Source organism: Paralichthys olivaceus, chromosome 1 (genome assembly GCF_024713975.1).
Source record: "Paralichthys olivaceus isolate ysfri-2021 chromosome 1, ASM2471397v2, whole genome shotgun sequence".
Lineage (NCBI taxonomy): Eukaryota > Metazoa > Chordata > Actinopteri > Pleuronectiformes > Paralichthyidae > Paralichthys > Paralichthys olivaceus.
This window is the reverse complement of record NC_091093.1, coordinates 25,952,630-27,012,513: the sequence shown is the minus strand read 5'-3', so window position 1 is coordinate 27,012,513 and position 1,059,884 is coordinate 25,952,630. Positions and strand designations below refer to the sequence as shown.

Sequence of the window (1,059,884 nt, the reverse complement as noted above, 5' to 3'; positions counted from 1 at the left end):
CCATAAATGGTCAAATTTTAATTCCCATTATATTCAGTTCAAGTAAATAAAACCTTAAACCTGATTCTCCAACAAATCTCCAAATAATCAGGCTGATGTGGCACAAAAATAAAGTGAGCTTGCACTTCCAGCAGAAAAGCAGTAGATGGCCCCACCACTCAACTCAGGATCAAGAGGGATCCGTGTCCTCCTGCTGGAAACAAGTTCATTTGTTTTCCATGTGCAGGGTTTTCTTTTTTCTATGCAGATTTAATTATGTGCAAATTATTAATTATAACAAATTAACAATCTCTCCATTTCTGTGAAAAGTCTGAATTATCCCTAACCCTTAAACCTTCATATTCTACATGTCAACAAACTTCTGCCTCAAACGAAACGTGTGAAACGAGTGAGAATGAAGTGTGAGTGAGAAACAGGTAACATTACACATTAAAAGAGATTTTTCCTGACACAGGTTTAATGAGCATTAAATTAAAGACCATAAATAACACACGTGTTCACACCTGAGAAATGACAAATACAAACTGTAGCTTAAAGGCTCCATGAATTTATATTTCCTCATGTGTAAAGTCTTGATAAAGAAGTAAATGTAATCAGATAAACTAAATTTAAAATAAAGTTTTTCTGCCTGTTAATCATTGTCAGTGTTTCTATTACATGAATTTCTTGTTGGAATAAACTTCAGACTTTGACAATTACAAACTATTTTCTTGTTCTTCTCAGTCACTTTGAATATTATTATTTTTCATCACAATTTTTAATCTTACTGTATTTTTTATATTATATTTTAGCACATTTTTAATATCTTCTTATTTTTATATATTTTCAATCCATGTGTTCACTCATGTCGTGCATTTGTCGTGTATCTTTGCTTTTTATCTCAAAACAAATTAAGTCTACGCTTGTTCCATAAAATGTGCTCTATAAATAAACTTGACAAAATCATTTGTTAGAAATTATTTGATTTAATTTTCAGATTAAAAAAAGTTTGATTTCTTTTGATTTAATTTAGTAGAATAACAAACTAGAATACATGAAATACATTCAAACGCATTCACCTTGGATACATGAGCATAGTCTGAGACAAATCTGTGCTGGCGAAGCCCGAGCTGAAGTAATTGAGCTGTCGGGAGGAAGTCATAACAGTGAAAAGGACTAAAGGTCGAGATCACTCTGGTTTGAATGGGAGCTGAAGCAAACTGAAGAGGACTTACAGTGTTTTTATGAAAGGAAATGAGGATCGCACATTGTCACTGACGTGTTGAATTGTTGATTTAAAGCAGGTGATTAAGGAAGCTCGGCCGTCCAATGAAAACATGAGGATGTGTGTTTCTGATGCTGATAATTCTGCAGCAGACGGACTTTGGTCTCATTAAAGTCTAAACGTAACAATGCTGATGTTGTGTGGAAACCTCGTTACCTAAGTCGGAGGTGTTTGAGGTGTTTGTGCCGGCCTCTGAAAAACTTCTCCGAAAAGATAAGAACAAACACAAGAAGAAAAACGTATTTAGCTCCCAAACAACTGAATTTTCTGATCATCTCATGGTCTTAAAACAAAGGGAGATCCTGCTTTGAAGGTACAGTGTGTAGAATTTTGTGATATCTAGTGTTGAAGTTGCATGTTGCAGCTGAACACCCCTCACCTCACCCTCCCCTACCAAACATGAAAAAGAAACTGTGGTAGCCTTTAATTGTCATAAAAACTCAAAAGGTGTTTAGTTTGTCCAGTCTGGACTAATGTCAAAAACATGGCGGCCTCAGTATAGAGGGTCCCCTCGATGTCAATATAAAGTATTTAAATATAAAGTATTTAAATATAAAGAGTCTTTCTGGAGTAAAGAAAACTACAATTGACACAATTTAGATGAAATGAACTAGTGAAAACTTCCTGAGGATTATTCTACATTAAATTTCTGCCAATAGTTCCCTTTCACCTAAATCTTACACACTGGACCTTTAAATGTTTCAGCTCCAGAACTTTGGAACAAAAACCGTCACTGCATCATTTTAAAAAGCTTTCAAGAATCCACATTTACAGACTGACATTTGCAGAATATTTTATAATGTAATATTCAGTAAAATGTCCTTTTTATCCCCCTCATGTCTCAAAATCTTTTGAGTTTCATGGATGATTTTCTTATAATTTTTCTTTTCTTTATATCTCAGCATCTATATTGTGTGATATACAGTTCAGAAGCACCATAACTCTGGTTTTGATATTATTATTACTGCTGCTCATCATATTACTTTACAGTTGAGGTAAGATCATCACATACTATAAGAATATCATCATTGTAGATGAACAGAGGAGAAATAAGCTGAGACACAACAGCTGATGCAGCAGTTTGTCCGGAGCAAACAGAGAAACATCATCGTCACGTAGGAAGTAAAGTGGTTTTATCAGAGATTTGTCTCGGCTGCAGCTGGAAATGAGGCTTTTGAGAGACGACATGATTGGGTTCAACTTTAAAGTGAAAAATATTGAGTATTGCGGCTTAAAGAAGAGAAACGTCCCAACGGAAGGATCAGTGTTGCAGGAGAACTCTTCCTGAACACGACACCCGGCCGTCTCATCATAACCAGAATGAATAAGTGAGTAATATGCTGAGCAACCTTCTGCATTCCCAGCATGCTTTGCTCTGACCCTCCTGAGATACTTGCAGATATGAAAGTGAGACGACCTCAGCTCAGGAAGTTAATTATGGTAATAAAGTGTGTGGCTGCCGGTGGGACTGAGAGCTGCAGCTCTGACTGTTGGATTCTCTGCGGATTCCTTCTTTAAACAACAGAGGGGGAGGAGCTGTGTTCACATGAACCAGGTAATAAGAGAATAAGAAGATGGTGGAAGACTGAGCCATCAGAGAAATCTTAAAAACTTTGCTCCACTGAACCAAAACGATGCAGGTCAGACTCCGTGAGTCACTGAGGTTTATCTTTATCGGAGCACTTCATCTGCCACAACTTCTTTGTGATCCTGCAAATACACATACTGAATATTACAACTACTCCCTGGAGAATTAAACCACACCTAAAAAAAATGAGAACCATGTCCTCGAGTCTGTTCCTCTCATATCGCCTCCCCTCACTGTCACTCCCCTCGCTGTCACTCCCCCTTTCGGGAGTTCAACGGCAGGGTCACGGTCTGCATTTGAACCAGAGGACCGGTGGAATTCAGGGTTAAAGGTCGACCCCAAACGCAGCCGCCTCTAACAGCGAGGGTCACAAACTCAAACCCCGCTTGACCTCTTTAGTGCTCTGCGTGGTAGTACTATTAAAGGGCTGGCGGGAGCTGGGGGAGTGTAATGTTTGAAATGAGTCTGTTTTAAAAGACGCTTACAGACGCGCAGGAGTAAATCAGTGAGAATATTGACAGTTATGTCTTTGTGGAATGAAAGATTTAAGACACTGGAAAATCAAGACACTTAAGGCCGACGCCGTACGCGTCGGTCAGAGTTCAGGGTAGATGAGAGGTTTGTTTTGTCGTTTTGCTCTCGGAGTTCAGGGACGGAGTCAAGCAGCAGCATTTAACGATGGATACCCAGGGAGCAGACGGGTCAGGGAGCGACAGTCAACAGAGGCTCAGAATCGCTGCAGCATGTTAGCAGAGGTTAATACGGTGCAACAAATAAAAGAGCAGTGCATTATGTAATCCTGTTTAACGGGCGGCTGATCCTCAACCCCGGTGCAAATACACATGTCACAGCTAAAGTCAACCGTGGAAACATACGAGGAAAAAAAACAGCAGCGGAGAAAACAATCTCAACACAAGGTCCATTTAGAAGCTTTCCATCCCACGTCACAGGAGGTGATCAGTGGACACATACTGAGTCACTGAGGGCAGCTGAGGCTCGGGTCGTCCGCTAACCAGAAGGTCGTGGTTCGATCCTCAGCTCCTACTGTCCAAATGTGTCCTTGGGCAAGACACTGAACCTTGATGGCTGTACCGACAGCGTGTGACGGGTACAGAACGGTGCAGTGGGAATTATACTTGTGAAGCAGTTTGAGTGGTTGATAAGATGACAAACACTAATATAAAACTAAATTGCCGACTCTTGACCTTATTGTGAAAGAGACTCTAATCATGATGTTTACATGAGTGGTTATTAGAAATGTTCATTAACATGTTGCAGAGAATAGTCCAATCATGACACACGTCAACATTATGTCCGACGTCTTGTTTACACTTTTGTCAAGCAAGCGGAAAATTCTACATGTGATTCAGACGTGTACATGATAACATATGACCAAGGTCAGAATACTCCACATGTCTTAATCTAATTCATACTTATTCTTAGACGTTAATAAGAAGATGCTGTTTACATGACGATGTGTTGATGGTGTTGATTTTCCAAGAAGTTTTACTGGTTGCGTAAAGAAGATTCCATTCATATTTCTGTTTACGTTTCAGAACTGATTATGACTTAAAATGTTGAAGTTAATCCATTTCTCATCTTATCATTCTACTAATGAAGAAACTGTTTTGTTTGTCTCTCCAGCAGCAGGATTTCTCAAAGATAATCTAATCTCAAAATAAAAGCGATGGTGTGTTTTGGTGTTTTTGGTCAGCGCTGGTGGAGGTTGGAGCCGTGCTACGTCTTCCTCTCAGTTATATTTCTGATATATCTTCTGCTACGTCCAGAACTTTTTTCACTTTACTGATTTTTTGGGAAACCAGAAAAATCGACATTGCGAACATGCAATCTTGCAAACTGAAAAACTAAATATCTGACTCAACGCTTCTTCGCCTTTTTTTTTCATGAATATCTGTGATTACATTTTCCATCAAAGGACAATAATGACTTTAATCTGGATTCATTTTATCATTAAACAGAGAAAGCTGAGAACTATTGTTGTGTTCAGTCCATGTGAGCGTTTGATTAGATGTTCGTGTGAGTTTGAGTTTGCTTGTGATACTAAGGGCAGGTTTTCTGTAGCAGTGCCAGAGCTGAACAGGCGGGTGAGGAGTTGAGAGGGGAAGGGGCTGCTGGGGTGAGCCAGAGAGAGAGAGAGAGAGAGAGAGACGGCAACAAACAACAAAGGGCAGCGGGGGTGATAATCCCACCTAATGCCCCCTGTCTGCCCCATGTCTGCAGTGGCTCTCTGGTGAGTGGCAGATTGAGTGCACTCATGCAAAAGGTTACTTGGGTGATCGAGTGCTCCTCTCAGGGGCGGAGGGTGGTCCGGGCTGCCGATCTTCAGCCAGCCGCCACCGCTGTGGACCGAACGTTTGCTTCTGAGCAGCAGCCGCGGCATTTTTCTGCAGCTGATTCAGCAGAGCTCGGCCCGTCGTGTCATTGGGGGTCATGTATTATGTAACGGGCCCTGTGCTGTCTGGACAGTAAACACTCGCAGACTGGGACCCACTCAGACACGACACCGGGGTCAGTCGGGGGGGGGGGGGGGGCAGAAATATTGATTCGCTTTGTCTTTCACTTCCATTTACCTCCAGTTAGCCTTCTCTCAAAAAAAGAACATTTACTCATTAGTGTTTAAACATTACTTGTAGGGTTATTAAATCTTTTCTGAAAGACTTTTAATCTATTTGTTAAAATCTTCTTCACGTCCCGATGCCATGTAGATATAAAGAATACAGTTCAGTTCTCGGGTGCCCTCCAGGGCGTGCATGAAGATTTCAGCTCTCCAGTCCACAGCCTCTCTCTGTTTAGCTTCTGTAACACCCTAAACACAAGTAAATAATATATTAACAACACTTAACGTGGGTTTTATGTGTCAACAGCAGTTTACAGAAAAATAAAGGGGGTCAAGATGCTCAGACGTGGTTTTTTACGTTTGTGGATTTTGAGACGTAATAAACGCCGAACGTTTCACAACAAATCAAATAACTAATTCAAACTAAACTTATTAGAAACATGAACACTTGAACAAACATCAGTGGGATGAGAACAACCTAAAATGACAGAAACCATCACTGCAAAAAAAAATTCAACGTACTTGTCCACGTCCCGTCTGTTAACATGGAGGAGTCAGGGTTTAAATAAATCAGTTGAATCCTTCAGCTCAAACCTGAAGGACAGGAACTTACTGGGTAAAGCAAAGACATCAGCACATGAAGCCGCCGACATATGAGCTTCACAGGTAACACGTTCACCACATGAAACTGTTGTCATAGCGCCGGCTCGCTGTCACAACTGCTTTAATAAGATCACTTTTTTGTGGATATGTAAATTCTCTGTGGCGTGTGAGGTGAGCTTAACTCGAGGCGTTTAAACGCCCACTGCGAGATAAAGGAATTTCGTAGCTCAGGGATCTGAGCAAAGGTTTGGCAACCGTCTTCACTGGACGGCGTTCAAGTTGTGTTTAATCTGCTCGTGTGAACTCTGTCGCTGTGGCCATCTGCTCGCAGCCACAAACGCAGCGCGCCGATGCAGCTCAGTGATTTATTCAGATTTCTCACATGAAAACCAACGATTTCACAAGTGGACGTTTTCCGTCTTCGAGGGATTCGCTCGCCCACAAAAACATGGAGGCTCTGGTTTGGCAACTCAAAGAAAACTCGGCTTTAAACATAACAATTTTAAAAATAAGACTCTTCATCCTTCTTGTGTCTCTTACATTAGTGTTCCCAGCTGCAGGGAATGAGTTTGCCTCCATACGTATAATATGCACATATGGATATTTCAACATCTCCTTATTCTCATCCCTGTGTAGTCATCCTGAGCCACTGATCTTAACTCAAGTACATTTCTATATGAAAATATATATTTATCTTATCTCTCTTATCTCATCTTATCTAACCAATGTTCCAACTTCAGCTGGGACTCAATGACATTGACGGACGATTAAAACAACTGTGTGTTCACAACGACAACCGATTCTCCAGTTGTGGGTCCAATGTCCTGAGTGGAGGTTCCCTGAACTCGGAATAAAGAGGGGAGCAGCTCTTAGTCTGTAAAAGTCGAGCCACAGCTTCTGCACTAAGTCCAGCAGCAGCTCTTCCAGCAGGTCACTTTTTCAGCTTCAGGAAGAAAACTGGAAGCAGCATCACCACAGGCCAAACAAACAAATCAGGGCACCTGTTGTTTGTCACCCTGAACCTGCTTCCACATTCATGCTCGACCCTTTGTGCTGCAGAGTCAAGTCATGAGATAATTTGGTGGCAGGTGTCTATCCGTGTGCTCCGCGCGGCACCACGACATGTCAGCTCGCTCGTGTGCGGCCAGTTTCTCTTGAGGAGAGGAGTGAGCGACCTTGTGTGATGAGGTGAGTCTCTGCGGAGTCAGGGGAGCTGCACATTCTCAGTCTGCCCACGACTCTGTGACTTTGGGTCGTAACTCCAGAAAACAGAGCGGCGATAGCACCGCGGCCTCGTCCTTGATCGGTGCCTCATCTCCACCCAGCGCGGCACGCCAGCCGACACGCTGTGGCACTTTATGGCGGATCGAAGCTGCTCAGGCTTAATGTGTTTGTGGCTGTCGCAGCTCTGATAAAGGGTGCAATACATAACACAGGAGTAATAGAGGAGGACAATCCAATCAATAGCCAGAGAGGCCGTTTGACCCAAGCTTTAAAATGACAAATATCCAGTCTTGCATCACTGGAGAGAGTCTCTGCTTTCAGCTGCAGCAAAATCAACGGCCTGTAGGGACGGCGTGCAGGAATAACCCTGCTGGACACGAAATGAGGTTCAGGCTACATCCACACTGCTGTGATTACTCCAGACTAAAACGCAGCCCTGGAGTTCTCAAACCAAAACAGGGCCATTAGTGTTTCTGAACTTCTCAGTTTTAGCGGCTCTAAAACTCTGGAGCTGTGTGGACGTAGCCTTCCGAGTGTGTGTGTGTGTGTGTATGTGTGTGTGTGTGTGTGTGTAATCTCAGTTTCAAGTTCAATCTCAAAAGGGCCAAACTGGCAGTAAGAGTCTTGTAAGTAAAGACTCGGGCTTCACCTGTGAAAAGAGGCTTTTGTAGAAGCGGTCTCCTGTTTCCTGGCAGATAAAGCACATCTGCTTTACCAGGAGATAACAGCATGCATACACACACACACACACACACACACACACACACACACACACACACACTCTGACACTCACCTTTTCTTTACCTCCTCCTGCCGCCCCTCCGCTCCTCTCCTCTCCATTCATATCTATTTCTGTAATTCCCTCTCACTAAAGCGCCTCCTCCATCCCGGCTGCAAATTTTTTTCTTTGGTGTCTGCTCTGGTTTTCTTTTCTCTGCTCCCTTCGTTTCCTCTCAGACTCATCTTCGTCCTTTTCCCAGCCTGGCCGAGCACCAGCTGCTGCACATAATGTGTGTGTCCTCCTGTCCGGTGGACTTTTTTACCTTTTACCACTTTCCTCTGGGAATTAACCGCTAACATGGGTTATGTGTGTTTGCTTGAGGGCATCCAGATAAATGCAGTTAGCTGCTGTTCAACCATGGGTCAAGAAAACTTATATTGAATCTATAAACCTTTTTTCTCTTCTTGTTTCTTTTTCCTGTGAACGACAGAGAAAATAATTAACATTTAACTAAATTGACAAATTTTAAACACATTTAAATAAGAAAGAACATGAAAACAGATTCAACTTTTCCCTGACCTCCACAAATGAAAAACTGACAATTTATGCTTTGATAGATAGATAGATGGATGGATGGATGGATGGTTGGATAGATAGATAGATAGATAGATAGATAGATAGATAGATAGATAGATAGATAGATAGATAGATAGATAGATAGTTAGATAGATAGATAGATGGATGGATGGATAGATAGATAGATAGATAGATAGATAGATAGATAGATAGATAGATAGATAGATAGATAGATAGATAGATAGATAGATAGATGGATGGTTGGATAGATAGATAGATAGATAGATAGATAGATAGATAGATAGATAGATAGATAGATAGATAGATAGATAGATAGATAGATAGATAGATAGATAGATAGTTAGATAGATAGATAGATAGAAATATAGATAGATGGTTGGATAGATAGATAGACAGACAGACAGACAGATAGATAGATAGATAGACAGATAGATGGATGGATGGATGGATGGTTGGATGGATAGAAGGATGGATGGATGGATGGATGATTGGTTGGTTGGTTAGATAGATGGATAGATAGATAGATAGCTAGATAGATAGATAGATAGATAGATAGATAGATAGATAGATAGATAGATAGATAGATAGATGGATGGATGGTTGGATAGATAGATAGATAGATAGATAGATAGATAGATAGATAGATAGATAGATAGATAGATAGATAGATAGATAGATAGATAGATAGATAGATAGATAGATAGATGGATGGATGGATGGATGGATGGATGGATGGATGGATGGTTGGATAGATAGATAGATAGATAGATAGATGGATGGTTGGATAGATAGATAGATAGATAGATAGATAGATAGATAGATGGATGGATGGATGGATGGTTGGATAGATAGATAGATAGATGGATGGATGGTTGGATAGATAGATAGATAGATAGATAGATAGATAGATAGATAGATAGATAGATGGTTGGTTGGATAGATTGATAGATAGATAGATTGATAGATAGATAGAAAAAGATAGATAGGTTGATAGATAGATAGATAGATAGATTCCATGTGCTTCATATTTTCACAGTGAACTGAACAATTTTCAACTGATTTTTAAATATGTTCTTTTTCTTTTTCAACTCCCGACATGAGAGAAGGCTCAAGGTCATCGCAGGGCATCTATTCAAGCTTTTCAATATCGCCAGAATTATTTCATTATCCCAACATTTCACACTTATTTTTTGCAGAAATTGTTTTTTCTAATGTGAAAATGTTGAAATTCAGAAAGGTTCTCTCTTTGCCTTGAGGAGAAAATGACAGAAGGGGACTCGGAGGGACACAGAAGACATGTCAGATAAAGTAAAAGCAGCATCAGAGCATAACATTGATTCGACAAACAAGACAGAGACAGAGCCATTGATTAGAAAATCCACTATTAATGACTTTGCTGGGCACGGAGCGCCGTGTTATTGCTGCAGAGTCACAAGAGGAATCAAATCAGACAGAAGCAAACACAGTTTGTCTTGAGCGACTTTCAGTTTTTAATGAATTCATTCAGATACATACGAGAAATATCAGAGCGATCGTTCGTGGCGTCTCTTACACGTTTGTAAATGACACTGAAGCTTCACTGAGCAGAATTACAGGTGCAACACTTCTGCAGCGTCGCATGTAAATATGTTTTAGTGTAAATGCAGATACTGTCGGTTTGCAGGCGTGTGGTGGGGGATGGAGGGGAGCGTGTGAGGGGAGGAAGGAGGTGTGAAGGTGGTGTGGGGGTGGCGGGGCCGGTTGGAGAAGCTCATTCATCAAGTCATTACGGGAGGTGGCTCCTGTGGTATTTCTGCCTGTCCATCAGCGTAGGAGGAGGAGGGGGAGGAGGAGGAGGAGGAGGAGGAGGGAGAGATTCCCCAGAGGAGCACCGGGCCTCGGCCATCCTTCCTCCATGAGTCTATCTCTCTGTCCTCTCCTTCTCCTCCCTCCTGGACGTCCCTGCCCTCCGTCTCCTCTGACAGCTCACCTTCTGACTGCTATTACTCCCCCGTCTTCCTCCCCTCCATCACACTGTCTTCCACTTTATCTTCCCCCTCTATTACATCTTCCATCTCTTGCCAATTCTCCATCTCTCACGCACACCGTCCTCCCTCCACATTCTCAGTGCGTCCCTCACTCTCTTCCTTTCTACATTTCTCCAGGGAGGCGGCCCCTGACTCTCAGATGTCCCCTGCATGCCAAAAATTACTATTGACATTTCAATTTAGTGAGTTTTTTTCTCTCACTGCTCTGAGCTGATGCCTTATAGCAGGAGGACATTTACATGTCAATGGGCCAGACAAAAGAGAGGCAGAGTGTGGCCGCTCCCGTGTCCTGAAGACAGTGGCTGTAACACTGAATTTGTGGCTCCTGTGTTGACAAAGACGCTTTGTGTGCCGGAGCTCTGGTTTCTGTAAATAGAATGTTAATATACAAACAGCTGCACTCGCTGTTAGTGCTGGAGATATATTATATTTCTATATATTGTTTTTATGTTTGCAACACAAACATTCAAAGTGCAAGAGAAAAAAAACTAAAGTAAGAAAATGACCAATGATTATACAGACACCATGTGTGATAAATAATTTTTTACGACCACAGGCCTGTCACCATCTTTTCTTTCAGATTGTTTATTGCAGTATGTTTCAAACTGAATGAGCCTCAGACAAACTGCAGAAAATATGGTAAAGACATTTTTCTGTAGTTCCACATCAGGGATTTGCAACAAACTACCTTTACATATTTTTCTTTTTTAGGTATTTTACTTACTTTTTTTTTTATTGTTTTAATATCCTTTATTAATAATGTACTCAATTCTAATATGAAGCACCTTGAACTGCTTTTTAAGCTAAAAGTCCATACAAATAGTATTATTGTCATTATTATTAGAGCACAATCAAAGTGAGTAAAAGTGCTGCATGTGTGGTTTGTCATCTATACCAGTTATTACTAAAATCAGTCGATTCCTATATTTTCTCCCTACAACACAAATTGTGTGTATTTGTGTATTTTTTTCTAAATATGGGTAAACCCACTAAAAAAGGTGATTGACTTATATCTCACCACCAGTAGAGACGTTTGTGGAGTTTTTCGCCCGTGTGCAAAGTTTGATTTTTTCAAATTCATCTGAAAACAATTCCAGGAAACAGCAGAAAGCATCATGGACGACCATGAGTGAAATCATCATCATCCACATTGATGTGTTTTAGTCTTAAAACGCATCATTGTATTCATCTTACCTTTACCTCAGTCTCTCCAAACTCAACACCGACTCAAGACGAAGAAGAAAAAAGTACGAGTGAAAACCAACAGAACCTGTATCTGAAAAAACTAAAGCTGAATAAAATCCACCTTGGCTGGAGCACAGTATCTGTTATGTGGGTCAAGCCAGGGATTAAAGATATTGATTGTTGGCTGAAGATGAGTAGGGGGTGGTGAGCTGTTGTCGGAGGCCCACAAATTCTGGCCGCGTCCCCGCACATTTAACACGAGAGCGCTTGTTGTGCTCCTGGCTTCGTCATGTGTCACTTCAATTGTCTTTACCGTAGAAATGGACTCTTTTCATGCACGCAGGAGCGTGTGTTTGCATGTTTCTGAGTATATCTCCATCACAAGAGGTTTTTTCATACATGCATCTTCATTTCCACAGCCCTGTGCGATATCACCATCTGACTGGTCCCGAGGCGCTGGAGCTCCTGCCTCGCTGTGATTGTCTTAAAGGAGATGCATTGCATATGTAAATGTCCTGTTTTGGAGACAGCTGGCTGCTGCTCAAGTGAGGAAAAAAAAGCCCCTCAGCATTGATCTGCTCGTCTGCATTTAGTCTGGGTTAAGTGTTCCGCTTCCATTAGGACCGAATTCATGCAGGGGTTTGTATAATTATGCCAGAGTCAATCCCCATTACTCCTTAGCGCTATCGAGCAGCTGCTTACTTTAATAAAAACACATGTCAAACTCGGGGAGAGGAGCGCCCGTGTATATCTGTGTGTGTCTGTGTTTGCCAGCGTCCGTGCATATTCCTGTGTTTGCACATAATTTAAATCAATACACAGAGGAAGCGGACATTAAAGCCATTAACCAGTTGCAGGCGGCAGAGGCGGCAGCAAGCAAACCTCGTGCACCAAATGTTCTGTCAACTCGGCACTCCTTTCAATCGCTGCAACAAACAACTCTTTCAACATTTGTCTCTTTCTCCCCGAGGACACAATCCCTCTCCTCTGTCTGCATAGTGGAGACCATCAATCTGTGCCTTCTCCCTGTTGTCCTTCTTTCATCATTCCAGTTTTTTTTTGTTGTTTCCAACGAGAGCTTTCAAGCCTGACCTCCGTGGCCTTGGAAAGGACCGCTGCGGGTAACAAAGACTATCAACCAATCACAGAGCGGTCGGAGTGGCCTTGGGTATTTGAGCCTCATTCCTAATGACATATAAAGCCTGGAATGGATTTAAGGGTAGGTGGTTATTACTCCTCACTTGCACAAATATCCCTCATGGCTCTTGTTTTTGTTATTATATTCCCATCACATGTTAAGACCGACACACTCATATTTGCATCTGTGCCATCAGAGGTGCAGATTGATTTTTTTTTGTTTTACGGTGACATGCATAAAAGTCAACAGCAAAGCACAAGTGGATGATTGAAGGAAACATGTGACTCGCTGGAAAATGTCAGTTTATTCCTAATGGAGAGTTACGTGACAGAACTGATGCTGCAGCAGCAGATTTACTGCCAGTGGACAGAGTCAGACTGAGCCTCCATCCCGTTTCCAGTCTTTGTGCTGAGCTAAGTGGGTGTTGATCAAGAAAAGGTCACATGGAGGAATGTGCACAGTGACGGTTACACAGTTTGAAATCCAAATATCTGTTTTCATACGTAAGACAGAATAAATGAGCCTTGAGAGTATTTTGCTGATTCCGGATGAAGCGATTCATCGAATGTGTTTTGCTTTTAAAACATAATTTTAAAACTAAAACGATCACCCACACACGTGTTTCAGCACTAACACGTGTGAGAACACTTAACAGTCACATACACCGTCAACAGCTGGTTCATTGGAGAAAAAACTGAGAGAGCAACAAGAAGAAACAATGATGAAAAGTAAGATTTCTCTTTTTGGTCCACAGACAGAGTCCTCGTTTTCAATCATCCATCGTTTCTGTCCGTCCAGACTCAAAGCGGAAGTTTTGAACTTTAGGTTTAGAGGCTTGAAAACACAGAGTTGTGTGGACACGTGGTCAAACAGAGCAAACATGATGAACTATAAATCCAAATGTATTAGTGTGGATACAGATGCAACAAGAAACATCCGTCTGAGGTCAAGATGGAAACAATCACACTAATGTTTGGACGACATTTTGTATGAACTACGTCTTCCTCCAGTATCACCAGACTCTAAGTTTTCAGTATTTTCTACACAAACTGCCTCTTAGATCATCCGACAGCGTCTAAAACAACCAGCAAACGGACAATCTCACATTCAAACTACTACAAACCCACCTCCTGGGTTTCGAACCTCTCAGCTTCGCTCCTGCAACTTTTCACGTGCACGAAACCGAGTGCATCCCTCACGTTGTAAAGTGTGTTCTGGCCTCGCACTGACGCTCACACTGGTCTGCACCTTCGTGTGCGAAACGTTGTCAAATTAAAAAAGTGCGACGCCACGAATGTCTTCAAAGTTAAACTATATAAAAGTGTCTCGCATCTCTGTATGATATTCACACCGCCTACAAGTGTGGCCATTTGAAATAGCTGTAAACGCTTTGGACGAGGCTGCAGGACAACAAACTGGTGTGTTTTAATTCTACGTTGTCCTTTTGTCAGGTCCACTAATGGCTTCACTTCATCTGCCAAAAAATGTTGTGTGAGATCACTGAGCTGAAGCCGTGTTACTGGAATTATAAACTTGTGAGTTTCTTCTTTTTTTTGTCAAAGTTTGTCAAAGTTGCTCAAAACCAACATTCTTGTGTAAGAACTGATTTTTCAGCTACACACGTAGTAACGTCAGGTTGGCAGGTTTTCAAAGACATTAATGCAAAATGTAATAAAGTATAAAAGAAAAGACGAGCATGCGGAGTTCAGTGAAGCGTCCGTGTGATGGAGGGATCTTTGAGGACGTGTCTTTCGTCTCTGCCACCGGAGATTGAGCTGCAACCGACCGCAGTGAAAGTAGCCGCCTGACTCCTCTGTCTGTCCGAGGTTTTCATCTCCGCCCCCGATGTCTCACGTTCATTCGTCACAGGCTCGATGTCGCTGTCGGCCTCAGCTGATGATGACTCCCTGGACTGTCCTGAGAGGTTTAACTGAAACATGAAGATGAATTCAGCCCGATGTCTCATACTTGAAGGGTATTTGTCACCATGACGTTGATGCGAGGAATCGATACCTCCTGGTCTGGAACTGGTCAGGGGAGGAAACGTTGAAATTAGTTTACAAAAACAAAAACACCCTATTTTAAAACAGACAAATTATTGTGTGATCACATCAATATGAGGTTTGTTTATATGTTGATTAACATAATTAGGCAAAAACTACACCCGAGCTCCAGGAAATTTAGTGGAAGGATGTGGGTCAGGAGAGAAGTCATTAAAGTTTGTGAGTCTGGATGTATTCAACACTTGTTTATTTTCTCAGAGAATATTTCATGGATCTTGATGAAACAAAATCAGGCTTGTTTACGGGACTGATGCAGCTGTTAGAAGGCTTTGCATGTTAGAAACATCATCCACACACACACACACACACACACACACACACACACACACACACACACACACACACACCATCGCTGTGAATATTCCAGTTCCAGTGTTTTCTAACATCGGCTCTTTTGGACATTCTGCAGAGGTTTTACTTGGAGCTGACAGGAGAAACTCCAGAGAAACTCAGGAGCAACTGACTCAGACATTTGTGTTCCCACAAACAGCTGCTCCGAAGAATATCAGGAGATCCTCCGGCAGCTTATGAGGAGTTTGTTTTAATTAATTCAATTGTGGTTTCATCAGGCAACTGTTGAAACTGTGAAAGACAAGAGACAAAATAAAAAAAGAGACAATATCAGATATTTTGTGTTTAATTGGTGTAAAATGACAAAGGATTCGGAATTAAGAAACTTTCAGAGTTCAGACTGCTAACATTAAAACATCTGTGCGTCTGTGGCATGAATCTATTTTTAGATGCAGAAAACACATCACCTCTGGTTGTTTGGGGTCAGAGGAAACTCAGAGGAATAAAAAAAAACAAAAAACAATAAGTTAACTTCCTCTCTTCCATTTTTATATTCAACATCCTGATCTCCTTTGTTTCTCCAGGTTAGCTCGTGAAGGCTACTTAGTGAGTTGCATAGCAACAAGAACAAAGATGAACGCTGCCTCAACCCTTTGAGCTCCTGCTGCTCGTGAACCTCGGAGGTGAACGTTGTGAATGAGCCGTAAAAAGCAAACAACCTCCGATCAAATCACAGTCATAACACCGTCCCCCCCCCCCCCCCGATGACCCGGCGGCTCTATAAATATGTGTTGAATGTCGTCTGCATGTATTTACATGCACACCTCTCCTAAATCTCTCCTCCTCTATTTTTGACAGCGTCGGCCGAGCTATAAATACAAGAGATTTAGTTTGTGAGGGAACAAAAGCAGCTCGACCTTCTCACATAGGTTCAGGAGGGTTGTGCACATCACACTGACAGGAAGCAGATCCTTTTGCCTCAAATATTAATAATATAAAACCACCTTCAGGTGTTTCTGAGCGTTTCCTCATCTCTGCTGAGATTCACAGGAGGGGGGGGGGGAGCTGTTCATGCTATCTCCCTCGCGGAGACAAAAACAGTAATTACACGGAAGGCCGTTCAATTAAAGAAGGCCGTGCACCTACATGCATGTCACAAAAAAAACCTGAATCCTGGCTAATTAAATGATTCGACCCTGGACTGGAGGCCGCGGCGCTGAAACACAGAGGAGGGAGGAGAGGAAAACTGCGATCAGCACCTGAGAGGCTCCTCATAACCAAAAACACTTTTTCTACTTATTTAAAAATGGCCAACAGAGCTGACCAGACTGCTGCTGGATGAGAAAGATCATGATGGACTCGTTTGTCTGCAGCATCCAAAAAGAAAGATCCAGATATCTGGTTCAGAAATGAGTCGAGAGATTTTCTGATTCTGAACTTGTTTTCAGAAACATTTGTTTGTATCCACGTCTCAAAGCACACGGTGCTTGGTGATCTATTAGGATGGATCTCAATCTGCAAAATGAACATCAGCTGTATCGAAGAACACTTGAAACTACGTAGTGCACTGTCTGTCCATTTCTACAAACAACACCTTGACTTACACGTCCAGCTATTAAAGCGAAGATATTCATGAAACGTGTGCGTCCCTCAGGCCCTCGGGTTCGTGCGTGTGCGTCATGTGCAGCTGTAGATCAAAGAGCAGCTCGACGAACGACTCCTTGATTCGCCTAATGGAGACATCAAACACTTTCACATTCTGGAGAGCCGAGCGAGGCCCAGATAAACAACTGTGACACCGAGGTTATCGGATTCAATTAAGACGCCGAGAGACAGAAACAGATATTTGGTCACGTGAAGGCGACGCAGTCGAGGGCGAGGGGACACCTCGTGTCGAGTGGCTGCTGTTAACTCGCAGGGCAAACACAGTTGACACTGTGTGCCAACTATAACAGCTGTAGTGCGTCTGGTCGAGGCCTGTGTGTGTGTGTGTGTGTGTGTGTGTGTGTGTGTGTGTGTGTGTGTGCCAGGGGTTTGCGTCATCGGGATAGAGGAAGAAACACTGGCGCCGAGTGTTTTACAGGACAGAAGGAAAAATTCCACAGGATTAAAAAATCGGATTCTCTCACGCAGTTGAATCTCTTTGATTTCTGATTTCATTGCTGCTGTTTTTCTGTGAATAAAAGATTTGCGATGTGAAGAATTTTTGTAAATGTGTGTTGTGTTTACGTGTGTGTGATTAAGCCGCCGCCGTCCTTCTCCACATCTCATGAAAGCATATTTGCGGACAGCTTCAAGATCTTTGCTGAGCTTAAAAATGTCTCCGAAATCCTTTGTTGAATAGTTTTTTTCTTTCACACAGTCGTGGAATTCATAAATAGAGAGAAGTCCTGAAATGGTTTTACTTGACCTTGTCCTTTTAAATCAATAACACAAAATTTCCTTTTGAAAGGTTCATTTAGCTTTTTGACTCTTGTTTTTTTACTTTTAGTGGTTCCCAGAATATGTACAAAGGTTCTTGATTAAAAGTAGCCTGTGAGATTTTACTTTACTGGAATATTTTCTACACTTTGGTACTAGTTCCAAAAGTCTTGCATTTTATCTTTTAGGTTAACGGACATGTGTATTAGCTGCCAAATGTACTTGAAGTATCAGGTCCAGTCGTTCCCAACATACGAGGACTGGACCCACCAAAGGGTAAAAAGATATCTTTATAATAAAACTTTTTCGTCCCCCCTGTCCTCAGGTCCTCCCACTATTCAGAAATGAAGCCAAAATATACAGGATATGGGGGCAGCCATCTTGAACTGGTCTCATTTTGCCCCGTCGACACATGTGTTCGACCAATCAGGAGTCAGTTTCAGCTGTCAATCATAAGGTCCTCTTTCCTTATCATCAGATAACAAATTAAAAACTTAACTTAAAACCAAACTTATCAGAAATGTGAACGTTTGAAGAAACATCAGTGTGATAAAAACTAAGTAAAGTTAGAAAAAAAGTATCTAACCTTCTTTTAGTCCCTGAGAAATAAATGAAAATGTTAAAGAAAGTTTCCTAGAAATCTGTCTTGCTAGGTTTTGCGCAATTTTCCTCACAAACCAACGAACAAACAAACAAAAGTGTGGAAATATGAGCTAAAGGTAACAAACGTCAAACAATGGTCATCGCAGTAAAAGGCAGAATCCGTCACTTCAAGTAAATCTGATGTGGAGCTGAAGCCTCTTAAAAAATATTGATGCTAAAATACAGTTTTTTTTATACAAAGTAATTTTAGTGGAAAAAAACCCAACAAAATAAATATCGGGGAAGTTTCACAGTTTGTTTAGTGACTTTTCTGAGGAAGGAATCTTGAATTTGAATTTCTTCAAAATGTTTATCTTATATCTCTACAGTATTTTCCCAGAACACATTGCGAGCGGAGCCATGACCAGAAGTTGGTCATACAGAGCGTGCACCTCGGGCTCCATGGTTAATTCAGGGTGAGCTGCCAGGGCTTGGCTGTGGACCCAGTTCATGGAAAAATACTTTTTTTTTAAAGACCAGGTCTTTTGCCAAACCTCCAGAACCTCCCAGCGTGACCCCTGACCCTCCCCGTGCCGCGGAGGGTTTTCTGGCGGCAGCCTCCCAGCCGACAGACATAATGCTCCCCCATATGGCAGACACCGTCTCCTGCTGAGGGTCCCCTCCACTTCTATGAATACACACAGTGTAATAAAGGGCTCAATTGAATTAATCAGCTTGAAGACATTAATCAGACATTAATGAAGTATTGACCTCTGCTCTGCCGCTGTTTACTTCTCCAGTCGTATCGACCTGCTGCTCCGGGTTTTCTTTTTTTATGGTTGAGAATCTCCTGATTGTGACAAAACTGACACAAACTCTGAAGCTGCCGCGGATTTTTCTGCACGATGAGACAAACACAAAATACATTTCAATGCCAATACATCAAGTTTCACTGGATTCAGCGTGAGGGGTGAATGGTGGATTCAGTTAAAGGCTGTCTGTTTTCAGGTTCTCCACGTTTATGATTTAATGTTGGATAGTTTTGGTTTCAAAGTGTTTTTAAGTCTGAGTGAGCTGAAGAGGAGAGTCGTTCCTTCACGTACGTCACAGAAAGACGGATGAGCGTTAGGTTACTGAATATTCTCAAACCAAAACATCTTTACTGCTGTTTCACTGATTTTGTAAGTTACAGCCAAACATTTCATTTCTATTTATTTTTGAATGTTACTTATTTATACTTGTTGATTTCTTTGTATAACTTTAATTTAGTTTTGCTCTGCAACTACAATAAAGTAACTGTATTCTGTTCTATTGCTTAGAAAGCTTCAAGCAATTAAAAGCAAGTTCTTTTGTTTGTTAGTTCGTACAAATAAAAAGTAATTTAGAGACCAATATTCAAACACACACGCACACACACACACACACACACACAGCATCCTTTGATTACCGAATTGTGTTATTTAATATTTCTGTAAATTCTGGAGCAACTGGTTTGAAAACCTTTATGTTTACAATTAATCTGCTGATGTACAAAGTAATTAACGAGTCAGTGAGTCCTTGTGTTTAATAATTTGTTGATGTAGAGATTTAACCTTCGGAGGAGAAGCTCTGCTGATGAATCCTGTCGTCTTGCGTCGTGATCGTTCATCGAGCGACGCTCTTGATTAGTGAATAATGGGACAATGGGACCCAACGACTGTTATTACGGTAATTTTCCCAACAAGTAATTAAGGAGGTGCTTTCAAAACGGCAGAAAGAAAAAGAGCGAGAATCAGGAAGGAGGTAAATTGCATACCATCGGGCAAATGTAGCTTTTGTCTCGGCTGCGATGTAAAGGAAGAGTGGAGCGACTAATCATCTCCCGTCGTTCGGCTGATCCACTTGTGATAATCGTGCATTGTTGGCGAGGTTGGAGGGTCAGCTCTCTTCAATCAGGGATTCTGTCAAGACTCCGAAGGTAAAGAGACATGGCGTCGCCAATCCACCCAACAGGAGAAATAATTACAAAGAGAAATAATTAGAAAAGCTCCATCATCAGCTGTTGGACTTTCTATTGAATTTAATCAAGTTTTACATTTGGAACTGACTAAATTAAAACTGGGCTAATGACTTCCCACAGTTTATTCACATTTCTGACAGAAAACATGAGAATCCAGCGTCAATATTGATTTTTTTTAAAGCTCTTAGAAGCCCTTTTTAAATCTAAATATAAACCATAAACATATTCATTCTAGAGATGTTAACTAATGGGAGAGATGAGTGCATGGAAAGTATGACTGTGATTCAGAGAATTATTTCATAGTAATGCCGGTCATGCCAAATGAGCTCCAGATTATAATAATACCCCTGGCGAGCAATTAAATCCTTATAAACACTGCATGTAGAGAGCTGGCACCAGAGTAACACACACACACACACACACACACACACACACACACACACACACACACACACACACAGCGTCCTTTGATTACTGAATTGTGTTATTGAATATTTCTATAAATTCTGGAACAACTGGTTTGAAAACCTTTATGTTTACAATGAATCTGCTGATGTACAAAGTAATTAACGAGTCAGTGAGTCCTTGTGTTTAATAATTTGTTGACACGCACCCTGGAGACTTATTCTGACCTTAAACTCCCACTTTACTTAACTTAACCTCAAGAACCTTAAAACATGTCTCCACCTTAAAAACGAATGATTAACAGTGAGGAACTTCTTGTCTCCATGGAAACATCATCATCACGTCACTGTGTAAACCATTGTGAAATTTTGCAGAGGATGGAGATCTGTATTTTTATTTCTTTAACATTACGAGATCTGAGTTTTTTATTGTTTATTTCTCAGATAATAACTAAAAGATCTTGATGAAAAATCAAGTGATATTTACGAGTGAAGTTTGGTGCAGATCCTAAAAAAATCTTAATGAAGTGTCGTTTGAAAAGGAGGCAGTTTGGCGTTTGTGGAGTTATTTGTTCTACTTCTATACTTTGGATTAATGGAAATCATCTTTTCTGTGCCTCATGACCTCTCAAATTATTTGTTTTATGTTTATTATTGTTTTAAACGATGATTTCGCTGTCGATCGACTAATTGATGAAGCGTTCAGCTCGTAAGGTTTAACATTTATTTATATAAGGTTATTTTAAGGGACTCTGTTAGATTAAAGGTCTGAGGAACAACATGTGCCTTCACACACAGAGCAGCATTAACGTGTCGGTTCACACCCACACTGAGAGTCTGTTGGAACCGAGCGGAGCCAGAGCAGCCGTGTCTCCTCCTGCTCATCTGTGGCCTATGTTAATATGATTAGACTGGATTATGGTAATGTGCAGGGGGATCTGGTGCCTCGCTCGTTTCAGGGAATGGTTAATTGGTTGGGCTGCTTTGATGTCGTGGCGTTGAGAGAAGGGGGTTGGTGGGAAAAGACAAACTCCAGCCCATTTTATTTTTGGCCTGCGAGGGATGGGCGCTGGCAAGTGGTGAAAAGGAATGAAACCTGATGAAACCGATGAGAACGGACGCAGGTCTGTGAATATTCAGGGAACAAGTGTGGGAGAAACACGAGACATATCTTATTCTCTCCCGCTGAGCCAAGTCAACTGTTGATCTCACTGAGCTTCTGTTTGTGGCTCGATGAACGTAATGAATACCTGTCAGGTTTTTTTCAATGATCTTTTGAATGTAATTTGAAACACGAGTTGTAAACATGTGATTGTAATGTTGTGTTCTCTTGTCCGCAAACACTTCTACAATATTCTGTCACTTTTTTATTGTTAGTGTGCAGAGCTTTTTATAAACATGGTGCAGAGTGAAGTTAGAAATCTTTGTGTTCATCCTACCTGGTTTATCTGCACTGAAGATTTTACACTGAATTTGCTTTGTTACTATTCATGAGTGTGGTTTATATACAAGTTTGAATGATTTACTGAACATATGCTATTTTTTCAGTTTTGTTAAGCATCGACACGATCACAAAAAACAAACATTTCGCTTTTACTTTGAAGACAAATTGCAGAACAGGAAGTGATTCTATTAATGTTGTGGTCATGACCGAGATCAGAACCTGTGAATATCTGTCTCAGTCACAGATGGCGACATAAAATAAGCAAAAATCAAACCGACCTAGTTGCCGACCACTAATTGATCTGAGGACGTAGAAGAAGACACGTTCAACTCCATGTTTCCAGTTTGGAAACATTCAGCTTGTGTTGTGGCTCCTGCTCAAACCAGATCTCTGGAAAGTTTCAGACCCACATCATTTGCTCTTGGTTTCATTTTACACTTTCACATCTAATCCATCATTTTAGCTTTCAACCATTTTTAAAACGAGTAAAATGGAAACTTAGAGGTTACCTGAAGTCCAGTGAGTAATTCAATATTCTGTTATTGACGGTATGAAATTTGAAGGCTGGACACATTCTTCAGATTAAAAATCAAGACAAGAGTGTTATAAGTAAAAATCTTGCAATTTTATTTGCATATAAAGGCAGCTAAATATATCACAATGAACTGAAAGAGAGAACTAACATTTCCATGAAGAGGGATACAATCAGAAGAAAGAGCGAGAGAGGAACAGAGCACGAAAAGAGCATTTACAGCGGCAAAGTTGAGACAACTATTGGCAACATTTTTTTTTGTGCTAGCAAGATTGCGTTTACACACAGTGCAAAATTAGAAAAAAGAAAAAGCAATAAAACACAAATACTATCAGATTTACACTTTAAAGGACAACTTATTGTTTAGGCAGGCGTGTTGTCGGGAACAACCGGCACCTGTTGGATTGTGACTCTGGCAAATTTTCCTCTCTCATCCAAAATGAGCGTCTACCCTACAGGGAGAGTCGATACAAAAAACATTAAAGAAACGAGAAGAGCGTCCGATGGGAAACATGTCAATCATACGGGTGCATACGGAAAAAAATGCACCAGATTTTCTTTTTTCGTCAAACACAACTTTTAGTACAGATGTTTTACAACATGAATATATAATATATATATATTTTATACATACATTTTCCAAATTAGATCAGAAATCCATGATGGGACGTTACAAAGTTAATTTTTCAGGCTGTAGGTCGAAAGCTTCCTGTCCCTGCGTTCGTCAGGTGTTGTTCTGCGGGGATGATGGGGAATAAATAAAGACTTTTCTCTGAGCTTGCAGAGAGTGGGGCTCTAGCTGAGAACATTAAAGCTAGTTTAAGGCAGCGTCCCTGTCAGCCAATAAGAAAAGAGGAACTGACGGAAAAAAAACAATAAAGACAACCCAATCGCAAAATATCTGATGATACAACATAAAACAACGGCATCCATTGTCCGGCCAATGCAAACCAAACAAAAAGAAATTGTACAAATTCACAAAGCATCATTTATTTTACAGATCTGACCAATATTTATCAAGAGCAAGATTGTTTAACCACAAAATCCCTCGGAAAAGGAGAATACCGGCGTCATTCACACTTTACATTCCCTCCAAATTGACGTTGAAACGCATGCTGCAACTACTGAGACTTCAACAAGTATTTTTTGTTGTTTTTTTTTGTGTTTTTAAATAGAAACTTTAAACCAAATCAACTGTAATCAAACCAAAAGACACCCAAGAGAAGACATGCAAAAGTGACTCGATAAGATATGGAAAGCCAGAGAGGACAAAGGTGTTTTTTGTTTTCCTGCAATCACAAAAGTTTTTATTTGGGACAATGAAACTGTTTTTTTCTTTCTGTCCAACATTTATTGTTTCGTGATCTGAAGAAATAAACACAAGTTGAAAAAGTGTCAAAAACACGATCAAGAAATAAAAGTTTCGGCTCTAAAGCAACAAAATGTTTGAAGGATTATTTTCAGGATGAGGTTTCCATTTCTTCCTATGGCTGTCGGACGATTGGCAGGAAGCAGACATCGCGCGGACGTGAAAACGTTCAACGCGCGGATTATCTTGTTTTGTGGAAGTTTCACGCTCTTGTTTGTGAAAATAGTTTTTCCTGTTAAACACTGAAAAACATTCTCGCTCTTCCTGAGAAAGAAAAAAAGAAATCTGAGGGAAACCAGAATCGTTGGCACAAACTTTTAAAAAATAAAAAACACCGATATTCTCCTTTAACCCCGCCCCCACACACACACACACACACCTCCAAATCTTCTCCGTCCCAACAACAGTGTCGAGACGAACAAAAGTTTGCAAAGAAACACTTAGAAGTTTTTTGTTTGTTTTTTTTAAACTCGACATATTTATAGAAAAAAACTAGCTTAACCTGCCCGAGACCCTCCCCACCCATCCACCCCCCCGCCCTGTGTCCTCTGGTCTCAGGAGGAGGAGGGGTTGGGCAGGTCGAACACGATGGGGGGGTTGGTGGGCTGGAAACTGACAGTGCAGGTCGACGCGTTGATGAACGTCGTGAAACCGTCTGTCATGATCCCGTAGCCTGAGGACGGAGGACACAAGAGTCAGTAACATGAAGAACCGTCAACATCTTGGAGGAAGACTTTTATACTTATAACTCTTATAACTCTTAAAACGTATTATCCTTCCTTCTATTTCCTTGTCTCAGCATGAATCAATACAAACAGCTTGAGTTTAATTAAACTTCAATTTATGGATTTTATGGTTTGTATGAATTTTAGCTTTATTCTCTTTCACTTTGTTTTCAACCCTCTCTCTCAGTTTGTTCTGAAAATATTTCCACAGCTGCTTTCAGACGTTCACTGAACTCCAGAGATTTCTCGTAGGTTTTTCTCCAGAGGACGTGCACGTGTGAACGCAAATGTCCGAGTCAGAGCCACCGGACTTAAAAATGTAAGACAGGGCGTTAATTTATTTATTTTTTTTAAGGTTTTCACCAGTTTCTCACAGAATAATTCATGGAGAAAAAAAACATGTTTTGGGAACTGATATCTATGAGCGGAGGTTAAAATGACAAAGTACATGGAGTAAAGTCAGAAGATGATGAAGTTCACCCACAATATTATTGTTGTAAAATGAAGTTTCTCTTTTGGACTCAAGGTTTAGTTAGGAGGACAAACAGATAGCGACTTGTGGAAGGTACAAAGAAGAGGCGGAGGAGACACAACAATGGTTTAGATACACGTGTTCACTAGAGAAACTTTTAATCTGAAGGAATGTGGCCAGCTTTACTTTGTAGGCCCATGATGCACCTCTTGCAAGGACAGCTCAGATCTGGTGACGGTAAAACATCTGCTCAGTGTCTGTGATGCATCTGGTGCTGACACTAAATCCTCATCGATCATTTACCTCACGATTTCTATCTGTGCATATAATGTGAGGTTTAGCTGCAAAACACAACGTTGTGTTACCTTTGAAATCACTTCAATGTTTTTATGAATGAGGCTTTTGTTTCTGCGTGAAAAATCTCTGATGCTGTTTCGTCCACACTCAGTTAGGAGGTGAGGACCCATTCTCCTGCTTCTGCATTCATTAGAAACACATCTGTCCGATACAGTTCTCTACAGTAACGATGTATAAACAGAGAGGTTCAAAAGTCTGGGACCAGCCCGCCCCCCCGTACCTTCGTGGATGCCTCCGAAGGCGTGAAGTTTGGGTCGCACCCTCTTCTGGACCGTGTTGAGCAGCTCCACGCAGCCGACTCGCTGCAGCTCTTTAGGAACCCAGTCTCTGAAACCTGCACGGACACACACGGTTTTCAGTTAATACTCGGATCCCTCCACAGTCCTGACCTGACATGGATTCACTGAACTGTAACACATGAAGTCAACTTAAGTTTGAAGAACATGCTTTTACTTTTAGAACTATTCGATGTAGGTGCCTTGCTCGGATTCTGGTCATATTGTTAAGTTTGAGAAAAGAAAACAAACTTTGATTAAAAGCAAATCTAAATTTACAAACTCAAAAACAGATTCCTTATTTCAACTTCAGAACCAGCTCTTTCATTCGGAACCCTGTGAATCAGTGCAAATCTCAGTGAACAGTGAATGAAACCCGTTCTTGATATTTCTTCCACAGATTCTTTTTTTCCATTTAGTGTCTACATCTTCAACAGCTCCCACCTCCCCCCTCTCCCTGCTCTCCTTTCCCATGGTCTCTCTCCAATCGTTTGCAGCGTCTGTCACTCTGCTGCAAAATCGAGTTTCCATGCAATCAAACGGCCACAGCGGCTGCCGCAGCGGCAGCGGTGGAGGCACCGCTCCGTAGGCGAGAGGGAAGGAAATCACTCAATAAAGCCAGATGGAGAGCGGGAAGAAAAAAACAAAAAACAAAATGGGACAAAAAACACAACAGCTAGAAGGAAAACTGAAGCAGCAAAAAATGTGTTTTCTATTTCATAAAGTCAAACAAATATTGAATCACAGGGCACACACACACACACACACACAGACACACACACACAGAGACACACACACACACACCCTGCTGCGACAACCCCCAGCGATTCCATAGAGACTATGAATAATGAGGCACAACCTCGTTGGATATGGTAATGAGGGGGACTGTGATTGGTTAATTGGACTCACCGAGCGGAGGTCCGTGGGTCATCAGGATGTCGATGCCTTCAGGGACGAGGTTCCATTTATCCAACAGAGACTGACCCCGAGGCAGGTTGAACCCCCAGCCGTTAAACCACGGAGTCCTGCGGAGATGGAGGGAGGGAGATCACATTAACGACGCTCAGGAGACCAAGTCAACCGTGATTATGGCAAAAATATAAAATCGTTACCAGGAAGCAGTGGTTATTATCACATTTATACAGCTTTTCTTCAGCCAGACATTTTTTTTTAATTTCTAAAACCTGCAGTGGTGCCAAGGTTTTGATTTAATGCTCTTTAATAAATTCACTTCACATATATTATTTATTCATAGCTTCATCCATAATCTGTGTTTTGATCCAAATAACCACAAACAAAACCAAAGTGTCCACATGACTGACAGTGATGCATGTTCAGGATCTAACAGACTTTAATATAAAAATAATAAACCAGTAAATTAAACGCTGTAACACAAAGTGCTGCAGGCAGGTTCATACACCTTTTACACTTTCAAAAGACAGATTCTGATTTTTGGAACAGTTTGGAGAATCAGGGCAAAAGTCAAAGAACAAACGTGTCTGTTAACACAACTTTGATATCCACTATTTTCACCTTATTATTTACGGTATGAGCCAGACTGATATTAACCTCAGAAGCCAAAAACCGAGCGACTGAATGTGCAGCTTCTACTAAAAGAAGAATAATTTTAAACATCACGTGTCAACATCTCCTCTGCTTCCCAGTTACAGATTGACTGACAGCAGCCCGGCCACCTCCAGCAGCTGGATGGGAGTCTACAGCTCCGGGGTGACAGGCAGCATCTCAGCCCCCCCCCCACACACACAAAGAAAGACTCGATCCGGCTGAGTGGGAATGAGGGATGGATAGACGGGTGGATGGATGGGTGGATGCAAGGGGTTGAAAACAGATGAAGAAATAAAGCGAAGCGTGCAGAGGTTATATGTTGGAGCGGGGGTGGGGGGAACAGAGGAGAGAAAAAGAAATCGAGCACAGGCCAGTTGATAAATTGAGCCTTCATTTATCACAATAGTAGTAATGGCAGAAGAAGGCTGACAACAGAGGAAAGGAAGATAGATTATCATCACATGATACCTCAGTTTATAAACTGACTGGCTCCTGCACCCCCGGAAAAAAATCTTTTAATTTCACTTGGAGGTTTGCAGCAGAGAGTTGCTGATGAAAAGAGGATTCTTCCGCCGTTACTCCCAGGTTACTTTGGGGCGGGCCGCAAAGTTCAGAGCAGCTTCCAGGCACTTAGCGCTGGTGCTGCGTCTGGTATCTGACCGAGGGGAAATCATGGCTCCACAAACATCAATAAGCTTTGCTACAGTGAAGGATGGACGCGCCACGCGCTAATCAATACTCGCTGCTCCATGGGAGGTGCCGAGTGGGGCTAACCAGAGCCGGAGCAGACTGAAGATGTGTAAAACATGAGATCACAATCCCTCACGGATCATTTTAAAACACAACCAGGCTCATACGGCATCAAACAAGACATGAGAAACATTCATTACTTCAGCCTGGCCAGAGAAAGCGCTATGATGCCGTCCAAGCGCCGGATCAACCCATTCGGATCTGGTGGTTGAGCAGTATCGAGTGCTCTCGGACAAGAAGGCGGCGGCGGCGGCAGACCTGATGCCTGCGCTCTTTGATTTGCTCGCTCAGTCGTTGCCTCGTTCTCTCGCTCGGTGGAGAGCTGAGAAATGAGGTTAAAAATGAAATGTGAGGAGCGCACAGGGGAGTGAAGGCCACAGACTGAACTGATTAATTACAACTAATCACACAAATCGGAGCTAATGGAAGTCTAATGGATTACTGGGACGACTCGCCACTTCTCGGATGGTGAAAGCACAACCGCTGCTGCTGGAGCTGTGGAGGAACCTGGGCCTGGGTATTTATCTGGCTCTGGTTTTTGAGTAATAGCAACAAGGCCAAACTTTGAAAAATGGCTGAACGCATTTATTTTCCCTCCGTTCATAAAAACAAATGGAGGTTTCATGCAGCGAAAATAAATAAACAGCTGTAGCGTTGATTCCGCTCCATGTTTCACATGTTTTCTCCTGCATAAACACATTCGTCTGGGAGATGAAACATAACCCCTGACATGAGCCGAGGATCCAGAGCCAAGCAAAAGGTCCTGACTGAATGCAGAGCGGGGCGCTGCGGCTCGACGCCACAATGGCCCCATTGTCGGCTGTCTGCCTATGAAATATACCTTCCATGCAAGTGCATTTGTTAACCTCCGCCAAGATTAATGACATCCCGGTCACATAAAGGAGAGATTGTTTCCTGTGTGGCTGCAACACAGGTTTTATTATACTGTACTGATTGTGTGTGTGTGTGTGTGTGGGTGTGTAGGTCTGTGTGCGTGTAGGGCAGGTCCACCAGCTTCTGAGTAGGATGTGAGTGTTGAACAGAATGTTCGGTGCTAGTGTCTCAGTCTGTTCTCAGAGTGTATATATCTGGACCAGTGTGTGTGTGTGTGTGCGGCTATCATACTACATTCAGAGCCCAGTCTTGGCTTGACACTCGCCATCTGGAGCACGTCGCCGTGGCAACAAAGGGGAAGCTTCTGGAGGCAGGCACAGTGGGAAGTAAAACACAGACACAGAAATAGAAAAAGAAAAGGAGGTGACACCAGAGAAAAGAACGAGAGAGAGAAAGCAGAAAGGAGCGAGGGAGGATGTGGAACTATAAGACAGAGACTTCACCCCCCCCCCCCCCCAGATGTTCAGGTCTACGGTACAGCTGCTGACGCCAGGAAACAAATGTTTGCAAAAAAAAGAAAACTTACTGAGGAGGAAAACCCTCGACCAGAAAAATTGAATTTGACAGTTAACATTAGCTCTGGACGACAAAGTGAAACGCTGCGTCAAAAGGGATGAAAAGCTGGTAACCATGGTAACAGGGGCATTTAAGGATTGAAGGAACCCCCCCCCCCCCAGTAATTAAATGGTTGAAGCGGGTTAAAAATCAGCAGTGCAGGACGGCAGTGGAGGTGAAACAGACAGAGGCCACTCAGCCCTCGTGTGCAGGACGTCAATATTCAATTAGGCCGCTGGACATCATTAGTATGGCAGCGCTGCGTCTCTCTGGACGTGACACTGTTCTTAACCCCTCTGCTCCCCGGGCGGCGCTCTCTGGGTCCCAAGACAGGCTATGATATCCCCCGAATACCCCCCCCCACACACAATAAACGCTTCACTCCTCTCATTACACTTTTTAATCTGACTCCTCCCTCTCCTCCCTGTATATATATATATATATATATATATATATCCACTTCCATGAGTTCCATATTATTTCTAATGCTTCCTGGTCATCTCGCTCTTCTTGGCTAATGATGGTTTTAGCTCAATACTCCATCACAGTCGTGTAATTTTCCAGTTGTAAATGTAAAAACTTTACAATTTGAAGTCTGTCAGATTAAGGCCGATGTCTATAAACCTTTGACACCACAGGATACTGTTATATGTGTTTCTTTAGCATTCATCGACTGCTTGACTGTGTCATCCAGTCTCATACATAACACCAGATATATTCTGATGAATAATACAGTGTTGAGTCTCTGGGGTTACACGTTTCCAATAACATCCTTTCTTCTTTGACAAACCTGCTGTTTATTCAGTTGTTGGTCCTGTAAAGACTTTATTCTTTGTTTCTTTTATCCTGTTCCTGAACTACACACACTCACATTGTATCGTTACACCTGTAGAGACTGACTTCATATATTTCTTGAGCCTGAAAACTCAGTGAAGATTTTCCCCTCTCCCACAAAAACCTGAAAAGATCTGACTTTCCCTGAATGATAAAGACTTGTGCCAGCTCACAGTGTCAGAGGTAGAATGACCAGACGACCATGGCAGAGGGCAACATTCCAAAAGATACTGAAGAAAACGATTTTCAGTGTATCGCTCACACGGCTGGTTTGTAAGATGTCGTCGTCTGTGTTAATATTCCTTCTGAATGGCCACACTCCAAGAGGAGAGGGAGAAGTAGTATCGTTCTCCAGGAAGTCTTTCACAGTGTTGCCCTCGGTTCACATGAGAAGCACCAGTTGTTGTGTAACAAAAACCTCCATACAGCTGCCCCATCGTGGTGTGAAGTGGGTGTGAATGTTGGATTGTTGTATGGGAACGTTACAGAAAAGACCTGCTTAAACCTTTAATAAAGTGAGAACTGGGAAACCTTCACATCAGAGGAAATCCCTCGTTCCCATGCACACATTTGTTCTGCAAAAGAGCAAACGCACACACATGGATGCACAAACACACAACCCTCTGCAGGGTGAGACAGAGCAGCATGTATGTGAATGTGTCGTAGCGAGAGCAGAGATAAGATCGAAAACGTGTAAAGTGGGAACCACCACCTTAAAGCCGGACAAGGGCTGCACCCTGGGATATCAGACAAATAAACTGCACTGTAACCAGCCTGCAGATAAAAGCAGAGAGAGAGGGGAGGTGTGTGGGGGGTGAGTGAGTGTGTGCAGGTCCAGCGATCCATCGTGTCTGACCTCTGAGTCAGAGTGGCCCTGGGATCAGCGGGGGGAGGGGTCTAATTGATCAACCTGTCAGAACCAATGAGGAAGGCCATGTTAATGGGACTTTTATAAGCCCCGCGGGACGTACCACCTGACACTCAAAGCTGTATGAGTATGTGCCAAAGCAGAGTACATAACCTGTGTGTGTGTGTGTGTGTGTGTGTGTGTGTGTGTGTGTGTGTGTGTGTGTGTAATCCCAGAGCCCAGGTAGCCTTATTAAAAGGAGCCAAGTGGAGACTCTGGCTGGGTTTTGACAAATGGCCTCTCAACGCCAAGGCCACCTTTGCAAACTTTGGGGACGAGGTAGAAGGCGAAGTCACAAGGGTGAAGGGGCCGTGAATGTTTGTGTGTGTGTGTGTGTGTGTGTGTGTATGTGTGTGTCTGTGCTCTGCTCTGCCCCCGCACTAATAACCTGTGCCTAGTGACTGATGGAGTGTGGAATGGATTAATCTCGCTGCAGTCATGCTGCCAAATGCCGAGGCGCTAAGGGTTAGCCACCGGACTTAGCCCGCTTAGGAAAGGCTACAACCATGGGGACGGGTTGGTGCATGTACACACAAACACACACTCACACAGAGACATACACACTCCATCCCTAGGGTTTGTCCTCACACTAAGATGCAGCCAGCTGCAGTTTGACCTGCAGGCTGCTAATGTAAAACAACCGCTGCATCAGCCAGCAGATGCTTCACAGCAAACACAGCTGCTCTCGACGACCCAGCAGCTCCCAGCACTTCACTACATACAGGTCAGAGTGTGAGTGTGTGAGTGTGTGTGTGTGTGTGTGTGTGTGTGTGTGTGTGTGTGTGTGTGTGTGTGTGTGTGTGTGTGTGTGTGTGTGTGTGTGTGTGTGAGCAGACAGACAAACCATGAGAGGGGAAGAGAAAAGGGCAAGTACCCAATATGTAGCAGGAAACCAAATGAGAGAATAGAGGATGGAGTGCATATCCCCTGCCATCATTACATCTCAGAGAGCTCTTCTGCAAACACACACACACTCTCCCTCTCTCTCTCTAACACACACTCACACGAGATACACAAGATTAGCTTAGGCATCAAAGCAAACCACAACTACAATAAAACCTGTCAGTGTGTGTGTGTGTGTGTGTGTGTGTGTGCGTGTGTGTGTCAGAGTGGGCAGACGACTGTCAACACACTGCCAACGATTTGCGAGCAACCACAGCAAAGAAAAGATTGTGAGAGAAATAACAAGTTTAACTGGAACATTAGCACCAAATATTTGCACCTTTATCCTTCATGAGCACCTTTGCATTTTACTAGATATTCAGAGCCCAGATATCGGTGCTTTACTGGCTTGTAGTCTGCCACCATTTCTGTTTTAGCAGCACTAGTCCTGATACCGCACGGAGCAATATAACATGGGGAAATTGAAAATCTCGGCTGGTGGCTAAAAGCACCCAGCATGTGAAGTCTCAGTGTTATTTTTATGGTAAAACAGATGAACCAAATGACAAAATGTTTATTTTCTTTTGGGAAAATGTACTTTACTGGCAGCAGTTAATTATTCCCTTTACAAATGCATTAGCTGATTGTGTTCTCCGATTGATTGATTAACATTTCCACTTACAAATGTGAGAAGAAAGTGAAAATATCCTGCATAGTTTCCTGGAGCCCCAAGTGACCTCATGTCGCTTTAGACAAACCCAAAGATATTCAATTTGCTTTCATATAAAATGTAGAAATTCAAAAAATCCTCTCATTCAAAAAGAAAAATCTAATATTTATAAACTAAAAAATTAGTTGATGATTCAAAACAGTTGCTAATTACTTTTCTTTCAATCAACTAATCATTTCAGCTTTATTTAGTTGTTTTTAGATGTTTTTATTATAAATAACCCCTTTTCACTCAAATGTGCCGTTTAGTTTTCTGCTTGTTTTATAAGTATAACCTACCTTGCACACAATATCTTTGCCATTACTCTTCGTTGACTATTTTTGAGGGACTATATTATATGATATTTATTATATTAAAAATTAATAAAAGACTAATATCTTAACAGGGCATCAGCCTCCAGTATCACCTGGACGCCTGTGAACTAATAAATGTAGGTGTGTTAAGTGTAGAAGTTGTAGTGGCACCAATGTGGCAGGTGTGGTTGAGGAGGAGCAGCAGCGAGGTGTTACAGGAACACGGATACGTCCACATGTGAACACAGAATTGAAACACTTTGAAATATGGATCTGTCAGGAAGCAGGTCTGGAGAAACTGGAGCGCAGACTAATAAACAGAAGGGGGATCTGGGAGCTATTCACAGAGCCTGTATAGGGGCTGGGGGCAGGGGCCCTGACACACAGCCTCAACCTCCATGAACTTGATCCTGGAGAACAATGTACACAGGGGGAAGAAAGGAGCGTAGGGAGGCATGGGGGGGAGGCGATTCTCAGTGACAATAACTGACGCAAGGTTTCATTTTTCAGCTCCGCTCCAAGGACCGGGACTGCATCCCATTTTCTATGTATTCTAAATGGAACAAGGTGATCTGGAAATGGTAAGAAGGCACTTGGTTGCACAGGTGCAACTTCTAGACCTTTTCAAAAGCTGTTCCCTCCCACTGCTTCTCTTCTACAGCACAAAGACGACACTCTCACGTCCGCAAGTTAATTGAAAAGAATGGAAAAATGAAATGAAATGAAAAAGCTGCGAGTGTGTCAAACTCTGAATTTAGTACACACAATACTGAGAGCGGATGAGGTATGAAAGGAAATTATCAAAAAGGACCATTGTGATTTGGCCTCAGCCAGTCATTGTGCCAATTCAGACCCAAACGCTGAAGGTCTGCGGCTCTTCAGGCACAAACAGAACCAAGAGAAAGAAAGAATAGAAACAACAAACGGAGGCGGCTTCACTTTATGAATTAGCCCAGAGACAATCTTACAATCCTCGTTACTTTCATGAAAATTCAGATAATGTCTGAAATTATTCACTATTAAATACACAATCCACCAGTTTTACGCGTGTCGCAGTTGTAAATTGGATTGTATGCATTTATTTAGACTTTTCTCTTCCGAGGACACTTTGACAAGAAGAGTCAAAGGAGCCGACACAAGTTGACCAGTGACAGTTGAGTTGGAGGTTAGGGTGTGTTGTAGTGGCCACTGTAAATATGGAAGACGTTTCACCCAGCAGTGCCGGGTCCGTGGCAGGACGGAGCCTCCTCTCTCCAAAACAAATATTACAGAGACTTAAAGTTTGTTAAAAATCTATAACACTACATGGAGTTAAAAAGTTACGGGTTAAAAAGGGCTCCGCATACCAACTTGAAAACATCATCACCCCAGCAGTGAGGAATTTTGGAGGGAGCATCATCAAATGAAGATGCCTTGCTTCCCCGTGTCTCGACAGTTCATCATCATCGGAGCGAGAACGAGTTTATGGAGGTATCTTAAAGGATAACTGTCTGCCAGCTGGAGCATTGTAGATGTTCAGTGACGTAGCAGGACTATGGCTCTTAATGTTTAAGTAGATCTACAACAGAACAACTTCAAGCAAAGAAAAACTGCCTTTTGGAGTGGCCTAGTCCGAAAACTCCTCCTGAACGAGTTTTTGAATCCAGCACTTCACTTACTCTATCCATCAGCAGTGCCAACGTTCAATGGATGAATTCAATAAATACACAAAAGAATCTAATTGTTTGTTACGATCGTGTTTTAAGGCCAATAAATTCAGTAAATCTAACAATTCCACAGTGTTAAAATTCATTTTTCCATAACTGCTGAACAAAAAAGATTAAAGAAACGTGTGTTAATACAGTTTCAGATATGTGACCGCAGCTCACAACGGGTTGTTGATACCTCAACCTTTAAGCATTCTGTTATAAAGTGATGCATTTTCAACAAACCTGCCTCTGACACAATGCATGAATTCAATCTTTCCTGAATAATTTCAGGTTTTAATCTGACACAGGGAAGTTTTCAGATTTAACATCACTGTTTTAAACATAAATTCACTGAGGGTCAGGTATGGCATGTTGATACTTTATATTCCAGCGTACATGTAAAAAGAGGTGAGTAATGAGGCTGAACTTTGAGATGGTAATTTAAGTTTCAGGCATCAATAAAAAAACTATTATTTTAAAGGTTTTTATGTTATTAGCAAAATGGTCTTTCATTGTGGCTTTGGTTTCTTTCTTCAGCACAGTCAGATGAAGAGAAAACGAAAAAAATCATTATTAGAGCGCACTGCAAGCTGTTAAATGACAGTAATGCTTTGATTATATTGGTGATTGTCCTGCAGAGTGGAATTACTCCCCTCCTGAGGATTATTAGAGACAAAGCAGCAGGTTCTCACATAGCGCTCTCAAAAGGCCGGGAGCACACCCTGCCTTGTCCTGACATGACAGCCCGACCAGTCTTTACTGCAGAGGTCAGGGGTCAAGGGAGGGGAGGACGAGGAGGGGTTTTGAAAGGCAACAGGAAGAGCCATGGGGGTCAAGCCAGTGCAGAGCTGTGGCACTCTGTTCGTGGTTATTGTCTGGACCTTACAACGAGTGGATGTTAGCGAGGGCCCAAAGACGCTGTGGCAACAATAGGCACAGGAAAGCACACAAACTGGCATTGTTAGTCTCATGGATTTGTATATAAAGAGCCGGAACACGGACAAAACAAAACGCACAAGGCTGCACAGGGCAGTCTGTACAAAAGAAGCTCAGGAGTCTGAAACACACACACAAAAAAAAACAACAGAATGCAGAGTTAATATGAAAGGCTGTTCTTTTAGGGGGCAAAATGAGGATCTTCAACTTTTCTTATTAAACACAATATTTAAAGACATCATCATAATAAGCACTAGGGAATTGGGAATGGCAATTTCACTATTTTAATGTATCTGGAAATTGACAGAAAAAGATTACTCAATAATGGAAATTTATGAATTGTTAGTTGTAGCTTTACAGTCGCCTTTAAGCCATCTTCTGTAAAATACGTTCTTCTAAATATAACATAAGAGTTTTGTCTCTATTGTTGGTTGTTTGCTTGACACTGATCAGAGAATAGAGGTCACAGTTTGCCCATCGTTTTATTTACGACACTACATCCCCGTTGACACCTGGGTGTTTCTACCTCGACCATCGTGGGTCTAAATTCAGCGAGTGGCGATAAGCAGAGCCCCGTCCTTGCCACTGAAACTGCGCAGAGGTCAGCAGGAAGGAAGGGAAGTGCTGCAGGATGATGTGAATGCTATCACGCCAAGCAGAGACCAGTAGGTAGGCTGCCCTTCTGTTTATGGAGCTGTCGTTACCGCAGTGATTGATGGCTCGCTACAGACAATCCACATCGGCCTCGTGAGAGATGTGGCGTCGTGGGGGACGAAATGGGAGAGAAGAGTGTTTGTGTGTGAAGAGGATGGGGAAGAAAAAAGAACTTCAGCCATCGAGGACGTTAAGTCCATTTTTCAGAGAGCCCTGTGGTTCTAGTTGTACGATAGTAAAATAAAATGCATATAGGTTAAGAAAGACATTTTTATCATTAACTCTGTAATTAGATATGTTTGAAGTCAGGGTCATGTTTGAAGTTTCAAGTCAGGCCAACTTAAAAATATTCAGCTTTTACATTCAAAAGCAGTTCAGGGAAAAACCTGAAGGGTTCTCACCACACCACCAAATGTAGATAAACCACCAAACCAAACAATGGACATAACTTCCTTGGTGGAGGTAGTAACTCAATCAAACCAGAGTTAATAAACTACTGAGCACTAGTTCACTTGGCTCAAACTTGTAAAGGTAGCGTGGTAAATTATACATTGGATGGCCAAATATATACGGACAAACACTGCGTCTCTATGTGGTCTTGTTTCAAAACGATTCTTGGTGGTGTAACAGCCTCACTTTTCTGGTTTCAAACTCTCGCCCCTAAGCTAAAAGTGCATGACTGTCCAAAATATGATCATGCACTGAAGCAGTATGATTTCCCTTAATGTAGACCAAAGGACCCAAAGCATAAAAACAGTCCCAGATCTAAAGTAACCAAACCCGTGTGAACAGTTTTCCAGACTGCAGAACATTCTCCTCACTGTGATATTCTCTGCACCGAACCAGAGGTGTTGGCTGCTTTCAGAAGACGTGAACAAAAATAACACCTTGAACAGTCTGATTGAGTCTCTGCTTCATCTTGTTCCATTTCTCTCCATCTTAAATCATTAATGTTTTCCTGCTAAAACTCGCATGAAAACTCAGCAGAGCCTTCACCACTTTTCTCTTGATCAAAAAAGAAAAACCCTCTGAGCACTTACCATCTCTAATGTCGTGTCCAGACTCGATGTCACTGATGGTATAACTTATTCATCTGAGCTTTTTACATTTGGCGAATTCAGCAGCGCCAGCACTTAGGTTGGCGACCTTTAACACCGAGCTCCACGGAAAATAAAGGGCAGGACAGTAAGGTACGCTTAGAGCTGAGGTCTATGTTTAGGCAGGAGAAAAAGTAAGTCACTGGTAAAAGGTGCAGCTAATGTAGGGCTGGCACACCTCAGGCCACAGCAGCTGGGGACACAGGGCTTTCCTCTGCTTTTCAAATATTTATCCCCTCATAGCGTTCGACACAGCATGGGACAGAAAACAAGATGGAGTCCTGCTGGGCCCTGGATCTGCCAGTGTACACACACACACACACACACACACACGCATATAGACCAGCACAAACACAGCGAGGATAAAAAACAAACAGATGGGCAGATTCGGATGTCAGAGACGTACACATGTTCTCTTAGTAACCATGACCACAGAATTGATAATGATAGAAAGTCACTGCTGCCTCTAGGAGAAGCCTGGAGGTTCAGCGTCTCCTCTGTGCAGGAAGCCTGTGGTCCGGTTCAGGGGGAGAGCAGAGGACCGTACCCTGACAGACCCACTCTACTCCCCGCCTGCTTCCTGAGCCACCTTGCTCTCCCTTCCAGGGAATTGTGATTGCATTTTATAGCCTGGAGCAGACTCCTCATGTCATGCATCCCCTCCTCAATGTCGCAGACATCTGGCTAGCTCTGGGCTCTCCTGGTCTCCTCTGTGCACCCTGCTGTCCTGGATCGTTTGATTAAGCCTGCATCGCATGTAATCAGACTGAGGGCTTCACCCCCCCCCCCCCCCCATACCTGCAGACTGCACTACTGCAATAAATGTCACATGTGACAGCTGCAGTTTGAGTCTCGCGTCACTCCGTTGACATTTTTAGAAAAAGAGATTATATAAGATAACTGAAAACACCTAAAGTAACCCCGGGCCGAGAGAAACACAATCACTGTACCTGCTTTGTTTTTTTTAAGAGACATGGTGAGAGATTTAATTCCCTGAAAGGAAACTGTTATGCTGTGGTGGTAATCCTCGTCTATCTTCCTCTGCTGATGCCAAGTAAACCTAAAATGGAATTTGCATCATGTCCTGTGAGACAGATTTTAAACTGCAAACAAACTTACAAGCAAGATCATCACCTCTGAAAGTTCAACTGAATTAATGTTTAGTATTTTTTTTCACAAATTGCGATGCTTTTCAAAAAAATCCACATATCCACTTATAATCGATTCACATCACTTTATCCTTCACAGCAGATTTTCAAACATTGAAGCTCTGTTTTATATTTTTCAGTTTAAGTTATACATTCACATCTGACATTGTGAATAATTTCATATTTTTTGTGTTGAAGGAATGAATCAACTGTTCCTGAGCCGATTCTCTCTCCCGACTTTCTAATTTCTGTTATTTTTAAGTCTTTTGTTTGACTGGAAATTGTGTAAATAAATAAAAATCCAATTCCAGTTTAAAACAATCTTTTTAAATTACCTGCTGGTTGAATCTCTGTTCAGGTCAAAGCTCACATTGTGCACAAATTGATGACAGGTCACCAAACAGCGAGGAATGAACTCGCCAAACTGTTAAATTGTGAACCCATTCATTACTGCTCGCTCACCTGCCCCATCACTAAGCTTTTCATTATCAAGGTGACTAACCTGCACAGCCATTAGCTGTGATGCTATTCATAACCCGTTAGTTAGCACTGGTATGCTGTTAACAGGCGACATGCCATTAATTCTGAAGGTACAAAGAAAGACGTGACCCCGTTTCAGAAAGCTGCGATGAGCCGGTGCGCCGCCATCACCACGGCCGCCGTGTGTTTAACGGGCCTCATAGGGGAAAAGAGACTTACAGTGTGTTTACACAGTGGCATCTCTGAGCTGGTATTAATAATAGAGCCACTTAGCATTCAGAGGCACTGGTCTCAGCCACACTGTTTGTTTCACAGGTCATTAAATTTATGCCGCAGCCCTAATGTTCATTACAGCAGCAAGCTGGCCAGGGGTCTGTAACACTCGCTCACTGTCTTTAATCCCCAGCTGTATTCCTAACACTGGCTTTCTTTTCATCCCTCGCTCATTCTCCCTCTCTCACATCTCAGTCCATTTGTTTGACAACAATCCTTTCCCGGTTTAATTAAAAGGATTGCGCCAGTGTTTCCAGGTTTCTTGTCTTCTCCCCCCTCCCCCGTTCTGATTATTTTGTTCAACCAACTCACTCAGATGAAATGCAGAATTTCAAACGAGTGTTTGTGTTATACAAACACTGCACCATTTCAATGTGTGACTCTTCCACCTTAAAAACCTGCTGCTATGCCGGTTTGTCATTCATAGGTGATGCTGGCAGGAGGAAGCGGTTCCTTGTTGGGGTTTAATGGTTGGCAATTCCACCTCCTCTGGAAGTCACCGTGCAGCAGGCTAACAGAGGCTGGAGGTTCGAAATCACAGACAAAAGGCTTACACAATGTGAAAACTCATTACGTAGCTTTACGAGGATTTTAGAGAAATGACGAAACTGTAAAACAAAAGGGATTTGTCAAGGCTAACAAGGACACATGCAGAATTTAGTTAATTACACTGACTCCCTTCGTTTTTGGATATTGTCTTTAAAACCATTCATTTGCTCTGCTTCTCTTTAACAGGAAGAAAATACAAGCCTTAACCATCTGAGACCTAAAAATACGAACAGGGGGTCAGATCTAATGGACGGACCAGGTGGGGGCAAATTTAACATGCGTGCACACATTGAAAATCTACACTATGGTTTCTCGTTGCAGCCACAAAGAGGAACCTGATCCCACAGACTCCAAACCAACCACCAATCCTTCTATTATTCCTTAATGCGACTGATTATTCTCTTCAGGAGAGAAAAAAAATAAGAGTCCTGCAGGAGAAAACACAAACACTTTAAGGAGCGAGCAAACACTGTTTAATCTAATTAATCCTCTTGGAAATGTAGCACACTTTGAAGGCCGACTGTAGCCGCTGGAGGAAACTTACAGAAGTTGAACCGCAGAGGAAAGCAGACGGGATTCCTTAAAGGAAGAAGTTTAGTGGGTCAGCTGGAGACTGTTCCTGCCAACAGTCCTCTCTACAGCTTAGACACACAGGACCAAGACACCCAAACTGTCTTCATGTCAAAGAAAGGATGAAGCAGATAAAAATTGAAGCTCAAATTCAACTGCCATTTGAAGGATAAAAGAATCTGTCAATTCAGAAAGCACTCGTAGAATAAATGGCTTTTTCCAGGGTTTGCAGATTCAAATATATGAACACTAAAAACAAAAAGACAAATTTACTGCATTGCCTGATAATTCAATGTGAGCAACCTTGTTGCAACAACAAGAACCCGAACCTGACCCTCGGTTGCAGAGATAGACTGGACACGGTCTGAAATGCATTCAGTCGAACACTGCAATGAAAACATGGTCTGCTCTCCTGCTGCAGGAATCTGTTCCATCCATCATGATTGGGTTAAGAGTGAAGATTCAGCAAAGACTGAAGACAACAGCGGTAATGTTATAGCTCTCAGAGCATTAAGCTAGTTAACAGTTCCCCAGATGCATCAACGCAAAACATGATCAGCCGCTCGGACAGAAAAATAACCTGAAACCTCTCAAGCAGTGAGCAACTAACAACATTGATTAGAATTCGTGCAGATCTCACTGCTAGCACAAAAAATACATTCTCAATTTCCCAGTTTGAGGTCATCTTGCCCTCTCTGCTCGATCCAGATTGTTATTTAGATCTGGACCAAATTGAACACATTGATATCTGTCATCTTAATATGACAGATGATTCACTGGGAACTTGGTGAAAATATCAAAAACGCCTTATCTGGCAATGTTAAGGAAAGCGATAAAATATTCTCACATCCATGCCAGAATGTAACGTCTTCTATCTTGGGCCATGTCCAATCCTGCAACCAAGTTTTGTGCAGATTCGTCGAGTAGTTTTTGTGTAATCCTGCTGACCGACCGACCCAACAAACAAGCGACAGGGGTGAAAACATAACCTCTTTAAATACCTCATAGTTTATGAAAACATTTTTGTTCAACATGTTTATTTGACAATTGGCCAGGACAAGAAATCATTAAGCAGAATTCAAACCAGAATTAAAAGCAGGCAACCACACCCCTCTATGCTAACGATATGTTCTGACCCTGTGTGCCTGCCTTTGTCATTATATGCATCTGGCGTCCCCTCTGCCCCGGCCAGGATCAGAGACTCTGCAGAGCGTCGAGTCGTGCTGCTCTCTAATTAAAGCTGACGCTGCCACTGAAGCCCCGCCAGCCTCAGGGTCAAAGGTCACCATGCAACCACTGACAGGAGCAGGTAGCCAGCCACTGTAAAACGTGCTGCAAGGCAGGCTGCCCCCATCAGGCTGCCCCCACCCACTTACACCTCCTTAACCAGTTCTCCTCCTTCACTAGTCCCTGCCTCGTTTTTTCTTTCTTCCAATTCCATCCTCCTCTCTGCATCTTTTGTCTTCTCAAGGGAAAAAAATATGCATTTATCCATTCAATAACAGGGGAGAAAAGGATGAGAGCCACAGCAGTAAAGGAGGAAGGACAGAGGGGATGTAGAGGAGAGGGTTTCAAACAGCGGCAGCAGAACATCTATAGGACACTCGCACTTCATTCCCTTTCTGCCTGACGAAAAAGAGTGGGGATGTCACTCCGAACCGCAAGGCCATCATCGCAAGGCCAAACAAATCACTGGGGGGTGGTGGAAATGAAAATCATGGGTAGAGGTGAATCTGTCCAGAACAAAGAGACGCTCATGTCCTTTGCTCTGCCGCCAAGAAGAACCAGACCTTGGTTTGTTTTCTTGAATGAAAAAGTAATAAAGGTCTTTGAGGATGCTGGTGGTTGAGTTATAGAGAGCAACAGGGACACAAATCCACTTATCATGCTTACAAAACAGTGGAAAAAAGCTCTTAATGGCAGTAAAACTAAAGTCCCTTGATGTATTTTGGATGCATTAAGTGAAGCGGAGCTTGTGAATAGAAGTCACATGGACTGTGAGGTCTCTTGTTTTCTGGTCAGAGTTGTAGCAGCGTGTCAACTCCAGAGGTCAGAGGCTGCAGCCCGAAGAGAAGGCGAGTCAACAGTGTTGTCAGAGCAACTTCATCTACAGCGTTTCCAGGCTGTACTTTGTGCTGCTTGGCTTTCTGAGCACGAGCAACTGCTGGTTGTCAGATGTCACCGTCCGTCCACCTCCTCCTCCTCCTCCTCCTCCTCCAGCTCACACATGCTGGAGCTTTGAGGTTGTTTCCTGGAGGTAAACAGGTTTACATGCTCACTCCTGATATAAGCTGTGCTTCTGTTCTTCTTCATGTGGTTTATTGGACACGGACACACAAATACACACAGAGGAAGTGAATATGCAACTACAATGTGGTGTAGTTGTTATGTTAATTAGATACAGCATGAATGTAACACAATGTAAAGTATGATGTTATAGTGACGTTTGACACAATTTACAGTCGTAAGAAATTAATCTAATGATTAAGAAATGTTCTGTTTCGTTGAAACAATGTTTGTACTATATTAGTCAGATTCTTTCAGAAAACCTAATTTCACTTAAAGATCAGGAAAATAAGCTCTGAACCTGAAACCAAGACACGGAACCTGAATTAAAAAACAACATGTGAACGTGTCTGTTCACACTGCAACCCTAATCAGGTGAAGATGGAATGCATTTCCTCTTACGCTGCCATTACGCGTCTCCCTGCTGCAGAGGGATGCGTCTTTCAAACCAAGGGCTTCCAGATAAAAGATGGAAACCAGGTTATGTGACAAGAGGCAGGCGGCTTTAATACGTGCAAGTTCTGCATGTGAAGAAAAATGTGCTAATGAGAACATTAAATAAAAAACATCCCGTTATTTTTTGTTAAAAGATTCTTTTTGTGGCACATTTTACATCCATTAGTCTCCAGAGGAGGGTTGCAGAAGCGGAAGAGGACAGTGTTGTCTATCTGTCTTTAGTGACTCCAACAAAGGGACGAGGCCCCGTGACATCTCAGGCAGGGTCCACCAAGAAGACGCACACACAAGCACAGACATGCAAACAGACAGGAACAATTACCTTCCAGCTGGAGGCTCTGTTTGTACTGTAACCACAGTCTGTCCACACCGCCGGCGACAGACTCCAATCTGACCTCATGGCAGCTTTAACACAACTCGAGAGCAGAAACACACCGGCGGCTGAAGCACAGCTGTCTCTCTCCATTATCTCACATTATTACTTTTATTCACACAGCACTCTGTTTTTTTTCCGTCGAGGTGAGAAACCTCAGGAGTAAGGTTACGTGCCGCTGAAATAAACAGATTAAAGACTTAAAATGATTCATTATCATCTGATAATGCCGAGAGACGGCAAAGCGGGAGGTCAAATTACATACAAATGTCAGAATGAGGGATAAATGTGGGCTGTGATGTTTTTACTTCAGCTTGTGCAGAACAAACGATTCTCTGATGAAAAAAGGCAAACCTCAAGTAAACTGCTCCTCCTCAGTCCAAAAATAACAATCAATACGGCCCAAAATCCTGACGCCTGAATGTGTTTCCAGATCAATAACAAACTAAATGACTTCTCTGTCTTTTATTGGAGTGTCAAGAAAATGTCAACACAATTCTCAATGTCTCTTGATTTGCAATTGGAGAGAAAGTGACTGAAAGTGGAGCAGAACAAAGCAAAAATAAAACAAAACCGAAGATTTTTCTTAAGAGGATTTCTTTTTAAAATTCTTGCATAGAGGAAAATATTTTTGACATGAGATTAGACTAAAAAAAACAAACAAGTCAGAGTCTCATGCCATATTCAAGTAACGCGCTCCACCAGCATCACAATAACGCCCCCTTGACTAAACTTGATTTTAACTACTTCAACACAACAACAACAAGAAAACGTATTCAACTAGATCATTTCCCTCTTTTGCAGGGAACCTCGTGTTCAGGGTTTTTTTTTAGGCTGCGTCAGCCCTTTTCCTCGCTGGCAGTGTTTGATGGAGCGGCCGGCAGTCGTGTGGCAGACCTCTGCCTGCCCGGCCGGTGACTGATGCACACAAGGCCATGGAGGAGAGCTTTATTAAACGACGGCGAGGACCCATCAGTCTCCCTGTGACATATTGGGGGCTCATCTTGGGGTGGGGGTGGGGAGTGCGCCAGGAGGAGACAGGGAGATGTGAAACATTTAGTCTGTATGTGTTAACACATCTGTGTGTGTGTGTGTGTGTGTGTGTGTGTGTGTGTGAGTCATTTAGCAGTGAACGCTTTGAGTCACAAAGCTGCAGAGAGTGAGGGAGCGATGACAAATCCATCACTTAACCCTCTCATTCAACCTTCTGACACACACACACACACACACACACACACACAGTGAAAACACTCTACATACACAAAAGTGCGCTACAGCTGCAGAGCTGGACGGCCTGCAAGAACAAATCACTTACACGCCCCTCCTCCTCCTCCTCCTCCTCAGCCTTCATCACCAGCTGCGGGAGGCTCCATGCAGTCTGAACCTCCCTGCATCTGTAACCTGACGACTCCCTGCAGCTGCACCAGCACCCATGGGTGCACCGCATAGGGCCAACAACAACACACACACACACACACCCTCAGTCCAACACACACAGCAGGAGTGTCCACCACAGTCTGAACCCGTTAACAGATGCGCAGGGATTTCTATTTTATGCTCCATTAAGTAAAGGTGTCACATTCTCCCATCAATAAATCATTATCTCATTAATTCTGACATATTACTGTAATTACTGGTGACACTGCTGTCTGTCTGGAAACATTTCATCTAAAAGAAGCTTCGCAGAAGAAGAGAAAAAGAGAGCCACCTTTGTTTAGCTTGAAAAACATTTTTCTTTAAAATTTGTACATTTGATCACATTATGAAAACGTTTGTTTAGGCACAGAGGTGGTAAAAAGAATTGACTCAGCAATGATTAACAATTGTCATGCAAAAGTTGTTCGGTGAATGTTTAACTTAAAGAAAGGAAGCTATTCTCATTTCTGATGGCTGCCTGGTTTTGATCACGTGACACCGCAGAACGTTTCACTGGCGAAGGAAACGAGGGCAGGGCGAACACGAAGCCCTTGACTTTATGGTGACGGACATTTGTCAGGGTCCGTTGCCTCATCGGAGGGTAACGCTGCCATGTGCTCGCAGTCTGACGGAGACGGGAGAGTGTGTGTGGTGGGCAGACGGCCAACATAAACTGACGGAGGCTGGCGCCAGCGAAGAGGTGACTTAGGGGTGATTAAGCTAAAAGCAGCCGACACAAATGTCAGACCTCAGCGACATGGACAGATGAAAACAAGTAACATCGAGTTTAAAATTCCTGTATTCACTTTCACTCACGTGTTAAAGAGGTGTTTAAATAGACTGAAGCTTTGAATAGATGATCACAGGAGAACAGACGATGTCACCGAAGAAGTCGAACTCAACAACACTGTTTTTCTCTGGAGCACAAATCAGGCTCAAGACTTCACACAGTAAAATTAAATCAAAATGAGCTTTAATTAGTATGAAAGTGTCACATGTGCAAAGTGAATTAAGAAGTGTGGATGTAGAGCCGAGCATTAATTCATCTGTTTTCATTCGCTATTCATTTCCATTGGGATATATTCTCTCGGATTATAATTATTAATATCATTAATCTCTTTTTCACAGATTTCATAAAATAGATAAGGTAAATAGAACAAGAACACAAACAAAAAAATCCCCCCAATGTTATAAATCTCGTTTTTTCATTTAAATATAATAGAATGTTCTGCCCTGTAAGGCGATGATGTTGTTTTTAATTTTGTTGTAAATTAAGATATTTTAAGACACCTCGCATGTTTAAGCAGATCTGTCTTGTCTGTGATTTTCACTTTTAAATCAAAAGAAAAGTTAACTGAGGCTGAATGAAAATCCACAGCTTCACACAAACCTAAACAAAGCTGGGAAGACTCAAGGGCTTTAATAAGGTAAAGGTTCAAACTATGTCAACTTTTTAGATTTACTTCTTCTTTGAGTCTTTTGTTTCCGTCAGGTTTGTTCATTTTTTTAATATTTTTGCTGTTGAGGACATGACTTGTTATTGTCAGATGAGCGATCAGAGCCTTTGTAAAAGTGCAAAGATTTTAATTAAATCAAGGAAATGAATATAACAAAAATCTGTCTACCATTCAGAACTATTTTGTTGGGGTGTGTGTGTGTGTGTGTGTGTGTGTGTGTGTGTGTGTGTGTGTGTGTAGGGTCAGGGGTGGTCCACGTTTAATGGCACCAGGATGTTCATTCAACAAAAGGCCACTTCTTGTGAGAGAGAGAGAGATGGAAGGAGGTAACAGGTCCTTCCTGCCGCGCACTACATAGACAAAAGCATGAACCTCACACTGATATGTGATGCTTGAAAGATGTTATTCCAAACCAGGATCACTACTGTGCTGCTGTGTCAGCCTCCGCTCGTCTGTGAAGTCTTTCCAGCCGACAGCGGAGGAGCGAGGTCAAATGCTGATAAAGTCTGACTCGTTCTAGTTCATGTCAAAGGTTCTGGATGAGGTTGAGGTCAACGCTCATTCAAGCCAAACTGGGAAAACTGCTTCTTTATGGACTTTGGCGTCACGCACGAGGGCAGAAATGAACAGGAATGGAACATTACACAAACCATACAGTCTAATAATAAAATGTACGGTCTGAAATATAACCACAGATTTACTTGACTGGAATTTTGTTTAAACAAAAGTGTGTGGACACGGTCATATACCTTTGGCCATATTATGCTGACAGAGTAAGTCAATACCTCTCTTTACACACACACACACACACACACACACACGACCTTTACAGTATAAAAAAAAAAAAGATATGAATACATGAATAAAACTCAAATCTGCAAATGACAAATCTGCATTTGGCCCTCCGGGTTTCCCCTGAGGTGAGCTTCAGAGAGTCAAATGAGGGCAGGCGGATTTAATCTGCCGCCTCTGGAAGGCACACACATGCACTCAAAAGCACACAAGCAAGTCAACAGACAGATTTGCTGCGGAATATATCAACCGCATAAACCAACCAACACAGCGATTGTCATTTCTGAAGTAAACGGATGTAAGACGAAGATGCGACGCAAAGAAAACAAGTAAGAAAAGACAATGATGAGAATGAGAGAGGAAAAGAGAAAGCGTGTTTTCTTTTATGGGAAAGAAGAAATTAAAGGAAGAAAATCAGAATGAAGAGGGGAGGAAGTGAGAGAAGGGGAGGAGAGAATAAGAGTCTCCCCGGTGGTTGAGGCAGAGGAGGAGCGAAGAAGGAGGATCAGGGAGGAGGAAGCAGATAAAAAAGCAGCGGTTTGACTTTTGACCTGAGAGTGAAGTTGTGGTCAAGTCCAGAATCTAAAAAAACAGGTTAATCCCTCACAGAGAGAGAGAGAGAGAGACATAGAAGGTCTCTGTCTCTCGACCTCGGCTCGTATGTCTCTGTTGTGAATCCGTCAGCAGCTTATCACAGTTGGTAAAATCAGCAGGATTCCTCACATATCTGTAACCGGCACTGCCGTCACTCCTCCTGCAGTTAGGACCCAGCTGACCGTGTGAGTGAGTGTGTGTGTGTGTGTGTGCACAGTAATGATAATTTCTATTACGTATCTTAACAAATTCATAATTTAGTCAGTAAATTAATGACTGAAGCTCTAAACTGTGTCTTTAAAACTGAAAATTGATTTTCTTTACAATGACAGAACCAGACAACGACTGCTTCAACCGGGAAAAATTAGGAAGGAAAATACTTTTAATATGATTGACAAAATCTACGGCTTATCTTTCGCATGCACTATGAGCTGCGACAATCATCATCAATTATGTTTTCACAAGTAATTAAGGATTTATTTGCTCTAATAAGATTTTAGAAAACAGTGAAAAAAGCGGTTATAGCTTCTTAAATCTTGCAACATCGAATCATCACATTTGAGAAGCTGGAGCAGCAACAATCTGACTTGTTTTGCTCATGAAACTATTCTCAAAATAGATAGATCATTAAATAGAATCATTTCGTGTCGATGTTCAGAGCTGATCTTATCAAGAGCAGAGATTTGAAGTTTCCAAAATGTCAGAAGCTATTGTCATTGCTATGAGCCGTGTTTCACCATCCACTTTAACTTAATGTTCTCCGTCTGCTCCGAAAAAACAAGGATGGTTTTCAGACAGTTATGAGACGAGAGAAGAATAAATCTGAACTGTGTTGATTTTTCTGTTAGTCAACAAAGATTCATATGCTGCATTAAAGCAGCAGATGAGATCACGAAAGATGAAGATTAATAAATACATTCAATGGGTTTGAACTTCAGATAGAAGGACTCAAGAGTTTTAATTTCACTTTTTGTCTGGAGAAGAAAGTTAAGATGTGAATAAAATCCCAAAGTTCAGCTTCAAGAGACCTTCAGACTCTCAGAGAGGTTTGACTGTCAGGGTGGGTAGTGTGTTTGTGTGTGTGAGTCTGAGTGTGTGTGTGTGTGTGTGTGTGTGTGTGTGTGTGTGTGTGTGTGTGTGTGTGTGTGTGTGGGTGTGAGGAAGGGGGAGCTTCAGGTATTTGCTCTGTTAAGCATCTGTCATTAAACAGTGTGTGTTGTGTGTCTTTCATGCTACGTTGCTCTCACTCTGAACTGGGTCAGAGTTTTACTCAAAATATTTCAAACACAGCATCAGGAGAATTCACCCTGGAGACACGACTCAATTATTCTACTGACAAAATAATAATAAGATATTATTTTGATTATTGCTTTGCTCATTTAATTAATTTGAAATTGCAACCTCTCAAATGTGTGCATTTGTTGCAGTCTTTTGTTTAAATTAAATGTCTTTGGGTTTTGAAATGTCACCTTGGACATTTATAGACATTTATGAGTGCACAACATCTGGTTGATGATGTTTCCAGGTAAACTCGCTCTCTCTCTCTCTCTCGCTATTGCAGGAGATCGGAGAAGCTCCGACTCAATTGGTGGCAATAAGATTATTTTGTGAACCCCTTCACACTTCAGGATTATTTCAAAATTCAGGTCAAATCAGGTCTAAAATCAGCTCTTAGTTAATCTTCCAGTGCAGCAACCCTTCATTAAAATATTGAAAGTAGGATTTTAATATCTTTTCCACCACTGGTTGTGAGCATGTGATAAAATACAAAGAACTGGTCAGGCAGCTCAAACCCCACCACAGTTTATTGTTGTTTTAAAGCAGCAGCAGAGCAGACCACAGCAGCATTTATCAGGTGCTAGTTACACGCAACATTTCCTGAGTGATGCCGTCGCGCCCCGACTTGCGGCAGCAGACCTCTGAGAGCTCGGAGGAGCTCGGCCACCCAGGCAGCGAGCTGGTGAGCTGTTGATGAAGTGAGGGGTCACTGGGAGGCTAAGTGAGACCTCACACTGGACAAGCAGGCCAGACCTCGGGCCACGATGGCATATGGGTGTGAAGGAGGTGAGGAAGCCGAGGAGAGGTGGAGGGGCAGCCAAGCTGTCCACTCTGCCTCTCACGAGACCCCCAGCTGTCACAACAGACACTTACCAATCCTCACACTAAACACCCACCAGGGAGAGGGGGGCAGCATCCTTCCTCTTTCAAACAGGAGGATGGAAAGGAGGAAGGATGGAGGGAAAACAGAGGGTAATCTCTTCTCCCTGCTGCTCTGATGTCTGAGGAATTCTGGGATCTGCCCCCACCTCCTCCTACTCTCCGCTGTCCTCCGCCACTTCTGAAGCCTGGCTGCAAACCTGCTAATTATAGCCACTAAAGGATGAAGATGTGACCTAAATAGTTATTTTGAGTCTGCAGCAGACTTGTGAGAACCGCTGCGCAGCGAGCACACACAGAAGAGGGAGTCAAAGCAGGACAGGGGAAGTTCCAGCCTCGACCGTCACACAACAGAACGCACAGCTGCAGCCCAGGCGAGCCGAGGTCAGACCGCAAGACTGCTCGAGTTCTGTCAGACGCTTCAGACTTCAGAGTTTTTCTATTTGCTGAAGATTAATGAAGCAAAGAGAGGACAGCGCACAGATGGCTGCATCGGTCTGAGATAAATTCAGCTGGAAAGAACTGGACAAATGCAAATCTAATTAGAATAATGCTGATATTGCTGAAGTGATTTATCGGGGGGGGGGTTCATTCCAAAATTGATCAGTGATTTACTTGGTTTTCTAAAAATTATTTTAGCTTTACTAATACAAGAAGCTGTTTAGTTTCTCTGTTTTCGTATCTTAATATTATACAATCTTGGAGTTATTTTAAGAACAGCACATCGTGGCCCTAAGACAACAGAGAATTAAATTTCTATTAAAATTGATTGAATTGAAATTGACTTCTGTTCTACTCATTGTGAAAGTGACGACGTTCAACCATTGATGACGTTGCATGAAGCATCATGTTTTGCTGTTGGTGTAATATACACTACAGTTTGCATGTTTATGCAATACATTTTAGAGCATAGTTTTTCTTATCATGTTTTGCGCGCTTTTAATACAACTCTGTTTGTTTCGTGTTTCAAATGCTTGGGAGAACGATTCCCCTTCGGGAAAAGTAAAGTTGCAAAGTGTCATAGCCTCGTTTCTCTCAGGTAAATTAGTCATCTGCAAAACATCTAAACCACTTTTGCATCTTCAAAAAAAGAAGCAAAAAGTGTTGATAAATACCAAATAAGTCTGTGAAAGGATCTTAGCAGCTGATTTTAACGGCTAAACAATAAATCGATCGAGCTCTAGAACCAACTCCAGAAATCAATTTGGACATGACACTCATTCACAACCGCACACTATAAACAGTGACTTCAGGAGAGTATTTTCTCTGAGTGAAAACTTCTCACTCCCTCCTGCCTCCGTGTATCAAATACATGCTGCTCACACTGTTCCTCGCCCGAACACTCTCCCCTCCAGCGTACTCTCCACACCTGAGAGCCTCCTGACAGTGTCACGGTACCACGCGTATTACTTAACCTTGTGTCAAAACACAGGTGTAACGTAAACCCCGGGAGCAGGCGAAGGTCCTGAGCTCATAAAGAAATGTGCGAGCTGGGAATAGCACCCTGCATGTAAGAGAGGCCCCTGAGTGAGAGTGTGAAGCAGAGGACAGAGTCACTGCAGAGAGTGGAGCTGGAAAACAGCCAGACACTGACACACCTTCACCTCAGGGATCCCACACACAATAAGACAGAAATGTGATTCAGCGGAAGCGAGAGGTAGAATGTGATGAGAGACGTTTCGCATGTAGGAGGAGAACAGCTGGCGCTCTTACCATGGCGTCCCGTATATCCGGAATCCCTTAATGGTGACGTCCGAGTCCTGCAGGTACACACAGTTTGTGAGGAGCGACTGGACATTGTCAAAGTCCTCTGGTTTGAGTTTGGAGACTGAGGGGAATCGGTAGTAATCCTGCTTCACCAGCTCAGCCATAAAGTCCTTATCAAAGGTCAGCTCGTGGTTCCCGGCGATCACCACTTTGAATTCGTATGGAAGGCCACCTAGAGGAGACGAGACAAACCAGGGAGAGGGTGGTGAGCTGAAGTTCACAATCCAAATCCACATTATCTTATTCTAGGACAGGTGGGTTTGATGTGTGAGGAAATATCAAATAGATGGTGTGTGTGTGTGTGTGAGCGATTCAGCATTCGAGACAAAACTGAGAAAGTGGCATACACAAATGTTTGACTTGTTTTCTGACATTTTAAACAGATCTGTTCGTACATAACACGAGAAAATCAGTAAAAAATAGACATTAAAGTATTTTGTTACACTATAAATATTTCTCTACTTTCTGCAGATTTTGTCAGTGCAGCGTTTCTCTCTTTCAGGGCAGACGGGGTATTTTATAAGATCACAAAGGAGTCGTACTTTCCACCAGTGCATTTCTACAGAAACAGCATACCCGCCCTCAGAAGCCCCTGCATACCTAACCCTGAGCACAGATCAGGACTGGAAGGAGAACTCTGATAAGTAGAGGATACAAATGCCCTCCGTTCACACAGTCAGAGAGGTTACAACCACAGCTGACGGCTCTGCTTGACCTCATCAGACCATCGTCTATCTCTGCCGTGCGCCTGGAAAAAAGCATGAACCTGAACTAAATAGAGAGGAACATCTATTACGATTCACATCCCCTCATCCTTCAACTTCTGCTGTGCCCTTTTCTCTCTCCTCCTTCCCCTTCGCCATCAAGCGACTGACTTAGTGCTTTATTCCGGCCGATTGAGCACTCAACGAAAGGGTCTGGCCTTCATCACCCTTCTGCTCTCTCTATATATTTCTTCTTTTGCTCTCCTGGATTCTCATTTCCAGGCTTCCACTTGATTCTGTTCCTTCTTTTCTGACTCTAAGCCTCCTCTGTAGCTGCAGCACAGACCAGTCTTCAGTCTAATTTATAGCAGCGTCAAGACAAAAATATCTACAGGACGAACGGGAGCTGAGGGTGCTGCGGCATTCCTGCATGTTAGGGCTGCAACTAATGATTATTTTCATTATTATTTATTATGCTGATTATTTACTCCAGAAAACAGCAGAAAAACCCTGGAACACTTTCACAGAGCCTGAGGTGCTGTCGCCTGATGTTTTATTCATAATCTAATAACAAAAAGAAAAACAGAAAACCTTCACACGTGAGAGGCTTAGATTATAAATACACTCATGTTCAAATGTTATTTTCAAACAAACTGCTGCTCGTCAGAGCTGTGACACTGACATCAGTGATTAATAATGAATGTTTCTGATGCACTTCTTCACCTACATTTTTTTTGGAACAAGTCACGAGAAAATCTTTGTTTGTGGAAAGTACAAAAAGAAAATCATTTGTTGTTAAGGGTGGAAACACGTAAAGTTATGATCGTAGCTCGATGCTCAGTCTGGGGGTTTAGGAATGGAGGGAAAATGAAATGGTTCATCTGCTCTGACTTGTTAGTAACAATTATAAATGTGCACAGAAGCTTTTTGTGTTACACACTTTTGCAAGGACACAACACATTGTTGAGCCGCTGCTGTTGTTGTTGTGTCTGTAGACATTTTACATTTTGCAGCAACACCAATAATAACAATAATTAAAGTATTTCAGTGTTTGTTTCAGTACGTTTTGAATATTTAACACATTTTAATGATTCCAGCTGGCACTGATCGAGAGGTGGGTTCAAACCGGACATGTCACCCAAACACCCTCAAAGGATAATCTGTGCAGCTAAAGAATTCATAATGAATGAACACTGTGAAAATACTGACAAACCATGTTGATTGTCGTCAATTCCCAAACCATGATTTTTCAGATTTCCTGGACATTTATTTGTAGAAACTGCACAAAAACAGCGAACAGAGTCAAATCTTTCCCATTCACGACACCATTACTGAACTAATTTACAAATGAGACGCCTGCATCTATCTCCACCATCAAGGTATTCAGCTTTCCAACATTACCTGATTCCTCATTTTCTTGTTAAGTGCTTTTGTCTATTTGTTCCCGTGCTCCACATCGCTCTAGCCAGTAATAGCAGAGGGTTATGATGCATGCCGAGAGGGAAAATTGAAGTGTGCAAGTTCAAAATTGGAAATAAAAGTGAAATAAAACTAATAGAAACTGAATACATTCAGTCAAAATACACTGGCTCAATGCAGACATAAAAAAATCTCCACTGCGTCCAGTGTGTGTTTGAGTGTGTGTGTGTGTCAGAGAGAGAGAGAGAGATTGTGTGTTCTCTAATGCTGAAAATGAAAGAATCATGGTCGCCCGGTCTATAAGTTTCATTCCTGCTGCTCTAAATTAGCTCTTGTCGCATCTCAGGATCATAAATTCCAGGCTAACCTTATATGAGAGCGCCGCCTCGCAGTCCCACGGCACTCTAACTGGATCACGCATCCATTTACACACACAGACACACACACACACACACACACACACACGACTCAAAGCGAATCATCCTCTCCACCGGCAGGCTGAGAAAAGGTGGCGAAAACATAATTACCATCAAACAACTCCATCTCCATTACTCTACTGGGATTTTTTACTGCCTTTTATTGCTGCCATGATACGTCCTACCCAGGGCTGCTGGAGTGATACACCTAGATTTATTTTTTTATTCTTCGCCGACATACAAGGATTTGAAAGACAGAGGGAAAGAATCAAAAACAAAACTGTGAGGAACTACTTTGTGTTCAGAGGAATCATTTGTCAAACCCCAAGAATGCAGACCTACATGTATTATTTAAACCTCTGCACATTGCGAAACATTTAAAATTAAAACATGTTTTTCCACAGTGAAATGCAAAGTTTAGAAGAAAATCTAACCCTGCATGACAACCTGGAAATTAAAGAGGCGTATATCTTAGAAAATTAAAATGTCATCCCCCTTGTCTCGACTCCTCAAATTAATCCTCGAGGAATTGTGACGGAACTGAATCAATACCTTTTTCTAATTAGTGCAGAAGCAGCGAATATGCACTAGTTTTATCAAACAAGCCTTTGCACATCAATCCATATTTTGATGTTTGGTTGATGTTAAAAACACCCGGAGGTAAAAATATGCACCTTATCATAACTTTATAGCCCGACTGTCACACTCGGAAAAACAAAAGGAAAAACGTATTAAGTCAAAACACTGTAATTAATAAAAGTTACTTGAGTAAAAGTGTCACTTCCATAAGTAGCAGGGGGTCTTCAGCTTTAAACAAAGACCTTTTTGAAACTACATATAGTTAAATGTTTTATAAGAACTTCCAGGGTTTAACCACCACGAGTGCTCGTATCTGCCACTTATCATTAAACTTGCATTTCCCCATGTTCATACACAAACTGGCTAGAGAGGCTTTAGTTTTAACACAGAAACAGACAAAACAACGAGTGCATTTCAAAACTAAAATGTATTCTCATCCTTCCCACTGAATTTAAAGGTACAGTGTGTAGAATTTAGTGATATCTAGTATTGAAATTGCATGTCGAACCTGCTGACATTCAGTGATGGCACAGTCGACTAAATTAAATAAAAACGTATCCGTGTGAACGAACCAATGCAACTGTGTAGAAGGTCATTGCCCAACGTGTATAAATGTGGATTAGGTTGTAATATTAGCACAATATCTATTTTAAATGATGTGCTGCAATAACACACACAGATGAACACGTGCACGCACACCTTCATGCACATACACACACACACACACATTTCTGAGGCCTCTGGGAGCAGCTTAAAGTGAGAGATCAGAGTCGGCCACTGTAGCAACAGAAAGGCTGGGTCAGGGAAATCTCATCCCTCTGCATTGATCTCCAGCGATATTCTCCATCACCAAACAGCAGTCAATGGGCCAGACAACCTACTGCATCCTCCAGAGTCCGAGAGGAGGGGCTGACGGAGGAGGAGGAGGAGGAGGAGGAGAGGGAGGAGGGGCGGCAGCAGAGGAGCACGAACACATCCCTCAGTTTAAAAGAGCTTTAAATCTACCACAACCTCCTCCACCTCCTGACATGGGTTTAGATTTACACAGTTTCTCTCCTTTTCTTCTTCCAGCGATTTCATTTCACGCTGTAACTGTTGATGTTTCTGAAGGTTTGTCTTTGCCGAGGTTCTTTTGCTTAAACATGCTCAGTACGATTATTGAGCACACAACAGCTCCAGGTCTAAACTTTACTTTTAAGAAAAGCAAAGTGAAAATCACAGCATGTTTCTTAAGAAATCCATACTTCTAATAATTTCCAACTTGTTCTCATTTCCTTACCCTATAGTGATATCAATATCCAATTCTCTGTACTCTCTTGTACCCAACATTTAATTGACAATTTTAAAATACTGAAAATCCAGTGGGTGACTGCTATAGACGATGCAATTTTCCAAGAATTGTACGAGTCAGATCTTAAAAACAACAACCACGGACAATGACAGACATGTATCTTCACAACTTCCCAAATGACAAGCGTGCATTTAACAGAAAAAGATTTTAGTTGTTCCTGAACACTGCCATTACATTCTAGCATATTTAAGTTTTGATCCTGTCTGAGTAGCTCAGTCCTTGGGCTGCAACCCTCTTCAATATTAAAAAAATCAAATTGTTGAACTACTTCATCTTGAAATTGCAATTTTTCCTTGTGACTTTCATCCTGCTGCCGACTCTCGACCTCGTCTGACTCCGACTCCTGCCTCTCTTAGAATCTCTGCCTTCATTAGAAAGGACAAAAACCGGCCTTGGAGAGAATAATCAAACCTTTGCACGCGCTATCATTTTCTTTATAAAAGCCGAGTCTGTGTGTAAAGCTGCAGCAGCACGATACAAACCACGATATCTGTTTTTACACTTTGACTAACTAACTTTCACCTATAAACTTTGAGTAAAAACTAGATGCAGATACTGAAGACATTACATCTCCATTAGGATTTCATCAGTATTGATAGTAGAAGACAAGATCAGTTTATAGAAGTATAGTGTTTAAATCTGATCTACATCTCTCTATAGATGCCCATGTCTAGATTTATTATTTCTACATTTATTTAAGTCACTTCAGTTCCAGGAGACTCACAAAGGATGATAAATACACTAATTGTAAGAACATCAATTAAATATCAAGATTATAATAATAATGTTTGTATGCAGCCAATAAATGGAAAAAAGAAACTCAACAACTGGTTATAATTTTCTACCCACATCGTGTGTGCATTGAGATCCAGTTCCAGGTGCTTCACACACACAGACCTCAATGGGACATTAACAGGCAGGTGCTTCCAACTGCACCAAGTCATTTTCCACTTTGCTCTACATCGATTTCCCATTATAGGTGATATTGCGGTTTTCACCCTGGCTTAACAAAGAGCACGCACACACACACACACACACAAAAATGGCCGACTGCTTGTCTTCCCAGTGTGGCGTCAGGTATCAGGGGGGAGCACAGTAGAAAACAAAGGAGGTAATGGGAAGAGCCAGCCTGGAAAAGTGGCTGCAGCACTGTGGCTGCCAACAAACCAAACACTCACAATTCATAAAACCGAAGGTTGATTTTTAAAAAGATTTACAGTATTTTTAAAAGTATTTGAGGAAAAGGCTACGATCTTTAATCAGTTTGTAAACACTGCAGATTCTTTCCAATCAATTACTCTGCCTGTTTTTGAGTGAATTTGAGCTGCCACAGTTTAAGAGCTTCTCAGAAGAACACAAAAGATCTGTTTTTTGCTGTAGCTTCATTCAAACAGCTCAGTGCAGCGTTCAGTACTCCGCTGTTGAGCTTTCTCTGTCCCTCCCACTTTTCTTGCTCTTTCAGCATCTGTGGTACGTCAAAACATCCATAAGGTTTTTACCATACTCTGTAGGTGTGTGTGAGTTCAACACAACAAGAACAGATGCTGCCTTTACCATGCACAATGCAGTGATAAGTATTCTTAGACCTCAGGTTCACACACACACTGCAAACCTGTATTAATATCTCACTGTTATTAGTCGGCAAAATATCGATGTTTTCACTTTTAAGACCATAGAAGACCAAATCTCAATGCTAGCCTTACAAATCAAAGTTTTAGTTCTTCAGTGTTGTGCACGTGACTGTACAGAGTCCAAATATTCACTATTTGTCGATGATATGGCACAAAAACTTTCTAAAAATCAGATACATCAAGCTGGCATTCTTTAAAAACGCCTTCCAGAGCAGATAAACAAAGCAGTTGTGGTTGCAGCTGTAGTGAACATAAACATATGGAGGAAGAGATTCAACAGTTGCCGTGTGAACTGTAAAACAACCCTCAAAATGCTGATGTGAATGGAACACTGGCTGAAATTTAAACAAAACCTCAGGTTTAACGCTCGGCAGAAAAGCATGGGGCGACGGCTTTAAGCTAAATGCTGTGCTGAACATGACAAAACCCAGCGAGCAAACCTACGGACAGTTGAGAAGTGGATTATGCTGCAGGAGTGGCTTGAAAAGTTTCTATAGATGCCTGGATTATTTTTATTTTATCTTTTTGGCTGTGAAAAGTGGGTCAGTGTTGGAAATCCACTGGAGCTGCTGTGAATCCAGGCTGACTGCCACTGCTGTCGTCTTTAGAGAGGCAAAACTTTGACAGCCACCTTTCATCTTGACGGGGGGGGTGAGTGTTTGATACTCAGAACATAGATTTTGAGAGGAGTTCAACTTCAAGCTTGGCAAAAGCTGAACGTCCAAAACATAACGGATTCTTTCAAAAAAGGCAAGTTACAATTTGAACAGGATCGTTGCTGTTATTCTCGCTCGATTGCAATTATTTCTCACTATATATTAATAATTATCCTCCGAGCAGAAGAGGGTTGTAATGAGATGGTAAAATAACAGATTTTTTTTAGATAAGCGTTGCCACCAATCTCACATCTTTTAATTCCTTCTACATCACACAACATCACATTTCATGTGGAGCCTCCTCCTTCATCCAAGCATAAAGCAGCACAGTGAGTTCTCCTGTCATCCGTTTTTACAGTCCATATTTATTTGCCACTATCAGACAGAGAGATATATTGAATATGCAGAAATTTAATACAAAAACGTCTCTGACTTATTTTGCATCGGCCAGCATCTTAGATTGTTTCGTATGCTATCACAAAACTTCCAAGATTTACGTTTTTGCTCAGTCTTTCAGATATCGTGTTTCTTTCATTAGTTTAAAAGAGGGTGTTTATACAATTTGCTGATAAACAGAGAAATTCTAATGTGTAAAAACACAGCAGGTCAGTGTGGTGGGCGGGCACTTCTTGATTTAGACACTTCTTGCTGAGTGGAAACGTCAGATGGAGCATGTGTGTGTGTGTTTTTTCAATAAGTGAAACATGACTACATTAGAAATACTTCAGTTACTTTGAGCTCTCGTCTGGCAGCATCACATATGAAACCACTGGCTGCTGGGATAGAAAACACACACACACACAGCCGAGAGCTCCCACCCACAGCATGGGGCCAGAAGGAGAGGTCAAAGGTTAACTGGAGTAGGGTGTTAGGTCAGAAGGGTTAAACTGGACACTTAAGCGCAGCAGTTGTGAGGTCAACAGGGAAGAGGGGGGAGATTCATTGTGTGGTGCCGTTACTGGTTGTACACGCAACATGGCTCGTGCCTCAGTCCCCCCACCCCCCCCTGCCCACCACAGACACACGCATGTCAGAGGTGTATAAGTGTGAAAGCGGCATGCGTGCGTCCAGTGCATGTAGATGAATGCGTGCGTTAAGCAGCTTAGTACCTAGCCAGTCGTTGAACTTCTTAACCTCGGAGGGAAGGCCCAGCTCGGTAAAGTCGCCCATGTGCAGCAGCACATCGCCGTAGGGCATCTGGATGCCGTCTGTGCGCGAGTGTGTGTCAGACACACACACGAACCTGGTGTGTCCCGCCGGCTTGGGAGTATCATATGGAATGGGGTCCACCCTGAAAAGACAGAGACAGAAAGAGAGTTGGTCAAAGCAGCACTGGATAGGAACAACGTTTACCCTCTCAAAAGAAAAAACAGTAGAGAACAGCTTCACTTTCACAGATACAGAACCAACAAGTAAAGGTTTACATTGATTTTCACTTTTAGAGTTTGGTTCATGAACATTTTCCATCATCATCTTAGTGTCGCTAGAAATGTTTGTAGCACCGTAACTCTGAGCCTCATGATATCAATTTGAAAAGCGTTTCACTGTTTTAAAGTAATTTCTGACCCATGAAATTATACATCAGTGAATTATGCTTAATTCTGTATTGCCACCAACAAAAAGACCAAACACCACCCGTCTGTGAGGTGAGAAATGTTCCTGTGATGTCTGCCCTTGGTTTTATTTTATACCATTTTTTACATTATCCTCTATAAAAGAAGAAGTCAAACAAAATGCCCTTTCCCTCTTTGTTATGTTTTAAAAAAGTGTTCGCGATAAAGAAGCATATTTTTAGGTAATGTATGTTAATTTCATACCAGATTGCACAGAGGACACGGCTGAAAACTGGAACATTAGAAAAATCATTTGTTGTTCGGAATAAATCTCGAGGTCCAGAGAATAATACATGCAACAGGAGCGAAATGCATCCGAGAGAAAAGAGGAGACATTACAACGGTGATGAATGTCTACTCTGTGCTGGAAAAACAACCAGCACTCGGCTTGATTTGTGCACACATGGAGGGCAATGGCTGCTTTGTGGCATCAGATTGGCTAAAGAGATCGTGAATTAAGGCTCGCCTTGTACATTCTATCCATTATCTGAAGAAAAAAACACTTAGACCCAAGTCCGCCTGGAAAAAAGCCTTTTATTCAGCCTCTTTGTTCAATGTAAGCACGTACAAGAGAAGAAAACCTGTACTTTTCTGACTGAAAGGAAAGCGGGAAAAAAAATCATCTTGTCTGTAATTGAAGTCTACAATGTGCAATTCTCCAGCACTCTGCCACTAGACCATTATTTCATTAGAAGGGATGTCACTCTGTCGACAACATCAGACGAATAATCAACACTGCAATCTCCGACCTGACAAGCACACACACAAAGACACGCAGTTAACTTGCATGTGTGCACAAACATGGCGTGAAAACAGCCACAGATGAAATCAAAAGGTTTTGGAGGATGAGGTTATTAACAGAGATGGTAAAGAAAGGCACCTCGGCACAAAAGGAAATCTTACTGGGTGGTGGGAAACGTTGCATTTTAAGGGTGTCGTTTGGGAAGCTTTTTTTCCAGTTTCCCCATTTCTGTGCCACTTTCAGCAGAATATTAGATGTGGAGAATCTTCATAAGGAACGTGAGATCTGCTGTTGTTCTGTTTGTTTTATGTGTGAGGTCACGTTAATGCCACCGGCTCAGTGTGCTGAGTGTAACCGCTGTATCACAAGGTTTCTGAAGGTTCAACAGGTTCAATTTACGATTTTTGAAGACCTGTGTCAAGTACAACAAACATTACAGAATATCATAGTTGCAGATTTACTTATACTTCCAAATAATTGAATTTGAATTTACGACATTATCTACACAGACAGAGACCGCTGTTATTCATAGACTTTCCCACAGTCAAGCTGAGTGTAATGAGATATATTCGGACCGAGGTGTTTGTAGACAATCTGTCATCAGTTCAACATCGGTCTTGATTGTAGTTTTATTATCGGAAATTAATATCTGTATTGTTGAGAAAGAACAGAAATACACAGAGACGTCACAAACTGTGCCTGCGAAACTTTTAGCCAAGTAGCGTTAAATTAACATTAACATAATTAAGACCTACCTACACTTGTTTAAGACCTAGCACGTAACATTTATGACTTTTTAAAGCCTAAAATTCAGATGATTAAATTCTAGCCTTTAACACAGAAGCCCTTGTTTGAACTCCACCCAGCATCTGTGTTCACTGTGGTCAGAAGTCTGTAGTAGGGGTGGGCAATAAGGATAAAATCTTTAATTATGTTTCACAATTGGGTGAGAAATGAAAGGAGAAGCCACAATAAAGGGTTGAAGTAAAATGTTAATCCACCGTGAGCCTCAGTGCTTCTCTGAACTCCACTGGAAGGATGAACGTTCTTCTTCTGAGGATGGTTCCACATTTGGTCTCAGTTTTGATGCTGCGGGTGGAGAGCGCTTCCTAACACGTCATAAAAAAATCTTCTGCAGGTTTTCTACTGGGTAGCGATCTGGTGGCAATAAAGGTTTTGCCATATGATTCACATTATTTACTTAAAACCAGTGAGTAACCTCTTGTTTCCTTTAAAGAGGGATCTGGATGTTGCATTTATTTTCTCATTTCTACTTGTTTCTGTTGTAATTAAGAGAAAAATTATTGATGAACTGAGAAACCCTTTCTAGACAAAAATAAGAAGACATCAGTGTCTGTTTTTAATAAATCCAGTATTAGACCCTTAAAAAGTCACAGTTGCAAAATCTTGTAAGTTCAATTTTGCAGCATAAAACTCAAATTCACCGATTTACAACCCTGACAGCAAATGCCTCACGCCCTGGGTATTAGAGGGCTAGATGGTGAATTTCTGCCATGCAAAATTAAACTGACAAATTAGTGTTGTCTTGCTGTGCATGTCGCACAACTCGTCTGTTGCCACTGAAGTCTAACCACCATTTGTAAGTCACCATCTGTGATCGGTAGCCGCTGTCTGCAGCCTGTAAAGCAGCTGCACACATGCTGCATCTCAGTCCCTGAGGGGTCTGTTGTTTCTGCCTCTGCAAAAACTGGATGAATCTGAAACAGCGAGAAAATCTGACTGACACACTGGCTGCCTCGCTGGTTCAGAGAGACAAAAAAACTACGCGGCCCCTTCATCAATTTAGAAAACAATGTTGTCTGGGTGTCCTTCTACGACAGTAAATTGAACGTCTTTGGGTATTTGTCTGTTGGTTGCGTAAAATAACATCTTTGAAGATGTCATCCTCAAGTGCTTGGATGGGCAAGTTTCTGGCAAATGACAAATTGATTAATTGACAAAACTAAAAACGGCACTCAGTACATGCCTGATTTTATTTTGATTGAATCTGATTTTCATCAAGATTCATACATTTTTGTTTGAGAAATTGTTAAAAATGTCCAAAAAAATCGCATTTTAAAAATTAAAGAAAGAGAAAAAAATGGAACTAAACTTAAAGAGGACTAAACATGAGCTCGTACGCAGAGGTAATAATCAACAGATGATGAAGAGATAGAAAACAAGTTCTAGGTGCAGCCTAACTTGCAATGAGCCATAAAATACCAACTCAAGGATCTTCCTGGATCAGATGTTATTGTTTTACTGGCACCTGACGCAACACAACTCCTCCACCCTGCACTCAGTAGACGTACCAAACTTGATGCAGCTTAAGATAATCATTTTTAAAAGCTGCTACTCTTAGAAAATATCTCTTAGTCTGATGTTTTTACAGTTTTACCCTTTGGATTTTTTTTTTTTTTACAACCACAGATTCACAATTGAATGAGCGCTGGCCGTAGGATGAGCCTCCAATCAGTCGGAGCATAGACAGGGTTTGTAATCTCATACTGTAGTGAGTGTGTGCCCTGTCTTCCAATTTGTTGAGTGTAATCAGCAGCTTTCAGTTTTATGTCTGCGGCCTTCGGTATTCCATCCATTCCGAGAAAACCTCTCATCTGCTGCCTGTGGCGTGTGTTTCCTCGATAGTCGCCTACGGTCGGCCAGTAATCAGTATTTGGTGATCACTGGTTCTGTTCCTCCTCCAGAGCTCTTTCACAGCTTCAGCAGGGAGATCTCAGATGTACTTTGAGACTCCGCAGCAGAACAGTTGCCAGAGCAGACCTGGCGTCCATATTAAACCAAGATTGAAAGAGTAGCTAGAGAGGGAATAATATTTAGTATTGACTGTGTGCAGCAAATAAGTCTTGGTGCAGCACGTATGGACACACAAACATGCACACATTAACCCAAGCCAGCAGAGCAGCACATACATTGCAGTGCTGATTTGATTTGTTGCTCTGTGGTGCCTGGACATGCTGCAGCTTTAAAGGATTCCACATCTCTCGTCAGGGAAGAAGGAGAAGTGAAGAGCCACAGCAGTCAGTCACACACACACACACACACACAGATATATATGCATGCATAATAAACGAAGCCAAGAGAAAAACAAACAATCTCCATCTCCACCTTTGAGATTTAATCCACCCAGAGAATGTAAGTAAATACCAGCAGCCCCTATCAATTAGAGCAGGCCCGGGCCAAGAACCCTTCACAACGGTGCTGCATCGGTTTCTTCTCTCACACACACAAAGACAGAGGGCCCCTGTCTTTCCTGTTAACATATGACTGTATAACAATCTAGAGGTTCATTAGTAATGTATACAGGAGTTCAGGAGTTCAGCCGCGCAGCAGACGCCTCTGATCTATTGTAAACGGAGACGGTGAAAATGAAAAAGTCTTCCTGTGCTCCGGCAGCAGGTAAAAGAATATTCTCCAGCGACAGCCTGATCTGCGCTAGCATGAAGGTTCGTGTTAACATGTCTGAGCTTCGGCGTGACATCAGAAGGAAGACTGCAGAGGGAGAAGAGTGCAGCGGGGGGAGAGAGGAGAAATGCTAATGTGCTCGAAGAGGGCAGCAGCACACTCTCAAATCTGCCATGACATTGGAGTTGACACAAAAGCCGAGGTCTGTGGCCACAGAAATATCTGCTCGATGAAGAAACGTCTGTGATCATTCAGCGGAGAAACCTCAGAGCATCTACTTCAAACTCTCACAGCAACAGTGGGCTTCAAGACAAACCCTTTGGTTGTTAGTCACTTTTATCTGCAGCCATTTTAGGGAAACAAATTATATTTCTGCATTTGTGCAACTTCACATTCTTTCTTTTATTGTAGAAATAAAGACAAATAGTTTGGCATAGCTCACAACAGCCAGAAATTATAAAATTACACAGATGGCAGTGGACATTCTGCATCTGGGAATGAAAATGAAACCAATCCTCTTTCATTTGTTTGGAAAACTTCGATTGTCTCCGCAGCCTGAACACCTGAACTCGTCCTTCATTCAAGTCGCAAAATGTGTCAGATTCGTGTTACAGGATAAATTCAACAGGGAGTTTAATTCCAACTGAAAACTTAACGCTTCATTATGATGTTGTGTTGTGATTATAAACATGACAGCCTGCGCTTACACAATAAAAACCCTGCATCCTCCACAATCTATATAAATAGCACACTTACAATATCTATGTCAAAATAAGACTGACAAGCTTGAGTAAAAAAAAAAGCGTACAGATCTGAAAACTACAAAAGGTAAACGTGAACATCCCACAGCACTGTGTATTTAACCCACACACAGCTGCTGGTTACATGTGTCGAGGAGTAAAACTCAGTGTGGGAGAGAGGAGTGCTCTCTGATGTCTGTGGGAGGATATTCCGTTTGACGGAGCACACTTGGCTCCGTGGCCTTTTGGAAAAACACACAAGCAAATGGGGTCAAAGTTCAACCCGAGCTTGCTTCTTCAAACATGACACTTAACTCGCAACGGATAAGAAGGTTGCCGTCGCTGTCACTCTCAGACTCGTCGAGCTCTTCCAGGACGCCAAATAATCACTGTGATTGATTGCAAGTTTTTTTTTTTTTTCCTCGTACCAAACTGCACAGCTCCCCAAAAACTACAGAGCTCTTCAGCGTTTGTACAAAAACTCAGTCAAACAATCACTCCAAGAGTTAAATGTATAAATAGTGCTGGTGAGCAGGAATCACTGCGGAACAGTAATCTGTATGTTACTGAAATGTAAGATTTTATTAGAGAAAAGAATCAAAGCCGATAGAGAAAATAGTCAGGTGAGTCTGAAAGTCCCACAAAGCTTGTGACGTCACTGCTTTCCAAATGTAGAGTGTGTCTTTCCTCTTTCCAGGTCTTATTGCCACTCTTAAAGTTTAAAGTGATGTGTTTGGGTGTGCTGTGGTCGGCCCTGGGTTATTTTTCACCAGATGAAAACCTTTAAGAATGAGTAATATGTCATTTTGCATTCTTTCACAGTACAACTTAACTTCACACAACTATTTACTTGAAAGAATGTGACGAAACAGGTTGTTGTGAAATCTTTTTTTCTCACTGGATTTCTGATCTGAGACATATTATTCTGTAAAGTGCTGTAAACAATCCATACTACATATACAGTATATATAGGTTTCTCATTTTCTGCATGTACACTGCATGACCAAAAGCATGTGGATAATCGAGAAAAGAATGTGACAACATAACCATCATTCCAAAAGCATGAGCATCAATGTGCTGCTTTATCTGCCGGCACTTTTTCCACGAGATGAGGAATCTGGCAGTTTGTTCCCGTTCAGCCACGAGAGCGTTAGTGAGGTCGGCCACTGATTCTAGGTGATTGTTGAAGTTGTGTTTGGTATTCCAGTTCATCCCAAATGTGCTGGGTGTGATTAAGGTTTGGGCTCCGTGCAGGACGGTCAAATTCTTCCTGAACAAACAAGAAATAAATTCTTCATGAGGCAGGTTTTGTGCATCATGTTGAAAAAAGAAAGGGGGGTGAGCAAACCTTAACGATTAACCTCAATGATATTAATATGCTCTACTTAAGCATGTGAAAGGCATGTGAACAGAAGTGTCCAGACATTACTTGTGGTGTAATATAGCAAAGCTGGGTTGAAACCCCCCAAACCCCTCAGTCCTGACAGGGTTAATGAGGTCAACGACCTCTCAGCTGCCCACTTGTCTCGGACAGAAATACACGTCAATCACAGTTTGGTCTGTGTGTCCATACGTTTTATACCTGCTGCCAGAGGATTAGCCTCCAGCTCCTCCTCCTCTCTCCTTCTTGCTCCTTCTGTGTTAATGGAGATTTCCTGCTAATGATTTCTCATCAATGACGACGTCAGTGAGGGCACATCCACCTAAAACCTCAGGGGTCGAAGGGGGGAATGTGGAAAGAGCCGGCTAATCAACTTAAGCTGAGGTGTTCATACGTGGACTCGTACGCTCAATGCTGCTGGTTTAAATACAGTGTTACCACTAGACATGTGCTTTTATTAATGTAGTTTAACTGCTTTAAACCATTTTTATTAAAAAATCATCTGACACGACAGATTGATCTATTGATCATAAAACGTTTGTTGCAGCTCTTCACTTACTTAATGCCAAATATTATAATTCAGAAAATCTGTAAAAAAGTTAAAGCAAGTTTCCTTGTTTTCAATCTGTCTTGTTGGACTGATGAGCTGTTTCCAGACACAACGTGCCCTCAATGATCAGAACTCAAATCTCAGCCCCTGATAAGTAACAGTAAATGCACCACTGTGCGTCAACGCCTCCCTGTTGAAATTCACAACAAAGAGTGTCAGAACAAATGTGATGTTGGTGCGTCCACTACACCGAGTGACTAATTCCAAAGCTAATCACAGCTGAACTGAAGACAACATACAAAATACTGAGCTCACGGATTCTTTTCATCGCTCTTTAAGGAGAAACATCAAAACACAATGCTCCCGTTTCCTCTTTCTATAACCTTTGCATCAGTTCCCCTCCCCCTCCTATAGACTAACACTAACACACACACACACACACACACACACACACACACACACACACACACACACACACACACACACACACACACACACACCGCTCACTCATCCACGGTGCAATACAATTTCTCTGAGAAGAGCAGAGAGCGAGCGCCTCTCTTATCTTCTGCGTTTCAGCTGTCTGCGCTAATTCAATAAACTTCAGAGGAACAAAATGAACACAGGAATAACGGAGAGGGGGTTGGTGGTGGTGGTGGTGGTGGTGGTGGTGGTGGTTGTGGCGGCAGGGAAGGGGGTGCACATGGAGGGAGAGGCAAAGGTGGGAGACAAGAACGAGAAACCCAACAGGAACAAGTGGGGCAAACGCACAAACAGAATGTAGAATGATGGAAAATTACAAGAAGAAAAAACAAAAATTCAGGGGAAAAAAGCAGATTAAATGATTTTAAAGAAAATAAGACGCCCTTTTGTCTTAATCCAAACCCCCCAACCCCCCAACCCCTCTCCCCATTTGTTCGCGGAGGGTGCATCCTCGTCCTGTTACTTCTTTCATAACGGCTACGAGCACACAAAGCCTGCGCTGGAATATCAGCGACGGAGAAACCTTCCGGCGCTGCGCTGAGAAATAAATTGCTTCTGCTAATGCCCCTTTCATTATGGCTCGGCCCTTAATTGTGCTGCTGACAGTCTGCCTGGCTGCAGGGCTGATGGGAGGAAGAGTGGGGAGATGGGCACAAAGTGGCTCCAGAGGAAAAAATAACTACCTGGCAAAGTAATGTTCACCTGCACAGACGACACAGCTATAAACAAAAAAAACATGACATCTGCACTTAACAGCCCAGCGACAAGTGAAGGTTATCGATCTATTGATGGACATGTTTTGTACTTCAACACTTTTCTGTCAACCGATTTTTTCACAGAAGAATTAAACGATTTGTTTCAAGATGGGATTCATTTGCAGAAACCGTGAGGAAAATGAGCGTCTCAGTGTACAAGCCTCTAAGCAAAGAAATGATAAATGTCTATTGTAAACATAACGCATGAACTTGCTGCATGAAGAATTTGCAGAATCAGATCACTTCACCTCTATTTCATGTCAAAGGGGAAGCGGTGGTCGGACACGTCCCACACAGCAGTCTCCTCCCCTTCCACCTTCTGCCTGTTACGCTTTTAAAAGCCCCTTGGCTACGAGAAACAACAACCTCCAAGTTAGCAAACTACACGCTGGAAACGGCAGGTTTTGACAAAGATTGGGATTGTTCAATCACACAGTCGACTCATCATTGCATGTGGTGTTTTCTTTGCACGGAGTTAGTCACTTTTAAGTCAGTGATCACTTCCTCACATGCACATTTTTCAGCAAAACAAGCCTCCGTCCAACACCCTTTAGCAGACACAAACACGCCATAGCATATTCCCCCCACTACAGCAGAATGATAACAGGAACAGCGGGACCATTCTCCGTCTCTGACACAGCGCTGTGGAGATAGGCCCAGCTATACAAGACGAGAGGAAATTACATCATCAGGAGAGCGTGCCCTGCGATGCCAGGCTCTGGAGGCTGAGGGGCCAACATCTCAAAGACATCAAAAGGGCTTCAATCTCAAAAACAGCAGACCTGTCCAATGTCAACTGTCACTTAACCGCCCCCCACTCTCACTACCAACAGCACCACCGCCATCCCGACGGGCTCCACCGGCAGGTCAGGGGTGGAGAGGGAACTTAATCAAGGGTTCTCCTGTTACAAAAGCCCCTTCACTCCTGCCGACGAGCAGCAGCAGGCCAACAGAAAGAAAAGGCCACAACATGGGACTGGTTCTTTGTTCTGAAGAGAGAAAGTCTGACTGCTGCGCCTCCATTAACTGTCTGGCAGTAAATAAAAGAAGGGATAGGGGAAGTGCGAAGTAAACATGAGGCTGCACTGATTGGAGGCTCTTTTCTTATGCACCACTGATTACTAATCATAGATTTCCAGGCTACTGAGGTGTTTTCACCCCCCCCCAAAATGCTACGTTTACTTCGCGTTAGTTATTTTACCAAGAATGCAAGAACATTTTAGTGTTTCAATTTAGTTCGGACTTTCAGACCAGGAAGAAGAGTCGGCATTAAAGAGTAAGAAAAAGAAGAGGAAGCAGCTGCAGGAGTCTTCACCTCTGACAATATACTGCTGAAACCACGAGGACGTTCATTTGGTGCTTTTGAAGTTGTGTGGAGTACAGAGCCTGAAGCTGGTGATGCTATTAATACATTAATAATATCACAGTGGCAACAACATTAACTAAATGACCAGGATCATTCATGATATCAACTTAAACAGAAAGACTACAACCCACCCGACCAATCTGTGACGTACGTCACACAAACTTATTTTGTGCGCTACCTAAAATCTGGCTTGTTTCAGACTTTCAGCTGAAAAAAACGACACATCCCCAACATTCTCTTCTCTTGGTGTATATTCTGGCAATGGAGCACAGAAACCTTAATCCTGCTCAAAATGCTGACTGCATCACTTGTTTTTTCAACCTATTGTTTGAATCAATAAAGACAATCGAAGACGTGGGTCGAGATTGAAAGTCTCCGCAACCAGGCTACAACAAAGTGCAACTGACCAATCCTGATGTTTGACACGTAAAAGGTGCAGAAGCAGCAGCAGAGAAAACTCACAATGTATCTGTGGAAAATCAGGGCCACATGCAAAAACACACAAAAATCACACAAAGGCTCCTCAGCACGTTCTGGTTTGTGAAAGTGCATCGTCATCTAATCGTCTTGTCTTCGGGAGACACGACCACAAACAAGAACAGACCCTAGATGGAGTTTACTCTCAGATTTTTAGCTGCACCACAAACTAATAAAAGTGTTTTGTAACAATTACAGCAAAACACTAAAAGTCAAAAACAGGCTTTGTTAGCCCCCTGCTACTTGGAGAAAAACTGCAAAAATGAGAAAGTAAAAACAAATGTTCAGGCTCAAACGTTAAATTTGATAGTTATATTTTTTAAAAGCCAAGATAAATGCGTGTTATATATAGTTACAATGACAATATTTAGCAGAATAAGAAGTGGAGGAGGTGAAAACACAGCAGAGCTTCGTCGGCAAAAATGACTGGTTCTCGCAAAACGAAACTTTGAGCATTCCCTTGTTCGTGTTACTATCAGATCCTCAATGCTGCGAGGGGAGTGTGAAAAACTGACGCTTCTGATGTCTTCATCGACAAATCAGAAAGCACAGGGAGCTTTAACACATGTTTTCAACAGAAGAATTTTAACTTGTTTTCCACAACAAGATGAAAGAAACAGAACAAGATCGCGTCTCAGTTGAGCAGAAACGCTGCTATTACCAAAATGAGTTACCTCGGTCCCACACACAAACCATAACGATTCAGATTTTCTTGCAAAAAAAAAATATTTTACATGGTGAGCTGTGAAATTGGGTCTGGTCCTCTCACTGTGCAGAAACACGCCCGATAAAATCATAATTCCAAACAATTTCCTTGACTTCTTTTACAGCACTATTGCACTGTAACCACGAAACGGAAATAAGGCACATAAAAAGTCCTCAAGGAGTTCATTAATAAAAACCAGGACGCTGTTAAGATGAATGTGTGATTCTGGTGCCGTTTCCTCGCCAGCTTGTGTCAGAATATCCACGTGCATGGATGCAGGCGGCGGAGTCATTAAATGATTCATATTTATGAGCTGCTCAATTATTCAGAGGGCGGGAATAATTAACAAGGCATCTGGAGGAGAAGGAGTTTGTTAAATCTGGATTTTTTTCTTTGGAGGGGGGGGGGGGGGTTGTTAAAGAATATTCATTAACCAAGATTAAAATTAATATATTGAGCTCAGGTGTCATGGATGAATTATGTTTTTTAATAAATAACTATATATATATATATATATGAAGGAAAAAAGGAATAGATAATGTAACACTGTCTTCAGGAGGAATCTCCTCTTTGTTTACAAGTGTAAAGACGAACAGGTCGATCAAGCCCAAAGATATTAGAGGATGGAAAATACTCATCTCTGATTGGCTGTTGAGTATAAACACTGTTCCAGACAACAGTCTTTTTTTATAAATCATTATTTCTTTCTCTGTTTCCAGTTTCCAAGAGGTGAAATTCATTTTTAAAGAACGGGTTGATCTGATAAGATGAAATTTAAAACACCAAACATCCTGAGGTGGCTGGTTATGAATACTGCACTGCAAGTAAACAACCCACTTCACAACAAGTCTCCAAAATGCTCTGACACAGCTCTTAACTCGGCACAGTCACATTGTTGGGGATATTAAGAAAACCTGTGGGATCATGTGGTTCTCTCTTAGCCACCCTCACAGCCAGCTCACCAAAATATGTGGACTGTGGACGTAGGCTGTGGAGTTTGTGACGTCCATCACAGATCCCGGCAGCGGCGAGGAAATCGATTTCTTCAGTTAGCAGTAATGTTAAATTATGGTGTGTATTAAATAATCAAGATCAACCACAGCTTCCCTGCACAATCTCACATTAACTCCATGTACTCTTCCATTTAAGGAATGCTAATTGCTATTTAAGGGAGGCTAAAGTAATAGATTTTGACTTATCTAAAATCTGTGGTGAAACAATTACTCGATGATTAATAATTTTCAGGCCACTTTGATGATAAATTACTGAAAAAATGGACATCTGCCATTTCCAGTTTCTCAAATGTGAGGGCTTGTTACTTTGCTCTGTTTTCTACTATTATTACAAACTGGACATCTTTCAGTGTTGGCAGGACAAGACAGGACATCTTGTGCAAAAATGGAAAAACAATCAGCAGAGAAACTGATAATGAAAATAATCACAACTTGCAACCATACGAGGATTTTACACGGCCCCCGGAGATTAAATGTTCAGAACAATTAAGTTCAACTGTTTCGATCAAAATAGCGTTTGAGTGATTCATCGCTAACTTTGTTCCTGAGACCAATAACAGCATTTGAGGCATTTTAAAGCGTCTTCAGTCAAGATGTCTTCAAACTATTTAGACGCTCATAAAGTCCCTTTAGTTTCAGCTCTGTCAGTTTGTCCGTCTGCATCTGTGCGTTGGGCCTTCCCACAGTCTGGCCTCGATCCTGCTCAAATTGGATTCGAAGCCATTAGTGTCCCAACTCGAAGCATATGTTCCAAGTTGCTGAGCATTTCGTTTCACGTGATGACGACGAGCTGGCTGAAGAAAGAACGAAAGAGAGAAAGGAAGAAAAAAAAAAAAAGAAAACACAGACGGAGCAGAAAAATAAACCAGACATAAACAGGGCTGGACTGAGTCTGTCGCTCACTCACAGACAGACTGAGACGTCCCATGCTCTGAAGAAGGGCCACTTTGACTTCAGGGTCACGTTCCACAGCATTAGCCTGCAACTGCCACTGTGTGTGTGTGTGTGTTTGTCAGTCTGGAGTGTGTACACGCTCTACAAGAATGTTTTCATATGTGGTTCAGAGAGTGATACCTTCCACACGGCACAAAAGGTACTGCTGTACTCCATCACACAAATCTAAATAATCTGTGTAAGGGTGGGGGGGGGGGGCCATTAAGGCACGGATAGTATTTCAAAAGGCGGGCAACCGCCTCACTTGTTTTTTTTTTTTCCTCCTTCTTTTGCTTTGCTTTCAGAGAAGTAACAACTTTATTTATGACCAAATACTGTGGACGCAGTGAGAGAGGAACCTAGAACAAGTCGGATCATTATCTCTCAAATCTAAACAAGTCTTTACTTTCCCAGAACAGAGCTTGTATTCTATAAGCACTTCAACATAGTGGGGGGATGGTCTTCTGAGAGAGAGAGAGAGAGAGAGAGAGAGAGAGAGTGTGTGTGTGTGTGTGTGGGTTTGCGTGTGTGTGTGTGTGTGTGATCCCAGGGTTCCCAGTCTGAGTTTAAGAATGACAAAGTAAAACACTGCAGGCTCTGTGGAAGCCAGGAAACAGCCTAATGTATTTATCCAAACACATATCTGCTGAGAGGCCCCGCGGCTCCAACACATCCCCTTCCTACAGGGGCTTCACCTCCAAAAACTACCACAGTGAAAAATGGAAAAATCAGCAGGACTACACATTACGGGCAAAACCGTTTATACAGATGAGCTCGATGGACATTCGGATTATTTGCTCTAAGTTTCCGGACATTTCACTGCATTTCTGCACCTTGAAAACAGTCAATGTTTCATCTGTCATGGCTGCGTTTCTTAGAGCAGCAGATGCTAGAAGACTCCTCCCGCTCTGACTCCTTCTTACTAAATAAACAGCTGCTTTTTATAGCTTCAGAGGCAAAAATCATCTGCAATGTTTTTGTTTGTCGACACCTGGAATAAAACTACAGCGTCTCCAGCTGAGGATCCACTTATAGAGACTTTCATTTTCAGGGTTTTCCTCTTAAGCATCAGGTAGATCCATTCATTCCCACTTCGCTTGTTTACTCCACTTCCCAACAAAGAGCTTTTTCACGTAATGTTTCTTTTATGCAATGTTAATCTGCTGAACTTTGCTTATGGTCAACTGGTGCAACACTGCAGAACAAAGAGGACCAAAGACGGAAATTCATAACAAGGCTGAAAATAAGTCACCTCTGGCTATGTCGCTCAGAGCAGGATAAAATAGTAAGAAATAGAAAAATAATATTTCACCTTGTGGAGGACGATCTATTTGAAAGCTTTTTTGTACCATATATTATTTTCATTATCAAAAAGGGAAAAAAAAAACAAAAAAAAAAAACGAAGGAGCCTCTTCAAACATCAAACTAGAATCTATTCAGATGAAGCTGGCGCTGCGTCTACCCTGATTCATATTGAAGCATTTGGCCTGATTTATTGCCGCCTTTGTCAACCATTAAAACGGACTGACGTAACACAAAGTGCGAGGTGACCTTGTCTCTCTTTCCACATCCGTGGCGCCGACGCTCGCTGCGCTGGCAGCTCGGCTGCTCACAGCTGAGGAATCCCAAAACAACACGGTGGTACAATAATGTGAACGCTGCCAACACCAGGAGGGAGGTAAGTGTCCCATTTAGCTGTTTACACAAGTCCACGATTTGACTGTCACCTCCAAAATAATCCTGTCTACATGAATGTGATTATCCAGATAGAATCGAGGGAATCCGAGTGTCTGAGGTAAATAATGTGAAAAAGAACAAATCAACTTGTTTGGTTGATGTTGTCGATCTCCAGAGTGAAGCAGAGCGGGTGGTTGGTGTCTGCAGCTCTCCAGAGAGAGCTCAGCTTCATCTGGCCTTTCTCCAACTGTCCATGATGCCTCTGTATCTGCATCATCTCCAGTTCAGAGTGTCAACCCTGCTGGTTCAACCTTGGCGCAGATGCAAATTCCCTGCACCTGAATGCAACGCGGTGAGTTGAGCACATGTTCAACCAGACTGAGTGAGTGAGGACTTTACAGTCTCCTATCAAAATAACTTATTTAGGATTTTATCTTTACTGTAAACTTATCTTTGATTTCAGTCTGGACAGAAATTATGTTTTTTTTAATAATTCTGCGGCTTTCAGGAGAAGTTTTTCAGGATCTCAGAAGCAACAGACAGGAGTTTAAAACTTGTAGTGAAGAAAAAAATGACAATTTTACCGTCAATTATAAAACAGTTTGGATCTCTTTTTAAAATGGCCGTGCCTGAGTAGACACGTTGTGATATTGCCATTTTGGACAACAATGTGAATGAGCTTGACTGTGGTTTTCCTCTTAACGGTTGAATTATATGTCAGGCTACAGTGACTACTGTGGCACTTATTTAATTAGTTTTCACATTGCAAACTTAAAACTCAAGTTGCTCTGATGCATACAATCAGCTCAAACAAGCTTCATATTTCATTAATTCAGGCAAAATATTTTATCGATCCTGATTTGTTCCACCTGCAATTTCGAAAAATGCCATAGAGGAACTGAGAAGGCAGTGGGGTGATAAAAAAGAAATAAAGTGAAACTGAATAAAGATGCATCTAAAAGAGTCCAATCAAACCAAAGTTACACAACAAAGAATAAAAGTTCAATCAAGCTACGCAACATGACACTACACTACAATGGACACAGCAGGCAGGCAGCCCTTTGTTCCTCTTCCTCAATCGATTCTTGTTCCTGCCGCAGGTTAACTTTTTAAACATCGCTCTCAGTGAATATAAAAGCTCTCAAACTGCACATGTAACCACCACAACAACAATCAGTCACAGACCTTTCATCAAAAGCTCAAAACCGCCGCAATTGGGAGATGACACAAAGCGAGCTGCAGCTCTGTGTTAAAAATCTGTGCACAGATAAAAAACACACGTGCATGTCGAGGGCTGATGGGTCACAGCGCTCTGACCCACTAATGAGAGGCAGAGCATAACCACATCAGACAAGAGCAATGCTAAGCAACTGGTCTCATAAATAAATAACAAGAGCGCCCTAATGCGAAAAAAGTCTCCGTGCACCGCAACGACAACATGGCACAAACGATAACACGTAACACGACCACGAGAAACAGCAGCACGCAGGGAGGAGACGCTTTTACTCTTTGTTTTGTGTTTGTGCAAAAGAAGCATGTTTGTAAAATCTGAGCTTTGTGTTTCAAGCAACATGTTTCACCTGCCACAAACTTTTTAAACAGTAAAATTCAATTTCAGCAACGCAGTTTCCACCTTTTTTTTTTCGTCCTCTCTGGACACCGTACCCTCTCTGAGCGTGAGCCAATTAAACTCAAGTATAAACAAAGACGCTGCATCAAAGAGGCTCCTGATTGGCTTCCTGTGGCAGAGCATAATTTCTACAAAGCTGCTTGTTTTCAGTGTCTGGGTGATGTATTCTTCTGAACTTTGGATAAAACTTAATATAAAAAACACTAAAAGTTTAGTAAAAATGTTATAAAATGTGATTTTAACTCAATTCAATTCAATTCATGGAAAGTCAGGTAAATGTTGATTTTAGCTGACAAGTTCATCGTAGGTGATCCAGTGTGTGTGTGTGTTTGTGTGTGTGTGTGTACTTACATGTGGACATGTGGAGGTTGGAAGCGGCTCTGGTTGATGTTATAGTGTGTGAAGGCCTGTGTGGGGTTGGAGCTGTACTCGTCCACCGTGATGGTCACTTTGCCATGAGCCATCCTTCCGCCGTTTGGACATGAGACGCCGTTCGTTCACCGGGATTCAGCAGCGAGCCGTGCAGCAGTCATCCTTCAGAGCCGCTCAACAAGCCCAGGGAAAGTCTCCCAGCAGCAGCAGCCACCCGGCCGACCAACTCAACCACGACAAGCTGCAGTCTGCACCGAAAGGGGGGAGACACACAATCATCAGCTGCTTTAAAACAGGAGGCATGCACTGAGAGGGAGAACCCACCAACACACATTTAAACTGTTGTAAAAATGTATCTAAGAGGAAAAACGATCCTGAAGTTGCAGCAGTGCAAAGACACAGACAGAGCACATATCAAGTGGAGGAGGGGATCTTTTTCTAATAATCAATAATCACAACATACGTTCTGTAAATATGCATCTACACATTTCCTTAATTTGGCTTCAGAAAACACAAAGTTCCTCCTTATGCTGTGCCACCATTTCAAATTCGCAAGATATTCCTGCAACACCTTAAACACACCTCAAACAATTCTCTGTGAAACCCTAATTAATATGAAATGCAGTAAAGTAAGTTAAAACATAATTAGCACATTTACTCAACCTTTCCAAACAATATTCTGCTCATTTAAAAGAATTAAAAAGCTTGTTAAAAGGTTTGCAATCGTCTTTTCTTTCAGAAAAACTTCACGCTAAGATTGCTCAGGCGTCAGATTACAATCTCCAAGGCACATTTTTAATTGCTGCTCTGCTGCTCATAACCTGCTTTGGGTTTTTTTTTTATGCAAACTAATAAATGTAAAAAAAAAAAAAAAAAAAAAAATCACTGCAGGCATGTCCTCTGAGGCATCAGCCTGTTGAAATTAAAACATACCTAGAAAGAGAAGCTGCAGGTAGCGTCTCTGCTGGTGATCAAATTGTTGCAAAGCCTTTCAATAAAACATGAAATTCTCCACAACCCATGCATGAAACAGCTTCTGCCTCCCTGCTGACAATTTACCCCTAACATGCAAAAAAAATAAATAAAAAAACAAAAGATGTGCTGCTTTAATTCCAGTCCTGGTGCAGTCGCAATAATCCCCCAACTGAACTGCTCTCGTCACAGCAACAGTAAATAGAACATTATGCACTTTTAAATTTAAATTCAGGAGAAGCAGTAAAAAAAAAAAGAAAAAAAAAGAAAAAGCATCTGTGTAGGTTTTGCATTTTCAGCGCTCACTCACCGGACTTGGCTGTTTGCTCCCTGAGCTTCCTCCTGTCTGACCTCCCTGACTGATAGTAAAGTGGCCACTGTGGGCTTTGACAAGCTTTATATACCAGACCTCCTGATGCCGCCACAACCACACGAGGAGGAAGAAGAAGAAGGAGGAAAAAAATGCCTTTGAATTAACAAATCTGTCATCCCTCTCTTTTTGGAGGGAAATCTGCAGCTCCACAGTTCATTCTGACGAGCAAAATGGAAAAAGAAAACAGCTCTTGACCTCCGGCTGATTATCTTAAAAGCAAACAACCTCTCAATTTAAAGCTAAAGAAAATGTCCTATTTCCACACACACACAATAAAAAAAATTGATTCATGTTTTCTGGGTCAACCGGTTGCTGCTCTCTGGGACGTGTGCTATGAATTTAAGTGTGGAAGATTTATGCCAGCCTAGATAGAGGTAGGTTAACTCAGCAGCTGCACAACACAAGTCACACAGTCTTTCCCACTGAAAAAGTTAAAATGACATGTGTCCAGCTTCCCTGGGGCCTTCTACAAATCATTCAAAACAATCATTTAACCCCCCCCCCCCCCCTCCTCCTCCTCCTCCACCTCCTCCTCCTCCACCTGCAGTCATTTCTACTGAGGTGGAACATTTAAAAACCTGGAGCACAACTGCTGCTGCAAATCCTGGAAAATGTGCCGTTTATTTGCACATGCAGGCCGAAAAAAAAAGCTGAGGACGGATTTGTGTGCAGCATGCTTCACTCTGTGTGTGTGTGTGTGTGTGTGTGTGTGTGTGTACCTACCTTATGGCTACAGTAGCAGCAACTAGCTCTCTAGCTTAGCCTGCTGCTAAACCTGCCCTGGCAATAAGAGATATTTTTATTATTATTGTTTGTTTTTTTTATTGCTATGCACGGGTTAGCTGCTGTAACACAACCAGGCTGCACACACACACTCACACACACACTCACAGACACACACACTCACAGTCAGTGCTGTGGCTGCATATTCACACCGTGTAGCTAACTTCACGCGGAGGGGGCGAAGGCGAAATAAATTGACCCCGTCTGATAGCGTGCATGTCGGCTACACGATGTGAGAGCGAGGCGCCGCTCGCCTGCAGAAATGAACCCAACAAAAAGAAGAAGAAAAAAAAAAAATTAAAATAAAAAAAACAGGAGGGAAAGAGAAAGATCCGTGCGATGCTTTCACTCCTCTCCGTGAAATACAGCGAAGCACCGGGGAGGAGGTGGGTGTCACAGCGGCTAACCTCCTGCTCTTCCTCCCGGATGACAAGCCACCTTTCAACCGACGGCTTTGTGTCAGGAATTCCTCCTTCTCCTCCCCGGGTCCGCTCCCTCCCCGTCCCCGGAGCTCCCCCACAAGCAAAGCGGAAAGGTTGCTCTACCTTTGGCGGTGAGGTTGGTTTTTCTGAGCGGGGTTTTTTTTGTTTTAATCTGGCCGGAGGTGGAGTGTCGGGTCGGGGTCGCCCTCTACGCGGCGGTGGAGGTGGAGGGACGCGGGTCCATGCGGCGGCGGCAGCAGCAGCCGGAGGTTGCGGCAGTCTGGGCGGGCAGGGCAGAACCTTCGACCCGGCGGGACCTCTCTCCTGTGGATAGAAACCAGACAAGAGAGCGGAGGAGGGGGGGGGGGGAGACACAGAGAGTGAGAGAGAGAGGGGGAGAACCGGAGAGGAGGGAGAGAGACGCAGGCGGACAGCGGGGCAGAAGGAGAGCGAGTCTCGGTGCAGTGAGACGGAGCCGCCGCTGGGGTCAGAGAGCACCGGGAGCCGGGAGCGAGCACAACCCCCCGCCACCTCCCCGTGCGCGCGCCTTCACCGGCGGGCACACGCACGGCGAGGAGGCGCGGGAGGAGGGGAGGAGGGGAGGAGTCCGTGCAGCGTTTACGTACTGTGGGAAATAACAACATGCACCTCGCACACTTGTAAATGCTCCAGTATTCAACATACAGGAGATAATTCAAAAGCAGAAATGTATGAAAAATTAATATAAATTATAATTGTATTAATGTATTAATGGATTCCACTTTATTTTAATATTTTACTAATTCAACATTCGGGCTCAGCAAGTCATAATGAGGTAGACAAGACAATAAAGAAAAGGCAATAGAATAAAAATGTAAAAAATCAAATAAAAAATGCTGAGTATGTATTTTATACACAGAATCATAATCATTTACAATAATTTACTATTCATAAATATAAATATAGAAATACTATAAGCACCAGAGGAGGGATTGTGCAAATCATTGTAAGTAAACACAAGGAACCACAGGAAGTTCACGTGTGGGGAGCCGTCATGTCGTCCATCTTCATTTACGGTTGTACCAAATCAGTTCAAACATTTCTAACTTGCCTCATTTGCACTTTTTCTTTGTTCAAAAGTTAGTTGTTTGAATTTTCAGATCAGAAAACAAACACCATCCTCCTGGTCACCTCCTGGAGACACAGGGAATAGAAACCCCCACCTATATGCTCCTAAATTGATTGTTTTCTGTCTGTGTGTGTCGTCCACCTTTGTGTCCTCTGTTGGCCCTGAAGAAAAGGTGTGACTGTGATAGGTTGACTTCAGGCTGCGAGGCTTCATGTCACGGCATAAACAGAAGCTTATTGATCTCATCCCATGAAATCTTATGCAGAATTCAATAATGTGGTTGCTGCACCTTGAACTTAGCTCACACCGCCTTGTTTGTAAACCAGCGTGCACATGCAGCGAGACCAGTGGATCGTCTTGATGATGATAGACAGTAACAGTGAAGCGCTAATAGTAAATTGGGCAACTGTGACACCTGAAGGCCACACTCTTGACTTGAGCACAAGGTAACATGCATGCTCCTCTGTAGGAAATAGTTTGATGCAAATTGTTGGACTGGAATATTTCTCAGCGAGATCACAGATCTGTGGGAAAAAATGGTGCCAGAGTGTAGAAGGTGTTATCTGTGATTAGAGGAAAGCACGGCCCCTTTGGGTTCCGAGTAAACAATACTAATGAGTACCTGTGGGAGTCCTTCACACAACCTGAAATGGGGCAACACAGTTTCCAAACTGGCAGAATCCAGCAACTCGGATGACTGGATGTAAAAACAGCGTCCTGATCATAAGGTGAAGTCGCTGATTATCAATTCACTGAACTATAGATGCAGTCTTTTGATTGCAGCTCATAAGTGTCTGTCTCACTTTTCCTTTAACTCATGATGTGTGGGGCTGTCGATTATCAGTGTGCATTTTAAAATGATGAGGAGATCATTTTCAATCTTGAAGTAAACATGATCTTTCATTTTGAGTGAATCATTTCTGTCTTTATGCAGACGTGTTCTTTGCATGTCTCATAGTGGGGAAAGTACTTTGTTATGTCAGGCTGTGTGGGTTTGACCGTGGAGTAGAGCTGCGGTCTCAAGGCTCCGCCCCTCGACCACTCGCAAGCCAATCACATTTCATCCGATTTTCAAATCATCAAATAATAAATGAACACCAAATGAATCACTATCACAAACACTTTTATTCACATCAATGTGAGAAGAACTACTTCAAATGACAGAAAGCATCTTTGAGAAAAAAATATTTATATGTGTACTTTGACTTTTAAATTTGGTCCATTTATGCTAACATGGAGGAGGCAGGGTTTATGAGCTGTACTGCAACCATCCACCAGGAGGTGATCAAGATGTTTTGGCTTTATTTTTGAGAGCTGTCATGTCGTCCATTTTTATATACAGTTATTGTTACTATCTATCAGATGAAGTCACTAGAACAACAATTGATTCCTCTATGAGCGACAACATTTTGATAAACGCAGCTGCTGAGGTGGGACGTGTCTGAATATTTACACAAAGGGCTTGTCACCATTAGCCCACAAGCTAAACTGTGTTCCCATTATTGTTCATAATAATATACAGCTGTCATGTTAGCTGTGCCGCTACAGAAAATAATAGATTGTAAACAGGAAATTTTCATATTCTATGCTCTCATCTGCAGTTAACACTCAGATGAAAACTGACTGTTCATTAGTTTATACAAACAGATCTTGTTTCCCTCCACTCTGCTGTAATCTCTTAATCCTGTAAAACCTATTACTAAATATCACTGCGTATTCTGGATGTTTTGTGGCCTTGACTGACTCCAGTATAAAGTCTTTAATACAGGAGTGTTCAGAGGCATAAAGAATAAATAAATGTGAAAAATAATCACATTGATATCATCAATTTACACACTAAATAAAGTATGATAAAACTCATTTGTGAGACGTGCCCTGTACAATATTTACATAATATCACTAATTTAGAAAACACAGTTGTGTATCATGATAAATCATTTCCATGTTTTTCTTTGCTCCACTTTCTGCTGAATGAAGATGAATGATAATGTTGAATTGCCGCCCATCCCTGAGTTCAGCAGCGATTCAAATCAGTCAGGAAAAAAACCCCTGAAAGAATTAATTTGTCAGTGCCAAGGCTATACCTTTTAATACACTGATGGGATTTCTGATGAGAAAAGGCTGCGCAGGACGCTCCATAATGGACTCATCTGAGGGGCTCTGCCACATTTACATGTCTGCTGGTCGAGGCAGCCCCAGCTTTTTTTTCCCTTTCTAATTTTACTGACATGCTTCAATTTCCCAGGGCCATCGGCGCGCTCCCCAATGCCACAACAGCCCTACGAGTCATTTCCATTTGACTTTTCTCTTATCTGCGCAAAAAAAAGGCATTTCCATCTACGAGCCGGCGGCTGTTAATGTGAAAGCAGGGTTTAAATTTTATGTGGAGAGGCCACATTTAAACATTTGACCAGCGTTTGTTCTCCTGGCTGCATATAGAAAACTGATGATAGATAGGGGACCAAATGTCACAGAAGAAATGGCTTTTGCCATGAATGTTTTATTCAGCCCCGTGTCGCGGCGATCACATTTATACAATAGAAAATGTAAATGTTATGCAGAGTGTTAAAAAACACTATATATTTTATGACCTTCTATAAAAGAGCAAAATTACTTTCCATCCAAATAAGGCAGAAATGAAACACATATTTAATAGGAGTGTGAAATAGGAGTGTGAGCTGCTTCAGGAGGCAGAGGCTGATATTCACTTAACCCGCCGGCTGAGGCTCTAACCTGCTCAGATTTATGCCTGTCTGCGGCGATGCCTGTCTTCCCTGCCCGCCGTGCAGTGGATAAATAAAATGGAGGCCTGTCTATCTGAGAGGCCCATCCACAGACAGGCAGGAGTTGGGTTTTTTAAATGTTAATGTCATTCAGATTTATGAGAGGCAGATAGATGGTTGCTGAGGGTAAGGAGGGCTCGATGCTTTTTATGTCACTGAAATGCACACAGACAAAAAATGTTCGCCCCGAGCCACAGCAGCACTCTGAAGACAGAGCCGCCGCTCGCTCCGGGCGTATGTTAGGAAGTGAACAGAAAAATGAATACAATCCAGAGAAGATCCAAAGAGATCTCCTCCACCCCTCCCCTCTTTCACTTCTCTCCCTCAGCCTGGTTGTTGTCGGTGAGGAGGGAAAAAAAAAATCAAAGCAATATACAAGTTAATTTTATTAGCACATAAAGTGCTTTTGTCCAGTGGAGCTTGAAGAGAAGGAGAGAGCAGGAGTGCAGGAGAGAAGAAAGGCAGAGAGAGACCACACTGGCACCAAAGTGTATTAATTCTCCTTCCATTCTCCTGCTGTGTTGTGATAGACTGAGTAATATGCAGGCTCACTTTTTATGCCAAAGGCGAGACAGAGGCTCACGGGAGAGGACTGAGTCAGGCTCTCTCTGCCTCTCTCTCTTATTTCCCCCCCAGCTCTTTAAACTTTGCCAATGTTAAACTGTAAAAATAAAACAATCACTTCCTTTTCCCCTGAGATCCAGCTCTATTCAGCACAGCCTGCCCACCTCCACTTCCTCCCTCTCTCCCTGCACGTATGTGGAACGGTCGAAACAGTATAAATTAGGCGAACGCTGAGCCATGCTTGCCTCCAATGCCGAGTGCCTGTGCATTAAATCACGTTAATTGATTAGCTGAAGTTCAGAGGAGGACAACACTGGATTGCACTCAGTCCTCTGCTGCTCTGTTAAAGTGGCTCCAGCTCATTTCAGGTGACGACCTGGACGCCGACGACACAATTAATACACTGTCTGCGCTTTTTATTGCTCTGGTAACTTTCTCTGTCCTCTGCTTGTATTTCAGGAAATAACATGTGCACTGCAACAACTCCAAGTCTAATTGTGTGAGTTCAGAGAGTCAGAGACAACTTAGCTATATCTGAGTTTTGACAGGGCCGATGGAGAGTCCAGGCTTCTTAGTGTTGGACTCTCCCACTGGCCATTGCTCTTTCAAAATGAAAGTTAAATAACACTGTCAGGGAGTGCAACTTGTTTTCTTTGGTCGCTCTGATACTCACTCACATGTACTCATTGATTTCAGGGCATTGACACACATACGCATCCTGTTCACCTCCATTGTGCATGTGCGAGCAAGGGGAGCAACTAAAACATTCACCTCCTGTGCTAGAGCAAATCCAGAGAGATTCAACTGGCAGTAGATATATAAAATGAATATAAATGCATATAAAATCCAAGTTTTAAATAAAAAGAATTGATTTTCCTTGTACAATGTTACAGTTTGATTTTTGTTTGTTGCCACAACAAGTTTAGAAATTTCCTTTGGTGCAAAATGCTGATTATTTAAATTTCTCTCTACCTGCATAAGAAGCATGGCTATACTGTTATAGTAGTATAGAGAATATTCAATATATAGAGTGGGTGTAGTATTTCTAGGGTGGTACAATGTGTATTATGGAAATGGGATGCAGCTATGCCCTTAATTTCTACAGCATAAAAAATACATATTAGAAGAATTTGGGGAAATGATGTAGTGTGGAGGGTGCAGGACGAATTCAGCTGAAGTTCTATTAATATTTATACTACTGCTCTAAATTTCCTCACTGCATACATCAACTATGTTTCCGTCTGTTAAGGATTAAAATCAAGGATTTTTTTCGAGTTTTAATTCACATGAACTATTGGCAGGAGTTAGTCCATCTTAGACACAGCAATGAGAAGTGTTACACATTGCTGAGGGGACAAAAAGCTAGGAAAGCCTAGGGCTTAGGCACGGACCGACACTGTGTGTGTGTGTGTGTGTGTGTGTGTGTGTGTGTGTGTGTGTGTGTGTGTGTGTGTGTGTGTGTGTGTGTGTGTGTGTGTGTGCACATGAATGCTTGTTTCACCATCACACTTGTCTCTGATCATCCTGCAGACAGTGAGAGGGTCGGGAGAGAATAACGACGGGATGAAAACACATCAGGAGGTCAGTTCCCGGGCTGCGAGCGGTGAAGTTCCAAACCTGGAGACACGCAGAAAAGAGAGCGACAGAAAGAGGGCAGAGACATCACATGAAAAACAAAGAACCAAAATGGGCAGAGAGAGCGAGAAGGTGTAAATATCAAACTGGATAACAGGAGCGATCCACCCAGTTAAAGTCAGATAGTGGACATGAACTGTGCATTTAGGGATTTGTTGTATTTTTGCTTTTCAGTGCAAATTGTCTGACGTTTTTTGGTGAGTTTTCAAGAAGAATTTACAAAAAACCTCATTAGCCTTGAGACCACTGAAGAGCGTTGTGTCTGAACTCACTCCCATAGTTACACACTTCAGTGCTCTGTACTGTACGTAATTAACACTTAAAAAACTATTGGAAACTGCAGACGGACACAGTCAGAGACGAGCTGGTGAACATAAAGGACCAGGAATTTCCCTCAAGAGCTGGAGACGACCAAAGCCTGAGCTGAAGTCACATGAACATTAAGTTAAGGTGATGATATATCATTGCTTTCAATGGTTCACGTGAGCAAAAACAGCTGTTGCAGGTTTATAAACTTCATATAAAGACCATAGAAACACATAAAATAAAATAAAATAATATATGAAAGGCAATACAAAGTGATGTCTGATTATTCCCCAAACCTCTTTGTGTCATATGAGTTTCACTGAGAACGATGAATTCTTTCAAAAGATCATCAAATTCTCACTCACACACTCACACACATTCTGAATACATTTTAAAAGGAAGCATAAGACTGTCTGGATAACTTCTTCAATGATGAGGATATCTTTAATTAAAATGACACTGGACGAATCAGGAGGATGGCCCTCTCGTTAATTACGGTGTGAATCAATTTGTGGTGATGTAATGCTGATTGATGGTTAATTGTTGTTACTTGATTGTGGCCACAGAAAGATTGTGATTTTGGTTTAATATTGAAAAAGTGACTTGAATGAGAAAACACAAGGACGGACTCAGTTGAACATTGAAAGAAATCTGTGGATCTCTGGGTTCTGTTTGAAGTTTTGTTGTTTGTACACTATCAACCCTGAACCCTTACTTCCGTGCTGCAAGACCTTAAAAATCATTGAATGTGTTTGGCAGAAACATAGTTAGTGTATTTCCTAATTACCAGGGACACAGAGTTTCCCCTTCTCTAAATACTTTACATTGTCGTATGCCGTATACCTAATTCTAACTTCTTAAGAAAACCTTTGCAAAAACATAAATGTCATAATAAAATGAATTATAATGGACCTACAGTGGCAGTTAAGGCCTCATGGTGGTCTATGAGGAAATCTATCAGTTGCAATCCACCGGGGATATTTGCAAGGAACCCTTGTTTGTTAAGCTGCATCCAACTCTCCAAATGCATCAATGATTTTGGATAGGAAGGCAAAGTCATCACTTTCTCTGTTGACTGGAAACCACATGAGGGAAACATTAGCTTCCACATCTGACTCTGTGGTTCTTCGATACTGAGAAACAGCATTTCCTCTAAAAAACATTTCCAATTGCAGCTCATAATAATAAGTGACTTCTGCAGGGCTACTGCAAACCATGGGCATACACACATATTTACATTCTCCACTGGGATGTGTTTCCCTTTCTGCAGAGTCAGGCTCTTCACTTGCATATATGATTTGTATGTGCTGTAGAAAAGAATAGAACAAGGTCACATATTATTTTGGCCATCTGACAAACCTTTCTGCCAAAACATTCTGGGAAACAGAATACGTCCCCATCTGACTCTTATCTAAAGTAAACTGAACATCTGACGAGACGAGTGTCGTCTGTAAAAGCACTTTGTCAGCATCGAGATTTATTTATGTATCACTTCACATACCGTCCATTCAGTATCTGCAGAGCCAGAATGAATGAGCGTTGACTGCAGGAGCTGTTGCTGTTCTTTGATTCAAGCCTAGATTCAGAAGAGCGCAGTGCTCAACCTCCTGCAGCCTGCTATGGCTCTGTGTGGCGTGCATGAATGTGGCCACCATGTTGGGCTCTGATGAGCCACTACTTCTCTGAGTAAATGTCTCCGCAGTGTGTGTGTGTGTGTGAGAGAGAGAGCCTAGTACAGCAGTCTAGGATGCGTATCATTGCTCTGTTCCCTGCTGTGAAAGTTGATGGGGTTTCCCACCGAGGACGTGCGAAATGATCCTGGCAAGTGATTTGTGTACGTGTGTGTGAGTCTGTGTGTGTGTGTGTGTGTGTGTGTGTGAGTGTGAGAGCGAGAATGGGGCAGAGTGTAGTGTGCAGTCTCACATTATGTGTGTGTTACAATTATGCTCAAGCAGGTGAGATAGGGGGCGAGTCTGATTGAAAAACCCGGCAGTGCGGCCTCACGCTGCGGCTCTCCTTTTACCTCACAACTTCTTGGAAACCCATTTGATTGCTGCTGTGTGACTCCATTCAGTGTCTGTCAATTTTCTAAACTCTACTTCCTCCGGTCAGACATCTCTCACAGTCCTGTCGGGAGGCGGCACGTGCTGAAACTTAAATAAACACATGCAAATGGACCAAAACGAGCTCAAGCACGTATTCAACACATACAGATGGTCACGTGTGGAAGAGCGAATAAAATAAAATCTGGGGGAGGGGCTTATATGGAGACATGAACTGCTATTTCTTAATCTCTCATCTGTGACGGTGTAAAATGAGCGAACAATGGCTGTGTCCCCATTCCTGGATTATTACAACCCTCTTATTACAACCCACTCTCCATATATTCACAAATTAAATGTATATATTTGTTCACATAGATTCATTTTCTTAATTTCAAATGGAAACTTATTTTCAAAATTAAATTAAAAATGTTTAAATTATACGCCAGAGAAGTTGGAACGTGATAAACTTGGATTAACGGCACAAATTAAAATACGTTAATTTCTCCTTGAGCAGATCATAAATGTATATTTTCTTTTCATTGGACCCAAGAGTTCTAACAAGTAAAAGTTTTAAGAAGATGATTTACTGTAAAAAGTTGTGAAGGTAGTGAATCCTTGTTGGCGGAGCGGGGCAGGCAGGGGCACGGACCGCTGAGCCAGGAGTGAATTATGGCAGCTCTCCGGAGAGATATTGAATCTTCAGGTAATTCAGGATACAAACGGAGCTGAGCGCGGCAGGAAGCCAGGAAATCCTCGGGCGACAATCTGAGGCAGAGCAAACAGGAGTTAGTCTCGAGCATGAAGGCAGAAAACTGAAAAGCAACCCGTGGCCTCTGTGTTATGCGATGCAGAATCTGATCTGGTGAAGAGTGGAGCATGGATGGGGACTTTATTCCAGATGTTTCCAGGTGAGGTGTGCCTGCTGTTCTATGATCGTCAATGTACAGGACACTGCAACCGCACCACGGTCGGAAACCTCCTGAGGCTTCATGCCACTGACTCTCCCAATAGTGTTGTAATTTAAGAGGCTTGGTTAAAAACTAGAACGTCTATCAAGTCTCATGTGTTCTTGGAGTTTGGTTCATTTCCGTCTGAAGAAGGATCCCCCAGGTCCCTTTCTTTTCTTCTGGAATTGCTCCAATATTATCTCGTCTCCTACAGTTGCTGGATTGTAAATGACAGAATTAACTGCACAACAGCAAAGACAACAGGGTCAGTAACACTTTTAATTGATTATCCATGTTGTGTTCTGCACTGGTGGCCCAGGTGGATGCTGGTTGCTACGTTTCCGAACGTCTCCATGTCTGCCCATCCAGATGGAAATGTAGCGCCGGAGTTTTCAAATTAAAACGAGGCCCACAGTGTTACCAAACTTTATCTTAGCATCTCTCAAAACTCGGAGGGATGAAGAGTTGATGTACTTTCAAATGAAAACATAACAAAATGGATGTAGCTAAGAAAGTTCAGATTTTCAGGTGTAAAATGTTAAACTATCTTAATTAAAAGGTCCAGTGTGTAAGATTTAGGTGAAAGGGAACTATTGGGAGATATTTAATGCAGAATAGTCCTCATGATGTTTTCACTAGTTCATTTCATCTAAATTGTATAAGTTGTAGTTTCCTTTACCTCAGAAAAGGCCCTTTATATTTAAATACTTTATATTTAAATACTTTATATTTAAATACTTTATATTTAAATACTTTATATTTACATCGAGGGGACCCTCTCTATGGAGGCCGCCATGTTTTTTACATTAGTCCAAACTGGACAAACTAAACACCTTTTGAGTTTTTATGACAACTGGAGCTGCCGCAGGTTCTTTTTCATGTTTGGAAGGAGAGGGTGAGGTGAGGGGTGTTCAGCTGCAACATGCAATTTCAACACTAGATATCACAAAATTCTACACACTGAACCTTTAAAGAATCATTCATGAAAACGTTTTGTTCATGTTATGCACTCTACAAATACTGGAAGATTTATATATGACATAGACCTGATTGATCAAACAGTTTGGACCCCGCTGGGTTCTGGTCTTCACTTGGGTCTTGGTTATTGGAGGTGGTGAGTCCAGTCCAGTTCATACCCTGCACATAAACATGCACTCTCCTGTGCACACGCTTCCATTTTAAGATGTTTGCTTGAGGTGATTAGGATGAAATAACTGCTCCCTCAGTCTCTTGATGGTGTGGATGTTGTTTTCGTTTGACTAAATGCGGAGGAGAGGGAGATGTGGTGGAGGTGTGCAGAGTCCGCCCGCCGCTGTATGTTTTATCTTCTGTCACCGAGCTTTCAGTGCTGCGCTCCGCCTTTCAATGATTTACTGTCATACAGCAGCCTCGTCACTGCACTGAGGGAGTGTGTGTGTGTGTGTGTGTGTGTATCACAGCAGCAACAGAAATTGATGGTGTGAGATATATGGGAATCAAATGATGTACAACGTGTCTGTTCAGGAAAAACAAATTATGTCCCAAAAAGTTAATTCAATCGACATCTATAAAACATTCACTGTCTCGAACGACTCGGGATAAACTCTGATTTTAATTTCATGCTATTTAAGAGGAAATCCTCCCTCACAGAGAATTCTCATTTTCTAGAAAATAGTACGACTGTATAATTAATGAATTTTAGCCAATAGTTCAGGACACAGGGGACGGATTGTGGCACACACAAAACTCCTGGAGCTCCTCCATGTGCGGGGGGGGGGGGGGGGGGGGGGGGGGGGGGGGGATGGAGCAACTGCAAGGGCACGGTGACAGCAGCCATTGTGGTTTTTACTGGGATCCATTCAAATAAAACTCACTTGGATGGAATTGAGAGGAGACGTGTGTGGGGATAGTGATATCAGCCAGAGAGGGTTCAGGAAGGAACAGTTGGGTTTAATTTACCCAGAAGCCTGAATCATATAAAGATGGACCACATAGCGGTAAAGTCAAATTATATTCATTGCCCCCTGGTGGCTGGCAAAAGTCTAGGCTGTAAACTCCATGTTAGCAGCTGGGACCTAACACATTTTTTCCCGGTAGTTCTTATCACAATGTGTGCAATTATTATTTTCATCTCATGCTCCTAGTGCTTTAATTCCCTTTTTCATTGTCTTTGTACCTTGTGAAGCAATCAAGCAAACTAAAAGTGCTTTAGAACTAAACGAATCCTTAACTTATGTTTGGATATATAATGTGTGTTATTTTTTAACGAATAAAAACATATCATACAAGAGTTTTACCATTTTGGAGCAATGTAAGTTTGACACTTTAGGATAATGTATATTTAATGCAGTTGTACTTTAAAAGGAATCTGGCTCCATGCTGCATTTTAATGTCCGCATTGAAATGCACTGAAGTGGTTATGTGACTGTGTTCTCTCACACATGTTGCGTGTAAAGCATGTGATATAATGTACCTAAGTGAATTCAGATTCTCTCTCCACACATGCACACGCTGTCACCACCAACTCTGTCTCCCTGGTTTCCAGTGAATCCGATAGGCTGCCCAGTCTCCATGAAGGAGATTACACAAATTTATGCAAAGCCCATAAATGATTTATACTGCAGAGCACAACAAAGGCCTTTTTTACAACACGGCGGACAAGACGAAGAGAGAGAGAGGGAGCAAGAAACCCTGAGACCTGCAGTGGTCCTCATTCGTTCATCCTATTTGTGCCTCTGCCGACAGACGAGATGCAATAAAACATGATGGAATTGTGCTTTTGTTTGTTTGTTGATGACAAAACTAATAGCTGAACTAAAAGAAGCAAAGAAGTGCATGATGACGGCCTTTTCTTCCTGCACACAGAACAGCTATTGTGGCCGATTCCTCTGCCATGCAGGCGGCGGAGTTCAGCGATGGTGGAGTTCTATTCAGCACAGCACTCACTGTTGGCCTTGGGTCTATGTTTGGACAGAGCTTTTAAGCACTCTCATGTCCTGCGTGCACCGCGTATGTGTGCGTGTGTGTGTGAGTTTGCCGTGTGTGTCTGTGGGTTCTTTATCGAGGGGGTTAAAAGGCGGATATGTGTTCAAGCTCTTCCCACCTCCTATGGCAGTGTCTACCCCCCTCACCCCAAGGACCCAACGCGTGGCTGGGTTTATACACTATTCATAAAGACCACTGTGAGAGAGGAAAATGGTCCCATTATGTCCCAGCAATAATGGGATACATTTGTTTTTTGGCCCTGAGTGTAGTGGCAGTGTGTTTGTATGCATCTGTGTGTGTGTGAGTCACATACACGATGTAATTGATTGCGTGTTGATATTGATTGAAGACTGCATGGAATCAGTGTTTGCATTGTTAGTTACACCTGGAATATAATTTCAAGGAATATTCAGACTTTATGTTTTAAGATATACATGTTGTTTTAAATGTTTTTTAAAAAGTTGGATGAGTGAGTGATGAGGGACACATTTAATATAACACAAAACCTACAGGCTGCGTTAGCAAATAAAGAACACGTTACACAATCAGCAGCTTTTCACATATTCTGCAATGTCCGACCTAAACATTTCATCTAAAGTTGGGTTTGAACCCCGCCTGAGCCTGAGCCCCTTGTGTCTTTGGAGGGAAACCGCAAAGTTGGTTTGTTGTTAAAGAATCTCCTGCAGAAACAAGCACACACACGAAAGTAGTACAATCTGTTGGTTCCTGCACATTATAGAAGGAAGGTGGTCGGTTCAGGGATGTCGACCATGTTGCAGCAACATCCCCCATCCCTCCCTGTCTCCAAACTTCAACTTGGAGGAACATATGGCGTCTCTGACTGTGTTTGGCTTCGTGATTTCTTCAAACCTACCTACCGTGGTTCTGACTCCGCCCTCCTCTGAACCCCCGCTGTCTCTCAGACCACAGATTGGGGGAATCCTCTCCTCAGGTCACTGGTCCTGCCTGACATCAGTGCTGCGTGTTTACATCCTGAGCACTGCCATAGCTGACCGATGGACTGTGTCCGACCCCCCCCCCCCCTCCCCAGCACACACTTCCAGTTCCCATCCATACACTGTTACCAGGTGCTGAGCCCCCCTACTGCCCCCTCTGCTCCGTCACCCCTCCTCTCCCCTCCGCCCCTCTATCCCTGTCCTTCAGACACCATTGTTTGGACGAACAATAGAGTCATTGTTACCTCAAGGTGGCGTATTGTGAGGGGTGTTCACAGAGGTGACCCTGACAGTGTAACTCAGCACCCCCCTCACCTCCCAACACACACACACACACACACACACACACACACACACACACACACACACACACACACAATGCATAGTCCATGGTTCCCAAACTTTCGCGCTCTATCAGGGCTTCAGGTCACAGGGGGCATGCAGGGCAGGTGGAGCAGTGTATGTGTGTGTGTGTGTGTGTGTGTGTGTGTGTGTGTGTGTGTGTGTGTGTGTGTGTGTGTGTGTGTGTGTGTTCAATAGACTGTATATGAAGATGGACGCCATGTCTGCTCCACAAAACTGAAGCTACAGCGTCTCCATCACCCTTTGCTGGCTGGCTGCAGTAACGGTTTCCCCTCCTCCATGTTAGCAGATGGATCATGGATCAAACTAAAAAATCAAAGTAAATGTCAATTACATTTTTCTCAAATATGGTTTCTGCACATTAATACTCTCATTGAGCACCTCGAACGTCGATCACACTTACGCAAAAACCTTTCAATAAATACGTTAACTGCACGTTCGGCTTTACGGGATTTACTTGTGCTGTTTCAAAAACATGTGTCTCAGTCTGTCGTCGTGTGAAAACTGAAAGCACAGACTTATTTGAAAAGTTCTGCTCCTCACTTCTTTTTGTTTTTATGTGCTGAGTCTGCGAGCTCTCTCCAGTCCAGTCAACAGTTTTCATTAGTAACTACTTCCTACCACAGAACGAGTCCCTGTGCTCCTGCCGGTTTCCCCTTTAATACTCTCTGTGTGTCTGTTGAGACTCTGTCATGTAATCTTCAAAATAAAGAGCTGATAATCACAGAGCGGTGATGAAGGAAACATTGCAAAGCAGAGAAGCCCAAACGTTCTCCTCCTCTGTTGTTTCTTCCCAGAATCTCTTGGGGGGAACGTCAGCTGTTCACAGACTACATGGGATATACGGTATAATCTTTCCAACATGTTTGCCTGTCGCACGGGTCGTTTTTCATTCAGACGTGCAGAGAATTACTGCACAAGTCATTTTCAAGAGCCCGAATCCCCTAAACGTGCTCTCTCTCAGTTTGTTTTAAATGTGTTGGAGTGATCTCCACATTAAGAAGACACATCAGAGGAGTTTGCAGGTTAGATCGTCAAACATGTAAACTCTTGACACACATGAACGAGAGGACAACTGACCAGTGGCTTTGAGAAAGAAGTAATAGTTGTGTTTTCAGTAAATATAAACAGGTATAAGTGTAACAGTGCAACAGTGCAGTTCTGTTAAACGTACAAAACGTTACTTTGGTTATTGATGATGTCAAGATCATGGGAGCTCTTGTCTTTACTGCCAGACATGCACTGGAAGTGAAGACAGAGACGGACTGAGCCACAGGTAAAGAGGATATGATGCAATTCAAAGTGACCAAAATGAAACATCCAGTTAACTTGAAGAAAATTGGAAAAACAATGTAGGTTTGAATAGTTGGATAATATAAGTACACAAGTCAACAAAAGTTGTTGCAGATTAGATCTTAAAGCAACCATCCGTTTAAGATAAAAACAGCTTTGTAAAATGAACAATTTTAACTATTTATTACTTAAACACTCAGGTAAACCTCTCTCTCTCTCTCTCTCTCTCTCTCTCTCTATATATATATATATATATATATATATATATATGACTTCGCCTTTTTCCAGCTGCAGCCTTGTCTCTTTCAAAGCAGTGAGGAAAGTTAAAAAGATTAAAACACAACTATAGAAATCAGGTTTCCACTTGAACAGGAACATTTGCCCTCATGTAGGATCACAGCACTCACAGGTATTCAGGTAAGAAAAAAACCTTTAGCGTAGAAAATGTTTGGTTTCTTAAATGTTGTGAATTTCTTTTTAAATGACTTTATCTACAGTTTAACTTTGCTATTATCACCCTCCAGCCATAAAACCTCTTGACAGCCAGACAGAGAACTTGTATTTCATGCACAGTCTAATCCAACGTTTCCTCTCTGCTGGGGTCTGGCTCTGTAATGTCAGGGTGAAGATGGATGACCCATCTGCCCATCTCCTCTCATTGAATACCAGGCTATCGTCTTACATACATACACACAGCTCACTGTCAGTCTGTCCCCATCTTTCTGTCTGACCGAGTATGAAGGGGAAACAGACTCTCCTTTGTCGAGTTATATCTCGCTGTCTAGCGGGGGGGCACTGGCTTCCTGTGCCCAGGAAAACAACTGTTCAGGGCTCGGCAGTGATAGCGCGCTATGTGCTGGCATGGGGCTTGTAAAAATGTTTCTATATGTCATTCTGCTGTGTGTGTTTTTATTTTATTCTTCAGAAAAAAACATCAGGACTGATTAATCTGGTTTATAAGAAATCAAGAAAGGAAAATTATTGATTATAACCTGGAGAGCGTTCAGTAGTTTATTCCTCAGTCTCTTAAATTCAATCAAGCTGCACCAAACTTCACACACCAGTCAGCTGGATATGTCAGATTTATTTCTCAAATGAAAATCTGTGAATTATTCTCCGGGAATTTAGTGAAAATGTCAAATAAAAAGTAAAAACTCCCACAATGATAAACAAACAAATTCATTGTCCGTTAGAAATCTGCCTGTTTGCTCTGGAGCTACTTTAGATTAGTTTTAGACTTAAGACAGTCTATGGTGCAGAGTGAAGTTGGAAAACTTTGTGCTCATCCTATCTGGTTCATGTGCAGTTACCCTTTAAACAATTCTCATAAAATGAAACATAATTTACTTAATTTACAAACGTTACTTGTCGACTATTTCAGAGTCTGTTAAACAACCGACACAATCTTCAGACCCAAGTTCACAACTTTTCAAAATAAAAGCTCTGTTATTCTGCCCATTATAAGGCATTGCAGCAAGAAATCAATTGCTTCATTAGTCTTTCTCTAAAATAAAATTAAAAAAGAGATTAAGCAATTTAAATCGGTTCTGTCGTCCGAACACAGTTTCTGAACTCTCGGGGAACTTTGGGAAAAGTCACAAGTTTGTCTCGATGACATCAACCACTCAGAGACACACGGAAGACAAGAGCGATAACTGCTGATGTCAACAGGCGCGTGACCTCACCACCGAGGTCAGCCCGGTCACGCTGGGTGTAAGGGTTGACGTAGGAGGAGACGAGGGAGGAGACGATGGGAGGAGACGAGGTCAACAGCTAATTAGAGCTCTAAAACACTGAGCGGGTCAGAGGGTCAGATGACATCATCGGGACACATCAGTATATTGTAAAGCGGCAACTATTGAAGTGAGCTGTGACCTTCGACCCGTGGTAAAACAAGTGATTAGCCGGTGTAGATCATGAAACGTCTCGCGACATCACGAGGTGGACTCCAGCTTTGCTGCGGAACATGCCGTTGTTTTGTGGTGTTGCTGGTGATTTCCATATGTTTAAAGTTGAAAATTGTGGAAAAGATGAAAAACAAGAGTGAAGAACCTTCTGTGTTGATGAGCATTGGCCGGCTGCTTCTTCATGCTAACAGTATTTTAATATTTAGTGATTTCTAACAGAGATAAAAGAACACCCACCAGCCAATCATGAACTAGTGTCTCCAATCTCTATATTAAATTGTGTTTACAACATGATTTATACATTTGAGTCTATTTTGGAGTTTATTGTAAGTGTATGTTTTGGAAAACCAAAGACCTCTCAACCTAATTCATTTTATTTATAGAGAAACAGAAGCGTATATAATGTTTTAAAGTCAGTTTTTGTCTTGATTTTACCTAATCCGTTTTACATGTGTCTCTGTCAGGTTCCTGGAGTTTGTTTCCCAGACAGAGGCTGTTAACGACAAACTCTGCTTCCATATGAAACCCTGCACTTCTAGAAACTACCCCGAAGAAGTGCAGGTGTGATTGAAATGTCCAAATCAGTTGAGCCAGACTTGATCCTTCCTCGATCAAAATCCCATTGATGAGGCGACATTCAAACAGATAAAAAGACTGAGACTTGCCAACATTAGGCAGAATTCAATTCTAGACGCCCACCAGTCTTAAATTCATCTGAGAAACAGAGCTGGTGAAGCCACCTGTCCTGTGGAGAAACTGCAGACTCATATCTGAGGCTCATGTTTTCCCCCACGAGACTCAGGTTTTGGTTCGTGTGCCGGCACCTCTCAGCTGTGAGGGGAAAATGTCACAAGACTGTCACACTATCAAAGAAAATAAAAGGTCCACTGTAATCCGAGTTGCCGTGATGAAATGTCAATGTACTGCGGAGCTCTGGCCTGGATGCAGCTGCCGAGCTCCTGACAGCTCTGTCAGAGGAGCCGGAGATCACAGCGGCCGGCGGCAGACGAAGCAGTCATCGTTTTCACCTGGTGCTTTTTGGTGCTGGTGCTGCTGGAGGCGCACTGTGCACGGGTCAGATGTTCTTCAATCCAACAGAGCTTTTTCACAGCGGACATTTAAAAAAACACAGGTTTCACTAATGATGTGATCAGTGGCTCCGTTCTATTTCAGTGTCACAGTGTAAAGCCGCATAGAGCCTCCAAGCACCATACCAGGACCCTGAGGCTGCTGCAGCTAAATGGAATCCAGTCATAAGCTAGGTCTGAATTCAGGGGCCGTGTCCTTCAGAGCACCTGGTCTACGCAGGCTGCATCCTTCATAGGCTGCTAAGACCACGTCAGCTGTGACAAAATCGGCCTTCAAATGCAGCCTCCAAAGAAAACTTCACTGCTGCCACAGAGGACTGAAGTTAAACGATGCTGGGTCCATCTCTGATTCATTACCCTGTGTATATGCGTAAGCACGTTGGGTGTTGTTTTCACCCCTGTCTGTGTGTGTATGTACAAAACAACTTAAAAACACATGGGTGGATTTTCACCAAACTTTGTGGAAAAGTTACTCCGGTAAGAATGTCCGGATGACTAACTTTCAGAGCTGATCGGGCAAAGGTCAACAGAAATATAGTCCAAAAAACACAAGTTGCAAGATATCTTTCTAAATAATGGGGCTTGAGAAATCATCCAAATCTTTTATATACTATATGATAATTCCCCATCATATGGTAGGAATGTGGCATTGCTATGACTTACTCATGTCCCAGATCTGGCAAACAGCAGCGGACCACCAAAGTACCATCACTGCCACATGTGGGCCAGATGAGGGATGTCTGTGAAATCTTAGACAAAACAATTTTGCTATGTGGGGAGGAAAATATGCTACACTGCTATTTGCTGAAATGTAATGAAAACATCAGGGATCATAGCTTGAAGTGGTTAAATGTGTTTAAAATGTGGATTATTCATAAAATCCTCCCGGAGCACAGTTCAGGTATGTTATTCACACACCTGGATCGTCTTTGAAGATGACAGAAACTACAGTGGATCACATTGTCACACACACACACACACACACACACACACACACACACACACACACATACACACACACAACAAAGAGAGCTGCAGTGATTGCTGTAGCAGTAAATGGTATTTGAGCAGCGGGGCTGTTTGACACAGCAGCCATGTGGAGGCTGTGGCCTTTGTACAATAGCCCCCTCCACCTCCCACCACCGTGCACCCCCTTCCTTTGGGGAATCTGGATCCCATCTTTAGTTCTGAGCTCATTAAACCGATTATTCCCGTAATCTCTCTGACAGCAGACAGAATAAAGGAACACGCACTTATAATTGCCTGCTTACATTTTGGTCTGTTTAGATCTGTTGACGGCTTATACATGAAACATACACACTTCTCCTCTGGTGTTGTGTTTAAGTGCGTCTGTGAGAATCAACTATAGCTCGAATATGATGTGATTAATACAAAAGACACATTTTGTGTTATATCGAAAAGTAAAAAGAACATATGTTTAATGTATCGATTGGTTAAATGAAAACATGACACGTTTGCATGTGCTGTAAAACAGTAAACCATTTACAACAACTATTTCAAAAAAGGAAACCTTCCTCTGGTCCATCGAGGGTTTCTGTGATCGACTCCCTGATGGCCGACACTAATCACGTCTGGTTAGTAGGCAGGATCTGCTGCCACATTCTCTCTGTGCCCTGCTACTGCCTTGACCCCTGTGACCCCGCCGGCTGCCCTTTGACCCCTCGCACATGATAAGTGTCTGTGACCTCTGACCTGTTTGGATAATTAAAGAGGCATGACCTCGGGCAGATTGCATTGGAAATCTGCCGCTGATGATGAGTGAGTTAGTCTGAGGTAAGTAAGCACCGATGAAGGCATCGCCTATTTTTAGGAATGATGGTACCACTGCTTGTGTGTGTGTGTGTGTGTGTGTGTGTGTGTGTGTCGGCCATAGCTTCTTAGCCTAGTCTGTCCTTTGTATTTACAGTATATACGATTATGTTCATACAGTATGTGTTTCTCTTTGCTAGTTTGCAGCAGATTTCATTGATTTATTTATGGTGTGGATGTAGACGTGATGTGAGCGCCGCCTGTCGATCCTGCTCCATGTATGTTTAATGTCAGTTTAGAATAAATCACCTCTACAGCTGGATTGTTGGTATTTGATTGATTGTCATGAAATAGACACAAGATGAAACCATGTAACGTTGCCTGCTCCCTTCACCTTTTATCCAGCGCCATCATCAGGCCCAATGTTTTAATTTGTTTGATTAGATACTTGCATAATTAATCAACTGCAGCTGTGCTCCCGTGCTCATTTGCATGTGTTTGCATGCTCATACATGAAACTAATATCATACATGTGACCAGCATGTTAGCATGTAGCTCAGAGCACCACTGTGTCCAGCTGTTTTCGCAGATTCAGTCTTATTTCCATTTTTACTTCTTTGATTTGAAAAAGAATCATCACATGTATCTCACGTTTGTCTGATATGTGTATTTTGATCCACATGCATTTAAAATTAGACCCACGCTTATTTGGATTTTTGACGACGAATTCCAAAACGGACATTTGCAAATCAAAGAATCAATAAAAACATACATTTGATCTTACACATTTACAAATGAAACAGATAACATCTAGAATATGCAAAAATATATGTGGAAATGATTAAATGATTGACGTATAAGTGGTGTTTCCAAACATTAGTTATAAAGAAGGTATCAGAGTTTTGCGCTCTCTGACTTCTGTTTGTTTTAGAGAAGTTGTGAGACACTGCATGATGTGTCGTTCTGAACAAAGAAGGCTGCAGCAGAGAGGAGGCAAAATCTGCACAGACCAACAGCAGCGAGCTTCTCCAGCCGAGAGATTTGGCATTCCTCACTTCTCTGCTCTACTTGGTTACTGTTGCCAAGGCTGAAAAACTTTATCCAGCACTATACCGGTGGCAGAGCGATGCCATGAGCCAGCCCGAGGGTCAGACGCCAGAGGAGACAGGGAAAGTTAGAGTAGAGGAAGAAGAAAGGAGATTTTTGTTGAGACTGTCACAGACAATAAGTGATGAACCTGATTCCTGATCAGTTTCTTTCTGAGTCTGTTTAACGAAAATGAAATAAAAGGGATATTAGGGCTGGAGCAGACCTGAGATGAGGCTGGACTAACATCAACATAGTGAAAAGTGTCCACGATCGACCAGTTAAATCAAATTTATTCATAAAGCACATCTAAAAAATATGTGGCATTCACACAGCACCATTCATAAAGGGGCAACTTGCCCTAAGGACACTTCAGAATGCAAATTGGAGGAAACAGGAATCGAACCATCAAGCTTCTAGTTTAGTGGATGACTCACTCTACCTCCTGAGCCACAGCTACCCTCAAATAAATGAATACTCAATAGATTTAAATAGCAGCTAGAACAAAACAGTGTTTATTTCTAAGTATAAATAAAGGTGGACGATGCACCTCCTCTTCCTCCCACTGTGCAAAACTCAAGCTAAAAAATCCTGTCTCCTGTAGCTGCCATCTTACTGATGATGTCAGAGTCTCAGCTGTCAATCATGATGTTTCCCTACATTTTTTTAATAGCATCAAAAAACTCAGTAAGAAAAATTAAGATACATCAGTGTTATAATAACAACTTAAAATGAGTTTCTTATTTTGGTCCATGTCCCATATACTAACATGGAGGAGGTACCTATACTGCTATGAGCCACCAGGGGGCGGTCAAGATGATTTGGCTTAACTTTTGTGGAGCTGTCATGTCGTCCATCTTTATTTAAGGCGCTCTGAAAACAAAATATTTCAGTTTAATTAGATGAAGTTCTTTCATATGAAAATTGTACGTCAGACACGTTAGTAACAGTATTAGAAAATGTATTCAAGTCAAAAATTCCCTGCACTCATTCAAATAAATGAGGTTCTGTCTGATTTTCTGTTTTTAGAAACGATTGTGGATGAAAAACATCCTGTTGTCAGGTGGTTTTGAGGAGCTGATGTGCTTCGGCGAGCGAGGATCAAAGTGGGCGCCGGTGGCCTCGTGTCACCGGGTCCACCTCTGCAAGCTGTAATTCACCTGACATTTTCCCATATACTTAATTGCCATTCATTCTATAATAGAGCACACTGTAGTCATAATGGCAGGAAATGTCAAGTCAGCTTTTAAAGGGGAGGAACCTTGCAAATTGCTTTGCTTTTAGATGAAAATATACACCTGCATTCTCCGACGAGGACTCTGCGCTGTGCGATGGCGCTTGTTGACACATGTGATCCTCTTCCTGATTCACGGGACTAGAGGTCGAGCTACTGTAGCTTCACTCACGGCACTTTAACTCCAACCCCCGTTGGCTCAAAACACATAATTTACCCCACGCTTTTATTTAGAGGTGAGGGCTGCTGACACGCAGCGTGAGATCGACTGAGCTTCATTATTCTTCTCGATGCATTTTCATGTTATTCTGTGTTTTGTTACCACTGAAGTCCAAACTTTTTGACACAGATGATAAGGCAGATGATGCTGAAGACGGAAAAGGACAAAGAAATTATGATAATGAACACGTTAGCTCAGTTGCTGCGTATAAGATGTAATTAAAGATGGTTTTGAACAAAAGGTTCAAGCTGCTGAAGTTTAATGTGATTTGTAGAGAACATTCAGTGTCTGTAGCCTCAGTGTAAATTCATCTCTCAGATTGTCCAGTCGAGTATTTCTTCTTTTTCTCCATTAATCTTCACAAATATGAAGAATATAATTAAAAAAAGAAAGTAAAACCATACGTGTGAATGTAATTTCTTAAATTAAAGGCTGTGTTCGATATCACAAACTAATCACTGTATACTGAATTCATTTTGTAGAGCTGTCCAAATTTTGAGTGAATTCTTTTATACCCTATATAGTTGGCTCATCCTATTCGAGAGTTCATCGTTAAAAGAAGTGCACAACCGATTGCAACTAACCGAGCGATATAGACCATCATGCATCAGAAAAATGGCGGAGAGACGAGAGGGCGGCACGTCTCTGCCTTCTCTCTCTGGCAATTCTATTCCTTCTTTTTCTTATCCTGATCAGAATTATCAGGAGGTTTATATCTGCTGGCATTCTCACAGAGCGACTTAAAAACTGTTTTAGGGAACGTCCCTAGTTTTTTTTTTTTTATAACTGGCACAAGACAAATGAGTTGTGGTGGTAAAACAAGATCAGCAAACACAGGTTCGTTTCTACATTTAAAAATGCTTTTCCATCTAAAATTATTAATACTAAGTGTGAAATAAACACTTTTGTTGTGGGAGTTTCCTCCAGCCGATGTTGTCACTGAGGAAGATCCAGCGAGTCGTGTTTTTCTTCTGCAGGTGAGCTCAGAATACGGTCCTACGTATAAAGTGAGTAGGGGTTAGTGAGTGAGTGGGTGATTTAAAAAAACGCAGGCAGGAATAAGTGTTCAAAGTCATTTCAAGATAACCTTAACAGTCGAGAAGTGTTGGAGGAAGGGGAGAGGAGGACGAAGCAGGAAGGAGGAGACGAGAAGAGCGAGGAGGAGGAGGTGGAGGGAGATTAAATGACATTCAACTCCGAGGTCCACCTTGGCCACCTGATTGTTCCAAAATGAGAGCAATGCCCGACCAAAGAATGAGAAGAAAAAGAGAGGAGGAAAAATCAATACAGTGCAATTAAACACAAAGCATGGCTCTGTGGAGCTGAGGGGAATTTGTTATTTATTAAATTCACTCCTCCACCTCCTTCGCCTCCAAACCCCATAACTGGCCTCAGTCTTTAATGCATGAGCTGCCCTCTCTCTCTCTTCAGGTAATCTGACCTTTGTGGTTCGGACAGGACTGAAACGATTGTGAGAGAAGACCCGGGGAAGTCAGGAGTGTTCTCGCTTATCGATCCAAGCCTCCTCCGTCAGCGTCGCTAGAAAGACGAGCAGCTTTGGTTTTGGAGAGTCGGCGTGGAACATGCCTGGAATATTATTTCACAGAGCCTCGGTCATGCTGAATGAGCTCAAAGTGCAATTTTGATTTATATTCTCAGGTCAGAAACAGACGCAATGGTGTCATCGCTGACAATGGTGTGAAATCCTTTCCTACCAACAGTTTGCTGTGCTTCTTTCTGGCCAAATCATCTCGTGTGCGTGCGTTCAGACGATTAAAATGTTCAAAATCTGTTAAATCTGTCTGTTCACCCACATTTCTAATATCGGTTAAGAGTTAAAAATCTTTTGTTGTGCACACGGCCTCAATTCCTCACGACGCCACAGACGGTTTTTACATCATCAAAGAACCAAACTTATCAGAAACACTTGAACAAAAGTGACAGAAACCAAACAGCCGCCTGCTGCTGGTGGAACAATGACAGAACTGAGACTGAACCACGACAGTGAAGCCGCCGAACGAAAAACACCAATACAAGGATCAACGTACGTAACGCGACACGAGATCATTTGCTCCGTACAAACGAGAGGTGACAAAGAAACAGCAGCTACATGTGTTTGACTGTTTAAAAAAAATATACATATTCAGATGTGGAAACTTTATTTAAAACTTATCCAAGGTTTGAAATACGTTTGAATAAGAAGGGTCAAACGTCTTTTAATTTTAGTGATTAATTAAATGAGGAAAAAAAGGAACTACTTCAGAGATTCAGGCACAAGGACAAAAGCAGAGTGAGTCTTTAAGTGAGTCTTTTTTTTTTCTCTGATGATTGTGTGTGATTGACGACCTTGTGGGAGCATCTCTATACACACACACACACACACACACACACACACACACACACACACACACACACACACACACACACACACACACACACACACCTGACCTCCACAAAGCACCATCTCTAGAGCTCCCCTCCCTACCTCCCTCTTCCCAAAACCCAGAGGAAATTAGAGGCCTTGTGTAGCTGTTTTCAATGGACCTTGTTTCTTTTCTTTTCTTCCTCCTTCCCTCTTTCTCCATCTCTCTCTCTCTCTCTCTCTCACTCTCTCCCTCCATCCACCTCTGCCGGTGAATTTGATCCAGGCCCGGGATGGCGAGGCAGGGCGAGTAAATGAAATATTGATCCGCTGCTCCGTGGCCTTGCCTTCACCTTGTCCTGCGCGCTGAGTTACCGACTCTTCCGTTCTGCTTGTAATAGGAATTATTACAGGAGGCCGGGGCGAGTAATTACTTGGCATGGCGGAGAGGGCGCAGGGGAGGGGCCGCTGTATATTTCCTCTAAAGAAGTTATTTACCGCACTTGCTACCTTCAACCCGGCGCTGCCCCCTCTGACCGCCCCCCTCTGCTGCAGCCATGTCTTTCTTAACCTTAATTCAATTCTGTTAACCATCATTAATCATACAAGGCGTCGAGGGAAGTTTATCAAACAACAGCTGAACCCAGAGGCTGTGAGGCTAACTGAGAACACAGGGATAATGTCAGGGATCCCGGGTGTTTATGACTGTGCGTCACACATTTCCTTTAAAAGTACCATGTACCATGGCTGCACAGCTTATTATAAACACCTTTTTTTCAAATATGTAATGGGTGCACACTGGAAAATTACAAAATGAAGTGCACTTCACAATCTTGGCGTAAAATCTCTTGATTCTTGAGCGTGTTGCTGGTGATACAGTGAAACTGCAACGCACATGGAGGAGGTGCAAACTACAACGAGATATTTCAGGTTAAAAGGAAAAAGAAAATGTGGAGCCAGGAGAGGATGGAGGTAATTTAGAGAAAGAGTCAAGTTTTCTGCTCTAGTGTGTTGAATAGGTTTTACGTGAATATATAAGAGATCAAAGTCTGTGGTAAAGGGAGGTCCTCCTTCCACATTGTTGTCATGTCACAATTTGAATAACACACCTACAGCAGCTCATCTGGCATGCCCCCTATCAAAGACAGGTACTGTGAGAGTGTAGGTTGACATTTCCTTCACAAATCATAACTATGAACTATGAGATGAATTTTCTATAAAAGTCAAACATTTCAGAAAATCAAAAAAAATCTAAGGTAAATTTATTAGCTTTTGTGCATCACACAAACTACAACACAATGTGTCTCTGCGCTACATCAACGGGCAATTCAAAGTTTTAAACAACTGTTTTAAATTGAAATCAATCTAATTTGTTGGAACTCCTTGATATAATTACAAGTTTGCAGCTAAATCGATTTATCTCTATTCTTCTGATAACTGACAGATCGTTGGTGTTGACTGTATCACCTCCACCTGGCCTGGCAAGCTTGTCTTAGCGCTCATAGACATTTTTGTGTTTTTGTCTAGACGACGGAGATATTTTGTAAAACTGATGGTTGTCTGGATGAGGAAAATACCCTTTGAAAAACCTATCCACTGTAGTGCAGCATGTAAGGGTTAGAGGTCTGTCTTATAACTTACAAACTTCCCTCACAGCTGAAAACTTATTTCCCAAGTTGATGATGAAATCTTTTTTTTAGAGATGGAGGTAAACGTCTTCCCCCCACACTCCCTCACTTTCTTTAACCCGCTGCCTCATGTCTTCTCTATCTCATAATTCCAGGGTCATGAAAGACATTTGTCTTATAGATGAAGTGTGACGTTTTTTGCATATTTCACAACAAACCAAAGCTCCTGTGCAGAAAAGAGTCAGTGGGTGAGCACCTGCAGCAGTGACCTGCTGTTGTGTCAAACTTTGATGCATTCCTGCGTCACGCCCCGAAGAAGTGGCCGTTCGTTTGGGTGATAGATCCGCAGCGGTTGCGTCCTTGCCTTAGCGGTGGCCCGTCTGCTGCTGCCAAAAGCGGGTGATCTCCCACTGCATCAGACACCGGCTGAAGGTCACCACTGATGGGACGGAGGAAGTAGCAGTGATCCATCCTGGGAAGGAGAACAGGCCTAACGAGGCTTCAGGACTGAGGAGGAGGGTGTTAGAACAATAAGTAACTCAAAGATTCTTTAGTTGAGTTTTCTTTCGAGAAGAATTCAACCATAAACAGCCCTGAGAACTTTTTCAGGAATTCTTTGTTGGCATAAATGTTTTATTTAAATGAAATATATGTGGTAAAATATAATTATTCGTCCTTTAAGGAGTTCACACAAACTTTAATTGAGTGTTTGATGTAGTTTACGTTAATTTAACAACTGAATGTTGCAGCTTTCAAACCAACTACGGTGTCCGACTGAAGTTTCCACATCATTTAAGTTGATTTTCATATTTTCTGTCTTTAAATTATATAAATGTTCTAAAATTTACTTTTTAAATAAATATATTTCAAATCCAAGAGACTTAATTGATTTTTATGGGTAAAATAATTGGCTCTAAATTGATTCAGGTTGGAAAATGTGTTGTGTAGGTGAGTTAATGCTGGAATGTGTAAAGGTACACGTATGAAAATAATGAAAAAATTAAACATATGTTCTAAATATGATGGACACGAAAGAAAAGAATTGTACCTCTGCCACAGTGTAACCACATTAATCCTGCTATATTTGATCCACATCTAATTACACACACTCTCAGTTATCAGCTGTCAGAATATGCCTGTTGTTTTTCATCATGATCCTTGAATTCTTTTCTGGGAACTAAGTGAAATCTCAAAAAATGACAATGTTTGATATGGAGATGAAACCTTTCCACCAAGTCTGAAGAAAACCAGTCAAGTAGATTTTGGGTAAATAACAGAAAAACTGACATCAGTGAAAACCTAAAGTCCTTAATTGAGGGAGATAACGATTTCAATGGTAAATATTAAGATTCCTTAACAAGAACCGCCTGAATGCACCACAAGCCTGAACCTGTTTGCAGCACTGGGTCTGTTAATTAATTTGAAAATGATTTAGAATATCGCACGAACTTAATGTCCACAGTCTAGAGCTTTGATCATTCTGTCCGTGTGAAACAAAAGAACACCTCAAACTTCTTCGTAAGTCTTGAGGTGAAAGTCTGGAACAAAGCTTCCATCCAGCCCACCGATGCCTCAGGATCCCGACGGATGCTCTGCAGCCCGGCCCTCTCTAACAAGATCAGACCCAGCCCTCACAGATTCTATTATTCCGCCACTCTATTACATTACATCTCCATTTACGAAGCTTAAGCAGCTCCGAGCACGGCTGGGGCTTCGACCTTGTCAAAGAGGAGAAACTCCGACCGGGGAGCGAACGAGAGTGGGAGGAGAGAAAAGATGGAATTAAAAAGAAAAAAGAAAAAAAACTCAGAGAGACGGGCTGAACTGCAGGAAGTGTGTTTGAGAAGATTGAGAGAGGAGGAGGACGGGGGTTGAGGAGGGAGGAGAAAAAGGGAAAATAGAAAATCGATAAGCCGCGGGAGCAGGAGGATGAAGATTGAAAGATGATGTGGATGGGATTTGGGGGCAGGGGAGGAGGTGGCATTTCAAAGAGATTGTGGAGTAGCTTAGGGCGTCGATGCCAAAGGTCATCGCTGTAAACGTATCGATGGAGGCGACGTCAGATGTCGGGGCAGGACAGCGGCTCCCGGCTCGCCTCCTGAGACTCTCATTTGGGGTCACGGTTTCCCAACTTCACCAGAGACGTCTTCGGATATTGAGACGTGTCCATTTTCTCTCTCCTCTGATCTGAAAACATCTCAGGATCCAGTGTTTTTGACGATCAATCCGCTTCACTGTCCACGAGGAAGAGGACAATCACTTTGTCAATGATTAAACTCTTTCAAGGTGATAGTCTGCGACAAAGAAAACAAGTTGATGTGTCGGCTCTGGCTTGGAATACTCTGTCCTTGGCTATTGTGCTGAAGTCACTTGACAGAACAGGAAAAAAAAAAAGCAATTTGTCCATCAGGAAAAAAGAAACGATTCATTTGATTTACCTGCTCGCTCTTGTTCAGGGTTACAGAGATGTTGAAGAGGTCCCATCATGCAAGAGCAAAGGAAGGTCTTTGTTTTACTGCAGGTCAGAAAGTCACAGACAAAAACTGAATGCAGACAAACGCTCGTAATCTTCGCCGAAGCAGAATCCTCCTCTAACGCTTTCCCAAATGTCGAAGCTGCAACCTGTTTGATTGAAAGGAAAAAAAGAGGATAAAGCAACAGAAAAAAGTTTTTCTGGATCTGGTCCACAAAGGTTCTTCAGTAGGTCACGCTCCAACCCTCCAAAACGTTTCATGGAAATCTCTTCTGCAGTTTTTGAGAAATCCTGCTGAAAAACCGACAAATGCCTATAAAACCATCACCTATTTAATCTGTATCAGTAAAGCACAGTTTACTCTGCACGACCTCCTGGCACGTGATCAGGAATCATTGTGCATTGAAACTCAGGGGGGGAGGTATTTGTACTGTGTGAACTGGGCATAAGATGTGCTTCCGTGCTCCGTGCTGTCAATATGCTCAGGGTCCAGTGTCCTGCACAAGGATGAAAGACAAAGCATCGTCCACCTCAGTGTTGAGGCACGAATCACACCCGATCTGTTTTAAACCACAGAGACACCACATTCACGACCAAAATGATTCAGTCCCAGTGGTAAATAATCTGCTCCCCCTGCGTTCACTCTGAGGGGAAATAAGTCACGTGGACGTCCGTGGATAAAGAATCGCTGGGAGACTTATAAATTATTCTCTATTTGTCAGAATGAGCAATTGTAAATCGGAGGCATCCATCGGTGATGGTGATACATGTCCCCTCCTCCGGTCCTCCCAGTGATTATAACTCTCATTTGGATCTCGTGTTACATCACTGGAGAGCGTGCCAGTGCTCAGGGCGTGCATTACTTACAAACTAATGTACCCATACAGCACAGATACGCAATCACTGTGCCCTAATGTTGCCTGCTGCTCCATAATATGGCCATTATTTGCCAGCATACTGATGTTCTCTCATCATGTTTGGTAACTGAAGAATGACAAACAAACACTCGCACATGTCCACCTCTCTCTCTCTTCTCCTCTTCTCGTCCCTCGCTGCGTTTCTATTTCCAAGGAAGACCTAATGAATATTTCCCTTTGAGTGTGAGAGTGTAAAACAAAGACGGGTCTGGGTCTCCTCTTCCTTTGTGCTGGTTCCTCAGAGGGGAAAATGTGAGAAGCATGAAAAGGCTGCGAGCTAGAGGAGCACATACAGTATTTTGGCATCTGCACTATCCTCTCCTCTCACCAAATCCTCTCCGATTCTCTTAACACGTCCAACAACATGGCACACAGATGGCACAGAGCCGGGATGAAGAGGAGAGCGAGGGAGTGACGCTAACGTTTGAACGTCTCCGCCACACAAACTGAGCTTCTGATGAGTCTGCAGATAATTTAGGGATTCACATTCACAGAATATGAATGAGACAAAGACGCAGAAGCGGTTTGATGTTGAAAACGTGCAAAGATATTTATCTCACTGGGTAGAGACATTTACAATGACGGCTGCAGCTTGAGAAGACACACGCTAACTGCAAAACACGAGCAGATTAAGAAAACATCTTCGTCATTTTGACAGCATGCACTGCAAATACACACAACACAACCAAATTGCTAAGTCAAAGCTCTTTTGTTTGAAAAATAACTGCAAATTTGGTGTAATAAATCAGCTGTGGACATATGTGCCGTGTAAGAAAAGAAATCTTGACACATTCAAATGGTCACTTTGTGTAATTTCAGGAAATCGTCCTCACTGAGCCTTGTAGCTGCACAGTAACGTCAGAAAACTCATAAAGCGAGTTGGATCAGAGACTAAAAGATAAACTCACAGCTTGTAATAGCTTGTTCTCCACTGGGAGAACACAATGTGTTCGTGAACATGTGCAGGAGGAGTGAAGAACAAAGAAACATTTACACCTGTGTCACTCATTTTGAATGTTACTTCATCATTTAAATTATAGATCTATGTAAACTCAGCTGATGTAACTCTCTGAAGCTCCGGCTGCTCGGTTCCCGTGGCCACGCCTGGTGTATGGACTCTGATCAAAGGGGATCCAGCGGGGATAACACCCAGTGAATGAGCACTCTAGCCTGGGCACAGATGGCACATGCGAGGCTGGAGGCCCAGAGCAGGAGCTGGTGAGGGAACTCGGAGGGATGCGGGCACAGTGCTGTGGCTGTCTGGGGATAAGAGCCCCCGGGCCACTGACAGTCCATCCAAATGGAGGCAATCTTGCATCCCCTCAAGGGAATGGCTTGCAAATGTACCCATTCCCTCCTCGCAACGAGCCTGCCTCCATCTCCTCTATCTGATGTATGAATGGAGGCGAATGGGAGAGGGGGTAGAGAAGAGGACGGGGGGAGGAGGACGGATGATGCGGTGGAGGAGAGGCAGGCAATCTCTGCTTGCCCTTTGAAGCTTGTCTTATGGCTTTTCTCTGTCAGGTCTCTCTCCAGGGACTCTCTTGGAATCTGGCTCTGGAAGGCATCCACACTCTCGAAACCTCCCTGGAAAGTCTCTGCGTGTAGTCAGCAGCTCACAACAGACGCTGTGACATTCAGACGTGCATTGGTGCAGAGACAGTGACATGTGAACGAGGCATCGTAACATGGAGATGATGGTGGATGTGGCTTAAGTAAAAGTCCAACTGTTGTAGTTTTGTCAGTAGCAGGTGGAAGAGCTGAATGAACTTCAAACTCCAGTTAGGAGTAGTATTAGTAGTAGTACTCTTAAGCACCAGAGCCCTTCTCCAGAGAACCCGTCCACATCCAGACTCCAAGTCCACATCCAGACTCCAGGTCCAGAACCAGAGTCCAGGTCCAGAACCAGAGTCCAGGTCCAGAACTAGAGTCCAGGTCCAGAACTAGAGTCCAGGTTCACATCCAGAGTAAGAAGGAGTAGGTGTGTTTGACAATCTAAAGTAAATCTAGCTCATGTAGCCGCTGCTAACTGTCCATGGCGGCATTAATAACTATGTTCATCACATAAACAGGCTCCAGTGAAAACAAAATGGTGAAAGCCGTAAAGTCTTTGACGTCTCTATTATCTCAGAAATACTTGTTTATCTGTAAACGGCCTTTCAGGGTTTTACTGTGTTACCTGAGGGCCACCATAGGTGAGGTGAGGGGTATTCAGTTGGTTGCAATCTGCAACATCACCACTAGATGCCACTAAATCTTAGACACTGAAACTTTAAGGTCTGACTAGGTTTAGGCACAAAAACAACTTGGTTGGAAATTATTGTAATATAAGTAAATCAGCTGCTTGTTAGAGGTTTGGGAAAAAATCCCTGTAGGGTTGATTCTGATAAGATTCAGAGATGGAGACTCTTTGCTCTTTACTGCGCAAAATCATATTTTGTTTTACAGGTGGCAACATAACCTATGCTCCATTTTCAATTATCCAATCCACATATTTAGATGACAGACAAATATTTTCTTTGTCAATCATTATCAATATCGTCTTGATTAACAAAAAAACATTCCTTACTTAAATTATCTAAACTACTAACTGACTGAAGTTCATTAATTTCAGGATTCAGGATAAATCTGTTGAAGTAATGATTGAATCCATCCAAAGACGAATCAGAGAAGTTTTCCCTTTTCAATCTGCTCCTTTATTCATGATCACCAGGGATAATATGTGACCGTCCTCTCAGGAACAACAAATGTTTCGGCCCTGGTTAACCCCAACACTCACCCTGAAGGACCTGTGGTTTAAAAACTACATTTCCCTGCTTGTGTTTTTTGTCTAAGCTCTAGTCTTTTCTCCCAAGGTCTCCGGTCAAAAGCCTATCTTTAGCCTGCTGCGTGATTGTGGCCGAGCTCCGTGGGCCTTGTTTAGTCCCCCAGTGCAGAACTAATGTGCTTCAGATCAATAGTAGCTCAGGGGCAGGGCTGAGATGGAGTCGACACAACAGCAGCAGAAACGTGGCCACTGCACTCTCACCATGGCGTGCACCAGCAGAGGGGTGAGGTCTGCACTTCCCCTCGTTAATCTGAGTTGCTGAAGGTTTTTAAATAAAGAAAGTGCACGTTAGCTGTGGAGAGACAAGGAAAAGGTGAACTCTCTTTGACATATTTTCTCTCAGTCGTCCGCACCGATTGTCTTTCCTCCTTTCAATTTTTCCGAGGCAATTCATGTATGGTATTCTTCAGACTTGCTCGGCACTAAATAGCCTTATCTGCGTCTGCCCGGTGAATTGTGTACGGCGTGTCGGAGACGATTGTTTTCGGAGGACATCACAGGCTGATAGACAGATACCGCTGCGTGCCGACTCCTTGTCAATTCTCAGAGCGGCAGCATGCGCGTTCACTCAGTGTTATCAGGCGGGAGATTGATTTCTGTGTCCATCTTGTTCGCCCTTCTCTTTGTGTTGCAAAGCTCAATTTAGAGGAGCCTATGATGTATTGACGTGCACGCCGTGAATTACCCTGCTAAAAGATGCAAGTGCACAAAACGCCTCGCAAGGAACGGATAGGTTCTGTCCTTCCATTTGTGGCGGCAGCGGCGGCGGGTTGTTGCCGTTCAGGGCACGTCCTGATTGCGAGGCAGCGTGTGATGTCTCGCAGAGATGAGGCCGATGTTTGGCAGCCAAACGTCTGACTGCAGCAGCACTAACTAGATCAAGCCGCACTAAAATAGGATGTCAATGGTGAGTAATATGAAGAAACTATTCGCCTCGTGGCAAAGCTTCTTTTTTCTCGATTCTATTCGACTTGCAAACACATTCATCACAGAGCGGCACAATAAGTGAGCACCATCACTCTGCCCTCTCTCTCTCCCTAACCGTCTCTCTTTATCGTCACTCTCTCTCCATAAACCCAGGCCTTTACTTCATTACCTCGACAGGCCGTTTGTAGGCTTGACTGCTGCACATCTAATTAAGAAACTTGCTTAATTAAAAAAAGGGGCAATAAGCCTTTAATGGTGACGGAAAATAATGACTATGTCGGTGAGGGACCCAATAACGACCAAATGAAATACTCGTGCAGTGAGGGGATGAGCGTAAACATCGCCGGCCCTCCACTTGTTCCATCTGCAGCCCGACCTGCACAAACCTCGGCCGGCTGCCATTGTTGTTTGGTCAGGGGGACAAATGAGATAGTTAGTGGCGGTATTAGATGTGGCTGTAAAAGCGACCGCGGACGTATTAGCTCTGCTCCCTCGCCCCATCAAGAAGCGAGCAGAATATCAGCCGCTAAAGGCCTTGAGGAGCGGTGGCACGTCTCTGGCATACAGAGGAGCATCCAGCTAAATGCCAACGGGGCGCAGTCATTTATCTCCCTGTAATGTTTCACAACTGTTATTATGCTCTTTCATTCACTGTGATGTACAGAGCTCAGTGGTGTCGGACGGTTAAAACATTTAAAATCCTGTGAAAAATGAGTTAAACCTTTATTACGAAGGCCAGAGTCAGATTTCAGCTTCAAACTGTTTAAACTCTACATGATCACACACAGATTCACAGATGTAAATATCTAAATGTTACCACTGATGATATAAGGTTGCAAGATTTATTTGGGGTTTTTAACTTTTCTACTGACGTGCATAAAACTGAGACACAGACTTGAACCTGCATCAGAAGCTTTGAACACACAAGAGATAATCGTACAAATTAAAAGCTGAGTTTCTGAGAGATAAACCTTGATCAGTCTGACACACTCAGTCATTTCTTTTTCTGCACATGGAGGCTCATGTTGTCTTATAGCCGTCAATTTGTCAATTGACGTAATTACCCTATTAACATCAATTATTTTTCTGCATGAGCTTTAGGTAGGTGCATCTTATCTTTACGTATTGTTTCTTTACCATTCATGGACATATCTTTGAAAATGTGTTTGACAGACAATACTTTTGTTGACCGTGACCTTTGACCTATCAGCTCCAAAGTTAATCACGAGGAGATATTCTTTCAAGTAATATTTTTCTTATTGCTTGAAAGAAGGACATAATCCATCATTGTGTTATTTGTACACACACACACACACACGAAAATACTTTCCCTGCAACTGCTTCTTACTTTACTACAAAAGCTACATTATATCTCGAAGTACAGGATTTATTTACTTTAGTTTTTGGAACTTGATGTGACATCAAATTAGAGAAATGCACAAATGCAAAGTTCACCTCCAGGTGATCTTTAAGTGTTGTTTTGTGCCAGTTGCCTCTTGAAGGAGATCCATCATTACCGAGAAGAACGCCATAACGTTTCCTGTGTCCAGCGTGCGATTTAAACACCCGCAGCATGACTTGTGAATGCATGTAAATACCTTCATGAATGCTAATGGCACATTTATAATATAAAGCATCGCGCTAAAGAAGGTGAAGGAGCCGGAGCAGCGTGCGTTTGCTCCATAACAGATGGTTGCATCAGGCTGTAAATTTCCCCGCACAAGGCCAGCAACTCTGCCACAGCGTGACCCAGCCGGCAAGGAGAATGAAAGGGAGGGAAGATGGAGGAAGTCAAGGATGAGTGTTCTCCGCGCTCACTTTAGGCCGAGCTGTGATTCGCGGGCTCGGGTTCAGCGGCTTTGTTTGTTGCTGCGGTGAGGAGATAATCGATGCCTGTCTATCAGAGTGAGGGGGAGTATTTCTGAAGCCGCAGTGCGGAGGTGGAGGGGAAGCGTTTGAGTGTGAAACAGCAGCAAAGGTCACGAGCTTTCATGCATGAGAAAGAGGCCACAGTGGTTCTTTTTAACCCAGACCTTGAAGTTAGCCATGAAAGTGGGCACAGTTTCTCACGTCATGATTAAGGACATGAAAGAGGTAAAACCAAAAGAATCCACCTTGTTATTCGCTGTGAGAAGAACTCGCTCTCCAGTCACACAACGTGCTGCTTCTTATTTCATCCTGCAGCACAGCCACTTTATTGTGTTTCACTGTTTCGTTGATTCAATGAACTTAAATGAGATGAGACACTTTCATTCCCATAGGACAGGACAAAGCTCTCCGGTGGAGTGGATTCACTGACTGAGGCTTGAGCGGGAGAAGAAAAAAAACTGAAAACGCTCATGCATCAAGGTTGCTTTTCCTCGCTCATGTAAAATGACTTGTCACTCATTAAACAGATCAGATTTTGGAGCCATGGCAGCGTTTATTGATAATTTGAAATATCGTTTCACTTGAGTTCCCTACACACACACACATGCACACACACGTGCCTCGGTTAGAAGATTTGCTAGAAATTCAACGTGTTGGTTTTGTGTTTGAACCCAAGCAGTCATGTTGAATATTGAAAAACTCGACTATAGGTCAGACAAACATTTTCATCTTTGCACAGGTCAGAAACTGAATTCCTTCAGATTAAGATAAAAGCTGCAACAGCACAAGATGAAGGGGAATTAAATGCACATCTTGTCCTCTCTTGTTAAGAGGAAATATTCATCACCTCTGCAGAGAAAGGAAAACTGTTTTACCAAATACTGAAAGTATCAATATAATTGACATTTTCAAATCAGAGGAGGGTGTTTTGATGCATGAATGTGAGGTTGTGCTTTTAAAGCAGTGTTTTGGACATTTTTAAAAGATACAAGAAAATTAATTGAGAAAATAGAAAACTACAAGATAGATAATCAGCTACACGATTATATAGAAAAAACAAAACAGCATAACAAATGTTCAGAGACATAAAGGAACAAAGATTAACGATTCATTTTCTGTACGAAAAGGAGCAGGAAGAAGCAACATGCTCGTCTTATCCTAACCCCTCAATGCTAACATGCTAACGATGGACAACTTGACAGCTCTCCAAAGTGATGACAAATCCGCTTAATCGCCCCCTGGTGGCTGTCTGCAGTATAAGTCAAAAACCCCAAATGCCAACAGATGAGACGGTGACCAAACTGAACACATGATTCATTTAATATGAACTCATCTGCCTTCTTGGATCTTACGACTTAATTTATTTACAAAATGAATGAGAAATGCAGGTGATTTACTGTAACAAGCAGCAACACGTTTCTGTCACTCGTCACAGGCGTCTTTTTTGGCAAATCCAAAGTGTTGATGTCGCTTTTGTGTCTTTAATTTTCAGACTACCAACAGTGGTGCTGTGGTAGTTCTGCAAAACTGAGAATGAACCATCTCATGCTTTTCCTTCTTTGTTTATTTCCCTCCTCACTGCACCAGGTTTCTTTCCTCCTGCACCGCTCGGCCGGCGCTGTCGTTCTCAATGATAAACAGAGCTTTGCACGGCGCCGTCTCTCGTGTTTGAGCGTCTGATGAGCGCACGCACAATGTAGCGTTAATGGGTTTGTGAGTGCTGTTTTAATTTCCCATGTGGAGGCCGGGGGAGCTCGTCCTCCTGACCCTGGCGTGTGTCGGACAGCCCTTCCAGAGCTCAGCGGAGAAAAACGGCCTTATTAGCCCAGTTCATTAAAATCATTAATAGTCATGAAATGAGAGGCACCAGAGTCCAAAAGGCTTAATGCTCCATCCATATTAATTAGACGCCCACAAATCTGAAGTGAGGGAAACTGGGGCTGCTGCAGCTTCTGGCCTAAACACACACACACACACACAGAGAGAAGGATGCACACACATACCCACTGTGGCATAACCTCCTCACACCCGCCTCCCCTCCTCCAACTGTCACCATTCGCTACCCTCCTGTTACTACTCCAGATTAAATTCCATTTTAATTAAAACTGATCACATTAAGAAACTGATGTGGTTAATTAACTGGACTCCGGTGGAAGCGCCTTCCTCTACATCCGACGGCGGCATTGTAAAACACTTCCCTTTGAGGGGAGAGGTGCTGCATGTTATACCCTGCACCACTCGCACCCCCACCGCCTCCCATCGCCCTCGCTCCCCTCCCCCTCCTCACACAACCCTCGTCTCTCTTTAAATTCACTCCCAAAACCCATCTGTCTTAACAAGTCGTTTAGACTCATTTTCAGGCTTCAAGGCTCTTAATTCAAGAAAAATATCTTCCGGCCGGGCGACTCCACGTGCTACAATTTCTCTTGCATAAAGAATTTCCTGGAAATGTGAGCGTCTTTACACGTGCTATCGGCAAGATATGGCTCTTTAGTAGCATCTAGTGGCAGCTGCAGGAAACTACAACAAAAATAAAACGTAAACTGCATTTCATCGCGGAAAAACATTGTTGTGGGTTTTCATCAAAATCTTATCAAAACTGACAGACTTCAAATGACCAGATTTTTGGATCCCGCCACAAACATTGTTGCCGCAAAGATAAAACTGGGTGTTTAACGGTCTGATAAATACTTCTACAAAAGTACTATATATAAATACAATCTTATTTGTGCATCACTGTTAAAGTGTTAAACCATAAAGCACGTTAAGGGAGCCTGGTATTTAAGGAGTTGTCCCAGCAAATACCCAGAGCCCAAGCATTGTCTACAGGTCCCTGAAAGTTGGGTTTTACCAGAAGATACACAGAGTCTGTGTAGTTTAAAGGGTCAAAAATATGACGTTTTCACAGCAAAATTGAAGAGACAATATTGAATTAGCTTGGTCTGGAAATCTGGATTGTTAACATGCACATGTCCAGACTATGTGTAGCTCACCTCTGTATAACTGTCGTCTTCTGGATCTCCAAACAGCTCGACTCTGCTCTGTGGTCTCGTCTGTACGGTTCTAATCAATCTTTACCAGAAAAACGTTTTTTTTTCCATTTTGCTCATCACTGTGGCTGACAAAAAAATGTATAAATACACGCAAAACTGGAAAAATCCCACAAGTCGTATGTGGAGGAGGCTCAGTGAACCTCCAGGTGACCCAGCTGAGAGTAGTCTGCCAATTAACTCTCCCTGGATTCATAAGGGCCACAAGAGGGAGACACATGAGGAGACAAATGAGGAGACACACAAGGAGACACATGAGGAGACACACGAGACACACTTCACAGATATATATATGTATATATATATGTATATATATGTGTAGTTTATTTACTTTTAAATCAGTAAATATATCAATAATTCCAGTGTTGGGGATAACTCCTCCCTCCTTCGTCGTATTTGTCTCCTGGATGTTTGACACTTTCTCTCTCTCACCCACCACACACATTCTTCTTCTCCCTTTTGAGGACTTCTCCTTCTTACTCTCTCCGTTCCCTCTTCCCTCCACCTTCATCACTGCCTCCCTGTCTTCCTTACTCCCTCTCCTTCCCTCCACCTTCATCACTGCCTCCCTGTCTTCCTTACTCCCTCTCCTTCCCTCCCCCTTCATCACTGCCTCCCTGTCTTCCTTACTCCCTCTCCTTCCATCCTCCTCGTCACTGCCCCCCTGTCTTCCTCGTCGGCCTCCCCTCTGACTTGCACGGCGCTCTTGCTAGTACTTAGAAGTTATGGTTTGTGGCGGCTGAGCTGACAGCGCTACAGCGGAGGGCGAGATAAGGCTGTGACCTCTCTGGCCGGAGAGGATGAGATGAATACATTTTACGCCCTGTGTGATGGGAGGCTTGGGAGGGAGGGGGAGAGGAAGCAGGGGAGAGGGGTGTGCCCCCCCCACTCCACTAAATCTGCAGTATCTGTAACAAGGGCTTCAGACAGGAGGGATGGGGAGGACGAGAGGGGGAAGGGAGGCGAAGACAGATAGAGGGGTAGTAAGTAGTAACTTAGATGTTGGTTTGTTATATACGTGTGTAAATATATAACTATATATATATTTAGAGACAGAGCGGGTGAGACAGAGAGAGAGAGTACGGCTCCTCTTTCTCCCCAAGGCCTGATATCCTGATATTGGATGATGTTTCATAATCAAGGCCTCCTGCCACAAGGCCACGATTCATCACCCTGAATAGACTTTCAGTGTGTGTGTGTGTGTGTGTGTATGTGTGTGTATGTGTGTGTGAGTGTTTGTGTGTGTGAGTGTTTGTACAGTACAGTATACGTGTGTGTCTGCAGGTATTTTTTTCACCATGTCTAGGTTGGATCCATTTTTTCTGTTTTTCTTTGGAATCTTTAAGACGTTAATTAAAATTTGCTGCACACTTGCCCCCGATCTTAAAATCGTGAGATACCACAGACATAACAACACATTTTTAATCTTATAATCATCAGATACGCACCCTGGAGGATTTGGCCAGATCATCACAACACACCACTTTTGCGTTGTTATTTTTCTTCTCCAGTTATTTTGTGGCGATTGGCAAACGACTTTTAGGTGCATTACCGCCACCTTCTGAACTGGAGTGGGAAAAACTTTGTGATTGAACGTGACTTCAGATTGTGACAAGAAAATTTAACACGGAGGAGGATGGACATCATGTGTTCTGTTTTACATTTAATATCTAGGACTCGAGATCGAGGCTCCTCTGACTCAAACGTAGCATTACGATTATGTTGCACAAGTTGGTTTGACACTGTCAGCTGGAACATGGAAATAAGCGAACACCTGAAAACGCAGCTGCAAAGTTTAGATCTTAAACGTCCCAAAACAGACCAAACTTCTGCCTCTGTCATCTAAGTGTGTCTTTGTGTGAGTGTGTGCGTGTTTTGTGTGTCTCGTTTACTCATATGTGTGTATACCAAGGGCATCATTTATCCAGCGGCCCAGAGGCAAAAACAACTTGCTGCCAGTATTGATGGTTCCTCCTGCAGTACCTGTGTGGATTGGGTTCAGAGGTCACCAGTCACAGGCAATCAGGAGTAAATGGAGCCTGTGTAACACCAGACAAACGGCTAAGAGCTTTAGAACAAAACCAAGGCCGCTGTCCTGTGTGTGTGTCGTCTTATATATATATATGTGTGTGTGTGTGTGTGTGTGTGTGTGTACATCACAGCAACACCCAACTCCCTTATTTCACTCAACCTCAGCCACTGTAACAGGATTAATTCCCGTTTATTTCCCAGCGTCTTGACCTTGTTCATGATCCATTTATCCTACAAGACTGCTGACCTCACCAAAAAGTCACATCATTTTTCTATATTTAACGAAATGAAATGATGCTGTATGAGACGCTCAGCAGCCAAAACACATTTTCCAATCCGTTTTGTCCCCCTATTGTCAGCTCCCCCCGTCAGCCTCGTCCTCTGCTCATCTGCACACTAATCCAGCCGTCCTCCATTGTCTGGCTGACTCTCCCAGCCTGAACTCCGAGATCCTGCAGTAGCTCGTGGGAGGCGGGAGTCGAGCGGATGAATTTGGCGTCTCGGAGTGGGACGAGTGGAAGGAGGGACGGGCGGAAGACACGTATCACAGATGAATTAAAGTCACTGATCCGCCCTGCCTTAACTCACTCTTACATCATCATAAAACATCATCCAATTTACCAGCACTGTCGGAGAGGAACCATAACACATTTGCATAATGCAGCGTCTTCACTATGTTAATTCCCTCCTCAACCCGGGCTCTTTTTTGAGTTTAGACTTATTCTACCCCTCTCTCGCTCGGTGCATTTTTGTGTGCACGAGTGCATTACACCATGCCAGCATGTCGATGACTGTGGCAGATTACGGAGGTAAATGAGGCTCTCCAAAGCCCTCCAAGCTCTCCACACAGCCGCGTGGTCGTCAGCGATACCGCAGGGCATCGCAGGAGGAGCAATAGAAACACATTACTGCCGAAATCACATTGCTCTCCCCCGCTGAGGGGTGTAAGTTACCAGGGAAATGGATGAAGCACACAGGGGGGAAGAGGTGGTGGGGGTTCTGGGGAGGGGGGCCGATGGTAGCAGAGTTGAGATTCAGCCTCGCTACTATTTGCACTGACACGTGTGATTTCCTTTTTAATTTATTGCCTGTGTGAAATATGGAATATGGTTAAATTCTTCCTCGACTGGATTCAGATGTAAAGCTGCTGCACACACACAAACACACACACACACACACACACACACACACACACACAAACACACACAAATAGACTGTAAATAAAGATGGAAGACATGGACAGCCCCCCAAAAGTGAAGCCAAAGCTTCTCAATCTATCGCCTCCTGGTTGCTGGCACCAGTATGAGTCATAAACCCTGCCTCCTCCATGTTAGTGGATGAGTCATGGAACAAACTAAAAATTCCACGTCCACTTTAATTTTTCCGAAAGATGGTTTCTGTCATTTTAGGTAGTTCTTATTGTACTTTGTATGTTTAAGTGTTTCTGATAAGTTTCTTTAATTTGTAACGTCGTCTTTCAACTTTACTCACGGTCTGTGATGAAATAAAACGTCTTTCATCTGTCTGTTTAAAAAATCATAATAAAAGTATGGTAAAGTATAAAATGCTCAAATCCTTAATTTCAATGCATCAAATATCATCATTATATCAACAGTTTGTCATTGTTTGTTTTTACTCTGACTCATTCATTATCTTTGGACGGTCTGATGTCTGAGCTGGAACCCCTGAAGACATTTCTCTGGGTTGGAAAGACTTTATTTGTAGAGACTGACCCCTGGTGGTTTAGTGGAGCTGTTCACACTCGAGCTCCAACAACACAAATGATCTCAAAGTTGAGAATTATGTTTATAATTGTCAGTTGGCTTCGATCACTTGTTGTAATCCTCCATGGTCTCGACCATCACGAAACGTATTGATCCCGTATGTGCCTGTACGCAGCCTCAGATCCTCAGGTGGATCCTGGCTGTTCCATCGTCCAGGTTGAAAACTAAACCGTGACCGTGCTTTTACCTCGGCTCTGGAATGACCCCTGCAGATAAGGCAGTGACTTATTTTAAATCACTTCTCAAAACCCATTGTATAGACTTGCTTTCAAGTGATGTCGTGTTTATACAGTTTTTATTGTTTTCTTTTCACCTTTTAATTTACTAGTTTGTTTTTTGTTGTTGTTATATTTCTGCTTTTATCTGTTCAAGTTTTCTTGTGACATATTTATTCGTTAAATTTGAACACAGCCTCGTTCTGAGCACCTGAACTTGGTTGTCCGTCACATTGCATCCTGCTGATTATTATTTCTCTTATATTTACTTTTCTAGTTTAAACTTAAAAGGTACTATGTAAGTTAGACTACTGAGAAAGCTCGATACAGAAAATGTTAAAATGTGATTCTATTCAGAAACTTGCCATTTCTCTGTATCAAAACAGACACAATATGTAATTGTTTCTACTAGAATATCAGATCCTGAGACTTAATTTGGAATCATTTAGATTTTTCAAATCTTCGAACAGTGCTTTTCTTTTGAAATCTATTGATTGGACAATCTGTGAAAGATTCTAACAACATCATCTGACACCTCACACACCGTGAAGCAGTTATATCACTGGAAATGTGGAATTTCAATGTAGAACTGTTTTGAAGGAGTTTTACAGAATGATTTCATAGTTGGCATCATTTGTCATTTCTGTGAGAAATATGACCGACCACAAAGACGATATTGATTTGCTGTTTATTCAGTCGCCACATTAGATTTGTAACCAGGCCTCTTTACTGAGAAAAAGACTGATCCCATTTCCACATGAGTTTCCTCCTCCACAGAATTATACTTCACTCTGTCTGTTGGACTTTGTGAAGACGATGGATTTAAATGTCTTCGTCAGGTTAAATTTTGTCCTTTTCAATGAAAACACTCAACCATCAGATGTCAATCACAACTCGCTCCAGATTTCATTGGTAATTTGCTGCCACCTAGAGGATTCAGAGCCGCTCTGCATGGTTCAGACAGGATGTATAAGATAAAAACAAACATTACTTTTTTCTTTTTGAATTTTTCTTACTGATTTTATAATTTCAAATTTTTCTGAACCTGCACAATTTAGACCTGTGTTGAATTCAAAATGTCAACTTCACTTTCAGCTCATGTTTCAAATTGTATTTAAATTGTGTTAAATTTTGCAGGTACAGAAAAAGACATGGTTGGAGACTGTAAAAAAATACAAGAAGATTAGAGTGTTTGTTATTATCTTTCAGATCCTGTTTGAACCATGTCATATGTACATAAAAACAACAGTAATAGTAGGAAATAACTTTGAGATAGTATGAATAATAATATTATTGTAATAGGTCATTATTGGATCATAATTATAACATATAAAAAATATGTTACTATAATTTCCTGTAAACAATAATATCTATAACATATGTTGTTTCCCCTTTAATGTATTTTTCTTTTCTTTTTTTTTTGAAATGTCGATGATACTGTCCACATGGGGGGGAGGGGGATGTCAGGATGACACATCCAGAGGCAGGAGGAGGATAGTGTTTTCATCATGTAGAAGCAGGCAGAGAGTTAGATACACAGAGACAGACAGACAGTCCTACAGACAGAGACAGACAGAGACAGGCAGACAGAGACAGACAGACAGAGACAGACACACAACAGACAGACAGAGACAGACAGACTCAAACTTCATGTGAGCCTGAGATGCCTTCAGACAGAATCTGACGCGTCCTGCTGTTTCCTCCACAGACTCCAGAATAAAGAGGTGAGATTTATTTCCTCCAGGTTCGTGTCCCTAACGCAGATGTCACTGCTCTGATCCACCACTCCTCTTCCTCTCTCCTCTTCCTCTCTCTCCTCTTCCTCTCTCCTTCTGCCTCGGCATCAATTTTCAATGCGTCGCACCCTCGTCAAGGTCTTTTGTCGAACTTTGCTTGTGACACATAATCTCACGGACTCGTGATGACGCTGGTGTCGCAGACTGAAGAGAATCCAGCGGTTTGCAGCTGCTCGGAACCAGAATCAGGTTTTCAGCACCAAGGACAGAGCTGCTGCGCAGTTTGGATCCAGGCGGCAGCGACACGACGTAACTGCGTCTGTGAATCACCCTAACGTCACTTTATCACCATCTGCAAACAGTCACTGCAACAATCCAGGATGACATGTGACTTGTTTTTGGTTTCCAGCTGTTGTTGTGTTTTCAGAGACACCTTCACTGTTACTGTGCTCATCTGTATAATCGATGAAGTCACTCAGATCATAACAGATGGACGTTATAATTAGAGCATGAGCTGTTAAACTTGTGTCTCAAGTCCTGGCAGTTTATTTCTCTTACAGCTTCATGCACTTGATTTGTTTTACAATAAGAATATGGAAAATCTGGAGCAAAGTCTGTTCTGAGCAGAAAGCTTCTCCTCCTCTCGAGAGAGAAATCTTGCAGGATGAAAGAATGAAGTTCAGATGACGGAAGGGTTTTTATTCTGAATGCTGGATGCATCAGGGAGACCAGGCAGATGAGCCGTACAGGAAGTTTAAGGTTTTCTTGGCCACATACCTTAAGTCTCCATGTGGAGTTTCTGTTCAAATGTGTCCAAACCTTGGCTCGTCTCGCCAAACCATTGTTGTGTCTTCTCTATATGTCTCAGACACAGTGTCTTAGTCACAGCCCTCTCCCAGCGACATGTCTTAATATCTATTCTAGCTAGTTTTATGCAGCTTTGTCTTTACAAAGATGTTCTGCAGTCCAAGAGGATTCAGTCGCTTCAGAAAATTTCACCGCAGGAAAATATCTCACAGTCCTACACCGAAACAATCAGCACGACTAAATGAAGCTTGTGACAGTGAGAAGATGTTTCTGGAAATATCCTAGCATTAAATGTCAACGTGCTATTTTCAAAAAGCATTAATAGAGTGAGATTGTCTCTGATGTTCTGCAAACACGGCTAAAGTTGAATTATTTCAGGCTTTATTTTGCTTTGATGACTCATTCTCTTTTTCATGAATTATTAAATTTAGTATAATAAGTATGAATAGTTAGTAAAATAGTTTAATCAACTGTGTAATTGATAGACTGTGACTGTGTTTCACAGGAGCAGAAAATGGCAGCTGCAGACGTCCTCTGCCTCACGTTGTGGATCGCCACAGTCTTCACCGCTGGACTCGGCTGCCCTGAGTTCTGTGGCTGCTCCGACAAACACGGCCGCCATGTTGCTGAATGCTCCTACAAAGAAATCACAGAAGTCCCACGTGGTTTTCCGTCCAACGTAACAACCATGAGTCTCTCCGCTAATAAGATCAGTCTGATACCACTTGGGAGTTTTGACAATGTGACCCAGGTGACGTCGCTGTGGATGGCCAACAACCAGATCGTCTCCATCGAACAAGGGACCCTCGCACCTTTGGTTCATCTGCGTTACTTTGACATCAGCCACAATAAAATTGTAGATTTTCCCTGGGAGGATCTGCAGAACCTCACCGGCCTGCATCTGCTGAAGATGAACCACAATGAGATGACCCACCTGCCGATGAACGCCTTCTCCAACCTAAGGGACCTGAGGTCCATCCGACTCAACAACAACAGATTCACAACCATCGCAGAGGGGACATTTGACGGTTTGGTGTCTTTGTCCCATTTGCAGATTTATAACAATCCGTTTTCATGCACCTGTTCCCTTGACTGGCTCCGAGCCTGGATTTCAACGACCACCATCTCAGTCCCGGAGCAGAATTGGATTGTTTGTGAAAGTCCAGAGAAACTCAAAGGGGAAGTGATCGGAAAGTTCCCAGAGTCAAAGTGCACGAGCCCAAATGTCACAATACAAACAAATATTCATAACTCGACTGTGGAGGAGGGGAGAACATTGGTCCTGACTTGTGAATTCAAAGGAAACCCAAAGCCACTTGTCCTGTGGAATATTCGCAGCAGAAGCCAGAGGCAGGAGGTGGCTTTGTCGTTCACCGAGGACGACTCTGCAGAATCAAACGAGGACTTTGCACTGTCCCATCATCGCTTCAAAATCTTTAACAACGGGACTCTAATCATCCCACACCTCAAGAGAGAAGACGCCGGTAGCTACAGCTGCTCGGCCACAAACGAGGTTGGCAGAGCTGATGATTCGGTGTCAATAATGGTGGCGGCTTCACCACAACGAACACACATACCACAGAGGACCACCCAAACCCGCCCAACAACAGAGAAAATATCTGTTTCTGACTCTGTGCGTCTGCTGAAAGTAAGGACAGAAGACACCACGAGCGTCTTGCCAACTGTCTCGCCCACTGTAGAGATGAATTCTCAGTCTTACGAAGAGGAAACAAAAGATCCGTCACGTGCCAGTAAATGTGGCCTGACGGCAAATACCAGGTACATTTCTAGCCACGTCGTCAACGGCAGCCTGGATGACATCAAACACTACACATTTGATTTTGGCGTCATTGCGTTAGGGGTGTCAGAGACGGAGGCAACAGTGCGACTCAACCCACTTCTCATACCCAGAGAGAAGAGCAGCAACCGGGCTGTTCCCACATCTGGGAGCCTCCACACGGACAGGGTAGAAGATCATGACCTTTCAGATGTCTCAGAAAAAGTCCACACCAATGGCTTGTACCTGTGCATCTCTGCCGATCGCAAACACTCGGCCGTGCAGTGGTCGAGAATCAAAGAAGGCGTGAGCACATATCAGTTCAGCGGTTTACGCCCCGGCACCAACTACTCCCTGTGTCTGACCTACAGAGGAGACGACTGTGAGGTGCAGGTGCTGTTCACCACCAGGAGGAGGGTCCCCAACCTGCTCATCATCGTCTCCGTCAGCATCTGCCTCCTCACCGTGTCGACCGTGCCTCTGCTCGGCGCCACCTGCTTCCACCTGGTGTACAAATACCGCAGCAAGACGTACAAGCTGATCCTAAAGGCCAAAGACCAGTACCACATGGAGAGGAACCTCACCGCCAACTTCAACATCCGAGCGCCGCACACCGACTCCCAGAGGAAGATTAACGGCAGCCAGCTGGACGAGGAGGAGGGGGAGAGCTTGGACGGAGAGAGAGAAGCAGATACGGAGGAAAGTGTGGTGACCGAGTCACTCACTTTGTCCCAGTGCCGAGGAAATTTAGACGACTGTGAGGTCGGATCTGAGTTCAGTGATAAGTTACCTCTGGGAGCTGAAGCTGTGAATATTACGAGCAACTACAAATATCCAAATCAGTAAATGATGAATGTTTCTAATAATGATTTGTAGTTTGGTTTTTTTTCAAGCTAAAACAGGTTTCAGTCTGTGGTTAAGGTTCCTTTAAGCTTTTTAAAAGCAGCAAAGAAACACTGAAGATTAGAAAATATATTTCTGTGTTTTAAACCACATGCAGAGCTGAAACATTCAGAAGCATCAGAGGATGTGAGTGAACGCTGCAGTGGACCTGTGTTCATCTTGTTATGCACGTTTTTGTAGTTTGTATTTCTCACAACAACTAGAAAGCAAAAATACAACGAGCTTGTGTTCGGCTAAAAGCAAAGATTTGATGTTTCCAAGCCAGACTTTTGTCTAATCATGAGTAAAAACTGTTTAAGATTTTGAGAAATACATGTATGTGCTTTTTTGGCGATAGTAAAATGAAAAACTTTCATCTGTCTGGTAAATATAAAACTTTAGGCAGCAGCCTGCGTCACATATGAAATATATAAAGTATAATGTAGACTAGATATAAGCAGGAGTAACTGTTACTTAAATGTACTAATATTCTGCTTTAAGCTATTGATCTATGCTGTCGTATTACTGTAGAAGTGCAGTAGCCTAAAAATACAGACACAGGTTTTAATGTTTATAAAAACTGTGTTTCAAAGAGAAATAAGTATTTCGTGTCCTGCAGCCGTGAGCTCAGTGTTGAACTGTGAACGTTTCCTATGGAGAAAACTGTTTCCGTGTTGAATCAAACTGGGTGTTTGTCAAACAAAACATTAATTCAGTATTACCATCACGTCTTTGATAGTAAAAGCACCAGTGAGTGTGTATGTGAAGCTGCTGTTCTTGTATCCAGGTCATGTGTCCATCCTGTTTTTCTACTGTGTTAGACCAGAGATAAACTTGCTTTTAACTAATGGGCACGCTTCCTCTAGTGAAGAACTCCGGTAACATGTATACTCGTAGTACATAGCAAGTATAACGTTCATAACGTGCTTCGCAAATGTGCATAAAAACAAGTATAGCTCCGGCCTTAGAGAACCTGCATGCTGTTGTTGTTGTGAGTCGCAGTTTGTTGTTTCCTGTGAACAAATTCTTAAAGAAAAGTTCTGCCCTTGTGTCTTTTTTCAGTTTGATAAATGAAAAATTATGTTTTTACCGAAGTGTTTAAATATTTTCACTAGCTTTAACCCTCTGATCCTTCGTGCCTCAATAAAGTTTGGACAAAACAATAACATTAACGATCATTCATTTGTCTCCCAAAGTTCAGCACTAGCATTTAAGTGGTTGGTTAGTTAGTTAGTTAGTTAGTTAGTTAGTTAGCTAGCTAGCTAGCTAGCTAGCTACATTCAGTAAAACATCAATATCATTTTTTACATTATCCTGTCACCATCTGCAAATACACAGAGGAGCAAGAAAAAACCTTTGAGGCCAGTAAGTAAAGACTTTCTTTGCTCAATCACAAAAATAACAGTTTAACAGTTTTTATACATTATTTATAAATTAACGGTCAATAAACCATAAAATCTTCATTTAGAAAAATCTAAATAATAAATCCATCAACTTTCTGAATGAACATGTGTAATGCTAGGGGGACTAATAACACTAATAACACTTCACAAACTATTTAATACATTTTCAATCATTGTAGTTTATACATGCATACGTTTTGGAATTTGAAAATAAAATAACCACACAACAGCATCATGTACTAAATAAACTAAATAAAATATGCATTTTTGAAAGTACCTATTTAAGCAATAATTTTAACAACATACTTTGTGTGAGTCTTTTATTTTCTGCAGCAGTCAAACATCACAAATTTGAAAAACTGTATCACCTGTATATTAAAAACAGCTGAAGGCATCAGAACTGTGATCTGTGATAATGTTCAGCAGCATCAGTGTTTATGTCGATTGCAGCAGATACATCACATCATATTTGCAACTAAAGTGAGTGAAAGTATCGTCACGTTGTTGCTTGATTCATGATCGTACAAGTCTCCTAACGAGCATCAGGGAGAAGAGAAAGACGGTGAAGAGCAGCTGATGCTGACACAACTGGATCAACCAGGAGGTGAAAATAGACTAATGTCCGACCTCTTATCGACCCTCCGCTCCAGCTGTGACGCTGACATTGATCAGTCTGTTGAAGTGAAGCTGAAATTACCAAGAGGCCTTTAGACCGTTAGAAAAGTGTGACACAGTTTTCATCAGTAGACCTGGTTCATGTGACGGCTGGAGCTGATGGGATCACGTAGTAGTAATAGTTACGTGTATATTCTGGTGAAGTGTCCACGTGTTTTGAATTGTTGACACTTTGTTTGATTCGTTGTGCGTTTGAAGAAAAACGTATTTAAGCTCTGTACTTTGACTTTTTTATTTGGTCCGTGTCTCATCCACTTACATGGAAGAGGCTGGGTTTACGACCTATAGTGCAGCCAGCCACCAGGGGGCGATCGTGACACTTTGGCTTCACATTGCTGAAGCTGTCATGTCGTCCACCTTTATAAATAGAGCCTATGGTTCACACTCAAAAACAAAATAACAGGTTTGCAAACAAAAATCTGCTCGATCGCCGAGTGCTAAATATAAATGAAGGTTTTAGGCACTTTAATAATGTCTCAGCTGGATCTTTCCCAAACTTGCACGATATTAGAAATGAATTCTTATTATTATATATAAATAATATATTATATCTAAACTATAAAACCCCTAAAAGACCCAGAGATCGTGTCAAATCAAAAATCTCACAGCATAACACATACTACACTAATACCATAGATACTGTTCACAAAGACGGACTGAGATGTGAAAAGATAAAATAATGATAATAAAATCAGTGGTTTCAAAGTATCGTGTGCTGCTGAACTCTTGAGTTTCATTTGAACTCACCCTGACCTGTTCCTCCCGACCAGAACTTACACAAAGTTTACTGTTTTCTTCCGAGCACATTATTTTATTTGGAGTAAACAACCGACCGTACTGTGTCTCAATCCGTTTTATCTTGATTCGTCGGGGTCTTGGCGGCCTGGACGGGCTCGGCAGCCATCTTGCAGGCCTCCTTCTTGCTGCCTCTCTTGGGCGTGCCGTTGACGACGCCCTCCGAGGGCTGCAGCGTCTGGAAGTGCTTCCTGGAGCCCAGCAGCGACGGGTTGTTGACCAGCGTGTACATCAGCTGCCAGCGAGCACGAATCCTATGGCTGCTGGTCGCCTTGCTCAGTGTGGTCACCTGAATCCCTGAAAGCATGAAGGAGGAGGAGGAGGAGGAGGAGGAGGAGGAGGCTGTCAGGGTAGAAAGAGACACTGAAGGGTAGAGGGTCTAAGATCTACTGAGTGCGTGTGTGTGTGCAGTTCACGGTCTCCTCTACCTTCCTCTGCATCTCGTATTTTCTGTCCAGCTCGGCCTCCCTCCACCATCATGTCCAGCAGCAGCCCACAGAAAGCCTTCATCACCGGGTGAGACTGGCTGACTTCCACCCTCAGGAACTGGGTGTAGTATCGGTAGGCTGGACGAGGTCAAAGGTCAAATATCATTAACTCAAAACAGACCAAAATCCACACAACTTGATTTTTATGGGCTAAAGCTGGAATTTAATGATCCCACGAAACACGTGTTACATGTGATCATGAAGTGATTTAAAAGCAGCGTTGTGGTCGTACCTGGGTCGTAGGACTCTGACGTGCGGTGCAGCAGACTGATGTCGACACGACCAAGATGGAGGATGTTGAACAAAGCCGTTATCACCATCCTCCAGATGGCGACTATCAGCCCCAGCACGGTGTTGACCAGGAAGAGCAGGTAGGTCAGGAGGAACAGGCTGTCTCTGAAATCAGCACGGAAATAATTCAGAAACTTAGAAAATGAAAACAACACAACACAGTTAGTGAAACTCGAGCTTGTTTAAAGAAGTTGCACGAAGTGTTTTAATTGTTTTCATGGTGGAGCTCCATCGTGTCTGAGAAAATATGTATTTCAGCTCATTATTTTTATTTTCCTCTTGTGAATTCTCCATATTTACTGAACTGCGATGCTGAGTTGAATTAATATTTAATGTGGGAATTTGATGAGATCAAAAAATTTAAAGGAAAATTCTGGACTGGCACGATTGAGGGAATTATTTATTTACAGCATGTATTTATTTCTTGGTGTAAAAGTACTCAAAATACATACACTGAATTTAAATATACTGGAATCCAATTAAAAAAGAAAATGTATTGAAATTAATCAGCAGTTAAACCATTGTGATATCTTCTTTCTCTAATTAAACATATTCCTCGTACCTGTTTTTCAAGTCTCTTGTTCCAGCTTCTTTTTTAATGAAAGCAAACTTAGCAGTCACATGTTGAAGGAGTGTGACCAGCAGGAGTGTGAGCCAGGCCGGCCTGAGACGTCACACACAGCAGTGACGCAAAATGAAAAAGAGGAAAATAAAGAAGTTATTTCTGTTTTGATGATTTTGTCACGTAATAAAAAGGAAAAGCGTCGCTGACTCACCACGCCTTTCCTGCGATTTCAAAGACGATGAGGTTACGTCCATAAAAAACAGGGATGATGATCAGAAACACCAGGAACAGGAAGCAGATGAAAAACACGACAGTCTGGACGGCCATTCCTGTCAGAACCACACAGACGACGGGGTTTTTAATCCTAAACTCAAAACTCATCTCTTCTTTGAGTCTTTTCCACAAAGCAGTTCATTAAAACACTTTAATGAGACAATCTGGAGGATGATTGCTGCTTTTTTTCAGTCTTCGCTCCAAAAGGTAATCGAAGGACAAAGGCGGAGTTATGCTGCGTCACACAAATCCAAATTAAAGTTAATGTCAGAGACGATTTTCAGTCTCACCGAGGCAGATGATTGCAGCCTGGTATCCCGTCAGACCCATCCAACACACGACCCCAGCTTTGGATGGACAGAGGCTCTTCTGGCTGTTATAGATGCTGTAAATGTCTCCTTTATACAGTCCCCTCAGGTTTGACCTAAAAACATATTCAGATAAGAAGAAGGAAAAATATGTTTTAAAGTAAGAACAACATCATTTGGTCAAAAACATTCAGACAGACTGTGGCTAAAGAATCATTTGATTTTGATTTATAATACAGAAATATATTTATTATATGTAAATTTGTCCTTTCTAATTAATTGGAATGAATGTATATTGTTTTGTTTTAGTTTTTCCACTGAAATAAATGATTTCAACAAAAACTAAACTCAAACTCGTACGACATTAAAATACACACTGGTTTGAATCCAGGTTAATATATCTTTAATTTCATTGTATTGACTATTTTCTTATCATTTTACACAGCGAACTTTCAGTCTCTCTTTTTATGACTCCTTGGATCTGAAAATCAATGGCCCCAAAGAAAATATTCTTTCCATGTTTTTAGAATCAGGAAATTAAGCTATGTGAATAAACCCCTCAATGAAAACCTCCAGAATAAAGATAAAACTGAACAGTTTGGTGCATCTAAGGTGATTGTTGTGAATATTTCTGTCCTGAAATATACATACAAACAACCAGATTGAAATATTGTAGAAACTATACACTAACAGTACATAAGTCACATAAATGTCTATTTTGGATGTTTTATTTCCTTTTGTCTGAACTAAATGTTGGGGAAAAAATATTTCGCCCAAATGTTTCTTTTGACATACTAATCAATTAAGGTTTTATTAATAGTATTTAAATATTCACATGTGTAGAAATATTGACATTTTTATCAAAACAGACATTCGGTGATTTTACGTGACGTACCTGTGGAGAACCAAAGACCTCATGAGCATGGCCAGACTGACCAGACAAGACAGAGTCATGGCACACAGGTAGCACACTGACGACACGGTGCAACAGAAAACCAACAAGTTATTACAATTCTCCTCAAAGATAAACTTTAAGGATTCGTTCAAACGCCAGAATGTAACGATCACGTACCTTCCAGCAACCACGTGTAGAAAGTCACGATCTTGACGACCTCCATCCTGTCGTCTGATAGAACGATCCCAAACCCCAACAACAGGAAGGCGATGTTTTCATCAATGCCTGCACGGACGATGTGGAGAGTCGGGACGACCAGGACGACCAACAACAACGCCGCCTGAGAGGAGAGTTATCGAGCCAGTGTGACGGGTTTATGGGTTTAAACAGCTGTAAATACACGTGTGTCACATGATGAGCTGATGGAGGACTCACGTGATATATCGCCACGAGGGCCACGAACACAGATACCGCCAATTTTAACGGAAAACGAAACACTGAAGGACAAAATGTCATTTCTTTTACAGATGTTTCGCATTTACCTTTTAATTTACATTAGTGTAATCTTGATTTAAAAAATATACGCATTTGTGAGAGGTTACTCACCTTTTTCTGGTATATAAATATAACCCTTGGGAACCTCCAGTATTCTCTCGACAAGTGTTGGTTTGTCTGCAGATGAAGAGCTTCATGAACACAGAGAAGTTGAGTTTAAAACGTGGTAGTTGTTTTTATTATAGGTTTTTTGTTTCAGTGAAATAATATGACACCTTGTGTTTTACAGCCCAGTGACATATTTACATCCATTCACCTGACAGCAGAGGACCTTTTCTTCAGAAGCTCTTTCACATAGTTGGTGTAGTAGCTGCTGTCCAGGTCCTGTCAGCGAAAACAAAACAAGACGTCTTCTTGTAAATATATATTTATTATAAACTAAAGCATTCAGAGAACATCTGTGATCGATATTGATGTAGAAGATGAGATGGAGTGAAACCATCGTTGTCTTCAGATGAGCTACAGAGGTTAAAATAAAACACAATTACGTCAAACACATGATGACAAAGAGCTTTGGTTTTCCTGTTTGTTTAATCTCACCACAGAGTTCTTTTCAAAACCACTGACCAAACTTTGTGAGGATTAAACCTGCTGCAAAGCTGAAAGTAGAAAATATCACCTCCTCTGTCATAATCTGCTCACGTACGCTGAGTTAAACCCACTCTTCTGAGCAAGCTGCTTACAGTAATCACGGTTATGCTTCACATAGTTGAAATTCATGTTTCTTCCATTCACATGCACCAGAGTCGGACATTTCTACATGTTGGTATTTTCACATAAATCTATGTTTCAACAAAGGAAACGTGGTTTAACGTTCTTTACTCTCACCTCATCAGTCTTTGGTCCTTTGACAAAAAGCAACAGAAACTGGACGCACATGTACGCGAGGCAGGCCAGCTGAGGAAGACTGGCAAACAGAGCGTAGTACTTATAGATCTGAGGAGAGAGAAAGGGTCTGTTAAAGGACCAGTTCAGCCAAAATCACTCAAACTGTTTTATTTGCCAGAGTTTAAAAGGAATAAAGTTGTTGCCTCCGGAGTCTTGGGACAGTCGAACTTCTGCCACACCAGGACCCCGAAGTGACTGAAGGAGAGCAGCGCCCCGAACACGTAACCGGTTCTGCGCTGCAGAGTGCCGCAGACCAACAGAGGGTAATACAGGACGGGATAGTAGAAGATGGAGATGATCTTCATGTACTCTGACAAAATACAGGATATCAGAAAGGAGCGTTTCAGTCTATGGACAAAACAACTCTGAGTCATTACACAAAAGATTTTCTTGAAACTTGAAACATAAACTTTTGAAGTGGATTCAATTAAGGGAATTGATTTTTACTTTTTTTAATTGCCTTGCTAGAAGTATGATCACCCTAATAGATTTCTGTTTCATCATCTTTATACAACCTATTGTATTCAGCTCATTATCAAATCATATAATGTCATGCCCCAGTTTTCTCTAATTTTGTGATTGTAGAACTTTCTCTCTTCTTTATATTCCCTCTGTTTGGATCAAATTTAGTTCTAATTGCAATTTATTTTCATATAACAAATCTAAAAAATCTTGAACATGGTCATTTGCATGATTTTCACATTCTGAGCTTATTATTATTATCTACAAAAACAGGAAATGTTTTCAGAAGCATACGTGTAACCATCAAACAAGGTTTAAAACATAATCCTTTCATTCCACTGAGGATGAACTGAACACACAAAGTTCCACCTTTAATTTCCCCTGGAGTATCTTTGCAGAAAGGCAGCGGGTCCGGGGCGATCACCAGCACGGCCAGCTTACTGAACAGCAGCCCGAACACAGCCATGACCAGGCCTTTTTCCTGAGTCTGGTCCAGGAAGTTGTTTGGACTGTGAGATCAAACGTTTTATTAAATTCATTTTATTTTTTAAAAGATATTTAGGAGAAGAGAGGAGTCCCATCTGTCAAACTCACCTGAAGATGCTGGAGGATCCTCTGGTGAATCCTTGGCAGAATTTGTTTTTCCTGGAGAGAATCGCCAGAATCAACATGATCACCAGCTGCAGGGGAGAGAGGATGTTTGGTTTGGAACAGCACATCAAACCCAGAATGTTTAAAGACATTCAATCATATTATAACATGGACAGATGTGGACGTGAGTTTTTAAAACTGTTTTCATCGAAATAGGTTTCTTTTTAACTTTATGTCACAAAAGCTCATGGTTTTAAGTTTTGATAATTTACCACTATACATTAAAAAAATGTATAAACATAAACACGATTATTCAAATTAAGTTGATGATAAAACAAAGCACTGAAGTTCTATTATCTTCCACACTGCAGCTCCTGTAAAGAGTCTCATTCTGCAGGGAACATTCCTCTCCTTGTTATTTCTGATCAGCTGCAGTGACCCAGCTGTCACGGCTCATAATCTGCCCGACGAGGAAATTGGACCACGTCCATTCTGCGCACAATAAGAGGGGCCTCCGAGTTAAAGTGGCCCTCACTTGTAAAACAACAAAATGACAGTAAACATCATTAAATCTGTCGTCTGTTCGAGGTGAAGGCAGCTGATGAACCGATGAAGGGTTCATGGAAAAGTCAGGAAGGATTTAAGGAACGAGGCAAAAACTTCAGAAACAAATCACTCTGTCAAGTTAAGTTGGATTTAGACAGAAGATAATGATGAAGAGATATATAGATAAGTATAGATATTAATGTCTATACATCAGCTCTATCATAACATTTTGTCAGGTTATGCATTAAAAGGGAGTTTTATTTATTGCTAAATTAAAGGGGCAGGGTTTTGGATTTAGTGACATCTAGGGGTGAAGTTGCATATTGCACCTGACTGGGAGAATGAGCCAGTGTTTTGTTGTCTGGAAAAACATGGCGGTGCAACAGGTCGGACTCATGTGGTTATAAACAGCTCGTTCAACACAATCAAACCATCATTTCATTCAGGTTTGTGATGATAAATTCTTCTCAATCCTTCACACGTGACTTACACAACAAACTGGTACAGACTATTTTCTAAATATTCAAATCTCATAATGTCGATTATGAGATCAACGCTATGTTTAAGGATTGTTTAGGATTCAGTTTAAAAAAGGTTTAACAATTTCAGAGATTACGTGTTAAAGTAAAATGAAACTTTCTCAGAGTTAGTTTGTTAAGTTTAAGATTTAAAGAATTAAAACACTCCGTAGATGTACAGTGGTTTTCTTAAAGTGTGATGTTGACTGTCACCTGACCGTCTCCCATTAATATACAATATGGCCACATGTGACATTTTTGGGCTTTTGCACAAACAACTGTTGTTTTTAATCTTCTATAGGACGAACAGCATCTTTTATCCTTTCAAACACATTTTATATACATTTAATTTTATTTATAACTTTAACTGAAACATACTTACAGATATTGACAACATGCATATGTGGAAGAGCGTGTCATCTGCTGTGGGGTCACATGGTAAAATAACTCTGTGACAAAAACAGAAATTGGCATATGTAAAAATTCAACATTTCCTTCACAAATATTTCATACTGGTACGTGTTTTGAGATGGATGCTAAAAGTTGGAGCAGTTAAAAACATTCGTTTTTCATATGTTATAATTGTTCTTTATGGATGAAATCGACATTTCTCGGTGGAAAGGTTCAATAAATAATAAATTGTAATTTATAGGTAATAATTTGTTTTGCGAGACCAGAGTTTCTAAACACAATAACAAGTTGAATCACATCTGTTTGTCGTCATTCGACCATGAACTATTCTGTACTTACACAGTTAAACTATTAGAATAATAATAATAATTGAATTTGTTTCCAGTTGGGTTTATACTCACTCTTTGGGCGGTTTCGTTGGCTCTGCGTTGTTCGAGTACCAGTCTGAATAGTCATAGTAGGAATATTCAAAAGGCTCAAACTCCACTTTGCTGTGATTCATCGCAGCTGTTTAATGGAGTCAAACAGGTGAAGAACGACGAAAGACAGAAAGAACCAGAGGAGCCCTGGATCCTCTTCCAGGTCAGGTAACCTCAGTGATCCGCTGGTGCTGTAACGCGTCGGGACAGTTTGGACCAAACTTCATCACATTCCAGTTCAGCTGAGAAACAACCGATCACAGCAGATTAACTTCAGCTCAGAGAGAGAGAGAGGGAGAGGGAGAGAGAGAGAGAGAGAGGGAGAGGTTCAACACTACTGAGGAGAGGTGGAGGAGGAAACAACTTTCTACAGTATCATTTGTTCTGGAAACACTTTTCACTGATTGCGGTCATGTATGAGTCAAGTCAAGAAAGTCGTCCTGTTAACGATGAACACAAATGCAAAAGTGAACTTTCTGACAAATTCGATGTAGAAACACCGAGAAAAAGTTTGGATTGTTATCCATCAAGCATAAATATAAAAGTAAAACTTAGTAAAAAGGGTTTTACAAAGAACAAAGATTTTCAACTACAAAGCCAAACAGCACATTGAGCGTCTGATAAGTTTATTTTGTTTTAATGGTCTCACACTTTTGTGTCTTATTCAGAATATGTAGCAGACACAGTGAGGGATGTGAACCCAGATGTTTTAACTTGTCTTCTCTGCCATTTATTGCATTTGTCTTTTCTACAAATTCCATTTCCAGCATTGCATTTTTTTTTTATCGTTCATACATGTCTGTGTTTCCGTCTCAAATCTGACTTGATTTAACTAATTAATCTTAAAATAAATGTTTTCCTCGTCATTGTGATATTTTCACCTGTGTAGAATGAAAGAACAAATTGGTATTTTCCACGTGTATTTTGATTATTTTACATTTGATCAATTCTCAACAGTGGTTAAATTATTTTGTTCATTAACCGATTGAACAAAAGACTCAAGTTATTTGTATTTGTCGATCAAATCAGGTTCATTATGTGTCATAATCATCAGCATTTACTTCTACTGTATTTTATTCATGTGTGTTTCCTGAAGTGAGGCATCTTTCCTCACTGTAACAGAAATATGTGGTGTGTTCATGTTGCAGTAAAAGCTCTGTGTGATTTCTTGTTGAATAATGTCACTTTTCTACACTGCAGCGTGGCGTTAACCTGTTTGCCTCCCTCCGCCTGTTACTCAAGAGACTAATCTCATAAGAAGAGGAAAATCTCTGGTTAAAACAGGGGAAACCTTTGTGTGAGCACAGATTAGAGAAAAGAAAAGGACAAAATGAGAATGTTGAACATTTGACACGTGAGATAAAACAAACGGTATATTTCATGAAAGTAAAAACAAAACAGGAGAGTTTACTGGTCATGCAGACGAACACAGATCTAGAACTGTGCCAAACCGGAGCGTGGAGCTGGACTCCAGATGTTCTAGTGACAATGTTGGGCGAAGAATATTTGACCAGCGGATCTTTCAATGGTTAATCTGGATGCATGAGCTCGCTCATATGACGGACGGCCGTTTTTTTTCGGGTCTTGACCACGAGGGCGTTTCAAGGCCTCACACGGGATCCACGATGCTCAGCTGCTGCCATTTCACATGAGCTGAACGCTATTCCTGGCTCCGACATTAAAAGTGAAATTTTACAACAACGACAGCACTTCAACCACAGCTGCAGTAGAAGAAATGCTTGATGTCTGTGTAACAGGCAGCAGACGTTCTGCTCCTCTGATGGTTCGTCTCAGAAGATAAAACTGAGTGACGTCTCTTATCAAACTGACATTTGGGTTGAGTTGCACCAACACGAGACTTCAACCAGAGAATTCTACTTCAGATCTCAATTTAAAGTGAGAATCACTTTATTTTGTGTTTTCTCAGACAGCTGCTCAGAGAAGCAGCATCGCTCTTATCCCAGCCTGAAACTTCTGTCTCCCTCTACTAACATCTTATTTTTCTTCAAATAATGAGATATAATTAAGATCAAAAGGAAAACTTTTTGGGGGGTCAGAAGAAACAGGTCAGAATTAAATAACCAGCAAATAAGAAGATGATTTACTCGTCACGAAAAACAGAAAAGATATTTTTGAGCAGCAAAATTGTTTCATATGATCATTTTACACATTGTTGGTTAAACAAAAGCAGATTTCCTGCTCGGTAATTGTTATTAAATACTTCAGATGTGTAACTGTGACTTTAACGTAGGCCTGTTTATGAAAATGCTTCATGTCTGTGATAACAAGAACATTGTTTTCCTCCACTGTGACGATCCATCTCTTGACTGGACGACTACACAGACTATTTATTTATTTACTAAAAGACACGACGTGAGTTTTGCGACCTAGAAAAGAATTTAACAGGCCATTAACTCCACATCGTCCCAAACAGTAATTGGAACACGGCCCTTGTCCAAATTGAGCCTTTATCATCCCAACAATAAAACTGATCAACTGAAAACAAACCTGTAACTTGCATTGAAGAGTGGTTTTGTGTGTAGGGATTATATTTGTGTGTTTGCTTGTGTGTAAAACATGCAGAGGAGGGCGCTGTTTGTTTCTCTGCAGGACCCAGCTAACTTGTATTGTCGCTTACATACACTGAATTTAATTATTAGTATTTATTTAAATCCTGGAGGTTGTTTGAATTCATCGGTGAAAGGTAATATCGTCTCCTGTGAAATGTATAAAAACACAACCAAAAACCACTTAAAAGCAAATTTGACTTTATCAAGGCATGACAACATGAATAGAACATTAAGGACAGCAGGGATAGTTCGTCCATCTATCACAAGACAAATAAAGGTTCTGAACTGTGAAAAACACAGAAATAAAGAAACACTACGTCACCTCAGACACAAATCTAGATATGATACAGATAGACAGCAAGCATGATGACAAGTGAATCCCCTGATGTGGAAACAACAAATAATAAAGTGGCCTTTTGGAAAAAAAATAAAACAACAGCACACAGAATCTCTGATATGTTTACAGAACATCGCTGCTTCAAACCCGTAGATTTGACCGTACAGACGACTGCAAGTGTCTGTGGACGACGGTTTTTAGTTCTTGAACATGTCACACAGCAGTTTCTCCATGGGAGTGTTTCCGATGGTCCTGTGGAAGAACAGCAGCTCTATTCGCTCCGAATTCACGAAGCGCAGGGAGGGGAGGAGGAGGAGCAGCTTCCCAAACCTGAACACACACAAGAGACTCAAATGAAATACACTCACTCTACCAATTCATGATGATGGTACATACGTTCACATCATTTTACATGTGTTCTAGTCTGAATGATTCATTAGTCTCACATTTATTGGATTGTGTCTTCTGGCTGAAATTCAAACTTGTTTATCTATAAATATTATATTTAAGTGTCATACGTTTAATTGTTCAATATTGATTGATTACGTTAATTGATTATGAAAAATGAACAGGATTATTTTCACATCTCCATCAAACCAACTCATGTACAGAAAAGTCAAATCCTTGTGTTTAGTGTCTTAACACAAAAATTAAGAGATTTTAGATTTAAAGACAAAATAAATAATTTGATTTGATAAATAAGTTGATAATGCAGAAAATGTAAAGGATTTTATATATATATAATATATAATTTGCATGTATTGGGTTCCCTCTTGTGGCCGTGAGCAGGTTTGATTTAGCCTCATTATGAATCTATAACTATTCCTCTTTAAGTGCTTAATTAACTTAACTGTACTGTTTTATTTCACAGTATGTGAGAATATTTAAGATTATTCACCTCAAAAAGTCTATGAAATGTTTTGTTCTCTAATTGACTCTTGGACGACAGAGAAAACAGGCCGTGATGTGAGGAGGCAGGACGTTACCTGGCTGGTTGACTGGGGTAGTGTGAGCGGATGTGTTGTCCCAGCATCACCTGAGACTGATCCTGCAGATTCTCCACCTGCTCTGGATCCTTCAAACCTCGAGTCTCTGCAGACGAGAAAGAAAAACACCGACATGAGTCAAATACAAATACTGGTACTGTGATCTGAAACTCTGTCCACATGATTCCACTTGTTCATATTCATACTGACAACTGAATTATAAAAGTATAAATTAGGCTATGCTGCGAGAGGAAAATAATATTATAAAACAAATTATCATTTCGGGACATATTTCTCTTTTGTTAAAATAGGAATTTTAATAAAATATAAAAAAAGAAATCAGACATAATATTATTCAGAATTCAATTTAAGGATAATCACTGGTATTGAACTAGACTGGATGATGTGGATGTTTGCTCTGTTTGCAGTAAAAGTTCCTCACCTGGCTTGAAGAGCACGATGGCCTTGAGGCAGGCAAACTCCGTGGGGTCGACAGCGAGGGCCTTGAAGCGGCTGAAGACCTCCTGCAGGAGGCGCAGGTCCAGGCTGGTGTAGCTGGTTTTCCCCTGCATGCCGGGGCAAAGGTCGGGCAGGGAGAGCAGCGGGCAGCTGTCCAGTGGCAGCGACCACTGGATGGCGCAGAGCAGGAAGAGCTCGCTCCACGCCTCCTCCAGCAGGATCACCTGGAGGAGGAGGAGGAGGAGGAGATGAAGACTTTTCAGGAGCCGAGAGGCGAATCCTCGTTTTTAGAAAATTATTATTTTAACCTTTTCCCTCACCTTTAAAGTATTTTTATTTAAAATTTTCTTTATTTTTAGACAAGAAGAACAAGAAATAAATATTGAATGAGCTTTTACCTTTACAATTTATTTTTTAACTCTAGTAAAGATTTTGAAACTACTACTTTTGATTTAGTTTCTATAATTTTGAAACGCATGAAGAGGGATTCCATTAAAATTGGTCTGCAAAGTGAAAATGCAAACAAGAGAGTCACTGTCTCTTTACCTGGTCTCTGAAGGGCAGGTTGGAAAACACCGGCAGGTTTTTGGCCCATTTCACCGACATGAAGAGAAGCCTGGCCGAGGTCTCGTACACGTTTTCAGAGCTGGATGGATACAGAGCCATGTGATACTCGGAGGACGCTCTCTCCGGCTCGTTGCTGGTTACGTCGATGTTTTCGTCAACTGAAACGGAAAAGATGAGGTTAGAAACGAGGCTGCAGAGGAACTTCATTAGTTAATGGACTCATCCCATCTCCAGGTAGTTTTGTTGTGTTCAGGTTTGATCAATCAGCTCAAATCCTAATAGAGATATTTGTAAAGAAGGGATTAAATTCCCAAAATGATTTTTCTAAATAGTACATTACATTACAAAATGGTAAAATCAACAGATTCTGATCTTGGGTCAGTCACAGATTTGATAAAACCAAAGTTCATTCAGGGACATTCTTCTAGAGCCTCCTGTAGTTTTGTGTCTTTCTGTTCGATGGACTGTTTCTGTTGTAGCTTTTACATTTGTGCAATTACACAAAACAGCCAATTTCAAATGGCGTGGATTAAATATCCTCTAAATGCTGCGGCCCTGAACGTGTCAACATCAAATCTTGGCTTGATGAAGCAGCACATTGAATCTACAGCATTTGTTTTTGAGTTTAATCTGGTCTGAGGGTAATTTCCAGGCACAGTGTCAGATAACAAACCCCCCTCACCGTCCTCGGGCTCCAGCTTGGCGCAGGTTTCGGCCGTCATGAGGCTGGCCATGAAGCGGTGGTTGTTCTGGGGACTGATGCAGCGCTGGGGGGCCACAGAGGAGGTGATGGACATGGAGGAGGTGATGTGGGGCCACGTGATGACACTGGAGGAGGAGGAAGAGGAGGATGAGGAAGATGAGGTGGGCTCCCGGGTGGTGGCCAGGTGTTCCTTGTCAGGGTCCACGTCGATGGAGTCCAGGCGGACCTGAGCTGTGCTGCGGGGCTGACGCTCGTTCTGCACGGCTGAAAAGAGAAGATCAGCTGTTCAGATTCTGACCTCACACACTTTTATATCTCTGACACCGAGAGTCAATGTTTCCAGCTTTAACTCATCACGGAGAATATTTCCACACACTCACCGTCCTTGTTCATGCCGGCCTGCAGGCACTTCTTCAGCCGACAGGCCTGGCACTGGTTACGATGAGCTTTATCCACTGCACACATGCCTGTACCGGCCTGGCACCTGTTGACACACAGTACAAGATGTTAACGAGTGAGGACAATGTATAATTGTTTAATTTACACACATTTATAATAAAATACAAATTTAGATTAGAAAATATGAAATATACTCCTATTTATATGAAAATAAAAAGTGTCTACGGGGAAAATCCAGGTACAAGAAGGTAAAACTCAACATTTATCACATCCACACTTGGAACACATTCCTAAAGCTAGAAAAGAAACAGATTTCTTTTTTTTTTTTTTACCAAATCCAATCACAGGTTTGTTAATACACACATGCAGTGAATAATGAATGAATCAATTCATGATTTCTTTCACACATTTTGCATTTAGAGGTCCAGCTGTAAGGTGATATCTAAAAATACATGTAATTTTCTGTGGTCAAAAATGACAAATTGTGTCTTTAACATCACATTTTTAAACAGCAGAATCAATATATACATTTAATTTCCAATAATGAATGTATGTTAATATATCTCATTATATTTAATATAAGCATAAACTGTGTCTTTAACACTTAGTTTGTTATAATGAGATTGTTATAATATGTAAAGTTGTGGATTTTCTAACTTAAGTTAATGGCCGAGAGTATTTGTTGGATAAAAACCTGTATTTTTGCTCTTTTTTTTTTCCCAATCATTTCCCACAATGCACCTCCAAACATGGTCGTCCCAGCAGGACAGTTTTCTCTTGCCTGTAAATGAGCCTCCTCCTCACGCTGCGTTTGAAGAAGCCGCTGCAGCCGTTGCAGGCGTAGATGCCGTAGTGTTTCCCGCTGCTGGTGTCGCCGCACACTTTGCAGACCAGGGCCGGGCTCAGAGCTTTTCCAGGGGCCGGACTCTTGGCTGCGAGTCAAACACAGTGACACAGGGCCGGGCGGTTAGTGCCTGGTATTGTTTCATACGTGTGCCTGCCATCTGCACCGTCAGCTCAGTCTGCATGAGGCTCAGCAGCCTGACAAAAGCACACCAGCCCATATTGCAGCAGCAGCTTAGGTCCTAAAATCTCATTCGGTGGATGATTATGATAAAAAAATAAAAAAACATGGCTGGAGGCAGATTAACAACTAAAACAAGCGATGCACGGATCCTGAAATGAATCTGAATAAACCCATTAATTAAAATGAACTGCTCACAGTTACATAACAAATATTCATTTGGACATTTTTCTGCTTTAATTAAGCATATTTATATTTGAGGAATGTAGTTTGTGTGTTTATTTGATTTAATTTGATAAAAACAACAAAATGTTTTTTTTATTTGAGTTAAATATTAAAGCCTAAAACCATTTTGTGATCTGAGACATCTGATATCAAAACAGAAAAATTAAGACATTGGACGCAAAAAGCTTCATAAAACATTTTCTCTTGCATCTTTTTTCCAAGTTCAAACTCTTTTCCCATCTTTGAGGCGTCACCTGTTGCTGTGTGTGGACGTGTGGAGCTCTTACCTCCTCTGCTGTCATCGCTCCCGCCGCTGGCAGACGAGTCGGAGGGAGAGGAAGACGGCATCATGGGGATCTTCGACAGGTGATCCTCCATCATCTCTCACTGGAAAACGTCTCCTCCACTGATGACGACCGTAGATGGGAAACTTTGTGTCCTCTTGATGCAACGTCCAGCACAAAAAGTTCAAGTTCCTTTCAGAAGCACTACACAAAAAGTTGTGTATCTGCAGGTTGTCCAGAGGTCCCCAGTGGACAGATGGCAGGTTGAGGCTCTACTGTGTTGCAGGCTCTGCTGTGGGGATGCAGATGGGCTGGGGTCCTGCCATGAGCTCGGGCTGACACTTGCTGCACGTCAATAGGTTGCGTGTCTTCCCTCTGGCCGCCGGGGTCGGTCTCTGTCTGTGGGTGCTCCTCGGTGGCAGCTCCTCAAAAGGGAGTCCAGGGGGTGGAGGGGGAGGATTAGCCTCAAGCGCTGTGTAAGCAGCACGCTTATTTGTCATCCTCTTAATCTTTACTGTTCATCTACTGGATCAATCAGTCACATTGGTCCGGAACATTGGTGCAGCTCGGACCAGGGGTCTGCACACTAAACAAAGAGTCGTGGAAAAAGAAAAAGCTGCAGCAGTGATGACTCCTGAAGTTCTGTAACTTTAGACCAGTTCCCATCCTGCTCCGTGTCCCTGCGTCTCCTCTGTCCACGAGGGCGTCCGTCCGTCAACACTCCTCTTCGGTATCTGCATTTAAAGGAATGATTACACGAGGAGCATATTATTATATTTACCCTCCTCTTCAATTTGTATTTTCCCTCCTCTCGCTCCCTTTTGCCTCCTAATTCCAGCTCCATTTCCCCCGTCTGTATATTTGATCTGTATGATTGCCTCCCATTCATAATGACTCCCAGTGTTTGCAGAGGAGCTGCCTATTAACTCCTATTTTGCTCTTTTTTCTCCTCGACAAACTAGAAATCATCCGCTTCCCTCTTCTCACAGAGGGAATAATAGAGTTTTGAATGGCTGATGTTTTGGCTGCCATCAATTTAGAGCCTTCATGACATGTTTAACGTCTATTATTGAGAAGCTGGAGACGTCCTGCATGTGATATTTACTGTAGAGAAGGAGCAGTTTTAGATTCAGCAAACAGGAGCTGCACTAAAAACAGTCGGGGAAACATGCAGGTAATCACATTTAAATAAAATGGACCTTTTCACTAAAACCTCAGATGATTTGGGGCTAAATGAAAAGCACAGCACATCATTGCTGAGATTAAAACAAACAAGCCATTAAAAATAATCTTTCCTGTCATGATTGTGAAAAGAGTGAAACCAGAAAAGCTCCCGTTCTGAAATTTAAACGCAGGTGTCCACCAACGCTTCTGTTTCTAATGACGATCATCCTCTGATGGTCTGACGCCCTCGTGCAACTTTTCATCATTTGTTTCTTGGCACAGTTGAGTGGTTAAAGAGAATGAACTGTTGTTTGGGACAATCTGCGCGCCGGCATCTGCACTGACTCTGCGTGGTTTACAGTTTGCTCTGTGTTTGTCAGTCACTGCACTAATCACTGATCTAAGACATGTGAACACTTGCATCCATCTGACGTGTTCTGGCCTCATGAAAGAGACAAATTCAACAATGACAGAAGAATATGTCTCCATGTGCTCCACCAGCTCGTCACTATCCTGTAATCCCCTCTGGGTTCTGGGCAGGTACATGGTGGTGGTCGTTGCTGAAAGCATCTGTGGAGCAGAAACAAAGGGCCCACAGACAGAAAAGGTCAGTAGATCTGTACAGTTGGTGATTACAGGAACACAGCACACGGTCGAGGACACAGAGGTCACGTCCTTTGTTTGAATTGAAGCTATTTGGTTTTTTTTAATGACCTCATACAGTAACAGGCTCGTTTAAAGACTCATTAATTATGGGCTGGTTTTAACATAACACAAAACAAAGAGGAAATATAATGAGTTCATATACTGACTAGTCAATTTACCATGATATAGTTCTTTTGGTTGGGGAACAGTAGCGGGAATTTGAACATCAGTATTTCTTAAATCAAAGTGTGTCAAGTGTGATATTGCTATTATTTGATATCACACGATATGATACAATATAATACGATACAATGTGAAACAATATGATGTGATACAACATGATACAAGACCTCAAGAGGAAAACTGATTGTCACCAGACACATAAGACGGACAGGCAAGAGACAACCAAACCTGTCTCACTGTGGATAAAGACTTCTTTCCTGTGCCATCTTGGTTTTCTGAAACCAGAAGACAGATCATAATTTACAAAATTAACCTCAGCTGCATTGATGAAGACGTGAAACTAGAGACTGAGACAGAAACTCCAGAGGAAAATGTTATAAATGAAGTGAACAGTAGAGTCATTTCCTCAGAGACTTGTATAGAAGCAACCTGTGGAGTCGCCCTCTGTTCAGAAACTTCTCACCTTCTGGACTCGTCAGTTTTTAAACTTTATCGTGATGAGAAAATAGAAAACATTGCACCTTTAATTGACCATTTCATACCTTCAGGGTTAGTTTTAATAATCAAACAAACGAATGATCTTGTATTAATCTACATCTGTATAATCTGTCTAAAGAAATTAAAACATCTGTCCTGACTGTTCATCTGGCTCCAACTGTTTCATCTCTGATAAACAACAAAAAGAACCAAATTAAATTACCGTCAGCGAGTTTCAGATCCACAATAACAAGGCCCGACCATATTTGGAAAAAACAAAGTGTAAAGCAGTTAAGTAGATTAGAGTTTGAGCACATTTTGTCTGCAGCATCGGCCGCGGTCGACGGGAGGCTGAGGGGGGAAGAAACACAATTAGCTCAAAAGATTAAAAGAGCAGTGAAGACACACTTCTTCTGGGCATCTTCAGCCATATGGTGGCTACTCTCCTCATCCTTGGCCAACACACTGTTGACCTTTGTAAGATTTACCAGTTAATTAGTCTTCTCCAGTCAGAGTTTCTGCTCGACTTCACCCAATTACACGCTGATTACTGACACAGAGGGGTTTTGTCTCCAGCAAACAGAGGATGAAGGATAAAGGCCGACAGAAAACTATTCTCACACCCATTTTGTTTTTTTTACTTTAGACGAGGAATGGATATCTTGCCTTTGCTCAGTGTTATAGGCCTTCAGAATAAACTGCAACATAAAGAATAAAAAGAGTGGAGGTTTTGGATTTGCATGTGACATTAACTAGTTTGAGTCCAGTCATGGATCTGAAGTTGCAGCTCGCCTGTTTCCACCACAGGGAACATGGGAATTAGATCACAAATCAGGAAGCAGCAGAAAAAAACAGTATGGAAGTAAAGTTATCTCTTTGTTAACCAGTCCAGGGTGCACACTGCTGTCATCAGCGATGCTCTGGCACAGGAAGTAGAAATGGTCGTCCATTGGCATCCAGAGGGTAAATGGTTCCATCCCAGTCTCCCCTGTTCCATGAGCTGAAGTGTCATTGGGCTCAATACTGGATAAAGCAGCCCCTCAATAACCCTGGATAATGGATGGGTGGGTTTTTTCTCTTTATTAAGTTTGATATAAATATAATTGTGTTTTTAGCTTTTTTATTTCTTTCAGGGGTTATTCTGGTGTATAGGGGGAATTACTTTCTGTTGATTGGTGATTGAATGATTTCCTTGTGCCAGAATACATCAACAGATTTGACTTGCAGACCAGAGGAGTCGGCTTCACTGGGTTAAAACAAAGCCAGAGGCGTTTCCAAAGTTCTTTGGTTTTAGGTCCTCGAAAACCCCAAAATGGTGACCTGCCAAACTCGGTCTGGATGACGCTGGGGTCGACGTGGGCCTCTCTGGAAAGCGTGCGGTGCTTTCTGGTGTAATCTGGATATGAAATCCAGGCCACCTTTGGTTGACGTGCGGTATTGTTATGGCTTACTTGTGGCCCAGATTTGGCAAACAGGAGCGGAACCACCCAGGCATGGAAAGAACCCACAGGACCGGTTCTTTGTCAGTTTGTGACGTATGTGACATCATGGCTGTCGGGTTTATATGTAGAATTTAAAGAAATGGCAGTGCAGTCTATAACTGATGCAGATAAAAAAAAAAAAAAAAAGCTTTTAGACCAGTTTATGATTCAGACCAAAACCAAACAGGCCGGTATGTGTCTCACCTCCTCTTCATGTTTTATGCAGGTTTAATTTACTTTTGCTGCTGGTTCCTTTTAATATATCATGAGCGAAAAGGCCCTGATGAGTGACAGGATTATTGCTTTATTATTTATTGAAATCAAATATATTATCCACTCAAACAATATGTGAAAGCTCTGAGATGCTGATAATAAATGTTCCGACACTCCTTCTCTCTAAACTTGCATGTGATTTATTTTTATTAGAAACATTACGTTTTTATTAATTCAAATATTTACTAATCTCTTACACTGCACTCATATTTTTAATGTTTATTTCTAATTAATGTATTAACTATTTCTGTATGTCTCTAAATTAAATTTTGCTTAAATAAATCAAATTCATCTTTTTATTTATAATTAATTAATGAAGTTAATTGCTCTCTAAATGCTTCTATTTTATATTGATTTATTTTACTTTTACAATATCCAATGACTTTTATATTTTATGTGACGCACTTTGAATTGTTTTGGTGTTAAAACAAATAACTTTGCCGTTCCTTTACTCTTGAAATCCTAATTTAAAGAAAGATAATTGTAACGTCTGACTCTTATCCTCTCTCATATCATGTTCACTGTCAGACCTGTGAGACAGTAACACCTGCGTGAAGGTGTTGAGCCTCAGATCAGATCTGCTCTCTATGTTTAGAAGATGACTCTGCAGCTTTATCACACTTTACATAATAATAAGACGCTGAAGTACACGGTGACACCATCACGTTTTAGGTGAAGACTTGCTTACATGAGCAGACCATAGATTAGGCCAACACAGATAGATTATCTGGGGAGGAGCCCTAATATTAGGATTCAAAGAATGATTAGAGGAGTTATGTAACAACATTAATGAGCGTCTTTGTCTGACACTTGAAAACAAGTCCAACGAGACGCATCTATCAGCTGTTCTGCCACTGATCTTCAGTTTATCCCGTATTTTGATTTTTCAATTAGGAAGTTTAACGTTTAAACGTGTGAATTTCATCATGAATATAAGCATCATGTTTTAAAATAAAGTGATTTAAAAAAAAAAAACAAGTGGTCGGCCATGTTTGCTAACGACCTCCTGCTGTCACACACCTGATTACATCACCACCACCCAACAGCATCAACCTCACCTGCCTGAGCACATATGAAAGAGGATAAACACACACACACACACACACACACACACAAACACACAAACACACACACGGGATCATGGAGGAAACTCAAGGAGGAGTGTGGAGATGAGGGGGGGGCTGTTAAATCTGATCTGACCAGTGCTGACGACAGCAAAGCTGCTGCGTCCTCACATCAGCCCTGCATCAGTGTGTGTCTGTGTGTGTGTGTGTGTGTGTGTGTGTGTGTTACATAACAGTGTGTTAAAGCTGCCTTTGGGATCTGACTGTGGCGGCTGAGCCTCTTACCTGTGTGTCAGGTGGAAAACTTCAGCAGCAGATCTTCATCTTCCACGTCTCTCATCTCAGGGAATGTCAAGTTGAAGAAGCACATGAGTCCGTCAACATTTTTAAAGTTGAATTAAGAGTTTGTTGTGCTGCTTTTTTACATCTTATTGTGTTTCCTGCTCCAATAAATCAACCAAACAAAAGTTCCAGTCACTCTGTCAAAGTGTTTTAAAAACTATATGTATTTATTGAATGAATTATTTATGATTTTTTAGCTTTACCTTTTTCTTTAACACTACTATCAGACACATTTTCCCCTGCAACACAACAACAATCAAATATTAAATTTACTACACTCAGCTCCTGTCAGGTAGTTTCAGCCCAGGGTGAAAAAAGAAAACTAACAATTAGATTTAAAACAAATCAGCTGCTTTTGTATTGTGTTCAATTCACACCTTGAGCCTGAACCATAACATGCAGGATGTCGGACACAGTATTTTTGGTGCACAGAAAATCCTCTCACTTTATATGACATGTATATAAACTCATTAGCCTTGCTTCATGGCTCTATAAGAGTAGATAAACTGACAAATGACTATAACTGCTTGAAAATAACAAAATCAAATGTACTGTCGAAAAAAAAAACCCTTTCACTTGGTTTGCCCCAGTGATGTCACCCATGACGTCACTAAGGGTATAAATATCAGGAGGTGCCGGGCGGTCGGGAGTAAAACATTTTTCTAAGAAATATAAAAGAGATTAAAATGAGTAGAATAGAAGCGGTAACAAGATTAAAAGAAATAATAATAATTTTAAAATCAAGTTAAAGGTGAAAAAATACCAATAAAGTAGATCAACAATAATAGAATAAATATAAAATTAATTACAATGACGTCTTGTAAAAAAAAACTTAAGGCACTTGGGAATAAAAAAAGGTTGATTAAGTTTTTATTTTTAAATGTGTATAATCACTATAGCGGGCTGCTGATGGGTCCTCTGTCCAACTCTGGGCCCCTTGAATGACTCAGGGGCCCCTGCAGATGTACTGGAGCCCATCGTGTGTGTGTGTGTACTGTTGGCAGGAGTGTGTCTGGCCTCGTGCAGCTCCTCTCCCTCCGCCCTGACCTAGATCTCTGACAGTAAACAGCTGCTTCCTAAAGCGACGTCGTGCTGCCATCAGCAGAACAGCCCGGAGAGATAAATGTCAGATTGGACCTCGGCTGAGCCTCTTGATGCAGCTCAGGGCCCCGCGGTTTGTTTAGCAGATTCACACACACTTAGCAGCCAACTGCTGCCGCTGCTGCTGCTGCTGCTGGGGGTGTTGTCGCTTTGTGTTTTTTTGTTTTAATCAACACTGTTTGCATTCATGAAACACAATAGAGGAACAAAACAAAAACCTGAGGCCTCATGTCTGCTTCAGCGAGAACGTGTTGAACTGATCATCAACGAAATACAACGCAGCAAAACGCATCACTTCAAAAACTGAACGTGAAACATGGAGTTTTTAATTGTGACCTAACTGATATAAACTGTAGTTTTTAATTGAATTTCATCCTCAAACTGCAGTTTGTTGCCCCTTTGATTGGTTTGAACATTATGGATCAGTTTTTCTCTGGTGGGATGATCACCCGATGATGACGTGTGTCAGTTCCTGTCAGTTCTAAAACTGTTCAAAACAAATCTCTGCACAAGGTGAAGTCAGTTTTCTGATGTGAGAACACTGTGGTCAAGGTCGAGGGAGAGATGGGGATTCAATTTGGGTTTAAATGAATACGTCTTAGTTGAAGTTTGGGGTCGTGTATCGTCATGGTTTCAATCATAAGGGAACTTATATGCCCTCTGAGTTCAGGTGTAGCGTTGACTCGTCCGCTTCAACCTCCCAGAGGCCCTCAGACCCTCAAGGGCCCCAAAAGCCTCAGGACCATATCATTTGGCTCCTACATTAATCCATGTATCATTAATATCTACCTTCAAATACAATCTCACCTCTCTAGATTTCTTTTTTTGCATTAGTTGGGTAAAACAAACTAATTAGACACACGCCGTGCAGTGGCTGCAGTGTTTACAGTTCGATCTCCATTAACAGTGCAGTCCACTTAGCTCTAATGGGCCTCTAATACCCCCCGCTCACCTCCTCGCCCGCCCTCCTCACCCTCTGGCTCATCGCTGACTGCTGACACAGCCATTACTCACCAGTCTAAAGCAGCTCTTTGGCCGCGGCTCAGCGGGTTCGTTAAGGTTTCTGTGGAGGGGGGCTCGTTGGTTTGGGAAGAGGTGGGTGGAGTGCAAAGGGTCAGGCCAATGGGCAGCTGGGATTAACACCCACCCACCATCTGCCATCCAAATAATCAGTGTGAGGAAATCAATGGCTGAGTAAATATCACACGTGTGCTCATGTAACATTCCACTTGAAAGTAGCATGTCGTCTGCATAGTGAGTGAGTTTGTCCTTTTCTTTTGAGTTCAAGGCCCAAATATGATCAGTGACACATGTAGACGTGTTTAATTCAAGAGCTTTCAACAGCACCAGGTTCTGTTGCAGGATCTGTTAGAACCCCATTAGTCTAGAGTCACAATGAAGACGATAAATCCTCTTTACTAATGGTCAGAAAACCCTCAACACTCACTAACATCTGAATTTTGTCTGCAATAGAAATGGATAGAATCAGAACTCACTCTCGGGTCAAATGATTCATTCAGGAAATCTTTGATAAATGAAACATCAATCAAATATAAATCAGAGTTTTACTTAATGAAAGTTTTGATAATTCGACTTCTCAGACTGAGCTCTCCAGATGCTCCAGATCCCAAAGAGTCGGTCCACCTCTGAACGTTCACTCGATGGATTGTTAACAACTCAGACTGGTGCATGAAGTCCCGGTTGTGTCTCACATGATGAACTTAGCTGAACAATATGACCAATAATGGTCCCAATTATTCCTCGCAGGACACAGATGCTGCTCCATATGAGTCATGCTAACAACATGCAGAGCTTACAGTCAAACAGATGCCTCCCCTGGCGCACTTTTTCCCGCCTTTTAAATGCATCATATTGTTATCTAATCGGCTCAGTCCTAATTAAACTGATATCCACATCCTCTCTTTTCATATAAGCTTCAAACATTAAAATCTCCAACTGTCCTAATCCTGAGGAAAACAATTCGTGCAGCAGCATTCACAGTGCACGATAAACAGCACGTCTCCGGGTTTGTTATGAGATCATCTGCGGCAGCTCCTGTGTATTAGCTGAGGGGTACAGAAAAGTAAAAGAGATTCCGTCTGATGGAGCGAGAGCCTGCTGCCCTCCGAGGTCAGCGCAGTGGTCACTCATTGTTTTGTTGTCGAGTGCGATGCTGCGGGGAGGCGTCACTGGGGGATTAGTGAGCAGCGGCACATGTCAGGGAGTGAGAGTGTGGACCGGAGCATTCTGGTCAGAGCAGGTGTCTGAGGATACAGATACCGAGGAAGAGGAGGGACTGTCTGTTCAGATGTGATACCACAGATACAGAGCAGACAGGAAATGAAGTGTGAGGGGTTTATAAAATAATCTTAATGCCACCGATTGAGTCAGAGCCTCCTCCATCTCGAATCGTCAAATCGGTCAAATCGGTCATTAGTTGTCTCCCGTGTTTTTAAAATCGGTCAAGAGTTGAAAATCCTGAAGGAACGAACTGTGAATCTATGAGTGTGTGTGAAATTTGGTGCAACAACTTGGACAGTGGGCTCTTGGCTCCCTGGTGTTTGTAGTTCCGTTGTGGTCTGTGCTCTAGTGCCACCGTAAAATAACACAAAAAGGAAAAGTTCCCTTAAGTTTGCTGAGCACATTAATGTTCCCCAGAGGAGGAACCCTTCTGAGGGCAATGTAACCTTTAACGTTGTATATTAGGGCCTCAGGAATACCTACCCATCATACACTTTGTGTGTGATCGTGTCCTAATGTTGCAGCATGTTTCCGATCGACGGGAACAGTTCGACTCCTCCGCGTCGGTGCGAGTTAATCAACTAGACATTAACGCTGGATGATTATGACACCAGTAGAAATTACAAGCAGTTCTTTGCTACCTTCACTACGCTTTGACTCGACTCAAACATTTTTTTTCGTTCACTTTGGATTTGTGCGTCCAGCCTCCCCAGCGGTTTTGCCGCCAGTCGGGCCTGCGCATGTAATCAGGACGGGAACTCGAGCTGTCCCTCACCAGGTCGCTGTGGCCCCACTCATTATCTTATCTCCCATTGTCGCCCGCTGTAATTCCCCCCTCATGATTGATGATGTCGCTGTCTGATTACACCAAGACAAAACCCCCCGAAGATCACCTTTCATTCCTGCGGCCAACTCCGCCAACTCCACGAGGCCCACAGGACGGGGGTGGGGGGGTGGGGGGGGACTGTGCGGCCACATGAACCTCTTATTTCTGAGCAAGAATCAGCCGTGTGGCAATCTGTGGTTTAACATGAATCGTCATGTTTCTACAGAAGGATTAAAACAGTTTCTGTACTTGTTCCTTCGTGAGGATCATTTTAAGCATAGACCCTATAAGTGACGTTTTGGCTTCACTTTTTCAAAGGGCTGTTTGAGGGTTAAGACTTGGTTTTAGGGTTTGAATTAGCTTTAGGTTTGTTGAGTTAGGTTTAATTTAGATTTAGGCTTTTAGTTAAGGTTAAGGTAAGGGGCTAGGGAATGTCCTCGCTTAGACAAAAGTACAAAAAGTGTGTGTGTGGCACAGAGGAAACAAGGAAGCCATGTTATAAAACATTTAGACTGAAGTCTCCTCTGCTTCGTGTCCCTGGCTGCGTTGGACAAATCAGAAAGATAACCTGTGAGACAGTGAGCCTCATCTCTCCGTGCGGCAGGTGGAGACAGACGCCTCATTATCGATGCCACAGGAGACAAAACCAGGCCAGGACTCGATGCCCCCCCCCCTCGACGCCGGCGTTTAGTTTCCAATGCACCGACACAAGGCAACGTTGGACCATCGCCGGGCAGCGCTCATCTCTGACCTCAGCGAGCGCAGGTCGCTCACAGAGTCACATTAAACTTTCAGAGGACCCAAAGGTCCCCGTCAGGAGTGTTAACAACAGCATTGTCCCGGCTCCCCACCACTCAAAGGCCCAAGTGTAACAGGGCACCCCCTTCAGCGGCCGGGGCCGCCCCCCCGGGGCCACAGATACAGTGACAGCCTTCAGATCCTTCTGCAATTCTCTTCGAGTCAGACGGAGAAACTGAGATAGAGGAATTCAAGAGGAAGTGCCTGTTATTCTATTCTGTTTTCTGTGCGCTCAGAGTGAAGTGTCTGTGGAGCTGATCCAACCTGAATTAAATATGTGTTTTGGAGACAGTATCGGTCGGAGCAGCGAGTAATGAGTGAGGTGTGGGATCAGGCTCAGATGATGGGATTGCCAGTGAGACGGCTGATCACATTAAAGGTGCAGTCCGACTGAACAGGCCGACAGCGAGCTGAGAATGTTTTCCTCCTATACGCTCGCTCTGACTTTTCACATTTGGAAATTAAATTAGAATTTGGAAATTGAGGAGATAGAAATCCCTCCTCTCTCAAAAAAATGACCCTGCAGACATTTCTTACTCTTCAACTAATCGGTTAAAACATTAACTTTTGAGAGGATTTTGGAATCTAATAGTTACATTTACTGAATTTAAATCAAATTTCACATAAAGAGTCTGACAGTAAAATAATCTTAATTTGGTGATATATTATACAACAGCAAAAAGCTACGGCTGAACACTTTGCTTCAAAATCTCTGAGGTTCATGTAAAAAACACACTTTCTGTCTTCTTCCATTTTTGACTGAATGAGAAACTAACATGGAATTTTGAAAAATACCGAATAGACATCGATACTATAATAAATAAATCTTTAATTGTAAATATCTCGGTCCTGTTGGTGCGATCAGTTGCATGAACCCCAGCAGTGACATCTGTTGAAGGTGTCGTCTGCTCGATTATTGCTACTGAACACTGCCGACCCCCTGCTGCTCAGATAAGATCATATTTATCTGGGATTGTTGGATGTTAATATTTGAAAAAAACAGAGTATTTTGTAGAAACAATGAAAACACCTGCTGCAGATTGGGTGACATCACTCCCACAGCTTAGCAACTGAGGTAGAACAGAGAAGTGTATGAATGTGACAGATAGCAACAGTGATTACCTCTAAAGGATTTGTTCATCCTCACAGTACAATGGTTTTATGCATATTGGGATTTAATTCTTTTTCAAACATGTCGGGGTTGTTGAATGTGTGTGCGGACCGGTGGTTCGAGATTGGATTAGGATTCTTTTCTCGAGTATTACTGCAAATAAAACAATCAAAAAGTACTTTTAAACTCTAAAGTAGTGCATTTAAAATCTCATATAGTGAAAGTACAAACTGATAAACAAAATGTACTTTCTGTATCAAAGGAAAAAGTACTCGAACAATAGAGCTTGTTATAGATCAATGCACAAGGACTGTAAATAAAGATGGAGGATGTTTTTCCACTTCCTTCTGCTGTAAAGAAATGAAACTGAAATATCCAGGAATACGCCGTCTTGGGTTTTTAATGTCATTTGAAGCCAGAATCTGTGCAGTATCAGGGGATGGAGACATGGTACTGACATTCTGACGATACACATACTTGACCAACTCAGAAACAAAAAGTTTTGACTCTTCCGTTACTATACATAGTTTAATCCAGTGGTTTCCAACATGGGGTTCAGGATCCCTCCGGAGATCACGGGATAAATGTGACAGGCCACGACATGATTAATGGAAGTAAAAAAGAAAACACATTTCTATTCATGTCTTCTGGATTTTTCTCTCGTCTCTGATGTTTCTGAAATATCAAATATTCCACCTTTGAGCTATTTAATGAAACCATCTGTGAACTTTAAAGATGAATTCTGTCTTTGGTGAAGCTGCTGAAAACTCATTGAGAAAACCAATCTCATCTTCAGATCAGATGAATGTAAGGGCAGTAAAAAAAAAAAACTTAATTTCTCCTTGAAATGTGATGGAGCAGAATTATAAAGCAGCAGAAACGTGTGTACTGGAGTGTTTGAAGTATTTGAGTAACTTTCCACTAGTTTTGAATCTGAATAAAGTTACCGATCTAAATCAATACAGAAATACACATTGTTATTCGAAAGTAAATCCAAAGTGATGAATGATTCTAGTGTCGACAGAGAAATCAGTTAAACTTTGCCGTCTTCAAATGAATGAATGAATTATTTAAATGTTCATTGAAAAACAACAAGAGAAAATAAACATCTTTACAAATGTCACGATTATATAATTATATTTAATGATCCACAATAAAATCTCCATATTATATATGATTGTATTATAATTTTAATAGAAGGATTTTTTTGATTGTCTCTGTGTTCAAGATGAACTCTGGAAAATAAAACCATCAGGTAAAATAGGAGGTTTGCTGCCATCTAGTGGTTTGATCCTGAGCCTCAAACACACGTTTTAACGACAAGTCACATCATGTAACAACTGCAGCAGAGTGTTTGAGTATAAATATACCGTAACAACTGTTCCTAAAATCAAATACAGATTCCATCCCTTCTCTTTGGAGAGTTTGGAGAATAGCTTTTAAAAACAACTCATTTATTTTAGTCCGTTTGCACCGTTGTCTTCTGGATCCCACGATACATCAGAAAAACAAGAACTGCAGAATTCACAATAAACTGGATGAGGCCCATCGCTGATATGCCGTAGTTCACATACAGGAAGCCACCGGCGGTCGGGCCGACCGTGCGGAGCAGATTTTGAGTAGATGCACACAGCCCGAGCATTGTGCCTGTGAATAAGAGCACATCAGTACTTTGTAATGTGCATTTTGAAAATTAACTCTTATTTGTTGAGTCTCTATTTTGAGACAACACTTTTTTTTACCTTAAATTTCCAGCTTAATTAAAATGAGTTCGATGATTCAGTGAGTGTGAATATGGAGAACGTTTCCTCTCTCATTCCCTGAACGTCTGATCTATGTAACTTTGGTTGGAGTTGGTTGATCTCCTGTGAGAAGTGAGGAACTGACTGAGAGTCACAGCTTCAACCGTCAGAATCAGGTCGAGCAAGATGAAGAGTGAAGCTGAGGTCTAGATCAGTTAAAAAGAGTTTATCTCTAATATTCAGCAGGAATCTTTTAAAATATGAAGAATTCTAAACAGAGTTTGGTGGATTTGTTACAGACGCAGCTCAGGAACCCGGGGATCATGGGTACTGGGCTGCAGGGGGCGCTGTTGCTCAGTAAAAATGAGAAGGTGTTGCTTTAAATGAGCTATTTTCACACCCGTCAGTGATTTGAATGTTTAGTTGTAATCTGATGAGTGGAAGTGTGTCAGTACTGTCGGTTGTGTGTGGTGCGGGAGGACGTCACCTGTGTCGGACGACGGTACGCTCTTGGTGAGCATGGTGTTCGTGATGACGTTAAATATACTGAGAGACAACATCATGGGGATGACGTTGAGGCAGAATTGGAACACACTCTCAATGTAAACCTGCAGACAGACAGAAAGACCAACACAGTAGCAGGGGATGCAAGTCTGGGTTATTACAGGTGTTCAAATTAAAATTCAAACTATAAAAATGAACAGAGAACGTTTTCTTTCCTTTTCTGAAACACACGGTTGTTTTAAGATAAGAAAATGAGCCAGTGCCGAACTTGACGATGTCACGGTGTGTTTCTGTGTGTTTACCTGAGCCAGCCCGACCAAAGCAGAGAGTCCGATGGACACCAGCAGCAGCGACCTCTCAGAGTATCTCATCGTAAGAGGACCGAGCACTGCCCCCTGGATAACCTGAAACAAACATCGCAGTCTGTCGTCAGCGGCTGCACGAATCACACAAAGCACCAGAATTATTATCGAGTCGACCCGTCGCTGATTTCAGTTTGACACCAACCATTTGTAAGATGCCGAAGTAGGCCATCATGTAGCCATTCTGCTCCGGCAGCAGCTTGAAGAAGTCCAACGCAATGATCGAAAACATGACTTGAAAAATCCCTATGGACAGAAAGAAGCCATTCCTAATGTTTTAAGATACAGAGTTTTGATGACATTGAATTTGTTATTTCTATTAAACTGTGAATCAAAGAGTGCTGCATTTAAATATTCATTATAAAAGTGAATTCATGTATTTTAATGTTTGCAAAAAGGAAAGCCACAGACTGAACAGAGCATTGGTGTTATAATAATAATATAATAATAATGTCTGTAAACAAATTAAACATGTCATTCAAATCTAGGGTGAAATGTGTTAAAGTAAATACAGAGATTTTCTTTAAAAACTTTAAAATCAGTGACTCTCACCTGATGGTAAACCTGCGACTATCTTCACGACAAAAGTCAGAGTGACTCCTGGAAACTTCATCAGTCTTGTGATTTCTCCCAGATTAAATAATGACTTGTTTTTGTCGTCGCCTGCAAAGACAAACTGATGTAAAACACACAAACCAACACCTGCCAGGTTATTAAGTCTCCAACAGTCAAATGACCACGACGAGTGAAATATGTGAATAAACAGAGGTGCTCTCCCGGAGCCCTTCTAGTAATTCATGTGCATTTTGTTCACGTTCACAAAATCATTTGTCTCCTGGGGACGGCTTGATGTGTTTTGTCCTCTTGGACAATGTGACTTGCTGTAAAAGTGCTTTGAGGCTTCTTATAAACAAATCTAAGGCTTAGACTGACATCAAAACATTTATAAGTTATTTTCATTAATTATTAATCAGCCAATTACATTTTTAAGTGAACCAATTAACCAATCAATAAAGGCAGATATGAAAAAGCAAATAGTGTGAAGCGCACCCTGAGCCTAAATTAATAACAATATAACTGTCGTATTCTATTCAAATAAACCTGTTCTCAACCAGCATATTAAAATGGTCCACACTCAGCTGAGGAGATGCTGAGATGCTGCAGGAGGAAACGTGTCTCACTTTTTGTGCTGCTTCTTGAAGCTTGATCTTTGGTTGTTTCGGGGATAAACTTTAAAACCAGCAGTAAAGTGAAGAAACTTCCCACTGCACCAAAACATGCAGTGAACGTCTCCCTGGGAAAAACAAAGTGGAAGCAGAGTCAGGAGGAGGAATCGTGGTAAAATTCAACATCTGTCACCATCATCACCATGTTTAGTTGAAGCAGTACATTTTTTAAATCATTGAAATGATCTGATGAAGTGTTTGAAGGTGGACATTTAGAAAACAGCTCCACGAGGGGGCTGGCAGGAGAACTGACTCCTCCTTATGCTTCAGACGTCCGTTCACGTCTGAAGGTTGCTGCACGGTGTCACTCACCCATAGCGCGTGTTGAGCTGTCCGCCCAACGTGGAGCCGACGATCATACCGATGCCAAAACTCAGACCTAGTTTTGATAAACCATCCGCCTGTTTTTCAGGTTGGGAAAGATCCGTGATGACCATCTGAGACGCTGCAGACGAAGGAAGGAGGAAAATAATGCAACCAAGTGAAACTGCATCTACTTTGAACTACTTTGATGAATTCAAGTCAGATATAATGAAATGTTTCACAGTTGTCAAACACTGAGTACGAAGCAAAGGTAGTAGTGGTAGTAAAATGTACACACAGGGCAAACACACAACCACTCACTCTCACTGTGAGTCTCCATTAAAACTTACGACAATCTGCACGTCTTTGTACAGAGGGACGAAGACAGAGACAACATGAACACACCTCACAGAAAGACAAGACGAACCAGGATTCAAGCCGCAAACCTCCTTGCTCTGAGGCAACAGTGCTCTACCGCCGTGACAGTTGAGAAGCTTCATGCCCTGAGCCTACACAAATTTGGTTTGGGACCTTCATTGTCAGGTTACCGAAATGTTAATATTTTCACTCAGGGTGTCACACCTAACCAAACACTTGCCCCAGGGCCCCGTGAGAACTGAGTCTAGGTTTAAAATGTGAAGATGAGCGAGGACGACTGCAGGTGGGTGGAGCTCACCGGGCATGACGTGCATGAAGACTGTGGGGATCTTGTGGAGGAACAGCATCAATGGATTGCTGGCTATGGCGAGAAGCAGAAAGAAAACAACAGTTGCGGCAAAGGCCAGAGACAAAGCTGCTCGTGCCCCGTGGAGATCTGCAAACCTGCCGACAGGAACAAACACACAAAGTTTTCAGAAAACACTTGCACAACGCTGATGATGATGATCCGGGAAACTCATCAGGAACAGGCTCCATTTTGTTTGTGTCATCAACATTGCTTTGCACTTACCTTCCAAACACTGGACCCCCGAACAGCTGAATGACGCCCACCGTGGTTTGTAAATAACCGAACCATAAAGTGTCAAAGCCCAGTTTCTTTGCCAAATACTGCACGGACACACAATGAAAGTACAAACGTTAAAATACACACAGTCATATTCACATACATTTAGGCGACTCTGTCTGTGTGTGGAGTTTGTTGCCAGATTAACAAAAACTGTGAAATAATAATAGTAATAATAATAAAACTTTATTTGTAAGGCACCTTTCGAAACATAATTACAAGGTAGAAATTAAGCATTGAAGGCAAACACTAGCAAACCATACAGTGGTGTTCAGTACGGCACGTAGCTCTAAAAATGATTTATCTTGCAATGTTGAAGAAAGTAAAAGTAAATCTTGCTTCCAAACACACAAACTAAAGAACAGACTGAGGGAAGGAACATACGGATAAAGATGTAGAATAACTGTAGTGGAGTAAACATAAAATATCTCTGACAGGGAGTGTAGGAGTGTGAAGTACAAATACCTCAGATGTGCATTTATTTAAATGCACTATCTACTATCGTGACTTTAAGTGTATATAAGTACTGTGATGTACTAGTGGTGCAGTATTATTAGTACGTGGTGTTGAAGGCTCTGAATGCATCATCACTGAACTCATCTCAGTTTCTTTATGTTTCCTGCAGCTTTTCAAGCTTCACGTTCACGGCTGGCTCGGAAATGTCAACTCTGTGCGCTGACATAACACCTGAGTTTTCCATGGATGAGTGTTTTATTGTGTAATACTTACAGGAGTGAGAGAGAACTGCAGAAACATGAGAGTCGTGTCCACAGCAGTGATGAGATAAACCACGTTAATGATTCTCCTCCTCCTCCTCTTCTCTGCTTCTTTTTCTTCTGCTCCGGGCTGAGAAACTTCGCCTTTTCCGCTCATGTCGACGGTTTGCAGGAGACTCGCCTGCTCGGTAACGTTCACCGGGACACTGTGAGGTAACCGCGGGTGCAGGGGGAGTCACCTGCCCGCTGTGATCAGCCCTTTCACCCGCTGAACTTTCACTTCCAGCCCCCGAACGCACCGCCGCCTGGACTTTGATCGGAGGAGGCGGTGCAGCGGTGTGGACGCTCCTTCCGGCGATGGAGGAAGTGAAGTGTTCGGTAGAACCGCGGTTCACCGGTGGGTCTGCCCGTGAGTCCGATTCCTGCCGGTGACACCGTGAAAAATGACGGGAGCGACCCCGGACATCGAATCGTGAAAAATCCCACCGCACGTGAATGTGCAAGTTTTCTAACGTGAGACGTTCGAGTGCTCCAGCTGTGCGTCGTAATTTGAAGCTGTGCCAAGTTTTTGAGTTAAATTTGAGGCTACAACTTATTTTCATCACTGATCAATCTGCAGGAAATTAGAATGATGATCTGAGCAATATACTGAGCATGTACATACATATATCTTTCACTGCAGTGGTTTGCATAGAAATGTGCAGTGGCACGAGCAAGTACAGTATTTACAGCGTTTATAGCTTAAAATCACAAAAACTACTTTACTGGTTGGTTAGTTAGTTTGAATCTGTTATCAACAACAGAAACGTGTGTGTAAGATAATATACTATAATATACTACTACTATACTGTCATATTCTCACCAAGTTTGGAGAAACCCCATCCATGCCTTGTTTGTTTTCTACACAATAATCAAATAACTAATTAAAACCAATCTCAAAAGAAACATTAACACTTGTACAAACAGGAAGAACAACCTAAAAAGACAGAAACCATCTTTAAGAACTATTTATTTACCCTTTCAGTTTGGTTTCCCGTCCCACTAACTTGCAGGTGGTGGGGTTTTATATGAGCTATACTGAAGCCAACCACCAGGGGCTGATGGAGACCACCTTTAAGAAAAATGTGCTTTTAATTTGATGCATGGCTCCTGCATGGAGGAGCCACCAGGGGGCAATCGAAACAATTTGACTTGAACCTGTCGTGTCATCCATCTTTATTTTACAGTCTGTGGCTTATTCAGGCGATTGATTTTTTATAACTTGACATCAACAGGCTTCCATACTTTATTTTGAAGTCGCTCTTTGGGGGGAATCTTTATTTTGAAGTCCGTGAGCGACATCCAACCCGGAAATCCGCTCCATCACCTGTGCGTGTGGAGGCTGGTGGTTGTGTGTGTGAGTGTGTGTCCGTCGGATGAGCACCTTCTCCCGGGCACGTCGAGCAGATCTCCCCCCGGTGTCGTGTCATGTTTGTAACCGGACAGTGACGATGCAGATCCTGACTCCTCATGTTTACTGGGCCCAGCGGCACGGAGACATCTTCCTCCGGGTGGAACTGAGCGATGCTAAGGTAGGACACCTCCCCCCTCCCCCGTCAGACAGCTCACCTCGGCCGGGCTTCCTCCAGCCTCTGACACCGGACTCATCACCGGAAACAATAATGTGTCCTAAACCTGGTTTAATTGTATTTATTCCACTTTACGCTGTGTCACCTTTATTAATGCTTGTTGTACCCTCTGTGGTGTTAGCTTAGCTGTTAGCTTGACTGGTAGCTAAGTGGATGGTGTCACTACAGATTAAAATAAAACACAATTCATCTTTAATTGTTATAAGAGAAAACTATATTAATATCTGTTATATTGTTGAGAAATGACAGAGACCTGCAGATATCTGAATGTATTGTTTTTATTATTATTATTTTCTTATTTGCATCTTATCTTATTTCCTGTATTATTCTAACTGTCCTTTGTTTACCTGAGTCCTGAAGCCTTTATTTTGAAAAGTGCTTCATAACTTGTAGTATTATTATTATTATAAAACAACATCAGAAAATAGTTGGTTTAAATTAAAATGTCAAAAATACTAATTATTTATTGATGATTCAATAGAACATACTTCTATTCTCACGTACTGGTGGAGACAAAGACAAAACCAAATTAAGAAATATGATGAAGAAATATAGTTATTTGATCTTTTTCTTATTTGTGGATGGATTACTTTTTCCAGGTTGTGGAAAATCTTCCTCCAGCAAGGATTGAAATTCATTATATAAAACTCAAATCATCAATTCTATACTTATGAGAGTCTTTAACAAAGGATGCCATGTTTTCAGTAAATCATGTATGTGGTCATTAATGTTAGTAATTCATTTATAAACGGGTAATTAAGTTTGTAACATGAGATTCTTGGGGGTTTTGTCTCCACCTCTGTCTCTTGGTTCTTTAATTTAAACGTACCAGCTGAGTGTTTGCATCAGTAACACGAAGCACAGGTTCAGACGTCTCCATCCTCGTCCTGCATCTGTTGGACTCATGTCTCATAAAAGATGCATGACTGTTAATGGTGGATCTGGATCTTGTTGAGCCACTTATGAGATGGAGAGCAGCTGTCACGTTAAGTATGTTGGGTCCATTTATATCAGTGAGGAGCTGCTGAATAAAAGAATCTCCTCTCAGTGTAATTCAGCAGAGTCCATTAGCAGTTTATTAAAATATCAAAACATTGAAAACACATCAGTGAGCCATAGGGAGGTTCTATATCACTCATCCCACATTCTCTGCCCTGAATTAATACGCTGCTGAAAGTAGTCCCCAACAAATACACTATTCTGCTTCAGTTTATGCAACATCTGTCAAAACCTGCTCCAAAAAACTTGCTCCGGGACGTCAGAAAGTATTCAACCAAACACATCCTCTTTTTATGTACTTTGGTGACAATGAGAAAAGTATCTGTCACCAGAATAAAACCTAATCCATTGTGTGCATCCGCTTGGTTTCGATGAACATCTTTGTTTTTCATTTTTTCAGAATCTTGACATCAGCCTGCAAGAAAACAACACACTTCAGTTCAGAGGTTTGTGTTTAAGTTTACTTAGTTTTCAGAAAAACAACTGATTTTATTATAAAAAAAATGAATGTGTCATCCTCATGTTGTTCCACAGCACAGGGCCACGGAGCTAAAGGAGACAATGAATATGAGTTCAGTTTGGAGTTCCTGGAACCTGTCAGAGCTGAGGTAGTGATCTTTTTTTTTTTAAACATTTGCATGAGTTTGCATGTTCTGCTTGTGTCTGTGTTTGTGTGAGTTTTCTCCAAAGACATCCAGGTTGTGTCTGGATTAATTGGAGAGCTGACCGTAGGTGTGAGTGTTAGCGTGAATGGTTGTTTGTCTCCGTGTGCTGACCCACGCTCTCAAGCCAGCTGGGATTGACATAGACCCTCAAAGGACAAGTGGAATAGATGATGGATGTAATGTAATCTACATTTCCTGACTATTTTATTCCCTACAGTGTCTGATTTTAACTATTTCACATTTTTGTTGTTAAACAGTATTATGTCTCATTGTGTTATCTTCCGAAGATAAATTGTAGTGGTGTTGGGACGAGTAAATGTCAGAGCCAGCTGAGGTGAAGACGTGAATGTTTTCAGCCAACAGCCTCTAACTTTTCTTTAGGGTGAACGGAAATACATATCTAAGATTAAAATAATGGCATTTAACTAAAAATGCAGTAAAATCCAGCCTGATTCATGTCTAGTTTTATGTTTTAACAAATTCAAGCTTAGTTTCGTGATTTGATCTTATTCCTAAGTGGAATATGTCAGTAACCACAGTTACAGTGCGTCTCGCTGCTGATTGAGCAGAAGTACCAGCAAGAAAATGCTGCAGTCAAGTCAAGGTGAGCGCTGATTGAGAAACGCCTCGAGCAGAAGTGTGACTTGATTTGCTGGTACACAAATATTCAGTGACGTTACTCTCTGTGAATTTATTGAGGAGACAAAAAGCAGCAGGTTTTTATTCCAGGTACAAGCAGTCTGACAAATTTAGGGCTTGATGGAGTCATTAGTAGACACCAGAAAGTTAGGTGTCTTTTCAATGTCCACTGTTACAGACAGTCTGTGGCTGAAAAGAATCAACTGTATTCAAATCTGTGTGTGTCTGTCATGGCGGACTGCAGATCAACCACAGGTCCACCCAGCGTCAGGTGGACATCAAGATCAAGAAGCAGGAGGAGCGCTGGTGGGACCGGCTGACGCTGCAGGAGAAGAAGCCTCTGTTTCTGGCTCCCGACTTCGACCGCTGGCTCGACGAGTCTGACGCTGAGATGGAGCTTCAAGCGAAGGTAGAAAATAACAAAACTGCTCTGAAGAAAGAGAGAGAGAGAGAGAGTCAAATGTTGTTTCCCAGAAAATGTTTATGACCGTGTGATTTCTTGCAGGAGGAGGAGAAGATAAACAAGATAAGTGTGGAGTCGAGAGTTCGTAAAGATCGTGAGTCATTCAGTAATTCTAAAAAAAAAGCCCTCATAGATGAACTGACATCTTGTGTCCTCCAGGAGGAATTCTGTTTGTGTCATTTACATTATTTCATGCAAGTTTATTTTATTTTATTTAATTTCTTTCAGCGTACCTGGGTCTGAAGAGAGGCTACTTGTTCATGTACAACCTCGTGCAGTTCCTAGGATTCTCCTGGATCTTTGTCAACATGACTGTTCGTCTCTTCATCCTCGGTCAAGGTTTGTAAATTACGTCAGTTCGTGAAGAGGGCACGATACTCAACCTTATTACTCTTCTATATTGTCACTGATAAAAACTTTATTGTAATTGCTGATTGGTCGAATCACAGTTAACTCTGCTCTTATCACCATCCCTCTTTCTCATTCATTGTATTTTCTGAAACCAAACAAGAAACTGGAGAGTAAACGATCTACTTTCTATTTGTGATGTTTACAATAGTTCAGTGGTAATTTCCCTGCTCACATTCCTTTGGTGAACCAGTGGGTTTGTTTAAAACCTGTCAGACGGCTCTTGTTTGTTGTTTTTATAACTGAGAGAACAGATGACTCAAATCTCTTTTAGAACATTTGTGTATTTTGGTTTTTCTTACGAATGGTGTGAACTTCACATTGCTGCCGACCATCATGAACACACTGTACATGTGAGGGTTGATTTTTTTTTTTTTTTTCCACCTTCCTGACCGATGAACATTCTATTTCAAATCTCTGTGATATCGTCCCTGCTCTTTATTCAAACACAAATCTTGGTAAAGGTGAAAACAAAGACACTCAACGTGAAGCAGTTGAGTAAAAGCAGAATTGACAGTGTTGAGAGATGGATTTGAAGGAAAATTTAATTAAGGATTAAAACTATATAAATCGTGTATTTCTTAATAGCGTTTGAATTTAATAGATAAATCAATAATTACATCTAGCACCACTGTGCAGTAACAGGAGATAAACAGGAGGTCTGTTGTGTCTGTTGTGTCTGTTTTGTGAGCATCTATTCACTGATGAGCTGATTTGAATAGAAACAGGAGCACTGCAACATATTTGTTTTGCAAATGATGATGAGGATTATGAAAAGTGGTTCATGCATTGTCCTGTTTCATTATGTCTGTTTGTTTCCGTCTCTCGCTGCTCAACAGATTCGTTCTACGATACTTTCCACACCATGGCTGACATGATGTATTTCTGTCAGATGATGGCCGCGCTCGAGGTCATTAATCCCTTGTTGGGCTTGGTGAAGTCAGCGTTCTTTCCTGCTATGATACAGGTAAATACAGCGGGAACACACATTTACTGTAAATGGTGAAAAATCATGAATCTGTCTGCTACTACGATGACTCTAGTTTCACACTGAGGTTCATCTGACATCTTCTTTTATTCTGCTTTTCGTTGCTGCAGGTGGCGGGGAGGAACGTCATTCTGTTCGTTATCTTCGGCGCTCTGGAGGAGATGCAGAACAAGCCCGTGGTGTTCTTCGTCTTCTACCTGTGGAGCACCATAGAGATCTTCAGGTCAGCTCCGATCACCTTCCTCTCCTCTTTCCTCTGTGGCACGTGTTTTGCTTTTCCGGCCGTAACATCAGACCCTCCCTCTCTGACACCAGGTACCCGTTCTACATGCTTGCGTGCATCGGCACGGACTGGAAGTTGTTAACGTGGCTGAGATACAGCCTCTGGATCCCTCTGTACCCGCTGGGCGTCGTAGCTGAAGGTTGGTGGTTTTTACGTGTACCGATAAAATGGTGGCTGTCGTTGTTGGTTGTTGTTGACAGCGTGTCGTTCTTTACCGTCTGCCAGCGGTGGCTGTGATCCAGTCCCTGCCCATCTTTGATGAGACCCGTCTGTTCAGCGTCACACTCCCTGCAGTGCTGGGAGGATCTTTGAGCTTCTCCTACACTCTACAGCTCTACCTGGTCTTCATGTTTTTGGGTGAGACATCCACTGACATACCACAATGCACTCTGATTCATCCTCCATGGACTGTGAATAAAGATGGTGATGGTATTGTGGAGTCCCACCTGTTAATCACGTCTAAAGGCTCATTTACACCTAATGTTAGATTCGTTGTTGGCTCGTCTTCTGAAAGCTCACAGACAAAACTGGTAGCAGTACCACTGGAAATCGTTTGGGGGCAGTGTTGCTAGTAGGAAGTAGAGCTGTCACCCAATGACTCAAACATTTCATCTAACCTGTTGATTAAATAATGACCAAGGTTCCCTCTCCTCTCCAGGACTCTTCATCAACTTCCGACACCTCTACAAGCAGCGGAGGAGACGATACCGCTCGAGGAAAAGGAAAGTCCACTAACCCATCAGCACCTTAACTTTGCACACACTCTGAACTTCAGTCAACTTAAAGACGAAGCAGCCGTTTCCCTGTTTCTTGCCTTTTCTCATTTATTTGTCCAGGGAGAAAACACTTCAGATACTTTTGCATGAAAACACAGTTGATTAATCATTAACCATACTGTGTTTATTAAAATATATTTTAGGATTGTTAACGAGCCGTCCACCCCAACGTTTTCATTATTTAACCGTCTTTTCAAAACCTGAGTGGCTTGATTTTTGTTCCTTTTTTTTATGTTTGTGTTTTGTGTAATTTTCATCTCTGAGCATTCGCTGTATTTGTTTTTATTTATTTCTGTGAACTCATTTATGTCTGAGTCGTTTTTGTTGGAGGATGTGAAGCCGACACACACTGCGCTTGATTTGAAGTCACAATTATGGTTTCCTGACAAAATAAATAAACTTCAGAATTCTCATTTCGGAGTCGGGTTGTTTTTTCTTTTCAGAAATGGTTGAAGGAATGTTTTTCGGTTTGTTCTCGCCAGTTTGTGCTCATCAGATTATTGTAGAGATTTAGATACATTCATGAGGGATTCTTTTAAACGTCTGGTGTGAGGGATTGAGATCAGCAGAAATGAATGCACCTAATGAGCATCATCCAGGATTTGATTCAAGCTTATTCAAGCTGTTTCAATCATCTTCTTCTGGATATTTATTTAATTTCCATTCTGGGGTTAAGGTTTGATATCTGCTCTGGTTCAGGTCAGTAACTTTTTCCAGGATCTTTTTCTTAAACAATATTTGAATCGGTGTGATGAAGGTAGAAGGTTCTGTGGTTTCCTCCTGACATCTCCATCACTCTTCTATTAGATTTGTTTTATCTGTTAGGGCGGGACAACTAAACCTTTATGTCCTTTATTGGACATTTCCAACATCTCTGTCCAACTCGGGTGAACAGGGGCTCAGACTGGATGAAGGAAGTTTCTTTTGAGGTGATTTATTTTCGGTTGTTTCATTTGAATTGTTTTGTAAATGTAGTTATTCGGTTATTAAATGAGGGAAGTTACTGGAAATGATTGAACATTTCCGCTCATTGTTACACAGTGATTCATCTTCACCAAATCCTCTGTTCAGGCAAAAACACTGTCACTTTCAATTAAAACAACTTGCATGAAAACTTGTTCTTACTCATTTCACTCAGGTTCTAAACCAAAGTGCACCTCACGTGCATGTTTCAAATCTTAATAATAAGATTAAAAACTACAAATGAGGCTTCACGCCGACCACTCCCCAAATCCAGACCTGACTCCTCCTGTCAGTGTCGCTCCCCTGCGCCACGTCCCCCCCCCCCCCCCGGCTCCTCACTGTGAATGTTGGCGTATTGATACTGGGTTCCACTGTGTGGAAGGGAAGGTGAGATGTGTTAATCCTCTTAGCATTATGCTGAGCCTCGCTCCAGCCCCGACATGCGGTGTGCCCTTGTAGCTCCCCAAAACCCGGAGTCAGCAGCTCTGCGCCCGTTACGCACAGCTGGAGGGACGGAGAGGTGCCGCGCAGCAACAGGTGAGACCCTCAGCACCACACACACACACACACACACACACACATACATACAACATCTGGATGTTTTTATATTTTCCTCTGGAGGAATATGGATAGACGGAGAGCTTGAATCTTGTCCGATAATCCGCGCATCCCTCAGTTACTCGTCATTTGCGCGACGCTTCCACGCACAGACTCGCTGGTTTTAATGAACTGATGTTTTTAATGTTGAGCTTCAGGCAACTGAGGTTTCGTGTAATTTTCGTTTGGTGCACGCGCATTTCATCACGTTCTTCCCGTGCGCGCGCTCACGCTTGTAACACCAAATGTCAATTAAGAGGCAATTGTGGAATTAATTGCGTTAATTTGACGCATGACGCAGGTTTTATTCCCTTTTTAACGTGTTTGACGCGTCTTCGGTGGTTTTGGGAGAAGCTAAAGCCTGTGTAGCCATAGTAACAGGTGGCTGTCTGCATCCCCATCACACACACACACACATATACACACACACACACACACTCCTCTCTGCCTCTGGAACAATGCAGACCACAGAGGACTCCACATGTGTTCAGGATGATGACATTCTCAGTTGTGGGTTTGTTCTCTTGTCGTCCACAGGCTGAAGCTGCCAGCAGTGAAAGATGAAACACACTGTGTGTAGGTGTGTGTGTGTCTCCTCTCTGTCAGCGGTCGCCTCCCTCCACATGGATCCATTGAGGAACATCAGCAATGCATCTGACGTAGCTTCCTGTCTGGAGTCGAGACCACGAGGGCAATGAAGGTGCACTCGCCTCCGAGGAGGAGACTCAGGCGCGGCCGTGTCCTCTTCTTCGTCTCAGGTGTGCTGCTGTGTTTCGTCTACACTCTGACTCTGAAGGCCAGGCTGCCGGAGTTGAGAGGCTCCTCGCAGACGGACGCCGCTCTGGGAGCAGATGGAGGTTATGGGGATGTTGTGGAGGTCAACGTTCGGGAGGTGATGGATTCCAATGAGACGCAGGAGGAGGAGGTCCTACCCGAGGGCAGCAGACCTCCTCCGGTGATGATCGTCAACAGGACAGACATCGAACAGTGTATCTACGTAGATCCCCACGCCCCCAAACCTCCTCCTCCTACCCCGCCGCCGCCATCCAACACCACAGCTCCTCCGCCCCAGCCCCCTCACAGGAAGGGTGATTACCCAGAGGACATCTTCTCAGTGGAGCAGCGACGACAAGGCTGGGTGGTCCTGCACATTATGGGCATGATCTACATGTTTGTCGCCCTGGCCATCGTCTGTGATGAGTTCTTCGTTCCTGCGCTCGAGGTCATCACCATCAACCTGCAGATTTCTGACGACGTAGCCGGGGCCACCTTCATGGCTGCTGGAGGCTCTGCCCCCGAGCTCTTCACCTCCCTGATCGGCGTCTTCATCTCCCACAGCAACGTGGGCATCGGCACCATCGTGGGCTCGGCCGTCTTCAACATCCTCTTCGTGATCGGCATGTGCGCCATCTTCTCCCGGGAGATGCTGCACCTGACCTGGTGGCCCCTGTTCCGAGACGTGACCTTCTACATCCTGGACCTCATCATGCTCATCGTCTTCTTCCTGGACAGCGTCATCATGTGGTGGGAGAGCGTCCTGCTGGTGCTCGGCTACATCAGCTACGTCAGCTTCATGAAGGTCAACAGTCAGATCGAGCAGGCGGTCAAGTCCCAGCTCAACAAGCACATGAGCATCGTGAAGGTGTGGACGGCCGAGGAGCCGGAGAAGGTCAGAGTCACATTCAGACGCATCTGAGGGAAAATCTATCTCAGGAGAAAATGAATTTTTAACATTTTACACAAAACCCCAAAATGTATGAATACAAAATAAATGAATATATTCAGCTGAATTAAATTTTACGACTTATAAAACTACACTGCTCAGTTCAGAAAATAATTCTCTAATTGTGAAGATCTCAACCTCGTGACTGGAGTCGCACAGATTGATTTTACAATCAGCAGCTTCTCATGTGAACTTGTCAAATGTTTGAACTTTTGTCATTTGCAAAATGTTTCATAACACAAAACTTTTTAGCCAATGATATTTATGTCTGTCACACCCGATCCTTTCTCTTTACGCTTCGTTATCGTTAACAGCGTCCATGTTTTTTTCCATATACCAACTTCAAAGCTCATGAACACACCGACACACAAGGACCTTCACCACTCGGGAAAATAGGCCTCGCGGAGAATAACACACTCGTCACAATCAGGAGTTGATTTTTACACGATTTTAGATTTTTGCAAAAACCCCTGAGAACAAAGAGCCCACAGTAATCTGAAACAATGGCTGCAGAGAGAACAGATGTGTGTGCAGAACAGATGTTACCGGAGCATCTTCCATCCACACGCTGCTCTGTGTTTTCTGGTCTTTCATCTCGTCAGGGCTGAGACTGTTGTTCGGACACAGCGAGAGAGGAAACAGTGATTTGTGGGTCTGAGCAGGTGACGGACTGTATTTGTGCGAAACCCTTTGAAGCTCAACAGAAAGAGTCCAGGTGTCACAGAGTGTCGGAGACGTCACCGTGTTTCTGTGTCTCAGGCCTGAAATCTCACTGTGCAGACCTCAGTTCATTAAAACAATAAATAAATCCATTAAAAATGATGTTTATAAAAAGGTTAACGTTCTGCGGACGTGCAGCTTCACGCAGCGGTAAACGTCTGAGCCTGTAATTAACATGCACCGCTGTGTTTCAGTGTTTCAAGTGTCGGAGGCACATTCTCCAATTATCCTGAGGCACGTCTGCAGCCGCCCCGAGCCTCTTCAGTCCCCACACTGAGAACAACGAGACATGCAGCCGCACCAACAACTCCCAATTACTGGAATTTAAAAGATGCTTTTTAATTGATCTCTTGTCGTTTTTTTCCGCAATCAAGTGTTTGGATCTTCTTACAGCCAAACATTGAGCAGCTGGACCCTGATTCACCGAAATCTTCCAATAATAATCACAATAATAATACACAGGCACAAAATTACCCCGAAAAGACACAATAACCACACAGATGCATAAATGACGACAAAGAGATACTCAGCATGTTATGTCTGACTTTACAGGAGAGTGATGCTACACAACCTCCTCCTCCACCTCCTCCTCCTCCTCCTGCTGCTGTTGCTGCTCCGTCAGCTGCACCACCGGCTGAGGAAAAACCCAAACCAGCACCTGAACCTCCTCCAAGCAGCCCTCAACTCCACAAACAGCCGTCAGAGCCGCAAGACGACAAAGCAAGACTCAGGGTGTGTGGCATCATTTCACTGTCTGTGTTAGCTGGAGTAGATATGTCATCTTTATTTTATTTGAATGGGACGAATAGAGAAATACACTGACGGCGGATTTCAGACGAGATGTCACACTTGGTGCAAAGAACTACAAACATGGCTGAATATGCATAATTGCAAAAATCCACCATCAACACTTAAAAGATTGATGCGGTGACTTTTATCATGTAAACTGAAATCACTGAGTTTCTGTCTGTGGTCGCAGGTTCGTCCCGTCCTGCAGCGAGGCGGCAGCTCAGCCTCGCTGCACAACACCTCTCTGCGGAGCACCATCTTCCAGCTGATGATCCACACGCTGGACCCTCTGGGAGAAGGTAACAACCAGAACCAACACAAACATCTGGAACGATAATTCAAGATGTTAATCACGATTTCTGTAGAAAGTTTGAGCAATAATCAATAATAATAATGACACATCAGTCTGTTTCATCTTTAACTTTCTTTATTGGGTTTTATCTCATTTTGTGCAAATGAATCATGCTCAGTGAAACTAGTCATTACAGTTTGTTTTAATATTTCTGCTTAAATAACAAAGGAGACATTTCATTATTTAACTTTCGACTTATCGATTAACGCAGCTCTTGGACGCAGTGACTCAGCTCTGTGCCGCTGAGTCCGTCCCCTCCCTTCCTGTAAGTCAGGTGACAAGGGATGAACCGCGGCGACCTTCAGCTCGTCCTCAGAGTCTCCTGCTGTTCCTCTGCTCCCGCAGCGCTCGGCCACAGCTCATCCTTAATCAGCTTTTCAATGTAGGCTAATAAAAGCTGGATAAGAGCCAGTGTGCTGGAGGAACAAGCTCTTTATCTCCGTGGAGGAGCAGCGCGGTGGTCAAGGCCTCAGCTGCAGCTGGACTGAACAGTTTGAGAGCAGGACATGTTGATTTCATGTTTGCATGTTTTAAAGCTCTCACTGAAACGTGCCCTGCTTCTGCTTTGGTTTCCTGCGCTCCAGCTGCAGCTCTTCTCCTCGCGGTCGCGCTGCTTCTGCACGAGAAACATCAAAAATAAAGTCAGAGACGTACACCCCCGAAGCAGAGACGATGTTCGGTAGTTAGCAAGCGAGTCACAGAAAAGTCACGACTTTGTGTCGTTTTACCAGAAAGTGAGAAATGAATCCATTAATAATTATTATCTCTTAGGTGCAGCTTTTAAACCATTTGAGTTTTTAACCAGACGTCGTCAGACCAACGAGTATTTTTTGGAATGTGTCTGAAAACGCTGCTCATTTTTAATTTCCACTGGTCAGAGACTAAAATGCCTCTGGATGCAGTTGGTAACACGTTCGACCAATCACAGCAAACCCCCCCCGAGGGTTAGGAACAGAGGATGTGGCTCCTTGTACAGATTGTTGAGTTCTATGTGGGGACATTGAGATTTGTTAATATGGAGCCATACAAGGAAAATTTCATTTCAAATACAAAACAATGTAATAACGCAAGAAAAGAATAAAACTCAGATGATCCTGGAGTTAAAACTGTTGCTGCTGGCTTCCATCCTAGAGGCAGGGGCCCTCGGAGGGGCCGTTAAAACCCCGGGGCCGAGGAAAGCCAGACGAGGTAAGAGCGGCAACAGGAAGTCATCTTGATGTTGTTTCCTGTCGTGTGTGGTTGCAATTTCGTCGTTAGTTTTTGTTTAAATATAATATATATATATATATATATATACATGTAACCAGAGGAGACTGAAGCTTGTTTGCTCTCATGTCTGTCTCACTCAGAGACGTCCTTTAACGGGGATGTCAGGGGGGACAGCTCAGTGCAGAGGACAGGTGAGACGTGTTGGTGTTGGTTAGATGTGTTGGTTAGATGTGTTGGTGTTACATGTTGGTGCCATTGAGACGTGTTGGTGTTTGTTAGATGTGTTGCTGTTACGTGTTGGTGTCATTGAGACATGTTGGTGTCAGTGAGACGTGTCGGTGAGACGTGTTGGTGTTCGGTTAGATGTGTTGGTAGTGCCAGTGTGTTATCAAGTGGCCTCTGTGTGTGTTGATGAAGTGTATCAGAGGACACACATGTGATCTGTGTGAGTCGTCCTTCTCTTAACTGCAGCAAAGAACAAAGTAAAACCTCTGAACGCCGCGGTCGCAGGAAAATCTCAGCGACGCTGCTCTGAAGGTGAGTGTGTGTGAAAATCTACCAACGCATCTTGACTCTGAAAATGTCTCAGAGAAACAGCTGCAGGTTTGAAGACGGAAATAAAACAAAATTATATTTCACATTTCAAGCTCTGCAAGCTTTTTATTCAGTGTTGGAATACGACACTATATTTAAACCATTTATCTACTTGCAGCCCTGCGTATATTAAAATCCCTTCAGTGAGTGTGAGTGTGAACCAACAGGCCTGTCATGCAGCCTCTGTACTGACCTGCAAGATGTTTTTATGTGGAGATGTCCGGTCGTCTGCCTGATTGACGGAGATGTTTTGTGGGGTTGAAGGACGTGGTTCTCCACAATCAGAGGAGCCTCTGAGTGTGTGTGTACATGTGTGTGTGCATGTGTGTGTGCGACGAGTGAAGTGGCTGCAGAGAAACTGAAGAGGCCTTTCAATCAGCCTGATGTTTAACATGCAGATGGGACAGCGTGTGTGTGTGTGTGTGTGTGTGTGTGTGTGTGTGTGTGTGTGTGTGTGTGTGTGTGTGTGTGTGTGTTAGTCATGTTTAGCTCCAAACACTCCAATCACTCCCACTGATGCTTCGTACGAGCTCACACAGCAGACAATAATAATTTCATCATCTCATCATTAAAACTCTCAGAGTCTGAAATAAACATCAGTTCTGTTGGAAAAAGGAAATTTAGGCTAAAACCTTTTAAAAAAAGTTTGAAAGAGCAGATTTCCTTCCTCACAGTCGTTCTATGTCGGTCTCACTCTTTCTTCAGAGGATGATCACAAGTCTAAGTCTGAGCAGACAACAACCACCGCCGCCGCCGCCGCCGCTGCTGCTGCTGTTCCACCAGGGGGCGCTGCAGCCGAGCCGTCAACCTCACAGCCTCCAAAGGCAGAAGAGACGACTGAGAAGACGAGCGACCAACCGGACGAGTCACAGGTACAAACACAGCAGTTAACGTGTTGTGTGTCTGGTTGTGTTGTGTGTGTTGCCAGTTTGTCTTTTGACTATTTGTTTTCAGTTGCGGTGCTTTGAGCTCTGCAGGCCACCGGACTGTTAAAGATAAAATACACAAGCTTTATTTAATTCCACGCACAACATCCAGTAATAAAAGAAAAGCAACGCAGAAAGGACCAGATCAGATGTTTCTAAACTCTATGTGAGGAGACATATTGTTTATCAAGACGTCTTGTTCAAAGTCCACCATCATGATCCACCATCATATCAGATCTCTAAATGTGTGCTGGGATAAATCTTTACATGCTTCAATAGATTAATGGTTGAAAAGTGTTGTTCTCCGAGAGCTGGAGGTCACGACTCAGATGAGCTTCACGTTTTCCCATCGTTTACCTCCAATAAACAACCTGAGAAAAATGGCCGCCAAACTTCGTCAAACTCACTCGTGTGTGTTCCTCGACCGTCAGGCGGCGGCAGCCTCAGCGGGGGGCTCGGACGGCTCGGACAGCAGCGCTGAGGACGACAGCGGCGACGAGGACAGCGGCGACTCGGCTGAGAGTGTTGACGACGGGGACAGAAACGAGGAGGAAGAAGCGGAGGAGGAGAACGAGCCTCTGTCTCTAGAGTGGCCTGAAACCAGAAGTAAGCAGGCCACCTACCTGTTCCTGCTGCCCATCGTGTTCCCGCTGTGGCTCACGCTGCCCGACGTCCGCAACCTGGTGAGCACGACAAAACATTTAACGTTAATCCTTCACTGTATCAGGCAAAACAGCAGCTATACTGCAACCAGCCACCAGGGGGCGATCGAGAGCTTTGCGTCTGTATGAACTCTGTTCTAACGTGATCTTTCTGTTTGCAGGCGTCCAGGAGATATTTCGTTGTGACGTTCATCGGCTGTATCCTGTGGATCGGCGTCTTCTCCTACTTGATGGTGTGGTGGGCTCATCAGGTCGGTCGCCACGGTTACAAACATTTGAATTCACTCGTGTTTGATGTGACTTCACCTCGACAGCTCGTGACTTTTCGTCTCTATATAAATGTCGTGACGTAGAGATTGTCCCAACGTTGACTCGTCCTGCATCTACACGTGTCGTAACGTCCATCTTCTTCTGTCCTCGTGGACAGGTGGGTGAGACCGTGGGCATCTCAGAGGAAATAATGGGCCTGACCATCCTGGCGGCCGGGACGTCCATCCCCGACCTGATCACCAGCGTCATCGTGGCCCGTAAGGGTCTGGGGGACATGGCCGTGTCCAGCTCCGTGGGCAGCAACATCTTCGACATCACTATCGGGTGAGTGAAGAGAACAGGACCAATATTAGATCCAGATACTTTTAAGTGTAGTAATTAACTGTGTGTTTATTTCACTCGTGAAGTAAAAGAATTAATCAGAAATATTCCAGTAATTTAAAGCTAAATTAGCTTATTTTTACAGATTTAGCAGGAAAATTCAGGATCAATAAAAATGATTTAAAAAAAATGACTAGTTCTATCAGATAAATGTACACAGTGAAGATACTTTAAGAGAAGGAAGTACCAAATATATTGGGAGTAAAGTACAAGTATCTGAGTACTGGACTCTCCTGAACCGTCGTCCTCTCTGGTTTCAGTCTGCCCGTCCCGTGGCTCATGTTCACTCTGTCCCACAACGGCCAGCCTGTAGCCGTCAGCTCCAACGGCTTGTTCTGCGCCATCGTGCTGCTCTTCCTCATGCTCCTCTTCGTCATCATCTCCATCGCCGCCTGTCGCTGGAAGATGAGCCGAACGTTGGGCCTCACCATGTTCGCGCTTTACTTTGTGTTCCTGGTCCTCAGCGTCCTGCTGGAGGACAGAGTCCTCATCTGCCCGGTTTCAATCTGAGCCAGACGGGGAAACCTCAGCCAGACGGAATCAGTACTGTACGTAGGAGGAGTTAGATTTAACCAGACCTGATCTCAAAGGTCCGAGCACAGTAGGGACACAGTAGAGACACAGTAGAGACACATCACGACACAAGCAACGTTAAAAGGAAAATCCTCCTCCAGCAAAGATTCACATCCAGTGACCTCACATCATCTGCGACTGCTCGGTCATTCGCTGATTTGAGGCGGATTTGTCCTTAAACGTTGTGAGCATGATGCTTAAAAAACCTTCCCGAGGAGACTTTAATAGATTTATTATTAAATACATGACGTACACATTTCACCGTGCAGCGATTCGAACATCAGTGGATGCAACTTTCTGTTTTGTATGTTCATCATTTTCTGAACTGTATCCCAGAGACTCTGTTGTGTGTTCAACCATCAAACTTGTGTGTGTTCATGTTTGTTTTGTGTGAAACAATAAGATCCCGTGATCGTCTGTGTGTCGGGTAAACGTGTGTTGACATCTTGTTAAGTGTTGAATTGATGCAGATGTGAGTTACTGATGTGAAAACTGTCGATATTTAAAACTAAAATTCCACGCTGCAATAAATTATTTTTCTTACAGTGAACTGGAGACGTGTTGAGAAACAAAACAAAAAGCTGGATGGATGAGAAAGATTTTAAAATATTTTTATATCAATCATTTAACATTTGCGTTGCCCAGGACAAGAGACTTGAGATCCGTATCTGTTCATTGTGCCAAATATTCATTTGTCATTGGGTGTGAACGCACTGCACTCGAAATACGAGTTGTAAGAACAACTCACGAGCAAATCTAACGGTTTCTTGCACGAGGCTGTTTACATCAAGAAAAACCGCTCTATAGCGCCACCTGTGGCCAAAAACTCAGGTTGGTCACAGTTCTATCTTTGGCAAAACAAATAGAGTAGAAGGAAGAAGCCGTTGTTGAGCTCGTACATGATTTATTTACAGTCCAACAGTCCCGCAGATCTGGTCTCTGTTCAGAACTGTCCCCACGTCTCACAGGACGTCAGCACGTGTCAACTAGAAAATGTGATTTCTACAAAGGGCCAGTTAAAATGTACACGGCCCAGATTCTGCAAAATCATTCATTTGTACAACTTTTTTTTTTCTTTTCAAACACAAACAACAAAGATCCACAGACGGATGACGGCGTCTCCGAGCCGTCGATGAGTTTCCTCCTGGACTCCAGCGTTTAAGGCTGAAAGTTCACTTTCAAGGGTCAAAGTGCAGATTCCAGACTTATCCCGTTTTGGTTTCCTCTGCCACAGATAAAACACAAACACACACACGCGCACACACACACATACACACACAGGGTTTGACATTCATGAGACGTCCTTGAGGTTTGACTCTGGACGTCCTCCTGCAACCAGCGTGCCAGTGCGTCATTCATGTTTGATCGACACACACATGAAAACAACACTTGTCATGTCCCGTGACACTCACGAGTTTTATGTCCTGCTAAAAATCCAGTTGATCCAGAATGTGTTGAGTTCAAACATTTATATTCGTTTGACTTAAAAGAAAAAACATCAGTTAAAGTTTTCGATGTTTAGAAATAAAAAGGATCTGAGCTGAATGAATTATTTTTACTACCTAAGCCAAGGACGTTGTGTTTTCACAGGTTTTGTTTGTCTGTTGTCAGGATTACGCAGAAACTATGGAGCCAATTTCCATGAAAACATTTTTGGTTTAATGGGCAGAGAACAAAAAAACTGAAATATTCTGTGGTATATCCGTCTGAGTAATAGAATTTTATGGGTGGGTTGAATTCAAATCATCTTTGTACAGATCTTTGAAACAATATTCTTATTTTCTTCACCACGGTGAGCTGCTCATGCCTTGGTGATGGAACGTCCCCTTCTCGTGGTCACTTATGCTGAAGCGGGTTAAGTTTAAGATAAGAGATAAAAACCAGAGAGATGATCTGCAGGATCCTGACGAGGACAAAAGAGTTCAGGCTTCAGAAAAGTAAGAAGTTAAAACCGTTACAGACAATTTTTACAGTGAGATGAATAGTTTTTGTGTTCCAGGCTCATGTGGTTTTATAACATCACAATATATAAAGTTAACCGGCTTCGTAGGACAGGTTCTCAGGACGGCCGATGTTGAGATAAGTGAAGCCGGTTAACGATATCCTGGGTTTGAGCAAAGTTTCAAACTCACGACAACAGCTCCGTTAGGTTTCATTTGTCTCTTTGGATTTTGTTGTCCAAACATCGGCCGTTTTCTTGGTGAGGGGAGTAAACTGCATCTCATGATCAGACACCGGCTCCAGTCCGCACCTCTCACACATGAACAGTAATACTGACGTTTGATTGGTTAACGAAATGTGCTGAAACTTTAAAAAGTCGTTCATGTGCAGTGAAATCATTACATTTTTTTTTTTTGTAAACAAACCGATATGGAACTTTACATTAAAATGAAATCACATTTAAAGCAGCAGAACATTAAACAAGGCAGCTTCCAAAGTTGTTTCACACGTTTAAATCAGGGCTGCAGCCGAGGATTCATTATTGAGCTCATGACGAAAATATTATCAGTGGACAAATATGGAATCAGAATGTCCCAGAACTCTTTGTGATGTTTTAGATTTGGTTGTTGTCCAAAATCTGAATAATTGATTTAACTGCAGCTCCAATTTAAATGTTTGTTTTTACGCCCCGACTGATAAATCTCAGAAACCTGGTTAATTATTTACAACAGACACTAAATTCAAACGTCAGCATCTTCTCCACGTGTAATTGGAAACGAGCTGCGGACGTTCAGGTCGTCCGTCCTGGTTTAAACTGCGAGAAAACAACGTCCAGCGACTACAGGACACGATAAAACACTAGAATAAATAAAGCTGACTCTGTATAAATAGACTTCAAATTAAAATATTGCTAACCGTCTTCATATACTGTGACTGAACAATATAAATGCTGCATTTTAAAAAATCCTCTGCTGCTGTTTGTACCTTTTTCACAGGATTCCAAGAGAAACCAGATCAACAATGGATGTTCATGAACGCTGTGCATTGATTTCCCTTCGTCACTTAGTTGAGATATTGTCTGTAAAAGTTTTTTTTGTTGTGTTTCAGGCTACATAACGCTGACCACAGTCGACTGTACCGTTTTGATCACTTAGTGCACATTCACAGTCTTCCAACAGGTTTCCTGAGCTCGTCTTAATGCGTCGGTGATGAGAGTTCATCCAGGCGTGTGACGGACGGGGAGTGTTCACAGGTAAGGCTCGCCAAACGTCCGGCGGCACTCCATGACCCCAGTGCTGGGAGGACGGTCACAGTTGTGGGTCAGCTTCACCAGGCTCGGCACGAGGCGGTCGTACGCCAACTTGTACTCACGATCGAAGGCGTCTGAGGGGAGAAGAAAACAGCATCAATACAGTTTTTACAAGTTCTTCCTTCCTTTAAATCTGCTGTGATCAATATTTTATCAAACGAGATCCATGGAGCATTTCAGGGTCCTTTAGCTTCACTGTTTTGATCTGGCAGTGTTGGACTTACGATAGCTAGGTCACCAGAAACAAATCTGTATAAATAAGAATAACAATTTACTGATGTGATTCCAACGTCAACTTCTTACTGCAACATTTTTTTCCCAGCTTGTTTCTGCTGCCCTCAAGTGGTCAAAAAAATCCATCACGGCAAGTTTATTCTTCCAGTTCCACATCGTACGAGCACCTTAAATGTATATTTAAACTTTTATTTGTCCTTTTGACAAAGTTAAATGTGATTGGAACTTGCCGATATCGATGTTATCTTTGCCCAGAGCCACGAGGGAGAGGAAGAGGATGTCTCTGTACAAACTCCTGACGAAGAAGAAAAGAGCAGAAGTAAAGAAACAAGTCATCACAGCAGCTTTTAGACTTTGTTCTCAGATACTGACAGTATGACACTAACAGTGCGAAATTACTTCCCTATCAATACTTTCATTTACACAAACTCCAGTGGATGTATTGTTTAAAAACCAAGCCAATGTGAGAAACGTGGAAGTATGTGTGCAGTGGCAACTTTTCTTTTTGTACATAAATCAGCCTTGAGTAGTTATTTATTGTTCTGTAAGTGAATTGAATGTATTGAAACTTTCCCTCTCACACATTTCAGTAAACATTTGAGGGTTTGACCCTCTCCTGCTCTGCACGATGGCAGAGTTTACGTGTTCATTCACACACGAAACGATCTCCACACATGTTTAGAGAGGTGATGATTCTAAAACTCTAAATGTCTTCAGTGCTGACCTTTGCCTTTTGACCCCGAGCGTCTGACCCAGCAGCTGCAGCAGCTGAGCCATTGGCCGGCTGATGTCGTTCCTCTGGATGCTCTTCACCACGCTCTGCAGCAACTCCTCGCTGAACGGCTTCTCCTCCTCCGGGACCGGCCGGGACAGAGGGTAACCAACATCTACCAAAACACACACACACACACACACACACACACACACAGAGTTCAGACTCATCATATTAGCGCTCACAGACAAGACAGTACGACAGTTAAACAAATGAGGATGGTTTGATTTTTATCTGAGGATTTCACTTCACCGTAGAGCAAAAAACGGAAAATGAAAAAATGTGGATTTGTTCTGATACAAAAAACAAACACTGGTTGGTTTTTCTATAATTTAGATTTTTATGCTCAAATCAAAGTAGGAAATGAAAACAAGTTGACTTCAAATAATTAATTTGTCCGACCTGTGTGAGAAAGTGATTTCCAGGAAGTCGCTGTCATTAGCTATTTGTTTAGAACTGTTTTAACGTCCATGTTAACAAGTGGAAGGACAAAGTGGACATTCACCAGAGATGCAAACCAACATTCAAATACAGATCAGGAGTGTATTTGATCAACAACAACAACAACAGAAACAACCCCGAGTCGACATCATCAGAAAAAGAGAAACTTTCATTCCAAACACTGTGACAAGAAGAGGTCGAGTTCCCCAAACAACACTGCAACGAAGCATCAAGCAGAGAACACACACGGCACAGAGAGACAGCAGGCCTGAGACAGGACAAACACCAGGACTCATCTGTGTGTGTGCAGCAGAGGTGAACACTCACTCTCTAACAACAGAGTACAATTAAGCCCTGGAAGACAGAGAGCAGACAGAGCCTGTTAGCACGAGGATTAGCCGACTCCCAGGAGGAGCTGGCTCCCTCCACGCCTCCTTCTCATCAAACCATCGAGTGCTACAGACTGAGCAACAGTCAGTTCATTCACTGATCACAAATCCAGCTGCTGGCAGGTTATTGTCATGAATAAATCAAAATTGAAATCACCGGATGAATCTTTAAACTCTGTTCTGCGGACACAGAGCGAGCAAGAACACTGAGACTCACTGAAGGTGTTCCAGACGATGTAGAGGGGCTGGATGGGGTCCTGGTGCAGCTTCAGGTTGTCCCACAGGATCTGGATCAACACGTGTTTACTGTCCTCCGACATCCAGTGACGAGGAACCTGACAACAGAGACAGAGACGCACTGTGAGTCTGACAGTTGTGTTTGTTGTGTCCCTCAAAACCCATCACACAATCCAGAGAGCAGCAACACACAACACTATGAGGTTAAACATGTCATCACTGTGGACTACTTGTGTGTTTCTGTTTGTGCGTCTGACCTGAGAGTCTCTGTTGCAGTGCTCAGACGTGAGAATGAGTCCGGGCAGGTTGCTGGGCAGGTCGAGCCGTCTGAAGTACCACACCAGGTTCCAGTAGATGATGGGATGATGGTCCACCATGTCGGCCTCCGTGATCACCGGGTCGCCCTCGTTCTCCAGCAGACTCTCCAGCTCCTTCCACAGCACCAGCGGACTCAGGTAGGGAACGGTCACTGGCTCAGGGTTGTGGAGCCGCCACTCCATGTTCAGCGGATCCTGAAAGATTACAAAAATTGTGTGCGAGGCAGATTGTGGAGGAAAAGGAACCAGAGTAAAACTACTGAATGGTTCTAAATGAGTGAAATACTCTGACGTCAGTAGTTTGTGATTTGTGTTGACACGTACTGATGTTTCATTGAGACGGCTGGGCAGGCTGCCTGACGTCGGCACACAGCGGTTGGGTCGGGATGCTTCCTCCAGAGGATTAAAGGCGCTGACGCTACGGGCCATGGCCGCTCCAGGGGACGGCACCCCCTGCCGGCCCACTGAGGGGATGTTGATACCTTGAGGCCCGATTGCTCTGGTCCTGGGAGGACACAGCGAGGACAGGCCAGTGTGTGAGACCAACAGACAACTCAGCAACAACAACATTAAACAAATCACAAGAAGCTGCAGCTTGAGTAATGAGGAAAAGGTGTAAGTTTGTAAAACTGTGAATGAAAGAGGGTGATGATGTTGTTTATCAGACAAATACAGAGACACCCAGGTGAATACAACTTTTCAATTGTGAATAGAACTGTGTATGGACATAAGTGTACTTTTTATAAATCTCTGTTTTGTTTTATCTGATACTTAACAACTGTGTTTTCCTCTGATTGAACCTCAGGTGATTACATAAGCTCTGCATGAAGAGTAGATAAAGGAAGAACGTGTGAATCACAGTGAATCACACTGAATGACAGTGAGTACCTTCCGTCTCCAGAACACTCCTGGACAGCTATCATGGGGGAGGGAGGGGAGACAGCTGTTGCGGGACAGGGTGTGGACAAGGTGGACGTCCCTGTGTCGAAACCCGTTGAGGCGGAGTACGATGATGTCATTGCCTCGTCCACTGATGGACTGCCCTTCAGGAAAAGTCTGAGGAGAGAAGAAGAAGGCGTTACACTTTCACCCTGACGAGTCAAATCAGAATGTCTTTTTCAAAATGAGAGTTAATTCATAACCCTTAGTTATATAATATCAAAGTATTTTTATTTTTACAGCAGTGCAGTAATGTTATCGTCTACCTGCCGGGTCCTCTCATGTCTCTGATCTCCACATTGAGAAAAGGCAGGAAGGGGTTTCCACAGAAGGGGCAGGTGGTGTTCAGGTTGGAGTCGTCCGCCGTCCAGCCGGCCATGATCTCCTCGTCGTACACCAGACAGTCGCACGTCTTACAGCGGGAACAGCTGGAGATCAGCAGCTGGAAACAGAGACACACAAACAGACGCTCAGTTAACAGTGGTTACGGGGAAATTTTAGACTTTCTTAATTTATCACGTGATGAATATTTCTGATTGGTTACAGGCTGTGGATTAATTTGTGATCCTAACATCGCTTCATTTAACGTTGTGTTTTAATAACCAGTCCACGGCTAAGTCCCAGTCGCTAAATTCTACTTTTCTTCTTTTCATTTTGTAGTTTGATTTACCTCCATGGCGTAGTTGTTGAAGATGCTGGTGTTGCTGGTGTAGTGTGAGGAGCTGGCGTCCGACTTGTCCGGCAGAGGGAAGCCCGGGGGCGAGAGGACGCATCCTGCAGGAGGATGACGAGAGGAATGATCAGAATGTGTGACATTATTTACTCAAACAATTTGTTATATTTATTTGTTTTATAAGATGAATCCATTAACAGGACTGTATAAATGAATTCATACAGATATAATTTAATTTTTCTTACTGTTCGATGTTTTATTTTTCAAATATTTGGTAAATAAAATTTATTTCAGCTCAATCACGATTTTGATCACATTAGAAACTAACTTCTGTTGCATCAATCAAGTCTTTCTCACCGGGCAGCAGAGACGTGGGTCTCATATGGCAGGAACCTGCAGAGGGGCTGTCCAGTCTGCTGCGGAGGGGACTGCGTCGGGGGCTCCTGCGGGGTCCTGAGGGACCAATGGGGCCGTTCCTCTGTGGAGAAACCACAGAGTGCTCCGACGCCCCACAGTCTTCCTCATCCAGCAGGGAGGAGCCGTCTGGATCCCCAACACTCAGACGGTCACTGTGACCGTCCTGGACAAAAGGAGGAGAGCCGACAAGTTAATGTCGTATTATATATATATTCATGATGCTTACAGCAACAGCAGATCAAGTTCAGTAAGGACTACAAATAAAATTCTATATATTCTAAAAGAGATGTAGTAAAGTGTCATGTAACAAACCCTGGACAGGTTCAGATCTCACTGTATTGCTGTTGATCAAGGTAATAGACGTGAGTGTGGTGCAAGTGAAATATATATTATCTGACGGATTTTTGAATCAGGAACATCACTAGAGCAAAATAAATAAAAAAGCATCTGAAACACGTATTACCTGCTGGAGGTTATCTTTTGTCTGTTTGTTCGTTTGTCAGCAGGATTACAAAATATGTGGAAAAAATTTGCATAGGGATTTGTCCCAAAAAGGAACATTTAAAATGTTGGCCTGGTTTTTAACAAAGGGGTGGATCCAGGAATTGTATTTAATTGAATTTTAAGTGTAATTTTGCACATTTCCTCACAAATAAAGGAATATTTTATCTTATCTTGCACATGAATTCTATCAACATAGCCACAAGATGGCAGCAGCACTCAAACTGAAGTCTTCCACTACTTCTTATATGAGCTTAATGTTGTAAACCACTGAGGTGTATTTGCAACAGTGCAAAAGTACAATCTCAGAAGTGTTTATGCAGGTTTTATCTTATTTAGGTAAGTTTGCTTTGCATTGCTGAATATTTTTTAGATGAAAATGTGGCATTTTTGGATTATAATATACGTTATACAGCTTTAAAATGAGGTCACTATCTAGCTATATATATATATATATATAGACAGATGATCAGTTAAAAGTCAAAGTGGACAAACAAGTTTCATCAAGATATCAGCACAAATAATCCAGCTCAACAATCTATATTAGCGGTCAAGACTCTGCACCTTGGTCGGTGTGGTGTAGGTGGCCAGACGAGAGTACCAGCGGCTCGCCTTCTCTGCCACCCCCTTCCCAGCAGAGACCACACTGGTTTTGAATACATCCAGCGTTGGTGTGAGCAGAGTGTCAAGAGCGAAGGAGGAGGAGGACGGTGAAGGTGTCGCCAGGCTCATCCTGTCCGCCCTGTCTTTGTAGGGGCTGGGTCGAGGGCTGGGGCTGGGGGTGGTGCTCGAGCTGCGACGTGGGGGCGACGACCACAGACGTTGGCGTGAGATGGGCTGGGAGGGCGAGGGCGGGTGGTATGTGCGAGAGCGTGGTACTCCAGTTGTCCTGAGGGAGGAGCTGTGGGGCAGGCTGGCTCTGCGGGGGCCAGAGATTGAAGAGGGATGGAGGAGGAGGGGGCTGACCGGGTCCTGCAGGTCCAGACTGGGTGTGCGGCTGGTCATTGGGCTGCCCATGTGGTTCATGTAGAGCTCTATCTCCCTGGCCAGGTGCCTGCCGGAGCTTGGCGTGCTCGCCTCATCACCTTCTGGGTACCGATCCTCATCCTGCTGCTTGGACTGGGACTCTGCCGCCAGCAGCGACAGAGGGTCGTAGCCCATCTCAATACCTGTGCGTTTGACAGCTCCTCTGGACGTCCCGGGGCTCATGGCACCGTAGCTGGCGCTGCGTTCCACGAGTTTCTTATGTCTGTGGGTTTGATGAGTGTTGACGCCAGGCCCGGTCGCAGGCTTGTCTAAATCCAGATCCTCCAAATCAAAGATGGCCTCTGTGTTACTTCTGTCCTCATCACTGGAGTCCTGTCCCTCCATCTCCTCTTCCTCCCCCCTGTGATCCAGACGTCTGGCGGCGCCAGTCTTAGCAGCAGCGCCCTCTGATCCACCAAAAGCCAGCGAACGCGGCCTCTTACTCTGACTGAAGTTGGCACCGGAGAGGATTTTGGCATCGGCGCCCAGGTGACCTGCGATCTTGTCTGGGTCTGTTTCACCTTGGCTCATGCCCAGGCCGAGGACGGTGGTGCCGCTGCCACTGCTGCCCACTGTGTCTCCACTCAGACAGCTACCCCTGACCCCCTGCCACTCCAGAGCCGAGCCGCTGCTGGCACTGCCAACCACCTCTTCCAGAGCGCTCCTGTGTCTCCTGAGCAAACTGTTGGTCCGGACCTCGCCGATCTCATCCAGGGAGGACGTGAAGAGGAGACCTGCGACATGGCCTGAGAGAGGGGGAGGGAGGGTGTTAGGGACATTTCTTTTAAAATGCTGAGAGTTCTGACTAGAAGTTTGTGGCGCCTATCAGTTAAATGACGCGGAGAAGAAAAAGAAATAACATGTTCCTAAAAGTTGAACAGATGGTGCTCGTACCATTTTTGAAACGTATCCCTCTTGTTTGAAGTTATAGATCGAATTTTTGTCTCTCTCTGTGTAGCCTGGTCACACATATGTAAATGATTCCGCCACTATCTCTCTATCAGTCATTCTTGTTTCAAGTAAACACATTCATGTCTGAGACTTCAGCATCGTCCTGAATTAAAAAGACAGTTTGCTTCATAAGGGATTTTCAGCGACCTTTGATGGCAATGCGCCTAAAACAACCCATCCAATCTGAATTTAAGACAATTTAATACTTTTTAAGGGCTTTTATTTGTAAAACTGAATTCAAAATATCTCGTTAACCTGTACCAGCATCTCTCTCCCACATCGCAAAGCTATTAACTCTTCTTATATTTCCTTGTGTACCTGTGCTGACAGAGCTCTTGGGTTTACAGGACGAGTCGTCAAATGCACAGCTGCTGCGAACGATGCCCCGCGGTTTGAAAGAGGAGTGAACCTCCACGTCCAGCTGAGGGAGGCAGTCTTTACTTCCTTTGGCGCTCTCCGTCTCAGATACTACAAACAAAAAAAATTACAATTTCAAAATCGTCCTTTTTGACAACATGCACAGCTTTAAACATGATATCGTTCTTTCAAAAAATCCTTGGAGGGAAAACACGTGATTGAAATGCTTTGATGTGCATGAGAAACCAAGAGAGATGAATCGTCTCTGGAGGAGACGGGAAGATCAAGGCAGAGGAAGGGGAAATCCTGTGTGGCTACAAGTCTGCCAAGTTATCATTTTTCATTTAGAGGGTACAGTCAACATAAAGATCAGGTGATATCTGATCAGAGGAACTACTGACAGGAGCTGCAGTCGCTCTCCTTCTTTTCATCCTTGTCAGGGGCAGCGTCCTGGGCACTGGGGTCTCCTCTCCGAACCTCCTCTTTGGACAGCGAGTTATAACCCAAATCTGACTGATCTCCTGCAGAACAAGAAAAACAGAAGAAGGTGATTAAACAGAAGAAAGGGGAGAACACAGGCACTGACTTTAAACAAAAGTATAAACCACAATAAATGATAATAAAGGAAGAAGGATTCAAGTTCTAGCTTCTCAAAACGGCACCTCTGCCTACTACCACTACTGTATGTGCCAGATGTCCTTTATATTCAGTGTCTACAGAACAAAACTAGAAAAAAGCTTTTGCTATAAAAAAAAAAAAAAAAAGAAGTTGTGAATCTTTTGTTGCCGGAAGGAAACGTAAATGAGACATTAAGAGGAAAAGCCAGAGAGGCATTTCTTCCCTTTTATCTGCTCTGTTGTGGGAGAGAGGAGAGAAACAGCAACTAAAGCTGTGCTGAATAAAAGACACCACCTGAGGGCACGCAGCTCTACAGTTACTGTGCGGAAACAAACGGCACGTTCACAGCTGCTCAGGAATTTCACTGTGAAGACCTGACTTCAGGGAGTAAAAGAAGCCTGCTGTCACTCGGGGCTGAATCTTCCACCTGTCTCTTTAACTTTCCTGAACCTGCAGGCAACCAGCTGTCTGATGATTTGTTCTCCTCTTTTATCTTTCCCATGAGCCTCCTTGGCCATCAATGCTAAATAAAGCATAAGGGCGGCGTGGCAAAGCTGCAGCATAGTATGGAGCGACTCACATATGATGCCAAGGGACTAAAACCATTCTAGGACTGTGATAATCAATAAATGGCACATCAAGGTCCTTCCCTGCTGTGCTGTGAGCTGAGGTTCTCTCTCACTCTTTGTGCGCACCACGCAAAGTCTCCTGCAGAGGTGCCGACTCTGTGATTACAATTATTTCCGTAATCAGAAAGAATGTGTCCCTGGGTAATTAAACGCCATAATTGACAATGACAAATCTCTCAGTGGTGAATCGTGAGGGGAGAGCAAGAGAGAAACCAAAAGAGAGAAGAGCAGCACAGAAGCATCCGACTGTGATGTGCCGGGTGGAAAGATGGCGTGGTGGAAGAAAGACAGAGGAGGAGAGATCAGAGAGAGAGAGAAACAGAAAAAGGAAAAGAGTGGCAATGAGGAAACACTGCAAAGATGAGACAGAGAGAGAGAGAGAGACAGACAGAGAGGTTTACCTGGGTGGAGGGTGGCTTCTCTGAGCTCAGAGCCCCCACAGTGGGAGTGGGCCACCGGGGCCCTGGCGCCCACGCTGCCGCCCCCACGGCCAACTGCATGCAAGGGCAACACAGGTAGGGCCAGAGTGAAGGGCAGGGTTAGGGACAGAGCAGAGCAGAAACCACAGCCGCAAAACCAGGGAGAGACACGGATGAACAACGGGAAACGAAAGGAAGGTGGAAAAACAGGCAGCGGAGGGAAGGAGGTGTACGAGGGAAACGAGGAGGAGGAGGCCAAGTCGGTGAGTGGGACAAATGAGGAAGGAGGGTAAAAAAAAAAAAAAAAAAAAGATGTCATTGAGAGTAAAGAAAAAGATGTACAGTAGAACAAAATGGCTGCCTCTTAATGATGGAGACAAGCAGCAGCCATTTGAAGTGTACCTGTGCTAGATCTATCATCAGTGGGGTCTACTTTGACGGAGTCAGTGGCGTAGTGACCCTGCTCAGCCACGTTAGTGTCGACAGAGCTATCCAGGCTGCCGTGACTCACAGCGTCCAGGTCGCTGCCATCTGCCCAAAGACAACAGCGGGTTAAAGGAAGCAGGGCTCGTTTGCGGCTCCTCTGATCTTCAACTTTTTTGTTACACATTCAAATAAATACCTTTATAATCCTTCAGGTGATGTTAAGTAAGAGACGAGGACCGTCTCAAGCAGGAAACAGTATCTTGCTGGTGTCTTACTTTAATTACCTCCACTGGGAAGGTTATGTTTTCACCTGCTTTGTTTGTTTTTAGCAGGATTACACAAAAACCAGCAGACAGAATTCTACGAAACTTCGGTTTTTTGGTCTGGATCCAGATTTTCTTTTCACTTTCTTTTTTTTTTTTTTAACATTTTCCTTGATTCCTCAGAGAAAACAATTATGGATCTTGATGAAAATAAAAAAAATCAGGCATCATCAAGGGACTGATATTTATGTGTTTGTGCAATTTAGTGAAGATCCAAATAAAAATCCAGTGAATGTCGTGAATTTAAATTTGGTTTCAGAAGGGGATTGTTGGGCCTTGGCAGATGAGCTGTATTGAGTGCCCATTGTAGTTTGATATAAATTCAGCTGAACCAGGATAATGAAATAAGAATTAAGTGTTGAAAAGCTTCAAAATGCCACAATACAAATAATAATAATAACTTTATATAGAGAGCACTTTACAACACAAAACATGAAGGATTGCAAAACAAGAAAATAATTGTTAAAATATGGAAGGACGTGTAAATCAATGGTAAATATAAGAGAAGAAATCATGTGAAAAATGTGAAATTCTAAATATTTAATTCCACTTTATACCAAATGTAAATGGGAGTTCCAGTCACTGAACAGCTGATAGAAGATTATAGTTTTTCTTTCAAGTGTTGGCCAGTTATTACTACAGGATGAAATGTGATGTTGGTGGCAGGAGTGGAGTCAGAGGGTGAGGGAGAGTTAAATAATAAAGTATTACAAATTGTCATTAGTGGCGTTTTTTCATCCATCCACACACTCCATGTGTCTTTTAGATGTGTGGACAATATAACTGAATGTGTTCAAACTAAATCACAACTGACGAGGAGGCTTGAACACAATAATTAACTCTGGTTCAAGCGAGTGTCTTAAAAAAAAAGCCGGGTTTAGCAGGACGGGGATTGACGTGCAGGTGTTCACTGGCATGCAGGTGAGTTAAATCACACATGTTGAGATGCTTGTGTTTTACGGTTCTACCGTCTTAAAGCAACGCAATGAAACTTGTTTAGCAAGCAGCTTCATTAAAATGAGTTTGATGGTTGAGCTCTTTCCCACTCCGCACCCTGAGCGTCTGCTCTATGTAACTTTGATGAGTGGGAATCATGGGTAATAACAACTTCATCAAAACTCAAATCCAGGCACATAGAAGTGGTGATTTAAACTTCATGTTGACACGGAGTTTCCAAAGTTTACATAGTGTTGATTTAAATGAAAACAGATTAGTGTCAGACTCCAGAGTCTTACACACTTTTTTTTTTTATAGGAGTCAATTTGTGTATTTTCACACATTTTCTTGCCTCTTAATGAAGCAGTAACGACTTCTGAGTCAACATTTTATTATCATACACAGAGCTCTGTTTGCAAATGGGTGGGCTGTGAACAGCTGCTTTCCAAATGTGCTTGTGGTTCTTTTTATTCCCTCATATGGTTTACAAACTTTCTATCTATGCTCATGAAACAGTAGACTGCTGAAGGTTTTCAGAGGATGTTGATATTAGGTTTCTTGTGGATTTTTGGAAGGCGAATATTTTTATAGCGTCTGTGAGATTACTTTCTTTCTTCCTCTCAGACATGCAGGGTGTTTCTGTCTAATCACAGATACCTGACAGAGGGCTCTGGGTGACAGGACCATGCCGTCGTAGAGCCTGTTTGAACTGCGCCACGCCCAGAACGACATTTCTCAGCTTCATCCACAGGAAGTATCCTCCTCTGGTGCTGGAGGGCCACGTGCTCTCCAGCACCGCCTGGACACCAGGAGGAAAGACACACAGGGACAAAAAGGTAAGTAAAGGAATTAGAATCACTGCCCTGTAGTTGTATGCACTCATAAACCAGTGCAGTTTTAGTCTACATACATTTATTTTCCAGACTCATTTGAAACGACCAAGACTTTTAACCTTTAACCCCTGAAATCTCCTAAATGAATCTCTGAGTCCAAGTGACAACTGGTCAAAAGGTGAAGAAATTCCAAAAAGCAGCGTTGAGATCATGTCGAAGAGATCAAACACACGTTTTGTGAGGCCACCGTGACCTTTGAACTTTGACCACCCAAATCGAATCTGTTAATCCGTGAGTGGAAGTGAACATCTGTGCCGAATCTGGACGGATTCTCTTGAGGTGTTCCTGAGATATGCGTTCACAATGCAATCAATATGTGAGGTCACAGTGATCTTTGACGACCTAAATGAAATCAGTTTATCCTTGAGTCCAGCTTCAATCTGTTCAAAGGTTTGGAGAAATTCCTTCAAGGCGTTCTGTTGTGTTCACAAGAATGGGACGGAATGACCTGAAATCCTTCACTGGCTTCAACGGCAAGGAGGCATAAATATGTTGCTGCCAAATGACTTTGAAACCTTTCTAGTAGCCGTGTTAGATTCAGTTCATTTTTAATTCTAATTATTAAACATATGGGTGTTTTCTCTATTCCACACATTGAAATATTCATATATTCATCTAAAAACTACAATAAACCACTGAAGACAAAGCGTCTGAATATGTTGAAAACTGCAGCTGCGACTTAATCTTGAACATTTTGAACTGAATGAACTGAAACTGACCCAATCTCTTTTCCATAAAACCATCTTGAATGAATTTTTCATCAAGGCCGTTAACTGCTGTGTGAATCCACAGTCACTCTCGGCATCAGAGGCGGAACAGAAAAGCCACTGCAGCTGTCGGTGGCCAAGTCACGTTCGACTGTCACTGTCTGCTCCTAAAATACACTTCAGACGCCCCCTTAGAGAAATCACTGGCATGCCTCTGAACAGCACCGAGTTTATTACACTGGCTGCTGCTGTGTGGAGGCTGTAAGGATGTGGACCAGGTGAAACGAACATCCTGGAACCACTGGCAGTGAATCTGTTAATGTGACTAACACACAGTGGTCTGTGCCTCAGACTGACTGAGACTTAACAAGCCTTCGTTAGGCTCTACATTTAATACATGAGAGCTCTAAGATGGACATTTGTCAAATTAATCTTTTCGGACAAACAATGAAAGAGCTTTACAGAATAAAAGCAGTAAAATCAGTAACTGATATTTTAGTTATCACATCACTTTCCTCATCATTTTTGCTCTATACAAGGTCAGGAGGAATATTCTGTTCAGTTTAGCTTCAGGTTTATTTTATTGAGCTGCAGATCACTTTTAATTCAGCAGTTTCTTCTTCACTGAGGCTTTATTTTAAATACCTGAAAAACATTTTATGTAACCAAACATCCTGAACTGGGATTAAATCACAGAATGAACAGATAAGTATGTAAACAAACACAGAGAACGTCTCTTCCCTCCTCCTTCCCATTCCTCACTTTCAACGACCTGAAGAGGCACGAGAAGTAAAAAACTACTATGTGTTCACTGCAGCTTTTACTTTGACTACTGTCTGTGTTTATGGAGGCATCGGACACTTTATTCATCAAAGTCTTTCACCTGAAAGAGGAAATAAGAACCTCTGAGGCGTCAAAACACATCAGAGTAACCTTTCCAGGGGCCTTGTCGTCTGTAAGCCTGCTTCCACGTCACCTTATTTACTTTTATTATCCCCGTGTCGCCACATCAGGACAGTTTGAGCTGCTAACACTCTCAATTCATCCTGACACCCGAGTGTGTTCTTCACATGACGTCACACGACCTTGGGGAGGGAAACTGCAAATGTCACCAATGTTTCTTTTTACCTGAAAGCCGAGCGTGTGCAGAGCGATTACCGTGATGAAGTGTCTCTGCCTCACGAGTGTCAACAGGAGAGGAATGAATTTTAGTGATGAAGCAGCCGAGCACAGCGGTGTAATAATTTGGATGCAGTTATTTATGAGTGAGTATCGGGAATAAGCCTCCAGGCTGCAAACAGTCTGATGTATAATCCATCAAACAGCTTCCGAAGCTTTCTATAAATCAATGGTATCTCTTCGCGTTTTAAGAAAAAGCATTCAAACCCTAATTAATGCAATCAATACAAATTTGGAATATTAAAGCAACTCATGATAATAGTATTAACTTTATCAAACTTTTATCTATTTATTTGATCTCATGTGGATCCGACTCCTCCAGGGACGCCTACGTTTACATCCTTTCTGTTGTATTTCCATGTCCCTATAACGTGAGCTTAAGAACAATCTGATTTATACAACAGCCAGTTCTCAGACTTTATTGTATGTATACACCCAAATCACGAACACCACACCCAGGCTGACAGCATACTGTGATACTTCGGAGTCCCAGAGCTGATCTGTTTTATAAATGACTGTGTCAGCTATTGCACAGCGTAGTTATTGGCCAGTTGTATCTGTTACTCACACTGTAAACGCAAGATCTCTGTTTGGAAAAGAGACTCAGGGTTGATGCTGTTCATTCGCCAAATGACCAGATGTCTGTGGACTGTTCAGACCTGGTGCTCACATCGGTCCTGAGAGATCCAATCACAACTCGACGTCTCTTTGGTTAACTTGAGTTCACACATTAAAATACGTCCTGAATGTGTCTCCTGTGACCACTTGTGATGTCAAGACGCATTGAGGGTGAATTTGGATTTGGAACTGAACTTACTACTGACCACTTACGAGGGGAAAACTCAGGACAGATTTTAGTACCAGGTCTGAATTGGGGTCTCTGATGTTACACACATTTGTGCAGATTTACAACACACGTAATCACAAGAGGCGTGTACCTTGTTGTAGTAGCCGTATGTGATGGCGTTGGGGTGGATTCCAGCCTTCTTCATCTCAAAGAGGACCCTGACTGCGAGGACAGGCTGACCATACTGTCCACAGAGCTGCATCAGCACCCGGTAACACACCTGTATTGGTACATTTATTTTTACAATTTACTTAAAAAACAACCGGGGAAAATTTACCTTGAGGAAAAAAGGTAAATGAAAAACTCTAAAGTTAAAATTAAAAACGTTTCGGTACGTGTTGGTTGAACTTTAGTGCAAATGTTGGGAAAATTTGGTAAAAACATATATTTACCTCATCAGGGGGCTGCAACTTCTTGGCCTGCATCTTCCTGAGGACGTCGTAGGCGGTACGAAGGGCCCTCACCTTGGAGTGGCACACCTTTACGTACGCCGGCAGACAGATGAACCACAGACCGTAGCAGTGACGGAGCAGACACTTGGACCACAGCTGAGGAATGGATGAGTATTTCTTTGCTATCTTCTGGGACAATTTGATCTCCTGTGGGTGAGGGGAGAAGGAACATTTTTCTTTTCAGGCGTCAAGGACACGTAGGATTTCGCTTCGGAGATAAGTGTGAGTGTCAACTCAAAGCTGGCAGAGCAGCCGCCACCGTAAATCAAGAGTGAAATCTACCAGTTTCAACACTTTATTGAAACTACTACATTAGGAACAAAACTTATTTTTCCTTACCTATTTTTTTTAATATGTGGATATCAGTTTTGCTGTATGCTGAATTTAAGTTGATAGTGTAGATTCTTACCTGGAGGTTTTACTTTTTGTGAGTTTGATTTTGCTTGCTCTGTTTTAGTGATCAGCTCAGTGCTTAGACAAACACATCAGTAAATTAACATGTAGCAGCAGTGAGTTACTGTGGTGCTGACCTGCTTGGTGCGTCTAAACATGGGGGCAGGGCTGGTGGGGCAGCTGTGTCTGGCAGCGAGGCGGGAGGAGGGAGTCCGCAGACCCTCCACCGGGTCAAAAAGGTCAAGACTTAACACCGGGAAACCATCGTACCTGACAAAGAACATACACGCACACATTTTAGTGAAAGCAGTCACACAGTTTTACAACTAACTAAAACATCTATCGGTCTATATGAACTCATGAGGAATCCACCAGCGTCTGAAAATTAAAAGTCATATTTCAGTAACACTTGAAATAAAATAATTCCTTCCAAGGTCACAGTGATCATAAATATGGTTTGGATGTAATTATATTCAACGAGAGATGATAAAAATTCTGGAAAGCTGCGGGTCATTATGGATTATTAGGGCAGCTTAATTTAAGTGGTTCTGAAAAAGCATAAATTATACAGAGCAATACAGAGCGGAATACAAGTACCACAAATTCAGACCCACACAGACCAGCAGTCATGTTCGGTCTTTACTCCCAGTAAGGGAGCGGGACTCCTGCTGATCCTCATCATCGGCTGTTCCAAGTTTAAATTCACTGATTTTCATTATTTAGATTCTGTAATTTTCTCCATGCTGTTAAGTGTCAGTCCTGTGTACGGCTCAGGAACACAGGAACATGTTTGTGTAGTAGCAGCCTGTTCACAGATGAAGTCATTGAGTTATTAGCACATGATTCAATCTAACAAGACAACACCTTCTCTTCTGGTGCGAAATCTGGGTTACAGTGACTCACTGCACATTTAAAACGAGAGCGACGATCCAGCTAAAACAATAAAATGTATCTTGGCAAATGAATGTTTTATGTCTTCCACCATTTGAGTATTACAATGTTTAATGTACCTGTAGCAGAGCGGGTGTTCCTCCCCCTCAGGCAGGGGAGGCAGCTCTGGAGGTGTGATAAAGACCGTGTGCTCACTGCGCTGGGATTCATCAAACTCTATCAGCCTGGACTCCTCGGGCTTCTCACTGTCCACCTGCAGAGCACACACACACGCACACAATCAAACACACACACAAGCAGAGATGTGTGGGTGGTGGTGCACAGCAGATAGAAATGGGGAGTAATTCATAGGACGTTGAATCCTGAATTTATGCCCTGTAATAAATGTTTCAGTGTTTGGCCTGACACCTTTTAAATAAACACTTTTACTAAAACATAAATTTAAAGCAGCTTCATATCCGTCACTCTGAGTGCAGGACTCTGACAAAAAGTGTGTCTGGCAGAGCTGAGGGAGGACGACAGCAGGTGACCTAGATTTCCCAAGTGAACATGTTTCCCTTTCTCTTTATTCTTGTTTTTTTTTTCTACCTCTCTGCTACCTGTCTCTATCTCTCACACACAAACAAACAGAAACTAGCCTTAACAATTCACACAGTATGGCAATCACAAATCTTTTCATAATAATCGAAACTTCAATTTAAATAGAATTAAAATAATAACAGTTGTGGGTTGTAATGCACATGATAAATTACTGTCTGGTTAAAAAGGGAATTCCACAGTTGTCACTTCGGTCAAGGAGGTCATGTCTTTACCTGTCAGTCAGTCTGTTTACTTCCTTGTTTGTCAGCAGGATTTCACAAAAACTAAAGATAATTTCTACGAATCTTGGTGGTGGGATGGGACACGAGCAAAAAAAAAAGAACACATACATTATGGCGTGTGTGCAATTTGGTGCAGATTCAAACAAACATCTGGATCTAGTGAATTTAAATGGGACTGTTGAGCATAAGCGGAGGTATGCGCTCCTCTAAGTACCATTCAAGTATTACATTCAATTCCACCATTTTACTGTTAAGCTTTTTAAAGCTCTTAATTGATTCAATTATATTTCATTTGTATGATTAGTTTCTGTTCGGTGTTGTTCCTCCGCTGGATTTAATTAAATTTGTTGCTGCGATAAACTACTTTCCCTCGGGGATCAATACATGTTAACCTTATCTTTCTCTGTGTGACTGAGTGTAGTACAACGTCTATGTGAGCCGAGTGCTGCAGTGTACTTTCTCTCTGAGTAAATAATGTGATCCAGCCACAGGTCACAAAGACTCAGTCAGATTCAAACGCCCGTGAACCTGATGCATAGAAAGGACAAGAAAACCCCACTGCACGTCTGGGGCAACAGGAAAGACAAGCTGTGGACGCTGGCCTCAGAATTCACTTCCACTATGTCTCCATCATAGCCAAAACACATACACACACAAGTGATCAGAGGACAGCCAAGTCTATTTCAAATGTCACCTGTAAAAAATCCCTCAGACGTGACATGGAAGGGAATGGCTCTGTGGACTTTAAGACTGCAAACACACAAAATGTAACCTTCAGCACACACGTCTGATGAAGTAATACTGTGAGCGCAACAGGGTAAAACGCTGAAAAAGCTCCCGGTGGAGCAGAGATGAAACACTGACGGTCTCTTCATACTGTCACACTGGAGGATATGAGCCCAGAGGATGGTTTTAAAAATTCTTCATGCTCCGTTAGCGCATCAGAAATCCCTGAGGCATTAAAAGCCCTGACTCACTGTACTCATGAAAAAGTATATAGCACAGAAAACTGTGCATACAGAATTTTCTTTCACCATCTTAAAAACCGCTGCCGAAGCAAATTTGCTGTGAACAATTAAAATTCGAAGAATGGAAAACTATCATCTTCCAGGGTAGTCACAGTATTTAATTTAAATGTATTCCTTATGAATCAGACTCTGATGAGTGAGCGGGAAAATGAACATGACAGCTCAGGCTGAAGAAGCGGGGGGGTGGGGGGGGTTGTCTGAAGGCAAACTGCTTCCTTCAGAGTCAAGGGCTACATCCACATTACTATGTTTTTCATTTCAATAAGACATTTTCAAACTAAAACAATCTTTGAACATCAGTTTCCACAAGTGTCAGTCACACTTGTATTATCTATGTTGTGTTCTACACTAGTAGCTGAGGCTGATGCCTGTTCTTCCAGAAGAGGGTCGTGTGACGAAAACTTACTAGCATGGATGTAGTAGTTTCCTGTACAACTTATTTCAATTTCTAATGATTTTGTTGTTTGTTAGGAGCATGCACCAAGCACCAATCTCCCACCTGGAGACAAAATTAACCCAGAATCGAACAAGTAATAATAGACTTACCTTCCCTCCTTTGTCCGCACTGCGCTCTGAATTGTAGAGCTGCTCGCAAATGGAGGCAGAAGAGAAAAGAGACAAGAAAAACTCGGGAAATCAGAAAAGGAGAGAAGCAGGTGAACCAACACAGGAGAGAGTTGAAGCTACTAGTACTGTTGTAGGATGATAAAGAGAGAAAAACAGAATCACTCCAGAAGAGGAAGGATGAAGGAATTGTATCTTTGTTGTAGGTTTTTGTCAGAAGCTTGATTCCACTGCATCAGAAAGAAAATATAAACAGCACAATTTAGGAATAAAAGCTCACCTTGTCCACGCAGTCGTCGAAGAAGGCCAGGCTGGCGTCTTTGTCACTGACGAACGAACACTCCTCGATAAAGCGGATGAACATCTGGGTCTTCGTCATCAGTGAGTAGAACTTCTGGTGAGAGCGGTCACGGCTTTTCAAGAATCCTGAGGGCATCAATGTTAAACGTTAGCTTTCAAATAAATTACCAAAGGTTAGAAACTATTATTATTAATAAACATCTAAATTATTTCCTTTGCTGAAAAATGATTGACAGGAGTGAAAGGTGTGGTTGAACAATCCATTATCCAATAAAAGGCTCCATGTATAACGTATACAACTTCCATTTGTCTTGTGTTGGATGATGCAGCAGCAGCCAAACACAATGTTATTAGTATAATGGCCTTTTAGGGATGTAGGAGGGGAAACAAAGTGAATCGCTTCCTTGATTGATGCTGAAAGCAGTTTAACTGACTAATAAGCCACCGCTGCTGCTGCTGTGAGACTGAAAGCAGGATGGATGGACGCTGGCTCACGGCACAGAGGTGGAAGCCAAACACTTAGAAACACTTCCTGCAGCTGATGAAAATCTAAATCCCAAGCTCCTAGACTATATATAAAGACAGACGATGTGTCTGCACTTCCCACCTCTATACAGAAACAAAGCTAAAATATCCCAGATGCAAACGCTGCCATCATTTTGAGCCAGAGAGGGAGCCGCAGTATCAGGATACCGCCTCTACACTCGCTTGAACAATCAATGAGTCAGTCTCAACTCATTTTCGGAGCATTTAATAAATAATTAAATTGTCATTTGTTTGTCTAGGACCTAGCCAAGCTGGGATATTACAGTGCTAACCACTGCACCATGTGCCGCTAACATGGAGGAGGTGAGGGTTGTGATCTGTAATGTATCAGCCACCGGGAGTCGATCGAGACACTTCACTTGTGGCAGCTTTCATGTCGTCCATCTTTAGATACAGTCTATAATCCTGATGCTGATCTGCAACCTGGATCATTTATTCGGACTCCTCTCAGCTCTTTATCTTATTTAGAGACGGGACCCCAGACACTCCTGGACACTCCCTGCATTTAATGAAGTTAAGGTGACAGATGCTGGACTGAAATACAATTAAATAACAGAGGACACTGCTATTTTGGGAGGCATCAGAAAAAAGGTAACACATTCTATATTTTATGTTGTTGTTTTCATCCACCTGATGTATAGGCTTTTACATATTTCTTCAGCTGAGTCATTATGTAACGTCCTGCAGACAGTCCTGTTTGCTATATCATGTAACTCACTCTGGATACGACCTTGGCTGCAGCCATCCTCAAGCGGCGCAGCCATGATTTCACTTTAACTCATTCCAGCCATGACGTGAACACGCTCCAGATGCAGAGGCCGGACTCGAGGCTCTGGAGGCTTTGGTAGCTGCGTAACCTTCAGTCTGCAAAACAGCCTTGAACCTCCGACCCCGGAAAACGCTACGTAAACAGTGTCTGTGTGTTTACTCAGAGGTGGGGATGGACACTTATGAAAGCTCATGTATTAAACAGCACCATCTGTTTTTGAATCTGACCAGCTGGTGAGAAGAAGGTGCTACAGATGACACAGCATTCTTTATACATTCATAGACTCAGGCTTCACAGCCTCGACTAAAGACTGGACAACAACAAATAAGTGGATCAAACTAAACCTTTTTTAATATTAGTCCTCAAACCAACACAATGGATCCACTCACAGGCTCTAAAATACTGAGAATGTTATTGATTTTCTCCACACGAACAGCTTAACCTTTCAAATCAATCTCTCAGATCAGACCTCAGATTATTTAAATAGAAATAAGAAACCGCTCTGGGTCGCAAGAACCTTGACTGAGACTGTGACTGATCTGAGAAACTGACTAAAGATAAGGTGTCGCCTCCAAGTCATGTTTGTGGATACAAACCAAACATCGCATTTTTCAAAGAGCTTAAGCATGAAAAAAACCAGCGCAATGCAAATCAGTTCAAACAGGTTCTCTCCAAAAGATAAATCTGATTGAAGAGGTTTGGATTTAAATGGGAACTTTGCGGATTTTCAACCAGCCTTGTACCGAGATATCCCCGATCTTTTGTTGCAAAAGGTCCTCCAGATGATGATTATTCACATTTATCACTCACAAGAAGACAAGTCAATAATCTGATCGATATAGAAGATAACACAAATACATTGTGGAGGAACTACAGCATATGGGGGAGGAAGGGGCTTTCACTTCTGAGATCAAAGCGGTGCAGAGCTGCCTCGTACCAGGGACAATTTGCGGCTGAGGAGTTGCACACTAGCAGAAAGAAACACTAAAGAACGTAATACGTCTCCTTTAGGTGAAAGCTCATTATCTGTTCATCACAAGGCATCTGTCAAATCGTGCCAAAGCGATATGATCATGTTCTGTTTGAACGATGATACACAAACGTGTCTGTGAGCCTCTGAAGCCAGGTGGGTGAATTCTCCACCCACAACAGCAAACCAAAAAACTCAACCAGGCACAGATCAGCTCCATCTTTCTCAGGAGCTTGTGGTGGAGCAGCTGGCACTGCACATGTCAGATTACTGGTATTAAAACAGCAAAACTTGAACCATCTGCAATCAATAAACACTTTGGTGGGAGCCATCATGCAGATTGTTTTATTTCTGAGAGAAAAGAAATGTCGTCAATAGATGGTTTGTTTAAGCAGGCTGCTGAGAAAAAGGACAGAGGGGTTCATCCATTCACCCTGTTTCCTCTGAGTCTCCAGAATACTGCACAGGGAAAGTGTATTATATTATTATATTATAACACAGATACCTTGTAGGTCAAAGAGTGAACTAGCGTCTGTGGCTTTCTCAGACGGAGCCTGGGTGATGGGTCGTAAGAACGAACGGTAGCCCTTCAAAATGGCTGCCATGAAGCGCAGGAAGGCTTCCTGGATCTCCAGCTCCAGCGTGTGAAGACTCTTCCCACAGCTCAGCTCTGACGAGTCGCTCATGCTCAGCTCCAGCAGCCCATCAGGTCGGTGCTGACCTGAAAACAGAGCAAAAATTCATTCAGCATTGAGTCGTTACGTATAAGCATCAACATAAACGTTCAATCATCACTTCAAACTGAGGTTGAAAATGTGCCATCATTTGATTTTTGATTAAGTCATTATGATCAAAGTCTATGAATGTGATTACTGGATCCCTGATTCTGACAGTTGAAGTAGCGACTATGAGTCAGTTCCACACATCTCACAGAAGATTGTACCCACTCACCACAGTTACACAGAACAGACCCTCAGGGTGAGGAAAGGAGAAATTAATTATCAAGCTCATATTGAAGCTAGTTGTTTATGGTAAAACATGACAGAGTGTTGCTTTAAGTCTTGTTTGGTGAACGAGCATTAGGAGTATGTCATTAGACTCAATAAACTTGAGTTTCTGAAGGTCTACAAGGTTTAAATGTCTCTAATTAAATCTCTGACTGACATATCAATATTCAGCACTTGTGGCAGCAGCTGGGTAGATTTTCACCTTCACTGAATCAGTAAATTGATTTATTCAATTTCTACAGCTCGACGAGCAGCAGGTTTCATGAGTGAGCTCGGAGAGTGTGCTCTGTGAACAGCAGGAAAAGTTGACAATAATACAATGAGCCTGGAGCTGAAGGCAGATGGATAATTGGGATATAATGCTATGATAGGATTATTGCTGGTTTTCAGCTTCTGCTGATTGGATTGAATCAATGACAAATTGGAAAGACAACAGAATCCAAAACTAATGATGATGAATGAGGTAGAACCTCATCAAAGAACCCTCTGAGGACCTCACTTAGCCACACATTTACTTTTTTTTCTTTTATTGATTAGACAAGGTGATTATATAGTCAAAGAAGTCTTAAACCCTTAACACCAAAATTGGTGTGTAAATACATGTTTTTAAATTACAATTGAATCTTTTCTCATTAGTATACAAGTTTGCTTTAGATGTGAAACAATTATTTCTTCCAGCGACAAACCTGCAGACTTCTACAAAATGAAAAGATGGCATTCAAGTGCACTACTGAATAAAGTAGAGCACAACTTCTGGTAAGCATTATTTTGGCTGGTCGACAAAAGCAGCAGCTAGCCCTACCCAGCGGGGGTGACAGTGAGCCGCTATAGCTCCTGTGCAGACTGGTGAAAGGGATCCATTGCATCTCATCAGTGGGTTGAAGCTACTGAAGCCTGAGCCTCCTTGTGAGACGCTTTGATCAGTAAATGTGTGTTTTTAGTGCAGAAATCATTGTGTTCACGCATGTGTCAAATTTCACCACCAGTCAGAGCTGGAGCCGATAAATAAACGTGACTACTGCGGAGTCATTTGACCTGGGAGGGATTGCACCCTTTCACACTGGAGATAAAAGCCAGATGTTCATAGTTCGTGGTTTTTTTGGCTCGTGTGGAAGAATGAGGCTGGACTTTGACTCGATACTCAGACATAATTTCTTCAACTGAACACAAAATAGGAAAAACCACAAATTTGAAACGTTTCCTGAAATAAATTTTTTAACAGACACGCAGGACTGACCATGAAATGAATACAACAAAATCAAACAACTGGCACATTTTTATGAAAATGTATTCCAGCAGTTCATTTATCAGCTCAGTACTCACCATCGACCAGCTGCTGGTAGAGATTGCTCAGCACATTCATCAGGTTTTTACAGGCTTTCTTTGGCAGGATCTTCCATGTGAGTGCTCGCTTATCTTCATTGCTGAAAAAGCAGAGGCAGACACTGAGCTGCTGAGAGGCTGAGAGGCCTAAACCAACACGGACAGTGGTCGAGCCGGCGGATTTCAGACCACCCTAACGCTGTCTGGCTGCTAATGAGGCCAAAAATGATGTGAACCATTACTGGCCTCACCTGACATACCAGAAAATTGCATTCGCTTCGTATTAAAACAAGTCTGACATTGCAAAAATAAAAATTTCCAACAGGCTCCAGGAAATTGGCGCGATCTCTAAACTTAGAACTCATGAGCAGGCACGAATGTGGTCTGGAAAAAATATGCAAAAGGAAACAATGTTGATCTTAAGAGCTGGAAGTGCTGAACATGATATGTGTGGCTCACTGCCCTAAAGTTAACCCTTTAAACAGCACGTACGGTATTCATCATGAGTCGATGTGAAGACAGATAATGTTAATATCATAGATTTCACTCCTCGCATGAGTAGTTTCCCTAAATAACAAGAGCGATGGGAGGATTTGTGTGATGCTCACTGGAAGATGGTGTTTGTGTCCAGGTCCACGCAGCTCACATCTGGAGGGGGGTCATAAAGATCGAAGTAGCGAGAGTCCACTCCCACGATAAATGGACAGGGGGCACTCAACACGTCAGCCAATGCCAGAGGGCAAAGAGGAATATACGGACATGGCCAGTGGAACGGGAAGATCATCTGAGGAGTGGGAGGAAGAGGAGAAAGTGAGGCCTTCACTGACTTTTGATCTAAGCGTAATTTCCATGATTACAGATGTTATGTGCTGCTGATAACGGGTCAAAATTGAATCCCAAGCCTCAGTCTCCTGCACAACTGTACCTCATCATTCTATCACAATAAGCTCCTCGTTTAATGCAGTAACTTACAGAAACCAGAGCTTCAGTGACACTGGTCAGTACGGCCGGACGCAGTGAGTGCACCAGGATCTTGTGTTCGGTGACAGCAAACACCAGCAGGGTGATGGCGTTCTCTGGTCCGAGGTTTTGGAGCAGCGTGGAAAATCGTCCACCACTACAAAAAAATATTCATATTCTTGGGAATCAATAGACTTTGTGTCCCACAAATTAAAAAAATCAATGCATACGAAAAATGTTATTCAGCACATACACTGCAGCCATGTGTCATTTGAGGCAAATTAGTGGCTGACGCGTTTTTTCTCTCACCTGAGGGGTAAAGGAGAAGATACTGGCTGGCTCAACATCAGGCTGTCATGAGGGGAAAGCTGTAGAAAAGATGGAGAGTGATATAAAACCGACCAGGCAAAAAAGAGAAACGAAAAAATACACCTACACTGAATAATTCATATATTCAACCATAGCGGAGGATCTAAATTCTGCCTCGCCTGCACCCCTCAGACAACCAAAACACCAACACACATTACAATGCAGACAATGACACATTACCTGTGCACTTTTTACAAAGAAAATCACAAATACCTTGTGAGCAAAACATACCTGCACCAGGATGCGAGGCCTCTGCGAGGAGGGGAAGGGAACTTTGTGCATAAAATGTGAGATGTGCCTGGGAGGGAGAAGAACGGGGAGGATGTGAGGCCAAAAATAACTGCAGTGGGCGGCCAAGTCATCCATCAGCTCACCCCTCTCAGATGTGTACGAGTTATGAGCAGCAGTAAAACATAGGAGGCATGAATCTTCTGTCACACGTTACCTGACCAGGATAACGTCAAGTAAATGTCCTGGTTTCGACAACTTAACCCTGGTAGGGAGAACAGCTATGGGTGATGGAATTTTTATTCATGGACCTATTTTGTCACTGTCACTATATTTTTTTCACTTTTCTTTAGTTTCCCCAAATGTAGAGAAAACATACAAAGTTAATAATATTATGTAAAATAGTGAGTATTGCCATCTGTCCCTAAGATGATTTCAGATATCTAACACCATATAGTAAACTCCGATATGCAAGAATGTTATATTTGTGTCAACGTCAACTACTACAGACTTATGCTCAACGTTGGATACGAATCCGTAAACAGAAAGAGCACAGCATTTTGAGGAGAGACTTAACGAGTTGGTAATAAACTATATGTTTCACAACTTCCTGTCGTCAGAAACTCTTGACTCTGCACTGCAGTGAAGGTTACATCATTTGAGATGGATGCAATTGCACCTCTATTTACATATGTGAAGAGAACAGAATATGTTTTATGTTCAAGACTGACAATCAGAAAGAACCTAGAAGAGCATCAAAGGCTGAAAACGAGAGGCGACTCACTTCTCGATGGGCAGGGCATGAGGGCCAGAGATGGAGTAGCGATACAGGAATGTGAGGAACTTGCGGAAAGCGTCAAAGAAGGGCCAGTGAGAGAGTAGACAGATACACTTGTTGGTGTAAACCAGGCGGGGGTTGGATGTGTTGCCGCTAGCTGAGGCCGCAGGGTTCGGGGAGGTGGAGGAGGGTTTGTGTGGATCCAGGCTCAGGAGGCCAAGCTGGGAGAGCTGCTGATCGTTCAGACACTCCTGCGGGAAGGGCTCATAGAACTGAATGGCAGCACCGTACACCTGGAACAGGAGACACGTTGGTTACACAACTGCATTGCTTTGTTGTCGTGTTTATGATGTCACACTTAGACACTTCTCCATTTTGGATTTTCGTTTAAAGGTCGAACTGGCAAAACATTTCTCTTGACCTGTGGGTGAAATGTGCAGGTCGGGGGTCACGAAAACAGTTCTGTTTGCATGCACCTCTTACTGCATCTGTTTCGTCTCTGTGTTCAGGGCCAACAGTCCCCTTAAATCTAATCAAGCAGCACAAACTCACAGAAATCAGTCCACCAAGATTCATTAATTATTCTCTGTGGAATCTGTAAACACGTTAAAACCTTCCTATCTCAGAATGTTCAGTGAAAAGAAAAATATTTTATTTTTTGGCTCCCTGGAAATCTGTTCAGTAGCTTTTGTGTCATCCTGCTGACAACAAACCAACCAACAAACGGGTGAAAACGAAACCTCCTTGACTGAGGTAATCATTTTGCCAAATTAATCATTATGAACTAATCATTTTGACATTATAAAATGTCACAACAATTAGTTGCAAAGATGCCAGATAATTTAAAACCAGAAAATACTTTGCACAGAGTAGCTGCAACCTGCAAATGTTCAGTCAGTTTAATTGAAAAATAATTAAATAATCGATCATCATCAAGACAGCTGCAAATAACAACCAATTATCCGCAGTAATGTATAAACACAAACCTTCAAGAACACGTTTACTTCAGGACACATAACACCAACCTCCACCATCACATCCATCCCCAACCCTCCGTCTAACCTGATTCTAACTTTAACCCCAAGTCAGAAACAGATTTTGTTTAATAATAATTTCCAGAAGAAGAAGCTTCAAGTCCGACAGATGACCCGGCCACATTATAATGAAGAGGAGCAACCTTCTGGTTCATCCCTGCACTCTTTATTGAATGGAAACATTGATATGCATATAAATAAAGAGAGTGTGGAGCACTGGTGTTTAACCTTTACTGAACGTCAATACCACGAGTGCCAAACAAGCAGCAGTTAGCTGAGCCAGTATCAGCATTAGTTCAAATAAATCTGCTTCCTGGAAACATGAAACTTTCCTGATTCACGCTCAAATCAAAAAACAAACTTATCAGAAACATGAAAACACACAATGTCATATAAAACATAAATAATAGAAAACACGTATTTCACGATTACTTTGACGGAAATTTACAATTTAAAACATGCTGGTATTTTTTGGGGGGGAATAACCGAGCCAGTGTTTTTAAGTTTCTTAAAACTGTGATAAAAGTTTATCTGACCCACTGAACTGGGATATGATGTAAAAATGAGAAAACACATGTCAGAGTAGGGCTGCGCAATTAACTGAAAAAAAAATCTCACATGTCGGTTAATTCGGAAAATACAGCTTCACCAATGCAAACCCTCATTCAGTTAAATCACTTTCTATCTTTTTCTTCTTCAGCCAATAAGCGCCTCCTAAAAATAGAAAGCCTGGATGTGGAGATGCAAGGTTTTCTACAGACAATAGCGACATGCATGCCTGACCCACTTTCCCTTCTGGCATCCAGAGCTTTGTGGTTTTCTCGTTCCACACTGTGGTCGTGTCAGCTGTATAGATGGCAGTTAGAGCCTGTTGATGAGGTCTAACGGTCACTGCAGGGCCTCTTATAGCTGCTGCTGCTGCTGCTGCTGCTATAGATATGTTTGTTAGTCGTGTTGCTGTGAGACATGGACAGAAAGTAGAATAGAGATCCTCCTCCGTCTTACCTTCTCTCCAGAGGCTCCTGTGAGGACAAAGGTGGAGAAAACAGGGAGGGAGTATTTGGTGTTTGCCGGCCAACACTCGATCGTGGCTCCCATGGGAAGGCAGAAGAGAGGGACCGACTCTGGCAGCGGGAATGACTCATAGTCCTCCTCTGGATATCTGCTGAATAAACCTAACAGGAAATAAAAAATAAACAAACAGGCTCAATTAAGGGAGATGCTAAGTGCAGCTTCCCCCTGTGATTACCAATTAACAGCTAATCCAGATTCAGAACTGTCTTTCTAATGAGCTAAGAATGAAACAAAACAAGTTCAGTTTATTTTAGTCACAATGATTCCATGCGACTTCATCGACTCAGTGTTTCAATGGCTTTGTAATAAGAAACCAGTGCTTGGTAATGAGGCCTTTAGGTGATTAGTCACTGTCAGTGGACACAAACAACAAACAATGAAGTTGTGAATTTGTTTTGCTCTGTCTGGGTAACATGTAACTTTGGCTCGGAGATGACGCAACACAAGCATCACTGACAGACACAAGCAGCTACAGTTTGTGTTGTTTAAACACCAAGTAACAAACCTACAAACTGTCAGACCACAACAAAAAGTGTTTCAGCAAACCCTTTTCAAATGTACAAAAATTGTAAATGCACATTTTCAACCTCCAGGGGTGTCGTAACAGGGTAGGCTGACTACACAAGTCTACAGCCACAACGATTGTGCGTGGACCACCTTAAGTCTACGTTTGGTTATATACAGGAGACTGTAATGACACCACGGTTGGAAATCCCCTGACAAGGCCCCATGCCCGAAACCTTTTTGCCAAAGGTTTCGAAATGTTAGTGTTAGACCAGAATGTGTTTTACCAGAAGAAACCCCCAAGTTGTATGTCTGGTCTCCAAACTGTGTTTTACTGCAGATCAATCGGGAGGTTTTGTTGGCGAGTTGCAAAACGCTCAGCTTAAATGTTTGTGTATGATGTTCCAGCGACGGTGGTGGAGTTTTACACCTTAAACTTTACTTCTTCTTTACTATTATTATGTGAATGAGCAGTGGGAACTTTTTTTCTAACATCGATAAAAAAATAATCATTTTTCATGTTGTTTGTAGCTTTATTATAGACCCGCTGAGGAAATAAACAGAAACTGCTGTATCATGTAGTCAGCAACTAAAGTTTTTTGGGGAATATTTTCTTTGCTCCGGTGATGACACTCTTAAATAAATAGTATAATCCACACTGTGCAATTCAACAATTCTGTATAAACACAAACACACACACACCAATGACTGTGTGGTATTCACAAGTAAGCAGGCTTTACTCTCGTTGCATATCACATATTTAGTTATGCCAAGTAAACTGCCAAGTGAGTGTATACTGATGTGATTTCAGCACATCCCTGTTTGAGGTTTATATATAATTGGTTTCTTCTCATTTCCTACAAAAACCATGGATTCATCAACAAAAGGTAGCTTTGCTTGTTCAGTTCTGTATCAAACTCCTGCATCTGTCGAGAAACAAAGACAGATGTGGCCAAATACATCTGTTTCCAAAACTTGAAGCTTGATGCATGCTGGATGTTTCCTGGCCAGGAACTTTGAAAATAAACTAAATTTCTTTGAGCTGACTCATCCAAAGCATTAGAGAGAAACAGATAGAATCTCTCCATTCACAGTCTGCTGCTCATTTAAGACGTTTATGACAAAAGCCAATCTGAGTCGAAAGCAGCCGCTGAGCCAACAGTGCGATCAGACAGTCGGCTGTCAAAGTGTTTTTGGCACCAAAAAACAAAATGGATTTAATGTGAAATAATCCTTTATAGATATGGCAACCATTTAAACCCTTTAAAGAGGAAAAATAAAGGCGTGCAGAGGCTTATCTAATTATTGCAAATCTGAGGCATCAACAAGCCTGAACATGCAAGTACAGCTGCAGCAGTTTCCTGTTGCAGCCAGTTCACCCTGCAGCAGCCGACCCTCCTCTAGAGACATTGCTGCAACAGCACAGTTCTAACACATGAAGAACCTGGTAATGTGCTTAATGCAATCCACACTTATCACTTCAAATCGAATCGAGTTGTAATTTTGTAACGACAGAAATACATCCATTCAGTTTTCCAGTAACCAGTAACAGGAGGAAAACATATGGATCTCTGTGCATCAGTAGTTAAGGGATTATGAAGGCTTACCTGCTTTGTAGGCTATTGTGTTGGTTTTGGCCACAGACTTCTTGTAACACAGGTAGACAGATGAGCCCCACTAGCATAAAAAGAGCAGAAAGGGAAACGTTAGCATGTGGGATCACATTTCGGAAAAAAAAATGCATCATCTCAAATTTGGTACAATAGTTGATTTATTTAATATTTTAAACATCATCAAATTACCTCTTAGACTGATTGCAAATTGGACCTGACGTCATCAGATGAAATATAAGTACAAATATGTCTGTGTAGCAATGATAACAAGTTTTCTATAGGTCTGCGTCTCTCTCACCATGCTGCTGTTGAGATTCTTCTCCACCTTACAGAAGGTGTGTGGAGGTGACTCTCCCTTGCTTGGGATGATGATGCAGATGTCTGTGACCGCCAGGGCGGCATGTGGCTGACTCTCAGGCGCCCGGCGGTAAGTGACGTAGATGCGTTGAGAAGAATTGCCGCTGATATTGGCTGGGCGACCGGAGGGCGTGGTCTGGATGAGATGGCAGCCCTGCTTTAGTCGCTCCTTCCACTCAAACAACACACTGGGGAGAGGAGGCAGAAAGTCAGCCAAAGATCGTGTAGTTCTCAGTGTGATCACCATGTAGAATTAATGAACACAATATGCAGTCATGATCTCACTGGGCCAATTAGGTGGAGCTCCAGATTTCATCGTAACTTTAGACATTTATCCCAGTTTTTACAGAGAAGAGCAGATTCAGCCAAATGTCTGCTTTGTACCTGATGACCTCCAAAGCAACATTTCATGAAACTATACAATAAGAAAAAGTTTATTCCAAACCACTGTTTCTGTTGGTTAGCAGGATTACACAAAACTTCAATTTGAATATCGTTTCACTTCATCTGCAGCGTTTCCCACTAAATTCACGTTATTTAAGACCGTAACAGGGTTGCATGTGAACATGCACGAACATCGTTGATAAAGAGAACTGTATAGTATAATATAGAGTATTAGACGTTTGCTTATACACACAACAGGCAACCAACAGAAAACCTCCAGGACACTTTATAATCACATACTATTTTCTGTATGGGACAGTGCTCACACAGGACAGTGAAAACATATTAACCCAGTACAATTAGACACAGGGGGATACTCACACAAAGCACTTAGAGGACAAGTACTCAGCGGTATAATCGCAGCAGTAATTTTAAACATCCCCTCTTTGTGCTTCCATTATGCACTTTTCATCCATTACTATTTCAATCGGAACTCTTGCAACACATTTTGTGGCAGAATTTAAAGTGGTTAAATGTGGGATTTTGTTTTTGTCTGTTTTTCCATTTCAGCGTGGGGACGATGGTGCTTTGCTCGCACTAGGACCAAACACTGACAGCACATCTTTCTCTGCAGTAAAACTAGGCAGGGTTGTGTTGATCCAGACTCAGAACAGGGCAGTGGATTTCAGCCCTTTGTTGGTTGGTGACAGAGCAGAGGAGTCTGTAGAAATTGTTTTTTGTGTTGGGTAAACATTTGTAGACATCTCTCTAACCAACTGCACATGTAAGAGCAGGTCAAAGTTTGGAGCAGGATTTTCTAAAGGAGCTGGTCTTTATTTTGTGGCCATACTAGAGACTCCATTCAAAAAACGATAAATCCAACATTAAACTTCAGACGTTCTACTTCACACAGATAATGTTTGTATTTTATGTGTTCAGCTATTTTAGAAGCCATCAGCTTCTAAAATAAAAAAGTGACCAGGCTGTTTCAGCATTAGGGTTAATTGCCCTGTATTAATCTCAAATAAAGAGAAAATTTATAAATTTCTTCTCAGGACTTGGTGTCTGAATTCACCTTGAACTTTTAAAAACTTTTTAGCAGGTCTTTATCTTGGCACTGATCTTATTTTAATCATCATCTCCGCTGAGGAAGTTAAAGTTTCATTCCTGTTTGTCCTCCATACGCAGGAATACACAAAAACTACAAAACCGATTTTTATTTTTAACTCAGTGAAAGGAAGAACCCATTCAATTTTGAAGTGGATTCAATTAAGGGGGCTGAATACAGGATTTTGTTTTTCACTTCCTTCCGAGAACTGTAGACTGCTAATAAATACGAACATGTGAAATTTGGTGCAGATCCAGATGATGGTCAATGAGCGAATCAAAATAAGTATTTTTAGAAGCATGATCTTTATACAGTCACAGTCCGGAAACAGAAAGAGCTAAAAACTACAAATGTATAGCTGAGATGATGAAGATGGAGAAATTCTGTGTACATGTTATGGCTCTGATCTCAATATATGTATTTGCTCCACTTGTTTGGCTTGACTTCTTCATTTTTATCTTGTAAAGCACTTTGTATCTGTGAAAGGTGCTATATAAATTACGTTTATGGTTAATAAAGTTTTATTATTGATGGTTCTGCAATTTACTGATTGAAACACTGGAGGTGCCAGTGCTGAATTAAGCCAAATTGATATCGATATGACCACTGTTGATAGATAATAATACTATTCCGTCTGCAGTCTCAGCAACAATTCACAATCATGTGGGGCACTGAGAAAAAATGGACATGAATATAGGCTACACCTGTGCAAACACACACACACACACACACACACACACACACACACACACACCTCAGCTTCCCATCAGTCCTGCCAGAGTGTGAGAAGTGCAGCCCCTCAGGGCTATCAGCCTCCAAAAGCTGCTGATACCATCCTGAGCAGAGTGCCCGTGTCAGTGCCTGATAAGCACTGCACTCTGTCATGTCAGAGGCCAGTATTAGCCTCCTTAGCATTGTCACCACCTGCCTGAGGTGTGAGAGGACTGAACAAACAGTAGTGAATTCACACACTTCAGAAGATATTGCTGAGGACGACACCTGTAACGGCGATTCAGGCTTTTCCTCTTTTTGCAGCAAACTCACGCCAGTGACTCGCTGCGAGCAGACAGAAAGCTGCTGCTGTGGAAAACTGCTGCACTGGAGGAATTTTCAGACGGAGCGTAGCACTTCCTAAAGCGCTTGCTGCTCAGAACAGACATGATATCGACCTCTCAATAGATTTTGACAGTTTCAACATAAGTATAAATCAGAACACCAGCTGGCAATCATGTGTCTGTGTCAGTAAACTCGGACTAGAATCGTTTTTTATGAGAGTTAATATGATTAGTTAATTAACTGGTTGGTAAAAATAACCTGCAGCTTTTTTGATAATTAAATAACTGAATATTTTCTTTATTTCCTGCTTCTAATTTATGATGAATGACTCCTTTTCTTTCTCCCATGTGACAGTTAATTGAAAATCTTCAGGTTTTGGACTGTTGGTCAAATAAAACTTGGCATTTCAAGATGTCACCTTGAGTGTTACAAAACTGTCTGTGGAAAAGAAAGAAAAATAGGCCCACAGAATTGATCAGAAATTCTGATCAATGGAGATTCAAAGCTTATTTCAGAGTGGATTTAAACAGAGCCTCTGTCATGAACCATCTCCTGAATGCCTCAGTAAATCCTCAGCCAAAATAAAAATGACATCTACTGTAGGACTTACCCAAGGTCAGTGAGTGGCGGCTTGTCACGACCTCGCCTGTAGCATATAAAGATCTGTGGCGCCATGAGGCCGCCATTGTTAAGATCGGCTGAATGGCCGCTGGGTGTCGTCTCGATGCAAGTGAACCCTGGCGGCACCTCCTCGCCCATCGAGCGGATCACCAGGGCCACGTCGGTGACCGGTGCCTTGGGCTTGGCCGTCTTGTGGCAGACATCGTCAAAGTGGATCTCCTGGTCCAACGGCTTGGACGAGTCCGTCAGACCGGCCACCACAAAGTAGTCGGCTACACGAGGGCCTTTGTCCTCCATCATCTTCCATCCCCGCCAACTGCCTGCACGGTTACAGAAGGGAGGGAGGGAGGGAGACACAGAGAGGGAGAGAGAAAGCAAGGGGGGATTAATTTTCATTTTGGTAGCAGGTAGAGACTGTTCCTGCGTCCTTGCTACGGCAGTAAAATAAAAATACTGACATTCATAAATCTTTGTGAGGGGGGGGTCTGTGGAAGGGCAAATGAAAAGAGAAGGTAAAATGTGAGGAGGAGGAGAAGGAGGAGGAGGAGAGGAGCTTCGTTCAGGTAGGAAGCAGCCATTTACAGTTCAGGCTCACAGTCTCTCACCATATTGACTTTTGTTCACATAACCAGCTAAAGGTTCAGTGTCCTGGCTCAAGGACACTGACAAAACACGTAGCTGTGAAGAGGACAGAACATTGCTGGTGTTTAAGGTTTTTAACCTTTCTCTGCTTCTGAGTGTGAAACAGTTAAAGTCCGGCCGGCTGCACAGACCTGAGTGTGCACTTTAAAAAGAGCAGTGAGGTGTTTCTTCACACTTGACATTCAGCCTCAGTTACAGACCCAGTCCCACATAAAAATCTGCTGATTAGAAGCCTCATGATATCGTTGAGTCTATTAAGTGCAGTTATAAAAAGCCAAACAGTAGTTTTTCTAAATCTGTCTTGAGAAGAGCAACATCGCCCTGAGTTTCTGAGGCGGCACAGGCTGAAAAGTGGCGAAGCAAGTTCACTTGAATAGAAACACCATGAGATGCCATCTTTGAGGAGAAAAATACATTTTCCGATGCCCTCTGTACGCACTGCACCAACTTGAAAGCTGCTTTGTGCAAATAAAAAATGTTTTTCCGCCGGGATATCATCACAAAAGAACAGTCATTTAGAAATCCCCATTAAAACAGCCCAGACACAAGTTACAGCTGTGATCATTTCAGTCAGGGTGAATCTCCGAACAACATAAGTGCATTCTCTTTTTCAGAAACTCAACAAACACATTCAGCAAACTCTGAGAACCAGTGAATCTTAAGAGTTCAAAGCTATTTTGATTCAGAACAACAACCACTGATTGTTTGCTATGTCTTGTTCACAACGGCACGTCAGGAAATCAGGGGCATTGGGACCACTAAAGTCCAGAGACAAAACCACTAAATGGCTTTTGGGGCCAGAGACCCGACTGAAAAAATCAATGGCGTGAGGAGAAACTGTGGCACATCCACAAACAGCTGCCTCTGGAGGCTCGGCCAGAAGTGTGTTCAATTTGTGTGTTTTTTCGCCTTCTTGATTTGCTTTTTGGGGGAATTTGATTTCACTGTGAGGGAATATGATTGAAGTGTGAGATGATAAAAACACGTTTGTAAGTTGTTAAGTACCAAAATACTCCATTTGGATCTAGGGCCGTATGAGATAATGATAGATAATATGTGACGATAGAAAAACATCTGTCGTTTTAGATCATTCCCTATCGGTTATTTCTTTGTGCCGTAAATCACGCAATTTACAGACGCGTGAGACAGTTGAAGGGAACTTTGTGTTCTTTCACACAACAGACGCAGGAAGGCAACATACGGGGACCACATGGATGTGGTTTGGTCTCATGGAGAACAGAAATGGTACTTTCAAAAACGTTTACCACCAAACCAGATTTATGTCAAACAGTAGGGAGAGAGTCAACTAACGAGAGCCAGGAATGTACCTGAGTGTTAAAAAGAAACCTGACGTCAGGTTTCAGGGAGACATGGTTTAGGAGAAGAGTCCAGATTCGATCTTTTCCAGAATGCTGCGTCACGTGTGCATGTGTGTGCGAATGAGACATACATTGTACAATGTTCAGAGTGGTTGACAGACATTAAAAGAGCTTTATAAATCCAGTCAATCTACTGATTACAATCTATCCCAAACTCAGACAATGAAAATGCAAACAAATCTCAGAGATGGAAGCAGAAGAAAAGATGATTGAGAAACAGCATGAGCAATGAGTCACAGAATGTAATATTGTCTGGATGTGAGATCAGATTTTAGCCATATCACACAGCCCTATCAGGACCACTATGTCAGCATATTTTATACTACATAAAATAATATAGACTTTAACGCTTCAAGAACTATGCTTGATTTATTACTGATCCAAATAATGGTCTTTTTTTTTTAGCACAGAAAGATAAAAACTAAATCAGTTCCCAAGATCATCTACAGAGACCCATGAGGATACATAGTGTGAGTACACTCAAAGAACAAGTAAAAATAGTTCTCCTTATTACTGCAGCCGCTTTTTACCCAATTAGTTTTCAGCCTGCAGATGTTATTTTCTTGAGCCTTGTTGCTAAAGAGAAGCAACAAAATATCCCTCCAATCTATTCCTGAAGAAGCGGATCAACATTTCACACAAAAGTCCTACAAAATGCTTAATAAGTACAATCTATGAAAGAAATGTTGCTAAGAGGCTCAGCAGGATCTTTACTGTCACACATTCAAAATGATCCACGTCCACCAATACCTTTTGGGGCATTTAATCAAATACAAATTTGAATAAAGACGTTTAGGTCAACAGAAAATATCAGTACCAGGAAGTGATAATTATAACATATTACCAACACGAGCTAAATATCAATTATGGCTTTTTACACTCAAGTAAAGCAAAATAAAATACTTGATATTTGTTTTGTTTAACAGTGGAGTGTTTTTCTTTTTTTATTTGACTGCCTCTGGGTGTGGTGGAGCCTCGGTCATCCTCAGTGACCAGATTCATCACTCACTCTCCCGACAATCGAGCCTGTGCGACACAAGTGTGTCTCTGTGGGTTAAAATGAAACTCGGCTGCTGCCAGTGCTATTGCAGCAAAAAAAAAAAAAAAAAAAAAGACAAAGCACTGAGTTCACGGCCGCTGAAATCAGGGTACTGTGAGAAATGTGTTACCGCTCAGCAAGCATTCAGATGTTAGAAACAGAATACAATTCAAACACGTCTTGGGGTTTTCACATATAAATAGGATTTTGCAAGGATGGCAAGCAGATGTCATACATCTTACCCTGATAGTCATATCATCGTAACCAGAATTTGTAATCCAACAGTTTCAGCCCAGTTTCCTTCGGAGTAATTCAACCGGACAAGGCCTGATTCCACCCTATGCAGTAAGAGGGTGTGGGAGGAGAGTTCAATTAGCAGCGTGTGTAAATGCAGTGAAAAAAGCTGCCAACTCCAGTTTGTGTGATGCTATGTGAGCAAGATTCCAGCAACACAAATCAGTTAGTACCCAGTTTCCCATCAGAGACGAAGTTAAGAGGGGGTTAAAGTGGCAGAATATTTTACATTTGCTGGTGAAAATCTCCCGTCTGCAATTTGGGCATCTTTGGTCTTTGATGCATGAATGCATACTCACTGTCTATTTGACTCGTCTTTGCCGTAAATTTTACAAACTGAACATCATGCTGCAAGACTTGAAACTAAAGATTGAGACCATAAACTCCTCAAGAAAATGTTTACTGATGTTATAAATCAAGTGAGAAGTAGAATCTACTAGACTTCTATAGAAACTGACCTGTTTTTGCAACCTGGAGTCACCTTCTGATGGCGATTTGAGCGAACACATCACAGAGGCTTTAATTAGCCGCTGATTGGCAACAAGTAGGACTACAAACCTGTAACTACCGCCAATGTGTCGCTGAGATAATGTGGATTCAGTAAAGAAAAGACAGTTCGAAAGTATTTTCAATATATTCAGAACTATGTCCAAGTGAACATGAAGGATTTGGTGCAGAATGTTTGGCCTTGGCAGAGGAATATGCTCTGATCATACAGATGAGACTGTGGTCATCCAGGCTGCAGCAAATTAAACAGAATCCCATTAGTTTCTCCATTTTCAACCTCAACAAGGCCAGTTCTTTCCGTCAATGAGTGGTTTCATCCATCATCAGCTGTTTCAGGCGCAATGTTAGGTGGAGAAAATGGTTTGTTTACTAAATCTAACTAAATCTGGGTGTGTATTGGTACAATGAAATGATCTTTGCAGGGGGAATGACCCAAGCTTACACCCAAACAAAGAACAATTTGTGTTTCTTTCTGTGGTTGTCACGTCCAGCTCCCGACAGATGGTGAGAAAAAAACCCTGGTTCAATGTGTCCTGGCGCTGACACTCGTATTACAGATGCATCTCACCTCATCACTTCCTCACTGTGAGAAACTGATGAGGAGACAGTCACGGCGCACTGAGCTGATTTTCTGTGCCAAGTGATGTCTGGTCGGCCGTGATAAGGCTGGAGGAGTGAGAGCGGAACCAAGGCCTCGGGTCCGTACAGTCCTCATCTGGCATCAATACTTTCAGACCCTAGAATATTTCAAATCTACATTTCGCTCTGATTATCAGCTGGAGAGTAACTAAGAACGAAGAGTGACCCCAGGAGCTCTGGAGACCGCACATCTGCACAGCATCCTGAGTCCAAGACCAAAGTCTGCATTCAACTTCCTGTCAAACACTAAGAGCAGGCTCATAAACGTCCCTCGGACCCTCGCATTAGAACACATTGGTGTAACATCTGAAGGACAGGATGTAGAACACGTGTTCACTTCTCTTTTATATATATTTACTATAGGGAATTGAGCGCAGCAAAAAAAAGCATAAAATAAAAACTTGTCTACCATTATGCAAGAGGAACCTCAGCTCTTCAAATGCTTCACATCCTCTAATTTAAACTCTAAGGCACTAAGGAACAGGGAAAACTAAAGCACGAGTGAAATAGGAACTGAAATGTGGGGGAAGCCCATCACGTTGAAACAAACACACACATTCCAATTAGACCTTCATGTTTGCTCATAACGCTGTGTGCCATAAAAAGCCTGCACGTGTGTGTGTGTGTGTGTGTGTGTGTGTGTGTGTGTGTGTGTGTGTGTGTGTGTGTGTGTGTGTGTGTGTGTGTGTGTGTGTGTGTGTGTGTGTGTGTGTGTGTGTGTGTGTGTGTGTGTGTGCATGTGCAGCACAACATCCTGAGGTCTATTCTTTTGTCAGAGACCCAATAACTTGGTCAACATGTGAGGTTTTGTCACCGCACAAAAACCCACAAAGCAAATCTGTGTGTTAATATCACACGACTGCATGACATTAACTTTGTGCTTTTTCTCATCCAGCAGGAATCTGAACTATTATTATAATCTCTTCTATCTCCCCCATTTCTTTCCTCTCAACCCAACCGGTCGAGGAAGATGGTCGCCCACCCTCAACAGCGCCCTCTACAGCCTCAGATGGTGAATATTTCTGGGGTCTATCAGTGTGTAGAGTGCAGCTCTGACTGCATAGTCCCACTCACTGAACTGAAACACAACTGAATAGTGGATATTACCCATGATCCCCGGCTTCCTGAACCAGAAAAGCTGCAGCTGTAACAACTTCACCAAACTCTGTTGCGAATTCTTCATATTTTTCTTTTACTTCTTCGTCTTTTTAACCGATCTGCAGTTCAGCTTTACTGGACCTGATTCTGAAAATGAAAGCTGCAACTCTCAGTTCCACACTTCTCACAGGAGATTGTGCCAAATTACCAAAGTTACATGGAACAAATTTACAAAATGCATACAAGTGAGTGAACCATCAAAATAATTTGAAGCTGCTTTCTTAAGGTTAAAGTTGTAAAATGTATGGTTGCTTTAAAAGGAAGCGTTGCCAGGTCAGCGCTCATCACAAACTGATGGGTTTCTTCTCTATAATACTGAATGGTCTCAGCCCTATTATGTAAAGTGCTTTGAGAGTATGTATGTTGTGATTTTACACAAAACAAATGAAACGTAATTGAATCAACCACTATATGCAATGTGTAATGATATGAGAGGTGGATGTACGCAGGGTGTGGACCAGTATAGCTGCTATCTTGTTTTAGAAATCAGTGCAGCTCTACTGACTCTGGGAATTTGCATTAGAATGAACTGACAAAAACAGACTTGGGTTTTGTTTCAGGGGACACACAGTGAGTACAGTTAACGCCTCAGTACAAATGTACCAAGGTAAAAGACGCCGACCCGATTTACTCGTATGGATGGATGTAAGACTGTTCTGTAACCTGTGACACTAACTACACAATCAGCCAACGAATGACAACATGGCAATGTCCTGCATGGTCATGTTCTCATGCCTGCTAAAAATACAATGCAAACCAAACATTACACAAGGATCACTCTCTCTCACACACACACACACACACACAAACTATATATATACATGTACACACACTGCATAAGTGGGACAATGCTGGACTCCCACTGACATCAAACCGCCTCTGCTGTCTTCAATATGCTCTTACAGACTGCCCTATATTTCAAGAATAGAAAAAAAATCAATGTTGCCTCATTCACAGGTGACAGTGATAAATTACTTCCAGATTTCACAGTTGCTATTTTCACTTATGGATCAGTGAATCTTCTTGAACGGAGCGATCCCGTGAAAGACTACAGCGGCTTTCAGACTTTTCCTGAAATTTCCCACAAAAGTACAAGTAAGTTACTCTGCACATTTTCTGGAACTTTTCCTGCCAACCCCTAATAAAATGTCCCCAATATGTCTGTGTGAGCCCATGTGGGAATATAGCAGGAAAACGTCTTATTCACATAGAGCAAGTGGGCATGATTCAACGTTCCTTTCACATGACAGACAAGAAAGAAGAATTCAAATATATCAGGATGAAAAAGAAGATCAAGACAAAGATGTCAACTTGGAAAGACAAGAGCTTTTGGTGATAGGGGCCCACGGTGGTGTTGATGTGCCGCAATCAAAAACACTGAGCTTACCTCAGCAGAATTTCTACGTCATGAAATGTCCCTGCTTAATATGTGAAAGGCAAACAAATGTCCAGACCCAAATTCATGTCTGAAAATAGCTAAAAAGGCTATCTTCGACTATGCTGCATTGACATGACGATGGAATCTGGAAAGAGAAAAATGTACCTTGAACTCAGCATTAAAAGCATGCAGATGAGCATTTAAGCAGTAACACTGTGTTACACCCATCTATTACTTATTTAGTCCATGGATTTTCATGCACAGAGCATCACTCACTCTGTGACACTGTTCCTGACACACAAGAATTAAAGTCAGCATCACAGCTGAAGTGGTCTAATCCAAATATCTTAATTTACTGGCTGCCCCACTTCTCCCCTAGCAGACTGATCTGCAAGGAAAAACCCTTTATTTGGTTTTAAGGTAAACGCCCAGAGAGAAGTCACAACTGATTCCTCCCAGCAAAAAAAAAAGGAACTTTCAAAGTAGGATGTGCTTAATGCCGCAAGCCTCTTAAAAAGGTTAGTGGGGTCATTTACAGTGGTCCTGAAGCACTACAGAGTATATGTATGTGCTTTTAGATCATTTATGATGTGTAGTCATTCATTACACATACTTTAAGACATGGTTTTCCTCAAGACTCTGCCGACTATTTGTCTTTGTAAAGCTGAAATCAACGTTTGACTTCAGAGTGCCTGACTTGCTTTAAAAAGGAGCTTTATGCTGTGACTCAGCTGACTGCTCAGATTATCTGTGTTAGTCTGACTCTCCACGGTAATCACACAGGATATAGAGCCGTGTGGGAGCCAGAGAAACAAGAGAAAGAGAGTCAGTGGAAAAGCACCACAGGCCCAGAAACGTGGCCACATGAAGGGCCTGCTGCCAGAGCCATAGACAAAGCCTCCCAGCCCAAACTCACTGACACCACAGCAGGACTTCAGGGAGGGGTTCGATAAGATGTCCAGACCCAAGCAGGCCTTAAGTCGCTTCCACATGGGTTTCATTAAAGCCAACGTGACAGAGGAACGACTTCCAGCTGTCTTGAGTTCACGAGAACCGGGGCCAATGAAACTCACCAAAGGGACTCTGGTTTTAAGGCCCGGTCTCAGCTCTCGAGTCCAGCTGTATGGACATCCAGCACGGCGATAGCCACAGCAGGGCAGACACGTGGAGGAGGTGAAAAGGAATGTGCTCAAGAACATAAACACAAGCCAGTAGGAAGCCTCGCTGGCCAAGCATCTGCTTTCAGTTAGCCCAGAGGGGTGGGCGTTTGGCTCTCGTGCCTTCTCAGTGCATCAGGTCATGTAACATCTTGGAGGAAAGATGATATATGTGAGAAAGAAGTTTAAGTTTTCTTGTTATTTAACAGATAAATAAAAGGTAATTAACATCAACTTACTGCATGGCTCTGACATAGCTGCATCTAATAAACTCAAACAAACAAAGACAGAAGAAGAAAGCTGTACAACCCACAGAGGAATGTACCACCAGCTTTAGATCCCACCACTGCAGGAAATGTATCTGCTACCAGCCTCTATGGCATTAAACCATGTTCATGTTAATCACTTTTATATGGAGTGAATGTGTGTGTGTGTGTGTGTGTGTGTGTGTGTGTGTGTGTGTGTGTGTGCCAGGAGCAGATAGTTAGGATTCATTAACCTTTGTTAACATATACTGTGTTTATATTAGATATGGGACTATTTGCAGCTGTTGGCTTGTTTTGTGTGTGTGTGTGTGTCTGCATTCTGGAGCAGCATATCGTTTATTGTCACGCTCCGAAACATACATCCCCTCAGGGACTAATAAAGTCAATCTTATCTTACAACCACCCATCATTTTACTGGTATTTCTATTTTCTAACAAAGAAACAACAAACATGGTGGTCCCCGCAAACTATGCATTTCTCGCTCACAAATATTCACCATTGTTTCTGATAAGTGTATAATTGCCTTTCAGTAAAAGCAAGTCAGAGTTCAGTCAAATCTTGCTAAGATGCTGTGTGCAAAAGACAGACAGCTGAATACATGGACAAAAACGAGACAGTTGTTTGTAATAATGGGGGCAGCTGGTGAAATTTAGTTATGTATGAAAAATGTAGTTACGTGTCCCCAAACAACACCGCATTTATTAAGAGTGTTACCAGGCAATGAAAAACGAAATAATTGTCAACAGACTAGAGAAAATTTGATCAACTATAGCAGATGCAGGTTTAGTTTTCTGTGACACACAGACTCTGAGGCTTTACACTCACTCCATGCCTACACAAAGAGCAATGTGATTAATGCAACAAATCAGAGGAGGATCAGAGTGTAAAAAATGGGAATAGCAATGTCAGTGTTGGCAATTTATGCCCACTGGGGCTAACCTGTACAAAGTTTGGATATGCTAACGGTGCTTTGAGATCCTTCACCAATGTGAATACAAAGAACCTTTACAAACATTGTATAAAGGACTTAATCTAAATTTAGAAAGAGATTTTGAAATTCAGTAAAGTTTTATTACCATCTCCACTCCTTAGTATGAGATGATGTGTTTGTTATGGATAATTATGCACTAACTATGATGGATGGGGACGCAGCAGCGTGAGACACAGCAGTGACAGGCTTAACCTGCCAGACACTGATCCCATTAACATCACTTGATTACATTGTGAAAAAAGAAAAGAAAGAAAAACACCGAGCTGCAGTGTCAACACCAGGTTTCTTTGAGGTATCTGTGGGGTTTTACACGTCACAGAACAGATTCACCAAATCGCACACACTCATAGAAAGTTGGTCTAAAGATGGTCTACATGTTGTAAATATGGTGATTAAAAACACCGGTGTCACTTCGCATTTTCTGGTTTCATTGTGGACAAATAAATAAAGTTATGATGGGTGGGGAAAGTACAATATATGAGTCATTGCATAAAAATAGCACTTTTATTCCTTTATATTCATCTGGGAAACTATTCTTTTCCATTTATACATATATATACATATATATATATGTAAATATTCTGGCATCATGATTCCCAGGCTTTAAACCCCATGCACGATGTTACCATGCTGGCTCTGTGTGCAGTATTAGCACATGGAAGTGTTAATGTGCAGCCCTGTGGGAAGTAATAATGTGTCTCCAGGAAACACGATCTCACCAACCTGCCGACTCTCCAGCCTAATCTCTTAATTTCAGAGCTGGCAGAAAACTGTTCTTCAGGCTGGTGGTGACAGTGATTTGTATAAACATGCAGGTTGGTTTTCCAGTGTCACCTCTTTGTTAACTTTGGAGTCTGGCACCTCTCATTCAGTGATGTCTTTTGTCTCCTTAATGATAAGCACCAATTATTGTCTGAATGATTAGAAGAAAGAGAAGACATTGAGAGGATGATCCTTTACCCTTGTAAACCCAGTGGACCACACAGCAGCAGCTGATTAATGTTACAATCGGACAATTATAGCCTTTACCAGCGGAGCCTCGACTGTGAAAAACCTACACGTTAAATCCACTGAGCTTAAAGTGTCCAGATTGGAACAGAGCAGAAAATCCAACTTTAATGTAAATAAGTAAAGAAAAAAATGTGTAGTACTTGTTGTACTTTAAATGACAAGCATTAAATATTGTTTTATTGCTTGTTCAGTTCTGGGGATTTGTGTCCAACTGGGATTTCTCTCAGTGTCAGTATAGATTATACATGAACACTTTGTGAATGAATCAAAATGTATTAACCTTCCATCTGCCAGTAGAAATGTGACGAATCAGAACTTATACTGACCAGCTTTGTAAACAGCGACGCCTGTGTGGTTTTTCTGCAATGTCATTCATATGATGAACATTCCTACAAACTTTAGTCCCAGTAACGTTTGTCAAGGAACTAAATGTTTCTTGCAGATCATTGTTCATCTCCATGAGCAAGGAGATGAACAATGATCTGCCCTAACCCTAACCCTAACCCTAACCCTAACCCAGGCAAAAATAGCCTTCTGATTTATCAACAACCAACGGCAACCAAGCATCTTTGAGAGCTGAAACGCTCAACTTAAAGAACGCAAAACAGCTATTGCAGAAAAGGACGAAAAGTTCCTATTCTTTCGTAATGTGCAACCCCCCTGAGCAGGGACGTTTTGGGAGGTAAAAACATCTCCTGAAATCATTTAGACCCTGGTCCCTAAACGTACTGAGTTCCTGCAAAGTTCTTGTGGTGGAAACGCGGCTACAGAGACATTGAAAAAAACACTAAAGGACACTAAAAGAAATTTCAACTTTTTCTCTCCAGTTTTTGACTAAAACCAGCTGCCAGAAACATGACCATCATCATCACCATCATCCAGCCCCTGCATTAGACAGGTTACAGTTATATACTGCATGTTTTCAATCATTTGGTATGGCCTGCGAAGGATGTTGTAAAAATTTTAAATGGCCCTCGATAGGTTCCCCACCCCTGCCTTCGATGATGAGATCAGTGCCCAACGCCCAAATTCATCTTTCTGACATCAGATGCCACCCACCAACTGAGAACAAACCTTTTTCCCTGCAAGCAATACTTTGAGCTTACAGCTAATTAGTGTTTGTGGATGGTAATCCCTGGGAACATGTAATTCTATTCTCAGTTGGTCTGTGTGAAAATCAATAGTAGCTTCCCTTTTCTTTATTCAGTCTCTCCTTTCGGCTACGCTTTGCATAAAAATCAAGCTGTGCTGCGATTAAAAAAAAACCCACAACCCTGCTTTTAGCAAGAATTCTTCACTCTGTAAATATCAAAGTGTGAGGGAACAGTAGAACTAGAAGAATACAAATATTTCAAGATGAAAAAGAGAAATCATACATGTGGAAGACAACAGCAGAATTCCTAGGTCACGTCCTGCCTCCTTCATGTCATTTTAACAAGGAAAAGGTGAAAATCCATAGCAGAAATGACAATCTGACAATGTTTTCTTCTGAGCTTTACTAATGATCATTAGCGTCAGGGCCCTGAGAATCTTAATTATAATTTTCACTGGCTAATGCAGCAACATGCTGCACCGTGGAGCCCAGCTGTCTTTAAGAAGAGAAGCTGCAACACTAGCAGCCTGTGGACAACAAACAGCAGTACACAGTAAATAAAGGATTGATCATCTTCGGATGTCTCTAGCTATAGAAAGACTATTGTTCGGTTATCTAGCTGTTCTTGAAACTATGGTATTCAGGTATGATAGTTACCAATATTGAAAGAATGATACCCAGATCTACTCTTAACGCTTTAAAGAAAATCCAAAGTTCAATTTCAATTTCTAAAAAAAACATTTCCATAAGATAGAAGTCACCAAAGCCTGGTGGTTTTATTTTCTACATCCTTGAAGAAAAACTCGGAACAGATGCTGAAATGATGCTGGACATATTTCGAGTGCACGCTGGCAACATGTAAAACAGATATGTTGTGTCCGCACGTCTCTAGCAGCTGCGATTATGTATAAAACGTTTTAATCCTTCTGAACCAACGAGCCAAACATCCTGCATCAGACACAACAATCACGCAGACATCTCCAGTGAGTGGTTGTAAAACTCGCAGGAGCAGGATATTGACTGTCACTAATATTCAGCAGCTACATCTCATGCTCTGTTGCTCTCCTGTGCTGTCACCATCTGAATAACTTCCTCTGGTTTTAAGTATAAACCGCTAAATATAACACGTTGCTGCTGAATGCTGTGATGGAAAAATTCTCAGCCACTGTTAATTAACCCTTTTAATTTAAGTCATTAAGAAGTCAAGCGTCAGTCTTTCCACATGAGTGTATCAGCTCTGTATCGGTAATCACCTCCGTCCATACTAACACACCTGAAAATGCACTATCACATGACTATTCGCGTCTATTTGGAATGTGCGTGCCAGTGTAAACAGGAAGAAGATCGTCTCCTCGTTAGTCGTTTGCCTAGTTACAGAAGTACGAAGAAGAAACAACAATGTTGTAAGTGATGACGAGGTGAAAGTGATACTGAAAGTAATGTGTGGTTAGAATCTGCGACAACTACCGACGATAGTTTGGACACCATACGTGCAAGTCGGGGGTTTCTCCTGGTTAAAGATTGTGTTGTGTGTGACTCCGCTGTCGCCGGTCAGTCTTGAAGTAGGAACTCATAATGACTGCAATCTGTGCAACTGCGAGGCCCAATCACAAGGTGACAAAGGGGGTTTCCCTTGAGCTGAGCCGTCTTCTCCCTTCCCGCCAATGGAGTCCATCCAGCCGACGTGGCTCTACATGGTCAGGCACCTGAATACATCTCATCTTTTCAAATGGATCTCCAAAACTAACGGAGCAGTGTTAATAGCCAGTGTTAATATGGCAAAAGGGATGGGTAAATTATTTGAAATTAGGTGGAAGTGTTCCTGATAACATCCTGTAGCTAAAAGCAACAGCCCTGACACATTCTTCCCCTTAGACATTTACCATACTGTATTTTGTTATAAACAACAAAAAATTTTCTAAAATACATGAACAAGCCTTGAGTATGACAGCAGTGAGTAGCACATTCTGTAACCGACAGCTCTAAGAAGTCAGACTCCGTTTTTCCCCTCTTTGTGTTCACTGAATTATGCAAGATGTTGGGAATAACATGCATCCTGTGCCTCGGGTGTTGGAACCACTGCTGACACAGGATGAGACATTTGGAGCCAGTTATATGTGGACAGCAGGCACTGACCCTGAGGGCACAACCAGGGTTACTGGGAATACCTGCAGCCTTCAATCACCTATAGGCCGACACGATCTACCTGTCTCTCTTTACTCACTGCTGTAAATCCTCTTCTTGGACCTGCATGGGACTACACAGCCAAGTGGAGCAGGCTTTACAACCAGGCCGAGCCATTTGTTTTCAAATTTGTGAGACGACAGCATCTTCATTTCAAATATGACTCCCCCCCTGCCCCATCTGGAATTCCAGTCGGGCGCCCCTCTGCCCTCTGAACATGAACAGACAAGGCAACAAGACGGCACACAAACATCCCGTCCATCATTTGCTCCTCAAAATCTGGCCATGAGAAACAACATGGTATCTGAAAAAATGCGTGAAAAGCAACAGAAGAAGACAGCAGAGCAGGGAGAGGATTAATACAGAGTGTACAGTGCAGGTTACCTTTCTGGTATGTGGAGCCGAGGTTTTCAAACGACAGGCTTGAAAGTATTTTTGTCACATGTACGATTTGACCAGACTTGTCTCTCCTGTGCAACACCGCTAAACGATGCAAGGGAATTTTTTTTTGTAGGAGGGGGAAGTGAAACTCCAGAATGTCAGGCCCCAGTGGCAGCCGTCAGCACCTATCCTGTCTACTAACTAAACAACCGGCTGGAGTCCCGGTGTGTTCCCTGTCTGCAGTCTGGTTTCCACATTTTGCACACTGGTATTCTGCACTACATTCTTTAAATTCATGCAGTAACATCAGGAAGGCGTCTGATCAGTAACAAACCCAACTCCGAAGCCCAAATTCATTCTCCATTAAAAAATTGACCCCGAACATAATTCCAGAGTCATGAAGCATTATCGTCAGTGACAAGAGGATCGTTTATTTACAAATCCTCTCTTTACTTGACTAGTGTTACTCAGCGGATCGTGTTGGAGTTGGAGCTGATCCATGTTAAGGAGCAATTACTTTTTCTGAAAGAACTACAACAAAGAACAGAAAGACGTCGTCCGCGTTCGTTCCTTCAACTCAATTCAAAAATGGCGGCGAGTCTGCCGGAAATGTGACGCTACCCAGCAGAACAATAACAGCTCTTGCACCTCATCGTGTAGTTACATTTGGGTGCACGTCAGGGTACAGCGTAAGGCTCCGCTTAGCGTACATGCACTGCAAATTAAGAAAACACATGCAAATGGAAAAAACATGTTCGAATTAAGAAAACAATTTGAACATGCAAATACAGAAACGAGACGAGTAGCAGACTTCAATAACTTCACAAAGCATTGAAGTACAGGCAGGTTCATCACTTTTTCCAATTTGCAGCATGTTTCTGTAGTTGCAGGTGTCGTCAAATCGATGAAGATGTTTTCTGAGTTTGCACGTGTCTCTTCTATTTGCATGCATTTTCTTCATTTGCAGTGCGTTGCTCTCGCGGCCACCATAGAATTCGGCTTAATGGAGAAAAAACAAAAACCTTTCTGCACATCACTTAATTTCAACATGAACATCTAAGCTGACATCTTGAATTAAAGCAGGAAATCTTCCTGGCTGCAGCTTCTTTCTTTCTTTTTTTTTTTTTTTTTTTTGCATAAAAAAAAATCCTCAAATGATTAATCGATTATCCTGATAAATTAAAAATCGTTTAAACCTTAGACGTCTCTTCGTGCAGCTCCTGCGTCACTGCATGAAGGTTAAAGAGTCTGTTTATGAGAATAAACGATCAAACATTCTTGAATGTGCAGGCAGAGGTCAGTTAAGTGTTTGTGGATATTTTTAGCTGCCAGTGATCGCATGTTACCGGTGCACGCAGACACGAACCGAGGTTACGTGCTGGTGTTTCCAGGTGGAGAGTGAAACACTCAGGAATCGTCGGCGCTACCTGTGGCTTATCTCCACCGGGCTGAGGGTCACACATGTCGGGCGTCGGTTTGAGGGGCAGAGGCGTCATTTAGCGACAGTTACCGCGAATATAAAACCACATGTTAAACGGGTGACAGAGGGATTTCCAGTCCGGTTCTAGTGGGGGCGAGCAGCGGGCAGCTGTTCGACAAATCCCCCCCACCAGCCCGTCTCTGAAGCGGCTCATCATCTCGTACTTACCCCCCCGTTAGCGAAGCGTCAAATCGGTCCTCACAACTCCGGTCTACCGGTGCTGGTTCATCACAGTCCCGGTACCGAAAGGCTGAGGTGACCGGTGGGTTTTTAAAATGAGTTTGGTTTTTTGAGTGTGTGTTTGTTTCTCCTCCTGTGACCGTGAACCGTCCAACACCGAGAGAGAGGCGCCTTCTTCTGTCAGTCACCGAGCAGAGCCGGCTGTCCGCTCCGCCGCCATCTTGGTTGTGATGATGCGAGTAAAGCCCCGAGACACACACACACACACACACACACACACACACACACACACACACTGAGAGAGAGAGAGAGACACACACACACGCACTGAGAGAGAGAGCGACAGGCACAGAGAGAGAGACACACACACACACACACACACACACACACAGAGAAACACACTGAGAGAAAGAGAGAGAAATACACACACACTCAGAGACACACACACTTGATGCTCACTGTTTTTACACTATTATCTCATTATCATTATAATTAACTGATAATTTCTCCTCATTATTTTCACCTTTACTTTTAAACGAAACCTCTTTAATTCTTAATTAATGAGACAACTTCTAATTTTAGTTAATTAACAGGATTAATACACTCTGATTATTATCAGCGTTTCCCTGTGGTGGTATAAGTATAAGTACACAAGCATAAGTACTCATATTACGGACGGATGGATGGATGACGTTGCTGGATTATAGATAGATAGATAGATAGATAGATAGATAGATAGATAGAAGTAGTGTTAGTAGTGTATTAGACTAACATAGCCTGTAAATTATGGTACAGCAGATTAAAGTAGACAGACCATTAACATCATCTTAATGAGAATTCAATCAAACGACTACAAAGAGAATCAAAATGACCTCAACAAGACAAAAAGCACAACAAACAGATGTAAAACGACCAAAAAGAGACACGAAGAAATGGTAAACAACCGAAGAGAGGAGAAATGGTCAGATATCTGCTAACTGAGAGTGATGAGGTAGACCTGGATCTTTGTGCAGGCAGCTTGTACATTGTGTTCATTTCTTTTCACACCTCACAGACACACAGCGCAGGTTAACCGTGGCCTGTAATGTTGGCGTGTGTAATAAACAGGTCAGAGAGGTTTCCTCCCCTGGTGCATGCTGGGATTGAAACACTAATGGATGAATGATGTAAGCTGACACGTTCCCCTGACCCTCAAGTCCTGATCAGCACTGAACTCTTCTGGTGATTGTTTGTGACGTCTCACATGTCGGCTGTTTGCCTGCACCTCGTTGAATCTCGATGAATAAATCCAGTTTTGCTTCGAGTCGACGGGAGCTGATGTGATGAAAGTGGTTGAAACAGCTCGGCTGTGAGCAGGTGTGAGGTTAGTTGGGTGGGGGTGGAGAGCTGGTGAAGTGTTCCCACACAGTCATGAATCCTTTAAACATACCTCCCCCCCTTCTTGTTCGCTGAAGATGTACGAAAACTGGCAAATGGCTTTTATGAATATTTGAAAGATGCATTCAGTATATTTCCCGTTTTCCAGGAGTTATTGCAGCAGTTCAAGTGAAAAGCTGTTGTCTATATGAGAGTGAGGTTCAGGGGGAAGCTGTTTTTGGAGATGCCTCCCTCCAGACATGTAACATGTTAAAATGCAAAGTATATGATAATATGTTTATTTCGTTCGTAACCTTCGAGACTCCAGTTTGCCAAAAGTGAAAGCACATAATAATGTTTGTTACTCATATGGTAAAACATTTTTTGCCCAAATTAACATTTATGTGAGGTGTTTATAAGCTAATTTAAAATCGAATCCTTAAAGTCAGAGCAGTCTGACGAGCATCAACAACTTTTGTGGTGTTGAATTGGCTCGGGATTCATTTATTTTTCTCTTAAAATAGCTGATGTGTTATTATGAACTAACATTTATCATATAAAACCAAGGGATCTAATTCTTAAGACTTTTATCCCCAGTTTATGTAAATTAATAAATCAATCAATTACTTTTGTAATATGGAAAAATTTTAATATGAATATAATAAAGTTAGATATAATTTTTTTTGACATTTCCAGCATTTGATACACACTTTTCTGTGTCACTGTCATTTTATGAAAAAAAAAACATATCTTAAATCAAAAGATGACTGAGTATTAAAAGCTAAGTTTTACACACAGGCAGAGCTCAACACATATTTAAGTGTCTGTATAACGTCCAACATTCACCAGCGCCTCGGCCGTGTCTCTCTGCTGTCACCTGCTGTCGACTGATGCCAAACACAGCTCCTCCTCTGAACTGCATGCAGTTAGATATCTTCAGAACCGACTGACTGATCATGAAGCCGGTGCAGTGTATTTAAAACTAATTTTATAATCTTTAAAACTATTTGTATATTTAAATGTCTCAGACATTAAGGCAACTCCTATTATTGATTGAAAAAAGTGTAACATTATGGGCATCTCCTTCTTTTATTTCTAAATAGCAGTTTATAATAGTTTGTTAAAACAATATTGCAGAGTGATCGTCGTCTCTGCTCCTCCTCTAGCTTCTTCTTCTTCTTGCTGATGACGAGTGCAGATAACAGATGGGAGATAACCGCCTGCTGCTACTAAACATTATAGTTAATGGTGTTAGTGGTGATTAGCAGCTCGTGTGGCCTCTGCTCACAGACATGCTGATGGCTGCAGGCTGGGTCTCACTGGCACAGCAGGGTGTCCTGTCCGTGTCTGTTATCATGGGGAGATGGACAGCGAGCCAGCAGCTTTTCATTACACATGCAAACATGTTCGTATGCAACATTTTGTTTTCAATGCATTTAACAGTTGTTCACACAGGAAGTGATTGATACCTGGGGAAACGTGTAATTTGCTGATCTACTCTTTGTATGATCATTAGGATGTGCTCAAAATTAGTTTAGTAAGATTTCATGTGTTGATTTTTATATGTTGCTCTTTAAACTACCATGGGATAAGTTACTCATACAAATGCTTAATAGAACAGAAATAACCAGAAAGTGTGTTTTCTGCTGAAAATGCAGTTTATATACAATTCTGTTCAAAACAGCTGAAGCGAGACACTTCACAGAAAGGACAACTGAAGAACATCAGTGACAACAGGCAAAATAAAGATGGATGACATGACTACTCTCAAAAAGGGAAGCCAAAGCATCAGGCTGCATTACAGGCCATAGTCCCTGCCTCCTCTATGTTGGCAGATGGGACACGGACAAAAGGTTGTGTAAAGACGTTGAATAAATGTTTCTCGTAGATGGTTTCTGTCATAATAAGACAACTTTGGTTTTAATTAGATTTTTGATGATGTAAAAACAGGTTGAGAAGTCATGATTGACAGATGAGACTGACTCATGATTAGTGGCACAGAAAATGAAGCAGTCATTTAAAAAAAAGAGACTTTTATCAAACAGTTTAAAATAAAACTGGTCAAACTCCAGTTTTCATGCAGACCATGTTTCATGGCTCTTTATGTTAATGTGTCTGTCACCGGGCCCAGGCTTCCGCTGTAAGACAAGCTGTGTGCACGGATACAGAGTTACTGGAATTTCTCCTCTCTGCTATTGATTTTCATTGGAGTTTGCAAATGTTTACATGACGAGCGAGAGGCACATAAGCCTCTTCGAACGATCCCCTCCCCGGCTCTCTCCTCCGTGCATTAGAGGTCAGCAGACAGGCAGGATGTGAGACGGACTGGTTGTCAGGGATCCTCTGGTGCTCAGTCTGTCACTGTCTAATAAACCTGCAGGAGAAACTGCTTCTCTCTCCTGATGCTGGACACTGGTTTGAGCTCAGACAAGTTTGAAATCTCTTTGTTTTCAGACGTTAATGGAAAAGCTAGGATATGATGTCATGCTCCAATGGAGGAGCTCCCAAAAGCACACAATTAAATCCTCAGGTAATCAATACTCAGACTGTGGTTTACAACACAACAGCAAACCACACAGCTGCTCTTCTGTGTCTCGTCTGATGGTTGAAGTGTAATTATGAAAATCAGACCACTGCTCCTCCACAAAGTCCACTGTTGGTCCAAGTCTGTGTAAAACAGTATAAGTGACACTCAACGAATGAGACACAGAAACATGATAGTTGTGTTTTCGCTGAAGATATTGAGGTATTTAACAATTAAACACAAATCATTCACATAGGAATCATGAAGAGTAGTGTCCATCAGTCCCACAGATCATGACTCAGCTGAAATATTTTAGTTATAGATGTAACAGAGAGAAGTTTTCTGTTTCACTGCATCAGGAGCTTCAGTTTTCACATTAACATCCATGTTCATTCACCTTTACTTGTGCATTGCACATTTACACCACACGTTTAGTGGAATATTGTAAAACCTTGAAAAAAGTAACTAAACCGATCATTCATGTCCAAGACGCACAGTTTTCTGGCTTCACCGTTGTCTACTCAATGCATTGATACACACAACCAACATTTCATATCATGACTAAATTCTCCCCCTCTGTCACAGCAGGAAAATGCATTCACATACAGGGGATGCACTTGGGTAAAAATATCCATAAACCACTGTGAGTGTCTGTGTATGTGTGCGCGCGCGTGCGTGTGTGCTGAGTCTAGCAACCAGCCTGGCTTGAGTTTCGCCCTCTCTAATATGACGAAGAGGAGAAGCCTCTCTGAATGCACCTTGGTTGCGGGAAGCAGAGCGGCTGCAGGCAGAAATAAATCTCCCCTGAGGAAAGACGATACAGAAGCTCACATGTCCACAGCAGATGAATATCTCAGCCCGTCACACTCGTAATGGCGTTGAGTAATATAGGGCTTATATTCAAAAAGTTTTGCTGCAGAATTATGCTTATGTAAAGACTTATCCACAGTAAATATCCTAGTTCAGCATAAAAGGGAAAAGATTCTGCAGTTTTTATTGGAACCAGTTCTGCAAAAACTCAATGAAAGTGATTACAGATCAGAAAATGTCATTATATTTTGGAAATACTAATAATTACTAATTAATTCAAATCATGCAAAGCAAAGACTCATAATACTTAAACAACCAAAATGAGGGATATAAATGTTAGAATAAGAAATGAATACACAGAAATATAAATGCATGCACAGTAAATAAAACATGCATAAGTTTGACAGAGCAAAACCACAATATGCATACATTGTTCAGAATAATGCATAGACACTGTCAAGAATAAAAATACACACGCAAACAAAACATCTGCTTTGAGGTAAATTTCTGGAATGTTTCTCTAAATGAGACGGAACAAGAGCCGGTGTATCTACAGAGCGAGGTGCAGCGCTGACCAGCGGTCAGACGACTCTTCTGATACGGATCAATGGAAACAACTGAGACCAGTGGAGCCAGAGACTCCCTGCTGACTCAATTTACCATCTCTGTAATTCACATGATCGTGCACACACACACACACACACACACACACACACACAGGGGCTATGGTAGTAGATTGCATTAAGAAATTCAGTACCAACAGAATATCATTAATAATAAATCACAAAGTTTGGTATTTCAGTGTTTTGTTCCCTCACAGTGAAGAAGTTGACAATGTGACCCATTATGCTTAAAATGCCTTCTCTTTCAATCCAACTACCTTAATCCTTCCTTCCATCAGGAAAGGTGTGTTTCACATGGATTCTTGTATTTCCTTCTTTTCTCTTGGTTTGCAGAACCTGTTGCTGCAAACAGACATGTTCCTCCTCCGTCACACATTTTTACAAAGAACATGCAGCTGTTTGTGCAGGTACAATTGAAGAGAAATGACAACACGGTGTGTTTATGAATCAAACGCATATCATTAGAATTCAGGAAACGGTTTCTGTTGAGTGTTATGTTAGTGATTTTCTGTGTGAGTAAGAGCTCAGCTATCTGACCTATCTAGTACCAAGCAGCAAGGCACAGAATTTAGATGTTAAAAAGAAAAGAACATAAAGAGCAAAGATTATTGTCGACCAAATCCCGAACTCACCTCAGAATACATTAACTACAGATATACACTACACAGATTCTGACTTCTAACAACCAAAAACCCTGATTCAAAATTCGGCACATTACAAACTAGAATGTCACGAGGCTCAATAGTCCCAATGAATTCAATCTAGCAGCTCCAGATTTTCATCAAGATCCACGAATTATGTCATGTTTAATTTAAAGAAACTACTAATACATAATAAACTGAAAGGGAATGGAAATTATACGTACAATTACCAAGGGCTAACACTAATGCATCATAGAACAATGTTTTGATGAGCAATCCCCAAATCGTACCAATGCACCTGCAAAAGAAGACAAATATGGCCGATATTGAATAATCTGATTCCACCCCAGATGTGTGTGTATGTGAGCATCTGATGCTGAGTGCAAACCAACTGCCTGAGGTCATAACACGAGCATTTTGTACTTTGACTCCTCTTCAATGCATAAATGTCAGTGAAAATAGCCTCCATATAAAAATACAAGGAGAGGAAGAGTCTCCATTCATTCAGAGCAGCATCAATTATTCATAAATGCTCCTGTGGACAGTGCTGCTCCAGGGATCGATGCCTCTGTAATGTGGACTGATACGAGCCCCTGGTCGAGTCCTGGCTGCAGCAGGTTAATGGGCCGACTGGATTTCAACGACCGCTCGAGGCGTTTCCAGCACGAAACTCTGCACCACGCTCCAGTGAGGAATACTTCAATGAAATCTACAACAAATTATTACGACTTAACTTAGTGAGTGTTTGTTGCAGTGCAGAGGATTTGGATTAAACAGGCTTGTTGTGACTGATCGGTACATATTTCTGCAAGATTATACAAAAACTGCTGGACGGTTTACCCTGAAACTTGGTGGGAGGGTGTGGTATGGGTCAGGGAAGAACTCATTACATTTTGGTGCAGATCCAGATCAGGGAGCGGATTCACGATTCCTTTCTTGTGAGATGTGGTGTTGGGTTCGATGGGTGTTTTTCAAAATTTTTTCTTTCTCAGGGAATAATTCAAGGATGTCATCAAGATCTGATATTCATGAGTTTGTGCAGATCTAAATACAAATCAGGATCTAGTGAATTTAAATGTGGTTTCATTCGGCGGCTGTGTGCAAACTTGTGAGTGACATTATTGTTGCTTTGCTGGGTTCGTTTGATAAATTAAGTTTTAATGTCTTTCTCTCAGTGTTTCCTCTGACTGTGTGTGTCTCTCTCTGTGTTTCTGTTTTCCTCCAATCCATTATGCTACAGAATCAATTGTTGTTCAGTGAAGTGGTTCAATGTTTCGTAAAGAGCGTTGCGGTTAATATTGAGTTTCTACTCAATATTCTATTCTTCTCCTGCATAGTAACAGCAGGCCTCCTGTGTTGTAATCAGTTTACCTAATAATAGAAGATGACTATAGCAAGAAAAACTTTTTTGTTTTAAAGTTTTCCACTTTAAATGACTTGTCTTTCTCGCAGTGGTTCATCTTATCATGAAAAACACCTTATGTTTTTAAACTCACTGTTTTTATTATGGGACTTTTTGATTTCTCTTTAATATTGAGTTGTAAGTTAGTGCATTTATTTATCTTCCTTTTACTGGTTCTGTCAAATCCTTCGATCCAAAGTTCAGACAGTTTATAGTTTCCTACTTTGTTTCCGAGTTTGCAGTCAGATAAATTGATCTGGTCGTCTGCCAGAACATGTGGCGTTATCATCCTGCCGGGCTGTGTTGATAATGTGAAGGGCATTAAATATTCAGTTAAGAGGAAGTCGAGTGTCACTACATTATCTGAGATGTCAGGCATTTATTGATGACTATCCTTTATCTGTTAGCACTGAAAGGGCGCACGCACACACACACACACACACACACACACACAGTAAAACCACTGGGAGTAATATTATTTGTCTGATAGATGTTGTCTGTTTGTTTCATGAATTATAGATTTCCCCAAATTTCTTCCAAGATGAGCTAGTGCCCCGGTCCGAAACACACACACTGTGCGTATGACATCACCTTGACAGATGAGTCCACTTGCCGGCTTTTCAAACTCAAAGGTTATTCAATCGATAAGTGAAGCTTTTTAAAACGCTGGCTTGTTTCCTCACACTGAATTCTGAATCAGGCAGAGACAGCAACATTAAGGCAGGTAACACGTCAGGCTGCAGGTAAACCTGAGGAATACTCTGCGTGTAGTTTGGCATCCTTCACAGACGGACTTAAACAGATTTAAAGCTCGCCATGAAATGTGCTTTAATGCTTTAAGTTAAGCTATGGGACTCTAATGAAATTAAAATAAGCAGAAATACAATTACAAGCAGAAATAATTCACTTTGTGAATGAAGAAGCACTCTCCGGCTGCTCTTGTTATCTTTTATCTTTTGTTTTTTTCCAGGGGATGGAATTCGTCAATGAATGTGCAGAGGAGTGCCGGGGAGAGGAAGTCTCGCTGCCATTAACCTGAGACCACCCTCCCCTTACACCCCACCCACCTACCCATCTCCCAGCCCGACCCCTCTCCACCTCCCCTCATTCATTCAGACCTGGCCCTGCATGCGGAGAGGAAACTGCTGCCCCCTCTGGGATTTGGCATCATAATTATATAGGAAGCAGAGCAGTCTGCTGTCTGTTGGAGCTGGGGAGGCTGCAGGCTGGGCACACATGTCCGCTAATGTGCAGAGAACGACTGGTCGTAACATGGACGAGGTGCTGTCATTCTGACATTGTTGGGAAGGTAAGATTATCTCTCATTTTAATCTGCAGCAGCAGAGAGTGATTACCAGCCTGTGATATTAAACCTCCTGCTGTTCACTGTCTGTTCACTTTAGATTAGATTGTTATTTTGTATTGTCAGTTATTGTCTCTGCAAACTGCAGCCGAGGACAAATGTCTTTTTAACAGGCTAAAATCTAAGGGGTAAAGATATAGCTTGAAAAAGGAGTTTAACAAAACTATCACTCTTTAACATCTCTGAAGAAATTAATCACAAAAGTTTTGTCTTGTTCCACCTTTGTGGTTTTTATGGAAGCTGATTTGTTTTCTGCAGACTGCAATCATTTTAGTTTCTACTTTGTTAGTCTTGTACTAAATCATCAGATGTTAGTCTTGCACGTGCAGAAAGTTATATTTTGGTCAGTTTGTGATCAAAGTCAATCAATTAATGAACTCAAAATGTCATTAAAATCTTAATAAACAATTCGGTGTCCCGCAAGAAAGAGAAATCTTTTTAAATCTTATTAATTTGAAGACTCTGAGCATTCTCAAAAGGTTCTTTAAAGATAATCTCACTGAAATATATCTTTCTGGAACAATAAAGGGGATTATAGGATATTTACTTTGTGGTGAAAAAAGGAAAGAAGTCATTGTTCACTGGGATAATGTTTTCTATACTGTCTATCTATAGCAGCTTTTATAATAACGGACTACATATTCAGAAATGTGAAGGTGCTGCTGTTATCATGTTTTGACTCTGCCGTCTGTTTTCACAGAATACAAAGAGGAAGCAGCAATGTCGGAGAAGAAGCCACGAGCCTCAGACACACGTCCCAAATGTGGCCTCCGCAGCTGGAGCGCAGACAGTTATATCTGGAGGGGAAAGAAACGCTCCCGGAGCTCTCGGAGTGGCGGGATGAGTCCAGGAGGGCTCGAGGCGGAGGGGACAGAGGAGCTGGGTGTACGGTCAACATCCTGTCCAAGGCGGCGGAGAGAGAGAAAGTGTAGCTGCAGCACTCTTGGGGATGCTTTGACGTCTGCAGACATTGATGTGGTGTGTCGGAAGGCCTTGAGCCGGCGCTCTTTACGGCAAAAGTTCCAGGATGCTGTGGGCCAGTGTTTTCCTCTGCGCTCTCATCATCACCATCATCATCATCATCACCACCATCCACCAGGCTCCTCACGACCCTTCTCTGTGCTCTTCTGGTCCAAACGCAAGATCCATGTCTCGGAGCTCATGCAGGACAAGTGTCCCTTCTCACCAAAATCTGAACTGGCCCGATGCTGGCACCTTATAAAAAATCATGCCACTCACCCAAATTCTCTCAAGGAGATGGAGGCTCCCCTGAAACCCAACGTCTCATCATCCTCTACCTCACCCCCACAGACACCTCTCTCCTGGGACGACATCTGCTGCTCCCCAGGGCCTGGAAGCACCAGTCTGGAGGACTGGGACCCTTCTTGTCCTAATGGGGGAGCAGAGGGCAGCTGCGGCGACACTGACTACATCTTGGTCCCAGATCTTCTCCAGATCAACAACAGCCCCTCTTACTGGGGTGTGTTGAACCGCTTTGAGGCCGAGGAGCTCCTGGAGGGCCAACCAGAGGGAACATTCCTGCTCCGAGACTCTGCCCAGGATGAGTTCCTCTTCTCAGTCAGCTTCCGCCGCTACAGCCGCTCCCTGCATGCTCGCATTGAGCAGAACGGCAAGCGCTTCAGCTTTGACGTGCATGACCCGTGTATGTACCGGGATCCCAGCGTGACAGGACTGCTGAGACACTACAGTGACCCGGCCACCTGCCTCTTCTTTGAGCCGCTGCTTTCCCGACCGCTGCTAAGGACCTTTCCTTTCTCCCTCCAGCACCTGTGCAGGGCTGCGATATGTGGCAGCACCACATACCAGGGCATAAACACCCTCCCACTGCCACCACAGCTCAGGGACTACCTCAGGCAGTACCACATTAAATGTGAGGGGGCCTGCGCCGTGTGATGGAAAGAACACGCATCATCATACCATGGGAGGCAAAGATTGAACAAGGCAAAGGCAACTTCTTTTGGCCAATAAGCAAAAATATTGCCATTAAATGAGCTTTGCTGTTGCTAACCTTTTACGCCTAAATGGTGCAGAACTGGAGCCTTAAAGATGTTTCCACTGCATCAAGAGATAGAACAACCAAACCTGGAAAGGTTCATTGGCCTTCTGTCTGTCACATGGGTACTAAGGGATACTTTGAACCTCCTATTTAGGTTTTCCTCTCTTGGCCATATTGACATTAACTGGAGCCAAGGTCACACTATGAGACACCTGTAATAAATCTGCCTTAATGGAGTGGAAAAGCCAAGACATTAAACTTTAACCGTCACATTCTGTGGAATATTGACTCTTGGAGTTGGAGCACTTTCCATTTGACATCAACTCAATCAGAGTTGTCTAGTATGGCATATGGTAACTCTAGCGGCCACTAGAGGAACTGCACCTTTCACGGCACCTGGCTGAGGCCAAATAACATTCATGTGATGCTTTGCTATTGCACCGTCCTGCACACAACCAATACTACTGAGGGTTAGAGGAACAGAGACTCCAACTGCATCTACTAATATGCAATATATCATAAATTCATATGTCGTAGTCTATCATATCCACTCATCCATTCAATAGCATTACCCATTAATCCTTAAGATATCTGTCTCTCATGTGGAACTCATCCAACTGTGCTGCCTTCTTCTCTGCATCCACACGATGGCAGCATAAGTGCACTGATGAGAGGTTTGGTCACTTCTTTCTTTTTCACTCTACAGCTGCGTCTTTGTCCATCATGGCTGATAATTCCTCTGTAAACTGGCATTTTAACATCAGTTGTGCCTCTACAGTATTATCATTGGAAAAACTGTGGAATAGAGAACAGTTCACTATAAGCACTATATCCTAAAACCACCTGAATCACTGTGATGCCCTCTTGTCTCCATGCATATATTGTATTCACCCCACTGATGCAAAAAACAATAAATGTCATTTACACCGCCTCTGCATGTTTCACAGGATTTTCTCATCTCTTGGTTTAATGGTGCAGCAGAACTTGTGCTCATCCGTGCAGCCTGCTCGTGCTGCAGCCGTGGGCCATGCCACGGTCAGACAGGCTAATAGTGTGGAAAATTCAGCTTTTGAAGTATCAAGCTGCAAACAATTCATCCCGCTCTCTCTGCAAAGGACACCTCTAAATGCCAGCGCTTCTGCATGAGCAAATGGAGCGATAAGGACATGAAAAAGCCTCATCACTGGAGAGGAATTCAGATTTTTTAAATTGATTCATGTGTCATTTAGCGTCTCTCCAACCTGGAGTGTGACAAATTTAAATATATATAATTTTCCCCAAGGCGGCTACAAGAGAGTGCATAAAATATTCATCATGCCGGGTTTTCAGAAGCAAAATGTCTATTTGTCAAACAGATGTCAAGATTTTACTTTAACATACCCGAGTAGATTTTCCTCTTCATCAAAGTTTACAATTTCAATCTCTTCTATCAGATCTGGAGAATTGGATCCGGTTCGGTCTGCAGATTGAGGATGTTAGATTAGTTTAATGACACAAACATTCAGTTAAATTTAAACTTTAAATGAACTAATTAAGTCTTTATATTAAACCACCAGACCCCCAGATCATCTTCACAACTAAAAGCTCAATGGGAAGATTCTTCTTATTTTCATTTAAGAAATTTTCCCCAATCTCAGTGAAAAGCTGAAAATAATTAGTTAGTAACAGCTGAACAACTTCAGGGTCTTGGTGTTGGCACATGTTGGGTTACTGTTACACTGCCATGATTTATTGTAACAGGTAGAAAAATGGTGGAATTGTTGATGGTATTCGTAACAACTACGCTTCTCCTGCTATGACAGATCAACTCACTGCAGAGGGTTGAGAAAAGACAATAGAAGCAGAAACCCAGGGGAAAATAATTTGCCTTGAACCTCAAATTCTTATTTATTAAACAGACACATTGAATTTTGAGAATAAGCTTGAACTAAATCAGAGGAAGTTTTTCAAGGTATTTCAAGAATAAAGCTGAAATGTTGAGCTGCCAGTGTTTTATCTTTCCAAGCTCGTCAATGCTCAGCATCAAAGACCCAACACTGTTGGTCACACTGTGTTTACACACAAGACATATATGAAAAGTTCAACTTTAATCTTAAAATGTCAAGTTTATTATTGAAATTTCTACTTTATTCTTGAACTTGACTTGACATGACTTTTGTTTATAAAGCAGAAATGCACTTTTTCCTCGTTATAAGGCCTGTGTGATATGCAAAATGCCAACTGTGCATTGTGGAAAAGTAGGACACATTGTTTTTTTGTGGTTTTTTTAGCTTTAGGGGAATAAAGTGGAGACATTTTGACCAGTGCCGCTTCATTTTGATCATTAATTTCACGTTATCTCCTGCGAGCGTCCCACCTTTCTGGAAGCGCAATAACTGGTGGAGGTGGATAATCAAAACCTGGACGACTCTGCAGCTGCTGAACATAGATCTCTATCTCACCACCATTCGTCAAGGTCTTCGTGTGCCTGCATGTGGACGCTCAGTCAGTGGACGGCATCAAGAGCCACATCTATTGATTTTCTGAACCACATACATGAAATATTAATGTTATCTTGTATGATCCGGTTGGTGAGCATCATTTTTCAGCTCAAAGCCGATATCTGTCGCATCAGATTCCTGTTACATCTGATATCCACACTGAAGAAGTGCAATGTTTGTTTTCATCCAGGACTCTTTGATACATCAGTGATTAGCATATAAATACACATATCAGGCTTTAGGCCTGTTGCATCATCCACACTGTGATTGTCCCTGATTCTTGTAAGTCATCATGGTTCAGTGATATTCAGACGTTTAGTTGTCTGCCGGCAGAGCACTTCCTGTTGCACTAATCAAATCCTCCCCTGAGATGATGCTGCTCAAAAGGGAGGATGGAGAGTCGGAGCTGAGCTGAAGCAGAGGTTTTGTAATGTGATTCAGATAAAATGTAATTCAAAGCTTAATTAGCTGATTTCAGTACAAATAGAACCAAAAAAACTCTGACTCTAGAGTTTTATTTTAATAATCAATTTTTAAAAATGTGTAAAAAAAAAAAAGGGTTAATCACAGAACAACAATGTTGAACAGTGGCAGAGAGAGCTCAACGCACTGCAAATTAAGAAAGCACGTGAGAATATTAGAAACACGTGCAAGTTAAGAAAACAACTTCGTCAACACATGCAAAGAAACAAGCTGCGAATAGTGAAAAACAAGAGTTGATGAAGTTGTTTTATTGAGTTGCACGTGTTTTCTCTAGTTTCGACATTAGTGAACTAAAGACAGCGATTATTTCTGATGGTTTCCACTCACCTGAGGGACGAAGCCTTCAGGTGTCAACACTTGAACAAAACATATTTATTCACCGAATCACATTCAGTCATTCAGGCATTTAAAGCTGAGCACAAACGTAGATAAACATAAAATCCTGAGATCTGACTCTGCTCTTCCCGCGCGGCTCAAACGTGGGAGGACTTCCGGCGTCTGCGTCATGACGTCGGTGGCGGGAGTTGTGACGCGGCGTTTCCTTGTTTTCAACGCAGCGCGGGAGATCGTGAAGGAGGAGAAGACAGCTGGGACAAGGACAAGAGGAGGAAACAAGGTTTGTTAGATCACACACCGGGTTTGTGGTGTTGCATCAGATCCGCGCTGTGTTGTGTTGTTGTGTCGTTGACTCGTGGTTGACGTGTGTGTGTGTGTGTGTGTCTCAGTTTGTGGGGGAATAATCAAAATGCCGTGTGAGAGGAAGCCGATGCGCTACGGTCACTCCGAGGGACACACCGAGGTCTGCTTCGATGACGACGGGAGGTGAGTGTGATAAGAACCGGGGAGAAGTGATGGAGGAAGAGATCAGATCCTTCACAGCAAATAATCACCGAGTGAAAGTGTGTGAAGCTGAAGTAGCTGTTTAAACGATCAGATCATTGTAAGACAAGAAAATCCTTTATTAGAAACCTGCAAGAGAAGGAAACGGGCATCAGTAAGTAATGAGTAATACTTAAGTGTACAGAAATACTGAGAGATTAATTAAACATCATAAAGTTCAGTTTGTGTTGATTCAGTTATATATTTATTATTGTGTTGCTGCTTTATACAGATGTGCTTCGGTTCTTTGGTTTTGTTTCTGCTGGTTTTTAACCATGGTTGAACTTTCCTCAGGTTCATCGTCACCTGTGGAAACGATGGAGATGTCAGGATATGGGAAAGTCTGGACGACGACGACCCGAGGTTCATCACCGTCGGAGAAAAGGCGTATTCTCTGGCACTGAAGGTCGGTGTCTGCCGCCTTCCTGCAGATTCAGCCTGTTGTGATTTCCACTGAGACATTTTGAGATAAATCAAAACAAAAATGGCGGCTGTCAGTGGTGTATTGAGACACGTTCCTCCGTCCACAGAACGGTAAGCTGGTGACGGCGAGCTCCAACAACACGGTGCAGATCCACACGTTTCCCGATGGCGACCCAGATGGAATCCTGACCCGGTTCACCACCAACGCCACACACGTCACCTTTAACAGCAGCGGCTCGAGAGTCGCCGCCGGATCCAGGTACTTACAGATAATCACCAAAGCACCAGGAGTAGTGGAAACCTGGCTCTGTCCAACACCTCTACAGCTCAGATGCTGTATCTCATTCTTTCTGGTTTAATTTTGATAATCATTGAAAACTAGCTGGTTTCAACGAAAATCAAAATTGAAAAATCCTTAACAATAGCGAGACTCTTTTTTGGGCCGTAATCCTGAGTGAGAGGGAAAGTTTTATTTTCACAATGAAGGACATCTTCACTTGTGTGTCCGGGTGAATGAGCAGATGCATCGATTCCTCCTGAGATATTTTCCACCGGTGATTTGATCTCGGTGCTGAAAGACGAGCACATGTCAGTTTCACTTTGTCAAACCGCGCACGTTCATCCGCTCCGGCTTCTCCGGCGGCGTCCGGTGGAGCTGTCGTGCGTAACGTGTCTGTTGTGTTCACCGTTGTGCGTAGCACGACTAACCCACACTGTGATCTGATTAGGTCTGGTGTTGTTGTTCCAGCGCAGAATGAGCTGCACGCAGCGGTGTAGCAAGATGATATTTCAAGGCACAGCAGCACTTTGGATTGAGTTCATGATTAGTCTTGATTGGAGATAAATGTTTGTCTGCTGCCAGAATCAATTTTCCCTCAACAGGTTTATCACAGCAATGAAAGCACAGAGCGTGACGCCGTATTGATGCTGCTATTTTCACACTTGTAATTTCTGCTGTGGTATTGATTGTAAAAATTCGAGCATCTGAGGATGTTACAGAGGATTTGACATTTGCATTCTGGAAGAGATCAGGGTTATTTTGCTTCTCTTGTTCATCGATTGGACAATTTGCAGCTGTGTTGGTTCAAGCTGACGCCCTTTCCGATTCTGCCACGTGTTGAAAGGGATGAAACCTGCACTACCACATTTATTCTTTTCTCTGTCTCCCTCAGCGACTTCATGGTTAAGGTGGTGGAGGTGTCGGACAGCAGCCAACAGAAAACGCTGCGGGGACATGAAGCGCCTGTCCTCAGTGTCACCTTTGACCCCAAAGATGATTTTCTGGTGGGTAGCTCTTCTCCCTGGAGGAGGAAATTCAACTCTGGTTGATTTGTCTTGATGTCGGTTTCATAATGAAGCCTTTAATCAGATTTACTAATTTACTTAATCTCAAATACACAAATCTATCTTTGTGAGATGATGCATTGAGTTCTGCTGCTTTGTGCTGAGTTTAAAACTGCGAAGTGAACCCAGTTACTTCATTACTGTACTTCATTTTATTTATTTTCAGGTACTTTTACTCCTTTACATTTGCAAATATCTGTTCCAATTGTACTAAGTAATTGGTCGCCTGATCCAATCAGAGCAGGCAGGTGACAGTAAACCCTGAAGTTAACGTGGTTCTTTTATTTAAGTTCATTTTCATCATCGTAAAAAATGTTTGCGTACTTCCTTCATCACTGTATGTATAAACGGTCACTGTTTTTCTGGCGTATGTTTTGGATGATATTTGATGTCAAAACTAAAGTGACGTAAAAACTGCTCATATGAAACTTTATCTGTTAAACGTTATCCCTCTAAAAACAGGCGTCTTCCAGCTGTGATGGTTCTGTCGTCGTCTGGAACATCGAGGAGCAGGTACATCAATGTTTTGCCTCCTCACTCTCAACGATTTGTTTTTCTGTATTAACGTGCACCTCATCCAACAAGACTCTGATCGTCTTTGTGTCCCTTCAGACTCAGGTGATCAGTTGGCCTCTGCTGCAGAAGACCAACGACGTCAGTAATGCAAAGTCTCTGTGTCGGCTGGCGTGGCAGCCCAGGATGGCTAAGGTCAGTGGCTCTGTGTTCAGTGGATTGACAAAACGTGGTGTCTTCTATTGCACATGCACCTCCGATTAAAAAACAAACAAACCATAAAACCAGTGAAAAACATGATCTAAGAAGCAGAACAGAAGATTAAATGTAAAATAACAAAACACTGTTTGTGTGTGAACCCAGTTTCTAGCGGTTCCTGTTGACACTAAGGTTCACCTGTACGAGCGAGGGTCCTGGGATCATGTGACCACTCTGTCTGACGATCTACTCACTCAGGTGAGATCCGGTCACACACACACACACACACACACACACACACACACACACACACTGTTCATGGTTACGTCCTCGGTAAACAACACCTCTGTGCTGACCGGATGAAACTAAAGCAGAAACTACTGATGTTATGAGATTTTCCTGTTGTTATAATGTTTTTGTGCGAGTGATGGAGTGAAAAGTTTAAAAAGGTGATCGTGGTACCAATGTGACGACCTCTTGAAAGTCTGTGTTTGAAATGATCAGTAGAACTGAAGGTTCAGTTTAACGCTGCCCGGTGAGGATTCTGTCCGCTCTTTCTCTTCATTGAAATTGTCTTTTCTCTGCAGCCCATCAACGTGTTGGCCTGGTCTCCGTGTGGACGGTTCGTGGCGGCCGGCAGCGTGGGAGGCTCACTGACGCTGTGGGACGTGAACAGCAAACTGTGTGTGGAAAGGTGAGTAACAAAGTTGTTATTGTTTTCTTCACACCACCTTTCAAAACACTTGGTTAGTTTCAGGAAAAGTGAAGATTCAGGTTAGTACAGTTAAAGTTTTCTCTTCTGTGCTGCAGGCAGAAGCATGAAAAGGGTTTCACAGTGTGCGGGTTGGCCTGGCATCCGTCCGGCAGTCAGATCGCCTACACGGACACAGAGGGCTGCCTGGGTCTGCTGGACGGACTCAGCGTCTCCACGTCCGACACCAATGCACCAAAGGTAACAAGGGATGATATTTATAGGTGTTCTCAGTATCTTTGTCCTGCTGTTGTCTTCATGCTTTCTGTCGCTGGACTTTCAGCAGGCTCCAGCGAAAAAAACAGCAAAAGACTACGACGACCTGTTCGATGACGACGATGACGATAGAGTCATGGACGAAGGACTCAGCGACACCAACTCTCCGGTTAAGAAACGCGTCGTGGTGGACGGCGACGAAGATGACGACGATTTCCTCATTCCCTCGACTGGGCGCGTTCGGAACAGAGGGGCGATTCTGGACGACGAGAACTCGCTGGGTCAGTGAATGAGGTTTAATCTCAGATAGAGTGAGGGGAGGGATCGGAGGAGTTTTTTGTATTTTAAAATCTCCATCTCTGCGTGCACATCTTTGTTCAGACACAGGATCCCTGAAGCTCGGTCTGGACAAATTCGGGGACGATGACGATGACACGGGGAGCGCTGTAGTGCCTCCATCGGTCCCCCTGGTGCCCCTGCGTCCCGTCTATGAGGGTCCGATGCCCTCTGCTCCTCAGAAGGCCTTTCAGTCAGGCTCCACCCCTGCACACCTCACACACCGCTTCATGGTAGGAGACACAGACGGATTTAATCCACGAGCAGCGTGTCAGAGTTAAATCCACTGGCAGCTTCTCCTGTAAAATGCAGATAACATGTTATTTTTGATCATTTTGACCCTCTTATATTATTTTAATAATACGTGCAGTTCTTCTCATAACGTCCAAATTGTTTCTCAGATGTGGAACTCAGTGGGAATAGTCCGAGGTTACAATGACGAGCAGGATAATGCCATCGACGTGGAGTTTCACGACACGGCCGTGCACCACGCCATGCACCTCACCAACTCTCTGGGTCACACCATGGCGGATATTTCCCAGGAGGCCGTGCTGCTGGCCTGCTCCAGCACAGACGAGCTCGCCAGGTAAACCCCCTCTAAACTCTTTTTGGGTGAATAGTTAAATCAAATCTCTGAACCTGCTCCTCTCTCTTCGCAGTAAGCTGCAGTGCCTCCACTTCTCATCGTGGGACACCAACAAGGAGTGGATGGTGGACCTGCCGAAGGGCGAGGACGCCAGGGCGCTGTGTCTGGGTCAGGGCTGGGTGGCGGTCGCCACCAGCACGCTGATGCTCAGACTCTTCTCCATCGGAGGTGTTCAGAGAGAAATCTTCAGTCTTCCAGGACCTGTGGTGTGCATGGCCGCACACGGAGAGCAGCTGCTTATCGTCTACCACCGGGGTTAGACACACATTTATGTACCAGTATAAACAAACTTCTTCCCCAATACACTGTCCATTAGAAATGTATTCTGTATTTAATCCTGTACTGAACAGTCCCTCCCAACATGACGAAGCTTGTGTTTGATTTCATGCCTTCAGCTACAGGTTTTGACGGGGAACAAGCTCTCGGTGTCCAGCTGCTGCAGTTCAGTCGAAGAAAGAGACAAGTCATCAACGGCGAGCCGCTGCCTCTGTCTCTCAGATCCCACCTCTCCTGGCTCAGCTTCACTGCTGAGGGTCAGTCTGTCCAGAAAAAACTTCATATTCACACATATAAAATCAAGTGGTGTTTCTCTCCTGGATTCTTACGGCCGGCTCGTGTTGTGGTTTTTCAGGCACGCCTTGCTACGTGGATTCGGAGGGGGTGGTGCGGATGCTGAACCGCTCCCTGGGAAACACATGGACGCCAGTGTGTAACACCAGAGAGACGTGCAAGAGCAAGTCGGATCACTACTGGGTGGTCGGAGTGCACGAGAACCCTCAACAGCTCAGGTGAACTCTGCCGTGTCACGTTTCTGTTTCACGTCTCAGAGGAAGATTACGGTCAATAAGATATTTACTTTGCTCCTCAGTCATTTATTGAGTCACAGCTCAATAAACTCTCTAAAAGTTTGACTTTAAATATAAAAACTAACGATATCTTATCAGACATTATAATCATCTGAGTTTTAGATAGTTGATGCAACATGGTGCTTTCACTTGATCTGGATTCCTGATTCATTTTATTCGGTGGCCATCTAAACGGTCTGTCCTCGTCCTCTCAGGTGTATTCCGTGTAAGGGCGCCAGGTACCCCCCCACCCTGCCCAGACCTGCTGTGGCCATCCTGCCCTTCAAGATGCCTCTGTGTCAGACCTCCACAGAGAAAGGACAAATGGAGGTAAACACACCGAACATACCTGAGGCAGCTTCATCCAGTAAATGTCACAGATGCTAAAACGGCAAAACGAGACCATATGTCTCTAAACTTAACCATTTGAACCAGTGTTTCAAATAGACGGAGAGTCGATAAAATGCTGAAATGTGGATGCACACAGTCCCTTATCAGCCTGTCGCCTTCTGTCATCTTCCAGGAGCAGTTCTTGCGTTCAGTCCTCTTCCACAACCACTACAGCTTCCTGTCGTCCAGCGGCTACGAGATAGACGAGGACGGACAGAGTCAGTCCCAGAAGGAGCAACAGGAGCTGCTCTTGAAGATGTTTGCAGTGAGTATCTGACCCGTGGAAAGATCCGCACTTGATGAAATGATCCCTGATTTGTTGTCTCCTGATTGATGCGTTCTCGACCTCTTCCTCCAGTTGTCCTGTAAGCTGGAGAGAGAGTTTCGCTGTGTGGAGCTGGCGGAGCAGATGACTCACAACGTGGTGACTCTGGCCATTCGATACGCGTCCCGATCCCGGCGCATGGCCCTCGCCCAGCGGCTCAGTGAGATCGCCCTGGAGAAAGCGAACCAGATCCAGGAAGAAGAGCCAGGAGAGCAGGAAGAGGAGCCAGAGTACAAAAGCATCAGACGGCACTCTGGGTAATTAAAAAAAATACACCTGTCACTTAAACTGCTGTAAAATCCTTTGACCTTGATCGGCAGGACGCAGGAACATGTGTTTCAAAGAATCTTGTCTTTTTCAATCTTTGATTAAAAGTCAAATGTACAAGCTTCTGTATTCATCTCTTTACGGGAGGAATAAATGTCGACTCCCAGGGTGCAGTTTGGTCAGATACGATCCCAAAGGGGAAGACTGTGTGAGTCACAATCGTCTTCTTTGGACAGGTATGACCAGAGCGAGGTCAAAGGAGGACGTCACAGCAACAGACATAATCAGGAGGAGGAAGAGGAGCAAGAACAAGAGGTCGGGGAGGAAGAGGACGGACAGGAGATGGAGACGGAGGAGATGACAGAAAGCAGAAAACGTTAGTTCCACTTATTTCTTCGTCTCCGAGGAAACGGTAGTTCCTCTTTACTCTGTAAAAATCAAATCTGCCACCAGTGAATGTTTCTCATATGATTCACGTCTCTTATCATTTAGGTTTGAATCCATTTGCCAAAGAAGCGGGTTCGCCGGTGATGCCGTCTCTGACACCAAGTGAGTCAACACCTCTCAGCATCATAACTGTCATTGTGATTTAGAGATATTAGCGGTTTAGTATTTTAAAATGTAGTTTGTCCACAACTGTAAAAAGTTATTTTCAAAACACATAATACGTATTAATTAACAGAAGTGATGTAAAGTATCATGTTTATTATTCTCATGTACAGTATCAAGGCTGCAGTGTTTTCAGAGATCATGTCAGAGTTAGTTAAAATATTTAAAATCTGAAAGTTCACCTGATTTCACTCATTTGTTTTTCAGTCGGTAAAGTAGGACGTGCAAATCCCTTCAAGGTAAGAACTCAAGATATTTTAACGGCAGCCTTATGTGATTTTTTTTCACTGATGATTTATCTGCTGGTGTTTTTCCAAAAATGCCTTTAAATTGTATAAAATGTCTCCTACAAAGGACATGAGGACAAGTCTTCAGTCATGAGGACAATAAAACAGGAATTAAATCACATTCATTATTGTGCGTTAGAGTTTTGAATGTTTCTCCATGAACCTCACAGAAGCCTTGGAATGTAAATACAGACTATTGATTGAAAATAATTTAGTTTAAATGGTTTCAGGTCTTTGGATCAGGGAAACCTTCGACCTCGTCAAGTCAGAATCGAGTGACCAACATCCTGGACAACATGACGTCCAGCAGGAAGTCGGCTCTACCCGGTGGGTCTGCAGGGAAACCCAGCAAAAGTCCCGTCCTCAAACCTCTGGCCCCGAGACCCAAGTCAAAGGTAACTTTAACTCCAAACACAACACGGCAACATATCAAATATTCAAAATGTCCTCTTGAGGTTGACCATTGGTGATTTCCCTCTTTCCTCTCCAGACTCAGTCCACCCTGCTCCAGATGACTGCCGCAAAAACAGCCACTAAGAAGACTCAGGAGAACACGGAGCCGGCGGCGGATCAACCGAAACAAGCGGAGGTCCCGCCTACAGCCTCGCCAGCAGACAACACTGAAAACAAGAGGTCAAATATGGAACGATTTAAGCCTCTGAAGCGAAAAGACAGATTCCTCTTGCTCATAAGCACTTTTCTTTTTTTTAACTGCTGTGTTTTTGACTCTTTGTCTCTTCAGACCCAAGACCGGGTTCCAGCTCTGGATGGAGGAGAACAGGAAGAGCATCGTATTTGACCAGCCTGACATGGAGGAGACTGATGTCATCAAAGAGGCCATGGGACGCTTCAGGACGCTGTCAGCAGAAGATCGACTGGTAGGAAATTAAGATAATAGCCTCAGGAAGTACGTAATGGTGTTAAAGTTACAGATGGGCAGCTGCAACTTGGGATAATGGATTTTTGGCCACTTGGCGGCTGCGGAAATCAGCTGTGAACACAACATTGACATCACATTTCTACAACCAATCCTTCTGCTGCTGATTCCACTTCCTTTTTTTTTTTATCTTGACAAAGAGCTGGTGCAGGTGACATTTCAGTTCACAGAAGTAGCTGCAGAGTGAACGCTCCTCGTTTTTCACGCCGCTCTCTGGGGTAAAATCCTTCCACTGTTCCGTCTGTTAGGTGAAGATCTGTGACGGGTACAGTCGGATGCAAACCTGGACTCAGGTTGAGAGATACAGTCGGAGAGAAAATAGTTAAATCGTTTTTACTGAAGAGCTAATTGATCAGTGAAACTCGTCAGTTAAAAATGTCAGTGATTTTCAGCTGCGGATCCATTAACCCCGTCCTCCATCATTCATTTGTGGACAATAAAATATTCCGAGCACCTGCAGACTTTAACTGTGTCCTGGTTAACGATGTCAGCTGTGGTCGTGTTTCCGTAACGACAGGCCTCATCCTTTCATGCACCTGAGTGCTAACAGACGTCAATCTGTGGGTTTCTTTGGTGGATCGGTCCTGACCCTGCATACATCAAGACTCTCAGCAGAGAGCTGGACGACACTCGACAGAGCAGAGGAAGAGGATGTGAGCCGATGGGGGAGGATGGGGGAGGGACGCCTGTTGCCTGGGAACCCTGTCGAGTGTGTTTTGGCAGCGAGGGCACAAAGCATTGATCTTATGATAATCTTGTGTGGGTCAGTCTGCAGGAGAAGAATTATAACTGAGCAGTTTTCAAGGGTAGTTCCAGTGTGATTAGTTTTGTTTCTTTAGATTATTTAAGATTTAGTTTGATCCAGTTTTGTCTGGACGTTCTCACTAAACTGAACAGAATCTCCAGGAAGTTGTTTCCATCTTTGTGCAGCATCGTAGTGAAAAGCAGCTTCAGCCTGTTTTGGTTCAGACTCATTTATTAGATGAAGACGTCTCAAAGATCTAAAGTTATATTATATACACTCATGCACTCACCTTATCTGCTACTAACCTGACCTTAAGATAAGATAAGATAATCCTTTATTAGTCCAACAATGGGGAAATAAATATCAGTGAAGTAATAATAAGTAGCAATAATTCTAATAATGTAAGGAGATACAAAATATATATGGAGTAAAAACTAATGTATGCAGTGTAAACAGAATTATAAATTATAGTCTGTAGCAGAAAGACGTGTGTACGCTCCCTTTAATGTCGTTAAAGCAGATTGTGTGTGTGTGTGTGTGTGTGTGTGTGTGTGTGTGTGTGTTGCTCCTAATTACATTATTCTCTCCAAATACAATGAAATGACAACTGAACAGTGAGACGTCACAGCTTGAACCACCTCTCAGCTCTGTGAATGTTTGTGTGTGGGGTTAATGGCGGTGCTTCATTGTGTGCTGGAGGTGAAGTGTGTTGTGTGTTGTGTGTTGTGTGTGTGGGGCCTGTGCTCACTCACCAGGCCTGATGATTCATCCTGGCTCCATTACGTCCAGGAAAACGCTTCCTTTTGTCTCTGCCGGCAGAGAGAGGGAGGGAAAAATAAATAAAAGCAGGCAGAGAAAAAGAGCCAGCGGGCCGAAGAGATGCAGCCTGTCTTCAGTGATTATATGTGACAGGATGCAATTTTCAGAGCGCACGCCTGAGCATCCGCGTGTGTCTGGATGGAGACACGAGAACAATACAAAATCACTTTGTCCTGTTCGCCAATTAACACGTGCACTTCATGTCCTTTATTTCTGTTTGTTTGGTTCAGTCGTGGACAGAGAGAGCGAAAGGCCAAACTGGAGACGCAGCAGATCTGAAGAAGAGGAAAAGAGCAGGAGGTGGAGAAGATGTGGAAAATGAAACCGGACGAGAAGAAGCAGAGGAAAACGATGCCAAGAAGAAAAAGTCTTTGGATTCTGCCTCCAAACTTTCAGCATTCGCGTTCAACAAAAATTAAACGTTTGACTAATTTGTTAAGGTTTGGTTCATGGTGCTTTTGACATATATGTGAAAACTGTCCATCCTGACATCGTTGAAACATCCACACGTTAAATCTGCTGCTGGATACATTCTCTGAGTTTTGTGGCACTTAATCACAACGTTGTGAAGGATCGGTGACTTTCATCAGCTCCAGTGTTTGTCAGTGTTGCTGATTTAATATTATGTTTCAAAAAAAAACTTCACTGTTTAAATTTTTGAATAAATGTACATTTTTAGGCTTAAAGTTCAAATTTGTGGGATTTATTGAAACATTGCATTTTTGTTTTGTCCCTTTTTAGGTTGTCCATAGATGAGTCCCATTCTTGTGAGCACAATATCTCAAGTACACCTCCAAGGAACCTTTACTCAGATGAACTCATTAGATTCCAGTGAAAAATCACAGTGATTCTGGTTCATGTCGTGTTCTCTTACGCTGAGTGTTTTCATCAGTGATTCTGCAGGAACCAGAAATGTGTGAGAGCGTCTCTGCAGGGCTGCACAGATCGGTTTTTCCGGGCACGTCGCACGTAAACCTGGAATTAACTATTGGAGTAGTCACTGGAAAGAAAAGGTTTGACTCGTAGCTTGCTGCTGGTGGTTGCAGTATTATATAGCAGATAGATTTATTTTTAAAAACATGGTAATGACTCCCAAGATGTTGTTATCAAACTATTATGTCAAAGAAAAGTAATGGAGGTTTGATGTTTTACAGTGTAACCATAAACTTTATCATAAATATCTGAATAAAAGGAAAACACAAATGCATCCAAACATAGGATTTGCATTTAGAATAAAAATACTTGTCAAATACAATAAACCTGATACCAATATGTCTGTGAAACACTCATGTCGGCCCATTTATATTGATAAATCATTTGATTCCTCCAGTTGCAAGGTTTATGTTTTGAAAAAAACTTAGACTGAACTTTGGGGTCATCACCAACAAAGTCAGAATCCAGATCCATGGGAAAGCTGAAAATGTTAAAGAAAGAAAAAAAAAAAACCCGCCTGAATTCAAAGGGTTCCATGACGCTGCATCCGTCCACCAAGTTTCATAAAATTTGTCCCATAGTTTCTGTGTAATCTTAAAAACCAACCGACGATCACACTCATTGTATTCATTGGCTCATTGATCAGTTTGAAATCAATGAAATATACTAAGTCAAAGTTTTGACGATATTAATATTTTTTATAACTAAATCAGAGGAAATATTTTCAGTTTACCTTTAAAACATCAACTCACTTCACCTGCACAAGAAATTCCAGTCGGTGTCTGTCTGATAAAACTGTGAACACATTTAAAGAACTGCTTCCTTCTGGACTTCCCTCTCGTGTGTCAGTACAATACAGGAGAGTTATCAAAACTTCACTCCCACACTTGTTGATAACTATATGCTCTCTTCTCTCCCCTCTTTTCCACCCATCCCCCCTTCTCCTCCCCATTTTTCTTTGCTCACCCCAACCAGTCGAGGCAGACAGCCGCCCCCACACTGAGTCTGGTTCTCGAGGTTTCTCTAACGAGGGAGCTCTTCTCTGCACAGTCGCCAAAGTGCTGCTCGTTGTGGGAACTGTTTGGTTTCTCTATATTAAATAAGATTTTTAGGTCCTGACCTTCTATGTAAAGTGCCTTGAGATAATGAATATTATGATTTGGCGCGATACAAATTGAATTGAATTGAAAGAACTGTCTGCAGAGTGTTTTGGGAAACGTACTTTTTACTCAACGTCTTGTGATCTTGATCCGTCCTTTTTTATTCTCTCCTCCGAGGAGATGACATGAAAGACATATTTATTCAAGATTCAATGCACACTACTCAGTTGTTATGGAACTGCCTCAGTGTGCCCACAACCAACCATCACAGTGATTCGGTGCAGTTTGATTGTTGTTTGAGGAGCTGGAGCTTTAGTTTTTATTCCCACAGGTTGTATCTGGTCTCTGAACAGGCTCCAGCAGATTGCATTAAAATGGACTTAATGATGATGGTTCCCTGCACATCTTCATCTTCATCATCAGGATCCATGTGGGAGTCAGAGGGGAAGTGAACCCTCCCTCTGGAGCCGGGCAGCCAATAGGAGCCCTTCCTGGATCTCCCTGCTCGTATAAAGCCTGGTCATGGAAGAAGCTGCGGGAGAAACTTCACCTGCAACCGGAGTGAGCTGAGGCCAAGGACCAGAGGAAGCGATGGAGCACTCCAAACAGACTCAGTACGGCTCCGGCGAGAAGAAGGACACCGGGGAAGGTGGCTCCGTGCTCAACGGGCACTTTGACGGGATGGTGAAGCGGCCGGCAGGCACTGGCACCGTGCGCTCCGGCGCTGCGCAGGCTCCGGGCGCGGAGTCCGGCGCGCAGGAGAGCTGGAGGGAGGAGCGCACCCGGAGCGTGGAGGACAACGAGATTAGTCTGCCGTCCCTGGCCGCCGCCTACACCGCCATCCTGCGGGGGCTGGGTGAGGACCCGCAGCGGCAGGGGCTCCTCAAGACCCCCTGGAGGGCCGCCACCGCCATGCAGTTCTTCACCAAGGGCTACCAAGAGAAAATTATAGGTGAGTGTTTAAATCCACAAATCCGCTCAGAGGAGGAGGCTGCAGGATTTGTTCCTGCGGTGAACAGGTGTCAGGTCTGAGGTCCAGCTCCTCAAAACTCACTGCACACACACTGATTCCTCCGTGGTGCAGCTTTTATCTAGTCTGAGTGAGGAGGATGTGAAACTAAAACTTTTAACTGAGATACACTCACACACAGTTCAGTTCATGATTTATTCCACTACATGTATTTGACTGATGCACTAAACAAGTGAGCATTTTATTGAATATGAAGTATTGTTATAGATAAAACTACCAAATAACACATGGAATATTTAATGATCTCCCTCCTCACTATCTGCAGCCTGTGAATGCTCCATACACACGCTCATTAAACAGTGATTAAACAACATGGAGTCCACAAAAGATGAGAGGATCCATTCTGCAGCATAATAACTCTCTCTGAAGTACGACAGCTTCATGTCAGATGGTCAACAGGTGGCAGGTCTGACAGAGGAGAAGGATTCGCCTCCTTCACAACTCCCTGTCAACACCTTTTCATTTAAACACAGAGAAATGATTCAGCTTGTATTAGTTTGTGTAGATGACGTGAAACTGAAACTTTCACATCAGAGGTGAATTTAAGTTTATTTAGAGGTAAAACTCAGAAGTCTCCCTTTATTCTTCTGTTAATTTTCCAACACATTCATTCACCAGCTTTTTGCATTTTAGGATTGTTAGAAGTTTATAAAACATCATTTAGTTCGATTTTGCAGCTTGATGCACGGTTGCATACATTTCTACTCGATATTTTTGAACGCAGGACAACGCAGGAGGTTGATTTAACAGGTTCCATATGAACATGAAGCGTTTATGAGCTTTTCTCCTCTCTGAGAACATTTCCTTGTGACTCTGGCTGTTGGTCGTTCTGCTGCTGTGATCATAACACATATCTTATAATTTAATAATGCAAGATTTGTCTTTATGTTTTTAAAAGACTTTTTATTTTTCCATCTCTACTTTTCTTTCTCTTTCTCAACTGAAGTAACAAAAGTAAAAACCACTGTGTAAAAATTTTACAAAACTGAGGATTGACAGTAAAATGTGCATAAAGTATTAAAAGTAAATGTGCTCACATGAAAACAGAACGGCTCCTTTAGTGTAACATGTGAAACCGGATCATTTGAACTCACGCAAAGCAGCATTTGATCTGGTTTTAAAGACATTAGTTAAATAAATGCTTTATATTCAGTTTATAATTACAGGGTTTCAAAATCGTTCTGTGCAACCTGACATGGAGTGAAGTCACATGTCATCCTAGATATGGTGGAGTACAAGTATATTGAAGTACTCAAGTAGAAAAAAGTACAGTACTTGAGTAGAAATACTCAAATAGTAGTTACTTTCCACCCCTGCTTTTGAAGTAATCTGAGATAATCAGAGTGAATGTAAAGCTCTGGAATCGTCGGTGTTTCGTCTGCAGCTCAGTGGACGAGATATTAACCCTAAATATTTGGACTTTCGTGCTGTTTCGTCACGTGAGGAGCTGAAGTTAGAAATCGATTACATTAGTTGAGATTAGATCAACTTTTTTTAGTCCCTCTACGGGGAAATTTGCCATAAATGTTCATGAACTTAATCAGCAACTGATAACAGGTCAGTTTTCTGCTTTTCTCAGAGTCATGATTTATAAACTCAGTATCTCTGGGTTTTAGGTTAAGTCATTTTAAGACCTGGAGTTTAAAGGAATTATGACATAAGTGACTAATCTCAGAAATAATCTCACATGATTTCTGCTCATTGTCTTTTTTCGGTTCTTGTCAAAATTCAGTCACGATGTTTAGAGACTTTACATCCTGGGTAGAATTGAAATGAGGTTTTGTGTGTTGGAGCAGTTTGTGGTGATGCAGCAGAAATGGAGGAGATGATGTGTCTGATCGTCCGCCCCACAGTGAATCAGCTCTCTGATTGGACAAACAACTCCACCACCTCCATGTGCACTCAAGTCCAAATTTCTACTTCCGGCGTCCTCTGTTCTTGCTTTAATGTTTGATTTAATGGGATCTGATCAAATATTTCAATGTGATTGTCAAATAAATAAACGTGAGATAAGCTGAGTCATTACCAGAGTCTGCAGCCGACAGAACCTGCTCCTCGGATCCTTCAAATTCCTCTGGGGGATTTATCTGCGTCCTGTTCCATCCAGATGTGCTAAAAACACACCTGGGTGCATAAGAGGCGTCAAGACCACATGTGTCCGCCTCTCCAAGCCATAAGCTGGGGATCTGCCCCCCTCTTCTCCGCCCCTGCCTCCTCCAGATCTCCATCTGGAGACAGTTTGTCAGTGTGGGGGTTGTTTGGTGTGTTGTGAAGCTGAAATGTTAAAGGAAGGAATGCATCTTTTCACTGGGCGGCCTCACATTCTTCTCTCACTCCACAGAGTGAGGGAGTGATTGTTGTGATTGATGTTTTCTAATCTTCTGGTTTGAATATGACGTGTTGGTGCAGCAGGGGCGCGTTGATGTGAGTGTCTCCTCTGAGCAGCAGATGACTGACAGATGACGGTTCATTCACTGATGGTTGTAAATGTGCGTGTTGCTCATCAGGCAGCGGCGGTGCTCGGTCTCTCTGCTGATTGGCTGCTGCAGGAGCCTCCCCTTTGATTTGTTGGAAAGCGAAATAACATGTGGGGCTGAAGCTGAGGGTCTGTGGAGACGTTTCCACCGGTGCGTCCACACGTGCGCCTGAGGGTCTCGGGTTCAGCTGATCTCGTGTGGAACATCAGGACGCGGCACCGTGTTGTTTGACTGATGTCCAGGCGTGCGTAAAAGTCTCGCTGATCGTTTGTGGCACTGCAACAAACGTTAAGTTTGGTTTGACTTACTGAAGTGATGTTCATATAATGATATGATCAAACAATGACGAGGCTCTCACCCCGGTTTAGTGCGTCCGGTCATCATCACCTGCCCCCGGTGCCAGAGTCAGCGTCATGATGATGCGTCTTCACATTTTCGATGACAGCAAACGAGAAGCTTGTAATCACCAAATAAATAACTTGATTAACAAACTCCATGAGCGCATTCACTGGTACAGCTGTGACCTAACCCGATGTATCCGTGCGTAAAAGCGTGTGCGTAAAGGTCCGTGCGTCCGCTGCATTTACTATATAAATACCAGCTATACTATATTTTACTATCCCATCTGAAGACCAGCGTTGACTTTAATGTTTATCCAAAACATTTTCAACACAAACAACCTGGACAAGTGTCTCATCGGAACCCACATCGCGTGTGGATACCGGCGTTTGACGCACCGGGGGAGGGGCACAGATGATGCAGCCAACACCTTCTGAGCAGAATCTGTATGTAAGAGCAGTGTGTTGCTGTGGAGTCATGTGTGCATGTGAGATTAAGTGTGCAAATATGTTTATTGCTCTATACGTGCACGTGTCAATTCACGTGAACGTCACATCCATAGAACAACATCATGCCAACAACTCTCCTTCTTTTTGGAACAAGAACAAAATGCACTGATGGAAAACTTGTGCCAAGGGAACACAGGCTGTAATAAACACATTAAAATTAAACACATAATAAAAAGCATAATATTTCTATGTGATGCTGTAAAGAGTTTAAAACCAGAGCTGGAACAGTTTTAATTGCATTTTTTTTTGTGCTGTTTCAAACTTTCATAAAAAGTAATAAAACAAAGCACCTCACTTTTTAATTCACATTTACACTTTCTGGAACATCCAAAACTAAAAACTACGTTTCACTTCGATGTCTCTCTTACATTCATCCTTGACTTCCTTAAGAGTTCGGTAAACTTTAAGATCGAGTTGATGAAACTTTAATGAGGTAGAAGCTTGGACCTGTTCCATCACATGTCATGTTTGAATCAACAGTAACTTGGTGATGTCTCCGAAGAACAGAGCTCTTATACGTCTGTGGATATATACGAGAATAACTGCAGGAAATGAATTCTGTATGGAAGAGACCATTGAGAATAATGGTCAGACACTCTGGCTGACTGGGAGTCATTGAACAGACGCCAGCGGGCGTCGCACCAATGAGATCGTAGACGTCATAAGTAGGCGCTCGTGAGGTGTTCGATACCACATCCAGCTTTTCATCACGTGAGCCTGAAATCCTCTTGTTGTCAAGCACATGACGAAACAGTAATGAGGAAAAGTTATGCAGAGATTAAACAGGAGCTTAGTTACAGGAGGAGAAAGAAACTTTCCTCCAGATGTGACGCTCAGACTCGAAGCGAAATCTTGGTTTGTCAGACGAGAGAATCTTGTTCCTCACAGTCTGAGAGGGTTTTGGTTTTTTTTTTAATTTCACGATGGAGAAGTTTCCCTGTTGTTCATTCTGCAGCGAAAGAGATAGTTCACCCAAAAATGAAAAATCCCTCATTATCTACTCACCACCATGACTATCCTGAAGCCCCGACACTCAAACACGACTCAAAACGGTGTCAACTACACCAAGTTTCCACTGAACAGCTGTTTGACTGACGGCTGACAGGGACGAGATGAGAAAAGTAAATCAATCGTCTGCTTTATAACAGTCAAACAGGAAACTCATGGAGCCGATCCTGTTGTCAGATGTGGGGTGATCTGATGCGGGGGGATGAAATAGTGATGAGATCGGCCTCGATGGGCTCTGCGGCCGATCATCAGCTGATTGTGTGGTTGCCCAGCAACAAACAACATCAACAACAACAGTAAAAAGTCATTTTTTAACGTCCGACCAGCGCCGAGCGTCAAATAAAGAGAAACACATTTCCTGAGACTCAGCAGTGTGTGTGTGTGTGCGTGTGTACATTTCCTATACATACATAGTTGTAACCCTGGGCCTTTGATGATGAGTCACCCCTGTACATCCCTGCCTATAAACACACACACACACACACACACACACACAGACACACACACACACACACACACACACACACACACACACACACACACACACACACACACACACACACACACACACGTGGCTGTTTGAACAATGAATGAACCTTGTTTATTTAGTCTTTGAACAGTTTCCTGCTTCATTCAGAGTCAACACGTGGCCTCTTCTCTTTGTGTGTGTATTAGTTAGTTAGACATCTACACACCCAGACACACACACACACACACACACACACACAGAGCAGGCAGCACGATTGAGCTTAGAGCTGATGATGGGTAACGTTGTCATTTCCTGACACCAGCTTCGTCTCTGTCACCCAGAGCGTCCGACCAGCTGCTGCTCTTTATTTACTTCAGGTTGATTTAATATTATTTCCTCCAGGGTGTGTGTGTGTGTGTGTGTGTGTGTGTATGGTGTGTGTTTGTGTACGGTGTGTGTGTGTGTGTTCATGTGTGATAAACAACTTCCACTGTAACTGCTTGTGTAAAAATCCACAGGGAGAAATTAAATAGAAGAATAATTCTGGTTTGTTACATGAAATTCTTCTTATCTTCATGGTTCTGTCGATTGTTCGTATCACTTCCTGTCAAGTTAATCGATTTCTTCAAGTACGTCCAAAAATCAATAATTCCGTCAATGCACAGACATGATGCTGATATGTATGAAATCATGAGTTTGAGCACGGCCCTGGTAACTCCACGTTTGTACGTTTTCTTCTAAATCCCAGAGATCCAGTGGAAGTCGTCCACGTATACAACACAAACTGCTCATGGTTACTTCTGAACACTTCAAATACAATTCAAACTAAATTGTGCTCGGACAGAAAAAACAGCAGGTTAACTCAACTTGTGTTTGAACATTATTACTTGTTACTTTGAGAACAGGATAAAAACGTTGACCTGAAGGCAAATTTACAACACAATCCGTTTTTCTTCTTTGTGGGTTAATACCCAAAGTGTCCAGGAGCCGGTTTAACTGGAGAAGAAGGATGGACCTCAGACCACAGCGGCCTCCTGCAGCTTCACATCTAATCCAGTTGTTTAGGTGCCTCTCTGTTCGGCTGGTTTATCGCCTCTTCACTTTGGTCCAGACCGAAATATCTCATCGGCTGTTTGATGAATTGTTAAGAGATTTTCTTCAGACGTTCATGGTCCCCAGAGGACGAATGCTTGACTTTTTTTGAGGCGTTAACAACCGAATCAGAGAATCAGAAGAAGCTCCGTGGTTTCAAACTTCCTCAGAAAATATGAGGAAGACTAGGAATCTTGATTTTACTCTGGAACGATGAAGACGAGGGCAAGATGAACGATTCCATGGTGTCGATCAAACTGCGTCACAATCACACAAACACAGTCAATAAGCATCAGAGGCTGAAGCAACAAGTCATTGTGTTCTCTGTTGGTCAGGTGACCCCCCCCACCCCCACCCCACACCCCTCCTCCTCTCTTCCTCTCACAGATAACGAGGCAGGAAATTAAAAAGTGCGGCGGCGGCGAGAGCGAGAGGCGTCGTTCTCGTCACAAACTGATAAAAGCAGTTTATTGAGCCACCGGGCGACTGAAAAATGCAATAAAGCGACAACAGGAAGGAGCAGAGCTATAATTAGACGACGGTGTTTGCAGGAGAGTCGACGGAGGCGACGATAAAGAGGGCGGTCGAGGGGACCAGGGCGTCACGTGACGAGGCTGGGGGCGGAGCCTGTGTGTCCTCGAGGGTGGAGACCATGATGCAGGAGGAGTTTTAGACACATTATATGATGTAATTATGTAAAATTAAGATCAACATAAGTAGAAACTAGTCGCAGTAACAATGGGGTTAAAATAAATGAATGAAAACTAAGAACAGAAAGAAGAAGAAGTCAAAAAGCTAATTCTTAAAAAAATAGATGAAATCAATGATTCAATGTTGAAGCTGCAGTCAAACGACTAATGAACAAAGTTAGTGGAGTTTAAAAAATATGAATAATAAAGATTTTTTTCCGTTGATTTAGTTTCATCCATCGTTTTTTTTTTTTCTTTTTTTCCTGCAGACGTGCTGAACGACGCCATCTTCGACGAAGACCACGACGAGATGGTGATCGTCAAAGACATCGACATGTTCTCCATGTGTGAGCATCACCTGGTGCCCATCTTCGGCAGGGTGAGACACACGCACGCACACGCACACACACACGCAAACACACACACACACACACTTTCGTGTTTTGTCACAGTGGATGTTGTGTTTGTTGAGTCTGAACCTTGAACCTGCAGTGAAGCTGGAAATCTACGGACCTGCTCAGAAAAACAGACTCAAATCAGAAACACACATCAATCTCTATTTGTTTTATTATTTTACTTGTGTTGTGTAAAAATGTTTTTATGTTTTTTGCTTCTGGTTTGACAAAACAGTTTGATTCGATTCTCTGCCTCCTCCCCGTTGAAGACTGAAAAGCTCTGGTAGAGAAACCATGGTTTTCTAGATTTCAGCGTGTGCTCAGGTTTTGTCTTGAGCTTCAGACGAAGCTTTAACTCTTCGTGATTTAATTTAAAAAAATGGTCCAGAACATAAAAAAGATGTTACGAGACGTTTATCTGAGAAAACATCAGTCTGTGTTTTGTCTGGAGACAGAACATGAGAAACAATCAGATTATCTGGGATCTGTTTATCCTGCACTTGGTTTACGTTCCTCTCTCTGACATCATCACTCTCGTCTGATGCCTGATTGGCCCTTTCCCTCTTTCTCTCTTATCCCTCCATCGCCCGCAGGTGCTCGTCATTTAAGACAATAGAGGCAGCTGAAGCTTTTTCCACCTTTTAAATGGGCTCTGATGAATCACTGTGTGTGTGTGTGTGTGTGTGTGTGTGTGTGTGTGTGTGTGTGTGTGTGTGTGTGTGTGTGTGTGTAGACACCAGGTGGCTGTTTATTTTCCTGAACCTCCTCCCTCCTGTTGCCTCTTCAATAACCTCTCATCTGTCAGTCAGTCTGTGACTCATCACATACTGTCCTCCTCTTGCTTCTCCTCCTCTTCCTGCACCTCCTCCTCTTTCTTCTTTCTCTTCTCTACCTCCTCTTCCCTCTCTTTCCCTTACTCCTACTTGTCCTCGTCCCCCTCTTCCCTTCCATCTTCCTATTTGTCTTCTTCATCCACCTCTTCTTCCTTCTCTTCCTCCTTGTCCTCCTTCATCTTCCCTTACTTTTCATTCCCCTCTTCCTCAGCTTCTCCTCTCCTTCTTCATCCACCTCTTCTTCCTTCTCATCCTCCCCTTCTTCTTCCTTCTTCTTCTCCTCTTATATATAAATAGATATATATGTGACACAAAGGAGAGAAAGTCTGACTTTGATCTGCTCAAAAGCAGAAATTCCCGGAACACAAAATAAAAACAAACATCCTCCTCTTGTCATTTCTCTCCGTCCCTGTTGTTCCTCGGTGCCGATATGATTCCACTTCTTATTTTTTTTAACGTGGCTCCGTTGTCGCTCACAGCTTGTTCCAGTAAATGTGAACAACACGAGCAGTATAAGTGGAGTCGCTCTGTTTGATGTCGATATATCGCTGCAGCAGCACAGAGGGATGAAGAAGAAGAAGAAGAAGAAGAAGAAGAAGAGATATTTGCAGCCTCCCTGCTGCTGCTGCCCTTTCTCTCGTCTCGTCAACAAATTGCCTTTGACATTTGAGTGGAGCGAACACGTGTAAGAGAGTCAGAGCCTCCAGACAATTACAGCAGTGATTCTCCAGCTCACGACTCGTCTGCTGCTCGTCTGTTTCTCCCTGACGTCTCTGCGATGTTCATATTAAAATGCTGTTTTATTTTACTCATCTTGTATCGTGGTTATTGTTTGTTTGCAGAAGATTACGCAAAATCTATTGGACAGATTTCCACAGACCAGAAAAAAGAATCCATTTGGATATTTTTGACATTTTTTACAAATTTCCCAGAGAATAAATCAGTTTCTTTGTTTGTTTGTCTGCAAGATTATAGAGAAACTGTTTGGATGATACCACGGAACTGAACGGAAGGATGGCGTCTGGGTATTTTATTACTTTCTTCTCGTTGTGAGGGTGTTTTTTTTAAAAGTTTTCTCAGATTCCTCAGAGAATAATTCACAAACCTTGATGAAATAAATCCGTCACATTGAGAGAACTGATATCTGGGTGGAATCTCAGGCCCCTGGTTGGACGTTCCTGTGGTTTATACGCCTGCGATCCACCGGCTCTGTCTCCTCGTAGCTCATTCCCCGCTGCTTGTACAACTCTGTGGCTCAGGGGGTAAAGCGGCTGAAGTGTTCATGTGTGTGTGATAATAAAGCCACTATAGTGAATTTACCATCCTTTCAAAAATATAAAAACTTATTTGCTCTATTAGTTTAGTTGTATAGAAATGTAATTCAAAGAAAACTGGTGAAAGGTTTTATCTGGGATCAGTTTTACAGCCGCTGACTTTTCGCTCCGTGCCTCTTTATAACGTCACACCGACACCGGGGGTGAAATCAAACCAAACATCTGAACATGAACTTTTCCCTTTGTGCAGGTTCACATCGGATACCTCCCCAACAAGAGAGTCCTCGGCCTCAGCAAGCTGGCCAGGTGAGCACACACTCTAGTGTGTGTGTGCGTGTGTGCGTGTGTGTGTGTGTGAGAGAGAGAGAAAGCTGGTGTGCGTTTAAGCTGATTATTAAAACATGTGTTTGTGTGTGTACTCGTGTAGAATCTGATCCCACTGACCCCAATACCTTCAGGCTTATCACACTAACCCCCCCCCCCCCCCCCACACACACACACACACACACACTCTCTCTCTCTCAGTTCAGCTGAACTAATTCACATCATTGAGAAAATAAACCAAAGCTCTCTCCACAGTGGTGAGTTTGTCGCCTGCTGTAGCTTATGCTCAACACCGGGTGGCGCTGATTAAAAACCTGCAAGGCTTCGTTTGCGTCCTGCTCGATCGGAGAGGAAGAAAAAAATTACTGGAGGCGATAAAATGTGTTTGGAGAGAAATTGTCTGTAGTTCTGTAGTTTCATCGTTCGGTAAAGACGAACATCAGAGGATCGGAGACACAAAGCATCCGTCAATGCTAATGTCTTTATGATCTTGCCCAAGGTGACTGGGATCGAACTGCTGACCTCCTGGACAGAGAACAACCCGCCCAGCTTCTTTACCGTCAAATAAAAAAAAAAAAACATCACGTACGAAACAGCTTTTTGCTCTTTTTCTTTTCGTGTCTCTCGTCGTCCGTGTGCTCGCGTGACATTTTGTTCGAGGTGGACGAGGTCAAATTTGTCCAAAGTGTTTTCAGTCAGAGAGAAGAGCAGCAGGTCGGAGGTCGTCTCTGAGGATCTGTCGATGTTTCCTCCTCCTCATCATCACAGCAGCTTTAAAATCCAGCATGTTCATTTTGTTGTAAAGTCACAGAACAACTTATTTTTACTCCCTCTGATCTCATTGATCTTCTCTCTCCTCAGGATTGTTGAAATCTACAGTCGGCGGCTACAAGGTATAAATCATTGACTAATTCATCGGTAGTTCAGTTCGGTTTTTTTCTTGTCCTCTGTTGATCAGACTGTTTCATGTTTGTGCGTCTGAACGTCCACAGTTCAGGAGAGGTTGACCAAACAGATCGCCGTGGCGATCACCGAGGCCCTGCAGCCCACCGGGGTCGGCGTCGTCATCGAGGCAACGTAGGTTACGACCTCAGAACGACACTTTTATTTTTCATCTTTTCCTCCTTTTCTCTCACTTCACCTTCTTTATTCTCTCCTTCTTGTCTTCTCATATGTCGCTTTATCTTTCACTTTGATCGGATCACTTCATTTCATTTCCTTTTCTTCAACTACCTGTTTTTTTTTTCACTCTTTATTTTCATTTGATGCATTTTTTCTTTTTCTTTTCTGTTCTCTTTATTATTTCTTTTCATTTCATCAAATAATTTTCTATTAGTTTTCTGTAACTTCTCATCCTTTCCTTCACCTCTTCTTTCTCTCATTTTTATCCTTTATTCTTCACTTTCATCACTTCATCTCCCTCTTTCTTTCTTGTCGTTCATCACCTCTCCCTCTCTCCTCCTCAGTCACATGTGCATGGTGATGCGTGGCGTTCAGAAGATGAACAGTAAAACCGTCACCAGCACCATGTTGGGAGTTTTCAGAGAAGATCCAAAAACCCGAGACGAGTTTCTGACGCTGATCCGGAGCTGAGGAGGACCAAGCTCCTCCTCTTCCTCCTCCTTCTGTTGCCTGGGTTACCTCCACCTTACCGCACCAAGTGTGTGTGTGTGTGTGTGTGTGTGTGTGTGTGTGTGTGTGTGTGTGTGTGTGTGGTTTTGAACGGCCAGATCTGGTGAAACGTTACTCTGTCAAGTAACACACACACACACACACAGAGTTCGTCAGAGGTTGTTGACATGTTGTTCACTTTCAGGTGACAGGACTTTAACCCTTTTGCCCACGTGTGTGTGTGTGTGTGTCTGTGTGTGTGTGTGTGTGTGTGTCTGTGTGTGTGTGTGTGTGTGTGTCTGTGTGTGTGTGTGTGTGTGTGTGTGTGTGTGTGTGTGTGTGTGTGTCAGTCAATCAGTTATCAACCTCGTTACAGAGTTTAGAGGAAAAAAAAAATCTGCCATGAAACAGTCGCAGCAGGTCAGGGACGCTCGTCAGTTTGCGTGAAAACAAAATTCAATTTACTGCAAACTCACTTTAAAACGAACTTTTCTTTAAATGAACATGGACCAAAAAAATCTTATTATCATTATTAATAATAAGATTATTATTGATATTATTCGATAATTTTATTCACTTCAAAAACAACAAAATGTTTAATCTGCTCAGTGGCAGAAAAATAATTGATGGTTTGTTTAAAATTCAAAGTCTTTCAGTTTTGTGATTGTTTGAATTCACAGGTCAGAGGACAAATCGCCTCATTGAAAAGAAAGAATTTAGAGAAGAACTGATGATGGTAACTGTTAACTTCAGTTCCTGAAGGTCGGGGATTTGTTTTCAGAAACACTTTTTTTATCTTATTTGTTCAAATCATCTCCACCTGCAGATATTCATCAATAAATAAAGTTGTGTGGAAAAAGAAGAAAAAGCGGTTGTGTACCTGCTCTTGTTAGTTTTTCCAGAATTAGTTTTAACTTTTCCTTTACAACAAATCATCATTTTTGGTTTTCGTGAACGAGACGTTAAAAGTCGAACACCTGAGTTTACAAACAAACGTTGTTGACTCAGAACGTCTTGTTTAGAAACACAGATCGTAAACGAAGATGGACGACACGTTTCCACTTCCTCCTGAAATGGAGCCAAAATGTTTCGGGGTGTGAATGTCACCGTGTTCGCAGCGATGACGTCGTTTGCAGTCAGAGTCTATGCAGTAGTGCTCAAGGTCCCGCCCTTACACGCTCCAAACCAATCAGGAGTCAGTCTCAGCTGTCAATCATGACGTCTCAGCCTGTTTTTACGTCATTAAACAAACAGTGTGATAAGAACTTCCTTAAAAACAACTTTGACAAACATTAATTTGACTCTTCGGTTTGGAACATGGGACTAACATGGAGGAGACGGAGTTTCATGACCTGTCGTCCATCTTGATTTTCAGTCTGTGGTTAAACGTCAGTTGACGTAAAACTGGAACTGATTCCATGAAGTTTGTCTCCGAATCAAAACATTTCAATATTAAACGAGCAGCTTCGTCTGAAGTTTAAATTTTTACATGTGTTATTGTTACTGTGATAAATATTCATTTTATCATCTAAGTGTGAAGATCTTTGTGCCAACCCTCAAAACTTTCATTTCCCTGAGAGGAAAATGAAAAGTGTAAAAATTAAATGTGTGTTTTTAGTTCTTTACAGTCGTCGTCAGCAGATGAACACTGTGGAGATGTGTGTGTCTGTGTGTGTGTGTCTTTGTGCTTTTTTAATCTCAGTGCGTCATAATGTCACCACACAGATTTTGGAAGGTTTTAACTGAAGTTGTGTGTGTGTGTGTGTGTGTGAGTGTGTGTGAGTGTGCACGTGTGTGTGTGTGAGGGAAGATGTTGTCGTATCTGTGGCCTTGTTGAGAAGGTCGGCCTGTTTCTTTGGCCCCTTCACCATCATTGTCACTTTATGTACTGTGTTAATTTCAGAGACTTTTTAATCAAAGAAAATAAATTTACTGTATGTGAAGATGAGCGCGTGATTCTTCATCACATGCTGCTGACGTGTGTTCACTGAAAACACAGAATCCACACGGAAAGAAAACCTCACACAGACGTTTAGAGTGAAAACAACATCTGCATTAAAACTGAGCTTCTCCTCGAATGTTACGTCACCGTTTTATTTTCTCATCTCAAACTAGAAAATGTGTTTGCTGCTGAAAACGCAGTGTGAACGCTGAGCTGCTGGAATGCTTTGATTCATCGAGCTGAAAATATGCAGCGTTGGTTGAATTTGCAGAAAAGCAAAGTTGGGGACAGTTGAAAGTCTTAGTTCTGCCTGATTAACTCCCGTAGATGCAGCATTGAATATTTTAAACATATGAGGAGTTGAAAAAAAAAGCAGCAGAGTCTGAGCTGAATGCTTAAAAGAAAGAAGAAAAACAATACTGTGGGTTCTGAATCAACATTAACACAAGAAAACACAAAGTGAAACGACACAGAAAAACGAGATTTATGCAAGAAATGCAGCAGAGATGCTTAAGAAGTGTTGAGCTGAAGTGGAAGCAGAACAGAAACGTCTCCAGTTTGGTGTGGGGCCCCTCAGAGAGAGAGTCAGAGAGGAGGAGGAGCCGGTCGGGGACTTGGAAAGTCTGACGAGAGGAATGACTCAGCAGAGTTTTGTAACAACACGTTCACGTGTTTTCTGCAGTTTTGTGATAAACTGAAGAAAAACTCTGAACTTGTCTTTTTTTCTGTGGTTCAACTTTATCGTTTATCAAAAAAAAACCCTGTTGCATTGAATGTTTCCTCTGCGAGTTATGAATTAATTAAATTAAAAGTAGGTTTTAAAGAGTTTCAGTCAGAATCATCAGATCTGAACCAAAATCTGTTGCTGCTGCTCCAAACAAATGAAAACATCGCAGCCTCACGATAAGTAAAAACCTTCACACATACTGAATTTCATAAAAATAAATAAATGTCACATATGGAAGTTGCAGAAACTCTGTGCTCACTTCACAGACTCGGTTTAGTTTGAATCTAACAAACTGAAGCTCGAAGAGAAAATAAAAATCATTCACACATGAAGAAAAGAGACGTTCCAACATCAAAACACAACCAATAAAACCAATAGTTAAATATTATTTAAGTCAAAGTTTGATCAATAAACTGTGTGAAAACTCCAGAATGTCCCTTTACTTCCCTCTGGTGGTAAGATTTCACATTTGAATCATTTTCATGTTTCTGCTCAAACTTTATAAAACACGATAGAATAGAATATTTTTCTAGAGATAAAACATTAAGAAGTTTTTTTAGAGATACAACTGTGTTCAGAAATAAGACCAATTCAAAGAGGTAACACTTTTTTTTTTTAGAAGACTGAAACAAACCGCTGAGTTTGTTTAATTCATCAAAGTATTTTGGTTTCCATTCTTTTTCCTGACAGTCCACCTGAATGTTTGAACCCTGTTTTCCTGTCGACAGTGAATCACACACAGACACGTCGGAGGAGTTACAACTTTTTTTTCTTTATGTATAACGGGGCATGCCAAATCACAGCATTCTGGTTGTCGCGACAAAATTACAGCAAGAGACATTAAAATAAAAACACAAACGTTTTCCCAACACACACACACACACACACATCCTCACTGTCACACACTCTCACTCACACATTTTTTTTTTGTACAGACCAGAATAATTCGTAACTTCATATCAGCATTAAAAATAAAAGTACCTACAGAATACAGAAACACCACCGGCCGCCGTCGCTCAGTCTGAGTTCACTGCCACAGACGTTCACGTTCACACTGCTCGCTTCAACGCTCAGATTGAAGATTTTCACATTTAGTTTGTCAGACACGAAGCTGCTTTAATTACAGGATGTGAGGGTTTAAAGCCAAAATATAGTTTCAAGGTTTATTCATTAAAAAACACTGAAGCTCGTTTTTAAATTTGAACACATTTTACATCCGGTTCATCGACAACAAACGAGTTTACGTTTTTGGCTTTTTAAAGAAACACAAGGACGATCTTCTTCTGTGAGAACTCAACGAATGTTGGATGATTTCTAAAGAAAAACAACATTATCACAAAAAAACAGTGAGAAACAAATGATTCATGATGTCGGGTGATCACATTGATCTTCATAAGATCAGTAATCGCTCTGGGATTTTCACCTGTAGCACGTTGGATCAGTAAAAACCTGACAATGCACAATATCCTCAGGGTGAAGTCGAAGCATCTCACTGAAGTAATTTAGTTAGTTTTTTAAACTGTTATAGTTTAATGTTTATAAGAATTATTGTATCATGGGTACAGCTGCCATGACCAATAAAAACAGGAAGATCAGATGAACGAATTCATGAGCTCACTCATTTTTCAGAAATGGACTGTCAGTGGGTTAAGGCACAGTGATCAGGCATAAAAACACACGACCATACATCACGATGAAAATAACAACATGGAGAAAATCCATCAACACTTTGAGCTGCAGTGTGAACGTGAGTCAACACGGCTGATGTAACATTTCACTCTTTTTAACGTCCATATAAAACCATTTACATTTGGGGTAAATGTCTCGAGTACAAAAAAAAGGCACTGCCATTTGTTATTCTAAATATGACTTTCCCAGCCTTGTGCATGCAGTTTTAAAATATAAATTACACTTGTTTTCTCTCAATTCCCTCCTTTTCTTTTTATCTGCGTTTTTTTTCCTCAATTTTTTGTCTTTTTTGTGTTTTTTTTATTATTAAACATACAATATTCTTTTGTCAAATATATACGTAAGCCTGCAGTCAATACAGGACATCGGCTCTTTGATAGAATAAAACTAAATGAAGTAAAGGAGCACAGTCAAGCGGTAACGGTTGCTGCTGAATTTACAAAACAAAACAAAACAAAAAGAAACTCTTGGCATTCCACATCGACATAAACTGAATAAACTGCAGAATCTATGACGACAACAAAAGATACAAAACAGCATATATGTCTTGACTTAAAGTACATTACATGTTTTTTTGGAATAACGAGGCGTTATCTAACTGTTAATACTGCAGAGTGCACAGCGGCAGAAGCTTTCCTGGACACCCACAGAGCTGATATGCATTCAGAGGAAAAATAAAAAATAAAGCATTTGGTTTGAGACACGTAATGATCCAGACCTCGGAGCTGAAACTGTCCCGCTCCGGGCTCAGACGTCTCTTTGACCCAGAGCTGCTGCAGGAAACCAGAGGTGTCGATTTTAACTCTAAAATACAAAACATGTCACTTTGCTCTGTTACTTCATCCAGAAAAATAATCACATAAACCATTTAAACACTGTCGCTAGTTCCTTAAAACGTGGCACAGACGAGAAAACTGAATTCAATCTCCTGAACTTTGCATCATGTTGTTTTTTTGTTTTACTCAAAAAATGAAGAGATATGAAAGTTAATAAAAATAATACAGGTTCAATAATCCCTCGGATTATGTTTCTTACTGAACGACTGCAGGTTCATTTGAAAAGGTGATGTAAAACATTTAAAGGCTGCGTGAGGTGATTTTCTGCACTTTTCTTTCTATCTACAAATCCCATGAAAAGACAGAAATCACCAATGAATCAATTAACAAGTACTGAGTGTGTGTCTGTTAAAAACACTCATGTCATGTACATTCATACACTGTAGTTCATTTTCACTGTTGGAAACAAACACACATTTGTTCTGGCGTCAGAAATACTCACTAAAATAACACGATATAAAAACACTGAGTGATGAAGGAGAAGGACGAACACTTTGTTGAATTTGTCTTTTTCATGGGATTTGTTCACAATTAGAAAAATACAGAATAAAGCCGATCATACTTGTTAAAGTAACACATCTGGACACCAACACTCGTCTCCCACTGAAAGTCTTAAAGTGAATAATAATATGTCCACAGCACCGAGTTCAGACTCCAGATCTCACATCCTAGTCTACGAGGGCCCCGAGTGGACCCGTCTACTTCCTGGCCTGCTACAGACTACAACAACAACAACAACAACAATAACACACTGCTCCTGTTATTTCTTTTGCTGACAGCTCGTCTGATGTGAGTCGACAGCTGCGCTCCAACACCGAAGTTCACACAACAAAACCTCAACATGACACCGATAGATACAAACATGGTTATAGATCAACAACGGCAACAAAACAAAAAGAGAGAAGTCAACAATAACTATGTTAATATTTGAGATGTACGTATGGTCACCAGCCATAACATGTTAATACATATGGTACTTTAAATAATAATACACCTAAATCAGTAAAAGTATCACCTCTGCAACAATTATGAAAAAAAAAAAAGAATAAATAATTGTATTTAAGTACTGATTCATGTGGCTGTGACTTAAACAGTCTGAGTGTGATGAGATCATGACGCTGAAGAGCATCAGAAAAAAACGATGTCAGTTTCAGGATTAAAACGTGTTCGCGTCACATTCGTGCTTTGGTGGAATCTTCATGTTCGTTCACAAACGTACGGGTGACGTCCGATCTACCGTGAGAGACGAGAGAGAAACACAAAAACACAGAGACGACGAAACCAGTGAATAGCTTCTGCATGTTTTATCTCCTATGACCAGGTCACACACTGAACGCATCATTGCTGGTTATTTAAAGTAAACGATACCGTTTTACATTTTCCCAAACTCGTTGGTAACGTGTGAAAAACTTGATCCATCATTTTGTCCAATTTATTATTGTGGTAATTTAACTAAAGGTGCAGATTAGAAATAAAAACCTGCACTGGAGCTGCAAGGAAAATGAAGCAGCAGCTAATTGTATTATCAATTGATAAATGATAAATGTTTTTCTCTTGCATAGACTTAGATTATATCTTTGCACTTTTTATATTTTCATATATACATGTGCTGCTGTTCCTGAAGATTTTAAAGCACAAATCTGACCTGAGCTGACTTAAACAATATTCACCTAATGGATTAACTTTGTTATGAAGTTTTCAAGCCTATGAAAGTTTTAATCTTTCAACACCATAAGAAAATGGATGGGTTTTTGTCAGGTGAATTAAAACATGCACAAACTTTAACTTAGTCTTTAAACTGTGAGTGAATCGGCTCAGGCTGAGTATTTATCGACAGACAGACAGAAATCAATTCAGGTTTCTGCTGGGGGGGATCAAACATCGCCACCTTTTGTGATTCAACCGCTCCACTTCTGTCTTTCCTTTCCACTATCAGAGCGACAGTCGAGCTCGTCTCTTCGATCCACTCCGCTCCATCTGACTCTGAAGCACGAAACTGTTACTTGAGCTTTGAACCTTTGGATTTTAGTGTTATCACATTATCAAGTGCAGGATACAAAGAAAGTACTATTGAATTGCAACAAACTAATGAAGAAACTAAACCATAATAATAATAATCATCATCAATAACCCTCAATGAGACTCCTGACTCGGGGTCAGTCTCTGTGTGGCACAGAGAGGAGATTCCTAACCAGCTTATTTCAATATAAACCTATTCGTATAAAGTCTGTTTTCCATACACAATAAACTGAGGATAAATATTAAGACACAGAATAACCATGAGATTCAGAATCTAAAAAAAGAAAATATATATTCCATGTAGGCTTGTACTGACAGAACAGACGATCTGTGAGCGGACTAGACTGAACTCGCTCTGATATCTTACAGTGCCTGCGTGTCCATGCACGTCTGTGCTGCCGTGACTGCGTTCAGCCAGCAGGTGGAAGTCAGCACTAACGAGACAATCTCTGGGAAAACCTCCCTTCATGGATTGACAGTGTGTCACTTCTCTAGTGTTGCAATCGGCTCGGCAACACGGTCTGCGTGGAAACCAAATTGACCTCCTGTTCTTGTTTTCCCGCTTCACACATTTCACAATCTTCTGAGAAAGACATTCAGCTGGCACATGCAGCTTAAGCATTTCACCTTTTAGAAAAATAACTGAACCCAGCATCCTGACATGCAGACAGATCCCACTGACGATACGGCCGCCGCCTCAAAATCTCCCACTAACGTCTCTGAAAACGTTTTCACGAGGCTCTGAATTCACAGAGTTCATACAGCACATGCTGCGGATACATAATATGCAACCTGACCTCCTCCTGCAACTCACAACATGATTACACATGACACCATCTTCCTCCGTCACCTACAGCCAATCAAAGGTCCTGCCTCTGACGTCTTTCTCCTCTGAAACATCCGCTTCCCTTTCCACCTTCACCTCAGTGTGATTCTTTCTTCTTCTACGTTCTTTGTCTTTCTCCTCCTCACCTTCTTCCTCTCATCCCTCTTATCTCACATCTGCTCTCCTTCCTTCCTTCTCACCCCCCTCGAGTCATCGTCTCTTTGATCTTGGCTGATAAAATAAAGAAAAAGCATGTTGGTTGTAAACTAGCGTAACGGCTACTTGTGGGACGTGAAGGTGGTACACGGCCGAGGCTTTACAGAATATTACACAAGTCATAATGAAAGTCATACATGTTTCTGTACCCTTTGAAAGTAGCATCATTATGTAAACAATAAATACATACAACAAAAATAAATGATTTTTTTTTTTTTTGCCACCCAACGCTGAGCAATAGGCCTCTAAAACCACCCGGGACTTTCTGTCCTCGCTGGAAATCCCAAACTTCCTTCTGCGTTCTTGTAGCTCCGCGTGTCTGCTCTTGTTTCTGGGTCTGAGGTACTGTTATGGATTTGAAAGATGCCACAAGCTGTGGTCAATGTGCAGGGACCAGAAGGTGTCATGTAGGGAAGGGGACTCAGTCTCACTGGGCCCTGATCCACAGGCCAGCATCTCCCTTCTGCTGCGGCTGACTGGACTGCAGCGCTGCCTCTGGACTCCCCAGGTGAGGGGGGTGGGGTGGGGTGGCTGCACACACGCACGGTCCAGGCCGTTGATGCATGTGACTGCGAGCGGAGCAGGAGGTGTGTTTTTTGTTTTCCAACCCGATGGACAGTGCCAATGTGATAGCTTGTGTTCGCCGTGTGATGATCGGCTCGCTTGTGTTTCCTGGATCCCGCCCGGTCCTTTGGTTGAGCTCTACCATTGGCCACAGGGAGGGGAGGGGAGGGCTGGTGACCTCGACGTGACTTATCATGAGAGAGCCTCGTAAACCTGCGGCGTCCTGCTGCTCTCACTCAGGTCCTCATTTCATATTGTTGATGTGCGGTCAGCACCGTCTGGGGAGAAGCAGAGAGTTTATGAAGACTTTACCACACTGAGGACATCCTGCAGAATCAAAGGTCCTGATGAAGATGAAACTGATTCGCTGGTTTGTGAGCTGCCATTTTGAGGCCTGCGATTTGACAGTCTGTACAGCGCCATCTTGTTTTTTGTCAAACCAGAAGTAACCACATTTGGAGGAGCAGGGGGTGGAGCCTGACTCAGAGCCCACCTACACCCATTGTACAGAAGTAGCTGCCAATCACATGGTATCTACGTCAGAGAAAATCGTCTGTATGGAAGAAGACTTGAAACTGAGATTGACACATAAACTCCTGCTGGTCATGACGGAGAACACAGGTTTCAGGCACTTGAGCTTTGGCTTCACTTTCTGGACCTTGAGTCTACGTCAATCTTAATACTCAGTCTTTCATCTGGTGCATGCTGGGACAGGCTTTAGCTTGGCTGTGACCCTGAACAGAAGATTTTCCAATGTTGATAACATGAGCTCGCTTTAAAACTACACCAAGAGCCTAATTAGCTGTCAGAGCAACATTTATCTTTTATCGCCTTTGTGTATTTGGAACATATCTATGCTACAGTACTTTAATTATTATATAAACAATGACTGTGCAATCTTTTGAACGTGTTCTAGTATTTATTCTCGGCAACGTTTGATAAAAGGTTGATCTGATTTGAAGCGTGGTAGTGACCTAACTGTGCCGTGAGCTGTTTGTAGAGAATGAGTAACAGTGAGGGGTCAGGGGCCACACTATCGTGGTAAGAGAACAACACATCTGTCAAAATACTGATAGAGCCTTTCACAGGAAAACAACAGTCTGTCAGCTGCTACCTCTGGTGCGGCTGAGCGGGGGGAATGTTATCAGGCTACACACTGGTGGACATTTTTATTCCACTAACAATAAAAATAAATCGTTAAGAAACTGGAAGGTCATGTTTGTGTCACTGAGAGCTGTTGTTAAATACGCTGTCATGATGTGGGATTCTGAGTCAGGCGTGAATAGACCAGTTAAAGACTGTTTACCACCATAAACTGTAAACAAAGACGAACGACGTGTTTCCATTTCCACTAACGCTGCCATCTTGCGCCAAAGACTCAGTAACGATTGGAAGATTGAAGCTGCAGTATTGAGCTGAGCTGAATGATTTTAAGTTGGTTGTTGAACTTGAGACCTGCATTAATTCATTCATGTACTTTATGACAAAATATACAGGTTCATATGAGCGTCAGTCCAGAGGCTGGTAAAGTTGTTACACTAGGACTTAATGTCCACATCCTTCTTGAGAAATCCTCTTTTGAGATTTAGGAAGAAATTTCCTGGAGCCGGTTTGGATTTAGTGACAAAATTATGTTGTCATACATGAGAAAAAAATAGGCAAAGCTCTGATCATGTGATGAAGTTAAAGCGCACACGCACACACTCACACACACAAAGCAGCACTTGTCCATCTTTCCGTGGCGAGCACTGAGGCCCTCTGTCTGCACCTCAGCAGAGTTTTGGGAAAAGGGGAAATTGGCACTAACTTAAACTCGACTAAAAATTCACTGTAGATGTGGAAATCCTGCAAAAACCAGCCCAACAACTGACTGACTTAACTTAAGTATGTCGACTATATTACGACACCGACTGACTTAAAAGTGTGTCTGTTATTTACAAGTTAACAAGTACTTTAACTCATTTTTCAAATATTTGTAATCCATACTAAATGCCAGGACGGCAGTAAGTGGACAAGTCTGGCTTATTGAGTCTGATGAAGTCAACTTTCTTAAAAATAGATCTAATAACAATCAGATGTCTGAGATCAGTTACTGACTACACATCATCTACCAAGTTATGAAGGTTTAGAATGTCAGCTTGGATGGAAAAAAATAAACAAAAGAATAAAAGAGCATTTAGGTTTCACGTCAGAAACCAGACTGACCCTGGTCAACGTAAACATGAGCACCAGGAATATGCTGAGGCATCATAAACAAGGTTTTCTCTCTTGTGAAATGCGAAGACAACAAACAGCTGCTATGTCAGTCGCTGCTTGTTTTCATGCAAGATTATTAGCAGATAATGTAAATGAAAAACTTAAATTTAAATTAATTTAACTTAAGTTTCAACAGTCTGTTTTGAATATGATGTCATATCTGATGATATAAATCATTACTGCAGATGAAAGGCTGTTAAACCCAACTTTCCTCTGACTTTTCCGGATTTTATCTCCCTCCCGAGCTGAACTCACCTCAACCATTGCCAGAATCATTGTCAAATCCGAAACTTGGCGAGTTTCGGCCCCGCTCGGCCAGACACAAATCAAACGCATCTGAGAAACCATCGCTGGGCTCCAACATGTCTGGAGTTATCGATGGGCCTGAATCCCCAGACTTAAATCTGCTCACACGACAGGATAATTGAGTGGGGCTTTGAATGGGCCAGGCAGTCGTAAGATCAGTGTTAAGATCGGGTAAAGTGACGGAGCATGAACATGACTCACTCACTGATGGACTGATTGGACTTTTTGACACATTTGGAGTTTTGGCTTTAAAACATAACACAGAAGTCCTGGTGAGTCAGACCCAACAGAAGCTCTACCGACAGAAGCCTGAGTGAAAGCGTCAGCATCATACCACAGATACAAGAAACCTAGATAACACAAATAAAAACAATTAAAAATATTGTCAGCATCTACACTACACAGGATTCTGGTTCCTTGTTTGCTATCTGTACGGTAACAACAACTTGGGTGATGTTCTAAAACCTGAACAACAATAAACCTCATAAGAACTAGACCCTGACAGATTTATCACTTGTTCCCCCCCAAATCCATATTTGTCTGGCTCTGACTAATGTTTAAAGGAAATATTTGGGTTCAATTCTCCAGTGTGTGTGAGTCACACACTAGGAACACCCGCCCTCAATCTCAGAGCCAATCAGCTCTCATCTGATGACGAATTAGCCTCTGGGGGAAACGGCCAATTTTTAAGGGCATCTGGTGTAAATATCTGGGCCAAGACTCCTATAGACTAGTTTCATTTATCACACCAACATTTCTCCACACAAAGCACAAAACAGTGATTTACTTTGTGTAGGTGTCTGAGGCCCAGACTAAATTTTGGCGAATCTCCATTAACATCTATCTGCTTATGAATGCAGATAAATTAAAAAAGCTGATAGCCAATGCATTTTGCAGCCAAAGCCAGCTCAAACGTGATTGGTCAAACTAGAATTGGGAAACCAGAACGCTTCTGGCCCCGAAATCCTGTCCCTTGTCCTCAGATGCTGCTTTAATAAGAACATGGAGATCAGTCCACCCTGATTAAATACTTTTTGAAAACAAAATCAGAAGAAAAAGAGGGTATATTCTCAAACGCACATGAAAATGGAAGAAAAAACATCACTCATCATATTTAACATGCTGCTGAATATGCAGTTGCAGCACAGCCGAGTGTTGACAGCTCACCATTGTCAGTTTTCCAGCACACACAAGGTTTTGGCGCAGGACAGACACAGATACCGTTTGTTGTTACGCTCTGAGCATTTTGACCTTATGAAGATCCAGCTGGGATCCGAACATTTCATGTTTTTGAATAAACTTTGTGGCTTGGACTCAGTTTACAGGCTTTAGTTTCTGCACTGACGCAGCTTTCAAATAATAAGAAATGTAATTCATTGTTCACTTTGTGCGTACCCATTTTTTTTTTTACATGATAATTTCACATCACATCAGCTGAATGACACTGATCAGCGATGACACGGACATGCAGCGTTTTACTTTTGTTTTGGTTTTATCTCCTGTTTTTCATTCCTGTCGACACAATGAAGGAATGAAAAACACCAAATGGTATTAAACTCAACCAATGGCATCGCAGCCAGGAAGTAAAGGAGATACAGCTGCTCTGTAGAGGCTGTTCTCTGACATGTTGTGTCTTCTCTGTGAGTCACTTAAACATCCTGAATAACATAAAGCCTGTTGGTGTTTGTTCGTTTGTTTGGAAGCATCACATGTCATCGGCTCCATCTCCTGAGCAGCTGTATTTTACATATTGTGGTTTAATTATGGTTAAATATTTATGATCAGTTATAAACTGTGTTACCTCCCAAGGCGTGCTCTGTCATACTCAGACACAGAGACTCAAGGCGATTGTTGATGTCAGGCTCTGTCACAGGTAACTGAAGATCTGTAGAGAAAAAAAAACAACAAATATAAACAGATGATGTGAATAATGACTCAGAACGATATTTGAATCAAATGATTAATTTGAAATTAAAAGAGGCCTTTAGTTAAATTTAAAGAGAGGTAATGTGTTCCTCCTGTTAATAAATCACCATCAATGAGCTGGAAAAGAACAAAACATTTTTTTTGATCAGCAACTAATCCACCAGGACAATGTCGTCCACTCGACCAGAGCACGGCCTCGATAATCAGATTATAACACAGTGTTAACTCCAGCACCGGGACACTGTGCTGCTGGAACACAGACACGGTGTCTTCATTCTGTGTATATGTGTGTAAAGGACTTAGACTGGATCTTTGGACTGAACGATTGATTGATCAGTTGAGAAAACAATTAGCAGAGTAATCAGTAATTAAAGAAGCATCACATCCCTGAGCATCAGGATGAATGAATAATCAGATATCCTGATTCCACAGTGACATATATATAATAATATATAATATTATTTATAAATGTTCACCACTGTGGCAATAGACAATGCTACCGGGTCTCCCCACAACAGCCAGAGATTATCCGTCTGCATAAATTGAAAAAATTAAACGTAAAGTGGCCGGCCGTTTCTGCTGATGTGGCAGCTCAGCTCCATTCTCAGTCTCTTTTTCTGTGTCCCTAGTGTCCCTCATGAGGTTCTCCTCATGTGTCTCCTTTGAGTCTCTCCTCCCTGTGGCAGCTCTTTCTGCTGCCTTTTAAACCTGAGCAGTAATCAGCTAACAGTCATCAGCTGCACTGATTACTCCCCTGGTTCTCTCTGAGCCACCTCCATGCCCACAATAACATTCATTCAACTTGGTGCTAGTTGGCTATCTTAGCTTCAGCTGTGAGCAGGGTGGAGGGTGGAGGCTGTTTGGCAGATGGGTTGAGGCTGGAGGGGTGTGTGTATGTGTGTGTGTGTTATATTTGGTGAAGCCTAGCAACCCCTTCGAGTCATGTAGTCCTGAGCTGAGTCTTCAATACATGCTGGGCAGTGAAAATCCCTTGTGGCCAGAGAGACAAGCTGAGTTAGGCACAGTGGTCCACACTCAGCTATTTATAGACTTAAGCCCCCCCCACCCCCCAAACACACACAGGTGGAAAAAATGGACACACTTGTTCCTTCATCCCCTCATCTTGCACTTAATTAGCCATTATCCATCAGCTGAGAGAGAGAAAGAGCGAGACAGAGCGCACATACTGTGTGTACAGTGAGGGTGTGGGGGGGCGTGAGGGTTCATGGGGCGTATAGCTTTTCAAATAAGTTACGCTGGCCGAGACCCAGCTCCAGCCACACTTGATGCGGTGACAGCTATGTGTGCATGACTCTGCAGAGTTGTCAGGACTGAGAGAAGGGAGAGAAAGAGGGGGGGGGGGGGGGGTTAAGAAAAGGGAGTGTGAAGGAGAGGAGGAAGGGAAGGAAAGTGGGCCAGGGAGCCCCGTCCTCGCTGCACAAAGAGCCTCATTGTGAGGGTCCTCGGACTCTTTCCTCCCTCCATCTCTTCCTCTCTCACACCCTCGCTCCACGTAACCTCGCTACTCTCTGACGCTTTTAAATTAGTTTTTCCTCTTCCTCATTCTAAAAAGAGACACTTCTGGTGTGTGTGTGTGTCTGTGTCTGTGTGTGTGTGGGCAGAGGGAGTCCTCCCTTGTCCTACTCCTGTCCACTGTTTCTATGGGACAAACTCCACTCAGCAGAGGTTACTACAGGTCACTCTACCTTTCACTGATGTTTACATGAGCCTCTGTGGACAGTGTGAGCGAGGCCTGTCAGAGCGACACCAGACTGGGGGTGTAGAGGGGGTGTCAACACGGTAGCTCAAGTCAGAAAGGCTCTTTCAAAAGTTGTCAGGAATAAAAAAGAGATCCCAACAACCAGGAGCACTTAGAATACATTTAATTGTATTTTTGCTCAGCTACTTATCTATCAAGACCAACACTGTCAAGTCGTATGAGCCAATGACTGAGCAGTTATTTGTGCGATATGAAACAAAAAATTCACTATTCTCTTGTTAAAATTGTGTTTTCATCTTGATAAGTTGAGAGTATCCACTGGATGTTTTTTTCAGCAAATACTGCATGTACATGCATATGTCAATACTGTTCCCTTTCAGATGCAACTTTACAGAATTTAAAGGGTTATAAAAGACAGTCTGAAATTATATAAATATAAGTTCAGTCTGGGATATCACTGTGACTGTGGAGTTGTTTGAGTTTCTCACCAGCTTGTTGGAACATGACCATGGTTTGTGGCGTGGTGTGAACCGGCAGGGAGCGGGTCCTCTGCACAGAGCTGTGGGTCCGGCTGGGCATGCTATTACTTCCTCCGGGGTTGGCAAACCACAGACCCTGAGGAGAAGATTTCAAACAAGACATTAAATCAACTTGAACAGGCTGACACTTCTGTAACGTTACTGTCGTGGTTAAGGCGAAGCCAAACCATCTTGATCGCCCCCTGGTGACCGGCTGCAGTATGGATCATAAACTCTGCTTCCATGTTAGAGGATGGGACATGGACCAAAATTAAAGGTAGCAAAACTTTGCACAACAGCTTCATAATGTACAACAGCAGGAAGTGGAGATGCGTCCATTTTTATTTACAGTACAAACTTCATGCTCCTTCCCCAAGTTGCTGCTTTTTACTGATCGTTCACTGTTGAAACTTTCACTGATCTAAAAGTTGGTGTTTGATTGTGGCCAAGTCTTCGTCAACATTTTCACCCCCTCCCCACGTTCCTGTCTGGATGTCTGGTCCACACCTAATGACAGTCTCAGACGCTCACCACATGAATTCCTCACTGTAACCTGCCTATTATACCCCCAACGCCACTACCACATCCCCCTCCTCGTTCTCTCTCCCTCCGTGCAGCCCCCCCTCACGGCTCTCCAGTGCCGTGGGCCAGGGAAAAACAGGAAATGCCTGTGCACTGTTCTCACTGCCTCTGACTGGCTCTCTCTCACTCATACATACACATACAAACTCTCTCTCATTGCCCCTCCTCATCCAACACCACAGCTACCTCTCCCAAACTATGACTCACATATTTCCCTCCCTCCCTCCCTCACTACACATCCACACTCCAGTCCCACACAAGAAGGTCCAGCATGATGAGCAGGAACTGAGGTATTTCCTCCCATTGTAAATGATGAGAAAGAAAGGGAGGGAGAGAGAGGGGAGAGAGAGGTTGACTATGAACTGGGTCAGCGCAGACCAAAGTGTGCCAGGATGGGCCTGAAACAGCTCCACAGCTCCTCCTGTTTCAGTGTTCAGCACTGACGCAGGGCCTCTGGTATGTGGGGTGACCTGCCTACGAGTTCCATCCACCTCGCTTCATTCGCCAAACACCACTGCTGCTCCTCTTTCTCACCCCACATTTTTTTGCAATGGAATAAAAAGTGTATTTCAGGAAGAATACGTGCTGAAGAAGGAATTCTGCTGCTCAGGTTATTGTAAACATCCTGAAATGTATTAATTACACACATTTCAAAATGTTCCTTTGTACAGTCACGAACATCAGCATTTCAGTCACTACACACACAAATTACAACAGCATGAATTCAGCTCTGGCTTTTCTGAACTGGATTAATTCACAGGCCTTTTAGAAAACATTCTTAAGTACCCATCATCTGACCTCACTGACCAGTTAGAACATAAGTGATACCGCACAAAATATAAAAAGGGCTGAGCATGTAAAACAAGTTTGCTGAACCACACGATGCATATTTGAACAGTTTAGGGCTGAATAGTCACTTGATTGATTGATTTGTCTTGTGCAGTTTCTTTGAAAACATTTGCTGCTTCTCTCCTGCTGTTTTTGAAGTTTGGACCATTATTATATGTCTGGGAAATAGTGAGGGTTATTTTTTTCCATTTTCTAATAGTTTATATCATAAAGAATGAATGTTGTAATGAAATATGTAAAGTAAATGAGTAACCAAACTAAATTAACAGGTGCCTTGGTCCACTGTCCAGATCAATGGACCCAAATGTTGTCAGACCGGCTGATCTCTGGTGTGGATCATTTGCAGTGAGACAACACAGCTCAGACACTTAGGTGAGGACAACAGGACGTAAGTATGTCATATGCTGCTTTCAGACAGGCTCTGAACTCTGTGGTTCCTCCGTATCTTCCCGGAGGAGGTGCACGTGTGAGAGCAAATGTCAGAGCAAGAGACACTGCAGACTTTCTTGGCTATGCAAACTTCTTTAGTGCGTTCCCTAAATTACAATGTGAAACCAAAAGTAACCAGAACAAATGTCAACAATGTACCAAAGACACAAAGCTTGGTTCAGACTTTTAGGTTTGAAAACACCCTGCGACCTCCCCCTTCAATCCATCTCCCTGTTGGTTTGCTCTCATCTCATCTTGCTGCTTTGACTCACCTGTCTCCCCTGCTTGGGACCAGTTGGTGTGCTGCTGGAGCTGCGAGGTGTGGGTCCCAACAGCCCGCCGCTTCCCAACATGCCCAGCCTGGCAACTGGCAAACTCCTGGAGGGCATCTGGAACTGGCGAAGGCTCCTCCTGACCGACACGCTGCCCCCAACACAGCCAGCGGTGGGGAGAGAGTTTGACTGACCAAAACGGCTGCAGCAGAAAAAAAAAGGCAAGGAAATAATACCTCTTTAATGTGATAATATCATATGAATAACATTATACATACAGAACAGAAAAAATAAATATGATGATAAAACAAAGCAACAGATAATAACTGAATAACTGATCCATCTTTAAAAACTGATTCCTTTTTAGAGTTAAAAACGATCTCATTCATGATCTATTTTCAGTTCTGTGAGTAAGAAGTTCCACATGTTGATCCTCTGAACAGAAAAAGCATGAGCTCAAATTCATTTCTGACATTTCTCCTCGTTCACATCTTAAAGGTACAGTGAGTAAAATTTTGTGATATCTAGTGATGAAATTGCATGATGCAGCTGAACACCCCTCACCTCACCCTCCCCTTCCAAAAGTGAAAAAGAACCTGTGGCAGCTTCAGTTGTCTCAAAAGTTGTTTAGTTTGTTCAGTCTGGACTAATGTAAAAAACATGGCGGCCTCCGTAGAGAGGGTCCCCTCGATGTAAACATAAAGTATTTGAATATAAAGGGCCTTTTCTGGGGTAACGAAAACTACAATTCACACAATTTAGATGAAATGAACTAGTGAAAACCTCATGAGGATTATTCTACATTAAATATCTGCCGATAGTTCTTTTTCACCTAAATCTTACACACTGGACCTTTAACACCTGGTTGTTTTAATCAAGTTTAGGTTTCTTTGATTTAAATTTTTTAAATTACAGACAATAGAATAGTCAAATTATAGTATATGAGTGTTATCTGTGCATGTACCTTCTCTGCGGTCGGTACCCTGCTATGTCGAGAAGGGTTTTCCTGGGAATGGACCGGAACAGCCTCTGGACCTGTTGTTTCCATGACAACAGCCTCTTCTTCTGCGTCTCGGTGAAGGACTGATAGAGAGCGGACGGAGTAAACCGGGAGTATGAATGAATCAGGGATGAAATGAAGCGTGACTGATGGGCGGTAAGTCTCAGGGTTTTCAGAACGAATGACTCAGTCAACTAAAACTTTGATTCACATTAGTTAGAAATGATACTGACATTTATCTGACACTCAGATATCCACAGAGACAGAGAACGGTTTGAATGACTGAATATACGTGTATTTGAGGAGGAGCCTTTACAATCTATGCTTATATTAAATCACAGAAAGGTTATTGAATAGAAGATAAAGTAAGAATTGGACTTTTTAAGCCCTGTAACAGTTATCTTTTCCCACATTGTGTTGAAGTAGACATTAAAATACAAATCAGACAGAAGTGAAAAAGGAAACATTAAAGAAAAGATTATTTTAATCGGCTACTTATTGACAACCATGCTATTGTTTTTACCATTTATTTACAGTATATCTCTGATCTAATGTCTTATATTGTCTGTTCCTGAGGTTTTATTCATTTCTTAAATTTGAAATTAAATGTTTGTGTTTTCCACGGCGAGTGTGTACCTCATGGATAAGGCACTTGTCGATGAGCTGTAGGTAGGAGCTGATGTTGTCCTCGTCTGACCTTGACACCAGTAGCTGGGTACAAACTGGAAATGGAACAGGAGCGGAAGATGTTAAAAAAACTTTCTCAGTCCATAAAAACAATCCCGTGCCGAGTACCAATGTGTGCGGCCCACCTTTTCCCATCACGCGTGTGAACTGGCCAGGTAAATCCCCCTCTGCGATGACGCTTGTCCCCGACTCGGCCTCCCCACCGCCTCCCCCGGTGAGGTGGGAGCCAGGTGCAGCGCTCTTGCCCTCAGGACTCAGGAGGAGGCGCTGCAGGGAGGCCTCCTCGGCACCACTGAAAGCCTTGATAGGCGTCATGATCATCTGGTGCAGCTCCTGCAGCGGGGCGCGCAGGTTACTGCCTTCCAACACATCCTGGTGGTAAATGATATGAAAGAGAGGTCGGAGAAGTAGATTAGAAATATGATGATGACATTTTGACTACTTTTGCGCTATTTGTATTAACCACTATTGTCACTTTATTAGAATTCATAGAAAAGAAACTGTTGATTATGACCTACATCTTAAATATTAAGGGCGACGGACAAATAGATGTGCAAGGATCTCTGTCCACGTGATAGAAGAGAAACTTAAATAATCCCAAAAATACATACGTCTAGTTTTCCAACACTACTCGCGTCCGCTTGCATTAAACTGTATCACTGTGTCTCCCACCCATCACAGAGCAGCGCTATACATGAGTCTGTGCAAACCCCAAATACAAAGCAACAGGTGTTGTGTTTCCCCGAGCCCTACAAATGCCGCAATAACAAACTTTAAAATGAAGCGTTGGTGAAAAGGTTAAGCCTGAATTTAGCCGAGCCAAGAAGTCCCTCCTGTAGAGTGCCCTTGAGCGCCATTGTCTTGCTTCAATGACTGAATGGAGGGGGTCGTGGGTGGATGGGTTTAAATTCAGAGCCTAAAAATCTCCTTCCTGGATTAGGTGTTCTCTTAGCTGCCATCTCAAACACATAACACCAACTGAGAGTGGCCGCTCTTCTCACTCGTTCTCTCACACACTGGAAGAGAGAGGTGGTGTCCGCTAAGGTTAGAAAAGCTCAATCACCAATAACAATAACAAGACGGCTTCCAAACTAATTTAATTCCAGGTCGGGCAAGACAATAAGTGGAAGAGGAGGAGTCATGATGGACAGTCACTGACCTTTTCCAGGCTGCGCAGTAGGTTCTGTCGCTCTTTAAGCTTCTGAATGCTGATGACAATCTTGTGTCTGGCTCCTTTAGTAACTTTCTGTTGGAGGAAAGAGATTTGAGTCAAACATCCCCATGGCGATTGGTAGGATACTGATCTAAAGGGGCTGATACCAGTAGTTGAAATTCTTTAAGTTGAGTTCAAACTGCTCTACTTTAGCCTACCTTCAGATAAAGTGCGGTTAACAGATATTACTTTATTTTATTAATTTGTTTAATTGCATCTGTGTTGCAAACTTTATTCCATTCACCACCGTTAATATTTTTACTATTATATGTATATCTCCCCTTTTATTGACTTTTTTTGTTTTACTTCATCTATTTATTCTAATATGACTTCTTACATGTCCCATGAAGAACTGAACATGACAATCCAGACACAGATCAAACCAGCAGCAGAACATTGAATTCTTTGTCACACAGGAAACGTCTTTTTGTTGGAGGTCAGCGTGTCTTAACGTGGTTTTGTTATGTTTAAGTCCGACACAGAAAAAACTCAGAAGCACCTGCAGGAAGTACACAACTTCCCACTGAGCTGTGTTAAATTTAGCTGTATCCTCTGTTTCAGAATAGTCTCCCAAGCATCTTTAAATAACAGATAATTATTGTCCCATTTATTTCAACCCAATCAACTTTTTAACTTGACCAGACTAAACCCAGTTGCACAATTACTTTGATTAGTTTGATAAAACTAGTCTTGTGAGGACAGTTTATACAACACAAATAAAGAGACTTGTTTCAGTTCTCCAGAATGACCAGTCCTCAGATGAAATATTGAATTATCAATGAATTGTTTTAGTCACTTGACAGTGAATTGAATAGAAAGTGAAATGTAACAACTAGGTCGTGTTGTAATGTGATTTTTCCAAGACTGATTGAGAACTGAAATAAAGTTTATTTGTTAGTTTGTATATTTATGTGTTTATGAACCTGCGCCTCCAGCTGCTCTTCAGTCAACGACATCATCTCATCGTAGGTCATGGTGGAAAAGAGTGCGGCGTATTTGTGGAGACGGAGACTCTTCAGCCACGAGGGGACATCTGTAGGGAAGAGAACACAAGGATGCACACGCGCACACACGTACACACGTACACACACACACACACACACACACACAAACAAACAAACAAGTACGTTAGATTTTTACGAGCTACATTTTTTCACAATTGAATTTCAGGTAAAAACAACATTGAAAAATGCTTGAGTTCATTGACTGATGTCAATGTTCAACCCACACTGTTTATCTTTGTTGTCAATACAAATATATCATACACAGGAAAAAAATAATGTATTGATGTAAATAAAATAATCTTGCACAAGAGAATTTTCATTAATATCACTGTTTAACAGGTTAGGAAAAAATTACATTACATTACAAGACCCACTGTGATGTTTGAATTAATTTGTAGTTTAGAGTGAAGCTGTTTCAGTTGTTTTGTTGGTAACAGGTTTATAACAGTAAACAGAACAAATACACACTGAGTTTATTTTCAAATGTAAATGTAAAAAAGTATTTTTGTTATTGACAAGATTTGTTATTAGTTAGTTTTTTGAGGAATCACTACTGTGACACACTTTCAGAATCTCTACCTCCATCTCCACCTAAACCACCCGATGTGGAGAGCAGTTACACAAGCAGAACTCTAGACTTCATGATCACGATGAGACAGTTTTTTGTATGTATTTATCCTTTATTCAACCAGAAAGGTCCCATTGAGATACAATATTTCTTCTGCCAGGGAGTTCTGGTCAAGATGAATGATGATGCAATGAAATAAAAAGTTTCATATATAAATACAAGCAGGGAGAGATAACAAAAAACACATTTATACACAGCGAACAGATTTAAGACACAAAAACATATGGGAATCAGTTTTGAAATGAAATAAAAAAATAATTTGTCCCAGATACATTCACGTAGTCAGTTCACTGTGACATAATGCAAGGATCGTATTCCATCATCAGATACTTCACACCCAGTTTTTTCTGGCAGTGACAAACGATTGAAAAATGGTGTTAACATTCTCCTCTGAAATTAAAAGATGAATGATAGCATCGGCTTTATCTCTTGGGGATTTTGGTGAGAAATGTTGCTTTTGCTTTCCTGTTTCTCAGTGAAAGAAAAAGACAGGAAGTACATAATAGTTTGAACTCCTGTGTAGACGGTGATAGCCTCAGAGTAAGGTCAGCGGGGTCAGCAGTGCTGGTCTCTGACAAACTGCTCCGACTGGATCAACAACTTAACAAACCCTCCGAGTGAATACTTTTAAGACACAGACGCAGCAGGCGGACATGTAGGTTTCTCCAGTGCACTAGTCAAGTCTCTGCTATCACTCAGGTCTGATAGAGAAGAATGTTACTACAGGACAGGTTAGCTACGTTAACTATTCCTCATAAATCTTACATCAGTGACTTCAAACACTATGCAGCAAGAAATACCAGTTTCAAAAACACTGAAAACAGGACCTGGACTGTCTGCCTTCATCTTTCCCCTGGCCTGTTTAAAATACAACAGAATTAGCGTAATTACCCTTATTAGATATTTTCACATATCTAAGACTAAAACTTCAGATTATTGAAAGCTGATGTGTTTATCCACATTTCCATTATGTGTCAGTCTTTCAGTCATTAACTTTAAAGAGTCGGTATCATCTCCTGTGTGATGTATCTCAGATTTCATACTGTATGAACCGGACTCTGGTACAGTTATGCTTTCTATTATTCATATGAAAAGTAATGTTTGATCACACCGGTCTCTCTTACTCACCCCTCATGCCACTGCCGTCGTCGTGGAAGGAACTGCGATGCAGACCTGAACCTCCTCCCAAACCAGCCTCCTCCAGATGCTCACTGCCTCCACTTCCCGAGGAGGCAATGCTGCTCTGGGGTGAGAGGGGCGCGTGATCCGGGGCTGGGCCCCTGGCAGTCCGTAGGTCCTCCTGGGAGAGCCAGACGTGGCCCAGAGGCTGGTTGCTGGGGCCGCTCATGGGAGGCGTTAGGGACACGGAGCGCTTCAGGGGACTGTGCTGCTGACTGCCACCTCCACTCGTCAGGACTGTAAGAACACGGCGATATGAGTCAGGTACGGGCTGTTACACAGAGCGTGGCGAAGACTGTAGGAATCATATGGCTGAAAAACATATTGTTCAAATGATAACACCAACACTGACGTAAAGATTAAAGATAGCCTTTATCCCAAATAAAATTCATCTCTCCTAAACAGTATATCTGCATACATTCAAATACTGGATTACTATTAATGAAAGTAACACATTATTAACTGATGGTAATGATTTGATCTGCCTGTCCCTCACCTCACATGCTGAAAAGTACATTCTATCAAATGTTTTAGCACCATTTATTATAGATATAATAAACCAAATAAGATGCACATCTGGAATATTTCACAGTTCCTGTTAAAAGTCTAAAAGCACATATCTAATACATATATTTAATCAGAGTCTGACATGGAGGAAGATTAATTACTCACCTATTTTATACATTGAAGCATTAAATGTTTTGTGCCAATAAATTTAATGTTCTCCTCGTCAGTTATAACCGCATACTAACTCATCCGACACCGACATTTCAAGCGTGAAAAGTGTTGATTCAAATTAATACGACAAAGATTTGTCTTAGAAACTTGATTTACACTCATTTTCTTCTACGTCCACGCATCAGTCGGTGCTTCTTGATGCACAGAGCTATAATTGTCAAATTTCTGCATTTTCTTTCATCCCCTGGCTAACTTTAGATCTCCAGAGCTCAAGTATCACAGATGTGAAATAGTAACGCATTTGTTTGTGAGTTAAAGCAGCTGGACGGAGGAGGCTGCGTTTGCAAAACAGGAAATACACAAGGTTCGCCTTCACTTGCTTGTAGATTTAAATACTCAACCTCGAAAGCTAAATACCAAACACCACCTCTTGGATAAAGTAGAACTCTCTCCAATGGTTTTGTACAAACAGCAAATAAATAAATCCACTGCTAAGAAATCTGTGTGATAAACGTTTCTTTTTCTTTCTCCATTACCATAAAAATCAGTGCTGCTCAGGATGTATATAAAATGGGGTCCTGATGGGGCCAAAGCAAAGTCATTGTCAATACTCATGTCCCAATGTCTTTAACCCAGTATATGCGGCTCTAGCATCACAGTTTTTTCCAGTGGAAGGAGGTAAACAGAATGAAAAGCCAAAGAGCTTTTTGTGTCGCCGCTCTGACGGGTTGAGCTGCCACCAATACTCTGGTCTCTCTCCTCCTATATGTGGTCCTCTTACTGTTGGCGCTATGTATAGGACTTCATGGGCCCCGTTTAAAATAGGTGCCCAGCTAACATTACAAGTTCCAGTCCCTAAATATTAGCCATTTTCCCTAAATACAGTCTCCCACAAAGGCTGCCTTACAAGGGAAAGGATGGGTGGTATGTCCTGCTGTGGCTTGGACTGAGGGTATGGGTGGGGAGGTCGTCCGGATGTTCTATCGGTGGCACACAGGTTGATGTGGTGGGACAATTATACTCCTGCAATCATCATCTTCATCATCATCATGACACAGAGAAGCAGGGTGTAGAGAGGGTGACCGGACGAATTGGTGGCTTACTCTGAGCAACGGGAATTAAGTACAGCATTGAGATTTTTTTAAAAACAAACATAGTTTATCATCTTCCTCTGACTTTTTCAGACCAGTAAATATCTACACATCACTCCCGGGTTGCTAATCAATTATTAAACACTTGGATTAGTTAAGAAAAGCATCTGCTCACCGTGTCAACCAGTGTGGTGGCTACTGGCGGCTGGATGGGGTAACTCTAGTTTATCGGTTGTGAAGTCCTGTTTTTTCATGCGGCAGGGAAGCTGCTTGCAGTCAAAACTACAAGAGGATCTTTCTTGGAGCGGCGAGCAGGGCTTTAAATGAGTCTTTATTTATAAACCCTCAGCTGTTTCTTTCATCTCGCAGGAAAAAAAACACAGAGCCCTTGCATTCTTGTCTGGAAATATCCTGCTCTGACCATAGTTATGTTCAATTTCAACAGCCCTGCCCTCGCTGTGTTTTCTCCCACCTCATACAGCCTCTGTAGTGGCTCTGTAGGTTGTTGTCTGACTACAGTGTACTGAGTGTATTAAGTGTGCCCAGGGTGTATTTAGTGTGCTTGGTAAGTGTGGAGTGTACTTTGTGTCTTAAGAGTGTCTTTATAGACTCATAATATTAACATCATTATTCAACATCGGTCATCTAATTTTCTACTATTTTCACTGCAGCAGTCCAGTCCAGTGTGAACTGAAGATGATGGAATGAAAATAGACAGGAGGAGATATGGACAAAATACACACTTCAAGTTTGAACCCGACCGATTAATAGTGGGCTAATTAAAATCAATCAATCGAAATATTGATGAGCCCTTCATACACTTATCGGTATCAACATTTATGTTTGCTGATATGCACTGAAATTATAAAGAATAAACCATGCAGAAAAGATGTGCAACTTTTATATTTCTAATTCAAAATGATTATTTGTGGTTGTATTTGTGTGTTCCTTTTATTTACAGTTATTAATAATAAAGTTTAAAGTTTTTAAAATGTAAAGTATCAATCAATTACATTTCTTTACCATAAAGATTTGATAACAACATCTTAAAAAGTTATACCTTCTATATATGTATATACATTTTTTGTGTTTGTTTTACATACTAATATCAGTGTTGAAATCGGCCTCGATCTGGCTCTACTTAATGTGCAGTGAGGCATTTGTATTTCATTTTAGTTTTGATCGGTTAAAAATCTCTTTTCATAATTTCAAATACATTTTGGAAGATCTATCCCATCTTCAAGTTCAAAACCTAATGAGGGAACAGTATAGAACAGTAAAGATTGATTTACAGGAGAATCACAGATGCTCAGTCAGATGATGAATGTTTGCATCTGGTGAAAACCCTTAATGTCTAACTTTGATGATCTAGTTAAATTTAAGGCTCATCTATAATTCTGCAGTGACCTGAGTGGAGAACAGGATGTTTATCAGTCTACTGTCATCTGTGTCAACCACTCTATCCACATGACACCTCAAGTATGGGTAAGGGAAACAAGTGTATTGTTTAGTAATAATAAGGCAGTTATAAATAAAATACTGTGGTGGCCCAGAGTCATAGATGCTGTTGCTTTCTAAAAAAAAAGGGAATATCAGTAGATTGTGTAAAGGTCACTGCAGTAATTTAACAAACACTATCACATTATTCAACTCATTACACTATCTGGTGCTTGACTGTGTGCCCACTACTGAAGAACCAACCATGCATGCTGATCCTGTGTATTGCATCACAGCATGAACACAAGAGACACGGGATAGATGGGATTTCACTTACTGGTGTTTCCACCTCCACCGGTTCCAACTGTGTTTATGGTTGACGGCACAGAGGATGATGGGTAAAGAAGCAGGTGCCCATTCTCACAGCCCGGCTGCTGCTGGTGCCACCCTCCTCCCAGCACCGAATCCCTGGAGCTCTGCCAACCATTGAGGCGGTCGTCCGAGCCGTAGCGTTGGTGGTGATGCAGCGAGTACAGGTTGCCCGATGAAGAGGTGTTAGTGGAGGACGAGGATCCTGGTGAGGTGAGGGTGGATGGTGGTGTGGACTGGTGATGGTGGTGGTGGTGTGGCCCAGAAGGAGGAGGCCTCTCCAGTGAGTCTCCCCGGGCAGCAGCCCTTTCCTCCAGGTGGTTGAGCCAGAGTGCCAGCTCAGCGCGGTCTTCCAAGGAGGTGGCAGGATGGATGAGGGCGTAGGACAGGAGCTGGCGAGACTCCTCCAGGTGGTGGCCATGCTCGATGGTGTGGGCCAGGATGTGAGGCAGCAGGCGCATGTACTCGCCTTTAGCTTCAACATTGCCAGGTTTCAGCAGTGGGAGATGGGTGAGGACCAGCGAGATGACACGCTCCTTTGGCTCGCCTTGCCACTGGCTGATCACGCCTGTCAGAGGGAACAATACACAAGAAACATATAAAACCAAGTTTTTATCAAAATTGTGTTGTGTACAACTGTTATATGGGTGACTTTAGGATTAATAAGGATAAAATTGTTAGCTAATCGCAATAATGGGATGACTGTACCTGAATATTGTTAAACAGAGATAATTTGAGCTTTCAGCAAAATAGAGAATCCCACTGCACATCATTCAAGATGGTGGCAAAGACGAATTCATAGAGGGTCAGGCAGATAAGTGAACACATGTGCAGTTAAAAATATAAGACACCAAGATGATGTCAGGCCCACTGCACTGTCATCCTTCTATTTTGCTCTTTCTCTGTAGACTGCTGCTGATGGTACAGCTCTATACATAACCCAGAGGTCGTGGAGCTCTATTGTTGCCTGAGTCAGTGGGCCGTTAGGAGCCCAGGGCTATACATATCAACAGGTCAGGGCAACAGCTTTGGATAGCCACGCATATTAAGACAGGATGCAACGGGACGCAGGCCGTCCTCCCTTCCTGCTCGGGAGATGTGTTGATGATATGCGTGCAAGTTTAACCACTGCAGCCATTCTTGTCCCTGAGGATCTTGTATCCAAATCTGACATTTGAAACATGCGAAACAAGAAAATACATGTGTGTGCACTTCTGTCCAAAGATATCCCCAACGTCACCGGCTACTTTGTGGTGATGTACGGCTCTGTCTGCCCCATCGAGTGGACAGCTGCAGCTCTGAACGCACAGACTGAAGACCACAGACACAGAAGCCTTCCAAACAAGGTTCACATTCATTTCATCCCACGAGAGACGACCAGGACTGAGGGATTAAATAATTCATCTTTAAACCTGCTCACAGCATAAAAGTGACAGATTTACACCCTTACACATTTCTGCATCATTTTACTCACAGGAAGAGCAGTGGCATGGGTGTGTCTGGAGTTATCTCTGCCATGGAGGTCATGTTTTCAACCCTTATCTGATTTGTGTTGACAGGATTACGCAAAAAATACTTTTAAAAATACTAAATTTCCATGAAACTTTGTAGAAGGATGGGACATGGACAGGGAAAGAACCCATTTACTTTTAGGACGGATCATGATTGTGACAAGGGCCTTTCTTTCGTTCTCCGACTTAAATGTGGTTTCATAGGACAGGACTTGGTGGAGGTATGAGCTCTACTGATATAAAGTATATATAGATATAGATATAGATATTATTGTCAACCCACTCAATTTTTTAATAACTATACAGAGATTTAAAAAAGATAAGATGGTTTTCTATACCCGTTTTATTTTTGTTGTTTTAATACTTTTCAGGTCATAAGACAATACCTGAGTTTGGACATGTATGTTTTGTCCTATTTGATCAATTCATTTACATATTGAGCTATAAACAATATTTTAAGAGTGCTGTTAAATATATTTACCACAAAAACCTACAGCTTCAAGTTTCATGTTTTCAAATTAAAATCCTTTTTGTTTCTCTCACAGAACAGATTTTTTACCAACTAAGTTTCAGTTCAGTTCCTTTTTAAAGATCCAGATCAGCTAATGTTAATGGGTTAATCGGTAATATGAAGTGATGGAGGTAGACCTGTTCAGCAGCCAGCCGAGTGACAAGCAGAAAGGAGGTGGGGAAAGACTGGTATAAAAGGGGTTTATAGTGGGAGGAGGAGAAAATAAATGGAGGGAGGGAGCGCAGTGTGAGAGGTGAACCAGGGAGTTACTCCACTCGGCTCCAGGGATGATGTAATCCTTCATTCCAATGAATGAGACAAGCCTCGGTCCATCCGAAGAACAGCAACAATTGTTCCATGATTTAAACTCATTTATTTCCATATGACTGGAAAACATTAATACGCAACTCAGAAACTGACATTTAAAAAAAAGAAAAAAAGAAGTGGTGCACTATCCACTTTAAACATCACTATCTTACATTTTAACACAGACTGGGACACAAAATGGGATTTTTCTACAATAAAAGATGAATTGACAGAGTCAGTCCTACTAACTATAGTTTAGAAGTCCTTTTGATCTCAGAAATAAAATCTAGTAAAAATTGTTTAATTTTAAATTTTAAATCTACTGTGTCTGTGTGTGTCAGAAACCAGGTCTGTCCTCTCTGATTTAATACTGTTAGAAAATATTTCAGGTGAGAAAAAGGTATGAAAACTGAATAAGTGGAGGTCAGGAGGCTACTTCAGGCTGAGTGAAGTCCTACTCCAGGGTTAAGAGGTCAAGAAGTTTGCCAGTAGCAGTTTGCCACACCACAAACAACATCACAGCATCTCTTACTGCTCAAAGAGGGGTCACGGTAGTCTCAGGCAGCATAGGTCAAAGGTCACCTGTAGGGAATACACTAACTATTGCACTAATGGACCAGAGATTACCAGCAAGAATAAACAAGGAAACTGTCGGAATAAAGGAACAATTACAAGAGAACACAGCAGATTCCCAACCAAAGAGGCCATTCACTGTTCATTAATTCACACAATGCAACAAATCTAATTAAATTCAAAGTGGACAGGACGAGAAAGTTTCCCCACACATGTCAGACTCTTTCCTTTCTCTCCCACCCAGAGCCTCAAGGGAAAGTGCTAACCTCATCCAACTGGAGTAAAAAAGGAGGAGCGGTTAAACTGAGGTTACAGCACCGACAGGGGGGGGGGTTCTCTGGAAATACAGAGTTGCCGTTCCTCCTTACGCTGTGATACCGACAGCTCCTTTTCAACTTTGTTCCTTTGTTATTTTTTGATTCAGGCTCCCTGGGAACTTTGCTCTGTCAGATCAGATTTTCAACAAAGTGAAAAAACATTTCATCTTGAAATGAAGGCCCATAAACAACAACAACAACAACAACAACAACAAGAGACTAAACAATAGAAATCAATGTGAGGTATTCAGTGATCCATTTGTTCCTCGATGTAAGACGAGAGACAGGGGCATGCTGGGAACTGATGAATCACATTAGCATCATTGAGCAGAATCAGTGAAAAAGAAAGTCAGACGAACACAAACACAGAAACCTCAGACAGAGAGAGTCATTTGTTGGGGGCTGACACAGCATTTCCCTGCTGTGGACAATGTCTGCTGATGAACTCCCTGTGCCGTCCTGCCCTGGCACTGCCCTCCGACACCCTATCTGGCACCAGGACAATGGTGCTGCTTTCAGCAAGGCCCTGCTTCTTCGAGCATGGAGCTTCTTTCCTAACTTTATTCAAGAGAGTCGTTGAGTCATTTGAAGGTACAGTGTGTAGAATTTTGTGATATCTAGTGTTGAAATTTCATGTTGCAGCTGAACACCCCTCAACTCACCCTCTCCTTCCAAACATGAAAAAGAAACTGTGGTAGCCTTTAATTGTCATTAAAACTCAAAAGGTGTTTAGTTTGTCCAGTCTGGACTAATGTAAAAAACATAGCGGCCTCAGTAGAGAGGGTCCCCTCGATGTCAATATAAAGTATTTGAATATAAAGGACCTTTTCTGGGGTAAAGAAAACTACAATTCATACAATTTAGATGAAATGAACTAGTGAAAACATCATGAGAATTATTCTACATTAAATTTCTGCCAATAGTTCCCTTTCACTTAAATCTTACACACTGGGCCTTTAAGAAAGCATTATTTCGGCAAATCTGCTCCATACTCCGAGAAAACATTGCTGCACAAACGTCCTGTATTTCAGTTTGAGTTCTTCTCATCACACTGAGGCTGCTTATGTGTCCTCGCAAAGCTTCCGGTCCCAGATTTCTGCCTTTCACTCTTGGATTTTTGTGAAATGACTCTGTCAAAAATCCCCGACCAATAGAAAGCCAGGAATGACGTCGACCAGTGAAATCGTCACTGCCTCATAACAGGCACGTTCACTTCACTTCATACAGGGTTATTGTTTCCCCAGGTTCAGCTGATCACTCCCCAGTGTGGATCATATTTTCCTTTTAATGGTACTACTTCTACCAAGTCATATTTGCAGCATACAAGTACATACGGGTTCATATTTATTGTCCAGTCATTGCTGTTTTTCCAACTGGTTCTTCTATAACCTAGTTTCCAAATCAAGCCTTATTCACAGATTGATCAGCTAAACCTCCGCTCGTAGGAATCTTTAAAGCTCCAGCACTATATTTATCAAATTCAGTGTCTATCCAGGTTTTAATTTCCCAATGTTAAATAGGGAAAAGCCACTGGCAAACAAGCAGATTCACCTCATGATCTTATTAAGTCCTCAAATCCGTTTTTGATGTTTAACATCTTAAGATGCTTAAAATGACTCATAAAAAGCCTTTCTCATTTCTTTCATCAGACTTCATGACTGTCAATTAGGGATGTGACAGTTCGTCAATTGATACATTTCATCAACAAAAACTTTTCAGCAACAATGAATCATATAGAGTAATTTTAAAGAAATATGACTGGTTCAAGCTTTTCACATGTGAAAGTTTTCTGGTTTCTTTACTCATCTGGGTAAGCTGAATATATAATAATAATAATAATAATACACTTAAATTGTATAGCACCTTTCAAGAAGTGCAGCTCAATGTGCTTCACATGGGTTTGGTACTGTTAGTTGGAAAAATAATTCTGCAAAAGAGAAGTCTGTGAGCAACATTTAAGACAAGTAGCCATTTTATTTTTGAAAAAGGAGTGTGACTCACTTCTTTCCTACAATGTCAAACATCTTGCTCAGCATTATTTACCAACAGAATACTGTCCACCTTCGTGTTCAACACACAGCTGAAGGCAACAAGTTCACTCTTGTTCTCAGCGTTGTTCAGCCTCATTCTGGGAAAAACTGACGTAGAGCTGAAGCACAAGTCGACAAGTCAGTTCAAGGGAATGCTGGTGTCTAAGAGAAGAAAATTAAAGCCTCACTTGACAAAATAAGACATTTTACTGGAGCTCGAACATGTTACTGAACACAGCCACATCCCTGGAAAACCCCAGAGTAATGTGACTGAGTCAACAAAATGAGCCATCTTTGTGTACTCTGTGGACTTTTGGAGAAACTTTAAACTATTAATGATCATAGGACTATAATTATGTAAAATCAGACATTTTATAAGCAAAGAAAATAAAGTGAAATGAATATTTAAAAAAAATGTTATATGAAATTAAACATACAACTCAGACAATCTAGTCTTTCTTGACAATCAATCTAGAACGGCATTCAGTCGTCCCCTTAAATGAAATACTGCATCAAATAACACTAATATTTATCAGTTCCCTGAATATGTCAGATTATTTTTCCATCAAGATCCATTAATCCATCTCTGAGAAATCAAGAAAAATGGACATTCAATTTCCTTCTCAAAAAAGAGAAGTGACAGAAAAAATCTAATATTTAATTTAACCCCAGATCAATGTCTTGTATCACATGACTTACGCATTCACTGAAACACAGAAGTCTCTTTGTAAAGTAAATTTTACTCCACTAATTGCAACCGTGGTGGATTACCACTGGATTCAAATCAGGAGTGGAACAGTGGCTCCGTCACTCCTCTCTCAGGTTTTAAGCCCAATGATTAAAAAAGATAAAGAAGACCAACAAAAATACACTGAAACCAATTAATACAAATCACATCTCAGAGTAATATGAGTTCCCTCATAACATGGAGCAGGAAGCTCAGAGCCGCAGATGATGAGAGTGTTTGACTCTGAGCTGCATACAGCGTGTGTCCTCTTCACATCCGACGCTGTGATCACAAGACACAAGTGACGGTGGAGACAGTGACGGAAACAATGTGATTGTTTTAGCTCATTTGTTACACATTGGTTATGTGCAAACACAAGCTCACCCCCCTGGACACACACGCACACACTCTTGTGGAGACAGTTTGTTAGACACATGATTCCTCTCATTCTAAATATAGATAGGTCAACAGGACACAAAGCCACAACAAGGCAGCTCACACAACAGATAAGACCATATTGGTAGCAAAGGGACACAATCACGCCGACATTGACACACCATCATTGTATGTGTGTGAGGGGAGGAGAGACAAAGAGACTTTTCACTTTCAGACATGAACTGAAGTCCAGACATTTTCCAAAGGGGTTGTATGTGAGAACACAAATGTCAGAGTCGGAGGCTGTAGACATTTTCTGTAACTTTGAATTTCTGGAAAACCAACAGGCTTGTTGGTGACATTTCTAACGTGACGGACACAAAACTGAAAGAATATGAACATCTCACGATGAAGAAAAGGAGCCATACACATGTAAAATGAGCCGACCAAGACCAAGATTCAAGAGCATACTTTGTCTGTCTATGGCATCTGTTTTGTCTGTACTTGCATGTCTGTCAAGTGTTCGCAGCGTCATCAACATGCCAATTCACATAATGTTCCTGCAAATTTCCTGCTGCCTTCTCACATGAGCTCACTCTGACATTTTCCAAAGATTTTACTAGGGGCCAGCAGAAAAAGAGAAAATGCCCTTAGCGACTGACTAACATTTGCATTGTCACATACAGCAACTCCTGAACATTTCAGGGAAATGTCCAGACTCCAGTGCATGTTTGAAAGCAGAATGTGTGAACAGAACCATGTGAAAAGGTGGGTATGAACCCAGCTTACACCTAAATAAATGTTTGTATAAAGTAACACAACTATAACCAGGTTTAGAAGATAACTAAGATACATCTAGTATGGGTTTTTAAGTTTAGGTTTAGTTGTTGGTTAAGATGAAGCTATAGATGAGGTGTTAAGTGGTACAAACTGAATCTAGTCCCTGGAAAAAACTCACAGGCTTCTGAATGTGTGACTGTGCAGCCTCTAAACCCCTGTCCTGGGCTTCTCCTGTTAGCAAAACAAACATGAGGGTGGCTCACTTTGTCCCACCACCGGCAACTTGCTATAGCTGTTGTTGATTCAACACCACGTCCGACGCAGCATGTTCCCTTTACCGACCAGAGGACAGCAACCAAGAGAGAGCTGACGGACAATAAACAGAGCAGGGGGGATTGATTTAGAAATGGAGCAGCCGAGGAGGCTCATAGGAGCGAGTCGAAAAACATCCCAACAGAAAGATGGAGAAAGAAAAGATTAGAGGGGATTAAAGGTGAATTGACGCCTGCATGAAAAGATCCAGAAATTGACTTTTTAACCCGACTCATTACGAAACAGTTACACAGCTCAGACTCACGCAGTTCCATAAAACAAGACTTCACGGTTGAGACAAAGAACCGCACTGTGTGAGGAAGGAATTTGGAAACAGTTTGGACTTAGAAGAGCTTGCCGAAGGAGAAAAAGGAGTTGGGGTAGTGGAGGTTACTTGAGGAGAACAAAGTTAAGAAAGGCAGAGTAGTAGATGGGTGGAGTGAGGAGGAGTGGGAGGGGGCAGAGAGGAAAAGTTCCCGCTCCTGCTTTTCCGAGCGGATTCTCCAGCTCAGCAGTGGGGAATGTGCTGGCATACCACAGAGCCTGCTGCTGAAAAATGCAGTGATTCCTAACGGATCCACAGCCACACGCACACGCGCACACACACACACACACACACACACACACACACACACACACACACACACACACACACACACACACACACACACACACACACACACACACACACACACACACACGGAGCCCCACTCCTATTCCCACACTACTATGGCTCTATTTAACACCATACACTGTATGATGAGCCATAATATGACAATCTCCAGTCGTTTACACAAAACACTGGCATCAGATGCTGGTCAGGCAAAATGTCACATGAATGAGTCATTGTCTACATTACACCTGTGATGCCGACAGTATTAGTGTGTTTTTTTCCACAGGCATATTAAGTCTCTCTAGATATTTTCAGACAGAAAGTCTGGGCCCAAATGTTTTCTGGAGTTTGTCTTTCACATATGAAGAACACAGCAGAAGATTCACACTCACAACAAAAAGGAAACTATCTGGAACATTCAGGTGAGGGTGTTGCTGGGTAGAGCAGCCGATGGCAGGGAGATGATGTATAAATTCCACTCTGGAAAGCTCTACATTTGTGTTTACAGCACACTGACACCACTGTTGTCCCTTATCACCACGGGCCAGAAAGAATAAACCAAAAAGGCAGAATTCTTGTCCGTCAATATAAAAGAAATGGCAGCACACAAATGTTTCATATGGAGTAATGGTAAAGTCATGCAGGGGCGATATACTGTATAATAAAACAAACACTATGTGCTGTTCAAAGCTGGTAAAGGACTCTGGTAATTCTTGTGGCAGATAGTGAAATGTAAGAATGAGGATTTTAAAGGTTCAGTGTGTAAGATTTAGGTGAAAGGGATTTTTGGCAGAAATTTAATTTAAAATAATCCTAGTGGTGTTTTCACTATGTTTCATATAAATTGTATGAATTGTTTCTTTACCATAGAATGGAAAAACTTTATATTTACATGGAGGGGGGGTCCTCTCTGTGGAGGCCGCCATGTTTTTAACTGTCGTCCAAACTGGACAAACTTAAACCTTTTGAGTTTTCATGACAACTGAAGTTCACCGCAGGTTCTCTTTCATGATAGGAAGGGGAGGGTGAAATGAGGAGTGTTCAGCTGCAACATGAAATTTCACCTCTAGATTTCACTAAATTCTACACACTGGACCTTTAAAAGTCATAATATTGGTTCTGGATGTTCTGGATGAAATTAGCACATTGGTGGAGTAGTTTAACATCAAGAACCTGAGTAAGTTATTTGCTCCATGACGCAAAAAAACTCCCAAAACTAACAGATACGTTTTTAATCATACAGCAAATTGAGGCAATATGGATTATAAAACACATTTTACAGCTCCAACGAATAATTGATTAGTTGTATGAAAGAAAATTAATTTGCAGCTATTTTAATAGTAAATAGATTGTGAAGCTTTTTTTCTACAAGTTGCATTCACCCATTCATGCAACGGTTAAATACGCAGCTCTTTTTCTATCACATACCATTCACGTGCTTCCGGAACAGCCGTCAGAGGCTTAAGGGTTCAGTGTCCTGCCCAAGAACGCTTCGGCATGCAGACTGGAGGAACTGGGGATCAAATTACTTTTCTAATTAGTGGACGACGCACTCTACCCACTGCTGTCCCTTATAATCAAGTAATAATTTCAGTCATTTTTTAATCAATAGTAACACTTCTCTGTTTCAGCTTCTCAAACTTTTTTTTTTTGCTTTTCATTGTCACACAAGACTCTGAAAACTGAGCATCCTTGGATGTCTGACTGTAGTCATAAGTGGGACAAGGGACAGTTTTATCCAAAGATGGTTCAACAATGAAAATGGCTGGTAGCTGCAGCCCTTCAAATTCTGATACTTGTGCAACTGAGTTACATGGGAAACCGAGATGTATCACTGACAACAAGTGAAAGAGTAAAAGAGGGTGAAATAGAAAAAACAATATTATTGGTTAAAAAGACTTATGAAGAAGAAGAACACAAGCAAAAGAGAACAAAGAGTGGAGATGAGGAAAGAAAAAGTGGGGAGCAGGAGGGAGAGTGTATATACAGTAAAAGAGGTGTGGTGCACAAAATGTATGATGTGAATGATCTAATACTGCTGCATCGCCACACCCAGAGAGAGAGAGAGAGAGAGAGAGAGAGAGAGAGAGAGAGAGAGAGAGAGAGAGAGAGAGAGAGAGAGAGAGAGAGAGAGAGAGAGAGAGAGAGAGAGAGAGAGAGAGAGAGAGAGACCATGTCCTGACAAGAACTGTAGGCAGGCTCCCACAGGCCCCAACACAAGTTCAGGGGCCCAGTTCGTGGGGGATGAGAGAGAGAGAGAGTGAGAGAGAGAGAGGAAGAAGGGGGTAGATACAAGACATAGCAAGATGGACTGGAAAGTTCACCGGTGTCAACAGGTTTTGACTGGAGGGGAAGAAAAAGAGAAGGAGGGAAGACTGAAACACAAACAAGATGAGACAATCGCAAATGCACGAGGAGGAGGAAAAAAAACAAAGACTCAGGGGAGTAAAAGCGAAAAGAGGATGAATTTAAACGTAAATGAAATTGCTTTGTAATCAGAGAGAAACAGTTTGAAAGACAGAGATGGAGACAGTGTTGGGGGGGGGGGGGGGTCAGCTTGACCTTGACCTCAGGCTGACCTACTGACACATGACAGAGGAGGAGCAGTGCTGTTTACTCCTGTCCAGGCTAAAAGTAAAGTTTAGCCTTTTCTAAAAGGTCAGCTTCAGATTTCAAGATTAATATTAGGACAAGGCTCAGCTCTGCTAAGAGAGTGGTGAAACAGAGGAAGAGGAGGGCAGTGAGAGAAAATCTATCCCTGTCCATCTAAATAATCAGAGTGTCAGTCAACGAGCCCGGCAGGTGAAGGGTGTGACAGGAAATAGCCGGTCGAGCCGTCACGGAGTCAGTCAACGAGTGGTTTACACTGCTCTCACTGGACGAAAATCTCATGGACACATGCTGCTCTGATCAGGATATTTGGACAAACGGCCCATTTTAAACAAACATGACTGACACACATCCGTTTTGTGTTAACATGGAGTGAATCCATTTTCTGCTGCAACCAGATTTCTTAATCCTCAGACGAATGAGAAATCTGATTTCATTGCTGTTCGCCTGTCAACAGGATTACGCAAAAAATGAATTAAACAAACTATTTTATTAAGACTTGGTGAAAGGATGGGGTATGGGCCCAGGAAGAACCTCTCAACTATTGGAAACAATTCCACTCAAGGGGAGGACAGAGTAATAAATAGAGCAACCTTAAAGTTTGTATTACAAAACTGATCATTAAAAATTTGCTATAGAAGAAATTCTGCTATTCACTATACCCGTCTTATAAATTTATTATTTATACATATACATATATATATACGAACCCAGGCCGAACAGTCTTTTTAATATTATTATTACTATTAAACCTTTTTCACCACATCCCACCTTCAGTAGATTTCAGCACTGGAGCAGCGAGCAGAAAGGAGGGACTAACAGGGCACTGCCCCTTGTTTCAAGCACAGTTACATTTACAGTTTTCTGATAAAAGTATGTTTGTAAAGGTTTATTTCCTGTTATCTCAGATTCCTGAGTTGCTGTTCGTCTGATGACTCTCGTGGTGATATGAGCTTTGAACTGGGGGCTCATAGACTGATGATTAAAATAATCTACATTCAGGGGGCAGCCCCACTGTTTTAACTGGTCATCATCCAAACCCGAGTGCTCGGTCCAAACTTTCCTGCCGCAACATTCTTCTCTCATAATGGAAACCAGGAGACGCTATAGAAAATATTACAGGCTGCAAAACCAGGGATCCAACAGCTTAAGGTAGGTTGGATTTAAGACTTCTTTAAAATGCCACTCCGTTTGAAACACTAGAACAATTTCAGAGACGAGGGTAGAACAGAACAGGGAAATACCTGGTGCCGGTTGACTTAGGCAGTTTTCTGTTTCTCAGCATGTGGGATTCCACCACTGAGCCTCATATACTGTACATTGCCTGGTAGTGGTTTTACCCATGCCACTGAATCTTGGTTGAATTTTCATTTAAGTTGCATTTCCCCAATGTTACCACTAATCAGCAAAATGTAGAGAAAGAACCTGCTCTGAGAATCCTAGCCACAAACAAAACAAGTGCTATTTGTTCACGGTAATGCAAGACGCTCTCACAAATGCATTTCAAATATGCTGAAGCACTTTGAGACATTGAATTGCAAATGTTAGAAAAAACTATTTTACTCCCCATGTATCCACATTTTTAAGACTTTTGATATCAGCTAAGAACTTTACTTTTAGATCAATGAATAAGAAATAAAAGATGATAAAAATACTTTTTAAGGATCTGCAGAAACTGGAAAATTTCTCTCGAGGAACCAAGGACACTCTTGTCTGTCTGATCGCAGAAAAAAAGAGAAAGACGGAGCGAGGTTGCTGTGACCCATTACAGAACACGAAGAGAAAACCCTTTTCATAGCCATCTTGCATCATCACGTTCGGGGCACCTGGTCAGATTATAATATATTATATAAAGCACAGCCTTCATCTCCTTTCACAGAGGTCTTTCCCTCTTGGGTGCTTGTTTATTTAAACTGTGTGATGTTTTAAACAGTCACCAAGATGAATGTGTACGTGCATGTGTATGCTTACACTGCTGAAGTGGGAAGCACCTGTAGGCGATGAGCTGGACGTGTTTGTCTGTGTACACGTGTGTCTTTCACCACAGGAAACGGAAAAGAGCCATCATACTGTACACGGCAGCATCCTGCTTCTGTGGCTTCATCACTGAAGAGCTCTTCACCATGCCTGACATCACTTTATATCCACTCAGAACCTCGTTCAAACCTGGTCTGTCAAGTCCAGACTTCCAGGTGGTGTGTGGAGGAGGCTCAGACAACCTCCAGGTGAACCAGGGAGAGTTGATTGGACCAGATGAGATTAGTTGGCCAATTAACTCTTCCTGGATTCAAAAGACAGGAGGAGGAACACATGAGAGACAGAGCTGAGCTCCTAAGCCAAGACGACAGCACAAATTGCTGGCCCATTTATGTTCCGATTGAATTAATGTTTAAGACTGTTAACAAAATAAAATGTTAAAGAGCGAATGGTTCGTCTCTGGCTGCTGTTGGGAGACCCCGGTGGCAACGTCCTTTGCCATGGTGTGTTACTATAAATACAAAGCTCCATTTCTCCTCTGCACATAGAGTTCATCATTTAGTGGATAGACCTGCCTTAATCATAAAGATGATCTTGATTAATCTTGACGATGAACGCGGTTCTGTTTTCATTTTTCGCAAACTGAAACCGTGGAGGTTTGGACTTGTGATTTAGTTTATTTTTGGCTATTATTTATTTCTGGAATCTGTAAGTTGTGACAAATGGACGATGTGGAAAGTAAAAACTGCTCCTCTCTGGTCAAGAACAATTCCTATCTATCAGAGGCAGGGAGCAGGGGTAAAACTCCCTGCCCTTCATAAATAAATAAAACTATAGATGCACTTGTAACACAAGTATTTCTGATCTGCAGGACTACATGTTGAACCTTTCTAAGACATATCCCTAAGATGTGTGCTGTGGGTCAGTGGAGAGGCCACAATGATGATTTCTTTTTCTTGCCTTGTCTCTTTCCCAGCAGTGGGGGAGGTTTCCTCTTAGAGGGACATAGCTGCTTTATGAATGGAGAACAATTCTTTGCTATCCTTTACTCCAACCCCCGCCTCCTCCCCTGCCTTCCCACTTCCTCTTGAGTCTTTCATCAACATCCTCTTTTCTCCCATGCTGCAGTAGTAACTGGTGGTTGGAGGTCTGCAGGAAGCAGGGTGGGGGGGCTGAGAGCGGGGAAAATGATTTGCAGTGTACCTGTGAAAGTGTACGTAGAGCTCCAGTGTTGGGAAGGCTCTGAATGTGGCAGTCACAGCTATGCTGGGAATGTTAGCCTAAGCTCTGCCAGGGTTGGACCGGAGAAGCCCACAACTCTATTTAAGGAAATGGTAGTCAGGGGCCCATCAGCCACTCTCTCTGTGTTTCTGTGTCTCTCGCTCTGCTCTGAACACCCCCCCTTCCTTCCTCCAACAAGAATGATAATTATTTTCCTTTGTGGAAGAGAGGTTTATTTCCGTACCTGCTGGGAAGAAGGTGAACACACACAGTGCACTTGTGATGTGGTTTTGGTAAATGTTTCTGGTACATTTATGAAAGTAATTAGGATGTTTCTTTAGTAAACTTCGTCAACAACAAACCACTCAAAGAGAATAGGTGAGCTTCTCAGTAGCCTCTTTTACTGCACACAAACAAAAACAATCCAGCATGAAGCATGGCCTTGTTCTTAGTACTAAATAATAGGGCAATACAATTGTGATAATGCAAGGATTAGATATAAACAATGCAGACAAGATGTGCATGTGTTTAAATTTTACATTGAAGATTTTCATTTCTCTAATTTGACTTCCATATATTTGATTGAACTTGTGTTATTTGTTTTAAAGTTTATGGTTAAAATGGAAAAATTAGGCCTCAGTTACATTTCTTTGGAATAAGGCTTCAATCATTAAATTGCCCAATGTATCACTATTGGATATGTTTTACTCCCAAACATCTGTATCAGCCTACATGTGCTCAATGATGCTGCAAATGTTTCCCATATCAGAGATGACAGTTTAGGTAATGCTATAAATAAATAATAAATATTGCAGCTTGTTGACAGATTTGATTTGGTCAGCAGAACTGGAGCTCTGTTGCTCAACATATGGTATTAACACATAGTAGCATCCAAATACTGTCTACAGCCCAGTCCGAGTCCTTCAAGTTACACAAGATTGTTTTTTCTGTACAAGGAACGTATGACGAGAAAAGCATGTTTGTCTGCAGCCTGTGACATACGGTAAAGTAGAGTGTACAGTGGAATTTGGATTGTGAGTCTGAGACGGACAAGTTTATCCAGGAGCCTCGGCTGTCCTGAGCCTGAGGGATGTTGCTCCAGCATCCGACTGTAACACCACGAGTTGAAACAAAACACACGACAGCACAACGGCCCGAGGCGACGAGAGCGCTACTCTGCAGCTTTCACTACAGTTTCAGTCAGTGGAGGAAGGTGGCAGCGGTTGGTTGCATGTTTACAGCCTCAGTAATCCATACAAAAATTTACTTTGACTTTTTAGTTTGGTTCATGTCTCATCTACTAACATGGAGAAGGATTTATGAATTTATACTGCAGCCACAGTTTTGGAGCTGTCATATATCCATTTTTATAATCCAACCACGCCTAGAGAAATAAACCATGTCCAAACAGTGCATGAGTGTACAGTATTTTCTTGACAAGTGATTGATGAGTCCTACACAGACACCTGGCCTGGACGTGAGCGTCGTGGTAAGTTTGGCTGCAGACAAACAGCTTCCTGGAGGGGTCTGGTTTTGGATGAGGTCATTTCCACCCACCAGGAACTTAACGTCTCCTGTTGTATGGCCATCACGGCAACCGTTTCCATGGGGCTCTCTCACTGGGCTGGTTCTTGCTGATGTCACTTCATCCATCGTGGCCAACCGTGTGAGCCAATCAGAAGTGAATGAGTGTGGTTGGTTGGCGCTTTGCTGTGTCTTAACTGTCACCGTCCATTCATGCTAGGACAGAGGGGACAGTGAGAGATGCAGCTGAGGCCGGAGCAGAGTCCCACATGAAGGTTTTGGCTCAGCTGCTGTAGACCAGCAAACTAAAAACGTCCCTGCCAAGAATACTTTTTATTCTAACAGCAGCCCTTCTCATGTTAAGATGTCCTGAGCCTTTCTCAGCGCTGTATGAATAAGAGGCGTTATGGTATTCAAAGACTTAAATAACACAGGGCTCAAATGCTGAATGAGGTTTAGTCACTTCAGTTAAGTTAAGGATGCAAAAGTAGCATCATATTTGTATTTGTCATTAATTTCATACAAAGTGGTGTAAACAAAACGTAAAAACAATCAATAATATTTGCTGTTCCATTAAAACTGCAGCAGTTTGCCTCAGTGCACTTGCACCTTTTTTAAAGTTGTTGTCAAGTGAGTTGTTCTGAGCATCTCAGAACATGTTTTTGTGTCTTCTGCCTCTTCACATCATCCCTGACAGTTGAGCTCATGAGCACAAACTTTCTTATTGTTTCCAAGCTTTATGAGAAAATTCAATGGGGTCTCAGACTTTTGGACCCAACAGTATCGGTTGATATATTGATATCAATCAGCATCTGAACCGAAATTCACGTATTCAGCTGTAATAACTATACACTGATGACTGAGGACATGATTGTCCGTCTCTATCACAGTTGAAGAAGATTCTTACTTAAACCTAACTCACAAGTTTAAACAGCCTCCTCACACAAGAGGTGTACTGTATGGAACACCCAGCTGCTGGAGAGCAGGGTGGGGACGGGACAGGCCTTGGCAGAGGGTCAGGGGGTGGGGGGGCTATATGGGGAAACATTATACGCCTGTATGTCTGGTCTGGTCAGGCTGAGACTGACTGGTCATCTATGAGATAAGCTGGTATCCCTCACCTGTTCTCACCCTCTCTCTCACCCTCTGTGTCACCCAGTTGTAAATTTAGATGGGGTTTTCAACTCAACATTATATTTGAAGTCAGCATTAGGTTGAATTACAGATCAATTTCAATTGTTTAAACGTAAGCACTTGTCTTCTAACTGTCTTAATTCACTATGAGTGTAAACATAAGGCTTTTGGTTAATGTGAGACTTGTTGTTTGATGCATCCTTAGAGACAAATTGGTCACCCTGTGAACTTGGCCTCTGTGACGAACATGAACACGTCACACTCTCAACAAAGACTCCAGACAGGCACAGAATGCACAATGGAGGAAAAGCTGATATTGTGTGTGTGCGTTCCCCAAATTATATGAAACAACTTTGCATGTGTCAAGTAGGCATGTCAGGTGTGTATTAACAGTCAGGCAGCTTGTTGTAGTCTACAACAAGCTGCCTGTAGATAAGGACAATATGTAAACACAGCTCAGGTTTATTATGTGTTCCCATTCAATAGCTCTACAGGCCTATAAGCTATTAACATTTCTTACTTGAGGTACTGAGATATAGTTTTCATACACAATATTTGGGTTGGATGAAGAGTAATGGAGCAATATTTAATATGATAAACATGCAACTAATTTGTAAAGGCATCACAGACTGTGTAGAGCAGTCCTGTTCTCACCCCCACAGCATTAAATCGACCTCACTGAAGAGGGAGAATGAGCCAAACCAACAACCCTACGAGTGTTTATTGCTGTAGATATTCCTCCATACTCAGCTCATAGTGGATGGACTATAATGTTCCTCCATGTGTAAGTAGTTTTGATAGGTTAGAGTAAAACTGACAAATTAGTAAATCCCAATTGATATATTGGTAGATAAAATCAGAGGATATGAGCCTTTCAGGCATATCTATAAAGTTGTTTTACAGAATAAGCAATTCAGAAAATATTTATGTTTGTATTTTATGTAAAATAATGTATTCTTAATTCAAGTTGTATTTGTGTTTCTATTTATTGCAAAATATCAAGCCTCAATTACATTTCATTGTCATGAGGGTTTGATAACGACAGCTTAGGGATCACTTCCATTTTCTTATGCATCCATTGGCTGATATATTTATATCGGCCACTAAATAATCAATTTCCCTCTGGCCTTTTGTAAATGTTTGAGAAGCATTTCAAGAATTGTTGCTGTACTAAAAACACAAAAAACACAGCATGTATCAGACTATTATATTTGTGTACCATTAAAACTATATTCTGTTCTATCAGTTTAGCTACTCAATCATAACCGGTGATAGTGTCTTTTAGTTTGAGGCTGGGTGTAAACATACACAGATGACATAGTAAGCCAGCTTGCTAGGTAAAGCAAAGCTGGGATCAGAGTTATAAAGATGCACAGAAGGGTTCAGTGAGAAACTAAACCTCCAGGATTTGTGGAGCTCTTGATTGCATAATCCCTGCTATCAGTGACACCTCGTTCGCCTCTCTTGGAGATAATATCGAGAGCCTGACATGTCTGAGGCTTCGAGTCGCTTCCCTCAGCGTGGAGTCCTTCTGGCAGCAAATCCTAAGCCCAAGTCTCTGTCCATCCCCATTTTCACTCTCTCTCTTTAACACATACACACAGACACACACACAGTCACACTCAGATTGAGAGGAGAAAAACAAACACACACAAAAAACCCACAAACACACTTGGAAGTAAGAGCTGAAAATCAAAAGTCTTTGCTGTAGAGGCCGACGGAGAAAAGACGAGCTTTATTTCATTTTCCCTTCTGGTCGTTTTGGCAGGTTGTCTGTCCCCATTCCTGAGGTTCAGTGCGAGTTCACAGAACACGCCGTCAACTTCCAGAAATAAACTGTTTGCTCATGCGTGGGTGCGATCAAATAGTTTGGCGCCCCAATCCTGAGACAAGAGTTTTCTCTCTCTCTGTCTCTCTCTTTGACAGAATGGTCAATGAGACATTTAAAAAAGACACAAAGGATGTTGACAAATGAGCCTGTTATGAGTGTGAAACAAAGGAATTAGATCAGATCAGCTCTATTTAAAACTTTTAGCTCGATGAGAGCAAATATTTATAGACACTGTCTTGGCAAAGGAGGCCAGCTACATCAGAGTTGGGGGGGGGGCATCAGCAGTAATGTGGGTGTTGCACCACACCATTGTGGTGAATAAGGAGCTGAGCTGCGAGGCAAAGCTTTTGATTAACCAGTTGATTTAAGTTCCAACCCTCACCCATGCTCACAAGCTTTGAGTAGGTAGAGAAAGAACGATATCACAAATACAAGCAGCCGGAATGAATTATCTCCGTTGGGTGTTTGGGTTTAGTCTTAAAGATTGATTAAAGTTGAGGGTAGGGATTCTAGTCAGGATGCCACCTGGGCACCTTCCATTGGAGGTGTACTGGGCATGCCCAATGGGGAGGAGACACAGGGGTAGACCCAGAACTCACCCATCTGGCCTGGGAACACCTCGGGATCCCCAAGTGAGATTTGAAAGGTGTGGCTATGGAGAGGGACGTCTGGGATACCCTACTTTACTTTTTGCCAATTACCTGACCCTTCTCAAGAAGAAATGGAGGTCGCCCGCATCCAAGAAAGATTTTACAATCTTAACCTTCTTTTATTGAGTACTGACAGGGACGGCTACTGAACTCCAACTAGAACATTTGAACTTTGGAAAAATAAAAAAAACCTTGGGGAAAGAGTGTAAATGAGTTAGAAGCTGTAAATGGCACCACTATTCTCTGAGTCTTCATTTTTCCCCATCTTGGCTCCACCCCTTCCTCCTCCCCTCTTCTATACCGCGGTGTACACAGGAGACCTTAGCTCGACTGAAGGTGGAATCAGTTTTCCTTTTCCACAGTTTGCGCCCCCCCCCCCCCCAACTGGAAAAGCCCCCGTTCAACTCTTGCGGAGCGCCTGACTCAAGTGTGCTGCGACGTGCCCACATTCCTAGACAGTATCCCCAACACCGGAACCGTTCACCGCCTCGGCCAGGAATGCTGATTTCCAGCCCAGGTTTTCATCAGACCTAGTTTAGGCAGAGAGCACATCAGGAATTCTCTGACTAATACTAATCCTTACACAACGCACTTTCCCTTTCCCGTCATTCATCTCTCTCTCTCACACACACACACACTCACTCAGAGGTATGCCTTCTCTCTCTCTACAATATCAGCAACAAAGATGGTCTCAGCAGCTACCATGAGAGTATTTTTTAGCTGGAAGTAATATTTTGACCTAGATTCAAACAGCTTTTCCAGTTCAAACTCTGATATTCAACCCCCTCCCACCCATCTACAGCCTCTGTATAATTCATGTACTTCTGAGAATCTGCTGCTTTCAGGTGTAAATAAAGGTGTTTTTCTATTTAAGTGCCAAATCTATTCAATAAGACAAAGTGCGGATAATGTTTTCAGTGAAAAATCAAGACAGAGACATTACGGCACATCTACAGAACAGACAACATAAGTTTAACCATATTGTGGTAAATATGTTTATATATTATATTACGAAGCATCTTTAACGATGGAAAAACGTTTGACTGAAATGTGCAATGTGAGTTTCTGCTGAAAAGGATTTGATAAAATTGGTAAAGAAATGTTTTTTGTACGTATCAAAAGCAATGATTTGGTTTTTAAACCACACTGAGCCCCAGACTCGCTGCCGTCACTCATCGTACATACAGAGCTCTAACTCTGTCACCTTCTCTTCTACAACACAGCTGCTCGTACACATCAAACCCCCCCCCCGCCTCCTTCCCGCTCAAACAGCCATGCAGGCCAGGTCAGCAGAACGCCACACCACACGAAAATGAAGTTAGTCATTCAGAACACCAGAGCCACTGTCCGGTCCTAACCCCACCCCTTACACTAACCCCACACCCTCTGAGTGTGTGTGTGTGTGTGTGTGTGTGTGTGTGTGTGTGTGTGTGTGTATATTCAGATAGTACTCTGCTCGCTATTCATATTCTCTCAGCTTGATCGGATATGGTCTCTCTTGGGATTGTCTCAAAAGAAGTTTTGTTCTCCTCAACGGGGGGCAGGAAGTTTAATTTCTTAATAACAACTGATGCAGGGCCCATATTACAACCATTAAACGTGGGATTTAAACTCTCACTGTGGTTTATGTGAAATGATATGGAAGAGCTGACGAGCGATGACAACTCCCTTGTTGACTTAAGTAAATGACTGAACTAAATACTCGAGAAACGAAAGCTTCATTTATGGATCTACAGGAAACCGCAGTAACGATTCTACACTTGTGAGTCAAACAAAGATTGAAATTAAAACTTGTGTGATGCAGCTCTGCCTGTGAACCCTGCCTTGTTTACTACAATTGCATCTCAAGTGGCAAATAAAGTCGCATCACTCACTGGGTCCCAAAACAAGGAGGCCTCTCAGCCGCTCAGAGAAGTAGGTCACTGAGGATTCCATTCATTTGTACACCGCTTTGAAAATAGTTGCGCTTTTCCACTCAGCCCAAGACTTCCAGCTGCATGTTAACCCTTGAACAGCTTGCACGTCTCATTTCTGCACCGGCAGCACATCATACTGCACTTTTTCACCCAGCAGTCGTGAAACTAATAATGAAGGGATCAGAGTCTGAGAAAGGACTGGTAAACCTGTGGGGAACAATTTGAGGGAGACAGGGTTTTTACCTGGGTGGATGTTTACAGCTATTTGTCACGGTTTTGTACAGACATTAGTTTTAAGGTCAGTTCGGGATGCGAAAACAGGAAATACGAAACATTAAACTGCTTAATTTCTAAATTATACAGTAGTTTACTGAACAGACTATAGCTGTGATTCTTAAACTCTGTAAAACTGTCTGCAACCCTAAAAACAAGTACATTTACTGAAGTAAATCAAAATAAACATTCTCTCAAATGAATTAAAAAACAATAATGTAAAGATCCAACAAGGTGCAGCATTTTGAAAATTAACATTCGATTGATGCTGTCTCACATGTGTGAGGAAGTTCCACGTTAAACCAGCTACATACCCAATCGCAGTTGTACATGGCTATGATGAGAAATAACTACAAACTGGCAAATACTCCATAATCAATGCAAGACCAGTATTAGCACAGTGAACACTAAACCAATAAATAAATCAGCCTTACCCACACAAGCACTCGAGCCAGTCACCACAACATACCAGAGGGATCACGTAACCAGACAACCTTCTCAATCTGCCTCTTTTCAGCAGCATGTGTCCTGACGTTGAGTCTGCAGCACTGAAACAGGCACTGCTGACTCCATCTCTTTTAGCTGAATCAGCTGACAGGACGCGACAATAAACTGACGCAGGTGCGAGAAAATCAAAGGGCGTGGCTGAAAAATTCAGCGTGGATGTGCATCAGGTTGAAGCTCATTATAATCTGATTTATTCTGGGACAGAGGTTGTTGTACAAAGTATTTGGTAACTGTACTGAGACAAAAGAGCCACACTGCTCTGCATCAGCGTCACATTTAAATCACGTTTCTACATATGTCACCTTTGTATACAAAGACGTCTTTGCTCAAGAGAAACTGCTTTTCCCATTTGTGAAGTTTAAGCTAAAATATGACATTTCTTTGTCATAAGGGTTTGATAACGACATCTCCTTGATATTTTTTTATTCTCTAATATCAGGATATTCAGTCTTAGAATGAGATGAGTACACAACAAAATGAAAAAGCAAAGTTTGCTGATGTGATGACATTTTTTTTAATCTGTCTGCAACATTGGGATTTGTATGAAATACTTGTATCAGCGTTCCTTAGCGTGTTTTCATAATCAAGTTAAATGTGCCAACAAAATGTAGATTTCAGGTCTTACTATCCATCCAACAAATGCCTTCATGTCCACAACCATCAAAACCTGCTCTGTGTACCAGTACATTGTGCATATCTCCAAATACCAATCACAGCCACAAGTCAAATGAGTTATTTTACAGAAACGACCGCAACTCCACCCACGGGCGTATTTCTGTCTCTTTCCACCTACACTGTAAATCGAGGCCTTGTTAGCTGAGAAATGAAGATTCATACAGGATGTAAGAGTGAAATATGACTGTGACTCAAGTTTCACTGCAAACATCATAGGCCAGAGCCTCTTTGTCTGACACTCATACAATGCACTGTATTCTGAAAAGCAAATAAAAAGACAGAGAAAGATGTTTGTTGTCACCCCTCTCCCAAGTTTTAATCTGACTGAGTTTGAGTGGAAACTTCAGAAAGTGTCCAGCTTTATATTGAAGGAGACATTTTCAGCTGATATTTAGGTTGATTGTTTTAATTTGAGTCAACAGGTTTACATGCTACGATGTTCAGAAAAAACATCTTCCTGATACTGTCCGTTACTGCAGCTCCTCTTTTCAGCCTCTGTCTCAATCACTTAGTTTTAGTTTGTGTCTCTTTAAGACCCCCCCCTCCTGATAAAGCCCAGTCTGCTCTGATTGGCCAGCTGGCTCACTCTGTTGTGATAGGATAACACTTCCAGCGTGTGCAGGGAAATGTCGGCGTCCGAGCTCGCATAACCTGAACTGCCTGGACAAAATGAAGCAAAAACAATGTAAATGCTGGTGCACTGTCAAGCGATGCAACTATGGCAGCCGAGAGAGTCACTCTTGTTTTTCCTGTGGATGAAATCTCTGAGGTAGAGGACATGTTTGATACGGTGTTCAAAACTTTACAGTCTCTGCTTTTGCCGTCTGGAATTGCTGCATCCAACAACTTCGACCAAAGCAAAACATTTGTAGAGAACCTTAAAATCAATTGTGTCACTGCCTTTTTAATAAAGCAGGGTTTATATTACACATCATCGCTGATTGGGCAACACCTCGTACACATGCACCGAATGAAAGAAATCGTAGCCTGAAGCCAGAAAACAAAACTGAACAAAACGGAAACCGAAGCAAACCACTGCCAAACATTTTGGGATCAAACTTTTCTCTGGCTTTGTAGGGGGCTTGACTAACCACGATATGTGCAGGACTATCAACCCGACTACCGAACTTCAGGAGTGTTTCCTCTGACTTCGGGCTTATAACTTTGCAGAAGTTTAATGTTCCAAAAAACTCTGAAAGGAACGTCTCCTTTAAACAATAACAAAGACCAGCCAGAATTAACTGCAGCCACTGGCCATTGTAAACCTGGTGAAATCTATGTAATAAGTGTGAGTATCACTGCAGGGCAGAGCCATTATATCACCCACAGTTACATGTGCTGCCTCTGGAAGTAGAGCGTTAGCCAGCAGATGTGTTACTGCCTGCAGATGTTGCCATGGGTTACACACAGACGCCTGCTCTCCATCACAGCAGCAGCAACACTTCATTCTATTTTTCATGTGCCCAGTCAGTTGCCAGGGTTTTTGTTTCCATGGCCACGCTGCAGTCTGATGCAACAAAAACCCAGCCACAGCACCCCATGGGTGTCTTGGCGTGATACCAACCCGGGGGGGGGGGGGCTACAGCACTATAGGCTGGCACACTGTCTGGCTGAGTGTCGTCTGGAGCCAGCCACAGTGCCAGCTGAGCTAACACTATACACGACCTCGACCTCCTTCCATAATCATTCAGTGGCTGGCAACGGTTCAGCGCAACAATTCGCACCATTTCATACCATCAGTGATTCAGCTATTTATCACTCTGGATGCAGGAAATGTGTGTGAAGCATTTAGTTGTGTGTTTATGTCAGACTCTGAGAAAACATGCCGTTGAAAACTCCATGAATTTTTAATAGCGTGGCCAACATTATTTAAAAGTGGTGAGATTTGTGAATTTGACTGGTGAGTCTCTTCTGGAAGGATTGGTGCTATTTCCAGCAGCGGGAAATATGTTGAAATACATGTGTAAATGTGGTGTTAAAATGTCCTCATAATAATCTAAATGATGTGGTAGTAGGAGAGATCTGCAAAACAAATTAAAGCAACACGATGCAACTTTTTTTTAACCTAAAACAACAGCTTCAGAATGAATTTGATGGTTCAGTGACTGTGAATAGAGAGAATTTTCCTCTTTCAATCTCACTCCTCACCCTGAACGTCTCCTCTTGCTCTGTGTAACTTTAGTGAGCGGGTATGATCTCCTGTGAGAAGTATGGAACTGACCGCTGACCGTCAGAATCAGGTCCAGCAAGCTGAAGAGTAGAGCTGAACTATGGATCAGTTAAAAAAGACTTAGAAGTCATTAAAAACCAGAGTTTATCCCCAATATTCAGCAGGAAACTTTTCCCCCATTGGTTTGCGAGCTGCTGTTTTGAAGTCTCGAGTTTGGCATTTTGTCCAGCGCCATCTTGGTTTACAGATGGGCTGCGACCTGCACCCACTGGTGGTTAGCTCACACGGTATCCAAAGAATGCAAGCCATATACATATGGTGCTTTATATTTGACTCTTAATGGGACCATAATGTACAAAATGAACATCATGCTGTATTGAAGACTTGTAACTAGAGATATTATAAACTCCTAAAGAAAATGATTACTGAAAACATCAATCGAGGTTTTTTCTCATAGACCTCTATAGAAACGTCACTTCCGCATTGACTTCACTTTCCAGACCTGGAGTCCAAGTTCATTTAGTCAGAGATTTATGTTTTCTATATGAAAACCACTTTGCTAACTATTCTCAAAGTGGCTGCAGAGGGCGCTGTTGCTCAGTAAAAGTTGCACAGTGTTGCTTTAACGGCTCTGCTCTATCTCTGCCTGTATTCGCATCTTCATCGTGTCTTAACGGATGATGCAGCAATTGACTGTGTGAGCAGTGGACTGTCCTACCTGGGTTGTTGGCCTCTCCCTCCAGGACCTGCAGTTCGGTGCACTCGGCGAGGGAGTGCTCCAGACACAGCTGCAGGAAGCGGGCCTGGGTCCGGCTCACCCTCTTCAGCAGGGACAACAGAGCCACCGTCTGCTCACACTCGTTCCACCCCTTGAACCAGCTGGCTAGGACGCCCACCTGATCACGAAACATCATGGTCTGCGAGGCGGGGGGTTGAAGGGCGGACTGACTGTGGTGCTGGGGATTGGGGTGCAATGTCACCAAAGGTTTGGGTAAAACTGGCAGCGTGAGGACACTGGTCCTATCAGCTGGTTGTTAGGGAGGGAGGTGTGCTAGTGCGAAGTTCAGCTGATGCACTGTACAGCCATTCTTAGCTTTGTCATTATTAGCTGGAACAGAAGCCTTTTAGTGCCAAGATGTGTTTCACCCACAGCCGGCGTTGGATGTAATCCTGCAGGAGATGCTTCTGCACCGTCTTAATCTCCGCTGGTGCTGGTGGGGGGTTTGTGAGACTGCTCCTCTAGCAAGGCATTAGGAGATATGAGCTGCTCTAGGCTGCTTAGTCGCTCTCGGAGGGATTGATATTTGATGAGTCAGCTCTCTTCCAGCACACGCTGTGTCACATCAGCTTCAGCCTCACTGGCATTTTTTCCTTCAGGGAATCCCTCGCACGCCTGCAGCAGGATGTTAGAAGTCAGGGGAAGGAGGGAGGGGAGGGAGAGGAAAAAACAAATTTAAACACACAATACTCACTGTGGCACGTCCCTCCCTCTGTCTCATGCACATGCAGAGACTTTTTCACAGACAGCCTCAGTGGGAATGCGACAGTGCAGCGTCCCTGTTGCTTCAGCCCCGCAGACTTGGTGCTGCAGCTACAGACCCGGAGTCCAGCCTTCATTCACTACATCTCATACATGCATTTATAGGTCGCCTCCTCGCCGTCGCCTGTGCGCAGGCTTGCGGCTTGCATTCACCGCCGAGACCAAAATAAACAAAATTTCGTTTCTGGTATCCACCCATTCCTAAAAATACAGCTGTGGGCTGCAGGGCGCTGCATCCCGGGGGTTTCCAGAGAGAGGAAGCCGGGCGTAGGGACGGCGGAGGCAGGCAGGGCTGAGGGGGCTGTGTCCTGCTGGAGCTGCTGGTTCCCTTTCGCTATTTTTAACGACTAGTTCTAGAGTCGTGAAGCTGCTTCTTAAGAACCGGGGACCGGCTCCGGTGGTGAGGAGACACTGCGGGGGGAAGCTAGCAGCGGAGCCCGGGCTCAGAGTGGAGCGTTAGCCGCTGTCTGTCTGTCACCGGCTCACACACACACACACACTCACACTCACTCACTCACTCACTCACAATACTCATGAATATGAATAAATATAAAGACATGAGAGAAGAGTGTTGGAATAAAAACTACTTCTGAATAAAACACCACCCACTCCTCTGGGTCTTCTTCTACCGACTGCGAGTTAGCGAAGTTACAACACCAACATTAACGGACACAGATTTTAACGAACCGCCATTAATTTAAAAAAGTGGTGAACATAAGAAGCAGCTTCTCTCGTGTGTAGAAATAAACATGGAGACACATTGAACTTGTGTAAACACAGAGTGCAGAGAAAAACAACGAGCTCCACAAAGTTGACTTTTTGAATCGTAGCTTTGCGGGAGGACGGTTGGAGGCGCCGGCCTCAGCTCGGTTCTTACCTCCGGGCGCGGTTCTCATTGCCGGGCGGGTCTGTCTCGGGACGGCCGACTCGCTGAGCTGGTTCTCCGGGGAGCGGTGCCCCTTCACTCCGGGTCTGAGGGATTTGCCATTTTGAACTAACTTTTCCTCCGTCTCTCTCTCTCCGGCTCGGAAAGACGCGGTTAAACACCCGGAACACAGCGAGTCACTTCCGCCTACGTCTTTCAAAACAAAGCTCGACCCTGCAGGAAAAACTTCGAAGCCCAAATGTTTTTTGTTGAACAAAGTTTTATTTCTATGACAAACTAATTCAAGCTGCAGCGTGAACTTCAAATGTGTCTTTGTTAAAATAAACTTTACTGGTTTTGGTGCTAAAAGTATAGTCAAGCATAAAATGAATATCTTTGGGTTTTTTTAATTGACTATCCAAAGTTCAGTAAATAATAGATTATTAAATACATATATATGTCAAATGCAGCTCAAAATGCTTCACAATAAAAGCAAGGGCATGAAATAAGATGGTCAATAAGAACACGTTAGCAATGAAACAAGCAAAAGTTACACAAAGAAGTAAAAATAAAGACAATGGTGTTACAGATAAAATCAAGATAAAGGAAATATATACACAGATACATATACACAATATACATTACATAAAATATGTTTCTATTTCCTTATACTGGAGCAGAAATATAATCTAGCATAAAAAAGGAAATACTCAAGTAAAATACAAGTACCACAAAACAACACTTGAGTACAATAAATTCTCTGTTTTGGGATTTCCTGCAGCTTTCACTGTGTTTTTTTTTTACAGTGTGTGTTCGTATTTATACCAAAGCAAAATCAAGAAGTGCTTTTAATTCGATAGTTTGTTGGTGTTTATTGTTTATCGCCCTCACGCCACCGTTCGATATATTGGTATAGTCCAGTGCTTTTACTTTGAAGGCAGGACCAGTCGTGTTCCGGCAGCGTTTCCGCCTCTTTGACGCAGACGGTCTCGCGCTGCTCGTTTCCACATGCTAATCATTAACAGGAGCATGACGTCAGCGGCTTGGCAGCGCGAGGGAGCACCAAAATAGAGAGGGGGGGAGATAGAGGGGGTGGGGGGGTGGGGGGGTAAAGGGTGAGAGTCTGAGAGTCGAATTAACTAATTAACCAATTATCTGATGCACTTATTTCAATTTATATTCAACTCTCTTTAATTTCAAACTTTTGTCTCCCACATCACACGTAGATTCTTTTATTTAGTATTTCATTATTGCTTCATTTATTATGATCCTACTTTTACTACTACTACTACTACTACTACTACTACTAACAATAATGATAATAATATATATAACACCTAGTGTGAAAAAGTTTGATGACATTGAAAACATTGATGAGACATTTCCCCTCTAAACCTCTACAATATTTTTTTTGATGCCTTAAAATGATAAAATAATTCATTGATTTACATGATTAGAGATTATAAGAGAAAATGAGGATATATATGTTTAATATAAACATTATGTTTTTTTACCCCTTTAATCGTCTCACAACCTTCAGACCGAACTCGTCCAACCACAACAGTAGTACGCTGCTTACACAATGAAAATATAATATCTTACATATATTATATGTCAGTCACAATCTAAACAGTAGCTGTATTTTTGATATTGAAGCACATTTCATATGATAACACTGCTTTTACTAAATTAGGATTAAGTTAGAACCCTTAACATATTAAAGTCTCTCTAAAATTTGCAGGATTTGTGTAAATGTAGTTACTTTCTTTGATAAATACATATTTTTCTGTACTTAAGTGTAAAAAGACGGATTATAATGTACTAATCTCCTCACTCAGTATCAGTTCTGAGGTTCATACTGTTTATCAAATACAAACCATATAAATAAAGGCCTTTTCATGGAGAAACTGGATTTTTATTGTAAATTCTCCAACCACCACAGAGTCGAGCAGTAGGCGATGGAGCTGAGACATTTAAAAACGTTCATTCTAACACAGGCAACTTTCACTGTAGCTGGTGTGAGCCCCTGTTTTCCATCTCTGAATGTGTGTGTGGGTTTACTCAGCTGCAGAGTGAATTCCCTCCAGCAGAGGAAACTCCCTGGTTCTATGTTTGATATGTGAAGGAAACAGATGACGTCATGTTGGATGAGATTTCCAGAAAGAGTCCAGATAATAAAGGAACTGAAAATACATGGAACCTGGGGGATACTGTTTGCATCGTCTTTATGTTTTTTTTATAATAAAACACAAGTTATTCTTTATTTAACTTCAAGTTTGTTTTGTTTTCAGTGCAGCTGTTCATTTAGTTTCAATCCTTTATAAACTGTTGCTGGTAAACGTGCAGATACAACATATTTAAAGAAATAATACAAAATGTGTTAAGACTCAAATGTATTTTTTGGTTTCCACTGACTGGATATTATTATCAATATTTGCATTGTTTGCACTTTTAAATGTTGTATTTCTCTGAGGGTGTTTCGTGCCTCTCGTGGTCACTGTGCTTCTCTCTGAGGTCTTTTTGTGGTTGTTGGTTGACAATCGCTTCTGATACAACAACTTGTGGTTTGTTCATTTCAGCGGTTTGTTCCTTTAAATTGAAATAAATAAATGTGTGTATTCTAGCACCACTGTGTGGCTGATGTATGGAATCACATCAACACAAACATTTCAATTTAAATTAAATATAAAATAGAGGGGGGATGTATTGACTTTGGGCCCAGCACGTTTTTCTTATGATTTCATGAGATCATTGACATTAACCTGCAATAAATCCTAATTTACCGAATCAGTGTAAATTATATTTAACTCAAAACAAATGTCAAATATTAAACTGTATCTGCTGAAGCCCAGAAAAACGACACATATCTGTATAAAACAAGATGAAATATCGCGATCATTCTGTTATTGATCTGTGACGTGAGCGTGATCGATCAGCTGATCAGCATCGATCGGTCACGTACCACACGTAAAGTGGGCTGGACACGAGGAATCACCAGGAAGCTGCAAGTTCGAGCACCGCCTCCTCCTCCTGGCTCTGCTGCTCAGTGTTTTAGTGTGTGTGTGGAGGAACACTGTGGATCTTTAACTCTAAGTGTGTGTGTGTTATCAGAAGAAGAAGAAGAAGAAGAGGTCGTGATGAAGCTGCTCCTCCTCCTCCTCCTCCTCCAGATGTGCAGCTCTGCAGAAAGCAGGTGTTTCTGTGAGGTGAACTGAACCTGTTTTCTTCTTTGTTGTCATGTGATTTTAAATGACTTTAAATGATGATGTGTTCTTATTACAGCGTCCAATGAGAATCATTCACAGTCTGTGTATTCACCTGAGCTCAGGTTCCATCACAGTAAAGTTTTAATTCAGTAAATGTAGTTTTAACAACATGTTACTTCCTCTTCCTCTCATCATTTCCTCTGCTGTTGCGCCCCTCAGCGTTCAAAACACAACGTTGCATGTACATGAAATAAGATAAAAACTATAGAACTGTTGTTAACTCTACTAGTATTAGTTACTTTATTTTCTTTTTGAATTTCCTCTTCCGTGGATCAATAAATGTACATCTTATCTTATCTTATCTTATCTTATGTCATCTCATCTCATCGTATCTTAACTCATCTTATCTTATCTTATCTTTTCTAAACAAATCATTCGATGACAAGTAAAGAGACGATTGTAAGTGAACAGTTTTTAAACCAGGGCTGGAAGATTATGGGCAAAGATGATGTTAAAGCTAAAATGTTCATATCATTTGATAGTTATCACGATAAATGTCAGATATTTATTTAGTTTATGTGTAAAGACTTGGTCGTCGTGGTTTTAAACTCTTTTTTACAAACAGCAAAACATTTCAAAAAATTTGGTGCGAAGGCCTAATGAAAAAAATCTCGTCTTTATATACAGTCTATGGTCTTGACTTATATGAGGGAATAAACATGTTCATTGAAACTGCAGAGAAGGAAACCTATTATAATATATTATATCTTCCTCTTATCTAAGGTCACAGGTGACCTGGACGACTGCGCCTGTGACGTGGAGACGATCGATGGCTTCAACAACGAGCAACTTTTCCCCAAACTCCAAACACTTCTGGAGTCTGACTATTTCAGGTTCTACAAGGTAATTGAACACACACACACACACACACACACACACACACACACACACACACTTCTACACAGAGCATCTGATCTGTTTCTGAGGATGTGTGTCGGGGTCTCGATCCTGTGCAGGTGAACCTGAATAAGCCGTGTCCGTTCTGGACGGTGAGCGGTCACTGTGGTCTGAGGGACTGTGCTGTGAAGGCCTGCGCTCCTGTGAGTCTTCAACTCTTTCTCTTTATTTCTCTTTTGGTCCCGTAGCTGATGCTGGTTCATGTTTCAGTGGTGCTAGTGTCAGTTCAGTTTTCAGCATCCACACCAGTGAACTGCTCCAGTTCCTTGTTTGTCAAATTAAGCTCAAGAGAAGAAGAGGAGGTTATGTAACTGTCAATGTAAACTTTATTTATATGGACCATTTAAAACAACAAGTTCTTTACAAAGTAAAACATACAACAAGAAAACAAGAAAACATAATATGTCAAAATAATAATGATATTTAATAAAATAAAATAAAAGTAGAAGTTACTAAAAAAAAAAATAATTTGTTAGGTCAAAATAAGAAAAACAGTTTAAACTCCATTTTCACTCAAACAAATCACTTTCACATTCACATCAGACTAAAACTCTGCCTCCTCTCAGAATGAAGTACCAGAGGGGATCAGATCTCCATCACACAACAAGGTGAGTCCATTTAAAAACACAGAAAAAGATAAATATATGCATGTGTATCAAATGAAAAATCACAGTTTGTGATTTCATTCTGGTTAAACATGCGTTCAGTATTCAGCAGAAGCAGACGAGCAGCTGGATGAGTGTGAGAAGACTCAGCATCTCGGAGCTGTGGACGTTTCTTTAAGGTGAAGATGAGTTCACTGTTCTCATATTAGAGATAGAAACTCTGAAAACTTTATTTTTGACATCGAAAACAAATCTATTAACCAGGTTTTTAATGAAGGATCTGAGCCATCGTCTTTTTTAATGGAGGGGAACCTGATTTTATTTGTCCAATAAAATGAAATATGGAATTAGTCAAAGAGCTGAGGTCGTCTACAGTCCTCTGGATGTTTATGTGAGGTCAAATACAACCAACAGGAGAAACTGAATGAACACGCTGGTCTGTTTTGTTTCCCAGTGCGGAGACCAGAGAGGCTCTGCTCGCCTGGAGCAAACACGATGACGAGGCCGAACAATTCTGTGTGACAGACGGTAAGATTCAGTCGAGCAGATGAGTGAACGAAGGAGCAAAAACAAGTCTTTATTTATTCAGATTACTTCTGCTCAAAGCAAACTAAATATTTTGGAAAGAATCTTTACATATAGGTGTTTAGAGAACATAAGGAATGTTTTGGGGGGAAATTATAAAAACTTTATAAAAAATATCAGATAGCATGGTGGAAAGAAAGTACAAACATTTTTTAAGGGAACATAATTGTAAAATCCATGGTTTTGGAACTATAAATACACAGTAAATGTACACTGTTAGGGAAGTATTACTAAGTGACTGAACTGAACATCATGTAAGCAATAATAATACATGATAAAAGCAAAAGTATATCGTACTATGTAGTAAGTACTTGAACACAGACACTTTTTTTTTAGATTTCACAACATATGTCGTACATTACCACACAACAGGGATTGTTATAATGTGTTTTCCTTTTGCTTTATTGGTTCAGATTGATATTAGTGTGACCTCCTGCTGACGTTTTTTCTGTTTTACAGACGAAGAATCTCCAGACTCTCAGTACGTCGACCTGCTGCTGAACCCTGAACGCTTCACGAGCTACAGAGGACCTGAGGTGTGGAGGATCTGGAACAGCATCTACGAGGAGAACTGCTTCAAGTAAACACCCCCGGAAAATAAAATTCCGAAAAACAATCAATGCTTCGATATATTAGTAATAATGTACATCCACTTCTTCGCTGGGACTGTTTTATATTATGTAGCTGTGAAGTAGTCATACTGGCTCTGACTGTGAGAGAATGAGATGAGAGGTCATTTCAAAAAAAAATCTTCTCCGTTCATTTTCCCTCACAGACCTTACACTGTCAGACGACCTCTCATTCCCAACTCCTTCCACAGCAGCTCGGGAGGCGAAGGTAAGTTCACTGGACATCGCACCACGACTCGCTTCATGTGGATCCTCAGGTTCTTCTTCTTCTTGTGTGATCACTGTGGGTTTATTTTGCAGCGCGGACCTTCTACAGCTGGCTGGAAGGTGAGCGGATGTTTCATCTGAAGAGGATCGATTGACACAGATGTTGCTGTGGAGTTATTGTTTTTTATTAATTCCGTTCGTCTCTCAGGTCAGTGTGTGGAGAAAAGAGCTTTCTACCGCCTCGTCTCAGGCCTCCACGCCAGCATCAACATCCACCTGAGCGCCAGATACCTCCTGGAGGGTGAGACTGAAACACACAAACCCTCACTGACTCAATCACGCGCTTATTCTCCTCGTCTTTATGTTTCCAAACATTTTTAACCTGTTATTAAACTTAAATAAAGAAATGAACTGAACTTCTCTTCCATCTTCAGACAGCTGGTTTCAGAGGAAGTGGGGTCATAACATTTCCGAGTTCAGGCAGCGCTTCGACTCGGAGCTCACTGCCGGCGAGGGGCCCAAGAGGCTCCGCAACCTCTACTTCCTGTACCTGATAGAGCTGCGAGCGCTGGCCAAGGCTCTGCCGTTCTTCCAGCAGCCGTCGTTCCAGCTGTACACCGGCCATGCCGAAGAGGACCGGAGACACAAAGAGCTGCTGCTGCACGTCCTGCAACTGGCCAGGTCAGTCTGAGGCCCGGCTTTCATCATAATAATAATAATCCTGTTAATGTCATATGAATGTTCTTCGTTGCATCAGAATCTTTAAAATGTCTCATTAGTGGTGTTTCCTGTGCTGTTGTCGTGTTCAGTTTGTTGTGACCTTCCTCTCTGTCCTCACTCCTCCAGATCTTTTCCTCTGCACTTCGATGAGACGTCTCTGTTTGCCGGTGACGAAAAGGAAGCAGCCAAACTGAAGGTCTGACACTACACTATTATTTTAGGCAACAGATATCAGGAGCTTTATCGTTTTTTAGGTTGTTCTCAAATTCAGTTTAACAGAGTAACTGTGCAGCCTGCAGGTCATCAACCAGTTTTAAGTCGATTTATTTTTATACAGCACATTACAAACAACAGGAGTTGAACCAAAGTACAAACACACAGTGACTGTGTGTGTGTGTGTGTGTGTCTGTGTGTGTGTTCCCACCAGGACAACATCAGACTGGCCTTCCTCAACATCTCCAGGATCATGGATTGTGTCGGCTGCTTCAAATGTCGACTGTGGGGGAAACTGCAGGTGAGACGTCAACTGAGAAAAGTTGTTTTAATGGTTAATATATGATCATTTTTATTTTAATTGACATTTTGTTCTTTGATGAAAGTTTAAATGGCGCTTAAACAACAGTCAGATCAGTATTTGTATTGAAAAGAGCAGTGACATTTTGATCTGCTCTGTGATTTGTTCTCTCTCTGTGTCTCTGTGTCGTCGTCAGACTCAGGGATTAGGCACAGCGCTGAAGATTTTGTTTTCAGAGCGACAGATTGAAGCTCTGCCCACGGTGCGCGGTGGACGACCCAGTTTCCAGCTCAGCCGCCAGGAGATCGTCTCTCTGCTCAACGCCTTTGGAAGGTGAGAGTCCGGCGAGAATAAAGAATAAATAACATCCCATGATTATACACTATAAGTTGAAGCCAATATTTCTGTTATTTGCTCTCGGTATCACCTGAACAGAGAGATAACCGTTCTTTAAACGTCTCACAGGATTTCCACAAGCGTCCGAGAGCTGAAGAACTTCCGGACGCTTTTATCAGAGGAGCGGTGACGGCTTCAAGAGGCGTCTTCGTCCACTGATTCCTTTGTTTGAAGCTTCAGGCCTGACTGTTGTGGCCTCGAGTCACCGAACGCATCACAGCTGCCTCAGTCCTGAGTGTCGATAACAGACGTCAGGGTTCAGCATTAACAGACACACCTGCCTGTTGGACTTCAATGAAAGATCACAACTATTTCTAACAACTTCTTTTCACTTAAATTGAACAGGTTGAAAAGAAACAGGAATAAATTGAATATTTGTATTTATAATCAGAGCCTGAACATCGACACTGTAGGATCATATTCTCTTTGTTATTATTCTTCATGTGCCTCCATCTTGCAGCAGAATTTATTTCCATTTCAGCCTATTTCCTTTTACTTCCTCCATATTTCTACATTAATACGATTTAATTAAATTTGAAGAATTTACACTTTGTTTTCCTTCCTTTCTAAAATAACGATGGGTACCTTGAAAGGCTCTGAAGAAATCTAAGTTGTCATTATTATTAGTGTTTTAACGTTTTTACTCTGAATTTAATTCTGAAGTTTCATTTTTACACCTGAGTATTGCTTTCATTCATTTCATTTCATTTTCTCGCAATAATTAAATCTTTCTTCAACGAGTTAAAATTAAATCTGAAGTTTTGATTGAATCACACGTTTGTCTGCATTTTAATCTTCCAGCTGTCTCTTATTTACATGACTCTGTTGTATGAAACTGAAATCGTCCCAATGAGCAGAAGAGATTTCTTTATATTTATTCTTTAACTCAGATCATCTGTGTGAATGTTCCTGTTTATCTGCTTGACCCAATCACACGTTTCAGTTGCCTGTTGTTGTGATTGTGGTGCTGTCCTGAGGATGGCGCTGTTTATATAGAAAACTTATTTCCACCCTTCACCTAACGAACTTGCAGATAAAAGCTAAATCTTCTAGAAAAGAAATGAAAGTGAAATATTAAACGAGGGATGTGATGAGTGTTGAGGTGAAAAACTCCTAGTGAATTTAATATGTATGTTATATTATTATTATTAAGTTTGTGTTTGAACATTAATTCTGAATAATGATGAGACTTGTTTGTTGTGAAATTGTGTAAATGTAATGAACAGATATATTAATATGATAGAGACATTATATAAAGTTGTTAAGAAAGTTTGAGTTTGAAAAGAAAAGGATCGATGGAACTGATTCCAAGTTTCATAAGTGATTATATGGAAACCACAGTGAAGGCATCATGAATCATGAAGCTTGGTGGGCAGTGAAGGCATCATGTAGTACAGTGAAAGCACCACAGTGGACAGTAAAGGGTTAAAGTGTGTAATAGGATGACTGAGAATTTGTTGGACAGTGAACGCACCACAGTGGGCAGTGAAGGTTAAGCTGTGTAATAGGATGAATGGAGATTGTGATGGACAGTGAACGCACCATGGGCAGTGAACGCACCACCGTGGGCGGTGAAGGGTTAAACTGTGTAATAGGATGAATGGAGATTGTGTTGGACAGTGAACGCATCATTACAACAGACGGCAGCAGACAGAGGAGGAGGAGGAAACTGATCCTCTGCAGAAACAACACGAGAACACTCTTTTCATTTTTACTTCCTTTTGTTTTTATCCCCCCATCTTTCCTCGGAGGAAACTTCCTGTTCGGAACCGAGCGGAGCAGGAAACAGTCGCTGGAGCAGGAGGCGACTTCTCCTGGTTTCATGGCCGAAGAGGAGCGACGTGTGTCCGCGGAGAGAAGTGGAAACATGTCGCTGTGCGTGGAGGATTAAAAGAAGGAGGAATATTTTGTTTTATAAAGAACCGAAGATACTCAGCTGAGCTTCAGAGGAGGAGGAGGAGGAGAAGAGGAACAGGAGGAGGAGAAGGTTTCAGTCTGATCTCCTGCTCGGAGGGAAACAGGTAAGTGACCTCACCTGTTCATCAACACACGCTGCTGCCACCTGTGTGTAATCCCGCGTTACAGTTACACACTACGTTACAGTTACTTCTTCCCTCCAGGACCCTGCAGAGTCACTGAGGCTCGAACACAGGAACAAACATCTGATCCTCCAGATTCCATTCAAGAGGGAATTGAAATGACCCAGTTCTTGAGTTTACACCTGACAAAACTTTAAACTAAATATTTGGTTTTATGTGTCAGGGGATTTCAGGTTTTAGATCGAGACCTGGTCCAGTTTGGTTTCCACGATGTTTCCACCTTCTCTGTTAATCCAGATCTGACAAGTGTGAGTGTAGTTGGGTTTTTATCTCGGTATAAACCTGAAACAGCTTGGAACACTGACTCCTGGTTAATCCTCAAGTCTCAGTGTGAGTGTGTTTTGTCCACATGAACACAGTGAAATCACAATTTCATTTATTTTTTACATCTCGAATAAAGGTGGAACTGTGTTTATACAACTTCTCAGTTAATCTATTCCAGAAGCCTAAATATAGAGTTTCTTCACCAAGGCCTTGTCCCGTGTGGTTTACTTGAGGGGAAACAGTGACTTTAGTGAGTTTAAGCACAGAATAATGTTTTTTTACAAAACTGAACTAATGTTTCACTCAATCCTTGTTAATCTATTCAAGATTTGGCAAATTTAAGTACAGAGGGTTTTGATCTGGACGTGGGCAGACACACTGATTGCACAAGTTTTGCACATCGAACACTGTTAAAACTGTCTTTACACCCTTACATCCAGATTTGACAAGTTTAAATAAAGTTATTTTGTGTCCACATGAGGAGACACCAGTGGAACAGGCCTACATCCGATCTAAACTTGAGAATTCAAACAGAATACAGATTTACTGACTCTGACCTGAGGTCTGAACTCTTTCTAAAACTCTTTGACAACAACAAGAGAGAATCAGTCGTCCGGTATTCTCTTCTAAGGTTCTGATAACTTTCATGTAATGTAACACTTCTCACATTCATCAGGTATGTGTTGGTGTCGCTCTTCAGAAGTCGCCTTCATCACTTCAACTCGTGGTGAATATTTACAATCCACGCTGCGATGGTCAAACCCGCTAACATCTGCGCTAACGTTAACGTGCTGCGTGAAAATCTGCACGTTTCGTACTGACATTCACCAAAATGCTGTGAAAATGGACTCGCACATAAGAGTAGTGGGTAAAACTTTACAGTCATTCTGCTCCATCACTTTAACAGTTTAATCTCGTTTTTGAAACTGCGTCGAGTCCTTCGTCACCAGTAGGGGGCAGAAAAAATACAAACTAACAGAAGTTCTGAAATAGCGTTGACACCGTCTGAGTTCTTGTTTGGGCAACAACTTACGTGACTGTGAATTGAACCCATGTCTTGGAGCAGAGTTTGTTTCGGGCTCTGAACTGTACTTTGGTACAGCTGCAGACTTGACTGAAAACTAAATTCAAGTTTAATATTTGAAGTCGTTAAAATCCGGATCGCTCCAGACTGAGGAGGTTTTCCTCTTTGGGAATAATTGACCATCTTTTTCATGTTTTTCATAATTACAGTCTCATGATTTCATGATGGTTCGAGTCACGAAACATTTGCTGTTTTGTTGGAAAAGCAGAATAATCACCCAGCACGTGTTGTTTTCTTGCTTCCACTGACTAAATGATTTCTGTCTGTGGTCTATTGGTTAATAGAAATCCTTGAGTGGTGGGGGGATGGAGGGAGTCCCTGACAAGCAGCAGTATTGTAGTGGGATCCACTGTGGAGGCGGGACTCCCCCGTCCTCCCCCGTCCTCCCCCGTCCTCCAGGGCTTCAAATCCAGCCGAGCGAGTGGAATTTCATGGAAACATGAAATATGTCATTGCAGAACGTTAACTCCCTCAGTCTGTCCACTCGGCTCCGTTTGGTCCACGTTTCTGCTTCTGTTTTTTTAAACAGTGAGTTCACACCAGTTGTCAAAATGTGAAGGGTGCAGGTGGTTCTGGGACGTTACGATTATTCCTCCACGATGCGAAGAAGGAAACTTACCGTTTTCTTTGCTTTTTCTTTTCACACAACTTCAAATAAAACCCAGTGGACTCAGGCTGAAACATTTTCTGCGTCACGTTTGTTTCCTAACATTATTTTATACTTAAAGATATCAAATTATTTAACCTATTAAAAGATTGATGCATTGTCCAGTTACATTGAAATAAAATGACCTGAAAGATGTTGAGAACGAAGAGATTTGTTTACTTCAGAGCAAAATTCCTTTGATTTGAGATTGAAATTAACAAAGTGAAATAAGTGTATTAAAAGTATTTTAAGAAAGAACCATTAACAAAAATGAAACCTATAAATGAATGATATTTAAATGAGCGTGAAGAGAAACGGTGCGTGGAGAGGCAGTCTCAGCTGTGTTTGTATTTTCTAGTAACTATTAATTAATTAGTTGATTAAAATGTCACATTCTGCAAATACTTTTTTTTCCCATTTTCCTTTTCCTTCAACTCAAAGAAAAGACATTTAGTCGTCACATTCAAGAAGCTGCGACCATCAAATGTCATTATTACCATTAATCATTTATTGTTCGACTACTCGGTTCACAGAATAGTTTGTTGTAGACTCGTGTCGTCAGGAACTTTTGCTGTTTCCTGTGAAACGTTGCCCAAACAAAACAAGACTCCATGTTGTCAAACTGGAATCGAAAGCAAACAGCAGGAGAAGCAGCTTCTGGGTTAATTCCGTCTTTTATGTCCTGCAGTGATCCGCAGGTTGAGTCAAACCGGTCGAGTCCTGCACGCTGCTGCAGAGCCGGGGGGTGGAGGTGGAGGCGGTCCGGGCCCAACATGGCCTCAGTGATGTGGTTCTGGTTAGAAAAGAGGCTCTGAGTGTGGGAACAAGGCTGACTTGTCCCTTTCTGCTCCGCACAGCTCCGCCTCTCTCCTCTGCTGTAGTGAGCCCTTCACAGACATGTCGCTATCAGAGTTTGCTGATATGAAAACTTTTATTTTGCAGAATAAACGATGCAGGAAATATTTATCTGTATACTGGTTTATTTACCTAATTCAAGTTCTATATATTTAGCAGTTACTCGTAGTTATTTATAATTAAATCTGTGATTAAACGATAAAATATTAATTACATGATGATATTGACAACATCTTCAGAATCTTTGCCAAGTGATCTTTTTGTAATATATCGATATATCACGATCACTGTGACCGATGATTTGTCTGAAACCATCTAGTCTCTGCCTGGTGAGAGAAATTTGAAATCACTTCATGTGTTTGATCAATAAGTGATTTTAGGTGGATTGGTAGTTTGTGGTTTGGTCTTTTTTTAAAACCTGACACTCTCGTCTCAGCTCATCGTCCACGCAGGTAAATTTAGAGGTGTGAGTGAACTGCTCTGACCTCCCCGTTGGTCTCCGGCTGTTTCATTAGCCGCTCACTAACGGCTCCATGTGTGGCATTTCACCGCTGCCCCCAGAATGTGCCACCTTCAAGCAGCGTGGAGCCATATAACCTGCAGCTCCATGCTGTGGGGATCTAACCGCATGTCGCTGGCCGCTCCGCTGTCTAACAAACCTCTCTGTGTTCTTCTCTCTGCTGCTGCTGCTGCTGCTGCTGGGGGATCTTCCTCTCTGCGTCTGTCCCTTTTCGTCTCTCAGGCCCGCGGAGACAAAGGCTGTCTTCTGCTTGGACGTTTGTCCGACTCTGTTTTTTGTGTAAGGTAAGTTCTGCTGTTTTTGTGCTTTGTGTTTCTGTTGTATGTTAAACCGATGGTGGAACTGCAGGGTTACGATATGATACGATACGTGAAACATGGCCTGCGATTACATCACCATACATCATCTGTCTGACTGGAGAAAAATACTAAATGCTCCTGAAAAGGTAACGTGCAGGATTTGTGTATTTATTTACTGAAGTATGGTGTTTGACACAAACTGAGATAAAACAGTTAAAGTCTTCGTGCGTCTTTAGTCTTACACACACACACACACTGTAACTTACCAATGTCTGCAAGTGCCATCGATCTAATGTAAAATAACCATTAACTGGTAAAAGTCCAAACTTATTTACAGATATTTACTATTCTACATTTTTAGATATGGATATTTGAGGGCAGCATATCGATGCTCGTATCTCATGAGTCAGGATGATGATATATTTCAGTATTGATGTTTTGTCCCGCCCTGAATACAAACTGTTCATAACTTGTTGTGCTTCTGTCGTCTGATTAAAGCTCAGCACAGTTTAACAAGCTGCATCTGTGATTCACGCGGTTGTGTGTGAGTCTTTCCAGCCGTATCTGTAAAACACACAGTGGAACTAAAATTGTGTTTTTCAGGACAAACAAACAAAAGACAATACAAAACAGCAGCAGGTTTAAAGACGGGTCCAGTACAGTCTATTCCAAAAGCATGTTGCCCTGACGCTGCTGGGTGTGTGTTGGTGTTTTCCCTCTTTGCCTTTAAATTCTCCTTCACTCAACATCCATCTTTAGCATCGTCTTCATAATGTGAGTCTGTCATTTCCAGAGAGACACAGCTGGTTCTCTGCAGCCAGATGTTGGCCCAGTCGCTGCAGCTGGAGCACATCAGTATCTCAGAGTTTCTGTTTGGATGCTTCGGAGGCTGCAGGCGTTGGTTTCGTATCTACAAACCGAAGGTGCTGGAATGCAGGCGGAGCGCAGCAGCTTATGGACTAATTCTCGTGCAGTTCACCACATGCTCGAATATACGTGTAAGAGCAGCGAGCTGAGGCTGCTGGGAAACTGTTGCTGTACATTAATCAGATTAATGACTGTGAGTTTTCCAGTGCAGCTTATAAGGTCTGGACCGGCCTCTCTCTCCTCATCCCTCCCTCAGCTGCTCTGTCCCCTCCTCCTCCTCCTCCTCCTCACCCTCACTGGCCTGACCCACTTCTCTATAAACCAGAGCCTCCCTCTGTCTCACCCTTCCTCCCACATTTACCCTCCCCTTCCAGCAGATAAAGCTGTGTTGTCTGTTGATTGTTTTTGTGTTTGTGAGCAGAGACGTTGAGTTGCTTTAAAAAATAAAATGAGGAAATTGCAGCGTTAATATTAAATAGATTGAATGAATGAAATCAGCCGCGTATTCCTCTTTGGCTTCGTTTTAAATTTACTCACAAGAAAGTTCAGCCACAGTAAAATTATTTGATTTGATTGATTATTGTACCGGTTATTTTCTTAATCGTTAAATAGTGATTTTTCATAATTTTCGATTCATTGATCAGTCAATCGACAGAAAGTCAATCACAGCTATCAATACAAACTATTCAACAGGCTCCTGTTAATGCGACGGTTTGATGCTAATAAACAGACAATATTTGTTTTGGAAAGTCAGCACAACATTTTAAATACCATCTTGGGCTGTGGGGAATGATTTATCATTGTCGTCTTACATGTTATTGACAAATCGATCAATAGAGAACACGATCTGCAGGTTCATCAATAATGAAAATAACTCTTAGTTGCAGCCCGACTTGCTGTTCAATGCAGAATAGCAGCTCTACTTGTCAAACTAGACCCAGAGTCATGGCATGAAAACTGCTCAGTCAGTGAAAACCTGACGCCTGCAGCAGTTTTCAATTTATTCAGAAACAGCTTTCGATTCAATAAATCACTAAAAGGTGAAACTTTGGAGATCTGGAGCTGTGAAGAGGGAAATACTGATCATAGCTTTAATTTTTTATTTATTTTTTTGAGCTTTGCTACTGAACAGCAGATGATGTCGTCCTGGAAAATAACAAACCTGCTGCAAAACCAACAGTGAAAGAATTGAAGCCTTTTGACGTTAATTGGATTTATTTCTCCTGCTGGTGTCCGTATTTACGTTTGAGCTCCACTGAGTTTTCTGTTGTTGTGGAAACAGCATCAGAAGCTTCTTGTTTGTGTCGTGCTGTCAAACCTCTTCCTCTCCGTCCTGCGCTCATCCATCACAGGCTTCACCTTCTCGCTCCTCTCATCTTTCATTGCCTCATTTCTTCCCTCGCTGTTTTCCCTCTTTCTGTGGCCTGTTCTGGATCCAGCATCAACCTTTAGCTTTTCAATACTTTCACGTGGTTCAGGGACTAAATGAAAATGAAACCAGGCGTCGATAAGAAGAAACATCTGCACAAAGAGATGATATATTTTCACCACTGTCCATTTGTTTGTTTGTCAGCAGGATGACACAAAACCTTCTCAGCGGATTATTCTGAAACTTGCTGGAAGGATGGGATGTGGGTTAAGAAAGAACTTAATCTTATCACTTTCTTTAACATTGAAAGATAGTTTGGTTTATAGTTTGATTATTTAGAGGGACTGTGTGACATCGGCAGGTGGGAGCTGTACTGAGTGACATCCTCGTGGTTGAGTCAGTTTGGAGGTTTTGCTTTTAATTATGAGAAATATAAGCAGTGTGGGGCCTTTTGCAAAATTGTGCCAAGGGGCCCATTGTTTCATAATCCATAATCCAGAGTTTGTGTGTGTGTGTGTGTGTGTGTGTGTGTGTATATACTCTGAGGGGACTGAACCCTAGTCCATGACCAGTGTAAACATGTGCTTTAAACAGGATGATTAGATGGAAACGGCCCCCAAAAACCTTATATATAATACAAAGTGTGTATTTAAAGGGCAAATGTGGAGCAGCAGCAAAAAATCCATCTTTTTAAAGTTCATTTACTTTTGTTGAAATACATAAACGTGCAGCTTTTAGTTTAAAATGTAATAAACAACTCACCTACAAACAAATCTATTCAGAAAGGTTTAAATATCAATAATCACAGATAAACTAAAACTTCTTCTGTGTGTGTTGTAACGGCCTCTGAAGTAAAACCATGTTTCCTCTCATTTGTTGTACATGGAGACGATTTAAGATACATTCCTGAAGGTATTAGTCAGTGTACAGGACGTGTGTGTGCGTGTGTGTGTGCGTGCGTGTGTAATCTTGTGCCTTTTTGAGAACTCGTTCAGTCGCAGCTCGATGGTTCTTTATGTTCAACCAGTTTTTTTTAGAGCTGAGGAGAACAACTTTCTGTTTTTGCTTCTTTTCTGTTTGACAAAAGTGAACAAGCAAATTAATGTCAAAGTAAAAATATGGACAAACTTTCAGCTCCGTTTTTTATCGTCGTTGCTAGTTTGTCTGTTATTTTGATATATGACCCGATAACTGCAAAACCAGTTTCTCAAAGATAGTTTCTGTCATTTTAGTTCCTTGTTATCTCACTGATGTTTGTTTAAGTGTCCGTGGCTTTGATAAGGTTGCTTTTAATCAGGTATTTGATGATATAAACTCTGGATTGTTCGAGTTCAGCAGGACCTCGATAACGTGGCTCAGTCAATATTCCACTTCAAATGGCGTCAAGAGCAGAAAGTAGCAGCGTTTGTATGGAAGATATTTTGGCCACGTAAGAGCTGCAGTTTGTTAGAAAACTTGAATTCAAAATAATGACTAAAATGTTGAGGCTGTTATCCAAAGCTTCAAGGTTTAGTTCCAATCTCACAAAACCCCTTTTTGTGAGATTGGAACCTGTCAAACAGAGTTTCAACCTTTTCAAAGCCTTTTTTCAGTTTCAGAATGTGGCTCAATATTTGTTTCATGTGTTTCTTTGTGGGTGAACGTGTTGTGGTGAACCTCGGCTCGTCTGCTTACTTTCATGCGCACCTCCAGCAGGTTCACTGCAGCAACAGTACAAGAGGTTTGAGCTGCCAAGCCCACATGCTTTCAGTGAGCCACACCCAGATACTCAGACGCACACACGCACACACACGCACACACACACACACACACACTCCTGTAGGATATAGGAGTAGTAATTAGTGATCCATGGCGAAGTCAGTTTTCTCATAATACTCATGTTCCAGCATGCTGGTGCCAGATTCTTCTGCTGTTAGCATACTTACCACTTACCTGTGACACACACACACACACACACACACACACACACACACACACACACACACACACACACACACACACACACACACACACACACGGCCATCCTTCTGTCTCTACAGCGTGGGGAGGTCAAATTAGAGCTCAGCTGTCTGACGGGGATTATCTGCCACGTCTGAGAGAACAGTGATGTTGTGCTGTCGAACGTGTGCGTTGGACTAATCTTCAACGTCACCTGCGAAACACATCCACCCACACTGACACACCTACACACACATTAAACCTGATCTAAGTGCAGGTTCTCCTCCCTCCCGTCGCCGGCTGCTCTGTCATTGCAGAGTTTATTTAGACTCACTCGCTCCCACATTGTTCCCTGCAGAGTTCACCAAGGCTACTGTTGTGCGCTGCCTTTAATTCAGCTTCAGTCTGCTCCCAGTGCATAGATCAGCTGCTGTTATTCTGGGAGACGACTTGTTATTTACAGTGAGAGAGAAGATTGTGAAACACAGGGAGGAGGAAAAACCAGGAACCTCAAACAGTCCTCTGTCTCGTCAAGCCCTGAACGCTCAGTGATAACTGAAATATTTCATCATGTGTGAGATGATTGTGTGTGTGTGTGTTACTACATCCACGGAGGCAGTGCATGGCTCATGCTCTGTCTTTGACTTTTTGACGGAGACTAAAGTTGTTTTCAGACATGACCTCCAGAGGATCTGTGGAGAATTAGGTCTGGACCTTCTCTGCAGTTTCTCTTCTCACACATGAACAACGCAGGGTTCCCACTCTGGAGGATCTCCGGAGTTTGGTGCGTGTCTGAAAGCAGCTATAAAGTGACGTTCATTCAGTTCAACTTGTAAAACATGTATGAAGCTGTGTCGCTTTTTAAACAGAACAAAACGTATGTTCAGGGCCGTGTTACCTCAGCCAAGCAGGTTGTGTTTTCATTGCTGTCCGTTTGTCTGTTTGCAGGATTACGCAGGAACTACCAAACAGATTTTATTGAAACTTTAAAATAGATGCAAGTTACGGGCAAAGGAAGAAATCTTTAACTTTTGGAGTGGATTTTATTAAAGAGTTTTTGTCTGTTTCTTAATCAGCCTTGGAGGAGGCACGTCTTCTTCTTCTTCTGTCTGTCGATTGGTTTGTTAGCAAGATTACACTTGAACCACTGAGCAGATTAAAATGAAACCTGCTGGAAGGATGTAGTGTTCCGACCTCACTCTGGCACACAACGTCTCCCCAAGCTGCAGCAGCCATGGAGGATTTCAGTGTCTGACCGTCTGCTACTTCAAGGTAGACTCACTCTGCTGCGGCTGATTCTCTTTGTTGAATAGTTTGTGTAAAATATAAAGGTTGTATTTTGTCAACAGCTAATTTTAATGTTGGTGGTGGCTAATTCCTCGCTTGTTGAGATCAGAGGTTACCTTGGCGACGTGCAGCAATGTGGGGGTTGAAGCTTCTGAAGGAGCAGTGGAGGGAGGGGTGCCGTCGTTCCCCATAAACGCCAACGCCACCTTTAAATTTTGTCGTCATGTCTAAAAAACGGTTTATGTGTAATGTGGTGTTGAATTCAGGGGGACTGTGTGGAGGCCGCTCGGCGTGGAGCAGCAGGGCCGTGCAGGCGGTGACCTTCAAGCACTCAGGACTGAAGCGGGTTTTCCTCTCAGGTTGTTGTGTCTGACACAGGAAGTTGTTCGGCCTTGAAACAGGGTTTTGTCCAGTGGGAGGATCACACGGAGGAAGTGGATGTACGCAAGTCGGGTCACGGTGAACTGTTGACGGGTTCCTCTGCAGAGTCACGTCATGTTGGTGGTGAACTGCGTTTGTGTTCTATGTTGGTTTGGAGACGGGTTCAGTAAGTTTCATGCGTTACGTGTTGTCGGGAGAAACTCACATTATATCACATTCTAACTTTGCATTAATAACTTCAGGAGTCAATCTCAGCTGTCAATCATGTCGTCTCGGCTGTTTTTATATCATCAAATTTCAAATTAAAACCAAGACGTGTCCCGTCTATCAACATGGAAGTGGTGGGATTTATGACATGTAGTGCAGCCGGCCACCAGGGGGCAATCGAGACGCTGTGGCTTCACTATTGGGAGCTGTCATCGTCCATCTTTATTAACAGTCTAACGTAGATATCGGAGGAGAGGACGGTGAGTGAGGTGTGAACAATGCTGAATTTAAAACAGCGTTCTTCGTCTCCAGGTTAAGTCCTGTCCCTTCTGTCTTCACGAGGTGATGAGACAGTTAAAAACGAATCGCACAGAATCATCTCTAATAACTTGCAGATCCAAATTGTTTTGTGCGTCGTCTTCTCTCCGATGAATGAGATCCATTGTGTGTGTTCGGGGCTCGTTGACACAGATTCCTGCCTCAGTAACGCAGCGGATGTGTCTGACACTGTTTGTTTGTCGGACGCACACAGTCCAGTTGTGTGTAGAAGGAAAACTGGGCAGCGACCTGGAGAGAGCGGGTCTGTGGGCAGGAGGGAGCTGGACACTTTGCAGGTTTGTGCGTCGCTGACGTGGAGCTGCAGTTTGTCTGAAGCTGAAACTGTAGAACTGAGGCTGGACGATCAGAGGACACGCACTCCAATACCAGAGAAATCCTAAAAACCCTCTGACCCTGTTTCATTACATTCATTTCTCTGTTTTGTGTTTGTCGATTAGATACTTTGGTTTTTAAAAGGCAGATATCAAAAAATTTTACAATCAAAAGTTTGTATTTGTGACTTTTGCATGATTCTCTCTAAGTCAATTTATTATCTGTTCTGGAGCTTTGGATCATATCACATGAGCTTCTTCACCAGATGACGTTAACCCGACTCCTGTTTTAAGAGTCGGGTTTCAAAGTTTATTCTTGACCTTAGAAACAGAAGTTGAATAAAAGAACCATGAGATTTACCAGGTGGGAAGGTCTCAACATATAAAGTCAACATGTTTCGGCCTGTGTTGTTTTTCGACTTTTGCAATTATTCCATTTTGAAAGTCGCACTCTCGCATGTTAAGCTGGGGAACTTTTGGTTAAGTGTTAAATCACAGATTCTCTTGTTGACGTTCTTATTATTTTTTAAATAGTTGTAGGAACAATAAGCTTCTTTTACCATCGGGGGGGGAAAACCGTCTATTTTTGAGTTGAATATTATCGTCTGACTGTGAAACTGACACTTTCTCCATTGAAGTTATAATTAGAACCAAATTGTGCTGGAGACCTCTGCTGGAAATATCCTTGAAGTTTGTAGCTTAACACCTGCAAAGTTTCCTGGGAAGTACCCAGAATATGGACGTCTCACTTTTTATTTTATATGGCTCAATGTAATAAATGTTTTTTCTCTCTCTCTCTCTCTCTCACTCTGTCTCTCTCGCTCTCTTACTCTCTCTCTCTCTCTCTCTCTCTCTCTCTCTCTCTCTCTCTCTCTATGTCTCTCAGTCGTTTCTGTAACCGCCATCATTCCGTGCTGTAAGGCCGACATGTCTTCCAACGGAGACATCAGCGACCTGGGGAGCTCTGACAGCTTCTGGGAGGTACAGTACTCACCCACACACACACATGGATTGATTTAACCAGTTGAGACACATTATGGAAATCAAACCTGAAATAAATGAATGTGACAGAAGCTCTGCAGTCAAGTAAGGATCCATGTCGATGAGTTTGTGCTGTCAAGACTCGCACACCAATATCTGGAAAAACTACATACCTGTAGCTGCTCTCTGTTCTGTCTGTCCTCGGTTGCTCTCTTCATTTCATCTCTATTTCTCTGCATCGTCCACTGAACGACAGTAAAAGCTCAGGTTCAGTCTCGTCTCTTATTTGCTCTCTCTGTGTGTGTGTGTTTGTGGATCTCTGCAGCCGGGGAACTACAAGAGGACGGTGAAGAGAATCGACGACGGCCACCGGCTGTGTAACGAGCTGGTCAGCTGCTTCCAGGAGAGAGCGAAGATCGAGAAGAGCTACGCTCTGCAGCTGAGCGACTGGGCCAAGAGGTGGAGGGGCGTCGTGGAGAAAGGTCGGTCAAAGAAAAGTCCAGAGCCAGTTTTCATACAAAAAGTCTTTTAACATATCGTAATCGCACAGCTTCAGGTTTTTGAAGCTCACTGAGGTGATGGAATATCTCCTCTCTACCTCCTCAGGGCCTCAGTATGGCACGCTGGAGAAGGCGTGGCACGCCTTCATGCAGGCGGCTGATCGGCTCAGCGAGCTGCACCTGGACCTGCGGCAGCGGCTGGCGAGCGAGGACAGCGAGAAGGTGCGCGACTGGCAGAAGGACGCCTTCCACAAGCAGATGATGGGAGGCTTCAGGGAAACAAAGGACGCAGACGACGGCTTCCGCAAAGCCCAGAAACCCTGGGTCCGCAAACTGAAAGAGGTGAGCGGTTTCTGAGGGGGGGGGGTTTGCAGCACAGTCGATGATGCATTTACAGACGTGTCTACATTTAAACGATGGTCAGTGTCTGGAACAACTCACCCGAGAATCCAAATTTGTGTGAATAAGACAATGACTTTTCTGCTCATCTGTGAGTGGTCGGTGATGCTGCCGTTGAATCGAGTCGTTCATCAAGTTTTTAAATATTTGATCAGATGTGTCAATGAGGTAACATGACGACATCTTTTCTAGGTAATAATGTGTCTGTGTGTGTGTGAAGGTGGAGTCCAGTAAGAAGAGCTACCATCAGGCCAGGAAGGAGGAGTGGACGGCGTCAACCAGGGAAACACACGCCAAGGCCGACCCGACCAAGTCTCAAGAGGAAGTCCGCAAATACACGACCCGGGTGGAGCGCTGCAACCAGGAGGCCGAGAAAGTACAAACACACACACACACACACACACACACACTCCCATGCGGAGCTCCTTCTGGTACCACTCTGGGTGTGTCAGTCCAAGAAAACATGTGTGTGTGTGTAACATGACCAGGCTTGTCTCCTCTATTCTCTGTTCTGCACAAACCCAACAGAAAAAAACTGAAAACATGGAAAATCCTGGTTCCTCTTCGTCTTTATGATTCTAGTTTGACCAAACAGGTCTGTGTGACCTCTTTGTGTGTTTGTGTGTGTGTTTGTGTGTGTGTGTGTTTGTGCGTGCACGCCAGGTGAAGGAGCGCTACCAGAAGGCCCTGGAGGAGCTGAACCGATGTAACCCTCGATACATGGAGGACATGGAGCAGGTGTTCGACCTCACCCAGGAGGCTGAGCGCAACAGGCTGCGTTTCTTTAAAGACGTCCTGCTGGACATCCACACACACCTCGACCTGTCCGCCAGAGAGGGGTACGACACACGCGCACACACACACACACACACACACACACACACACACGACTGATGAGCCATGACTCAGAATGACGGCATGCAGACGTGTCACAGTTTGTGAACATGTGTGTGTGTACACAGGAGTTAATGGGAAACTCATGTTGTCCATTAACTATTGACCTTCTCGTTCTGTTTAAACAAGCCCCTGTTACCATGGCAACCCTGATTGGGAGAAGTCCAATAACTTCTTGGTCCAAATATTGAACAAATCCACCTTTTTTTTTTTTTTTAAACTCTGTGGAGACGAACCTGACACGAGATGTTTACGCGGGGATTTCGATGATGCGATTAAAGCCGTGTTCAGGTTCGTGGTGCAGCCGCAGTAATGAGAGACCACCTGTCAGCAGACCTCAGACCTGACGTCCAGACTAAGACTTTGGTTCATGGAGTCTCTCATTACCTGCGTACGAGGGCGTTCACCAGGGGCGGTGCCCAACATCTTAAGGTTCCAAATGTGTGCGTCAACACCATTCTGTCATGGTCAGGCATTAATTGAAATGCTGTAAATGTCCATCCATGTGTATACAGGCTGTATAGAGATTCAGTTTCCAGTGTTTGGTGATGGGGAACAAAATCTTTGTTCGGTGGAAAACAGTAAAAAATGCTCAGAGCTGAAGTGATTCAGAGGCTGAGACACACAAGTTAAAAGATCATCTACTGTGGTTGTATTCCCTGTAAAGTAACAGGTTTTTGTTTTTGCACAGATAAACATCAAAACAGAAATGTCTCGTATTGATCAAACGATACATACACACTTATCTTATCTCATCTTATAGAAAGTAGATATTTTTCTGTGAATACGAAGGGTTAGAAAAGTCATGATGACAAACATTAGAAGTCAAAAGAACAGATCCAGTACAGAGGAGGGTTAAATGTCTCAAACCATAAAGGACGTCTGTCATTTCACTTTGACAGAGTTGAAATCCCTTAAAACAGAATTTAAAGGACGAGGGTGTAGACGTGATGATTGACAGTCATCTGCGTCCGACAGGTTCAAGGTTCTGTACCAGGACCTGGGTCAAACCATCCGAGCAGCCAACGACACCGAGGACCTCAGATGGTGGAGGAACACACACGGACCGGGCATGAGCATGAACTGGCCTCAGTTTGAGGTGTGGACACACACACACACACACACACACACACACACACACACACACACACACACACACACACACACACACACACACACACACACACACACACACACACACACACACACACACACTCTGTCGTCTCACACATGATGAAATAAAAGCTAATATTAAAATCTAAATGAGGCTTCAGGGCTTGACGTGACAGGACAGCTACGAAACAGAACAGCTACCTCAGGGCTCGTGTTTTCAAGAATGAATGGAGTCACAGAAAATCTACAAGTCTGAACTGAGACACTGTGAAAAGTTTGTGTCTGTGTGTGTGCGTGTTACATTCCTGACCCCACTCAGAGGTCTGTTACACAACAGGTCTTTCACTGGAAACCTTTTGAATATTCATTTTGTTTCTGAAATACACACACACAATCTCTCTCTATAAAGTTGTGAGGACACCCAAACCTGATTCTGACACTAAAATAAAGACAAATAGTCCAATAAATGGTATTGAACCGAAATTGGCCTCATAACCATAGAAAGACATTCTCACACACACACACACACACACACACACACACACACACACACTTATTTAGTTGTTGATGGACATGTACAGTTTTCAGCAGCAGTCGAGGTCAGTGGGGACAAACAAATATTGGCAGATGTGGGGAAAAAGACGACCGGGTCTTTATTGGGTTTAAAGCTGATGTGTTCGTGTGTGTTTGCCTGTGACAGACAAATTAAATTAGGATTTTAGTTAAAACTGTAAAACTTTTGTCTCCAAACACACAAACACTAAACAAAAGTGTAAAGATGACACTTGCTGTTCAGCTTCATATTTATCAGACACACACGGGAACAGTGTCGTCTTTCCACTCGTCTGCAAGAGAGACGACAAGAACATTTACCAAATTTTACTAAAACGTGTGTTAGTCTGAAAACAAAAACTCTTTAATCTCTTTTGTTCTATGTTTGTTTTAGTTTAACGACCAACAATGAAGTGACTCATTAGTGCCACCATCTGCTCAGGAGAAGTGTTGCATGGACATAGGAATCCAACATGATTATTATTATAAATCTCTGAAGCAGTTTAATTAAATATTTATATGTTGATTTATTTTTTAAATAATCAGTAACAACCTTAACAATTGGATTTCTTATTATTTCCTCCCTGTTTATGTTTATCACAATGTAAAAATGTTAGATTGGGTTTAATCACCATTGCTAATTATTTCTGGAGATTTAATCATTGTAAATATTTAGAGGCAGACGCATCATGTGTTGTTTGAGCTGCAGTTCACTGACACAGTATCAGTGTCTGTGGCTCTTTGTCTTCTCTGCAGCACTGAAAGTATCCAGGCACAGACGTTTTGGTTTTACTTTGTCCAAAAGTCTAAAAAAAGATTTAAATTCACTGGAGGAGGAAACTTTGTTGTCCAGACGTCGTCGTCCACTGAATTAAAAAAAAGGAACAGTGAACAATCAGCTCTTCATCAGATTCACGTCTCTCGTTTCTCTGGAGCTTCGTGACCCCGGTCTGAGGAAGAGGAAGATGAAGATGATATAAGAGTTTGTTCTCAGTTACACTCTGGTATTTTCACGCCCTCTTCACAGTGAGAGAATCATTGTGTTGTCCTGTTTTCTGTCTGTGAAAAGATCTGCAGGCTCCACTGTCGAGTCACAATAGAGGTATATCTGTGTTCTAGATCCTCAAATTGCACATTGTACAAAAGAATTGACTGGATTTCATTTAAACCTGATGATATTACACAACTCTGCAGCAGAAACAAACGTCTCTCTGAATCATGATATCATGATTTATCTCAGGCCTCTGAGTTTGATTTTCCAGATAATTTTGTCATTTTCGCTGATAATATTTTCCTTAAAAACATATGGAGCATTTACAAGGAAAGAGAATCCATCTTAATTGTTACAGCTGCAAAGCAGATGGTAAAAACATGATTTCTGCCTAAACGTGCTTATTGACGCAGTAAAACAGATTTTCCTTTAATTCTGAAAGTACCACGAGTGTATATTTATACATGTTTTGTTTTTTAAGTATAAACAGTGAGAATCTCTGCTGTCAAGTTAAAGTGAACATTATTTAGCTTCTGTAGATTTTTTTTTTCTAAAACTGAAACGTAAGAGGAGAGAGAAAGAAATGAATCTGCTCTGTCCTCTGAGGAATCTCCTGGCGTTCCCACAGCGCTGCAGACACACGAACAGAGAACCATTGTACCGGCCTGCATGGGTTTGTTTTTCTATACTGGTGAGGACTTTCATTCATGATTCTGACAACAGCTCAGTAAAAACCTGAAGACGTTCAGGCTATTAAAAAAACCGAGGAGCAGTGAAGTGTCCTCACATCTGGAGGAAATCCTTCATCTTCCTTTTTTGATACGCATGTACACTTTGTGCAGATGTGGTGTTAATTCTATACCTGCAGACACACACACACACACACACACTCACACACACACACACACTCACACACTCCCCTGCAGCACTGACAGTGTGGAGTTTGTTCTCTGCTCCACTGAGACTGTAAATACCAGTAACTGTATCCACAGCCTCCGACTTCACTCAGCACCATGTTATTATGGCTGAAGTGTGTGTGTGTGTGTGTGTGTGTGTGTGTGTGTGTGTGTGTGTGTGTGTGTGTGTGTGTGTGTGTGTGTGTGTGTGTGTGTGTGTGTGTGTGTGTGTGTGTGTGTGTGTGTAACTTCATGTTGCTCAGTTAAATCTTCTCATGTCAGAGTTACAAGGTTTTCATGCAAACAAGCCAAAATTAAAAATGAGATATTCTACTTGTGTCATTTCGATTTTTCAAAACTCATAAAAGTGAAGGAGCGAACATTAACCAACCAAAGTGAAGTGAAGGTTCTGAACTGAACGAGAACACCAATTGTTCATGTGTGTGCGCACGTGCAGGAGTGGTCCCCGGAGGCGAGCCGCTCCATCAGCAGGAAGGAGCGAGGAGGACACTCCGAGGAGAACGTGGTCACTCTCACCAACATCGTCTCTTCAGGCAGAGATGACGTCCCACCGAGTCCCATTACAGTGGACTCCAGCAGGTAGGACACGCCCCCGTGTGTGTGTGTGTGTGTGTGTGTGTTAGAGACAGAGGCAACATGTAGTTTGTTACCTTGTTGTCACCCTGAGGAGTTTATATCATGCACATAACACACTCTAATTAGTAGCTAGAAAGCTGTGTGTGTGTGTGTGCGTGTGTGTGTTTGTGTGTGTGCGTGTGTGTGTGTGTACCCTGAGTTCACTTGTCTTGAAAACTATTTTATTTGATTGTTACGAAGAGAAATGTCTGATTGTTTGGTTCTGATCCTCTGCCTCGTTGTGACACCTCCGGCTCTCTCTCCTCTCTCAGGACGAAAGATTATTCATCCGACTGGTCGGACGAGGAGAGTCCCAAGAAGGCGCTGGCGGTGAACGGCGTTGGGGTGGGGGAGGAGGACGAGGAGGAGGAGGAGCAGGTAGAGGGGGTGCGAGTCAGAGCGCTCTATGATTACATGGGCCAGGAGGCCGATGAGCTCAGCTTTAAAGCAGGTATTAACCATTACTAATGCTTCTAGATGGGAGGCATCACAGGGGGAGGAGGGGGGGTGACTGCTGTTTCATCAAATGTGCAAAAATAAGTTAATATAGATGATTATGTAGTTCTTATAGTAGAAATATGACAGAAAGGAGTAGAGAGGAGTAGATTTGTATACACATGAAGTATGAATGTAGAAATAATCAAAACAACATAAAAAACTTTTTAAATACTGTTGCAACGATAGATCTGCTCCCACTGAATCTAAGACTGCTGCATATAATATTAGAACTCAGTATAACACAACTTTATGAACAGTGAGAGAATATAAGCTCCTTCAAAGTCTGTTAGTCTTTTTTTAAGTTCAAACCTGACGGACATTATTCATAATGTAAAATAGAGATAATTCAGCTTCTCAGCCACTTTGCACATTTTATGAAATACAGAAAAAACAAGTAAAATAAAAGTTCATATTTCAGAGCCTGAAATGGGGTTGTTGTTTTTGGGTCACCTGTGATGCTTTGTCTTAACACATTCGCACACACACACACACACACACGCACACACACACACACACACACAAGCACATTATTTCATTGTTTCATGAGTTCCGATGATTACACATCATTAAGTAAGAGTCGACAGTGAGTACCACACCTTTAAAACACACAGGTTACATTGTCCCTCAGTCTGCATGTTATTTCTGGAAGCTTGTGAATTTTGTTCTAATGATGATGAGTCACAGAAGCACCTTGTTAAACCCCATGAGACAAATTATGATTTGTGAATATTTTTTTTGATTGATTGAGAAGTTTATCAGCTTTTATAAAAGGAAAAAAATAATCAGAGTTAAAAAAAGCCTTGAATGAATCATCATCTTGAGAAACTGGAGCTTTTTTTACTTCTCTGAAACCAAAGCTGGTTATTTTTTTCTGCCTCTGTATGAAACAGGTTTATTTCTGTGACTTGAGTTGAATCATCACTGCAGCAGATTCACATGTAGAATTACTGACCACATATTATACACAATATTTCACCTCCGTGCATGACGTGTGCAGCTGTGACAACGATGTGAAGCAGCTTCACATTGTTTCAAATAAAAGCATGTCTAGGTCTATTTTAAATTTTGAACTGACAAGCAGGAAGTCTATGCTTTTATTTTGATGAGATAAATCCCAGTTTTCTCTGATGTTAAATCAAGAACTCGTCAGAACTCAGAACATTCACTTGTTCTTGTGGTTTTCACTTTATTCATGTTTTGATGAATGAAGGTGTTTGGACGCAGTGTGTTGTTTATTAACCGACAGTTCATCATTTTACTCATTGATTTTTATGAGCGTGTGTAATTCGATGTTGCTTTATTGAAGTTAAGGCGACTGTGTGGTGATTTGAGCTCGACTGAGTGACTTTCTGTTTTTTTGTGTATTTATCCAGAAAAAGAAAACAGCAGGATTTTAAACGTTGTGTGTGAGGACTCAGTTTTCAGCAGGAGGGAACCGTTGAACTCGTTGACCTTGGTTAAACTGCTCGTTCTCTGTTTGGTGGTTCAACCCTGACAAGGTTCAGTCGGTCCTCTGCAGGCGGGCGTCCTTCATGGGGGTGTTAGAAGGACACAGAGCTGATGGGACCTGATGGGACCACATAGGGAGAGACATCAGTTTGGAAAAGCTTAACTGAGCTTAGCTTGAACCAGGATTAACCAGAGGGGGAAGCAGGAGTCAAATTTGGTGTTGGGCCTCTGTTTAGCCTCAATATACATGAGACCACTTTCTCATCCTGGGATTTTTGGACCCTCAATACATTCAGAAACTAATGAGAGCTGTGGAGCTGTAATAATGATAACAATAATAATCATAATCAAAATGATTTATATAGCACCCTTCACACACAGTTACAAGATGGTGAACAAGTTAAAAATGAAAATTGGAAGGAAAACTATTAAAAAGCAAACTTTGCAATATGACGATCACACAGCAATAGATACAGAAATAAAAGAATAAAATAAATCTTTATAAAATCATTAAAATTATTTATTTGGTAGTCATTTGTATAATACTTTTTCGAGTAAAATGCCTCATATTGACTTGTACCAGCTTCTTAAATGTGAATATTTGTTAGTTTTGGTAATTTTCTATGATGATAAACGGAACATGTTTGAGTTTTTAGCTGTTTTTCATTACCATCTGAATTAATACTTTAAAAACTTTATTCTTCAAAGATACTGTCAGACATATTGATAATGAAAGTAATAGGTTTCCTGTGTTTGAATCACTTGAAACTTTGAAATTTGATAAAACAATAAATGAGCTCCATCTAAATCAAAGCATCTAGCACCAGTTTCACATTTATCAGCACAGATGTATGTATTCCTCGCATTTTCCATGCTTTTATTTTGAAACCCCTGACAGGAAACTGACTCTGCTTCCTGTTCCAGGCGAGGAGCTGCTGAAGCTGGGGGAGGAGGACGAGCAGGGCTGGTGTAAAGGACAGCTGAGCGGCGGCCGGGTCGGCCTCTACCCCGCCAACTATGTCCAGGCGTCGTCTTGATGGCCCGCCCCCTCCAGTCTATCAGCCAATGGTACAACTACACTCAAGACGCCAGGACCAATTGGAAGCTGTTAGTGCTGACACGTAGACACGCCCCCTCTGTGGTTACTGACTGTACAACACTTGTTTTCTGTTATTTGAGCTTTTGGAGATCAGACGGTTTCTCAGCCTGACGACATCGTTTGAAAGAAGAGTTTTGATCAAACCTGACGACGGACTCGAGAGAAACGTGAATTTCTGACGGGTTCTGGTTTCTCACCTCCATCGTTTATTAATTATTATTATTATTATTAACAACGTCAAATCAAACTCAAAAGCAATAGAATAGTAGTCGGGAATTTTTTTTTTTTTTTTTCGTAGACTTTGAGCCTCATTCTTTCCAAAGAGATTCAAACCAGCTTAGAATAAGTTGCACATTAAATCTGGTTTATTTCATCTGAACAAGAACTGACATATACAAATTGAACTTGATTTGAAAACCAGAACCAGGCTCATGGTTTCCAATATAGATTGAAAACAAAGATGGAAATCGCGTCTCCACTTCCTCCAGCGATCCAGAAATGAACCTAAAATATCCCGGATGTGAACGCACGTCACAATCCTCATCTTCTGTGATCGGGGGATTGAGCTGCGGTATCAAGATACACGCTATCGACCAATCACGAGTCCGTCTCAGTTGTCAATCATGACCCGAAAGGTTCACGGCAAGAATTTTTTTGTTGTTATCTCACGATAGTTTCCTGTTCCCATCATGCAACATTGCCATGTCTTCATAGGTGCAGTCGTCCTGACAACAGTTACTGTACCTTCACACTGTATATTTCAGTAGATAACCATGTCTACTGAGCAGTTGTACTTTTCAACACACTGATCTGTACGGCAGGTCAGAAATGAGGGTGTCGACACCTGACCCAATAGGCCGGGCTGGGTCCCAGGTCCGGGTCGGGTCGGTCACTGACGTATTGCAAAGGGAACGCAAAAGTAATTCTCGCCTTGACCCTTCGTGGACTCCTGATACGTCAGTCTACCTTAAATGACAGAAACCGTCTCTGAGAAAACATTATTTCCTTCTTGTCCAATCTGCTGACATGGAGGAGGCAGGGTTTATGACCTACACTGCAGCCAGCCACTAGGGGGCGATCCAGATATTTTGGTTTTACTTTTGGGGAGCTGCCATGTCGTCGACCTTTATTTACAGTCGATGGAATCCGCTCTTTGCTATTTAAATCGTTAATCGACTCTTCAAGAAAGTTAAAAGTAAACAAATGCAAAGTTAAAAACAGACAAACTTTTTGCGTAGATTTCAAATCTGTCTTTAAAGCTTCTTGGATCCAGGATCTACACGGAAGAACTTTCACCTGCTCCTCTCCCTCGTCTCCTCTTCCTCGTCTCCTCTTCCTCGTCTCCTCCGCTCGGCCGTGACATGGCGGCTGCTGCTTGAATCGACAAAGAAAAGACTCAGTGCCTCAGTCGATGAGAGTAAGAAATGTGCGGCGCCACCTTGCTGTCTGACCGAGGAATCACAGCCGTCTGCTGATGGCCTCCAGTCTGATCCCAGTAGAAACCAGTCGATCTCCTGTTTCCTGGACACTGTTCTGGCAGCACCTGATCCTTTCCCCTTCATAACAGTTTGCTTTGGTTGTTTTATAGATTTATTATTTTGGTGTTACACTGAATTCACTTTCTTTCCTCTTGTTTTGATCATTTCTCACCGTCATAGCTGTTAATATCAAGTCAGATGATTTTCACCTCTGATGGGGACATTTTTTTTAAGAATAGCATTTTTACAGTCGACTTAATGACTTTCTAATTTGTTCTTTTCTTTTTAATTTAGCCTCCGTTCTTCGTTGTTAACTCGACCCACCCGTGCAGGGGCGTCACCGGAGCGTTAGATTTAAATCATTTTACCTGTGGAAGGATGTTTTTGTTGCTATGATTAGTTTTTTCCGTGCTGAGATCGTGAAGCACAAACTCGCACCTCAGACGTCGGGAACAAGTGAAAATGTTGTTGTGTGGTTTTGCATGTTCCTGTATGTGGGTTTGTGTGTGAGGGAGCGCCCCCTGTCTGCTGATCTGAGTACTGCTAAGTTAACCCATGTAGACGTCTGAATAACAAAGAGATATAATAGAGAATTTAATGCTGCTGCTCCTTTTGATGCTTTTTCTTTTCAGAATCTTGTACAGTTTATAAAGTGGGAAGCAACAATAAAGAGCTTTCTGCACATGGAAGACTTTCACCCTGTTTTCATTCAGTAATTATTAATGCACACTGATGTAAAGTTAGAGCTCGGGGAGGGAGACGACCTATTTTAGGCTCCCTTGGTTCTGAAGATAAGATTTCCACTTTGTTACATGACTTTTTTAAAGATGAGAAACACGATCTGCTTTTTGAATCCTCTTTTGGGGGAGATGGTTTAACTTTCCTCAGTCTTTCCCTGCCTCTTGTTTTCTTTTCCGTATATTTTATTGTTTGCGTGTAACAGATAAGCAGCAGTGAAGACTAAATATTTTATCCAGGCATATTTGTGGGCTGATGTTTATGAGTGAGAACCTTTTGCGGCAGATCCACATAAAAATCTGCATCCAGCACATGTGAAGCTTTTTATAAGGAGGTAGTCTGAGATCATGTGGAGTCAGGAAACGGCTTTGAGAAATGTAAACAAACATATGGGTCAGATTCTACTTAGTGAATTAAATAATCATGTTTAGAAGATGGTGGCTGATGGGCTCTGCTGATTGCTGTTGTAGTTTGTTTTCCAACATGTTCCGCGGAACATTCTCAGGGTCGATGTCTTTCTTCAGCTTATTATCCAAAACTCTACTGGAGACCTGATGACTCGCATCAGGATATTGACTCATGTTTCTTATTAAATTGACTCGTGTTGAGGCAGAAATATGAAAATCTGGAGAGATTTTATTAAACTGAATCAAATTTTATCTGTACAGCAAAATCAAATGTCACAATTATGATTCTGTTACATTTTCTTATTAACATGGCAAAATTTAAAAAGGAAAAGAACCTGCACATGATAAAGTTTGCACACGTTGAGACAAAACCAGTGATGATGCTGTTAAAACTTCTCTGATCCAACATCTGACGCGGCCACAAACATGAAGATCATTTAAGAAAAACTCGAGCTGTCGGTTCATCAGCTTTCAGGGAGGAAACGTCTCTTCACAGTCAAAATCTTTTGAAAACGTCTCACATGCTGTTCCCTCTTCTCCTGGATCTGTTTTTAAATCCTTCACACATTGATGTCAAACATAAAGCTGCGAAACAAAACGCTGCAAAACATTTTTTAGAGATCTTTTTACAGATGGATGAGCTGACGTCGGCGAACGAAGGCAACGGACTCTTCGCTGCTCTGCAGAGGTGACGTACATCAAGTTAAAGTGCAAAAATGAATATTCATCACTTAATAATGTTCGCTTCTCTTTTGTTAAACATCAACTAAACAAAGATCAAATTTAAAATACTGAGCGGGGGATTTTATCTGAATTTAAAAAGTGATTCTTGGGGTTTTGTTTCGGTGTCGGCACCTAACAAATGAAATTGTTGATTTTCAGCTCAGGCTTCAGTCGCAGTGTGCGTGGAGAGAAAATTTAAATCCTGAGTCGTTACAACTTTGGATCAAAAACAAAAAGAGCTGAATATTCCAGTTTCACTGTGGCCCCTCAGGCCCCAAACTCTGACTGGCTCAGACGATTAGCTTAGCACGAATACAGGAAACGTCTGAAGTTCATTGATTGTTTTAGAAAAACAGAACAAAAATGAGAAGATGACAATTTGTGGTTTGAGATTTGTTTGTTTCGACCGTGAACCGTTTTAAAACCTTGAGGAGAGGGGACATAAAAATATGTTTCGACTCACATGTCAAGTTCTGGTTCTTGGCCTCTCCTGCTTCTCACTAAACAAATGAAATTGTCATATTAAAAAATATATGAAATAATGTAAACAAATAGCTCCTTTTTTTTACTCAACACCCAAACTGAAAGAGGCACAACGGCTCCCGTGGTTGTTGTGCGTCTCTTTGTTGTCATTTTGGTTTTGTTTGCAGTAGTTGTGTGTCTCTTTGCAGTAGTTGTGCGTCTCTTTGCAGTAGTTGTGCGTCTCTTTGCATCATATTAGGTTTCGTTTTAAGTCGTTTCGGGTCTAAGTGGTTGTTCAGGACTGAGGTCTGCAGTTATCACAGCCTGAGGGAAATCAGCTGAGTGCAGGTTTAACAGTGCCACAGCTCTAGAGACAGAAATGATTGGAAATATTTTAAAGAGAAGAACCTCCTTTGCAGAGAATCAGCTGTTTTACATGAGTCTAAATTAAGTTTAAATTAATGTTTAAAGCCTCTTCATGTTTTGTGACAGCTTTAATCCAGAACAGGAAACAGGACGGGACTAATTTCCCAGAGGCCTGAGGGAAGGCTTTTCGATGGGTCGTCAGCTCAGTGCAGGTTTCACTGACGTGTCACACATGTAGCATGTCATTGATGCAGAAGTGATTTTATAAAAAAGAACCTTCCTATGCAGAGAATCAGCTGTTACACAGGTCTCGTGTATTAATTCTATGTTGACGTCACGACGCCTCTCGTTAAAGTTCTTTAAAGGCGAACGAGAACAGGAACGTGGGTGGAGCTACTCTTTTTGTCCTCGACTGCCGAAACCACAGCTTTCAAATCTCCCAACACACAGATGGACGATTAGAGAAATGTTCAGCCACATAAAACTTAATAAACTCTCATTAATCAACAATAAATAAGGCATAAAATAAAAAAGTGCAATGATTTTAATCAGCGTTTAAATGACGTTTTGAAACATGTGCACACAACATTCCTGATGACAGACACCAGCTTGGCCTTGGTGTTCAGTCAGGGAGTTTTTCAGTAGCGGAGGGTCTGAACTGGTCCGAACGCAGAGTCGAACCCGGTGACACGATGCTGCGCAGGAGCGAAGAGGACGTCATGAGAAATGTTCCCAAGCAACGGGAACGTCTCGGAATTCAACAAAATCTTCTCTTCCCACGAGATTCAAAGTTGCGCCGTGTGCGATTCAAGCAGCCGCAGTCTTTTTAGAAAGAAATTACTTCCTGTTGCTCCACATGCTCCGGGCTCCTCGAAATACCACAAAAAGCATCAGGACTAAACGGGTGGAAAAAATCCAAACGTCAGAAGCAGCCGTCACATCAGGAACTTAAGAGGAAGCTGGACGAATTCACACCCGACCCCAGACAACAACCTCGGGGGAACAGATCTGTTTTGGGGGCGAGTCAAACAATCGGTGCTCTCTTGTTCAGAGACGTCCAAATAAAGATGAAAGATTTTCACGAGCGTTGGGAAAACTTTTGCATTTGATGCAAATCTGCAGCAGCAGCCAAACAAAGAGTTTTAAACCAAGGACGGGATCCAGATGTGACCACTGGCGTTGGCACTGTGCAGGCTGGCTGGTTACAGATCGGGCATCTGAGAGAGGAGGAGGAAGAGGAGGAAGAGGAGGAAGGTACAGGACGATGCGAGGAGTGAGTCTTTTCTTTGTTCTCTACCGATCCTTCAGGTCTCTCATCACTCGCTTTGTGATGCGACCGCACAGCAGCCCCACCAGGAACAGGACGCCCACGCTCAGTGTGATCATGAGCAGGATGTAGTTCTTAGAGGGCGACATCATCACCTGCACAGCCAGGTCTGATAAGCCCTCTGCTGGCGCCACCTGCAGGCCAGAGGGAAAGGTTCACAGCACAGCAGCGCAAAACAACTTTTAAAAAATCAGGACAACCTGGACAAAATATTTAATGATGTTTTTTTTTTTTTTTTTTACCTGCAAGGCAAAAAATTATTCTATATAATAATAAAACTAAAGCATGCACACGTTTAAAATCCTGCACAGCTCTGGACTGCTTCATTAAAAGGGGAGAAAAATAGTTTCATTTATTAATTTGTCAAAAAATTTAAATCTCTTCGTGCAGATGTTTTCATCTGTTGTTCTAGAGTTTAAATCACATAATTCATGTTATAGAATATTTGTGTAAAAACCACTTTTTGCTGTTTTAAATTGAAATCTTTTCGTTTTACCTTTGCAGCGTAGCTCCACATGTCAATTCGGTCTTGAAGTCTTTTCTTACACTCGGGCTGTAGACGGACTCTTTTATCCTGTAGCGCCTCCATCAGACACGACATCTCTGCACCGTGAGAGAAAGCGACACATTAATGACGTTCAACAGAAAACAAGATAAGACTAATGTTTTACTTTTCCTAAATCCTGAAACTGATGCATCTTTATAAATCTGAAAAGAAAAGTTCTGTACAAGTTCAAAATCCAATTTAAAAATGTAAAAGAACGCACGTCGTCCTCTGCCGGGTGTGATGGCAGCACAGTGGTGTTTGAGGTCCAGGGCGCAGGCGGTGTGAAGGACGGGGTCCACAAAGATGTCCGCCTTACTCTCCTTCAGCATGTTCAGGACTTCCTGTGCAGAGGACGAACACAAACACACCAGTTTTCACACAAACTCTGAATCTATGAAGTTAGAGCAGAAACATTTGTCGACACTGACGCTGGTCTGACCTATATTTAACTTTTTCAAACATAAGCCTTGTTAATCATTCAGTGTATTTTCCTACAGAGCAGAGACACTGAACACACCAGCAAAGGAATAATTTAACTCCTTGTTGGAAATACAGAATAATTTCCACTCACTTACTGTGTGAGTAAATTCAATAAAAATCACGTTCCACAAATAAAATTATACTTTTAAACAATCATTATACGTGAAGTCAAAATAGTCCTGAAATATTTCACTGGACAGGAGAACAGTAACAGTTATTAACCTTTTTACAGGCGTCTTGTTTGATTTTCAGCAGATTAAATTTCAGACACTCTTCCACCTGACCAGTCTGTTCCTGAGCTGCTGCCTCCTCCACACACAACCTGGAGATCTGGAGGAGGAGGAGGAGGAGGAAACGAGAAAAGGTGAGTGAGGAAAAAACATTCTGGTCATCAATCAACAGGTTTAAATAACAAAGGAGATCCAGGAGGCAGAAAAATAAACTAATGGAGACGAATCCAACACAAGAGAAAAACAGCAACAAGAAAGAGCAGAAAACCACAGAGCAATAAAACAAACCGTTAGAGGGAGACTGTAGGACTGTACCATGTCACAATTAAATATGTAAGAGGGAAGTTTAAAAACTGGTTTGATCCAAAATAAACTCACACAGTAAAGATGTGTTTGTGCGTTTACCTCGTCTGAGCAGTGCATCTGCAGCTGCGGGTCCAGTCTGTAGTCCAGCGCCGACTCCTGCAGGATCACCCGGATCTGGTCCTCACAGTCTGGAGACAACCTCTGAACCGAAGCCCACAAAACACACAATTTAAAAACAACAGTAACACACACCAGGACAGTTGAGGTGACAGAGGAACAGAGAAGCCATATTTGATTTTAAAAGTTAATTTGCCGTCACCATACCTCCACATCTTTAAGTTTAACTCAACCTTTATCCCACGTTACAGATTTTATTGTTGCCTTTTCTAAACTTTTTTATCATTTGACCCTTCTACTTGCAGTTCTGTCACATCAAATCTCTACTTGTCGCCTCCTCCTGACGTTTTTCACGGCCGGTTGTGATGTTGTGTGTTATTGTGGTTGTGGTCTAACCTGGTCAGCGTATTTGAGTTTGAGGCAGGTGATGACCTGACCCTCCAGCTCACTGTCCTCGGTCGCCTTGTTCAGGATGGGCTGGCAGAACTTTGGGATGTCGGCTCGACAGGCTTTCCTCAGCACCGGGTTCAACCTGTAGTCTGGAGGAGGACGAGGAGGATGAAGGTGTGTGAGACAGGCTCAGATTCATTCAATCTTTTTTCCAGATTTCTCAATGATGTGTGTGTACCTGTGTTCTGTGTGATCTGTCTCTTGGTGATCGTCTGTTTACACTTAGGATCCATCAGCTCGCTGTTTTTGTTCTGTTTCAGACACTGAAGAACGTTCCTGGCGTCGGCCTCGGTGCAGAACCGCTGCAGGAAGAAGTTTGTATTTAAGTCACAAACCAAACTACTCAGAGGATTGATTAAGATTTAAAGCAGCACTGTGAAACTTTGAATTCTAGTATAGCAGCTTCTAAATATGGAGAATGTTTCCGCTTTCATTCCCACTTCACCCTGAACGTCTGTTCTATGTAACTTTGGTGAGTGGGTACGATCTCCTGTGAGAAGAGTGGAACTGACTGAGAGTCACAGCTTCAACTGTCGGGATCAGGTCCAGCAAGTTGAAGAGTAATAACCACTTGTAATGTGTTTGTCTATCTAAATATTGATTATTGTGGATTCAGATTTAACACATCGATGTATCAACTCTTCTTCTTCCTCCTCCTCACCTTGATCATCTGCTTGCAGACCCTCATCAGCTGGTAGTCGAGGTCGGGGTCGTTCATCTCGCCCTCCTGCAGCTTGAAGATCCGCTGGTGACAGCGCTGACCGAGCTGCTTCTTCTGCTCCTTCAGACACTCGATCATCTGCGGAGGAGGGAGAGAAAGGAGGGGGAAGAGGAATGTGGAGCAGAGGAGGGGAGGGAGAGAGAGATCAGACAAACTAAAAGAGAAAGGACAGAGTGCAGAAGATGGAGAGAAAGGAAAGAATAGAAGACGTTCCTAATGTTTCTCACCTGAGCGTTACCAAAGTTCACGTTGGGACAAAGTCGGCTGATGTCGGATCGACACGGCTCATACAAGTCTGGGTCCAACCGAATATCCTCCGACTGAGAAAACAGGAGAAGACTTCATCATACAAACTGTTAAAGAAAAACAGCATCTAAAACGTTTTTCAGAGCAATTTGATTTTTCATTTGAATGATTTAAAATAATTTCTTAAAATCGATCTTTGCATTTGCTCTTTTTCTCAGTAAACGCATGTTTAAATAAAGTTATCAAAATGTGAACAACAGGATTGTCGTGAGTCAAACATTTACCATCTCCAGCTCCTCCACCCGCAGCTGTTTGCGACACTTGAGAGAAACCCGCTGCTCCCTGGCCTCCTGCAGCGTGTCGTTCCTCACCGTGAAGCTCAGACAGATGACCACATCCACCCTGCAGGGGAAGGTAGGAAACTTTAACTGCTCACCAAGGGTTTCAACGCAAAGCAACAAAACAGTGAAGAAGGCATTAAACACAAATGTATGTTTTTAATGGAAACTTGAACTCACTTTTTCTTGATGTTCGGACACAGACGCAGAACGTCCTCCTTGCAGGACATCTTGAACTTGTAGGAGAACCGGAAATCCTTCATTTGAATCTGAAAGTTGAGCAGAGGAAGAAAGAAATGAATGTTTATTCACATTATAAAAACTAAAACAGTTTTAATTACATCACAGGAGACAATAAATGTAATGCTGTTGGTTCAGAGCAGATTACAATTACCACAAAATACAGTCGTGTGTTTTAGAAACACAGAAACCGAACAGAAAATAAACAATAATGTTTTTTAGTAGAGAATAGATCAGTGTTTATGTTGTCGTGGAAACTGACCAGCTGGAAGTGCGTAACGCCGACTGAACACTTGTCGTTCATCTCTTTCTGGTGTTTGTTCTGAACCAGACACTCCATCAGGTCGCCTGTGTCGATCTGGTTATCAGCGACGTCCTACAACACACACACACAGATTAACAAAATATTACTGTTTACATGTGATGCATACAACCACATACGTGCAGCTATTTATTTAGCCAGGTTGTAATAGTTCTGTATGTTATAAATACGTGTGTGTGTGTGTGTGTGTGTGCTCACGTGGCAATAGGCCTGGATGACTGGTTCACAGGCTCTGATGAGCAGAGCATCAATCTGGATGTCCTGCAGCAAATAGAGGGAAAGAGTCAGACACAGGAAGTCAGAACAAAACACTGAATTCTTCACCTCACGACGGAAAAACCTTGTTACAGAAACTAAAACACAGTTTAATCCATGGTAGTGAATCATGGTCCTTATATAACTCCTAATGGTCGTAGTTAATCAGGTTTATTCTGGTTTCAGCTCATGTCAACATCATGACGAGCTTCTCTCACCTCTGACTCCAGCTCCGTCAGGTTTCCCACGACGTCCCTGCAGGCGGAGACCAGGTCCTCCAGATGATCCTGCAGACACTCCAGCTCCTGAACACACGCACGCACACGCGCACACACACACACACGTTTATTTGTTTGATTCATCCGACCAACAGGAAACGGCAGCAGCAGCCACGAGGGGCAGATGGTCTCACCTGTCCAGTGTCCGTCTTCTCGCTGCACCACTTGCCGAGGTCGGTCATGCAGCGTTTCTGAAGCTCCGGGTCCAACTTCACATCCAGCGCCCTCTGGTGGAGAATCCTCTGAACCTCCACCTTACAGTCCCGAGATAACTGCACACACACACACCAGTAACAACTGAGTGCTATTATATATCATATCATTTGATCGTTAAAACCACGTATTATTGTGTCGTAGTTGGCTGAAGTGAAGCTAATTTTCAAACGTCTCCAGTAATCGTTGTACGGCCACTTTTCATGGTTTCCTGATGTTCGGTACATCAATAATTCAACCATGACTTGAAAAAATATCCTTCTACCCAGTTTCCATCTATAGTTGCAACCGAGTAGATAGAGTTGGCTCACGTCAGATAAAGTTTGTTGCAAACACAGTCCTGGAAGATACTTAATGAAAGTATGAATCACAAAATGATGACATCGGTAAGTAAATAACTCTCCAATCATAAAGAAAAATAAAACGATTTGTTAAGAATCACTGATCTGACTTATAGGTGACAAAACAATACATGAAACCTGATTCCCAACAAATCTGAATGAGTGATTTTAATTTCAGTGGTCGGTAATCTACTGAGTTTTTTTTTATTTTTTTAGTTTTTTTTACATAGGATTAAATACTAGGATCAAATCGTAAATTTCAACCCTTCACCAGAATCAATGCTGATTGATTTAGGTCGACTCACTGTACCTGATCCTCTGGATTTACCTGTTAAATTAAAAAACATCAGAGTTACACCTGCACATCAGGCTCCTACACACAACAGACTTGTACATCAGATGATAGTAAAACAGTGAGTGTGTTTCTGGCGTCATTCCTACCCGCCGACCCTGCTCCTCGGTGCGGTAGGCATGTCGGTACAGGCACGAGAAGACGGCGCCCGAGGGCATCAGCTCGCTGGTCTCATTCCAGCCGTGGGTGTGGCAGAGGCGGGCGGCATCACCCTGACACTTCTTATACAGGATGGGGTCCAGTCTGGGATACGGAGGAAGGAATAATACACCTGTTTAATTAAAGGTGTATTATACCATAGTTTTATAGTTCAGTTAGTAAAAAAACACAAGACTAGAGCCATGTGAGGACAAATGAGGTGAAGTACAAGAGATATTCATCTTTCAGTCATTTTCATGTCAATGAGGTTTAGATCTGTTTGTATAAAATATGAAAATCAAAATGAGAAGCAGTTAAAAAGCAGAGAAAGTGAGTGTGGACAAACATTTCAAAATGATATTCAGATTAGCGTTCGTTCAGGTCGGAGGAAAACATCAGGCTCAGGTGTGGACGTATAAAACTGAATGTTTGTCAGGTTGGGCTCGGTTAGTTTTCTCTTTCAGCCCGAGCTGCTCTCTAATCCAGATTCACAGTGAACAGACTCACTTCCAGTCTCTGGATATGAAATACTGCAGCTCCAACAGTCGGTGTTCACAGTCCTCCACCATCTTCTCTGTGTACAGGTGCTCCATCAGACACGACAGGATCCTGACACACACACAAACAAACATTAATTCATTATTTTTCATACATTCACAAGCTCAAATGCTAAATGTAAGAATTTAAAACCTTTCTAATACCACAGATTGTAATTTAATTCAGGTTGCCTAGTTATATTGGATGAAGAATGTGTGTAGCCAGCTCACATTGGGTCTCCGGTGCGGATGTGTTTGCAGGCCGTCTGGATCACGGACTCGCAGGCCTCGTTGAGCGCACGGTCGATCCTGTAGTCGGCTCCAGGATCTGCAGACTGGATCAGAGTCTGCAGCTGCAGCGAAAAACAAAGTTCGAGAAAATATAGTGTCAGCAGCTGGATTTCAATTCATATTTTATTTTCTATTTATGAATCCTATTCTTATTTTTTTTAATCATGGGGGGAATGTATAAAAATAGTTTCATCAAGATAACGGTGGCAATGACGGCTGCGGTCTTACTGCGCTCTGGCAGACGCCGTCGACGGTGGCGCTGCGGTCGCCGCGTCCTATTCTCATCAGGCAGTGCAGCGTGCGGCCTTTGCGGTGCAGTCCGGAGCAGTGAGCCTCGATCTCTGTCCGACAGTGAAGCACGATCTCCGGACTCAAAGAGAAATCCTCCATCAGCATCCGCCGGTAGTCCACCATCTCTCCCTGACACTCGCCACTGACCGTGCGACCTGGAGAGCGCGAGATCACATTTGAACACAGTTAAACCCTGATAACATGAGGGAGGTGCATACTGTCATTTTTGATACAACCCTTTAATTAAATGACTCTGACGCTGCTTGTAAATCCACTGAAAATAAACAGGCTGCTCTTAGGGCTTAATATTTTCGGCTCACCGCGGTGGACGGCGGCCTCCAGGCACAGCAGCAGGTACGACAGCCGGGCCTCGCGGGCTCGCGGCAGGTTGGTGTCCAGGCTGCAGCGCTGCTTCCTCAGGTCCAGCTTACAGGCTTTAGCCAGCGAGTAACTGACCCTGTAGTCCTGAGAGATCAGCTTCTGACGGGTGGTCAGAGCATCACGGCACTGTGGAGGAAAAGGAGGAGAGTTGAATGTGATTCAGAACACAAGTGAGTTTGTAAATTCACAGGTCGATGAAAATCCGTCGCACCTTTTCTGACATGGCCTCTTCAAACTTGTGGTTGAACAGACACTTGTAGACTTTTCCTTCTCCTGCCTGAGTCTGTGCAGAGTGAAAGAGAGAAAGCAGTTTGTTTGTGTGAAGTAGTTTCATGTGCAGACTGAAATACTATTATAATTGATGTATTTAAATTAAATCTAATTTATGGACGAAGGTTCCTTTATAAACCTGTTTTTCACCTTTGTTTTGTTTGAGATAGTATCTGCTTCTTGACAGTTTATGGATTCCTGTGCAGCACTAACAATAATATGAATAATAATAATAACCCTCTATCAATCAGGAATGGATTTAATTTATGGACTTGTTTTTATCTGGTTCCATGTTTTAATGTGTGACGTTTTTGTTGCAGTAATGTTTGTGTGTGTACCTAGAGTACATTGTACAAAGCATATATCTAATATGAGATAACACACATCTATCAAATGTGGTGAAACATTTTGAGTTTGTGAATCCTAAAGATGCTAATGACCGATGCTGATGTTGATGTCTTTAACTTACGTTCTGACAGAATCTCTCTCGGTCGTCTCGACAGGAGAAGTAAAGATGTCGATCGAGGTGGAAGTCGTCTGATGACAGCTCCGCCACCCGAAGGATCGCCCTCTGACACTCTTCTTTGATTGAACGAACATGATCCTGCTGCTCCGCCTCCTGCACCAACGCCTTCTCCAGACAGGAAATCACTTCACCCTGGGAGTGCACGTCCTGATGAGGGGGAGCGGTGAGAAAGAGGACGAAGGTATGAGATCAACGTTCAACCTGTTGTATCCAGAACCTCCAGACTTTATATAACTACACAGACGATTAGCATCTCCTTACAGTCAGGTCTATCTGTCTTTGTTTATCTTAATCCAAACACAACTCACACACACACATGCACAACCTCAGTCACTCACACTGCTCCCACCTTGTGTCCTACGTTGATGCTGCCGCATCGCAGGCTGTTGATGTCCTCTTTACATTTGTCCATGAAGCCACAGATGAGTCGGAAGTCGCTGAAGACGATACCGGTCATCTTGGTGATGTACTGGTTACACTGGTACTCGCTGATGTTGCTACGGTGATCCACCAGGCAGGACACCAGGTAGCCCCTCCCTCGCTCCTCCTCGTTACACTCCTTTAACTGAAGGTGTCAGGCAAATGTTTTAGGCTCTTTCAATGTTCAGATTCTTGTCAATCAGTCAATCAGGGTATTGATCCAATTCATTCTAAAGATCTTTCCTGATTCCAGACTCACCTCAGTGATCGTGCTCTTACAGACCTCTGTGGCGACCGACTCAAACTTTGGATCTGTGGTCAGATTGAATTTGTAGTTCCACAGGAGCTGATGGAGAAAATAAAACATTTGTAACATGACATTTTTATAGAGATTGCAAGTTTAACTTATTCAGAGTGAACTAAGGATCGAAAAGGACACGAATAAGAATTCTTTGGCACAAGAATGCCAAAGAAAAGTTCCAGCTTCAAATATCTGAATATTTGCTTTTTCCCCAGTTGATTAACTTCAAACTAACATTTGACTGAGTTAACTTGAGCTTTCTGGATCAAGCATCTGAAATTTTACACAATGAAAAGTAAATCGATGGATAATTAAAATAATTGTTAGTTGCAGTCATCTTGCACAACCTTCCGATCACCTCCACCGAGCAGGTGATGTTTTCACCCCTCTTCGTTTCCTTGTTTGTTTGTTGCAGGATTACGGAACAACTACTAAACAGATTTCCACAAAACCTCCTCCTACTTCCCCTTCTTTCCTTACTTGGCCAACTACTTCCTGCAGGGGCTCCACCTACAGGAACTATACAGGAAGCAGCTCACCTGGCTCACTCGTTTTCAAACACAGACACCTGACTGACAACATGGTGGAGGCCTCCTCCTTTCAGGTTTGGACTGTGTACATGACCAACATGAGTTTGTGTTGTTTGATGGTGAACAGACTTGAATTGAGGTCAGTCCTCAGTGTGCAGAGCTTTTTATAAACATGGTGCAGAGTGAAGTTAGAAAACTTTGTGTTCATCCTACCTGGTTTATCTGCACTGAAGATTTTATACTTTATCAAATGAAACTGAATTCAAGTCATACAAAAGAAAAAGGGTGATTTAGGGGACTGTTGGGTCTTGGCGGAGGTATAAGCTCTAGTATGACATTTAGTTGGATTTTCTTTAGCTGTGTGAAAAGAAGTTTCCGAATCTCTCTGTTCTGTCTCATCTGTTCTCTCTTCATCTTTCTGCCTTTTTATTTATGTGTCTATTGTTTTCCTGCCAGCGAAGCTCCAGCTGCAGCAGCCACAGATAACAGCGAGAGACAGTCAGTCCGCCCAGAAAATAACACCAAGACAAAAGTGTGTGTGTGTGTGTGTGTGTGTGTGTGTGTGTGTGTGTGTGTGTGTGTGTGTGTGTGTGTTGTTGTTAATTGCAGCCACAGCTTTCCCGGTGCTGCAATAAAAGGTCCATTAACCTTTTGGCATTTCAAAGACCTGTCTGCTGTTAACTGCCGTGGACTCTGGACACTGGAGCTTTATTATCCAGACACTGAGACGAAGCTTTAAGAATCTCTTACTGAAGAAAAGAGAACAAATGTCGGACTGAATGTCAGAGGGTGATGAAGGTTCAAGCAAAGTTTGTGAAGGTCGTCGGTCACTTGTCCAGTGACTATTTACAGTCACTGTGTGCCTGTGCGTGTGTGTGTGTGTGTGCCTGTGTGTGTGTGTGCGTGTGTGTGTGTGTGTGTGTGTGTGTGTGTGTGTGTGTGTGTGTGCGTGTGTGTGCGTGTGTGTGTGTGTGGGCGTGCGTGTGGGCGTGCGTGTGTGTGTGTGGGCGGGGGGTGATACTCACATGATTGCAGTCGGGAGCAAGCTCACTTTCCTGCAGAGAGACAGAGAAAAGAAAGAAGTTAAACTCAAAAACAAGTTATTCAGAATATTCTTCAGCAAGATTCACTATTCTGTTTTGTAGTATTAATTGTAGTATTAATCAATATTTATTATACTGGAAGTATTCTTAGAGGCAAAAATTACCATCCCCACTAAAAAGCTAATTTCATATCTGTCTAAATATTTTTTCATGCTGCAGCCGGCAGGTGATTTTTCGGACTCTGAGCTTCACTGTAATGTTGTGTCCAGTTTGTTTTATCTGTGCTCAGAGTCTGTGTTTGAATTGGAAGTGATGTAGTTTCACTGCTTCTTGGCAAACGGCAGGGCGCAGTGACTGTGGCCAGCTTGTTGTGACAGTGACGTTTCCAGGTTTGTTCTGAACAGAGGCCGAAACCCAAAACCAGTTCTCACCAACTTTATCCAGCAAACAGCTGATTCTGAACCGAGGTGCTGCAAGAACGGACAAAATAATTTGCTTAAAAAGAACCTTACAACCATGAACTTTACATTACTGTTTTTAAGAGGATTAAATAAAGATATATCAATTATATTCAGAAACAACTTACTAACTCTACCGTTAAAGAACTGAAATACTGGTAAGAACAGAGGTCTTAAAACAGACGTGGATCAGTGGATGGAGCTTTAGTTTGGGGGTCTTGCTCCCATATACATATCTTTCCTCAGGGGCCCATTGTCTCTATAATCTCTTACAATTTCTCCAAATGTCCACCTCTCTACATTTTAAATTAAAAAACAGTTTGGTCAGCTGCTGAACACATCGTCCATCTGTGCGCTGAGAAATGAGCTTGACAGTTTCTTTTGAGTTTCAGTGGAGGAGATAAGACCAACCACAAACCATGAGGAGGATGATCCTGATATCATATCAGTGTGTTCTTCATTTCCCCCCCAACGACGACAACAGTGGTTTGATAAGAGCAAAGCAGCAGAAGCTCTTCACTGCTTCATTGTTGACTATAAACAGCGGTTGACTTTATTCTTACAGCATCGCATCACTTTGCAGTAAAGCGACATGAACATTCCTGATGTTGACTCCTCTCTGCCCACTGGAGCTTCTCCTCAAAGCTCCTTCTTCTGGCTTTATTCGCTGTCATCAACATTTCAAAGACAGAGCAGCAGCGGGCGTAATGAGGAAACACAGCCTCCGCAGCCTCTGAGATTAAAAACTTCCCATTAGCAAGACAACGAGTTATTAATTAATGAAGAGCTGCAGCACTCACATCAAAGAGCTTTGAAACAAGAGCACATTAATCAAGTAGACTGAAGCAACAGAGGCTAATTGTGTGTGGGGTGGAGGGAATGTGACAAGTCTTTGTTTATCTTGCTGGAAACCTCGGAGTGAATACGATGCTCGGCACTAAATGTTCTCTGTGTGAAACTGACCTCTTCACGTCTACGCTGACAAAAGCTTCACTGTCACAAAATGTCTTGTTGCTCTGCAGCCCCACATCGTACCAGTGTTCTTTCTTCTGTGAATAAAGAGGATTCAAATGACATCGTCATCTCGTGACCCTTTAGATTCATCCTGTGAGCCCTTAAGGCTCTCGATCCCTAGGTTCGGAAACGCTCAAACAGATAATGATAATTTGCCTGAAAGTAAAAGTGGCCGCAAGCATCTGTGTGCGTTGCAAAGAACCAGAATCCAAAAGCACAACACGGTAAATAGCCACAGTGAGAGAAAACCACCCCGTCCCAACGACAGGAGGCTGAAACTGCCCCACAACAACAATGTCCTCCACCCTGTCGATCCAGAGCCAGTGAGAGTCTGACTGTGGCCTCGGGCCTGTTTGTGCAGTGACTGTCTGAGCGCGGTGGACTTTGTTGTTTTTCTCCCAGACGTCCATCAAGTGTCAGATTTCAGTGCTTAGAACGCCACAAATAAACTCTGTGACACTGCACCGTAAACACGCTGGGCTGTGTGAGTGTGTGCTCGGACAGTGGGGGGGTGTAACAAAGACCTAAGATTTGAAATTTCCCGAAATTAAGTTTTAAATATGAATTGATCCGACTCACTATTTTTCTTTCTCTGTGTGTGTGTGTGTGTGTGTGTGTGTTTGTGTGTGCACACATGTATATCTATAGTTATGAGGTTCCATCCCATCCTTGTGAGGACATTTCTTGAGGGTTGAGACTTGGATTTAGGGTTTGGGTTAGAATTAGGATTAGTTTAGGTTAAGTTAAGCATTTAGTTGTGATGGTTAAGGTTATGGGTAAGGGATAAGTGAATGCATTATGTCAATGACTGTCCTCCTAGCTATAGAGAAACCCTGTGTGTGTGTGTGTGTGTTTTGGGAGTGTGTGTCTTCGGGCTGTATGTGTGTGTGTCTTGGGGGTGTGTCTCTCTCTGGAGAGGAGGCAGATTTATAGGAGCCATTTACCTCTTCAGGAGGCCACAGCTGTTATTGAGTTGAAGCGATGTAATTATCTCAGTAAAGAGGGCATCACTCAGGGCCGGTGGTGTGTGTGTGTGTGTGTGTGTGTGTGTGTGTGTGTGTGTGTGTGTGTGTGTGTGTGGGTGGAGGAGGGTTGTCGACGTCAGCATGGTGGATAATAGAGGATGACGTCAACATGGTGCTGGGGCAAAAAGGGTTTCAAAATAATGGGTAGACACAATGAAAAGTCTGAAATGATTACAGGACATGAACCCTCTCCTGTTCACCTGACTGAGGAGTTAAAAAACACATGAACGGAGTTAAGTGATTCACCAAAACAGTGTGTGTGTGTGTGTGTGTGTGTGTGTGTGTGTGTGTGTGTGTGTGTCTTTGTGTAAAATATTTGTTTTGGAAAGACGTTTAACACTGTTCGTCACCTGACAGCCGGATGATTACACACACAGGTTGATGATTACTTGACTGAGCCTTGACTGCGGTGGTGTGTGGGGGAGGGACAGAGGTTAAAGAAGTTTCGCAAAATATATTGTTTTTGTTAGTTTTGTGTTTGTCACGTGGTAGAAACCTCAACACACCCAGTCGCTCGCTCGCTGTTAACTTTCCTCACATTTTCCTGCTGCATTCTCACATGAATTCACTCAATCATTGTCCAGAGCAGCTGACTCTTAACATTTGGGTTCTCACATAAAAACACGTTCAAACTTCAGTGCAGGACTGAGAAGCAGCTTCAGCTAATATTTCTCGCTGGTGTGTTGAACGACCACATCAGTCCGGGGTCCTCTGCGGGACAGGCGGGGAGGTTTGGGGGCCCTTTACTCATCTATGCCCTCAGAGACCCTTAGTCTCATAATCTGTCAGTGTCTAAGTGGCAGGAAACAGACAGAGGGATTAAGAAACTAAGAAAAGCTCATGTTCACAATAATTCATTTTTTTAAATAAGGTTGCTTCATCATGACTCCATGAGATCCACAATCAAACATCACGTCTCCACAGCCGGAAATTTAAAATCCAACATTTTAATAGGTTGCTTTAAAAACCTGCAGATACTTGATGACTCCATAATTTTATTATTAATAATATTTTGTTGTTTTAGCGTGAATTAGTAGGTTCACTTTTAAGTTTTAAGCCTTTACACGAACTTACTGATGCATATTTGTGGCTCTTGATGCTGTAATGTTACAAATGTAAAGACTAAAAGGATTATTTCATTTTGATCTTATCTTAAAACAGACATATCTGTAAAGTAAATCATCTTTAGTGTGTGTGTGTGTGTGTGTGTGTGTGTGTGTGTGTGTGTGTGTGTGTGTGTGTGTGTGTGTGTGTCAGGTGTGTGGATGTTTACACCTGTATCAGCCGGGGTGGCTCTAACCCACCGAGGCGACACACCCAGCCGCTGCCCCATCAGCTCTTCCGGGGAGCGGCGTGTGACTCCCCCTCGGCCCTCCGCTTACCTCTCTGCGGTCCTGCAGACACTCCAGCACGGCCAGGTTGTTGGTCCAGGTGTGTTTGGAGCAGAGGCGGCTCAGGTCCTCCCGGCAGGCCTCCTCCTCCGACAGCTTCCACCCGCTCGCCCTTCGAGGCTGCGAGGCCCCGGCGGCGGCGGCGGCAGGTGCATCCCTGAGAGCGGGGTCCGCGGCTCTGAGGACCGGAGGGCCGGGCGGGTCAGCCGGGCCGCTGACAGCCTTCAGGCCGAGGACGGAGCCGGAGCCGCAGAGACACAGGAGCAGAAAGAGCCGCAGCTGCAGGCGACCGTCCGCCGCCATCTTCACTCCGCTGTTAACAACAGTGGCCACAGCGCTTCACTTCCGCTCAAGCGCTTCAAAATAAAAGTCCTCCTAATGTACAACTTCCTTTCTTTTAAAAAATAAAAGCATTTATTCTGCACTTTATAAATCTCCACTACGTCGGATTTAAAAGTTCAGTAAATCTCTTCACAGACAGAAAATGCCCTGAAACTTTTCTAGCTACCGGACTTGTTTATGCTCATTGAAAAAGTCTCCTGAGTTATTTATTTATTTTATTATTATTTGTTAGTGATTCTTTTTCTCTCATCACCGTATCGACACTGATGTCAACTTCGATTGTGATAAATGCTTTAAGGTTTGTAACTAAACACCTTTCGAGTTTTTATGACAATTGAAGACTGCCACAGATTCTCTTTCCTGTTTGGAAGGGGGGGGGGAGAGATAAGGTGTATTCAGCTGCAACATGACACTTCACCACTAGATGTCACTAAATTCTACACACTGAACCTGTAAAGCCACGGTCTGATTGATAGTAAATAAAGATGGATGACGTGACAGCTCCCAAAAGTGAAGCCAAACCATTTTGAGCACCTCCTGGTGGCTGGCTGCAGTATTGGTATTGGTTATACACCCATAAATATGTGTGTGTGTGTGTGTGTGTAGCTGAATATGATGGGAACCAGTCAGAGCAAAAATCCTCCCGGTTTAAAGCTGACAGCTGCAGGAAGCTTTTCTGGGTCATCACAACCCACACTTCCAACCTGCTTTTAAATTGAGTCACAAGTTCCAGCGAAAAGGAGTTCACTGTTTTTGTTACGTTTTCTTTCTTTTACCACAATTGACATAAGTATTTGAAATTTTGAAGTTTGGTCATTAGATTCTAATAATAACAAATCTCTCAAATCTCACACTCAATATTTTCTCCACAGCCACTTAATTTGTTACTTCTATTCTTACTTGAGCAACAAGACGTGTGAAAGCAGCACTCAGCTGTTCCAGAGCTGACTCAGAGCGCAGCAGGAAAATCCTCAGGAATCTGAGCTTTGATCGTCTCAGGAGAAGATCGAGTATGAGCTGGTTTTTATTCTTCTCTATGACATTGTAAGGTCTTATGTGTAAAGTGCCTTGAAATAATATATTTAGTGATTTGGAGCTACACAAATAATAATGTATTGACATCCTCATTCATTTATCAGTTATGTCTGATCATATTATTACAGCATGAATCTTCAGTGTAATATGGTTGTTTATGTCTGTATGTTGATCCTGTGACACCAGCTTTGATTGGCTCCAGCCCCTGAAAGGATAAGATAAGATAGGCTGTATAGATAACGCATATAGAATTTATAGATATTAGAAAATTCACTTTTACCTAAAACACTGAGTCCTTGTCGTTGTCCCACATTATCTCAAGCGTCTTATGGAGAAAATTCCAGAAGCGTTTGTTTCAGGCTCAGCTGCTGCCTCCGACCAACTGGTGTAACACACACACAGAACCCACATCTATAAAGAGACCATAAATCTGAGGTATTTCCACTCTTCTCTTTTCTTGTCTCTCAGCCACAGGCAGGATTCAGGATGGCAGAGTAAGACTTGAACGTTCTCTTAAATCTAGAGGAAAAAAACTGAAAAAACTAAAATCATTTTCCCTCTTTGTTTGTTTGTTTGTTTTTTATATGAAGGAAAAAGATGTCGACCAGCCGGAGGAATCAGCTCAAGGTAGAGTGCAGATGTTTTAAAGTTTCAAAATGTGAACGTATGTTGTTGTCCAGCGTCTGTAGCTGTGAAGTTAATTTAATCATCGCTATCATCATAACTTCCGCACAGCGTTAATCGAAAAGCAGTTTGATGGGAAAAATATGAAAACAATTGAAGAATAAAATAAGAAGGAGAAGAAGCTTTTATATTTGTGTTATTCATTGGTTTTAATCATGATTCTGGAACAATTAAAAAACTGGGCTGCTGACAAAACAATGTCTGTTTGTAAAAAGAGTAAAAGATTGAAAATGATCATCAAACTTCTTTTGACATATACATGTTGGATACCTGCAGAAGCCTGTGAAGTTGATCCAGAGTAAATCTACAATGACAGCAAAACAGAGAGATGACAATAATGATAATAATAAGAGGAAGAAGAAGAATAGGAATACATAAATACATAAACATAAATGGGTGATAGGGAAGATCTTCCTCTGGGCAGGGTCGTATAAAAGTTGTGACCTCCTCTGTCGTCCTGTCAGAGTTTGCTGCTGCAGATTGCTGAGACGATGCTGGAGGAGGAGGTGCAGGAGGCTGAGAGAGAGAAGATGAAGCACCTGGAGGAGAACTGTCCGTCTCTCTCTGTTCCAGGCTGCATGCAGGAGCTGCAGGTAAAACCTCCTCCATCTGGATGAAACACAAACAAAGCTGGTATTAGTCTGAGCCGAGCAGACTGTAGAACTGATATTCACACTCAGAGCTGAATGCATATGGGCTGCTGCACCAATACCTGCTGCAGTACAGGTCATAAATCCAACCATGTTAGCAGATGAGACATGGACCAAACTAAAAATCAAAGTAGATGTTGAATAAATGTTTCTCAAAGATGGTTTCTGTCATTTTAGTTCTTATCACACTGATTTATGTTTTAATGTTTTAGATAAGTTTGTTTAATTTTATGAAATAAAAACAGGGTGAAATGTTAATGATTATACATCTGAGACTGACTGGGAATATTATGGCTTTGTATGAGGGAAATGATCACAGAAGAGAGTAAAGTGTGACAGGATGTTATTTTCTTGACTCTTTCAACATCAGGATCTATGCCGGAAGCTTCACCAGCAGATTGATCTGGTGGATGAAGAGCGATTCGACATAGAGATGAAAGTCAAAAAGTCCAACAAGGAGGTAGATCACGTTTTTAAAAAAAATCTAATTTAACTCCCTGCCACAGGTTTTAATATTTTTACATGGATTTAATTTCCTCAGAAAGTGTCAACAGTACAAATGTTGTCCTGCAAACCAGTTTTCATACGCACAGAATCTCATGAAGCGTCTCCTCTGTCAGATCGACGACCTGAAGTTGACGGTTCAAGATCTGAAGGGGAAGTTTAAGAAGCCGGCGCTGAAGAAGGTGCGGATGTCGGCCGACGGCATGTTGGCCGCTCTGCTGGGCTCCAAACATAAAGTGTCCATGGACCTGAGGGCCAATCTGAAGCAGGTCAAGAAGGAGGTGAAAGAGGAGGTGGGTGATCCAGACTTCAGAAAACGTACTTTGATATTCTCAGGGTCCTAAATGTGCAACATCACAGAGACTCTGAGTTTAATCACTGACAGTACCTCAAACTCTTTAATATGTTTATTGATTTGCTCGTGATTCTCTCAGGAGAAGCAAACAGGCGACTGGAGGAAGAACATTGAAGACAAGGCTGGGATGGATGGCAGGAAGAAGAGGTTCGAGACAGAGGCTTAAACCTCGTGGATGTGATACTGTCGTCAGGTTCAGCATCAACATCATTCATGTCTGTGTCTCATGTGAGTCCACAGTTTAGATGACAAACGAAATAAATCCTTTGGTGTGTTTGTGTGTTTCATATTGATAATCTGATAAATCATGAAAAAGAAATGACACATTTGAGGATACAAAAATAAGAGGAAAATTGTGCAGTTAAAAAAACAAGTTAATAAAATTCATATTGTTTTCATGATTTAATAAGTAATGGAAATAGTAGAATTAAGTGATTTTTGGGGGATTTTGTAGAGCAGTTGTCAAAGATTTTTAAAAACGTAGATATGTTTTTTAGGACAGAATAAGAAAAGATCTGGTGTGTTTCTTACTAATGACGCTTAAATTGTGATGGGATTTTTAATTCTTGTGTTAAAGTTGAGCCTGGTTTCATAAACGTGACAATGAGAATCAGTGGCCTCAAAGTCATAAGGTCTGTTCATATACAAAATAAAGGGATTTATCCTTGTTGAGAAAACTGTATTACACTTTTTTATTTTAAAATATATTTGTAGTTTTATATATATATATAAATATAATTATAAAATATAAGAAGCACTAAAGTTAAACATAAAGGTGAATCCTTTTGTAATTCCACATCCCAGGGTGCAGGTAATAAACACATTCTCTATGTAAAATACGATGTAGAAAACAGATATGTTTTTAATATCACATTTAACTGACAGTGTCTGTGATGTCCCATGTGACATTTTCTGTGATGTCACATGTGACAGTGTCTATAATGTCACATGTGACAGTCTCTATGATGTCATATTTGACCTTGATTGTTAAATGTCATTTATCTGGACTTCAAAGCCATCAAGGCTAGGTTCAGTGCCTATAAGAGTTTGGGAAGAGACCTTGGGAGGACAACAGCTCCAAAACTAGACCACAGATACTTAAATCTTCGATACACGAGACCGTCAGAAGACAGAATATACTTCAGTACACCTACACTGTTCCTGTATTAGCAAACATGCCGAAGAACAAGTCAAAAAGGGTAAGGTTTCTAAGTAGGAAACATGTTTTTTAGTGTTACACTTTTCATGATTTTATCTGCGAGGGGATGGACTTTAAATAAACCCATCACACTGGTGCTAATACTAGCATGAGCATACTAGTGATTTTTTTAAATTTGGGTGTGCACCGCGTGGTGAAATCTCTCGCAAGTCACGTAATTTGTGTGGGCGAGCCACTGAAACATTAGTTGAGAAGAGGGAACTGACTTAACGGCCTTATTTCCACCAATGTTGGACAAAGAACTCCATCAGAGGAGTTCACAGCGAGAGGAGAAAAACTTGTTTACTTTCGGTTTCTGACCAGCACGCGTACACACACACAATAAAAGTCCCATACAGATATACTGCTTATGATGACAGGATACACAAATTCACTGACCAACCTTCCACAATAAGGCAACTAAATGAAACGGCTTACATAAATTACTTTTAAATTGCCAAACATTACACTATAAAAACTAACTGGATATAGTTGATAATAATAATAAATATTGTAGTTGATTAGCTATATTATTAGCTATTTATTGTTGGTTTTTCATCTAATCAATAATCTTGTAAACCGTGAAACCGTGATATTTCCTCTGACAATAATCGGCGCCAAAATTTCATATCGTGACATCCCTAGTATGTAGAGACTGTATTTAACAGAATTGAAGAAACTGTATTTAAATGTACTGGTGGTTAAATCAATGATTTGTTGGTCTGGTTCATCAACATTTAATTCAAAGCGAGTGTGGGACTGTGTTTTTAACTGTTATATGTTTGTGTCTTTCAGGTGCCAGACTCTGAGAAATTGTTTGAGGACCTCCTTGAAGCGAAACAGAAGTTGGACTCTGAGAATTTGAATCTGGCTCATGAAAATGCCAGTTTAAGGATGGCCATGTCATGCAAAGAAGCTACATGGCGGAAGGAAAAGGAGAGCATGCAGAATGCAGATTATGAAAGACTCAAGGAGGAACTAGAGCTTGATCTCAAGGATGCCAAGAAGGAGTTGAGGATCCAAGAGAAGGAGTACAGGTCTTTGAGTCAGCGTAACCAAAGCCAGCAGGCAGAGAGCCACAGGATCAGACGTGACCTGAATCAAAAGTGCAACCAGGTGAATGAGCTGGAGCACTCCATAAAACAGAGGGAACAGGTGATCGACAGGACTCTGCATGAGAAACAGGCGCTGGACAAACAAATCGATGAGCTCAAAACCAAGCTCAGAGCTATGGGGACAAAAGTTCTCCAGAACGAGCCTGACTGGCAGTCAGAAGTCAAGGCTCTGAAGGACGAGCTCAGCCGTGAGCAGGCGGAGAAGAAGGATGGGTTAATGAAAATCAAGGCACTGAAGGACGAGCTCAGCCGTGAGCGGGCAGAGAAGGAGGCTGGCTTCAATAAAATCAAGGCTCTGAAGGACGACCTCAGCCGTGAGCAGGCAGAGAAGAAGGCTGGCTTCAATAAAATCAAGGCTCTGAAGGACGAGCTCAGCCGTGAGCAGGCAGAGAAGAAGGCTGGCCTCCTTAAAATCAAGGCTCTGAAGGACGAGCTCAGCCGTGAGCAGGCAGAGAAGAAGGCTGGCTCCATTAAAATCCAGGCTCAGAAGGACGAGCTCAGCCGTGAGCAGGCAGAGAAGAAGGCTGGCCTCATTAAAATCAAGGCTCAGAAGGACGAGCTCAGCCGTGAGCAGGCAGAGAAGAAGGCTGGCCTCATTAAAATCAAGGCTCTGAAGGACGAGCTCAGCCGTGAGCAGGCAGAGAAGCAGGCTGGCCTCATTAAAATCAAGGCTCAGAAGGACAAGCTTAGCCGTGAGCAGGCAGAGAAGCAGGCTGGCTCCAATAAAACCAAGGAGCTGGAGAGACTGCTCAAGGTCACAGAAGAGAAGTGGGGGACCAAGCATGAGGCTCAAATTGTCCATACGGATCAGATGATCGCCAGTCTCACCTGTCAGAATATGGCACTGGAAGCCAGCAACCAGAAGCTGATCTCCATGCAGCAAGCCATTGAGACAAGGATCCTCCAGAACAACACAGAGTGGGAGACGAAAGTTGACGCTCTGGAGGACCGTCTCAGTTGTGAGCAGATGGAGAAGGAGGCTGGCTTCACAAAAATCAAGGAGCTGGAGAAACTGGTCAGCGACACTGAGCAGATGTGGGCGGCCAAGTACGAGGCCGACATCAAGATGCTCATCCTGAAACAGATCAAGCTTCAGGTGAGTCACATCAGCTCCTTTTGATCGATCAAAGAACTAGTTGCACTTTAAGTTTGTTTCTTATTCAGGCTTTTGAAAGAGAAAACATCTAAACACACTTGTCTCTGTCTTTTCAGGAACTGGCCTTGATGACTGACAAGGACAAGGCGAAGAAAGAAAAAGAGCAAAAGAAAGCAAAGAAAGAGGCAGAGAAGAGCCTAAAGAAGGAGCTGAAAGAGAAGAAGAAGCAAGAGAAGAGATAGAAACTAGACAGAGAGAGGGAGGAGAAGAGGCAAAGGAAATGAAAAAGAAAATATGTGCCTCTCTTAAAAAAAAAATAAAGTTGAAATAGAATCAACATCTCTTGTTTCTTCCTCAATACACCCTGGTGTTCATTTTGTAAGTCACGGTTCCATATAGAGTCAAATATATGATGTGTATATGACATATACTGTATATATAATGTGATTGACAGCTAGTAACGTCCAATGGGTGCAGGTTGCAGGTGGAGGAGGGCGTGCAGTGTCCTCAAGCTCTCAGTCAGGCTCCACCCCTCGCTCCTACTAATGTGGTCACTTCTGATTTAAAAAAACAAGATGGTGCCGGACCAAATAGATGAGAGGCTACAAAGCAGCAGCTCACAAACCGAGCAAGCTCTGTTTCATTGTTGCAACGCTGCAACATCATTTGTTCCATCTCGTCTGTTAACAAATGATCTGACACAGATTGCAGCCATCAGGAAAAATCAAACATGCAATCGCTATTTGATGAGTCAGAACTAGTTAAGTTAAATAATCTCATTGTTCAACGCGAATCCTGACTGGACAGATGTGACAGAGATGAAATCAGGAGCTCAGACGATCGTGTGAGGATTTCTATAAGTTCTGGTTCGTTTCAGGACAATAAAACTAGGACGCTGCTTCGCTTTTCAAAGAATTATGGGACGGCATTTTCTCCTCTGGCATAGAAGCTCATTTCCTTATGATTTAGAAAATTCCAGTATGTTTACTGTTTACTGCATAACCAAAAATAATGCGTTAAGGTACCAGTCATAGACTTGCATCTGTTGCAAATGGGTGAAACATCAGGAAAGAAACTGTAGTTTTTTGATGATGCTTGATTGGATTTAAAAGGACTGTTGGGCCATTCGTTTATATGTTTGTATTCTTTTATACTTCAACGTGAATGAGTGAATCTGGTCTGTGAACACAGTCAAAAATTAGTTTTTAATAAGTCAACATAGTGGTTGTTTTGTGTGTTTATGTCCTAAACTTAATGTCGCCGGCTATTGAATCTGTAGCATTTAAACCAGCAGGAATATCTGGGAGGTGAAAAGTGTGTTGGTAACAACTCCCCAGGTTTCCATCTTACACACACACACACACACATCTTACAGACACACTTATACACACACACACACATCTGACAAAAACACACATACTCATTGGGGACATGTAGATGAAACAAGTCATCAAAACACTGTTATTAACATACACACACACACACAGACACACAAATAATGTGTATAGATATGAAAACAGACCAAACCTCTGCTACGTCCATTTATATGGCGAAATGGATTGTTTGGATTTTAGAGGCAGCTGATGGTGACATGTTGAACCAAACACACCCCCGCCCCCCACCCATCTTAATGCCCCTTGTGCAAAAAGTTCATTAAAATAGCACTAGTGTGTAGAAGTTCGATTTGGTGAAGAGAAATTACATTTTATAGTTTAATATTGTTTGCAAAAGACTTGAAGTTATTATAACATATGTTGGGTAAATAAAGTATATTTGCGCTTTTCGTACTGTTCCAATAGAAATCACACAGTTTGTGGTACGGTGTTTTAAAACTGATCGATCGATCAATAAATACATTTTTTATATAATCCATATTCACTTATCATAATTTGCCTCATAGGGCTTATATCATGGAAAACTGTTTGTTTGAAATCACATTTAACTGACAGTGTCTGTGATGTCCCATGTGACAGTTTCTGTGATGTCACATGTAACAGTGTCTGTGATGTCCCATGTGACAGTTTCTGTGATGTCACATGTGACAGTGTCTATAATGTCACATGTGACAGTCTCTATGATGTCATATTTGACCTTGATTGTTAAATGTCATTTATCTGGACTTCAAAGCCATCAAGGCTAGGTTCAGTGCCTATAAGAGTTTGGGAAGAGACCTTGGGAGGACAACAGCTCCAAAACTAGACCACAGATACTTAAATCTTCGATACACGAGACCGTCAGAAGACAGAATATACTTCAGTACACCTACACTGTTCCTGTATTTAGCCAACATGCCGAAGAACAAGTCAAAAAGGGTAAGGTTTCTAAGCACGAAACATGTTTTTTAGTGTTAGACTTTTCATGATTTTATTTTATTTTTCCATTGTTTGTCTCAAACTCTAAAAATATTTTTTCTGCGAGGGGATGGACTTTAAATAAACCCATCACACTGGTGCTAATACTAGCATGAGCATACTAGTGATTTTTTAAAATTTGGGTGTGCACCGCGTGGTGAAATCTCTCGCAAGTCACGTAATTTGTGTGGGCGAGCCACTGAAACATTAGTTGAGAAGAGGGAACTGACTTAACGGCCTTATTTCCACCAATGCTGGACAAAGAACTCCATCAGAGGAGTTCACAGCGAGAGGAGAAAAACTTGTTTACTTTCGGTTTCTGACCAGCACGCGTACACACACACAATAAAAGTCCCATACAGATATACTGCTTATGATGACAGGATACACAAATTCACTGACCAACCTTCCACAATAAGGCAACTAAATGAAACGGCTTACATAAATTACTTTTAAATTGCCAAACATTACACTATAAAAACTAACTGGATATAGTTGATAATAATAATAAATATTGTAGTTGATTAGCTATATTATTAGCTATTTATTGTTGGTTTTTCATTTAATCAATAATCTTGTAAACCGTGAAACCGAGATATTTCCTCTGACAATAATCGGCGCCAAAATTTCATATCGTGACATCCCTAGTATGTAGAGACTGTATTTAACAGAATTGAAGAAACTGTATTTAAATTTACTGGTGGTTAAATCAATGATTTGTTGGTCTGGTTCATCAACATTTAATTCAAAGCGAGTGTGGGACTGTGTTTTTAACTGTTATATGTTTGTGTCTTTCAGGTGCCAGACTCTGAGAAATTGTTTGAGGACCTCCTTGAAGCGAAACAGAAGTTGGACTCTGAGAATTTGAATCTGGCTCATGAAAATGCCAGTTTAAGGATGGCCATGTCATGCAAAGAAGCTACATGGCGGAAGGAAAAGGAGAGCATGCAGAATGCAGATTATGAAAGACTCAAGGAGGAACTAGAGCTTGATCTCAAGGATGCCAAGAAGGAGTTGAGGATCCAAGAGAAGGAGTACAGGTCTTTGAGTCAGCGTAACCAAAGCCAGCAGGCAGAGAGCCACAGGATCAGACGTGACCTGAATCAAAAGTGCAACCAGGTGAATGAGCTGGAGCACTCCATAAAACAGAGGGAACAGGTGATCGACAGGACTCTGCATGAGAAACAGGCGCTGGACAAACAAATCGATGAGCTCAAAACCAAGCTCAGAGCTATGGGGACAAAAGTTCTCCAGAACGAGCCTGACTGGCAGTCAGAAGTCAAGGCTCTGAAGGACGAGCTCAGCCGTGAGCAGGCGGAGAAGAAGGATGGGTTAATGAAAATCAAGGCACTGAAGGACGAGCTCAGCCGTGAGCGGGCAGAGAAGGAGGCTGGCTTCAATAAAATCAAGGCTCTGAAGGACGACCTCAGCCGTGAGCAGGCAGAGAAGAAGGCTGGCCTCCTTAAAATCAAGGCTCTGAAGGACGAGCTCAGCCGTGAGCAGGCAGAGAAGAAGGCTGGCTCCATTAAAATCCAGGCTCAGAAGGACGAGCTCAGCCGTGAGCAGGCAGAGAAGAAGGCTGGCCTCATTAAAATCAAGGCTCAGAAGGACGAGCTCAGCCGTGAGCAGGCAGAGAAGAAGGCTGGCCTCATTAAAATCAAGGCTCTGAAGGACGAGCTCAGCCGTGAGCAGGCAGAGAAGCAGGCTGGCCTCATTAAAATCAAGGCTCAGAAGGACAAGCTTAGCCGTGAGCAGGCAGAGAAGCAGGCTGGCTCCAATAAAATCAAGGAGCTGGAGAGACTGCTCAAGGTCACAGAAGAGAAGTGGGTGACCAAGCATGAGGCTCAAATTGTCCATACGGATCAGATGATCGCCAGTCTCACCTGTCAGAATATGGCACTGGAAGCCAGCAACCAGAAGCTGATCTCCATGCAGCAAGCCATTGAGACAAGGATCCTCCAGAACAACACAGAGTGGGAGACGAAAGTTGACGCTCTGGAGGACCGTCTCAGTTGTGAGCAGATGGAGAAGGAGGCTGGCTTCACAAAAATCAAGGAGCTGGAGAAACTGGTCAGCGACACTGAGCAGATGTGGGCGGCCAAGTACGAGGCCGACATCAAGATGCTCATCCTGAAACAGATCAAGCTTCAGGTGAGTCACATCAGCTCCTTTTGATCGATCAAAGAACTAGTTGCACTTTAAGTTTGTTTCTTATTCAGGCTTTTGAAAGAGAAAACATCTAAACACACTTGTCTCTGTCTTTTCAGGAACTGGCCTTGATGACTGACAAGGACAAGGCGAAGAAAGAAAAAGAGCAAAAGAAAGCAAAGAAAGAGGCAGAGAAGAGCCTAAAGAAGGAGCTGAAAGAGAAGAAGAAGCAAGAGAAGAGATAGAAACTAGACAGAGAGAGGGAGGAGAAGAGGCAAAGGAAATGAAAAAGAAAATATGTGCCTCTCTTAAAAAAAAAATAAAGTTGAAATAGAATCAACATCTCTTGTTTCTTCCTCAATACACCCTGGTGTTCATTTTGTAAGTCACGGTTCCATATAGAGTCAAATATATGATGTGTATATGACATATACTGTATATATAATGTGATTGACAGCTAGTAACGTCCAATGGGTGCAGGTTGCAGGTGGAGGAGGGCGTGCAGTGTCCTCAAGCTCTCAGTCAGGCTCCACCCCTCGCTCCTACTAATGTGGTCACTTCTGATTTAAAAAAACAAGATGGTGCCGGACCAAATAGATGAGAGGCTACAAAGCAGCAGCTCACAAACCGAGCAAGCTCTGTTTCATTGTTGCAACGCTGCAACATCATTTGTTCCATCTCGTCTGTTAACAAATGATCTGACACAGATTGCAGCCATCAGGAAAAATCAAACATGCAATCGCTATTTGATGAGTCAGAACTAGTTAAGTTAAATAATCTCATTGTTCAACGCGAATCCTGACTGGACAGATGTGACAGAGATGAAATCAGGAGCTCAGACGATCGTGTGAGGATTTCTATAAGTTCTGGTTCGTTTCAGGACAATAAAACTAGGACGCTGCTTCGCTTTTCAAAGAATTATGGGACGGCATTTTCTCCTCTGGCATAGAAGCTCATTTCCTTATGATTTAGAAAATTCCAGTATGTTTACTGTTTACTGCATAACCAAAAATAATGCGTTAAGGTACCAGTCATAGACTTGCATCTGTTGCAAATGGGTGAAACATCAGGAAAGAAACTGTAGTTTTTGATGATGCTTGATTGGATTTAAAAGGACTGTTGGGCCATTCGTTTATATGTTTGTATTCTTTTATACTTCAACGTGAATGAGTGAATCTGGTCTGTGAACACAGTCAAAAATTAGTTTTTAATAAGTCAACATAGTGGTTGTTTTGTGTGTTTATGTCCTAAACTTAATGTCGCCGGCTATTGAATCTGTAGCATTTAAACCAGCAGGAATATCTGGGAGGTGAAAAGTGTGTTGGTAACAACTCCCCAGGTTTCCATCTTACACACACACACACACACATCTTACAGACACACTTATACACACACACACACATCTGACAAAAACACACATACTCATTGGGGACATGTAGATGAAACAAGTCATCAAAACACTGTTATTAACATACACACACACACACAGACACACAAATAATGTGTATAGATATGAAAACAGACCAAACCTCTGCTACGTCCATTTATATGGCGAAATGGATTGTTTGGATTTTAGAGGCAGCTGATGGTGACATGTTGAACCAAACACACCCCCGCCCCCCACCCATCTTAATGCCCCTTGTGCAAAAAGTTCATTAAAATAGCACTAGTGTGTAGAAGTTCGATTTGGTGAAGAGAAATTACATTTTATAGTTTAATATTGTTTGCAAAAGACTTGAAGTTATTATAACATATGTTGGGTAAATAAAGTATATTTGCGCTTTTCGTACTGTTCCAATAGAAATCACACAGTTTGTGGTACGGTGTTTTAAAACTGATCGATCGATCAATAAATACATTTTTTATATAATCCATATTCACTTATCATAATTTGCCTCATAGGGCTTATATCATGGAAAACTGTTTGTTTGAAATCACATTTAACTGACAGTGTCTGTGATGTCCCATGTGACAGTTTCTGTGATGTCACATGTAACAGTGTCTGTGATGTCCCATGTGACAGTTTCTGTGATGTCACATGTGACAGTGTCTATAATGTCACATGTGACAGTCTCTATGATGTCATATTTGACCTTGATTGTTAAATGTCATTTATCTGGACTTCAAAGCCATCAAGGCTAGGTTCAGTGCCTATAAGAGTTTGGGAAGAGACCTTGGGAGGACAACAGCTCCAAAACTAGACCACAGATACTTAAATCTTCGATACACGAGACCGTCAGAAGACAGAATATACTTCAGTACACCTACACTGTTCCTGTATTTAGCCAACATGCCGAAGAACAAGTCAAAAAGGGTAAGGTTTCTAAGCACGAAACATGTTTTTTAGTGTTAGACTTTTCATGATTTTATTTTATTTTTCCATTGTTTGTCTCAAACTCTAAAAATATTTTTTCTGCGAGGGGATGGACTTTAAATAAACCCATCACACTGGTGCTAATACTAGCATGAGCATACTAGTGATTTTTTAAAATTTGGGTGTGCACCGCGTGGTGAAATCTCTCGCAAGTCACGTAATTTGTGTGGGCGAGCCACTGAAACATTAGTTGAGAAGAGGGAACTGACTTAACGGCCTTATTTCCACCAATGCTGGACAAAGAACTCCATCAGAGGAGTTCACAGCGAGAGGAGAAAAACTTGTTTACTTTCGGTTTCTGACCAGCACGCGTACACACACACAATAAAAGTCCCATACAGATATACTGCTTATGATGACAGGATACACAAATTCACTGACCAACCTTCCACAATAAGGCAACTAAATGAAACGGCTTACATAAATTACTTTTAAATTGCCAAACATTACACTATAAAAACTAACTGGATATAGTTGATAATAATAATAAATATTGTAGTTGATTAGCTATATTATTAGCTATTTATTGTTGGTTTTTCATTTAATCAATAATCTTGTAAACCGTGAAACCGAGATATTTCCTCTGACAATAATCGGCGCCAAAATTTCATATCGTGACATCCCTAGTATGTAGAGACTGTATTTAACAGAATTGAAGAAACTGTATTTAAATTTACTGGTGGTTAAATCAATGATTTGTTGGTCTGGTTCATCAACATTTAATTCAAAGCGAGTGTGGGACTGTGTTTTTAACTGTTATATGTTTGTGTCTTTCAGGTGCCAGACTCTGAGAAATTGTTTGAGGACCTCCTTGAAGCGAAACAGAAGTTGGACTCTGAGAATTTGAATCTGGCTCATGAAAATGCCAGTTTAAGGATGGCCATGTCATGCAAAGAAGCTACATGGCGGAAGGAAAAGGAGAGCATGCAGAATGCAGATTATGAAAGACTCAAGGAGGAACTAGAGCTTGATCTCAAGGATGCCAAGAAGGAGTTGAGGATCCAAGAGAAGGAGTACAGGTCTTTGAGTCAGCGTAACCAAAGCCAGCAGGCAGAGAGCCACAGGATCAGACGTGACCTGAATCAAAAGTGCAACCAGGTGAATGAGCTGGAGCACTCCATAAAACAGAGGGAACAGGTGATCGACAGGACTCTGCATGAGAAACAGGCGCTGGACAAACAAATCGATGAGCTCAAAACCAAGCTCAGAGCTATGGGGACAAAAGTTCTCCAGAACGAGCCTGACTGGCAGTCAGAAGTCAAGGCTCTGAAGGACGAGCTCAGCCGTGAGCAGGCGGAGAAGAAGGATGGGTTAATGAAAATCAAGGCACTGAAGGACGAGCTCAGCCGTGAGCGGGCAGAGAAGGAGGCTGGCTTCAATAAAATCAAGGCTCTGAAGGAAGACCTCAGCCGTGAGCAGGCAGAGAAGAAGGCTGGCTTCAATAAAATCAAGGCTCTGAAGGACGAGCTCAGCCGTGAGCAGGCAGAGAAGAAGGCTGGCCTCCTTAAAATCAAGGCTCTGAAGGACGAGCTCAGCCGTGAGCAGGCAGAGAAGAAGGCTGGCTCCATTAAAATCCAGGCTCAGAAGGACGAGCTCAGCCGTGAGCAGGCAGAGAAGAAGGCTGGCCTCATTAAAATCAAGGCTCAGAAGGACGAGCTCAGCCGTGAGCAGGCAGAGAAGAAGGCTGGCCTCATTAAAATCAAGGCTCTGAAGGACGAGCTCAGCCGTGAGCAGGCAGAGAAGCAGGCTGGCCTCATTAAAATCAAGGCTCAGAAGGACAAGCTTAGCCGTGAGCAGGCAGAGAAGCAGGCTGGCTCCAATAAAATCAAGGAGCTGGAGAGACTGCTCAAGGTCACAGAAGAGAAGTGGGTGACCAAGCATGAGGCTCAAATTGTCCATACGGATCAGATGATCGCCAGTCTCACCTGTCAGAATATGGCACTGGAAGCCAGCAACCAGAAGCTGATCTCCATGCAGCAAGCCATTGAGACAAGGATCCTCCAGAGCAACACAGAGTGGGAGACGAAAGTTGACGCTCTGGAGGACCGTCTCAGTTGTGAGCAGATGGAGAAGGAGGCTGGCTTCACAAAAATCAAGGAGCTGGAGAAACTGGTCAGCGACACTGAGCAGATGTGGGCGGCCAAGTACGAGGCCGACATCAAGATGCTCATCCTGAAACAGATCAAGCTTCAGGTGAGTCACATCAGCTCCTTTTGATCGATCAAAGAACTAGTTGCACTTTAAGTTTGTTTCTTATTCAGGCTTTTGAAAGAGAAAACATCTAAACACACTTGTCTCTGTCTTTTCAGGAACTGGCCTTGATGACTGACAAGGACAAGGCGAAGAAAGAAAAAGAGCAAAAGAAAGCAAAGAAAGAGGCAGAGAAGAGCCTAAAGAAGGAGCTGAAAGAGAAGAAGAAGCAAGAGAAGAGATAGAAACTAGACAGAGAGAGGGAGGAGAAGAGGCAAAGGAAATGAAAAAGAAAATATGTGCCTCTCTTAAAAAAAAAATAAAGTTGAAATAGAATCAACATCTCTTGTTTCTTCCTCAATACACCCTGGTGTTCATTTTGTAAGTCACGGTTCCATATAGAGTCAAATATATGATGTGTATATGACATATACTGTATATATAATGTGATTGACAGCTAGTAACGTCCAATGGGTGCAGGTTGCAGGTGGAGGAGGGCGTGCAGTGTCCTCAAGCTCTCAGTCAGGCTCCACCCCTCGCTCCTACTAATGTGGTCACTTCTGATTTAAAAAAACAAGATGGTGCCGGACCAAATAGATGAGAGGCTACAAAGCAGCAGCTCACAAACCGAGCAAGCTCTGTTTCATTGTTGCAACGCTGCAACATCATTTGTTCCATCTCGTCTGTTAACAAATGATCTGACACAGATTGCAGCCATCAGGAAAAATCAAACATGCAATCTCTATTTGATGAGTCAGAACTAGTTAAGTTAAATAATCTCATTGTTCAACGCGAATCCTGACTGGACAGATGTGACAGAGATGAAATCAGGAGCTCAGACGATCGTGTGAGGATTTCTATAAGTTCTGGTTCGTTTCAGGACAATAAAACTAGGACGCTGCTTCGCTTTTCAAAGAATTATGGGACGGCATTTTCTCCTCTGGCATAGAAGCTCATTTCCTTATGATTTAGAAAATTCCAGTATGTTTACTGTTTACTGCATAACCAAAAATAATGCGTTAAGGTACCAGTCATAGACTTGCATCTGTTGCAAATGGGTGAAACATCAGGAAAGAAACTGTAGTTTTTGATGATGCTTGATTGGATTTAAAAGGACTGTTGGGCCATTCGTTTATATGTTTGTATTCTTTTATACTTCAACGTGAATGAGTGAATCTGGTCTGTGAACACAGTCAAAAATTAGTTTTTAATAAGTCAACATAGTGGTTGTTTTGTGTGTTTATGTCCTAAACTTAATGTCGCCGGCTATTGAATCTGTAGCATTTAAACCAGCAGGAATATCTGGGAGGTGAAAAGTGTGTTGGTAACAACTCCCCAGGTTTCCATCTTACACACACACACACACACATCTTACAGACACACTTATACACACACACACACATCTGACAAAAACACACATACTCATTGGGGACATGTAGATGAAACAAGTCATCAAAACACTGTTATTAACATACACACACACACACAGACACACAAATAATGTGTATAGATATGAAAACAGACCAAACCTCTGCTACGTCCATTTATATGGCGAAATGGATTGTTTGGATTTTAGAGGCAGCTGATGGTGACATGTTGAACCAAACACACCCCCGCCCCCCACCCATCTTAATGCCCCTTGTGCAAAAAGTTCATTAAAATAGCACTAGTGTGTAGAAGTTCGATTTGGTGAAGAGAAATTACATTTTATAGTTTAATATTGTTTGCAAAAGACTTGAAGTTATTATAACATATGTTGGGTAAATAAAGTATATTTGCGCTTTTCGTACTGTTCCAATAGAAATCACACAGTTTGTGGTACGGTGTTTTAAAACTGATCGATCAATCAATAAATACATTTTTTATATAATCCATATTCACTTATCATAATTTGCCTCATAGGGCTTATATCATGGAAAACTGTTTGTTTGAAATCACATTTAACTGACAGTGTCTGTGATGTCCCATGTGACAGTTTCTGTGATGTCACATGTAACAGTGTCTGTGATGTCCCATGTGACAGTTTCTGTGATGTCACATGTGACAGTGTCTATAATGTCACATGTGACAGTCTCTATGATGTCATATTTGACCTTGATTGTTAAATGTCATTTATCTGGACTTCAAAGCCATCAAGGCTAGGTTCAGTGCCTATAAGAGTTTGGGAAGAGACCTTGGGAGGACAACAGCTCCAAAACTAGACCACAGATACTTAAATCTTCGATACACGAGACCGTCAGAAGACAGAATATACTTCAGTACACCTACACTGTTCCTGTATTTAGCCAACATGCCGAAGAACAAGTCAAAAAGGGTAAGGTTTCTAAGCACGAAACATGTTTTTTAGTGTTAGACTTTTCATGATTTTATTTTATTTTTCCATTGTTTGTCTCAAACTCTAAAAATATTTTTTCTGCGAGGGGATGGACTTTAAATAAACCCATCACACTGGTGCTAATACTAGCATGAGCATACTAGTGATTTTTTTAAATTTGGGTGTGCACCGCGTGGTGAAATCTCTCGCAAGTCACGTAATTTGTGTGGGCGAGCCACTGAAACATTAGTTGAGAAGAGGGAACTGACTTAACGGCCTTATTTCCACCAATGCTGGACAAAGAACTCCATCAGAGGAGTTCACAGCGAGAGGAGAAAAACTTGTTTACTTTCGGTTTCTGACCAGCACGCGTACACACACACAATAAAAGTCCCATACAGATATACTGCTTATGATGACAGGATACACAAATTCACTGACCAACCTTCCACAATAAGGCAACTAAATGAAACGGCTTACATAAATTACTTTTAAATTGCCAAACATTACACTATAAAAACTAACTGGATATAGTTGATAATAATAATAAATATTGTAGTTGATTAGCTATATTATTAGCTATTTATTGTTGGTTTTTCATTTAATCAATAATCTTGTAAACCGTGAAACCGTGATATTTCCTCTGACAATAATCGGCGCCAAAATTTCATATCGTGACATCCCTAGTATGTAGAGACTGTATTTAACAGAATTGAAGAAACTGTATTTAAATCTACTGGTGGTTAAATCGATGATTTGTTGGTCTGGTTCATCAACATTTAATTCAAAGCGAGTGTGGGACTGTGTTTTTAACTGTTATATGTTTGTGTCTTTCAGGTGCCAGACTCTGAGAAATTGTTTGAGGACCTCCTTGAAGCGAAACAGAAGTTGGACTCTGAGAATTTGAATCTGGCTCATGAAAATGCCAGTTTAAGGATGGCCATGTCATGCAAAGAAGCTACATGGCGGAAGGAAAAGGAGAGCATGCAGAATGCAGATTATGAAAGACTCAAGGAGGAACTAGAGCTTGATCTCAAGGATGCCAAGAAGGAGTTGAGGATCCAAGAGAAGGAGTACAGGTCTTTGAGTCAGCGTAACCAAAGCCAGCAGGCAGAGAGCCACAAGATCAGACGTGACCTGAATCAAAAGTGCAACCAGGTGAATGAGCTGGAGCACTCCATAAAACAGAGGGAACAGGTGATCGACAGGACTCTGCATGAGAAACAGGCGCTGGACAAACAAATCGATGAGCTCAAAACCAAGCTCAGAGCTATGGGGACAAAAGTTCTCCAGAACGAGCCTGACTGGCAGTCAGAAGTCAAGGCTCTGAAGGACGAGCTCAGCCGTGAGCAGGCGGAGAAGAAGGATGGGTTAATGAAAATCAAGGCACTGAAGGACGAGCTCAGCCATGAGCGGGCAGAGAAGGAGGCTGGCTTCAATAAAATCAAGGCTCTGAAGGACGACCTCAGCCGTGAGCAGGCAGAGAAGAAGGCTGGCTTCAATAAAATCAAGGCTCTGAAGGACGAGCTCAGCCGTGAGCAGGCAGAGAAGAAGGCTGGCCTCCTTAAAATCAAGGCTCTGAAGGACGAGCTCAGCCGTGAGCAGGCAGAGAAGAAGGCTGGCTCCATTAAAATCCAGGCTCAGAAGGACGAGCTCAGCCGTGAGCAGGCAGAGAAGAAGGCTGGCCTCATTAAAATCAAGGCTCAGAAGGACGAGCTCAGCCGTGAGCAGGCAGAGAAGAAGGCTGGCCTCATTAAAATCAAGGCTCTGAAGGACGAGCTTAGCCGTGAGCAGGCAGAGAAGGAGGCTGGCCTCATTAAAATCAAGGCTCAGAAGGACGAGCTTAGCCGTGAGCAGGCAGAGAAGCAGGCTGGCTCCAATAAAATCAAGGAGCTGGAGAGACTGCTCAAGGTCACAGAAGAGAAGTGGGTGACCAAGCATGAGGCTCAAATTGTCCATACGGATCAGATGATCGCCAGTCTCACCTGTCAGAATATGGCACTGGAAGCCAGCAACCAGAAGCTGATCTCCATGCAGCAAGCCATTGAGACAAGGATCCTCCAGAACAACACAGAGTGGGAGACGAAAGTTGACGCTCTGGAGGACCGTCTCAGTTGTGAGCAGATGGAGAAGGAGGCTGGCTTCACAAAAATCAAGGAGCTGGAGAAACTGGTCAGCGACACTGAGCAGATGTGGGCGGCCAAGTACGAGGCCGACATCAAGATGCTCATCCTGAAACAGATCAAGCTTCAGGTGAGTCACATCAGCTCCTTTTGATCGATCAAAGAACTAGTTGCACTTTAAGTTTGTTTCTTATTCAGGCTTTTGAAAGAGAAAACATCTAAACACACTTGTCTCTGTCTTTTCAGGAACTGGCCTTGATGACTGACAAGGACAAGGCGAAGAAAGAAAAAGAGCAAAAGAAAGCAAAGAAAGAGGCAGAGAAGAGCCTAAAGAAGGAGCTGAAAGAGAAGAAGAAGCAAGAGAAGAGATAGAAACTAGACAGAGAGAGGGAGGAGAAGAGGCAAAGGAAATGAAAAAGAAAATATGTGCCTCTCTTAAAAAAAAAATAAAGTTGAAATAGAATCAACATCTCTTGTTTCTTCCTCAATACACCCTGGTGTTCATTTTGTAAGTCACGGTTCCATATAGAGTCAAATATATGATGTGTATATGACATATACTGTATATATAATGTGATTGACAGCTAGTAACGTCCAATGGGTGCAGGTTGCAGGTGGAGGAGGGCGTGCAGTGTCCTCAAGCTCTCAGTCAGGCTCCACCCCTCGCTCCTACTAATGTGGTCACTTCTGATTTAAAAAAACAAGATGGTGCCGGACCAAATAGATGAGAGGCTACAAAGCAGCAGCTCACAAACCGAGCAAGCTCTGTTTCATTGTTGCAACGCTGCAACATCATTTGTTCCATCTCGTCTGTTAACAAATGATCTGACACAGATTGCAGCCATCAGGAAAAATTAAACATGCAATCGCTATTTGATGAGTCAGAACTAGTTAAGTTAAATAATCTCATTGTTCAACACGAATCCTGACTGGACAGATGTGACAGAGATGAAATCAGGAGCTCAGACGATCGTGTGAGGATTTCTATAAGTTCTGGTTCGTTTCAGGACAATAAAACTAGGACGCTGCTTCGCTTTTCAAAGAATTATGGGACGGCATTTTCTCCTCTGGCATAGAAGCTCATTTCCTTATGATTTAGAAAATTCCAGTATGTTTACTGTTTACTGCATAACCAAAAATAATGCGTTAAGTTACCAGTCATAGACTTGCATCTGTTGCAAATGGGTGAAACATCAGGAAAGAAACTGTAGTTTTTGATGATGCTTGATTGGATTTAAAAGGACTGTTGGGCCATTCGTTTATATGTTTGTATTCTTTTATACTTCAACGTGAATGAGTGAATCTGGTCTGTGAACACAGTCAAAAATTAGTTTTTAATAAGTCAACATAGTGGTTGTTTTGTGTGTTTATGTCCTAAACTTAATGTCGCGGCTATTGAATCTGTAGCATTTAAACCAGCAGGAATATCTGGGAGGTGAAAAGTGTGTTGGTAACAACTCCCCAGGTTTCCATCTTACACACACACACACACACACACACATCTTACAGACACACTTATACACACACACACATCTGACAAAAACACACATACTCATTGGGGACATGTAAATGAAACAAGTCATCAAAACACTGTTATTAACACACACACACACACACACACACACACACAAATAATGTGTATAGATATGAAAACAGACCAAACCTCTGCTGCGTCCATTTATATGGCGAAATGGATCGTTCGGACTTTTTGAAATCAGAACAAAAATCAAAAAGAAAAATCGACATGTAAATTTTTTATATAAACACAGAGAAATAAAATAAACACAAGTAAAATGAAACAGTGTGAGTTGCACACACACACACACACACACACACACATGAACAGTCTGTGGATCAAACCTCAAACACGAGCAGTGTGCTGTTCCTAATAAAGTGCTCCGGGTGTTCAGACAGCAGGGGGCAGTGATGATACATTGAGGAGCTCGGGCTGCCGGTTAAACCCGGAGCAGAAGAAGACGGTCACATGACGCCCGGTTGACCGGAAGAGAAGCGACGACAGGAAGCTTCTCTTTATTTACACTCGAACACGTTTATCTGTGAGTTAAATCTCTGCGGGGGAAGAGGAGACGCTTCGCTTCGCAGCCAGGTTCCCCCACAACAAAGAGACAAAAATGACGGCGTCGGTGTTTTTCGGCTGCACCTTCATCGCCTTCGGCCCCGCCATCGCCCTGTTCCTCTTCACCATCGCCCGGGAGCCGCTCCGGGTCATCTTCCTCATCGCCGGGTGAGAGTTGTGGCTTCAGTTCACCAGGAGGGAACCAGAGGGAACTTACCTCCACCTCAGCAGAGTCAGACCGGATCTGTGTCCGCGTTTAGTTACGATAAAAACACGACGGTCCGCACAGCTAGCTCGATGGCTAGCATGCATTAAACGTTAGCTTGCTAACTTTTGTGTTATTTCTATTGTTCTAACCCGCAGTTACAGTGAATTGTGTCTTCTCGCTTGTTTACAATCCTCCAGTGGAAGAGGTTGAGACTGAGTCACTGACCTGAGACCCCGATGTTCAAACATCTCACTGTAACACGTTCAGAGTAACAATAAATCCTGCAGTACGTTTAGCATCATGATGCTAGCACTCACATTTCAGAAACTTACTGTGTAACATTGCTGATCAAGAGAAATAGGAAGTGATGCACCTCCCAGGGCAACACCTAAACAATGCTACAGTCAAATGATTTATCTTAAAGTTCAGGATTGCAATAAATAAACAAAATAAAAGCACCTAAAAATGACTTCAATAAGTCTTGACTTGTTTTTTTATTGAATTAATGATTTAGTGTTTTGCTCATTTCACTTTATCTTGAAGAAGACTGAGCGAATGTCCTCTTAACTTGTAATGTTAATTTAAAAAAGTGTGAAAAGATGCTTGTGAATAAGAAGACAGGTCCAGCGTCGTCTCTGAACTTAGTTCTTTAACCAAACACACTGATGAAGTTAAACTGAATTTAAAATCTTATCTTTTTAGGGCGTGTTTTACTGAAGCAGCATGTCTGAATCCACATTCAGTTCTTCGTGTGGCTTTCAGGTTTAAGAAAACATACATAAAACACAGAATGTAAGCAACATCTGGAAATATGAGGACAACCAATATCATGGGACTGAGATGAAACAAAACATTCAGAAATATCCTGATGTGCCATAATGTCTTACCCACCTATTGCTAAGGTTTCTAATGATAATTAAATGTTAATTTTTTTCCTGACAGAGCCTTCTTCTGGCTGGTGTCTCTGCTGCTCTCCTCTCTGGTCTGGTTCATCTCAGTTCAGATCAGCAACAAGGAAAGTGCAGCGCAGCAGAAAGGTCTTCTCATCTTCGGCGTGGTGCTGTCCGTCCTGCTGCAGGAAACCTTCCGCTTCGGTTACTACAAGCTGCTGAAGTGAGTCACTGCCGCTGTGTTCAACACAAACTGAAGCTGATCAGGATCTGTCTTCTCATTCCATCTTGAATGTTTTCCTTTCACTCTTTGTTTTGTTCTGAGATGCAGGTGCAAATGTGACAGTAAATGTCCCACATATAACCTTTAATATTTATAAACTCAGGTGGAGGTTTGTCTCATTGTCAAAGCTCAGAAATCTGGACGCTAAGACACAATGTCAGTTTGAAACGTTTTACAGAATAAAGAAGTGAAGTTATCTAAAAATCTGACCTCAGAACTGATCACAATCATCACTGTCACATCCTGACTAGCTGTCCTCCTGCATGTTCACTTGCTCTGTTGTCAATCTCTCGCACTTTGTCCCATTTTCCCATCTCTTGTCCTTTTTCTATTCACGGCTCATTGTTGTGGCTCATATCATCTTCCAATCACTGACATACATATTTACTATTCATGCTCTTGTTTACTGGGAACTAAGGCTCTTGGGTGTGTGTGTGTGTTATCCTGCAGGAAAGCGAATGAAGGCCTCCTCACTCTCAGTCAGGAGGAAACCATGCCCATCTCCATTAGACAGCTGGCATACGGTACAGTTAGTCTGCACAGTATACACACAGTCTCTGCGCTGCACTTCCTCATATCTATTTTTTACTCAACACTGACTTTTTGCAGCTTTGGGAAATCATGTTAGTTTTGGAAAAGCTTTGTTTTAGTAGGAGGAAAAAAACGGAGACAGCGATATTAAATTAATGTGCAATTACTTAAACATTAACATTGATTAATTGAATCTATACAAAACACATTAGAGAAGGTTCAACACTGAACATTAAGTTCTTTCTTTAGCTCTTGCATTCATCTGTTGATTTGTCAGTTACAAATATCATGTGGGGTGATGTCTTGTTGTCTTTGATTTCAGTGTCCGGCCTTGGTTTTGGTTTCATGAGTGGAGCCTTCTCAGTGGTGAACATCCTGGCTGACTCTGTGGGGCCGGGGACCATTGGGATCCATGGAGACTCACAGCATTACTTCCTGTCCTCAGGTGCAGATTCCCACATTTTAAAATTATATCAGATTTTCAGCTGTGCATATTTCACTGTATCTGCACAACGTTAAATCCAGTCACAGACTTCGATGACTAGTTTTGTGAGTTTGATGAGAACCAAAACTTTTCCTATTTCAGCCTTCATGACCATGGCCATCATCCTGCTTCACATGTTCTGGGGCGTCGTCTTCTTTGACGCCTGTGAGAAGCAGCGGTGGTGGGCGGTGGCTGCGGTCGTCATCAGTCACCTTGTGGTGTCTTGTCTGGTGAGTGTTGCCGATGGTGTTGTTCAGTAGTGTGAGGGCTGGCACTGTAACATCCTGCATGTCAAATATTTGCTCTTATTGGTCAGGTGCCTGTGACATTAATTTAAAACTGGTGTGGGTGGATGTATCTTCAAGTTCTGTGTTGATTTCCCTTTCTCATCTTCTCTCGCAGACATTCCAGAACCCCGAGTATGTCGCCAGCCTCGTCCCCACCTACGTTATCTTGTTCCTGATGGGCGCCTGGGCGTTCTACTCAGCCGGAGGCTCGCTCAGGAACCTCAAACTCTGCCTCACCTGCAAAGATAAGGACTTCCTGCTCGCCAACCACCGGCCGAGATAACGTAGCACGCCAGGCAGCGTGCAGGACTCTATCCCAAAGACCCACAAGTTCACACGTACACAAGCACTGAGCAGAGCTCTGTGGTAGTTTCACCTGAGAGGTCGTTATAATGAATCAAAACGGTGAAAAGAAACAAAGCTCTGAAGCTCATTCTGATTAAATTTTCAAGTTAAAATGCGGTTTTACAAAATATGAATCGTGTCCCGCTGTTTGTCGCCTGATGCTCTAAAGAGAAACAGATGAACAAACGAACAAAACATATTTAATGTCGGAGACTTCACATTCTTAAATATTTTCAGTTTTTTTGACCTTTCTGAGAGTGAATTCAATCATTCATCAGCAAAACTCTGTAAATATTGATGCATTCCCGGATGTGTAGATAGTGAGAAGTTTTAATCTTTTGTTTTCATGTTGTGACGAATCTTCTTTAGTCTGGAAGAAGTTGCCTTTGACTGTAAACGAGGGGACATGACTGGTGTTAATCTTCACCCAGTGATTCCAGTTAGTCTTTGAGACATAAATCACTTCATGACTTGTGGTGAATCATTTTCCTCTTTTTAAAAGTGCTTCATGTCTCAGTCAATTATCAGTTTCTAGTTTTCTAAATGCGCCATTTGATTTTTATGGAAACAAATTCTGCTTTTGTCTCACTGCTGTTTCCATCCTGAGAGACGAGCGTCTCGTTAGAGAAACAAATTATAAAATCTACGCTACACTTTTTTTTTTTCATCACTGCAAAATCATGAATGAGAACTCAATCAGGCTGAAGCTTCGACTTGAATAAAGATGGATGACGTGCAGTGGATCCACGATATAGTCCATCACCCCATTGTGATTTCATCAAATAACTAATCAGGACCGAAGTTATCAGAATCATGAACACTTGAACAAGCGTCGTTGTGATAAGAGCTAAAATGACAGAAACATTTCCACCAGGGGCGATCGAGACACTTCAGCTTCACTTCTGGAAGCCGTCATGTCGTCCATCTTTATGCTGAAGCACTGATTCTCTGTTCTTTAAATGTTCATGTCTTTGTTGCCTTTTCAGTTTTACTTGTTGGACGAATGCAGAAGTCAATGTGAACAATGTCCAATGTTTTAGAAATTCTGCAAGATGAATGTTTTTTTTCTTTGCACCTGCTTTTCTTGTTTATTATTTTCCTGTTGACCCACACGAACATTTTGTACAGATCCCTGTCAGCTGTGTTTCAGGATGATGGATGTTAGCGGCGAGTTAAAGATGTAAATAATCTTTTGCGTGCTGTGTCTTTGGTCTGAAACTTCACAGAGACAGAATCAAATTAGAATTTTTCACACGGGTAGAGAAGAGGCTTTCACTCACCTGAGCCTACAAAGCAATATAAGCAAAACAAATCGAGAAGTGTTGATTCAACCTTATAATCTTTTCATAGGTTGTGTTTTTATTCTGCAGGGAAACAGAACAGTAATGCATTTTCCCAAGAGGAGTTTCATTACAACGATTCAGAAATTGCAACTGGATCCCCCCCCCTTCAAGTTGGAAGTCGGCAGAACCTCAACACCCCCGACTTTGAAATCAATAGTAGCTAAAGCCGTAGTTTTTACTGTTTATTAGCAGTACTGTAATTAAATAACGTAATGTACACATAGTGATGTCCAATGACTGTCTGTGCACATGTTACTACGGTGTAAAAATGCCATGTTTTCTGAAAATAAACACTGATGTGTCTCAGAAAGATGCTTTCACGTATGTGCAGACAAGAAACTAGAGTGGGGGGCGAAATCAGAAATCCCCACCGCCCCCCCCGTCTTGTTCAGTGTCCATTTATGAAAGGTGACACCTCCTGACTCGGCCACACAAAACCTGCTGGGGTCTCGGAGGGCTGCAGTCCGTCAAAGGCCTTTTCACCCAGACAGATGTACGGACAAGCGGACAGACACAGGAAGCGTTCCCTCTGTGGAGAACCAGACTTTCACATGCAAATAGAAGGAGGGTGACTGTGGGGTCACCTCAGGAATACCCGAGGTTTATTCTCCTGAGTTTAGTGTTTCTTGGTTTCTATCAGAGGGTCATGTGTTCGGGGTCAGTTCAGGTCGTCATGGTCTGAGCAGCAGACGGAGGACAGACACAAAGGAAACCAGAGTCAGGGATTCACTGTGGAACAACTCATTCTGTAAAATAATCCTCACATCAAATCTTGTAAATAAGTTAAATACTCACCAGATATGATGTTGTGTGTTACTTTAATCCATAATGAGCAATTTACAACCTGTTTAATAAAATGATTAGAATCCGTCAAATAACTTCTTGTTCATGTTCCGATCTTACATCTGTCAGTAAATCTGTTTCATTTTATAATTTTGATCAATGGTATAATTTGCTTTACGTCAGTCTCAGAACGACGACCTCATCTGACCTTGTTTGTTGGTGATGAACATGAAGAGAAGATTCATCTGCTGGAGAGAAAATTTTGATTTTATACTTCACAGCTTGTTCAGACACAAATGTACTAATTGCTGAAGTAAAAGAGTGTTAACAGTCAATAAAACCTAAAAAATAATCTAAAGAGTGAAGGACTGACTGTATCTTGAAACAAGAAGTCTGAGTTTGCTTTACTTGCTGTATTGTAGCCACTGATCTGGTGTCAGACCACATGATAATATGTGATTTCACTTCATCTCAAGATAAGAACTAATAACAACAGATGATCAGCTCACTCTGGTCTATCGATTAATAAGCTCTAAAATAATTATGAAAACTGGAAATGTAAAATTACAAGAATAAACAGACTAATGCTGCAGTGATGGATGTTTGCACTTGTTTTCAGAAAATAACCACGGACTGAAATCACCGATGAGTAAACAAGTGCATCATAATTTCAAAGGGGTTCATATGTTTTGTATTTAAAAGCTTTAATTGTAAAGTAACTTCAAATTTAATAGTTGATGAGTAGATAATGAGGGAATTTAAATTTTTCAGTGAACTATCCCTTTAACCTGATGGGATGTACCACTGCCTGTAGACCACAGGATGGCGCAGTTTCACATGACTCCTGCACATGACATCTCATGTTGAATTAAACTTTGACTCATATTTGATCTCATCATAAAAGTCTTCACGTGCATGTCTGATCTCTGGTTTCCGGGCACGTCATCGTCCTCGTCGCGCAGCAGCAGCAGCATCACACCTGACCCAGGCCCCGCCCACCCGAGCATATTTTATGTTAATGAGCAGGTGCTGCGGTTCTTGAAGAGCGCGCGGGGCCGCCGGTGGAAGATGCGGGTGGAGCAGCAGGAAGCTGCGGAGGGTTTTCACCAGGTGATGCTGTCCACACAGAACTGAGCCAGGACCGACACATGGATCCGTATCCACTGACACGAGGCTGGAAGAGGCTCCTGCGCGTGTCAGCTGTGTATCTGGTCCTCATTTATCAAGGTGAGTCAGGGGCTGCAGGGAGAACAGCTGAGGGCAGAGGAAGAGGAGAAAACTCACACTGATGAAGATCCTGGTTGAAGACTCGTGTTGCTTTGTGCTGCAGCTCAGTGTCTCCTTTCCTGTTTAAACTCGGATAAATTAGACGTGAAGTGGATTTGAATTGTAGTAAATTAAAAGTTACATCAGCTTCTTCTTTAAAATTGTGTTGGGTTTGTTTATTCTGTTTGATTTCAGCTCATCTCTCCTGGGGTGTTGAGAGAGTGAACGTCTCTGAATGGGATGAATTAAATAAGTGAGTTGTTTTTTAAAATGTTTATATGTAACGTCTTTATTTATCAGTATTTATCATTTAAAAAAGTTTCAGGTAACATTGTTTGATGTTTACAGTGCTGTGCAGAAGTTTGAGGTAATCGAGGATGCTTTATAAATGATGTCATGAATAGTTTTTATTCGTCATATAACTTCATATAAAATGCAGGCGACAGGAAAAGGCCGTTTTTAAAGCTTCTTGACGGAGTTTGTTCAGAGCATCTCAGAGAACCTGACATCTGTCTCCTCATGAGATGATCTCAGACTGACTCCATGATGCTGAGATCAGATCAGCTGCAGACTCCTCGTTCTTCTGTGGTTCTTTATGACTCTAGTTCTAGTTCATCCTTTGGCCTCAATGTTCTGCTGCAGAGTGAATTTTTGAATCAGACTCCTCACGGATGATATCGAGCGATCGATGATAATCTGAAGTCACTCAAACCTTTGCACAGTACTGTTCACTGAATTTGCTCTAATTAAATGACGATTCCCATATGATAGAAGATCTAATTAGGCTAGTAAATTCAATATTAACATTATCTAAAGCAGGTAATTGTTGTGATTTGGGCTGAAATGTGTCTTTTAAGCTAAACTGATTCAAATTACTCTTATGTGGTCTTTTAAAAAAAGATATATGACATTTGAACAGTACAAGCATATTATTTGTTGATACTTTATTCTAATTGCCGGACGAATTATTAAGTAAAATAAATGTCGGTTTGTTGTAACTTTGATTTATTTCTTATTAAACCAGTCGTATTTAGAGGAGTTGATATTTTTAAATTTCTTGTTGGTTGGTGGGTTTGTGGGTTTGTGGTGTCCAGTGTGGTGGTTTGTGGTGTGTGTGTGTGGGGGGGGACCTGCAGCAGTGAACAAACCTCCCCTTGTTCTCTCTGTCCCAGCAGCGGGAGCAGCAGGATAAAGCAGCAGAAATGGGACACCGCTTCCCAGGGAGGGCAGGTAGGCAGTCAGTCAGTCGCACTGAGCGCTGATGCTGATGGAGCAGCTTCAGACAGCAAACACACAACCTCAGATCACACGCACACAAACATTATCTGCAACGCTCACAACAAAACACAGACCTGCAGAGAAACGATTTGAACCATTGTAGGGCGATACGATAAATCACACATTATTCTTTCTTTGATGGTGAAAGACTCATTTTGGTGTGAAAATTGTGGTTTTAAACAGTTAATTATCAGCAAACACAACGTAAACACATTCTATTGATATATATTTAAAATTTCTATTGTTGAAAATTATATATTCTACTAATGATTTTATTGTCCAGCCCTGACCCAGTGTTTATTTATTTCCAGTATGGATTTCCAATATTTTCATATATATACATATTGAAATAATTTAAATATTATTAGACATTAAAATTAGCACCACTAACCAGGGTGCTGCTGGTTCGATCCCTGACTCCCACAAATTGCCCCTGTGTCTGTGAAATACCTATTTTTCGATTTTCTGTACAAAAACATAAAATGTCCCATGAGGTCACATGAAGATACACGAACTGAACATGTACTTTAGTAAAATGTGCTCATGGTCACGTCCTCCCGTCTGATCAGAGACACACATGTGAGGGAGTCCCAGCTGGGATATACAGTAGCTGCTCTGTTGTCTCCCTCGTCCTATATCAGAGCCTGAATCAGCCTGAATGCGGCCGCTGCTTTTGTGCAGCTTCGCTTTGGCTCCGAGAGGCGTGAGAATCCGCTCCAGAATATAAGAGCTGCCAAACAAACGAAGCAAATAGCAGCAACATGTCACAGGTCGCTCAGGTAGAAGAGGGCGGATGTCTCTCATGTCAGATCTCAGTCATTACCCTGACATCTGGCTCTGTGTTTGTGTTCAACCGGCTCATTTTGGATATCTACTCTGAAACTGATCAGTAATTAATAATTCATAGTTACAAACCCTTTGAACCCACTCGCCATCTGCTTCGCTCAGGAATCCAGGGAGGCTCAAAGTGTGGAAAGAAAGTTCGACTGACGCTAATGCCACTAGTTTTTATACAAACCAAAGATTTATTATGTGGCTAATAAATGGCAACGATAAGAAAATACGCACCTACGAGTTTGTGTCCCTAACCCGAGCACACTACCCTTCATAAGGAAATAAAAATAAAACCACAGTTAGTGCACTGTCTCACATACAGGTCAAAGTTCACCAAAGTTGAACTTCAAGTGAAGCTTTTCTTTGCTACAGGAAGCAAATGTATTCTTCGCCCCCTCATTCACACAGAAAGGAAGAGAACAGGAGCCAAAGGTTCGTCACTGCTACATTTGCATGTAAAATAAAATTGAATAATACAGAACTCTCCATGTACTCAGAGCTGCACAACGAGGAAGAAAATGGTTAAAATGCAGAAGTAAATAACAACAGAACAATAAAAACAATACAATCAATATAATTTTTAAATCAGTCCTAAAACAAACAGGTAGCTAATGTAAAAAAGATAAAACGTATGTTAGGCCTCTGTGTACACACACAATGAATGATCCAGCACGAAAACACAAATACACCACATGAGACAAGAACACGTTATCCTCACTAATCGACATATTAGACAAACCAAGAAGGGAAGTGTTTTAAAACCGGAGCTGCTGTTACTGTTACACAACCTGTTTCTGCAGCTCAGTAACTTATCTGCAGGGAGAATTCACACGTTAGTTCAACAGCCGCCTCGATGCAAGTCTCACACAACAAAGATCATCCAGAATTGGGTAAACACACAGGGGAGGTGGTGCGGAGTGGGTGGGGTTAGTCGACCTGGATGGGAAAGGGGTTGAGCAGTCACAGAGGAGTCATTAATGAAGACAGGATGACAGGTCTTTTCTCTTCGGCCTCGTCTTTTCCCACCGTCGCCCCCGTTTCCGTCCTCACCACTCAGGACTCTGGTTTGGCAACAAGTTGCATAAGTCCGGGAGGAATTTGTTTTGCACCGACAAAAGTTATGGGCGTTCCTACATTTTAATCAAATCTTTATTAATCTGTCACCCGAGAGCAGAGCTTGATAAGATATGAAGGTTGTGGAATTAATTTAAAAGAATCAGATTGTGCGACAGGGAATTTGCTTTGCTGAAAATTGACATTTTATATATTTGGTCACAGCTGTTGCATGAAATACCTGTTGATTATTTTTTTTGTTGTAGAACCTCCAGACAAAAGCTGCTGCGCTAGAAAACAACACATCATCCTCCAGCCGTGCATTGGTCGGCCGGACCGCCTCGACCAACCGGACGTCCTCCAGCACAGAGAGGACGCCAACAGGGACGCTCGGCTCTGACCCGTTATCTGCACCAATTAGTTCATCAAGAACATCATCATCCAGCCAATCACTAACCACCACAACATCAGCCAACCAATCATCAGGCAGCACACAAGCCAGCCTATCAACTGGCACAACACCAGGCAACACTACGACGTTCATTCATTCTCCCTCAAAGACAGGGGAGCCTAGCCAATCACCAACCACCGCAGTACCAACCAGCCAGTCGCAAAGCAGAACACCGTCACCTATCAAATCACCAATTAGCTCAGAACCATCCAGCCGATCCCCAACAGAGATCGAACTCCATAGCCAATCAGCAGCCACCACAGTCCCAACCAGCCGAACTCCAAGCAGAACCACAACACCCAGCCAATCACCAACGAGTAGAAAACCATCAGGCAGCTCAACAGTCAGCCAAATATCAACCAGGACAATACCAAATAGCCAATCACCTACCTCTGAAGTACGAGCCAGCCAATCACCAACAACCACAACACCAGCCAGCCAATCACCAACAACCACAACACCAGCCAGCCAATCACCAACAACCACAACACCAGCCAGCCAATCACCAACAACCGTGGTATCAGTGAGTCAGTCACCAGTAAGCAATGCACCACCCATCACCTTATCTGACCATTCAGCAGACAGCACTGTGGAACCCATCCAATCACCATCAACACCACTGAGCCAATCAACAACTGGTGCAAAAGCATCGTACCAATCATCTCCTGACCAATCGTCACCCACTCTAGTGTCGGATAATCATTTCATAGCCAGCTCAGAATCTTCTCACCACCTGCCATCGTACAGCTTAACGTCCCACAACCGATCACAGTCAAATGCAACACCTTCTGACCAATCACAGACTGGCTCAGACTCATCAAACAAGTTGGAGTCACCAGTCAGCGGAGCCTTCGCCTCAGACGAGCTCCCGGTTAATATTTCACTCATCACCAGGCAAGTGAAGGAGGCGCTGAGGTCGTCCATTCGTCTGAGTCCAGGTGGGTTTACAGGTTGATATTGTCCATATGATGCAGCGTGGACGAGGCCAAACTACCAACCAGGCCCCTCAACCCTCCGGGGCAGCAAAAATGTTAAATCCGTATCATTTAGATCTTCATGTTCCTGAGTAGGCAGACGTCCTTTTAGAGATTTGCACCACGACATTTATTCGATGCATGCCATGAGTTTTTAGTTTCGCCCGTGTCCCATCCACTAACATGGTGAAGGGGGATATATGGCCCATCCTGCAGTCAGTCACCAGGCAGCTGCGTCATGTCTGTGGTTTAAACCGAGCAACAAGCGAGGCCTCTGTTTTTTCCCTGACGGACTGAACAGCAGGGATGCAGTGTTTATGTAACGACCCCACCGACTGCAGTCGTTATCGTACCTGTGCAGACAAGCTGGAAGCCCACTGAGCAGATGGTGTTACCGCAGAACGTTTGGTGCTTGGTGGTGCGTTCAGTGACCAGAATGTTTGTTAGGGCCCCGCAGCACTGACGTGTGGGGGCGGGGCAGACAGATGGTAGTTACAGATGTGACCTGTTGATTCGCAAAGTCGCTCATGTGATTCGGTGGTTCCGAGCATTGGGCGTACGTAAAGGCTGGAATAATTTACTTTGGGACTCAGGGTTAAAAATCTATTTTTATATTAATGGGAGGTTATGGTTCAATTTCTGCCTGTTCTTTTATTCTTTTTCGAACATATATTTTTTAATCTGTTTTTTTAATTGTGAAGCACTTTGTAACTGTGCTTTATAAACAAAGATTTATTTATTATTATTATTTAGCTCCCACTACTCAGGCGCCCAGAAACCAAAGTTTAATATAACCTTAAATGCTTCAGGTTTTAAAACATTTCCGATTTTCAGTCCCTTTACAACATCAGGAGCCAAAAGGTGGAGGTGCCGTCATAGTTGATACTCAGTGATGCAAATCTCAAATTAATTAGCAATTAATCAAATGATGTTTATCCCAAAAATTTGAAATGAATCTGACATGTTGAGCTCCTGGGGGTCTGGGCCTCTGGACATTTGTCAACCTATAATGTTTGAAATTGATAAATGATGAAAGTAATTCCCTGGTTGTGGCGTCACTGTTCTGTAATTGTGTATTTGTTTGTTTTCTCTCAGCGGAGCCGTGTGTGTCTCCCTGTCTGAACGGAGGACAGTGCGTCCAGTCAGAGTCATGTGACTGCAGCTTGTATCAGGCCACTGGTCACAGATGTCAAACTGGTAAACCACGCACCTGACGTCCTTCTTTTTTTAAACCCATTTCAGTCAGTGTCAAACCAGCACTGTCTTCTTCTCTCCTGTGACTCAGTCCCAAACCCTGGCTTCGAAAGGGAGATGACCTGCAGGACCTGGGGTCAGTACAACTTCGAGACCTTCGACGGCCTTTACTTCTACTTCCCCGGCCGCTGCACATACACTCTGCTGAGGGACTGTGAGGAAACCGCTCAGGCCGGCATCGTCGTCCAGGTCAGTTCAGACTCACCAGCACCAGGACAAAATAAATCCTCCCGACCAGAAGCTGCCCAGAGGGCTGCGCTTTGACGCCTGCGTCCAGCCGAGGAGAGTTTGGACCCGAGGAAAAGATTTGCTCTGAAGATTAGTGAAAGCTATCTGGTTATTAGAGTCAATTACCATTAAATACTGCAATTACCCACAATCCCTTGAAAGCATCTGCAACAGACTGTGACTTTGTTCTCCTGAATAGGCGGCGGACACTGTAGCCGTGGACGGGAAAACTAAAACCACGCAGGCAACATGAAAAGATCCATATTCGTTATGATTAGTGACAATATATAACTGAACAGCGTAAATAATAATAAGCGAAAAGAAAATATGAAACTGCTGCAAATCTAACGACCTGAACATGAGATGACATTTGAGATGAAGGAATGACTTGAAATGGAAAATTGAGGATTTAATCTGTCTTTTTGGAGAACTGAGGCTTGAGTAGTTGTCCCTGATGTCTTTTTTCTCTAAGTTACTTCTTTTTTCTTCATTGCTGAAGTAGCTGCTACAGTTGTTTGCTGCTTTACTGTGTCCGCTCACCACAGAATGGACTTTAGAGACATAACAAAATCCAGTAAAACACAACTGTCCATCAACGTATAGAAACTCTAGGACTTAGGAAAGGAAATTAGGTCACAGGAAGAGTTTCTGAGGAGTTTTTAAATGATAGGGCTGTCAATCATATCAAGATAAAAATATTCATATCACTCGATAATTAACACGATGAACGTCACATTATTATTTCTGTCAAGTTCAAAGTTAGTTAATCGTCTACACATTTAAAAAAATCCCCCTCTGTTGTTATCAGGTCCACAATGATCCAGACTGTGGCTCCGCTCCCTACTCCTGCCAGCGATCAGTCAGCCTCTTCCTGCCGTGGGAGGGCGAGGTCCGGCTGCACGTCACCAACGTGACCTATAAAGGTCAAAGGTCAGCGGTGTAACACACAAAACATCTTTATAAAACGATGTGTTTATCTATTTTATCATTTTTATTTCCATGTTTACTCTTTTTGAAATTTCTTTAAATCAGAATTTGATATTCATTCCATGATTGATATGTTTCAGTTCTATGCAATATGTTCGGAGCCTTTATCCATATTTATTTTTCATTAACAGTTTTAATAAACTCACTGTGTCCGTCTTTAGTTTGCAGCTGCCCCATCACATCCACGACCTGCAGCTGGAGCAGATCTCTCAGTACGTCCTGGTGACACGGCGGCACGGCTTCACGTTGGCCTGGGACGGACGCAGCGGCTCCGTCTACATTAAGCTCAGCCCGGAGTTTGTGGGCAGAACCTGCGGCCTGTGCGGAAACTTCAACGCAGACGTCCAGGACGACCTGAAGACGAGCTACGGTACCGTGGAGTCGAGATGTCAGGGCTGTAGTCAGAGCTGCTCATATATACATTTAAAAATAAATTTAAGCAAATATATAGAACTTCAATTCAGAAATAAAACACTTGACATATAATATAGCTGTAAACATTTATCTTTTCTGCGTTGTTTATACTGTAAATCAAAAGTTTAATCAAGGAATAATAAATATGATAATTATATGTTGTGATTACATTTGGATTTTTTTTGATAGATTTATTCAAGTGATTTTCACAGTGAGCTGAAATAAACTCAAAGCTGTGGCTGTTAAAAGAGTCAGCAGAGAAGTGGAGCCTGTGCAACTTTAAAATATACAAAACAAGTGACTCTTGACTCTGTGATCGTTTCATTTCTTCAGTACAACTCTTTTATGAAACTTTTCTCTCTCTCTGTCAGGCGTTCTGACTCATGAAGTAGAAATGTTCGGGAACAGCTGGGTGGAGACGGAGCCACATCAGGCCCGATGTCCCATGGTGCCGTCCGGCTTCCCTTCCCCCTGTGCTGGAGTCGAAGATCACATCCTGCTGGTAACGTGTCTGATATAAATAAAAACATCCTCTGACTTTATCATCAAACACAACAAAGAAATGTGTTAACTTAAATAATGTGCTGCTTAAACTATGAATGTATATTTTTCCAGAAATCTGTTACAGGCTTAATTGGTCGATTATTGTTTTTGTTTGACTGAAACCATTAAAAAATAAACTTAGATATAATTTTCAAGTATTCTGGAAAACAAAGTGTTGATTGTCTCTATTGAATTAAATTACATGATTGAAAAATGTGGGAGGACAGAAATAAATTTAAGTCAAAAAGATAATAAATGTCTGTGTTGACTGATGAGGTAAAACTATACCTGTGTGTGTTTCTGCAGAAAGTGGAGGAGGTTTGTGCGATGCTGCTGGATCCTCCGTTTCACAGCTGCCACGACTTTGTCAGTCCGCTGTCGTTCATGGCCAGCTGCTCCAACGACCTCTGCAGGTAAGAACAAATCACTTTATTGATCCCTGATTACAAGATGACATTCATACAGACACGATAAAGCTCTCAAGTCAAGACAGTCACTGTGGACAGAAACAAATGAACCTGATCTGATGATCCACTTTGAGAAATTACTCAAAAACCTCTTTCAGGTACAGTTTTCTATTTAAAGTTGGAAGATTTTTTCAGATTTGATGTTTAGTTCTGTGTTTGAGCCGCGCAGTCTGATCAGTTCGGTGAACCACGGTTCTCCAGGCTCCGCTCTACGTCCACGTCTGTGTTTGTTGCTGTGTTGAAGGTCGGGTCCCAGCGGTGACGTGGTGTGCCAGGTGTTCAGCGAGTACGCCCGGGCCTGCGCCCACGCCGACCACCCACTGCACGACTGGAGGCAGCACATTCCTCACTGTGGTACGTTCCTCCAGGTGTTCTACAAATAGCTACAGCAATTCATTTATTGTCATCACAATATCTGTATCCATATCTATATGTTATGATTAAAAGATTTTAGTCATCATGATTATGGGATTTGAGCAATGACATACAACTCTTTTACTTATTACTCTCTTTATTTCTCTTTGGTGAATTGAATGAACAGTTAAGTTTAATGTAGTTCGGTGCTTTGATTGTGTTTCAGTCTAATTATACTAATAACCCAAGAAACCATGACCTTCATAAGGTGCAGCAAGTCAAGTTAAACAGTGAATATTAAGCAATTTACAACATTTTGAGTTCATTTGAAGTTAAATTGATGGTAAAATGATTTAAGTAAAACAGAAACGTGCACTGGTGGAGCCTACCTAACGTTTGCTAACAAACCGTAGACTAATGCTGCTCAACTTAAAAAACGCATTTACAAACAAATCCCCACTTTAACTGTCAGTCTTTGCAGTAGAAATATATATACGTTTTTCACATGTTATGTTTCATTCTTGCGACCAGCGAAGCAGTGTCCTCTCGGCCTGCAGTACAGGGAATGTATCAGCTGCTGCCCGGAGTCCTGCAACCTGGAGCGGACGTGTATCGACAGCAAACTGGCCTGTTTGGACGGATGCTACTGTCCCGATGGTCAGTTTCTACTCAGATATTCCTCTGTTCTTGCAAAGACGTCTTTTTCTTTCTTTGTCTTCCGACTTAAACTTTAAACCACTTTTCCTTTCTAGAAAGTTTCATCTTCTAGTTTGTATCCTACGATGGAGTATTGGGGCCAGTTGAAGAGGAGAGTAACATTTGGCTCTGAGTCATTTTAGGGGGAATATCAGAAGATCAAACTGTCGCCTGTGGCAGAATGTTAGAAGTTACAGTTCCGTATGAGTTTCAGGGATAACAAAAAATTTGATCCATCGCCTCATCAGATTAAAGATTATTAAAGATTTTCAAGAGATTAAGATTGTGTTGAGTTGTTGAAGAGTTTGGATCCAGGAGTAAACTTGTTATTTCCTATTTGTCTTTCTTTTTCTTCAAGTTTTATGACTTTATTCTCATAATATTCCAACTTTGTCCTTCTAATATTACCACTGTCTTCTCACCTACAACTTTATTCCTGAAATCTCAATCCAAATCTGTCCCTAATGCTCCGTCTCAGTAATCTTCAAAACTCTTCATTCAATCCTTTATCAATGAAACAAACATGAGCAGGAAATCCTGCATCTTTACTCTTTATTTTACGTTGTTATCTCCAGATGACATGAGGCTGTTTTTTCCTCCTCAGGTTTGATCTACGAGGACGGAGGTTGTGTGACGCCCTCCGACTGTCCCTGCGAGTACCACGGCATGTTTTACCCGTCCGGACAAACGCTGCAGGAGGAATGCAACAACTGGTGAGAGGAGTTTAACATGTCTCTCACCTCACATGTCATGATCACATGTGGCTGATGAAACTGGATTATAGCTCTGATTTACCTGTTTGATGTTCTCTTGAAATAGTTGCATTATTTATGCTTTAACACATTATTTTCCTCAAAACCTCGTCTCACCGGCTTCCTGTAAATGAACCCCAGTGGTTTGTTGTCATCATCACGTATGTAAAAAATCAGTGCATTGTCCACGCAGTCTGTTTAATCTCATCAGATCTGACCACCTGGACTCACTGTGTCCAGCTTCTATCAGGGATCAGCTGATTATCCGCTCAGGCTTTCATGTTCTCCACCTGTGGACGTCTCTGCTTTTTGTTTCAGCACGTGCACGGGTGGAGTGTGGAACTGCACCGACTACAGCTGCCCAGGTTTGTGCCCTCTCTCTGCGGGAGGTTACGTTTCACTACAGAATGTTGGTGCAGGTGATTCACTTATTACAAACCAGAGACGCTCTCAACACGTCAGCTTTTCCTCACCGTTTTATAAATGTTGTCTTAATTTGTCTTAGTCAAACCAAGAGAGGATAAATCTGTTTGTTTCCTATACTTTGGGAACTTGGAGGGAAAAAAAATCCTTAATGCATGGATGTGGATTCTGGGTTAGTGAGCAGAAGAAAAAGGGTTTCCAGTAAAGATCGACAAAGAAGGAAAAAACTACATCGTCAGAAGTAGTCCTGGATTTAGAAAAGAGCAGGAAAGGAAAGTAAGAAGAGAGAAAGCTTTCTGTCCAGAGATACTTTCACCGATTTTAAGTCAAGAAATCTGTCAGAATAAAAAAAAATCAACACCTACATTTAGAACTAGTTCTGTTGGAGATAAATCATGGTATTGATTCTCCCGTTGGATTATTCAACCACTACAGGACATTAACAAGCCTGTTTTGAAAATGCAAAGAATAGAATGTTCAGATATTTCTACTTCTTTACCCTCTGAATATGTGTTATTGTGTCTCTACAGGCGAGTGCTCGGTTACTGGTGACATGTATTTTCAGTCGTTTGACGGACGGATCTTCACTTTTCCTGCGACGTGTCAGTACGTCCTCGCCAAGAGTCGAAACTCTGGAAAGTTCACGGTCACCGTCCAGAACGCCCCCTGTGGAGCCGTGAGTTACTGCATTTGCAACAAACATTGTTATTGTTGAGTTGTGACTCTCTTGTCTCTCAAACTGCTGAATCGACTCCGCAGGTTCATGCAGTTTGTCCGTCATGTAGATCATATCGTTACTTAACTGCTCCATAATCCCTGCGGAGTCCAGGAGGCTTCTCAGACAAATGAAAATCCATCCAGGAAACATCTCGATCAAAATCGGGGTGGAAGATAATGAAACATGAAAAGCTTCCTCCAATTTCCCAGCAGCCTTTGAGCCGCTCAGCAAACCAGAGGGAGGAGGCGAGATATAAGATGTCGCACTCATCTGAGCAGGGGCCCGGGACCTCTAACAGCCAAGTGAACAGGATTACCTTATCTGGCCTGACTGACAGAGCTGTGCACGGCTTTGTAGTGCAGCGGGAGGTGAAGAGAGGCGGTGGTTTGGGGGGGGGGGGGGGGGGGGGTCAGGACAGAGAGAAGGTTATGCGAAAACAGGAGATGAATGATGGGAAGAGTAGACTGGGGAGGGGTGGGGGGGTGAGGTGGGTGCTAAAACGTCTGTGAGGATCTGCCGCTCATGAAAGAGACGATTCATGGAGCTGGATCGTTTACTGTCAGCGACGAGGCCAAGGCTCTAATCACAGTTTTAACCACAGCGATGTGTTTAAGTGCAGTTTTAAAGTAAGAGCGTTTACATTTTGTGACACGAGGGAGTTTTAATTACACGTGTTGATGTATTCGTGATTCACTCTCGGACAATTTCTGTTTCTTTTTACTCGTGACACACGTCCCGTGATTAAGATCTGATTAAGTTCATGCAACTAAAATGACCGAAGCTGCTTTCAGACCTGAACTCTGGAGAATCTCCTGACATCAGTCATCAAGTCAGTGGCTCCTGACTTTTTCCGGAGTTTGTCTTTTTCACACATGAGGAACGCAGCGGGAGATTCTCTGCTCAGACGTGTTCACAACAACACATTCTCATGTGACAGGACGTAACGTTTAAAGTGCACTGCAGCGATCACAAGTTTTTGTTCGCAATATCAAAAATTATCAAAAATTCTAGAATCTTCTCGCTTTTGAAGTTGACGTCTTCCGCGTGTGTAGCTCGTCTTTTTTATCCTGAGATATTTCTATACCATCCCAGCAGATTTACTTTGTAAAGCACCAAGCTGTTTTAAATGTGCTATATAAATAAAGTTGACTCTATGAATGAAACCCGACACAGGAAGTTCAGGTTATATATCCACAACTCTGACCCTTGTGATAAGAGAACACGGAGTAGAAATACTCCAAACACATAAAAGCACTTTTCTGTGTTGGTCACAGCGTGTGTCCTGTTGTGTGTCTGGGAAAATGCCAGCATCATTTATCAAACCGTCTTTCCTTACTTGCAGAACTTGGACGGGGCCTGCATCCAATCGGTGAACCTGGTTATTGACGAGGATCCGAGGACGGAGATAACCCTGAGTCACGTCGGGGAGGTTTTCATGGCCTCACAGTACCGCATCTCCCTGCCCTACTCTGACGGTAACTTCCTCATCTTTTATCGCCTGCCAGCATTGTTCACTTCTCTCGGCGGGTCATGGCGGAGACGGATTGAGTGACAGCTCTGCTATTGACCAGAAATGTTCCCAATACTTATCTGCATTGTGTCGCACAAAATGCCTTCCCTCCGAGTATAACTCACTTCTCACATGACTGCGGCACTTTGGTGACGTCGTTTTCGGCCTTTTGTGCTGAACTGTGTGAGAACGATCCGATATTTTGGTCCCACTGGGAAATAACACAACAACAAGTTTATGCTCTGACACAAACATATTCTGAATAATCAGTTTTTATTCATGCAGAAGCTTTAATGCACGGTTTCAGACAAAGAAAAAAAGAAATAGAATCTTAAAGCAGGAACATACAGCAGATGCAAAACTAGAGCTGAAACAATTAGTAGATTAATAGATTTTTTGTAGAAATCACTTTCTATAGAGACTTTAAAGAGTTTTTATTGACTTAAAACCTCATCTCGTCTCCTCCCGCAGACGTCTTCCAGATCCAGGAGCTGTCGTCCATGTTCCTCCAGGTGAAGACGGCGTTCGGCCTGCGTCTGCAGTACAGCTGGAAGGAGTTTCGTCTCTACCTGCAGGTGGACGAGCGCTGGAAGGACGACACGGTGGGGCTGTGTGGCACCTTCAATGGAAACATCCAGGATGACTTCCTGTAAGTGTGTTTGTTAACCCCCCCCCCCCGATAATGAACGCTTTACTTATACAGAGGCAGAGAGCGAGGTGATGGCAAGGTGCTCTCTCTCTCTCTGTCTCTCTCTGTAAAGCACTCTGGTCGGGCAGCTCGGCATCAAACGCCTCACTCTGTGATCAGCTCTTTAAGTCGGGCCAGATGAGCACCCAACTGGACACGCCACTTCAACAAGGAATTGACTGTTAGCGGAGCAGGAACTCCACTGTACCGTGTCGTAATGGCCGACCATAAAGGGCGGAAGTTGTCTAACAGCTGTAAATGGATATACATCACTGAAGTGGCCGTTTGCTGCCGGAGAGAAAAGTCAAGGAACTTACTTTTTCTTCAGGTCTTCAGTTAAAAGTGTTCGTCTTTGCAGCTAAACTCTGATTATTATTTATTTACTTTGGTTTTACTTGACAAAAAGCTGCAGTAGTTCAATTTTATAAGAGGATTACAACTCAATGTTGTTTTATTAGTTCGTAGAATATTACTCAGTAGAGCTCATACGTCCACTAAGGCCCGACAGTCCCTTTAATTTTTTTTAAGCCCATGTTCCATCTTTCCACAGAGTTTAGTAAGAATCTGTTTGGTAGTTTTTGCGCAATCCTGCAGACAAACAATCAGTCAGAGGTGACAACACAACCTGCAAGACCCCAAAGGCTGAACCGAAATGAGACGGTCTGGTCGACAGAGGTTTTCCTGATCGGCATCACCAGCTCTTTGAGAAAGTTTTAATGCCACTTGCTGAATAGAGACACAGTCAGTGTCATTAACCGAGGTAGTTCTCTCCAGATTCTAATCTGGATGTAAAACGGGTGTAAACCAGCTGATCAATGACGGAGGTTGAGGCTGACAGAGCTGCTGAGCTATCAAAACTACATTTTTACATTTGTGGGGAAAACCTTCTCCAGATTTACTCGTACACTCCAACTTCCCTTCAAAACTTGCTGATCTGTCACTTTAACAGTGTTTAAGAGCTCAAAATTAACAAACCCGAATAAAACAAACACGTTAATCTCATTCAACCTCTTCGATTACAGACATAATCCTGGTCTCTGTTGAAAGGCAGCGCTTTAAAGTGGACAACCAAACCGTCAGGATGAGAAGTGCTTGTCTGGAAAACACTTTGCAGCCACAATCTGATTGTTGAGCATTTAAATTCACAGGAATTCCTCATTTAGGAGTTCTAAACAAAAAGGAGAATTACTGACTGTTGGAACCATAATTTCTGTGTATTAAAATTCCCCCGTGTGCTCTGTTGCTCCTGCAGATCTCCGTCAGGTATGATAGAAAGCACTCCGCAGCTGTTTGGAAATGCCTGGAGAGTCTCATCAGCGTGTTCACACAGTCTGACCGGGCCTCCGCTCGACCCCTGCGACACACACCAGCAGGCCGGTCAGTTTCGCCCCTCAACTTTTTCTACTGCAGAGAAACTTTTTAAATTGAGGAAATGTTGTTTCACCACAGTATTCCACATATCCAGTGTATTAATATCAGGTAGAAATGGAAAATCATCTGCGATTTAAACAGAATAATTTTATCTGGAAATCCAATTATTTAAACTTCTTACTATGCAGATTAATATGTATTTCTTATAGAAATATGAACAATGATTTGATTTTGATAACAGTACATTTAACAGATACAGTTTATTTACAGTGCTTCAACAAATACCAAACTGTGTTTTGTCTGCAGCTGCAGCTTCACAGTAGATTTCTCATTTCTTCAATGCTTCAATCACTAGATTACTTAATGGCCTTTATTGTGAAGGAGTTTTATATGCCTTGGAATAAATTATTTTGATAACTGCTCATCTAACAAAAAGACATGTTACTTTCAACACTGAGCGACCTCAGTGAGAAATAACTCATTTTATAGTCTGTTAATGATAAATCATTGTTATAATGTGACAGTACAGCTGCTTCTCTAAAACCAATAAAGGAAATAAACAATATGATATTTAATAAATGTTCTGCACCGGCCTGGTTTGTTTGTTTCACCTGGAACGTGATGTTTTCCCGCTCAGTGACCTACGCCTCTGGGATGTGCGACGTCCTGAACCAGGATCTGTTCTCCTCCTGCCACGAGTACCTCAGTCCGACACCGTTCCATCAGCAGTGTCGCTCAGACACCTGTAAGTGTGGGACGCCCTGCCTCTGCTCCGCTCTGGCCCACTACGCTCGACACTGCCGCAGATTCTCCGTCATCGTTGACTTCCGATCGCACGTTCCCGACTGTGGTGAGTTTTCAGCTCGTCACAGGAAGTGACGCTGGATTTATGGATGAATTATGATGAAAGGGAAATGAAAATGAGGATGAAATGTGACCACCCAGGGTCCTCTTTTCCCTTTTCTTATAGAAAAAAAAATGAAATCTCAAAATTACTGGTTGGATAGATGTATAGATAAAAGTAAAGATACATGGATGAATTGATAAATGGATGGATAGATCAACTAACCAGAGGGTTGGTGGTTCTATCCCAGTCTCCACTTGATACTGAACTGAGGACAGTATGTGCTGTATGGATGTATGTGTGGATTATACTGTGGTCATCGAGACTGAAAACGGTGAAGTATAAAACCACTGTCCCTGTGTGCAGAGGTCAGCTGTCCCGCCACCATGCAGTACGGCACCTGTGTGTCGTCCTGCCAGCGCCGCTGCTCTGCCCTGTCTGTCCCACAGCACTGTGGGGAGGAGTGTGAGGAGGGCTGCGTCTGCCCCGAGGGATCCTTCTACAACCATCGCACACTCACCTGTGTGCACAGGTGAGACTCAGGAGGCGGAGTCTCCAACGCGAGGGGAGAGATACAGCGATTTGCCCTATAGTGCATTTTTAAGATTCTTGGACCAGAGCTTGACAGAAACTGATTTTTGGAGGCTGGGTCATATCAGGCTATTTTATATCGACCAACCAATAAATAATTCAGACTCTGATTTAGACGATAGCGTTGCTTCATCCTCGCAGGAAGCAGGAGGGATTCAAGGGGCCAAGTGTCCTCTACCCGCCGCCGTGTGGTGGAAGCTTGTGAATCCTGTTAAATGGCACTCCACCCAACAAATGCTCTCAGAGTGATATTTGTATCTGCTCTGGAGTTTAGGTCAGCCTTTAAGTGGGAAGAGTTGTGTCTCTGCTGCAGACCCGACAGAGCCAGAGGACCTGGGTAATTGTGCCCTCTCTTTCAGCTCCGCTCTGCCCTGAAGACATGGGGCTTAATTCCTCTTAAATGCACCAGGTTTTTACATCCTCGGTGCCTTACTTACCATGTGATAGAGTTACATCAAGGAATTCACCGTGAAACCCCCCTTTCATTCCCGCTCGGAGCAGGGACGACACAGATATCTGATAACCAGTGAGAAAGAATTTGTAGTACAGAGGCCGATGTGTGCCGATGGCCTATATGTTACAAAGGCTCTCAGACAGTTTACCACCATGTACATGTCATTTTTATTTCTTTTAATACAAACTTTGTCTGAATAATGAGTTTTTTGAAGGAAAAAAGCCTCGACACCTCGCTCACTGATTTCACCTCCTACTTATCTGTCCCCTCTCCACTTACCCATAATGCTTTGTATTCACACGGTAATGGACAAGCTGAGCTGTGTTTCCTCAACGTCACCCAAAGACTGATGTGTAATTTAGAGTTTTTCTGAAGATCTTATATATTATATTATAAAGCTGAAGAAAACCCATGCAGAGACAGAACTCATGAGAATTCAGAAAACATCTCAACCTATGTTATATATTATATCGACGTACATTATCCAGAATGTTTCCACGATTTAATTTAAAGGTTCAGTGTGTAGGATTCAGTGACATCTAGTGGTGCAGTTGCATGTTGCAGCTGAATACCCTTCACCTCACCCTCCTCTTCTAAACATGGAAGAGAACCTGTTGAAACCGTCAGTCCTCATAAAAACTCAAAAGGTTTAGTTTGTCCAGTCTGAGCTTCTTGTAGAGAGAAGCCGCTCCTGATGTAAATGTGATGCAGGAAACACACAGTTACCCAGTAGTAGTAGTTGGTAGTTTTTTCCTGCCACTGTTAATTTTGGTCTCGTTGTGGATCAACCATCATTCTGGGCCGTCTGCTGCTAAGCGTGAATAAAACTTTACGTTACCCCTTCCCTGAACGGGACTTCAGTCCCTCGTCACACAAATTGAACAGCAAAGCATGTTGGACTCATCACTTTTGTCACCAGCAGCGTGTTTCTGTTGATTTTCATATTTTCATCTTGCACATCTGATGACATGTGTTTGTGTTGTGTTTCTCAGGAGCGAGTGTCCCTGCAGTTTCCTCGGAGCAGATTACGAGCCGGGAGATGTGATCATGACGTCCGCAGGTGTTCAGTAAGATTCTCCTCTTCCTCCTCCCCCGACTCTGTCTTCATTTATCTTTCATGTCAATGTACTTGCATGTGCACAGAGCAGCTAATTCAACCAAGAGTTCCTTCAATTCCCTCATAATTGAATGAAGTACCAGTTTTCCTCGATATCCTTATGACAGATCATTTCAAGCTAATTTTAGAAAATTAAGAAGATATTTTCTTGAAAATACTGGACCCATAGAATGAATTGTCACAAACATGTTGTTAATCGCGAGTGTGTTTAATGTCATGTGAGTTCTTCCTCACATGTGGTTTCCGTGTTTACCTTCATCTCTGTGCTCCTGCAGGCTCTGTCTGAACGGTAAACTGGTGTCTCAAACAACAGACAGTGGTAAGTTACTCATTTAAAACACCGATTTTTAATCCTTGATAATGTTTCATCCTTAATTTTTTCTGCATGACGCTTAAATTCAGACAAAAGAATGGAATAGAGTATTTGTGTGTTTTTAAAAGAAACAACAGATTTCGGAATCTTTCCTTGTTTCTCACAGGTGCATAAAACTTGTGCTAACTTCTCCTCCTTCACTTCCTGCAGACAGGTTGTGTCCGGCAGGTCAACTGTACCTGAACTGCTCGGAGGGGGAGGACGGCCTCCTGCCAGGAAGGGGTGTGGCCTGTGAGCGTACCTGTGAGTCCTACCTGCTGAACCTCACCTGCTCCACACACGAGCCCTGTGTGGCCGGATGTTCCTGTCCTCCCGGGTGAGTGACGTCCTACAGCTCGTTTCTTACGATCACTGAATCCTTGTTTCTGGAAGTTTCCGAATGCGCAACAGAATGATGTGAATGATGCAGATGTTTCAGATGTTTCATCTAACGAGTCTAATTTGACAAGTTGAGTCATTTGTTTGAAATTGTTCTGGTTGGTCATCTCTGGTGGACAAAAGTCCCTAAAACCATCAGATGAGGTGGTCGGACATCACGGAGTAGATCACGGTCATCTGATCCCTCTAATCGCTGCTGGCTCTCGGCCTGAAAAGAGGGTTAAGTGGTTTCATTCTGTGACATCAACCAAGAGTCATCCTGATTAGAAGATGAACAGGCGGGGGTCAGTTTAAACGTTTCCTAGTTTATGACACTTTTGCTCAGATTATATAGCGGACTGATGGTATCTCTGCAGCAGGAGAGACAACACTAGTCCTTTGTTTGGCTGATTCAGGGCCTGGACACTAATGCACACTCAGCACAGTGTATCCGACTGATATTCTTAACCCTTCACTTTCGTCTAACTGCAGAATAAGAATAACACGGAAAGTACAAATGACTGAAATTCAAAACAAACTTCTGAACACAAAATTAAAGAGTAAAAGGCGAGAATAATTTACTAATTATAATAATATACAATATATCAATTATAATATTAATCGAAGTTTGCAAGAAGAAATAGTCTCCATTGTATTTTAAAATCTCCTGCATCCTTTATATGTGAAAGACATATTATATTTATTATTGGATTAAAACCATTACGTAAAGTTAAATATGTAAAGATGAATATGAAACTAATCAACTGAGATAATTAAGTGAATAAATAAACACTGAAGTAAATCACATTGACTGAAAGTTTCCCCTACATGTCTATAAATAGCAGCAGTTATCGTCTGACGTCATGAAACAAGCTGACACACAGGAACAGGTCGTTCTGGTGCAGACGCCTCGTCGACCTCATCGGTGTGATTCATTTAATCCTGTTTGCCACTTACAGCACGTCGACCTTTGCGGTGACGGGAACCACCAACTCCAAACTCTGACATCCACGGTGCAGCGGGTGTTTAATAACGGCCTGAAACACGATAGTTTGTGAAGTCATTTTGTGGTAAACATGGACACAGAGGTTTCATTCAGCCCGGACGCCCCCTGATGACAGCATCGTTAATAAGGGAGACGACTTAAAGGTTCACTGAGGATCAGCCGATTGTGACATCAGAAAAATCCAAACTCAGACCCAACTTGTTCTTCTGTAGCTGGACTTTAAAGGTTCAGTGGGCAAGATTTAGTGACATCTAGTGGTCATGTTGCATGTTGCAGCTGAATACCCCTCACCTCACCCTCCCCCTTACAAACATGAACGAGAACCTGTGGTAGCTGCAGATGTCATAGAACTCTGTGCTTCTGTAGAGAAGACCCTCTCCAGATGTAGATATAAAGTATTTTAATGTAAAAGGCACTTCTCAGGAAAAGAAAACAACAATTAAGATAATTACACACGAGTGAAAACATCACTAGGATTTTTTTGTGTTGAATTTCTGCCAATAGATCGTTTCACCTAAATCTTCCACCCTGGACCTTTAAGCCTCAGAGGGGAAATAATAAGCTGAGGTGCTGATAGGAGAACTCATTGTGTTTTGATTCACAATGAAACACTTTGTTTATGACGTTTATGATTCCTCCTTCTGTGTCAATTAGTCCGACTGAACTCAGATGAACCTGAACTTTCAGGTCCAACACAGATTGTAGGCAACTCGCAAACCAGACCGTTGATTATACCAAGATGGTCGACATGACAGCTCCCAAAAGTGAAGCCAGCTGAAGTGTAGGTCATAAACCTCCCCCATGTTAGCAGACTGGACATGGACCAAATTATAACATCAAAGTAGACGTTAAATAAATGTTTCTCAAATATGGTGTCATTTAGTAAATAAGTAAACACAACTTAAGATTAGTAGTTACACTTACCTTAATCAACTTTTGGAATTTTTATTGGTTTCCCAGTTGTTTTTATAAGTAACAGCAACTTATAAAAGTTTACAGTTTTTTTACTTCACTGGTTCGACATCCATGAAACATTGAACGCTGTCAACAGTCACGAGACACTCTCCACTTTTGTTATCTCGTGTGATTGAACCGGTGATTTCCAGTGAGTCCTGAAAAACCTGGCACAACACCAGAAACATCGCAGGCTGCATTCAACCCACCGCTCCACCCGGCCGCCAGTCACCACACAACGCAACTACATCTTCCCCCGACACCTATACGTCGTCCGATAGGATTGAATTCAAAATGAGAGCCATGTTTATGAGGATTTGTTCATAATGTGCACATGGGTCGGGAGAGGGAGTGATTTCAGAAACTTTGATCAGAGTAATTGATACGGTGGCTTGGCGGCAGGTTAAAGGAAGCTGTTAACGCCGTTTTATCTGCGGTGTAACTCTACTCCGATGAGCCTGAAGTTTGTGGCGGGACCATTCAGTGTGTCAACTCATTGTCCGCAGCCATCGCCAGTGGATGTAGCTCGACCCTGGTTATAACAAGATGCTTATCGGCTTCGTCTCGCGGAGTGCAAAGCAAACGGAGGGATCGGCACAAAGACACTCTGAGAATCCTAATCGTCTGGTTTTCTCATGTGGCTAACGAGCGTTCAGGCTTTTCATCCGCAGGCGCCCACCCCTGGAACTCTCGACTCCCGGCATCGCTCGGTCTCTGTCGTTATGTTGGCAGAAGATGGTCCTCATATAAGAGAGGGACACCGAATGATGATTGTGTTATTAGACCATAGTTTGTACATAATAAAATCCATAACAGCCACATTCATACATGTCCATATCTTCACGAGTACTGAGTTATGAGGCTTGGGCATATTGTCTCCGCTTGGTTTTATATCTCAGATCTTCAGGTGCTCACAGATGTTTGAACATCTGGGACCCTGTGTCTCCTCCAGGATTCAGAGGCTACATTTTCAGGGTTTAACCCCAGAAAGGATATTTATATAACATCAAGTGTTGATCTCAGACCAAAATGTCCAACCTGTGTTCTTGCTCCCAGCTTCCTGAAACATGGGGACGAGTGTTTCGAACCTGCAGCCTGCCCCTGTCTGTGGAAGGGAAAGGAGTATTACCCAGGCGACAGAGTCTCCTCCCCCTGCCATCAGTGGTACGTTCATGTGTTTGTGGAAATAAAATCAGATCAAGCTTTTCTTTAGAGATTCAACAGTCTGGTGTTATTCTTGCTTCCTGCTGCAGGTCTTCAGCCTCTTCACCTCAGTGCTCTAATTTGTTTTTCTCTCATCTGCCAACAATATCTGTCAGAATAAAGACAAATCACCATCCACTGTGCTAATTCTTCAAAGTCAGATTTTTGCCTAAAAGCGATGAGTCCTGAGATAGAGTCTGAGCCACAGCAGTGGTCACCTGATATCCATAATTCTCTGTTATCACAGCACAGGAAAAAAAGGAGCTGGAAAACAGAGCGATCCCTTGTTATGACTCTTTGATTCCCTCTGCTTCACACTGTTCATCACTGCTGAAAGGAAACACTCTCTCAGTGATCTCAGTCATTCTCCCATTTCTTCTTCAAGCCAGAGAAGAAGACGTAGATGACAGACTAATAGCTCGGTGATTCAGAACTGTGACCATTCACTGGATGCTTTTCTGCCGAGTCTTGCGACAAAAGGAGGCCATTAGATGTGGAAAAAAAATGTCCTCAAGTTAAGTGGGAACAAGTTGATGCTGAATCACTCCATGTCTTTGTAGTGTTTGCCAGCACGGGACGTTCCAGTGTGTGTTTCGTCCGTGTCCGTCCATGTGCACGGCGTACGGAGATCGCCACTACAGGACGTTCGATGGTCTGCTGTATGACTACGTTGGCGCATGCAAAGTCTATCTCGTAAAGGTATTGAAGTGATTTCATGGTAAAAGAAATAAAATTGTGGATTTATATATTTTAACCCATTGACTACTCAGCTGTACAATTAAATGGAAATTGCACTATTATACTGTACCCTTATAATTATTAATATCAATGGTACTTTTGGAAGTGGTCCAGTAGCACAGTGGCAGTGACTACAATATATCAAACACTTTTAAAATGAAACTTTTATAAATTAACTCAGACTTTTACACTAAATTAACTGATAGAATTACGAACTCTGCTGTGATTTACACTTTATCATTTCCGTGTGTGTTTCCTTCACAGAGCAGCGCGGATGTGATGTTCAGTGTCACGGCCGAGAACGTCGACTGTTTCGACAGCGGCGTCATCTGCAGGAAGTCACTGCTCATCAGCATCGGAAGATCCCTCGTGGCGTTCGACGACGACACTGCAAAGCCGGTAAGAGAAGAGTCTAGATCTTTTCCAGCGGCAGATTTCCCATCACCATGAGAGCAACATGTGAAGTGGAACCTCTCTCTCATGTAGAATCCATCCAGCGTGATTGACAGGAAGCAGAGGATGCTCATCTGGCCGGCGGGATACTTCACGGTGATTCACTTCCCAGAGGAGGACGTCACCATCCTCTGGGACCGTAAGACAACCGTCCACATCCAGGTTGGACCTCGCTGGCAGGTAGGACGCCAGCTCTGTGACTGTTGAGTCTCTAGAGTGAGCAGTAGTGTAAAAATCGCTGATTCGTTTGTTTGTTTGTTTTAATAAGATAATTAACTAACTAACCAGGTGATTCAAAGTGCTTTACATAAAATATTAAAGGCATCATGATGTGAAAACAAAAAAGAAGCATTTAGAAAGGAATCAAATAGGGAAACCGAGAAATAGAAAAAGGAAACAAATGAAACTATGAGAAATAAAAGTCTCAAATACTAAACAGTGCAGTGTAAGAAATTAGTAATTATTTTATTAAATGTGTCAACTGTGTCTTTTTGTCCTCCTTAAAGAGGAATCAAAAAATAATTAGAATTTGAGGATTACAGTTCATGCATCACGCTCAACATCCTCTTACTCGCTTCTTTGAGCTTTCACCCGCATCACATGATGCTCAAACAGGGTGAGCACTTTTTGTTCTTCTCCTAATGGAGACTGTGGTTGAAATCTTGGAAACGACAACGTAAGTGAACCTTCAGTCGAGATTGTTAAGTCTAATAATTAAGTGATTTGCTGTTTGTGGCGATCGGAGAGAAACTACAGGCAATGAGTTTGTTTAAAGACATTCAGGAAGCTTTGAAACAAACAGGACGATACAATATATGATGAAATTATCCGACTAAAGAGATGATGGTGGTGATGATGATGATGATGATGATGATGATGTGTTCAGGGGAAGCTCAGTGGACTGTGTGGAAACTTTGACCTGAAGACGGTGAACGAGATGCGGACGCCCGACAACATCGACTCTCCTACACCACAGGAGTTTGGTAACAGCTGGACGGCAGCGGAGGTGAGTATCACCTGGATCATCATCAGACAACAAGTTTAAAATAAAAAAAAAGTTTCTGATTCTTCACTGAAATTGTTACTGTTTGTTGTGTGTGTGTGTCAGTGTGTGAACAGTCCAGACATCAGACACCCCTGCAGCCTCAGTCCTCTCAGAGAACCCTTTGCCAAGCGTCAATGTGCCGTCCTGCTCGGCGAGGTCTTCCAGGCCTGCCACCCAGTGGTGAGTAACCTGCTCTCACTGCTCATCATCTTCTGACTGACGACGTTCAACTATTTTATACCCAAATATGTGCCAGAGTTTCTCATTGTAAAACTGTATCTCATATATTTCTAATCTTTTCAGTTTAACACATTCCCTTGTGTCTTTTATTTTGTTCCTCCATAACCTTTTAGATCCATTATGTTCCAGACTAACAGAATAAATGCATCATTACACACTGTGATGTTAAATGCAGCTGTTTTCTTCCTCAACATCCTTCCATCAATCCTTAAAGTGTGTGAATATTTAAATTAAAGTCAGTCAACATTTATATTCTTGATAAATTGCTGAAGCGTGTTTTGTGTTCTTCAGGTGGACGTTACCTGGTTCTACATGAACTGTCTGGCGGACACATGCGCCTGCAGCCGAGGAGGTGACTGCGAGTGTTTCTGCACCAGCGTGGCGGCGTACGCACACCGCTGCTGCCACCAGGGCGTCCCTGTCGACTGGCGCTCCCCGTCAATGTGCCGTAAGTCGATGTGCAGGAAATTATGGAAGAAACTAATTATTTTGTATCTATTTTAAGGGATAATCATAAACAATAAACCTGACAACCTATGAGACATGGGTCCATCATTAATCATTAAAGGTTCTGTGTGTAGAATTTAGTGACATCTAGTGGTGAAGTTGCATGTTGCAGAAAGAGAACCTGTGGCTCCATAGAGAGGACCCCCTGTGATGTAAATATAAAGTTTTTCAATATAAAGGCCCATTGTAGGTTAAAGAAAACAACAGTCCATATGATTTAGAAGAAACACACTCATGAAAACATCATTAGGGTTATTTTACATAACATTTCTGCCAATAGATCTCTTTCACCCAAATCTTACACACTGGACCTTTAATAGAGCCTTTAAAATGTTAAGTTTAAATTAAACAGATTTGTCTTGATTCTGAAGCTCTTTGTAATATTTATATTATTGTTATTAACCTTTTCTTTTTCTCTCTGCAGCTTATGATTGTGAATTCTTCAACAAAGGTATGAACATTTTTTTATTTCTTTGATCTGATTCTCCAGATGATTATATATCAGCATAATTATTATTATCAAATTATTATTAGATAAATGGCTGTGAAAATGGGATTTGAGTAGCAGTAATTGGTTGGTTAGCTATACTGTGCAAGTACAGTGAATGTAATTTGTTATATATGAGCTGCATTAATAAAAACACTGACATGACGTTCTGTCTGAAGTTTTGGGTAAAGGCCCCTTCAGGCTCGTCCCCTTCAGGGATCGGACGATGCTGTTGGCAGCCAGCAGGTCCGGTGGCTCCGTGTTCCTGCAGCGTGGGAACCTCAGCACCGCCACCACCACCAGCACCACCAGCAGCCTCTCACTGTTTATGATGACGCCGGGCCTCAGCAGAGCCCGACCACACGGTGAGTCCATTTCCTCCACAGCCTTCCTCTCCTTTGTTTTTCCTTTGCAAAAGATTGAATTAGTTTTGTTCTATTCTTGTCACACAAACTAAAAAAATTACAATAAGAAGAATCGTTTAAACTTTTTCATTAAGGATCTGTTTTTGGTCTCCACCTCCTGAAGGGAAATCTCCAGGTCATTAGCTGCTAAATGCTCGACTGTGTTCAGCTGCTGGTCTCTAACTGTGTCCATCTGCTGTTTATCAGAAAAACCAGCTGCCTGATGTGACTTAAAACGGTTGATGAGCTCAGAACAATGAGCTTAAAGACACTGAACTTCATTCCAGAATTAGACGTCCATCTTCTCACTGCGTCTTACTGTCCATTGTTCAGTTTTCTTCATGTTACTCTGCGTTTCCACCTCTGACTCCACCGTGTCTTCTCCTCCAGCTAATCTTAGAGTTTCAGAGATAAACAACGACCGCCCGGCCGGCGTTCTCCTCTTCCACTGTTTCCTCTTATTTCGATGCTGTTTGTAATGATTAGAACGCCCCAGTGAAAACACTGATGGAGGAGCTGGACGTCCGTTGACTTCCAGGGGCTGACAGGTTCAGATCACGTTGCCAAATGCTAATGTAGCAACCTGATCTACAGACTGGTCAGAAAGCTGAGACGCCCTGAAAAAAGCTGCTCTCTCTGCTGCTGCTCTCTGGATCCTTTTCAAGAGGAATCCAGAAAACATTTTTGTTTCCTTCACACATTTCATGGTTTTCTGAGGGTTCACACAAGATGACACGGACAAATGCATTAACCAAAAACACATTAATAATTCAGTCAACAAAAGCCCCTTTTCCACTGGACAAAAAACTCACGGACACCCTCTCACTAACGTCTGGCTCTTATCTGTGATGTGAACAGATAAAATCATCATCACTGGGTCAAATGACTCTGTAGTAGACAAAGGTTTTTATTGTCTTCTGCTCCAATCGGCAGTGATTGAAACAAGTTGAGTAGCATTGTGTGATGTCAAACATGACACACCGTGAACAGAACAGAAAGACAAACTCCCCTCCTGGCTGTGGAAAAAGAGTTAATCTCCAATTCAAGTTCAAATAAATCAGATGGATGTTTGTGTAGAAACAAAACAGAACAAAAAGAAGAAGATATATAATATTACTTTATATGTACGTATGTAATATATGTAATATGCACGCTTGCCTTCTTCACGGCGTTCTGATTAATCATTTCATTATCGTCTATGCAGACACATCACGTGTTTCCTTTGAGGCGGCCGACAGACCAAACTACTTCCTGTATGCGAGCCCCAGCGGCCAGGTGAGAATGGCCAAGTGGGAGGAGAGCGAGGCATTCTGGGACGGGGCCACCTTCGTCCTCCACCGGAACACCTGGATCCCAGGCTACGACTCACTGGAGTCCCACGCCAAACCCGGTTTCTTCCTGCACGCCACGCTGCTTCGCCTCCACCTGCTCAAATACAGACACGCCGACACTTACCGCAAGGCCACGCTCTTCAGACTGACAGGTTGGCAGCGCTGAAATGACCAATGTGCGGCGGACGCATCATAACGGCACCAAACGTTACTCAGACACAAAAGTTGTTCGATACAGGAACATGTTTGGGGTTTGGCTGAGTTTGGCTTTTCAAATCTAAATCCCCTCCAAATCTCTTTCAGTTTAGCTTTTCATCATTTGCAAATAACAAAAAAGCAGAAGATTTGAAATGTTGAGTACTGATTGATTATATAATATAAGCATGGATTTGATGCATTTAAAGTTGAGCTACAAAAACAGAGTGATGTTTACTTTCACAAACAAGCTTTGTTCCAACAAAATTAGATGAAGATTATGATCTTTTCATCGAATCTTGAAATAAAAATGTAAAATGTTTGTTCTTCATCAGGCCCAAACCCAGAATCTCCGCCTCGTCCTCAGTGTCAGTGGAGGTACGACTCCTGCGTCAGCCCCTGCTTCAAGACCTGCAGCGACCCGTCAGCAGAAGCCTGCGTCACCATCCCACAGTGAGAGCTCCTCAATATCCTGAGATATAGATAAATAAGATTATTAGATAACATCTGAAAGTCAAAGCATCATTTTGATTTGGAATAAATCCAAAATTGTAAAAAGTCTACGAGTTGTCTTTGAGTTTTGTCTTTCTTTATATTTTAAATATAACCAAGTGTTGCTGTCTGTACAGAGTGGAGGGCTGCCTCCCTGTCTGCCCCCCTCACATGGTCCTGGACGAGGTCACTCGTCGTTGTGTTTATGTGGAAGACTGTGAGTATCCTCTCATGCAGAATATCTTGCTGCTCCTGCTTCATGAGTGAAAGGCAAACTCTGGAGAACCCGGACCTTATAACATGGACATTCTCTGGAGTTCATGTGTGAAACTGTTTTTTGTGCGACAGCCTCAGCGCTTCTCTAACACGTTCTGTGTTGTTTTGTTTCAGGCATTAAAGCCCCTGTTGTTGTGCAGCCTGTAACACCACCCGCTGCTCAGCTGACCTCTGCTGCCTCCACCTTGACCCCGAAGACCACAGTCACCACTGAGTCCTTCGCTCCTCCACATGATGCTCCAACCACTAAAATCACCACAGCTTCTCCTGCTGTCAGCACACACACCACCTCCACTATGGCACCACCAGCCCCTGACGAGCCAACCCGACCGGTCACCGCCTCTCCTGAACTTTCCAGAACAGCAGGACCTCCGTCTTCCCAAACAGCACCCACTGCTGTCAAGCCAGAGGTTGTGATGTCGACTCTCAGAGAGACCGAGGCTCCTCTCACCACTGTAACAAGTACAACAGCATCGACGCCTGAGGCGCTGAGCTCCACCGTCAACCCCTCCAGCTTCAGCACCTCCAAAACGAGCATCGCTCCGTTTGCCATCACCGCTCTGTTCTGGATCACCTCCTCCACCAAAGCCACGGCCTCCCCTGAGCCACTGGTCACCACCACTGCCAAGACTCTGCAGCCCACTGCATCCGGAGCGCTAACCACCTCCATTGTGGGGCGAACCCCCACCAGCAGCAGCCCTCTCTCTGTTGTCACACACTCAACCATAGAAACCACTGAGGCTACAACACATTCAGCAGCGGTTACTCCAACTGTAACAGCTTCCATTCCTGCTCCGATCCCAGAGACATCTGTGGTCACAGGCAGAACCACAGCTCCCAGTGTGACCACCACAGCCTCCACATACGCCACCACAAAGATGGTAACAGAGGAGAGACTTCCTCCAACAACAACCACACTGATCCCACCTGGTTCACCAAGCACAGCTTTCACAACCACATCACCGCTCTCATCGTTGCCTCCTGTTGAAACAGGAACTGTGACTTTGCCCACAGCCACTTCAGCAGAGACCACAGAATCAGAAACACCAGCACAGTTAACTACCAGTAAAACAACACAACACCTAACAACAGGGACAACAACACCAACAACAACTACGATTCAGTTAACTCCCCCGATGGAACTAACAACCTCCACCACATCAGCCTCTGAGTCGCCAAAATCAACCCAACTCCATGTTACAACAACTACAACTGCAACATCTGCTCCGACCTCAGCTGCTGCAGCCTGGAGGACGACGACAGAGAAAGTGGACGTACCTGAGACTACAGTTCCTGAAAAACCTGCAGCTTTAACACCTGCACCTCCATCTCCAGAGGTTACAACCACAACAGCTCCTCCTGCTTCCACCTCCACAGTCTACACTGAGAGAACCTCCTGGTCCACTGCCATCCCAACCACAGAGAAAACCACTCACAGCACTTTTCCACGACCGTCAGAAGCTCAAGAAGGGTCCACCATGTCCACAGGTCCTCCTGTCACAACAAAACCCACTGCAATGCCAGAGTCTCATACTGAAACCACGACTGCACCAATGACAGAGAGCTTTGTTCATCCTGCAACCACCCTGCAGAGCTCTGAGCAATGGCATCCCACCCATCAGGAGACCTCTTCCACCTCAGTCTACAGCCCTACAGAGACAATTACACCAGAAGTCACTTCTGAACCTGTTGTCCATGTGGTCACTTCCACCAAAACTACAGCATCTCCTCATCCTGCAGTAACAACAACGAAGCCGGTGGTCACCTCTGCAATGTCACCGGCTGTCACAAGCTCCGCTGCTCAAACTACGACCTCAACTGCAGAAATCGAAGCCACCACAACCAGGACATTGTTTACACCTCCACCACCTGCACCTGGTGAGCCTGAGACGCCCCTCACCACAGCCCCTACAACAGCTCCACCAGGTGATGTCACCACCACGCCCAGACCTGTCATCTTCCAGCCATTTACAGAGACTACACATCCAGTGACAGGCAGAGTGGAGGTGGCAACGACCATGCCACCTCCATCTTCGACACCGATGCGCACAACTACGTTGGCATCTCCACGGACGACAACTTTTTCAGACAAAGTCACCACCCGTTTGGTGTCCACTGCAAGAGCTTCACCTGCCACAACCGCTTCAACCATCATACGGACGACGACCCTCAGGACGACACCCAGAGTTCCTGTGACAACAAGAGTCACCCCAAGGATCACCGTGACCGAGCGGTCAACAGTCAGGCCACACACTGCAAGGGTTACCATAGCAACATGGCCCCCAACAGTGACCACCAGATCGACCACTCTCGGTCCGACGACTGTCGCACAGAGCCCCGGCACAACAACCACGTCAGCAGTGCCATCTGCAACCGTCGCAACATCTCCCGAGTCCGTCACCACAGTGAGCACGACCAAGCTTGACAACATGACCACAGCAGTTCCTGTCCCGACCCCCATCACCCCACGAGTGCCGGTTCCCACTCTAACAACGGTCACAGCATCTACTGCCATCCCCACGACAACCAGCAGAGAGCCGGTCACATCTGAGAAAACTAAGACGACCAAAGAGACTGAAGTGTCGACATCCACATCCCAACCAGTGATGCTGCCACCTGACGAGCTCGTCTCCACGCAGCAGCCCGGGATAGCCTCTCCTGCTGTGACGTCACACCCAACAACCACCAGGGTCCAAACCACTGAGTTGGACAAAGCGGGTCAGACCAGTCCAGGTGCAACAGCGTCTCCTGCACCTGCAACGACCAGTCACGCGGTGGAGGGCACAACATCTGAGGCTGTGGCCCCAATGAGGACGTGCACTGTGGGTTCACTTATTACACGCACAGAATACCAACATAAAAAAAATGCTGCAATTAATTTGTGAGTTTGTTCCAATCAAAGAAATCAATGAAGAAACATTTTCAACTTTAATCAAGCTATTGTATAAACAATACACAACACTTGACGACATGATAAAAATCAGTCGTATATAAAGATATAGACGGTGCAATACACTCAAAAACTGGAACAAATGAAAAGTTAAATCCTTTTTGTTGTGCAATCCCTGGTTTTCAGTTTTTCATTTTGTTTTCATCCAGCCTCCGTACGCAGAGATCGTTGACGAGTGCACAAAGTACATCTGCGTAAACAACCAGCTCATCCTGTTCAACAAATCTCAGAGCTGTCCTTTCACCTCCGAACCCCCGAATTGTGGTCTGCTCGGCTTTGCCATCCTGGTCAATGGGGACAAGTGCTGCCCTCAGTGGGACTGTCCATGTGAGGAAAACACAAACCAACTTCTCTGTGTTTCCAACAGATGTTTCATGGATGTTGCAGATTAACTTTCATCTGCTTTGAGTTTTTCATCATCACCTTTTCTTGGCGTTCCAGGTCGCTGCTCGATGTTTCCGGACTTGAACGTCATCACGTTTGATGGGAACAGTGTTGCCATATACAAGGCGGCCTCATACATCGTGACCCAGCTGCCCAACGAGACTGTCAGCGTCCTGGTTCAGGAGTGTCCCGCGGACTCTGAGTCACTAGTAGGTCGAGGTCATTCTTCCCTGGTTCCCTTAAAGTGATGGAGACAGAAGTCACTGATTTCCCTTTTCCTTTCTCAAGCTCTGGAATTTCACCAACCTCTGTCTGGTGGCGTTAAACATCACACACAATTCCAACCACATCGTCATCAACCGACTGCAGAGGAGGGTAAGAGCCGTGTCCTTCTTATCCTGACTTTTACTGGTTTGTATCTTATCTGTCACATGAGCAGATTAAACCTCTGAGCCGCTCTTTGCCTCCTTCAGCTTTACATCAATTCCCGATACGCCAAACCTCGTTTCAAGAAGTATGGCTTCGAGATCTACGACACAGGAAACATGTACCTGATCCGCAGCCCCGCCGGTCTGAGGCTGCAGTGGTATCACAGCACCGGGATGATGGTGATTGACAGCTCCAGCAACAAGCTTCCTACCTTGGGCCTCTGTGGTAAGAGTCATCGAACTCCTGCACAAATTCTACTAGTTCAGTTCTCTTTGAAACACCAGTCTGGGTTGTCAGCAGAAAGCCTGATTGTTAAGTTACAACATCGGTGATTGTCACATCCTTTATGACAGATTTTAATGTTGTGTTTTTGTGACACCCGCCTCAGGTTTGTGTGACGGAGACCCAACCAACGACCTGACCTTGGCCAACGGCACCACGGTGGGCGTGAGCGAGGATCCGGCTCTTTTCATCGACAGCTGGCAGGTTCCCAACACCACCAGCTACATCAGCCAGAGCCGCCGCCGCGAGCTCAACTGCTCGACCAGCAACTGCTCCGTGTGCATGGACATGCTGCAGAACCACCACTTCTCCCCCTGCCACGCCTTCGTAAGTGTTGAACCATCTACGGGCCGGTTTCTCGCCTCAATAGTTTCTCAGCCTGGTGACAGAGAAGCCCAAAAAAAAGATTGATCTTACTTTGACCCAAAAATATGTTTTTATATTATAACCAATGTGTAAAAAAACATTTTTATTCTTTCTTTGTCTTTAGGTCCCGCCCAGCACATTTTGTGAGGTCTGGGTCCGAGATGCAGAGTACGTCAACAACCAGTGTGTGGCGCTGGCTGCATATGTGGCCTTGTGTCACAAATTTAATATCTGCATCGAGTGGAGGAGTCCGGATCACTGCCGTAAGTTTTGGTCGGATAGAGCTGCTGTTTGAGCTTCTGAGTGAATCTAGGGGAAAATGACTGGACACAATGAGCAGCCTGTTAAAACTCTGGTTAAATAACTAGAAATTAAAAATGTCTAAACTAGAATAAACTTAATGTTTGAACAAAATGGTGGCGTGTGCACATGAGATTTTGTGATGTGTTTGTGGCACTGACATGTTTGCGTGTCTCCTCCGCAGCCTTCACGTGTCCCAACACTCTGCGGTATCAGGCCTGTCTGCCAGCGTGCAGGTCTCAGTCCTGCCCCAACCACGACTTCGACTCAGACCCCGACCACTGTTCAGGCCTGACTGAGGGCTGCGTGTGTCCTGAGGGGACGCTGCTCCACCGACCCTACTCCGCCCTCTGCATCTCACCCGAGAAATGCGGTAAGTCAAACCGGACGTCACAAAGTTAGATTATGACGACATAAGGTTGTGAAAAAAATCTGAAAATGTCAGTTGTAATTGTACGAGACCTGTAAAATACCCTTTTTACTGCAGTCTGCTTCAGTATTGTCGTCTCATGACCAGTGAATTAGAAATCATGGCGTCATTTGTGCATCCTCAGCCTGCACTGACAGCTCCGGCGCTCCCCGTGCACACGGCGAGGTGTGGAAGGCCTCGAAGGACGCCTGCTGCATGTACCGCTGCGACAACGACTCCATCGTCCACGTGGAGTACAACTGCTCCAATGTGGTGGCGCCCGTGTGCCGCAGAGCAGGGGAGGTGATCATCAGCCTGGCTGACGACACCAGCTGCTGCCCACAGAGAGTCTGCGGTGAGGCAGCTACTTTGAAATGTTCGAATTGAAGAAGTTGTTATGGAATTAGAAATTCAAAATGTTGATGATGTGATTTTCTGGCTCTGCAGTTTGTAACCAGAGCCTTTGTGACCTGGTCCCTCCTGAGTGTAAATACGGGGAGAAGCTGGTTTCGTACTACAGGCAGGACTCCTGCTGTCCACATTACGTCTGTGGTGAGTTTCTTTTTCTCTGACTTTTTATTTCACCAGATTATTAATTATTAAGATATTTCTGGAAATAACGTCTTGACTGCAGCATAGTGAGAGAGCAGGACAGACAAGATCCAATAATGTGCATCTTTCGTTAGAGTAGGTGATGTTTATTTTTACATCCCGCATCAAAGCAATGAATAAAAGAACATTTCTAATTTGCGTGAGTGTGTTTTAGAGGCTTTGAAGAGAGCTGGAGGAAAGTGATTGTTTTCTTTCAAACTCAATCTACTTTTGCTTTAATTTCTTCTTTCACTCAATCAAGAGAAACGTTTTCTCTTCCTTGAATTACCAGTTCCTCGGGGAAACTATGCCAATGAGTATAAAAGATTACGGCTCATGGATGATTATGGATGTAAACTTGTCTGGCTTGTGGAGGCTGTGGTTGTAGTTCACCTTTGGACACTAGAAATGTTTGTGTTGCAGAGTGTGACCCTGATCTCTGTGGGTCGGACGTTCCCACCTGCAGAGAAGACCAGACTCTGATCGCCACCAGAGCCGACGACAGCTGCTGTCTGGCCCACATCTGCAGTCAGTTCACACGCACGTCACATCAGCTCCTGTGTTTACGTTCAGTTGTCAGCAGGTTGATTTAAAGTGTGTGTTTCCTTCCAGTGTGTTCCTCCTCCTGTCCGGAGACTCCTCCTCTCTGTCAGAACGGGGAGGTGCTGACAGTCGACGGAAACGTCACCGACCGCTGCTGCCCCGCCTACCAGTGTGGTCAGAGCATGCACACACACACACACATATATATTTAAATATTTCAACAATGGCACTGACTGGCAAAGTATATTTACTTTTAAGTGCAGTACTTGCACACAGTTGGGATTCTTGTTTAAGTTCTTTTCATGTTTCTTTCTTCTCCATTTTAGAGAAAAATATAAACTTGTTTCCGGTGTCTCTGTAATTTCTTGTTTCTCAGATACAATTTCATGCAGACGATTTGACACGTTGATAATATCAAGCCATTGTTTACATTTCATGAACTTTAAAAATAGAAAGAAATGATAATTGTGGGTGTACATGAATTGATGTTGTGTGTGTGTGTGTGTGTGTGTGTGTGTGCAGTGTGTGAGCCCTACAGGTGTCCTCAGCTCAGTTGTGCCGTTGGGATGTCGGTGTTGTCGACATCCGGTCCGAGTCGCTGCTGCCCAAACCAAACATGTGGTACGTCACATGACAGTTCATGATGCATTCAGGTCCCAAACCTCAGTCTGCAGCTCGTAGCTCGCTCAGATTCAGATTTTTTTTTTTCATAGAAAAGAAATCTGATTTATATCAGGCCAGAGACTTAGTCTATGATGATGCAGAAACTTGTGTTGTTTGTGTTCTTAACATCTCGAACATAAAGCTGAAATGTGAAGATGTTTGTTTTCTGTTTCCAGAATGTTCCTGTGAGAAAATCGCTTCCCCAAAATGTGGCCTGGTACGTCCTGACTTTTATAATTCAGTTTTTCTGCTCGGACATATTTTACATAGTGGATCTATTCATGTATAGAACTTAACATGCATATTTTGAAGACACCACTAGATAAAACTTGAATTAATAAATGTCACAGTGAATTATATAAGTTCTGTAAACTCTTTAATGTTGTGTTCTAAGTTCTTTCTCCTTGTGCTCTGCAGGGAGAGGCCGCTCAGCTGGACCGGGCCTTCCTGTCCGACCCACAGAACCAGTGCGCCTGCAAAAGATACAAGTGTGGTGAGAAACGCTTTAAGATTAAGAAACAACATTCTGCCAATTTCCATTAGAAAGTGCATCCACTGCCGCTCTGTCCCCCGTGACCTCTGACCTCTACCTCTGTGTGTGTGTGTATTTAGTGCGCGAGGCGGTGTGCTTGTTTGGCGAGCGGGGGGTGCTGCGGCCGGGCCAGACTCTGGTGGAGCACGGGGATGACGGCCTGTGTCACAGCCGGCAGTGCAGCCGCAGCCTCGACCCAGCGAGCGGCTTCCACCTGCTCCGCACCTCCAGCATCAACTGCTCCACCCACTGCCAGCCGGTGAGACCCCCACCTCTGCAGAGAGCCTCCTCTGTTATTCCACCGAGGGAACTCATCTGAAACGTTTGCTTGTGTTTCAGAATCAGATCTACGTCCCTCCCAAAGACCAGTCGACATGTTGTGGCGTTTGTAAGAACATTTCCTGCCTCTATGAACATGAGAACGGGACGGTGGCTCTCTATAAGGTAGGAAGTCCTTTTTAAAGGAATTTAAAATTGTATTTTGTTACGAAAGGTGATTAAATATTTTATGAAAAGTTTTCAGAAACTAGTTGATGATGTGTGTGTGTGTTTTCAGCCGGGGAAATCCTGGGTATCGAACTGTGTGAAGTTCGACTGCACAGACACTTTGTCCGGACCCACACTCATCTCCTACTCCTTCAGCTGCCCCCCCTTCAACGAGACCGAGTGTATGAAGGTGAGACACACACACACACACACACACACAGTCATGCTTTCCTCCTGACCCACATTTTATTTAATTGATTCTAAGACAGAAAATGATTTGTTAAATACAATTCAGAGACCATGAAAGATTTATTCAAAGAGAGTTTAGAAAATAAAGTAAAAGAAAAACACTTGAAGCTGGTCTCAGATGAATTGTTTTGGGGAATGAATCCTTAGAATCTATGATATTTGCCATCAGGAACCAACGAACACTGCTTTTTCAAAATAATTTTTCTCCATTTCTGATCCCAGATCGGTGGAACAGTCGTAAGTTACATGGACGGATGCTGCAGAACATGTGAGTATCTGACGTGAGCGTAGCGGCAGTGTTGTAGTTTAGTGTAGAGCTGTAGCTGCAGCTGACGCTGAAGAGCGCCCTCACCTGCCGCTCAACATGTTTCCAACATGTTTGCCCTTCAGTTTGTCCGTTTCAGTCCAAAACCTGTATTCAGATCAGAGAAGCACCTTTTTCAAAGTGCCACACGATTGAAGCAGCTCTCACTGAAAGGCATCTGATGAAATACAAGTGGGTTTGTGGTTTGTGTGCTGCAGCTTACCAACATGTACCAATCCCACCAGGTACTGGACTCCCTCTGTTCCCTTTCCCCGTTAGCCCCCTGACTCCCACAGTTAACACAAACTGTGAACGAGGTACCACAACAACAAGGCCAATCGGTGCCATTGTTGAAATTCAACAATGTACTCCCTCCGAAGATAATAACAAGGATGAATCACACACAGTCTGACCCTCCTCCAGAACAGTCCTCTCAGCTGTTGTCTCATTTAAGGTCAAATTAAAATCAGTAGAAATCGCATGCGACAAAGCGTCGACAGGTTTTGTCGTATGATTCATTCGCCTCACTTCATAAAAACCAATTACTCTCATACGACAACTTTGTCTTACGAGTGTTTATTTTAGAAAGACGTTGTAGTGACGTCACAAAATGATGCCCTCAAAGGAGGCGGGGACTCCGTCACGCCGGCCAAAGGAATGACGTCACACTTGAGAGGACAGAAACGAAACCCCGCCCCTTCCCCAGTGGATCACGTACATGTACACGACAGTCAAACTCTGTCCCCATTAGCGCTGTCTGGGCAGTGCATTGTTGATTGCCAACAATGTGCTGTTGGTAGTGGCCCAGTAGTCGGGCTTAGACGTCTGCATGTGTCAGTAGATGCTGATGTGGGAGGGTGGTGGGTGGGTCTGCTCTCCGACTATGTAGCAGCTGTAGAACTTCTGCATGCTTCTGCACCATCGCCACCAGGGGGCGCTGTGTGGAAAACTGAAGCTACTATGTGAGGCACACAGACCCAAACTGAACATTTATTTAAAACATAGACAGTAAATAAAGATGGACGACGTGTTTCCACTTCCTCCTGCTGTACGAAAGTGAAGCCAAACTATCTCAGATACGAACGCTGCCACCTTGTGTCATTGGAGTGGAGCTGCAGTATCGAGGTTCTGCCAAATAATATTTAACCTTGATGAGACCTTTTAGTCTGGCATAATTTCAAGTGTTCTTTTTGTTAATTACAATTATTATGAATAAATTATTGGTTAATTGATTCCACTCTACTTGTAAACGCTTTCATGTAAATAAATGGAAACTTCATCATATTTACAATAATCATGTTTTACACATTTAAACATTTAAAGTTGGTGCTTTAGTGTTTGAGTTTCGTTCAACCACCAGAGAACGATAATAAGCATCAGGGTCTGATGGGTAATGTAGTATATAGAGCCGTGTAACTTGTATATGCAACTAATCAATTTCCATAATGTAACTGAAAGGATTCTAATTTATTCCCATTTTAAATATATTCTTACATCTGCAGTTTCCTGTTTTTATCAAGTTCAAGACGTTGCATCATGTTTACATTAAAGTAAAATAAGAAAATTGTACACGTGGTTGAATTATTTCACTATTAAAAATGGATGATAGTTCTATTATTATGCACCAAATCATTTCATTTCATTCTGTATGTAAAAACTTTAGCTTCTATTTCCCATTTAACATTGATTAAAACAAACAAATATGATTTAATCTAAGAATAAATGTTAATTATTATACATATATTTACTTATTTGACTTATATTACTGATATATGTGACTCACTTACTCACAGATCACTGATGAACAGACGTGTTTAAAATGGTCAGAGAGGAAGAACAGGAAACAGCTGATGTGCCGCACAGAGCAGCTTTGTTCTCTGTTGTTATTTTATCTGTTTGTCTGTGTTTTTGTTTGTGTTTTTGCAAAATGCCAGAAGTGCTTTAGATATGTACACACAGACCTCACGTCCTCTGATGGTGTGAAAAGTCTCTGCTGCCGCCGTATTGAAGAGAGAGAGTCTGCTCATTTCAGATTGTGGAAAATATCACGATTTAAAATATATTTTGTTCTGTTTTCTGATGTTTTAATTCAAGAAATGTCAAAACCAGGAAACAGAGAATAAAAAGTTATTCTACACAAAAAACATATATCAGAAATATTACTGGTGATATTTCTTCCAATTTAAAGTATGTTAATGTATGAAAATCCACATTTTGGTCTTTCTGACAAACCAAACTGCGACAGTCAGACATCACATTTAATTTGATTGAGGATAAAGTCTCCAGACAGATTCACAGCCTCCTCTTTAACAATATGGCCGCTGCGTTGATGCATCACTGAAAAGGATCAGTGTGTTTGTGTGAAAATGTCTCAAACGTTGATGGAGCATGTTCACACCCTCTGGTTTCAACTGGTTTGAAGAAGTTTACTGTGCGAGATAAAAGCATGATGCTGCTCAACATTTCATTTTTCTTTTCTCTGACAAGTTTCCTCCTGTGATGCTTTTACTTTTAACTCTATAACTTTCTCCACCATCAAACTCGTCGTCCATCCATTAAAGCAGCTTCTCAGCTTGTGCATGATCGACAGCCTCGGTACTCACCGTTCTTCTTCTTCTTTCCTCTCTGTCATGCCTCTTCTCTTTCCCGGTGTTTGCTGTGTCGCTACATTTGTCTGATCACGTGTGTTTTCTTGATTTTTTGTATGCTCACTTCGTTCTGACTAATTTTTGTGTGAACAGGCAAAGAAGATGGAAAGTCGTGTCAGAAGGTGACGGTGAGGATGACGATCAGGAAGAACGACTGTCGCAGTAACAGGCCGGTATGTTTGTGTTCAGCGTGATTCCTAGTTAATACAATAAGAAATAAGAAAATCTGGAAACTGGTAACAATTAATTTTATAGGCTTGTACATTTCCTGGCAGAAGAAATGCAGTTGTGGGAACTTTCCCAGTTCACACACTTTCCAATTTCATTTCAACATATTTAAGCTAAAATTACCCACAATGACCTTCTGCACTGGCTCTCTGCGTCCTGCAGGTGAACATCGTGTCATGTGACGGGAAGTGTCCGTCTGCCAGCATCTACAACTACAACATCAACACGTACGCTCGCTTCTGCAAGTGCTGCCGCGAGACGGGGCTGCAGCGGCGCTCGGTGCAGCTCTACTGCAGCGGCAACGCAACCTGGGTCAGCTACGGCATCCAGGAGCCCACCGACTGCTCCTGCCAGTGGTCCTGAACACACACACACACACACAGACACACAAAGTAAGATGTTGTGGTGCATCTGCTGGCAGGGAGGACAAACTGCAGCTTCGTCTGCAGCAGTGACGACTTTATTTATCATTTTTATTAATAGTTTTGATTTTAGCCGAGAAAGGTTTTGATGCTGCAAGATTCAATTTTACCCAAAATAAATGTACAAACTGCACTTAAAGCTGTTTACGTATAATTTTACCATCATCTGTAGTTAAAGATGGACGACATGGCTGCTCGTCAAAAGTGAAGCCAAATCATCTCGATCGCCTCTTGCTGGCTGGCTGCGGTATAATTCATAAATCTCCATGTTAGTAGTTGGGATCAGAGATATTTTGGCTTCAATGAGGACGTTGAGACGTCATCCATCTTTATTTTACAGTCCATGGTTCAAACTTACTGTTCAAACTGCTGTAGCGCCACCTCCCTGTCAGCCTGCACATTTGACCATGTCTCCTCCCACTGTGCCTGGTTTTTGTAAATAACAAAATGTCCTAATGTTTGAAGATGTTTTGCAACATCATACGACAATATATAAGACAATAAATTGTATATCTACTGATTACACACATATTTTAGATAATCAGTGCTAGTGAGGTGAATTAACTGATTTGAATCCAGCAGTATGTGGAGCACTTTATTTATTTATTGGAGTTCGATATAGCACAGCTGTTTTTATTTTGTGGAAACATTTGGTCCAAGCGGAGAAGAAACAAACCAAACTTTGATTTGGTTCGATTATCGATGACAGAAAATACAGGGAGAGCAGGGTGGAGCGTTGCAGATGCATGTTTCTCTGTGGACTAAACTTCCTTCTGTTTTCGTTCATATCAAACACTGGATATTTTAAAGTTAAAGAGGATTTGTATCATACAAATGTACATTTGCATTTTCAATAAATATTTCCTTTGGAAAAACTAAAACAGGTTTCCGTGGTGTAAGTGTTTATTATATAATAACTGTGCAATAAAGATGATGTTATCCCTGGTTATTACTATTTGTATGATTATTATTATTACACTCATTGTCAGCTTGTTCTCCTGCAGCAGAATGGACACTTACAATAGATCCACTGATCTCTTCTCCAGTCCAGCAGATGGCGGTAATTCATGTAGCAGCTGGTTTACCAACTGCCAATAAAACTAAAAGAAGAAAGTGGCCGGAACCTTTCATCTGCAGCCTTTTTTTTCTTTCCGGATGAAATTTTGTGCTGCCACGCGTTAGTGTGCGACGTTGTTATTCCGCCGACTGGAAACTCAGTGACGTTCACGTCGTTGTACGAAGTTGTGGATCGGACTCTGGGTTCAAAGTGTCCTCGGGGTCAAAATGTCGGACGCGCTGCTGCGGTGGATTCTGGACCAGCTACACCACGTGTTCGGACTGGAGGCGTGTGACGACATCGTCGAGTAAGAAACATTTCAGCTGCGAAACACCGGACTGTCACCGAGCTAACGATGCTAAAGCTAACGTGCCGACCATAGACTGTATATAAAGATGGACGTAGTGTCCGTGACGTCACCCGTTGGTTTCTGGTGCCGACACTGTGACGTGTTTGAATCTTGAGAGTTAATGAAGCGTCCGAAATGTAAAAGTCTTGATCTGCGGGTTAAACACTCTGTTATTCCTCTGATGAAGTTTGAATACGTTTTGGTTTCACATCGAACCCTCAAGATGAAAAACCTATTAACGTGGGAGAACTCACAGAAACCTCAGAGAGAGACACGAACATCAGTATTTACAACATGGATATTAGAAGAAACTGTTTGTATTTGTACATAAGTAAATGTCTGATAGAGATGAAGGAAGCAGCAATGACACATGAGGAGTTGTTGTCAGTAATGGTAGAATATTTTCCATGATCAGGTCTTTTATTACAAAATGAACTTTGTTTGCCACGACACATGAATATACTTGTATCACTGGTGTGAAGCTGAACAGCTTGAATCTTGAAAATGCTTGTTTCTGCTGCTCTGCCGTCCAGATACATTCTGTCCATTGAATCAGCTGAGGAGATTGAGGAGTACGTGGGAGACCTCCTGCAGGGCACGGATGGGAAGAAGAGGCAGTTTATAGACGAGCTCCTCAGCAGATGGAAGAAGACTCAGAGACAGGCCGCAGATACTGGAAGTCTTTTCCCTCCTAAAGAATCCGTCTCATCAGGTAGGGCCATAAACTACCTGTGACCAGCCGACACAATATCCACAGGTTTTGTGAAGGTAATTTGCTCTACTTTCTTAGATTCACAAGACCCGACTAGAGATACCCAGAAGAAGTCTAAACGTAAAGGCCGCAACAAACAGGAGGTGATGACGGCGAGCCAAACAGAACCTGAGCCTGAAGCTGTCAAAACCCCCATTGATTTGATGAGGGTGAGTAAACATGGGCCGACATTTTTTTATTCTCTTACCACCAATTTAATGATGATCCTGCTAATTCAGTTAATTTCTCTTGCCCTGTGTTCAAACTTAGGCTCAAGAAAACAGCAGCACCTCTTCAACGAAGAAGAAAAGTAAGTTTGTCAGTCTCTATAATAAAGAAGGACAGGACAGGCTTGCAATCTTACTCCCTGGTCGACACACTTGTGAGTGCCTTGCTCAAAAGCACCAACTTATCAACAACTGCATCAGCTGTGGTCGCATTGTGTGTGAGCAAGAAGGCTCAGGACCCTGCCTCTTCTGTGGAAGCTTGGTATGTAAATGTAAAATCTGACAGATCTTAGTTCTTGTGAAGTTATAATCACTCAGTGTTTGGTTTTTTTGTTCTTCTGGTTCAGGTCTGCACAAGAGAGGAGCAGGAGATTCTGCAGCGAGACTCCAACAAAAGCCAGAAGCTAAGAAAAAAGCTGATGGGAGGTGAGTGTCAAAACTAGGCAGAATTATGAAATACTGAAAATCTATGAAGTAATGATATGGGTTGATGCTATGAAGGCTTTTTATTCTGGTGACAGACGGTGGAGAAAGAGATTATCTCCCACACCAAGAGGCCAAGATGAAGGCAGGCCTGGAGAAGGCTCTTCAACACAAAGACAAACTGCTGGAATATGACAAGAACAGGTATCAAAAACCCCACAGTCAGGAAGAGTGATACGCTTACTTTAATCACAATATTTATTATATACTCTTTGCCTACTGTCCCCTTCAACTCTAGTGTCCGGAGAACGCAAGTTCTAGACGATGAGTCAGATTACTTTGCCACCGAATCCAATCAGTGGTTGTCGCCCGGTGAGCGCGAAAAGCTGAGGATGAAGGAGGAGGAGCTTAGAGAGCTGCGCCACGCCTCTCGCAAGGACAGGAAGATCACTCTGGACTTTGCTGGTAGACAAGTGCTCGATGAAGGAAACAACCTCAACGCGTACTACAACAAGTAAGATCATCTGACACCACTCGAATCAAGGCTGCAGGATTACATTGTGTTGTCATGTCATAAAAACCTTCTTCTGTTGAAATGTTTTATGACGTACAGGTTGGACGAGACCCTCAATGCTATGAACAACGACTCAAAATCACAGAGGAGCTCAGAAAGACAAGGTGGAAAGCAAAACCTCAGAGAGCTCGTCAACCCCAACATAATGCAGTCTGCACCAGAGGTGGGTCAATGGTGTCACCTTGTGGTACATTTCCAGAACTGCATATTAAGATATTTTGGCTTTAAACTAGTCATTTGTACCATTATCAAACTTAACTGAATTTGGCCATGATAATGACGATGGCAATTACTTTATGTTTGCAGTGGGTGAATGTTGGAGGCGGTGGAAACAGGAGAAACATGGAGCAGGGAAAGAGTTTGGCAGAGAACAAGGGAGAGGAAGGACGCAACAGGTTGCGGCTCCAAGACAAAGAGCTGCAGGAGATGTCTGATGGAGGCTGGTGCCTCAGCATGCACCAGCCATGGGCCTCACTGCTGGTCAAAGGCATCAAGAGGTAAAGAGTCAACCAAATCCAGAATGAGCTTTGAAGACGAACAGAACTGTAGTAGCTCATGCAGCTGTGTTTCCATTCAGTTAAAGCAAAGGTATCATTGCATTCTGTGTGTGTCTGTGTGTGTCTGTGTGTGTGTAGGGTGGAGGGTCGAACGTGGTACACATCACACAGAGGTCGTCTTTGGATCGCTGCTGCAGCCAAGAAGCCCACTCCTCAGGAAGTTGCTGAAGTGGAAGCCATGTACCGCCACATTTACAAGAAAGGTACATGCACATACCTGAACAGTGAATACTGCAACAGAACTGTTTCTTGCTGCTTAAAATTAAGTGAACCAGTGTTATTCGTGGATCTTTGATAGCTCTCGTTCTCTGTGCAGGGACAAGGTTTCCTAAAGAATACCCTACTGGCTGCCTGTTGGGCTGCGTCCACATGAGCGACTGTCTGTCTCAGGAGCAGTTCAGAGAACAGGTCAGTTTAACATCACTCTGCCAGAGATATGAGATCAATGCCAGTTTAATACTGAGCAAAGACGAAATGTCTGGAACCAGTTCGTGGTGCGAAAGCAAATGACAAGAAACATCATGGAAATACAACAGGGTTTGTGTTGAAGCACAGCAGGTCATAATCATCTTTAATCAGCTCAGGAGAAAGGGAGTTATTGAAAAAGTGTGAATTGATGCCACACAGAAAGCAACAAGTTGCTTTGCTAAGTTACTTTTGTTACCTCACGTGACTTGGAAGGTTTTTATTTTCTGTTAAGTATCAGTCAGGTTGTTTTGTGATCCAAGCACAACCAGTATTTTTTATTCAAAACAGGGAGAAACGTTGGAGCTGCTTTTGGTTGTCTTGACGGTTGCTGTTGTATGTAGACAGATGAAACTTTCAGTTCCCCGTCCTCCTCCTCCTCCTCCTCCTCCTCCTCTTCTTGCTTTTTCCATCCTTCCTCCCTCAGAGACTCTGGTGACCTGCAGTCTCAGCTTGTAGTGCACAGCATAAAAGCACCCTCCTAATATAAAATTGAATCCCAGACTTTGTTTCATCATGTAGGTCTATTTGAGTTCTTTTGTGGAATTGTAATAAAAGCATCATCATGGAAATTTGATTAAAACTTTTTTAGGTATCTAATTATTCATCACCCAGAAATGCATTTGTTCATATCATTATTAATAATGTTTGCTTGTTTAAAATTTAATCACCACTTCATGTGTTATTTTACTGCATTTTCTCTTGTAAATTGTACAAAGAGACACATTCAGATTGCAAACAATATCATGTTTTACCAGCAGAGGTCAGACTACACCTTTTCGCTGATAGCTCCCTGCCAGTGAAGACCTTTTGCCACTTGAGGCAGTGTTCACCACAGGACAATTCACCAGTGACACACATCTAAGCTGTTATTACCCCATTTAACTTCCACCAGAGTAAATGGTGACATATGAACATACCATTGGCTTCAGTCTGTTACAGTCACGGCAGAAGGATCTCTTTCGTCTTAAAGCTGCAGAAGACCTGAGCAGCGAGCAGAACCCTGTGATTATTAACAGAGGGACAGAATGTACTGCAGCTTTCTCTCACTGTCAGTTTATGAATTCCATGGACACTTAAAGTGAAATCCTCCCTTGACCGAAGTGTTACAAGGACTCTGGGTAGACTCGGAATATCTGATGTGGCAAAGTGTGGAGCTGCTGCATCAGCAGTTTGGTCAGTGCTGCCTTTTTGTTCTCATAAACTGTTTACTTGAGCTTTTACACCCAAATTACTTTAATTAATTGCAGTTTTACTGAGTAAAAACTGGAAAATTCCCCCCACTCCCCATTAAGTCATCTCGTACATACAGAGCTACTCTGCCATTCACTGTCGGTGGAACACATTTAAACTTAATTACACTGCCGTCCTCGTCTTGGCAATTTTGCCTCCGGCTTTTGGAAAGACTCTGTATGAAGTCCATTGCTCCCACACACTTGCAGTATATTATATGTTTGTTTTTATTGGAGATGAAATAAGTACAGTAGTATATTCATTGATGAGTCAATTGTTGGAAAATTAGTCTCAATAAATTATAATTAATTCATTTCGCTGATTATCGAAATAAGATATTTTGAATGTTTTCTGGCATTTTATACTCAAATTTCCATCTGTTAATCATCAGTGCATTCTGGTTTTAGTTTTTCCATGGCTTTGAAATAATTAAACAACTCAAATCTGAATATTTCATAGGTGTTTACATTTTGAATAACAGGATTGAGACGCACTACAAATTCCTTAGCGATGGTTAAATATATACTCTGCTTTTCCCAAATCACTCAGAGTAAAATCTGTAAACAAACATTGGTTGATATGTTGGCAGCAAGTTGTTATTTTTAATGTGTGGAAATCTCTACACGTCTTGGACTTGTGGAACTGGAAAAATGTGTAAAATGCGACACATTGTACAAACATGCCCTAACCATGCCCTCATACACATGTACACACACGCTTGTATTTGCTGTCTCTGATGGGGTACAGAAAACAGATCACAATTGGAAATGGAACAGTCTTCAGTTCCAATTAAAACAGCAGAGACATGAAAAAGGCTCCAATCCCCTTTTTTCAGGAAGCTGTTCTTGTGTTTCCATGGATCTCTGCTCACGCTTTTCACATATTTGTCTTTCTGCACAAAGACACTTCTTATTTCTGAGGGGCTCTGGATTTTGTAGAGGGGGAAAAAACAACTTTAAATAGGTGTGCTGCTACATGGTTTGCATTCTGACTGCTGGGACCCGTAAATCTAAGGGCTTTCCCCTTTTGTACCCTGTCCTCATTCTCTCCTCCACTACTCATTCCACCCAGGGCTGTAAAATCATGTTTGCAGGCAGTGTGACTGCCCTTTCATCCTGTGAAAGGTTGTGTGTGTGTGTGTGTGTGTGTGTGTGTGTGTGTGTGTGTGTGTGTGTGTGTGTGTGTGTGCGTGCGCGTGTGTGTGTGTGTGTCCACTTGCACAGAGCAGCCATAAATAACACCCCCACCCCACACAAGGCCCCACAGAAAAAAAGAAAGAAAGGGAGATGTTGAAACTAGTGAAGCAACCAGAGAAGCACAACAGTAGCAAAGGTCTAATGATGAAGCAGAGCTGTTGGTTACTCTGCTTATTCCATTCACCATTTTAGAAACAAGCGGGGGGTGGTAGCCGTTTAGCATTTCACAGTTTAAGCCTGCTTCCTTTCATTTGAGTAGAGGAGTGCATGTTATGTTACTGCATAGTAGCACACAGCTGAGCTGAGCTGCTGGGATGGGCGAGTGGGTGAGGTGTAGGATTTACTGTCCTGTGCTGGCAGCTGTGGCTGTTTAAAAGGGGGATGGTGAAGGACAGACAGCCATTATTCTTCACGCTCTTCTAAATCTGCCCCTAGTGATGTATGAAATATTTAGAGAAAGTGGAATGTAGGTAGATCAGGAGAGCACGGGAGAAACACCACGAACGACCAAAACTAAATGTTATAAATACTTGAATGTCACCGATCCATTGTGATGGCAGTCGTTCTCCTGTTGGGGCGCTGTTGTACAAAGAGGCGCCAAAAACCTGATACCCCCACTGACAGTCAGTGCAGGAAGACCACCCCAGGCTGAGCAGGAATTCCATCTGCTTCACTTGGACCAATTCATTCCCTCATTAGAAACTGACTGGTGTATTGATCCATTCTCCCCATAATCTCTCACTCCTCCCAACTCCCCAGCATCCCCTTGCTGCTGATAATTGGCCAGCCATTATGATCTGTGCTCTGTCTCTCCACCCTACCCCCCCAGTGCTCACTCAGCAATGGGTGGAGATATATACGCCTGACCTGCCTCCTGCTGAGGGCAGAGGGGGGGTGTTGGGGAAAAGATAGGTACATTACAGATTGAAAATTGCAGTGTTTTGCTGCGAGAGGCAGAGTGTGCTAGTTTAAAAAAAAAAAAAAAAAAAAAAAGGATGAGCAGAGAACTCCGGGTGTTGGATTTACTGCAGATGGTTTACTTCACACATGCTAATGACACTCAACAGCAATACCGTAAAACTGTGCATAAAATGAACTCAAAACCACACTTAGTTTTAAGTATAACATTTATTTACACTTGCACAGATCTCAAGTCTGGTTCACAGCAACAAGCAAAGGCACATCACACCCCATACTGAGCTCGAATCTCACCATCAACCTGCTCCTGCGGTGAAAAAATTGACTGGATCAATCCTCACACTTAATAAGGGTGTGATTTCTTACTCTGCTCCTCGGAGCAAATCATCAGCCGCAGAACTACATGTCTTCGCAAATATGAGTCAGAGAGGTCTAATCTGTTGGAGAGGCATGGTAAGAGCAAAACCAGTGACTGTATTGATTTTTATGTGAAGCGTCTATGAGGGCAAGAGAGGGCTTTGTTCCTGTGTGTGTGATCGGTACATACATTATCTAATCACAGAGCCATATGAGTTTCCTGATGATGAGATGTTGACACGGTAACGTAATCTGTAAGTTTCATCATTCTCCGAGGTTTATGAACAGTTACATCGTCTGTGGTATCTCGTGTTTCACAGATAAGCATGTTTTATTAACCTGGGGTCTGTTGAAGGCTGACATACAGCGGGTCCCCTGGCACGTATGTATATCAGATAGACACATATTTGAGACATGCTTTGTGCTGGATGTTTTATTGCAGCTGCTCCCAGCTGGCGTAGACTCATGTTTCACATTTCCCCTTCGTCATTTAGTCACAGTCTTTTCGTATGACTGACTGAACATAAATTCAGGTTAAATTCACATGAAAACAAATTTTGACATGTCATAATAGAAAAAGCACATGTATAAATGATTATGAATGACGTCTGGATTCCGTTTACTTCAGTGTCCGGCTCCTGGTGTGTCTCATGCTGGCTCACTGTCACACTGTCATGCCTCACTGGGACACTGGAGTAAAGTATTTAATGTTATTACTAACACCTGTGCTTTTGCTGTTATGACAAAACGCTGTGAAGTCACATCAAGGCTTAAAAAGCAATGACACTAATAGCGCTGCACGAGCGGTTGGAACGAAATAAAGCAAAGTCATTTTTAATAGCATGATTGAATGGGACATTCATCAATACAATAAACTAAAATAGACATGTAGCATGCCTCAGTGCTGTATTGTCAACTTCAGATTTTTCAGTTCAGTTTTATATTTGTATTGTTAGTTTGTGTTTGCCATGTTTTGATACCCATGCCTCTAAATATGTAACCGTATCATCTGCATATATGTGTAGTTTGAAGGCATCATCCCCTGTATACATTTCATTATCTGCCCCAGAGCAACCAATAGATTCCAGATTAGCATAAATAAAAGCGGTGGAACTGGAACTGATCCATGAGGAACGCCAGTGAAACGGTTTGAGGTATTTGTTTGGTTATTTGCGTTTAAATGTGAACAGTTGGCAGGAATCAAAAAAGTGCAAATAAAATTTTACTCAAAACCACATTGCCGTTAAAATGATCTGCATGACCATCAATCTGCCTATTTAGTTTTCTCAGCGTCACTGCATCACTGCTTCACTGCTCATTGTGCTACAGTATATTGCCCCTTCTTCTCTTCAGCATCCAGTCTGTAAATGGACTTATATGTTCTTTTCATTATAGCTCGGAGCTTTTTTCTTTTTTTTTTTTAACTGTACACTTAATTCCATCTGAGCACAGTATATATAGAACACAGCTCTGTAGATGTTCGCTCGCCAGATAACAGGAACCATAGATTTATACCACATCAACATTCCTGCAAGCCGAGCCACTTATCTGTTAAAAGAAGTGCTGGTTTCTGTGGAATTCCATTTTGTGTAAGCTCTCCCTCTGACCTCCAGAGTGGAGCTCCCGTGCTTGTTAGGCCGGCTGGAAGCTCGGACTGATGCCTGCGTTTCCTTGTGTGGTAATGTGATATTTATATGCTGAAAGCCTTCCTGCCAGCATGCCACACACACACACACACACACACACACACACACACACACACACACACACACACACACACACCCTCTCTCACAGGATACATTGGATGCATTCCAAAGGAAGGGAAGTCAGGCAATGCTATTTTTCTTTGCCCTCTCTCTCTCTCTGTGTAACATAGTGTGAATCCTTAGCAGTGGCTGCCCCCCCTCTCCCCCCCTCCATCGTTCCATCTTCATATTTTCCACACTTTCTCTTTAACAGTATGTTTTACAGGTCAGGGCTGTGAAGTTGTATGTTGGTGCAGGCTATTCAGTTTATGCTCAGTGAACAGAAGTGCACGCTTACATGCAACCGTTCGATTTCTCTCTTGCCTTCTCCCTCCCTCTCTCTATCTCTTTGTGCACAACCCTGTCACACACTAACACACTCGCATTCCTCCCCTTCCTCCCCTTTTCCTTGCTGGGCAGTTTGCCATGGCAGAGAGGTCAGACATCATGTGATTCTGCAGTGGTGTGTAGAATCCATTCAGCCCAGGGTCCCCAGGCACTGGATGACAACCAACCAAACCTCAGTCACAGGTTCTCAACAGCATGAAAAATACATAGAACCATCTGCCAGACTTCAAATGGTCTGCTACACTCTTTAGAATTTCACTGCTGTCCTCAGACCACTTCAATGAATGTCACACGGTTTCTGCTGCTGGAGGAAAACTGACAGTTAAGCCCCCTTTATTATCTATGCTGCTCCTCCATTTTGCTCTGCTCATTTAATGGGAGTTGTTCCTTCTCTGTGAATCCTGATCACAGGATCTTGGAACAATGATGTAGGCAGCATGAGAGACATTTCAGACGGCCCTCTTTGATGGCGTGAAAGACAGCAGTGTTGATGAAAATGAGTCAGAATCAAAGAGAAGCAACTAAACGCCGAACCTTATGAAGTGATAGACTGAATGCTAAACAGGTTCAAATTCTTCCCTTTTTCTTTTTAAAGGCGATGTGATGTGTTATTGCTCTTTTAAATCAGACCTCTTCAACTCGTGAGATATTCCTAAGCTGCAAGACAGTTTTTTCTCTCGCTCTTGTTTCTGAGCTGGAAAAACGTTGCTAAGTCGAAGCCATTATACAGCCATTACTCCAGTACAATCCTTCAGCACATAAACAGAAAGCCCTGCAGGGGTAGTATTATTGTTGAATAGTTTTATTGACTGGAACAGAATAGGAATGACAAGATATGAAACCTTCTGAGACAGTTTGCTTTGTAACTGACTGCATTTAAAATACGCAGTCTAATGTAAAAGTAATTTGAAATGAAAGAAATGGATTTGTTTTCTATGTAGAAAAATCAATTATCTTTTGGTGAATGGGACAAATTCCTCACATTTAGTAGGGTTCATTATATCGTATTCAAATTTTAGCGTGGCAACAATCAAACACTACTTGTTAAGAGGCTGAAATTGGAATAATGGTGTAACTGTCATAATGTAATAAAATCAACTAATTTTCTTTGTTTTATAAATTTTATTTTATTTCACGCATCAGACCTCATTCACTTCCTTCACATTCCCAGTTAGCAATGTTGTGAGTCTCCTTTTTCTTGCATTTACATAAGACATAATAGTTGCTTCTTGAGCTGGCTAGCATATTTCAATGGTGCACACATCATACAAGGAAGATATAAGTTAACCTTCCAGATAACACTAAATGTACTGAGCATGGGTAGTAACAAGTTCTAATCGTAAAATAAAACTAATTGAGTCAATGGATGTTACAAAATCTTTTTCAGACATGAACACTGGAAAATGTCCGAAAAATTGCTTTTTTGTTTTTCTTCAGTTTTGTGTCCGTCCGATTGCTCGCTGTGAATGTTTGTTATTCTGTCATTATGGTTCTGCAGACAACACTTAGATCCTAACATATGTAACTGGAGCAGCTTTTTGTGTTTTATTATAAGGCACAGTCCTGTGGTTCTCAGTTTGCTCTCTTTGAAATGAAGACACCGGCTGTGTTGAACCATTTCTGCATTAAACAAGACCTCGGTGGATTTAAACGTTGTGATCTATTTGGTGCCTTGCCACAGGGAAACTCTAGGCCCCCACTTTAATGAAGCATAGAATCAATATGTTTGACATTCATCTTCCATCTCCACATCTGGTGTTTGTTGTTGATGCCCCAAAATGGCTCCTCATGAGGCCAGTGTCTGTGCCAGTTTTCTGTTTTGGAATGAGGAAATGAATGAAGGTTATGTGGTGTAGTCAGTAAGTACTTTGCTCAAAACCAGTGGGCGACTGCGTTTTCCTGCTATGATTATATCAGGAACAGCAAAATGCTCTCAATTTAATCACTTTTCTTTGTGCCTGTTCACTTCCAAATGTGAGAGCAGGCATTACTACAGTCATTACGCCGAGCTGATTTTGTGCATTTCTGCCAACATTCCCCAGGCATGCCTTTGCAATTGCTTTATGTCACACAAGCCTGTGTGTGTGTGTTCATTTGAGTAGAGATCTTTATCCAGCCAAGCCCCGACCGACCCAGCAGCAGTATAACTACAAGTATCTCTCCTAGAGAGGGCGAGCCAGAGAGACAGGGAGCGAGAGACTCTCTGCCACTGCAGGGTCAGAGATTACAAACTCAATTGTACTCTGCTGGGTGACATGTCGGCTCAGCAACTTCCTGCTAGCGACATCACAGGAGGAAAGTAAGGAGAAAGTGGGGAGGCGAGAAGAGAGACCCTCCATGCCTCCAGTGCCATTAATCTTACTCTCTTTGTGTGCAGCAAACTAAAAAAACTATTTAGCTACCACTTGCACTTAACACCAGTGAGTCTGTCTTATTCCGAGTATATACTCACTGAAAAAGAAAGGATAATTCAAATTGCAGAGCAAAATATATCCTGTGAATGAATTTGAAATGGCAAGTTGATGTAAAATATTCGCCACATGTCTCTTAAACAGGTTATTTTCAAGGTTATAACCACACTTATTTAAGGAAAATGAAGCTAAGCAACCACAGGGTCTTCGATCTTCCAAAAGAAAAGACATCTTGAATTGCTAGAGAATTTAACATAAGGCATTTTTGAAGTGAAAATATTTACTTTTCTGCTTGATGTAACCAGTAGAAGAGTAAAAAGTAGAAAGAAACCACGTAGGTGGCAGACGGAGAGTTTCAGATTGATCTGGAATGTTTTATTCTTGTCCATTGGAAAAACATCTACGTCGTGCTGCTCAATCATATAATGTCAATCTGGATCTTACAGTTTGTCTTAATGTATGAGCTCTAGTTCCACAGTATGATGTGACCGTTATTTTCAACGAGGCTCCAGTGATATGTGCTGTGGGACTCAGGGACTTAAGAGTCTGCCCCATATACCACCAGATACCTGTGTGCGTGATCAAGCAAGAATTTATGTCAAATATGACAGGCTTTCCCTTTGAGCAGTGTTGTCTCACTGAAATGTCCTTGCCTTCGTGCCAGACGCTTTTAGGTCAGCTTTCTAATTTAGAGCTGAAGGGTGAAACTAGAAAAAAGGTACATGACCATTTTACCTTACCTTCGAGGGGATTATTTGAAAAGCAGCTATAATATTTTTTTAATAAGAATAAAATCTAAGCAAAATGTACATACATTATTATGTGTCGGTAGAAATGAAAAGAATGTCTGAACATGTAGTATTGTGTGATTATATACAGAATGTGATATAATGCAACGAGTGAAACACTTCACTCACCTTTATCCACCTCAGGCTCTTAAAGCTGTCATCTGTGGCTGTGAAGGTTTTACCACATTCAACATGGGAATTTTATTTAAAATCTCCACCTGTGAGTTTTATGTTATACTCCAACATAAGTTATTACGATGAATCTAAATGCAAAAGCATGTATGTAAATTTAATTCAAAATGTGACTGAACCATTTAAATATTGGCATCATTAAAATGGGTATTGAAAATCAATTGGGATTTTGCTGTCATACTCCCTTAACTGCCAGCTTCAGCTCAACTTCTTTCTGCTGCCTTTGCCATATGTCTTGGAGCACATAGCGCACAGGCCTTTTTTTTTGCCACGGTCCACAGAGCAAAAATGCCATCAAATGCTTTTGCAGGCTCAGTGTGCAAAGTAGAGTATTGATTTACATGCAGCATAATTTCCTTGCTTCTCAAGTTGGCGGTGGTCAGTGTAGCAAGAAAAAGATTCAGCATAATTTCTTGAATAATGCTGGCACTTCACATATCTCTAAATTGTAAATTTCCCCTGCTGGATGTTTAAGAAAACATAGGCGTGTTATAGCCAATGACCTGTATCCTCGGTCATTTTTTCCCTATTCAAATGAAGAGATTTTTCTCCTGAGTTATTTTGTCGGTTGTTTTGAGGCCAAATGTCTCTAATAATGTTGGATTTGCCCAGAAACAACTGAGTCATCCTCTCCTCTTACTTCAAATTCAAATAAACCTTACAAGAAGCTATTTGGCATTACATAGAAATCGAGAAACACAAAAGCATAATATAGCAAATATTTAAGCCCTTTTTCACTTCTGAAATGTAGAGGATAACAATGCAATGCAAAGAAGTTTGCATATTGGGAGAGCTGATGTCGCTGCATCACAACCACCAGCATGGGTAAACAAGTATTTGTACAGGTTTTGTTGTACAATTTTTACTGGTTGTTGATATTTTATATTCTAAAGCATATCCAGTATTTATGGCAGCTAAAGCGATTGTCCAGTTGTCTCAGTTATATCAACTGTAACTAGCTATAGCAAAACTGCAATACTTTGGATTTATTCACATGCAGCAGAGTGTAAACAGGACTGTAGTCAGAGATACTTAAAAAAGAAAAAACTTGAATCTATTCCAGTTACGTCCAAGCAGAACACGACAGTTACAACTGTGTGTGGGTTATGGGTTAGTGTTAACATTGAAAACATGTACTTCTACCACATTTACTATGTAGTATTTCTCTATGATGTGGAAGCTAGTTCTGGCTGTGGAGTCGCAGGGTGTGGGCTAATGTTAGCAGCTCACTGATTCTCATAATTGGCTTTGGAAAAGTTTACACAACAACCCTAAACCATTATCCAAGAGCTTTTGACCTTTGCCATTAACACGTCCTCATCCTAAAAGCCTCTTCTCTATAAATAGTAAAAGGTTACCTGTCGACACCATGGTCAACCAATTAATGGAGCTTACGTTAGCTATAGCTACAGCTGATAAACAAACAAGAGGGTCATCAGCAAGAAAAAAAAACTCTTCTGCCTCTGTGTGAAAGATTTGATGTTTTAATAATTGCTAAGAATTTCAAGCAGTAAAGTTGCCACTGTATTATTGCAAACTGGATGTGTGCCATGCAAGAATGCACAACTTGGCAATAATAGCAACAGTAGCTACGGGCTTCGCTAAAGGTCTATTGCTTTATTTTATTTCAATGAAGCCATTTTTTTGAGTTGTAGATAATTCTGGGCTGTATCAGTGGAAGGACAATTCATCTAATTCCCATGTGGTGTCAAACCCCAAAATATTTGAGCCCACTTGCAAAACCTGTGAAAGTATAAATTGAAAAGGGCTTTTAAAGAGCTCTAATTCAACACCTTTCTATTTAACACTTCACTGTGTTCTCCCCTTGGACCATATAAGTAGGATCACCTTATCTATTGTAAGCTGTGTTACTAACCCATGGTCTTAGAGAAACCTAAAACTCACCTTTGATAAGAATCAGTGGGCAGATTTCCGTCTGTGCTCCTTTCTCAACCCGTGCTCGCTGCCTGCCTCCAGAAGAAGGAAGAGACCGGTATTCCCACAGAGGCTGAGTGAACACAGATGGGAGGGCTGGACCCCAAGCGTCAGAATATCAAAGCAAATATTCACCTTAAGAGACAGACGTGTTCATAAACTCCCCGGTCCTTCTCAATTTCCACATTACGAAATCAAATGCCCACTGTGAAGTGGTTTGTTACCTCACTTAAAATACGAGCCTCTTTGCTGGCAGCACCTGTGCTAAGGAGCGTTGGATTTGTAGCACCGATAAAGGGAGATTGTGGTGGAAAATAAGAAGTTTTAATGCCTTAGATTCCCTGGATTGTTCTTTGATGTCAAGGTTTGAAAGCAGACATGGTAATTGTCTCCAGGGGTTCTGGCTGTGTCTGTTTGAGTCTGTATGTGAGTGTGTGTCTGTGTGTGTGTGTGTCTGTGTGTTGTTAAAGAAACTAGTAAGAAGGGTGAAGGCATCTGTGATTTATTTTTTTCTTTTCCCTATTTTTGTCAAAGCAGCGTGCTTGTCTGCTTCCACTCAGCATATTTATTTGCTCATGTTTGTGATATTTTAATTATGAACCACTTTTTTTATTAAAAGCTTTTCGTGGCATTTTGTCGCCGTCTCTAAACATTGTTCTTGTTTTATAAAATGCCATTTTCTGCCGAACATTATAAATCTATTGGTGTTTCTCCAATTCTGAAAGACTCATGCGCTCGACAAACAGAAGCTCAACTGTGCATGAGAGAGAACCCTTTTCCTTGGAAAGTTCCAGCAGTTAACTTGTTGAGTCTAAAAAGCTTTGACTGTAGTGAAGCAGTCTTGTTTTCTTCTTGCCCGAGGGCCACCACAGGAGGTGAAGTCATAAACATGGCTGGGAAAGTGGAACTGGGTTAAGTGAGGAAGTCTGTGTGAATCTCTCTGCACAAACACATGACTTCACTACACCTGTCATCACTAGTGCTAGCTCAGAGGCTAATGGATGGCTTGCTCTTTACCAACATTATTTTTTACAGACCCGAATTGTTCTGCTTATGATGCAAAGGAGTAAGGGAACTACATTTTAATACTCTTTCTGCTCCCCAGTCTTCCGGGGGAATTTTATTGGTGGGATGGTGACAGCTTGAAGTCATTTACATCAAGATGGCAACTAAGACTCAGCAGCTCACACTCTGCATTGGTTCTTAAAGTACACTTCACAGTACAAATATACAGAGGCAGTATGGGTAATATCACTTAATCCTGTCTTGACTGCTCACTTGATGGATAAATATCATTTTCACAGTGATGGTTTGATTAAACTTACATATGTACTTACTTGAAGTCTAACTTTTTTTTATCAGCAGCGAAATGTGTCAAGCAAAGGAAGTGTGTGTTTGCGGTTCAGCAGGCTGACACGATGGCAGTTATTGGAAAACTGTGCCCCTGGAGCAGAGCGTCTAATAATGATATGTCTCTCGTTGTGTCGAGGATATTAATAATGTAAAAATTAAGAAGCCAGTGTTGCACACTCCTAGATAATTAATGTTCACCCTCCAACTTGACACCAGTTGATTCTGTAGGTGAAGGAGTATGTTACATTTTTAATCATCCCTTTGCAACTTGGTGTGCCCGGGCTTCAATGATCAGGACAAAGGGAGCTGCAACAGCTGCCTGTTAGGATCGGTACAGCAACCGTAAGATGTGTCCATACGAGCTGAGGGTCCATATGTTCGAACCTTTTGCTTCCAGTTTTAATAGGGTTGTAAAACGTGTCTGAGAATTTGTTGGACATTTGATTTTCCCTGTTGCTAAAATAACAATCACCTTTTGTTCATTTAAATACTCATCACTTGGTCTTTACTTAAAATGACTTTGCTTTCTGTTGCCCATTATACAAAGATTACATCATTTCTATAAATGCAGAATATATGCCAGTTGATAAAAAGTGATCAATACGAAGACAAATCCATACATGAAGATTCAGCCTTGATTTTATTTAATAACACGGTTTCTGAGCAACAAGATGCAATGTTCAACTGAAGTCTAAAAGAAAATCAATGATACTTCCTACGAGGCAACTGGCTTCATTCACATGCATGGATTAGTGTGGCAGTGTTTGCTTTACTCCAATAGAAACACTGTTTGTGTTGAGCTTTTAGCCTTTTAATGCAGCCACCTGCTATAGCCGGAAAATGCTACTACCAATTACTGTAATGCTTGCTAAGGTAAATTCCCCAATTTACTTGAAGTTGGTCAGAACAACGTAGTCGATCCATCTGTTCTTAACTGTACCTTGTTGCTGTTTCTTCCATTTTGAACAGAAATGCTGTTTTCACTCACAGCTTAATTCATTATGATCAGCTCTACTTGGCTGCGCTTTCACAAAGTCACACTGCTCTTAATGAAACTCAACACTTCCTGCACATGTTTCACAGTAAATGTGAAGTGAAAAGATTATTTCTTCTCAACCGCTGGAAGACTTTTAATGTGAAACAGATGGAAGACCAAGTTTGAATTAGCAAACAGCAGATGGAAGTACATCATAAAACAAAGAGGATTATTATTAAGATATGATAAGATATTTAGAAATGAAGTGGGGATGCATTTGACACGATAAACTAAGGGGTTATCTTTACAGTTACTGACCCAATAAAATACTTTTAACATGCACTAATCAGTTATTTTTACTCAAAAGAATAGCAGAGATGATAGCAGCCTACATTAGCCATTTTGAGTCATAAACACATTATGTGTATTGATTCCAACCAGAACTGTCAGTTATTATTCCAAATTGTAACTTTTGTCTGTAAAGCATGCACAATTTTGGCAAATCACAAATTGTGGTTTTTATTTCGCTTTATTATTTTCTCAGAAGAATTACGTGTTAGTTGGAATTAATTCAAGCTTGATTTCTTGAATAAGTTACAACACTAGTTTGGACGCATTATTTTTATCAGAGCCATGTAAGAAAGCTGCATAAACTCTGTACAGTAATAAAGATTATTTATATATCACTTTAAGAACTAATCAATAGCTCACTCTGCACTTTATGGGTACAGTTGGTTTAATCAAAATTTTAGACAAAATTGTTGTTTAAAAATATTTCCTACAGCTTATTTTTGCGGGCGGTGTCAAATTCATACAGAATGTGTTTGTGCTCTGTTCCTGTGTCATGCAGCAATAGAAAAACAATTCTATTAGTGCATCCAAATGTTGAAAGACAAATGCAGCACCAGTGTCCTGAGGGCAGATGCATTTGTTGGAGGGTTAGTGATCAGAATCGGGCTTGTGTTGTTTGGAGAACATGATAGATTAAAGAACGATTGGTGAACGATTGCTGTTGCATACAGTTCCCAACAACACCCCCCACATGTAGCCCCTAGCTTAGAGACAACCCATCTGTTTCTCCGCTCCCAGAGTGAAACCAGCCTTGACAGAACCGGCCAGGCTGTATTTCAAAAGTGTCCTTTCTGGGAAGACACAGTTGGCTGTGTGTAGTTCCCTATCTATCAAAATCTCTGCCTCTGTGTTCTCCCCCTCACCTCATACTCTCTTATTATCCGTCTTTCTTACTGAAATGGTATTCCTTATTTTCCCTCTCTAGTTCTCCCCCCTCTCATTCTCCCTTCATGCTGTGCCTCCCTCCTCCTTATTCCACCCTCCTCATTTTTAAAAGCCACATGCTCCCAGCCCGTCTGGCTCAGTTGCACCCTGCCAATGAAGGGCTTTTTATTGGGCTGAGATTGAGTGCAGCCAAGCAGGGCCTGGCTAGGGCTGAGGCTGGGGCCAGGCTCGCAGTCCCCCAACCCCCCACCCTCACAAACTGCACAGCCCACTCCACATGCCTGTTCTGGTCTGGCCCTGTTGCCCAGAAGGAGATTACTTGTCTCTGCTGCCCTTAATTGCCGACAGCAGCTGAAAAGAGCCACAGAGAGAGACATTGTAGAGAGAGGAGAGGGAACAGTGTTGGCTTGTTGAGCTGTCACTTGACAAGCTTGGATTCAAAGGTTTGTGTTCCTTCTGTCAAATCCTGGCTCTGTATTTAGCTGGTTTTATTAAGATGGATGTTGTTTTCATCAAACTCTGCGTGCAGCTCACTGTATTTTGGACTGTACTAAGTACGAACACTGCACTAGAACGTGTGCTGAGGAAGGAAAGGTGATGAAAGACTTGCATGAAGATTAAACCTCAGTACACGATACTTTATAATAAGCATGGGGGAATGAGCAGTAGGACCCCTGTGCCCTCTCCCTTCCTTTTAAACCACTATTTCCAGCAGCTTCTTCCCTGCCATCCCTTTTCACTTTTTCCAATGAATTTCATATTATTACAGTTATTGTTGAATCCCTCTTGGCTCGATCCCAGCAAATTAAATAGTGGGCAGTGTATTGAACTGGCAGTCTCTGAAGAAGCTGTGAAGCTCTATGAGTTTTTCACCTCTTCTTTCTGTTTGGTATTTGGTATTTAGGTCTACATTCATCTTGCAGCTACTTGTGAAAATGTTCTGTATCCACATTTAAAGCCAATTGTTGTCTGCTCTACGCCTACTCGCTCCGCTTCAGCACATATTATCAAAGCTTTGTGTGTTTAGGCTGCAAATAAAAAGATGCTTCTCTTTTAAATTGTTTGGGCTCATGCTGGTTTTTTTATTCTCTGACCAGAAAAAAACGGATTAACACGAAACATTTTACAAAACATCAACTCCTGAATTACGTTTTTAGAAATACTTCCATATTGTGAGAAATATGCTCATTCACTTTCTTGCTGTAAATGTATGTAAAATATGAAGCTAACACGAGTAGCTGGCTAACCTGGATCTGTACAATGTGAAGGATGATTCGACTGAAGGAAGTGACGGGCTATTGATGAAGATAATAGTCCAGTACATAACTTTCCATTAAACATATTGGTTTTTTTACATTTCAGCTTTTCTAACGTTACCTTAGAGTTGCTAGGAGTAACCGGTTTTGTTTAGCTAGCTAGTTATAGAAAATACTACGAAAGAGAAATGGCAATAGTGAAAAGTAAGTCGAGGGATTTCATTTTAAAATATATACGTGATGATTTATCCTGTATGTGCAGACTGGATAGGTCTATCTTATAAAAAGTGTTTGGAGCCTCGTACCACAGTAAACATGCTCCGTTGTGTTTAGTCTATGATCACGTCGAGGCTGCAGCGTCCATGTCGCACTATACTCTGACTTCTAACGGCAACTGAATTTGCCCGAAGCAACCGACTAGTGATACTCAACTCACGCTGAGGCATTTTAATGCACCTGTCACAGTCACTATACATATACCCTCAGATCACTCCCATGTTAAACACTCGGGACTCTCTACCCAGAATGCCCCAGGGCTGTAACCCTGACCTACCATGCCAAGAAACCGTCACACTAACGACCCTGGATTACTCTTAACTAAATTCAGAGTGACAGTCATTGTCACCCAACTGTGTTTCCACATAAATCCATCGAACAATTTCTTAATTCAATACCTGTGTTTCTCAACAAGCTCGCCTTTAATTGCATTTGTTAGGGGGTCCAATCCGACGACATTAAATCCTTCCTGATGAATATGGAGGGCTTCAGCAAACCACCGTGTCACACAGCCACAATGTTTCGTGCCCTTTTGATTAACATGGAATGGAAACAATTAGGTGGGGGGAGGTAGCGAGGCAGAGCAGCACATTCAACAGCTTTAAATGCTAATTAGCTAATGGAGGATGAAAGAGCAGGCAACTGGCCTGGTCTCACATGAGCACACTCGGGCTCTTGCTGCAGCTACGCTTATTTCATCTGATTTTGGCAAGACCACCACCATTTTGTTTCCTTGAATAAACACCCTGACAACACAGCCATCTTGTGTAACGTGAGATCCCTTTTTAATGATCTCAAATGAGGCTGAACACATTTTTTCAAGAAGGGTCTCTTGTTACCTTCTTCCTTTGGAATCACTTATCGTCTATAACTACCCCGTCATCTTAACTAATACACTTCCATTATTTCCCTTTCAGATCATTCCCAGACCCATACTCTTGGTATTATAAGTTCTTTTAAAAATTTATTTGATTTTAGTTTTTTTCTAGGGCGGCAGACATCACTCACTACCATAGGATGATGTATGTGTTTAACCAACAGTTGACCCAATTTCAATGCTGCTCACACAAGACCCAGATCCATAAGTGCTGTTCCAATCAAATCACTGCTGAACCATAGCATTGCATCAGATTTTATGTAAACCCAACAATGAATGACAATGACTAAGGGTTCTTTAAAAATAATCACTGTGCATAGAGTTAAATCACTCCGGATTAAAGTGTCTTCTCAAGTGCCTAGCATGTACATTAAAAAGAAGACTCGATTAGGCTGCTCACCTAAGTAAGCTGTTTGAGAAGGACTGCTTGGTCTTAACAGTTCACAGGATCGATCTTTACATTGTAGGTGGAATTTCATGTCCCCTCTGGCTGGTTTAAAGACGGTATTCCTTCTTCCTAATCTGATGGGTGTTAATTGCTACATGGGGACACGTAGGCTCAATGTGAATATAACATACAAAGGGTAGACACTAGCGTTGGGGAAATTTCTTGTTTCTAAGATGCATTTTGATGCAGACTTGGACGACTCTGCATCGATGCAGAGACAGAACTAAATCGATAAATGTTTTCCTCTACATTTTTTTTGTAGCAATACCCCGCTGCTGTATAATTATAACCACCGCTGCTTCAGGATCAGGACAGACGCAAATTAAAGGTCCAGTCGACTTTTTCCATGTCGGCGTCTCCTGTCTGAGTGTCCTCCCTCCACTCTCCCGCTGACCTGCACTCACGGGCAGACACACACACACACACACACACACATACACGCTGCAGACAGGAGAGAAGTACTTTTTCAGGCTCTGTTAGAAGATGCCATCCAGGAAATACAGTTTGAGTAATAGAGACAGATTTTGAAGGCATAGCTATCACAGTGTTTTCTTTTCAGAAATTATTTTATCTTTTGATACAACAAATCGCAATGTAAACAGTCAATATACCAGGAATGTGCGTTGGCATGGATTTGATCGATTTGAAGCTGGTTCATCTCATTTTCTTGACAAGCCTTCAGTCTTTTTGCTACGACTGCACAGTGCGGAGGCTCAGAAATAAATGAGGTGTCTGTTTTCATGCAGGGCTGTCATCACACTGAATGCATCATATAGACTTCCTTACTGTATCTGTTGCGCTAAGCACTTTTGTAAATAGGTAACAAATGTATTTCTATTTTCTCAAAAGGCAGAGTAATTTACATAAATTGTTCCGGAAAGAGGCATTAGTAGCTCAATTGTTGGGGAAAACTTGGGCCAGTATACTCCATCTGTACTGCTTGTTGGACTGTTGTTCTTGAGAAAATATGCATGGTTTGCACTTCTTTCTAGATTCTTCTTTTTAATTCCATTCGCTGTACTTTTCACATGAACAACCTAGCCCAACTATTTAATGTCTTTCTAAAGAGACTGTTGGAAAATCTGCCCCATTATCCACAGTCTCTCTCCCTTCTGTGTGCCAGACAACGTTTAACTCTGCATCAAGTGCGGCCATTCAGAGCAATAAACACTTTGGAACTTTGATGTTGTCCAACAACACATAGTAGGAACTGACCCTCGTGCATATTTTTGGTCTTTCAGAGTATTAATGGCAGTAGAATTGGTGTGTTTGGGACTGACCCAAAATAAACTGGAATGGCACTCAGTAGAGGGCAAACCACCGCCAAGGGCCAACAGCCAATTCAATCAGTTGCGTGAAATTGCGCACACTCATAGATATCACCCCCCTAAATATGCCAAGAAGTATTAATTATTCCCTGGGAAATTGGGGGAAATTAAAAAAACACAATATTAAAGAAAGTGGGGGAAAAAATCCTTTGTTTGGATAAACCCACCAAAAATTCTTTCTTGGCTCATGCCCCATCCTTCCGCCAAGTTTCTTGGAAAAGTAATTTTTGTGTAATCCTGTGACAACAAACCAACAAACAGACAGGAGTGAAAACATCATCACCTTGGCGGTGGTAAGTGCCTGTGTTCAAAGCAATGAAGGAACATGTTGCACAGTTTAACGACTCACTGAAGTGTAATTGATCATGTTTGGTCAACAATGGAGCTGTGTAGTACAGAGGCTTAAGACAGATCAGACTTTAGCCACACAGGGAGTAGAATAGATAGAAAGCAAAGATGAACTAGTGTTGATATTTTTTTTTTTTTTTTATGAGATTTGTTGACGATAAGCAAAACAATACACTGACAACCTTTACCTTGTTTAACCCAACAACAATCCTGGGTTGGATAGTTTTGTTGAAGAGCTGTTCAGGGAAATCTAGGAGCGGATGTACTTGACGGGGAGATCTAATTTAATTGGAATCACTGTCATTTGCCAAAATGGGATCAAGGGGCTCTTTCAGGGTTGCCATTGATGTCTAATGACTCAGAGTGTTTACTTATTTTATCATTCACCAGTGTATTACGATGAAGTTGACACAGACTGTAATCAGAAATAAACATCTCTATCATCTTTGCCCAGTTTGTCAGGGTTCATACAGATGGGTTGGCCACTGTGTTGATTTTCCTTAAAAAGCCCCAAATTTGTCACAACCTTCAGTGCTCCTTTGAGGGAGATAGGGAGGCTGTGAATAAGAGAAGTGGGAGACAGAGGGAAAAAAAGCATGCTGTCATGAAAAGAGCCGCTTCCTGGCTGGCTAGATGCAATCATGGGCACTATCTGATAGCGCCGGAGGAAATTGGATGAGCTGAGAGCCTTTGGCTGCCAGTGATGGGAAAGATGACTCCTTTGTCACTGTGTCAGTCAATTCCCTACTCTCACCTGCGAGATCAATCAATAACACAGCGAGAGAGAGTCTTCCTCTTGTCTCTGGGCCTCGGTATGCTGTAGGCTGCTGTCAATTATCTGCTGTAAAACACCTTCTCCTTCATCGGAATGTGGTATGGCAGCTTTTATGGTGTGCATAAATATGTCCAAGACGTAGTTAAATGTGATGCATTTCTGCAGATTTCGCAGGAAGCTTTTAGTAAATTATGATATGAATGTAAAATGCTGTTTAGTTAATAAGTGGTTTTAATAATTTTAATTTTGGGATGCGAAAGATTGTGTCTGAAATAGTAATTGTATATGTTGGATTTTTGGTGCTGGTTGTGTAAATGTAGTCTCATCCTTACTGCTCGCAAGTGGTGCAACTGCTCTCATTAGCAACTGCATCATTAGTCGTGTAATTATAGCACATAAGACCCAGCGAGATTCATAACTATCAGTTGCTGTCAGGCATGTAGCATTACATCAGGCAAGGAGGACATCTAGCATGATTAAGGCGTATAAATAGAGACACTCACTGAATCATTCATAACTGTGATGCAGGGCATTATGCATGTTTTTTATTTTTTGTATTTACATTTTCTGTGCACAATATGGCCACTGCTAAACTGCAATTTTCTCTCCCCTCTCTCCTGAAGTTCCCTGATACCTGTGAGGAGTCCGCCTCCCCATTCGTCTTCATCTGCACCAACCCTCAGGAGCTGCTGGTGAAATTCCCCATGAAAGGGAGGCACAAGATCTGTAAGTCCTACTTCTTTCATGTCAGGGGAAGTGAAGTGTATGAAATTAGCCCGAGCCGACCAAGGATTTTTATTATTTATTTATTTTCCATCAGCCTTCTCCTCTGCATTTATGTAGACATGTAACAGAAATTATAATGCCAGGCACAGATCCTGATTACTACATTTTCATTAATGAAACAGAATTACACACAAAGCACCCTCCCACATACAGTACACATGTACAGATTGTCTCTGTGAGCCATCTGTAAAGACGGGATTTTGCTGTCAGGTTGCCTGGGGGACAAGCAGGGCCTGGATGTGCTATGTTGTTGCTGTATTGTGTGATTTATAATAGGTCTCAAACACGTTTTCCCTCTGCTGCCATAGCTGCTGCTGCTGCAAAATGATGTACCTGCAAGCTCTTTTGTTAATATTTCAAAACCCTCTAAAGACTTGAGAGGATTGTTTATGCAGCTGTGCCTCTCACAGATCTTTCCAGATCGATGGAGAAGGAAAGGTTGAAACTAAAATGTAGCAGTACATGTGCCCTTTTTTATTTCACCCAAATGAATCTGATGGCCCCATCTCCATTTTTGTGAAAATGACGCACAGTTAAAAAGGTTTTAAGAGGTTTAGAAAAGACAAAAAAATGAAATGAAGGGCATATTGAGTGGGATGTCGGCAGGTCTTGAAAAATATGAAAATATATGAATATAAGTTTGATGCTAATAGTTTCAGTCTATATCAGTAATATATACTGTTACTGATTAAATACTGTTAAAAGTCTTTTCTCTAGAGGTTTTCACACTCTTGCACTTTCCTGCTACACTACACCTCAAGTGTAAAATCAGGCTACTCATGTGCTTTTGTTTGATTTTATGTTTTAAGTTGTGTTTAAATTGTTTATTCATTTCATTCTGTCAAAAGCTCAAGTCTTGAATAAAAGGCTGAACTTGATAAGATATGCTGATACAGTTTTATGGGCGTGCTGTCGTAAGCACAGAATGCTGTAGGGAAAACTGCACCTACATTATTTAAACCGAGAGTAGCTTGTGGTTTTATGAATCAGCAGCTTTTGATTTTAGATTTGTTGAACCTGCTTGTGGAGAATGGTTCACCATTAATACACCTGCAGCTTGATTCTTTTTCCGTTTACATTTTCCTAATAGACAATCTGGTGATGTTTCCCTAATACTGAATTTTTCAGATTTGTTTAATGAAAAATGATCAAGTAGCAAAATGAGTTTTTTTTAAAAACGCTCCCTGTGGTTTTATTTTGATGACATAACATTTTTACAATCCACAAATAACCCTGGTTACCTTTTATTCTGAATCTGTGACATTTCACATGTTTACCTGCAACAGCACTGTACTGTGTTTTGTACTGTACTGTGCTGTACTGTATTGTTGATGTTCACATAAATCATAATAACTTCAATATATATTTCAGAATATCACAAACATACAGAGTAGTTCCATCATCATCGACATCCCTAAAATAGGCTTTTTATGATCCATCATACCTACAATATGTTGAATTACATGTCCTCTCTTTTACGTCATCATTCTCTGCCTGTGCAGAGTTGTTGCATGCTCTTCTTATGTCATATACATTGATCACAACAAGCTTCCAGTGCTACACATTAGCGCAGTGTTTGGATCGGTTATCCTGATCCATTTGACCCAGTCCAGCCCGTCTTGTTCACCAGGCAGCATTTCACTATGTCACTCGCTCTCACCCCCCTCTTCCACCTCAATTCCCTCTGCATCTCACGGGTCAAGGCATTGCCGCTCATCCTGCTCAGGGGGGCCAAGCGCAAGTATTTTTTTTTTTGCTCCCACAGCAGCTTACGTTGACAAGATCTGCTTGTCACTGGCATTGCCGGCCATCTCATGCCTCATCAGAATGAGCAAGAAAACGGTCCAGCTCCCTGCTTTTCCACTGCTTTCAGCAGAGTCAGGGATTTATTTCATAATGCAGGTATTTGTCGTGTTTTTCATTAGTCAGTGCTAAACATTAATATGTTATTGCTGAAGTAAGGTTTAAAAATACTAGAAACAAAGCTCAAAGTGGTCAAATCAAATGTTAGCCAGAATTTTACTTTGGCTTTATTGTTTATGTACTTTACCATTGGCTGGTATCCTAGCAACAACTACTCTTCCTGAGCTCCATCACATACAATTCAAACGCTTATACAACCGTGAAGACGTGAATTACTCTTTAGTATTAGCATTACTCTTTAGTATTAGCATTAAAAACCCAGTAAAATTACATAAACAACAAACAAAAAAAATTTGATATGTGAATGTCTAAATTTATGAAAATATTTTCGTCTTATTGCTTTAGTCAAGCTGTGTTTTTCTTCACCTGCCACTTTTTAACTCATTACATTATGCGGTTGGAAATGTGCAACTGAACGTGTTTTTTTTTAATGAGTGTGAATTTTGATTTCACTTGACTGACAAGCCGCACAAATGAGCTGAGAGCTGCACGATGCTGCAGACTTCTCCTGTGGGATCGTCACTATTAGCTCACGTTCTGCTTTAGCACGAGTGTAGTTATTTTGCTTATTGCAGCTGGAAGCTTGAAAGGAGAGAAACGTCCGAACACTGATGGACATTCTCAGATGCATTTGGCAATTACCAGAAAATCTTATGCTGCCTTTCTCTCCAGCCAGTTTTACAATCAGCTTTGTAGATAATGTGTTCAGCACTGCTACATACAAATTCAGGTAGATCAGTCATTACCCTGTGGGAGAGTCTGTGGCATTTAAAATGGCACACAGCCAAGGCTCACTCCCTGTAATAAGGGATGTGCATTATGGTTTATGGCCACATCCTGTGAACATTTGTGTGTGTGTGTGTGTGTGTGTGTGTGTGTGTGTGTGTGTGTGTGCGTGTGTGTGCGCTGAAGGTCAGTCTGGGTGTTGAAAGCTATTTGGCTCTTTGACATGAACCCAAATTTCCTTTTTCACTTCCTTACAGCGATCCCTCTCCTCCCCCCATGTTTTTAATAGCCTGACATTCTCTATATGATGTGTCTGTGTACACACGGCTAGAAGTATGAAACACAAACCGTATACCACTGAGACATTTTCTTCGTGAAGTGTATATTATCTCTTAAAACAAAATGTCAAATCAAACCTGTTTTCACCCCATAATAACATTGTTTTACCATCTCAGCTTTGTTTCCATAGTGTCAAAATGACTGGCCCTCTTCAAAACATTTCTGATCCTAAAATTATATTAAATTATGAAATAAATGTGAATTCTTTAACAACTTATTTTCGACACCATGGAGAGCGTACTGACCCCAGTGGGGAGTATCATTATCTGGTAACATGCAGGGATCAATGTCTGAATTTGACGGTTGGTGGCATCACCAATATTTAATTATTTGACTAAGAACTGAGCCTGTAATTTGAGCTCAGACTGCCATCACTGTCGCAGGTAAGTCTATCGCCTTTGTCTTTTTAAACTGCAGCTAGAGCTGGAGTTACACTCTCTATTCTAGCGGGCCTATTTTTGCTAAATGAGCCTCACTGTTGAGCTATTTTTAATCTTCCTATTATGAATCCTCTGAAGTATTAAAATCTTATTGCTTCAAAGCAGGAAGAGTGCACACTTTGATTAATGGTCTATGAATCAATCAAATATCTTTAAGACCTCGTTTAAAAAGTACTTGACAAGCAAGAATAAACACACAAGTCTGTTGTCCCATATTAAACTGACAAAAGCACAGAATTAGTCAAGATCAGTCTGAACTGGGTTCAGAGCTTGGGCTGATCTTCTCAAGGCACCTGATGTATTTTCTTCCATCTGAGGATAATTTCCCAGCTTCAAAGTAACATGTTGTGGCACAATTGACAACACACTGTAGGGTCAACAAATAAAACAGTGATTCACACTCACACTTAGACCAGCAGGTAATTTAAAGTCCTTTATTAACCTGCATGTCACTGAAGTACCTGGATTAAACCCACGCAGGCCCAGGGAGAAGATTAGAAAGGATCGAACCATTGACTGTACATAAAGATGGACGATGCGTCTACTTTTCCTCTCAAATTAACCTGGATCTAGGTGCTGCCATTTTGCACTTTTAATGACATTTGGGTGTGTGCTGTGATATTAAGGTTCCACATGTGCTCGGCCAATTGCGAGTCAGTTTCTGCTGTCAATCCTGTTTTTATCCCATTTTTATAACATCAAATAACTTTTTAAAACCAAACATACTGGAAAAATTAACACTCGAATATGTGTCATTTTCTAAAATGAAAGAAACCGTCTTTGAGAATAACTTATCTAACATGTACGTTGACTTTTTATTTAGGTCCCATCTGCTAACACGGAGGAGGAAGGGTTTATGACCTATATTGCAGCCAGCCAACAGGGGGCGATCAAGATGATATGGCTTCACTTTTTGGAGCCGTCATATTATCTTTGTATTCAGTCTATTGTTGGAACTTCGAATCTTCTTGCTTTGCCCTGATAGTGCTAACTAATGTGCTGCTAACGTGCTAAAAAATTCATGATGGGTATTTTAACATAAAGACGAGCAATTAATTCACACATGCGCTAAGCTTATCACCCGATCTCTGTAATAAGGAAAAGAAAAGGTTGTTCCCCATTATTAGAACAAAAGTCATCCGATCTCCTTTAAAGAAGAAGCAGCCATTTTAAGCTCTTCACTCAGTTTGGTGCTGAATGTCGAACTCTTGTGATAATACGTATGAATTCACTGAGTGAGTGAGTTTATGAATACTGGCTCATCTTTCTCTAGAAAGATTAGTCACACTAATGGCTCTCGAGCAGATACAAAGGAGCTCTCTGTTGCTGAGGTTTGATCCAACTGCATGCAGTGAAGGAAGTCATGGGTATAATTGCCAAGATGAGAAACTCAGCTTCAGCAGCAGGTCTCGATGAGATCTTTTTTATCTCTTACAGACATTGACACACACACACACACACACACACACACATTTATACATGTATATATCTTTATCAAAATCACTGGAGACTGGAATCATTTCAACGGACCTCAAGGTCGACAAAATAGTTCTGTCCTGAGCCTGAGGCGCAAAATTAATTTTAATTAATCTACTTCTTCACTTGTATCTCCATACATAACTGTGGGCTTTACAATTTCTATGATGATGCTTTATTATTCAAACAATCATTGCTCTTTCAACATCATCACATTTTTTGGAAGCTGTAGTACCATATGTAGATGTACACTGTGGAGCATGAATAGAAACATGCTCTCTTGATTTGCTAGATAGAAATAAATATGGTTTTTCTCACCGGTACCAGTGAAAAATCTTGACGGCCGACTCTGTTTCGTTTGTGTTGTTTCATCAATCCATCCACGAACAGAGGTTTTCAAACAAAAGAAGGAGGCTGTGTTTGATAAAGTGTTTAGTGGTTAAAAATGAACTGCAGTCATGCTTTCAGTACTGTATTGTGAAGCTCAAAGAAAAAGCAGGCTGGGTAATAAATGACCCGTCGCACCGTTTTTACCACAGTCAAAATAGAGGACATTGTTGTTTCGATACAACAGCAAACAGTCCTTTAACAGTTACTTTGCTAGAAACACAACAGACGAGCCGCTGGTGGGTTTGTTTGCGGTGCAGCCAAGAAAACTCATGTTGTTTCAATAAAGAGGTCAGACAATAATCGGCCATTTTTTTCCACCATGCCAGAAACAACCATGTTTTGGATCAGATTTTTAGAACACTGGACAACAAATGATGAAGCATGGACTTCAGTTTAATATTTTCTGATTACCAAAACAGATCTGTAATTTATTGTAGTTCTAGGACATGAAGATTTTAGAATAAATAGTTTTTCGAGGAATCATCATGCTGAGGTCTGTTTTTCACTGATTAATTGCCTCCGCCAAGGACATTATGTTGTCATTGCTGTGGAAGGGTGGGGTGTGGGCAGGGTGTGGGTCAAGGAAGAACCCATTATCTTGAGAAGCAGTTACGATTAAGAGGGCGGATTGAGTCATTTCTTTTTCACTTTTATTAGCACTGCAAGATGTGGCGTTCCTCGAGAAATTTGTGAATTTCTCAAAAGTTAATGCAGTGATCTCCATGAATAAAATCAGTACGCGCTCTGCTGAGTGCCGTCCTAGTTTCCTGTTATTTCTTAAAACCTCACACGTATTTAACATCCATGTGTGTTCTTGGAAACAGCCCAGTAATGTAAAGCTGTATACCAGCTAATCTTCAGGCAATTATGAGTAAGGTTTCCAAAAAATTAGCTTGAAATGGTAAATGCAATATAACGCTGTAGCTACAGAATGTAAATACACTGAATGACTCTTTGTCCTTCAGAATCTTACCACTCATTACTCTCACACTGCAGCAACATAAACAGTAACATATTCACTAGTAGCCGCTGAATGCTTAGCTTATCATTTGTCTCTGTGCGCTTGGAGAAAAAAATACAGACCACTGAAATCCAGTACAATACATATTAAGCACACTTTTGGGAATTGCTTGAGGCAAAGACATCTATATTTACTTGTTCCCGTGTAACAGCCACGTGCCAAGGGGCTAGTGAGTATACATCACAAATAAATGATTCTCTTTATTTGGGTGTTTATGCATTCAACAGCATATCCCTTGTACACATTGTACTTCCAGCTCTCCTTTCAATTTAATTTGCATTCCAACGCATATATTAGAGAGCTATTTCTATATGTACGCCTTTATCCCTCAGGTTGCTGCACATATGGAAATAACACAATATATTCCCACTGAAAAAATTGGAGTTGAATTTTGCTGTACTTACCATCAGCCACATTGTTACCTTGTTATTACCACTTTGTTTTATGTGTGAAATCACAGCACCTTGGGACTGCAAGTATAGAAACAGCCAATTACCTAACAAATGTCCACCTTCTCTCCTGAGGTGGCCATGATTTTTTTTCTCTCCTTTGTTTCCCCTCTTCCTCTGTCATCTACTACTGGGAGACAGAAAGAGGTCACCGTGGCGGAAGTCCTGTTTTGGTTATTTATTCATGGATATTCCATTTAATATTCATGCCTTTTTCAGGACTATCTGGCTGCAGAGGAGAATTTGCTGCCTCGGAGGCAGCAGGGGCCAAAAATCAGGTTTCAGCTCGAATGAGCCCAGTGGATGAAGGAGAGAGAGCGAGCGAGGGGAACGAGAGAGCAGGGTTTCATGTGTTCTCTAGTAAATGAGAGGCAGGCCTTGAAGGTGACAGGCTGTGTTTATTACTGATCTGTCAGCCGGTTAATGGGGAGAGGAGAGGAGAAGAGAGGAGAGAGAGCTGAGCTGTTGAGCAGAGACCAGGGTACACAGGCATGGAGGCAAGAGAAAGCCCCGAGCAATAAACTTCACTATACTTGATGTGCTTGTCTTCACAGATTCAGTGACAACACTCCTGCTGAGCTGCTAAATTAAGCTCACTTAAAAAAAGAGTACTTTGCTTTATTGTCATGAAATTATTATTATTGAGTAAACAAACATTAAGACTGCATGAGACCTAAGTATATCAAGACATCCTGCTCTGGGCTGCATGTCAGAGAACGTGCACAGGGGACAGTGAGTCTTTTTCTTGGCGGGCTTTTTTGTACGTGAGTCAAGTTTGTGTAAAGCACATTAAAAACAACCAGAGTTGACAAAGTGCTGTACAATAAAATAAAATAACTGGAGATAAAATAGCTTAATATATGTTACGATCCAAAAATAAATAAAAACAAAAGAGATGAGTTAATCAAAACTATCTCACATGCACACACAAGTATGGATCAGTTTAAAGATTATAAAATACTGTAGGCTTAAAGTCGACTGTAAGCCTTTCCCACCTGAAATCACCCATAATGCACTTCTACATTGAGTTTCACACTTATGTGTAAATAGGTTTTGTGTTTTTGTGAGAGCAGACAAAGTTCCTGTTGTGTATCTTGGCTTCATAGTATTTCAAGCTGCACTCAATATATGTTTTTGCTCTATTCTCATGTTTTCTTACTGCACTTAATTCAATAAGAAAAATCTGGCAGCATGAACTGTAATCTATGCCCCAGGGTTATTGTTTTGTATTTTGATATTGAAAACAACATGAAATAACATTTTTAGAGCCGTGTAACCTTGACAAAGACACGCTTCACCTGAGAGCTTTGTAGTAGTTCACTGCACTCGGGCTCAGAGGTTTTATCAGCTGCCTTTGGTAATGAAACCTCTCGGCCTTCTGTCTCGCTATAGCCTGAAATTGCCGTGCAAAGAAATTGCGCTTTGTTGTCGCAATAGGTTTGTCTTTCCTTATCTTAACCAAGCATTGGGGCCTTTATCAGTCAACATAACAAAACCCATATCAATCAGCGTTTGACATGCCACTGCTTTCTCGGTTCTCACGTTTACTGCACAGCCGACATGCTTTCTGCGTTAATCATGAATATTTGATGTAGTTGTTATTTCATGTAATCTAATTAGGATTCAAGCCCCGAAGTGGCAGAACCCCTTTTGCTTTTGAGTCGTATTTCTATTATTATTAATACTCTTCGTTATAATTTTTCTGCCAAACTGGCGGAAATTAGCTACAAACATGAGAGTTGACCCAGTGTCTCTTGGCCGATGTGATAAAAAAGACCAAAAATGTTCACTCTGAGTTTCATTGACTTGAAATTTGACACCATTCAAGTTCAATGTGCTCTTCTTTCTTTGCTCTCTTTCATTTTTTAATGAAAAGCATTTTCTCTCCTAAACCATCTTTGATTTCTCCCCAATTGTGTGATGATAATTACTGGACCAATCTTTTAAAAATTCACTTGAAGCTTATTGACTTATTTAGTTTTCAAAATAATGACGGACTTCACAGTGGGTGAGGCTTAGCGGGGGAATTGGCTGTAATTCATTAAGAAATTGCTAAATCATGTTATCATGTCTTCAGGTCATGTTTGGGTCTAAACATTTTGAGACGGATCCATCGGGGGCGTCACAAATGCCTAAAATGTATACCTCAAATTCTCATGGACTGAATCTCACCGAAATCCGTGATCATGCTTTTAGATAAAAGTTTAACCAAAATCTGAATCTTCACATTGATTGTTGAACGTGACCTGTCACATATTTACTCATAACTCAGGGTTCCTGCGAGCAATCCTCCATAAACTCATTGGAGACATGCAACACTATCTTCTGAACATACACACACTTTTGTTCAAATCCAATGAAGAGGGGAAAAATGACACAATTATGGAAATGCTGCAGGCTCCGTAATGATGAAACAAGTGTGTGATCGCTCTCACTCCTTTAAACAGAAAGAAACTAACTGAAGTGACTGTGCTGGGTTTTGTGAAGCCTGCCACCTGCTCTTAGCTTTAATGTCGGCCAGTTTAGCTGCTAACTTCTGTTGAGCGAAAAGGGGCTTGAACCCACGCTTGCGGCTATAATTACTATTTAAATAAGTGAACATTTAATTGGGAACATTGGAATGTATATTTTACGTCCGTACGCTCCATGTGACCCTGGTTTAAATAGCTTGTATCTGTCTGTGTGGGTGAAGGCATTAAATATAGGCGTGTGAAAAGCTTACTCTGTCCTGTACTGATTTGTTGCAGAACCTAGTTTTTCTGATGAGACCTGAGGGGATTACACTCCTGAGAATAAAATAGATTTAATCTTGGGGAATATAACATGGATGAAAGTGTATGAAGCAGAGGGATGCCTGTTTCATGCACTCAGATCAGTGGATTTCACAACATCGGTTTTGTAACACAATCATTTCCACTTTATAAGCGATCTCTAAAAGCAGCTGCTAATAGCTCAGCAGTGTTCAACCGCTCTTCTCCCCAAAGCAGGCAACACACCACAGTTTGTGCTATAATCCCACATTCTTCATTTATACTGGTATCCTGTCTGTGTCCGTTGATGGAGACGCACAATTGCAGCAAGAATCGCACTGTTATTCATATTTAGATATTGTTTACAGACTGTGTACAAATAGAAATGTGTGATGTGAAAAGAGAATTGGAGACTGTTTTTCAGTTTTCTCTGCCTTTGTCTTTGTCTCTAAGCTAAGCCTGTCACAGTCATCAATCTGAGTCAGCACTGAGAGGGGGGGTGCAGACAGATATGCTTTGCAATGTGATCTATGTCCTTGATTAGTGAGCGATTACTGTGTTAGGCATTGTGTACATATATACTGTATATGCATAATTGCAGTCTTTCCACTGCCTCGATATTATGAATTTCTCAGGTTAGAAATTGAGGATCAATAGGTGGATTATTTACACAGTTCAAGTAGCTGACAGGGGTGAGGAAGTTAAACTGCACAACGCGGCCAATGAGTCACTTAAAGGGTGAAAAGTGCCAGTGAATGTTTTTGCACTCACTTTTACATAAAAGTCAAACAAACAATCATGTTTGCTAATGACTCCTCTCTTTCTTTGGCTAATGTGATATATTTTAATATCTTAGGGTTGGACAGTCAAAACAGGACATCACATCACCCTGACAGTATTTTCACTGTTTCGTAACATTGTGTGGAATATACAAGTCAATTATAAAAATGATTATCAGTTGCAGCTTTAATACAATATACCCTAATACAACAGTCCTACAATAAACCCTAACATGAAGGTTATAATGTTGTGTTTGAGGTGTTTCTGTTATTTGGACTTACTCCTTTATATAAATTGAATCTAATCGAATACAACAGCACCATGAACTACGTTCTGTACAGTTCAGTTTATATTGTATAAACATTGACACACTGCTACTCATACGGCCATTCACATTTATTTCAAAACACATCTTCACCAATGTAATCACCTTGCTGCACTTGTGAGAAAGACCAACAGTAGTAATTCCCCCCTCAGAGGAGGCTGTCAGCTCTCCATCAGCTGTCAGCCTTTTCACTCTGTCTGTTTTCAAAGGAGCATTTGATTCTGGTAGTTTTCCTCTCCCTCTGAAAAGCAGCAGACAGATGTAATAGCCATTAGCCTCGGGGACAGACAGCACAGATGTGTCAACAAGGCTTGACTTTAACAGTCCAAGTGAAGTCAGAGCAAACAGTGGCTGTGTAGAGGCCTGTGTGCTTGAGCAGTGATCCAGGGGCACGGTTGCACGGCGTTGCCCCGGGACTCCAAACAGACCGTGACTCTAGTTCTCATTACACGAGTGGGTCAGACCACCCCAATACGGAAAATAAAAAATGCAGGGGAAAACCTGAGTGCTGTCACCTCACTGACAACAGCCCTGCAACCTTGTCCTTCATAAATGAGTAATGCAACCTTAAATACACTCTTACTGCATAAGCTGTTTTTATATATGCTCCTACTACCTTTGTGGTTTTACTAAGGCTGCAACTTATTGACAAATTATTGACACATTTTCCAGCTTTTTCCATAATAATCTGATCACAATAGTTAAATTGTCTTTGTGAATTACATGTTTAAGCTCTGCGTAAGTCTGTATAGCTGCCATTTGACCAGCCTCAGCAACTGTCTCATTATCTACATCCACTCGTTTCCACCTTCCTTACTTTCTCATGACCTCCGCAAAAAAACTCAAAAAATTCTATTCTTTATCTTAATTTGATCTCAATTTGCTGTAGCATTTGCCAGATGAAAGAGTTGAAATTCTAATTAAGCTGTAATGGCGGCAGCAAGCTGATATTTTTTTTTCCTCCCTGCACATTTCTACCTCGTCAGCCCTCTCTCTCCCCGTATGTTTAGCTTGATCTCTTCAAATTTATTTCCTACTTTGTAACCAGAGGCAAGAGCCCTTGACTTGCTGCCCCCACAGCCGCAGCCAAGGCAGCCATTTAAGTTGTGATTAAAAATTAATGGTTGAGTGAGAGGCAGCAGAGAGGAAACAGGGGAGGGCAGAGAAAGACGGAGACAATGCCTGAGCAAGAGGATGGGCTTTGGACAGAGGAGCGAGCCCAAACAGCAGCTGCTCCCTGATAGAGGGCTGGAAGGTCTTCTCACAACTCTGCTGTGTTTAACTGCTCTGCTCACACCCCACCATGAATATTGCATTACCGCACTATAGGGCTCCTTGTGTTTCCCCCACTGTGTCGAGCCGAGCTGCAGCCACACTGCCAAAGCATGCAAGTTAAGGCTGCCCCCACTGAGAGAGGGGCGTCCACATGCAGGCAGACCACATGATCGCCAGACTCACTCGGAGAGGACCCAGTTAGAAAACTATTCATTGAGGAAAAAAGGGATATGGATAGTGATGAGTAATACATAGTGTATTTTAACTAAAGGGCTTGCCAAACCAATCCAGGGCATCATTCAGGCTCCGTTTCTAAAGGTAAAAGCTAAACAGAAATACCATGGAAACACACAGGGGCTTGACCTTGACTCTCCCAGATGATGAGTTGTGGCACTTAGAACACCGTCTGCCCTTTTCTTCCTCCTGGCCTCGTTCTCTATAGTGTTTCATTTCTGAACACAGAGACCATTACCCCCTGATTTGTGCACATATTATTTTTGTACCAGGAGCATTATTACCCCGTAGCACAGCTCATTCAAGAGTGAAGGTAAAAGTGTGTGGTTTGGAATAGCTGCCAATTCTGAGATGAAATAACAAAGGAAATATTTTTCTTGTTTTTCTTTAATTCTTTGTATAAACAGGATGTGAATTAGCAGTTTGTAATTTTTAACAACCTACTTGCTTATTTTAGAACTATAGTAACATTAGCTTTTTCACACAGAAATTAATTATGCTATATGCTAACTGAAGGCACGTTTATTTATATTGCACATATTACACACAAGGAAATTCAGTGTGCTTTACATAATTCAAAAGATTGTAAGCAATAGCAATATTTTTTAAAAAGAAATTGGTAATTGAATACTTAAATACAAACAATTATGGATAATTATGGATGGACAAAATAATAAAACAATTTGTAACATTAAAAGGAAGCATACAAATAGGATTTGAAATGAACTTTAAAGCTAAATAATGAACATATTGTGTCTCATTTATTGAATCTGGGCACAGAAGGATTTGTAAGAACAGCCATGCTAGCTCCAGTCAGTCATCATGCTAAGCTTAGATAATTGACTAAAGCTCTACAGTTGATTTAGATTGGCTGGTGTCAATCCTGTCATCTAAGTCATCCCTAAAAAAAGAAGAAGCCTATTCACCAGAATATGGAACTACTATTGGAACAACCTCACGGACGTTTAGTGAAAGTGAACACATTCTAGATTTCCTTTGTGTTTGTTTGTTTCACTGTAACACCGTGTGCACCCGGCTGCAGCCGTGTCATAGGGTTGGTTTATTTTCACTTTGAAATAAAGGTTGTCTTACGGCTCATCTGTGCTCGACTCACCGCATCCAGTCGACTGTGCAACCACGTTTACAGAGATTGACCCCTGTGAAAATTTTATTGCAGACTGCCGTGTCTTTGACATAAACCCATTTCTGCTGCCTCTCCAAAGACATTTTTAAAGTTGATAATGCCATGGTGTTTAAGTACAGAAGTCATAAAAGAAGCTGGAGGCGAGTCTGCAGAGAGCAGTATTCAAAAATTAAATGTCCTTCTCTGTTAAACAAATTCCTGCTCTGTGTACAGCATTAAGATTGACTGAAGGAATAACGTGACTGCACCGGCGAGTTTAGATGAGAACCGTTCAATGAGGCAGCGTCGCTTCATCTTAAATCACTTTATTATTGGTTTAAAAGTTTAATAACTCCTTTAACTTGTCAAAACTTCACATTGATATGATTACTGGTGATGATACAAAATCAAATGATTTTTGGATTCTGATTGCTGCTCACCAAAGTTCCACCGCCATTACTTCCTTAATGATGCATCACATACTGCAGGAATTTGCCATAAGTTGTAGGAAAATGTTTTTTCTAGACTAGATCCACAATAACGATTTAACCCAAAGAAACAGCTATTCGGTCACTTATTGCATGTAGGTGATTGAATCTATTTCCACATAATGACAATATCGTGGTTCTTTCAGCCGTAAGGACGATGGTTTGACAAGAAAATGTGTTTTACCTCAGACTTGTCCTTAAAACTTTAATGTGAATATGTGTCACAGTCAGGGCTTCTGCAGTTTAACTAAACACTAGAGCTTTCCCTGTCAGACAGAGGGAACTGTGCACAAATTGGGATTAATGTGAGGAGTGAGGTAGAAATAGGTGTCATCTAAGAATGTGGAGTTTAAGGTATAATCAGATTTGTAATATTGCTGTTGCCACCTCCTCCTTGTCACCCACCTACTTACTGCTACACTCTGTTCCTTCCGTTTGTTTCACGCTTCTTACAATATTTGTTAATTCTGTCCTATTTCCTTCTGCTGCTGCCATCACTGTTCTTGCTTTAGGTGTTATTTGCAATGCTAATGAGGCGAAGCAGCAAGTAATGGTTTGTAGGGAAAAGAGGCTGCCTGCAAAGATGGTGATATGGTAATATAGCTCACTGTGGCACATAGACAGTTCTTAGAGAAATGACTGCACACACGGCGTCTTGTGTAAAATCTCACGAGCGCATTCAAATAAGCAAAACAGATCATCAGAGCCTCATGGAATGTGTTTAAAGTTGCTGCAATTTTGAAATGAGGTGTGAAATCACTGTTTCTAGCAATATGTCTTTTCTGCTTGAAATGCAACAGAATCCCCCTCCGCTTTATGAAAGGGAAATAACAAAGAATGCATGTTTTATTTAAAATGCACCTTTCAAAAATATTGGTGATGACTTGTTCACTTCAAATCAGAATATCAAATATTAAGAAACGTAACTGTCACTTCTGCTTTTGTCAAAATTGTTGGATAGAAAGGCGATAGTGATGTAGTGTGAGGTTTGATTCAGTACTCAGGGAGTATTTTAGGAGCTTTGTATTTCAATCCTGTACCTGGCCACGACCTATTCTTTCTCCATCGCTGCAGTGGACCAGATGTTTCTTAGATAACGACCAAAGAACCATTCCTCAATTTCAACTCGTGTAATCATCGGGCAGCTTTCAGCAGGCAGATTCCCACTTATCTCCCTACTGCCCATGTGATTGAAATTACAGTCAAGGCAAGTAAATGGATTATTGAGCGATTGTGAGTGGCTCACTCTGCAGTTCTGGCTGTGTGTGTGCTCTCTGGCTCGACAGAAAAAAAATCTAACAATAGCAATATACTGAATGTTTCAGCTCTCAGATGTGTACAAGGGGTATTTGTTATTGATTTTTGTCAGTGGGCAGGACGTCAAACCACTCTGTTTACAGTAGGTTTTATGCCAGCCTCGCATTCATGTGGGCTTTACAATGAGAATCATTGCTTTTACTTGAATCATGATTTTCCAATAAAATGTTGCCAACGAGATAGAAAATGTTCAGTCCCTCTTGTATCGTCGCCTTTATCGTGTCACAAATGGCTGTTGCAGTTAAACCAACGTGGACTCTCCATCCTCTGGTGTTGTTTGAATATTCAGGGAAATGTTAAATGTGTTCTTTTTCATATTCAGATGTTTATTGCGACTGATATCGATCAGTCAGTTGAGAAACATTCCTTCACTCTGTTGTGGCTCCCTTATGTCGGACATCATTCTCCTACAGTTTCATTTGATCCGACCAGCTTGTCTCACATTTCCTTTATTGTCTCCTAGTTTATTTTTCCTTTGTTTGTAACCCAGAGATTAAATGAGAAGTAGATGGAGTCAATATGGTGTTTGAGTTGGGTGAACTAGAAGATGTGGATTAGTTGGGGGGAAGAGGATACAAGTGTATGTTTATTTTAGCAGCAGTCGTTGTGTTGTGGGAGGACTGTGTGTGTTTAACTGGCATGTGATTACACTCTCCTTTAAGCCATTTTTGGACTTGCTCAGCTTGATCTCCATCAGCTTTCCTCCATTGTGCTCTGTGGAAACTCCAGGATGTTTTCATCTCCTGTGGTGTAAAGAGAAACCTCAATGTCTTTTCCACAGGGTCCTTATCAACTGTACACATCTTCACCTTTTGAGCTGATAAGCTGAACTTTATAAGTCAAACTTGTCAGCAAACAGTTGCTTATTTACACATCCAGCTGTAATGGTCCCATGGGCGCATTCTTTTAGATCTGTTTTTTTGGTCTCTTTAAACTCCTTAAACACAAATCTGGAAAGTTTATTCATGGAAAAATGTAAAATCTTCATATTTATTATCTTCTATTATCATCAAAATATGTAAACACCTAATACAGATGTAGTTGCCTTATTTATTTAGTTTAAAAAACATTCATTTTATTGTTGTTGTCGTTGTGTGCTGTCTCAGCCTGTTGTGTTTTTCAGTAGCCTGACAACTCAGTTATTTCCAAAACGCTGCCAAAAACACATTAGACAGTTGGTTTAAAGGTCAAAGCAGTTTGGCTCAGCATCATTCGAACCATAACCAGTCTGAAACAGCTGATCAGACTCAGAGAATCTGTCCGACCCTCTGGTCAGGTTCATTGAGCAGGCTTACTGAGTTCACCAGCTGTCAAACATATTCTCTCCTTTTCATTATTACAAAACACCAAGCAGCTACAGAGGAGAACACAAGCCCAGAAGTGATAAGGATAATAAGGTCTGTCAGTTTTACTGCTTTCATCGAGCTCTTAGTCACTGGCGGCTTAATATTAGCCTTCGTTTTCCAGCACAGATTTCATTGTGAAATTGGTGTATTTGGCTAGTGCGCCACTTGAAAAGGCTTTTCACATGAGATTGCCTGCTCCCCATGGGGCTGGAACTGGAGCCTCCGCAGGCCGAGAGCGAAATGAGAAAATGAACAGATGACTTGTGCAAAAAGATGAAAGACTTTGCACGTGCACTGGTTTAATCAAAAGTAAAGATACTACACATTATGTACTTGAACTGTTGATTCACTGATTAATCTTTACCAGGGTAGAAACTAAGTATTCTTCTTTGTTAATAAATCTGCCGGTTATTGAAACAACCATGACTCTTAGAAATTATGTTTATATACAAATAATTAGCGGTAGTATTTCCACGGATAAAATATTTACTTTCTGCAGTAAAACAGCCACTCAAAGGTTTATGATGCAGAGACACTCACAACACGTGATTATTGGTTTTGGTGTAAAACAGAAACAGTTCACAATGACTTCAGACACAATGTGTTTGATTACATTCAACCAAAACCACAATCATTCACAACAGTACAGTCCTGAACCGCAGCGATAATAAACGATATAATCCAACAAGAGATTACGGTAATAATAAAAAAATATATAATAAACGTTATTTGTATAGCACCTTTCATAAAAGAAATGCAGCTCAAAGTGCTTTACATAGAATATAGATACAAATAAACACACAATAAAGTATATGTTCCAAAATTCCAGGAGAAAACAGTGAAAAGGCCCATTTGCTATATTCAAGATGTTTTGTCCATCAGCCAAAAAATCAACCCACAAAAACAGCTGCTGGTTAATTTTCTTTTGGTTTAATAATCAATGAGTCAGTTGAATGTTGCAGCTCTATTGTGACACACTTACAATCTAAAACGTGTGGATGGTGGGTTGGAATCTGTGATGTAGTAAAAGTAGCAAACCAATAAACTCTATACGGCCTTAGTGGAGGAAAATAAGCCTGTCAGGACAGAGAAGATGAAGTATGTGACATTTGAATTGACTCTCCGAAGGAGCTGAGGCAGTGTGGTCTCTTATAAGCTCATGTATATTGCCTGGATTGAAGCATCAGTGACTTCTTCCCTGTGCCTCAGCTCGCTCTGCAGCTACAGCTTTCTCCGGGTGAGCTCTTAAGTCTTTATCTCACTCTTTCTCTCTCTGCCTCACATAACCCTCTTCACACTTCGCATGAGAGCACCTGAGCTTTCAGGAAAGGACACACACACACACACACACACACACACGTGCACACACCCACACAAAAGGCACACACATCAACTCCAGCTGAGCCCCCTGCTTACAGTGGTATTAGGATTGCATCTTTCTCCCTCTGCTGTGGAAATAGCCTGATTACTGATGGCTGGGAACGGATATTGCTCCACAGTACGAGTTTCCCAACAGAATGAAAAGACATCAACTCATGTAAATTTGTAAACTAGACCTTTTTGTACCATTTTTCTTTCTGCCACTGACCACTGACACATTATTAGCAGAATATATTGTATTTGTGGCTTACATCCATACTACTCCAAGTTTCTGTGATAACCTCCTTCCATACTTACACAGCTGAAACATATAACATGACATTTCATGCACACTGGTCATGAGTGTGTAAACAGGAAGCAAATGATCTGCTCTGTATTTGTTGCTTGTAGTTATAGAAAATGCTACAAAAAAGAAAAAGGGATTTCATGAAGTCTGACGACAAAGTGAAAGTGTTACGGACAGGGTGTTAACTGCATCTTGGCTTCACCACATGTCAAGTCGTTACTGATAAGAACTAATCAGGAAGTGAATGCATGCGACTTTGTCATGGCATCTCAACATCTCAGTTTTTCCTGGTTTTAAAAGTAAAACGGGACCAGCAGTATTTTTAGGCGCTCGAAAAGTCGGTAGTAGTGTGAACGGCAGGTGTAAACGTTGTAACAGTGATGTGTTTTAAAACCGTGGATGTAGCCTAAAAACTGTATTTTACTCTATCTATTATAATCATTCATCTTAATTTAAGTCTTGGATTTCTGTTTTTAAACCAAAAGTAAGTCGTCTGCCATCAGTATTTCTTTTGACTCGAAGCCAAAACTGAGTTTGAAAGCCAGCCAATCGAGATGCAGGCGCAGACCTCGGTTTAGAGAATAAAAGAATTGCCTCAGCAAACATGAAAAAGATTGCCTCTCGAGCCATTTCCCTCTCTTGTACTCTGACTGCACTCACATCAGACAGCCCTGCTGCTGCTCAAAAGGTCAAAATCAGCGAGTAACACTTTGCATCACTTTGCTTTAGTGAAATGTTGCACCCTCATTTGATAGACTATTTCAAAAACAAATATGAAACAACACCATGCACGAAAGGTACTGAGCTACAGTCTAGTACATCTGTAAAATAAAATACTAACAAGCGAGTACAGAAATAGGAGGTAAAACAATACAGGGGGGGTGCATACTGCATGTTAGCATAGAGGGAAAGAACCAAACTGAAAACTGCCTCGTATAAAACACCTCTGGTTGAAACCTGCTGTTCGAGTTAAACTCTCCCACATTCTCTCATCTGTACTCCACCTCTTCCTGCACCCCCTCTCCCTCCAACAGGCCTTCCTCTTCTTGCTAATTATCAAGTGCTCTGCCTTATTCCTCTCACAGCTTGTCAAGCTCTCCAGGAGCATAGTTGACCCACTTTACATGCAGACCTGTAGGCTAAAACCCCACTTATGGCCCCTTTGTCTCTTCTCTTGTCAGCCCCACCTATGTATGTATAAATAAACATACAGTTCATATCTTTCTAAAGATGCATTTGTTTCCTGTCGTGTATTAAATTTATTATTCACCTGAATAAAAAAATGCTGTTGGATTTAAAAATGGTATAAAAAAAATAACATGCAGCCCTTTCTGGATTTGGCCTTGTATTCCCTCCTCTTTTCACAAACTACATCAATATTTACACATTAAAGCAAACAGAGGCAACAGTGCATCTGATTAGTGCTGTGAAGTAAATATCAGTGCCCGTGTCACGCTCGGCTTAGACACAGACAAGATGGGAATATCCGGTACCAATTATAAACCAGCTTGTGTATCCCACTCGTCGCTGCTTACGCTGCCTGAAGCCCCGGGTGTCTGTGCCTCCTCTGTTCTGAAGGTTACACCATGTCCAGCATAACTACATACTGTAACTCATCAGACTGAAGTCATCATTAACACGGCTCCCTGTAAAAGCATGGAGCCATTCTGAAAATGTCCATCATTAGCCGTGCCTCCTCGGTGCCTCCCTACCCCCACTCTTAAAAAAGAAAGAGAGAAATCAATAGCATCTGCTGCCTTTCAGCTCAGCCTGCTTCATGCTGAAGGAGACAAACAGTGGGTGAGCTAAATTGATTAAGTATCAAGCTATTTTTAGAGATGATGATTTCCAACTTTGTCCTCACTGATGAAGCAGTAAAACAGAAGCATTAACCAAGTTGTGATGATTCCTCCAAAAAAACCTCCTCATCGTGTGCGATAACTTTCTGATTAAATAAACATGAATGTGTAACCCGTGCCTGCCACAGCTTTTGAAATAATGATGAATGGGCCTCAGCGCACTCAGTGTCTGTGCGGTGTGAGCAATTGTCACATGACCACAGTGGTTGTGGGTAATTAGCGTGTGACACAGAACGCTGCTAAGCTAACAAACGATGCATATAGGAGAACTAATTACATTTTGTGGCATATTTGCCATGATTATCAACCCCACCCACCTCCACGGCCGTGCTCTGTTGAAATGTTAGCCTCTTCAAGTGTTATCGCCACACACGTGACGGCACACTGTTAATCAGGAAAGGGCTTTACTTCCTTCACCCTGCGTCCCCTTCCCCCAGCTGCCTCTGTTTATTTGCTCTGCCTCTGTTTGATGTGTTCCGTCGCCTGGATAACAGAGGAACCCACTGGTGGAGGAAATGTTAGTATGTGTGCATTTATGTTCCTATAGCACTATAGATTTCCCTGTATTGTTGGGAGATGTTGTGGGCTTAGTATTAATGAATTGTGCTAGTTTGGTGCAGACCCATGTGCAGGTCCATTTGTTTTTGGATGAATTCATCTGTGTGCTGAGTGTCTGCCTGTGTGCATGAGAATAACATGGCTCAATTTCCATTTTTATGAACAATCCAGTTACCTCTGTCAGGGAGACTGATGGGGAGAGGTCTGCTGGATCAATGTCAGCGTGCCTCTGGCGTGCCAAGGAGCTTGTGCACAGTGTTACTGCTTCCTTTGCTGCAGCTCAGCCCCTCGCAGACATACTCACACACACATGCATGCACAGGAACAACTACATACACTTACACTTTGTCAAACATACACTATTTCCCACCAATTCACATTCATCCCCCTCCGTTTCTCACCCGTCAGTAGACAGCATACGTTCTGACATTTGACAGGCCCATCAGCAGTTTTCCTCCTCACACTCTGCAGACAGCCAGCCTGTGGAGACCCAAACATAACCTTGAGCTAACTTAACCTTGAGCTAAATGAGCTACTTAAGCAGACCCATGGGACTCCTCTGATATTTGCTGGTCATAATGTTAGCCATGGGTGCTCAAGCCTCTTAGCAATAACCTGAGAGTAAGAAAAAGGAAGACATGACAAAAAAAGGTTGGTCTCTCTTAAAACCCCAGCTGTTATTGTTTTATGTCAGAACTGCTACTCATCCACACAAAAACACACACACACACCATTTGGTGTTGGCATTTATCCAAAGTAGTAAGAATTATATGCAGTGGGAGTGAAAGCAGAAACCCTGGCAGTGTTTGTTCTCTTCTCTCCCTATTGAGCTGCACCACACGGAGCGCACAGATAGATAAATCCTCGAGCAGCGTCAGATTAATCAGAAATGATGGTGGCTGTTAGACAATGTCAGGCAAATAAAATGTCTTCCCCCGATTCTGGTTGATGGCAGCTCATGAACACAACTTGCCAAATTAAATCCCCCTATGGGCTTTTATGATAAAGAGCATGAGCATAGGCTTGGATTTGATGATCAAAACTGAGAATTCATGCCTCGTCTCAGATTTGAGAGGGAGAGGTTTTGATCTGCTCACCCACCGAGTATCTTAAACATTGTAAAGATGGGAAGCAAACTGCAAGAACCTCATGCTTGCTCAGTGTAGATGTAATATAATAAAGCACCCTGCTATATTACAGTATAACAGTTTGCTCAGGGCATTAACATATCTGTATTTAGCATATGTGCTGTTTCTCTGTCGGTGCTGCACAATTAATAATGAGAAACTTATCAAAGCTGACATATCAATTGAGCCAACTCTGCTTATATTGGCCTATCACAGCTATAACAATAGAGGTACATGATGTCTGATATGTGCCGATCATGGAACACAATGTATAAAAAGATAATGGGCTGATTTAAAAATGGGGAATATATATAATTTGGTGAAAATACATAAATTAGTTAATGAGCTACTGGCTAATAACATTTTTTAGATCCAGAGTCGTTCGTGTTCAGATCTCTTAGTTTCCATGTTTTGTCCTTAAAATACAGAGTTTTCGAAATGGTGTGAATAAACAAAATGAATTAGTCAGCCACTAGTTAATTTTCAATTGTAGAACAGAAACTTTAAAACACAGAAAAACAGACCAGCAACCTACCAATCTAAAAATAACGACATATATTTCAATATCTTTTTTTAATCAGTTAGACTCGGCTCCTTTATTTTGTTCTTTACGGTTTGTTGCCTTTTTGTTTTTTCGGCAGTCGGTCTGATAAATCATAATCAGTCAGAGAGGAAATCATATAGCTCCATAAATAATGCCATACTTTGATGGATTCACTGGGCTCCACTGTTATTGTACTCTCCCTGCCAAGTTTCCACTGATGACTTGATTATAAAATATTGTTTCCAGTGCAGAGCCCAAATTCCGGCTGTTTTTAAGGGAATATTTTGACATTTTCGGAAACACACTCGAGAGATCAATACCTCTCTCGTGTCAAGAAATGGGGAGAAAATCACAAAATACCAAGTAACTGCCCGTATGAACTTTTCTAGATATTTTTCATTTTATATTCAGAATAATGAGAACTTGTTAAATCTAAACTAAGACAACCTGCCGCTGGCTTTGACCATATATTTATAACACTTGGACATGAGAGTGCATCGATGTTAGTAGTTTAGCTCTCAGCAAGGAAATATATCAGGATATTTCTTTTCTTTTGAACAGTCATTTAGCAGAAAATGTCTTTGCTGAGCCACAAAATTGGAGCTTGATTGAACATTTGCATGTTTGTTTGTTTTCTCAGATTTTCAGATTAGATTCCAGGTCTTTCCTGATGCTTCAGATTCAAAGTGACAGAGGATTATTGGTTCTGTTCAGAAGCTTGTTTGTTTTTGTCACTTATTTCAAGTTGGTGGCCTTGCCGCAAATTGGTTCTAGTAGCTTCATCTGCTGCCAAGTGGATAGAGCCAGATTTCATGGTCTTTTGCATTTGATTGTATTTGTGGTCCACATGTGCTGTTGAGTCAAGAACTAATGTTCCACAGTATTTATGAATCAAGCCTCTACATCCATGCAATGAGATACGAATGTGGTCAATGTGTGCAAATCTGTTTATATATATGTATAATCCATACATACAATATGAATAGTTATGAGTGGCAGCAGAGAACAGACTGCCTCACTGGTTCCTTCCCCCAGAGATGAGCTGTGCACTTGAGCTGACTGTTAAACAAGCACTACTGTACATCACTGTGCATGAACAAAGCAATGCACAAAGCTTCCCATCTCCTGACCTTAAGTTTAGTGTGTGTGCATGTGTGTGTGTGTGTGTAGTGGTGTGTGACTTTGCGAGTGTGTTCCCTCCACCTTGTATTAGTGTGTGTGAGGAGAGAGTGCCTGCAGGGGTGTCAGCGGAGGTTTAAGATATTCAGCTTGCTGTCAGCACCAACACATTTCTCCCTCTGCACCGCTGCACAGATATGGAAATCCAGCCTCCTCAGAATGCAGAGCACCAGATCAGCTTCAATTTATTCCATTCTGCTCTCTCCCTCTCTGTCTCTCTCTGCTGCCTCCCTCCCTCCACCCCCCTCTCTCTGTTCTCTCCCCCACTCTCCTGCTCTCTGCACTGTCTCCATTCTGTCGATGGTTTTGTGTTTGGTCTTAGCTGCTCTGTTCGTGGCATATGCCCCCAATGAGGAATTGCAGGGAGGTGAGAGGATTTTTACAGAGCGGCTTCAAGTCTCAGTGCAAAGGCGACGCTTCATTCTTTGAATCTAGTACAAGGTAGAGGAGGTGAAAAGATTGTGTGAGTGAGAACATTTGAGCACATATAGTCCTGTGTGTGTGTGTGTGTGTGTGTGTGTGTCTGTGTGTGTGGGAGAATTGTTTGTATTGTGCACATGCAACAATGTACCTGTCCCTTCACTCTTGTTAATTACCAGCAATAGAACAGCAGCAGCCCAGATTGCTCGTGGTGAAACACAATTAGTCAGTTGCCAAGCCGCTCTCAAAAAGGCTATCTCGCCAACACACAGTGTCATCAGTAATCTAGTCTCAGCATAATCTAAATGCCAATGTCTATCCTCTGTGATCCATCCCCAGCCCACACTACATTTACATTCTAATTAGATGTGGCCAAGGCCGCTTTATAAGGACCCTTTTTAATAACATGACTGTATTCACCTTTTCACAGTCCCATCACGGCTGTAAAAATAAAAAAAATAAAAAGAAAGAAAGAAGTAGGCTACACTTTATATTTTGTCCCTTTGACATTGTTGGCTACTGAGGATTTAAGTAGCTTTTAAAGCCCTCAGCACCCGAGTGTGTATAGCCTGAAAAGAGGTTTTCCTGTCTCTAGAGGATGAATTATAAATGGAATTGCAAGAAATGAGACGTGGTGTCAAAGCAGGAATAAAACGCTAACTCTATACACATCACACCCAGTTCATCCACAGTCAGGCTTCAAGGACGTTTAATTGTCATCTCTGCAGGATTATGTGTCACAATCATTTCACTGAAGACTTAATTTATGATATTTGTAGTAGCATTGTATTTGTTTTAACTGTTGTCCTGAGTAATAATATGAAGAATAACATGTTTTAACTCTAAGTAGAGATTCAGCTACTACATATTTTAGAATATTTATCAGCCTGCTGGTTGTTTTTTCTTAATTTAATAAAAGGAAACTGCTAATATTACAAGTCGGAAATCTGGACTCTAATTCACTTCAAAAATTAAATGAGTAATCAGTGATCAAAATATATAATTTTTCTGCCAATCAACTGCTCTATAAATATTTTCCACTCCAAACATTGTGCACTTTTATTGAAAGTAAAATAATTGAAGCGTTACCTTTCAAATATCAGAATAAGTCCTTTTCACTTCGTAAACAAACGTTATCGATATTCTTTTCATGAATCTAAAATACGAAAACCCATTTTATGATCCGCGGAGATTCGACAGCTGTTAAAACAACATTCACTTTTAGTCCTTTTAGCTTTCACAGTAGCAACTGCACCTGTGTGAGGGTTTTGGTGATATCACGTTGTTTTAACAGGAACATGTGACAGAAGCTAATGTGAAGAGAATAAAACATCTTCTGGATCACTGCCCTCATTTTCTCTCTTGTGACTGATCCCTCGAGGGTGGTGAGGAGTCTGATTAGGATACGAGATGTTCTCATTCCCCAGCGTTTTCATCTGAAACTGACAATAGTTTGATTTTAGGATCTGGAAGACAAAGATCGGCAGCTGTTTTCACAAAGTATGTAGCGACCAACAAACGTCATAATTGAATATTTCACGTGTTTTTCTGGGCTTTAGATCTCAATACGTTGTCGAATGAGTAACTTTCCTCCAGAGGTTTAAGTTGATTCTGATCAGACGCCTGGTTTATCATTTGAAGTTACAAATCACAGTCGATCAATGAAAGGCTGCTTTCAGACATGCACTGAACTCCAGCAATTTTACTGAAATTTTCCAGAGGGGCTGTATGTGAGAAATCACATGTCCGAGTCATTCGCTGTGGAAGTTTTCCTGCCAGCCCCGAGTAATACACTGTATGTCGTAAAAATGAATGAGCTCATGTGAACAGGGAAATGTCCGGAAAATTCCCTGATAGCTGACGTGTTGATGACATTTCTAACACCTGACAGAGGAAAAACCGGAAAAAGAAAAGAATAAAAAAATCTCAAGATGAGAAAGAGGAGCCAAATGTGAAGCAGATACAAAGATGTCAACTTAAAAAGACAACGAGATTCAAAATCTTTTGGCAACAAGAATTGACGCCGGTGTCGTTGTGCTGATAACAACAAGACGAACATCTCCCCAGCAGACTTTTAATGTGCCGCCTCAGATACTCTGCCCAGGCTTCGACTCTCAGCTCAATGTTCCAGACATTTTGCTGTTGTTGTGAGTGTGTCTGACCCCGGACAATCTTCTGCTGTGAAAGGCAAACACCTAATTTTTCTTTTACATTTTCCAGAGTGCATGTCTGAAAAGGTCTGGAGACAGAAATATAAACACAGATTCTTGAGTCTGTAGCTTCACCTGAACTCAACTGAAAATCACCTTCATTAACTTGAATCTTTCTTATTATCTTCAAGTTAATTAAATCGGGCCCTTCATAGACGTCAGTATGACTTCTGAATTATTCTGTGTGAGCTAATGAACTGTGAAGCTTCGTGGTGAAAGCATGATGGAGTTACACAGTGTCGTTATCTTCAGTGACTCATTTTTTTGAGACCTAAGTTAATTATTACGCATGATCTTCTGCAAAGATTACCTCTCTTAACTAACGCTGTATTCTTAATAACACTACTCTTTCAGTTTAAAAGCTGAACTATGCTCACAGTCTAGTATTTGCAATAACAGTGAAATGCTGTTTGCTGTTTTTAGTCACACTGATTGACAAGGATGAGTTGAGATAAAATCTGGGCTGGTTTAGATAAAATCTTAAGTGTGTCTTTGTCTCGTTGAGCATAAAACCACAACAGTGGATTGGGGAAAATAGTCAGATCTGCAAAGTGAATTAGAAATTCAATTTGTTTAAGCAACATCACAGTGTCTTTTTATTCTCCGGGATCTAAGTCAGGACAAAGGAAAACATTAATGCTTAGACACAGATCTGCGGGGGAATGCTAAGTACATCCATAATACACACATGCCTATGATCTCATAATATATTTATACTTTAAACAAGAGTTGACAGAGCGCACGGAATTCGTTTTATTTTCATCTGTCGTGCTCATGTTGTCTCCAGATGACTTCTCTGTTTCCCATCGGCATGAGAATGAAAATTAGAGCCCGGCCTTGACAATACGTCTACTTAAAAGGGACAAATAGTAAAAACACGTGTTTTATTTCACACCACATGCAGCTCCAATAACATTTACAGCAAAAAAAAGACACATGAAGCGATGACAGATTTTAACCATATTGTTCTGAAAATGTTCAAAACAATTCCAAATAAATTCAAGGCATTGTTTGCGTAATATCTGTTGAAGGAAAATGAAGTTGTAACTGAAGGAAGGTATCTAAAGGTGTAGGTTTAGCAGTTGTTACGTCCTCGCTGTAAGGAACCGTTGAACAGCAGCACAAGAGAAGTGACTGATAAGCTGTGCAGCTGTGACCCTGTTCTCAAGAATCACTTTGTGGCCTCAGGGAAAACCGGATCCGTCTGTTACGGCACATTCATACAGGCAACTCCCAGTACCTGATAAACTCTCCTGCTCAGCCATAACAGGTTTCCAAGTTACTGTGGGAGGAAAAGCCAACCCAGTGTTTTCTTTCCAACTAGTTTGACTAACAGCAAAACTGAGTTTTAAAACCGGGTCAGCGACATTTACACCCGTCTCCGTTTATCGGCCACAGCGATGTGTTTTAAAACGTAGTAGAGTGGATGCAGTGGACTGAATTGAACCAGGTTCCATTTTATTGCCTGTGAGTTCCGCTCCTCGTTTCCAGGAGTGTGAATGCACCATTTCTTTTTTCAGAAGTACGCAAGTCTTGCCAACATCCCACATTCAGTCTGTGAGCAACTTTATTATTGAAGCTTCCTTTTGTCTGTGTGCTGCGTTGAACATTTAGATAATGTATTTTTACTGCATTGGTTTAGTTTCTCAGGAGACACTTCAGGCAGAAATGCCAGTGAAATATTATTAAGAGACCATGAACGTATGACAAAAAACAAAATTAATATTAATTTCTTAAACTCAAACTGAGCTCCAAGCAGTTTCTGAAACTTTTATTATGTGTTTCCAGTGAACTGAAGAGATTTAACTTTTTGCCAGGACATCTGATTGACTGTTGACATTCAGTTACTCCAAAAGTTCTGCCACGTCCAACATTCTTTGGCTGACGGACTTGAAACTGTTCGCACGTCATCTAAGCTTTCATGGTTGTTCGGCTCTTCAGAAAAGCGATTTTGGGGAAGTTGTTTATCATGTGTATTTGTGATGTGAATGTGGAGTTTGGTTTGGAAAGACATCTGCTGGAGCCAAGTAGCCACAGATGGGAGCCATGACATCAGGTCTGAGGGGAGAGTATTTTAAAGTCCATTACATTCAGCATTGAATTTGTGTTTCAGTTCAACACAATGTTTAAGTCAGGAAGTTTTAACTGTGATTGCTATGTCAACAGTATAGTCTAAGAAAATATACGTCCTCAAAAGTTTATGAAACTAAACCACTGAACTGGAACTGAACCACATTTTGATGTAGGCTGATGCCTTTTTACAAGGCATTGCCTCCAGCATGTAATCAATACGTATACTGTGTAACACCATTGACTAACTCTCAGTTGAAGCTGAGCAGTTCTTCTCCTTGAAATAGTCACAATCTGTGTATTGTTCATCTCCGCGCTGTAGAAACTAAAACTGTGGGTGTGGAAACATTCTTAACAGTCTGTCCAGGTTCTACTTCTCTCTGTTTCAATTAGCATTTCACTTTGACAGTGATTTGCTGAGAGTAGAACTCTAGTTTATTCAGAGATAATCCCTGTTTGTGAATCAAGCAGGGATTATGAGTCAGCGTTGGTACAGTGTTGTCTGATCATCATTTTCCAGAGTTCACTGAAATGTCTCCTGCATCTGTGATACACTTCTTCTTATGTAAAGTACCAACGAGCATCTGCAGTTTGTACCTGGAAGCCCTCGAACTCCGAAGCTGTTAAGGATCAACCTACTCAGATTTTGTGTCTTTGCCCGACTGTTGGAATTGCTAACCCTTTAAATGTGAGCTGTCAATCACAAAGCGCCGTACGGACAGTCTGAAAGTGGTGGAAAAAGTGCTTTTCAGTTTGTCAGCTGGAGGTGGTCTTCATCACTCAGGTTTGTAACTTTGGGAGGCTGACAGTTTGAATTCCTGCAGCAGTGAGCCAGCTGTGTGTCGGAGTGAAAATGGGCAAAGCACCAAATGCTGTTCTGATTCTATTTTTTCATCCAAATTCCTCACATTGCTTTTTTTGTTACTGTTGGTTGTAGTGCAGCAGTAGCCTCTGTGCAGTTGGGCTATAAAAAGAAATACGTCTTACTAATGGTGACAGATGCATGTTTCAAAATATAAAACTTAGATCTAAACTAAAGAGTGGAGGAGACATGTTATGCTTTTCTTAGTTTTGCTTCCCTTTAATGTGTTTACATAGGTTTGTAAAAGGTCTGTAAATTTAAAAAGCCCAAAGTCAGCGGTAAAGGAAACACTGAAATACTTTGTCATAGCTGGAAAGAGCGAGAGCGGAGGCGGACATTTCCTACACACGCTGTAAACTGTTGACCAATTAAATCAGAGTGGGTCGGCTGGCTGGTGCCTTAAAGAGACAGGCCACCAATCTGGTGTTTCCGACAGAGGCTGAAAAGAGTAGCTGCAGCAAAGGACCGTCTGAGGGAAGTGATGTTTTAAACACGTAAACATTGTTAAGTAATAACCCAAATTAGAATTATGAACCTGAATATGACTCGTAATGTCTCCATTAATCATATTTAAAATGTTTGACAGTTCGTGGGTAAATGATAGTGTTCGCAAATGCTGCCACCATATCCTCACTGCTGTACGTCTGCCTACCAACCAGCAACAACTCCTCTGCCCTGACGTGTCAGACACTGGTTCTCTAGCAAGTTGTGACTAACTGTCATGTGTGTGACTAAACAGGCTCAACAGCATGCTGTTGGTTGGAGAAATCATTTAGCCATTACAGCCCCTCAGTGTCTGTGAAAACAGCTCCAGGCATGAAGGTTTGGACAGACTGAGAGATGGAGAGGGACTGCTTTCTCTGCAGTGGGAAGCAGGGATGATGCTTCTCTCTAACCCCTTGCAAACAGCATGCCAACGCAAGTCTCAAACAGCAGCCTCTCTATCCACTTGTAAATTCACCAGCTCGGCAGCACAGGAAGGGAATGTAAATTAGGTGTGACTAACGGCAACATGGGAATCCAGGCAGTATTTCCCCTCCTCTCTTGCTGTTCTCCCTGGCTACCAAGGAATTATACCCCCTCCCCCTTCCCAACCACTGTATGCATAGACAGAGAGACAGCTCTTAAATGTGCCATATAAAGACTGATGACATGCTAGCTTTACCTGGCAGAGTTTGCTCTGCATCTCTTTTTATTTTCAGTCTTGTTTATGGCTGCACTCATCTTTGGCTACATCCACACTACCAACCTTTGGTTTTAAAACACATCACTGATTTTGCCTGCCCTCCACATTTCTCCTGCGTTTTCGAGTGCACAGCACTGAGATGTTTGGAAAAGCTGCTGGTTCCGTTTTATGGCAGATGGCCACAAACAGAGACGTTTTGGAGACAGTGTTGCAGTCACTCGCTTTCACGCCCCGATTGGTTCTTATCAGTCAAAGCTACCGACGTCAAAAGCAAAACCTGACAAACACTTTCTGTCATCAACGATTCCATTTCCTCATTGTTCCAAGAAAAGAAATCCCCTGTCTCACTTCAACATTGCTGTTTTCCGTTCAAAGAATTATCTGTAACTAAGCAACCAGCTGCAGAGTCAACAATCTGCACTGGCACGCACATGACCACTGTGTGAATTATCATGTGAGATGCATTTAACACGAGTTGAAATGTTCATCCGGACAGAGATCGTTTAGGTTTAATAACTAAATACACTTTATTTTTTCTTTTACTCTTAAATGGTAAATGGCAAAGAGCTGATACTAGGTCCTGGTAAAAACATGGAAATATAGGGTTTTTTTTTTTTTTTGGTGTGACTCAACGGGTGGCGATGTTCGTGGGTTGTTCAGTGATCCAGTTTTCTCCACAGCGTAACATCCTGACCGTGTCTGTCCTGGCCTTGTTAAAGTTGAACCTACACATTTGTGACTGTTGTTTTGAAGATGGATGGATAGATAGAAAGACAGAAAGATAGATGGATAGACAGATAGATGGATATGGACATTATTGGGAAGTCAGAGCATATTTCTTGTCGCCACCATTAAATCCTCCCATCTAGTTTAATACCGTTAAAGCTTTTCCGCTCCAGGCGATATATTGTGATAGACTCTGAATTGGTTATCGTGGGAGCCCAATGGGGATGAATGTCACACATATGCTGTTACATTCAATCAGAGCTGGTGATGCTCCACTTTTAACTTCACTTTTCTGTGTCATCACTGCTTGGGGTCATTTCCTCGTGTCGAAGCGTGCTATCAGAAGGTGCATCAACATGTGGTCGGGGTGTACATACGTAGCGGTTCTAGCTTTATTATCCAGGTGCAGTGGGACCGGTGTGTAATGAAAAGATAGCATACAAAATTCTGCCTTTTTATTCTTCGGTGCGTAGGCAGTTACTCTCACAGAGACAGAACCGGCAACCGGCTTATTATTCTTGTGATTATTATTGCGAGGGAGCTGATGGACCAACATGTTATTGATGTCAGCGAGGATGTCAGCGGACCTCTATTTCAGTCTAATAAATACTCTTTGCACTACTGCCCCTAGATTTCAAGGGATTATGCGAGTTCTCTCTCCATCATCGATGAGCTGTATTCTCCTCTCGTGTGTAATGGGAATGGTATGCATGCAGTAATATTTGTGATTATGTAAAGAGAGTGTCCGAGTGTCGTGTACGTATGAGCGTCTCTGTGTGTGTGTGTGTGTTTTACGGTCCTGGTGATGGAGAGCTAGCCCTCTGCAGACAGCCTGTGCTTATTTTATGGCCTCCTCCCCAGCTGCAGCGTGTGGGCAATAAACCTTTCTCCAGCAATCTCCAAACAGTCCAGCAATCAATGGGAAATTATCTCAGCCAATCGATGGTCCAGCCTTTCTATCTCTCCCTCTCTCTACCTCTCCTGCTGTCCTCCTATCTGTATCCCTTTCTCCCTCCCCCTACCCTCCCTCTCCTCATCCCTTGTCTCATTTTTGCTGTCTCTCTGTTTTTTCCACCCACTCCTTCACTCACCCTCCCTCTCTCCGGCTTGCATTCCCTCCAGCTCTCTGGGCTCCGCAGCACCTACTCTGAAATGCGACAGCTCAGCAGCTCCAGAGCCATTAACAAAAGTCGCCTTCACACATGGAATATGTAACAGCATTGGATTGACTTTCCTGGAGAATATAATGAGTCTGAATCGCTCATACAGCCAGAGAATACTCCCCCCTGACTGACGACAAGGGTACTTACTGTACTCTGTGTTTGTTGTTGCTGTTGTCCTTGGTTGTCCGTAGCCAGTTGCACGAAACCTTGTTATTTTTCCATGTTTCACTTAGGGATGTATTTTAATGAGTTCACAGAATTGCCTAAAGTGTTCTTCTCAAATCGTTTCCCTGGAATAGAAATAAAATAAGTGGTTTCCATCATTCAGACCTTTAAGCAGCGTAAATACTCTGAAATCGCTATGGTGACAGAGCTGACGTGACAGCTAATTATTCAAGTTAAGTCTTTGTTGGGGTGTGTTCACACGTAAGCGCAGAGGAAATGGATTGAAAGCGACTCAAAATAAATAAAGAACACTTATTTTAAAAAGTAAACATTAGTAAATCTGATCCCCACATGGCTTTAAATGTCGTGTTTGTTAATTAATACGGTTCAGCGAATTTTTAGGTGGCAAAAGAAACAAACTGTGGAAAAACTACAATAATTAAGCAGGTTTCTCGTTTTCATATTTTCTGCACCTCAAGTTTTTAACGTGAGGAAATTTGCATTTGCAACCACTGTGATCCAGATTATTCTATTAAAGGTATCATAAAACCACTTGCAGGAGAAAGAGGTTGTTGTTGGTTATGAACCCACAGAGAATCATCGCCCAGCTCTGTGGCTCCTCTCAGCTTCACAGAGCTTTCAAACCTTTTTCATCTTTTTGTTTTGGTTTTCCTGCCCCAGCTGTTTTCATTCACTCTCACCACACTAATGGTGTCATTTCGGTCGCAGCATTGCGGCTGTTTTCAGTAAAGAGGCTCTAAAAACCAACCATAAGTTATACCTGCCCTGCATTTAATGGCAGACAGGCAGTTAGCGAATAGCAGGTGAAACATAGAGCAGCTGAAGAGAGAAAAAACAGAGTGAATATTGAAGTTGCATTTGCCAGGTGGTGATGACTTTAATAAATGCTAATGTTGCTCCATGTCTGTTGGAAGTGTAAATAGACAAGTGTTTGCTAACATCTTCATCGTTGTGTTTACATCTGGTTTCACTGCTGCAGGTTCCCAAATGAATCAATTAACTAATTAATGATTTCTTCTTAAGTACAGCACTTGAGGTAATGTATGTAACTTAAGTGTCATAAAGGGAAATTGAATTTTCACCAGTTGATTGAATATCATCATAACAAGTGTATCATCTTCTAGATATCTACTGATGAATAGAGCCAGAATGAAGCAGAGTAAAGAATTACCAATACTGAAATATCAGTATGTTGTTATCAAATCCTCATGACAAAGAAATGTAAGTGAGGCTTGATATTTACAGTTTAACATTGAAGCTCATTAGAAATCACTCTGGATAAAAAGAAAACCTAAATCACATCTTTGTAAACATTCAGTTGATTCTTGCCCAATCAGGCATTTTCAATTCAAAACAACTTCATTTGTCCCTGGAGGAGAATTCTGGATACAATTCATCACAGATACAACAAATACAACACATCATTGTCCTGAATAACTGAATCTTTTTTAATGTAGTTTAAAATATCTCTCGTTCTGTTCTCAGAAAACAGATCTATCACTTTGCTGCTACAAAATTGTTCATTATGTATTATTTAAAAACAAATGTTCCTACTTTGACAGCTGCTAAATGCTAACTGCAGTAATTGGGCTCTTAACGTCTCATATTTATTTTCTCCTAGAATACACACTAGCCTGAATCTGCTCTTAGACAGTTGATACTGAAAAGCTTTCTTAAAACCATGATGCATTTCTGTTATGGTGGAGTTATCATTAATCTCTGGTAAACTTTTTGGCAGCAGTCAACCAAAACAAATCCAGAGGTGTTTCCACACCTAAGCAGCAGCTCTTGCTCCTGGCAGAGCAGACAGACACTGACAGCCTTTCAGACAGAGCTTGGAAATGGTGAGCAAACAACACTTCTCCTAAACAACTTGTTTACGCTGCTACTACCCACAGAGTTCAGCTATAACGCGACAACATGAAGAGAAAGCACAAGTGACAACCACCACCCCTGCCTGTCACACTTGTATCATATTTTCCTCGGCCTCAGCCGCAGGGAAAACATCCAGCTAATGCCACGGATTGACAAGCGGGCGGCTGGTGTTGGGCAGAGAGGTTATTTTTTACCTTGCTGTGAAGGATGGTGGTCAACACGGGTTATCAAAACCCAGCAGGTTGTTCTGCACAGAAAAACAAATTGAAATGTGATTGATACAGGGAAAGTTGTATTGTCACAGCTACAGTAGATTAGGAGGTCGGCATCAGTTCAGTGGCTGCAGGAGTTTGTTTACTCACCATATCTACAAGCACTGATATAAATAGCAACTTGATAAAACCCTCTCCAGAGAATCGCTGCTGTTTTCATCTTTGTAAACATCATCTGAGGTTCACATGAAATAGTCAGATACAAATTCTAACCATGGAATTCCTCAGAACAATAGAAGTTTCTCTTTTATGACAGGAAAATGGTGGTTTCCTAATCAACAAGTTTGTGCAGGTGCTGGTTCGCTGGCTCAGCTGCAAAATCCAAAAGGATTAATGTCAGAGTTGTTACATTCTTGGCAGAATAAGAAACATGCTCAGACTCTAACATTCCTCGGACAAATCCACGGAGAACACTCACAACTGATTGTGTAGTGTGAAGTTTATTAGTTACTACAGAGCACTTTTACTTTTCTGTTTCCACCTGGTTCAACTCGTGTTTGTGTGTCGGAGTGAGTTTTTACACCAAAACAAAGATTTAGGCTCATTTCAAACCATCATACGATCCCGCTGTAGCATCTCCCACCATCTTACACTTCTGCCACTAGGGGTGCTATTTACTACAATGACTTTCAGTTCTGACTGTAGAAGTGTCGTGATGCAGCAGTTTTAACGTGTACCCTTCCTCGAGTCCTACACCGTACGCTGACGTGCTCCTCCCCAAAAATGCAACTACCTGACGAGGCGCAAGAGCTCTGATTGGTCCGCTTGCTAACATCGCATTTCCGGCAGACTCGCCGCCATTTTTGAATTGAGTGGAAGGAGGAAAACGGACGAAGTCTTTCTTCTCTTAGTTGCAGTTCTTTAAGAAAAAGAAACTGCCCTTCAACATCCATCAGCTCCAACGGCAACACGATCCATTTAGTGACACTCGCCATTTCTCTGGAGTAAACAGAGACGCCAGAGAAGTTGTAAATATAAGGACCAGTAACCGCAAGACTCTCAACAGCAGCTACGTGCGCAGAAGCATGAATTGGGCTTCAGAGTGTAATCTGGCTGATAGTGACCAGTTAGCGCTTATGCGAAGCAGCATAGCAACAAAAAATGAAGGCGTAAATCTAAAAATAGAAAATTAAATCAGTTGGAGCAAACATTTTTAGAACAGTGTTGTGTCCCCATAAAATCTGAGGCTGTCTGTCTGCATTCATCTTGTAACCTGTTGTTTCCGTCATTCTCCAGATTTTCTTTGATACCTTTGTTTTGCTGCCAACAAATTCAAATGAGTCTAAGAAGAAACAGCTGATTTCATACAAATTCAATTTTGTTACGTCTCATTCAGTAAATTTCTCCCTGCAAGCACATTAACTCTTTTTTTTCTTTCGTAAAGACTCAAACCACTTCATACAAGCATGGAAACTTTGATGCAATAGAGTACGGGGGGAATTTTTTCCATCAACTTTCTATTAATGAAATATTTCGAAAAAAGCACATGGAGACATCCCAACTGAAACGTGGCTGTAGCCTTATCGTCTCTTCAGCCTCTTTGAAACATGTTCAAGGTGGGAAAGTTGTGCCTTTACTCACTCGCTCTCTTTTCTTCATAAAAGGTTCAAACAGAGTGCGGTGGAGGTTATTCACACGTCAATGTCTGTGTGAAGGGGAGAGCCGACACATCACGCCTCTAATTCTGGAACATCACTACGCCGTCTAAAATCACACACTGGCTTTACACTGGCTTGTTTGGTTCAGTGTAAACAAGCAAACCTGGCATAATGAGGGGTCATTGTAATGGCACTATAACTGGATCTGCTTTAAAGGGGCTTCACTCGCTCGCTCTCTCTCTCTGTGTATGCCTGTCTCCTCCCATCCCTCCCCAGTCTACCCAAGGCCGCCTCTAATCAGCAGGCCTTGAGCTCTCATAAAGGTCACTCTGTCCCTTTGATGGTGTTTTGATTCATCCCTTCCTCTTCTCTCCCCTCCCCACCCTTCCCTTTCACCCCCTTTCTCTCACAGGGAAGCTGGAGAGCCAGTACCACCAGGGTGCCAAGAAGGGGCTGGTCCCGTCAGCTGCAGAGTGACGTCAGAGGAGAAGCTGAGGACAGATCGCCTGATCTCACGGGAACCAGGCAAATTATGTTCTCGAAGCATCGGCCAGTTTCCACAGGGGTAGTCCCAACATTCTTCGGGAGTTGTCGATGCCGGAATATTATCAGCATGGACTCATTCGCTCTGTGATTTATTCTCTGACATTTGCATTCGACTAAAGAAATGTTCACAGCACATAAACGTATAATCCTTGTGACAATTGATTGCATACGTCTTTATTTTGTACACAAATATGAGCTTTATAATTTTGCTCTAATTAAAATTCTATTTGTTGTGAACAGCAACGCCATCTTTCATAACACGTTCAAGAACAACCTAGTTGTTTCTCAAAGCAAACTCTCGCTCAAAGACATGAGCTCGCACATTTTTCATTAAAGTTGTGCTCAGCAAGCTAATAACTACAGAGCTGCTTTGTCCCGACGTTTTCAGGAGGGTCTGTATATGAGAACTCAAATGTCAGTTGCTCCGGACATTTTCCATAACTGTTCCCTCCAGCCCCCCCATTGTATAATGTCCAAATGAGCCCATGTGAGAATAGAGCAGAAAAAGTTTCTGGAAAGAATCAAAGCAGTAAGTGGATGTTTTGACGTTTCTAACACTCGATGGAGGCTCAAGTGGAAACTCAAGAGAAATACTGTCCCTCTCTTCTCCTCAGTGGTCTGTCATTACCCCTCTCACACACGAGGCCACATTTAGACCAACAATAGCTCTCAGTTAAAAAACTCCACCTTCTCATTCATTTCAATGAGACCTTAGCATTGGCAAAGAAGGGGGGGGGGGGGGGATCCAGAGAAGAAAAGAAGTTGATCCTGGATCAGCAGTGTAATCCAGCGACACACTGTTTAGACCAATCAAATGCATGTATGTGCAAATTCAGTCGCTGTTATTCTCTGAACGTGGTTCTGTCAGAGATCGTTATTACTTGACCATGATTTTATCTGAGTTTTATCGATCTTGCATCAGAGGTGCAGAAACAGGCCTCGGATGAGTCGTCAGCCTCGTGGACTTCTTGGGTGGCTCTTTATTCGCTCTCTGCTGAATCTGCAGCAACGTCAAGAAAAAAAAACCCTGGGGTTGTTTGGAGGCAGAGATATTTTCAGTCTCAACAGAATGGGGTTATCCAGAGTGAGCTCCCCTCTCACCACCACAAGAGCTTTAAACACGCTGCAACATTTTAATATTGAAGGTACATTTTCAGATGTGACTGACCTGTGGTCAGTGGTGGTAACGTGATAATTATAGAAAAGGCTGTTTTATGGTGTTTCCAAACGGCCACAATGGAATAAAAAAAACCAACACAGCCACCAGGACTCGTTTGGGATGAAGGGTTTTCCTAAAAAATACACAACGGTCCCACAAAAACAAAAGACCTTGGGTTGAGGTTCGGGATTGACTGGTGATTGATCATTGATCGATTGATTTGGTTTGAAGTTAATAAAAATGTGTGAAAACTTTGTGAGTTTGTTCTTTATTAAAAGGGGATTCTATTATATTCACCCTTGTTTATAAATGTGGGTGTGTAAATGAACGGTACTTAAAAACTTTTGGAATGGATCCAATAGATCATCTAATTAAAAAATTTTTTTATTAACCTTTATTTTTACTCATTCATTGAGGCTCTCATTTACAATGTAATCCTATGGGGCAACTGCGACAGTCCAGAAAATGTTCTCTAAAAACAACAAAAGGCTTCAATTGAACTTCTGGGGAATCCTTCTCTATTTACTTGTGATGTGAACAAACCAAAGACACATTTCAGAATTGGACAAACAAGACGTGGAGATGCTTCCTATCATATTTAAAACTGTCCACTTGTGATTGGAACATCTGAGACGGATGTTAATACAGGAACTAGAGAATCTACCACTGAAGATTGAAGCTACTTTAGTGAGTAATGAGTGTTAATACATTTTTATTTTCATTAATTGATTCATTACTTGTGTATTCCGTGTCCTAGCTCTCTTTAATGGGGAATGCAAAGACCTTATTTCTCTGTAGATCTTATCACTGGCAACTTCCACCCTCTGAGTTGTTAATCCCACTCCTGTTAATCACAAAAATGCATCAGCGTGATTGTGCGTCCAAAGTGTTGCAATAACTTAAGTCACAGCATTAAGATAAGAGATCCTGCAGGATTACAGCAGATTTCTTTTTTTTTGTGTGCAGTGTATTGTAGAGCTGGAACTGTACAGTCGGATAGTCTGGTGTTTTGGGAATTACCGTAGTTACACTGTGACTCACCGCGACATGGCTTCAACCCGTGTTATAGAAAGGATGACGGATTATTTCATCTTTACTTCCTTTAACAATAAGATCCACTCAACTCAGGTTTCGAACATGCACAGACGACTCCCTCTTCTTCAAGGTCCCCTGTGCCGTGCTCAAAAGATATTTGACATTTTTATTATTAAGTCCGTCCTCTGGTTCCTGTGCTGTTGTGCTCTGATTGACATCGCACCTCGTGTGCTTTCGTTTTGTCTTTCAACATTTTTACCTTTTCTTGCATCGCGGATCGTGTGTTTACTTTCTTCCAAATGTGTTGAGTGGCTCTTTGGTTAAGCTGTTTCTTGCCCTAAGGGCGTATTTCACCAGTTTGAAAAGCAGAGCATGATTCACCAGCACACACACACACACACACACACACACACACACACCCACACACCCAGGGTTGTTATGTTTTTGCCTGTGCCTCTCATTGTAATTCGCTGTTGATTATCTTAGATTTACTCCTGTTTGAGTTGCAGATTAGCTACAACTCTCCTCTCCGCTCCATTCAGTGTGAGAACGCATAATTGCCCCGGCCCCACCAGAGAGTGTAAGAGGTCTCTTTTGTAAAGTTCCTCCATAGAAGGTGTGTTTTTAGTTTTTTTTTTTTTTAGAGTGAGGCTGCTTAAGAATTTACTAAATTCAGCCTCCAGTGAATCGACGATGACAGCTACTTGCCCCGTGGGTGGCCTTTTCTTCTTTCGTACAGATCTGGGCCGTTTCTCCAGATGAAAACCGACATCCAAGTTCAAATAAACAAGTGCTCGGTTCTGCTACGCTCAACAATTAAGCACATGCAGTTTTTACAAAGCCCCCGTAGATAAACGCCATGAGATCATGTGCTGTTGGTTTTTCATGCACAAAAGATGATGTGATGCACTTGTGTGGAGAAAATGCTCTAGGTGATGTGTTTAAATAATAAAACAGCCATGCTGTCTGAGTTAGAGCGAGCTGCAACAGATTTAAATGCCAGCAGCGAATTGTCCTGTTTTTAAAGGAGTGGGGGGGGGGGGGGCTGAGAGTTGTAGAAGAAGACTGATGCAACTGTTTAATATGAAGCTACAGCCAGGAGCTAGTTGGCTTAGCTTAGCATAAAGAGTGCAGGTATCCAGCCCATAAGAAAAGCCCATTGGTCAAAAAACCCACTTACATCTGGCTATTGTCTGCAATGGGAATGGAAACAGTCAGCGTTCATTCCCGGGTCAAATGACGTTTAGGGCAAAAACAGAAATGTAACCTTCTCTACTGGCAAAGGGGAAATGAGTCCATTGTCTTTTGAGCAGGTTTATCAATGTTTGAAAAAAAACCCGTTCTTTCTCTAGACCAGGGTCCAGCATGTTCTCCGATCATCACCAACAGGATTTACATTATCAGGTGACAGTTTTTTTGAAGTTGGATCCACAAACAGTCAGAATATTGTTTTATTTTTGGTGCAGGAGGTGGAAATTATTCATCTAAATTTGTCTTTGAACAAATTATATGAGTTTGACTTTGCATTTATTCTCAGGACGTTATAATATTACATCGCTGCTCTGTTCTACTGTGGCTGCTTGTTGATCTCATTAGTTGATAGAGCGTCATGCTGCTGTTTGTGTTCTGTGTCTGTTAAGATCAACCACAGTTAGCATCAGAGCTAATTATCCACAGGTCTGGATCTGCTCCCCCTCTGATCAGGTTTCTTTAAAAATGAAAGAAGGAGGTTATGTTTGTCAGAACAGACTTCCGTGAAACTAGGAAGGATGAGTGTGTAAAGTAAATGTAAAAAAGATATTTAAACATTTTATTTAGTTTGTACGTGCCCATGATGAATCACACAAACAATGAGTAACATTTTAATCAGTGAGTTTTAAAGCTGAGATGAGATTTTTTGTGCTAAAGTCCTAACCAGCTGCTGGCAAACGTCTTTTCTTACAACATATAATAAGTGGATTTTCCCAAAATGTCCAACTTCTGCTTTACATCACACCGAACTACTATCAGTGGTGTGTTTGTGCTCGACTGCTGAGCCTGCGGCGTCTTCTGCTCCATCACCAGCCAAACACCCTGCTGTTAATGATGCTGGTGGATCGGGGAGAGGAACTAATCAGAGTAGATGAAGCAATATAACAAGCCGGGTCTGATCCAATTCTGAGCACCACCTGTTTCAGGAGGAAAAACTCAAAGTGCTGCCACCGTCCAGCTTTCCTCCAGTCAGCGACGCTTTTAAATGAAACTGGACATTTAAAAAAAAAAAGAAGGTAATGTATTTATTCTTCCTTTGGGCAGAAAGAGACGCCCGGCTGAATTTCCTGATTAAAATGAAATGCAATTGACTCCAGTCCAACATTATGGCCTCCTCACCATTAAGCCAAGTTTCCAGTTGTAGAAGCAGCAGGACCTTTGTGTGCTTGCTGAGAGACTGATTGGACTGAGGGCAGAGGGTCCCTCCTCCCCCCCATCCCCCATCCCCACAGGCCTGGAAGATGAATTAGGCTTTGCAGCACTTTAGAGGAGGTGGCGGCAGGCCGGGGTGGGGGGGGCAATACAACCTGGGAACGGCTTGTGGCTCATCCATCTCATAATCTGTCACAGAGCTCCGCCTGTCAAACCACAGAGGACATACAAAGGAAACATTTAGAGAGTCACGTTGGCGCTTTGAGGACGATTTGACGGCAGACTGATCGGCAAATCATCGGAGTTGTTCCTCTTTACCTAATCAACATTTCAGGACTTCACACGCCTCGACGCTTTCACCGAGTCAGTGGGAACTGATCTCTGCTCTTTCCCCATCAGGCCAATGAGTAATAGATTACTCTGAAGCAGGAGCGAGGCTTTCCAGAGTCTCTGAGCAGAGCAGGATTCCTCCCCTGCTCTGCTTTTGTACGTGTGTGTCATTGTTTGTTGGCTTTGGTTTGTTCAGAGGTCCGGGGTGGGCCCCATCTGAGGGGTCCCTCAAGGCAAGTGAGTAAACGAGGAAGATCTGAGGCGCGGATGTGTGCATGTGTTCTCTGTTCAGGAGGAGCTACAAGCTGTTTGCCCTCGCGGTGTGGGAAACAGTTAATGTTCACTTTATGGTACAGCCCACAGTTTACAGTATAATTTCATTGTACGAATCAGGTACTAATAAAATAATACTTTTCCCAGCTGTAGATTTAGAAGAAAACAAGTAGCTAGTGGGTATTTTAGAGTATTTAAGTCTTCTTGTAAATGTTGGGCATGAACAGGATAAAGTATCATGAAATAAAACTTAACTGAGAAACCTTTAGTTTTGTGCACAAGCCCACAAATAATTTACCCAAAATAAAGTTTCTTTTTAAAGTAACACTTGAGGTAACCAGCATGTAAGAATTTTTATTGAGCCATTTTCATACATGAACCCTGCAAAATGTCCAGAACATTGGCTGTGAAGTGTGAACAGCTGTCGACGGGATTCTAGAAAGTTTTGCATCAGAAGATTCACCCAAAAATACATCTGAAGAAAATATGATGGTCAAAGAGTCTGACAGGTGGGGGGTGTTTGAAATATTTAACCTATAGTTTCATCACAACTTATATATAACGACTACATCTGGATTAGCTGTGGACAAAAATCTGACAGTTTAAACTGCCTGTGCACTGAGTCCCCTGTCGTTACGACGCAGTTTTCTGTAAATGATTGACAAGTCCCTCATTATTCTAAAGTTTAAGCCCCTTTCCTTAAGTTTCTTTCCCCACAGTTACTCCGACAGCAGTGAGGCCCCCTCTGTTGTCATTCTGGAAACATGTCTTATGTTTTCACTGACTCCCTCCATCTGAGTTTGAAGAGATTTGGCCAAAGCCCCTTTTACTTTTCACTGTAACCCCACAGTTAAAGTAGCGGATCGCTGCTGTCAAATACGTGAAACCTAAATAACTTTGGAAGTTCTCTCGAGTATCAGTGTCGTAAACACCAATTTTCCCAAACTACACTTTTGTAGCAGAGTAACGTGTCCCACAGGTTCTCAGTATTTACCAAATCAGAGTTTCATTTATTTCTGCTTTTCTCTGAGATGCCACATTACTTCTCCCTTCTAGGAAATATTTCACAAGCATTTTACTGGGAACTGATTCATACAACTAAAATACATTACGTATTATATAAATATTTCCACGGATGACTGTGACCAAAGTGTTTTGTGCAAACATCAGTAAATATTTGAGATATAGAACCGAACGGACCAAACAAAAGGATTGTGGCCTGAAAGGAAAATGACTGAGCCCTCAAAAGGAGAGCAGCTGCAATAATTCAATTAAAAATGGATTTCCCATCACAAATGGCCTTCGCTCGCTGCCATTTCTAAAGGTCCACTGATAAGTGATCAATTTAGTCCTTGACCTTTGACCTTTGCTGAATGAGCTGCTACCTGCAACAACACAAATGTGGTTGTAGATACTTAAAATTATGAGCACATTCGTTTTCCAAAGAAACACTTTTGATTATCGGCTTTAAAGAGACTTCTGAGAGTAAAGAGCGGACGGAAAATATACGTAATCCGATCTTTATCAAGTCATTTCAAACATACGTGTGTTTGCTGTGTGCTGAAGCTAACTGCACAAACACTTTGAGTTCTCCGTGTCTTTACTGAACAGACGAATAAAACATCCTCAGTGCTGCTGGGAAAGTGGGTGAAGCGTAGGATTCAGTAATTGCTCGAACCTCTTTTGGCAGCGATGACCTGAAACAAGCTCAGCCAGAATCTGCAGATCAGACCTGCACAGTGTTCAGGAGGAAGATTGGACCATTGTTCCCTCAGATCTGCTTCAGCTCAGACATAATCTGAGGACGTCTGGTGCGTTGCTTATAGAGCTAGAGCTAGAGTCTCTCCAAAAGCCATTTCTTTTGTTTAGGGTCGTTGTCCTGCTGCGTCACCCAACTTCTCCTGAGCTCCAGCTGACACTGTCCTGTCCACACTTTGAGGAACTCCAGACTTCATTGTCTCATGTGATGTCGAGCTGTCCAGAGGCAGCAGAGCAGCCTCCACAGTGCTCCGCTGATGGGATGATGTTCTAATGTTGGTATTTTACCTCATACATAGTTCTGTGCTCTTCCAAAACCATTCACAAACATTTTTCCAATAGCATCGTGCAGTGACAAAGTGCTCTGGCAAACTTCTCTGCAGACTCTGGCACCAAATGCACAACATGGCAGCATAAAGGATTGAAAAGGCAGAGAGACTTCTGCACCCTGAGACTTCTGTGGTTTGTGAATATGGGCCGTACCAATCAAATTCAATTGATTCACGGATAGTCGGGGGAGGTGGAGATGCGTCCTCTATCTTTACATCGACTCTATATGGTTTAAATGGTGCATGCACTGTTGACAACGACTTGTCTCAGTTTGACTAGTTTGTAATTAAAAGGGATTTAAATTCATATTTCAAGACAAACCGATGAATAAATGTAGATTCTTCCAAAAGACTTCACTTCCGTTTTCCTGCCACATTAAGTCTATGCTCTGAAAGCCCACCACCAGGACGTCTTCACAGTGTCTCAGAGCTTGTCATCACACATGAAGCCACACTGAAGAGAGTTCAAATGATCGCTGTCTTCAAGGCCTTTTCTGTCAGGAGGGCTAAATCTCTCAACACAGGGATTTTCAGGCTTTAGTTTCTTGAATATGTAAAATGGTCCCTTCCAGGCTCCTGTTTGCTCAGGAGCCGCCACTGTGAACTGATACATAACATGATTACTCTGGATTAACTGTTTGAATCCTGCCATATGATAGACAACAAATGCAAGCTTGTTTTTTTTTTTTGCCACAGGCTCACAAAATGTGTTCCCATTCATGGGATTGTTGAAATGTAATGATGTGACAAATGCTTGAAACTCACAACCACCATAGTGATAATAAATCTTTCTTTCTAGATTTATTCTTTATATCCTTTAGAAATGCCTCATGACTGTTGCGTGATTTCTGTTTTATTAATTGGGTCAAGGCCTAATTTTGCATCAACTAAGATGCTGCATTCAAATTTAGATCATGTGAAGAGAAGGAGGAGGTATGGAATCAAACAAACAAACATTAATATATCTTTAACAATCTGCGAATCCCTCGTTCCATCTCTTTGTGCTGTCACATATTTAATCTGTGAGTTTTCCAGGATCAAGCTCTGTCTTTGAAATAATCTCCCACATCAAAATGTATCCAGTATCACTTTATTGATGCTGCTGCTGTTTGTTGCAGATTAATTCTCGTGGCTGATCTCATGTTGAAGAAAACGGATTTCTCCAGAGCTTAATGCATGTTGTTGTCTCGTGACTCCAGTCCATTAAGCACTAATGGTACATGACCTTCGCTGGTGTTAGCTTGGCTGTAACGAGACAATCGAACCACAGTGTAACCCCCCCCCCCCCCTCATCTGAATCTCCTGTAACAACACTTCACTCATTCACTGCGTCACCATGTAACAGACAGTGGGTGACTCCTCGGTTGTTTCTCCATCACTCTTCATCATCTTCTGTTCCAACTGCAAAACAAAAGGAGATCTTGCCTCTGGAATCATCTTCTCTAATCTACTATCTGACTGTTTTCAAAATCCATCTTCATAACCAAGCAGTTTCATAGACCTCCATCCCTATTAACTGCTTTTATTACACACTGTGAATGTACATTACATTACTTCTCATTAAGTAGTTTTTACACTCTTCCAGTTTGCACTACTCTCATCCTCCCCCATGTACCTTATGACTGCATACTATGTTGTACTGTATACTATGTTTTCAGTATTTAATATCTTGCTTACTCATATGTTCTGTCATTTGTACTTATATGTTCTGTCTACTTAAATATTGACACTGTCGATCAGAGAGAAACTGTCTACGTTTTGTACTTATGGCAGATTTAACAATAAAGTTGACTGTCTTATGTTTGGGTTAAAGTTCTTTTGTCCATCTTTAATTAAAGTTGATGATTCTTACACCAGCATAGCTTCGTAGAGCTATTACCGTTTTTTCCAAAATCATATCACATTGACATTTATAAAGTTGATATGGGGATTTCCAGAAGTCGTTGCGGTTCATCCACTGGGGATCATAAACTTCTGTGTTGAATTGTTGAGATCCAGTCCAGTCAAAACCGAAAATGTGGAGACGTTAGAGGACAAGTCAGTGGATCACTTAACCCTGAGACACTGGGATGCATCCGCTTGGGACCATGATCATCTGGTCAAAGTTTGATAGAAACCCAACCAGCAGTGAAACATTTCATCATGGACCAACGTGACAAAGACCGACACTAAAGACCAGCTGCTGGCTTGACTAAAAGGGAATAAAGGTGGTATCTGTTTGTTTGTAGTAACATTATTTAGCACCACCTTAATCTCCTGCCTTTAATGAATGCGTTACGTTGCTGTCAGTCGACAGATCCTTAATCTAAACATGCTGAAGAACAAGTCTCTTTTCGATGGGCTTCAAGGCTTTACAGTTTCTTTTATAGAGTAATGGAAAGACGATCACACGACTCGAGCCAGCCCCTCTGTGATTCCACATGGCTGCCTGATTAGCCCTTTTTTTCCCTGATGGAAAACATATGGCTTCGACACAGCTTGTTCATTCCAGGTTTTAGTCGGGGTAACACTCAGCGGCGAGAGTGCTTGGTTTGGAGTCTCGGCCTTGAAGAGCAGTCATCATCAGAGAGCTGTCCCCTCTGGTCCCCACCAGCCACTGACTGTTATTTAGCTTTCCAATGGAAGCTGGCTGTTCCCTTGGGAAGACATGAGTGTGCCTGCCAGCAGGAATGCATCAGAAGCAATAGAGAAAGATGGAGGATGGTGGGTAGCTGCTGCTGCTGCTGCTGCTGCTTTTGCCTCTGTGTGAAAATGAGTCCATTAATTCAGCCCCCCCTCCCCCCAGCTCTCCCTGTGCCTGTTGTCTCTGTTTGTTAGCGAGATGATTCCTTCTGTCATGTCAAAGGCAACATTATCATATTCCTGTTGCCTGGGAAACCAGCGCTGAGCAAGACAACGACTTAAAACCTTCGTGGTGTTTGAAGCTGGAAAACATGAAAGGTTATCCACGGTTCTGTGAGAGTCGCTATAGTGACATATCTGAAAAGGTCTTATTGTTGGATGTTTTTTTTTCTTTCTTTGCTTTTACTTGCTTGCTGTTTCCTGAGAATTTCCCCCTTGGTTGTTTGTTAATAGATTCAGTTCAGTGAAATTAGAACACGGCTCATAGGCAGACACAACAGTAACATGTTCCATTCACCCTGAAGCGTGAAGATCAAGTTTTGACCGCAGCATTGTTTTCTTCCATCTAATCAGACTCTTTACTGATTTAAAAGTGTTGACATTCAACGAGACACACATTTGATACGGCTGAGGGAACATGAACCAGCAATTATGAACAGATGATATCGGTAACTACCTTAAAAAGTGTGTTCGCCATTACAGCATGTCACGGATTATCCTACATGAAGTGTTTATTATTCACCACGTTAATGATACCTCATATCCATGTATGGATTTCTGCACCAACAGCAGAGAAAGCTACAGCTTCATTAATGTTTAATAATCATAATGATCAGCGTTTGGGTTGCCAGGTTGTGACACATCCCTGTGGCTGCTGTTTATCCTCCTGCGGCATGACGCTTCATCTGTTGATGAGCTCTTTGGTTCATCATGAAGACCACTCAGCAACTTCCCTCCTGGATAAGGTCTATGGAAAAATGTCCTAATCAAAAATGAAACCTGTGAAAACATTTATCAATAGGTTATTGATGTATTGCATGTCTGTGTTTGATCAGGCTCATTACATAGTGAGAATCCAATCAATAAATACAGTTATGCCACTATGACAATGTAAATGTGTAAAACTGTTTTTGCACACAACCCAAAAATTGTTCTTCCCATTAACCTCATGGACTGATCCATAAAACAAGTGTCCCTAGAATTCTATATAGATGTATGTGTTTGTATGAGAGCATGTATACACAGTATTCTGTGTTTCATTGACCTTTATCTTCCCTTTTCTGTCATCTACATTGTTTTATGTTTTTTACCATCACCAACCATTTTTACTATAAAGCAAGTATTATTTATTTGTTGTCATTGAAAATGTTGATTGAAGGGATTTGCTGTCTTATATTTTAAATGATACTTATAATTGTATTATATATATATATATATAATAACGGTATATATACCTTTACTGCTCTGTGGTTGCCGCCTGCCAATAAACCGAACAAAGAGGAATCGTTAATGTGTGTTATGCATTCAACACCAAAGATCGCTTGTTAATGCTATCACTGTTTCTAACAATTTGTTGCAAGTAGCTTGTTTTGTATATTGCACTTTATAAATCAGCCTTTCCCTTTATTTGCTTTAAATGAAATATTGAAGAAGTCGGGTGGAAGATACTTTGGGGTTGATGAGGACTTTGACTCATGACCTGAGCATTTGTGAAATCCTGGCTCTGCCCCTCCCCCCCCCGAGCAGCAGCGACCACTCAACGCATTTGATGCCATTTGTGCGGTGGCAGAGAGAGCTCGAATTAAGAGAACACGTTCAAATCGAAAAAGACTTGTGGAGATTAAGAAAACAACTTCATCAGTTTGACGACACACGCACTGCAAATGTCACAACAATGAACCAGGAAATGTTCCCAGGGGACTGAAAAGAGTGATGAACCTGGCTGTAGTTCAACGCTTATCGAAGTCTGCCTCCCGTCATTGGTGATGGAACTTCTCAAAGCATTGAACTACAGCCAGGTTCATCTCTTTCTTCTTTTTTTTTTGGTTCCAATGGAAACATGTCCGGTGTCGTTTTCACACTTTGCAGCTCGTTTCTGTATCTGCACGTGGCGTCAAAAAAATTGATGACATAATGTTTCCTGAGTTTTTTTTGCTCGTGTGGTTCTTTTTGGGCCGTCTCGGCCTCCCTACATGCGGACGCTCTGCCGGGGTTTCCTCCTCTTGCAGACACAAACAAAAACAAACCCCGATCCACAGTGGTTGATCCAGTTCCAGTTTTTTTTTTAAACCCGGGGCTTCTCTGGACTGTGACGGTTCAGTCCGGTCGGATCCGCCGCTCCTGGCTTTGGCTCCCTCTCCCGCTGCTCGGCTACATTGTATCGGTTCCCACACGAAGCAGCAGCATCGCTGGACGCGGAGGAACCGAGGAGCTAACCCGGAGGAGACGCTGCCTTCTGCGGGATTAATCGCCAAAGGGTCGCCGCGGAGGACCGGAGTCAGCTCGGGCACCGATAACGATGTTCCCCCGGACCGGGTCGTCCCCTTCGGAGCGGACGCTGTCTCTTTAGTGTGATGGCAGAAGTCCAGTGAGTCGCTGGCCTCTCCTCCTCCTCCTCAGCCGCCTCCTCCTCCTCCTCCTTCTTCTTCTCCTCTTGTGCTGGATGTCTCGGGGAGTGCGCCGCTTTCCACCGCTCCACATTTCTCCAGAGGGTTTATTGTGAATCCAGGCGGTTGTTTTCACGGCGCGCTCGCCGCCATGGCCGGAGCGGGGGTTGGGATAGGAGTGGTTAGCTAAGTGGGTAAGTTGCTCCATTTCCTCCCGTCTCTTATTGTTGATCATGCAGCGACTCGCCAGCCATTTAACGCCAGCCCTTGCGTGCGAGGGCTGGCGGGTTAGCTTCTCTCCGTGTAGCCAGCACACAGCGTGCAGCTAGCCGAGCCTGGCTGCTCGCACTCTGGGCTCATTGTTTCACTCTGCCTGCTAGCTTACGAGTCCGATTAGCTCAGCACACGAAGCTAACTTAGCTTAGCCCCTTGAAGTAAAGTGGTGCCTTGTAAAAACGCAAAGTTAGCTAGCTCCCAGTGTGTGCTAACGGCCAGTCCCCCCCCCTACACACACACACAGCCTGTCCTGCATTTATATTAGTTTCTTGTAAAGTCAAATTGTTAGATAACAACCACAGAAAAGAAAAAAAAACCCACTTGTGCAGAGTTAAAGCAGCAGATTCCTCCAGTGTGCTGGATGTACAGTGTTTCCCAAGCTGGGGACCGAGGACTTGAAGAAAACCCCCAAAAATGTCATGTTTTTCCACCCAGCAATTGAGGTTTCAACACAATGTGTTTCACTTCCACTACCCTGGTGTTGTGTGTGTCTGTACAGCAAAGTCTGGGGCAACTTCAGGAAACAAGATCCCATGAAATGGTGGATTCTGGTCTAATAAACCTTTTGTAGTTTGGGATCTGTGACATGGGGGGGGGAGAAATACATTGGGACCCTTCCGTCCAGATTAGTCATTTTCTTTTCATTGGCTTGTGTTGTTGGAGTTGTTCAATCTCAGTGAAGTGAGTCATTCAATTACAGCTTTCTTTTTCTTTACAAGACCACTACAGGTTAACCCTGGGCTCTGTTCTGTGGCCTGTGCTGCTTCATAAAGTGAGACTGTACCACATTAAAGTCTACTTTCAGGGAAATGATCTCTTATGTTTCCCTGTGACATTCTTAATTTAGTGTATAAGTAACGATCGCCTACAGGTTAAAAAAAAAAAAAAAATGGAGCAGTATTCATCAAAAGTTGAATTTGCTGAATTTTCACAGGAAAAATTACAGGTTTTTTCTGGATAAAGGGAAATATTTGGTTGCCGCAGTGGAATCAAGTCCACTGCGTCCACTGCCAACACCTCAGTGAATGTGATTGGTTGTTCCCAACAAATTGTGTTGCAAATTTCCGTTTTTCCATGTGCGACTTGCTCAGAGCTGACGATGTAACTGCTAAATCCACCATCTGGTGTGTCTAAATGAATGGGCTGGTTTCAGTGAGTCGTAATCATTATCTCACAGTGACAACAACAGATTCAGTTTTAGCATGAAGTAGATTCATACCTAAGAATAAGCTAGTTCAATGCACGTGTCAATATTAGCTTAATGTTCAGAGGATAAATAGACAGTGTCAGCTTTGTAAAGTATGACCATGTTTGGTCACGATGGTTTGAACAAAACAAATCTAGGAGATCTATATCCATTACCTGTTTTTAGTGCTGCAACTTGGAATTTACAATTAGTCCATTCATCCCATTGATTTGTCATTTGGTAAATTATATTGTAGAAAAAAAGGCCCAGTCCCATTTCCCAGATCCAAGGGAAATTTTTTTAGATGTTTTGTCTAAACAGATCAAAACATATTGAGTTATTGATCGTACATGGCTACAGTGCATTACCCACCAAAGATTTGGCTAATTTTGTCCGTGAATAGAGATCAGAGTTGCCATCAGACTTTATTTCATTGTTATTCATTTAATTGAAATCTTTGCTTTCGCTGTTAACTCAAGCATTTTGATGAGCTGGTGAACCACCTATTGTCTGAATGTGTTCAGATAAACACACCAGTAACCAAGACAGAAAGGAAACTTTGGATATTTGGCAGGGAGACACTTTACTTTCTAAAGAGCCCTTAAGCGTTCCCGGCTAATGCTGCAGTTAATTTTCAAAACCAGTTCGGCCACTTTGCATTTTGGCAGCTCCATTTTCTGGACGTGGCAAAAACCCCGCGCTAATGAAACTGATAAAAGAAAACCATAAAGATAAATGCAGGCCCTCCTACACACAATTGTAGCAACACTGTACTGTTAATCCACTTTGTTCCAGTGTGCCATGCAGTAAATGTGTCTCATTTGTGCCATGTATTTATGTTGTATTTGGTAATATGCTCACATTGGAAGTTCTTTCCATCCAGTCAGCAGCAGATGTGGGGTTGTTTTGTTCTGCAACGTCTCAGCAGACACTAGCAGTTGGGTTCTTTGAGGTAAAGGCTTGGTATGCAGCCATTGTAGCCTGACTGGGTAGAGATTTCAACTGATGTACAGTTAGGAATGTAAACTGTAGATAGCAGTGGACGACACAAACAGGCATGTGGGCATAATTAAAAGTTGGGACATTCAGAGTCTGTTACAAATTAAGTGTTGCGATTAACTATTCCAGTATTTGAACGATTTAACTAATCGAGCCATGTTTGGGTCTGGTGCACAATGAGAGGATCAATGTTACTCGAGCTACTCTAATGTGTAAGCTGTTCCTATAAATGATGCAAGGTTTTCACCCGGGCTGTGAGGGTCTTAGTCGGTATTGATTCATTACCGACTGACTTCTGTATTGATTTCATACATGTGAGAGGGTTCATCTTCAGTCATATTACTTATTATTCTCTATATGTTTCTCACTGAAATCAATTCAAAACATAATAATATAGCAACGTCACGCCCAGACAATTTCACATCGCCTTCAAAAGTCAATCGATGTATCTGGCAAACAAAAATGTTAGGAAACTGGTGTTAATGTTAATAATTGTAATATTCCTTCAGAACAAACGTTTGTTCCTTCTCATCTTTACAAGGAAAATTATTCTTTTTTACAATGAGCTGCTTCAAAAACAGTTCTTCATTATCTGATTACAGGTTTTTATTGGTCATTTTTAGTGGTGATAGTTGAACGGAGCTTAGCTGTAGCACGCCAGGCCCATTTTACACAAACTGACAGAGCCATCAATTGCAAAGTGGAAGTGAAATTTAAGACCCTAAGCTCCACACAATAACATGACATTTTATAGTTTAGTCAGAGTTGTGTAAATTTGGCCAGTGCTTGGATGCGGGCCCAGGCTGAACATGAGCACAACGCCACTTGAGGAAACCCCTATTTTCTTATTCACCAGATGTGATTTTTGAGATAATTGAGCTGCTCGGAGTATAGAAACAACTCCTAATACAATGGACTTATGTATGTGATGATGCCATAGTTTTTACTCAGTGTTTTTGTAGATATACATGACTGGAAGGAATTATGATTCAGGGACCTGCAGAAACCAGTTTCTCATTTTGTTTTGGGTTAATTTTGCCCAACTGTTCACCTTTTAAAACCTGTTCCACACCAGGATGGACATCCAACAAACGCTGTGTAAGAAGAGAGTTTAACCTTAAAACAAACAGTGTTTGTTCAGAGGTCCAGGGAAACAGATTAGTCCAGGACAAGGGGATTATTTTGGCTTTGTAAGGCTCCCGTCATCTCATGGCTGCACACCAGCTGATGGCAAACTCCGAAAGGATTTGGACTATATCCTTTTAAAGTACCTCTTTTTTTTTTTAAATCACTTGAATTAAGCCATTTATGAATGTCTTTTCACATACTTAATGCATTCTTGGTGTCTACTCTGGTAAAAATATCTTAAAAAAAAGTATAATAACAGACCTGCTAAATGAGAAGCATATGAAATTCTTGATGTCTCTTGTGCAGGGGTGAGTGCACACTGACAGATTTAGATGAGATTGAGATTCTTTGTAGTTCGAGCCATCACACAGGGTTTTCCCAGGGTTGAGATTTATTCCAAGTGGTCCACCTGAATGATGGGGGATGGGCTTGTTAAAGTGCTGGAGGGAGGCTCCAGCAACACACGAGTCTCCAGGAAAAACAGCATTACGCTCATGATCCGATCTGAGTTCCAGGTAGTAGTCAGTTCAAACCAGTGCAGTTGCACATAGCTGGCTTTACTATCACTAGCTCATTTTTGTATTCAGTTTCCTTTAACAGGAATATGTTTTAGAATCTGAATATAAAAACCTTGAAAGATATTTTTTGTGCCTTATTATAATCCTGCTTTTTTTAGATACCAACCAATACTGAGATCTGCAGTGATTAGTAAAATGCACTGACCACTGTGATTATTTATTGATGTCATAATTCTATTTCCAATCATTGTGTTTTTATAATTTTCAAACTGTTAAAAATATTTATACTGTTGGTTACTCAATGATATCACCTTGGAATTTGTTGTTGTCATTTAATGTTTGCTGATGTTATGAAGACCGACCAATTAATTGAGGTAATCATTAATATCTATAAGTGACAGGCCTAAGACAGAATCGAGTTCTTTATTTTCCTGCGTCATACAGCTGCATATTTCACACTTGGCGGACAACAGGCGTACATAGAAATTAGTAAAAGATTTCATTTTATCACCTGTATTATTAAAACCTAACTGTAATAGGTGTGTTTCGTACAATATTTTGTATCACGCTGGTGGAGAAAGAAGCATCATCTGGAGCCCATGTCGGTAGAAAATTTGGACAGGAAACAAAATGCAGTCTACACTGACAGCAGTGTTTCAGAGGCACAGTGAACCTGAGAAATATTTAAATGCTGCTTTATTAGTAGCTGTGGGGAAAGGTTTGCAGTTAATGTTGCAACAAACCTGTGTTTTGACTCCCGGACCTACACTGTATCTGTAAATATCATGAATTAAAGCATGTTGCTGTTTTATTTGCTTGTTCAAACATTGAAGCGCGATAGTTGTACTTCTGAAAGCTTGTTGTTTACTTGAAATGCCATAGAGTAAGCAAAGGATTTGAAATGGATTTGCGCTTCTATAGTCAGTATTGATCCATTCACCCAATATGTGGACCAGCTTGGGTCATTTCTCGTGGGGGCAAATACATCTGAGTTGTGAGCTGGCCACCAGAATTATTTTTGTGCGTGCAAATTGTTAATATTACCTCTTTTTTCCCCTTGTGGCTACGATTTAGTTGAAAATGTTGAGTTGGTGGGGCATTAATCTCTTGAGCTGTAAAGTTGTATCATGGGTCAAAGAATATGCAATTCTGCTTTAGTTTTTATGGCATTGATTGGCAATTCGCTGCAGTAAAATCCAGTTAGAGCAGAAAAGAGCACACTTTGAATGCTTGTTGCACAGTTGTTGCTTTGCCAGAGACTGGTGATCCATCTTTTCCTGGGATGCAAGCCCAGGTTACACACATCTCTCCCCCACACAAGCTATAAAGATATTGTCAGCTTTTGTGGTGCTGTGCAGTCTTGAGTGCTGCAGAAATGCTGTCTCATTTGCCTCTGGTCTGAAGTATTGTCTTCTGCGTTGTTGGGAAGAAAAGCCACTGAAATTACGAGTCAATTCAGGCTCAAATTGATAAGATATTTTTTGTTGTTGCAGTAATGAAGCCCTGTGAAACACCATTAGTATGTTTAACACACTATTGCTTTCAGTACTGTCTTTATTCACCCACTCATAAGCAACACGACATTGTTAGTAACTCTCGCTTCACTTGTTCCTGACACTGGTGATCTTTTCACTGTACACACAACAATTTTTTCCGTCGACAAATGGTTGATTAATACGCCAGTGTGAAAATGGTATAAATCGTTGCTGCTCTGTTGCAGACATGGCCCATCAATTTGTTGGCAGAAAGCGAGTCCCGTGTCCTCCCAGATGCTGTAAGCTTGATTTTTTTTTTTTATGTGTAGGAATGTCACAGGCTTTTATAAATATACATTCTTAGAGTTGGGTTTAGAAAGGTCTGTGAAGATGTGATGTGTGAGATTTCCTCCGAGCGCATCAATACTGCATCATGGTGGCAGTGAGTGGGTGGTTCTGAGGCACTGTCCCCATCGCCCTAATCATACTGCAGAATCCAGTGTTGTCGGAAGAATCAAAGAGGAACATTGTCTCTCGCCGATGACACATGCCTCACTTGTGATATTGACGAGCGAATGAGAGTAAATCCACAAACGACGAAATTGAAGCAGGACAAAGAGAAATTTTAACAAATGCTTTTTTGTTAACTGAAAAAAGTAGTAATTCTTTTTGCAGTTCTACTGCTTGTTCTTTCTTATTTCTTCTCACTGCCAGATTACACAGGGACAAAGACCCACAGGTTTTTGTCTCCTTTTATTTTGTAGTATATTGGCATGAAAACAGATTCCGTTTGTAGACAAATTAAGTTTTGTTGTTTCATGCTCTCAGTGACAATGTCCAGTTATTTTGACTGTGCATCGTTAAAGAATTAACTGGGATTACAAGCTTTATTGCTCCTCTGAACAAATATCATGGGGCTAGTTTCGTAGGCAATACGTGTTTTCAGCTCTTGTAATATAAAATATTGCCAGAGAAACTAGTACTCTCTCACTTTCTCCTTTTTACTTTACAAAATGGATTCAACCATTAAATCTATTAATCTTGAACTAAAGTCAGTTTCAGCAAGTAGTTAGTTGCATTAAGGCTCTTTAGGTTTGACAGCATTGGTCGGCCAGTTCCCCTGGCAACCACATTTGGACCACTGTCAACCATTTTGTATCGTCTGGTGCTCGTTTCGGTTACTAACACACCAACAATTCCACTGTCCGTGGTATTAAGTCCTGCACTCAGACAAATAAGTGTATTTTTGTTTGTTGGAAATGGCAAAATATGTGAATACATTTAAATATGTTAATGATGATAGGATTGGCTTGATTTTTTTAGTAACAAAAGACATAGACTTAGTATTTTTGGTCTTTGGATTGTAGGTTAAACAATTTGACAAGATGGCGTTCTGACATTCTACTAATAAAAATAATAGGTAACTATACAGTGAAAACCATTGTTAGTTGCAGCCCAAGTAGAAACCCAGCACTCTTTAAAATATCTTTCAGTACCATATAAAAATGAGATCTGCTTCTCTAGAAAACTAAAAACATCCACAACTCCCCGGAGAATGCACAGAATGGGAGATGCAGTTTGAAATATTAATGCAACACACCAGACTATCCTGGAAAACGGCAAACTAACAAACTCTACATTTTCTGACTGAACTCATCTGTAGTTTCTCCCTGTCAATATAGACACGAGTGACAAGCTACTGATCTGATCAGGCTGCAAGAAGTCATTCTCCCAAACATCCCAAACCGAGAAATGCAGTTAATCAAAAACCAGCAAATGAAGCAACACTTGCAGTAATCATGCACTTTTCACTCACCCATTACAGAGGAAAAAAACCCAGTAATGACGCTGGCCGGATCACACGGTGTAGCTGCAGGCGGTTTATATTGATTCCTTCTTCAGTGCCATGGCTGTGATGTTTACTGCACATTATAAAAACGTCTACATTGTGGACATTTGTCTAAACAGTCAGAGAAGCAATCTTGTGGCTTTAACATAAGTGGATTGGACCGTCCTGACTGTTTTGAAAAAAAAAAAATGGGTGGGTAACGTTTCACTCAACAGCTTTAGACAGATTTATGCCTTTGTGTTGATGTTGTGGTGTCTATTTGCTTGGCAATGGCGCTGCATCGACAACATGGAGACTTTCCAGCTTGGTCTGCTTTGCTTTTTCCATTGTCTGTAGAATTTCTTGAGAGGAAACGCAGCATGAAGCACGTTGTAGAAAATGTTTGATAATGCTTTTCTTCAGTAACGTCAGACAAATATGTACCTTGAGATATTTTTCCTCTTACCACAGTCAGCTTTGTTTATAACCAAGAGATTAAATGAAGGTAAACCAATTACTCCGGCTGTATAATAAATGCACGACACGTCCTGATAATGTACAACACATCCATCTAGCGAGGAAGCGGTGCCGCAACAATCTACGGGTTAAATGCTCCTCTGAACTATAAATCAGTTCCCACGCAGAAGGCACCATCGTAAGGAGCAGAGAGACAACTCGACGTCTGCTGAGTTCATTAGTACTGAAGTAATATTGAGATCCTCAAAGCTGTGAATATGTTGGACAGAATTTAAATGTATAATGCCACTGCTGTAAAATAACACTGGTGCCGTTGTCTACATGTATGGTGTCTCAGGTTTTATTTGCACCAAACTGAAATCTGATGGAGGAAAAACACTCCGACTCTGAAGGGAGAATATAATGTCAGTCAAGTCTGTTTGCTTTGCATTTTAATTTGACAGGCGTTATAAAAGAAGATTGGCAGTGTTTGTGAAAGTGAAAGCAGACAGGCATGTAGAGTAGAAGAGGTGGATTGACAACAGAAGGGAAAGTGTTGACATCAGTGACAATCTGAGGAAAACATGAGTAAAACCAGGGTTGTTCTTAGTTTCAGGATGACGGAGCATTTGATCTCTGACCTTTGGCTGACTTGCATTTTTGGAGGTGGTTGCACTTGTATTTCTGTCTTTTCCTTTAATGGATGACTAAGTGGTCATAGTGTTAGCAAATTTGTAAACAGGGCTGCTACAAATGTGAATTAAGCAGATGTATTTTAGTCCACATCGGGTGATCCTGAGTTCTTTTGAAATGAGAACATAAGTTAACTAGTGTAACTCCCCCAAGATCCCTGATGCAACATGGAAACAGCAATCATAGTGGTAGTTTCAGGAGTCTAAGATCGTATGAAACGGACGACTGCTCAGTTTTTTCTGTGCCTGAAAATGATGGACAAGGGTTAATGTGAGTTGAAATGTGGGAGTAAACACTGGAGAAAAGATTAAGCAAACATCCAGCGCCAACAAGCAGATAGTAGGGCTGCCCCTGAAAGTCACAGATTGGAATCATCAGTTGGAGACGTCTCAGTCTACTGAGATTTTTTGAGTCTAGTGTTCATTTGTTTGTTTGTTTGTTGTTCTGGGGACATTTCAAGTCCGCTGAAGTAGCTGCAGATTGAGCTCTTCTGGCTTTCAAGCTACCCTCAGGGGTAAGACCGTTTCACCATGCCAAGTCGTCCTGACTGATTGGTGGAGATGGCTGCAACATATACATCCAACTGAGAGACGAACTTAATGCGATACAGTCGATACATGCCAGAAGACATTTTGGGTAATCTCTATGAACAGCTACTGTTGCAACTAGACACAGAAATTGAAGGCTCCCCGCCTCAAAACCATGTCCCAGATTCTGCATTTTCACAGAATATGTTTGCAGAAATTACTTAATAGTCAATATGGTGAAAAAAGGAATGAATCATTGAATTTAAGTCGTATTGAAATCTGGTTTGTCTGACAAAATTCTTAGTTGTGTACCGCCAGAGCAGTCAAACTGTACTTAAGTTGGAAAAAAAGTGAAAGAATGGTAATAAAAGTCCAGTTTTATTACTCCACTGGATGTGGCTGAACAGAGAAACATTACTGCTGCTGAACTGCGGCGTGCTGCTCTCCCTCACCCATGGATGCTTTTTTTAACATTTCAACTTCCAGCAGGGATTGAGTGTGTACAAGTGTCGGATGTTACTGCCAGCTTCTGCAGCAAGACTCAATTGGAAGATGGATCCATATCAGGTGGACGTAAGAAGCCGTGCTTTCTAAAATGTGATGGGCAAAAAAATCAGATACAGTAGAATTAACTGTTCAGTAATTGATACTGTGTCAAAAACTCCCACTATTAAATCAATCGTGAAATTGCATCTAAATTGGTACTTACTCCTGATACTCATCAATTGTTGAATGTGACACTTGTGCCTCTCAGGAGCTGATCACTGCTGCATTGATTCTGGAAAGCGACCATGTGAGAGCGACGATGGTATTTGAGACTGGCTTTGTTGACTCGGCTGCTCTCAGGCAGCTGCTGGAAGAGAAGCTGGTAGTTATTGGAGGTTAATGGTTGTCCATGCCCTCTCTCTGGTTAGACACTTGCATGGCAACACCTCAACTGTCCGTGCTGCAAACAGTAGTGCAGTGTATGAATCATTCAGCAGTGGCCTGTTGTCTCCTCATAGTTTGACGCCTGACTCCACAGGAGCAGCTCACTACTGTTCTGCGCGGTGCTTCCGTTCTGTTTTGCAAGTCAGCCGTCCACCATATAGAAGGTTATTAAAGCTTTTTTCTTATAGATTAAAATGTCCAGAGAAGATGTATGCACATACCATTAGCTTGACTGAATTAATTCTGTGCAGTATATTTCAGTTTTCAGTGAGACTTTGTTGGAATCCTGTCTGGCAGGCCGCCTGTCCAGGAATGCACGTAATAAAGAAACATCCACAAAGACAAATACACAAGGAAACAGATAGAGACACACACCCAGCAGTGTTAGACAAGGGACTGCCTGCTCTGTAGCCCCTGGCCTTGTCCTTTCACAACTCTTTCTTCTCCCTCTGCGTTTAAGTAAATAATTTACCCAACACATTTATTCAAGTCTTGTTCTGTTTTCACGCTGGATCAAGAAGAGAAACCTTTATGTTGCATTGAATGATGGGGAAGAAATTCAATATGGACACTAAAGATTTAACACGTTTTCATTGCAGTGTTTGCAGGTTTACAACCCACATCTATATGCTGCTTTTTAAAATGTAGTTACATCCACAATGAAATAAGGACCGGGTTAAGTTAAATGTTATTTCGTTTCAGATTTGCATTATCTCTTGTGAGCCATCTTTCTCTCTTTTTCCTGAAACCCTAGTTGCTCACACGTACTTACCTTTTTTCTGGCAGTAAAGTGTATATTATGTATAGTCGGCATCCAAGTAGTGCGCAGGTAGAAAATCCATCTTGAAAACATTAACTGAATAAATCCAAGGCGATTTTAAGCTTTAAAGCAAGTGTTACCCTTTTTCAGATATGCCCTCTGGGTAAAATCCAGAGAATTGACTACAGAGTTTACCCAGATTTTTCCTTTCACACAAGCACAACACAGCAGGAGGTTTTCTACACAGATGCATTCACAACAGCATCAAATCCTCCATGTTGTCCAGGTGAGAGGTAGAGAAACCTGGTGCAGCAGACAGAGACAGGAAGTGACCTATTAGCTCCGCTGCGTAGATCACCTCGCCATTTTTACAGCACCCCAACACTGTCGTCACTTTTTCACAAACTCTCTTGACATCTTCGTCCATCTCTTCTGTGTGTTTCACCACTTTTTCATGGGGAGATATTTGTTTTAATTTTGGTTGATTGTTCTTTGTTTGGAGGGGTGGGTGAAGAAAAAATGGTGAGTAGATAATGAGTGAATTTTCATTTTTTGGTTAGCTATCCCTTTAAGTTAATGGTATCTTCACATTAGTTATCTTGATTTGAAGCTTGAATGTAAATTCTCTACATTGTTGGCAAACTCAGATTGTTTATAACAGTTGGGAGGAAAAGAGGAAATGTCCTTTTAACAGAACCCATTTTATCTTATCTTGAAGTGCAGGACTGATACAAGTGAAAACGAGAGAGAGCAAAGACCCAGTGTCTGTGCACATCAGGAAACATTGTGAAGTCACATAGACTACCTGTTGATAAATATACAAGTCGTGCAGTTGGAGATTTGTATCTTTTGGCGAAACAGCTTGGTTGACACATCGCTGCAATTTCTCTATCCTTTAGTTTTCAACATAAATGATTCACTTGGAGTTTCTGGAGTGGTTCAGCATCAGGCTGTTCTCATTTGACATCACAGGATTTTTCAAGCTTTTTGTCTGTTTGTTATTTGTCTGAACATTCAAACTACAGATATGTTATGCAAAGAAAATGACCAGGACACAAATATCAATTGAACTGATGAGGTGAAGTGGAATTGAAAGACTTGACGACAAACTACACGAAGCAGAGCATGGAAACTTCTCTAAACACAATATGTCTTTTAATTGATTGTGTTATATCATTTAAAAATAATCACAAAGTTTAGTCAGGCATGTTCCCGGTGAGCTTCGAAATTGACCACAAGAACAATCGAGTGTGTCACAGTAGATGCTGCTTCCGCTGTTACTATATCGAATCTCAATTATAGAACGAAGAGACCAGGGATAATTACAGGTGTTTCTGAGAATCTAAGTGACTGGCTTTTGTAATTCAGAAATCATGGCAGAGTGAAATGGCTGAGTGTGTTAATAGGGCTGCTCTTGTTCCTGCTGGTCTCTTTGAGCACAGGAAAAATCAATCTGGCACCTTGTCAGTGTTTTAAGATCCAGGCTTCCTTACACTCCAATGTGCAAGTGTTCTTTCCGACCTCTGCATCAGCTGCTGCCACAGACAAGCCGCAATGTGATTATTTATTTCTACTCATGGGTCGAATTCCCTCTTCAGACTGGCCACAACCCTTTCCAGCTTGACAAAATGATGATGTTCTTGTCGTCATTAACTACAGCCACCAGGGAGTGAATGTTTTCATCTTTGTTTGTTTGTTCCAAATAGAAGTCTGGATCTAGTTTATTTAAAATTCTTATTACTGACAGATAGGGATAGAAACCCATAACCACTGGTGTGCAGCTGAGAAATGTAGTTGGGATTTAGCTATAACTTGTTTTATAACAGGGGACTGTTGGGCCTTGGCAGAGGTACGGTTCCACTTAGTGCAATTGTTGTTCTTCTATATTTCCTTTTCTCCTAATTTTAAAGAGCAGCTGATGTTTCTAATCGTACAAAGTACTTTGTGACAGACACGTGCTTCTGTGAATGAGCGTAAGATCACCGTGTCAAGCATTTCCTCTTTCAAATGTAATTGATGTAGCTTTGATTTGTGTGAGAACAAAAAAACATTTGTTTTCTTCTAATAATTTAAAGTGTGATATTTAGCTCGATTTGATTATAGTTCACAGACTTGACTTGATCGTTGAGCTGCTTAAAGCTTAAGAGCAAGTCCTTATTCTTTCATATAATCTTTTGATATTGTAATCAAAGGGAACTCACGCTGTCAGTTAGATCCCTTTCTGTGTGACTCCAGATTGTGATTGGTTTGAAAGTTTTCTGCCTCAGACCATTTTCATATGTTTAACCGGTGGCTTCTCTGGGTGATCATCTCTAAAAGCTGTTGCAACATAATTATAGTGCCCTCGACAAGCACTCCATTAAGTAGCTCTTATTCTAAGTGTATACATTCAGTTGTGATTCCCTGTTTACCCACAATTAGATACTTATACTCACTTTAAGATCATCTAGCCTCAACTGCTTGATTACAATTTTTTATTTCTCTAATAACATATATTTAAAAAGTGTCTCTTCAAACTCCGCACTTGACTAAATTCTTGCAGTTATTTTTGGTCGTCTTTACACAATGTTTTTTTCTGTTGTTCACTTTTTTAGGTATAATCTGTATGAAAATGTCCACATGGAGTCTTTTAGTTTGTGGTATTACATTAGTAACGTCAGGTATTTTCAGATTTTCTGTTGTTGATGCAACTGCTGAGGCCACATATGAGAATTGAAACTAAAAATACATTCAGATCATTTAAATCAGGTGATATTACTCACTGATTTAACATGTAATAGAAATAAGATACCATGTAAACTGCATTTTCTGATTTGTCCAACTTATGGATGTTCTCTTCCAGGAAGAATTAACAAAGCAAAGCAAGGTACTGAATCTCGTGCAGGATTTTTATCACAAAGAAAGACACTGATTGTTTTGTCGTTTTACTGATAACTATCATAGAGAATGACATGGTTTGAGGCCGTTTTGTGCGAGAGCTTTGTTATTTTTACTGCATCACACCAGACCCTGGACATGAAGGCCTAATCAGCCAGAGATCTCACACTTCTTTGGTTACTGTCAGTTTGAGTCATACAGCTTCTCGTCCATGAGATGCAGGAAGGTGCGGGAGCCTCGTGGCGCTGGCGGTGATATTTAGATTTAAGCTTGTTTGATTTTAGGCAGAAATAAACCAAATGTGACCTCTTTTAGTTTCTAAATAAGGTTAAATGAAATATTTTTATTTGAAATAAAGATAAAACTTAATGAGACATTCTGCTTGCATACCAAAACAATTCATATAAGCTCCGATAAGGTCACCCATTGCTGGCTGGTGTGAGATCCTGTCATTGACATATTAACTGATCAGCGGGCTGACTGACCCACAGACTCCTCATCTCCTGTTTTTAACTGCCTTTCAGTTCTCTGCATGGGGAAGAAGTAGATCTACATAGATTTTCTGGGCCAACTCAACGGTTTTGTCTTGGACTATGAACAGTGTCCTAGAAAGGCTGTTAAACCAATGTTTTCATTTACATTTTCCTGGTCAAAGGAAAAATCTGCCTTCGTGGCACTAATATTATTATGGCATAGGATATTTAGCCTTAGTACTGCCCAGTTTGGAAGTTGTGTAACTTGTGCATACAGTGCTGAATACACAACATCCCTGGAATTTAGGATCACATTGCTGGTTTTACCACCTTTACTTGAAATAACCATTTACTAACATTATCACAAACATCCTCTTTCTTCGTGAAATTAAGCCACTGTATGGTTCGTTTCTTCATTTCCCTCATGACGATTCCTCAATTCCTCATTGGAAGTTTTCTGCTACGTAGCAGTAAATGTTTGATGTCTTTGTTTGTACAGCACTCAGGAAATACTACTTATTGAATACTACTCCTAAAAAAGTCAACGTGGTGTCTTCTACAAAGAGCTTACAAATACCTCTTGGTTGTTTGGATGAGAGTAGGATTGCTATTCATGATTTTACTTCAAAGAATAATTATTAATTTTCTCTACATGCACATAAGTTACAGAGCACATCAGTAAGTCTTTAAAATGCTTCAGACCAAAGTCAACGCACCCAAACACTCTCCATCTAAAAGAATATTAAACAAACAACCTTCCATGTCTTTTATTGCTGTAGTTATGTGTTGGGTGTTGGCTCAGCTCAAGTGCTCCTGGATATCCCTCACCTTTCAGCCTGTTAGTGCTTGTTTGATAGACACAACCACAGCTATGCAGGGCATGTAGCTGATATTTTGAGGCGTTAAACTCTGCTCTGTGAGCGATCGTAAACCAGACTCTTCCCCGGCATCTCTGCGAGAAGAGTAAAAGTAACTTTGGTGAAGCATTTTTCAGTCCTTAATGAGATCTGGAGCACTGGGAGCAGAGATGAGGCAATAATCATTATGACTATATATGTACCTCAATAAAAAACATCATAGCATGGTGAAACTTTTTATGATTGTAATTATAGCAGGAACAACTATGAGCAAAGGCCTGGGCTGAATTTCATGCCAGTAAATATGCATTTATTAAGAGTAGAGCAACGCCCCCTGTTAAAGTAGCTACATTTTAATACCATTTGAAAATGATCTTACTCTCGCATTCAGAGATAGTTCTGACAAAGATAATCATACATGTTGACACATGTCTTTGAGAGCGTTTCTCCTTCATGCCTGAGCCGAGGAGCTGATTTTAAAGTGTGCAACTCAAAGTGTAATTACCTGTTCTGCAGTACGACTTGAATTTCTCCCTGTGTATGTTGTTGCTGTCTGTCGCACATAAACAAGTCAAAGTGTCTCGATGAGTCCTGCTTGTGGTTTGTGCCGGAATAGAGACAGTTTTAGAGTCTCAGAGCCTTGTTTATAGATGACATAACTTCAGCTTCATGCACAGATGGTGTTCCTATCAGTCACATGTAGAATACAACATTATGCCAGGTCCAATTTCAGTTGTGCTCCATGGTAAATTGACCAGAAATCACTTCCCCCCCCCCCTGTTTTTTTTCTCTGTACTTTCAATGCAGCCTCACCCTTATGTGGCCTCTGTGATAGATAGCTGAATGAAACTGGATCTGTGAAAAAAGGACGAGCACTCTGGGAGATGCACAGCCTGCATGCCTTTCGCTCAACGGGGCACTCATTGGGACATTTCCTCAGTGGGGCTTTTTGAAAAGGGGCTTGCGCTGCAGTTCCGGCTAAGGGCAGTACAGTAGGTCAACAGCCGATAGAGTTACAACCTCTCCTTTGTGGAGGTGTTGAACAAATTAGACCTCACAACTGTTTACCCAGTCAAACAGGGACAGCTGCATCTCCCCACCCTCCAAAACCTGCCACTGACTGTTGTTCCTTAGGAGAGCCATCTGTGAGGAATAAGCCTGCACGGTGATCAAATGATTGTTCCACAGTTTTACCTCTGCCACTGCTGGGGGTGATATGAATGGCCCCTTAACTGAATCAACATGAGCTCTGTGCATTATGTGACCCAGCTGCCATTTTGGCCTGTTGTTCTAATGAGAGCTGTGTAATGTTAGATGGTCCAAAATGACTCATTTTCTGTCAGTCAGTGGGAACAACCGGTTTAAAGACTAGAGCATTAACCTAAATGCTATAACAGTTGCAGCTGATGCATTTGTTGTGTTTTACATCCCAAGATAAACTGATTTATTTGAGCTCCACCCATTACAGGAAGATTAATTGTACTACTAACAGTAATGAGGCAGAAAATATGCAGATATCCCCGTACAATCTCTTTGGATGCTGTCATAGTTATTCAAGATGCTACTGGACTTGAATGGATAAGCCCATTAGAATGAGCTGCGTTTAACAAACTGTGGATATGAAGTGAACTCTTAGTGATTCGACTGCCACTCACTATTATGTTCATTATCTATTAACCTTCTGTTTTCAATTCATGGTTCTGTCTGAAAAACAAAACAAAATGTGCCTGTTAAAATTCCCCATAATCCAACATGATCTCTCTTTGTTAGCTTGTTTTAAAGGACCAACAATCCAAAACCCAAAACATTCATTTTACGATTACATACGACAAAGTGTACAGTCTTAATATTTAAGCGATAGCATCAGCTGATCTTAGGCATTTTACTCAAGTGCTGATAATAACAATTATCAACATACTGTAGTTGCAGATTCATTTCTTCATGACAAATAAAGCAAATACACATTGCAGCTCTGGATTCTGTTAGAGGATCACTATTGAATTAAACCATTGTTCCATGAGGGTCTTAGCAATGCACTGTTTACTTTGAGACTGAGTAAAAATACCATGGCCTGAATATGGATAAAACACATTCTAGAAAGACAATATTTTACATATCATGAGAAAATATACCCTAACGTCTTTTCAGGGCCGCTCCATGTTTACTGTATTTTGTCAGTCGCGTCTCTGCAGCACAAAGAGAATCATCAGTGTTTGAGGCAGGATTGATCTCATCAGCCTCCCCACCACCCTAGAGTCTTTAAACGTCCTTATCCTTCATGTTCTTCATAGCAAGTGGAGAAGAGAGAGCCACGGATGTGAGTTTGAATTATTTACCTACATGCAGTGAGCTCTCACAAGACTGAAAGTGCTACGATTTCCAGAAAATTGTCTTGACAGTTTTTTTTCTGGTACTGGTTCATCCTCACATGGAACAACATCATCACCCGGTTGTTTACAGCTGCGGAGAAGCAAAGCGGTTCAATCGAGACACTGCATTGATGCTCAGATTTTCCTGCCACTCATTACAAACAATCACTTGTATTTCTTACAAAGACAGATTTGACACTATTCACATAAAACAAAAATCACATTCAGGCTTCTAAATGGTCGTTAATCTGAGAAACAAAGATCGACCTGAATCCTGAAATTGAAGTTAGTAGCTTTAATTTATTGAGGTTCAGATAAGATTGCTTTATATCCATGTTTATCTGAAGGATGTATAAAATTCAGTGCAGCTCAGACTTGACCAGGAATGCTGTATTTATTTGCACAAAGATATAAAACATGATAACCTTTGGCCTATATTGTGTAAACAAATCCAACAAGGCTTTTCTCCTGAGACATAAACTGGTTCATTCAATGCTTTTAAGATCCTCTGTTAATGCAAGATTACTGCTGTGCTCTAGAGTTGAAAAGACACGGCTCCATAAACCATGTGGGGGTGTGTAAGACCAGCGACTCCTTATTTCCTTATTTATCAGCAGTGACACTATCAGTGGTGCCTTGTGCAAAGCGAGTCAGTCATTCAGAGCAGTGGGGCCACCTTGGCTGTCAAAGCAGGATTTAGGCTACATTTCCCATGGTTGCCATGACGACTGTGGGAAGTGATTATGAAGAGAGGGCTTCAGAGCAGGGCTGTCACACCAATGGGTATTACCATAGTGGTTTGCACAGTGATCATTTGAGAATTACTGGCTCATGAACGATCTTCTTATGTCTTCTACCTAATGAAATGTAAAAATTCTGTTGTGGCAAAACTGTTTTGTTTCTGTGTCAGAATTATTAGACTTCTCTAACAATTTTCTCTTATGTCTCTCTAGGGAATATGTGTTTAAATGGGACAGCAACGAGCAGACCGTGAGGATTCTCTAACCCTTGCCCCGGAGTCCCAACCGTCTGAGAGGGTGTCGGACCTCACTGAGGAAATCCTGGGCCGTTGGCACTAAAATGTCCCTAAGTGGTGGCACTGCAGGCGGGAAAGGTGTGGACTCTAATGCGGTGGACACTTACGACAGCGGGGATGAGTGGGATATAGGTGTTGGAAATCTGATTATTGACCTTGACGCTGACTTAGAGAAAGACAAACTTGAGATGTCTGGTACCAAGGACGGAATGGCGGCACCACCCAGTGCAGTGGCAGCGTTGCCTGACAACATCAGGTTTGTTAGTCCAGTGTCTGGCTCTCAAGGCAAGGAAAGCAAATCCAAATACAAGCGCAGTAAGAACTCTAAAGACAATAGTAACAAAGCTTCAGCTGGAGACGGGGGTAAAAAAGAAACTGCAGGACGGACTCAGGGGGAGCCGACAGTTACAGCAGCGAATGCAGGAGCTGCTGGCGGTAATTCCACCTCTGGGAGGAACATGGAAAAAGGGGGCAAAGCCTCCCGAGGTGTTCTGAGTGGTAAAAAAGATAAAGAAGGGGCTGGTGGGAAAAGTAAGAAGGACAAAACAGATGGAGCACCAGTCGTAGCAATAGCTGCTGCAGAGAAGGATGTTGTGTCTCAAGCCCAAGTTGCTTTGGGGAATAGTCGTAATACGTCCTTTGAGAACACACAATCAACAGACTTGGCTGAAGCCAATCAAATGGGGAATATTGCACTTGAACAAGTTGGGATAGTACCAGCATTGACCGCAAAAACTGAACCGGAGGAGGTGGAAAATGGTAATAGTGAATGCAAGATGTTAAAGAAGGTGAAAAACGAAAAGGTAAGCTTTTCTTTTTACTCTATTTTCATGCTGTATGGGATTGTTTAATTTGTTTTTCCCAGAGATTAGTCTTGTATTATTTTTGTCTTTGTAGTATTATCAGGCTTTATTGTGCAGCTGTGAATTGGGCGACTTATGTTGCAACACAACCTCAATGTTTGTTTGTTGTCAATATTTTCTTAAGTCATTTGCAGCGTTAAATACATTGCATCAAAAAAGTAAATTGTTTTGCCAATTGGTCTCTTAGAAATAGAGACATTATTGTTCTGCTTGTAAAATCTAAATGAAGCTTTGCCAGCCAGCCTGCAGGTGTTTTGCAGGTTTTCTCCTGATTGCTGTTTAATTTCAGTTGTGCCCTGAGCTCATATATTCAAGACAGAAAAACTCACCTCAGTTATCAGTCCTTACAGAGGCCAGCAGCTCTGGATTTGCATTTCTGTGTGAAAGGTCTCTTTAAACCAATACGTCTCATCACTTTTAAATATTGTTGTGTGAACAGAAGTAAACATCGCAGGGTTCTTGAAGTTGTGCATTGTGGTAGTCTCTCCCAACAGGCTTAGAGATGTTCTTCTTTCCCCGAAGCTGCCTCACATGTGATGCATACAAATATTTGCTGTTGTTTTCTCTTTTATTACTGCTCAGTGAAAAAGGGCACCCTTGACGAATGTGTTGCCCAGTCCGTCTTCAGGAAATAACCCACTCAGTGGTGTTTTTTTCCTCTTTCATCTGTTTTGTTGTAAAATTGTTCCAGAAGTGCCTTCATATTTAAAAAAAAAAAAAAAAAAAAAAAAAAAAAAAAAAAAAAAAAAAATCTTACGCTCATCTATGGTGAAACTACTACCAGCCAACATCTGTTGTAATTAGCCATGGGTGTTAATGTGCTGTGCATGATCCAGCAAAGAGTCAGACTAGAAGATAATAGATAATGTCAGTCTTATACATCACATTATGCCTGTGAAGTTAAGTAAATGTCACATGGCGTTCCACTTTTTTTTTTTTCTTCTCACAATTTCAACACTGACATTGTTGCACAAGAACAATATAAAGATCCGTGTAGCTGTTCACCCACACTTATCTTGTTCACTCAGAGTTGATCTATCGCTGTGTCTATTGTATGCCTCATAGCAGCCTTTTCATGCTCTCACAGTATAAAAGACAGCCGAGCAGGGAGGTGCTGAGGACTGTTTTTGTCTGTCATCGTGTTCCATTCTTAATCCCACAAGCCCCAGTAATGCCTGGTGGAGCAGTATGTGGGGGAGGGAGCTGGTGCAAAGAACGCCTTCGTCGGTTTTCCTGCTGCTCTGAAAGTGGCATGGGGGATGGGCTGTGAGGAAGCCTGCTTGGTTCCTTAAATCCAGGACACCCAGTCATGAACACTGGCTGTAGAGTCTCCTCGGAGCGACTGCTGTGAAAGGAAATTTCATGAAAGTCTTTGTAATCGCTATGTATTTAGAATGAAAAGGCTTTTGAGGGAGATCCACGTGAATCGGTTGACAGCCGTGAATAAAGGAGAGAGAGGTCACAGCTGCTTTCAAGCAACTAACCTGTGAAATGTATCTTTGATGGAGGAAAAAGGACGTGATTATTTTGCATCACACAACAATTTTGACTTGAAGAACAGTTTAACAGTTAATGGATCTGTTCAAACTGCATAACAACGATATGTTTATATATATGAGTGTGTGTGTGCCTGTGTTTCTGTACATATATATATATGATTGTGTGTGTATAAAATAAGACAATAACCAGTCATACACTTTAAAATTACAACAGCATTGAAACAGGTTTATTCTATTCTAATAATTTTTCCTTTTCAGCTAAAATTTCAGCCTCTCAGTATTTTGTGAAACGGAACAAGACATTTGAAGGTTTCAGATCAAGATTTTCAGCCAAGTTTTTTTTTTAATATCACAGATTAAATAATTAATAATCAGCACACAAAATAGTTTTGCACAATCTGCAGTTCCAACTTTGACCACTATGCAAGACTCGGAGAACAGCGCTAACACTAACAGCTTGCATTATAATTGCAGTGTCTTGCACACAATTTTGTGTTTCACGTGCTGAAACCGTGTTGCCTCTGTGACAGAAATTCTCACATTAACACCAACCCCCATTGAGCATTTTACATGACTGTTTAATCACAGATGTGGCAAAAGAATCCCATTCCCTCAATAGTCATTAGCCACAGTAGCTTGGTTTTAGTGTAAGGCTGCAAGTAGTGATTATTTTCAATATTGATGAATGAGCCAGTTTTTAAGCCAGTTGATTGTAATACATGGCCAGAAGATTTAAATTTGCACAATTGAGACGTTATAAACTGGAAATGTTTGGCATATTTACTGATTCATTTGCTGTAGATTGACTAAATGTTGCAGTTCTACTCCATTTACTCCAATTACTTGTAAAAACTGTGAATGTACAAAAATGTAAACTGCTCTTTAATTTCTTTCTGTTTTTCCAGAATGTGAGAAAATTATATCCAGTATTATGGAACACGATTCTTAATCAGTATCTTTTAAATAGTTAAATGAAAGAATACAACAAGAATAGCGTTGTTTTTGAATGACAGCCTCGTTGTAACTTGTTCATTTAAAAGCACTAGCTGTCCCTTGTCTAAGTGTAATCCAGGCATTAATCAGTATGTGTCTCAGTTGCAGTCTTGTTCTCCATGGTAGAGGTGTAATAGCGTGGCTACATTGTCGGTGTCCTAAGTTAAAGCTCCCCAAAGAATTGGCTCTCAGATGCTGAATAAATCATCTGTACTTCCTTGGTACAAGTGCTAACCACCTCTGAGTGTGTCTCACTCTCCCACCTCTCATTATACAAATCTAGAGGAGTAAGGCATTCATCAGCTGCCTCAGTGTGCCACTGGCCTTGATAAATGGAGCAGCTCTCATGGAAAATTACATTGGCAATGTTACTTTGAAAAGGGGGAGAGAGAGAGGGAGAGAAAGAAAAGGCTGCACTTGAATGAAAGAGCACAGCCACCGCTCTGCATCGCTGCTGATGTCCAGCTCGGGGAGAGCAGGGATCTCATGAGAGCAAGCTTGAGTTCTTTCTCCTCGCCTTTGCCTGTGCCTGACTGACTGTTGCTATTGTGTTACAGCTCATTCCTTTTAAGTAGTGCCAGCTTTTAAAGGCTCTGGAATAGAAGAGAGACTGACTTATTTTAAGAAGAGGAGCAAATTGCATCAAGAAGCTCACTACAAAGTGAGGCTGTTAGCTAACCTGTCCATGCTAATTCTTCAGAGATAAGCTGAGGTGTTGCTTTATTAACAGAATATGCAGCAGAATAAAACATCTCTATTTCTTTTAGTTGATAAAAGTTTACTGATTGACCGTTAAAAGACTTGTGTGTTAGTTAGTTGGAAAATGAAGGTTTTGACAGGAGCCAGGATTTGAGCTTCTTTCTCTAGCTCTATTTTTTTTTTTTTCTCTCAAAATATTTTTAATTCTCATATGTGTAACAGACCATGCCGTGCCACGCTTGCCTTCCAGGAGCTATAAACATGTTTGATTTGCCATGTGGTGGTATGATGCAATTTACAAAGTAGTTCTTTTTGATCATATATATATCACATAAAGGGAGGTATTTTATATGGATATGATTTTGCATCTTACCAACATGGTTGAACTCCATATGAGGAAAGAACATAAAACAAATTCAACACTATATGTAAAGTGTATGCAAAGTCACATAAAATAACCATATTTGTGTTCAGAGATCACTATAGGCTTTGTTATCCACAATCCCTGGTTTATCCCTGTTGTGATCTATGCATTGTTACCTCTACTCATTTGAAGCACTCAGCCTCAGGGAGTCCCTCACTACTACAGGAGGAAAACATTTGACACTAATTGTTTTCCATGTCTGCCATCAGCCACTGCCTCCACAGTGATGTGAGAGGTTTTGAGCTTGTAGGCAAAATAAAGCACGACAATAGAAAAAGAATAGAAAAGTCAAATCAAGGTAGTTGACGATTAACCTTCTGATAAAAACGATATAAGATGTAGTTATATTAAAATTAGTTGGATTTTTATTTATGTGTTCATGAAATGTGAAGGTCCCATGTCCCAGGGTTACTGCATTTTTCAGTAGACTGACACGCATGCCGTGCATACCACACATTTTCAAGGTTTACAGTGCCCTATCCCTCACTGACATGCCAGTGCAAATAACACAGTAATAAGCACGCAGTAGCTGCTGTGTAGCACAGTCCAGTATTTCCTGCATCTACACTTAAAAAACGATTTTCAGATTAATGTGGGGAGTAATTAACCTTAAAGATTCATGTCAGAATTGTCATAGCAGAAACCACCATAACACCAGAGTCCTCAGCCCATAGAGCAGACCGCAGCTTCAGAAATTGAATTGGAAGAAGAATGCCTCGGCCCACTAACTTTATAGTCTTGTTACAGAGGAAAATCATTGTTGAGAGGCACCTCAGGATTTTTTTTTGGGGGGGTGGTTATTTCATGCTCCTCAGTCATAAACTCTGCTTGTAGGCACATCGACCAAAGTGGACGTTTAGGTTGTTTTATGTCCCATTTCTCTGAATCATGGAGGCATCGTGAGGCTCAGTATATTTCCCAAAAAGATAGCAGATCATTGATTTATTACTTACTTAAGGTTTTTCATATTGACCAGGCACTGACGTGCATTATTTCCAGATGGCAGATCATTCGCCTGTCTGAAGACGGTAAATACGTTTTCTGTAACTCCTCAGAACGAGATAATGTCTTCTGAGGTTTTACGTGTGTACCTTTCAAAGGGAATCATCACATTTGAAAGGCTCAAACAACAGAACATTGACATTTAATACAGACACAAGAAACCCTTTTTCAATCGTTCTCGTTACAACGAATCCAAAAGATGAGCTTCAGAACGGAAGGTGTATAAAACCCACAGCACAATGCAACTTGATAATAGTCAATTTTAATATCAGTATAATTTTTATCAAAACTAGATTTCACGTTATGTTTTAAAACAAAAAATCATAATCAAACAGACAAGTTGAATAAAAGCTATTTGTTAAGGTTTTCTACAAGGCTACCATTAAAAATAACAATCACAGATCTGTCAGACAAAGCCTCCGTCATGCTTTGTCTTTTCCTCCCCCAGTCTCTCGCCTAAGCTTTCCACAAGGTGTGTTGTGCAGTGTCTGGATCAGCTTACTATGAGGGAGGCATTTGTGGGGGGAAGGGAGCAAAGGCTTGTACAACTAATTCAGCTCATGAAAGACTTATGCAGCAAGAGCAGCTGTCTTCCATTGTCAGCCTGCAAATTTCCAGCGTGCCTCATTTCGCCTCTCAATGCGTGAGTAGCAAGCGAGCGAGGGGAAGGCAGAACACAGAGGAAACAAACCAAAATTGGAAGGGGAAAAAAACACAAGCAGGAAAAGAGAGAAACAAATATCAGGACTTTCGTGGCATGCACTCAACGTGGGCCTAGTTCTGTTTTCTCTGTTTAAAACTGTGGTGGGTGTGCGGTTGGACCAGGGTCTAATAATAAACCATGAGCCTATTCAGACCCACTGCGCAGTTTGCAGACAGATAAAGAAGGGCTCTGCTGTGGTGAGAGGGGAGAACGAGGGCATACGAGGGGTAAGAGGGTAGAGGGGGGTGGCTAGAGAACTGCCTGAGATTGGGTGAGGAGGGAGGGGAGGGTTGAACAGTGTTATGAATGGATAGAGTCTTTAACCCCCCCAACACACTGAATAGTTTGTCACAGGCTGCTGCGGCTGTATGTGGAATGAGGGGAACTGGCTGAGAGCTCTTGGATTCCTGAATCCTTGAGGCATGTGGTCTGATTAGCAGAACAAAACCCACACAGTGGGGAGGAGCAGACGTGCCCCCCCTCTTCAGATGGAATTTTCTACCAGCGAGAGAAGAGGTGGCTCAAAGTTTGTACTGCCTTGCTATGGTTGTAAAAGAGTTTGCAGACTGCGTTTAGGGATTTCTCACTTGTTTCTGAAGGCTTGTCTCTGCACAGTCTCTATTGTTTTGACCATGTGAATAGAATTTCCTCCCCCGCAGGTCTTTGCTTGCGGCGGTTCGACCCTTCAAATTTGGACATTTGCTGGTGAACTTATATTGATACAGGTTTTGACCATGAAACGCTCGAGGAGAAACATTTGAAGTCCAAGAGCTTAGCCGCTTGAGAAATGTTTTTCAGTTTAACAAAGAGGAAGTTAACAGCAAAGCAGTGTTTGAGCAAGTGTGATTATCGAGAGGATTACGTTTCAAGCCCTCCCCCCTAATACTCTTCTAAGGGGATTGTTGCAGCCAGTTTGTTAAACGCAACAAATTCAGGGAATCAAATGAATGTTTCTGCTCTGGAAAACTTAACCTCATTGCACCTTTGCTCGTTTAAAAAAAAAATCATTGAGTTGAGTGAATACTGTTTAAAATCTTCTATTATACCTTCATTTACCACCAATCTGAGGTGAGATGGTAGAAATCTTACAGTTAAAAAATATGATACTATTATGCGACACCATGCAACTCACATCTATGGTCAACTAAACTCCACCAGTACCCACGACCGGAGCAGTCTCAAGCTTTATCTGCTGTAATTTAAGAGCAACAAAATAAAAACATACTAGAAAGTCACTCAGCCAAGGCCCTTCCCCTTAAATCCAATGAAGCTCACCAAATTGTACACACTCCTAAAAATCTACCAGATTTCTATGTCCATTAATTATTCCCTGAGAAATTTGTAAAAAAAAAAAACACCTAATCTCGCAATGTTAAAGAAACGGAGAAAAAAATCGAATTTGTATCAAAATTGAATGGATGCTTTCCTTCCAAGTGACACGATTAGTTTTTTCTTTATCCTGCTGACAAACAAACAAACAAACGGACAGTAGCGAGAACTTCTTTGAGGTAGATGGCTTTGGCTTCTTTCCCGACGATCTCTCACATTATGGTCCCTCGTGTCCTTTATTTTTGAGATATTGCTTTAAACAAATTGTGGCTGCAACCAACAATTATTTCATCATTGATTATCTGCCAGTTGTTTCATTATTTAATCACTTCATTGGTTGGTTAATAAAACACAGTATACGCCATTTACAATGTTCCTTTGACTGACCAACAGTGCAAAATCCAAACCTGCTAAATTTACATTTACATTTGAGAACGCACTTAATTTTATATTGAAGGATTGATTCAAGTGATCGTTGCTGATCTAAATGAAGATACCAGTTCTGAAGTTGTTAAAGTGAGATCTCAAAAACTTTAGTCTGAGTTGGAAATAAAGAGCAAGATCCAATCTGAACCAAAGCAGTTCATCTTTTCTGCAACAAACTGCATCTTTTATTGAGCTAATATGCATGAAATTAGAGATTTTTCTTCAGTTTGATTGTGAAATGTGATGCTGTCTCACAAAACATTGGTTTAAGCTAAGAGCATTTATATGTTGTCTAGATGGGAGTATAGAGAAAGAGTGTGCTCAGACTTGCTCTGTAGACTCGTCAGATTCTTAACTCAGCTCTGTGCATCAGCTCCCACTGTTATTATCTATAATTGGCCTGAAGATTACTTGGTTGTACATTATTTTGGGAAAACAAGTATATACATGTTTATGGGGCTTGTTTGACGGTTTCAGAATCTGGAGTGTCTTTTTTTGAGATGCTGGACTTGAGTTACTCTAGTTTAGATGAAGTGTCCATGTTGGAGAGAATGCTGTTGTTTTTATGTGTTGCATTCATTAGTTAATGATGAAAACAGTTTTCAAAGGATGATTTTCTTATGGATTTGATGACATGAAGCCAAATGCAAGAGGAATGTTTGTCCTCTCGGTATACAAGATATTTACGTTTTTACAATCAGTCTTTTTAGTGTCAGCTGCCGTTACACACAACTAGGCTTGTCATTTTACACGCAGTTAAACCCTCTCAGAGGTAGACAACTGAGCAAACACACATAATGGCTAATCCATTTTCTTATCTGTCAGATGGTGTTGTTTGGGGGGTGTTATTTTCTTGCTTTCTGGCTGAGGAGGCTCTCTGGGCTTATCCCTCTCATTTTATTTTGCTGGATGTCAAAAGACTGTCTGCCAAAAATAGAGCAGCAGTCCACACTTCAGCACGAGAAATTGGAGAAGCAAGTTAGATCATGTGTGAGCCTTCCTCTGCACTCTGTCTTGCCTAAGAGCCAAACTGAGAGGTCAGCCTGGAGAGCAAAGCTTTTACACAAGCTCCTCTCTCTAATCCTGTGTCTATCATGCCCATTTGGAGCATAATTGAATATCATCTATTTAAACATAAATAACTACCCCTTGTATTTTAAAAAGAACATAACAACACAAAGGTCTGATGCTTTCTTTTATGACAAGTATACATTTGAGATTTGCTCCGTTGCGAGTGTGCATGTGAGTGTGCATGTGAGTGTGCATGCATGCTTCCAAGCTTGGAAGTACAGATCTGAGATGAAAGGATTTTCTTTCCTATTCTAATCCACACAGACAGCTAGGCCCTTGTGATTATTCCTGCCCCCTTCTCTCCACTCATCTCTTTGAATGCAGGGCCTTTCTAATTCACCCTAAAAAGGGTTTCAAAAGGGGATTATACCACTGATAGAAATTAAAGGGAGAACACGTCTGTCCTTTGGGACCAATGTCAAACATTCATGATTCGATGGATGCCTGGGCTGTGCACAATATTCATCTGAATTTGGAACAGTTGGTTTGCATTTCATCTCATTTCATTCAGTACCATAACTGCTGATATAATGTTCTATTAAGAATATTTTTGAGAGCAGTGCTGGGTAATGAAATAATAAAAATGTTGCATAAAATGTTTTGTCAATGGGAAAATATCGAAGGATATATCGAATTGCTCGTGGATTGTGTAAGCACAGTGAGGAGGTAAACACTGATTATTTTACAGATTTGTAAAATTATTTACTGTTAATCAAGTGTAATCGAGTTTAAAACGACGGAAGCAAATCACAGTCTAACCTTAAAAGAAATAATAATGTGACATTTATCTTGATAATTGTCAATATTGACTGATATGGACATTTTGAATCTTGATATAATCTTTGGAGATGTTGTCCAGCCCTACTGAAGGTCACTGATGCTCAGTAGTTGTTAATGAATATTTTCCCCAAAGATTGACATGCAGACAGCAGCACAAGAGCAAACAATTTGTTGCTCAGCAGGCTCCTCTCTACATGGAGAAATGAATAGTCTCTTCCTATGAAGCAGGTAGTGGCTGTTCTGTTTTTCATATGGTGCAAATGGGAATTTTTAGAACAAAGAACATTCATCATTGTTATAATCTTAAAACTGACTTTTTAATTAATGTCCTCTAAGAATATTATTACAGTTGACTGTTTTGGAGAGACATTATGTTCCAGTCGGTTTAAAAATAATTATAGATTACCATAAATTAAGATGTCAATAGAGTATTAAAAATGAAACATTAGCCATAATTCATTATTGTTAGGGGGGAAATATAAGTGGTTCATTGAGGACTTATTCTTTTTGTTCGGCGGTATTTCACTTGCATTTACTAATTCAGCAAAGCATCGGTTGGTTCTCATGAGATAATTACACTGAAGCTCTTCATGTTAAACATGTTGGGGGAAAGAGTGGTAAAGCATCATGTGGCTCACTGACCTGGGCCTCAGTCCAACAACTTAACGCTTGATTACCACTCAATCCCTTAAATCCTCACCCCAATCTACTGCTCTTTAAGAGAAATATATTAATAAATAATCAATGTATTAAGTGTAGAAACAGTGCTGGACTGTACTGTTCCCCTGCTTTAGCTAAAGTTTCGCTTTGCTCGCTGCCAAATCCTTTCATACGATGACATGGAACGATTTGACTTTGTCATCAAGGATGGGTCACTGTTTACACGACATTTTAGATTTATGCAGCTGTCAGTGGCTCTTTGGTCAGGGCCTGACTTGGCCCATGAAGGGCAAGAGTATTAAAATAACAATATATAAAGAGTTATGATAGCGTTATAAACCAGCTCTATGCCGCAGATGACTCAGCCAAACATTAACTTCAAAGTGCATGTTGAGTTTGGGCATTATTGAAGACCAAACAGGAGTTATGATAGATGGAGGTGAGCTTGATAGCATTCCCCTTTCCAGTGTCGAGTATATGTGAAAATATACAAGCTGTTAATGGTCTAAAATGTAAAGAAAGATTGGAGCCAACCGCTTGTACCTGGCAGATTTTCTGCAACTACTTTTTTTTACTCGTCTTTGTCCAGCAAATCAAATTTTCTTAATAGTGCAGAGTTATGATCTGTGTCTTATAAATGATTTGATTTTGCATGATTTACTACATTAAAAGCTTTAAATGCCATAAGTTATAAATATAGGTCGTCCTCTGCTTATGCCTCCCCTCACAAATTGGTTGTGTGCCAATGACATTTTAGTCTCCAGTGTATGAAGGTTTGATTTTCTCATGCTGTTTCCTCTCCTTAAACAAGAGTACCACATGCATCAAAGTCACCCCTGCCACAGTGGAGTTCCTTTATGAATGCTGATCCGCTCATGGGAGGCTGCATCAGTGTCCTTGAATACAGAAGCTTTACATTATCTGCTGTACTCAGAGAAACGGTCCTCTGTCTGTTTCTCTCCAATTCGGTAGTACTGCTGGAAATTATTGGGTAAAAATAACTGTGCAAAAAAAGACAATGTTAAATAATCCAGGTGGTTATTACACAACTCCTGGGGTCAACGGTCACATTGATAATGAAATCGCATTTTATTTTCCAAAATACATGCAAAATGATATGTCAACGCAAGAAACAAGCAAGAAACGCATGTAAACAGAGAAAGGATGGAGAATATCTGGTGTGTGTTAAACTCTAATTACTTTCGAAGGCACCGGAGGTTGACTTGCTTGTTGCCGATGCGACAAAAGAAGAGGTTGGGTCGTTTGGTTAACAAAAATGAATGTGGCTCAATTTTTTGCAGTAGTACAAAGCAACATTCATTTCCCCCAAATATCGTTCAATATCAAGAAAGTGTAGCGATTCTTTATTATGTTAGCAGAGTTTATCTTTGTATCAAGCAAGGTGGCTCTTTTTCACGAGCACAAGGGGATCCCTCTATTTGTGTCATCTCATGACCTTTAAATTCTTGGATGTGTTCGACTGAATTGTTGTTTGTGTTTCCAGTGAGGTGTTGAGGATTACTGTGCGTCATCACCTTTTATATTGACAGGGGGAACATGTAAGCAGACAGCTGCTTATTTACACATCCCGAAGATAAAGAGCAACGTCTTTAAGCTCTGTTTTTGGTCTCAACCGACTCCAAATGGAAGTATCTGTTTTTATCTGCCAAATCATCACGATGTTGATGTCCATGTCTATCTGAGGTTTGGTGTTGAATAGGTAGTACACAAGGGGCTTGTAAATGTTTTTGGATCAAAATAGCTGCTTCGTTTTGGCTGACAGACGTTTTAACAATGAGCTGGAAACTCACTGTTAATCACATGAAGCCGTGGGGAGCTGCAGACTCAGGTGATAGTTCTCTGTAGGTTTATCACTACAAGTGAACCCTTTACATTCTCATTTGATACTTTGGTCTGATGGAGATATTGATAATAGCAGCTTTAAGCGTTACCTACATCTACTTCAGATGTTAAGTACACCTGCAAGTCTAGATCCCCTTGTTGTAACTGTGAAATCACTAAGGAATGTAAATATGAAAAGAGGCTTTCATTCAGCTGGGTTTTGTCTTAAAGTACTTCATTGTTACACAGATGGGATGAGGTCGTAGAAGGCTTGGCATGTTAAGTCTGGATATTATTCTCCCTTTACTTGACATACAGGGAAAACTTCCAAAAATGTGTGGTCTGTGCAGTTGCTGTTTTGCTGAGATGACTTTTCAGCCACCACCCAAAGATCCAACCAAGTATGCAGCGGTTTTATTTCCTTCGTTAATTTCCTCCCCAACACTAGAATTTCCAAGCACCCCAAAAGGAATTCTGGGTGTTAGTGTAGATGCAAGAAGAGAGGATGTGTCGGTGGATCAATGAAGGTGAAGTTAATATGGAAATGAGCTCCTCTTTGTAGTGGAGGCTGGGGAGTTGTTTAGTCCTTGGCAATGAGCTGAGCTCGCACATTCAATTATATTTTGTAAGTGGGGCCCTTGTCCATCTGGAAAACTAAATTATATTTAATCATATCCATTAGGTTTATGTATCCCTTGAAGAGTGAGACATTTTGCTGTTGAATCCATTCACTCAAGTCATATGTCACAATTATTATGGTATGTTTTACTTTAAATAATATACCTCAGGTTATTACTTTAGAGCTTCTGGCAATTTGGTTATTGCTGAATAGTGGGACTTACTTATAAAATCTAGTCTTGCATTTTGTGCCGTATGACCTTGAGACTATACTTCTGCGATGATATTTTTTCTTTTTATCCTGAACTCATTGAGAAGAATATCAAATCTTTTAAAGCCAGTTTTTTGTACATTGTATTTGATGTGTAGCTGTTAGTTGTGTGGTTTGATTGCTCTTCATGGACGTCAAAAGTAAGCAAGTAAGAACCCTCAGTAACTGACAGAGTTTTTAATATATACTGTGACGTTAATTATTTATTCCAGTCTCATCTCAAATGTAGTACTGGGTATGAATTATTAAACACCGCAGAGGCAAATTGTTAGGCATAAATGTACTTGAAATATCCTAAAATAAAAGGCAAATATAGCATGAAAAATGTATTCGTGCCTGCGGACTAAGATTTAGAAAAGCAAGGCATAGACACAGCTTTTAGATTTTCATGAAATGTTCACTCTTTTTTTGAAAATACACAAGTTACATGATGTTAAATGGCATTTAACTTAAACTTACAATACACAAAGCTGACCTCGCTGGCTCTTAAGATTGTCGGTTTGAAACCAAGTCCTCAGGATAAATAAAGATGAAGGTATCATCTGTGTTTATGGATGGCAGCTGCAGACAGGGAGGAGGGGGGACTACAATGACTGCACTGACTGTTTATTTTTATCAGGGCATTAGCAGATTAGGCACTCAAACTAACAAGGTCATCAAACTCTGATGGCTGAGTGCAGCAGACCTCTGCTAAGCAGCTGGCATAGAGTGAGGAGATTTGGTGTGTTATCGTGGGTTTCACTTTACTCCTGCTCCTTGCATCCCACAGCCTGACCTGTTAGTGATTTTAATTATGTGAAATATATAAATATTGGATATAAACTGTGTTGAGCATCCTTACCAGCAGCTGCAGTGTGATGGTAGAACTATACTGTTCTGACTAGAGTTGCAATTTGATTTGAATTTCGTTAGTTGATTTGATCACCATTTAGTTTGGAACTTAGCACACAAAGGGCACATGCACACATTTAAATACATCCTTTGAAGTGTAAAAACTTATTTCACTATTCAACTGGGAACAAGCTGTAGACACAGACACAAAGAAGTCACGATTTACCCTTCTGCTGTGTAGAGGCTCTTTTAACTGCAGTGTGCACTCTTCACATCAAACAACAGCAGGTGCCATTCAAATTGTCCTTGTTGACATAACCCGAGGAACACAAATCACTTCCACACCGGTGACTTCAGGGCAGCAGCAGGACTTTCCTGTTCGGTTGTATTTTCTTGGTCCTCTCTGCCTCTGATTTCAAAGTGATGGATCATTTTGATACATTTCTGGTTTTGGACTGAAATCGTATCACCTCCAGTGGTGACTTGTCCTTTGACTGACCAAGTGACTGAGGAACATTTGAGGGCTCAGTCTACTCCTGCCGTTATACCAACGTGAATCCACTTAGTCCTTTTAGACCTTTAAACAGCTCTCAGGTTGATTTGATAGCTGCTAAAGTAAATTTATTTCCAGGTTAGCTTGTTTTGGCATGTTTTCCACTTGCGTAAATCCCTGGATTGTACATAAATCACTTACAGACCATAATTATCAAAACAAGTCACAGACATGCTGTGCAGTTCAGTGAAACCTGCTATGCTCTTTTAGAGACTTGTCTTTTCTACTATTTTTCCCTCTCGCCAGAAATAGTGTTCGACTGTCATGCGGTGCGAGCCATAGCGTTCATTGCCCCAAGGTGTATTAAGGTGTAAAAGTCTATAGGGGCTTGAGGCTGCAGTGCAGGAACTACTGCTACTCAGTAATAGTGCACATCATCATCCATTAAGACAGACATGGTTCAATGGGAGCTCTGTGAGACAGCCACCAGTAGAGGTCAATCAGAGTAGCAAGCACGAGTGAAAGTAGCAGCATGAGGGACATTGCAGAGTACAGCTCAAGCACCATCTGCAGAACAAAGCGCAGCACATGCCTTCACATCTACAGACATATTTCAGCAACCACGCACTCACCCGCTGCACCTTAATCACATGCTGAATTTCTTTTTTCTGAATTGACAAGCCTAGAATGGACTTTGGAAATGAGTCAAGGGATTACTAATGCTGCTGACTGCAATGTAGGTATAGTTCACTTTTTAAAAATGTTTCATTATTTAGAATTAGACATTTTGTTGAAAATTCGAATTTGGTATATGTAGCAGATTTAGTGCTGTCATTGTAATACCCTCAATCTAACACCACCCACATGTCAAGTCTATATGTATTGTTATGCAAAGTATAATTAGATTCATTGTTTTTTGTTTGTGTCATTCCAAGTAACACCAAACAATAGAAAGTAATTTGGCATCCTTATGATTTCTAAAAAAAAAAAGTGTTAATTTGTGTGTGGCTAAGAATTGTCTTTCTAATGTTTGGATAAGGCACCACCCTCAGAGGAGTGTCAACATAACAGACTAACAGAGAAGCTCTATAAATAGTTTGAGGTTAGGAGCTCTGGGGAAATCTCACAGCCTGAATAACAACTTGTTTCCTTGTGTAATATGTGGGACTAATAAAATGTTTGTTATTTTGCTGATAGGGCTTTCTGGATAGTATGTCTAGGAGTGTTTATTTTTGCTGAAGCACCGTGGGCCCAAAGGTAGACACCTGAAACTGGAGTTTTGGTCATAGCTGTCAGCATTATGGTGAATTTAAACCTTGAGGACACCAACACACGGAGCGAGACTTCCTTTCCCACTCTGATCTCAAAGCCTTGGTCAAAAACCTCAGACTTGTAAGAAGTCAAAGAGTGAATCATTGGTATTTGGGTGGGAATCTAGGTGGCTGAGCTGTTGATGACAACCTCTCTGTCTGTTGTCAGGTTTCCCTTAGCTGTGAGATAAGATTTATGAGTATGGAGAGGGCTTGCAAGAGAGAAATCCTCGTAGGCTCAGCTTAGCTTATCTGGATTTCTGCTCCCAGCACAGCTTCTCTGCCTGTCGGACGCAATGGGTGACCTTGACAAGAATGTGGCTTATTGTTGTAATAGATACTGTTGTTGTCAACTGACCTATGGTCAGAGTGGGAGGATGAGAAATGGGAGGCAGGGGAAGAGGGAAGTGAATCACCAATTGAAGCTAGCAGCATCTAGACAGGATTAAGTTCAAATCTGTCTCAGCTAATGAGAAGGTTAGCTTCTGACATCTTCGCTATCTTACAATAAATAGTTGCACCAGTATTCAGTGTTGCACTGCAGTTAACTTCAGCGATATCATCTGTTCCTTTTCAAGAAAGTGAGAGTATATCCTGGTTTTCCTTCTAGCATCATTGTAAGCCAGATATTTTGGGGAAGTTTGATGTTTGGTTCGAAAAGGATATGATGAATGTGATTATTTGATGCTTCGGACTGTTGGTTGGTCAAAACGAGACATTGGAAGATGTCACATTGTCCTGTAGGAAATTACAACAGTCTTTTTACATTATTATTTGGCATTTTGTCTTTCTGGGCATAACAATTTTTATAAAATGTCCCTGGTGTTAGTAATACCTGCCAGAATCTAATACTGCAGGGGTTAGGGGTTAGCATGATGATGTTTGCTTTTCTGATGTTATTTTGTGAGTATACATTATAATACAACTGGTCAAAAAGATAAGGTTTATTCTTGTTAATAGAGTGCAGATACCATTTTGCGCAGGTTGTTGGACATTTAGGCATTCAACATGATTTCTCAGCAGTAAACATGAAGAGTTGTTCAAGTTTTCCTGCTTCCGCATGAAGACCTTTTAGACCTCATCACACCCAACCCCCAGCCTGTCGTCGGGCAAACAATACCAGGCTCAGACTCAAGCCAGCCGGCTGGTCTAGTGAGAGGAAAGGAAGGAATTAGGTTGACGAGGTCAAGCCTGACCCAATACAAGAGAAAGTGTTCCAAACCACCTGCTGTGTAAACCCAGTCAGACAACCTGGCACCCAGTTTACCTGCCAAACTCCAATCTGAGCTAAGCAGGTACAAGGGAAAGCTCTTGAAATATAACATATTTCCAATCCACATCTGCTCTTTAGCCAAAGCACACAAGCTGAGATTGTCTTGAGGAAATAGTTGAGAGGAAGAAGACCTGGACCTTGACTCCACGACGTACTGAGGTGTTTACTTGCTGTCACCTGTTTTATTGGACATGAAAAGGATTTACTAAGTTGGATGGTTTCATTGGCTAAATACATTTTAAATTAAAAAGGTTTTATTTTAATATTTCTTCATGCATTTTCGTGCATTTTACTCACCAAGTTTATTCCTAAAATATAGCTGCATCCACCTTTCGGGCAGCACAAGACATACATGCAGTAAGACCGTCAGAGAATATGTAAAACTACTGGTTTTACATCAATATTGGTAACGTTTTACTCTTGCACTTCGGTAGTAGTAGTAAAAAGAGAGGCATTTTTCCTCTGTGGGACTGTGCTTTAGTAAGGAAATTAGGCCACTGCTTCATAAGTGAACAAATTGGTAAGCTCCACTTATCTTGGCTGAGTCCTCTAGCCTGCAGTCCCATGTGCCTTCTGTCTTTTTATATCACTTTTACTTCCCATCATGTGGCTGGTAGCTGTAGGAGTCGTCTCTTGACTAATGTTTGTTTTCCTTTCATCAGGGAGTGCAGATGTCTCCACAGGTAAAGCCTCTCATGCTCTTGGAACATGTTTCTCTTTGAAAAAAGCTTTGTGCACCTTTTTTGCTTCGGTACAGTCAAGGGCGTTGGTAGAAGAGTAGCTCTGATTTGCGGCACACAGCTATAATGTGTCACTATAAAAAAGATATTACATTTGATTACCACTGAAATTTACAGCAAATGTGAAAGCGGCACTTGTCTTGGTAACACTTGGGCTGTAATTCACAGCAGTTGCGATGGGTTGTGAAGTGAAAGTTCGCTCTGTGCAGTGTATGAAGCTCTTGCTCTTACAGAAGGTTTTTATGTTTATCTTTCACTGTTGTATTTCTATTCCTGAAGGTTGTGTTGTATCATAAAAAATGAGCTGTAGTGGCAAAACGGGGCGTACACTAATCAGTATTTCTTGGAGACTGGTTGAGTTTTGTAGACTTTTAAACAGAGTTTCTGTAGGTTTTTTAAAAGTCTAAAAAAAAAAGTCTATAATTGAATCATCTGAATTTTAGGCCTCAAAAAGTCTTAAACATGTTAAAATGTTGTGTATTTAAATATGATTATGTAGGTTGAATAAATGCTACTTCCATCGCGCCTTTTGTTTGTGGTGTTTGTGGTGATAAGAGCTGACACCGGTGTCTGTGTGCTGTAAAGAAAATCACCTGATCTCTGCAGCTGAATTGATATGTTCCTTCCTGTCTCTGTCTGCTGCACCCGGCTGCACCTTCCCTCGCCTGAATAATGCTGAGGACCCAATTCTCTGGACTTAACCCGCAGGTCATGTCTGAAAACAGCTTATGTGTTGTTTTCTTTCTTACTAATGCAGAGATATTAGCACGCTGTAAAAAAAAAAAAAAAAAAAACTACAAACAAAACCAATAGCCAAACTGATGACTGAAACACCCTGGCCTGAAATGATCGCAATATAATCAGCCGTGCGTAGCGGACGAAAAGATTTTGCCTCTACCTGTAGTTTGTGAGATAAAATAATGTATGGATGGTTATTCTCTACTTGGCTATTTCACATTATCATCAATTATGTGGAATGATACTCTGGGACTCTGATATTCTGTTATATCCGTCTTAAATTTCTTTTATTATGGTCTTAAATTTAACTTGCTGAAACCTACAGAAACCCTGTTAAGATAAAACACAAGTGTGTTTTACATTATGGCTAACTTGATTTTATCTCACACAGTTTGTCATTTATATGCATAGTGTAGACCTGAAATTTTAAGGAGTCATATGGCAAACTACTTCTTTGTCAGACAGTAACTGTTCAGGGTGAGATCCTGGCTTCCTCGTTAACAGATTGTAGGTCATGGGTGAGCGACTTCATCACAGCTTTGGTTTCCCCCCTGTATTATGTATGTGTGGTTATGCTTTCCTGAAAGCACAATTAGCAGCTAAAACCGAGAGGAGTTGCTTAGAAACGCAGTGCCTTCCCCAGCTGGTGGTCGACAATAGATTCAGGTGTTCCTGTTTCAGTTTTCTCTTCTAGTTTCTGTGATTATTCTGGCCTTCAAAGAGAATGAGAGTGGTTTCAGTTCAGGAATTAGGCGATTTGTGCAGTGTTTGAAAACAAGCGAGTGGGCTTTCACCACTTGAAAGGGATTAAAGTCATTTTATGTCCCTTGGTGGATTTGAATTTTTTTTGTAATCAAATTAGTAGACTTGTGCATTTGTTTTCAGTTTTAGCTTAAGGCTAATAAACATGTTACTTATTTTTGCCCTGAATAACACAACTCACTTTCAAAGCCACCCAGTGATGTGATTGGGATTTTATAATGATAACTAGAGTCTCAATTGTCTTGACTGGTTATAATTTAAAGGCTCATGCTTCTTAAATTCATTATGAGGCTTAAACAACACAGCAGAGATTAACAGCCCTTGTCTTTCTTTCCCCCTAACGTTTCTTCACTGGTTGTCAGTGGTTCTTGAAAGAAGCACTGACCATAGCCAGCTAGAAGTGTAATCTCCGCTGGCCCCCGACCTCAGTAACTCACCAAAGATATTAACAGGCTTTGCCCCCTGGAGTCAAAAAGAATTACATATTGAAGTAGGAACACTGAACTTAGCCAACTAATAGCACTTCTGGAAGGGTTCCCTTTTATTTAATAATGGACCTCTGTGTCAGGAAGAATTACATTTTCTCTTTTTAAGACCAGTGCTTTCTTTCTTCTGATATTGACAATTGTGTTGGATTTCCCAGACTTTATCTCTGCTGTTCAATCATTAAATAATCAACCAGTTCCAGTTTATTCAAATAATTGTCTTTTCAACTCTTCATACGTGATTACATTTAGATTCAGGTTGACATGTTAATTGCCAAACAAGTCTCAGTGCATCGTTGTGGCTATAACTTATGATTACCAGACTTTTTTCCATTTGAGAATATTTTGACTGTCCCGGTATGTGTTTCCTGAACCTGATTTCCGGTCCCTTCATTACTCCCAGCCAGGGTTAACTAAAGGTCTCAGCTTCGGTGTGAAAGGGTAATCGCTGAATTCTCTCAGGCATGAATATCAGTGTAACAGATTTCAAATCCAGTGTTTTACAAAAGAGCAGAATCAACAAAGACGAGCTGAGTGTGTGCACAAAATCAAGGAAGCATGTGGCGAAACTGCTCATGGTGTTTATTTTGTTACAGGGAGTAATACAGAAAAAGCACCAGAAATAAAACATGTAATTCTATGGTCTAGCAGTGATGCATATTGAACTGCGGTTGCAGACGACATTCTCCGTGACCTGGAACAGCGGCCTCGTATCAACGGCTAAGCAATGACCACAACACGCATTCATAATCCATGTTGGACGTGAGGTTTGTGTATGAAAGTGATAGTTGTCAGGGGAAGGTCCATTGTTAAGAATGAGTATTGACTTTCTACCTTTTAGACGATTTTACAGACAGTATTATCTGTATCACACACAACAAGGTCACATGATAATTGAGTTTTTCAGCACTCAGTATTCGTACTGCATGACTAACAAGCTTGTTTTCAGATGTCATGGGGAATACAGTGAACATATTCTACCAGACAAACAATCTTATTGACAAATTATTTCATGAATTATTCCTTTTCAAAATTATGTAGTTTTGCACTCATTACAAATTAGACTTTTATTATTTTTTTATTTTAGTTAGTTCAGTTAATAATGTGGGGTTTATTCGTTATTTCCAGATTAATTTCCATTGGAAGAAATTGCTCAATTTAAGATGCAGTTAATATTCATTACTCATTAATTTGTTATCAGAAACTGAATTTTTCATACAAGCTTCAGTGTTTGTAGAAACATGTCACATTTTACATGTTTAGCCCAACTGCTCTCCTCTAAATTAATAACTAATGCATGTGCTTGCTTAGCATTTAGGGACAACGTGCACCAATTGTTCACTCTCTAGCTTATCTTGAATTTGTACTGAATGAAATGGTTATTTCCAGGAAAACGCTGAGGTTATTTGAGAGATTAAGATTAAGCAGATAATTGAGGGTGACATTAACTGCCATTTCTGCAATTTTAGCAATTTAATATTAAGTACATTTGTACTGGAATAATAGTCATTTGCCCATTTCAGTGGTTATCAGAGTCAGGTTAAAGCGATAGTTCACCCAAAAAATATTTATTCACTCACTATCTACGCACCACTATGCCGATGGGGGGGTGGGTGAAGTGTTCGAGTCCACAGCCCACTTAAAGAGTCTCAGGGGTAAACAGTGTTGCAGCCAAATCCAATATATTCAAAGTAAATGGTGATAAATCTTTCAAATGTAATAAAACAATAGAAAAAAAACACAACATGCCTTCATACTGCTTGTGTGGTGTCATCCAACTGTCCTGAAGCCCTGACATTCATATTCAACCTCAAAATGGTGTAATTTAAACCAAGTGTGGTGTAAAAGACTCAAAGCTCAATTTAGTTAACTACATTCAAGCCCAACGTGGCACACATGTTAAGCCACCAAGACAGGTGTCTCAGTATGACACTGCCGCGTAATCCTTTCCTAATCCTCGCCCAAGATCAGTGCTCAGTTCCTTAATCCCAACTCTAATAAACAAGTTAAAGCTGAAGTTAATGTGTCCAGTAAAAAGTGCAGCTTGTGTCCGTCTGCCAAGAGGGAGTTATTGTGCGACTGCTGGAAATCCAGACAGAGTTCCTCTTTCGTCAGCTCTGTGAAATAAGCTCAACACCAGTTAAAGATTCATAGGATTTTTTTGCCTGCCAGTTAAACTTTATTCTTGCCAGTGTGGCTTTTTCCAGGAGTTGGCATGGGGTTGGAGTTAAGAAAAAAGGTTTGCGTGACACTCGAGCATTGTGGTTTTGGAGGAGAATTCAAAATCTGTCTGCAAAGTCTCGCAGGCAGGGAGGAAATCTTGGAATTTGGCAGAGCAGAGTGTTGGGTAGAGCGTTGTGTAATCGGACAAGTTGTGTAGCTCACTCACATGTGGTTTTCCAAAACCCTGGACAAGACATCAGGCATTTCACTATGTAGGTTTACATTCCGCAGCCCTGGAGTGCAAGCCCTTTTGTTCACTCATCCATTCATAGAACTTGGAAATGGAAATGAGTTGCATTGTTCATGCACATCGTAAACTAGTCCCATTTCTGTTTTGATTCAATTCTAATTCGTTTATACGATTACAGAGAAAATGGTTACTTGCTTGTCACTTTTGATTGTGACAGTTGAAACACAATCATTCCCTCGACTTTCAAGCTTCCTGGTAACAAAAATTGAAGTGGAAAATTAGAGTTAAAGCTAATCCATGCAAGGTTGTCGCATACTGTGAATGTAAGATGGATCTGTGAAATTCATGAGGATCATTTGATTGATAGAAATTATTAACCCCAGGAACACTGGAGTGAATTGTTCACTATTGATTCAAATATATCTTCGGGTTTTGAGGCATCAGATTAGCTTGATATTTAGAAAATATGATGCATTTTTACTTTTTCCTGATATTACATAGACCAGAAAATATAATAGTTGGTAAAAAATGGCCTCTAGATTAATCCATTATGAAAATAATCATTAGTTGCAGTCTTCAGACTATTTTAGACTCTGTCAATTCTCTATTGTCAAGTGTGTTAGGGTTTGAATGAAAAATGGGGATAGCTAAAGCAAATAATTTGTGTGGGTGTCTTGAAATGAGTTGTTTTCATGAAAGTTTTGTTGTTTGTTGTTGGTTAACTAAGGAAACAAAGCTGAAGGTTGTTGGATTTACAGTTTTTAACAGAAGACGTATGTCAACAACAGGAGCTCAATAAATGGAACAGCCCTTAATGTTGAGCGCTTAAATCACCCGGGTCTCTGGGTTTATTCATAAGTGGTATCCAACAGCAGGCAGCCGAAAGTAAGAAATAAGTGAATTTAACAACAGAACTTAAGCCTTGTAGCTTCTACCTAACAATGTAATAGAATAAACAGGTTATATCCAGGCCATTGCTATGCCATTAAAGTTTGGTCAGAAAAATACCAGAAATGTCAGTTTTCAAAATGTCAACACAATGAGTTCGAGGAGTTAAGTCAATTTAGAGGAGGCTCTGCATGAACCCGTTTGCACCTTTCAACGTTCGGCTGTCAGTCTGAAGGAGGGCAGGTTGTGTGGTCTTGTCTGCGACCCTCTGTGTCTCCATAAGGCCCAGGAACAGTGTGTGGTGACAGCTCGGCTGATTACCTGTCCTGTCTCATTCACTCAGCTGGCCTGCAGCTTGGCCGCATCATGCATCAGAAAGTGACAGACAGTGATTATGATGTCGTTAGGCCTGACTCTCTGTTGCTCTCTGCACACATTAATTTGCTCGTCCTCTTAGCACCGGGAGAAATGGGCAATCCGTTCTCATTTCAGCAAACCATGAAAGTTGAGCTAATATTGAATTTCATCAGGGACTAATGTTTGGTTTTCAAATGATTAATTTTATGAATCGCGATGAGTCAAATCTAATTATAATGAGGAAACAAAGAATCAGTAAAAACATTTTTAATTTTGCATGTACTAGGCAAATGTGGGAAAAACCCATAATTTGAATTCAGCAGTAATGGATCACGGTGACGTGTACATGTCAACACCTGTCAAACCCCACATTCCCTAGATACACATCAACTCTACTGCCTACGATGGCTAAAGGCTAAAATACTCAGTGGTGTGAGTGGTTTTGCAAAGAGCAGCAGGGCTTTGAGCTAAATTCTAATGCTGCCATGGCAACAAGTTTTTGCTAAGATATGGATGTTAAGCAGATAAAATCTTACCTATCTATCTATCTAGCTATCTTAGTTTAGTAAAATAGAATGGAAAATTGATGGGAATTAGGGTAAATTTTGATGTTGATTGATTATTATTTAAAAAATTGAGGGGACCATAAACATAAACAAATAGTTGAGAGATTTTAGTCTGAACAAAGGTGATGGACCGAGCAACCGCACCAGAAGCCAACATACTCATTCCATGGATCCAAATGAAGCAGTTACTGTGACATCTGCAGCGTTAAGCTCTTTTAATTCTCCACATCACACTTTGGAGCAGTAAGTAGATTAGAGCAATTATTTAAAGGGTGTACATGCTTACAATCCAATGTGTCAATTGTTATTTTGTCTTCTAAGTCTAATTGGATCCAGTATTGGCAGCATATTCTCCAGCACCGAGTGGTTTATGCCCAATTAATAACTGTGTGGTGTTGGCTGCAGCGTGGCATTCCTCCCGTAGTTCAGTGCTAATGACTTGGAGTGCTTTATGTTGAATGCCTTGAATACAGAGCGGCCCGGTGTCACTGTGGCCCTTAAATCTCCATCAGTCTTCCTGCATCTCTTTTCCACCTACACACTTTTCTACCTATCACCCTCTTGCCTTCCTGTTCTTTTCATTTTCCATTTTCACGTAGTCCCGCTGTCTCTTCACTGCTGCCACAGTGTGTCAGAGCAGGTGGAATCAATTACTGACCCTCAGCAGCGCGCTCCCTGCCACAGCTAGCTCTTTAATTGAGGGAATTAATGAGTGATCAGTCTGTGAGATAATTTGGTGTCATGGATCTCGCTCGGCTGTGTGCGAGAGAAGAAAGCTGGGGGAGGGATTGTTTGACCAACCCTGCATAACTAATTCTGTCCTTCCTCGGAGGTGGTCAAAGCAGTTCACATGTCCCCAAACTACCTCCTCTGCCTGCTAATCCCCTTTCAGGTTGAGGAAAGACAAAGTGGCATATTACAACACTAAATGCAGCATCACCCTTTTTCGGTGATTGAAAACAGCTTCTGTGAACCGCTGAAATACCAGGATGTCTTTCATGCGTTTAGCACCATTTTCACTTCCTCTCATTGTGGCATCCGTTGGCGGTATCTCAGCATCTGCTCTGTACATGTTTATACAGTGGTTCTGAAGTGTCTCATGTGTTTCTTTTCTCTCTCTCTCTCTCTCTCTCTCTCTCTCTCTCTCTCTCAACCCCCACTTCTTGCTTCACAGATGGAATCTCCTGTCTCCACGCCAGCCCCTCCCCCCCTCCACCTCCTGGCCGCGGTAGGCAACAGTGAGATTTCCTCGCCGTGTGAGCAGATAATGGTGCGAACACGCTCAGTGGCAGTGAACACATCCGATGTGGCCCTGGCTACAGAACCTGAGTGCTTGGGGCCCTGCGAGCCTGGTACCAGTGTCAATCTTGAAGGCATTGTGTGGCAGGAAACTGAGGACGGTAAGTGAAGTGGTTTTAAAAAGCTTTTGTAGTGAAAATCTTCCCTGTGAAACAGACGAGTTCTGGACTCTGAGAGAAAATAATATATGAGATATTTTGTTTTTTTGCTGTTATAGACCCAGTGTGGTTGCATTAAGATATCTAAGAGGTATTGGTTTTTCAAGGCTTTAATGAAGTCTCTATAATTAAAAAAATCATCTTGCTGTCATTACTATACATATTTAGCCCATTAAAAGTAATTGGATATGCAGTGATTGCCTCAGGAGCTGGTGATGGTACTAATGTGGGTTTTAACAGCACACATGCTGCATTATATTGTCAACAAGAACAGTTGTTGAAAGGCAAGTCTTAGGTGGCCTTGATTTGTTTTTTGCAGGCGGGAGTTTGTTGCACAGAGATATCTGCTCTCAACAACATGCCTCATAACACAAAGCCTTTTTTTTGCAAGCCTGCCAGTTGGGAAAATAGTTGGCTCCTCTCCTGCAGTGCAGTCCGAGTGAAATTTTCGGACCCTCTCGGTTTTCCTCCCTTTGATCGAAAGCGCATTCAGCTTGCTTAATTTTAAGATGTATCACCAGCGCTATCGGGTTCTGCTGGGTCTGAAAAACTGCCCTCTTTCTCTGTCGTGCATGTGAAATAATGCAAACACCTAATCTTCAAAGCAGCTCACGCTCAGTCGCTCTGCGGGCATGCTGAGTACAAATCGCCCACACATCCACAGTGCTGCTTGTTGGTTCACTTGGAGGAACTAAACAGAAAAGGTCCCTGCCTCATCAACATTCCCAAAGCACAGTCCCTGCCATTGAGTGCCCCCCCCCCCCTCCGCTCTTTTTCTCCTTTTTTTTTTGATTTTTGCTCAGCCCCAGGCTGTGTCTGATTCACCCCTGTCCTCCTCTCTATTGCGACTCTTTTCTGTTACCAAGCATCCAGCAGCCACCCCCTTGACTCTGTTTCCAAGCAAACTGGGAGAGATTGAGTGCAAGGCAAAGGGTTGGGGCAGGGGAGGGGGGTCGACAGGGCTGCTTCTGTTAGTGACACAAACATGGCTCAGAGCCAGCACCAGTACTGTGTTTGCACTCCCTCATTCTCTGCCTCCCACAGAGTGATTGACCCTCCCCCTCGCCCTTCCCCCTTCCCTTTCACCGTCCAAGTCTGTCCTTTGCCTGCACTCACTCTCTCAAAGCTGCTATTTTGGCTGAAAGAGGTAGTGGTTTGGCCTGATGGGGCTGTATTTTCTCCTGATTCTACTCTATCTGGCTCAGTAGGGAGGTGGCTGGTGGGAGCCTTTGAGTGGTTTTAAGACTGGTGTGGTGGGGAGGGAAGGTACTGGTGTGTTTTGTTGGTGGTGGGGGGGTGCTCCCTGCAGGTGTAACTCACAGGTTGTTATGGCCATCAGAGCTGTAAAGACCAGCAGGGTCTCCTGGATCCAACTTCCTTTGCTGTCTTTGAAGCCGAAGAGATCTATCGGATAACAGCAACTAAGAAGTGGCTCTCAGTTGATTCAGTTGTGTTTTTCTGTGAGATGTGGTCTTGGCCTAAAATGAAATTATTATGATATTTGAAGCTTATAAATTGTTGAAAGAATCAGCCTCAGTTTTGTGTTTAATGACTAAAGTTACATCTAAAATATCACATTTTAGCTTGGAAACATGTCACTGTTAAAACCTGCCATCCAAACTACTCAAAACTGATATGTTTTGAAACGCTGCTGGCCACGTTTTAGTTTAACAGATCTAATAAAAACTGAGATGATTGAAAAACATTGCCAACACTCAGAAATGGCTTTGATACTGGCATCGGGTCAGGCATCGATATATTAGTATATAAGTTTCAACCAAAAACTCACTGCTCCAGAACTGCAGTTGCACTATGCTGCCACTGGCAAGTGAGGTTTTCAGAGCAACGAAGAAGAAGTGATGTCTGTTAGTAAAGCATTAGCCAGAGTTTGCTTAAATGTCAGCAATTTGGTCATAGTTCACGATAGAATGTCCCACAACTCTGACAAAGACTGTCAAACTAGATTCTACAGTATTGGTTTGGCTGAAGCCAGGTCGTAAAAAAAAATTATACGTTATTTTGTTAAATGCACTGGCATCAGATTGGTACTCTGTCGGTCGATACACAATCCAGGAATTGGAATTGGTTTGTTTTTAAACTAAAATGTAGATACAGCCTGAGTGTGCTGAAGCGGAAATGTGTGCAGCTTCTTTGTATATGCAACTGTCGCACATCTGTTTAGCTGGAGATATAAGTAACTCTGGACTGAGCGGTTGTAAAGAGGCATTTCTCAATAACCTTTGTTATATTAGATTTTGCACACAACATTAAACAACACAAAGATGTGCATTCCTTCTACATCATTTTAATGGTACAAGCCCCTAACAACCCACTGGCTAGTGTTCAAAATGAAAGAGACCCAGATGCTGCTCACATCAAACTGCACTGCCATTCTGTTGTTTTTCCCTAAGAGACCTGCGAGAGCAGACTTCTCTCATTGTGGGGCAACGGAACAAATGAGAACCAAATGAGGAAATCAAGCAAATCCAGGCAGAGTACCAGGGAAGAGCAACAAACAGAGGCCCCAAAGACATAGCAGAGGCCTCCTGATTAGCAGTGAAGTAGAGCAGTCCCCCACTTCTCTGCATGACAAGTCTCATATAGAGCTGTTTAGGCATGCACTGCATGTGTGCACGTTTCATTTAGCATGCCAACCAACAGCTGCTTCATCACCTCCGCCTTTTTGGCCTTGTGGGAGTAAATGAACAACAGGCTCCCAGTAATTGTCTGTGCCTCACCCAATTCACAGAGTGCCATGAAAGAAACCGATGAGGAGGAAGCAGGCGACACCTAACAAAACACGATCACAGGAGCTGCACCTTTGTTCCGAGCTGAATCTTGACTGATGGGGCCACATACATTTTTCTCCCTGTGCAATCTGAGCAGCACTTTTACTCCGATCTTCCCAGATTTAATTGGCAGCCTGGATTTATATGTGGATTGTTGAATGAACCGAATAGCCCAGACTTTTTGACATTTGATGCAGAAAAACTGGAAAATAGAAGCTGAGGCAAAGTGAGTCTCTGTCAGTCAGTCTGGGGGTGAGTAGAGTGTAGACAGAAGCGGGGGGGTGAAGAGCCATGGTATTTTAAGGCCCGGCACTGACACAAATCCCCTCAGCGTAGACAAGGCAGTGGCAGCTCCCAGGGTCGTGCTGGCAGAGCGATGGGCCAACCCCTCCCAGGCTTAGCATGCTGATACCTCCAAATGTCATCTCTAAAATGCTGGTGAAGTTTGTTGCTCTTGAAACACAGCCCGGAACGCCTTGGCTCCTGTTCCAGGGTAGAGAGAACACAGAGGGGGCCCCTTTGGCCAAACACTACTCTTCGCTCCATGCCAGTGCACTCACCCCCCAGCCTCTCACACACCGACCCTCCTGTACACAGCAGGCTATTCCCAGAGCAGGTCCCACAGCTTCTTAAGCTCCCTAATAGATAAATAATGCAGGCTGTTTGTGATAAATGTTTGTCTCATGGATTATTTATGCAACACATATTACATCATTGTAGCATCGCAGGAGTGGGCTTTAGCACAGGAGTAAAAAGCTGAATAGAACAGAGGTCAGTGTGAAACGGATATTCCTGTATAAACATTTGAGAGATGTTATTTTTTTCTTTATTTCTCCAAGCCTGTCGGGGAATTGAGGAGGGGGAATATTGTATGAAAAGAGCCCTTGGCTGTGTAGCTCACTTGCCAGTCATGCTTCCTTGCTCTTTTGGAGACCACCTGTCAGTGGCCTCATGGAAATGTTTTTACAAAGGCGAGCGGTGACTGCTCTCTGTGAACTCTCTGTAGAAACTGCCCTTGAAATAAGAGCGAGTATTGTCAGGGGGCCTGTAGTGGGGGAAAAAAGAAGTTGAAGTGAAAAATCAATCACAAAGGACTAACTTCTGTTAACTGTAGAGGACACTAAAAGCAGAACAAAAAGAGACAACCTCTCATTCTGTTGATTATTATTTACCACTTCCTTAGCCATGTTTACTTTCCACCTGACCAAGCTTGTAACAGTAGAAGTGACTAATTTACCAGGACCCCCCCCCCCCCCCCCCCCCCGTGTTGTCAAGAATTGACTAACGTGTCTAAATATGTGGAATTTAAGATATAGATAGCTCTGCACTTTTTGAGGGAGGAGACTTGTCTTGTTACTCACAAATATAGTCCCCGGTTGGTCTTACCAAGATGGCACCTAAGTGAATCAAATCTCTTAACAGACACTTGGTTCTTTTTCTTATTGGCTGAAAACCGAAAATGTTTTTAGCACTAAAATACTCTTGAAACATAAATCATATGCCTGGAGGACCTGTAAGCTTTGCTAGTGGTTGTCATAAGGTATCATGTTTGCTATATAAACGTCAACAAGCGCTTGAGTAATGTGCCTTTGGCAGACTCATAACCATAGCACCGTCTCCTTTAAGGGAAAAACACCAGAGGGCCTGTTTTAACAGAGATCGCAGATTTACCTAAGTGACATTTGAGGAAATGGCTCCTTGCCTCACTACAGTTTATTTACGACATTAAAAGAATGCGAAGACGGTAGAGACGTCAACTATTTATTTTTAGGCAGTTGCATGCATGGCTGCTGCTTTGTGATCTTCTCCCACTGTAGGAGTAAACATGTAGTGATTTTGTGGAGGGAGACACTGCTGCATGCGGCTGATAATGCTGCGTGGATGTGGGAAGCATACTAATGCTCCCTTCCTTTGCCTCTTGGTGGTATGAGAGAATTGACCTTCTCACAGGCTGTTATTCTTGTCAGTGAGAGTGACTTTGCACTTTTACCTCTAGTGAACTGGGATGCAGCCTGAACTTTTCAGATAGGGCTCCCTTGAATGCTCTAAAATTTGAAATGAAATCATCAATCATAGCCTTGTCTCATTTTCTGGTACATTCACTGTACTGTATTGCCAAGATAGGGCATGTTTATGATGTTTGTTTCTTTGCTTAATGTTTGTGCAACTATTTAAAATTCAAACAGTGCTTAATTTGTAAGGTGTGTTCTTGTGTTGCAGGGCTGCAACTCACTGAGTTTTTGTTCTGTCCAGAATCTGTGTATTTCCACCAGAGACACATAGAAGAAGCAGTTTCTCATGGTTGGCTGGCTCTAACGACCAGCACTATGGCTGCATCCATACTAATAAAATATTTGTTTTAAAACAGAGTTGTCTAACTAAAGATTTACTATTACTTGCTAATGAACAAAGGGCTTAAAATACTACAAATACTAGATTCCACTACACAACCACTCCAGTGCTATTAGTGACGCATACAGTTTTTAAGATAAGGTCAGTCTGCACACTGACATAACTGGACAAGCTCGGCTTCATTTTATGCAACAAGACTGCAGAAACCCTCTTAAAATGGACTGTTGGAAACATGCTCAGACACTTGAATGCTCAAACGCTTCATTTATCAAAGTTACAGTTATTGCTTGTGGCAGCACCCGGCTATCTTTTATCTTCTCTCCATAATGAATACTGACACTATTTTTCTCATTGTTCTCACTTTCTTGTCCACATGCAACCTTGATGAGTGGGTGCTGTTAGCTCAGAGAAAATGGGATGAGGACAGAACCGCTTTCTAGCAGGATACGAGGGGGGGGAGGGGGATTGTAAAATCTGTCAATAATTACATTAGTATCTGACTGTGTACAAAAGACGATAATGGCAAGTGCTGGTAATCGTTCACGTAATTATTTTTTCCTGGCACTTGCCTTGTTAAACTTCCAACTCATTAAATGTTAAAAGACAAATAGAAACCTTTAATTTGATATTTGTGGGAACAGCATATTCTGTCACGCTCAATCATGACACAGACGTGATCTCCCATTTGCAAACATAACAAAGGCATTTTGACAAGGTCAGTCAGTGAAAATGCCATTAACCCCACTGAATTCATGTTGAGCTGGAGCAGAGCAGAGGTCAGCCAGTGAACCCATGGCCCCCTCACCAGCAGCAGAGAGCTTGATATTTTGGCCCCTCTGCAACCTAATGAAATGGGTTCACGTGGGAGGAGGGGAGTTTCAGAGCTGAAGGGAGCAGTCATCCGTGCTGTCGACAACCTACTCCTGACTTCATTTTCCCCCCTTGCATTACCCTCTTGTTTAAGTAATCCTACACAAGTACGCAGAGGAGTTGAGCACCGAAGGAAAGTTGCCATTTGTTGTTCAACGGCACTAAAAGGAAACGAGTGGTGAAATTACTGGCCAATTCCTCTCATTAATGTGAGCTTCACTCAGCTGTCCTGAGTGACCCTAATAAGGCTGTCACAAAGGGGAGATTGGACGGGGGGGGGGGCACAGTGCAGGGAACTGGGTTTGCTCCAAATCACTCTGACCCCTTTCCTTCACCTCACAGCAACCCTCCTCTGGCGAACAAATCCCAAATGAACTGAACTCCCAAAGAGCAAGTTTTTATTTTTTGACCGTTGAACCGGAGTCTGTTTCTTCTCCTGAAACTGATCCAGTGAGTAAAGAGAGAAACCGTGTCTCACAAACAAAACAAAACAAAACATGTAGCTCCCTGTGTATAAACAAATGAGCATGAATGGAAAGTCGTCTCAGTTTCTTGTGTAATTTCCTCTCTGCCACAGGGAAATTTGTTTGGGTTATTTTGTCAAGGGCTTTCCATGTTTAGACTGACTTGACTTTGACATCTTTGTTCCGACAGCTTGAAAATTTTTCCTTGGATGAGAGTGTAATTCATCTGGCTTCTAGCAGTGAAACTTAATCTTTGTCTTTTTATGTATCCTTGAGCATATTTTCATGTCGTTACCAAGAAGTTCTGCGAATTCCGATTCCCACTGTAAAGACCCTGAACTAGTCCAGTGAAAACACTGTGTTGTGATTTATGTCAAAAGCAACATGAATTTCAATCTGGTTGTTCTGACAGCAACCGCATAGCCACAGCTCAGATATGAATCAGATCTAGGACCACATATGTCACAGTGGCCTAGATTTGATACGGAAAAACTAACATTTGGTCTGTTCAGACGTATGTGGAAAAATACAGATCAGAGTGACCTGACGGCTGAAGAATTGGATTTGGGCCACTTCAGCATTGTAACTGCTAAATTGCTTATTTAGTTTTATCAGTCAAACGTTGTGTAATACAAAAATGTAAATGTTTAATAAGACTGTATCAACACATTAAAGGCTGGTTATGGATGAGAAACTGTACATTTCTCATAAGAAAAGTGACAATAACAAAATAATGATAAAGAATGATTTTTCAACATCTGTTATTATTGCTACTAATGAACAGTAATCCAAGCTGTATTTACCTCAGAGTTAAATTGTATTGGCTGGAAATTTACTCTCAGAGCACTGATGCAACTTCTTTAAGCCGTTTATACACCACAAAACATTTTCATCCAGACGAGAACACAAAAACAACTGCAAACCTTGAAGCATGCCAGGCCAGTAGGTGTCAAATACAAAAGAAGAACACTTTGTCCAAATAACATTGGGCGAGACAGACGCCTCTGAATGCTGAAAATGTGGTTCAGTAATGCTTAATTTAGCTACTAACTTGTAATTAGACCTAGCAGTGCGAACCAAACATAATGAAACCGGTATGTAGCACACTGAAAGCCTTACAGAGCCTAACATTTGTGGTAAATTAATTAAGCATGAAGTGCAGAAATATCTTTGAGTCTGTAACTATTTCTTGTTTTGTAGCACCATTCCCTTTTGAGTTCAGATGCATCCAAATCTCTTTGAATGTCCTTGAGATGTCCCACATAACTAGAAAGGAACTACTTTATTAACTGCCTCAGAAAATATTGCACAGGCAGAGATCTGAGGTGACCCAGAAGCCAGGGGCCACTGTGACAGGATTACAGAGTTCCTTGGCTTCGACATGGGAGGGTGGCCAGGAGGAAGCACGACGGTTAGTGTCTATAAAAAGGCATGTCAGAGATTCTGAGCCTGAAGCAAAGACATAAACGTTGGGAAACTTGAGCTATTGGCCTATAATGTTAACTATTACAGTGTCTTCTGAGGCATATTTTTTATTGATGCTAGTTTTATATGTCTATATATATGTATTAGTACATTTCAATTTGGAGATCTTAAATAGGCTACTCTTAAACTACCAGCCCTCATGGGCATAAGTCAACTTTCAGAAAAGACAGAGCTCATGCAAGTGGAACCGAAGCTCAGCCAGACCCAATCTGATGGACACAGGATTGTTTGACCTGATCCAAAATGTGGTCGAACCGAACAGACCCTGCAGGAGAGAGAACTGAAACACGGCTCTTAATTTAGCTGAAATAAGCTTGGTTTCAGCCCGGATGCATTAAAATCTACTTGGACACTGGATGTATTGACATAGGGAGGTTTGAACCACAGCAGTAAAACAAGACCCAACACGATTAGGCTGAGTGGAATTGGGACCTGTTCCGTTACGGTCCTGGGTTGGGTTTTGTTTCCACAGAACCGAGTGAACCCATTAATCATCTAGATTGTGGCAGACGAACACAGCATCAGTTGTCCTGCCACTGTTTCAAGTGGGAAAGACATTTTACAATTCTCGTAATACCATATTCGTTTGGCATTAAAATTCATCTCCACATGCGCCCCGCTTGTGATGGGATCTCACTTTCCTGCTCTGTATGCCAATAAACAAGTCGTACATCATAGCTCTGTACACAGACCAATATACATTGTTTTTAGCCAGTCAAATATTGACATGTGTTTGTCCATGTGTTGGTTTGTTTGTGTTTATTAGAGAGTGAGAGGGGAGAGAGAGAGCAGGACTCACCAGGAGTGGCTGAGCGAGTCAATGCACTGCTCTGCAATTAAATTTTATTTTTCACTCATTTGAAAAAGTTAAAAAAAAAAAAAAAATAGTATATAGAAAATCAATATTTAATGGTCAAAGTTGATATTGTAGCTGTGGCCACAAATAAATCAATGGATGGGAAGCACTGTGAAGTATTGTCGGTTCATTGTGAAACTGTAGCAGGCCAGAGGACATCAGTTGAAAGGCCAGGGCTTCAATGTGGCCCAGGACACATTTGCACGCTGAAAAAGAATGTGGCCATATGCATCACAGACCATCTCTGAATGTGGTCTGAGTGATCACATCTCAAATGAGTCTTCAATCCATCTCTGGTGTGTTCACACCTAAATTCAAAGTTGTCCACTCGTGATCTGATGTCTGAACAGGGCCACAAAGACTGAATGCTAATTTAAAATCATTTAAGACTTTCAACAACTCATGGTTTATTTCTAAACCCCTCAGTAGAGAAAGCACATCATGAAAGGCGAGTCATTCATTCAGTCAGTCATTCATTTGCCCTGCCTTGATTTACATCCTGCCACCACCAGCTGCCAGAGCCATTTTGTGGTGGAGTGTTAGGAGGGCTTAGGGGGACGGGCTGTTAAAGGCATTTTAGAAAAGGTCTGTGTTTCCTTAATGTGACAGAAAAACTGAACTTGAGGACCCCTCCACTACCTGGTGCACGCAAACATCATGAACAGTTGGAGCTAGCCTTGACCAAGCACTCACGTTGTTAGACCATAGAGTGAAGGAAGAGACTCCTGGCCGAGTGTCAGCAGGCTCCTGTAAACATATATAAATACCTTTACACACTCGCGGCTATATGCCAAAGGCAGCAAGAGAAAAATGAGGTCGAACTGTGACTTGTGTGTGGGAGGAAAAAAGATTGTAAGCCGGGGATGGTTATACCACTGAAAAGAGGAAATGAGGGTGAAGGAGAGAGGGAAAATGGGGTGAGCAAGAAAGGTTTCCTAAGCTAATAAAATGCTTGGAGGGATGGAAGCTGCCAGCCAGCATTCCTGTGCCATTAGATAAGTTAGCTCACTGCAGCCTCCAGTTTCTCTGCAGTGCTGAAGTGGCAAGCTGAGGTCACCACTGGGGAGTGAGGGGGATGGTGGGGGCAATAAATCCACAATGTTTTTCAGCACGGTCGTTGCTCTTAATCCTCTGAAGCTGTTTGGTTGATGATTTACTTTAAAATTTATTGGCAAAATCTGCACTCTGCTGTGTTGCAGTTCAATGTACATAGTGCAGGGATTTCGTTGAGTAATTTTGTGCAAATCTGGTGGCGTCCCAGTGACTCACAATCAAGTGGAGAGTATTCGGTTTCTTTAAGAGAAACACATTTTAAAAGGAACTAAATATAGATTTCAAATGCAAGGTCGGGTATCTCACACAGCACAGGTCAGATTGTGTAGCTCACACCCAGTGCTACCAAATTCACACTCGCCAAATGGCAACACCGAAGCGTCTAAGTGTGACGGATTGCAGCAATTCCAAGGAAGTCAAGGATCTTTTCTTGCACACTCGGTTATAAGCTGTCAAACTGAACCATTGACATTGAAATGGTGTAACCCGGGAGGCGCTCGCTTGTTTTTAGGAAGCTGGAGTGGTTGATCCATATTATCCCCAAGGTAGAGAATATCTGGGCTTCAAAGTGAGACGGAGGACGATTAAAAAAAATATTTGCCTCCAAATAAATCTTCTTGAGGGAAACCTCCTTTGTCTGTGAGATGGCTTATTTAAATGGAAAGAGTGTTCAGTGACTGAGTATTCCCTGGTAACCTCAGTGTGATCATTCTTAGTGAGACCTTCTGCCAGTATTTCATATAGGTTTTACAATACTGACTGCATCTGAGTGTGTTCCAAGTCGTTTAGAAGATATGTCAGCCTTGCCCCTGCGGCTTTGCTGTGTGATGGTGATTAAAATAGGATCTCGGGATTGTATAACTGCCTTGCATGTGACACCCTTTAGCAAAGATCACCATGCTGATGCAGCAGACACAATGCAATTTGTGCTCGCACAGTGCAGGCAGTTGAACATGAATTTCACTGTATAACATTTTCTCTTGGGTTTGATAATGAACTGTATTTTATTCTGCGCAATTTGGATTATTGACGCTGTTAACCCAAAGTAAATGACCTGTTTTATTCTTTGTCTCACAGGCATGCTGGTGGTCAATGTTACTTGGAGAAACAAGACATATGTGGGAACCCTGTTGGACTGCACTCGCCATGACTGGGCTCCCCCCAGGTAAGGAGCCTTTTTTTATTCCCTCTTTATTATTATGTTAATTATTTTAATGAATCATCCCTTGTTTGGTTTTGTTAAAACTACTCTGCTACATCCACCGGGTTTGCATAATTTTTGCATTGTACAAAGAATTCACTGTGACACACGGTAGTTGTAAATGCCAAGGTAGAGAAGTCATGATTACTATGAATAACTGGTGCATTCTCTGTATCCAGGCTGCACTCAGTCTCTTAACCTTTTCATATTCTGGCTGATATGAATCTACTGCAATAGAATTCAACTCAAGGATATAATGTACCTATTTACCAATGTGCATTTGGACCGTCCAAGTCCATGTTGGTCTTTATCTCAGGCCTAGAGAAACAGGATTCACTGGAAAAGGCTGATATCCCAGGAGGAGGTAGATGAAATAGAGAGCTACTCTAGCAAGCCAGATTGCAGAATCCATTTATTGGACTGATAGCTTTTCCTCAACACAGTGTAACGTTCTCTATCACACAAAGCTGCAATTTTTTAGATCAGAGTTAAGTGGGTGGCAGCTTAAGAGTTTTTTATTTCTGGATATTTGCCTTCATTATGCAAAATACACAGGTTGTGTAAGATATATTCCCAAGCAGCTGCTTTCATTTCTGTATCTAAGTGTTAATATAAATGTATATTTGAAATGCATCCTTAAGTGCAATGTAGAAAAAAAAAGAAGTTCAGATTAAAGCACCGCTAATGGAAAACAAGGCGAGGCTGTATCACACTAATGTATCACAGTAAATCACAATGATGCTCAGTAAGTGAGGTTTGCTGGGGTGTATTTGAACCAACATAGTCTTACAGTTTGCAGCATGACTACATTAGGGACTCTCCATGAATAATTCAGAAAGCTTTCAATGGAGTGAATATAAACTTGGGCTTGTAATGAGTCTAAATTCCTCCACCACTGTCAGACTACGGCTGTATTCATATCCCCTGCTGGGGCTGAAATTGTTTAGAGAGACTTGTGGAGGAAGCTGTGTCATTCCAGCCTGATGTTTCTTTTAGTCACAGATTACTAACCACTGCTGCGCAGAAAGATAATTACTTCACTGTTGTGGAGAGATAAGGCCAAACTGTAATTTTAAGTATTTGAATGACTATGTCTCTTCAAATATTTTCATTTCCACTTGGCTTTGTTACAAGTCCTTACTCACTTATATTAACAAATAACAGGTTGATATTAAATGAGAACACAGCGATAGAACAATGTTGTTAACGTTGGTAGTGAGACACGTAGTGTAATCTGGAATAAGTATTTGAGATTCTCAGTTACAATATGAACAAACCTCATCCAGAACAGCGCTACAATTGTCAACACTGATTATTTTATTATTTTTTGTTTTAACCTTGACAATCAAATATTTTGGTTTCGTGTAGTTTTCGAAAAATAAATCGTGATGTTTACTTTACAGAAACTGTGAAACACATCTTCACCCTCCAGATTCAAATAAATTAGACAGATACATTTTAGAAAATTCTTATTCTTACTGTTGATCATAACATTCAAGCATTTTAACAGAGATTCAATGTTTAAAAAAACTTCAAATAATAAAATCATTAAGTGCGTCTTGTCAGTGTATTATTATAATTTCCAGCAATAGTAATTTCAAAAATAACAGGTCTTAGAATCACCCATTGATGCAGTGACATCAGTAATTCTTACCTGTAATTTTCCAACACTACTGCAGGTTTTGTGAATCCCCGACAAGTGATCTGGAGATGAGGAATGGCCGTGGTCGAGGCAAGCGCATGAGACCGAATAGCAACACCCCTATCAATGAGAACAGCAATTCATCAGACAACAAGGGCACCACCAACAACAAGACACGTGCTGCAGCGAACAGCAAGGGCCGAAGGGGCAGCCAGACACCATCAGAGCGCCGCACTCCACCCAACAGTAACACAGAAGACATCAAGGCCAGTCCCTCCTCAGCTGGGAAACGCAAGACCAAACCAGCCTCAGACATGGAGCCGAATTCTAGCTCAGAGGACACCAAAGGTAACAAACGGATGCGGACAAACTCAAACAGTGGAGGGGTGGGACCAACAGGTCTGCCTATCTCTTCCATTAAGACTGAGCCACTTCCACCTCCCCTCGATCGCAGCTGCCCTTCTCCAGTTCTTATTGATTGTCCACATCCTAACTGCAACAAGAAGTACAAGCACATCAATGGTCTCAAGTACCACCAAGCCCGTGCCCACAATGATGATGACATAAAGTTGGAGTTAGATGGAGACAGTGAATATGGAGAGGATTCAACTCTCCACCCTGAACCAGGAAATTGTAATGGAGCATCCATCTCTCAGAAAGGATCCTTGTCTCCAGCACGTTCAGTTACTCCAAAAGGCAGGAACTTTGAGGCTCAGAGTCCTTCCCCATCTCCTGGCAAGTTTGGTTCAAAGCAGAGTAAAAAGAAAATTGCTGAGATGGATCCAGAAACAGGAGGTACACCGATGGACGGATGTGAGGATGGGCCATGCCTCACTGATGAGGCAAGTAATGATGGTATAGATGATAAGAGAGGATCAGAGAAGTCAAAAAAGGGTAGTGCAAGCCTCAAAGCTGATAAAATGGCCCAGAAAAATATGAAATCACCACGGCCCATTGGCCCTGCATCTGCAGCATCCCAGCAGATGTACTCTTTTCCTCCTGGAAACCCAAATTCTTCCCCAGGGCTTACCCCAATGATACAAGGTATTCCCAAGAGTCCCCAAATGAAAGGGACACAGCCTAAACCCCCTGCCATTGTAGACCCTGCCTCAAGTAGCTCCAAAGACAAGAAGAAGAAAGACAAGAAGAAAAAGGACGGTGGGAAGGAAGCTGACAGCCCCAAGCCTTCGGGAAAGGGTGGAAAACTAGAGGAAGGTAAGCTTCCATATACTGAGCCTCCAGATCAAGGAATTAAGGGGGATGGACTCCTCAATGGTTCCTCAGATCCTCATCAGAGTCGCTTGGCCAGTATGAAGGCTGAGGCTGACAAGATATACAGCTTTTCAGACAATGCCCCTAGCCCATCTATTGGTGTAGCCAGTCGGATAGATGGTAGTGGGATGCCGCAGCCTCTCACGCCACTTCATGCGGTAAACCAAAATGGTGCTGACAATTCTTCAGTCAAAACTAATAGCCCAGCATATTCTGACATTTCAGATGCTGGAGAAGATGGTGAAGGGAAACTAGAAGGTGGTGTCAAAGTGAGGACGGAGGACCAAGCCATCAGGGAAAGTGTGAAAAAAGCACTTTTTTCAAATCCGACACCCAACAAAGAATCCCCGTACTATGCCGGCTATGATGCATATTACTCACCTAATTATGTCAACCCCAGTGTCAGTGGGCCCAATCCAGGCACCCCAGTGGTTGAAGGTCAGATTAAGATCAAAAGAGAAGAAGACCAGGACCAAGGTGAGGAAAAAGTCAAGATTGAGATTCATGAAGATCGCAAACCTGACATCGGTGCTCCTGGCCAGCAGCAGCAACAACAGCAACAACAACAGCAGCAGCAGCAACAGCAGCAACAACAGCAACAACAACAGCAACAACAACAACAACAGCAGCAGCAGCAGCAGCAGCAACAGCAGCAGCAGCAACAGCAGCAGCAGCAACAGCAACCATCAGTCATTCAACAGCGATCCAACATGTACATGCAGCCTCTTTACTACAACCAGTATGCTTATGTCCCCCCATATGCATATCATCCTGATCAGGCCTACCATAACCACTTGATGAACACCAACCCAGCCTATCGGCAACAGTACGAGGAGCGTCAAAGACAGATGGCTGAACAGCATCGTGCTGCTGAGAAGAAGTCAGATGTCGCCATAAAAGAACGGGAAGCCTCCATGAAGGAGGAGTGGAAACAAAAGAGCCCCATGCCCCCAAGCCTCTCCAAAGCCCCAAGTCAGTCAGACCTTGGAAAGACACCACAACCCCCAGGAAAATTGAGGGACTCGCCTTCTGAGCTCTCCTCCAAATCCATTGGAAGCATAAAGGTGGAGGACACGAAGTCCCAGCAAGCTGAGGGGCTGAAGATGAAGCTGACTGAAGGGGGTCACCATGGAAAGGAAGACTCCAAGCAAACACTTGAGTCCAGAGGTCAGGCAGGGATGGAGCAGACCATATGGTACAGACAGGTAAATACAAATGTAGTATAACAGTGGTAAATATGCATGTGAATCTGTTGTGAGAATGTTTTACAGCTTGATGTGATTTGTGCTTACAAGGACCTTCTTTCTCCCTCCTCAGCAATTCCCAGAAAGCCAGAAGCCACAAGCAGAAGACGAACACCAGCAACCTCGATGGAAAGACGAAAGGGACAGAGAACGGGAACGGGATCGTAAATTAAAGGATGACAGGCCTAGGCCCAAGGACAGTCAAAGTGTGCCCAAGGAGGACAGCAAAGAAAGTAGCGATCCCAGAATCACTTCTGAGGACCACCGGGTTATGAGCAAAGACTCTCGTTCCAATCCCCACATGCAGTTTTCATCACCACTAGCGCAACACCAAGGATACATGCCCTACATGCATGGATATCACTATGGACAAGGCTATGACCCCAACCACCCTGGATACAGGGGCATGCCCTCAGTTATGATGCAGAATTACCCAGGTATGACTTTAGATAGACTCCAAATTTAGTAAATGTCAGAGGTTTTAAATGCATTAGATTGTCTTTGGTTCAGCAACGGTTTAAAAGTCAAAGTGTTTTTTTTTCCCTAATTGGAAAGTTGGTGGTTTGCTCCCTGGCTTCTCCATTGCGCTTGTCGAAGTATCCATTGGTAATATACTGAACCCAATATTGCCCCTGTTAATGCTGTGGATGTATAGGAAATAGGTGAGTGGTACTGGTAGTGTGGAGCTGTTTAACTGGTTCAAAACATGCAGTCTAATGGCATTCACGGAGTTTAATCCTCAATGACATTAGTGGGTCTTGTGGTTTCTTTTGGTAAAAAAAAGATTTACATAAGCCCTGGATTAGAACTAGTGATTACGCTGTTGGCTCTACCTATGTTTTAAAGCGTCTACGATTGATTTTAAATTAGATAAAAAGACAAAATAGTCTACATTAGAGAATTTACATACACGTGTCTTCTTTTTTTAATCGCGATGGCTTTATATTGTCTTTCAACATGTATGTTAAATTGTGTTGTTGATCTCGTGCATACATCATCTACAGGGGCACAAAGCTTAAGGTGCTTTTATCCGTAGATTAAATTAAAGTGTTGTATTTTGCTGTTGACCCCAGTCAGGTCAACTATATTTCAATATTTACAGTGTATGTTGCAGAAGTTGGTAAAACCTTTATAGATAAGAGCATTAGTTATTGTTAAATTTGTTTTCTGTAGAAACATAAATTCTAAACATTTCCTTCATCCCTCTTAGGTTCGTATCTACCTGGAGGTTATCCATTTTCTCCGTATGGAAGTAAAATAAGCGGAGGTGAGGAGGGCGGCGACAAATCTCGTGCTAGCCCTACTGTCACCAAAACGGCAACAGACTCCAAAGCCCTGGATATCCTGCATCAGCACGCCAGCCAGTACAAGAGCAAATCCCCCACAGTAGGCGACAAGCCGCCGCACGACAGGGAGCGAGAGCAGGACAGAGGAGCGGCTGGAGACCGAGATCGGGAAAGGGAGAGGGAGAGGGAACGGGAAAGAGACGTAGATCGGCCGCGCTCCTCGCCCTCCCAGCGCATCATGCCCTCTCATCACCACCTGGGATACCCTCTGCTCTCAGGGCAATATGACCTGTCCTATGCCACAGGTCAGTCAGTCCTACCTCTCCTGTTTGACTTAGCTTTCACGGGATTCACTGCACCAACCATTCCTTCAAAAAAGATCACAGACAGTTACTTAAATAAAACGAGGCCCTTACTCCAGAAGACTTAATGCACTGTCATTAGATGCGGGCTGTTAAGTTATGGCAGATGACCATTGAGCGATCTAAACTCAGAAGTAAATGAGGCATTATCGCTGTTAGCAACACATTTTACAACCTCCCATAGGTCTCTCTTTATCAGCCAACAAGCAGCAGCCCTCTCCCTCCACTCACCACCCAGGTGAGAACAGTGAAATCCCCTCAGCAGCAGAGACAGGCTAAAGACTGACAGTGAGACAAAACACAAGCCCACTGAGACACGTAGGTAAACACACAGCACTGTTTGCAAATCTAACAAGTGCAGGTGGCAGAACCTCTTCTTCAAACAAACAATGCACGGAGCTCCAGTTAAAATATTATGAGCACTGGCTCAGGTGTAGAAATGTAAAAATAAAACTGATGTTTCTTTATCCTGCATTCATTTGATTTGATGTGAAAAGAACATCCAGCTCTCGTCTTTCTCTTCTCAACATTTGTGTTCGGAGGCAGCAACTTGTAAAGAAAACAAATCCCGGCCAAACTAAACCCTTGTTATTCTGCTGCAGTCTAGCACAATATGCAGGGCAGCGTTTAGCCCCTCAGCTCATCCATTCTAAGTGGTCCTCTGAGGACAAGAGGATCACTGTGCTGATAATGGAGACATGGAGCGAGAGCACACAAACACAGATGCTCCAGCCTGCACTGACATCTAGTGGAAGCTCCTATGTATTGCAACTGATAAATAAACACTTAGACTCTGTTACCAGCTTTGTCCAAAATGCTCCTTTTTTGGAGTTTACAATTATATTTTTTTTGCCCTTCCTCTTTTATTTTGTCCAACCCATTTTATCAACGAGCATAGGCTAAATAACCTTTCACAACTTATTTATGAAACCTTTTCACCTTTTCTTTTCATGTCTTTAATATGTTCAGTAAAAATTAAAAAGTCTCAAATGTTATTATCCAATGTTTAGGCCTCAAAAAGTCCTAAATATTTTTAAATACTATGCATCAGGTCTTAAATAAGGTCAGGTAGGTTATAATTATGTTTACGTTGCTTAACGCTACTTTCATCGCGCTTTAAATTAAGTATATGTGTAGTTTTTAATCTGTCTGTCATTATACGCTGTCCACATGGTTTTGCTGTGGAAAAGACAATGCAAACCTACTGTCTCTGTCTGTAGTTATAAGATAACGCAGCATATTATCTGCTCGGCTACTTCACCGTATCTTTAATTATGTGCAAGTCATTCTGGGACTGTATTCCTTCACATCTGTCGTACTTGACATAATTCTTAAATCTCATTCATTACGTTCTTAAAAAGTCTTCTAACTTGTTGAAAACTGAAAAGAAAAAACTCAAGTATTCTGTCGATTAACAAAAGTTCCTTTTTGTATCTTTCGCAGGGAAACCCGACCGTCACACCTCAACCCTGCAAAGATTCATGTGACTGGCTCACATGAGAAGAAGATCTCCTGGGTGTTACCTTTTAGACATCAGTTGAATGGTGTTTCTATCTATATTTTTATTTCTTCTGCTGAAAAGGACAGGCAGATGATTTTTTTTTTCTTTCCTCCCCTCGTAAATGACCCTCAAATTCTCTCTAAACCTTGGACTGTAACAGGACTGATATTAACCCAGGTTCAAAGCCATCGCTCTGCCCCATCACGCAGAGGAAACACCAACCCGCTGATTATCTAGTCTTTGCACTGTCAACAAATACAATGCAAAAAGAGACTATTGGACTGCCAGAACAGCTTTTATTGTTGTTGTTTTATTTTCCTTTTTGACTGCATTGTTCTTTTGTCGCACGCAGAAAGAAATTGGCAGTGATTCTGGGGAGTTGGGTGGCTGATGGGAAAGAGGAGTCAAACTAAATTAAAGACTGAATCATATTAAAAATGATTTCAACTCATTGTCTTTCTCGTACGCCGTGAAACAACAGTATATCCTTAACTTGACAAATGTTTGGCTATATTTTTTGGGGGGGAGATGGAATATGGCAACAGCTGCTTCCTTCAGAGACTTTAGAGCCTGAGACTGAAGTTTTTATTTTCCATCGTCATTGTTAATTCCCATCCACTTTGAACCCTCCGTTCTTGTTTCAGGGATGATGTCGTCATGTTTTGCGAAGGGACCGCACACACCTCAATGGAGAATAAACACTACTCATGTTTTCTTTTCTCAGAAATATTTTAGTTTCCATATCATTGTGTTCATCTTTTGAATGTGTCTGATGCTGGTGGTCGTCCTGATTTTCCTCTCGATCAATCGGTCACGTCCATCTTTTAAACTCGCTCACACGGTGAAGCCACATTAGCAAGCGACGAGTTCACAGGGCATTGTCTTCACGTTGGGCCACTTGTTGGGGTTTTTTTTTTGTTTTTTACCGTAGCTTCATTCAGCTCATCGGGTTTGATTATTATCTGTGAACAATGTGAAATTTCATTCAACGCATGTATTCCTCTGCTGTAAAATAGACTTTTCTCCTATGTGCATATGTGTTTATACGTATCCCAGCATGCAACTGTTTAAAACTCTCACTGTTAAAGAAAACATTTTCACAGCGTTTAGCATTTTGTGCTCAGATCACACCGTAGCTTTTGTTATGTCCCTGCAGATTTTCTTTTTTAAATGTGGTCATTTAAGCACATCATCGGGAATTTTCCATTTATGTTAACACGCAGGGAGCGATTCCACCGTTTCCGACCTGACCAGGTCCACGTCTCTCAATAATATTTAAACTGACAACTCTGTCAGATTAAGAGAAAACAAAATGGTGAATCAGCCGCTGTCGGAAGACAAACCTTTCTCTTGGTGCTTCGCTTGCTTTTGTGACTTCACCACAACACACATTCAACCCAGACAGTCGTTAGCGTGGTTTTCTCGCTGGCGGCTAGCGTTTGGTTCAGCCCAAAAACTGGGTCAGTGAGTCTGATCAGCCAGACACCAGTTTTCTTTGTGTGGTTGCTGCCTGTGCTGTGCGCTCGATTACTGGCACGTTAAACAAAAAGTGCATGAAATTACCCCTGAAACCTCTTTCTGCTGTTACGACCGCAGAGCAAACACGAACCGATCCGACACAGACAATGAACTTCATTAAAAAGGAATAGCCGGTGAAAAGCTGAGAGCGAACCCGATCTCTCTCTCTCACACACACACACACACACACACACACACACACACACACACACGACTGAAGTCGGAAGGCTCAAAGTTGCATCTGAAAAGAAGCTTGTTGCTCGAGGCTTTGCGTTGGATCTCAAACTGGTGGTGCTACTCTGTAAAATTAAACCCAGTCTGGTTTAGTTGAAATCTACTGAAAGAGCGACTGTCAGCACGGCCTGTCCCACCAGAGGTCCCCCCCTCGGCTTTGAATTACACATCTCACGTACCTCAGGGGTTGTAAGTGAAATTCTATCCGTGTGCTTTTTGCATTGATTTTGAGAGCGCTCCTGTTTGTGGGTGTGAGAACGGCACATTTTCTGCTTTGAGCCGGTTCATTCAGAAACTGGTTCAGGTCAGAGAGTGAAGGTTTGATGCCAAACTGTGCTGTTGTGGGTTGTGAACGTTCCTCTAAAGCATAACAATGAGAGTCATTAAATAAAGTTTTATTGATTGTATTGGTTTTACAATCACGTTTAATCTCCCCTCCCACCATGTTGTAGTTTATTTTTTCCATTTAACACAGTGATGGAGTCTTCACGCCACCGGTTGATCTCATGTCTTACACCCTCTGGACCTTTGTCGAGACATTTCTCACCAGCACCAAACTGCAGTGCTTTGTTTTTGAGGTTTCTTGGACATTCCGAGTAAATCAGACGCCAGTTTCTCGTCCCGCGGATTCTTCGCAGAGGGTTTTTATCTTTTTTTGCGCATTTTAAAGAAGAATGGCTGACACGAATAAGCTGAATGTGGTGGTGTTTGACTTGTACTTAATCTGTGAGGGTAATCTAGGCAGCTGTGATGTTGTCTTTAAAGTCGATGGGTTTTAGTACCAGCTGACTGCATTCATATAGATTTATCAGACAATGGTTGTGACAAGTGCATTTGTTCTCTCGCTGAGAGTAGTCATGTTATCTCGGTAGTAAGCGAAGCCCAGTGAAAAATCATATATTACTAAAAGTGTATGAAAAGCCAGAAAAGTAATGTTTGCTATCAACATATTGGAAAGTGCTTGGCTCTTGTATTTTGCAGGACTGTATTTGTTTCATGGTGAAGAGTATATTTATTGGCCAGCAGTTGTCTCAATTGGTGCCTAGTTGAACATTCTTCTGTGAAAACACAGAGACACTTGCTTGTTTGTCCTTTTTCTGATCCACCTACCGTCACACAAACCTCCCTCACCCTCCTCCTCCTCCTCCTCCTCCCTACAGTACCTCCACTGGTACTCGCAAGGATGTTTACAATGTCTTCATTTTCTTTCTGTGTGAGAAATTCAGAACTCTCCCCTCTTTCTCCTCCTTTCTCCCTCCCGTCAGGAGTTTGTGTAAAGTGTACATTACCATGGTTCTTTTTTATACAATACTCTGTAACTTGCCTTTGTAAATTTGGGCTGGAAAAAATAAATCTTTTTATGAGACTATCTGTCCTGGGAACTGCTCAGTGGCTCCTGCTCTGTCAGTGCTGTGGAATTGAGATAACAAAACTGTTCAATTATTGAAAGGGGAAAAAGGAGAGCGTCTGTTTGGAAATAAATGTACAAACAAATCCCACATGTTGCTCTTTGGTGGGGGGATGGTACATTTTGATGGAAGAAAAAAAGGAAACAGACCGAAATACTCTGCAAAAATAAAAGCCTTTAGTAGTGTGGCTAATGCATGATAAAGATAAAAACAGAAATGCACTTATGCGTTATATAGGCCATGGTGATAAAAGGAAGTGACATCATCGGCTCAATATCACAACAGACAGAGCAGGTGACTCAAACTAGAGGAAGTACCCACAATTAGAAAACAATCGATCATTTACACTGTGGATAAAATGATGAATGATCCAACACAAAGATAAACACAAAAACAAACACATTCAAGAGAAAAGAACACACAGATCCATATGTTCACAAATCCATACCTAGATCAAGTCATGAGAAAGGAGACCAGGATCTATACCAGGTCTCTACGACCCATCTGAGATCTACAGACGACCTCAACAGCCATAACTTTCAAAGAATTGGGCCTCGTGACGTTTTCCATGTGTTAACGACACTAATGAAGACTTTATTATTTGTCCAGGTTAAAGGGTGACTTGGTTTATACCCCTTTTTTTTTTTGCTTGCATCCACTGTTTTTAAAATCCTACCTCGAAAATAAAAGGTTTTCTATTGATAGAATATAATTCATTAATACTGATATTTAATTCAACTTTAATTTAAGTAGCAGTTAAGTGCAAAGTTGATTCTTTATACACATAAGTCTCTAGAATACAAGAAGTTTGAGTCCTGAACTAATTTATATGGTTTAACAAAGTGTTAACACTGGGAGGATCTAGAATCTGCACTGTGAGTTTTGGCCACAGGAGAGCAGTGTCCCTGAAGAGAGGCCTCAGTCCGTCAGGTCAGAAACAACTGCATGGAAGTTTATTACAAACACGATATATGTGAAGTGTTACATCTTATAATCACTTGAAGCTCCCTCCTTCTACAAATGTGTTGCTTATCGTTCCTTCAGTTAATAGATGAATCAGGGACAAGGTGTCAACAGGTAGTTTATAAGTAGATTATTTATTGATTATTTTTATGCTCTTATTTCTGGAGAAACCTTTTCAGACAAATTATTACATAAAGATGAGTGTTTAATTTTTAATCTCATGTTTTAAAATATGTCAGACTCAATAATCCTGCTTGAATATCTCACACTTTCTGGACTTTACTGGTTTTTAAAGCTCTGTATGATTTGGATGAATATCGTTTCTCTGAGTTTTGGATAAATAAAGCAATTTAAAGATTCCCCAGGAAATATTATGGAATCCATTTTTCACAATGAAAACACACATTACAGTAAAAGATAGAAAAAATTAAATGGTCAGTACAGTTGCAGCTGGAGGTTTAACGTCGGAGCAGCCGTCGACAGCTCATCACTGGACGTCGCTGCTCTTCAATCTTTATCTGTGGATATTTTTAACTGTCCCACTGAGAATATGTTGTGTGCATTAGCATAATGCAACATCAGTGACAGGCAGTGATTACGCTGGGGATGATTTTGTTGAGTGTAAATGTGAAATCTGATTATCCTCTCTGCTCCAGGCTCTGCAGAGGGAGGAGGGCCAGGGAGAGCGAGAGAGAGAGAGCGAGAGAGAGAGGGAGAGAGGGAGAGGATGAGTTTGGCTGGAGGATGGATTCAGGAGGAAGGAGGGGTTAAGACAGCAAAGTGCTGAGCCAGTGGCTTTTCCACAGAGCAGCTGGCTGGCATCAGCACAGGACGGGCCGCTCAGAGGACGGATACCTTGAAGACGCCTCTCATCCGCTCACCGTGGGACGCTGAGGTCGACTTCCAGGAGGTGTTCATGGGATGCACTATCTACGCAGCCAGCCCTAAGGCCCTGCCCGCCGACGAGGCCCCAGGCCAGGACAGATACTACCAGCTCCCCCACTGCCGCCCTCCTCATGGTAACTGCAGTCAGAGGATAGCAGCCAGCAGAGCCAGGTCAGTCAGCAGCAGCAGCAGCAGCAGCAGAGAAGATGTGTGTGGTGTGTTGGTCACGAGTTACTCTGAGCAGGTGGAGGCAGATGATCCAGAGCGAGACGTTTAAACTGGGCCCAGTGCAACATGGACTGGGCCAAACTTCAACAGCAGTCGTGATTTTTACAGTTAGTGTCGATAAATCTAGAAAAACGAGACTTAGACATTAAAATAGCTTCTAAAACAGAAATGAATTCACACATTTAATAACGAGGGACAATGAACGAGTCAGTGTTGGGATTAAATTAACATTGTGAAGGTGCATAGTGCTGAGTGAGGAGGTCAGAGAGCAGCATCTGTCCTCTGACATTTAAAATCACCAATTCTCCAGATATAGAATATTATATTTAGCACCTGCACCACCTGAACTCTGGACTAAAGGGGACAGATGCTGCTTCGAGGCAGGAGGTGAACTCGTGACCTGTTACCAGTGTCATGTTTGTTACACACGTTTACATTCATTAGCAGCTGTTTCAACTGTGTGCAGCTGAAACCGAGACAAGCTGAAATATAACTCTGTCTCTAACCCCAGAGTCTAAAATGTCTCGAACGTGAATAGCTGGAGCATGGCTGAATGTTTGACGCTGAGATTTCTATGATGTGGGAGATTCTTCTTCTACTTTCTGGACGGTGTTCAATTCTTTTTATTCGTCATTAAACGTGATATTTCTTTCTTCATCATGTCACCACATCCTGATGTGACACTTGAATTTACTCTGCGCACTAACAAAGGCTGTGGAGTGTCACAGTCAGTTCTTTATATTTTACTTTGGATCAATTGAATAATTTTCTGTTAATATAAGAAACACTTTTGATATTTATTAACGTTTTGAATAAGTTGACTGTTTTTATCTTCTGATGCTCTGACACCAACATTCATCATCGTCTGATTTTGGTTTAGTGCAGCGGTTTCCAGTGAATGAGGTCCGACCCCTTCAAAGAGTCACAAGATAAAAAATGTGAGAGATGAGAGGAAGGAAAGAAAAAACTAATCAGGATAAACAAATCTGACTCCAGTTTTTTTTAATGAGTTCTCTCTCATGTTCCAACCTTTCACCACGTTTTGTGTATAATCGGTTCTGTTGCTGAGTTTTTGTGTAATCCTGCTGGCAAACAACACACCAACTAAACAACACACCAACTAACAACACACCAACTAAACAACCAACCAACTAAACAACCAACCAAGCAAACAACCAACTAAACAACCAACCAACCAACTAAATAACCAACTAAACAACAAACCAACTAAATAACCAAATAACCAACTAACTTAACAACCAACCAACTAAACAAATAAACAACCAACCAACCAACTAAACAACCAACTAAATAACCAAATAACCAACCAACTAAACAACCAACCAACTAAACCAACTAAACAACCAACCAACTAAACAAATAAACAACCAACCAACCAACTAAACAACCAACTAAACAACCAACCAACTTAACAACCAACTAAACAACAAAACAACCGACCAACTTAACAACCAACTAAACAACAAAACAACCAACCAAGCAACCAACCAACCAACTAATCTCTGTTCTAATGTACAAGTGAGTTTTGCCTTTTTTTGAAAAATACCCTCAGAATTGACACAAAAATATCTGTGAATATTTTGGAAATTATGCGGAAAGTTTCCAGTAAATTAGCATAAAAACCAAATATAAACCATCACCTCAACGTTTGTTAATAAACCTATATAATTACAAACAAAGGGACAGGGCTGAAAGCATAGTAATACATAAATAAATAGAAAAAATATAATATTCTTAATTATGCTTCATCATTATTATTATTCTAAAGTAGAAGCTGATTGGTTTCCTCAATCAAACAGCCATTGTTTCTTCTTCCTGTTGAACACGTGACTCAGTGATCAGTGAGGTTATTCTGAGTGTGAGAAGAAAATAGTTTAATCCTCAGTCAGTGAGTAAACAGGAGCTCAACCCACACACACACACACACACACACACACACACACACACACACACACACACACACACACACACACACACACACACACAGTGGCAGGAGGAGGAGGTGGAGGAGGAGGAGGTCACCGCTGCGTCTCTCAGGATTTCATGGTTCGTTCAGAGCCGGAGCTTCATTCATTTCCTCCGTGGGTTTGATTCCCGGTGCCTCGGTCCGATGTTCGCTCACGAGTCGCAGACCTGAGAAGTTTCGTGGCGACAAACCTGCGGGAAACGCGTGAGCAGCTGCGGAGCTTCAGGTAGGAGACATGCGTGAAGCTGCGGGGAGGAGGAGGAGCAGAGCTTCCGTTACACGTTGAGAAATTAAAAGCACCGGTGATAAAGATGAGGAGAACATTGACTGTGTTTTAAATCTGTTTAGTAACTAAAGTAACTAAAGATTCATTAATTGGTTAATTAACCAATTAGTTTAATTCAGGCGACAGAAAATTAATCAAGAACAATTAGTCGCTTTGAGTCTTTTTAAGATTCTCCAGTGTGAATATTTACTCATGTATTTTTTTACTTTGATAGTAAAGTCTAGTTGTATTTGTATACTCCATTTTCAGAAATCACAATTTGTCTCACAGATCTTTACGAGGTGTCACATCCTCTGTTCTTAACCGTCAACAAGAGAAAAACTATTAACGGAATAAAAGATAGAAAGAGAGTCACATGTGAGGATCCTTCTCCCAGGACGGACTGAGGTGGAATAGATGCTGAGCGTAACTGAGAAATACAACAAAACAACAGTATTTACAACATTACATAGAGGAAAGTGCGTCAATGTTTAAAGTATTTGTACATAAGAACCTGTCTGATAGAGATGAAGGGAGCAGCAGTGAGGGGTTAGTAGGTGTATTTTATATCAAACACATTACTGCACATATGAAGACGTCACCTTGGGCTCAAAGGATCTTGTGGACGACACAGTTGTTAAGTTAATTACTCAGTAAAATCATCATTAGTTACATGATTGAAGATAATGGTTGATCGCAGCTCTAGAATCAGGAACAGCTGTAGAGTAAATGCACTTAAAATCTCTTTACAACCTATAATTAACTGAATATCTAAATTCTAATAATTCTTTATTATTAGCAACATTTAAAACCTGATGTTTCTCAGAGTAACTTTAACATCTCTAATATCTTCATTTCATTACAGTGTCAGAGGAACATGTTAAAACTAAACTTTGGTGCTAGTTTTTTAAAAACTAGTTTTTTGTATTGTCCCTTGTTGCATGGTAAACTATTATAAATAGTTTGAGTGAATCATTTTACACTTTTATCTTTTTTAACACCTATTTGAAGCTGACTTCTCGTATTGGTTTTTCACATTAGATCGTGAGAATCATAGTTTACATCACTCTGTAACCTTTCTTACACAAGGTAATAAAGAACCTTCTGCTTCTCAATAGATTTAGACCAATAAACAAATAGATATTTAAAAATTAATTTATGTTTTGTGTCGTGAGAGAGAGAATTATAAAAAACATGTAACAAACTTTTAATGCAAAACTATTTATTTTCCTTTTCCCCTGTAATCCTGTTTGTGTTTCCCACTGAACAGTCACGTATGTGTCTCCATGTAGTTTTCAGTTATTTGGACATTTGGAGTGTTGGCTTAAAAACACACGTCTGCCATCAAAGGCTGTTCTGAGCTGCTCGCACAATGGGGACGTTATTTCAGGAGGTTTCAAGCTGAGCTCTGCTTCTGTCGCAGCTCCGTGGACTGTGACCGTGTTAGTGAACGAGTTAATATCCACAAAATCCAGGGATGAATGAGGAAAACACATCAAGTGATTCTGGTGCCAAGTCTTAAAATGATGTTGTTAAGGATCCAATAGCAGTTTATTTAAGTTTTAGGTAAGACACACACACACACACAGTAAAAACAAAGCAACACATCACTCACAAACCTGTGTCTCTCCTTAAATTGTGTAAATCTCACAGTTCCGCACAAAGCACAGACTTAAGCTGTTATTGACCTTCACTCAAACAACACTCTGGGATTTAGTTTATTTTATCTCTAAATGATACTTTCACAGTCACACGAGGACAAAGGACAGTTTTTCAAGCAATAGCGTCAGTAGCTTGTACTGCATATGTACACAAAGTGAAATGTACTTATAAACGATATCGAGCGTTGTTGCTTGACTTGATGTGAGATCGTGACAACAACATCTCAGCGTTTAAGGCTTCAGGAATGGGGGAGCAGACGCAGACAGAGAGAGATTCCTCAGCAACAATCCCAAGACCTTAACGAGATTAGTTTATTGGATCGGAGGACGTCTCGTGATAGCACAAAATGTTTGTCTGTGGAGACGCAGGAGGACGTGAGGAGGAGAGGAGGAGAAGGAGAGGAGGAGGATCTAACAGAAGAGTCTTCAGTGTTTAGCTGTGGCTGCAAACCAGAGCAGTCAGTGATGTCATGTTCAGTCTTAATAATATAATAACGACTCAGCGTATAATTTAGCTTCTGTAGGTTTTCATTAAAACCATTTTTTAAATTCTTGTAAAGTATTAACTTATAAACTATTATGACTTATTTAATATTAAATATTTCGTTATCAACGTCTATGGTTTATAGACAGTTAGCATAAGTAGGCTAATTTAAAAGTCATGGACAAAGACACTTTTTAACTTATTTACATTGTTAGTTTAAATTCTTCTACTCAGATTTAATCAGGATTCTTTCAAATTATTTTTGAGCAAACATAAGTGTAGTTTGAAGAGATTTCTTTTAATTTCTTAATCCTGGGATCAATATATTGTTATATTCCAATACTCCCAACAACATCTACAAGATCCACTTGAACTTTGCCCTCAGGCCCACATCTGGAACCAGATCCCCCTCCTGAATCCCTTAACCTCGGGCTTAAGGTGAAAAGACTCCACAAACACTTCCCTTATCTGTGACAACAGGCCCTTCATCTCCCATTCAACCTCCCTGTGATCACAGATCAGATGTGACCTCCAGCACCAGGAAGTCCCTGTTGTTTGAGCAGGTCAGCGGCTGACGTAAAGCTTCTGGCCAATTAGAGATAATACGCTGGAAAGTGCATGTGGGAGCCTGTTTCCATCAGCACCTGCAATTATACCAGAACAGGTGGTAACGACTTCCCCTCTCCCAGAGGAGAGCACGGCACAGGGCAGGTGTGTGTGTTTGTGTGTGTGTGTGCATTTTAATAAAGAACATTTGTCGTGCAAAGAGGAAGAAGTTACACAATAGAAGGTTTGAAACCTTTCCACAACTCGAGCTGTAAGAGGCCGACAACAACAGAGTAAACATTTAAAAGGTAATTCCATCTTTTTTCTTCTCAATTCTCATGTCGATCAGTATTTCCCAATCAGGTGTTAGTGACGTCATCGGGGGGATTAGGAAGGTTGTGGAATTGAGGAAAAATATAATAATGAATCATGAAGAACAATGTTTGCTACAAAAAAACAGTTGAAATAGTTAATGAAACACAATATTTATCTCAAATCAATAGATAAAATAATAATAATAGGCTAAAAGTAATGAATAAGCAGTTAGAATCTAATATCAATGAACACTGATAATAAGATGAATGAAGAATTATCTTCACAATCACATCCAGGATAAAAATCCTCTTAATACACCACAGTCACATTATACTGTCGGTGCCGGAGTTCATGTGGGGACATCAAACTGAAACGTTACCTGGTCAAGGTCCCACCTGTTTGTTTTCCGCTGCTTCGCTGTCGACGGAGATTTCACAGCTTTCACAGCAGACGAACAGCAGATCCATCAAAGTGTGATTCTGTTCTGTTGAGTTTTTAATTTTACTGTGCGTCCCACATCAACCACGTGAAGAAACGAAATGAAAACATCTCACTCACACAGTTTATGGTCACATCCTGCTTCTCTCCCTCGGTCTTTGGTTCTCGTTTGTCTCACGAGGCATTTTGCTTCCAAAATAGTTTCGGAGTGAAGTGTAAAATGTTTTTGAAAAAAGGTTTGCGTCAGCTCCCAGCAGCAGCAGCTCAGGTCAGCCATCTGCACAACCTCTGAGGTGCTGTTGTATGTTTCTCCTACATCTGGGTGAGTGTTGACCCCATTTACACAACACGGCATTATTTTGCTGAGCAGAGATCTTTAATGTAGAGCAGAGCAGCAGAATCAGACTTTGAATGTTGCATCACCGCCGTGTTGATTTTAAGAGTCCACCTGTTTGCCCCGGAAAACTTTTACAGGACGAACTCTATTTGCAGCCAAATCTGGAAACAAACACAAACATCTATCTTCTTTTTTTTTTTTTGTACGACTGCACATGAAAGTCCGGTGGAGCGGCTCCTGCTGTTAACCTCGAGCTGTGTGCTTGTGTGTTCAGGGCCAGGAGCATGACTGAGCAGCAGGAGCAGAGCGAAGAAACAGGCCTGCTCTCAACTCAGGACCTGGACCCCTCCAAGGACGACGACACACACGGACACTACAGGCAAGTCTCTCTCACACACACACACACACACACACACACACACACACACGCTATGCTGCAACACTTGCTCTTGTTTTTCCTCGTTCACCATCTGCATCCTGTGCGTGGTCATGAGTTACAGCCCGAGGAGATTTATTTTCACAGCACTTATTTTGTTTTACTTTTATTTCAGCTGCATTTGATGTCAAACAATGGTCAAATGTGGACACACACATGCACACAAAGAGACTCACAAAGGATGTTTTCTCTTTTCCCCCCAAAAGTCCTGGGGAGAAAAACGCTGAAGTTATAAACCACCAACGTGTTTTAATCAGTTTAATGTCCGTCTATCTCTGCAGAAGAATGTGAATATGCTCGTGTGTTATATAAGAAGGATTGGAGACAGGAGCAGTGTAATCCTTGGAATCAGTCCTGAGATGGATTTGGCACAGAGGCGCAGTGTGTGCTGGACGACCCAGTGAATGGGAGGGACTTGAACCCTTTTTTGCACATGTCAGTCACTCAACAAGCAGTGTGAATGTTTTTTGTCCTCTGGTGCTGCCAGGAACGTGTCCGCTTGTAAATATTTGTCTACATAAGCTGCTTGTGTTGATTTACGGCTACTGGGCCATACGAAGCTTTATAAATACACACATCCACCACATCTTCGACCTACAAGGTGGCTATGGCTCATGAACAGTTGCTCAGGAGACACGAAACCACATAAATATTAAGTCTGAATCTTTTTCTGTGGACGACTGATGAGTTTAACTCTGATGTTTGCTTTTCTTTTAGCTCGGCTTTGGGCTCCTCCTACTTAGATTCATTTAACTCTTGTCTGGTTTCTTATCAGAGGTTTTATTAGAAACATGTTGACATTAATAAAAGGGACTGATACTCAAACATGAAATAAATGTCCTGTGTCCTATGAGCGACGCCTTCCTGTGGGTTTGTCGCTTCAATAAACACCTTTCACTTTACACATCCTTCGATAGCACAGTATCACACAGTATCACACAGTATTGTGTACTGCCTTGTTTTTGTAAATCATTAATTATCCAGCGGAATATTTGCGTAATATTTTTTATTTAAAATGTTCTGTCGCAGCAAATATTTTCAAACATCCATCAAGTTTCTCCACACATGCGACATGGTCTTGTTCTGAAACCACAGCTGGATTATAGAGCTGCTATCGTCAGTCCATATTTTCCTCCCTGACGATGTTTGGGTTGTAACTGAACCTCCTGACAAACAGCGTTCATTTGTTTCAGACACTTTCCCGTGTCTGTGAAATGAAAGCTCAGAGAGTTTGTTGTTTCTGAGTCAAAGCCACAGCTGCTCACTCGCTATCAGTCACTCGGCTGCTCAAACAAATACCAGTGACCTTATTTTCACCTTTCTATGAACGCAGCTGACGTATACATTTGAAATCACATCTTCTCTCGTCATCTCTCTCATTGTCCTCCGTCCTCCTCTCTCACTTCACTCCCGAATTTCTCCTCCTCGAGTTTGTTGATGTCAGGGAGTCCGCTGCTCCACCAGCCACCGATGGGAGGTGTTCGCTTTCTAATTCAGGATTCAATTTAGGATCCTTTGAGCCAGTAATTAGTTTCACTATTCCGCCTCGCAGCCAAGGGCACGGAGATACGTGGACAAGCTGCATCCGTTGACCGACACAGAAACACACACACGTCACAGGCGGCGTTTTTGCTTTGTTCATAATCAGGTTTTGTTTTTTAAGTTTTAAAGGATAAAACTCAATTGTTTAGATTTCTTAGGTTAATGTGGATAATGAAGTGTCGCGTGCACGACTCAGACAGGTTCACTGTAGTCCTGTCCCACGGGCTGCATCCTTCTGAGGCTGCATTTCAAGACTGATTGCATCACAGCGGAGCGGCTATGTTGTCACGTTTCAAAGGCTGCTGCAAACACGGCTTCTGTCTCCGAGCAACCAAGCATTGGAGGGCGGGTCCCTCTCGGGCCAACCAATCAGAGAATGAATTGGTGAGGATGGTTAGGACAGAACCAGCTGGTGAGACAAACAGGGAATCCTCCGTAGGCCAACCTCTGAATAATGCCTAAAATAAACTTTGAGTGACACTTCACTAGACTTCACCTTCAACCGTCCATCATTTCCCCACACATCGTCCCAACACAACCTTTTTATAATTCCCTTTGTATAACACGCTTTACCCGGCTGCCCCTCATCCAACGCTCTTTTAAAGCCGCAGTGGGAATTTGCCTAAAGCACTTTTCTTAGATGCAGCAGAGGTATTGATTAAGACCTGGACGGTGTTTTAAAGAGAGGGACAGATGGAGAGCGAGTGCGAGGACTAGAGACGCCAGTGGGTCCCCACAGAGCCGCCTGTGTTTTTAATAATCATTCTCCCTTCTCCACCTGGGAATGCCGAGCTTCTGTGGATCCTATTTATAGGCAGCAAGCAGCAGGCGGGAAGAGCAGCACACATGCACTATTGTTCATCACATGGTCGCATGGGACGTCTTTTCTACCAGCGAGAAACAGGGAGAACGATAGATTTGCACTCGGAGAACAAGCTGCACAGAATAATCACATGTTAAAAAGGGTAAACGGGGGGGGAGCTATAGACTCTATGACCTGATCTCTGCTGTAATTTTTCTTGGTTATGGATGAACCTATTTTCTAAACTCATTCACACACTCACGTATTATCAGTATATATAATATAATATTAAATATTATTATTATTAATTATAATAGCTTATTTATTGTCCCCATAAGGAAGAGCCGTCCCCCCCTCGACCATCTAACAGTTGTTTTATCACAATAACAGCAACACTACATTATATTTCAATCTAATACAACGTCAATGGAAAAGCACCTTGACAACAGTAGTTTGACCAAATATCCCAACTCAGCGTCCACTGAGCTTTTAACAGCGTCATGTGAATTTCATCAGCAGGTTGGATGTGCATGTGGAGCTGAATCTGTTGTGAAGCTCGTCCAGTAGTTTTGCATTGTTTTCCTGAACGTAACAATACATCTGTTGTCCGTAACACCGACCTGTCTGCTGACAAAGACGGTGGCGGGCAGCAGAACGTCGACCCTTCATTCGAACTCCTGTGTGTGAAATCATGTGTTTGTTTTGCATTCAGTTGTAGAGAAGAAGAGATTCTGAGCAGCTTATTGTCGTCTCTGTCTTTCTTTTGTTAGCTCAGTTCTGTCCTTTATGTCTCAGTCTTAAGGGAAACCATAGTTTGCCAAGTCTCACTCTCTTCTTCTCTTTGCTTTAGTTAGAGGCTCACATTTCATTTCATTTCATTGTCGGCCATCTTCCAGTTCAGTTACTGAAGTATTATCAAATAAGTAAAACGAAACCTGACAAAGCGAAACTTAGGAATATTATTACCTCTGCAGAAAGAGGTTATGTTTTCATTAGAGTTTTTCTTTTTCTGTTGGTTGAACAGCATCACTCGATAATTACTGACTTGATTTCTTTTACTCCTTGTTTTGTACATTTTTTTAAGTAGTACTACTTTATAAAAAGATTCCTAATTGCTATATTGTCTTACGTGACTTATATTGTTGTGAAAATGAAACCACCTATTTCCATTTAGAATTAATATGATTCCTGATGTTGATCATTTGTTCTGTCTCTTCAGATTAAACAAATTATATTATTTTGCACTGTGCAGTTTGTACAATGTGCCGTGCGCTCATATAAATCGGCGTCTCTCCAGCACAATTAAAGGTGTCGTCACGTTCCCGCTGTGCGAGGCAGCAGAGTCAGGCTGTTTGAGGACAGAGGTCGTCTCTTCTTCCCCAGAGGACGATCTCCCATCGGAGGAGTGACGCTGACAGTCCTGCTGCTGTAAAGTCAACACTGAGGAGTGTTTTAGCTGGATGCTCCTTCGTAAAGGACACTGTCCGAGGAGAATACTAATGTGTGTATGAAGTGATTTCCTTTTTGTCACCTACACTACATTTGCATTAGTTTAAATTTTCAATTAAAAGGTTTTAGGATCGCCACCCTGCGGATTTCCGTACAGAAGCTAGTTGGTTCTTTTTTTGCACCTTTGTCGTACTTTGGTTTTATAGTTTTTATGTGATAAGAAGATAAAAGCTATAGAATAGTTAAAATAAATACTCCCACTGCCCAGACTGGATCAGACCACAACGAAGCAAGACACATATTTGTGACTGCGTACTTTTCAGTGGCTTTATAACTGACCTTTATATATATTTTGAAGTACAGTATATTTTTACTTTTGTCATTTCGAATCTTTGAAGAAGAAAAGAACATAATTATTCCTGTTGGACTCTATCACTCTCTGACTTTGTTTCTTTTTCCATTTCTCAAAATGAGAAATGTCTTGTCCACAGACAGAGATGATAGATAACTGCACACAGAGCCGCTGCGCTTCTGTTCCCTCGGTATCTCCCTGAGCAGGAGAGTGTTTTCACGTCAGCGTTGTCCTCTGCTCGCTGTCAATCACCCGACACTCACACAGAGATACAGGGAGCAAGACTTCACACGTCAGGGATCAATCCGTCAAAAACTTCTTCCCCTCTCGGACTTTGTTGTTTTAAAGCATCTTAACTGTGACATCAGTTCATTTCAATGAATGAACATACTGTATTTTATCCTCAGTGAGGCTCTGTCTGCGTCACACATGAGTGTGTGTGTGTTGACGTGTGTTGCTGTACTCTGACTATAAAAAGAACAACATGGATAATCTGCTGGCATGGTCACTATTTGTATTCAAACAACTCGGTGTTTATCTTCCTCCGTGTTGTTCTGTGACAGTTCCTGCAGTTATGCACACAGTGGTGATTAACTTGTCATGTGGAAGCCGTGACCCAGCTGGGATTTTCACGCAGCGCGCACATACTCAGATACACACGCATACTGTACACATGCACACGAGCTAAACAACATCTATTTGTGACCCTGCCAGTGACCGGACGATGGTTTTCATCTGACTCCAAATGTGTGAATAACAGTGTTTTTCATCTATGAATATAAAGATGTATATATTTAAAGGTTTTCTTTGTTCATAGTAGTACACTGATGTGACTTTCAGATGCATCATATATAAGCATCATAATTGTTGAGAGGTAAATACATTATTTTTCTTTCATTTCAGGTTTCAGCTGATTGAGGACTTGTCCTATGAAGATGTGAAGAAATGCTACAGGGGCTCGGTGAGTCTGGTTTCTCTCTGAACTTAGTGTCAGTGGTGGAAGAAGAGCTCAAACATTTTACTCGATTAAAAGTTCAGACAAAAATGACAAAAATAATCTTTAATTGATTAAATTATTAAAAGTAAACGATCTTGTTTTGTAAAAATGTGTTGGAGCAGAAAGTACAGATATTTGCTGACAGGAGTAAAAGTGAAAAGAAGGCTACCTGTAAAGTACAAATACATGAAAAATGTACTTCATTACATCCCACCACATGGTTGGTTTTCTGTGACTGAAGTAAGTCCGACCGGTTTTCATTTTAACCTAAATGTTTAATCCTTAGACATGTATACTGCAGTATTTCAATCTGATTGGAGTCTGATGAATTAGTTCATTTATATTTTAGGAATATGCACGCTAACATGATAACATGCTAAGAAGCCAAAGAAACTATCATGCGTCCATAATAAGTATGTGACAGTTCCATTGAAATGAGATTTCTCAAATGTTATTATCTTTAACACTTTCGACTCGATATCCAAACAAATTATATCATTGACAAAACCTCAGCAGTGATTTTAGACCCAATCACCACTGTCTTAGTAAAGTCTCATAGAATAGATCCAGTTCATACTAAAGTAATAACAAGTAATAATGAAACAAAGCATTTGCAGCAGTCCTGCCCAGTGTCCTCAAAATACATTAACAGCTTCATGACAGGGCAGAAATAATGCGACCGCACCACACAACAAATCATCTGAAGCCATTTCACTAATGAAATCTCCAGCAAATGTTTATCCAGGGACAGTCTGCATTATCCCCGGGCTTTCCTCCATTAGTGATGGAGCCTTGTGCTTTCCTGTAACCTAGTGTAAGCTCCATATCACGCAGGACAGGAGCTGCTCCAGCACCAGCTATTAATAGAAAGACAAAAACAGGGGCGGCCGACATCAAACAGCAAAGTGAGCCGACATGAGTGGAAAGAAAGATGGATGAGATAGAGGACAGGAGGGAGAAGAGCGGGCAAAGATAGTTTAGCGGCAGAGATACGAGGGAGGAAAACAGGGGATGAATGAGACCTCTTGTGAGTTTAGAGGAGAAGAAAGATTTTCTTTGAGAAGCACTTTTAGGTGTCACAGACTGACACTACAGACAGAACGAGACACTGACAGACGGAGGGAGGGAAAAGATGAAGAAAGAAAAGGGATTTCAGCAGAGAATGGAGAGGAAAACCACGTGTGTGTGTTCCAAAGTGAGTTGGGTTTTTTTTTTAACAGCCCAGAATGATGAAGGGCAGAGTGTGTGTGTGTGCAGAGGAGGAGAGGGAGGGTGTCAGCTGCACAGTGTACAGCCACTGGAGGAGTATTTGAGAGAGAGAGAAAGAGAGCCTTGTAGTTCCTGCAGCTCAGAGGCTGCAGACTGAGGCACTGCTGCTGTAACTCTGTAGTGTGTGTGTGTGTGTGTGTGTGTGTGTGTGTGTGTGTGTGTGTGTGTGTGTGTGTGTGTGGTGTGGGTGTATACATTAGATCCAGGTGTGTGTGTGTGTGTAGAGCAGAGGTAGATGCAGCGAGGCAGTGCTCCGTCTCTGCCCTGTACTGACCGGTGACAGGGGAACAGTGTGTGTCTTGCAGCAGCCTGCTCCAGGCCCTGGATGTGCGCGAGTGTGTGTGTGTGTACGGTGCCAACGTGCTGAGCCTGGTGCAGAGCTCGCGTCCTCTGAGGGAGAGGGTGGTGTCTGCAGCCAGCGGAGTGGCCGGCGGCGGCGGCGGCGGAGTGGCTGGTGGTGCCGGTGCTGGTGCCGTGCAGGCAGGCCGGTCCACCAAGGAGCTGCTCATGACTCTGCCCTGTCCCTCTGCACAGACTGTCAGCAAGTACAACTCGCAGTACCACAAACTGTTCCAGTGTGTACCCAAGGATGAGATTCTCATGAAAGGTACAGGAAACTTTTTCTGAGAGTGTGTGTTGTGTGTTTTATTATTCGACCTGTTAATATTCACGCTTCAGCTTTTCATTTGTTTCGTCTGTTGCTGTTTTTCTAATCCTCTCAGACTCAGATCTGATTGATTATTAGAAATAGGCTCTGATGTGATTCTGTAATCTGACTGTGTGAGCTGAGATGATTAGTCAGATTAATGAGCTGAGCTGATTTTGATAATTGATCAATCGTCAAACAGAATCAATCAAAAATTCAACATTTCCTTGTTTCAGTTTCAGTTTCGCAGCTTTGGTGATTTCCTACTTTTCTGTTTCGTATAATAAGAAGTTTAACTTGGATTCTGAATGAGTCCTCTGGAGAAATTTGAGCAATTTAACAGTATTTTTTTTACAGTGTAAACTCTGATTTATTGGAATATTGGTCAGAAAAATAATCATTAATGCATCATGAGCTGTGGAATGTAAATATGATCCAGTGCTGATGTGACGACAGCTACATAAAACCAAACGTTTCTCAAACCTACAGTTCAATTTCATTGTGTTTGTATATTTTGTTAATCACATCCTTGTTGTTTTCTTTATGTTATTTCAAAGTTTTTCCTTTTTTTGACCATGAAGATTAAGATTGTGTTATTGTGTCACGTTATAGTCTCATATAGTGTCTCACATGTTGTGTTGCTACTTATCTTTATGCATCGTCTGAATATTAGTCTGCATATATTGCTTATATATTGTGATGATTATAACAAGTAATTTTATTTGAGGTTGCCATTTTATAGTTCCGATTCTTATTTTACTTTTATTTAACCAGGAAAAACTTGGTTTGCACTAAAGTGTGATGCCAGGATGTGAAACTTATCAGAATAAAAGTGAAGAAGCTAAATGAAAGTGATTTTGGTTGAACCTGTATGTTTTTGTTTGTCCACTTGACTCCACTCTTTTCTGTCGTGTGTCCTCAGTGTACTCCTGCGCTCTTCTCAGAGACATTCTCCTACAAGGTCGACTCTACATTTCCAGAAACTGGCTGTGTTTCTATGCCAACCTCTTCGGCAAAGACATCAAGGTGCGGACGACAGACAGCCGGCTCAATAAACTCAGACTGACGTGAACCAAGGAACTCCCCGTCACAATCTGACAAGCCGACTGGACAACACGACAAAATATTGAACTGCTCTTCAGACAAGGATTAGGGACCAATTTGTCACAGTCTTAATTCTCCCACATAGAAAATCCCCCCCCCCCCTCTCTCTTTATATATATATACGTTCAGACTCCCTGACCCTTTGACCTCGACCAGTTACGTGATTTTTCTCTTTGATATGTTGTGGATTGTTCATTTTCCTTCATTTCCTTGAAACCAAACCTCTCCTGACATCTTAGTGACACTAAGCTTCTTACTCTGACTGCATTCCTCACATTCTGACTGAAATAAGACACGTTTCATGTCCTCTACCCATTTTTCTTTCGGGTTCTTTCCCTGAGTGTACTTCAGTGTCAGCTTCCATTTACTTAAATCATGTGTTGTTTTCCTCATCACCTTGTTTTTGTCCTTGTCTGTTTATAAATGTTGTGTTTGTGCCTTTTCCCCCCCCATCTTCTCCGTAGGTGGCTATCCCTGTCGCCTCTGTGAGGCTGGTGAAGAAGCACAAAACAGCCGGCCTGGTGCCCAACGGCTTGGCTATCACCTCAGACACCGGCCAGAAGGTAAACACCTCCGCCGCACTCGCGGTGAATTAAAATGCTTATGCTGATTAGCAGAGCGCGGGCGTGTTTTCCAGCTGAGGTGTGATGGAACAAACAACAGGACCGCGCTATAGATAGAAGCAGAGTGGAGTCCCGGGCCTGGCAGTGCCACATAGTGGAGGCTGTTTCCACCATAACAGCCAAACGTCCACATGGAGCCTCTTCACTTTGCATCAGACCTGTCGTCATCAGGTGGTTTTCATCCGGTGTTTTGTTCCTTCAGCTTCTGCTCCGACCTCAGCAGCAGAACAATCATCGTCACTAAGCATCAACCATTGAGTGCGACACAAAAAACAGGATGACAATGTTGTGATTCTGTTATTTGTGTGCAGCAAAGTTTATTTTGTAGCTTCGCAGATCCGTTTGTTTAATTTACGATAAATAGATCACATGATATTCTGCATGTTGTTTTAATAAAGACGGGGGACAAATCATCTGGATCACCCCCTGGTGGCTGGCTGCAGTATAGGTCATAAACCCTGCCTCCTCCATGTTAGTGGAAGGGACATGGACCAAACTAAAACGTCAATTACATTTAACCCAAAGATGGTTTCTGTTTGTTCCAGGTTTGGTTCTTATCACACCGATGTTTGTTCATGCTCCTGATAACTAACCGATGCTATAAAATGGAATGGTTAAATATTGTGATCGATAGCTGAGACTGACACTCGATCGGTCGAACTCTTGCACCGACGGGACCTAGATACAGCAACGCCTCTCCATGATCACTGACACACAGTCTGTGGCTCCAACGTGACGCTGAAGATGGCGACGCCTGTATCTGGAATACTCTGGCTTCATTTTTGTACAACAGGACGAAGTCGTTCATCTTTATTTCCAGATATTTCAGCTTCATGTACGCACAGAGCATTGCATTGTGGGATCACAAAGTTGAGAAGAAGCACAAGTTTCTCAGTGCTCCTCAGACACTCTACTACAATAATATATATATATCACCTTCTACTGTCAAAGGTGAAACATGACTCAACACAATGCTTCAGACCAAACAAGAACAAATATGTGTGTCCTTATAGAGTATGTCTGTAGGATTATGTAATAGAAACATTACATAACCAAACTCACAGTGCAACTGCATCTGTTTGAAAAGTGACTGGAAAAATAATCAAATCCATGGTTAGAAGAAGAAGAAATGATAATAAAAAGGTAATTCAGTTAAATATTTTGATGCAACAGGACTGTTTATGAACTGAGCAGAAACATCGACTCAGTGTTTTCAAAATGCTCAAAGGTAAAATCTAAAGTACTTTTCAGACAACAGCGATTTTAATCCAGGTCAGACGGATGTTTTGTTCTAAGCTGTCACTGACCTGTCGTTCATAATTTTTCATGAAAGAATAAAGTAGAACAGAAATGTGATTAGAGAAATCTCCTCTTTGTGCCTCAGATTAAAGCTTTTCAATCCCTGAAGTGTTTTTTCGCCTGTAAACCCTTTAACCCGTCACCAGCACTGCTGATGCTCTACGACTGCGTCTGTAGATATGAACAAACTTGTATATATTTACTTATACTGATGCGAACAGTGTGCACAGAGTATTGTTTTCATTAAAGTTCTCCCACTTTTATGAACATGATACCTCAAGAACGCTTTGAGGGAATTTCTTTAGATTTGGAACAAACATTCACACGGACTCAAAGATGAACTGATTCAATTTCGGTGGTCAAAGGTCAAGGTCACAGTGACCTCATGTTCTTGTGAACGTCATACATCAGGAACACTCACAGGGAATTTCATTACATCCGACACAACCATCCACTTGGATTCAAGGATGACCTGATTGAAATTTAGAGGTCAAAGTCACAGTCACATAGCAAAACCTTCTATTTAGCTCATTCTGTATACTATGTTCTGTTTTTACACGTTTCGGGTACACAGTGAAAATTAAAAACCTGAATAACAACATCACTGTTTCTCTTTTTTGTTTCCTCAGTATGTATTTGTATCACTGCTGTCAAGAGACAGCGTGTATGACGTCCTTCGCAGGATCTGCACACACCTACAGGTGAGTGGACGTCACTCACATGTGAATATGTGCGATTAATTCAGATGAAATAATGTGTGGTCAGTTAATCAGGTACTTTTCTGTCCTTAACGTTTTTAATGAAAAAGTACTTCAGCTCTGTTGTCTTCATTGTGCTGTGTAAGCAGATCTAGCTTGACTTAATTTGACTTTTCCTCTCCAGGTCAATGGGAAGAGTCTGAGCTTGAAGCAGTTCATGGAGGAGCCGACCTTGTCATTGGTCAGTGATAACTTGTTTTTTACAGACGCTCTTTTATAAACCTTCAAATAACCAAAGTGGGTGAAACCACAACGATCAGTTATCCATTTTGATTAAAATGATTTCCTTGTCGTTTGTCGTGTTGGCTCTTGAGGCCTCCGATAACTCTCACTCGCAGCCACCTCTGACCTGCAGGCCGGCTTCCCTTCATACACAGACAGGATCAATAGATGATTCTGTTGCAGCCTGACAGTGAATTATTATCAGAGGGCTCGGTGAAGTCACCTTGTGCATGTGCAGCTACCGTCGAGCACAGCACAGCACAACGGCTCCTGTATTAAGGAAGAATTCAGTTCTGTTAACATGCTTGTCTTTTATCGAGCTTTCATCTATACTGATATTAGTCAAAGACAAAAAGGCCATTCACGATGCCAGTGGGGGTTTTTTTAAAAGAGATTTAGCAAAGCTCAACTTGGAAATTTTTTAATCTAAAAGATGAAATACATTAATAAGCTTAATATATATCTATAGATTTCATACAGGTTCATATTTAACAGATATTTACTATATTCAAAGCTTGAAAATTAAAAAGTCTCCAAAGCTGTAACAGCATAATTAATAGTTAATAATAAAACATACTTTTCTAATTAGAAACATTCTTATGACTGTTTGTAAAGTGGGAACAAAATCAATTTTTGAACTTTTTATATCTGTAACTGCACATTTATAGATTTTTAGAAAGTCTAACTCAAAGTCTTCTCATAGAACATTTATAACTGCACATTACCAAAAATAAATGATACACACGCATCCCAAGATGCATCATTTTAATTACCTAACCCTAAAGTAAAGATTTTAAACCCATCCGTTTGAGCTAATATCTCCTTTACAAAGATTGACTCGTTACAGTGAAGGACTGATGTAAGTGAATGTTGTGATTTATCACCAGAATGAATCAATATGGAAACATTTCAAATGAGAAGTGATGTTGTGTTTAGCTCCGTTTTCTCGGTGTCAGGGAGAAAGTCACACGATGATTAAAGAAAAAACATCTGTCATCTTCATACAATAGCTCTATTTATTTCTGAGCTTAGATTTATTTCTGTTAAATGTGGGAGACTTTAATGTCTTAATGTTTATAATCCTTGATTAAACAACTGTTTGTTATATTTTAAATATGTACATGTATAAGCTTACAATTTGAAATATAAAATTCTCTCAGATTTAGAAGCCAGGAAAGATCTAAATGAGTATTTTGTATGGAAAAGATAAATGTGACAATAATGTAATGAAGTAAAAAGCCTGGCACGTGTCCAGATGTGTTTTCTTGTTGAAACTAGCAGATTTAAAAAAGACTCACAACCACAGCAGCAACAGGACGAGTGATTGTGTCAGTAAGTTATTCAAACTCTATGGTTTTTATTGATGGGATGAAGAAACTGTGCACAGGAACAACTCAGGGCCGACTTTAAACTTTCAGTCAACACCCTCAATAACAGCCATGTTTTAATATACTTCTCTATACTTACATTTACCCTCAACATATCACAACAGTGATTTATTGCTGTAGCTGTTCGATTGGCTGAGCCCAGGCGAGGCCCACCTATAGCCACGCCCCATGGTTTGAATCCCCATCTTTCCAACCCATTCTCCTCTTTTCCTCCGTGCCACAGGACGAGTTCCCGACCACGGACGAATTCCCCGTGGTTGACGAGTTCCCCTCGGTGTTAAAGTGGAGGAGGAAACCCTCCGTGGTGTCTGTGTCCTCCTCCCTTCCTGACCTGCTGGGAAACTCCACCAGCAGCCTGAGCGCCACGGACACGCCCTTCAAATCAGAGCAGCTGCTGGAAGGTGATAAAACTGTTCACATCAGTGTCGCTGCATGGATTCAAAGTCCAAGGCTTTATCCACGGACACGTTCTCCAGGATTCTGCCTCTGCCTGCCTGGATGGAGGCGAAACATAGTGTGCTGAAAGTCGTTGGAGTGAATTCTGTCTATTACGACTCCAAAAGGGTTTCGAATGCACTTTCTACTCCTGATTCACACTGAAATCTGAGGCAGCACCTTCACAGATTTTAAGACAAAGATCCCAACTCGTCTGAACGTAGAAAACTGTGAAACATCCAGTTGTTATTTGTTGAGACTTTCAGTTTTTTAATGGATGTTTTAAAGAAAAGAGTGAAATCAGACAGTAGATTATATTTAGGTATAACAGATGAAACTAGAGAGGGTACACCTCCACCAAGGCTAACGCTCTATCTCACCATTTTTAAGAAAGTAAAAGAAAATGCATCTGCCCCTTTAATCGAATCTGCTCCAAAAGTTAAGGTGTTCTTCCTCGGCTCATACCGCACCCTTCCACCAGGTTTTGAGAAAACTGGTTCTGTAGTTTTTGTGTAATCCTGCAAACAGACAGCGACGCAAAAACCCAACCTCCTCAGTCAATGCAAGGATTTAAAAGATTTAGGAGCCCAACAAGAAAGTGACCTCCATGAAGAGTTTCATAGGAAATCATAATGTCACGCCTACATTCTATTGTCTGAATCCTTTAGTAGAAGTATAAGAAAAAGTATAGAAGTATTGTTTTTACGTTTTATTTAATTTAAGTTGTTTGTGTGAGAGGAGGAGAAACAGTGAAGAACTCAGGACGGCACCGGCTCTTACGCAATGGGCACGTTAAGCTTCAAATGGAGATTAAATCATGAGGGGGCCTGAATTAAAAAGCTTTGGGCAGATGCAGATTAAGTGGAGATTATCACGAACAATGTCTGCTGTCAGAGTCCTGTGAGGACACTTCAACAGCTGGAGATCGTTTCCAAATACTGTGTTAATGTTGGAGATTTGAACGTTGTGAGTTCTTGTATCATCGACGCTCAATCAAACTTTATTTATACAGCACCTCTCATGCAGGTTAGGACGGTTCAAAGTACTTAATGACTGACAATTTGATAATAAGACAGAGAACAGAAACAATTAAAAACTATCTGAGAGTTAAAAATGTAATCTGAGTCAAAGCAAGACTGGAGAGGAGAGTCTCAGATCCTCTGGCTGACTGCTCCAGCGGCTCAGAGTATGAAAGCTTAAAGCTGACTCATGAAAACTTTTGGAACGACTTGTGCCAGAGGACCTGAGGGACCCATCTGGTTCATACATTGTCAGCATGTGAGTCATATGTTGCAAGACCACGAAGAGCTTCAAAAACACGTAAAAGAACCTGAGATATATATATACGGAAACTGACAGGAAGCCAATGTGGGGATTTTAGGACAAGAGTGAAGATTAACAGATATTTTTTACTTGAAACACAGGAATAAATGTTCTTTGCATTGTTTATTCAGTGGAATAATAGTTTTCATATATAACATAAATGCAGATTCCGATATGTCTGTTAAAGGCAAATATCGGGCGATTACCAATATATCGTTCAGGCTCTGAAGCTCCTGGTTTTATATCATTCAGGTGATTCACTGTTTACAGTTGTATGAATAACAGTGGAAACAACGCCGGATTCAACACACTCTGTACTTTATTAATATTTCTGCCTCATGTCAACAGCAACGTTTCACATTTAGAAAGTCATCATGACAACGTTTGCAGGAATCAGCAGCAGCTGTCGTCTGACTGAGCGTTAATTAATGTATTTTAGCTGCAGCCTCCAGCGTTTCATACATGTAAACACAAGACGGGCTCCCTTTGGAAAGCACCACTGATAAGACACATTCATTTTTTAAACTCCAAAGTACATGTCGTCACAACATCAACTGGGAGCGAGCGCTGCGTTCTTGTTTGAGTCCAAATGTGTTCAGGACGTACAGATAACAGGTGGGCGAGAACTATTAAATGTGAAACATGTACTGTACTCGAGCCAAGAGCTGCTAATGATTTTACGTGTGTGTGTGTGTTGCAGAGCGAGTTCTGCAGACAGACAGGGGTCTTCTATCAGAGCCGATGGCGGAGCTGGGCCAGATGGAGTACCAGCTGCTCAAGTTCTTCACCCTGCTGTGAGTGTACAGAGAGACACCACCAACAGCACCTTCACCTCCTCCAACAGCTGACTCACTGCTACACACACACACACACACATTAACATGGAGATATGAACAGTGGGCGATCAGAGCTATTCAAACACACAGTTTTTATTTTTACATCGAGGTGTTGCTGTTTATAATTGAATCTTTAAGGTTCATGAGATATTTTCTTCTAGTGAACACCAGGCTCTCTTGACTCCATCTGCACTGGAGCATCTGCAGAGTGAATGTCCTTCACCCTGAGGGCATGACAGAGCACTGCACCCCCGACCCCCACAACACCTCTATAATCTACATTAATTACAATGAAAACTCTATTTTTTATCTAAGCTTGAAATAGAAGATGGAATGAAATGAAAAAAGCAGAACACGGATGGATATATGTTTTACAGTCGTCATGTTAAGTTAGCGTCAGGTACCAGAGTGCAGGTTTATTTGAGATACATGTTTTTATACATGTCTTCATTTTCTCCAACATCACAATGCATTCATATTTTATTCTTTAGTTTTGACACAAACACTGATTTGGTCTTGAAGTCTTATTTAAAGTGGGTTGTTCAGGACAGTGTAAATCCATGATGTGTTGATGGAAAGTCAAACATTGCCTCCCAGTGTTCATCTGAAGACGCTGCAGCTCCTCCAAGGACAGATCATTCAAGTGTCACGTGTGTGTCTCCTTCTCTTTCTTCAGTATCATTCTCCTCATCCTGTCCTCCTGCTACTTGGCCTTTCGTGTCTGCAGTCTGGAGCAACAGCTGTCCTTCCTCCATAACCCAAACCTGCCCCTGAGAGAGAGGTCGGTTCACCGTCACCACTGAAAACACGGCAAACGTCTTGTTATGATTTTTATTTCAAGAAAAAAAAAATTAAAGCAGAGCTGTGTCACTTTTCCTGAGCAACAGCAACTTGTGGAGAAAAATCCAAGTCTATCAATGTGATCAACACAACGTCCTTCATTCCTTCACCAGTTTCACATTAATACTTTCAGTAGTTTTTGTGTAAGAGAAACAAACTAACACAGATTAAAAATAATCTCCTTGGTAATAAAGGATGAAAACATAAAAATATTAATGTTTTTTTATTCTTAGACTCCACCAACCTGTTCTCTTTCTTCTCGTCCAGGTAACCACTGCTCTCTGCTGCGACTCATCTGATTGGCTGCTCTTTGCTCTTCTCATGCTCGTAGTCGTCGACGTCCTGCTGCACAGATCCAGGACCAGCTTATAAAGCTCTGAGCAGATCCACCCAAGCACCAGCCGCAAAACATGACGGTGCAACATCCGTCCGACTGCAGGCGCCTTTGCGGAGCGTCCCCGCAGCGGAACGAGTTGATTCAGTGATCACTTCCATGACTATGCAAAACAGACTATGTGTATTTATTTTTGAATATAAAGTAGGTTTTACTTCAGATGACGATTGTCTCCCTTGGCCTGTCCCTCCCACAGACATCATATCATGACTGAGGTAGTTCTGAGCAGTGTAGAGGTGTAGAAGCAGTGATGGAGGATGGAAGGGAGAGGGTGGAGAGGTAAGAGATAATTCTACACATTAATTACTTGAAAAAACTGCTAGCGACGATGTATCAGGTGAGCTGTGGTGTTAATAATCTATAACTTTGTGGAACTGAACCAACAGTTTTTCAGTAGAAAGGTTAAAACTAGCCGCAACAATGCACTTTTTAAAAATACACATTATTTCAAATGTCTGTAGCTCTTCAAAGCGTTCAGATCTATTGGTTTGCTTGTTAATAGGTACTCAGATGTCATTTGTTTCAAGTATTTATGGAAGGAAATCATGTTCTGGTGAGTGATTGAAGTTACCTGTCGTTTAACTGTAAATATACTGGAGCAACAACGCCACCTGTGGGTGTTAACTGTAAAGTGAATGAGATGTTTTTAGTTGTGTTAGCCTGCTGATGGAAGGAGTGCACAGGGTGTTTGTTCTTTTATACGTTTCAAATGAAGTCACCAAAGACTCAAAAATGATGCATTGAGGATCAGAGTGTTCGTGATGAAATATCTTTGTCTGAAGAAATTTCACTGACTTTGCAAAAGACGACAGAAACAGAGTTGTAGACAAGTTTGTGAAATCTCTATCAATTAAATTGGAAATGCGGAAGAGGAAAAATGTGGCTTGTAATTCATTTTTTGGAAACTTTCGATCCTGTCCCTTCATACAGGACCACCATGAAAAGGCCTGACTCCAGACAGCAAGGCGAGTTTTTGTAACCTGCACGACTAAAGGCTCAATCGTAAAAACTGGAACACAAACGTTGGCCCGCGCACAGAACGGCTCAATAACTAACATGTGGAGTGTTGGCTGTGCACCAGGCCTCCTGGTTTTATTCCAGATGTCTCAGTTTAAATTTTAAAAAAACTTGTCCCGACTTGTGGGTTAAAAATAAATATGTTTTCGGAAATGTCAACTGCTCCGAAGAAGCAGAAATACTGCAGTTTCTCTGTTATTTACTGTTTAACATTTCTGTCTTGACCCACATCACATCCTTCCATCAAGTTTCATAAACATCTGTTCAGTAGTTAATCTTGCAAACAAACAAAGGATAATCAATCACAGACGTTTGCAGTATGTATATATGTTTATTACTGAAGTGTTGGATTTGCTGTGTAGCACTGATCCTTACTTAGGAAACTACACTGACATCTAGTGATCAGAGACACAGAGCTCCACATTTCCACCTTTTTATAACTAAAATGACCGACACCGCGTCAATAAATAACCAACCTGAGTTAAATAATCATTATTCTGGTGCGTAGATTGTGGAACAGTGAAATTCTCCCATGAAACTTTAATAAATATCCATGAATGCTCGTCATATTTAGGCTGATGCCATAAAAAGCCTGTTTGCATCTTCAAAAGCTGCACCACCTGGATACCATGACAACTGACAGGTGGCGTACTTCCTGCAGTGAGAAGGGGGTGGGGCCAGAGAGGACAACATCTGGTTCAGAGGGTCAAGCGATCGTGTCCAAAGAAAGAGGTCAAGAGGTATCGAACCTGTAATCGATCCCCCAACAACCTGCTGACAAACTCAGTCAATCAATATAAATGTTCAAAGGTGTTTTTCACTCCTTTGCTGCAAGAGACATTTACTGAACTCCTTCTTTCTAATAGTCAGTTAAATGTTTTTAATATTGATTTTAATTAACACGTCTCCTTGGTCCATTATTAAATGTTTACATGGTAAATTATAACCAAAACATTAACAAATAAAACCCAACTCTAGTACTCTAGTTAAGTAAAATACTGATATATTTGTGTTTCCACTTGTATTTTCATTTTATAACCTCAAGACCTTCAGCATTCCAATAGTCATTTATTTGTTTTTCATTATTATTATCTTTCAACAGTGTAATATATAGAAATTAAGCACCGTACTTAAGAATTATTCCTGAGTGCTTAAACTCTACTTGACTATTTTAATAGCGACTTTATGTTTCGACTTCACTTGAGGGAAATATTGTGGCACATTTATTTAACAGATATAAACAAATGTATATTTCACATGCAAAAGATCTGCTCAGCTTATAAAACATGATGCATTGTTTTAGATGAAACTGGACAAGTGTGTATAATATTGTTGAAAACAGATTTACAACACTGCATCAGTGATAACTGTCCAGTATTATAATGCATAGTCACATGACTCACAGGGTTCATTGTACGTATTTCAGACTTTAACTAGTAATGATGTATTTTTTTACTTGAGTAAATGATCGTGATATTTCCTCCTCCACTGATGAACGGACATTTTGCTTATTATTTAATAAAAGTGCTGTAGAAACCAGTTTATTATAATTATTGGCTCATTGCAATGACTGTAACTCCTTTTGTGTCTGTGTGTGTGTGTGTGTGTGTGTGTGTGGGTGTATGTGCGTGTGTGTGTGTGTATGCAGAGTCGGTTTTAGCCGAGGAGTAATGGGGGGGGGGTTGCAGGTCGAAGCAGATGGCCAGACAAGCTGCAGCCTCCTCCATACCTCCAGGGAGCCGTATTGTCTGTCCTGGAATGCTCTGTGGGCGACCTCTGACCTCCCCGGTGTGAAGGAGAATGCTGACTGTAACTTCACAGTAATGGTCGGTGTTGCACACAGTTAAAAAAAAAAAGACATCTCACACTCTGGAGGTCTACCAAGAACATATGACCTCAGCGGTGCATTTAATGTGTCCACGTCTGCTCCGAGCACCGAGTGTGCTGCAGTTAATCCGTTTATGAAGTGAGTGGTTCTGTGTTTCACTGATTTGTCTTCCTGTATCCAAGGGGATGTTAAATATCCAGAGAGAATATAAAGGCTAATTACGAAAAAGCATAAATCTAATGGAAATATTCTACTCTGGGGTGATTCAATTTGATTTTACATTTGTTTTTAATACATTCTGTTTGGTGCTTGTTTAAGAAATAAAGTCTTGTTAGAAGTGAAGGCATGAAGATATAATTCACTTGGAAATGAATACGAATGTATTTTGTCTTTAGTAGAGAAGACATGGTCCCCTGTCCCTCCAGATTTCCACTTATCATTATCTTTTCAGTTAATGATCAGACATGAAGCAAATTTTATGAACCTGGTTCTCGGCAGCGCAACATCGTTCTGTTCATAGCAGCATTTGAACTTCACACCCTGAGGAAAATGGCCGCCGTGTGTTTGGTTGATGAGCTGGTGTACGTATAGATCTGTCTGAGATTAGAGAAGTCAAGGCTCACGCTGGAAAGAAAAATAAACTGAGGTATATTTTCTTATTTCCGTGGAAAACCAGTCAACAAACGATATCGTTCTTTGCTCCGACTGAGCTTGATTGTAAAAAAACGCTGAACGTCGGCTGAAGTTCTGATAAAACTTCTCATTTGTCTCCTGCCAGACGACCTCAAAGCGACAGCCACATGTGAAACCGTGTTTTCATTAGCGGAAGTTGTTTGCGACCACACAGACACGCCCCAGCGTTCACAAACAAGTTGGATAGCTTGACTATATTTAAACATCTATAGGCCCACCATCGGCCGAGAGCAACAAGTTCACACCCATTCTCCAGAGAGCTGTAGAGCGTCGTGGTGGGAGGCTCGTGAAACTATGCAGAACACGCAAAAACAATATATTACAACATTTCAGCGGAAAATAACTTGTACGATAATGTATGATAACAGTTAGCGACAGTATATTAGGGAGTTTTTCTGTATTTTTATTGGACATCTCTGTTGTTGGGAATTTTTCTTGAAAGTCAAATGATGCCGTCATTGTTTCGACTTCGAGAAACAGCCGTCTGAATCTTCATGGTTGGATGATATGAACATTACCATGGAATTTGATTTACTGGACCTTTTCATTTTCTTCTTCACGCTCATCTTTTCCTCTCTTTCTCCTCCAACCAGCATCTGCGCTTCATCAACTCTTTCCTTTTCCTTCCAGCAGTAACTAAATCAACCCTTGCATGTCCGCTGCTGAGAGATCTGCAGTCCCTCATAACTTAGTGTGTGTGTGTGTGTGTGTCGACTCACTGCTGGACACAGACTCAGTGGCTTGGTTACAAGATCGAGTGACACAATATATATATAGTACAAGATTATTATAAAGATGTTCTTGCTCTTTATTTCAGATCATTTGATGAAAACATCGACATCGTTCTCGTGTCTGTGCAGTAAATATAATTCTACCTGCAGCAGCTGCCTCAGTTATCTGAAACCAGGAAAAAACAGCTGTAGCTGCTCTGTCTGAAGACAACACAACCTCCCGCACCTCTATTATATCTTCTTATTATATCTTTTTGTTTATTCTGCACAACAATAAACAATGACACGTCTTTAAACAGAGCTACGTTTGCTGTTTCTCGCTGATGTTAACAGTAAAATGGGATTTGTTTGGGTTTGTTATTAATCTTCCAGGTTACCTCAGAGGAGATATTACTTCAAATCCACAGCAAGTGAGTGGGCGTGTTGATGATATTTCTAATATGTGAAAGAAGCAAAACTGAACGAATAAAACATCTCAGGAAGAGAAAGAGGAGCCACACATGTAGAAGCTGAAGAAGCTTTGGTCAGCAAATCACAAAACACAAGAAGGACAATTTGTTTTCTTGCTGTTTGCTTATTTGTCCCTCAGGGCCACCGTACATACCTACAAAATGATTTATAGTGAGATGACAGAGGATGGACCCACATAACAACTCCACCTGATCCCAACAAGTGAGATCAACAAGCTGGGCTGGCACTTCTGCAGTTTGTGAACATGTTGAGCCTCATCTCCTTTCATTTCTGATGGGACGCTGTGATTTGAAGCTGACCTACATACGCCTCCTGAGCCGTGGAGGCGTGTTAGACGTGCAACGCACACCTGGAAACTGAGGCGTGCAGAATGTTCACTGCGTCCGTCCGTCCCTCTCTCTGAGATGCTGCTCGTTTCTTGTGCACGCTGCTGTAAATGAAGCTAAAAAGGCTCCATGTTGTTGTGGTTGGTTGCAGATGTGTTGTGACAGGAGATGATGTAATGAACAAAAACACAGCTCTGAGCGCACTTTATGGAATTGCATGGTCTGCGTATAAATGTGTGTGTGTGTGTGTGTGTATGTGTGTGTGTGTGTGTGTGTGTGTGTGTGTGTGTGTGTGTGTATTCCAGGCCTGAGGTTCAATCTGACGAGTTAATATGAAACATGTGGAGATCCTCAGAGAAACCTTGGCCGCTGCTGCTGAAATCAATTACACACAACACTGATGAAGAGCAGTGGTGAGTGAGTGAACTAATGGAGGCCTGTGTTTGTTTATGAATCTAAATGAAAGTATATATATATATGTGTCTGCACATCTGGGGTCTGGACTACAAAGACAGTTCCTGGGATATATTCTCGTTCTTCATCAGCGACAGTGGGTCGCTGCCTTCAGGGTCACATGTCTGTGGTAACTGCACATCTCACCCGCCTCCGAGCAGCTTCACGTAACCGTATATATTCGTGCTTTGATGCAGAAGCAGATTTTAAAGTTGTTGAAGCGATAATGTTTGAAGGCAAAAGTCAAACCTCACAGGCAAACTGCAGATTTCAATACAAATAAAAAAGTCCTTTGTAGCCGTGAAATGTTGAAGTTAAAGTGTGAAAGTTTCAAAACTTCCAATGGCCTTTCATTTGGTTTGAGAGCTGCTAACTGTGCATACCTGCTAATGAAGATATTGAATCCATCCACAATACCATCTCTTATCTTTCATCAAAGATGCAATGTTCAATCCAAAGTCTATGACTCCTTTCCTAACTTCTTTTTCTTTTCTAACTTAACTGGTTTATGTGATTGTGTGAATAACAAAGTTATGTTGTGTCATGCAGTGGATCTCAGTCTTTTTGGCTTGTGACCCACATGTATAATCAGGCTGGTGCAAAATCTACCTTTACTCTAAATGTGTAGTCTTTACTCCCTTGTTCCACACATTCGTGTTTTCTTCCACTCTGAATTGAACCATGATTTGAAACCATCAGTATTTTATTAGAAGCTTATTCATGCAACAAATTACACTATAAATCCTGGGCTGTACCAAGTTTTTGTTTGTGCACGCACTACTAAATCTTTTATAATATATTTTCTCTCAATCTGGTTCACGGAATTTCATCAGTTTCCATCCAACATTGTTTCACAGCTGCTTCCACTGAAAGCTTCTCAAGTCAACTGCTGTCTTCAGCCTTCATCTCACTGCACATGTGCACGCTCATGCACAGTGAGAAGAGCCTCAGCTGAGTCCAGCAGGAGAAGAATGACCAGTTTTAAGATTTTGACGGAGATTATAACTAACCCCACTGTTTGTTTGCAGCAAAATAAAACCACAGACACTGAGAAGCTTTGTTTTCTACCACAGAGAAATGTGCATCATTTGCCAAGAGAGCAAAGAGCAGGTACAGGATTTAGTCAGTTTTAGTCTAATCCATCTCGGTTATCCAGAACATTATGACCCTGAGTAATACTCTGTATAATTACTTTTAATTTAACCAACACATTATCTTGTTACGGGAGAACTTTGGAGAAAATGTCATCTTGAAACCCTGAAGAGAAGGATGCATTTCCATTTTAAGTTTGTGAGACCTGAGTGCATAGTAAGAAAATGCTGTTTCATCAAGATGTGTCCCGACAGATGATCCATCCAGATGATCTGGTAGAGATGAGCTAAATTAAGCCATGGTGCAGTTTAGAGTACCTGACGGAGAGTCAAGTTCACGTTCCCTGTAAACCCCCAATGAAGTATACTTTGTAAACTGGCCATTTAGAAGCAGATTTGTCTAAATGAATGTTCCTGTCCCCGAGTGCTTTGTCTCACTAGCGCTGCCAGGGTGGTAAATGCTCCGGCTTTGTGGCATTTTATGAGGACAATAGTAAACCCTGACGGCTCGTCTGACTGGTTACTCAGGGTGAACTATGCCTGTGGGATGTAGATGAGCGCAGGATGCCAGAGGAAGGAGAGCGCAGGCGGAAACTGACCCAGCAGAGTGAAATTTAAGAGCAGTGCTGGGCCGTGAGCCAGATCAGGAGGTTGTCTCCTTTTTCCTTTCACCCACTTCATGATGAGTGTTGCTGATTATACTCATTGTGTGGTTAGTTAATGTGGCAATTTCCCATAGTCAGGTTTTTCAAACAGCTTTTTCTATGACACATCAGATTTGAAAGCAACAGGTTGATTTCAGAATGAAAATATTTGTCTAGATTGTGATTAATCTTGACTTTTCACTTTATTTTCTAGAGAAACAGGACAACGACCTGTTATTCACACACATTATTTTGCTGCATGAATGTCTCCATGCTGAGCTCCTACTTTCTGTACCAGCTGACAAAGCAACTCATAAACATGTCAGAGGCCACAGTTGGATTCTGGATAATAAAGATGTAAATAAAGACCAGTTTCCTTTGTGCTTTTGTATTTGAAAACAATGATGGATGTGTGGTTTCCTTCTTTTTTCATCTTTGGACTCTTATGAAAATAGCATCAGTGGATATTTTTGATGCGTTTCTAAAGATATATATTTTTTTTAACACCCGTAGATTGAAAGTCTGTTTCAAATGTCTGATAATATAAACTGCTGTCGTTCACACTTTGCCTCTGGTGTGTTGCAGCTTTAAAATGCTGCAATCCATCATGTCATTTCATTCTTGTGAGTATAATGTTCCTTTCTTTCAAACCACAACAATAAGATGTTTGACTGATAAGCTGTTGCAAAGCAGGTCTGAGTACTGACTGAACTCTATGACGCAACCGAAAAACTGAAGCACGGAGTTTTCACCAAGTTTGCTCAGGGTATCAGTTTGGTAACACATTTACATAATATCCATAAATGAAAGTAGCACTTTACCAACACTGATAACACTGCATGTTTGTTCAAATCTGTCGAGGTAACTTTTAAACTTTTTGTATATTTGAATTCTGATCTAACATATTATTTTGCAGCTTGAGCTCAACAAGACAGCGACTGAGACCATTTAAAAAAAACACACAACAAATTCAGAATTTTGTCAACAAAAAATGTGACAGCAGTAAAATGTATTAGTTCTACAGATGATGAGTTTGATAGTTTCTTTATGTCAGAACATAACATACATTCCAGCACTCACAACACTCAGTGCACATCTCACCCTCATGCAGTAGTTTTCTTTTGAACAGTTTCAGAACTGAAAGTTTGTAGCTATAGATGTTCACAGCCTGTTAAAAAAAAAAAAAGAAACAAGAATGAATGTGACCAGAACAAATGTGACAAAATGTAGGAGCCAAGGTTAAGATGCACATTCTTCTTGTCAATTCTAGTTCATTTAAAATGACCCTGAGCAATAATCTGAGTAAACAGTTCTACATTCGCTCCAAACTGATGAAATGGAGGAAAGAAAGTAACTCCTCTTCCACATGTTCGCCATCTTCAATAAATATGTAGGGTGGGAATTCCTTTTGTAGGCATGCTGGTGTTCTTTACATACTCTATGCTGCTGTGCATATAAACGGGTTTAACATGGTGCCAATTGTTCGTAATATTTCAAGATTTGTAGTATTGCAATATTTTTTAAACTCTATCATAGTATGGGGTATGATACACTGTAATAGAAATATACTTCATATATAGTTAAATACTGTATTCAAGGAGTGCATTCAGATGTTCCAGCAGTAGATATGTGGCGGCTGACAGCTGCATATTCTGACGGGAGACGTGCTAAGGAAAAGACAGCGAGCAGCAGAGGTCATTCTGAGCTAGACTCTGGATCAGTCTGCACCAGTCAGCCCTCTTCTGGGTGATGTAGGCTGGGGTAATGATTTGCACAGGAAGGCGTGGCGAGCTCTCCACCCTCGCCTTCTCACACAAGGCCTCTGCGATACAGATAACATACATGCCACAGTCATAGCTGTTCTTCTGTGAAGGGCAGGGCTCCTCCGCAAACAGCGCTTTCCTCCCTGCACCTAAGAAGGGCTCCAGCTTGCTGGCAATGCGCCGTGCGTGCACTGAATTGCTGCCGTTTTGAGAGTCATAGTGTGCAAAGTGGTTGGAGTTGTGATGGTAGACCAAAAGGCTCCAGTGAGATCCTCCTGCAGTCTGGTTGGAGTTGTCGTTAACAGCTAGGAAGACCCAACGACGCGAAGCGAGATCCAGCGGCTCCAGAAACAGAGCTAACTCATCGGGGCAAGAAGCACACTTGATGAACTGGGTGACCTCAGGGCTGATGAAGATGATGGTCTCCCCCAGGACTCTGAAGCGCTCGGAAGCAAAGTACTCGAAGGCAAAACCAATGACTTGGTCATTGAGCCAGTAAGGTCCCTCCAGCAAAGACACATCAGAGCGCCGCAGCAGGCTGTCCCGGTAGCTCAACACTACAGGGTCCATCCTCCAACAGTCAGTGTCTGAAAAACAGAGAGGAAAAGTTCAGTGCTGCCGGATCAGACGTCACCAAATTAATCAGCGACTTATGTGAAAAACAATCAAACCAAATATTAAATAATTCCATGTTCTTAACTTGTGTCTCGTGTTTGCTAACTAGTTCTCTACCAATAGAAGCCACAAACAGATTTGATGCACTTGCCACCACGCCACAAAATATCTATCCTCCACTACAGCTCAAAGGGAAACAGCTTTAATTACAACCAATGAAAGTTTAACATACTTAAACTTATTCTTAAATGCAAATCACTGTTGTAGATTTACTAAACATTTAAGTAACATGGTCAATAAAATACAATTGAATATAGAATTGGTGCTAAAATGATTAGATGATTATCAGTTAATAGATTTTTGATTTACAATATTGAGTATTCCGGCTGTTTATCACGTTAAAAAGAGAAGACATTTCCTGGATACAGATTTTCAAATGTGCAGATTTGTAACTTTGAATTAAAACTATTTTGATCATAAACTTTGATTTTAATTAATTTCCTATATTAGGAAATCATTGCATAACTAATTTGGACTGGTGACCATTAATATCAGGCTTCGTGCAGGTGTCACTGTGAACTCTGTGCAAATCTTTATAATAATTCAGCAGATATTCCAACATTAACCAGGATAATAACTAACAGATTAATCATAATGAAAAATAATCACTGTTTAAATCCCCGTTTAGTGTTAAACAACATTGTACACGGAGGAGCCTGTGTGTGTTTTTAAGCTAACACACACAGATCTAGTAGTTTCCTCGTTACTAACAAGTATTTTATAGTATTCAGAAGCTGTGGGGTTCGTCACTATGAAGTATGTTACAGCTGTAGTGTTACTTTACAATATCTACAGCGGAGTTTAATGGACCAGAGCAGGTGAAACACGGAGGTGAGTCACATCACTGCAATGCGTTTGCAGCGGTTAGCATTAGCGGGCTAACAGCCTCTTCCGCCTCCAGCGTCACAGGAAGAGAAACAACTTCCTTGTTTTCAGCTCCAGAGCTCGAACCTCGATCTGTTCCATCAAAACGCACGCGTGTGATTCACTGTTCGTACCTGGAACAGACACATTCAGGGGGAAAGTGTCGCGAAAACTCAGGTCCTGCGCCTCATTGCAACGCCTGCCGTAAACTGCCGCAGCGTCGCAACGTAAACATTTCACGACAGTACGGAGGAGACATGCTCGGCTGTGATTGGCGGCTCTCATCCGGGTACCTGCGTGGTGCTTTCTCTGAGAGTCTGGTTCATTACAGTTTTTTTTAAGTTTTTTTAATTGAACACAATTTTAAATGTTTCGAAAGTGATGAGCAGGAGACAAAGCAGACGTGAGACTTAAATACTGTGAGTAAAAACAAATAAAGGAGTTAAAGTAAAGTTACTTCGTCTGAATAAAGTTAATATTCAAAGGGCTGGAGCTTGTTTTCTAAACCATATTCTTCTATAATGTGCAGTGAGTCCACTTTTCATGATTTTAAGGGCTGAGAGAAATTTATAATGAAGCACATTGATTTTTGCTTCCATGTGTTTGCAGTGATAACACAGTATTGAAGAGGAGGACGTATCCAGTAAAAGTACTGTACATACTGCAGTGTTATTCCATAACAGGTGCAGGTCAGGTGTTTGTAATGTTAGTGAAGTAAAAGTATAATTGAATGTTCGTGTTTTAACATTTTCTTGTTGTAATGACACATTTTGTAAATGTTAATCATTGATGAATCTGTTTCCTTAACAAATCATTACAACCAAGAAGCCAGAAACATTTAACATTTTGATCAATACTTTAAAGTGTTGGAAACTGGAGGCCACCAAACAAATAAGGAAATCAGTCTGGATGACTTCATCTTCCTTTAAATGGCTAAAAAATATAGTTTTTATAAATGTGATTTTCCTGGGTTTGTGGTTTAATGAAAACAGTGTTGTAGATATTCATGCTGTTGTTGAATAAACTGATTACATTGAATACTGATTTCAGTTATATGATAAAGGATGATGGTGTGGAAACGTTTGGTGTGAAGTGTGTAGATCATGTAATAATACTAATAATAATCATAATAATGTAGTTCTATAAATGGTGATGATGTAGAAACGTGTGGCGTGAAGTGTATGCATCATATAATAATAATAACAACAACAATGATATATAATATAATAATAATAATTTTGTGCTTTAGATACAGATTTGACTTCTAGTAAAATGTCGTCACTGTGTGTGTGTGTGCGTGTGCGTGTGCACATCCTCTCCCTCAGCTCCTCCCTCTCTCGATCCTCTCCCCTCCCAGGAGCCAGCGTGAACGCGCACAGTGGCGCGCCCGAGCGTGGCCGCACTGATTAACGAAGCGAAGAGTTTTCAAGGGACCGAGTTCACACACACACACACACACTCACTCATACATACACACACACACTCTCTCTCTCTCTCACACACACACACACACGGATGTATCTCCACAGAAATGCGCGAGTTCCCGAGCTGAACATCGACTGAGAGTTCAGAGAGAGCACGAGAGGAAACTCAGTGGGAATTAAACAGGAGAAGCTGTGGAGCCTCTGCAACACATCCACACACCGAGACACGGGAAACTTGAGCCCCACTCTGAGCTGACTTCAGCGGTCACAGTCTGGAGGTAAGAGCGTGTGATGTCGTAGAGGACCCGCAGCTCGGTGCGGTGCTGCCCCGCAGAGAGAGAGAGAGTGCGGGATGTGGCTCTGGATTCAGCTGCTGAGTCCACGAATCACTTCAGTCTCTGCAACGAACCTGTTCTGTTAATCTGCTGCTCACTTACAACACCGTGAACTGTCGCCACGCTTTTAAGGTGTGTACGAGCTCAGCTGCTGCTTCTGCTGAAGGACTGGCAGAGGTGTGTGTCTGTGTGTGTGTGTGTGTGTGTGTGTCTGTGTCTGTGTCTGTGTGTGTGTGTGTGTGTTTGCAAAGTTCGCTGCTCAGTGACATGCCATCTAAAGTCATCTGAAGCTGTCCTCATGTGAAATATGAAACTGAAGAACCCCAGTTCTGTTGAAAAATATAACAGTTTGATTATTTTCTTTATTTCATTAGATCGTGTATATTGATATTATAATATTGTACCAATGTTAGACCTGTTGTTGGTTATTGTTCCTGATACTGTAAGTTTTCTATGTTAATTTAATAGGAAACATTTTAAATAGTAATTCAAATGTTCCTAAAATCCTAAGTGAGGTCCTTAATTAGCTTGATTTATTCAACCAACTACACAGAACCCAAAAACATTTTATTTACATGCACATAATGAAAAACAAGCAGCAAATCCTAAACTGCAGAGAAGCTGAAACTTGCACATGGTTGATTATCAAGTAAGTTAAACAGGTCACAGCTTACCAACACACTTGCATGATTTTATTTGCCGTTGAAATCCTAACTGCATGATGTCAGTTTGTCAGATTTCACCAAGAGATTGATATTCATCTTAAATGCTGCGGTTGTGCATGAAAGCAAACAAACAGAAAGCAGACAGAACAGCATCGGCGCATGTGTAAGAGGATGCGGTATAAATAAAAAGTTATTTCTCTAATGGGAGGAAGGGATGTGCTGGTCTGAGTGTGTGGCCGCAGTAAAGTGGGATAAATGTTTCCATGTATTATTTAGTGAAGGTCAGACTGTGATGCAGTGAGAGCAGTGCAGACTGCAGAGCAGCTGTAATTGAACAGGGAGGTCTAATGGGGTGAAGAAGCTGCTGAATCATGGGGCGTATGTACGACTCAGTCAGCGAACCGAGAGACGGCGTTTTACGACACTCGACGTCCTGCTTCTTCTGTGTTGCATGTAGCTTTATGGATTTTTATTTTATCTGCTGTGGCGGTTCAGCATTTTCTTCAGAGGCCGAAATATTGTGTGGGTTTATCGACACTGTAGCTTGTTTTACTTGCTGATTATCTTTATTTTATAAAGTCACCCTTTCATACAGCGCTAATGTATGCTACAAGGAGTATCTTGCCCATGAACACTTTGGCATGCCTACTGGGGGAGCCAGGGATCAAACCACCAACCTTCTGTTTAGTGATTGACCCACTGTTCCTCTTGAGCGGCAGTCGCCCTGTACAAGTTCTGGTTTGTAATGCTAACACAACCTTCCAGCGTAAAAACATTTAGTGTGGCCAGTATTCAGCATTTTCTAGTGTCGGGTCAGAGGTTCCATCTTGTTTCTTACATATCCTGTGGATACGATGATGGACTCGGTTTCCTCTTTGCAGCTAGAACAGCCTCCGCTCATCTTGGAAGGCTTTCTGCAAGATTTGTGTCCGTGGGAGATTTCGCCCATTCATCCACAGGAGCATTTGTGAGGTCAGACTATGATGTTGAATGAGAGGGTCTGATGGGGTTGAGGTCAGGGCTCTTAGTCAAGTTGTTCCACACCAAACTCACCCAACCGTGCCTTTGTGGACCTGGCTTTGTGTGCTGGGGCCGAGTCATGCAGGAACAGCAAAGGGTCTTTCCCAAACTGTAGAATTGTCCGAAATGTCTTGGTGAGCTGAAGCATGAACATTTCCCTTTACTGGAGCTAAGTGGTCAATGGCACTGAAAGAAACACCTGAATTCAATGATTAAGAGGTGTGTCCCAATACTTTTGTCCTTAAAATGTATGTGGATCCACTTTCAGCAGAGGGTCATAACTTGATTCAACCCCCCGCCGTTCATCTCACTGTATTTTGTAGAACAGGATTTCTGTGGTTGTCAGAGCTAAACGTCTTCATATCGTGGGGCTGTGGCAACGTTTGAGATAAGATTAGATTGACTTTATCTTATCTAAGTACTACATACACTATCTGCTGTAAAAAAAAAAAAAATAAAAAAAAAAGCAGGGACATGCTTATGCATAGACTGTTTGCATATACACACATATACTGTTATTAACCAGCACATTGCACACTGCCCATTGTACAACACATACTGAAAATAGATAATATGGCCTCAGAGGTTTATCCTAGCTGACTTGTTTTTGAAACATCATTTCATTGTTTTATATCCGGTTCATAGTAGCTGTGAAGTTTCCCCTGAGAACTCGTCCTGCCTCAGATCGACACAGGTGATGAGAGTAAAGTGGGCCTGTCCTGCAGGAATGTGAGGTCTGAGAAGACACAGCTGCTGTAGCATGAGAGGCGGCCGAGGCTGAGACTCCAGCAACTGGTCCCCGTCGACATCTGACACCCCACAGGCCCCGTGTCTGCTGTTTCTAAGAAGAAGGAGAAAAAAAAAAACTGGCCTCAGTTTGTATCAGTCTGTTTTGGGAGAATCTCACCGACACCACCTGAGAGCTTCAGTTTGAGTCGTTGCAGGAGCTAATTCGTACAGATGTGGTTACATAAAGGTTTCCAGGGTTTGAATAAGACAAAACATTTTACATAACACATTTGGAAGAAGGTGCACATGTCATGAAATCACAAAAACAAAAGCTAATTTTCTGCAGTTCGTTCTCACAGCTACATAATGTGCTATTCAGGCACTGTTTTGAGCTCGGGAAAAATGTCTGGAAAAATGGGTCTGGACATTTTGCACAGTTCATCTTTCACATGTGAAGAACGCAGCAGGAGACTTTTGGGGTCAGACGAACATTCAGTCGAGGGGCGGAGCCTGGGTGAAGCGTGCAGGAGGCCGCAGAATTCACATGTTTTTGTTTACATGCAGGCATCTCCTTCATTTGAGTCACCTCTCCTTCATCCTGAGATATTTGGATTCTTCCAGTTTCATCCATCATGTGTTAGACATCAACTCATTTTCACATTTTCCTGCTGTATACTCACATGGACTCACTCTGACATTTTCCGGGGCTGCAGGAAAAGTTACTCAGAGCACCTGACTTGGACATTTTCGTTCTCACCTACAGCCCCTTTGGAAAATCCAGAAAATGTCAGCGTTTCTGAAAACTACTTAAGAGAAACAATTAATTTAGGTTTTGGTTGCAGACCTGTGTGGCCTCTCGCTCCTTGTGTCCTTGAGTTCACACTGATTCATTTCTGATTCACACTGAAATGACATTAAATGTGCTGTTAATCAGTCACTAGTAAAGATGGTGGTTGTAATGCAAACATGACTGAGATTTAGCAAGAATCCTCATTGTTTTACAACCACTCTCTGTTTCATAACTTTAGTTTCAACCTTTGTTAGGTTGATAAAGATCGTTTCACTTACATGCCCTCGTACATGTCTAGTAAATTTGACAAAAACCTCTGGCATAAAATATATATCAGCAGTAAAACAACATAATATATTTAACCCAACGTTCTTTTATAAGTGTAATACTTATTTGTGACTGTGTGACTCCAAAAGTCTGAACAACAAAATATCAGCTTTACATTTTTGGTTGTTTATTAGTGAAAAAACAGGAAAGTACGCGGTAAAAAAGCAGGTTTCCATGTTGTGTCATTCACTGCCTAAAGTTCACCACACTGACCTACATACATTATACTACCACTTCATCGGTTTCTGTAGAATTCCAGCTATGGGAATAAGGTCACAACATTTATCCCAGATTTCATCTCATTGTTCTTTAAAAACAGAGTTTTTGAAAAGTGCAGCGACTCCTCAAACAGGCTATTTTGTTCTCCAGATGATTAGGTTATCAATCCTCCATGTTGTGACTAGTTCTTTGCACATCCACAACAACGCCTGAGAGCATCCATCCTACAGTCTCTACCATAATCTGAAAATGGGAATGACCCCATCATCAGCCCCTGGAGGTGTCACCTGGTGAACTGAATCGCTGCTTGTGTTTTTGGGGGAACACGAGTCACGTGTTGGAAATACACATGATCGGGATGTCCCGAAATGTGTTGTGGTCGCAGGATTGTATGGCGTAAATGATTGGCATGCACATGAAGTCAATAAAGAGGAACCTGCTTGTGTTGCACTGAACAAAGCTCCCCATTCTTTAGTAGGCCATTATATGAGGGAGGCTTTGGCCTCAAAGGCTCAGCTTCCCTTCGTTTTGCATTTCCCCTCATTAACTCACTGGTGCTAACAGTAGATGGAGTGAGATGGAAAGAAGAAAGTGCATTGTGTTGTTCTTTGCAATTTTGTTTATTTGAAATGAGCTTAACTTGTTCTTTTTAATTAATCCTTCAAAATGTCAAGAAACAGAGTCAACAAACAATACGGATCTGTTTGGAAGCTCAGCTTGTATTAAATTACATTCCATCCTTGAAGGTTTTTAGTTAGGAAAGAAAAGTGTGTGTTTAGTTCTTTTGTTGCTGAAATTATTTCTTTGTCATAAATAGTCTCTGCTTAATATTGGCTTTCCATGATTCAAAAGGATGATTGATTGAATGATGATGTTAGATGCTCACTTGCCTCCTAGTTTGTCTTTTAGTGCTTTGAAGTGAATGGTTGGTGGCCTTGATGATCACAAATGAACTGCTAATCAGTGTAAGAGGTAAGACTTACAGTAAAACCTATCCATGGTGTCACAGGTTCAGGGACAGAACTCTGCAGTTTTCAGTGGCCATGTTACTTCTGGGTTTTGGCAGCACAGAGCTAGAAACTAAAGTTGTTATATGCTGAATTTTCGTGTGTCACAGCTGTGACAATAGCTACTGGCCCCCTGCAGCCTCATGGTACAGACAGGACAGGGCCGACGGTTAATCCTCAGGCATGTGCTGTTGTGTAATGGTACACAATACTGTCCGTTTGCAGAGCAGTGCAGCCATGAAACTACTTTAACCATCAGTCGAAAGTCTTGTTGAAGCCTTCACGAATGTCGTAGCACCGGGAAATGTTTAAATACTTATATGGATGTTTTGCCTCCAATTCTTTACGTTGTGTGATTGTTTCTTTTCAACTTGAAATATTGAACCTCACGGAAATTAGGAAATGTATTGATTTCATTTGTTCGTTGGTTGGTAGAGGATCACACAAAAACTACTGATGAGATTTCCACGAAACTTGTCAGAAAAATGGGCCAAGAAAGAACCCATTAAATATTGACATTAACGTGAACAAAGTGGTGAAAACATTCATGGTTCTTGATGAAAGACATTCAGGGGACTGATATCTATGAGTGTGTGTGTTTTATTTGGTGCAGTTTGATTGAATTTACTTGGGATTTTTCGGCCTTGGCGCAGGTTTCCCTTCTACGGAGCGATGGTCTAGTTTATTTCCGGAGATCAAGTCAAGAGAACAGGAAAAGAGAAAGTTAAGAGTTGTGTCTCTACACTGCCGTTATCTGTGAGATTCTGTCAGTTTACAGTAGTCTGTGCACTGTCAGAACGAGGCAAGAGGGGAGGGAGAGCGGAGATGGTTGCTTGTAACTGACAACACACAGGCTGCGATAAGGGGCAGCTGATAGTTGGCATACTTCTCCTGTGTAATTTACAGGAGTTATCAGTAAACCAGATGATATAGGCTACTTGAAGAGGTCTAACCATTAACTGTGGACCTCTGGTCAGAAGTGGAGCCCCAAAAAGAGTCTGATGTCCCCGTTCTTTTACTTTCATCCTAATAACACTCGCTGATGTGTTCCAGATCGGACAGTAAGTGCAGTGACTTAATCTTTCTTTGTGAACTCAGGACAATGTGGAGTTTCCCTTTCACACATGTAGCACCCAACAGGAGACCGTCCATATCTGACGTGTTCTCATCAACTGTTTTAGATGAGAGGTGGTGCCTGGGAGGCTGGACAATGGACTTGCTCTTTTCACAGACTGGCTCAATGGGACGTTTCACAGACTTTGTGCTAAGGGACTGGCAGGGTAAAGCCCTAATATCTGGTCCAGCTGATTTGGACATTTGGTTTTGCACAAAAAGCTCCTGCGGGTCATGTCCAGATAAGTTCAAGGTTGCAGTACATGAGTAAAACCACCATGGTTGAACGATTATGGTCAGAAACCCTGGAGAGGATTAGAGGGTCTCTATTGTCTCTCCAAAGTCAAAGAGAGAGCCTACTAAGAAGTGAAGCTGTCTCATGTTAGCAAATGTTCCTGCTCTGCGTGCCGTGCTCACTAACGTGCACCACAGAGCAGATGAGCTACGAAAATAGAATCAAATGGATTTGAAAATGGAGCGTCTGAGCCAGTATGAGCTGAATCAGGGCTCAGATGGAGGGTTGGAGTGTTCTGACCTTTTCAGCTGTGAGAATGAGGTATTGTTCTAAGATTGGACTCAGTAGTTTAATTCTTGATGCTAATTCTCTGTTGATACTTGGACTCGTTCGATGAAATAAGTGCATGCCTTTTTAAAATGTGGATGTGCATGTGGCAGGGGGGGGGGGGGGTGAGTGTCAGGACGATGAACCTTTGCATGAACCGATTGCCCAGTGAACAGTTACATAGAGGGCAGGAGTTCTACTGAGGTCTGCCTGCCTGCTGAGGATGGTAAAAACGTCTTGAATGTTGCGGATGTAAATTACTGAAAGTTAGTGTTATTGTCTAATCTCCTGAGTCTTCCCTCATATTCCTAGATCCACATTTTTGTGTGCATCTGTTTTTGTGTGTAAATATATATATATATATATATGAAAAAATATATACCATGCAAGAGGCTTAATGCTTGTTCTTTCATGTCTACTAACTCTTATCTGTCTTGGTCATGGTTTTTGTTGTTCTCCACACGTACACTAGAAACTCTGCAAAATAAAACAAGGCCATGCATGCTGTGTGGGGTTGTCAGAAGGCTTTCTGGAAAATCAAACTAAACCTAAAGTTTAGTTTGTGAAAACTCTTAGTCTCACTTGAGTCTAACCCTCATCTCCTTGAAGCCTGCAACCAAACCTGCGTTATCATGACGCTGCAGCTCTCGCTGTCTCTCTCTCTGTCGACTGCGGCTTTGACTACACCACCAGGCTCAGATTTCAAAAAGGCTGCGGTCTGCTGCAGGCAGCGAGACAGCAGTTGTCCCCCGTCCTCAGAAGAGACAGCGAGAGCCTCTGTAACACTGCCCTGTAATTACAGGTCATGTTTTTTCCTAATACGCTAAACAGATGTGCTTAAAATTATGCTTAACTTTCAGAACCCGGGTTGGACGCAGTGACCTGTCATTACTATCAGTCGGTGAAAGCGCACACTGTTCGCTGTCCTGTTTGTGATTTGGATTTGAAATAGATTCTCAAATCAATTACTTTATTTCTCTCAGTTTCCAAATAATCTCAACAATAACCATTTTAAAAGACATTTAAAATATGATTTTCTTAAAAAACCACGTTATTAAAAGTTCAGTCAAACCATTTTTATAAAGTATGTTATGAACCATGAATTTGCAGACTTTTTTTCAGTACCTTGAAATTCTCTTTGTCATGATTTACATTTGAACAGCCAGGATTCACCGACACTATGAACTGTAGGATGTCAGTCTGTTTTCATGCGGTGGGTTTGTTTCATTTGCTGGGCGTTGAGTCTGAAAACATAATATACATACTGACTTGCAACCAAGTCCATAATTATACTTTTGCATCTGCAACATCTGATATATTACATTGTCACATTTGCTTTTGATCATATGGTGCCCACTCATGCTCCATAATTCATGGTGATGTGAGTGTAGGTGTTGAACGCCCTCAGGGAAGAAAACCTCCCTGTGTCATTATGCAGCGCATCACAAAAGAAATCCTGGCAGCTGATTTAATCAGATCTACTGCAGTTAATTGTCCATGAAGATGATGAGTTCATGTCGGTCACATTTAGATTAAAACTCGGTGTCTTTTCAGGTGTTTATGCTGCTTGTAAAATAAATGAGTTCTTTCCTTGAATATGATTTTGACATATTTTTGGACCTTTGATTGGATCATCAAATGCTACCTCCCCGCTTCTAAATGTGTTTTTGGGAAAATTGTATCAAGCAAAACTACAAAATCCCATTTTCCTTAATTTCTTTGGTTCTTTGTCTAGACTTGAAATATGTATTTTATTATTTTCATCATGGTCTTAAATGTAACTTTTGGGAACCTGCAGAAACCGTGGTTTATGTCTGTTAGCTTGACTTGCTCACAGGTATCCAAAGTAGGAAACAGTGTTCATCTCATTGCGCACATTAGAGGACATGTGTGCTCATCACTGTGAGGTTGGAGGCATCTTGGCACTAAGCTGTGTGAGTAGTGTGAGTAGTTACAGTCATTACTGCTCATCTCCGCTCAGCTATGAAAGACGAGATGAGTCCTTTTGGCATTCGCAGCCTCTCGTACCCTGGGTGTGCGTTTGTGTGTGCGGATGCTTCCTGTTAACCATTCCTCTGTGTCTATGTGTAAAATGTGCGTTCAAGTCCAACAGTTTTGAGCGCAGCCTCTCTGGAAAGTTGTATTTTACTTGCTGAACATTTCTAGAGGAAACGTGTCGGTGTCCTGGCTGCTCCTCAGCGCTGGCTTCCCCCAGGCCAGGGGCGGGTGAATGGGTCCGTTTGGCCTAACAGACTCTCTTTCTGAGGGAGAAATGGAGTGTGCTTAATCCAGGTCAATGATACCTCCTCGTCCCTCACCGTCTTTCTCCTCAACTCCTTCCTCCTCTTCTTTTGTCTCCTCAACCTCTGCTGCTTCTGCTGTTTTGATAACACCTCGTCGCCTGCTGCCAAGTACATTTTGAGGGCATGGTCCATTTGCTGAGGACTCAAACTTGAGAGGGACGTTAAAAAAACAAATATCTCAGGCTGAAAAAGAGGAGCCATACACACAGAATACACAGATAAAGATGTCAACAAGGAAAGACAATAAGATTCGAGAGTTTGTGATGATGAGGGCTGATGCCGGTGTTGATGTGCTGTTGACAAATTTCAGCAGCAGGATTTATGTGTTGAACATATAGATTTTCTACATCTGATTTCCCACAGAGCGCTTACCCTAAAGACTTTATGTGTAAACGCAGTATCTGTTGATGTTGCTTCCATTTGTTCGCCTCTTTTACTGCGGGGTGGTGCACTTTTCCTACTCCATCAGCCAAATGTAGCCTGTGCAGCGTCATATTGATATTTCCAGAGCGAGAATGGAGTCTGAAAGGGGGAAAACATTTTTCCACTCTCTAAAACAATAAAATGTAAATGTGAGGTCAGTTCAAGAGCAAGGGCCTTGTTTTAGACTCAGCCGTCATACAGTACAAACTATTTTCTCCTCTTACAGTAGCTTAATGAGACTATAATTCAGGTAATTACAATGTATGGAGTAAAGGGGAACGTGGCAGGGCCTGTTGAGGAAACTGCTCTCACAATGCCCCATGAAATGCACTGAAGTTTGTGGAGTGTGTAGGAAAATGTGTAAATGTTCCTTCTTGAATGCTTCTTAGATTTTACAGGAAAATGCTCTGATTGCTTTAATTATCACATGTAATCACGTTGTTTCCTTGAAAACCGCACTGGCTTCTGATACCAGTGGGTCATTAAAGCATTAGCTCACACTTCTCTAGTTTTATGACTTTGGCTGAACTGCACTTTGGGTCAATACATATCTTCATGCAGATGTTTTCCTTTGTCAAGAAACAAGAGAACTCATATAGATGGTTGAATGAAAAGCTGCTTTCAGACGTGTGCTGACGTCCGAACATTTTCCTGAAAATCTCCAGAGGGGCTGTACGTGAGAACGCAAATGTCCGAGTCAGTTGCTCTGGAACTTGGAACTTTTCCTGCCAGCAATATGTTAAATGTCTGTAAAATGTCCTCGTGGGAATAGAATAGGAAGTTTTCCACTGATACTAAAATGTATAATCTCATGAATCCTTCAGCAGCCGGATAATATTTGATTTGATTGTTTCTGTTGTGATAGTGGACATTTTTGGAGGGCAGCTCTGGAACTAGACATGCAGGTTCTAACAAAGAGCATCAGTGGAACGCGTTCTTCATGCTGTGGAGTCGGCATCACAGTCACTCCAGTTCCCACTGTGTGACCGTCTGTGACTGTCCGAAATGTCACATGACTGGTTGTGTTGCATTGCGGAGAGCCTTCTTCTTTTAGTGCTGAGTGTAAAATACCTGGTCTTTGTGTCTCTGTCACAACAGCCTTGTGTTGTTTTTTGGGTTTTTGGATGTTTTTAATGTCGACAAATGATGCTACTGGTATTATTTTAATTAAGAACCTAAAAATGATAAAAGTAATAGGAGCAGTTTTTGCTGAAGGTGAACTAGAAATCCATCAACAGTCCTATGACGGTGAGGTTACGGTGTTGTTATGTCGAAGCCCCGTGGAGCTGCACTTCCCGTCTCACCCAGAGCTGCTGTCGTTGTCCTGGGAGTGGACACAGGAAGTGGAACTCTCCGCGGCAACAACAGAGGAGTGGTGCTGTTTACTCCCATTGTTTCTGTTGCTCTTTCATTCAAGGCTGCATTTTTTAAAATATCAGGTCCTGTCAGCGGCCTGTGGCAGAGTCTGAAGGTCACCATTAATTCTTGCAGGACAAACGTGACATGGCAATTGCTTGTCACCACTCACATAAAAGGTGTTTGTGTGTGTGTGGGAGCGACCATGTTTCCATTCCTTCTGGCCTCTCTTTTTATGAGGGTCTATTAAAACTAATCCAACAGTCATTTACAAGCCTCTGATTTAACCTCGCACTTTGGAATTGTTGTTTTTTTTTGTCCAAACATGAAGTTAATTAACAACGTTGATGCACTGTTGTTTTCTCAGGAGGCCTGTGATGTCAAACTCAGGGACACAATAAGTTAAAGGCACAGAAGCTACAGATTGTACATATCACAGCACATATTAGCATGCAGCGCTCCGTCTTTACAGTGGTGACCGTTCCCTGTATTCATTTCCTTCCTCTGCCGGCTCCCTCCACTCTCTCTGCCGTCCACTTCAGGCAACAACAATAATAGTTCCTTGGCAGCGAAGGCTCTTAATTTAGCAAACACACATGGCATTTCTTCCAGTGTCATATTCTCGTGTTGCTTGTGTCACCTGTTGGAGTTCGGCCGGTGGAATGTGGAGGGTGTTGGTGTAGGTGCAGCGCTTCATTCAGAATGAGTAGCCACAGTTATCCTCTGCTGTGTGCACAGACGGGCCTAAGGGGCCTTCAGTCATTTTTAATTACCGTGTGGACAGTGATTACAGTGTGGACGCGTTCCAGCCCGGCTCTGGCCTCACAGACTCAGATGTCTCGATAACATGCTTGTGCTAAGAAGTTGTGGTTTATTAATGGATTGATCCCTCTGCTCTTTCTTTTCTTTTGTTTCATCTAAATTATTTCTTAGTTTATTTTGGTTAAGGAGCTTTAAACGTGATTCCCTGAATTTCCTGAAGGTTTCTACAGACTTCTATGTCTAAAATGCCACAGGGACCTTAATGGAAGCAAACAAATAATAATGTAAAGGACAAGACAAGTTGTTGTTGCATTCGGCATCCAGTTGATCATAATGTAACTTTGATTTGAATGAGGACTTTCATTATTCGTTATGGTTATTAATTGTTTAACTGCTGCAACTAAATATGAGCAGAAAACAGTTTCCTAGTTTCTCAGATAATTGGGACAACATTAATATCACAGAACAAATTGTTGCTGAAATCGTGGACTAAACCGGCTGTTCGACAAACTATTGAACTTTGTCAACAATAAGTTCAAGGTGGGATGTCGGCTCTGTCGAATTTCTTTAATTTCTCACCCCTTCCTATCTTTCGCTCTCACTCTCCATTTTCCCACAGCTCAGATTTCAGGAAACCGACATCCTCTTCGCTCTCTCTTGGTCCGTTTCCGTCTCTGAAATGCCCTCCTTTTTTCTCCATTCACTCTCTCCATCTCTGAGTCTGCTCCGCCTCTTCTCCCTCCTGCCGTACCTCTGAATATATCGGTCACAGCTCACGTTCCACACCCCAGTCACCACTTCCTAGTCATTAGCAGTACACTAGTCATTAGTTACAGAGACAGAAAGACGTGAGAGCCGAGTGAGTGCACAACATGCAAAAATGAAAAAAGAACGTATGCTATGCTGCGTTTTACCGCCGGCCCAGAAAACATGTTACTGTTGGTGCATGAGAAAAACGGAGCCTTCCTTCTGGGCCTTAATTGAAAAGTTAAATTAGGAGGGAAACTGTTTATCTCCATGAAGGTCACTGGGACTCTGATGACATGAGTGGTAAATCAGGCTGAACTAGATATTAAGGTATTTATTGGAGGTAATACTGCTCTGACTGTGTTGTTGGCTCTCTAGTAGGTTAACCCAGCCAACATAACAGGACCAAACCCAGCCCAACAAGCTCAGGTTGGGTCTCTACACTCTACACACCCTATCCCCAATCTGAGATCTTCACTGTTGGGTATCTGTCAATACACAGATCAGTTTACAGCCCCACGTAACATTGCAACATTTGCACTTGGTGAATTTTTGGAGTAATGGGGGTCATGAGTCTCTGACACTGTTATTTTGAGGGTCACGGGCTGAAAAGTTTGGGAACCTCTGCATGAGAGAACTGCTGCTGTAAAGTGAAGTCGCTGAGGTGGATTATTGAAAAGAAAGAATCTGATTTATAGCTGATTTCAAGATTTACCGTTATGTGAATCCTTGTGATTGACAACTAAAGCTTGGTTGTTAAATATCAGGAAATATTTAAAAGAGAACTAAACTGTTTCTTCTGCGACTCCTCTTCAGATGTAGAGCTACTTTCAGACACTACAATCACAAAGACGCTGCTCAGAGAAAATATTTCCTGTGTTGGCAGATCTACTGTTTCTGTCATTCCCCCAGAAAAGAGTCCAGGTTCTGCAGCCGTCAGCACAGCCCACACATCAGAGCTTTGAGGAAGAATTAGCACGTATTAACTGCAATTTAAACTCAACCCCAAAACCAAACTGTTCAAGACGCTGACTAAAATGTTGGCATCCTGCGCTCCTTGTTTTCCATTTGCCCAAATTAGCGTCAAACACGGTCATTCAGCAGTGAGTTAAATACAGGGAGAGGGAACAACAGGCAGCTGAGCTGTATCCTCACGTTACAGTCAATTAACCACATGGTCGAGGAAAAAAAGGTAACCTCTGTCAACCATTTACTTTAACACGGCCTCGCTGATCTGGCTCAGTAATTGGTTTTCACAACAGTAGCCAGGCTTAGTCAACTGTACCGTCATAAAATCACAAAAATGCCCGTCACACTTTCCAGAAAGTGACTGCACTAACGTAAAGATCTGCAAAATGCAATCATGTAAATCAGAGACAGACGAGGACGGAACGCAGCGGAAAATGGCACAGCAGCAGTAATGTGCTCGTCTTGGTTTGGTGACGTAGAGACTTCTCGCAGGGATGCTTGGTAAACCACTGCTGACAACGTGCTGTCCAGCTGGATCGTACTCCTGAAGCCTCTTTCCGTTTTCCTCGTGCTGCGATTTTTAAATCCAACCAGGCTTTTTCAGAATTGTACAAAATTTCCTTTTATATCAATCCGTCTAACAATCTTTGCTGACTCACAATAAACACCTTGCAGATTCCCCATTCGCTACGATTCCTCTGACATTGAACCACCTTACTCGGCAGGTTTCCATTTCCACTACTATAATGTTACTTCAGTCAGTGCTAGAAATTCAGTTTTATACAACTAACCTGCAACAGTAAAAACTTTTTGTGACGTTCAACCAGTGAATAAACCACAATCTTTAACCGTTAAGTTCTGCGAGTACCTAATCTTTACTGTGAAAATGTTCAGTGATGCTACAACAAGTACAGGTAGCTATTGTGCTGTACAATCAGAGCTCAGTGCACGGCAACTTCAGAAAACACACACAAACAGACAATGAGCTAATTAATAAAACATCTAGAGCCTGCTCATCATAACCATCAAGTTACTGAAGGAAATGAGCTAAAATGTAAGAAACATCATGAGTAAGTTCATCATTTTTTATGAAACACTTTCATCAGCTGAGCTACTTGCGGCGTGTTTGTCTCTTTGGTTTTGTTGTGAGTTTTTGCAGCACATCTGTTGTCAATTTGATGTTTTCTGACTTTGCTTGTGTGTTTGCTCGTGTTTTCTTCGGTTGCTGTGTGTTGCTCTCTCATGGCCTCTGTAATAATGTCATATTGTGGCAGAAAACAAACATTTAACTGTATTAACTGTTGCGGTTTAGTTGTGTTTACTGTCTCTTCGAGGACGCAGCGTTAGTTCGGTCGTTTTTGCTCGAGCAGGAGAATTTGTAGCTCTTTGCTTGACAAGGTCAGGGCCTCTCTCTCGCTGAGCTGCGGAGTTGCCCGCAGGCCGACGGTGAACTATTTGTGTGGGAAGCTGCAGAGGCAGAGTTGTGTTACACATTGATACGTTTGGCTCAGAGGAACGATGACCTGTAATTATGTGTATGTGTGAGTTTGTTGAACGTGCCGGTGCTCGTATGGCACGTCCATGTCCACATCAATCAGGTGACCCTTCCACTCCTCTCAAGCTGCAGCTGGAGATGGTGACACTACTTCTGCAGTCTGAGGTATCGTCCACACTAAGGTAACAACCTGCATCCTGGCGAGATTATCAGGCAGTTTTGGAAAAGTAAAAAATGACACAATAATGAGCAAATTGGCCAAATCGCTGCTTCACTTTTCACTCTCTTACATTGAACTCATAGATTCTGTGTCCCACCCAATTACTAAAGCTTTATTCGTTTTCCTGAAAATTTCCAGATGGGCTGTATTTGAGAAAACAGAAAGTCAGAGTCTCTTGATCTGCTATTTTCCGGGAACTTCTCCTGCCAGCCACCGAGTAAAACGGAAAATGTCAGCGTGAGCCCATGTGAGAGAAAATTCTTTGCGTTTCTAAGATGCGACAGATGAAAAACTGTAAAAAGAAAAGAAAAAAGACAACAAATATCTCAGGATCAAGAAAGAGTTGCTATACACATAGAAGACACAGACAAAGATGGAAAGACAACGATGTTCGAGAGATTATAGTGAGAGGGCGGACTGCAGCAAGCTTCATACGTCATGTCCTGCCTCCTGCATTCACTACCCAGACACCAGCCCTCACCTGAACGTCACAGACATTTCCCGTTGTTGTGAAGACGTCTGACGTGGACAATCTCCTGCTGCCTTCTTCATACATGAAAGACAAACTCAAAGAAGGACCCTGTTCTTCAAACATTTCACCAGATCTAGAAACTTGTCACTTGTACATTTCTGGCCATGGAGGAAAACTCCGAAAACAGTTTTCCATGTCTGAAAATGGCAGAAATCACAGTTTAGTTGCACTTATTTTCATTTAGCTTTTTCTGTTTCTGTCTGAAAAGTTCAGTTGTTGTTTCCTGGAAATGCTGCAGGTATTGTTTTGTTTCCTCCACTTTCATAATTTCTACTGTACGACTCATAACCACACATTCCTCACAAAGGTCAGTGTTTTGTTTTTAGTGGCTCGTGCCCATCCCCTTTTCTTTGGTTGGTTTTATGACTGCTTCTACTGTAGGTGTTTTATGTCTGAAGTGTAATTTCCTCTGCCTGTAGCTGGGAGGGGGTTGGGCCGGTTTCTGAAGGCAGCCGCCCTATTAAAAGTGGGGAAATGGGTTTCTGTGTGGTGGTATTCACTCTGCTCAGCAGAGTCACTCTCTCTCTGTCTTATCTGTGCTGCAATGCGCTGCCATCGTAAGTGCGTCTCTCACACGTGATGATCTTATTCTTGAAGGTAGAAGCTCAGGGGCTTTGTCAGTGTTGTCCAATATGACCTGGACCTTCTTTAAGACAACAGTCCTAGAAGTCAAAGAGCTGAACTTGAAATATGTTCTAGTTGTTCTAAAGATACTATAATTAAATACTGTTAAAATATTTTTCATTTACATTATGTTGCTGACAGACAAACCGAGGAGTGTAAATTACCTCCTGTACAAATAACATATCAGTCCAAACCTAAAAAAAGACTGTGACAAACATTAAATACAAGATGACACACCTTTCTTTATATGACTCTGCTAATATCTGAACATGAGGGTCAGACTGTGTCTCTCCTCACTAATTATAAACACAACCAACAACTCTGATGACCAGCACATAAAAGAGCCACTGTTTTTGTAATATAAGGGTCCCGGCCCAGATCGGACTTAACCAGGGTTTGGTTTGTTGAAGACATTTTCTTGTGATAGTTCGTAGTTTCTGACCATTTGCAGAAATTTGAGCAGTAAAAATAGAAGAAGAAAAAGAGGCGGAGGAGTAAAAATGAGCCTTGGTTAGGACCTTGTTTCAGACTTGGTGTGAAAACGCTCTAAGCGCGTCAACTTCACGGAAATAATTTCACAGACGGGGCCAAAATAAAAAATAATAACTGCTTTAGCATTGTTTATAGCTAACAGCCTCAGTCAAGATGTGAACTGTAGCTTTTATCAACACACGATTGCAAACTCATTTCTATAATTGATAGAAAGCAAATGCACAACAGTGAGAAACTAGCAGTGTGGTCCTATGACATGTAGCTAATAAACACAGCAGCTAGATTTGGCACCACGGAGCCTGCAGGCGAACAAATGAACCCACAAAAATGTGCAGACTACATGTGAGAGTTCACAGACCAGTGCCAACGCACACGCCTTAGTACAACGCATACACATTCCCAGCGGCTAAAGGTACAATAAAGAGCCACCACTACATTATGAGGCCGGAACACATGAGCTAAGCCCCGATGACAGTGACTCTCACACACACACACACACACACACACACGCACACGCACATGCACAGTCTCTCAGAAAGATGACTTCACATCGTAGAAAGCTTACCAAACTTGATCCTTCACTTCTCTGCAACAATGGCAGCCATTGAAGAGTGTGACTCACATGGTTGGACCTCTGCTTGGTTTCCTGTCAGGGGGGACCTGGACACAAGCATCTCTCTGACAATGTTCACATTACACAAAGAACACAAATAGTTTGGGAATAGTTTCCTCTCAAACTTTGGTTTTCAGTGCAGATAAGTTTCAACATGACTCTGAAAATACAAACAAGTTGCAAGTTAAAAAAAATGTAAGTATCCAGAATTTAAGTGAATTTAAATTCAGCTGTTTGTTGATGTTTTGTCGTTGACTGAGTTTTTTCTGATCGACCACGTCTTGGGAAAAGTCAGAGTCCAGGTCACGTTACCTGACTGTTATTCTTCATCGCTGCCCATTCAGGTGATGTAACCAGATCTGTTTCTGGTTCAGTGGTTTCAGGAGAACAGAGACGAGGCCGCCGCAGGTTTTCTCCTTCTGCTCTGTCACTTCCTCCAGGGCACCAACCTCTGGCTCTTATGCATCAGACCTCGTGTTGTTTTCTTAAAGTTACAATGCAGCGGTCTGCCTGCGTGGTTAAGGTTAGAATAGACTGTGTGTGTGTGCGTGCGTGCGTGCGTGCGTGCGTCTGTGTGTAAACAATAGTTTGTCACAGTAACACATTTGGCAGTTTGTTCATGTTGAGCTGGTGTTTAATGATACACTTAACCTGGTTCAGCCATCGCTGCTAATAATTTATTATTATTGATCAATCATCTATTAACAATTTGATTGATTAAGAACAGTGATGAGTTTTTTTATGCGTCCCTTGATAAAAAACTCTGTATAACACACACACACAGGGTAACTGCACCATGTGTCACACCTTGATCCAGAGCCCTGATATGGGCCCAAATGTGGTTTTAAATAGCAACACTAACAACATGGTGAAGTGTGTTTACTGAACAACAACAAACAATTAGAGCAGTTTCTGGAAGGAAGACGAGGACTTTTACGTCACTCTGTTCTCGTGCTTCCTTGTCAATCAATCATTAACCTAACCCAGATACATTAGACAACCGAGAAGAGTGATCAGAACATTTGAATTCACTTGTCAGTTGTTAGAAGCTCTCGCTGCAATATCTTTTTGCGTTTCCTTTATTATTGATCACGAATGTATTTGTCCCAGTTCATTTACCTTTACCTCCGTCATCCCCTCCCCCAGTCTGAGCAGGATTCCCCTCATGTCACCTTGGTCCACTCCCGGCTGTGGTTAATGCACTCGTCTGTAAATCTAACAGAAGTAAGATGGTAACAGGGAAAGTTGCTAATGGATGATGTGCTGTGATTGCTAAGAATTGTCGTGGTTTCCTGGAGTTGATGTGAGTGGGTTGATTATTCTCATGTGATTGTAAACGGAGAGCTCGTCTGCATGTCCCTGCTCTGTCCGACACTGCCTCCACCATAAATCCCCCCCCCCTCCCCTCCCTATCCTTTAAGCAGCGAGCTGACCATCTGTTCCAGGCGTCAGGCCCTAACTCAGGGCTCAAAACACACACTCACACACAGAGACACACGGTGTAATCACAGAGGCCTGGAATACATTCACGACAGTCAGTTGATACCTGCCATTGTTGGTCTCTCTCCTCAGTGATGCCTGTTCACACGTAAACACATCCAGAGTTATTACTATGATTTTGATTTGAGCTTCGTGGACGATTTAAGAAATAATCATTAATATTTAGAATAAAATGTGACTAATAACGGCAGAATCCCTGATCTGGCAGTCGTAGCAGTTGCATTGTATAACTACCAGTAATATCTAGCATTCCTATAGAGCAGCCACAACACCTTTATGAATTGGTGCCACGTTAGTGCCACGGTGCTGCGGTCCTTCTGTTCCTCTGAGAGAACGTCACAGCTGATGGCAACAAGTTGAAGCCCATTCCTGAGTGCTTTGAAAATCAGTATCTAAAGTCGATGAGATGAAGCAGAGTTGGAACAACATGAAGACAAAGTACAGCACGTCGCATAATGATTCCTGGAATGCACTGAACATTTCCGACTAATGATACACAAGGCTGCAATGCCTTCTGGGTTATGCAGAAGGACAAATGCATCAGCTATTGCAATGTATGCTCTATCTATGGTTTGACTCCTCTGTTGAACAAAGAAAGTATCTTAAATCTGACACAGGTCGTTGTCCTCTGAATGCAGCGTGGGGCTTCGTTCACTCACAGCCAGGAACAGCAGTGTCTTCTACACGTCACACGGATACATATTTTATTTTCAAAGCTTTTTGATTTGCACTTTTGGAGACGCAATGCGCAGATTACATACAAATTATGTACAGGGCTCTTCTTTCTTCTTAAGCCCTGGAATAGTGATTTGTGAATATGGGCTATACAAATAAAATCGATTGGTTGATTGATATTTCTACCACTGGACACTTCAGGGGCCAATATCAATCTGCTGGGGCCAAAAAAAACTGATGTATATTGCTGCATTCAGATATACTGTGGTGTGTCGGGTGCAGATTCTGTCGACGGTGAGGAATCAGGGATCAGCAGCAGCAGAGTTCTCGTCAGTAGCTCAGTCAATAAAGTGTCTCTCAGTATCCGTGGCCTCCACTCACCCCATGATGTCACAACGCTGTGTATTAAAGTGAGTGAATGGCTTGATTGTGTGTTCACTGAAGAGGATGGCAGCTGCAGGTCGTGGCATACACACAAACACACAAACTCTCATAGTTTGTGTGTATGTGTGTGTGCTTAGGAGTTGTGTATGTGTGTTAATGGTAATCCTGTAGATCCTCATGACTTATCCTTCATCCTCTGAGTATGCATGTCGAGTTCAAGCCCAAAAATATTTGGGCCCTTTACTCGATTACATAATCGCATATGAGGCCTTTTTCTTGTCGTAATCGGACTAATTTCGTGTTCTGTCAGATTTCAGCTGTGTTGTTATCTAATGCTCGACCTTAGATCAGTAGATGGTGGAAGATTCATTCATTCATTGCAGTTTACAATCAGAGTTATTTGAACTGAAAAGATCAAATCAATCGCCACATATACAGACTTTTAATTTTTCAAGATAAAATACAAAACCATTCCAAATTCCAACAAATACATTTTGACGATTTGCTTTTTTTTTTTTAACTGAAGTGTTAATAAATCTGTAATTAATAGATTTAAATTTCTGCTAGATCTTGTATTTTTAGGAATGTTTTTATTCTTTAATTCATGTTGAGTTACTTCAGAGTTGTGTGTTTTTGTTGTACGCAGTCCGGAGCGAGTCGTGTTCTAAATTCTGAAACTAACAGATTATAGATCCTTACTTGTCATCTTTCTCTTTTTGCAGTGGTGATGTCTTGAACTTGTGGTCCCTCCAGCCCAGTGAAGGACGTGCCAGTGCAGGGCTGCTGCTCATGGGAACTCCTGCTCCGCCATGAGTGCTCGTGATGGCGTTGGTGGCATCGGCACCCTGGGCCGGAGGCAGCGCTTCGAGAATGTGGAGTTCACTGTGCGCATCTACCCAGGCGCCCTGGCCGAGGGCACCATCTACTGCCCGATCAGTGCCCGCAAGACCACCACAGCGGCTGATGCCATCGAACATGTCATCGGACGCCTCCATCTCGACCGCACCAAGTGTTATGTTCTAGCTGAGGTGAAGGAGTTTGGTGGGGAAGAATGGATTCTGAACCCCAGCGATTGTCCTGTGCAGCGGATGATGCTCTGGCCCCGTGTGGCATTAGAGCACCGCTCACTATCTGGCGGCGAGGATTACCGCTTCCTGCTCAGACAGAAAAACCTGGATGGTTCAATTCACTATGGCGGCAGCCTCCAGATGTGGCTGCAGGTCACAGAGGAGCGCAGGTGCATGGTGGAGCGTGGACTGCTGCCACAGCCTGAATCCCAGGGTGACCAGGCAGATCTGTGCCGCCTGCCGGAGCTCAACGAGCGCTCGCTGCTGGACAACCTGCGCTCGCGTTACCGCCAGGAGAGAATCTACACCTATGTCGGAAGCATCCTCATCGTCATTAATCCCTTTAAGTTCCTGCCCATCTACAACCCCAAGTACGTGAAGATGTATGATAACCATACTCTGGGACATTTGGAGCCACATATTTATGCTGTGGCGGATGTGGCTTACCACACCATGCTGCAGAGACAGAGGAATCAGTGCATTGTTATATCTGGGGAGAGCGGCTCTGGAAAGACTCAGAGCACAAACTTCCTTATTCATCACCTGACTGCTCTCAGCCAGAAGGGTTTTGCCAGTGGAGTGGAGCAGATAATCTTAGGGGCAGGACCAGTACTCGAGGTAAGAAAAAAAAAATCCTGGTTTCTATAAAAATGTATGTGTATGTGTTCTGTTGATAATGGAACTTTGCAGTGTGGCAGCCTCAAGTCACATAAGACACTTGAAAGCAAAAACATGTTCTGACCCGGTAGAAACCTGAAACAATCAAGTAAAAGGACAGATTGACAGAGACTTGATCTGGAGCGATTAAGTCCGGAGTTTGTGTTTATAACTGATTTCAATGGAAAACCGGTTGGGCAAGAGCAGAGGCACAGTTTTAAGTTTGGAGTTGGCTGATGTGTGCAGATGATTCCATGCTAGACATCAGTAGGCATTTCGAGTTACCAAAACGTGTGGGCTGATGCGTTCAATGTTTTTTTGTTTGCATTCATATCTTCGGCAGTTTGCCTGATTAAATGTGTTTATTCCTGCTTCTGTATGGCTTCTATGATTAGTTACTCAACACTGCTTAGCCACGACTGTCTCTATGCTCGGCCCTGAGTTGTGTCTGCCCCCATTCAGAGGTTTATTGCACCCTCAGTCCAGCTGTGTGGGGATTACGCAGTGCACAGAGGAGCTCTCTATTTGCGAGCAGCCAGCAGGCTATCAGTGGCCGCAGTTGCAGATTCTTGTTTTTTGTGATTGTGACCATTTTGTTCCTGCACAGTGGAAAGATTGTCTGAAGGCAGACATTGTGGAGGCCCAGCTGAAGGTTGTGACGGAAACTGGTTGTTTTCATATCACTCAAGACATTCCACTCATATTCTTTTCTTCTTCAGGGACCTGTCACGTAAACGCAGGCCAGTCAAGAGTCTTTGACAAGTTTACAACCACACATTGTTTTTCTTCAATATCAGCTCAATTGTGTGGATAATGCTGCAAGTCCGGAAGGCAGATACAGGTTACAAATTGTCAAGAGTGTTATAGAAGGGGGTGTATCGCTAACTGTCACGTCACCTGACAGATGTTTACACTCGAGTCACTTACAAAGAATTGGGCAATGCTCGCTGAAATGCATGCATGCCTTTGTGGCATTTCTTCATCTGCACAGGTCGTGCTCAGACCTGGTATTAAGTGTGTTTGTTAGAATGCGTCCCGAATGTTTTTCTTCTTTCTGTTCAAAAAGACCAAATGATATTGTCTGAGAATACAGTGTGTGTCGGTGTAAGAGAGAGCAGAGTCAAGAGGGGCCGATTGAATCAATGAGCCGCACAAAGATCTTCTATGGATTCAGATTTGACCCAAATCATTATGTGGGGGTCAGTGTTGATATTGTGGGATGGCTGGTAACAAATTAAATTACAGACCAATGCCATTAATTGCCCAAAATCGAATTCTTTCTGGGTTCTTAGAATCAGTGTCAAGTTGAAAGCCTCCTCTGAGAAGCCAAGTTCAAAGGTAACCAGCACGACAACAATCTCTGCAGCGAGTAGCTTTACACTGGGTTTTATTGCCCTCGGTTTAGCAAACACAGAACTCAGGAATGCCATTCATCGATGTGTCTCCAGGGTTAATGTGTAAGCATATTGGGTTAATCCGCTACACAGCAACACGAGTGAGTAGTTCTGAGTGCAGAGGAGCAGCCTTTAATTGTTTGCATAGTGAGATTGCGTATCTGCCTGCCGGTGATTGATGCCAAGACTAAAGCTGCAGTGCTACTGCACAGTAGAGGAGAGGGGGGAATGAACAGCAGCCAACATGACCTCATACAACACTTGCATTTCTTCATTCACGAAAGTAGACAAGCAGGAAAGGGAGAAAGATGTTTGACATGTGTAGCTGATTTTAGCTTTCAAAAGAAGTTGAAGTGTTGACCTCTACTGGAATTAATGTTCCTCCAACTTCATGTTAAAGCTTTGAGTTTAAACTTGACCTCTGACATGAGCCATTGATTTTAAGAGCTGTGCCTCAGTAGACTTAAAGGGGAGCTTCACTGATTTTACACACCGGCCTTTTTCCTTGAGGATTCCTGCACAAAAGTCCTCCAACCTGAATGGACACATAGTTTGATTGTACCTTCTCTGATACAACTCATTGGAGGATTTCCTAAATTTGCGCCCCAATGGTGGTAAGCATACCTGACCTTGGAAGTCGTGATTGCAAGAATAAGCATTCGGTTCCTTGACAGACTCGATACTAGGAGAATACAAATATCTCAGGATGAAAAAGAAGTCGAAGCAATGGAAGATTGTTACCTTGGAAAAACAAGATGTGAGAGATTTGGGTGATGCTGACGTAGGTGTGCTGTAAACAAGAACATGTGACTTCCAAGGTGGCATTGATTCGTTATGTCATGCCTCGTGCATGATGTGCCACCTCTTCGCTGAATGCCCCACACATCTGTTGTTGTGAACGTGTCTGACAATCTCCCACTGCGTTTTTCTTATGCAAAAAAAACAAGGTGCGGAGTTCATGTCTGCAAAAAGCAACTTAGGGTTTAGTGCCTTGCTTAATGGCAGTAACTTGCATTAGTACATTTCTTGCCAGGATGGCACTGAACCATCGCCCTCAAGTCAACAAGCTCATCGCAGACAGACTGACTGTCAGTCGAGAGGTGAACTCAGTCGGAGGCCTCAACATATAGAAAGGCAGTTTAAAAAAAAATCTTGATAGAGGATATCACTTACAAGAGGTTTTGGTTTTTGGAAACCAGCCATCAGCTGGTGTTAAGTTCCTGACAAGCTCCGTCACTAAAGTACTTTAATTAATAAAACTACCCTTGAAGGAGATGGAAACATAAACCTCGAGGACATGTCACAGTGCTGTTATTACCCCGCTTTATAAATGCTGTTCATTTGCCTTTAAAGAGTTTGAAGGGGAATGAAAGGATTTTATTTGCTTAACCATCAACACCTCTGGACTTGAATTGACCCTGCAGAGTGAAGATGAATAATACAAACATACGTGAAATACTAAAAATGCTTCTATTGTTGGAGCAATATATGACAGAGAGATTTAGAGCCTGTACTTCGCTCTAAATACAAAGTTACATCCATATTTTCAGCCTGCAGCCTGAACCTGCATACAGATGAGGAACACTGACATTGGCTGCATAGCAATGGATGACAGGCAGCAATGACGGAAAGCAGCATTACAGTTAAAGCTGTGTGTTTGTCCCACAGTGCTCATCAGTAATGATAGGTTAGTGCAAAAATCAATGTCTCTTGTTTTTGTGACTGCTGAGGTCACCATGTACCACATAACACATTTCCTGTTTTTTTTGGTTCTTCTACAATTATAGATTACAGCCCGACACTGAGGATTTTTGCCTTCTGCTACTGATATTAGGGATTCAACTTTCAAATCCTGAAAGAAAACGCAGCAATGATTGCTAAAAAAATTTGTTATCAAACCCTTAACCCTTAATTTTACCCATACACTTTAATATAAATACTTTCAATAACGGTCAGGTGATTTTTATGAAACCAATACAAGGCAATGTGTTTTAGAAAGGAACCAGTATTGGTCTTCCTGCTGGTAGGACGCCCTGAGGTAGACCCAGAACACACTGAAGAGATTATGTCTCATCTGGCCTGGGAACGCCCTGCGATCCCCAGGAGGAGCTGGAAAATGTTGCCGGTGAGAGAGAATCTGGGCTACTTTGCTTGACCCGCTGCCACGGCGACCCGACCCTGGATAAGCGTCAGAAAAAGAATGGGTAGATGGAACGGTCTTGGTTCAACGTTACTGTGGACGCTGATGAAAACAAAGACTTCTCACAGGAAGCACGGCCATTTGTTTTTACATGTGAGCGAAGTGACAGCTTAATATGAGCTCAGCTGTCCTCTGCTCTCCCCTGGGTCAAGAGTATGAGGTTACCTCACGCTGCTCACTCTGACAGCGCATCATCAGGATCTGCTTTCAGTGACCAGGGAGGTGTCACAGGGCATTAGTGCAGGGCCAGAGCTAATGGTGAGTGTGAGAGTGTGAGTGTGTGTGTGTGATGTTTCAGGAGCACTTCAAGGCCCCTGAGCTAAAGGTGCTGCTGCAACCACTTTAATGTGCACACACACATTAATATACTTTTTATTGACACAGGAACGTGTAAGGACAAAGACATGGATGCTCACAATCGTTGCACTTAACCAGTGATTTATGATAAACACAGCCTTTACATTGGTGTTTAGAAAGGTTAACAACATCCATTGTCATTGTGACACTAAAAAAACTGCTTTAATCAGTATTTGTGATTTGTGACAGTTGAAAACAAGCCAATCCCTGCTGACAATGAGCGAGAGGTGGGATACACCCTGGAGAGGTCACCAGCGCATCAGTGGACCAACACATAGACACATTCACACTTACGATATTTATCGTCTCTATAACCCAAGCTTTATGTCTTCAGACTGGGAGGAAGTCTAAAACTCAGAGAAAAGTCCTCGACAGTCACGGTTCTAATCCAGAACCCTTTTCCAGGCTTCTTGCGACAGCTAACCGCTGCTAACCACACCGCCCATCAAAATAAACAACGATTTCAACAAACCTTTTTACACATGTTTGCTAAAACAGTTGTGGTTGTGCCATTTATTCGTTTTTTTAAAGTGTAGTGTATCTGTCTCGCCCACTAGTTGGATGACTTCCCTGCAAATATCCATCATATGTGCATGTAAGTGACCTGCAGGTCTGTTTGGCCCGGTGAGCTCCAGAGCTCCTGTTGTGCTCCTTCGTGTTCCCGGCCAACAGAAACACTCCCAGCGTGAGTCAACCCAGGTCAGCAGTTTCAACCCCTCGGCTTCTCCTTCCCCTCTACCTCGATACACTCGCTCACTCACGCACAGAAATGCACACACACTTGCGCATTTAATACCATCTCCCTAGAGCCCCCACTAATTCTGAGTAGGATTAGTGTGTATTACGTGATCTCCCCCGACTGGGCGGGGTCAAGCGAGATTTACTGTGCCCTGAAAGTGTTGTTTTCCTCAGGCTGGGGCAGTGAAAAAAAGGACGAGATGAGAGGGAGAGGGAATGATTGAGCGCCATTCATGAGCTGCGGCCCCCTTGGTTGAGTATATAGTTACAGGGGTGTTTGTTTTATTGAGGTGAAACTCGGGTAAAGAGTGTGATGCGGACCAGTGCGAATGCTTACACAGTGGGCTCGGCCTATAGGCTGCATTCCCTGGTTTAGTAACATGTTGAAGTGAAGACATGGAACTTCAACTTCCTGTTCTACAGAATTGTTTGTGCATAATCTTGTGGTTGGCAGTGTAGTGGAAGAATAGATACGTTGGCGTTGGAGCATCCCTGGTATGAGGATTATGTAATGTTATGCCATATGTTTAGAGTTGTTTGCTTAAGATGGGCATAGTCTGCGATTATAAAAATGCTGTTAAATTCCAACCCACACTGTGCGATTTAATCATCTGCACTGGAAAGGTCACGATTCTGTGCCCGCACCGTACGTCAAGCCACGACCCGAATGCTCTCCCTATACGTACCTGTCAGACCAGTCTGGCTGTTTTCAAAGAAAAGAAGTCAGTTTGTTTGCTTTTGCAGTTCTTACACGGGAGAATTGTGTTGACTTGAACATATTTGTCACTCCCGGCATTGAAACCTGAAAAATAAAATGTATTTTTCTCTGGCCTGGATTGGAGGAGGAGGAAACATCAAACATCTCAACCTGCCTGGCATCCATTCTTGTGTTGCGTCGCCAGATCCTGGTTTCACTTTTTTTGCATTTTTGCCAGTACCCAAGGCACAACTGGAGAAATAGTTGCAGAATTTGGAGTCTGATGACATATGACTGTACGAAAACAGAAATTCGGTCTGAAATCAGGTGGAAAACGGGCTCAAAACTGTTTGCCCAGTTTTATAGGATAGTGTCAGATGATCGAGCAAAGGCAAGTTTGTTTTAAATACGAGAACTCTTAAATTGAGCCGTAATTTGTTTTATCGATTGTACGTCTGTAATCTCTAGACTGGTAGTTAACTCCACCATTAGAGAGTAAAGTCCTGACCTCACATCCAAGCACAGCCTCCATTTCATCAGTTCCTGTCACTCTGTCCTGCTGTTGTCCCAGCAGAACATGTCGGAACTTCCTTTAACAAGAAGGCGTTTAATCCAGGCTAATACAAACTGATGTTTGTTTAATGTTTGGTTCACAAAATTGAAATGGAATCTTGATAAATGACGTTTTCTTCTAGGATTCATATAAATTCTCCACAACTCTAGTGAGTTTTTGCCAAAGTAAAATAGCAGTATTTATATTCTTTAAAGCAGGTTTAGAATGAGTTAGTTTAATTTCATCTGATATAAAATATAACCTCAGTGTTTTAACTAATGGCATTTCGCCGCAGCTGAAAAATGAGGAATCTCAACGGCTCCAGCTGCTACTTTTCACTGTTTGTTTATCTGGCCACCCTGGTGCCAAGCTCCTATTTTCCTCTGAAACTGTATACACGAGGCCTGGTACCACTGGCTGGGAAACAGGAGTACATTCTGTTCCTGCTCTGTCCACCCATCTGTGCAAAATAAAAAAACTATCAAGCGGAGAATTCTGTTGATAAAGTGTCGCTTGTTACTCCGGCTGCAACAGCTTGAGGTCAGAGGTCACGGACAGATTTGGTGGTCAGTCGCAACAGGGACAGTGTTTTTTATTCAGTTTGTGTTGTGTATCAGGCAAAACTAAAATATCTAATTTACAGTATTTTATCTACTGCTTTAATTAATAAATACAAAAATAATAAGCAATAGCTGACATTATAAAGGGAAACTAAATGTGTCACTCTTCACGGCCACACAACAACATCTGTTCTAAAGCTGAAACCATTAATCAGCAGCTGTTTTGATGACCGGATCTGTAGCTCTGTCTTGTCTCGTTTCACTTTCAAATATTCAGTCGTCAGCCGCAGATGTCTCCTCACAGGCTCTTCACTTGTGCCTGGATCTGCTGAAGTTTGCAGGTGCCTCGTCGGCATCGCACTCGCTCATGCACGCTCACACAGACCCACACACTGTGTCAGACTTGACCAGCTGCCCTACTGCCCTGATAACACCTGCACCAGTGTCTCTTTAAGACGTGCGATGGACAGAAGAAGCTTTATTCTGTCTGACGTGTGCTGAAGCCAACTCTTAGAAATAACACACACGTCTGTGTTATTAATGCCTTCTTTCTAATGTGTGTAGTTCTCAAGTAGAGCTGAGAGAACTAGATCATTCTGGTTTATTAAATGTGAAATATATGCTGGTGTTTTTCTTTACATTAAAATAGGCTACGTCCATTTTGGCTTTGGAAAATTGTGATGATGGATATGTGGTTCTGCTATTTAGACGTATTTAATCAAATGATTTGAAAAATAACTATTTATTAACAGTGAATAGATTTTATAGTTGGTTAATTGATAACTTGTCAAATCCGTTCGTGTACGTTGCTTGTGTCGACACGTTGTTCTGTAGACAAACACCTGCAGCAACAAAGATTACAGGAGGATGTTTTGGGCTTAAAATGTCAAATGTAAAAAGTGGAACATTTCTGGTGTGAGGAAACACAAAAGTTAACAGATGAAATGTTATTCTGCTGTTTTCAAATGTATAATAAACCTGCACCACTGGCTTTTTGTGTGCTGGAGTACCTTTAAATGCCTTTAGTTGTACTCAAATTAACATAGTTTTGGGAGAACAAGTTGTTTTTGGAAAATTGACTCTGAATAAAACAGGTGCCAGCTCGGTACAGAGATACAAAAACAATACTTCAAGTATTCAAGGCAGACGCCTGAAGTTTTATATCACAAGGATTCATTTTACATATGTTTTCCTCATCATCTGAAATGTCTTTTGACATGATAACATTATTATATATAGATATATAACAGAAAATGAGGAAAAACATATTAGTTCCCTTGTAAGAAATTCCTGGAAGTGGCAAAATAAAGTGTGTTCTCTGTTGAATGACAACCCACATGTCTCAGTTCCGTCTGCAGCTGTCTCATCCCTCGTTAGAAAACCTCATCTGATTGTGCGGAGGAGCGGATGTTCCAGACTTGTTTTAAAAGCATTGGGTGGAAGCTCAGTCATGTCCACCTTCCTCCCCTCCGCTCTCCCCCTGCAGGAATGGAAACAACCCAAAAGAGAGGATTGAAAACAGCCCAGAAAGTCTTTATCCGACACTTTAAAAATCTTTTTCACTCTACGTTCTCAATTTCTATCAGTAATCTGCAGAAAAAGGTTAAGTTTGTGACATTTCTCCTAAAAACTGAAGGTGATAACAAAGACAACAGTAAAAATGTGAACTCCCTCTTCCCCTCCTACAGAACGCACAGTTCATTCCTCCTGCTGATTTTCCGTCCTCATAATTTTGAGCATCAATAAAGTCTGTTACATAAATGCTGAGAACACACCCTCCTCCTTACTTGACTTAAATCCTTGCAGATGACCTCTCTGCTGAAAGGCTCTCATGTGGCGTGTGTGTGGGGTTTGTGGTCATCTTGTGAGTTCCCTATTCGTCCAGATGTGGTGTAATAAAACAGAGTGAGAGAAGTGCACACATCTGGAAGGGAGCAGGAAACACGAGGGGGAAAGATCGTCCCTGGGCCGGACACAAGCGACGCAGTTTACATTTTCCAGTAGTTTGTCTTCGGATCTGTTTGGTGCCAAGTTGAGGAAAGTTGGATTTAATGTCGGTCATCTCTTCTGGCTCGTGCTAGCTGAACCCAAGATAAGACTTTTGTTCATCTGATATCATATCACTTCAGGAAATGTGAAGCGCTATCAGGTGCCATTATCATCTTCCTCTCTCTCTCTCTCTTCCTCTGTTTGCCCATAACTACAGTCACAGTGCGTCTATCTGCTGCGGCCCCTTCTGAGTAAGAAGATAAGTGCTGCTGCCGCTCTAAGAGTACATGGCTGTGCTCTGGGAAAGTTGCCTGTGGTAATATGAATGAGTCATTAACTGTCCAGAACAATGGCTCTGAGGAGGAGTTGTGGTTCGTTTAGTGAGTGTGGACATATATTTCCCTTCTATCATAAAGCTTTAAACAGCCATCACTTGTTCTGCTCAGTAAACGCCGACCTCAGGCTTAAATCATTGAAGAAGAAGCATAACCGAAAGACCACTGCGTTACGAAGGATCATGTTCAGAGAAATCCTTCTTAATGTTGTACACTGTTTGTTTTCCCCTTGTTTGCAGTATATCTTTATACCTTTTCCCGAGTTCTTTGGGGACATTAACTCTGCTTTACAACTCGTTACAAGTTGCTGGAGGACACCGGAGTGAGGATACCCGAACTGAGCCTGGTCCAACGAGCTTGGGTGGGATTGGACCAAAATTTTGAAAGTATATTTGGGTTCAGGTCAGGTTAACTTACATTGCCTGGGATTTTTACACTGCCTGTGCTGGTAATCGAGAAAAACATCCTGTTTGGCAAATTTTCTCTCTGGCTCTGATGGGTTCGGAGAGAAAGTAGCGGCCCGAGCTGCGCTGTAGTGGACTGTGAACAAAGACCGTAAATAAAGATGGACGACATGACAGCTCCCCAAAAGTGAAGCCAAATAATGTTGATGGCCACCTGGTGGCTGGCTACAGTACAGGTCATAAGGTTAAGGTTTAATATAAAATATATAATAATAATATATATATATATAAATAAGACTGCTCAACACTCTATGGCTCCTCCATGAATAAGACTGTGCTGAGTGCAGTGAGGTCAAATCATTTACTAATAGCTTACTAAGTGAGGTCACACAATGGAGCAGCCCAGCGCTCTGGATTAAATAATTAACCACTTAATTCCACCCAATGTAAACCATAGTATTTGCCTATTGATCACATTTTTTAAGCCTTAAGAGAAGAACATCGATGTATTGACACATCTGTGTGTACGGTCAGACAGGGGGACCTGCGGGGTCGGGATACTATGGGATTGTCACGGGATTGGACCGAGTCCTGATGTTTGTGTCTCTCAGATCTAACTAATTGGATTGACCTCCTTTCTGGCCTGACCACATGACCGAGCTCCAGAGTAGTGACGGGGCTAAGTCACTCCCCTCACCTCGGCGCATTGTCTCACCTCTGCTCTGCATATAGCTCGGCGTTAGCCTAGCGGCGGCCTGCTAATGCCTGACATGTGGCCTACATATGGGCGTGTTGCTGATAAGACCACCTGTTCCGACTTTGCTCCAACACGGCTGGACGAAGCTTTGCTAACATGACCTGGGTGGTGGCTAATGACATGAGAGGTCACAATACACATGCCGTAGTGTATAACACACACACACACACACACACACACACACACACACACACACACACACACAGAGATATTCATCTGTCAGCTGAAGTTAGAGGTTAACAGGAGTTTATATTTGGCACTGGGTCCATGTGTCAGTATTTGCCATAGCAAGAGAGAGCTTTGTACATTGTCTTCTACACTGTTGCTGTCAGAGCTAACAGCTATTACACAGTTCAGTCAATTTGATTTGTGGCAAGTGTCAATACTTACGTGTTGCAAGAGGAGAAGTGTGTGTGTCTAAGTCTGTTAAGGACAAAAGGATATAATTATTCACAATGGGGTCAAAAATGAAAATTACATGGGAAAGAAAAAAAAAAAAACCTTTATGGTTTTGTGAAATCATCAGGTTTCAAACAAGGCAGCGTTTCGTGGGTCTAATTAGTATTTTGCAATGGTAATGAATCAAATGTGAAAACAATGTGACTCGTATGGTTATATTCATGATTCAACTGAGCTCAGCATATTATATATTTCTCTCAGGAGATGGAAACAAAAACAGTCGTAGACAGAAACACAACCCCAACTGAAAGAATTCTTCATTCGTCCAATTCATTCGACAAATCACATCCCCAACGAGGCAAACGCACCTGGAATCAAGGAATTTTAAGTTTTTAGAGCCAAAAGAGCAAGATGATGAACACAAGCTGCTGAAATGAGTTTCTTCCTCAGGTGGCAGAGATAGGGTAAAGAGTTCCCACATCCATCGGGAGCTCGAAGTAGAACCGTCGACTCGGTGCAGGGCTCTACCCTACTTGGCCTGTTGCCTCTGCAACCCGATCTCTGATAAGTGGAAGACAATGGACTCTTTGGCCTCACGGTCTTATTTTTTTCCTCTCTGGTTTTCCCAGATGAACAGATAAATAAATCGATGATCTCCATTACCAAGCAGCTGAAACTCAAACAGTCCTGACAGTGTCGGGTACACAAGCAGGATTTGTTGATAGAAAATGTGTAGATGGAGTGATATTTAACATTTGTTAACAGACAAGCTCTCCAAGTCCAGGCACATATTTACAAACTGAACCAAAGAAGTTAAATGGAGGGCTGTCACCCTCACAGAAATTCATTTTAGAACTATAGTTCATTTTTTCCAAAATATGCAGCCAGGCCAGTTTATTTGTGTAGCACATTTCAACAAGGCAATTCAAAGTGCTTCACATAAAAAAACAAAAGGCATCGTGCAAATCGTAAAAGCAACATAAGACAATACAAAAAAAGCCTTTAAAAAGAAATCAAGAGTTAACCACTGAAATAAATTAATAAAATAAGAAATAAAAGAGTGCAGGGATTTAATTAAAAAGTGGAAAGTCTCCAACTTTAAATTAAAAGAACGAGTATTTGCAGTAAGATCTTGCGTCTTTTGAGTTTGAATGTAATCCAGGTAACTTTTAACATGAGCACCAGGATCGTAAATATGCATTTAAATGCCTTCAACTGATTTAGGTGTCGGTTTTCTTTTTAATTTCCCACAAACCTTCAGCAGAATGCGTTCCACTATCCTAACATGTAATAGATCCTGCTTGTTTTCACTCAGGCCGTAATTATCCGCTCTCGCCCCGCGTGCAGTCGTTTCGCTGTTTAAACCTGAGAAACTTGGGAAAGCCGAAGCTCTGACTGATGTGTAGTAACAATTAGCTGCAGCTTTGCACCGTCACTGTGAGGACGGTGCAAAGCTGAGCTTATAAATATTTGAAGAGGCTGAGGTTTATATTCCTTTGGCTGAGTGAACCTCTCTGTTCTGCAGCGTAACGTTTGAAGCTGTTTCTCATGAGTTCATGTGAGGAACTGTGGCGTCCGTCTTTACTTTAGCTTCCACACTTCACTTTTACTGTGTTGATTTCTGCAGTTTGTCTCTGTTTTCATGGTTTGATATTGAGTTTCTTCATCGTACGATTAAAACCCATGACTGCTGAATGAAAAGAGATTAGCCCAAAGAGATTAGTTTTGCTTATGTCCATCAACTAACTTTTCTAAACCTAAAAAACAAGATTAAAAATTCAAATGTATCTAAATATGAGGAAAACAGGTAACAAGCTGATTCTACAGGGAGTATTTACCTTTTCTAAGATTTCCAAGATTACACAAAAACCACTGAATGGATTCCCACACAAAACTTGGTGGAAGGATGAGCATGAGAACATTGTGAGATCAGACTCTTTCTTTTTTTCCATTTCACCAGAGAATAATTCATGGATCTCGATGAAAACAATCAGGACTGATACCTGAGTGTGTGCAGTTTGGTGCAGCGTGATTGAAGTGGAGGAGACTGTCAGCCCCTGGCTCGACTAAGTGATCTTCTGGTTTGGACTCATGGTTTCAGTTCTGTGTTGGACTCATTGTCTCGTACACAAACAACTATCTCATTCATTGACTATGTGAGGATTTAAAACAACACTGCAGATGTGTCAGTTACAATTCAGTCTGAACTCTTTTCTAGTTTTTCTACTTTGCTCTCCCTGCGTCTGAACACCGTCAACTTGGACTCCATGTTTTCCAGGAGCGCCGTACCACCACCCCTCACTCACTCCCCCTCACTCCCCCTCACTCTTACATTCCTTGTTAATGTATGGCAGCCAGATTTAGGAAGTTTCTTCCTGCGCCTCCTGCATTTCCCCTGTTTCTGCTGATGTCTGGTCTGTGTTTTGCCTCCTCTCACTTTACAGTGAGTGTCTCTGGGTTTTCTGAGCCGAGCGTTGAGAGGAGCTGTTACTCATTTTCTCTGTGGCTGTATGGAATTACAGCTCGGACAGCTATCTTGCACATAGGAAATGATGAAGTATGTCATTATGCTGAGTGTTTTTGTGCATGGTTTTCTTAGTCTCTCCACACACAGACACTGACGCTCAGAGAATGAAAATACTTGATACACAGATCTTCACGTGTACACAGTCAGGGTGCAGAGAAGCAGTGGAGGGGTTTCTCTACTATCCCAAAAATCTGTCACCACTTCATAAACCCAGCCTGTGAACCCTCATGGAACACCTCCACACTCGCCAAGAGTCAACGCCACAAACAAAACACTGAGCTATGTGTGTGCACAGTGGAACGTGTCAGGGGTTTTATCTGAAGCTGCCTGCTACTGCTCTGTTACATACAACCATCACGAGTTATCTCGATCAGCCCGGCCGCTCCTGCACTCACATCTTAATGTGAGATGGGCTCAGCGGTGGATAATAAACTTCTTTATGATTGGTCACTTGGTTGAAACATGGAGCTGTGTATTGGAAACAGACGCAATAAAGTTTCGAAACTTGCATGTTTGTTAAAGTAAGAATCATATTTTTTTATTTTACGTTTGGCTGCAACTAACCGCTGATGCAAAATCACAAAGTGCATTTACTCAAGTAATTTACTGAAGTACAATTTAAATGTGCTTGTACTGTACAGAGTATTTATTTTGACACCTGCATTTACTTTCCAGATTCCTATTAATTGCAATGCAGCAATTAACGCTTAATTGCTAATTTCCAAACATTTTGTTGTGGTTCCTTTTTGTCTTTCTGACGTCTGAGTTGTTTGAAAATGTCACCAAAGACACATTTGCCAATAAAATTCTCAAATGCTTCGTGTCCGTAACTGTTAAAAAGTCGGAATAAAGTTGAATAAATTAACACAAACTTTACCTGATTAATTATCTGATATCCCCTCATGTTAACTGTATTGTGCCCTGTAGAGGGTAAAGAGTTTTGCACACACCAATGAAACAATATTAACAGTCTAACAGCATCGAATATGATAAAACATCCATCTCATTGGACATTTTCCAGCACAACCACTACTTTTACTTTTCATACTTTGGAGACATTAACTTACTCAACAAAGATTTTACTCGATTATTTTCTCATTGTTGTATCTTTACGTTCACTAAACTAAACTGTCCGAGTAATTCCTCCACTACTGCATCTAATATAAAACTTCCTCCTCTGTCGAAGTACCAGAGGGGAGATAATACATTTGTAGCTGCAGCAGGTTATCCAAGCAACGTGCTGGCGCTGAGAAATTGGGTATTGACTCAGGCTTCTGGAGTGAGTGGGATTAGTGTTTGCTCTCAAAGATAGGCCTGTTTTCCTAATGGCTGAGTACATTTACTTAGCGCTTGTCAAACACATCCTATACACAGAGGCAAATTGACTCAGGTCAGTCAACCCTCTGTCATTATCTGAGTGGAGCGCTGAGTGTAATGCCACCAAATCTGCTCCAATACTGGCACTGTTATTTTCCTGTGGTTTTCAGAAAGGTGCATAGGTGAACTGCAGTGTAAGTTTAAATTTATAAGTGTTTTTCTTGGACACAAGAATGTCAAACTGTGAACGTTTTCAAGTGTCAGTAGTTTGTATGTGGGTATTTTTAGCCACTGAATAAAGTGAGGACGCCATTGAAGTGCAGTAAACATAAAACTCAATAAAGTAATGAAGTTTGACTCTGACATTGAGGTAGCGATGTCGAAAACCTACGAATAGCTCATTTAAAACAGTGGCTCTTAAATTCAAGGTACTTGATCCATTATCTGTTGGTTGTAAGTGTCTAAAAAAAGCTATAGCTACAATTCTTCTGTGGATTGACTGTGTCTCTGTATGTGATGCCACTGACTCCATGATTTTGAGATCAAGGCTCTGTGGAGCTCCTGTTGCAGGTCTCCTTGTTCCTGTTGTCTCTGAAGGAACCTCTTTATGATCGTGGTCGCATGTTTGGGGTCACTGTCATGCCGCACAACGAATATGGGGCCAATCAGATGCCTCCATCATGGTTTTAGGTGATGGTTAGCTCTGTCCAATCTCAGTACGGACGATCTCCGTGGCTCTTTACAAGTTCTTCCTCAGACTCTAAATTGCCTTTATTTGTGAATGTAAGCATGAATTGTTGTTTGTCCATGTGTGGCCCTGCGATCAGCTGGGATTGGCTCCAGCTCCCCCCATAACCCTCGAAGGCCTAAAACCATGCAGGGTAAGTTGGTAAAGTAGTAGGTGGTGTTAATGAGTGAGGTATATTGTAGCTATGTTTACAGACTTAAAACACGAACCCATGTTTTCAAGTTGCCGCAGCAGTTTAGGTTTAATGTGTGGTAGCACGAAAAATCAGCCACTGCCCAAAGTGGGTTTGGACTGTACACGACACACTCCTCTTATAGAGAGTCCACTGTACCACCGTGTACATTAGGATCCAGATCCTATCTCCTTATATGTTTGCTTTTCATTTAGAACTCAAACATGGTGACCAGTAAAAATCACTAGTGTGTGACGGACTCGCTCACTCAGCTTCTGAAGTCCGCAGCCGCACTTGAACCTGGCATTATCCCCACCCAGCCATTAGAGCGAACATTGGGAGTGAAGAGGACATGGATGTGGAAGCACGGCACAGAGAGGGATTTTGCTGTGAAAGCGATTACATCATCAGACTGTGAGAGCTTGTAAATGTTGTTGCTGGCCGGTAAAGCCTCGTTAATACCAGACAGTCACGGTGTTGTTCCAAACTGACAAGACAAATCTGTTGTCCTCCTCCCTCTGCTCTTACCGTATATCTTTACTAGACTTTCTTTTTTTTATTCTTTTTTCTGTTGGTGTGGAGAGTGGGAAATATTAGGTGATGAAATGACTCAATTTCTTTAATTTGTTTGAAATTAGATTTAATGCATCAATTAACTAAAAGTAAATGCATTGTTTTATGTATTTAAGTATTGATTTAAAAAAAAAAAAGAAAAGCCTTTTGTTGAGGCCACACCCATATCTGCAGTGCTGCATTGGGCTGGCAGAGATTCAAGCTGTGGGCTCGGACTCTGGTTGAGTGTGTGCAACTGTGTGTGTGTGTGTGTGTGTGTGTGTGTGTGTGTGTGTGTGTGTGATGCTGTGGATCGATACGAGTGAGTGCCTGCTGGCCGAGTTGGTCTATAGCCACTCACTGTTTGCCAGCCAAGGTTAATTTCTGCCTCACAGTTTGTTTGGGTTTAGTCGACGCAGCCGGAGAAGATCTGTGACTCCAGCTACACAGAATATGTCTAATTTAATGTTTATACATTAAATGCATGTATATTTCTGAACAAGGGGGCAGCTGCTGGTGTGTTTTCTTGTTATATCATGCACCAAGAATTTTAGTGAAAATACTTATTAAAAGATTAAATAAAATTTTGGTATATTTGCCTATTTACTTTATGGATTATCAACATTTTTGACAATTATTTGCTGATTGTTGAATTAAATATCCATTTCTAGCCGCGATTTTTGAGTGTGTTGTCTTTGCTCTCATCTCATCTCGTTTTTCCAGCTCATTGTAGTGGGTGCAGTGGTCAGTCGGATGTTTGACCCAACAATCGGGTCTTGTTCCTCTCGATGTCGGTTGAGTGACTCACAGCTGTCAGCGGGGCCTGTGGGCTGAGTGGAAGGAATGACAGCGGTTCATGACCGTCAGACATCAGCTCCTCTCCTTTTCTGTAAAACTTAGAAGACATTTTTGGATCAGTCTGCATCTTGATAACTCTTATAATCCCGGTGGTAGCACAGGAGAAATTAAGTCTCTCACAGGAACTGTTTTTTTCAATTCACAACTAATAATTCTATAAACGTCACCATCTCTTTCAGTGTCAGGTGAATTTAAACTGACTTTATCTGTCAACAGTCTGCAGATGGTGGTAGTTTATTATTTAAAGACTTGTCCTTCATCACATACGTTTGACTGGAACTAAGAGTTAAAACTGTTTCCACCTTGGTTGAGGGATGAGCTCTATTGACTGCCGTTCTATTTGTGATGAAAAATAAGTTCTTTTTCCATATGTTTGTCAGTTTAGGCAATTAAATACACTTTTTTTAAATGATGACAATGGGAACGTGTGTGTGGATTTGATGCACTGGTGATCTGATGGATGGAAGTTCAAAATTAAAAATACGCACAGACATTTGTTTGTGTCGGCAGCACATGTGACTTGTGGTGTCAAAGGGCACAAATACAAGCTTTGTGTATTTACATGAAGTTCATATTTACAAAGCCTCAGGGAGTGGTTTGTGTATATTGTGTTCATATTTTACTTTATTTCCTAAGATACAAATAAACACTGGGGATTTCTGACTCTAAAATTACATGATCTGAACGCATTGTAAACATGTCTGACTTCCTCTTTAAGTCAGCACATGACATAAATAAATATTTTGCCCTCTGAAGCATCTTGAGTCGCACCATATATTTAATCTGTGTTCAACACAAGATTCCCTGCAGTGGGAAATGCCCTGAAGAGTTGGCACGAGTGAAACGAGATTTTGATCTACGTTTCTTTGACATTCCTTCACACACCTTTCTCTCTTTTTCCTCTCTCTCTCTGTCCAACTCTTTTTGTCTCCTCGTAAAAAAAAATAAAAAAATCCCTCTCTGTACCTCAAGGAAACACTGCACTATTGTTTACCTCAGGACGTCCCGGTGAAGATGCTGCTGAAACGAGAAGCTGCTCGGTCCTGTTTGTTCTGCCACTCTTTGCTTTGGGGAAATGTAACTTCTCTGGATCTTGTGTCTTTGAGCCACATTAACCCTGATCTCTCACACGTCAGAAACCCAGAACCCTCTTATGTAACGCTGGGTCAAAAGTTCAGAGGAGGGGGGGGGGGGGGGTAAACTTTCTTTTTTCTTTCTTTGAAATTGTCACATGGCAGAAGGAGCAGGAATAATGAGGTGAATGACTGAGGAACAGAGCAGACACTGTTGGCCAATGTGAGTAATGACATTGTGTCAAAGGCATCTTGACAATGTTTGAAATAAATCCTGTAAGGCAGCTGTGCCACACAGAGCAGGACGGGGCCTCCGCTGCAAATAGTCACCTCACACGGCCAAAGGTCTGTACGTTCAGTCTTCTCATTACACTGAGGAAGAATGAGGTTGGATTTCTCTCTGGTAGAAAACAGAAGAGTATGATTTTACATTTTTATCCACTTTTCACATCAAATCAAGATATTTCACATAAAATGTCCAGTTCAAGCAACTGTCCCATCACCTGGACCTAAACTTAATGAGACTGTGCTGGATATAGTCTACCAAGGGTTAGGGATCAAAATCTATGAAATGTTCAATTCACTGATTCAAAAAACAATAGTACAGACAATGAAGAAAAATGGATTTTGGAAGTAAAGATTTAAAATGTCCTGATGTTTCTATCACCCGACTGACACAAAACTGAAAAATAATACAAATACCTCAGGATGAGTGAGAGGTGCCATACACGTCGAGGAGGCCACAGAAGATGACAACAAGATTCGCCAGCTTTTGGCGATAAGAGCTGACGTCAGTGTTGATGTGCTACAAACAAGACGTGATATTTGCAGTGGAATTCACATCCTGTTTCCTGCATTATTTTCCACCTCTCCACCTAAATTTTCTGGAGATTGTCTGGAGATTATGTCTGAAGATCGCTGCAAAATCTAACTTTTTACTGCTTTACACTGCAGAGTAATGAACAAACACTGTACACATTATTATGACGTGAGTAGTGACAAATTAAATTGTCTGTATTTAAACGGACATGTTTCCTCTGCACATTCTGTCTCATTACTTGTCTGCTCTTACTAACTAATCACACCAGGCTATAAGGAAATGGGAGGAGGTGCGCTGATTCATTTATGGGGAATTATTGTCACACCTAAAAACACGCTTATGATTAGTGAGCAGAGTATGTACAACCCTTATTAACCTGACGCAGCCACCTTTTGCTTCTCAGGTTAAACAAAAGTATATTTGGACACGCCCGTAAAAAGCACTCGCTCCATGCTCTTTACACCGCGTTCCTAAAATAGAAGCCGTAAAAGCGGAGAGCAGTTATGAAAGAGCTGAATATGTGACTATATTACAGCCTCTTGTGTTGACTGTCTGATAAATCTGTTTGCTTTTTGAAATGTTGACACTGAGAGTCTGAGCCTTTGCAGACAAATCAGATGGAAGATGGATTGTTTCTGTTGAAGGATCACACTGATTCATTTACGCAGCAAAATCTATCGATAAACACAAAATGTGATATTAAGTGTTTTATTGACACAAACATGAAATGTGGATTTTGTGTTAGTTCCTGTCTTTTAGGATGTGTTCGATTCTGTTAAACTCAGTGTTACTGCCCCTGTGGTGGTTTAATTGTTGGTGTAATTGTTGGTTAGTCACTCAGCAGGGTTACGTAATCATCACTGAACAGATTATCCAAGAAACTTTGAGCCAAGAAAGAACCTATTCAATTTGGATCCGGACGAAGGGGCCAGTTTCCCATGGGGATCATTATTGGATGCTGATAAAAGAGATCAGGCATATTTAGGAGACCGATATCTCTGATTTGGTGCAGCTTGATTGAATTTACGGGGACTGTCGGGTCTTGGCGGAGACGTGCGCTCATTGTTGTGGCAAATGTAACGATCTCCTACAGTGAACAGGATCGGATTATCTTTGTATACCTTTCCGATCTATGTTAAATTGTGAAATGGATGCATTCAGTCGTGCGTATATTTCAGTTTATGGTTTGTTGTCATTGTTCCATTCCCTCAGTTTCCTGGCTCAACTTTCAAACACAGTAAAATGATGGACAACTACTTCCACAGCCCGGGGATGAGAAACCAGTTTTCTGTCAGGATTAATGCTGCAGGTGTACAAGTTATGAAACAGCATGAGAGATGAATTTGTTAATTTCATGGGTTTTAAGGGTTTGTGATTTGCTTCTGTCTGAGGGACCTGTAATTCTGGAATGTGTTTTTTTTCCCAGTCGTCTTCTCTAAATCAGGGACTTTTAAGTTATATGAGAGATGGCTCTGGCAGGAATTCCTGAGATCCGTGATTATTTTTCTGTTAGGCCTGGCTTTCATCTCCGGCCCTGTGACTAATGTCCGCCTCCTTCTCTCTGACTCAGGAGGACTCTGTGATTGAGACAAATACTTTAATCCACCGTTGCACTGATCAACAACTGTTGCTTTCTCTAATTGCATTTTTCTCCGTCTCCTCATCATCCTCTCCCTCTTTCTCTCCGTGAGCCTCTCGGTCACATGCACACACACACGCCTGTCCGCTGTGGTCCAGTGTTATGAGACGTTAATCACCGACTGTCACTGAGCTGGATGACATGAGGTTTTATTACCGCACAGTTGATTAAATGAAGTTCAATTTGGCCACAAGCCGAATTGTACACATTTCATTTCCTGCTTTACATTTCACATTAAATATGTCATATTTTCCACTGACTTTTCATGAGTTCAATATAATAAATAAAGGTTTTAAGTCAAGTTTTAAATCTGATAGATTTTACATTGAGGCTCCAGGAGATCTCTAGTACAGATCTGGATCCAGACACGGAACCAGACACGCCCTATCCAGACCCGGACCTATAACCGATACAGAATTGTTAAAGTTTGACGGAGCATTTCTCATTTTCTCACATTATTACTAAACACACACAGTATTACGCTGTATAAATGGATGTGACGGCAGTTTAAAAAAAAAAAAACCCTTTAAAGCTGAAATTGTCTCGGACACATCGGTTTTTCAAAAACCCCGACCAAACGAGCCAAAAAGTTGCTGGCAGCTCGTTGAAGCTCGTCAGCTCCTGCCAGAGCTGCACAACTTGTCAAGTTTGACGTCTGTATTGATAATTTCACTGGACCATCAGATCTGCTCCCAGGGGCCTGAGAGGCAGAGCGATGGTCGACTCACTGAGGATGATGGAAGGCAGCGTTTTCTGGCATCTAACTAAAAAATCTTTTAATTCGGGCGTGGAGTCAAACTTTGGTTGCTTTTTAAATGGTCGAACCACATTTTCCTTCGGTGGCCGACACTGTTTTGCATTGATTTGCATTTCAACTGTAAATGAAGGCACTTTTCTAATCCACAGTTTGTTACTCTTGTCAGTTTGCATTAAAATCTTTATTTAGTAGAAGATTGCTTGTTTTGTAACCACAACTGTCCAGGAGCTCTAAATTTTCACTTTACTCTCACTTAAGTCAAAGAAAGTCCATATAACTACTAGAATAAGTAAATGTTAAGAATTCTTACTTGAAAATTGACTTTTTCATTACAAACTATCATCAAAACATCAATCTTTTATTGAGCCAAAGCAATATAGCATTGCAATTATTGTCTAAATCCAATATGATTAAACCAAGAATAGCAACAAAAGCTAATGACAGGCAGCTGAAGTTCAGCCAAACAAAAATCCCACAGTTGACTCCTGAAATTCCCAAAAAAAACCCTCAACTGCTCTTATTGCAATTAATCAGGACAAAGATCCTGGACACGATCCAGGAGGAGAAAGCAAATCTCCCGAGCAAGTAACCCTCATTATATTCTGTTTAATAATAGCAAGATGAAAATGGTTTGTGTCTGTGGAATGGAAAAATGTCGTTCTAGTATTTGATGGATTTCCATTTGGACGTTCGCTAACGTTCCCCAGACGACAAAACCTACTGACTTTGGTGAACCTCTGATTCCTTTCCTCTGGTGGCACCATGAGGTTGACATTTGTGGTTCTGAGTAAAACGCCTCAAACTATCGGTTGGTTTCCCACAAATTATCGTCCAGACATTCTTGAAGGATTAATTCCAACAAGTTTAGTGATCGACGGACTTTTCCTCCGGTTCCGTCATCTGGTCCAAAGCTTTGGTTGGTGACGAACCTTAAAAACAAGCTCAGGTGTGATCGCTGCGTCTTTTACCCGGATGGTTTAAAACACATTTCAAAGCTCTTGTTTTGACAGAAGCAGCCACTGGCAGAACCCACATCCCACCGTGCTCTCACTAAGCCGGGACCCCTCTGTGATTAAACAGCCGCGCTGACCACAGTCCTCCCTGACCAGCCTGACCTTAGGTGTGAGATTACAAGGGGCACGGTTACGAGTTGGCGTCATCTGCCCACACACACTCTGACATAACCGTGATGCATGTCGGGCTCTTTCACTCGCTTCATTGTGGACATCCTGCAGTGGATGAGCTGGTAAAAGGCTCGGAAAAGGATATGAATCCACGGAGGTTAAGTGAACAATGCCTCTTTGAAGCCGTTGAATCACATGGAACAATTTGTCCGAGTAATTTTCTCCATATAGCGACTGTCGGAGAAGGAATGCTAAAAATTCCGTGACACTTTCCTAAATCAATTTCTGGTCAGTGAGTCAGAAGAATGCAGTTTTTTGTCTCGTGGCCATTTCACTTCGGAAACTTTGAAGTGGAGACAAAACGTCTCTCTGTGCACTTCAGGACCACGCTGTCACATGATCTCCAAACACAACCCGGCATGGAAATTCATTTGTAACCCTAAGCATTTGATGACTTACTAAAAGATTATCCCTTTGTGAGTTAAATCAAGTAGTCTTTTGTCTCCGCTCTCTATATAAGGGCCTAGTGTGACCCCGCCATTTACTCCCAGCCTCTCCTCCTCCTCCTCTTCCTCTTCTCCTCCTCTCCTTCTTCCATTGCCTTCCTCTCCTTCTTCAATTCCTTTCCTTTCCTTTTCCTCTTCTTCCTATTCTTAATCCTCTCCTCTTCCTTTCCTCTCCTTCACCCTCTCCTTCGTCCTCTTTTCCTTTCCTCTCCTCTTCTTCTACTTCTCCTTTCCTTGCCTCTCCTCCTCTTCCTCTTCTCCTTCACGTCTCTCCTCTCCTTGCCTATCCTCTCCTTTCCTGTCCTCTCCTCTACTTCTTCCCCTCCTCTTCCTCTCCACTCCTCTACTTCTTCCTCCCCTCCCCTCTCTGCATCCCTTTTCTCTTCCTCTCCTCTGAGCTAATGAAGTCATCCTCACATGATTAAATGTGTGTCCGCTCTTCATTGCATGAGTCAGAGCGTACAGCAGCAAACAGGCCGAGTTGACTCGCCACAGAGAGAAGCATTAACAGAATCTGAACTGAGCGAGTCTGTGAGGTGGCACTGGAAGTTTTATTGATTTCCAAGAAAAGAACAAATAAGGAACTATATGTGAGGGTATGATTATCTTTAGATGGTTGTGAACATCACATACTGTCAATAAAAAAAACTAAATGTTTTGCTAAACTTGACTGATATTGATATGAGACAAATAAAAACTGAGCGAATAGACAAACCTCATGACAGTGTTGTTCAAGTGTGGGTTTAAAATGAACATGTCATGATGATAAAGTTATTGTTCAAAAGGCTGAGAGTGTTCCTGGATGTTTCTATGTCTACATGCATCTCATCCAAGAGCACCTTAAATACACTGGTGCCCTGAACAAAACATTCTGTGACGGACGACCTCCATTTTGCCCTGCCATGGTAATTTAACTGTAATAATTTAAGCTGATGAAAGCAAAGGTCACCAGATAAAAGCAAGAAGCTCCCAGCTGCATGCTTTGTTCACTGATCCGTTAAATCTCCTGAGTTTACAGCGAGCGTGGGCGTGTTGTTGATGACGTTTCCCACACGACAGAGACAAAACTGAAACGAATACTATTAATACAACCGGGTGAAAGAGGAGCCAGATACACACAGAAGATGCTGACAAAGTTGTGGAAAGAAAAAACGCTGGTTTCGATGTGTGTGTGTGTGTAAACAAAATGTGTGATTTCCACAGTGGAACTTAGACGTCATGTCCTGCCTCCCGCTGCCCGACCCAGGTGCCAGCTCCTGCCTGACTGTTCGGACTTTTTCCTGTTGTTGAGAACGTGTTGTTGTTCCTCAAATGCGAAAGGCAAACTCTGGAAAATGTCCAGACCCACTTTTCCAGACATTTTCTGGAGTTCATGACTCAAAACAGCTCGAGCTGATTAGTTACTCAGAGCTCTGCATATTTTACCACAGCCCAGTGAGTTGCTGTACTGTAAATACTTCGGATCAGGATACTTAAAAACTAGCAGAACGCACCTGAATGTGTTTCATCACCATAAACTGTGAATCTAGTTGAAGCTTTTTCTTCCCCAAGTGGTTCAAATCCAGATTTAACAAAGACGGCAGAACTGAGAGAAACCGACCAAAACTAAACACCGACATTTCCAGGATCTCTGTGTGAAGGGAAAAAGGTTCTGGAGCAGTATGTTTACTTCTCTATAATAATAAATGATCCTCTGGGACCATGACGGGTGTCGGTGAAGCTTAAATCTGATATAAAACTAAAAGGGCCTCTGCCTTACAGAGAGTTTGTGCTGAGTCATGATTAGGATCTACCTCTGCCCGAATAGAAGTTATCACTCTTCCCTCAATATGAACGTTCCGCACCGTGACCACAGTTCTCAACACATCTGAGCAGTTTCTCCAGATGTGGACGTGAGGAGAGACAGATTAGTTCACTGATGAAAACCCAACCTGAGCGCTGTAGCCTCCGCTCAGTCTCCGCTCAGTCTCCGCTCCTCAGAATGACTTTGACCGAGCCTGTCGTCAGACACATTACACTCAGAACACGCTGGCACCGTCTCAACTCCATCGCTGCTCCCCCTTTAGCTGAGTCTGTGGTTTGTGGCCAAGAATAACACTGTTGACCTACTAGAGCGACTGAAGTGGTGCGAATCACGTCTGTACAAACAGCTGCGGTGTCTGTTTGAGTCTTTGTGTCCATCCAAAGGGCTAAAAGTCCACCCTCAAGTACTTTTCCACAGTTGTGTGTTTGAAATCGTACTCTTCATGATATCGTAAAAAAATGACGTGATTTAGTGTTTTAGTTTTCCCCCTTTACCTCAGCCTGCCCTGTCTACGAGAGCTCGGCTTGCGTTCGATGTTCCAGAATAACTTTTGACAACTCCCACAGGAGAAGAGGCAAGAACTGATTTGCATTTTTGTGGATGAGTGCAGTAAAAATCATTTTTGTAACTGAAAGCACAACTTGTCCTGTGGCTGATCTGCATTCAGGTCTATTTGTGGTTATTTTGGGTGAAGAAAAATGTCCATCTGTAAATGATCTGTTACTGATCGTTGGATGTTTTTGTTTGCTGACACGCTACTATAGATTTCTTTTGTTCTCAAGCAACACTTACGATGATGTGAGTCCAGCGTGATTGATGTTTCTGGCAGTTTTTTACTTTAGCTTAGAAATTTAAATGCAGGACACTGTCTCATGACTTTAAATGTATTTTTTCATGCTTTTATAGGTTTTTATAAAACTTGTCTTGCATGTTGGTCTGAAACATTATCCCCTCTAGAGGTCAGTTTATGACGAAACACCCCTTCAGTTATGAGATGTGTTTTACTGCCGTTGATATGGAGCTGGCCAAGTTTTAAAAGAATAAAAACTGTCGGCTGTAAAAATGTCTTCTTTAACCGTGCATCGTTTTTTTTACACAGACCAGGTGGACAAATACACGCTGCTTGAACATAAATCATCTCTCAGCATTTTAGTTGTTCCACATCCTGCTTCCTGCTGGCCCATCACATCATGCTGGACGCCAAGCCGTTTAACAAAGAAACACTGAGAGCTCTGATCTCTGCCCTGAGTTCGTCACCCTGTCTGCGAGCAGGTTGTTGTTATTAGTGCTTGAGTGCTTGCTTTTTACTGGCTGTCCAATTCGGGCAGTTCTTACCACTTATGGACACTGAGTGATGTTACTCCGTCCTCGTCTGACCTGTCGTTCCTGAATCAGGGAGGTTCAGAGGCAGACGGAGTGGCAATAGAACACCAGCTCGTCTGGGAATAACGACGGCATCAGGCATCACATTTTTAAAAGGACATTTCTGGGTTAGGGTTAGACGACACCACTGCTGTTCCTCAGTTTGACCTTGCGTTGTCTTCCTTTGTCCAGCCGGCAGAGTTGAACAGCTTTTTTCCACTGCGTCTGCCTATTTTAATGATTTCTTCAGCTGAGTGAGTCACAAATGAAGGGTGAGCTCGTTGCTGTGATCCAGTTGTTTGAAGCAGCGTCTGCCAGCAGTGCAGAGGCCAAAGTCTAGCAGACTCTCCTGAGTCCTGATTCCATAACCATTTTAACGGTGTGATGATCGCTGATTCACAGAGTTTAAGTTCACTTGAATTTGTTTTTTTACATAGTATTTATCTGGATTTCCTCTTAGAGCTACATTATAAACACACTTGTACTTGAAAGGAGACATATATTGCTTTTCCGAGTTATTTTTCCCCTCTAGTGTGTCGTATGGTTTTTGTGTCCATGGTAAAGGGAGCTCCACTCCCCCTGAAAACACTGAAACTCCTGAATCCCCTGAAAAGCCCCGTCAGTATCCCAGCCACTACTTCTGCAGCATTGTGATACATTTGCATAATGCACACACCTCGCGGCTCGTCTTGGTTACTCGCTAACAAAGCCCCGTAAAGAGGAATCAAAGGACAACATTTCCTACATGTGCTGGAGGCTGTTGACCAATCACAGCAGTGGGTCAACTAGCCAATCCGAGCTGTATCAGGAGGAGGGCCTTAAAGCGACTGTAGGTAAAAACAGGCTGCATCCACACCACAACGTTTCTGTTGGTCAATGCATTCAATCTGCTACGGATACGCCTGGCGTCCATACTACTCCAGAGCGTGGTAATCATTTTAGTTTGAAAACTGCAGGGCCGCGTTTTTGGAAACGATAACCCAGACACTCACAACCACTTGGTTATTGGTTCTTTCTGGTCAAGACTACGTGTTTGATGATTTGTCCGGCTCCTAGCACGTTAACCCTTTTCCAGTAGCCTCAGCTACCAGTGCACAACGCAGACCGTGTCCCCTGACCCTGTTTTCATGCTAACAGCTGTGCACATGTGTCGGAGATGAGCTATTATTTCCAACAACTAACAACCAAATACTTCCACGTGTATCTCCATGTGTCATGTGCATATTTCTGACTGAAATTCATTGCAGACCTTGTGTCACTCATCCATTTCAAAAGAAATGATAGTTAGAAAAAGACTTAGCCTTGCAAGGCTTTGATTTGTTTGGGGCTGGAATATCTTCTCTTAATTGTTTTCTTCTGTGTTGTATTATCCTGCAGGCCAATCACGGCAGACCCTGAAACAAAACAACATGTTTTTGAAATTCAATTGAAATTCAGTGATAATTGACCCCCTTGACTCCTGCATTGGGATCCGCCCACAGTGTTGCCGATTAGCTCGATGTTAGCCTTCTCTTAGCATTGCTTGCATGTTGGTAAGTGGCGTTGGTGAAGGGTGGGGTCAAAGAGGGGTGCTTTCCCATTCCACAGACGCGAGGCTCTGAGTGATTCGCTGAGGAATTTGTTTACTTGTGGCGGAGCTACAAATAACTGCAGGGTTTATATAGGCCGAAAAAACGACTTCCCCTCCAGGCAGCCATACAACATAAACAGAGCTGCCAGGGGAAATACTGGACCGTCTTATTAAAGCACAACCACTACACATGTTCCACAAGGCCACATGGATCCCATTACTCACTGAGGAACTTTTTTCCATCAGGCCTGCTGGGCCTGGCTCCTTCATCCTCACTCTGGCAATTTGTCTGACTCTGACTTAAATAGATCCTAAAACCATGTTATTAATCTGTCTCGGACCGATGCCGTTTGAAACTATGTAAGAGGAAAAGATTGCTCCACGCCGTCCAGGCCGACAGCCTTTCAAGTTTGGCCCGAGTCTCTGAGCTTGACCCACAAACAAATTATCCACACCCAACGAGGGCTCTGAACATGACCTCTAACATGCGTTACTCATGTGTGTGTAAGATGTGTTTAATATGTAGCCTCTTCTCATTCATTTCCACCTGTGTGTGTTTGTTTCTCACCACGTCTTCCTCTCTCGTCCTTCAGGCATTTGGGAACGCAAAGACAGCCCACAATAACAACTCGAGTCGCTTCGGCAAGTTCATCCAGGTGAACTACCAGGAGAGTGGCACTGTGAGAGGGTAAGGAACCACAGACAAATGCCTTTCATTTCCCCTTTCAAATAAATATCATAATATAATATAATATAACATAAGTTAACACTTTGTTTTGTACTGTGTTCAGAGCGTATGTGGAGAAATACCTCCTGGAGAAGTCGAGGCTGGTCTATCAGGAACACAATGAGCGGTGAGTTTATCATAATATTATAAAAGTAAAACAGAAGTAGGTGGTTTTGTTTGAGCAGGAGGTGACACTTAATGATAAGTGAGTAATAGACTGTAACGTGATCTTATGAAGTGCAGCTCAAAACTAAAGTGAAAGAAAATAAATGAGAAACTGTCACAAGCTGGCCTCCAACTTTATATGCAACTTTACAGCCTTTTTACGTGCATTAATCAAACATGATTCATGTGCTACTTGCGTGAAATTATACTGCTTATTTAAACAGATTTGAATAAAATTAAACTTGTAATATATTACATCAACACTGGCTTTAATGACGGATGATGTTTTGACGTCCCAAATATGGTCGATATGTCAACAAACCAGGTTCTTGGCTGTTCTAGCGCAATGTTTAAACAGTCCTACATGACGTTCAACCTGCACTTAGCTTAAAACTTTTTCCTCTCACTTAGAAAAACACAAGCGTGAAATAAATCATTGGTTTGGTTTTTGGCTAAAAATGTGCATCTGAGTAAATTCAAGTGAGAAAGCCTGTTGTTTAAGTTTGCCAGCATGTAAGTCATGAAGTGAATTGACCTCTAAGTGGGACTGATGTGTTGGACTGGCTGCATGAAGTGGTGAAGGTTAACCTCACCATGGGGGGCCCACAGAGGGCCCCCTGCGTTAGCCAACTCTTATTGAGATGAATTGCTGACTCCAAGCTTGTGCGTGTGTGCGTGTGCGCGTGTGTTCGAAGAGAACCATCGGTCGCACAGCTGCTGCACTAGTTGACCTCTAACCTTTACGCTGTCAGAGGAAAAAGGGCGAGCACACATGCACACACACTTGTACACACACACAAACAAACCGAGCTGTCATTACTCTCTTTTTCTAGTTTTTGCTTTAGCCTGTGTAACGTTGTGGCTCCAGAGAATTCAATACTGGTTTCGTCAGTTGTTAGATAAGATACGTTCAGCCAACACTAAAAATAAATAAATAATTGTTAATGATACTATATAACATAGAAGAACAGAAATAAAAATAGAAACTCTGAGAGTGATTGCTTTGCAGGAAATTCAAAAATAATACCAACCATCCATCCGTCCGTCCATTCATTCATTCATAGCTGGTCAAGTATTTCAGATGCCTCTCAGCGACAGTCTTCCTGGTGGATGCTGAGGGATTTTAGGTCCAGAAGTGATATGTGGTCCCTCCTCTCCTCGAGGTGGGGCGTGCCTGGCCTGATCAGACGCCCAAAGCACCTCAGCTGCTCCCTTTCTATGTGAATGAGCAGCGGTGCAACGCCATCATTCCAGCTGACCCAGAGATACTTAAAGTCCTTCACCTGGGGCAGCAACTCACCCCCAACCCAACATATACAAACATCTAACACACTGGAGTTTACCTTTTGCTATTCAACCAAATAAGCAAAAGCAAATATGTCTGCCCTACATTCAAATCGTATTCTCATACAGAAACATAATAACCATAACCATTATTGCATTTTTGCTTTTTCTAGAAACTACCATGTGTTTTACTACCTGCTGGCAGGAACAAATGAAGAAGAGAGGGCAACCTTTCACCTCAAGAAGCCTGAAGAATATCATTACCTCAGTCAGGTGGGAGCCGCAGCTTCTAATGTTTTATTAGAAATGATGAAATAACTAAATGTGTGTCATTTTATCTGACAGTGATTTTGTGTTTTTATTTGTTGTGTTTTCCATAAGTCTTTATTTACTTGTAGCGTTGTGAATGTTTGTGTGTCATCCGCACGTCCTTATACCCGAGGAAGCCACGGTTACCTCTGTGTGTCAGTGTCTGCAAACAGGAAAGACAGAAATGACGGCACAAAGGAAACACATTCCACTGGTGGTGGTTTTCAACACAACTGTCCCTCTCACTCTCACTCTCTTTTTATAGTCACGACCAAGATTGTTTTGAATTGTGCATCTGTTTGTGTTTTGTGGGTGTAGCTGCATGTGTGTGATCTTCTCATACACTTTGGTTTCATCTTGGTGTCACATGCACATCCTCAGCCCCACGCCACCGCTGACAAACACACAAACATGAAGACAGGCGACATGGTGTTTGTCCCTCGCTGTGTCGTGTGGTTTCACTGTAAACACACAGACACACACATATGTTATGATTATAGAATGCAGGTTTTGTTGAGAACTTGTTGCACCTCCGCGCCAGAGCCTCGACTGTCCCGCCACGACAGAGCTGCTTCCCTCCTCCAAAATCCATACGCCTGCATAAAGGAAGGAATTCCTCCCATTCCTCAAGGCCGCCGACGTGCATGTACAAATACACATGCATCCATAAATACACACATTCTTGTGCCGCTCTCTTGCTCGTTCACTCTCCGCCTGCTCTGTGGAGTTCACGTAAAGATTACTCTCTTGCATCATGTACAGCTCTTTGGAATGGATTTCACAACCTCTCCCCTCCATGACTGGTTTACTTGTCACTCTAACACTTTGTCGTTATGGTTGTTTTTTTTCACACCCTCCTGAATCACTCATTAAAGCTCATTCTGCTCTTTGCTTCGAGAACCACTCGCGTGGCTTTGACTCTTTTAACTGACCATTGTTCAAAGCAAGCCTTAAGTTGTTTGGTTGATTTCGTGTTTTGTTGGCAGAAGTTTTGTTTTTGTCCTCACTGAAAACAGGAAATTGTTGGGACGATTTAAAAAAATTACCTCAATTGGCAACACACAAATTAATTCAAACTAAAGTTTGCGATTGTGCTCAATGTAACTTTTTTAACAAACTCAATTGATTTCCGTGTTAACAAGTATTTTTTAAGTTGGTCCAACAATTTTTCTTTTTTCACTGCAGTCCAGGAACTGAATGTCCTTAATTCAAATTTTTTCCCCACGTTAGTATATACACTAGTTATATAATGGCTGAAGGAGACTTTTCATTAAAATTTGAATTAGTGCAAAAGCAAATGTCAGTCGGTTTTGTTTTTCCGAACAGACATGGAGAAGCATTTTAAAAAACAGAACCGAATAGTCACTCAAAGATTAAATGGAGGCTGCAGTGCCAACATATCTGCAAAGGCTCAAATGTGAAGTTTGTGGAATGCTTGAAATAAACTATAACAACCAATGCGTGCTTTTAGAAACTACCACTTGTGATGCAAAATCAACTCTGAATTCATAATGTGCATGTGTGTTGCAGTTCGTTCAACTTTCTAATCCTGCTCCAACAGCTTCCTGTGTTCAATAACATGTCTGTGAATTCCTGGTGTGTGCATCATCAGGGTCATACGTGCTCCTCAATGTTTGACGTCTGTCTGTACGTGTCTTTGTGTCCGTGTGTCATAAGCAGAGCTGTTAAAATCCGGACATGGCTTCGTCTTAATAACGCTTCCTTCAATCATCGCTACTTGCTCATGAATCTCGTCGTACATGTTTAAGTGTACAAGTATGTGTTGTCGCTCGAATGCTGCTGTCTAACCATTAACCTCGCCCCCCCCCTCCCTGTTAACTCTGCCTCAGCATTCCCAGATGACAAAGACAAGCCAGCAGCCTCACTGGGACAGTTACTGTGAGAGTGAACCGGTCAGTATCTGTGCTTCTGTCTGTTGTGTCCGTGTGTCTGTCCGTTGATGGAGAAACCGCAACAAGTAGAGCTTCACTCAGCTGAACGGTCTCCCTGCACAGTTTCTCCCTCCTTCCCTGCCCCCGTCCCTCCTTTGCTTATGTTGTCGCTCTTTGGATGTTTCCTGGTTCGGTTTGGGTGGTGTTTATTTTTATCTCTGTTTCTTTTTTTTTGCTTTAGTGTTCCTGTTTGACTTTTTTAATCACTGACGCAGTGTTTTCTACAACTAAAAGGCAAAATTGGCAATCCTGCCTGAAAGCAAGGTCCTCTTCTTAAACATTCTAAAAATCATAACAATCAAAGTCAGAATTTGTTCAGTTGCCCATTAAATTTGGGTGTAACTACATGGAGCAAGATGTGAGGTGTCATACTTGGGTTCTGTCTGATTATAATAACAATAATACAAAATATAATTTATTAAAAACGACTGGATTGATTTTATATATTCTGTTGACGTGTGAACTTACATTATCCGAGTTAAAAGTTCATGAACCCGTCGCGGTGATGAAACTTCCACCCCACAGAAGTTGACATGTCTTTGTCAAACTCCATTACAGCGGAGTTTTTAAACATCTGACATTCTGACAGGTCGTATGAGGAAAAGCAATTGTGTAAATAATAAAATGAATGACGGCTGAATTCCATTTAGCTGCTTTGGTTTCATGGTGCTGGAATCGTTCATGCTGGCTCCTCATCACACTGTCATGGGACGCTTGAACAGAACAGTTCACCGATGATCATCACAGACAAGCTTGTGCTTTTTTTCCTACTATGACATGTTGATGAAGTCTGTCGTGAAAACGTCGCTCTGCAGGAGAAAAACTAAAATGAAATCATGTCAATGGTCGAGAAAGTGTTTTTTGATTTGTATTTGAAAGTTTTTAGTTTTCTCTACTTTATGCATGTAGCAGTTCACTTTGATTCTTAATTAATTATTATTTGACGACATACTAATAATCCTCTGGGATGCACGATGTAGATTATATAAACTCTGACAGATAATATCATATCTATGGAGAGGAAGACAACTACATTTTTCATGTCAGCACAGGACATTCATATTAGTATATTAAGGCCTGTAATGATTTAATAATGTTATGTTTCATTTCCTAAAACAAACGTGTGACATCTGGAATCATCAGCCAACATTCTACGACAGTAAAATATTGTTTTCGTTGGACAGAAATTTGAATCAGGCCGAGCGATGTGAATATTTTCCCCTGGCTATAGAAATGTAACACCAGAGCCACTAATAGTTCACGGTGAGTTCCCGTCGGGAGGGAGGCACGTTGGTGTGAGTGTGCGTCTCGTGTTTGTCTTCCTGAGGACTCGGTATGTGATAATTATGGCAGCCATAGTGGAATGAGGCCATAAGCAAACAGCCGAGCTCACATTACGCTGACTGGACGTAGTTCATGCAGTTACATCAACGCACTTGTTCCAAAGCTCTTCCTGTCGTCATTAACAACTAATACAGATCCACACATTTCTCCTCATGTGCATTATGTTGCTAAATGTGTTTCAAGCTATATTGAAACGCCTCTTTAAGCTTTTATATCTCCAGAGGTAAATATTGTATTTTTTACTCTGCTACCTATATCATAACAGCGTTAACGTGTTAATACCTCACATATGATATATTATCATTATTGTTATTATTATATAAACATAAAGATAAAGTTGTAAACACACACAAACCCGTGAATCGCTTCACTTCTCAGCTCTTTCGCCGGCTCGCCAGATTTCTGTGGATTGCTTTAACAGGCCAGATTTTCCACTACATGAGCACACGCTGCTGTTCGCTAGACTAGATCCTCATCAGACCGCAGTGTTGTTGTTTAGTTTGACCCCCCGTGCCTCCGTTTCTTCACTGTGAGTCATTCAATTCTTCTGCTTCAGGCCGTTCCGCTGTTTTTTTGTTGCAGCAGAATAAACTCAGGAACTATTTGAAGTATCTTTGCTGGACACACTGTAAACATCTGGGCACCGTGCATGTCAACAACACTCATTCAATCCCTGTAAACTTCAGAACGACTTGTCATTGGCTCTTCTGGCTTCCCCGGCCGCCGTGTATTAACGGCGACTGTGAGCCTGATGTTCGGTTTCTGCTTTTTCTCTCCAGGACTGCTTCACTGTTGAAGGAGAGGACCTGAAGCATGACTTTGAGAGGCTTCAGCTGGCCATGGAGATGGTGGGCTTCCTTCCTGCCACGCGTAAACAGTGAGTGATGCAACCGCGATAAGATACGGTTACACATAAAACCCACATCGCACACAAGAGGAAAGAAAAAACTAAAAAATCTGAATATGTCTCAGATAAATCTCTTTATAGAACATTCTATTTTTAAAAAAAGAGGTTTTTATGTGAATGTTATTTTATTTATTAGTTTATTTTCGTGTTTTTTTAATCTTTTTGTAAAGCACTTTGTGACTTTGTTGATAAAAATGCTAATAAGATTATTATTATTATTATGATAACTGATCGTTACAGATAGTTCCACAGTCTCACAATCTTTTTCCCGTGTGTTGTGCAGGATCTTCTCTCTGCTGTCGGCCATCCTTCACCTGGGCAACATCTGCTACAAGAGGAAAACCTACAGAGACGACTCCATCGACATCTGTAACCCAGAGGTGCTGCCTGTCGTCTCAGAGCTGCTGGAGGTACTGACAAACAAACCTACTGGGGGGGGGGGGGCGGTTTTTATTGCTGCACATTCTCTAAATGTGTCTTCAGATAAACGTGTCAGAGCCGAACAGAGCTGCACAGCCTGCTCTGACTGTATTCCTTGTGTTTCTCTATTGACAAAAAAACAAGACTGATTTGTACGAGAGGAATCTTAAGCTACTTACAGATACAATGAACTCACTTCATCCTTGTCTGAAAACAGAGTGTGTTCTTCACCGGACCACTTTTGTATCGATCACACACTCGACACACACTCGTTTCAAAGTGACTGAGCAAAGTTTGGTCAACAGTAAATTGGCACTGGAGCCAGTCGTAGTTAATAAATACACACGGGGCCCTGATGTATTATCCTTGTTCAGTTGTTTAAGCATTAGATAATTATTAGCTCATTTAGTGAACATCTAATGACATATTAACTCTCCTTATTACTTCACATTGATAGAATTTTTAAATCCTTCCTTTAACCCGTAGCTCGAATAGAAAATATCATGTTTCCTTTAACCTCTGTGCTGTCGCTGTCATCGCCAGGTCAAAGAAGAGATGCTGTTTGAGGCTCTGACGACACGGAAGACGGTCACTGTGGGGGAGAAGCTGATCGTTCCCTACAAACTGTCTGAGGTGAGACTGCAGTTCCAACCTCACCAACAGTACACAAACTGTAAATACACAAAACACACACAATGCAAATAAAGTCCGTGGTTAGATTCCTGAGGGATGAGGTGCTAGAACAATCTCTGACAAATCGTCATTTCTCAAGACATTACGTTTTTTTTTAAAGACATCCTGATGTTACACAAACTCACGATAGGATAAATGGCATCTCTGTCGTTGCCACAGCGCTTCCGGGACGTCCGGTGTGTCACGCAGGACACACTTGTTACATGTTTTACAGTCAACATCACACACTATAAGAAAAAACTAGGTCTCTATCAGGACATGACGGCTGCAAAGAAACCAAAGAGGACGTCCTCGGAGGAATCAAAGATGAAGAAAAGACGTTTTAGCATCTCAGTAAGAGCTCTGTAGTTGTGTCTCTCTTCAGTGTGACCCAGTGGTGTTTAGAGGACAGCGTGCACCAGCACCGGACCTCCTCCCTCTCTCACTCTCACACAATCCTCCACTTACAAACACACAAAGTCCTTCAGCGGCTTTAGAGAGAAAGCGAAGGCATTTTTCCAGCCCCTCTACAGTTTTTTCACCGGGACCCCCGCTCTGAAAACAAACACTCGTCATGGTCTGGAGATGAAGGAACAACACAGATACACAGTGTAACATGTTCCTGTCACACATGTTATTCACACGATACTGCGACGCAAACTCCAAATGTCAACATGATGCTTAAATATTTCATATTTGTGGTTTCATCTGCATCTGTTTGTTTGTCCATTTGACGGATTCCCATGAGAACGTGATTGAGGGATATATGGGTCATCGATCTTGATGAAAACTGAAATCAGGCATGTTTACCAGGGTCTTAAGAAGTCTTTAAAAAAGTATCAAATTTAATAATCTGAGTTTTAGGCCTTAAAATGTGTTAAAAAAAACCAACAAACTAGTTTTTAAATGTGTTTATTTAACACTGCTTTCATTGTGCTTTAATGTTTTTAAAGAGAAATGTCACGTAATGTCTTCGTGGAACTGAAAACTGATATTCTGTTCAGAATTTATCGTCGCTTGGCTTCAGGAAAAACTATGGACACCTACTGTCTCTGCTGCATTTGCAGTAATTCATGGACTTCGATGATCCCTCATATCTGTTGTATTTGGTCTTAAAAAGTCTTAAATGTAACTTGAGAGACCCTGTTTCTGGGACTGAGATTTATGAGCGTGTGTAGTTTGGTGCAGATCCAAATAAAAATCTTCATCTAGTAAATTTAAATGTGGTTTCATAAGGAGAATGTGTTCAGTATGAATTTCTTACAATGTTCCGCAGCAGAGTTTCACCACAAACTCTCCCAGAAGACGGTGGCTCGTTACACGTTCCCATCAAAACGGCAACAACCTCATAATGGCCTTTTAGATACTAAGGAGTTATTTCATATGGACAAACAGTGATTGCTTTGGTAGCTCACTGGGTGGTCTCTGTGTAAATATCACTCAGTCACAGACTCACTAACTGAAATCATACTCTCGAAAACCTCACGGAAAACGTTTCTGTAATGAGTTTGCTCCGTTCGCTCAGAGTTATGAGGCTGTTTCCCTCTCAACGTTTCAAGTCCGACTTCCTCTCAATAATGAAAAGCTTATGAGTCATTTAACCGCAGTATGTGCGGAGTTCACAATAAAAATCTGTCCGGACTCATTGGAGACATATTTGGTCTGAGGCAGCTGAAAATAACCTTGTTAATTATTTAGGGGGAAAAAAAAGGAATTTTAACTTTGTGGTTTGTTTTGTTTCTGAAGACCGAGGCTCAACTTTGCCACAGCGAGGTCGACTCTTTCCAGCGGATACAGGAATTACAACGTTTTTCATCAATAATTTAACAAAGGAAGCTGTTGCCTAATAATCGGTGTTTATTAAAGAAACCACATCACTGATTAAACAACGCGTTCTTTCTCAGTAGGTTTTAAACACTGGGCGACGTCAAGTTTATGATAATATGAGACTTATAAAGACAACTTCTACTGTTGTTCTTCACTTACACTCGAGAACTCTCCCTGTATGTTTTAAAAGCCTATTAAAGTTCTGCGTTTCTATCAGACCGTGTAGGAAAAGCAAAGTTTCTGCAGCCTCACCAGTCAGAAGTTGGCAGCTCAGACCGTCTGTGCGACAGTAGATTGGATTGGCTGATCTCATGAGTCAACCTGACGAGCGTTGGTCTGGATAATGACATTAATAATGACTCAGGGACGTCACGCTGTGTGAGTCTGTGATGTTACCGTCTGTGCCAGAGTGTCAGTGGAGAATGTCAGAGATGTGTTTGGGTGGGAGGGCTGTCTGCTTTTGTCATTTTATATTTTCCATCTAGAGTAAGAGCAGATTTATACTCAGCTCTCACTATAAACGGTCAGTTGTAAAGCAGAAATACAGCCGCCTGCGCATTTTAACGTTTCATTAAACCAGTTCAGTGTCGTCTGGAGGATGTATAAATATATATCGATATATAAATCTATTTTTCCATATTTAAATCTCCCTTCACTGTTTTGCCGGACCTGTAGAAAAGTGCAGTGTGACAGCACCAGGCCAAACTGTAGTACTTGATACAGACGTGTGGGACATTGAGAATGGGGGGGGGGGGGGGAGGAATGTCTGAATTATTCTCTGGGAAAACTGCCTGAAAAAAAAATATTACTGGATCCTCCAAGAATTGATGAGCTCATCCTGATCACATACTTCCACCAAGTTTCATGATCTTCTGTTCAGCTGTTATTTTACCAACAAACAGACAGGAGTGAAAATAGAATCTCATGGGCAGACGCAGAAAAACAGATGAACTGAATTTTCAGTTTTACTTTGATAAAACCTCTTCCTGCTGTTTCCTTGATGAAACCAAACATGGAAACAGTCTCATTCGCTTCTCACTATTTGTCAAATGTTGTTAAATCATCGACGAGCGTATCACTAACACTGTGTGTGTGTGTGTGTCTGTACATCCAGGCCGGCACGGTGCGAGACTCCATGGCAAAGTCCCTGTACAGTGCTCTGTTTGACTGGATCGTCTTCAGGATCAACCACGCTCTGCTCAACATGAGGGACCTGGAGGACACCACCAAGGTGCGACCACACAACATGTTGTATCTGTGAGAGCGTGTGTGTGTGTGTGTGTGTATGTGTGATCTTGTTCGTCTGGTTTGAAATTTTTTTTGGAAGTTTTTTGTATAACACACAAGTATTTCTACGTTTCTCACTGACCGTACGTTGATTCGTCTGTAGCCAAAATATCAACACTGAGCATCATATGATAAATTTGTAAAATCTGTAGGAGACAAATTCGTGCATTTTAATATCCGCTGTCCACTTGTGATCGGAACAGGAACTTTGTTTCAAACTGTTATAACAAGAAAATGTTTGATTTTGTCTTCGTCGTCTTCCGCAGATCTTGTCCATCGGGGTTCTAGACATTTTCGGTTTTGAAGACTACGAGAACAACAGCTTCGAACAGTTCTGCATCAACTTCGCCAACGAGCGTCTCCAGCACTACTTCAACCAGCACATCTTCAAGCTTGAGCAGGTAAAACACCTTTATTCAAGTCTCTGACCAGGAGCAGAACTTTCCGAGCTCCTGTTTTCCAGCTACTATTATTTGAACACACTGTAGATCCAAACCTGGTTACCTTCCTCAGCCGTGACCATTCACAAGGAAATTCCTCGTCCTTATCACGCAGAGCACAAACATCACAATGACACTGAAACAATGAAGAAATTCTTCAGCACATTATGCAACAGGGTTTGCTGAGGAGCCGACGGCCGTATGACTAAAACCACTGTGACCACCCTGACTCTGGATGTGTGCTCTCTTAAGTGAGCTGATTAGCTTCAAAGGGCTTTTACAGTCCTGATGCCTGTAAGTTAAGCATCGTGTTCACCTTGAGATCGGCTGAATCAGCGACCTGCCCCGACATGTTCTAAGGGCTCAAGCTGCTTGAAAGCCTCTGTGCACTTCATGAATTACACCGAGACGTGAAGGTCTGTCTCCTCGGTCACTCCTGCTTTGTACAAAAGCCGTCTTACTTTTGTGTCATAAACATGTCGGGACTTTCACCATAAATGTCACGGGTAGAAACTTCAAAGAGTTCTTTGTGCTGAAGCTTAAAGCAAATTCAGTTCTATGTTATCGTGCTGCGGCTGCATAGATGAAATGTAAAGTACACGCGGGCTGTGGTAGAAACTAAGATAGTCGGTACAGTTTATATATTTGTATTAAAAGGAAAATATATATTAGCTTTTTTACAGTATGCAGTAGATTAGAACTCTGTCGAATAAAACCACATTAAAATTCAGTACATCCAGATTTTTATTCGGATATGAACAAAATTTAACAACTGCAATGTCAACAGAAGAATCCAAGAAACAATACTGACTGAGTTCTACTCACTTTAAATATGTATGTGGAGATTTGAAATATGTTAAACGTCAAACTTGGTGCAGCAGCTTCGGATAAAGTTGCCAATCTAATAAACTATTATATCACTATCACTATAGCAGCAATATTTTGTATAGACAAATAATTAAAGTTAAATTAAGCTTTAATGTAAAAAAAACACAGATATTTGAGCTGTGTCTTGTTGTTTGTGGTGAGAAAACCTTATCTTTAGTATCTGGATGTAGTTCATGGTGGATTTTAAGGTATGTTCAGGATCACCATCATGTAATATCCTTCTTCTTCCCTTTTTTCCCCACTGACTCTGAGACTTCCAGTATTTGTTGATACTTATTAGAATACCACAGCACTTCCTGTGCTACTGCTTGTTGCTCTAACCCAGGTCATATTAGATCCAGCCTCCAACCAAACACTTGGCTCGGTGCTCTCTCTCTCTCTCTCTCTCTCTCTCTCTCTCTCTCTCTCTCTCTCTCTCTCTCTCTCTCTCTCTCTCTCTCTCTCTCTCTGTTTGAATGCAGCCTCTGTGTTGTGTCTTATTTTATGTTGAATACTGAAAATAAATAATAATGTAGTTGTGAGGAGACTGCACCAATCTTTTTTCTGTTTATTTTGATACATGAATATCTTGGCGCAGATCCTGGAATTGTTTTTTTTTTCACTTCCTTTAACATTGCAAGATGGTTCCTGGAGGACGTATTCACTCCATAGTGCTGTTATTGCTCGTCTCGACTGTACCTCATGTCCGGTGCTTGCTGGTGTTCATGGTTGTGACTGCGTTACGTTTGCTTTGAGTTTTGTTGGTTGTGCAAAGACGCAGCCACATTTAGATGCTGGTTTACAATACTTTGATCTGTGCGACAGCCACGTGAGCCGAGCTGTGAGGTTATCAGAGATTATTCTATTGATTTCTGACGTTTTCACAGATCAAACAACCTCAACTGTTTTTTAAACTTTTTTTTTTTCATCATACATCCTCAATTTGATCAGTTTGACCTTTTATTTTTACAGAAGAAGTTTATTAAACCTGCACCAGAGAGTCAGAGCAAAGCGGAAAACTCAGGAATTCATCCTGGCCTCGGTTTAGTTTAGCTTTAGTCGTGTGTGGAAAAATTGATGAACAACACTTAGGCATCCTAAAAGCTTTCTGACCAAGAGCTGGCATGCTTCATATTTCTGCTGAGGCCAGCTTCACACCCTCGTCTACAGTTACATACAGTATATTTCCATTCACCAGCGAGTCACTTTCTTGTGACGCAGACAGACGCAGGGAGGCAGCAGTCGTGGGAATGGGTTATTATTATTATCATCATGCACCATGTGATTATTAATAAAACACTAATAACAGGAAGTGTCTTCAGAGGAGCGGACGCTGCAGAGTTTGGAGAAGTGTGATGGTTAGATTTCTTTTTCATTTCATTTGAGTCAGAGTCACAGTCAGAGTGAGTCACTGCAGTTAGAGGAGGAGGATTTAAAGGCAGGAGGTGGATTCAGTGTCCTGTGTAATCTAATGAAATCCAGAACAACACCCCCACAAACCACAGCACAGTGATTACTCAGCTGACTCACAAATTAAATATTGTAGCTTCACAAACGTCTATTCCAGGGCCGTTGTTCTGGATTGTGTGTGTGTGTGTGTGTGTGCGTGTGGAGTGAACACGTGTGACGGCCTGTCTTCAGTCAGTGACTCGGCTGACCACAAAGATCATGCCCTTAGATGTAGAAAAAGTGAAAAGACAGATGTGTAACCTTTTATTTATTATTACACTGATTCAAATTTGTTTCGCTGCCAGACTGAAGAACATAAAGAAATATATATTTTTAAACTGTATACCTTTGTTGTTATATTCTTATAACCAATATTTTCTAAAAATCAAAAAGAACATTTAACAGCGTATGAATTCTTGAATTGAAGTTAACTTTTTAATGATTTTTATCTAAAACTTTAACTTTTGAAATAACACATTTCCTTTCATACTGAGGTTGTAAGTGATGAAACACTCTTTTTCAGTTCAGTGCACATTTTTATCTTATGATTAAAATATTAACTGCTGTGTAATTACACTTATAGTTAACATTTATGATTATCTAGGAAATGGCAACTTCCCTCTGAGTTTGTATAACAGGATCTTTCTTGGCCCACGTCCCATCCTGTCTGTAAAGTTTGTGGAAATCCGTCCTGTAGTTTTTGTGTAATCCAGCTGACAAACAAAGGGACAGGGGTGAAAACATAACCTCCGTGGCGAAGGTATGAAATCATTTAAAAAAACAATGTGCTACAGACCGACGCTCTCACGCTGCTGTGACCTAAATGATTTTTCTCTGTAAAAATAGCCAGAAGCAGAGGTTATAAGGAAATTTGCTCAATTAAATTGCAGCTGCCTCATCAAAATCCTTCAGTTTTTCCCAACTCTGAAGAAGAGGATCATCTTTCCTTTTTATTCTTCATCTGTGAAGCAGCAGTAATTAACTTGATTGTCTTCAGCCCTCTGACTTCAGGGGAACAAGAGACGAGACCAAAGAAAAGACAGATTCCTGTGATTCTTTATTAAACCTCCTCTGGATTAAACTCTTTATTGGCTAAATTTCTTTCCCAGGGACAACTGGATAAAAACACATAGAGGAGAGAACAGCGGTAAATGATCGGAATGCTTCTCTCATTATTAAACCACCACGGTCAGACATAACATATAAGCCTACAAACAACACAGATGTTTTTACTGTGACGTTTCAAACAGGCTGATCCACACTGGTCTGTTTTTTGCTATTTCATTGATTATTGATGTATTTATAGGTGATTTGATGCCGTTCTGAATCTGAAACATGGTTTTACGAAACTTTAACTTCAAGTTTCTCTGTTTCCCAAGTGTTTAAAAGCACAATTACAATCTGGATACAGTTGTGATGAAGGATATTGTCTGTAAACAGTAAGAGTTGAGATGACAAGTGCTATAGATCAACACTGTTCATGTTCTGTTGTCCTGCAGGAGGAATACAGGGCCGAGGGCATCAGCTGGCGAAACATCGACTATATTGACAACACAGGCTGCATCTACCTGATCAGCAAGAAGCCCACAGCTCTGTTCCACCTCCTGGACGAAGAGTGCAAGTGAGTCTGATACAGTTTGGTCCACTCTTTCATTTCCTCGATAATTCATCTCATTTTCCTTTAGGGTTAAACCATCGAGTTCTTCTGGCGGCGTAACGCAAAAGCACAGCTGGCACAGTTGTTTACTAGAGCTTGACTATTCTGGTACCAATGTTAGGGACTGTCTGAAATGTTCAACACCAGGATATTGTAGGATAAATATTTAATAATAAATAATTTTGGCAATGATTCCTATAGATGTCATCATCAAACCCTTATTACAAAGAAACTAAAATCAGCTATTATAATTAAATATGTTAGAGTTTTTTATAAATATATCATTACACATTGTGATAATTATCATTAAAAGAAAACACAAGTACAGCCAAATATATTAAATATCTGTTCTGCATTGTTTACTCTATAAAATAAAGGTTTTCATAGTGGTAAACAAAAACGCAAATAAAAATATAGTCGGGCTCCAATTTTAAACCCATGAGCCACTGAGAATAAGATGTTTTCCCAAACTGTAGAAACTTGCAGCTCGATTGCTCCACAGATGTTTTGGTTCACGGCACGGCCCCGAATTTCTGAAGAACCAAGTGATGAGCTGGAGAAGACAGACGAGTTCTAAGCACCAGAACAGCAGCATAGAGAACACAGGAGAATGTATATTTGTCATTCATCCACTTCAAATAAACCGAAGCTCCCACTATCTCGTCTAGTCTTCTGTACATCCGCTTATATAATCTCTGAAATGTGATGACCCTACCATCCTTAAATTGCCTGAAATGTAAACCCAGTAAAATGGAAAGTCCTTTTCAGGTTCTCGACTGGGCTGCGACTATTTTTACCAAGCCATATTTCCTTCTTTATTTCCCCCTCTTCTCTGTTTGGACACCGAATCAAATTCCTCCCACTCGGAAAAGCTGGAGAGCTCTGAATCTTTGGCCGTGTTGTTTTCATAGCTCAGATTTCACCCTGTTCCAAAGCCCCTGGTGTCCCGCTCTTCCCCTCCGCTCTTCCTGTACGCTGTTGATTTTCTGCAGAATTGCTATTAAAGGACAGGGGGAGAAATCTGAGCCCAGATCGCCTAAAAATGATCATTCTGGACCTGTGGTGTCAGAGGATGAAAATGTCAGAGCGACTCACAGAGCAGATCATTTGACTTGCCACGTTTCCAGTGGTCCAGCGGGTTGTAGTTACAGTTGTTGTGACTGGATAAGAGACGAGTGGAAAAAGAAAAGTCTTCAATTCATTATGTTTCATTTGGGTTCAACAGCTCAGGAACGTGATGAACACTTTCAGTGTGATTTACGCTGCAGTCTTCATGACGTCATCGACAACTTTAAACAAGTGCATCAACGCAGTGATTTCCTGGCCGAGCTCCTCGCTTCGTGTGTTTTCATTTTAAAAACAGATGTAAAAAAAAAAAAAATGCTTTGTTCTTCAAATCAAACTTTTCTGTTGACTTTTATTTCAGTTTCCCTCAAGCCACCAACCAGACTCTGTTGGATAAGTTCAAACGGCAGCATGAGGGCAACAGCTACATCGAGTTCCCTGCCGTCATGGAGTCCGCCTTCATCATCCGACACTATGCTGGCAAGGTCAAGTACGGTGTCAAGGTCAGTGTCACTGATTAGGAAGAAATGGAGGAGGAGGTGCAGCCATAGACTGAGTATGAAAACGGACAAAGAGGGCGGGTCCGGAAAGTGAAGCCAGTGCAGAAGTAACTGCAACCAGTATCCTCTCAAATGACCAGCAGAGGGCGACTCCACTAGTTATGAAAAGAAGTCGGTTTCCTTCTTGTTTGTTACGTTAGGAGGACGTTCAGTTCTCAGTCAGGCTCCACCCCCTGCTCCTCTCAATAAAGTTACCTCAAATAACCAAGATGGCTGCAAAACGTCAGCTCACAAACCACAATGGGTGACGTCACAGTGGTTTGACACTTTGCAACCGATCTCAACTTTGTTTTCTGGAATCGTTGAGTTTTCGTTGTTGAAGTTTGTTTTTCTTTAAGCAAATAATGGCATCGAATCCTATTTTATATGTAATGCAGGATTTCAGGGAGAAGAACACCGACCACATGCGCCCGGACATCGTCGCTTTGCTAAAGAGCAGCAAGAACGCCTTCATCTGCGGGCTGATCGGCATCGACCCGTCCGCCACGTTCCGCTGGGCGGTACTGCGAGCGTACTTCAGAGCCCTGGTGGCTTTTAGAGAAGCTGGAAAGAGACACACGCAGAAGAAGACTGGTGAGCTCCCACACTGATGGAAACTCTTCTTACATGCTGTAGAGGTCGTCTCACCTGGATGTAGAAAGTTTCCTGATTCTCACATTTAGTCGCCATCGTGTCGTCTATTCTGTTTAGCTTTATCTGCCATATTCTATGTTCCATCAGTCAGTAGTAGTTTGTGTGTATAGTGCTCGTAGTAACGCTGTGTTTTTACAGTAGCTGTTTACTGTCTCAGCTTTGGCTTTTATACGAATGCCTTCTTTTCTCTTAGACGTTGCTCCTGCCGTCCTTGATATGCAGTAAATTTTACAGATGTTCTCTCAGTGCTGCTGTCGTAGGAATCAGACTCTGCATCCTCTTTATCTTTCCTTCAGTTTTAAATGCAGATGTTGTTGTGTGAAAATAGATTTTGTTGAAATCTTGCTTTTTTCCTTTATCTTTTAGAAATCCTTTAGATATCAGTGTCACCCAAAGCGAACCTGTTACATGTCTTCAAAATAAGCCGAGTTAATTAATAAGTGTCTTTCATTTCTTTTCTTTTTTTGTAAATAATTGGAGAAGTTGTGAGATAAATCACCTTCACTAACAGCCTCACTCTAGAAGAATATGGTGACAGAAAAACCTCTTGAAGACATTGTGAGGAAAAGCCTTTGGGGGACAAATACCTTCACACAGAGTCACAATGACAAACATCCTGCTGCTGCCTCCAACTGCAGTTTTGAATGTTGATCATTTTCTCTCCAGACGTCTTGCACAGGTTTTCTCTCCGGTAGACGACTGCATCTCTTGATCTCTTCTTCTTCGCTGTCTAATCTGTCGTTTCTTTCTCTCTCTCCTCTTTCCCCCCCTTCTGTGTTTTTTGTTTTTCTCTCTTCCCTGTTTTTTTTCTTTTTGTTTTTGCTTCTCCAAGGGCATGATGACGCTGCTCCCTGCGCAGTTTTGAAAAGTGTGGATAGTTTTAGCTTTCTGCAGCACCCTGTGCATCAGAGAAGCTTAGAGATCCTGCAGAGATGCAAAGAGGAGAAGCACAGTAAGGCTGCCAATACGAGAATGACTCCCTCCGACTTAAAACCATCACTCGGGGGAAACTGTAGGGATGAGGCTGACCAGCATCAGCAACTTCACTGAACCAAACTCATTACAAAACATAAAGAGACGTGTTTGCACAAATTGCATATGTTTCGTCACGAGTTTTTTATTTCAAAAGACTTGATGCTTGTTGGTCTCCACTCCCTCCGGCCTCCTCCTCCCCCCTCTCTTGTTCACCTGCATGCATTTGTTCTTAGTCTTGTCTTGCACGTTGTCCACTAGCATGCTTCATCCATTCTGTCACTAACACTGTGCTGGTAAAAGGCTCCGCAGAGTTTTGCATGCTTGCATTGCTTTATCAGCTAACTTTGTCTGTTGGAAAAAAAAAAACACAGTAACACCTCCAGGTGCCCGACACACGCTTCTGTGTCCACTCCTGTCTTTTGGGCGGTGGTGGGTATAATTGCTTGTCCACCTCAGCATACTTCTAAAAATCAACCACCTTCTCCTGTCACTAACACCACACAGGCTGGTGGTGGTGAGAGAAGACTGAGGGAAGGGTATGATGAGATGTGTTTTATCACTAACGTGTTCACAGGCAGCTCTATATGTGGTGCAGGACACACACTCAGAACATTTCATCACACTCTCATGTGTTTGTGTCTTTTTGTTGTGTGCCGCCCTGCAGCTCCAGGTGAGAGTGAAAATACAAAGTGTTGAAACTCCAGTAGCTCGTTACGCCGTAAACTCTCCTTTAGTTCCTTTAATTACATTTCTAAAAGATTTGTCATGAAAGATTCCCCTCATGTCCTTCAAATCACTTGGATGTAACTTTACACTTTCCTTCCTCATATTATGATGAGAGCTCTGAATCTATAATCTATGAATGAATGATCGTTCCTCAATTTGATTTGTGTAGCGACATCATAATATGCTTAATGATAGTGAAACCCGACAGTCAGCGGTGGAGGAAGTAGTCAAAAATTTAACTTCACAAAAGTACAAATAAATGGACAAAAATTTAAAAGTTAAAGTACCACATTAACTTTTCTTGAGTAAGTACTTACTGAGTGCGGCCTATTTCCTAATGCAACAGTCATGTTAAGAGTATTGCTCTTATTGTAATTACCCTCAATCACGCTCTGATTGGATAATTGGACCCATTTGCCTCTCGTTATTGATTAACATATATATATTTCAATTATGTGAACATGTAACACAATACTTAATAACAGTGTAGAAAGTTGTTCAACATGATAGCAGCTGAAGCCGTATCTGTTCCAAAACCCCAGCCACCGCACTGTAATAATTAATTAAACCCTTTCTGCTCAGAGTTTCTCCTAAAAGCTATTTGTACAAGATGGGGCATTTTTTATAGGAAAAAATGTGGTTTGAATATTTGTCTAAACAATATTTTAAGCAAAACTACAGTTCACACTAAACCAAATAACTCTTAAGTATCATCTTCCATAATTAACAAGAACACCTCACTATTAACCTCATAGATCTTTGTTCCATCTGCAGCAGCTTATATTTCCAATAAAAAGGCACATAACACTCACTGCAGCAACACTGGAGTGTCACAGGTGTGTGCTCTTTGCTTGACAAGGGTTTGAGGGATTTGATTTTTATTTGTGTCTCTGTCTGTTTTTGTGCGTACGTGTGTAAGAGTGTGTGTGTGTGTGTTTGTGATTTTGTGTCCTTTGATGCCAACGTGTGTGTTTATGATCAGGTGTGACCCGGAAGAGTCCACGTACTCCACTGTCAGACCTTCAGGGAAGCAACGCCATCAATGACAAGTCCCCACGGTGAGTCTGTGCCGAGCAGCGTGTTTCTGACTCCTTCAGGAAGCGTCCGATCACTTCACAGATCAAGTTTCTCCTCTGTGAAGAAATAAATTCCTGCTCTCATCATTATTGTTAATGTGAAGTTCAATGCCAGGTTATCAGATTCATCAAATACCTCAGATATGCAGGGTCGGACCCACATGAGCTCACTCGAGGACACGTGTGTCGCCACTCCTGACAAAGTAATGCAGTCAGACGCAAATCACTTTCTATTCAAACAATGAATGTTATTCACTTCATTGAGGTACGATTTGCAAGTGTATCATTATTATTATTAGATTGGATTATTAATACACAGTCCATCCATTAAATCTCCTTTAATTCTGCACCAAATCTACCACATTTGTTTGGACATTGGTCTTAAACTATGGAAGAAACATGTAAATGGCTGATTTTTGACTAAATCCACATTATCTGAGCTACATATTGAAGGAAGCTGCAGGTCCGTAGCTCTATTTGTTGATGTGCAGTGGCCGAGAAAGAAACCACATTCAAATCTGACTGATTTTTATCATGTGGATCTGCCCTTTGTCGGATCTAGGCTGAAATTGAATGAGTTCTTTCTTGGCCAGTGTCCCATCCTTCCACCATCCTCATGAGAACAGACAAATAAATAAAACCGGCAAACAAACCAACAGACAGGGAAGAAAACAGAGATAATATGAAAGGTCAACGTTACTTTCATATTCATCTCCACAGTGTTTGTCCATGTGTTCTTTTCATGTTGTTATTATTATTAATACAAGTTAAATTGAATTTATTGAGCAAAAAGACAAGATAAAGAAAGATGATATTGATTGAAGCTGTGCTGAGTAGAATAAACTCATCTTGTGTTTTTATTAGCGAGAGAGAGAGAGCGCGATGGTGAATGACCTGCAACAACACTCTCCCGACACTTTGTTTTTAATCTTACATACAAACGACAATGAGATCTGGAAATAGTCTTGATTAACAAACCTCTTAATGCCTTCCTGTCACACACTGATGTGTTGAACCTCTGGGCACTGAGACGAACGCTGCATGCCTTTAAAGAGAAAAAAGAAAAACAGTGATGACTGTTCTCTGACCCCGAGCGTTGCTCCCACACCACCCCACTGAGACCCCGGTCCACCACCTCCTCTAATTAGCCGCGGACCACGAGATTAGCAGCCCACGACCACGACTGGTAGCACAGAACAACTCGTACAAGACGGCTTTTGTTACACAAGAGCTCGGTCTGGGGCTGTTAAAATCCCCTCTTAATGTGATTTGCAACCTCCGCCCTCCCGCTCTGTCTCTCTCTCCCGCTCGCACACACTCATGCACGCATCCTCCACACACTATGGGAGCACTAAAGCCCGAGCAGCTGCTTCCTCTGTGATGTAAAGGCAGAGCTATGCATCGGAGAGGAGTGCCCGGGGAGCGATAAATATGCAGTCCCTGCAGGGTGCGTGTCAGCTGGACGGAGGGGTGGACAGTGCAGTGCTTTATGGGAAACAGTCACTTTCAAAAGGCATATTGTGCGATCACCGTTGATTGAGATCGATGATCAACTGGGGAAAAATTCTGCCTTATATGGTCGCAGAGATACAACAGAAGATTCCTGCTTATTCTATCCGTACATGTGACATCAGAAATTATTTTCTGTTTATTCGTGCACAGAACTTCTCCAGAGTCTGACAACAATAGAGTATAAACGCAGAAATACATATTCTAGACTATTAGAGCTATGTGAATCTAATTTTTTATGCAGACAGGTCGTATTCAATTATATGTATGTACTACTCCTCTGGGACTGAGGAAACGTCCCCTGATAGTGATAATGAGAGTGGAGCAGTGAGTGTGGTGGAGAAGCTTCCTCCGAAGAGAGAGAGAGAGGAAATGTATTAAACCACCTGCGTCCACACTGATTTCAAATCCAACTCACGCTCTTAAGAGATTTAACCAAAGAAGAAAACCATGAAAAGATAAACCCACAGATCAACATCTATTATTTCAATATTCATTACTTTAAAATTGGAATTGGCTTCTCTGGTGCGTTTTGGCCCAAAAGGAATTTTGTTGGTAACATGCTAATTAGCGGAGAACCAGGCTGATTTCATAGGTTAGTTATAGAGCAAATGTACATTTGGCACTTTTAAATGATAAAACAAATATTTGCTCTGAAGCTGAACACAAAGAGCACAGAGATGCATGTGGTTTCATTTGAGTGCCAACACAGAAGTTGGCAAATATCTGTTTATTTACCCATCAAGCTGATCTTTAAAACCACAGTTATATATTTCAGCAGTGGAAAATTATTTTCAGCCCAGAAAGCTTAATCAAAAACCACTGAATCTGAAATCAACCTTCTCCCCTGTGCCCCTGTATTTTTATTCATTTCCATTTAACACACTCACTCGTCTCCCTTTTTGTTTTACTCTGGAATGATTCAATCTCCTGCTAATAACACAGGATGAGGCACATGACACATCTTAGCTCTGCTGTCCAGTTGTCATGTGCTGAGGTTTGTGATTCATTTTCTGAATCTATTTATGATAATGGAAAATACTTAGAATTATAACTTACCACTGCCGCAGCAGTGATTCTCTACAATAATGTGTTTTACTCGTTTGCTCCTCTGGGCTGAAAGGGCTCAGGTTGGTTCATGGTTTTCACTGGATCCTGACCGCTGGTGTTTTTGTTATAGTTCTGGGCAGGTGGTTTGGTTTCACCTTGAGGCCGGAGGTTTAAACTCCCTGAGGCTTCAGCGAACTGTGTCTAATTCTACTCTCTACTATGAAAGAAAACACAGGGACTGCTGCCCCTGCTGGTGACACAGAAACACGCCCTCTACAGAGATCAAATGCAGAATGCTGTTTGATGGAATTAAAAGATATTTATAGACCCTGGAAGTGTTTTAAAGTGTCTCCTTTATTGCTTTTTCTTTTCCTCTGCTTCCTCCTTTTAGACTCACGTAGCCAGTTTGGATTTAACTTTTAATTAATCTCTTGTATTGGTCTGTGTGTGTGTGTTTTGCCTTGAAGGGGTTCTCCGGGCCTCGGCTGGAATGGACGTGTGGGTCGAAACAGCCGCTTATCGTCCAGCAGCTCCATCACAGACGAGGACGGCATCTTCGTCAACTCGGCCAGCAGCAAACTTCTGGAGAGAGCGCACGACATCCTCATGTCAGTAACAACACACAGTCACTGTCAGACCCTGTGGCCACTGTTTTAGAAAATGTACAGTTCTGCCCTCGTAGTAGTATTTATTTTAATTAAGACATTACCTTCTCCGATTATTTCAGCATCATTTTATTCCACAGTGTTTTAATTATTTTGCTCAGTGTGGCCTTCATGGCTTTGTGAAAACTAAAAAGACCTGAGTTTACTCTCAGCCATCACTGCTCCGAGGTGCTGTCGCTGACTCTGACCTCCCCACTGAGCGGAGCAAGTGAAGAGAGAATTGACCCACAGGGATGAATAAAGTTCAGCTTTACTGAAAGATTCTTCTGCTCGTTGCTCAAAACAGACGAGACTGCAAGAATGACTGTGTGTGTTTTTGTTTTTTTTAACAAACAGGAGAAACAAAAACTACAAATCGAAGCCAGTTCTCCCGAAGGTACAGCACATGATTACTTTAAGTCATATTTTCTATCCTTATAAACTTACTTTATTATAAACTTCATTTTATATAAACTGATTAACTCATAAACTTCACATCTGCAGCATTTACTGAACGTCAAGTCTCTGAAGTACCTCAGCAACCTGACGCTTCACGACCGCATCACCAAGTCACTGCTTCACCTCCACAAGAAGAAGAAGCCGCCCAGTATCAGCGCACAGTTCCAGGTCAGAACACACACACACACACACACACACACACACACACACACACACACACACACACACACACACACAGGAAGCTGCAAAAATAACACGGTCATCCTGAGCTGGAGTGATGAATCCTCGTCCAGCTGTGAATGTGATAAAATCAAGGTGTGTCCTCCACAAACGACAGTGGGTGGAAACATTCATCCACTTCTCCGCCTGCCAACAACCTTCACTGTCCACTTTCTAATCTGATCCATGTAATTTCTCCTCCATGTGTGTGAACTCTATTACATAGTTCACACCCACACACACACACGCCCAAAAATTCTTACATTTATGACATCGTGTCTGGAAATTTGGGGAAATAAAGTTAATAAACGTCTCCCTGGTAGGATTTGATGAGAAACTTCTCCTCGGTTACAGACGCACCCTCCTGAATGTCCTCACTGATGTTGAGATGAGATCGTACAAAACAGCAAACTGAACAGATTTGTATATAGTCACATAAGTGCAATATCTATTCTGTGTAGTAACTAATAAATAACCACTGTTCTATTTTAGAGTATTAGTCTTGCATTTATTGTTGGTTTTGTAGATTTTTAGCTCTTTTCTGAATAGTTTCTATTTTATTCTATTTCCATGTAGGTTCTCTGTTTGTTTGAGCACATATATTCTTTTAGGATTTTCTTTTATAACACCATTTCTAATAAACTTCATTCAACATTCACACTTATTTACAGTGGTGGAGGAAGTACTCAAACATTTTAATGAAGTAAAAGTATAGATAAATGGATAAAATGTTCTCAAGTAAAAGTAAAATAGTAAAGTATATGTACTTTGTTGCATCCATTCAGTTCTTAAGGTCACGTACTTCAGTCAGAAGAACGACCATTGCTCTTTCTTTTCATTCCTTTTCCTTTTCTTATTCTTTCCTTCCCTTTTTTCCTTTGCTTTCTTTACGTGCCGCTCCTCTCCTTTTCCTTCCTTTCCTTCCTTTCACTCCCGGTGTGTTTTGTGGTGAAAGTGTGCGTTGTGTTGTGGCTGGTGGAGACAAGTGGTGAGGCCCCTCTGGCGGGCGGCCCCTAGCACCAGTGTGTGGATGACTTCACTTCCCACATCCTGTGTTGCGCTGATTGCTTTAATCTTCCACAGAGGGGGAGGAGACTGAATTCCTCCTGCCACTGAATTATCACACACACATGCTGACACACATGTGCACATGTTTACACACAGACACAATAACCGGGCAATGGAAAGAGCTACACACGTTCTCCTTTTTTTTCTCTACAGATCCACATGCTTACGTAGACATATTATTGGTGTTTATGGCCCCAGACTGTGACTTTAATCTCGCAGCAGAGAGTTTTACTGATGGACCGAAACTCTGATAAAACCATCTGCCTGTAACACAGCTGCGGAGTCGGGTTGCGTTCGCTTGTCATTTTCTGACTTTGTGTTACATTTGTCGTCTTGTTTTTGTGTCTCGTTCCGCAGGCCTCTCTCAATAAGCTAATGGAGACTCTGGGTCAGTCTGAGCCTTATTTTGTCAAGTGCATCCGCTCCAATGCTGAGAAGGTACCATGCTCCCGCTCCACACCGCACTCACTCTGTTTTGCTTTAGTTTTCAAAGCATTTTTCATTTCCTTTGAAGTTTGAGCTTTTTTTAAATTTAAAGCTGTTCGTCATTTCCCCCCCATCGTCTCTCCGCTGCCTGTCGCTCTGCCTCTTTCTGTCATTTTCTCTCCATCCTCGATTTTCTTTTTCTTTTCCCCTCTGGCTTTGCTTTATCTTTCTCAGCTGCCCTTGCGGTTCAACGACAACCTGGTGCTGAGGCAGCTGCGGTACACGGGCATGTTGGAGACTGTGCGCATCCGGCAGTCAGGCTACAACATCAAGTACAGCTTCAAGGTAACGTATATATTTAGACCCTGTAGATGCTCCCTGAACATCCATTCATCCATTATCTGTCTCACGGCTTCTCCTTTGAGGGAGCCAGAGGTGAAGAGGTGCATCATGGACAGAACGATAGAGTCGACATTCACACTCACACCTACCATCGGTTTAGAGTTTCCATCTTTGCTATCTTTTTATATTTAAAACAGTAAATCACCAAAGAAGGAGCAAGCAAGTGATTAAAAGTAAATAAAAACAGAATTTGTTCCCGTTTTTCACGTAGTTATCAAATCAGCTAGATTTACTCGACAGCTGTATCTAAACACAATTTTCAGATTGTTTTTGATTGGATTGTTTTTTCATTTAGTACGTTTGAAGGGTTTGGAAAGGGATTTTTTAAAACACTACATCCAATAAAAAATAGACCCTTGATTCCTTGTGAACGCCCACATTTTAAACTTCCACCAGTTTACTACTTTTCTGTCAAAGTGTTGCCTCTAAACCTCGACATGACAAAACTCCTCCAGAGCCACAAAAAACCTCATAAATCACATTTCATGTTCTGAGCCGTGAACTGACTGCATTTGTTTCCTGATATTTAAAACAGACCCACTTCACTCACTGTTTTTGTGGGGATATGATATTTCCCAGGAGGATAACACTCAAAAAAGCCGAACGGTGAAAAGAGTTGAACATTTTCCCTCGGTGAAGTTGTGTCCAGGCCAAAGCGCTGACGCACCGATCGCTCTCACGTCCCAAAATGTAAAACTCACTCAGGTTTCCATGTGAACGGATGTCAAATCATGGAAACACATCACTGATGTTGTTTGACTCAGGATTCAGAGAGAATTACAGCCATCTTAATCACACTAGCTCTCAAAGGACGTGATTCCAACCAGGGCCGTAGCCAGGGTTTAGAAATTAGTGAGGTCCGGAATTGTTTCTTTCAATGGAGCTTATGCTTTTAAAGACGAGCAAAGTTTAAACCAAAATGACACCTACAAACACACAAACTCAATATCTATAATTAAATACATACAGAGGGTCTTGTTGGAAAAAATACTTTTGTTAATGCTGCAGTTTGTTTACTCTCACTCCTGTGTGTGTGTGTGTGTGTGTGTGTGTGTGTGTGTGTGTGTGTGTGTGTGTGTGTGTGTGTGTGTGTGTGTGGCTGGCAGGCAGTATGGGAGAGTAGGGAGGAAATGAAGTAGTTATAGGCTCAGAAATGTTGCCACGGTAAAACAAAAAAACTATAGGCTGTTCACGAGCATCCCTTGTATTGATTTCCTGCATACATGTATTTCCCTCCACTTAATGGCTCACTGAAATGACATAAATAAGACAGATACAGACACACATAAATTATGATCAGTTAATTATAATCATAATTATTATGAAAATATAGCAAGAGTAATGCAATAACAGATCGGCTACAGCTATGATGAAAACCCATTGGAGATCAAGATATTCTTGAATAACTTTTTTTCTGAAGGTCACACAGACTTGGAATGTGGCTATGCCCGATCCATTGGGACCATCCCAAAGCTTCTACGACCTTCGGAAATGGTGAAACCACCAAATCTTAAAAGTAAAATACAAGATATTTTTGAACTACTTTTTCTCTGAAAGTCATAGAGACTTGTGCATTTCATGATTAATAAAGGGTGGCCTGCCACGCAACCACACCGAATTTCAGCAGGTTTCGAGCAAGCAGCGCAGAGTTATTCACCCTATGGTGAATATGGGTTAGTGTTGCAATTAGGGTAAGGGTTGGGGGTTAGGGTTGTGATTAGGGTTAGGGTTAGGGTTGCTATTAGGGTTAGGGTTATGGATGAATACCCATTGGAGATCAAGATATTCTTCAATAACTTTTTTTCTGTAGGTCATAGAGACTTGGAAGTTGGTTCCATCTCCACTAATGTGGCTATGCCCGATCCATTGGTACCACCCCCGAGCTTCTACGACCTTTGGAAGGGGTAGGGTTAGGGTTGTGATTAGTGTTTGATTTTTGGGTTGTGATTAGGGTTAGGGTTAGGGATGAAAACCTATAGGAGTTCAAGATATTCTTCAATAACTTTTTTTCTGAAGGTCCTAGAGACTTGGAAGTTGGTTCCATCTCCACTAATTTGGCTATGCCCGATCCATTGGGACCATCCCAAAGCTTCTACGACCTTTGGAAATTGTGAAACCACCGAATCTATAAAAAAAACTACAAGATATTTTTGAATAACTTTTTTTCTGAAAGTCCTAGAGACTTGTGCATTTCATGATTTATAAAGGGTGGCCTGCCACCCAACCACACCGAATTTCAGCACGTTTTGAGCAAGCAGCACAGAGTTATTCCAATAAATCCCTAATATGGGTTAGGGTTGCAATTAGGGTTAGGGTTAGGGTTGTGATTAGGGTTAGGGTTAGGGTTGCTATTAGGGTTAGGGTTATGGATGAATACCCATTGGAGATCAAGATATTCTTCAATAACTTTTTTTCTGTAGGTCATAGAGACTTGGAAGTTGGTTCCATCTCCACTAATGTGGCTATGCCCGATCCATTGGTACCACCCCCGAGCTTCTACGACCTTTGGAAGGGGTAGGGTTAGGGTTGTGATTAGTGTTTGATTTTTGGGTTGTGATTAGGGTTAGGGTTAGGGATGAAAACCTATAGGAGTTCAAGATATTCTTCAATAACTTTTTTTCTGAAGGTCATAGAGACTTGGAAGTTGGTTCCATCTCCACTAATTTGGCTATGCCCGATCCATTGGGACCATCCCCGAGCTTCTACGGCCTTTGGAAATTGTGAAACCACCGAATCTATAAAAAAAACTACAAGAAATTTTTGAATAACTTTTTTTCTGAAAGTCCTAGAGACTTGTGCATTTCATGATTTATAAAGGGTGGCCTGCCACCCAACCACACCGAATTTCAGCACGTTTCGAGCAAGCAGCACAGAGTTATTCCAATAAATCCCTAATATGGGTTAGGGTTGCAATTAGGGTTAGGGTTAGGGTTGCTATTAGGGTTAGGGTTATGGATGAATACCCATTGGAGATCAAGATATTCTTCAATAACTTTTTTTCTGTAGGTCATAGAGACTTGGAAGTTGGTTCCATCTCCACTAATGTGGCTATGCCCGATCCATTGGTACCACCCCCGAGCTTCTACGACCTTTGGAAGGGGTAGGGTTAGGGTTGCTATTAGGGTTAGGGTTATGGATGAATACCCATTGGAGATCAAGATATTCTTCAATAACTTTTTTTCTGTAGGTCATAGAGACTTGGAAGTTGGTTCCATCTCCACTAATGTGGCTATGCCCGATCCATTGGTACCACCCCCGAGCTTCTACGACCTTTGGAAGGGGTAGGGTTAGGGTTGTGATTAGTGTTTGATTTTTGGGTTGTGATTAGGGTTAGGGTTAGGGATGAAAACCTATAGGAGTTCAAGATATTCTTCAATAACTTTTTTTCTGAAGGTCATAGAGACTTGGAAGTTGGTTCCATCTCCACTAATTTGGCTATGCCCGATCCATTGGGACCATCCCCGAGCTTCTACGGCCTTTGGAAATTGTGAAACCACCGAATCTATAAAAAAAACTACAAGAAATTTTTGAATAACTTTTTTTCTGAAAGTCCTAGAGACTTGTGCATTTCATGATTTATAAAGGGTGGCCTGCCACCCAACCACACCGAATTTCAGCACGTTTCGAGCAAGCAGCACAGAGTTATTCCAATAAATCCCTAATATGGGTTAGGGTTGCAATTAGGGTTAGGGTTAGGGTTGTGATTAGGGTTAGGGTTAGGGTTGCTATTAGGGTTAGGGTTATGGATGAATACCCATTGGAGATCAAGATATTCTTCAATAACTTTTTTTCTGTAGGTCATAGAGACTTGGAAGTTGGTTCCATCTCCACTAATGTGGCTATGCCCGATCCATTGGTACCACCCCCGAGCTTCTACGACCTTTGGAAGGGGTAGGGTTAGGGTTGTAATTAGTGTTTGATTTTTGGGTTGTGATTAGGGTTAGGGTTAGGGATGAAAACCTATAGGAGTTCAAGATATTCTTCAATAACTTTTTTTCTGAAGGTCATAGAGACTTGGAAGTTGGTTCCATCTCCACTAATTTGGCTATGCCCGATCCATTGGGACCATCCCCGAGCTTCTACGGCCTTTGGAAATTGTGAAACCACCGAATCTATAAAAAAAACTACAAGAAATTTTTGAAAAACTTTTTTTCTGAAAGTCCTAGAGACTTGTGCATTTCATGATTTATAAAGGGTGGCCTGCCACCCAACCACACCGAATTTCAGCACGTTTCGAGCAAGCAGCACAGAGTTATTCCAATAAATCCCTAATATGGGTTAGGGTTGCAATTAGGGTTAGGGTTAGGGTTGTGATTAGGGTTAGGGTTAGGGTTGCTATTAGGGTTAGGGTTATGGATGAATACCCATTGGAGATCAAGATATTCTTCAATAACTTTTTTTCTGTAGGTCATAGAGACTTGGAAGTTGGTTCCATCTCCACTAATGTGGCTATGCCCGATCCATTGGTACCACCCCCGAGCTTCTACGACCTTTGGAAGGGGTAGGGTTAGGGTTGTGATTAGTGTTTGATTTTTGGGTTGTGATTAGGGTTAGGGTTAGGGATGAAAACCTATAGGAGTTCAAGATATTCTTCAATAACTTTTTTTCTGAAGGTCATAGAGACTTGGAAGTTGGTTCCATCTCCACTAATTTGGCTATGCCCGATCCATTGGGACCATCCCCGAGCTTCTACGGCCTTTGGAAATTGTGAAACCACCGAATCTATAAAAAAAACTACAAGAAATTTTTGAATAACTTTTTTTCTGAAAGTCCTAGAGACTTGTGCATTTCATGATTTATAAAGGGTGGCCTGCCACCCAACCACACCGAATTTCAGCACGTTTCGAGCAAGCAGCACAGAGTTATTCCAATAAATCCCTAATATGGGTTAGGGTTGCAATTAGGGTTAGGGTTAGGGTTGTGATTAGGGTTAGGGTTAGGGTTGCTATTAGGGTTAGGGTTATGGATGAATACCCATTGGAGATCAAGATATTCTTCAATAACTTTTTTTCTGTAGGTCATAGAGACTTGGAAGTTGGTTCCATCTCCACTAATGTGGCTATGCCCGATCCATTGGTACCACCCCCGAGCTTCTACGACCTTTGGAAGGGGTAGGGTTAGGGTTGTGATTAGTGTTTGATTTTTGGGTTGTGATTAGGGTTAGGGTTAGGGATGAAAACCTATAGGAGTTCAAGATATTCTTCAATAACTTTTTTTCTGAAGGTCATAGAGACTTGGAAGTTGGTTCCATCTCCACTAATTTGGCTATGCCCGATCCATTGGGACCATCCCCGAGCTTCTACGGCCTTTGGAAATTGTAAAACCACCGAATCTATAAAAAAAACTACAAGAAATTTTTGAATAACTTTTTTTCTGAAAGTCCTAGAGACTTGTGCATTTCATGATTTATAAAGGGTGGCCTGCCACCCAACCACACTAAATTTCAGCACGTTTCGAGCAAGCAGCACAGAGTTATTCCAATAAATCCCTAATATGGGTTAGGGTTGCAATTAGGGTTAGGGTTAGGGTTGTGATTAGGGTTAGGGTTAGGGTTGCTATTAGGGTTAGGGTTATGGATGAATACCCATTGGAGATCAAGATATTCTTCAATAACTTTTTTTCTGTAGGTCATAGAGACTTGGAAGTTGGTTCCATCTCCACTAATGTGGCTATGCCCGATCCATCGGTACCACCCCCGAGCTTCTACGACCTTTGGAAGGGGTAGGGTTAGGGTTGTGATTAGTGTTTGATTTTTGGGTTGTGATTAGGGTTAGGGTTATGGATGAAAACCTATAGGAGTTCAAGATATTCTTCAATAACTTTTTTTCTGAAGGTCATAGAGACTTGGAAGTTGGTTCCATCTCCACTAATTTGGCTATGCCCGATCCATTGGGACCATCCCCGAGCTTCTACGGCCTTTGGAAATTGTGAAACCACCGAATCTATAAAAAAAACGACAAGATATTTTTGAATAACTTTTTTTCTGAAAGTCCTAGAGACTTGTGCATTTCATGATTTATAAAGGGTGGCCTGCCACCCAACCACACCGAATTTCAGCACGTTTCGAGCAAGCAGCACAGAGTTATTCCAATAAATCCCTAATATGGGTTAGGGTTGCAATTAGGGTTAGGGTTGTGATTAGGGTTAGGGTTAGGGTTGTGATTAGGGTTAGGGTTAGGGTTGCTATTAGGGTTAGGGTTATGGATGAATACCCATTGGAGATCAAGATATTCTTCAATAACTTTTTTTCTGTAGGTCATAGAGACTTGGAAGTTGGTTCCATCTCCACTAATGTGGCTATGCCCGATCCATTGGTACCACCCCCGAGCTTCTACGACCTTTGGAAGGGGTAGGGTTAGGGTTGTGATTAGTGTTTGATTTTTGGGTTGTGATTAGGGTTAGGGTTAGGGATGAAAACCTATAGGAGTTCAAGATATTCTTCAATAACTTTTTTTCTGAAGGTCATAGAGACTTGGAAGTTGGTTCCATCTCCACTAATTTGGCTATGCCCGATCCATTGGGACCATCCCCGAGCTTCTACGGCCTTTGGAAATTGTAAAACCACCGAATCTATAAAAAAAACTACAAGAAATTTTTGAATAACTTTTTTTCTGAAAGTCCTAGAGACTTGTGCATTTCATGATTTATAAAGGGTGGCCTGCCACCCAACCACACCGAATTTCAGCACGTTTTGAGCAAGCAGCACAGAGTTATTCCAATAAATCCCTAATATGGGTTAGGGTTGCAATTAGGGTTAGGGTTAGGGTTGCTATTAGGGTTAGGGTTATGGATGAATACCCATTGGAGATCAAGATATTCTTCAATAACTTTTTTTCTGTAGGTCATAGAGACTTGGAAGTTGGTTCCATCTCCACTAATGTGGCTATGCCCGATCCATCGGTACCACCCCCGAGCTTCTACGACCTTTGGAAGGGGTAGGGTTAGGGTTGTGATTAGTGTTTGATTTTTGGGTTGTGATTAGGGTTAGGGTTATGGATGAAAACCTATAGGAGTTCAAGATATTCTTCAATAACTTTTTTTCTGAAGGTCATAGAGACTTGGAAGTTGGTTCCATCTCCACTAATTTGGCTATGCCCGATCCATTGGGACCATCCCCGAGCTTCTACGGCCTTTGGAAATTGTGAAACCACCGAATCTATAAAAAAAACGACAAGATATTTTTGAATAACTTTTTTTCTGAAAGTCCTAGAGACTTGTGCATTTCATGATTTATAAAGGGTGGCCTGCCACCCAACCACACCGAATTTCAGCACGTTTCGAGCAAGCAGCACAGAGTTATTCCAATAAATCCCTAATATGGGTTAGGGTTGCAATTAGGGTTAGGGTTGTGATTAGGGTTAGGGTTAGGGTTGTGATTAGGGTTAGGGTTAGGGTTGCTATTAGGGTTAGGGTTATGGATGAATACCCATTGGAGATCAAGATATTCTTCAATAACTTTTTTTCTGTAGGTCATAGAGACTTGGAAGTTGGTTCCATCTCCACTAATGTGGCTATGCCCGATCCATTGGTACCACCCCCGAGCTTCTACGACCTTTGGAAGGGGTAGGGTTAGGGTTGTGATTAGTGTTTGATTTTTGGGTTGTGATTAGGGTTAGGGTTAGGGATGAAAACCTATAGGAGTTCAAGATATTCTTCAATAACTTTTTTTCTGAAGGTCATAGAGACTTGGAAGTTGGTTCCATCTCCACTAATTTGGCTATGCCCGATCCATTGGGACCATCCCCGAGCTTCTACGGCCTTTGGAAATTGTGAAACCACCGAATCTATAAAAAAAACTACAAGAAATTTTTGAATAACTTTTTTTCTGAAAGTCCTAGAGACTTGTGCATTTCATGATTTATAAAGGGTGGCCTGCCACCCAACCACACTAAATTTCAGCACGTTTCGAGCAAGCAGCACAGAGTTATTCCAATAAATCCCTAATATGGGTTAGGGTTGCAATTAGGGTTAGGGTTAGGGTTGTGATTAGGGTTAGGGTTAGGGTTGCTATTAGGGTTAGGGTTATGGATGAATACCCATTGGAGATCAAGATATTCTTCAATAACTTTTTTTCTGTAGGTCATAGAGACTTGGAAGTTGGTTCCATCTCCACTAATGTGGCTATGCCCGATCCATTGGTACCACCCCCGAGCTTCTACGACCTTTGGAAGGGGTAGGGTTAGGGTTGCTATTAGGGTTAGGGTTATGGATGAATACCCATTGGAGATCAAGATATTCTTCAATAACTTTTTTTCTGTAGGTCATAGAGACTTGGAAGTTGGTTCCATCTCCACTAATGTGGCTATGCCCGATCCATTGGTACCACCCCCGAGCTTCTACGACCTTTGGAAGGGGTAGGGTTAGGGTTGTAATTAGTGTTTGATTTTTGGGTTGTGATTAGGGTTAGGGTTAGGGATGAAAACCTATAGGAGTTCAAGATATTCTTCAATAACTTTTTTTCTGAAGGTCATAGAGACTTGGAAGTTGGTTCCATCTCCACTAATTTGGCAAGCCCGATCCATTGGGACCATCCCCGAGCTTCTACGGCCTTTGGAAATTGTGAAACCACCGAATCTATAAAAAAAACTACAAGAAATTTTTGAATAACTTTTTTTCTGAAAGTCCTAGAGACTTGTGCATTTCATGATTTATAAAGGGTGGCCTGCCACCCAACCACACCGAATTTCAGCACGTTTCGAGCAAGCAGCACAGAGTTATTCCAATAAATCCCTAATATGGGTTAGGGTTGCAATTAGGGTTAGGGTTAGGGTTGTGATTAGGGTTAGGGTTAGGGTTGCTATTAGGGTTAGGGTTATGGATGAATACCCATTGGAGATCAAGATATTCTTCAATAACTTTTTTTCTGTAGGTCATAGAGACTTGGAAGTTGGTTCCATCTCCACTAATGTGGCTATGCCCGATCCATTGGTACCACCCCCGAGCTTCTACGACCTTTGGAAGGGGTAGGGTTAGGGTTGTGATTAGTGTTTGATTTTTGGGTTGTGATTAGGGTTAGGGTTAGGGATGAAAACCTATAGGAGTTCAAGATATTCTTCAATAACTTTTTTTCTGAAGGTCATAGAGACTTGGAAGTTGGTTCCATCTCCACTAATTTGGCTATGCCCGATCCATTGGGACCATCCCCGAGCTTCTACGGCCTTTGGAAATTGTGAAACCACCGAATCTATAAAAAAAACTACAAGAAATTTTTGAATAACTTTTTTTCTGAAAGTCCTAGAGACTTGTGCATTTCATGATTTATAAAGGGTGGCCTGCCACCCAACCACACCGAATTTCAGCACGTTTCGAGCAAGCAGCACAGAGTTATTCCAATAAATCCCTAATATGGGTTAGGGTTGCAATTAGGGTTAGGGTTAGGGTTGTGATTAGGGTTAGGGTTAGGGTTGCTATTAGGGTTAGGGTTATGGATGAATACCCATTGGAGATCAAGATATTCTTCAATAACTTTTTTTCTGTAGGTCATAGAGACTTGGAAGTTGGTTCCATCTCCACTAATGTGGCTATGCCCGATCCATTGGTACCACCCCCGAGCTTCTACGACCTTTGGAAGGGGTAGGGTTAGGGTTGTGATTAGTGTTTGATTTTTGGGTTGTGATTAGGGTTAGGGTTAGGGATGAAAACCTATAGGAGTTCAAGATATTCTTCAATAACTTTTTTTCTGAAGGTCATAGAGACTTGGAAGTTGGTTCCATCTCCACTAATTTGGCTATGCCCGATCCATTGGGACCATCCCCGAGCTTCTACGGCCTTTGGAAATTGTGAAACCACCGAATCTATAAAAAAAACTACAAGAAATTTTTGAATAACTTTTTTTCTGAAAGTCCTAGAGACTTGTGCATTTCATGATTTATAAAGGGTGGCCTGCCACCCAACCACACCGAATTTCAGCACGTTTCGAGCAAGCAGCACAGAGTTATTCCAATAAATCCCTAATATGGGTTAGGGTTGCAATTAGGGTTAGGGTTAGGGTTGTGATTAGGGTTAGGGTTAGGGTTGCTATTAGGGTTAGGGTTATGGATGAATACCCATTGGAGATCAAGATATTCTTCAATAACTTTTTTTCTGTAGGTCATAGAGGCTTGGAAGTTGGTTCCATCTCCACTAATGTGGCTATGCCCGATCCATTGGTACCACCCCCGAGCTTCTACGACCTTTGGAAGGGGTAGGGTTAGGGTTGTGATTAGTGTTTGATTTTTGGGTTGTGATTAGGGTTAGGGTTAGGGATGAAAACCTATAGGAGTTCAAGATATTCTTCAATAACTTTTTTTCTGAAGGTCATAGAGACTTGGAAGTTGGTTCCATCTCCACTAATTTGGCTATGCCCGATCCATTGGGACCATCCCCGAGCTTCTACGGCCTTTGGAAATTGTGAAACCACCGAATCTATAAAAAAAACTACAAGAAATTTTTGAATAACTTTTTTTCTGAAAGTCCTAGAGACTTGTGCATTTCATGATTTATAAAGGGTGGCCTGCCACCCAACCACACCGAATTTCAGCACGTTTCGAGCAAGCAGCACAGAGTTATTCCAATAAATCCCTAATATGGGTTAGGGTTGCAATTAGGGTTAGGGTTAGGGTTGTGATTAGGGTTAGGGTTAGGGTTGCTATTAGGGTTAGGGTTATGGATGAATACCCATTGGAGATCAAGATATTCTTCAACAACTTTTTTTCTGTAGGTCATAGAGACTTGGAAGTTGGTTCCATCTCCACTAATGTGGCTATGCCCGATCCATTGGTACCACCCCCGAGCTTCTACGACCTTTGGAAGGGGTAGGGTTAGGGTTGTGATTAGTGTTTGATTTTTGGGTTGTGATTAGGGTTAGGGTTAGGGATGAAAACCTATAGGAGTTCAAGATATTCTTCAATAACTTTTTTTCTGAAGGTCATAGAGACTTGGAAGTTGGTTCCATCTCCACTAATTTGGCTATGCCCGATCCATTGGGACCATCCCCGAGCTTCTACGGCCTTTGGAAATTGTGAAACCACCGAATCTATAAAAAAAACTACAAGAAATTTTTGAATAACTTTTTTTCTGAAAGTCCTAGAGACTTGTGCATTTCATGATTTATAAAGGGTGGCCTGCCACCCAACCACACCGAATTTCAGCCAATTCGAGCAAGCAGCACAGAGTTATTCCAATAAATCCCTAATATGGGTTAGGGTTGCAATTAGGGTTAGGGTTAGGGTTGTGATTAGGGTTAGGGTTAGGGTTGTGATTAGGGTTAGGGTTAGGGTTGCTATTAGGGTTAGGGTTATGGATGAATACCCATTGGAGATCAAGATATTCTTCAATAACTTTTTTTCTGTAGGTCATAGAGACTTGGAAGTTGGTTCCATCTCCACTAATGTGGCTATGCCCGATCCATTGGTACCACCCCCGAGCTTCTACGACCTTTGGAAGGGGTAGGGTTAGGGTTGTGATTAGTGTTTGATTTTTGGGTTGTGATTAGGGTTAGGGTTAGGGATGAAAACCTATAGGAGTCCAAGATATTCTTCAATAACTTTTTTTCTGAAGGTCATAGAGACTTGGAAGTTGGTTCCATCTCCACTAATTTGGCTATGCCCGATCCATTGGGACCATCCCCGAGCTTCTACGGCCTTTGGAAATTGTGAAACCACCGAATCTATAAAAAAAACGACAAGATATTTTTGAATAACTTTTTTTCTGAAAGTCCTAGAGACTTGTGCATTTCATGATTTATAAAGGGTGACCTGCCACCCAACCACACCGAATTTCAGCACGTTTCGAGCAAGCAGCACAGAGTTATTCCAATAAATCCCTAATATGGGTTAGGGTTGCAATTAGGGTTAGGGTTAGGGTTGTGATTAGGGTTAGGGTTAGGGTTGCTATTAGGGTTAGGGTTATGGATGAATACCCATTGGAGATCAAGATATTCTTCAATAACTTTTTTTCTGTAGGTCATAGAGACTTGGAAGTTGGTTCCATCTCCACTAATGTGGCTATGCCCGATCCATTGGTACCACCCCCGAGCTTCTACGACCTTTGGAAGGGGTAGGGTTAGGGTTGTGATTAGTGTTTGATTTTTGGGTTGTGATTAGGGTTAGGGTTAGGGATGAAAACCTATAGGAGTTCAAGATATTCTTCAATAACTTTTTTTCTGAAGGTCATAGAGACTTGGAAGTTGGTTCCATCTCAACTAATTTGGCTATGCCCGATCCATTGGGACCATCCCCGAGCTTCTACGGCCTTTGGAAATTGTGAAACCACCGAATCTATAAAAAAAACGACAAGAAATTTTTGAATAACTTTTTTTCTGAAAGTCCTAGAGACTTGTGCATTTCATGATTTATAAAGGGTGGCCTGCCACCCAACCACACCGAATTTCAGCACGTTTCGAGCAAGCAGCACAGAGTTATTCCAATAAATCCCTAATATGGGTTAGGGTTGCAATTAGGGTTAGGGTTAGGGTTGCTATTAGGGTTAGGGTTAGGGTTGTGATTAGGGTTAGGGTTAGGGTTGCAATTAGGGTTAGGGTTAGGGTTGTGATTAGGGTTAGGGTTAGGGTTGCTATTAGGGTTAGGGTTATGGATGAATACCCATTGGAGATCAAGATATTCTTCAATAACTTTTTTTCTGTAGGTCATAGAGACTTGGAAGTTGGTTCCATCTCCACTAATGTGGCTATGCCCGATCCATTGGTACCACCCCCGAGCTTCTACGACCTTTGGAAGGGGTAGGGTTAGGGTTGTGATTAGTGTTAGATTTTTGGGTTGTGATTAGGGTTAGGGTTAGGGATGAAAACCTATAGGAGTTCAAGATATTCTTCAATAACTTTTTTTCTGAAGGTCATAGAGACTTGGAAGTTGGTTCCATCTCCACTAATTTGGCTATGCCCAATCCATTGGGACCATCCCCGAGCTTCTACGGCCTTTGGAAATTGTGAAACCACCGAATCTATAAAAAAAACTACAAGATATTTTGGAATAACTTTTTTTCTGAAAGTCCTAGAGACTTGTGCATTTCATGATTTATAAAGGGTGGCCTGCCACCCAACCACACCGAATTTCAGCACGTTTCAAGCAAGCAGCGCAGAGTTATTCCAATAAATCCCTAATATGGGTTAGGGTTGCAATTAGGGTTAGGGTTAGGGTTGTGATTAGGGTTAGGGTTAGGGTTGCTATTAGGGTTAGGGTTATGGATGAATACCCATTGGAGATCAAGATATTCTTCAATAACTTTTTTTCTGTAGGTCATAGAGACTTGGAAGTTGGTTCCATCTCCACTAATGTGGCTATGCCCGATCCATTGGTACCACCCCCGAGCTTCTACGACCTTTGGAAGGGGTAGGGTTAGGGTTGTGATTAGTGTTTGATTTTTGGGTTGTGATTAGGGTTAGGGTTAGGGATGAAAACCTATAGGAGTTCAAGATATTCTTCAATAACCTTTTTTCTGAAGGTCATAGAGACTTGGAAGTTGGTTCCATCTCCACTAATTTGGCTATGCCCGATCGATTGGGACCATCCCCGAGCTTCTACGGCCTTTGGAAATTGTGAAACCACCGAATCTATAAAAAAAACTACAAGATATTTTTGAATAACTTTTTTTCTGAAAGTCCTAGAGACTTGTGCATTTCATGATTTATAAAGGGTGGCCTGCCACCCAACCACATCGAATTTCAGCACGTTTCGAGCAAGCAGCGCAGAGTTATTCCAATAAATCCCTAATATGGGTTAGGGTTGTGATTAGTGTTAGGGTTAGGGTTGTGATTAGGGTTAGGGTTAGGGTTGCTATTAGGGTTAGGGTTATGGATGAATACCCATTGGAGATCAAGATATTCTTCAATAACTTTTTTTCTGTAGGTCATAGAGACTTGGAAGTTGGTTCCATCTCCACTAATGTGGCTATGCCCGATCCATTGGTACCACCCCCGAGCTTCTACGACCTTTGGAAGGGGTAGGGTTAGGGTTGTGATTAGTGTTAGATTTTTGGGTTGTGATTAGGGTTAGGGTTAGGGATGAAAACCTATAGGAGTTCAAGATATTCTTCAATAACTTTTTTTCTGAAGGTCATAGAGACTTGGAAGTTGGTTCCATCTCCACTAATTTGGCTATGCCCGATCCATTGGGACCATCCCCGAGCTTCTACGGCCTTTGGAAATTGTGAAACCACCGAATCTATAAAAAAAACTACAAGATATTTTTGAATAACTTTTTTTCTGAAAGTCCTAGAGACTTGTGCATTTCATGATTTATAAAGGGTGGCCTGCCACCCAACCACACCGAATTTCAGCACGTTTCGAGCAAGCAGCGCAGAGTTATTCCAATAAATCCCTAATATGGGTTAGGGTTGCAATTAGGGTTAGGGTTAGGGTTGTGATTAGGGTTAGGGTTAGGGTTGCTATTAGGGTTAGGGTTATGGATGAATACCCATTGGAGATCAAGATATTCTTCAATAACTTTTTTTCTGTAGGTCATAGAGACTTGGAAGTTGGTTCCATCTCCACTAATGTGGCTATGCCCGATCCATTGGTACCACCCCCGAGCTTCTACGACCTTTGGAAGGGGTAGGGTTAGGGTTGTGATTAGTGTTTGATTTTTGGGTTGTGATTAGGGTTAGGGTTAGGGATGAAAACCTATAGGAGTTCAAGATATTCTTCAATAACTTTTTTTCTGAAGGTCATAGAGACTTGGAAGTTGGTTCCATCTCCACTAATTTGGCTATGCCCGATCCATTGGGACCATCCCCGAGCTTCTACGGCCTTTGGAAATTGTGAAACCACCGAATCTATAAAAAAAACTACAAGATATTTTTGAATAACTTTTTTTCTGAAAGTCCTAGAGACTTGTGCATTTCATGATTTATAAAGGGTGGCCTGCCACCCAACCACACCGAATTTCAGCACGTTTCGAGCAAGCAACGCAGAGTTATTCCAATAAATCCCTAATATGGGTTAGGGTTGCAATTAGGGTTAGGGTTAGGGTTGTGATTAGGGTTAGGGTTAGGGTTGCTATTAGGGTTAGGGTTATGGATGAATACCCATTGGAGATCAAGATATTCTTCAATAACTTTTTTTCTGTAGGTCATAGAGACTTGGAAGTTGGTTCCATCTCCACTAATGTGGCTATGCCCGATCCATTGGTACCACCCCCGAGCTTCTACGACCTTTGGAAGGGGTAGGGTTAGGGTTGTGATTAGTGTTAGATTTTTGGGTTGTGATTAGGGTTAGGGTTAGGGATGAAAACCTATAGGAGTTCAAGATATTCTTCAATAACTTTTTTTCTGAAGGTCATAGAGACTTGGAAGTTGGTTCCATCTCCACTAATTTGGCTATGCCCGATCCATTGGGACCATCCCCGAGCTTCTACGGCCTTTGGAAATTGTGAAACCACCGAATCTATAAAAAAAACTACAAGATATTTTTGAATAACTTTTTTTCTGAAAGTCCTAGAGACTTGTGCATTTCATGATTTATAAAGGGTGGCCTGCCACCCAACCACACCGAATTTCAGCACGTTTCGAGCAAGCAGCGCAGAGTTATTCCAATAAATCCCTAATATGGGTTAGGGTTGCAATTAGGGTTAGGGTTAGGGTTGTGATTAGGGTTAGGGTTAGGGTTGCTATTAGGGTTAGGGTTATGGATGAATACCCATTGGAGATCAAGATATTCTTCAATAACTTTTTTTCTGTAGGTCATAGAGACTTGGAAGTTGGTTCCATCTCCACTAATGTGGCTATGCCCGATCCATTGGTACCACCCCCGAGCTTCTACGACCTTTGGAAGGGGTAGGGTTAGGGTTGTGATTAGTGTTTGATTTTTGGGTTGTGATTAGGGTTAGGGTTAGGGATGAAAACCTATAGGAGTTCAAGATATTCTTCAATAACTTTTTTTCTGAAGGTCATAGAGACTTGGAAGTTGGTTCCATCTCCACTAATTTGGCTATGCCCGATCCATTGGGACCATCCCCGAGCTTCTACGGCCTTTGGAAATTGTGAAACCACCGAATCTATAAAAAAAACTACAAGATATTTTTGAATAACTTTTTTTCTGAAAGTCCTAGAGACTTGTGCATTTCATGATTTATAAAGGGTGGCCTGCCACCCAACCACACCGAATTTCAGCACGTTTCGAGCAAGCAACGCAGAGTTATTCCAATAAATCCCTAATATGGGTTAGGGTTGCAATTAGGGTTAGGGTTAGGGTTGTGATTAGGGTTAGGGTTAGGGTTTCTATTAGGGTTAGGGTTATGGATGAATACCCATTGGAGATCAAGATATTCTTCAATAACTTTTTTTCTGTAGGTCATAGAGACTTGGAAGTTGGTTCCATCTCCACTAATGTGGCTATGCCCGATCCATTGGTACCACCCCCGAGCTTCTACGACCTTTGGAAGGGGTAGGGTTAGGGTTGTGATTAGTGTTAGATTTTTGGGTTGTGATTAGGGTTAGGGTTAGGGATGAAAACCTATAGGAGTTCAAGATATTCTTCAATAACTTTTTTTCTGAAGGTCATAGAGACTTGGAAGTTGGTTCCATCTCCACTAATTTGGCTATGCCCGATCCATTGGGACCATCCCCGAGCTTCTACGGCCTTTGGAAATTGTGAAACCACCGAATCTATAAAAAAAACTACAAGATATTTTTGAATAACTTTTTTTCTGAAAGTCCTAGAGACTTGTGCATTTCATGATTTATAAAGGGTGGCCTGCTACCTAACCACACCGAATTTCAGCACATTTCGAGCAAGCAGCGCAGAGTTATTCCAATAAATCCCTAATATGGGTTAGGGTTGCAATTAGGGTTAGGGTTAGGGTTGTGATTAGGGTTAGGGTTAGGGTTGTGATTAGGGTTAGGATTAGGGTTGCTATTAGGGTTAGGGTTATGGATGAATACCCATTGGAGATCAAGATATTCTTCAATAACTTTTTTTCTGTAGGTCATAGAGACTTGGAAGTTGGTTCCATCTCCACTAATGTGGCTATGCCCGATCCATTGGTACCACCCCCGAGCTTCTACGACCTTTGGAAGGGGTAGGGTTAGGGTTGTGATTAGTGTTTGATTTTTGGGTTGTGATTAGGGTTAGGGTTAGGGATGAATACCCATTGGAGATCAAGATATTCTTCAATAACTTTTTTTCTGTAGGTCATAGAGACTTGGAAGTTGGTTCCATCTCCACTAATGTGGCTATGCCCGATCCATTGGTACCATCCCCGAGCTTCTACGACCTTTGGAAGGGGTAGGGTTAGGGTTGTGATTAGTGTTTGATTTTTGGGTTGTGATTAGGGTTAGGGTTAGGGATGAAAACCTATAGGAGTTCAAGATATTCTTCAATAACTTTTTTTCTGAAAGTCATAGAGACTTGGAAGTTGGTTCCATCTCCACTAATTTGGCTATGCCCGATCCATTGGGACCATCCCCGAGCTTCTACGGCCTTTGGAAATTGTGAAACCACCGAATCTATAAAAAAAACTACAAGATATTTTTGAATAACTTTTTTTCTGAAAGTCCTAGAGACTTGTGCATTTCATGATTTATAAAGGGTGGCCTGCTACCTAACCATACCGAATTTCAGCACATTTCGAGCAAGCAGCGCAGAGTTATTCCAATAAATCCCTAATATGGGTTAGGGTTGCAATTAGGGTTAGGGTTAGGGTTGTGATTAGGGTTAGGGTTAGGGTTGTGATTAGGGTTAGGATTAGGGTTGCTATTAGGGTTAGGGTTATGGATGAATACCCATTGGAGATCAAGATATTCTTCAATAACTTTTTTTCTGTAGGTCATAGAGACTTGGAAGTTGGTTCCATCTCCACTAATGTGGCTATGCCCGATCCATTGGTACCACCCCCGAGCTTCTACGACCTTTGGAAGGGGTAGGGTTAGGGTTGTGATTAGTGTTTGATTTTTGGGTTGTGATTAGGGTTAGGGTTAGGGATGAAAACCTATAGGAGTTCCAGATATTCTTCAATAACTTTTTTTCTGAAGGTCTTAGAGACTTGGAAGTTGGTTCCATCTCCACTAATTTGGCTATGCCCGATCCATTGGGACCATCCCCGAGCTTCTACGGCCTTTGGAAATTGTGAAACCACCGAATCTATAAAAAAAACTACAAGATATTTTTGAATAACTTTTTTTCTGAAAGTCCCAGAGACTTGTGCATTTCATGATTTATAAAGGGTGGCCTGCCACCCAACCACACCGAATTTCAGCACGTTTCGAGCAAGCAGCGCAGAGTTATTCCAATAAATCCCTAATATGGGTTAGGGTTGCAATTAGGGTTAGGGTTAGGGTTGTGATTAGGGTTAGGGTTAGGGTTGCTATTAGGGTTAGGGTTATGGATGAATACCCATTGGAGATCAAGATATTCTTCAATAACTTTTTTTCTGTAGGTCATAGAGACTTGGAAGTTGGTTCCATCTCCACTAATGTGGCTATGCCCGATCCATTGGTACCACCCCCGAGCTTCTACGACCTTTGGAAGGGGTAGGGTTAGGGTTGTGATTAGTGTTAGATTTTTGGGTTGTGATTAGGGTTAGGGTTAGGGATGAAAACCTATAGGAGTTCAAGATATTCTTCAATAACTTTTTTTCTGAAGGTCATAGAGACTTGGAAGTTGGTTCCATCTCCACTAATTTGGCTATGCCCGATCCATTGGGACCATCCCCGAGCTTCTACGGCCTTTGGAAATTGTGAAACCACCGAATCTATAAAAAAAACTACAAGATATTTTTGAATAACTTTTTTTCTGAAAGTCCTAGAGACTTGTGCATTTCATGATTTATAAAGGGTGGCCTGCCACCCAACCACACCGAATTTCAGCACGTTTCGAGCAAGCAGCGCAGAGTTATTCCAATAAATCCCTAATATGGGTTAGGGTTGCAATTAGGGTTAGGGTTAGGGTTGTGATTAGGGTTAGGGTTAGGGTTGCTATTAGGGTTAGGGTTATGGATGAATACCCATTGGAGATCAAGATATTCTTCAATAACTTTTTTTCTGTAGGTCATAGAGACTTGGAAGTTGGTTCCATCTCCACTAATGTGGCTATGCCCGATCCATTGGTACCACCCCCGAGCTTCTACGACCTTTGGAAGGGGTAGGGTTAGGGTTGTGATTAGTGTTTGATTTTTGGGTTGTGATTAGGGTTAGGGTTAGGGATGAAAACCTATAGGAGTTCAAGATATTCTTCAATAACTTTTTTTCTGAAGGTCATAGAGACTTGGAAGTTGGTTCCATCTCCACTAATTTGGCTATGCCCGATCCATTGGGACCATCCCCGAGCTTCTACGGCCTTTGGAAATTGTGAAACCACCGAATCTATAAAAAAAACTACAAGATATTTTTGAATAACTTTTTTTCTGAAAGTCCTAGAGACTTGTGCATTTCATGATTTATAAAGGGTGGCCTGCTACCTAACCATACCGAATTTCAGCACATTTCGAGCAAGCAGCGCAGAGTTATTCCAATAAATCCCTAATATGGGTTAGGGTTGCAATTAGGGTTAGGGTTAGGGTTGTGATTAGGGTTAGGGTTAGGGTTGTGATTAGGGTTAGGATTAGGGTTGCTATTAGGGTTAGGGTTATGGATGAATACCCATTGGAGATCAAGATATTCTTCAATAACTTTTTTTCTGTAGGTCATAGAGACTTGGAAGTTGGTTCCATCTCCACTAATGTGGCTATGCCCGATCCATTGGTACCACCCCCGAGCTTCTACGACCTTTGGAAGGGGTAGGGTTAGGGTTGTGATTAGTGTTTGATTTTTGGGTTGTGATTAGGGTTAGGGTTAGGGATGAAAACCTATAGGAGTTCCAGATATTCTTCAATAACTTTTTTTCTGAAGGTCTTAGAGACTTGGAAGTTGGTTCCATCTCCACTAATTTGGCTATGCCCGATCCATTGGGACCATCCCCGAGCTTCTACGGCCTTTGGAAATTGTGAAACCACCGAATCTATAAAAAAAACTACAAGATATTTTTGAATAACTTTTTTTCTGAAAGTCCCAGAGACTTGTGCATTTCATGATTTATAAAGGGTGGCCTGCCACCCAACCACACCGAATTTCAGCACGTTTCGAGCAAGCAGCGCAGAGTTATTCCAATAAATCCCTAATATGGGTTAGGGTTGCAATTAGGGTTAGGGTTAGGGTTGTGATTAGGGTTAGGGTTAGGGTTGCTATTAGGGTTAGGGTTATGGATGAATACCCATTGGAGATCAAGATATTCTTCAATAACTTTTTTTCTGTAGGTCATAGAGACTTGGAAGTTGGTTCCATCTCCACTAATGTGGCTATGCCCGATCCATTGGTACCACCCCCGAGCTTCTACGACCTTTGGAAGGGGTAGGGTTAGGGTTGTGATTAGTGTTTGATTTTTGGGTTGTGATTAGGGTTAGGGATGAAAACCTATAGGAGTTCAAGATATTCTTCAATAACTTTTTTTCTGAAGGTCATAGAGACTTGGAAGTTGGTTCCATCTCCACTAATTTGGCTATGCCCGATCCATTGGGACCATCCCCGAGCTTCTACGGCCTTTGGAAATTGTAAAACCACCGAATCTATAAAAAAAACGACAAGATATTTTTGAATAACTTTTTTTCTGAAAGTCCTAGAGACTTGTGCATTTCATGATTTATAAAGGGTGGCCTGCCACCCAACCACACCGAATTTCAGCACGTTTCGAGCAAGCAGCGCAGAGTTATTCCAATAAATCCCTAATATGGGTTAGGGTTGCAATTAGGGTTAGGGTTAGGGTTGTGATTAGGGTTAGGGTTAGGGTTGCTATTAGGGTTAGGGTTATGGATGAATACCCATTGGAGATCAAGATATTCTTCAATAACTTTTTTTCTGTAGGTCATAGAGACTTGGAAGTTGGTTCCATCTCCACTAATGTGGCTATGCCCGATCCATTGGTACCACCCCCGAGCTTCTACGACCTTTGGAAGGGGTAGGGTTAGGGTTGTGATTAGTGTTTGATTTTTGGGTTGTGATTAGGGTTAGGGTTAGGGATGAAAACCTATAGGAGTTCAAGATATTCTTCAATAACCTTTTTTTCTGAAGGTCATAGAGACTTGGAAGTTGGTTCCATCTCCACTAATTTGGCTATGCCCGATCCATTGGGACCATCCCCGAGCTTCTACGGCCTTTGGAAATTGTGAAACCACCGAATCTATAAAAAAAACTACAAGATATTTTTGAATAACTTTTTTTCTGAAAGTCCTAGAGACTTGTGCATTTCATGATTTATAAAGGGTGGCCTGCCACCCAACCACACCGAATTTCAGCACGTTTCGAGCAAGCAGCGCAGAGTTATTCCAATAAATCCCTAATATGGGTTAGGGTTGCAATTAGGGTTAGGGTTAGGGTTGTGATTAGGGTTAGGGTTAGGGTTGTGATTAGGGTTAGGGTTAGGGTTGCTATTAGGGTTAGGGTTATGGATGAATACCCATTGGAGATCAAGATATTCTTCAATAACTTTTATTCTGTAGGTCATAGAGACTTGGAAGTTGGTTCCATCTCCACTAATGTGGCTATGCCCGATCCATTGGTACCACCCCCGAGCTTCTACGACCTTTGGAAGGGGTAGGGTTAGGGTTGTGATTAGTGTTAGATTTTTGGGTTGTGATTAGGGTTAGGGTTAGGGATGAAAACCTATAGGAGTTCAAGATATTCTTCAATAACTTTTTTTCTGAAGGTCATAGAGACTTGGAAGTTGGTTCCATCTCCACTAATTTGGCTATGCCCGATCCATTGGGACCATCCCCGAGCTTCTACGACCTTTGGAAATTGTGAAACCACCGAATCTATAAAAAAAACTACAAGATATTTTTGAATAACTTTTTTTCTGAAAGTCCTAGAGACTTGTGCATTTCATGATTTATAAAGGGTGGCCTGCCACCCAACCACACCGAATTTCAGCACGTTTCGAGCAAGCAGCGCAGAGTTATTCCAATAAATCCCTAATATGGGTTAGGGTTGCAATTAGGGTTAGGGTTAGGGTTGTGATTAGGGTTAGGGTTAGGGTTGCTATTAGGGTTAGGGTTATGGATGAATACCCATTGGAGATCAAGATATTCTTCAATAACTTTTTTTCTGTAGGTCATAGAGACTTGGAAGTTGGTTCCATCTCCACTAATGTGGCTATGCCCGATCCATTGGTACCACCCCCGAGCTTCTACGACCTTTGGAAGGGGTAGGGTTAGGGTTGTGATTAGTGTTAGATTTTTGGGTTGTGATTAGGGTTAGGGTTAGGGATGAAAACCTATAGGAGTTCAAGATATTCTTCAATAACTTTTTTTCTGAAGGTCATAGAGACTTGGAAGTTGGTTCCATCTCCACTAATTTGGCTATGCCCGATCCATTGGGACCATCCCCGAGCTTCTACGGCCTTTGGAAATTGTGAAACCACCGAATCTATAAAAAAAACTACAAGATATTTTTGAATAACTTTTTTTCTGAAAGTCCTAGAGACTTGTGCATTTCATGATTTATAAAGGGTGGCCTGCCACCCAACCACACCGAATTTCAGCACGTTTCGAGCAAGCAGCGCAGAGTTATTCCAATAAATCCCTAATATGGGTTAGGGTTGCAATTAGGGTTAGGGTTAGGGTTGTGATTAGGGTTAGGGTTAGGGTTGTGATTAGGGTTAGGGTTAGGGTTGCTATTAGGGTTAGGGTTATGGATGAATACCCATTGGAGATCAAGATATTCTTCAATAACTTTTATTCTGTAGGTCATAGAGACTTGGAAGTTGGTTCCATCTCCACTAATGTGGCTATGCCCGATCCATTGGTACCACCCCCGAGCTTCTACGACCTTTGGAAGGGGTAGGGTTAGGGTTGTGATTAGTGTTAGATTTTTGGGTTGTGATTAGGGTTAGGGTTAGGGATGAAAACCTATAGGAGTTCAAGATATTCTTCAATAACTTTTTTTCTGAAGGTCATAGAGACTTGGAAGTTGGTTCCATCTCCACTAATTTGGCTATGCCCGATCCATTGGGACCATCCCCGAGCTTCTACGGCCTTTGGAAATTGTGAAACCACCGAATCTATAAAAAAAACTACAAGATATTTTTGAATAACTTTTTTTCTGAAAGTCCTAGAGACTTGTGCATTTCATGATTTATAAAGGGTGGCCTGCCACCCAACCACACCGAATTTCAGCACGTTTCGAGCAAGCAGCGCAGAGTTATTCCAATAAATCCCTAATATGGGTTAGGGTTGCAATTAGGGTTAGGGTTAGGGTTGTGATTAGGGTTAGGGTTAGGGTTGCTATTAGGGTTAGGGTTATGGATGAATACCCATTGGAGATCAAGATATTCTTCAATAACTTTTTTTCTGTAGGTCATAGAGACTTGGAAGTTGGTTCCATCTCCACTAATGTGGCTATGCCCGATCCATTGGTACCACCCCCGAGCTTCTACGACCTTTGGAAGGGGTAGGGTTAGGGTTGTGATTAGTGTTAGATTTTTGGGTTGTGATTAGGGTTAGGGTTAGGGATGAAAACCTATAGGAGTTCAAGATATTCTTCAATAACTTTTTTTCTGAAGGTCATAGAGACTTGGAAGTTGGTTCCATCTCCACTAATTTGGCTATGCCCGATCCATTGGGACCATCCCCGAGCTTCTACGGCCTTTGGAAATTGTGAAACCACCGAATCTATAAAAAAAACTACAAGATATTTTGGAATAACTTTTTTTCTGAAAGTCCTAGAGACTTGTGCATTTCATGATTTATAAAGGGTGGCCTGCCACCCAACCACACCGAATTTCAGCACGTTTCGAGCAAGCAGCGCAGAGTTATTCCAATAAATCCCTAATATGGGTTAGGGTTGCAATTAGGGTTAGGGTTAGGGTTGTGATTAGGGTTAGGGTTAGGGTTGCTATTAGGGTTAGGGTTATGGATGAATACCCATTGGAGATCAAGATATTCTTCAATAACTTTTTTTCTGTAGGTCATAGAGACTTGGAAGTTGGTTCCATCTCCACTAATGTGGCTATGCCCGATCCATTGGTACCACCCCCGAGCTTCTACGACCTTTGGAAGGGGTAGGGTTAGGGTTGTGATTAGTGTTAGATTTTTGGGTTGTGATTAGGGTTAGGGTTAGGGATGAAAACCTATAGGAGTTCAAGATATTCTTCAATAACTTTTTTTCTGAAGGTCATAGAGACTTGGAAGTTGGTTCCATCTCCACTAATTTGGCTATGCCCGATCCATTGGGACCATCCCCGAGCTTCTACGGCCTTTGGAAATTGTGAAACCACCGAATCTATAAAAAAAACTACAAGATATTTTTGAATAACTTTTTTTCTGAAAGTCCTAGAGACTTGTGCATTTCATGATTTATAAAGGGTGGCCTGCCACCCAACCACACCGAATTTCAGCACGTTTCGAGCAAGCAGCGCAGAGTTATTCCAATAAATCCCTAATATGGGTTAGGGTTGCAATTAGGGTTAGGGTTAGGGTAGTGATTAGGGTTAGGGTTAGGGTTGCTATTAGGGTTAGGGTTATGGATGAATACCCATTGGAGATCAAGATATTCTTCAATAACTTTTTTTCTGTAGGTCATAGAGACTTGGAAGTTGGTTCCATCTCCACTAATGTGGCTATGCCCGATCCATTGGTACCACCCCCGAGCTTCTACGACCTTTGGAAGGGGTAGGGTTAGGGTTGTGATTAGTGTTAGATTTTTGGGTTGTGATTAGGGTTAGGGTTAGGGATGAAAACCTATAGGAGTTCAAGATATTCTTCAATAACTTTTTTTCTGAAGGTCATAGAGACTTGGAAGTTGGTTCCATCTCCACTAATTTGGCTATGCCCAATCCATTGGGACCATCCCCGAGCTTCTACGGCCTTTGGAAATTGTGAAACCACCGAATCTATAAAAGAAACTACAAGATATTTTTGAATAACTTTTTTTCTGAAAGTCCTAGAGACTTGTGCATTTCATGATTTATAAAGGGTGGCCTGCCACCCAACCACACCGAATTTCAGCACGTTTCGAGCAAGCAGCGCAGAGTTATTCCAATAAATCCCTAATATGGGTTAGGGTTGCAATTAGGGTTAGGGTTAGGGTTGTGATTAGGGTTAGGGTTAGGGTTGTGATTAGGGTTAGGGTTAGGGTTGCTATTAGGGTTAGGGTTATGGATGAATACCCATTGGAGATCAAGATATTCTTCAATAACTTTTTTTCTGTAGGTCATAGAGACTTGGAAGTTGGTTCCATCTCCACTAATCTGGCTATGCCCGATCCATTGGTACCACCCCCGAGCTTCTACGACCTTTGGAAGGGGTAGGGTTAGGGTTGTGATTAGTGTTAGATTTTTGGGTTGTGATTAGGGTTAGGGTTAGGGATGAAAACCTATAGGAGTTCAAGATATTCTTCAATAACTTTTTTTCTGAAGGTCATAGAGACTTGGAAGTTGGTTCCATCTCCACTAATTTGGCTATGCCCGATCCATTGGGACCATCCCCGAGCTTCTACGGCCTTTGGAAATTGTGAAACCACCGAATCTATAAAAAAAACTACAAGATATTTTGGAATAACTTTTTTTCTGAAAGTCCTAGAGACTTGTGCATTTCATGATTTATAAAGGGTGGCCTGCCACCCAACCACACCGAATTTCAGCACGTTTCGAGCAAGCAGCGCAGAGTTATTCCAATAAATCCCTAATATGGGTTAGGGTTGCAATTAGGGTTAGGGTTAGGGTTGTGATTAGGGTTAGGGTTAGGGTTGCTATTAGGGTTAGGGTTATGGATGAATACCCATTGGAGATCAAGATATTCTTCAATAACTTTTTTTCTGTAGGTCATAGAGACTTGGAAGTTGGTTCCATCTCCACTAATGTGGCTATGCCCGATCCATTGGTACCACCCCCGAGCTTCTACGACCTTTGGAAGGGGTAGGGTTAGGGTTGTGATTAGTGTTTGATTTTTGGGTTGTGATTAGGGTTAGGGTTAGGGATGAAAACCTATAGGAGTTCAAGATATTCTTCAATAACCTTTTTTCTGAAGGTCATAGAGACTTGGAAGTTGGTTCCATCTCCACTAATTTGGCTATGCCCGATCCATTGGGACCATCCCCGAGCTTCTACGGCCTTTGGAAATTGTGAAACCACCGAATCTATAAAAAAAACTACAAGATATTTTTGAATAACTTTTTTTCTGAAAGTCCTAGAGACTTGTGCATTTCATGATTTATAAAGGGTGGCCTGCCACCCAACCACATCGAATTTCAGCACGTTTCGAGCAAGCAGCGCAGAGTTATTCCAATAAATCCCTAATATGGGTTAGGGTTGTGATTAGTGTTAGGGTTAGGGTTGTGATTAGGGTTAGGGTTAGGGTTGCTATTAGGGTTAGGGTTATGGATGAATACCCATTGGAGATCAAGATATTCTTCAATAACTTTTTTTCTGTAGGTCATAGAGACTTGGAAGTTGGTTCCATCTCCACTAATGTGGCTATGCCCGATCCATTGGTACCACCCCCGAGCTTCTACGACCTTTGGAAGGGGTAGGGTTAGGGTTGTGATTAGTGTTAGATTTTTGGGTTGTGATTAGGGTTAGGGTTAGGGATGAAAACCTATAGGAGTTCAAGATATTCTTCAATAACTTTTTTTCTGAAGGTCATAGAGACTTGGAAGTTGGTTCCATCTCCACTAATTTGGCTATGCCCGATCCATTGGGACCATCCCCGAGCTTCTACGGCCTTTGGAAATTGTGAAACCACCGAATCTATAAAAAAAACTACAAGATATTTTGGAATAACTTTTTTTCTGAAAGTCCTAGAGACTTGTGCATTTCATGATTTATAAAGGGTGGCCTGCCACCCAACCACACCGAATTTCAGCACGTTTCGAGCAAGCAGCGCAGAGTTATTCCAATAAATCCCTAATATGGGTTAGGGTTGCAATTAGGGTTAGGGTTAGGGTTGTGATTAGGGTTAGGGTTAGGGTTGCTATTAGGGTTAGGGTTATGGATGAATACCCATTGGAGATCAAGATATTCTTCAATAACTTTTTTTCTGTAGGTCATAGAGACTTGGAAGTTGGTTCCATCTCCACTAATGTGGCTATGCCCGATCCATTGGTACCACCCCCGAGCTTCTACGACCTTTGGAAGGGGTAGGGTTAGGGTTGTGATTAGTGTTAGATTTTTGGGTTGTGATTAGGGTTAGGGTTAGGGATGAAAACCTATAGGAGTTCAAGATATTCTTCAATAACTTTTTTTCTGAAGGTCATAGAGACTTGGAAGTTGGTTCCATCTCCACTAATTTGGCTATGCCCGATCCATTGGGACCATCCCCGAGCTTCTACGGCCTTTGGAAATTGTGAAACCACCGAATCTATAAAAAAAACTACAAGATATTTTTGAATAACTTTTTTTCTGAAAGTCCTAGAGACTTGTGCATTTCATGATTTATAAAGGGTGGCCTGCCACCCAACCACACCGAATTTCAGCACGTTTCGAGCAAGCAGCGCAGAGTTATTCCAATAAATCCCTAATATGGGTTAGGGTTGCAATTAGGGTTAGGGTTAGGGTTGTGATTAGGGTTAGGGTTAGGGTTGCTATTAGGGTTAGGGTTATGGATGAATACCCATTGGAGATCAAGATATTCTTCAATAACTTTTTTTCTGTAGGTCATAGAGACTTGGAAGTTGGTTCCATCTCCACTAATGTGGCTATGCCCGATCCATTGGTACCACCCCCGAGCTTCTACGACCTTTGGAAGGGGTAGGGTTAGGGTTGTGATTAGTGTTTGATTTTTGGGTTGTGATTAGGGTTAGGGTTAGGGATGAAAACCTATAGGAGTTCAAGATATTCTTCAATAACTTTTTTTCTGAAGGTCATAGAGACTTGGAAGTTGGTTCCATCTCCACTAATTTGGCTATGCCCGATCCATTGGGACCATCCCCGAGCTTCTACGGCCTTTGGAAATTGTGAAACCACCGAATCTATAAAAAAAACTACAAGATATTTTTGAATAACTTTTTTTCTGAAAGTCCTAGAGACTTGTGCATTTCATGATTTATAAAGGGTGGCCTGCCACCCAACCACACCGAATTTCAGCACGTTTCGAGCAAGCAACGCAGAGTTATTCCAATAAATCCCTAATATGGGTTAGGGTTGCAATTAGGGTTAGGGTTAGGGTTGTGATTAGGGTTAGGGTTAGGGTTTCTATTAGGGTTAGGGTTATGGATGAATACCCATTGGAGATCAAGATATTCTTCAATAACTTTTTTTCTGTAGGTCATAGAGACTTGGAAGTTGGTTCCATCTCCACTAATGTGGCTATGCCCGATCCATTGGTACCACCCCCGAGCTTCTACGACCTTTGGAAGGGGTAGGGTTAGGGTTGTGATTAGTGTTAGATTTTTGGGTTGTGATTAGGGTTAGGGTTAGGGATGAAAACCTATAGGAGTTCAAGATATTCTTCAATAACTTTTTTTCTGAAGGTCATAGAGACTTGGAAGTTGGTTCCATCTCCACTAATTTGGCTATGCCCGATCCATTGGGACCATCCCCGAGCTTCTACGGCCTTTGGAAATTGTGAAACCACCGAATCTATAAAAAAAACTACAAGATATTTTGGAATAACTTTTTTTCTGAAAGTCCTAGAGACTTGTGCATTTCATGATTTATAAAGGGTGGCCTGCCACCCAACCACACCGAATTTCAGCACGTTTCGAGCAAGCAACGCAGAGTTATTCCAATAAATCCCTAATATGGGTTAGGGTTGCAATTAGGGTTAGGGTTAGGGTTGTGATTAGGGTTAGGGTTAGGGTTTCTATTAGGGTTAGGGTTATGGATGAATACCCATTGGAGATCAAGATATTCTTCAATAACTTTTTTTCTGTAGGTCATAGAGACTTGGAAGTTGGTTCCATCTCCACTAATGTGGCTATGCCCGATCCATTGGTACCACCCCCGAGCTTCTACGACCTTTGGAAGGGGTAGGGTTAGGGTTGTGATTAGTGTTTGATTTTTGGGTTGTGATTAGTGTTTGATTTTTGGGTTGTGATTAGGGTTAGGGTTAGGGATGAAAACCTATAGGAGTTCAAGATATTCTTCAATAACTTTTTTTCTGAAAGTCATAGAGACTTGGAAGTTGGTTCCATCTCCACTAATTTGGCTATGCCCGATCCATTGGGACCATCCCCGAGCTTCTACGGCCTTTGGAAATTGTGAAACCACCGAATCTATAAAAAAAACTACAAGATATTTTTGAATAACTTTTTTTCTGAAAGTCCTAGAGACTTGTGCATTTCATGATTTATAAAGGGTGGCCTGCTACCTAACCACACCGAATTTCAGCACATTTCGAGCAAGCAGCGCAGAGTTATTCCAATAAATCCCTAATATGGGTTAGGGTTGCAATTAGGGTTAGGGTTAGGGTTGTGATTAGGGTTAGGGTTAGGGTTGTGATTAGGGTTAGGATTAGGGTTGCTATTAGGGTTAGGGTTATGGATGAATACCCATTGGAGATCAAGATATTCTTCAATAACTTTTTTTCTGTAGGTCATAGAGACTTGGAAGTTGGTTCCATCTCCACTAATGTGGCTATGCCCGATCCATTGGTACCACCCCCGAGCTTCTACGACCTTTGGAAGGGGTAGGGTTAGGGTTGTGATTAGTGTTTGATTTTTGGGTTGTGATTAGGGTTAGGGTTAGGGATGAATACCCATTGGAGATCAAGATATTCTTCAATAACTTTTTTTCTGTAGGTCATAGAGACTTGGAAGTTGGTTCCATCTCCACTAATGTGGCTATGCCCGATCCATTGGTACCATCCCCGAGCTTCTACGACCTTTGGAAGGGGTAGGGTTAGGGTTGTGATTAGTGTTTGATTTTTGGGTTGTGATTAGGGTTAGGGTTAGGGATGAAAACCTATAGGAGTTCAAGATATTCTTCAATAACTTTTTTTCTGAAAGTCATAGAGACTTGGAAGTTGGTTCCATCTCCACTAATTTGGCTATGCCCGATCCATTGGGACCATCCCCGAGCTTCTACGACCTTTGGAAGGGGTAGGGTTAGGGTTGTGATTAGTGTTAGATTTTTGGGTTGTGATTAGGGTTAGGGTTAGGGATGAAAACCTATAGGAGTTCAAGATATTCTTCAATAACTTTTTTTCTGAAGGTCATAGAGACTTGGAAGTTGGTTCCATCTCCACTAATTTGGCTATGCCCGATCCATTGGGACCATCCCCGAGCTTCTACGGCCTTTGGAAATTGTGAAACCACCGAATCTATAAAAAAAACTACAAGATATTTTTGAATAACTTTTTTTCTGAAAGTCCTAGAGACTTGTGCATTTCATGATTTATAAAGGGTGGCCTGCTACCTAACCACACCGAATTTCAGCACATTTCGAGCAAGCAGCGCAGAGTTATTCCAATAAATCCCTAATATGGGTTAGGGTTGCAATTAGGGTTAGGGTTAGGGTTGTGATTAGGGTTAGGGTTAGGGTTGTGATTAGGGTTAGGATTAGGGTTGCTATTAGGGTTAGGGTTATGGATGAATACCCATTGGAGATCAAGATATTCTTCAATAACTTTTTTTCTGTAGGTCATAGAGACTTGGAAGTTGGTTCCATCTCCACTAATGTGGCTATGCCCGATCCATTGGTACCACCCCCGAGCTTCTACGACCTTTGGAAGGGGTAGGGTTAGGGTTGTGATTAGTGTTTGATTTTTGGGTTGTGATTAGGGTTAGGGTTAGGGATGAATACCCATTGGAGATCAAGATATTCTTCAATAACTTTTTTTCTGTAGGTCATAGAGACTTGGAAGTTGGTTCCATCTCCACTAATGTGGCTATGCCCGATCCATTGGTACCATCCCCGAGCTTCTACGACCTTTGGAAGGGGTAGGGTTAGGGTTGTGATTAGTGTTTGATTTTTGGGTTGTGATTAGGGTTAGGGTTAGGGATGAAAACCTATAGGAGTTCAAGATATTCTTCAATAACTTTTTTTCTGAAAGTCATAGAGACTTGGAAGTTGGTTCCATCTCCACTAATTTGGCTATGCCCGATCCATTGGGACCATCCCCGAGCTTCTACGGCCTTTGGAAATTGTGAAACCACCGAATCTATAAAAAAAACTACAAGATATTTTTGAATAACTTTTTTTCTGAAAGTCCTAGAGACTTGTGCATTTCATGATTTATAAAGGGTGGCCTGCTACCTAACCACACCGAATTTCAGCACATTTCGAGCAAGCAGCGCAGAGTTATTCCAATAAATCCCTAATATGGGTTAGGGTTGCAATTAGGGTTAGGGTTAGGGTTGTGATTAGGGTTAGGGTTAGGGTTGTGATTAGGGTTAGGATTAGGGTTGCTATTAGGGTTAGGGTTATGGATGAATACCCATTGGAGATCAAGATATTCTTCAATAACTTTTTTTCTGTAGGTCATAGAGACTTGGAAGTTGGTTCCATCTCCACTAATGTGGCTATGCCCGATCCATTGGTACCACCCCCGAGCTTCTACGACCTTTGGAAGGGGTAGGGTTAGGGTTGTGATTAGTGTTTGATTTTTGGGTTGTGATTAGGGTTAGGGTTAGGGATGAAAACCTATAGGAGTTCCAGATATTCTTCAATAACTTTTTTTCTGAAGGTCTTAGAGACTTGGAAGTTGGTTCCATCTCCACTAATTTGGCTATGCCCGATCCATTGGGACCATCCCCGAGCTTCTACGGCCTTTGGAAATTGTGAAACCACCGAATCTATAAAAAAAACTACAAGATATTTTTGAATAACTTTTTTTCTGAAAGTCCCAGAGACTTGTGCATTTCATGATTTATAAAGGGTGGCCTGCCACCCAACCACACCGAATTTCAGCACGTTTCGAGCAAGCAGCGCAGAGTTATTCCAATAAATCCCTAATATGGGTTAGGGTTGCAATTAGGGTTAGGGTTAGGGTTGTGATTAGGGTTAGGGTTAGGGTTGCTATTAGGGTTAGGGTTATGGATGAATACCCATTGGAGATCAAGATATTCTTCAATAACTTTTTTTCTGTAGGTCATAGAGACTTGGAAGTTGGTTCCATCTCCACTAATGTGGCTATGCCCGATCCATTGGTACCACCCCCGAGCTTCTACGACCTTTGGAAGGGGTAGGGTTAGGGTTGTGATTAGTGTTTGATTTTTGGGTTGTGATTAGGGTTAGGGTTAGGGATGAAAACCTATAGGAGTTCAAGATATTCTTCAATAACTTTTTTTCTGAAGGTCATAGAGACTTGGAAGTTGGTTCCATCTCCACTAATTTGGCTATGCCCGATCCATTGGGACCATCCCCGAGCTTCTACGGCCTTTGGAAATTGTGAAACCACCGAATCTATAAAAAAAACTACAAGATATTTTTGAATAACTTTTTTTCTGAAAGTCCTAGAGACTTGTGCATTTCATGATTTATAAAGGGTGGCCTGCCACCCAACCACACCGAATTCCAGCACGTTTCGAGCAAGCAACGCAGAGTTATTCCAATAAATCCCTAATATGGGTTAGGGTTGCAATTAGGGTTAGGGTTAGGGTTGTGATTAGGGTTAGGGTTAGGGTTTCTATTAGGGTTAGGGTTATGGATGAATACCCATTGGAGATCAAGATATTCTTCAATAACTTTTTTTCTGTAGGTCATAGAGACTTGGAAGTTGGTTCCATCTCCACTAATGTGGCTATGCCCGATCCATTGGTACCACCCCCGAGCTTCTACGACCTTTGGAAGGGGTAGGGTTAGGGTTGTGATTAGTGTTAGATTTTTGGGTTGTGATTAGGGTTAGGGTTAGGGATGAAAACCTATAGGAGTTCAAGATATTCTTCAATAACTTTTTTTCTGAAGGTCATAGAGACTTGGAAGTTGGTTCCATCTCCACTAATTTGGCTATGCCCGATCCATTGGGACCATCCCCGAGCTTCTACGGCCTTTGGAAATTGTGAAACCACCGAATCTATAAAAAAAACTACAAGATATTTTTGAATAACTTTTTTTCTGAAAGTCCTAGAGACTTGTGCATTTCATGATTTATAAAGGGTGGCCTGCTACCTAACCACACCGAATTTCAGCACATTTCGAGCAAGCAGCGCAGAGTTATTCCAATAAATCCCTAATATGGGTTAGGGTTGCAATTAGGGTTAGGGTTAGGGTTGTGATTAGGGTTAGGGTTAGGGTTGTGATTAGGGTTAGGATTAGGGTTGCTATTAGGGTTAGGGTTATGGATGAATACCCATTGGAGATCAAGATATTCTTCAATAACTTTTTTTCTGTAGGTCATAGAGACTTGGAAGTTGGTTCCATCTCCACTAATGTGGCTATGCCCGATCCATTGGTACCACCCCCGAGCTTCTACGACCTTTGGAAGGGGTAGGGTTAGGGTTGTGATTAGTGTTTGATTTTTGGGTTGTGATTAGGGTTAGGGTTAGGGATGAATACCCATTGGAGATCAAGATATTCTTCAATAACTTTTTTTCTGTAGGTCATAGAGACTTGGAAGTTGGTTCCATCTCCACTAATGTGGCTATGCCCGATCCATTGGTACCACCCCCGAGCTTCTACGACCTTTGGAAGGGGTAGGGTTAGGGTTGTGATTAGTGTTTGATTTTTGGGTTGTGATTAGGGTTAGGGTTAGGGATGAAAACCTATAGGAGTTCCAGATATTCTTCAATAACTTTTTTTCTGAAGGTCTTAGAGACTTGGAAGTTGGTTCCATCTCCACTAATTTGGCTATGCCCGATCCATTGGGACCATCCCCGAGCTTCTACGGCCTTTGGAAATTGTGAAACCACCGAATCTATAAAAAAAACTACAAGATATTTTTGAATAACTTTTTTTCTGAAAGTCCCAGAGACTTGTGCATTTCATGATTTATAAAGGGTGGCCTGCCACCCAACCACACCGAATTTCAGCACGTTTCGAGCAAGCAGCGCAGAGTTATTCCAATAAATCCCTAATATGGGTTAGGGTTGCAATTAGGGTTAGGGTTAGGGTTGTGATTAGGGTTAGGATTAGGGTTGCTATTAGGGTTAGGGTTATGGATGAATACCCATTGGAGATCAAGATATTCTTCAATAACTTTTTTTCTGTAGGTCATAGAGACTTGGAAGTTGGTTCCATCTCCACTAATGTGGCTATGCCCGATCCATTGGTACCACCCCCGAGCTTCTACGACCTTTGGAAGGGGTAGGGTTAGGGTTGTGATTAGTGTTTGATTTTTGGGTTGTGATTAGGGTTAGGGTTAGGGATGAAAACCTATAGGAGTTCAAGATATTCTTCAATAACTTTTTTTCTGAAGGTCATAGAGACTTGGAAGTTGGTTCCATCTCCACTAATTTGGCTATGCCCGATCCATTGGGACCATCCCCGAGCTTCTACGGCCTTTGGAAATTGTGAAACCACCGAATCTATAAAAAAAACTACAAGATATTTTTGAATAACTTTTTTTCTGAAAGTCCTAGAGACTTGTGCACTTCATGATTTATAAAGGGTGGCCTGCCACCCAACCACACCGAATTTCAGCACGTTTCGAGCAAGCAGCGCAGAGTTATTCCAATAAATCCCTAATATGGGTTAGGGTTGCAATTAGGGTTAGGGTTAGGGTTGTGATTAGGGTTAGGGTTAGGGTTGCTATTAGGGTTAGGGTTAGGGTTGTGATTAGGGTTAGTGTTAGGGTTGCTATTAGGGTTAGGGTTATGGATGAATACCCATTGGAGATCAAGATATTCTTCAATAACTTTTTTTCTGTAGGTCATAGAGACTTGGAAGTTGGTTCCATCTCCACTAATGTGGCTATGCCCGATCCATTGGTACCACCCCCGAGCTTCTACGACCTTTGGAAGGGGTAGGGTTAGGGTTGTGATTAGTGTTAGATTTTTGGGTTGTGATTAGGGTTAGGGTTAGGGATGAAAACCTATAGGAGTTCAAGATATTCTTCAATAACTTTTTTTCTGAAGGTCATAGAGACTTGGAAGTTGGTTCCATCTCCACTAATTTGGCTATGCCCGATCCATTGGGACCATCCCCGAGCTTCTACGGCCTTTGGAAATTGTGAAACCACCGAATCTATTAAAAAAACTACAAGATATTTTTGAATAACTTTTTTTCTGAAAGTCCTAGAGACTTGTGCATTTCATGATTTATAAAGGGTGGTCTGCCACCCAACCACACCGAATTTCAGCACATTTCGAGCAAGCAGCGCAGAGTTATTCCAATAAATCCCTAATATGGGTTAGGGTTGCAATTAGGGTTAGGGTTAGGGTTGCAATTAGGGTTAGGGTTAGGGTTGTGATTAGGGTTAGGGTTAGGGTTGCTATTAGGGTTAGGGTTATGGATGAATACCCATTGGAGATCAAGATATTCTTCAATAACTTTTTTTCTGTAGGTCATAGAGACTTGGAAGTTGGTTCCATCTCCACTAATGTGGCTATGCCCGATCCATTGGTACCACCCCCGAGCTTCTACGACCTTTGGAAGGGGTAGGGGTAGGGTTGTGATTAGTGTTAGATTTTTGGGTTGTGATTAGGGTTAGGGTTAGGGATGAAAACCTATAGGAGTTCAAGATATTCTTCAATAACTTTTTTTCTGAAGGTCATAGAGACTTGGAAGTTGGTTCCATCTCCACTAATTTGGCTATTCCCGATCCATTGGGACCATCCCCGAGCTTCTACGGCCTTTGGAAATTGTGAAACCACCGAATCTATAAAAAAAACTACAAGATATTTTTGAATAACTTTTTTTCTGAAAGTCCTAGAGACTTGTGCATTTCATGATTTATAAAGGGTGGCCTGCCACCCAACCACACCGAATTTCAGCACGTTTCGAGCAAGCAGCGCAGAGTTATTCCAATAAATCCCTAATATGGGTTAGGGTTGCAATTAGGGTTAGGGTTAGGGTTGTGATTAGGGTTAGGGTTAGGGTTGTGATTAGGGTTAGGATTAGGGTTGCTATTAGGGTTAGGGTTATGGATGAATACCCATTGGAGATCAAGATATTCTTCAATAACTTTTTTTCTGTAGGTCATAGAGACTTGGAAGTTGGTTCCATCTCCACTAATGTGGCTATGCCCGATCCATTGGTACCACCCCCGAGCTTCTACGACCTTTGGAAGGGGTAGGGTTAGGGTTGTGATTAGTGTTTGATTTTTGGGTTGTGATTAGGGTTAGGGTTAGGGATGAATACCCATTGGAGATCAAGATATTCTTCAATAACTTTTTTTCTGTAGGTCATAGAGACTTGGAAGTTGGTTCCATCTCCACTAATGTGGCTATGCCCGATCCATTGGTACCATCCCCGAGCTTCTACGACCTTTGGAAGGGGTAGGGTTAGGGTTGTGATTAGTGTTTGATTTTTGGGTTGTGATTAGGGTTAGGGTTAGGGATGAAAACCTATAGGAGTTCAAGATATTCTTCAATAACTTTTTTTCTGAAAGTCATAGAGACTTGGAAGTTGGTTCCATCTCAACTAATTTGGCTATGCCCGATCCATTGGGACCATCCCCGAGCTTCTACGGCCTTTGGAAATTGTGAAACCACCGAATCTATAAAAAAAACTACAAGATATTTTTGAATAACTTTTTTTCTGAAAGTCCTAGAGACTTGTGCATTTCATGATTTATAAAGGATGGCCTGCTACCTAACCACACCGAATTTCAGCACATTTCGAGCAAGCAGCGCAGAGTTATTCCAATAAATCCCTAATATGGGTTAGGGTTGCAATTAGGGTTAGGGTTAGGGTTGTGATTAGGGTTAGGGTTAGGGTTGTGATTAGGGTTAGGATTAGGGTTGCTATTAGGGTTAGGGTTATGGATGAATACCCATTGGAGATCAAGATATTCTTCAATAACTTTTTTTCTGTAGGTCATAGAGACTTGGAAGTTGGTTCCATCTCCACTAATGTGGCTATGCCCGATCCATTGGTACCACCCCCGAGCTTCTACGACCTTTGGAAGGGGTAGGGTTAGGGTTGTGATTAGTGTTTGATTTTTGGGTTGTGATTAGGGTTAGGGTTAGGGATGAAAACCTATAGGAGTTCCAGATATTCTTCAATAACTTTTTTTCTGAAGGTCTTAGAGACTTGGAAGTTGGTTCCATCTCCACTAATTTGGCTATGCCCGATCCATTGGGACCATCCCCGAGCTTCTACGGCCTTTGGAAATTGTGAAACCACCGAATCTATAAAAAAAACTACAAGATATTTTTGAATAACTTTTTTTCTGAAAGTCCCAGAGACTTGTGCATTTCATGATTTATAAAGGGTGGCCTGCCACCCAACCACACCGAATTTCAGCACGTTTCGAGCAAGCAGCGCAGAGTTATTCCAATAAATCCCTAATATGGGTTAGGGTTGCAATTAGGGTTAGGGTTAGGGTTGTGATTAGGGTTAGGGTTAGGGTTGCTATTAGGGTTAGGGTTATGGATGAATACCCATTGGAGATCAAGATATTCTTCAATAACTTTTTTTCTGTAGGTCATAGAGACTTGGAAGTTGGTTCCATCTCCACTAATGTGGCTATGCCCGATCCATTGGTACCACCCCCGAGCTTCTACGACCTTTGGAAGGGGTAGGGTTAGGGTTGTGATTAGTGTTTGATTTTTGGGTTGTGATTAGGGTTAGGGTTAGGGATGAAAACCTATAGGAGTTCAAGATATTCTTCAATAACTTTTTTTCTGAAGGTCATAGAGACTTGGAAGTTGGTTCCATCTCCACTAATTTGGCTATGCCCGATCCATTGGGACCATCCCCGAGCTTCTACGGCCTTTGGAAATTGTGAAACCACCGAATCTATAAAAAAAACTACAAGATATTTTTGAATAACTTTTTTTCTGAAAGTCCCAGAGACTTGTGCATTTCATGATTTATAAAGGGTGGCCTGCCACCCAACCACACCGAATTTCAGCACGTTTCGAGCAAGCAGCGCAGAGTTATTCCAATAAATCCCTAATATGGGTTAGGGTTGCAATTAGGGTTAGGGTTAGGGTTGTGATTAGGGTTAGGGTTAGGGTTGCTATTAGGGTTAGGGTTATGGATGAATACCCATTGGAGATCAAGATATTCTTCAATAACTTTTTTTCTGTAGGTCATAGAGACTTGGAAGTTGGTTCCATCTCCACTAATGTGGCTATGCCCGATCCATTGGTACCACCCCCGAGCTTCTACGACCTTTGGAAGGGGTAGGGTTAGGGTTGTGATTAGTGTTTGATTTTTGGGTTGTGATTAGGGTTAGGGTTAGGGATGAAAACCTATAGGAGTTCAAGATATTCTTCAATAACTTTTTTTCTGAAGGTCATAGAGACTTGGAAGTTGGTTCCATCTCCACTAATTTGGCTATGCCCGATCCATTGGGACCATCCCCGAGCTTCTACGGCCTTTGGAAATTGTGAAACCACCGAATCTATAAAAAAAACTACAAGATATTTTTGAATAACTTTTTTTCTGAAAGTCCTAGAGACTTGTGCACTTCATGATTTATAAAGGGTGGCCTGCCACCCAACCACACCGAATTTCAGCACGTTTCGAGCAAGCAGCGCAGAGTTATTCCAATAAATCCCTAATATGGGTTAGGGTTGCAATTAGGGTTAGGGTTAGGGTTGTGATTAGGGTTAGGGTTAGGGTTGCTATTAGGGTTAGGGTTATGGATGAATACCCATTGGAGATCAAGATATTCTTCAATAACTTTTTTTCTGTAGGTCATAGAGACTTGGAAGTTGGTTCCATCTCCACTAATGTGGCTATGCCCGATCCATTGGTACCACCCCCGAGCTTCTACGACCTTTGGAAGGGGTAGGGTTAGGGTTGTGATTAGTGTTTGATTTTTGGGTTGTGATTAGGGTTAGGGTTAGGGATGAATACCCATTGGAGATCAAGATATTCTTCAATAACTTTTTTTCTGTAGGTCATAGAGACTTGGAAGTTGGTTCCATCTCCACTAATGTGGCTATGCCCGATCCATTGGTACCATCCCCGAGCTTCTACGACCTTTGGAAGGGGTAGGGTTAGGGTTGTGATTAGTGTTTGATTTTTGGGTTGTGATTAGGGTTAGGGTTAGGGATGAAAACCTATAGGAGTTCAAGATATTCTTCAATAACTTTTTTTCTGAAAGTCATAGAGACTTGGAAGTTGGTTCCATCTCAACTAATTTGGCTATGCCCGATCCATTGGGACCATCCCCGAGCTTCTACGGCCTTTGGAAATTGTGAAACCACCGAATCTATAAAAAAAACTACAAGATATTTTTGAATAACTTTTTTTCTGAAAGTCCTAGAGACTTGTGCATTTCATGATTTATAAAGGGTGGCCTGCTACCTAACCACACCGAATTTCAGCACATTTCGAGCAAGCAGCGCAGAGTTATTCCAATAAATCCCTAATATGGGTTAGGGTTGCAATTAGGGTTAGGGTTAGGGTTGTGATTAGGGTTAGGGTTAGGGTTGTGATTAGGGTTAGGATTAGGGTTGCTATTAGGGTTAGGGTTATGGATGAATACCCATTGGAGATCAAGATATTCTTCAATAACTTTTTTTCTGTAGGTCATAGAGACTTGGAAGTTGGTTCCATCTCCACTAATGTGGCTATGCCCGATCCATTGGTACCACCCCCGAGCTTCTACGACCTTTGGAAGGGGTAGGGTTAGGGTTGTGATTAGTGTTTGATTTTTGGGTTGTGATTAGGGTTAGGGTTAGGGATGAAAACCTATAGGAGTTCCAGATATTCTTCAATAACTTTTTTTCTGAAGGTCTTAGAGACTTGGAAGTTGGTTCCATCTCCACTAATTTGGCTATGCCCGATCCATTGGGACCATCCCCGAGCTTCTACGGCCTTTGGAAATTGTGAAACCACCGAATCTATAAAAAAAACTACAAGATATTTTTGAATAACTTTTTTTCTGAAAGTCCCAGAGACTTGTGCATTTCATGATTTATAAAGGGTGGCCTGCCACCCAACCACACCGAATTTCAGCACGTTTCGAGCAAGCAGCGCAGAGTTATTCCAATAAATCCCTAATATGGGTTAGGGTTGCAATTAGGGTTAGGGTTAGGGTTGTGATTAGGGTTAGGGTTAGGGTTGCTATTAGGGTTAGGGTTATGGATGAATACCCATTGGAGATCAAGATATTCTTCAATAACTTTTTTTCTGTAGGTCATAGAGACTTGGAAGTTGGTTCCATCTCCACTAATGTGGCTATGCCCGATCCATTGGTACCACCCCCGAGCTTCTACGACCTTTGGAAGGGGTAGGGTTAGGGTTGTGATTAGTGTTTGATTTTTGGGTTGTGATTAGGGTTAGGGTTAGGGATGAAAACCTATAGGAGTTCAAGATATTCTTCAATAACTTTTTTTCTGAAGGTCATAGAGACTTGGAAGTTGGTTCCATCTCCACTAATTTGGCTATGCCCGATCCATTGGGACCATCCCCGAGCTTCTACGGCCTTTGGAAATTGTGAAACCACCGAATCTATAAAAAAAACTACAAGATATTTTTGAATAACTTTTTTTCTGAAAGTCCTAGAGACTTGTGCACTTCATGATTTATAAAGGGTGGCCTGCCACCCAACCACACCGAATTTCAGCACGTTTCGAGCAAGCAGCGCAGAGTTATTCCAATAAATCCCTAATATGGGTTAGGGTTGCAATTAGGGTTAGGGTTAGGGTTGTGATTAGGGTTAGGGTTAGGGTTGCTATTAGGGTTAGGGTTATGGATGAATACCCATTGGAGATCAAGATATTCTTCAATAACTTTTTTTCTGTAGGTCATAGAGACTTGGAAGTTGGTTCCATCTCCACTAATGTGGCTATGCCCGATCCATTGGTACCACCCCCGAGCTTCTACGACCTTTGGAAGGGGTAGGGTTAGGGTTGTGATTAGTGTTTGATTTTTGGGTTGTGATTAGGGTTAGGGTTAGGGATGAAAACCTATAGGAGTTCAAGATATTCTTCAATAACTTTTTTTCTGAAGGTCATAGAGACTTGGAAGTTGGTTCCATCTCCACTAATTTGGCTATGCCCGATCCATTGGGACCATCCCCGAGCTTCTACGGCCTTTGGAAATTGTGAAACCACCGAATCTATAAAAAAAACTACAAGATATTTTTGAATAACTTTTTTTCTGAAAGTCCTAGAGACTTGTGCATTTCATGATTTATAAAGGGTGGCCTGCCACCCAACCACACCGAATTTCAGCACGTTTCGAGCAAGCAACGCAGAGTTATTCCAATAAATCCCTAATATGGGTTAGGGTTGTAATTAGGGTTAGGGTTAGGGTTGTGATTAGGGTTAGGGTTAGGGTTTCTATTAGGGTTAGGGTTATGGATGAATACCCATTGGAGATCAAGATATTCTTCAATAACTTTTTTTCTGTAGGTCATAGAGACTTGGAAGTTGGTTCCATCTCCACTAATGTGGCTATGCCCGATCCATTGGTACCATCCCCGAGCTTCTACGACCTTTGGAAGGGGTAGGGTTAGGGTTGTGATTAGTGTTTGATTTTTGGGTTGTGATTAGGGTTAGGGTTAGGGATGAAAACCTATAGGAGTTCAAGATATTCTTCAATAACTTTTTTTCTGAAAGTCATAGAGACTTGGAAGTTGGTTCCATCTCAACTAATTTGGCTATGCCCGATCCATTGGGACCATCCCCGAGCTTCTACGGCCTTTGGAAATTGTGAAACCACCGAATCTATAAAAAAAACTACAAGATATTTTTGAATAACTTTTTTTCTGAAAGTCCTAGAGACTTGTGCATTTCATGATTTATAAAGGGTGGCCTGCTACCTAACCACACCGAATTTCAGCACATTTCGAGCAAGCAGCGCAGAGTTATTCCAATAAATCCCTAATATGGGTTAGGGTTGCAATTAGGGTTAGGGTTAGGGTTGTGATTAGGGTTAGGGTTAGGGTTGTGATTAGGGTTAGGATTAGGGTTGCTATTAGGGTTAGGGTTATGGATGAATACCCATTGGAGATCAAGATATTCTTCAATAACTTTTTTTCTGTAGGTCATAGAGACTTGGAAGTTGGTTCCATCTCCACTAATGTGGCTATGCCCGATCCATTGGTACCACCCCCGAGCTTCTACGACCTTTGGAAGGGGTAGGGTTAGGGTTGTGATTAGTGTTTGATTTTTGGGTTGTGATTAGGGTTAGGGTTAGGGATGAAAACCTATAGGAGTTCCAGATATTCTTCAATAACTTTTTTTCTGAAGGTCTTAGAGACTTGGAAGTTGGTTCCATCTCCACTAATTTGGCTATGCCCGATCCATTGGGACCATCCCCGAGCTTCTACGGCCTTTGGAAATTGTGAAACCACCGAATCTATAAAAAAAACTACAAGATATTTTTGAATAACTTTTTTTCTGAAAGTCCCAGAGACTTGTGCATTTCATGATTTATAAAGGGTGGCCTGCCACCCAACCACACCGAATTTCAGCACGTTTCGAGCAAGCAGCGCAGAGTTATTCCAATAAATCCCTAATATGGGTTAGGGTTGCAATTAGGGTTAGGGTTAGGGTTGTGATTAGGGTTAGGGTTAGGGTTGCTATTAGGGTTAGGGTTATGGATGAATACCCATTGGAGATCAAGATATTCTTCAATAACTTTTTTTCTGTAGGTCATAGAGACTTGGAAGTTGGTTCCATCTCCACTAATGTGGCTATGCCCGATCCATTGGTACCACCCCCGAGCTTCTACGACCTTTGGAAGGGGTAGGGTTAGGGTTGTGATTAGTGTTTGATTTTTGGGTTGTGATTAGGGTTAGGGTTAGGGATGAAAACCTATAGGAGTTCAAGATATTCTTCAATAACTTTTTTTCTGAAGGTCATAGAGACTTGGAAGTTGGTTCCATCTCCACTAATTTGGCTATGCCCGATCCATTGGGACCATCCCCGAGCTTCTACGGCCTTTGGAAATTGTGAAACCACCGAATCTATAAAAAAAACTACAAGATATTTTTGAATAACTTTTTTTCTGAAAGTCCTAGAGACTTGTGCACTTCATGATTTATAAAGGGTGGCCTGCCACCCAACCACACCGAATTTCAGCACGTTTCGAGCAAGCAGCGCAGAGTTATTCCAATAAATCCCTAATATGGGTTAGGGTTGCAATTAGGGTTAGGGTTAGGGTTGTGATTAGGGTTAGGGTTAGGGTTGCTATTAGGGTTAGGGTTATGGATGAATACCCATTGGAGATCAAGATATTCTTCAATAACTTTTTTTCTGTAGGTCATAGAGACTTGGAAGTTGGTTCCATCTCCACTAATGTGGCTATGCCCGATCCATTGGTACCACCCCCGAGCTTCTACGACCTTTGGAAGGGGTAGGGTTAGGGTTGTGATTAGTGTTTGATTTTTGGGTTGTGATTAGGGTTAGGGTTAGGGATGAAAACCTATAGGAGTTCAAGATATTCTTCAATAACTTTTTTTCTGAAGGTCATAGAGACTTGGAAGTTGGTTCCATCTCCACTAATTTGGCTATGCCCGATCCATTGGGACCATCCCCGAGCTTCTACGGCCTTTGGAAATTGTGAAACCACCGAATCTATAAAAAAAACTACAAGATATTTTTGAATAACTTTTTTTCTGAAAGTCCTAGAGACTTGTGCATTTCATGATTTATAAAGGGTGGCCTGCCACCCAACCACACCGAATTTCAGCACGTTTCGAGCAAGCAACGCAGAGTTATTCCAATAAATCCCTAATATGGGTTAGGGTTGTAATTAGGGTTAGGGTTAGGGTTGTGATTAGGGTTAGGGTTAGGGTTTCTATTAGGGTTAGGGTTATGGATGAATACCCATTGGAGATCAAGATATTCTTCAATAACTTTTTTTCTGTAGGTCATAGAGACTTGGAAGTTGGTTCCATCTCCACTAATGTGGCTATGCCCGATCCATTGGTACCACCCCCGAGCTTCTACGACCTTTGGAAGGGGTAGGGTTAGGGTTGTGATTAGTGTTAGATTTTTGGGTTGTGATTAGGGTTAGGGTTAGGGATGAAAACCTATAGGAGTTCAAGATATTCTTCAATAACTTTTTTTCTGAAGGTCATAGAGACTTGGAAGTTGGTTCCATCTCCACTAATTTGGCTATGCCCGATCCATTGGGACCATCCCCGAGCTTCTACGGCCTTTGGAAATTGTGAAACCACCGAATCTATTAAAAAAACTACAAGATATTTTTGAATAACTTTTTTTCTGAAAGTCCTAGAGACTTGTGCATTTCATGATTTATAAAGGGTGGTCTGCCACCCAACCACACCGAATTTCAGCACATTTCGAGCAAGCAGCGCAGAGTTATTCCAATAAATCCCTAATATGGGTTAGGGTTGCAATTAGGGTTAGGGTTAGGGTTGCAATTAGGGTTAGGGTTAGGGTTGTGATTAGGGTTAGGGTTAGGGTTGCTATTAGGGTTAGGGTTATGGATGAATACCCATTGGAGATCAAGATATTCTTCAATAACTTTTTTTCTGTAGGTCATAGAGACTTGGAAGTTGGTTCCATCTCCACTAATGTGGCTATGCCCGATCCATTGGTACCACCCCCGAGCTTCTACGACCTTTGGAAGGGGTAGGGGTAGGGTTGTGATTAGTGTTAGATTTTTGGGTTGTGATTAGGGTTAGGGTTAGGGATGAAAACCTATAGGAGTTCAAGATATTCTTCAATAACTTTTTTTCTGAAGGTCATAGAGACTTGGAAGTTGGTTCCATCTCAACTAATTTGGCTATGCCCGATCCATTGGGACCATCCCCGAGCTTCTACGGCCTTTGGAAATTGTGAAACCACCGAATCTATAAAAAAAACTACAAGATATTTTTGAATAACTTTTTTTCTGAAAGTCCTAGAGACTTGTGCATTTCATGATTTATAAAGGGTGGCCTGCCACCCAACCACACCGAATTTCAGCACGTTTCGAGCAAGCAGCGCAGAGTTATTCCAATAAATCCCTAATATGGGTTAGGGTTGCAATTAGGGTTAGGGTTAGGGTTGTGATTAGGGTTAGGGTTAGGGTTGTGATTAGGGTTAGGGTTAGGGTTGCTATTAGGGTTAGGGTTATGGATGAATACCCATTGGAGATCAAGATATTCTTCAATAACTTTTTTTCTGTAGGTCATAGAGACTTGGAAGTTGGTTCCATCTCCACTAATGTGGCTATGCCCGATCCATTGGTACCACCCCCGAGCTTCTACGACCTTTGGAAGGGGTAGGGTTAGGGTTGTGATTAGTGTTAGATTTTTGGGTTGTGATTAGGGTTAGGGTTAGGGATGAAAACCTATAGGAGTTCAAGATATTCTTCAATAACTTTTTTTCTGAAGGTCATAGAGACTTGGAAGTTGGTTCCATCTCCACTAATTTGGCTATGCCCGATCCATTGGGACCATCCCCGAGCTTCTACGACCTTTGGAAGGGGTAGGGTTAGGGTTGTGATTAGTGTTTGATTTTTGGGTTGTGATTAGGGTTAGGGTTAGGGATGAAAACCTATAGGAGTTCAAGATATTCTTCAATAACTTTTTTTCTGAAAGTCATAGAGACTTGGAAGTTGGTTCCATCTCCACTAATGTGGCTCTGCCCGATCCATTGGGACCATCCCCGAGCTTCTACGGCCTTTGGAAATTGTGAAACCACCGAATCTATAAAAAAAACTACAAGATATTTTTGAATAACTTTTTTTCTGAAAGTCCCAGAGACTTGTGCATTTCATGATTTATAAAGGGTGGCCTGCCACCCAACCACACCGAATTTCAGCACATTTCGAGCAAGCAGCGCAGAGTTATTCCAATAAATCCCTAATATGGGTTAGGGTTGCAATTAGGGTTAGGGTTAGGGTTGCAATTAGGGTTAGGGTTAGGGTTGTGATTAGGGTTAGGGTTAGGGTTGCTATTAGGGTTAGGGTTATGGATGAATACCCATTGGAGATCAAGATATTCTTCAATAACTTTTTTTCTGTAGGTCATAGAGACTTGGAAGTTGGTTCCATCTCCACTAATGTGGCTATGCCCGATCCATTGGTACCACCCCCGAGCTTCTACGACCTTTGGAAGGGGTAGGGTTAGGGTTGTGATTAGTGTTTGATTTTTGGGTTGTGATTAGGGTTAGGGTTAGGGATGAAAACCTATAGGAGTTCAAGATATTCTTCAATAACTTTTTTTCTGAAAGTCATAGAGACTTGGAAGTTGGTTCCATCTCAACTAATTTGGCTATGCCCGATCCATTGGGACCATCCCCGAGCTTCTACGGCCTTTGGAAATTGTGAAACCACCGAATCTATAAAAAAAACTACAAGATATTTTTGAATAACTTTTTTTCTGAAAGTCCTAGAGACTTGTGCATTTCATGATTTATAAAGGGTGGCCTGCTACCCAACCACACCGAATTTCAGCACGTTTCGAGCAAGCAGCGCAGAGTTATTCCAATAAATCCCTAATATGGGTTAGGGTTGCAATTAGGGTTAGGGTTAGGGTTGTGATTAGGGTTAGGGTTAGGGTTGCTATTAGGGTTAGGGTTATGGATGAATACCCATTGGAGATCAAGATATTCTTCAATAACTTTTTTTCTGTAGGTCATAGAGACTTGGAAGTTGGTTCCATCTCCACTAATGTGGCTATGCCCGATCCATTGGTACCACCCCCGAGCTTCTACGACCTTTGGAAGGGGTAGGGTTAGGGTTGTGATTAGTGTTTGATTTTTGGGTTGTGATTAGGGTTAGGGTTAGGGATGAAAACCTATAGGAGTTCAAGATATTCTTCAATAACTTTTTTTCTGAAAGTCATAGAGACTTGGAAGTTGGTTCCATCTCCACTAATTTGGCTATGCCCGATCCATTGGAACCATCCCCGAGCTTCTACGGCCTTTGGAAATTGTGAAACCACCGAATCTATAAAAAAAACTACAAGATATTTTTGAATAACTTTTTTTCTGAAAGTCCTAGAGACTTGTGCATTTCATGATTTATAAAGGGTGGCCTGCTACCCAACCACACCGAATTTCAGCACGTTTCGAGCAAGCAGCGCAGAGTTATTCCAATAAATCCCTAATATGGGTTAGGGTTGCAATTAGGGTTAGGGTTAGGGTTGTGATTAGGGTTAGGGTTAGGGTTGCTATTAGGGTTAGGGTTAGGGTTGTGATTAGGGTTAGGGTTAGGGTTGCTATTAGGGTTAGGGTTATGGATGAATACCCATTGGAGATCAAGATATTCTTCAATAACTTTTTTTCTGTAGGTCATAGAGACTTGGAAGTTGGTTCCATCTCCACTAATGTGGCTATGCCCGATCCATTGGTACCACCCCCGAGCTTCTACGACCTTTGGAAGGGGTAGGGTTAGGGTTGTGATTAGTGTTAGATTTTTGGGTTGTGATTAGGGTTAGGGTTAGGGATGAAAACCTATAGGAGTTCAAGATATTCTTCAATAACTTTTTTTCTGAAGGTCATAGAGACTTGGAAGTTGGTTCCATCTCCACTAATTTGGCTATGCCCGATCCATTGGGACCATCCCCGAGCTTCTACGACCTTTGGAAGGGGTAGGGTTAGGGTTGTGATTAGTGTTTGATTTTTGGGTTGTGATTAGGGTTAGGGTTAGGGATGAAAACCTATAGGAGTTCAAGATATTCTTCAATAACTTTTTTTCTGAAAGTCATAGAGACTTGGAAGTTGGTTCCATCTCCACTAATGTGGCTCTGCCCGATCCATTGGGACCATCCCCGAGCTTCTACGGCCTTTGGAAATTGTGAAACCACCGAATCTATAAAAAAAACTACAAGATATTTTTGAATAACTTTTTTTCTGAAAGTCCCAGAGAATTGTGCATTTCATGATTTATAAAGGGTGGCCTGCCACCCAACCACACCGAATTTCAGCACATTTCGAGCAAGCAGCGCAGAGTTATTCCAATAAATCCCTAATATGGGTTAGGGTTGCAATTAGGGTTAGGGTTAGGGTTGCAATTAGGGTTAGGGTTAGGGTTGTGATTAGGGTTAGGGTTAGGGTTGCTATTAGGGTTAGGGTTATGGATGAATACCCATTGGAGATCAAGATATTCTTCAATAACTTTTTTTCTGTAGGTCATAGAGACTTGGAAGTTGGTTCCATCTCCACTAATGTGGCTATGCCCGATCCATTGGTACCACCCCCGAGCTTCTACGACCTTTGGAAGGGGTAGGGTTAGGGTTGTGATTAGTGTTAGATTTTTGGGTTGTGATTAGGGTTAGGGTTAGGGATGAAAACCTATAGGAGTTCAAGATATTCTTCAATAACTTTTTTTCTGAAGGTCATAGAGACTTGGAAGTTGGTTCCATCTCCACTAATTTGGCTATGCCCGATCCATTGGGACCATCCCCGAGCTTCTACGACCTTTGGAAGGGGTAGGGTTAGGGTTGTGATTAGTGTTTGATTTTTGGGTTGTGATTAGGGTTAGGGTTAGGGATGAAAACCTATAGGAGTTCAAGATATTCTTCAATAACTTTTTTTCTGAAAGTCATAGAGACTTGGAAGTTGGTTCCATCTCCACTAATGTGGCTCTGCCCGATCCATTGGGACCATCCCCGAGCTTCTACGGCCTTTGGAAATTGTGAAACCACCGAATCTATAAAAAAAACTACAAGATATTTTTGAATAACTTTTTTTCTGAAAGTCCCAGAGACTTGTGCATTTCATGATTTATAAAGGGTGGCCTGCCACCCAACCACACCGAATTTCAGCACATTTCGAGCAAGCAGCGCAGAGTTATTCCAATAAATCCCTAATATGGGTTAGGGTTGCAATTAGGGTTAGGGTTAGGGTTGCAATTAGGGTTAGGGTTAGGGTTGTGATTAGGGTTAGGGTTAGGGTTGCTATTAGGGTTAGGGTTATGGATGAATACCCATTGGAGATCAAGATATTCTTCAATAACTTTTTTTCTGTAGGTCATAGAGACTTGGAAGTTGGTTCCATCTCCACTAATGTGGCTATGCCCGATCCATTGGTACCACCCCCGAGCTTCTACGACCTTTGGAAGGGGTAGGGTTAGGGTTGTGATTAGTGTTTGATTTTTGGGTTGTGATTAGGGTTAGGGTTAGGGATGAAAACCTATAGGAGTTCAAGATATTCTTCAATAACTTTTTTTCTGAAAGTCATAGAGACTTGGAAGTTGGTTCCATCTCAACTAATTTGGCTATGCCCGATCCATTGGGACCATCCCCGAGCTTCTACGGCCTTTGGAAATTGTGAAACCACCGAATCTATAAAAAAAACTACAAGATATTTTTGAATAACTTTTTTTCTGAAAGTCCTAGAGACTTGTGCATTTCATGATTTATAAAGGGTGGCCTGCTACCCAACCACACCGAATTTCAGCACGTTTCGAGCAAGCAGCGCAGAGTTATTCCAATAAATCCCTAATATGGGTTAGGGTTGCAATTAGGGTTAGGGTTAGGGTTGTGATTAGGGTTAGGGTTAGGGTTGCTATTAGGGTTAGGGTTATGGATGAATACCCATTGGAGATCAAGATATTCTTCAATAACTTTTTTTCTGTAGGTCATAGAGACTTGGAAGTTGGTTCCATCTCCACTAATGTGGCTATGCCCGATCCATTGGTACCACCCCCGAGCTTCTACGACCTTTGGAAGGGGTAGGGTTAGGGTTGTGATTAGTGTTTGATTTTTGGGTTGTGATTAGGGTTAGGGTTAGGGATGAAAACCTATAGGAGTTCAAGATATTCTTCAATAACTTTTTTTCTGAAAGTCATAGAGACTTGGAAGTTGGTTCCATCTCCACTAATTTGGCTATGCCCGATCCATTGGAACCATCCCCGAGCTTCTACGGCCTTTGGAAATTGTGAAACCACCGAATCTATAAAAAAAACTACAAGATATTTTTGAATAACTTTTTTTCTGAAAGTCCTAGAGACTTGTGCATTTCATGATTTATAAAGGGTGGCCTGCTACCCAACCACACCGAATTTCAGCACGTTTCGAGCAAGCAGCGCAGAGTTATTCCAATAAATCCCTAATATGGGTTAGGGTTGCAATTAGGGTTAGGGTTAGGGTTGTGATTAGGGTTAGGGTTAGGGTTGCTATTAGGGTTAGGGTTAGGGTTGTGATTAGGGTTAGGGTTAGGGTTGCTATTAGGGTTAGGGTTATGGATGAATACCCATTGGAGATCAAGATATTCTTCAATAACTTTTTTTCTGTAGGTCATAGAGACTTGGAAGTTGGTTCCATCTCCACTAATGTGGCTATGCCCGATCCATTGGTACCACCCCCGAGCTTCTACGACCTTTGGAAGGGGTAGGGTTAGGGTTGTGATTAGTGTTAGATTTTTGGGTTGTGATTAGGGTTAGGGTTAGGGATGAAAACCTATAGGAGTTCAAGATATTCTTCAATAACTTTTTTTCTGAAGGTCATAGAGACTTGGAAGTTGGTTCCATCTCCACTAATTTGGCTATGCCCGATCCATTGGGACCATCCCCGAGCTTCTACGACCTTTGGAAGGGGTAGGGTTAGGGTTGTGATTAGTGTTTGATTTTTGGGTTGTGATTAGGGTTAGGGTTAGGGATGAAAACCTATAGGAGTTCAAGATATTCTTCAATAACTTTTTTTCTGAAAGTCATAGAGACTTGGAAGTTGGTTCCATCTCCACTAATGTGGCTCTGCCCGATCCATTGGGACCATCCCCGAGCTTCTACGGCCTTTGGAAATTGTGAAACCACCGAATCTATAAAAAAAACTACAAGATATTTTTGAATAACTTTTTTTCTGAAAGTCCCAGAGAATTGTGCATTTCATGATTTATAAAGGGTGGCCTGCCACCCAACCACACCGAATTTCAGCACATTTCGAGCAAGCAGCGCAGAGTTATTCCAATAAATCCCTAATATGGGTTAGGGTTGCAATTAGGGTTAGGGTTAGGGTTGCAATTAGGGTTAGGGTTAGGGTTGTGATTAGGGTTAGGGTTAGGGTTGCTATTAGGGTTAGGGTTATGGATGAATACCCATTGGAGATCAAGATATTCTTCAATAACTTTTTTTCTGTAGGTCATAGAGACTTGGAAGTTGGTTCCATCTCCACTAATGTGGCTATGCCCGATCCATTGGTACCACCCCCGAGCTTCTACGACCTTTGGAAGGGGTAGGGTTAGGGTTGTGATTAGTGTTTGATTTTTGGGTTGTGATTAGGGTTAGGGTTAGGGATGAAAACCTATAGGAGTTCAAGATATTCTTCAATAACTTTTTTTCTGAAAGTCATAGAGACTTGGAAGTTGGTTCCATCTCAACTAATTTGGCTATGCCCGATCCATTGGGACCATCCCCGAGCTTCTACGGCCTTTGGAAATTGTGAAACCACCGAATCTATAAAAAAAACTACAAGATATTTTTGAATAACTTTTTTTCTGAAAGTCCTAGAGACTTGTGCATTTCATGATTTATAAAGGGTGGCCTGCTACCCAACCACACCGAATTTCAGCACGTCTCGAGCAAGCAGCGCAGAGTTATTCCAATAAATCCCTAATATGGGTTAGGGTTGCAATTAGGGTTAGGGTTAGGGTTGTGATTAGGGTTAGGGTTAGGGTTGCTATTAGGGTTAGGGTTATGGATGAATACCCATTGGAGATCAAGATATTCTTCAATAACTTTTTTTCTGTAGGTCATAGAGACTTGGAAGTTGGTTCCATCTCCACTAATGTGGCTATGCCCGATCCATTGGTACCACCCCCGAGCTTCTACGACCTTTGGAAGGGGTAGGGTTAGGGTTGTGATTAGTGTTTGATTTTTGGGTTGTGATTAGGGTTAGGGTTAGGGATGAAAACCTATAGGAGTTCAAGATATTCTTCAATAACTTTTTTTCTGAAAGTCATAGAGACTTGGAAGTTGGTTCCATCTCCACTAATTTGGCTATGCCCGATCCATTGGAACCATCCCCGAGCTTCTACGGCCTTTGGAAATTGTGAAACCACCGAATCTATAAAAAAAACTACAAGATATTTTTGAATAACTTTTTTTCTGAAAGTCCTAGAGACTTGTGCATTTCATGATTTATAAAGGGTGGCCTGCTACCCAACCACACCGAATTTCAGCACGTTTCGAGCAAGCAGCGCAGAGTTATTCCAATAAATCCCTAATATGGGTTAGGGTTGCAATTAGGGTTAGGGTTAGGGTTGTGATTAGGGTTAGGGTTAGGGTTGCTATTAGGGTTAGGGTTATGGATGAATACCCATTGGAGATCAAGATATTCTTCAATAACTTTTTTTCTGTAGGTCATAGAGACTTGGAAGTTGGTTCCATCTCCACTAATGTGGCTATGCCCGATCCATTGGTACCACCCCCGAGCTTCTACGACCTTTGGAAGGGGTAGGGTTAGGGTTGTGATTAGTGTCTGATTTTTGGGTTGTGATTAGGGTTAGGGTTAGGGATGAAAACCTATAGGAGTTCAAGATATTCTTCAATAACTTTTTTTCTGAAAGTCATAGAGACTTGGAAGTTGGTTCCATCTCCACTAATTTGGCTATGCCCGATCCATTGGAACCATCCCCGAGCTTCTACGGCCTTTGGAAATTGTGAAACCACCGAATCTATAAAAAAAAACTACAAGATATTTTTGAATAACTTTTTTTCTGAAAGTCCTAGAGACTTGTGCATTTCATGATTTATAAAGGGTGGCCTGCCACCCAACCACACTGAATTTCAGCACGTTTCGAGCAAGCAGCGCAGAGTTATTCCAATAAATCCCTAATATGGGTTAGGGTTGCAATTAGGGTTAGGGTTAGGGTTGTGATTAGGGTTAGGGTTAGGGTTGCTATTAGGGTTAGGGTTATGGATGAATACCCATTGGAGATCAAGATATTCTTCAATAACTTTTTTTCTGTAGGTCATAGAGACTTGGAAGTTGGTTCCATCTCCACTAATGTGGCTATGCCCGATCCATTGGTACCACCCCCGAGCTTCTACGACCTTTGGAAGGGGTAGGGTTAGGGTTGTGATTAGTGTTTGATTTTTGGGTTGCAATTAGGGTTAGGGTTAGGGTTGTGATTAGGGTTAGGGTTAGGGTTGCTATTAGGGTTAGGGTTATGGATGAATACCCATTGGAGATCAAGATATTCTTCAATAACTTTTTTTCTGAAAGTCATAGAGACTTGGAAGTTGGTTCCATCTCCACTAATTTGGCTATGCCCGATCCATTGGAACCATCCCCGAGCTTCTACGGCCTTTGGAAATTGTGAAACCACCGAATCTATAAAAAAAACTACAAGATATTTTTGAATAACTTTTTTTCTGAAAGTCCTAGAGACTTGTGCATTTCATGATTTATAAAGGGTGGCCTGCTACCCAACCACACCGAATTTCAGCACGTTTCGAGCAAGCAGCGCAGAGTTATTCCAATTAATCCTTAATATGGGTTAGGGTTGCAATTAGGGTTAGGGTTAGGGTTGTGATTAGGGTTAGGGTTAGGGTTGTGATTAGGGTTAGGGTTAGGGTTGCTATTAGGGTTAGGGTTATGGATGAATACCCATTGGAGATCAAGATATTCTTTAATAACTTTTTTTCTGTAGGTCATAGAGACTTGGAAGTTGGTTCCATCTCCACTAATGTGGCTATGCCCGATCCATTGGTACCACCCCCGAGCTTCTACGACCTTTGGAAGGGGTAGGGTTAGGGTTGTGATTAGTGTTTGATTTTTTGGGTTGTGATTAGGGTTAGGGTTAGGGATGAAAACCTATAGGAGTTCAAGATATTCTTCAATAACTTTTTTTCTGAAGGTCATAGAGACTTGGAAGTTGGTTCCATCTCCACTAATTTGGCTATGCCCGATCCATTAAGACCATCACGCTTCTATGAACTTAGGAAGGGTTCAAACCACCAAATCTAACAAAAAAACTACAAGATATTTTTGAGTTGAATTGTATTCAGGTTCCAAGACACTTCTGCTGCCTCATGTGTACAATCAGTAATAATACATTTAATTAATGATGTGATGAGTCATTTCTGAGATATTTTAATCCACAGAACTCAATATTTTCTACTTGAGTAGAAATATTCAGCAGTTGAAAGTACATTTAATGTTATAACACCATATTTATCAGTCATAGTTACTTTGAAACTGATAAGTATTTGTACTTTTACTGAAGTCTAATAGATTTTTACTCCTTCCTTAATATGTTGGTACTTATACAAAGTTGAACTAACCCTAACCCTGCTGACAAATAAACAAACAGGAGCAAAACGTCCTCATTGGTGGAAGTAAAAATGACACCCCAGTATATTCTATGGGCGTTTTGATGAGCTCACTCAAATAATTTTAGCATCAGATGTCGTCATTTAGCAGAAATTCCTGCAGACGTATTTAGTGCTGCGGTCAGCACTAATGAGAAATATTTTGGGCGCAGTATCACTTCGGAGGACTCTGCTGTTCCTCCTCAGAATAGAGACTCTCCATTGTCCCTGGGTCTCTGAAACACTCTTCATGCTCGTAATTGTATAAACACAGCATCTGTTTCCCTATCCACCCCCCACTGCTCAGGGTGCAGAGCGTATTGAATTCAGACAATGGGCCTCAGTTTGAAGAGTGGGAGTTCAGCATATTTATGCCATGATGTTTGAACCCCTGGAAATATGGACAGCGTGGACTTTTACCTGGAACCACATGTGCCCCGACAACATTTTTCTTTCATCGTTTGTCTCCTCGATAGATGATACAGGAAGCTCAGAACATCTCAAGAGTTTTAAATTCAGGTTCAGAATGCGTACAAACGATAAATCCTGAACCTTAATCACTGATAGCTTCACCTCACAGAGACTTTGACATAATTAATTGACACATTACTCCATTCTTCACTAAATCTTATGCATGTGAGACAAATATAAAATCCAGAACAGATCCTATAGACTAATATGTTTCTCTCTCCTTGTTCTCTTGATAGGACTTTGTTCATCACTTCTGCGTGCTGCTCCCAGAGAGCACCAGTGCCACCAGAGAGGGAATCCAGCAGAGTCTGGACCAGCTGGACCTGCAGCCAGAGGGATACCAAGTGGGAAAGACGATGGTATTCACCCTGCAGCCGCTCCTGTCCTCTGACATCAAATGATTAACAATTACACTCAAGTACATCATGACTGATATGGATGTTTGGGGGCCAATACCATTATTATGTGGTAAAAAATTTCAGATACATATAATACAAATCTTGAAGAGGGAGACATGGGGGAAAAAGTGGTGCAGGACTTTATAAAATAAAATGAAATAAATTAAAATGCACATTGGATTCTTTAATAACACTGTATCATTTATCCCAACGCTTCCTTTACTGTCACCAAACTTTCACACAGAGTTTATGGTTATTTTTATAAATAATATAATATGAGACACACAATATAGAAAACATGTTTTACAGCTAACTCATCTGGGAGGTGAGGAGAACGTGAGAGTTCAATAGGTTAAATAAAGTCACGATGCATCATCCAGGTTTAAAATGAAAAAGTAGAGCAAAACAGTGATTTAGTGATTTTCTTCTACAATGTCATAGTTTAGTGAAATTGGCAAAAAGAAAATGTTTTTGCTCATTGAATGTATTATTATTGTCTGTGATTACATGTTTCATATGAGTCTGTGTGTTGCTGCATGAGGAGGCCTGGAGAGTCTTGTCAATGATGTTAAGTTGCTCAAACTTTAATTTTCTATGTTAAATTACACAGACTATAAATAGAGTCAGGATGGGAGAGATACCTCATATTACCTGAACGCATCCTGTCATCAGAAGGATGTAATAAAGTCGCTGCCTCACATTCAGTGTGGGTCCGTCTGGTATGAATGAGGCTTGATGTTGGGTCAAGGCCTTAGTGATGCTGTCTATATAATTAGAGCATCATACCTTACATTCCTGTGACCACCAGATTTCTGTGGTTTGTGTGTGAGTAACAGTGAGTGGTATTTTTTTTTCTGAAAGAATGTGTGTATCTCTGTGTGAGCAGCCGGACAGGCTTCGTTAAAAGTGTGTGTTGTCCTGTGCTGACTCCATCGTGGTCCCTCCCCTCAGGTGTTTCTCCGGGAGGCCGAGCGTCAGCGGCTGCAGGCCTTACTCCATGAGGAAGTTCTCCGACTCATCGTCATGCTGCAGCGGCGATTCAGAGCCCGGCTGGAGAGGAGGCAGTTTGTCAGGATGAGGGAAGCAGCGATCTGCATCCAGGTACAGTGCTTTCCATTAATAATGCTTTTCTTTTCATTTTTCTTTTCCTGTGATTTAAATCTATTTTTATTCTTTTCGGATATGCTATTCAATCAATTTCTTTTGACTTAGAACAGTGCATTTCTAAATTTAAGTCGAAGAGATCAAAAGGTGTTATCGATATATCAATGATGTTTTTCTTTTTCTTTCCTAAAGTGGAAATTATTATGAAGTTTAATCTGACGGTTGTTGGCATCACTAACATTTGAAAAAAATACAATTCAAACAAATGTTGAAGTCACTCTTTTTCAGTTCCCTAAAAGAAAATTAATATTGCCCTCAATTTTCTCACTTTCCCTCAAAAAAGGCTGTGACTTAAATATGAAATTAACCTTTTAGCATCTTGAAAAACACATGATTATAATTCTCTTTTCAGAAATGGTGGCGTTTGTACCAGCTCATAGAAGCAGAGGAGGAGGAGTATGACCCTGATGTGCAGGAGGGGGCAGCTCTGTGTCTGCAGACGCACTGGAGAGGGTTCAGGGAGCGTCAGAGGTTCAGGCTGTGGAGGGAGGCTGCTCTGGTGCTGCAGCGGGCCTGGAGGTTGTGGCTCCGCCGGCGATGCACAGCAGCTGTGGTCATTCAGACAGCCTGGCGCTGTCATCAAGCCAGAGACGCCTACCTGCGTCTGTACGATGCTGTGGTGCGACTACAGGCAGTCTGCAGGGGCCACCTCGCCAGGCAGAGGTAAACCTTACTGTGAAACACCAGTTATCACATCCTGAGCAGCAGCACCACCAGCTATTTCTTCTGCTGCGAGAAAACTAAAGCAAACATCTAAGCATTTTTATAGAGGCGCAGTGTTCTGAAAATGGCTCGGGAGGGGAACTGCCTTATTTTTATCAAGCTGGTGGAAAAGTTTAATCTTTGCACACAGATTCTGCAGCGTATTTGCTCATTGTGCAGTGTGGTAACAGACCAGGCTTGGTAAGAGGATGCCATTACGCAAGCAGTCCAACCCCAAGCCGCTCTTTAATCAGCTGAGCTGCTTGGAACAAGAGTTTTTATATCACACTCACTAACTTTGGTTCGAAAATGCATCTTGAAGTTTGGGCTACGAAGCAGTTTGAGATGAGCTTAATCGTGTTTTTTTGATTGACAGCTTCAAAAAGCTGAGAGAAGAGAGACTGAGGGAGAAGGAGGAGCAACAGCAGCAGCAGGAGAAGCTGCTTCAGCTGCAGAACGATCTGATGAGTCTCTCACCTGAGGAAGAGGAGGAGCCGTCTGAGAGAACCATGGGGTCGGACCTCAGCACGTGGGAGGATCGTTCCTACGAGCAACGAGAACAGAGCCTCAGCAGCCACGAGACCTCAGTCGGGGAGGAAGCAAGAGGAATAGAACACGCTGAGACAAATGATCACTCGTCAACACTGATAACTGAGGCTTCGGTTTCAATCCCAGCGTCCACCGTGGTGGTTCGAGAGAGGGCGAGAACATTAGAGGAGCCCAGTCAGAAAACCACTCGGGCCAAGAGAGAGAGCCGGCGGATGAGAGAGCTGGAGCAGGCCAAGTTCAGCCTGGAGCTCCTCAAGGTCCGAGCGACCAGCGGCGGAGCCTCGTCCCCGTCGGAGGAACGCCGTTGGTCTGTTGAGCTGGTGCCCCCAGCAACCCCACCCCTTTGTTCACCCCAGGGCACCCCCGACAGCCAGAGCTCCAAGGGCAGCTTTGAGCTTCTCAATATGGACGAGGAGCCACCCAAAGCTGTAGAAGAGGTGACGGACAGTGACGACCCCTGCTCTCCTCCTCCGTCAGTACCTGAGCCTGATGTGGAAGCCGTTCCAACAAGCCTGCAGCCTGAAGAGCCACAGGGAGGAGAGGTTCCTGATGTTGCTCAACCAGGCAGCCAGGGAAAGAACAAAATGGATCTGGCAGCTGCCTCTGCCCCCACACATCCGCCCAAAATCGAGAACTACCTCCCCACCTTTTACGTCCCTGCTAGTGAGGGCAGCACAGTCATCTCCCATCGTCCTGCTGAAGAGCCTCAACTGAACACGGAGCTGGCAGCGTCCACAGCCAAACCTGCTGTTACAAAGCCCAGAGAGCGGCAAGAACCAATGCGTCGACCCGTGGTTGTGGTCATCAGTATGCAGAAAGAAACGCCACTAAGCGAAGAGCTGAGTGACATTCTCCGTCCCCCTGTGGAGGTTCGAGATTCTGTCGCCCCGGCAGGGGAGTTGACACCATTGGCACAAAAACCAGAACCAGCAACTGTGCCTCAAGGTCCCGTCCCGGCTTCTACCTCTGTCCCCCAGGCCGACCCGGCTGTCATCGAGAAACTGGTGCGACTGAACGAGGAGAAAGAGGAGAGGCAGCGTAACCGGCGGCAACAGAACGAGAAGGAGATGATGGAGCAGATAAGACAACAGAAAGAGGTGCTGGAGCGCCAGCGGCTTAACTTCGCTCAGTACGAGAGAGACATGTTTGAGAAACAACGAGAAGAGGCTCTGCACAGGATACAGCTGAGTCGACAGGGCGGACAAGATGTTGGTGGAACCGAAACCTCCGGCAAACCCCTTAGACCCAGTTCACTCGCTCCTCACACCCGAACTCAGTCAGTGTCCACTGCCCCATCAGTTCACTCCCACGCGGGTGTAGACATCCAAGGCAGCACCCCTTACCCCAAGCTGCCTCCTCCACCTGCATCTGCTCACAGGGAGAAACACACGGAGAGCAGACCGGCGGCTGAGGGCTGGGCACCAAAACTCACGCTGGAGTCGAGAGACGGAGGAGGAGGAGGCAGAGCGAGGACGACGGCCAGGAAACCTCCGAGTCATCAAGGCAAAGTTGACATGACAGACAAGACGGGCAACATCTTCTTCTCTCCAAGAGACAAAGTTACATTTGCAAAGTGAGTAATGACTCACTACATCTGTGTTTTTGTTGTAATTTGAAATCAGCATCAGAACTAGAAATAGAGAAGAGAAAAAGACAAGCTAGCATAAGATAATCAAAGACATTTTTGAAAATATCTAGTTTCTAAAATCAAATCAATAAATAAGAACCATAAACAGAAAAGAACACAATAATAACTTTTTGACATAAGATTTGAGATTCAATTTAGTTTAGTACCAAGTATAGAATTTAAAGACTTTTCACTTTTGCGCCCCCTAGTGGTGATAACATGAAGCCACCACTGTACATCATGGACCTGATTTAATTGGGAGTGGCTCATTTTTCCAAAAAACATAAACATTTTAAAGATCCTATCACCATAAAAACATTCTTTATGTCATAGCTTTAACTGAGTATTTATAATAAGAATAATGATAATATCAATACACTTAATTAACAACGCACCTTTCAAACCCAGTTACAAGATGCTCAACAAGTTAATAATGAAAAATGTAAAATTAAGATTCATTATATTATGATAATAATATATTTAATTATATCGCACTTCTCAAGTTTATAAAGTTCTTTACAAATAAAATACACACAAGTAAGAATACATAAATATAAAAATGGTCATAGAAAATAAAAATGTTACTAAAGAAAACATTATTAGTATTTGTGTCTGTGTTGCCACTTGATATCTACATTTTCATTTATTACTTTCCATCAATAACAATGGTTCTTTTGTTTTTATATTTGTTCATCAGGTTTGACAAAGACACTGTTACCGTAGAAACACCTGTGGCCATACCCAGAGAAGCACCCGTCCCCGTCTCCAAGACGTCTAAAGGAACAAAAGCCCGGGATGTAAGTCATCGCTTCTTTCTCTCTATAAAATAAAAGCATGTGTTTGCATCTGTGCAGAAGTGTTTGTTTGTGTTGAATTAATGAACATTGTGAGAAAAGCTGCCACTCACACACGTGGAGAACGAAGCTGAGGCTGAAGCTCTTCTGTGGGTTCAGGCACCTTGTAAACATGCTGTCATCACCTCTGGTAAACTCCAGGTCGGCAGAGTGGGCCAAAAAAAGAAAGCCCGAATGGCAAGGACCCGCTCCGACTTCCTCACCCGCGCCCCCATCGTCTCGGTCGGGGGCGATTCTGACGAGGACGGCTACGACGGCGTCAGCTCCGTCAGTCACCGTCATTTCACCCTGCCCCTCTCCAAACAGAGCTCCGCGGAGGGAGGCTTACGAGAGTCCTGTTTCAGTGACTCGGACATGGTAACAGGCTCCGTCCAGGCCCCTGTGTGGCCCCTCTTCATTCTGACAGCGTCTCTTCTCTTTGACTTTTCTCTAACCTGCTTCAGCCGAGACAACATAGATCTGCTTCACAACTCTGACTGAGCTTCAACTCATTTTCCAATAATGTGAAATAAACTCTGGAGAGGGTGGAAGACATTTCAAAGATATTTCAAGACGGGAGATTTAAAGACATTAAAATAAATCTGAAACTATTGGGTTAAAATTCCAAATCCTTATGAGCGGTGGAAGTTCATTTACCTTCATGCATCATCACCTAATCAAAGCGGAACAGTTTTTGAAATGTGTTTCCTCCTGAAATTTCTCTAACGCAGCTTCTTCTCTAACACGGCTTCTCTTACTCTCGCAGCTGTAACAGCGTTTTTCATCCTTCGTTTATTCTCTGTGGTTAATTAACAATATTTGCACATTCTGTGGTTGTATTCTCTCTCTTATCTTGTTTCAACTATCAGTAGCCTGACCTGGAGAATCACAGAAACCGGTCTTCATTCACTCTTGACTTTCTTCATCACCTCTTTTCAAAATGTTTTCGTCTTTCGGAGTTATGGACATTTTGTTTTCAGAATTATTACCTGTGGTGCTTTGTGGTATTTTGATTATTATAAACAGCATTTACACTCTCACTGATGCAGCTTCAGTGATGCGGTGCTGCCATCTACTGGTTCAAACTGATCTTCAGCTTTTCTTTGGCTTTGTTTTCACACGTTGTTCAACCTGATGTTGTTTCAGCCTGCGAGCTCCGAGGAACAGAAGAAGATGCACAAAACCATGTCGTCAGGAGATTTGGTCAAAGTGGACTCGATGCGCAAGAACTCACAAGATGGAAGGTTTGTTCCTCAGACAAGCGTCTCTGGCATCCATCGAAGGGACTTATAAATTAAAGCTGTTAATATTTTTTTATCAGTAATCAACAAATCTTTATACTTTTTGTTCTTATTTTTGATCAGGGTTCGTGGTAAGATGCGTTTCTGGGGTAAGAACAAGTACGGGGACAAGAAGACGTCCAGAGAAAAGCTGATCTGTGGCGGTGATTCCCTTGATGGAGACTATGGAGACACTGGGCCGCTGCTGGGAGAGGGTGTGTTATCCTAAAACAAATACTCTTTCATTTCCAACAACAATAATAAATCAGAGTTACAATTATGCAATGAGATTCAGTGATTATTCCCACAGAACCATCACTGACTGTCGTTCTCTTCCACACATCAGGTCAGGAGAACATGTCGCCCCCCTGCAGTCCTGACCTGACGCTGGATCGAGGCTTCAGGGACTTGAAGGAGAACAAGGAGCCGTCTCCCAAGGTGAAGCGAAGGCGCAGCGTCAAGATCAGCAGTGTGGCTCTGGAATCAGCTCAGTGTCAGAACGACGCGCTGCAGATCCTCACGTGCACCAACGACTACAGGAGCATGAACGACTTCCTCATGAAGAAGGTACGACTCTTCTCTTGGTACAGAAAAGAACACGTGTACATATTAATGCTAACACGACTGTGGTGTCACATTTTTAGATCAACGACCTGGACACGGACGACAGTAAGAAGGACACCATGGTGGACGTCGTGTTTAAAAAGGCTTTGAAGGAATTCCGTCTGAACATCTTCAACTCTTACTCCACTGCGCTCGCTGTAAGTGTTGAGCCATCATTTAAAATCAAATAATAAGACCATAAGTATAAATACCACTCATATGTTTACTCATACAAGGTGATTATAAATGAAAACTCATCATCAAATCTCTCTTTTCTTATTTTTTATTTTATTTTTTTGCATGTTGCACAGACATAAGACAACCAGACAATGTAACACAAGAGAACACGAGAACAGATGGGCTCAGACATGGAGAGATAAAAGAGAAAATAAACACAACTTACATTTAAAGCCAGCTTAATCTGCAGAATATTCAAAAATGCTGTGGGTTTGATGTCAAACACTAGAACACATGTGATACATTAGCTGAAAGAGTCACTGACTGAAATCATATGGACCATCCGTCTCTTAAAGGAAGGAAGAGAGGATGGTTTCCGCTCCCTCGTAATAATTCTTTTGTCAATGATCATCTTTAGCATCAAAGATTGTTTCAGGGCTGAAGTTAGTTCGCAACAAATCACAGGACTTTGTACACGATGGCAGATAATGTAGCAGTTTCAAAAGACTCGATTCCTCAACACTGGAACATTATTTCCTACGTTGATGGATGAATCTGCTCTGCTCTGCTTGTTGTCTTCCTCCGCAGATGGATGACGGTAAGAGTATCCGCTACAAAGACCTCTACGCTCTGTTTGAACACATCCTGGAGAAAACCATGCGTCAGGAGCAGAGGGACTGGAGAGAGTCTCCCGTCAAGGTGTGGGTCAACACCTTCAAAGTTTTCCTCGATGAGTTCATGACCGAGTACAAACCTCTGGACAGCACAACCAGCAGGGTACAGACGCACATTTAAACACATCTACATTCTACTATCTTTGTATTTATCATGATTCTAAAATGTCCCATGAATACTAAAAGATTATCTGTTGTCCTGCGTTATCTTTCTTTTCTGCAGCCTGCACCTAAACCTGAACGCAAGAAACGGAGGAAAAAGGACGCTGACATCGTGAGTCTCTGTTTATTCTCATCATTAAAATAGAAAGAAAACACTTTGCTCTAACACACCCAGTCCTCCACACCATCACACCTCCACTTACTCTTTGGAATAACAACATATAAATACACTAGTGAACAGAATAGGAAGAAAAATAACCAGACGATGTGAAAGTGAACTCTAAATGAACCTGCCCTCTGCTGCCCCCTGCAGGTGGAGGAACATAATGGCCACATCTTCAAGTCCACGCAGTACAGCATCCCCACGTACTGTGAATACTGCTCATCGCTCATCTGGATGATGGACCGGGCCTGTGTGTGCAAATGTGAGTGTGCATCACAACACCAGAGATTCACTGAACCAATATCATCTGTTTACATTGCACATATATCATTTCTATTTTTCATATTTACTTATTTATTCCATTTACTGGTGTTTATATTATTATTATCCACTTTGTTAGTGTAACACTGTCCCTCTACCATTTCCTCACAATCGTATCATTCATTCGACATAAACTGAAGCATCAACAACTTATTTATTTTGGATAATTCCCTATAATTTTTGGTAAAAAGCTTTTTAATTGTAAAGATTTGTGGCTTTTCCCTGTTCAACGTGATTGTACATTTGGGATTTTGTTTTGCTGATCGGACACAACAGGACATCTGACCTTATCAACTCTGCTCTGGTAACTTATCTTATGTTGTGGCAGAGTTTCGACCAAATGACTAGTTGGTTACTTGATGAAATATTAAAATAAATGTTGCAGTTTTAAAAATAAAGACACTGTTTAAATTGCAATAAGTGTTAAAAGTACGCGTGAATAATTTTCTGCATTTTAGCCTTTATTTTGAAAGATATAGTGGAGAGACAGGAAATGGGGTGAGAGAGTCGGTACTTTGACTTTTTATTTTGGTGAATGTCCCATCCACTAACATGAAGAGAGAGATTTATAAACTATACTCAAGCCAGCCTCCAGGGGGCGATCAAGACACATATACAGACTAGATTCACTCCCTCACTCACTCACTCACTTTCTCACCCACTCACTCGCTCCCTCACCCACTTCCTCACCCACTCACTCGCTCCCTCACTCCCTGTCCTTGTGTAAACAAGTCGCAGAATTTGAGCCGTGTGATTAAATCAAGTGAAAATAAAAATCTTTGTCTTGTCAAATCGTTGTGACCTCAAATGCACATTCACAGACATTCACGTGAATTTGTACACACACACACACACACACACACACACACACACACACACACACACTGGCTGTCTGTGGCTGAGCTGGCCTCGGACACTGAGCCCCGCCCTCTCTCCCTCCCCAGCTCTAATCAGATTGTTTTCAACTGGACTCATGGGGTCTGCTGCTCGGCGTCTCCGGAGATTTTTCTCCACACACTTTGTCCTTGATTCACAGGATGTTTTCTTCGTGCCGGCCAAAGCTGCGTGTGATTACATTGATAACATTTTTGTCTTTTGTCCCAACTTCTGCTGAATAATGAGGAGGCACTGCCTTTCTGTTGACAATGGAAATGACCAGTTTGATTTCTCTGGCTGTGTTCATCCAGTGTGCCGGTACGCCTGCCACAGAAAGTGCTGCCAGAAGACGACCACCAAATGCAGCAAGAAGGTGAGTCGGCCATGTTGCGTGCCCGCACGCTAACGTCCCATGACATCAATTGTATCTCTGTTATTTCTGTCGCCTAATACACAGGAGGTGATGGGTCCTAATAGACCACACTTTTCCTTTGGGGTTTTAGTTTTTTGTAAATGTTTGTATGCATCTGTCTTTATGAATATGTAATGAATGTACTTGTGTCTTTACCATTGTGTGTTGTGTTTGTGTCTTTGTACAGTTTGATCCAGAGCTTTCCTCCAGACAGTTCGGAGTGGAGGTTTCTCGTCTGACTAATGACGAGAGGACGGTGCCGCTGGTGGTGGAGAAGCTCATCAATTACATTGAGATGCACGGCCTCTACACCGAAGGAATCTACAGAAAATCTGGCTCCACCAACAAAATTAAGGAACTCAAGCAGGGACTGGACACAGGTAATTACAGCTGTAGGAAGGTGAATGGTTTTAAAGCTGAGAAACATCAGTGGTAAATTGATTAACCCTCAGCTACGGCTGGGAAATTAACCGAAAATGTATCAAAACCATAGACTGTATGATTTTATAGCCTCTAAACGACTTAATCTTGCTCATAAAGGTTAATTCAGTTAAACATGCGTTCGTCTACAAACTGCCGGGTCTCTGCTTCGTTCACTTTGCAGAGTGTTTTGCACCTTGGTCTGTACAGATCACAGTCATGTGGGGCGGGAATAAAATAATCGTTCATTAATCGTAATTGATGTAAAAGTTTACAATAATCTGATAATGATTTGAATTCATGTCGCCCTCCTCTAAGAGGTCCTCTGCAATTTTGGACGTATTTTAATGCTTTTTACTTTGCGTTTATCGACAACATAAAAAATGTTTACCATGCCATTGTTTGGTATCTTGTTTTTCAGCAAAAATCTGTCCGTATGACCAGATCATTGATTTTTTCACCCATAAAATTTATAGTATAAGTATTTCAACGTTTTGGATCCCAAAACACAAAAACCTCGATCACGATTTGGAAAATTGTGTTTTTTTAAATAGTGAAACCAGAAAAAAAAACATGCTGAGAAAAATATTTCGTAAATGTGAAAATTACAAAAACTAACATTACATCAAGTATTATTAACTATACTCTATATATTTAAAACTGAAACTAGCAAAGAGTGTCGACACTTTTCTCTAAAGTCGAAAGCGGGGCTCCATGTGGCTTTCCTTTTACGCTGTGACTTCCTGAACCAGTCATGTGATATGATCTTGCCAGCACGATCTCCTGAGAGTTGAATGTGATGTGTCCCCGTACAGATGTGGACAGCATGAATCTGGACGACTACAACATCCACGTTATCGCGAGTGTTTTCAAACAGTGGCTGAGAGACCTGCCTAATCCTCTCATGACATTTGAGCTGTATGAGGAGTTTATACGTGCCATGGGTGAGCCAATGTGTCCAAGTTATTCAAATGCATCTCACTGTGAATTCAGTGCACAATAACAAGCTACCATTGCACACAGCAGCAGATATACGTGTTTGCTGTAACGGACAAATTGTGATTTATCTCGTGGGAATGCCTCTGCAGGTTTGCAGGATAAAAAGGAAATGATCAGAGGGGTGTATTCAGTTATTGACCAGCTAAGCAGAACTCACCTAAACACTCTGGAACGCCTCATTTTTCATCTTGTCAGGTAATAAAAAAAACAATTTTCGGATTAATACACACAACTGCTTTATTTCCTTCCTGATTCCTCTTATACTGAATTTCTGCTTTTAGGATCGCCCTGCAAGAGGACACAAACCGTATGTCAGCAAACGCCTTGGCCATAGTTTTTGCTCCCTGTATCCTGCGCTGTCCTGACACCATCGACCCTCTGCAGAGCGTCCAGGACATCAGCAAGACAACTGCGTACGAATACGTCTCATGTCTTTCAAATACATTTCTTTGCATTTGACTAAGTTCAGACCCGGTATTAACATCCGACCAATCACAAGTGGTCAGCTAACCTGGTGTCGTCTCTTGTGTCGCCTCTGCAGATGTGTAGAACTTATCATATATGAGCAGATGAACAAGTACAGAGTTCGACTAAAGGACATCAACACTCTGGAGTTTGCTGAAAACAAAGCCAAGTGCAGACTGACCCTCATCCGACGCTCAATGGTAAGTTTAAATAATATGAATAATATGCTCTTTTCACAATCATGTAGCTGCAGTGACTCAGTTTTAAAATCGACCTGACTCGGCCAACTCCTTACACCTTCCTCATTCCCTCCCATGTAAGCAGCCTCTCCTCCCTAACCTGTCCTTTCTTTCACCCAGAGAAACCGTGATAATGTTAGATTTATGAGCATATCACGCACTATGGATTTCATTTCCTAAACCATCATCCATTGGTGATGTTGTTGTGTTGGTGATCACTGTTCTGTTTTATCTCTTCGCTCATGACGATGTTTCCGTTCGCATGAGATGTCACTGATTCCCTTCATGTTTTGTTTTATTTCTTTATGGATGAAAGTGAAGTTATTGCAATCGTGCAGTTTGTTCTGATTAGATCACAATGTGCTATGTATGTGAAGTGAACATATATTAACATATTCTATGACTTAAAATCTATAAGGGACTCATCAGATTTTTAGCCAGCGCTGCCTGAAGACATCTGTGTCTCGCTCTCAGAAGAAATCTAGGACTCGAATGTTATTTCCTTCATTTATGTCTCTGGAGAAATAATGAACAGGAAGTTCTATTTATCTGGTATCTTTTCTTTTTAGTTATTTAAGTGTTTAATAACAACATCCTGTGAATCATTGCGAATATTATATATATATATATACGTATACTTCAGTATCAGACATTTTTACTTCTTGATATTGGTATCGGCACTGGCCTCAAAAAATGATATTGTTGCTGTTTCTCTTCAAGGACTAAAACCAGCTATGTTAAGGCAGCAAATAAGTAAATGACTTTAGTTTTAAAACTCTGCAATGAACTATAGGAACCTGGAGTCACTGATCTCTGTTCTTTTTGTTTGTCACTCTTGCTCTAAGCAGCCAAATGCATCTAAGAAGGTAAAGACTGAGTGTCATTGTAGCTGATTATTTCATGTTCAGTCACTGCATGTGTGAATGAGTGGCCTCTTGCTTAAAGTTGTGAAATGTGCTGTATATGAGAGCAAAGCTGTTTTCATCAAGTGCTGGTCAACAGAAATCTGATTTGTTTCTCAGGGAAAAAGCCACTTAAAGCGACTGAGCTACACACCCTCGCCCCCGGTTAGTCCCCGGCTGCCCTCTGTGGCCAGCCCTGTGGTGGAGGAGAGCGGCGGCGAAGAGGGAGCGGACTCATTTCCTGAAATCTCCGAGCATCAGCAGGCAGCCATGCAGCAGGAGGAGATGGTGTTGACGGAGCAAATAGAAAGCCTGCAGAAAGAGAAGTAAACTGAAAATATCACCTGAACTATAAATGTTATGAGGTCGTGCAACTCTGTAACAGAACAACAACTGTTAGCATGTATTGGTACTGTTAGCTGTTTTAATCTGGATCTTGTTGGCCTCTGCAGAGAGGAGTTGACTTTCGAGATGCTGGCTCTGGAGCCCCGAGCGTCTGATGACGAGACCCTGGAGTCGGAAGCCTCTATCGGTACAGCTGACAGCTCAGAAAACCTCAACGTTGACTCTGAGGGAACCATCTCTGACTTCTCTGGTATGTCACCAAACAGGAAATCGTAATTGACACATTTTTTTTATTTTCAAATTTTTGATCATTTTGTTACGCAGAAGAAAAACTGGACTCATATTTGCCTTTCATTGCAGAGAGAGGTCCGGGGTTGACTTCTCCATGGCCTCGAAGGTCTGACGGGAAGAGCCCCCGGCGCCGGGTTCTGCACCGGCAGCCTGACTCGCTGGACTCCGTCGACTCCTGCTACAGTGTTTCCTCCTACTCGTCCTCATCACACTTCCACCCATCGTCCTCCTCCTCCTCCTCCACCACCCGGCGCTTTCGTTTCCACTCCAAGTCCCCCGCAAGTCCTCTCCAGGCCCAAGCCCAGTCTCTGAACGCGTCCCAAGCCTCACGGTCCGACAGCTTAGACAGCAGCCCGACAGGAGACCACGAAGGCCCGTATGACGAACGGCCCCAGTTTACCAGCAGGGGCACCTTCAATCCAGAGAAGGGCAAACAGAAACTTAGAGGAGCCAAGAATTTGACCTCACGGCACTCGAGAGACAGCGGCGGCCACGGCAGGGACCCTCCAGACATACCACAGCAGCTGGTATTGTATGGCAGTAATGAATTCATGGTATAAAGGACACTGGGACGCCAAAGCACTCCCCCTATCCAGCTCCCACATGTTCTGAATGGGAGGTGACGTATAGTGGCAACTAATCTCCACTTCTCAAAGCGCTCTTGCTTCGCCTTTCTTTATTGAAGTCTGCAAAGAAGTTGTCCCCAAGTGCCGTTTCTAGTTCTTCCACCTCCCAATGGGGGAGAGAGACGTTTGGCAGAGGGACCGGAGTGGGGCTCCTCTTCTGTACACTATACTGCCAGCCATGCTCTCACAGTGCCTTGGCAGCTCGTTACTCGGCGCCAAGAAGGAAGATGGAGAAAAGGGAATGTTGGCAAATGCGGAGGACCACTCAGCATCAGGGAATGTGACGGAGCGGGAAAGCCGGAGCCTTGTACGACAGCAGAAGAAGACGAAGAAGAAACCAAGCGTCACTGACGTTCCAGTGAACTTACAGCTCTCCATTATTAGCTGCTTTATAAGTTTACAGTTCATAACAATGAGTTTAAGCAGTGGTTGTTATTACAAGTTTATTTCCCCCCTTATTTAATACGTTTTAATGTCACAGAAAGTCTTTATAGCTTATAATATACAGGTATAAATACTGTACAAAGCCGGAACACCAGCCCCTGCTGGGTAGTTGAAATATTTATCTTTTTTTTTGTTTTTTTTTTGAGAACCTTGGACAGAGAACTACAGAATTGGGCAGTGGATGATTTGTGTATGTGTGTGTGTGCGTGTGTGTGTGTGTGTGTGCATGTGCCGAGTGCTCATGCGTGACCATGTGTACCGAGAAAACCACTTCATGTGTTTAAAGTTTGTGCTGCTTATTTCCCCTTTACAAGGGAGATACCGCCATCAAAGGGACCAAGTCAGCTGGTGTTGTTCCAGCCAAGGGGATCCCAGCTCTGTACAGAATGTTGGATGCATATTTAAATCCATGCATTCACTGCTTAACAGCCATAAAACAATTGTAATGTACAGTACAGTTCATATATGTACAGTATAGCGGACAAACGTTATTCTATTCTTGAAACCCATTGTTACTCTCCCCCACCTCCTGTCTCTGAAGTGTTTGCTCAATAGCAACCAAGCAAGAACATAAAACCACAACGTCTTCTGTCATTATTCACGAGTATCTTCAAGTTTTTTGTCATTTAAGTGTATTTTTCCATTCTGTTGAATTTTTCAGGCCTGAGTTAAAGTCGTTACCATGTTCAATAATAACATACGTGTTAAAATAGGTGATTTATTTAGCAGACATTTTGACATGTTACAGTAGAGGATAAGCACACGGTATTAAAAACATCAATGTTGACTCTGTCCTAAGAACAGAGTTAAATACCACGTGACAACGACAGGATAGAAGCAGCATTTAAAACAACTACATGTGTTAGAAGTTGTAAAGTAAACAACTTTGTAAAGAAACAAAAAACCTGAACCTGAATCGGTCAAGTCAATAATAAAATATTAAAGTTTTCCCTACTTAACTCAGCTAATGCTTAAAGCAACATAAAGGACCTCAGTATACAATTTAAAACAACTGTGGTGGAAAGAAACTAAATGTGTTTAAGACAAACATTTACTTATTGTAATCAAGTACACATTATACTTGTTTTTTCTTTACTGTAGTATTTTCTGTCAGTGCTTATGCCACCACACTTCAGAGGAAAATATTGTACTTACTACTTACCTGACTGTTACTTTGGTCCAATTTCATATACAAATAATATGATAAGATAAAATGTGAATTTTTATAATTTAACTCATTGCTGTCGTAGTATTTTCTAAGATTTAAAGATTTTCAAAATATTTCTAATTAATGAGGAATCACAAAATTGAAAATTTGGATATTAAATGAACATTTCTTTAAAAACATTTTTGATTTTCCATTTAATAATTCTTTTTTTTTCCTTTAAAGGTCCAGTTTGTAAGATTAAGGTGAAAGGGAATTATTGGCAGAAATATGAAGTAGAATAATCCTCATGATGTTTTCACTAGTTCGTTTCATCTAAATTGTATGAATTGTAGTTTTCTTTACCCCAGAAAAGTACCTTTATATTTAAATACTTTATATTTACATCCAGGGGACCCTCTCTACGGAGGCCGCCATGTTTTTTACATTAGTCCAGACTGAACAAACTTAACACTTTAGAGTTTTTATGACACCTGAATATACCACAGGTTCTTTTTCATGTTTGGAAGGAGAGGGTGAGGTGAGGGGTGTTCAGCTGCAACATACAATTTCAACACTAGATATCACAAGATTCTACACACTGTACTTTAATGAAGCAGCACAAAGACATACAAACATAATCAACACATAACACACAGACAGACATACTGCAGATATGCAGATATGCAGATATACAGATAAACTACACTGGTACAGAACAACAGAGCTTTTCCCTCTTGTTATAATTCACTGGAAAGGGCGGGAGTTCAATGGAGAGAAGGAAGGAAGAAAGAAATCTTTTAATGGGGTGAGTCCTGGCACAAAGCAGAGCATGTTCCAATAATGCTGTGGTTTGGACAATTTTCTATGATAACAAAAGTGCTTTTGAGCTGTCACTTTGTATTCTGGGTAATTTATGTAATTTATGGGACTTTTTTTGCCCCCCCCCCCCCCCCAAGATTCATAATTAGTGGATTAAGGAAAAAGAAAAGAAAGCAGCTTATTGCATAAATAAATAATTATTTATAAAATCAAATCAAAAGGAAAAAAAAACCAAGATAATCAGTCAAAGCTTTTTGTCAAATAGTAATGAGAGGCACCGTGACTATAATAGAACAATGTTGTTTATAGGCCTAATTAAAGATACGATTAGATAACAGTAAGTAATATTAAGTAAGTATGCAATATAACCTCAAGAACATATTATACATGTATAAACTACTGTGTATTAGATGAGAGTAATCAGGAAGTAGTTTTGCTTGTGATAGATAGTAGATAGTGACAGTGATACTTGCACAGTTACATTAAAGCATCACTTAACAACAGTAAGGTTTGTAGTAATGGGAGGTACCAGTGACGCGGAACCACCTTCTCCCTGTGGCGCACGCGCAGAGGCAAAGTGGCGCAGCGGCATCAGGAGCAAGGAGGAGGAGACGCGCGGTCATCCAGGAGCTGTCTCACTGTCTCACTGTCTGTCTGTCTCTGTCTCTGTCTGTCTGTTCCCCTCACTGTCCTCCATTATGTCGGGATTCGACAGTAACCCCTTCGCGGACCCGGTGGACGTGAATCCCTTCCAGGTGAGACTGTTTCTCCGCTCCACTTCCTCCGGAGGTTCGCGTGTGTTCGTGAAGAAACCAGAAGGAAACCTGTTTGGTTGGTCGCTGGGTTTGGCCTCAGTGTTTCCTGGCTTCGGTATCTGTCCATTATGAAACATGACACGTTGAACTGTGGCTGTAAGTTTAGAGAATATGTGAGAATATCTAGTAAAAGTGCGTAAATGTGGGAGCAGAGCTGAGAACTCACCTGTCCAGGTGAGAGGAGCCTCCAGCAGGAGTCTGTTGTCTGTCGGTGGCTCCTCAGAGACTCCATTGATTTTAAACACAGTCCTGGAAACAACCTGAAAACCTGATTGAAATAACAAGATACTCTGGAAATAATCTTCATTGTCCTGGAATTAGTTTAATTGTTCTTTTCCAGGTAATGGAAACAACCTGAAAGTTGGTTAAAATGTTAAATTATCTTGGAAACATAACTACTTGTAATTTTTCAGTCATCAAAACATGTATAAAATGAATGAAATGAAATGTATTACATTTCCTGAGTTGGTTTTTATAATATTTAAAATGTTCCACTCATGGAAACAACCTGAAAACCGATTAAAATAAGAAAATATCCTGGAAATATCTTAAATGTCCTGGAATTTGTTTAATTGTATTTCACTTTACTACTTGTACTTTTTCAGTCATTGACACAACCACCTCTAATTGAGACACCTCATCCTGAACCCAGCTTCATTAAAAAACTGTCAGTAAAAAAAACTCCTGGAAAATGTCCTGGAACATTATTTCTTCGACAGAGCTCCAGGCGATGATGTGAGCATGTGACCGTGTGTTTGTGACATAGTTACTTTGCGTTGTGTTTTCACCAAGACACGGTCTATTAATAGTTTATGTGGTTTGAGACAATGCAACACTCAGGTGATCCTTCCTGGACTCTTCTCTAGGCTGCTAACCACATTCAAATTCACTGGATCCAGATTTTTATTTGCATCTACGGCAAATTGTACACAGATTTCTTTTTCCATCATCTGCAGTTTTTTGGAAATAAAGAAACCCCGAGGAGTCATGACTCAGCACTCAAAACACCAAGTTGCATTTATGTCATTATGTTTTTTTTGTTGTTTTTTTTACAGGATGCCTCAGTCACACAAGTCACCAGCGGGGCCACTGAAAAGGTCGGGGAGTTCAACCCATTCTCTGCCACTGAAATGGTCAGCTCCTCTGTTTTTAATGTAACTACTGATGTGATGGTGACAGATTAGGATTGGTCTCTGAGCGCTGGCATTTAAATACCCACCTCCCTCCTACAGAGGAGCAAGACCCCCAGAACTAAACAAGATATAAAGCTACGGTGAATAATGTGTGTGTAGTCATTTTGTGTCTCTCCGGGGTTGTTTCACATGTGTTTGTGGTTGGTATGCGTCCTCTTTCCGTCTGTTTGTAGTCATGTGACAGACTTTCCACCAAGAAATATCATCAGTCATTTCAAACCAACATGTGGACAATGGATCCTCTTATCTCTTGCTGCCCTGGGCCTTTGCCTGGTAGCCCCATTCAGTAATCCCACAGTGGATGTGATATACATGTGTCCCTTCACGGAGTGATGATATATAGAAGTATTTCTTCAATTGTTTTCCAGGTAAATCACTCAGACACGACCATCCCCATCTCTTCAGGCTCCTCTCAACCTGCCATACTACAGACCTCAGTGGAGCAGAGCGCACAAGTGAGTCTCACACACACACACACACACACACACACACATTTAGAAATAGAGGGAATTAAATTAGCTGGTGTGAAATCCCATTTCAGCCGTTTTATATTTCAGCTGAGAGGAACTAACCAGAGTGCATCTGTGTGGGAGCTGACTCTGGTGTTGAAAGTTAAAAACGATACAGAACATCAGGAAAATACTGATGATATTCATGATCACAATAAAATAATGATTTGACTTCAAGATAAATATACAACAATTCTTCATTTGAATGTCTAAAAACAACTTAACCTATGTAACATAGTTTGTTGACTGTTGTACTCACATTATACAAAATGTTTCCAACAACACAGAGAAATCCTCAAGTACAATACAGGGGACCTGCGGCCAGTGTAGACGACTGAGTATACAACCCAGAGCCGGTCAGCAAAACTCTCCCAAGCCTAAAGAGGATATTCATATTTATCACAATTTACTATACAGCATATAACAAGGATAAAGTTTTGGTTAGTTAGGTGAATTTGGTGTAGCTGTTGTGTAGTCCATGAATTTCCCCTCGCGTTGCTACTAGAAGGAAAAAAAAGTGACATAATTGAACTTGGTTTTAAGAGCGCATCTCTTCCATCTCTCACCAGGCAGCTGCGACTGCTGCTCAAGCGAGCCTGGTCAAACAGCAGGAGGAGCTGGAGAGGAAGGCGGCTGAGCTGGAGCGGAAGGAGCAGGAGCTACAGAACAGGACGGCAGGCAGAACCAACACTGGAAGTAAGTGGCTACATCTGCTTTGAGCTGTGGAGTGTGGAATATGTTGCATGTATGTAGCTGTAAGAATTGACCCTCCTCTCATAGTAATCACACTGTCAAATCTTTGTCAGATAAAGAAAACAACTGGCCGCCTCTGCCCAGTTTCTCCCCTGTGAAGCCCTGCTTCTATCAGGACTTTGAGGAGGAGATCCCTGAGGAGTACCACAGGATCTGCAAGAGAATGTACTACCTCTGGATGTGTATGTACCCCGACATGCTGTGTTCCCCCAATTCCTCCTCACATAACAAATTGGATTGTTTTTCTAAATATGAAATCAATGACATGAAACATATTCTTGTTTTTCACCGTTTTTTCAGTATATGTGAGGATTTTCCTTTTAGCATTTAAGTTTTCTCATAATTTTCGTCGGACCCGGATCCAGTATAGCCTCATCAACTTTTCCTCCAGTGCCCAAACACAACATTAATGTCTATCAGACATTATTAGTGAAAGATTTATTTTAAATAAACGCCCCGCACAGCTTTGAATTCCTGTAAAACTATTCTCAGTCCAGTTCATTGATTCGCTGTGTGTGTCCACAGTCCACAGCGCCACTCTCTTCCTCAACGTGCTGGCCTGCCTGGCTTACTTCACTGTAGACTCTCAGAACGGTGTGGACTTCGGTCTGTCCATCCTCTGGTTCATCCTCTTCACCCCGGTGTCCTTCGTCTGCTGGTACAGGCCCGTCTACAGAGCCTTCAGGTACAACACTTTACTAACACCGACGATGAAGTATTTTTAAATTTACATCACGGCAGGACTGGATGTAATAATTTTATTGTTGTAACAGAAATTGTAGAAATGGGTGTACGAGCAGATGAACACCCACATTGTACAATTCTGACAAAACGTTAGAGGAAGTATAAAACTGAAATGTGTATTTTTGGTCAAGGGGAAACTTGTGGAAGAACAACATTAAAACCTGCACTGGATTCAAATACTTTGAAAAATAAGAGTAATATCTGCAAAATAAAGTTTCTTTAAGGGTTCTCCAGACTATTATATTTACTTAAACTTTTCCATTAAGAGCAATATCTAATGGCCTGACCACAAACAAACCTCTGAAATACTGAATAACAATAATATGTCCGTCCTTCTGTCCGTCTGTTTTCTTCTCTAGGTCCGACAGCTCCTTCAGCTTCTTTTTCTTCTTTTTCGTCTTCTTCTTCCAAGTGGCGGTGTACATCATCCAAACCGTGGGGATCCCCCGGTGGGGAAACAGGTCAGTGGAAACGTCTTGAACTGAATATTCATCATCTGCATGTGGGTCAAAGTCTGAAGGTGTGGTGTTGTGTGCATGAGGTAGTTCATAGATAACAGAAGAAGGAGTTTTTGTATTCTACTGTGGGTGTATTCATTCTACATGTGGGTGTGTGTATGTGTTTGTATGTGTATTCTTGCCCTGTATCTCCTCTCTTGCATCTCTTTGACAGATTCCTGCTGCCCTAACTTGTCTGGGTTGCTGCTTTGTAAGTGTGTGGAACTTTTCTCTGTGGGTTTCTTTTCAATATTATATAATATACCAAGCTTTTCTTTATTCCATCATGTACTTTTTCAAACTTCATGCTTTTCCATTGGTCTCTGGGGCAGTTTAAGATGTTGTGTCATCTCTTTCAATCAGTAACGTTCATACTGTTTTTTTAAATGGCTAAAATACACTCGCTGTATATCATTTCTGAACTGACACGTGGTTATTTGTGTGAAATGTGTGTCTCTGTTGTTCTGCAGTGGATGGATCGCATCAATCAGCATGATCGGCTCCAATTTGGCTGTGGCCGTGGTCATGATGGTGGTCGCTGGTTTTTTCACAGTAAACTCTGTCCTGGCCGTCATCCTACTGAAAATGGTATGATCATGTAAAGGTTTTACAACTTCTCTTATCATTTAAATATTAAAAGTTCATTATGCTCTTGGATTCTGAGTTGGTAACAGTATTGATCACGATATCAACGTAAATTGTGAGAAATGTTAATATCGTCTTATTGTCCAGTCCTCTGTTACAGAACACTAATTTTAAGTAAATTGCTGTCTAAACAAAAATTGGTTCAACCTGCCTGAAATAGAAAGTCAGACCTGGTGCAACATGCATTTGTAAATAAGGGTATTTACACTGTGGCTTCATGTTGTTTATTTTAGCTGAGCGCGGCTGCGAACAGATCAAAGAGGGAAACATAACAAGAGAAACTAAAAATGGTAGAGACAAAAAAAAACGACTGAGCTGCTGCAATGAGAAGAGGGAATACAATGATTTAGAATCTGCTTAATGGATCTAAAGTTTCAGAAATACTCACCGCAGGTCAGAGCGCCTAGTCTGAAAATGATTCATCTGGAAAGAATCAACCAAAGCTTGGCACTGTTCAGTAGATGGAGATTCAGACAAGGGCAGATAAATGGGAGATAGAAAAATGTCTCCATGAAGGACACTAACACTGGTCAGTGTATTGAGTCTTGATGTCACTGTAACTGCGAGTGTGTGTGGACCATGTTGTCCTTCATGGTATTGCTCTGCTCAGCTGCTGACAACCATGACCACAACTTAGAATCAGAAGGCACTTGGCAGTAGGTCAGCAGAACCTACGCAATCCTCGAAAACAAATGTTTATTTTATGTATGTATAAATGTATGTTTTAATTTTAATTGCGAAGGAAAAAAAGTTAAATAGGAAAAACTTTTAAAACTGCCCCAAAGTAAAATATCATGCAATATTATCAAATCCTTTTGGGAACCAGAATCTTGACTCTACAGTGTCTAAGCGACTTGCATGTTCCTTAAAATAGTGTGAGCTAACAAACATGTCATTAACATATACGAGTGCAGTATCTGTTCTAAACCTGCCTGTTTGGATCGGGCTGTTTGTTCGGCCTGTGGGGAGGCTGGTTGCAAGTAAAGACCTTCAGCGAGGCTCAGTCCACAGAACTGTGGCTGCTCCACCGCGGCTGCACAGAGAGCTGCTCACCCGCTACTGTTATTGTGCACGCTCCTATTGTCACGAACACGTTGATTGACGTCACTTACGTTTATGAGTCTCAGCCGCTACTGCTGCAGACCACTGTCTGCTTTTTTTTTTAGAAGTTTATGAATAGTAAACGTATCTGTCTCTAAATTGCACCAAATTAACCACTGCACTTCATTGGGCCATTAAAAATAAACACATGGCAAGTGTGAGGCTGATGAGATGAACGGTTCTTAAGATGTGTGAGCCACATACAGTCACACAGACTTATTATTATTATTCAATTATTAGATAGAAATTAGTTCATGTCTGATATGAGTTATAAACCTGTCATTGCCCTAATCTTTGTTTCCCATGATCCCCCAGGTCCACTCTAAGTACAGAAGGACAGGAGCCAGCTTCTCCAAGGCTCAGCAGGAGTTCTCCCAAGGAGTCCTGACAAACAGAAACATCCAGACGGCTGCAGCCAGTGCTGCCACGTCTGCTGCACAGGGAGCCTTTGGCTCTGGGTAGTCTCTTCTCTGACTAACTTACCAGACTAGCCATGTCCCAACTTTCTTCAGTGGGTTTATGTGATAGGGGGCTGATGATTTAATGACAAGGCTAATGAGGGGGTCCACTTTCTCCACTTACAAACTTTTGAAGACGCTGTGGATAATACAGAAGAGAAGTGAGAGGTTTTGCACATACATGTAGTGTAACTGAAGTCTCTCATCAGTTCATCACATGTTCAAACTTAATGCTGTCAAAGTTCAGTTCATTCAGGGAGAAGTAGGAAGTTGCAAATTTTATATGAAGCTGAATAAAATCCTAAAAAGGAGGCAGAGTGGATATGACACATTTTATTGGCAGCAAGTCATTTCAGTGTAACTCCTGGAATCCATACAACATATCAGACTGTCTGTGGTGCAACACTGAACAAGGCCGGGGTTTAGTGTAAAGTGCAATTAGTGAAATCCTTTGTTTTTTCCAATCTGTTCCTGTTATAATAAGTTTCTAAGGCCTCAAATATAAACACAGCACATAAGGTTTGGATTATTTAAAAAGTAAATTTGACATGAGAATGTTTTAGCATCAGTGATTGATGGTTACACATAATATATGTATACATGTTGTTGTCATTACAACAGCATGCAGTGCCTTACAGGGCATTCAGTCTATCACCACCTTACCTTTTCTCTTTCACCGGCTGCCTTCAAAGATGAGCATGTTGCGTCCTGTTACATGTTCCACTACTGATGAACACAGAACTTTTTTAATGTGTATAATGTTGTATTGGATAAGCTTGTGATTAATGAAGGTGAAGGGGATGAAGGTTTTTCTTACTACTGTTTTGATCAGCTTTAGATGAAGTGAGACAAAAAGCTCCTCTGGGTGCAAATGAAGAAGCGGTTTGACTTTTAATTCATGTTGAGTTGTTAGAGACAATGTTTTTGGTCATAGATCTATGCTGCGATTTATATGAGAGACATGATGCAAGTTTATTCATTTAAAGTTACTAACATAGTATAGATATTAGATGTAATTACTAAGAAAGCACATTAATGAGCAAGAAGAGTACAAATTGATTATCCATTGTATCTGTAGTGATTATTCTGCAAACAAAGGTCATGTGTTACTGATTAGTCACAGATTTTATTTTTTACAGTAACAGTGAATCACTTTGTTTAGGTTTGTCTTTTGGGCCTTTACACAGACGTAACCTACCAGTTTCTGTGTGTGGATTTAAGGCTGTTTGGTATTAGTGTTTTTGTCTGATTTTGTTTGTCTTCATTAAGAATTTTGTTGAACGGTGAGGTTTCCCCTTCATGATCAGAATGTGTAATAATGCGTGTTGTACATATCGGTGACTTATTTAAGACAAATTTCCTGGAGGTGTAATTGTTGGCTTCTCAGTCTTAACATTTAATAAACTGTTATTTTTTCTCTTGCTTTGGAAAATTGGATCATGTTTAGCATAACCAGTGGAGTTAAGATGTGTTCATATTGTAAATTCCAAATGTCTTTGCTGAATGTAAACGTAGACTCTTGATTAAGCTGTTGAGAAAGTGAAGCTTCATAATGAGGTTGTATTAACTGAGTCAATTGGACAGTTTTTCTCTTTTGTTATCAGATTCTCATTTCTGGAAGATGTTCTGGGATCAGAGCTTCAGATGCATTCTGGTCATAGGTTCATTGTGTAGAATTTAGTGACATCTAGTGGTGGTGAGGCATGTTGCAGCTGAATGCCCCTCACCTCACCCTCCCTTCCAGATATGAGAGAGAACCTGTGTAAATATAAGCAACAGTTCATACAAATTTAGATGATTAAACACTAGTAAAACAATTCACTATGTAATTTTATATTCAATTTCTGCCACTTATCAAATCCTACACACTGAACCTTTAATACTAAGACAAGCTAAGCTAAGATAATCCTTTATTAGTCCCATAATGTGATCATTTGCAATATTACAGCAGCAAGAGTCAAAAATAGGCATCAAGTAATAAATAACATGCAAATACATAAGTGTAAGAATAATAAGTCTGAGGAATATAAAAAAAATATATGAATGGAGTAAAAACTAATACATAAAGTGTAAACACAAGAAAAAAGTATGTACAGTGAATGTTTTGCACATGAACCACAGTAGTGCATGTCAATATTGTATTAAAACTTGTAAGTGAGAATATACTGAATGTTTAATATGATTTTATCCAAAAACACAAAAAAAACTAAAATACGGATTCTGGACGGTCAACAGTGACGTGACGTCACTGCCCGCCTCCGCCTCACGTCCGCGTTCCACAGGCGTCTCCATGGCAACAGCTTCTTGTGTCGCTCATCCCAAGATGGCGGACCAGGAGGAGGCGGCGGCGGCGGCGGTGAGTGTGGAGCAGAAGCTTCTCGTCCTCTTGCTCGGTTATCGCAGCAGGAAACCTGCCTCCACGGGAAGCGACGCTGGGACACTCCCGTGACTGGACGCGTCGCAGTTTTCTAGCGCAGCCGTCGTACATCGTTTGTTATTTGAGCGCCAGCTAGCCTGCCTGGCTAACGCACGCAAAGTCGGAGCTAAGTTGATTAAGCTAAATGGTAACTTGGACTCTTGTCACTAATCCCCGGTTCTTCCGAGAGCTAACAGCTAACAGCTCCGGCGAAGGAGCGATAACAACAGGAATACAGGAGGTGACACATTAAAGTGTCGTGACGCGGATCATCGTCAACACTCGTTTTATGCTGTGATAGTTTTTCACAGTTCAGTTTCCACAGCAGCGGATCTGCGTTTTAAAACAAGCCTGAGTAGGAAGTGACTGTAGCACAGAATGTAAACACACCGTTCTAACAGAGACTGAGTCAGACATGGATCCACACAAAACATCAGCACGTGTGCGTGACTGCTGGCAGCTCCGTTTGAGATGAGGTGATGTCAACTTATAAATGTTCCTGTTCAACTGGTTGCGGATCGCACTGAAGTACATTGACTCAAGTAGTGTACTTTAAAACGTGTCGTGGAACATGTTCTTGAGTATTTACTAAATGAGTTTTGATTGAAAAGCCACTGTGTTTAAAATTTGGCATCTGTGCAAATAGCAAACAGAATTATTTTTCTGAAACTTCTGATTTGTAATGCAAAGTAGTACAAGTCAAATGTGTACATTGTGATCATTAGAAATGTATTGGCTGCATAGAAGTAAAACTTTGCGTAGAAAGGAACATTTAATATGAATCGTCCTGTCGTCACCATTATGCAACTGGTTCCCTGAGTAAGACATAAAGGACAAACAATGGTAGAACCTTCACAGGCTCAGATAGAGTCTAACTGAAAAAGGATTTTTTTACAATTGTATTCAAACACATAGTCACAGTAAGTTTCAGTCAGTCTTAACTTTGACCTTCAGCTTCTTATCAGACAGAAGAAACAAACTCTCTGAGTGCGTAAATATATTTGTGTGAGGCTGCTCATAAGAAAAGCTGATACACCGTACAGTGTATTTCATTATGTATCCCAGTGTTGGCTTTCACCCGTTCATTCGTCTGTGCTGTGTTTGTTTTATTTCAGCTGCCAGTTTCTACTGAAGCCAAGAAACGACGGGCTCCTAAAGGTACAGCAGAGATCACACTTGCAAGTCATCTTAAAACACAGGTTTTCAAACAAGACTGTCGTTTTACAACACCCATTACTTTGTTGTTAATTTCTGAGGATTCGTCTGTAACTGTTAAAAGGAGAATAATAGAGTGGGTTTGGAACTAATTGTCCTGCAGAGGTCACCCTCACCCTTCTATCAACTCTTTTCAAAAGGATTTAGTTGTTTGTGCAGAATGTTACTGAGCCATGTTTCACACATGTCTCATTGAGGATGTTGTACCATCATAATTATGGCTTCATTAGCGAGTCGATGTTGTTGCTTATGGATTAAGTGTTTTGAATTGTTTTAAAATGTTTTGTAATTATCATCATCGCTGCTTAGCACACAAGTCCAATAGGAGCAATGAAGTACATGCTACAAGCCCTTAATGTGGTGAACGTAGAATAATTTGAGGAGACAAATCAAATAAGTACATGATTGTGAGGTGAGGAACAGTACTTTATAAGTGAAGCACTAAAGCACGCTCAATAATTAAGTAAAACATTATTTTATTATTTTATTTAGCTTTTATTATAATTTCAATGCTACTGACTTTTATATGATGATAACAGAAAATAACTTTAAGAGTATTATATTTAGAATAACCATAGAATACAATACAATACAAGAGTTTAGAAAGGATGGAAGAGATGTTACACACCTACATGTGCACAAACATCAGAACAAAAGAGCTTAGATAACTTTAAAAATATCAAATGTGTTAACTCAATTTTCAAAAGCAAGTCTGAGTTAAAATACAGTGGCCACCAGGTCAATGAACTTCATAGGTTCTTTTGAGAAAACTGTGACTTAATCATGCCTCATAAATAAATCAAATTGATCCAAAATCTTGTAATATTAGCAAGAAGGGAACCATCAAAAAAGCCATAAACCAGAGTAAAAACTATTTAGTTCATAGTCATTCAGTAATTACTATTGTGAAATGATTTAGGGTTATATAATAAACACGCAAAACTAATTATAGCATGAATAACAAATTTAATTTCTCAGTACAGTCACTGCATTGTTAGCGGTTAATACCCAGAAAATACTCAAATCTGTTTCTTTTTAAACAGCAAAAAAAGAAAGAAAGAGAGAAAAGAAACGGCTATGGCATAAAGTCATTCCACCTGTTTCCAGAACATCATGCTTTAGTCAAATTCCTTGGAGGAATAAGTGTTGGGGCGGCAGAATATGAGGCCCAATAACTCAGCAATCCAAGGGTGTTTGAAGTTTTGTGTGGTAAAAATTTCCAAAATTATTTTCATCGGATTTTTCATTACACTCTCCCCATGTGTCTTTTGATCTCAGCTTGCCTCGTCTCTGCTCTTATCCCCTTTCAACAGATGGTTGAAGCACATGGAAGGCAAATCTGTCTTAGCATTAGCCAGATCAAATATAACAATGAGAAAATTCCTCCATGTTTGGGATGAAGTTTTTAAAAGGACTGTATTTAGGAGACCTCATGCTGGGCTCTTCTTCCTCGCTCCTTCTCTACCCTCCTTTCATACAGTGGTTGCAGGAATACATGTCACACACATGTATGCCATCTCTCCTCTCCACATACGCCCGCTTTGTGCGTGTGGACACTGGAGCACCGCAGGGCCACAGCTGAAACCCAGAGACAAGAATATTATTGCTTTCTCAGCAGGAAGAAAGCGGATTAGGTCGCCACAAATAGGGCCGCTCCGTATCTTGACGAGGCAAACGTGTGAAGGCCATGCAGCCTCACACTCGGCGATGGAGAGGATTTCTGTGAAGTAACTGGAAGAGGCTCCGGCTCTCACAGCAAATCAACAGAGCGCTTGAAGCACTGACAGATAAAAACAGAAGGGAGCTTTAGTGTAATTCGCTCTGTATTTCTATACAGACGGTTCATTAATGATATCCCCCAGTGTCAGTGGCAGACTCAAAGCCTAGCACTTCGCTTTACATCACACCCAATCCTATTTTTAGCGTCGGAGGAAGGTAGAAGGTGCAGGATAACAGGATTACTGGAATCAAACTCACTCGAATTGTAATTATGTTTGCTTCCTTTTGAAATGAAATGAAACGTCGTTCTCTACTGGGAAGACGACTTGGAGCATTGTGGTTTGGTTCTTGAGGTTACCCTCTCTAAAGCTGGCTTTGCATTGTGCTGCTCATTCCTGCAGCCTCCCTCTTTCACTCAGCGTCTACACGCTCTCTGTTCTGTCACAAGCACCTGGCTCGCAGGAGACATAGTTGCCCTGGCAACGGGAAAAATATCTCAACCTGCCGAGACATTAAAAGAGAAAGAAAAAAGGCCGTGTTTGTAAGGAAAAACTTACTTACAAGGTGACATTTACAGCAAGGCTGGTGAATTGATTACAGTTAAGCCCGGGGTTTTGGTTGAAGTGTTAACATCTATGTTAACTGTCAGATCAAAGAGTTGCTAGTGACTGTGGAGGGAGGGCTCTTTGAGGATTATTTATTCGGCTGTCAAATTAAAAAAAGACTGTATAAATTTAAAAAATAGTCCAAATAGACAGACTGAGTCGCCTGCTCGTAATCCAACACTCTCTAACAAGCTGCGTTTTTCAGTGTGTCTGGTGAATTGGCTTAAATTTAGCCTGTGGATTTAGGTTGAAATGTTACATCTGTGTTAACTGTCAGTTCAGAGATTTACTAATGACGGGGAAGGGAGGGCACTTTCAGGATTAATCATTCACTTATACAAATTAAGACATAATCTGAGCAGTAAAGGGTAATAAACTCAAAAAGTTTCACAGATTTTTTATTATGTTCTTCCACACAGCTCCAGAGCTTCCCATTGTGGAGAGGAGGAACTGGCTAATCCACCAGCACTACATCCACAAAGACTATGATACGTGCAAGGTAATGCGCCCTTATCTTTACATCCTGGCTAGGTTTTAGTCGCTGATCTGTCTGTGCTCAGTGCTAAAAACCATAGACACTCACCTACTCAGAATAACACACCAAGCTCATACTCTAATGTACCTGCCTCATCCATGTTAGTGGATAGGACATTGAGCAAATTACATATCAAAGTGCACATAGATGGTTTCTGCTCTCACCACACTGATGTAGGTTCAAGTGTTCAGGTAAATTTGGTTATAATCAGTTAGGAGGAGGAAGTGGAGACACGTCTTTATTAACAGTCTGTTTTAAACATGTCGCACAGGGTTCTGTATGTTGTATGTATGTTATTATAATTCACTGATGTGTCCTTTGCATTCACACATAAAACCTGTATATCTGTACATGTTAAGTATTTTACTGGAATACTTAATACTCTAATTTATGGAAGATGCTAATGAGAGCATTTCTCTGAATGACAATACTTAATTGATAAGCAATAGTATTATAATACTATTGCTTATCAATTAAGTATTGTTTGGGACAACTGGTTTAGAAACTGAATCACACTTTGGTTCGTACTCAACACAACCTGAAATATTTGGGTTTTTTTCTAAGCCATAAATTTCAGCATTGTTCCTGTTCATATAAATTAAAATAAAATCTACCTAGTAATATAAATTGTCTGTTGTTGTGCATCCATGTAGGGGATCATCAAAGAACAACTGCAGGAGACAAATGGAACTTGTGAATATGCCATATATGTTCAAGGTGAGCCTTCATTTTCACTGTAACTCTTCTCTCTCATAAACACCCGGGAGTAACAGCTACATCAAATGCAAACGCCACAAAGCCTGTGGCTCGAAGCCCCCCATATACATAATTTAGTTCCCCAAAATCTGGTCTCTGGACCCCATGCTGCGTCTTTGATTTTTAATGTATGTTTTTTTTTTACCTCCTTCATGTGGAAGATCTTCTCTTTTTGTGTTTTTATGTCTTGCTGCAGCACTAATCTTGCGTCTTGAGGGCAAGATCCAACAGTCCCTGGAGCTGTTTCAGAGCTGTGCCATCCTTAATCCCAGCAGTGCTGACAATCTCAAACAAGTGGCCAGATCCTTGTGAGTCTACTGCCCTCGAAATCCTGGGGTGCATCAAGCCTCCTCCATTAGCTCACAAGACGGACTTAAAAGAGAAAAATACAGTGATAACAGAAAAACTGCCAGCTGTATGGAACGCACTTATTTTCTTACTGCAAGGAAAAATTAATCCAATCCCGATGATTAGTTTCAACTGTTGTAGGATTTTAAGAATAGCTGTTCAGCATGAAGTGATTAAGATGAGTTAATTTCTCAAATGGATTATTGTTGTTTATTCTCTCCGTAGATTTCTCTTGGGAAAGCACAAAGCAGCCATTGAATTCTATCATGAAGCTGCAAGGCTCAACGAGAAAGACTGGGTAAAAGAAACACTCGCATACTGAGTTTCTGCTTTGTCTTTAAAGTTTTTAAGTGTTAATGGACCTTCACTCATAACCGGAAGTTCTCTTAACAGCTCCCTTTTTTCACCCATGCATCAATTTATCAAAACATTATTGCTCTTCCAAACGGATCCTCAACCATAAAACCTATACAAACACTATTAAACCGGTACATCATGCACCATTATTCACTCACACTATTATGTTTTAGTAATTTAAATTGTCCCATCTAATACTGCTTTCAGTAATTCTAAATAATTTGTATCCATCAACGCTGGAAATTAAATTTAGCTCAGTCTTTATCCAACCCTGTTCAGTTAAGCATGCACTAACACCCGCTGTGTAATATTTGACATTTCCCCACCCCAGGAGATCAGTCATAATCTGGGCGTGTGCTGTTTCTTCATCAAAGACTTCAAAAATGTGAGTATGGATTTCACAAACATTATTCAGTACAAATTGTTCTCCTTCCTACTGTGATTTAATCGTTTTGATCTTCTGTCTGTTACAGGCTGAGGAGCATCTGAACATGGCTCTTCAGATAAATAAACACGACAAGACTTTCTTGATGCTTGGGCAGGTTCACTTGCTGGCTGGAGAATGTGACAAGGCCATCGAAGTGTATAAGAGAGCAGTGGAGTAAGTGACGTTTGATTGTGGACAGTGTTAAAAAGCAGGAGTAGAAATTTAAAGAGGAAAATGTGAAATCACTCATTCTAGTCACTGGACACCTCAAAGGTTGTTCCAAAATGAGATGGTCTTGTCTTCTGAGGCTTTCCACTCAGTCAGTCCCTGAATTGATGAACATGAAGGACGACCTCTATAATCTGGATATATTTTTAAACATTCCTGACTTATACTTTACTACACTTAAATACTCACTTTGTGCTCATTTCTGAAAGTGGTCCTCATTCACTTTCACTATAAGTTCAGGGCCCTTCTCTGTTCAATATTAATTAAATTCATTTCCACTTCTATTACATTTTGAATATTTAAACATTAGGCTGTGGAGTAAATAACGAAATGACATCAGTGTCTATAATGGTGCTCATTATGTGCTACCTCTTGTTGGGATTTAATGAATTAATCAAGTGCCCAATACTGGAGTTGCCTTTAATGAGACGAACCACTGTGAGTCTTATTTTAAAGCCTATCTACTTCTTCCCCACCACTTTTTCTCTGAGCGATATTGTACCCCGCAGGCCCTGATTTATACTGCACAAATATGCTGAATCAAATCGTGATTGAATCATCAGCAGATTTGCTGAATATCAACTATGTTTGCTCCAGAATAAGTGCAGGAATTAAATGTAATTACAGGCACAGATAAAGTGACATTTTTCATTCGAATTGTCTCATTCTCTATTCAGGCACTTCCCAGAGAACACTGAACTCCTGACTACTCTCGGCCTGCTGTTTTTACAGGTAGGGGAATTTGTTTTGACAGAATAAGGTGTGGAAAAATCTGAGAATGATAAGTTTTCTGTGTTCATTTTTTGCCAGCTTGGGAAATACCAAAGAGCTTTTGAGCACCTTGGAAATGCCCTCACATTTGACCCCAACAATTATAAGGTATGTGGGTACTCAAACAAACACCAAGCCTTTGGTCTAATCTCTGTGAAGCTTCATGAGGACAGTGCATAGAATTTCTTAAAAAGCAGTGCAGGCAAAATATAAGGTCAGGTGGTTCAGTCTGTCTTTCATCATAAGCTGTTCCTCTGAGTACATCTTCTTTTAATCTCTCTAATCATTGTTTTTATTCCCAGGCCATCCTGGCTGCAGGCAGCATGATGCAGACTCACGGTGACTTTGATGTGGCCATGAACAAGTACCGAGTGGCAGCGTGTGCTGTGCCCGAGAGCCCCCCTCTCTGGAACAACATCGGCATGTGCTTCTTTGGGAAAAAGAAATATGTTGCAGTGAGTAATGATATATCTGGGTTCTTTTAATGAGTCCCGATCGCTACCTGGTGACTGGCTGCAGTACACATCATAAATCCTTCCTCCTCCTTCTTAAAGGTAGCAAGAAATTTTTAAAAATTAAAATCGTATTTGTTAAAATCCTCTTCACACGAATAGTCATCAATAAACTCATCTGAAAGGACTGTATTAAACACAGCCAATCATTTCATATAGATTGAATATGAATAATATGATTGTGAAAGTACAAAGTTTGGATTTAATTACTTATTTGACGCTTCAGAGACAGGGTGAAGTGAGTTGAGACTGACTCGTGATTAGTCCAGCTCACGTATTAATGGGATCTTGCTTCCGCTGCACAATCTCCAGATCGCCACTATGCACACTCCAAATGCACAAGATCAGCGTTTGTATCTGTGATATTTTGGCTTCGTTTCTGGATAGTGGAAGAAAGAGAAGACACGTCCACCTTTATGTACGGTCGATTGTTAGAAGTTACCCTTTGTCTCCTGTGTGAGAAACTGCTTTCATTTCATGTTCCAGCAGATAAGTTACTCTAAAGTGACTGCATCCACCCTCGAAGAAATCCGGCTAACTTATTCATTTGACAGATGAGCTCATAAATAACACCCATGTATTGATACTTTATTCTTTCCACATGCCGCTGCTGTATTATAAATCCTCCACTCTACAGAATCTGTTCTTTCAAAGATTATTGAGATACTTCTCTTCACTTCTCTCTCCCATCTTTTTTTTTCCCCACAGGCCATCAGCTGCCTGAAGCGAGCTCACTACTTGTCTCCTTTTGACTGGAAAGTGTTGTACAACCTGGGTCTGGTGCACCTGACCATGCAGCAGTACGCCTCGGCCTTCCACTTCCTCAGCGCAGCCATCAACCTGAACCCGCGGATGGGGGAACTCTACATGTTGCTGGCAGGTACTGAGTCAGAGAGACAAAGAAATTATTCATGATTTAATTCATAATTGAATAACTGACTTTCAAGAGAAACTCTCAAAGTAGTGGCAGCAGTTTATTTTTGTACTTGACTGGTATGTATTCATTTTAACCTTGAGTTACAAAATGAAGCTGACAGATATTTACATTTTAATGAAGCTGAACATGTTTTGCTGTGAGATAGTGATCAATTACATACTTCAAAATTAATGAATGTAGTTCTAGTATCAGTTTACACGTGTCTCATTTTCATGACTAACAGTGGCCCTGACTAACTTGGAGGATGTGGAGAATGCCACCAGAGCGTATGAACAAGCTGTGACTCTGGATGAGTGAGTTCGTCTCACCTTGTCTTTTCTATAAATCTGAATTTAGAAACTGAACTAGATCGTTGAGTCTTTTTTCTTCTTCCCTGGGGAACTATTTCCTTTAGATCCAGCCCTCTGGTCAACCTGAACTTTGCCATCTTTCTCTACAATCACGTTGACAAGAAAGGAGCTCTGGATCAGTATCAGGAGATGGAAAGGAAAGTCAACCTGCTTCGAGACACCAGTAGCAACTTTGAATTTGATCTGGAGGTAATGTATTTCCTGTGTTTGCCAGTGACTACGTTAACTTGGAGAACAATATTGTGACTGCTCGCATTATTCAGAATTAGAACTCAGAGAACGCAGACATCCACAAAGGCCCAACAGTCCTCTTATGAAACCACATTTACATTTATATCAGTCACAAATACACAAATATCAGTCCCTCAAACATACTTGACTTTATCATCCACGAGTAATCAGGTAAAATGTTAAAGAATGTCTTAGCTCACATTGTTCCGTGTCTGCATGATGTGACTAAGGTTAGAATACTCCACATGTTTTTATTGTATTATTTCTTACATCGAGTATGAACCTTTTCGGGTCAAAGGTTAATCAGAAACTGCCTTTCATGTGCACGTAAACACAGTCATTGTCTCAGATTCAGTTTTTCTCGTCACTCACAGCTGATGGACATGGCTCAGAAGATGGGAGCGGCCCTGCAGGTGACAGAGAGTCTGGTTTGGACTAAACCAGGCAAAGACTCCAAATCTAAACCAAACTCGGCAGCAGTCACCAAAACCCCCGGCACTGCCCTCGGTACTAACCAGGCCCTGGGTCAGGCCATGTCATCTGCTGCGAGCTACAACAAGAACCTCCAGCTACAAGCGGGTACAAACTACCACTTTGGTTTACTGTGTGTAAACTAAGCTTCTCGTGGAGTGGTTTTTTTTTTTTTCTTATGTGATATGTTCGTGTAAAACTTCCAGGGCGAATATCTCTCTGAAGTTTGCTCTGAGAACAGACTCAAAATTAGGTTAAAGATTCCTGCCGAGAAGTCCAGTAATTACACTGGCATGCAGTGCGGATGACAAATTTCACCGCCTCCCCCTCTCTCCATTAAACCAAAGCCCAATTTTTCATTTAAAATGGGAATTTAAAAATATCTCGTGCCTGTCTTGTCACAGCCTCTTGCCTGTACTCCTGCACCAGATTAAAAATATGGGCTACGGCTAAATGGAATTTGCGAGGGGGAAAAAAGCAGCTAACCTCTGGCCACAGTATAGATTCCCGGCAACAAAAGAAAATCTATCTAAATGACACACAGGTACGCTAATAAATTCAGGACTACTCTGAAATGATTACAGCAGCTGACAGCTCTCAGTGGTGAGTGGACAGGAGTACTTTTCTCAACAAGAGCCTGTGCACTGTGTTTTCCACCACTGTTGTTGAGCTGCTAACAAATATCACCAGAACAATGCAGGTTCTGAGACTGACGTTTTACATGTAGCACTTCAACTGCTCTCACAATATATCTGCATTCATACACCAAGGGGTTGTGAGTGTTCAGATATAGTCTGCACATATATTTTACTACCATGAAATGTTTAAAGAACATGCTGAAAATTGCCGCAGGTCTGTGTTCATGTATGACAGACAGGGTTCTCTGTTTCTTGGTAGATATAAAGAATTCCTGTTATAAATAAATCAGACAAACTGTCGTAGAGGGGAGGATGGGTTTAAAACCACTAGTTGAAGTTAAGTGTTTAGTCAAAGGGTGGATTTTATTGTATTTAAGAATCATATAAACTGATCGTTCCTTACTGCTTCATGAACTTTTGTATAATGATAAAAAAGAACTGTTTACATAAGCTACAATAAACGAACCGTCTGTTAGTCAGTTATCTAACTCGAAGTAGTTCCTGGTAAAATAAAGGTTCATTGAAAATGTAGGACTTTGTGTGTTTAAATTTAAACAGAGCTTAACTGTGACATTTTAAAGCCAGTGTGAGACTGCATGAAAACAAATGCTTGTTGTGTTCATCTGTTGTGTGTGACTGGGTGTGAATGAAAACACATGATGATCACACAACTTTTCCCATTAACCTCTGATGAAAAATGACCTGAACTCTCGCTTGTATTATTCTCAGAAGTTTCCAAAGGCCCCTCCATGCCCCTTGAACCAGAACCCGACGTGGACAAAGCCCCGAGCCCGCCCAACGATCCGCCGGGGTCTCCGCACCCTGCAGAGCCCGACAACCCCAAACCCAAAAGCTCCAAGAGGAAAACTAAGGTGGAGGAATGAATTCACTCGTTGGATTCAGTGTTATCTGACGTTCATATCATTCAATCAACATCATTTTATGAGGCTTTTTGTGGTTTTCCAGCTCATTGTGAAGACATGAAGAGTAATTGTCTTCTAATTTTTACATTAAAAAAACGGCAAAGTCATCATGCACTTCTGTCGTATCGTGTATTTCAGGAATATTGAATGTATCACTGATACTTTGCTCATCACGTTTTTACCAAAAATTCAGAGATGTCCAAGTCTTTCTTGTAAATCTGTAGATGTGGCAGCTTTGGTGCAAAACCAATTCAAATAGATGTTGCGGTTAATGAATGTCAGTGTTTGACAAAAATGCTAAAATTTACATATGTGCAGTGGCAAATGTTTAATACTTGGACGAGTTTAGCAATAAGAGTAAATGATATTTTTTGTGAGGAGGGAATCGGTCATTCAGCTGCTCGGTGTCCCTGCAGCTTAAAACATGTGAAGAGATGCTGCGACAATCAAACGTGTGTGAATAGATACAGGACACAGCTTGTTTGTACGATAGGGTTCTTTATGAGAATGAGTGTAAATAGAGACACAGGCTTTTATATGTAGATAAATGTTATGTTTATAGAGTAATGTATTTAATATTAAAGAGGAGGGTTTAATAGGAAATAACTGTCTGGCGTCTTTTAATTTATTTTTAACCTGTGCTAAACTCATTTGTTTCAGTGGAAACAACCAACAGGGGAAACTAATGTCTGAGAGCTTTCAAAGTCTAAAAACACAATTCATGCGCCGAACAAGAAGAATTTAGGAATTAAAGAAAAGGAGATTAATGAGATTGTTAAATGAACAATTTACAGAAGAATGTCTGATTCTAAAAATGAAAAATATGGCTGTATTGAAGAGGTGCTCTTCAAGCAAAATATATTTTTTAGCTATGATGAATAACATCTATATAATAATATTTCTTACTAATGATTGTAGAGAAAACAACACAAATAAGAGATCGACTGTACCAAATATGCATATACAAATTATTTATGTGTTACAGTACAACATGGACGGGCAGTTTGTTGATATTAACTCAATGTGATAATGAAATATAAACTATATTAACTGAGTTGTTGGGGGATAAAAAAACACCATAAAGACAAAGAAAACTGTATTTAAAGAGGTCAAATGTTTTTTTATCTGTGCTTCAAAAAATAAACTTTCATTATCGAGCAGTAATTTACTCGTTAAATCCACCAGCAGAGCCTCCAAGTCCCAGAAGCTCACTGTGTGAACAACCCCCGCTGTGTCAACTGTTCTGAGATCATTAATTGCAAAATGAGTCAATTTGAGGAATTTGGGAGACGTCTTGGTGCAGCATTCATTACCATTATTAGAAACGATTATAATTTTAGCTGGTTTCAGAGATTTCAACTTTAAAAAATGTACAAAAATAAGTTTTGTTTCAAATTCACACCTGAGATAATGGAGATGAAAGATATTTGCCATGTTGAAAAACTCTTTCAAATATCCCTGAATACGTATGAACACATCACCCTCCACTGAATTTACGTGTGAGCCGCCGGTAGATTTCAAATACATCTTTTTCTTCCCCGAGTCACGTTGCTCTGAAGCGAGTGAACAGAAGAGGAACAGTCTCCCTGTGAGTAAACACTTAAGGTTTGTGTTCAGTTGTTACCGAAGCGAGAAATAACAAACCCCACACACTGGTGATCACTTGTATTTACAAGTTTTCAGAGTCTCAGATTTCACCTGACGAAGAGCTGAGGAGAGAAACACCTCGAGTAGATCTGATTGATTCTTTTTTTTCTTTGTTCCTTCACGGTGACGAGTTTTGACAGAGACCATGTGACTCTGTGGTGCAAGAACATGGTGGATTCAAACCCCCGAGAGTTTTGAGAGCTTCATCTGACCCAGCTGTTAAATATACAGAATCATTTCCAAAGCCACTGTCATCATGATGAGAACAATAATCCAATCTCATATCAAAACACATCAGATCACTTTTCCCAAAATAACATCTCATCGTATTCTGTCTCTGTCGCTCCGGTTTGATTCTGGAACGTGTCCGCGCCTCTGAACTGATACTAGATTATTGCTAATAGACCTCGTTTGGTTTTACTTAAACTGTTCCTGTGCTTGTATATGATTTACAGTAAGACATCCTGGGTGCTGAGAAGGGAACCAGGAAATAAAATGTTTTATTATTTAAATTAAATTGACCACTGTGGCGATTTAGCTGATGTTTCCTTCTATGAAATTCTCCTGCGCTCCACTGCCACATATCATCACGGAGGGTTGAGCGTAACCACGCCATCATTTGACCCCGAGTCGTAGCTTTTTTTATGCTTCCATGATTCAGAATGGCATCTTCACGTGCTGCCATTATCGCACAGAGACTGCAGTTTTTTCATTAGGCCCTTGTTAAACTGTGCTCGCCCGTGGTCATAAGTTTTACAGGCCAGCTGATGGTCGGTAAGTTACTGCTCCTGCTGCAGATATTTCTCACTGCAGCTGTGGAAGATTGGTTTTTTCCATTTCTCATCTTTTTACAATTCAAATCGCCCGTGGAAGTGTCTCAGTCCCTGGAAGGTTCATTCAAAGTTCTCCGGCTCCAGGGAATAGTAAGTTGTGCTACTTTTTTTAATGTATTTTTTAATTTGGGTTTTGCATATTATTGAGGATGAAACATATTACATATAGAAACAGTAGCTTTCTGTTAATTTAACTCTATTTTCCATCGTTTTATTCCCATACAGAGGTTTTTTATTTTATTTGATTCATATGTCATCATCCCTCAAAGTGAAATGACTTGTTTGCTCACAGCTGATTGGTTGTTTGTGTTTGTTTCATTGCAGCACAGAGCTGATGGAGGCCTCACTCGGATTAAAAAGAGGATTTCCTTCGCCCTTCTTGTCTTTCTTATTTGAATCCCTGTGACGTGCGGTGGTTTGACATTTGAGGATTCTGACCATCTGGATTTTACATGAGCTTCACCCATTTTCCCTCTTTGCGGTTCTGTAACCTTCGCTTTCAACTTATCCCCAGCATAAAACTCCTGTGATTCTGTCCTCAGCTCTCCGTGCAGCCTCTGCCCCCTCGTCTGGCTCTTTTAAACAGTTCCCCAGACAATCACAAGGTCTCCAGCATCAAGATCAGTCACGTCCTCCAGCTTTAATCCTCTCTCCTTCCTTTTTCTCTTCAGTTACCTCAGCACACATCATTTGTTTTTCCTTTCCTCTGAACCCACCACCTTCTTTCTTCTCTTGTGCACAATGTCCCAGTTTCTTACAGCAAACTGCTGTTTTTCAATTATTCTGCAAGAAATCAACCGTCTCTCCTGATTTATTCTTTAGGAAACTTCAACTCAATTGGTTCATCAACACAAAAATGGTTTTATAGTTTTTTCCAGCTGTCACCAGATCCTTTATTAAGGATAAAGGAATTTAAATGAAAAATCCTGATGTGTTTTTACCTATAACAAGCTCATGATGTTCACCTGCAACAGGACGCCTTCCTCGACGAAACTCATCGAAAACTCAAAAGATCATCTAAATAAAGTGTTGTGGAGTCTGGTGGTGTTTGATGTGATAGATACCTGAAGCTATTTCACTTTCAAAAAGATGCAAATCTAATCTAATTGTTTTTTAGTTTTTTTTTTTAAGTCGTTAGCTTTTGTGGCGGCAGCTCCACAGGCCCCCATTCATTCTGGGCTACCTCGTGAGCGCCCCCTACACAACCTGGAAGTTCTCCCGGTATTTATAAATAACATGTTGTGTTGTTTCCTGTGGTAAACCTCATCTCCCTTTTACTCTGTAAACCCTTTATACTCAAATTCTGCTCAGAATTAATACGGAAAAGAAATTGGGTCAAAGCAACACGCTGAAAATCACCCTGGAAATTCACAGGAAAGTTTATTAAGTACCTGTCAAACTGAGGCACAGCAGGTTTGAGGCAACTCAATGTTAATATGTTACCATCCACAGATCCAGATCATATAGAGCCAGATGACTGGGAGGAACGACAGGACGCCGCGGTGCCAGATGAAGGAAATGGTGCCGTTGGATGGAGGATGCTTTCGGTGAGATCACGTGATTCCTGCTTCTTCAGCAAAGTAAACATTTCTAGTAGTTTGATCATCATCCACCTGCTGGACCGGATGTCAGATGAGTTATCTGGTTCTCAGTCTTTACTTTAATTTGCTGGATTCATGTTCAGAAAGTTGATTTGCAGAAATGACTTGGGCCCTCATTTGTAAAAGGTGGATTCTCTAATGAGAATTTAATTTGATTATATCTTGATATTATATTTCACTTTTCTGCACAAGTTTGATTTACGAGATCATTCGACAAGGATGAAGCTGAGTCTGCCCATTTACAAAACCTGATTTGCATCTGTCTAACACGCGCCACCTGGGGAATTGTTATAAATCTTATAGATCAATTGACAAATTCATATGCGGTGCCTTTTGCATCTTAACGTAATGTTGTACAAACTGAGGATTCAGGCGTGAGCCCATCCATTTTCTTCAAGGATTAAACTTGTTCTCAAGAAGTAATACCAACAGCATTAAAATTTTAGGCCACTTTGTGTCAAAATCTTCATGCAGCCTGCGTGCAGCTCACCGTGGGGTTCACATGTGGTTCTCCAGCCTGGAGGAACCTCAGCACAGCAGGAAAGTAATGTGCAGTGATGGTTATAAACCTGGTTTGGAACTGATGCGTGTCAGGTTGATGTTTTACAGAGTGACTTTGACTTCATTTCCTGCTCACACGGTGAGATGTAATATCATTCTGACACTGTTCTGAGAATAAATTCAACTTGGACTGAAAGACATGATTTATTTAAAAGAAGGAGGTCTGTTCATTGTTTTCTGACCTCATCAGAAGGGGAATGTGTTTTTAGTTGTTGTAAAGACTCTCCTGGAAATATCCTCATTCCTTTCTCATCCTCAATGAGCTGCACAAAGTACTGTGACTGGAAAGTTTCATAGTTTAGCAGTCACCATAATCAAAAATTAGAAAGACGCAGTAGTGGAGGGGGTTCCTGATCTTATTTCCTTATCTTATACCATCCATCACCTTGATTGATGAGTGTAGTGAAACACTCATCAATCTGGTTTCCAGACACAACAAGCAGCTTTTGTTTTTAACAAATATCCTCTATTCTAAACACACATAACCATTTCCAGCTTATTGTGGATTTCTGTCACAAAGAGGCAAAAGAAATTAGTGCAGAGTTCTTTTACTCTTAGAAACATAATAATTACCAATTACAGAAATGTGCTCTTCATAAAGCAGCAAATCTGAGAGAAATAGCTCAACTTTTCCCTGAATTCTGTTTTTCTACATCTCTTGAACACGTCAAGGCCCTGGAACGAAACTTTTCGGTATTTCTGAAGCTGCTTTATGAATTCATGAGAGCTCGTTGTGACTCTCGCTGCAGTTTCACTGAGCCTGTGTCTGGGTGGAAGCAGCAGGGGACATACAGCATATCTGTGTCATTATACAGACGTGTGTGATGATTAAAACCTGAAGGCACGGCGCAGATTGAGACTAACATTTTTTACACTTAACTTCAGCTGCGGTAATGTTTGATCAGTCGTGGATTAAACCCATTGAATAAACATATTGGGGGCGTAAGAAACTATTTTATTGAAATCGATGTTACTCCTTCCAATGAGACATGTTTATGGTGCCGGCTCAATTGCTTTGTCTGGACTGGATGTATTTTTGCATCATGTGATCAGGGAAAACAAAAGCCACAAGAAAAGAATTTCCCAGCGGAGTGTTTCCTCTTCTTCTTCTCTCAGCGGAGCCGGTGGCTATCTGGCAGGCTGTAAAGAACCGAGATGATTCTGTGCCAAAGTGAAATAAGACCTCAATGCAGAGACTTTAGAAACATTATATTGTTTACAGTCGGGCGGTATAGTGGCAGAATGTTTCTATCTCTAATACTGTGTCTGTGTTGTACTTCAACTTCAGCAGAGCCTGGAGGTCTGACCTGATTTTACTCTTATAACAGCTTCAAAGGAAAAGATCAACCCAAATAGTAAATAGATCTGATGCATGCATGTGAAGCCTTTCAGTTTAAAGCAGCGCAAAGCCTCCATGTAAACAGCATTTAACTGTAAGTGGGATTTTGGATGATATCGCTTGAGTTTGCAGTTTAAATAAACCCCCTCACAGCCGTTCAGTTTGTAAAACATCCACGTGACGATTTTTCTCTTTAAATTGAGCAGTTTATGTTGCAGCTTAAACATTTTGGTAAATACGTTTATTCACTTTCTGACTGAGAGTTAGACGAGAGGATTGACTCTAACGTCACAGTGAAAGATTTCAGAGGTGCCTCTTCACCACATTACAAATACACCTTGAGTTAATACCTTTGCACAACACATCATATTAGACTACACAGAAAATGTACGTAGACTCCAGTTAAGTCATCCTCTCGAATGACCAGCAGGGGGCGACTCCCCACATTGTTCAAATTATAACGTCAGTAAACATTTTCCGAAGGAGTTTATGGTCTTAATCTATTTTAAGTCTTCGTCAATACTGCATGATGTTCATTTAGTAAATTATACGACAGAGTATTAGGGCGTGGTCACCATGTGTACCTTTAGTATTGTCCAATAGGAGCAGGTGTGTTCATGCACCTCCAAATATGGTTATGCCAAACATGAGGCATGGAAATGGAAATGACGTCACAGTTTTTAGTCCTTGTGCTAAGCTAAGCTAACTGGCCGTGGCTTCCTATCTAGTAGACAGGTGTAAGAGGTGTCTATCTTCTCGTCCAGCTCTTGGCAAGAGGTTTTCCTGAAATGTGAAACTTTTCCTTTGAACAAGTTAATGAAACAATTTGTTTGAAATGTGTTTTCTCTCTAGTTCCACATTTCCTCGAAAAGGAAATGAATGTGGATTCTGAACTTTTTTCTTTGTTGTAAAATGAATGTTGGTATCATTCGTCCTGACATTGTCTCGCCTCCTTCCCCCCAGTGATCGTCCTTTTTATAATTGACTCTCGGCTTCACACAAACCCGTGTTTGGGATTTAGGACAGCAGCAGAAGATGGATTAGAACATACAGACTAACAGAGAGAGAGAGAGACGAGTCCGCGCCCTTGAGGTGCTGTTTCACGTAATTAATCTGTCTAGCTTCACTTGACTTGTGCCATATTTCACGATGACACTAATAATGCTTAAATATATGATGTTGTAAAATCCTAGTTGGTGTTTAAACATGTAATTTAGGTAGAGTAATGGTGCATATAATGTATTTTACTTTTAATCACTGGGTTTTTGTGAGGAACTGAAGGAGCGAGGCTTTGCATTTCAATAAATCCACTTGATTAGGCAGCGCGGTTGTTGCTGTTGTTGTTTTTCGGGAGATACTGTTTACTCTGAGCTCTGCCTCCCAAAATTCCCCCTTCCGCTCCTCTCCTGGAGACAACTCAAAGACTCCCTGCTGGCAGCTCAGCAGTGTTGCTTTATCTGGGTTCTCCGCTCACCCCATCTTTCCACCAGCCTCCTCTCATTGTGTCACCGCGATGTGTCAGACACAAGCTGCAAGTCACAGGCTGCATCTCGGGGCTGAGCGAACCATTCATGAGAGCATCACTTCACCAGTTCTCTCAACAAAGGCCTCACTGTTTCATCTCATCACTTCGTATGCATGTAAATTAATACAAATAAAGAGGCATGGAAGTGGATGTTCTGCTGACACCACAGGGAATTTATGTGCAGAGCAACGGAGATAATGTTCAAAGTTATACTGTATCTTCAAAGGGATACTTTGAAAAATGGTGCTTACCTACTGAGGGAACATTTCCCCATAGCTGCGAAGAATATATGTACAATGTGTGGTCCAATGGTAAAAAGTGCATGAAGCTCAAGCCTGGGAACTAAATCTATGTATGTTTGTTACCTCAGGTTTGAATTATCAGATGAATTCATGTTTGTCGAGGGAAGTTTGGTCGTTTAATATGGGAGTTTGTTCTGCCTCTCCACTTCCTCCCACTATCAAGATATAAAGCAGAAAACAATCCCTGATAAGAACGCTATCATCCTGCATGTTTGTACCCAGAGTCTGTGCAGCAGCAATCAGAGGGATAAGAACTACCTGGGCAGAAACCATCTTTGATTTATCAGGCACTTTGAATTCTTAGTTTGGTCTCTGTCCAATCCATTAACATGGAGGACTGCACTGCAGCCAGCCACCAGGTGGCGATTGAGACACTTTGGCTTCACTTTTCGTGAAGCATCCCATCATCCTTATTTATTAGCGTAACTAAGATTACAATGCTAAACATGCAGGGAGAGTTGGGGGTAGTTTTGAAACCAAAGATGGAGTTTATTTGAACCTTCTTGGGCTTTAAGCATGACTGTGTGTTAAAACCAAGAAGTAAAGAAAATACTTTGTCACATAATCACGACAAATGTACAAAGACAAAAGCTTCTGTCTGGCAACAACAAACAACGATTTAAATCTTATTTTGTGTTTGACAACTTGGAGAGAACTTTTGTTGCATATCTCTAGACCTCCATCTGAATAATTACCCGTCTTAAAATAAAGTGGCTCTGCATCAAATGAATTTCAAAGTATTTTCCGAGGGAGTCTTGGTTTCAGCAGCTGATTTACTTTTTCCTGGAGTGCTGAGCCAATATCAATATGACAATTTAAAACAGGGTGCAGAGACATTTTTCTAAAATTGGCAAAGGAATTGCTTTTTTCAGCTGTTTATTTACTAGGGTGTCACTTTTTATGGCGTTTGTCTTAAAAAATTAAGTCCCTGGGCAGTTTTTGTGCATTATAATAGACTCTAACATGATTTTCCACTCCGACAAGCTGAACCAGACTCCAACTGCGAAAGTGGAAATTTAAGATTTGTGTTAAGTTATGAATCTGACCATCTGAATTATGTTTAATGCCAAAAAACCAAAACATGAATTCCTTCTCTGAGCTGGTTACAGAGAGAAAAATTACCTTTATCTGAGTAAAACTGAGATACTGAGTCATAGAAAGAGTTGAACATACTGGAGGCTGCAGCTCATCCATCCCATACTCGCCCTCCATCCCATTACTGTCCCTGTATTTCCCCCAGATTTTTATAAAATGCAGTATAACAGTGTAAGAGTCTACTCACACTCCCACACTTTATTGTTTTCACATCTCTTTCTTTCCCCAGTATCCGCAGAGAACTAATTTTACTCATGTAAGAAAAATACTGTCACTGTAGTAATGTGGCAAGAGAGCGGATTCATTTCATTCCTCTCTGTATTGATCTGTGGAGCTGCCTCAGCCCTGTGCTGGGATTGTGTTCCATGCAGAGTCAACGCAGGCAGGTGGGCAGGACGTGAACCAACATGTCAGCCATCCTGTCATCCCTGTCATCCCATCCTGGAAACCCAGTTGAATTTTATAACTGGGTTAAAGATTTTGAAAATACTTTTCTCCCCATGAAAGATTGTTGGAAACCACATTACAGTGTTGGCTGATTCTGTGCGTGTTGATCACTGTGGATAGAAGTGGTGGCTAATGATCGTATGTTTCATATTCACCTCCAACAAGGAGGTTGTGTTTTCACCCCTGTTTGTTGGTACTGAATGGATTTCCATGAAACTTGGCGGAATTAATGGAGCATGGGACAAGAAAGAACACATCAAATTTAGCTGCAGATCTTGACATTTGGTTTACGAGACTTATTTCATTTCTCTCCTTCACATTTTCACCAGTTTCCCAGAGAGAGACTTTGCATTCACATGCTCTTCAGAAGGTCCCAGTTCCAGAGTTTTGAGTTTGTTGTTCTGACTTTGGTGTGTTGTCGAAAAAACATGGTGGCAGTACACAAAATGTAATTATGTGTTTAAACAACACCTTGAAACCTCTTTCTAATGTCTATGTACTAACAAACAGCAGAGGGATCAGGTGTGACAGGCAGAAAGTGGCGTGAGGGGCTTTTCAACAACTTTTAGAGTGGTTGTTCACGTACATTTTTCCAGTTGGGAACTTATTTTTCTGATTATTCCAACAGAACATGAAGGCACCGTAACTCATGGAACTTGATGGGAAAAAATCTGGCATATTTAAGGGACTGATATTTATGAGAGTGTGGAATTTGTTTTGGTTTTATTGAATTCAGGGGTAAAGGTGATTAGCTGAACTAGAAGATTCCCTCATTGTGAGCGAACCTTGAAAGTCTGATGTAAACTCTGAGGAGCAGATGTGGGGAGTTGTTTGTGCCGGTTGCCACAAAGGTATCAGCAGGATTCATGGGAAGAGTCTGACCGCAGTTTGGAAAGTAGAGGGTTTAGGATCCCATTGATTCTATCAACATTAGTGTTGTGGAGTTGCTCGGCACTGCAGGGATCTTGGCAGAACATTAAAGAGCAGGTTAGAAAGAAAAACACTATTGATAGCCCATTTGATCCATTGTACTCTATTCTCTGGGAAATACCCAAAGATGTTAATGACAGGGCCCAAATATTTATCTCACACGTTTGGCTGCCTGGAAAACGATAACTATAAATTAGATGAAAGTGCTTTTGCCAAACGTAACTCAGTGTGGATTTAGAAGCAGGCTGGAACAGGTCGACACAATGAAACACGTGACGGCACAACTGCAAATTAAGATAGAGACTTTTCTACAAAGTTGGTCTCAGGCGAAATAACACCTGAGGCTAGAAGTGTCTGAATAAAACAACATGGACTGCAGTTTTTCAGTTTGAATGTACAAGTTGCCTCTGAGCCCAGAGTCGAGAACTGTTTGAAACTATTTGTATTTGATAAGAGCTTTTAAAACTATCGTGAAAAAAATTTAAAACCAATCCTCCAGATTTAGTGATTTTAATACAAACGATTAAAGGATTAAAGAGCAGTTTGACATTTTGGAAAAAACACACATTTCTTTCTTGCCAAGATTTGTAAGGGAGATACCAGACACTTGTGTCTTTTCATTAAACATGAAGCCAGAGCCCGACTGAAGGCAGAGATAAGAAAAGGTGACGAAAAACAAAAAACTACAGTTTTACAGTAAGTTATGAACAGGATTATTTTTTCACTGCAGGAAGGATGAACCACAAATCTTTTAAATAAATGTTCACACCTAAACTTCAGTATGGATTAAAGAAACACGCTAATACATGTCACTTCGTTTGCTTAAAAGTGGTAGATGAATGGTTGTATGGTTATAGTAATCAAGCCGTGCTCTGACTCCAACTTCTTATTGAACCAACAGACATGAGAGTGAGATTCTCGTTAACTCTTAAAAGATCATACGACTAACGTAGATAAAGTCACCAGCTCACTTTGGTTTTGGAAATGATCAGGTTTTATGATAAAAAGGATTTAACCCTCAAAAGTAAAGTGGGGATGCTTTCAAAATTAACGCCATGAATAGTTTTTAATAACCTGCAGGAGCTTTTCAAACTGGGAAACTCTACATCAAACCCAACCCAAGAAACTCATGATGCCAAACCACATCATTCCAAGCTTCAAACCTTGTTTACACATATATAATAGTAAAGTAGTTTAAGTGCAAACCTCTACCACTGTCCGAGAGACATCACACACACACATACACACACACACACACACACACACAGTCATATAGACTAGGTGTTGTTGCAGTTTCCTGTTCAAAGCCGATCAGCGAATTTAAGGTCAAATTACTCTCAATACCGTGAATGTAATTATATTTAATCATCAACAAGGAGCGGAATGTTGATATGCTGCAGAGAAGTAATATACGTAGAGTTAGTAATATAAAGTTTGTGATCTGTCGTTGATGTGATGGATCAAAGAAATGTGAATCGGAGATCAGAGACAAAATGTCCTCAGCAGCAGAGAACAGAAAATCAAAGACTGAAACCTGAGATTTCAGACTCACGGTTTTACGCTGTGATATGATAAAACTCAGCAGTTGTTTATATGAACATTAAAATGACCTTTTATCTGCCTGAGACAACAGGAGCGGACATCTCAAGAAGCAAAGCAGCATTTGGTTTTGCAGACATCCAACCTGCTTTCTGTAACTTATAGATTTATAGTTCATTTCAAACCTGAGCACATCAAAGCTGGAAACTTCACTTAAGGCAGCAGAACCACATTTAAAATGTTTTTTGAACACAAGAGCAAGAGCCTCCTCCACGGCCACAGGTCTCGGGGAAGCTGATAAATAGGACTGGTAATCAGGAGGCTCAGTTGGACGTGTTCATCGCTCCGCAGCTTCAGTCGAGAGGGGAAACTCCATGAAAAACCTTTGAAACTGTGAGATATGAAGAGGCGGGAGAAATATGTCCTGAGTGATATCATGAAAGCAGCAGAGCAACGGCTGCACAGTCATATAATTAACTTACAGTTTGAAAAGCAGTGAAACAACTGAATCCTGATGAGGAACAAATTGCTGCAGTAGATTGTTGCTCTGCGGGGTGACGCAACTCTTTATTCCAACACTCAAGATTTCGCTGCAGGGCCGAGACCATCAGTCTCGTATGAAGAATTCCTTTTATAACAAACTCAGAAGTACACAGCACGGCCAGAAGTATGTAGACACCATACCACTGTAGCAATGTGTGATTGCTGACAAATAAACAACCATGAAGAATAATCTGCTTCTAAAAATCTACATATTTATCTTCCGTTGTCATGCTTCGCTCTGATTAGGGAATGTGGCTGCAAGGATTTACTCCTGTTAAGCTGAAAGAGCATCAGTGAGGTCGAGCGCTGATGTTGTGCGATAACGCCTCGCTGGCTGTCGGTGTTCCAGTTTATTCTGAAAGGTGTTACACAGGGCTGAGGACAAGGGCGGTCATGTTCTTTCATATTAAACCCTGGAAGACGATGCTAAACTGTTTTGTGCACAGGAAGAAAATAGTAAAGAGCTTAAAATGTTGAAAGCTCAGTATTTTCTCGGCCCAATTAAGATTTCTCTTCATTTGAATTATGTGTTGTGTTACTGATTAACCCAGTTGATAAGGATTAAGCAGGTATTTGCTACCAGAAACATTCAAGGTCACTTATTTTCTGGATTCTAATTGCAATTAATTTTTAGCGACATTCAAAGCATGACAAGCATAACTTGATCTGATGTCGAAGAACCTAATTCGTCTGTACCTTCCAAAATCATTCTAATCCCTGTTCAGAAAATAAATCTATATTATGACGTGATGACACCATGGTGAAGGTTGAGTTTGATTTTTTAAAGAAACCCTCACCGTCCTGTGAAATATTGTCATTAAATACGTTCTGGTGCGAGGTTAGACCCGGTGGCCGACCATCATCTGAACTCATCTACCTTGATCAAGCAGCGTGAGAGGATTTCTGACGACTGCAGCTCGGGAGAAAAGAGAGAGAGAGAGAGAGAGAGCGGAAGAGGCACCAGGGAAGTCTGAAGGTTCGTGAAGTGAATCCTGATAACTGTGGAGGTGGTTCACATCAAGCCTTCCTCCATGTTTTTATTCATGAATACAGCAAATGATGAGGTATAGAGAGAGCAACAGTAAAAGAGTTGAACAGCCTCGGGCCAAGGGCGAGGGTCGGTGAATAATTGAAAAACTCCTGCCAGCCGATGGCAGCCGGTTTTCCTCTGCTGGGATCAATCGCTGGCTGACGTCGTGTTTGGGTGACGTGACACGGGGGGGGTCCCTTTTGAGATGCAGATTGTAGCAGGTGTGCTAACTCTCCATGTGGAGATTATGTAGGTTAAAGGATTAGTTCACAGTTTTTGTCTCGTCAGTCCGATGTGCCTGTATATGTATGTGATCGTTCACGTGATAATCTACGTTTGGTTCTCTTGTGAGTAAATGAAGCTAAAGAGACATTTCTGGAACGAACACATCTTTTTTTATTAATTCCCTTTTTGTCTTAAAGGTCCAGTTTGTAAGATTAAGGTCAAAGGGATCTTTTGGCAGAAACTGAATCACTTACTAGTGTGTTTCATCTAAATTATACAAATTGTTGTTTTGTTTACCCGAGAATGAGCCTTTATATTTGAATACTTTACGTTAACATCAGGAGCGGGTCCCAGAAGGCCGCCATGTTTTTTTTTACAGTAGCTCAGACTGGACAAATTAAACCTTTTGAGTTTTTATGAAGACTGAAGACCAACACAGGTTCTCCTTCATGTTTGGAAGGGGAGGGGGAGGTGAGGGGTATTCAGCTGCAACATGACACTTCACCACTAGATGTCACTAAATTCTACACACATGTTTTTTTTATATAGCGCCTTTCAGAACTGCCTTTTATGAAGTACATACAAAAGAACATACATTGTGAATTCCTATTTATCTGGGGTTTAGACTTTAAAAAATATATATTATACCTTTTACATTATGTCCATTTTAGGGGACTTCAGTGCAAACAAAACAGCTAAAGTTAGAAGGTTAAAAAAAAATTGCTGATCGATATTTAAGCAACAATACATACAACTTAACCCATTTATTTATCATTCTCTTTTTCACTTTCTTATTGTGTGGTGGTGATATATTTACTGAATTACGTCCATAACATCAAATATGCCCCTTTAGTCTTTTGAGAGAGTCTGATCTGGCACCTGCTTCTTCAGGAAATAGCCACAGCCTCACACAGAGACATAACCTCTCACCTTCTTCCCCTCACTTGTCTTTTATGTTGGATTAAACTACCGGCTATCAGAATTGAAGCCCCTCAACTTAAACGTGTATTAAAACTCACTCAAGTGCTGTGTGACGAAGTGAAACTTTTAGCTGTGCAGGAGGAGACTAAGTGAATCAACCCCTCAGGGTTTATCGTATCTGTATACGCTCGCTGCCGACACCATTCAGTTCTACAAACATTTTAAATTACCCTGATTCAGTCGCTGCAGTTTTCATACCTGTGCCTGCTGCTGCTGCCTCCGACATGTCTTTTACATACCAGACTGCTGCCTGACTACCAAAGAATACCAATTAGGCAGCTCGCGGGCTTGTGGGATCACGGGATTCAAGCATGTACCAAAGTCAGACACCAGAGTCTGTGCTCATTAGCCTGTTAGCCTGTTAGCCTTTGGATGCTCTTTGAGCGGCCTGCAGAATTTGATGAGACTTACAGCTGCGGTTTGGTTGCAAACAATGTTCGGAGCCTGTAAATAATTGTTCTACATTTACACACTGGTCGCTTCCAGTTCATCACCGATTTCTGCTTCTGTCAAATTAACAAGTGGAAACTATTTTGTTTGTGTGTAAAAATCCTGCGTATTCAACACAGTTATCACTGGAAATAAAATGAAACAGTTAGTGATTTCATAATTCATCAGCTTCATGTAGACCTGAACGTTTGGAGTAATAATACACACACATTGATCCAGCTCTACTCAGTACTACTCTGAAGGTACGTCACACCTAATCCTTCTCGGGATCTGACAAATGATTTGCGATTTGTAATGTTCATTTCTTAAGTCCTACATTTAATTTGAACATTTATATTTACATTTAACATTCATATTTATTCATACTTAACATTTAAATTTAGTAGTTTTATTCACATTTAGATTTAATGTCTAACACTTCTGTAACTCTTGGTTTTGCTAAATGTGTAAAAAAAACTGAGCAGGATTAATGAATGCTCTTTTACAAATGGTGCCCCATAGTCTGGACCCTGATGAACCAGGACAACACAACACTAGAACATTCATGTATGCGGTTCTGCTCTCCATGTTGGACCAAAGTATCCTCCAGAGTAAAAGTCTTTTTATTGAACTCATTCTTTGAGACTAAGATAATCTCCTGATCAGATTCATTTATATCTGAACCAGAGAGATTTTAAAACATCTGAACTTTCACAGTAAATGCATCCAGCAATGCAAATGTAAAAACATCAATGATAACCTCCTTGTATGTGTATGTGTGCCTGTGCGTGTGTGTGTAAACCTACCACTAAAATGCACATACAACTGAGTTTGTCATGTAATTCAAATGGGTCATAAATCAGCCCGTGACCTGGGTTTAATAGCCCCCCAGGCAGCAGTGCCATTGTTTGAAATGTCTCTCCACCGCAGCATAGCAGCACAATAACTTATCGAGGGGATGTTTCTCAGACGTCCCAGTAACAAATGCCACCGGTGGCGCTGGAAGTGCTTGTTTGAGACGAGCAGAACAATCAACCATCGCATTATGCTTCTTCACTGAATCGATTCCTAGGAAAGGATGTTAGTCGAATTAGGCCTCTTGCTCAGGGACTGTTTCTAAGCACTGAAATGGTCCAATGTTTATTCATTGGGCTGGATTGTTTATCTAGAGGAGGGGAATCAATGGATAAAAGAGAATAGGTCCATTTGAAAGAATATCCTTAATTTGCTTAATTTGCTTATCTAGTCAAGCAAATTCTAAGGAATCAAAAAATCCTTTAAACTATTATTCCAGCCCCACACATCATTTACTTCTTATTAGGCCTCAGTAAATACTGTCTCTCATTCCCCCGACTGGCTCTGTAAAAATACATACATCAACAAAATGAAACCGGACCAAGAATAGAAAATGATTTTTTAATTATGTTATTTCTCAATATTTTAAAATCCAATATCAATTCCAATGTGACGATATGTTTTTGCTGCATTTAAAGCTTTTATCTATTGTCCCCAAATGAGCTGTATCATAAATAAAATGTCTCTTCTCTTCATGGTGCTTCACACAATGACAACCTAAATAATTCATCATCAGTCGAAAAATGAATGGCCACATTTCTCCTCCGCTGACCGGGCGAGTGTGTGAGCAGTCGAAAAACCAGCTCAGCTCTGAGGTCAGATACTTCAGTGGAAGCTCTTCAGCAACTTTCCAAAGCCAGACCCCCCGGTGTGTTTTCCTCTCTCTGCCAGCCTCCAGCAGCTCACAGAGATGAACTGTCTGGGAAAGGAGGGAAATGCAGAGCTTCTCATTTCATCTCCTCCTAATCCGGCAGCCTCCCCCTCCTCCTCCTCTTCCTCCTCCTCCTCCTCCTCCACCACCTCTGTGACACTTAGCAGTGGACAGCCCTTCCGACATATTCCACGTCCCATTCCACCTGTGACTAATTGGAAACCTTGTGTTCTCTGTGTTTCTTTGTGTCGTGATTTTCATTTTTTCCAACATTTTCTTTGTTCCTCTGCTTCCTCTCCCCTCCTGTCTCTCTACCCTCCTGTCTCTCTACCCTCCGCCCCCCCCCAATCATCTCAATGTGAGAGACAGACAGTAAACTAACCCCTCAGTTGTCTTTGTAGCAGAGAGATGAGAGCGTAACCTGTGAAACCAAGCGCGCCCTTTATATTGGTTCATCTGCATGCAAGAGGGGGACGGAGAGACGGGAGGCTTTATTGGAACAGATGACCTCAGGTTTATGTTTCATACATCATTATCACAAAGCCAATCTCACTCACCTTCTAAATGCACAGGCCTACACACACACACACACACACACAAGCAAAATGTATCTCCACAGTCATCCCTCTCGTCCCCTCCTCCTCGAGTGGAGGAAGGACAATGAACCATCAGGGTCTGGGGGACTGGTGGGAGTGCACTTAAACCAACAGCAGTTACCTGTTGTGTGGCATTGACTGTGTGGGGAGGTCTGGGGAAATCCATCAACATGGAGCACACCCGATGGGCCTGTAATGAACTGGTGCTCTCTCAGCCCCGGCACCGCACATCAGTGTCGGGAACCATGTATTTAGTCATGGCCAATAAAGGCCCGGACCAGGCTCGTGTGTATATTAAAGACCTGCTCGTGCATTTAGTCCATTCAGATCTCGTAATGGTTTTTCTTTTTTTCTTTTTTAGACGTGGTCCGTTGCTTCTCAGAATTGATGTTAAAGGCCCGTTCCACAGATTTCTCTCTGCTGGTATCTGTAAATCTTACAGCTTCACGTGAAGGTTTTAGTTCACTCGTAAAAAAAAAAAAAACAGCACTAGTGCAAAATTTTTAAATGTTTCAAATGAACAAGCATTAATAACCTTGAAATTACTCGGGTGTCTTCTCATATATTATTAGGTCTTTGACAATCAGCAACATCAGCAGTAATGTTAATGGTATAATTTACACATCGACTCATTTTATCTGAGATGGATGATGCAGCTCTACTTCCTCCAACTTTTCAGAATGAAGCCGACATATCCTGGATATGAACTCCGCCATCTTACACACCTTGAGCCAGACTGGGTGCAGCAGTGATCAGGAAATGGAGCCGCAGCAGTGAAGTCCCGCCCATCACGCACTCAACCAAACGTAAGTCAGTCTCAGCTGTCAATCATGATCATGAGGCTTTGGCTTCACTTTTGTTTAGCTGCTGCGTTGTTCATCTTTAAACATCAAACTACTGAGTTGAGGTTATGGTGAAGCATTTGCTTCTTGCACCTTAACTTGACCACGAGAGAATTCTAATCAGAAAAATGCAAACACGGGATGATATGAGCCTTTTAACAGATGCTGCAGCTTTATTTCATTTTTCTGGGCTCCGTCGAATGGTGTGTGATAGAAGCGTGTGTGTGTGTGTGTGTGTGTGTGTGTCTGAGTGTGTGTGTGTGCGTGTGTGTGTGTGTGTATGTGTGTCTGAGTGTGTGTGTGTGCATGAATGCCTTAATGCAACTTGTACTATGAATCACTTGTGACTGGAAAAGCTCTGGATAAATACAGACCATTGTGATTATGTGATGCACATGTTAGACACTTAGGCCTCGGGACATTGTGCGCTTGTTAGTCTTGTTTGTTTTTATCTCGTCTGTCTGATGTTTATGAAAACGCTTAATTCAATTTGAGATCTGTAATTAAGGAGGACAACGTACAGTATGAGCCCTTCAGCTCCCTTCCTCGTCTGTTTTTATCAGTTTAGATTTACTATTAAATGTCGTAAATTGTGATGTAATGCTGTAAACAAAGAAACTATAAATCAGCAGAAAGCATCTCTTCAATTCACTGGAACTTTTACGTGACTGTTTGGAAGGTTAAACAAAATCATTATTTGAATACGACTGGAGCTGCAGCTGCATGTGAAACCTCACAGTTCTGTTTGCTCACGTGTGTTTGTGCTGCAGGTCACCTCTAAAGCTTTTTGACACTCGGCACTGGATTCATTTTCTCTTCGTGACATCTCATTTTAGGATTACCTCGGGCGGTATTGTGTAGCTATGGACGAGAAACCCCCTTTACTAATCTGTCACCAGGCTTTAATTGATTTCTGTTTGGGACATAATTATCTGCTTAAGCTGTCCGTCAAAGTGCTGTCAGACATCGGGATGCCCTTAAGGGAAGAAAACCCAATGTTCTCTCGGTAAAAATGGTGGAAGAAGATTGTGGGGAAACTCGCGTGATGTGACATTTCAGATGCTGCTTAAAGAGAAACACTACATATGCAAAAAGGTAATGCGAAAGAATCACAGTTGTCAGGACATGAGGTAATGAAAATTAGTCGAAAGAATTATGTGTAAACACAGAAAGAAAATAAGATTCCAGCTGTTAAAACATTACAAAGCCTCCATTTCCACACTAGTTTCACAGGGTGTTTCTTCATGTGTTGTTTTTTAATGATCCAGAATCATTAAAACATTTATACATATTAATCATACATGTTTTGCATATTCATTTCTTCCTCTTCTTTGATAGTTTCTTTTATTTGTAAAACCAGGATTAGGTTTCTTGTTCTTATTCGTCATTTAATATGGCTGAACATGCACCCAGCTTAGACAGGAAAAAAGAAATCATAAAACACCAGGGTTTTCAAATCCTAACTATGTGGGTGTGGAGGATTTTGAGCTCTGGAGTTATGAGGAGTGTATTTTCTCTGAGATTTCTGAGCAGATTTACGGACACGTATTTGCTACAGACTTGGGAAAAAGTTACAATCATGAAAAGTGTAAAAATATCCGTCTGCGTGTTCAGATTTGACTGAGGCGTATCTCTGAGGAGGAGCAGGACTACTGACGTGAATTATCTTTGTCGTCTCTCCTGCACATGGAGCCACAAATGCACATGAACGATATTGCAGAACCTCATCATCTCTCTGCTCCATTTCCTATGTGACAGATTGTCCTGATTTGCATCTTCTCCAAACTTAATGGCAAAGTTTGGGTGAGTGCAAAAAGTGTATTTGCGTTATTAGCATGTAGTTTTACGAATTGTTTTTGAACAGTGGGGTTACCCCCTCTTGCATTTTCCTGAGGTTGTTACTTGACCCTAACTTTGGGATATGTAGTCTACAAACCAGCTCAGAAAGTTTAAATATTTGGCATCCATTAAAACCAGTCATAGCATCGATTTGAGCTTTAATTAGTTATTTGGGGGTGTGACGTCACGACTGATTCACTGCTGCACAGACTCTGGCTTCCACTCTGCCAGATGGCAGCGCTCAGATCCAGGATATTTAGGCTTCATTTCTGAATGGTGGGAGGAAGTGGAGCTGCGTCGTCCAACTCTATATACAGTCTAAGACAGGAATATGCTAATGTTTAGCAGGTGTAATCATTACCAAATTCACCATGTTAGTATTAGTGTGTTAGCATGCTAACATTTGATCATTAGGATTGTCCACAATCCTGAGATTAATGGGAATGTCATTAGTTCTACAGGTATTTGATCATAATCTAAAGTATTGGATAAGGCATCCTAAGAGAAACCACAAAGAGGAACCAAATTATCCTATGTCACAAAAAAATAAAAGACATGAAATCACCAAAATCTGTATTATCCATTCTCTGGAGGCTATGAATGTCTGTGGAAAATTTCCTGTGAATCCATCCCACGGTGTTTCTGTCACAGACTGATCCACAGAGCCGCCGGCTGAAAATGATAAACTATCGCCAGTCAAATAATGTCCCAGACTGACATAACATTTAGATAATAAACTTAATCCCACATTTCTGTGTCAGGCAAAGAAAATGAATACGCCATCATAAAATTCAAGCACATCAAACATATAAAGGAGTCTAATGTAACAGCGTTCCTTTAATTTCATCATTTCTCCCTCCGAGTCGTTTAAATTCACGTCTCTGGAACTTGCATTCAATTTTTTAAGGGAGTATCATCTAAATTTTGCCCACACAAAATGATCAGCATGAAGGTTGGATCGCTGCTGGCAAAACGTGCCGTGGCGGAGCGTGATAATTCATTGTTAAATGGACACATGGCCAAAACCACATGTGTGCAGGATCTTCGAGTACCTGAGGGGTATTAGTGCAGAATACAGGGGGATGGTGGAGAGAGAGGTGATGACACTTGGCTACAGTAAGCAGGGATTCACACACACATATACATAAATCCACACACATGCTCATGCCAGGGTTTTAGGAGGCTGGTGGGAGGTGGGGGAGGCAGATGGGGGAGGACATGACCGGTGTCTGCAGGGACAGCTGTGCATGACTCCCCTCCTCACCGCCTCACACCTGTTACGCATCATGTCCGCTACAGCGCACACAGCATCCTGCGTGAACCCCAGCACGCTGCCGCACACTCCCAGGTTAGCAAACCTCACACACACAACACATCCAATGATTATTCATTATTCCCATTTGTTGCACTTAAACCAAAAAAAGCCATTGTTGCAGTTTTGAATCTTTTTCTTGTCGTTTATTTGGCACAGAGAGGGAATAATAATTGCTGGAACCTCACCAGGTCATTAATTAAAAGCAAAGAACGACTGTGAATTGAGATGTTCCCTTCACTGGCTGTGCTGCTCATCCAGTGGAGCCTTTATCTCTGTGTGAATTCATCACTGAATTATTTAATTTCTTATGTTCCACTATTTCTCTTTTAACAGAACTGAAAAACTGTCCAATTTTCCGTATCTCCTCATGGTGCCTTAAAATTAATTCATGAAAGAGAAAAGGAAATGACATGTTTGGTCTCGGCGTAGATCTCCCACATTTTGGATTGATGTTGGGTGCAGCAGAGACGTCCCAGTAGATGATGAATGTCAGATGAGAAAATTAAGGCCAGAAAAGTCTTGGTTAAAGTTCCGATAAAGGATCATCGTCTGGTTTAATACAGAAACACTTCTCAGTGGCTTCAGATACAATGTCTACGACTGTTTATAAGGATGGACACCATGTTGCCACTTCCTCCCACTGTCCAAAAGCGAAGCCAAAATATTCTGGATATGAAAGCTGCCATCTTTACCACGTTTCCCTCTGTTTTCATAGCATCATGCACGTGTACTTTGACTCTTCAGTTTGGTCCATGTCCCATCCGATCAGTGGAATTATTAGGTCACTTCCTGCCTCTGCCTGCTGCACCCGGCTGCTCCTCCTCTCGCCTAAATAACGCAGAGGATTTGCTGCTGTTGTGCAGAAAACCTCATGCATGAAAGTCAAACTGCGGGAAAAGACCGGACCTAATTCTCCAGACTTTCCCCGCAGGTCAAATCAGCTTTTTCTCCATCTTTATATTCAGTCTGTGATATTTTTAAAAGCACTTTGGCTGCAGAAACCAAATCTCAGACCAGACTGTGGATGTGATTCCTGGTCTGACAGTTTGTGTGTTTGTGTTCTCACCAACCACCACAACACAAGCACCTGTGTGACTCTGCTGCCATCGCAACATGTAGCGCCTCATTCATTCACTCACATGTTCTCTCTCAAAATCTTAGTTAATAGTTTTTAAAGTGACGGGGATGCATATTAAACCTTTTTATCAGCGACAGGACAGTAACAGCAGGTATGTGTTGACACAGCTGTGCTAACAGAATCCCCCCATTTGCAGTCTTCGTGCTAAGCTAAGCTAACAGGCTCCTGCACTCCATTTCTCCTCCAAACACTCACATGATGAGTTTCAGCAAGAAAAACTGAAAACTCTGTTTCCTACAGTGCCAAACTATTTATTTAAAGATTGATTCTTTCATTTTTAATTGGTAATTCTAAATTTATTTTCCATTAATCCACTCATGCTGTCACAATATAGCCAATCCCATCAATCTCAAACATTCTCTGGGAGTATTTCGATTTTTCCGCGTATCGATGGAGGAAAATCTGCACACCCTCCAAAGCTGCCTTTCATCAGGTTTCAGGAGACGGGTGTAAACATTAGTCAGGAAGCTAAACTCACAGATAGAGGGACAATGAGAGGTCGGGTCAGAAAGGAGAGACAGAGGTCAAGTGGTGAAAAAACTCACAACTTCTTCTAAAGTCTTTTTGTTGCTTCTTGGATACGGTGCCAGTATCAAAGCATTAGTAGAAGCTTAAAAATAAAGAAGCTCAGCGTATAACAGACACTTACACAGACACAAAGAGCAAAATCAATAACCTGACTGACTGTGGAAAGTTCAAATGTTTTCGCTCCAGTTAAAACTCCAACAGTTGTCGTCATTTACACAGGATTTCTCCTCCGCAGCTCCAGGACCGAACACGCGGCTGCGTGGGCTTGTTTGCCTCGATGATGTCAGTAGACCATGTTTCCATTAGCGTACACACAGCACCACGGAGGAGGTCCGATTTTTCCACAGCTGTTCGGGGCAAAGCCAGAGAGTAGGTATAAGTCCTAAGGAGCCTGTGGGGAATTATAATTTATGGAGAGGTTTGAAAAGTTATTTCCATAAAACATTAGGCCAATGGCAACTAATTTGAAATTTGGTGCCGGGCCCTTGAAATATTTTCAGCTATTGTGAATAGAATTGGATTGGTTGGGTTTTTTTGTTTTTGTTTAAATAGAATTCCTCTATTTATACATAAAAGAATAGATGCAATTTAAAATATTAGGAGCAGATGCTGTTATCACAAAGTGCTGTGATGAATTATTGCTGATTGATTCAGTGACTCAGAGCTAAATGCAAAGACACGAGCTGGAACAGGAAACTCATCCTTTGAGATAACAGAGGTTTTTTTTACATATTTTAAAAAGTCTAAGAAGGAGAAACACAAGTGTGAATGTAAAAGTGACAATAGTTGATTTCCATTTAATGCGGCTGCTTCTATTTCAGGGTGGTGGCATTGTGCTCTCATTGAAAGAACAGACCCATCGTTAATGTCAGGAGGAACATCACATGACGTTTACTTTCTGTTCACTTGGAAAGCACTTAAGCATATTAGCACTATATGCAGTGTTGACAATGACAAGTGGGATTGCTGGGATATTTCAGTAGTATTTTTTTGTAGATTTTGGTTTATGTTCAGGTCATAAAACACTTTGTGATCACAACAAAATGAAATTGGTTTTTACCAGAAGTATTAGGATAATTAAAGGAATGTCCTCCTCAGCACGGGTTGAATTATTATCATCATTTCATTTCAGCCAAAAGAAATAAAGATATGTTTTATTATTACGCTGAATGCTTTACTTGAACGATGAGAAAGGTTTTGGTTTCTGTTATACGCACACAATATGTAAGAATTGTATATATTTCTGCTGTATTTCTTTCCAGTTGAACCCTTTCCTTTGCCACAGTGTCAGACTGATTCCCCAGCAGACTGAAGCTATTCCAGTTATCGTTGCCAGCTGCTCTGAGGCGAGTTTAACCTGAGAGGAAAGATGCACCTGTACAACGTTAAGCAGGGATCTTGGCGCTCAAGCTCACTAAATCTCTGTCCACTCAACAGGTATTAAACCCCAAGCTGTGAAGCGCCACACAGGGGGCTGCACACATCTCCTCCTCCCTGCTGATGAGCCTGTGCCTCCCCGTGCCGCTGCCGTCAGTAGCCATGCAAAGAAGAAACTGACTGAGCAGTAAATCAGCCTGCAAATTATCTCAAGGGTTAGTATCTGTGCGAAGGGAACAGGTTGTCAACTCTGCACGTCTCAACATTTCATTTTCCCCAGCATGCATCAGTCTGAGATGTTTTTAAATCTCCTTCCTGCTCACGAGTAAACACGACTCTGTTTGTATGAACATACCCCTCACGTGAGGGGTCGAGCTCAGTCTGCCCGCCGGAGAATAATGTGCACCCCTGCCTGCCTAATGGTTTCGATTATGAAACAATCTGTTACTCACGTTGCACGGTTCATGGCAAGACCCTGCAAACATCCTGCCATATATCAAACAACTCTGCGAATCCGTTCGGCCACTCACAGATGTCTGAATGGCTCTTTCGTCCTGTTTATCTGGAAATGTATCTCTGATTTACTCCGGTGGCTAAATTATAGGCCCAATGTTTATATGCACAAGCTGTGATTGATTATTCTGTTAACTTCTTTATTCCTGAGGCAGTTTTAGGAATAGGCTGTTTTTTTCCAGATCTCCTGCACAATGAAACATATTTACCTCATGTGTTTACACTGAGGTCTTCTGGTTTAAATATATTGATGTCGTAGCCGTGACTCAGAGCAATCACACACATTTCTTCTCTATGTGTCGTCTGTGTCGCTGCTGTTTACCGTCCTTCCTGTGCAGCTTTCATCAGCAGAGGAACATTGTTTAGTCATCGGGATCCTGGTTAGTAGGTAGTGATTGATGGGGTGTGGTGATCACCATGAAAGGAGGTCAAAGCCACAAGGGTCAGATTCTTCTCCCTCTGTCTGCGGCTCCTTATCTCTAATCACATTTCTTCTCAGTTGCACATGCACACACAAATACAAGTATTTACTTGGTATTCGCATGGTCTTTGATGGTTGTCAATAAGGCAAGAGTCTCTAAGTGTTAACAGTTAAATTGTAGAGAGTAAAACAGTGTCCACAATGATCCAAACTGTTTAAGGTTTGGACAGAAACATAATGATTTACCAGATGTAAAGGATGAAACATAAAAAAGACAATAAAGTAATTGATTAATTGGAAATTCATTTCTTTTTGCCTAAGAACACCACATTGTATTATTTGCATTACAAGGAACCAGCTCTCTTTTATTTGAGTGAATCTATTCCCACATGTTTTCGAACACACAAAACCTCATAAAAATGACATGGGAACAGAAAGCGATGCTCATTCCCATGTGCTTCACGTTTTTATTAACTATCGCTGCCCTCGCTGCAGCTCATTAAAGCTCATACGGTGAAAAGGTTCAGAGAGGCAGCCAGCAACGCTATCTTCCACACCGCTTTCCTGAGGGGCATTTCCCTAACTGTGGCTTTGTAATCTGAGCCCAGCAAGTATGTTGATGGAGCTGACTAACTATGTGTGCGTTTGTGTGCCTGTGTGTGTGCATGTGTGTGTGTGCATGTGTGTGTGCATGTGAGCTGCATAGCAACACCGGTGAAAAGGAATGGGAGGTCATATGAAAGAAAGGAGGACAGAGCTGGAAGAAAACACAGATTTTTACAAATGCTGGTGCGTGGACATCTTAGTACGTTATCACTATAAAATCTGATGCGTTGAAATGCAGAGAAAATGCTTGTGAAAATTTGCAAAACACGCAACAATCCATTGTTTATATGCTGCTAATTATTGATAAACTGAGCAGGGTTTAGCAATTAACCAGCTCCAGAAACACATATGTAAAAAATACAGTAAACAAGTAAATAAGAGTCATTAATAGTTGATGCATCATATAAAACAATAATATACTATTAAATATCTAATATTAATATGTGAATGAATGAGAATGACATAGCATGGTGTGTTATGTTATTGTGAAGCATTAAAACAAACTCCAACAGAAGTAATAAGTGATTTAATATCAGACGCCTTCATCAGCAGGTGATCGTTTATTAAAAAATAAAATGCCAGAGGTATCAGCGTGAGTAATAACAGTGAAGATGTATAGCTGAGGTAATTAGCTGATGAGCGAAGACAGAGCTAATCGAAACACAGAGGGGTGCTGATACAGCAGAGTGCTCGCTGCTGTTACGACAAGAGGGCCAAAAGCCTGATATCTTACATTAGAGTTTAGTTGTGTAGGACGACATTCATCTATTAGAGGCAGCCACATGTTTACTGTCGAGCTCAAAGAGAGAGACAGCACTTTTACAAGCAGCAGTGGGGAGTCCCTCAGGGCTCTACTCTTGGACCTCTTCATTTCTGTCCGCTTCCTTGAATTGTTGCGGAAACAGTGGACAGAGATTTTTCCTGTGCTGCTTTTACTCTGCTCATTAATCATCTTCTGCCTATCACACAGAAGCCTCCGCCGGTGCCAGCGAGCAAGTTGTCGGAAACGTATCTGCCGCTCGCACAGCTCCACAGGTTGCCATCAGCGTGGCAGCAGGGAGGCGTAAGGGGAAGAAAAAGAGATGGAGAGAAAGAGATCCAAAAAAAGAACCTGCCAGAAATTAGGGGATAAGAAGCTGTTCACATGAATGATGGATGGAGTTATAATGTGCTTAGATAGACGAGCTTTTAAGAGACAGTGGATTTTTTTGTGCTCTCAGATGTTAATCGCTTGAATTAGATGAATAAAATCTGAAAAGTTCTGCTTTTTACCCTCCATTATTTCACGTAAGAAATTCACACTTCCACGCGCTCGACTGTGAAACTCTTTTATCAGTTTTAAGCAGACGCTGGTGCCGCTTGCAGAAACTGTATTTCTGATGTGGATGTGTCAATCGTATCATTGATTAAGAGCCAAGTAATCCATCTGACATGGAGATTATAAGATCAGTGCAGCACCTGCTCCGGGCTGATTCCCCTTGAATAGAATGTATGTGTTAATCCGTATAGGAGAAGGCAGTCCTTCAGGCCGAGGTAAGGACAGGGAGAGAAAGTCTGCCTGCCTGGTGGCGTTTGAGAGGAGATGGAGCTGCTTTCCTCTTCAGACATACTGGTGGGACTTTTTAAAGAAGTGTGGGAGAGAGGGTGTTGTAGGGTTTACAGGCAGGTTCAAACCAGATTTAGGTGAGCTGTCTTCAAGGTCACGGTGCAGGGAGGAGTGCGGGTCGACACTGTCGGCTTGGGAAAGTGACAAATTCACCACAGATGCTGTGATAAAATAAAACATTTTCCCAGCCCCCGGTATGTTGTGTTTAACCGTTTTGAAATTGCACACTGATATACGAGTAGCTGTTCAAGATATAAAGAATCCCTGAGGGACGGTGGGTAAGTGTTTCTCCAGCCACTTAAAACTGCTTAAATAAACAGCAGCTTTCATTAGAGTACAGCCATTACCTCCGGCTATGTCATTCATGACATCCAGAGTCATATCGCTCAGGTTACTCTGCTACTGTCAAATGTCATGTTTTACAACCGCTGAGTTTTACTATGGGCCCTGTGGCTCCTATACAATGGGCCCCACTGTGGAATGCGCCATAACACCCTCCCCAGGTCCGGGTGCAGTCACATACGGCTGCGGTGACACGCTGCGTAATGGAGACAGTTATATCAGAGGCAATGCTCTTTGGCAGCGTGGACACGCCACTATGAGCGTGCGTTGTTATTGGAAAAAGCAGAGAGCCGAGCGGAGGTCACGGCTGCTACGTAGCACCTCATCAGTCAGCCCAACGGCCCAGAGGAGGGATTGTTTGATTCTGGCTCTGCGCCTCGTCACCAGCTACGTCCAGATGGCGGATGAGAAGTTGAGGGATGTGTTCTCGCTTGGTCGAGCTCTGGACCAGTCGCGGCTTCAATTTCACATGACATCATATAAGTTTCTCCTCGAGAACAAGTCAAAGAAAAAAAAAATACCTCCGCTGATACACTCGTAAATTCACTGTAGTGTCTGGGTTCACTGCACAAGGTCGGAGGATTGTGCTCCGGCTTATTTCATTCAAACTGTGTTTTTCTTGCTCCAGCTGGACCTCCACACCAGGAGAAGTAGTTTCACCTGTGAGTCCAGCAGACGTTGGGACCATAAGTACCTAAAGTCATTGAAATCAAGCTGACATGTTGCCGGTCATGGGTTATATCACTGAACAGTTACTGAGCGTTTCCATATGCTTTTTGTTTGGAGTCCCACAGTTTGGTTTGATTTGGTGGTTTGGAGTTGAAGCTGTTTCCAATCACAGGGTTGAGTTCATGTGTCAGTGTCAGACCTTAAAGCTTGTTTTGTTAAATGTCTGCTTCATTTTAGTTTGTATGTATTGGTTCATCTTCTCACGGTGTGAGATCTCCAGCTCAAGCTCCTCTGTCTTTTTGAATAATCTAACACTGGAAATCTGTCTGTGTGTGGCGTTCATCTCTAACCTTCACACTCTGCAGGTGTTTCTTTAAGCAAAGTGAAGTGTTTTGATGCAAATGTGGTGAAAAGTTGGGCTTGTGTTACATTCAATAAGATGATGACGTGTGGAATATATGTTTCAGCTTGTTGTGGTCTATAGATTTAAATAATGCAGCAGGAAGAAATAAGACCAAGTAAATAATTACCAACAGTGACTGTGCTGTTTAGCTTGTTGAGTACTATCACGTCCTGCCTCCGCCACTCGCCTGAATCCCCCGGAGGATTTGTTCCTGTTGTGAACCCGTTGCTTTGGTCATGTGTGAAAGGAAACATCGGCAGAAAGTGCGGACCCACTTCTCCAGACATTCTCCAGGAGGTCGTGTCTGAGAGCAGTTTACATACAGTGTTGTGATGAGTGCACACGGAAGAATGAGGATTGAGATGAAGCGTCAGACATCAAGTTTGTTAGCACATATAATTTTATTACCATTTACACAAACTCAGACTGGAGCCTATCAAAGACGCCAGACCCAACGGTGGCAAATTTTACAGAAAATATAAAACTTAACTTTAAACTATCCTGGACACATAAACATAAAAACCACATAAAACAAGTCATCAGTAAAATTATGACTAAAACATGAGCTCACCAATCGCTCCGGTATTAAATCTCTGGATGAAAAAGCCTTCCTCCTCCTGAGACCCCGTTGAAAGTGTCCATCAGTGCACATATTAATTCTGTCGATACAAAACGTTAGTGCATTGTTTTCATAATATCTGCAAACACTGCATGCTATGACCATCAGACCTCTACAGTGGTGCATACTGTTTGTAGTGTGAAATTAAGACACAGCGTATTAATGACTGAAAGGCAACTTTGCTCCTACAAGTATGAAATGTAATCCTGTTACAGTAAGACACATTTTTTAAACAAGAGGTTCCAGGAGACAGACAAGGACTATTCCACGATCTGAGCCGTGTGGTGAGTGTTATATCACATCATTCAGAAACCCTGACCCATAATAATCTCATCTGCAGACTCCCATCATAAGAAAATAGCTCACTAACTGAACAGTCGAACAGGGACGGAGCACACCCTCCATTCACTCGACGACAAGATGTTTAACTGGTCACACAGAGTCTCATTCATCATCATGGCTGTCTTCAGAGGAGAGGAGCACATTTCCCCTTCCTCTTCCTCTCTATGAACGGCTCCACTGGCTCGGCTCCGACTCTCATCTCATCTCTCCGCTGCTTCTCTCTGCTGTCGGAGGACGACGCTGACGGCTGCACAACTTAAAGCTGCTGGGTTTTAGCTTGAAGCACATGTATTGTTGCAGCGGGATTAATGTTGATGGCCAGTGTGATGTTCATACATAGATTAAAGACGCTTCGCCGTGCTTCTATTTTTAAAAGTAACCCCTTTAATCCACACAAGTGAGCGGCATTCTTTGAAACGTGCTCATGTGAATTGTGTCAACTTCAGCACAGCACATGTTCCATGCTAATGAAGACGGCTCGAAAAGCATCCAAAGGCTTTTTTTGTTACTGAAAAGCTGGGATCTAAAAAGGCTTCTGTAATAATCCACATGTTAACTGCTTCTGCACAATGTAATCTGGCCACAGTGGACGGAAACGTGCTAGGCCCAGAGGACGGCTCCCTTTGCTGAGGCTGAAACAGAATGATAGTTTTCATCATGGACATAAAAAGAGAAATAGAAATAGAAAAGCTTTTCAAACCGTATATGACAGAAATATAAACCAATGCACAAAAAGAACATACTACTTCTTATACTAGTTTTGTACGTTTGTAAAACTGTTTATAATCCTATTCAATTCAACTTCATTCATGTTGCAACAAATCATGAATACAAGACTGTCTAGAGTGTCGCAATTCGAATTTCATTTTTCTTTGCAGCTAATTTTAAATATCATGAATCTCATGCATGTCGTAATCTCCTGTAATGACTCCAAATCAGAAATCATCATAATTACCTCCTCTGGTCTCAGTGTTTGGTTTGATCTCAGCTGGGGACCTTATCTACTGTAATAGTGTGAAACAAGAAGAAATTGATCCAGTCATAATTTCTGACTCTGAGAGCTTTAACCAAGATCTGGTCAATCCTCATTCACAAGTCAAGAGATTAGTATTTCTATCACCTCCAAACTTGATGACTGCAGCAACTGCATCAATTCTTTCTAGGCTTTATTTCATTTGATTATATTTGATTTTATTGATACGACTACTATTATTATTATTATCTAAGCAAAGTTATTGAGGGTGAAACATTTTTAATTAAATAAATCCCAGTGTAAACAAAACCACTGGTGCAGAGATAATGTGACAACAGGGGGCACCATACCACTGTCAAGCACTGGACCTTTAACAGTAACCTCAATTAACATGTGACTGCATCAGTGAGTCTGAATCCAGCCAAAATAAAAGTGTTTGAAATCACACTTAAAAGATGATTGAGGTCGACACCGGGGACAGATTTGTGATCACTAAATGGCTCCGTCTCCTGATTGATGGCTGCTGAGATGTCCGAGTGGAGCGCGGCTCCTGCGACTTTATTCTTGCTTCGAGCTTGACCTTTGTATTTCCTCTGAGCGCTCGTAATGAATCATTCAGTAACGATGACTGATAATTGATGAATGTGAGTCATAGCTCTTTTGTGTCACATAATATTTTGAGCTGCAAAGTGCTCGATGATGCTGCGTCTTTAAGGGAGGAGATCATTAATCAGGCTGACTGAGCATCTATTTAACACAAAATTGACCAGAGGAAAAACAGATAAATATTCTACACGAAGAGATGATGACTCTACCGTCTCTTTTCCTAATCCTGAAGTCTCTGGATGTTTGTGTGTGTGTGTGTGTGTGTGTGTGTGTGTGTGTGTGTGTGTGTTTCGCAGGAACCAGCTGTCTGTACTCTGGCTATTTTCACTGACAGATTTGTTCCAGTGATCACCTTGTGTGTTGTGAGTTTCCCGTGTGTCTGTTGTGTGATTGTTTCACAGACAATTGTGTCCTGTAATAGTACAGACACACACCGGTGCCTCGCCGAGAGCCCGGGCCCTCTCCCCCCGCCTTGTCCCACCTGGCATAGCTGTCAGAGACATGGCTCTGTGCCTTGGCAACACACCATCTCTGGCACATCCTGTGCTTGTGGAACTGAGGCATGGGACTTTGCCAAATGGGGCTCCTCCGATCATTGTGGACGTCCACTCTGGACGCCCGGAGGGGGGCTTTTCCACCTGTTCAATGGGAACCTAAAGTGCACCTCCAGTGGCCTCCATATGTCGCCCAGAGTAGCGCCATACATTCACTGCACTGTGAGGGGTGAGTCTTTATTAAGCTTTAGACAAAGTCATGCAAAACTGTTGTAGCACTAAAGTAAACACATGGATTAATGCACATTGATGCATCTTGATATTAAATGATTTTTTGTGCCAAGCAACTAAACTGTGGATATTTTTATGTTCTTGATAAAACGGTAACCACCACTGATCCGAGACATAAATTCAATAATCACCTCTCATGAATTCTATTTGCAACTGTTCATAGATTAGGTTAAATTGTGTAAAAGAATGGCTGCAGTCAAGAAGTGTCCAGGTAACATGAATCAAATATATTACTTCATTAACTGATAAATTCAAGCGGCATCCACATTATCACAAAGGACAGGTTCAATGTCACCCACCTTATTAAAGTGATTTTCCAAAAAGCAGTTTATCGTGTTCCTGGTGACATTTAATGCAGCACACTGAATATGGAAGGGAGATATTTTCATTATTTAAAAAGAAAAATCACTGTTATGTTTTATCTTGTTTACACGAGAAGTGTTGGTGAGGATTTGCTTTTTTAAATCGTGACTTACGTGAATTTGCAGCTTTATTAAATTACATTTCACTGAAGCTTTTCACCTTTGACCTTTTGTTACATTCATTGAGAAAGTCATTAACGTTCCCTGACGAGCTCCGTCATTAACAAACATAAGAACATTTTATTATTATGTAAATAAAGTCTGTTATTTATTCCTTTACTCACAATTAGTTGCCTGAGCCAATATTAACACTTGTTTTGCTTCAGTCACTCTTTTTCTTCTACAGAAGTGAAAATGCTAACCAGGTATCTTCGCCCTTGCTCGGCACAACAATGGCTAAAGCTCTTAGGTAGCGGCCAACCCAAAAATAACCCTACATATAGCACCTTTGATTGAGGTGATTTAGAATTATTGCCGCCACAGTGATATCATCTTATACACTGTAATTTAAAAAACAACCAGAGCGAGACGTAAGCTGTCACTTTCCCTCCAACCATCTCAGATTCGTTGCGTACCGCGATGCTTGTCAATACTTTGACACCACTGACAGATTCAACAGCATCTTACATTTTGGAACTCTGGTCCCCAACATTTGAAAAAAGATCAGGCTGGAATCTAAAGTATTCTCTTTGTGCTTCACATTTATGTCTGAGCTGAACTTTATCTCTCATGGTGACTGGTGTTCTTGACTCGCACTGAAAGTCAGATCAATAATTGATTCATTCCAGGGCATGAATTAGCAAAACCAATCTTAAAAATACATATTGCTTTTGATCGCAGCTCTCCTAACGCTGGCGAAGCGAATTCTGTAGTCGAGAAGGAGGATCGTTTGTTCTGATCGCACTAATGCCGAACAGAAGGATTCGAATTGTTACTAAAAGACCTCAACACATCAGAGAATTGCGTTTTCCAACAAGCATCCAGCTTTTATAAGCCGAGTATATTTATTGTCTTGGGGCATGGTTTAATTGGCAGTAGCACCGTAAGTGTCATACAAAACGTCAGCAGTAAAAGAGAGGCTACTGCAACAAACTCCCCGGTGTGGTGACAGTGTCGGGAGAGTTTGTGTAAGGTGCTCTGTGAGTTCAGAGAAGAGTCTGGGTTGATTTCCTGTCATAGCAGCCACATAATTACTCCCAACTCATGTCAGGGAGGGAAAAGACCAAAGAGGAGCTCAGTGGTGGGAGAAGTATGAGCAGCAAAATAAAAAGGCTTCCAAATACAACGAGAATAGAAAGTATACCTCCGCCAAACCAACAGTCTCCTTAAATACAATCAAGCTGCTCACACTCATAGATGTCAATCCCCTAAATATACACCAATCATCAAGAACCAGGAATTATTTCCTGGGAAATCAGTGAAAATGTCAAAATAAAAACACCCTGCATGTTGAAAATTCCTGGATCAGCCAATTTATCCAGATCCAGACAAAAAGGGTTACGTGACTTTTCTTGTTCAAGTCCGTCCTGCAAGATTTTAAGAAAATCAGTTCAGTGGTTTGTACAAAAATGTCCTCAATCAGTTTCTACTTCTTGGATCTCACGCTGAAGCATTCTGCATTGATGTTCACATGCATGCATTCACTGGCCTCCTACACTGCACATGTGGAGGATTCACATTAATCCAACTGAATTTGCACGGCTGATGTGATTCCATACAGTATTCCTGTAATGTCCAATTCTACCAGCGACTTCATATTCTCTTAACACAATTTCAAGTGTGGGTATGGTTCTGATATATTTCACCATCAAAGCCTGCGACTGCTCAATCTCTTGGGGGGGGGTTTGTCAAACTGCACTACACCAACACCTCATTTTATACAGCAGCTGGTGCAGTAAATGTGTTGTAATTGTCAGTCACACATGGAATCGGGTGTGTTCATAGCATCGCACTGAATCTGTTCATCTGCAGTCCATGTGATAATGATGTCTGCTTCAGCACCACACCAGCTCCGCCCAGTTTCCTTTCACTTTATTGGGATTTTATTCTGGAGGTTTTAGTTTTTCGGTCTGTTCACTGTTTATCATTGTGTTGCTCCTGTATAAGGATGGACGACATGGACGAAGCCAAATCACCCAGTAAACGTCATTAATCACGTCTCCTCTGTGTTAGTGGATGGGACATGAGCTAAAAAGTCAAGTGCACGTCAAATAGATAAGTTAAATAAAGTTTAATACCTCCACAGATATTTACCTTAAAAAATGTTTTGAATCTCCCCCCACACAACCTTCATTTTACAAAATATATCTGCGCAGACAAGACCACAAAAATGACATGTTGTGGTCAGCAGGTGGCGATAAAGTCTACATCAACCTTCTATCAAATACCAGAGAAGAACGCTGTGGTCCAAATAATATTAGGCGAGGCAGATGATGTGAATGCCAGTAATGTGGAGCAGTGATGCTAAATTTAGCAGCTAACTTGTTATGAGACCTAGCAGTGCTGACTCATAAAGAAACCAGTGTATAGCCTCCATTGTTGTTATTTCTGGAGCTTGCCCATTAGTAAGCTGTGACAACATCATTTCCCAGAAACACCCTGTTTGACATGTTCACACAGAAACCAGAGTTTTTGGAAAACTTTTTTGGAAAAAGAAATTTGATGCTATAGAAATCGGGTGATATTTGTTGATTGACAGCTGAGACTGACCCACGATTGGTCGAGCACGTGTGTAGGCGGAACCTCTCAACGGCTCCATCCCCCGATCGCTGCAGACTCTGGGTCCGAATGTACAAGATATTTTGGCTTCGTTTCTGGATAGTAGGAGGAAGTGGAGACACCATCTTTATACAGTCTGTGCTCGTGCTTAGCATCAAATCATTGGTGCACAGTGGGTCAGCTACAGGGTCGTCAGCTGGATCACTGATGTTTCACTGCAGAGTACATCTCCCTGTGAGGGTGACAGTGGAGACCCCTTGCAGATGTCATTATTGGGTGTCAAGCTCCAGAGACTCCTCCATAGCAACAACCAGTCACATGACTTCCTTCTTCCTCTCTGCCTCCTCGTTCAGTGCTTTTGTGGCCTGAAGACGTCGGATTGCTGATTTGTCTACAAATCCCCAGCATCCAACTTCCAGTGGGTCTATGGTTTGCAGTAGAGTCACCCTCATTACACTCTGTCACCAGTTCAGAGTACTTGTGTGCTGCAGGTATCCGCCACCTCAAAGAGATAGTAAGTATCGGATCTTCTGGTCATCCGGTCTGAGATTTCTTTGTGTGGGAAAATCTAGGTGGGAAAATCTAGCCGCTTCTCCTGGTCAACACACATTTCCCACATTCCTTCGCTGCAGGTACCAGGTAGCTGGCTGATTGGAGGAAACCCTTTGTGCTATGATCTGCAGTGATGTCTGCAGTAATGACCCGTGCTGGGAGGTGTTACAGGAGCAGATTTGGAGGCGCTATCCTGTTAACAAGGAGTCTGCTGAGACAAGCTGTGAGCAACAACGCTTGGAGATGTGTGAATTCAAGCAAGGCCTGCCCATGCCAGACAGTTTGTGATCTGCATTTCATTTTCTCCTTTACTGTTATTGGGTTTGACACTGGAGGAAAACTAGAGTGCTTTTGCTGAGAATATACAAAGGGAGACATTTAGTGGCCTTTCAGTTTTTTGTTTTTTACTCTGTGGATAGATTTGGGCATTTTCTTCACAGATGTTTTTCTTTTGAAGGTCAAACATGAGTGAGAAAATGTTTAGCCTTAGCTCGTCATCCCCAATCACGATCTCCAGGAGTATAGTTAGAATAACTCCTGAAATCGAGCCCGTCTGAATCTGAAGACAAAGTCATTCTGGACCATCGATGCCTGACAACATTAATTAATATGTTTAATCTGTTATAGTTGAGACAGGGTGATCAAGATGCTTTGGTTTCACTTTAGAGGAGCTGTCATGTCGTCCATCTTTTTATACAGTCTATGGTCTTGCTCAGGGTTACTTAGGAATGTCGACTGGAGGAGCCGGGGATCGAACCACTGACCTTCGAGTTAGTGGACAAGCTTTACTTTTGCTTTCTAAAATATCTACTGGATTGAAGTAAAGTATATTTTAAATCTAAATTCCACCACATGTACACGCTGAGGGCAATGCTGCATAAATCCTGACACACACCTGCTGTCACACACTGTGTAACAGCCTCAAATCAAAGTGTCTGACTGTAGAACAGCAGCAACATCAAGTGAAGCGACAGATTAGATCCATTATGTAACTCAGATACAGGTAATGCACCAACAGCACATGCAAATGATCACGTCTCCGTTGCAGGACTGATACCGTTATGGAAAAAAAAGGAACGTTGCTTCCTTAAGAGAACAAAGGATGAACTATCCATCATGGTGAAAACAACCCCGCTTACCCCTGCGCTCCGTAGGCTACATGCAGAGTTATTCTCAGGGGGATGTATTCCAGACATAATGAGAAAGAAACATCGGGGTAAACAAATCGACTTCTTCTTCTTTTCTTTTTTTTTTGCAGGCAGGCCTAATTACAGGGCAGGAATAAATAACTATTGGAGAAGAGACAAGCACGCCAGTGTAATGCATTGTAATTGGCCACGGGGAGTTAATGCGTCATTTTTCTGCCTGACATGTTGCTGTGGCATGCTCGGTTCACGGCGAGGTTCCCTGGTCACACACATGTTTGGCTGCAGATGCATGCTGCTCTGACATGTGCAGAATGTTCTGCAGCCACCTCTGAGATAATTCGTTGTTTTACACCTTGTCGGAAGCTTCTGTGTTTTCTAACTGTGTCAGGGTCATTTTGGTCACAAATTGCTCATAGTGAGATATGTATTTATTCTCTGTCTTCAAGGTCAGAGGAAGTGAAGGTAATCATGTTTCACATTGGTCTTGGTGTTTTTCAAGTGGAATATGTGACTTGATGATGCTGGATAATCTTAACTTGGAGTAAAATGTGGGGATCACACAGAGCTGCCTCTCTACAGCTTTAACCACTTCAAAAATACCATGGCAGAGCAAAACGGCTGAATGTGCTCGGGGCTGTTTAGCCCAAGTGTCACATTGATGAGCACTGGAACTGCTGAAAATATTGTAACTTTTATGAATTTCAAAAAAAAAAAAAAAGAAAAGCCAGGGAACCGAATCATAAGAGGCGCATGTGTCCCTGGTGCGTCGCATCATCATTGGTTTTTCAAGTCCAGTTTATTTCAGGAGTTTTTTCTTTTAGTGAGCCAACCTAACCTCAAACCAACTCCTCTGTCGCTTTAACTGTGTTTCCCAGCATGCCTTTCAGGATCCAGCGTGGGGCCCAACACTTGTTAACTTCAGCCAAAGGTCAACATGTGTACGTATATTACTGCAGCCACGCCCGTCTCTCAACACGCAACGTGTCATGTGATGATTATGTTCACGTAACATATTTGACCCTGTTGTTTTCACTGGTCGACTCTTGCATGTACTTTCAAACACAGTTACCTTTATGTTTGTTTGATCTTATTATTAAAATACATAAAATATGTATTAGAATCTATTGAATATATCCCCAACAGCCCTTCCCTTTAATTCCCCTGTAATTTGGGGAAACAAAAACATGTATATCAACAACAACAGATATTCAACACAGAGATAGAGGTGTAATGCCGTGTTTTTAACAAACCCCTTCAGCAACTGGATTATGAAATGGAATCCCAAACATTCATTAATTAGGGATTTTCCCAAAGATTTAAATGTTCCTTTAGGTTTGTTGTTTGTTTGGTTTGAATAAAAACAGCTCTGAGGTGTGTTTGCTCTTTAACTCTCAGCAGATAACACAAACTGCTGATATCAATAATTATGGGCTGCGTTCAAAAGATAATGTTCTGCAAACAAATGCTTTTCTGGTTTATTTACATTGTGAAAACCTCAGTGTCCCATCACATCTGAAGGATAATTGACTTTGGAACCCTCAGATAATAATAAAAAAAAAAAAAATCATCATGTACTTAAATTGAAAACACTTTCAATCACATCTCATCGTCATCCTCAGAGGATGGAGCTGCTCTGTTGTCATGGAGATGGTTCGTTATTGCCAATAATTGTAAGTGCATTACAAAATGTATGTATTTTTACTTATGTATTTATCCCACAAATTCATACATCTCAATATAGATATAATCAACAAGTGGGATTTTTATAAATAGGAATATGACAGTAGTTTCATGAATATCCATTTAAGATTAGAGGATTATTTATCATCAATTTTAGAAGCCAAATGGATGAGTACGAGATCAAAGGCCACAATATTAACTATTCATATTATTGGATAAATTTTGAATTCATACATTCACATTTTCCAAATCTCTAAACTCTTCATTTCTGAATTTAGTAATAACACTGAGCCTGTCGAGTTAATTAATAATTCAGGAGATATTTAAAGATCTTTCATGACGATTTGTTTATATATTAGTTTTAGTATGAATATTATTCATTCATTTCCTGTTTCTCTTTTACCACAAAGTCTCTTGACATCATTCTGTATCTTAATGGACGATCTTTGTTTATTTAGACTTTTTAAATTCAATTCATTTCTATCTTAAATACAATATGAATAAATATGTCCTTGATTCATGTCACGTATGTTATGTGACAGTAAATTGAACTGAAGTCATAAAATAAGTTATTGACAAACAGCTTTGTGTAATATATTCTTATAGATAGCTGTGCTCTGTCTCAAGTTTTTATGTTTTTGTTTTGTTCGTATCTCTGTTAGTTACCAGGATTATGCAAAAGCTATCGAACAGATCACCTGGAAACTCAGTGGAAGGATGTGTTTGTCTATGGGTCTGAATCAGGAGGCAGATCCAGGATTTATGGGTGTTTTTCACGTTTTCATTTATTTCTCAGAGCATGTATCTGGGATTGATATGTTTGAATTTGTGTGTATTCTGTGTTGACATGGTGAGGATATGTTTAATTCATGCTTCCTACCTTTCTCAGAACTTTCTCTTGTGTTGTGCTTTCACAAAAACAAGTAGAAGTCTGAATATTGTCAGTTTAAATTATTCTACATACATGAAGGGGTCCCTGGAATATTTTCTATTTTGAGTCAGCGTGTACAATTTGGTGCAAATCCAGAGGATAGTGAGTTTAAATGCGGTTTCATTGGAGGACTGTTTGGGCTTGGCAGAGGTTCATGAGCTCTCTGAGTGCTATTGTAGTTTTCTAAGTAATCTTATCTGTCTGCCGTCTTCACGAATATAATTCAGAAAAAAATAAGAATTGTCCAAGATGCCACAAACATCAAGGCGTGACTTGGCAGTGACTCTTCCTTCCTCTCTCTCTCTCTCTCTCTCTCTCTCTCTGGTCAGAGTAGAGGGGGAAAAAAAAATCCCTAAACTGAATATTCCCCTCACTGTAATCGTTTCAATCTGTTCTGCCAGAACAGATTGCGGTATTTTGCTGCCCTGTTGGAGAGCTGTGCATTTCTCCTCCAGCCCTCTCTTATTTTCTCTCTCCTTCTCTCCCTTCTCCCATTATTGCAATATGGCACTCTCCATTTCATTGTCAGTCCGGGCGGCACTGCCGCAGCATAGACTCGTTACATCGTGCCACAGCCCTCTGGCCACCTCACTGTAGAAGGTGTATGATCATCCATCATGGATAAAACATTGCACTGCACCCGTGCGGTCGCAAATTCCTGCTCAGCCTGGAAATGGGGGGGATAAGCAAAGAAAATGTGCTAGTAAAATTGGCCACCTACTATCAAAACGAAACTTGTGCCCTGTTCATCAGGTCAAACTGAAAGCATTTTTCTGTGCTCGGAGAGCGCGGAGCATGCAAGATTTGGTGCTGCTTCTTGTTTTGTGTTTTCCTGTTGATCCCCAAGCCCCATTTAAGGAGTTGCAGTCACTGTTGATTGGTTAGAGTCCCTTTAAGTGGCCGTGGCAATTCCAACAACAACAGTCGACCTCCTCTGGCAGGAAGAGGGCCCTTAACCACAAGAGCCGGGGCCGGAGGGGGGAGGTGGGAGGTGAGCCAGGGGGGAAGGCAGCTTGCGGTTGTGCATCTTGGGAAGGCTGCATGTGTTGGCCAGACAGCCCCTTAAGTGACTTCACCTCATCTCAGCGGTGCTCATTACTCCCGACAGAGCACCGTCCATTCAGGGCGGATATAAAACAAACCATCTGGAGAGAAGACAAGAGGGTGTCAACACGTGCTCCCCCATCTTGTTCTGTGCAACACTGCGAGCGGTGGAGGGTCGTACATCTCATTATTTTTTAGTGGTCTGTAATATTCACACATTTCACTCCTCGCTGTCGGAGTAACGGCAGCATATTCTGAGTTCAAATGCATCGGCAGGGGTTTCTACAATGTCTATAAATATTTACCCGTTTAAAACAGAGAGAAACTCAAGTTCCTCCGCAGTTGGTTTCTTTAAACAGATTTCAATCGCTGTAACTCAAAGCGAGGCACCATGCTAATCCATACAGCATCGAGTATTCGTTTTGAAGCCCGTGTTTACGCAGCTCAGTTTGTTAGCCTATAGCGTCTCCGGGCAGCCGGGCCCCTGCTGGGATCTTAGGGAAGCTTCAGCCTTCACAAGATGGAGTCTCACAGAGAGGGGGGAAAAGATGGGCAGAGGACTCTCAAGATCGTATTATCTTCCACTGTCAAATTCGTTTGAAATGCCAGTTTTGACAAATTACACCTTCCTGCAGCCTAATATCCTCCTGTAAATGCCTTTTCTCTTTTAAGTGCTGTGCTTGAACGTACATGCACGGCTTACAGGACTTGCAGGAAGTGTCCCTATTTAGCAAATGAACCGGAGATGGAATCACTCACGCCTGTCACGAACGCAGGAGTGTACCTGTCGCAGTGGGAACAGACTCATCCAACCAAGAGCTGTTGGACTTAATGGCTGTGATTTGAATTTCTCTTCCTTTCATTACAAACCATTGACATTTCAAGCACACCTGTATGCTATTGTCACAGACCAACCTTTAAAAAGAAGAGCGATGTGTCTTTTCCTGCAGAGAATAAAGCCCAGAACAAATGCTGTCACAATGACGAACGCTCCCTCTTGTCTGCGTTACAATGCTCCGGCTTCTAAAACACACTAAACCGACAAATGGGGGAGAAGAAATAAAGCAAATGTCTAAAAACACACTTTATTAGCGCTAATGCACAATAATTCCAGACAGTTCAAGTGTTAATTCAAGAGTTTGATGTGTTTGTTAAAAGCCTTAAAGCTGAATCAATCCATCAAACGTACCTGTTCAATATCAGTTTTACATCCTGGTCCTGCAGAATGTGAAGCTCACAGACCTACAGGAGGAAGATAAAAGTCGTTTCCTCACGAGACGTGTTCGTAACTTTGGGATTCGGGTCATATCTGGTTTGATGCTGCAGTTCTACGTCTCACATTCCTGCCGGTTACTTTCAGCTCATGATTCCGAGCCTGTTTGTTGATGCAGTTTGACTCAGCTCGCCATATGTTGTCAAGATTTTTCCATACAGCTCCCTGGAAAATAAATCAAAGCGTTCACAAACTTATCTCCGTAGCAGACGCAGAATTTACGATCCGAGTTTGTGGTGAAATAGACCCACGTCAAAGCTGTCGATTCTCCTCCACATATCAAATAATTCAGATTTTTTTTTTTTTGTCTCCACACAGATGCACCTGCAGTTTGGATAAAGTGGATTTAGTCTTTCCGGAGCTCGTGTTGCTTTGAAAACTCATATATCAAAGTGATGATTGCCAGACCTCTGACAGAGCTGCACTTTACTATATGTGACCCTCCTCTGCTGCACTGTTTCTACTTGTGATCGAGTTACTGGAGCGTTCGTATATGTTTCCCCTGTTGGTTTTCATATGGTGAACACATTTCTCAATGCAATATTTTGACCTTACATTAATTTCCCATGAATACAAGTTACTGACTCGACTTCTTCCCTGGAGTCCTTGAGCTTTATCGTTGCAGATCCAGGACGGAGGCTGCTGATGGTATTGATAACCATCACAATACAGGTGACATTTTTGTACCTTATATAAGTTTAAAGACAGATTTTTGCTCCACTTTTGCTTTATATCTCCTCACTGAGTTTATACAATGCATGAGCATTATATCAACGTATATATATATACAGTATATAGATGTAAGGAACATGTATAAACTGCCTTTATTTATCTGTGTGTTTTATGTTTTTAGCTCCTGCAAAGTATTTGTGGATGTTCATGCATCCTTAAACATCCCTGCTCAGAATTATAAAACTAAATAAGCTGTGATTTAAACTCCAATTCTCATATTTTACCATCTGTAACATCTGTGTTCACATGCTGGCCCACATTTTCACATTTTCATCAATATTTCATATCATACTTCAGATTCTCTTTTGAATTACTTAGATTCTCTTACTTACTGTATTATACATATTTATACATTCTATGCTTTTTGCATATTGTGTATGGGATATGTGAATATTTGAATATGTTGAAAAATCTCAGTTTACCTGGAGAGAAAAGGTTCAACTGGAAAATCTGTTTGTGACACTCAGCAAAACACCAGACGGGTCAGTGCTGCGGATTTCTGAGTGTCAAACCAAATCCGCAGCATTATGAGCTCAGACTGTCGTAGATCCATGTTTACTTGGTCGCTGTGAGTGCAAATCTGCTGCTCGGCCCTCTGCATCCTCTCCGTGACTCAAACAAACCCCTGGCTTCCCTGCCATGGTTCAGCTGCACACTGAGAGGTAATTAGAACAATGATTACCATGCGTCCAGGAGAAGAGTGAAGACGGGGAGAGAAAGCGCTGACATGTGTGAGGCGAGCAGTGCCAATCTCTGAAAATGTGCCCAGGCAAGCACATGTATGATGGGGGCAGGGGGGGGTGCACACCGGCTGCTTCCCGCTGAAGCAAGTTCTGTGTTGTGCAGCAGCAGGTGAGGGTGCTCCATGTGGCCGTGTGCTGCTGCCATCTTTAGCCCCGGGTCTGGGCCAGGTACACAGCAGCTGTTTGTCTCCTTGGCTAAATAACTTAAACACACACACACACATGCACACACACACACAACATTGTACTTCTATTCTAGTAAGGACACTCATTGGCAGAATGCATTCTCTATAGCCCCTTACCTGAAACCTAAGTCTAACTCTAACCCTAAAGCAAATCTTAACCCTTGAACGGCCCTTTGAAAAAGTGAGGACCCACCAAAATCCGCAAAAACGTCCTCTCTCCCTAAAGTCTATGATAATCTGCACACACACACACACACACACACACACACACACACACACACACACACACAAACACACATACGCACACATGGACTTGGGACAGGGACTTGATTTTTGTTTCCATAAAGATGTAAACAGATTTAGGTCCCTACAACATGAGTAATACTTTAACCACACAAACTAACAAACAAACACAAAGACTTTGCATTGACTTGCATTCATTGTGAGTTTAACCAAAACCTGATCTCTAACCTGAACCTAACCACAATTCACACACACACACACACACACTCATCAAGTAACCACAGCCAACACAACACAACACACGACACCAATTTTAACTATTTTTATCATGTCAACTATTTATACACGTTATATTTGTGTTCATTATTGTTTTTTCATTGTGATTTTAAATATTTAAGACTAAGAATTGAATTCCTGGTCATGATGATTGCATTGTTGTCAAACACATTAAAGTAAAATTTAGAATCTTGAATAACTGACTAATTCCATTAAAATCTATGCTGCGCTTACTTGACCTCATGTTGTGTAGTTTAGCAGTTGAGGTGCTCTCGTGTCGTGTATCAGTGTTCAGTGGATGAGGTGATGTTTGGTTCGGAGTGTAAATAATCTTAAGGATGAACCACGCTAAAGACTGTTCATCCGGCTCGTCCTCCAGCTGAGCCTCCTGCGTCTTAATCCTGCTCCAAATCAGATCAGGATCATGCTGGGATCACGTCCGACTCAATGCCAGTATTGGTAATCCACACCAATCATTCGACCGGAGCAGCTCATTTGGTGAAATTATTGGAGGAGTTGTAATATAGACGAGCGAGAAATGTTTAAAGTTGAATAATGTGTCTTTTAAATATAGACAGGAGATGTAATTGAGTCAGTGTGTATGTGTGTGTGTGTGTGTGTGTGTGTGTGTGTGTGTGTGTGTGCGTGTGTGTGTAGATTTTCCCTTTAATCTGTATACACTTAAATTCTTTCTCAGCATATTAACAGCCTCCTGAAAACACTCACACCCATGCAGCGTAATGATGCCTGCACATGCCTCACTGTGCATATGGCTGCTGCTCTGCACAAAATATTTAGAAACGTTTGAAATGTTACACTTAACAGCTGCTTCAAGTGCAAGTTAATCCACCGTCCTCTCAGAGCCGTAATCTAATGGCCATTTCCTCGACTGCCCGGCTGCCATTAGGGCCACTTGATTCATGATGTGAACATCTCTTTAATGTCGGAGATTTCAGATTTGGCATGACCTTGTTCTTTAATCTGTAAGAAACATGTTCCCGGAACACGGAGCGCCGGGCTCCACGAGGAAGGAGGGGGGGAGCGGGGAGGCCATAAAAGAATTAGAAGTGAGTTTGAGCCCAGCTGTGTGCATGTACATAATATAATTGGCCTTGGGATGTGAACTGACTTCAACAGACAGGGATATAAGGCTTCATTATGAAGAGCAGAGGTGTGCTGTGAAAAGCTCTGCCTGGTTTCACAAAGTGTTTGAGTAAATGTTTTCATTTCCTCTCATCAGTGTGTGTGTGTCTGTGTGTGTGTGTGTGTGTGTGTGTGTGTGTGTGTGTGTGTGTGTGTGTGTGTGTGTGTGTGTGTGTGTGTGTGTGTGTGTGTCTTCTGGAGGAGGCACGTGTTTGGACATTAGCTAACATGACCAGTCATGTAAACATACACATTATGATTAAATGTGCCACCACCTGAATATCATGCAACATACACACACACACATACATGATAATGACTTCCCCTCTTCTCCTCTGCAGCACAAAACTATATTGAACAATAAAACATCATCTTTCAGTTTCCATCATCCGGAGTTTGCCAGGTTTTGTCTCAAGACGATGACAAATCAACTGAGAACACAACGTTTACTTGCTTAAAAAATGAAAAGTTCCTCTCCAGTGTGGAGAGAATGTTGTTTAAGGCATTTGTTTTTTGTGGCATGTTTTACTTTAATTTGATGATTAGTGTTGATTATGGGTTTGTCACAATCTAGACCAGGTCTATAACTTTCATTTGATTCAATTCAACGGTAAGTCTTGATTATTCACAGTTAATGTAAATCAATGTCTTCTTTTAGAATCTGTAAAAAATGTCAAACTAAATAAAACCGCAATTATAAAGAAAGTGATTTTAAAACACTCCTTTGTTCAGATCCACACCAAAACTGAATGGGTTCTTTTTCAGCCCATGTCTCATCCTTCCACCAAGTTTCAATAAAATCAGAATATTATTGGTTCGATAGTTTTTAACGTAAACTTGTTACTGACACAACGAACGGCAATGAAAACATTACCTGGGTGAAGGTAATAAATTCAACATGTTGCATTTGTAAAAGCGGCGCATCGCATGAATCCAAAATGTGGATAAACACTAACTTGTTTATCAGTGCTCTCAGTTATTGCTGCATTTATTCATTCATTGGGTCCTAACTGGCATGTCTGCCTTCTACTGCTCATCAGGAGGCATTGCAGTATTTACAGATAACACACTGAATCATTCATGGCTTCTCCTCTGCTGTCCTGCTGAACCGTGCCGACTGCTGCGTGACCTTGTTTTCTCCAGATTTATGTCAGGCCCAGTAACAAGTACACCCAAGTTTGTGTGAAGTGGGTGGAAGGACGTTCTCAGACATCCAGAGTCTCTGACAGCAGCTAAAGAGCTAAACGCTCACATTTCATTGTATGGAAGACCATCACTGCCAATGAAAGAAAAAAAAAAAAGATGAGTGCCTAATCAAAATTATGAGATTTAAAAATTTGAAGTTATGAGAAAGTAAATCATCATTATGACAAGTTTAGTCACATTTTTTGTGATATTAAGGAGAGATTGTGAAAAAGTACATCATGTTTTTGAGATTTAAATAAATGTCATTAGATAGTGAATTGAAATTATGAGATATTGGCTCATTATATTGACATGTTAAGTCATAGTTATGAGATATTAAGTCATACGTTTGACAGGGTTTGTCATAATTATATGATTCTCACTAAATTATGAGAGAGTGAGGCAAGCTTATGAAATAATAAGTTCATGATAATGAGATTGTTAATCAAATAATGAGATATTAAATCAATATTATGAAATGGTAAGTCATCATATGAGATGCTAAATAAATATCAGGAGATATTGGGTGATTACTTTGAGGTTGTTAAGTCATAATTCTGAGATAATAGGTTTTGAGATTGATTTCAAGTTGTTAAATTGAGACACTAGGTCTTTATTTTGAGTAATTATCTCATTTTGATGACTCACTGGATTTATTATTTTATTTATTTACAAAGTGGCACAAATGGGCTTCCATACTGTTTGTTCAAGAATGACAAGAGCTGACAAATAACATGACTACGGTGAAATGAAAACAGCGCTGGCCCCACAGGTGAGCCCTGAGGCACACCACACATTCAGAGACGCAGACAGAGAGCGTCATTAATTAAGACAGAAAATATTCGTTTGACAGTTTAAACGAGAACAGGTCCAGAGCAGCGACGGAGACACCAAACAAATTGAGCCTCTTGTCATTGCCCACGGGGGGAAATGGTCATGATTAATGTGTCGTGGGTTACTTCAACCAGTGGGGGGAGCTGTTCTATGTGTCTGAGTGAAAGGCTTTGTTTCATTGGGTGACAGAGCAGTGTAGAGATATCACTTTTTTTTTCCAAACAGGTCACCCTCTCCTCTTTTCCCTAAAGCCAAGTCACAAGCTGGAGGAGAATACTCCGCTTGTTTTCTCTGCTTTCATAATTCTGCTCCATTTAACTACAAACAAGGAGTCACTCTATATGCCAAGAAAATACAGGACAAAAGGGAGGGATGTAGCTGTCAGACTTTTCACCTTGATTTTATGCTTTTTAAATTCCTTAAAATAAAGATATTTATTTCCTGCAGCCTCGGAATTATATTGAAGCAACTCGATCTCAAACTTTTAAACCCATCTTCTGATTTCCTCCCATGTGAAATCTTCTGCTGGAATCAAGTTACAGACATCGGCCTCTGCCTCTGTTTGGATTTTCTGAGAAAAATTATTCTAAACAGGAAAAGATGTTTCCCCCATTATTTGTGTTATGTGTGTAAACTATTTCCGAGGCCAGCTGCCTCAACTCCACTGAAACCGACATCTGTTTAATCACTGGATTAGTTTAGCAGAGGTAAGAATATTAACTGAGGTTAACTAGTTTCACTGCTGTTTACTCCAACACCACAGAGGACAAGAAGGATTAAGATCATGTTTTACTGCCTCTTCTCAGCTCAGGCCCAGTCTGTCCCCTTGAGGAACATGGAAACTGCAGCGAAGAGTAAATCCATCCAAATGATTTGCTAAACACAGTCTGACGTCAACTTTTACAGCTCAGATTTACAACACTGAATATACGGAACCACACAATGTGCAGGAAATTAATTCAGCTTTTATAATTCAGGCTGCTCGCCATCTAATTTATAATGATGTTATTATTGCAGAAATAGGACAGTTTGGAGGACGGTAACTTTGTGGATGAAAAACAGCAAACAAACATTTGAAGATGCATAATCCAACGTTTGGCAGCAAACTGCACATATCATATAAGTGCAACCGGTGCCTTCATGGCTGGATTAATGATCCACAGGGCCCGGGGCAAAAACGTGTAGTTGAACTGCTGAACCCAATTATTCACTTTAACTATAGATATATCTACCAAGCATTTCATTATTTCTCCAGCTAACAGAAAAAAGCCAGAACCCTAAATAGGAAATGATTAGTACTGGTTACAGCTTCTCTAATTTCTATAGTTGGTTGAGGAATTCAGGGATTAATGATCCTTGTGGGCATTTTCTCTTTATTTCTGACATTATATTGACTGAACAATCAATCCTGTACTAAAAACAACTGGCAGGTGTATTGATAATGGCATAAGTGATGGCTGCAGTCTTACAGAACCAAAAGCAAAGGTACTAATCATGCAGATGGGCTCGTTTCACTGTAACTGATATACTGCTGGATTTGTGTATTAATGTCTTCATTACTCTTTTTGAAACTGGTAAAGGTAAAGTAAAATAAAACTACTTTATGCAATAGTTAAGAATTAAAAATCCATTATATTGCTGCTTGGTAGTTTTTGAGGGATAATATGAATGTGATAATTATATTCTGTTTTATTCAAATAAGTCTGAAAAGTAACTGTCACATACGTGTGATGAAACAAAATACAATAGTTTACTTTGAGTCACAAGCTATTATTGTGTTAGTTTGATTTACATCAGTACTACTTGGTATATTACTCGTACGCCTAGTTTTGTAATACATTATCGTATTAACTGCAAAGAGTTGAGAGGCTGATGTAACGTGAAAATAAATAGTTTGATAGAAACATTTCTGAAACTATGAGAATGTGTTTTTCTTTTTAAAGAGGGACACATCAAACCTCCTCTCAGCTGAATTTGAGAAATGTAAAAATGTGAGCAGTGTCTTTCACAGTGTGAGCTGAGGTGTTGGGTCAGGACTGAAATCCCACACCGTATTTTAGTGTTTGCCTGAGCGCGCACAGGCAGCAGCCACGATCCAAACTTCCGCGCTCCACACCCTGTTTTCCGGGGAGCCTGCGGAGATCCAGCCCTTCAACACGCTTCTCTCTTACGTCCCGTCCGTGAGCAGTGAGCTGGCCGCGGCGGAGATTTCTTCCTCTGCTCGGATCTAATCTTTTTTTTTTTAAACCTCCCTTGGCTCAGCTCTCTCCAAGTCGCCTTCCTCTGCCTTTTACGCACGGGAATCTGGCACATATCGTTGGGGAGTGGAGTCGGCGGCGCGTCGCTCTCAGCGGTGGTTTTTTCGTCCTTGCGCTGCGCCTCCGTGGCCATGGATTGATTTCAGTGTTTTCTCTTCGACCTCTCGCCTCGACACAAGTTGAGAAAACAGTGTGCGCGTCTCCAACCTGCGGCTTCCTCCCTCCAGCTCCATGTTCCACCCGGACACTTTGAAAAACTACCTGGCTCCGGATGTTTCTGCGCATTATAGCACTTTGAACTTTTATTTTTGATATATATTTTCTTTTTGTGGGGTTTCGTCCCTTGTTGCGCATTTTTCCCCCCAGGAGGTGACCCCGGGGGTGGGATTTTACGGATTCTTCTTTTTGTTTTCTTCCATCTATTGAAAGTGAAGCCTCCTCTGGGTTCCTGAAGCCTGCAAAGATTCATTTGTGAAAAGTGATGGCCGAGCGGGGAGCTCTGTGGCTCCTCTCTCTCCTCTGTCTCACCTTTCTCTGCACGGAGAGCACCGCGGCAAAGCATGTCGACAAAGGTAAATGCTTGTGTTATTCCTCCTTCCTGCACGTCTCTCTTCCTCCAGGAACTCACATCCATGGCACCGACGCTCGTGCGGTTGGAATAAAAGAGGCAGAAAGAGCTGCTGCTGCCTCTGGAGCGCAGACAAATGGAGCTAAAGCTGCTAATTCTGCTGCTCGGCTCCTCCTTTAACCCTAACTTCAACTGAAGCAGGCTACTTCTTTTCATAACACACACTTTACTCACTCCAGGGCTGCAGACAAACATGCATCCTCTCCTCTGTCTGTCCGCACTGAGGTTTTTTAAAAAAGATGATTCACTCACATGTGGCTGAGTTGTTCTGGTGTTTTTCGGTCGTGCCGTTAGATTTCAGAAGGTTTGGATCATGCATCAGCTTTGCCCCCCCCCCCCAAAGAAAGAAGCACAGGATGGAAAGAGGTCATTAGTGTTTTCACTGGTCAGGTAATAAGGCCGCATCATCACTCCTGCAGACTCTCATTAACTGGGCGTCAATACATGTTTGGCTGATGGATAAACAGAAGCTTATTCATTTGCTCCTGGCAATTGTTTTTGAGGCACTTCTTCCAACTGGTGGCCCTCTGCATGGAGACATGTTGATCTGTGGTGAGCACTCAAGGGCCATCAGATGCATTGGAGAGGCCTTTGGTAAAAAGGAGTAAAAAGGAAAAAGAAGAGGGGGTCCTCCCAGCAGCCATTGCAGCACACACAGCTCCAGCTCTTATCTCGGACCCCCATCATGCCAGAGTTCTTTATCGTTTTTTATTTTTTTGAAAGCTGTGAGACGCAGCAGCATGTGGTCTGGAAAGCTGTGAATGTAACTGACTCTCCTGCAACATCGTGGCCCAATTTATCCACCCAATCATTCTGACCATATGCAAAATAGTTCTGTGTATGTGTGTCAAAATAAAAGAAGCCGTCCATCCCCCTTCTGAAAGCTCAGTGTTTCCTTTGCCAGTTCTAAAAAGAATGAATGTGCAAAGACCAGCTTCAGGATGATGGGCCTCTGCTATCGCTGCTGCTGCTGCTGCTGGGGTCTCTTGCGTGTGGAGCCTGATGAAAGACCCTCTCCTGCATGAGAAGAGCTCTGCAGTGGTGGACGGGGAGATAGAGGGAGAGAGAGAGAGAGAGGGAGGAAAAAAAAAAAGAAAACCCCTCCTTGGCTTTGCCAGAGATCAGTACAAAAGAGAGATGGGGGTAGGGTGAAACAGGCTGACTGTCTGGAAAGTAATAAAACCAGGAGATTAGGGGACCAGGGAGTTCCTTTGGGAGCTCTGATTGATTCCAGAGAATTGGATGGGGACCCACACGCAGAGCGAGTCTCAAATTACTAATTGTGGGGTCCCCTTCTCTGAAAATATCTGTTTATTCAAAACACATTTCTCTTGAGGTCCCGGCTGCGGCTGCAACTTTATCTTTTATCCGAGTTGGCAGAGGCTCGCAGCTTCAAGAGTTTCTGTCCGTCTCATTTATTTCGGGGACAACACGCACAGTAGATTGTCTCACTTTTCTTTTTTGTTTTAGTTTGGAACCACCTGTTAAAGTTCAACCAGACTGCTGCTATATATATATATATATATATATATATATATATTTTACCACTTCCTCGTTTGTAGTTAAAAGTTGTTAAAAGTTAAAATAAATTGCCCCACAAGTTTTGGCTTTTGTAAACAAGTGCCTGTTAGAGGAGTGTAAAATACATTTAGGCTCTATCTTATCTCTGTAATCCTGCTGGGGGGGGATTGTGTGCTGATTGTATCCCAGAGGACAATGCAAATAACTTGCTGAAATGTGTAAACATTTGGCAACCCCCCCCTCTGCTCTTCAGACCACTCTCCAGGGCTTTATCCCCACAGACCACCTCAGATGCAGCTCCGCTCAGACTTTATAAACAACCAGCGTTTCTCTTCGGTGCATTTAAGGTCTTCTCTGTGGACTAATTTGCCACCTTTGTGTTGTTGCGTATGGAAAGCCCCGGTGGTCCCCCTAGTTTTTGTGGGTAAAGAAAGCTGAAATCTGGATCTTGTTCACCCTGAATTTCAACAATAACACAGACCTCACCCTCATGTCACAGTGTAGTCTGTCTTTTCTTGGTATTTACAAGCTCAGAAGCAGCAGAATCTTTCCATCACGTCATGATGGGCTGAGAGGGTGCGTCATGTGGAGTCACCTGTGGTCTCTCTGCCGTATAGTTCACTGTTTGTTGATCATTTATTTATGCGCTCATAAAGGCCTAATGACCTCCATCCACCGAGAGATGGATAATTGTGCACATTTACAAGTGTTTGATTCATAAACCTCTCTCATGACACCACCTCCATTAGGACACACTACCGATCTGATGCCGGAGCGCTCTCTGCTCGGCCTCTCGGTGTAAGGCACGTTGAGTTGAGGTCAGCAGTTTGAGATCAGCCACGGAAAATAACAAACCTGTGTGTGCTTTGTTTCCTGTTTGCTTCTTCAGCAGCTGAAAGTGCCTGTGCTCAGTTTGTGGGGGTTAAATTGACCCCAATTATTGAAATCATTTGCCCCGACTGTCAACAACAGTTTATCACTTGTAATTGGCAGGAGGGACGGGTGGATCAATATCCTATGAATAGATGGACTGACATCTGCCTTGCATCTTTTTGGTGGCTCATGGGGGGGGTCGGTGCTTTTAGCTCGGCAATTTGGACAAACAAGGACGACTGACTTTTATTACCTTCGACCAGGAGGTTATGTTTTCACCCCGGTCTGTTTCTTTGCTGGTTGGTTTGTTTGAGAGCAAGATTACACAAAAAGCCCAGAACAGATTTTCATGAAGATTGGTGGTGGGATGGGACATCGGCCGATGGTGTGGGTCTGGATAAAGAAGTCGATCCACTTTTCACTTTCTCCATTTATTTAGTTATTTTCTCAATTTTTGGATTTAGATTTTTCAGATTAGGAATATTTATGAGGTAGATATCTTTGACCATGTACACATTTGTGCAGATGCATTTGAATGTTGTATCAAAAGGAGAATGTTGGACCCTCCTGTTTGCTGATTTACTCTCATATAGCTGCTGATTAAACCAGTGTAAGCTGAACTACAGTATTTTTATACACAGTGCAGTTATTATTTACTCTGTGGAAAGACTGTACATCATGAAACTTGTATATTTAAATCCCATCTCTTATGATATCAAACCCATGTTGTATTTTTGAGGTTTGTTTGTCTTAGATTGAAAGTAATTCTCTCTCCACTCACTATACTTTTTATTCTGCTATTTTTCCATGCCTTTACTGATTTCCTTACTGATTGCTGTCCCTCGTGCTGTTAAAAGCGTTTACTCTCCCCGGCGTCATCAGCCCCCCCGTGTGTCCGAGGCAGGTTGGTCGCTCGTGGAAGTGAAGGGAGGGTTGTTTTGAGTGGATGCGAGCCAAGTCTGCATCGTGGTCTAAAACCCAGAGCTGATCACGGACCAGTCCGTGGCTTCTGCTTGCCCCCCTGCCAAGATGAAATTACCTCTATCAGAGCTGCTTCTACTGGTGTGGAAAAATGACTTCAGCCTTTATACCAGCGTTTCCTGCTCCTCTGATTCTGCGACACACTTAGTGGCATTGAAAGATGTTGAGTGGTGTAAAGATTCCCATTCAGCTTTCATACGCACAGATACATGAAACTAAAATCAACCCTGTTCTCCAAACCTTGCTCTGTGTGTTTATGCTCTCTGGGTTTGTCAGTGTGAGTGGGAGGATATTGAATGGAGCGATTTGTGGATTTAAAAAAAAACTCACGGCATGAGCTCATAGCCTGCCCCATTCCTCAGCCCATATTAAACTGAAAACTAAATATTACGCAGGATTTTTGGTTTTAATGAAGCTTACAGTGTAGAATTCTCTGTGGAATGTGAAGCGATGATGAATGAAGGTGCAGCGTGAACGGACATCGGAAATTCTCACTGCCCACGTGCACTGGTGATGTCACAGGTGGCGTACGGTGAATGTATATGCACCGGTGTTGGATAAGTTTCTCCTTTTTTTTCTCCAAATTTCTAAAAAAGTCTGTGTAGTCCTAAAACTTGAGCAGAGAAAAATATCAAAAAATGATATTGACACCACAAGCAGCAGCTGCAAGTAGGCGTGAAAATGATCTTCTGAGTAGTCGGGCAGGACAAATGATGAATCTGTCACCGAGCTCAGAAGATGACAGTAATTGATCAATAGGTTTTTGGGACTTAATGAACGTTCACTTCGCTGTAATTAATCAAAGGGATACGGCAAAAAGTTGGTGGAAAAAAACAACAGAAATTCAAAGTTTTTTTCTGAGCGAGAAGAGTCGGAAGCAAAACGTCGGATAGAACTTGAAATTCTGTATGCACCTGCTCGGCCATTTTATTTAAAAGTTAATCTTTGAAGCCGTTCCTGCTTCACCGGTTTCATTATGACATTTCCTGCCAGCAAAGGCTCCTTCTTTTGTTTAACACTTCCTCTGATATATTTCCTCGGGGAAACCCTGGTTTTTTGGACACGAGGAAAACCCTTTGATTTAACATTCTGCAAAAGGACTTCAGCTGTTGTCTGTAACCTCCAGCTCTGCGTGCACTGTAAGCACCATCCCAGTCCAGTGTATGATTGGTCAGCTCACATCAAGTGTGCTCGTCTTAAAAGCAGAGCGTCTCTCAGATTCCGAGGTGCTCCTGCTGTGCCCTAAAAAGATGTCAGACGCTGCACCTTTCCCGTGCTGTCTGTCTTCTTTGTGTCTGCCCGACCCTTTCATGTTAAAACAGAGAGGGCTGCAAAAAGAACCTGACACCCGTTTGAAAGAAAAGTTGTGTAGCATCAAGAGAGCTTGAATCTGTCCATATTGCCCCTGTATGGTTATGGAAACCTGAGGGACATTACAGCAACTGTGTTTTTATGTTTTACTGGAGACGTCGCAGGAAATGTTTGCTTGACAGATTTAGACTTTTTTTAAAATAGAACAAAATGCAAAAGTTCAAATCTGCTGCGGTGCTGTTGTGCTCCTCAGACATCGCTGCTCTGCTGTGAGTGAATGATGCTCGGGCTTAATGGCCTCGGAGAGAGTCTTTACCGTTTCTATGGAGCTGACACACATAGCCGAATTGTGAGCAAAGCATACAAAGAGCAGACTGAAATCATGGGCACATGTCAATAAGAGTTACTGTCTCTCACTGCTGTTATTATGCTGCTATGCACTTCAGCTCTAAGGTGACTGGTGTCATGCTGTGCAGCTCTGAAATGGTCTCCCTCCGCTCTTCAAGCCTCGCTACAATCCTGCAGTCACACACAGGGAACAGTTAAGTCTTGTGTTTGGCCAGGGTCTTAGAGTTTGGTTGTTTTGAACTCTGTAATACATTAGCTGCTTTCAAACGTGCACTGAACTCCGGAGATTCTCCGCACTTTCTCCCGAGGAGATGCATGTGTGAATGCAAATGTCTAAGTGAGAGCCTCCGGATTATCGCCTGACCCACCCCCCGCAAAATGGACTTTATCCTCAGGTCATGTCTAAAAAAACAACGGGTTATTTGACTAACTACAGACCAAAGTTGGAGGGTTTGGGTTGTTCAGTGTGCGGCTGACTTGGTTTGAGAATTCTCTTCCAATGTCACCATATGATGTTGTTGAATTATTCACTGTATCAGCTTGACCTACTTTTCCATTATAATCAATGAAAGTGATGTTGTCTGCGGTGCAGTGCAGCCCAGGCCCATGTGAGGACTCGAGAGGCAGATATCTGTGGTGAGATATTGAATATTTTCACAATCAGATGTCTGCTGTCTTCTTTTTTTTTTTTTTTAATTTGATCATATAATCAGATTTAGAGTGTTTGTTGACAGCCTCATGTTAGACTGAAGTCACGTCGGTCATGATCTTCAGGACAGCGTGGCATCGTCTTTCACTGCAGACAGAGGAGCTGCAGGAGCCAAGCCTCTCTGTTTTAGTGCTTGTCCTTTAAAAGTGCAGCAAATGGCTGTGTGTGTCTGTGTGTGTGTGTGTGTCTGTGTGTGTTGACGCTAGATTTAAGTAGTGTACTGCGAGCACAGTATTTTCCCCTGACCTGGCACTCAACCAAACCTCGAAGGAATGGGCATCTAAAGGAATCTTTAAACAAACTGAGCAGGACAGTGAAAACTTTTTCCCTGAAAATTCTCCTCAGACTTTGACTATTTTGGTTCTGCCGAGCTGCTGTCGTGGTGTCTCCTGTTGGTAGTGGCAGCTGCATGGGATTATGACACATGCAAGCTGTGCCTGTCAGATGAGCCCGGACTAATGAGTGCAACGCTCAGGTTTACACACTTTTCACAAGCCTGTGGGGATAATATAGGCAATTCCTATTCAAATAAGATGTCTTCATCCTTTTGAATTCTTATCTTAAGATATTTCTGCATTCCAATAGATTGCACAAGGGTGTGGTTCAAATTACAATAGTCCCTTATAAGCAGTCGAATAAGAAGGCTGACTTTATTTTTGTTTCATTATTGAGAATCTAATGAAAAGCACCTAGAATGGCACACACCTCTGCAAAGGCCCAACCGTCCCCTCACTTCAAGCAATCCTCTAAATATACCTGAATTATTTCATCAGTTCTTCCCTTGGATAGAGAATGTCAAAAAGTAATCTGTGTTGAAAAATCTGTCATCTGCCTCTTTGTGGAGATGCATCCCCACATTTAAAGGTTTATTTCTTGCGTAATCTTGCGAACAAACCAAGTGACTGGGCCAAAAACAAAACATTCAGGTGAGGGCTGGTGCAGCAGGTAAAGGCAAGGTGTTATCTTTCAAACGTTTGCCGCACATCAACACTGGCGTCTGCCCCTAACACCACAAACTCTCTCGACGTCTCTCTCCTCTACGTTTATGGCACCACTTTTATACCCTTCTTTATTGTTTTTCTCTGTGTAATTTTATGTCTGTTGCGTGTTAGATTCTTCATTAATGTGATCGCTTGCTCGTGGTGAATCCTGCGGAGGAGCAGAGAAATCTCAAAAAGGTGCACAACCCTTCTTGATAGAAAAAGTATTAATCCTTACTTTTCAGAAATGAGCAACAGGAGAGATGATGTATAATAATTTTAATAGGAAGCAAGAGCACCATAGAATGATGGATAAAGCAGCGACTTAATTCATTCAGCATGAACTACACAAGGGAGAAATGGAAATGGTAGCTGGCTTTACCTTTCTTGCAGGTTTTCTAGATTTTCGAAGCTCTTTTCCCCGATCAGTCGTTACTCTTAAGAACCTTCATTATAATCAGTGCAATTTATATTTAATGTAATTGTTAGGTGGTGGGTTTCACTCCTGGCACCAGAGCCGGTTGTAAATGAAGAGAGACTAATATTCCTCTGGAAAGACTGATTAATGACCTTCATTTGGTCGCAGTGTATCTGCTGGAGTCGCAGCATCCTGCAGCTCTCAGACATGAATTTATTCTCCGCCGTCTTTTTGGAGGACGTCCAGGGTGTGATGAATTAACCCGAAAGTCTTCTCAATGGTGTAGTTCACGGTGTAGTGCAGCTGTGAAGTAGCTTGTGCTTCCAACGTAATGCAGGCAAAGAAGAATCAATGCAGCTTTGCCAACATAATGATTTTTGTTCATCATAATTGTCCTTTGCGGAAAGTGAAATCTGAACCATGTTAATTCCAAACCAGAATTGTTTTTAAGGGTCGTGTTGCCTCCTGTGATCTATTTCATTCCCTAAATTAACTTATACCAGTGCATTGCCCACTCTATACCCTCCTGATGCTTGATTGTTTTACCTGATGTGATGCTGGTTGAAGTTTTCTTTCTGAAACTGGAAAAGTTACCTGCAGTAATTGAGCTGCAGCAAGTAAACACGGACACAAAGAGCTGTTTATTTAAAGTTTGATGAAGCTTTCCTCGGTATGCAGGACCCCAGACTGGAGAATCTGTTGCCGTGAAAGAGATGTTGTTGCAATCCACAACATCATTTATGTTCAGGAGTCTCAGCCGGTGCTGCTACAGGGCCCTGGTCGCCTGTTAATTCAAAATATATGAATATTGACTCTGCACTTCTCAAGACGTTCTCACGATATGTGAGTGACGCACAGACAGTCGGGTGGAAAGAGATTTCTGGAATTATTAGATTTACTTTTCTAACCTCAAACATTGTCATCTTCAGCCTCCTCCTCATATTACAGCAGGTTTACCAGTGTGTGTATGTGGGAGAGATCTTGTACACGCACTCAACGTGTCAGTCATCCATGTGCACATAGAGCCTCTCAGCCGTCATTCAGTCAAAGGAACTTTTCATGTGCTGAAAGGGTGTGGGGGCAGTCAGTCACAGAGAGAGGATTGTCGGCACTGCTCAGCCGCACTGGCTGCCATCATCTTGTGCCCGGCCTGTGGCTCTTGGCAGCTTTAGTCATACTGGGATTGTGTGTGTGTGTGTGTGTTTGGGTGGGTATTTGTTTAGGCGTATGCCACCCATCTGGGATTGAACAGCTGTTTTATCAACAAGGTTAAGAGAGTTTCCCCGAGTTGAACTCGCTCTTCAAAAAGTGTTTGGCTTCTTTCACTGAGAAGACAGGGAGAAAGTAGACCCGTGTCTGTGGAGCAGCTTGCAACCTTGGTGTAACTGATTTAATGTTTATGTGCTGAGCATGTATTTTTAGATCCGAAGGGGGAAAAAGTGAGGCGAGGCCTGCATTGCTTATAATATTATTGGCTTTTTTTTTTATTGTGAAATTCTTAATTTAGTTTCAGACAAAACACAGATGTGAATTCTAAAGACGCAGGCCTTCCTGTGGTTTGGATCATTCTAAAAGTTCAAAGTCAAAGTCAGCTTTATTGTCATTCTAAAAGTTGCCAATCTTATAAAACTCTTTTACAAGATTAAAACCTGATGTTTCCCAATCGCAAAATATTGACATATTCACTTAGAATTTCTCCACATTGTGATAAAGTCAACTCTTTATTTTTTCTTTGACCGTAACCCAATTCGATACCAGCGCTCAGCTTCGACCAAGATTTCTAATCATGGTATCTGTTCAATAGTTGATGAAGCTTCAGATTGGGTGAGTATCTGCCAGAACAAGTGTTTGAAGTGGCACTATTTTCTCCATCACTTCTCTGTCCGTCTGTTTTACAAGTGAGCGACTGTGCTGTTTTGTTTTTTGCGTAGAGGAAATCCATTGAAACCACTGAACGTTTTCAACATCGTAGGCGAAGTGTGTTCAGGCTTCAGCGAGAATAGAAGAAGGTGTCATTTTTTTTGTCCCACTCAGTACTTTTCCACGGCGCTGTCTCAGCATGCAGAGCGCAGCAGCGTTCTGGATTGTTAAGTCTCAGACATTAGGGTGAAACTGTTCAGGGTTTAGCGTTAAGACCAGCGTGCTACTCATGTATGCATCATCGTGTGTCCCAGTTCTTCATTGAGCTCTTCTGTTCAAACCTCCCAGGTTTTATTTTGATTTCACCTGCTGCTATGGTGACCCCCTGAAAAAAAGATTCTCCCGGTATTAACCAATGTTTCTGCTGCTAAGTCCGAGCTGAAACGATTCTTTGAAAGCTTCAGCATTAGATAGAGGCTCCTTTGTGCTGTTGGGAGCTCCCCTTTGGCATTGGGCTCCACTGAATGCATTGACTTCTCACCACGTTATTGGAGCCAGTTCCCCGTCAACTCTGAGCTCATCTGAAGCTAACGTAGGTCAGCAGAGGCAGTTGAATTGGTGAAATTACTGCTTTAAGCCGTTTTAATACACTGCTGTGACGTAATGGAAATGCCTGTCTCTGCCGATCCTGCCTTTTTTTGCCCTTCACAGATGAATGAATACGTCCCTCAGCGGCACTTACTTGAAAGATGATGGCGTTTCTCCTTTTTATATTAATGTTCCACAGCTCAAATGCAGAATAAGCTTTGCATTTGGCCGTAGATATTTATAATTGTAGCCTGAAATTTGATTTACTGTTCAACCGTGGTGATCAAAGTTTACTGTTCAAGACAATGCCAAGACTTTAGAGAGGTACTGGGGCTTCTTTTTTATTATGGTGGTGGAAAAACAGGAGCTCGGTACATTGCTTGTGGTTGTAGACTTTCTTTCAAGGTTTTAAAATAGCAGTGGTAGTTCTAACATCTGACGTCAGGTCTACACTTCCCATGTGGTCGTACAACCGAACAATGGTGATCATGAGAATAAAATGAGACTCCACTTACTTTGCTCGGTTGTGCATGTCCTTTTTCCGAGGTGGATTCTGGTCCTTGACCTTTTGGAAAGGTAATATTCTCTTTTAGTGTGTGTTTTATGGAGTCTGATATTAAGTAGGTTTGGTTGTGATATTAAAGTTGAGATTGTGAAAAGCAAGTTAGATTACAGATGGTCTTACACAATGCTGGGGAAGATAGCAGACATTTCACAGTGTGACATTACGACTCGCAGCATTTTCTCATGTGCACAGTTATGGACGCCCACAAGGTTTAGAAAACTTTCGTTCATTTTGTTTTTGCTGAGATTCATCCAATCCTTTATACAAGTACTGCAGGGTTTCACTCACTGTTGGTTGATGCCACAGAGAACCCGAGAGCAACATCTGGGACTCTTGAGCTGTATCTAAATACAGACATGTGACCTCTCTCTGTCTGATGTGGAGGAGGATGAGCTTGGTTCAGAGGATAATCAGGTGGAGGCAGAGCAGTAAGCTCGTAGAGGTGATTTCCATCCAGCCTTAAGTGTGCACAACGGCCAGTGATGGAGAGCAGCTGCAGCAATTCCCCCTGATTCCTTAACCATTGTCCCTTGAACCTTGACTCCACTGGCTCGCCCCCCCACTTCTCAGCCTGTGACGGGTCGCTCAGCCACGGCACCGGCATGGATGTGAAATGAATGGCAGCCAGCAGGGAGCACCTGCGGAGAGATAGTGGGCCAGCGAGCAGCATTCCATCACAGGACCCCGAGACACAGATGTCATATGAGACACGAGGGACATGTTTGGAGTGGGGGATGGGGTGGGAGGGCCAATGGCAGAGGTTCTAGCTTGGTGGGGGCAGTAATGAGGTGGGATAGCGAGCCAGCTGCTACCAACAGATTCTTAATGAGGTGTCCCATCAAGAACCCAGGGAGATGAACATTAATGGCTACAGTTAAACTTGTCCGATCATTTATTTCCCCCTTTTCAATCACGCAGGGATGAGGAGATGCATGACATGTTTGGGCTCACAGTAATTGGGTTTTTCCTACCAAGTCCAATTTGAATTTAGCTTATTTTTTAAAGTTTCATTATGATCTATCTCTCTGTTGTTTATTTGACCAGTTAATGGATTGTTTAGTCTGCAAAGTCATAGTTAAATTAGCTTGTTTTGTCCAATTACAACCCAGAGTTTGTGATTAAAGCTCAGAGTAAAGCAGTGAATCCATTTGAGAAGCAGGAAATGGTAAATGCGCTTGGATTGCATTTGCTTTTTTGATAAATGACTCAAATGATGAATCAATTATCAGTTGTGTTGTTGACAAATTGTTTAATTGACTAATTACTTGTCGGTGGGCAGGCTAGCCACGCGGGGAATGCAAAGACTTGTGGAGGGGCTGTTGACAGGCGAGGATGCAAGATTGTCCTCATCAGAATGTGTGAATGTGTAGAATTTGAATCTTTGACCTTTATGAACAAACACACAGGCCTATATTGGCTTGATGAGTGAACAGCCAATTAAATTACCATATTTATTTTATAACATCCCACATTCACAGGGTTTTCTTTTTTGTGAAAAAAGGTTTTAAATGTGCTTGTCCAACATTTCCTTTTCTATATGAAGCATTATTCAGGGTGTATGTTTTTTCTTGTGAACAACGGTGGTTCCTTGTGTAGTCCGCTCTCTGAAAACAACAATCCGAGGGCTTAAATTAATGGTTGGAGAGAAAAAGCCAAATGCTTTTTCTGCTTTCATACTTCATTTACCTGGAGTGGTCTAAATTAGTCCTGAGTGCATAAGCATGTCATTCAAGCTTTCAGGACACCTGCTGAACAAATTCACTAACTGAACATACACACAAGACACACACACATAAACACACACTCACTAGACATACACTCAGACACACACACACACACAGACCCACACATTCAGAGCGAGTTCCCAAAATATGTCCTGCAGTCTGTTTGTGCCATATGCCGCATAATATTGTAGTGAAGTGTAGCAAGTCTAAATGAAAATTCACCCAACATTATCTAATTAAGCAGGTGTGAAAGCAGCTTAATTCCGCTCTGGTTTTGGCTCCTCTCACCGGTCCACGTTCGGTGGATAGCAACAGAGGAAATATGTGAGTACTTTCATTGGGCCGGGACACACACGTGGATTTCTCCTCAAAAGAAGACGTCAGAAGTGGTCTCAAGTTATAAAGGGAGCTGGTTTTATTAGCCCCTGCTAGCCTGTGGGGTACTTTTTGTTACAGAGTGACAGGGGACTTAATAATGAAGCTCTCTAACCCAATGAGCCCTGAATCAGTGGAGCCCCTCTTCCCTTTCTTTGTCACTCTCCCAATCCCCCCACAGTGCCACTGCATTCCCGGCCTGGCGGGGCAGTGTCTCTGGGCCAGGGCCATGTCACGCACCCCTTCTGGCCCCAAATGTCCGTGATGGGGGGGTCAGGGGTTCAAGTGCTCCCCGCGGGGATATGCACGGCATGCCCAGCGATGCCGCGGTCCGGCCCCCCGCACTGGCTACGTCGGTAATTAATTTCTAATGAGAAAGAGATTGGCTGACCTCGCAATAGCTAGCCTCTCGGCTCTCGCTCACGATTACGGCGCTTTCCCCATTTCTCTCTTCTCCCACACAGACTTCAGAGAGAGGCGAAGATAGCCCCTCCTGGCTCAACGCTGATAGCGAAGTGCTCAGAGAACATTCCTTACGTGCTAGACAGAGGTTGAGTGTGGATTTTATGGGCCTTTTTCTGCTAGTCCCACACATACCTGTGGTTCATGTGCATGCTGTAGAAGCTTAACTCTTTTAACCCCTCGTGTGAAACATCAGAAACACCGTTTTGAAGATTTGAAGGATTCTTGACCTCGTCAAAGATACGGTGTCGTGTCGTGTTTACGATCTACAGGTGTTTTGTTCCATTATGATTCTCATTTACAGAGCCATTAGCAAATTCACAAATATGTGGTAGTTTGAAAATCAATAATTGCATCTGTGCTTTTTTTTAATGGAGAAAGTGCTTTGATGCATTTACCACAGCTCATCACAAATGCTGTTTTCAGACATGACCTGTGGGTAAAGTCCGGAGAATTGGTTGCAGAGTTTACCTGTGGTTTGCCTTTCACACATGTACAGAGCAGTGGGAGGTTTTCTGCACAGACGCGTTCACAACAGCATCAAATCTTCCGCATTATTCAGGCGAGTGTTGGAGCAGCCGGGTGCAGGAGGCAGAGGCAGGAAGTGACATATTAATTCCACTGCAGAGATCACAGTCGACTCTTTCTCTTTCCTTCTACGGACACCTCCTCCAGAGGAAATACTGATGATGTGCAGAGTTCAGTGCATGTCTGAAAGCGGCTCTAGTTTAGAAGCAGGTGGAAACTGCCAGTGTTATGACCACCCACTCAAAAACTCTTATTTGTATAGCATTTGCTAGAGAGATAGTCATCAGTGCATAACATATTCAGCTCAAAAATGTGCAAAAGCTGCCAATAAGTAGCTGCAGTTTGTAAGATAACTGCTCTTTTAAAAACAATGCCGTAATTCTTCTCTACACAAGCTGCCTCAGGATATGCAGAGATACAGTTTTAGCTGTTGAACTTTGGTTTCTTTTGGAAACCCTAATGATATTTGATGTATAAAAATACAGATTGTGAAACATTTTCCTGTGGTGAGCAGCAGTTTCTGCCTCGTTTGTCTTTGCATCGCTGGATGGTTATTGTCATGAGTTTCATTGCTTTGCCAGGTGCAGTGCGTGTTAGCTTGAGGCACAGATGAATTCTGGGTGGCCAAACCACTTTTGTGTTTTGTAAATAAAGTGATTTATTCTCTTTCATCATTTCTTAACATCATAAAGGCAACACACTGATTCTTCTAAGTGTGACAGCTACCCCTTTGAAAAGTAAATTCTCATAGATCATAGAGCACCTTCAAGAATATTTTGAGTTCAAGGAACAAAAAAAGTTGTGTCTTCCCTGTCAAGGATACTTAATTAAACAGTTTCCGTGTGTTGTGGGTTTCGGGTCAATGTGGCAGTCGCCTGTATTGGTAAGATTTCCTGAGGGGAAACAATTGTATGAAATGCAGGAAGCCATTAGGAAGCCAGGGACTCGTGTCTCTCCCTGCTGAGTAAATAGTGTCTGAGCCTTCCCTCATTTCATCCACTTTTGAATGAGCCCAGCACTTGTAACAATAAAGGCAGGAAATGAACTGTACTCACACAGGAGCGTGCAGGATGCTCATTGTTTCCTAATTGACCAAACTAGGTTGGGTGATAAAAGCAGACCTTTCTCTTGGTTACTTGAGAACAGTAGGTGCATGGTCAAAAACAGAAGCTAATGAGGTAGTTTTTTTTATTGCATTATTTTTTGGGGAAATAACCCTAACTGACCCAGTTTGAGTGAAATCGGAGCTCCCAGCTTGAATCCATGGCTGCAGGTTTGTATTGCTAACAAGCTACATATAGCTCTAAGATACGGTATGTCACTGAGTCCTGAATGTGTTGTGTTTAAACCAACGGCTGTTTACCACTTGGCTGTAACATCCTCATTTTTCTCTGTGGAATGTAGTCGTGACTCACAGACGGCGTTACTTAAGTCGTCACCTGTGAAACCCCCCCCCTCCCCCAGGGGAAAGTTGTTTTGTCCTTGAATGTGGACCGTAAGAGTATTTGAGCTGACCTGAATCTGAAAAGATTGGTGATGTAGTTGGGATTGAGGTTGTGTCAAGCACAAATCCTACTGCTCATTAAAACAAAGTCAATGTGTTTGTGTGTGTGTGTGTGTGTGTTTGTGTGTTGCGGAAACCATTAGCTTTTTCTCCAACAAACATCTGCTTTGCTTTAAGGTCAAGTATGCCAATTATACCCCAAGAATCTAATGAACCAGTTCTAAATTGTCATTCTGGTTTCATTGTTGGGTAAGGGATCAGTGGTTATCTGGCCCACATTTTGTGCTTAGTGTAATTGATGTTTGGTTTGCCCCTAGATTAAGTGACAACTAAGCAGGTTAGCATTGAGGATTTTCCCAGATTAATTCCAGGAGTCCAATTCTGGGCTGGCCACTCTCCCTGTATCATCCCAAACGTCCTCCTTACCTTACTAGCATATGAAAAGGAAATGAGATCAGAGGTGGTGATAAATCCTGCAGCAAAGCCTCCCTCAGAGAAAATGAGATGCACACATGGCATCGTCAGTCACCAGCCGCTCATGTCCTCGTTTCCGATAAATTGATTTCGGCTGCTCGGGTGATGAGAGGGTGGTGTATTCCTTCAAAGCGGCGCTTTGTCAACAAATGCCACTGTCATTTTGGCCGTGCATTCCTTATAGTGAGTTTCTTGTCTCTAATGATATTCGACGCAGCTTTGCAGTAACTTGTTTGCATTGTGGCATATAAAGAAATGTGCCACATTATTTTTTTGTAGTCTGCTTAGCCTCCATTGATATGTTGAACATCACGCAGAGAGCCTTTGCACTACACCCAACCAGTCACGCTACAGCCACACGCTGTTAGGTTCCCCATGTCCCAGCAGATTCACGAGTAACTAATTTAGGACTTGTTAAGTGATTTAGCATCTGTCCTTATAGGACCCTGGTGAGTCACAACTGCCACCCCCCCTGCCCATCACTGTCTATGCCTGTGGCGTCAAGGCTCGCTTTTGAATTTCAATCAGCCCTGGATTCATTGTTGTGTTTATTTGAGGGGGATGGGTTGAATTGGGTGTTAGTGGTAGTAACTGGTTCTGTGTGTCAGTCAGATACTCAGCGTGACCAATGGGCAGCTCATTGGAGACTAGTTGGTGTGTTCTCAGGGGGGCACAAGGCTTTAACTGCTGCCCGCAGGGCAAACTCTGCCCTTCATTCTTCACACATTGTCCTCCCTCCCATCGTCATCCTCTTCACAACGAGAACACAGGCAGCACAATCAATAACCGCCTCACCCTCCTCCTCCTTCCTCTGTTGCCCTCCCCCCTCCGTCTCCTCTGGTCAGCCGCTCCCTGCTTTCCATTTATCAACACAGTGTTTGATGTTGGCTTCATCATTCTCTGTCAACCCCCCAACACCTCGATGTGTGTAATTGTATTAGATTCGTCATGGTGGCGCGGTTATTTGGCCCATCTCGACTGGTATTGGGCCAAAGGGCTTCTCTCCATGTATCTGCAACCTCAGACATTAGTTTTAAGTATCTTTAGTGTTTAATTTATTTTCTTATGGCTCTGCACATTTGTGGTTCAGTGGGTTTTTCAGCACCACAATGTACTTGACATCCTTTTCCTGATTCCCTTTGTTCCCAGCATCCTTCTACCAGATGGTGAGACACAAGTGGTGAAATTTCACAACAGTCCTGTTGTTAGGGATGTATGGAAATGTTGGAAAGACTAATCTCACACATTAACAACAACAGAGATGCGTGCATCATACTCACACTGAGACACTCCTTGAATATTTAATTGGATATTTTTGTCACTCGTGCTCATTAGCAGCTAATTTTCTTGAAGAATGTCCTCAGTGTGGAAATATTTGACAATAATAGTTCTTATTGCCCCCACAAGGAAAAAACAGGCATTAGTGACTAAGTGTGTGTGTGTGTGTGTGTGTGTGTGTGTGTGTGTGTGTGCTTGTTTTTGTAACCTCTTTTTCAGCATTAACACTTTCCTTGTCAGCACCAGCAAACAGCAATGAGACCATAGCCTGATAGGGTTAGGCATGAATTGGTCAGGGATAAGGTTTTGGTTTGGATGTCCACATTGAAAGGATGTCAATGCAAAATCCTAATAAGGACAGCTGTGCACAGTATTGTTTTTTACTTTAGTTGCAAAATTACCAACATAATTATTTATTTTTTCCTGTTTTATTGTATTCACCATTTCATCTAATCCCTTCATCAGCTAATGAGCTCTAATTTTCTTTTGGGGGGGGTTCTTCTGTGCGGCCTAGTGTGTGAGGATAATCTCAGGCTGAATGTTTCACGTTTTTCTGAGAGGCAGTGGGAAGATGAACTGGGAGAGAGGAGAAAGATGGTGTGCAGAGGGGAATGGGGAATGGGAAAGACTTAAGAGGCACAGTGAGAGAATCTGTCTTTGTCGATTACACACGCACTACAACCTTGGCGGCCACATTAGATCTCTTTCTCCATACACCAAACTACCATTAATAATGGATACAGCTCTCTAGCTCTTTTGCTTTCCCGTCCCCTCCCCCCAGCATTGCCCCTTAAGGCGTCTACCCCTCTTTCCATGTTCCCCCACCTCCCTACCTCCATCCTGTCCTACCCTTCCCTTTCCTCCCCTACACCCCCATTGTTTCAGCTGTGAGACTGCTAGCCAGGAGCCATGGCAGGTGTGCATACATCATCATGTGGCTGGCCACACAGCCTGCAGCACCCAAACAGTCATCAACAGACGCACGGATCCACCTGCCTGGAAGAAAAGAAGAACGCTGGTGATAGTCGAGTTTGTTTAGTTTCCCGTGTCGTAGCAGTTTGTGTTATCTGGGTTTAGATGAGGACATTAGCTTGTTTTGTTTCTCCTGACAGAAACGTGCAGACAGTGACAAATGAGTGACATATTCTGCAGAGATACTGTGAACAAAATGGAGAGCGTGCATGCTATTGTCAACACTCCTGAGCATGCACAGTGGGGAAAAGCTTGTTTTATTAATACTTTGTCCTGCTTGATTGTCACTTCAGCATCGCAGCTGTCACTTGACTCAAAATAAGTCCCTAAACAGAAGCTTCTCGAGCTCTTAACTCTTTAATGCTTTCCACTAAAGATGCAGTACCCAACAGCTACAGTTCATCATACGTTTTATCTATAAAAGCACAGACACACAATTTTACAGAAGTCACCAGCCTAGACTGAATCAAGATCTGCTGCATAGTCAGTCCATTTAAAATTGCGACCATGTGTCAGTCAACTAAATTATTTTTCCTGTTCGAAGTAACAACTTTTACAAGGCCACATAGTTTCTGAGCAAAAAATATTTTCACCTACACCTTGGGAATACAGAAACATTTAATTTCATATCAGAAGAACAAACTACATGGAGGGAAAGAGATTTACAGACCAATGGAGAAGACTGAACAGTGCAAACTGGTCGAAGTCGTCATTGGATTGAACACTTTTTATAGCACAATGGTTGCCATAATATGTAGCTGCTTTAAAAGTGCGCTAACATGTGACACCGCTAATCACGTGTAGGGGCTGATCATGGATAATATCAACATAAACACAGTACATCTGGCAGTTGAAGGACACTAATGCCATTTTAATCCTCCCACCATGATAAATGGAACATTTACCATATATAAGAAATGAGACCTAGCTGTGTGGTGCATTTGTAACCTCCTGCACTTCTTTGTCCTTCTGTCACTGCAGCCTCCCAAAAAATCCTCATGCAGAGAGACTGATATTCGTCTAATTATCCTACTTTATGGCAGACACTAAAACAGTTTGTAGAAAGGTGTGAGCAGACGTGTCTATTATGCAACGAATATAAATCCTTTTCAGTTTAATATAATTTTGTCAGAGCCCAACAATAGATTTGTGACCTGTTGTGGGTGTTTCCGTGTTTTATGCACGCTCCAGCGAGCACCGTCCATTCAATGACTGGTGAATTATGGGCCACTTGGGAGACACGCTGTAGATTGGGGTGGAGTTTCTCTGACAGCAGCATCCTCGTGCTTGCTGGATACGGTTACAGCTTTCTGAAATTGTGGCTGTTTTCCAAAGCAAAAAGAAAATCTCATGTCACTTAGTCGCGCTGTGTTTGAGTGCTTCTGTGTCAGGTTGTATATTTCCTTTCAAAGATGCCACCAAACACATCAGGCTCATAACATCAGATCTTGGACTTGGTTGAATCTCCCCCCACGATCTGTCATGGATTATCACGTTCAAAGGAGAGTACAATAAAAAAAAAATCAATGAAAGCGGGTAGTGGAGGGTGGTATGACTCCCAGTTGACAGATTAAGGACAGGTTTACAACACTCACAGAGGACAGATAATATTTCCTGTCCACTTCGTTGGGATTATCGTCATCTGCTCCAACTGTATTTCTGAGAATGTAGTTTAAAGCACCACATGCTATAATGTAATTCCTACTGAAGTGTTGAATTTGCCTGTAAGAAGAATAAAGTTGTGACCTTAATGGCTTTAGGTTCAGTCAGAGGTCTCCGACACGACTCGCTTTTAGATTTAAAATGCACGACGACACAGTTTTAAACACTTACTGTCAATAACAGTTGTACATCGTAATAGGTCCAAGAAAAGAAATCGATCATCTTACTTGTCACCACTGTTCCTTGTGTCCGTGATATTTTCTCTGAGTAAGCAACAAATCTACACTAGTACGCACATGCCCCAGTGTAAGTGAATGATCATGTGACATGCGTTTTCAGGGGCTAAAATGGTTGTGTCGACAGGTTTAAATTAGGTTTAAGATGAGAACATATAGCCTCACTCTGCAAACCATATGACCAAACCTCACTGCACAGTGTCTATCTGAACATGTCAGACCAGTATTCAGTGAACAAACAGGTTCTCGGTTGTCATTGAGTAATTGGTGACCTTGTCTTACCTGAGGTCCGCTGTAATGCAGAGGAGACCAAGCCTCTGCTGATTAACAGATGTATGCATGTGCCTTTGAAAACTGAAAAGTGAGTTAACACCACACAGAGGACGCCTTGAAAATGGGACATGGCAGTTGGGAGGTTTCAGGCTTTAGAAGTTTGGAGCTTTACCCTGTTGGAATTTGTTTTCCAATTCCTCACGGGAGCAACCTCCTCTCCCCACCCGAGGCGATCTGTCTTCCTGTCATCCTATTGATCCCCTCCAACTCTCATTAACATGGGGAAAAGGCCATTGAGCCCAAGATGGGAGGCTGGTGGCTGCTGTTTGACATTGAGAAGGTGTGTAAATGGAATAAAAGGGATGATTCATCTCGGCCAGAACTCTGAGGCCGTCAGAACTGGAATACCTTCAGAACTGTGATTCCTTCCATCTCCGCTTAGAGAGGTCTGGCAGGCTTTTATGAAAGCCCTACAGCCACTGCGATATGAGAGTGTAAATAAAACTGCAATATCATTGTGGACCATGTGCACATGGAGGACAAAACCCTTTCAAGAGGAGAGTACATAGAAACAAGGGATTTTAATCTCCTAGCATCAAGTGGCCTTGCTTAGCTGAAGTCAGCCGAGAATCACTCTAGTGAATGTCAGCTTGCTATCTAGCTGCAAACACTCTTCTTCTGCAGCTTGCTTACAAAGTGTGTGTGTGTGTGTGGGGGGGGGGTAGGTTCAGATGCATTTTGATTTGTAGACTCGCCTGAAAATTAAATGCATTCCTGCCCAGGAAACTGCATGTGATTTAACTTTTATTCTTTCCCAACCATTGTAGTGTTACTAGAGCTTCATTTACATTGATATTGAATCTGTAGTCTTCCACATGCTACCCGACATTGTCATGGGATACAGGCCAGGCTCATCATTTCTCTTTCGGAGACAGCTGACCACATGCATTTGTATTTGTTTTAAACAATGAGATAAGGACAGAGAAAATCCCCCCTTGGGCAGCTTCATTTTGACTTGACATATAGAGTGCAAACAGCCAACAGGTTCTCCATCAACGTCAGAGACTGTGGTGTTTCAGAAGATGCATCATGCATAAATCCCAGTGACAATGATGAAAATTAAGTTTCAATGGACAATAAAATGTCTCTGGAGGCTCCGTTTAATGCATTTGTCAGTCATCAGTGGTACTAATAAGAGTTTACCCGGCACGCCCCGAAACACTCTCAAGCTTTTCTATAACCTGGGATGTTCTGGCAAGATCTCCACATTCGGCCCCTCCTGAACTTGTTAGTATATCAAGGCCATTGTGAGGTGCCAGAGAAATTGTCCACTAATAAGCACTATGCCTAGTCAAGTGGCACAGGAAGCTCAGGGGTCAGGCCCGCCTTCCAATCATTATACCTCATCCACTTCCTCGTAAAAGGCCTCTAGCCACTCAGCTACAGGTCGCCATGGAGACCCAGGACAGTGTGGGGTGGGGGTCGGTGGTTGGAGAGCAGCGCAGACGACCATTAGCAGCCCATTCCGTGGTAATTAATGATCATCCCACTGGCTCGAAATCCAGGCCTGGAGAAAAGCAGACACAGAGCTCGCTCTCTGAGACCAAATGTCACGGTGGCAAGAAATGTGTCTGAGGGCAGGAGAGGAGGCTGAGATGTTTTTTGTTGTGGTTGGAAAATGACAGTATGCCTTGACAAGCTATGGAGTTGCACAAGGGGGCAAAGTGACGGATGTGAAAGTGATTAATGGTCAGGATGGATGGGTGGGATTGTGCTCGAGGAAATAATAGTTTTTCATTTGCATAAGCATCCGTCTACCCACAAGTCTCCCTCCTGATATTCAAGGACAGAATAATTGACAACAAGGAAGTACAGAGCCAACCTCCTTCACCCTTTCACTCACTTATCACCTTTGACTTGTGTTTGTCGGGGCTTTGCGAAGACGATCACTCGTCTAATCGAGTTACGAATGCTGTTCACATTGAGAATATGAAGCTCACATTATTGGGTTTGTAATCAAATCTGAGGTCTGCCTGCCCTTAAGGGATTTTCAGTCAGCCGGCGAGCCAGGCAGCCAATCAGCCAGCCACAGCGGCTTTGAAGTGCCGACAGACCAAACCAAACTACCCATCTCCCCTCCCCTCTCTCCTCAAGCAAATATCTGCTCTCCACGCTGCACAACCAAATATGCATACACTCAGACACAAAAGCAATTCTGTGGGCAAATAAAAATGCTAACAAACGCCACAGAGATGCCCATGTTTGAGCATGCTGACTTGCATAGACAATAGCATGGCACACACACACAACACACACACAACACACACACACACACACACAACAGAACAATCGGTGGCACACAGACAAAGATTCTTGCCACACCATTTAGCAAGGGCTTTTGCTGCTGTTCCTGACAAACATGTTGTGTGCGCGCTTCCTCGGTCCATCAGTCTCAGTCAGTCAACCCACAAACACAGCACCGACGCCACGCCTTTATCACACAGACACAGCGGACAGATTAAGAGAAATTTTGCCAGTTTGATGTGCAGGCGAAGGTAGGGATGCAGTTGCTACTGCATTTAATTGACTGGTGTTTTTGAAAGGACACAGATTTTTACTAGACACTCAATATTAAAAGGTGACCTCTGACAAATCAAATTTATCAGGGCCACAAATCCTTGACAGCTCTGTGGTGTATTTATTTAACTTAATATAGATGTGTGATGGGATATAGCTTGGCCATTTTGACAGAATGGATGGCGATTATTTTGTTACTAGTGACCTTTGGGTCCTTTGGGACCTTACGAGCTAGTACACGCACATAATTTCGCTGCTCTTAGCATACCCTTAACCGATGAGGCTGATACCAAGTTTTCCAATCCGTCCTTTAACTTGCTGCAAAATCTCTGACATTTTAGTGCATGAAATTGCTTCTTCTTCACCACTTTAAGAATCGACAGGACAGGAAGACATGGCTTCCATGATAGGAACATTTCTGGGTGAATCTAATACACTTTCAAGACACGGCATACATAGATACATAGATTTACGCGTGGATGCCTGACCTGGTAATGGAGGCAGTAATGGAGGCCTTTCTGAAGAAGATATCAGAATATCTCCAAGGGTAACCTAGCTACCTCCGATCAAAACACTAGAATGTCTGTTTAGCTTTTACATCTAATCCTTTTAATTGAATTGCTATCATAGAATACTTGTGGGAAAAAAAGGGCAAAATAAATCTATAACATCAAGTATGCTCTTTTGAAAAAAGACACAAATGCTTTTAATGTGCTCAGATCATGAGTGTGTCATGATTCATCTAGTTTCCTGTAAAAATCATTTTACAGCTGAAGCAGAAGATGACGGAATAAGAATAAAAGATGATGTGACTTACAGTTTGGACTGAATGACAGAGGCTGGATAAAGATGTGGTGGAGCAGTCATTTCATTCTCCTTCCCCATGGGGACCCCACCGTACATACATTCAATACATTAACCAAATTGAATGGGATTTAGGCCGTACTCTTCTGCCATTGTTACCTTTCAGACTCGTGCACCTCATTGCCTGCACATAGTAGGTCCAGTTAGGGATGCAGGCAGCGGTTGTTGTTATTCTAGACATTCATGCTGAGGGATGCATTATCCTCTGTGGCATGGCGGCAAATTCTAGCATGTCTGTCACCCACCGACTCATCCCACAGGCGCTATCAGTGCTCAGCCTTTCACTGGCATGCATGTACACTGTGTCCCACTCTCTTCTTGTATCCGTCTCTCTCCTTCTTTCTGTCTCCATCTTCCCATCTTCCTCTCTCCTGAATGCACTTTTTTCTTTACCTTTTCCATCCTTCCTTCTCTCTGTTCCCTGCATTCCATACTATCAAAGTGTCAAAGGCAGTGAAGAGAACCATCCTTTTCTCAGTTTGGCTGTAGCAGGCGAACTACACTAAAAGGCACATAACAAACACACACACACACACACACACACAGACACAGACACACATACAGACAGCAGCCTTATCAGCGCCCGCTGGCGTCAGACCCTCAATTAATTTTGTCATTAACTGAATCCCATTACTCCCACTGCCGTTACATTGCCTTGACGTCTTACGGATGGAAGACACTGCTAACACACATGTATCATACACACACGCACACCCGCACACACACACACACACAGATGCCAATTCTGTCCTTTCTCACTGACATCCTATTTACATCCTAATGATGGAGTTAAATCCCCTGTGCGATCGTGTGACCTTTCACCCCTTCTCTCGAGTCACTGTGAGCACGTTCAGATCGGCTCAGCCTACACACCACCAGATAGGGAGTGATGATGCAAAGACAAGAAGAGAGGGTGAGGGAATAAGAAAAGAGTAGCAGCTTGGTTATTAGGCGATAAGAAAGCACATGCCATTGAAATACAAGGTGAGAGAAATCGAGCTGGAATCCTCGTGCACTCATTGCTCTTTCCTGGACTCGTCACCAGCTGATGTGTGGCTGCGGCCTCTGGGCTACACAGGGACCATTGGTGAAGCTGTTTACTAGACTCTCCAGCCCATTTCTTTTGGAGGGAACTGCTTGTGGCCCAGTCCGTCTCATGCCTGATACCGATTTCCCTCCTGCTGCTCACTCTTGTCTGTCTCTGCAGCTCTCTCTCCCTCTCACCGCAACGATCTCTGCCACAGCAGGCTGTGGTGCAGAGTAACCCGACTCCATTTTGAAACCCAAGTGGTCTTGTTATGACTTTCTGACTCGTGGAGAAAATGATCTTGGCTTGGGGGCAGAAAGCGAGTTTGGCCCCTTCGAACTCCCAGAGTTGGAATTCCAAACAGTTCTGATTTTGGCATTATTTTGGCGAATGATGTCCCTATTCTATCCTGCTTAATGTTTCCACCTCATGCCTCAGTGAGCTCATTCTCCCTGTCTTGCATAAGATTTCAGTTTTCTTTCCTCCTCTCTGTCCCCCTCTAAATAACATTTGCCTGATGTGCATTTTGTGGTGTTTAGCGAGCTGTGTGGGTTGAGTACTGTGCTCTTAGGGCTTATGATTTTGAGTCTGTTTCACAGTAGGGTTGGGTGATGCCGACTAAAATTGGCGTAAGTCAATGTGTACAATGAAACACTATGATGGATGAGTGCATCGGTTGTATTATTGCTTTGATGAAGCTTTGATGCTAATAATATTAGCAAAACATGATTAGCAATTGCAGTGCTGTTTGGAAAACATGCAGCTGCAGCTTCTCACTTTTACCTGATGCTGAGCGTCGCTGTTGCTGCTTAAAATAACCAACGTGCTGGCAGTGGTTCATCATATCAGCTGTAACTAATTAACTTGATAACAGGCTTAAATTAAACTCGTCTGTTGTCAGTTTGTGTGCTGTGCACACAGTTCTCTTGTCAAAGACCATTTGTGAGAGAAGAACCACGGATGATCTGTGAGACATCGTAGCATTTCACTTCATGCCACTGATGGTGATCCTCCAAACCAGACTTACATTCAAATCATATCAATAGATTAAGCTTACAGTCTAGTTTTTTGGAAACCACAATGTTGAACCCAGCATCACGATGACTGTCAGGCATCAGTTGAGGATGATGCCATCCATCGCCCCGACTACAGTTCACAGCTTTCAATGCTGTTTGATTATAGAAATAAGTGCTGCACATGCTGCACTGTATGAATGTGTATACAAAATACAGAACGTTGTCTATAGTTCTATGTCACAGGCAAACGTATCTGACACAGTTGGCACTAAACAGCATCCCCCAATCCAGTGTCTAATTCATATGGATTGAAAGTGTGGAGTATGCCAGCGTGCCAGCCTGGGCTCTTGTCCCTGGATTCCTGATATGCCACTTTTGCCTCTGTGCTTGAATGTTGGATACATCTTCTTTTTCTCTTATCTCCCTCCATCTCAGCCAGTCTCCTTCACAACCAGCCACCATTCACTCTCTCTATATGTATGTGCACACACATGTATAAATGTAAACATACATATATATATGTGTGTGTTTTAGTTGCTTCACCCCTCCTTCCCCCATCCCCACCCCTAATTCTGTCTCTCCCTCTGTCCTCCCCACTCTTGCCCAGGGGGATCCATAAATATCATTTCATCCCGCGGAGCCGCTGACATGCTGCAAAGGGCCTACGATAAATTATTCATTCCCTTGGTGCAGGGCAAGCATACTCGCCTGCTTGGGAGTTCAGCATGAGTGTATGTATGTTAGGGTGGAGGGGCTCGTGGTGGGCTGTGTGATGGAGATAATACACATAGACTCACAGGGTCAGAATTTACTATATAATAATACGCAGCTGACTTCATATAAAGAACTGAAATGGATTAGAAGAGGGAGTAGACTCCATCAGTTCTCTAAATCGATCTGCCCTCACTGAATAGTGGTCTCACAAACCAAAACTTCATCTCTTATACTTGTGTCTCCTTGTCTTGTACACACAGTCTTTCTGTTTTAGACATTGATAACCTAACATTGCACCACCCCCAATACTCCTCAGCCCAAAAGACTCACTGCTACTCCCCCCATCTCTCTGCATCATTCACAGCATGCTGAATTAAGTTGGTGGTGGGGATTGTGCACGGACCATCACCTGCCCTCTTAAAGTACTCGCATCCTGATTTATTGATGATGCTTGCGATTACTAACGCCAGTTGCCTCCCCTCGCCTCACTGAGCTGCCGTGAGAGCCCTGCCCGCCGGTTTTACCTAGAGACGGAAAGAGGTAGATAGTGGAAGAGACGATAAGTAGGTGGACTTTTGAGGAAGATGTGACTCAACAGTGGGAAACTAATACCGGTTGGCATCAGACAATTTCTTGTGTACAAACACTGACAGACAATTTTCATTTTGGTAAGATTCTTCTTACCCTGGGTGAATGTAGGTTAGTGTAAAGAAAGATGAGTGACAAACAGAGAAGGAAGGTTGTCACTGAAACTGTGTTTTCTGTCGAGTTGTGTGACGAACACCATCTGAGTGCGTCCTCATGCCTGTCTGTATCCTATGGGGAGTTGCTGTTTGTACCTATAGCAGGATTTGTCCTTGACGTTATTTTTAACACAGCTCTGTCAGGAGGCTCTTAACCATTTGTGCACATATTTGCTTACTTTCCTGGCTACACATGGGGGGTTGTTGGTAAATCAAATAAATGAACTTCTATTACTTTATATGAAGCCCATTGTTAACCAAGTCGTATAATATCACCTAGAATCTTTGCATTATTCATTAGCTTCTCAATAAATGCCCGTTCTTTCTATAATTACTTTGTTGTTCAACGTTCCTGCTGATTCTGTGTCACGTGAAACTTCGGTCTGTCTTTATTAAAGATTGAACCATCCTGACAGCTACGGAACTTAATCCACTGAACCAGAGAAAAGCCTGTGCCCATGTAAAGTAACAAGACATTGTGATTTCTGTACACAAGCCTGCAATCTCTTGCACAAGTTTCTGTTATACTAACTGTTTGCTCAAGATCCTCACTACTATCTGGCCCAGCTCTTTGTGCTAACAATAGTGTTATATTGTTTGTCTGTAGCTTGAATGAGTGCTACTCCAATAACACACACACACATTCACTCACTCCTGGCCCACTCACACCACGGAGCTGTTGTAAACAAATGTGGCAGTAGGAAGAACCGATGAGCTCTGTGGCTGCAGGAAGGTCGAGGCCACTAATGTTTAGTGTCTCATCTTAACTCTCCGCCCTCCACCCATTCTAATGGATGCCAAGGAAGCAGAAAGAGTCCTGGATTTGATTAGCCTCAAGCTGCAGCGTCTAATTGCCCCTTCCACCAAAGCCATATTGAAATGATTTATTCATCATCATGCTCCAAACAGTCCCATGCAAAGGGCTTGCCAGAAAAAAAGGATGCTCGATCCCTGCTCCCCTCCTGTGCACTGTTGTCTCTGTAAAAGAAGAGGAGGAGAATGGGCGGGATGTTGCTATTGCGAGGAGAGTGTAGGTTGATATTTACAGCTATAATAATGGTATACAGTACTGTTGTTAAACAGTCTGTGAGTAAGAGGAGAGATCATCTTGGCATGTGGAGGATAGTGCCTCTTGTGCCACTGCTGTGTCGGCACTGTGCTTTTGTTGCATCTGCAGTGACTGTGAAAGGCTTTAGACCAGAGCATGGAAACCTTTTTCCTGTCAAGGAGCATTTCAAAATCTTTGGAAAGGTGTCTGATGTCAGATGGTAGTGATGATGATGATGATGATGTTCGTTCGCATGCTTCACATTGTCTCTGACAGAATGCAGTCCTGTGGAAGTAGTTCATTGGACACAGGTACACAACTGAAGAGTGATTACTTTATCCAAGTCCATGTGCCATTGTAACTCGTCCTTTTAAGCATTTTCCAACTGTAACCATCCCTGATTGTCAGCACCTCCCTTCAAACCAGGCACATTGGATTGTCTTTTACTTCCAAAGCAATAATGTACATATGTGATTCCTTCACTATGACCAGGCAAACAAACAGCCAGATGGGACCACCCTGAAAGACTATTTTATTTTATTTCATTGCAGAAATTTTGTTTTGTCTTTGCCTTTTTTTGTGGGATCATATTGTCTATACGGCCCAGAGGTTGGAGGTTCCCCACCCCTACCTTAGACCATATAGTTTCACACCTAATTACCTCCTGAACAGCAATTGTGTGTGGGTTCTTCATATTTAATTTGCAAAAGCACTTATCCTCACCAAACCGCAAGGGTTGATATAAAGGCAAATTGCACACAGATGCCATATACCATATCCTCAGCTTTAGTAGCTTTCTTGAGCCAATACCTTTTGATCTCCAACCAAAGCAAGTTTGTTAAAGGCTTCCGTCTGAAAATGTTCTGGAAACATTCAATCTCTTAGTTCTTAGCATCTCTGCCTCGGTTTCCTCTCATCTTTTATCCAAGATCACATTTCCAAACCGGTCGGGCCACAATCTCTGCCAAAAAGTAGAAGAGCCTCTTACATAGTAAAATATGCCCTTTAAAGAAGTCTTTCAGCTTATCTAGTGATGTTTAAGTTTGAGCAGGGAATCACATTGATTTTGGGTTAAACTAAACTCCAGTAAGTCACCTTGATGTCACATAAAATTGAACAGCCCCTCAGAGGATCAGTTTAACACCTAAGCAAATCAGCTTTCAACAGAGTTATATTAATATGTTATTGGCCACCGACTAGCAGCAGGTTAAATATAGGAAGCTGGTGGTGTGGGGCTATCAGGGTGACCCTGTTACTATTCAAAGGGAAACAAGAACCCGAGCATGATGGCTCAGTTGACTTGCTTAGAATGGGCTTGCGTGTAGGCCTGTTGTGCACAAAGACTGGCCATATGGGTTGGCTATCAGTGCGGCTTTTCTCATCCCGATGGCAGCATATCTCCAGCAGTCTGCCTCAGCCCCGCAGGCCAGTGTGGAATGGAGTTCAGAGAAATGGCATGGGTCTGTCCCTCTCTTAATATCATCTGCTGCTGTTTCTCTGTGACCCCACTCTATCCTTCTGCAGCGAGCGCTCAGCTCCTGTTGGCCAGATTAATGCTATTCCACAGGCCTTGACTTAATCCTCAAAAGGGATTGTCCTAAGCCTTGACAAGGTAATATGTCCTAAACAGATTGCACTGATGCACAATCAGAGTTACTGTAATGTTACGCTACAAATCTGGGTGTTATTGCATTAGCACATTATCCTGGAACCTTCAGGTCTACTGACTCTTAAAGGTCCATTCTGTAAGATTTAGGTGAAAATTATCTATTGGCAGGAATTTAATGTAGAATAATCCTCATGGTGTTTTCACTAGTTCATTTCATCTAAATTGTATGAATTGTGGTTTTCTGTACCCCAGAAAAGGCCCTTTATATTTAAATACTTTATATTTACATCTAGGGGACCCTCTCTATGGGGGCCGTCATGTTTTTTACATTAGTCCAGACAGGACAGAGTCTGAGTTTTTATGACAATTAAAGGCTACCACAGTTTCTTTTTCATGTTTGGAAGGGGAGGGTGAATCCAGTGGATGTGCCGAGGAGGAGCTGAGGATACCAGGGGTGATAAATGCTTATCAAATTGGAAGTGTCTCCCACCATCGCATTACTGCCTGGAGAGGCTCCATCATAGCAGTCATAGCTGCCAAGTTTAAAAATGCTCACAGAGGAAGGAGTGAAGGCTACAGGGTGGTAGTATGAGAGAGAGCGAGGGTGTCCTTTTACCTTGAAATGATGAATAGTGTTATTATTGAGGTTGTTTCCTCATAAATATGGAATTTAATTGAATTAATAACAATGTCCTGGTGAAGCAAAACCACATTTAAAACGGAATCTAACTGAACATCAAGCATTTCTTTTTCATTGACAGCAGTTAAAAGTTGCTATATTCTTTAGTTTGGAATGATAAAAAAAATCCCAGATATCAAGGAAAATAGATCCACTGCGACATCGGGGCTTTACATCGGACCTTGGCAGGTGTGACGCCCGATTTCTTATTTGTAAAACCATAATTTTACAAAGAAAAACCCAATCTGGTCCCTAATTAATTACTTTTTACCAGACACTGGCAACTGCAGCTTCTCCCATTTGAGTTGGCTGACAGACATTAGAGTAAAAGAGGCAACTGATAACGGCCCAGAAAATGAGAAAATGAATGGTTTGACACAGACCATGAAATGTCCACCTAATGCATGCCATTTATTTATGTGTGATTAGTGTCAGCTTTCTCTACATGCTTTTATTTGGCTTTGGAACAGGGCAGATGAGGGCTTGATTGATTATGAAGCAGACCTATCGGCTGGCTAATGAATCTGGTTAATTGACTGTGTAAGGGGGCGCCATAACTGTCCCACAGTTAAGAGCAGCAGCAGCTTCCTCCAGAATCCAGCTGATGCGGCGGCTCATGTGTGATTACGTCGCTCTGCTCTTATTGATTTTTGTTCTGCTCTAGATGCCATGGCACCATCAAAATTATTGTAAGCAGAAAAAGATTATAGCCGTGATTATTATTGCTCAATCGAGGGCATTTGGGTGTCTTGACATTCTTGTAAAGTGATTAGCCTCTTCGCTGAGAGCGGGGAAGGTATCCGTTGGGCTTTACTACCCCCTCCTGCTCCGTGGGGACTTGAACTGACAGCTGTATGGTTCGGGTGGAGACAAAGAAAACTTCTCCAAAAAGAGTGTGCGAACTGCTGTGCTGAGGAGACTCCTCCATTCAGCAGTTTCTCCCTTGCTCTCCGCCTTTCAGGTGAGGGTGGAAGAGTATTTGAAAAAATTGTGATTTTCACATCACAGGAAATGAAACGTAGAGCTCCCAACCGAGCACTGACAAAGAAATCCGTGGTCCCTGTTCTTAAGCACATATACGCCCACTCGCACACAGACAGCTTGTACAAACAGTGTCTGAGGCTTCTCCCCGGGTATTGGCAGGGCTCTCCAGGAACTGCCGCCTCATCACGGCTCCTCTTCAGATCATCGTCACCTCACCATAAAGATTTTATTACCTTCTGAATCCTCTGGATCTCAAACTACCATTTCAGTTACTGAACACCCCTCCCTAATCGTCTCTGTTCTTTGTTTGTTTGTCAGGCACTAGATTTATTCTGCTTGTATGTGTTACTCTCAGTATGTAAGACACCATTGTATTTCACTGCATTTCTCCATCGGTTCCTCTCCTCATCCCTTTTTCTCTCTCTCTCCCTCCCATCTTGCTTGCTTCAGCTCAATAGGCAAACAAACCCACTTCCTCTTGACACTCGGCTCCGTTGCGGTGATTTGCTGTGCTTGTCAGGTTGAATATTGAGTGGCATTGTGGCCCCTGTCAACAAAAGGAAGGCCCCGGAAGCCACAGGGGCAGCGTTATTTGTGCGTAGGGCGGATTATCTCCCCCACACGCCATTCTGCCTGTTCTCATTGTCTGGTGTGTAACTGGCATGCAGCATGCCGATGCCAGGATGGCTCCCTTGTGACATCCACAAGGCGTAATGCCTGCCATGCTTTACCCAACTCACTTTGCTAAAACTGGATATAACACACATGGCATTTTTACACAGACAGCAATGGTCTACACTGCTCTTCTGGTATCCTTGACTCACTGACTCTCTGGACAATATCCAGCACCATTTTCTTGATTGAACATTGGGTGAGGAGAGGGATTTGCAGGATGTGAATGACAGGTAAGGTGACCTTGTTGAAACTAAGGTCAAGGATGTAAAGCACTCAACATATGTTTCTTAGTTTCTGGGGCCCCATCGTTTCCAGTCATGATTGTGTAGGGTGAGCATGGGTAGGTCTGTGTCTGGCTGCGTTCTGAAATCAACACACACATATTTGTGTCTGACTGTGTGACTGTTTTTGAATGCATAATGCTGCCTTTCCACCAGACAGAGCGTTTTCAAAGAGAGCCTTCAAGCTATGGAAAGATAGGAACACCAGGTAAAAGACATTCTGAAATAGAGATGGAGTCTCAGCTAAAGCGAGGAAAGACCAACACCCATCCTCCCACATCCTGATAACACCCCACTGAGAGACTGTTGGACATTGTAATCAATGGCGCAGCAGGTGTCTGAACCCTCATTGACACAAGTAGAGAAACCTGTACACACACCACGATGTGCAATTTACCTTAGACACGGCACTTTTGGTCACAGAAAGTAGACATGCATACCACACACTGTTTTACACTGGGTAATGAGATGCAAATGATCATGCACTGGGAATTGGGAGATCCCAGGCCACCGGAGTGAGTGTAGGGGGAGGGGATGTGACACATGTGTTTGCACGGGGGGGAGACATTCTTAGGCGGTAAACCCCCAGACAAGCAGATTTCACGGCAGGAAGCAACATGGTGTGTCAAAGGTGGCATGCCAAAATGGGGTATCACACAAGTCTATTGGTGGAAAAAATGGGAGGCCAGGTGGCAGTGGGTGCTTTTCACACCATACAGCATTAGACTGGGAAAGCTGGGCCCATTTCCCCTGTGGGTATTGAGGATATAGCTGGGGGTACAAAGACGCAGGAAAAGCTATGAAAGCCTTGGCAGTCAATGTACAGGGCAAGCACAACGCTTGTCAGCTTCTTGTAACACAGTCGCTGCAGGCTAACAGGTTGTTCTAAGTAGGATTTTAGCCGTTTCTGTGCTCGTTCCCAATATGAAGAAGTAGGTGATGGATGAAAAAAGGAAAGAAGCTACAAGGCAAAACAACACAAAATCTCAAAATGTCAAGCATAAATGTAAAATGTTTAGAACTGATCTTTACACACTGGGTTTGACTGAAGGCCCCTCATCTTTACATGGAAAATCAGGCGAGAGTCCTGCCACGGCCTGATTTTATCCACTGGGATGAGTGGAAAGAAACCGTGCTTATTCATTTCCTTTAAGTTCAGGAGGCCGGGTTGGATTTGAATTTGAATAGTATCACACTCAAATACTTGGAAACCGAGAAGACATATTAAAGTCTTTCTTTTCAATCTTCTATTCTTTCTCACCAAACTGACAGGTGAAACAAATAAATGCATTTCAGCATTTGCAAAGAAGAAGGCAGAAGCAATGACATTTTGAAAACCTTTTTTTTTTTTTTTTTTTATTTAAACACTGACATTCATGTGTTGTGTTGTGTTGTGTTGCGTGGGCTGGGCTCACAAGTTAACTTTGTCTTATCTCCCAGACAATGGCTGTAATGGTGCGACAGGGCCTTTGGCTTTCAGTGTCACCCATCACCATGCATGCGTAGAAACAGGCTGGCAGCTTGGCGCTCTGGGACCCACTGTAGTGGCAGACTGTGCAGTCAGGGGGATGCACATGTTGTTTCTACCATGATCATGATGCACTCCAAAATGCCCCCTACCAGCTCAGCAGACATGTTCCATAATTTTGCATACAGTATAAACAATCAAACAGTTCTACTGACATCTTGACAGAGGATCTGAGTTTGAAAGTGCTGCTGGATTTGTTAAGGTTATGCCTGGAGGACAAACTGTCTGATTCATGTGTATTCTATGATGATTGAAAGAAATATATTGCACCTGCAAAAAACATGTACATATTTCATCAATCGCAATACTGTCAAACTCAGTATTTCTCAAATCACTGTCTTACTTTAAATCTGTCCTCTGCTCACAAAATTAAAACATTAAGTGATCTACATTTTTCCACTTCCTATTTTAAAAAGAACTTACATGAGATTTATTTCCTCCTGTCTCATAATAGCTGCCTTTTCACTTTGACCTTTCCATCAGTCACATTTATGCTTAAAAGATGTCAGTGGACATGTGTAATAGAAGAAAGTGTTAAACCACACTGGGATGTCTGGCATTATTGAAAATTTATAGCCACTTCAGTACCACTCTATTGTGTTACCATAAATCACGGGAACATAAAATTGTAATGCAGCTATTTGTTATTCATTTTACAGCTTTATTTGACGGAATGGAAGAACACACAGGGTCCCATGGGTGAAATGTTGCACAGGAGTCTGGACATTAGTCTCCATCTGAGCCGTGTCAGTCGACGTCAGGAGTGTTTGTTTGGATCCATTGAGAGAATCTAAATAAGATCTTTATTGCTGTTTTTATGCTTATTTACTATCGTGCCTCATTTCCATTGTCCGTAGATGTTGATGTGTTTGTGGATTCACACACATTCGGTCATCAGCCACTAAACATATAATGTGTTTTAATCAATATAGATTTTTTAAAGCAGCCGTGTGGGTGAATGTTTGACATTGGGAACTCGGTGGAAGCTCTTTCGAGGCTTTTGTTAACTGCGCTAGTAACTGAACCTATTTAGTTGAGATTTTATTCAACTCACTTTTATTTGCACAGTCCCAAATCAAAACATTTATTATCTCAAGGCACTTTACATAGTAAGGTCGAGACCCTGTGATTCTGTAGAGAAACCCACCAGTTCCCACAATGAGCCTGCACCCGGCGACCATGGACAGAAGAACCAACGCTAGCCCTTCGAGTGTGTCGCAGTATCTTCCATGTTTATGTTATGTCACATCTTCTTTGTTACATCTTTTCTTTGCATGTGAGGAATGTTTATAGTGCCAATTTCCCTGTTGTTGGACAAATAAAGGATTATTTTATTTTACATGTGGGTTTAACAAAATGTGGGTCTGTAGTGTTAGAGGACTTGAGATGCATCTATTTCAAACATAGTAACCGTCACTGTCCACATACTCCCATGTGTCCTTCAATTCGGCATGGCTGTAAAGCAATAAATTCAAAAGAGGACAGTGCCGGCAGAGTCGAGGGTTCCTGAACATGGTGACAGTGGAGGAGGTTGTGAAAATGTACCTCTCAAGAAAGAGGCTAAAGCTGTTGTTTGTCCCTGTGTTCGGTTGAGGCATCATCATTTGGACGTCTGTCTTTCCTCAGAAAGTTTTTTAAATTTCTTCCTCATGTCCTATGGTCGTCTCAGATGAACTATGGGCTACACTGCCTCCCTAAGACTCTCGGTGGTACTGTTTGATTTTGTCTTTTTCATCTGTAGCCGTAAGATGTCAGAAACAAATACGGACAAAATGAATGCAGACTTTGGACAGAAGGATCCGTCTATGTCAGTTCATATATCTGAAGTTGATCGTAAATTAACTTTAAGTCTCAAGTTTGGTCTTATAAGGTTCGTTAAGGGAAACTTGATGGAAGATGTTCACCCTGTCCGCAGAAAGACACTCACTGGGAGACAGGGCAACCACCCAACTGTTTTTTCAGTGCCTGATGTTGGAACTTTGACATGAGCAGAAGATGTCATGGTTAAGGTTTAACCTGATGACAGCTTCTCAATATATGAAACCAAAGATTTCATTGTTGTCTTGTAAAATAACTAGTTGTGCTGCTGTTTGCTTTGTATTTGTGCATTACATAAGTTAATATGATACACAGTTGGACATGTTTCATTTCATTGGTTGTAAAATTGTCCCCCGCAGGAGAAACTCTGGACTCCTCCTCTAGATGCATCTGTGTTTATATATGTTGTGCACTGGGTCATAAACCTTGATGCAGCACAGACAATAGAGATGATTGATGACTGATTTCAGTGAGTGTGTCAGTACTTTGTCAGAACATTTATGGCTCATTTGAATATCGTGATGATACTGATAGCTACGATGATTTTGGTCACTGCAGTGGTGATATGACATTTTCAAACCGGTTCGTCTTCAGTGGTGTGTTTGTGAAAAGTGAAAGAGACTTGGAGACTGGGAACGAGTGGCTCAGTCTCTCTTCCAACCACCACCCTCCAATTTATAGGGCTTGGAGAGAGATCTGTCTGACGTGAGGTCTGTAATTAGCCAGTTTAGGAAAATAAAACTCTGTATTTGCTCTCCAGGCTTTTTTCCTTCCTCTTTTTTTTGGGAAGAGTTAAGGGCCGAAAAAAGTCTTTTCCATCTCCCTGTCTGCTCCCACTCTGGATGTCACTGCCTAACAAACCTCACCTTTAGACTGTCACTGCGTTTCTTGGCTGTCATTCACAATTTTACTGTTTGTTTGTGTCATCACCGTGTTGGCCACATACCACTACACATCATGGACTGACATTGAGTCTGGTTGATTGATCAGAAATTATGGTCTGACCACCTTTCACGTTTAAATTTGACAGTAAATCAATGTCTCCATCAATAACCCCTCTGTACAAAAGCCCTGCGGCTCCTGAGCTACAGCTCACAGGTCCTTGGGTTCAACAGTAAATCAATGGGAAGGTCCTTGGAAACCCATAAATTGTTTGAGTTTATTTGCTTAGTTTCGAGAACGGACCAATTTTCTCTCAGACTGTACACATACCTTTGTTATGTTACACTTAATAAAATGAATCGGGCAGAATGGTTAAAAACCTGATATAGTTCCCTGTAGCATTTAAAGACTGATACGATCTAATAGAACATCAACCTTTGCCAAAAGATTGTCTTCTTCAGCGAACACAACCCTCTCACAGGCAGGTTTTTCATGTAAATATCATTTAAAGCCTCAAAAATCTATTTCTTGAGAAAAAATATCTGAATATTACTTAAACATCAGATTTTGCTGTTTAAACTTGCTTTAAAAAAAATGCAGATTCCATGTGGTCGAAAAGCGTTTATCCTCTTAATCAGTGACCTATTTAGTCTTCTTTATGTCTCACCGTCCCTTTTATTGTGCCTAGTTGACTGTTGGTCTCTTTTTTCTGACATCGTCACAAAGGAACAAAAGAGCACTGAAGATGCTTTGCACAGATACAGAGTTCTTTCTGCAGTCTGATAAATCAAAGGGTCCAGCGGGACTCCTCAGGGAGCATTGAGGTCATAAAGGTAAAAAGTCTGACGGGAGGCTGGAAGGAAATGCTTTATGTCGACAGTTGTAGAAATGTCACTGTGGGAGCGTTGTGAAAATGTGACTGCGGACTGAGGTGGAGGATTGTTTTCAGAGTTGTAGCCTCAGCTGTGTTAGAGAGTTTACTCTTCACACATGTTGAAAGATATTGCGCATCGGCATCGACGTGGGATTCCTCGTTAATTCCGAGCTGATGGTAGGTTTTCAAGCCTCTATGGAGAGGAAACGGTTAAAATCTGCCCATGAAGTGAGCGTTTGGTCTGTGGACCTGCGCAGCCAGTCGACTGAAGCGGGACTGGCCCAGTGACTGAGCCGAGCTGGCCGGCTGCCAGGAGCGCCCCACGCTGCAGACAATACCCACCTGTGTTTCGCAGAGGAGGGGGTTGGTGTGAGAGCATGCGTGAGCGTGACCGTCTGTGCGCACACACACACACACACACACACACACACACACACACACACACACACACACACACACACACACACACACACACACAGCTAGTTATTCTGCACTGAAACGGCCCGAGTGTGGCTCCTCCTCCCTCCTGATCTCCTTCCTCTCTCTCTCTCTCTCCAAATGTCTATCAACAGTCTCCAGCTCTTGTTTTGGCTCATTGTGGTGTTTGAAAGCTCTGAGATGACAATTGAAACGACGAGGACTTAAAAAGGGACGGAGGTTCTATTTGTTGCTTGTGCGTTCAAGAGGACGCCGCCTTTACCGGTGCCAGACACCCTCGGTTGGATCCCAGTGACCCCTCCACAAACATGCCGGAGGCGAGAAGGGTGAGGGGGTCTCTGGGGGTCTTTACTCTCTGGTTACTGCAAAGAGGCTGCCGCTGCCAGAGAGTGTCGCCATGGCAACAATATTTGATTCCTACAACAATGCCGGAGCACCACTCCCCCCACCCAGACCCGCCTCCTCTGAGCTACACATGCACACAGCCGCTCATTTACACACACTTGCAGACAGGGCCCTGCGTGATTGGACGAGTACGTTGGGGATCACAACAGAGTGGTGGCAGTAGTTGATTTAAAAGAGACCGACAATGCCCATGCCAATTAAGAGCTAATTCTTGCATAATTAAAATACAGCCTGCAAATTAATTTAAATCTGATAATTAATAATCATTATATAACAATTACTGGATACCACTATAAATGTAATCTAATAAATGCATAAAAAATAAAGGTGGCTCCCGTTAGTTTAAAAACCTGGATACCTTAGAAAGGAGTTTGGTGATTGTAAGGCTGCCAATTTCTTTTTTTGTCTGTTGGTGAATAAAATGCCAGAGATTTCATGTAGAGAGGCAGAAAACTGAGAACACGTGTATACTCTCATCTCGACCACATAAATACTGTAAATAAATAAAACTGTGAAAGTAGACTTTGACCGATTTATAAATTGGCTGATAATATCAATCAGTACGAGCCTTTCACAGACATATGTATCTGATTTTATGTTTGCACAAATGAAAACTTAGCTTACAGAAGAAATCATGCAGAAAAGATGTGCATGTGTATTGTAGGCAATAAATCAGACATTTATAACTATATATAAATAAATATCTGAATCACACTGGGCAAAATTTCAGTTGGTTCTAATTAGAAGACAATAAAATGTTTACAGTTTTTATTGTAAATAAATATGACGTGACAGAAGTTTATTAAATCTAATCGACTGCAATCTCTTGTACATTGAGGCAGTTACACTGGGGCGGAATTAGATCCACACAATATGTCGTATTTATGATCTTCAATCTCTGAATAATATATAATCAAATTTGCTGTTAAATTATTGTAGAGAATCAAGTATATATATATATATAAAAAAAGGGGAACATTTCCAGATAATACGGTTGCACTTTAAAAAATAAATCACTTCTGATAGAGGGCTATTTTGAGTATCTCTGTTATGATGCTGATTGGAGTATGAAGCCAGGTGCTCCATCACACACCAAGCCCTTAAACAGTAATAGCACACTGCTGCTGCTAACATGTTATCCTGCATGAGATCAGAGAGAGAGTGAGAGCATATATTACAATGGCACTAAGAGCCAAATGCACTGCAGCTCAACAAAACCCACATGCAAATACACACAAACAAGTGAATTAGGCAAACACCTGCTGCATATACACACACTACACAGCCAGATAGAGATGTGCCGCACATAGACTATAACGTTGAGATGGACATGTTGACTTGGCTGCTGGATTCTGTGAGACAGCATATGAGCCTATGCACTGAATGTCGGTGTCTACCAGTGCCTCTGTGTGTGTCTGTGTCTAGCCATGATTTGCATGCTTCACTGTTAGTGATGGGCTAGCACCGCTGGGGCATTAACACCACTGTGCCTCAGCCTCTAGTATTCCTCGTAAAACTCACACACAGACACGCACACAGCCTCGATACCCACATTTTACATAATTTACAACTCTATTTTGAAAGAGGAACATTTCCTTGTTGACACGTTTTCACTTTTTTAGTTTTCAAACTGCTGATGAAGCAGCGTTTTTAAAGTCCAAGTCCCTACCAGGTGTCCTAATGAATAAATAACATGTCTAATAATTACTTGTATCAAGCCAGTGAGATGTCTCCCCCCCCTTCTGAGCTCATGGAACATAATTGCGATAATATTCTCTTTGAAAGATGGAAGGACGGCTAATTTTAAAGATTTGCCACTGTGAAAATCAATAGAGAAATCCTGAGGACTCCGGCAGAGAATGCTGCTGCCATATGCCCACAACACATCCTACGGTGTGCCCGGTGTCTAACTCCAGGGTGTGGGCAGGAAGTGCCACATCGGCCTCTAGGCACAGTCAGCTCATTGGCTGAGCCCCCAGGGTGTGGACACATGGTCACAGACTGCCTCAGTCTCCTGTCTCGGGCCTTTGTCCTCCTGCTGACATGACAAGCTGTACACTTCTGAGAACTCTTTCATCACATTTGGGATTGATGTTCTTTTCTTTAATTGCCTTTTTTTTGCCCGAATACTAAGATTAAATGCTGGAACCTCAACACAGAGATGATGTCAGACATAAACATCACACACCTGTGGCTTATGTAGACGGTAAAAGTAGCCAAGATTTTATTAATTGCAGCCAATTAGACGGACGGCTTGTTGCTTCTTACTACATGTTCAGACTGGAGCCAGAGGAGTATTACCTATATCTTGGCTATAGCTTGGATGGCCCTTGCTGGCCAAGCAGGGTCCCCTTAATATGATTAGGACGGATTATGGCGTTGTCTGCACATCAAAAGAGCCAAGACCAATTATCATCAATGCCTTTCAACAGGACGGCCGCTCCTCCTCCCTCCCTGCAAACGCAGAGAGAAAAGGGGAGAAAACAGAGGCCAGGCGTCTTGTAACACTCCAGAAGCTCCACGCTAATGGATGGATTCATCATTCATTCAGGCCTTTCATGTACTGTATTAAGCAGTGATGGTGCACAGTTGCCAGCGCTTTGGCGAGTCCCTAAAATAGATTGAGCGTCAGAGCTAATTATCGCAGTTCCAGAGGCGTGCACAAACAGGTTCGTATGACAGAAAACGTGGCGTGCTTCGAGGCAGTCGAAAATGAGTGAAACGCTCGATGCCTCCAGGTGATGTTTGTCACTGTTTGTCTTCTTTTTTTCCAAGGTTTTCATTATTTTTTCTGCATGTTGGTGTAACACAGTTCGTGTGCAGGGTAACGGCAGCGAACGTTAGCTTTGCACCGTTTTGCTTAGGTGCTCATTACCATAATCCCCCGTCAGAGCAGGTCTTCCATTACCCCTTTGTGCTGTCTGTGCTCATGACAGGAAACCAAATGGATGTGGATAAAAGTAGTCCCCATGCCGCCACCCTCCCCATCTTACAACACTTACACACACACACACACACACACACACACACACACACACACACTGTTGCCAAATTACTCTCATAGTTTCACTTTTCTCTTAAGTGCTGGAGCCTAAGCGCTTGAACAAAGGTGCCCCCTGGATCCCTACCACCCATCAAAGGCGGAGTTGGAGTCAAACCAGAGTCCTGTCAGGAGTCAAATGAAGCCATTAAAATCCCTTTTTCCACTGCCCTGACATTCACTCCTTTCTTTGTGTGCAGAATGGAGACCAGGCTGGCGATGGCTATGGGCAGGGGATGAAGAAATGGTACATTAGTCTGTAGCCTGCCTTCAAATTTGCCCCCTGCCCATAAAAGTGTCTTATAAATGCCCTCAGGTGTTATACAACGATCAACAGTTGTTACGTACATGCCGTCAGAAGTAACATACGCTCTTGTAGTTGTGTTGACATTCAGTATGTATGGCTCTGCAGTCTAATGTGTGAAGCATCTGCCTTTCAAGGCCACTGAAGAAGTGAGCAGATTGTGAGAAACATCTTTCCTGCTCTTTCCTGAATGATTAAAATTTGACTGCACGGTATCTTTGAACCCTGTGGGAGGTAAAGCAGTAAAATTATGAAGAGTAAAACACAACTCCTGTTCATTTTAATGTGTTAACTGGCAACACAAAAAACTTCAGCATGATTCATTTAACAAATGGATTTTTCAAAACATTTAAATATGTTTTGATGTGAAATTGACAGCAGTGTGGTTTTTTTTATAATAGTGTTTTTAAAACGCTGCACAGATATTCACAGAAGCAAACACCTCTTTTCAATAATAGTGTTCAAAACAAAGGTAGGACATTTTTAATTAAATGGAAATAAGTCAAATAAAAAATGAATTCTGGTATTTGAATAAAGAGTTAGGTGATCTCGGCCCATGAGAACTCAGTCTCGATGGATCAAGAGAATCAATAACGATCCATTGTAATGTATGGGTGGAATAGAAAGGTGCACTGGGGTACACGTCAGTTGACTTCTCCTCAGCGTCACTTCATTTCCTCCCTGAACCGCTGCCCTCCATGTTTGCCTTTTTCTTTGTGTCTACTCTTGTCTGACTAACCCAAAACCGGGTGGCACAGCGGTGGAGCTGTCACCTGCCTGTGAAGATAATTGTGCTCCTTGTTCTGAGTTAATTCCAATGGGCAGACTGCTCCTCGTATCGCGCCACCACAGCTGGTCCCTGCATGTGCACTTCCAGCGCTCGGTTTAATCGCAGCCATGAATTTCCATGAATCCACTTGGGTGCGTGCTGCATGTGGATTTACACCTGTATTGTGTTTATATACAGGAAACGTATGTATATTAAATGCTCGGGGTACACTAGTAAATCCATAGCAACCATGTCAGCACAACTGACATCACTGTGGGCGATTAGCAGGTGAACACTCAATCACAATCCCCACAAGCATGTAAACAAGGGCTGAAGTGGCCTCCGCGTACTACATACTAACACCGTGCCTCTTGGCTAACCTGCATCCTGTAAGGGCAACATTAATAATTTAACCAACACTCAGACGTGATGGAGCGGACAAGGGAACCCAGTGAGAAGCACTCCGGTGGAGAGAGAGGCTATTAAATATGAAAACTATTTGTGGTGACTAATAGTATTTTTGTTTTCCTAGAGCTTAAAGTCTCACATACTGTAGCATCGACTCTCCCCGGCCTGCGAAGACGGCAAATTGTTTGATCAGGGAAGATTAGGCTGGAAGTGACTGCAGCCCGGGCGTAAATTGACTCTCTCTGTTTGCAGTTGCTGTGTCGGCCACATGCGTCCTTCAGCCGCGGATGAACTTTACCCTAAATTTAACATCTCTGGAGTGAAGTGAATATCTTAAAGGCTGCTTTACAGTTTTATTTGTGCCAGTCGTCGTTGCTAATGGCTAATCTGCATCACCGAAAACAAACATGTCCCAACAGATGTGTTCTCAATTTAACCTCTGTCAGCCACGCATATACTTACTCATACACACACACACACACACACACTGACGACTAGGGACAGCGGCTACTTGTATATTTATACATTCATGGGGGTGATGCTGCATGCTCCATGATAAACACACACACACACACACACACACACACAGACTCATTCACACACTCACATTCACATTCACAGGGGCCTTATTCTTATGTCAGGGATTAGATGGGTTCAGGGCCAGAGTGTCCCCCTGGTTGCAGCTCCTACCTTGGTGTGGTGTTTTGGTGTGTGTGTGTGGGGGGGGGGGCTGCATGAAACCCTCAGGGGGAAAGACAGCACTGCACACAAATCATTACTGCTCATCAGTTGCTGCCACTCAGCCGCTTATTTACTGAGCAGCTTGACTTGGCTGAGGCGTTGATATACAGACACACACTTACAGAAACATGCCTCGTTATACATCAGGATTGTGGGTAAGAAATTGTTTCTCGATGATTTGTTGTTGTGGGAGGGATGTGCTGTAGTCGGCGAGCAGCTCGTGGGTCAATACCTGGAGCAGAACACACACAATCCATCATAACTTCAAAGTCTATTCTCGCCAAAGTTTTCACAGCAGATGTCAGCGTGCAGATTTTATTTGTGGGTCGACTGTCGAGGTGGCGTCAACATGACAGAAAAGTGTTGCTTCAGCGAAACCCTGTCAGATATCTCTCCCGTGAATAATTTATACCAGCCATACCACGTAGGCTATACATGTAGCATATTAAATACATAATCCTCTTATCTTTTCTTGATGCCCCCTTTGATGGTGGCCCGGCTGATGAGATTGATAATGGAGCCTAATGTGTCGGCCTGAAAGCAGATTCGACTGCCTCATTTGAGCCAATAGTGATGAAACTTCACCCAAGTGTTATTGGTAAAACGGTTTCAGAAGCGGGGACTGCCGCTGCTGCTGCTGCTGCTGGTGGTGGTGGTGAGGGTGAATGACTTGAACCAGATTGGCCCTGGAAGATGTTTTCACCCGCTGATGCATCTATGACACACTGTAAACACTCGTGCACAAGCCGGTCATGCTTGGCGGCTGACTGTTTACACACCTTGGCTGACAGATAAGAGGGAATTTCAGCTGCGCTCTGATCAAATCTGCCACAGGAGAAGTCTGTGTCAAGTGCTCACGCTCTCTGCTTCCTGTGTTTTTATTGTGAGGGGGACAGATGGATGGAGACAGAGAGGTGGATGGGGGGGGGGCTCCCTTTGAGGGACTGAATCTCTTGCTTTGTGGTTGGTTATTTGCACACACACACCAGCACACATACATGTGATCACATCACACAATGTTGCCAAGATGCAATTTGTCAGCGCACAGGAAATGGGATTCATCTATCTTAACTCGGTGACTGTAAGATGCAGCAGAAATTGCAGAGATAGAACTGGGCTGTCAGCTGCCAAATTGATTCTGATAATGTGCTTTACTCGCTTCAGACAAATGAGCCACCATCAAAGAAACAATTAATGTCTTTCTGTTATTTGCATTACAGTGTAAATGCATCCAGGTTTTTCTTGGCATAACCAGTGTGTACGTCCTAAATAATCATACCAATCAATATTTACAACCAGGTGACGTTTTTCAGGTGTGTTGCATTTCTGTTTTCTTTTTATTTAAATGTATTTATAATCGACTATAAAATATCATGCCTCAATTAGATTTTTGTTCAAATAGATTGACGATGACATAGGAATTGTCGGCAATTGAGTTCCTAACATATACATCGATATCAGGATTTTTTTACTGCTCAATATACGTCTCCCCAAATCCTCTAACTCCTCCTTTCAAAAGCATTTTGTCTGTAAATGCAGAAAGAATGAAAACGCAGCATTTATTGCATCTGGTGATATTGTTACAAAAAAGATTGGACTGTGAATAATACTCGCTGGGATTGAGTCGCTCCTTCCTTTTGTGGCTGCTGCGACACAAGGCTTCTCTTCCTGCCATAAAAATAAATGTGTTGATTATTTTTTTCCTCCTTTCTTTGACATGCTCACGCCAGCACACTGAGTGACGTTCTCCTCCGTCCTGCTGGATTTTCCCTTTTTTCTGATGCCTGACTGCACAACAAAAAAAAACCCATTACTCGGTCTTGTTGCCACACCACTGCGCCTCCTCCTCACCTGCAATATGATCCACATAAGCATCCGCAGCAGCCCGGGCACTGACAGCGCTGAGAGCAGAGATAAGCTCGCTCCATAATGAGGGTTCAGTCTCTGCTGGGCAGGGGAAAGAAAGAAAGGGCCTTCTGTGAATATTAGCACAGGTCACATGAATGTATTTATGTCAAACCCAGTGTCTGTGACCAAGAGGGCAGGTCTTGTTTGGATGTGTGGGGGTGCAATGTTTTTTTAATGGGTCATATTTATGATATACTTCCCCTCTCTTTCAAACCACATTGTTCTCCAAGCTGCTTTTGTTGTAGTTACGCCCTGAGAGACTGGCACAGGTCTCACACTGGTGATGGAAAAACGAAGAATAGCTGGTTGCAGTGGAACAAAGGTGCAAACAAAGAAGTGTAATGGTTGAACAGGAGCTGTGTGAAAACCAATCCATGAAAAGCAAGACCTGACAAATGTAAGATTTTTATGACAGTAGCAGAATATAACAAGAGAGGGCCCTAAAAGAATGAGACAGAAGGAAGGAACGAGAGGATCCACAGATCAGCACAAATGGGTCCCTGCAAATCATTCTGCCCTTGACTCAGACTTTGTCAGCCTAACCTGACTTTTACACACCAGTTACCTCAGCACCATCGGGCAAAAAAGGCCTTTAGCTCATTTCCAAACACATTTCAAATATTGGTACAGGATCTGTTCAGCTCTGTGTGTGTGTGGATAGAGACCAAGTCTTTTATCCATGAGAAAAGACTCCACATCAGATTGTATTATGCTTTGTAAATTGAACACTACACTGTTATGATTTAGTTCCAAAATGCTGTTTTAGTTTTAAATCGCTGTTGGTACGTTTACGCCTGGGTGTCCACACTAATTTGTAGTTTTCCGATCACCTAAAACGAATACATTTGTGAACACTGTGAGCATGGATGGCAAAAACAGAGATGTTTGGAGACAATGAAACAATCACCTGCATTAGCTTCCTGATTGGTTGTTATCAGTCGCGACTCGAGTGGTGAAAGCAAAACGTTGTCAAGACAGTCCCACCTCGAAATCTAAAATGTTGGATGAATAAACATAACCTAAACAGTCATATCAATAAAAACTATGGATGAGAACAGAGCTTGTGGACAGAGATTGTTCAACATATCGAAACAGATAGAAAACATATTTGTATGGATGTTGCCTTAATATCTGTGGACTCACTGAGGGGCGGTGCTCAAATAAAGTTCTTCTCTCTGGAAAAAAAAGATGCTTTCATGTCTTCAAAGGGAGCTTGACAGTCGTGTGCGCTGCAGTTGTAACATCTCACAATTCTCCCTTTATGCCTTCTCACAGCCTCTTCATTTTCTCATCCCACTATGCCCTAGGTGCAACCACCTAACCCCTGTAACCCCTTTAACTTACTGTGCTGACTTCAGATTCCATTCCCTCCTGAGCCCCTGCTCAAGTATTGCCCTGGATGCTTTGTGCACAGTTACTGTAAGTTTTCTTTTTTTGGAGGGGGGTAACATCCAGTTCCAACTAAAACAGTAATTGAGTCTCTCTCCTCTGTGTTGGATTGAAGGCTTTGATCTCTCCCGTGCGCCACTGTTAAATGGTTTCCTCCAAATCGCTGTGAACACGCAGCGACTGGCTGCTCTTTTATCAGCAGCCCGCTAACAGCTCCTCCTCGCCAACCACTTTGAAGCCACAAACAACTCACTCTGAAAGGAATATATGCTGCGAATACGTGTGCGTTTTCTTTAGTAGCAGTCGCATCCAAGATTAAAGGCTGTTTGGTGGGATTATTGTACAGAATGCACAGAGGGAACCTGTTGTTGAGTCATTTGTGAGGGAGAGGATGCAAACCGGAGGCAGTGTCAAGACTTTTGGGATTTCTTCGAGGAAATAATAATATCCTTTATGTTTATATGACAGTAATTGTCCAGTGTAATAGTCTGTAAATGTTCACTGGGAATTTAAAAGGGGGAGACTGTGACTCAGCATCCTTGTTGTAATTTGCATGCTGATGCTTATCTTAACAAGGGGAGAGATTGAGATAGTTTGAAATGTTTTTGTGTCTGGGGATGGTAATTGGCATCAAGCTTATCAGAGACAGATTGGCCACACTTTACCACTCTGTGTGGGAAGTTGTTCTGTACACAACCGTTTCCATTTCTCTCTCTTGTGATTAAAAAAAAAAAAAAAAAAAAAGCACAATGACAAAATGACAGCAGTCAAGGACAAAATAGGCAAAGACCTATTCTTTGAAATACGATGCTGATAAATTGCTGGGTGTTTGACTTTGCAAGGCATACTGGATTATATTGATTTCCCCCCCAACCCTTCTGTGTGTATGTGTTTGTGTGACTGAGTGTGATAGCAACAAAAAAACAGGGGCAAGAGAATGCAATATTGTGTTTCATTAAAAAATCTATAGGATATCTCATTACAGCCACATGATTTTCTTTGGTATCAGGGTTAGTGGGAATGGGGTGGAGCTGGTGGGTGGCAAGATAAATGTGCTTTCCTGTCTCAGATGACTATCTCGTATTTTTGTTGTTCGAGGAGAAAGGAGGAATTCGGCTCAATCTGCCCAACTACTTCCCGGCCATTTTTGCCAACTGCTCGCTGATTTTATGACCATGGCAGATAACTCGTCCTTGCATGGCAGAGCTAATCGAAAAACTTCTAAATCACGAGATGTAGAGCGGATCTGGGCATTTGTTCCATAAGTTAGCGATATGGGTTCAGTTTTATTGCTGTGTGATATGGATATCTTGGATACTAAATCTGTCTTTGCCTCCACCACCCAGAGCTGCTCTCTCTCACCAGGCCATATTTTTAAATTACTCCCACGTTCTGCTGGATTTGAAGTGTTGTAACGTCTAGCAGATCAAAAGGAGACATGTGTTTCCATTCTTCATCATCTTCAGTGACTTCAGCCCAAAAGTTCAAGCTGCTTGAGTAGCACTGTGTGTTTTTTCTCTGGCAGCATTATAAGTGTGCAATTTGTCTCAGCGCCTTCGCTTGAGAATTCATTTTAAAGAGCAATTTTACAATAGCATTGTAAGACAGCAGCTGCGGGCAGCTACCACCACGGCGCGTTTATTTTTTTTTTGGCAGACATTCTCCAACAATCTAGAAAAGGTTAGCCCAATTCTCCAATCCTGACATTAAGTGATGGCTTTGACCTTTAGTCTGACTGTTCTGCAGGTACCCAGTTAACCCAAGAAACATGCTGTTCCTTGCTGCTTTGCCTTCCAATTATGCACCGTGAGACGTTGTTTTTGACGTCCTCTCGCACCAGCTCTTAACCAGCTCTCACAGCGTACCCGTCTGCGTTGCTGCAGTCTCAGAGGGCCAATCCTTCATCGCCGGCCCATGGGGAGGATGATAAGAAGGGGAATTTGAGCCGCAATCAGTGCTGGCTAATTATCCCAACCAGGGGAGGTGAGAGAGGTCCCCCCTTGTCTACCCAATCCCTCCTGGATCTCTGTCTTCCTTTCAAACACTTTGCTCTGTTGGAGTTCTGTCCTGTATCAAGTGTTATTTTTCCCTTTCTTGGCATATCTATTTATTTCTGAAACATATCAGTGGGCCTCATTTTGTTTATTTACTAATTAAGTACTTTTACTTTTATGTATTTATGTTTGTTACTTTTCTACGTGGATTGAGTATTTGGAAACATGATCATTTATTCATTTTATCCTCCATGTTTGAATAGAAGATAATTTTTCCAGAGACAAACATGTATATCTTATATCATGCAGTTTTAATGATATGTTTAAGCAGGGACAGAACCCTACTTTAGCCCAATCACTGTCAGAGGGATCAAGTTTAATTAAGAGCAGTTTTAAACTTGCTAATATCATTATTAAGAATGCAGTCTTATTATACCCTCTTCACATGTACAGGGATGGCACAGGAATACAAGTATGCATATTTCAGAAACAAGCTTAATTGTAATAAACATTGATGAAAAATTAATGCTACACTAATGAGTGCAAAGCATGAATCAATTAGCATCGGGGGGCCATTTCCCGACTTTGCAGAGGAGCCGTTTGTCTGCTCACCATTCAGCATGCTCTTTAAAACTGCATGCAAAGACATAGGAAAGGGAATCTATGAGTTTCACCGAGGAAGCCTAAGTAAGAAAAACAAGAACAGTCACTGTAATTGAAATCTCCAGCCATGGTTTTGTGGCTTTTGACTAATTAAAATGCACACAAAATATTTTGGCAGTATTTAAAGGGGCACTGTAGGATTTTTGGAGGCTAAGGCAAGTGATGTTGCAGCTTTTGTCTTATTTGGTATGATGATCCAACCAACACTTTACAGTGCTTAGAGTGTCCAATTTTTTTGAGTCCATGAAATCCATGAAACGATAACAAAAGCTCAGAAATGTTCAGAATTGCCTTCAGATTATGTATTTTGTCCGAACAACAGTTAAATATGAAGAGCAATGCATATGTTTATCTAAGACTCTGGGGACAGTGAGTGGCATCTGTAAGGCGGTCTTGATCCTCATGCTGAAATTTGGGTCAGTGCTTGTGGAAAGAGGGATTAGGTGCTCATTAATTACTCTTGTATTGCTTGTGACCATTCCGAAATACAGGGCAGGAACTCACACGAAAACAGAGTCAGAATAAGAATCACTCTGTCTGATTCCGCACAGTGGACTGGTCTTATAAATGTAATACTTTGCTGGACACTTGCACTTAAATCTTTGCTAATCCTATTAACCAGCTAATCATTTGGGTTGGATCCATTTCTTCATCTGATTAAAAGGAAACAGATATGTTTTATTTGAATGACGTTTTCTGACAGTATTCAGTACATCCCAAAGCTGAGGTTGTTGTCGTAGTGACCCGGCCCTGCCTGTGACCCTGTCATGTTTTCTCCGGGCCTCCAGAGTTTTACAATGGCAGCGAGCAGACAGGATGACAGAGAACTGCGAGTTGAAAAAAGTTGGATCCTTTCCTCTTTTAATCTGCCAGTTGAGTGGGTGCCAGTGCAGGACAGCCAGTGTGCGCTAGGCGCCCCAATCATTTTGTCTATCCCTTTATGGCTTGGCCTCAACCCGTCTTCTCATCAGCTACTGTGGCGAACACTGAGAATACCAGAAATTGGTGGATTGTGGTATCCCTTATCACAGTTACCCCCATTCAGGCATGCCTGGCATTGTTTCTGGCATCATCTTTTATAAGAAGAAGACTTGGCCACACTAACTCTGAGAAATTTCTGTGCAAGATTGGAAAAGGAGCGAAAAAGCTATGAATTCCTGTGTCACTCAGCTGCTCCTTTACTTCAGTTTGTCCTTGTGGCGTTTTGCCTTTACTTTGCCTTCAGTGTTTGTCCTCCAGCCAGGTCCATTCTCAGGTGTGTGAACACAGCACCTCTAAGAATTTGTCTTAAGAGATATATGTCTTTCTAAGGCTTGAAAACACTCATCTATCTCATTGAAACTGGCCCCTTCTCCTTTCTTTGCTCTTATATGGTAATGAAATAGTTGTCTCCACACAAATCTTCACTGCTTTGATTGATTTCAAGTCAAGTGCCCAAATGTCAATTTTAAGAAAATGAAAGGAAGTGAGCTACTCGCCTTAACTTGCAAGCACTCCATAATCGAATCCTTGAAGGGACATTTGTACTTGTCCTTTGATTAAAAAAGGGGACATTTTTCTTTTTTTCCCCCAGATACATGCCTCAAATAAAGCAAGTCAGCTGCAGCCCACCAGACACCTAGTCCCCCCACATTTGGTCTCAAGATAATTGTTATTTCCCTGAGGTGTTTCTTTTGTGACAGATGGGCTTTAGAAGGGAGTTTGTAGAGATGGGAGGTGGATGAAGCATTCTGCAGAGGAGGAGAGAATTGAGGTATAAAGATAAAGGAGAAGAGGGGGGAGAAGTGTGGGAGGGAAGGAGAAACAACCGTTTCCACTAGTGTCATTAAAACAACCCTGTGGAAGGACAAACAGCACAGGGATGGAAGTAACAGAGAGGCAGCAGCTCAGTGAATTAAGTTCCAGGGTTCATTACAAGGAGCCGTCCCCCGCCTCTATTTTTACCTGTGTGAAAGGTTTCAATTTACCCTCGATTTGCTCTTAATGATTTTGTACTCTCTACTTATTGTTTCCTCATAAAGGCTTCAAAGCTCAGGCATCCAGTGTCACGAATACATTGCAGTGTTGAAGTCATACTCCTATCTGTGCAACAGCAATAATTGATTTCTATATAACTCTTTTTAAAGTGTGATTACCATGGTGCAGTGGTTATAAATGCCTATCGAGTGTGTTTACTTTTCAGGACGTCCAGGATGTCCAAGCCACAGAAGGGCCTCTGTTGCTGGAAAGTGATTGGTTTTGAGAGAGGTCTGCTCTGTCTCAAGAGCAGCTCAATAAAGAGGGTAGTCAATATGGCTGCCCTCAGATTGTGAGTCAGTGAGGGAGGAGGCTTCCTGCTGAGGCAAGGGTAGAATAGGAGAAAACAGGGGGTCTTTGTGTGGAGGGCAGGCTCCCACTCACTCTTCTTTACTGCCTTTCCTGGGATGTTACACTTAACATTAGCCTCTTTTACACAGCCTGCTGGAGGCAGGAATGTTGTGGGGTATATTGCCAGATCGAGGAGATGCGGCATGGCAGGACAGACAATACTGTTATGTTACATGTTCTGTGAAACTCCGGCAAGCTACCTAAAATCACTCACTGAAGCAGCATTATGCTGGCTTTGTTTGATTCAGGGTAAACACACAAAGCTGGCATAATGACAGGTATTCCTAACAAATGAAATACCTGGATCTCTGTTCTCTGACAGTATTTCTACTGCAGGAACTGAAGCCTGTGGTTGTGCTGGTTCTGAAGCCGACAATGATCCTTGTCAGCAAAGTGAATTTACTGGCTTGGCACGATTGATACATCTGCTTTTCACGGTTTCCCAAACCCCCAAGCAAAGAGATCTTGGCGTTGTGGCCTAAAGCCTGTGAACAAATTAGCTGAATTTCCACACACTTCACCTTGACAGTAAGCTCTGTAACGTATGAAAACTTGCTTTTAGCAATGGATCAAGGTGGAGAAATCCAGCGCTAGTTCCATGTCTCTATTCCCTCTCTCATCTGAGCGCACGGGAGCAACTGGGAGAGAGAGAGCGCATGGCAGCATATCAGGGCACCACCTTAAACTGGGCTCCCAAACCTTTTATGACTGCTGAGCAAAGTGGATTTGGGACAGAAGTAACAGCCCATACTTATCAAGCAGACAACCTCATTTTCTAGCCCCTTGCTCTCCGCTCTCGTTGCCTGGTGTGGAGGTTCATATTTTTCAAAGACAAACGGGGGCCCCACACTGCAGGGCCTGAATGGATTAGACTTCCCACACTGTAATGTGGTTTCTGACACCTCCTTCCTTCTTTAACTCTGCAGCTGTGTTGTTAAAAGCCTGGAGTGTTTCAGCACTAATGAATTCTGGCATAGGGATTTGTGTGTTCACCATTGAGATTGCGAGACACTTTTAAGGGGAAATTAATTTCACTCTATGGTGCTTATTGTAATGTGACAAAAACATTTCAGTGCAAGAGTCAGAATTGTTGAAGAGTTATTCTTATCTTCTTCCATTCATTATGTCCTGTTCCAGATATTTTCCCTGCCCTCTGATGATGCTTGGGAACATGTGCACTGTTAGAATACTTATCTTAAGGATACAGCTCACTCTGAAGTTGGTTCACTGGAAACTTTTACAGGCCTGAAATTCTCAACCTTTAGTTGTCAAAAGTAAACCCTCCCTTTTTCAGTTTGTCTTTCCTCTCGTGTGTTATGTAGTTTTTTTTTTGTATGTAGAGGTTTTGTAAAGTTTAGAAGTCCATGGTAGGGAAAGATTCTCTCCCCCACAGAAAACACTGCTCCCTAAGCTAATGAAGCACCTTGTTAATAGTCCTCCAGCTTCATTGTGATGTAACATTTGCATAATGCACGCCTGGTGGCCAGTCTGTCACGTCCCCTAACAAAACCAGGTAAAGCGAGTGCAGAGGTCAACATTTCCAACTGGCCGATCAGATCAGTCTGGGCTTAAAGAGACAGAAGGGAAAACCAAGTGGCTAAAAAGAGCAGCTGCAGCAATGGACAGTTTGAGCAGAGTGATGTGTTTTCTGAATGTAAACCCTTTCAAGTAATAACACTAATTCAAACATCAGCAGGATATGTCACTTTAAATGTCTCCTTCAGATGCAGTCGATAAAGATCCTTGTTTCCTGCTGAGATTTTTCTCTTATCTCACTCATGCTCTGCCTCTCTCATTATCTTCCTCACACCCTTTCATGACAAACAGTCTGTTCAACTTTTCAGTATTATATGTAACTACAGATATACCTACAGACATATATATATATATATATAACTACAGACACCAACTTAATGAGTGACGACTTCAGCTCCTTCTTACCTTGTTGAAAGTTCACAGGACTTTATTTGTCTTTGTTGTGTTTCCGAATTGAGCTAATGAATAAGATATGAAGGTTAAAAACATTGTTTTCTGTCTTTCTGTCATTACACCTTATTATCTCACGTTATATGAGTCAGTTAAATTAAATAAGCTTTTCCTCAACATATCTTTTGTCTGCACATAGTGAATCCAGCAGGGATCACACCTTAGCTTATCCTTGCTTTCTTGGAATTTAGACTTTGACCTGTAGAAGTTGCATCATTGTTTTGTTGTCATGTCTGTAGGTGTGTGTGTGTGTGTGTAGTAACCTGTCGGTGGTATCGATAGTTTTTGTTCCAGGTGGAGATAATGTGGATGTTGTGAAAAAGAAAACAAGTTGAGCTGAGAACAGACCGCCCCCTCTGCCTGCTGTCAGGGCCTCGCTCTCCCTGGTTTATCCCCATCTCTTTTGTCAGTCTGTGTCGATGCCCTGCTCTCCTGACAGAGGACGTTATATGTGCAACTCACAGCAGATGGTTCACCATTTTGTCAGAGAGTAGTATCGAAGCTAAGCCCTCCCCTGCCGCTCCGACAATTGGGATAAAAAAGCTGCTAAAGGCGGCAGTTTTGGCTTTGATTGGATGCCGCAGGACCTTCAAGCCCATTCAGTGTTGTCCTCAGACCGGCGGAAGATGGTCTTTTTTTAACTGGAAAAGTGGCCAGACTTGGGCCTGAAAGCGCTGCCCAGCCCACACACCCACTGTTTCACCAGCGTAAAGCAAAGATGATTAAGCATGCCATGGAGCCTCTGGTCTGCAGGAGTGACGAATTCCCCCCACTGCTACTCCACTCTGGTCTCTCTCCATCTGTCATGTACACCATCAGTAAAAGCCATTTGCTAGTTTTGTCACATTCAGCCCCAGTATGTACACCAGGCTGAATTTATTGATTTCCTGAAATCAGCTGCTTACCTCAGTCTTATTTAAAACCACCCACTTTCTGCTACGAGCTACTCACTGCTCAGTCACAGTTATAAAATGTGTTGTGCTGGGTTAGGGTGGTATTTTTTTATTGCTTATTGCTGTTTATTCACTTGAGTCTCACGTCCACTTCTGCCTGAAGGGATATTTAAAATAAAATATTACATGTTTGAGCACTTGTGCGTCAGCAGATCTAATAAAGTTTGTATCATGAAAATTTTATTTTATATGCTCACTTTGAGAGATGTGCTGCTCACAATTCCTCATGGCCTTTTCCGATGTTTATCTTTTCATTTCTATTAGAGGTCTAACCTTCCAATTCAGATTTTCTGTCTCTCTAAGAACCACGATAGAATGGATTCATTAACATTTTTAAAATAAACAACTTTTTTGCAGAAGGGGGAGCTCAGAATAAATAAGTTTTCAGACTGAGCTTCTTTTATTGAAATAAATAAAATCCTCCAACCTCTTTCCTCGACTACAGAAAACCATCTGCATTAATTCAAAGATTTTGCTCGTAACGGCTTCTGTCTTTTCATTGCTGATGAAAGATAAAAAGAGATATGAGGCCAAAACCCAGCTCTGGCCATTGAGAGTAAATGGGGGCACTTTTCCTTCTTATTCTATTCTAGTCTTTTCCATCAGGGAATCACTGTGGAGACAATTGCACAACTTGTATTGTCTTACATTCATTCCCTACTGTGAAAGCGGAAAATATGTATTAAATTCAGTCACTGTCTGGAGTTTTTTTTTCTGTAATTGTTTTTTGCTTTCAAGAGAACTTAGTGCACAGAGGACAAGCAGCCATGTTGCCACCGTTATGAGCCAGGCATTACATAGCTTCTCTCTTTGGATCTCACACCAGGGACTTGGCGCCGTGAGGTGGAGAAATTACCTCCCAGTAGTTAAATTGCTGAACCATTGACATAGCATCTTCTTCTCTCCCTTCCTCTCTTCCCTCCTGTCTTGTTTCCTCTCTTTCTATCTCTTTCTGCTCTCACTCTCCCCCAGAGACCTGCCATTTTCTTGAAAGAGAGCAGGCATATTTTAAACTGCATTTAACATTCAGACACTTATTTCACTCCATTCGCTGCATTATTAAAATACCTTCACACCCCCTTAATTATTTTTCCAGCTCTCCGTATCCCTGCAGCACTGATAATTGGTGTTATTTATCTAAACAATACCACAGTGCGACTCTTAGGGTGGGAGCGCTTGAATAATGAATGAGGACAAATATGAAGCAATTGCACTTACTCTGGCGGTGGCACTATCCCTGTCAGCGCACTGCTACCGTTTCTGCTTGCGGAAAAGGAAATGGCAACCGCGTTCCACAGCGTTCACTCCGTCACTGCTCTCGCTACTTATAATAAAGCGAGACGTGATATGAACTTGCCAGGGAAGCTAGACTGGGTTAAATTTGTCAGTTCCTCTTGTCCAATTCCAGCGGGGGTTGTTGTTCCATAATGAAAAGCCTCTTGGAGTCGCAGGGATCAGCGGATGCACAGTGGCTAAAGAGATAGAATGAACAAAAAGGAAGTTTTGCTTTGGGAACATTTCAGTGAGTGTTTGGGGCACTGGGTGTCCTGTAGTGTTCTTTCATTTCAGCCAGCGGCATGTTTTGTGCATCCTCTGAGATGTGACTTAAACTCAAACAACCGTCAGTCGTTCCTGGTATTCAAAGTGTGATGGGCAGCGTTCTTAAATCCTCCACTTTAGAACAAATGCAAATATCACATGTTTATGATTTGTACTCGTCTGTTTGAGAAGTTACACACACTTACCTCAGTGTAATGCATAACATCATATCACGATTAAGCTCTTAAGACTCCAGCATGTGCTGCAGGCATCAGATATACACTCGAGTTGAATTCCACCGATGCAAAGGAGACATGCTGGTATTACAAGTAGATGAATGATATCAACATTGATATCAGCTGCAGTGAACATGGAATAAATGAGTTGTTTGACTTTAACAAGATTTCTATTTGATGTATTCCTCATTGCTGCTCAGGTCCAAGTCCTGTTCTAAGATTACAAGTGTCTTATCTCCGTCTCCCCTCTGTTGCCGCCCAGGTTCAGCAGCACAGCCCTTCATCCCCTTCTGGTTCACAGTGGAGCCCCAGGACACGCTGGCCATTCGGGGCAACTCTGCGGTGCTCAACTGCACAGCCCACAGCGATACTGCCACACCGGTACGCATAGAGTGGAAGAAAGACGGCACCTTCATGAGCCTGGTATCGGACGAGAGACGGCACATACTCCCTGACGGTGTCCTGTCCTTCACCCATGTGGTCCACTCCAAGCACAACAAGCCCGATGAGGGAACCTATCAGTGCGTCGCCACCATCGACAACGTGGGATCCATTTCCAGCCGCACGGCGCGCCTCTCTGTAGCAGGTACGTTCTGCTGGATTTATATTTTTCTACCATAACCACGACTAAAAATACTAAATCGTGGTTGTAGTTTGTGGCAACTTGTTTTGGGAGTTCCACATTCGATTTAAGATTATGGGTTTAGATGAAATCTGCACGTACAGCAGCGAAGGCATCACACACCCACTGAGGTGTTTTCTCGGGTGTTGGCTAATGAGTTGTCTCTCAAGGACCATATGAATGTGTACAGTGTGTAGCTGATAAATGAAAACAACCCTGTGTAATAGCTGGTGACCTCACCAAACTCCCTATTAGCTCCTCTCAGCTCTTAACCTTTATCGGGCCTATTGAAGCACCATAATTGAATAAGCCCGTGTGGATGTGTGTAAAAGAAGGTCATAATATTGAATGAAAAATAAAAATTGGTAATTAAAATGCAAGAGTGCCGCATAGATTAGAGAAATATCTTCAAAGAACAACTCCACACCTTTCTCTCGGTCTTTTTTTGCATCTTCTTTTTCTTACAGAAAGAACGTGTAGAATAAATGATATCCGTCTTTGATATCTGGTGTTTTCTACTTCATGGCACTGCTGCAAAAGCACACCCACATAAGATCTGGTGGCTTTTAAGTTGCTTTCCCTCATTCACTTCTGTGATTGTTTTTGGCCACACTTCAGCGCTACATCCCCAAATGTGAGAGAGTTGTTAGCTGAGTACTTCAGTCAGTACTAAAGAATTTACTGAGTACCAGTATTAGTAATAGTCACAAATTTCCACACTGGTAGTACGTTTAAAATCACATAAAGTTCTGAAACTGAATGTGAATATAATGGGATGTTTCGGAGGATATTGAGGTTCAACAGATTTCTACTACTTCCACACACACACACACACTCCAGCCATTTACAGGATTTGTCCGGGTCGTGTTTGTCCTTGACTCGTTCAGCCATTTGTTCTTTTTCCTCTCTACATTCCTCCCAGAGCCTGAATGTGTTGCCCTCCTGGATAAATGCTTTTCAACGGGTCTGCGTCTTTTTTTTTTTTCTTTTTAAATTACTAGTCCTACAATGTGACCTTGTTCAGTTTGGAAACAGCTAGTGATGTGGGATTATTTGGTGTTTGGAGTCAAGTTGTGCCCTGAAATTCAATTTGCTGCCGGAGGAGTCGCAGAATGCATTTACTGTGCACGCTCACTTTCTGCTCAACAGTGCTCACCCGGATTTTAAGACGCTTGAGAGAGAGAGAGAGGCCTCTTGTTGACAATGGGATAGTGCAGTGTAAGCCTCTCGGATACCTTGGAGTGTCTGTGTGAAGTTACACTGTCAGGCTGCGAATCAGTTTGTTTTCGTAGGCTTTTGAATTCCACATTACTGAGGCGATACACGACCGTTGGAGAGATTGTGAACGTTTTGCCTTCACCACTCAGAGAGTTAATTGGTGTGACTGCATGTGCAAAATGATTTCTCAGTTTAGACTTAACCTTTGAATCTAATATCTGAGATACCATGTTTCCAGCCTAGATGAACCATTAGGAGATGACACATTCTGAAACTGATCATTAGGAAGTTAATATTTAGCATATTTACCTATTCTCTTGATACACTTGCAGTAAATACAGGTGCGACAGAAGCTCAATGCTTTGGATCAAATCTTTTTTTTTTTGCATAAGCAATTATTCTTACTCCGCCTGACCTCAGTGCTCAGTCACGCAAACTTAAGATTCACAGGTCTGGAGTTTCGTTTTGAAATGTGTCTGTGCATGAATGAGTAGACGCAGGTGTGCTCGCATATGCGTTCGTCTTAAAGTCTGTTCAACAACAGCAGGGCAGTGGACAAACTGTCCTTCATCAGTATCTGTCACCACAGCTGCATCGACGTATGATGCAGAGGGGACCTGTTTATAGTTTCTCTGCCAAGATGTGTTCTGCTATCAGACGTCCTCACAGCCAGTGGGATCTACCTGGGTCAACCATGATGGGATGTTAGATTCAATCAATTTCTACTTGAAGAGAGAGCAGGCGAAATCTGTCAGCTATTAAAGGAGCACACACATACACACACACACACACACACACACACACACACACACACACACACACAAGCACTTTTGTCATAGACGTAAAAAGCTTCAACCATTATGCATCTATACAAGCACAAATGTTGGACACATTAAGCTATTGTATTAATGTTTCCACACACACACACACATGCACAACCACTGATGTATCTCCAGCTGGCTGGCAGGTGGCCAATAAAAAGGTTAATTGCGGTGTAGAGAGAGCAGGCCATTAGGCCGCCATCGGACCCAGGAGCGATGGCGGAGTGGGCGTGACCTCTCAGACGAAATGATGGAATGAGTCACGGGTGGCTGGCGTGGCAGGAAGCTTATCTGACAAATACCGAGGTAATATCAGGGATTGATTGCTATGAGGCATGCGGCTCATTCTTCTCAAGGAAACCCCTCCGCTTCCACGTCCGTGTCTCACCAGGCTCCGGCTCCCTTTAACTTTCTTTGTTGTTCTTCACATGAGCACAAAATGTGTAAGATTGTAAGATGTCATAAGATATCGCACAAGATCAGGTAAACGTGTTCATTGTGAGGATGGAGAAGCAGTTTTTGCATTTGAGGCTTCGGCTCAAGAGGCAGAGTTGAAGTTTCCTTCGGCAATACACTGAACTCCAAATTGCCCCTGACGGCTGTTCTGTCAGTGTGAGTGATGTGCGATAGAAGTGCTGTGTGAACGTGTGTGTGAATGGATGAATGTGACTTGTATGGTGCAGCACTTTGAGCCATATAAACACATTACATTTATACGACTCAGGGAAGAGGACATGATCCATGTAAACACCAACTCATATGTTTTTATTATTCAGCTGTTGCTAGGTGTAATCACTACATCAGGTTTAAAGGAGATCACTTTATAAGATGTGGATTTTCTTATCTTCCTCAGTTTATGCTTTTTTAAAAACATACATTTCCCTTAACTTTCAATCTAATAAAATGAATATTTAATTATTTAAGCTCTGGTATTATATACACAGCTCGATCGATTGATCGGCTGGTAAATAATAAATACAACCAGTCAATAATATCACAGACATATCGATTTCACTGTTGCTGATATGAAAATGTTTATTTTACAGAATAAACAATTCTGAATTTTGTTGTATTAATGTTTTCTGTTTATTCATGTTTATCAATATTGGAAATGTTTTACTCTGTAACAGCGTCTAACTACAAAAATCCACATTGGTCCGAAGGTACTTATATAAATACTGCAGTTTTCATTAAAATCAGGTATTGTGGTTGTCAGGAGAAATATTTCTCTGCTCTGAAATCCTATTCATTGGCTTTGTGTTTCTTCTCTGCTCTTGCTTTGTCATCCCGTCAGTTTTTGCCTGTGTGTGCACAGTCAGATACGCAGGAAACACGAGCAGACTAAGAAAAGAGAGAAGGGGGGTGGAGTGTGGCCTTGTCGTCCCAGTCTTATGTATTCAGCATGCATCCCTGTAAGAGAAAAGGAGGGGGAGAAAAATTACAGGGCAGGGAGCGAGCAAGGGAGCGAGCAAGGGAGCGAGCAAGGGAGTGAGCGAGGGAGCGGGCGGTATAGAGCGGTGATAGCCAGGACACAGAGCGAGACGTAAGAAATGAGAAATCCCATCTGAACCGTCTGCTGCTCTCGAAGCACGGCTGTCCCTCCGCCAATCGGCACGCTTTGAGCTCAGCCCTCCTTCACGATCGCTTGTGGTGAACCTCGCCGCCACTTAACAGGGGATCCTCCAAATGAGAAAAACGGAGAATACATTTCGCCCTCTCTGTCGCTTTGTTTTGTTTCTCCCTGACCTCCCCACATGTGGACGAGGCTCTTCTCTGTTCCAACATATTGACTTATTGTGTTGGTTTCTGCTCCCCTCTGTTTTTCTTGTGTTTTCCTTTCTTTCCCTCTCACCAGTACAATACTGTGGAATAGGAAGATAAGCAAAACCACTTATTACTTAGCTTTGATACTGTGTTTGACTGAAATCTAATTTCTCCCTCCTCGCACTAATGGAAATTATAAAATGAACACCAACGCTCTTCATGTGTCGTGTGTGTTGCTTCATATTTAAGCATTCTCATCCTTTGATAGAGTCTGACACACTTTGTAGGATTTAGGGCTGTTGGCAGATTCTTTAATCCCTTTTTTGATGTATTTGAATCTGTAGTTTTTCATAAGGGGGGGGGTGCGAAAAAATAAAGATTGCGTCACTGTTGCATTGGAACTCCTTTGTGGCATCGCAGGAGACGCTTTGTTGGACACACAGTTGATTAATTAAGGCGGCATCTCTTCATATTGGGAAATAATGTGTTTTGACAACATAAAGTTGATGTCAGCGAAAAGGGGATTAAGACATTCACTTTGGATAAAACATAACAATGATGCACAGGCACTGAGGTTACAATGGTTAGCAAGATTTACTGTAAATGTCTTTAAACTGTATGTGTGGATCCTTTAGCTCCGTAAGATGAACTGAATGTAAATGCTGCAAATATGAACACTTACAGTGTGAAGCCTAATATTTCCCTTGCAGCTGCAATTCACAGTCCATGAGCTTCACAATTAAGTGATGAGCCAAGATTACAAAACCGATGCAAAACAAATAGAAATGGTGACAATGAAATATTGATTTTTAAAGCTATAATAATAATAAAAACATTTTCAAAATGTACAAAAAATAGAAAAAGGTCAATAAATTGGAGAAAAACACACACTAACAATATTATTGGACAGATAAAATGTAATAAATGAATGTCTATAAAAAAGCCTGACTAAAGCAGCACTGTGTATGTGACATGTTCGCTGGTGCAGTGTTTGTGTTAAAATCAATACGGAATCACACAGTCAACCAATGCATGGGCTTTGTGTAGGATATGAAAGGAAAATAATTTTTTTGAATTAAAAGGATTTTCTGATTATTAAGAGATTTGCCGTTGATTGACTAATAAATGTATCAGCTAATCTGTTGTACCTTTAAGACTCAACCTGATTACAACAGACACACACAAACACACAAAGGGCAAACAAAGGCTGTTATCTCAAAGGCCGATCTGGTCCCAGCTCCTCACGGAGATAAAACCCAATCTGATGATGTCTCAGCATTCACAAACACTTGTTCTCATGAGCCTGAAGAGACTGAGCTGATCACACAGCTCCATTCATCCATCCTGATCATTTCAGTGCATCATTTCTTCACACTGCTTCTCTGTCTCTCTTTCATTTCTTACTCTCTCTCTTCTTTTTTCTAACTCTCTCCCACCCTTCTCCAGCTTAATCAACCTCCTGTCCTTTCTCTTTTACCTTCTTTACTACCTCTCTGTCCTCCATTTTCTCTTTATTATCCCTTCAGTCCTCCACCTCTCTGCTGCTCCAACATGCCCACTGGCAGAGACTACACACTACACACACACACACACACACACACACACACACACACACAGTTCCACAGTCGTTGCACTGAACCCATAAAGCAGCAAAATGGCAAACAAACAGTTATAAATCTCAAAAACAACAAAAAAAACAACATTCTCAAAGGAACCCCCTGAAAGAAAATACATCAACCATGTCGGGTTTCCTCTTAAAAATGTAATCTTTGTATGTGAGCGTGTGCATGCGAGTCTTGACTGTACGTTGTGTGTGAAGCTGGACACGTTTTCACTTCACCTATAAAAAGGTTGTCATTTTACACAACCAAAACTCTTTTGCTGAAATGAAAATTCCTCTCCAGTCGTATGTTAGCTTACTGTTATTTAAATGCACAGCCCGTCACATTATACAAGTGTCTCTGATCTGCATGAGCAGAAAATGGTTATTTGATCAGACGTCTTTCTGCAGCGTGAAAGCATTTCTTTCCAAACTTAAATAACAGATCCCACTTATCAGCCGTGAATAAATCACAACGTTATACTTGTGTAGTTGTCTGACGGCATAAACAACAAGGAACGACACTCAGAGAAGCATCCACCTCCACCAAGGCCGACGAATCCTACACACGATTGTAAAGTTCTTTCCACCAAATGATTGTCGTCATACATGTTTTTGCAGTTTGCCATTTGAAACAGGAAAAGGAAATTAGACTTGCATGTTTCGGTGTAGATTACCCAGAAACCCTAGCTGGTAGTTTCCAAACGTAAACAGTGGGTTTTTTATATTTACAATATGGACCCTGGTGCAAACATTGCCTGAGGAAAGCCCATGTAGGTGCACTCTTGTCCAGGTGCAGACCCTTATGACCAATTATGTGCTGCCTTGCTGCTGAGTGCCGGGGTCAGTGCCATGACGAATGGCTCTGACCCGGATGCAGGGTCAGGGTCACAGTGGTTTTCCATTACCTTCATTTCCATCTGTCTCTGGTACATGTGAGGAGGGATGGAAGCCACAGGAGGCTGTTTGAACCCCTCCACTGAGGTGCATTCATCATATTTTGAGCTGAAAATGAAAACTCACCTTGGAGCCCAGGTATTGAAATAGGGAAAGAACTTAAACACTTTTCTTTTTTTTTTTTTTAAAAGAGGAAGAAGAAGAAAATAGTATTTGAAGTGTTATAGCCGGCTGCAAAGATGAAACTGTAAAGAAGACAGAGAAGCTCGCAAACGCAGCGGCTGAGAAAATATGATGTGGGAAATCTTGGTTGAGGATGAAGCTGTAGGGAAAGATCCATCTTTTTTTTCTCTCTCTGGAGGACGGCGGGAGAAAATTGTCGACAGGGAGTCTGTTGGGCTGGAGGTGGATGACAGTCTCCATTTTACGTGTATTCACTGACTGATTAGGTCCTCTGGGTAGGTGGAGAGGCTGATGGAGACGGCCCTATCTCTACTCTCCAGACACCTCAGTGCCTGGTGTGTGTTTCTGTGTGTGCGTGGGAATGTACACCCATGCGTTTAATTGTCTTTTTGAATGTCTATGGAATTCCCTCCACTGTATGTGACATGTCATCTTTCAACAAAAGCCCTTTTTCTGGTTGTAAATTGAAAGTTGAGCCCCGATGCGAGGTTGTTTTGTACACAAGAAACCAGATTCAACACAAGCTGCTGGTTTTATTGCCTCTGTAACACTGAAGTGATGATATGTTTGACATTAATACCAGCCTCCATGTACATATGGATATAAAATAATCCTAGTGATGTTTTCACCACTGTGTTTCATCTAAAATGTACAAATTGTTGTTTTCTTTACCCTAGAAATGGTCCTTTATATTCACATACTTTATGCAACATGGAACTTCACCACTAGACGTCTAAATTCTACACACTGAGCCTTTAATTAGAAACGTTGACTCTTTGATATCACATTTTTTAGTTGTGTCTTGATAAGAAAAGACGCGTGTGCCAGGAAAACAATCCACCGACAGCTTTATCATGAAGGCCCCCGTTAAGTAAATACAAATTCCTCATTAAATGAAAACTGTCTCGTGTACAGCAAACATATCCTCCGAGTTTTTAAACATTCTGATTGAGTTTGTTTCTGTGTCCGTGCCAGATTGTGCGCTGCTGCTCAGAGAGTGTTTGAAAACTGTCCAAATACCAGCAGTTATTTCCTTCACCGAAAAAACCAAGCAGCGTTTAGAATTCCACATCAAAGTGTACTGTCCAATAGAACTCGGACCGACCTCAGCCCGTTGCTGCACCACGCTTTGGCTGGAGCAATTACTGTGTCCTAATGAGAGTGATAATTGACTGCGGCAGTCAGCAGATGAAGATAAACTCTGTGTGAATAATGACTTCCCTAACCTGCTCCTCTCCTCTCCCCCACCACCTGAACCTCTTTTCTCCAGCTATACGCGGTGCATCTTTCAATATGTGTGAGGCACCTGATTCTTCACTGCTCGAATCGTTTCACAAAACCTTGGGAATTAATTGCTCTCGATTTCTTTTCAGACCCAACAGACAAAATCACGGCGTCAGTGAGATTGTGGAAACTAGCGTGACATGCTAATCAGTTCGAGTTTTTTGGCTTTTGTAGATTTCTTGCAAACCATCTTTTCTAAAATATATATTTCTATGTAAGCGGCATCATTTATGAGTCATACAACTATTAGTTTCCCCTCAACAGGTTTAAATCTATGTCCATCTGACTCATTCGTCACGTTTTACGAGTGAAATTACATAGTTAAAATAAATATTTATCGTTTCTAATAGAGCATACAATTATATTCTTTATGACCAATATATTCTCTATATGAAGATGAACAACAAAGGTGACGCCTCCTGAGTGGCTGGCTGTTTTATAAAAACCTGTCTCATCCATGGCAGTGGATGGGACATGGACCAAACTAAAAAACTTAAGCACTGGTCAAATAATTTTTATGTCATTTGAGGTTGATCTTATCTTTCTGATGTTTTTTCTAATTTGGTTTTAACGAGTTACTTGATGCTATTCAAACAGGGTGAAACCTCATGATTGACATCTGAGACTGATTTGCGATTGGGAGAGAGTGTGTTACGGTGAGACCTCGATACTACGGCCACACCCCCCGATCACTACTGCACAGACTCTGGCTTCATTTCTAGATGGAGGAAATGATCTTTGTTTACATCAATCAGGTGAAATCAACAGTTAGAACTTAACCATAAGCTTGTTTATCATTAAGAAAAAAAGCATTCGCATCGATGTAAGAAGTCAGTATTACGAACCACGTATGCATCATTTTTAAAATTCCTTAAAAATCAAGCGATGGCTTGATCAGGGATTCAATGCTATGCAGCCAAACCGGAATTCTTCCACAGACTCTCCTCTCCACGTCCTAGATTCTTGTTTTTCAGTCATGAGCACAATTTCATGGAAATGTTGTTTGTGTTCTTGTGTTTTGGAGAGGCTCTGCATTTTTTTCCTTAAAGAACATAAGGCTGGAACAGATGATCTGAAGGAGAGTAGCTTCCACTGCAGCGTGCACCTCCACCATTTTGACTTTACTCTGAACCTTGGATTTATTAAAATGTGGGCTGGTGTGTAAGTGGTGTTTCTTACTGGAATGCCAATAATTGCAAAAAGGAAACGGAGGCTACATTTTTACACGCGCATTTGCCAATTTAGTTTTGTCTTTTTTGGTACATTTCCACAGGAAAAGTTCAATCTTATTATGTCAACTGGGAAAACGGATGATTCTCTGTTCCACAAACCAAACTGCATTAGTGAGTCTTTCCCTGAGGAGATGAAGCGTATGTTCCCTTTATGTCGTCCTCTCACGGTGGATGTGCAGTGCAAAGTTCACTTAATTCAGAAAATAGCTGCTTTTTGTCAGGAGGTTTTACTGCCTGAAAAGTTCCAGTGCTCTTGCAGTTTCCCTCAATCTGCATATTAAAGAGGCAAGACCAACTTTGTTTACTGTCCCCTCCCTCATTGACATTCACTGTCCACGTCTCTGTCCTGGTGCTTGTAAAGATAGTGATAACTGTGCTGTTACGGACCAGTGTGCTCATCCACGTCGCCCTTTCATCTCCCAATACCCGTCCGAGGCAGTTTGGGGTTTTCAATAAAGAATTTCCCTCTATTTCAAAGCAAAATTTGGCTTCATAGGTCTTTTGAATCCTGAAAGAGAGTTCACTCCCATAGGCTCCCCGTGCCGGAGGGATATCTTTTCAAATACACCTCTGTATTCATCAGACACAAGGAGTGGGCAGCAGAAAAATGGATGACGTTTTTATGCCAGATTGACATGGTCCAGCTCGAGTGTTGATATTCAAGGCCACTTGACTCCTGTTCTTTGAAGGGATTTTAGAGAGAAAAGCTTCAGGGAAAATTATTCTGATATCGATGTTCTCATGAGCCTCCAGTTTTCAGCTCAGTCCTGCAGCACCGTCTCCAGATGATGACGAGAATATCATAATTTTTTATTGAATGCTCTTTGAAAGATGCTTTATTTCGTGGGTAAAGTGTGTAATTCCAGGGTGACAGAAAGAGCATTTCATTCTGCTTCTTAAGATGTAAATAAAATATGTTTGGAATGCATATTTTACTCCTCTTGGCTTGTGCTGAGGAAGCAGAAATATGGTGTGACCGTGAGGGTTTCATTGCATATTCTGCACTGAAGGAAAGCTCCCGCCATGGGCACAGATGGAGTGTACTGAAGGAAAGTGCAAAGTGCTCAGTTGGTGAGCATCTCTGTGTTTTATGCTTCACTTTATTTATGGATTGACATTTTCGCACCATCTGAGCAGGTTTCCACACATGCATTGTAATGGGATGGCAGCGAGAGGTGCATGGGCTTGAACAGAATGAGGTAAACTCAAGGTGTGAGAGGTGACACCTCGAAAAGCATTTTTCTCCGCTTCCACTTAGTTTATAAATCACTCTCTCTCTCTTCAAGCTGACTGGATGATTTCACTTTCTCCAAAATACTTTTGGTGGAAAAAAGTGTCATTTCTTTCCCATTTCCATGTTTCCCTCAATTAAGGTAGATTCATTATTATTTTTTAACTGCAAACAAAAGGTTTGTGTGTCCACATTTCCCTCAACAATACTTAATGGGAAGTTCATTTGCATTTAGTTTGTTGCGTTTAACCAAAGACAGACTGTGTGTATTCCACATTCAGTGTCACTCAGAGCCATGAGAAGACACACAGGGGGTTTAAGGGTGCAGGATGGACGGGGTGGTGTTTGCCAAGTGTTGCTATGCATTTCAGAGATGAAAATAAAAGCTGGGAAAGAATGGGGCACGTACGTGGTCTTCATATGGAGTGAAGCCTGTTTGGGGAGCTGCTGGAGCCTGTTCAGGCCTGCTTGAACACAGGCTCTCTTTATGTGCAGGGGCACGACATGTGCGATGCAGGCCATGCTTGTGTGAGCAAGAGTGAAGTGTGAAAAACGGAGGGTGCGATAAAGTGTTCACGAGCGTATGTGTGTGGAGTCTCCTTTGACTCGGCTGCCCTGAACTCTGTGTGTGAGGGCCCCGGGGAGGGTGTTCAGACTTCCCCTCTCCGCGCCGTGACGACGTTTTGATTGGTGGATGCAAGCTGTGGAGGTGTCAGACTCAGGGTTGCATGTATGTGTGATTTCATTTGACTTGCTGAGCTGAGTCTGATGAGGGTTGATTGATGATTAAAAAAATAAAGGCTTGCAGTGTTGGAGTAGAGGCTCCCTGCTGTTACTGTTGATGTGTGGTATTATGGAATTGCCTTTTGTTCAACTGACTGCATCCTGCATCCTGAGAGAGGGATGCTGGGTGAGCGCGTTCTTCCAAGCTCTACAGTAACTTGTGCTCCAAGGTCGGTGATAAGCATCTCCCCTATTGTTTATTCACACACATGCACACACACATGCACAGTGGCAGTAGAGGCAAAACAGCCCTACAGCAGAATGTCTTTTATTCTACACACTGCCAACACGTTTTCTTTTATCCTCCCTCTCCCTCACCTTTCAGCTTCCCTGCACATCAGTGCAGCATTTTAACATTCTGGTTTCAATTCTTGTTATACTTGCAGCCAGCGATCGCAAAGCACGCTTGGCTCCAGCCGTCGCATCAAAGTATTTGTCTTTGATGTAAGGATACGTGTATTAAACCTTTCTCGAGGCGAGGGGGATTGTGCACCCTCACGCTGAAGGAATGGAGATATGCAGTTTTACATGAGCAAAGGCAGACGGGCATTATCTTACTTTGGATGTTTTCTTTCCTCCGTGTTGGACAACACGGCGTGCTGGCACACAAATGCCCGCACATACATAATTAGGCTAGTTTGATTTTGTTAGGAGGCGTTGGGCATAGCATCTGCTCCGTTTGAAGGCAATGCACCGCAGATGGACAGGAGTAATTGCTAATGCCACGCTGTCAGACCATCCAGGTGTGCTCGAGATCTGCCGCATCCTTTTCCATTAGGCTTGAGTGATTGATTAGATTGCCTTCATTGTTAGTTTGTCTTTCTCACTATTCCTGATATGATCGTTTTAATACCTCTGCTCCGTTGTCCTCTGTCTTTCGAGGCAAGCGACCGCTGAACAGTAAACGAATCAATTTCAATATGAAAATGTGATTAAACACATTAAATAAACAGTCGAGCTACCAGTGGTGTGTAAAGATTTGGGCCAATGAGGGTTTAAATGATGCACACTGGATTCATATTCATATCTTGCCCTCCTGCAGCTTTGTTCAGTCTGCATTACACTTGGCATCTGCATCTTACCTGACTCGAACATGGTGAATGAGCTGTGTTTTATGTTTACTTAGAGAGACTGGTGGCTCCGCTTGGCCTGTTATTGCTCACTGGAGCGTTTCTGAATGATGTTCAGTTAAATTTGGAGAAACACCAAAGATTTTTGACTTTTTTACGCTGTTGACAGGCAAAACCAATCAGCTGTTTCCACTGATGATATTAATACGGGTATAAACATATAGTTATCCAACTAAAAAGCAAATGCTCAATCTGAGCAACTAGACATGGTTTTTCATCTGCAATGTTTTTTTCTTTACTTTAAAGTTTCAGCTCAGATTTGAATGAACATAATATAAACATAATATTTTGCTATGGAATTCAGAATTAGTGTGAAACTGCTTGAGTATTTGTGTTTTTCACATCAAGATTCAAACATTATTTCCTGAGAAACTGATGGGAATGGTGAAAAACTTGCAATTTTAAGGAAAATCCTAATCCGGATCCGAGCCTTTAATCAGATCCGTGTCAACATTTAATGGGTTTACAGGTCACATCCCTCCAACAACTCCGGTACAAATTGGTTTTGTACATTTTGTGTAATACTGCTGCTATAAAAATAATAAACACAAACAATCCAACAAACAGAGCCTGTGTGAACCCATCCGGCAGAAAGCAACACCACGAAACCCATACTGATCAGAGTGATTCCCCAATAGCAGCTACAGATACTATACCATATGTGTCACAGACTACTGCAGTGAAGTGATGTGCAAATGTGTATGTTAACAATCCTCTTTAAACACAGCTCACTTCTAAAGGCACTGATGCAGGAAATGGTTTTTGTTCTACCTCAGGTTCACTGCAGTATAATTTGAAGCAGACGCCCACGCAGTTTTAAAGATGAGTACTGAGAAGTGCTGAAGACTAAGTCTGCTCGGCGCTCGTGAGTTGTGTTTGACACGTTTGCATTTAGCTCTCATAGATCAATGGAAAGGCGTAGCGTGCTGTGAGGAATGGAGCGCTCCTTCATTACTGTGCTGTGGTGATAAACTACAGGTCAGAAATAGATATTATTCATAATTTCAATGTTTGGTAAGAAGAGACGATTCAAAGTGAATGCTATGCTGCTGAGGTCCTAGTTTTCTTGTCCACGACACCTTCCAAAGGTCCCTCCTCTCTCTGTTCTCTCGGTTCTCTGCGCCTCACTCCATCATGTCTGTTGAGGAAAATGCTAAATTTTCTCCCAGCCCCATCCTCCATCCATCTCATTTCCCTGCTAGCTGCACTCACAGGGCTGGAGCTTAAACAGAGCAACAGGGCCACCGATAGCATCTGCAGATGTGCTGCCGACCGCCCCAGATAAGAACCAGCAGCAGCATGCCCCCTCTCCAGCAAACAATAGAGCTCCCACTGAAATGTGTGCTGGGAAGATGGAGAGGAAAAGGGGAGGGGTGGTAGGAATGTGTGGAGACTGATTGAGTGCAACCCTGAGAGTAATGCGGGGAATGAGAAGAGAGCGCAACAGCCGAGAGGAAGGCTGAGAAATTGTAAGATGTGGTGGAATGACGGAGTGAGGTAAACGGGGAGAGGTTATCCCTTCACCTCATATCTGTGTGTGTGTGTGTGTGGGGGGGGTGTGTGTTTGGCTCTTATATCTGGATGGCCTGTTGAGTTGGTGGAGGGTGGAGGGGCCCTTCATTCCAGTGCAGAGGGGGCGTTGCTCGGGGGCCTTAATGAAACAAGCAGTTGACGACGGACGTGAGGACGAGCCAGCGACAGCTCCTCTTTGTGGCACCTGTGTGTCGGGTTTGATTGACACGTCCTTCGTAATCCCGCGGGTGACTCCTCTGACATTGGAAGCTGCTCTCCTCGCTTACCTCTCACCGTCCCCCCCCCCCCCCCTTCTCCCCTCGTCTGGCTGATAAGGGAGCGAGGGAAAACTGGGGGAGGTGAGACGGCAGGAGTGGAGGGATGTATGGTCGTAGTAATGCCAACACATTTATCTGAGCTCGGGTAATGGGAGCAGCCTCAGTCTCCCATGGCAACGACCTCTGCAGAATGTTAGCCTCGAAATTGGCCAAGAATGAGCTAAATTCCCTGTGATAAAATAAGACACCTTAACATGATTAAGGGCCCTAATGCAATCAGTATTGTTTCAACTACAACTATTACCTGTAATGAAAAGGGCCCCTCTTCCCCTCCATACTGTGGGTGTTAGCCTGGCTGCAGGTCTGACTGTGAACACGGGAAGCAGAGGAGACATGTGATACCTTCGAACAAGAATTCAATTCAACACACTCCACAGCTATGAAGTGAACACAACTTCATTCCAGTGGAGCTAAAACAATTAGTCCATTGACAGAAACATCTGCTTGTATTTATTTGATAATCAGTTAATTGTTTTTGATAATTAAGGTTTTTATTTTTATTTTATTTTTTGCTTCTCTCTGTCTTATGATGCACAGAACAGCGCTGGGCTTCTTGACCTACTTTTGACTTCACCTCAACCTCTGGAAAGCTGTGACTGGAACCAAGTGGTTATTAGATTCATTTGAGAATTATTGTTAAGATCAGTTGATAACGACATTAATCATCACTTTTGTCTTTCATCCCAGTTAAAGTTCCCAGTTAGAAAAAGGCTCTTTTTTGCTTTGACACTTCAGAGCCTGATGGATGACCCCTGCTGTGTGGGTGTGGTTTCTGGGCGACTGGCTTGTAACGACTATTGATAGTTTTGTCTGAGTAGATGGAGAGAAGATGATCACACCGAAAATCATCATTTCCTAAAAATGAAAGTAATCCATTGACTCCTTGACTGTTTAGGGCTGATCGTAGTTGCATAGTATACAGCATATATATGTATGTACATGTGTGTGTTTATATATATGTATATACTTGTATGTATATATGTGTTTATACACATACATATAGCTGTATACTATATACTATACACACAAATGTATGCATTAATATGTACATAGTATGTGTGTTTATATATATGTATATGAGCACACTAATATGTATGTATACATATTAGTGTGTATAAAAGAATGTGTGTGTGTGTGTGTTTAAAATACAACAATATACATTAGATACTGGTGATATTATCTACCTACTTCCTGTTAACCAGTGATTCTGGATCTCCATGATACATTTCACTCCTAAACATGACTTGACACATAAACGATGTCATGATTCACAGATACAATAACTTGTTTTCGAAAAGGAAATCTTGGTTGTCATTCCCATAGCAACTGGCCCGGCCCTGTCATGTGTCCGTCTCCATCCGTCTCCATCCGTCACCATCCCTGAGCCTCCTTGTAGTCTCTCTCCATTCGTCTGGTCCCACAACAGGCAATCAGGAGCTGTCAGTGCCGGCAGGCTCATCCCGACGTGTCACTTCCCATCTCGACATAGTTGTTAGTGTGCGACTTCATTGTAGATTGATGTGTTTTTTCCCCTCCTCACTGGCATATGCAAGAAGAAAAGAAATGCAGCAATCAAAAAGTCAACTTGTCACACCAGCCCCATGCGTGATGGAGAGGCTGCTTCCTCACTTTCCTTCAGAGCAGACTCTTTTCACTCATTGTCTTTTTAATTGCATGTTTTATTGCCTATTTTTGCTGAGCGCATCAGTCGTAAAAATCAAACCAACAAATCGCTTCTGTAAAGAAAGTGACAAATTTAGTAATAAGGCGGAGTTGACTGGCCCTCGCCTCAGCTGTTCTCTAAACAGCAGCCTCACCCTGGGGCCCGTCCGCTCATCGTCATAAATGAGAAGGGCCTTCTTCGCAAAGCAGCTGGTCGGCACCCAGAGTGGTTTAGTGGTTCAGCCGTTAAAATATTGCACCCTCGAATAAGAGATAGCAGAAATGTTGAGCCCTGCAGATTCAGCTTAACACACTTAGAGGTGTCTGCTGGCACAGAATCAATGTCTCAAAAACACTTCTGCTGCTCCAATAAGCTTCTGTTTGCATCTTTGTTTTCAGCCATGAAATAATGTTTTATTTTACCGACCGCCTGCTGCCGTCCTTGTGTTGAGGGGTTGTCATATTGGAAATTTAACAAGAGGCCGGTCTGTCATCGGGGGGGGGCACCAGCTGTCTTCTATGGGGTTTACAGTAGTCTCTTCAGGCGCTGGCTGGTTACGAGGTCAGAATATGCTTTCTGTCGTCTGCAGCACCAGAGAGCCATTTTTACAGCTCGGCCGATAAAATAAGAGCCGCTGTCTGAGGGCGACTCCTGTGGAACACCACCCATCCATCTTCTGTCTGTCCCTCTGATGTGTACACAACACCAGCCTCTGTGTGTGTGTGTGTGTGTGTGTGTGTGTGTGTGTGTGTGTGTGTGTGTGTGTGTGTGTGTGTGTGTGCCTGTGGTCATCATTGTTCTGCACACACGTATCATAGAGTTTCACTTTGGGTTATTAGCGTAAGCCCTTGTATTTCTAGCCCAGTTGTAAAGTGGTGTCATTGTTATCCTTTAATTTTAACACGATGAAGTTATTTTCACAGCAATCGCCCCCCCGTCGCCCCAACCTGTTGGTGCAACAGACAAGTATGTTGCGATGATGCAGCCAGTGTGCATTTCATCATTTCTCTCATATATCAGGCTTGTCAGGCCTTGTACACGATGGAGTCCCTCACTGACTTCTTTATCAGATTCCTGCACGCAGCCATTAATTAATCCTGTTTTCATTCTTGTCAATCTTATGAGACCCCCCCCCCCCCCGACAGGATGAAGGTTGCTGTTGTCGTTCTACTGTGGCGTGACTGAGGAATTATCAGCAGACATCATTTTCCAACACTGACGGGACTTAAAAAATGTCTGTTTCCCTCACTGGTCTGGCCTTTAAAGTGAAACTTCACGCCTAAGTTTTGGCTGAAGTGTCTACACGCACACACACGCACACTCTCACACACACGCACACACACACACACACACACACACACACACACACACACACACACACACACACACACACACACACACACACACACACACACACACACACACACCCCATTTAGCTGCTAAAGATAAGTTATCAAGGTTGTCTAGCTATGAGTGATGACTCCGGGGGCAGAACACACACTTATGCAACAGAAATGTTGAATGAAATTAAGGCAAATATCCAGGCCAAGACCACGGGCGTCCTGAGACGTTTGAACCGTTGGCAGAGGCGACCTGTGCTGAGACAGCCAGAGCAGAAGCAGCCGTGGATTTTGATTCTCACTCGCTCACGGTCGCTGGTGGTGGAGAGCAAACCAGCCCCAAAGCATTGGCCCTGCAACGTCCAAGACTTTTTGAAACACTAGGTGGCGTTACGAGCCATGTTCAACCCATGTAGATGTTTTTTAATTTGGTGATAAATGTGACATTAAAGTGTTTCAATAATAAACAGTTGTATCATTTAGTTAACAGCACAAAAAAGTGTGCGGTGCTTCTTTAAGCAGTAAACTCAGTGTTTTTCTTTCCTCCCAGTTCAACCTGCAGATTATTTGATCCATTATATCTTTCTCCATCAGTTCATACAAACTTTGTTAATTAATTCAATGAAACATTAAAGCTTTCTTTGTAAAAATAGTTAAATCAGCCCCATTTTGACCACATCTCATATTCATAAAAATCCCTCCTCACATAGCACATAAAGAATTCATGCTGTGGTTTTTTCATGTAATGTGCGCAGCCTCTTCCGAGTGTCACCATTAGACGATGGAAGAATGTTTTCCTTGTGTACCATGAACCCTGAAGTGCCTTATTAAGAGAACATGGCGTGAACAATGTTGTGTGTTTCTGTGGTTTGGAGAGAATCTGTGTTGGAGAAGGTTTCGCAATCCAGAGCAAAAGAGGAAATGTAAGCAGGCGTGTTTGCACATAGGCTTGCATACACATACAGAGTTCATTAATATATTAATAACCACATAGTTTTATTTTGTTGCACCGAACCCTCAGAACATTTTGTGCCTGATGGTGCTTTTTTATTTTCGAGAACCCAGAGGGAATCGGCCCACTGGCGTTATGATCCCATCATTTCAGAAACTCTGAAATTGGATGCGTAACACGAGAACAATTCAGAAGAAAAATATCACACAAAAATCCTCACAATCTGCGCGTTGGAAGTCCAAATCCCAACAGAACAAGGTGCGAGATGCCTTGATATATTTTAGTTGAGGCAATATAATGCAAGTGCTCTGTTAGACAAGGTTTCTGTGTAAAGCTTCTAATGTTCAGCTTTTGTTGACGGTGTCAGAAGTCTTGATTAAACTCTGGCCACTTTTAAAAGCTTAGCTCTCGGGTGTTGGATTGGGTTGCATTATACTGAGAGGGTATTTCACCCGTTGCTGTTTACATGAATGAACTGAATAAGCAGCTCTCGCAGAATTAAAAGCTTTAGGAAGGTAGCACACGTTGCAGTGTGACTGTGTGTGACTGTATTGGATTGCATTAGATTGAACAGGTAATAAACGTGTCCGTCAAGAGTTTCCCTTTGTGTTTGAAGATCTCTGTTGTACATTCGAAATAGTCTCAAAGTGCATGATATCAACAAGGTGTGAATGCTTCACTGTCTCACTCTAAGAACGTCATCTTATGTATGTTGGCTCAGTAGCTTGATTTGCTGTAATAGACGAAGCCCTTAGAAGTTCTCTCCCCTGAAGCTGTGGAACCTTCAATTAGGGAATTAATTATCACTTGCTGCAGCGTGGCCTTAACGAGAGCACCAGCACAAAGAGGCACTGAACTGAATAAAGCTAAGCACATATTATACTGTGGGATTTTCTGCTTTTAGATCCTGCCTAAGCACGTACTACTCATACTAGTTGTTATTGTCTTATTTTTTTGATTGCTTGGTTTCTCTGTCACTCCCTGACTTTGCACAGCTTCTCAGATTTTCATTGCTATTGATTGGATTTCCTCTGGATCTCTGTTTGGCTCTGCAGACTTGATTTGGCTCCGTCTCGTATTGTGAAATGCATAAATGCACCAACAATAGGATTGCGATTGTTCCGTCTTTTTGTGTTGCACAGCCTGCAAAACTGTAATAGATGTGTTGATAAGGGACTAGTGTGTTGAAAGGAAAGGTGCAGCTTGGGAGGGTGTCAACATATTTGCCTTAAAGAAAAGGTTCCTCTCCCTTTGGCTGCATGGTCATACACTAGTAAATATCAATTTGTAGCAGTCAGTGCGAACTATGATTTATTCTGACATGAAGGGCTTTAATTTACTTTTTAACCGTGCCCACTTCCCTTCAATCTGACTCGGTGATTTGGTTTCAGATATTGATTTCTCACATTTCCCAGAATGACCCAGTAATCCCGAGAGAATGGGCAGGAACCTTTTGAATTCAGATAAGGAGAAATAGTGGAAATGATATCGTGATAAGAGGGAGAGTCCCACTTGTGGCCGTGTCACACTCTGGTCGACTGATTGTGTTATCAGTGTCGAAAAAGGGGATTGTTGTGATATAGTTCTTCCTTCCGTTGTGGAGGACTGTTCATGATCGCTAAACGTCAGGTCCAGAGAAAAGCTTCTTTGACTAATCACAAAACTAACCGGGTGGAGGACACGTCCAAGAAATTATCAAAAAAATAACCCGTATGAGAAGATCTTCACGCTGCACTGGTATTTCACAGAAAGTTTAAAATAACCGTTCAGCCTAACAGAGGTTATTATCCAGTCCCAGATTAACAGGTCATTAGATTTTTTATTTAGGTTTTCAGGTTGGAAACTTCTCAACTGACTGGAAGTTTTAGTCTAGTGAAATAAAACAAAAAGGGTTTCAGAGCTTAGTCAGTTGTAAAATGCATGGTTCAGTTAAATATCCCATAAGATTTTACTTTTATTGTCACGTTAACACTTATATAATTGCTCATCCGCCGTAATTTGTTTGTTTGTTTCTGTCTCTGTTATAAAAATTGGTCAAAGTATTTGTGTGACAGAGTTTTTAAGTGTTTTAGAAATGGTCCTTCTCATCAGCTGCAGGCATAAATATTTGCGGATTTGGGAGATGCTCAAAATATTTTCTCTCTGAGCATCACGGCGTCAAAATAAAATGTTCTATCCTTATTCTTTGTGTGCGAGTTGTTGATTCAGAGATATGTGTGGATTGAGCTGGACTGTTGCTGTTTTTATCAAACATATAAATAGAGGTTGACCTGAATTGATTTGTATGGCTGTATGGAAAAAGTGCACAATGTCTTTTAATGAATATTGCTGTGATAAAAGTAAGTAAATAAGGATCTCTGTGATGTAAATGCCTCGTACAGATGATGGGTTCAGTCTTTAGCTCTTGTGTCCTCTGGTATAAACAGTTTCATTGGTTGCTTCACTGACTTGGAAAAAATGAGCCGTGTTCCATTTTAACATGATTCTTTTTCCCTTTTCATTCCAAATTCTCACCGTGGAAAACGAGTTACTTCATGTTTCCAGTCCAAACACAGCTCTCTCAGGCCAAAGCCAAGGAGGAGGAACTGTAAACCCCTTAAATGTGTTTCGCCACCTTAATTACTTAAACTGACGCTGCTTAAAAATATGTAACGTAGAGCTCAGTTGTGTGTCAGATCGCGGCAGCCATTCCACAATCACTTGCTAATTCAGCTGAATCTGGAGGGAGATCCTTAAATCCTTCTGCATATTCTATTAAGCTGCTCATTGTTATTCTATACCTGATTTTAATTAAGAATAGTAGGAACCCAACTGTGCGATTGAAGTGTGGGTCTGTGTGTGTGTGTGTGCGTGTGTGCACGTGTGGGGTAGGCAGTCGTTGCTCCTGTTTGTCGCTCTCTGCAGCACAACTCCTCTCTGCTAATCTCCAACCATTGATGGACACATTCATTCATTAGCATTCATATAATTATAAGCTCCACTGGCAAAGCTGAGCAGATGATGTGAGGTTTGGTGAATCTCACCAAACATTGCTCACAAAAGAGGAATTCTGGTGCCACCACTGGGTTAAGTGCTTTATTTTCTAGGCAAATGCTGTTTGGGGGCACGTTAGTTCAGCAGGGTCACATTTACTGTTATTTCTGCTGTTTGAGAGGAACAAAGAAAAGGTTTTCCATTAGAGCAAAACTCGTTTCTTTCTCCTGTTCTGACCACTGAGGCCGTGTTGCTCTACTGGAGTCACTTGGCCTCATCATTCTGTGCTAATAAGAGCTCCCTCTGTTCAATAGATGGCTGCAGAGCAAGGGTGTGGAAAATGAAGCTCCCACCCAGTCGATTTAAATGGAGAACTGTGATTAATTGGAATCGATGGGGTTAGCATCGACACTCACCCGCCTCCCGTCTACACAGTCATGCCTTCACTCACACTTAATGTACTTATGCTCAATTTAGCTGGTGCACAACACACACACATGTTAGAGGACTGAAATACTAATACTGAGCCAAAAAACCTGTGTGGTCAGAGACCATTTCGATTAAAAAATGCCTTTCTCAAACCAAAATGTAGTCGTATAGATGTAGCAGGAGTCTGAGGTTATGGAGACAATATTCCCTGTCCTCTCTGCAAAGGTTTGGTTTTTGTGGAGGTGTAATTCCTCTCATGCCTGCAGATGAAGTTCAGGTTTCTCTCCTGTGTCCTCTACGGGCCAAATGTCAAGTCTCAAGCCATTAAACAAAGCTGTGGGTGTATCTCCAGCTTTTAGACCCTGGGCCGCATTAACTCAAGGCCTCAACCTCATCTTTTGAAATGTCATCGCTCCACGGGACGAAGGATTTCTGTTGTGGTGTAGAGAGCAGTGTCTGCAGTTTGAGTTAAAGCCGGGCTGTGACTTTAGTTTGTCCCACATTGTGGATATCAGCCGTGACAGTTAGTGTTAGTTGTGATTTTTTTTGGTAAACATTAAAGATATGTAACATGTACATTACAATATATTTAGGTGACTTGTGAACTTACATTATCCAACATGTTTCTGGTTAATGGTCACATGACGAAGGAAAAACACGCTGCTAGCCAGTTAGCGGGTCTGCTGTTTTTTGTCTCTCCTCATTGCAGTTTGCTGCATAACGTGAATACAGTTTTAATGCATGATTTCCTTCGTGAACATGATTTGCTCAGTTTGGTCTTTTGTTTTGATTGGGAGACCCCTAGTGGCTGAAGTTACATATTGTCCCTTTAAGATAAGAGTGCTGAACTCCACTGTGACCTTATGTAGTTTTGTTTAAAATCAGTTTGTGTTTCGACCTTTTGTTGAACATCATTAATCAGCCGCACTCTACCGGCCACTTCGAGAGCTGAATAAAGTTTTATTAATGTGTCGCTCTTTAGCGCACACACACACACACACCATATGTCAAGCAAAATAAAAATGATGCAAACACCAATTCACTGAAGCTGAGACACTGAAACTCAAAAATGAAGTTATGCCCTCAATGTAGTAACATCAATCACTTCTACTGCTTTTGTGAATCAAGTGGAAATTCTATGACTTAATTAAAATCATCTGGATATTTAAAGTGATCTGTTTAAATATCCATCTATATTATCTTTCAATTTTCTGTGTAAATCAATTTGAAACGCAGATTCAGAGGTTTAATTATTACAGTAAAACCCCATCAACATGCAACTATACCATTATATCCAATGAGCTGCAGAACCTGCAATTAAATGTATGCTTTGATGTTTTTTTTTTTCTTTATAAGCTGAATTTTCACTGAAACCCTGATAAACATCCCAGAATTCCCCTCTGACATCGGTCAGACTGATTGCTCACAGCGAACCGCACCTGCTAATCATAAAACTTGTTTGATTCAGTGCAGAGCTTCAGTCACTCTAATCTAAATGATTCAGCTGAGGCTTATTTTTTTACCCTACCATCATTATAGAGTGGATGATTGGCAGCTTTGATAATCAGTAATATCTGCGGCGGCATCTGAGCGGCACCATTGTGCTGAGATGAACGGAGAAAAGCTGTGGCCGAGAGCAGAGCAGTTGGGGGCCTTATCTTGTAGTGTGATTTACCCTGGAGCCGCTCCTGGGAGGGGATTCGAGGAGAGCGGCCAGTGACGCCAAATAATCACTCAGCAACTCCTCGGCATCACTTCCTGTGTGAGAGCACGGTCATAGGCGGCAAAGATGAATTCACAAACAGATAAAGGCACAGTCACAGAACCAGAATACCTCTTTCAACTTGGTCACACATCTTCTTATCCCTTCATTTCAGCTTCGCTCTGTCACTCTCTCTCTCTCTCACTCTCTCTCTCTCTCTCACACACACACACACACACACACACACACACACACACACACACACACACACACACACACACACACACACACATATTACCAAGGAGACAACCACAATCAGCCCAGAAACTCGAGAGGCCCTCCATGGCAATAACACAGCATGATATTCTTTTTACTGACGATGGATTCAGTGGCTGTCTGACTTTTGAAAAACAACTGCTCCTTCTTCACTTATAAACCCCAACACTAACATTTGCAGTTTCCACACTGTGCGTTTTTTTAATTTTTTTTATTGAAACCCGACTGTTCGATTATTTTCCCCCTAACTCCACGTGCGAGCGTTCGTTTTAGATCAGTGGCTTCAAACACAGGAAATAATTATTTCGCGTCGAGATGAAAGTCGGGGTACAGACGCACAAACAGCCTGTGGATTCTGCCTTTTTTTAATTAGTGCTGTGTATCTCCTGCTCCGCAAAGCAAATTAACATCCATCCATCGAGGATAAGCGATTGTGCTACACCAACGTGTGCGGTTGATTGTGTGTCTGCGCATGTTTCAGGGTTTTTGTGTGCAGGAGGTCGGGCGTGGTCTTCTACTGAGAATCTATTCTGAATATGAATTTTAAAATGTTACTTCCAATTGGCGGTTGTCCATTAGACTTAATGTCCATATATGTTTTGTGATATTTTTAAATTATGTTTTTAAAATCCGAATCTTGGAAATAATTATATTATATTATTATTATATTTTCAGTGAATCTGAAATGTATTTAGTTTCATCATGTTTAAATATGAGCCTGACCGATTTATCAGTTGGCTGATTAAAAAACCCACAGAACAATATGCCACACTTCACAAAGTCATAAGAAAAACCGGTCATATTTATAAAGAATTCACAAAAACCTCGACTAATCTGCTTCATTAGGACTCTGTGGGTTTGGTTTGATCACTTTGATTGACAGCTAACACATCGTTGGCTGTTATCACATGTGGCCAAACTTCGACTGGTGCACAGGCGGTGATGTGCAAATGTGTGAGGCACTAAAAGTAAAGTGAGGATGCTTTCAAAAATAATCATCATGAATAATTCACATTTATTCGTTACCTTCACTCAAGGTGCTGGAAACATAAAAAATGAACTGAATTAAATTAATATTTTGTTGCAGCCTCTCTTTGCCTCTAAAATAGCATCAGTTCTCCTTGGAGGTTTTTTTATGTGGGTTGAAATTGGCGTAGCTCTTCTGTGGATTATTACTGTCTCACTGTCCCATGTGCAGGTCAGCGTCTATGTAGAGAAAATTGCACATTGAGAGCTCATGGTTCTACACCCTCCTTGTGTCTTTCAGGGATGCCCCGGTTTGCCAGCCAGCCAACACCGGCCACGGTGCGTCTGGGGGACAGTCAGGTGATGGCGTGCGAGGTCAACTCCGATCTGGTGCCCTTCACTCGGTGGGAGAAAGACCGTCAGCCACTGGAGCTGAGCCCCAGGTTGCTTCAGCTGCCAAGTGGAGCCCTTGTGATCAACAATGCCTCGGAGGCGGACGCTGGCCTCTACCGCTGTCTGGTGGAGAATGTGGGATCGTCCAAGGCCAGCGACGAGGCCCAGCTCCGAATACTGCCAGGTGAGTCGAGAAAACCAAGGACTGGAATGTTGATCATTTAGAAAATAGATGAGTGTTATAATTTAAGCCAAAAACTGAGATCAGATTTCTATGATTCTACAGTGCAGTCATATTTGAGCTTCTAGGCTTCAATAGAATAATCTTGTGCAGTAAATCTAAATTCATGTTTAGTTCAGTCCTCAGAATAGATATCATGGATCATAAATCAGACCAACGAGAGCTCAGTGGGGGTGTTTATCTCTGTTGCTGTTTGTTTGGATGCTACCAGATGAAACTGCCACAGATCAGTTTGAAAATGCGGTAACTTTGGAAAGAGACCCTGAGTAATGGAGATTAAAATTATTTCATACATATCTGTCTCCAGTTTAAATCCTGTTTCAGGCTTTAAGGAATTATTACAGTTTCTTAGCTGTAGTACTGTGTATATTCAGGGGTCACACATTTCCTGGTAGCTGCAGGATTTGAAGACATTTGGTTGAACCTCTAAAGAGCGGAGACTTCAGCTGTCTCAGACGTCAGTGTGGACATTACTCATCCGACCGTTCTCGCTCTTGGTCTCAGGAGCGACCGCCCCTCAGACGTGACTTCTTTCTGAAGTTTTTAAGATGGATGACTCCTGGAGGTTGCTGCTCAGCTTGGTTAACTCACCCCGACCTTAACCTCAGCCATAACCCTCACCCTTTTTTTTTTTTTTACTCCCATCTAAGAAACTGAAGAGGAGAGGAAGCCGGAGTTCCTGGTGCAGCCTGCGGCTGTGAACAAGGTGGTGGGAAACAGCGTGCTGCTGCCCTGCGTGGTCTCTGGTTTCCCTGCGCCGCACGTCCGCTGGATGCTTGGAGACAAGCTTCTGGAAGAAAGGTATGGACATTAAGTGGAGCACTATGTTGCATAACAATCTGATCGGTTTTACCAAGATGCCCTAAAATGCTACAGATTCTCTCTGGGTACACAACAGTCTACAGTTATAAAATTCTTAGAGATGCACTTTATTTATAGAACACCTTTATAGTTACAAGTTAGGAAGGACCAATTGAATGAATTCGGAGAGCACACAGCATCTTTACTTGGCTGCTTCACTTTATCTTCAATGAAGTGTAAGAAATTCTTGGACTATGATATTTCCTTGTGATGAGTCTTCAATTTCATCCATTGTGGTCTTAAAAAGTCTTAAATTGAACTTGTTGAAACCCACAGAAAGCTGGACTGTTGTGCTTTTATAGATTTCTTTCAAAAATCTCCTTTCCCATCACAGTTGCCTGTAGTCGCTCTGAAGTCATTCACCGCTGTGTGTTGTGTTCGGCTCCCACACATTCCTTGCTTCTGAAAAGCAACACAAACCTGTAATGTTTGCTCCTTTGTACCCGCTGCCTCTGGCCTCCAGAAGCTCACCTCTTAGTTTTGGCTCCTGCACCCCGAGGTGTTAATGCTATTCTGCCACCGCTACCCAGAGAGCCCCGGGGGGAGAACCTGGATGTGCTAACAGAGCCACTTCAGCTGGGAGACAGAGGCTGCAGGTTTGCCAGCTAAGGAGGAAGTTCACAAATTAAGAGCCAGGAGAAAGTGTCACAGCGCCTGTGCTCTCACTCCTCTGGCTCTCATTAGCTCAGGCACAGCGGCTCAAATCCCTCAGGAGAGAATTGCATTCGACATGGGAAGTTTGATTCTCACCAATTAAGGAAGCACTTTGTTTACCTAACCCCTGTGTATCGCTCCTGTGGAATAATAACTTTGCAGCATGTGGGGTCGAGAGAAAAGAGTTGAAATGGGGCTCGTTCATCTAAATCTCGCCTGGAATGGGATTCCTGCCTCGAGTGAAATTAAATGTAAGGTCATCACGCTGGTAACCGCAAGGCTCCGGTGTGGTATGAGCTTGAATATCATTACACTCTCCAACATCCAGTTCTAAATGCAGCAGCACATTTGAAGTTAAATGTCTGTAACACATATGGAATTGTCCATGATTAACTCTGACCTCCAGGGGGAGCTGGGTAAAAAGGTACTTATTAATCTACCTCGTATTAATTACAAAACACTACCCAGTGTGCGCACCTGACCCCCCCCTCAGGTGTCTCTGTTTGTAATTAGCAAGCCCACTCCGAACATCCAGGGAGGTCTTTGCTATATTGAAGTGGACCCCTCTGCCCCCTGCCTTCAGGAGCAGGGACGGATTGTGTGACGAATACATCACTGTGACCGTCCTTTTGATTTGAATACGACATCAACAATTAGAAAGAATAGCAGCGGAACTTTCTCCTTGAGAGTCTCCTGTCCCTCTCAGGCATTTCAAGAGATAGAGGAGTCGCTGTCAATTAAAAAAAATGGGTGCTTTGTGCAGTGTGAGGGAAAGAGGAATCTGAAGAGTGTCTAATTGGTCTTTGGTGCGAAGCGCAAGCGGGGCCTTTAAAGTGGCAACACCGCAGCTGCAGGCATGAGATGAAAGTTTATCAAGATGTGTCAGAGCCACCAGTTGCAGACGCGGTGACTCGCCGACAGTGGGGATCATCACGATCGTTCTTTCTTCTTGTTTTCTCTCTCTCACGCCGTCTGTGTTTGCAATAACAGAAAGAGTGACAGATAATGCAGGTGATTCAAAACGAGTGCAACATGAAACCATGCTGTGGTAGTCTCAAGAAAAATACAGATTATTGGCTAATTCTCCCCCGTCAAGGTCAATTCATGCTTTCTGCCCTCAGACAGACGCGCTTCTGTTCATACTACAATCGGGCGTAGGCGTGCACAGACACGTTCCAAACATGCATTAGAAACGATTATAACGACCTCATGACATCAAGAGAAAGCGCTCCTTTGTTTGCTGGACTCAGCTGAGCGACATGATGACACATTTAAAAAGATAAGCGTGTCCAACTGCCTGACGAGAATAGGCCCAAGGTTTGAAAACCAAAAGTCTTCTCTGCTCACAGACTGGACCGGATGATACAATGAATTGATCTCGTCTTTCCTCAAGCCGACCGACTCCTCTGAGGCACTTGAGGACACAGTGGAGTCCTTCAAACGTCTTTTGAGAACGTGTCATATAAAGTTTTACTGTCATGAGTTGGATTTAGTCTTTGAAGAGTCTCATTAGCATGCTCCTCGTAACCTTTAGACGACAGACTTTGCTGTTTCTTTTGTATCACCTGCCCGTATCGCCATGTAGAACTTTACTCTTATAAAACTCTTTGATATCTTTGATATCTTTGATGACAGATGGAGACAGAGCAAAATCACAATATGGAAATTCAGAAGAGTTGGATTTTTAAATTCTCCTTGTATAGGTTCTGTGTCAATCTCATAATCGTGATGACCAGTAATTCCTACTAGTCTTTTGAATACAGCTCATGTGATTGGGAAGGTATAACTTCACTTTTCCAATCTGACACCACAATACATTTTAAACCCAGTTTTATGAATGAAAGTAGACGACGTGGAGCCATTCATCTTCTCTCTGCCGGGACTCTGAGGGTGTGATTAATCTGGTACAAGGCTCCTGACGCCTCCTGAAGATGATATTCAAATAGTTACAAGCACACTGACATGAAATAAGACAAAATGTCCTCTTTTGCTTTGCCGTACGCCCACTTGTGGGTTGCAGTCACAAGCACTTGCTGTGGAAAGAGACGACATCAAAAGTGTGAAGTATTTCTGTCAGGACACAGCGAGGCGTCCCAGGTGCTGTTGTCCTTATCAATATGGACATTAAAAAAACAGCCTCAGACGAAATGTCAGACGTTTGAAAATAGACATATCACAAAAAGTTGTTACACTTCGCTGAAGTGGGAACAGTTGGTGCATCAATAAAGGCAAAAATGTGCAACAGAAACAGATTTATAATGGATCACATCACGTGAAGTCGACTGAAGAAGAGAAAGAAACTGAAGCAGCACATGAGAAGACACAGATCTGTATTGAACGATGAGGAAGCTGTTGACGTGACTTAAATTAATCATAAATTAATTATATGTTCCTCGTTTGAATCAGGTTTTCTATATTGTTTCTGACCTGGCCTTTTAAATTACTTCTTCTGCTGTGATTCGTAATGACACACGACTGGAGAATCGGCGCCGCCAGCTGTTTATCTTGACTAACCAATACCCAATATTCAGTGGCTGATGGAAATGTGCATTCATTTGTTTGGTCTTCTGCTTCATGTCCTGAAGCATTAATTTCTTACATTTGGATTAAACCCATTAGACATAACTTTGACTTTTGCTTTTGCGGTTCCATTACAATTTATAGTCTGATACCAGCAATAAGTTAATATATAGATTTTTTTGTCTCATTAAGAAGTGTGTGAAATATCTCAGTTTAGGTTTCCTCACCCAGAAAGATTAATAACGCTGTATCCATTACACCAGGGCTTATTGTGCTTCTTACGTATTCACCAGCGTCGTGGTCCCTGCCTCAGATTCATTTAGGCTCCGAGCGAATTTATTGCCAAGGACACCAAGCTCACCATTCATTCTGATTAAACCCAGCAACGCGATAACAGAATATTAACACTCAAAGCCGTCCGGTCAACATGCTGAAAATCCGTTCTTGGCAAATGCCCTGCGAGTCATTGACGGCGTCCCCAGGTGAGCGGCACCGAGATGACAGGCCTTTGGATTTCTCACACACACACACACACACTGGCCCTGAGACGCTCATGAAAAGAACCGTCATCTTTTGTTCTTGGGAGTATCACTATCACCTAATAGAATTCCCCAGCAGTCAATAAAATGGATGAATTATGCATGTCGGGCCAGCAACAGGGAATTGACAGAGCATGTAAATCAAACCCCCCCCCCCCAACAGCTTCAAGCTATTTGTCTCCTCTCCTCCATGTCTTCTCGCCTTCATTTAAATATGATTGTGTGTATTGCATTTACTTGTGTGTGAAGGGAGAAGCTCGGTGTTGGAAATTTGTTTGCAATTGGACTATTATCGGACAGCTGTGTCACCCCCCCCCCACACACATGGATGTCTTGCATACAACCGCGCATGTCTTCATCTTATTCCCTTTTCATGGGTGAGGGGAGAGAATAAATGCTCACATTGAGACGCAGGTATAAATGCATGGACACGATTCTGTCTGTGGGAAGTCGACATTTTACAAGCAACCATGGGAGCCCAATGTAAGGAAATGAAAAAAGGCTTTTTCATTGTTGTCAGAAAATGTCACAGTGATGAGGGTTTAGATCAAACTGCTATTTATAGCTTTTACATCTAGATCCAGATGATTTGGCTTCACTTTTGGGAGCATTCAAGTCATCCATCTTTATATTCAGTCTGTGGTCGGACCTCATGCTGCACCAGCAGGTGTAAATACAAACTGCAAAGAATAAAACCATCAGAGTTTTGAGAATCCATCCTTAGCTAAGGTTCCTTTGATAAACACTTTGATAAATTCAATCACCCACTAATGTTCTATTTAAAGGTCCAGTGTGTAAGATTTAGGTGAAAGGGATCTATTGCCAGAAATTTAATGTAGAATAATCCTCATGATGTTTTCACTAGTTCATTTCATCTAAATTGTATGAATTGTAGTTTTCTTTACCCCAGAAAAGTCCCTTTATATTCAAATACTTTATATTGACATCGAGGGGACCCTCTCTATGGAGGCAGCCATGTTTTTTACATTAGTCCAGACTGGACAAACTAAACACCTTTTGAGTTTTTATGACAATTAAAGCTACCACAGTTTCTTTTTCATGTTTGGAAGGGAAAGGTTAGGTGAGGGGTGTTCAGCTGCAACACTTCAACACTAGATATCACAAGATTCTACACACTGCACCTTTTAAAAGAAGATACATAAATAAGAGGACAAAGAACAATTTTCATAAAATGTAGTTTTTACTGCTCGTTTTATGCTCCTTATAATTTCAGCCCTGGTTCATCGTTACTGCTGCGAACGTTAAATGTATTTTTATGGCGGTGACTCAGGTCCAAGAGTCGTGTTTGAAATTAAACATCAATCAAACACTGTCAACAGCAGGTGATTCCATTTTTAAGCTGTAACAAAACATGGCGTATGACGTTATGATATTCTCTTCAACCTTATGTTAGACATCACCACCATTCTTTGTGAAATTGCCAATTCACGACAGAGGGAACACTTGAAACCGTAGATGAAAAGTAATAATGCGCAGCTCAAACCAGCAGCACTTTTATAATGACTTTTATAATATTTTGATAGCTCTGGCAGAGCTGCATGCATCACAGAATAAACCATTCCACTCCTCTTGAAAACACATCATGGCCCAGCAAATACCTCCGTCATTTAAGTTTTCATTTAAGCCAACAGATGCAATCTTCTGTAATTGTCTTCATTCTGACTGCGAGTGTCATGAAGTGGCCCTCACAGCCTTAACCGGCTTTATTCTTTACATGTTGCAGTAAATGGTCACTGTAATGCAAGTATTCTTAAAGTGCAACTTCTCAGAGAAGCCTGTCAGAGACACTGTACAACACAGATGGTGATTGTTACTGACCATCAATGTGTTCATGGGAAATGTTAGTCCTCCTTCAACAGCAAATAGACATTCAGACTCATGAAATGAGTAAAACTCAAATCAAATAAAAGACAAATTAAAGCATCAACGTATAGAGTTCAATCATCTGGACGCTTGTTCCTCGTGTCCCTCTGCGTTGTCTCGGTTAAGGTCCTCACGATCGTCTTTCTTGAGTCAGTTAACCTGAACTTAAATTCATACATAGAATTCCTCAGCAGAGCGTGAAAGCTTTGGCCACGGCTCGTCACAAACATGTGGCTCGCAATCTTGGAAGCTTGAGCAAAACGCTCAGTGCATCATTTTATGCCACCAGAACTTTTTTAAGTTTCGCTTGACTTTAGGCTCTAAAACGTGCTTAATTAATTCAATAATAACAACAATTGCAATAACGATATTAATAATAATAATAAACCTAAATTTAACAACCGGTCCAGGGTGCTCAATGTCAGCTGGGATTGGTTCCAGTCCCCTCGCGACCCTTAAAGGATAAGCGGTATATAGGATAATGTAAAGTATGATAATGTGAATAATGAACTTGTGATGTAATATCGGTGCCAAAACAATAAAAAACACCTCTCGGTGTAAAGTGGTAACGAGAACCATGTGAATGGTGAATCCACATGGTTCCCTCAGTTGGAGAGGTTGGCATACAGTCCATCTCCAGCGCAGCACTTCCTGATTCCCAGGAGGCCCATGTGCTCAGGGTTCTGCTGAGGAAGTCAAATTTCTTCTACATTGGTACAATGACAGAAACCAGCCACAGCAGCGGCGGCATTAGGTAATTCAGTGGTTTAACTGGCGTGTGCTGCTGAAAAAACAGGACGAGCGACATAGTTTTCTGCCAGTGGAACATGGGAAGTTTCCTTTTATGGATGTTCCTTTTTTTTTATCCAGCACATCACACACAGACACACACAATCTCACCAGCTCTCTTCAAAGCGTGTTTTCTCTCTAAGCATCTATTTTTATTCTACTTATTTTAGTTTTATCCCCAAGTAACGAATCAGGATGGGAGGAATTCATCGGCCATTGGCTTTGTTGTTGCAAGGTTTGTTTGTTTTCAAACACTTAAAAATAATCTCATCTCAATCTCAATTTCATTTTACATCTAAGAGATAAAACTGTTCCGCATCATTACCCGAAAGAGAATTGATGATATGAGGCCTTTTGTTTGCGTGAACCTGCACATTGTTTCTCACCTGCAGCGCTTCACTGTGGCTGTTCACCAGCGATAATCTGGTTAAGGTTTAAATAATATGTACAATTCAAAGGTTTAATAATCCAGTGCATTGGTGTAGTTTTGTAGAAATGATATTGCGTGGGGCAACAATATGGTCATGTGCCTCCAAGTGCCCCGGAGGGCCCACCACACCAATTTTAAAGTAAATCACGCGTTGTGTGCAGCTGGTTTCTTTGTAATATCCGCTAAAAATGATCGGTTTATTCTCAGGGACCTGGGCAGGGGGGGAAACAAGCAAATAAAGTAAGGTATGCAAGAGTTGTTTCTGTCTCCAGGGCCTTGCAGCTTTTCATTACGAGCCAGAAGGAAACAGAAACGTTTTCATGGCTGAGTCACTTAAGAAGCCTCAGCCTGTTCTGTTGGCACCAGGTTGTTTCTCACATTAATTTCTATTTGTTTGTTCTTCTTATTTATTTCATGAGCCGATCTACTTTATCTCCCACATTTGCCCCCCCCCCCGTGCTCCATGAGTCATATCGGAACAGGTAAAGACGAAACAGTTTTTGGAGGCGGGACTAATCATTCCAGGCTGCAGTCTGCGGCTGTAAAATGAAATCCCACTCTTCTCTGCACATGATTCAAATCCCTACAACTGTTGTGATTATTTTCTCGTCAAAAAGGAAGAGGAAGTTAAATTCGCCTTCACGACAAACCACCACACCCGGACCGGCACAACAGTTAACACAGTTAACGCAGAGAGAGATGGGTTGAGATGGTGGGTGTATTTATATATAGAGTGACAAGTGGGGGGGAGTTGGAAAAGGAAATTTAATTTGAAAATAAGGAAAGCGAGGTCAAAGGAAGAAAAGATTTAAGATTGCTGCTCTGCTCATTAATAATAAATCTCCCTTTTTCTGTTATGACAGTTGTGATTCCACCTGCCTCCCCTTTGTGCTGCAGATATCACGACCTGTGCCCGACCACTGTCACAGCACCTCCTGATTGCTCTGTGACAGCGTATCGCACCGCCGCCACCGAAACACAAACACACCCACAGATCCGCCGTGATCCGCAGCTTCCCCCTCGCACAGGTGTACTGACCTTGCCTCCGGTTTGTGTCACGCAAGGCTGAGTCACCGCTCACACATAGCAAATGTGTGCGTCCCGCACCGTCCCTCCTTCACTCTCCCCTCGGCAGGCCCTTCTGTTGAAATCTCAGGGGCTGCCGCTGCCTTCAGGTCTGAGTGACAGAACAAGGGACAAATTTTGTTCCAGGTCCTGCGTGTTGACAGGACATCCTCAAATCCTTTTTTCTGGACAAGTTACTCGCTAGAGAGGAGCAGAGGGAGGTCGATGTCTTTTCTTTCTTTTCTTTCTTTAGATATGTGGTGTTATAAGTCAGAATGTGGATTCTTTCCACAAGTAGACTACATTTGATGGAAAAAACATACATAGACTGTAAATAAAGATGGATGACGTGGCTCCACTTCCTCCCACTATCCAGAAATGAAGCCAAAGGATCTTGCGCAGTAGTGATCACCAGTCTGTCTCACCTGTCAATCGTGATGTCTCACCCCGTCTTTAGAGCATCACATGACTAATTCAAACATATTGGAGACATTAACGTCACTGTGAGAGAAACAGACTAAAATGACAGAAACCATCTTAGAAAACTAATGAACATGTAGTTTGATGTTTTAGTTTGGTCTGTGTCCCATCTGCTAACATGCAGAAGGCAGGGTTAATGACCCACACTGCATCCAGCCACCAGGGGTCTATCACGACGCTTTGTTTTCACCTGAGGGGAGCTGTCATGTCGTCTATCTTTGAATACAGTCGTTACTAAAAATGTCCAAGGCCAATTAGCACCACAGCACCTCGTCTGCCTGACACGTTAATGCTGTAATCTTCACGTTTTGTAATAACCGAACATTATATGTGAATATGGATGATGGCATTTTAATTAGCAGCGGATGCACGAGATGTCACATCTTTCCAGTAGACACCTTGTGTTCAGTTAAAGTGCAGAGCGCTCCCTCACAACAACAGCAACACAGTCTATTCTCCTCCCTCAGTCCACATCCCTGGTTCATCAGAGCACTTTAGCGGCTGCAGTTGTCGGAGCGAGGAGATTGACTTGCTCTGGACAGAAGGAGAAAACACGCGATGGATTAAATATGTGCTGTGCATCCCTCTTTCCAATGAAAGCGGGAAGCTGGGATCTCGGTATCGAACTCTTGTGATGCCAAACCCCAGAGTTAGTAGACAGTATGGAAGCTCCAGCTCGTCAGCAGTTTGTTTAAAGGCTGAAATCAACCTGTAGCTCCGGGTTGTGCTTCTCGGTGCACTCTTTACCTCAGCATGTATCCTGGCTCCTCTGTGCAGAAACCATTATGCACTGATCTCGCTCTCCTCGGTTGCATCTTGCTTGCTGTGAATCTCTTTGGATTCTCGTCTCCTCCTGCTGACCCGCTGCTCTCCTACTTTTCTCTCTGCATCTCTGCATCTCTCTCTCTTTGTTAATGCATGGCTCTCTCTTTAAGCTATTGATTTATGTTTTTTGTCTCCCCTCTCGCCCTCCTCCCACTGCCATTCTCTGCTGGCTGTTGAATCAAACCCGAGCTCGGCCACAGACTGCTTCACCCCCCCCGCCCCCCCATGGGCCTATTGGGAAAATCAAAGTTGGGACTGTTTAAGATGGGGGAGGGTTGCTGGTTCAGAGAGAGGCTAAACAACTACATACTATATGTTGTGATTTGGATTAGGTGTAAATAGTTTAGCGTTATAAATATTTATGATTGCAGAGTCTGAAATGACTCTGTTACACTTGTTATTCAGTTTTCAGTCAGCGAGGCCTATCTCCTGCCACTCTGTGCTGCAGTATGTAAATCCATATGCTAATACACAAAGAGATTTGTGTTCGAAAACATTACCTACAAAACATTTAATTGGAATTTGGAGCCCAGCAGCAGAGGGAACGGTACTCGGAGCAGCAAAAGTAAAAACTCTGGTTGTTTGGCTGTTGATTTCGATACAGGATGTATAGATAGAGAGGTTCTGAACTTCTTGAAGAACAGAATCACTTGATGTGACACGGCTGTATTGTTATTCTGTTCTTGTACGTCGCTGCAGTTAATTAAGAGCTGATGAAAGACAATGAAAACATTCATTAAGACAATGTAACATCTGTAGTAATGACACTGTACACACAACATACCCCCACAGCTGTAGCTCCAATACGAGCTGCACACTAATGTATAATCTAAACCGATGCATCCTGAATAAAACATCATTGACATCTGTCCTTATTTAACGTAAACAATTCAATAATCTGTATTTTAGGCCTAAAACTGTGTCTTTTATATGTTGACAGTTCATGAACTAAGAAAGGAAAGGCAGTTTATTTATAAAGCATGTTTCATAGACAGAGGGGGAGCAAAATAAACTTTAAAAAGAGTAGAATTAAAGAGGTAAAGAAATTAAAAGAGGTAAAAGAAACAATAATTCTCTAAAAATAATTTGAAGGAGAAAATAGAAAAGACAGAAATGTGTAAAATAATAGATAAAAGTTAAAACGAGGTCTAAGATATGTTTATGTTGGTCTTTATTATGTTAACGTTGTGTGGGTTGTTTAGAGAAATGTGTGGATGGCATTCATAGTTGTAGTTCTTTCTCAATGATTCAGATATTATCTTGCTGTAATAAAACCCCAAACCAAGATCAACATGGAACTGATACGTGATATAAACACTTTGGTCAGTTCACTTAGTCCTTTGAAAACAAGATGCATTTGTTATATTCCCGTCTGACTCCAGTTATATAACCAGATGTCCAAAGCCAGACTTTCTATATAAATCCTGGTTGCTGAGATGAATTGCAACTTGCAGTCTTTTCAGGGCAGTTGATTTTGCTTTTAGTATATTTTATTCATTTGGAGGGTTGGTAAGATGTGACGGAGCAAAAGAGGCAAGTAGGAGACGTGGAGTCAACCTCGGGTCAGTAGGGGAACATGGAGCTCTAGAGGCTGCGACCCTGACGGAGCAGGAGGAGGAATGTGCTTCATAGAAATGGACTGAAATTACTTTTTAAATAATTTACAAGTCTGGATAAAATAAGACATCGAGGCTGAAACTCCGTCCAGATGCTGCTACAGCGTCATCAGCCCGAGGGCTCCTGAATGTCATCTGCACACTGTTAACAGTAGAAAATAAAGATGCTGTTTATTATTTACCAGAAGAAAAGATTTGCCTAATTTTCTTTCTTTCTCTCCCTCCTCTGTGTGTCTTTCTCATTCCAGCGAGGGTCGGGTAGAGGTCTTGGGAGGAGGCAGTCTCCAGATCTTCAATCTCACAGAGGAGGATGCCGGCGTCTACACCTGCATGGCGGACAATTCTAACGCCACCATCGAAGCCCAGGCCCAACTCACAATACAAGGTACCCTCACCCCAACCCACTCCATCTGCTTTCTAGGAACACAGGTACAAGCTAAGGTAGTGAGGCGTAGTTAATATAGAGAGGCTCACAATCACAACAGAGCTGGAAACAGGATGCATTCGTGCAGAGCATAGTCTCTCCAAGTCTGACTGAACTCTCAGATCCATCCCTAAATTACTGCAACGGTCTAATTTCACCTGATTTATGTTTGGAAATAAGTTATATGTTCCCTGAAGACCCATATCCAGGACCTGAAACAAAGCACCTGACAATTTAGCTTGAAATTAAACGGACCAGGTTTATTTCTTGCATGCAAACGATGCAGAGAAACCAGCTGTGGCTGTGGTGAGAGGCAGCCGTGCTGAGAAGAGCTGCACATCATGGTGGAGCAGCGTTTTTAGTGAGTTCTCCACTTAAGTTGGCAGCATGTGGAGTGTTTGTGCTTGTTTGTAGCTGCTATTTCACAGAACACCAACCCCACACAGGAATAACAAGAAAGAATATGAGCTGGTTGGAAGAAAATATATCGACAGGTTGAAGAATTAGACGATGCTGGAGGAGGAGCTGTCAGGTTGTTTTAACAGATACTGAGAGGGTGCACATATAGTTCAGCGTGTTTTTCAAGTACAAATTAATTTAATCAGCTAATCACACTTTTTATTAAATGTGAAGTGAATCATAGACACATATGTATTTCTCCGTGTTACATTATAGCATCAACTTCCTGTTTAAATGTCTGTTATACTTCTGCAGATTTAATTGAAAACAACAAACGTTGATGGGATCATTCTCCATTTATTCTTTGGTGAATTCTGTTAAGATGCAACACTGCTGATGCTGTCTTATCAAAAATTCAGCTGTAGACATATAAGAATTTTTAGTATTAATTTTTGCATGAAACTGCTAAAGCTGCTAAATCCTGAATGAATGCTGACTGATCTTCACTTTCAAAGTCCCACTTATCCGGCAACAGGAACCTAATTTGTGCAAGATGTGTCTGTAATAAATCCAGGAGGAGGTTTAGCATTTATGTCACGATGCAAAATCCAAAATTAAAAGGTGAAGCGTAAAATTGAATCTTAAATGCAGCTGGGACGTCAAACAAATAATTGCAAAACAGGAATTTTGAACAAAGGAGAGTAGTGGGCAGGATACTAAGTGTAATCACACCGACATGAACTTGGTGCTTATTTTTCCGTTCCCGTCAAATATGTGTAAAACCGTTCTTTGAGTAACTAATTCAGATATCTACAAATAAATTAACTACTGCCCCGAGTTAGATCGTTGCATTCAACCTATCTAAAGTTTGAGTAACTCAATTTAATTAAAGCCACACTAATTCTAATTCTCTGATATTAGTTTGATCGGTGCATTGGATTTATTAGACATCGCACACACAGTAACTGTATCGTAATTACCACTGTTTGAACGTGTCAGTCAGAAAAACACACAGAACACAAGGCCTCGTGTGTATTTGTGTGTTTTCCCAGCTGAATCCACATAACAGGATCTGCTGTGAAATAAGTTTAGAAAAGGGAAAACACCCCGAGGCTCATTCCGGGGTTCGTTGCATTTCACACTCAGCCACGTCATGCTATGACTCCGTACCTGTCTCCCCAAATCCCTTCATCTCCTCATCGCCCCTCCACCACCCTTTCATTATTCCCCCGTCGTTCACCGTGATTAAAGGAGACAGTAATGGAAAATCGGATCAGGTCACAGGAGGACATCTGACTTCACTCGCTTTCAGTCCTCGTGGTCGGAATTCTCCCCCGAAATCCTCCACGTCTCCGTCCTGACCCCTGCCGGCCTCCCCCTCCTCCAACTAGGGGGGGGTTGATATGACGTCCTGAAACTTTGTTGAAAGACATCAGTCACTGTAACGTAATAAAAATAGTTTAATTAGCTCCTCTTCCAAAGACTCGCTGCTCTAATTGCATTTGATTCATCCAGATTTGCGAAGAAACCAGATTGTGGCATTGATTTGCTCCCTTGACAACTGAAGTAACACTTAAAAGGTCAATTGATTCCCTCCTGAAGTAGTTATGCTTGCAAAAGACATTCATAGAAATCAATGCAGTATGAATCTATACTCACAACGAAACATTTTTCCTTGTGTCAGACTCCTTCTAAAAGACCTCAGGGCCTCTTTTGCTGCAGTAACGAGAAGAAGTAGTGAATTTAAAGCCAGTGGCTTTTTCATGAACTGTGGACAGTTTGTGCCGAGGAGAGGATGCAGAGTGGCGGTCTGGGAATTTGATATCGCCCGAAGATAAGCTGAGGGTTTGTGATGCAGCTGGTGCTTATTTGTGGAAGGAGAGATGCGTGCAGCAGGTGTGTGTGTGTGCACACGCACGTAATGGGGCCACTTTAGGTCAGTTACACTTTCACTGTACACCTGCTCACACCGGCAAATATGTGTTTTTTCTTATTCAAATATCAAACACTGAACCTGCTTCTTCAGTTAGTGTGGCTCAGATGATGCAGACTGTGGGGCTGAGTCGACCATCAGCAACAACCTCCGAGCTGCAAACTACACGCTGCTGAAAGTGTCCGACGTTGACACAGATCATCGTGCATTTGCAAAGTCGACATACGTCTTTTGCTGTTTGTTGTCTACGTGAGACTACTCCTCACATCTTTATGGGGCATATCCCTGTAACCCCCCCCCCCTTCACCATGTGGGCCTTATTCCTCTGTGCCATAGAGCTTCACTGCGTCCACAAGCTATTGAAAACACATTAGTGAGGCACATGGAAACTTTTTCTTTGACCATGAACATAAACACTATGAGTCAGACTCACGTACACTTTCCTGCTGCAGCTAATAATCACTGGGGCACCAAATAACGAGGAAAACTGTTTCAAGATACCCTGGTAGTGAATCAAAACAAAACCTTCTATCACTTAATACAGAGGAGACTTAACACAAACTACTTGTTGCAGGAGTGGAGTAAGATTTCACCAGCACAGAGCTTGTTAACAAACCACAGACCCGCTGCTCTCCGTCTCAAAACAGGTGAACGTTCTTTGTTGGCTGTGAATTTTATCTCAGGGCGAAACAACTGAACAAGAAAACCTCTTCACAATGTGAAACCATGTTCCAACAGCTGCGGAACAGACAGTGCCAGCGGTCGTCAATAAATAAGCAATATGTATCCAAGAGCAGTTTGTTTATTATATATCAACCAAAAGGCCTTTGACGTTTAAAGACTTTATTTTTAAAGACAGTTTGACTTCTTCTTCTACAGTTCTACTTTTCAATGATGTCAGACTCCATCAGTGTTAATAGTAATGTAGGCTCACACACCATCTCACAGCCATCGTACAGGGGTCCGGCACAGGCACACTGTCCTATGTTGCCACACTTGCATGTGTTTGTATGATAACTGTGTGTTTGAGCGCTCTGCTGTGACATCTCACCCTCTATTAGAGCCAGCGAGAGGATAAACGGGGCCAGAGGAGGCAGCAGCTTTTGATTATGGCCTTGCGTGACTGGGGCACCACCCAGACCTGGACTCTGTGCTCGTGTGTGTTTGCAAAACAGAAATAGTTTCTCCACAAACATGTATGTTTCCACTTTTATGGGGCTTCCAGTTAGTGGCCCTCATCTATCATGGCCTCATGCTATCATGTCATCAACGTAATTGTTCTCTCTGCGCTCGCATGCAGGAAATCCGTGCCCCTCGTAAAAATGTCTCATGTCTCTTCCATGGGCTGAGGATTTATAACCGCAGACAGCAGACGTGTTTTACCTTGTCATAGAAAACGAGCAAAAATAGAAGCGTTAAAAAACAACAACCTATAGTTATGCTCAATTTCAGCTGCACCTCCACCTTCGTCTTCACTCTCTCATTGCAAGAGAAGTGGTTTGAAAAAAGCCACTGATCATATATCACATCTACACTTTGGGCAGCTCGCATTGTTACACCAGGCGATGAAAAGGTGCCTGCAACTCTAAAATAAACTTGTGCCACGTCAATTAGAATATAGAAAATGTTGTAGAGGGATTTTTCTTCCTCCAGCGAGTGACAGGAATAGTTCGCTTTAAATGATGTATGTGAGAATCAAAGGTTTTATAAACATCTGATGGAGGTTTCAGTCTGTTTTTACGCTGTCTTCCTGTCCTCCCTCAGCGTGACTGAAATAACAAGAAACTCTCCAATAAGCTTTTAAAAGAGCAGTGATCAGATAAGCAGAGAAAACCCACAGACACACACCCTGTCCTTATTTTCTTCACGTGGAGGTGGCTCTGTTCGATTCCTGTCCGTCTCTTCTGTCTGTGTTTATCTGTGGGGAATCTGTTATATATTTCTGATGGAGACGCATCTGCACGGCAACACAAACTCTGTGTGTGTCTGTATTGTTATAGCTTTGTTGTGTCTACACCATTGTGTGTGTGAGTCTGTCATATGTGGCTACATCTGCTGTGAGGAACAAAGCTCTGCTCACGTCATCGTGGGTCTCATCTGAAAGGCATCAATCAGCCTGTCCTCCTCAGAGTAATCACACACATACACGCTTGAAGAATAATTGTCCTAACACAATATTACACTAATATTCCTGTATCCATGTAACTGAGCATAGTTTGACTAAGGCTCACTTACACCTTTACATTATTTTGCCAGTTTTGAAACCCCGACCTGAAATAGTAGAATTTCCAATGCTACCGTGTGTTTTCTTTTCGAATTTCTTTTTATTTATCCAACTTGTGTACATCCAGGGCATCAATACATTGATGTACAACTCCAACAGGACTTTATGTGCTAATGCTAATGATACACAGACACACAAAACAAGCTGTCTTTTTGTTGTCTCTTTGTATTTTGCTGTTGCTCCTCCAGAAAAGAGGTTAAGTAGAAACAAAAAGCACAAAAATCGTCCTTGCTCTGAAATGAAGGCAGAAGCACAGAGGTAGCGCCTTCAGCTCGTCTGTGTGCCGCGGCCAAACCATCCAGGCTTTGTTTCAGGATTTCCTGGATAATCTACGGCCTCTGCTTCCACTCAGTTCTGGTAATTTATGAACCATCAGAGGGAGTCCTCAAAAAAAAAAGATTGAACTCCCTCTCTTTGAATCTGCATCTACCAGACGTAATATTCTCTGCTCAGTGACTTGCAAGTGAGCGCAGAGCATCTTTCTTGTTTGTTTTGGCCGGGATTAAGAGAAAGCTGTTATCTTCAGGAGAGCAGGGTGGGTAATTAGTGCAGTCCGAGCTCCGCTTGCCCTCGGAATAAACCCCCCGACTGGCCAAGAGCCGTTGTTTAACTTTATGAAGCTAACTGGACTCCGGCCAAGCTGGTGAAGAAGTAACATATCTTTCATCTTTAGATCCTCTAGCTTCAACAATCTTGCCTCCTTAAAGGGATAGTTCACCCAAGTATTAAAATTCACTCATTATCTATGTGCCGATGGAGGGGGGGGGGCGAAGACTCTCAGGAGTTTCAGGGGTAATAGTGTTGCAGCCAAATCCACTAATTGGAGATCAATTCTTCAAACAACAGAAAATAACAGAAAAGGCCTCCATACTGCTCCTGTGGTGTCGTCCAAGTGTCCGTAAGCCCCGACATTCAAATTCAACTCGGAACAGTGTCATTTACAACGTGTTTTTAGCCTAAATGTCCTTCGTTGTCCTCCTGCCTGGAGGACGCGGTCACCAGTTACTTTAATTGTGTTGAATTTGGCTGCAACACTGTTTACCCCTGAAACTCCAAAAGTGTTTTGTGGACTCAAACTCTTCACCCACCCCTCCATCGGCACAGTGGTGAGGACATAATGAGTGAATTTAAATTTTTGCAGGTTGTAGACTGTGTTTTAGACGTTACACAGTTTTTACGAGTGTCAGTGGGTGGGTGGGGGGGGTGGCCTTTCCCCCTTCGCTACGTCTCCATTCCGTTTACTCCTCGCTATCAGTGACACTTTTAGTAATCTGCACAGAATCCCTTCAGGAATCCTACAGGGTTTTGTTTTAACAAGCTCACAGTGGCCCTTTTGTTAGCAGTTCACTGGAGTCAGTGTCTGAATTAAAGCTTCTTTTACTGAGCCACAGACTGAAGAGATAATACCAGCCCTGAAGAACCAGCATCTCTCAGCTGTTTTACCACCTTCATATTTCTCATGGTGGTTTTTTTTTCTCCTCTTCTTTTTTGAAGCTGTGTTTCTTTTTGCTATTTTCCCGTCTCAACTGTTTTTTTTTTTCCCCCTTAGTGAGTTGTGTTTATGTTCAAAAACATGTCGGCCTCTTTCCAGCTGAGTGTGTGTGAGACTGTGAGCTGCAGACTTTAGGAAAACACGACAACGGCGTCTCTGACGTCATCCATATGTTTATAAAGGGACGTATTTAGTGCTGGATTTGAAATCAGTCACTCGTCACCATCTTGTTACTTGATGTAGAAAATCCAAATTTTGGTGAAAGCTGCAGTCAGACGATACAGCGGCAACAGCACTGCAGAGTGTGATCGGCTGAGACTGTATATTAAGATGCACGACATGATGGTTGCCCCATAGTGAAGCCAGTGGCTCTCAATCTTTATCTGGTGGCTGGCTGCAGTAACATCATAAACCCTGGCTCCTCCATGTTTGTGAATGGGACATGGGCCAATCTATCAACATACCTTTTTCCCAAAGAAAAAAGGTTCTTATAACACTGATGTTCATTCAGTTGTCCCTGTAAAACCCAGCTACTTAATAACAGCCCACAAATGTACCTAATTTTCTGCAAATGAAATAGCTATTATATTTGCATTGTTTTGTGGATTGTTAATGTATCTCGTAATAACTTACATTTAAAGGAAATTACATATTATATTTGTAGTAGGCGCTGCTATTACGTTTGAGGGATTATTACATTGAAAGCTTCAGATTTGTATTATGTTGGTGGGTGTTATTGTCCCTGCGGAATTTCCTTTTTGCCTTTAATACTTTTCCATCCAGCTTCTCAACAAAACCTACATCATCATGGTCGGACAGATATTTTGAATATTTCTTACTGCAAGTCCATGCAAAGCCTTTTTTGTTGAAACCCAAATTTCTTTTGTTTTGCGTATTGGAACCTTTTACAGTGCATTAGTGCCGCTGTTACCGGCCTCACAGCTGCCATCTAGTAGAACTTCAAAAGGCACTTTTCTCTGCCTTCGCCTCGTTGCAAAAATCCATAGTGGTTTACTTTTGCTCCCAGCATGCATTAACTTTGTGTGTTGGCGTACGAACAACCGCCTGCCAACATACTGTAAATGCATGTATGCAGCACTTTAGGAGCAGGGTTGTTCTTGTAATGATTTTCAGCTGTAGTCACACTGGAATTTTGGTTCTGCAGCTGCATTAGTTGCCAAAAATCCCTATCGTCTCATACTTCTTTGCATGTTTCACGCTGCAAATAGCCAATTAAAGAAGCTCATCAGGCGTCTTCTTGCACTAAGAGTCACCATCACCCCCCACCCCTCCCACCCTGACACACGTGTCACCCTCTGTTGAGTCCTGATGGCTTCCAGCACCAACCCCCCCACCTCTCCTCCCCTGAAAGCTTTATTGGTATATTTGGGCGTTTTTACTCATTGCTCTGTCCAGTGTCTGAACTCCATTTAGAGAAAATGGTGCATGTCAGTAGGAGAGAGGAGGGAGGGGGGGCTGAAGATGAAGAGATAGACAGGGAGTTATAGGAAGATTGAGAGTCAGGGGGTGGGAGAAACAGAGAGTGAGAGAGATAGAGATAAAGAGAGCCACAAGGTACCAGTCACCATCAAGACCTGTCATAAGCAAAACACACTAGGGGGCTCTGGAATATGAAATATATATATATATATATATTCATACATAGAAATGCACAAATACAATCAACGTGCATGGATCGAGACAGCATACCTGTTAGCATATATAAGCAGGCACTTACACACATTCAAACACACACACACACACACACACACACACAGACACACACTTACACACATATTATGCAAACAAAATCCACCCATACACATTTTGCCGGCAGGGTAGGAAGCAAACACAGTTATGCACAGCATATAGCACCAGTACTAATGGGATGAAACAAGTATCCAGACTCGTTTAGGATTATTCATACACATGGCTCAGCACACACACACGCACACACACACATACACACACATACACACACACACACATACACGCACACATACACGCACACACACATGCTGTGTCCCTGACACACACAAACTAAACCAAGGATTCCACCTGCCTCTGCTGCACACACAAATATCCAGGGGACACCACACTGTGAAACACATTATTCACAGCTCACACGTCCACCTGCAGGGAACATGAGCACATGCACACACAGGCTAACACATGCACACACACTAACAAACACACACAGACCAGGATGATGGCTGTCGTTGTTCAGAGATCCATACCACAATCCTCACCATCCTCGTTTCAGTCCTCAGTCATCAGTATTTGCTAGATTAGCTGATGGAAAATGCTAGACACTCATTAAGCGAGGGGAGGGAAGGTTTCAGTTTTCTCTGGCTCTATTCATTCGTTTCATGTTTGACCTGCTCGCCTGCAGAGTGTGCTGGAAGAACTACTGGAATTTGGTAGTCATGGAAAAATCCAAAATACTGTACACTGCAATTAGATTTTTTTCCAAACGTGATGGGGAAAAATCCACCCAGAATTCACTTCATACAACCAGAGTGACGTGCATGAGTTTAGCATAAAATTTTGTCGCCATGGATTTTTAAACACGGCTCAAGAAAACTGTTTGATGAGAACTGGAACAGTGGACCGTGTGTAACATTGAAGTACAGGTCTCTATTTTGACTACACACCATCCGACACCAGCAACGAACATTCAGTTTATGCATTTAGTATTTTAAAAAATCTGTCACATGGATAGAGATGACTTATTCCTTTGTATTTTTGACCCTTTACATGATCATACCTGCAGCTGCAGCCTGTTCAAACTGCATACGATTTTAATTCCTTCATAATTATCCTGTTTACTTGGTAAGACAGGGAAATGCTCCTTTTCTTGATGAGCTGGAAGAAAGTGAGGACACACGGTTCCCCTGGGTCTTTAAATGAGGATGCAGGGAGAACATTTTGTGTTTGTGCTCTTTCTTTGTGCTCCTCTTCTATTGAGTTGTATCTTCACTTCCACCCTCGCTCCGTGTGCTCTGTGTTGAGACGGAAAATACTACACAGATGGGCGAAGTGCATTTCAAGGTCAGGAAAACACAAACGCATGATGGAGTCTAGTGATGGGAACTTTGGCTCTTTAACGAGAGCCTGATCTTATGGCTCCAGTCCTTAGAGACGTTGGACAGATCTCCAGCCTGCCCTCTTGTAAGAACTCTGTAGAATATACGAATGAGCTTATGTGCAAACACAGCTGGAGAATATCTGGAGGATTAACATCCAGCGAGTGGGCTCATGATGTTTCTGACATGCAACGGACACAAAACTGAAAAACATTTCAGGATAAAAAGAGGTGCCATACACACACAGAGACGTCAAGTTTAAAAGGACGAGAATCATTCGTGTTGTCACTCCTCACGTGAAAGCAGGAGGGTTGACGTCGGGCAGTGAAAATTGGGCACAATTATAAAAGTAGCAGTTCAAGTAGCCTACGCCTCGTTCCCCTTGTTCTCACCAAAGAGCCATTTAAAAGAATCTGATAATTTGCGAACGGCACGTTACAAAATCGAGTCTATCATGTCCTGTAACCGCGCAGCTTCTTGATGTAATTAGGCTGTAATTGTTTGAGAAATATGTGCACAGTGGATTGTTTCTTTAAACGTCTACAATTCTCTTAATTGTCTTGCTCTCATTAGCAGCATGTCCCAGCAGGATGAGGGCTAATCTGTTAACCAGCCGTTTCATGTTAAAATAAATTAGCCACAGCAACATCAAGCACGCGACGACTTGACCTCACAATCAGTTACTCAGCTGAGTAAAGCAGAGAAAAGGAACCCTATCCACCCACTGCTGCTAATACCCAATCAGCTCATGTGCATAGCCACAAAATAGATGCTAATAAGTCGCTATGGCAGTGCCCAGGAGGCTGATGGTGGAGCTTGACACACGGCGACGCACTAACAATACAGTCATTTAAAGTGTGGTCAGTGAGGTCGCTGCTTATCAGAGAAAGCAGAGAGGCTCCGAAGGCACAGAAACACCCACATACTGTACAGGCACACATGCAGCCTGTCTCACTGCCTCCCTCTCTCCCTTCAACACGTACGCTCCAATTATAGAGAGAGGACGAGGCCTGGGCCCTGTGCTCCCAGCGACCTTGCTCTAGGACAGATTGATGAGGCGCTGTATCACCCCAGCAGATCAAATAACTCCTTCCTGGCCCTCATTACCAGGACTAGAGGGAGATCTGACAGTGCTCGGCTGTGCCGTGTGTAGCACGCTAACGTACAAACTGATACCAGGCTGTTATTTTTCACCCATGAATAAGTAAGGACAGAGGTTATTGACCCTCTTTATCAAATATTCCAAGTGTTTCCATCTGCTGGAACGGTCACCGTTGTGTGAAGGATGCAGATAATCATTGGACAAGTTGCTGCTGCGCGATGTTTGTTGTTCTTTCTACTTTCCCTTAAATGGTAATTTGGCAAATGAAGAGAAGATATGGAATCATTCAGTCTTGATCGTTTTCTGGCAAAGATGATGTGCTTGGTTTCTTTTTTAAATTGGTTACTGATTTTCTTCAGACTTCTTCATACATTGTGTTTTTGGGTGTCCGTCCTATTATTTTGAACACCTTGAAGAAACTTCTTCACAAAACAAATTTTTTTTGGTCTTGAGAACTCATTTTCTTACGAATGCCTCCAGAGAACCCGTGTTTTTGTCCTCTTTAATATTTCCCAAGTCCACCGATAGCGAGTTTCCTCAGATTTTGATCAGACTCAGAGATGAACTGATCACATTACACGAGGTAAAGGTCAAAAGTCTGAAACTGACAGAAACTGCCCTGGTCAACAGAAGCATACAACCACAACAGCAATTCAAGTTTTTAATTCATGTCTTTTTTACTCCTTTGCTTTAAATGTTAAGTCAGTTTTCCTCAAACTCTGACAGTTAATGTAATCTCACTTTAATTTTGACTCGTCATTCTCATCTGTATTCCACAGTTCCTCCCCAGTTCGTCAAGCGGCCGACCAACATTTATGCCCACGAGTCCATGGACATCGTGTTTGAGTGCGAGGTCTCGGGGTCACCAGCTCCCACTGTCAAGTGGGTCAAGAATGGAGATGCTGTCATCCCCAGTGATTACTTTCAAATAGTTGTAAGTTCTCGACACCACATTGTATTTGCATGATTTTGCATCATCACATTGTCAAGACTTTGAGATTGGTTAGAAGTTCTAGTTGTAACCTATTTTTATTTCTGTAGAAGGAGCACAACCTGCAGGTTCTGGGTCTGGTCAAGTCTGATGAGGGGTTTTACCAGTGCCTTGCAGAAAACGATGTCGGCAACATCCAGTCCAGCGCCCAGCTCATCATCTTGGATCACGGTACGCCACTCTCCATAACCACCTATAGTATAGTGTGCAAATCTGATGTTTTAGTTGACTAGATCAGTTCAAGTCATACATGAAAAAATGACAAAAAACACAAATTTGATAAGGAACAAACCGCCTCAGACATCAGCTGTACATCTTATAAAGCACAAAAGCAGAAGTTGAGAAATGTTAAAGAAAAAATATATTAAAGATAAAGAAAAAATGATTGAATGTTAGACGCTGAGCCTGTGGCTCAGAAACTTCCAGTGCCCTGTTTGGCCTCTTTAGAAAGAGCAATGAAGGAGGAAATGATCGATGGGTGTGTCTCCAGCTTTCTATACAGTTTGTCTTATTTGGAAACACCGAAACAAATCCTGGAGGCTGTGCACGTCCGTGAAGGTGTGAGGAGAGAGTGAGGGTGTGTAGTGAACAGTGAAATGAAACCGCTGGGATCACGTTAGACCAGAGGTGACTCAAAGGGAACAGAAGTTTGCTGTATCTGGGGCGAGCGACGCTCCGTCCATTCCACATCCCGTCTCATAGAAATGCTGTTAGAAAAGCCTGCCCTTTGATGCAGCATCTTTAGAAAAGCAAAGGCCTCCTTTTAGCAGGGAGCTTTACCTAAACAAGAGCCCTTAGACCAGGGAAGTTAAAGAGTCTCTCTCGCTGTACATTTTCCTTTTAAGTGGAAGGAAGGTTTTCAAAGCTAACTCGCAGAGAGGAGCTGCTGGGTGCAGAGAATGACAAAAGCAGACGCCAAGGACAGTGGCGAGAAGACTAGAGGTGTCTGGAATGAGAGGCAAATGTAAAATAATCATAATAACAATAATAATTGAACATCTTCGTACTAGGGGTAGTTTTGTTTCATTACCTCTGACCATTAGAGAAATTGTAACATAACTTAGATTTGAAAAAATTTGCATAATAATCAGAGTCTAACCTGCAGGGCTGAAATAAAAAAACCTCTCTGCAAAACAATAACAGCAAACTACAAGAAATTCACGATAATATACAAGACAATTTCACTAAAAAGCAATAATCAAAATAAATTCAGAAGGTGGAAAAGTGGAGGAACAATAAACCGGCAAGTGGAGTGAAGGCAAAACATTGCTCCTGCAGCAGAAATCAGCGTTTCTGTGTCTAGAAATCATCATCGCCATTAACTGTTGACTCAAACTGTTTCGCTGAGAAAGATGGGAAACTGTAATCAGGCGTGAACTCCCCCTTCACTTGAAGCAGGTGGCTAATGGATTAGCATAGCAGTGTCCAACCGGTGGGCCCCCAAGCTGTGCCGCCCCCTCCGATGGGACGTTAAGTCCAAAATAATGACAACCTGCAGCTCATTGTGTATTTGTGTTTGACACCAGCGATAAGGGTGTTGCCACTTTTCATGCCCCCAAGTTCCTTTTCTTTCTTTGTTTGAGTTGAAGATAAATGGGATGAATTTACCGACACAGCTGCCCTTGCACGTGGGGTTCGCCCTGAGCAGAGCTTTGAAGAAATTAATCTCTGTTTAATCCATAAATATTACAGAGGATCTTTTTTTTGCTTTGTTACGTCTCTGAGTGCGTACATCTGCCGTGGTCACGCTGATTCTCGTTCAAGCACACGAGCCTCCACCAGCTCTGTTCTCCAGTTTCCTGTTTGTGTATTATCCGCTCTTCAGTCTGAGTCTCAGATGGTGAATGGAGAGAATAACCGAAGTCCCCGTGACACTCTTTATTCTTCCTGTAAATTATTGACGTTCTGTGCTTATATAGACACATCCACAAACGCTCGCTTCACTGCGTCAAAGTAATTTCCTCTCTCAAAGGTGCAATTTGTGACTCCAAATGGTGAATCGATGAGAATGTGTTTGAAATCAGCTCATTTTCCACGGCTATTTGTGTTTTGTGGGAGCGGCTCAGTGATGTGAGGTTGATATGAATCTCTTTAAGTTCTAGTGGAACAGCATCTCTTTCCTTCCATGGCATGGTGTCTGCTGGTGCTAACAGGGAGGCACACGGACACGGGAAATGTCGCAGTTCGCTCGTCTCCTGCACACGTACGCAGCTGTATCATTGTTAAAATGCAGAACTGAACTGAACAACAGATGTAAGCAAAGGCAGCAGGCTCAGCAAGGCTTGTAACTGATTCTCCATGTTGTGTTCTGCACTGTTGGCCGACGTTAATGCTGGTTGATTTCTTCCAAAGGGGGGGGGGTCATGTGATAGTAGCCTGACGAATCGGTGAAGGCCACGTCATGACTGAAAAGACCCAACCAGCAAGAAAAAGCTGCTGCAAAAGTCCAGACTCGTGTGCACACCAGGAGTATCCATAGTATGGATGCAGCGCTACATCCATCTGCCACTGTTCTCCCCTTGTCTTTCTCAGACACCTGCCTCCTGTGATAATCCAGCACACTGGGCTTTGTGTTAATTGTGCTGGCCTGAGTCCCCCCCCACCCACCCACCCTGTATGACCACCCTCCCTCACAGCTGGGCATCTTTGTCCACTTTCCACAGACACTCCTCTTGCTCTGTGCTGCCCCTGTGTGTTTTACCTCAGTCGAGTGTCCTGTGCACACCTGCCAGGCTCCAATCCTTCCTGAAACGGGGCCAGGAAAACACGCAGTCTGTCGGTCGGCTGCTTGCAGTCGGGGGCGAGATAAGCCGGGGACTTGCCACAGGGATAAAGTTGTCTTCACCCAACAGGGAAATCAATGGGGGCGAGCTGCTTCTAAACACCCAGCGGCTGCGACTTGGCTAATATTCATTAGCGGTCATAATCTTTGCATCTTGACGCTGCCAGCTGCGGTTAAATGCAGCTCCATGATGATTCCTGCAGAGGCTGTGTGGACTGGAAAAGGGTCAGCTGTTAGCATGTAGAGCATTACAGTACTGTACTCCGGCTGTTATTTATAGTGATAGGTGCTCTGTATCAACACGCTTGGCTTTGAACTGGAGTCGTTGACGATGAGTTTTCACTCGAACAACATTTGTAAAACTTTCCCAGCACAGTTTATCTTGATTTGGCCATTTTTGACCCTTGAAAGCTGCAGTCTGCAACAATTTTCCTGGACATTCCACAGCAATGTGCAATATGGGTCAGCTAGTTGCAAACAGATGTGCGGAAAAAAGGAGCACAATGCTAGAAAGTGGTCCTCAAGGGGCGGGGGGACGACATAAGTATGCAGTGTAACGCAGGACAAGCAGTGCCCCCTTGTAAACCTGCCACATTAGGAGCTGTCGCAGGTTTGTGCCAGTTGTGCTTGAGTTTCTGTTGTAAGTCACTACTTGTTGTCAGAGAGATCGACGGCGACAAGACATCTGAGAGTTACAGCGATGCAGAGGCCGGAATCGATAAAATGACTGGTCTCATCTGGAGATGTGCTCATTAACAAGTTTGACGGAATAGTTCCTGAGGTTTTCCTCACATCCCCAGCAGACCGGCCCGGCCTCTCGTCACTAAACTATAAATACAATCACTGGTGGCTGGTGTTAGTGATTCACTGCCGGCTGTCTGTCCACCTGCACACCTCACTGTCACAGTGACCATGAGGGCGGGTCGTGGACGTGCTGTTTATAGGATTATTGTCACGTGTCATCCGTAGACAGTGTAGCAACAACTTGCCTTGGCCTTTTCCAGGCAGATGATTATGTGAAATGCTCATGCATGAAACAGCAGTAGGCGGCAATTACAGCCCGGAGAGGAAATGGGCCACGTCTTTCAACTTTGAAGTCGTACACGCCTAGACAAAGCACTTGTTTACATGATTGTCATCTTTCCATGTGCTTTAAAAAGACTGCGGCACCGTTTGAAGCTCGATAAGGTGGCGCACTAAAGTGTATATCCAAGTTTTACAGTGCGGTTCCCTTTCCTGCAGTTCCTAAAGATCGAGGGCAGAGCCGAGACAAATATTTAGTTCTCAGCATAACTGCGGAGTGGAGAGCTGCACAATGTTGCACCCACGTGTGAGAGACAGACATTCATCACTGCAAAGAAAAGGCTCTCCACCTTTTTGTTTTTCCATTTGTACAATCAAAAAATCCATGGCTACATACCAGCCTGGAAACTATTACTTAATACCCACTTGTCAAAAATTCAAGCACCTGAAAGCTTAATATGAAAAATTCAAACAGATCTGCATTTGACATTGGCAAATAAAAGGGGATGCACTTCACTGTGCCTTTTTGCTTTTTATGTTTGCATACATTGTCAGAGATGCACTTTCATTTGCATGTGAATTCTTACTCTTGCTCCCTCCATATGCTGTGATGGTAACTCGATATGGAAATACTCCTCTGTCTGAGGTTTGTCTGTCCCTCTCTCCGCCTCCTCTTCTCTTCATGCCCACAGCTCACGTAAATACTGGTTGGACATTTTGCCTCCTTGTGCCCAAGCCAAGTACTTCACTAGAAAGCTTCAAAGCTTGTTTGGATGTACAAGGTCTGAGCTCTCATGCTGTTTTACTCACAACTGCTGAAAAGTGAATCTCGTTGACATGAAAGAGAGGGAGGCATTTCACGAAATACCAGAGTTTTCTCACCTGAAAGTCTGAACCAAGGTTGACGTCTTTGTCACATTGTAAACGTTAGATCTGGTTAGTTTTGTTTTTACATGTCCTGTCAGTCCGTACTCATCACCTGCGTGGGCTGCGTCCACCTGTACTTGACATCGATTGGTTTCTGGACAGGTGTGGATATTGAATTGTCTTTGCTTTGTCTTTTTGAAAAAAGAAGCCTTTCCATTCACAAACATTCTATTGTCAGAGGAGAAGACAGGAATCAATCCTGACAGCTGCTTCCACTTCTTTTTTACGCGTCAATTGTTTTATTTTCTCTTGACTTCCTGAAACTCTTCCAGAAGTCCAAAATATTCAAATCCAAACCATTTTGCAGTTTGATCCGGATCAATTCCATCTCTTTTGGTCGGACTAAACGTCGCTGTGTTGGTCTCGACCGTCGTCCGAGGCACCTCACGCTTGTTATTTTGGTTCAGACTAAAGTGAGAAGTTCTTTCTCCTGTAGTCTGATGTTCCGAGAAATTATTTGGGTTGTTTTATGATGAAAGAAGAATGATGCACTATTTCTGATGCTGATTAATTTATTCAAGCTTTTGTTAAATCCAAATCTTAAATATTCAAGCCCTCCTCTTCAGTCTCCTCTCTCTCTCCTTCATCTCTTCCTCCTTCACATTCTCTCGGCTTTAGCCCACCTCCGCTTGCTTCATCTCCCCTCTCATCCAGCCACGCTGCCGTTAGTTTTTCTTCCCTCCCTCCTCCTAGACCTGTGGCAGGAAACAGCAGAGCCCTGTCCTCCCCTCCCCTCACAGGTACCAGACCCCCGCTGAGAGCTGGAGATGCCTCATCACCGCCTGTGGTGCCTGGTTTTCCGATCGCAGGCGACAGGACTGCGCGATGAACTGACACTGACGCCTGTCCCCAGAGCTGCAGCTGACAAAGTGACAGCCACACAGAGATACTGGGAGAGGATATTTTAAGACTCGCACATACCCTAACTTCATTAGTGAATCAATTAATCACAGCAGAGTTGAGCTCCAGATCTCTGTGTGAAGTTACTAAGAGTCTGTCTGTACTTGCAGACGACTTGTTGTTGCCAATTAACAGAAAGTCTCAGAGTCTCACATGCTTTGACTCGGGACCAAGACACTTAACACTAAATAAAGATTTAAACCTCAGAAAGAACACCAACGCAAGTTTTATTTAGATGTAACTAATCTACAACACTGAAAATGAAATTATACCTCATCTGGGAAGGATCTGAAGGAGCCAGCATGGAGCCTTTTTGTACCCTTTAAATAAAAACTAAAATTATAACAATGGCTTTTAAGTGAGATAAATGCATCTCTACATATTTCTGTAAATGCAAAGCAATCCAGAACAAACACCAAAGAACACACACAACGACGACTGTGAAAAATCTACGTTTGGTTTGTTTGCAGCCCAAAAAAAAGATCAGACTTTACAGCTGGAACGCGACCCGGCCGGGGGAAGCTGTTGTAGAGAAGAAATTCTGCTCAATTCTGCCAGAAGAAATTCTGCTCACACTGTCGACCACAAAAAGCCTGACAAAGACAAACAGAACTGATAACTGCAGCAAATTTGTAACAAATAGACACTAAAATATAGAAAATGTATTGTTTCAGCAAAAGCAGTAATTATTTCCACCCGGAGCATTGATGCACATGAGGGAACACTGCATTCGTTTTTGTGGCTCTGTGCAGAAACACAAGTAAGACGCGGTTTACGTACAAATATATTTAGATTTTTGAAGCTTTATCCTTTTTTTTTTTTTTGTGTTCTAGTGCGAATAAAGAAGTACTTCAGTTGAAAGTCAAGAGAGAGATGACTGAGAAACTCTAGCAGCTCTATCTATCTGGCGCTGCAGAAAGACATTTATTATGAATCCCTGTGATATAAAATGTAACTAGATCATGATTAAAAAGCAAAGAGACTCTGAGTTCCAGTGAAGTTCGAGCTGTTAAAAAACAAAATCCTCTTAATACACTGGCACAAGACAAACCACCGACGAGGGGAGATTCCTCTGTTACATCAGAGCGCCGCCCTTATTCCCTGCTCAAATCAAGAAGTGAGAATCTGCTGCTAAAAGACCCTTCCCTCCAGCCAGACTCCACCAGCACTGTATAAAAGCCCCGGCCCACTTCAGGGAATTCAGTGTGCTCCATCATCTTTTAGCAGGGTCACGGCCGGGCCAGCGGGAGCAGAGTGTGTAACGTTGTGAGCATGTGAACGTGTCAGCGCCGCGCGGGGCTGCCATGTTTTCTGTTTGGCACCGACTGCATCGTTAAGTGTAGCTTCGACAGCAGGCGCCAGCGTGGAAATGTGACGGCTAAACAACGTGTCGCGTTCGCGTACACGTGCACGCGTATGGTCACACTGCTTTTGAGGCTGTGTCCGAAATCACTCACTATAAAGTGAGGTGGCCGTGCTGTCTGAATGTGGAGTGATAATTCTTACACGCTAAATGGACAGAACCCACTGTGGACTCATTGTGTTCCACTGTGCGTTGTGGAAAGTAGTGTTCAACCGATGGTTAACAACAGCAGAGCAATGGACCATCATGCATTGCGCTCATGCAGAGAGGAGAGAGAACTGTACGATGTGAAAAACTAAATTGTGCCTGAATGAAAAACAAAAGCCTTAAGAGAAGCAGCCGCAAACACAAAAGACTTTAATGAAGTGAAATTAGTTGCAGACACTAAACATTTCTCGTTTTAATTGTGAGACAATCATAGACCGTAAATAAAGATGGATGACGCGTCTCCACCTTCTATCGATGTCCAGAAATGGGGAATGGAGGTAATTATACTGTAGGTCCCACTGATACATTCAACTGTCAATCATGACATTTCAACGTTTCATAGCATCAAATAATCAATAATCCCAAACCTATATTTGGAAAAGTTAACAAACCTAAGATGACAGAAACCATCTTACAGAAAGATTTATTATGTACTCTTATCTACACCCATCTGGTGACATGGAGGGAGTCGGAGTTTAGGACCTGTACCACAGCCAGCCACCAGGTGGTGATACAGGCATCTTTCTTTTTAGCATACAAACGATGACGCATAGTGCAGACGAGCGCACTATACAGTCCTCCTTATAGAACTCCCTATACAGTGAGTGGGCGGGAGTGAATGCGTGTTTTCGAACACAACCTTTGTGTTTGGTGATCGCCTTCATTCACTGACTGACATTTTCTCTCTCACTGTTCGTTCAAGCCTGCATTCATTATGTCAAGGCCTCTCTCGCCTTCACTTTGTTTCCCTCTGCTGCTCTGTCACACACTACATCTTCTCTGAGACTGCGTATGTGCTCTTTATCATACATTTGGAGGCAGAGGCAGAAATACGTGACAACATAATTCAGGCCTTCAAAAAATGACTACATGAGTCATTTCCAATAAAAACGACAGCAAACGCCAAATTGTACCTGTTTTCTTCGCAGCTAGATTTGAACATCTCGTGTGGCTGTGGGTGTTATTCTAATAAGCACCTTATCTTCACTCACAGTTGCATTATTTGCTGTCGGTGGATTACGGTTGATTAAACAAATATGATAATATTGTTGTTTTATTTAGAACATTACATTTATAAATGCCTGTGATCATGAAAAGGGAATTTAAAACAAATCAGGGGCATTTGATGGAGAATATTAATAATATGTAAATGTGAATATATTACACTGGATTCTGCCTCGTGGCAAAACATGTTGCAATTCAAATCTCGGGATAAAGCCCTAAAAGTGTGCACGCAGTGAAATACACACACAGACACACACACAGACACACAGACACACACACACACACACACACACACACACACACACCATGTTGGTGATAGTGATTAGTGAATGTGTTCCCCCACTAGAGGCTATAGGAACCTGATCAGAGAAATTGTCGCCCAAATTGATTGTTAAGAGCAGAAATCAGCCTCCACCAAATTTGTGTTTTGTACAGACGCTGATAGCTGAGTAAGTGTTTGTGTTGTGGCTCCGTCTCTCAGGGGATGGTGCTTAGTATGTGTGTGTGTGTGTGTGTGTGTGTTTACAAGCAGAGGCTCTCACTGTGCCGGCTGAACTTTTCTATGGGTTGTATTTACTCAACCGTGATGAAAGGCTTTGCCTCATTTATAAATGGTCTGTCGCCCAAAGTGCTAACTGCAAAATGTTATGGATGACTGTTTTGCTCTGGTTCTGCACAGGAAAGACAAAAAAGGGATTAAAATAGCCTTCAGTACCTGCGTCAGTGCTGCTTTTTTGAAGGTTGGTCTCGTTATCAACTTCACTTTTAGGCCTGACTGCTTACGTATGTGTGCAATCTGCTTTTTCCTGGCAGTGTGTTTTGCACAGCCCACCAACGCGTGCCCAACACACACTCGTACAGGATGCCGATCTGATGGCTTTGGACGTGGACGGTCCTCTGGGTGCAATAACTGGAAGTACCACATGGCACAAAAACATCACTTTCCCTTCACACCATTCCCTCAGCTGAAGGCAGCTGACCCCTGTGAGCGGCGCCACCAAAGCTGGAGCTTTTATTTTTCCTGTTAGCAACGGCCCTCCCTCTCTCTCTCTCTCTCCACTGAGCCGCCCAGTTTCCATAAGCTAAAAGTAGAACAGTGAGGAACAGCACAGTGGGCCGTGCGCACCCCGCTGCCTGCTAACAGGGTGTGATACCCGCTTCTCAGTAGGTGTAATCCAGGGAGGCCGTTTTATTGGTGGGAGTTTGATTAGTTGGACCGTTTGATAGCGAGTCTATCGAGGGAGACGCAGCTGCTCCCAGTTCTGCAAACATCCCGTTTGACCTTTTCAGTCCTTTTTCTGGTTGTTCGGCTCCACTCACTTTATACATGAAGTGTCGCAATTGCATGTATACACACATGCACAGTGTTGCACAGAGCTTTCCCTGAAATCAATTACTTCACTCCGGGCTTGCTCTGTTCCCCTGGAAAGGTTGCATTGTATTTGTGTACCTCTGAGGTAATAAGATACAAAGGCAGGCAATGCAGTAAGAAAAGCTTGTTTCCAGTCCTGGGCATTGGTGGCAAAATGCTCTGGAGATGTGCAACATCACTGGCTGTTCTGATCTGCTTGAGAGCCGAGCCCAGGAGGCCTCGCTTTCTGCTCCCAGCCAGCATGTGGAGCATGTGATGCATATGATGCAGCTTCATATAAAATGTGAAAAGAGGTGTAGAGGGGGTTGGGTCTACACTGTATACCATAGTTGTACATCATAATTTGCATACCCAAGTCTGTGCACGCAGCTGTTGGCCTCATGATTGTGCATGTTCTTGCAAGTGTGTGTGTGTGTGTGTGTGTGTGTGTGTGTGTGTGTTGATGCAAAGCGCTCAGAGGAACAAAGCAGTCGCACCCAAATTAACTCACCAGTGGCTCATGGTAGCGGGGGTACATGTGTTTGATGGCGAAGGACTGTATGTACACACAGTGGATGGTTAATTATTGATGTGCCCAACCCCATTCAATTACAGCCGTCATCTTCAAATAGGGTCGTTTGTTTTCCCACCACATGTTGGGATCTGTGGATCCTCTGGGTTTTCTCCAGTCTCTGTAGAATATATATATGTGTATACATGGCACTTTACACATTCCCGCACATTAAACCCTGCGCTTGGTGTTTATTTTGAGAACCCAGAGCAGGAATTGTCACTTTATGAAAACCAAGTTACCAGAGAGAAAATTGCCAGAGGGCCGGGAGTGGATGCAAACGCAGACATACCATCGACCCATCCAAAGCATACGCCACGCAAAATACCTTCTATGTGTTTATGTGGGCCCACAGGGAATTTGAGAATGTTGATTTTGGATGTGAAAAGCAAGATAAATGCAAAATTGAACAAACGGTGGCATTTAGGAGGGAATAGCTGCAGGGTTTCAAAGGGATAGCTTTTCTTTTTTTTGATCCACAAGAACACGCGCAGGCTTTTGGAGGCTTTAGCCGTCTGATAAAGAGAAATACAAACACCTCCCTTCTACTAAAGTATTTAGTGTATCACCACATGGCATCCAGGAGTCCCACTGATCTATCAGATGGGTCCTTTCACATCCCACTTTGTCCCCGCAGCCAAAGGAGCATTCAGGGAGCGTGGAGACATAAATACATCTGTGACCCACTCCAAACCCTTTACTGCAGCATTTATGTGTTTTCATTCAAGCAGAGAAGCTGCGTTAAGTTTTTTTTCCTCCGTCAGAATCTTGACCTACACATTCGCAGAGGCGTTAGCAGCCGTTTGTAAAATCGCAAGCTTTTACTCCCATATTTCGATATTCTGTGCGTGAGCATGTCCGTGCTGACCTCTCCAAGTTATTCCTCTTAATTTGCGTTTGATGTGTCCCCTCTGGCCTCATCGTCAGAATCACCACTGCCTCAAAATTGTTGCAGAAAAGTACTTCAACCTCTAAAGACTTAATGAGGAGAAAATTCATACATTTTTGAGATTTCCATGTATTTCTTTTAATTAATAAAAGCTCTTTTCTCTCCCGGGGACCGTGCCAGATTTCAAACATTTTTTCGATCATTGTGAACGTGCCCTAGAAAGTAGTCGGGAGGAAAACTGTGGTGATGCTGTCTGCCGGGTTCTTTATTTTTTATTTGGAGAATCGCTTTGAGAGACAAAGGCTTCTTCTTTCGTTTTTCAGATTATGTCGATGAGTCGGAACACCTTGTCAGTTTAAGCTTTTATGAGGTTGGAGCTTCACTTTAATCTCGGCTCTCTCTGATTATCGCAGCAGGAGCGAATGTGTGCAGATACGCTCCACCCCTCAGCAATCTGATACTCTATCTCTGCAAGCTTCCCCTCGGCCATGATAAGGTGTGTGGACACAATGCAGAGAGCAAGAAATGTCACAGATAACTTCTACAGTCCGAACGAGGAGTTTCCCCTGCAATGAAACAAGCGGCTAATCATTTTTCCCTCGTGCACAATGCATTTTATTGTGCTTTGTTGATGAGTGTGTCACATTTCTATTGTTTAATTGTATAATTTTTCATGGTTGTCGTCAAGGTCGTCAAAAGAAACTGAAGAAATAACAGAACCTCCTGCTTGGTCAGCCATTTTCTCGCACTCCTGTTATTTCTCTCCTCACCTCTCACTTTGTCTTCACTTGAAACGTTTGTCTTCTCTTTCTGACTTCCAGTTTCCTTTGTTGGCGCGTTAAGGAGCCGCTCAAATGTCATGAGCTGTCAGCCTCGCTCATCTCTCCAGTCTTATCTTGAAAGAGAGCACGGGGAAACGAGATTGTAGAGAAAAGAACAGTCGCAGCTGTCAGCCGCGGATTTACGGAACCAACTGTTTTCCACCTTTACCGAGCAACTTGCTGAAATTATTCATTTCATTGGCTTTATCTCGCTGTTTTAAGCTCATTCTCTCAGACCTGCTTTCCCTAATGAATGTTCAAGTAAGAAATACATTTCAGGTTCCCTCTATGTCACCAGTGCGCCTCACTTACAAAGACTTGCTTTCTTTTAGAGCGACCAAAGGTTCGAGCCTTTGCTGCGTGTCTTTATCTATTCTCTCTCCCCATTTCATGCTTTGTCGTCTAATTTAAGGCCCGAATAATTATTATTTCTATTTATTTCATTTGTTTCGCGCTCTTACTGTAGCTTTCCAGCAATGTTGGAACCGGCTATCATCTGACCACAAATTAGCCTCTGCCGTCAACAGCCAGTATTTAGTGTAGTAGTGTCCACAGTGGATATCTGGGCTGTTTACAGTGCAACTAGTTTCTTTAATCACACAAATCCAACGTTTCTCTAAACGAAACACAAACATGTTGTAGGTGTTTTGGATCCAGACAACATTTTAAATCAGCACATGAATACATTTAAAAAACGATGCACATCAGTGAATGTGTTCTTCGCCTCTTCTTCTGCTTTTTTTTTTTTTTTTCATACACACAGTATGAATCATGCAGCCTTGCCACATTTGATCCTTTGTCATACAAAATCCATCCGTCTGCATGGGCACTGGAGAACTGTTCTGATGTCACTTATATTACCTCCACATGTTAATAAAAGAACGTTTCCCTCCATTTCATTTTGTTCAGGAGTCTATGATCTCTCCGCCCTCATCCTCGTGCACTTCAAGCCCAGAGATGTGCTCCTCAGTTTTCACTCAGATATGTTCTTGTGGCATGTTCGTATGAATATCCTGCATTTTGTGCTCATTCATGTTTTAATTGACAGTCGTCCTTTGTGTTGGTTTTCTGAAGCCTCTGTCTCCTGCCATTGTTCGTTCTCGCTCCGTTCATTCTTCTTTTCAATGGCGCATAAAAGTAGTGACTCTGTAATGGACCATTAGCATTGTGCTGGATTTGTCTCTCATGCGGTCGTCATTACCGAACCACATTAGACATGGAGGCTAGTCTTGAGAAAATCCATCCAGCAGAAGCCTGGCGTGGCCGGCTGGATTCTCTCTGAAGAAGCCTATCTGTGGTTACAGAGCTGTGGGTGCTTCTGGCACATTTCTTTATTCAGTCTGTTTGCGGCGTCTTTGTGGAGTTGCATGGCTCGAGCCTGTGAGGTAGGCTCTCTTATCTGTGGACTCAGACCAGATGATGAAAAAAAAAAAGTACTTGGCGTAACTTTACAGTTGTGCTCACCGGGGGACAACAGCAAAGGATTACAGCGTCCGCAACGCAAGATAAAAGTTTAAGTTGCGAGGCTTTAATCAGAACTTTAGCACTACTCCAATTATTTTAATTTTAGAAATGGCTTTTACTTCCGTTGCATATTAAGATGAATGCTTTGCTATGCATGTCTTTGTGCCAACTGTTTTGTGTATTGGTTACACAGATTTATTATGCAGATCTGGAGTAACCTTCCTCGTTAAGCCTTAATGCCAGACATTCATTACCTCTGGCGCAGAGACTAATGGCACTATTAATCAGCTATGAATAGAGCTTGGCATGGCGGTGGGAGGCTGACACCTCCTTACTGTAACAGTCCGAGTCGTGCATGTACAAGACAGATTGTCAGAAGGACACCGAAAACTGCCCAGCATGTCAGTTACCTACAGGTGACGTGGTGTATGAAGATGGAAACGTCTAATGGTTTATACATCCCATCCAATTGCCTATCCCACAATGCATTTCTCAGCAGGGTCTACTGTATGTTTTTTTTTTTTTTCTCATCTGACACAGATGTCAGGATTATATTTACTAAAAGGAGGAGACCTCTTATCTCAGTTCCTTCCTTCTGAGATCCACACTAGTGAGGGGACAAAGTGTCTGTGAGATGGTGTGACCTGTTTCCAGTAACATTTTAAACCCCCTCTGACCTCGCAAGAGCCTCTCTCTCGCTCCCTCCCTCCCTCCCTCCCTCCCTCCCTCCGTAGCAACACTCAAGCTCTGTCTGTTTTCTTTTCCTCCCTGAACAGAGCTCTCAAATGATTCCTCTAACATACGCAACCTTTACAGTATTTCTGCAGCAACAGAGCCAAAGATAAGGTTGGTTTTCTCTCAAAATGTTTAAATCAGGGACGCTGGACATCATTCAGAGTCGGGGGGTGCTGAGAGAAACTCTATATAACCGCATATGAAATGCATCATGCATTAATTTGATTGGCCAGCATTTTATACTAGATTTAGAACATTTACCGGACAACAGATGGCAACCATGGCTATTACCGCCACTAAAATCACTAAAGCCGTTTTCAGACATGAACTCTGGGGTCTGGACTTTCTCTGGCGTTTCCACACATGGAACAATGCAGCAGCAGCAGCAGCAGCAGCAGCAGCAGCAGCAGCAGCAGCAGCAGCAGCAGCAGCAGCAGCAGCAGCAGCAGCAGCAGCAGCAGCAGCAGGGTTAGGGTTAGCCACTCAAACACGTTCACATAGAAACCTCTGGAGAGTTCAGGTGAGGGGTGGTGCAGCAGGCGGAGGCAGGATGTAACGTATTGATTCCACTGCAGGGATCACGTATTCACGCGCTGGCCCTTATCACCAGAAGCTCTCTTATCTTCGTCTGTGTCTTCTACGTCTGTGGCACCGCTTTGTCATCCTGAGATATTTGTTTTCTTATTGTTTTATTTTTTAAATTTTGTGTCTGTGGTGGGTTTGAACAGAAGCTTCATCAATATGCCCCTCTGGAGAATTACTGGAGATTATTTGATTTCAGTGCATGTCTGAAAGCAACAATAATAACTCCAACATTAGAAGAAAGAGAAATTAATCGGAATAAAACGCCTTCTACTACATTAATCTCAAATAGTTTTTTCAAATTTCAGTTACACCCCTTTACCAGTCGGGGGTGCTGCAGTCCCCTCAGCACCCCTACTTCCAGTGTCCTTGCTTCACATCCACGTCCTAAAGCTTCTGTTATGCTTGATTCCTCTGTTTCAGTCAACAAATGGTGGTTTGTGTTCCAGAAAATACAAGAGGCGATACCATTACACACTCGAGATCCAACTTCCTAGCTGCGTATTTCCAGTTTGCTCGTTTAAACAGAAGTAAAAAGACCTCGTGGGGAAATCTGTTTGCTGATTACTGTCCCTGTCAACCCTTGTTAATGTTAGACTAATGGTGATTAGTGATACTTCACATTCTATTTGTGAGCTGGAGCGCAGCTTAAGGTTGTGGAGTGGGGCCCTTCTGGTTATGGAGATACGCCATCAAAACCTCATATAGCTTTTAATACTTCTAACTAAAGACGTGGTGAAATCAGTATGCACACTTAATTTCCCATTTCTTTAGCTTCATCCTAGTAATTTCAACTCATTTATTCAGACCTGCTTCCATAGAAGCCTATTTATTTTTTTGCTGAACTTTGCCTCAGGCACTTTTTTGCAGCCTTAATTCTAAAAGGGTAATAACTGATTTCCTGTGAAGTTTATCTCATCTTTGTTTTTACTTTCAGGGGAGTTTTACCGATTCCTATCTGCCTAATGGGTATTTAAATTAATGGTTTGGTAAATCTGTCAAAGACGTTTCATCCTGTCCCTCCTCTCAGTTTGTTTGTCAGACAGAAGTCTTTTTCCATTTTGTTGCAAGTCCTGATTTTTTCATCATACATTTAGATCGCAGGCTGTACATGAAAATGGACATAGACTCCAGGTTCGAGACCAAAATGCCAAACTCAAGGCTTCAAAACAGCAGATAACAAATAAATGGGTGACGTCACAGTGTGTTGCCACTTGGGTTTTTCTTGTTTTGAAATATTTCATTTATTCTGTCTCTCCTCTCATATACACAGAACATATATGAGCTGCCATCCTGTCTACGTGAGACAATATTTACTTGATGCTCTGAACGCAGCCTCCTGGGTAGTTTTCCCTTCCAGGCTTCCAGCCACAAACATCACCAGCCAGATGCCTTTGGTTGTAGATGCAGCACAGAGGGTTTGTTAGCTGGGGTCTAATCCAGACTGAAGTGGCTGGAATATCGTCAAATATTTTGGAAATCTCTTGTCTCTCCTCTTGATCTCCCTCTTGTTTCTCCTGCTCCACTATCAGATTCCATCTTTGTCCGAGTCTCAGCACTGTTGTCGTTTAATGTCGTGTTTTATGGATTTATTATGAGCGGACCTTTGTCTCCATTGCCAAGGTGAATAATAATTTGTGACAGTAATTGCGGTGTTGTCTCACAACACAGAGTCCCCTATGATCCTTGGATCGTGTTGTCTTGTGTGTTGCACATTTTTGTCATGGAGGATGTGGCTCCTTATCAACAAACAGGCTTAAAGCTTTTGTTCATCCTGTGAGCCTGGTTATGGTTGTTGATGTTGTGATAATCCCATCACTGTGGTGTGTGTGTGTGCGTGTGTGAGACAACGCAGTGTTGTGCCTTTTTTTTCTGTGTGTAAATGAGGATAATTGTTCAGCATCTGGTAATTTACGCTGCAGTCAGAAAGAATTAGGACAACAATGTGTTTTTCATTATTGCTGGCTCTGGTCCAGCCGACTGGATTCGAAATGAAACAAATGAAACAGTAGCTTTGAGGTTGAGGAGCTGACTTTGTTTGAGATTAATTGACCTCCACATATTTTTACTAGAAATCTGGAAGAATGGTCCTAAATAGTCACATTCGTTTTCTGATCTAAATCTATCTGAGCAAGTATCTGTATAATCAGAGCATCTGCAGTGGAGATTCAAAATGTCTGGTGACGTCTGTGAGTTGAATCAATTGCCAGGTATGAACCAGCTAATTAATATATCTGACTTAATGTAGTTTTCATTGATTGGATGATGTTAACTCCTACATTATTATGCACGTACTGCACTTATACAGCGGCCTTTATCATCCTTACATCACCCATTCACACTCATTCAATCAGCAGTTTTATCTACTTTGACTTTGGTCCACGTCCCATCCATTAACAAGGAGGAGGCCGGGTTGACAACATATCCTGCAGCCAGCCACCAGGGGGTGAGACACTTTGGCAGGAGCAGGGAATCAAACCACAAACCTTATTGTCGGTGGACCACCTACTCCATCTGAACCTACAGATGTGTATTTCCCTATTTTGGTCCGGCTCAACTCTTTAAACTTGCATACAGCTGCAACAGAGCTTGTAGTATACTTCATGATTCTGAAGGCACAGAGGGAGATGATCTGTGGTTACGAGACCAATGCCATACCGCTTGCCCACCGCGCCCACCTAAATATCCTATATTAAAAGCTGACAGACAGCACAATGTCTCCACAGTACTTGTGCGACTTCAAATCCAAGAGGCCGACGTACAGATGCAACAAAATCAAACCATACATGTCTCTCAGGGTTTGCTGAGTGTCGACAACGTGTTATGAATGTTGAGCTGCAGCTGAACGGCCTCAGATGTCTGTGCAGACGCAGAAGGTCAGATCTCAACAAACCGTGTTATTCTGCCCGAGCGTTAACGTGCAGAGACGATTCTTCAAACATGTTATTCTTTGGAAATATCAGCAAATCCCTCATATCACTGCAATCACAATCAAGCCAGTGAAGTGGAATCTGAAATGTAGACAAGTATTGAAAGCCAAATTAGCGGGTAGTCCACATGCCTCGACAGACAAATACACCAGCGGCTGTTTTGCATTTCAACACAGTTTCTGCGGTAATAACACAGTGTTTGCTCTCTCCACTCTGCTCCGTTTCTGCATCCCAGCTTTTGCCTTCCAGTCAATTTCCCTGACCTGCAAACAAATGGAAATGTCATACACACTGACATTCTTTCCTCACGGTTTTGTTTTTGCCCACTTGCCAGGCAAATGGAAAGCAGATCTCTCTGAGTCGGACCGCAGATTGTTCCTCCAAAAAAGAAAAAAAAAGAAAAACACACGCACCATGTGAAATCACAAACATTTCTGTGGCGAGGCTGTGGAATGTGACAGCAGACGTGTTTTAAAAAAAAACATCATCTGACAAGTTATTTGAGGGAATCTAGACACCAGAATCGACTATATAAGGGAGGTTGGGTTCAGCGCTCAGTGGTTGTCCTGTCTGAAATAAAACGATTTAACTTCCTCAACATAGGCGGCTTTCCTGTGTGCATTTGAAGGGGCTAGAAGGTGGCTGTGTCTCTGTCAAAGCAATGTCTTATCTCCGTCTGCCATCCGACGCTAGCCGATTTTTAGTCCATAAAAATGTCACGGAAAATGCAAACCAATCATTTTTGAAATAACAAATGATTGGCGGGAAGGCCGTCTATGAACATGTGTGACGCTGTGTCCTGCTCCCACTCCCCTCACTGTTCGTTAGAGAGCTATGTGTAGACCTGCATGTGTAGTTCCCCTTGTATCGTGCTTTTATTTGTCAGCTTCGTGAGTGAAGTAGAAGTGTTTGATTTTCGTGTCACGCCAAAAGTCTTTTTTTGTTACGTTGTTGTTATTTTGTTTTTTCTTCTTTTTTTTGTTTCCTTCCTTTCTTTCGTTCCACTATCATTTCCATTTCCACTCCTCACCTCCTCCTCGCCCTGTTCCTTTTGGACACCTCTGCATAATCCCTCCCCCCCCCCCCCCCCCCCCCCCCCCCTCCCTCCTTCCTCCTTCCTCCTCCCGACCCTCAGATGTATCCCTGCCCTCTTTCCCCCCCCCTCCACTGACTCCTAACACTACTGACCATGTAACGCCAGGCTCTGGAGGCGTAGCCGGTCCAGCAGGGCCCACTCCCTCCGCCCCTCGCGACGTCGTGGCTTCGCTGGTCTCCACCCGCTTCATCAAGCTGACCTGGCGGCAACCGGCCGAGCCGCACGGAGACGAGTTAACCTACTCAGTTTTCTACAGCCTGGAAGGCACTAGCAGGTAGTACACGCACTCTTTAGTACTGCCAGGAGGGTACTTATACACACATTACTGCTGGCATCAGCAGGGTGCTAATATACATACTGTACATTCCTGTGAAAGAAATATCTCTAATTAAAGCAGCTAAAGCATTTATCATAGCAGTAAGTGTTCATTAATTAAAAATTAACTTCCCTTCCCAAAAGGATTATCTTTTTAACATGGACGCATAAACAAAACACCCAGTTCAAACAGTTTTTCTCAAGTATTAAATTCTTCTCGGCTCCTTCTGTCGAGGATGTAAGTTTGTGACTGAGAAGGAAATTCAAGAGGCTGAGAGGATTTTCCACAACTGTTCTTCACTGTTTTGGCAACCTTTTGTGTTTCTTTCCCTGTAAAACATCTTTGAAGCAGAACCGGCCTCAAACTGTGTTTTTTTACTCTGTGTTTGAGCTTGATGTGCAAACACAGACGTCACTATACTGTGTTTGTGCAAAAGCATGGAGTGCAAACACCCTGTGCACACAAATCTGTGTATCTGGGTCTTAAACTTGGTCCTCCTGTAGACACACGAGCCTGAACGTGCTCATCTTAATCCATTTGTTGATTAATTGATGTGTTCATTGAACTGAAAATGAAATATTTATCAAGCACAAATGCCTGCGTGTCCACATCAGGGAGCGAGTGGTGAACACCAGCCGTCCGGGGGAGATGCAGGTCACCATCCAGAGCCTCATGCCAGACACCAAATATCGCTTCAGGGTTGTGGCGCACAACAGCAACGGCCCGGGGGAGAGCTCTGCAGCGCTCAAAGTGGCCACCCAGGCTGAAGGTAAAGACACACAAACTCACACACTTTCACACAAACGTTTGTATGTGCGCGGTCACACACACATAAAGGCGAACTCCAGCCAGCTTGTTGGAAATGTGCTCACACTGACGCTGAGGAAAACAGGATGCACTCGAAAGGGGCAAAGTAAACAAACATACAAGCAAACAAATATTCACACACATACAGCGTGTGCTCACTTCAAACAGGAGGCGTGCACACACACACACACACACACACACACACACACACACACACACACACACACACACACACACACACACAGAGGAGGCTATTTACCGCTGTGCATTAAGGCAGACCACCCAACAGCAGACCAGAGAGAGGCAGCATTTTCTTGTTATGAGCCACTTTTTGTTTACTCTCACAGCAACATGCACAAAAAGCTCCCTGTGTGTGTGTGTGTGTGTGTGTGTGTGTTGTGCACGTCAGCTGCTTTAAACTCTGCCTACTTCAGTGAGGGATGCTTGAAATTAGTATTTCATTTTTGTTTTCTTTCTGAGATATTTCCCTCATCCAGCCTGTGCAGAGAGACTGTACATAAACTCATTAGAATATTTGACTGGAGGACACACAGGAATTATTGAGAGGAGAGGAGACTAAGTGGCTCTCTTCTCCTCCTCTGTTCTCTTCATGTTCACTGTGGCTGCTGCTCCAAAACATTTTGAAAGTGCTGTGCAGGGGATTTCCCGGCTCACTGTCGGGGCGGACGTCCCTCACCTCTAGGCTCAGCTACAGCTCAGTCACTGTCACTTTCTAGGTCAGCCGCTGGTTCTCCCTTTACCTGCGTCCTTGGTTGGAGGGCGAACGGAACAGCACACACACAAACAAACACACACACGCTGCCCCTTAATGCCTGCCAGCAAGAGCCGAGCCACCCATGGGGATAGCAGTGAGGGCGGGCTTTACCTGTGCAGTACATCTTTGTCGTCTGTGTAAGAACATGTGATGACTTGGAGCTTAAACTGTTGACCTGCATCTGAGTGCCCGGTATGTGCACAAACCGCTGGCCCACATCACCTCCCCTCAGAGACTACCTCAGTACACACACACACACACACTTCTAACATGCACACATGACAAATGGGAGCCTCTCTGTTGTGTCAGGAGCACCTGCAGCTAAAGTTCACAGGAAATGTGCAGCACATGCATGCAGTCTGTCTGCGTCGGCTCGGCACAGAACCTCACAGTCACCGTGTCATTTTCAATCTGATGCACAGACACAGACACAACAAGAAATGTCGCTGTGCATAGACTTTCTGACTCTGTGTGTTCTGTACACAGCACAGACACAAGTTATTAGAGCAGTGATACATATTTTATTACGTTAGCTCAGAGCTGCAGCACAATATGAAAGGAAATGTTTAGTTAAAGGTTGAACTGCTGAATGCCAGCTTTGATTTACATTTCCTTCAGACGAACAGTGGAGGAATTAAAATCCCTTGAATCCACACAGAGGCTCCGATATTCACGGGATATAAAGTAACGGACAAGCTTTACCATCAGACCAGGTCACGACAACAGGAGACTGTTCAGAACATCCAGATGAGGGGGGGGCATCTTCACCATGCAGGAGGCGGGACATGACGTATGCATTTCACTGCGGAAATCTCAAGACACATTGACACCGATGAAGGCCCCAACCACCAAAAGCTCTTTATTATATTATTTTTCCTGATGTATTCTTCTTTACTCAGGGAGCTAGCAGGGAAAGTTAAGGAAAATGTCAGTAGCACCTGGCTCAGACATTTGCATTGTCTCTTACAGCCGCTCATTAAAATGATTAAATAATAATAATCATTATTATTTTCTTTACTCCAGCCACAGTGCCAGGTTTGCAGGTAACCTATGAAAGTATTTCACACTTTTGCTAAACGATGATGGACAATTCTGACCTTTTCTGTTTATCTTACAAAGGCAGAGCTTCGTATGAACAGGAACATTCTCACTCTCTGTTAAATCTCCTCTCTTGAATAACACAGACTGAAGTGTAAACAAAGCCAGAAGCAAGTGTTGGTGGAGACACATTGTCATTTTTGTTTGTCACGAGAAAATCAACATCCAGTCCAGAGGGGACACACTGGTCTCAGGAGAGCTGCTCTGAACTCTCACTAACACAACAAACATGGCTTAGAAATAGTCAAGAAAATGTTTTCGGCATCAATCACTAAACATTGCTTGATTGACTTCCTGTCGTCCAGTGGTCACATTTGACAGCTTTTCAATATCTTGTCTGCTTCGTCTTCTTTTTTCTCTCCACCAGTCCAAGTCCCCGGCCCTGCTCCTAACCTGCAGGTTGTGTCGAACACGCCGACCTCCGTCTCCCTGAGCTGGGACAAACCTCTCACCGGCAACGGCGAGATCCTCACCTACAAGTTGTACTACATCGACAAAAGCTTCGGCAGTGAACAGGTAGGAAGTCGTCAGTTAATAAAATAAATAACAAACACATCTGCAATTTCTTTCCTGACCCATATCACATTTTTTGCATAATTTTGCTGACAATCAAACAAACGAACAGGGGTGAAAACCAAACCTCGGCTGAGATGATCAAGTTTCCAGTGAAATGAAATAACCAGATAAATCGTATAAACTCAGGATGTACTTCTAGATTAATAAAAAGGTTTTTAAAAGAAGAGCGATGAGATGATACTGAACAAACATATTGCCTGTTGTACATTGTGTCCTTGTGTGCTTTGCCTTCGTTTTATTGGCTTTGACATATTATTGAATTCACTTGAAATAAATGCAAAAGTCGGACAGAGACACGAAGCAAAAGGAAAGGAGACATTACTGTTTGTGGCTGATGCTTGATTTAGCATCAGGGTTCTTTAGATAATAATAAATGACGTAAGCTTTATAGTCTCGTGTAAATTGTGATGAGGTAAGAGCTGTTTGTCATTTGGCCCAGAAGTGGTTTTATACGTCTCTTTAGCCGCACTGTTGATCAAGCATCTGACACACAAGCACATATTGGGAGAAAAGAAAGCAGATATGATTCACCCGGCTCTTCTCTGCAGGTATAACTCTGTCACAGCACTGAAATCAAGCTGCGTAGATATTGAGTCAGCCCCAGCAGTAGCAGTGTACGAGCCAGTGAGGCATTAAAAAGCCTTTAATATAATAATGGATTGAAACGTCAGCCGGCGCACTGAGTAATGATGCCTCAGCTCCCCGGAGAGGAGAGCTCGAGATGAGGTGAGAGACCGGAGAGATGACGAGAGGAGCGACAAGAGAAAGAAGAGGTGAAGGACGGAGCGGAGATGAAGTTTGAAAATCACGGCAGTGCAGAGGGCGACGTGAAATATTAAAGGACGGACAGGAAGTCAGGAAAAGCATATGATGCCTCTTCAAGGGTGATGCGGTGGCAGGCCATCGTCCGACCGGAGTTCAGACGCGGTGATTGAGATTGGATTTCAGACCGAATCTCCCGCTTTTTACTCAAAATGTCACAAGCACGGAGCTGAATGCAAATTGACTTGAAGTAATTGGGGATGTGCCAGTGTGCCCAATTTGTACAGCAGAAAGTCGTAATCACAGAAGGCTTCATTTGTGTCTCAGTGGAAGATTACACTATTACACAGAATTACAAGCTGAACTGTTAGTGTGATGAAATGATGAAAGCAGGCGTCACATTTTGCAGCGCTGCCACGTACGGGAAATTGCTTTGTAAATCTTTTTCCTATCAACTGCATTTCTCTTCCAGTTTTAAACTTGATTGCTAATTACATGCTAAAATATTAGCATTAGTGCATTTACCAAACATGCTGTCGTGTTTTCTCTTTTCAGGCAATATTTTCTAGAATAAAACTTTACTTATTAAGGTGGTATTTATAATAATAGTGTCCAGTTTTTAAAGATTTTAAAGAAACTGACTTGTTAACATTGCTCTGTGTTCCTCCCCCCCCCCTCTCTCAGGACGTTGACATCGATGGTCAGTCCCACACCATGACCGGGCTGAAGAAGAACACAGAGTACAGTTTCCGTGTGGTCGCTAACAACAAGCACGGCCCAGGCGTCTCCACGGAGGACATCGCCGTTCGAACCCTGTCTGACGGTCAGTTGGTTGATGGAGAGAAAAAACCCTGTTTTCCACCAACATGGGTTTCTCTCATGTTCACACGTCTACTTTTGACAGGTTTCAATTTAGACCAAGAATAATTTAGTCTGGAACAAAAATAAGAATCAGGTTATTAATAGCAGACTGCAACTTCCTGTAGGAGTCATCATTTACTTTGAGTCAAACAAAGCAAATACACACAATTTAGAAGCTGAATTTCTGAACGTCCAACTTTTTTCCTTTAAAGACGATACTAAACAATTCATTTTGTATACCCCAATTATCTGTATTGGATTTATTTTTAATTTGTATTTAACACATATATTCAGCGTCATATGCTGCACTATATATATACCATCACACACTGTGTATAATATACTGTCTGTTGCATTTGTACTGCTTAATATTTCACTACGTAATTGGTTATTGTTTTTATTCAGCTCTATCTTATCTTATTTTTACAGCAGTGTCTGTGTCTGTGTTGTGTTCTGCGTTGCACTGATTAAATTGTATTTTTGTGCTCCACAGTACCAAGCGCTCCTCCTCAAAACCTCACTCTGGAGGTGCAGAACTCAAAGGTAAGGTTTGATTGTTTTAACTGAAAGTGAGGCCACAGTTTAAAGGTCCTGGAGCTGCACGGGGGTTTTCAGTTGTTCTTACCGAGGGAACATTCTTTTCTGTTGCTCCCACTTTCCTCAGATGCAACATACTAACAACAAATGCCCCTGAACTTGATGTTTGGTCTGCAGTGTAAGCAGCGGCTTCACCAAATACACACACACACACACACACAGGTGGACGGATCCATAGCCCTTAGGCCAGAGCATCGCGGCTTCTCTGTGTGATTAGCTGCGTCAGAGGCCTGAAGCCCCGGCTGGTTAAGAGGGTGTGTGAACCCTCATCGATCCGCTCATCAGCAGGAGACTGGCCTGTCAGAAGGTTTTATCCTGTGTATCACTCTCCATCTGTACAGGATCTGCTCAAAAAGCCTGAAGCTCAAATCTAAAAGGGCACGAAAAAAATATATTGGCCAGGGAGATATCGACATGCTAAAAACGATAGAAAGGTAACGGTCAGAGCATCGGAGGAAGGATTGACTTGGTGACTTATAGGTCAAAAAGGAACGTTCTGTTGAAAACCAGGTTAAAGCTGCTTCGAAAGTTTTTCTGACAGAGTTTCAGTCGCCACATTTCAACATGTAAGTTAAGCTTTACAATCAAGCTCTCATCTAAACTAGAAATAACAATTCAACAAAATTACCCTAATGAACGTCTGACCACAGACTGATACGAATGCCGCTATCTTAATAATAACAATTATAATAATAATATACTTTATTCGAAATAATTTTTTTTTACAATAGCAGATTGCATTAAAATCAACACGATCTGTGAAAGCAGAAATAGGAAAATTCAATCAGGGAAGGCTCTCTGATATAAGTAAGTCTAAAGAAGGGATGTAAAAGACCTCTTGAGCTGGTCAGTGTGTAAAAAGTTTAAAAAGATCTGCCTAAAATAAAATGAACCATCTTTGAGAAAAATATAAAAAAAGACTACTTTTGCCATTTTAGTGTGGTCCATGTCCCATCCACTAACAAGGGGGCGGCAGGGTCTAACATATTTATTATTTACATTTAAGTTTTGTCAATCAGATTTTTATTTAGATTTGTTTTCTCTTTGAATTAAAGAGAACTGGATCTCACAGCCAGACAACAACTCCAGATGTCTCACACTCTGTAGTTGATAAATCAGATTTATTCGAGTCTAGTTGTTGTGCGTTGCTCCTGATTGGTGGAAGCGGCCGAGGTGGTCACCGGCTCTGATGAAACAAGAAACTGGCCGCAGGCGGCCGGTCTTTTCAGCCATTTGATCTTAAAACAAAGAGCTGTCTGCTTATTTATTGTAAACTTCCACCCGGATGATGGATTCAATTTTTAACAAAGACGTTCCTCGCTCATGACTCGCGAGACAGTGAGCGCAAACACACAACACCAAAGAGAGGAAGATGTGGAAAAATCCTCGGGGTGCGTGCGGACCCAAAAAAAAAAAAAACAGCTGCCAGCATTTTTTTATAGACCGAGAGAGAACTGTCAAAGCCGACTAGAGGAAAAAAGAAAAAACCGATAGACAATCCTATCACACACCCCCAGCTTGAGTGAGAACTGGCCACCCATGCTGAAGGACGCTCAGCTGAGATTTGTGGAGAGAGAAAACACACACTAATGTTAAGAGTAAAATGGAGAGGGTGTGTGTGTCTGTCTGTGTGTCTGTCTGTGTGTCTGTCTGTGTTTTGTGGATGGATCGTCCACACCCAGCTGTCCCTCCCCAGTCAGAGCCAGACAATTCAATTTGAAAGCTGTGAAACAAACATCTGGCAGCCTTTATGAAATTAGACGTCTAACTTCCTTTTTCCGTCTTTGTTGTCATTGTGTTTAATTCTGAATGCAAACAGCCATTAAGTCAATAATTCTGGTACAAGCATATAGATACAACACATTTATGCAATCAGCTGTCTGATGTGCCCAGCCAAATGGAACTGGAAAGAAAACTAATTAACACGCATTTCATATTCACGCCTCCTCATCAAGCGCAACCTCTCATTGTTTACCTGCGAGGGAGCTGGAAAATTGTTTTTATTTTCTTATTGTGATCTTAGTTCTTCCTTTTGACATCAGGCCTCTCACCTTCCCTCGTGGTTCTCCTGAAAGCCAAATTAAACAGGTTTTCGTGACGAGGGAGAGAAGTAACACACAAAGCAAGTCGGGGCTGATAGTGTCATGAGAAAAAAATGGAAATAATTGAACACACTTAACACAAATTTAATTTGTGCAATTCCCTCGGCTCGGCTGGGGAGGAGCGTGTGTGTTTGTGTGTGTGCGTGTGCGTGTGTGGGCCGTGTACATGTATTCAGGCTTTTGTGCTTCAGCGTAACAGTGGGGAAGCATTAATTAACTCTTCTCCCACGCTGAGCTACCCCCCACCTATCTCTTTAAACACACACACACACTAAAATACAATGCATGAATCCCACATCCGTGCAGTGTCGTGCCCGCCAGCTAAAGTCCTGCATTCATCTTTTTTGCATCAGTGTCTCTGCAGGGTTAATGTGATCAAACACACACACACACACACACACCACACTCATCAGGACGCCTCCTTCTTTTTTCATGTGTTTATTTCTTCCTAATGCATCAACCTGCACATGCTCAGAGGGGGTGTTTGTTTTTGTGGAGTCGCACCCCCCGCTCTCAGTCGGAGGAGGACGGGGTAAGGTGAGACAGAACAGTAATACCTGCGGAGTGCACAAAGCTTTGTGGGAAGGTGTAATGCTACCCGCCAGACCACGAGGTGACCTTTGCAACTTCTGGCCTGAGAGCAGATGGTCTCACGTGTGCTAAGCGCGGTGTTTTGTTTCATCTGACTGACCTGCCCTGGTTTTTCCATCCCTCAGAGCATCATGCTTCGCTGGCAGCCCCCTCCCCTCAGCGGCCAGAACGGGGAGATCACGGGCTACAAGATCCGGTATCGCAAAGGGTCGCGGAGGAGCGAGGCCGCAGAGACAACCGGAGGCACCCAGCTTATCAAGCTCATTGATGGTAATGTGATGATGATGGCCTGTGTGTTAGCCATTAGCCGATGTCTGGATCCCCAGCGTGAGATGTTCACTGTATTCTGTGTTTTAGACAAAGATTTTCATTGAGCTCTTGAAAACTCAAATCAGCCTTGTTGTCTTCCGTTGCAGCTTCTCAGAAAGACTTTCCAATGATCAAGTGGGTGTGAATGTGGAGCCTTTATTAGTTTAGGTGGAGAAGAGCTGCAGGAGCCGTAGTGTTCAGACCTAGAACGTTCCATCCAATCCTGTGTGTGTGTGTAGATCTAGATTCAGCAGGGGATCGACCACAGATGCCACTTGGAATCAAAATCTATTTTAAATGTATCTCAAGTCAACATTTGTGGTCGAATTTCACTTTGCTGCTCGTATTTAGTTTTGTCTGTGAGTGAAGTTTGATTTCCCGTGATGGACCTCATCCAGTATGAGCCGGGACAGACTCCAGCCTCTTGGAACGCTGCGCGGAATAAGTGGGCAAAGATAATGTGTCGATGGTGAACCTTGATTTCTGCCTCAGAGGGAACAGAAGTTATTCATCATATTTTCAGCCTGTGGCCACAGAAAAGGAATAATGCCACTGTTTGCTCACATGAGATGATATTGATGTTCTGGAAACATTTTCTCTTTAGAATAAAGATTAATGGGTTTAACAGGCGATTCTATTCGTGAGTGGAACATACTGATATTTACACTACACTGCAAACCTGGACACAGATTTCCCAGACTTCCTCTAAATGATGCCTTAGTCCCACTGTGACATATCAGGGCTGTGCTCACTCTTGAGGTCGAGCTGCCCACATGGTATAAAGGTATAAAGTAGTTTTTAAAACACAACTTAAAAAGGCGATCAATCGTAAAGATGACTGTCTCCAACTCTTCTGTTTGTCCATATATTTCAATGTGACTGTGCAACATGATTTTAAAATGGCAGCTCCAGAATTAAAACTCATATTTTGTTGTTGGGGAATCTTAATATTCCCTTTGATGCTTTAGATTAACCTTGATTAATCTACATTAAAACCTTTACGCCCTCAGACTCAGACATTTTATCTCTGCTGGATTTAATCTTTCAACACCGTCGGCAACATCTGACATGCTGCAAAATTTAGATTCTTGATCTTGAGATCGGAGACGTGTCTGAGTTGTTGTTTGGTCTCGGGTCAGGCTGTAGGTCTGTTGATTCAGCCGACGTCTGGATTTCATCTCAAGCATGGAGCTACATGCCTTACTGTACCCGAACATCATCCACCGCTGCCGCCAAAATATGCACAATATTGCGGGAGACGCACACACACACAGCAATGGTGATTAATATTAGATGTTGTCTCAGCAGCTTTCAAGTGGCCCAGCGTCACGCTGCGTGCGGCATCAAAGAGAATACACACTTAAAAGTTGATTTTTGAGAACATTCTGGGGGGTGAAACAGGGGGATGTTTGTTGGTTCAAAAGCGTTTAGAAAGAGATGTTGTAGCCTTGGAGGCACGGATGGTTAGGCAGTCTTCAGAAGCTACCCCCCAAGGGTGGCCCAGAATAGTGGGTACAGAGAGAAAAGACTACAGGATTAGCATGTAGCGTGCAAATGGGACAATGTGACGATGATGAAAAATGTTACAGCAAATTAATACAGCAGCACATCATTTGTCAGCAGGCGTTCCCCACTTTCTGAGCAGCAAAGCCGGAACCCAGCGGTGAAACGGCTTTTTCTGAAGGAGCCGTCGCTTTAAAATATGAACGAATGAAGACTCCAAAAGTTCTTCTTCTGCTCTTTTTAGCTCCTCTGTTTTTGTGCCAGCTGCACTTCTCAAAATACATTTTTACCAGAGGTGAAAAATAAAACTGACGTGACTCCATGATATCGAGTGGAAAAAGTTTAAAGTTAATTGCACCACAGAAACCTCCCCCTGATCCCTCCCAAGGCAGATGTATAGATTTTTCCCTTAAATTGTGCACAGAGTTTTTGGGCGTCTGTTTTGAGAAATTTTATGCTTTCAAAATATTTATTGTGTCTGTGCTTAGGAATCCCAATGGACCCAGCAAGTGGAGAACACCATTAAATTAAACTTTAAAAATAAAATCAGGCCAAAGAAACTGAGTGGAGTTAGAGAGAGTTTATTGCTGCTTGAGATTAAATTCAGTGTCAATACCACAAGCTCTGAATGATGTCCTGGTGTTTGCTGTCCAGGTCTGGAGCGTGGGACGGAGTACTCGTTCAGGGTGTCGGCCGTGACGGTGAACGGCACCGGACCGGCCACCGACTGGACGACGGCGGAGACGTTTGAGAGCGACCTGGATGGTAGAAACACTCTGATCCCTCTCAGCTTTGAATCAATCAAACGTCTCACTGGACTTTAAAGAACTCAGCTCAGGTTTTTCCTCCTCCTCTCCCACCAGAATCACGAGTCCCGGACCAGCCCAGTTCTCTCCACGTGCGGCCGCTGATCAACAGTATCGTGGTGAGCTGGACGCCGCCAGAGAACCAGGACATCGTGGTTCGAGGTTACACCATCGGCTACGGCATCGGCAGTCCCCATGCTCAGACCATCAAAGTGGATTACAAGCAGCGCTACTACACCATCGAGAACCTCGGTGAGAACAAACCAAATGACGTGGAGTCGTTTTGTTTCCCTCTGTTTGGATGTTTGACTTCTGTTTCTAAATAAAATAAATCTTATTTTTAGACTTTTTCACCATTCAGATTCAAATACCACCGGACAGGTATCCACTCGTCTCCTCTCTGAGACCTAAATCATTTCCTTATTTGTTTTATTCAAAAATTCAAATGTGTTTTCTGTAACTTGGCTGATTAAACTATTAAACATTTATAAAAACATTTTAATTACCGATGAGCAAACATACACAGACACACATTCATCTCTATGTCATATTGAGTATTTAGAGAATTAATGAGATCTTCTCCGCCGCAAGAGGAGCCACTAATTACACACACACCGGCTTAATGGGGACGCGGTAATTTAATGTCCTGATTTTATAACAAAGTAAATTTGTCTCAGTGGTTTTTGTCTTCGAACCAAAAGAACCATAAATGTAAAGCTTCAATACAGAAATCTGCTTCATCTGTCAAGACGTACGTTAGCACGATGGTCGTTCTTCTGCAAAGGGTCAGTTCAGAGCTTGAGTTATAGGCACAAGTCGTGCTTAATACTTGACCAGCAAGGTCCAACACTTTATGCTCAATCACACCAAATTTATGTGTTTATCTATGAGGTGTCCTTGAGTCTCTAGAGAGGCGCTGTGAAATAACATCTATTATTATTGTTGTTTTTATAATTAAACTCATAGATATCAGTCTTCTCTGCTCTGTTGGAAAACAAGATAAATACAATTACAGATTTTGTTCTGTGGGAAAATAATTTGTTGTCCTGCTGTGACTATTACAGAGGTGGTAATCCGTCATTGTTTTCTTTTTTTCTTCATAATGTCATAATTGATCCTCATCAATAATGAACCAGTAATCAAAGCCCCAGGAAGGGGTCTGGAAGTGGATTGTGAGTTTGAAAATGAAAAAATAATTTTAGGAAAAGGAGAAATTCAGGGGTATAATTGTTGCAAAGTATCTATACATGTATAATAGAAACCTTCATTAGAATCACAGTAAGAGATGATTGTATTCAAATACTCTCGCTGGCTAATATTGCAATTAGGAGTCAAGAGTCTCGAGAGTTTTGGCTTGATTAGATATCTGCATCCATTTATCTCTCTCTCAATCTCTCTCTCTGTCTCTCTCTCTCTCTCCACCCCACAGATGCCAGCTCCCACTATGTGATCACACTCAAGGCGTACAACAACGTGGGTGAGGGGATTCCTGTGTACGAGAGCGCCATCACCAGGCCACAGTCAGGTATGAAAAGACAACGTAGAAATCTGCGAAAAGATTTAGCGTCTCTTATATTTGATGGAGTGCAAAGAAAGAATTTGTTATTTTCATTGACGCCGTTCATCTGTGGAAGAAACTTAAATCCCATTATCTTAACCTCATACACAACAGAAAGCACACGCGTTATTATGGGATGTGCAGCTGTAGTTGTCGTCTCCCACCCAGACAAAAGACGTCGACTGACATTTATCTTTGCTCTCACTGGCCCGAGGTCATTACCAGACAGAATCTGTCGAGACTCCAAATTACCAGAGAGATAATGTGACGTCAGGGCGTCTCGCAGCTTTGATTAACTCCCCCTCTTCAAGTCTCAGTTCAAATTTTGCCTCTGGATTAGCAGCTGTACTGATTTAGGATAATAGAGCAAAAGCTTCTCATGTGTCAATGGATCAATTATCTTAACGAGAAGGGAGTAGAATGGTAGTTTCAAATACATCTTATCTGATATCCAGGATAGTAGATTCAATAAAGTTAAGTCAAAGTCCTAAACAGGCTTAAAATATGAAATAGAAATAAACATTAAACATCATAAATATCTGAGAACTTGAATCTTACACAGTGAAACCAAGGGTTAAAACTCAACATGATCTTTAGCAGTGATTCAAATCATCGTCACCACCTTTTTTTTAAAGTATCCTGTGAAAGTAAAGAACAAGTAAAGACAATCTGTTGAGCTGCTGATCTGATAACTTAATAAACATTGGTTCTCAGCGGTAGGACTTTGTTTTTGTAGCATTTAACCATCAGAGAAAAGGCAACATTCACCGAGTTGGTTAGAATCACAGCGTAATAGCTATTTATGTAAAAGTTAAACGAAAAGCATCCACGCTCCAACCTCCAAGAAATACAAAAGTCCTCCCCTGAAACCGCTGCCTCTGCTGTTTGTCTATCAGAGAGCGATGGTGTCGTCCAAGTCTTAGTGTGGAGATGTTGCCTCGCAGCAGAGCACAACTTGTAAAAGCATTTCGGGCAGTAAAACCAAAGCTGTTGAGTGTTTGAGGTGATTTAGAAATCATCCTCATGACAGTTGACCCACCACAGAGCAGTGACACTGCAAAATGTCCAGTGTCAAGATTTTATTTCCAAACTCCATCATGAGACGGTGGTCCGTGCTTCGTTAAAGACAAAGCGCTCAGATAGAAATTATTCTCGTGACACAGATTCAATTCCTGTGTGATGTTCCCAGTTTGTAGTAGATGTTCTTAATATCAGAAATCTCTGTGTTGCGGCTTTGTCTTTGCCATCTCAGTGCGATAGCGTGAAACAGATTTGCCGCATTAGTCAAGAGAACACGGACGCTCCATCGTGGCAGCCGCACTCTCGATCCATAATTCCTCAAACCTCACGTCACAACCCGGGTTAACAATTAGATGTGGAACTTTAAGTCCCAATCCAGTGTGCTTGACAAACGATCTTAAAGTGTGAGACACTGCCGCTTAGACGAGTTCACGCAGTTTATGTGACAGTGTCAGAAGACGAGCAGCCCCTGCTCCCCGGGGTGTCCCAGAATGTGGGCTGCACCTGCCTCCTCTCCCATGCAGCCTCCCACCTCCACGCTCAGCCTTGATCACGCCAGTTTGTCTCTGCCGCCGCACTGTTGCATCGCCGCGCCGGAGAGGGGTGGGATGCTCGATGACATGAATCACGTCAACATGCTTCGGGGGGGGGTTGGCAGTCAGAGCGTGCACGCACACCCGCACACTGTCGTACTGTACGCTTCTCCGTGTGATGCTCTCTCTTCCTCGCAGCCTCACACTCACACACACACACAGGCGCCACGCACACTCGCAGACCCCCTGTGGTGGCTTTGGCAACCCTTCGTCAGATCCAAACGTTTCCTCTCAAAGCAGAACCAAAGCCCACCACCATCGTCTGCTGCTGATTCCTCGGGGGCGCGTTCCCTTCCTGCCAGTTTGTTAAAGTCGGGATTAAAAAGACGAGCTGACCTACATAGTACTTTTTTAAAAAAGCTGAGGAAAAACTTGGTGAACTTGGGTTGAGAGCGTGCTGGGTTTAATATGTTAAAGTGGTGTGATGTCTTAACTGAAAAATCAGGAAGAGAGGGATTTTACTCCCATCTGTAAAACGTTACAAAGGCAAGTCAGCCTCTCAGCTGCTGTGTATTCTACTTGTAAATACTGGGGACTGTGTTCTTCCAAGCTGGATAAAGAAAGGCAGCTTGTGTGCCTCTCCGAAAAAAAACCTCAGTGCCTCTCAACAACCGCATGAATGCTTGGATCTTCATCACACACACATACACACAAACACTGACTCACTCAGTCTTGGGAATATAATGAGGGCAGCTCTGCACAAAGAGGTGTCAAAGGGAGAGGAGCAGGGGAGGAGGGGGGGAGGAACAACAAGTGGTCGAGGAGCAGCGAGTGACCAAAGAGTTTTCCTCCATCACGTCTAAACCCGAGGGCAGAAGCAGGAGCAGAGGCCAGGATGCCATCTTGAAGTGTTTAACCTTCAGTGTGCTGCAGCTAGTTACAGCCGCTGATTCCATCTGACACACAAACACTCAAGTGTTCTTTGTGTGATCACACACACACACACACTCACACACACACTCACACACACACACAGGCACAGTCACTCTTACAAAATGGAGATAATTAAACCGCAGGTTGTTGTGATGCAACAGACTAAACACCATTTATCATATTCAAGTGCTGGACTGTGTTTTGTACGAGACCCTGAAAGGTGGACGCCACCGATTGAATTCTCTCTTTACTCGATGAACAGGTGGACGATATAATCCGTCAGAATTGTGACACTATTTCTACTGATTTCTTTCTTTTTCTTTACCATGTGTGTTTTTACATCCCGGGTAATGTCTAACATTAGATTTACAGTTTTTTTTCTATGATTAGGTACATTTACTTTTATTTTCCAGGTATTATTTTTACTTCATCAGCTAAAAAGATGTTTTCATGTAGTTACTTTTACCTACTTTTCTCTGCCTACTTTATTATGATACTTACACTTACACTCATAATGCACAGCCACAATAAATAAAGGATTCATAACAGTGACAGACGCCTTTTAGGGCCTTGTTATAATACACGGCACAGCAGCGCATCATCCACGCACAACATCTAAAGCAATGACATCTAGCTGTTGCAAACCAAATTGTGTTTTTTTTTTGTTTTGTGTCTCTGTCAGAGGATTATTGTGATCAGGAGAAATGTGTATTGTTTATTACTGATTCAAAGAGTAATGGTGGAACCTGTAGAAAGTGGGAAGAAGAACCAAACTCTGCCTTCAAGCATTTAACCGAACATCTGAGCCTCAGAACAGAAGCAGCACATTTACATCCAGCGCCACTTGTCCGTGACCCTTCTCTCCTCCCCGCCTGCAGGCTCCGTTGCTTTAAGCCTCGATATTCTCTCTTTCAAGGACATGATACACTTTTTCAAAGTTACCCTGCACAGGGGGGGGTCGTTCCTCTGCATTCAGTGTCCTTCCTGTTTATCCGCGCTGTATTGAAATGCTGTGATGATGTGAAAACTCTGTGTCCATGCTTCAATGTGCGAGTTTGAAACTTTGGATGCAGGATTGTGGATATCTGCTTTCACTCTAGTTCTCTCATTGACTGTATTCTTGTATCTAATGAATAGAGATTCTCTTCTTCTCCCTCTGTACTGCTGCAGTAGTTATTAATAGACATCACATACTAGCTTCTATATAGCAGCTGCATCTTATTGTAGAGGTCAGTGTCTGTTTTTTCTAATAGAATCTTCTCTCTCTTTCTCTTCATCCTTCCCACTCCCATCCCTCTGTTACCTTCCTCCTCCTCCTCCTCCCTCATCGTTGTCTGTCATTTTAACTCATTAACCTTATTTTTTCATTTCCCTCCCTGCATCCTGTATTTTGTCTCCACTGTCTGATCCACCACGCTTCTCGTTGTGTTTTAATTTTGCCCATTTTAATTTGTGTTCATGCATGAACGCGGGTTTACTGCCTGACACGCAGACCCCATTGACCCCGATGTTGACTTGTATGAACTCTTCCCTGCTCCATACACCCCAGTACCAGACCCCTCCCCCATGATGCCGCCCGTGGGTGTTCAGGCCTCGGTGCTGAGCCACGACACCATCAAGGTGACCTGGGCCGACAACTCGCTGCCCAAAAACCAAAAGATCACAGACAACCGTTTCTACACGGTGCGATGGAAGACCAACATCCCTGCCAACACCAAAGTGAAGGTAAGACATTTTGTTTGACACGTGGATTTGTCTTTTTGGGAGATTTGTTCTCATAATGTTGTTCTCAATCATATAAGCTCCAGTTTAAATTTAAAACTCAGAATGAGATGAAGCCTGGAGCTGCTGAAGCTTTCTGGTTTCACTTCAAGAACTTTAAATTAGAGCTCTAATATGAAAAGTTGCGTATTTACGTAACCAATGTTTATTTTCTTAATTCCATTTCTATATATTTGTTTGTATTTTCTTTTTATTCATAGTTATTTATTTCAAAGTTTATCATTAAACTGTAAAACATCAGGATACATTTCTGTATCACAAAATGTTTGGTGTCCCCATCAGTCCCCATAACTCTATATTGTTCAGACTCAACTTTTAATCTTGACAAACATCTTTACGACTGAGTGAAATTCAGTTAATCTCAAATCATTTCACTGCGATCAAACCTGAGTCGGACTCCTTCGTCCAATCCAGTATGATTTCTGTGTATTTCGGTGCAGCGCACGTCGTCAGACCTGCACTTTCCAGAGAGATATATTGATGTGCTGAAAATATATAGTGAAGTAATGTGAGGATATATGATAAAGTATTCCCACTGCAGCTCCTGAGCTCAGCCGCAGCGTAATGCAACAAGGTTTTTGTAAACAAGCCAGATTTATTTTCTACTGACTCTGAAACCATGAAGTGATGTTGTCACTTTGAGTCATTTTCTACAAAACTTCACAATTAAGACTTTCTCTCCACTTTGTTTTAGTTCCTAACAGTTTAAAGGTCGGCTCTGGTGTTTTCGAAGAGTCATCTTTGGCTATAACTGTAGGTTTAGTGTTTAGTTTAGTTTAGAATTATCTTAGCGCCTCTCTTTTTATTTTCGTTATCTGTCGGAGGTATAATTCTTAAGATTTACCCTCTGGTTCATTCAGTGACAGCCTTGATACTACAGCACACATGTTGTCAGAGGTGCAACAGGAGAGCAGCTGGTGGATGTGTTTAAACTGCAGCCAAACAAAATCATCTTGTTTTGAGCAGCCGCAACCAAAACAGTTTAGTTTTACTGATGCATTTTTGATGAGCGAATGTGATCCGTGGGAACCAGAGACACGCACAGATGTTTTATAACATGTCAGAGGTTTTCAAATAGTTTGTTTTGTTTGACCGTCCGGTGAGTCACGATGATATGGAAGCTAATTCATACATCTGAGAAAATTAAACAATCACTACTTTCATTGTTTTCAAATGATGATAAAACTGAATCATTTTTTTATTGAGCAGATATTTAATTATAACCCTAAACAAGCTGGAGTTGATGGTCGGTGAAATGATCAGGTGCAACACTGGGGTATTGTGGCGTGCGTGCGTCTGTGCGTGCGTGTTTGTGCACAGACCTATGGGAGGGCTCAGATAAAGGTTTGTGTTTACTGATAAATTATTCAACAAGGACAAGACAAACTGAGAAGAAGTAAAAGAGGCTGTAGATCTGACACAGTGCATTCTCCACACACACACACACACCGGATGCTCTCTCTCAGCTCGCTGTCCGTCCTGGACTCACAAGCTCGTAGCTGCCATTTTCTAAATTTACACCTGAAGAGATCAGCACAAAATTAAAGGAAACTACAGGACAGATGTTTGGTCATTAATTCAGAGTGTATCCACACCGACACGTCTACGTGGTGTAACGTCTCAGTCTGTCGTCATGTGCGGCATGATGCTCTAACAAGTTTGATTCTCACACTGTGACTGTAATTAAACAGCTCCACTGGCTCATTATGTTTCTGTCCCGTTAATGAAATCCATTAAAGTAACAAGTCTGTCAGAGAGTCGTCCTGGTGCGGACTACATCTTATACATGCTGTTGTATATATGCTAACATGGCTGTCCAGACCTGCAGTAATTGGCTCGATGTAGCTCATGTCCTCTCCTCTCCGAGAGCGAACCGAGTCAGACGAGCTTGTACATTATTGAAGAGACAGCTGCTCTCAAACCGGCTGCAGGAACAAACTGTTTTCTTCTCCGACCCTCTTGTTGGAGATCTGCACTTTGCGTCGTAGCGTGCAACATAAAGCCGTAGACAGGCCCCGATAGAAACTGGATGACCGGTGGAGATGGAGGTGAACGGTTGCATAACTCAAGAGTTAAACTCTGCTGACTTCAGTGATTCCAATCAGACGTTAAACATTCTGCTGTTTGCGTTGATCGTCTGCCACGTTTTGGTTTTTCTGCTTATTTGTAATGGCTGCGCTTCTCTGTGTGCAGCTCAAACATGATGAAGCACGTCGCAAAATGTAAAAGCTTCTGTTTCCACTCAGTGGTCTGTGTGTGTAATCTATCCTAACCTCTGGAAAAACACTCAGACTGGTCGTTATCCTTAGAAATAAAAACCTCAGTCAATTGAGAGGAGAAAAACAAATGTAGACTATCTTGATATTTAAGAATTGTTTTCGTTTTCCAGCTTCTCATTGACGACCATTGAATGATTGAATGATCTGAAGAAAACTTAATATTAAGGTTTTCTTTCTCTCCCCTCTTCATTACTAAAATTCACTAAAGATTAAATAGAAAAACAAAACAGAAAAACGTTGACAAAGAATATAGATGGTAATGTGATGCAGACCTGACGTCTTTGTCCCTAAACATAATGCATGTTTACTTTTGAACTAAATACATTTAATTTCACTCTAAACAATTCGTGATCTTTAAATTTTTTGTGTATTAAAAATGATAAGACTTTGTTTATTTTCATAGATAACAAATTCTTTTGACTCCTCAGAGACTTGAGCCGTCTCATGTGAATGTAATCTGTCGTCACACAGACTGAATGGTCGTTAATAGTTTGTTGTGTGTCTGTCTCTCCTCAGATGGCCAACACCACCAGTCTGAACCACATGGTGACGGGTCTGAAGCCCAACACGCTGTACGAGTTCTCCGTCATGGTGACCAAGGGCCGGCGCACCAGCACGTGGAGCATGACTGCACAGGGCACGACGTTTGAGACCAGTAGGAGACTTCACACCCACAAATAACCACACAGAACATATCCAGAATCACAGACATGTCGAACAGTAAACAACAACATGTCCGAGCTGTCGCAGCACACACAGTAAGATAGTGAAGACAGAGAGCGATTCAATAGTACAATTGTAGAAACCTGCAGCAGATTTTGTGATTGCGGGAAATAAATTTCATGAGAAATTAAAAATACACAATGGACGATAATGAAATAATCACAATCATAATAATAGGAGCCCAGAATGAATTGCCTGTAATATTGTTTATGCTTCTCTATTTTATGTCTGTTCGTCTTTGTTTCCCTGTTACCGTTGTTGCTTTGCACAATATCAGAGACGACAGATAATAATTACTGAGTCAGCTGAATCAACATCATATAAATGGACTGTGTGACTGTTAAAATAACCCATAACACTGTCACCATAGCGATTTAAAGTACTTTTTAAAAGCCACCAGCCGTTCCGTATTGAAAATACACAACGCCCTGGTTATTGGTGTGTGATTTGTGCAGCGCTCTGGACCTAATGGACACTAAAATTTGCAAGCTGGAAAGAATCGGAGCCCATTCTTCATCGTAAGGTGTAATTGCTGAGCTAAAAGATTCACAATAAACCTAAAAACTCATTTTCTTTCAAACCACTTCTTCATCTGCATTATTGGATTGAGATTTAGTGGACTGGCACTGGAGGGGAACATTTGGCTTTCTCTCCTGTGCCAACAATGCAGCGGCCGCAGGCATTATGTCTTTTGGGTTTGTCTGTCCTTCTGTCCTGTTTCTTCAAATTCAGTAGAAACATTCACCGGGACTCAAGGATGGACTGATTAGACTTTGATAAGGATACGTGTCACTATAGTGATGAGTCCCAGTTCAGCAATAAAGAACAAATTTATTCCATTTATCAGGAGTCTGTTGTATCAGTGATCAGCGGCTCTGGGTCTAAAGGAAGGGCGGGTCATCCACAAATCAGAAGGTCGGTGGTTCAAAGTGTCCTTGAGCAAGATACTTAACCCCAAATTGGTATTTGATAGAAAAGGTGCAGTGTATAGTAGTGCTGTATAAATGTGTGTGTGGAAGTTGGCTGGAAAAACGCACACATCCAGAAAAACCTTTTTCTCTTTTGATGAAAACAGCGACGATAAATCAAATGTTCTCGTATTTTAAAGGAGACAGTTTTTATTTCTGTAGTCAGAGGTTTGTTTCACACGTTTTCAAGTGGATGGTATCTACAGTTTAATCACACTTGTGCATATACTCGCAGTGAAGTACAAACACTTCATTACGGTGCTACTCAAAGATGCACATGGTTTACTCATATGTTGCAGTAGACGTTTGCAGTGAATCTACCATGTTGTTAAATTTAAAACTGAACAAAGCGGGTTTCTTCTTGATCTGACCTTCCGCCTCATCGTCTCTACAGTTCCCAGCTCGTCTCCGAAGGACGTGACTGTGGTGAGCAAAGAGAACAAACCTCGCACCATCATCGTCAACTGGCAGCCGCCCTCCGAGGCAAATGGGAAGATCACTGGTGAGTCTGAGAACCTGCTGTGTTCGCTGGAAAATGTCAGATGTCTGGCTTCCTGTTTTTTAACTCTTAGGACCTCTCTGTAAAGACTCTCCACAAGATATATATGTACATTTTCAGACTTTTTCTGCTGCAGTGGTGAGAGAGAAACCTCTGTCTTTATCTATTTTGGAAGAACAAAGTCAAATATCATGAAAAAAACACTGTATTTTAAATCTTCTGATACCTTCGCTGTGGCAGGTTACATAATCTACTACAGTACGGATGTAAATGCGGAGGTCCACGACTGGGTTATTGAACCGGTGGTGGGAAACCGCCTGACGCACCAGATCCAGGAGCTGACGCTGGACACCACCTACTACTTCAAGATCCAGGCCCGCAACTCCAAGGGCATGGGCCCCATGTCTGAGGCCGTCAACTTCCGCACTCCAAAGAGTAAGTTCACAGGATCAGGACCAGACCAAGATGGAAACTGCGTCTTAACCGAACCGCAAGTTGATATTTTAAAGTCAAACATCCAACAGCTACACAGACATCAGGACGGATATTTTTCATACAAAACCTTTCTCCCATTTTCTAGTAAAACTTCTCCTGAGGAAGTTTATGTGAGAACGTTTCTTAAGAGCTGAGTTGGGAAAGTTTCCTAAACTTTGTTGATCGGTTTGGGACAAATTTTAAGTTCAGTCAGCAAATTTGTCCCCAACTTTACTTTGGTGCCGCTGCTGACACTTTCTTTTGTTTTAATCTGAGTAGTTAAATAAGGCTTCGTCTCTTTAACAACATCTTTAGTCGCGAGATGTTTAATAAAATATTGTCGGACCTTTCTGCTGGATTTGTCGGAAGCTTTTATAGTTTTAATATAGATGCTTTGCTCTTAATCTCAGTTTGGCTGTTTCTAAGATTCACTCTTGCTGTTTAATTTTTCTCACTGTTTCTCATTCCTCTCGTTTTGCACCTCTCCTCCTCACAACCCCCGACTCTTGCTTAGTCTGTCCCTCGCTGCTCTTTTTCAGCTAACCTGTTTTTTGCTTTTTATTGTCTCTCCCTCCCTGCTCTCCTTTGGCCTGTTAAGCTGAGTCCTCTGACAAAATGGCTAATGACCAAGGTAAACTCCCCCTCCACACTTTTGTATCTTTCACCGCTGGCTCTGCTCCTCCAGTGTCTCTCTCTCTCTTCCTAAAGATTTCCATCTTCTGGGCTGATGAAAACTTGGGCTGCATGACCAAATCAGTTTGTGTTTTGTAGGAATTTTTGAACTGTGATGTATCTCATGAAGGTTTGAGGCCATAAAAACATTTTTTCTTTGTATCAGCCTCCAATCTTCCACCGAAGCAGGGGCCTCCAGGCAACCAGGACCCACAAGACCATGGGACGTCAGTTGGTAAGGTTTTCCTCCACTGTCCTGGTCAGATATCATGTTTGTCAGTCAGACTCTACAGCAAAGACGAACACGACGTTCCTTCTCTCTGACACTGCATTTTGAAATCTGCAATTTAGACATATTTCTAGCTCCATATTTTCATGATAGTTGGATGTCGTTAGTAATTGTCCAGTGTCTTTAAACCAGGATCCTGCACACGTCCCACAAAACTCCGTAATAGACCCAACCCGTTACCTGCAATTATCTCCAAGTCATCCATTAACATAAGCTTTATGGACGCCTTGTCCTCCTGTTTTGGTGGCTGAGTTGTGTTCTCAGAAAAAAGTATCTATCAATTGTCGCAGCTCCTACAGTCGTGTTTTCTAGGTTTTCTTCAACGTCAGCAGTGACATGTATCTGAGCAGAGGTGACGTGGTCAAAGTGTCTTTTACACAAAAACAAATTCATGTGGCTTACTGGGTTTCATATGAGTTGATTGAGATTTAAAAATTCTGCATATGGCATAGTTTTAATTTTAAAAACCGCGATAAGTTCATTTTTACCTGAGAATTTATATAAATTAGATTTTGTATCCATTACATAACTTGGTTGTATGCCTGGCTCTTCGACCCGGTGCCCGACTCTGCTTTAAACCAGGGTGTAGGATTTAGGGGGCTCAATTTGCAGACTTAGAACATAGTATTCATAATTATGTTTTCATTTGTATTTACTCATTATGAATTAAGAGCCCTTGTGTTCTAATTAGCTAAGAATGAGTCAAACACTAGGTCCCGAGTCTTTAATTGTTTTGATGTTACCTGGAGGCCACCATAGGTTCTCCTCCACATCTGGAAAAAGAGGGGTGAAGGGAGGTTCACTCAGTTTCTCGCAATCTGCAGCCTCACCGCTAGATGTCGCCAGATCCTCCACACAGGGGTCCCTCTAGAGAGGTATTCATGAAAGCAACTTGTCTAATCTAATCTTTCTCCTCTTGAGGTAAATCAGGGGTGGGAAGCAACAGTGAGAATCACATCGTGGTCATCATCATCATCATCTCAGTGGGAGCCTTCACCATCATAGTGGTGGTGGTTGGCGCCTTCCTGTGCACACGACGCACCACGTCCCACCAGAAAAAGTAAGACGCTCAGGCACAAACTTTACTCACCTACAGCTCAACTCCTGTGTCCCCTCTTCCTCGTACTATGGCCACTCTCTCTGTAAACGCCGCCAGTCTTTCACCGTTGCCTCTGCGTTCTCCTCTGCAGAAAGCGAGCCGCCTCGAAGTCCTCCAACGGCTCCCACAAGTACAAGGGAAACGCCAAAGACCTGAAGCCGCCCGATCTCTGGATTCACCACGAGAGGCTGGAACTCAAACCCATGGACAAGTCGCCAGACCCCAACCCAGTCATGACCGAGACGCCCATCCCCCGCACCTCGCAGGACATCACGCCTGCTGACAGCGGCCTGGACAGCAACCCCCACCTGCAGCAGAGGCGCAACTCCTACCGCGGTCAGTCTTGGAGGGGGTGGATTAATATTTGATTGTATGAGAAGGAGATCAAAGTGAAATGTCACTTCTGAGTTCCCGTGCATCATAATTCTGAGCAGATCTCTGGAGTTCAGCTGGAAAACAGGAAACTACATTCAAAAGATTTCATAAGAATTGTGTTCGGGTTTGATTCCAGGGGCGTGAAAGGAGGAGTCTGGGAGAATTTGGGATGTTTTTGTCTCACAAGTCAACACTTGTCCTTCCTGTTGTGTTTGTTCTGATTATCATGCAAAACATTTCATGCTTTTCATACGCACAGCGCCCATTACTTGTCATGATTGCAGTGCTGCGAGCACAAACTGTCACCACTGCAACTAAGTACAGTGGAAGCGCTCAATATAATTAGCTCACAACATAATGTGACTGACAGAAATGTAATTAAGGACCCTGAGGTCTGTAGATGGATCATTTCACAAAAACAAAATTGAGCAACGCAGAGTAGCCGCTCTTTCTGATTGGCTGGTTTCCATCGTACCTTTTAGGCCACGAGTCAGAGGACAGCATGTCAACACTAGCAGGTCGACGAGGGATGAGGCCTAAAATGATGATGCCTTTTGATGCGCAGCCACCTCAGCGTAAGTGTGCGTGTGTGTGTGAGAGAGAGAGAGAGAGACTGTGTTTTTCTGACAAACAGGATAATGAAGGTCAATTTGGAAAATTGACTTTAAATGTTGAAATTAAAGCTCAGAGATATTTCTAACAAATTGCCAATTTCTAAAAATATTTTTATGCCAAATCAAATGCCAAAGTCTATTTCATGCTTCCCATACAAATTTTCATTTTCTGAATTTCCTCCCTCATGAATTTGCCGACATATAAGCAGAATATTTAAGTGTGTAAATCGAAGAAAACTGCATGTGTGTGTGTGTGTTCACCATTGATACTTCCACTTCCTTCATCATTATTACAGCCAGTTAAACATCTCATTTTGTTTCTGTGTGTGTGTGTGTGTGTGTGTGTGTGTGTGTGTGTGTGTGTGTGTATCCATGTCCACTTCCATCCACAGCTGTGATTAGTGCTCACCCCATCCATTCCCTCGATAACCATCACCACCATTATCACATGGGCAGCCTGGCGTCGCCGACACGGAGCTACCTCTACCACCAGGGTAGCGGCCACTCACGTCCGCATGCCTGCGCTTCCCCCATCTCCCATCTAGACAGGGTGGACTCTACAGGTGAGACGCCGCCCCCTGCTGGACGGCTGAGTGGCAGGGCAGCACAGGACTCATTCATCAATTTGTCATTGGCTCATTCATCCACATTCAGCCGCCATCTTTTTTCACTTTCCTATTTTGGTCCTCTTGAGTGTAACTAACCCTCTTCTCTGACCTCTCTGCCTACTTTAATGATTGTTTCATTCTTACTGCTCAACTCCACTTTTTCACTTAAATAAAATAAACTGAACAGCCAGACATGCCAAAGTTAAGAATAAATAGTAGTCAAGTAAACAGAAAGTTAAAAATACTGAAAATGTACTAGATTTTCTCATTTATTTATTTAACATCATAACATAATAAATGCATTTATGAGTTCTTATTTCACAAAGTAAGCAAATTGTATTTTTACTGTGATTTTCCAGAGCCTGAATGTTCAATGGGAATTGTTTATTTGTTCAAACAACAGTGCAAATATGAAGATTATTAATGTTCACATTGGAGAAACCAGCTCATGAATTATGAATTATGTTGACAGTTCAACGATAAGTTGATTGTCGACTGAGCTCAATGTTTTGTATAAAGGAAAGACAGAAGCTACTTCACAAACCCTAACTGACGTTTCCCAGTTACACTAAATCTGTACAGCGGCTTTATGAGGCAGGTTGGAGTTCTGGCTTATGAATGCAAAACCCATCAGCTCATTGTCTCCCCCCATGCGTCCCCTCTCCAGAGTCGGTAAGGAACACCCCCAGTTCGGAGCCCCTCCCTCCAGCCACCGCCTCCTCCCAGGTCTCCTGCCCCTCGGAGATCATGGTTGACCCTGAGGGCAGCTACCACGGCTCCACCACCACAGAGGAGGAGCCCAGCTACTCCAGCAACCTGCCCCCGCACCGCTCAGCCCACCCGCACGCCCACGCCCACCCGCTCAAGAGCTTTGCTGTCCCAGCAATCCCAGCCACCAGCCACCCGTCGTACGAGTCGCCCGCCCTGCCCAGCACGCCCCTGCTCGCTCAGTCTGGTGAGAAGAAACAGACACACTCGCACGTAGAAAACACACTGGTTTCGTGGTCTAACCAGTAGACGTAAACATTTGATGTGACTCAATGTCACTTTGGAGAATTCATTTCATGAGGCAGGTGTTTGTTGCGTTCACTGACTATTTTTGATTTCACAGGGCCGCCCACTCACCCCCACGTTGTTAAAACAGCCTCCATTGGAACACTTGGAAGGACACGAACACCGATGGTGGTCACTGTGCCCAATGCCCCTGACGTCCCAGAGACCAGCAAGATGTTGGAAGATGTAGACAGCGTGAGTATAGCGCCCCGCTCTGGCTGTTTGTAGCAACGCAGTCTGTTTTTTGGCCGAGTGGTAAATATTTGTAATATTTATTCAGTCCTGTTTTTAAAAAAAAATATTCCAATCACACATTCCTTCCAAATCCATGTCAGTTATTTTGGGCACTGGACTGTACGGTTACTTTCAACTGCACATTGGTTTTAACCACATTTTCTATTTGTTCTTTCTCTCTTTTTATTCTTTCCAACTTCAATCTCACCATTCTTTTTATTTTGTCGGCTGCATTTGATCATTTATTTTAATTCCAAATAACTGATCTTAACAAAAACCCTTAACTGGAATGATTTTAATTTTTTACCATTTTCTCTTGGGTGCTGGATGTTTTTGCTTTTGTCTGCTGCCTCTTCTTGTTTTTCCATCATTTACGACGCTTCAGTCCCATTGATCCATCCCCCAGCTCGCCTCACCCCACCCATTCCACTCCCCCTGCCCTCTGCGAAAGATCCCTGACTGACCCTCTCCTCCTCTCGTCTCCTCCCCTCTCTTCTCCTCCCTCTCCCCGCCTCCAGGTGCTTGCCTCCCTCCCCCCCTGCCCCTCTCCCGCCCCTCGCAGTAACCCTGTTCCTCTCCCTCAGAACTACGAGCCCGACGAGCTGACCGAGGAGATGGCCCACCTCGAGGGCCTGATGAAGGACCTGAACGCCATCACCACAGCGCCATGAGCACGCACGCACACACACACACAGACACACCTCTCTCCGTCATCTACACACACACACACACACAAACATACAGAAAGACACACACACACTCTCAAGTCAAACAAACGCAATCAAACGCAAACCTTTTGAGCCAGAGGCTGGTGGACACAAAATGGCTTCTTGTGCCCAAGAGAACTCTCACACCCCCCTGCAGAGAAAAGAAAACTCCAGACTGAAACTCAGAAACTTTTTTTGGCTTACATTGCTCAGTCTCAGGAGATCGCCATGAGAGGGAAAAAAGTGAGAAGCTTCATCTTTTTATGAAGAACCATTCTCAGAGACAATGAACACTAAAAACATTGGTCGCTTTCAACCGGAAGATTGTGAATTTTTTCCTCAGCAAAAATACGTACGGTAGGTTTTTCTGTGGCGAACGCTCGCTCACGGCGAGAAAACGGTTGATTCAGTGTCAAGTGAAATGGAGAAAGTCCAAAAATATGCTGGTTTCGATGTCGGTGCTCATGCGGCGCAGTCTACACACAGTGTTTGTTTGATCCGTGTTTTCTTTGTGCATTTTGTATAACTATTGGGCCGTTTCAGTGACGTGAACATTGGATATCAGCCTCCTTTTACAAGCCGACATTATTCATAAAAAATTTTGTTTTTACCCCTTGTGTCATATATTGTGCCATGACTTTCTATTATTTTCTATGTTATTATATTATTTTTTTTACACACATATCCTTATAAACATGTACATATGTTGTTTTTTTGTTTTTTAAACTGCCTCATCCTTTTTGATGTTTCCCATTGTTTCATCATCATTATTATTATTATTTGGAATGAAAATGGGATTATAAATGAGTCCTGAAGCTCAGTTTTCATATCAACAGGAGCGAGAAGCCTGACGTGTTTCTACAGTACATTCTCCTCTGGCATTGTGTTGCCCCCTTTGTACATTAAAATGTCCTTTTTTTCAGTCTTTTGTTTGTTGTGGGAGCTCCGTTTTAAAAGCCTTACCAACGTGTTTGTGTGTCGGAGGGTCGGGACGACTCGGCCCTCCGCAGATGTCGCTCCTCTGCGTCTCTCTGTGGGACTTGACAGTTTCTCCTCACAGGTCTGAGGTACCTAGGACTCAGGGCACTGACCCCCACCCCTCCTAAAAACACATTAAAAAAAACATCACATGGCACCTGCTTAATCAATCTCCTGCATCAGACCAGTTATCTTTTATACGAAATGTTCGATCAGATGTGTGTGTGTGTCATTTCCAAAAGACAATATTTGGTTTCAGACATCTGTGCAGCTGAACCAAGTGTGTTTGTTGGCTTTGCCCCCTGCTGTCCATCATCCAATGCCACGACCTGGTTGTTTTACGAACCTAATACGATGCACAGATGTTGGCCTTTTGAATGGGACTCCCAGATTTTTTTTTTTTTACATGGTAGTTTTTGTATGAAGAAAAAAAAGAAGCTTGTTCTATACACAAATCCAATGTAAAAAGGAAAAAAAATGTTCATCTAAGAAACTAGTTTTTCATCACCCTCTTACCCAAAGAAATTTGTCATTTGCAATCATAGTAATTTGCTCTACTTTTTGTGAATACCATATTTCTCATTAATGTGCATCATCATGAATGTCAATATAACTGTAAGAGATTTTAACTATGGATACAAACAAGGAACAAGTTTTGTTGGTGGGAAAAAAAAAGATTGAAAACAAAGAGGGGAGAAAAAGGACCGGACTCCATTTGGGAAATAATCTATTGAGTTGTAAACAGTTGAACCTGTATTGCACTTTTTCACAATTTTTGAAAAGTACATTTCTTACATATCTTGTGTTTTAAATATCAGAAGCTGTTTGTGTAACGTAGTGTCCTAGGTAAGCAGCAGGCAGCTGGTCTTGTTTTTATGTTTATTTTTTATTTGCTTCAGAGATGATATGAATTTGAGCAGCCGGGTTGTTTACTTTGTGGCTCATGAGGAATTCTGTTGTTGCTTGTTCATGTACAGAGCTTTCTTTGCTTTCTGTAGAAAAAAGATCTGTGGCTTTTTAAAAAATGTTGGAAAAAAAAGGTTTGGAAAAAAAGATGTTTTTTTATTGGTGCTCCTATACATTGTGTATACAAACTATTATGAATACTAACAAAGTAAATGATTCTGCTCGTCTTCTTTTCATCAGACATCATCAGGTCACTGAACAGAAATAGGTTGCGATACTCTAATAGTCTACATTACAAACTACACAGTTACTCTGCTTACGACACTCAGTCAAATTCAAACTTTTAAATGGTCTGTTTATGAAGCCCTTTTATAGTCTTGATGACCAAACATAATACTTTACAGTGCAGTTCTGACATTCACTCTGTCATCCATGTGCATTATTTTGTCCATCGCACATCAGTCACACAGCCGTCAGGGGCAATTTGAGCTTCTTGCCTAAGGACATGGAAAGGATCGAACTCTTGACCTTCTGGATAGAGGACAACCGGCTCTGAGCCACAGCTGTAGAGCTGTATATCCCATATACAAATTACAGCATGCTTCATATGCTTCAACAATCTGTACAATGTGCTACATCCGCTGTCACTGACCCTCGACTGGACTGAGGATAAATAATGCAGAGTAATTCGTTTTTACTTCAACCAGCAGAAACACATTTAAAAATTGTTGACACTGTCAGATGTGATATCCCTGCATTATTAAATTTACTAAAATAACTGAACCATAAAACTCACCTTAAAAACATTATTCAAATGTTTTAGTTGTTTTTATAATTTTCCTGAAATACTGCAAGATGCTATTAAAAGTATAAAAAAGGACAAGATGGAGAAAGATAAAGCAAGCAAAGTCATTAATCAACAGATTGAATTGAAATTTAAAATCTCCACTGTATTACTTAGGCTAATGTACATAAATGTGCTTTATTGTAGTCAACACACAAACATATAGGTAGCACAACATAGTAAGTACTCAAGTGGCACACAGTAAGTACACAACAGAGAACGAAGTAACGACACACAGTAGATTGGATATGAGTAGTGCAAAAAGGAATAGTGCAAAAAGTTTATTGTCAAGTAGATTTAAACATGTAAGGAATTTACGGTGACATGTTTGTGCAAGCATTACTAAAAAAATGAAATTAGAAAACAATATAAAAATATTATGGAGTGAAAATTCTATGAGTAGATTGACATGAGGGGTTTTATATATGGACAATATATATATTTACAATTTGAAGTAAATTGTGAGCAGATGAATTAGTTGCAGATACAAATAAAGATCAGGATTTATTGAATTAAAATAAATAAAATGTTTCAGTCTGTGCTGCATCTGAGGGTCTGGCCTGCAGTACCACTCGCTCACCTGAAGGAGTCGCTGCAGCCGATTGCCCCCCCCCCAGCTTCCGACTTCCGCTTACGTCAGCCCCCCTCTACAACAACAGGCAGTATGGCGGCCAGCTCAGACCGGAGTCCTCCTCCTCTCCCCGCAGCCAAGGAGCCAGAAGCCGGAGCCGCCGACATGGCGGACGGAGACAGCGACGAAGGAGAGGACATCTTCGTTAATAACGTACGTTCACGGCTCGGCCATGTTCGTCACAGCCCGTGTGGTGGTGCTGGTTCGATGTGCAGTGAGTGAACCGGGGGACTCGGAGCCGGGGAGCCCGCCTCTCTGTCTGCTGTGACCCGGAGCCGCCGCGGCACGAACACCCGCTGACAGAGGAGAGACATGTCCGGTGTCATGTCGGAGCAGCCGGTGTTTCTGGAGGATTTTAGGATAAGTTCGTTTCCGTGAACAGCTCGAGATTGAGGCTGTTCAGTTTGAGCTCTGCTCGTAGCTCTTTGGGCCTGTTTTGATGTTAATGTGTTGATGTGAGCATCTCCAGCTTTTATATCAGGTTATGGTTTTTTTATTTGACATAAGGAAACTAACCTGCAGCTGTCATGACCCAGTGTTTACATCCCCAGTGTGTAGAAATACTCCATCACAAGTCCAAGACCTGGATACTAAACAAACTGACTAGATTCGAAAAGAAAGCACTTACTGTCACTGTACAAGGGAAAGCATATATGTGTACATATCAACAGCATGTCCCCTGTTATTGACGCATCATTATATTATGAATTGTTTAGGTGTTATTTTCCTGTTGTAGCTGCTGGAGGTGCAGCTGCTTTTAACCTTTTTATACGTAAGTATAGTGAAGTGGCCCTAACCTTCGAACTGGGGTCCCTCAAGGGTCACAAGATAAATCCGATGGGTCTGGAGAATATTATAAATTCTGTTACGTTACATTACTATTACAAATCTGTGTCTAATCTTCAGAGTTCTGTCACGCTCTTTCATTTAAATGCAACCATGTGAGAGGTTTAGAGGCAAAGTTCCCTTCTGGCAACTGATAGTCATCTGGAACGGGGCAAGGAGTAACTTCAACAATGTGTTTTACAAAATTTAAGTAAAATCCTGATGAAAATCTAGTCGCTGAAGCTCTGAGATAAAATGTAGGGTGGTAAAATGTACAGTACTTCCCATTGAATAATGACAACATTTGTTCTTGGTGTCATTTTCGACCATACCACCCAGCCGAATCTACTGAGTTACTTTATTCCACTGTCTCTGTCTCTAAAAGGTCGTGACAGTCAGCAGACAGGATTGACTAAGTGCTCATCTAATGTCAGGGCCGCTCTGTGGTGTTTCTGTGGCTCGTTCAAAACTCGTGTCCTTCCTGTCTGCAGAGTAACCCTGTGGCTGTGAGTCGAGGGGTTTCTCAGCCAGACCGTGTCAGTGAAGAGCCTCCGGATTTGTTCAGTGAAGAGCAGGCCAGCGACACAAACACCAAATCCAACGGAGTTCACTCTGATGATGACAACGACCTATTTGCTGGTTAGGAAACCATTTATACCTACAATTTCTATTCCTCCTACTTTTAACATTCCAGCATTTATAGGTTCTTAAAAGAATTCAGAGTCTGGTTTATTTTGAGCCTAGGTCATGCTTACACTGTTTTAATACAAATCTAAAAGGGGAATTCCACAGATTTTCACACACAGGATTCCTGTTTATTTTACCAGTCAAGACCCGGAGCAGGTTTTAAAACATTCAACATGATTCACACAAGTGTCCGCTACGTGTATCATTATATACCCTACAGCCATGGATAGATCTAACCCCAAGTTATATATTTATCAATTATTAAGCTGTAATGCATTAGATATGTACAAGCAAACCATGGATTTTCCACAGTGGATAATTCAGTAACCAGAACACTTTTCTGGACAAAGTGAATGTGGTTCTTCAGTATGAAATTGTGTGTAGTGTGTTTGATCTTGACTGTCGCATGCCACTCATCTGATTTCCTTTTCTTTTTGGATGAAGAGAAACATACATGAATCTAAAAGCTTTTCTTTCTCCAGATGCACACGTGGAGCTGAGCACAGACAAGTCTGGTAGCTCTGGAAGGAAGGAACTCTCCACTTCCTCTGGCCCTCGTCCTGCCCCCTCAGCTGCTCTGAGCCCTGCACCCATGCAGGCCACCTCCTTGGAGCAGGTACAGGCCAGAGGAACAACTCACTTTGAGTTGTATTTACAGAGTTTGAATTATATCACTAATCTTCTCTTTAATTGCAGCTCGAGGATGAAGAAGCGAAGGATAGTTTTGATTTGGATGTTGCTGTCACCAACCCTGAGAAAGTTGGTTAGTCCTTCTTTTTCCATACTGTCTCAAAATTATGATACAACTATCTGAACTTTGACTTTGTTCAGACATCATTTGGAAAACATGGTCTATGATATAAATTCTCTAAATTCTGTAAGTGCATCACCAAAATCTTATCAATCCTCATTGTCAATGTCTGATGTTCTGTTCTAGGGGATGGCATGAATGCGTATGTGGCCTACAAAGTGTCCACTAGGGTGCGTAGTCAAGCTTGTGTTGATGCATTTATTAATTTCACATAACTCCCACAACTGCTAATATGTAAACATTTTCACTTGTGTTTCTATGTCTTATTTTATCTGAATACTCTTTGCCCTTTGTCTTTCATCAGACATCCTTGGCCATGTTCAGTAGCAAAACCTTCTCTGTGAGGAGGCGATTTAGTGACTTCCTGGGTCTTTATGAAAAGCTGTCAGTTAAGCAGTCGCACCATGGTTGCATCATTCCACCACCACCTGAGAAAAGTGTTGTAGGTGCGCACAATGAATTTTTCGTTACTATCGACATGTTTTGCACCTTTTTTGTCTTTTTGGTGACGGTAATTTCCACCAACAGGAATGACCAAGGTGAAGGTGGGAATGGATGATCCGTCGTCAGTGGAGTTTGTGGAGAGAAGAAGAGCAGCTCTAGAGAGGTAAGGATCTGATCATTCACACCGTCCTTTGATCAAAGTTTAAATGTGTTAATGTTCCCTCCAAGGCCAGGCCTGTTGTTTTTATGTGAATATTTTGTGTGCTCATTTTGAGGCACTTTTGATTAACTTTAAATTACCACCACTATGTTTCTTACAGATATCTTCAGAGAATCGTCTGTCACCCATCGTTAATACAAGACCCTGATGTCCGTGCATTCTTGGAGAGAGAAGATGTGTGTATTTTAATTATATAAAAAGACTTGTTAGATGTTGGACAATGACTTCATCACTAATTGACTAAAATCTCCAACATCTTGAGAAGGAATGCTAAAAAAACTTCTTGACATATTGCCAAAATCTGTCAGATGCTATATGTGTGTTGGTGTGTGTTTTCAGCTTCCCAGGGCTGTGAGCACCCAGGCGCTGAGTGGAGCCGGGTTCCTCAAAATGATCAGCAAGGCATCAGATGCTGTCAACAAGATGACCATCAAGATGAATGAGTCCGACACTGTAAGAGTCTCTGGATGAAGTGTTTGACAGTTTTTGTTTTATAACAAAGTACTGTTCATAAAGGGAATTGTTAGGTACCTTAATGTCAATACTTATGAATATAATTGTTTCTGTTTAGAAGAATATTGAGGCAAATAAAAAAGGACTGTTATTGTATGAATTGAAATCATACAAATTTTGGAAAGATAACAGTGTGATTATTATATTTTAATCACAGTATATGGTGGTATTGTAACAGCCGTACTTTAAATATATGTAGAATAAAACAGGCCTGCTATTGTAGATATGATTATGTTGTTTTCTTTCTTTTATACTCTTTTCTTTATGCTGCGTGTCTCAGTGGTTTGAGGACAAGTTCCAGGAGGTGGAGAATGAGGAGCAGCAGTTGAGGAAGCTTCATGCCGTGGTCGACTCCCTGGTCAATCACAGGAAGGGTGAGCTGCTTCTGCCCTTTTTGAAACGTCTTTGTCCATTTTTTTGTAAAGTGCTGCGAGTGTATTTTAGGGTGAAACAAGGACACTGAACATATTTTTTGTTTCCTCCCTCAACACCAGAGCTGTGTGGGAACACGGCAGTATTCGCCAAAAGTATGGCCATGCTGGGGAACTCTGAGGACAACACAGCCCTGTCCCGGGCCCTGTCCCAGCTGGCAGAGGTGGAGGACAAGATGGAGCAGCTGCATCAGGAGCAGGCAGCCAGTGACTTCTTCATCTTTGCTGAGCTGCTGGCCGACTACATCCGCCTGCTGGGTACAGTGCGGGTAAGCTGACAGCTGCTGAATGTTAGACAGACAAAAACAAGAAGCAAGGATAATATCAATATTTTTTAGAAACAGCAAGGGCTGGAAAAATAAAGGGTGAATCCTTCCAAATACCAGCAGCATTACACAAAATATTCAATGTTTTTAATCACCATCATCTTATGAACCCAAATCATAGCATTGATATTTATGTATGAAATATCAAAATGTAGAAAAAAGGATCAGGATAACCTGACAGAGTGATCTGTATTTTTCTTTAAATACTGAGGAGTAGCATTAAGTGGCAGTTAAGCAAGTTTTCAGTGTTTTAAGCTAAAACTAATTTCTGCAATTTTGCATTACCTCAGGGCTGTTTTGACCAGCGAATACGGGCGTGGCAAAAATGGCAGGAGGCTCAGAGCACGCTTCAGAAGAAGAGAGAGGCTGAGGCTAAGCTGCTGTGGGCCAACAAGCCTGACAAGCTGCAGCAGGCCAAAGAAGATATCACTGAGGTAACAAACGTACTAAATATGGACTCACCCAAATCTCAAAGGCCCTTACGTTGACAAAAGCATTGGCATTGTTTTAAATGTCAAATACAGCAGAGCACCTTATCATACAAGTTTGTCTGGGGAGTTACAGACAGTAAAAAAAGTGTAAAGTCATGTGAGGGGAGTATTGGACTTTTTCATGACCATAATAATAATAACTGGCCACTCTACACAAGTGGAGCATGTTCAAGCATCTGCGTACCTGTTGTATTTTGACTGAGATTGTTTTCTTCACGTTTTCAGATTAGATGCATTGCTGTGTTTTTAGATAAGGACGTCAGGCTGTGTAACATGTGTCTGTAACCCTGGTGTGTTTTCCTCCTCATGTCTTCAGTGGGAGTCGAGGGTCACTCAGTACGAGAGAGACTTTGACAGGATTGGCATGACAGTACGCAAGGAGGTTCTCAGGTTTGAGGTAGGTTGACAAACAGCAATGTTTGAATCCTTTGGTCTTACAAGTTAAAGTTATTCTTACTATTGGAGTTTTGATCTCTTTTCTCTAGTAATTCCCACAACTTTTTTTTTCTTGGGCAGAGAGTTAAAGGTTTAACAAAACTTTCATCTTTTCAGAAAGAAAAAGCAAAGGATTTCAAGAGCCAGATAGTCCGATATTTGGAGGCAATGCTGCAGTCTCAACATCGGGTAATCATTTATTTATATATTCATCATGTATGTAATTTACTCTGTACTTTGGTACTAAAGGATCCTTATAGTCTGATGTTTAACAATTATAATCATTATCATTATTGCTGTTTTAATGGTGATTAGATATTGGTTATATATTATATATTAGTATTTATTGAAATGTATTGAATGTCTAATCACAACACATTTTAACTGGCTTTTTATTCTTGTCTTTTGTTGCAGCTAATTAAGTTTTGGGAGGCGTTCCTGCCTGAGGCAAAGGCGATCGCTTAATGAAGAGAGACTTTTTAAAGACCTTAAATGCCTTTTTTTTTAAACACTTTACCTCTTGACCAGAAAGTGAGAGGACAATTTTGAAACACACAACATACATCCATCCATTTTTTTCTTGTCTGTTTAGTTGATATATAAAGCTGCCCTATTTACATTAAGATTTTCTTTTCTCTGTTTATGTCCTTGAATTAAAGATGGTATATAGCAGGAAGGTTACCTGGCTGTAGTATATGTAAAAAAAACTAAACTAAAAAAAACATGCTTATACCCTGAGGTAACATGCTTTAACACTGAGGTACTGCCCTAGATTAACATTGTCTATAGTTTACATTAGAAGGTAGACATATGCAAATCATTCCAGTCTATAACAGCTTACGTTGATGGACGCATGTCGGATTTCGATGCACTAAAATGTATTGTACAGTTGGAAAAGCTGTTTGTTTTACTTTTTTTTCTCTAATGAAATACCACTATTGATGACTGAGGTCATTTACCAGCAGTGTTAGCACATTGTTGCAGTGTATCAAACATATTAGATCATAGAAATCATATTCAAACTCAAAGGGGTCGAGGTTACAGGCTTATCTAAATTGTTCTGTAACGATAAAGGAAATGGAAGGTTCCAGTGAGTGCAGGTTAATGCAGGAGAATGCAATCACACTGTTTCTGTATTTTATAGAATCATGTTTATTATATTAATCTGTTTCTTCCATAAACCGTTTAAAGTACTCAGATTCTTTTGTGTCAGAGATTGAGGCCCAGAGGAATTCATTTTAAACCACTGCAGAGATTGTTTACTGCCGGTGTAAATGACTCTCAACATGTATGTACACATGTACAGTACTTGAATCAAATCATACAAACTCTGTCAGAAATCGTTTGTAACCATACTTTTTTTTGATAAATTTGTTCAACCATGACAGAAAGGCACTGACATTCAAGTGACTACAGGCCCTTATTTTCTTATTCAGCATTTGTAAGTGTAGTTTCTCTGTCATGTCATATTTCTGTAAGAATGTGCTTTATTTTTGTAACCACTTCGCATTAGCACACACATTTTCCTGGAAATATTAAACAGGTAGATGTACAAAATAAAATATGATTGGATAAGCTTTGGGCATTGTTGTTTTTGTGTATTTGTGCTTTTGCAATCAGATATAATATTTTGACAATTAAGCGTGACTTAAAATTTCATTGGAACTTCTTGAAGTATTTATTCTCAACTCTTCTTCTTCTTTTATTCACAACTGGCTTTAACTAAACTATTTTACCATCATTGTATTTTATATATAGACATAACACATTATGGAGACAGCTGTATTACTTCAATACAGACACAAGGATATATAAAATAAAATGAAATGATATAAATAGAAAAAAATGAAATAAATAGAACAAAATAAATGAATGAAATAAATAAAATAATCAAAGTTAAGTGGCTCCTAATAATTAAAGAGCATCAATGAGGTGAAGCTGTTTTCTCTGATGCAGAAAGGTTTGTTGAATAATCATCCCCGCACCAGCCTGACCTGGAAGTGAGCGCGGTGAGGCGGGCGGTGCCGCGTTTCTACATCCGGTGTGTTCGAACCCTCCTCGGGCAGCGAAGGCGGACGAACAAGCGAAGAATGGAGAGAGCAGCTAGCGACGCTCCGCCGCTAGCGTGAAACGCGACTTCACCACAAGTCAACACCGACAAAAAAAAAAAAACACCTCCCGCTCGGCTCCGGGCGTCCGTGTCCACGCGGAGGGACGAGATACCCGGGTGGTCTGGAGTCATCGCAGCCGAGGTGAGCCCGCCGTGTTCCGGCTTCTCTCGCTGGACCACGGCTACATTCGATCGGAGGCTGTTAGCTCATATCTCCCGTTGCTAAAGGGGCTAATTTCCTTGTTGCCGCTCGGGGCAGCTGTCACCGACCCATCGGTAAAACCGAGGCGGCACCACCGAGCTGCGAGCCCGGCTGTTGTGTCCACTCACCGTCTCCACGGTCTGTATCGTGATTTTTCCGCTGGACGGTTTAAAAAAAGAAAAAAAGAAAAGCTAAACCAGCCGCTGTGGCTAAGCAATGTTTGGCTAACGTTAGCTCCACCAGGAGTGTGTTGTGTAGGCTAACCCGGGCTAGTTCGCTGTCTGGTCGATGTGTAATGTCAGCCTGGCTTTGTCCGTGAAACATCGGCGTGGAGCTGCCAGCTCGCCTCCCTTGTTTTGATTGAGCCGGAGGCCTGTGTGCGAGGGATCGATCATCTTTATACCAGCTGCCCCCTGAACACCCTCACGTATGTGGTGCGGTTGTTTCTCCTGCTCCCCTGTGCTGGGCTGTGGATGCACACACACACAGAGAGACAGACACAGGATATCACACTGGCAAACATCACCGAGGCCCCTCAGCAGCCCGGTCACAGCATTTAGCTGGAGCTAGTTTGATTATTGTAGTAAATGGCACATGGTGTCCACTGTTTATGTTCGTTGTAAATCCCCCCTTTTTTTTTCTCCCCCCACGTTCAAATGATGAGGTGGAAGATTTCCTGTTGGGAATCAACAAGAAACAAGCTTTGCATTTATAAAGTTGTGTAGATGTAAATGTTCCTGGATGGACACTGGGCCAAAGCAGGGACAACGTGGACTAAGAAGTCACACTGTGGGAAAGAAAGGCTTGGTCGAAAGTATATCCGGCTAATGCTGTTGTTCTTAAGGTCTCCATAAAGTAAAACACTTCACCAAATGCCACCCAGACACAAATCTGTATTTACAAACCTCAAGTGTAAAAAAAAAAAAAAAAAATCACATGTAAACAAAAAGCTGAAGTTGTAATCGTTGCAGATTTTAGCCAAGAATGATCTAGTTGGGGTCAAAGGCTCGTCCTTCAACATGCTGCCTGTGCACTTAATCACGACATAACGTAGAGCGCTTTAGTGAAGCTCACGTAAGCTGGAAGTTGTCTTTACAACATGGAAGATATCTGCTGATGGTGCAGTATTGGTGAGATTTGTTTTTAGATCAAGCGCTTTTTGAAATATGAGGCCATTGATGTGGATGTGGGTCCACACATCAAGGCAGGCATGCTTCTGTATGAGTTGATAGAGAAGGAATATGTGTATATATATATATATATATATATATATATATATATATAAATAATCCAAATTGTCAGCAGTTGTAGTTTCTAAGTGGGGCCTTTAAGGAGAGAGGCAGCTGTTAGCTGGCACTGCCACAGTAGGAGTCTGCACTGTTGGCAGGCCCCCCTCTCAGGCTGATCTTTCCACTGAAGGTTAATCACTCCACTCAGAACCTTTATTTTTCTGTATAAATGAAAAGATGGCAGCGGTTTAGTAATTTTTCATAGGTGCTAATCAGATAGAAGCTTTTCTCCAGGCTTGTTGACGGGCACGTTTTCATCGCCACCTCAGCGTGTTACTGAAGGAAGTGCACCAGTGAATGGTGCTGGATTTTGAAACTAGCTATTAACCCACTTCAGCTACTTTTCTACGCTCTTTAAATGGTTCGTTTTCATCACAAGTATAATCAACCGTACATTTTTTTTTTCAACTTTTTTTGTTTTCAGTGTTTCTGCTATGGTCGGGAGCTTGTGATTAGACAGTCAACAGTCGTGTTTGTCTGTTTTCCACATTTCACTTGAATGGTAAAACAAATATCATCGTTGTAGCTTTATTATTTATTTTCTAAACACGAAATCCCTGCATCATCATGTCAGTTCGACGAGAAACTAAAACAAGTCTGATGCATAGTCACAGGACACAGGTGTGAGATCAACATAAGAAGATGTCCGTAGTTATAACGACTGGATTTTGGTGGTATCTTTATTAATATGACATATTTTCTGTTCATGCAAATTATACTTAATTCAAAGGTGAAAGCAGTGGGATATCGTCACTGAAGAGAAGTTTCTGTGTAGTTTCAGACAGAGTGATGTTTGATAAGATAATCCCTCTAACTATGTGAAATTTAAATTTTCTTATGAAAAGTTATGGTAGGAATCTAGAATCATCACTTTCAGACATGTATTGAACTCCACAGAGCCTCTGTATTTTCTCCAGAGGAGGTGCACGTATGAATGGAAATGTCCAAGTAAGAGGTTCTGGATTATCTGCAGACTTTCAGGGGGCGGTCCCACTGCTGGATTCACTGCAATCAAGTGGGGGGGCTGATGACGCTTCTAGCAGGCTAAAATTAAAACGAAAAAGAAAACAAATATCTCGTGGTGAAAAAACAGTGTCATACACGTAGAAGACACTGACAAAGGTGTCAAAAGAGTTTGTGGTGATAAGAGCTGATGTTGTTGTCAGTTGCTGTAAACATGATCACGTGATTTCAGCAGCGGAGTTAATACATCACTTCCTGTCTCTGGCCTGAATATGTGAAAACGTCTGTGCAGAGAACCTGCTGCATTGTGCAGACGTGTGAAAGACAAACTCTAGTTCAACTCTGGACATGACTCAGGGCTGTTTCATATTGTCTGGTTCCTGGTTGTCAGGCAGCTGTGATGGTTCCTTGTTTTGGTGTGTTTTAATGAAGCTTTTTTTATATATGTGCACACAGTTTACCAAACAAGGGCTAAATGTCATATTTGACAAGACATATGAAGCAAGACCTGAATCCACCGTATACACTAAAATAGTTTTTACAAGTCATAGCATTTTCAGTTGCTCTTAAAAAAAAGAACTGCAGTAAAGAAAGAAAAAGGGTCAGTAAGCTAAATGAGTAATGGGATATGAATGTATTAAACCCTTTTAATGTCCTTACCTCCTGAGGAAACAAAATGGCTTTTATGCGGCTCCAAAAGGTGTGTATGCTCAAGCATATCGTCATTTATCAGCAGACATGGCACCTCCACAGGGATAAAAGCCGGGGATTCCCCCCCGCCTTACATCAAAAGTGAACAAGCCCTAATCAAAAGTGAAGCATCCATTTGTAAAGACCACAGTACATTTTCTATTCCAGCTGATTGCTTTGAATTTCTTCCTTCATTAATTAGGTGGTTGACACAGATGAATTTACACACACACTTTAACGTACTGTATGTTCAAGATTATAAATTGCAGTTTCACATTGTGGTCTCACAGTGTTCATTTTGTAAATCACGCTTACACACATATAATGTGAACAAAACCACAGGGATGATTGAATCCACCTCTACACTGTCATTCTGTGTGTCATTCTAAAGATGCTTGTGAGTTAGATCAACATCTCAAACCCGATTTCAGCTGAAACTGAACATTTCTGAAGGCAGTAGTTATTTCTACACCACCAGAAGTTAGGTGGAAATATGGACTAATTTAAATTCAACTACGACATGGTTTAGTCACATTTCGTTCAAAATATTTTCATATATTTAACAATAATGCACAAGTAGGTAAATGATACTTAAAGGCTCATTATAGTTTATAATGTGAGACACCTTTGTAATTAAAGGTTGCAGAAGTTAAGCCCTCTTCATGATTTGCTGACTGACAGTGTGAATTAAGTTCTTGTCTCACTGTGATGTTTTTTGTTCTGATGGTAATCCTCAGGTTAGGCATGTCCAGACATGTTCAAAATACACTGCGGCTGTGGTGATGCAGTCTCACTGGTGAAATAAGACCAAGAAAACAGTTTTATGTCCCAAAAAGAAAAACATGGTTTTTCCTCACATACACAGCAGCATCTATAACAGTGAACAGCTCTGTCCCTCTATTGTGAAAACACATTTTAAAGCAAATCTTCTATAATTAGCTGGAAACAAAGTAATTTACAACTGGAAGAAGTTAAAACTGTCCTGGTGTCATTATCTCTGTCTCTAAACAAGCTCGTCATGCAGAGCAGATGTTCGCATCATAATGGTGGAGGTGAAGAAAGTCTTGAAACATTTAATCAGCTCTACTCTATGCAATTTGCATGAGCAGAATTAGGGTTAGGAATTAATCATGCCTCAATTCCTTAAACAAACCTGTACTTTACCAGTATATATATATATATATATACTATAGTTGCAACAACACAAAATATTCTGAATGTTTAAAGGTGTAATTCTGCTTTTTAGCGGTAATCTCCATCTAACAACAGCTGGAGTCTGGGCTTGGTGAGAAGCAGCGACCGGTGACACTTGTCTCATATCAATGGGCTGAACGCAGCTTGTCTGTGTGTTTTTCTCCCGTGTCCACCACAGAGTTTGTGTGTGTGAAGATGGTAACCTGTGCAAATCTAAACGTCGGCCGCACGTTGGACTAGGAGTAGCCTACAAATGATTATTTGCACAATGGAAACTGTTACAGCTCACCGCTGGTCTCTGCTGCAAACCTGTTTTATAGCCATGTTGTTCTGTTCCTGGTTTTATGTAACAGCAACAGTGCTCAGTTGCCCTTGAGAGCAAACTAGCTGTCTTTGATGCTGTGATCTGTGCAGGCAATACTGAGCATGAGTCATCTGGAAGCCCACACACAAATACTTTGAGTAGCAGCCTTTCCATGCTCAGGGATTACAGCAGTGTCATGAAAACATTAATCACTATTGTTTATTTTTTTCTCTTGAAAACATAAAATGTTGTTTTTTAATGGAAAACAGAACAGTGATTAAAAAAAAGATATTGTCTGAATAATTAGTCATAAACACAGTTAATGGGACTGACTGATTTACACCCTCTCTCTTGTTTAAGTACATAGTTTGCTGAAATAATAGATAATGATTTTTAAAATATCTACTTTGAATTATATCCATACAGAATAATCTTATGTCTTCGTGATTGCTCAATCATTTACCAAACGGTCACATCACTATCACACAATTCAATATTTGCATAATTCTTGCTCGCGACTGAACCAAAAGTATTTTTTAGTGAGCACGAAATCAGATCAGTGTCCATCAAGTTAAGCTTTGGTGTCCTTGCAAACAGACGTAGCTTTACATAATTGTTTGCATAATATTCCCCGCTGACATTGTCGGGCAGGCTACAGCAGTGGGTGGTGGAGAGTCTTTTGATGCCTTCGCCATTGCAAAGCTAAGACTTAGGGTTTGTGTTGATGCTCAGACTGGTTGCTGTGTGTTGTGTGTCCACTGTGGAGTTGATGACTATCTCTTGAACCCAGCAGCGCTGTTACAGTGAGCCACAGCTACAGTGAGTCCTCGTTCAGCACCGTCTAGTTGTGAGCAGGGATTTTCTTTTAAGCGCATATATGACTCGTGACCCTCAGAATCCGTTTAATACATCATACAGAAGTAAATTTAGAAAATGGCTGGCATGTTTGTGTGGTGATTCTCCATCAGGGATCTTTTGTAAGAGCAAAGCAAATGAGATCTGCAGCCCCTTTTATTAAGATTTACTTACTCTACCTTTTTTCACATATCAACAGCATTGAAACTTAAATGAGTTTCTTGTAGTACTTGCTTTACCGCCTCAACCATAGTGGTTTATCATCAATGACTTTATTATGTTGCGTCCGTTTAAGTCTTGAGACAGGGAGACGTCTTATTCTTTTTTAAATTTAAATTGTGAATTCTAAGTTAAAATGTCGAATCACTTGCAATGCAAGTTTTCTTGAAGCTTCACTTTTCATTTTCATTAATTCATTCAGTAAACATAGAGTTGACCGACCAGAGATTTGTTAATTCATTTTCTGCTTATCAAGTGTTTAAGAATGTAACACCACAATTTTCACCCTGGAGCAAAAATCATTCTTTAAACTTGCAAAAAATTATAATGTAACAATTATTTTAAGAATTATCAGACAATTATTAGACATGTAACATGGGGAACATCTTCTTAGACCCACGCTGCCATGTATTGCACTTCATTTTCTCATGTTATGTTCTGTCCTCCGCAGGTCATCCACATTCTACTTCCTGTTACAAATGTTCAGGCCAGAGATCAGGCCGCACAACGACTGTTAGAGGCGAAAGGGGTGAGGACGGGGACGAGTGCTGGTTCGTGGTACCAGGTTTTGTCTCATGAGCGTGACTGTGCCGTCCAGGCGCTGCCAGTGACCGGGGCTGTGGCTGTGGCGGGCCCGGCCCAGGAGGCCATTCTGTACATCACTCCAGGCTCCCACTGACCTGTCCTGCTCTCACCATGGATCAACAAAGAGATAAATATGGTGAGCGGCCCGCCAGGAGCACTAAGGTTTCCCAGGGCAGCCGTAGCGGACACTCGTCCCGGCCATCTGGCTCTTCGAGCTCCTCTGGGGTCCTCATGGTGGGGCCAAACTTCCGTGTGGGAAAGAAGATCGGCTGTGGAAACTTTGGTGAATTGAAGCTTGGTAAGTGTGAAATTGTTCATGTCAAAGTGAATTTTAAAGTTGATATAGCAGCTAGTAATGGTTCGGTGTTTTGCCAGTTTCGTAGCTACACTGAACCAAAAAAATTATCAATCCTGCAAAATATCATACATTAATGAAAGTTGTAATTTTTAACAGTTTAAGGGGATTTTGATTCAGCTTTGTGGTCTTTTGAGTTACAGCTTTAAAAGCCATCTCATGTTTGTTTTTTCCCACCCCTGTCGTATTTCAGGTAAAAATCTCTACACTAACGAGTATGTAGCCATTAAACTGGTAAGTGCAAACTTTCTCTCTCTATAGACATTTTATTATGGTGTCAGTAAATCGGTGGAGAGCTTGAGTATTTCGTAAACATCACTTTACATGAAATTTTGTTTTTCATGATTATGGTTTCAACGAAATTGTCAGAGATGCTGAAAAATGTTTGTTTGTTTTAGGAGACAAGGGGACATGCATAATGCGGCGTTCTCTTCCTTACTTTAGTATTTGAAATATTTTGAATTTTTGCAATTCCAAAATTATTTGGATCAGAAGTAAGACAAGCACGTTTAAATGTGTTAAAAAGCTTTAAATAGACACATGTTGCTTCAGCCCTTCGTATTTTATTACTGGAAATATGACTTGAAATCACCGGTGCTACTTATGAGCACTGTCCGGTTGAGTCAGGGTAGCACAGTGAGTTGGTTGGTGTTCTGGATCGCTTGGCTCTTTGAGAGAAACGTGAGTGATGTGTAGAAACTGAGCTAGGTGTGTCTTTCCAGTGGCTGCTGGACTGGAAGTCATGACTCCTGACTCATCCTTGTTGTATTGCTCACTGGAGAGTTGTAGATTCCCAGTATTAAGCTCACCAACAGTTGCTCATACATCTGTATTGTGTGATGACACAGATCCAGTGCTTTTATAAATACTGGAAAATGTTTCACTGAAACATGTGTTGAGTTTTAAAACAGTATCATGGAACTGAAATGTTTTTTTTAGGTTTAAAGACCTTGTTGGACACTTTGTTAATCCTGTAGTGTTTACCTAATTACCATTACGAGTTTCCTAATCATTTTAATCTGAATTCTTTTTGCTAAGTTATTATTAACCTCCCCACTGAATTGTATTTTTTGGGTTGATCACAATGTAAGAGAAAGACTTGCAGGAGTCTTGAAGCAGGTGGGACAACGATTTCAAAAGAAACTGAAGGATGACTCAGGTAATGGCAGAAGGCCGCCGTTGCCTAAAAGAGTGACAAAGATGGCCACTGGTGATGTTTGTGGAAAATTGACATGTTTGTATATGCTCTTAAGTGCGAGATGAGTCATCAAAAAATAGTTGACACCTCACAGGTTACAAAGTGACCTTACAAGAAAAAGCTCCAATCCATTCACTGTGTTTCTTTACAGAACAAATTTGAGTACGGTTCAGTTTTAAGTGTTTTTCTTTCTCTTCACTGTTTTATTGTGCAGTTATTGTCATTAACTGATGTGTCCACTGTGCAGGAACCAGTGAAGTCGAGGGCACCGCAGTTGCATTTAGAGTACAGGTTCTACAAAACACTGGGAACTACAGGTAAGGTCACAGATGCGTTAGCCGCTGTGTGTTTGTGTGAGTGCACGACAATGATTTGACTGTTTTGTAAGATCGGCTCAGAAGATTGCATCATTTTCACAACAAGTGATTACTGCACTCGGGTTACAATATCGATATTAAGCTGCGTCAGGAACTTCTTTTAATCTCCAGGACTCTGTCTACATGAGTGTGTGAGTACCTTTGTGCATGGAGAGTGTGGTGAACAGTGACCTTGCTGGAAAATAGACGGACACAGGATGCAACTCAATATGATATAAAGCCTCTTATGCACCAAAACAAATGCAGTAGCCGATCCATCTTTCTAATTCTTAGGTAAAATATACAGGAGGTGTTGTAGACTATATTTGAGGATCCACCTTATATTCAGGAATATTACTTCACTGCTGAGGTTTAACTGCACAGTTGATTGATTATTCTCTGCACGTACATCAGTTCACTTGGCTCAACATTGTGATGGCCGTCAGCAATCGTCAATGCATCGTCCATCAGCACGACCTTAATCCTTTTATCAAAAAATTACAGCTGCAAAAGGTAATGCACATAAGAGCTTTGCCCTTCATGCACATTGTGTAGTAGCAGTTGTGGTAGTAGTAGTATAAGTACCCCTTTATTAGCTCTACCAGTCAGGTCCAAGTTTCAAATGTAAGCAGATTCAATTTTCATTACCTCTGCCAAGGTTACATTTTCATTGGTGTTGTTTTGGTTGTTATTTAGCAGCATTACACGAAAACTACAGGACGGATCATCGTGAAACTTGGTGTAAGGATGCAGTTTGGTTTTGGGGGAAAAAAGAACTTGAAATATGGTGATTTTCCCAGAGAATACTTCATGAATGGGGAAAAAAATACATATTCAGGGGACTGATATTTATGAGTGCAATATGGTGTGGCTGGTAAATCTAAGGTGACTAGTGAGTCTTGGCTTATGAGTGCCGTTTTTAACTTGCATTCTCCAAACTCATTTTTACTTTGTAATTGTTATTTTTATTTTTCCTTTGTTCACACTTGGCAACAGTTTCTCCCTTGTTCTCTCTAGTTCATGGTGTTAAACTGTGAGGTCAACAATAATACACGAACACTGACCTCTATTTGTCTTTATCTAAGATTTTTTGACTTTTTTTCATGAATGCCCTCTAAATTTTAATAGTCAGCCTTCAGAATCGAAGACAATATTAGTTCCTTAACTCTGCTCCCCAGAGATTAGTCAAGGTCTGCTGATGCATCCCTGTTACAGGCACCACGGACAAAAATCTTGTGAGGATTGAATGACTGCAGCAGAGAATTAAATTAGGGGCAGACATTTTTAGTCTTGGTACTAGAGGAAATGGGTGGGAACTGAAGAAACAATGGAACAATAGAAAAATCTTTTTTTTTATTGTGGTTCATTGCTCTTCTGGTGGAATAACGTGCGTAGCGGTGATAGCTGTCGTGAATGCATCTAAGCATTGACTGTTAATGAGATCAGAGTTTGATCAGCATTTCTGGTTGATGTGAATTAATCAACCAGTGGGGAAAACAGTGATGTCACAGTGTTACGGTTTAGGGCTGGTCTCAGTCACAGTTGACACAGAAAATTAAATCTGTGTGATGTGTGGTCCTTGATGTGTTTTTTGAAGATAACCAGAGTGGGAGTATAATGGCCATTGTTTTGCAAAGGCAAAGGCTGGAAAAGGCCAACTGTGCGGAAACTCATTAAATATTTAGAGAGTGGGTCTGCCTCTCCTCGTTCTAACCTACCTCTGTCCTCTCCTCCAGATGGGATAATGTGGCCTCATTTCTTCTTGGCTGTGAGCTGTGCCACGTTCCTCTCGGCCAATGTGGTTGTCACAGTGTCTGTGCGACGGGGTCTTTATGAATTAATGTGGTTTGACTCAAATGCCCGATCAGGTGTTGTTTTCTGATGCATAACACACCGTCACTGGATATTAATGAGGATGATTCAATTAGGAATCAAGCATCTCCTCGCATTGTATTATGTGAAAATATTCCTCAGAGAAATAGGAGTTCCTTTCTGCTTTGGTTTTTACAAGGCGGCAGACTATGAGGCATTATTGTGCCAAGGACAAGATGTTTGTTTTTGTGTGCTTTCTGTTAAAGATGAAGCGGGTTTGTTCAAGGGGGGGGTGGATTCTGTTGAGCTATTAAAGGTATTGACTGCCACACTTCCTCATGAAACACGACACCGCTCCTGTAACCATTTCAGTCCCAAGGAGTAAAACCTTCCTCACTGGATTTTACAAACATGTAAAGCGAAGGCCAGACGTCATTTCCTGGATGTCTGTCCCTACTAATGTGAAAACATGAATTGTTGTTAAGAATAGAAAAGTTCGAAACTGGAGAGCATTGTTTCAGCAGACTACCACCTCAGTGGTTGAGGGAATTTGTTTTCCAAATGAATGACTGCATCAATTGAGATGTAAATATGGTATCGAGTTGTGAAAGAAGCAGATTTTATTTAATTCTAACCACGTTTTTCACACTTCTCACGGCGCCTGCACATGTGATAAAAATTCCACTATTTTTATGTGAGAAGATCATCTCCGCTGTAATCACTGAACTGACAGCCATCGTTTAGGTGCTACATCACTTTATTGTCATGTACATTACCTTGTTAATCATGAGCAGAAATACAATCATACAGTTTCAACTGAAGAAATACATGTATTCATCGAGTGTTGAATATTTAACACATATACTTAAAAATCTACAACAAAAGTGAAATTGTCCAAAGCTGTCCTCCTCCATCAAGTGTTTAATTTTGCAGAGTACAGCGTAATTACAGATTTTGATATCTTTTAACCTGAAGTGGAACAAACCCAATGGTCAGACTGACAATCAACAGGATGAGCAGGTTAATGAAATTGCCAGATGAAACGAGTCAAGGCAGCACTTCTGTCTGTCAGAAGTTAAAACTGCTTGATTGATTTGATTGCAGGGCCAAGCACCCAGTCACAGGCTGAAACAACAGTGCAGCCATAAACCAGAACGGATCAGCACAGTGCACGGAACTTCTCGTGAGGCAGAAAAACCTTTGTGGAGCCGCTGCAGAACAAATCGCCCGTCTCTTATGTTACATCTCTGCTTCCATCCCACAAATTTTCACCGGTCCTAAATTTACATGGCTATAGTCCATCTATCCACCAGTCTCAAAAGTGCATATCCGTGGCACTGGCACCTACTGCAGCACACAGCGGATGAATAATTGGTTACACCCTGGACAAGTCTATTACAGAGCTGACACACACATGCATCTATAGTAAGAAAAACCCTACAGCCAGTTTAGAGTCACGAATTCACATCACCTGTGTTTCTTTGGGCTGTGGGAGGACACCCACGCAGGCACAGGGGGAACATACAGATTCACACAGAAAGGCACCTCACACTAGTAATGACAGGCAATGTTTTTCCCTTAATTATTAAGACATGCACTTGATGTTGATGTTGATGTTCATGCATGCACAACCTGCCATTTTAAATTTCCCTCTAACACGTTTCTAACATTCTCTGTTGAGCGTAGCCTTTGTGTGGTGGGATATTAAATGTGTTGCACGGTTAAAGCATAAAGTAGGTCACCAAAATAATGGTAGAAGAAATTAAAGATGGCTTTGGCTGAATGTCTACAGTCCTGTTCTTTATCGCAGTTTCACTTAATTATTAATAAGAGAAAAAAATAGTTCCAGATGGTCAAAATAAAACATCCAAGCTCAGGACTCGTCTCATCACGTCCAGACAAAGATCTGCTCTTTGACAGCTGGCTGAAAAATTGTGCAGACAGAAAATGTAGTGCACGGGGAGATTTGGGTGAGTGCCTCTCAGTCGAGCTTTGAAACCAGTCATAATCATTCTTCACACATTCATCACATCCAGCTTTGTCCTCTTTTGTTGTAAAAACCTGCAGCCAGTGCCTTTATTAGATTACAGTAATGCAAAGGAAAATGCACTCACAGGCTGTTTTATTCAGTGACGGATGCATTTGTGAAAATTCTCTTGCATTTGATTTATTTGTTTGTAGTTATTCCATTTTATATCTTTTCTCGTCACAAACCTGCAGCTTTTGGTATTGACAGATCCGACTGATATATCTTGATCCGATATTTCAACTGTAATACAAAATATCACTGCATTGTTTGTAGAGATTTTCGATACCGTCTAAATAGCTATCAGAAATCACCTCTTCGGCGTTCTAACAGTCCTCGTCAGCGACACTACAGTGCAACTGCTGGTTTGGAAGAAGAAGTCATTGCTGGGAAAATAAAATTTTTATCTGGGTGAAGTTAATGTACTTTGAAGACGCAGTATTGCATCAGCCTGAGCAGGCATTTTCAACAGTAGTGGTGGCATTTCTTGGCTTAACCCTATTTTATACATAGGGTGTTGTTATTATGTCTAAACTCAGGTATCATTACATCGGTAGATTGGGGCAGTTTGATGAGGATTTGAGCAGATGTCATCGTCAACATGAACTAAAACCTTGATTTAACAATCGGCCTCTTGGAACAATAGCAGCTGCAAAATAATACTCTAATAGAGGTAAATAATCTTATTTCCAAGTTGTCCTCATTCACTGAGTGCAACACACTGTCAGTTTGCTCATTCTGTTGAAAAATAAGTTATTCTGCTGTCTTTGTTTGTCTGCTCACTTGCTCGCAACACTGTAGACCAAGATCAGTGCTACACCCAGGCATTGTTCTCATTACTTAAAAGAAAATTGGATGTAAGTAGTCTACAGAGGTGCCCACAAAATTGGTAGCTTCCTTTAAAGTTTGAGTCTTCCTCTACAATTAGAGTTCACTTTGCAGTGCAGGACACACAGATTCAATCTCTTTATAAAGATTGTTTTCCCATAGGTAATGATGGTTCTTTCCCCCCTGGTTTATGTTTGCAAGTAAAAAGCTTTAACAACCTCGTTTTCAATTGAACAAGCGTTTATCCACTTATTTACAGCAGATCTCCAATCTGACACATTTTTCGGCCTCCCACAGGCACCCGGGGTTTCAAGGCACTCATTCCTATGGCACAATTAGCAACCCACAGAACTGCATAATGGTGTCCAGAAATACAAGATGGAGCACAACACTCCTACGAGCTCATATGCTAGCTGACAGCATTTGTGCCACCTTTCATGCTGCAGTGTATTTCCTATTACCCAGCTGGCAAGTCAAATGCCTTTAGCAACACATTTGATATAAATGTGTTAGCACACGACACTGGGATTAATATTTTCTGATCCATCTCGGCTTAAATTACTCGAGGAGAATAATACATTTATAATGACAATTTGTTTGCGTCGCTTAACTTTATTCTTCCCGCTCATTACCTCCACCAAGGAGGTTGTAAGCAACATGGCACAAAAAGTAAAGGACGGATTATCACGTATTTTAATGGAACAATGTGTTATGGGTCAGGGAAGAGCCAATTAAATTTTGGTTTAGCATGATTGAATTTAAGGGGACTTGGTGGAGGTATGTGCCATTCTAGTTTCTTAGAGAGGTCTCCTTCATAGATGCGCACAAAACACAACTCACATGTTAATATGTAAATGTCAGAATTGACCATCTGTGATGTGATGACAGAATATTATCTCTCAAATCTGATGTTCTCCTCGGCTCCTTGAGACTTAACATCAACTCGCGTGTTTGGTTTTACAGCTGGAAACGGAACTGTTTTAGTTTACTCTCACCAGGTTCATCATCTTAGTTTCCAACACAGCAGGAAGCTCTTTGCATTAAAAATAAGCTCTGAGGAATCCATTATAAGAAACTTCACCAGCATCAAAAGACAGGAAATACAATTAATGGCAATTAGCTGGTGAAGATAGTGGAGGGTTTAATAAGTAAAAGGACATTTTGTTGGCGGAGATGAGAACAAAGCTAGAAAATCAGCAAATATTAGAATTTGTCCAGCACGTTAATGTTACTTCATCTCTGCTGGATGTTTAAAGCAATGTGCAATCAACTTTATAAGTTCATGAAACAGTGTGGGTGTTAATGTTTTGAAAATTGAAATATATGTTCAAAGCTGAACACATAAATCCTGAAGAGTTTTTTTTTAAGTTCATGTTGGATTCAGCAGATACTTGATATAAAAGGACTGACCCTAGGATTAGAGAAAAGTGTTCAGGAGTCAGGACATCTCTTCTTTTAGTTACTTCTACGTCGGTTTTTCTTTCAAGTTTCCGGAGGGGGACCTTGTTCTCTGTGTGCAGGGTGGTGTAGCTTTTATGTATTTTTATAAATCTCATTTGTTTGCTTCTTACATAAGTTGATCAAAACTGCAGCAATAAAGGAAAAGTTCAAACTTCTCAAACTCTGTCATCCCTTTACGATATAAGTAAGTTCACACACTTTAAAGTTTAAAAGTACAGTACAAGGGTGCAAGGGTCAGAGCGCCGTCCAGACCACTATTACTGTTCAATCGAAGAGGGAGCGACGCTCATATTTGCAGGCCCAGTGCTGTATTTTACTTTAAGGTTAATGTTTTACCTCAGAGCTTTCTCTGCTCTCTGTCCTGAGAGACCTGATGGTGCCCCACCTCCGATCTCTGCAGCCTGTTGTTGCCTTGGAGACAACTTCAAAATATCATTAGTCAAGGGAGACAGCGATGATTAACACTTTTGCCACTCTAATTCCCACCGGTACATCCAACTGAAAACACCTTTTTATTTTATTGTTAATTACTCCTTGTTCATCTTCGATGCTTTTGTAAATAAATAGTTAACCATAAAGTTTTACATTATTTCCACAAATGTGGGGACAAGTGCAGCTCTGTCCAAGAGTTTCTGTCTTTTATAAATCTAATGTCTGTCCACCTGTGTGTGTGTGTGTGTGTGTGTGTGTGTGTTTGTGTCTTTTAGCGGAGGGAGTGCCCCAGGTGTTTTACTTTGGGCCTTGTGGGAAATACAACGCCATGGTTCTGGAGCTGCTGGGCCCAAGTCTAGAGGACCTCTTTGACCTCTGCGACAGGACCTTCTCACTGAAGACTGTCTTAATGATCGCAATTCAGTTGGTGAGTCCAGAGCATTTTGTGAAACATTTGAGTATTTAGAAATGGCTTCTTCTTTTTTATTATGACTGATAAAATGTTTGTTTTTTTAATGCTTCATTCAACACTGTGTTTGAATTAACTTCTGTTAGCTTTCCTCTGTAACTGTCATTAATTGTCTGATTAGTTCTCATCAACTATATTTCGAAGCTGTGATGTTTCTTAATATTTCCTGCAGAAGTTCCACAAAAGAATATTTGAATCTGAATCGTGGAGTAATTATGACAAAAACATTTGAAAGCTCTGTGAAGGTTGTGGTCAAACTGTTGAAGGCCAATAATTAATTTTGACGCCTCAAGATGGAGGACATCTTAATTAGCTAATTAAAATGGCAAAGGGGAGCCTCTCAAATACAATAAAATATATAATAGGTTAAATAATAACCTGTTTCTGTTGAGGTTCAATCAATGCACCGAATATTATTTGATATTTTACCATAGTTCTATTGCATAAACTGCACATGAAGCTGTTTTATGAGGTTTTTTTTTTTGTGAATAAAATAATTCACTTGGTGGGCTGAGGTCCTGCCCACAGACCATATGTCTGTCGAGCAGATGGGGAGGTGGAGTAGCAGAGTCTCCTGTTACTCAGTCTGCAAATGAGCAATCTGTCAGTACACTCATCCTGTTGGTCAGAGTCAGGTAGGCTGGAAGCCGTCCGACCGACATCACTGAATCTCATTATGTCTGAGCAGCTCAGCGGGTGGCTCGGGCCTCGTCTATTCAGGCGCCTCACACATGTCAACATTTTTAACGTTTCATTGTCAGCACAAAATGTGCAGTGTAAGCCTGGTGTAGCTGAGCAGAGATTAATGTACGACTGCATCTCAGCCAATCTCCTCTTTGATATTTTCCCCTGGGTTACAAACATTTACTTTACCGCCCATTGTGTTTGAGTTGTTGTTCTTCAAATCTTTTAGCAGCTTTGAGCACATGGTTAAAAATCTTCATCCAAAACCATGTTGTCGTCCTGATCGCTGGTGTGTGGGATCATTCTACAAATTTGGGGCTTAAATTAAAAAAAAAAAAAAAAAAAAAGGATAAAAGTTGTGGCTCAACATCATGAGAGGATTTGTGGTTACAGTGCAGCATGTTACTGAAAAAAATAAGTGATCAATCACCACCAACTGTTCACTCATTCACTCTAAACCTTAAAGACATTCATTACATGCAATGAGCATAGCGTTGGTGTGTGATATTGACAGGAAGGAATACTTCTCCCTGCCCTGTCCCTTGTGGATTTAGTTGTATGATTCAGTCTGTTTTACAGGTTCCACCTCTTACATTCTCTCCTGGTAGAGTGTGTCATTATGGCTAAGTAAGGCTGCAAGAGACGGATATGTGTTTTTAATCTGTCTCTTAAAGTCCCATAACTTTCTTGAATGGTCAGAGTTGATGTTAGCGGCTGATGTTTTTGCCCAGTTTGTAATTTTACCTGATGTTTTGTTAATGTTTCCTGCTGATGACTGTGCTGTGCTCTCCCTTGCCAGATTTCCCGAATGGAGTACGTGCACTCTAAAAACCTAATCTATAGAGATGTAAAACCTGAAAACTTTCTCATCGGACGGCAAGGGAATAAAAAGGAACACATTATCCACATCATCGACTTTGGCCTGGCCAAAGAGTACATCGACCCCGAGACCAAAAAACACATTCCATACCGGGAGCACAAGAGTTTGACAGGCACCGCCCGATATATGTCCATCAACACACATTTAGGCAAAGGTATGTTTCATTTCATAGCTGTGTTTTGGTTCTGTGCTTTTCTTAAAGCTTTATTTTGTAACTTTGGGTTTAAGTTCATTCCTAATTCTGGAAGTTTCTCAGTAAAATGTTGTCAAATCTGTTGATGCAGAGCAAAGCCGGCGAGATGACCTGGAGGCTTTAGGCCACATGTTCATGTATTTCCTCCGTGGGAGTCTACCCTGGCAAGGGCTAAAGGTACGCCAAGTACATGGAAGTGTTCCAAAATCTGTTACAGAATCAGGTTTATTCTGAGTCGTCAATAAAAATAAAATAACACATCTTGACTTCATGGCTCTTTGCAAGTTTGATATAATAATGGGAATAATCAGGTCAACATTGGTTATTATTTTCAGTTTTTGAACATCAGAAAGTGTTAAAAGTCAAAATTCAGTTCCCTTACAAGCGAGAGTGAGATATAAATACATCAGTTCTTTTTTTCTTCTCCCCAACACTAAGCTAGCAGGCAGTCTAAACTAAACACTAAGAAAATCAAAAGAGAAATGAGACGTAACAATATAAACTGTGGACGTTTTTGTGTCATGTTAACTGAAGGATTCTTTTCATCTGTCTTTATTAATGGAGAAGTCATTTAGAACTTGTTTCCATATCATTCTGGTTCAGGCTGATCAGATATCAGAACTGATTCTTATGATTTTCTGTTTTGGATCTCCTGCAGGCCGACACCTTGAAAGAACGATACCAGAAGATCGGAGACACAAAACGTAACACTCCCATTGAAGTCCTCTGTGAGAACTTCCCAGGTACAGTGATGGATGTAACAGGGCTTGAAAATGAATGGATTCTGATTTGACCAAAGTAAAACATGACATCTTACAACATAATCATCTTAACGTCGTGTGTTTCGTGTTTTACTACTTCAGAGGAGATGGCCACTTACCTGCGATATGTGAGACGATTGGACTTCTTTGAAAAGCCCGACTATGAATATCTGCGGACTCTGTTCACTGAACTGTTTGAGCGAAAAGGCTACACCTTCGACTACACTTACGACTGGGTTGGCAGACAGATAGTAAGCGCTGCTTGTTAACTCTCAACAGATTATTTGTTCGCTCCTGGGCTGTAAAGCAGTTAACTGATTATCCCCCCTCCCCCCCTCAGCCCACACCGGTGGGCTCTGTCCATATAGACTCCGGAGCGTCCGCGGTCACGAGAGAGAGCCACCCTCCCAGAGAACGCCCCTCACAGCATCAACCAATCAGAAATCAGGTATGGCAGGTTTTTGTTTTTAGTAATGGATTGTTTGCAGAGGAAACCTTACATCACAACTTATATGAGGTTCACATGTGTGAGCACCAACCACCTGCTTTCAAAGATGTGCCTAGAGAATTAGTGAGCTTGAATCTCACCTGTCAGTAGAGAAACTGTTACACCAACATACTAAGAAACTCAGAATTCATCTTTTATCAGCACTGCATCATTATTTTTGTATAATATGACTTTTAAGGTTTTGGTTGTTAAAGGAAATTAAAGTTAAATACCTTAAATGCTGTTTTCTTGCATTAGAACAAATGTGATTATGTTTTTCAAACCATTAAACCTAATTATCTTTGTATTCTTCATTTGAATCATCAGACCAGAAATTAAAATGATTTCTGCAGTTTGACAGTCGTCTACAAAGATGACTGAGATTAAGTGTTTTATAGAAAACCATGAAGGAGGGATGATGTTATTTCTTTATTAGATGAAACAGGTGAAACCATTAAGAAGAGTTTTCATGGTGGGTTTTTATGAATGGTATATTTAGCTCGGTTTTCCAAGAGGCTGCAGTTCATCCTCGCATCAGTTTAAGTTTGACATCGTGTTGTTGCCTTAAAGTGTTCGATGGTTCAAATTCTTGGCCCCTTGGTGTTTCTGATAGTTTGGGTGAATTTGCCAAATTAGTATTTTTAAAAAAACTTGTGATTTCGCTGTTGAATTTACATTTGAAATATTTTAGGTTTGATTTACGTATTATATAAGTATGATTAAATTGAGACACAGAGCGTACCTCCATTTAAAATCCACGCTCATAGTTTCTGTTTCAGTTCTGGCTGAAGCCTTGCTTTGATTTTGATTTACACTTTTATTTTGTTAATTTATTTTTCTTCTCCATTTCTCATACTGCTTTGCATGACACCTGGCTTCGCACACCTAAATACCCATCTTTCCTAACACAATTATTCCATCACTACCCCCCCCCTCCCTCTCCCATTGCAACCCTGTCCCCACTCCCCCTCCCATCACCGACGCACCACGAGCAGACAGCGGTCTCAGATCGACGAGGAGCATGGGAGGTGCAGCCCACACGCCAAGCAAACTCCTCCTATCTGACCTCCCACCTGGCAGCGGACAGGCACGGGGGCTCAGTGCAGGTATACACCCCTCACCTGATCAACCAGCAGCTCCCATCCAGTCTCTATGGAGTCAGATCTGTCTCACAGGATGTAATCCAGAATAAACAAACCTGCAGGCTGCTCTCAGAAATGAACTTTTTTATTTACATTTTGTTTTTGTTAGTTATTGTTATTCATATTTTACAATATAAACATTTTAAAGCTTTTTCAAACAGCAGTTTCAAATTTCTATTCTTTAATTTAAAGATTTATTGGTTCATACTTATCTCTAGATTATTTTTAAGGTATTTCTATTTCCCATTACCACTTCATCAGAAGTGGTAATATCACAAATTAATGTACAACAATAGATACCATACATTTTTACCAGGACGTGACATTTAATTGTTTGTGAGACAGATCTATAACCATTCACCTTCCCCACCCCTCAACCCCTGGCTGGGAAATGTTATTTTTCTGCACCACCATGTGCATGTCATCGAGTGCCACCCACCCCAGATGGTGATTTGATTTAGCTTTATAGATATCAGCCCTGGTAGTTGCATTATGATCTCAGGTCCTATATCTCTTCATGGCGCTTGGACATTCCTTGTGAGATCGAGAAGCCTCTTGCATGGCTTAGCCGGCTAAGTGCATGCTCTCAAGTCGTAAAGGCTCGTTGTCCATAAAGGGACGTCCTGGTGTAATTTTTCCTCATAAGTGTGTACAGTGTTTGCTTTAGCAGATCTCCATTCGTTCTACTCATTGTCATTCATATTGAAACAGTGCAGAGATTTGAATGTTGCCCAGTCAGCATTGGGTACTTCAGAAACATGTCTCTGATATTTGAAAACCAAGCCAAACAAAACGCGACGGAGGTCAGAAGAAAACAAACATCCAAAATGTCCACCTTCACGTTTCATGATGATGGACTTTTTTTTATCAGTGGTTGATTCAGACCTTGTCAGTAAACGCAGAGTCGTAGCTCTGACTTCCTCACGGACTCACTTGACCCTGACCCCATCTTTCAAAGCAGAGTTCTGAACTGTGCAGGTGGCTTGAGGTAGCTGTAGTAATTTTGATGAATGTAATGATCAACTTAACAATATTGTTTCCAGGATCAAACAGCTACTGCTCATGTGCTTTTTCTAAACTGTCTCAACACACATGGCAGTGAAGAGGCTGAGGTTTCTAAAGTTGTACACTGTATACATCTATGCTCACAAAATAATTTGATATAATTGCAATATGATTTCTCTACAGGTTAATGGTACCTCAAGATTATGACTTTTTATATTTCTCTGCCATCTTACTGTGTTGTAGATGTGCTCCTTGCAGATGTAAAATATGGTATATGATAAAATATAAGTAACTTCACTTACTTTGCCCTGAATAGAAATTCTTTTTAGACGGAGAAATGTTTCAGGCTTGTCTGAGAAACTACATATGGACATTTTTACAGATTTACCGTTTTCTAGTTTTCTAACTCAACAGTCAAATTTTAAGTTCCCCAAATTTGCTGTGAAGTCCCTATGTGGCACATTTCTGACTTTGGTGAATTCCAGCTGGAGGAAACAGACTGGTAACAACCTTGGAACCTGGTTTTTATTACCATAGAAACCATTCACACCATTTTCATCTGTGTTATTGTTGTGTTGTTCTTTGCTGCTGTCTGACATGTTTCCCCAGAGGAGACGATAAAAGTAAAGTGAGGTGGTGAAGTCAAATTCATGTCTTTTCTTCTGAAGCCTTCTATCACAGCAGTACCTGTTGTTTTTCACATTCACTTTCTGTCCGAGGTGCTAACATGAAAGTGTTGTGTGGATTGATACAAACTTCAATGGATCGATCTGAAGTTACGCCCATCTGTGCCACAGGTGGTGAGTTCAACCAACGGGGAGCTGAATGCAGACGATCCGGCTCATTCCAACGCTCCGATTACAGCTCAGGCAGAGGGGGAAGTGGTCGATGAGGCCAAGTATGTGTCACACACCCGCCACACCTCTCCTCCATGTCCATCTGTCGCTTCCTCTCTTTTCTGCTCCTCCTCTCTTCCTCTCTCTCTGTCTCTCTCTCGCCACCTTTTGCCATGCTGTGGAATTGTGACAGCCCCCACCCCCAGCTGTCATCCTGCCTTATTATCTTCTGCCTGTTTGGGGGGGGGTTGATCTTGATTGTGTCTATGCTTTTCTACTTCTTTATAGAAAGAAAACTAATGTACGCACAACACAGACATCTCTGTAGTGTGCAGGTTAGGGTCGACATAACCTCTAGGACGCAGGACGTTCGGTAGAAATTCTGCTGCAGAGATCACGTTTTTGTTTATAGCACATCAAGACAAGAATTAGCTCTTACAACCAAAAGCTCTCAAATTTTTGTCTTTCCAAGCTGAAGATCTCCGTCTGCTTCTTCCACATGTTTAGCTCCTCCTTTCAGCTTCCTCCAGAGAATCTCCTGCTTTATTCTCACAGTGGATCATTCAAAGTTTTTACTATATTCAGAATTTCTACTTGGGGGCTGGCAGGAGAAGTTTTTTATGTTTGTGCATACAGATCCCCTGGAGAAAGTCAGGAGCTTATCTGGAACCCAGTGCACGCCTGAAAGCGGCTTTCAAATTTTAGTAGCCTGGACATGTTAAAGAAACACCTGGCTGTTATTTCTTTATCAGTAGCAGTAATGCAATGCAGATCCTGTCAGTTCACTGAAACAGCCAGTTGAGATCACACCAGACCGTCCATGTTATAACTTGGTCACATGGATAAAGATGATGCACTTGATGTCACTTCTTTCTCTCCACGAGGAGACAAACATGAGAAGGAGAAGAAACCGTTTCTTTCAGTTTATCTAAGAGCTGGTTGCACCAGCTAAAGAGCTATCTTTGCTAATCTTCAGCACCAGTAGCTGGAATGATGCCACACTACACGGCTGGACGCCCACTCTGCAAAAACTGCACTGCTGGCTGAATGTCATGTGGCTGAGCTGACTGAGAAGAACTGAGAGAAGTTCTCCTGTGGCCCAAAGCTCTGGGATTAAAATTACAAATATATTCATGGAGAAAATAAGCTCTTTGCAGTTGCTGTTTGAGGTGGATTTATAGTTAACAGCCAGCATATTATTTGTTTGATAAAGATACGAACGGGAGATTTTGCTCCAGCTACAAAAACAAATGCCAAGACATTTACAAAGACCTCTGTTGCCACACTTACACTGAACATTTTATCCCAAGACAGAACCCCACAATAGATACAGCTCAAACAGTTTGTCCCTGCTCTCCCCTTTAGGTCACTAGGCACTAAATTACACACACATCCATCACTTCTGTAAATGTGCCCATTTTTTTTATCAAGATCCATAAATAATTCCCCATCTTGCTATGTTTGAGAAAAATAAATAAATTCCTGTATCCACATTACAATCAAACCAAGGAGCAATCATAACCTCCTCAGCGGAGTATTAAAGCAAAGTGAACTCATTCTCCTGAAGTCCATGTTCATCCTGTAGCCTTGTAATAAATGATAATGTTTCCTATTGCACTAAACTTTATTTCCCAATACATCTTGTAAATCTGGACGTAAGATATCTTTACGTTTGTCTCTCAGTTCAGCTCAGTTACACTCATAAACTGCAGAGATTTACCATCAAGGTCTGTGTCGAATACGATTCTGTTCTACGAGTCTCTTCATGAATCTCCCAGAGGTTCCGTCACTTCAGTCTGTGCTTGTTTCTGATGTCAGGTCTTCCTCCGGTCCCTCCATTCACACGAAGAATACGTAATGTTTCAAATGCAGTTTAATTTGTGCTTAGCCTTGAAATGACTGGTTTTCATCAGTAATACAACTAAATATATGATTTACAAATATGTCAGTCAGACTCATCCTGGACTGTTTGTGATGTTTTAATCCAAGCTGCAGTTCCACCAGTTAGGAGACAGACATTCAGTGTCCCCCCCTGAAATTCTCTCATATAAACAATCAATCCATCTTTTAGAAAGGATCATAATTTTAAAGGGACATTAAAGCACATTCTTTTCTCAAATGCAGCATAAATTACACAACACATTTAGATATTCACACCCAAGAATCCTGGGAGACATGTGAGGCTACAGAGTAGATGTTCTCTAATCTGTTCCTGCTTTAAACCTCCCGAACTTTCCCTCTGGCATCCACCTGTGTCCTGTTGGTGTGTGTGTGTGTGTGTGTGCATGTTCGTGTGGCATGTGCCCCGTCCCATCATCCTGGTCTTGCTGTATTAATCTATCTTTCTTTTCTCTTTACACTCTTTCCTCTCTCTTCTTCTGTAGCTGCGTGAAAATGCTCAACCTGTGGTGAGTCCCTCTCTGCTCGTCCACATCAGACTCATGGGACAGGGAGTGGACCAGCCTAGGCTGGAGGAGTTGTTATTCACATTGTTTTATCTACGTCTCTCACTGGTACAACAGTGACACATGTTTCTGAGAACACTGTCTGCCGTGTGTGATATCACGTTTCTGCCCTTTTATCCACCACCACCCGACGTTAAATAGAAAATGAGTAAAGAATAAACCATGCTACAATGTGAGTTAGCCAAAGACTGTATATAAAGACGGAGGACATGTCAGCGTCTCAATCGCCACCTGGTGGTTGATCATGAATCACATCTTTTCCATTGGTCAGTGAATGGGACATGGACCAGACCTGAGCACCACACATGTTGAGGCTTGATCCCTCCTGACCCACCTCTCGGCTGCGTGTCTCCCCTCCTCTCTCGCCCCCATTTCACACTGAGTCTCCTCTTAAAAAGAAAAAATTATCTAAAAAGTAAAAGTATGCATCACATACATTTATCTTAATGATGGTTTCTTTCATTTCAGGTAGTTCTTAGCACATTCAGTCATTATTTTTCTGTTTCTATAATTTACTTTTAAAGTGGCTCTACCCCCAAATCACTAATCCTCAAACTCTGGCTCCACATTCACAAGATGGCGGCTTTCTTATCCGTGATATTTTATTTACTTTATCTCTGGACAGTGGGCGGAGGTGAAGACGCTTCGTCCATCTTTATATTCAGTCGATGGTGTTTTAGTTCAAACTTGAGCAAACGTCACGTCAGGGCAGAAAGAATAAATAAGCTTAATATATTTTTAACAAATCATCCTAATATTTGTGACTAAGCTCTTTTTAGGGTAAGGGTCTTTGAGCTCTTGTTGCATGGTGCACCATTATTTATTGATAGATGAATCTTAAAGTGTCCAGTCACTGTCCTATGTCTTCATCCACGGCTTTGTTTCTTGTCTTTGTATGTCTTTATTGATCATTCAGGCTCATCCTGTCTTGTGTTCTTTGTGTGCACTGCTCCATTCACTGCAACGATCTGTTGTTCAACCCCCCATTTTTTATTCTTCAAAATGGGAGATGAATAAAACACGTGGAGGATGGAAATGGACCTGTCTTGTCCTTTAATGCTAAAGTTTTACTAATCAAACCTTTCGGCAGCTGCAGTTCTCATTGTTACATGACTCGGATCAGGCTCTTGTGATTTTTAACGCACTAATTGAAGCAGTCCGCTTGTGTTTGCTCTTTCTTTAGCTTCATCTGACACCTCGCTCATCTGCATGTCTATTGAACATCCGTCTCTGTCCGCAGGTGCTGCTGTTTCTTCAAGCGAAAACGAAAGAAGAACACGCAGAGGCACAAATGATCGTCCGCCACCGGCCTGAAACATTCCAAGTGTCCGGCTCAGTTGATTGTGATTTCAGAAATCAAAAACGGTCCCATTCAGAAATTGAAGAGGGAGACGACGGAAAGATCTTGATTGAATTGCGCTCCGGAGGGACCAGTTAAATATGGTTTGAAATGTACAAGACGCTTGTGTCTTTTGATGGGAGTCCTGTTTTAAAGTTTTTCTTGTTTTTAAATATTTTCCCCTCCTCCAAGATGTGTGGGAATGTTCTGCAGGCCAGTCGGCCAAATGGGAACGGTTCGTTGGATTTTTGCAGGGGATAATCTTTTTTTTTTTTTTTTTTTTTTTTCCTCCACAAGACGCCCAGCATTTGTATTTTTCTTTCCTCGTTTTTTTCCAGTTGTTTATCGTCTGTGGTATTGCAAAGAAAGAGACAGGTCTTCCTGTTTAATCTTACCACCTTCAACCTGTTGCGTTCTATGATTTTTATTTGTTTAACTCACAAAATCGTATTTTCGTTACCCCTCTGTCCCAGTTCGAGGTGTTTTGCCTGTGATTAGTTTGCGAACTCATTTTGACACAAAGCCCTTCTGGTCCTCCCTGACGTGAGGCTGAATGTAAACCTGAACACACACGGAGCCAGGAGTGGTAACAGAGAGCGTCAGTCTGCCGGCCCCTGCACTTTTTATCCTCCAAAGAGGTCGACCCTGGAACTGGGACCCGGGCCTGAGAGGACAGAAGACCACAGACGTCTCCTGCACTGCGTTCTCTTGGGATGATTTCTGCTCGCGCTGCTTGGTTAAATCGCTCCCCTTTAACCACGCCGCTCTCAAAACACACTACAGTCTCTTCTGACTCTGCAGTTTTGCTCCTGTCGGCTTTTGTGATGATGAGCGGCAGCCTGACACTTGTAGATGTGGCTGAAAAAAAAATGCTATTTATGCTATTTATCTCTTGATTGACACCAGTTTTCTTACTAATTCTAACACATACACACTGAATGTATGGACAGTAAGGTAAATGACTTTGGGGCAATCTTATAATCTGTTATGCGCATGGAAAAGAAATTGCAGTAAAGGCGGTAAGACCAATGTTTAAAAAAGGAAAAAAAGTGAGACCAAAATCAAGTGGATTTGTGGGAGAGTCTTAATTGTTCTTGATCTTAATAATGTGATGGTTAATAATGGACTCTGCGGACTCTGGGGGATGTTGCTTTGGAGCGACAAGAGAAACGGGCGTGATTTGCCTCGGAGATGAAATCACAGCCTCTCGACGCTGCTGTCCGATGCCTTAACCCCAACCTGTCGACCACCACGCCACCCGTCGGTTACACACGTCGGCAGCGTGATGGTTTGTGAGATTTTTGCGGCGCGGTTTGTCCGGCGGTCGCCTGCATCATAACGTTGCCGACTGTCCCCAGATAGTATCAGAGTAGTGAATGACTTCCTGTGTAACACTGAAGATGTATTATGGAGAGAGCGATGCCAAATGGAAGGTTTGGTGTAATAATCTGTGATGGTGTTAAGACGTCCCTGCCCCTCCCCCGTGTCTCGTCCGAAGACCCCTGTGCTGCAAAGCGATGTTTGATGTTCGAGTCCCGCAGAGAGAAAACCTCATGGTGGATGAGAACGTGTTCATGCCATTTGTTTTGAATTAGCGTCACGGAGGACTGCCTTGAAACAATATCCTCGACACGTCACCTTGCCTATCCTCCGAACAGAGAGTCAATTACCGTACATAGTAGTTTTATTTTTTTATTTTATATCTTGCTAATGTGAATTGTTTTTGTTTTTCCATTCCAAATAGCCATGGTTTTATGGGGAAAGAGAGGGTAACAAAAAAGAAGATAGAAAAAAAAAAAAGCTTGAAACCATGACTGCACTACATTTGTTGACCCCGGCTTTCCCTGACGAGACCCCGCCTTCTTAATACTGTACTTCAAACGTGCTCATTACTTTAACTGTAGCTGCCTCGTGTGCTCAGCCTTCCCTATAGGGTGCAGGGAATACACTTTAAATTCATTTTTACCCCCCCACCCACCCTCTCCTTTATTTTGTGCCATGACGCCCTCCTCCCACCGCCCCCTGCCCCCCCCCACTCCTCTCTGCACAGTCACCCATGCAAGTCCTGGGTGAGTCGACTCTCAGTGGAGGGTTGGGTTTGGACGCTCTGTCCGTCATCTTTACAAATACAATGTTGTAGATGTTGCAAACTATCTCAATCCGTATGTAAACCTGCTTGTTGCGTGTATTTACACTGTATAGCTTTTTGATTTACTCTTACCCCTGACGTGTCAGTTACTCCAGGGTCTAAGTTATTGTGTTTAATGAAAGTACTTGAATATGAAAATCTATGGGACCTTTTTTTTCTGTTTGTTTTTATTGATTTCTCCGTCGTTATTGTAATAAATCACGTGTAGGATTTGAGGGGAATGGCGGGAAGACAGGCTATTTGAATGACAGATGTTCATTTCTCTGAGACGTCATAGTGCCTCTTGAGTGTGTCGGATGATGGATGAAGTTTTGCGGAGTCCTGTGCCAGTTGGTGTAAATGACCGGACGAGGCTCGGCCCGTTAGTTTCAGCCGGTAGAGGTGCGGTCAGATGTTGGTTTGGAGGTTAACGTCAAGCGTTTGTCTCTGTCAAACATTATCGTAATGTATTTTTATCCAGCGAGGGCGAATCACACGTTTTTTTCCGGACACCAAACCTGTGACATCTGCAGCACCTGGAGCGTTTGAGAAGAGTTGAAAGTATTTCTGTGTAGTGAGATGGATATCAAGACTATACAGCCTTCAGTGTTCCCCACCCCCCTCTGAATTCCCCGAGTGCCATTCCTGAGACTACTACTACTTGCCCATGCCTTTTACCTGTGCCAGAAAAAATATGAAGTTGAATGTTGGGTTGGTTTATTCTTTTCTTTTTCTTTTCTTTTTCTTGACCATCACATTCCCCCTCGAGTCCTTGATGTGTCCATTGTCATTTTTGAGAGAAACTCTCTAGTCAGTACCAGGAAGTGTTCGGAGAGAGTCGATTTCTTTCATTTACACCAAAAGAAACCGACTGATTATTTCAGAGTTGAACTTGTGACTGATCATCTGTACAACATCTGCTTCCTCTTTAAACTGTGGGTGGCCTCACTCTTTAGCTCACGGCTGAACTGGTAGATATAGACATCTTACTCTGGTGTATGTACTTTTTTTACTCCCTGGGCCTCGTGCAGAGCGACTATAGGAACGCTCTGTGTGGTTTGTATCTGCATGGCTTCTCTGGAGATGACAGTGAGTCGTCTCTCTGTGAATTTTCTCTCCTGTTGGGCTCATATACTGTTTGAGTCGTCACAGCTTCCAGTCCTCATGTACAGTAGAGAAACTTTTTTCTTGTCTTCTCACAGCACGTTCCATTTCAGTCCCCGTCATTTCTCATATTCTGTGTCTCACTTCAGTCAGACGTGTGTTTAGGGCTTGGTTGTGTGTAGCTCATCCCTGTGTGTCAAAGCTGTGTAAATCAAAGCGAAGGACAGTTGAAGTGTGAATGAATGGCTTCGGTCTCTTTGGGTTCTCTGGCACTTTTTCCTTGTTGCTGTACTGTAGACTTGTCTTGGATTTACTGTATATTGTTTCTTCGAGGGAGAGGTTTAGGGTGACATTTACTGCAATATTGTGATGATTATTTGAAAATTGTAAATTGTACAGTGTTCACAATTGTAGTCTTTGTTTTTTTTGGGGGGGGGGGGGGTCCATATGGAAATGTGTTTTCTGATTATTTTTTTCCTCTCAGACTGTGGAAAATCAGATTGTACAGCTGCAAGAGTTTATCCTCCCCTCAGCATTGTTTTTTTTTTTCTTTCTCAGAGCTATGATTAAGAGAGGTCTTAAAACTGTAAATAAATATTGTGTTGAAATATGAATGTCACTTCAAAAATGTATTCGGATGAGTTAGTCAAGGGCTTCACCAATGAGGGAGCCACATTTCTTCTTTTTATGGTTTCATATTTTTAATTTGCAGAAAGGTAAAGGTCCTTTTTATTTGAGATGCCTATGTTTTTTTGTTTTTTTTCCTCTTTGAATTCATATAAATACAATGTGTCACACATGAACCTTATAAAATCACTTTTTATTCCCTCCACACCTAAAGGGAAACTCCAGTTTGCACCCTTTTTTATGTAAAATAAAAGCTCTCTCCACCTTGTGGGAAAGTCTTCTGTGACGTGATTTGTACCAATTTCTCCTGAAACATGATTCACCGTTAATACAAATGAGTGAAAACATTTTCTCCATTATTAAAACAAGAAGGAATAAAAACACTCAGTAGCAATAATCAGATACAGTATTATTAAAATGAAAAGAATTGTAGATCTACAAAAAACAACAGAATAGCAATTAAATAAGAATACTTTAACTTTTTACACATTTATGAGCTGTTAGAATTTAACTTTTTAGCACAATTCAGACACATTCAACCATCACACATGCTGTTAGAAGAAAAGCTGTATATCATGGAATACACAATGATTACCAAGTTTTACATGAGACAATATTTAAAAAGAAAAGTTTTATATCTGTATTTTTGTCTCAACTGTAACGTTACTGCTCTTAACTCAAATTACACTACTAGATGAAATCAAATATAATCAGTTATCAAATGTTTGAGCTGCTCGTTTTACTTCACATGCTGTTTTCTACGATGGCAGAGAGCGTTCAGAGCACGGCAAATTAAGAAAACAACTTCATCACTTTGACAAAATACGTTCAGCAAAAAAAATCACAACACAAATTCAGAAACGAGAGAAGAGCGAAAATTACAACAGACCCAAAAGAGCATTATTCTTAATTTGCACTTGTTTCGTTCTATTTGCATGTGTTGGATGAATTACTTTTTTTTTTTCATATTTACGTGTTTTATTAATTTGCAGAACATTGAGCTCTCTCGGCCACTGTAGTTCTCTCCTCCCGCCGCTAGCTGGCGGTGTTGTCCCGCTGCGTAGTGGCTGAAGCAGCCTATAAACTTCCTGTTTGACCCTCGGCCGCTTCTCTTCTTCCGGTCCAAGCCAACATGGTGGGTACCTGTAGAAACACTTGAGCTCGTCTCTCCTCACGATCCTCTGTAATCCTCAGCGTGTGTCTGCGTCCTGAGCGGCTTCACGCGTCAGTCCGCACACAAACATCTCAGATTATAACAAACACCGCGTTTTATCACGTTCGCCGATTAATTTCAGATTAAAAATGCTAAATGTTGCCGTTAGCTCCGGGAGCTAACAGGCTACAAACAACCAGAGGAGCACCGGCGCTGCTCGTGTGTTTCTGTAGAATGAGCAGCTTCGTCTCAGTCTGTGTCCCCGTTCACTTTGAATGTGACTTCAACACTGATAGTTTGACACAAGCTGCTTCTTATCCGTTCATTTCATCCAGATTTAACTCGAGCAAACAGAGAACGTCCAGGACAAGCTGAACGATGTGAAGATTAAATGATTTAATCACGTTTTCTTTCTCTGGAGGAAAAAAAGCTGTAAAAATAATGTAGATTAAAGGTTTAACAAATCATGTGAATCAATTTCAGCTTTGTTAATTGATGAAGCACATTTTTAAACTCATTTAATTATTTTAAATTTCTTTAGCTAAACTTTCACAAATCTGAAAGTGTCAAATCATGTACTACCATATTCAGCTTTCATACCAGTGAAGTTCGAAACAAAGGATGAGTTACAGTATTAAAGTCATCTCAGCAACTTTTTTGTGTTTTCTCAATGTTGAGCAAAGTTGTTTCTGACTGTTCAGGGATTACATTTCTTTTAATTTACACTTTAGTTCATTTAACAGTTTTAAAGTCTTGAGTTTCATTCATGGGCCTAAAATTTTTAATTTTATCTGATTGATTTATCAAAATTCTGTTTCCAGTTTGTGTTTAATAATAAGTACATTGTTAGGAACCATTGTTATTTACTGCCGGGAAGTAAAGTCAGTATTTCAAGGTCTTTTCAATAGTTTTAAAAAGGTTTTAAATAGAAACCTATAGAAACCCAGAGCAGTAAAGTGACTCGTACTGTGTCTGCGCGGTGAATTTATTTGCTTGGAAAACTAAAAAATAAGATCTTTAAGAAACAGTACAAAAGCACCACTGTTGGGAAATTCCACCAGTTTATAATTATTATAGTTATTGAGGTGTATTATTGATTCGTTCACTGTGTTTTTGAAGAGACAAACTAATAAGAGCCACAGCTGAATGACCTGTGAACGGAGTCGTTTTTGTTTGGCTTCCCCTCAGGGTCGAGTCAGGACCAAGACGGTCAAGAAGGCCGCCAGGGTCATCATCGAGAAATACTACACACGTCTGGGCAACGACTTCCACGTCAACAAGAGGGTGTGCGAGGAGATCGCCATCATCCCCAGCAAACCGCTGCGCAACAAAATTGCAGGGTAAGTGGCATCAAACCTTTTGCTGCTGCTCTTATCGATGTTTTCTGGAGAAAGTCTCTCCTGCTGGCTGATGTTCAGATCCTCAGATTAGTTTTATGAGCTGTGTGAGACTCGCTCAGCGCAGTTTGACCTCAGATTTGATGATGTCACTGGGGATCCTGCGTGAGCTTTGATCAGGTTAATGTGCTGACTCACGTTTTATTGTTGATGAAAGTGTCTGTTGCATTAGTAGAAAGACAAAGTATTTATGAATGTTCTGTGCTGCTGGTTGTGGTCGTTTGTCCGGCAACTCTTAGATCTCGCCTTCTCACAGTGGCAGGAAAATGATGGGATGTTGTCTTGGTTTCATGCTGAATAAAAAGAGTTCCTGAGTCTCTCCTGGTTCTGTTTGTTCTGGTCTGCGTCAGACGTAGAAATGTTCGTGGTTGAAGCCTCTTTACTTAAAGCACATTCGCTTTTATCCAAAGCTGACCTTCTGGTCGGAGACGACTGCTCTACCCCTCAGCTGTAACCTGTCATGCATTCTTGCCTCAGTAAGACTTAATGTGTTATCATAGTAAGTCGAGGACTGGAAATGTGCACTGCTCCATGTAGTTTGTTTTTTATACAACAGCTGATAAGATGTGTGTTGTTCACACACACAGATTTGTGGAATTATTTTTTGTCCATTCTTTTCATCTAAATGTTGTATTTGTATCATGAACTTGAGTAGTTGACCTGTTCCTGTACTCACACTAACCACGTGCTCCTGCTTGTGTATCAGGTATGTGACTCACCTGATGAAGCGGATCCAGCGTGGTCCAGTCAGAGGAATCTCCATTAAGCTGCAGGAGGAGGAGAGGGAGAGGAGGGACAACTACGTCCCAGAGGTTGGTCCACCATCTTTTCCTCGTCTTTAACAGAAAGACTAAGTCTTTTATTTAATTCAGTGGCTGCTGCTGTTAAATGTATTCCCCAAGAAATGAAGAAAAATCCACGGTTCAAACGACTGATTCTCTTTTTTAACTCTACTCCTGTAGATTTCTGCTCTGGACCAGGAGCTCATCGAGGTAGATCCAGACACAAAGGAAATGCTCAAGATGCTGGTAAGTGTGAAATATATATTAATCAGAGATTTTATTTAATGTCTCATTTAGACCAACATATATTCAATTTGACAAGAAACTGACTGACAATCTTTTGACTTGTCAATGATTGAACGGTTTATCGGCAGATTACTCGATACATAAAAAATGATCAGTTGTGACCTTGTTTTGTTTGATAACTGACTGAAACGATGATTAACTACAGGAAAGAAGCTGAATCCTTTTCTGTCTTTGCAGCTTTAACAGAATCTGTTGGTGACTTCCCCTGATAGAAACAGACGTGAAATATTCCTTTTTACTTATCTGACTCCTGACGACTGTTTCTTCCTCTTGCAGGATTTCGGTGGCCTCTCCAGCCTTCAAGTCACTCAGCCAACTATTGGAATGAACTTCAAGACGCCTCGAGGACTGTAATCATGTGTCATAAGTGTCTTAATAAAGAGATGTAATTGTAAAGAAGACTTTTCTCTTATTTATTCAGGAAGTGATGGTTAATGATCTTTTCTAAATGACAATGATTAACAGCAAAAAAATCATCTCAAGCCTCTGGTGGGAAGTAACTCAACACATTCTCTAGGACGATTTTGTGGTACTTTAAAGTGCAGTGTGTAGAAGTTTGTGATATCTAGTGTTGAAGTTGCATATTCCTGCTGAACACCCCTCACCTCACCCTCCCCTTCTACACATGAAAAAGAACCTGTGGTAGCTTCAGTTGTCATAAAAACTCAAAAGGTGCTTAGTTTGTCCAGTCTGGACTAATGTAAAAAACATGGCGGCCTCCGTAGAGAGGGTCCCCTCCATGTAAATATAAAGTATTTAAATATAAAGTATTTAAATATAAAGGACCTTCTCTGGGGTAAAGAAAACTACAATTCATACAATTTAGATGAAACAAACTAGTGAAAACATCATGAGGATTATTCTACTTTATATTTTGGCCAATCGTTCCCTTTCACCTAAATCTTACACACTGGACCTTTAATGTCTCTATTTGATGAAATGTGTACTTTAATGATAACGCATGTTAATGTGTCTTGTCTTATCTGGTCTATAGTTACATTTCACATTAAGACCTCAAACACAACTGGAATGGCTCTCAGCAGAGCACATACAGTTGTGTTGAAAATAATAGCAGTCCCACATCACCAGCAAGATAAATCACTGTTTCTGTTAGAATGTCCACTTCTACACTGCAGGTATGTTTCTAGAAGGTTTGGTAAAGGTATAGAAAACCAACAGACCCCACAGGCATGACGTGCATGCTGCTGATTCTGTGAGACTGAATCATTTACTGAAAGGGGCGTGTTCAAAACAATAGCAGTGCCGAGTTCAATTAGTGAGGTCTTTGATTATGTGGAAAATATAGGTGTTAAACAGGTGGCCCTTATTTTAGGATCAAGGCAACTGACGCTGCATATGCTGGCTGTGCATTTGTCCTGAAAAAACTAAAATGGGTCGTTCAAGACACTGTTCAGAAGAAGAGCGTTCTTTGATTAATTAATTAATAAAAGAGGGGAAAACCTATAAAGAAGTGCAGAACCTGATAGGCTGCTCAGCTAAAATGATATCAAATGCTTTAAAATGGCAGCCAAAACCAGAAAGGCGAGCAAGAAAAAGAAAAACGACTATTCGAATGGATCGGAGAATAACCAAGATGGTAAAGGCTCAGCCAGTGATCAGCTCCAGGAGGATCAAAGAAGATCTAAGATTACCTGTGAGTACTGTAACAATCAGACGACGTCTATGTGAAGCCGAGCTACCAGCAAGAAGCCCCCGCAAAGTCCCATTGTTCAAAAAAATACATGTTCTGAAGCGGTTACAATTTGCCAAAGAACACATTGACTGGCCTAAAATGAAATGGCATAATATTTTGTGGACTGATGAGAGTAAGATTGTCTAAGGGCCACAGACAGTTTGTCAGACATCCTGCAAACACTGAATTCAAGCCACAGTACACAGTGAAGACGGTGAAGCATGGCGGTGCAAGCATCATGATATGGGGATGTTTCTCGTCTTATGGCGTTGGTCCTATTTATCGCATACCAGGGATCACGGATCAGTTTGAGTACATCAGAATACTGGAAGAAGTCATGTTGCCGTATGCTGAAGAGGAAATGCCCTTGAAATGGGTGTTTCAACAAGAAAATTACCCCAAACACACCAGCAAGCGAGCAAAATCATGGTTCCAGACAAACAGAATGCAAGTAATGGGGTGGCCAGCACAATCCCCGGACCTTAATCCCATAGAAAACTTGTGGGCTGACATAAAAAATGCTGTTCATGAGGCAAAACCAAGAAATGCAGAGGAATTGTGGAACGTAGTACAATTGTCCTGGGCTGCAGTACCTGTTGACCGGTGCCAGAAGGTGGTCGACTCCATGTACCACAGATGTGAAGCAGTTATCAGAAATTGTGGTTATGCAACTAAATATTAGTTTATGATTCTCAGGAAAGTTGAATCTTCAAGCATTTCTTAGTTTATACAGTAGATTTTTGAGTTTGTAAAGAAAGATGTCAAAACTGCTATTTTTTTTGAACATTAAATTTCTTGACTTTATGTAAAATATTATCAAATTCAATTACTTTTTCCAATTTTCTTGCTTTGAAAAAGAATGTGCAGTGTCCCCAATGCATTTGTGTTCATTAAAATACAATTTATTTGAATTTTGAGGTTTACTCACCTTTTTAAACACACTGCTATTATTATATGAATATAACTGTACCTCCACCAAAACCAAAGTCATTTTATCAAACAGCCCCATTTTCCCCATCAAGAACCTTGAATTCTGAGATTTCAAGTAAAATGTTTAAAGAACATTAAAATCTAGATGCTCTCAAAGTGACAGGGAGATTTTTCTGATCCCTAACGGCCTCAAATAAGTTAGAAAAGTAAATGCATCTGTGGTCTAACACCTTCCAGTTACTGCCAATATTAGAAGTTGCAAACAAAACAGTGGTTTCATGGGCCTGATGTCAACCTGGTAAAATTAGTAAAAACTAGAAGTTGCAGAAACCACATTTAAATTCATTAGATCCAGATTTTTTTCCAGGATCTGGAACAAATTGCACAAACTTTTTATCAAGATCAATGATTTCAAAAAATCTACAGAAATGTTTCTTTAATGTTAATATTAAAGAACGTGGGGGAAAGAAAGAACAACCCAGCTGATCGAACAGGCAGATGAAAACATGGCCACTTCAGCAGAGACACATTCAAACATGGTACAAACACTTTGAACTGATTTAAAAATTCACTTGGACTTGAAAATTCCAACAAAAAAAAAGGATGACCTGTAATAATAAAATTACCTGAATAGATTTTTGTGGGCACATTTGTTTGCACAATATATCTGGAAGGCATTGAGGGAATTTCTACAAATTTGGCTCAAACACAAACTCATAATAAAGGATTAAACGAGAGGAGTTTAGTCGCCAAAGGTCAAGGTGGCCTCACAAACTGCTCTTCTTGAAAGTGATCTCGATCAGCTTGAGGGAATCTCCTCAGATTTGGTGCGAATTGAATGTGATAAAAACAGAATCTACCCTTTGTGGCGGAGGAGGAGAACCGCAGCTTAGTGTTTCTAGTTTGTGCTTTTCTATACTATGACTGATGGACAGCAGTTCTGTGTCTGCAGCTCAGAATTAGCTGAGCACATCGGTTTTGTCTCAAGTTGGCTGGAGCAGCAGTTTCATTCCATCTGCATTTTAGAAATTGATGGGATGTCAGTTTTGACATCAGGGGAGAAAATTTTAATCTGACATTGACGATGAAGATGTTTGAACAGCGAATTATAAAAGCTTTTTTAGGATGAAGCTACTTGATAAATGATTTAATGCTCACTGAGCTTTTAGTAGACAAAGAAAAACAGGCTAGGGATTTCTAAGAAACGCCAAAAATACAACAGTCACAGTAATCATGAGTCCAGAAACAGCAGATAATGCTTAAACACCTTTATTGTGCCCAATCTGAACATACTCCACAACTGTAAGTAGCAGCAAACTTGGCAGACCACAATGAGGTAGACTTTCAAAACTCTAAAAAGCGGCTGGGCTAAGGGACAACAAGCTCAGCATGACAAAACTAATGGATAAGAAAAGACACTTGTCTTTGGCACACAGCTTATGCATTTATGTCCAACTGGAACAGGAAGGCAAAATGGGATAAGAAAGCATGGAATCATTTAGTGGGGTCTACTCAAGCTCTGATAGATTAATTTATCAGCTAAGTGGAAGTTCTTACATTCAACAGGAAACAAGCAGCTGTTCTAACGTAGGAGTGTCCCCCTGCTGATGTACAAAAGTGATTAAAAACCACTGCCACCTCTCCACACGTGCAAATTAAAAAGTGCAAAAATCAAACTATGTACAACCAAATGTTCATTCACTCAAGTCTCAACTGGATCCATCAGATGCTTGAGAAAGGATGGAGAACCAGTTGAGGCATATCCAGTGCTATTGGTTTTACACACATTTAATACAAGTGGGCCAACAAATCAAGTGAAAGTACAACTTCCAACATTTTGGGCCCATTCAGTTGAAATTTGGGAGGGCGAATTAAAAAAAGAAGAAAATAGCCACAGAAAAATGTATGAGGAAAAAAAACAAAAAATAAAAAGGGGGATTTTCCCATAAACAGCCGCCAGGTAGAATTCTGTTCAAAATTTTCATGTCATGACTTAAAACCGTTTGTGTAAAAAACTGTAAAAATGTCTGAAATGAAGCCCGACATTCAACTCCCAAAAGTAAGAAACACCAGTTGGCTTGCACAGGAAAAAACAGATGCCAACTGAGGGTGGAGGGAGGGAGGGAGGGAGGAGGGGGAAAAAAAATTTAAAGGCACTGTATGGCATTTGCCAATGAACGGCAATGAGACTTGCGTGATTGCTTGTCACTATGCAACACATGTAAAAAAAAAAATATAATAAAAAAAAAAAGAAGAAAAAAAAAAAGGCATTTTCATCCACCTCTGAACTTGAGGCAGACTCCCAACATTCTGTCTGGCCACAAGTCAGGGAAAATGCATAAGTGTGAAGGGCCCCTTCTCCCAATAAGGTCACTGTTCATAGTGCCACTGTGAACGACAGCAAAAATGTAGCAAGTGCAAAAGTGAACATTTTCTACAGTGATATCCCCAGTGCCTGGTGGAGTGCCATGGTGCCCTCGTACTGAGGGACGTCCGGCACACGTGCTCTCCTTGGCGGGCAGCCTCGCCCCGTACACAGGGGCTCTGGACCTTCAGAGTGTTTGGATCCATCAGCTCTAGCTGGAGTCTCTGTTCCTCTGGTTGCGCATGAGGGGCCGGTGGTTGCTCAAGATGTCCATGGAGTGCTGCCAGTGCCAGCAGGAGCGGCAGTAGTACTTGAAGCAGGCCTGAGAGTCAGAGGACAGTGATTAAGCACATTGGATCGTACATTAACCATTAAGTGTTTGAATTCATTCATATTAGAACAAAGTCAGTGAAAGAATAACTCTGTTTAGTGCCTTTAATTAAACTTTTTTACAAGGTCACACCATGATTGTATTTAATTCAGTTTTCTCTTACACATTTCCATCTACTGAACTCAAATGTTGCTCACTAATACAGTCGACTGAACCTAAATATCTAAACCACTTCATTAAGTGGAAAAAACAAACAGACATCTGTCCCATAATACTTCACTGCAAAAATAAAACTGCAGTTATAGGAAGTAAGACCAAACTGTATAAACTGAGACGTGAACAGGAAATTTCTTGTAAAAAATCTTTTGCAAACCTGGATAATTACCTGCTTGTTTCTTGCTGTGGTTTTTATTAAAAGTTGTGTTTTCAATTAATTTGTCTTTACTGAAAACAGGATTAATTTCTAATAAACCAGAATTATATAAATAATTAAGACAATGTTCAATATTTTAAACAATATGTTTGATGCAACAAGGTCAATAATTATATTTAGTCATTTGCAGATTCTTAATTGTCTCAATTCATTATCATCGAATGAAAATGTTTTGAAATAAAATGCAATGAAAAGCAAATTAACCTTGTTCAAACCAGATTTCATCTTGACAAGCTGATGCAATCATAGAGGAAAATATTACATTTTTACAAATACTAAGGCAGCCAATTGTGCTTTGCTCCGCTAGTTTATAATCAGTCATCGGTCAAACATTTCATACTGGGACTATAAATTAGTTCCATCTGGAGCAAGACATGATACAATTTAGGTAGAGTCTGTCAGACCAGCACTTTGTCCTCCAACAATCAGCCTCAATGATTACATGACAAATACTTTTCCTCTGACCTCGTCTCTGCAGAAGAAAGGTCCAGGTTGGCGAAGGCAAACTTGACACACGGAGTCTTCCAGGTAGGGGTCGATCTGGACCTGAGGGACAACACAAAGCCCAGGAGTTCAGCCTGCAGCAGTGACCGTAAGAAGACAGGGCTCCGTCCACAACACATTCTAACTGAATTTCAAGAAACCAAAAGCTCTCGAGAATCTCAATTCACCCTCATTTCACAAAAGGTGTTTGTCAAGATAAAAAAAGCAAAGCACCAGCATTTTTCATATAGATATATAAACTATATTAAAATGTTATTTATTAGGGTTTCAGACTTTGTGCTGCAGGTTAGATTTTTCTAAAAACAGATCTTGATATTTGACATGCACCTTATTCAGCAGCAGCACAGACTGTACTTTCTATAATCACTAATCAAAGTCTAATCAGAGCGTCTTACCTTCTTTGTAAACTTGGGTGTTTTAATCTCCACAAATGCTGCGCACACAGCTTTCAGATAACTGCGCTGATTGTTAAAAGTGACACGTCCAGAGCCTGCACACAACAACAGTTGTTGTCATTACTACTCAGGATCTCATCGTTCAGCAAGAAATAAACTGAATATTTTAAACAAATGGTACTAAATGTTCCGCAGTGAATTAACAATTTGCCTCAAATCCTCATGTCAACTTTTGAATCTACACTTAATTTGCCCTAATTACAAACAACAATACATTGATCGTGGCAACGTCAGAAAATATGAAAAAGTCAGTATGAAATATGAGTAACTAAGATTACGTTTCCACGTGGCTGGAAAAAAAAAGACAGCCTGCAGTTAACCTCCTGTGCATCTTCAGTGATTAATCATTTCTCAAGGAAAAAGGTCAAAATTGTACGAGTCATAATTTTTAGGCTGCGTGTCAAATTAGAGGGGAAAAAAATAAATAAATAAAGGAAAGAGAAAAAGAGATGAGAAAGAATGAGAGAAAAAGACCAACTCCTCCAAAGTAAAGGTCTCACCTATGGGGTACTTGTGCTTGTCCGTGTCAATGCCAGCATACATGACGCCTCCAAACAGGTCGTTCATGATGCTGGCCAGCGCCTCAGCATTCAACATGCCATGCAGTGCACCCACAAACACCGTCTTACTGGGATCCAAACGCTGGGCAGGGCAGCGCACGTAGTTACTGTCGGAGATCACCCAGGGGATGACCTGCACCTGTAACAGCAGGGATGAAAGACCACACTCCCAGAATACTTGTACTGTGACAATATCGGAAACAAATTTCTAACTTCAGGATGTGTAACATTACACAAAAGCTTAGGGCCACATTGGAACCGAAGTGCTGGAGATGTAGGTCCCGAAAAAACCGGAGAATCCAAATCCAGTTTGAGAATCTGACGTCTGAGCGCAGAGTAATTTTGAACCAGTGCTGGTACAATAACGAGTTTAAAGTAAGTTCTCGTGCAGATACTGAAGTATCCTCAAATGATACTAATCTGAAACTGAAAACATTTTGATGTAGAATCAGGAATCAGATGATAAAGTTATTATTACAAACAGATGATACTATTATAGAAGATATAGCCAGTGAGTGTTATGAATGCTCGCTCGTTAAATTGCTTCATGGATTATGAAAATTGCTGTTGATTAATCAATTAATCATTTATGCTCTGATGATATCAGAGAGAGAGCTTCGCAATAAACCAATGGCACAAAAGAGATTTTGTGTTATGAGAAGTGTTTTAAGATAATTACAAACATGTATATTGCAGTTTACATTTGGCTCTAGTCTCTACTCACGTCCTTGCATCTCATCCTGCGGCTGGACATCTTAAAGTAGTACTCCCTGTTGTCCTCGGGGGGGAACTGGTCCTGGGAGCAGGCACGGAGCAACGCTCGGACAGACTTCTCATTCTCAAAAACCAGGTAAACATAGCCTACACACATCAAAAAGTAAAACACTTTAGGATATAGACAGAATGAGGCTCTGGTAAAAGGAGGTGGACTTATTTGGTCAATTCTTTTTCAGGCAGCCACTACTGTAATGATCATGTTCAACAAGAGCCACAGAATTTAGTCATTTAGTTCAATAGCAATTAGTCAGAAGCCTCTGGACAGGATGGGTAAAAGCACCTTTATATTTTCCAACTGAATTCAGGACTCTATCCGAACTACGTGCACATAAAAAAAATAATTAGGCGCAAATAAATTTAGGAGCACAGTGAAAAAGTGTCGTTCTTTATTTCATACATATTTAAAAATATGCAGCTCGCATCCATTTTTAGGTGCAAATGTGAGACATAGTCGCACTGAAGCCGTTCTATCTAGAACATTCAATTTGCTGACAAAAGCAGAAAACCTGTCTTACCACAGCGGAGCAGAGGACACAAGTAGAACTACAAACACTTAACAGGACATTTCCAAGGTCCTCACACATGATCAACCCAATCCAACTATCACCAAAGTGTCATTTACTACAGAGCTGATCAGTGAAGCATCTCTTCTTTCTTCTCCCTGCTTCTATCACCATGTTTTATTCTCCAGTTATTCCCAGAGTCACCGCCCTAAGTTTCAGTTTTCACTGAACCCCCACAGTCAAACTCACCAGTATACCAGTGTGCTCACCAGAGTGCCACCCTGAAACCAGGAAGAAAAAAAAAAGGGGTCTACCAACTTGTCTTTACCTTTTGCCACATTACCTTTGGGAGGACAGCGAGGATGCTTTCCGTCCTTACCCGGCCACTCCACAGTGAGAGGACCATAACCACTGAAGATGTTGATCAGGCCGGCTGGAATAAACGTGAAGGAACAGGGTTATCGTCACATAGAAGCGTCATTTTAACACGTTCCAAAAACAAACACTCAAAGCTTGAACACTCAATTAGACGTGCAATGATTATTCTGATTGATTTTCAATAAACTCTTTATTCGCATCAAAATTAATTCTCTTGTTTCAAATGTGACAGTTGTTTCTGACAAACTGAATCATAAGGAGTCAGCTTAAAAGAATTATACAGTATTTGAAACATTAAAATAATTTAAATCTATTTAGACTGAACTCATAGAAATATTCGAATTGGTAACGTTAAACTCAAAGGTGAGGGAGCATCCTGAAGTATTAACCATTCCTGCCGGCAACATATCAGGTAAGAAATATGGAATTAAGCTCAATAAATTCAAGTTAATACGAACTCCTCAGCATTTTAAATAATGTCCAGATCTAAAAACGTTGGAGAAACCCAACAGTTCCCGCAATGAGCAAGCACTTAAACAACTGAGAGAAAAACTCTTTAACAGGAAGACAGGTCTAGAACCGGACCATGTAGGCGGACATGTGCCTAGACTGGTTGGGCTGAGTGGAGAAAAATGGGCGAGAGAGGAGGGGAGGGTGGAAAAAAAGGGGAGAGAAGAGAATGGGGCTGCCAACTCACTGCACTGTCAAATTCAGGCTAATAGCATCAATAAAAGCTTCTCAAACCAACTGGACTGGCACTGTGTAATTAAGCAAATAGCATGTTGACAGCAGCACTTACCTTCTGTGACGTCCCAGGGCACGCCACCAAGAAACACCTTGCAGGAATACATGGGATCCTTGTTGTTCCTGGGAGGCAGCTGACCACTCCAGGTGAATGTGGCCTCATTCACAGCTGAAGAAAAAAAAAAAAAAAGAAAAGGTTAAGCCAAAGGGTCACCATATGAAGCTGTGTCTCAATTCAGGAGCTGCATATAGAGATCGACTGCGTCACAGCGTTGTGACGACATGGTCCTTCCATCCATGAGAAGCAAAGGCTCCAACAGGTGGATCCTTCCCACTCAAACTTATCCCAGGATTCATTGCGCTTTAGAAACCAAAACATTTTTCCAAAAGGTTACGAAGCAACGAGACGTCCAATGCAGGACTGTAATTTTGGTTCTGCCTATGCAGTCTACACAAGAGGTGGCCTTCGTGGGCCTGGTAGACCACATCTTCCAAATGATGCCCCTGAGTTGAGACAACTTAAACTTGAAACTGAGCTACAAGAAAGCAAAGGGTAGGTGCAGTGATGAATTGGTATTTTGATTCACCTGCAGCCTGCCTGTGCAAGCGGGCCTCCCTCTCAATGCTGAATGCATCATCCGACTGGTCAAGCACATCAGCGCCAGGCCACGGTGATCCAGTGCGCCAGCGGCGGGAAATGGCTGAGGAGGAGGGGCTGGCACTGGAGGTTGGGGTCAGGGGAGAGCTGGAGTCCTGAGGGTCCAGACGAGAGCCCAGTCGCAGGAGATCCTTCTGCATGCTTGATGCAAGATAAGGCAGGGGAGGGGAAATCCGCAGAGTCGACTGTAGAGAAAGAAACGTCCAGACAAGTGACTGTTAAGGGGGAGAGCCAACTTTGAAAATAAATCAAGAACCGAGGTGAAATGTTTGGCCGTCAATCCAAAATGGTGGACAAGTCTGACAATGACAATGTCTGACAATTAGCCTGAATACTGGATTAGTGAAGTGTTTCTTTGAGATAAATTCTCCACCTGCATGAACAAAAACAATCTAACACATCAAACAGGAGTTGCTGAATAAATGTGGCGTTTCTTACCAGCATGTCACAGAGGTGGTCTGAGCCAGAGCTGAATCCACTGGTCTCCGAGTCTTCAGGACTGCTGGAGCGAGAGTCCAGAAAGGAGGTGGAGTCCAGTCGGTTTGCCATGCGAGCCATGCTGGGAAACTTTTCCAGGAAGTCAGCAGTCATGCTCATGGACTCGGGGGGCAGGTAGCCTGGGGGCTTCCCGAGGATGCTACTGAAGGGACTGTTCAGAATACCTAGCACTGTGCAAACAGGACAGTTACACCACTTACAATGTGAATGACAGATCTTATCACATGTGGACAGCTTTAAGTTTGCTTGTTTATATCCGGTATTAAAATGTGTCCTGATTGCATCTCTTGTGGCGACTTGGGATCAGATCTCATTTCCTTGCTCGCAAAATAAACATGTTCATCATTTGCGTTGGCCAACACCTAATTATGTTATTTTCAATCAGTGTGAGTTCACAGATGCGTTCAATGTCACAGAGACAGATGGAGAAGAGAGAGACAGACACAGAAAGAGAGATGGAGAAGAAGAGAGAGACAGACACAGAAAGAGAGATGGAGAAGAAGAGAGAGACAGACAGAAAGAGACAAAGACAGCGACAGACAGGAGACAAAGACACAGAGAGACAGACAGAAGGAGACACAGAGACATTTTGGTAAAATATATGTTGTCAGAGTTGATATTGTGGCAGAGATCAAACAAATCAATGTATAGACAGTAAAGGGTAAAAAATATGTTTGATTAATGTGAAACTAGTGGGTCTGAGGACATCAGCCGAGTAAGGCGGTACATCATGTGGTCCAAGACACATTAGCAGTCACACAGCAAAGACTGTGACCACCTGTGTGTGTTCAGACCTGAAATGATCCCAGACCACTTGAGATCAGATCCCTCAGGATGATGTAGAAAAGAAAGCAAAAGTTTATTCCGTCAAAGATACATTTACTGAAGTACTGAAGAAAATGCGATGTGTGCTGAGTCTGCAGAGTTTTATCGATTGGCGAGGAGGCAAGCTGCGCTGCAAATACAAGTGTCTGAAAAATCATACTTCTCTTTGCCCTCAAAGGGAAACTGGATGAATAAAGAAACTTGAGCTCGTGTACAAGACTTTATGTGCCAGCTGACCAACAACGGCAACCAGAGAGTTGAAGCATATTCACTTTCGATATAAGGAACAATACTGGAGACCAATTCATCATACACCTTTCCCAAAACATAGCCCAGAGACCGCTGAGTATCAACCAGCATCTTCCTTCTTGGTAACCGAGTGAGACAGCTAGGCAACTGTGACAGATATGTACTGCGTGGCCTGTAGCGGTGAACATGAGGCTCGGAGGGATTATTCAGCTGTAGGCTGCATTCAAAGCTCTGTCCTAGTTTGTTGCGGGCCCAGTTTAGAAAGCTCTAAATGAAGTTATGCCGGGTCAGTTTGGACATGCAGCGATAAAACTATGGCTCTGCAAATGGGTCAGGACTAAAGGGACATAGTTGTTAAGACATTAAAACTCATCTTAAAACTATGGACAGCACATATATCGGCATGTTAGTTCTCATATTATTCCAGTATGTGTATGTTTACCATTTTTCTAACCAAACCTACAAACTTGGCATTAAAAAGAAACATTAACATCTTCATCAATAGCTATATAGTTAAATTTTTTTTTTAGAAGAAGCAGAGGCTGATTCAGGTTTAGGGGAAAGAAAAGTAGCCTCACTGTGTTTGTGTGTGTGCCGGATTACTGGAGATGCAGCAAAGCAAAACTGCCACATCATCCTCCCTAGCGACGCTACAGCCTGTTCCCACACAGACACACCGCTGTTAACCACTACATTTTTCTATGCAAACAAGAGCTACACAAAGCAAGGCACAACCACAGATGTTGCATTTCCCACCGTCATGTTCAAATCAATGGAGTCACGAGAGCGAAAAACAAACTCTACCAACCTGACTCTGGGACACAATCTGATAAAAACACTGAAGACTAAGTCGCAGGTTTTAATCTGAATCCAAAATACATTCAGGTGAACAAAGGCCTGGTACTTACTGGAGGGTGAGCTAGTCTGAACCTGGGAAGGGGAGGCGTGTGAGTCTGTCTCCTGGCTGCTCCAGGGTCTGTCCCAGCCGGACAGACGGAGAGACTGGAGGCCCAGGCCCAGGTCTGTGACACCCGGTGAGCCCCTGGATGACGGCATCTCCTGGGAACCAGGCACACAACCACAGTTGGGGAAGAGCATCCTCCTGCTGCCCAATGCAGCCAGCTCCGACTCCTTTTGGTCTGAGATCCAGTTCAGAGATGCAGCAACAAGAGAGAGGAAAGAGGAAGTGTTAGAAAAGAACTGTTTCAGTCTGTGCTACATGGAAAACAGCAGGGAGAGGCTTGTTACACAAAACAGTTTAAAAATAAACTTTCATCACCACATCTCCCCCTACCCTGGCTGACGGGGGAGCTAACCTGCTGCTTCTGTGCCCGGTGCAACTGCCATGCATCTCCGTCCGCATCACTGACCCACCTAGCAGCATGTGACATGGCTGCTGATGCACTCGCACACCCCTGCTAATGACATCAGCTTTCCCCCACCTCCCGGCTTCCTTGCCTAACAACTGTGTAATGAAAAATTCCTGTCAGAGCTATTGGCTTGTTGATAGAAGTACTCCCCTCTCTGGTAGGCACGGCACGTCTCTGAGTCGGTGGGAAGGCAGCCACCGCTGCTGCTGCCGCCGCTGCTTACTCTGTGTCTCGCCTTGTTTCCTGAGCGAGCTGAGAGAGGTAGGGAGGGAGGTGAGGGGCAGAGCTACAGCGGCAGGGTGGGAGGCAGCATGGGAGATGTGAGCAATGACTCAGCAGACTTGAAATAAAAGTGCTTCAGAATTGAGGATGCTCGGATAATTTAATTTTAAAATCACTGTTGGTGAATTCCTGTGATGTATTTTCCCCCCAGCACAGACACAGAGGAATCAGGCATGCGGAGCCTCACTGTGACACAAGCAGCTGACTGATCAGATGTTGAGGACGGAGAGATTTGCACCGCCAGCTCCTCCCTGCCCTCTCCAGGCCTGGAACGCTTCCAGCAACAGCACTGATTCAGCAAACACCAGGCAGGGGTGGACGAGGCAGAGAGGCCACAGCAGAAAGTTCAGCTCAAGACCCAATTTAGTTTGGTGTCCCTTAAAAGTTGCATAAGATTTGTGTTGTTCTGCTGCTCATGTACGAGTAAGCAGAGCATTATAATATAACCCCACACACCATCCCAAATTAATTGTGCCCTAAGCAAATTGAATATTCAGGGAAAGGACGCAGGCAGGCTGCTGAGCTTTAATCTTGGCAAATCTCACTCCCGGGGTAAAAAAAGACGAAGAATTGCTGCAATGCTGCAGAAGGCGATGCACCATGAATCAGCTGCTGGCACTGGAATCATTGTGACAACGTGAAGGAGCTTTAACAGATGGCAATTCTGCCCGAGAAAAGAAAAGGGCTCTTTCTTTGTTGGGGATGAAACTTCTCAACTAAAAAGAAATCCACCCTGGTAAGAAGAACTCTTCTTCTGGGACCTTCTTATGATTTTCTGGTCTAAATGTGCAGAAATAAAAATTAAGAAAGGTGGAGTCTCAAAATGTCTTATTTAGTTTGACCACGGAAAATTAAATGTCAATCCATCTTAATTTACCAAATATTGATGTCTAGAAAACTTCAAATTAAACCAAAGGCAAGAATTAAAATAATATTTCTTTGTTTCTTTGAAATATCACTAAAACTTATCTCATATCAAAATATACAGGCTATTTTTCTGTAAATTAACAATTATTAAGTTACAGAGACATCCGAGTCGATTGTGGAAATTTTAAGACGCAAGGACACTAAGAAGATTTAGATTCAAATCCAAATTAAACTTGAGCGTGTTTTTCAAAGTTATTAAGCTGGGACATTTTACCACTTTATTTTTAAGTTCAGGTGCATCACCACCATCTACTGTGCTCGAGAGGGAACGAGTTAATTTTCTTAAAACCTACTGATCCAATTTCTCCGAAGAAAAACCAATTACAACTCCATGTACAGGTTTAATGCTGAAGTCTTCCTGCTTCCTCTTTGGTGAAGCTAAATTTTGACACTGACGACACACAAAGCAGTGACTCATCTGTTTGACGATGACCACACAGACTAGGTGGGATGTTTACCCATTAGATGTAATGTCTTTAGTCCTCTGTGTACCAATCTGTTATTGATCTCCCACTTCCTTCTGAAGCACCTTAGAGTTTTAGTGTTATCTCAGTTGTGTACTTTCTCAGGTGGTTAAGTATTCACCCCTGTCGATTGGCTGTTTGTCAGTAGGATTACGCAAAAAGTACAAAACACACAGGCCGAGAGAGAAGCCATTGGATTGGGACGGATCCAGGATTGTTTTGTTTTTTTTCTATCACATATCGAGAACCGTTCATCTAATCGGCTTCACACTTGGCCTGTGTATTCCTAAGGGAAGTGCGGTTGTGAATTTTTGTGCGATTTCAATTTGCGATAAACTCTAAATTAATCCAATTTGAATAAACAGGAACCAGCGCTCCGTAGCACTCGAAGATTGAGTCGATTGCTCTGAAAACACAACAGCAGTGAAGTAAATCATTTGAACATGAGTATAGGCCACCTGCGGTAATTAAGCTAATTGTGTTCAGTGAAGATAAACCAGGTCGGATGAACACAGGTTTTCTTAACCTCTGAACCAAGGCCTACTTATGAAAAGCTCTGCACACACACAGTGATGGTGTATTGTATTGTAGACCTGCTGGAGGTGATATGGATTAATTTTGAGGTAGCTGCGCCACAGTTAAGCTAGCAGCCACAAACACGCAGGTTTCCAGTGGAGGTCTGAATTACGCCTCCCTGTCCTGACCGAGTCCACCTGCGCCCGTGTGAACACGAAGTGGCACTTTACCACACAGCAGGTCTGGCTTTCCCTTGGCGCTGCTGGGTGTGGTGCACACACCGGTGAAATCCAGAGCGTTGCCCAGCATGGTGTTCATCCGGCGGAAGATGTCTGCGTTGCTGCAGGTGGACAGGGCCGGGCACTCCGGGTCCGGGCTTTCCGGCCTGCGGGGGTCGTTCCTCTGCGGGCGGGAGGAGAAGAAAGCAAGAAGTTAGCCCGAAACAAGTGAACCCCTCTCCAAGGACACGTGCAGCGCACAGGGAAGGTGGTTCTGACTCGGCTACGTGACAGACGCTGTGTTCGGGGAACTAAAGGTCAAATGTGAACGTGGTTCGGCTCCAGAAACACCTGAATTGACTCGTTTGTTGGAACAGCCGTGGACTCACCAGGGAAAACGCCATGTTGTGGACTGAGAGCCGGTGAGAAGTGTCACGATGTGGACGAGAGGCTGCGGCTCGGGCTCATGTTTATCACATCCGCTGATTGGCCTCCATCTAATGAACGTGTGCGCAGCGAATGGCTGAGCCTCGCGGCCTCCGTCTGCTCACGTGCTCCACATCAAAGGGCCGCCAAGCAAAGTCAGGCTCACGTGACCAGAGGTTGAAAAAAGCAATTTAGAATAAAGTCCTGGATTCATCTCACTTTATTTATACTCCCACCACAGTTACAAAGTACAACAGCAAGAAAGAAATACAATTAAAAGAATATGAACTACTTTACTTTATATTAAGTTACTCAAGTAAAAATTTAGAGACAAGACTTAGAATAAAGTCCTGGATTCATATAACTTTATTTATACTCCCACCACAGTTACAAAGTGCAACAGCAAGAAAGAAATACGATTAAAAGAATATGAACTACTTTACTTTATATTTAGTTACTCAGGTAAAAATTTAGAGACAAGACTTAGAATAAAGTCCTGGATTCATATAACTTTATTTACACTCTCACCAAAGTTACAAAGTGATTCACATTTAAAAAGAAATGAGATAAGAAAGAAATAATATTAACTACTTTTATACTTAGTTACTCCACTTACTCTTTCACTTTGAATAATATCCTGAATGTTTTCATCAGTAATTATACACCGACTTTATTTATATGCTGCTTCTGTCAAGTTATAAAGTGATTCACACTAAAATAATATTAATGTGGTGCTTGTAATTTTCTGCTACTTTATACTACCAAAAATCAGAGGCAATTATTGTATTAATATATATATAGTATTAATAATATATTATTCAGATTATAATCACAACATATAATCAAAAACATAAATTGTGATCCAGAGGTCTGGCTCCTTTGCTTGATGCTTATATGTGATAACTACTCGACACACAAACAAGAAATGTAATGAAAATATCTAAAGGAATATGGTTTTGTTTTCAGTTTAAAAGACAATTAGACATAAGACAAGATAAGATAAAATATAAGATACTTAATAAGAAAGTGTAATCAGAGGTGAGAGCTGTGGTTTAGTGGCTAAGATGACAATTTACTAATACACAGAGAAACAAAGCAGCTGGGTAATTAATATAATCAAGACAAACAATAAAAGAATACAAGCACAAAACATATAACATTTATAATATTCTTTATATTTTAAAACAGCTCGATTTAAATACAAAAATAGTCAAAACTCACAATTATATTATGTACTAAACATCTCACTTTTACATGAAAATTTAAAAAAACCATAAAAACCATAAATGAAACTTCTGGTTAAAGATATATCCTCGATGATCACTGTCCAAACAACTCCACCATCTGCCCCCAGCAGAACAGCAGCACAATTTAGTTGATATCTTGTTATTTCATCGCCTAAATGGCGTATTTATATATGTATATATTCATACAGTACAAATATATTGGACTATTGTTAATTTGGCATTTTTATCATTCCCAGTGATTATTTCACACACATTCTGACAGTTAGAACCTTCTCAGATGTCACTTTCTAAGTTTGATTGATAAACCCTGATGTTTGTGTGGAAGGAAACACATTTATATCTGTAAATGTCCACAAGGGGTCAGCTTTGTTTGCCTCGCTGCTTCATGCCTGCTGAACATGAGGCTGTTCGGCCAGTGGAGGACGACAAAGACCTCCAATGAAAAATATCCAGGCCTCCTTCATTGACCTTCCTGTTGTTTGACTGCTGACCACAGGAAGACGTCTCATTGTTGGAAATAATCAGGACTTGTAACAATGGCATGAAGCTGATACACTCCTATAAATCCAGAGCTCTCGTGTTTGTGAAAACAGAAGGATTCATCTGTTTTTCTCACATTAACGACAGAAAAAACAGAGATGCCAACATATTCCTCATAAAACAGCTGTCTTCTGTCATCTTCTCTGCGATAAATATATAAGTATATTTGTTTGTTTTCATACCGCGCACCTCAAAGTAATATTCACAGTAGAAGGGATATGTTGAGGTTTATGCTGGACCCTGGTTTGTTTCTGCATGTGAAAACAGCAGAGAAAAGGAAACGTTCCATCTTCCAAGTCATCGCATCCCCAACCTCACACTCTATTGATTTCATGTCAATCCAAATATTATGTGCGAAAGTGATGTCAGATGACCCATTTTTCATGAAGGGCAAACGGCAATGGGTTGAGAAATATTTTCTTCTGAACAATCTGTTCCTCATTTGGGTTTTAACCCTTTTTACATATAAATTATCAATTGTTTATTGGACTTGATGATAATCTAGGAAAGCAGTTTAAGGTCTTATGCAAAGCTACTATGAATTATACGCGTCTGGGTTTTTTGGTTTTTAGTATTATGGGATATGTCTCACAGTATGTAAAACAAGTATAATATACTTCACAATATCAATATATTTTAGGACCATATAAAAAAAAAAATCAAAAATTGTGGTGTCTTTAAGTTTCATGTTGATCTGATCTTTTAAAACCCAAATGCACAAAGGGAGCAAATCATTATTTTTAGACACTTTAAGAAAAAATTACTTAAACCTTATCAAATAAGCCGACAACTTATTTTCTGCACAATTCTTTAATTTTAAAATGTATGAAAAAAGTTGAAATACAGAAATCCAAAAATAGTGTGAGATTTACATTTTTAACCTCAAGGCTAATGCTCAGTGGATCCTAATTGATTTCAGTATGTTCCACACAGATGAAGCCGTCACCACAGCACTAATCACAGATGAACCATAACTTAGTTGGCACAAGATGGACGAATGTTTACAGTTAAACCACCAGCAGTTACCACAATACAATTAGGCAGGTGGTCGTATTGAGAGGACTCACTTAAGAGTCCCTGGAGGAGCAGTCACGGTCGACTGAGCAGAGCATCTCACCAGCTTACGGGGGCAGAGTGTGGGGGTCAGCTCCATACGTGACGCAGAGAGACATTAATGCACCGATGCTTACAAATGAGAAGTTAGCGTGAATTATTGATGTCAACATCCGCACAGTTCAATTCTCAAGAGTTAGCGGTCAGTGTCCGGGCGTTTGATTGGCCCGTTGTTCCGCGGCAGCGATAAATGACAGATGCTCAACAGAGAAATGCATTCACTTGTTTTATTCATAAGATGGGAATATTTTTTACATCTTATGCACAGCAGATACAAAGACAAACATGTTCTAAACCACAAACTAAAGTCCTCCATTACTCTAATCCTGCTTCCCATTTCAAAATGGCCCCTGCAAAAAAGCAACCCTTTACGTTTGTAGTCCAGTTTCACATTCTGAAAGATCGTCTCACAGCAATCTCATTTTAGCAGAATGGCTCAAGCCACGTTCAGAATACTCCATTTTTTTTGACAGATACCCACTTCCCCTTTAAACAAATTGCACTTTTTTCCTCTTTAAAACTACTTCAACAGGATTATAGGATCAGAAAAATAACACCAAAAAGACGACTAAACATCCAACTTATACAGGTTCATTATTTAGTTGCACAAAAATGCATAAATATACATTACGCAAAAAAGTCCAAAAATACTTGTACTTTCTTTTGCTCAAATAATGACAGACATTGATATGATCATAAAGGACTGGGATTGTCATGGAACATAGGGATGCATTCACAAGGTCCATGCGAGATAAGCCATTTACACAACAGCCTAACATTCACAGAGGTAAGACCAAGGTTCTACAGGAAAACAAAACATTTCGCTGTCTAGGCAAAGGTAAAGAGGCAACACAAACACTAAGAAAATTAGGATACACAGAACTCTGCGTTCTAAATTCATGCCAAAAAAGACTTTAACATGCAATGACTCTTAACGCTTCTAAACCTCCCAGGAGCAGCGGTAACCCGTGGAAAGACTAGCTTAATAACGGTAACTTCAAAGCGACAATTTTCCTCAGCAAATATGATCCATCGAGTTTAACTAGGATCTGCATGAGGTTTTTTTTTTTTTTTTCCTTATTTTTTTTTGAAGTGCTACGATGGTACCGCAATAGTTGCCAAGGATAAGCTCAGATTGTCGACAGCAAGATGATTTCAACTCAAACTCCCCCCAGGGACAATCGGGAGGAAATATAAATACTGTTTGTTTATAATAATGCACATTTGTCCATTAAATAAACCTGATTAAATTAATGAAGAGCTTGGCAAACCTCACTTCAGCTGGACAAAGGTGTGGTTTCCAGCAGCCTGAAGAAAATGGAAAATGAGAGTTAGTCCAAAGAAAACTAGTAAATCCAAGTATGTAAAAAAAAAAAAGCTATTATTCTGCATTTTTACTTTTTGTCAACAATTGTGAAAAGACTGACAGTCAACAACACTTTAGTCTCATTGCTTTCTGATTTCCCTTCCCCCATCTGTGGCACTCAGCACAAAGTCAAACTGGTTCTTATTCAAAGTGCAAATTTTTTGTTGTTTTTTTTATCCACTATTTCCACGTGGACTGATTGTATCTGTTTGCTTTATTTGTTGTACATTTACTGCTATAAATACCTAAAATAATAATGCATTGATCTACTAATGTATTTAAAGTGTGACAGATGATTCCTCTGGGCAGTAGAGTGCCATGGATGTCCAAATATAAAGAAACTTAATGAGCCACACTGTTGCGTTGAGGGACATGTTCCTTCATTACCATAAACTTGGACAGTGGTTTATTTTGAGTTAACCTCACGTACACCGTCCTGCTAAAAATATGAGTTGAAAACAGTCCCAACAAATTCACAATTTACTCCTTCGATGCATTTTGCATTAAAATTATTATATTTATGATAGTTAATGTAACAAATGGGTTTAGGGCTGAGTGAGACAGGTTGGGAATAGGAAAGTAAAAGACACTAATGCATTGTTTTGTGTGAACAGTTTTACAATAAGAAAGCAAAAAATAGCATCCACACCACATAAGTTATTTTCATTTGCGTCACCAAATTTTGCAGCTTTCTGTTAAACATTGTGTTGGTGTCATTCTTCAGTTTGGAGGATGGAGATGAACCAAAGGTTACTCACTAAATATCTAACAAAACTGCCGGGATTTCCATCCAGGCTGGGAAGTCTCGGAGGGAGTAGGGTACCAGCGCATCTGAAGAAACACAAACAAAGTCAAGTTCACCAGACTGACACCAGGCTCCGGCGCACCAACACTCTGCAGATTTTCATCCATTAACGTGCTTTGATGAGCAGGTTCAGGAAGACGGCCCCTTTAAGCCCTGGTCACTGAAGCCATGGGAATGTGGGTCACGTAGCAGCTCGTTGAGGACAATAGTCCTCCAGTAATTAACAGGCACGGAAATGTGGAGAGTTTCAGCTCTCCTTGTGTTTAACATTTCCACTGGGTAAGAGCCGGTCACCTTTCCATACCTGTGACTGAGGCTTGTGGCAGAATGAGGCCTCTCATTTTCATTCACCTAATGGAACAGGACAGAGGCCACAACTGCGCGGCCAAACGGCTTAATACACTCAGGAGGGAACAGTTGTTTAGAGACTCTTAATGCATCGCTGCTGTCATACAGTCAGACTAACGAGGCCGAGAGGCAATGGAAGAGAAGTCAGGGCGTTTTAGGGATCTTTCATCAGATTGCGATTAAAAAGCCCCCTCCCCTCCCTTTGTGCAGCTACACGTTCAGCTTATGTTCCAACAGCAGCGTGGACAGTAAGTTGGCACCTTTAGAGAACGCCATCGGGTTTGACAGTTCCTCCGAGCAAATGCCTTGAATTCCTCCGCCTCTTGTGCCCGACATAGCTGCCTACTTCAGAGTATTGCTCCCCTGGGCTCTCACATTGCAGGAGGAAGTTAGCTCACGTTGAACTTCAAATGACCCAACATGAGAAATATTTTCCATCGCTATTGTCACCGAAGGTCCTGCTCACTCCCTTGTATTTAGCATTAGCAGTTAAACTGTTACTAGCGTGGTGGAACGTGTGTAGTGTTTAAAATTTGCAATGTAGTTCGTCCACTCTGGACTAATGTAAAAAAACATGGCGGCGTCTGAAAGAGGGTCCCCTCGATTGTAAATATAAAGTATTTGAATATAAAGTATTTAAATATAAAGGGCCTTTTCGGGGGTAAAGAAAACTACAATTCATACAATTTAGATGAAATGAAAAACATGAGGATTATTCTACATGAATTATCTGCCAAAAGATCCATTTCACCTAAATCTTACACACTGGACCTTTAACAGTGCAGTCGGTTATTCAATTCAAAATTTTAATTAATTATCTATTGGATTAAGTTTTAAGGTTACACTTTAACTTTCTTTGTAGCTCTGGACAAATTGAGCCGAGCCCTTCCGCACGCATTTTGTTTCTTTGTAAAGCTGAATGCGCACTACGGGATATGGGAAACAATAGAAGATAAGAGAGAGACACACCGGTTGGTCCCTCACCTGGGCGTGGAGGGCTGCAGCAGCGGCAGCGGCCGCCGGGTAAGTGAAGGCTGCGTGAGGGAGGCCTGGGGTCAGCTCCGTGGTGTACAGGGGGTAAGGAGTCCAGGCATCCGGCGATGCTGGGATCAGTGCTGCCCCTGTCAGATCATCTGGGGAAGTAGAAGGCAGGAGGATACAAAATGCTGACTAACCTACCCTGGAACATACAGGCTTGCATCATGTACAACATTTTAAAATGAAATATATGATCAATACATGCTATTTTTAAAAAGACGTTCACTTGTTGCTTTGTGTCATTATGTTTCTAGGTTTACTCCCGACCGGTGATTAATCTTGTCAAAATAGTTTGCACTGTCACTACAAGAATGAAAGCTTGACATCCCTAGTGACACAGTCAGACCAGACTTCACTACCTGCACTACCTTTTATTTCCAGAAGTAAAAAAAAAAAAAAAGTAAACTGTCGGATTAGAGATGAAATCAAAAACTTGAAGTTGTCCAGGTCCCTTCATCGAGCACCGAGAATAATTCAGTCCCTCCACCAAGGTGCTGGTTTTCATTTGTGTGCTTTTGTTAGTCTTAAGCAGGATTACCCAAACATTACAATTGATTTCCATGAAATTAAAAATAGAAATTATATTTATGAGTGTGATGTAAATCCAAATAAAAGAAATCTGAATCTGGATTTTATATGTGGTTTCAAAAGGGGCCTGTGGTGGAGGTACACACCCCAATGAGTGTCGTTCTAGTTTCTATTTGGCGAGGACACATCAGCCCTCGGTCGCAAAGTGATCGGCCTCCAATGTTCAGTTTGATTGCCGGCGCAACTGACCTCTCAATGTGGAAATATAAAATTATTCCTTTCAATTACTGAATGGTAACATAAAAGCAGAAGAGGATGATGCTGCAGTGAGAGCAAGGATGGAGATGGTGTTTGATGACATTTGATAAAATGCTGCATAATTTACAGTTTGTATCCTGCAAACTCTCGTAGTTCACGTTTACAACCATACACAAACCGTTTCCTATCCCCTTCGGATTTTAGCCACACATTTCATCAGGCGAAATCTGGTCTGAATGAGGCGCAACACGGTCGTCGTCGACCACCTGTCCGCATCTAATGTGTGAAGCCGGTGTTTAGGCAAAGAGAGCAGAGACGCAACTGCCGGCTAAACCATGTGAGAGTGCAGTTATCCAGCTGGACAGAAGCAAAGCGGCTGTCGCAAGAGTCGAGATGACACATGCATGTGGAGGTGAGTTAGTCTTTCATTTGTTAGACACTGTTTTTAACCCCCTGCCCATTTGTCTTTAATACCACAGCATCCTACCACAAGAAAAAAAATGGTAACAAGGGCAATCGAGTCAAGGTGAAAGTGGATGAGAGAGCCTAGAGTGGTGCAGCCGTACAACTTACATGGGTCCCGTGCAATGAAGTGTGCTCCTAGAGCAGGGTGGATATTTGTGGGGTTCGGTGTGGCCATCAGCTTACTCTTTGCCATCTTCGTGTTGGCTTTAGCAAACTCTAAGCGCAGGGTCTGGGGACTTTCGGGGTCAAAACGGATACCCTGAGGGAGAGACGGAGGAGGGGAGGAGGGGGAGATAGTATCGTAAGGGAGGTGGGCTGAGTCTGAGGGGCTGTAGCTCAGTAGTCTCTCATGGCCACCTTTCCTGAAGCCATGTTTTAATACTCAGGATGTATCCTTCAAGCTTCCCGCCAGCTAAACACAGTTCTGTTCTCCCCTGAGATGTTAAAATACACCCTCTCCTGTCTTCAAGAAAAGAAGGAGGACAGACTGAAGGATACGCTGATATATTTCAACATGACAACATCTCCTTCTCCTTGTGACGACATCAAGAGCAGAGGCGACAGGACGAGTCGCCCCCCCCCCCGTCACACAAGGAGAAGGAGACGAGGAAAAGGGCTGATGGTGAGACTTGGTGTAGTTTCTTTCAGGTGGTTTAACCCTGCTTGTGTTCTTGTGCCCTAAGCGTTGTGCCCACATGCAGGTGAGTAGTATTTTGGTGTGTGTGTGTGTGTGTGTGTGTGTGTGTGTGTGTGTGTGTGTGTGTGTGTGCGTGTGTGTGTCTGCTGGTGTGTCTAAGAGGTAATGCTGATAAGGAAGGCCTATGAGAGAGAAGTGTTAGATACTGCCAATGTGGGCTACTGGGTGACAAAATAAGAGGTTACACTACTGAGGACGTGTCCAAATAACACTACACATGTGGCTAGAGAATGAGTATTACAGTAAAAGCAGTGAAAGCTATACCAGACTAACAAGGATGTGTATCAAGGTCAAAGTAAACTACCGTAAGGCTACGGGATTCTGGCCTCTTTCCAAAAATGGCCCTGCCATTGAATTATAAAAGACAAAATGGGTTGGCTTTGTGGGAAAGAAAGAACTTTTTTTAAAACTCCCAATCATTCCTTTAAGCAAAGGTTAGAACAAATCTAAGAAATACAGAGCAATATTTAAAGAGGATTTAACACAGGGGGACTCAAATGGCAACAGACAAAAGGGGAAATATTAGTGAAAACGAGGCGATGCTTACATTTAGCGCATTTTTCGCAGCTTCAGCTCCAGACCTACTGTCAAAGGTTACAAACCCGACAGGCTGGAAGAGAAAAGGGAAGAAACAAACTGAGACAACGGATCCAGCTGCAAGGAAAAACATGCATTCTGGGAAAATGTCTAACATCTGATAATTAATGGGAACGATTCATCCCTGTTGAGTGTTAGTCCAACATGTTGACATGAGAATCACAGTGCCTGACAGCTTGTTTAGTATTTTTTTTAGTGTAGCATTAAAGCAGCTCCTTCCACTCATGGAAGGAATCTTACCTGTTTTGAAGTTAACTTAATCAGTGAACCTTCATAACCCTGTGGGGAAGAAAGATAGCCAATTATCCACACAGTCACAAGCAGGAAGTCACACATGAACGCCTCCTGCCATATGAAGAGAAATCTGCTTGTGTGCACCTTCATTTTCACTTCGACAGCGGGAGATCACAGATCCCTCTGTGGCAGTGATGCACTTACACTTTGGTGAAATAGTTTAGATTAAATAGAGCGAAACATGAACATAAATGCAGGTTATCAAGATACGTGAGGGTTAAAGCTTAGATTAAGCCTCTGGTTCATAATAAAGTGAAAAAAGCACAAGTGTTGGTTAAAGAGCGAACTGATTCCTGAGAAACGAGGGGGAATTTGGCCGGACCAGAGCATTGATAGATGGGATCAAGCCTGATCCTGATTTACAGCCATGGAAAATTAAAACAACTTTCACTGGCTGTGATAAATCCTGAGCCTGAGCAAAAATCCAAAACAGACTCAGTAATTCAGAGAAGAAAAGAGCAAGAGTTTAAAAAGATTATAAAAACAGTCTTGTTAGGATGAGGGGTTTTAATTTGGAATGAATCTGATTTAAAGCCATTCGCTCACACTGTGCGTTGTTTGCCGACTGCACAAACAGAGAGTAGCAAACAGAAAAGCTGTGTTCATCAACTTGAGAAAACAAAACATTTCAAGTGGTTTCACAATGTCTGAATGTTACGAGGGGAAATAAAAATGTCCCTACACGGTGGGCGAGCTGGGTCACGGAGAGGGTTGGTTGGCCAATCGCGAGGGCTACTCATTTACACATTCCACAAGATCATCCATGTGCGCGGGATACCACTTCCAATTTGGTTAGTTAGGACACGGGTGGGAGGGGTGTTTATGGAACTGGAGTCCAGTCAAAAAAAAAAAAAAAAAAGAAAAGACCAATGGATGAACAATGATGTGGCCTAATTTCCATATATGCAAATATGTGGACTTTCAATAACGAGGGGTTTGTTCAATTTCAACTCCCAAAAGAAAAAGCTGCTGGTTTGAAAAAGGTCCTGCTGAAAACTGGATTACTTTTGCTTCCTGGTTGTTTTTTGTTTTTTTAAAGAAAATGTTAAAAGGTCTTCCTCTATGTGCAGATAATCCTTTTAAAAACTCTTTCCATGACTCCTTCCCAGCACCTGGCAAACACCAGCTACATTTGCTTTAGTTTTAAGACGGGAGAGAAATCAAGTCCATTTCATTTTAAACCACGAACCACAAAATATGCCCCACACGGCTTTAGTCTCTACAATCTGTACAACATCTGTACAGCTCTTTCCTTAGACTGTCATGTTGTAACTCACCTTAAAAGGTCTGAAGAGAAGGTACAGTTCCCGCGGTTTGATATCGACCGGTAGGCCACTCACAAACAGGGTTCGTACCTGCAAACAAAAAAGAAAAACTGCAATTCACCATTCGACAAGTGACTCTACAAACAGCTGCATGGTGGGATATGAAAAAAAACAACGACACAAGATTGGGTATGGTCGCAATCTGTCATTCCTACACACGTGTATTCTGTATGTGTGGTGTACATACATGATGTCAAGTCCTGGAAAATGAGAAGGGTCATAAAAAGAAAATTATGAATTGAGCTACAAAGGTCATGAGTCCAGTTTCCTGTTGGTAAGGTGTTGCCAAACTCTTTCTCCAGGCTGAAGAAGGCCAGAAACCGAAATGCAGCAACGCTGCTGGAGACCTGATCCTTCAAGAAACTGGTTGAAGCCATTTCAGATTCTGACCCTTTAAACATGAAGCTACTTCAGTTTTCACATGTTTACAGGCTGAACTATAGAGGGATTATTCCCTTGAAGACTTTTATTCAACACAGGCCAGACAGAGGTAAAATGATCCAGTGACGCCTGAGTTTTTCATCCTAAATTATCTGATTTACTGCCCTTTTAACCATCTCAAGACCCCTGTTGTTAAGATCCACATTAAAATAGGGCGTCAAAACCCAGGCAGATAAGAATAATCCAAGAATAATCCTCTTTGAGTTTGATGTGTTATTTGAAGAGCTGAGTGAAGTGAAACCTGGGATTAAAAGACAGCAAAAACAGCACATTTTGATCCAACATGTTACGAGTGAAAACCGTGAAGATTAGATGGTCTTGTGGACCCCTGGAGCCCCTTCAAGGATCCCTGGACTGGCCCCGACTAGACCTCGAAAACCGATGCCGTGTATGGCGCAGTGTGGCCGGGGGAATTGAACAAGAGCGGTGCGAGGCCCATTAGTTCCCAGCCGGTGGGGAGGCCCTCAGTACAATGGGGCTGCCAGAGGAACAGCACTGGACAACAGTGCACAGCGTGACACCATTTCCTTCCTCTGACCTGCGGCCCCAACCCTGCCAGCCTCCAGCATTTTTCAGGTGCAGCCCAGCAGCAAGTCTCGGCCCTGCACAAGTCCGCACATACAGCAAGTGGAGGTCGACGCAGCGGGACGCCAAAGTGGATGGAGATGTTTTAATCTGTCCTCCTGCTCCTCATTGATTGAGCAGCTCGAGGCCGGTGAGTGTGTTAACCCCAAGCTGAGCCCAGGCACTGAGGTATCTTTAATAAAATCTGAATTAATCAGTTAAAACCATTCCTCAAACTATGATTGACATTTGACCAGTTGCTGCATCTTGACGGACCTGAAGCTGTAATTCTTAGGGGTGTTTTTATTTTTATTTTACATTAATCTCTCATCTATTTGCTTGATTTTATTTATCTAAGCAAAGAGGAAGAAGAAGAAAAAAGACGGAAGCAGCAAATTAGACCAAGAAAAGTCAAGTGGCCACACAGGGCTTTGTTGTAAGATCATGGGAACAAACGAGGACCAACAAAAGGCCCAGACCTCCCCTCAGCTTCTCTCCATAAGGAGTCATTAAAGAGGACATGAGGCTGCATGGCCACACTCAACTGAAATGAGGAGTTAATTCAATTAATCAAGTTGAGTTTTTTTTTTAACTGGATTTTTATGAATATTCTGATTTTCTCATCTGATTTGGATCCACAGATGTCAAAATAGGATGCGTTAACAATTCTGATTTATCGTGGGGTTTCAGTTTTGTGATGATTTAGAGCCTCTTTAAAATAAGGAGGAGATCAACCTGCAGCGCTTCTGTGACGCATCTGACTTTGTTTGGTATAGAAACCAAGGGAAACAAAGTATGGCTGCTTGGGAAGACAGGACGAATTGAAAAAATAAATGTATATATATATATATAAATTAAAAAACTATGGATATCTGGAAATGATTAGAAGCTATGGGTGTTTGAGTTTTTTTTGGCCTCTTATAAGGCAGATTTTTTATTAATTTAACACGTTTAATTTAAATTAATTGTATTTTCTAATCAATTAGTCTTTTATTTTATGACTATAAAGCCTCTTGACCTTTGTTAGAAGTAATGATCAAATCAAAACCACGGGAAACAACTGTCTGAATCTACAATGAAACAGGAAAGAGAGAAAAAGGTTGATATTTTAATTGATTTATATTGTGGCTGTTTGTTGGAGCCAATGATGCGCACCTGGGGAAATCAATTCAAGGATTGAAGCATGATGAAAAAAATAAAGTCAGATTAAGTTACCACGTGTTTAACTTCACTTTTCAGAATAACCACGTTTCCCTTTTTAATCTCTGACCTCCTTGTTTCTTTTTAAACAGCTTCAGAGCGAAAAAAAAAAAACCTCAGCTGGTGGAAGTTCACCCAAACAAAACGTGACGCAGGGACACAACTTCAACAGATTGTCAGTTAACAATTAAGCTCAAAGACATCTGAAACAAATAAAGTTGGAGACTCACCTCCTCCTCGATGGAGACGTTGTTGTTGGGCTCTGCGTCCGCTTTCAGACTCATGTTGTCGCTCACTTCAGCCGTTTCAGCCGCTGCTGCTGCTGCTGCTGCACAAAGTATCACGTTTTTCCTCGTCGAGTGATATTTCCCCAAAGTGCGTCCGAGGCCGCAGTGAAAGTCTTGGTGGCGTCTGAGCTTGAGGAGAGAAGAGGTGCCGAGGTGAGGTCGTGCGCACCCGGAGGTGTCCGAGGATACTCGAGTCGTGGAGGTCGTAGTATTGCGAGAGAGAATCATTCACGTAAAAGGGAGGAGAAGGAACGAAAGAGAAAAAAAAAGACAAAAGACGGTTGTTTTCGTTGCTAAACTAAAGGTGAAGAAGGTGGATGTGTGCTCCGTGTGTGAGGGTGAGAGATGGGGGGGAAAGAAGTGCGCGTAAAAACCTGGAAGCCTCTGCGCTCACATCAATGCCCTCAGCTGTGGGACTGTGCGCCTCCGAGAACAAGTAAACTTTTCTCATTGGAGGGAGAGTCTCTCTCTCTCTCTCTCTCTCCTCCCTCATCTTCCCATTCCTCCCTCCTCTTCCTCCCCCATGCTTTTCAATTAGGTCATCAATTATGTTGGAGTTTGCTGTGAGCAGTAATCAGGCGGCAGATCCGCCTCAGCTGTTGTCAGGAGACCCGGCCCCTCCGCAGCCACATCACCGCTTCGATGGGACCCCGAACCCTGCATGATGTTAGCGATTTTATTTTATGTTGCAAATAAGTGCAAAGAAATCCAAAAATAAAGAGCTCCATATGCATCATGACATACAATCAACGTGTTTTTTTATCTGTAATATTTGATCTACACTATTAATACGAATAGTTCTGTGACACCTAAATGCTTAATATTTGACTTCATGTGTTCATTTGTTGTTGTTTATTCTTAAAGTCTTAAACTAGAATACAAAGGGGAGAGAAAGAGAAGAGACACCTATTCATATATATAGTCACTATATCTATGATTGAAATGCTCAATATGGGTTCATTTGTTGTTTAATCTTATACTCTATGTCATTTACTTTTTCTTTTGTGATTATATTATGTTAGTGGGAGCCTCTTTTGCATCCAATAAAATTAGATTAGGGAAAGAAATATAATATATATTAATAAGAGACATATTGATATAATTTTCACCCTATAATATTTGATTACCATTTCTGTGATATTTAAATCCTCAGTAAGTGTAGAGTAGATCTATAGGTACATACTGTACTCAAGGACAATATTTGAGTATTTCAATTTAATGGTATTTATCGCTTCTTAAAGAAATATTGCATTTTATACTCCACTACAGCTGAAGTTACTTTGCAGATGATGGTGAGAAATGTTGCTGTTTTACGATTTTTTTAAATAATAGAGAATATAGCTGAATGTGTGTATATATAGTTAAATTAAAACAACTTACATCCATGCTAAATTATTCAATAGAATATCAGAATACAAAATGATATTCACTGATTAGAAAAAAAGAAAAGCTCAGCGCCAAATCATAATAATCCTGATAATAATAATAATGATGATAATAATGATAATAATGGCCTGTGGGTGTTTGAATGAGTTGGATCCAGGTTGACGCAAGAGTGACGTGGGTGGGGTAACGGCCTCTTGTCTCGTGTGTTGAAGCCTGGCCCTGGACGGGAGCCCAGCATGCA

At 42.0% G+C, this 1,059,884-nt stretch overlaps 35 protein-coding genes and 2 long non-coding RNA genes across 104 annotated transcripts; 25 read left to right on the top strand and 12 right to left on the bottom strand.

Moving 5' to 3' along the window:
- Positions 1-22,732: 22,732 nt before the first annotated feature.
- mpped2a (metallophosphoesterase domain containing 2a) lies at positions 22,733-79,669 on the bottom strand. 3 transcript variants are annotated; one of them, XM_069526592.1, is made up of 7 exons: positions 79,254-79,669; positions 76,560-76,828; positions 59,829-60,010; positions 51,910-52,135; positions 26,769-26,884; positions 25,805-25,918; positions 22,733-24,703 (listed from the first exon to the last, which is right to left on the bottom strand). In XM_069526592.1, exons 2-7 carry the CDS (start codon positions 76,670-76,672, stop codon positions 24,585-24,587), a joined length of 870 nt encoding a protein of 289 aa, XP_069382693.1. In that variant the 5' UTR covers positions 76,673-76,828; positions 79,254-79,669; the 3' UTR covers positions 22,733-24,584. The 3 variants fall into 3 exon arrangements, with proteins under 3 accessions (XP_069382693.1, XP_069382703.1, XP_069382699.1); XM_069526602.1 differs by having other exon boundaries at positions 79,116-79,585; XM_069526598.1 differs by lacking the exon at positions 79,254-79,669 and adding an exon at positions 77,863-77,999.
- A 25,338-nt stretch (positions 79,670-105,007) lies between these two features.
- LOC138410477 (uncharacterized) lies at positions 105,008-117,643 on the bottom strand. The gene is made up of 2 exons (XR_011243184.1): positions 117,396-117,643; positions 105,008-105,896 (listed from the first exon to the last, which is right to left on the bottom strand). It is a non-coding gene; the product is annotated as an uncharacterized lncRNA (long non-coding RNA).
- Positions 117,644-122,928: 5,285 nt separating this feature from the next.
- LOC109642658 (immunoglobulin superfamily containing leucine-rich repeat protein 2-like) lies at positions 122,929-127,850 on the top strand. Of its 3 annotated transcripts, none has more exons than XM_069526570.1 (2): positions 122,929-123,206; positions 124,537-127,850. In XM_069526570.1, the coding sequence occupies exon 2, from the start codon at positions 124,540-124,542 to the stop codon at positions 126,646-126,648; it is 2,109 nt and encodes a 702-aa protein (XP_069382671.1). In that variant the 5' UTR covers positions 122,929-123,206; positions 124,537-124,539; the 3' UTR covers positions 126,649-127,850. The 3 variants fall into 3 exon arrangements, with proteins under 3 accessions (XP_069382671.1, XP_019963101.2, XP_069382665.1); XM_020107542.2 differs by having other exon boundaries at positions 122,930-123,206; positions 124,531-127,850; XM_069526564.1 differs by lacking the exon at positions 122,929-123,206 and adding an exon at positions 123,418-123,527 and having other exon boundaries at positions 124,531-127,850.
- Positions 127,851-128,224: 374 nt separating this feature from the next.
- Positions 128,225-137,042, bottom strand: LOC109642659 (receptor for retinol uptake stra6-like). The gene is made up of 17 exons (XM_069526581.1): positions 136,750-137,042; positions 136,320-136,386; positions 134,877-134,962; positions 134,652-134,791; positions 133,964-134,130; positions 133,761-133,868; positions 133,189-133,256; positions 132,984-133,063; positions 132,813-132,874; positions 132,555-132,717; positions 132,378-132,453; positions 131,465-131,598; positions 131,113-131,230; positions 130,899-131,000; positions 130,278-130,441; positions 129,986-130,123; positions 128,225-129,854 (listed from the first exon to the last, which is right to left on the bottom strand). The coding sequence occupies exons 1-17, from the start codon at positions 136,848-136,850 to the stop codon at positions 129,607-129,609; spliced, it is 2,022 nt and encodes a 673-aa protein (XP_069382682.1). The 5' UTR covers positions 136,851-137,042; the 3' UTR covers positions 128,225-129,606.
- A 2,476-nt stretch (positions 137,043-139,518) lies between these two features.
- On the bottom strand, positions 139,519-150,252 carry LOC109642657 (photoreceptor-specific nuclear receptor-like). Of its 4 annotated transcripts, none has more exons than XM_069526529.1 (11): positions 149,894-150,252; positions 146,510-146,588; positions 145,907-146,055; positions 144,325-145,055; positions 143,570-143,720; positions 142,770-142,873; positions 142,369-142,653; positions 141,666-141,844; positions 141,103-141,343; positions 140,661-140,766; positions 139,519-140,004 (listed from the first exon to the last, which is right to left on the bottom strand). In XM_069526529.1, exons 4-11 carry the CDS (start codon positions 144,416-144,418, stop codon positions 139,872-139,874), a joined length of 1,293 nt encoding a protein of 430 aa, XP_069382630.1. In that variant the 5' UTR covers positions 144,419-145,055; positions 145,907-146,055; positions 146,510-146,588; positions 149,894-150,252; the 3' UTR covers positions 139,519-139,871. The 4 variants fall into 4 exon arrangements, with proteins under 4 accessions (XP_069382630.1, XP_069382645.1, XP_069382641.1 ...); XM_069526544.1 differs by having other exon boundaries at positions 146,542-146,588; XM_069526540.1 differs by having other exon boundaries at positions 146,551-146,588.
- A 6,895-nt stretch (positions 150,253-157,147) lies between these two features.
- slc22a18 (solute carrier family 22 member 18) lies at positions 157,148-162,367 on the bottom strand. The gene is made up of 10 exons (XM_020099555.2): positions 161,897-162,367; positions 161,114-161,211; positions 160,841-160,986; positions 160,174-160,306; positions 159,817-159,929; positions 159,188-159,298; positions 158,781-158,881; positions 158,576-158,677; positions 158,257-158,377; positions 157,148-157,674 (listed from the first exon to the last, which is right to left on the bottom strand). Exons 1-10 carry the CDS (start codon positions 162,038-162,040, stop codon positions 157,487-157,489), a joined length of 1,257 nt encoding a protein of 418 aa, XP_019955114.2. The 5' UTR covers positions 162,041-162,367; the 3' UTR covers positions 157,148-157,486.
- An 847-nt stretch (positions 162,368-163,214) lies between these two features.
- Positions 163,215-169,145, top strand: LOC109637297 (very-long-chain (3R)-3-hydroxyacyl-CoA dehydratase-like). The gene is made up of 11 exons (XM_020099556.2): positions 163,215-163,454; positions 164,911-164,956; positions 165,045-165,118; positions 166,059-166,223; positions 166,320-166,371; positions 166,506-166,616; positions 167,525-167,652; positions 167,784-167,896; positions 167,989-168,095; positions 168,182-168,313; positions 168,615-169,145. The coding sequence occupies exons 1-11, from the start codon at positions 163,299-163,301 to the stop codon at positions 168,689-168,691; spliced, it is 1,161 nt and encodes a 386-aa protein (XP_019955115.2). The 5' UTR covers positions 163,215-163,298; the 3' UTR covers positions 168,692-169,145.
- Positions 169,146-170,062: 917 nt separating this feature from the next.
- Positions 170,063-181,339, top strand: LOC109647410 (sodium/potassium/calcium exchanger 1-like). Of its 2 annotated transcripts, XM_069526491.1 has the most exons (12): positions 170,063-170,232; positions 170,830-171,961; positions 173,288-173,467; positions 173,715-173,823; positions 175,008-175,064; positions 175,226-175,276; positions 175,557-175,622; positions 176,385-176,551; positions 177,037-177,288; positions 177,429-177,518; positions 177,695-177,861; positions 178,179-181,339. In XM_069526491.1, exons 2-12 carry the CDS (start codon positions 170,987-170,989, stop codon positions 178,426-178,428), a joined length of 2,364 nt encoding a protein of 787 aa, XP_069382592.1. In that variant the 5' UTR covers positions 170,063-170,232; positions 170,830-170,986; the 3' UTR covers positions 178,429-181,339. The 2 variants fall into 2 exon arrangements, with proteins under 2 accessions (XP_069382592.1, XP_069382595.1); XM_069526494.1 differs by lacking the exons at positions 175,008-175,064; positions 175,226-175,276; positions 175,557-175,622 and having other exon boundaries at positions 170,065-170,232.
- Positions 179,086-231,146, bottom strand: LOC109637215 (C-myc promoter-binding protein-like). Of its 8 annotated transcripts, none has more exons than XM_069526452.1 (34): positions 230,890-231,146; positions 215,112-215,442; positions 211,895-212,141; positions 211,591-211,660; positions 209,411-209,580; positions 207,378-207,664; positions 206,597-206,663; positions 206,306-206,364; positions 206,009-206,153; positions 205,645-205,820; positions 205,037-205,137; positions 203,212-203,427; positions 200,402-200,547; positions 200,104-200,142; positions 197,828-197,961; positions 196,955-197,087; positions 196,365-196,571; positions 196,064-196,192; positions 193,004-193,145; positions 191,064-191,192; positions 190,644-190,736; positions 189,397-189,516; positions 188,957-189,106; positions 187,226-188,433; positions 186,101-186,323; positions 185,741-185,844; positions 185,337-185,512; positions 185,020-185,187; positions 184,456-184,636; positions 184,072-184,326; positions 183,795-183,912; positions 182,700-182,862; positions 182,206-182,270; positions 179,086-181,815 (listed from the first exon to the last, which is right to left on the bottom strand). In XM_069526452.1, exons 2-34 carry the CDS (start codon positions 215,420-215,422, stop codon positions 181,679-181,681), a joined length of 6,069 nt encoding a protein of 2,022 aa, XP_069382553.1. In that variant the 5' UTR covers positions 215,423-215,442; positions 230,890-231,146; the 3' UTR covers positions 179,086-181,678. The 8 variants fall into 8 exon arrangements, with proteins under 8 accessions (XP_069382553.1, XP_069382558.1, XP_069382564.1 ...); XM_069526457.1 differs by lacking the exon at positions 230,890-231,146 and adding an exon at positions 229,245-229,355; XM_069526463.1 differs by lacking the exon at positions 190,644-190,736.
- A 2,318-nt stretch (positions 231,147-233,464) lies between these two features.
- On the bottom strand, positions 233,465-245,069 carry LOC109637206 (uncharacterized). Of its 2 annotated transcripts, none has more exons than XR_011243177.1 (3): positions 244,928-245,069; positions 243,018-243,096; positions 233,465-233,604 (listed from the first exon to the last, which is right to left on the bottom strand). It is a non-coding gene; the product is annotated as an uncharacterized lncRNA (long non-coding RNA). The 2 variants fall into 2 exon arrangements; XR_002203243.2 differs by lacking the exon at positions 233,465-233,604 and adding an exon at positions 234,783-234,924.
- socs4 (suppressor of cytokine signaling 4) lies at positions 239,427-241,663 on the top strand. Its single transcript, XM_020099421.2, has 2 exons — positions 239,427-239,566; positions 240,321-241,663. Exon 2 carries the CDS (start codon positions 240,341-240,343, stop codon positions 241,532-241,534), a length of 1,194 nt encoding a protein of 397 aa, XP_019954980.2. The 5' UTR covers positions 239,427-239,566; positions 240,321-240,340; the 3' UTR covers positions 241,535-241,663.
- Positions 245,070-245,072: 3 nt separating the features above from the next.
- On the top strand, positions 245,073-255,816 carry wdhd1 (WD repeat and HMG-box DNA binding protein 1). Of its 2 annotated transcripts, none has more exons than XM_069526386.1 (26): positions 245,073-245,216; positions 245,326-245,422; positions 245,774-245,885; positions 246,010-246,161; positions 247,075-247,186; positions 247,709-247,759; positions 247,859-247,954; positions 248,123-248,215; positions 248,545-248,651; positions 248,768-248,909; positions 248,992-249,205; positions 249,306-249,493; positions 249,662-249,846; positions 249,920-250,161; positions 250,302-250,439; positions 250,538-250,694; positions 250,967-251,081; positions 251,275-251,406; positions 251,500-251,723; positions 251,970-252,109; positions 252,226-252,282; positions 252,550-252,581; positions 252,860-253,024; positions 253,120-253,262; positions 253,372-253,507; positions 255,361-255,816. In XM_069526386.1, the coding sequence occupies exons 2-26, from the start codon at positions 245,346-245,348 to the stop codon at positions 255,547-255,549; spliced, it is 3,399 nt and encodes a 1,132-aa protein (XP_069382487.1). In that variant the 5' UTR covers positions 245,073-245,216; positions 245,326-245,345; the 3' UTR covers positions 255,550-255,816. The 2 variants fall into 2 exon arrangements, with proteins under 2 accessions (XP_069382487.1, XP_069382482.1); XM_069526381.1 differs by having other exon boundaries at positions 245,092-245,216; positions 248,995-249,205.
- Positions 255,817-257,688: 1,872 nt separating this feature from the next.
- gch1 (GTP cyclohydrolase 1) lies at positions 257,689-269,547 on the top strand. The gene is made up of 6 exons (XM_020099454.2): positions 257,689-258,115; positions 265,046-265,155; positions 267,529-267,584; positions 268,464-268,495; positions 268,595-268,679; positions 269,069-269,547. The coding sequence occupies exons 1-6, from the start codon at positions 257,755-257,757 to the stop codon at positions 269,193-269,195; spliced, it is 771 nt and encodes a 256-aa protein (XP_019955013.1). The 5' UTR covers positions 257,689-257,754; the 3' UTR covers positions 269,196-269,547.
- A 3,086-nt stretch (positions 269,548-272,633) lies between these two features.
- On the bottom strand, positions 272,634-323,326 carry samd4a (sterile alpha motif domain containing 4A). Of its 3 annotated transcripts, XM_069526399.1 has the most exons (14): positions 323,137-323,326; positions 321,438-322,112; positions 296,145-296,744; positions 292,551-292,838; positions 290,714-290,823; positions 289,737-289,823; positions 288,866-288,949; positions 288,703-288,772; positions 288,527-288,612; positions 287,855-287,973; positions 286,891-287,092; positions 284,729-284,855; positions 282,396-282,479; positions 277,674-278,310 (listed from the first exon to the last, which is right to left on the bottom strand). In XM_069526399.1, the coding sequence occupies exons 2-14, from the start codon at positions 321,631-321,633 to the stop codon at positions 278,282-278,284; spliced, it is 2,082 nt and encodes a 693-aa protein (XP_069382500.1). In that variant the 5' UTR covers positions 321,634-322,112; positions 323,137-323,326; the 3' UTR covers positions 277,674-278,281. The 3 variants fall into 3 exon arrangements, with proteins under 3 accessions (XP_019955058.2, XP_019955059.2, XP_069382500.1); XM_020099499.2 differs by having other exon boundaries at positions 272,634-278,310; positions 288,703-288,949; XM_020099500.2 differs by lacking the exon at positions 292,551-292,838 and having other exon boundaries at positions 277,609-278,310; positions 288,703-288,949; positions 323,137-323,323.
- A 2,788-nt stretch (positions 323,327-326,114) lies between these two features.
- On the top strand, positions 326,115-331,713 carry ero1a (endoplasmic reticulum oxidoreductase 1 alpha). Its single transcript, XM_020099443.2, has 15 exons — positions 326,115-326,330; positions 327,114-327,233; positions 327,347-327,430; positions 327,854-327,895; positions 327,995-328,071; positions 328,347-328,420; positions 328,937-329,057; positions 329,253-329,314; positions 329,407-329,433; positions 329,522-329,614; positions 329,748-329,994; positions 330,160-330,229; positions 330,461-330,547; positions 330,744-330,880; positions 331,013-331,713. Exons 1-15 carry the CDS (start codon positions 326,262-326,264, stop codon positions 331,071-331,073), a joined length of 1,371 nt encoding a protein of 456 aa, XP_019955002.1. The 5' UTR covers positions 326,115-326,261; the 3' UTR covers positions 331,074-331,713.
- Positions 331,714-332,573: 860 nt separating this feature from the next.
- Positions 332,574-355,584, top strand: pacsin3 (protein kinase C and casein kinase substrate in neurons 3). 5 transcript variants are annotated; one of them, XM_069526310.1, is made up of 11 exons: positions 332,577-332,964; positions 336,634-336,695; positions 344,296-344,390; positions 344,716-344,872; positions 344,997-345,232; positions 345,510-345,665; positions 345,953-346,128; positions 347,162-347,282; positions 350,193-350,335; positions 350,644-350,822; positions 353,243-355,584. In XM_069526310.1, the coding sequence occupies exons 3-11, from the start codon at positions 344,337-344,339 to the stop codon at positions 353,353-353,355; spliced, it is 1,335 nt and encodes a 444-aa protein (XP_069382411.1). In that variant the 5' UTR covers positions 332,577-332,964; positions 336,634-336,695; positions 344,296-344,336; the 3' UTR covers positions 353,356-355,584. The 5 variants fall into 5 exon arrangements, with proteins under 5 accessions (XP_069382414.1, XP_069382411.1, XP_069382417.1 ...); XM_069526316.1 differs by having other exon boundaries at positions 332,822-332,964; positions 336,634-336,690; XM_069526313.1 differs by lacking the exon at positions 336,634-336,695 and having other exon boundaries at positions 332,574-332,964.
- Positions 355,585-356,249: 665 nt separating this feature from the next.
- Positions 356,250-373,329, bottom strand: LOC109644501 (Golgi apparatus protein 1-like). 2 transcript variants are annotated; one of them, XM_069526295.1, is made up of 27 exons: positions 372,961-373,329; positions 369,064-369,093; positions 367,467-367,553; positions 367,137-367,352; positions 366,731-366,934; positions 366,203-366,274; positions 365,931-366,117; positions 365,548-365,765; positions 365,260-365,381; positions 365,000-365,101; positions 364,444-364,597; positions 364,313-364,330; positions 363,583-363,720; positions 363,389-363,475; positions 363,114-363,176; positions 362,856-362,969; positions 362,534-362,622; positions 362,300-362,417; positions 361,997-362,089; positions 361,710-361,847; positions 361,227-361,350; positions 360,995-361,137; positions 360,581-360,682; positions 360,168-360,275; positions 359,686-359,806; positions 359,415-359,521; positions 356,250-359,052 (listed from the first exon to the last, which is right to left on the bottom strand). In XM_069526295.1, the coding sequence occupies exons 1-27, from the start codon at positions 373,270-373,272 to the stop codon at positions 358,885-358,887; spliced, it is 3,435 nt and encodes a 1,144-aa protein (XP_069382396.1). In that variant the 5' UTR covers positions 373,273-373,329; the 3' UTR covers positions 356,250-358,884. The 2 variants fall into 2 exon arrangements, with proteins under 2 accessions (XP_069382396.1, XP_069382399.1); XM_069526298.1 differs by lacking the exon at positions 364,313-364,330.
- A 1,433-nt stretch (positions 373,330-374,762) lies between these two features.
- On the top strand, positions 374,763-376,847 carry LOC109644502 (troponin I, fast skeletal muscle-like). Of its 2 annotated transcripts, none has more exons than XM_069526372.1 (6): positions 374,763-374,781; positions 374,937-374,973; positions 375,495-375,623; positions 376,051-376,140; positions 376,301-376,477; positions 376,619-376,847. In XM_069526372.1, exons 2-6 carry the CDS (start codon positions 374,944-374,946, stop codon positions 376,703-376,705), a joined length of 513 nt encoding a protein of 170 aa, XP_069382473.1. In that variant the 5' UTR covers positions 374,763-374,781; positions 374,937-374,943; the 3' UTR covers positions 376,706-376,847. The 2 variants fall into 2 exon arrangements, with proteins under 2 accessions (XP_069382473.1, XP_019965457.2); XM_020109898.2 differs by having other exon boundaries at positions 374,769-374,840.
- A 733-nt stretch (positions 376,848-377,580) lies between these two features.
- On the top strand, positions 377,581-380,285 carry LOC138410456 (flagellar attachment zone protein 1-like). Its single transcript, XM_069526305.1, has 3 exons — positions 377,581-377,738; positions 378,533-379,948; positions 380,065-380,285. The coding sequence occupies exons 1-3, from the start codon at positions 377,715-377,717 to the stop codon at positions 380,188-380,190; spliced, it is 1,566 nt and encodes a 521-aa protein (XP_069382406.1). The 5' UTR covers positions 377,581-377,714; the 3' UTR covers positions 380,191-380,285.
- Positions 380,286-382,096: 1,811 nt separating this feature from the next.
- Positions 382,097-384,787, top strand: LOC138410462 (flagellar attachment zone protein 1-like). The gene is made up of 3 exons (XM_069526333.1): positions 382,097-382,260; positions 383,098-384,450; positions 384,567-384,787. The coding sequence occupies exons 1-3, from the start codon at positions 382,237-382,239 to the stop codon at positions 384,690-384,692; spliced, it is 1,503 nt and encodes a 500-aa protein (XP_069382434.1). The 5' UTR covers positions 382,097-382,236; the 3' UTR covers positions 384,693-384,787.
- Positions 384,788-386,583: 1,796 nt separating this feature from the next.
- LOC138410461 (flagellar attachment zone protein 1-like) lies at positions 386,584-389,351 on the top strand. Its single transcript, XM_069526326.1, has 3 exons — positions 386,584-386,761; positions 387,599-389,014; positions 389,131-389,351. The coding sequence occupies exons 1-3, from the start codon at positions 386,738-386,740 to the stop codon at positions 389,254-389,256; spliced, it is 1,566 nt and encodes a 521-aa protein (XP_069382427.1). The 5' UTR covers positions 386,584-386,737; the 3' UTR covers positions 389,257-389,351.
- A 1,810-nt stretch (positions 389,352-391,161) lies between these two features.
- Positions 391,162-393,915, top strand: LOC138410460 (calponin homology domain-containing protein DDB_G0272472-like). The gene is made up of 3 exons (XM_069526324.1): positions 391,162-391,325; positions 392,163-393,578; positions 393,695-393,915. Exons 1-3 carry the CDS (start codon positions 391,302-391,304, stop codon positions 393,818-393,820), a joined length of 1,566 nt encoding a protein of 521 aa, XP_069382425.1. The 5' UTR covers positions 391,162-391,301; the 3' UTR covers positions 393,821-393,915.
- A 1,494-nt stretch (positions 393,916-395,409) lies between these two features.
- On the top strand, positions 395,410-400,206 carry aph1b (APH1B gamma secretase subunit). The gene is made up of 6 exons (XM_020111332.2): positions 395,410-395,693; positions 396,676-396,846; positions 397,357-397,430; positions 397,760-397,882; positions 398,024-398,151; positions 398,324-400,206. Exons 1-6 carry the CDS (start codon positions 395,581-395,583, stop codon positions 398,489-398,491), a joined length of 777 nt encoding a protein of 258 aa, XP_019966891.1. The 5' UTR covers positions 395,410-395,580; the 3' UTR covers positions 398,492-400,206.
- Positions 400,207-401,755: 1,549 nt separating this feature from the next.
- On the top strand, positions 401,756-442,674 carry otog (otogelin). Of its 2 annotated transcripts, none has more exons than XM_069526289.1 (56): positions 401,756-401,906; positions 402,141-402,198; positions 403,121-403,175; positions 405,377-406,499; positions 407,631-407,732; positions 407,821-407,978; positions 408,826-408,947; positions 409,166-409,374; positions 409,790-409,920; positions 410,268-410,374; positions 410,673-410,782; positions 411,314-411,439; positions 412,083-412,191; positions 412,549-412,595; positions 413,184-413,329; positions 414,714-414,846; positions 415,353-415,530; positions 416,822-416,946; positions 417,578-417,790; positions 418,151-418,316; positions 419,822-419,896; positions 420,222-420,265; positions 420,470-420,635; positions 423,693-423,800; positions 424,400-424,538; positions 424,842-424,976; positions 425,064-425,210; positions 425,917-426,036; positions 426,139-426,255; positions 426,607-426,763; positions 427,247-427,273; positions 427,489-427,674; positions 428,918-429,196; positions 429,575-429,692; positions 429,869-429,948; positions 430,122-432,829; positions 433,107-433,284; positions 433,399-433,550; positions 433,630-433,716; positions 433,815-433,995; positions 434,159-434,379; positions 434,543-434,681; positions 434,903-435,091; positions 435,273-435,482; positions 435,575-435,679; positions 436,142-436,246; positions 436,331-436,435; positions 436,784-436,882; positions 437,101-437,141; positions 437,342-437,417; positions 437,537-437,715; positions 437,796-437,900; positions 438,013-438,132; positions 438,414-438,459; positions 441,237-441,316; positions 441,534-442,674. In XM_069526289.1, exons 1-56 carry the CDS (start codon positions 401,828-401,830, stop codon positions 441,732-441,734), a joined length of 10,722 nt encoding a protein of 3,573 aa, XP_069382390.1. In that variant the 5' UTR covers positions 401,756-401,827; the 3' UTR covers positions 441,735-442,674. The 2 variants fall into 2 exon arrangements, with proteins under 2 accessions (XP_069382390.1, XP_069382383.1); XM_069526282.1 differs by having other exon boundaries at positions 403,118-403,175.
- A 257-nt stretch (positions 442,675-442,931) lies between these two features.
- trip4 (thyroid hormone receptor interactor 4) lies at positions 442,932-504,840 on the top strand. Of its 2 annotated transcripts, none has more exons than XM_020099577.2 (13): positions 442,932-443,157; positions 443,733-443,911; positions 443,990-444,120; positions 444,221-444,439; positions 444,525-444,603; positions 444,699-444,804; positions 444,899-445,114; positions 445,214-445,337; positions 445,481-445,671; positions 445,810-445,934; positions 446,048-446,139; positions 466,816-466,918; positions 503,294-504,840. In XM_020099577.2, exons 1-13 carry the CDS (start codon positions 443,078-443,080, stop codon positions 503,356-503,358), a joined length of 1,710 nt encoding a protein of 569 aa, XP_019955136.1. In that variant the 5' UTR covers positions 442,932-443,077; the 3' UTR covers positions 503,359-504,840. The 2 variants fall into 2 exon arrangements, with proteins under 2 accessions (XP_019955136.1, XP_069382342.1); XM_069526241.1 differs by having other exon boundaries at positions 503,158-503,670.
- A 10,814-nt stretch (positions 504,841-515,654) lies between these two features.
- znf609b (zinc finger protein 609b) lies at positions 515,655-581,321 on the top strand. The gene is made up of 8 exons (XM_020099477.2): positions 515,655-516,136; positions 534,248-535,133; positions 559,541-559,766; positions 570,770-570,857; positions 572,573-575,012; positions 575,125-575,488; positions 576,262-576,642; positions 578,143-581,321. The coding sequence occupies exons 2-8, from the start codon at positions 534,375-534,377 to the stop codon at positions 578,184-578,186; spliced, it is 4,302 nt and encodes a 1,433-aa protein (XP_019955036.2). The 5' UTR covers positions 515,655-516,136; positions 534,248-534,374; the 3' UTR covers positions 578,187-581,321.
- A 1,790-nt stretch (positions 581,322-583,111) lies between these two features.
- On the top strand, positions 583,112-607,383 carry gramd2aa (GRAM domain containing 2Aa). Of its 4 annotated transcripts, none has more exons than XM_020099417.2 (12): positions 583,112-583,380; positions 589,745-589,849; positions 594,955-595,012; positions 596,852-596,924; positions 597,886-597,989; positions 598,532-598,630; positions 600,619-600,690; positions 600,872-600,928; positions 602,581-602,758; positions 604,816-604,909; positions 605,628-605,732; positions 606,059-607,383. In XM_020099417.2, the coding sequence occupies exons 1-12, from the start codon at positions 583,241-583,243 to the stop codon at positions 606,060-606,062; spliced, it is 1,089 nt and encodes a 362-aa protein (XP_019954976.1). In that variant the 5' UTR covers positions 583,112-583,240; the 3' UTR covers positions 606,063-607,383. The 4 variants fall into 4 exon arrangements, with proteins under 4 accessions (XP_019954976.1, XP_019954973.2, XP_019954974.2 ...); XM_020099414.2 differs by having other exon boundaries at positions 583,121-583,380; positions 596,609-596,924; positions 606,059-606,200; XM_020099415.2 differs by lacking the exon at positions 583,112-583,380 and adding an exon at positions 585,438-585,650 and having other exon boundaries at positions 596,609-596,924; positions 606,059-606,200.
- Positions 607,384-614,402: 7,019 nt separating this feature from the next.
- Positions 614,403-617,014, bottom strand: senp8 (SUMO peptidase family member, NEDD8 specific). The gene is made up of 2 exons (XM_020099409.2): positions 616,876-617,014; positions 614,403-615,789 (listed from the first exon to the last, which is right to left on the bottom strand). Exon 2 carries the CDS (start codon positions 615,770-615,772, stop codon positions 615,107-615,109), a length of 666 nt encoding a protein of 221 aa, XP_019954968.1. The 5' UTR covers positions 615,773-615,789; positions 616,876-617,014; the 3' UTR covers positions 614,403-615,106.
- A 1,223-nt stretch (positions 617,015-618,237) lies between these two features.
- On the top strand, positions 618,238-762,919 carry myo9aa (myosin IXAa). Of its 7 annotated transcripts, none has more exons than XM_069526193.1 (44): positions 618,238-618,443; positions 638,750-639,712; positions 667,557-667,651; positions 667,755-667,817; positions 669,313-669,412; positions 671,299-671,361; positions 673,524-673,621; positions 673,935-674,061; positions 674,615-674,704; positions 677,685-677,801; positions 678,124-678,258; positions 682,113-682,234; positions 683,697-683,838; positions 684,273-684,468; positions 685,361-685,480; positions 687,212-687,287; positions 690,332-690,472; positions 690,866-690,905; positions 691,013-691,135; positions 692,612-692,692; positions 692,915-693,025; positions 747,902-748,024; positions 749,015-749,164; positions 749,580-749,890; positions 750,306-752,051; positions 752,803-752,902; positions 753,101-753,316; positions 754,085-754,182; positions 754,303-754,433; positions 754,565-754,785; positions 754,863-754,979; positions 755,587-755,775; positions 755,896-755,946; positions 756,148-756,259; positions 757,506-757,567; positions 757,794-757,986; positions 758,842-758,970; positions 759,115-759,220; positions 759,307-759,438; positions 759,567-759,690; positions 760,578-760,595; positions 760,752-760,957; positions 761,084-761,226; positions 761,337-761,965. In XM_069526193.1, exons 2-44 carry the CDS (start codon positions 638,837-638,839, stop codon positions 761,825-761,827), a joined length of 8,085 nt encoding a protein of 2,694 aa, XP_069382294.1. In that variant the 5' UTR covers positions 618,238-618,443; positions 638,750-638,836; the 3' UTR covers positions 761,828-761,965. The 7 variants fall into 7 exon arrangements, with proteins under 7 accessions (XP_069382294.1, XP_069382285.1, XP_069382296.1 ...); XM_069526184.1 differs by having other exon boundaries at positions 760,575-760,595; XM_069526190.1 differs by lacking the exon at positions 618,238-618,443 and adding an exon at positions 618,609-618,632 and having other exon boundaries at positions 760,575-760,595.
- A 1,951-nt stretch (positions 762,920-764,870) lies between these two features.
- On the top strand, positions 764,871-772,440 carry scamp2l (secretory carrier membrane protein 2, like). 2 transcript variants are annotated; one of them, XM_020099565.2, is made up of 9 exons: positions 764,871-765,058; positions 766,174-766,215; positions 766,680-766,766; positions 767,390-767,516; positions 767,627-767,755; positions 768,099-768,258; positions 768,677-768,778; positions 769,285-769,402; positions 770,876-772,440. In XM_020099565.2, the coding sequence occupies exons 1-9, from the start codon at positions 765,002-765,004 to the stop codon at positions 771,020-771,022; spliced, it is 969 nt and encodes a 322-aa protein (XP_019955124.2). In that variant the 5' UTR covers positions 764,871-765,001; the 3' UTR covers positions 771,023-772,440. The 2 variants fall into 2 exon arrangements, with proteins under 2 accessions (XP_019955124.2, XP_019955123.2); XM_020099564.2 differs by having other exon boundaries at positions 764,872-765,058; positions 766,174-766,251.
- Positions 772,441-773,281: 841 nt separating this feature from the next.
- On the top strand, positions 773,282-784,564 carry bbs4 (Bardet-Biedl syndrome 4). Of its 3 annotated transcripts, none has more exons than XM_020099407.2 (16): positions 773,282-773,374; positions 774,550-774,592; positions 777,393-777,472; positions 778,162-778,225; positions 778,461-778,572; positions 778,838-778,910; positions 779,301-779,354; positions 779,443-779,570; positions 780,302-780,356; positions 780,435-780,503; positions 780,698-780,850; positions 781,616-781,787; positions 782,068-782,137; positions 782,239-782,383; positions 782,800-783,004; positions 784,264-784,564. In XM_020099407.2, exons 1-16 carry the CDS (start codon positions 773,309-773,311, stop codon positions 784,416-784,418), a joined length of 1,644 nt encoding a protein of 547 aa, XP_019954966.2. In that variant the 5' UTR covers positions 773,282-773,308; the 3' UTR covers positions 784,419-784,564. The 3 variants fall into 3 exon arrangements, with proteins under 3 accessions (XP_019954966.2, XP_019954967.2, XP_069382267.1); XM_020099408.2 differs by having other exon boundaries at positions 773,284-773,368; XM_069526166.1 differs by lacking the exon at positions 773,282-773,374 and adding an exon at positions 773,562-773,582.
- A 49,355-nt stretch (positions 784,565-833,919) lies between these two features.
- neo1a (neogenin 1a) lies at positions 833,920-987,960 on the top strand. Of its 19 annotated transcripts, none has more exons than XM_069526098.1 (29): positions 833,920-834,609; positions 891,029-891,352; positions 915,984-916,259; positions 916,967-917,117; positions 928,228-928,364; positions 939,479-939,633; positions 939,741-939,861; positions 958,376-958,610; positions 959,267-959,421; positions 961,700-961,848; positions 963,355-963,493; positions 964,025-964,074; positions 966,947-967,091; positions 969,288-969,398; positions 969,497-969,691; positions 970,869-970,964; positions 974,976-975,208; positions 978,061-978,199; positions 979,630-979,737; positions 979,975-980,169; positions 980,807-980,839; positions 981,047-981,115; positions 982,091-982,229; positions 982,360-982,604; positions 983,126-983,218; positions 983,650-983,820; positions 984,533-984,820; positions 984,977-985,113; positions 985,737-987,960. In XM_069526098.1, exons 1-29 carry the CDS (start codon positions 834,519-834,521, stop codon positions 985,821-985,823), a joined length of 4,467 nt encoding a protein of 1,488 aa, XP_069382199.1. In that variant the 5' UTR covers positions 833,920-834,518; the 3' UTR covers positions 985,824-987,960. The 19 variants fall into 19 exon arrangements, with proteins under 19 accessions (XP_069382199.1, XP_069382223.1, XP_069382203.1 ...); XM_069526122.1 differs by having other exon boundaries at positions 985,538-987,960; XM_069526102.1 differs by having other exon boundaries at positions 958,442-958,610; positions 985,671-985,895.
- A 1,244-nt stretch (positions 987,961-989,204) lies between these two features.
- Positions 989,205-995,978, top strand: LOC109637309 (sorting nexin-1). Its single transcript, XM_020099578.2, has 15 exons — positions 989,205-989,371; positions 990,535-990,682; positions 991,213-991,346; positions 991,427-991,493; positions 991,668-991,711; positions 991,846-991,987; positions 992,070-992,148; positions 992,306-992,381; positions 992,545-992,658; positions 992,999-993,092; positions 993,213-993,418; positions 993,766-993,909; positions 994,283-994,363; positions 994,519-994,590; positions 994,816-995,978. The coding sequence occupies exons 1-15, from the start codon at positions 989,252-989,254 to the stop codon at positions 994,864-994,866; spliced, it is 1,572 nt and encodes a 523-aa protein (XP_019955137.2). The 5' UTR covers positions 989,205-989,251; the 3' UTR covers positions 994,867-995,978.
- A 451-nt stretch (positions 995,979-996,429) lies between these two features.
- On the top strand, positions 996,430-1,025,668 carry csnk1g1 (casein kinase 1, gamma 1). Of its 4 annotated transcripts, XM_069526028.1 has the most exons (14): positions 996,430-996,653; positions 1,002,679-1,003,110; positions 1,003,361-1,003,401; positions 1,004,613-1,004,682; positions 1,011,556-1,011,707; positions 1,013,233-1,013,467; positions 1,013,598-1,013,683; positions 1,014,165-1,014,249; positions 1,014,370-1,014,518; positions 1,014,608-1,014,715; positions 1,015,750-1,015,860; positions 1,017,699-1,017,799; positions 1,020,122-1,020,145; positions 1,021,443-1,021,828. In XM_069526028.1, exons 2-14 carry the CDS (start codon positions 1,002,924-1,002,926, stop codon positions 1,021,495-1,021,497), a joined length of 1,404 nt encoding a protein of 467 aa, XP_069382129.1. In that variant the 5' UTR covers positions 996,430-996,653; positions 1,002,679-1,002,923; the 3' UTR covers positions 1,021,498-1,021,828. The 4 variants fall into 4 exon arrangements, with proteins under 4 accessions (XP_069382129.1, XP_069382139.1, XP_069382144.1 ...); XM_069526038.1 differs by lacking the exon at positions 1,020,122-1,020,145 and having other exon boundaries at positions 1,021,443-1,025,668; XM_069526043.1 differs by lacking the exon at positions 1,015,750-1,015,860.
- A 726-nt stretch (positions 1,025,669-1,026,394) lies between these two features.
- On the top strand, positions 1,026,395-1,029,434 carry rps17 (ribosomal protein S17). Its single transcript, XM_020099448.2, has 5 exons — positions 1,026,395-1,026,535; positions 1,027,742-1,027,893; positions 1,028,657-1,028,762; positions 1,028,913-1,028,978; positions 1,029,315-1,029,434. The coding sequence occupies exons 1-5, from the start codon at positions 1,026,533-1,026,535 to the stop codon at positions 1,029,390-1,029,392; spliced, it is 405 nt and encodes a 134-aa protein (XP_019955007.1). The 5' UTR covers positions 1,026,395-1,026,532; the 3' UTR covers positions 1,029,393-1,029,434.
- A 3,480-nt stretch (positions 1,029,435-1,032,914) lies between these two features.
- cpeb1b (cytoplasmic polyadenylation element binding protein 1b) lies at positions 1,032,915-1,045,266 on the bottom strand. Of its 7 annotated transcripts, none has more exons than XM_069525963.1 (12): positions 1,045,108-1,045,266; positions 1,044,731-1,044,902; positions 1,041,850-1,042,080; positions 1,039,808-1,040,037; positions 1,039,299-1,039,554; positions 1,038,767-1,038,880; positions 1,037,918-1,038,022; positions 1,037,034-1,037,170; positions 1,036,250-1,036,448; positions 1,035,690-1,035,784; positions 1,035,256-1,035,336; positions 1,032,915-1,034,348 (listed from the first exon to the last, which is right to left on the bottom strand). In XM_069525963.1, exons 1-12 carry the CDS (start codon positions 1,045,120-1,045,122, stop codon positions 1,034,238-1,034,240), a joined length of 1,746 nt encoding a protein of 581 aa, XP_069382064.1. In that variant the 5' UTR covers positions 1,045,123-1,045,266; the 3' UTR covers positions 1,032,915-1,034,237. The 7 variants fall into 7 exon arrangements, with proteins under 7 accessions (XP_069382064.1, XP_069382072.1, XP_069382075.1 ...); XM_069525971.1 differs by having other exon boundaries at positions 1,037,933-1,038,022; XM_069525974.1 differs by having other exon boundaries at positions 1,044,782-1,044,902.
- A 2,991-nt stretch (positions 1,045,267-1,048,257) lies between these two features.
- On the bottom strand, positions 1,048,258-1,059,009 carry LOC109637301 (RNA-binding protein, mRNA-processing factor 2a). 2 transcript variants are annotated; one of them, XM_020099561.2, is made up of 8 exons: positions 1,058,201-1,059,009; positions 1,055,718-1,055,795; positions 1,054,387-1,054,425; positions 1,054,097-1,054,159; positions 1,052,961-1,053,111; positions 1,051,533-1,051,696; positions 1,050,169-1,050,241; positions 1,048,258-1,049,352 (listed from the first exon to the last, which is right to left on the bottom strand). In XM_020099561.2, exons 1-7 carry the CDS (start codon positions 1,058,483-1,058,485, stop codon positions 1,050,176-1,050,178), a joined length of 846 nt encoding a protein of 281 aa, XP_019955120.1. In that variant the 5' UTR covers positions 1,058,486-1,059,009; the 3' UTR covers positions 1,048,258-1,049,352; positions 1,050,169-1,050,175. The 2 variants fall into 2 exon arrangements, with proteins under 2 accessions (XP_019955120.1, XP_019955121.1); XM_020099562.2 differs by having other exon boundaries at positions 1,051,548-1,051,696.
- Positions 1,059,010-1,059,884: the final 875 nt, after the last annotated feature.

What these genes read in the sequence shown, in the direction of transcription:
- mpped2a (XM_069526592.1), bottom strand. Translation starts at nt 76,672, where the DNA reads ATGGCTCATGGCAAAGTGACCATCACGGTGGACGAGTACAGCTCCAAC. An exon ending in CAACCTCCACATGTCCACAT is followed by an intron (nt 60,011 to 76,559) that starts GTAAGTACACAC and finishes CTGTCTTTTCAG; the next exon opens with GGTGGACCCCATTCCATATG. An exon ending in CGGATATACGGGACGCCATG is followed by an intron (nt 26,885 to 51,909) that starts GTAAGAGCGCCA and finishes CCATCTCCGCAG; the next exon opens with GACTCCGTGGTTTAACGGCT.
- LOC109642658 (XM_069526570.1), top strand. Translation starts at nt 124,540, where the DNA reads ATGGCAGCTGCAGACGTCCTCTGCCTCACGTTGTGGATCGCCACAGTC.
- LOC109642659 (XM_069526581.1), bottom strand. Translation starts at nt 136,850, where the DNA reads ATGAATCACAGCAAAGTGGAGTTTGAGCCTTTTGAATATTCCTACTAT. An exon ending in ACTGTCCCAAGACTCCGGAG is followed by an intron (nt 133,869 to 133,963) that starts GCAACAACTTTA and finishes CTCTCTCCTCAG; the next exon opens with ATCTATAAGTACTACGCTCT. An exon ending in CTACACGTGGTTGCTGGAAG is followed by an intron (nt 132,454 to 132,554) that starts GTACGTGATCGT and finishes CCGTGTCGTCAG; the next exon opens with TGTGCTACCTGTGTGCCATG.
- LOC109642657 (XM_069526550.1), bottom strand. Translation starts at nt 144,418, where the DNA reads ATGATGGAGGATCACCTGTCGAAGATCCCCATGATGCCGTCTTCCTCT. An exon ending in ACCTGCCCTTCAGAGACCAG is followed by an intron (nt 141,344 to 141,665) that starts GTAAAGAGACAG and finishes CTCCTCCTCCAG; the next exon opens with GTGATCCTGCTGGAGGAGGC. An exon ending in TACCCCAGTCAACCAGCCAG is followed by an intron (nt 140,005 to 140,660) that starts GTAACGTCCTGC and finishes GTGTGTGTTCAG; the next exon opens with GTTTGGGAAGCTGCTCCTCC.
- slc22a18 (XM_020099555.2), bottom strand. Translation starts at nt 162,040, where the DNA reads ATGAGCGGAAAAGGCGAAGTTTCTCAGCCCGGAGCAGAAGAAAAAGAA. An exon ending in CTTCATGCACGTCATGCCCG is followed by an intron (nt 160,307 to 160,840) that starts GTGAGCTCCACC and finishes CTTCGTCTGCAG; the next exon opens with CGTCTCAGATGGTCATCACG. An exon ending in AGTCGCAGGTTTACCATCAG is followed by an intron (nt 158,882 to 159,187) that starts GTGAGAGTCACT and finishes TTCTGTCCATAG; the next exon opens with GGATTTTTCAAGTCATGTTT.
- LOC109637297 (XM_020099556.2), top strand. Translation starts at nt 163,299, where the DNA reads ATGAGCACCTTCTCCCGGGCACGTCGAGCAGATCTCCCCCCGGTGTCG. An exon ending in AGATGGAGCTTCAAGCGAAG is followed by an intron (nt 166,224 to 166,319) that starts GTAGAAAATAAC and finishes GATTTCTTGCAG; the next exon opens with GAGGAGGAGAAGATAAACAA. An exon ending in GTCGAGAGTTCGTAAAGATC is followed by an intron (nt 166,372 to 166,505) that starts GTGAGTCATTCA and finishes AATTTCTTTCAG; the next exon opens with CGTACCTGGGTCTGAAGAGA.
- LOC109647410 (XM_069526491.1), top strand. Translation starts at nt 170,987, where the DNA reads ATGAAGGTGCACTCGCCTCCGAGGAGGAGACTCAGGCGCGGCCGTGTC. An exon ending in CGGCCGAGGAGCCGGAGAAG is followed by an intron (nt 171,962 to 173,287) that starts GTCAGAGTCACA and finishes CTGACTTTACAG; the next exon opens with GAGAGTGATGCTACACAACC. An exon ending in CAGCTCAGTGCAGAGGACAG is followed by an intron (nt 175,277 to 175,556) that starts GTGAGACGTGTT and finishes TCTTAACTGCAG; the next exon opens with CAAAGAACAAAGTAAAACCT.
- LOC109637215 (XM_069526452.1), bottom strand. Translation starts at nt 215,422, where the DNA reads ATGATGGAGGACAAAGGCCCTCGTGTAGCCGACTACTTTGTGGTGGCC. An exon ending in CTCGGGGTCAAAAGGCAAAG is followed by an intron (nt 182,271 to 182,699) that starts GTCAGCACTGAA and finishes CTTCTTCGTCAG; the next exon opens with GAGTTTGTACAGAGACATCC. An exon ending in CAAAGATAACATCGATATCG is followed by an intron (nt 181,816 to 182,205) that starts GCAAGTTCCAAT and finishes TTCTCCCCTCAG; the next exon opens with ACGCCTTCGATCGTGAGTAC.
- socs4 (XM_020099421.2), top strand. Translation starts at nt 240,341, where the DNA reads ATGTCGGAGAAGAAGCCACGAGCCTCAGACACACGTCCCAAATGTGGC.
- wdhd1 (XM_069526386.1), top strand. Translation starts at nt 245,346, where the DNA reads ATGCCGTGTGAGAGGAAGCCGATGCGCTACGGTCACTCCGAGGGACAC. An exon ending in AGCAAACTGTGTGTGGAAAG is followed by an intron (nt 248,652 to 248,767) that starts GTGAGTAACAAA and finishes TCTGTGCTGCAG; the next exon opens with GCAGAAGCATGAAAAGGGTT. An exon ending in ACCTCACACACCGCTTCATG is followed by an intron (nt 249,494 to 249,661) that starts GTAGGAGACACA and finishes ATTGTTTCTCAG; the next exon opens with ATGTGGAACTCAGTGGGAAT.
- gch1 (XM_020099454.2), top strand. Translation starts at nt 257,755, where the DNA reads ATGGAGCACTCCAAACAGACTCAGTACGGCTCCGGCGAGAAGAAGGAC. An exon ending in CTACCAAGAGAAAATTATAG is followed by an intron (nt 258,116 to 265,045) that starts GTGAGTGTTTAA and finishes TTTTTCCTGCAG; the next exon opens with ACGTGCTGAACGACGCCATC. An exon ending in GGCGTCGTCATCGAGGCAAC is followed by an intron (nt 268,680 to 269,068) that starts GTAGGTTACGAC and finishes TCTCCTCCTCAG; the next exon opens with TCACATGTGCATGGTGATGC.
- samd4a (XM_020099499.2), bottom strand. Translation starts at nt 321,633, where the DNA reads ATGATGTTTCGTGATCAGGTGGGCGTCCTAGCCAGCTGGTTCAAGGGG. An exon ending in GGTCATGTTCCAACAAGCTG is followed by an intron (nt 282,480 to 284,728) that starts GTGAGAAACTCA and finishes TTTTCTCTACAG; the next exon opens with ATCTTCAGTTACCTGTGACA. An exon ending in GACAGAGCACGCCTTGGGAG is followed by an intron (nt 278,311 to 282,395) that starts GTAACACAGTTT and finishes GCTTCTCCCCAG; the next exon opens with ACGGTGCTGACCGCACATCA.
- ero1a (XM_020099443.2), top strand. Translation starts at nt 326,262, where the DNA reads ATGAAGCTGCTCCTCCTCCTCCTCCTCCTCCAGATGTGCAGCTCTGCA. An exon ending in CTTCTACAGCTGGCTGGAAG is followed by an intron (nt 329,434 to 329,521) that starts GTGAGCGGATGT and finishes TTCGTCTCTCAG; the next exon opens with GTCAGTGTGTGGAGAAAAGA. An exon ending in CGCCAGATACCTCCTGGAGG is followed by an intron (nt 329,615 to 329,747) that starts GTGAGACTGAAA and finishes TTCCATCTTCAG; the next exon opens with ACAGCTGGTTTCAGAGGAAG.
- pacsin3 (XM_069526313.1), top strand. Translation starts at nt 344,337, where the DNA reads ATGTCTTCCAACGGAGACATCAGCGACCTGGGGAGCTCTGACAGCTTC. An exon ending in GGGTCCGCAAACTGAAAGAG is followed by an intron (nt 345,233 to 345,509) that starts GTGAGCGGTTTC and finishes GTGTGTGTGAAG; the next exon opens with GTGGAGTCCAGTAAGAAGAG. An exon ending in ATTACAGTGGACTCCAGCAG is followed by an intron (nt 350,336 to 350,643) that starts GTAGGACACGCC and finishes CTCCTCTCTCAG; the next exon opens with GACGAAAGATTATTCATCCG.
- LOC109644501 (XM_069526295.1), bottom strand. Translation starts at nt 373,272, where the DNA reads ATGGCGGCGGACGGTCGCCTGCAGCTGCGGCTCTTTCTGCTCCTGTGT. An exon ending in GCATCAACGTAGGACACAAG is followed by an intron (nt 366,935 to 367,136) that starts GTGGGAGCAGTG and finishes CCCCCTCATCAG; the next exon opens with GACGTGCACTCCCAGGGTGA. An exon ending in TTCATATCCAGAGACTGGAA is followed by an intron (nt 364,598 to 364,999) that starts GTGAGTCTGTTC and finishes TCCGTATCCCAG; the next exon opens with ACTGGACCCCATCCTGTATA.
- LOC109644502 (XM_020109898.2), top strand. An exon ending in GCCGGAGGAATCAGCTCAAG is followed by an intron (nt 374,974 to 375,494) that starts GTAGAGTGCAGA and finishes TCGTCCTGTCAG; the next exon opens with AGTTTGCTGCTGCAGATTGC. An exon ending in TCAAAAAGTCCAACAAGGAG is followed by an intron (nt 376,141 to 376,300) that starts GTAGATCACGTT and finishes CTCCTCTGTCAG; the next exon opens with ATCGACGACCTGAAGTTGAC.
- LOC138410456 (XM_069526305.1), top strand. Translation starts at nt 377,715, where the DNA reads ATGCCGAAGAACAAGTCAAAAAGG. An exon ending in CGAAGAACAAGTCAAAAAGG is followed by an intron (nt 377,739 to 378,532) that starts GTAAGGTTTCTA and finishes TGTGTCTTTCAG; the next exon opens with GTGCCAGACTCTGAGAAATT. An exon ending in TGAAACAGATCAAGCTTCAG is followed by an intron (nt 379,949 to 380,064) that starts GTGAGTCACATC and finishes CTGTCTTTTCAG; the next exon opens with GAACTGGCCTTGATGACTGA.
- LOC138410462 (XM_069526333.1), top strand. Translation starts at nt 382,237, where the DNA reads ATGCCGAAGAACAAGTCAAAAAGG. An exon ending in CGAAGAACAAGTCAAAAAGG is followed by an intron (nt 382,261 to 383,097) that starts GTAAGGTTTCTA and finishes TGTGTCTTTCAG; the next exon opens with GTGCCAGACTCTGAGAAATT. An exon ending in TGAAACAGATCAAGCTTCAG is followed by an intron (nt 384,451 to 384,566) that starts GTGAGTCACATC and finishes CTGTCTTTTCAG; the next exon opens with GAACTGGCCTTGATGACTGA.
- LOC138410461 (XM_069526326.1), top strand. Translation starts at nt 386,738, where the DNA reads ATGCCGAAGAACAAGTCAAAAAGG. An exon ending in CGAAGAACAAGTCAAAAAGG is followed by an intron (nt 386,762 to 387,598) that starts GTAAGGTTTCTA and finishes TGTGTCTTTCAG; the next exon opens with GTGCCAGACTCTGAGAAATT. An exon ending in TGAAACAGATCAAGCTTCAG is followed by an intron (nt 389,015 to 389,130) that starts GTGAGTCACATC and finishes CTGTCTTTTCAG; the next exon opens with GAACTGGCCTTGATGACTGA.
- LOC138410460 (XM_069526324.1), top strand. Translation starts at nt 391,302, where the DNA reads ATGCCGAAGAACAAGTCAAAAAGG. An exon ending in CGAAGAACAAGTCAAAAAGG is followed by an intron (nt 391,326 to 392,162) that starts GTAAGGTTTCTA and finishes TGTGTCTTTCAG; the next exon opens with GTGCCAGACTCTGAGAAATT. An exon ending in TGAAACAGATCAAGCTTCAG is followed by an intron (nt 393,579 to 393,694) that starts GTGAGTCACATC and finishes CTGTCTTTTCAG; the next exon opens with GAACTGGCCTTGATGACTGA.
- aph1b (XM_020111332.2), top strand. Translation starts at nt 395,581, where the DNA reads ATGACGGCGTCGGTGTTTTTCGGCTGCACCTTCATCGCCTTCGGCCCC. An exon ending in GCATTACTTCCTGTCCTCAG is followed by an intron (nt 397,883 to 398,023) that starts GTGCAGATTCCC and finishes TTCCTATTTCAG; the next exon opens with CCTTCATGACCATGGCCATC. An exon ending in ACCTTGTGGTGTCTTGTCTG is followed by an intron (nt 398,152 to 398,323) that starts GTGAGTGTTGCC and finishes CTTCTCTCGCAG; the next exon opens with ACATTCCAGAACCCCGAGTA.
- otog (XM_069526282.1), top strand. Translation starts at nt 401,828, where the DNA reads ATGGATCCGTATCCACTGACACGAGGCTGGAAGAGGCTCCTGCGCGTG. An exon ending in GTCTCAAACAACAGACAGTG is followed by an intron (nt 420,266 to 420,469) that starts GTAAGTTACTCA and finishes CACTTCCTGCAG; the next exon opens with ACAGGTTGTGTCCGGCAGGT. An exon ending in ACAGCTGGACGGCAGCGGAG is followed by an intron (nt 426,037 to 426,138) that starts GTGAGTATCACC and finishes TGTGTGTGTCAG; the next exon opens with TGTGTGAACAGTCCAGACAT.
- trip4 (XM_020099577.2), top strand. Translation starts at nt 443,078, where the DNA reads ATGTCGGACGCGCTGCTGCGGTGGATTCTGGACCAGCTACACCACGTG. An exon ending in CCCCCATTGATTTGATGAGG is followed by an intron (nt 444,121 to 444,220) that starts GTGAGTAAACAT and finishes GTTCAAACTTAG; the next exon opens with GCTCAAGAAAACAGCAGCAC. An exon ending in GCCTCTTCTGTGGAAGCTTG is followed by an intron (nt 444,440 to 444,524) that starts GTATGTAAATGT and finishes CTTCTGGTTCAG; the next exon opens with GTCTGCACAAGAGAGGAGCA.
- znf609b (XM_020099477.2), top strand. Translation starts at nt 534,375, where the DNA reads ATGTCCCTAAGTGGTGGCACTGCAGGCGGGAAAGGTGTGGACTCTAAT. An exon ending in AGAAGGTGAAAAACGAAAAG is followed by an intron (nt 535,134 to 559,540) that starts GTAAGCTTTTCT and finishes CTTGCTTCACAG; the next exon opens with ATGGAATCTCCTGTCTCCAC. An exon ending in AGACCATATGGTACAGACAG is followed by an intron (nt 575,013 to 575,124) that starts GTAAATACAAAT and finishes CTCCCTCCTCAG; the next exon opens with CAATTCCCAGAAAGCCAGAA.
- gramd2aa (XM_020099414.2), top strand. Translation starts at nt 583,241, where the DNA reads ATGGGATGCACTATCTACGCAGCCAGCCCTAAGGCCCTGCCCGCCGAC. An exon ending in GGATCTGCACACACCTACAG is followed by an intron (nt 600,691 to 600,871) that starts GTGAGTGGACGT and finishes TTTCCTCTCCAG; the next exon opens with GTCAATGGGAAGAGTCTGAG. An exon ending in ATCAGAGCAGCTGCTGGAAG is followed by an intron (nt 602,759 to 604,815) that starts GTGATAAAACTG and finishes TGTGTGTTGCAG; the next exon opens with AGCGAGTTCTGCAGACAGAC.
- senp8 (XM_020099409.2), bottom strand. Translation starts at nt 615,772, where the DNA reads ATGGACCCTGTAGTGTTGAGCTACCGGGACAGCCTGCTGCGGCGCTCT.
- myo9aa (XM_069526184.1), top strand. Translation starts at nt 638,837, where the DNA reads ATGAGTGCTCGTGATGGCGTTGGTGGCATCGGCACCCTGGGCCGGAGG. An exon ending in GTATCAGCGCACAGTTCCAG is followed by an intron (nt 691,136 to 692,611) that starts GTCAGAACACAC and finishes CTCGTTCCGCAG; the next exon opens with GCCTCTCTCAATAAGCTAAT. An exon ending in CTTACTCCACTGCGCTCGCT is followed by an intron (nt 754,980 to 755,586) that starts GTAAGTGTTGAG and finishes CTTCCTCCGCAG; the next exon opens with ATGGATGACGGTAAGAGTAT.
- scamp2l (XM_020099564.2), top strand. Translation starts at nt 765,002, where the DNA reads ATGTCGGGATTCGACAGTAACCCCTTCGCGGACCCGGTGGACGTGAAT. An exon ending in TGGACGTGAATCCCTTCCAG is followed by an intron (nt 765,059 to 766,173) that starts GTGAGACTGTTT and finishes TTTTTTTTACAG; the next exon opens with GATGCCTCAGTCACACAAGT. An exon ending in ATCCCCCGGTGGGGAAACAG is followed by an intron (nt 768,779 to 769,284) that starts GTCAGTGGAAAC and finishes GTTGTTCTGCAG; the next exon opens with TGGATGGATCGCATCAATCA.
- bbs4 (XM_020099407.2), top strand. Translation starts at nt 773,309, where the DNA reads ATGGCAACAGCTTCTTGTGTCGCTCATCCCAAGATGGCGGACCAGGAG. An exon ending in AAACAAGTGGCCAGATCCTT is followed by an intron (nt 778,573 to 778,837) that starts GTGAGTCTACTG and finishes TTCTCTCCGTAG; the next exon opens with ATTTCTCTTGGGAAAGCACA. An exon ending in TCGGCCTGCTGTTTTTACAG is followed by an intron (nt 780,357 to 780,434) that starts GTAGGGGAATTT and finishes ATTTTTTGCCAG; the next exon opens with CTTGGGAAATACCAAAGAGC.
- neo1a (XM_069526060.1), top strand. Translation starts at nt 834,519, where the DNA reads ATGGCCGAGCGGGGAGCTCTGTGGCTCCTCTCTCTCCTCTGTCTCACC. An exon ending in CGTTCGAACCCTGTCTGACG is followed by an intron (nt 963,494 to 964,024) that starts GTCAGTTGGTTG and finishes TGTGCTCCACAG; the next exon opens with TACCAAGCGCTCCTCCTCAA. An exon ending in GGGCACGACGTTTGAGACCA is followed by an intron (nt 978,200 to 979,629) that starts GTAGGAGACTTC and finishes TCGTCTCTACAG; the next exon opens with TTCCCAGCTCGTCTCCGAAG.
- LOC109637309 (XM_020099578.2), top strand. Translation starts at nt 989,252, where the DNA reads ATGGCGGCCAGCTCAGACCGGAGTCCTCCTCCTCTCCCCGCAGCCAAG. An exon ending in AGGACATCTTCGTTAATAAC is followed by an intron (nt 989,372 to 990,534) that starts GTACGTTCACGG and finishes TCCTGTCTGCAG; the next exon opens with AGTAACCCTGTGGCTGTGAG. An exon ending in AGATGAATGAGTCCGACACT is followed by an intron (nt 992,659 to 992,998) that starts GTAAGAGTCTCT and finishes TGCGTGTCTCAG; the next exon opens with TGGTTTGAGGACAAGTTCCA.
- csnk1g1 (XM_069526028.1), top strand. Translation starts at nt 1,002,924, where the DNA reads ATGGATCAACAAAGAGATAAATATGGTGAGCGGCCCGCCAGGAGCACT. An exon ending in AGTATGTAGCCATTAAACTG is followed by an intron (nt 1,003,402 to 1,004,612) that starts GTAAGTGCAAAC and finishes TCCACTGTGCAG; the next exon opens with GAACCAGTGAAGTCGAGGGC. An exon ending in GAAGTGGTCGATGAGGCCAA is followed by an intron (nt 1,017,800 to 1,020,121) that starts GTATGTGTCACA and finishes CTTCTTCTGTAG; the next exon opens with CTGCGTGAAAATGCTCAACC.
- rps17 (XM_020099448.2), top strand. An exon ending in GGGACAACTACGTCCCAGAG is followed by an intron (nt 1,028,763 to 1,028,912) that starts GTTGGTCCACCA and finishes CTACTCCTGTAG; the next exon opens with ATTTCTGCTCTGGACCAGGA. An exon ending in AGGAAATGCTCAAGATGCTG is followed by an intron (nt 1,028,979 to 1,029,314) that starts GTAAGTGTGAAA and finishes TTCCTCTTGCAG; the next exon opens with GATTTCGGTGGCCTCTCCAG.
- cpeb1b (XM_069525963.1), bottom strand. An exon ending in GCCCTGGGACGTCACAGAAG is followed by an intron (nt 1,038,023 to 1,038,766) that starts GTAAGTGCTGCT and finishes CGTTTATTCCAG; the next exon opens with CCGGCCTGATCAACATCTTC. An exon ending in CAAAGGTAATGTGGCAAAAG is followed by an intron (nt 1,037,171 to 1,037,917) that starts GTAAAGACAAGT and finishes TGATGTGTGTAG; the next exon opens with GCTATGTTTACCTGGTTTTT.
- LOC109637301 (XM_020099561.2), bottom strand. Translation starts at nt 1,058,485, where the DNA reads ATGATTCTCTCTCGCAATACTACGACCTCCACGACTCGAGTATCCTCG. An exon ending in TTAAGTTAACTTCAAAACAG is followed by an intron (nt 1,054,160 to 1,054,386) that starts GTAAGATTCCTT and finishes TTTCTCTTCCAG; the next exon opens with CCTGTCGGGTTTGTAACCTT. An exon ending in CCCAGGTGAGGGACCAACCG is followed by an intron (nt 1,050,242 to 1,051,532) that starts GTGTGTCTCTCT and finishes GTGTTTCTTCAG; the next exon opens with ATGCGCTGGTACCCTACTCC.